Source organism: Cetorhinus maximus, chromosome 24 (assembly GCF_964194155.1).
Source record: "Cetorhinus maximus chromosome 24, sCetMax3.hap1.1, whole genome shotgun sequence".
Taxonomy (NCBI): Eukaryota; Metazoa; Chordata; class Chondrichthyes; order Lamniformes; family Cetorhinidae; genus Cetorhinus; species Cetorhinus maximus.
Window position 1 is genome coordinate 40,066,733 of NC_135902.1, and position 937,650 is coordinate 41,004,382.

Below are 937,650 nucleotides of genomic sequence, written 5' to 3' on the forward strand. Positions count from 1 at the left end.
CTTGCGGAACACCTTCCCTCTGTCCACAAGCATGACCCAGACCTCCCTGTCGCTTGCCATTTCAACACACCACCCTGCTCTCATGCCCACATGTTGGTCCTTGGCCTGCTGCAATGTACCAGTGAAGCTCAACGCAAACTGGAGGAACAGTGCCTCATCTTCCAACTGGGCACTTTACAGTCTTCCGGACTTAATATTGAGTTCAACAATTTCAGATCATGAACTCTCTCCTCCATCCCCACCCCCTTTCTGATCCCCCTTTTTCCAAGAATGTATCATTTTTTTACAAATATATTTTTCTTTTCCCATCTGTTTTAAAATTTATTTCGATCTATTGTTTTATCTCCACCTTTTAACCCATTTCGATCCCTTCCCCCCATCCCACCCCCCTAGGGCCATCTGCCACTGGCTTGTCCTGCTTGCTACCCTGAATGCCCCCATTAGCACATTGCTTAGATAATATCACCACCGTCAACACCCCTTTGTCCTTTTGTCTATGACATCTTTGGCAATCTCTTCTTGGCCTCCACCTATCACTGGCCCCCTATCGAGCTCTACCTGTCTCACCCCCCCCCCCCCCCACCAGCTTATATTTCACCTCATTTCTCTACGTCCTTAGTTCCGATGAAGGGTCATGCGGACTCGAAATGTTAACTGTGTTCCTCTCCCAGATGCTGTCAGACCTGCTGAGTTTTTTCCAGGTATTTTTGTTTTTGTTGAGTAAAATTCTGCCCACCATGCACGCCAGGCAGTGCCCAGCGAAATCACCAACAGATACTTCCCTTAAACTGACCTAAACAGTCCGGACAGACAAAAACTGGGTATTATTATTATAAACAGGTAAACGATCGCCACAACCTCTCCAGCTCAGGTAAATGGGTGTGGATTTGCCTTCCACGCTTGAGTGATTAAACTAATGTATGATGATGTCTTTAGTGTTGTGTTTTACTTCATATGTGTCCTTTTTCTTGTGTTAAGAACTCGATTAGTTTGTGGTAGTTTCCACATTCCTGGCATCTGTTTACAAACTCTGATCACATTTGCCGCCCTGATTTTGCAACCCTATATTCATCGTCAAACACAAGTTTCGTTTCTCACACTGGGGAAATCGAAACTTGTGAGCTCAGCTGACACCCTATTTCTCTGCAGCCGAAATTGAAAGTAAGAACACATCATGAGGGAGGATATTGATTAGCGCGAGAGAATATTATTTTCGTGCATTCTGACCGTGTCAAGTATTCCCAAATGTAAATAGTTGGTTTTATTTTCCGAGCGACCCTCAATTTGGTGACGTCTCTTCATGGTTACCCCGCCTTTCTGTGCGGTGATTGGTGAATGCGCCCACGGCTCGCTTTCTGTATGGTCAATTCTGGCATCAGTCAAATAAAACAGTCCAATCAGCTTCACTAAGATAAGAGGGACTCGAAATCACTCTGTTGGGTAAACATGGAGCCAGGCAAGTGCTAAACCAGAAGCGCTGCCGCATCCTTAAACTAAGACTGGGTGAGTGAGTTGTTAAATAATTGCAACTATTCCAGTTCATCAACACTTGGTGAGTAATATGTTATTTATATTTTACTTGCCCAACGCAAAACTGCTGCGTGATTCTTTAAAAAAATACGTAAATGCATCTTTCCTGTCGAGTTGGAAATAGGGTGAAGTAGAGAGGAACTGTCTGATGTGTCTTATTGCAAAGATCGGAGGAAATAGAGAAAGAATAACAATCGTTTGGAGAGAAGGTAGTTGATTTGAGCCAGTGCACATAAGTAAAAATCTGCTGGATCTGTGGGATCATGCACAGAAGAATTCTCAATGTTCTTCAATAAGTCAGGATGGGCGTGTGGGATTGTTTTTCTGTATGCCAATGACATGGCACCGCCACAGAATGCAAGGAAGCAGATTCTGGCGTCCTTATGGCTTATTTCCACAGGGAATTTCCAAATTCGGAAAGGTGTGGCTAAATCCAGGTTTCCTGTATTGGCTGAGGGGGGGGAGAAGGGAAAATGGCAGGATCTGTCACTAGATTCTCATGTTTATTCATAATGCATCTCTTAGTGGCCAGCTGCAAAGGGGTATTTAAAAGAAGGTAAAAACAATGTGCTGGAAAAACTCAGTAGGCCTGGCAGCATCTGTGGAGAGAGAAACAGAGTTAACGTTTTGAGTCCAATATGACTTCTTCAGAACAGAAGTTCTGCATTTCAGCAGTTCTGAAGAAGTCATATTGGACCCAGAACGTTAACTCTGCTTCTCCCTCTCCACAGATACTGCCAGACCTGCTGAGTATTTCCTACACTTTCTGTTTTTATTTCAGATTTCCAGCTTCCACCGTATTTTGCTTTTATTTTAGTCTTTAAAAGAAGGTGCTTGCCCACCCTGTTGACTGGAATGTGTTATATGGTCCATAATCTAATTTAAAACAAGGGAGAAAGTTTAAAATACACAAGCTAAATTCAGACCTCCAGAACTTTTCATTAAAACAGAGCCACATTTGTGGTATTAAACTGCCTACTTTCTCTTCAGTGCACATAGATCCATCGTGTGCAAAGAGTTGCAACTTTCCCAATAAATCTACATTCAAAGCTGGCATGAATTGAGCCAAAGATAAAAACAAAAAGCTAAAAGCTACTGCGGATGCTGGAAATCCAAAACAAAACAAAAACAGAATTACCTGGAAAAACTCAGCAAGTCTGGCAGCATCGGCGGAGAAGAAATCAGTCAACGTTTCGAGCCTCCATGGCCCTTCGGCAGAACCAGTAACAAGAGAAGCAAGGATTTATTGAAACTTTTGTTCACTTTCATTTTCTGAGCCAAAACTAAACATCCATTTTGAGTAATCCAATAGCATTCAGATCAGTTTACCAGTGTTTGAGATAATGTTGGCCAATTGTGCTCGTTTGATACAAAACCAAAATAGTGCAGATGCTGGAAATCTTAAAATGTAAACAGAAAATACAGGATGGTACAGCAGTGTGTACCATCTACAAGATGCACTGCAGGAATTCACCAAGGCTCCTTGGACAGCACCTTCCAAACCCACGACCACTGCCACCTAGAAAGACAAGGGCAGCAGATAGATGGGAACACCACCACCTGGAAGTTCCCTTCCAAGTCACACACCATCCTGACTTGGAACTATATTGCCGTTCCTTCACTTGTCGTTGAGTCAAAATCCTGGAACTCCCTTCCTAACAGCACTGTGGGTGTACCCACACCACATGGATTGCAGCAGTTCAAGGCGACAGCTCACCACCACCTTCTCAAGGGCAACTAGGGATGGGCAATAAATGCTGGCCCATTTATGAATTAAAATTAATTATGAATTAATTTAGAAAATACTCAGCAGGTCAGGCAGTATCTAAGAAGACAAAAACAAAGTTAACATTTTTGTTCAATGACCATTCTTCAGAACTGGAAAAGTCAGAGATATAACAGATTTTAAGCAAGTACAGAGGCAGGGAGGAAGGTCTTGTGTCATAGTGGGTAGCATCCCTGCTTCTGAGCCGGGAGCTCTGGGTCCAAGTCCCACTCCAGGACTTGATGGCCAAGGAAGGTGCGTTCATAACATGGCCAAACAGGTTGAGGATCGGTTGGTAAATACGCCAATGGCAGGTGGCAAAGCGGGAGAGATTCTGGTCAGCCATGTGATGGAAAGTAAATTTGCCATCACTATTCATAGCTCTGGACCACAACATACATGTAAAAGTGAATATTACTAAAGCAACTCAGACCCCTTAGGGGTTTGGTTGGCTGGACGGCTAGTGTGGATCAGATTGTGCCAACAGCATGAGTTCAATTCCTGTTCTGGCTTGGGTGGATTGGGGACCTGTCTCTTTGCTCTACCTATGGTGGAGGTCGTGGCACTGTTGGTCGGACCTGCCAATATAGTGGGAGATAGTGGTGTAGTGAAAATGTCACTGAACTAGTAAACCAGAAGCCCAGGTTATTCTTCTGGGGTCACAGGTTCAAATCCCACCGTAGCAGCTGGTGGAATTTGAATTCAGTTAATAAATGTGGAATATAAAGCTGGACTCAGTAATGGTGATCATGAAACTATCATTGATTGTTGTAGAAACCCATCTGGTTCACTCATGCCCTTTAGGGAAGAAAATCTGTCATCCTTACCTGGTGTGACCTACATGTGACTCCAGACACACAGCAATGTGGTTGACTCTTAACTGCCCTCTGAAATGGCCTACCAAGTCATTCAGTTCAAGGACAGTTAGGGACAGGCAGCAAGTGCTGGTCTTGCCAGTGACGTCCACATCCCATGAAAGAAATATTGGAAGTGCTAGTATGGAAGGTGACATTGTCAGAACAGATGTGACGGAGATGGAGAGACCGGGAGAATGGAATAGAGTCTTTATAGGAAATGGGGTGGGAGGAAGTGCAGTCAAGGTAGCTGTGGGAGCCAGTGGGCTTAAAGTGGAACCGCTTTGATAGCAGTCTGAACCAGAGTGTTTGCAAACTTGGTGTCATATTTGACCCGAGATGAGCTTCCAACCACATATCTGCTGCATCACTAAGACCCCCATTTCTACCTCTGTAATATCACCTGACTTCGCCCCTGCCTCAGCTGATCTGCTGCTGAAACCCTTATTCACACCTTTGTTACATTCAGACTTAACTACTCTATGGTACTCCTAGTGACCTCCCACATTTTAGCTTGAGGTCATCAAAGATTCTGCTGCTCACATCTTAACTCACACCAAATCTCATTTGTCCATCACCCCTGTGCTCAACCACTTACATAGGCTCTCGGTTAAAGCATCATCTTGATTTTAAAATTGTCATTCTTGTTTTCAAACACCTCTGTGACCTCGCCCCTCCCTATCTCTGTGATCTCCTCCAGTCCTACCTCCATCCAAGGTATTTACATTCCTCTAATTCTGGCTCTGGAGCATCCTCGATTTTAATCACTGCACCATTGCGTTCAGCTACGTGGGCCCTAAGTTTTGAAACTGCTTCCCTAAACTTCTCTGCCTCTCGACCTAGCTTTCGTTTTTTTAAGATGCTGCTTGAAACCAGATTCTTTGACCAAGCTTTTAGTCACTTGTCCTAATATTTCCTTATATAGCTCAGTGTCATATCTTGTTTTATAATGCCCCTGTGAAGCACTTTGGCATACTTTATCACTTTAAAAATGGTAAATATAAGTTGCTGTTGAAGCTAGTAATTAAGTACAAGTTTTTCTATGGGGAGGATTTTCCCTTCGTGGGTAGACGCGGCTGCACAACAGTCCACCGCACGCGATCAGACCCCGAAAGCGATTTCATGATGGCTGGCCAATTAACTGCCAGCCAGCGTGAATCGTGCGCTGAAATGCTCAGCGTTGCCTGGTTGGGGAGGGAGGAGGACGAGTGCGGAAGTCAGCCCATGCGCGCGGCTGTGCACACGGAAAGCTCCCTGAAGGCACAGAGCTGCCTCAGGGAGCTGAAGATCTTCGGCATGAAAAATAAAGTTTTCAAAAATAAGGAAAACATTTCCCCTCATGTGACCCTGTCACATGAGCAGGGACATGTTGCAAATGAGTTCTGAAAACTTTTATTGTATTTTTAATTAACATCGGAAATCTCATCCCGCCCATGGATGAGGTTTCCTCAAAAATCGAAAGGCCGCTTGGCCTATTCACCCGCCTGCCAACCATAAGGCTGGACGGGCAGGGAAAAGTTCTATTTAATGAATCGATTGACGGGCTTAGCAGCCCTCTTAATTATCTGTGGGCGCGTTGCTGACTCCTGCGCGCGTCTGCTGACCGAAACATCACGCGAGTTCACGATGCTGTCGGGAGGCTCACCTGACATTGTCACACGCTATTTCACACTTGTGCGTGTTGGGCTCACGTCACACGCTGAGGTGAACATTCAGCCCCTATGGTTCTGATACTGCCTAACAGAACTGTAGATAGAAGTTATATTATCTGTTATTTAGAGCATTGCTAACAAATTTTGAATGGATTTCTGAAGGAACATGTTTAAATCTTGAAATCGTCCTAAGCTCTCTGTAGTGTACACTAGGAGCTATGAGCGAGACATTGTTCTTTTTAGTATGCCCTTTCTCCTTGTTTTGACCTTTGCAGAAACCAGTGGCACTGCTCACCGAGACTGGGAGCTCACTGTATGAGGGAATCACAAGGAGGAATTTTGTAAACTAGCTGCTGTAAACCAATGAGTGAATCACACATAGTATAATAGAATTTAATCGGGACAAAGTTCAAATTCAGAGGCTTTATTTGTTTGCACCATGAAGCTTTGCATTCTAGCTCTTTTATGTAAAGTTCCTGTCTGTGATTTTCTGTCAATGTGAAAAGGTTTCATTGACAGCATTTGTGTTTGTATTTTTGTGCGGCAAAACCCATTTTTTGAAAAATGATGCGTTTTTACATTCAAAGTCTGCATCGGTCATTATGGTTAATAGGGCGTTTAGATTGATGAGTTATTATGTTTCGAATTCTGCCATATCTTACAAGAGAAAGGAGTCAGTTGCTTGAAGAACCAATGCAAGTCATGAATTGCTAATATTGCAACTGTTTGTGTGCTTAAAATGACAAATCAGATAGAGATAACACATCAGATTTCTTCTTCAAGTGAAGAAGACTTATGTCTAACTTTTAGGCTCAAATTCACTTCCTCATAATTCCATGCATACACTTTGATATCTACTTCATATTAAAGACAGCATCAGACTCATGTTTGAAAAAAATTATCCCTTTAGAATAAAAGGCACATATGCTTGATCTGGATCAAATTCCATCTTTGACTTGCTGGATTGGTAGGAGGGCTTGGATTGAGTAAAGTGGTCTTGAAACCAGTTCCTCGTGTGTGAGGCGCTGGGGGCCATTGCTAAGCCTATTTCTCTCCTTAACAAAAACAGAATTACCTGGAAAAACTCAGCAGGTCTGGCAGCATCGGTGGAGAAGAAATCAGTTGACGTTTCGAGTCCTCACGACCCTTAGACTCGAAACGTCAACTGATTTCTTCTCCACCGATGCTGCCAGACCTGCTGAGTTTTTCCAGGTAATTCTGTTTTTGTTTTGGATTCCCAGCATCCGCAGTAGCTTTTAGCTTTTTGTTTCTATTTCTCTCCTTGTCTGCATTCACTCACAAGCGTTTTGTAGCAGATTAAACTGGATGGCAACCAGAAGTCGAGGCACTGGCTGATTTCTCCTTCCCAGTCCAGTGACGCTGAAGGCTGTTGTAGCGCCTTCAACAGTGCTGTGACTAAGATAATCTTGACTTGGCATGTCTGATCAAAATTGGGATGTTCCTGAAGCTTATCGCTGTTCAGTGAAGTGAATTTAATCACTGAGCCATCTGCATAGGCCTGTGTCTTACTTTGAAATATTGTTTATATTGATATAATACACAAGCCAGCCTTCCCGGATGGCTTGATTTGGTTTCTCAGTAAAATACCGTTACTGGTCCTCATACCTGTTGAAATTATTAATGGCTCAGCTGTAATCTTCTCCCTTTTAGAAGTCCTAAGAAGCTCATCCCCTTGTCCCCTTCAATCACTTGTCCATGCCTAACCTTCCTTTTCTTCTTTAAGCTTTTTGAATATGTTGTAGTTTCCCAGCCTGCCTTTCCCAAAATATCCTGTCTGAATCCTCTCAGTCCAGCTTCCAGTTTGCTCTGGCCAATGTCACAAATGACACCGTCTTGTAATTGTGACATTGTTTTCCTCAACCCCTCCGTGATTTTTCATATAGTTGACTGGAACATCCTTCCCCATGGGATTGCTTTCATATGATTTCACATCTGTCTGTCCTGATGCAGTGAATGCATCTGCAGAACTGTCTTCTCTTCTCAATACAGAATACTCATTTTTAAAACTCTCCCAAGATATATCCTTGATCCTTCCTCTTTCCCACTGATATGCTGCCCATTGTTGACATAACCCATATTCATGGGGTCAGCTTCCATCTATACCTGGCTTTACTTCTTTATCACAAGTCATGACTATCTCTATGACTGTCAGACTGCTTGTCTGTCATGGTCATGGATGAATAAAGATTTGTATCACCTGAGCATCAGGAAGACCATAGACATAATTTTCTGCCCTAACAACAAACTCAATTCTCTTACCGTTGATTTCCTTGATATTTTCAAAACTCTTGTCAGTATTTTATATTCATGTTACTAAGTACTGTCTAAGTATAATGTACTAATGTATAATGTCCATTCAAATATTATTTCAGTAAAAAGAGTTCACTCTAAAACTTTTTAGATGTTGAGATTGAAATGGAAGACAGCATTGTGCAGCCTGTGGTGGCACAGCAATTCCAAGAAACATCTGGACCAGACTCATCCACATCGCTTACTGATCACATTCCCGTCCAAGTGCCAGCCACTTTAGAGTCTGCATCAGCTGCAATTGAAACTGTAGACTCTGATTTCATTGATGCATCTGAAACTCTAAGTGAGCCCATAATTCCCTCAGAGACCACCACCAACAGACTACTAGCTAATGGAGAAACAGCTTCTCTCTCATTTTCTGAAAACTCCATTCAAGGAAGTACCTGTCTTCCAGAATCTACAGAGAAGAGTACTGAGGTACAGTTTTATATCTTTGTGACAAATGCATATTCCCTAATGCACAATGGCCAGATAAGGAGAACTTACCACAGGGTGTCACATATTAAGATTGCAAGAATATTTATTATTAATTTAATCATGTCTTGCCTCGCTTAATAACAATCAAGGCAGTTTGTTGCAAGAAAGCGAGCTCTGTAGTGGCAATATCTTGGCTGACAAGACAAAGTGGAGGAATATCATAAAAACTGACTAACTGAAAATTCCCATAATGTACTTGGCTTATTACACAGGAGCACACACTTCCTCTGTGCAATACACACACACATTGCCATTGGATTTGATTCCATAATAAAATAATAATAACAGCAACTTGCATTTATATTATGCCTTTAACGTCAATAATGACCCCAAGGCACTTTACGAAGATGTATTCAGATAAAAGTGGACGGTGAGCCAAAGGAGGAGATACTGGGAATAAAATGTTAAATCGGTCTACTCCAGCAGCCCAAAATGAGCTAGTAGCAAATGGGCAGCCAATTTTTATCATGCCCAATCTTAATTCTTACCATTAAAATTCACGGAACAGTAGTTCAGACTCTTGTAAATATTTATTTCCTAACTTCACTGTCACTTGAAATTAAAAATCTTGGAAATATTTTGCAAGTCCAATGGAAAATAAAAACTGGTGCAGTGTATAACAGGCTGTCGATCTGTTATGAGCCTATTTCACACTGCTAACTTAGACCAATTTCACCCCCAGTCCAACCAAAAAAAAAAAATTTGGTCAAACAGGTGGGTTTTAAGAAGGGTCTTTAAAAAGAGGGAGCGGGAGGTGGAGGAATTTAGGAAAAGGATTTCAGCATGAGGGGTCTAGATGGCTGCTGGTTGTGGCAGGCTTGGGTCAGGTTAGGGGGAAGTGAGTAATGTATAAGAGCTCTGAGTTGGAGGTTAAAAACTTTCTGGAAGGATTTTTTAGGGTTGAAGGAGGTTACAGAGATGGGGAGGGTGAAGCCATTAAATATAATGAGTATTTTAAGTTGAAGTGAGATGCTTGAAGTTGACAAATGCCAATGAACCAAATTCAGTAAGCGAGGAGCAGAGAAATCTGGCAGGGGTGAAAAAAACCCACAGTGGTGGGGAGAGCTCTGTAGAATATGAAAGTGGATTTTACTTCTCTCCACCCAGTGGAAACCACATGTTTAGGATAAAAACAAAGTGGCCTACTTAGTGCTTTGAGTGGCATGGTTTATAAAAGGTAATTTTATGTACCTTTAGTTCCAGCAGGAAACATTATCCAATGAAGTGAACGAGATGCAGATTGCAAAACCACAGGAATTCCAGGAAACATTTCCACCAAATGCAGCTACGTCAGACGATCAGTGTTTCCCTCATCGAGATCCAGTCTCATTGGAGCCTACATCAGAAACAATTGAAACTCTAGACTTGGGTGACATTGATGTATCTGACATACCAAATGACCCAACATCTAACTCGCTGAGAATCATTGGCGATGCATCGACTTCCAGAGAAACACTTTCTCCCTCACTTTCTCAGAATGCAACGAAAGAAAGAACTGATCTACAGGAACCTGCAGGAAAGAGTACTGAGGTACATTCGATTTCACTGAATCCCAATTTTATGTTTTGGTGATTATTTGCATATCTTGTGAGTGTGGTTTTGGGGGAAAAGGAGTGTTTTCAGAGGGATTTTTGGTAGAATGAATGTAAGAGGATTTGCAATCATTTCTTTAAAACTTCGGAAACCTAGTCAAAGTGTCAAGACAATTATTGCAGACTGTGACAATTAGGAAGTTTGTGTTTACCTTGTATATTTTCCACATTCATTTTCTACATTTTTTAGTCAAAGTGGATGTGCTTTCCTCTTTGCTGTGGTTTAGAATGGAGAGTAGCCTAGCTGCCTACAAGGAAATAGGCTAGTCTAATTGAACTGGAAATCAGGCAGTTCAGGTGGCTTAGTTCTACATTAAGGTTGTTTTGCAAAATGGTCAACAAATACTGGGAACTCAGAAAAGTTTGAGCGCTTGCTCTTCAGCCTTCTGTGCAATGATTCCTATTATTGTGCCTTTGATAATTGATCATTGATTAGTCTATCTTCAGAGCCCACTGGAATATTTCCTGAACTCTTTAGCTCAGCATGAAATTCAAACTCTATGGATACATTGTCCACTAACATGATTTCTGGAAGGTCCACCAAGGAGCAAACCTGACTGTGTCTCCAAAATATCTTATTGCTATGAGATTCTGTTAGATGTGCATTCTAAAAAGTAATTTATTCTAAATTGACCAATTATGATTTTATTGTCTTTTGATTGCTGTGCTATATCTTTACATACCTTTTTGCTTCTTAATTTATTAAATAAATTTAACAAAGTACTTTAAATCAATATCGATTGCACTGGCAGCATGCTACTTTTTACCGTTCAAAGGGTAAGGGGTCCTATTCTGCAGTGATATAAATGTCATGCATAGGAGTCAGTTGTTAAATTGGGGATTATTATCCCAAGCACACCACGTACAAGCACAAAGGTTCAGTTTATACAGGATTCAATCAGCTCCAAAAACAGTCCTTTGGCTGCATACATGACAATTATTGGAAGCAAAAAGAAAGAAAAAAATAAACTCACATTTATGTAGCACTTTTCACCATGCCAGGACATTGCAACGCAGTTTACAGCCAACAAAGTACTTTTGAAGTGCAATCACTTGTTGTAGGAAATGTGGCAGGCAATTTGTGCACAGAAGGCTCCCGGAAACAGTAATGTGATAACGGCCAGATAATCTGTTTTAATGATGTTGGTTGAGGGATAGATATTGGACAGAATACCAAGAGCTTTCCCCTCCTCTTTTTCGAAATAGTGGCATGGTGGTCTTTGATGTTCATCCGAGAGGGCGGACATGGCCTTGGTCTAATACCTTATCTGAAAGACAGCACCACCAACAGTGGAAAGCTCCCTCAGTAGTCACTCCCTCAAACCCAATGCATAATACAGGCTACTGTCAGGGACGAAAAAAATGGGACAAAGATGGGTAATCAAAAGGTGGTAGTCAGATAATACGCATCTTGTACTTTAATTCATTAGACATTCTAGTGCAAACAACAATGTTGTACCACTCACTTGTGTTCCACCTTTTGTCCACAATCTGATAACAGGTTGAAATAGCAATTGTTATCCATTTTATTTAGCATGGTGGAATCAAATATACAAGATTCCTGAGGATTTTATCTGTGTTATGGAAAGTATGCTGTTGTATTATGACGAATGCTGTACATGCATGAATGCTAATGGTAAACGTGCATAACTATGGTTGCTCCTCAGTGCACACTAGTATTCATTTTTAAAAATTTCTCTATTTGAACAAGTCATAACCTGTTTCACTTCCAATGTTTCCCTAAATTAACACAATTAGAAAGGTCATGTTCTACCCACATGTGCTTAGCCCAAACCAAATTTGTTACATAGCAGAAATTTAAAGTATGATTTTTGTGCTGAGACTTAATGGCTGATAAGTTGTTTTTTGCGTCGCAGGAAAGCCAGAAATGGAACAGAAAGAAGAATGGAAACGATCAGCCTTCCGTTTTCCTGGAGAAATCAGGAAATTTGCCTTGTTTGCCTGAGAAAGAATCATCTGCAGATTCCACACGAGCTGAGGTTGCAAATCAGCAACATAAACTCAATGTTGCTGCAGCAGTTAAAGGAGGTGAAATATTACATTTCTGCTCAAAGTTATGCAAGGAATTGTAAAACTTGCAATAAAAAAGCACAGATATGCATGACGTCTACATTAAGTTTTGATAATGTAACGTAGATATCCCATTAAGTACTTATTACAAAATGTTGGAACGATAAAGGGACCAGTGCTGTTTCTAATGGCCATAATTGGTCTGGATTCATTATTCCATCTTTGGAAAGAGCAGGTTGACATGGCGAGCAACTCATACTCTGTAGTACACTCAGTACCATATATAGTGGTTAATTGCTGAATTGGGGCCTGCCATCCCATGCCCAGTATGTACAAGCACATAGGTTAATTAACCCTGACTGGAGTAATTTTGGAGCGAATAGACTAATGTCTATTTTCAATTGGTTTTATCAGGTGTGATGAATATTCCAGCTCTACTGGTGGAATAGGACTTACCTGACATCCACAATGAATATAGACCATCAAGTGATAAACATACAAGCCAGAGTGTTCTAGGGGGACTTGATAGATTGGGTGATAAAACAAAAGCTGAACTTACTGATGATGATTACTTCACTGTTATGACAGATGATGAAAAAGACTCCCCTCTCCAAACAGATGTAGTCAGCAACACTGAATGCATGGGAAGTAAACGAAAGAAGAGGGTGAGTATGGAATAATGTACCAAGAAATTTTTTTCTGGAATCAGGGGCCTGAAACAACATTGTGGGATATGACTCAAGAGTGCCCACTGATCTGAAACTCCCCCCCTCTATTTTAGCAGCAGTATTGTTTTGTCTTAAGCAATTAACATGGCCACTAAAATAACTGAGAATAGTTGTATGAACGTATTAGATTTATTTGTTACTATCCCACAGAATAATTTCAGGTCTAATATTTCAACATTGAGAATAAGCAGCTCATTTATACTGTTGACCATTCAGTTTTTCATTTGTAAGTAAATCTAAAAAATTGCTAAAATATTGCTGAAAGGAGATATACGTTGCTGAAATTTTTCATCTTGCACTCATCGGGGCAAACGCAAGAATGCAAAATTTCAAACCATCACAACAATTTATACTACAGGAGAAAAGGGTGCTGATTCGTTGGCAATTCGACTGATTGGCCGAGGCATTGCCATGGAGAAAGCTAGGGAGCACTATAGGCTCCCCAATCAATTTTATGTTGCTTTCTCCATGGCAGCGCATCGGCCAATCAGAGTTCCAACTACATTTTTACTTGCAATCAGCCTGTCGCTGTTAGGAGGGGGCATTAGGTCAACCACTATCCACCAAAATTCCACACACCCTCACTAATAAGGCTGTTCCTAACACAAGCTTCAACTCTTTTGCCAAGGTGGAATTTTGTACTAAATGCAATTTAGTGGCACTTCCACTTAAGACCCCACCTTGGCCACCAGGCCACCAGGGAGGTGTCAGCTGTGGCTCAGTTCATAGCACCCTCGCCTTTGAGTCAGAAGGTAGTGGGTTCATGTCCCACTCCTGGAAAAAAAAAGTCAAGAACTGTGAATGTACTCAGAGTTACATAGTTGTTGGGAAAGATTTATTCCAGACCACACAGCTCAATACTCCCACCTTGGCCACCAGAAAGGTTATTCACGTAAAGTATCTGGTGAAAATTGCCTCCTTTAGCTTTGCACCGCAGCTAAACTTATGGCATATAAATCAGGTTCTAAAGCCCAAACTGGTCAAAGTGAAGTGTTGTGAGACTTGCCTTTCTCCAGAGGTCTTGCTCTTTGTTGTCTCAGTGTCATGTTGGGACCATGCCAATGCATTCAGCCTGAATTGACAATAACTACAGCATTGCTGTGAAGCAAAACTGTTTTACACTAATGCAGCAGTTACAGTGCAAATACACCCTTAAAGGCATCAACAAAACTGAACTGAAGATATCTAAGAGTGGTGTGCATGCTATTACTACTGTATTATCAGCCCAGCATATTGGTTCTATACATTAAAGATGGTATGTGACCATTAAACTGTTCTGAATTTTGACTTTTTATTTCTTTATATTTGGATTTTGTAGTATTTTATATTTCTAAAAAAAAACAGCAAACCAATTTTATTACCTGTTGAAAAATAAAACCTCTTGAATCCCACACTCCAGACATAATGCAATTTCATGCCGAGTTCATTTGTTTACTTACCTGGAGCAGATTGTTCATTAATGTTCAGTGGGTTATTTAACAGAAGAGGCGCAGAAACCGAAGTAGAAAGAAGAGGAAAGACTCAATTAATCAAACTACTGCAACAAACCAAAAGAAGGAGTCACCAGCTAATGATTCAGCTGAGACAACACACGGAGAGCAGGCAGATGGTGAGCGTGACCATGATACCAGTCAGCTGGGCCACTCTGGTGAAGGTGAGGCACTGATACCTAAAAAAACTTCATTGACATGTTGGTTCCAAGCAAAAGGGAAATGGACTATTTACCACTGCATTAAAGATTTTACAGTATGAAATCAGAGCAAACTGAAGACACCATGGTCAGAATTTTACGGCCCAGTTGCAGCGAAGACAGGGCCATAAAATGTGGTGATCCATTCTAAACTCCACTGACTTCAGCGGGACCATAAAATCCCACTGTTGTAAAATTCCACCCTATGACCAGAATATAACACTCGTCAGGCAGGCACCCGCCCGATCTGACCGAGCGTAAAATGACGCGCGATGACGTCGGGTGAGCGTCCCGACGTTTTCACTCGCACAATATTTCGCTCGGCGGGCACACGCCGGAGTCGGCAGCACGCCCGCTGACAATTAGAGGACCTATTAAGGCCATTAAAGTTAAAATTGAAAGAAATTTTTCACTGCCCATCCAACCTTGTGGTTGGTGGGCAGGTGAAAAGGCCAAGCAGCCTTTGCATTTTTTAGGAAACCTCATCCATGGGCGAGATGAGGTTTCCAACAGCAATAAAAGTTAAAACATTTCCTTAATAACATGTCCTGGCTCATGTGACAGAGTCACATGAGGGGACATGTTTTATAATATTGTAGAAATCTTTATTTTTAATGTTTTAAACTCTATGTCTCAGGGAGCTTTTCCAGCGCACGCCCACACACATGCGTAAACTGGCGCTCTTGCCCTCCTCCCCCTCCCCCAACACAAAAGCGCTGCGGCACGCGACTCACACTGGGCGGACCCTAATCGGCCCGCCAGCATGAAATCACAGTCTGGTCAAGCTGACAGGACATCATATTTACATGAGGCAAGCCAGAGTATAATTAGAAATATTACTATTATTTGCTAAATGTTTGCAGTAGATGATATTTAATATTCTAGCTGTCCAATTTTTAAATGTCTTTTCAGAAATTCTGCCCTACACTTTACAGTATGGTGTTTGTACCCTCCAGATACCAGTGAAACAGCGCAAGCTGCTGCTGAACCCAAGCTGACCACAGAGCAAAAACAGTCAGAACCTGTTAAAGACGTGGAACAAGTTGGTCCACAAGATGCTGTGAAAGAGCAAATTCCCCCGTCGGAGAGCTCTCCAGGGGATGGTGAACATGTTGAAAGTAAATCAAAGGTACAGTTGTGCTAATCTTTAAAATGCGCATCCTGTGCAATTAGTTTTTTTTTGCCAATTTTACCTCACTCTTGCTGGTCTGCCTGTCGTCATCATACATTCATTTAGCCAATGAGTGTTGGCAGGTTATTGCCCATGAAGAGCCATTCTCACTCAGTGAATGACCACACACACTCTTTTTAATTGGCGTCATTGGGACAGCAATCATATTAGGGGATCATTGGCCGACCATTTTTTTCTCCTCCTCATTCCAAGGAACGGAGGCCACAGCTGGTGTCCCAACTACTGAGATCAGTGAACTTCGTATCGATCAATAATCAAACCTGGAGTTGTAGATGTGTACAGCTCCATATTATACCAAGCTGTTTCTTAATCCACCTGTCCAGCAGGGAACTCGGCACTTGTTCAGTCACAAGTGAGACTGAGTCTTATGTTACGTATATGACATGAGGCACAAAAAGGCAGTGACAGGATAAAGTCTGAAGTTATTTGCTTCTGAAGTTTAAGGCAAATTAACAAGGAGTTAAAATAAAAGCTTTGCATTACATGGTGCTCGAGTACAAGTGCTTAATTTTAATTATTTTGCAAGGAAAAAGGAACAAAGTTGAGTATGCAGTTGTGAATCGTTAAAAGGGGGGTATTTTAGCCAAAGGAGGAAAATAGAGTCCAAAGGGGGTGCAGTGCTAATAAAGCTAGCCTGTTTGAAAGTCTGTTTTGACACACAATTTGGGTCCTAATTGCCAATTAGCACCTTCAGGCAAATTCAATTATGGTAAACAAGAAACCTTCAGGTGCTGATTAGATGCAGTTTTTGTGGAGCTGGTGCACCCACTTCCACTGAAGGGTTGGAGTGCTCTGACTGGCGAATAACAGCGTATTGCAGAATGGCTTGGGGACCGAGGGAAATAGGGCACACAGGTTCTCGGGTGCAGCTCTGGAAGAGGTGCAGAGGGCGAGGGATGTCCTGTACCTACATTGGCGGAAGGACATCAGCTCCATTTCCTGTCCTTCTGTCCTGCAGCAAATAGGGCTGTTCTGATTGGCCTCATGTCCTTTTCCCATTCCTCCTGCAAATCTAGGGGAACTCCTGGGAAGATGCTCGCGAGCAAACACAACCTTTCTTATGGTGTGACACAGCATTTACACTTTTTTGGTGGAGTCCTTAGAGAATTTCCAGAATAAATATTGCTCAACTGTTGAAGTCTTGATGAAATGTCCTATAAGGTCTTCCAATGTGTTTCAGAGATTTTTTTTCACATTAGCAGTGGACATGAAATAGTGATCCCTTTAAGTAGGACTTGAAATCAACATCAACATTGTACTTATTACAAACAGCTGGTCGTTGTTAGGAGAGGGTGTTAGTTGAAGTGCCAGACATGAAAATACGATGCAGTTTCTTTGAGTGCCAGCAAGTATTTTAAATGGCAATCAGCTGCTTAACAAGCCACCAAGCAGCCCTTTCTCATGCTGGTTTTGACTCCTTTATCAAGATAGCTTCTTGTGCTAAATGCAGGCTAACCCAGTGTTTCAGCGCAGGAACTCATCATGGCCACTTGCAGAGGATCATCAGCACCTGAATGTGGTGCTGAAAATCAGCCCCCCCAGTGCACTGTAATGAAATAGCAGAGAATGGGTTCGCACCTGCAATGCCTCAGCTATGCCAATAGGGGGAGGCACTGAGATGCTAAACACTTTGTCAGATGGTAAACTCGAAAGGGAAGTTATCCCAGGCTAAGCTGGCATTTCTGATAGATATTAGTAAACAGATCACTACAGGGCTAATGCTGTGCAAGGTGCAAAATGAATGTAAGTTCTTTCTTTCTTTCCTGCATGATGAGTTTTACTGGGCTGAATGGCCTATTCATTTCATTGACTTTTTGTTTTGCAAAGCGAACCGACTGAGATCGGAACCTCAGTAGAAAGGCCATGCAGTCCTTGAGACTGAAACTCTTCTCCTCATCAATCTTCTCGTGCCTCATTTCTTACATCTGTCTATTATCAGTGCTCTGTGCTTCCACTTTCATATCATTGTCGCAATGTCACAAGGTGTTTGTAGCTGAGCATGTGCTTGTTTCGGGGGTGGGGGGCAAGGATGGCTGGTGTAATACTGCCTGTTATCCTGCCCTGAATGCTGCACTGGACCCTTCTTGCTCTAAAGTAAGAGGAAAAAGGTCATTACAAACACACTCATCCATTTGAATACTGTATTAATAGGAGTTATTCTTTCTTCTGCAGAATCATTATGTATATACATTAATGTAACATATGTTGGGAATTGTAGAGCATATGATGATTAATATGAAACATACCAGTTCTCCTGGTCACCTATCTGCATCTGTCTGATGTCATTAAGTTCCACTCCTTCGAGAAGCTCCCCGCCTATTAATTCAACAAGTCTTGTTTCATATGCAGTTAATCATTTCTGCTGAGAGACTTTTCCTGTTGACATTGCCCTTCGATTATGTGCCAGATTTGATTGTTAGAGTGATCTAGGTCAAGGGAAGATAGTTTCCCTTTGAGTTTCATTCATGACTCCACAGCAGCATAAAGTAGCACTTTTGGTGTCAGCTGTGGCTCATTTTTGGTGACCCTCTTGCTTGAGTCAAAGATTTTGGACTCAAGTCCCACTCCAGGACTTGAGCACGCAAATCAAGACTGAAACTCCAGTTCAGTACTGAGGGAGTGCTGCACTGTCGAAGATCCTGTCTTTCAGGTGAGACTCAAAACTGAGGCCCCATCTTCCCTGGTAAAAGGTCAAAGCCTGAAACATTGTTACTCTCACCACAGATACTGCCAGACCTTCTGAGCATTTCCAGTACTTTGTTTTTTTTTCAGATTTCCACCATGTGCAGCATTTTGCTTTTGTGTTGCCTCCTCTTATCTCTCAGTTGGACATAAAAGATTCCATGGCAGTATTTTGAAGAAGGAGAGGGGAGTTACCCCCTGTGTCCTAGCTAATATTTATCCCTCAATCAGCAACACTTAACAGATTTATCTACTTATTATACATTGCTATTCATGGGAGCTTGCTGTGTGCAAATTGGCTGCTACATTTCCTAAATTTCAAGAGTGACCAGGCTTTGAAAGTACTTTGTTGGCTGTAAATCACATTGGGATGTCCTGACATTATAAAAGGAGCTTATTGCAAGTCTTTTTTATCTTTTTTTAAACTTCTAATCCAGGCATCTGCTATTTGCCATTTTATCCTATCTCACACTGAAAATTTACAGGCAGGCCTTGTTGATCTTTTTCATATCAAGTATTTTCCCAACCTCTTTCTAGGTCCTCACGGAACCGAGCCCTGAGCTCATGTAGTCTGTGCTGCATTGGCGTACTCTTTAGACAACTGCCACGCGGTGAAACTGTCCCACAGCAACAAAGATAATTTCTTATCTCTATCCTGTCGTCTGCCTCCATATCCTGATGAGTAACATGGGCCGGGATTTTCCAGTCCTGCCCGTGATGGGACTTGTAGAGGGCTGAGCAGAAAATTTGGCAAACCAACAAAATGTCCATTGACTTTCGGCAGGAATTTCCAGTCCCGCCCTTGGCAGGATCAGAAAATCCTAACCACGGACTTTCCAAATTTGGTGCTCCACTGATCTCCTTTGCGCAATGCACAACTGGGTAAGCAGGAATTCCATTTTTTTTAAGCATTTATGTGGCAATTTAACTGACTGGGAAGTGAGGAAGGAGCATTAGTGAAGGTGAAAGTAGCCACAGAAACATTGCCAATTTAAGTCACGGCATAGAAAATAACAGCTACGAGTCATTTTGGCACAACCAAGTATAACCATTCAAATGAACAAGTAACATGGTATTAACACTTTATAGGAGAATAAATGATAAAAATACTCCTTAACCTTTCAAAATTCTTTTGATTTTTAGAATAAGTTGTACGTGTGATTAAATTATTTTCTTAAATTTAAAAAAAAAGAAGAAAAGAAAGAAGAGGCAGAATGAAAAGGAGGACTCTCAAAAGAAAAGTAAAATGCTTCAGGTTGCTGATGTGGTGGAGGGTGTGTCAACATCTGCTGCATCGGATAATGTGTTAGAGCTGGAGGCGACACCCCTGCCACAGACCAGTAATGTGGATTCCAAGGAAGCACGGGAAGGTGGAAAAGTCAAAACTCAGTCAGAATTGGAAGCTAAAGAGAGAGCTGCTGGTGCTTCACAGAGTGGTCAGAGCAAGAGTGAAGACACAACCAAACAGATATCTACTAAAGATCAGTCAGCCAGTTACAACGCAGACAGAAGTGATTCCGTTCAAAAAAATCGCAAAGCCATGCAGAAAAAGGTAACAAAATATGGAGGCCTCACCATTATGTTGGTCAAGTCCATGTAGTATACTCCACTTAATGGCCAGAATTTTTCAGTCGGCGAGTTGGGGGCGGGGCGAGGAACCCCCGACGTCATCCCGCCCCATTTAAATATTCAGGAAGGCGGGCGGATAACAAAATCAGCTGTCTGCCCGCCGACCTGCCAATGGCCAATTGAGGCCATTGACAGGGTAGTTAAACCAATTAAAGGCCCTGCCCGTCAAACGTTAAGGTTGGCGGGCATGCCAGGAGCCCCGGCAGGCTTCTGAAAAAACATGAAACCTCACCCACTGGCGGGATGAGGTTTCATGTCTGTTTTTAAAAAGTTTAATAAAGTTTTAGTCATATTTATTAACATGTCCCATCTCGTGTGACATTGTCACATGAGGGGGACATTTTAATAATTTTTTTATTTTTCTATTTTTGATGTTTATAAAATTTTCAGTGCTCTCCCTGAGACAGCACTTAATCTCAGGGAGATGTGCGCTCTTTCATGCACGAAAGAGTGCACTCTGACAGTTGGGGAATCCCTCCCCCCCACCCCACACAGGAAGCACATAGCGCTTCCTGTCGGGCAGCCTGCGGGTGGGCCTTAATTGGCCCGCCCACTCAAAATGGCGGCGGGGCCCGTTTCATCGGCGGCGATCGACTGACCGCCCACCACCCTGCTGGTCGGGCCTGCCCACCCATCAAGGGCAAAATTCTGCCCAATACTTGGGTTTTTTTTGGCTAAAAATTGAAAATGGAGGAACTAAAAGAAACAAATATAAGAGCAGGAGTAGGCTATTTGGCCTCTTGAACCTGCTCTTCCATTCGACTAGATCGTGGCTGGTCTTCTACCTCAAGGCTATTTTCCCGCACTATCCCTCTATCCCTTGATATCTTTAGTATTTAGAAATCCATTGATCTCTGACTTGAACATACTCAATGACTGAGCCTCCACAGCTCTGTTGGGTAGAGAATTCCAAAGATTCACCACCCTCTGAGTGAAGAAATTCTCCCTCATCCCAGTCCTAAATGGCTTACCTCATTAGGAGGCTCTGGCGCCTGGTTCTCAACACCCCCCCAACCAGGGGAAACCTCCTCCCTATGTCTACCCTGGGGTCAGCAGCAAGCGCAGCAGTTGGATCTCGGTGGCCATCCCCCCTTTCCAGATGTCCTGTCCCTACCCTATACCCCGCACCCCCAGAGGTGACAGGCAGCCCACACAGGTTTACCTGTCCTGCATGTCACAGGGCAACAGGCCCATCTGCCACTGGGTTAATACCAGCAGCGGTAGGATGAGGCTCATAAGTAGTCATTAATTAGCCACTTAAGGGCCTCAATTGCCGGTGGGCGATAGGTTGACCATAGGCCTTCCTGCCCAGGCGGGAAGGCAACAGGCTCTGATGCGCCACCATCCTGCCAAATTACATGCCCGTCCTGCCACTCAGCTCGCAATCAGTGAGAGCACAAGATTCCACCCTTTGAGACAGCAAGAGGAAACAGGGTTCAGGAGGGAATGAGAGAGATTTTAAAAAGCAAAAAGAAAATACAACAAATCAATGATCCACAGTGATCATTGCCAACAAAGCACCATGTGGCTTGTAACACTATACTACCTGTATGTGGATCTAAACCACCCAATACATTACATAATATGCAAATATTATGTAAGAAAATATATAACCTCAGCAATATTTAGCCATGATAAAATCCTGGAAGAATCATTTAAAACATATTCTTTACTGCATACATAATTTACCAGGCATTATACATTTTCCTGTAATTTCTTGGTGATTATTTTGTGTAAATAACAACTTGTATTTTTATCTTCTTCAGTTCTTTGCCCAAGGCAGGTCCTTGGTGATTATTTGCCAAACCATGGCACAGTGCCCTGATGTTATTTTTAATACAGGTAGGGCACAGAGGCAGGGCCCAAGGTCTGCCTCAGCCAGAACGGGGATTGATCCCTGTGCTATTGGCATTAAACTAATCCACACGTTAGCTGTCCGAGCCAACTTGACGTCTGTGGATGACATTATAAAGGGGGCAACATGCAGATGAGGAAAAGCAGGGGGCCATGGAAAAGTTATTTGCAAACTCCAGAAGCATTGACGGGAAAGGAAGCCATTGGTGGAGGTACTCTGGCTGTGATTGGATAGGTAAGAGTGGTGCCAAGGAGAGCAGTCTCTCTGAACTAGCAAATGGAGGCAAGGTGTTAGAAGAGGCATAACTACTAAATCTAGAGAGCTTTGGAAAATTATGACTAACGCCATCTGCGATTTCTTCATCTTCACCTATTGCTTTTAATATTCTGGTCTTAGAGAGAGGTACCTACCTTAAGTTCCATTATTTTCTCCATTGCAGTCACTTGCACAAGTGTGGATTACTTGTGAAGTCAGCATGGATTTTCTTAAGGCAAATTGTGTTTAAATAACTTGATTGAATTTTTTGGGTAACAGATATGGTTGATGAGGGTAATGCAATTGATGTGGCGTATATAGACTTCCAAAAGGCACTTGATAAAGCATAACATGCCACATAATAGACAGCCAGTTAAGCTGAAGTCGGAATAAAAGGGAAAGTGGCAGCATGGATACGAAGTTGGTCAAGTGACAGGAAACAGTAGTGGTTAATGACCGATTATCTGACTGAAGAAAGATATACACTGCGGATCCACAGGAGTCAGTACAAAGACCACCCCTTTCCTGATATAATGGCCTAGGCTTGGATGTGCAAAGTTTGCATTGGAAACAGCTTGGAAGTATTGTGAGCCATGAGGTGGGTAGTGATAGACTTCAAGAGAACATATGCAGTTTGGTGGAATGGGTGAACATATACAGGGTAGATAAAATTTAATACAGAGTAGTATTAAGTGGCACATTTTGTAGGAAGAACGAGGCAAGGCAATATAAAGTAAAGGACACGATTGTAAAGATGATGCAGGAAAGGCGCTAAAGTAATGTGAAAAGTGCCCATTAGTGAATTGGCAGCCCATTTTACACCACACATTTTTTTTCTCTACGAGTTTTGCTATATACCCTTCTAACCGGAAATAGTACTCTGGGTATGTACAAACTGACAAGATCACGAACTAAGGAGAACGGCTGGCAATTGTATTAGTCAAGATGATTATGGACAGGTAAACTCTGTTATATCAATTTACAAAGAAATAATGCATTCTAAAATCAGGGATATTTCAAATAAATCCATTTTGTCTCCCATAATAAAAAGTACAGCTACAAGCTGTCATGAAATAATCAATATTAACAGAATGAATTACTTTGTCTTGATTTCATTACTTGTTAATGTTGCAATTTATCTCTGAACTATAATGTGGCAGGAAAGCTGATTTTTGCAAAACTATTTCCATAGGGCGGAAGCGAAACAAATGATGACAACAAGAACATTCCAGAAGCAAATCCAACAGACAAAAGCAAAAAACCATCTAATGATCAGAAGTGAGTCCAGTGTTTTCCTAACAATGCTTTCTAAAGGGGAACAAATAGCATTATTACAAGATTTTTATTATCGATGAGAAACATTTTGTTGTTTGAAATAAATTGTAGAGAGCAGAAAGTATCGTGTTCTGATTTTGGCAAAACATGGAAAATCCAGTTTTGGATTTAATAAGCAATTTAAAAGGAGTGCAACTGTTTCAATTCCTTTGTTCACCAATCGTACCCCCACCCCAGTCGCAACCCCCTCTCCCAACAGCAACCCCACCAACCTGCTAAAGCCAAGATGTGAGGAAACCTAGTCCCAAAAATCTTATGTTAGTAGGAAAACACTACTCCAGGAAAAGGGAGTCTGAAAATATATTTCTTTTCTCTAATGGCATTTTTCCAGAATAATTAATTCCTACATGCACATACAAATCACAATCATTCCACGTGTCTGGCCATGTGTGCATATTTGCTGTTATCTATATAGTTCTCCCATCTGTTATTTCCCAGTCTACACAACTCACTTCCAGTGTAATCTAAGGCCCAGCTGCTTTTTCCTGCTCACTTGCTCCCTGGCCCTCACTGTTGGTTGCAACCTTCTTCTCATCCCGTGGGTTAGGGTTAGGGTTTTCTAAATAAACTTAATCAGGTTATTAGATGTCAAAGTCTAGGAACTGTAAACAATGTCAATTTCTAAATGAAAAAAAATAAAGATCTGCATTTAAATGGTACCTTCGCTCATCTCCCTGAAAAGTCTGATAGTTTTTCACACACAATGAATGGCTTTTAAGTGCACTGCCTAATCTTTTGTAGGCAAACATGGTAGCAGCTTTTACTCATTGAAAGACCAACACCAGTGAAATTAGTGTCCAGTTAATCTGTTTTTGGTGATGGTAAGAATGGTGACCAGGACTGGGATAGCTGTCGGCTTCTCTGTTAACATCACATAATGTTTAACAACCATTTTAAAAGGTGGACAGGAGTCTTCAGCACAAAACAGCATCCCTGACACTGCATTGTCACATTAGCTAAGATTATAAACTCAAATTATAGTGGGAAAAGTCTTGAACCCACTTGGTATGACTGTCTAATAAATAAAGCTGTACAGTTTATTTTCAGTTGTTAACTGATTGATTTTACTTTTCTGTTTTTATTACAGCCAACCAGCAGCTTGCTTCAATTTACCTGTATCAAACATGTTCACTATTCATATCAATGCTATAATTCCAAGTGAAGTTAATTTTAATCAAAGATATGACAAATTATTTTTACTTCTTGAAAATGGAAGCATTTTACTTGAAGTCATTAATTTACGGTAAGGTGAAACGTATATGTATACTGCAATAAAATATGTTCTCTTGTTTGTTGGATTCTTAGAATTGAATTGGTTAGGCATAGTATATTATCAAAATTTTCAGTAAAGCATTTCTTACCTGACTGTTTAGTGTTGGATAGGATTTTCATCGGCTCATATTTATTTATCTTGGTCTAACTCATTACCCTCTCTGCAATTGTCTTATTTGGTGTTTTAGTTAACAAGCATTAATTGTCCAAAGAAGTGGTGATTCACAGTCAGCAGTAACTATTCATTGGTACATAAGTAACAATATTGCTAAGTTTAATCGTGTCAAAATATAAGGCTATCAATGTCATGCCAATTTAGTTAGTGATATGATTCTGCTTAGTATAGGTATAAAGGAATTTTGTTTGATCAGATATACATGTAGCATTTCTTGGAGCCACCACTCTGGCTTCTCGCTCTTATTCTAGGATTCTGGAATAAAACATTCATTAAAGTTTTGAGTCCCGGGCGGATTTTGCTTAGGAATACCTCTGGTATGTCAATGTGGTTTAAATTGCAAAGTTTTATTTTTTGTAGTATGAACACAAAGCTCAAGGTAATTGGAAAGTGACAGTGTGTTACCAAGGCAAATATACAAGATGTTTATCATTTTGCCCTTAATTCTCTCCTTGTTATTTAGGAATCTCAATAAAAATGGATGTCTTATACAAAGCAATTTGATTCAGCAACCTGACATCAAAGGAAAGACCTTTAGATATCGCTATGCTGTAGAGAAAAAGAATAGATGGATTGAAGAGGTTGTTGTGCATACTTTAACAATACCTTATAATCTAATTGAAAATGGTAAGAATCTATAAGGGATGTGTGATGCTATTTCTGTGTATCTGACAAACAAGCAAGAACATCAAGACAATGCGAAGAAAACTGCGTATATCATTAAAAGGCAACAAGTCCATGAGGAAAATTCAACATAAAATAGCACCCTGCTCCAAAAACTGCAAAAATATTTGTTAAATAATCCTGTATTCAGGATGGAAAATACTCTAAATTTCTGCTGACAAGTTTAAGTGCATTTCTAGAAATGGCAGTTGCTGTATTCTAGCCTTATAAAAGTTGATGATGAATTGGGGTAAAGGCAAAAGATTTGTTCCCTGTCATACTCTTATCTTGAAGTACTTCATTCTGTCCCCACGAGCAAATTTCAAATGATACTGTATCTGTGTTCTACATTCTACAACCAAGAGTTGGCTACACCAGGCTTTTATTTATGGTTACAATAAGTTTGTGCAAACTCATGTTTTCTCCCTTGTCAATGATTCCCTCCAGCAGTTTTAGCAGTTAATTTTTTGTGTCTTTTCTCCAAGGTCCACAGACTGGTCTCAAACCTTCAGCTCCTAATCTTTCACTAGTGCCCTGCATCCAAGGCTCCTGATCTTTCTTGCTGCTCCCAAGCTTCCAATTCCTGATCTTTCTTTATTTCCAGCCTTCTGGCCCCTGCTTTTTCTCTGTACACCCAGGTCTTCAGTTACTGAATTTCTACCCGCCAACTGCTGACATTTTCTCTGTGTTGCATCCTACTATCTGCCCATCTTTTGTGTTTTCCTTATAGAGAATGCTATTTCCTCTGCTGATGTGGCCTTGTTGCCTCCTCCAGGTTTGGTTTATTATCTCTAGGGCTGAATTTGACGTCCCCCGGGCGGGCGTGCGCCTGACCCAATCAGTCATGAAATAGCGCGCGATGACGCCGGGCAAATGTCCTGATGTCATTGTGCACCCGCGCGATATTTCGGTTGGCGAGCACGTGCAAGAGTCGGCAGCATGCCTGCTGACAATTAAGAGGCCTATTAAGGCCCTTAATTAGTTAATTTATTTCTATCTTTCACTGCCCGTTCAACCATTTGGTTGGTGGGCGGGCAAATTGGCCAGGTGGCCTTTGCATTTTTTACAAAACCTCATCCACGGGCAGGATGAGGTTTCCAACAGTAAATAAAAAGCCAATGAAAATTTTTCAAGATCATTTTTAACATGTCCCTTTTCATGTGACTGGGTCACATGTGGGGACATATTTATATCATTTCTAAAACCTTTATTTGTGTATGTCCAATTCTTCAGCTCCCTGAGGCAGCTCTGTGCCCTCGGGGAGCTGTCAGCCCATGCTCCCCCAAGCATGTGCAGACTTTACCACTCACCCCCCTCCCGCCCCCACCCCGGCAGCTGTGAGCTTCTCAGCACGCCTTTCACCAGCCAGCCAGTGTGCATTTGTGTTCGGGGGCCGATTGCAGGCGGCAGACCATTCCCCAGCCGCTCCTGGGCCCTCCTGCTATGCCCATCCAATAACCTCAAAATTCTGCCCCTAGTCTTTATGACCCATTCTGAGCTCACCAGGAGTGATGACACCAGAGGCCCAGTAGTCAGGTGTCACTCTTGGCTCAGTTGTAGTGCTCTCACCTGAGCCAGAAGCTTGTGTGTCCAAACTCTACTTCAGCGAAATGGCACATAACCCAGTTTCACCCTCAGTGCAGTTCAAAGCACAGGTACAGGTGTTGTCTCTAAGATGGTACATTAAATCTAAGCCATGTCTGTCCTATCAAATGTGTGTAAAAGATTCCCTGATACTGTAAAAAGAGCAGGAGCATTCTCTTGGTGTATTAGCCAATATTTATTCCTCTATTAACATGACTAAATAGAATTATCTCATGTAACAAGCCGAAGCAGGCCCAAAACTGGCAGTCAATTAGATACACAGATTAGTGCTTAAAGCAAGAGAGATTTATTTATCCACTGTTTTTGGGTCTTTGAGTGCAGCGATGAACAAAACAGTAACTTTTACCTGACCTCTACCTGTCTTGATCCTTCACTCTGTAAACCATCAGACTGCTTGTCTCTTTTGTCTATGACATCTTTTGGCTATCTCCACCTATCACTGGCCCTCTATCCAGCTCTACTTGTCCCACCCCCCCTTAAACCAGCTTATATTTCACCTCTTTTCTATTTTTTCTTAGTTCTGTTGAAGAGTCATACGGACTCGAAACGTTAACTGTGATGGCTTGTCTGGGTTACCTGACAAGGATAAATTCAAGTTACTGTAATGCATTTACTTACCAAAATACTTTCATAGTTTCAAACAACAATTTAGCTGCACAATTTCTTGATTAAGACATATTGTTAGCCAGAAAGGCATTGACTGGTTTTGATTAATTCATTGCCTGTAATGAACGTAACTCCACATTCAGATTCATGAAATGTGAGGGTCATTTTGCTTGTGAAACATATTAATTAATTGAATGCAAAATTTCCTAACATGTTTTACAAACCAGTGGAAATCCTTTAAGAATGTCTAAAATAATCAAAGTGGCATTACATAAATTGTTTATTTTATCTTCTTGTTTCTCGAGGTAATCAATTTTTTTTAATTTTAAGAATGGCACCAATATGATGGCGTCATGAATTTCCCACAATCCTGGGGTTTTATGCATGCAGTGAAAAGCTTCACGCAATTTCGAATGAGCGCCGAAGAAAAGATTTTGCAGTCAAAGCGTATAGGAGGGAGAATTATGCTGGAGACCATCTTCAGTCTTCTTGGATCCCTGAATATTGAAAGATTTGAGCAATTTAAGAAGCAACTGAGGCATTTTCAGCAATGCAACAGGGTACCTATTGAATATGGAGGATATCCAGGAGCACAGCAAGTCTGTTTTGCTGAAGAACAGGTAAACATTTTTGCCACACTTATTATGAATAAAGTATTACTATTTGGTTTTAGTTTGGTCAAATCCATCTCTATTGCCCATGCTTAGAGTATGGGTGGAACCATCCGCTCCAGTTGGTGGCGGGTGTGCTTGGCGGTGTGAGCGGACAGTATGGCGGGCAGAACAAAAGTCTGTTTCACGTTGTCATGAAACCAGTTTGCGATTGTCTCCTCCACCCATCGATGGCGGGCTGCCGGCAGGAACTTAATTTTAATGCCTTTGCATCTCATCATTGTGCCTGTCCGCTGGAATCATTCCCTGACATCGAATTAACCTCCCACGTCAGCGTGGCTTCAGAACGGTGTGATTCACAACTGCCTTTAAAAGACGTGCATCTGGCGAGCTGAACTTTGAGGGGAACTCAGAGGTGAGTGCACGCAACCTTGCGCAGCACTCGTGCGGGTCGCCCGTAGGACTTCAAGGGAGAGATGCCATGCATTCAGGCAGGGGCACAGGCAAGCCCCTTTCTCCTGACAGTGTGGTGCCAGGACAAGGGCCCGGGGGGAACAAGGCAGCACAGACTGATGGAAGTGCACAAGCACATGCCGGGAGAGTTGTTGGTGGGGTCGGTGCAGGAAAGCGGCCATGCGTTAGGAAAAGCTTGTCTAAAGTAAGCATTCTTCCACAGCTGAAACCCTTCAGGCGCAGCTTGGAGCCTCTAAAGCTCTTCTGCCCACTTAAGCAATGCAAAAGCATGAAAGTGCCACCAAATGCTCCAGAACTTTTCTCCCCTTTGGCGCAGGCTGCAAATTAATGTGCATTTTAGCGGGCTGCAGAACAATTGGACGACTGGGCAAGTTGTACAAACTCCTTGCGAAAGCCGACCATGGAGCTGTCACTGGTGGAGGTGCTCACAGCCCCTGGCAATGTCCTTATTCAGGTTTGGACCAGTCTACCCCATGGTTCAAGCTAACAACGCAGCCTTGCAGTGCAGGTTAAGAGAATGCCTGTGCCTGAGCTGAGAGCACAGCGTGCAGTCCGGTGGGCAAAGCTGCTGCCAATCGGTCAGATGGAGTGAGGCAGAGATGGGTGGGGATTCGGGCAGCCATGCAGCGCACTAAACTCTGGCCATCCAAGTGGTGGCCAGCACTCTCCGCGATGCGTGAAGGGGCCTTGGGACACAGCTGGAGCCGGACATCTAACCATGAGAGGTCCCTAGGAGACCTTTGCTAACCCATTCGTCTCTTTGGTCCTGCAGGAGGAGTACATCAGGATCGTGGAACCTGGTGACCTAGATGTATGCCTCATGGCTTACAAGGAGCGGAGATGAAGGGCAAAGGGAGGAGCATCACCCTCAAGATGAGGGGGTGGTGGGGCCTCCTGCACACACTGCTAAAGACCCACAGTGAGCCGTCGCTCATAGGCGCCTTGCTAGACCCAAGGTCTATAGATGGCATTTGTCATTCCTGCAGATGATCAAGAACTTCCGTTGGTGAAGACTTCACATCTCTAGGGAGCTGGTCGGTCACATATGCCGCCTGCTGCAGGATTTGGCGCCACGGGGACTTGGAGTGCATTCACTGCCAGTGACCGTGAAAGTGACTGCGGCACTCAATTTCTATACCTGTGGCTCCTTCCAGGGCTCCACAGGTGACCTGTGCGGGATCTCACAAGCCTCCGCCCACATGTGCATCCAGCAGGTCATGGATGCCATCTTCGCGAAGGCACAGAACTTTGTGCATTTCGCCCACGATCAGGAAAGCCAGGAAGCAAGAGCACTGGGATTTGCACAGATCTCTGGTTTTCCACAGGTGCAGGGTGCCATGGACTGCGCTCACGTGGCGCTTAGATCTCCGTAGCAACAAGTGATCCAGTATGTAAACCACAAGGGCTTCCACTCGTTGGATGTTCAGCTGGTCTGCGTCCACAGAAAATGTGTTCTGCAGGTCTGCGCACGATTCCCAAGGAATGTCCATGACTCCTACATCCTCAGCAGGTCTCAGGTCCCTGACATCTTCCAGGGTCCACAGTGGCTGCAGGGTTGACTCCTCGGGGACAAGGGCTACCCACAGAGGACGTGGATGATGGCGCCTGTGTGGCGGCCTCAGACTGTGTCAGAGAGACAGTACAATGAGGCTCACGCTGAAACTTGCACTTTGGTGAAGCAAATGATTGGCATTTTGAAAATGAGGTTCTGCTGCCTCGACCGGCCTGGTAGATCACTGCAGTGCAGTCCACCGAGGGTGTCACACATCATCATCACTTGCTGCATCCTACACAGCCTAGCACTGCAACAGCGGGGATGGCCTGCCTGAGGAGGAGATGGAGGAGCTGCACGCCTCCTCCAATGAGGAGGATGTCGAAGGGGATGAGGGTGGTGAGGGCCTCGAAGGCAAGGATGCCGGTGATGAGGCCATTGCATTGGCCAGACGAGGCAGGCACGCTTGGGAGGCCCTAATAGCCGCTAGATTCGTGGAGGATGATGATGAGATGCAGTGAGGACAGACCTGCCATCCTCACATTGCATCTGTGAACATCTGACACCTGCCTGGCGATGGCAACGCACAGACTGTCAGTGATTAGGCTCCTGTCATGGGAACTCAGCGGACACCCATAGCCCCTACATTCCAGGAGGACGATGACGACAAGCAGTGAGGACACTCCATTGATCTTTGCATTGCTTCTGTGAACGTTTGACCCCTGTCTGGCTGAGGGCAGCTTGCTTGTGCTCTGAGAACAGGGTCATATCATGGAGTCGCAGCTGTGAAACTTGAACTGTTGCTGATCCTTTGGTTTCCTGCATCACCTGCACCCTTCAGGACCACACTGTCACCGGTCACTGATGCTGTAGAGATGGGGGGGCCACCTGCACCTCAAAGGTGCTGAGAGTTCACAAAGAGAATGACGGAACTCTATGCCTGCCTAGGACATTCTGGCAGCAATAAGAAGCCCCATCAAGGTGCAGACATGACTGATGTGTCCAGTGACTGTGAAGGTGCACCTTCACTTTGCTCGGAGGGTTAGACACTGCACAGGTAAGAGGCCCTGGAGTGAGAAACTTGCCTTTATCTGGCGCAGGAATCAAGCTTTCCCTTCAGAATGACCTGAATACTGTTCATCATAACAAGGAGCCATAGACAAGGTCACATTGTACATTGTGGGGAGTTTATTTACAGTAGTGGCCATGGTGTCCAAGCGCTTAACACCCATGCTCACATGGTGCAACTACTTCTTCTTAAACTCCTAACCCTACCGCTACATCGTGGTGCTCCCCCGCGTCCACAGCAGAAGTGGAGGCAGCCTACTGACTGCCCCACCCTGTCTGTGATGACCCTGGTGGGCGTCCTCTGGAGGGCTGGGACCTGGAGGGCTCCAGCCTGCTTTGGATCTCCTGCTGAGGGGCAGGTGCACCCTTCTCGGTCTTTGCAGCTGGAGCTGATGAGGTCACATGAAGAGGGGATTTGGATCGGCTGGACATTCTCGCAGTCACCTGGGTGAATAGCCCCGGGGTGTCGAGCTGCGGGTCCTGCGCCCTATGGGTGCCGGACGGCTCCTGGCTGATTCCCTGAGGAGAAGGGGAAGCTGGAGTGAGATCGAGCTGCCCCACACCCCTCCCGCACTGACACTGTTGGAGGCCAACTGTGGCATCAGCAATGAAGCTCAGACCGCGCAGCAGTGCAAGACAGATGTCCTGAACCAAGGTCTCCATGGAGGCCACCATCCTGCCAATGTTGATCTCAGCGTAGGCATGCCAACACACTATCGCCTCAGACTGAAGGCGGACGGACTCCTCCATCGCCTCTTGCAATCTGAGGAATCCTCATGTTCTTGTGATTGTCGCTGCAGCTCCAACAACAGATCGAGTCCAGAGGGTCATCATCTGACTCGGACTCAGCAGATTCCTTGCCTCCAGCAGTCCTCCACATGCCAGCAACCTCAGATGTCCCAGCCTCCGCCTGCTGTGGAACAGATTGTGTGCTGTGCTCACCAGATTGTGATCCCAAGGCTGCTCTACATCTCGGTCCCACCGAGGTGTGTGTTGCTGTGTTGGTGGAGGGTGTGGGTGAGCGCCATGATGTGTCTTCGAGGGTGCTGTTCTCGGCCCTCCTCCGAGGCGGTGTCGAGGCTGGAGCTGGAGTCCAGGTTGCCTGAGGGCGATGTGGCAGATGTGTGCATGGCAGCTGTTTTATACACAGAATAGTGGACTCACAGTAAAATTGACTGAGGAATCACCTGGTGCATGATCCTTATGTGGATGCTTGGCGCCGACCTCCCCATTGCTGCAGGAATGGTCCATGTTCTCTCCAGTCAGCTCCAAAGCGTGACTCTCGAAGGGAGTAAGGACCTTGATGTCTGGCACTCCATCCCTGGCCTGGGAGCTCTCCCTTTTATTGTGCGTAATCTTGTCCTGAACAAATACAGATGGAGAGAGTTTGAGCAAGGCGCATGGCTGGCCAAATGAGAAGGATGCCATATGTGTGTGTGTGTGTGCTGAGTGCAGTCATGGATGGGATGAGGAGGCGATATCCAGAGGAGATGAGGCCAGATGGAGGTGTGAGGGTGTGTGCGGGAGAGTGAGTAGTGATGTCCCTTGAGCTGGCAGTGAGTGAGATACCAGTGAATATGTGATGGGCTAGTGAGTGTGTGCGAGTTTAGAGTAATGAGATGGTTGACTTACCCTGGCGGCACAGATTAGATCATTCATCCTCTTTCTGCACTGGATGGCCAACCTCTTGTGTGCAGCGTTGGTGCTGACCACTGCTGCCACTGCCTCCCAAGCCAGAGTGGTTAATCTGATGGGCCTTCTGCGCCCGGGGCGGGGTTGTAGGACATCCCGACGGGCCTCCATGGCATCCAAAAGGCATTCCAGGGATGCGTCTGAAAAACTAGGGACTGCAGCCTTCTTGCCTTTTGGGTCCATGTCTTTTGTGCAGCACTCCTGGGCTGGAAACATTGACAGGTGCGCAGGCGGCTGCAGTTTAAATATGGCGCCCGGCGTGAGGAAGCAACGGGGTGACAGAATGGCGGGCAATTCAGAGGCAACCGGCCAGTGAAACAGGGTGTATCCTGTGACTATAATTATTTAGTCACAGGATACACCCTGTTTCACTGGCCGGTGAGGCGGGAAGGGGATGATATGGCGTGAAAACCAACATCATTTCACCTGTCTGCTACCGCACTTAGTGCAATTCCAGGACGATTCCGCCCCAAGGCTGTAATGAGATCTTCTGTCAAGTGTTCCTGGTGAACCTCAAAGTAAGCTTTGGTCTGCAGGTTATTGATGACTAACTGCCACTTGATAGCACTGTTGACAGCTCCTTCCATCACCTTACCAATGGTTGAGAATAGACTGAAGATGGTTCCGAGTGCTTCAGCCTTATTTTTTGCGCTAACTGGCTGTGCTCGGCTATTGTTGAAGATGGGGATGTTCATGCCTCCTCCTCCCGCTTGTTACTTAATTATCCGGTACCGTTTGTGACTGGATGTGGAAGGATTGCAGAGCTTTACATTAATCCGCTGTTTGTATGCTTGCTTATCCCTGTCTTTAGCATGCTGCTTCTCGGACTAACATGCATTTAGTCCTTTCTAGCTGCATTAGCCTGACACCCCATTTTCAGGTACATCTGGTATTGCTACTGCATGCTCTCCTATTGCTCCTCATTGGGCCAGGGTTGTTCATCTAACTTCATGATGTTGGAACATTGAGGGAGATGCTGGGATATGAGGTTATATATTGTGGTGTAATATAATTCAGCTGCTGAAGGCACATAGCGCTTCATAGATGCCTAATTTTGAGCTGCTAGATCTGTTCTTAGCACAATGGTAATGCCACATGACACAATGAAGGATGTCTTCAGTGTGAGGATGGGACTTGGTCTCCACAACAATAGTGCAGTGATCACTTATACCAATACTGTCATGGATAGATATATCTGCAATTGGTAGTTTAATGAGGAAAAGATCAAGTATGTTATTACCCCTCTCCTCAAAAAACCAGCCCTTGACCCCATGTCCTTGCAAACTACTTCTCCATCTCCAACCTCCCTTTCCTCTCCTTGGATGTGCTGTTGCCTCCCAAAAATCCACACCCATCTTTCCCAAAATTCCACATTTGCTTCCCTCCAAGAGGTTTCTGCTCCTGCCACAGTACCAAAACGGCTATCATCAAACTCACAAATGTGAGTATGACTATGTGAAGCCCACACATTGCCTTTGTGACCTCGAGCCTGCCAAGAACTAGACTGCTGCCCTCATCCTTGGAGCATGCCAATTTTCTGCCTTTTGCTTGGTGCCCATAGCTCACTGGCAGCATGTTAATATAGTTCAGGCCTCATGCTGGCATAAGCGAGCAAGGGTGGCTTCTATTTTAATGCTAGTGATTTTGGAACAGTATAACATTGCATACAGATTTTCTTCCCTTTTTGATGCAAAAATGATTTTTTTTAACAGTGAGCTTGGTCAGATGCAGTCTGTGGAAGGAGTGGTCTTAATGGACCATTTGAATGGCAGCTTCTGTTGTTTTTCAGTCCGAATGATGTCTTGAAGAGTGAGCCAGCACCTGCCTTCTAATGTAAAACTTCCAAAAAAAAGGAAGTTGTCAGCCTGATTTGATGTTGGGTTCCTCAATACAGATTCTAATGCTTCATTTACAAGTGTCAGCTTTTTAAAAGCAAGTGTTTATTCAATATATATTTTCCAATTATTTATTTTTCTTTCTTATTGCAGGTCCAAGAATTGATAATTGAGCAGTTGAAGACATTTCTACGGCCTTACACTCAGTCAGAATCTCAAAAGGCAAAAAAGTCCGAAAAAACTGTGAAAAATCGATTTGTAGCTGGAATGGTGGCTTTTGTTATCCAGAACCATTGCTCTTTGAAGTTAGATACAAGTAACTTGGTAACTATCTGCCAAATGTTACAACTGCCTCAAGAACGTACAGAAGAGGTTCTCCAAGACCTGAACGAATTTGCAACCTTTTTCCAATCACCTCAATAGTAGGTTCAGTGCATTCTTTTACTTTTATAGACTGCTTTGTACTTAACTGTAACTTTTTTTCCCTGACTGTTATAACCTGCTGGGAGTTTGAAGCACCAGCCAGGAATTTATTTTCAATTGAATCTTTTTATATTACTGTTTTCTGCTATGTAGAGGACAACACAGAAAAGGTAACTAATCATTCCATGGGTTAAAATTTGCCTTCTTCCCTTCCCCATTGCAACGAATCAGGTAAGTTTGAGCGGGAGTTCAGTATTTCTGGCTGCTTTTTTGCCACGTGTTGTTTTGTGATTAATCTGGAATGGCAATATAGTTTCACTAAAGAGTTTGCAAGTTTTAAAGATAAGATATAATAAAGTATGCCCCATGTCCAGTTGTGTGTTCTAACAATTCTACGAGGCTTTATCTTCCTCCCCTTCCACATGATTCGCCTATCTGCTTTCAGATTTACATACTTATTCTTTGTTGCTAAATAACTCGAGACTATTTTGAACTTAGTAAAACAGTTGCAAAGGGGTAAGTGGACTGTTCTATTCAGAAAGTCAGTTGGAAAGGGTTAGAAGTGGAGCCAATCTTTACACAGTTTACATTTATTTAGAGTTACACATTACAAATGTGGATGTACATACATACAAAAATGGAACTAATTGCAGCACCTTCTTCTAGAGCAGGGAGACTATCACATAGTACAAAAGGCAATTTAGGATTTTGCACATGGACTAATTGACAGCAACTATACCCTCAACCATCTGGAGCGAATTCTTTGCATGGGTGGTTGTCAACTTGCAGTCTGGTTGATCAGCTAAAATTTTATGCAGTATTTCATCAATCACCACACAATTCCTTGCACAGGGTCTGTTGCTGAAAGGACTTTCAGCTGCGGTATTCGTGACCATGTGTTTCATGTTTTCGCATATCTCTGAACACCTCCATTATCAGGCAGAAACTTCACTGGTGTAGCAAGTCAGATCCCTATCCAATTGTCCATTATTTTAATACATTAGCCCTTTTGTCTTGACTACATTTTATTGTAGAAAGACTAAATCTGGTTGCCAGGTCCACAAAATATGAAATGAAAATATTTCTGTCATCGTCCCATACCTTTAGATCCATGGCAACTACCTTGTTAAAGTCACATGCCAGTGGAAGGCTTGCAATAGGAGGTTGGGATACCCTCCAATACTTAAGCTATCCATCGAAGTTCTCCGAGAGTATATTAGACCCAAGGTTGTGCCAGTGTTCAAATCCAAACATGTTGATAATGCTAAAGTGAGACACGGTCCCACAATTGATTTCACACTTTTTACTAACCTCCATTAGTTTCGTATACTCTTCATCTACCACACCAGCATCTTTTAGCAGAATTTTCAACCTTTGTCAAGTAAGGTGAGCAAATCATTTATGACAATTTGCATCTTTTCTCTCATTTTCTTAACAGCAGCTTCCATTAATACTTGTCTAACAATTTGATAAGAAACATCAGATTTTGTTAAAGGGATACAATAATGTCCTGATGGCTAAACTGTATATCCATTGACCTTCCAAAAACAATTGCCTTATCATGTTCCTTGTCAAGTTTCATTTGTGCCTTTTGCACACAAAGTTTACTCAACAAATTGGTATCTCACTAGAGACCACATCAGTTATTATAAAATGGCTTACTCCAGCTATATTACATGGAATTACAACTCTCTTTAGTGACCTCAATGTGTCACCACCAAACCTAAAGCAAGTACCACTTTTATGTTCCTTTACCTTGTGTTGATCCTTACTACCTAGTGAATCAAGGTAACGTTTTAATCAATTTGTTTTACATACTGTTAAAGTACAAGCACTATCTAGTACTGCACAGTAAACAAACCTGCAACTAATACATTCATCCCTTGACTAAAACTCCTTGTAACCAGTATAATTTGTTCAGATTCATCAATTGTTTGGATTCATCATTATCTCGTTCCTCTTCATCAGAATTCTTTGTGTCATGTGCCATTTCAAGGACCATGCCCCTCTGCTTTGGCCATTTAATTGCATAATAATGTTTTGAGTCATGGTTGAAGTACCTATTAATTGTTCCTTGAACCTTCATTCATCTGTTATTTTGATTCCAGTTCTGTCTTCTGCTGTAAAAGCCAGATCTGCTAAACATGCTTTCGTCCTCAATCTGCCTGTGTTTATCCCTTCCATTTCTTTGAAGACAGCAACCATTATCTGGAACATTTCTACATCTGGCAATCATTGAGCTCTCTATTCCATGTGTCACTGCAGGATGTCTCCTTTGTTCCACTAAGGTTGAAGGGATTTTTTTCAAGGCAGCAGACATCTAATCCAATAGGGTCCCCATCTACCGAACACTAGTTAGAACCAGGAGTCTGTCCACATGAGACACCTTAACACAATCCAGCAATTTGAATGTCAGTACTGCTTCAGGGATCTCCAAATTGTATTCCATCAATCTTTTATACAATCTCTCAAAGTCCATCATATATTCCTCCTTAGAATGGCCACTTGTTTCTCAAAATCTATCAATGTCTGACCGTGTCTCATAGGCATTTAACAGATCATCTCTCTTGTAAATTTAATCAAAGAACTCTAATAAAAGATCCAAATCTTCAATACTATCCAACTGACCGGCACCCAGCTCACAGAGCACTTTATTTCTGATTTTACTTCTGACAGAAAGTGACAATTCCAAGGCTCTATCTTGTTTGCTCTTTGGTAGGGATACATATCTGCGTCATTCCTCCACTGGTCATATGATTCAGACTCTAAGAACATGGTATCTCAACAATTTACATTCTTTTGGTCATATTTCACAATGGCTATTGGGTTGTGTTTTTCTGCCTGAAAAAAATTCTTCGCTTCTAACCTTCACTGTTAGGCAGTGATTCACTGTTACCATGTTCTATTCCAGAAAGCCAGTGGTGAAAGAACTGGGGCTAATCTTTACATACTTTTATATTCATTAACAGAGTTACACATTACAGGCATATATCTCCTAATCCAATAACCACAGTTTTAGTGTGTGTCTACTTTCATAGGGGCTCAACTGAATCCCAGTTAATGCCTACCATCTGCATTCAGTTAAACACAATGAATATATAAATAACAGGGATAAAAACAAAAAGCTAAAAGCTACTGCGGATGCTGGAAATCCAAAACAAAAACAGAATTACCTGGAAAAACTCAGCAGGTCTGGCAGCATCGGTGGAGAAGAAATCAGTTGGGCTCGAAACGTTAACTGATTTCTTCTCCACCGATGCTGCCAGACCTGCTGAGTTTTTCCAGGTAATTCTGTTTTTGTTTTGATATAAATAACAGGGCTGCTTGTGATGTATCTGTGTGGGTCTTGAAATAATGAGTTTGTTCAATTCTCGGCTGAAAAACAAAGTTCCTTTCCTTATCCGTGGTGAAAGCAGATGTCTATGCTGTGTGGTCTAAATTACTCCAAATAAGAGGTACTAAACAGAAAAATAGGTTTGGGGATACTTAATATATGTGTTCTTCATACAGATCATTAAGCTATGTGTGTAATGATAGAAATGCTTCATATTATAAAAGATATTTGTCTACATATAAATTTCTTATATTACAGCTACTGGCTAAGTTTAATTTGCAATTTATTTATACTAAGTTGCAGAGGATCGAGGCCTGCTTTCCTGAATTTGCATAAACCAATCAACATCCCTGCTCCAACATGCTCGAATATCTGAGCCACTGTCATTGTTTTGGTAAGATTAGGCTTGCAGTGCAGAAAAATAACATATCTTGGAGAGTGCAGCCATCTTTGCATACAATTAGCAGTCTTTGTGGGGAACAAGAGAAATTTGAGATGAAACTTGCTTCAGAGAATTATTATAGATTTTCCTGGCTCTTTGCCGATTTCTTGCCTCATTGATAAATTCTGATGGCTGTTGCTGTTTTTACTGTCCAACCGCCCTCCATAATTAGACATTTGGAAATTGGTGGGATGCCAGGCTCTCAAAGAAATTCTGTCAATTCTACCCATCCCCACCCCCAACATCCAATGGAGCGGCACCTTGCTGTTTCAAATCTCCACCGGCACCAGGGAGCTAGTACACTCCAGGAGTGCTGTGAATGCTGTGGGCACCTGCTCTGATGACCTAACCCTAAGATTAGAGATGGCATAAGGACCCGAGAAGAAGGGCAAGCCTGCCACAGCAGTTCTTCCCCCAGACATTTCTACATTTCTTTTACTATTTTCCCATTGTTGTGCAGTAGTGAGGGCTCAAGTTCAGAAGAAAGGACTGAACCGGAAGATAAATCTTTAATACGAAATGGGAACATAAGAGATAGAGCAGGAGATGACCATACAGTGCGTCGAGCCTGCTCCACTATTCAACACAGCAGGAGAAGACCATACCATGTGTCGAGTCTGCTCCACTATTCAATACAATCATGGCTGATCATTGGCTTCAACTTCACTTTCCTACCCACTGCACATACCCCTTGATTCTCTGAGAGACCAAAAATCAATCTATTCCAGCCTTAAATATATTCAACCTCTGGGGTAGTGAATCCCAAAGATTTATAACCCTTTGAATGAAGAAATTTCTCCTCATCTCAGAGGCGAATGATCAACCCCTTACCCTGAGACTGTGCACTCTGTGTCCCAGATGCTCCAGCCAGAGAAAAAAATCGGTGTCTGCCCTGTCATCCCCTTCAGAATCTTAAAATAGTGAGAAGAGGTATAAAACTGTTACATAGCTCATCCTTTTATTTGCTTTTACAGGCAGTGATTATTTTTGGCCCTTCAGATAATGTTGGGCCATGTAACATGTGTGTATTGCTAACATAGTGAATTTTATTAGGCCCAATTAAATCATATTTTCTGTAGAACTGATTGCTCCTTCAGTGGGTTTGGCATGGTGTTAACACGGTAATTGTGTTTCTTTCCAGCGTATGTAAAGGACTGATTAATTACTGCATTCATCATGGAGTCTCGGAGTTGGTGCTTGTTGTACCACTTTTTCACTGGTGTATGGGACAGCATCAACCAGAACGTTCAGTGAGCAGTGAAGCCAGTTCCAGTAGATCAGAACCACTCGAGGGGGTTTCCTATGAAACGTTTTGCTACAGAATAAGAAATCAACCTGAAAAAAGAAGGTGACATTTGAAATTTATTTTAACTACTTTCTTGTAAACGTTGATGCAAAGTCTTCATGGAATACAGTTCAGGATTGTTTAGCTTGTAATTCATCTCGTTAAACACTGACAAATTGGTCATGCAGGATACCACACAAACCCCATACATCACATGAATAAGCTGTCCTGTCAATACCATGTCAGTGCACAGGTTGGATCCACCGGTTTTTTCCATGTTCTATCAGATTAGGATCATGAGCTTTTTTACAATAACAAGAGCTTGTATGTATATAGCGCCTTTAATATAGTAAGACGTCCCAAGGCACTTCACAAGAGGGTGATAGACTCGTAGACGTCTACAGCACAGAAGGAGGCCATTCAGCCCATCATGTCTGTGCCGGTCAACAAAGATCTGACTACACTAATCCCATTTTCCAGCGCTTGGCCCATAGCACTGGAGGCTATGGCAACGCAAGTGAATATCTAAATACTTCTTAAATGTTACAAGAGTTTCTGACTCAACCACCCTTTCAGGCAGTGAGCTCCAGACTCCCACCACCCTCTGGGTGAAAAGATTTCTCCTCAACTCCCCTCTTAGCCTCTATCTCTTACCTTAAATCTATGTCCCCTGGTTATTGACCCCTCTACTAATGGAAAAAGTGCCTTCCTATCTGCCCTCTCTATGCCCCTCATAATCTTATACACCTCTGTCAGGTCCCCTCTCAACCTTCGTTGCTCCAAGGAAACAGCTCCAGCCTATCCAATCTTTCCTCATAGCTCAGACCCTCCAGCCCAGGCAGCATCCTGGTAAATCTCCTCTGCACCTTCTCCAGTGCAATCACATCCTTCCTATAATGTGGTGACCAGAACTGCACGCAATACTCCAGTTGCAGCCTAACCAGCATTTTATATATTTCTAGCATAACCTCCCTGCTTTTGTGTTCTATGCTCGGCTAATAAAGACAAGTGTCCCATGTGCCTTCTTAACCACCTTATCTACCTGCCCTGCTACCTTCAGGGATCTATGGATATGCACACCAAGGTCCCTCTGATCTCCAGTACTTTCCAGGGTCCTACCACTCATAGTGGTATTCCCTTGCCTTGTTAACCCTCCCCAATTAGCTCACACTTTTCCAGGTTGAATTCCATTTGCCACTGCTCTTCCCACCTGACCAGTCCATTGATATCCTCCTACAGTTTACAGCTATCCTCCTCACTATTTACCACCCTACCAATTCTTGTGTCATCCGCAAACATCTTGATCATACCATCGACATTTAAATCCAAGTCATTTATGTACACCACAAACAGCAAGGGCCCCAGCATCGAGCCCCATGGAACTCCACTAGAAACAGGCTTCCAGGCACAGAAACATCCCTCTACTATCACTCTCTGCTTTCAGCCTCTCAGCCAATTTTGGATCCCGCTTTGCCTTGGATCCCATGGGCTCTTACTTTCTTGATCAGTTTGCCATGAGGGACCTTATCAAAAGCCTTGCTAAAGCCCATGTATACCACATCAAATGCATTACCCTCATCAACACTCCTGGTTACCTCCTCAAAAAATTCAATCAAATTTGTCAAACATGACCCCTTAACAAACCCATGCTGACTATCCCTAAAGCATCACACAAAGCCACATGAGGAGATATTAGAACAGGCTTGGTCAAAAAGGTAGGTCTTAAGGAACATTTTAAAATAGGAGAGAAAGGTAGAGAGGCAGAGGGATTTAGAGAGGGGAGTCCAGAGCTTAGGGCATGACAGCTAAAGCCAGCCACCAGTGGTACAGCGATTAAATCAGGGACGTGCAAGAGTCCTGAAATGGAGCAGCAAAGAGATCGCAGAGGATTGTGGAGCTTAAGCAGATTGCAGAGATAGGGAGGGGTGAGGACATTGAGGGATTTGAAAACAAGGATGAGAATTTTAAAATGTGGCCATTGCCGGACTGGGAGCCAGGTCAGTGATCGCAGAACGAATAAGAGTTGGTGTGTGTCAGGATATAGGCGGCAGAGTTTTCGATAAGCTCAAGTTAATGGAGAGTGCAAGGTGGGAGAGGACTGGAATAGTCGAGCTTGGAGGAAACAAATGCATGAATGAGGTGGGGGGTAGTGGCAGGTGATGTTGTGGAGGTGGAATTAGGTAGTGATGAGTGATGGAGAGGATATAAGGTTGAAAGCTCACAGCTAACCAATAAATTAAATTGAATTTTTTTTACACCTACAAATAGATACGACAGATGCGTCTAGTGTTTTAGTCAGTATTCCACCAGTTAGGGTTCAATTTCATGGCTTGCCTGTAGGGTTGCCAACTGTGTTTAAATGTATTCCTGGAGGTTTTATCACATGATTTCCCCCCCCAAAAAGGGAATGACTCAAGCCATTAATCAGCCAACACATCCATCCTTGTGGCACACTGACTTGCCACTTCAATTGGAAAGCAAAAGGACTCATCACAGAAATGGATGATGCTTGACTGTCAGCCAAACACCCTTTTTCCCCCATTGGCAATATTCTTATATGTGGTAAAGGGAAATGTTCAAAGGAAATGGCCAAAAAAAAAAAAACTTTTTTAATGCCCCAATGATTTTTCTCCAGTGTTGCACACAGCATTGTCATGGAGATTGATCTTCAATTCATGGAGACTCCAGGCCAATCCTGGAGGGTTGGCAACCCTAGTTGCCTGGAGCTGCAGGGGGCAGGGAGCTGCAATGTAATTTATCCACTTCAGTTCTTTCTGGCACTCAGTTTTGTTGCACAATTATTGATTCATTGATTAGAAAGTGGAGTGAATTTCATTGCTAAGAACGTACCATTTACAGATTATCATCATACTTTATGTCACAGATGGTGATGGTGCCAGTGAGGGAGTCCATGGCCTGAATTTTACCCTTGGTGGGCGGGCGCGATAGGCTGGCCCGCGGCTGATTGGGAAATGGGCCGCCACCCAAGATTGGCCCCCAGCCGCGATTTTGTGCTGGCTGGCCAATTAAGGCCCGCCCAGTGTGAAACGTGTCTTCCCATTGGTCGGGAAGGGCTGGGTGGGATTGGGAGCCTGTCGGCTGCCGGGCCCAATGGTAACCCAGTGGCCGGCTTAAGAACGACACAGGCAGCTCCTTGAAGGCTGCCAGGAGGAGAACATATTTGCAGCGTTCTGAACACTGAAGCTATGGCCTCAAGTGCGGCTGGAGCCTGGAGACGCCAGGCGCGAGGGCAGGTCGGGTGGGCACTCGGCCCCCAGTTTTTGGACAAGTGCCTCGCGGTCCTCCTGGAGGAGGTGGCTGCCAGGAGGGGCAACCTCGCCCCCAGCGATGGAAGGAGGAGACCACCGCACCGAACAAAAAGAGCTTCGGAGGAGGTGGCAGCACAGGTCACCAGCCACAACGTTGTGTGGCGCACATTATTGCAGTTAGGCAAAAGGGCTAACGACATGCTGCGCTCAGGAAGGGTGAGTACCGTGTTGGCATGGATCAGTGTGTTGAAGTGTTAAGGCCTGGCTGTTCCCTCGTGGAGCTCAGGGGTGTTAGAGTCTGAGTGCCAACTGTCAATGATGATGGAGCTGGTGAAGTGGGTGAGCCCTGGCTGCTTGGACTGAGTGCCTTGCGGCTCGAGGGCCACAACTCGTATGTGCCCTGCAAGGTAGCCCTCAAGTGGGGTTGGCCAGGCTGCAGTGGCGCTGCAGGTAGAGAGTGGACAAATCCATGCTCTCCTGTCCTTTCAGGAGAAGACAACCCATAACAGCATTGAAAAGCCGTGGACAGGCAGAAGTCCCCCCAGCCTCCTAATCCTATCCAGGTTCGAGTAGGTTACCTTGGAGCTGGAGAGGCGCCAAGCACCTCAGTTAACCGACTGCGGAGAGGTTGGGGTGTCAGACGAAGGTAAAAGTTCAGTGCACAGAGGTGAGCGTTTCGGATGGTGCAAACATTCTTGTGTAGTCTCATCATTGAGTCATACCTAGCACAAAGGAAGATGGTTGTGGTTGTTGGAGGTCAATCATCTCAGCTCCAGGACATCACTGCAGGAGTTCCTCAGGGTAGTGTCCTCAGCCCAATGATCTTCAGCTGCTTCATCAATGACCTTCCTTCCATCATAAGGTCAGAAGTGGGGTTTCTGGTGATGATTGCACAATGTTCAGCACCATTCGCAACTCCTCAGATACTGAAGCAGTCCATGTCCAATTGCAGCAAGACCTGGACAATATCCAGCCTTGGGCTGACAAATGGCAAGTAACATTCGTGCCACACAAGTGCCAGGCAATGACCATCTCCAACAAGAGAGAATCTAAATATCGCCGTTTGACATTCAATCGCATTACCAAAACTGAATCCCCCACTATCAACATCCTGGGGGTTACCATTGACCAGAAACTGAACTGGACTAGCCATATAAATACTGTAGCTACAAGAGCAGGTCAGAGGCTAGGAATCCTGCAGTGAATAACTCACATCCTGACTTCCCAAAGTCTGTCCACCATCTACAAGGCACAAGTCAGAAATGTGATGGAATACTCTCCACTTGCCTGGTTGGGTGCAGCTCCCACAACACTCAAGAAGCTTGACACCATCCAGGACAAAGCAGCCTGCTTTATTGGCACCACATCCACAAACATTCACTCCCTTCACTGACGCACAGTAGCAGCAGTGTGTACCATCTACAAGATGCGCTACAGGAATTCACCAAGGCTTCTTCGACAGCCCCTTCCAAACCCACGACCTCTACCATCTAGAAGGACAAGGGCAGCAGATAGATGCGAACACCAACTGGAAGTTCCCCTCCGTGTCACTCACCATCCTGACTTGGAAATATATCACCGAACCTTAACTGTTGCTGGGTTAAAATCCTGGAACTCCCTAACAGCACTGTGAGTGTACCTACACCACATGGACTGCAGCAGTTCAAGAAGGCAGCTCACTACCACCTTCTCAAGGGCAACTAGGGATGGGCAATAAATGCTGGCCCAGCCAGCGAAGCCCACACCCTCTGAATGAATTAAAAAAAGCCTCAAAACTGGATTCGTCATTGATCATTGAAAGAAGACAGCACCATGATGCAGATCTCCATTGCCTCACCAGGTGCCTGGCATGCACAGTGACAGTGTGACGACTTTAACTAATGACATGTTGTTGTTCTCCCTTATGTTTGCCACCACGCACCCAATCATAGGACCCCGAAAAGCTACTCCTGATACCAGAGGACCGCCAGTCTTCACATGCATCTGTGTCACACCTGCTCTCTGAACCAGGCACCAGTGCAGATACCAGCACCTCTGTGGGCACTAGGCCCTTGGCTAGAATGTCGGAGCACAGTGGTGAGGGCGCTTCACACTTGCTCAAGGAGCAGGCAGAGGCAGAGAGTGCTCAGGGTGCCGGCAGTCGGAGGACTGCTGGAAACCAGGACGATGCTCAGTCGAAGGCAGATGATGAGCCTCTGGAATCGTCCATTAGCTGACAGATGCTGGACGCCCAACGGGATGTCCGGGAGGATCTGGCGGAGATCCATGTGTGCCATGGCCTCTGTTGTGGAGGAATCCATGCAGAGCATAAGCACTGCTTTGACCCTCATGGTCGAGTGCACTGCCTCCTCCATTGAGAGAGTGGCGACTCTCATGGAGAGGCAACTCTAGGAGCAGAACCAGGGGGTTCCTGGGGTTGTGCTTGGACCTGCAAGCCCTCACACAGGCACTGACCTCAGGTGATCAGTGCCAGTGTGGGAGATGGATGAGGCATCCAGTATCCCAGCCAGGTGCTCGTCCATCAGTGGTGAGCAGGGAGGTCCAGAGCGACCTCACGTTGGACTAAGGGCAGCTTGTCATCTCTGCGGGCTCCTCTCAGGGTGCTGTGGATAACGGCAGCAGCTCTTCCACCCCTCTGCCAGTGACCATGGCATCTGATGAGGCTGCGATGAGTAGGGAGGTGCCAACCGTGGCACAGGCTGCTACCTACCAGGCGGGGCCAGCACAGGCTCCACTGGCAAGAGGACGACCACCAAGGCCATCAAGATACCAGAGTCAGCAGGCTGCCTCCAATGCCACTGCCAGCGAGGGCGGGGCACCAAGACATAGCACTCGCAAACGTAAGTTTAAGGCACCATGAGCAAAAGAGGGGCTGGTCACGAGTGACCGTCTGTTGTGTAATGTTTTGTTTACGTTTACTGGTCTGGGAATGAAGACCAGAGAAGGTTATGTTAATTTTTTTGGAATGTCAAAATGAGATAAATTTTGTTTTTGTCGTAATGGTCTGAGTAGGTTTCATCTTTTTATATTTTTGGTGCAAAGTACGCCAGTATGTAATGCTGGACATGAGTGGCACTAAACGTTATTGTACATGCACTGAGTGGACTTTGGGTTCAAATGAAAGGGTCATTTCAAACATCCAGGATGGAGGCGGCAGCCCTGGCATGAGGTGGAATCAGATCTTCGGCAGCCTAGCATAAGGATCAAGGCATCCCTGCCTCCCTGAAGGATCCAGAGATCTGCTTCCACACCCTCAGTGTTCTCCTCACCATGCTCCTCTTCTGACTCACTATTGGATTCACCCTCTGTGACTTGTGGAGCTGTGTCAAGATCCTCTTCCTTCAGCGGGTACCACCTTGCCAGTGCCAGGTTCTGGAGAGCGGAGCAAGCAGCCACTATCAGTGCCACCCACTCTGGGGGGAATTGTAGTGCTCCCCCTGAATGGCCCAGGCACTGGAAGCACACCCTCAGAAGACCTATAGCCCTCACTATCGCCGCCCTTGTGGAGGCATGACTCCTGTTGTACTGCTACTCTGCCTCAGTTCTTGGGTGGTGGAGAGGCGTCATAGACCACCTTTTCAACAGATAGCCCTTGTCATCCAGCAGCCATCCATCCAGTTGGGCTGGAGCACTGAATACCCTCGGCACCTGCGTGTGTTTGAGGATATAAGCGTCATGGGAGCTGCCAGGGTACCGTGCAAAGACTTGCAGAACCTGCATCCTGTGGTCATCGAGTGGAATCCCTTCCTGTTGACGAAGGCACCCGGCTGACCCGCTGGCGCCTTGATGGCCACATGTGTGTAGTCGATTGCACCCTGGATGCGGGGGAAGCCAGCAATCGCTGCAAAGCCTCAGGTTCACTCAGCCTGGCTGCACGGCGTAAAATTCTGCGCCATGATACGGTCACACATTGATTCTGGCTGGAGCAGGCTTCATGGGCATTTTCTGGCTCTGGGTTTCCCTCTGCCCTTCCCCAGTTTAGACATACTTGGAAATGGGGGTCTTTGACTGATTAATGAAAAATTCTGCAGGACAATGGAGCGTTTGCATCCAAATTCCCAACATATACCTGCATTGCGCAAAGCTCTGTGCATTCCAATAATCCATTCCCTAGCCCCGTTATTGACTGTGCATCTGGAAGATGGTGTGAAAAAGAAGCTTAATTGCACCAAAGCTATATCCAACTATTGCTGTTTAATAACTGCAACTGACTTGTAGATATCCCATGGTGTTGCTCACAGAGAATTGGGATATGTGGCTTTGAATGGGTAGATTCAGCGACACTCCCCATTCACCTTGGGAAAAATCTGCTGGCAGTGCTCAGCACATTGTGATTGCTGAAGTGATGGCAGTGCTGTGGTCTAATTGATCAGAGGGATTCCAAAACCATGACTTAGGAACACACGAGTAGCCCCTTGAGCCTGTTTTGTCATTCAGTTAGACCATGGTTGATCTATATCTTAACTCCATCTAACTGTCTTGGTCACATATACCCTCACCTAACAAAAATCTTATCAATCTCGCTTTTGAAATTTTTGATTGACCTGCGCCGCCTTGTTGGAGGGTTGGGGGTGGGGGCTGGGGGCTGCTGTGGAAATTCCAGATTTCCATTGCCCTTTCCGTGAAGAAGTTCTTCCTGACATCACCCCTAGCTCCATTGTTAAGGTTATGCTCCATTGTTCTCGATGCTCCCACTATGGGAATTAGTTTCTCTATATAATCTATCTATTCCTTTGATCATCTTAATCACCTGAATTAGATCACCCTTAATCTTTTGTACTTTATAAAGTGCATGCCTAGACTTTGCAGCACAAATGCGTACATTCATAAGACTTATAATAATTTAGGTGGGTAAAAGATTAACTCAAACGTGTAAAATTAGTAACCCCACAGTTGTTTTCTTAGTAATGTAACAATTTTTGTTATGTGTACTTATTTTTTGTTGTTGTAGAAAATTATTGGAACTGATATTTCAAATGAAACCTCTGGTTAAGACGGACCCTACACTGGTCTTTACCTGGTTTTCACTGGTTACGTCTGAGGATATTCCCGAATACGCGAAGGAAATGGGAATGAGCCTGAATCATGTTGTACAAGAGCTAATGTGCAGATTAAAATGGTTGAAAGAGAAAATGGAAAATGCTAATTTTAAACTGTTGGACAAGGATATTCAGGTTTGTCTTAAGTGTTTTGCGTTGGAAGATTTTAGAATTTCTAGGTGTTCTTCACAAACTATAAGCTTGTCCCTAAGATCAATAGTGAAGCAAAATAATATATAATACTGCCTCCTTAATAATTTACATTGGGGAGGCTGTCCAAATGTGAGTCCATTACTCTGTCAGATCTAGAAAATTAATTTTATTTCCATTGATTTTTAGCAGATAATTGTAGACAAAATGGCTGCAAAATTCATTTGCATAGCGGCCGTTTCTTCAGCATTACAGGTGCCATTCTTGTTACAAAATGGTGTTTACGCCGTGTGTGCACATATCTGGTCTTGGCTGTACTGGTCACAAGTTTGGATAGGGTGTTAGCAGGACACGGAAGGGCATGCAGAAGAATGCATAGTAGGCAGATCATGATGTCAACATGTTGATGCTGATTTAACAGTAGAGGAGCCACTTTGGAGCTCAACACTCCAGCTAACCCCCTGTCTTAACCTCGCACAGCATGCCAGAGGGAAACAGGTGGAGCGAGCACATGGCTTTGTGGGGATTGCAGGTTTCCCCATGGTGCCATTGATTGCAGATATCTTGCTTTGCGGATGCCACGTGTGATCTCTGAGATGTATCTCAAGCAGAAGGGTTGCCTCAATGTCCAGCTGATGTGTTCCCATTCCCACTGTGTCATGCAAGTGAATACCTGCTATCCTGGTAGAAGTAGCTTGGGGGAAGAAGCTAGAGGAGATTGGGAGAAACTGTTTCTTCTAGCTGGGGAGCCTAGGACTAGGGGACATCATCTGAAAATTAGTGCCAGACCTTTCGGAAAGGATCACAGAGGTTTTCTGCAAATGGCGATTAATGCTAGATGAATTATAAATGTTAAAACTGAGATTGGTAGATTTTCGTTCACCAAATGTATTAAGAGATATGGGGCAAAGGTGGGTACATGGAGTTAGGTGACAGATCAGTCATGATCTCATTGAATTGTGTAACAGGTTTTAGGGGCTAATTGGCCTCCTTCTGTTCCTATGTTCCTAAGTTATGAGGCTTTCGTTTTGCAGCAGTCTGCTGTACCAACTGCACTTGAATCACCATAACAAACCAGGGGCTGGCTACTGGGTGATGAGGGCTATCCGCTGAACATATGGCTCATGAATCTGGTGTGCAACATACGCACACATGGGCAGCATGGATGTAACAATAAACCTGCTGCCACATGAAATGTGATCGAGCAGAGAAGGGAGGGGGCTTCAAACACTGCTTTCACTGCCTGAATCATTCTGCTGGAGGTCTGCAGCATTTAGCAGAGCGCAAGTCAGGATTCAACGTGATCCGCTGCAAAATGCATGACCTTGTCTTCATGAAGGCATAGCCCTTGACACCTGGAATACGGCGAGCAGCGGAGGAGGAAGGGAGGGGGGAGGCATCTGACACATCCCCTTGATTGACTCATCTGACCATGATACTAGTGAATCCTTCCCAATTCCCTATTCACCAACAGCCCCACACCTGACCATCCCTCTGTTACTGAACATCACAGTGTCCTCCTGGCCACAAGGCTAAAATAAACATTCCAGAGCAACTTTATAAATCAAACCATTCAACAATTCATACAAAAGTCGCTTGTGTGCATTCCCTTGGTGCCTGTCTTCTATGTGCCTTTACGTTGTCTTAGTGTTCCTACCCGGCCCACCCCAGCAGCTGCAACGTGACTGGCGGAAGGCTGCTGACTTGCAATGGGGGCCTTGCACTTGAGCAGTTCTAGCCTTAGAAATCACAACATCAGACTTCACCACCTCGACAGGGGCAGCTACAGGGGCAGGGTGAGCTGGCTGAGAGGCACAGCCAGGTGGAGTAGCAGTGGCAGAAGTTGAATGCTTTCATCCACGGAGAGGGCAACAGGTTTTTGCCCCATGGAGCCATTGCCACATCCTCCAGGAGCGGTGTCTCAGCAATCCTGAAGTCTGGACTGCTTTTAGACCCTGTGAGCCCTTTTGCACACTGGCACCTGCAGCCATGCTGACAGTAGTCTGACTTGTGTGGCACCAGGAGGGGCTTGCATGACTTTGGCCTGAGCTTCCACTGTAGTAGCCAGATGTTGAGTGGCTTCTGCTTGTGCTGCAGTGGAAGCTGAGGTATCGACCATCAGATGCTGCATCACAGGGTTGGGTACAGGAGTGCGCTGATGAAGTTTGCCACCACGACCAGACTGGGAAGGATGAGCTCCAAGATCTGCACAAAGACCTGTGTCAAGTTCTCCATGTTCTTTGATATTAACTGCAGGCTTTCTGTCAGGCCTGTCAATATGCCAAGCATTCCAATGCGCATACCCATCAGCCTTCTTTGGTAGGCCGCCCCATTGTGTTCCTTGTCTTCATCTGCTGCTGAGCTCGTAACCTTGTCCTCAGGCAAGCTGGTACATGTAGTTTCCTTGTCCTGCCCTGAGCTGCAGGCCACTAGTGCCCTATGCCTCGCCATGTGCTGATGCCATCTCTAAAGTATGCACAATGTCAGTGTTTGAACTGGTGGCTGCAGGTGTGAGGGTAGGTAACTGTCTCCATCACTGTTTTCCTATTCTTCCATCTCTTCTTGTTTGACCACTGTCTGGGCAGGTGCCAGTTCTTGGGTATCTGAAAGGCACAGGGGCAGGCTTGTGGTTATGGGAGGAGGAGGGGTGGGGTGGGGGGCAGAGGGGTGGGGTGGTGAAGGAAGAGGTACATGTTTACACCATCTGCAGCTTGTAAGTCGTAAGAGATTGGGGAAGTGATTGGAGAATTGGAATGTGAGAGAGAGAGAATTAGGTAGGAGTATTCCGTCATCGTTGATAGTTTCAGCCTTGCTGCCAACCACAGTCTCAGTAATGGCTGCCGTAGTGATGGAGAGCCCCATCTCATCCCTAGGGGTAAGGGTGTGCAGCCAAGCCTGATCTTTGTCGGTTAGGTGCTGCTGCCTCCGATTAGGAATCGCTTTGTCCTGCAAGAGAGAGGGAATTGTATCGGTGAGTGTGGTTTAACAGCTGATAGTGTGGACTGCGGGAGTGAATGCAGCAATAAGTGTTTGAGAGTGTGGCGAAACTGTGAATTTATTCATTCACAGGATGTGGGTGTCGCTGGCTAGGCCAGCATTTATGGCCTATCCCTAATTGCCCTTGTTCAGAGGGCATTTAAGGGTCAACCACATTGCTGTGGGTCTGGAGTCACATCTAAGCCAGACCAGGTAAGGACAGCAGATTTCCTTCCCTCAAGGGCATTAGTGAACCTGATGGGTTTTATGACAATCGGCAACGGTTGCATGGTCATCATTAGACTTTTAATTCCAGATTTTTACTGAATTCAAATTCCTTCATCTTCCATGGTGGGATTCAAACCTGTGTTCCAACAGCATTAGCCTGGGTCTCTAGATTACCAGTCCAGTGACAATTCCAGTACACCATCGCCTCCCCATGTGAATGTGAAGTTTGAGAGGTTGTTCACAGGAGAGTGAGGTGGGGGTTGATGTACTGAGCAGTGTCTGAGGCCAGTGGTTCAATTGTAAGGATATGGCATTTGAAAATGAATTCACTGACCTTGACCACTCATGTGAGGTCATTAAACCTCTTTTGGCACTGAATTCAGGTCCTTGGGGCTTACACTGCTGGCATTGCCCGATTTGGCTATCTGCTCCCATTTCCTTCATGGCGTTTATTTGCAGGGACTGCATTTGCTATGGATAGACATTTATCTTTCTGTCATACTCCTGCACCAAGGCCTCTAGAAAGAATTCAAACTGTATAAATGTGTATTCCAATGGATTTTTGTATTCATGTGAGCTAATTGGTTAACCTCATTTATGGAAGGGTTTGGAATCTAGTTCAGCGTGTGACGTATGGTATTTTTAATTGTTCACAATTACTGCTTTTTGGTTAGTTGAATGTTACAATCAGTGAAATTGAGTATTATCTTTTTATTTACAGGCATTTGGGAAAAGCATCTGTTATATCAAAGATATGGTAGCCCAACAATCAGAAAGGTAAACTGTATACTTTGGTTTCCATTTGAATGAGAAAAATATTAACCAGGCTGGATTAGCTATTATTAACCCCTACCAACTGGATTATTCACCTCCTCTCTATTTCTCCTTTCCCCTTTAGAAGTTTTCTCAAATGTATCTCATCACTGTAGTTTTCAGTCCCTTCCCTTAATCAACCCCATTGAACACTCGACATCTATTCCTTTTCTGTACCCTAAAATATTAGAAGACCATAAACAGTTATTGTCGTGGTTGCTGTTAGATGTTTCCTTCCCTTTAACAGGAATGGGGAAGCAAGTTTTATTCATAATGGACTTTTTCACGTTAAAAAAAAAATGCCCCTAGGCACTTCCCCAATGGAAAATATAAACAACCAAACTATGGAGGGAGAGATTAGGAAGGATGACCAAAGGATAGGTTTAATGCGGTTTCTAAAGACAGAATGGAGGAAGTCAGAGGGTTTTAGGGAACGAGACCCAGAGAGCAAGGCTGAGGCAGCAGAAATTCTGCCACCAGCAGTCAGAAAAAGAGAATGGAATTGTGTTAAAGGCCATAAACAGAGGATTGCAGGGCTGGGGTGGGATTTAAAGCTGGAGGAGATCGCAGAAATAGGGTGGTGTGGGGCCGTGGAGCGATTTAAAATTTTAATGTGTTTGGAAGGAAGGTATTTGTGTATTTCAGTGAGGGTAGAAATAATGGGTGGGATTTATTGGATGAATAGATATAAACAACTGAGTTTTAACAAGATGGATTATGGTGTCAAGGCTAAATTGAAGGCAGAGGCCAGAAATGTTGCTGAAGTGAAAATAAGTGACTATTATGATGGGTAAGTTATGGAGTTTGAAATTCATCTCTTCAAAGCTTTGCATTGGCTGGTTCTGAACCAGTGAATGGTGAGTGTGATGGGTGAAGTTACTGTCATGGCAGTGAAATTAATTTTGGGGGCTGAAAGTAAAAAGGCTTTGTTCATTCTGATGAATGAAGTTGTGGCTCATCTACGACTTGATGTTGAGCAGGAAGTGCTCGAGGGCTCGGGAGAAGTGAGGAAGTGTGTGTGTGTGTGATCAGGATGCATATAATAGCAGACCCTCTGCCTGTGGATGATGTTTCTGAGGAGCAGCAAGTAGCTAAAGGCTACCTATATTTGGGTAGGAGACTGTGACTAGAACAGATTCATCCTTAATTGAGCTCTTTACAGTTTTGTGAAAGAATGCAGTTGAATTATTAAATTAACAGCATAAATAAATATACATGAGAAGTGACTGCTTAGAATTCAAAGCAGATGTCATAGTCCTGGTTATTCATGTATTGTAATGAAAGAATCCAGTAATTTATAATTACTAAAGATTGAAATTACATCTCAATGTTATTTTTGCAGAGCGAATATCTCTGAGTTGCTGGAAAATGATTTGAAGAGGAGCATTAAGATGCTCACAATAATCTGTGAACTGACTAACCGCACAGGATTGTATGAAGTTCCCGCTCTTTCATTTCAGCTTGTCATGAAAGTTGCTGAGAAAATAAAAATGCTGCTAACAGAGGTAAGTTTAAATGAACCTGAATGTGAAATGCAGCATATACATACGTTGTTGCTGGTAGAAAAAAAACCACGTTGATATTCCACCCCTCACGTCCTCAAGTTATGCCAAACCACTTCAAAGTCAGTGAATTACTTTTGCATCCCTACCTTAACAAACACATGGGACCTCAATACAATAAAATGGGTGATATTGAATTGGCTGCCCCATGTCCACCACAGTCAACATTCTTTTCATCTGACTCACTAGATTGGAACAACATGCGGCCAATTCAACACAACCCATTTTACAGTATTGCAAAAAGTTAAAGCTATCGCAACAGTTTTAGCTACCTTTATTATCCAATGCTTTACAGTGGCTCTACTGCGAACCGATAATTGCATGATAGTGCAGTTTTAGCTGAACTTTATTGTCAGTTGCCCTTTCTTCAGTCTTAAAGCCTGCAATGACTTGCATTAAACACATCTTGTTTCCTTCCCCTCTCTGTTCCAGCAGTCTCAGGATGAGGCATCTCCAGGAGAAAATCAAGACTGTGTCAATGTAAAATTAGTAATCGATGGAGCACAGGATTGCCTCCGTAACTGGCGAACAAGAACCTTGCCGAAAGACTTACTTTCCAAAGCAGAGATCACTGACAAGAAAGAACTGGAGGTACATTTGACCTTTTAACGTTCAAGACCAATTTAAAGGGTTTTAAGTGCAGAGTAAAAGTATTGCATTTTGTATGTTGGCTGTATTTCAAATTATTATTTATAAAAGGAACAAGAGTAAGTACAGAGCACCTTGCTAAGAATCACAGAAGCTGACAGTGCAGGAGGCCACTTGACCCATGCCTGTGCCGGCACTTAACTTGAACAATTCAAAAATGAATGAAAAATTCCATTGCCCTATTCCTTCCTGTGCTGTGAACATTAATCCAGTTCTTAGCTGCACTGATTCCTGCCTCAGATGCTCCCTGTAGCAAGACATTCCACACTTGGGCAGCAACAAGTGAGACTGATAGCTCTGTACCTTACCTCAAATAAATGTTACCTTTTGTGGATGAGTTTTAATTTTCTGGATGAGAATAGATTATTTATTTAAAGGAAACAATTGTCAGAAAAACAAAACATTAAGCTAGCCAATGACTATGAAGTTTGTTGGCCATTGAATGGAAAAGTTCATTTGTTTAACACATGGGGATTTAATAATGAATATTTCCAAAAGAAAATTGCTTCAGTTCACGCCTGAGACAAACTCAGTATTCTGAAATTTCCCTCTAACTGAGTTTACTCAGTTCTGGGAACACATATGGAAAAATGCTGTATGACTTTCTGAACACTGATTTAAAAATGGTTGGAAGGTAATGTGCAATGCGCAGCAGGATTTCCAATTCATGCATCCAGCGGGTGAGATTCTCTGGCAGGAGCGTAGGTTTGGAATATTTATTCTTTCTTAGTATTTTGTATTTTTTAACTTTAAGCAGTGATATTTTTTTCTTTAACCAGAAAAAGGTTGTTACCACTGGAATATATTAGTGCTTCCGTGGCAAAGTTGTGTTTTTGGGGTTTTCAGGTAAAAAATGCAGCACTCATAGCCTGCCATCTTGTGCTGATTAAAATTAATGGACAAATGGTCTTGGCTGTGGGCAGGAGCAGTGCTTGCTGTGAAAGATTGAGTTTGGAGCCCCATGTGATTTAGACAATGAAGCTCACTATATTAGCTTAATCTGGTGTCATGCCAACACCTGAAATGAGAAATCATTCTCTAGAAGGCTCTCCACCCAAAACATAAATCTGCATCTTCAACTACTGGCCAAGCCACTGCATAAATTCTAGGAATTGTTGGTTGAGCTGCAAAGAGTTGAATTCTAACCAGATGAGGGAAAGAGGAGGATAATTCCTCACAGTTTGTGGGATACTCCCTACCCTTGACTCTATTTACACTCACAGGTGATTAATCTTACTCCACGCTAGTAATTGCAGCTTATGAATGAGAGGAGAGGGACAGGGGAGCAGTGCATTGATAATTCAACACCTGTATCCTTTCAACATGGAGAACATGGACATGGTCCCACTTGGAATGTCACTTGTTTACATTTTATACATGGGTTGGTTGTGACTCTTGCATGTAGGTGAGTCTGTTGATGAGGGGCGAAGAGTTGCCAGGTGGTGAGCCCATCCTCAGCACTTAAAAGATACCGCCGTTGGCCAAAAGCCACCAATCTGCTCGGAGTCCTGCCCAATTTCATGGGTTGCATGACCTCTGGCTGTTGATTTTCTGACATGTGCTCTCTGGAGGCAGCAGCTCTTATGCATAGGATAGCTACCATAAACCTGGAATGCTTTTTTAAAAAAAAAATCTAACATACTTATAATTATTTTCAATGATAATGTGATAAGTTTTTAAATAATTGATAAATATTTCACTTACTTTGCAGATGTGGGATTGCCACTTTACCATGGAATGTGGAGTTGCTGACTGGGCTACTGAGTGGAGTGAGGCAACAAGAATTGACCTTATAAAAAGAATACAGAAGGTAGACTATGAAGCCAGCCTTTCTCTGATTTTTGATTTAATGGCATTGAGCAGAGACCTCGTCATATACTTACATAAATTAAGCATTGATTTGCTAATTCGTAATATTCAGCAAAATTACAGATTAGCAACTTAGATTTATGAAATCTGCGTCTGGATGAAGCGGAGATACTCGGAAGCAGTCACAACCTTGATTTAAATACTATTGATAAAGGTAACTTGAAGTATAAAGTGAAAGTAAGAGCCTCCTGGAACTGCATCGCCACATCTTGTATTGAGAGTGTGAACTGCGGGTTAATTTTGAAGGAACCTCTTTGAAGGCGGACAGATCATTTTCAATATTCCAGGCGGGACCTTCCATCAGTTCTGTGCAGTTATCAAGAGAAACTAAAACACTGACTACCCTTTCAGCTCAGAGACAATTATATTGGACTGGTCAGGTGGGCAAAAAAGTGGCAAATGGAATTCACCCAGAGAAGTGTGAGGTGATGCATTTGGGGAGGTCAAACAATGTAAAGGATCACACAGTAAATGGGGGGATACTGGGAGGTGTGGAGGGAATGAGTGACCTTGGAGTGAATGTCCACAGATCTCTGAAGGTAGCAGGACAGGTAGATAAGTTGGTTAAGAAAGCTAATGGAATCCTTTCATTTATCAGCCAAGGCATAGAATATAAGAGCAGTGAGGTTTTACTGGAGCTATATAAAACATTAGTTAGGCCACAATTTGATACTGTATGCAGTTTGCCTCATTACAGAAAGGATGTAATTGCACTGGAGAGGGTACAGAGGAGATTTACAGGGATGTTTCCAGGACTGGAATATTGCAGCTATGAGGAAAGATTGGAATGGCTGGGATTGTTCTCCTTAGAACAGAGGGGAGATTTGATTGAGAAGTGCAAAATTGTGAGTGGCCTGGATAGAGTGGATGGGAAGGGCCTATTTACTTTAGCAAAGAGATCAATGACTAGGGGGCATAGATTTAAAGTGATTGGTAGAAGGACTATAGGGAAGATGAGGAAAGCTTTTTAGTCCATCCAGAGGGTTGTGGGGGTCTAGAACTCATTGCCTGAAAGGGTAGTAGAGGCAGAAACCATCAACTCATTTAAAAGGATATGCACCTCAAGTGCGGAAACCTGCAGGGGCCACAGGACCAAATGCTGGAAAGTGGGATTAGGCTGGGTCACTTGTTTTTCGGGCAGACGCAGACATGATGGGCCAAGTGGCCTCTTTCTGCTTTGTAAACTTTCTATGATTCTAAATAGAAACAGAAAGTAGTGGATAAATACAGCAGGCCAGGTGACGTCAGTGGAGAGAGAAACGCAGATGATGTTTCAAGTAGCCAACCTTTCACTATAATTCGGACTTGATTCATAAATATACCAGCATTTTATAGACGTGGTTAAACATTTCATTTTGCCTATTATATTTCATTTATAGGAGAACCCCTCTGACCAGATAGTAATCTATTGGAATGAGAAGGAAACTTTAACCACATTAAACCCCATTCTTTTGGATTGTTTTGAGCACTGTGCACTCAATGCTGTGGAGGAAGTTTGCCAGGTAAGAGAAAATACCAAATAAAAACATTTACCCCCTAATGGATTTATTTGATACATTACAGTTTGAGGGATTAAAGTTATTGTCCAGTCAACTGGACATCGCCACACATCTTGAAGTTTCCCATCCAACACAATAGTTAGCAACCCTGAGCTTCCTTTGCAGTTACTGTTTCTTGCTTTCAGCAGCCAACCTTTGTTTGATGTGAAGATAAAAAGAGAAGCCAAGAATCTTCAATAAATAATGACAATTCTGAGAAGGTCTAGCGGATTGACCAGCTATATATATACAAAAGTTAACACTTCAAGCAGACCTTTAATCAGAGCTGTTACTGTCAGGCTGGAGAAGTTCCTTTCACAGGAGGGGTGGGGTGGCCGAAATAAATTTCTCCTCACTGCTAACACCGCAAAATGAAGGATTATTTCTTTGTTATAAACAAAAGGGTCCCTGCTGTGGTAGTATGTGTATTGTAAGTGGACGTGTAGATGACGATATTAGTGGGTTTGTTCTATTGTGATAGCGTGTAAGATAGTAGATAGTCAGGTTCAGGGTTTATTCTGGTGTGATCATGTGTAAATTGTGGGTGGAAATGCATATGGATTTATTATCGAGTTAATTCTGCAATCCTGTGCATCAGTGAGGAAATCTCACTCGGAACCTAGGTTGAAAATACAGTTACACCATGACAGCCCTGATTCTTTACTTCTCCCACTCATGCTCACTGCTCCTCCCTGTAAGTGTGATGTAGTATTAGGGTACTCAGGGTTGAAAGGGCTGTAGTTATATCTGAACTATAACTGGTTATAGTTCAGGCACACCTACGTCTCCACAGTCGCTCCTTAGCCAGTCACAACAGCATGTGAGATTGCAGAATTGACCCTTACATGTGTCTACACAGTAGTTATAAGTGAAAGAAGTGAATGTGGGAACATGAAGATACAGAGAGGTGTAATGATAATTCAGTGCAAGCGGTGATAATTTTACAGTCGGGCCAAAAAAAGGGGGCAGATCGATGATATTTGGCTGTGAATTATCTTTGTGACTTAACTGTTGTGCTCAGGAATACAGGGGAATTGACCTTTTTAAATGTCTTATTTTCTACCAAACTCTAGAGCAAAAAGGAAGCTAAACTGCTTGAAAAGTTAAACCCGTGGAAACACCAAAAATGTGCAAAAGTTTTATCAGAACTAATTGAAGAATCTGGGAAAAGAATGGGAAGTAGCAATTTTGGCAGTGTACTGAGTTCAGATTGTGCTGTGCACTATTGTCTTCTACAAGGTAATAATTTGTGTAATTTTGATTTGTTTTTAATTGGTATAAATACAAGACTTTGTTAACCTGGTAAAAGTTCACTGATTAGCCCAGTTGTATTACTGTATCATGGCCCCATTGTTAACTTCAACCTTCAGTTTGGTGAAGTGTAAAAGCGATGCTGAACCAAGTAGCCACTCTGCCCTCTAGTGCTTTTTTCAAATATCACTTCTCTAAATACCCAAATACAGTATTCCTTTTAATTTCTGTTCAATGCTACATGTTGTCGCAGCATTGAGTAAATTTCAACAAGCTGTGTTCTAATGATCTTTTGAATGATTTTGCTGCAGGCATTTACTCAAATTGTGACTGTGTGTGTCTTCAGTTAGGAAATAAATGTGGCCACTGTAAAGATTTTTACATTTACTCTAGGGATGTGGGCAGCAGATTTCCTCAAATGGTGATCATGTTGGGCTTTTCGCAGCAATCCTGCTTTTTTTCTGCTACCAGCCCTTAAATTACCAATGTATTGAATTCAGTTTCACCTCTAGGTCCAGTACCAGAACTGTGAAACAACCTGGGCCCCCCTTTTAATCTTTAACAACCTCACCACCCAGATTTATTGGCAGCAGAATTCAAAACAGGCAACACAACCCCCTTCATTCTCCATTTACGCCGAATGAAAAAGACAGCCCTGAAACACAACAATCTTATAAACCTCATAGTTGTAGCAGTGCCTGGAGGGCATGTGTGAACTGCTGGGAGTATATTCCTTTGCCATTTACATTAATCCCACTGATTTAGCTGGGGAGGAATGATCTAGTTGTTGTTATAGTCTAGCGAAGGAATTCAAATTGACAGTGGGCAGGACATCCACTCAATACTTTCTGTTTTAATGATGATAGCTGGCAGTCTCATGAGAAAGGACAGTGTGCAGCTTCTAATCGAAAAGTGGGTATGCCCTCAGCCCCTGCTGGTGAACCTGGGGAAGATCTGTCCACATTCTCCGGTGGATCCAGGAAAGCTGGAATTGTTCAGTGGCACTGGTCCATCGTTTCACAAATGCCTGAGCTTTCAAAACGAGAATACAGCACATGACACAGTTGACCACCATCGGGTAACGTGTCAGATTTCGAAACAATAGAGGAGAATGGCAGAGAGAATCCTTTATAGGTTCATTCCAATGAAACGTTTATAGTGCCTTTGTGATTCAGTTAGTTACATGAATATGAATTATATCTGACCGATATGGTGATCTCCAGGTGACTGCAGTAAACTTGATGTCTCGGAGAAAGCAAGAGGTTTACTACAAGATGCTGAGAACAGTTTTCACATGGTGGTTGAATGTCTGTATCAAGGCTCCGTGAAGGTTGCTGATCTGCAGTTACTCCTAGATAAGAGAAATGAGTACTCCAACTTATTTCAAGCACGTAAGTTTGACATACATAACATTGTACAATTAGCTCTGTCACAGCACTGGCTTTATTATTATACACATTCAGGGGAACTCACAGCAATGCAGCCTGCCTTCCAGTGCAGGATAGATTTCTGCATATTCTCCTGACTCGTACATAGTGAAAGAGTCACTTAGGCAAAGTGGTAAAGTGGTCCTCCCTCTCCTCCTGGGCCCACAAAGAAGTTTCTTTCCTTACCATTTGGATGATGGGCAGGTGTCGTTTTTCAGGGCGACCTCAGCAGTCACTCCATAATGGACCTCTAGAATTGCCATGGGACCTTTATTCACATATATTCTATGTCCGACACAGGCAGACACCTCATCCTCCCGGCACTAAAAGTATGTGGGCAGTATCAGAAATGGAGAAAAGAACTACTTGATTGGAAATTGTCAGGGCCCGTAGCCTTTGCAATATCTAGTGCCTTCAACCATTTCTTGATATCATATGGAGTGAATTGAATTAGCTGAAGATTGGCATCTTTGATGCTGGGGACCTCTGGAGGAGGCCGAGATGGATCATCCACTCGGCACTTCTGGCTGAAGATTGTTGCGAATGCTTCAGCCTTACCTTTTCCACTGACATACTGGGATCTCCCATCTCCAGTGAGTTGTTTAATTGTCCTTCACCATTCATGACTGGATGTGGCAGGACTACAGAGCCTAGATCTGATCCGTTGGTTGTGGAATCGCTTAGCTCTGTCTATCATTTGCTGCTTATGCTCTTTGGAATGCAAGTAGTCCTGTGTTATAGCTTCAACAGGTTGACACCTCGTTTTTTGGTATGCATGGTGCTGCACTCTTCATTGAACTTGGTGGTAATGATAGAGTGGGGGATATGCTGGGCCATGAGGTTACAGATTGTGTTTGAATACAATTCTGCTGCTGCTGATGGCACACAGTGCCTCATGGATGCCCAGTCCTGAGTTGCTAGATCTGTTCAAAATCCATCCCATTTAGCACGGTGGTAGTGCCACACAACACGAGTGAGGGTGTCCTCAATCATGAGACTTCGTCTCCACAGGGACTGTGCAGTGGTCACTCCTACTGATACTGCCGCGAACAGATGCATCTTGTTGGTTCCCTCACCCACCTGCCTCAGACCCAGTCTAGCAGCTATGTACTTTAGGACTCAGCCAGCTCGGTCAGTTGTGGCGCTACCAAGCCACTCTTGGTGATGGACAATGAAGTCCCCCACACATCCTTGCAACCCTCAGTGCAAGTTTGGGTGGGGGGCGGGGGGTGGGTGCATGGTGGCGGTACATGGTAATGAGCCGAAGGCTTCCTTGCCCATGCTTGACCTGATGCCGTGAAACTTCATGTGCGCCAGAGTCGATGTTGAAGATTCCCAGGGCAATTCCCTTCCGACTGTATACCACTGTACCGCCACCCCTGCTGGGATTGTCCTGCTGGTGGGACAGGACATACCCAGGATGGTGATAGTGGTGTCTGGGACTGTAAGGTATGATTCCGCGATTATGACTATGTCAGTCTGTTGCTTGACTGGTCTGTGAGACACCTCTCCCAATTTTGGCACATGTCCCTGGTAAGGAGGGCTTTGCAGGGTCGACAGGGCTGAGTTTGCCTTTGTTATTTCCAGTGGTCCGTCTGGTTCCACTCCTTTTGGACTTTTTAGCGGTTTGCTCGGCAATTTCAGAGGGTAGTTAAGAGCCAATCACATTGCTGTGGGTCAGGAGTCACATGTAGGCCAGACCAGGTAAGGATGACAAGATTTATTTCCCTAAAGGGGCATCAGTGAACAAGATGGGTTTTTAACAACAATTAACAATGGTTTCATGGTCATCATTAGACTTTTAATCCCAGATTTTTTTTTTATTGAATTCAAATGGTGGGAGCATCACTCTGGGTCCCTGGATTATTAGCTCAGTGACAATATCACTCCACCACCACCTCCCCTCTGCTGCATCATCAGCAACACTGCGTGTATTGGCTATTGATGCAGCAAAGTGCCTCGTCTCAGCCTGAATACTGTTGCAGTGATAAACTGAAGGTGTGTACTTCATTTACAGGACAGAAACTCCCAGAACATCAGAACAAGAGGTTCTTTCAAGTTGATGCTGGAAAACTGGTGTCAAAGAGAGGAGAAGAACTTGAGGCCTTTCTGAGTGAGAAAAAATCCATTGGAACATTAATAAATATGATTAATAAAGCTCATGAAACTATTACAGGTACAGTATTCATCAAACTTCCCTTTCTGAAGATGGTGCACGTGTTACTTGCATGGCTGATTGACAAAAGAGAGAGTACAGATCACATGAACCCTCAGTAATTGTTTATTTAGTCAATGTTACATGAATTTTTCAAACAAAAAAATAATTGACCTAAATTTGTATGGGAATAATTTCCAGTGATTAAATAATCTTCACTGCTGCTCACGATAATACCTGCTTATATTCTACGTACTGTAATATAAACACACGTTGCTTTGAGTTGATTAAGACTTTTTTTATTCTTTCATGGCACATAAGCAACATTGACAAGGCCAGCATTTATTGCCCATCCCTAATTGCCTTTGAATTCAGTGCCTTGCCACACCATTTCACAGGGTAGTTACTGAGGGTCTGGAGTCACATGTAGGCCAGTCCAGGTAAGGATGGCAGATTTCCTTCCCTAAAGGCACTAGTGAACGGGATGGGTTTTTATGGCAATCGACGATAGTTTCATGATCACCATTACTAAGACTAGTTTTGAATTCCAGATTTGTGAGTTGAATTCAAATTGCACCAACTGCTGTGGTGGGATTTGAACCCATGGTCCCCAGAGCATTAGCTTGGACCTCTGGATTTCTAGTCCAGTGACATTACTATTTCACTGCCATCTCCCCAAATATTGGCATATTTACTGTGCCTAAAATTTTACCTTGAGAAATGATCACAGTGGAGGTCAAATACTTCTGTTCTTTTATGACTTTTTAGAAGACTTATTCCAGCACAGCTGTAATGGGCTGAATGGCCTCCTTCTGCGGTGTATCATTCTTCTATAATTCTAGTTGAGAATGTGATTATTATTTGTGCAAATACCTCAAGAACTCCAATTCTACTCTTTAACTCCTATCATCAGTATTCTATGAAGTAAAATTAAATATTGTAATCATTGTTATTTTTCTATCATAATTAAGTTCCTGAGTGCATATCCCATTGAAAAAATGTAAGTTTTCTTTGAAAGGAATTCATCTAACTTTGGCTCACGTTCTAATTAAAACAATAATTATTCATCAGAGCTTCATAAGATGAAATAGAAACTGTTGAATTACTTTGGTTCAAATGGTCAAATGACAATATTTATATCAACTAAGATTGGTTGTCCTATGTTCACTAACAATTGGGGCTGTTATTTTCCCTCAAGCTGTTAAGTTAATGGGTCAGAATTTTTCTCAGGAAGACTTGTGCCACGGCCTCAATATGTCCTGGTTAACTGACTCAATATCTTGGTATTTGAAAGGACTGACTATCAACAAGTTTTAAAACAATACATCAGCCATAATTCAGCACAGGGACTCAAAGTTTAAAAACCACAAACACAGCAATACTGGAAATTGAAATGCTCTTTAATTTAAGTAATTAACATTTTTGTTAAAATGTTTCATAAGGTAGTTTTAGTTTTATGGCTGTATCCTCCCCACTGTTAATAATTATTGGATTGAAAACTGCACATAATTCTTTCTATAAGTATCTGTTTGAAGATCTGCTCATCAATTGTAGATACTGATTTAAAGTTCCCAATTTTATTCTCTGAACTGAAATTTAAAGTCTTAATTTGTTGAATTTAAATATTGCAATGTTCTTCAAACCTATGCATAACTGATGCTTTTTAAGAAATACCTGTGCCTGCTTGCTTTGCAGTCACTGACATAACTTACCTTGAAGAAAAGTGCAAGGCCAATATCCAATCCATGAGACTTGAAGAGCTCATCAAAACAAAGCCCTGGAGAGATGAAGAATCTAAAATTCAGCCTGCTTGCTGTGTTAAATATTTTAATCTGGACAGTGCTGTTACAACGATGGCATTGACAATGCATAAGCTCAGAGATAGCAGCGTTCTTCTAAACTGTTGGCTGCAAGCCACAGAAGAATTCAGCTATGAAGATTATACTTTGGATGACCTATGTACTAGCATCTGGCGCTGTTGTTGGACTGACTACACAGAACTGATCCACAAAACTGACCAGGGCACCATAACGTTCCAGGAGGTTGACAGGATGTTTTTCGATCTCCGAGAGCAGCCCGATGAAATAAGGAAGGAGTTATCCAACATGTTTCAAGTGGTAAAAGGAAAAGATTTGCCTCTGCAAAGGCTTGATCAGATCAAACAGTATTTTGAACTTCACTTAGCTGTTGATTCTGCACGAGTAATTCAAGACATAGTGAAGGAGTTAAACCTGCAGGGAGACTTCAGAAGAATTCAGAACTTAACAAAGATAGTAAGTGTATTAGCTTGTAAACGAGTAACTTTATTCTCACGTGATTACTGGTAAATTGACATTTTAGACCTTTATTTCCAAAATAGGATAAATATTGGACTGGCTTTTGGTTTCGTTACTTTTATATTAGTGCTGGCTGTTAGTGTTGGCTTTTGGCTTGGGGTTGATGTTCTCTGGTGTTTCTTGAGTTAATGATAATTGGTGAATTTGCATGATATCTCTGAATTTTACAAATGTTGATGGGATTCACCACATTATCATGGCTGAAACGCAATAGCTGGAGAAGGATTAAATGTAAACAGCAGTAGCAATAACTTCCAGAGAGCAGAATGGAGGTGAAAATTCTGGAATCATTTCAGATGCAATCAAATGCTGAGGTTAGATGGCTGTAGGGTCTGCCTTGGATCGATAACTTAGGATACGCCAAATGCAATTCCTCACTTGCCAGAAGAAAATAAAAAGAACTGTTGATAATTTACTGATAGTAAAGTAAAGCGAATTATCATCCGTAAGCAGCATGTTACCTTTTACAATTGTAGCAATTCACATGGACGATTCAGTATTGATCACACAGTTAGATCAAGGGTAAAATTTGCCAGTGTCATTTTATCCTGAAACTCTGCACCTTTCAGCCAGTGTCAGATTTTTTTTCTTTTTTATTCAGAATGAACACTCTTTCAAAAAACGTTCTCTAGATTACGTTGACAAAGACTTAATTCGGACCAAAACACTCTTGGCGAAAATGACTCCAGAATGCATAAAGTGCTTAGAGGAATTTGTTCGAAAGCAGCCATTTGTGAACTGGGTGAAAGGAGCTTTGACAAGTAAGTAGAAATATCATTATGTGATCTTTGTATTTCATTCTGGGATCCTTTTGCCACTATGGATAGAACTTTAAAACATTTTTGCCAGCTCTAATTTATTGTTGCCCTTTTTTTTGTGTCTTTCTCTGTTACTCAGACTTAAGGGAAGTAAAAGTGTTTGTGGACCTGGCGTCCATATCAGCTGGAGAAAATGACATGGAAATTGATCGTGTCGCCTGCTTCCACGACGCTGTGATGGGTTATTCTCCCTTCATTTACGAACTGCCACAGAGCACAGATTTTGAAGGGTTGAAGACTTCTGTAGAAAAAATCCAGAAGGCACTGAAAAGTGATCCAAAACTTCTGGAAAAACTGGTGAATAGCTTAAAATGTTTTAGTTCTGACCCATGTGGCCATTGAAATTCAGCAAAATTACTTCAGTTTGATGCTGCGATTCTGAAACTGACCAAAACGAGTGAAGCTGTTGGCTCCCAGTTTTAATGTCTTTATTTCTTTAGAGAGATTCAGCTCGTTATTTGGAATGGCTGAAGACCCTGAAGGAAAGTCATGGATCTGTGGAGACGTCCTCCCTGTCTCTAGCGGCAGCCATCAATCACAAAGGAGTTTATAGGGTGGGCAACATTGGACAACTACATGAAGAAAAGGTACTTGCATTTGAACAGATGGTTAGTCAAACCAAAGTGTAAGGGGAAGCTGTGGTAAGGTATCAACAGTGGTAGGGTGAGATTGGGTTAGGTGGTCTTCGGGTGATGACTGGGTGAGGTGGGTTAGGTGATCTGTTCTTTTTATTCATTTATGGGATGTGGGCGTCGCTGGCTAGGCCAGCTTTTATTGCCCATCCCTAATTGCCCTTGAGAAGGTGGTGGTGAGCTGCCTTCTTGAACCGCTGCAGTCTGTGTGGTGTAGGTACACCCACAGTGCTGTTAGGGAGGGAGTTCCAGCGACAGTGAAGGAATGGCGATGTATTTCCAAGTCAGGATGGTGAGTGGCTTGGAGGGGAACTTCCTAGCATGCCCCAACAGTGTGTTTTAGCTCTGAACTTATAAGATCAAACATTTTTGAACCTGTGTGAATTTCTTCCATTTCTCACATTGGTTATCATACAGAGGTAAATGTTGCACACTCAAATTCCTAGTATGGACTCTCACCGTACAAAGTTCTGCACCAGCAGCACTGAAAATGGCAAATTATCTCATAGCCTCTCTCTCTGTGGGTAATTCAACATGATTTAGCACAGCTTGTGCTGTGGATTGGTATACAGTTGAGACTATGCGGTGACACTACTGACATTCCGCTCAAAACCCCTCTATATTGTAGAGGAGAAAAGGAAATTTCTATCCTGTGTTCACTTAATGGTGAAAAGGCAGTGTGCTAACCCATTCCATCCTGGTTCCCATCAATTACTAGTTTGACCCTGAAATAACGATAGAACAGGAGTTGGACCAGAAGAGTCATATTGGACCTTCCACACCCACGACTGTTATCATCTAGGAGGACAAGGGCAGTAGACAGTAAAGTAATGGAAGGGGTCATCAACAGTGCTATCAAGCGACACTTGCTTAGCAGCAACCTGCTCACTGATGCCCAATTTAGGTTCCACCAGGGCCACTCGGCTCCTGACCTCATTGCAAACATGGACAAAAGAGCTGAACTCCCGAGGTAAGGTGAGAGTGACTGCCCTTGACATCAAGGCAGCATTTGACCAAGTGTGGTATCAAGGAGCCCTAGCCAAACTGGAGTCAATGGGAATCAGGGGGAAAACTTTTCACTAGTTGGAGTCATACCTAGCACGAAGGAGGATGGTTGTGATTGTTGGAGGTCAATAATCTCAGCTCCAGGATGCCACTGCAGGAGTTCCTCAGGGCAGTGTCCTCGGCCTAACCATCTTCAGCTGCTTCATCAATGACCTTCCATCATTAGGTCAGAAGTGGGGATATTCGCTGATGATTGCACAATGTTCAGCACCATTCATGACTCCTCAGATACTGAAGCAGTCCATGTCCAAATGCAGCAAGACCTGGACAATACCCAGGCTTGGGCTGACAAGTGGCAAGTAACATTCACACCACACAAGTGTCAGGCAATGACCATCTCCAACGAGATAGAATCCAACCATCGTCCCTTGACATTCAATGGCATTGCCATCACTGAATCTCCTCTATCAACATCTTGGGGGTTAACATTGACTAGAAACTGAACTGGACTAGCCATATAAATACTGTGGCTACAAGAGCAGGTCAGAGGTTAGAAATCGTGCAACGAGTAACTCAAGTCATGACTCCCCAAAGCCTGTCCACCATTTACAAGGCAGTCAGGAATACTCTCCACTTGCCTGGATGAGTGCAGCTCCCACAACACTCAAGAAACTTGACGCAGTCCAGGACAAAGCAGTCCGCTTGATTGGCACCCGATCCACAAACATTCACTCCCTCCACCACCAACGTACAGTAGCAGCAGTGTGTACCAACCAAAAGATGCACTGCAGGAATTCACCAAGGCACTTCAACAACACCTTCCAAACCCATGACCACTACCATCTAGAAGGAAAGGGCAGCAGATACATGGGAACACCACTGCCTAGAAGGTCCCCTCCAAGTCACTCACCACCCTGACTTGGAAATATATCGCCGTTCCTCCACTGTCACTAGGTCCAAATCCTGGAACTCCCTTCCTAACAGCACTGTGGGTGTACCTACACCACATGACCTGCAGTGGTTCAAGAATGCAGCTCACCACCACCTTCTCAAGGGCAATTAGGGATGGGCAATAAAATGTTAGCCTAGCCAGCAATGCCCACATCCTGTTAATGAATGAAAAAACAAGTTATCTCTGTCTCTCTCTCCACGTGCTACCAGACCTGCTGAGTTTCTCCAGCATTTTCTCATTTTACCTCTATTTTATCTCATTTGTCTGAATCTTCTGCTTTCTGTTCGCACTGTTTTCATTGATAGAATCCCTAGCCTAAGCCGCTCATGGGGAAATGATGTTGGTTCACATTCTGATCTCATATCACCACCCTAAGTGATTAAAACAGATTACCTCAAACTGAAGAATGTGCACAATAGGTGCAAGGGACAAAGATACATGTTGCATTGTACAAGACTCTGTTACTTAGAGTGACGATGATATGAATAGAAAGTATCAACCACTACACCTCTATGCCAAGAGGCTTCTAATTATGCAGAAAAAAATACTTTAATAAGGTGTACACAATACTACTCTTAACATAAAACCAAAATTTGCTGTGAATTGTACGTGTCTTGCAATGTTCAGTAGAAGCTGTGCTTCTGTTTTTTTTTATCTGAATTTATTTATAACCTTGTTTAGTTGTCACTAGAAAATGTCCTTCAGCTGAGTCTTTATGATGAGAGCACTAATGAAAGGAAGAAATACACACTGACGGAGCTGAGGGAATTGCAGAACAAATTAATGCTGATGTCGGGAAAAAGAGAATGTGGAAAAAAGGAAGTTGCCAGATACATGGAGGTAATAAAGCATTAAATAAAAGCATCTTGCAAAAGAGCAGGTCTTCGATCTTGAAATCAAACCGAAAAATATGTTAGTTAGATAAAGACAATTTACTTCTGCTCAATAATTCAAAACTTCAGCTTATTTTGTTGGACCAAGTGAGGGGAAACAAAGCTCAAAGCAACTTCTGTCTGTCTATTTAAAGAGATTCTCTTATTCTTCTCCCTGGGCAGGATGGGTCAGCTGGATGCAGTGAATTTAGGGAGATCAGCTGTGCACTCGTCCATTTGAGAATTGACTCAAATTTTCTGTTTACCTGTATTCAGTACATCCAAGTAATCTAGTGTACCATGGGGCAGGACCAAGCCAATAAGCCCCTACACTCATTAACTCAGAGCTGAATTTAATTGCTGCAGCAGTGGCTCCATCCACCTGCCAGAAAGCCTGCTGTGGTCATTTCCAGGAGCCCTAACAGGATTTAGGGGGAGATGGTGGCGTAGTGGTACTGTTACTGGATAAGTAATCCCGGGGACATGGGTTCGAATCATAACACAGCAGCTGGTAAAAGTTGAATTCAGTTGCACCATGAAACTATTATCAATTGCTGTGAAAACCCATCTGGTTCACTAATGTCCTTTTTGGGAAGGAAATCTGCCACCCTTACCTGGTCTGGCCTACATGTGACTCCAGACCCACAGCAATGTGGTGGCTCTTAACTGCCCTCTGAAATGGCCTAGCAAGCCACTCAGTTCAAGGGCATTTAAGAATGGGCAACAAATGCTGGCCTTTCCTGAGACACCCACATCCTATGAAAGAATAAAGGAAAAAAAAGCCAGTTAACTTCCTGCTGTGAAACTTTTCCCAGCTCTAAAAGATGAAGATCTTGCCTGCAAGAGCTCTTCAGTCTCAGCAGCATCACCTGAAGTAGGAGTCACTACTGCGACTGCACTCGGCCTGGGAGCAGCCATCAATGGAGGCCCCGCTAATAAGCTAAGTGGGACATCACTGGGGTCAGTCAGGCAGGCCCTGGTGAGAGGAGGAAGCTGGAAGGGGTCATTGTGAAGGGCATGGGGATGGGTGGTTTCTTTCAGTGGGGTGAATCTTGCTACAGGCAGGGCCCACTATGGTGCACAGTGTGCCCGAGCAAGAGACCCTGACCCCCAAGCCTGCAGGGAGGCCACCAGGGTATATCTATCCCATGTGGCATATGGCCCCACCTCTCTACCTCCTCCCCCCCAAAAAACAGCTGATAAATACCAATCAAGGGGATGAAGTCCTTAAATGCTCCTTAATTGACCACAAGGGCATTAATTGGCCTCTGGGTGGGAAGGCCAACCTTTACCTATCCTATGCTTGACTTAATCAGGGGAAATCAGGAAGGCGATGGACTCTGCATCCCGCGCCTCCCCACCCAGTTATATGGCTCCTTCCACCTCCCATCCCACTTCGCCAGTGGTTTGGTTTGTGGTGGGGAGGGGGAGCTAAATTCTGCCCAGAGTGCTGATCTGCCTCAATGATCAGATTAACTTAGTGTAGAAATGCTGCTCCTTCACACTGACTGGCATTGTAACTGAATTAAGCTTGTTTACTGTTCATGTTATCAGCAGTCAAATATTTTGAATATAACATTTGCAGACATTGACATCAAAAAGGGAGTACAAAAAAATTTGTTGACGGTCATTTGATATTTCAAAGGAAACTGATGGCAAGACACTTTTAGTGTGTGAACTGTCTTTGTTTAAACAGCTTCTTCAGTTATCAGCAATACTTCTATCAATGTAACTTCAGGTTAGAACACCAATCATGATTATAAATTTGTATAGCATTTAAATAGCGATTACTTCTTTATTGCACTTCTAGCTCAGCATTTAAATAACCTAAGCCCCGAAATTGTCTACTGCAATTTCAGCTAAGGCACCTTATTAAATATTTATATTCTTGAACACATTTTATTTTTGACAGGATTTTAACAGTGTCCAAAGGCTTGGAAAGGCATTTATTGAATTGTACTCATCTGGAAACATGCTTTACAGAAACTGGAAGGCACATGTGTTCTGCAGTAAAGAGAGTGATGTCTGCATAAAGATGGACTTTAATGTGAGAGGCATTGGATGCCTGAAAGTAGGTGGCGATCTCTCAGACCAACTGCAAGTATTGTGCAGAGCACTGGAGGAATGCCTTCAGGGGTGGTGTGAGTTTATTGAGAAGAGCCGAGAAAAGTTCTACTATCTGAATTACTATACCGCAGAACAGATAGTGTATCTGTGTTCAGAACTGGGACGCTTTGCTGCCGGGAAGCCTTTGTGTAAGCAAGTGATGACAATGTTATCATTCATTAAAACTGACTGCACTGCGAAGGACGTCAGAAGTGCGATGCCTCAGTTAATTAAGTTGCCTGAGATTTCTGTAGATGAGGAGACAGATGTCTTTGAGTTGAAAGCTGGGGAGAGTGAAAGTGAGATTGAAGAGATTGATGTAGATTTGATAGAATTTGATCTGCCAAATACAAGTTCATTTCAGTACAGTACAGAAAGAGTTTATGTTCAGAAACCTACTCAGAGGCATTACGAGAAGCATGATAATGAATTAACAAAGCGCAAGGCTGTTGAGCCTGCTGAACTTCAATACTCAGAATTTGCCCAATTCCAACAGATTGAGCCTGCAGAATCAATATGTGAGGAAATGCATGATGCTGGTGTATTAGAAATATCTCCCCAAATGGAAAATGCAAGTCTTTCTGAGGAGATTGCACTACTTTGGAACAAATTTATGAAAAACATGGCCGCTTTCTTAATTGACCACTTAGATATATTAGTTTTTGGCAAGCTACTTAGCCGCCTCTCGGGTACGAATGAGACAAAAGTAAGAAGGCAGCTTCCTCCCTCTCTGTATCATGGAAGACCGAATCTCATAGTCTGTGCACAGCCCGAGATCTTTAGGGCTGCTTTATGTGTCTACATGCAAAATCAAAGGCAGCCTCTGCCAACCTATGATGAAGTGCTTCTTTGCTCCGAGGAAACAACTTATGAAGAAGTAGAAGTGTTCTTGCGAAGGGCCTTGAGCAGAGGATCTCATGAACAGAAAATCTATACGTTAATTCATGCTGACTGCCTAAGTTATGAAACGAGTGTTAGATTTGGAGAGTTATTTGAGGAATTGATGCGTCATTGCAATCCAGTTTATCAGTTTGTTGTAATCTGCGATGCTAAACGCCAGCACTGCTACATCCCATCCTATCTTAGTCATTACAAAATACCTGCAGGGCTGAGTGTTAAAACAGATGCCGTTCAGCAGTACCTGGTATATCATTTCACTGTCTCTGCGAGCCAGACGTCTGCAGCCCAGCTATTCCATGACCGACTTTCTGTCAGAATCGTATCGTCCAAAAGACCTGGAGTGGGTAGGTACCAAAATCTGTACTTCTTACCTTATCTTTGCACTCTTATAATATTCGGGATTTAGAAGCACACCCAACATTTGTGGGAGTGGCGAGACAGAGAGAGAAGGGGGACAACATGGGAAAGTCTATGATTTGGTGCAGAAGAATGAGGGAGACTTAATAATTGGTAAAAAACAAATTGGGAGTACATTTCCAACTCATTCCCCACCGTACATCTTAATGCTAATCAACTTATATTTCTCTAAACCAACACTAAGAAACGTCATGCATGGGTTGCCATGGCATTGGATTAATAATCTTCTACTGTCAAACAGAATTTCAGATCAGTCAGAACTCAATGTCCAAATTCCAGCTGTCTGATAATTCTGAGATTTGCTTCTCCACAGGAAAGTCCCTCTACATTGACCGATTGCATGAAAAACTGTTACAGCGCTATCCTGGAATCAACAATGCTCTGAAGAGAATCCGATTAATTGAGCCTGTGATCGATGAAAACCGGATAGTTCAAATGTTGCACGACCTTTCGTGTGATTTTCGATGGCCAGTGATATTCCATATTGATGCAGCACCTGTAAGTCATCATCAAAGCTCATGGCCCTGACGTTAATGGGAGGGTGTGGAGAAGGGAGGGTGTGGAGAAGTGCGGGACAGTGAGGAGACACCCCATCAAAACTAGAAACGCAGAGCCCCAGCCTAACTCGAATAGTAAGTGGGACCCACTTTGTTCCTGTGTAAGTCCTATTCACCTACTCAAAAGAGCATCTTAACTTCAGGACCCAGGAGAAAGGAAGTAGGTTTGGAGGGGGTAACTGAGGTGCGTTCTTTTAACTGCACCCCCTCCACTCAATTTCCACCATGGTGAGGTCAGTTAAAATCGGGGTCATGTTCCTGTAGACAATAAGGTCTATTTTCAGTAGTTAATCTTCTCCCTGTAAATGTCATGTAATTTGTACATGTTCTGCAGATTTTTTTTTAGCTCAGCGATCTGTGGATCATTCCTCTTGCAACACTATCACCTGCTTTCTAACCTCTGCCCTCTTAATTGAATTTTCATGAGACAAAGCCTTGTGTGAGATTCTTTATATATAGCTCATCGATAGCAATCTCCTCCTGTCTGATATAGATCCACTCCTCCTGTCTGACATGTATCCACTCCAAGAAAGTTGGACTTGTCTACTGTGCTTAGAGTAGTGAGGAGCCATTTGTGTAAGACCAACATCTGGGGATTCTTGATGGTTCGCCAATTCCAATTTTCTTCAAATGATCAAAGATGGAGGATGACAGAGCCTCTATGCATGGAGTGTTTTAAATAGCATCATCATTGCACACTGTTGCTTTTCTGAAAAGCATCAAATTTTTGCCAAGATCCAGTTGTTCTTTCAAAATATGAAGATGTTCTTATTTGGAACTGAACATTGATTTGCGTCAGTGTTTAGGTTAATCTCTATGGTTGTTTTCTTTATCTAAGGTACGGAAAAGATTGGAAGAATTCCTTTTCAAGATCCTAATATTAGGATTCCTGAAGAACAGTCAGGGAAGAATCTGGAAACGCAGCACAGCTGATCTGTACATTGTGGAACATCTGGATGCCAATGAATTCCTTTATAAACCACAAACTCAGCAGGTTGTTTAGACTACAGTATTTTCAAAGCAATATTTTGCGGTTAAAATTTACACCTTGTGGTATCTTTTAAGGTTTGACACACACAAATTATATCCTCAGTGTGCACTTTATACAAAGTCTCTTTAAATGGGTTTATACTTATCTAAAAACACACACAAATGTAATGTGAGTGTGTTAAGTACTCATGTGAGCTATGCCAATGGAAAGCTCCATCTTTAAAACATAATTTAAAGTGAAACAGGACAATCTTTAAATGTTTTCTGTAGCAATACTTAATTCTCTGTTCACCTGATGTCTTTTGGCTGGAGGTTTGCCATTAAAGCAAACATTTTCAAATTAAACAGTAATTGTACCTGAATTGATGAGACACTCACCCAGACAAGCCAATAAAAAGATCAGATTAATATCAGCAAAAAAAATGTAATCACAAGCTGAGTGAACTGAATAATAATTTCTCATAAAATATGGTTATAAATTAATAGCATAATATTTATTCCTATCACTTAAGGCCAACAGCAATGGTTTCAATATATAGGTCACTATTTAGTAATTTTCAGTGTTATGGGAGATCCCCTACTTCATAAAATTGTTATCTTCTCTCCGAAATTCTCAGCAAGTTAACCTGTCACAATTATGGAATCGAAGTATGTCCTATTCACCCATTTCTGTGATTGTTGTTTTGTCTATACTAACAAATAATAAAGCTTTCTTTTTGTGTAAGGAAGAGAAATACGCACCTTAGATTAAACTTCTTCTTTCCAATCTTTTTTTGCTTGTAGGTAAATGTGGGACTTCTGGGTATCCTACCAACAATTCACTGCAGAACACCAAGAGAAGTTCGTCAGTTTGAATTAAAAAAGCGTGAAGGCACTGTCCTTAATATTTTAGACCCGTTAATGGATGAGGAGGAGTTCGTCAGTGAAGCCATTCAGAGACCCTACCAATATCTCCGTCAGTTCAGTGTAAAGAAAAACATTGATCAATTAATGTATAGAAAGCATAGTGTTGAAGGAAATCCTGCTGAATGTCTAACTTTACTACTCCAATACTGTGGACTAAGGGATCCTTCCTGGGCAGAGTTGAGAAACTTTTCTTGGTTTCTGAACCTTCAGTTGAAAAACTGTGAGCGATCCATGTTTTGCAACCCTTCGTTTGTTGGGGATACCCTGATCGGCTTTAAAAACTTCATTGTTGAGTTCATGATTCTCATGGCTCAAGACTTTGCAACACCATCCATGAATATTTCAGATGAAAGCCCGGCTTTCTCAGGCCCCCAAGCAGATGAAGATCTACTTCCGTATATAATACGGAAAAGATGGGAAACTCACCCTCATCCATACATATTTTTCAATGCAGACACATTTTCCATGACTTTTCTTGGTTTTCATTTGAGAAGAAATAATAGAATGGGATTTGATGCCGTGGATCAACACACTGGTGAGGTACTGAGAGGAAGCATCATGTCTTCGCAACTTGAAAGTGGGCTCGGCATGCAGCGAATAAGATTCAACGAGGATGTTGATGGTCTTACCAGAGAAGAGAAAATCCAAAAGCTCAGCCGGGTACTTGGTGTGGAAAAAGCAACAGATCCGGATAATACCTATGAACTAACTGCAGACAACATGATGAAAATGCTCGCCATCCACATGCGCTTTAGGTGTGAAATTCCTGTCATCATCATGGGGGAGACTGGCTGTGGAAAAACAAGACTGATTAAGTTTCTTTGCGACTTACAGAAAGGAAAGCATAATACAGAAACTATGAAACTAGTTAAGGTCCATGGAGGCACAACAGCAGCGACAATCTATGCAAAAATTAGAGAGGCGGAGAAGCTTGCCATTAAGAACAAGCACAGGTATGGCTTGGAGACGGTCCTCTTCTTTGATGAAGCCAACACCACAGAAGCTATCCATGCCATTAAAGAAGTTCTCTGTGATAAAACAGTTCAAGGTAAAGCAATGAAATGCAACACTGGTTTAAAAATAATTGCAGCCTGCAACCCTTACAGAAAGCATTCTGAAGATATGATCCAACGTCTGGAAATGGCTGGGTTGGGATACCGAGTTAAAGCAGAGGAGACTGAAGACAAACTGGGAAAAGTGCCTTTGAGGCAGCTGGTTTATAGGGTGCAGCCATTGCCACCAAGCATGATTCCATTGGTGTGGGACTTTGGTCAGCTGAGTGACAAAGCTGAAAAGGCTTACACTAGCCAGATTGTGCAAAGATATATCCAGAGCCACAAACTTCCTTTTCTGCATACTAAAACCATAATCAAGGTCCTAACAGTCTCACAGCAATTTATGAGGCAAAAGAAAGATGAGTGCAGCTTTGTGAGCTTACGAGATGTAGAACGAAGCATGAAGGTTTTGGTGTGGTTTTTTTGTCATAGAGAAAACCTATTTAACTACCCAAACCCAAATACAAATATCTTACAGGCTCTGATATCAGCACTAGGGGTCTGTTACTATCCCTCACTATTGTGCAAGGAAGCATATTTAGAAACCATATGCAGATTTTTCCCTGAACCTTATGATTCGCCCAATGAAATTCAGGCTCAGATTGTCCGCTGTCACGATATTTTCATGGGAAATATAAAAACAAGAGAAACAATAGCAAAAAATGAGGCTTTAAAAGAGAACGTTTTCTTAATGGTCATTTGCATTGAGCTGAGGATCCCACTGTTCCTCGTTGGAAAGCCTGGCAGTTCAAAATCCTTGGCAAAAACGGTTGTGCTGGACGCCATGCAGGGACAATCTGCTCACTGTGACCTATTCAAAAAGCTGAAACAAGTCCACATGGTGTCCTTTCAATGCAGCCCCCATTCAACACCGGAGGGGATCATCACCACCTTCAAACAATGCGCACGTTTTCAGCAGGGCAAAAACCTGGATGAATATGTTTCCGTGGTGGTCCTAGATGAAATTGGCTTGGCTGAAGACTCTCCACAGATGCCACTGAAAACTCTTCACCCGTTGCTGGAAGATGGTTGTGTTGACGATGACAATCCACTCCCCCACAAGAAAGTAGGCTTCATTGGAATTTCCAACTGGGCCTTGGATCCTGCCAAAATGAACCGTGGGATTTTTGTTTCCCGATTGGATCCATGTGAGAAAGAGCTCATTGACACGGCCAAAGGAATATGTTCATCCAACCATGTTTTGCTACAGAAGGTGCAGCATCTCTTTCCCATCTTTGCCCAGGCATATTTAGAAATATGTGGAAATCAAAATGGACAGTTTTTTGGACTTCGCGACTACTACAGTCTTGTAAAGATGGTCTTTATTATAGCTAAGAAGACAAAGTGTGAACCAACGGAGGAACAACTAGCCGACACCATTTTACGGAATTTCAGTGGTAAAGATGAGTTTAATCCACTTGAAATTTTCCTCCCTACTTTGGACTCTGTTCCTCAAACAAGCACACTGGAGATGGTGAAGAAAAATATCAAAGCAGATTCCAGTGATGGAGAGTGTCGCTACCTGCTGCTCCTCACCAAGAACTACGTTGCCCTTCAGATTGTACTGCAGCATGTTTTCCAAGATCTGGATGACAAGCCGGAGATTATATTTGGGTCCAGTTTCCCAAAAGATCAGGAATACACCCAAATTTGTAGAAATGTAAATCGAGTGAAGACCTGCATGGAGACTGGGAGAACGGTGATACTTCTGAATTTGAAGAACCTGTACGAAAGCCTTTATGATGCTTTAAACCAGTACTACGTGAACCTTGGAGAATACCAATATGTGGATCTGGGTTTAGGAACACATCGTGTCAAATGCAGAGTGGATAGAAAGTTTCGGCTGATTGTTGTTGAAGACAAGGATGTCGTCTATAAACAGTTTCCCATTCCCTTGATCAATAGACTTGAAAAGCACAGCCTAGACATGAGCACTGTGCTTAATCTCCAGCAGCAAAGCATCACCAAACAATTGGAGCTATGGGTCAAGGAGTTTGTGTCAGTGAAAATGAGTCGTGATGGAGCGCAAGGTGGATTGATGTTAAACCCTTCAGAGGTGATCATTGGATTCCACGCTGATGCATGTGCAAGTGTATTACTGCAAGTCCTGGACACTGCAAACCTGAAAAGTGAAGGTACCTTTGAAGACCCTCGAACTATACTAAAATCAGCGAAACACCGACTTCTCAACTGTGTGACTCCAGATGCTGTGGTCCGTTTAAAACACTCAAAACTCGGGGGTCACGAAGTCAAGGAGCAGTGGGAAGAATATTTTGTTCAACAACGCCATAGGTCACTGAGTGATTATATTCACCAGCACCTTGGAAACGCAGAGACGCGACGGCACAATTTTGTTGAGGTAATAATGTTGAAATTTGTACATTGAAGGAATTTCAATATTGACTCCAGTTTGGAGATTACTCTGTGTAAAAATGTGAAATCAGATTATGGGATCTCAGTTACCATTCATAAATGCTTTCAGAAATTTTAGATTTTTGTTTACATTTCGATGTTGAAATGCGACTGCTTTAAAAGGCTGGGCAGAACGCATCCAAATCATTTGCATTTGATTTATATCTGCAGTTTGTGCACCCTTTGCAGCTGATGGAATTTTTATTCAGTTAATAAATCTGGAATATAAAGCTAGCCTCAGTAATGGTGACCATGAAGCTATTCTTGATGGTTGTAAAAATCTATCTGGTTCCCTAATGCCCTTTTAGGAAAGGAAATCTGCCGTGCTTACCCAGTCCGGCCTATGTGACTCCAGACCCACAGCAATGTGGTTGACTCTTAACTGCCCTCTGAAATTGCCAAGCAAGCCACTGAGTTCAAGGGCAATGAGGGATGGGCAATAAATGCTGCCCATGATCCCATGAAAGAATAAAGGCAAAAAAAGTCAGTTAGTTTCCTGGCTCCATAGTCATGCCCTTCCCGGTTCAAATTGAGTCCAGTCTTCACAGATGAATCAGCCACAGCATGGGCAGAGCAAATGGATTGAAATCAAGCTGAAGGTTGTTCATTTTAAGAGGAGAATGCAGCATTGACTTACCAACCGTCATGCTAACTAAAGTACTGCTGTTCCAGGTAACAACATTTTCGAGGCTGCTTACCAAATCAGACATCAAGGTAATGGCCAAGGAGCTTGGTAACAATGTGGGAAAATTTCTGCTTCTGTTCCTGCACCAGTTCGATACGGAATATTCATTCTGCAAAAAAATCAGGTCTGTACTCCTGAGTTTGCTGCAATCATTAACCACGGTGGCAATTTTCAACAAAGTAAAGATACAATCAAATCTCGTATTATTTTAATTAACATGTCCAAGAATTGTGGTGGGGGGTGGAGGGGGAATTGACCCTATGCAATTTCAGAAAATGTGGAATATCTGTGTAATCCAGAATTAATACCTTAATTTCGCTTTTTTGGTCAAATGCTTATGTGTCTTATACTCGCAGAGAATCGTTTCAAAACTCAAAAACTGAAGTCCGGGTGTTGCTGATACAGATGGATACCGAGGAATCCTCTCTGAGTTCAGAACTGATTGCTTCTGCCAAGTAAGTACAAATGGTTTTAAAATCAAGCAGGAATAACAAGGTGCTACACAAGGAGTCCTGGTTTGGCTGGATCCAAAACTGAGCGGCTGTACTGTCAAGAAAGATTTAACAGGCTGGGGCTCTTTTCTCTAGAAAAGGGTTGACCTGATGGAAGTCTTTAATATTATGAAAGGGTTTGATGGGGTCGATGTAGAAGAGATGTTTCACTTGCGTGCGAGACCAGAACTAGGGGCCAAATGTAAAAGATAGTCATTAATAAATCCAACTCTACCAAAAGAGTGGTTAGAATGTGAAATTCTCATCAATCAAAAGGACTAGTTGAGATGAATAGCATAAGTGCATTGAAATGGAAGCTAGATAACCACACGAGGTCAAAAGGAATAGAAGGATATATTGATGGCGTTAGTAAAGATGGGTGATAGGAGACATGTGTGCAGCATAAACAACAGCATGTTGGTCCGAATGGCCTGATTCTGTGCTGAAACTAATTTCTAATATTTTACTTGTCAAGATTTTTAGGAAGTTGGTTGATTTGAGTAGCGAAAGATGGTTATGTTTAGAAATGTTGGAACTTTGGTTTGCATTAATATAAATTTAGCCCTTGTGCATCGTTAAGCAACCAGTCCCATTCACACTTGCGTCAGTGGCTCCAGTTAGAAAATATCAGATATTGAGGTGGATGCTACCGGCAATCTCAAAGTTGCTCATTTCTTGAGAATCATTTCTGGAGGAAGTTCTCTGCTATGATTTTTATTTTTGCCCTTAATGCAGTCTACTCCTGAAAAGCTGACTTCATTTTTTACAATAAGAACTTTGAATTATCCACTAATTTGAATCAAGCAATGTAATTGACACAGTGATGTGGAGATTTAGGCATGAATAGGGTCAGAGTTGTCTTTTCCTGATGCAATCCAGGGGAGCATTTAGTAAATAATACAATCCTAGCCCACCGATTTCTAATTATTCATGTTTAATGGATGGAGAATTACTGCCAGGGGATGCGCTGTTTCATCATCAGCACGCCCAGCATTACAATATTGTTTGGCAGCCATCAGATAATTTGAATTATACAACTTTGAACTGTAGGAGTGGCTTGTGCCTCACAGCTGGGTGCTGTATGATATGATTTCCTATCTGAAATTTGAAGTTAAGATTTTCTATGTTTCTTTCCAGATACTGCACAATGAACGAAATGAATCTGATGAACTCCACAGCAAAGTCAAATTGTTACGTGTATTTTATCACCAAGCTCTCTAGAATTGCCGGCGGATCGAAATATATTGGATTTCAAGGAGGTGTGTCCAACAGAAAAGAAGGCACTGTTTTGCCTCTGGGCAATAATGGCACTGTCTGGTGTGAACTGGAAGGATTTCTGTATTGTATTTTAGACAGAGAACTGAGAATGATACAACATGGAAGGAGGCTGTTGAGCGCATCATGTGTGTGCCAGCTCTTTGACAAAGCTATCCGATTAGTCCCACTCCCCTGCTCTTTCCCCACAGCCCTTCAATTTTTCCCTTTTCAAGTATTTATCCAATTCCTTTCAGGCAGCGCATTCCAGAGTGTAATAATTTGGTGCATGAGATAATGTCTCCTCTGGCTCCACTGTAGAAGCAACATTCAATCTTTACACACAAGTCCTAAAGTCGCGACCAATTTTAAGTTGTTGCAGTATGAGTGTAGGAACTGACTGATGAGAGACAGAAATACTTGCAACTTTGAGTAGTGGAGCAAAGGTGCTACTGGAGGAGAGGCACAATGCCATTAAGTAGCAAGCGTCAAGTATGGGCTGATGTACCACGAGAATCTCTGGTCTCTGAACAAAATCGCTGGAAATAACTAGCAGGGCACTCAGCGTCTGCAAAGAGAATTTTAAAAATTACATTTAGTGTTGTTGCAATACTGTTCAATCTTGACTGTGTCTTGATTACTGTGCAGGTCAGTGGCTGTCTGTCCACATTGATGATGTGACTGAATCAGAGGAGATGGCATCGGATATATCTGCATTCTATAACACGACTATCAGTGAACTGTTTGCTAAGGCTTTGGGTGTACAAGGAGGTAATTTATCGCTTATGTCAGTGTGAATTACATTCTGCTTCCTGCATTGAGTGTGCACTGAGGAGCGTGTTACAAAGCAGTAACATGTTGATGAGCTCAGAGTAAAGCTGAAGCAATGTGCAAATGCCTGAGACCCTCTCTGTGTGTTTTGTTGTTTTGAAGTGTAATCGTGGGCTTTTGTTATCTTCAGTGCAGGAAGAATTTTTAAAAAGTACTGAGTGCATAAAGCTTTAAAAGAGAAATTGGGATACTGAGGTAAGACCTATCTAGGCAATCATTCGCCTTGAAAGCATATTGCATATCGTAAAGATGTGCAGCAGATTTAAAGGACAGCAAGGCCTAGACTTCCTATTAGACTGTATGGAAAGCGCAGCTAAGTTACAGTGATAGACATGTAACATACTATGATGTTAATTCATAGATTATATTAGTTAACGAGACCTATAAATATTAAATAAAAACAGAAAGTGCTGGAAAAACTCAGCAAGTCTGGCAGCTGGGGGGTTAACATTTCAAGCCCAATGTGACTCTTCTTTTGTACTGAAGAGAGGTAGAAATGTGGGTTTTATGCTGTTGAGGGCCAGGTAGAACAGAAATGTCAGGGATAGATTAGAGGGCGAGAGAGGTTAAATGAGAAAGGTGTCATGGAACAAGAGGCAAAGGGAGTGGTAATGATTGCAGCGAAGAAACAAAGCGTTGGTCCAGAGTAAGTGTTAATGGCGAAATAAAGGACAGCTACGTGTGGAAGCATAAACATGAAAGCAAGATGCAGCCTGGCACTTGGCAAAAAATGTAATCAAAATGGAGGACAGAGTTCACGGTGTGAAGTTGTTGAACTCAGTGTTAAGTCCAGAAGGCTGTAAAGGGCCTAATCGGAAAATGAGGTGTTGTTCTTCCCGTTTGCCTTGGGCTTCACTGGGACATTGAAGCAGGGCGAGGACAGAAATGTGAGCATGAGAGCAAGGTGGAGAATTAAAACATTTGGAGGGTCGGAGTCACGCTTGCAGACTGAGCAGAGGTGTTCCGCTGAGCGGCCATCCAGTCTGCGTTTACTCTTCCCAGTGTAGAGGAGACCACATTGTGGGCAGCAAATGTAGTGAACTAAATTGAAAGAAGTACAAGTAAATCACTGTTTGCCTGGAAGGAGTATTAGGGGTGGTGGACAGTGGGGAGAGAGGAGGTAAAAGGGCAGGCTTTACACCTCCTGTGTTTGCATGGGAAGGTGCCATGGGAACGAGATGAGGTGTTGGGGATAATAGAGGAGTGGACTAGGGTGTCACAGAGGGAACAATCCCTTTGGAATTATGACAGGGGAGGAGAAGGGAAGAGAAGGTGTGTTTGGTGGTAGCAGAAATGATAGAGGATAATCCTTTGAATGTGGAGGCTAGTGGGTGGAAAGTGAGGACAAGGGGAACCCTACCATGGCTCTGGGATGGAGGGGAAGGCATGAGGGCAGAGGCGCGGGAAATGGGTTGGACACAGTTGAGGGCCCTGTCAATCACAGTGGGGGGTAATCCTTGGTTGAGGGAAAGGGAAGACTTGTCAGAAGCACTGCTGTGGAAGGTAGCATCATCGGAACAGATGCAACGGAGGAACTGGGAGAATGGAATGGAGCCCTTATAGGAGGCAATGTGTAAGGTAGAGCATTCGAGATTGCTTTGGAAGTCAGTGGGTTTGTAATGAATATTAGTCATCAGTCTATGCCCTGAAATGGATAAGGAGAAGTCAAGGATTGGAAGAGAAGTGGAGTATCAGAGATGGACCATGGTGAGAGAAGGACGTATTTTGGAAGCAAAATTGATGAATTTTTCCAGTTCCAGGTGAGAGCAGGAAGCGGCACCAATATAGCCATCGATGTACTGGGAAAAGAGTTGTGGGAGGGGCCTTGAGTAGAACTGGAAATAGAAATGTTCCACATGGCCACAAAAAGCCAGAAATAACCAGGGCCCATACGGGTACCGATAGTCACACCTTTTATTTGGAGGAAGTGAGGTAAACTCGTTCAATTTCTTTTATTCATTTACGGGATGTGGGCATCGCTGGCTGGGCCAGCATTTATTGCATATCCCTAGTTGCTCTTGAGAAGGTGGTAGTGAGCTGCCTTCTTGAACCGCTGCAGTCCATGTGGTGTGGGTACACCCACAGTGCGGTTAGGGAGGGAGTTCCAGGATTTTGACCCAGCAACAGTGAAGGAATGGTGATAAATTTCCAAGTCAGGCATGAAGGGGTTTTCCAGGTCGTGGTGTTCCCATGTGTCTGCTGCCCTTGTTCTGGATGGTAGCGGTCGTGGGTTTGGAAGGTGCTGTCTAAGGAGCCTTGTTGAGTTTCTGCAGTGCATCTTGTAGATGATACACACTGCTGCCATTGTGTGTTGGTGGTGGAGGGAACGAATGTTTGTGGATGGGGTGCCACACAAGCGGGCTGCTTTGTCCTGGATGGTGTCAAGCTTTTTGAGTGTTTTTTTAGCTGCATTCGTCCAGGCAAGTGGACAATACTCCATCACACTCTTGACTTGTGCCTTGTAGATGGCAGACAGGCTTTGGGGAGTCAGGAGGTGAGTTATTCACTGTAGGATTCCTAGCCTCTGACCTGCACTTGTAGCCACAGTGTTTATATGGCTAGTCCAGTTCAGTTTTAGGTCAATGGTAACCCCCAGGATGTTGATAATGAGGGATTCAGCGATGGTAATGCTATTGAATGTCAAGGGATTGTGGTTAGATCCTCTCTTGTTGGAGACGGTCATTGCCTGGCACTTGTGTGGCATGAATGTTACTTCCCACTTGTCGGCCCAAGCCTGGGTATTATCCAGGTTTTGCTGCATTTAGACATGGTGTGCTCCAGCATTTGCGGAGTTGCTAATGGTGCTGAACATTGTGCAATCATCAGCGAATATCCCCACTTCTGACATTATGATGGAAGAAAGGTCATTTCCTGTGGAGAACAGGCTCAGAACAGGTGGAGGATGGTGGTGATGTATGGGGATTGTTTGGGCCTCTGTTCAAGGAAGAAGCGGAGAGTTCTCAGACCGTGCTGGTGGGGGATGGAGCTATAGAGAGTTTGGACACCCATAGTGAAAAGGAGGCAGTTGGGGCTGGGAAACTGGAAATTGTTGAAATGACTTAGGCATCAGAAGAATCATGAATGTGGGTGGGAAGAGACTGGACAAGAAGAGAAAAAATAAAGTCAAGATAGGAAGAAATAAGTTCAGTGGGGCAGGAACAGGCTGAAACAATGGGTCTACCATATACTTTATATACTGTAAATATTATCTTTTTTGTCCAGGGAGCTAACTTATTCATCTACTTTAGAGCTAATTTATTCATCAATGCTAAAGGTGCTATATATATTAAAATTGTTGTAATAAAGTGTTGCAATGTTTAGTGCTGAACCCACAGATAATGACAGGATGGAAAAAGTGTATTAGTGGCCTCTGGTGGCGAGTATCAGAAGTGTAATAGTTCAAATTAATCCCCGAGTTCAGGGTAGAACCTTAGTAGGCATCAAACCTTCATCCCCTATGTCTTAGTTAAATATAGAATGATCAGAAATTTTTCTGATCCTATCTGAGAGTATGACTGTGGGATGTTGTAAATTCTGTAGTTTCTGGCATTCACAAAACTCTGCTGTCTTTTTACTTTAGAAATTAATGGTCCGAACACTGTTCCAGAAGATGATCAACAAGCCAAAAAGCTTATGGTACAAATTATTTTTATTTAATAAACCTTTGCACTACAAATATTGTTTTCTTCGCCATCATGAACTAAAAAGTGTATTAAGAGGGAGAATGTTTACAGTCAGTGATAAGGTGCTTTATTTGACAGAAGTATTTATTGTCAACGAATGTTTCACGTAAGATTATAATTTAACAAATCATTTAGGGCACTTAGGAGATAGCTATCACCACTTGCCTAAAATCAGGTACTGAAAAATTCTCCCAAATTGCTCCAGTTTCTCAACATTGCACTGTCCCTCTAACACTGAGAAGCAGCCCCCCTAGTTTATCTTAACATCTTCCTTAAACCCTGTGCTCTGGTTTTGGTTCCCAAAGAGTCTTGTCCTTTTGGGTTTGTTTAATTTCTTGGTGCCAACAGATCAAAGGAACAGCTACACCGTATTGCATGTTAAAGGTATGTTAATTATATTGTTAGGGTACACAGGTGAAGGGCACTGTTTAATTAAGTACTTTGAGCACATATAAATAGGAGGTAGCTGGGACACTGGGAGTGTGGGAGAGAGCTGTAAGACTGAACAAATTTCAATAAACTCTCTTAATAAAGAAAAGCTCTGTGCTTGGTTTCAACTTAACTAACCGGCTTGGACTCTGTGAACACTGCATCCTTGATTCCCTCCCATCTAAGGTGCAGCCATCAACAGAGCTCACGCCCTCACACAAGTGGTCCACGCTCATCGTGTCAGATGTGATTCAGCTGTAGTATACCCACTTCTGGGTCAGAAAGTTCTTGGTTCAAGTCCCACTTCAGATACTTGAGCACCCAATCCAGGCTGACACCTCAGTGCAGCAGTGAAGGAGTGCTGCTTTGTCAGAGATGCTGTCTTTCAAATGAGGTGTTAAACCAATGCCTCTGGGGATATAAGCAATCCAATAGTAGCACTCAAAGACAAGTGGGGAAAGTATCCTGATGTCCTGGCCAATACTTATCCTTCAAACAACATCACTAAAACAAATTATCTGGTCAGATCTCATTGTTGTTTGTGTGATCCCACTGTGCGTAAATTGGCTGCTGTGTTTCACTACATTGCAACCATGACTCCAGTTTGAAAAGTACTTGACTTGCTGTAAAGCACATTGGGGATCCAGAGGATGTGAAAAGCCTAAAGAAATACAAGTTCTTCTCAGCTCCTTCTGGGATTTATTTTTTTGTCATTATTTATGAACAGTCAAGGCCGAGCATTCTCAACACGACATTCCTGTTACAAAGCTGCATACAGAGTGCCATCAGTAACATATGTGATGGGAAAGATGGATCCAGTCGAAATACTGAACGTGTCCAGATCCTCCTGGATCTCCTGAGAGAAGAAGGGAAATGTGAGGGTGAGCACCAGAGCCTGGATACTGTATTATAGAAAATGTTTACATTTTGATAAAGCAAATTCCTGCTGTAAGTTTAGCATTGTTACCTAGCAGCTTCAGCTTCACTCCATCATGAAACTTGGAGTGCAAAGTTTCCCTGTCATGAAAAACCCAGCTCTGACTCAATTGAAGTTGCATTTGCATCATAATAACAAGGCATGAATGCGTCATTAATTAATGCCTTGCAATAGGCGTTGAAAAATATCTCTTAAGGGAAGAATGCTAAGTCGCAATCTTAATCAGTTAAGATTGTGACCATTTATAGAGATCAGCAAGGGATGAAGGGCACAGAATAATCAATAAAGTGAAAGGTTGGTGTCCATATCAGGTTGGAATGTCACTCTGCAATTAGTTGCAAAAAGTCAGCCTTTGAACCCTGTGAGCGGTTTTTAACCCCAGCCCAGGCAAAGAATATCTTTATAACCCCACTTTGGTCACTGATTAAATTCGGGAAGCTCCCATAGGAGAGGAATGTGTAACTCAGCAACAAGTTATCTTTGTATAGCACCTTTAACATAATGAAACATCGCGAGGCATTTCACAGGCTGGGCCTTAAAATTTACTATTTATTTAATTGATAAGAAATCTTCAGTTGACACTATTATTTTGTGTGTCATTGTTTACCAATAAGGTCACGTGTTGGTCTTTGTTTAACATGTACTAATACAATGGGATTGACCAGAGTTTGGCTGTGGTAGGTATTACTGCATCGGACAGTTTTAAAGTGTTGTTGCAATGTGACTGATCATTGTCCATAACAGTACTTTGCTTTTATTTGTTTATATTAAAACACTGCAATAATGGTCTGCATGTGTTTTTACAGCACAGTTTTTGAGAACGGTGAAGGAGAGGCTGATGCTGCAGCTGCAGGAACAGGAGGAGATATCACCAAATCCAAAAGAGTGGATGTGTAATGAGGCCAAGAAAATTGGTGCTCTCCAGGAGGGCGGCACATTCAGGTAACTTTGCAAGCTGTGCTGGATGCATATGCAGATGGACCTATTACTCTAGATATAGAGGGTTACTGTCAGAGCTTGTACTGCAGCTACAGAACATTGGTAGCACTGAGTGCTAGAGCCCGACCTGTTATGCATTCTGTGTTGACTCCTATTGCGACAGATATAGCCCATGTGCTTCCTGCTGATTTCCTACTGTGCCTTGTTCACATGAAGCAGAACACTTACTGCAGGATGATATACTTGAGCAATCTTAAAGGAGAACAGTAGTGTGGATATCATCTCAACTCCAGAAGGCTCACTTTTCTTAGCCACCACCACAGTGAGCTGATGGATAAATTGTTTAAATGATGGTAGATGGTCTTCACAGTACAGTTGCTGGTTCCTATTCGTCTAGAGTCCTTTTCCTTCTCCAATTGCAGAATGTTTAATTGGTGCTTTGGATTGTTTGAGAATGGGTGGATTCCTTGCATCTTGGAATTCCCTTTGAAACTTAATAAGCAGTGAATGTTGCTCAAGTTGCACTACTAAGGATTGCCTTGTGTTTTATTTTTGTGCCGAATTTCTGTATCTCACTCACTTATCCTGAAACGCTTCATCCAATTCAGGGTTGCAGGAAGTCAGAGCCTATCCCAACAGGCAATGAGCACGAGGCAGGGTACACTCAGCACATCATATGCACACACACAGCACACACTGGGGGACAATTTACTGCAGCCAATCCCCCTAACCAGCACACCTTCGGATGGTGGGAAGAAACCAGAGAATTTCTGCATCCATAGGTACAAGTTCAAAAATTCCTGTGTAGAGCCAGTGTGTCTCGTTGTTTTCCCCACTGAAGGAGATGGTCCATCAGTAGGGTAGGAGTGTGACAGCTTCTACCTGACACAGACAATGGGGATGGGGAGGGTGAAATTCAGTTTACTGGATAGGGTTGGGGTGTGCAGTAGTGCAAGGTAGCAGAGCAATTGCTCCATGTGTAGTCCATGCTGGCAGAGGCCTGAGTCAAATTTGGCTCTTTGCGTACCTCCAGGGGTGCCTTTAAGGTCCAGTGGTTTGGCTGCTCAAGATGTGGTAAAGTTAGGCTGGGGTTTATCTGTTTTTTCAGGTGCAAAGCACGTGGCTATGAATTGAATTTCTCCTCAGCAAGAGCTGGGAGTCCAGGGATTTGTAAATGGCCCCATTGATACTTCCTGATATCCTTCCAGGTCAAGAGGTTTAAGTCAAAGCAGTGGGTGGATGGCAAGAAAGGAAAAAAAGGCTTGCATTTAAATTTCACCACCACCAGACATCTCAGACACTTCAATATACTTTTTAAAGTGTAGTCACTGTTGTGACGTAGGAAACACAGTTCCTAATTTGCATTTAGCAAGATCTCAGAAACAACAATAATGACTGGATAATCTGGTTTTTGCAAAGTTGATTGAGGGATAAGCATTGGCCAGGACACTGGGGATAACTCACTCACTCTTCTTCGAAATAGTGCCATGGGATCTTCTACATTCGCCCGAGCAGGCCGATGGGACCTCGGTTTCTGTAACTGCGTTCAGTTTAATATGAATTCAGGGGTCTTTAGTGCAACCTTGCAAACAAGTGCAACTTGGAACTGCGTGTATATCTGGAAGTTTGGTGAGTGGGGAGTCAGGTGAGGAGGGGAAGGAGCTGTTCCTTTCCCTTTGCTTTTGCTTTTTCTAACTTCTGCACCCTGTAGGAATTGGTTCTTACTCTACTACAGGGAAAGAAGCTAGCTGTTTGGTTAGTATCCGGTAAGTGGTTAAGTTCTATTCTATTCCTAAGGTTTAAAATAGTACAGGAACTGGTGGTAAGTTTAATAAAATATATATAAGTAAGGAAAATGAATAATTGAATAATATAATTAAGTAGTTAAGTAAAACACATTAAGGATGGCAGGACAGGTGGTGTGTCATGGCTGCAGCATGTGGGAGCTCCTGGATGCCATTGCAATCCAGGGAAAACACATCTGCAATAAGTGTTTGCACCTTGAGGAGCTTCAGTTCAGTGTCATTCAGCTGGAGGCCGAGCTGCAGGCACTGCGGCACATCGGGAAGGGGGAAAGTTACCTGATGCTTTGTGCCAGGAGGCAGTCACACCCCCTGATGTGGTCAGGGACTTGAGGGTGTGACTGCGAGTGAGGCAGGTAAGGGGATCCAGTGTGCAGGAGCCTCAGCCTTTGCAATTGTTTAAGGTTCAGCTTGTTTGGATGAGAGTGGGGTTGTAGAATGTATGAGCTGACTGTCCATGGCACCGTGGTACAGGAAGCCATTCAAGTGGGGGGGAGAAAAAAAAGAAATGTAGTGGTAGTAGGGGCAGTATAATGCAGGGGATTGACACTGTTCTCTGCAGCACAGAGTGAGAGTCCAGACGGCTTTGTTGCCTGTCCGGTGCCAGGGTTTGGTACATCTGCTAAGGGTTGGAGAGGAACTTGCAGCGGTAGGGGGAGAATCCAGTCGTGGTGGTCCATGTAGGTACCAACAACATAGGTAAGACTAGGAAAGAGGTTCTACATAGCCAGTATGAGGAGCCAGGCACTAAATTGAAAACAGAACCTTAAAGATAATAATCTCTGGATTATTGCCTGAACCATGTGCAAATTGGCATAGGAATATAAAATGAGAGAAATGAATGCGTAGCTCAAAGACTGGTGTGGGAGAAGTGGGTTCTGGTTCATGGGGCACTGGCACAAGGAGTGGGGAAAGTGGGGCTGTACCACTGGGACACTTGAATCGTAATGGGACCGGTGTTCTAACGATCTGCATAAATAGAGAAGTAGAGAGGGCTTTAATCTAAATAGTGGGGGCAAGGGATCAAATTTGGGAAGATGTGTTAATTCAAAGAGTAGAGACAAGGCAAGAGAGAAAGGTATTAATGTGGGAAATGATAAGCAGACTGTGACAGGAAGGGACAGATAGTACAAATCTAAGAGTAAATCAGCAGATGAGGCTAGAAGTTATAAATATAACAGAAGGACAAAACTAAAGGCTCAGTATCTGAGTGCATGTAGCATTCGAAACAAAACAGATGAATTGAGAGTGCAGTTAGAAATAAATAAGTATGATCTGATAGCCATTACAGAGACATGGCTGCAGGATGACATAGCTTGGGACTTGAATATTGAAGGGTACATGACATTTAGGAAGGACAGGAAGCTAGGAAAAGGTGGAGGGGTGGCTCTCTTAATGAAGGATGGTATTAGCACAATCGCGAGGACTGACCTAAGATCAGCAAACCAGGATGTAGAAGCAGCTTAGTAGAGATGAAAAATGATAAAGCCAAGAAGTCACTTGTGTGAGTGGTGTATAAGCCCCCTAAGAGTAACCATAGGGTAGGACAGGGTATAAAGGAGGAAATAATGGGAGCTTGTCAGAAAGGTATGGTGATAATCATGGGGGATTTTAATTTACACATAGACTGGAAAAATCAGATGGGCAAAGATAGCCTAGATGATGAATTCATAGAATGTTTTCAGGGTAGCATCTTAGAACAGCACATTCTAGCACCAACCAGGGAGCAGGCTATACTAGACCTGGTATTGTGCAACGAGATAGAATTAATTAATGATTTTATTGTGAAGGCACTCCCAGGTAGCAGTGATCAAAATATGATCAAATTTTACATTCAGTTTGAGGAAGAGAGGACTGGGTCTAAAACTAGTACTTTAAACTTGAATAAGGGCAATTATGAGGGCATGAAAGCAGAGCTAGCTAAAGTGAACTGGCAGTTTAGGTTAAGGGATAGGTCAATAGAGATGCAGTGGCATACATGTAAGAGGGTATTTCAGAACACACAGAATAGATACATTCCAACGAGAAAGAAAAATTTCAAGGGGAGGACCCGCCATCAGTGGTTAACTAAAAATTTAAAGATAGTATCAAACTTAAAGAAAAGCATATAATTGCGCAAAGATTGGACAAAATATAAAAAACAGCAAAGAATGACTAAAAGATTAAGAAGGAGGGAAAAATTAGAGTACGAGAGAAAGCTAGCTAGAAATATAAAGGCAGACAGTAAGAGTTTCTGTAGGTATTTTGAAAAGAAAAGTATTAACAAAGTGAGCATTGGTCCTATAGAAAGTGAGCCTGGGGAATTAATAATGGAAAGTAAAGAGATGGCAGGTGAATTGAACCAGTATTTGCATCAGTCTTCACTATAGAGGATACAAGTAATATCCCAGAAATAGCTGTAAATGAGGAAATGGAAGGAAGGGAGGAACTTGAGAAAAATCACAGTCACCTGGGAAGTGGCACTGAGCAAATTGGTGGCGCTGTGGGGTGACAGGTCCCCGGGTCCTGATGGATTACGCCCTAGGGTCTTAAAAGAAGTGGCTAGTAAGATAGCTGATGCGTTGGTTTTAATTTTTCAAAATTCACTAGATTCAGGGAAGGTCCATTCGATTGGAAATGTGAAATTGTACATTTTGGCAGGAAGAATAAAAAAGAAGCATATTGTCTAAATGGTGAGAGATCGCAGCGCACTGAGATGCAGAGGGATCTGGGTGTCCTGTGCATGAATTGCAAAATGTTAGTATGCAGGTGCAGCAAAAGCTAATAGAATGCTATCATTTATTGCGAGGAGAATTGAATACAAGAGCAGGGAAGTTATGCTTCAGTTATACAGGGCATTGGTGAGACTACATCTGGAGTTTTGTGTACAGTATTGGTCTCCATATTTAAGGATGGATGTAAGTGTGCTGGAAGCAGTTCAGAGAGGTTTACTGCACTACTACCTGGAATGGGTGGGTTGGACAGGTGAGGCTTGTAACCACTAGAGTTTAGAGGACCAAGAGGTGACTTGATAGAAACATATAAGAGCCTGAGGGGTCTTGACAGGATGGATGTGGAAAGGATGTTTCCTCTTGTGGGAGAATCTAGAACTATGTTTAAAATAAAGGGTCGCCCATTTAAGACAGAAATGTAGAGAATCTCTTTCTCTCAGAAGGTAGTGAGTCTTTGCAACCCTCTTCCTCAAAAGGCAATGAAAGCAGAGTCATTGAGCATTTTTAAGGCAGAGCTAGATAGATTCTTGATAAGCAAGGGGATGAAAGGTTATCGGGGGTAGGAGGAAATGTGGAGGTTGTAGTCAGATCTGCCATGATCTTATTGAATGGTGAAGTAGGTTCAAAGGGCCGAGTGGCCTATTCCTGCTCCTACTTCATTTGTGCGTATGTTCGTACGTTTGATGTCTCATCCGAAAGATGGTACCTCCAACATTGTATCACTCTCATTGCTGACTTGGGGTGGCATCAAGGGGAAATATAAATAGGCAATTCTCCTGTATGAATGGAAAACATTATCCCGATGTTTTATTGGGAACAGATATTAAACTGGTTAATCCAACACCTGGTAAATTCCGGGATAAAAATAATGCATATGTGAACGTAGTATGAGAGCATTAAGTGTTTGTACATGAAGTTTGCTGAATGGAAATTCTATCCACAGTGTGCATATTGACATCTGCAGTGGGTACAATACATATTGAGTGGGTGCTTCAGTTCCTTATGGGAATCTCTAGGATTTATTTCAGCACTTCACACAGGTAGAAAGCTCATGATGGAAATTGTATTTCATTCCACATTTACCTCTCCTTTATGAACTAATAGTACGTTACATGTGTTGTTGTATGGATGAGGCCGTGTGCTAGGTTCACTGCCTGGCAGGCAAAGATCTATGCTGCATTGATACAATGTGGGAAATCCTGACCAACAGCTTTTGAAAGAATGGAACGATGTACTTGAAAATATAACATACAGTTGATTTCACATAAAAGAGAGAACCAGTTTTTGTTTCCTATATACACATTAATTTTCTTTACATTGATATTATAGACACACACTATGGAAGTGCATTCAGAAGACGGTAACTCCCAAACTGGCCCAGATGATTTCCATCCTAGACAGAGACTATAACCTGAATCTTTTGGTGGATCCTAAAGTGAACATAGAGATTAAAGAGCTCTGGCTTGACATCTTCAATGATTTCCAGATGTTGAGAGTATCTCACCAGGCAGGGTAAGAATGACTTATTCAGGTGTTATGTATCTTTTAATGTCACTAGTTTGTACCATGATTCGAAACTGTTTTTATTTGTGTAAATTAAATCCAGTTATTGTGTATAACAAAATTATAATTTGAAAGTGTATATTTTCTGATCAATATATATACTCACCATTTACAGATTATGAAAGCTTAATGACCGATTTTCACCTTTGTAACTGAATTTGTTCACTTTTGGTCCAAATGTATGGAGTCAAACGTCAAACTTGATTGAAGTCCTTGTTACACTCTGATCTTCTGCTGCTTTGTATAAAGGACAACATTTGTAGCGGCTGAAGTCTGCTTCACTGTGTGTGTGTGTGTGTGTGCTGTTCGTGTGTGTGTTTTTATAAGTGTGTGTAGAAAATGAAAAAAATGTGCTTAAAGTATTAGTAACAAAAGGACAAGACAAAGACCTCAGATGTAAAGGCAAAATACTGCGGATGCTGGAAATCTGAAACAAAAACATAAAATGCTGGAAAAACTCAGCAGACCTGACAGCATCTGTGGAGAGAAAGACAGAGTTAATGTTTCGAGTCTGTATGACTTCTTCTGAAGAAGAGTCAACAAGGCCTCAGCTGTCCTTGTTTTGTTCCTTACATTATCACGGTGCGGTAATATAAAATGGCATTCTTTTTCCATTAGGCCAAAGGCAGAAGAAATAACAGTCGATCACAAAGTGAGTAAAGGACATGCAGAGTTTCCCTGTGCTACCCCTTTCAGCTGGCTGATCAAGGAATACATTGACCAGTTGTGGGTTGAATTCCAGTATTTGGAAGGTAATGCTCATTTTAAACTCAATCCATTAATTTCCGCTTCTGATCCATGGTATCAATCCTATGCATGTTTTAAAATACTAGGTGATCGAACTTGACTGTTTGGACAGTCTTGGCCAAGTAGTTAAATGTTTGACTGATAACAGGAGCTCAACAGAAATCACTTCTGAGGTTGTGAAAAAATTGATGTTTAGGAATTGCTGATGGAAGAATACAGTGCTACTTTATATTGCTTCCCTGTTTTATTGAGTTACTGGGACCATGTACAAGCATTCTACATGTATCACTTTTCACTGTTGTCGTCTTGTGTACTTGTCTGTCCAATACCAGTTTCAGCACTGAAATTAGTCATCTATTCACTGTACACAGGGTGGACTGGTTTTCATGAGATCCAATTGGGATCAGTTTTAATTTTACAGAAATATTTATTTCACTTCACTATTTGTAATTGTTGCTGAAAGCCTTTTCAGGAAAAATTACAAGAAGTGTCCAACATTTAATCATCAGAATCCTAGTGAGGTAGAGTTGAAAATAATTAACATTTAAGCAAACTTTTGGTCATTTACTTTAAATTCCGCCCATACATATTGGAAATTGTTCTCAAAATAACCACAGCTTTTCATCTGTATAATAATCAGAAAAATAAGACAATACTAAACACTGCATAGAATAAACAGTGCAAAAATCAAGAAGTGCTTTTCACTTGCTTATTCTTGGAATATTATGTTGTGGAAAATCCATTAAGACTTCAAGGGGTCCATTCTCAGTGGGAGTTCTTCCTGTTTACGGGAACTTCAACTTGTGAGCAGGAAATTCCCAAAATCTTTCCACAATGTGAGTATAGCCAAAACAGATTATTCAGAATTTTCAAAGATGTCCTGACTGCATAAATAATGCACCTTTTCCCCTCTTTTTTTCTACCTCCAGAAGGGTTTTCCAAATGTTTACTTAACTCAAACGCCTGATTACTGAACAGTTAATCTCTCTGGAATTCATTTTTTTATTATTTCACAGGATGAGGGTGTCGCTGACTAGGCCAGCATTTGTTGCCCATCCCTAATTGCCCAGAACATTTGTATGTTTTCAGAATCTTTCAATTGATATCCCGAAGTTGTGCCTCATCAACCCCCTCCCATGCTATTGTTATCTCCTGACTGAACAATTTCAACATTCCCCTAGCCAACCACCCATCTTGAACCCTCTGTAAACTTCAGCTCATCCCTTACCCTAACTTACATAAAGTTCCGTTCACCCATCACCCCGGTGCACACTCACCTGCACTGGCTCCTGGTTGAGCAACACCTCAATTTTAAAATGTTCATTCTTGTTTTCAAATCCCTCCATGATCTCTTCTCTCCCTATCTCTGTAACCTCCTTCAGCTCTACAACCCTCCGTGATCTCTTCCCTCCCTATCTCTGTAATCTCCTTCAGCTTTACAACCCTCTGAGATCTCTGCCCTCCTATAATCCTGCCCTCTTGTTCATCTACAATTTTAATTGCTCAGCCATAAGTGGCTCTGCCTTCAGCTGCCAGGCCTCAAGCTTTAGAATTCCCACCATAAATCTCTCCACCTCTCTGCCACTCTCTCCATCTCTCTGCCACTCTCTCCTTTTTATGATGCTTCTTAAAGCTTAATTTTTTTAACCAAGCTTTTGGTCACCTGTCCTAATATCTCCTTCTGTGACTCAGAGTCAAATTCTGTCTGATAATTTTTTAGTGCCTTGGTATGCCTTGGTATGGTTTATAATATTAATGGCACTATATAAATGCAAATCTTTCTTGTATTTTTATACATCAACTTGCATTTATTACTAAAGAATCAGCACATGTTTTAGATTTTGTTTGACTGGTTCTCTATACGATCTCAGTGTAACATTTTAAAATATTCCTCTCATACAGGGTCAGCTGACAGAGACAGGGCAAAAATGCTGAAATTTGTTGACAGTTTTAACAAAAGTAAGCTCGGAGAGTATTTGGGACGTCACAGCGAAGAATCACAGTGTGACCTTGGTCAGCGGTACCTAACTGATTTTATTTTGATGACCATAAATGGCTCGTCGTTTACTCAAGTTCAGGTAAATCTGATAGCGGTTGGAAAAAGCCTACAATGTTTCTTACACCCTTCCTAACTAATCATTTAACTGGGCACATAACATGTAAATTGAACTTTCCAGTTGCCTCACCTGCTTATGCCCCTAATATCCCACATCAGCTGGAATGGAAACAATCACTTGTGGACCCCTCCACAGTGTGTAACAGTAAGACTGCTAACTGCACGGACACATACTTAACTGAACCAAATGGGAATCTGAACCTCATCTCATCATATATAGTGCTGGAGTGATGACACCATTGTTTCCTCATTGACCTTAGAGGAACAATTTGTGCAGTAGAAAAATCATTCATTTCAGTGATTCAATGAAGGACTCTTCTATCTGGTATTTGCTACAAAGGTAAAATGAAGTGGTTTCCAATATAAGTGAGTATGAGGGCTGACAGCATTATTGAACAGCTTGGATATTAGAAAATAACAAGGGTGTGCTAGTAATGGAAATGGTCCACTAATAAACATCATTGGCATAGGAGTGCTTGCAATTGGAAACAAAGTGATAACTAGTCCAAAGTGATACAGACAAAACATAAGAATTGAGCATTGAGATTCCAAGCTGTGTTCTGCGCAAGCATAGGCATCTCAAGAATGAGTCATATCAGGGAAGCAGAATGTATTAAATATTTATGTTGTTGACCAGCAGTTAAAACGAGTTTGTTGATTCAGCACGTTTAGGATCAGTCAGCACTGATAAGAATGCTGACCCCGCTCTCCACCCTCCAGTCCACTTAATTCAGCAAGAGTCAAAGAAAAGGTCCAACCCACTCTCCCTATGTAGTATCAGCAGTGTCCAAGGGTTACTGATCATGGGTCAACATATGTCACTAAGCCACTATTCTACTGTGGGGCAAGGTGAGGAGGCAGGCCCCAAGAACTACCACAACCGATGCAGGGACTGAACTTGTGCCATTGATGGTATTAGGCACTACACTCTTAGCCAACTGAGATAACTGACCTCGCTAAAGGTTCATTATGTACATCCCCTCCCCGTCAGATCCTTCCTACACACCCAGAGTCTCACCCCATCCGCACGTTGCCCTTGAGGTGGCTCTGGTGGGGAAGAGACCTTTGTCCACCTCATTGTGGAAAGTGCCTTTGCAAAGAAGTTCTGGAGAGAGATGCATTGGTTTTTGTCAAGGTTCATCCCGAGCAACGCCGTGACACCGGACTCTGTTCTATGGGTTGTTCCCAGGGACACACACTGAGACAAACATCAACTGCAGCTGGAAGAGCATCAACTCAGTGAAAAACGCTCTTTGGTCTGCTGAAACTTGTTGGCCTTCCAGTGCAAAGAGTTGTCCCCGACCAAGTGTTGCAGACTGGCACGTTGTAAGGTCCAGGACTACATGCTGAGGGATGCACTAAAGCTTTGGGCAGCTGCTGCAGAGGCACAATGGGGAAAGGTCACTGTCTAAGACTTTTTAGCCATAGTGCACTGAGGGGCTGGGAATTGTATAGACCCCTCAGGCTATATGACTCACATTGAATGTATGCAGTGAATATTACATGTATCACAATTATATTGAAGCACCTCAGAGTGCAACATGATCTATGCATTCTTATGACGTGGCAGATGATGTGTGCCAGGTGGGCCAAATCCACGAGGGAAACTTGGTCACGCTATCACAATGATTTTGCGATTTGTGTTTATTACGAGATGCGTGCACTGAATTCAGGGTAATAAGTCCACCAAGATGTTTAGAAATTTGCAAAAAATTAAATTGAAGTATTTATTAACAAAAGAAAAGATTTCAAGCAGATACATAAGACTACAAATTACTATTATAATAACTTCTAAAATTCCTAATCGACCTGACTCCCAGTTACACTCCCTTTAAGGTAACTGTCCAAAAATAGATTTTAGATTTTAAACAGATTCAGCAAATGAACACAATACTCTGGATAGTAGAATTCCAAATGGCTTTTCTCTAGCTTCAGTTTCAGTAGACAGCAGACTTATGCACAAATACTGGAGGCTTCATTAAGGCTATTTCACACACTTCTGTTAGATCTCACTTGGCCTTCTCCTCCTTTATATACCTTTCTCTCTTTTTAATCTGTAAATTCTATTGTTCCATATGCCTTTGAAACTGTATCTTCATCATAACATAAACATTTTCATGGTGCCAATATTGCCAGTAACCTTTGGGAAAAATAAACACATTCCTTAGCCTTGCTTATCTGGCTAGTTGTAAACAGACTGAGGTCCCTTTGAAATCCAAATCTCCCTTCATCTATCTAAAATTGCAAATCCCCTTCGCACCTTACATGCTAAGCCAACATCCATGTTTACTCATTAGCATATCAAGCACCTAGCTTCTTTTGATGAGTTAAAGTTTGCAGCCTACTTGAGTCCAAATGTAATTAAATCACAAACAGACAGACCCAACTATACTTACTCCCATAAACCTACTTTACAATAAACCAGAAAAATATTATGAAAATTATTATATTTTCATGGCAGTAGAACGCTTGACTATAATTGTACTTTCTGTAATGGCCACTTTGAAATGTTTTTCAATGTTCTTGCAGATACTTTATGAATAAAATATATTTTTGCAACAAGAGAAAAGTAGACCATTAAAATCGCTGGCTCTCCAGCGAACTGTGTTCTCATTGGCAAAGCCGCAGCTTCCCCTGTTACAGAGAAAGGATTCCCAATATTCTGCAGTGGCCCTGAATTTCCTCAGGCTTTCCACCGGCAGCATCGCCGTAACTTTGCCAGAAGTGCGGCAGGTTTTCAACACAGCCCCGGCAAAGTCACATCAACGCCGTGGGGAAAACAGGAGGGAAATTCAGGGGGCTGACCGTTTTGAATTATTTTTGGTTGAAGGTCCTCCAGCTGCACTGAATGGTACTTTCCATTTTCTTTTTGTTTTATTAAAGGTTTTCAGGGCAGCATTCATTTCCTGCATGAATGAGCTTCAGAATGATTGTGGTCTGACCCTTCAAGAGCAATCGCCTCCCTGGATACACATTGCCTATAACATTTTCAAAAGCCGTCTGCATAATTTGTCCAAGACAATTGCTCTGTATCCAAAAATCCTGGAACACATTTATAATTATCTACAGGGAACAATGGATTCTAACCCTCAGGAAATGGTGAGTCTTATGAAGATATTGCAGAATGTTTAAAGTTTATGAAGAATTGATGGTAAAACACAAGGTTCTTTTAAGTTATGATTTGAAACCATTCTTAAATATGCCTCTGTACTCATTCAACTGTTTTACTGACAAGCTAGACCCATTTTGTTTTGTCCTTCAGTCATTCAGGCTTAACCTTACTTTGGAAGTATGATAAATATATATATATATATTTGCGTTATTCAATTAAAGACTGCCCTTGTATCATATTTAAGCGTGCACATTTTGCACTTCTGTTATCCTAACCCTTGGTTCTACAAAACACTCAAATTTGCTGGTTATGCTGAACTTGTATGGGGCACTAGTTAGGCCTCAGCTGGAGCATTGTGTACAGTGCTAGGTGCCACACTTTAGGGAAGATGTGAATAATTGGAGAGAGTGCAGAAGAGGTTTACAAAAATGGTTCTGGGGATAAGAAGCTTCAGTTATGAAAATAGATGGGAAAAGATGGGACTGTTCTCCTTGGAAAGGAGAAAGGTAAGAGGAGATTTGATAGAGTTATTCAAAATTGTGAGAGGGCTGGACAGAGTAGATAGAGAGAAACTGTTCCTGCTCGTAAAACAACCGAGAGCGCACAGATTGACAGTGATTTGTAAAAGAAGCAAATGCAACGTGAGAAAAAACTTTTTTCACAGCGAAAGTGGTTCGGGTCTGGAATGCACTGCCTCAAAGGGTGATGGGGGCAGGTTTGATCGAGGCATTCAAGAGGGCATTAGATGATTATTTAAATAGAAACAACATGCAGGGTCACGGGGAAAAGGCAGGAGAATAGCACTGAGTCATAATCCTCATTCGGATAGCCGGTGCAGACACGATGGGCCGAATGGCATCCTGCTGCACCATAACACTTCTGTGATCCTGTGTTGTGTTTCTGATGACTTAAGTCAATTCTCGGAAAGCTTTGAATAATGAGAGTATCTGTTCAGCCTCCTCAGTAACAACCAGGAGGAACAGTGGGATTATGATAAGCGATTACTTATCTCTTCTGGTTCTCTGCTTCTTCCAGTTGTATTAATTGAATTAAAAGAAAGTGACTTTCTTGAGTCCTGTGAGGTAAAAATACTAGTTAGTGCCAGTGAAAATTTGATAACTCTTAATTTATGTATTTTGAACAAGAATGTTGAATTCAATAAATCTCAACTATAGCCTACTCATGAAGAGCTGACTACTTCTTAAAAAGGACTTGATGCAAACGTTTAAAAGATCATAGCCTTTTAAAGATTTGCCCAGGGGCAAAACAAAGTAGACAAGCTCTAGGCTATAAGAATCATGTGTTTTGTTAGTCGAGTAAAAAGCAGCATGAATGTACATCAAAGAAAATTGACTTAAAGGCTTTAGCTTTCCCAGGTACAAAGGATTACATTGCTGCTAATGATATGGAGAGAGGAGAAAATGCAAGTGGCATAGTCTTGTTAAACACTCGCTGTAACTCTAGATATTGCAGAATGATAAGCACTCATTTAAAGTGACCATGGACAATATTATCAAGCAGACATTTTATAAAGTTGTGCTTGTTTGTGCTGCAGCACTAGGGGGAGCACTTTTTGCAGATGCAATTAGTGTTGCAAGAGTTAAGTGTTGCAGCCGCTGCATGTTCCATTCTAAAAGTATCCCTCAAAATGAAGACCAGGATAGCAAAACCATGGCAGAATGGTGGTGGTGGGGGTGGTGGGTGGGGGGCGGGGTGGAGAAATGCCAATGACAAAGTAGCGGCAGTGCCAGCAACAATAACTGGTTTCTTAAATGCTGCATCCAGCTCCCTTCCAATGAATGTGTCAGCTCCAACATGTCATAGTGGAACCAACCAATATCCACCAAACAACTGTGCCCAAACTACCTTGCCCAAAAGTTTCTAGCTCAGTTAATTGAGTATAATTTGTTAACCTTCTTAAATAAAAAAAGCCATCACCCCAATGTGGGGCACAAGACCATGACCCTGGGATTAAGAGTCCCATACCAACTCAGGCTGAGAAGGACCTTGCTCCACAAAGCCGTTCCAACTTGGGTGACTGCACCACAACTCACTGTCCAAAACTTTTCAAACTTTTGTCTCCCGCTGGTCTGAGCAAGAAACTTTTGGACAATGTCGTTTGGGCACAGTTCTTTGGCCAATATGGTTTGGTCCATTATGAAATGCTGCAGCAGACACATTTAATGTTATTTTGCTGGCACGACCACGACTTTCCCATTGGATTTTCCCCTCATTCTCTGCCTTGGATTTACTGACCTGGTCTTCGTTTTGAGGGATTATAAACACTTAGAAAGTGAGGCTTTAAAACTTCACCGATGCTCATGCCGCTGACTGGAAAGGCAACAGGAGCAGTTGCGCAAATGCCAGCAAGCGCGGTGTGGGCTTGGTGCACACATGCAATCGTTCCTGGTGCCTTTCCAGTCAGCGGCAGCAAAGTGTATTGTAGAACCTGATAAAGGCATAAAGAAATGTAACTGCTTCCACAGTTACCAATGTTAAAATGATGTTCAAGGGAGCATCTCTTCATAAGTGTATTGTTTGTACTTATTTTTCAGACGCTTGACATATTTGCAGCTTATGCCTGTGTTGAAAGGATTCAAGCTTTAGATATTGTGACAATCGAGGACTGTAAAGAATTAATAGAAATAATGGAAACCGTACAGCCATCGGTTAAACTCATTTATGATAAAAACTACATCAAAGCATGCAGACCAATATGCCAGCAAACTATTGCTGAAATCAGGCAAGCCTCATATTTTGTTCATCTCGTGCTGTACCTGCTGATAGATATGTTGTTTCATGTTGCAAACCTGCCCCACCCTGTTTCAGATCTGTGGCTATGGTCAGGATTTTTTGACGACAGGGTTTCCCTTCCCGCCATCCAAAGAGTTGGCGGACAACACATCCCTGCCAATACTGCCTGGTCCGCAGCCATTTAACGCTCCAACAAACGTTAATTGACTTCAGGAAGGACGTCCTCCTCTCTTGGGAGGAAGCCCCGCCCCAGAGAGTTGCCGGCCAATCTGATTGGCCAGCAGCCCTCTAATCCCTGCAGCGACAGAAGCAGCAGTGGACGGAACTGGGACTGCAAGCAGTTCCCAGAGCCTCAGTCCCGGGAGTCCAGGAACTGGTAAGTTTTAGTAGCTTCAGGGTGGGGAGGGTAGTTGAGGCTTGGGGAGGTGGACAGAGCGGGGGTTGGGGTATGTTCGAGAAGCCTGTGATAGGGGCAGAGCCCTTGCAGAGGTCAGGCATTTTGCAGGGGAGGGCGCCCGTTGTTAAGCGGAGTCTGCTGATGGAGGCACCCCACCCATCCCATCCCCACCCCCCCCACCACCCGTGGTCTGACCATGGATAATTTTAGGCTCCTGACTTGCTGCTGTGCTCCTCTCACCAGCCTGAAAATTGAAGCTGGGCGAAAATAGCCCTTAAGTGGTCAATAATTGGCTACTTAAGGGCCTCAAATGGGACAAGGGCAGGCGGGCCTCACCTGTGTAGAATTGCCGAGAGGTCGGGGAGGATGAGAACTCGTCGGGAATGCCATCTGACAAATTTTGTGCTCACCCCCTCGCCTTCAAACCCGCTGGTGTGGAAACATAAAATTCTGCCCATGTTTTCCTTCAGTCTCTAATATAACTGGAGAAGTCAATGCAAATATAAAATGTATTTTTCCTCAATGTTTTCTCATTAGTGACCATGAACCTGGACAAGAATGATCTAGTTAACACAGGCCAACATACAAATTTCATACTCTTTGTGATCTGAGACATCCATTGTTTTACCAGTATATGTAATGCATGATTTTAGCATGTTGTATGGTAGGAGAGAGCAAAGGGCGATGCAGGTCTATTAAGAGAGAGGAGAGCAGTGGCATTAGCTTTGGTTTGCTTTAACAAAATAGCCAGGACAGACAAGTTGGGTTGCATTTTGTCCCTCCTTGTGAAAACACACCTCACTGCTACCTACCACGTGGGATCGAGCACTCAGCCTGAAGGAGATTGTGATACGAACTGATTGTATCCCCTTCTATATACCATCACCTAAATGCTAAGACGAATGTGCACTTTAGTTCTGATAACGTTTATACTTTTTTATTCTTACCATGATTCATTTCAATTTTAGAATCGTATAAAGAGTAGTAACATTATTTATTTTATTGTCTGTTAGATCAAACTGGGAATGTGCACTTGTGTTGGGCGTGTTTATCGAACATGTCGTTTTCAGTGTCGCTGACACCGATGTCAAGTTAAGGCACATTGCTGTAAAACATTGCGCACAACTTCAGAAGGTAAAGAACAAAACTCTGCAATGAATGAGTTTGTCATCATGTACACAGTGACTTGTATATGGCAATTATTATGTTTTAAATAATTTTAGGCTTATAAAAACATATTTGCTTGTCGAGAATACTAAGCACATGCGATTTCTGGATGTCTCTTTATCTTTCTCTTAATTATCATAGATTGACATTTAACACTTATATCGTGTGAAAATATCTCATCTGTTTGCACTGCGAATAACTCACTGTTTACACCATGACTGAGCAAGAGATTACGTTGCAAGTCACACAGGGGTCATCTTCCTAGTGGTGCAAAGTTGAAGAAAAACTCTACACGTTAGCCTAGCAAAACGATTATTCTTTAACTTTACATGCATATATCCTGCAATTCCTCATTCATAAGCTGGTCAACATGAGTGTCCTTTTCATACCAGTAACTACTTGCTTTAGGAATTCCACCCATTATTTATCACCATCTGTTCTTTATTGAGAAAGTCAACATTCGGTTTCTGCCCCTCGTATAAATTCTTTTGCAGATTTTACATAAAATCTCAACTATATCAAAACTTCAATAGAACTTTTCTCAAAATTTCAAGGCCACCATCCTCAAGTATCCTGAGGTTAAATAAAGGAAAGGCTAAATTAGCTTAAAACTGCCCCAAAATCTGCCAGACTTAGAAGAATGTCTTACCAAAAGAATACAAATTCTGTTTTCCATACCAGCTGTCTTTACTGAAATGCCAATTTTTGTCCAGTTGTGGTCATTTTTGTACCAAAGCTTATACAAGCCCCTCACAGCCAACAAAGTGAAGATGCTTTCTGCTTTCTGGCTGTGCTGTAAGGAAACAGGAGTCCCTTGACCCTTTTCCACTGTTCAGTGAGATTATGGGTTAGGCCAGCATTTATTACCCATCCCTAACTGCCTTTGAGAACTGAGTGGTTTGCTAGGCCATTTTAGCGAGCATCTACAAGTCAACCACATTGCTGTGGGTCTGGAGTTACATGTAGGCCAGACCAGCAGATTTCCTTCCCTAAAGGGCACTGGATGGGTTTTTACAACAATGATTTCATCATCATCATTAGACCTTTAATTTCAGATCTTTTTTATTGAATTTAAATTTCACCATCTGCCATGGTGAGATTCAATCCCAAGTCCCCAGATCTTTACCCTCAGTCTCTAGGTTACTCGTCTAGTGACAATACTACTATGCCACCACCTCCCCTCTGTGACATAACCCTAAATCCCTTAATAACTTTGATTACCAAAAATCTATCAGTCTTTAGCTGTTTCCCTTAATATCTTAAAAATTTCAATCAAATCATCTCCTTAACTTTCTAAATTCCAGGGAGTACAACTATCGTTTGTGTATTCAGCCAAGGGTCTCAGAGACGAAACAAATCCATTCTCAAATCCTTTGAGAAGGCAGAATGTCAACAAAAAATTCCTTAAGAAACCCTTTTCTCAGAAGAAGCTTCCAAGTTAATTTTATTTAAAGGCTGAAGGTCCATCAATTGTATTGCTCATAACATAAGAGGACAAAGACTTAATGCATCCTTATGACACTCATCTGCTCCTTCCTTTCTCTACTGTGATAATGGCGGCACTAATTCATTTCATATAAACCTTCTTTTAAAAATAGTAGATAGAAGGAAGTTGTAAGGGCATGTTAACTGTTTTTTCCATTTAAAGCACAAACAGTAATTTCTAGACGTGGCTCTCATAATAGGAAATGAGTTTTTGATAAGAGGATCTGTATATTGTCATTTAGAAGTTTCCTGTGCTTTTGTCCCTGGAATTATTCCATTTCCTTATGAAGAATTAGTTTTGTGGTTACATTGAACAGTGACAACTTATTCAACGGTTTAACACAGATTCTCAGAACATCCGCTGATTTGAAAAAGAACAGAACGGTTGAAGCAGTTATTGAAGTTTTGCAGATGTGCAATGAGGAAGCTAGTCACTTGGACTACAGGTAACATTCACCCATAAAGACGCCATTCGTTGACACAGCCCATGTAGTTCCTGCGAATAATTGTGTTGCTGGGTGTTAAAGTGTCACTTTTGGCCAGCAGCTCTATTCAGTTTGCCTTTGTTCCTTAAATTAGTGCTTGGCATCCATTACATGATGCTGCAACACATAATGCTACAACATTGCCCAAACATGGAGAATGTCAATTGGCCTAATGTTTCTACATCTAAATCAAAAAGACGCTGAATATATATTCGAGCAGCTTGGCTGCAAATGCAGTATCTCTATCTTCTCTATCAACTAGGTTGGGAGGGGTGGTGGGGGGGCATCAAATTTCTTGATGTCTGGAACTGGAGGTGGCAGGACTCACTTGGTTAAGTGGATCATTTCTTTGCTGATCGCACTGATGCAAGTTGTGGCTAATTCTGAAGCCTCTCCTTTTGGAAGAGAATGCAGGATAGAAAAACAGGTGTTAAATTAGGGAACTGTCGATATACTATAAAATACTGCGGATGCTGGAAAGCTGAAATAAAAATGGAAAAATGCTGGAAAAGCTCAACAGGTCTGGCAGCATCTGTGGAGAGAGAAACAGAGTTAACGTTTCGAGTCCGTATGACTCTTCTTCAGAGAAAATTGTCAATATTGCAATTTCTTAATATTTTCTTACTGTGTTCTACCTCAGATATGGTATCAAAGAATGTCCAATCTGCCTTGAGGAGCTGAAGGATCCAGCTTGCCTTCCCTGTGAACATGTATTTTGCATCAACTGTCTGGAACGTTCATTTGAAGTTCAGCCTTTTTGTCCAAAGTGTAAGGCAACTGTGCCAAGTTCGTTTAAAATCGAAGTCTCCATCCGGTTAAAGTAAGTTTGACTCTTCCAAACCAAGTTTCAGAGTTTTATCCTTTGTCTAATTACTTTAATAAAAGAGTACAAGAGTTTGTGCCTAAATTAATTATTTCTTTGGGGCATTGTGAGCAGGATTTTCTGCTGGATTTATGTTGAACCAAGCTTCTCTCCAGCAGACTAGGGTCACATCTTAGGGTTTCTGTTGAAAGTGTATGGGAGGTAGAATACGTCTTCCCTAACATACTGTTTGAGAATGTGTTAACTGGGACTCACATTGCACCGGTCCCCCCCCCCAGCCCCTGTCCCCCCACCACCCACTACCCACCGCCGAACACAAACCCCTACCCTCAACCTTTCACTATCCTTCCCCCTTGCTACACTCTGGCTGCTTTTTTTTTCTTCATTCGTGGAATGTGGGGGTTGCTGGCTGGGCCAGAATTTATTGCCCATCCCTGATTGCCCTTGAGAAGGTGGTGGTGAGCTGCCTCCTTAAACCGCTGCACTCCATGTGGTGTAGGTACACACACAGTGCTGTTAGGAAGGGAGTTCCAGGATTTTGATCCAGTGACAGTGAAGGAACGGCGATATATTTCCAAGTCAGGATGGTGAGTGGCTTGGAAGGAAACTTCTAGGTGATGGTGTTCCCATGTGTCTCCTGCCCTTGTCCTTCTGGGTAGTAGCTGTCATGGGTTTGGAAGGTGCTGTTTAAGGAGCTTTGGTGAGTTGCTGCAGTGCATCAGTGGTACACACTGCTGCCACTGTACTTCAGTGGTGGAAAGGGTGAATGTTTATGGATAGGGTGCCAATCAAGCAGGCTGCTTTGTCCTGCATAGTACCCAGCTTCTTGAGTATTGTTAGAGCTGCACTCATGTGATTGCACTGACATGATAGGTGGCTCACAGGCGATGACCTCACCTTTTACTGTAACCTCCTCGCCTGATTATACTTTTCTCTACCTGCCTGGCCCAATTTACCATAGTGATAGTGCAACCCTGGTCACCAAGTCTCACCTTGATCCATCACTCTACTCCTTTGTCATTTTTCTCCTTTAAGCACCTCACCTAATTCCAACCCTCTTAACTCTCCTTTTGAATTCTTGTTCTCTGATGCCCATCCATACCACATACCAAATTTCTCACTGAGATATCGTCACTGCTTTCCTCAGCTTCTACACTTGAGTCACTCCTTATCTCCAGTGATTTAGCTTCCATCTCAATTCACTTCTAGGCTGAGTTCACTGCTGTCATCATCGCTTAACTTCTCCCCCCGCCAGATACTTACTCACTTACCCACATTCATAGCTGTCCCTTTGCTTTTTTATGTGGCCTCTCTATTCCCATCATCTGAAGACAAGATTTGGCCTGCTCATGTCCTTGTATACCCAGCCATTCGAATGTTTTTTAGTAAAAATAAATGTAAACTAAAATGTGACACCTAATGACTTAAAAATGGACCCCAATGTCTGAACGATCTACAGAAGCAGTGAAAAGTTATCGAATTCTAATATATCTATTAAAAACAGCAGGAAATAAAACTACAGATTCATGATCAGACTGGAATACTGTTATCAGTTCTGCTGAAGAGCTGTAGATCGGAACTGCTTGTGAACCAGTACCAATGTTCTCCTGTACAATGCATAGGCACATTTAGGTTTTTTAAAAAATTCTTCCATGAAATGTGGGCATCGCTGGCAAGGCCAGCATTTGTTGCCCATCCCTAATTGCCCCTGAGAACTGAGTGGCTTGCTAGGCCATTTCAGAGGGCATTTAAGACATTGCTTGTGGGTCTGGAGTCATATGTAGGCCAGACCAGGTGAGGACGGCAGATTTCCTTCCCTAAAGGACATTGGTGAGCCAGGTGGGTTTTTACAAAAATCAATGATAGCTTCATGGTCACCAACACTGAGACTCAATTCCAGATTTTATTAATTGAATTTAAATTCCACCAGCTGCCATGGTAGGATTTGAACCCATGTCTCCAAAGTACTAGACTGGGTCTCTGGATTAGTAGCTCAGTGACATAACCACAACACTACCGTTTCCCATCAAGTATAGCATGAATGATCTGGTATTGTGATGTTGTAGTCTAACACTACAAAGTACTTATATCCCTAAAATGTATACTTTTTGATTTGCAGAAAGGCTTTGGAAAAACATAATAACTTCCGTCAGAAGTGCAATATGTTTTTCATGGAGGTTGTTTCCAGGTTTTGCTTCAGTGAAGATTCTCCACCCAGTGATGGAGTGATTATATTGCTGCTGTCATTACTAATCGCAGTCAGGGAATCACCTAAAGGTTTGTATTGATGTAGAATGTAATAAATCTCCACCCACCTTAGCATTGAAGATTTCACTCTGTCTTCAAAGTTTGATATGACAGGTGCCTAATGCTTAAACTGGGCTGAGGCTTCAGGCCTATATTGTACCCAAGGTGTCCCATTGTGGGGGATGAACAAGCTTCAGCACATTAGGTACATGACAATAATGCAGTTGGCTAAGTCTCACACATACAACAATAGTCTCACAGTCTTTTGGAACAACCACAAAATGACACACTAAATAGAAAGAAAAGCTGCCTGAAAAGATGCTTGGACCCCAAATAGTGAAGATAACACCTATTGTCTCAGTCTGGGGATTTCTTTCCATTCCACGTGCAATTCAGAATGAGATCTCTATTTTTGTTTGTGTTGAGCTCATGTCCACCTGAGACTGCCCCCAGCTGATTCTCTTTGGATCTTCCCAGACAGCAAAGAAGAGATTTTGAACCCATGGTCTGAGCTGAATTGGAGTGCTGGGTTCAGAGAGAGCGAGAGAGAGAGGTACACTTTGTGAGAATGGTTTTGATCTCAACCTTTACCACGAAGCCCTTCACATCTTGAATGAATTTCATAAGTACTATTCATTTAGTATACCAGGCAACAGGTGATTTTTTCATATTGTACATCACCGTGTCAAGAACCAGTGTGATTTACAGACTGACACACACTTGCACCGATGGTTTTCATTGTTCTTCCTACCTGTACAAGAAAAATCTAAATTCCCTGTGTGCTGACCATGTTTGAAAGTTTCTGCATGTAGTTCAGCAATAAAATTAAAATAGAAGTGATCTGCAAATCTATAATAAAACCCTTATTTGTAACATTAGGTAACCTCTACCAGACTCGGACTTTAACCCCATTCTCTGAGTGCGTGGACATCAATCCTGTGATACGATCCGTTTTACTGAAACTTATGCTGCATTATAGGTAAGGGGAACAAAATAAACTAGTTGACTTAAATATCTACCAGCTGATGTTACTACTGGACAAGCCTGATCCCAGAGTGGGTCGATCCTAATGTTTAATTGTTTGTTTAGATACATGAAGAGTGGCTACTGAACAGAGTCACCGGAGTCAGCTGTTGAACTTTTAACCAAAGAATAAAGCATTTATTTAACAAGGAAAGATGAACTATATTACAATACTCCTTTACCCACAACTATACCATTATAGATAAATACAGATTTGTAAGGATAACACAAGTTACAAACATATACTCTAATATGCTCAGTAAGTACAGTCCATGTAAACCAGTTGGCAACCTGTGGTCAGACACACCACACCCTGAAACCAAGGGCAGAATTTTCTGCCTGTTGGGCAGGCTGTGCAGCAGCAGGCGGGCACGGACCTGATCGCCGCCCACAATTGAGTCCGCGCCACCGTTCTAAGCGGGTGGGCCAATTAAGGCCCGTCCAGCGTGAATCGTGGCTCCCGAGGACAGCGGGAGTGGGCGGGCGGTGGTAGGATTGTATTGACTGCTGGGTCCAATGGCGACCTGGTGGCCTGTTTTAAAAAGCTCCTGTGGCCTTTCAAAGGCTGTGAATCATGGCCAGTGGAAGGGCTCCCCAGAGCGCTGCTGGTGAGCAGGCCAGGCAGGAGGGTAGGGCAGGGGGCACCATGCCCCTCGTTTTTCTGATGATTGCCTTGCTGCCCTCCTCGAGGAGGTGGCAGCACAGCGGGAGGTCCTGATACCCCAGGACGGGAGGAGGAGGCCCCTCCACATGACCAAACGTGCCTGGGAGGAGGTGGCGGAGGTGGTGAGCTCCCGTGACGTGATGCAGCGCACCTGGATCCAGTGTCTTAAGCACTTCAATGACTTGTTGCGCTCAGGAAGGGTGAGTACTGTGTTGGCATTGGTCACTTAACCCAGCAGGTAGGCTTTCCCCTGGCACACCACCCCCCCCAACTCCGAGTGCAATGACTGCATTGTATCATTGATGACATGTGTCCTTCGCTGGGTGGGCCAGCAGATATTGCCCATGCCGAGGTCAACCTGAGAGGGTGGTGAAGAGATGGGTTCTGTCCCCGCAGCATGTGGTACACTGAGATCCACATTACTGTTTTGGGGGCAACCTGGAGGAGCTGCACCCAGCCACAGTGCTGGAACGCCAGAACATGTCAAAGTCAGGGTGATGATAAGTTGGAAGGGAAGCTTCAAGGTGGCGTGGCACCAATCAATCTGCTGTCCTCTGCACTCCACGTGCTTGTGCCTCCTTGCTATGGAAGGTTAGACGTGTGGTGCCTAATGTGATGTAGGCAGCATTGGGCAAGGGGGTGGGGGTTTGGGGACAGGCCTAGCATCTTTGTGCGAGTGTTCGACAGCAGCAGGGTGAGGAGGCACTGGAGCCCTGCAATGTCCCAATCTGGTTGGGGTGGGCCGTGCGTGAAGAGAGTCCAGGTACAAGTAGCACTAATCAAAGCTCTTCTCTCCATTACAGGAGAAGAATGCACATAATGCCGCCGAGCGGGTGAGGACTGGCGGCGGCCCGGCACAGTTGGCGATTCTCAGCCGCTTCGAGCAGGAGGCCCTAGATTTGGAGAGGCGCCATGTGCCCAGGTCCACCGGTGTCGGTGAGGCTGGGGTGCCACGGGCAGGTATGTTTGCCCGGCATTGAGGTCGCCATTGTTCTCCCAACAGCCATGGCAGTGCTGAATGTTCAGTGATTGAAGTTTGCAACATGGCTTGACCATTGCTTACGGAAGGATGATCTGGGGGACAGGGCTGCACATTGACATTGTCTCCACGTTAACTGATTCAATGCCCTTATTCTCCCTTTCAACATCAGTGGAGCAGGGCCGGGAGGAGGAGCAGCAGAGGCCCTCTCTCACACCTGAGGGCCCTGAAGTCTCACCAGCATCACACCATCTTTGCCAGGCAGGCACCAGCGCAGATACTGGCACCTTGGTGGGAATTAGAACATCGGCTAGTGTCCCGGGGCACAGCGGTGAGGGTACTTCACAGTCGCTGGAGGAGCTGGCAGAGACAGCGAGTGCCTATGATGCCAGCAGTCGGAGGATTTCAGGGGGCCAGGCACATGCTCAGTCGGTGGCTGATGATGTGCCTCTGGAGTCGTCCGCAACACAGCAAACGCAGGAAATGCGGCCGGGTGTGCAGGAGCATCTGGTGGACATACTTGGGGCTATGCTTGTCTTGGTGTCCGTGGTGGAGGAGTCTACCCACACCATTGCCAATACAATGAGCCTCATGGCTAAGTGCCATGCATTCTCCATGGAGTAAGTGGTGACTCTCGTGGAGAGGCTCCTCCAGGAGACCAATCAGGGCTTCCTGGGATATGCGGCCGGACCAGCAAGCCCTCACATCAGCATTGACCTCAGCTGGTCAGTGCCAGTGTGGGACATGATCTGGGCACCAAGTTTCCCAGCTCGGTGCCCATCCATCCATGGTGAGCAGGGAGGTCTGAAGCGACCTCACGGCGCAGCATCTGCCTGTCATCTCTGCGGGCTCCTCTCAGGGCGCTCCAGACAAGGGCGGCAGCTCCTCTGCCCCTCTCCCAGTGACCATTGCATCTGGTGAGGCTGCAACAACTGGGGAGATGCCAGCTGTGGAACTGGCAGCTCCCTCCCAGGTGGGGCCAGCACAGGCTCCACGGGCCAGAGGACGACCACCAAGGTCATCGAGGCCAACAGGACAGCAGAGTGAGCAGGCTGTCTCAGATGCCACTCCTAGCGAGAGGTCAGCACCAAGACATAGCACCCAACAACATTAAACATAAGGCACCTTCGGCACACCATGGGTTCATCACTGGTGCTTTTGTGTTGGCCTGCAATGAGGTCTTTATGAGTCAGTGTGATTTTTAACACCTTTGTCATTTTGTTTTCTTAAGTCGCTTTGGTTGTAATATTAAATTCAGACATGTCACCATGGCTGAGGATGCTTCTTTCCTTCTGCAGGTGGATGGTTTCCAAAAATGTTAGGAGTGTTTTGTGGGACATTTAGCTTTATTAACAAGGCCCTAACATTAATGTTCCTAACCAGGCAGATTTTGCACTGAGGTATCGAGTATGGAGCCTGCAGCCCAGGCTTGTCCTGGAGGTCCATATCTGGTGTGCTAGCTGAAGGTTCGTGGATTAAAGCCTCCCGGGTGTCCCTGCTTCCCTGGAGTATGCCCGGGTAAGCGTCTACCCCCTCAGCATTTCCCTGTGCGTGCTCATCCTCGGACTCACTGCTGGACTCATCGTGTGCAGCCGCAGCCAATGTGTTTACGTCTTCATCATCCACAGCGTCAGATTGCGGTGAGCGCAACATACAACCACTATCAGTGACACACGATCTGGGGGGTACTGGAGTGCACCCCCTGAATAGTCCAGGCATTGGAAGTACATCTTGAGAAGACCAATGGCTCGCTCCACTACAGCCCTTGTGGTGCCGTGGCTCCTATTGTGCCGCTGCTCAGCTTCTGTTCTTGGATGGCGGAGAGGCGGCATGAGCCACCTTCTGAGGGGATAGCCCTTGTCACCCAGCAGCCATCCATCAAGCCGGGCTGGAGCACTGAAGAGCCCCGGCGCCTGGGAGTGTCTGAGGATGTAGACATCGTGGGAGCTGCCTGGGTACCTTGCACAGACTTGAAGAATCACCATCCTGTGATCACACTATCTGCACGTTCATGGAGTGGAAGCCCTTCCTGTTGACGAAGGCACCGGGCTCACCTGCTGGCGCCTTGATGGCCACATGTGTACAGCCTATTGCACCCTGGACGTGGGGGAAGCCAGCAATGGCCGCGAAGCCTCTGGCTCGCTATGTCTGGCTTGCCTAGCCCCAAAGGTAGTGGATAAAGGTCAATGAACACCTGAACAGAGCGCCTGTAACCTGTTTGACACAAGTATGGACAGCTGATTGGGAGACACCGCAAAGATCACCCACTGGCCCCTGGAAGGAGCCACAGGCATAGAAGTTGAGGGCACCTGTGACCTTCAGAGCCATTGGCATGGGGTGTCCGCCCACACGGTTAGGGGAGATCTCAGGCCCAATCATCTGACAGATGTAGTTGACTGTCTCCCTTGAGAGACAGAGCCTCCTTCGGCACTGCACCTCACTCATATTGAGGTCGCTGCTTCGCGCCTGTATACCCTGGCAGCAGGATAGTGGCGTCTTCTGTGGCCCCTTCTGCCTTGGACTTCCTGTTGGCCCATTGTGCCTGCACCTCTTCTCCCAAAGGTGGCTCCCCTGGAGGCTGAATGTGCACTCCTGGCCTTGAATGTGAACTCCTGACGCCGAAAAATTGCTGTCGATTGGTGCCTCAAGGATCTTAAGTGGCCGTATCAGAGATCAACGTGTGCCCACTCAACGAAATATCACGATGGTGCGCAGTGACATCAGGATGCTCGCCTGACGCCTCCGCGCACATTTTACGCGCAGGCATGCGGGGCCCGTTGCCACAATTCAACGGAAAAATTCTGGCCCAAGTGACAGATGCCACCCCAGACAGATGCTATGGATCTCTCATCAGCTCCTCCCCCAACAGTCCCTGATGCTTGTCACACCATGGGCCAACCAGTCTCACTGAACTCTGGCTTTCACACAAAGGTTTCCAATCCCCACTCTTGGAATCTTCTCCCAAACCAATGCTTTCTCTCAGACGCCTTCCGCAAGAGTCCACCTCCAGGGTTTCAAACTCACTTTCTGATGTTCCTCTTCCTGAATTCAAACTTTCTTCCACACACTCTTCCTCACCGACTCAGCTGTCAACAGTATACCACTGCTTCACATGCCCATAGCAAAGAGTTTCATACCTTCAGCCGTCTCTTTGAACCTTCTGGCTTCTCACAAGCCTTTATATCACTTTGACTCTGCTTGTTGCAGCCTGGAGCTTTAAACTTGAAACTTGGAGCCTTTCTTTGCCCCTAACTTTTAATTTCACTTAACAGGACTTTTTCCAGGTTCCTGTCCTTCCTTTGACTAGAAGGTCTGCTTGGGACTTTCTCCTGTTCCACTCCCTGGATTCTGGGACTTTTCTTTTAGCTTGGGACTTGCTATCTGTCCACTTTGCCCTAACCTCTGGTGGCAGCTACTTTCAACCACCTTTGGTTTGGAACTATCTGAGCCTTCTAGACTGCTTCTACCTGGTGGTTGTCTTCAAAACCAACTCAAACAGCTTCCAAATCAAACTGCTGTTTCTAGTTTCTTCTGCGTATGTCTGTGGGAGGGGCCTGCCTCCCTGGACCCCTGTTGCTAGGCAACAGCCCAGTTTTTTCATCTGTGTTTGCTTAACTTCCCCAGCAGTCGTAAACTCTCATTAGAAATGCAGACACCTTTTAAAGCGAAACGAAAACTCAGCTTGACGTTTCCTTAACACACAGATACAGAAATACAAATCAAACTTAAACACTAAAGCTAAAACACATTCCTAACCCGACAAATACCAATATAACTTACTTAACATATTTCTATTTCCTAACAGTAGTTACATGAAGTTGACAGAAGGTGCAAAATGTTTTAAAGCTTTGAAGGCTTTTACCAGACATTTTTCTCATGCTCATTGTTAAAAGTGATTCTGAAAGTAAGCTCTCGCTCCCAGTGAAGCTGAACAAAAGTGTGACAATATCTAGTAATTCCGTGTCACCCAGGGATTAAACAAAACCCACTTTTTTTAACTGTAGTTACCTTATTGAATAAACATTAGCCTTCTCATGATGATCTAGGCGATGACCAATTTCCTGGTGCAATCTCTTGTGCCTAACCTGCCCCAGAAGCTTCCAAATAGGCAGCTGGCAAATACCAAGTATCTGGGGTATCCGCCTAAGATAAGTGTTGGACCCCTTGAATATGCTAATTATGGGCTAAACACCTTTTTACAACCTCCTCCCCTCCCCCATTTCCCCAAATTCGACATATACTGGGGGGGGGCTCTACTCAGTTTCCCCAGCTCAACCTTGACCCAATCAGCTGTCCTTAAAGGGACCGCTGGGGGCCGATAATGGAAAAGTAAATAAAAAAATGTTTTACTTGTGTTAATGTGGAGCTAGAGGGGCAGGAGCTTGCCTTCCCTGTCCCAGTCACCTCATCACCTGCCTCCAGCCCCACCGCCCAAATCCCTTGATACCCAAGAGTTACCTACAGGCTGAGATTTCTAGGGCCACAAACTAGCCAATTGTATCAGGGCACGTGATTGGCATCCACAGACTGCCAATTGTATGTAGATGATGCCCACTTTGGAGCTAGCCTCGGGATGATGTCTTCAGGTGAGGTGGGGAGGGTTCCAGGCACCCTGCCTGCTTTGTTCCGGACTCCGGCATGTAGCCATATTTTGCAGCCCAAATTCTGTCCGCTTTTGTCACTCCCAACCAAAAACACAATGGCACGCTATAGGTGTTCTGCTAACAGTGATTTAAAGCTACTTCAGCTTATTCCAGTAGCAGTAAAACCAAGCAAGCAGTTCCGCTGCCTCCTAGCTCCTGAGACTTGTGTGGCCACTACCAATGAGGCAATGCCCTATTATTCATTTCTTTAAATAGTTGAGCTGCTTGTGGGGGCCTAGCAAGTGCCAGCAGATTGCTCACTTATTATTCCTGGTCAGCCTCAGGCCCTCCCTGTCAAGGCACATGCTCTGTGAGCAGGCCTAAAGGAATTTCAATCCCCGAGTATTGCTGTGTTGTCCTTTACTGCTTGCTACAGATGCAACTCCTGCCCCCTGAAGGGGGTATATTGACACCAGTATAATGTAGCAGGATTCAAACAGCGTTCTCTAAATATTTAACAGCAGGACATGTGGGTTTACAAAGTGCACAAAGACACCTCATGGGTTTAGACTCAATAAAGAGTAAAAATAAAGTTTTGAGACTGCCAGACAGTATCACTGAAGTTTGGAGTTGGGTCAGCGAGTTTAGTGTCAGTGGGAAGTAGAAATCACTTTGTTCTGACACTAAATTTGCAGTGTGAATAATATCTGAAGACTCGTCTCCAAGTCTAGAATTGTATTTGGGCGCAAGAAATGAAATAATTTGGGGAAAGGAAGGTGAACTAGGTGAATTGATTAAGCATTGGAAAGGATGCTCGTGTCAATAATATATGGCTCAATTATATGAAATTCCATATAACAAATGAAACACGGAGTAAAATTTTGGGATGCTAATGCTTTCTACGTCTCTCGATAGTTTTGACAAAGTAAAAGCCTTTATGCAGAAGTACCTCTCAAGCCTGGAAGAAAAGATATTCTTCAAAGAGGATCTGAAGGAACTCCATCTTCTGTTCATCAAATGTTTTGAGGTAACGCGGAGAGCTTAAGTCCATCTCGCTCCTAAACATTGACGATTTGGACATGCTTCTGAACCTTTAAATGCATTTTCCTTTAAAGGATTCGATATGTGGTCACTTTGAACAAAGTGGAGGATTTGGCAATTTAGAACTGTTCAAACAGCACTGCAGCTTTGCTAGCAGGTTTGCGAGACACCAGGTAGCTACCTGTGAAGAAAATGCCACAGAATACTTGCAGAACATTGCCAGGCTGCGTTTCTGCTTCACTCTTACAGCTAAACTGATGTATGAATCACATAACAGCACAGGTAAAGAATTCGAAAATAACCTTAAATCATTTTATGCCCAGCACTCTCCTTCATTCGTAAACTGTTCTCCAGCTGAAAGGACCTAAAAGCCACTCTGCTTCCAGCCTCTCTCAGAGCTGCTCTGGCTGGCTGCTTTTCAATTTAGTGAAACTGGCCTAAGCTCACACAGCCAGGCATATGCCCACCCTCCCTGTTGGAAAGGATGTAAGCTGTGTTTGAATTTCTCCCAACCCCAGGCGAGATTGTCATGGCAACTCAGGACCTGTTCTCTGGAAGTGTTACCGATCCAACCTTTTTGTTCATCCCCTCTCAAATGACAAAAGGTATTAACACTGGCGAGTACCAGCTATCTAATCTATGGGGTGAAAATCCTCCTCTTCCTGTCATCAATTCAATTAATATTTATATTAAGTCAGTTTTTTTTCCAACTAAAATATAGGGATGATATATATACTGTATATGAGAGAGAGAGAAGTAGAGACAGATATAGATATTAAGTATGTTACTTAATGTTAACTGGAATTGTATTATATGGTACAAAGGGTTTAAGTTATTATGTAATTCAGTAAGAGAGATGATGAGACAGATATGAGATAGAAAGGAAAGAAAGATTTGCATTTTTATAGCAATGTCCCAAAGTGCTTACAGTCAGTTAAATACTTATGAAGTGTAGTCCCTATAGGAAATGTGGCAGCGCATTTGCACACAGCAATGTGATAATACAAAGACAACTTTTTTTTTAGTGTTATAGCTTGATGAATAAATGTTGGCCAGAGCTCTGGGGAGAGCAGTCTTTTAGGTCCACCTGAGAGGGCAAACGGGTCCACGGTTTATCATCTCATCTGAATGATGGCACCTTTGACAGTGCTGCACTCCTTCAGTACTGCACTGGAGTGTCAGCATAAAATTTGTACTCTGGTCTCTAGAGTAAGACTTGAACACACGACCTTCCACTCAGGAGCAAGTATGCTACAGCTGAACCACATGACTATGGTCATGTTTCGTTGTTCCTCTACTTTTTGTTAACTATTGCACAATGTTGTCCTATTCATAACGCACTCCTTGTGAATAGGAATCCCCTGTTTACACTCTTACATAACACATTCGCTGTATGGTGGTCTGTGTAATTTGAATTATTGCTCAAGTTTTGATTTCTAATTTTTAATATAATTATATTTTCAGATGTGAAGCACAAAGTCATAAAGGCAAATTTCATTGAACATATAAAAATGATTTGTTTGAATTCTGACAATGACTGGTATCGAGTTTATTTGATGAGGACAGTCTATGGCCAGTACGGGATGGATTTTGTTCAGACTTTACAACAGCTCAAAGACAACCACTGGATGTTTCCAGATAAAATAATTGAAAAACAGGTGAAACATGTAATTTTAAATTAGATGCGCACATCAATCTATTATGCTGCCTATTAGAAATGATTAAATTCATCAAGTAAATGTGTATAATTCTTTGTTGTTATATGCAATATTGTAAATGGAACTTAAACTCTTTAACATACTTTGCAAATATTGCATGTGTTTTTTTATCACATAATTCTGCAATGTTAATGAATACAAATGACCACTATAGACTTTTATAGAACATAAGCTGAGATATATGTATGACCACAAGTTATTTTTCTTTAAACAAATGAGTATCAAATCAGCACCAAAATGAACACCGCGACAGGTTGAGAATTATTTTCACGCAGCGATTTACTTAGTCATGGAAACCCCTACTGGAAAGAGTAGTGGTTGCATAAATCAAGCCTTTAAAACAGAAGTGGATAAAAATGTGTAAAAAGAAAAATTCAAAAGAATGTGGGAAAAGGGCAGAGAGCCAGCAGAGGAAAAGAGGGCTGCATGTCCTCCTCTGCTGTAAAATTCTACAATTCTAATTGAAATGATGGAACTCAGTGATGCACACCTTCTGTAAAGCTAAAAAGAAACAGGTGGTTTAGTGAAATCATTGCCCATCAATTTTAAAAGCAGAGATTTTAACTTTGGTGCAGGTTTGCTCCCTTAGTCCTTGATTGTTTAGTATGCTGACTCGTGGAGTGGTTGTTTCTTCCAGTGTTGTTGGTCAGGTGGTCAGATGGATCGCTTTATTTTCTGCGGGCAACATTATAAAACCATTCGTGACGCAGTTGCTGAGGCAGCCTTGACGTGCCAAGTGAGCAGCATGACAAACAAGTTAAAGGTATTTGCAGATAGTTCTTTTCTACTTATTCTGTTTAGCAATGCTGTACCCTCAATGCTTTGTCGCAGTTTTGTGCCATTTTTTTTAACACCAGCATATTTTGCTGGCACTAATATTTGTTTCACAACTTTGCTCCTTAAAGGCTTCAAAGTGCCGTTTAAGTAATCAGCAGGTTTACATGGCCTTGGCATTCTTCCGTGAGGTAACATGTTCGTTTGCAGTGGAGGATGACAGTTTGCATGCTAGTTCAAAGGTAAGAATCAATTTCTGACATAACTTCAGCCGAGAGGGAATCTCTACCTATAATAGTTTGTGTCTAGCATGTCATCACGCTGGCACCTGATTGGCGAGAATCTCTTAGTCAAGAAACCAACAGCAAACCATAGTTGAACAATCCCATGAAAAGGAAGAAAACCAGTGAGTTCTTTTGTTTTCTGATCTTCCCAAGGGAAGAAACAGAAGATTTATAAGCAGCAGCCAACCTAAACATCAGCTCTCAGCATCACCAATTAGCCTTTAATTGACCTCTGGAGATGTCTACTTGAAGCACTTCTTCCCAAAGGGCAATTGAGGAGGGAGAAAATCATAAATCTTCTCTGTTCCGATATTTAGCCTGTGTCCTTAAAGGGGCAGACCATGTTCAGCACATCTTCACCTTAGCAGTGGGCCGTTTTCCTCAGTCTCTTCATACCTATTAGTAAAGGGTTATCAAGGTGGAAACGCTCCTTTGTTCTATAAACTCACCTCGTACATTAGATGGTATAACCTTCCTGTCAGGACACGTATATTCTCTGTTTATTATTAGCATTATCACAGAGGATCTGCTAGTCTTGAAAATAGGTATTGGTCACTTCTCTAAATTAAAATGAATTTAATCTGCTCTTGGTATATTGCTTAGAGATGTAGCACTTATTTAATTGTAGTATTATTGGTCATTGAAATCATGGAATCTATTTGATTGGTCAGTAGATATCCACAAAAATAACATTACTTTCTCCAGGGGGCTGTGTTATGGTGGAGGTTGATTTTCTTTTACATGTATTCATAATGGAATTTAACATTAGCGTTCATGAAGGACAGTACAACCATGGGAGCAGGAATGCTCATAATGGCTAGATGAGCCATCCATAAATCAGACCATAAATAAAATTTGTTTTAAAGGGATTTTGATAAAATGAGGACAGGTCTGTACTCAACAGGAACAGGATTACAAAAGTGTGACGCCGCACCAGCCAGTTGTTAGAACTATTTTTAAGATGGCTTCTTCCCACCATGTGTCTGAGTATTGCACGTTTTGGGTTTGATGTAACTTGGATACAGGCAGTAGGAAATTTAAGTATTGAAGACCAGCATTAAAAGAGAACACCAGTGGAGACTGTGGCTAATTTCTGTCAGTGTTGAGCACTCCAGCAACAACTGGAACGATTCGCAGTGCACCGTTGTTTTGAAGAACTTTGCAGCACCATCAGCGAGATATATTTATATTTTAGGTGCAGGGTAAACCTTTGCCACTGCTCAGTAACATGCTCTGCTAGCTGAAGGTCTGCATCAGTTCAATAAATTAGCATACTTATTGTTCTTGGATGCCAATCTGAAACAAAAATTAAACCATTAAAGTTCTCTAATAGCTGAGTGCTGGTGTGTATAGTAAAAGATAATGGGGGAGAAATTTGTTCTTGTAGCTATGCAGACTTACTTCAATTCCCCGGTGCCGGCAAAGCTGTGGCCCACTTGACTTTCTCCACTCCTATCATTCCTTCTCCCATAATCTTTGCTGACATTAGCAGCACTTTTAATGAGCGCTGTTAAAGTTCGCAAGAGAAAGTGGTGTACCTTACGATGTTTTGCTACAGTCTTCATTTCTCCTTAGATTCTGAGATAAAGCATAGAAATAGCACCTGTGGATGGTATCAGAATTTTTGACAACTCCAATTTCCAACCCCTAACCCTAAAGCCTAAATGACAACAATGATTCGATCTGATATAAAGTTTATAAAATGATCTGGTCGGGCTTGATTACAACACTAGGTGCCCAATGTGGAACCATTAATGAGTACAAAAATTTGAAATGCCATGTGAAATTTCCATCACTCAGGGCTGAGAATTTTTCACCGAACAATTAATGGATTAACAGCCTATTTTGTAAATGAGAAAATAAACTGTGGTTCAAATGTATTCACTTGCAAAATGTGTTATCTTTCAGTTAATCGGCACTTTGCAGGAATTTATTAAGGGTAATAAACTCTTTGAGGCTCCAGCGCTGAAGGATTTCTGCACCACTTTGGTAAAAAATGAATTAGGAAGCCTGGAATTCTCCCTGCGGATCACACCAACACAGTCAAACCGACGGCGCATCTTGATTGAAATAATTGTTCACGCAGCTTTGGTGTTCATCTGTGGAAAAAATGTTTTGTCATCCCCTCTCCGCAATATTGCTTTCGACTCTGCAAAAATGAGGGTAAGGAAGCCGCAGACGTGCAATTCCTATCTGAGGGATTTTCTGCCAGTGTCCTCTTCATGCACTTGGTCATCCGATACCCGTTTACTGTTCACATTGTAAATTAAACCTGTGAATAACCCTGTCTCTGGGCAGAATTTTGCCCTTGGTGGGCGTGCGGGCCCCACCGGCTTGGAGGCGGGTGGACAGCCGACCCCCGCCGCCGAAATGGGGCCGGCCGCCATTTTGAGTGGGCGGACCAATTAAGGCCCGCCCAGCGGCCTGTCCGACGGGAAGCGCTATGCACTTCCTGTGCAGTGGGGGGAGGGAATCCCCAGCTGTCAATGTGCGCTCTGAGACTAAGTGCTGTCTCAGGGAGATTAGTGACAGTCTAAAAAACTTTAAAAATAGAAAGATAAAAGTGTTATTAACATGTCCCCCTCATGTGACAATGTCACACGAGATGGGACATGTTAATAAATATAACATTACATTTATTAGGGATGAGGTTTCATGTATTATCAGAAACCCGCTGGGGCTCCTGGCCTGCCCCCCAGGTTGGACGGGCAGGGCCTTTAATTACATTAAGTACACTGTCATTGGCCTTAATTGACCATTGACAGGTGGGCGGGCGGACAGCTGATTTTGCTGCCGCCCACCTTTCTGAAAATTTAAAGGGACCGGGATGACGTCGGGGGTTCCTCCCAACGTCATCCCGCATCATTTTCCCGTCGGCGAGCGGGCCCCGCCCCCAAATCACCGATGGGAAAATTCATAAAAAGGAGAGATTTCCAGGTCTATTGGAAAATAACAAGGGAGTGGGACTAATGAGTAGCTTTTTCAAAAAGTGCCAGCAGAGACATGAAAGGCCTACTTCGCCGCTCTATGATCCTGTGCCTATCATAGGATTATCACAAACCCGTTAGCTTTTCTCATCCTTGATATGTAAATAGCATACATCGTTTTGATCTGTCCTGTCCGGAAAAGGATTCCACTGCTCAATGTCTGTGATTTTTGATAATAACAGCATAAAACCATAAGACATAGGAGCAGAAGTAGACCATTAGGCCCATCGAGTCTGCTCCGCCATTCAATGAGACTGCGGCTGATCTGATAATCCTCAACTCCACTTTCCTGCCTTTTCCCCATACCCCTTGATTCCCTTACTGATTAAAAATCCATCTATCTCAGCCTTGAATATACTTAACGACGCAGCCTCTACAGCCCTCTGCGATAAAGAATTCCACAGATTGACTACCCTCTGAAAGGAGAAATTCCTCTTCATCTGTTATAAATTGGCACCCTCCTTACTCTGAGATTATCCCCTCTGGTCATAGACTCTCTCAAAAGGGAAAACAACCTTTCAGCATCTACCCTGTCAAGCCCCCTAGGAATCTTATATGTTTCAATAAGGTCGCCTCTCATTCTTTAAACTCCATTGAGTACAGGCCCAACGTACTCAACCTCTCACAAGAAAATCCCTCCATCCCTGGGATCAATCTAGTGAACCTTCTCTGGACTGCCTCCAATGCCAGTAGATCTTTCCTTAGATAAGGGGACCAAAACTGTTCATAGTATTCTAGGTGTAGTCTAACTAATGTCATGTATAGTTTTAGCAAGACTTCCCTATTTTTATATTCCATTCCCTTTGAAATAAAGGCCAACATTCCATTTGCATTACCTATTATCTGCTGAACTTGTATGCTAGCTTTTTGTGATTCATGCATGAGGTCCCCCAAATCCTTCTGTGCAGCAGCTTTCTTCAGTCTTTCTCCATTTAAGTAATATTCAGCTGCTCTATTCTTCCTGCCAAAGTGCATAACCTCACATTTTCCCACATTATATTCCATCTGCCACTTTTTGCCCACTCACTTTACTATATCCCTCTGTAGACTCTTTGTGTGACCCTTACCTTTTGCCTTCCACCTATTTTTGTGTCATCTGCAAACTTGGCGATAGTACATTCATTTCACTCATCCAAGTCATTAATGTATTTGTAAATAATTGTGGCCCCAGCACTGATCCCTGTGGCACTCCACTAGTTACAGGTTGTCATCCTGAAAATGCCCCATGTATCCCAACTCTCTGCCTTCTATTAGTTAGCCAGTCCTCTATCCATGCTAATATACTACCCCCAACACCATGGGCTCTTATCTTATTAAGTAGCCTTATGTGTGGTACCTTATCGAATGCCTTTTGGAAATCCAAATATATTACATCTACTGGTTCCCCTTTATCTATCCTGCTTGTTACCACCTCAAAGAATTCTAATAAATTTGTCAGGCATGATTTCTCCTTCATGAAGCCATGCTGACTCTGCTTGATTAGATTATATATTTCTAAATGTTCTGCTATTACATCCTTTATAATAGACTCTAACATTTTCCCAATGACAGATGTTAAGCTAAGTGGCCTTTGGTTACCTGTTTTATTGTCTCCCTCCTCTTTTGAATGATGGCAGTTTTCCAATCCTCTGGGACTTTTCCAAAATCTAAGGATTCTTGGAAGATTACTATCAGTGCATCCACTATCTCTGCAGCTATTTAATATCCTAGGATGCAACCCATCAGGTCCAGGTGACTTATCTGCCTTTAGCCCCATTAGTTTCCCTAATACTTTTCCCCTAGTGATAATTATTGTATTTATTTCCCCCCCCCCACCATGATTATTTAGTACTTTTGGTATGCTATTAGTGTCTTCTACCATGAAGACTGATGCAAACTCCTCTGCCATTTCCTGGTTCCCCATTATTATTTTTCCAGCCTCATTCTCTAAGGGGCTTATATTGACTTTGGTCTCTCTCTTCCTTTTTATGTATTTAAAGAAGCTCTTATTGTCTGTTTTTATATTACTTGCTAGTTTACCCTCAACGTTTATTTTCTCCCTCATGTGCAAAAGAGCGCAGGCCCCGACTCAGGGAATCCCCCCGCCCGCACAGGGAGTGCACAGCGCTTCCGGGTGGGCGACATGCTGGACGGGCATTAATTGGCCCGCTCACGTAAAATGGCGGCGCAGGTTCGCGCTCGCTCCTGCCCGCCCTCGCACAACCCCCCCGATGAGGGGGGGAAATTCAGCCCTTTGAATTCTTGTTCATGGTTATCTCTGTCAATTTGATTTTCCCAATCTACATGAAGATTAAAGTCACCCATGATTAATATACTGCTCTTTTTACATGCCCTCGTTATCACCTGATTTATTCCCTGTCCTACAGCATAGCTACTGTTAGGGGGCCTATACACAACTCCCACCAGTGTCTTCTTCCCCTTGTTATTTCTTACCTCCACCCATATGGATTCCACATTTTCCAATCCAAGGCAAAGCTCCAACACTAAACATTCTAAGCTACAGTGAAGGACTAAATGTTTATTCCTTTCTCTCTCGTTATTTATAAGGGCAGACTCCACTACCATTGCTTTATTAGCACATTTCCCCGCTTAGTAGCATCACAGTCTAGACCATATAATTCTCCATTGCTGCCAGAAAAGTCACTGGACGATTGGGAATGAACTTGTCCTGATCATTTTTCCTCTTACACTCTCCTCCCCCCTCCCAAGCTCCCAACACAGGTTCACATCAATCTAACAGTAAAGAGGGATGTTAGTACCATTTTTTACCGGGGTGCCAACTGACAGTGACAGTGGTGGGTGGTGGGACGGTGGAGGGGGTTGCAGGGGGGTTCACCATTCTGTTCTGATCAAGGACCAGGACTTGAGGTGTTGCATCCACAAGCTCCAAGAATAGTGAAATAATAATCCTACCTGATTTAGCAACAGTGCTTCTCTTTGTTTACTCATTAAACTGCTCATGTCACAAGAGTGCTCCTGCAGCTCTAAAAAAAATTCTCCAAATTTTAGATAGTTTGGCATCTATACCTGAGACTAGAGTGAATACGTCAGAGCTTGGGATTCAGTGGAACAGAATTTTTAATGTTCTTTCTTGATTTGTATTTTTATATCAATCTTCAGAGGAGAAACTAGTGATGCTGAAGTTTGAAACATCTATACAATATTAGTTGACCTACTGTGACGATGTTTACTTGCCTTGTTTAATTTTTAGCATGCTTACTTACCAACCATGCCAGAAGATCTTCGGAATGAAGCCAAGGGCTGGATTTCAGAGAACGTGACGTGGTATGGTAAGTGTTATGCATCCCTGTGCTTTTAAATATTTGCAATGATACCAAAGGATTAAATCTAAATGTGAAATCCTTAAACTTGTATTTTGTAAATGTACGTCAAACATGTATTTATTCTCATAGGCAGTAATGTTTCACTTTTCACAATAAGTTACGAGGCTAAACTTTTCTTGCCCTTATACATTTTGAGTAACCTTGTATGCTGCAAGCGCCCATTAGTAAGTTGTAAGGGCCCTGACTGGATTGTCTAAATGTCATAAAGATGCAGGAAGCAATGGAAGAGGCATTTGCTGTGTGAGTTGCCCTGCAGTGTAAAAGGACTTGGAAAACCTACCCTATGATGTGTATGTTTAATTTAACTGTTAGATAATTAAATACATAACAGCATAAGAAATAGGAGCAGGAGTAGACCATATAGCCCCTAGAGGTTGCTATGCCATTCTATACAAGGATGGCTGATCTTAAGCTTCAATTCTACTTTCCTGCCACTCTGCACCTGAGAGATGAAAAATCTTATCTGTGCCAGTCTCAAATATACTCAACGATGGTGTATCCGCAATCCGTTGTCCTATCAAATTTCCAAAGATTCACAACCCCCTGAGTGAAGAAATTTCTCATTATAATAATTTTAACCTTTGAAAGATAGTTGATGTTATCAGTATCTAATCAATCAGGCACAACTGCAATTAATATGGTGAGAATGTTGAGTTTAATTAGAGCTTAAGACAGGATATAGCATACTAGTTATACGACAAAAATATACAACCTGCGGCAAGTAGCGAGCACCCCCCCCCTTTAGTTTAAAGCCCTATCTATAGCCCCTGTTATATGATTCACCAGGATGCTATCCCAGTCCAGTTTAAGTGCATAAGTGAATCAATTGGTGAGTTATTCTGACTCAGTGATTCAGGTTTCCAACTGTTTGCTTCAGGCAGGAGAAGGGCTTGTTCTAGATGCCTCCAATCCAATGACTGGGGTAACATCAAAATCACCCTCCATATATTCTGAAAAGCCCCATAGGTTTTTATTTTTTTAAACTCCCCTTCATCAGCACAAGCCAAAGTTGTGTTTCCCCAGTGGCACGTTTTGTAGAAAAATTATAGAATGGGTTTTATTTTGCTCAAGGAGTATTTAGACTCTATACCTTCTGTCGGTTCTCGCTGCAACATGTTTTTATTCGTTACCTATTACACCCGCTGACTGTGCCAATCCAGAAATTCACAAAATGCATTTTCATAAGAGGTAGAAGAAACAATGACGCCAGGAGATCAGCAATGTTATTAAGGCAGCAAGGGCTGTATTAGAATGTGTGCACACAGGAAACAGGGCTAACAGAAAAGGAAAAGCCTGAAACACTCTTCAACATGCATTCATGTTTTTCTGGCAAGAAGTTAATTTGTAAATCAAAAAAGGGCTCGGTTTTGGTTTTTAAGTGTGCGTGTGTCACCTTAACACTGTTCAATGCAGCTAAGAAGAATGGACATCTTCGAAAGACACTAGTCCCTACCAGATGGAGAACTGTCAGAGGTATCTGGGCTAGTACAATCCATTATAACTCTAGAATGTGTTTTTCAGTCAGTTCTCGGGTTTTACTTGGAGCTTGTGTACTTGGTCACCGCCTTTGTCCCTTCCGACACGGCGTGCTTGGCCAGTTCCCCGGGCAGCAGCAGGTGCACGGCGGTCCTGATCTCCCGGGAGCTGATGGTGCTGCGCTTGTTGTAATGGGCCAGGCGGGAAGCCTCACCCGCGATGCGCTCGAAAATATCGCTCACGAACGAGTTCATGATGCTCATGGCCTTGGAAGAGATGCCGGTGTCGGGGTGAACCTGCTTCATCACTTTGTAGATGTAGATGGCGTAACTCTCCTTCCTCGACTTTCGCCGCTTCTTGCCGCCCTTCGCTACCGGTTTCTTTAAGGCTTTCTTGCCTCCCTTCTTGGGAGCTGGTTTCTTCTCATCAACCATCGTCACTTTCAGACTCTAGAAGACGCACCAGATGTGACTGTCTAAAGCAGCCTTGTGCAATCCTGAGAAGGCACATCAGATATGACTGTTCCAGTGCAATTCTGGCTACTACTTTCTTTTTTTAAAATTCATTCTAGGGATGTAGGAATCGCTGGCCAGGCCAGCATTTATTGCCCATCCATAATTGCCCTTGAAAAGGTGATAGTGAGCTGCATTCTTGAACCGCTGCAGTCCATGTGGTGTAGGTACACCCACAGTGCTGTTAGGGAGAGAGCTCCAGAATTTTGACCCAGTGACAGTGAAGGAACGGCGATATATTTCCAAGTCAGGATGGCAAGTGGCTTGGAGGGGAATTTCCAGGTGGTAGTGTTCCCTCATCCTTCTAGATAGTGGTTGTGGGTTTGGAAGATGCTATCTAAGGAGTGTTGGTGAGTTGCTGCAATGCATTTTGTTGATGGTACATACTGCTGCCACTGTGCATTGGTGGTGGAGGGAGTGAATGTTTGTGGATGGGGTGCCAATCAAGCGGGATGCTTTGTCCTGGATGGAGTCAAGCTTCTTGAGTGTCGCTGGAGCTGCACTCGTCCAGGCAAGTAGGGAATATTCCATCGCACTCCTGACTTCTACCTTGTAAATGGTGGACAGGCTTTGGGGCATCAGGAGGTGAGTTACTCGCCACAGGATCCCTAGCCTCTGATCTTGTAGCCACAGTATTTATATGGCTAGTCCAGTTCAGTTTCTAATGTTGTAATCTTTATAAAGACCATAATACTGTTAATGCTTGACTTATAGCCCAAGGTTTCAAGCTTCATGTACAACTAAATCATACTTTGTTATATGTGATCTCTTTATAAATGGGCTTTAGAATATAACACCTATGGCGTAGAGATCCCAGAGTGAGTTCAGCAGCCTTTGTTACCCATGAATAGACTCACTGGATTTTTAAGAATTGACTGTTAATCAGAGATACATTTTTAAAAAGTATTTGTTTGTTTATTTATCTATGTTTAATTAATTAATTATCCAGGAGCTTGGGGGGCCGATAATTCTTTGTTGTTTTCTGCATGGCAACACCTTGGCCAATCAGAATCAACTTGCCAACCAATCAACACTCTTTCCTCCAATAATATAAATTGTAATCATTTGAAATTTGACATTCTTGCATGTGTCCTGATGAGTGCAAGACAAAAGGTTTTAGCAACATATCTCTCTTTTCAGCAATTTTGAAGAGACACATTTGTAGAGTAGAAATCTGGAGACTAACTTTGTGTTATCCTTTGATGTCTCTGCCTCTGTCTTTCTTAGCTCGGGTGGTTAGTATTCACATTTAGTTATCCTTTTCTTCAATTTATTTTGGAAAGACACTCTGCTCCTGATCATATTTGCATCAAGTCTTCCAAATTCTTATCTCGAATTTGTTTTCTGTGTTTTTGGAAAAATCGATGGTTATGGAAATAATTAATTGACATATATAGCTAAGCATGGTTTTCTGGTGTGGCAGGAAAATGTTTCCTCCTCTTAAGAGAATTAGGACTGCATTGTATCTCATTAGAACAGCCTGTGGGATACCTCATCTGTTCAAAAGTGACGGTAATCACCAAAAGGAGACAGTTTTAGTCATCACAGCATAAAATGACATGAGTTGGGGTCAAAAGTCTCTTATAAAGACAGGCATCCTGTTGACATTCCTAATATGTGATTTATACCTTCACTTGAAGGGTGGCAACTATTAACAATACGAATAATTAATGGTATTTTCACTCCAGTGTGAATATTCCAAAGCTTTATTTTACTGGAGTTCAAATACTAATGCCAGAACATATTAATATCTTGGCTGCTAGAAAATGATGGAAGGGCAGAAACAATTACAAAGGAGTTAAGGCGTTTCCATGATGTCCAGATTTAACCTTCAGCAGTGTTAAGAATGCAGAGATTGGACTAATGCCATTACAGTTTCCAATGCATTTTATAATGCTACATCTCAGCCCTTGCCTAATATTTGGGTGCCTGTCAGAAGTGACATAGACAAATGAATGTTGCAAGCACCATACTGCAAACCAGTGACACTGATGTTGTGGCTGGCAAATGTGTTGCAAGGTTTTTCATTTCTACAAGGAATGTAAGGCTAATATTTGGTATATATTGTATCAGAGATTTGCAATGGTGGAAAATGCTGCCTTTTAATACCTTACTTTTAAAATGCTCACATAAGAGCAGAACAAGGAAACTTGTTTTATGTAAAGATTGAATTGTTCTTATTTTTGTTGCTGCACTCTTAATGATGCAACTCCTACTTTCTATATTTCAATGCAGAATGCCAATGTGGTGAAGCTATTCCAGTTGATCATGTAAGAATCCATATTATTATTTTATGTTCAAATACTCAGATAAGATTTCAATCTACTTATTAATTAAAAATAACTTTTATACAGCCTTTACAATTTTCATGATGTCAGTGCTGAAGGATTAAATTGTCAGTCATTACGTGCTAGTTTTTAAAAAAATGCAACTATGTACACAATACATTAGTCTCTACAGGAAGATACTAAATTAACATGGTACTCATTATTTTATGAGTTAGGATGTGAATGGTTACTCTTGATGCTGCTTCACAGTTAATTCCCTAAGGGGCACTGTGAGAAATGGATGTTTTTTTAAATATAAGTTCAGAGTTTGTTTGGGTATCAAAGGGGAGTCAGAAGTGACAAGAAATATGTTTGCATCTTGCAGGAGTTCCATAGGTAAACAAGTAGTGGGGGTATTCTATTTTATTGACCCGAAAGCGAAAACAAGATAAAGGTATGAAAGATTTTATATTTGGAAGGATCTGAGTTTCAATGAGGTGTGAGAACAATAGAGCCTGAGATGAAAGGGGAAAAAAGATATTTTAGATTTGTTGTTTGAGCTATAGAAATAGCTGCTGTTGGGCTTGGAGCTGTTATCTCTGGGCTGGGAGGAGATGCAGTTTGAATCAACCATCCAGTCAAGCCAGAGAAATCATGGCTGCAACAAGCAGTCTTGTTCTGAGGTCTTGAAGTTCCATGGCAGAGTGGAAGAGAAATAGAAGTCATGTGGTATGCCTTTATTAAAGCTACAACAGTTTGCCTTAGATTTTATTATTGGATTTCATAGTTAAACATCTATAAGGGAGTGTTGCCTGGAAGGTGCAACTTAATTATGCAACTGCAATCTTGCGTGCTCAAGTTTTCTTTCATTCTTGCTAATAAAACTTTTACTTTTAATTTTTAAAATCCCAGAAGTATCACTGGATCTCCTACTGCCGAGATCAGTATATTTTCTTCTCATTTTCAGAATACAAAAAAAAAGGGTATGGCTTAAGCCAAGTTTCCCTCTGGGATTTGGTTTTCACAGCAATTAACATCGACTGTGGTCATTACAGCACACATGAGCAGGAAGGGGCAGAACCTGAGCTCCACAAACTTGCTTTCTCTTTTCTTCAGATGCCCCAGCAGAGTTAAAGAAACTTTAATGTCAAAGTTCCAGTGAGATCTCAGTGAGGGCTGGAATTCAAGTATTCCCTTCTAAATCTAATTTTCATTGCAATCTGCTATGCAATCCTGGTTTAATTAGCACTCAAAGTGACCCCCTCTTGTTCTATTGGAACTATCTTTACCTGTACAGCAGTGCCATTAACTGTGAGCCAGGCTGTCCACTCCAGCTGTTCCCTTTCCCCATGTAACCCATCACCACCCACCCCACCCCATTCTATTTGCCTGCTTCAGAGTTTCTCACCAATCACAGAGATGGAAACAAAATAGAGTGGAAATTACAGCTAATTGCTTTAACAAAAAACCTCCATTGTATTAGAGTGACCCTGAGCTCTCTGTGACCAAGCTGCCACTTGTAAGTCTTCTCCTCAGGGCTGCTCCCAGGGTACCATTTTGAAGCAGAGCAGGGGAGTTTTCCCCTCATCCGGACAAATGCAAGAATGTCAAATTTCAAATGATCACAACGATTTATAACAAAGGGGAAATGGGGGCTGCAATCAGAGTTATGTCCTGACCAGTATTTATCCCTTAATCGACATCACAAAAACAGATGAATTGGTCATTATCACGTTGCTGTTTGGGGGAGTTTGCTGGGCACATAAAAGTCGCTGTGTTTCTTACTTTACAACAGTGATGCACTTCAAAAGGTGCGTCATTGGCTGTAAATTGCTTTGAGATAACCGATGGTCACTATAGCAAGTTTTTCTTTCTTTTCATTCCCAGACCCACTTCCAATCCCACTTTGTATGATGCCAGATATAGAATTATATGTTCCAGCCGAATTCAATGCAAGTCCCAGGGACAATATCTGATCTTTCTCCTGAGCACTTTGTAGCCCTGTGGACTGAATATTGACCTTAGTGACCAGGCTTAGTTAGATCCACCATTTTTTTTTAGCAACAATGGTTGCTTAAGTGTTGCTGTGGTCCTACAAGGTTAAATCCTACAATCCATTCAAGATACGATGGCCCACTGCTTTGGATCGTACCACTTGGCGACTTGGCCAACAAGAAAAATTTGACTTGGTTTCAAATTCACTTTCCTCCGAATAGGAAGTCCATGGGTGGAATTTTCCCATCCTGCCCGTGGCTGGTTTCGTGGCGGGCGGGAGCGGAGGTTCTACCGACAGGCTAAAAGTCGGAAATCTACCGGCTTCAAAATAGCTTGCGATTCTCCTGATGGCGGGTCAGTTATCCTGCTGTTTCATGGCGGGAATGCCATTTACATTCATTACCATCTCATGAAAGCTCATTGCAACAGCTGCTTACTGGAATCTCATGGTGCCTTCCAATATTGCGTCACGCCAGCGGGAACTTACATCGATCTGAAACCCGTTTGAAAAGGAGTGGCATGCACACGTCGGACCTCAGTTCACTCGTGGCTTTGAGGTGAGTGCCTATCTGTCATAGCGCTGTGAGGAACGCCTCACTGCTGGAGCTGTAGGGTTGGTCTCTTTGCCGCTGTTGTCCAGAAGGACACCACTGCGCAGCGGCACTCATGCAGGGCTGCACTTTCAGGCACCGACCAGTATTGCGCCCGGGGATGGTGAGTGCAGGGTTGTTCTGCCCTGGTGTTTGGAAGGAAATCACAGTGCAGCGGTACTCAGGCAGAACTCCACTTTCAGAAAATTAGCATTTCGACTGGTGGTGGGGTGCGGGGGGGAGGGTGGGGATGATGAGCATAAGGGGAGCAATGAGGAAGGAAGGCTGTGCAAGAGGTGTGAGGAGAGAAGGGCAAACACACGACGGGCAATGGGGAAGGAGGGCTGTGCAAAGGGGGTACGGGGGCCACGATGGAAGGCAGAGGGGCAAGGAGGTGGAGGAGGGAGGGGAACAGTGGAAGGCAAACCCGAGAGGCGGAAAGCTGGAGCCCGACAAGGGTACATGAAACGCTGACAAACAAAGGGGTGAAAGGGGTAACACATGTATGAATGGGAGGGAATGTATGCAGGCTCTGGAATTGGAAGGAGGGAGTTTAGTGTAGCAAAGATGAATGGGTCGCACGGGGGGGTGGTGGGGGGGTGGGGGGGGTGGTGGTGGTGGTGTGGTTAGTGGGGTTGCGAGGGGAAGTGTAGTCTTCAGTCCTCAGGGGAGTGGTGAACTCTGTGAAAGTCAAAGTCCTTGGCCTGGGGCTTGCAGCCGGGAGCCACAGAGTACAGACACTCCAGGGGCTATGTGCAACTCAGAGTTAGAAGTCAAAGATTGGAGATAGTCCAGGGGTGCAGTGGCATGTTGCAAGAGGAATCATTGGGAGCACGGTGTACTCCAGCTGCAGGGAGGGGTGAGGCTGTGTGCTCTAGAGGATAAAAACGCACAGTTTGGTGTGCAGGGCTGTCTCACAGTCCCTGTGCTTGGGCTTGGCTGTTTCTGTACTGGGTTGCTGATGAAATGGTGATAGTAATTGGAGGCAATAGTTAGTGGCTTCACATCATAGTCGCTGCATCTCAAGAGTTACACACAGGAATGAAAAATTTGGAAATGCAGGCAATAGTTAAGGAAGCACAGCTGCATCCTATAAGGCATTCCATCAATGAAGGCCAGTCATGTGTTCAACAGATTTGGCATTCACAATGTCCCAATTGGGCATCCTCTCATTGACCATGAGCAGCTGATTGCTAATTATTTTGCCACATGTCAGAGATTGGAGCACTGAGCTACGTTAGGTTACACAGCTCATTTACACCTTATCATACCGCACTGGACTTCAGATGTTACACACCTGGGATGGCATCTTGGTCACCTCGATGTGTGCTAGCCTCTCAGGGATAAGGCTGCATCAGGCACCATGCATGTGGGGCAGAGAACACTAGAGACCATCGCTTGTTGCCATAGGTTTCATATTGTGAGCTTCAGTCTCCTGAACCTTTAATGTCTTAAATTTTTAATTTCAGAGAGAAGGTACAAGCAACAATGGATCCACAACTCGATGCTGCCTTTGTCAGAGTCCGAATGCAATGGAGGAGGTGAAGGGGAGAGAGAGCACAGCTCCAGCGGGAGGCCCTGCCTGAGGAGCATGGTCAAGGCCAGCAAGAGGGTCAGGAGGAGAGACCCAAACAACAGAGGTGACTTGCCAGACCTAGGGTATACTGTAGAAGGCTCTCGTATTTACAGATGAGAGAGAGGCAATGCCGCACATTCCATGTCTGTCCCAGGATCCGGTAGATCACATCTGCCACATTGTTCATGAAGACCTGACGCCCCATGAAGTCAGAGGCTATCCCCTGCCAGTGGAATTAAAAGTGACCGGCAAGCTCAACTTTCTTGCCTGTGGCTCCTTCCTTGGATCAACAGGGGACCTGTGCAGCATCTCACAGTCCACAACACACGGATGCACCAAGGAGGTCACAGATGCCCTTTACAACAAGGCACATCAGTATGCCAGGTTTGCTCTGGACAAAGATAGCCAGGCTGCAAGATTCACCGGCTTCACTGCTATCGCAGGCTTCCCATGAGTGTAGGGTGCAATCGACTGCACCCATGGGCATTGAGGGCTCCATGGCAGTAGCCCCTAACGTTTATAAACCGAAATGCTAACTGGTGTGTGATCATCAGGAGCACATAATGTACGTTTGTGCCAGGTACTCTGGCAGTGCCCATGACTCATACATCCTCAGTCACTCTCAGGTGCCTCAGATTTTCGAAGGACCTGAACGTCTGCAGGGATGGCTGCTTGGGGATGAGGGGTACCCACTGAAACGCTGGCCGATGACACCAGTGTGTCACCCTCAGGGTTGTTCCAAGGAGAAGCACAACACAGCTCCCAGCCCCACACGTTCCCTCATCGAGCAGACCATTGGCATTCTGAAGGTGTGCTTCAGATGTTTAGACCACTCAGGTGGCACTCTACAATCTACTCCTGATAGGGTACCCCGCATCATCGTGTGTTGTGCCCTTCAAAACCTGGCACAGCAAAGGGGTGATCCCCTGCCAGAGGCATACACAAAGGAGGATGAGAGCTCTTCGGAGGATGAAGATCAAGAGGGCCAGGAGCCTCAAGAAGGTGCTGAGGGTCAGGTTGAAGGTGCCAATGCCGTAGGGGAAGCAAGACGTGGGAGATGTGCCCATGGCACTTTAATCACTGCCAGGTTCCAGGAACAGTAAAGTGAAGGCAAGGTGGGTAATGGCCACAGTTCACCTGGTCCTCAAAGTCATTCCATTTTATCTCAAGAGATGTCCAACCAGTTGCACTTAGCATTCACACTTGCACCTTCTAGCCCCAACATTCAGCAGGCCATAATCTGTAAGAAGGTCAGCCAGGCCATCAGCATGTGCTTGCTCTGGGAAGTAAGAGTGCACTCAATGAGAATGATGCAGAAACTTCCTTGAAGCAGTCATCTCCACAAGAATGAGAAACTTCAGCGGGCAGTGAGATGAAGACATGGTTGGGAATCTGCTCCTGCCGCCATTTTATGCATTGCCACTAGCACTGGGGAGGCACAACTTGCGCTAATCCCGCAAGGCCACCCTCACACAGCGGGGCTTCCAGAGGAATGAGGGCTGCAAACAAATAAATCACTCACTTCCAATAAAGATATGAACACTTCTCTGTGACATCACACAAGGATGCGGGAACTTTCTTCACTGAGGTTCACATCACAGGAATGTGAATCTCACAAAGGGATATTGTCACTGACTAGGAGGATGAGTAAACCTTGAGATAAGAGGAGTCAATATTACATAATCACAGTGCCTTCTGTTGACCAAGACATTCACATTAACATTTAATTTATTTACAAAAGCGCAATATTTCAACAATTGTAGCACACCCATGACCCAAAAGTGATTTCAATATTTCTTGACTTTTCTAACCCTACCACAATGCCTGGGTGCAGCCCCGACATCCGCAGCAAAGGTGGAGGCAGCCTGCTGACTGCTACGTCCGACTGTCTGTGATGACCTTGGCAGACATCCTCTAGTGGCCCAAGGCCTGGAGGGCCCCAGCCTGACAAGGGTCTCCTGCTTAGGGGGCAGTTGCACCCTCCTCAGCCTGAACTGTTGGAGTGGATTGGGTCACAAGCAGAGGGGACTCTGAGTGGCTGGATACCCTTGGAACACCCTGAGAGGAGGCCGCCGGGGTGTCCGGCTGACGCTCATCCTCCCTGTGGGAGGACAAGGTGCCTCTCCCCATCTCCCCTGGACATTGATGGTGCCTACCCGTGCTTGCGGCCATGGATTCCACGCAAATCCGGCAGAATCTGCTGGACCAAGGTCTCCATGGCGGTTGTCAACCTTCCCATGGTGACCTCGAGGCGCTGCCATGTCGGGGCCACAACATCAGACATAAAGCAGATAGACTCCTCCCTCCTTCGCTCTGGTCTGCTGAGTGACTACCACATCTCTGCCCGCTGTTCTGCCGCCTGTCATTGCATCTCTAGCATGGAGTTGGCAGCAGCTTCCTGACTCAGAGTGAGCACGCGGCTAGTCTGCAGCAGCCCTCTGAAAGCGAGAGACCTGGGCTGTCCCTGCCTCTGATTGCTGCAAGGATGTGTCAATGATGTAAAAACAAAAAACTACTGCGGATGCTGGAAATCCAAAACAAAAAACAGAATTACCTGGAAAAACTCAGGAGGTCTGGCAGCATCGGCGGAGAAGAAAAGAGTTGACGTTTCGAGGACTCGAAACGTCAACTCTTTTCTTCTCCACCGATGCTGCCAGACCTGCTGAGTTTTTCCAGGTAATTCTGTTTTTGTGTCAATGATGTGTTCTCTAGTAGATGACCACGAGCCTAACCTAGAGCTATGCCCCGCCTAGGCATGTGTCTCCAAGCAAGTGGAGGGTGCGGGCGAGCGCTGTAATTCATCGGTGGTTTCTTCATGTCTCTTCATCTGACGTGGCCGGGAGGTTGGGACTGACGGTGGGCACCCTTGTGGACCTCGTTTTGGTTGATAAGCATGCAGATTACAGGATAACAAGTAACTCACTGTGATGAATGATGGAGATAAGATCTGTTCTAAGTTGCTGAGACAATCTGATCTCCGCTTCCCCACAGGAGCGATCCCTGTCCTCCCCAGCAATCTCAGCTGCAGTCTCCTCAAGTTCCATGACGGGTATGATATTGGCCGTGCCTCCCCAGGTCTGGGATTTTCCCACTAGCTTTGGGCAAGCCTGCCCTGGATGACAAGATAAGAAAGGCATGTGATGAGAAGGGATGTAGCATAGGATGGGAAAGATGCATGTCCCCTGTGTTTGGTGAGCCCGCCCCAGTGGGTCTGAGGATGGAGAGCGTGCAGCATGCTAGATGCGATGGTGGTGAGGTGCAAGTGTGTGAGAGACAGTCAGTGGTTATATGTGTCCCCCACTAATGGTTGTGTCAGATCCCTGAAGGGAGCACCCCTTTGAGTAGATGATGCAATGATGAGAGTTGGATATTGGAAGGAGTTGAAGGATGACTTACCCTGGTGGAGCGGATGAGATCATTCATCCTCTTCCTGCACTGGATGGTGTTGCGGCAGCGGTGAGCAGCCTGCTGACCTCTGCAGTGGCCTCCCAGGCTAAAGGGGGGAGGTTGGTATGCTTCCTGTACAGCACATTCCTATGCTGCCTCACTCCTCTAATCAATGCCTGAAGTGCGTTGTGGCTGAAGCGCTTCTTCTAGGTGCCGGACATCTCTGTGGCTTTCCTGGAAACGGGTGGGCTGGAGAGAGTGAAATGTGTGCGCTCAGGCGCCTTGACCCCGCCAGGTAACGGCAGGCGGATGGATCAGCTTCTAAACCACCAGGTGATTCAGGAGATTCTAGCCTGTGCATTACTAATGAGGCTTCAAGCAATTTCCTGCCATTACGAGCAGTGAAATACGCATCGCCAAACACACCCACCGTGGTACTTAGTCTCAAAAACAGAAAATTCGGCCTCATGATTCTATTGCTAGAATCCGTAAGCCATTTGCCCATTGAAACATTTACGGCTCATCCTGTTCCATTCCCTGCGTGTGTCTGTTTTACGCCTTTTTCCATTCCTTGTTAAATGCTGATCACTGACAATTTCTTCCAGTGTTGCAAAAGGACCTGCAAAGAAAAACATCCACTTGTCACAGGTGGTGCCTGACCTCCCAAATGTTTCTTGTACTTTCTGTTTCTCTTTCGGACATCCAGAAGCTGAGGTTTTCTGCTTGATGTCTATGATCAGATCAGTGGTGCAGCTTCACCATTCCTGGTGGTGAGAGAAGTTAAGTTGATAACTAGCTAAGCATTTGTTTTATTGACAGTGTGGAAAACCGGTGCAAGTTGCTCGTTGCCCTAATTGTCGTGAGCAAATTGGTGGACAGAATCACAGAGCTGTTCCTGGATTTACTCTTGCAGCAAGGTATATGTATTTCTCTTTCACGATTCTAGCTGCTTTGTTAATAAACTGTAACCCTGCATTGTACATGGTGGTTGTGCTGATGCAAAACTGGTTGTGCAAAGCCATGCCAAAGTACGTTGTGAATGCCAACTGAGCTCCATCCCCACCCCAATCTGCCCCACTGGCAGTGGTGGGAAACAGCAGACGAGGCTGAGGGAATGGCACTGTCCAATCTCACTAATGATCAGCCAGCAGCTTTGTAATTTACATTGCAAATACTGGGAATAGGGGAAAGGTAGCCCGACACTGACCTCTCCAGTTATACTTTTGGAGAAGAGAAAAATAGGGTGAATTCTGCTGCACAATAAGACACTGCTGGAAGGCACTTCTGACCGCTAAAGACAGCAGTGCAATGCCAGCAGACACAATTAGTTTTGAGCGAAATCTGAACTGGCCCTGAATGGTAGATAAGAGTTCGACCAGTGCTGGAAGCGGCTTAATTCACTTTTGGCCACCTCCTGCAGTAGAGCAGAACCCCAGGAATCTCGTGCTCAACCAGCCTATGGTTCTTTTCTAGTCACGGTGATCAAACCCAGAGTGGTCACATCTTGGGACCTGCCTCAAAGAGAAATAAAGTTGTTGCCCCCGATCAACAGATGACTCCTGTTGCTTTCTTGTTACTGCGAGCACTGACGCATGTGTCAATGATGCTCGGGGCAATTCATCATCATCAGGTAACTGGCTCTTTTTTTATGAAATTATTTGCATGTTTTACTGTGCAATAGTAGCATTTTAATATCTAAAAGAATGAAAAGCTTACATCGATAATGGATAAAACATTAAAAATCACATATCTGTGGACTTGCTGTCAACTTTTTCCATTATAAAGTTCTATATCCACATTTATGATGGAAACTGCATCAAATTTGTCTCTCTGTAATGACACACTTCCCCCAATAGAGACGCTGTTGTGCTATCACTGACAGGCGGGTATAATTACAGTCTGACTAATTTACAGCAACAGTTCCCATTAGCCCCACTGCTGTAACCCAGCTGCAAATAATAGCTGCTCCTGATCTTAACCCTCTGTGTTCAATGTCATGTGGGAGCAGCTAGTGTTATAATGTATAAGTATCATCAGTAATCGTTCTTTGCTTTTTTTAGCTCTTTTAAAATAGATGCTAGATCCCTCCGCTAAAATAGCGAACAAGAGAATTTCACATGAATGTGTCGTGTTCTTATCACATGGTATAAGTTCCAGTCTATCATATTTAATTTATCATCAACAATAAATTAAATTATGTGGCAACCACAGAAAGTGGTCACAGCAGGGCAATAAATTGTCATTTAAAATGTACCATTGTGGTCAGGGTTTTAAGTCCCTTGTTATTCAAAGATATGACTGATATAATTAAGACTCCTTATTTAAAAAAAGGTGAACATTCAAGATGCTTGCTTTATGAATACATTTTCTGTAAAGTTGTAACTACCAGAATTGTGTCTGTTTATTTCTTATGCAGATCATTGGAGAAATGATTAAATCACAGGTACCAAATGTGTCAGAGTTCCTGTGGCAGCATCTTGAAGTAGATCTGAATCAGCTTGGAAAGTCACTGGGGAAGAACATTGACGACACAGCCACCTGCATCCATTTGGTTATTGATGGCCTTCTGAATAAGCCTCAGGGTAATGGTAGCGTAGTCTTGTGCAGTACATTGAACTGTTTACTCATATCATCAACAGGTGCTGGGAACACATGAAGAGCCCTCAAAACTATATTGACTTGTGTCTCTTTAAAAAAGTCTTTTCATTTGAAACTTTCAATTGCTCCATAAACAAAGTGTAATTACTTGCTTTTGTTAAAAAGAGTGATTATCAAAGGTTTAAATCAGTTTATTTAAACATAGCATGAAAACATAACTGATGGAATGGTTGAGATGCAGTGACATTCAATCCCAACAAAACTTGTGTAGTCTCAGAGTGTGCTCCCGATATACAGCCCTTTGGTGCTGGGATCGGTGGGGGTGGTGGGGGGAGGGGGGTTGGGGGGTGGGGGGAGTTTGTGTTGAGGGTTGGTGGGGGCCTGCACCTGGGGTTCTGCAAGCAGAAGAAACTAACTTGATGGGATTCTTTGGACTCAGAATGGAATCCTGTATACCTCACCTCCTTCAAGATATCAGCCTCCAATTTTCGGACAGGCCATCAATAGTGCAGCCCAACACTGGGAGGCTCACCTTCAGTCAGCCTTGTCCCTTCGGACAACAGGTGCCCAGATAAAAGGCAGACGGAGTTTCTGCTCCCTGCTAGAGCTCCCAGGAACCCAGTGTGACCGCAGAGAAATTTCAGCCCCAAGATATTCATATCTGGAGATTTATCACGCATTATAAGGCTTAACCTTACAGAAACAAGTTGATGTGGACACGTTGCATGTGACAAAACATTACTTTACACAGCTTGGATTCAACTCAGAAAATGATTTAAAATTCCATAGGCTGACACAGTGCACTTTCAGGAATATTCATGTCAATTAGAATTCAGCCTTTCGATTGTACATTGCGCATCTTGCAAGTTTGCAGTTTAATTTATCTACCTGCATAATATGCATGGTTTCTATGCTAACAACTTAGAAACTAACTTTTGTTTTCAAGTAAAAGGACAATTGTTCCCCAAAAGTCTTCAAGAAAAAAACCTAAAGAGGGCAAGTTATTGGCTCATGGGAAATTCATATACATAGTGAACCTTGTACTGAATTATGCTCTTTCTGTGACATTGTTTGCCCAGAATACCGAGAAGTGTGGGATGAGGGCCTGTCGTCAAAGAAAACTAGAAATGCATGGGAGAGCCATTTCATCAAAGCTCTTATTTCTCCATTGTTAAAGGTTAGTTGAATTACTGTATGAAATGTTCCCTGCTGATGTCTTGGTGTGGTAAATGTGCTAATCATTACAACTCTGTTTTCATCATTTGAACTTTCAGAACTATTTTCAGTATATAAAGTGTAGCCAGCAATACCAGGGGAGACGTGGTGTAGTGGGAATGTCACTGGTCTAGTATTCCAGAGACCCAGCTAACACTCTTGGGACATGGATTCAAACCCCGCCATGGTAGCTGGTGGAATTTGAATTCAATTAATAAGACTGGAATATAAAGCTAGTCTCAGTAATGGTGACCATAGATATCATTGATTGTTATAGAAACCCAACTGGTTCACTAATGCCCTTTAGGGAAGGAAATCTGACATCCTTACCTGGTCTGGCCTAATGTGGTTGACTCTTAACTGTCCTCTGCAATGGCCTAGCAAGCCACTCAGTTCAAGAGCAATTAAGGATGGGCAACAAATGCTGGCCTTGCCAGTGATGCTCATATCCCATAAAAGAATAAAGAAAAAAAATAGAGTGCTCCTCACAATGCAGGGAGACAGGAGAGAGAGCTTTAAAGCAAAGATGGATAGGTCAGGGAGGAGCATGGGAAAAGTGGAGAAGACATGGCAAGGTTAGGATGAAGGCATGATTGCAAGGGAACTATATGAGGATATAGAACAAACTATTTCAAAATTAGCTTCAGCTCGTTGCATCTTTAAAGGAATCACTTTGTCAGTAACTTGGCTGCCTTGGGTCAGTGAGCCAATGGGGTATGGGTTCAAGCCGCACTTAGAGTCATGACAACATAATCTCGGCTGTTACTTCACTGAAGCATTGTGGGGGTATTTCCTTTGTGATAATATGTTAAACTGAGGCTCTGCCTGCACCTTAGATCGACATGAAAGATTGCATACAAAAGAAAATCAGAATATTATTCTTGGTCAATATTTATTCCTCAACCAACACCGCTAAAATGGACTATCTGGCCACTTATCTCATTGATGGCTGTGGGACCTTTCTGTGGGCAAATTGGTTGCCACATTTCCCTTTCATACAGCAATGTCTACACTTCAAAAATTACCTCATTAGCAATGACATGCTTTGTGATGTCCTGAGGACATGAAAGGCACTATATAAATGGTGGGTTTTTTTTATTTGTGTGAGATGAAGTGGCCAGGACACAAAACTAGCCAGATGCATCCAGATATTTGTTTACGTGTTGACCAACTTTGGGTAGTGAAATCAGCTGAAGTTAATTAGGTCAAAGATTGCTTGAACTAGTCTCTCATCAAAACATTAATATTAACAAGACTACAAATTAATTGGAGGTGGCTTTCATCTTCATAGCTTGGGCGGTAAACTGGGTGAGTGGATTGCCTGCCTTTTATAGAACCTATCTGGCCTTAATTTCATCAATTTAATTTATTTACCATTCAAGCAGTAAAAATATTATCAACTTTGACTCTGATGTTTGAACAATTAAAAGAATAATTGTCTCAACATTAATATCTGTGACATGATTACCTTGTCTATGACATAAATCACAACCCTACCTGCTCAACTTTAGTTCTCAATTAATGGTTGGGATCTATGTGGTTGCCCAAGAATTATGCCACCCTCATTCAAAGTTGCATTGTGACATCTACAGCTCTTTTACCCAAAGGTGTCATGCAAGGAACTGTGTAGGAAGTACAAGTTCTAGAGAAGAGCATTAGCACCTTGTTGACTCACTCTGTTTTGATTATATTTTTAATTTGTTGCTGTGTCTTACTCCTTCTGTTTATGATCTCACTTGTAAATAAATCCAAATGTTATTTTTAGCCTGTACACATTGGTCTGACAGTGTGACATTTATCACTTTGTGGAGAAGACAAGGAAGACAACCCAAGTGATTTCCATTACATTGTATATCATACCGAAGGGCAATTATTCGTCTTGGAGATGATATTGCAGACACAAAGTATTACGGGGGGGTGGGGGGGGTCATCAGTTTGTAGGATATTTAGTCTGCTTTCAGATACAACATCTTTTGCTGTGAATCCTAGATCCAAGAGTTTGGCAAATTTTATTCCATCTTAGATGTTGTTAAAATAGTTGTTATTGCTGAAAAAAGAGACATGTCAAGGCTTTTCGTCTTGCACTCATCGACATTTCTCTTTTTCTCAGCAATACTCAAGTTCTGTGCTACCAAAGATGTACACACACACATTGCACCTGTTTCAGCAAAACAAAATAAGTGACAGCCATTCGCTGACTCATTCCTCAGGGCAATGCCTTGACCAATCAGGGTCAAGTTGCCTGGTTTAAATTTCAAACAATGCTTGGCAGTTAACTGTCAGTCACCATCACTCATGGATTCTCCATGGCAATGCCTCTGCCAATCAGAGTCCACTTGCCAACCAATCAGCACGGTCTTCTCATATAGTATAATTTTTTGTTTTCCTCTTCTATTTGGTATTCTTGTGAAGTGTCCTTATGAGAGCAAGATGAAAAACTTCAACATGTCTCTTTTTTCAGCAATACTCATGTTGTTAAAAATTGAATTTTGAGTTTAAGTGAAACCTACTCACCAAACAGTAAGTAGTTATTAAAATGTCTCCTCAGACAAAACTGTTAACGCTTCTAAACTGTGACTTACTGGTGAACTTTCAGGTTATGGAGCCAGTAAACAATGAAGCTTTCCCCTCTTTTTGTAATTCACAGGTTCTTGATGAGAGGTTGTCGGAGGTAGGTGAGCAGATGAGTTCGGATGACAGAATTGGTGGGAGTCCTGTTGTTAAGATGCTGTATGGCGATCCATCAGATTTGCTGAGCTTTCCTCGTGATGTTTTGGACTGTTCCTCTGCCTGGAAATGTCAACCTCGAATATGTGTAGAGAACTTCACGCACATTATAGAGCAAAAGGGTGGAAAGACGCTAACACCTATCCTGTGGCAATTTCTTCAAAAGGTATTTTCAGTGTTGTTCAGGAGTCACCCTTTATCAGCAGAATGGACCTTAACATAATGTGCCCTCTATAATAGGGCTCTGTTGACGTAACCCAGTGAGCGGCCAGTTCGTCTGGGAGTGGTTCCAGAGAGACTCGGCCAATACTGATGGCTGAGCCTCATTAACATACTTTTTTTTTATTCATTGGATGTGGACGTCGCTGGCTCGGCCAGCATTTATTGCACATCCCTAATTGCCCTTGTTCAGAGGGCCATTAAAAGTCAACCACAATGCTATGGATCTGGAGTCACATGTAGGCCAGACCAGGCCTGCCTGTCCTTTCCCCATCAGTGTTGACCCCCCCACCCACATCACATTCCACCTCCCCACCATCACCTACCAAATGTAACATTATTCAGCCTCATTTCTCCCTGAATTGTTATCCGTATGGAACTTTCACCTTGCTTTTTTCCTGGTGACTTCCATTAAGCCTCCCCAATGTCAAATTGAGGTTGCTTAAAAAGTCACATAGTCAGCACATTTAAAATGGTACACATTTCCAATAGGTAGTGTAGCATTTAACACCTTGCCCTCAAACTCATTTATTTGGTGTTATATAATGATTTTGCTAACTGGCACAGAGAAGCAAGATTTTCAGCTACTAGAAAAGTGATGACCTATGACCTATGGCTTAACTTGATTTCCTTACAAAATGATATGCATCCTGCCTTTTTTGTAGGCATGTTATATAACGCTGCTTAAGGATCTACCCAACCTTCTTGGACTTCAATATAAATTAATCAGGACATTCCAAAGTGCCTCAGATGTGAAATCAAAGACCATTTCCCAGTTCCTGCAGCAAATGGCTTCAGGTAAAATGTTAGTTTTTTTTGCTAACAGTGTTGAGCTGTGGAGAAGCTCATTTACTGTGAAAGCAGTGGGAGTGTATGACAGAAAGCTATACAAAAGTTGAAATCCTTTGACGAAATAAGTTGCTGCTGTTTCTAATCTATATAATGGCTGTCTCTGAGATAATGAAAAGAAGGGAAATTAAAGAGAATGTAGGTGTAGGGCAATTCAGCATAGATGACAAGTGGTTTTATTAATCTATTTACAGACACTTGATTTATTCTTGTTTCATTTTTGTGTTTCTAGATCAACAGGGCCAAAGGCATAGCTTTGAGAAAAGGATCAAGATTTTCTTACAGCTCTGGAATCAGCTGCGTTTGATCCTGGCAGAAAACGGTGGGTGTATTGCGGCTGTTGTATCCACTTTTCATTGGATCCATTTTCCTGTTGGATCCATCTTATTTAGTAACACCATTCTGCTGTGGTATCTGACCATTTTTCACACCAGTCTTCTACTTGCCAATGCAGCAGATGGCTGCAGAATTTTACACAATGTCTTCAGTCTCTGAGGTTTTTGCTTAAATCCCGAAGTGCCTCATATATCCATGTCGCAGCATATATCATATTGGAAATTTCTGACATTACGTACTCCTTCTCAGACATATTTTTGGCTGAAGGAGAACAGGAAGTGAACATGGCTTGGCTCAGAACAAGACAAACTGATATGTGTCCATTCTGTAGAGCTGGGCTGTCTGCAATATTTGCTGCGTTTAATGAGAATCACGCTGTTAAAACCATCTCAGTGTGGAGCTGGTTCTCTAGTGGTTCAGCTTAACTGGGATTCTGTGGTAGGCCATGGAAGTGCAGTTAAATGAAGAATGGAGAACCTTTGTGCTCATCAGATTTATAGTAAGCTTTTTGATTCAGAGAAAGTTAGAATAGATAGACATTAAAACATGCTGCATGGTTGAAAATGAAAAACCGTTTAGTACGCCAAATAATAGTGCCATTTAGGCCCATATTGAATGCTATGCATTAAACTACCACCTTTCTGCCTTGCTACCATGTCCATATCCCCATCTTGTTGAGTTAGGAATCAGCCCATTCCATTTTTTAAACTACTTCAATCTGGTCCCCAATCATTGCACAAAATAACAATTTGTCTCATAGGTTGAATGGGTTGGTAGGTCTCATAGGTCAACCTGTTTGAGGATGCTACTCACAGTTGCGTTTAGCTCAGTGGAAAACTATGTCTGCGAGCTCGCTCCTGCTTGCACTCAGTTATTGTAGTAATATCAAGGCCAACATGTTCCCCTCAGAGCTACAAGAGGGTTTAACAAACTCAGCAGAGTTGTATGTCTCTGTTTCACTTATATTTTCAAATTCTTGTTTTCCAGATCTGAAAATTCCAAAAGAGCTGTGTCAGAAGGACTTAACGCTTGAAAGTCCCATTGAAATTTTGTTACCTCAACCACAGGGTCCAGGCCTTTGCGCGACTGCACTCAGCAAGTTTCTCATTGAGATTCAAAATAATCTCATTGGAGCCATTAGCGATCACAAAAAGTAAGCACTTTCCTTGAGTGAATACTTGAAGATGAGGAACTGTAATGCTAAGGAAAAAAATCTTTCCTGATTGACACCCAGTCAGTGAATCTACATGCAAAGATTAGTCGCAATGCTTGTCCAACATTTCCCAGACATTATGCTTCAGTCAGTGAAGTTCGGTCGTTAATGTGTTTCCATAAGTATTATAATTTCCTCTTTCCTCATATAATATTTCAGAGTGAGATGTATGAATTATAGAATGTATGCTTTTATTTCTAATAGATCTTCCATCAGCCCCGAAGAGATATCAGATGTACATGTAATTATTTGCGACCCTGATAAAGATTTCATTCCACTCGTTCTGTCAAATTGCCAGTACTCCCTGGAAAAAGGGCAAGAGACGATACGTGAATATGATATTAAAAATATTGAGCGGCAGCTAATACGACTGTTCCTGAAAGAAAAACCACTCATAGTTGACTATGTAAGTATGTTTTTTGAAGATTCTTTTAACTTTATAGTGAACAGAACCAATTAGCATTTGCATTTTTTTTTTACAGAAAATTCCCAAATTTGTAGGGAGGCACGAAAGAGATTATTTAAGCATCTTCATGAAGCTGAAAGCAAAGATAACTCAAGTAAGTGTTTTCTTCAGGCAGAACAAATTCTACATTCTGGACATAAAATTGCAAGATATAATTCACAGCCAGATACATTCTATTCAATGTTAGTGTTTTAAAATAGTTTTATTGTAGATCTAGACAAGTAGGTTTTATCCAAAGCGGAGTTGCCTGCTACGGTATAGTGTCCCATTTAATAGCTCAAACAGACTGAGAAAGTTTTAGCTGGTGACAGGCAAAAAGGCAGCGTTTTAACACATTCCTGAACAAGACAAAGGGCCCACCACCAGGATCCTCTGGTCCTGCCGAAGTATCAAGTAAATTAGTTTTTATTGTTCCCAGAGCTGCTTCCATTCGTCCCTCTAAGGAACGCTTATTCTGCTGTACAATTCCAGCATTCAACAAGCGTGCGCTTAAATGAACCAAAATTGTGCTAATGAATAACAAAGCTCTGGCCTTTTCTGGCAGGAATGATGGCACCTAATTTGAGGGCCACCTAAAGTTGGTTGGAAGTTTCATTTTAGTCTTTCTGCTGCCTGATTCCTACTGAGAATCAGAGTGATGCAAAGCTCAGAATCAGGGCCATTAGACTTTAGTAGAAAAGATTGATAGCTGAGTGGATTATAAGGCAAACAAGTGGCTTTGTGTTATATTTTTGACTCACTTAGGCCTGAGACTGTATTGTGCTCACCCGACTCCCAAGAAGGACAAACATTGGCACATTTCTGTGCTGACATTTCATCTTCGCAGTCCCTGTTTTACATGCTCTGTGGGATTAATTAACATGTTTATTTAATAAAACATCAACCCAGGAATCTAATCCATGTATTGCTGAAAAAAGACATTTTGTCAAAGCTTTTCATCTTGCACTCATCAGGACAATCACAAGAATAACAATGTCAGGGGGAGCAACAACTTTATACTGTGTGAGAAGAAAGTGCTGATTGGAAAATGGACTCTGATTGGTAGAGGGGTTACCATGATGAATGCACCGGTTAATGGTGACTGACCGTTAACTGGCAAGCATTGCTTGAAATTTAAACAAGGCAACTTGACTCTGATTGGTCAAGGCATTGCCCTGAGGAAAGAACCAGCAAATGGCTATCACTTATTTTGTTTAGCTGAAACAGGCGCAGTGTGTATACATGTTCTTTCTGTTTGCAAAGAACACAGCCCTGTGTATTAATATATGTAGTTTCCAGTACATATATTAATACACAAGGCCCTGTTCTTTTTCAGCAATAATAAAGTTCTGTACTACCAAATGACTATAATCTAATGTGAAAAGTTTGCTGCATTTCCTATTGTGTTTTGTCACTCACACTGAATGGAGCTAACCTAGACTGACCCACTAATCACCTGATGGAAAAGTTGGAGAACAATAATTTAATGCATTGCCCTGTCAGCCTGTAAGGGATATTTTACGGTGTTGATTGCAGACCCATAATTAATGGGGCCTAGATCCCTTGGACAAGTGAAGTGGTCGGCCTTGTCTCTGCAGAACTGTGAATTGTGAATAGGTCTGGACCTAAAAGAGCAGGTTCAGGGCCTGAGAGACCCCCAGTGTGTTGGAGTTGTACATTTCTGACATCCTTGTGTCATTATCTTACACCTCTGCCTGTAGCCAAGTTACGTCTAACTGCTTGTCTAACCATTTATTCTTACTCTTCTTGTGGTTTTCTCCCTCTGGTTGGGTATTGAAAATTCGGCAGTTCTGACTGCCACATTCTAAACAGTATGACTGCGGTTTGGGAATAGTTGGGGAGAGAGGTACAACATTGTTAGGAACAATATAACTTAAGGTTTAATTTATAATTGTATTTGTGCATTAAGAATGGTAAAACATGGTTCTAATTTCATTTAGAGTTTTTTGTGAGCTTGGTGCCGGCAAGTCTGGAGGCCCTGTTGGTATGCATGCATTTTTAATGAGGTTTTAGGGTCTTTGATGTGAAGAGTTGGGTTACAAAGGAGTTAGTAGTTTAGTGAACTTAGGGAAAACATAAAATAGAAAAAATTGTTCCGTTGCATTGCCTCAGTTTCAGGGGTCAAGTGACACACACAGACACAGGAAAGACAAAAGCAGTTCAGAGTGTGTCTATCAGAAAGTGAAGGCAGGAATTCTAAGCGCTCTAGTAAGAAATCCTGCACGGCTGCTGGGGCATTAAGTTTAGGGAACTCGTGTGTTTGTCCAGAAATCTGCTGGAAGAAAACCGTTTGTAACTGGGCCAGCCCAAGCAATAAGCCTTGGTGTTAAGGTATTGGGACTCTTGCTTTTCCTGATATGTATCAATGATCTAGAAGTTGGTTTCAAAGTTTGCAGATGATATGAAGCTTGGGAGTTTTGTAAACTGCGAGGAGGACAATGTAGAACTTCAAAAGGACATAGACAAGTTGGTGGAGTGGGCAGATAGGTGGCAGATGAAGTCCAATGCGGAGAAGTGTGAGGTGATGCATTTTGGTAGGAAGAACATGGACAGACAACATAAAATAAGGGGTGAAATTTTGAAGGGGGTGCAGGAGCAGAAAGACCTGGGTGTATATGTGCATAGATCATTGAAGGTGGCAGGATAGGTGGAGAGAGCAGTTAATAAAGCACATAGTATCCTGGGCTTTATTAATAGGGGCATAGAGTACAAGAGCAAGGAGGTTATGTTGAATTTATTTAAGACACTCGTTAGACTTCAGTTGGAGTATTGTGTACAGTCCTGGGTGCCACACTGTAGGAAGGATGTGAACACGTTGGAGAGAATGCAGAAGAGATTTAAAAGAATGGTTCCAGGGATGAGAAACTTCAGTTGCGAAGATAGATTGGAGAGGCTGGGACTGTTCTTCTTGGAAAGAAGAGGGCTAAGAGGAGATTTGATAGAGATGTTCAAAATCATGAGGGGGCTGCACAGAATAGATAGGGAGAAGCTGTTCCTGCTCGTAAAAGGATCATGAACAAGAGGACAGAGGTTTAAAGGGATTTGCAATAGAAGCAAATGTGACGTGAGAAAAAACTTTTTCACACAACGAGTGGTTCGGGTCTGGAATGCACCGCCTGAAAGTGTGGTGGAGGCAGGTTCAATCAAGGCATTCAAGAGGGCATTAGATGATTATTTGAATAGAAACAATGTGCAGGGGTATGGGGAAAAGGCAGGGAAATGGCATTAAGTCATAATGCTCATTTGGAGAGCCAGTGCAGACACGATGGGCTGAATGGCCTCCTTCTGTGCCGTTAAAATTCTGTGATTCTATGATAGTGCGAGTTTAAAATCATTTTCTGGTGTATGTATTGAGATATTTCCAACCTTTTTGTCTGCTGTAATATGGTGCATTTTTCCTTGTTTAATAAATGTTTTATTCTTTATATTAAAAGTTCATCAGTAAACTCCTGTGAATTGGTTCAGTAACTTTCCTCCATGGTTTGTAAAAAAAACAAAGTTGGGATCTATCAAGCTAGGTTTCACTCTGGGACCTGACTTCTCCAGTATTAACATCACCTGGGATTGCAACAATACATATCAAACAAACCTCACCCAGTACCAGTACCAGCATCAAAGAGGCATCATTCCTCACTGTTCACTTGCAATTCTACCAATGTGCGCGAAAATAAACTGAGTGAACGACATTTATTCTTTCCTTTTCACCATTTTAGGAAATATTATCACATTCTGTCTGCACCGCAGTTACAACAGTGCTGAAATCCTACAGTGACATTTGTGATGCCCTGGACATCATTGAGATTGTGGTCGGATTCCTCGCTACTGCAGGAGGAACCCCAGACAACCAGCTTCTCTGCTATCTCAAGGATACTTTATTGATGGGTCGGCGAGCATTAGCCTGTGTCAGCAAGGTCTGTATAAACATAGTCACTATCAGCGTGATAGAACGTTGCTAGTGCTTGCGTGAGGTAAACCCTTACTTTCCAGCATTGCAACAATACTTGTCTTTTCAACTTTCAATTATTTATCAGCATCTTCCTTTATAGCCTTTCAATTCTACTTCATTTAATGAATTTCTTTAATAACTATTGGCTGTAATTGTCTAGTGTTTGGGTGAGGTTGGCACTGTTGTGAGAGTATAGTTGGAGTTTGCTCCACCTCATTTATCCAGATGCATTCTCTTCACATTTCCCACTTGCTCACCTTTCCCAACCCAATGTTGTCCAATAAAAATTACTTGACTAGCCACAGGTATGGCTATGGCGCCATCATTTAGCCGTATGCACCAATTTTAGTGAATAACACCTTGCACACACTACTGGTAAATGCACTTCAATTGAGTATATTTACATAACAAACATTGACCACTACTCAGTAACCAAGGAAATAAAGCACTCACAACAAGCAAAATAAACTCAGGTTGCTCTGATTTTTCATCTTGCCATTTGATCAACACATGCACAGAAAGGTTAAAGCACTCATGCATACACTGTGCAAATATGAGTACTGAGATCACATCATTCTGCAGCATGAGACCTGCAGTTATTTACGAATTGCACCATGTATGGGGACACTAATTTGGCTCCTGTCAGAATGGTGTTTTAATTTTTCAACGGTATTATATTAACAAATGGAATATTTTTGTTCTTTTCCGACTAGGCGTTTGAAGGATGCAAACTGAAGCACACACTGTCCCTCTGGCAACTGCTGTCTTCTTGGAAATCTGAGGTCATGCTGGGCACAAAGAAGGTGTGAATGTTAATACCCGTATTCGTGTTTAGCAGCATACCTATAAAACTGGAACAAAAGAGGTTTATGTGAATTAGAAAAGAGAATTGGTCTGATACATTAGAAAAGTTACCATTACAGGATGGAAAGTCACAAATTACTTCATAGCTATTCTAAACTTCGATTGTGTTTCACTCTTTACAAAATGTAATAATTGACTTTATTATTCTTTTGAGAGTGGCACCCCCCCCCCCCACTTTATTAAGATTTATTTTTCTCCTCCATCTCTTGGTTTTCATCCACTATCCCCAAGGGAGCAGATGGATGACTTGCTCTTAGATCTCTGTCATTGCCCCATTGATGGGTGCTTCTCTCTCTCTCTCTCTCTCTCTCTCACTCACCCCATCTCTCTCTCTCTCTCTCTCTCTCTCGCTCTCTCTCTCTCTCCTTATCCATTTTTCTCTCCTCCCTTCTCTTTCCTCTTCACTCTCCATGGAGATGGTCCTAACTGCATTTAGCACTGTCACAGTGAGGCAATCGTGACTGACAACTTTGAATCTGAGATATTACTGGGGTGGAGTGCTATTGCACTGTTGCACCTCCCCTTAGTGTTTTTACTTCTTTTGATTTGAGTGTTTATGATATTCAGAGGAGCACTAGAGAAATGGGACAGTTGGATAGGAGGAGCTGCTAAGAGCAACAGCACATGGGACATAAATTAACCAGCAGCTTCTGCTATCAAGGAGAGATTGAGGACTTTGTGGTTTATTTCTGGAATGCTATGAAAGTTAGTGTTATTTAAGGGATGTCCATGATATCGTATTATTTGTGTGAAATATTACTCAAGGCATAAGGGACAGGAGCTGCAAAGTGCCATGGATTTTATCAATCACTCATTTACTAAAAAGCATATGCAGGACAGGAACGGATCATTCAGCCCTACAGGTCCATGTCGGTGTATATGCTCTACACAATCCTCCTCCACCCTTTCTCATCGAACAACATATCTTTCTATGGCTGGGGTATTTCGGCCCCCCCGCCCTGGTGGAACCAGCTGTGGGAAATGCGGCGGCCCAGCCAAAAGCCCATTGACTTTCGGCAGAACCAGACGACCCCAGCATTGGGCGGGGCTGGAAAATCCCACCCTATGGCCAGAATTTTTACCTTGGTGGGCAGGTGGGCCCCACCAGCTCGGCGGCGGTTGGGCAGCCGAACTCCGCCGCCGAAACAGGGCCTGCCGCCATTTTGAGTGGGTGGGCCAATTAAGGCCCACCCAGCGGCCTGCCCGACGGGAAGCGCTATGTACTTCCTGTGCAGGGGGTGGGGGGAGGGAATCCCCAACCGTCAAAGTGCGCACTGCTCCCTGAGACTAAGTACTATCTCAGGGAGATCAGTGACAGTGTCAAAAACATTAAAAATAGAAAAATATTAAAATTATTAACATGTCCCCCTCATGTGACAATGTCACATAAGATGGGACATGTTAATAAGAAGCACATAAACTTTATTGAAGTTTTTAAAAACGGACATGAAACCTCATCCCGCCAGTGGATGAGGTTTCATGTATTATCAGAAGCCCGCTGGGGCTCCTGGCCTACCCACCAGCCTTAAGGTTGGACTGGCAGGGCATTTAACAAGCTTAATTATCCTGTCAATGGCCTTAATTGGCCATTGACAGGTCGGCGGGCGCACAGCTGATTTTGCTGTCCGCCCGCCTTCCTCAATATTTAAATGGACCGGGAAAAACATGAAACCTCATCCACCGGCGGGATGAAGTTTCATGAAGGGTTTTGAAAAGTTGAATGAAGTTAGTGTAAATTATGAACATGTCCCATTTCGTGTGACATTGTCACACGAGGGGGACATGTTAGGGAATTTTTTTTCTATTTTTAATCTTTTTCAAAGTGGAAGCGATCTCCCTGAGGCAGCACTTAGCCTCAGGGAGAAGTGCGCTCTATCGTGCGTATGCGTGAAAGAGCGCACTCTCGCTTTTGGGGAATCCCCCCGCCTGCACAGGAAGTCCATAGCGCTTCCCGCCGGACGTCACGCTGGGCGGGCCTTAATTGGCCCACCCACATAAAATGGCAGCGGGGCCTGCTTCTCCGGCAGGGATCGGCTCCCCACCCGCCTGCCCGACCAGGCAGAAAATTCTGCCCAATGTTTTAATAGCAGACTTTGATTAACTTCAGAGGGACTGGGTTACAATAATTCTAAATTCTCTTTTACTCTTACTAGGACCCATTTGAGAGGATCCCTGACGGATACAAAGAAAAATTACATCCCGAGGAAGAAAGAGAGCTGAAGAGCTTTTTCGCATCCACTGACATCAACACATTTCTCTGGGAGCTCCATGAGATATTGGTCCTGAAGACTACTCAAAGCAATGTAGATGACAACTTCCTATCCACTTGGAGGTAATATGCATTAGTAGTTACAATACAGCTAAACAGTTTGATATATTACTGCCCTTTCAGTCTGGACTGGGATGAAGTTCTTCCCAGATAAATGGTGGGAAGGTTTGCACTTTTTGATTAAGGATCCAAAATAGAGCAAGCTTGAGTAATCCTGACCCATGGGAACAGCACAGAGCCTTTATAAAGTTTGTACAATTGTCACTAACTTTGATCGTCTCACTCAGGATTACCAGCAAGTTGGGCACTTTGGTAAGGGGAGCATTGCAATTTTAAGGGTAATTTTCACCTTCCACAACAGGAAACTGATGGGATCAGATTGGGCAGCCTTTTCACATGCTGTCTGACATTATTTTGCATTGACTTTGATGGAATGTAAAATTGGTTGGGTGTTAAGCAGGCGTAGAAACAGTCCTCAGTTTCCCACTGGGTGCTTTAGGTTAAAATAACCCCTTTTGTGTGCAATTCTTAAGTATTTTTCCAAGACTGAGGTTCAGGTACTCACAGTACATAGAAAATTCAGGGATAAGACACGGCAAGTGAGCCCATCAAAGCCCATTCCCCCAGTACATTAACTTTCCTTATCATGGCATCACACATCGATGAAGAGATACACCACTGAATCCAATGTGCTACTCAGCCTATGATAAATTACATATTCAAGTTTTCCAGAATTATGACTTCAGTCCTGACACTAAACGCAAAGTCAGCAGTGGTTCTTCCCACTCTTCTCAATGGTGCTGAAGCTCGCACAACTTAATGATGCCATATTAAGGCCCGTGAACAACTTCTTCAACACTGTTTTAGAAAGATCCTGCAAATCAAGTGGGAAGACAAAAGAACAAACATGAGCACCCTCCAAGTCACAGACATGGCAAGTATACAGAGGCCGTGATAATCTTACATCAGCTGAGATGAATGGGATATGTCATCAGAATGCTCAACTCAAGATAGTTCTCTACTCAGAACTACACCAGGGAAACCGCTCACACAGGAGCCAAAATAAACATTTCAAAGGCAGTCTTAAAGCTTTCATGAAGGATGGCTCTACTAACATCAACACATGGGAAGCAGCTGCCCAATCATCTACTCCGAGAGAAATGGAAAGAGAGGGCATTTGCACAAGCCAACAATCCACCACCACCTCTAGCAGCCAACAACTGATGCGCTCACTGTGGGGGAACCAGAAAGGTTAAGATGGGACTCATGAGCCTTTTGCAAACCCACAACCAACACTGACATACTGCTTAAACCCAGACATCTGCAAGGAAGAATCATCCTTAACTCAAGGAATTGTCGATGATGATGATGATCCTGAAAAAAATGTAAACTTACTTTTCACTGGATTCCATCTCTGCCCTCTCGGCCTACTTTCCTTGGTTATTTTGAAGTGATAATCTAGGTTTACCTTATCTTTAGTGTTAAATATTTTGTAGAGACTTCAGCAAAGCCTTGCCATTAACTGTCTTCTTTATAATGGACTGTTGCTGTTCTGATCTTCCTTCAAAGCCCATTCTCTTGTATTTGGGATTATACCTGTTTGTACACCTTTCTAAGTCACTTCTTTTGTGTGTGTATCATGGCGTCCAGAATTGAATACTGCACTTGAAAGCTTCAAAATAAGGAAGCTGATTTTCCTGGTGGGTCTTGCCAGTAAACTAGTGGCGGTTTTGTGAGGGTATTGGGGGAGGTGGTGGGGAAGGAAAGTCAAATGGAGAGCCATTCCACTGCTCCCCGACACTTGATGCCACTCCAGAATTGCATGCTGAAAATTAAGCAGATGCTCAATATATCCAATGAATGATAGGCAGACACATCTTATTTGGATGCAAACAAGAAGATGGCATCATGCAATTGTTTCCCATCATTTACCCATTAGTAACAAATGCTAGTATGTTCCTAGAATCTAATGTTACCACAGGCCCTAAGGAAGTTGCTTAACATTTAAATGCCAACTTTGACTTTGCCTTAATGAATGCAGAATTCTGGAAACGATGAAGTGTTTTCTCTTCTTTCTTTGTTCTCACTTTTTTCTTTGCTCTGCTCTTCCCCAACCCTGTAACCCCTAGTGGCAGCTGATGCAAGGAACTCTGGCAGCACCCTCTATATATAAATGACCCTGTCCATGGAAAATGCGCCAGTTTTAGGAGTGTGGGTGGAGGTCCTGTCTGCCAAAACACGTAACAAAATAAAATGGTCCCACGCATCTTCTCAAAGTAAACTAGCAATTATGTAAATCTTAAAAAAACAAAATCATAGATCTATTTATTGGCACTTGCAAATGATGACAAGTTATTTTAATGCATTAATTTTTGAATTTTAAATCTTGTTGTTTTATTTCAGCCTTAAAGACACTCTTTCAAATTACCTGGAGTCCAAGGGTTCTGACATTCTGCCAGGACTGGAAGACAGTCTTTCTGATGAAATCACTCTGGCTAAAAGCATCCAGACCTGGAAACTTGCAGTAAACTTTAAGAAAGGAATTCGATAATTTCACTCTATTTGGGCCTAGGACCTTTTCTGCACTGAAGTATAAATGATGACGAAAATGAGTGAATACCTGTTATCAGTAAAGGCTGACCTGATTTAATGGTGGCCTATTTCAGTTTTGCACTATTTCAGAAAAGTCCATTATAAGTGAATTATTATGTGGCTATAAACAATCTGCAGGTTTTTTTGTTGTAATAACACAGTACTGTACGAAACATGCATAAAGAAATTAGCACTGTGCAACATTCTGCACAATCACTTGAAAATGACATACAGTGGAAAGAATAATTAAAGTTTAATGTTGTTCCCTGTGAATAATGTTCCACCCTGTATGATTTAAAATCTACCATTTTGTAAATAAATAGATACAAGCTGTTTGGCAGGGAACATCCTCCCACGACAAATCCCATGAGTTATTGCATTAATGTTTGGCACCACTTGCTAGTCAAGTACCACAATTTTGTATTGAGGTTCCAGAGGCAGTGGCTAATGGTTTCTGAGTGGATGCAAGAAGATATTACTTGCCTTCATTATAAAGTCATCTCCCTGTATAGTTTGTTATCTGAAAAGCACAATGCGTAATGTATAGGAATGGGGGGAGGCCATTCAGCCCCCAAGCCTGTACCATCATTCAGTTAGCTCATAGTTATCAGTACCTTAGCTCTGTGACCCTGAATATCCTTGCATAACACAAATAAGCTCCCGTTTTTTAATTTTCAATTGATTTAACCTCAACAGCTTTTCGGCGAGAATGTTCCAGGTCCACCGCCATTTATGTGAAGAAGGGCTTTCTGACATCACCCCAAATGGTGTAACTCTAATTTTAAGGTTGTAGCACCATGTTCTATACTTCCCCCACTTTCCAACCCTATGAACTCCTTTAATTCTCTTAAACACCTCCATTAAATCACCCCTTAATTTCCTAATATTCAAGGAAACACAAGCCACATCGATGCAACCTGCCCTTACAACTTTAACCCCTTTGGTCCAGGGATCATTCTGGTGAAGCTGCTCAACTATTTTTCAGTATAAGTATTTAATACATAATCTAGCCAAAAATGGAAACAGTAGCATTGAGGCATACCTGCTTCCTGCTGGTTTTGCACATGGTTGCTTTGAAAATTTCATTTCAAATTAAAAACAATTTCATCTTCTATTTCTTTTACTTCCACGGCTGTTTTAATAATTATTTGTCTGCTTGGTAAATCAATTTAGTGTGTATTGATCTGAAATGCTGTAATTTGTAGTCCATTTTTAGTTTATGTACAAAGAATAATTTTAGGAAGTTTTCGAACAGTTAAAAATATACGAACGATTAGAATTGACTCCATTGTTAATAGGATGTGAGGCAATGAATGGTGATCCACTGAATAATTATAGAGGTTAATTACACCCTGTCATAGAGAGTTTACTGCTATTGTGTTACAAATAGTTTTTGTGAAATACCGTTTAGCGAATCTAAATAAAGCGGAAACTTCAAACTATTGTGCTAATGTCCAAATGTTGCATTCTGAAAACCTGCCAATTTTTAGTTTTAGGTCTCGGAGTCATTGTGACCTAATAATCCCTTCACTAATTAAAGAGGCACGTTGTGGAAGGTTGTCAGACAACAGTTCGTGGACGGATAGGGCTGCTTCAAGTGTATTAGATGCCTTTGGTGAACCTTCAACTTTGCACATCCCCGCGCCCAATAATTAACTTTCAAAAGTGAATATTGATATGATTAAAAATGTTGCATTTATAATTACAGATTTATTTTACATGAAAAAGGAGGATATTATGATACTGATGGTACATTCTCATTGTTCTACATTTTTCACAGGATATGTACTAGAAGAAATGCATCTTATAATGTGTAAGGTGGCTCACATGATGTAATACAGTGTATTCCTGCAACAGTTACTAGATGAGCTTATGCGCAGTTTACACAAATTAATAATCATTACAATAGAGTGGGCTAGATTAAATTAAGTTCTTTGACATTATTTACTGGTTTGCATTTTGGAATATGTAGATTTGTAAAACTGTTGCATTAACAATGAGGAATATAATGACATTTTGGGGAAGACTGCAATGTAAATACATGGAAATCTACATGTATGTTAGCACAAGTGTATGTATATCAGTAGATCTAGACCTTTCATTCCCACTGCTCTAGCCTGTTTGTTGGCTTAGGTATTTTCATGAATACTTCATTCAGTTGTTTGCCGCTCCCCCATCCCCAACTCCCGGTGCCAAATGTTGCTGCTCTAGGTGACCACTTAGTTTGCCTAGTGTTTGCCCTGGCTCTGTGGATGGATGTCCACTGAATTGTTCACAAACTCATTAATTTCTGTCAAGAGGGCTTCGGAACCGGTATCAGCTATGGCCCAATTGGTAGCATTCCCACCTCAAAATCAGATGGTTGTGGATTTTCAATCCTGCTCCAGAGATTGGAGTAAAATCAAGGCAGGCGCTCCAGCGCAGTAGTGAGGGAGTGCTGCATGTTGGAGGTGCCATCTTTTGCACAAGCTATTCAATATTGGCTCTCTCAACTGGACGAAGCTCCCATGGCATTATTTCAAAGAAGAGCAAAGGAATTATCCCTGATGTCCAGACCCGTATTTATTTCCCTAAAACAACATCACTAAAACAGATTGTCTGGTCATTATCTAATTGCTGTATGTGGGAGCTTTATTTGTGCAATTTGGCTGCTGGGTTTCCTACATTACAACAGTGAACACAACTTGAGGCAGAATTTTATGGTCTCCGCTGGCAGATTTTCAGGGAGGGGGTGGGGGGGGTGCGGGGGGAGTGTAAAATTCCTTAATTGCTGACCCTCCCATCCACCCTGACCTGTCCATAATTTTACAGGGGATGGGTGAGGCCTAGGCCTGCCTGACCCTTGCCCTATTTGAGACCCTTAAGTGGGCAATTTTGTGGCTGGAAGGAGACCGTTATGTGTCACACCCCTGTAACAATTTGAATATTGCTCCCATTCCCATTAAGCAAAGCAAAAGGAATGTGCATTCAGTTAGGAAGATGCGGAAAGCGTTATCAATAATTATTTCGTGTTTCAATTATTTGAAGAGAAAGGCGTTTTGAGGAAAGATGGGAGGGCCCGTTATCCACATCATTGAGGAAACAGTTGAAAGAAACTTCATTTATAAGTATATATGAACTATTAAATGCCTTAGGTATGGTAAATGCTGAATATTAATTTAATAAGGGCAGAATTGTAGGGTCAGAAATTTCAAGAATAAAATGGCAATAGTGCAGATAAAGCACAATGCTGTAAATTCTGAGTTAAAATTATTTGAAATAGATTTTAAACTTTTGTAGTGTCACGTGGCATGTTTCAGCCAATTAGAATCAGGTTGGGACCAAAGTCAAGGGCATGATGGCCTCAGAGTATAGAATCAATTCCAAACTAGTTTTTAGTCTTTAGATATGTAAGAGGATTGGTTCAGCTCGTTTCTCCTCCGTTTTGTGGAAATAATTAATTACTATAAAAAAGAAACATAAAAGAAAACTTCAGATATATTGCCAGAAAACCTCAAGTTCCCTGACTGACTTTAATGGTAACTGGTACAGCAGTAGGTCACCCAAAACAAGAGAATCTCAGAGATGTTTTGTTGAAGATAACCAAGGTTTGAGCTTTAGGTTTTCAACGTGAACTATTCTCCATTTGGAGGACTTTCCACGCTTGAAGCATTACTTCAGAATTTCAAGACTTTGTTGACAATAAGTTAAAACTGTATGATTTCTATTTTAAAATGCCATAATCAACTTATTTTAAAGGCTCCTGCTTTTGTGTTGTGCAGTATCTCCTTAGCACCAGATAAATTGCTCTCACACTCTGCTGGTGTTACTTAATAAAAATGAATGAGACGTGTTCACAAAGGAGTTGTATGATCCAAGGTTACCACTTCTTGACAAATTGAATATTAAACAAGGGCCAGGATGAAGTGGAGAACATGTTGTGCATGCAATGCCCAATTTAAGCTTCCCTTCTGGCAGAGAAGTAATCCAAAGGGAGATTTGACTGCATATTTGGAGGATCAGGGAGAGCAGGAATGTTTCTCTGGGCTACACAATGCCAGCGTGGGCCACTTTCACACTGGGTCGTCCACCAGCTGAGGTAACACCTCGCTCCTTGAACAGACCACCTTCTTCCAATTTGCCTGCCAGATGTTGTGGCAGCTCAGAACCAGTGGCCTTCCCTGCGGTTCTCATTGTCTCTGCGCTGGCCTATCAGCTGACTGCTAAGGAGGCTCAGGCAAAATGGGCTGGTCCTCACTCCTGCCCTGTCAGCGCCCTCTGGCACCTGGCTGCCCAAAGTCCGTGCCCAGGGAAACTCTACCCCCTTTAGTCTTTCTATCGTTTCAGATTTCCATTTCATATTGAACACGGCTAATATCATACCAATACACAAACAACAGAAGTGTTGGCAAAGATATTGGATGTAAAATTGGAAAACGTTCTTAGATATTTCATTGACTGCAGAGTGTTTTGAGATATCCGGTGACTGTGAAAAGCGCTATATAAATGCAAGTCTTTTTTGTAAACTCTGACAAAGTGGGAATTGTGAGGGGCAGATGATAATAGATAAAAAAAAGTCTCAATGTAGTGGATTATTCAAAACAGAAGTAGCCTAATGCTATAGCTTTGTCCCTGTCCACAAGCTATTGAATGGAATGGAACAATGATAATTTTGAGCAACATTTGCCAGATGAATGAGAGTGTTTACTTTTTTTTAAACTCACCAGGTGGCGCTGTGCATTGTATAGTGTGTTGTCAATATAATTTAATCAACCATTTTACCAAGAGAAGCTACTGATTAAGGATGCAGTTATACTGCTACTTCTGCATACCTAGAAGCAGTTTCCACTTTGCAGTGTTGCAGATGGTGTAATTCCTGAGTCAATGTGACACTCCCTGGGGCAGGCACACATCAGCTCATGCATGCATGGACTTCAATTGCAGTGTGGTGCCAAATCAAGTTTGAGAAATCTCCGAGGATTCACTGGTTAGTCCTGTAGATTTTATAAACTTAAGGAAAGCATAGTTAAATGCAATTTTTAAAAAATCTCCTTCCCACGCACTCTACATTTAAGTTTTTGAGCCTGTGTAGCTGTGAACTGGTTGGAAACTGACATTGACAGTTATTAGTGTAATGATAAATAACTACACTCTAACTTCATTCTAAGAAGTACATTTCAAATATTATCACATTTATGTTTGGCCAGTTTTATTGTTCAATAGCAATATGGTTAATCATATAGTTGCTGAATGTGCACTCTCTTGCTATTTGAAAAGGATCCTAAAATTGGCATTATTTCAAAACAGATTGAACATTTCAAGTGTTTGGAACTCTTTCCAAGACCACTTAAGTAGCTGAGACCAATTCCCACTTAAAATCAAAACAATGTTGATTTTTAATGAAAGGAGAGCCAAAGGAAATGTTGCTCACTGTGTATATTACAAATCTAGTGAGCCTGACATTTGCTATGACATTCGGAACATGTTCACCAGACTTGATATCCAACCAGAAGGTGGCAGGATTGAGTTTCATGTCTGACTGTTCCTGTAATACATGTATCTCCAGTGAATTTGTCAGCTCCTGGACCCCGCCACCCTCAACAGAGTGTCATGCAGAACCATGGAATGATATACCACAGAAGGGAGGCCATTTGGCCCATTGTGCCTATGCTAGCTCTTTGAAAGAGCTATTCAATTAGTCCCAATCCCTTGCTCTTTCCCCAAAGATTCCCCTAAATTTTTTGCCATTTCAAGTATTCATCCAATTCCCTGTTGAGTGTTACTATTGAATCAGACAGCGTATTCCTAATCACCACCACAACATTACTCCATCAAATAATGTTTTCCTCTTGCCTGGTTCTTTTCCCAATCACCTTTAAATCTGCGTCCTCAAGTTACTGACACTTCTCCCACTGGAAACAGTTTTTTCTTATTTGTTCTATCAAAACCTTTCATGGTTTTGAACATCTCTTAATCTTCTCTGCTCCAAGGAGATGCAGACACAGCATCTCTTGCCTCATCCCTGGAACCATTCTAGTAAACCTCTATTGCATTCTCTCTAATCCTAGACATCCTTCCTAATGTGTGTTGCCCATTACTGGGCACAATGCTCCAGATGCAATTTATAATGGACCAGCCTAACTTCCTTGTTTTGGTACATTCCTTCTTCACATGCCATGCCCCTAAGAGGGTGTTGACAATTATGCTAAGTAAATTACTGCAGTGGTTTGCTGTTCCCTCCTGCAGCATGGCTGACCAGGAAACTTTCCTGCTCTTTACCATCCACCATCAGAAAGGATTTACAAGCTGATGATCAGTCTGCTTGGCCATGTTATGAACACACTTTCCCCAGTCATCAAGTGGGACTTGAACCTGGAGCTTCTGGCCTAGAGGTACAGACATTACCACCGTGCCACAAGACCTCCTCTGGTGTGTGTTTCTATTTAAAAAGACAAGGATCACAAGGTTTTATTAACAGCCTTCTCAACTTGTCCTGCCACCTTCAAAGATTTGTACACATACACCCCAGGTCTCTCTGTTCCTATCACCCCTTTAAAATTGTACCATTTAGCTTAGACTGCCTCCATTCATTCTTTCTACCAAAATGTATCACTTTACACTTGCCTGCATTAAATTTCATCTGCCAGGTGTTGCCAATTTCACCAGTTTGTATATGCCCTACTGAAGTCTGTTACTATCCTGCTCTTTGTTTGCTGTGTTTCTGAGTTTCGTATCATCTGCAAGCTTTGAAATTATGCCCTATATATACCCAAGTCCAGGACATTAATATATTTCAAAAAGAGCAATGTCCTAAAAGTGGCCCCTGGAGAACATCACTATGTACTTTCCTCCAGTCTGAAAATCAGCTGCTCACCAATACTATCTGCTTTCTGTTCCATAGCCAATTACATATCCACACTGCTGCTGTCCCTTTAGTTCAATGGGCTTGAACTTTGCTTATGAGTCCATTATGTGATAACAAATAACAAGCCATAAACTAACATCAACTGCCTCATCTTGCTCAACTCATATGATTTACCGGGGAGAAAACCATTGACCAGATCATTTGCCCTCTGTTTTGGGACTGTACCTTTAAATTTAGGGTCATGTGACTTATTCTGCAGTCTGCCTGACAGTAAGCCTGGGTGGTTTGATTGTTAGAGATCAAAGAAAGGCTTAGATTGTTTTACTGGGAAGAAGGTGCAAGGTATTTATGCTTGGAGACAATGGTAGCAGTCTCTGAGATCACATGGGTAGACTCTGAGTCACCCAAAGTCCCAGAAAGGTGTTTTAGGTATCAGGCTGTAAACAGTTGTGCTGTAAAATGTCCTTCTACTGCTAAGGTGAAAAGAAGTTGGGATCAAGGATAGTTAGCAAGCATTTCTACCTGGATGCAAGGTTAAAGTGTTTCATGTTGCCATGGGGAAGAGGGCAGAGGAAGCCATTTTTGAGATCAGATTACAGGCTTCCCTACAAATCAATGAATCTTAGACAGCAGTTCTGTGTGGTCAGCAGAGAGAAAAGACTGCTTAGCTTTGCACGGTTCCACAGCAAGATGCAGGAGGGAGACAGTCTCTCGTCGAAGAGATGCATCCTGCAGCCTTCTAATGATTGAGAGATTTGTCCTAGCATGGCCAGGCTGAAGAAGAATCATCACAACAGACTTTACTGCTGGTGGTAGATTTAAGAAACTTTTAAAACTGAGGAAACTGCCTGTAGATGGTCACTCAATCTTATTACTTGGTGAAATGGGGATTCAGGAACCCATTGAAGCTGGGAGCAACTGTGTACTGTTTACTATAAGGACCATGGAGAGTGCAATGAGTGACAAGTATGAAAAGAGAATGTCACCATCTGTAGTTTAAAGTATAAGTTGCCTATATAAAAAAACTGTTTAGTTAATAGCGTTTTTAATCATTTGTTACAGTGAAAGTTTTAAAACACAAAATCTTGTGTCATTCCTTCAGCTAGAAACAGGAAGTTCTAATCACTTTTTCAAAGTTATCAGTCTCTTAAGAAGATCACAAAAAATAAGCAGGAACGTCCTTATACCCTTCCCTTTTAAAGAACAGTAAACAAACTTACCTGGAGGGCCTCATCAGCTTCCCAATCCTCTTCATGCTGGTATTCAACTGGTGGAAAAAGCATCATAAGTTTCCACTCAGATTAAAGTTAAACTTACTCTATATATATGAATTAGGACGCTGCTCACTTAGCCGCCTGTCCAGAAAAATCTGCAATGACTGGTAAGCAACCTAGGACGCTTTCATTGCCCTTTTGCCCAGATTCCAGTTAGGTGGCATTGAAGTGTCAGCCAGCTTGCAAGTAGGCCACAGTCCAGATGTCATTTAGCTACTGTGTGGTTGGGCGCTGAATGGACAGTGGAAGCTGGCTTGTGTTTGAAAAGTAAAATTAAGAGAGGTAGTTGAGGAAATTTCGGCTTAGATCAGAACGTATAACAGAGTAAGGTGGGAATGTGGGGAAGTAAGGATTTCTAAAACGGGAAATTGGTGAGAGTGGGAATTAGGTATATTGGAAGAAGGAAGCATTAGTAGACTAGCTGATATTGTAAGCAACACTAACTTTAAAGTAGAATGAATCAACTAAATGTAAAAATGGCAACACAAGAAAGGAGAATGATGTGTCACCCATCAAGATTTGTGAGCTCAGAAGGAATCTTTTAAAAGGCATGAATTGAAATGCACAGAATGTGAGAAATAAACTGGAAGCAATTATTTTACAGAAAGATCTAGACTTAATGGCATGAATAGAAATCTGAGTGAAACTTGTAAAGAATAAAAATCAACATATAGGAATATATATTCAGGGATCATGGAAAGGAGGAGGAGTGGCAATATTGGTGAAAGAGGGAATTTATGCTGTAAAGAGGGTTAATGTACATCAGAGAGCAATACAATAGTCAATTTGGCTGCAGCTCATAGATAACAGAAGGGCTTGTGACATTATTAGTGGTGCATCCCAGGTCTCCAATCTGTGCAAAGAAATTAAACAAAAGTAACAAAATTGATAAAGGAGAGTCAATGGACGCAGTATACTTGGATTTTCAGAAGGCTTTTGATAAAGTCCCACACAGGAGGTTGATTAGCAAAATAAAAGCACATGGGATAGGAGGCAATATACTGACATGGATTAAGGATTGGCTAAGAGGAGAAAACAGAGAGAAGGAATAAATACATCATTCTCACATTGGCAGGCTGTGACTAGTGGGGTACCACAAGGATCAGTACTTGGGCCCCAGCTGTTCACAATATATATCAATGATTTGAATGTGGGGACCAAGTGTAATATTTCCAAGTTTGTGGCTGATATAAAGCTAGGCGGGAATGTGTGTTTTAAGGAAGATGTAAAGCGGCTACAGGATTTGGACAAACTTGGCGAGTGGGCAAGAGCACGGCTCATGGAATATAATGTGGAAAAATGTGAGGTTATCCACTTTGGTAGAAGGAACAGGCATGCAGAATATTTCCTAAATGATAAGAAGTTAGAAAGTGTAGATGTACAAAGGGACCTGGGCGTCCTTGTGCATAAGTCGCCGTAGGCAATTAGGAATGCTAATGGATGTTAACCTTTATCACAAGAGGATTTGAGTACAGGAGTAGTGAAGTCTTGCTTCAATTGTATAGAAGCTTGGTTAGACTGCACCTGGCGTACTGTGTGCAGTCTTGGTCCCCTTACCTCAGAAAGGATATTATTGCCATAGAGGGAGTGCAACAAAGGTTCACCAGACTTGTTCCGCGGATGGCAGAACCGCCTTATGAAGAGAAATTGGGCAAACTGGACCTGTATTCTCTAGAGTTTCAAAGAATGAGAGGTTATCTCATTGAAACAAACAAAATACTTAAATGAATAGGCAGGGTAGATGCAGGTAGATGGGGAGTCTAGAACCAGGGGACACAATTTCAAAATAAGGGGGAAGTCACTTAGGACCGAAATGAGGAGAAATTTCTTTACTCAGAGAGAGTATGAATCCTTGGAATTCTCTACCCCAGAGGGCCGTGGAAGCTCAGTCATTAAGCGTGTTTAAGGTAGAGTTTGATAGATTTCTGATTAACAATAATGTAAAGGATTATGGGGATAGTGTGGGTAAAAAGCATTGAAGTGTTCGATCAGCCATGATCGTGTTGAATAGTGGAGCAGGCTCAATGGGCTGAATAGCCTTCTCCTGTTCCTATTGTGGTGGACAAAAAAAATTAGCTAAGTTAATTAGGCTAAAGGAAGGTAAGACTAGGACCCAACAGAATTAACTTTTAATTTTACACTGAGGGCGGGCTCCCCACACCCCAGCGTAAATTTCAGGGGTGTGCCTGTCTCCGCCGAGCCAGCTCATCTTGCTTTAATTTTTGGGGAACAGCCCTGCTGGCCAATCAGAATCTGGCAGCTCCGCACACTGGCAGCGCCAAGGATAAGTGGTGGTCACTGCTGGTACTGCAGGTAGACCAAGGCAGTGGTGTCCAACGATGGACCTGGACATTCAGGTATGTCTGAGATCTCGCTGGGACCAGGCTGACAGGCCCCAAAGAGGGGGGTTTCAGGGCATGTTGCAAGGGGAATGCAGGGGAGGGTGGGCATGGCGAGGCAAAATTGTGGGCAGTAGGTGGGGGGGGGGCCTCCAATTGACACAGGGGGCCTGAGAAGGAGATAATTCCCTTCAACTGACCTGCAGCCCGCAGGGTTAAACCTGCCAGGCTGCACGTTGGGCGTGCCTCTCCCGCCGCCCATTATATTGAAGCAGCAGCAGGGTAATGCCCTTTATCTGGGATTAGTTGCCCACTTAAGGGTCTCAATTGGACCACAGCTGGACCACCCACCCGACGCCTCCTTGGATGCGTGTAAGATTGTGGAAGGGGTAAGCACGGGTATACCTAATTTATCGGTCCCGCCTGTTTTCCCATCCGCAGGTGACCCATAAAATTCAGCCCAATGTTCCTGAGATTGGAATTTGCCAAAGCTCCAGAAATTATATTTCAGGGCTCTATTAAGTATGGATGTTTGTCGGAAGACTGGCGAGTAGCCATGTTTAAAAAGGAAGAGAGTTAATTCCAGGCCAGTTAGTTTTTATGAGCTACACCGGGGAAAATGTTTGGGTTTCCAATTAAGGTAAAGTTACCATGTATCTAGATAAAAAGAAAATATGAGGTTACAGCATAGATTTCATGAAACTGATATTGGTATTTTGGGGGAATGGGCTTCAAACTGCGAGATTGAATTCAATGTCAGTTTAAGGTGATGCACTTTGGAGGAAAAATAAACAGTAATTATACTCTGCATGGAGTTAGGTTCAATGCTGCAGAAGGGCAGAGAAATTTGGGGGTTACAGATTTGTAGGGAATTAGAGGCAGCATATTTTAAGTTAATAAAGTTGTAAAGCAATTTAACAGAAGCCTTGCCCTTATGACAAGAAGTAAAGAAATATAAAGCCCAGAGGTAACGCTGAACCAATATAAAATCCTGAGACCTCAGTCTGAGCGCTGTGAGCAGTATTGGCCAGAATATAGAAAGGGTATTGAGACTCTACAAACAATGCAGATTCCCTAGATGCTGCCTGGTGTGAAAAAATACAGATACAAAAGGAAGATGTGAAATATCACAGCTTTGTTAGAACATTGCAGATTAAAAGGCAACGTGAAATAAGCTTTGCAATTATGAATGGGTGGGGTAGCACAGACAGAGGCAGACTGTTTCCAGTTGTTTAGGGTCTAAAATGAGGAGCTTTGGACACACTAATGGATTTACAACAGAAAGCAAGAAATGCGGAGTATTGTGGAGCTTTGGAATTCACTTCCAGTATTAGTGGCAGAGGCAGAAACTATGTTAATATCACCTGGATGAAGGACTGTGGAAACAAGGTGTGTAAATATGATTAGGACTATGGGCTCATGTGGAGGTTAAATGCCAAAACGACTGGTTGAGCTGAATGACCTGTTTCCATGTTATAATTTCTCTATTTCCAAGAAGCCTAAAGTCTGAACAACAATACCAAGTGGCAAGACCACCATCCACTTTCACTTGAGGTGATAAAATGTAATTTTGATGCAATGTGCCTCCCTGTTTCCAATACTACAAAGAATGCTACAGAATTCACACATGACTTCATAGGGTTTAAAATTATTTGCACTTTTAATGTACAAAACTGCAACAATATAGAGTTAAATATAGATGAGAAGCAAACACATCACATCTTGGTCACAGGCAATAAAAAATGAAACAGATAATGGTATCTTTTTTTTTAAAAAAAAGACAAAGACACACACTCAAACCATTTAAAAAACAGTTGTTGGGCAGTAAGCAAACATTTTTCAGATCACAACAGCCATTCAAACACTTTTATCTCCTCTCCACACCCCTTGGTTGTTTTATGTCAAAAAGGTGAAAAAAAATTAAAATGTTCACTCCATCCAGAGCTAGAAACCTTGACTGACTCCTGTAGAAAGTTCCTTGAAAAGTCTAAAGCAATAAGCCTCTCAGTAGACAATTGCGATTAGACAGAAGTCCTTGGGACAATACCCCTTGGGGCCAATTTTCGAAGCACTTTTTTTTGGGAGGGCTTTTGTAACTGTCCAGCACTTCACAATCAGCCTTGTGAATCTTTTCTGACAATACGTTATTCGGTGATATGGATGAAATGTTATAGGGATATTTTGTGGCCTGGACAGCAATTCATGCAATTCCATTCTCAAACTCATCCACTGCCATAAAGAACATGGATACTGCTTTGGATTTGGAGCTTTGCCAACTGAAACATTGCAGAGGCTGACCAGGAAAAAGGGCAAGTGGTTGTGGGAGGAGATTGTAGTCTCTGTGGAGTCACTCATTGGTGCATCCAGGAGGCCCCTATAATCTTAATATTGCATTTCTCCATTATTAAATTATAATTTCTTAAACTGCCTGGTGTATTTTCAAGCCTGTTGTCATCATTGGTTAAGATTGTGAATGGTTCACTTTTATGCTATCTGCGTCAGTAGAGTTCACTATACTTACCATGTACATTTGTGTAAGAAAATATATTGATTTTAAAATGTCCTAACTCACGGTAGTTGCAAATAAACATGGGATGTGACCAGATTAAAATTAATTTCTAAACTTTTGAAAATATAACCTAAAATTCTTTTGATTGAAAATGGGCCTTTGATTTCTGCCTTTGTCACTTGGTGTTTTCAGCTCGTGTTAGTGGAATGCCATGAAGGTGACATTTTATGGGTCAAGCCCACCCCCTCATAATCAGTAATTGCAATTATTTATGTTGTAAGAAAGGTTTGTATTTATAAAAGCCCTTATCAGATCTCTATATATAACCGTAGACTACGGATAACTACCTACCTACCTTATCAGATCTCTGTATACCGTTGTAGACTCTGGCTATTTACCTACTTTCCTGCCTAACTTATCAGATCTTTCAGAAATGACTCAGCGTTTAAGGTAGAAGCACCTTCCTTCTGGAAAAAAATTAAGGATGCAGGAATCTGAATTATAAAATCCCGTTGCTGTTAGTCATCACAATCAGCTATGAAAATCTGCACTGCATAATCCTGTAAACAACTTGTAATGGGTTTTAAGTAACATAAATAATCTGGTTGATGTAAATGGGCAATGACCATGTAACATGTAAAAGCATAAGAATCATCAGGAACAAGTATCTCAATTACACTGGAATCTTTTATTTTGCAAACATTTATGTGAGGGTGGGGAGGAGGCGCTGGTTGGGGGGGAGGTGTTTGTCATTATCCTCCAAGTGATCATACAAAAATAATTAAAAGTAACATGACCAACTCTATGCAGAATTGTTACCAACTCTATAGATTACAATTCTTGTCTTTTATCACAAAAATAGCTAATTTTAATGAAGGTGCATTATCCAAACAGGAACATAGACACTAAACAAAAGAAACACGCATTTAAAGCTGCATTTTGCAGCTGATCTAATGGACTTTTCCATCTCCTGTTTCTATAAGTTGTAAACCTCTCTATTCCAATTATACAAACTTTCTTATTCACTTGCCCATTAATTTGCTAGCACACACTAATACAAGATACTTAAAGTTGAACAGGTAATATACAACCACATATAACATATAAAACCAGAAAGCTCAAGTGATAGACTGAGTTCTTTCCACAACTGAGAAATGAATGTAACTTAATGGCAGCTGTCGTAGGAACATAGGACCAGGAGCTGGTCATTCGGGTCCTCAAGCCTGTCCTGCCATTCAATGAAATCATGGATGATCTTTATCCTAATTCCATCCACCTGCCTTGGTTCCTTGATACCCATGGCTGACAAAAATCTATTAATCTCAGATTTAAAATTAATTAAACTACCATCTACTGCTTTTTGTGGCAGAGCGTTCTATACTCCAAAGACCTTTGGCATGAAGAAGTGCTTCCTAACTTCTATTCTGAATAGGCTGGCTCTGATTTTAAGATTATGTCCCTTTGTCCTAGATTTACCCCACCAGTAGGAAAATGTTTCTGCTATCCACCTTACCAATTCTTCAGAAAACCCAAAAACTTAATCAATTCAACCCTGGAAACTCATTATTCCAGGAAATGCAAGCCTAGTTTATGTAATCTCTCCACATAATTTGCTCCGTGGAGTCCCTATAGCATTCTGATGAACATGCACTTCTTCCAAGGCCAATTTATCCTTTCTTAGATGCAGTATCTAGAACGATACCAAGTAACCAGGGCTTTGTATAGTGGTAACAAATCCCTATTTCACTAACATTCCAGTAGATTTTTTAAATTATTTTTTGTACCTGACAACTATACTTTCATCATTTGTGTCCCTGGCTTCCCAAATATCTTTGGACCACCACCATCCTTAGCTTTTGTCATTTAAAAAAAATCAGATCTATCCTTTTTGGTGCAAAATGAATGACCTCACACTTCACGGTTTGCCACTCTCTGCTTATCAATGTCTCTTTGTAATTTTATGCTCCTGTCTGCCCTACTTACCATGCCACCAATCACTATCATCAGCAAACTTAGGTAACACATTAGAGAACCATATATCTATAGTCATTGATAAATGTAGTGAATAATCGAGGTCCCAGATCCTTGTAGATCACCATTAGTCACTTCCTTCCAATTCAAGTATATATACGTTGGGCAGAATTTTGCCGTTGGCGAGCAGGCGTGGGGCCTGCTCGCCAACACATAAAATAACGCGGGATCACGTTGGGCAGAACCCCCGACATCATCCCGGTCCATTTAAATTTTCAGGAAGGCGGGCCCGCAGCAAAATCAGCTGTCCGCCCGCCGACCTGTCAATGGCCAATTGAGGCCATTGACAGAAGCAATTATACAATTAAAGGACCTGCCCGTCCTTAAGGTTGGTGGGCAGGCCAGGAGACCGGGCGGGCAATAGAAAAAACATGAAACCTCATCCACCGGCGGGATGAGGTTTCATGTAGGGTTTTTAAAAGTTTAATAAACTTGTATGTAAACTATGAACATGTCCCATTTCATGTGACATTGCCACATGAGGGGGACATGTTAGGGAATTTTTTTTTCCATTTTAAATATTTTTAAAAGTGTCAGCGATCTCCCTGAGGCAGCACTTAGAACAACAATGTTCTTCAAGTGGGTCAGATGACATCCAATAACATTTTTGTAGTTTAGATTTGTGATCTGAATCCTCAGACTAATTTGTGAATTTATTTGCATGTGACTCTTATTGTTACAATATTGAAAACATTTCTAACTTTGTTACTACATTTTGGTTTAAGGATGGTTCATGAGAAATACTGCATTTATGATGTAGAGTATGTTGTACTTCCATGGTATTTATTGCAGTGAATTATTGGAGAATTGAATACACTGTATGTATAGAGAATGTATTGACTGGGTGGTGCGAAACTTCATATACTAGGTGTTTATGATTAGCTTGTTAAATAACCATCAGACAGTAGTACAACAAAACCCATCTACTGAGCATATGATAGTAGCTTTGACACTAAACTATTTCAAGGCCAGACTGAAGTTAATTATCATAGGGCTGTAGTCTATAATTGTATTGGATTTATTCCCTGGATCATTAACTTGAAAGTTTGAAATGTATTTTAGAACATTAGTTCTAAAGTGACGTATGGCACTGGGCAACAGTCATGCCCAAGGCAAATATATATATGTTTGATAATGAGCCTGTTAAAAACTTAGAGTTTCCCAAAAACAAACCTGAGTGCAACAAAGTCATAGAATGATGTATCAAAATAGTAAGTGAAAACATCCTACACAATACAATTTTTTACATTCCACAACCAATCCTAAAGATATAGGAACACAGTGAGGAAATCTGTTCCATGTGAAACAAGTGGCTGCATACTTAATGTGTGTTAGGAGCTACAAATATTGTCTCAGACACATGTAATACATACATTTTTAGAGAATATATAATTTGGCATTTGAGAAGCTCAGTATAATTTCTCCAGCAAAACCAAAAATCTTTATTGCAAGGTTACATATTTTTAATTTATTTGAAATTGTCACAAATTAATTAACCCATTCTGTATATTTCCCTAATTGAAATTCCATATATTATATGAATATACAGAAAAACTCAGTCATTCAAAAAATGTTTTTCTTTTAACTGTATTTTAAACTCAAAAACTTTTCTCACTGATCAATCGGAGAATGGATTCCATTGTAGCCATAAGAAATATTCACTTCCTAGGTGGAACTCCCCAGTTTATCTTTGGCAAATTATTAGCAGAGTCTTCTCTGCTCATTTGCTATTACCTCTTCTAAAATATTGCTCTTACAGTTCTAGCTGTCAAACATCTTTTGAACGTTTGGGATGATTTTATACACCTCAAGACACTCATAACAACCAAAAGCTATGTTTATATTAACACAGGCTTCACTTGTAATGCACTGAATTTCTTAAAGTAAAGCTGTTGCTCAAAATTTGCAAAGCTTGATTTTGTTTACAAAGGATGTGTACACACTTGTTAGTTCAGAATTGAATAACAATGCAATGAACAGTGAAGTAAAGGTTGCCTGGTACTTTGGTAACACTAAATAATGCAGGGGATTACATTTACCTTGATTCAAATTTCTGAATCGGCTGTGGAGGGTCCAAAATGCGACAACTTTGATATCAAAATTGGAATGGTTATGGACCTCTTGTCTTGCAGAGGTAAAACATCTACATCTGATTCAGGCAAGAGTCTCAACCTAATCAATTTTGGAAACAAGATTTAGAACTGTTCCTTTCTGAGGTCTTAAGTAATGGATATTTCTGGAAGAAAATGAATATTTGTTTGAAACTACATCCTTCTGAACTTCCATTGCTCAAAACACTAAATATTTCATTACAAAAGAAAGTAGGTGAACAGGGAAGGTGCAGGTCACCACCATGTTTGACATGGAGATATGTTGGAGTGAGTAGGTAGTATTAATAATACAAATACATTAATTCTTGAGTTTACTTCAGATGGGACCAGTTTAAATCACCTAGGTTTTTTAGCTTGAAAAAGTCATATTTATCTGTTAATACTTTTATTTTATTGAGGAATTTGGCATTGTAGTTGCAGTTATTAATAATCCCTTGATAAAGTCATTCTTATTCCCCTGCTAATGGGGCCAATGGTTCAGATTCTTTGTGCTGTAATTTCCACAAGCCCATTAAATAACCAACTAAAATGTATGAAATTGTAAAAATGTTGTTAATTTCAGATTCCCACTGCCTGCCAGAGATTCCATCCTCAATGTAAAATGGCTACTGTTTCTGGCATGCTTCTGGCAGCCTACAGTCTGACCTTATTCGCCAGGTGGTATATGGATAAGCACAGATGCAATGGGCTTCTGGTCGGGACTGTCACTCAACCTGACCTGAATGATGCTGGAGGCAGTTGTGACCTCCCCCATCCCCTGTACTAAGGGTGTACCACCAGAGCAATGAGGGTGAACTGAATTTTTTTTAAAATAAATAAATAACAATCATTCATCAGAACATAAGCATTTGCAAATAAGTTTTGTCTGACCTACAGATTGACTATATCCATGCAAAAATATAATTTAAAATATATATAGTTTAAAAAAAATTCACATTCCTGCACCAAGAAAATGCCTAAATCTCGAGATTAGAGTTGCATCCCTGCAATGTTGTTGACTTTACTTTTCACTGCAACCTGTCATAAAACTGAACAAAAGCTTCAGTGCATTAATGGACTCAGTTGGAATAGCTCAGCGCTCTGCTGTAAAAATTGCTGCCAGAATTCACAACACATGTAATCATGAGTGGCCATTGATGAAACGAGACCCATTTTCCCCAGGGTGGACTACAACCCAATTCCTGTCAGCAAAAAAAAAACTTAAAAACTGTAGTCCACCAAAGTCTCTTAACCAGCATCATTTTCTTATGTCAAAGCTAAATGCATTGTGTGCCTGTACTGAACATAAGAGTATTGTTTGTTTTTACTGCGTGTGGTTGTAGCATTTACAATAGTTAAAAGTTGAAACAAGGTGACCTGTGTGAGCAACCAATAAATATGGAAAGGCAAGTTTTTGGATAGTGGAGCATTAGACATGGGGGAACATGTTCTGAAAAGGTGGTAGGAGTTTGTATTAATTTTCGAGCAGGAGCATCATTTTAGCTGAAGTACAGACAGTGGAGGAGAATGTTGCAATCAGAAGGTTCTGAAATAGAACAAAATGCTTCTAACCGCCAGTAATAAAAGCACATTGATTACTAGATTCCTTGAAACTCTTTCATTTTTTATGTGATTGTAATTTAGACATCTTATTAACCAATTTGAAACTCCTACACACTATTATTTGCCACTTGGGTCTCCAGCATGGAGGTAAATCAACTTAAAGAGATCTCATTTCCTGGGCAATTCTCATGCACATGTGGAAGCTATTACAAACTGAAGGTATATTATTTAAATTTCAGAAATTAAATTCTACTTTAGTGGCATTTTTGATCCATGAAATGGTTTGCTCCAATCTGTAACTCACCCTGAACTGGCTTTGAGAAAGGAGCTATGAAGTTGACAAGTAAATAAATGCTTGCTTTTAAAATGGGCCATACAGTGTGACTCTAAATGAATCAATTCCAGGGCTTGACCTGAAACCATTTTGTTTCACTGTTGTAGGTTTGGATTGTAGTGCATTGTTGGGATATCCAGGTGTAGCAAAAAGAAATCAACTAACTAGGAACAAAAATAATTCACTGGTTAACATTGACTCCATGGCTGGGTGGACACAGTTGGCCCCAGGCCTTTTGACTACACTTGTTCCAATCTCACAAGTCGAAATGATTTTATGTATTCCCTCACCCTTACTGCTTGATGAATAGCCAGATGTTAGAGTGGTACAACAAAAGCAAATGTATGAAGAATTACATGTCATTGATGATCATTACAGGGATCTTGGGCACAACTTATGTGAATTGAATTTGTAATCATTATCAAATGTAACCCAGCATCGCCTAGGGGTCTCTCTCTGGTATAACATTGCCCCAAACCCATTCTCATTTACCAGGATAAACCTATGGAATAAGAATGTGGAAAAATGGCTCCTGAAATGGCTGCAGTAATTCATCAGTCAAGATTCAGTGTTTGTCTAAACATAAAACATTTTAAATGGCCGCCTTGTGAGCTGGGTCGTTACTTCTCGACAATTTCAATTAGAGGAAAAATGTATCAGAACTGAAAAATAAAGAACAGCTTTCAAAGCCAGGTCACAGAGAGAAAAAAAAAGAAAGGATCCTGGTTAACACCGCTTTGTTATTTCTGAAACAGGTCAGGATTTACTCCTGAAGTAAAGCAGCAGATGTCAAAAACGATATATGCAGATCAAGTACAGGCCACCAGTTCACTGATTCACAGAAAATGGAATTGCACTGGAGCTCATTGTATCAATATGCAAACACTCCAGTTACTTGGGAAAAGCCTGGGGTGATATATATTCTGACGAAAGGTCGGGCTAATGCAGTTTCTCTCTCCACAGGTGCTGCCTAACCTGCTGAGCATTGCCAGTAGTTCCTGCTTTTACTTCTGACAGCCGGTCATGCCGTGTGCTTTGCTAAACGCGGAGCTCCTGCACACCCCAGGCAGAGGCAAAATCCAGCCATCAGCCAATTAATTCACCAGTTAACTTTCTGTCCTGTAAATCTACAGAGAACCGGGTGACAGGGGCTTCAATGCTTAAACTCCCCACCCAGACGAGGTTCACTGAAACAGCGACCACTAAGCTGGCGCACAGGAGAACTATGCTGAAGCATTGCCAAGTTAACGTCACTGGACTAGGTGTTTACCATGTGGTTATCCTGGGCGGGCTTTCACACAGAAAGCAGTTTGTTAACCTAGTGGAATATGAAGCAATGACACTGTGGGAACGTTACCCCCGCCCGCAGCTGAACGCATTTGCAGGAGCGAAAGCTGTGGTTAGACTTGTCCTGCAGTAAACAGCAGCGCTGCTCCGATTGAAAGTTCAGCTGTGGTGCAGTTGCTGTACACAATATCGGCACGGATGCACTGATTTATGGGAGTGCGTGTGCAACACGAGATTAAATAATGGGAATTTGTGACTTGGTGGTGCACCAGTTTTTTTGGGGGGGGTTGGGGGTGGGGGGTCCCATGACTGCCCACATTAAAATCCGGTCTCAGTTGCAATGAGACTGGGAGCCTTGCAAGCTGGTGAGGTGAGGTCGGATTTGCACGACTCGGGTCCAACAGCCCCTGGAGGTGAGGTTTACCTGTGGCTGGACACTGGAGAAGAGGCAGCCAGCTCCATGCACGCTCATCCCTGCCCCTGCCCGGCCGGGACGGGTTTTAAATACTGGTTTGGAGGTCATCGCCATTGAGTAAAGTCCTCTGAGTCTCGGTGACATCGTGCAGCCTGGACTTGTCCTGGTGGCTGTCGGTGCGGTCCGCCTCGTCCAGGCCGCTCACCGCCTTCAGGCACAGCACGTTCTGGAAACTCTTCTTGAAGTTGTCGGACAGAAAGGCGTAGAGGATGGGGTTGGCGCAGCTGTTGGCGTAGGAGAGGATGACCACGAACTCGTAGAAGCCTTTCATGGCCAGGGTGGGCTTGACGTCCACGGCCAGGGGCAGGAAGTTGAAGATGTAGAAAGGCAGCCAGCAGAACACAAAGACCGCCACCACGATGGAGACCATGCGGGTGACTTTCTTCTCGGATTTCTTGCGCTTGGAGGATCCCACGCGGATCCCTGAGGCTTTCACCTTGATAATGATCATGAGGTAGCAGAGGCAGATGATGGTCAGGGGCAGGAAGAAGCCCAGAGCGAAGGTGTAGATGCTAAAGGCTGTGTACCAGGAGGGGCTCTGGCTGGGCCAGGTGATGGTGCAGCTGCTCCTGCCATTCCGGGTCTGTACAGCCGAGTAGATCATGATGGGCAGAATGACCAGCAGGGAGATGAACCACACCGCCCCGTTCACCAGCTTAGCCAGGCGCGGCTTGCGCCACTTGGAGGACTTGATGGGGTGAACCACAGCCAGGTAGCGGTCAATGCTCATCACGGTCAGGCAGAAGATGCTGGTGAACTGGTTGATGCCGTCCAATGTCATGAGCACCCTGCAGGCAGCCTGGCCAAAGGGCCAGTGGGCCAGGGCCGCCTGGGTGGCGAAGAAGGGCAGCGCCACCATGAAGAGCTCGTCCGCTATGGCCAAGTTGAGGATGTAGATGTTGGTTACCGTCTTCATTTTGGCGTAGCGGAGGATCACATAGATGACCAGCGTGTTCCCGCTGAGGCCCACCACACACACCACGAAATAGATGAAAGGGAGGAAGACACTGCCGCTCATGTCAACGCCGGGCTGGTTGGAGGGCTTGCTGGTGTTTCGGGTAAGGTTGGAGTCGATCTCGGTGGAGAGGTTTCCTCCCTCGTACGTTTCGAAGAGCCATTCTGCCGTTGTGGTCAGCTGGATGGAGATGTCCAAAGCCATCTTGGGTTGCCCTGGACTGACGGCTCGCCTCAGCCTGGGCTACTGACTGAGCATTATAAACAGCACCTGAAGCAAAAAGATATAGCTTTACTCAGCATCGGCCATTACACACTAGTGCACCAGGAAATATACTTTAAACTTCTAAAAAAAAATCAGCAAAAAGACAAATAGCCGGGTCTGCAGGTCATTGTACACAGTGATATCAGTGCACAGAGAGTTTGGCACCTGCATTCCGTTTTAAGCATTGGTTTTTCCAGCGATTATGATTCTAATTCTTAAATCCTTCCTGTAAAATCGAGATCCCATCAACCCTTGTCTTTTTCTCCAGTCGTTTTCTGTCATTTTTATCGAGTAGAGGTATTATAGAGAGAGATAAAACCTTCACGAGATTGATACAATATGCAAATCGGGCAGCTTTTCCCCCCATTTAAACTGTGAGCAGACTCAATCCGATCGATAAGAGAGAAAATATGGGAATCCATTTAGCAAAACAAAAGCTCACTGTTAATCTCGGCATTTCACTTATTCTGACAACCTCTGGGTTCCTGAGCATCAGAAACCTGCGAGACTCCGAGTGACTGACAGATGAGGGTAAATGGAATTCTCTCTCTGAAAAGGTCAGAAACGCTGAACGTCTCCCAAAAAAAAAAGACATCAATTCAAAGGTGTCAATCAAGCCTCGGTATCTATCTTCGAATTTTGAGGATTTTCAGATTGATTTTCCCCACCACACGCAAAGCAACGTGGAAAATAAAGTGCAACTTGTCCTCAATGTTTTGTGCTGTACATTTCTATGCCCTGTTACTTATCGTCTCTATGTGCCTGTATGGAGAAGGTTGGATACCTGTGGAATTCGTAGTGCCCAGGTGGATCTAAAGGTGGAAAAAGACTGTTAGGTTCCACCCCCTCCCCTTGCACATCGGCGAGATTACACAGCTGATGGCACATTTGGAAACCCTAACTCTTCCGAACCCCGGGGGAATCGTCCTCAGTAACAACCGAGAGGCGTCTGTCTGCATTGCTGTATTAACCATTGATACTACCCAACTCAAACCATTGGCGACTCGTCACATTCTGAGCTTATCAACCTCGTAACAAAAAAAAAACACTTACCTTCCAGGAGGGGGGGAGAGGAGAGAGGGAAAAAAACCCCAGAAAACGTACAGTAGAGTTCGTCCCTCTTTAACTTTAGAAAACCATTAAAAGACCCATCCGTTTAAATTCACACCCAGTCCAAAAGCAAGACTTCGACCCTCCTTGGTGTTTAACAGGCGGGACAGCTCGGGGGTCGCTGGGAGCACCTGTCGTTTGGTTGCCAATGTCATGGAAGTCCGTGGAGAGGGCTGGCAGCCGAGGACCCGAAAGGGTCAGCCAGATCCCAGTGAGAGTTGCTTCGCGCTGCCCGTCCCCAGTAATCTCGGCGACTCTCTCTTCACCCCCTTGCGGAAGCAACAGCTCGACTGTTACACACACGATGGAGACAAGAGCTGTGAACGCCGATAGCAATTAATGTTAAATATCTCCGACGTTTCCAACGTATGCTTTTACGTCAGAGAGCTTAAGGCAGAGAGCGACAGGCATATCCCCGCTAGGCTGCATATGACTGCAGCAACCAGGCAAACACACACACACACACATACACAAATAGATGGGGTGGGGAAGCCAGACAATTAGCACATCTCTTCAACTGGAAGTATTAATGTTGTAGAAGCAAATTGGGGTTTTAAGAGCATCCTCCTTCTCGAGTCCAGCAGGATAGGTGAGCAGCCTCGCTCATTCCCATCAAAGACAGGGTTTGTTTGGCCATAGGTGGGCGTTCAGGGCTTGGGTCTCTATGAACTTCCACGCAACTCTGGAAGCCACTTGCTGGTCTCGTTCCATCTTGGGAGAAATAGTGAAAGCACTCGATGATGCATTGCTACAAATGGTTATATAGCTGAACGGTCGCCTCAGTTGGCATGCGGGAATGTTCCGTGGTGTCGATTGGTCACTGCTCTCACTTAATGTTTCTCAGGTGCCACCCCTACTCCCACCCCCAACACACACACACACACACACACAAAAAGACAAGGAGGCGCCCCCACTATGTGCACGGCAGGTGTGTGGCTGCACAGGAAGTGGGAAAGAAGCGACATTTAAATTGGGTTTAAAATGACATTGGTGGAAGGGAGCTGAGCGGCGCCGAGGTGGGTGCGCTGGATTCGCGTGGGTGTAGCAGCTTTTTGCCATGAAACAGCACAGGAGACGTAAAAGCAAAACCATCGGTGCTATCAACTTGCATTAATGCGAAATGCAAGAGGACAGGGGAATGACAGATTCGACATCAGCGCGAATTCCAGTCAGTTGGGGGAGATTTTGGCGAGAGATCACTGCGTCCCCCTCCTGTGACAATGGAAAGCAAAAAAACCCATTCAAACGCACGGCCGGAAAAAATGGTAAGAGAGAACAAATTGTGATACGTAGAGTAAATTATATCTGTTCTTAAATTCAGGTAATCAAATTCAAATAATCTTATTTTAACGTGTGCCCTTCCAATTCTACAGCTGCAGGTATGTACTCTCGTGCAACCTTAATGCTTTTTCCCCATGTCAGTATCTTATTTGAATTTGTATTGAATATTTTACTTCCTTGCACCGATACACCTGGATTTCAATTGCTGCTCTTACAACTTTGCTAAGAACGTTCGCAGTTGGCTGTTAAAGAGGCCAGTGTGAAAGAAGCCAGTGGAATCCTTATTAATATCACTCTCTTTGACGGTGACATTGGATTAAGTCGCCAGTCCAGTCTGGGTGGGTGCCGCCTAAAGTGTGTCCCAGTTTCCTGACGTTCATCCCTTAACTACTTCACTTGAACCACTAGCGATTTTCTTAACATTTTAATCTAAAGATTTACTTGAGCGTGTCCCGCTTCACAGCTCCTCGTGTTTGAGACTATGGACTTGCATTTTATGGGATTCCCTCAACCGTTGCTCGCGGTCGATAATATTTAGCGATGGGTTTAGTGCTTGGATTATGTTGGAATCTGACGGGCTAGGTTCCAACTGCATTCTTATAACAACTGGGCACCAATATTGCACTTTCACTAAATCCACTTGAAATTTAAACATGTATACCCTGATTCAACGGAAACCTCAAGCAGTGACATACAAGGAGGAATTGTATTGTTACAAAGGATATTTACAGTAAGAGAACATCGTAGAATAAGCCTTTAAACTTGTGCCCTTGCAATTCTACAGCTGCAAGTGTGTACTCTCATGCAACCTTAATGCTTTTCCCCCCATGTGAGTTAAAATGTCCTTCCTTTTGGAACGCTTAATCCAAATCCTCTGTAACAATGTTCTCTGCCTCAGTTGTCACTGATGCTCTGGTATGAAAAGCAATTCTAACGCCCCCCACCCCCTTGGTTCCTCGAATGATAATCCTGTGCCCTTTTATTACAATTTGTTTGAACCCAGATTAGACGCTAGTTTCTTACCTTTTCGTAATTGTTTGGTGCATTATAACTGGCTAGAAAGGTTAATGCAGTAAGTCACATTGAGAAAGTTTGAGGGTTTGTTTTATTACATTCAAGTGGCAACAAGAACAGGGTTTGTAACTTGGGTTGCCATAGCAACTAACCATTCTAACTACCATTGGAGTTAAGAGAAGCTTGAAGTAAAATTGTTGAACTAGACAAAAGTTAGACAATCTATGGCAAAATAGTTTATGACTTAGCTACAGTAAATAAGATCCTGAATAAGGGAAGAGTGCAATTACTCTGGGAGGTTTGCAGACAGAAAATAATTGATGTAATGTGGAACATGTGCCTTCTGCAGAGGGTAAGAACATGGATGAACTGATGGCATTTAGGCATCTCTGCTATATTAGAACACCAGATGGTACCATGCTGTAAGTCAACGATTAACACACAGGCTGCCAGTACTTTTCCCTTGTATTGGTTTCAATACCTGGTGTTCCTTGATGGCCTCTGGCTCACAGGATTCTATTTAGTGGAGAATTAATGTGATGTATCTTTTTTTAACCTGCTGTTGATGCTCCCTATGCTTCAGCAACAACTCTAATCTTTCCTTCCTAAACACATTAAAGAGTAAGAGGAGGAAAATGCCCATTTTTAGATATACCTATTGATGTATGACAGTTTCTGCCTTCCAAATTTCAATAATTGACTCCAGATTGTAAACATCTGCTTTTCATGATTTGCCCTTGGAAATTTCTCACAAATTGGGTACATCAAGTAATTGTATCTACAATAAACACTGGAAAAATGTTCATAACTATCCGCATTGGAAAGTGCTTGCTATGGTCAAAACTAAACTCAAATACCAAGTAAAGACTGGTGTTCTAAAATAAATATTTTTTTTTACTTCAATCTGCGTTGAAGGTATGTCAGCAATTAGAGTTTGTCCTTGCTTTTTTTCTGAATCTTGCTGCAAAAATCAACTGCTGTAGATGGACCAGTGTTCCCAATGATCAGAGAACTGGAATCTTGAAATGGATTGTTTATAATCTGGACCCTGTCACACATCACTAGAAATAATTAAGGTTATTTGTCTCCCATTTAAGATGGAGACGAGGAAGATTTTCTTCTCTCAGAGGGTCGTTAGACTTTGGAATTCTCTTCACCAGAGAGCAGTGGAGGCTGGGTCATTGAATATATTTAAGGCTGAGTTAGATTTTTGATTGACAAGGGAGTCAAAGGTTATGGGGGCGGGCAGGAATGTGGAGTTAAGACCACAATCAGATCAGCCATGATCTTATTGAATGGCGAAGCAGGCTCGAGGGGCTGAATAGCCTACTCTTGCTCCTATTTCTTATGTCCTTATTTTCCTCCTCTTGCTAATTCATGCATTTGGGATGGAGAGATTAAACTAACTGCTGGAGCATAGAGAGCATCAACACCAGGTAAAAACATTTCACACGGAAAGAATACTCAGTGAAATACATAAGATTCTGAGAGGAATTGACGGGGTACATGCTGAGAGGTTGTCTCCCCTGGCTTGAGTATCTAGAACAAGGCAGTATAGCCTCTGGATAGGATGGCAACAATTTTGGCCAGAGATGAGGAGAAATTTCTTCACACAGAGTTGTGAATCTTTGGAATTCTCGACCTCAGAGGGATATGGATGCTCAGTTGTTGAGTATATTCAATTCTGGGGTCAATAGATTTTTGGACTTTGGACAAAGAATATGAGGATTGGGCGGGAAAATAGAGTTGAAGTGGACAGCCATGACTTCATTGAATGGGGATGGAGCAGGCTTGAGGGGCTATATAGCCCACTCCTCCTATTTCTTATGTTCTTATTAGAAGAAAGGAGGTAACATTCCAAAGGGCAAAAAGTTCTCCCAATTGCGATAGCGCTATTGGATTGTTATGCAGGATGTCACTATATCTCACATCACCCCAGAAGGACGATACCAGCCATAACAGATGTAAGAGGCTAAACAGTTATTGGGTATATTCATGTAACTATTTATAGAAACAAGCAATACAGCTGAGAGATACAGTACTTGAACTTTGGAGACAAATTTAATTTTTTTAATAAGTTAAAACAGTTCCCTTCAGTCCTCAGAGAACCTAAAATGAAGAAATTCTCAGCAAAAACAATGAATGCTGGAACAACTCAGCAGGTCTGACAGCATCTGTGGAGAGTCATAAGGAGTCGAAACGTTAACTCTGCCTTTCCCTCCACAGGTGCTGTCAGACCTGCCTGAGTTTTTCCAGCATCTTTAGTTTTTGTTTCAGATTTCCAGCATCCGCAGTATTTTGCCTTTATTTTCAGCAATCTTGTTCCTCAATGAAAACAGATTACCATCTTTGCATGAATTGCCCAAATGTAAAGTTACAGAGTTTAATACTCTGCTCCCCCCTCCCCCACCCCACCCCCACTGAAAGATGCACTATGGTAGTAATTTAGTCACCACTTAAATGCTGGGCCCCCTAGCGGTTTTCTTCCCATTAAAGTGAGTGAGGAAAAAAGTAGCGAGCGCGCAAGTGTGGGGCAAAAAACCCTCACTCAGTGGAGAGTAGATTTTTAGTTTGAGTTTTTTGGTTTTACTTGAGGTAGATTTTTAATGTTTAAAACTCCTCTTCAAAGATAAAATCTGACAACAGGAGAGAGCATAGACCACATGTCAGTGTTTGTCACAACAGTGTTTACATAGTCATGAACGGTGATAGGAATTTAACAGCGCTGCGAAACAATGGCTGGGTTTTGCTTTGGGCTTCACGACCCCGAAAGGGGAGACCCAAGCCCGCACTTGCAGGCTCACCGACCTTCCAGGAGGCGGCCTCTTAAGCAGGCAGGCTGGGCGGGACCTCGATGCTGCTGGCCCGGCCCCAGCAGAGGGTGGGCAGCTCAGGGGTGTCGCCAATCCGGAGGGAGAGGTGTGGGCGTTGCTGAAGCAGGTTCAGGACAGCGAGGGCGCCTTCATTTGGAAGGGCCTTTGCTGGGCTGCCTACATGTTCAGGAATTAACAGCAGCTCCACAGGAATAGAGGGTGACCCCCCTCCCCCTCCTTCTCACCCTCCCACCCCCCCCACCCTTCTCACCCCTCTCCCTTTCCATCCCCCTTCCCACCCCACCTGCCCCTTCCCATTCGTTCCCCTCCCCCTTCCCGCCCCCTCTCCTTCCCACCCCTCTCCCTCCTCACTCCCTCTCCCCTCCGCTTTCCTCCATTGGGTCGGGTGCAGTCACCATCCAGACCTTTAATGCTCGTGGCCCAGTCACTGGAGTGTGGAGGCGCCTGCTCCCTCCTGCCGCAGGGAGGGCTGCGATGAGGAGGCCAACCCCTGTGGCAAAATGCTGGCGAGCTTGCAGGACCAGCTGGAGTTAGGGCCTTTACACGTGTAACTGGCTGGGGCTACCCCGCCAATCCGATTCTCAACATTCTCCTGGGAAAGTTTTTCAACAGCGGGAATTGGCCCTGATGTGACTTCCCCCTATTCTCGCGGCTCCCCTCCCCCACCGCCAAGCAGGGAAAGTTCAACCCACTATGCTGCCAAAAATATTTCTTTTTTTATTCGCTCATGGGATGTGGGTGTCACTGGCTGGGCCAGAATCTGTTGCTCACCGCTAATTGCCCTTGAGAACTAAGTGGCTTGCTAGGCCGTTTCAGAGGGCATTTGAGAGTCAACTACATTGCTGTGTGTCTGGAGTCACATGTAGGCCAGACCAGGTAAGGACAGCAGATTTCCTTCCCTAAAGAACATTAATGAACCAGATGGGTTTTTAATGACAATTGATAACAGTTTCATAGTCACCATTAGACTTTTAATTCCAGATTTTTTATTGAATTCAAATTTCATCATCTGCCATGGTGGGGTTCAAACCCAGATCCCCAGAGAATTACTTAGTCCAGTGACAATATCACTACACTACCACCTCCCCAAGAGTGGTAATGAAACATTTCGATACAAAGAGAAAAAGAGGTTTACCAAAGGTTTGATGATGCAACTAATGTCAAATTTCTATTGAAAAGACAGTAAAATGAATCTTCTTAGCTACCTCAGCTATTCCTTCCTCCTATCTAAAACATTTTAAAACTCAAGGGTGGATTTGATTCATCTCCTCTTCTATCTTAACGCTGTTCAGCCTTGATTGTATGCAGGTTTATGTGTGGACTCCACAGTGGGTCTTACTTCCAATATAAGGAGAATCTTAATAAGGTTTTCTACTTTGACTCTTCTTTGGACGGTGCCCCTAGAGTGAGATTTATCTGAGACATAATGACTGCGCTAATTCATTTGTTGACAGTTAAATTACACATTACAATCATTAATGCTAGTTAGGTAGATTTATAACACTTGCCTCTCAGTCACTCACTTTTGCTGGAAAGCAGGCACTACAAGTAATGTCACTAGGGCAGGACTTCAGTTGCATGAACTGGGCATTTTATTTTCCTTTTTTTACACAAAAATTGGAACTTGCATACAAACAAACAGAGAAATGTAGTAATGTTTTCTAATTATTTTTTCAAGCTTAATACAGCTATTTTCACATGTGTCCTTTACAGATGAGTTTAATAATGCCACAGTTTGGTAGTTGAATTTAATGCCAAGTCACCCATCAACGCCCAAGCAGGAATTCCAGGAATGAATCTTAACTTCTGTCCTCAAATACGCAGTGGAATTTACCTACATATACTTCCATTAATGATGCCGTTGTACAGGTATCTTTTACAGACTTTTAAATAGCTCTTTGCAGATCTAAGTAATGCTGATGATTCTGGTAGCAGTTTTGATGATGTGACTGAAGAGCCAATGGGGTTGTTGGCCCCTTATCAACATTCAACCATTTAAAAAATAATTTTACTAAGTTTACAAGCAGTTTATTGGAGCATTTTGAAGATTTTTTTTTAAAAATCACACTTGTTACCATTCTACTGCAGCCAGTGTGAAGCTGATGAAGGTAGTTCTTCTGGTGGTAGTTTCACTATACTTACCTTTATTGGATCTGGCTGACTTCACGTTGAGTTATAGAACATTTAGCATCAATGTAAATGCAAAAAAGCATGGATGCAAACTGTACAATGTAACTATAGCCAGTAAAATAGACTGAAAGGTCAACCATCAAAAATATTCAAAATTGCAGTTTTTCAGCATTTTGCATTTCCTCAGAAGCAGATATAAACATACTGAACTTCCGTAGTTACCCATAAACAAAAGCCATTATAAATAGCTGTTGGGCAATACAGAACTTGAGTATTGCTGATTCCTGATGAGCATGTCTTTTTTTTCAACAATATCCATTATCTTGTGTTCTGAACTATATCCAGTTATAATGTTGAAAATTACAATTTTTAATCATTGACATCCTTGCAATAAAACACTGGGATATTTTATTTACCTTTTGGCTTCTTAATGACTAAGTGTAACTTGGCTTAATGGCAGAACTCTCACCTCTGTGTCAGAAGGTTGTGCATTCTAAGCCCTACTCCAGGACTTGAGCAAATAATCTGGTCTGATGCATCAGAGCACTGAATTCTCAAAGCTTCCTTTATTTAATTAAATATTAAATTGAAGATTAGTCTGCCTGTTTAAGTGATATAAAGAAATCCCAAAGCAGTTTTCAATAAAGGCTGAGCTTTTTAAATTCATTTAAGAGTCAACCACATTGCTGTAGGCCTGGAGTCACATGCAGGCCAGGCAATTTCCTTCCCTATAGAACATTAGTGAACTGGATGGGTTTTTACAACAATCAGCTCCATGGTCAACATCAGACTTTTAATTTCAGCTTTTTATTGAATTCAGATTTCACCATCTGCCATGGTGGGATTATGAACCCAGGTCCCCAAGGGGATTATACTGGGTCTTGTGGGATACTAGCCTAATGACAGTACCATTATGCCACCACCTAGCCAACACTAACTGTCAACAGCAACTTGCATTTATATGGCATATTTAACAAAGCAAAAGGCCCCAAAGGTGCTTAACAGTCATTTTTGTTACATTAAGCAACAAAAGGAGATATCCGGACAGTTGACCAAAACCTTGGTCTAAGAGGTGGGTTTTAAAGAGCATCTTAAAGGAGGAGGGAGAGGTTTATAAAGGGAATTCCAGAGCTTAGAGCTTAGGTGGTTGAAAGCATGGTCACCAATGGTAGAACACTTAAAATTAGGGATGCCCAAGAGGCCAGAATTGGAGAAGTGCAGAGCCCTTGAAGACTTGTAGGGCTGGAGGAAGTTTAAGAGATAGAGAAGGGTGAGGGTGTGGAGAGATTTGAAAATAAAAATGAACATTTTAAAATTGAGGCGTTGTTGGGCTGGGAAGAGTGTAGGTCAGTGAGCACAGGGTGATGAGCAAACGAGACTTGTTTCGAGTTAAGTTAATTCAAAACTCTGCTGTCCGTATCTTAAGTTTATGGAGGGAGGAAGATGTGAATATGGCGAGGAACTCACTGGATATTCAAATCTGGAGGTAATAATAGTTGAGTTTTTTCAGCAATAGATCAGCTGGGGCGGACCGAGGTTGTGATGGAGATGGAAGTAGTTAATCTTGGTGTTGGAATGGATGTGTGGTTGGAAGCTCATTTTGAGGTCAAACACAACATCAAGCTTGCGAACGGTTTGGCTCAACTTCATACAGTTGCAAGGGAGCCGGATGGAAATGGTGGTCAGGGAACGAAGTTTGTGGTAGGATCAAAGACAATAACTTCAGTCTTCCCAATATTTAGTTGCTCATCCAACGCTCCATGTCGGAGAAGTCATGTGACAAATCAGAGACAGTGGACTTAGTGAAGAGAGGTGATGGTAAGATAGAGCTGAGCGTACATATGGAACCTCATGTTGTGTTTTCAGTTGACCCTTTGGATACTTTAAAGGTAATCATAATTTCACCCAGCTAGGCAACTGAGGAGTGGTGTTGGAGGAGGATGAAATGGTCAATTATACCAAAGGCTGCAGATGGTTGATAAAGATGAGGATGAGGAGGGATTGTTTACCACTGTCACAGTCACATAGAATGTCACCAGAACAGATTATCTGGGATTTAAGGGAATGTGGGTATCAGAATGCAATCTGTATGGTTTTCCTAAATTCAATGTAAGTCTTAAAGAGATCTATTGCAGGTGACATCAGATCATTGTAAACAGGGAGATGACATAAGTGCTACATGGCTGTTGGGAAAGCAATAATGTCACAAAGGTATTAAGAAAAGTGATGATATCACAGTACCCTTGAACTCTTGCTATCACCACACAATAGGAACATTAAAAGAAGAATAGACCATTAGGCCCTCAAGACTATTTTGCCATTCAGTAAAATCATGGCTGCTCTATATCCAAAGCCTATCTACCTTCCTTTGCTCCACATCCCTCAATACTGTTATGACCCCAGCTGAGGTTACCCCTGGACAAGCCTGGTCCCAGAGTGGAACCCAGCTTGATAGATCCTAACTTTTATTTGTTTGTTTAGATACATGAGAGTAGCTACTGAACAGAGCCACAGGAGTCAGCTGATGAACTTTTAACAAAAGCATAACTCATTTATTGAACAATAAAGGATGAACTATATTACAATACCCCTTCACCCATAACGATGCCTTTACTGATATGTACAGATTTGAAAGGATAATACAAGTTATAAAAACTATCTTCTACTCAAATGTCCGCAGTAAGTGTACAGTCATGTACCAATGGGCACCCTGTGGTCAGACACACCACACTCTGAAGCCAAGTAACAGGTCTCACCTCAACCAGATGCTATGGATCTCTCCTCAACTCCTCCCAGACGCTTGTCACATCATGAACCAACCAGTCTCACTGAACTCCATCCTTCACATGAGGCCTTCCAATCTCCACTCTCCAAGGACTCGCTTTGGAATCTTCTCCCAAACCGATGCTTTCCCTCAGATGCCTTCCGTAAGGGTTGACCTCCAGGGTTTTGAACTCTCCTTCCGATATTCCTCTCCCCCAGGTCACCAGATGCAATCAAGCTTTCTTCCATGCACTGTCTCTCATCAACTCAGCCGTCAACAGTACACCACTGCTTCACATGCCCATAGCAAAGGGTTACAGACCTTCAGTTGTCTCTTTGGACCTTCTTGCCTCTTGCAATCTGCTCTTGCTTTAAATCTGCCTTCTGCAGCTTTTGCCTCTTTAAATCTGAAGCTTGGAGCCTTTCTCTCTGCCCCTCACTCTTAACTTCACTTAACAGGACCTTTTCCAGATTCCTGTCCTTCCTTTTAACCAGAAGGTCTGTTTGGAACTTTCTCCTGTTTCTGTCTCACTCCTTTGGCCTTGGGACCTTTTGGTTCTTTTAGGAAATCTGTAGCTCCCTCTCCCAGTGTCCAGTCTCTCTGGAGTCCTGGCTTCAAATTGAACTTAAAACTGCTGTTTCTTTTGTTTTTCTGTGTGTGGCTGTGGGCGGGACCTGCTTCTCTGGACCCCTGTTGCTAGGCAACAACGCTGCTTTCCCCTACAATTGTTTGCTTGACTTAGCTTACAGCCGTAAAACACTCATTAGAAATGCAAGCACCCTTTTAAAGTGAAACTAAAACCCAATTTGACCTTTTCTTAACCCACAAATACAGAACTACAAATCAAACTTAAACATTAAAGCTAAGATTCATTCCTAACACCAACAAATACAAATACAACTTACTTAACTTACTTAAACTGTCTCTATTTCCTAACAATACCTTTGGCTAGTAAAAATCTATTGCTCTGAATTAAAATTAATAATTGAGGTAGTGTAGACTGCTTTTTGTGAAAGAGTTCCGCATTTAGAATGGGCTGGTTCTCATTTTTAAGGAAATGTCTCCTTACGCTAGACTCCTTCACCCATGGAGAAAGTTACTCACTATCTGCCCTTCCTTCAAAATCCTAAAAACCTCAAACAAATCATCCCTTAACCTTTTAGGTTCCAGAAAATAGGAACCTAGGTTATGTAATTTCTTCCCATAATTTTACCCTTGGAACTTTTGGTAAAATTCTGGTGAATCTGCCCCTTCCAGTGCCAATATATCCTTTCTAAGGTGTGGTATAAAGACTAAACACGGTATTCCAGATGTGGTTTAGCCAAAGCTTTGTACAGCTATAGAAAGGCTTCCTCCCTTTTGTGTTCTAGTCTTCTCTTCGTAAAGGCTAACATTCCATTAGCCTATTTGATTTTTTTTGTACCACTTTACTATATTTTAATGATCTGTGTATCTGGACCCCTAAATCTTTTTGGACCCCTACTGCTCCCAACTTTTCGCCATTTAACAAATACTCGGATCTATCCTTTGTTGGTCCAAAATGAACGACCTCACGCTTATCTGTATCCCATTTTAAATATTATTAAATAGGTTCTCATAAATATGAGGGGGGAAATGGTGCTTATACATTTATCTATCTAATATATATGCTGCCTGTGTATGACTTTATCCCATCCCAACCCAAGCAGGGAAAATCATTGCAGCACAATTATTGACTGACATATGGTAAATAATTGCAGTAAGGTCAAGGAAATTAATATTAATAGCATTACTTCAAAACTAAAATAATGCAGTCCAGTGGTATAACTTGCCATCTGAATTTTGCAAACAGCAACCTATCCATTGTCCCTCCCTGACATTCCCTCCTGACTCAGCATCCCTAAAATTCAAGTGCATTAAGTTTGGAGACGTTGTCATATCTCCTACTTCCTGTCCTCTGGATCAGAATTTTAAAAAGCTAAGATGGTATCACCATTATAAGAGCAGTTGATGCTCTGATTCTCTCACTCGGACTTTCCCAACCCGCTAAAGATTTGTACAGAATTATTCACGTCACACATCTTGCTTCAACGGTAGAATTTAAACATTTTAAGTAAAGATGTATCTCTCCTTGGTTTTTGTATGTTGTGATTCATTGCGTAGGAATTAATGAGGTTACAGTGGTGAAAGTGAAGACAGATTGGTATTTCATAGGTATTTGGTGATGTTACATTATTACATGCAAAATTTGTAGACATTAGAATGTTATTACTGCTATTTGCATGTATACTTGTGCCTAGTTCTGTTTTCATATGCAGAAACTACTTGTTACGTAAGTTAAAATTCTCATATAAAGTCTCTATTCTTGTAAATAAATGCCACACATAGCAGCTTGGAGGATGATGCATCCAAGAAAGATTGTTCTGGTTTTGTGTGAAAAGCAGATTGCCTATCACTTGGCTTTATCTATCTCTGGGTGTGAGCTTCAGTAGTACTCAGACAGGCCACTAGATGGAGAGCTTTGCTGCCTTGGCTGTTCCCATTTTAGACGTAGGTAGGGGAGGCAAGAACTGGTAAATTTCTTGGGTCTGCTGCAAGCAAACCTTCTACGAGCTGTTCATGGGCCAACAAGAGCTAGGGTCATCGAGGAACCTACTTCTTTAGGCTTTGTTGCCTTTCCTGACTGAAAGAGGCTGCACTTTGGTGAGAAAGTCATGAGAAATACAAGAAAGGAGGAAGGTGATAGCAAGCTACAGACACTTGTCTAGTGCAATGTGGACTATCCTGTGAAAAACAAAATAGCATTTGGGCAACAATCAACAGAGTAAAAATAAATAAAGTTCCTCTTCTAACATAAGTAAGTATCCAGTAATGACCATTTTCTGTAGATTGTTGCATATGTGAGACTTTATAAGATAGTTATGTTTTAAACTGTCACCTTTAAGGTAACGTCGAGTAGTGGAGGGGGGATGAAGTCTGCCCAGAGACAAACTTATGTGATCTGGTTGCCATGGGGACAGGTGCCCAGGTGGAAACTTATTGAAAGTCAGGTGCAGGTTTTTTTAACGCCTGGACACAAGGCAAAGGCAGGTGTTCTTGCTGCTTGCAGACTCACAGACTGTCAAGAGTAGTCAGCCATTTGGGGAAGAAGACCCACAATAAGCGCATCCAACCCAGACAGAAGAAAATAACTGCTTTTGGGTTAATCACCAAGCAGAGGTCTGGTGAGGACGGAACCCAAGTTTGAGGAAATAAGGATTGTGAAGAGTTAAGGACCATGGAATCACCAGAGGTTACCTGGTGAATGGGAGGTCCATTCAATCATGCTCAAAGGGTTTAGTGAAGGGGACTTTGTTCGAAAGAACACTGGAAGATTCACCCTGCTGAAACAGGGAGAAGAGATCCTGTTGGAGCCAGCAGGAACTTTGGACTTTAATCACAAGACTATAGTCCTGCAGACAATGTGGTGTAATGTATAAATGCTGTGTGGGGTTTTTGGTTGTGTTAAGAAGTTGCTAGGGAATACTTTCTCTGTAGTTTAGTGTATTAGTTGCTCCTAAGTAATGTTTGGCCTATGTTGATTTTAGTGTGATTGTTACAGTAAAATTCTTAAAATGTGGAATCTTATTACGTGATCCTTTGAGTCGGTCACTGGAAAATTTATATCTCTTTTTAAAAGTTATTGGTCTGAATGGGAATCATAACATGAATATTGCTGTTGGTTTGCAATCTTAGTTTTTTTGGACCAATAATAATTTATGGAAAAAAGAGCAGATGAACCATATCAATAACAAGCATAAAAATCATGTACTGAGGCAAGTTATTTTATTCCACTTGTATCATATTTTTAAGGAATTGGTATGCAGTTCCAACAGGAACTACTGGCAATACATCACTACTGTCGCCAGCATATGTGAGCAATAAAAACTTGTTAAAAATCCTTTTGAATTGAACGGTTTTGTTGAATGGCAAAATTGCGTGACTCTTGCAACCAGTTGTGGGTCCAGGCAGATCTTTTCAGTTGAGTTTTTTTCTTTCATTCCTCACCATTTCTTTTTCCCCACCAACTTCTGCACTCTCCTACCTTCGCCTCCATACTTGGATGCAGTTCCATGGGCGACGGGTGCCTTCTTGGACCTCACCCAGGAGGCCATTGTGCATCTGCAAGGCATGACAGGGAGAGTCACCTGCCAAATTTGCAACTGCCCCTAATTCTGTCACTGCCCAATGACCATACCCACATGCACTTTCAACAGGGATCACTGGACAGCAACCAGAAGCAGGTCGTGATCAGGTTTTTCAGCACATGTTTGAATTTCAAAACAATCCCTGGTAAGTTATTTCTGTTAACAATGGAAAATATACAATAAAAATGTGTGAATCTTGTTAGTCCCAAAGATTGATCACCTTATTAGCAGAGTATGCCTTTGGTATTTCATTCTTAAACTTTTGCATAAATCACATTTTAAAATAACTTCAAATTCAATTACATGTACAAAATGCGTTTGTGGCTTTAATTCACTGCATCCATAAAAAATGCATCCATGTACTCCTAGCTTATGTTATCCATTAACATTGAACAGCCATTGGAACTAGCAAACACAGCCCCACTGTCCCTACAGTCTTAAGAATGAAATTAACTCTGTTTCTGATGTAATTGGGGAACAAAGTAAATTTATAGTACAAGAAAAAAAAAGGAATTTATTCAATTGGTTTACAAAATCAGTAATGCAGGAACTGTGTGCCCTCTCTCTGAGTCACGCAACACCAGTTATTCATACAGTATCGAAAATCTCCAAAATAATAGGTTGATTTGAACTGGATATTATTTTTTTTTTCTTCATATACAATAAATATGATTATAAAGTACAATTTCATATTTTTGCAGGTGTAGTTTAAAAAGAAATTGTGAGATTAGTTATTTATACTTTTTTTGAGTTTCTTTATCTGTGTCATTTATCTGAACTGTTGCATGTAGTTTACCTGTACAAATAGTCTTGTGATACCTGTGCTACACAGCACTTTGGTGGAAAACTGCTGAGTCGATAGTTCTTACAGCTTGGCCTAATTTAAAATTATTTTAAATTTGAAGTTTTGTAAAACTTAGCTAAAATAAATACTATGCGATGTCATTCTTGTTTAAAGAAATACTGAAACACTATATGTCACACAACTCTTAGTACAATTGCAAAATATGTGGGTGCCTGATTTGTTAGTAAACTGAATCTTAAAAGGACAGTATTCTGTTCTTGGTGGCAGAAATCATTGATCCAAAAGTTCTATTGTCAGCAACACAACATTTTAAATTTAAAAATAAAAATTCTCTATGGTTATAAAGTAAAACAACACAAAGGTGTGTAATTGACCCTGACCCTGAGGGAAACTATAGTTTTGGTAAAACTTTAGCCTCTCTACTGTTGTCATATAAAAAGCCAATGTCCAACAATACAGAGTTTCTTTCTCCCTGGACCATGACCCCACCACTGAACATCAAGCCATTGTTTCCAGGACTGTCACTGACCTCATCTCCTCTGGAGATCTTCCTTCCACAGCTTCCAACCTGATAGTCGCCCAACCTCGGACGGCCCGCTTCTACCTCCTACCCAAAATCCACAAACAGGACTGTCCCGGCAGACCGATCGTGTCAGCCTGTTCCTGCCCCACAGAACTCATTTCTCGCTATCTTGACTCCCTTCTCTCTCCCCTTGTCCAGTCCCTTCCCACCTACATCCGTGATTCCTCTGACACCTTACGTCACATCAACAATTTCCAGTTCCCTGACCCCAACCGCCTCCTCTTCACCATGGATGTCCAATCCGTCTACACCTCCATCCCTCACCAGGATGGTCTGAGGGCTCTCTGCTTCTTCCTCGAACAGAGGCCCGAACAATCCCCATCCACCACTACTCTCCTCCGTCTGGCTGAACTTGTTCTCACACTGAACAATTTCTCCTTTAACTCCTCTCACTTCCTCCAAATAAAAGGTGTGGCTATGGGTACCCACATGGCCCCAGCTATGCCTGTCTCTTTATGGGGAATGTAGAACATTCCTTGTTGCAGTCCTACTCCGGCCCCCTCCCACAACTCTTTCTCCGGTACATCGGTGATTACTTCGGTGCTACTTCATGCTCTCGTCGGGACCTGGAAAAATTTATTAATTTTGCTTCCAATCTCCACCCCTCCATCATTTTCACATGGTCCATCTCTGACACTTCCCTTCCCTTCCTTGACCTCTCTGTCTCAATTTCTGGTGATAGACTGTCCACCAATATCCATTACAAGCCTACCGACTCCCACAGCTACCTCGACTACAGCTCCTCACACCCCGCTTCCTGTAAGGACTCCATCCCATTCTCTCAGTTCCTTCGCCTCCGTCGCATCTGTTCTGATGATGCTACCTTCAAAAACAGTTCCTCTGACATGTTCTCCTTCTTCCTTAACCGAGGTTTTGACAGGTCCCTCAACCATGTCCGCCCATCTCCCGTGCATCCACCCTCACGCCTTCTCCTCCCTCCCAGAAACATGATAGGGTGCCCCTTGTCCTTACTTATCACCCCACCAGCCTCCGCATTCAAAGGATCATCCTCCGGCATTTCCGCCAACTCCAGCATGATGCCACCACCAAACACATCTTCCCTTCACCCTCCCTGGCGGCATTCCGTAGGGATCGTTCCCTCCGTGACACCCTGGTCCACTCCTCCATCACCCCCTACTCCTCAACCCCCTCCTATGGCACCTCCTCATGCAAACGCAGAAGGTGTAACACCTGCCCCTTCACTTCCTCTCTTCTCACCGTCCAAGGGCCCAAACACTCCTTTCAAGTGAAGCAGCATTTCACTTGCACTTCCCTCAACTTTGTCTACTGCATTCGTTGCTCCCAATGCGGTTTCCTCTACATTGGAGAGACCAAACGCAGACTGGGTGACCGCTTTGCAGAACACCTTCGGTCTGTCCGCAAGCATTACCCAGACCTCCCTGTTGCTTGCCATTTTAACACTCCACCCTGCTCTCTTGTCCACATGTCTGTCCTTGGCTTGCTGCATTGTTCCAGTGAAGCTCAACGCAAACTGGAGGAACAGCACCTCATTTTCCGACTAGGCACTTTACAGCCTTCCGGATTGAATATTGAGTTCAACAATTTTAGATCTTGAACTCCCTCCTCCATCCCCACCCCCTTTCCGTTTCTTCCCCCTCCTTTTTGTTTTTTCCAATAATTTATATCGATTTTTCTTTTCCCACTTATTTCCATTATTTTTAAATGGATTTCCACCCATCGTTTATTTATACCTTTTATGCCCCTTTAGTCTTATTTCACCCCACCCCCACTGGAGCTATCTGTACTTTGCTTGTCCTGCTCTCCATTCTTAATTAGCACATTCTTTTAGATAATATCACCACCTTCAACACCTCTTTGTTCTTTTGTCTGTGACATCTTTTGGTTATCTCCTCCTATCACTGCTTGCTTGTCCCAACAAACCCCCCCTTCTCCTCCCCCCCCACCTTAAACCAGCTTATATTTCACCCCTTTCCTATTTTAACTTAGTTCTGTTGAAGGGTCACGAGGACTCGAAACGTCAACTGTGCTCTTCTCCGCCGATGCTGCCAGACCTGCTGAGTTTTTCCAGGTATTTCTGTTTCTGTTTTTGTTTTGAATTTCCAGCATCCGCAGTTTTTTGTTTTTATTTAATACAGAGTTTCAGTTACCTTCTCACTAGAGTGGTGGATGGCCAGTCAAGTGATTCCTCAGATGTCTCTTGGGGATAGCGAAAAGGACCTTGTATAACTGTGAGCAGTGCTAAACTTCACTGGTAGTGTAGAGTAATTAGCTACACTGGCCCCAGGTCTTCCTTGATCAAATGGTGCACCTCAGTTAAAGCATCCCTGATGAGCCTGAACCACTTCATGAATTGTTCCTCTGTCATGTCAGATAGTTGATTTTGTTGTAATAAACACGCTGATACAGGTGGGGAGAGCTGTGAGATAATTCCTCCCTTTCCCACCTCTTGACTGACTGCAACAAGATGTATTTTAGAGAAGTGTTTTAATCCCTTGAGTGTTGTGACTATAAAGACATGAAACAAGCTTTCTTATAACTCAAAAGAAAGGAGAAACATTTATTTGCACAACACCCAAAATATAGTCACAATGACACCCACTCCTCATCCACACACACAAAGATGATTTCTAGACATGTAGCTTGCACTTAAATTGTTTAAAGGGTAAAAAAATAAACATGTCACTTCCATAAACAGTCCTCAAGATGGTAGTTGAAACATTGCAAGCCTGAAGGATTCTCTCTTGGTTCACTGAAGATAATAGAAGTTGGAGGCTTTTGTTTTTTCAGTCGAAATTGTGTTTGAGCCCCTGTAGTGAAGATTATAATCTTTCAGGTAAAACAAATTAACCCCACTTCACTGCCTGAGATAACTTTCTTATTGAGGCACTGTTCTTTCCTTTTACTGTGCAAGATTTCTTCCTTTGTAGTATTGGTCCCACACTAACTTTCTGGGCCGCCCTTGTGGATTAATAAGATATTTTCCTATCACGAGCCAATTTCTGTCATGTGATCACAGTATCAATGTTTCTATTGTTCACACAAATGGGTGATGGCTGAGCAATTCATCACACAATGGAGGATGTTTGGTAAGCAATCAATATTCCAGCCATGAATTGCCTCCAAAATGTCTTTATTTGTAATTCCATCTTCATGGGGCCAGCAAGTCTAACAGTCATTGTTACCTTAAGTCTCTTCAATGCAAGGTCCTCCAAGGTTGTTTTCATTTTAATTTCATTCCAGAGGTATGCTCAGATGTGTCTGTCCTTGTCTGTACAAAAACCATAAAGGAGGCCAGATGACCGTCTGGAGTCCATTTTGTCAAGGTAATTGTCCATTATTCCATGGTGTCATCTTTAGAAATAGTATCCGTCTTCCTAATAAGTTTTACAGGCATATGACATAACCATGACAACACCACCTGGAATAAACCTTGCCGGTTAGTGTAATCCTTATGCAAATCAACTTTCTCCTGGGGTTAAATTATCTCCATTCTTTTGAAGTCCACCGTAATTCTAAATTAGTTTTTCAAATCTTGGCTTTTAACAAAACATTAGTAAGTTAAATTAACTTTTTTAAAATCACCTTTTACGAAGCTTTCTCGATCCATTTCTGAATATGACCAAACCTTAGGATTGGGTTAATCATGAATGGCTAATTTGTTAACACGTTGTAATGATAATGTGGCACTGTTTAGACTGGGCTACTTTATCATTACAATTACTGAACAGGGCAAAATGTGGTCCAAATATTTTGATTTGTGGTATTATATTTGTTCGCAGGGGTATTAAAGGTCACAGAATGAAAGTGGGTAGATAGAGACTACCCACGGATTGGCCATGATCTAATTGAATGCAGAACAAGCGGGAGGGGCAAAGTGGCCTACTCCTGTTCTTGTGTTGCTATGTAGTTTATTGGACTTCTCCACATTGCAGAAGGTATGTCAAATGCCAGCTAGGAACCAACCCAGTTTGCCAATAGTGCAGTGTTTGTTACGCCAAATACTTTGCAGTGGCAGATCAGCATTAATTTGGAACAATGAACAGCCACATTTTTTAGGTGAGGTGCAGTATTAAAGCTTGGATCAGCTGCGTGTGTATTTTCTTTACCTGCTGCAGCAACACCATTCTGCTTTGTTCCAGTTCAGTGTCCACATGTTCAGTCCCCTCCCTGCCCCCCCCCCCCCCCCCCCCCCGCCCCCCCCCACCACCCACCACCCACACAATGTTCAGTGCCTTTGAATCAGCTGTACATTCAGGCTAATTCAAAGGATATTCAAATTAACTTGGAAATGTGCCAGCTCCTCCATTGACAGCTTGTGGACCTAATTATCACCCAATCCTCACATATAAAAAATTTATAGAGGGAGTGAATGTTGGGGGGGTGCATACTAATCTAAGCCGCTTTCCATTTTAGTAACTCAATATTTAACACATCACTTGACACCAGATGGCTCATCGGATAACCAATGCTGGAAATCAAAAGAGAAAATGCTGGAAATACTCAGCAAGACAGGCAGCGTCTGTGGAGAGAGAAACAAAGTTAATGTTTCAGGTTGATGCCTTTTCATTAGAACTGGGATAAGGTGGAGATGTAATAGTTTTTGAGCAAGGAGGAGGACAAAGGAAGGTCTGTGATTGGGTGGATGGCGGGAGATTAAATGACAGAAAAGCTACCCTTACAGGGCAAAAAGGAATGGTGTTGGGGCAAGCAAAGAAACAAGCAAAAGATGTGCCTAGAGCAAGTGTTCCACTGTTTGAAAGCGAAAATAAGAGAAAAACTGAAACATGCAAAGAAATGGAAATGAAATAGGCAGAGTTTAGAGTCTGGAATTGTTGAACTCCACGTTAAGTCTGGAAGGCTGTAAAGTGCCTAATTGAAAAATGAGGTGCTGTTCCTCAGATGTACGTTGAGCTTCACTGGGACAGTGCAGCAGGCCAAGGACACAGATGTTGGGGTGATGGTGAAGAAATATCCAGAACATGTTTGTAAAGTCAACCCTCTAATTTCTGAATTAGGTTTTCTAATTTTTTAATTTGTTTTTTGTATGATAGTTTCTTTTGCTATCAATTGTTTCCTTTCATTATTTTGGAAACTTCTAAAGATCACCTGAAATTGTTTTTACTTCCAATGAGAACAAACTCGTATTAATCTTTCCTAATAAATAAGATTCCTGAGGCTGAGTATTATCCAAATTGGCCTATGCGCTATTATCTCAAAGGCTAAAGTATCCTTCTGATGGTCTAAAGACTGGAGTAATGAACACTACTCCAGAAAAGGTCTAACCAGTGTTTTTTATTGGGTTGCAACTTTGATTTGTATCCTGTTCTATCACTACTACAACTACAATTACTAGTTTGATTGTTTCAAAGGAGTTTCTCCAATAACTGTAAATTCCTTTCCCGATCAGTATGCTGCATGACTTTTGCATTTAACTCAAATTCCCTATCCTGGTCTCATATCAATTATTCCTACATCTTCACTGCCTCCTTTTTTCATCGATTGGCTCATTTTCCCAAAGGTTGCAACTTCCATTGAACTTGCTTGTGTTATTTCTCAATGTTTGCTATAGCTCTAAATTTAGTATCTTTTGCAACCCTTGAAATATTGTTTTTCATGCCATGAATATTATTAATATCAGAGGCCTGAGGTATCGCTTCCATAAGCCTTTGCCTACTGGAAAGTTCTCTTTTATGGCAATATTCCAATTCAGTCAATTTTCTACCCAATGCTTTCGTTATATTTGGTGATTTTTAACTTTATGCGATTTTATATAACTGCCAACATGGCAGTGATATCTACAACATGAAGTAATATCCAAATAACAATCCAACTCTTTAATTCAGCACAGTTTCCCCCTCCTGGGTCATGCTCGCAGTCCTTTGTCAAACTGTCCTTTCCAGGTCCCTGTCTATGATTTCTTTTATTCTCTATGACTCGTATCGGATGCCATTTGGCAATTTTGAAACAATGTAATCATGTTTGTGATTTTGCAATCCTTTGGGACCTCTTTCCAATTAAATGAATTTTTTAAAATATTGCTTAAAGATTTGGCAATATTTAACCCACTTCCACTGGAAGTATGTTTTCTAAACCTCATTCTTTACTTACTTTAGAAATAGGTAACATTTGTAATGACCATTCCTATCATTTACAGCGTATTACCTAACTCTTCCTTGGTCTTTTCTGAAAACATAATCCTTGGATTAGGCAAATCTCCAACCTATTCCTCTGTAAAACAGGTGGGAAGAAACTGTTTAAGAGGATTCTTTTCTTATCCCCAGGTTCAGAATTCTCTCCCCTTTTTAAATGGCCTGATACTTTCTATTTGTATCACCTTGTCTGCTATTTAAACAACCACTTGTTAGATGTTCTTCATTTTTAACATGATTTTGTTTGTGCTTTATTTCAAGTTCTCCAAACCCTTCTTAAATTACTCTATTTTAGGTGGCTTCTGTTTGTCCCTTAAAATATAACTTATAGTCCTATTTAGTTATGTTGGCCCCTTTTAATTTTATTTTACAAAATTGAATTTTGACTGCAGCCTTCCTCACCATTATAGATTCTCCATAATGAGTCCATTTTCTTTAAACATTTTTTTTATATCTCCTCGCAAGTCTGTTCTTTTTAAACTTCAACATTTTTGTGTTACTGCCCTTTCCATACAGCCCCATGAGCATTTCACATCTGATTAGTCAGTGGATCTTAGATGTTCCTCAGGTTTGAGTTTGAATCTCCATCATTAAATCCAAAATAAGTTCTAACTTCATTGGCTCTCCAACAACTGTCTTCCACTGCCCCAGGAACATAAATCTTCCTCAGTTGTTTTGCTGTTGTGATCCAAGTCAATATTCAGGTGACTGAAATCTCCATCATCAATGTGAATCTTGTGTTTTGGTGTGAGAAGTGGGCATAATTTTCTGGAAAGCTCCCAAAGCACATCCTGCAAACACAATGTGCAGCAAATTTCAATCAGCCCGATGGGAGGTCTCCCTCAGTGCTTAACTACATAACCAAGTCATTTTGCAATGGCTCAGGAACATAATGTTCAGGAACATGTTGCATCAACTCATCCGTTCTAACCTTCTATTGCATTTTAATACACTTAGATCAGAAGAGTTCTGTCAGCTATCTGGATAGTATCTCAAGCCATGAACTCAGCTTGAGGCCTCACTTCAAGTTGGACCTTTACCAGTTTTGTTGCTTAGTGTCTGACCATGATAGTTCAGATTCAAAGCATGTTGAACACTTATGTGGCTGATCAAGTTGAAGACAGTTTATATCCCTGTGTAAGGAGTTTCTATTTTCCTAAGCAGTGTTCCTTTACAACCTCCATATTCAAAATCTGAATAATAACTATTTTATTTAGGTCTATTTCTTGTTTGGTCAATATATATTCATAATATCTTCTCATTATTGGTGGAACTTTGACAAAGATTTACAGCCAATTGAATTGTTAACTTGGTCCAAATATTGGAAGTTAAAAGCCCTAACTGTTCATGTTTTGAAACTATTGTCGAAATATCCTCTGGTTAGTGCCTTCAACCGGATTCCCATGGAATTCAGCTACATATCCTTTTAGCAATTCAGATTTAACTTGAGGTGCCTTCTGTGCCATCCCTTATCATTAGCTAATGGATTGAATCTGACAGAGACACCAATCACTGACCCTACTCAGAATATTTTAGTACTGCACAGTAAACATAGCAGGTCAGTGAGAGACAGTTATACAGATAAGGCTGATGTTGAATTTGAATTTGGTGGCTTATGGCACCTCAGAAAGAAATAGGAAAAACTGACCATTGACTAAGCAAGTACAGTACCTACAGATTAAATGAAGCACAGATAATGCTAGTCGACAATTGCAAGTAGACTTATTTCTCCGTTATGAATGTATACTACCATTTTACTTAAGGAATCAAAAACTTAAATATGTTCAAATTGCTTTAATTTTCTGAATTAATTTGATGGGGTCAAACGAAGAACATTCACACCAGCACCAACCCCAATATTTATTCGATTCTTAAATTGGCATTGGCAGAACCACGTTTCAACAAAATACTTTTACACAACTTTGCACAGCTGTCAGGATAAGGTACGGAGGACGCATGAAATGTAATTTTTAACAGCCTGGGCGCTGTTGCTGCTGGTATCTTTATTAAAACCGTTCACACAGTCTAACGTTGGCGACAGAGGGGATGCACTTAGTCATGAAGACAAGTTAAATTTGTTTGCGATCTTTGGTCCGAATAAATTGATGCAACGCCCGTCTGAGCGCAAAAAAAAAATCCCCCCTCGCTTAGGTTCTGTTCGACTGTGGAGGAGTTGACCTCGCATCTTCTTAAAAAAAAAACAACTGAGAGTGCAGATTTCTCAACTGGGAATCGTCCGCAAAAAAAAAAGGCGAGAATGCAGATTTCTCAACTGGAAATCATCCGTAAAAAAAAGCGAGAATGCAGATTTCGGAATCATCCGTGCAGCAGAAGGAAGTGTGTGAAGCATTGGAGAAGTATTGTTAGACGGAAGCCCTGAAATTATACGGCAGGATAGAAATCTAACCCCCCACCACCCACCCGCTTCGCCCTCGGGGTGACAGCCTTCGCCCCTGTGCCTTCCTGAAGTAGCGAGAGAGCAAGTTTAAATCCCGCAGTGAGTAGACAGAGCGCCTTGGGGCGCTTCTGAAAGGTGTGACACGGGGCTGGATAAACACTCTTCCCCTTTCGACAATGAAAAATGCGGGGAACAAGTACAATGGGCTTTGTTTAATATTTACCGAGAAGCCTCCAAGGCTTGTTCAATCCATATTTGCATAACTCGAGTTTAAAAACCTATTTTCAATTGGATTTCACCAGACCGAGAGAGATGAAATTACTACATTGTATAGTTTGCCACCAGGTCATTTGTGAGTGACCTCCAAAAGGGTCGGGGACAAGCCCTGCAGCCAAACACCCATTGAACCCCCTAATCCTTCGCACGCAACTCGCTCGTAAATAGTTTGTGGGATTAGTAGAGGGTTTGCACCTATCGCACTCGTTTCGTGTAACAGATTTCAGCTACGTGACTCCAGTAAAATTGCTTTTCCAGAGTCCCTCAGTTTACTAATTCCGGCTGTTACGACTGTATTTTCACTGCGCCCTGTTTTACCCTTGAAATAACGGCTTTAAAATACGTATAGAGAACAGTCACCGATCGAAATAATTCACTGCATGTGAACCGCTTTGCAGCTTCCAGAGCGAAACCAATAACCAATTCTTTCCTTCTTATTTACAACCTTTCACTGTTGCTGTGTTAATCTGCATCTGTGGTATTATTATAGTCACACCCTGACATAGTGTGTGACTATTTTGAACATGAGCTGACTGTAGATGCGCCAGGCTGTGTTCAGTTGCTCTTGAATCTTGCAGGGTCCCGCCCGAGTGTAGCCCAAGTCTATAGAAATGTCCCGATTCCTTTGACTTTTAGCACGTTTATTCAGAAAGAATTTAAAAAAAAAGAATAGCTTATCCAAAGCGGCCAAATTGGTGGTCCCCGCAATCCTGATGCAAAACCCAGACTGTGTGTGTTCGGATGTCTCCAGTCACGGTTCACTGCTTCTGTCTCTCCTCCCTGTTCATAAAACTAAAAAAAAAGAGAGCCCTAGACTGAAAATTCATTTTTTGGACACCTTTTGATTTGAAGGGGCTGCCTGCAGGAGGGGTGGGGTTACACTCTGAACCCACTCTCCACTTGCCCAGCAGAAACAATGAGCTGGGACTCGGTGAGACCCTCCATCGGGTGCTCCTCCACACCGGCCCCCTTCTCCCTCAGCGCCAGCCTGGGGCACAGCATCACTTGGCAGCTTCTCCAGAAAGTGTCTGACAGGTAGATGTAGAGAATGGGGTTGGCGCAGCTGTTGAAGTAGGAGAGGACCACCATGAACTCGAAGAACCTCCTGAGGGTGAAGCTGTCGGGGATGGGCAGGAAGACAGCGCAGATGTTGATGATGTAGAACGGGAGCCAGCAGATAGCAAAGGCCAGCACTATGGCCACGACCATGGTGGTGACCTTCTTCTCTGAGTTCTCAGCCTGGCTTCTATGGGATGATATCAGGGCGCTCTTTATTCTCATCAGCAACAAGATGTAGCAGAGCGAGATGATGGTGAAGGGCAGGGCAAATCCCAGCACAAAGGTATAGACAATGAAGGTGGTGGACCAAACAAACACAGGCTCCGGCCAGATTAAAGTACATACACCCAAAGTGCCGTCCACATCCGAATATATGGCCATGGGGATGACAGGAATGAAGGAAATCGCCCAGAGGATGACACTGACCCTCTTTGCCAGCCTTGGGCTGCGCCACCTGGACGATCTGACGGGGTGGACCACAGCCAGGTACCTGTCGATGCTCATCACCGTGATGCAGAAAACGCTGGTGAACTGGTTAATGCCGTCAAGGATCATCACCAGCCGACACATGAAGCCGCCAAAGGGCCAGCGGCGGAGGGCGATCTGCAGAGCGAGGAATGGCAGGCCCAGCATGAAGAGGCCGTCTGCTATTGCCAGGTTGAAGATGTAGATGTTGGCCACTGTCCTCATCCTGGCCTGGTGGACAATGGTGAAGATGACCAGCGAGTTGCCGGTCAGCCCCAGCACACACACCAAGCAGTAGAGCGTGGGGACAAGGACGTCGTAGAGACTTGACTCTGCTCCATCCTCCAGGTCCTGGGTGTCGTTCGCCGGCCACAGCCCATCGGATGCGTTGGCTGCCGCTTCCAGATGAAAGAGGGTCTCGGCATCCACCCTTAGCACCGACGTGTTCCCTTCAGGTGGAGAGCAGCTCATTTTGTTGCTGTTGATGTTCACGCGGCGGAGGCAGGATTAAGACATCCGAGCCGCTTTGAGGTGTTCTTCACTGAAACAAGGGGGCTTTCACCAGCTGAATGGCCAATTCGGAATCCGGTCCATCTTCTCAGCTTCTGATCGCTGGGGCTTTTTGTGAGTCATTTCCAGCCGTTTCCACATCCCCATCTGCTCAGTGCCCCAGATCGCTGAACTCTACTTTCCATAATCACTCTCTCTTTTCAAATAGTTTCCAACTTTCCTGGTATTAAATTACTTTGTCAGTGGTCATCAGTTAAAGCACAGCGCCCACTACAGCAGCTCATTACAAATTCCATCACTCATCTCAAGAGAAGTTTACCATTGCTGTCAGGGCCAGCTTATTGCACCGAACCCCCTCGACTGTTACACACCAACGTGTAAGGGCTGTTTATTCTCCCGGCATTAACTTCCAGAGTGTGTTTAAAACACTGCAGATTTACTTGTCAAATAGCTCACTCACTAAATTCTAACCTCTTCACATATCCAGATTCATGGGCACTGGAATATTTATTAACTGCTCTCAGGTATTTAGACAAATAACCAAAAAAAAAACACATCTTGGGTTGAAATGTTAGTTCGCTGATCTTGGGAGAGGTTGAAGGGGGAAAGAATGGATGTTAACTGGCGGGTGAGAGCATTTCTGCTCTGGCACATCAACATGCTGCTAGTCCCTATACAGTTCAAATTGGAAAGGGGGTACGATCGCCCTCCGCCCCCCATGTTTTAATCAGCACTTGATTAAAAACAGCTTTCAAATAAGGCGCACAGGCAACACACACACACCAGATGATTGAAAGTATTTGAACAATGTCCTCATACAGACAGCTCCGGATGTCACTTTTTTCCCTCGATTGTGTCGAAAGACATCCCTGGAATTCCTCAAAATGTTCTCCTCCCTCATCAATCACATGTCACGCCTAATTTAACACTTTCCCCGTCTGGCAAATGTTCAAAACTCCAAAAATAAAATATTACATCCCCTGGAATCCTGTGGATCGACGGGACGTACCTCCCTGCGAATCCTCAGCAAGTATATGAAGCCTCTCATTTTAACCTGGCCTAATCTGCCTTTAAATCTGTCAGGGCTGGACTGGACCCTTCCCCCTTTAACGGGGGGAGTCACCATTTGAGAGGAGGGCCTCCTATTTTAGGCCACAACTTTTTGAAAATCACTTTAGGCGTCAATTAGACCCCAGCTTTTAACTAAGATGGGAACTTTGCAGCGTTTCACTGTTGAAGGGAGCGGGGCATGTGTATTTCAGACAGGTTTCGCAATAGTTTAGGGCATCATTACTAAAGTTCGATTTGCGAAAGAATATATTGAGTGCAACCAATTAATAGGAAGGAAATAAATCCCTTTACTGGCAGGACTCGTCAATGTAAAGTTATTCACTTTTGATTCTGCAGAATCTGTGGCTGCTGCAGGCCAGACCGCTTGGTCTAAAGTTTTGAGGACCTCTGCACCAGCAGTGGGTGTAAGAACTGCACAACCTGCCTTAAAGGAAGGAATGGTCAGGCTGAGCCTTACCCTCACCTCTTGCCAGGTTTAGTTGAGCATGTTTGCGGACCTGGTTCCCTTATGCTGCACTCTCACCCCTCCCCACCCACCGCGGTCAAGCACTCTTTCAAAGGACCACTGGCCGTGATGTGGGACAAAATCATAGCGAAGCGCTCCCACCTCTAAAATCGGGCGGCTGTCTTCCATCTCCACTGGTCTCCTTTTAAAATTAGCTACTCTTTCAAAAGTGGGGCTGACTCTCACTTGGGAAGGACGTTGACAGTGATTCGGAGAAGCGTCGCAATGGGGCTCTCTTTAAACAATGGGCTTGATCCGCAGCCCTTCGGATTATATATGGACTTGGCGGATCCACGGAACCTAAATTTAAGCAAAGGTAATTTCCGCTTCATTTTTATTTTTCTCTTCATGCATTCAACCCTTGAGGTCGCAGTCCCCAGGGGAGTTTAATTTACAGTGGGTTATTCATTACGGCCATCCTCAAACGGGTTAACGGTGGGTTGGGTGAGGGGGGGGTTCCAGAAGGCAGCACATTCCACTATCCCAATCTTCAGACTTTCCTTGACCCCCCCGGCAAGAAATGAATGGGGGTGGGGGCGGGGAGCCCCATGTGATCATCTTTCAATAGATTCAAGAGTTATACTCACTGAATTTAAATTCCACCAGCCACCCTATCGATTTCTTAAACCTATGCATTGGGTGTTACATCTTTGTTTACAGAGAAAACGACAATCCCCCATGGAAAAGCGGCATTTCCCAATTACAACCGTTATTCGCGCAGATTAATGTTCATGCACTGTTCGTTATCTTTAATGGGGGCTGGACTTAAACTTTAATTGGCCCCCGGGGGAGGTGCGGGGGAGTCACGTCTCCCTATTGTCATGAAAGAGAATAAAATCAGAAAATGCATTACCAGAGAATCCAGTAGGTCTGGTGCGAATGAGGCACACACAAGGGCTGGATGGAGTCTGACACTGCAGACTTGCCTTAATACACGCGAGAGGCTGCAACAAAACATTCCCCAATGCGGCTTGACAATGACTTTGAAGTATTTTTTTTTTAAACACCGTTTTAATTCATATACATTTCCAATAAATTATTGCGCTTGTGACCCGATCTTTATCTTCTTCGGTCTTTCCTGTTTTTCTGCAGCAGATTTCCCAGGGACAATCCCTCATAAACACGATTCCTGCAATGTCAGCGGTCCTATGAACCCAAGGCCCACATTTCCCCCACTGACCATCATTTCGAGTTGTTTAAATTCTGCAACAGGATTTAAAGAAAACGAGCCACGTGTACATCCCCTTGATTGCGTTTCGAGCGATTATCCAGTTGTGACCCATGTACCTTCCTGCACATATAGAAGGGTACAGCACATGGTGGGCTCTTCACGCTTTTGTAGGTTCTCCAAGAACTGCCCATTCCTGTTACCCCGCACCTAGACATTTCCCTTTTCTTTTTGATATACATATCCATTCCCTTTTAAACGCTCCTATAGTTTCTATACCATTGCTGTTACTGACGGGGCTGTTCATGCTCTGACAATCTTCTACTTAAAAATAATGATTTTGATGAGGATGATAGAGTGATGGGAAATATGGTGAGGTGCGGGGTTGGGGGAGATGGTAGCGCAGTGAGACTGTCACTAGATTAATAATCGACAGGTTAATGCACTGGCCTCATGGGTTCAAACCCCACCAGGGTGGCTGGTGGAATTTAAATTCAATGAACGTAAAGCGAGTCTCAGTAATGGTGACTGTGACGTTGTTGTAAAAACCCGTCTGGGTTTATAATTAGGACCATGGTACAGAAAGAGCCCATTGTATCTGCACTGGCCCAAGAAAGAAACTAGCACCCCGTTTTAATCCCACTTTTCAGCACCTGGTCCCTAGCCTTGCAGGTTACATCAGCAGATCCAGGTATCTTTTAAATGCTCTGAAGAAGAGGTATACGGACGCAAAACGTTAACTCTGTTTCTCTCTCTCCCCAGATGCTGTTGGACCTGCTGAGTATTTCCAGCGTTTTCTGTTTTTGTTTCAGATTTCCAGCATCCGCAGTATTTTGCTTTTACCTTTTAAATGAGTTGAGCATTTCAGCCTCAACCACCAACTTTGCAGTGAATTCCAGACACCCACCACCCTCTGGGTGAAAAGGTTTTTCCTCATGTCCCCTCTAATCCTCCTACCAATCACCTTAAATCTGTGCCCCCTGGTAATTGACCACTCAGCAGGAGGAAACAGGTCTTTCCTGTCTACCCTACCTAGGCCCCTCATAATTTTGTACAACTCAATTAGGTCACCCCTCTACCTCCTCTGTTCTGAGGAAAACAACCCTAGCCTATCCAATCTTTCCTCATAGCTGCGATTTTCAGGCCCTGGCAACATTCTTGTAAATCTCCTCTGCACTCTCTCCGACAGCAATTATGTCCTTCCTGTAATGTGGTGACCAGAACTGTGCACAAAATGTCAGCTGTGGCCTAACCAGCATTTTATACAGTTCCATCATTACATCCCTGCTTTCATATTCAGTACTTCACCCAATAAAGGAAAGCATTCCATATGCCTTCTTGACCACCTTGTCCAACTGCCACCTTCAACACCTGTGGATGTGCACGCCAAGGTCTCTCACTTCCTCAACCCCTCTCAATAACTTCCCATTAATTGAGTAATCCCTTCTTTGTTTGCTCTCCACAAATGCATTAAGACCAGAAGACCATAAGACATAGGAGCAGAAATTAGGCCATTCGGCCTAATCGAGTCTGCTCCGCCATTCAATCATGGCTGATAAGTTTCTCAACCCCATTCTCCCGCCTTCTCCCCGTAACCTTTGATCCCCTTACCAATCAAGAACCTATCTATCTCCGTCTTAAATACACTCAATGACCTGGCCTCCACAGCCTTCTGTGGCAATGAATTCCATAGATTCACCACTCTCTGGCTAAAGAAGTTTCTCCTCATCTCTGTTCTAAAAGGTCTTCCCTTTACTCTGAGGCTGTGCCCTCGGGTCCTAGTCTTTCCTACTAATGGAAACATCTTCCCCACATCCACTCTATCCAGGCCTTTCAGTATTCTGTAAGTTTCAATCAGATCCCCCCTCATGCTTCTAAACTCCATCGAGTATAGACCCAGAGTCCTCAAACGTTCCTCATATGTTAAGCCTTTCATTCCTGGGATCATTCTCGTGAACCTCCTCTGGGCCCTCTCCAGGGCCAGCACATCCTTCCTGAGATACGGGGCCCAAAATTGCTCACAATATTCTAAATGTGGTCTGACCAGAACCTTATAAAGCTTCAGCAGCACATCCCTGCTTTTATATTCTAGTCCTCTCGAAATAAATGCCAACATTGCATTTGCCTTCCTAACTATCGCGTCAACCTGCAAGTTAACCTTACGAGAATCCTGGACTAGGACTCCCAAGTCCCTTTGCACTCCAGATTTCTGAATTCTCTCCCCATTTAGAAAATAGTCTATGCCTCTATTCTTCCTACCAAAGTGCATGACCTCACACTTCCCCACGTTGTATTCCATCTGCCACTTCTTTGCCCATCCTCCTAACCTGTCCAAATCCTTCTGCAGCCTTCCCGCCTCCTGAATACTACCTGTCCCTCCACCTATCTTTGTATCATCTGCAAACTTAGCCAGGATGCCCTCAATTCCTTCATCTAGATCATTAGTGTATAAAGTTGTGGTCCCAACACTGACCCCTGTGGAACTCCATTAGTCACCGGCTGCCATCCTGAGAAGGACCCCCTTATCCCCACATCTGCCTCCTGCCAGACAGCCAATCTTCTATCCATGCTAGTACCTTGCCTCTAACACCATGGGCTCTTATCTTACTGAGCAGCCTCCTGTGTGGCACTTTGTCAAAGGCCTTCTGGAAGTCCAAGTAGATAACATCCATTGGCTCTCCTTTGTCTAACCTACTCGTTACCTCCTCAAAGAATTCTAACAGATTTGTCAGGCATGACCTCCCCTTGATGAAACCATGCTGACTTTGCCCTATTTTACCATGCACTTCCAAGTATTCTGAAATCTCATCCTTAATAATGGACTCTAAAATCTTACCAACGACCGAGGTCAGGCTAATCGGCCTGTAATTTCCCGTCTTTTGCCTCACTCCCTTCTTAAACAGGGGGGTTACATTAGCGAATTTTCAGTCCTCTGGGACCCTCCCTGACTCCAGTACCTTATACTTTTCTGGATTGAATTCCATTTGCCATTTTCCCACCTACTCAACCAAACCATTGAAATCATTCTGAAGTCAACAGCTAACCTCTTCATTATCAACTATATGGCCAATTTTTGTGTCATCTGCAAATTTCCCAATCATGCCTCCCACATTTAAGCCTAACAAAGTCAACAAACAGCAAGGGCCCCAACACTGAGCTCTGCGGCACACCACTGGAAACCGATTTCCATTCGCAAAAACATCCATCAGCCTTTATCCTTTGTTTTTTGTCACTGAGGCAATTTTGGATCCGACTGCCACCTTCCCCTGTATCCCATGATATCTCTGAAGAAGAGTCATACAGACTCAAAACCTTAACTCTGTCTTTCTCTCCACAGATGCTGTTAGACCTGCTGAGTATTTCCAGCACTTTCTGTTTTTGTTTCAGATTTCCAGCATCAGCAGTATTTTGCTTTTATCCCATGAGATCTTACTTTCCTGATCAGTCTACCATGTGAAACCTTGTCAAATGCCTTACTGAAATACATGTAGACAACATCCACTGCACTACCCTCATCAATCCTCCTTGTTACTTCCTCAAAAAACTCTATTAAGTTAGTAAGACACAATCTTACCCTAACAAAACCATGCTGACTATCCCTGATCAATCCGTGTCTTTCTAAGAGACAGTTTATCCTGTCTCTCAGAATTGTTTCCAATAATTTGCCCACCACCAAAGTCAGACTGACCGGCCTATAATTTTCTGGCCTATCCTCCACACCCTTTTTAAATAATGGTACAATGTTCACAGACCTCCAATCCTCTGCGATCTCGCCTGTATCAAGTGAGGATTGGAAAATGATCCACAGAGCATCCACTATTTCCTCTGTGGCTTCCTCCAACAGCCTGGGATACAATCCATCTGGTCCTGATGGTTTATCCAACTTCAAGGATGCCAAAACCTCCAGTACTCCCTCTCTCACACTGCTTATTGTATCTAATGTTTCACACTCCTCCTATTTAACTAGAATGTCTGCATCATCCCTCCCCTTAGTGAAGACAGAGACAGAGACTCATTGATAACCTTGCCCACATCTTCTGCATCAGCCCGCAAGTTACCATGTACATCTCTGATAGGCTCTACCTTTTCCTTAGTTATTCTCTTGCTCTTAAGGTACTGGTAAAACATCTTAGGATTTTCTCTGATTTTACCTGTCAATATTTTTCCATATCCTCTCTTCTGCTTTCCCAATTTCCATTTTTACTTCAACACTGTTCTTTCTATACTTCTCCAAGCGTGTGACTGTCCTTTAGGGAAGGAAATCTGCTGTCCTTAGCCGATCTGGCCTACGTGTAATTCTGGACCCACATAATGTAGTTGACTCTTAACTGCCCTCTGAAATGGCTTAGCAAGCCACTCAGTTCATGGGCAAAAAAAGGGATGGACAACAAATGCTGGCCTTGCTAGTGACACTAGCATCTCATGAAATAATAAAGAATGATGCTTTGGACTTAGGCCCTCTGGTTTTCTCCCTGTTTATTTCATAACATTTCAGAATTGAGTACATATCTACCAGATCTTTCCATAATCTTCTCTGTTCTAATAAAATGAGCCCCAGTTCTGAGGAGTCTTGTCTCATAACTAAAGCCTCAATCCTTAGCATAATCTAAATTTATGTGTTACCTGCAGAGGCACTGCAGTTGAGCTCCAGATAGTGGGCCTCTTAACTTTTGCTAACATTACAAGTGACCACCATTCAAAAATTCTACATAGGTTGGAAAATGATGTCAGACGCCTTGACCTGAGGACATGAAAAGCACCAAATAAATATGAATTCTTCCTTTCTACTCCTGATGCTAGTTTCACATTGTAAAGATTCCCATTGTCCAAACTGCACAGATCTGTATAGGCAACAACTTTGTGCTGGAGTGAACTAAAGCTATGTATATGTCCATAAATTCACATTCCGCAGAAAGCATTTTGTGAGTAGCCTCTCACTTACACCTTACATCATCCACATTTTATCCACACATTTGAATTATTCTGCAGCTGCAGGTTTTCTGTTTTACGTTGATATCATGCCAAATTTTTGATTCCTTCTACAGTTAGTTAATGATCTTATGTGAGATGTGAGTGATCCAAAGGAGCTGGGGATATAAATGCCAAGCAAAGGTTTTTTCTACAACAATAATTTGCATTTATTTAGTGCCTTTAATGTAGAAAAAAAATCCCAATGTCCTTCAGAGATGCTAATATTCCTGATTATTTTTTCACAATATTGGCCAAATGCAATAGATGCTGTTGTATCTATATTAACTCCCTGTCCAATGTATGTTGTGATGTATCATCTGTGTGCAGTGCGTAGTTTTTAACCAGTTGGATTTTGCAATAATTATGTCTTGTAACGATAACCCTTGAGCTAATGGAAAGTCACAAAATGAAGGAGGGATTTTTAAGCAGACCCTTGACACAGTAACTTATCTGTTCCTGACACCTTCTCAAGGGCAAATATGCTTGGGCAATAAATACTGGCATTGCCAATGATGTCCACATCCCATGAAAAAATTTTGAAAAGATGATGACAGACTTTGGCGAGTGCTTCCAGAACATTCTGCTTGCATTTCAGATTTCCAGCAGCTGCAGTTTTTCTGTTTTATATCACACCAAGTCTTTGATTCCATATACAGCTAGTTCAAGATCCCATCTGTGTGATCTGAAGGAGCTGGGGAAAAACACGCCAAGCAAAGATGTCTTCTGCTACAACAATAACTTGTGTTTATTTAGTGCCTTTAATGTAGAAAAATGTCTCAATGCGCTTCAGAGGTGTAATCAGAAACAAATGGCACTGAGCCAAAGAAAGAGTATTAGATGGGAGTAGCTAAAACTCGGTCACAGTGTAGTTTTACACTCAGGCTTAAAGGAGATTTACAGACCTAAGCGAGGGATTCCAGGTCATGGGGCCTGAGTGGCTTAAGGCATGGCTGTCAATCATGGGCAAAGGAACGCTGGGGGCTGCTTGTATGGCAGGAGTGAAAGAAACAGATAGTTAGGGGAGCATTGGCATATGATGTTGTGTAGCTGGAAGTAGGTGGTCCTTGTACTTGAGAAGATATGTAGTCAGAGGCTCTGCTGAGGTTGAACAGGATAAGGGGAGGTGTTGGCATAGTGGCGTTGTCACTGGACTAATATTCCAGAGACCCAGGGAATGCTCTGTGGACCTGGGTTTGAATCCTGCCATGGCAGATGGTGAAATTTCAATTCAATAAATGAAAATTAAACAATTGTTGTAAAAACCTATCTGGTTCACTAATTCCCTAACTAAGGGGGAGAAACCTGCAATCCTTATCTGGTCTACATGTGACTCTAGACTCACAGCAATGTGGGTTGATTCTTAAATGTCTTCTGGACAAGATGGGTAATAAATGCTGGCTGAGCCCAGTGAATGAAAAGACAATCTCTGGGAAATTGCAGCTTGCCAATACAGAGGCAATGGAGGGTGTGGGAGCAGATGTTGTCAATGTTCATGTAGAATAACTGCAGATTTTGCCAAAGGGCAACATTTATATGTGGAAGAGGATGGGGCCAGGGCTCAACCCATGGAAGGTTCTGGAGGTAATGGCGTGGAAGTAGAAGGAGATGTGATTTCTGGAAAGAATCTGCCTATTATCAGCTTGGGGAAAAAAATAAAAGCAAGTGAGAGAAGTTCAACTGAGGCGGAGAAAGGAGGAGAGCCATTGGAGGAGGAGGATTGGGTTGACTTACGTAAAGGACTGCAGAGGCATTGAAGAGGACAAGGTGCAATAATGCATCATGGTCACTGTCACAAAGAGTCTAATTTGTGCTTTTGATCAGGGTCATTTCAATTCCTTGGCAAACCCAGAGATTGCAGAGATTCAAACATGGAGTTATAGTAAATTTGGGCACGGATTTGGGAGGCAGCAATCTAATCAAAGGCCTTGGAGAGAAAAAAAAAATTTGGAGATGAGCTGGCGGTTTACAAGGACTGATGGGTGGAGGATAGTTTTTTGAGGGAAAGGTGAAAGGTAGGGGACGGGATCTGAGAAGAGGGAAGCATTTACAATGGATGCTAACATGGCAGACAGAAGGGGAAGTGGCTGAGTCGTCATCAGTTTTAGTGGGAATGGGATAAAGGCAACAAAATGGTGATGGTCTCATGAAGAAAGAGAGCATAGCAAGGGCATGAGAGGAAATAGAAGAGAAACGAGAGATGTGGGGTCAGCTTGAGGGCAGGCAGGGGAGCCTGGGGGGTAGTTTGGTTTTGTGAGGAAGGGGAAGGATGGAAACATCAGAGAAAACTGAGAAGATGGTCACAATCATAATGATGATGAAGTATTGGAGGAGGTGAGTCTGGAGGGGCCAGGAAAGAGGGGATTAAGAAGGCAGTTGGTAATGGAGAAGATAAGCCTAGGGACAGCTCTGCTGTGCAAAATGATTCTTGAGTGGTAGAGAGTTTTGGCAGAGAAGAGTGAAACTTTCCAGCACTTTCTCTGCTCTAGCCTGATTCTGGAGGTGGAGGCTAAACCCACTGTGCACCAAAGATAAAAGTGAAAAAGTGAGAAAGCATCAATAGAGAGAATAATATTTCTGGCATGCTCTCACCAGCAGCTCCCACCCCACCCCCTCCCTCCAAGTGCTGACATCCAACCACACATCCCCCCCATCAGACAGACTGGTTACTTCCACATCAGTAAAATTGCCCACTTCTGTCCCTACTTCAATCCATTTGCTGCTGAAACCTGTACTCATTCTAATGTGCTCATAAACTTCAACTCACTGGAAGCTCAGCTGCCTTTATCCTATTCTCTACTCATTCCTCCCTATCTCTGTAACTGACTCTAGCCCAACAACATCCACAGTATTTTGCATTTCAAACCCTCTGAGATCTCTTCATCCTCTCAATTCTGGTATTTTATGCACCCACCCTCCTTTCACTCCACTATTAGCAGCCATACCTCCAGCTACTTCGGCCTTAAGCTCTGGAATTCCCTCCCTAAACCTCAACACTGTACTGCATCTCTCTCCTCCTAGCTGCTTTTTTGGCTCAGCATCCTTTTATTTTGTCTGATGGTGATTACACTTTTGTGAATCACCTCGGGCTGGTCTTGTACACTGAAGACGCTATATAAATGCAAGTGTTTATTGTTGTCAGCAAAGGTCCACAGATACGCTCCAGTCTGCTTTCTTTGGACATGAAGCGAAGATGGTGGATATGGGAGAGAATGAAGGTTTTTTTCTGGGGAAAGAGGGGAGATAAAAGGGATCGAGTCATTTCTTTTTTTATTTGAAAAATATACTTTATTCATAAAATATCTGGAAGAACATTCCAAACCATTTCAAAATCACCATCACATAAGTACAATCAGATTCAACTTTTACACATGTATCACAAGGTGCATCAATACAATCAATGAATATTACAATCATTTCAATATGGTCAATGCAGGCAATCAGACAATGGTATTGGAGTTATCAACATACATCATGTTGCACTCTGAGGTGCTTCAATACAATTATAATACAATTAGTATTCAATGCATACATTCATTTTGAGCTGTACAGCCCGGGGGGCTCTCAACAGTTCCCAGCCCCTCGGTGCACTGTGGCAGAAAGGTCTTAGACAGCGACCTTTCCCCATTGCGCCTTTGCGGCGGCTGCCCCAAGCTTTAGTACGTCCCTCGGCTCGTAGTCCTGGACTTTGGAATGTGCCAGTCTGCAACACTCGGTTGGGGACAACACTTTGCGCTGGAAGACCAATAAGTTTCGGGCAGACCAAAAAGCGTCTTTCACCGAGTTGATGATCCTCCAGCTGCAGTTGATGTTTGTCTCGGTGTGTGTCCCTGGGAACAGCCTGTAGAGTCATTTCAACCATTTTGAAAGACTTGGAAGCAGTTGACTGACAAGTAACTTTGCCAGAGCATTGGATCAAATCCAGATGGAACGCGTATACATTCACAACATTCCAGTTTCTAGCTGATAGTTGGAAAAACGTCATGGAGCTAGATTGAAAACGAGTCACAATTTATTAAATCATATTTAGAGCTCAAACCAGTCAAACCAGCACTGGGAGTATCCAAATCTGTAATTTAATAAATTATGCAAATAACAGCGGAATAATTTACCTCGTGCTTTGTGCTGCAAATTCCCTATGATTCAATTAATGTTGGATTATATATTCAACTGCCTGCGGTATTTAAAATATTTCTGCATTTAGTCTAATGCTGTTGGGATATTTATTGTTGACTTCCAAAATGCATGATGCGATGATTAGACTAATTTATTAATGTGATAGCACCGTAAGATACCAGCGACAGTACAAACAGGAAGCTTAGCGTCAATTAAATAATTTTTGCAGCAGCATTAAGTGTTTATCTGCAAAATGAAAAAAAAAAATGAATGGTGCTTGGCGACAACGAATTGGTTTTACTCCGTTTTTTTAATTAAATGCATATTCCTTTCTTTTAAAGTTGCAGATCAACGCGGAACTAAGGTCCCCACTTGCTGACTTCCACTGGGCTGCAAAAAGCAACAGGACTTGGATTCTGCCTCTGGAAACCTCCGGCGCCGCGCGAGAGGGGAGGCAGCGCTCTGACTGACGGGCGGCGCAGCCAATCAGCCGGCGGGGCTTCCCCAACCCCGCCTCCCCATTGGGCGAGGGCGGAGGCGGCCCAGCCAACCAGCGCGGCGGAGGCGGCGCTTGTGTGTTGCCCGAGAGACACGTGTGCAAGTGGATGAGGAAGTGAATGGGAGCAGTGGCTGCTGCGGGACTCAGGGGACAATGATCGAGGGCTGGAGCCCGGTTCTTCAGAGCCTCCTGGGCACCTTCTTCACCTGGGGGCTCACCGCTGCTGGAGCTGCGCTGGTTTTCGTCTTCTCGCACGGCCAGGTCAGTATTTGTGGACCGGGCTTTGAATGCAATGCATTGCAGTGAGACCAGTCCCCAGGCTGTCTCAGGGCAGGCTTTTCATCAACTTAAACTGATTTCTAAAAGTAAAATCTTAAATCAAAGGCATGTATAACCTGGGCAAATCCCAGCCTTTTATGCAATATTTATGACAATGAAGTGGAACATTCAATTTAGGATCATATTGCAAGGCAGAAGGAAGGTCGACAAAATAATTGTTGAACTTTGCAAATCAATTAAAATAACTTCCTCAATGAAATGCTGATGAATGAGGAACGTCAGATTTACTGTAAGATGCCCATTACACCGTTTCTTCCCCCCCAGTACGTAGCATTCCTGGTGCCTTTCAATGATTCTCATCCCTATCTTTCCTGATGACCTTTTGTATTGTGTCATGGAGTAGTTACAATATTTTGCAATGCCACATTGATTGCCCAACCCTTCCTGCAAACCGACACCTTCCTGTAATTCTTGCATTTGTTAATCTTCAGGCCTGTCACTTATCCTTATCCTTTCTGATTAATTTACCTTGTGTAGGTTCCCATTCAGTTTCCATTTAGCGGGTTCACTGTTAAAGGTGGTAATGATCTGAAACCTGTGTATTGCTGAAAAAATAGACTTTTTGTTGAAGTTGAGATGATCAATAGTTTCAAAAGAAAACTGGATGGGCACTTGAGGGAAATAAACTTGCAGGGCTATGGAGATAGAGTGGGGGAATGGGACTGACTGGATTGCACTTCAGAGAGCTGGCATGGACTCAATGGGCTGAATTGCCTCCTCCTGTGCTGTAATAGCTCCATGACTGTAAGCCTGGACAGCTCTTAATGATACTGATGTCTGACAGGCCACTTAGAGTAATGCAAATGTCCACTTCTGCCTGTTGCAGGATGTGTCAGAGATATCCACACCAACAACAACTCGCATTCATATAGTACTTTTTATTGTAGGAGGCCTCCCCAAGGTGCGTGACTGAAGTGTAACCAGGCAAAATTGACACCAAAAAAGAAGTAAAATGTTTAGGAATTGGATTCTAGGGTTTATGGCCATTAGAATTCTTAATTTAGTATTTCTCATATTCCTGTTTGTGCCACCTTGTTGTAGACAAAGTGTCAGCTGCATTTTCTGACATTACAGCAACAACCACACTCCAGAGGGCTTACTTTGGCTCTGAGATACTTTGGGACGTTGCAAGGTCATGAAAGGGGTTACATCAATGCAAGTGCAAATGGGATGGTCATATAGCGGCTGCATTACTGGGTTGTTAATCCAGAAGCCAGGATGTCTAATCTGGAAATGTGTTCAAATTTTGCCATGGCAACTGGGAGGTATAAAGTTAGTTAATTACATCTGAAATAAAAAGTTGGTATCAGTAATAGCGGCCATGAAATGATTGGATTATTACAAAAGCCCATCTGGTTCACTAATGTCCTTTTGGGAAGGGAATGTGCTGACTGTTCCAATGCGTCAGCTGTGGCTTAGTTGATGGCCCTCTGGCCTCTCGGTCAGAATATTGTGGGTCTCAAGCTCTACTTGAGGACTTGAGCACAAAAATCTAGGTTGACACTTCAATGCGCTACTGAGGGAGTGCTGCAGTGTTGTAACTTTCAGCTGAGACGTTAAACCAAGGCCCACCCACCCTCCCAGATAGATGTAAATGATCCCATGGCACTATTTCAATGGAGACCAGGGGATTTATCCCCGGTGTCTTGGCTGATATTTGTCCCTCGATCAACATCAGAAAAAAAAGATGATTTAGTCACTATCATGTTGCTGTTTGTAGGGGTTTGCCATGTACAAATAGTCTGCCACGTTTCCACAATTACAACAGTGACTACACTTCCAAAGGACTTTGAGACTATGTAAAAGATGCTAGACAAGTACAAGTGTTTCTTTCTCTTGCCTGATCTGCTCTATGGGGCCCCAGACCCACGGCAATGTGGTTGACTCTTCAATCCTTTCTGAAGTGACTTTGCAAGCCACTCAGTGGCTGAGGATTGGGCAACAAGTATTGGCTTTACTGACGACATTGACACCCCATGAACTAATTCATAAAAAGTTTTTTTCTTTAGTGCAGATGACTGAAGATAGAAGGGACTAGGGGTTATGTAAGAGGCAAGAATGGGATGAATACAAATATTCAACCATTTAAGGGCAGGTAGCTGAGAAAGGGAGGGGTGAGGCCTTGAGGGAATTGAACATAAGAATGGAAATTTTAAATTTGAGGTGTCGGTTGATTGGGACCCAATGTAGGACAACAGGCACAGTGACGATAGATTAGTGGGACTTTGGATTAGGATCTGGCATTGAGATTTGTGTGGAAACTGGTCAGGAGCATGCGGAATAATTGAGTCTGGAGGTGACAAAGGCACATATGAAGATTTCAGCAGATGATAGACAAAAGCCATGGAGAAATTTGAGCTGATTAGAGAGAGCCAAAATGGACTTTTTAAAAGTAGGTTTTATATCACAAATCTAATCGAATTTTTTGAGGAAGTAACATAAAATAGTGGATAGTGGAATTTGTGTGGATGTAACTTATATGGATTTACAAAGGCATTCTGTAAGGTTCTACAGAAGGGACTGCTGTTAAACTCGTCTATGGATTTGAAGGCCTGATTCTTGGTGTGGCCAGCCTGTAAAAGGCAGAGAACAGGATAATGGCATGTACTCAAGTTGGAAGGAAGTAACTAATGGAATTGCAAGGATCTGTGCTGGGGCCTCAATTGTTCACCGTATATTTATTTTGCTGACTTAGATAATACAATAGAGAGCTGTTTATCCAAGTTTGCCAATGACATGAAATTAGGTGGCGTAGTAGTTAGTATAGATGGGAGCATAAAATTGATAGATCAAATGAATGGACAAAACTGTGGCAGATAGATTTCAACACAGATAAGTCAGTGGGCATTCCAGAAAAGAATAAATGTAAATACTCCTTAAATGGTGAAAAGCTATGAACAGCAGAGGATCATGAAACCTGACAGTGCTTGATGTGGTTTAGCCAGATGTGGAGATTTGTGGCTAATCAGTCGCATGCCATTTAATGCTCAATCTGCACCTGTTGATTTGAGGGAGCAAAGATGGGCCATACCATAGAAAATGCTAGGATAGGAGAGAGTTAAGACCTTTGCAAAGACACCAAAGGTAGAGGTGAGGGAGTAGTTGAGGAAAGTAAAGAAATGGCCAAAAAGCAACTTACCCAACTGTACGAATGGCCACAGGAGAGGATGTACCTTTGCACCATTTAAAATGGTTCCACACATGCCCACATTGGATATACCCTCAAGAATTCAGAGGTCAAGATACAGACCAACGTCATATCTTTAGGGAAAAGAGCCAAGTGCGGCAGAAATGTCATGGAGCAATCCAGGGAGCTACCAAGTAATCCTAGCATTTGTAGTGCTATGATATGTCAGGTGGTAATTGCCGGCCTGGCCAAATCCCAAAGAGAAACTTGGCCAAGCTATCACAACAATTTTCAATTTGTATTTTTATTATGAGAAGGTATGTACACTGAAGTCAGAAGTAAAGAGCCCACTACCACCTTTAGAGATTTTAAAGATTAAATTAAAACATTTATTAACAAAAGAAAAGAAAACTTAAACACACACGGTTATTGTTACACAGTTATGTTTAGACTTACAACATTTCCCAAAACATTTCTACTTAGCTAGACTCCCAAATAAGCACCCTTTCCCAGGCAACATTCCAAATAGATTCTTAATCTATAAAACATCCGGCAATATTACCACAAGGCACCCACTGTCGCTCTAAGGAATGTATTTCACAGCTTCTCTCTTCCTCTCACTTGACAATAGAATTCCAAGACTTTAAAAAAAATCCCTGGAACAGGCATGCACTTCTCTAGGGTGGCTAGAGGCTGCTTTTTCTCAAGTCTGTCTTTGCACAGACCACCTTTCAACATCTCCCATGGCCGCTCCCATGCAGCTTTCAATCTTTCCTTAAATATGTTTTCTCTCCTTCTTATCATTAAATCCATTGTTTTAAACTTTCTTTGAAATTCAAACTCATCCAAATATAAGACCTTTCATGTTTCCATCTTGTCTTTGCTTTTGGGTCAGTATCCCCACTACTATTTTATCTAAGAACTCCAGCAAGATGCAAACATTTTCCTTGTCACCTTCTAATTCCCCTTTGAAACTCAAACCTCTCAACTTATCTACAAATGCAAATGTTAGCTTGTCCATTTCCATTTGAAAATGCCTGCTTTTACACCTATTTTCTTGATGATTTAAACCTTGCAGTCTGACTGTCTTCAGTTTAATTAAATTAGTCATGCACACACACAGCCCTCACAAGTCTGCTTCAGTATTGCACATTAATATTAGAAAAAAGTATTCCCCTCACAGTAGATGGATATGCACTGTTGATTTTACAACAAAAATCGTATGTATTATAAGGTCATTAATGAATTAAGATGTAAAATTAGGTCAATGCATTGTTCTGAGCCATAATGTGTACATTATGTTTACATAATGGTGTAATCATGTTCAAGGACTTCCAAAAGATGTTGATAAAGTGCCACATAACAGGTTTGTCAGCAATGTCAAATCCCATAAAATATAAGGGACAGTGGCAGCATGGATACAAAGTTGGCTGAGTGACAGGAAACAGTATTGGTGAACGAAAACAAAAATACCTGGAAAAACTCAGCAGGTCTGGCAGCATCTGCGGAGAGGAATACAGTTAACGTTTTGAGTCCGTATGACTCTTCAACAGAACTAAGTAAAAATAGAAAAGAGGTGAAATATAAGCTGGTTTAAGGGGTGGGTGGGACAAGTAGAGCTGGATAGAGGGCCAGTGATAGGTGGAGATAACCAAAAGATGTCATAGACAAAAGGACAAAGAGGTGTTGAAGGTGGTGATATTATCTAAGAAATGTGCTGATGAACAGTTGTTTATTGATCTGGAGCAAGTTATACTGAGGGGTTACCCAGGCGTTGGTGTTAGGACCACTGCTTTTCTTGATCTGTATTAATGATCTGGACCTGGGGTACAGGGCACAATTTCAATATATGCAGATGTCGCAAAACTTGGAAGCATTGTGAACCATGAGGAGGAAAGTGATAAACTTCATAAGGACATAGACAGGCTGGTGGAATGGGTGGACACATGGAATTTAATGCAGAGAAGTGTGAAGTAATACATTTTGCTAGGAAGAGTGAGGACAGGCAATACAAAATAAAGGATACAATTTTAAAGGGGGTGCAAGAGCAGAGGGATTGGAGGGTATATGTGCACAACTTGTTGAAGGTTGTAAGGCAGATTGAGAAAGTGGTTAAAAACATACGGGATCCTGGACTTTGAGTCCAAAAGCAAGGAAGTCATGGTGAACCTTTATCAAACACAGGTTCTACCTCAACTGGAGTACCATATCCAATTCTGGGCACCACACCTTAGGAAGGATATGAAGGCTTCACATGGTTTACGTCCTGGCTCATTAGCATATTCCCTCTTAAAGTGATATCACAACAGGAAGGTGCAGAGAAGATTTATGAGAATGGCTTCAGGGATGAGGGACTTCAGTGATATAGATTGGGGAAGCTGGGGCTGTTCTCCTTCGTGAAGAGAAGATCGGGAGCAGATTCGATAGAAATGTTCAAACTCATGGGGCATCTAGACAGGACAGATGAGAAACTCTTTCCATTGGCAGAAGGGTCCAGAACTGAGGGGACAATTTTAAGGTGAATGGTCAAAGAATCAAATTTATTTTTTTACACAGCAAGTGCTTAAGATCTGAAACGCGCTGCTTGAGAGTGTAGTGTTAGACAGATTCAATCATGGCTTTCAAAAGCCATGGGTAATTATTACCCAATTCAAAATTGGGAAATTATCTGAAGGGAAATAAAATTACTGGCTACTGAGAAAAGGATGGGGGTGTGATAACTGAGTTGCTCTTCTAGAGAGCCGGTATGGACATGATGGACCAAATAGTCTCCTGTGCTCTAACCATTCTGATTCCACAATAATGTGTTTTAATCTTTCACCTGTTGATAGGTCTCAGGGAATGGTTATTTCTTTGGCAGGCCAGATTTATGTGTTTTCCTGTGAGCTGGGAGATCAATGTCAGATTTCATAAAGAGTAAGCAGTAATTAAGTGTTTAAACAGATAAGCTGTTTCGTTTATTAGAAATTTTGTTTTCTAATTGTACAGTCCCACTTATATTCTACATGCTATTCGACACTTGACGTCACATACTGGAAGAAAGAGTTGCAATTTGCATCAATGTTTGAGGTCCAGAGATTACATCACTGTCTCTGGCCTGTTCTGTTATACAATTTTCAGAATTGTTCTTGGGCTTTAATCTTTGTCCATGTGGTACATAATAATGTGTCCTGCTGTTTGTTAAATCCTTGCAATGCTGAAAAAGACACACTGCAGTTCTCTTGTGCTTAGAATGTCCCAGTAATGGATTACAGATTGTGAAATTATCACAGTAAGTCGTGAGCAGAAAGTTGCAAAGGGACCTAGGCATTAAGTGAGTGAGCAAAACTAGGGCCAATTGAGTTAAATGTGCATAAACTGAGGTCATCCACTTTGGACCCAAGAAAGATAAATCAGCATATTTTCTGAATGGTGAGAAACTAGAAACTGCACAGGAGCAGAGAGATTTGGCAGCCCAAGTGCTTCCAATCACTAAAAGCTAGTAGACAGGTACAAAAGGCAAACAAAACTGGAATACAAAAGGGAGGAAGCTATCCTTTAGTTAGATAAAAGCTTTGATAGGCTCCCATCCACAGAATTACATTCAGTTGTGGGCACTGTATCTCAGGAAAGGGTATATTGGCTTTGGAAGGGCGTGCAGCCCAGATTCACCAGATTTACAGGGTTAAACAATGAGGACAGGATGCATAAATGTAGTTTATATGGTCTTTGAGTGTTTCAGATTGAAGGGCGATGTATTAAAGTGTTTAAGTATTAAAATATTTTGATGGTATAGATCCAGAGAAACCATTTCCTTGGTTGAAAAAAATCAAGAATTAATCTTAAATTGGAAGGAGGTCATTCAGGAGTTGAAATGAGGAAGTACTTGTTCAGACATAGGGTAGACGAAATCTGGAACTTTATCTGCCAAAAAGCTGTAGATGCAGTGACAACTTTCAAGACTGAGATTGGTAATCTTTTTGGTCAAGGAAGGGCGTCGAGGGGCATGGAAACAAAATCCTGTGAATAGAGGCACCGATGAGTTGCAATTTAATTGAATGGTGAAGCAGGCTCCAGGGCTGATTGACTGACCTACTATTTTCCCTAATGTTCCCGTGGAGGTTTATTGGGATATAATAATGTGTTTATTGCTTTTGAAGGGAATGGAATGTTCTGTCAACTGTAATTAGCACTAAATGTGACCAAAGAACTCCGTGTGAAATTGTAACTTTGCAAATTACTGACGCCAAGGGCCGACTTCAAGGCTGCAATCTATTCTGTGCATAGAAGCCAGTTACTAACTGCTTCTGCATGTGAGTTGCTTCTCCTCCTCAACTACACCCACAACAGTTGTACAAACTTTAACTGGTCAATATTTTCTCTTAACGATGCAGCAAGTTGCTGGGATTTGGCCCTTGATATTGTGAATTTTGCAGTGTAATGAATGCCATTTACTAAAGAGTCGGTAAACCTGTACTCCTTTGTTGAATGAAAAACTGTCGACAGGGATGTAGGCAACACATCTAATAAAGTTTTCTTTTCAATATTTTTGATTCCATACATCTGTGCACCTTGCCAAATCCACATAATTCAAATTGACACTTTTAACAAGTGCCTGATACAATGCAGTGTAACTAGATGACTGCAATAAAATCAGTGTAACATTTGGAACAAAAATAATTTGAATAAAATAATCCTATCCTGCATTCCAGCTGTTTGAAGTTGGCTGTCGTTCAATTAGATTCAATTTGACGAGAATTGTGTATTCAACCCACAGTGAAAATTAGCATAATCAGTTATTAGCTGTGATTTCTCTTGTTCTGCTCTTCATGGGTCTTAGCAGCAATAAACAAGCCAAAACATTGTCTAAACTTGAGACTGTGACTTCTTTTTAGAGCTTGGATTGCTGGTAAATCTAGAGAAATGGCCATCTTCTTGAGCCAGTAAGCTTTGCTGATTCACGGTAATGATGAATTTTACTGTAATCCTTGACTTCTTTCGCCTCATCCTTGACGGTTGCGCCTTTAGCTGCCTAGGCCCGAAGCCTTGGCATTTCCTTCCTTAAACTCTTTGATTCTTCAGCCCTCTCTCCTTTAAAGACACTCCTTCCCCAAGCATTTGGTTACCTAATACCTCCCCCTTTGGCCCACTGTCACTTTTTTTTTACACTCTCTAATTGCGATCCTGTAAAGCACCTTATTGTATTTTACTATGTTGGAGAAACTGTATGAAAGCAGGTTGTTTTAATGAAGTTGCTGAGATATCTGGTGCAGCTTTCCTATTGTAATATTTAGCCATTAAAAGTAAATGATTAAACAGGTTTACAGGTACAAGACCCTGTATCTGGGAAGCTCGGGAGCAAACGTGTGATGGATTTGGGGAATTTATGGATTTTAGGTCCTAGGCCTAGCATGTACTTATAAAACATAAAATAAAGAATAAAAGGGTTTTATTCAAATTGCTACCTGGGCTGCCAGCTTCGAATGTAACTGGTTTTTGGGTCCTTCCAGATTTTGGGATGCTGGATAAGGGGTCAGGTACCCTCCCTTCCACTCTGTCTCTTTGTAGTTTTTTTAATTTTCCTACCTCATCTAAGTTAAAGCATCTTTTTCTGTGCCTTATTCCTCAACAAAACTAAGTTTAAAACTCTCTGCATTCGTTTTTTTCTTCACTTGCTATTGCTGGCTCCCATGATCCTTTTTTTAATTCGTTTGTGTGATTGTGGGTGTCGCTGGCTAGGCCAGCATTTATTGCCCATCCCTAATTGCCCTTGTTCAGAGGGCATTCTTCTTAAAAGTGTCACATGTAGGCCAGACCAGGTAAAATAATGTGATTAAAGGACATTAGTGAACCAAATGGGTTTTTATGACAATTGGCATCATCAGACTTTTAATTTCAGCTTTTTATTGGATTCAAATTTCACCATCTTCCATGATGGGATTCGAACCCTGGTCCCCAGAGAATTACCCTGGGTCTCTGGAATATTAGTCCAGTGATAATACCACTATGCCATCACCTCCCCTTGGGAAAGCTTACCTGGTCTTCGGGTAGAGGCTTACTAATAATTTTCTTTTTTCCTTACTACTGGTGTGTGATACTCACGCACATGTCTGGAAATGCTTAAGAGTGGTCTTTTTAAAAAGTCTGTTTTAATATTGCTGTTTGAAAATATGCCTTTGTGAAGAACATTGTTTAATGACCTGAACCTTGTATGTTTTTGAAGTGCTGTAGAAAATTGGCCTGGTTTTCAAAACATTATTAGTTTGGAAAGGGCTTTGCATGTGTAAAAGCCATTTGTTGACAATTATATTTCTGCACAAACTCATTTTAAAACAAGGCATTTAACTTTAACACGTCAAAAAATTCCACTGCCTTTATCTTTCATCTGTAATCCAATTATCAGTCAGAGTGTTTTCAGAACGCAGCCTTACACAAGGTTGCCCCGATTGCTTTTAGTTTATTATATTGTTACCTGCGTTGTACTTGTCATCAATGCTTGGTCTTGCATATAATATAGATATAAAAAAATAAAAATAGGATCCTTCTATTATCTCACAGCTTCCATTATCTCAGGTGTTCGGAGTGTCCTCTTCATTACGGGGGATGACCAAGGTCCCATTACATTACTGTTTATGTTACTGTGCAAGCAATTGTGTTTTGCTTGAATTGAGCACTTAGTTCTGGTGCTCCAAAAGATGGGTGGGCCATGTTGGAGAGTTGTGATGTCTTTGAAAACTCTTTGTGGAGAGCAAGCGAATGAACGACAAAACTATATTTTTTCAGATAGTTCTTCCATACTATGTGCCAAAGACATTCCTATTAGCAAGCCCTCACTTCCTCTGAGTGTGACTGATCAATATTTGCACACTGCTGGATTTTCAAGGCTGATCTGTTGGACGTTGTGAGTTTTGATGGTTTTGAAACAAGAATGTTAATGTTAAACAACCAACACCGTCAAAACAGATGAATTAGTCATTTATCTCATTGCTATTTCTGAAATCTTGGTATGTGCAAATTGGCTGTTGTGTTTGGCTATTCAAAGTGATGATACTTCAAAAATAGTTGATTGGTAGTGAAGCACTTTGTGATGGCCTGAACACATGAACATGAAATAAGTTCTTTATTTCTTCTTGGTAAAAGTGTTTTAATTTCATTCTCATCTCTGTCTCACACAGAAACAAATACTGGATGGAAGTCTTGGTTTTGCTGCTGGGGTGAGTATATAAAGAAACTTTCAGCTATATCCTTGAAAGAAATGATGTGATTAAAGCCTGTCTTTTAAATGAAAACTTTTGCATGAGTAACAATTTATTGCTGCATCCTTTTTTTAAAAAATAAAATTGTTAGGACAAGTTAGGGAGAACAAGAATATTCTGAAAAAGTCATTCTTTGAAGAAGCCAACGCTGAAGTGTTCGTCTTTCGAAGACTGGTTAAGATGCAATTTATCACGAGCTGCACTATCAAACAGACAAAAAAAGTGTCAGCTTATCAGAGGGAAAGACAGTCTGGGTCGACAGGAAGTGAGGGCTCATGCCAACAGAAACAAATTAAAACTCAACGGAATTATGCTTGCAGGTTGTGGGAACAGGGAGTGCTTTATTTCTGTGCTCATCAAGGTGAAGGATGTCATTGATGAGAAATGCAAACATTTATTTAATTCAAAGACTGAGCAAGTTCGGTTAAGTGTGGCACCGGGCAATGCAGAGCAATCTCCCTCTGCTTTCCCCCGACTGCCCCACCTTCAGTTGCACCAGTGGAAACTCAATGAATACAAAAGATTAGAAGGATATGTTGATGGGATTAAATTACGTAGAGTGGGAACAGTTTTATGTGGAGCATAAACGATGGCATAGACTTGTTTCTGTTATAAGTTCTATGTAATCTATGTAACATCGTCATTTGCTATGTTGATTATTGTTGAGGCCCTTGTGATTGAATCTGTCAGTTAATACCAAGTTGAGGGATGTTTTATGCTGTGGATTTCCCAGGAATAGTGTTGAGATTGCCTAGATTATTACATGATGAACCATTAAAACTGACAGGAAGAGGAGTCCTGCACTGCTTGTGAATGTGAAATGACAGTGGCAGAGACCACCCCTCTAGATATATCACGATCAAGTATGCTTTGAAATTTTGTATGTGTTCTGACGTTGTTTGTGTGATTTCCATAACATTTTATAATTCAATTTGATGCTTGTGTTGTGTTCTCAGAAACAAACTGTTGTCCAATATCTTTCCTTCACTTAACCTTCCCTGAATGTGCTGGTAGGGATCCTTTAACAGCCTGTGTATTTCGCAGAATCCCATACTACAGCTGTTCAAATTCTGATGTTCTCCAAGGGGAAGGTCTAATCCTTCAAGTTATTGGACATGGTTTTATAACAGGCAGTTAAAGATAAGCAGACCATTTGCTTTTGTTCGACCTCCTCCCCTTGAGGCAATGGTCTGCTTTTGATCAGCTTTGTTCCATTTGAACAGCAGCAGTACTGCAAATGCGCAGTATTTTTTTTGTTGCTTCTTGCTATGAATTGGGCAATCAGATGAATACAGGATTCCTTCAGGAATAGTGGTTGACTGGATCAATTAACAGGACGGTTTCAATAATTAGAATATGGGTTCAAACTGCTGAAGTTTGAATACTAAATAGAAGACCTAATAAAATAGATCACAGTTGAATGCATGTACTTTGCTACAGCTACACAGAATCTGAGTTGGACCACACCTGGAGAACTGTTCTTAGCACCGCATCTTAGGATATGTTGGCCTTGGAAGAAGTGCTTCTCATTTGTCATCACAGTCTAACATCTGTGTTCTGCCAACATTTTTTATGAATGTGGTTAACAATCTAATAGTGACCAAATAATCTTTTTTTGTGATGTTGAGTGAGGGATAGACATTGGCCAGGACACAGGTGGTAACTCCCCAACTCTCCTTTGAATGGTACCATGGGATCTGAGCAGGCAGTTGGGACCCCAGTGTAAGGTCTCATCCAAAAGGTGGCATCCATGATAGTGCAGTGCACCCTCGGTACTGCACCAGAGTGTCAGGTCCTGGAATGGGACTTGAACCCAGAACCATGTGATTCAGAGTCGAGAGTGCTACCAACTGAGCCACGGCTGACACGTGGTGCAGCACAGATTCACCAGAATATAATCAGGTCTTCAGGGATTAGATATTAAGCAGCGATTACGTAAACTAGGTTTGTGTTCCCTGGACTATAGAAGACTAAAGAGGAATTTGATTGAGGGTTTTAGAATTTTGAAAGGAATTGATGAAGTAGGGAGAAACTTTTACCCATGGATTGGGCGGGGGTGGAGGGGTGGTGGTGGAGGAGATAGTCCAGGACAAGGCAACATTACTTTAAAATCAGAGCCAGGCTATTCAGAAGAGAAGTTAGAAAACATTTGCTCAAAGGGTTGCTGAGGTATTGAACACTGTCACAAAAAGTAATAGGTGCGAGTCTGATTAATAATTTTAAATTGGAGGTCTAAAGATTTTTGCTAGTCGAGGACATAAAAGGATATGGAGCGATGACAGGTGGATGGAGATAAGATGCAGATTAGCCATTGTTAATAGGATCCAAGCCAGTTGGTGAAGCAGGAACCAAGATTGAGCTTTTCTTTACTGAGGGAGTTCATTGACTTGTTCAGTCTCACAGTTCTCCTTCCACCCAACCCAGTGTCCCAGCTATCCCCTATTTATATGTGCTTAATTAATATGCATTGCCTGTTTCTTTTAACATTAACAATGTAATTAACAAACCGTAACAATGTAATTTGACAACATTAGCAACCATGATCTCGTTCAATGGTGACAGAACAGGTATGAGGTGCTGAATGACAAACTCTTTTTCCTATTTTACTTGGTTCAGCTTTTCAGACTAAATAATCCTACTTTAGATTCTGTTTTACATGACTATCATGCTGTATATTGGTGACATATTGCGGGCTCTAAAACTTGCAGTTTTCATTACTACAGTTATACGTTTTATAATAAAGTGGTGAAGTTAATTATTGTAGAGCACACCGGTGTATCCATATGGGAAGTCATTGTTCTGTTGAGAGTGTAATAAATCCAAGATTCCATCGTAATCTGGGAAGTTACAATGAAGCTGTTGAACCGTGTGCCAGTACAAGAGCTAAGAATACAATAAAGTGCCTCAAGTTATCAGCCTTAATTTCAGTGAAGTTACTGGTGATTTTGTTTCGTAATGGTGTTCGTGCGAAATAACGTGAGATTCCATTCAGAGTAAGTGTGACCCCGTGGGGCCAGGCGATAAGCCAGCGGGCAGCGTGAAGCGCACGCCCCAACCTGGGCCACACCAGCCACTGACACAGGAAAGCCGAAGGATAAGACTGCAGCAGCCGGCTCCGCGGAGTCAGGCGGGAAAACTAAAGCCAAAGCTGCCGAATCCAAGAAATCTGGGAGACAGAAAGGGGCTATTGACTCTCCACCGGAAAGTTTGGGAGCCATGCTTTTGGAGTCAAGAGAGGAAAGCAAGCAGCAGAAAACGATGGAGCCCTGTGCACCAGTAACAAAGCCGGTAGTGGCAGTCATGCCTGTGCCAGTGGAGGGTCAAGTGGGGTTAAACAATCACACCAGACCAGAAAAATTCACCACACACTCAAGAAAGCCTGCCTGAAGACTTGGCTGATTATGAGCAGTGCACTGACTCAATCTCCTCTGATGAGTACGCTCCACAGGAGAATCAGAACCATAGAAAAGTTACAGCACAGAAAGAGGCCATTCAGCCCATCGTGTCTGCGCTAGCCAAAAAGAGAAAAAAGAAACTAGCCGCTCATTTTTAATCCCACTTTCCAGCACCTGGTCCCCCATAGCCTTGCAGGTTACAGCACTTCAGATGCAGATCCAGGTACCTTTTTAAATGAGTTGAGCATTTCAGCCTCAACCACCAATTCAGGCAATGAATTCTAGACACCCACCACCCTCTGGGTGAAAAAGTTTTTCCTCATGTCCCCTCTAATCCTTCTACCATTCACCTTAAGTCTATGCCCCTTGAGAGAACCAGAGAAAACATGGGAGTACTGATGATGAGTCCAGTGAGTGTGATTATTTTATACCCCCAAGTGGAGCAGTCACTGGAGCCAGATCCGAATCCAGTCCGTTCCAGGTTCGAATTCTGATGTCGATAGGTCATGATCTAGTACTCCTCTGGTCATAGACAGACCACCCGTGGGAAACCAATTGGCCGTTGGCGGCAAAACTACAGACAGTATGAAAAACAATCGATAGGTTTCACATCGAGATTTGACCCCCCCCCCGCCCGAGACGGGAGATCCGCTGAGTGATGAACCCGCGTGGAGTGTGAATTTTCTCCTGACAAGTTTCCCTCGCAGCGAAGTGCACGCCAGAAACATGCCAGAAGGACCTCAAGTCAGGTAACCGCAACCTGATAGTCCTACAGGCGAATCCCTTGATTTGGGAAAACTTGAATCATTCAGTCCGCAGTTTGGACATGAAGTTTCACAGCTGCTAAGGACCCCTTGTGAAGGGGAGCACAGCATTCTTAAGAATATCGTCATTTGTAGATTTTATTGAAGCTTGACGAGATGCTATTGCTCTGCGAGCCAATGCCAGCTTTGAGCTGAATCAGCCCAGGAAAGGCCTACTGAAGCGTGGTCTCAACTTGAGATGCGCACATCTGTGCAAACCGAGTGTAAAGACAACACAGAGGCTGTTCGGAGATGATCTCCGTAAGATGATGAAAGAAATGGGCAAGGGAGAGGAACAATAGACAGCAGGTGTGATAAGAAGCCACGCTCAGTTTAGAGCATTTTATTTATTCACTCATGGGATGTGGGCGTTGCTGGCTAGGCCAGCATTTATTGCCCATCCCTAATTGTCCTTGAGAAGGTGATGGTGAGCTGCCTTCTTGAACTGCCGAACCAGGATGCTGGAAAGTGCCTCAGCCTTTTTTTTGGGGGTCAAACACCACTTCAACCACTCTCAGTATCTGCAGAGGAGACATGGACAGGGGCAAAGACCCCGACGAAGTAACTCCAATTCCTACCTCCTTATTGCCCAAAATTGCTTCTTAGAAGATCTTGATTGTCAAAGATGCTATTTTTAGCTGTTTTCCCTCCTCCTTTGAAGCACAGGTATGACTGCATTTGATTACCGGAGAACACATTGGAATATCTTCACCAGAACCATGCAAATAGCCCAAACAGGCAAGGCCTGCTTTAAAAAAATGAAAATTAGAACAATATGAACAGCACAGTCACCATACATCATAACATTTTATTTCTGTTTAGCTGCATGTAAACTGGGAAGGGTCTGTTTCCATTTTACCTCAGTGTGTAGGTTGGAGGTGGAATCATTCTGAAGCAAGGAACTTGGATTATCCAATGATACTGCAAGAACATATAAACAGATGGGTGGAAACAGAAAAATGGATGGAAAACATTTTTATTCACCCATGGAATGTGGGTTTTGCTGGCAAGGTCTACATTTATTGTCCATTCCTAATTGCCTTTGAGAAGGTGGTGGTGAGCTGCCTTCTTGAACCGCTGCAGTCCATGTGATGTATGTGCCATAGGGCTATTAGAGAGGGAGTTCCAGGGTTTAGACCCAGTGATGAAGAAATGGCGATATATTTCCAAGCTGGGAAGATGTGTTCCCATGCGCCTGCTGGCCTCATTGTCCTTGGTGATAGAGGCCCCTGGGTTAGTTTTTAAATAATGTGCTTATCTGCTCATCATTTCCCTAAAGGTGCAAAATCACCTTGAATGATTCAGGCATGTAAGATGATTATTGTTGGCGTCGGGGGACATTGTAAAGGCTCCAATTTAAAAAAAAATATAATCATTGGCTTTTTTCCCTCTTATTTGAAAATGTTTGGAAAGAATAGTAGACTCGTCAGTTTCAGCGTTTAGCGAATGTGATGATATAGTCAAAAAGAAAGGAAAAGGGTGGTAGAAACCAGAAATTGGCTACCAATAATCAGAACAGTTGAGTAAAGGTTTTCAAAGATTCTGCTGAAGTCTTCACCATGCATGCTTGGAGTACTATGTTTAACTCTGCTGCCTTTTAGACTGAAAATGTATGGCGTACAACACCCTCAAATGGGCCATATAGACTGAAGTGACTTCATTCTAGGGCAAGTGTACTGTTGTGAATATAAATATAAAATAAATATCTGTCCACATATAGATGCCTATCCATATGTGTTTTTAATGGCCTACTCCTGCTCTGAATTTATGGGCAGAATTTTTCATCCTGTGGATGGGCGTGTGCCTGACCCAAATGGGAGTGCAGTAGTGCACGGTGACGTTGGGCGAGCGTCCCGATGTCATCGCGCACTCTTGCGATATTTCACTTGGTGGGCGCGTGCGAGAGGCGGCAGTATGCCTGCCGCCAATTAAGAGGCTAATTAAGGCTCTTAATCAATTAATTAAATTGAATTTTTCGTTGCCTGTCCAATCGTTTGGTTGGCGGGCGGGCGAACAGGCCAGGCACCCTTTGCATTTTTGACAAAACCTCATCCACGGGCGGGAAGAGGTTTTGAACAGTGAATAAAAAAACAATAAAAATTTTTAAAACTCACTTTTAACATGTGCCTGTTCATGGGACAGAGTCACATGAGGGGACATGTTTTCCTTATTTTTGAAATCTTCCTTTTTAATGTTAAAAATCTTCAGCTCCCTGAGGCATCTCTGTGCCTTCAGGGAGCTTTCAGTGCGCGCTCCCCTGCGCATGCGCACACTTCAGCACTCGCACTCCTCCCGCCCCCACCCTGGCGGCGCTAAGTCTCTGAGTGCGCCTTTCATGCTGGCCGTTAACTGGCCAGCCAGCGTGAAATCGTGGGCGGTGGTTGGTTTCGTGTCCGCCCAGTGAAGGAAAAACTCTGCCCCATATGTTGTCAGCTGCCACCTTTTAAAGATTTGTGTACATACACTCCCAGGTCTCCCTCTTCCTGCACCCCCTTTAAAATTGTACCGTTTAGTTTACATTGCCTCTCTTTATCAAAATGAATCGTTTCACATTTCTCAGTATTAAATTTCATGCGCATGGAGTCTGCCCATTTCACCAGTCTATGCCCACCTGAAATCTGTTAATAGTCTCCTCATTGTTTATTACATTTCCATGTTTCATATCATCTGCAAACTTTGAAATAATGCCCTCTGTACCCAAGTCCAAGTCATTAATGTGTGTATATTATATGTACATGTATCATAAGTAATACTGACCCCTGGGAGCACCATTGTATACTTCCCTTCAGGCTGAAAAACAGTCGTTCACCACTACTCTCTGCTTTCTTTCTTTTCATCAGTTTCATCTCCATATTGCCAATGACCTTTTAATCACGTGGGCTTTAATTTTACTTGTGTCTATTACGTGGTGCTTTGTGAAATGCCTTTTGAAAGTCTATACACATTACTGCAGCCAGACTATGCTCGTCACCCCATTCCATGGCTTTATCAAAGAGCTCAATCAAGTTAGTCAAACATGATTTACCTTCAACAAGTTCATTCTGACTTTCATGTATAAGTCCTGTACTTTTCTAAATGCCAATTAATTTTGTTCCAGATTATTGTCTCTAAAAGTGTTCCCAGCACTAATGTTGACTGAGTGGCTTGTAGTTGCTGGGTTTATCCTCCCCCTTTTTTTTGAAAAGGGATGTAATCCTCCAGTCCTGTGGCACCACACCCATATCCAAGAAAAATTGGAGGATTGTAGCCTGAGCCTTGGCAGCTTCAACCCTTGCTTCCCTCTGTATCTTAGGACTAATAATGAGCTGTGTACACATTATACAGTCCAAATACTGAAGTTGCTCTTTAAGGAGAACTACTCATTCCTCACACCCATCAGATAAAAATATATAGTCAGGTTTCATTTTCACACAACAGATGAAACCCACAAATGAATTGGTACAGAGCTCTCCACAGTATGGATGTAAAAGTATTCTCTGCTTGTCATCTGAATTTCTGTTTGTGACGCCACTTTTAATATCCCTAACATCATTCTTTTAATTGAAAACTCCAATCCTGGAAATTAGTATTACTGTAAGAATCTTTGGTTGTGTGATAAGAGTGAGCTGAAGAGTCAGACCAGAAGGAGTAAAGCCAGAACCACCAGGTGGACTCCTGTGTACCTGGGTGGGCGTCCTCAATGGATGGTCGTGCCCTTTTTTTTAAACATTTCTTTAAGAGTCCATTACTTGTTCCTTTTTAAAACTCAAGAGTTCAAATTGTTGGGAGAGAAGTTGGAAGTGATGCTGTTCTTGTGGTGTTGTTGTTTTTGACCCCCTCAGTGGTAAAGATTGTGGGAGCTCGGAAGTGATGCTGAAGTCAAGTTAGTAAATGGTTGCAGTGTCTCCTGACCTGGTGGTCGAGAGGGTAGATATTGAGTTCAGTGATGTTTGCACCAATCAGGTGGAAATGCTTTTCCGCTGGATGGTATTAAAACTTGTGGTTTCACGTGTCTAGAAATGATGAGTATTTCCCCCCAAGCTACTGACTAAAGCCTTGTAGATGGGGAGGGATTGAAGGATAAGGAGGTACCAAGCCTCTGCTCTTGCAGCCGTGACATTGACATGGTTGGTCCAGTCAAACTTCCTATTAGTGGTGACCCAAGGATGTTCAGGGCGGGGTTTCAGCAATTTTGGTGCTGTTGTGATGATTGGGTCGCCTCTTGTTGGAGCTGATCTTTTCTTAAAGAATCCAGTGATCTGCAGGAATCCTGGATGATGGCGATAGTCTGATGTGACATCAAGATGAGGCTATATTTCTGCTTGATCACAGACTCATACGGTCATCTTAGAAAACACTGGAGAAACTGACAATTACAGGAATATCTGATTGATGTTCCCCCATTGCATGGCTCATGATGACAATGAACATGCTGTTTTCTAAGAAGGTTGCAAACAACAAAGAATGATGGGAGGAATGATCAGGAAGTTTGTGTGGTACGTGCTGGGAGCATATATTTTGTTATAGTCCTCTAAATGAGTGTTTTCAATCAAGCTAGTTCAAAGCTGCCGTGATGCTTCGAACATGATGGGTCACCATTCACACGTCATCCAGACTGTCCATACCTAATTAGTGCTTTGGTCATGTTTAATCTGATTAGCCCCCAGGATCCAGTTTCTGCATCCTGGCTAGTTTGCAGATTAAAGACTTCTGTCTGCATCTTGCATATCCAACAGCTTAGCTTCAAAAGCAACTTTTGAGTGACAATTAGGGTGATTGAAGTTGGCATCTATTTATCATTTCAAAGATGTGAAATTTGTAATGCAGTTAACTTGTGACGAGAGGCAAAGGCCATCGCTGTGGGAAAGTGACAGGTCAACTTTCTCTTCCAAAATCCACCAGTTTGATTTAAAATTTAAAAAAAAACTTAGAGCCACCTAACACTCCTGTGTTGCTTCTTTTTTATTATGTAAAGTATGACACAGCTCCTCTACCATAAGCAACTTTCAGGGTTGAATGGCCAACACCTTTCAGCGCATATCAATTCAATGACCATTGGCTGTTTATGTTTGTATGTCAAGAAGTCAGAGCGACTGAATGGTGCCCACTGAGAAAAGACTATAAGTGGAATCCAAAATCGAAGTTGTGGGGCAATGAATGGGGAAGTTCATGTCTTTTCTTTCTCTCCAATGGAGCCAAGAGCTGAAAGATTGGGTTAATGGTTTACAAATGGCAGAGGGAAGGCTGTTAAATAACTAGGTCGTTGAAAGAACGTTTTAAGGGCAAAAATTGCACTCTTAAAGTAAGACATTGACCTTCAGTGAGCATGCTCATCTGCTGGTTTGGACTTTGGTTCTTTTAGGTGTGATTGTACCACCTATGTTGTTAGTACTTTGAGCAGACAAACGCAGTAGCTGGAATATTGGGGGATATAATGGCCAGGTAAATGGCTTCTTGTTGTGATTGACATTTTGACTTTGAGGCAATTATTGGCTGTGCTTGTACCAACATTTTAGCAATCGGCATCTGTCAATACCAATTCCGATACCCATTGGTGTCTTAAAAGTTGATTACAAAGTTGCACAGTGGTAGTCTTTAAACTCATTTCTAATCTGAATTCCATTGAATGTCCAATGGGTATGTACCTGCGACCCTGTGTTGGTGCCAGTCCGTTACAGTACCTGCAGTGTCTGCATCAACCCCAATCCAGTAATTTGTTCCTGAATGGTCCATATGTGTACTGATGGATCACCATGCCAACTGCAGGAAGAATTTTGGTAAACTCTCAGTGACATCACTGTGGAAGTCAGAAGATCTATGGTACAGTGAACCTCAAAGGTCGAAACGCTCCTTATTTGAAATAGCTGAAGATTGTTTTCAATAGAATAACAAGCACCTTTATGACTTGACAAAGCAGCTCTGAACAAGCATTCCTGGATAATAACATTATGTTGTTTTAGTTGCCAGCTGCGCACAAGCTGACGTCAGTGTAAACATCTTGAGGCTCTCCATTGTGAAGGACACACCAGTCCCAATATTTGTTCTGAGAGACTGCTGAAATGACTCTCCAAGGTAATCGCTTAACCTTTCCAAGCCCTCGCTTTGACTTAAACCCGAAAATGCTGGGAACAATCTGTGTCAGTCGGCAGCTGTGGGGATAACAGATGGGAATGTTTCTGAGACAGACTGGCAGATCACCACCTGGGAAATTTAAAAAATATCCACATGGTGGATGGCCCAGTACATCCTGCAATACAATTGGTTTTGAAAATTGCAATTTAGTGTCATGAGCTAATGATCACTGCAAACTGATTACTAAAGGTACTGTAGCTACTTGAAAGCATCCTCTTCAGTAAAATAATTTCTTGCTGCTCTTTTCTGTATATGAAAGAGAGTAGGTTCAGTGAGAGACTCTTAGTACTCCATTTCAATGGGAGCACTCCCTACTCTGAATAATGATACACTATAGTTTATGTCCCCTTGAGTTAATTAGGGTCTCATTTTTGTCATCTCATCTTTGGTAATACAGCACTTTTTCAGTATTGCACTGAAGTGTCAGCCTAGATTGTGCATTCAAGTTCTGATCTGAGGCATGAACCCATAGCCTTCTGCACTAATTTCAACCCCTTGACTGTTTTATTCCTCTGATGTTCTTTTCCCCTGAAGGTGCTCTTTCATGCTAAGCATGTGGTTCTGTTACTCAAATGCCCAATCCTCACTAAAACCTCACCCTGTATCTTTTTCTTATAAAATATATAGAGATATGCTCATTGCTATCTCCAAAAATTTCAAACTGGACAAAGACCTAAAATGGCTGAATCTATGTCTGTCTGTGACCCCCCGAACAAAATAAGCTACTTGGCAATATTGGGGAAACTCACACATTGTTATCTCTGGGGAGCCACTAACAACCCCCTGTGGGCTACCCAGACTAAATTCAAAGAGAGCAATACAAAGGCCATCTTCATTTCAAAACCCAGGCTGGCCAACAGGAGTCTGCTTGTCCATTAAGACAAAGGTCCCCAAAACCTTCCTTTCAATTCTTAATAGTTGAGACATTCCACAATCTTGGGGGACCCAGACGAGGGATGCACATCTTTTGTCATAGACAGTGTGGAGAGGTGGGAGTCATGTGACATCGGCCTCTGGCTTCTGGAACTAGTAATATTGCCTTGCTGAACTGCAAAGTCTCAGTCAGCATTTTTATCATCTCACAGACAAGGAGCTCTGGCCCAGGTTTGACACCTAGCCCCATCTACACTGCATCTGCTGGAAATTCTCTACCATCACCGTCAAGATTGATTCATCTCTGCATGCCTATCTCCATCATGTGAAGTCAACAGCACTGGAAAATTGAATTATCCAGCATCGGTTTTCAGCTCACTGACCTCTGTGAAAGATTACCTCATTGGACTTTGATCCTGGACTCTGGAACCCACATGAAACAATATTTATTTTCTCTGTGGTCTCTGCACAATAAATGTTTATTTTCTCTACCCCTCTTATTATATGAATGCAAAAGAGGCAACATTGTGATCCTTCTCCTGTGTTTCTGAGTGTGTGCAAATAAACTAACCCTTTGAGTTCATCCTATCTCGAGTTTGCTGTGGGGCTATTAATAAAAAATTGGATCACACCAAAACCAAGGGGTTGGGAAATATGCCACCGCTTATAAAGAGGGAAACAAATCAAAACACCTTCCTGTTTATGGACATGGTTATGAGGAGAAATTAGTGCTGTTTAAATTATCCTTCCCCTCCTGTCCGTAACAGCCCACATTCTCCCTTACCACTTTCTTTTTCTTAATATATTTATAAAAATGTTTACTATTAGCTTTGATATTCCTTGCAATTCTATCCCCCTTTTATTACTTTCTTTGTAGACTTTCTTTCCAGGATGTGCCTTGTTGATTATTATAACTCTCGACCTGTTTTCTCTTGTAGCTTGACATTTGCCTTAGCTCACTTGATGCTTGTAGTTGCTTGATACCCCAACCCCTTGACTTTCAGCACAGCCTCAGCTAGCAACGTCTTGCATTCAATCTGAGTTCTCATGGTATCTAATAACATATCTTGTGGATTCTAATGTTCCAGGTACTGTTTTACAGGCTGTGATAAACTGTTCACAGCCCTGAGGCACCAAATGGTGGTCAGTTCTCAATAGCCTTTACTCCCAGTGGCTCCACCAGCTACATTGATCACGCCAGTCAGAACGTGACAGCATATTAATTTCCAATTACTGAACAACTGCCAAGCTACATTTATTTGTTTGAGGACAGGTGCATGTTCATGACTCTGTGAATCCCTGAGGTGAGACCAGTTCTGGTTTCAGTGTAATGCGAAAATATGAAGGAAGCCATCTCTTATTGCCGAATATGTTGATTGGAAAAAGTTCAGACCACCCCGAGCAGCGATTGTGTCGTTTTTGATATAATATGCCTTTGCCAGCAGATGCAGAGAAAAGGGTATATAATGTGATTTTTCAAACGCAGAGCTAGCAAACTGAATTATTGAGTTGGTGATTGCATCCACTCCCATGGAAGCATGCTAGAGAAGCCCAAAACGTATAACATCAAAGAGCCACTCAAGGATGGACTTAAGTACAAAGCAATCCTTGGAGGTCGGCAAAGCTGACAGGTCCTAAGTACAACCCCAATTGTTAACACATTCATTGGAACACCCAAACCTAGCAAGACATGTGGAAGGTGTGGCCTACTGCATGCACCAAGGAAATGTCCAGCTTTCTATCAATTCTCCAAGGGGTGTGGCAGAAAGGACCATTGGCAGAGGCAGTGCACTAGAGCAAAGGCTGATGGAGATACAAAGAGCCATGCACTGATCCAAATGATCTGTGCACAATCAAGCAGTAAGAATGGCCATCCGGTATCCTCTCAGAAACATACTTGAGGTGACTGACAAACCAAAACTTGATGATGATGTGCACGATGAGACGAAGAGCGGTGAGTACACATTTCGCACCTTCGGCCTTGTGGAAAACATAGATGTTGTCAGACTGTCCAAAGTGTTTGCCAAGGTTCAAATTATCTGCCCTAAGAAAGTTGGTAACTATTCGTCATTGGCCAAGATTGACACAGGGGCAAGTGTCAACATGTTACCTCTGTGAATTCTAAAAGACATGTATCCACAGACATGGAAGGCCATGGTGACATGGGGCGGGGATGTGGCCAGCTGACTGGAAAATTCCAGTTGGCATCTGCACAGTAGCCTTGTTCAGCCCCTTGAAGGGGCTTAATTGGCTACCTGCTTGTGGGCAGGTAGCTGTTGGCACCCTCCCAACCAGCCTCTTGAAAAATGGCCTTGCGGTGGGAACATGCTGGCGAACTGGCACACTGACCAGTGGCAAGAAATTGGGGGCCTGCTCCTCTCCATTCCCACTTCTGCACCCCTTCCAAAATGCTGCGCAGCGTGTTGATGTTGCTGGAAACAGTCCAGCCTTTTGTTTAAAAAAAAAAGCCAAGTGTGCTGCAAGGGTTTTCGAGCTAGCAAGCAGGTAGGAAGATGCTGGGACCGCTGAGGTCCCTGCTGGATAGCTCCGCTGGCTAGCACGGCAGGAACATTTTCCGCTGGTTGACTGTGGCACAGGCACCAAAGAAAGGGTGTGGGCCGTGCAAGGAGGAGCACAAGAAGTGGTTGACTGTCAATCACTCTGAGGATTCTGTGTGGGAGTAAACACCAGAAAAAGGAAGCCTTGTGTCATGTGCAGGAAGGTGTCAATGCTTGTGTCTCTCAGAACTGTAGACCAGTGTCTCAAGAAGTTCAGTGACCTCACCAAGGTTGGCCAATGGCTACTGTCCCTTATCTTCCTTGAGAACCAGTAATTCTTTACCCTTTAAAACCAAGAGTTTCACAACTAATCCTTCATACTGCACTCTGGTTGAACTATGGATCTTGATGTCGGGGTACCAGTTCCCTTAATGGTACTTACGCAGATGCAGAACCTAATAATAAGCCTGAACTTTAACAGAGTGGTGCCTTCACACCTCTTGCATCAGCTCTTGGAAGCCATCTGAGGGCCCTTAATGTCTTTTCCTAGCGCATTCACTACTTTTGCAGGAGAAACTTGGATACAGTGCCTGCAAGAGGTAGGGCAATGGAGGAGACATGCCTAATATTGAGTCCATGGGAGTTGATGGGGAGAATTAGGGTTAGAGATGATAGGGAGGTGTCTTCTCTTGCTGTGGTAGATGACATGGTTGGGCCATGGTGCTGGCAGCAGAATAGTGAATGTATATCTACACATCCTGTGAAACAGCAAACAACCCACAGTTTCCACACCCACTTCTGTCTCCATAATTTCGAGAGGTTTATACTCACTCATTTTTAGCTTGTACCCTCCTTTCCTCCAGATCTATCACAGCAACGTGGGGGAAGAGGATGGAAATACTTTCTCTTCACCTGAGGATGGTGAAGACAGGGAAGGCTGATGATGAAGAGCATTGTCAGTGAAGAATGAGAAAGCAATTGCCAAGACCAGCCCTGATCAACCACTCCTCCCATGTTATTCTGCCACGACCCCCTCAGTACACCTCAGTTCACTTCTACCTGTTCGAATTGAATGTGGCAACAGCTGAGTCTTGCATCGCCGACGCTAAATTGTCCCAAGTGCATTGTGAGTCTGAAACCAGGAAATTTGGGCATGCAGTGTCAGGGATACTGTTATGTTGTATGCTAATTGAGGTTCGACACGCATGTGGAATTTTTGGGGATTGTTTTTGGGGTGGAGATGGCTCATACCCCAATTTCCTGGCTACAAGGAATACTTATTCCAGTCTTGCACTGTAGTTCCACTGAAAATGGAACAGAATTTCAAGGCCTACATCTTTAGGAATTATTACATCTGTTACCTACAGTAATTCTGAATTTAATACGTAAATGCTTTTGCAGCCCAGTCTTAATGATTTTTGGTTTCAGTCTTTGCATATGTTTCTTTTCCTTTGCTTTAACTCCCTCTTTACTTTATCATCTGGCTGCTTAATTTCATAGTTGACTTTATGTACATTTGGCTTGCAATTTATCTATGATAATAGGGTCCTGTTTCAATCTAAACCGCTTGCTGCAACACATTTTCCTATGATGTGTTGTCACGCTGTGACTTATTGCCAAAGGATTATTTTTGTAATCTGTAAAACATATAGGAGGCCAAATTTAACATGTGTATGTGTTACAAATGATTCCATCTTTCCTCCGAAAAATTGTGTTTTGATTGCAGCCTTTCAAGTATTTGAAGGAACTGAGTGGAATTATGCGTTTACGTGATTATAAACAATGGCACTTACTGCTCAAATGAAGCCAGTCTGTGGGACAGCTGTTGCAGTGTTCAAGAACAGTGTTTCTGGGATAATGGGGTCATAAATTCTGCTCTGTTGAAAGCCTCCAAGAAACTTGTGTGGGGTGGATTCAGCACTCAGTATATTTTCAAACACTCGTGCATCTCCTGTGGCGTTGGTCACTGATTCCTGTTTATGGGCTCTTGTCTCTGTGTGGCATTGCTGCTGGTGGCTGATGCTTGACTCCAAGGCTTGAGAGGGTGTCTTGGCACCTGCTCGTTTTCTATGTGGGAGGCCAGGGCTGAGGTTCAGCTGGCAGGGGGCCTCTTATACAGCTGTATTTCATTTTGTGAGGGTGGGTCAGCTCATTTGGCTTGATGGCTAGAGTGTGGTTCAGAATAACACCAACAGTGCGGGTTCAATTCCCCCTTTCCAGCTGAGGTAGACCTGGGACCTGCTTGCTCACCCTGCCCCACGCTTAATGTGGAGTGATGCCCCTCAAGATGTGGAACCAATTGTCTCTCTCTAACACAGGGATGCTTACTCTATGGTTAAACACCTCCTACCTATTTTATTTTGTGTTGAAAGTGATGAGCTGGAAAATTCAGAAAAGGTAATTATTTTTGGCAGAATGTGATGGTTCACCATTTGCTCTTGGTGTAACAGGCATCTTGGCAAGTCAGTGCGTGTGACATTTCTATCACTTTTGTTGTAAATGGTAGACAGTGATACTACCTGAACCCTCTTTTTCTACAGTTTGACAGTATATACCCCTCACTCTCCAAAATAACGAATAGCAGAGAGACATGGCACCTATTATCTGTTGTAGAAAGCACACTGGAGTTCCTGCCACTGGATCCAATTTATCTCGAGGAACTGCAGAGTAAAATTGGAAATGACCTTTGTCATTTATTACTTCAAGTTCAAAGATTGCTGAAAACCAGCCAAGCAACCGAACCAAAGACACACTGGCAAAAAAAAATCAAATGAAAATTCACCTTCTGATACATATATGAATGATACTGGGTAATTGTAATTGATTCTAAGGCAGTAATCTAATTTTAAGGCTCAGTTAACAGGCTTAAGCTGCTCGAGCTTTGCTGCTGTGGTTTGTGATGCGATTTGAGCTTTGTGATTAAATCAGTTTTATTAACAATTTCCATAAGAGAGTTGATCTCTCACTGAGTCTCCCGTGAAGAGAGTAGCCAAAGATTGGCCTCCTGATGGGGTACCTTGTGTGATTTATTTTGTGTCGAGTTTCATTTCACATGCCTATAATCACTGATGTCATTGCACAGGAGGCTGAGGCAATGTATAGAACCAAAGTGAGAACTGAAAATCTGAAAAACTAGGTAACGTCCACCAGGTTGATCAGCATCGGAAAGAAAGGGGAACAATCCAATCTGATAAAGGATGCCGCTCGATTTGCTCAACTGCCATTCTCTTTTAGATCCTGATTGATGGCTGTACATTTGTAGTTTTGTGGCAGTAAGGTAAAATGACATTCCGAGTGATACAATTTTTAAAAATACAGTCATACAGCACAGAAGGAGGCCATTCAACCCATTGTGCCAGTGATAGCTCTTTGAAGGAGCTGTCTAATTAGTCCCACTTTTATTTATTTTTTTCTTTCACGGGATGTGGGCATCACTGGCTAGGCCAGTATTTGTTATCCATTCCTAATTGCTCTCGAGTGGCTCTCTTGAATTGCTGCAGCCCATGTGGTGTAGGTACACCCATCGTGCCGTTAGGGCGGGAGTTCCAGAATTTTGACCCAGCAGCAGTGAAGGAACAGTGAAATAGTTCCAAGGCAGGATGGTTGCATGATTTGGAGGGGAACCTATGGGTAGTGGTGTTCCCATGTACCTGCTGCCATTGTCCTTCTTGGTGGTAGAGGTTGCAGGTTTGGAAGGTGCTGTCGAAGGAGCCTTGGTGAGTTGCTGCAGTGCATCTTTTGATGGTGTACACTGCTGCCACTGAGTATTGGTGGTGGAGGGAGTGGATGTTTAAGGTGGTGGATGGGGCGCTAATCAAGTGGGCTGCTTTGTCCTGGATGGTTTTGAGCTTCTTGAGTTTTGTGGGGGCAAGTGAAGAGTATTCTATCACACTCCTGTCTTGTGCCTTGTAGATGGCGGACAGGCTTTGGGGAGTCAGGAGGTGAGTTACTCACTGTACAATTCCCAGCCTCTGACCTGCTTTTGTAGCCACAGTATTTAAATACTTGTCCAGTTCAGTTTCTAGTCTTGGTAATGCCAAGATGTTGTTATTGGGTGTTCAGTGATGGTACATCAAGGGTTGAACATCAAGGGGAGATGGTTAGATTCTCTTTTGTTGTTCTACTGCAATAGTTCAGCAAATTGCTCCCTTACAAATGGAGATTAGTAGTAAGACTTTGAGTAGAAAAACAGTCTAATGAGCAGATTTGATGACTTTTATGTTATTTGAACTCAGTTCTGTTCAGGATGCAGTTCTCCTCATGCTTTACTAGTCAGTCATTTTAAGAGATTCTAAATTACTAGGTACTATTCTGCTGAGTTGGATAGAACCATTCTTGTCCAGTGAGTGGACTGAGGGCTTTGGTTACCAATACTACAAAAATCTATTCCATTCAGATCACTAAAAGTTTTCACTTTACTGTCTGATTAATAAGTTCATTTTAAGGTAAAGTAACTTTCGAGCATGGGTAAACAGAGGAGGGTATATTACATTTTATTGACCCAAAGGTAGAAACAAAACAGAAACATGAAAGATTCTATATTTGGAAGGATTTGAGTTTCAAAGAGGTGTGAGAACAATGGAACTTGAGATGAAAGGGGTGGGGGAAGGTATTTTGGAGTTACTGTCGAGAGCATGGGGGTTGGCTGTCAGCTGTTGGGGTTGGTTGTTGGTTCTCTGAGGAAGGTCTCCTTGGAACAACTTTAGGCTGGGAAAAGATGCAGCTTGAATCAGCCACTCAGTCAAGCCAGAAAAGTCTTGTGCTGCAAAAAGCAGTCTTGTTCTAAAGTCTTGGATTTGCACAGCAGAGTGGAAGAGAATTTAAGAGGTCATCTAGTATGCCTTTATTAAAGGTACAGCAGGTTTGCCTTGGGTAGTATTACTGGATTTTTATAGTTTAACATCTATGAGGGAGTGTTGCCTGGAAAGTGTTTACCTGTGGGTCTGATCAAGTAGAGAGTCTTTCAGGGGAATGTTTTGTTAGACTGATTTAAACAGTGCAACTGTAATCTTGTGTGCTTAAGTTTTCTTTTCTTCTTGTTAATCTTCTACTTCTAATTTTTAAAACCTCAGATGTGTTACTGGACTTCTTGCTGCTGAGATCAGTACGTTTTCTTCTTGTTTTCAGAATACAAAAAAAGGATATAGCCCATAAGCTAAGTTTCCCTCTGGGATTTGGTTTGCTCAGGAATTAACACCTGCTGTGGTCAGAACACACTTTTGTTATGTCCATTCCTTCATTTTTCCATGCAGCCCCTTGCCAACCTGTTTCATATAAAGTTCTGAACACCCTTGAACTCTTTTCTTCCCTGACCTGCATTGGCTCCCTTCCCCTAGCACATTGTCTTTTCAAATCTTTGCCTGAATTTTCAAAGCCTTTCTCCAATCTATCTTAGCAATTTCTTCTTTTCGAATTCCCTGGGATTCATCCACTGTTCCAGCAACTCTGACCTACTTTACATCTGTCTCTTTACTTTTACCCCTTCCATTCATCGGCACCCTCCCAGTAGAAGCCATCATGGCCTGTGCCCAGGAATCGTCACTCAGAACCTCTGCCCATTTTCAAAGCCTCTTCAGGGTTTGTCTCTTTGATCGTGCTTTTGCGTTTTTGGTGTTTTGTAAAGCACCTTGAGACATTTTGTGACGTGAAAAGCGCTATTAAGTGCCAGTTGCTTTTCAGCTGCGTTTCAGTGTGTGTCGTACTTGGTCTTGGATAGCTTCCAATGGCAGAATACTGAAAGTGCACTTCTTGACTGGGAACATATTTTCTGCCTCAAATTAAGGAGGGGAACCATTTTTGAGCATCTGGAGTTTTGCAGAAGCCAGCTGCAGCACTGTGCCATCTATACCTAGAGCTACCATGCAGCACAGGACTGTCAAGGGCATGAATAGTAAGTGTCAGCTACAGCCTGAGTACACCTTCCTCGCTGGCATACAGCAGAGGATGACCTGTGGCGGTGGCACTATAGAGCATCACAGGGCAGTGCTGTTTGTGCAGCACCACCTCCATTTCTGCAGCTGTCAAAAGGGAGTGCCATCACTTTGGAATTGTAAGATTCATTTTTCATTCCCACCACTTTGTGTTCTGCCTGCACACATCCATATTTGCAGCTAAAGCCACGTGTAATTAAGATAATGAGCCACCAACAGGAAACTGGCTACTACCAGTGCACCTTTTTGCGTCGGCACGAGACCTTTTTCGAATCGCTTGGGTGGAAATTGCTCCCATTTGGGAAAACCTAGGCTGAAGTGCCCATGAACCAACCTGTGACTGTAAAGCCCGTGGCCATAGATCCGTTACCTGAGGAAATTTAGTGTAAAACTGTAAGCCCTTGTATCGCAAAGGCTTTTCTCACAATCCTGGGACGCCACACCTTTTGTGTGCCTTGTGATCATGCCACAAAAGTACTGAGCATGTTTTCTCCAAGTAAAATAAGTGCACGAAGATGAGCTGTTTTTATCCTGCATATTTTGTGGTTATAAAATCAACAATGAGACCCACGTCTGTTATGAGCCTCAGCAAAATGACTAGTTTCCTCAATAAGTAGTTCCAGTTGATCACACTGTCTAGTCATTTATATGAGGAGGACTGGCTTATAACTATTCATGTTAATGATTTAATGATGTTTGTACCCATATAATCACAAGGAAAGAGCCATAGAAAATATGCGAATTCTTGCTGTTAGGCAACATGCAGGTTCTCTACAATTTGGGCACCCAATGCTTTAGATGCACAATGCCTTTCGCTGTGTGTGGGTTTGTCCTGGAATACAGTGGGAGTTCTCAAATTGGGTAGAACGTTGTTGGAATGCAACAGCCATTTTACTGCAGAAACAGAGTAACAGCCTTGTGCAAAGGTGGGCCTGCCCATCATTGGTGAGAAAGAGTTGATACTCTTTGCAAAATTGATAAACAATGGAATATATCTGGGCTTCAAGAGTTAAATTGCAAGGACAGGTTGCACAAACTTGGGGCAGGATTTTCAGGCGGACGTTAAGTACAGACGCCGGCCGGTGTGCCGGTTTCCTGTTCCCATCGCTGGTGCAGGCCATTTTTATTGAGGTGGGTTTGGCACCATCAGAGTTACCCGCAGCCACAAGGGAGGTAGCCAGTGAGGCTTGTCAAGAACTTTGTTAACTGCAATTAAAGGAGGCTAACTGGAATTTTCCCGAGCTGGTTGGGAGAGGGGGCAGTTTAACTGCCTGGAAGTAGGTACCCGGCGCATGCCTGGGGATGGGATGCCAGTTCTCCAGGCAGGCCAAGAGGCCATTCCTGCCTGCTGGGAGCGAGAACACCTACAGGCTGCCCTGCGGAGAGGGGCTCCCCCTATCCCCCAAACCACCACCACCACCAACGCCGCCGCCGCCGCCGCCGCCGCCGCCGCCGCCGTCCTGGGCCCGGTGGGGAGTGTATGAGTCAGTGATCTGTGTGAGTGCGTGTGCGAGTCTGTGTTAGTGGGTGAGTGAGCCTGTGTCAGTGTGAGAGTAGGAGTGAGTCGGGGACACGCACCCCTTTCCCTCTTGCTCCTCCCTTCCCAAAAACTTATCCACAAAGCAGGCCAGGATAGGAGGAAAACCCAGGCTGAAAGGCTATCTGCTTCTGACCCTTGCTTTCATATGAATTCCACTGTGGTAAAGTGGAGTGCTGTGTACCTTTAAGAGCATGTGGTTAATTGAGCATGTGACTATATTGACCAATCGCTACATAGCGCGGGCTACTTTGGTAACTGTAAGTCTAGAGCTGGAGGTGATTGAAGTAGCATGCAACGTGTTAGTGCTCTGTTCTTAGTTCCAATAAACCACCAGTTCAGTTAATCGGCCTCTCTGCCTATTTTGTTTCAAGCACCAACTACTGTGTTACTATCAAGGGCGCAGCTCACGTTCACTGGACAAAGTGAACCGGATAACCAGAAACATAAAACCCACTGAGGTCAGCATGGAGCCTGTGCCACCAGAGGCAAATGCAAGGTCACTGCTGGTTAAATGCAACTCCTTAGCTTGGCCCCGGTCCCCACCCTTTCCCTGGTGGCCAGGACTTGGGGTCTAGTCTGTTTCTCCAGCTCTGTCTCTTAAGTGAAAAGGCAAAAAAAAGTTGTATCTGCTGCTTGACACTTTTTATTGGTCATTTTTATTAACTTCTCTTTTTTTTTTAAATCATCAATTTATTGCTTTGACATTGATATTTTCAAAAAATCATATTTGACATTGTGCCAAACTTCATCCTGCTGAAGTTTGCTCAATGGCCCCTTGAGTGAGAAAAAAATTCAAATGTGGTCCTCGACGTGAAAAGGTTGGACAAGCCTGAACTACAACAAGAAACATAGGGAGCAAGGAACAGAAGGATATGCCGACGGGGTTGGATAAATTAGGGTGGGAGGAGACTTGTGTGGAGCACAAACATTGGTTTGGACCGGTTGGGCCAAATGACCTCTTTCTGTGCCATACCTTAGGGATGGGCAATAAATGCTGGCCTAGCCAGTTATGCCCACATCCCATGAAAGAATTAAAAAAAAAACATTCGATGTAATATTGAACAGGATTGATACAGAGAAATTATTCCCTCTAGTTAGGGAATCAAGAACAAGAAGGCGTAATCTTAAAATTAGGGCTAGGCCATTTAGAAGCGTAATGACTAACCCTTTTCACACGAAAGATGATGGAAACATGTTAATTGCTCCCCAAAAATGGCTGTAGGTGCTTCGTCAATTGAAATTCTCAAGAGTGAGGCCTGTAGTTTTTGTGTTAGGATATGGAACAAAGGTAGGATACAGGAATTTAGACGCAGATCAGCCATGATCTAACTAAATGGCGTTTTGAGGCTCGAGTACGGCCTACTCCTGTTTGTTTACCCTCATTAAGAGAGGCGATTTTTTTGATATGCTTTGCTGACAGACAAGCTTCCTTGCCTAATTACTTGGCAAATTAACTTAGTTGTATCTTTTAAAAGTCAACATTTTTAGTCAAGTTTTGTCTTAAAATCCATTGTAGAACCAGAACGTAATTTTTATTTAAAAAAAAACTGAACGAGCTACACAGTAAGTAAAGCGATGACCAGCCTTGAGGGGTCATGTCCGAGGCATAACACCATGCTGAAGACCCCTTTATCAATATTTTAATCTGATTGGCATCTTTTTTAGCTTGAGGCAGACAATTCAGGGAATGGTGAATTGCATTGAAAACTCCAGAGACAAATATTTATGTCCTTCCTAGGGATCTGCATTTGATAGTGTTCAGACTGAAGTTCCTCTGTAGCAGTAGTGAGAAGTGCAGGTATAGCCCTGCGTAGTTATTCAAATAATTGTTGTCTGCTAACTCATATGCAAGCAGTTTGCCTCAGAAAACTGGAGATCCACTTTGAGTTGAGTTAGGAGTTACATGCGTGTTGGGATAATAGGAGGGTTATAATTAAGTGTTTCTGAACATTACTTTCAATAACTGAATAGTCAAGAGAGGGGTAAGTGGAAGCAGTGATACAGATCTTAATTTTATTAGCTGAGAGTAGTTTGTGGTTTTTAGGCCTTATGCCTGAGGGGTTCAGTGGAAGAAGATTGTGGATGTTTGATATTTAGTGAGACATCCTGCCCTAACATCATTAACATTTTAAAAGAAAGTCTGAGCTATCTTAACCTGTCGAGCATGATATCAAATTCTAAGCTAAGATTTCAGCACATGGAATATTTCACCCTGAGGACTTTTAAGTAAAGAGATGATTTGTGGTGTAATTCCTATTAGACTTGGCCAATTAGAAGTACTGTATGATTTCTCCCAAAAGATGGGATAAAAATGGATAAATCAACATAATAGATACTGTTTCTTTTGGAATAAGAATATGTACCCGTGGCTTTACATTTGGTTCCCTAAGGACAGTGAGGAATATATGACTTACTGTGGTGCTGCTTCCATTTTGGATGTCTGCTTTGGGGATTCGGGGGAGATCTGCGCTGACCATACTTGTGTAATTGTGGAGTGACTGACACTTCCAGGTACTTGGTGGAGAGCTAAGTTCTCAGCTTATGGGAGTGTAGGCATGAAGACTGCATGCTTACTCCCGGTTTTGAACTTGGACCGCTGCAGTGCGTGGTGCCTGGATTCTTTTTCAGATGTTCCACAGGTCCATCTCTTCAGCAGAACCAGGCTGCACTTTGTGTTGGAGTGTGTAAACTTACTGCTGTAGCTCAAGATAGGTTAGCACTGCAGCGTAAGATACCATTGGTTTTCATACTGAGTGCTGTGCAAGGCAGTGTCTGTCATCCAAAGTTCTGTTGAAGGGTCATGTGGACTCGAAACGTCAACTCTTTTCTTCTCCTCCGATGCTGCCAGACCTGCTGAGTTTTTCCAGGTAATTCTGTTTTTGTTTTACAAAGGGTGTGGTATGTTTGGGAACAGCATGGAACTCTTCTAGTGTCGCGATGTGAAGCATAAAGCATGACTCATCATGTTTTCTTTCTTCTTTCTCTCAGGTACATAATGCAGTGCTTCTTTACAGGGTAATAAATCACACTTAATTGATTCCATTGCCTTATGCTGAAATTTAATAATATTTGAAAGCTAAACGATTTCCTGCATTAATTGAACACAACTTTTGGTGCATTTAATTAAATATAAAATTGCTTAGCAATGTCCGATTTCACTACCTTAATGCAAGCTCTCCAGGCTAGCTGCCCAGTTAATGGATAAGCTGTCAGTTGGATATGTTTACACTTCTCACCACTCAGATCTTTTTGCCTTTGAGCAGTTTTCTCTGTGTGAGAACACAGGAAATTTGCAATCAAATTTCCTGCAATTATTGGTGTTGTAAGCTTATCTACCAGGAACCACAGTCACTGAAGCTTAAGGAGCATCACATTATTTTTGGGGTTGAGGAGGGGAAGAAGGCTGATCTTCAACAGTACTGCAGTTGTTGGTCATCATTGCTCTCCAGTATCTTGGTTCATTATAGGTCAAGCCTTTGAGTAAAATACAACCCAATTTGATAAATAAACTTGTTTTGGCAATGTCTCGATTGAGGTTGATTGTCACGTCATTGAGATCCTGAGGCTGGCACTTTGGAGATAACTCCATGGCGGCAATACCAACACTGCCATTTTGCATTTATATGAGTATTGTTGACATAGTAAAAAGTCCTGAGGTACTTCATGGGAGCACTATCAAACAAAGTTTTATGCTGAGTCACATTGGAACAAGTGACCAGAAGCTTGGTCAAAGAGGAAAGTCATAAGGAGCATCTACAGGAAGGTTGAGAAGTTTAGGAAAGCAATTCCAGAGCCTGGGGCCTAGATAGGTTGAAGAGATGAACCACTAATGAATTGATTTGAGGTGAAGCAGTATGCTTCAGCTGTATCAGCCCAGCTGAAACTTGTCAACGTTTTATCACAAATGTGGACAGTAAGATTTGAATGGTGTGTACTTCCCTGCAGAATCAAGAAGCCATTTCTGAGAAATGTGTAATGGAGAAACAGCAGCAGATATTAAAATATAACCGGTTACAATAACACTGGTATCGAAAAGTCTAGCAGTTCATACGGATCTGCTATGATAAGTGTGCATCATCTGCCCATCCTCAATTTTGAGATCACAATGTACCATATAGCAACGTAATAACTTACTCCCTGGTCTTTGATGATGCCAGAAGTGATACATGAGCATGGAGACATTGCTGATGCACCTTCCCAAACCACCCCCGCCCCTCACTGCCCCTTGCTCCCTCTCTTTGGTTGCCTCCTAATATTGAGGTTGTGGCAGAGATAGGGAACTCAGCACTTGAGCAATGATGGGTGTGAGCGTTCCTCTAGCCCTCCGTGGTATAGCATGTTGATACAGGAATGTGATGTGCTGCCTATCTATGTGGAAAGAAAGACTTGCATTTATATAGCGCCTTTCATGATCGCCAGGCATCTCAAAGCGCTTTTTAGCCAAGGAAGTACTTGTGAAGCGCTGTAGCCAATTGGCACACAGCAAACGCCTCTGCTAATGCCATCGGATCTCTTACTGAGAGGGTAGAAGGGGCTTTGGTTAATGCCTCACCTGAAACTCGGCACCTCTGACCGTACAGCACTCTCTTAGGACTGCATTGGAGTGCCAGCCTTCATTTTTGTGCACAAGCCCTAGAGTGAGACTTGAATCCAGAATCTCCTGACTCGGAGGTGGGAGGTGCTATCCCTTGAGCCACGGCTGTCAACCAATGTGGCAAATTGCAGCAAGTGTACAGAGTATATTGACGATGGATTCTCCCATCGCTTTGATGGATGAGCGTTCAGCAAGGAGACCAGTTGTTCACTGTCTAGGTTGCTGTTGCCTCATATCTGATGTTAAATAAAATATTAATTTGTTGATCAGATTGAAGGTACTACATTTGAAGTCACCGTTGGAGGGATGTGTGAAGGCACTGGCTTTCTGGTGTGCTTGCTTGTCCTGTAGGGACCTGACTCTCTCCTCCTCAACTGTTGAGATTGCTTGATGACAGAGACTTCTCCATTTGGATTTCTCCAGGGTTAATTTTACCCATGTTGTGGGGCCCATCTTGACATTGGCTTTTAGAATGCCTTTGTATCTAAGTTTGGAACATCCTATGGTACGGATTCCTGTGCTTAACTAGCTGTAGGATACCGTCTTTGGCATGTGGGAATCCTCCACGCAAACCACATGGCCGACCCAGTCAAGCTGAGCACTGAGGAGCATGCTCTTGATACCAGGTATGTGGCATCTTGCAAGAACTTTGATGTTAGGGATTTTATCCTGCCACTTGACGCTGCGAGTGGATATTAAGTAGCGAAGTTGCTTTATAGAACACCAGCCGGTGCTTCATGACCATAGCGAAGTGATATTATTAGAAAATATTAACATTTATTGTATATTTTGCCCTATTTTACGTCATATAGAGCCACAGGTTTATCATCATTGCTTTAGGTTAAAAAGCTTATTGAGCATTTGAAAATATTGGGCTGGATTTTCATCCGTGAGTCAGGAAAATTCCCGTCTCGGCCCCCATGCCCTGGGAGAAAGTGGCCTCAAGGATGGGATTTTCATCGTGGGGGGCAGGTGTGGGCTGCAGCCGGGCCAGTCAACCCAGGAGAAAGTTTGGAGGCAGCCACAAGGGCTGCTGGGTGCGGAGGTGGGCTGTTTAAAAGGCCAAGCTGTGCCCCCCAAACAATCCCTGTGGCCCCTCATGCCCCCATGTCAAGCTATGGCACTTCCATGCCCATTCACCCACTCAACACTTATAGAAGCAATGAACCCTGTAGTGACAGTAGGATTTGTAAAATAGCTTTTTAAAAAAGTCATTCATTGATAACTTTACACTTTCTTAAAAAAAAATCTTTTTTACTACAGCCCAATAAAAGTGTCAATCATCGAGACCCTTTAACTATCAATAGCAGAAACTGCAAGCACTTGAAACCTGTTTATCTTGTGTAAATAAACATTGTGAAATTGATAACATAGATCAGCCAGCTAGAACTGTCAACCAAGCAGTGTTTTCTCTGGGGCTCAGGTGTGATAAACTAAGAGAGAGGAGAAGGTAAGGGAGCAGGATAGCAAAAGGAGAAATGGTTATCAGAGCATAGCACTAAGGGGTAGAGCATACAAATATTGAAATGCGCCAGCAGTTAAGGCTAGAGATTGTAAAAATGATAAGGCAAAATTAAAGGCACTCTACCTGAATACACGCAGAATTCGCAACAAGGTAGATGAATTGATGGCACAAATAGAAGTAAACAGATATGACCTAATTGCCATTACAGAGACATGGCTGCAGGGTGACCCAGGTTGGGAACTTCAAAGGTGTTCAGCATTTAGGAAGGATGGGCAAAAAGGAAAAGGAGGTGGTGTTGCATTATTAGTAAAGGATGGGATCAGTAGATTAGTGAGAGCGGATCTTAGAACGGAAGATCAAGATGTTGAATCAGTTTGTGCGGAGCTAAAAAAACAGCAAGAGGCAGCAAACTTTGGTGAGAGTTGTTTATAGGCCACCAAATAGCAGTAATAGTAATGTAGGGCATGGTATAAATCAGGAAATTAGTGGTGTATGTAACAAGGGTAACACAGTAATCATGGGGGACTTCAATCTATAAATAGCCTGGGTAAACCTAATTCGCATGAAAATTGAGGATGATGGAATTCCTGGAATGTATACACGATAGTTTTCTAGAACAGTATCTTGAGGAAGCAACTAGGGAATGGGCTATTTTAGATCTAGTATTGTGCAATGAGAAAGGTCTAATTAATAATCTCATTGTAAAGGAGCCTTCAGGGAAGAGTGACCATAATTTGGTAGAATTTTACATGAAGTTTGAAAGTGATGCAGCTCAATCTGAAACTAGGGTATTTAATCTAAACAAAGGAAATTACGAAGATACGAGGGACAAGTTGGCTGAGGTCGATTGGGGAATACATTAAAAGGTATGACGGTAGACAGGTAATGGCTAGCATTTAAAGAATTAATACATGGTTTGCAACAAGTTTTAGACACTAAAGGCCAGCAAGAAAAGTGATCCAGCCATGGCTACCAAGAGAAGTTAAAGATCAAAGAAAGAGGCATGTAAAGCTGCCAAAAAAGGTAGTAAACTGATGAGGATTGGGAGAATTTTAAAATTCAGCAAAGGGGAACCAAGGAATTGATAAAGAGAGAAAACATAGTATATGAAAGTAAACTAGCGAGGAACATAAAAACTGATTATAAAAACTTCTATCGGTATGTAAAAAGGAAAAGATTAGTAAAGACAATGTGGGCCCATTACAGGCAGTGAATGGAGAATTTATAATAGGTGATAAGGAAATGGCAGAGAAACTAAACAAATACTTTGTGTCTGTCTTCATGGAGGAAGATACACAAAACCTCCTTGAAATATTGAGGAGCCAAGTGACTAGTGAGATTTAGGACCTGAAAGAAATTGGTAATAGTAAAAAAGTAGTGCTGGAGATATTAATGGGACTGAAGGTTGATAAATCTCCTGGACCTAATGACCTATATCTGAGTGTTGAAAGAGGTGGCTGTAGCGATAGTGGATGCATTGTTGATAATCTTTCAAAACTCTATAGATTCTGGAAAGGTGCTTGTGAAGTAGAAGGTAGAAAATGTTGCCCCACTATTTAAGAAAGGAGGGAGAGAGAGAGAGAGAACAGGGAACTTCAGGGCTGCTAGCCTGACACCACTTGTAGTGAAAATGCTAGAATCCATTCGAAAGGATGTGATAACTGGGCACTTCAAAAATAATGGTGAGATTGGGTAGAGTTAACATGGATTTATGAAAGGGAAATCATGTTTAACAAATCTGTTGGAGTTTTTTGAGGATGTCCTGTCTTTGAATTTTTGGAAGGTTTTTGACACGGTCCCACACAAGAGATTGGTAAGCAAAATTAGAGCCCAAGTTTTCGGGATAATATACTGGCATGGATTGAGAATTGGTTCATGGACAGAAAACAGAGAGTAGGGATAAATGGGTCATTCTCAGTGTGACCAGTGGGATTCTGGAAGGATCACTGCTTGGGCACCAGGGTATTCACAATCTATATCAATGATTTAGATGTGGGGACCAAATGTATTATTTCCAAGTTTGCTCATGACATTAAACTTGGTGAAAATGTGTGTTGTGAGGAGGGTGCAAAGAGATTTAAGCAGGCTAAGTGAGTGGACAAGAATATAGCAGAAGGAATATGATGTGGAAAAAACTGAAGTTATCCACTATTGTAGGAAAAACAGAAATGCAGAGCATTTCTTAAAAGGGGAGAGCTTGGGAAATATTGATGCCCAAAGGGACCTGGGTGTCCTTGTTCGTAAGCCACTGAAAGTTAACGTGCAAGTGCAAAAAGCAATTATGAAGGCAAATGGTCTGCTAGCTTTTATTGCAAGGGAATTTGAGTACAGGAGTAAGGAGGCCTTGCTGCAATTGAAAAGAGCCTTGGTGAGACCACACCTGGAGTATTGTTTGCAGTTTGCTGTCCTTCCCTAAGGAAGGGTGTACTGGCCATAGAGGGAGTGCAATGAATGTTCACCAGACTGATTCCTGAAAGGATTGCCTTATGAGGAGAGGTTAAAACCATAAGACCATAAGACATAGGAGCAGAAATTAGGCCATTCGGCCCATTGAGTCTGCTCCACCATTCAACCATGGCTGATAAGTTTCTCAACCCCATTCTCCCGCCTTCTCCCCGTAACCTTTGATCCCCTTACCAATCAAAAACCTATCTATCTCGGTCTTAAATACACTCAATGACCTGGCCTCCACAGCCTTCTGTGGCAATGAATTCCATAGATTCACCACTCTCTGGCTAAAGAAGTTTCTCCTCATCTCTGTTCTAAAAGGTCTTCCCTTTACTCTGAGGCTGTGCCCTCGGGTCCTAGTCTCTCCTACTAATGGAAACATCTTCCCCACGTCCACTCTATCCAGGCCTTTCAGTATTCTGTAAGTTTCAATCAGATCCCCCCTCATCCTTCTAAACTCCATCGAGTATAGACCCAGAGTCCTCAAACGTTCCTCATATGTTATGCTTTTCATTCCTGGGATCATTCTCGTGAACCTCCTCTGGACCCTCTCCAGGGCCAGCACATCCTTCCTGAGATACGGGGCCCAAAATTGCTCACAATATTCTAAATGTGGTCTGACCAGAACCTTATAAAGCTTCAGCAGCACATCTCTGCTTTTATATTCTAGTCCTCTCGAAATAAATGCCAACATTGCATTTGCCTTCCTAACTACTGACTCAACCTGCAAGTTAACCTTAAGAGAATCCTGGACTAGGACTCCCAAGTTCCTTTGCACTCCAGATTTCTGAATTCTCTCCCCATTTAGAAAATAGTCTATGCCTCTATTCTTCCTACCAAAGTGCATGACACTTCCCCATGTTGTATTCCATCTGCCACTTCTTTGCCCATTCTCCTAACCTGTCCAAATCCTTCTGCAGCCTCCCCGCCTCCTGAATACTACCTGTCCCTCCACCTATCTTTGTATCATCTACAAACTTAGCCAGGATGCCCTCAATTCCTTCATCTAGATCATTAATGTATAAAGTGAAAAGTTGTGGTCCCAACACTGACCCCTGCGGAACTCCACTAGTCACCGGCCGCCATCCTGAGAAGGACCCCCTTATCCCCACTCTCTGCCTCCTGCCAGACAGCCAATCTTCTATCCATGCTAGTACCTTGCCTCTAACACCATGGGCTCTTATCTTACGGAGCAGCCTCCTGTGCGGCACCTTGTCAAAGGCCTTCTGGAAGTCCAAGTGGATAACATCCATTGGCTCTCCTTTGTCTAACCTACTCATTACCTCCTCAAAGAATGCTAACAGATTTGTCAGGCATGACATCCCCTTGATGAAACCATGCTGACTTTGCCCGATTTTACCATGCACTTCCAAGCATTCTGAAATCTCATCCTTAATAATGGACTCTAAAATCTTACCAATGACCGAGGTCAGGCTAATTGGCCTGTAATTTCCCGTCTTTTGCCTCACTCCCTTCTTAAACAGGGGGGTTACATTAGCGATTTTCCAGTCCTCTGGGACCCTCCCTGACTCCAGTGATTCCTGAAAGATCACCACTAATGCCTCCACTATCTCTTCAGCTATCTCCTTCAGAACTCTGGGGTGTAACCCATCTGGTCCAGGTGATTATCCACCTTCAGACTTTTCAGTTTTCCTAGCACCTTCTTGGTAATGGCCACCATACTCACCTCTGCCCCCCGACTCTCTTGAACTTTGGGGATGTTACTCGTGTCTTCCACCGTGAAGACTGACGCAAAGTACCTATTCAGTTCCTCCGCCATTTCTTTGTTCCCCATTACTACTTCTCCAGTGTCATTTTCCAGCGGCCCAATGTACACTTTTGCTCTCTCTTACCCTTTATATATCTAAAAAAAACTCTTGCAATCTTCTTTTATATTACTGGCTAGTTTACCCTCATATTTAACCTTCTCCCCCCTTATTTCTTTTTTAGTTGTCCTCTGTTGGTCTTTGTAGGCTTCTCAATCCCCTGGCTTCCCACTGCTCTTCGCCGCATTGTATGCTTTCTCTTTAGCTTTTATGCTGTCCCTGACTTCCCTTGTCAGCCATGGTTGCCTTGTCCTCTCTTTATTATGCTCCTTCTTCCTAGGGATGAATTTTTGCTGTGTCTCCTAAATTACTCCCAGAAACTCCTGCCATTGCTGTACCCCTGTCTTTCCTGCTAGGCTCATCTCCCAGTCAATTCTGGCCAGCTCCTCCCTCATACCTCTGTAGTTGCCTTTATTCAACTGTAATACCGTTACATCTGATTCCAGCTTTTTCCTCTCAAATTGCAGGGTAAATTCTATCATATTATGGTCACTTCCTCCTAAGGGTTCCTTCACCTTAAGCTCCCTTATCAAATCTGCCTCATTACACATCACTAAATCTAGAATTGCCTGTTCCCTAGTGGGCTCCACCACAAGCTGCTCCAAAAAGCCATCTCGTAGACATTCCACAAATTCCTTTCCTTGGGATCCACCACCAACCTGATTTTGCCAGTCTACCTGCATATTGAAATCCCCCATGATTACTGTAACCTTGCCTTTCTGACACGCCTTTTCTACCTCCTGGTGTATCTTGTGCCCCACATCCTGACTACTATTCGGAGGCCTGTACATAACTGCCATTATGGTTTTTTTATCTTTGCGGTTCCTCAACTCTACCCACACAGATTCTACATCATCTGACCCTACGTCATTTCTTGCTATCGATTTAATTTCATTTCTTACTAACAAAGCAACCCCACCCCCTCTACCAACCTGCCTATCTTTTCGATAGGATGTATATCCTTGGATATTTAGCTCCCAGTCCTGATCCCCTTGCAGCCATGTCTCCATGATGCCCACCACATCATACCTGCCAATTTCAATCTCATTTACCTTATTTCGTATACTGCGTGCATTCAGATACAACACCTTCAGTCCTGTATTTCCCGTCCCCCTTCTCATTGTCGTCCCTTTATCTGATGTGCTTGAAGTTAGATTCCTAGCTCTTTCCAAACACTGTGTCCTATTTTGTGTTCTGGAGACTTTAATAGCCTCTCCTGGGCTCTCCTTTCTTTTCAGTTTTTTCATAATTTTCCATGAAATTGAATCCACCCCCCCACATGCTAACCTGCTGCTTTGTTTCGCATTAGTCATACTTCTTGGAGTTTTACCCTTCCCTTTCCCCCCATTTTCTAGTTTAAAGCCCTGTTGACCACCCTATTTACCCTTTTCGCTAGAACATTGGTCTCAGATCAGTTCAGGTGGAGACCATCCCAATGGTACAGATTCCACCTGTTCCAACTGAGGAGACTGATCTTGTATTCTCTAGAGTTTAGAAGAACAAGAGGCAATCTCATTGAAACATGTAAAATTCTTACAGGGCTCGACAAGGTAGATGCAGGAAAGACGTTTCCCCCGGTGGTGTTGGGAATCCCAGAATAGTGTCCCGGCTACCATTTTTAAATGGTTCCTGAAACATCTGGACTCGGCGAAAATCCAACCCATTATGACTGCAGTGGATGGTGTTTTTGTGCAATATTCTACTGTGTGAGCTGTGTTGTACGTTTTGGCAACACCAAGCTTAAAAAATGCCAGATGAGCTAAGCTATGTGTCAACATGAAGCAGCAGTTAACAAATAGCACAATTTGGAACAACATGATCCCTGGAACCGGGCACTAGTGTTACAATTTGCCAGTTTTGGGATCAATGCCTGAACTTTAATAGTAATTACTGTAAAAGGCTTTTGCCATTCTCATCACCACCTATTCTTAACAGGACTATCTGCTTATGTAGTTGAGTCAAAAAACATTGCATAGCTCTTTTTGAGCATTTTTCTACAAAGCTTTACTACTCACTCCTTTCTTAAGGAATTAAAAAAAAACTTGAGTTTGTTCCAGAAACCTTTGCTTCACAGTCCAGCTTCACAAAGAAACTATGTTTGTAAATTTAGAAATCTCAGATAATGTTCTGTCCTCTTAAGTCATTTGTAAAAATGATAAAAACAATGTTGATCCAATGCTGATCCCTGTAGATGTCAATTGGCAAACGGTTTCTATTCTGACAATTCTCTATGCACCAGCAAACCTTTCTCGTCTACCTTTCGACAACGCGTTTGTCTAGTCCAATACTTTGCCATTTTGTTCTTGTGAATGTCTGTTATAGTGATCCTGAGGTTAGATGGATAACATTTATTCCCTCACCCTCGCCCACCAGATTTGTAATCTGCTCATGGAACTTCAGTCAGTTGGTTCAACACAACATTCTAAACCCATGTTCACTGTCTCGAATGAGACTCTGCGCATTCATCTGATCCCTTGTGTTATAAACACCTCCAGACTCATTGCCCATAATTGAAGTAAGCCTCACTGCTCTGAAATTCAAGGTTCAACTCTTAGCTCTTTTTTTCTCAAAAAATGTTGGGTTCACTTTTTCTACTTTCCACTCAAACCCTGCAGCCCATTCAGAGTAATTGAGAACAAAAACAGAATTACCTGGAAAAACTCAGCAGGTCTGGCAGCATCGGTGGAGAAGAAAAGAGTCGACGTTTCGGGTCCACACGACCCTTCAACAGACCCTTCAGCAGTTCTGTTGAAGGGTCGTGTGGACCCGAAACGTCGACTCTTTTCTTCTCCACCGATGCTGCCAGACCTGCTGAGTTTTTCCAGGTAATTCTGTTTTTGTTTTGGATTTCCAGCATCCGCAGTAGTTTTTTGTTTTTACCAGAGTAATTGAGAGTCTTGCTACAACTGGAGAGGGGTTTGGTGAGAGCACACCTGGAGTACTATGTGTGGTTTTGATCACCTTACTGAAAGAGGGGCATACTTGCATTGGAAGCAGCTCATGGAAGATTCACTAGGCTGATTCCTGGGATGAAGGGGTTGTCTTATGAGGAAAGGTTGAGCAGGTTGGGCCTATACTGTTTGGAGTTTTAAAGAATGAGAGGTGACCTTATTAAAATATATAAAGTTCTGAGGGGGCTTGATAAGGTAGATGCTGAGAGGATGTTTCCCCTTGTGGGGGAGTCTAAAACCAAGGGGTACAGTTTCAAAATAAGGGGCCTCCTATTCAAGATGGAAGTGAGGAGGAATTTCTCCTCTCAGAGGGGGGTTAACTGTTTGGAATTCTCTTCCCCCAGCAAGCAGTGGAGGCTGGGTCATTGAATATATTCATGGCTTGTTTGGACAGATTTTTGATTGACATGGGAGTCGAGGGTTATGGGGAACAGACAGGAAAGTGGAGTTAAGGGCACGTCAGATCAACCACGATTTTGTTGATTGGCAGAGCAGGCTCAAAGGGTCAAATGGCCTATTCCTGCTCCTAGTTCTTATGTTAATTGAGAGGCTTACAGTGTTGTAAAAAAAAACAGTAGCAAATCTGAGGATTGGGAAGTGTTCTAGAAACCAGCAGAGGGCCACCAAAAAGTTGATAAAAAAGGGAAAAAAAATAGAATATGAGTAAAGTAGCTGGAAATATAAAAACAGATTGTAAGAGCTTTTATAAGTATATAAAAAGGAAGAGAGTAGCCAAAATAAACGTTGGTCCCTTAGGAGCAGAGAAGCAGAGACAGACAAAATTATCATTGGGACTGAGGAAATCACAGAGGCGTTGAACAAATAGCTTGTGGCACCAAGTTTCATACCAGAAATAGACAGTAACCTAGGGTCTAAAAAGAGTGAGGAAATTAAGGAAATTAATATCAGCAAAGAAAAGGTATTGGAGAAAATTTAGGGAATAAAATCAGACAAATCTGTGGGATCTGATGGCCAATGCCCGATGTTGGCCAATGTTCTAAAAGAGATAGCTGTAGAGATAATGGGTGTGCTAGTTATGATTTTCCCAAATTCCTTAGATTTGGGAACGGTCCCATTAGATTGGAAGTTGGCAAATGTTACACTACTTTTCAAGAAAGGAGAGAAAGAGAGAAAACAGTGAACTACAGACCAGTTAACCTAACTTCAGCTGTTGAGAAAATGCAGGAATATATTATTCAGGAAGTCTTAACAATGCACTAAGAAAAGCATAGCATGATTAGAACAAGTCAACATGATTTTACTAAAGGGAAACCCTGTTTGACAAATTTATTAGAGTTTTTTGAGAATGGAGAATGTAGATAAAGGACAACCAATAGATGTCGTATACCTGGATTTCCAAAAGGCATTCGATAAGGTGCCACAGAAGGCTAATAGGCTAGATAAGGGCTTATAGAATTGGGGGTAATATTTTAGCATTGATAAGAGGTTTGGTTAACAGACAGGCAGCAAAGAGTAGGCGTAAATGGAGATTTTCAAGTTGGCAGGCAGTGAATAGTGGAGTGTCACATGCTACTGGGGCCTCAGCTATTTACAATCTATATTAATGACTTAGATGAAAAGGCAGAAAGTAATGATCAAAGTTTGCTGATGATACCAAGCTAGGTGGGGAGGACAGAAGAGGCTGCAAAAGGGATATAGACAGGTTAAGTCAGTGGGCAAGAAGACAGCAGTTGGAATATAATGTTGGGAAGTGTGAAGTATTACAAGGAGCACAAGAATAAAGAAGTCTTATTACAGTTGTACAGGGTTTTGGTGAGACCACACCTGGAATACTGTGTGCAGTTGTCTCCACATTTATGAAATGGATTTTCTCCAATACCTTTTCTCTGCTGATATTAATTTCTCCACGTTTAAGAAACTTGCTTTGGAGCTGGCACAAAGAAGGTTCACTAGATTTTTTTTATTCGTTCGTGGGATGTGTGTGTCACTGGCTAGGCCAGCATTTATTGCCCATCCCTAATTGCCCTTGTTCAGAGGGCTTTTAGAGTCAACCACATTACTGTGGGTCTAGAGTCACATGTAGGCCAGACCAGGTAAGGACAACAGATTTTCTTCCCTAAAGGGCATTAGTGAACCAATCGACAATGGTTTCATGGTCATCATCAGACTTTTAATTCCAGATTTTTATTGAGTTTAAATTCCATCATCTGCCATGGAGGTCTACCCTGGGTCTCTGGATTACCAGTCCAGTGACAATACCACTGTGCCACTGCCTCTCCCTAGGTCCCTGGGCTGAAGGGGTTGTCCTATAATGAGAGGTTAAGAATATTGGACTGATATCCTCTGGAGTTTAGAAGATTGAGAAGCGACCTTATTGAAACCTACGACATTCTGAAGGGGCTTGATGGGTGGATGCTGAGAGATTGTTTCTACTGATTAGGGAGCCCAAAACACGGGGGCACAGTCTCAGGGTAAAGGGTCAATCATTTAGGACTGAGATGAGGAGAAATTGCTTCACTTAAAGGGTTGCGAATATTTGGAGCTCTCTACCCCAGAGGGATGTGGATGCTTCATTGTTGAATAGATTTAAGGCTGGGTTAGACAGATTTTTGGCGTCTCAGAATTAGGGGATATGGGGAGTGGGTGGGAAAATGGAGCTGAATCTGTAGATCAGCCGTGGTCATATTGAATGGCAGAGCAGGCTCGATGGGCCATATGGTCTACTCCTGCTCCTGTTTCTCCTGTTCTTGTGAATGACGAGAAAGATGACTGATGGGATAAAATAACGGCTTGTCATCAGTTTAGTTTATTTTGCAAAAATAAGTTTCACCAACAATCAAATTTAATCAACCAACTGTGCTTGTTGAGTATGCTGTGCGGACATCTGTAAGTGCAACGGAGAAAATTTCCAAGACAGTTTACCTCAGTTATGAAAGAAACATGTAATCTCGCCTTAACGTCAGTGGGAAGAATGGTTTTCTTCAAAGCACTTCCCACATCCCACCTCCCCCTCCTTGATTCTCATGTTTCTTTTTCCATTTTGTTCAATCCCTGCATGGTGCAGGTTAGATTATAAATTGTTTATAAATGAGAATTTTTTTTAAAAAAAGGAACTTCTAGTCCCAAGGTTTTATGTATTATCTACAGGGTATGATGGCCCCATCTCACATCAGCATGAAGTAAAATGGCTCTTAGTTTGAAGTCAAATGATTTGACAGTGCAACTCTAATGTTTGTCACTGTGGTGCCCACTGTCTTCAAAAACTAAGTGGTTACATGGAATGCCTCATACAAGCAGCAGTTGTACCTTTTGTAAAATAGCACAGGCTGAAATATGTATCAAGGCCTGCTCTTTGGGCTGCAAATAACTGTGATAGGTACTGCTTTGGCTTATGATTTTACTTTTACCATTTGGATGTTTTCATGTAACTGCAGCAGTTTGTGTTTAATCTTTTATGCCTTGCTGTGCTTCATGCACACTGATCACTGAATGAATTGGAGAAAATATATCCCACTTCCACACCCAAAGTCCATCAAGAGGCCTGTTTATGTGAAATCAGTGATGTGCCTCAGGTGCTAACTAATTGAACAAGATTCCTCCTTCAGCATCTCCATGAAAAAATGTATAGCATTGCATCTGGATGAGCATGAGTGCTGCATAAGACAATAGATGTTTCATGCCAAACAATGTCAAACTACAAGAAAATAAGCTGTGTGTTCTGATCCATAGTGTAGTATACGCTCTCTTGCTGTTTTTGCGAAGCCACACCATGCTAAGAATTGACACTGTGTGTTTGTCCAGTTTAGTTATAACAGCCTCTGTTCATTTTGTTTCTGCACCCTAGGTTATGCTAGCTGCTTCTTACTGGTCGTTGCTGGCCCCAGCGATTGAGATGGCAGAATCTTCAGGGACCTATGGCGCGTTTGCCTTCCTTCCCGTGGGAGTGGGCTTCACACTTGGAGCAGCATTTGTTTACTTGGCTGATGCTTTGCTGCCCTCGCTGGTGAGTGTGCAGAAATTAAAGTCCACTCTGGAGTCCATAGGGCTCCCTGCTGTGCAAACCTCTCTTAGCCGGCATGTCGAACTGTTTGACACATTCAGCAGGGAAAGAAAAAGGGAAAATATGGGAAAGCTTAACAAAAATACTGGACTAGACCCAAAGAGTTGATTTATTTTACCTAAAGGCAATTTTCTGTCAAGCACACAAGTTAAACCAAAAAAAAAACTAAAATAACTATTCTTGGAAGATTTATACTACTACCGTGAAATAATGGATCCATGTGTTTTGACTGGCTGAATGTTTGTTTGTGTTTTTTCACTTAACTGAGGACATTCTCTGGAGACAGGCTGAGTCACAGTGTGAAATCACCAAAGAAAATAATTGTGCTGTCCGAATTCTTCCTCATCTTTGGGTCTTTCCATGGGGGCTTCTGAAGATGTGCAGCTCCTTGCCACGATAAAGTGTACCCTGAGGGTGTAGGTAGGAGGTAGCTGGAATACTATATAAATTTAAGTAGGTAACGTGGCAGAGGATAGTGGAGCAGGTAAGAGGTATGTAGAGTTCCCAAGGGTATGTAGGGGAATAGTGGGAGGGATTTATTTGACTGTATCCCTGAAACTATTCCCCACCTCCAACTCCAACTCCAACTCCAACTCACACACACGCATATGTTTGCATTGGAAACTTCAGGGCCAATCTAAGACTTAATTTAACATTTCAACCCACCAACCTGTTTTGAATATACTGGTGCAGCATGAATGATAACTCATTATTGCTTTAATTATGGAGCATGAGGAGGGTCAGAATCAGCTGCCTGACCCAAAAGACTCAACTTGATGATCCCGCCATTCTGAATTCCTACTCTGAATTCCATGATGCGGCCATGCGGTTATTATTGCTTAATCACTTGCTTTCAGATACTGGTTGATTTTTTAAAAATTTATGATCTCATTGAATGATAGAACAGGCTCGAGGGGCTAAATGGCCTACATCCCTATGTTCCTTTTGTCCAACAGAATAAAGCTACAGAGATGAAGTGGGGGAAGGTTGGTCATAAATTGCTGGTATTGTAGGTTGTGCAGACAATGCCATTTTCCCAAGATCATCAGGCTTGAAGCAAGAAATTTTCCTGCACCAGTTGCTTCTTAGGAACCAGCTGAAAATGCAACAGATGCAACAAGATCACGCTGTATATATTCAAAATCTCTGTGCAATTCTCCAGTTAGCAAATGAATTGGGACAGATGACACTCCACAACCTTCTTTAATTATGCAAGTCAGCTAAGTGAAACAATTAAGAACCTAGCTTGGTTAAGGGTAGAAACTTGAAGTTCAGTATGATAATCGGTTTAATCCAAGATGAGCTTCCAGCTACATATCCATTCCAGCACTAAGACCACCTACATCCACCATAATATCATCCAACTTCTCCCTTGTGTCAGGAAGTTATCATTTTTTCCTAATATTATTGTGGGATATTTTAAAGCAGGCGTGTGTGGTTCTGTGTGGGGCTAATTTAATTAAATTATAAACTATTAGACTGCAAGGTTTAAATAATCAAAGATGTGAGGTGTAAAACAGGCGTTTGGAATGGAGATGAGTAAAGCTCGGATGAGGTCAGCAGAGATGGCTTGAATTAAATTTGCATTTTTAGGTAAGTGGGAGAGGTGTTTGATTTTCAAAGGGACATGGAAAATGTTTATAACTAGCAAGATAAATAAGGCAAGGTAATTACGTTGATTTTTCCCATACGTGCTGGCCATAATGAGAACATGAAAGATTGTTATATTCTAGGAAAAGTAACTTCTAAAGACAAGTGGAAACAATGGGATTTACAAATCAAAAGGGGTAAAATATATTTAAAGAAGGATGGAAGGCTGTGTGAGGTCTGGCTATGTGAGATCTTGAAAGGTGACTGTATGAAACAGACTTGGGACAAAGCCTGTAGTCGCCCTGCAGAAGTTTGCTGTTCCAGTAACCAAAGTTGTGTTGAAAGCCTTTGGAAGTCCATCGTCCAGTGGGTGCTTGTGGTAAAATTGCTGGATGACTTTGGAATCTATTTGGACTGTTGCTTTAAAGGGGGTGTGTAGTTGGGAGTCTGGTTAAGTAGAAATTTTCAGAACTGTGTAACTGTAATATTGTTTGTGTGTTTATTTTTCGCCTTTTGTTAATAAATGTTTTAATTTAATCTTTAAAATCTCTAAAGGTGGTAGTGGACTCATTACTTCTGACTTCAATGCGGAAGCCTTCTTGTAATAAATACAAATTGCAAAATTGTTGTGGTAGTGTGGCCAAGTTTCCCTTGTGGATTTGGTCAGCCTGGCAAATACCACCTGCCATATCATAACACTTGTCTCTGCTCATCTGCTTAAAACCTCATCCATGTCTTTGTTAACTCTAAGCTTTATGATTGCAATGTTTTACTGGCTGACCTCCCATCTTCCACTCTACTTAAAATTGGACTTGCCCAAAACTGTGCTGCCTTTTATCCTAAGTTCCATTTACCCGTGACCCCTGTGCTCACTGATCAACATTGGCTCCCCATCCAACAACTCCTTATGTGACTCGATGTCAAATTTTGTTTGATAATGACCCTGTAAAGGGATGTTTTACATACTATGTTTAATAAATCCAAGTTGTTACTGAAGTGGTTTCAGATTTGCATCAGTGACAAACCTCCAGAGTAGAAAATTGGGTGTTGAAGTTTGAATTGACTCCGAGGCATGTGTGAGTGAGATTCCCTCTTGCTGAGAGCAGAGTGCCTATCGAGATCCATTTGTCAGCCAGTGAGTTGAAGGTGGGCAGGACTTCCAGCAAATCATCTATTTTATAGCAAGAACAGCTTATTTACTCAGCAAACAGAGTCCGCGGAAACGACGCACTGCAGCAAACCCGTCTACAGAATCTGTTTACCAACAGTCAATACAAACTGGAGGCAACCAATGCACGTCCGAAATTGCAGCAATTTCTCCCAATGAAAGCAGCGTTATTTCTCCAGAACAATGCAGCGAGGGGAGAATAGTTACATGTTACAAATTAGGTGCGTAAAATAAATTCCAGACACGACAGCAGTGCTGGCTCCATGCATAATTGGCAGCGGAATTAACCAGTCAATTCTGTTCTGGCTGGGAACAAGTGGCGTAACTCTATGCAGCCTGATTCCTCTGCACCGGTTTCAGATTAGGCCCTGACTATAGATTCACGCTGCATTTGTATTGCAACTGCAGTGTCGTGCAGAGAGACGCTGCTTCACACCAATACAATGGTGAAGTGCACCAGTGCTGTAGTGAAGTGCACTTCTACTGTAAAGCTGAAAGCTGATAAAATATTGCAGTCGCTCAGCTACGTGGCAAAAGTAGTATTTTGCATGATAACGAGTTTAATGAGTTTAACAATTAAAAGAAGTTTAACGTTTTGAATAATTGCTTTTGGTTTTGTGCTAAATGTTACTGGATTAGCATTTGTTGCCGGGCTGAATAGTTACATATTACCAGTTACCAGTCTGCACAAGTTCCATTTCAAAGCGATGAGTTAAACATCAGAAGGATGGAGTCATGTGGAGTGTTCATCAGTTTTTACTTTTATTAAAATATCTTTATATGGGCAACACTGCTATGCCTGTTGCAGGTTTATTTCCAATTATTAATTGATTATTGATAAACCAAGTGCACTGGATCAGTTTTTGTGAGAATTCCTTTAGCTATCTGGTGAAAAATTGAAAGCAGTGCTAGAAATTGGTCTAATTTTTCACCCCCTGGACCAGCTTAGGACGCCCCTTTCTGAAAGCACCCCTGCTGGCTGGAATTTTCATTTCAGCCAATGGAACTCGAGTTAGCGTCCATGGAGAATTCGTAGAAATAGAGGTGTTTCCCCTCGGGGACTGTCAAGAACTAGGCACCCTAAATGTAAGATAACCACTAATAAATCAAACAGAGAATTCAGGAGCGTGGTTAGAATGTGGACTCACTACTACATTGGAATAGTTGAGATGAACAGCACAGTTGCATTTAAGGGGAAGCTAGCTAAGTGCATGAGGGTGAAAGGGCTGTCAGAGCATGTTGATAGGGTGAGATAAAGTAAAGTGAGGAGAGGCTGATGGAGTATCAACACTGACATAGACTTGCTGGGGTGAATGCCCTGTTAATGCGCTGTAAATACTTTGTTAAAATAAAAAGAAAGATACGTAGGGCTGAATTTTACTTGGAGGTGATGGCCACGTGCGAGTCTGACTTCACCTGGCTGCATTGCCCCGAGCTGATTTTACAGATGGCCGGCAACTCTCTCGTCACAGCAGTCTCACCGGGAGTCGGATAAGAAGGTATATAGGGGTCTTCTGCTGGGGACTAGCTGGGGACACGCCCTGGCAGATGGAATGGAAGAACCAGTTATGGAGAGTGTGGGCAGGGGGTGTGGGGGGTGCATATGTGGGAGTGCTGAAGGGGGCCACTCCGTTGGTCGCAAGACCTTACCTGCAAAAATGCTGCCAGGTTTTGTCTGACCACTTTGCCAGGTGGCATGGACACTACCCAACACTGGCAAAATTACCAGTGGCAGTGGGAAGAGGCCCTGATATGGCCATAGGTTGGCCACTTTAAGGGCCTCAATTAGCCCAAGGATGGGTGGGCCTGGTAAAATGCTAGCACAGGCAGATCAGTGACAGGTACAGCGTTGCCATTATGGCAGCTGGTTTCACAGTCCACCCCACCTGCCAGCTTGCTCCTGGGGGTAGGGCCAGGTGGAGGGTGGGGTGGGGGTGGGGGTGGCTGCCTGGTTCCACCCCTAATGTCTGAAGGTGCAAACAGAGAGGCTCAGAAAAAATAACTGATAGGGCTGGTACTTCTGAACAGCAGCCACTGGGATGGGGATCAGGAGCGACGATACTGGAGGTCTGGAAGCCATTTGTAATGAGCCACCAATTCTAATTCCAATTAAACAGGGAAATGCCTGAAGTGTAGGATGAAGGCAAGAGCCATTCTTATTTTTATGGGATGGCAATTTAAACACACAGCTTGTTGAAAGGAAAGCAAGCAACTTTCACTTTGGCTTGGCTCTTTTTGTTTGGCTATCAAGCTATGGCAGAGTAGCAATTTGGCTTGGACTTCAAATAATGCTCAAAAATATCTGGTTTGTCCACTTTAATTAAGACATGGCAAAGACTTAGGTGCAGTTGATACGTTAAGGGTGTTTGTTTTTGAAGGAGTTGGAGTTAAGTTTGCTGGAAATACAACTTTGAGGAAAAACCTGAAAGTTTTATGACTGTATCACACCTCCAAGCACTTCTGTTTTCTGGCCCCTCTCTATGGCAAACCAAATAATATCCATCTATTATTTATCAGTATTGCTCCTGGGCGCAAAGAACTGAAATGATCAAAGTTGGAAACGTCCAAGGATTTTACTCTGGGCTACATGCTTTACCCATCAGTGTTATGCTGTTTCCTCCTCTCTTGACGACCAGCTTGTGTGTCACACCCTGAACTATTTGATGACCATATCTGCTTATGCCCAGTATTTAACTAGGCAGCTATTGTGACCAGTTCTGTCTCTCGATACTCTCCCTCCGTTGGCCAATTGACTGTGTGACCCCCCTACCTGAAAATTACAGCCTGACAGCAAAAATCACGAGTAGGCGATGGAAGCACTTGGAATAATTGAGGTGAAGATTTGTGATTGTGCTTTGGGCAAGGGACGAATTTGGAAGCTGAGAGGAGTCCGGTCCCCAGGTTAATGGAGGGGAATTCACCACTGTCAAAAAATATGACTTACCTCCCCTTTTAGAAGTCTAGAAATAAGATTTTATATGCATTGTTGGAATGCTGGAGTTCTGGGGATGCTTAAGTCTGCAGGATGTCCATGTTAAAGATATTGAACATAGGGCATAAGGATGTTTCAAAAAGAAAATCAGGGGATCTTGCAATGCCCCATTTTATGCATTATTGCAAAAAGTATGTTGCATGACTTAGGGTAATATCACCTTTCAGCACCCGTTTTATATTTATTCTTTTAGAAGTTGCTGTCATACTCACTGTGCAAGGAATACTGGACCATCAAATCGTGGCTTTAGAATTGTTTTTCCTTTGCTGCTTTTGGACAGGAAAGTATGTTGGAAGGCCATTTGAAAAACAACGGCTGACACAATAGTGACACTTTTTTAGTTGCAAGGAAGTTGAAAATGTTGGTGTGCTGTATATGCACCCTGCAGAATATAATGTTTCTTCCACAAAATCCGGTGTGCTGTGAAGATTAGCTTTAAGGAGGCGTCCTGCTGCCACAGTGAGTTTATCAAGAGAGCAGCAAACGTGAAAAGACGAGAGAAGTTCCAGATTCCATCACTTAATTTGTGCTGAATTAACAAATCTCAGCCAAGATCGTACGTGGGTGCCAACAACCAGCTTCTTGGTGTCCTGAGGTTAGGGAGGGGGGAAATAAGTCGGGTTTCCTGCTTTTCATCCTTATCGGGTATTCCCTAATCCAGAATTGAGTGTGGATATTGGGTGACAGCAGAAATGGGCTCCACTGTCACATAGCTTTCCAACTTCGGAACTTCCCACGTTACGATTGTTTGATTAAGTTTCGGAGGGCGGCTGGCACCTGTAGGAAGTTCGCCAGCAAAGGGCCAAAGAGACGGGAAGACAGAACAGCAGAAAACTGAAAACGATGAGAAAAAATAGATGCTGAAATTTGGACTTTGAATAAAAGCCATCAGTGCAAAGCTAATGTTTGTTTTGTATTTAGTTTTGTCAAACCCAGTTTGGACAGGAATCATAAATGTGATGTTGGGAAGTTGCATATAATGTCTGCTGATCAGTTGATTACCTTTGAAGATAATGTGGTTAGGTGTAATATTTAATATATCTGTGGACATCTTGAGCAGAATCTGATTGCATCCAGTTTTCAAAGCAGCCCAGTTTAATGCTGACAACCACTGAATGACGTGGATAATTATTTTAATTGTAAGTAATTAAAACGCCCGCTGGCAGTTAACTTCTGTTGCAGCTAAATGCATACAGCCGCTAAATGATTTTCATTGTTAGCTGACTGGTGTAAAATATGATGTGAGCTAAATATTTAGCTATGCTTAGAAAATGTGTGTAGCAGCGTCAGTGTTTGCCTGTGCAACTCAGAGGCTGCTCTGTGGAGAGAGTATTCACTTGCTATCTGTCACGCATCATTTAACAGTTACACTGATAGACGAGCGAGCGTTTTCCTGTGGTTCCTTTTGGAGCACATGTATTGCTAGTGTTTTTTACATGATAATTATCTTATCTAGTGGGCCACGGAAATTCTTTCGTGTGTTCTGCCTGAGATGATGAATGATGACAGTGTTAACAAGGCCAGCAAGCAGGGGTAGAGGGTTCGTCCTCGTAGTTTTGCCAGCCATTATAAACATGGAAGGGGAAAAGTCAATTGCATGATATTTTGAAACTGCGAGTCTTGAGAAGTACAGAATGTTTAATACTGGCCATAAACCAACAAGACGTCTGATTCATAATCTATGTATGGCTGAATTATTTGAGTCACTGAATTACCTTTGACCTCTGCTAGCTACTGGACTTGAAGTGAAGGGTATTGTGCAGAAGCCTGCAGTACCCTGTTCTCTAAGTATGGTTAATGTCTAAACACTTCAACGCCAGTTATCACTCAACTAGGCTGATTGAAAATACAGTGCACTCCCTTTAATTGTAAGTTGGATTTTGCATAATTTTATGTGCGCCAGTTTAGAAGTATATCACAAACAGGAGCATATGCTAAATGCACTCCAGTGAAAAACTGTTTGGAGCTACTATTGATTTTCTTTTTACTTATATTAGATTCTAGACTTTGGGAGAGCTGGAACAATTTTAGTTTCTGTTTACTAGTGTCTGCCAAAATTAAGAACTTTGCTGCTGCTTGTATTGCCTCTCTGAAGGTGTTCTTTTCAAGGAGGCATCAGTCAGAAGTTAAAATATTTGTAAAAGAAAAATAGAGGCCTTGCATTTATATAGCATCTTTCCTGACCTTCAGATGTCCTAAAGCACTTGCAGCCAATGAAGGACCTTTGAAGTGTACCCATTGTTGTAATGTTGGAAATGCAGCAGCCATTTTGCAAACAGGCAAACTCCCACAAACAGCAATGCGTAAATGATCAGATAATCTATTTTTGTGCTCTTCTTTGAAATAGTGCCCACCAAAGGGACAAATGGGAACGAGATTTAACGTCTCCTCAGAAAGACAACACCTTCCTCACTACTGCACTGTACTCTTTTTTTACTCACTTACAGGTTGTGGATGTCGCTGGCTAGGCCAGTGTTTATTGCCTATCCCTAATTATCCTTGAGAAGGTGGTGGTGAGCTGCAATCCCTGTGGTGTAGGTACACCCATGGTGCTATTAGTGTAAGTCTTTATTTTTGCGCTCAAGTCTTTAAATGGGACTTGAACCCACAACCTTCAGACTCAGAGACAGGAGTGCTACCAACTGAGCCAATGTTGCTCATTAGATATTTGCTTTTAAAATTGGGGAAACTATGTAAATGCTCTATTTGTGGCATACGCAAGTTCAGTTCTTCGTTTGCATTCACCGTAGTATTTTTTGTGCGTTCTCGTTCCAACTGACGTATGTGTGTATAGCATATTTTTATACATATCTCACAGTGGTGATGAACAGCTCCTGATCTATCAAAATGAAAAAAACCCTCCTGGGTCAGAAGTCAAGCCATCACTCATTTTGTTCTTTGTTATTGGTATGATATCAGATTTGAAACTGTGGGAAGAAAGTCCACTGACCTCAGAATGTGGTCCCTCTGTGCATTCCTCTCATGTTCAGAAGTGAAATATATGGTAACCTAGCCCTTTAGACCTGTTAAGCAAATACTGGACTGAATTCAGATGGGATGTAACATGTGCATGTGTACGATTGACCTGTCTTCGGTGTTACAGATGCATGTGGACTTTACACTATGGATCTAGTGGTGGTGCTTTAAGGATGAGTTGCTGTGCGTGCGTGCGTATGTGTGTCTGTGTGTGAGACAATTGTGCTTATATAGTGCTAGAAATGTAGTCACTCTTGTAATGTTAGGAAAATGCTATAATGATGGAATGGTTTGCATTATTGAGCAATAAGATTATATACAGTAGATGCAACATGACTTGTCAAGAACATCAGGACATAATCAATCACCCCTTTGCCACATTTCTACGCTGTGGTTGAACAACTTATTTTAATAAATGATTGACAGATCAGCCACAAAGGTGTAAATTACAGGATGTGAATGCAACGTCCTTCACAATTCAACAATAGAACTACACTTAAAATTATAACACATTTTGCCTCAACGGGTAGCACTTTAACCTCTGAGAAGGATTGCAAGGCCATGGGTGGAAAGCCCCACTCCAGGGACCAGAATACATACTTTAGGATGGCTGGCATTTAGCATTGAAAATTAAGGGATTGCTGCAGTTTCGGAGATGTTGTATTTCAGATGAGACTTTCAACTGAGCTGACCTCTCAGATGGAAGTGAAAGATTCTTGCATCAAAATTTGAAGAAAAGCAGGGAGCTTTTCTCAATATCCTGGCCAACGGTCATCTGACAATCAGCACTTGAAAGAAACGGTCTGGTTTTTTACCTCATTGCTGTTGGTGGGGCCTGGCCGTGTACAAAATTGGTTCTTGTGTTTTCTGCTTTATGACAGTGACTACGGTCACGGACAGAGATTATATATTTTATTGTTGTTCATGATCCAAGCATTTTAATGTGTAAAGTTGATGTGTTTTCTGACCCTTGGAATGGCTTGTCCCAGTTGAAATGATTCCCACAGCAAGCTCTTGTGATTTTAAAATGAAATATTATTTATTAATACACACTTGCCTTGGAGGTTTAGAAGCAGCATCTTACACACACTATCACACACAGAAAAGAATAGATGCAGATGGAGGAAAAAATGATTTTGAAATGACTTCAGTCTCTTGTAGCAGGCTTGTAGTTTGTTGGATGAATTGATGCTTTAGCTGAAGTGGAGGCCTTGTAATAGCAGAGGATTCTCGCTAAGCTGTGAGGCTTCTTGTAGTTGAATTGCCAGGAGGTCGACTGTCAGGTGAACTTGAAGTTGAAACAGGATCGGGGGAAGAGTCCATCTCCCACTTTTTTCGAGGTATAGCTGTATCTTACCTTGGCTGTGAAGTTCTCTTGCAGCTGGTGTGATGGCTTAGGCGGTTTATCTGATGGTATCTGGTCGTGGTGTTCCTGACCTGAGCAGCCTCTGCTGTTATTTTTCAAAGCAGGTAACAAATACGGCTGCCTTTACCACATGAGCTGGTATAAATCCAAAGTCAGTTTCCAAAGAAGGTGGGGTATTAGGCTAGTAAACGTCCGAGGGAGAATTTTCTCCTCATCGTGCGGGACGGGCGGGAGTGCGCGTGCATCCGATCGCCACTCGTGATCGGCTGCGTGCTGCCATTTTACGTGGGCGGGCCAAGTAAGGCCTGCCCAGCGTGACGCGCATCTGGAAGTGCAGAGCGCCCCCAGTGCAGGCGGGGGAAGGAGGGAGAGTCAGGGCCTGTGTTCTTTCACACATGCACACGACAGAGTGCAGAATTCTAAGATTTATTTCATTGTGGAAACCTGAAAAAAAAATTTGAAAAAATTAATTGGACATGTCCCCGCTCATGTGACAATGTCACATGAGCTGGGACATGTCTATGAATTTTATTAAAAATTTTTATTGAAGTTATAAAAAACCTTCATGAAACCGCATCCCGCCCGTGGATGAGGCTCCATGAAAAATGCGAAGGCCGCCTTAAGTTGGCGGGCAGCCCTGAGAATCAGTGTCATTAGTTAATTAATGGCCTTAGTAGGGCTTTGACAGTTCGGCAGGCGCGCAGCGGACTCTGCTGTGCGCCTACCGAACTAGGATTGGAATGACGCGCGGTGATGTCGGGACGCGCGCCCGATGTCACTGCGTGTCATTTTGTGCGTCGGTGAGTGGGGTCCGCCCCCGCACGCCCACCAGAAGATTCAGGCCCCTGTGTTGTACCCATTAAGTTTTGACGTCTCTGTTGTCCGTGGTGAAGCAGAGAGCTGGTATATCATAGTCCTGTTTGTTGATGGTTCATCCTTAACAAAGGGGTTTGTGAATTGCATAAGTGGCTGTGATTATCCATAAGTAATTAGGTATTTGCCCGAGTTTCAGGTCTGTCTGGAGCTGATACTGCGAAGTCACATGATATGCTACAGCTATCTTAAACAACTTCTGGTGCCCATTTTAAAAATAAAATACAGTACATCTCCATGCCTGTACTGGGCATGACACTGCACTTCAGAAGTATTTCATTGGCCGTGAAGCACATTGAGACGTCTTGAAAGTGTCATTTAAATGTAAACTTCTATAGAAATGGATCTGGGAGAGATGTAATTTGCACCATGCTGAGTGGAAAGGAAAGTTATTATTAATGAAACACGCATCTCCACCCCCCCTATCCAAAGTGATTTGACATTTAAGTAACAAATAGAAGTGACCATCTGATACAAGATAAGGAAACTGAGTGTACTACATCTAGTCAGACCCATGAGCTGTTTAAATGTTGTACAGCACAGTGTGATATATACCTTTTGATATATTGGCAGTATCGTTGGGGGAATTCATTGATTAAAATTGTATGAAAATGACTATTGTATTGTTATTGTATAGGGTGTTAGTCTGACTTCACTGAAATACCAAGGCCCAGAACTTCCTGAAAATATAATGGCGTGTTCACAGTGCTGGCTGTCATCCCTGTAAAAGGAAAGGAATTTATGGTGGGAAACGAGATAACTCAAGTTGAAAATTGCCACAGATGGCTGGACAATTTGCGCCATTAGCCTTACAAAAACTGGAAGCCTGCTGACAGTGTCCCTGTGAATGTCAAGAAACTGCTAGATTTGTGCCATAAATACGAATTAAACTCCCTGCATAAAATTAGGTGTAAGAACCCTGTTAATAGGGTGATTTATGGCGTGACATGTTATACAACTGGAAGCTCAGAAACTGGAGTCTCACTCTTGTAGCATTGGTAATAAGTTGTCAATGGAGGATTTTTAATTTTTTTAATTAAAAATTTAACAACTCCCCTGCCCCACCTCCACCAAAGGCTTATACACAGCCTCTTTGTGAGTGCACAAACCTTCAACACACATGTGCACACACACTCACATCTATTGGAATTAAAAACATAGTAAACAAAGTTCCTTCGCTGGTTCAGCATTTTCTACTACTCCATGTAGTACTTGACAACTTTAGCAACAAGCTTTTACCAACTTATTTCCTGAAACTGTTAACTTTTATCCCCACTGTCTCTTCTGAATTTGTTTAGCTGTTTGGTCTGAACAATATATTCGTGCAAAATTCCATAACACAATATAGGAAGAGGGATGTTGACAGCTTATTGCAATTACTGAGTGGGGACTCTCACATCAAGAGATTTGCCCTTTCTTCTGTATTTTAAAAGTGAATCAGAGTGTTCTCAAATGCTATTAGATTTTAGATAAAAATAGTAAATTGTTTTTTCTAGGCAAGGGTTGTTGAGTGATTTTAATGGAAGAGATAACATAGAACAAATCCATCTTAACAAAATGATTTGGTCAGGGCACGCATATTTTTAAAAAAATGCATGCTGCAGTATTGTATTGAAGGAAATTGTGTAATAATGGATGTGTGGGAGTACAAGAATATAGAACTGTGAGGTGTTTTGAATACAGAGTTGAAAGTTTATGTTTTGGGACTGTTTACTTGATTTTACCTTAGATTAGTGAAGGGATCATGTGACCTGCTCTGAATCCTGCTTGACAACGAGCCTCGGTGGCTTTGCTGCTATGGGGACCGAGAGGCCCAGATTGATTTACTGGGAAGAAAGTGCGAGATGTTCACACCTGTAAACAATGATTAAGCAGCTATGCTGCTGATTGATTGATTTTTAGTGTACTAGTCACAGGGAGGTGTGAGGAATATCAGGCATTATATATGCTTATACTTTGACCTGTCTGTTAATTTCCATGTTAGATTGGAGTTGGGGGTTCTTCTAATCAGCATGTCTGCCTGGATACAAGGCTCATGTGATTCCCATCACCATGGAATGGTCTTTGAAAGGGGAACAGGCCATAGAAAGCCATTGTAGTCTTGGGTTACAGGGTTTTCCTCGGATACCACTGAACTTCACTGACCCAGACATTCTCCAAGAATCTGAGAGACCGAGAGATAAGAGAGAGAGAGAGAGAGAGAGAGAGAGAGAGAGAGGCAGCCGGTCTCTTTTGTTCATTGTGCAGAATGCAGTTGGGAGCTTGTACTCAGACTGAAGAGACCAAGTTTGTGATGGTTTAAATGGGGCTGGAAGATTTGCCTAACTTTGACTAGAGGATGGAATCTCCGGGATAACCCTCACCACGAAAGTCATTTCGGAGATTCAAAGTTATCTGGCTGGAAAAGAGAAAGGAAGCAAGCCATTGGGAGCTGAGAATAGCTTTGAACAGGTTCCTGGAGAATGAAGTGTCCACTCAAGGGACAGAGTAAAGTATAAATCCTGGAGGCAGTTTTTCAGTTGACTAAAAGTTAAATGGGGAATCTTTTCATTAGTTTAGAGTATAATTTGCCAACTGAATAGTGTTTAGGCAATGTTGCTTTTTGATTGTTTATTACAATAAAAGCCTTAAAACTTGAAATCTAGTCATGTGATCCTTGCAGTGAATCACAGCAAATTCAAATATCTTTTGATAGGTCTCTATGGGAATTGTGACAAATGATACTGTATGCTGCCTAATTAAGGGACGAGACTGATTAATGGGGGATAGATGGTGCTGTTTTTCCTCCCCTCTGTGTAGCAGTGCTAATCTCTTGACGTCTCCACCTGAGGATTGGTGACATTCATCTAAGCTAAAGCCAGCCTGTGGACTGAAAGGCTATCCATAGAAGTCTTTATTTTCCACTTTCTTTGATTTTTCTTTTCAGTCTCTTTCTCTCTTTCCCCCTTCTGTTTTTTTTTCTTTCTCTCTCTCACTACCTCATTCTTTCTCGATTTCACATAAGATCATAAGGAATTGGAACAAGAGCAGATCATTTGGCCCCTTGAGCCTGCTCAACCATTCATTAAAGTCATGGCTGATCTGGTTGTGGCCTTAACTCCACTTATCTGTCTGCCCTCTATGACCCTTGACTCCCTTGTCTCTCAAGAATCTGTCTAACTCAGCCTTGAATACATTTAATGACCCGGCCCCCACTGCTCGCTGGGCAAGAGAATTCCAAAGGCTATCGACCCTCAGAGAAGAACTTCCTCCTAATGTCTGTCTTAAATTGGAGATCCCTTTATTGCTCCCTCTAGTTCTAGGTTACCCCACAAGGGAAACATCCTCTCAGCATCTACCCCGTCAAGCCCCCTCAGAATCCTATTATGGTGTGCAGTTATGATCGTACAAATTTTTCAAAAAACTGCTCTGAAGATCACCTTTCAAAAAACCTTCAACTGAGTTTAAAGACCATTCTCAAAGTGGTTGCAGGCTACCAGACAGAATTGTGCATCCCTGAGACATATACATTTAAAATTCAATGAATGTTCCAAAAGAATGAACAGAAACCCATTGACTTGATGGCTTTTCCACCAAACACAAAGGCACTAACTGATAAGCCACTGTAAAGTGTGAACAATCTTCACCCTTTCGATCACTACAGGGGATAAGGAGACTTTGGATAACTTTAATGGTGTAAGCACTTGCCTGATATGAAAAGTGACTCTGCATTCTTATACAGGTCACATGATAATGGAGGTCATCTTAGCTGACCTGCAAAAAGCATTGAAAGGGCAGAAAGTGGCAGATCCACAGAGAAACATCTTGAAGAAGCCACAACCCAGGTAGAGATGGAGAAAGGCATCTGAAACAGTTACTGGTCTTACGGCTCTTTACTGCTGTAAAGTAACCAGGCAGCTAAAAGTGCCAGAATGGAAGTAAAGAAACTTCTCTCCTCCCTGTAACCCTGATTCGACCTACTAAGATCACCTGTTAAAGCTATCTCTGGCAATTTGACAGTGGAAGCCATCGCAGCTGCAGAGACAAGTCTACAACCTCAAGACCTTCACTTCAGAAAACCCAACCCCTCAACTTCAAAACATATCAGGCCTGCACCAAATGTGGAATAATCTTGATTTATAAGTATTGTTTTATCTTCATTTGTAACTAAACTGTGTGTGTGCACGTTTGTATGTGTTAATAACTTTATCTTTTGTTACGTAACTTCCAGAGTGATAGAGTGAAATAAACTAACCTTTTCTTTTTATGTAAAAAGGCTTTGCTATGGGGTTATTTTAAGCTGAATTTCTCATTCCACGGGTAAGAAAATACACACACAATCACATACAAATACATTGCTTACAGGCACCTTTGGGGCAACACCTTTTAAAACATCCATGATAATCCTGTATGTTTCAAAAAGATCACCTCTTATTCTTCTAAAGGCTCTATCACTCTCATCCCCTCTCTCCCTAACTTTCCCCCCACCCCTGCTGCTTTTGGAAAACAATTTAGCACCAAAAAAGGCATTTGCTTTTGCATGAGTGCATATTCTGATTTTGATGTCCCAGTGTGTATTCTCATTCTCTTATTATGCTCACTCACTCTGTCTGCCTCTCTCTTTGTCTCTCTGTCTCTCTGTCTCTCTCTCTGTCTGTCTCTCTCTCTGTCTGTCTCTCTCTCTGTCTGTCTGTCTGTCGGTCGCTCTCTCTTGAACCTATCCTTCTCTTCCTGGCTTGGTCAGCAATCAGATTGCATAGAACAAGCTGGTGAAACTTGAATTGCATGAATTGCCTGCTCTCCATCCCATGACCCTCTTCACTGGTCCTCGCAGTCCTCCAAGCAAGACTGCACCTGAAGACCAACCTGGAACTTCACAATTGGGACTTCAACATAGTAGTCACTAGATCTGAGCAACCTGACTTTTTTCTGATTTTGCTTAAGAGTGAAATTGTTTGTGGGAATAAGAGACAAGTATACACCTCTGCTCCCCTGAAATTTGGAGCCTTGTCTGTATTTGCCTGCCTTACTTATATTGGAATGGGCCGCAGAAGTGAATTTAGAGTGATGCCATGAATATCATGTAGTTGCATTTGATGGAAGTGTGATTGCATTTTTGGGGAGTTGGGTCATACCTTGTTGGTCGTATATCATTGCTCTGGAATCTGAGTGTGATATGAAGGGTTATTCTTAAATGGGAACCCTCCAGAGTAAGAAACTGAAAATGATGAATGTCATAAGGAAAACCACCAGCCAAGTGCTGATAATCCTCTTGTCTGACATTCATTTTCTTTAGCTGAAAGCCAATTTTCTTTGGCCTGCAGCCAGTAATCCATCTAAACTGTAATTCCCTTTTGCTTTATTTTGTAATTGAGCAGGAAGCATAGTGATAAGAGGTATGAAACAGTAGAAATAAGATCAGATAAAACCTCCTCTTGCCCTTTTTTGGACTGTTGAGCATCGTAGCCTTGCCCGCCGCAGTTTCAGATAACCTCAGGAAACCGCTAGACTGACTGACAGTCAGTCTCATGCTCAGCAATCAAAACTGATGGCCAAGACAACTTAATGTGCAGAGATCCTAACCTCAGGAATTTAATCAAAGCCCACGCAAAAATAAATACTTACAATATACAGCAGCATCCCAACACAGCGTGTGCAAGAAACAGTGAGAATGTAGAGCTCGCAACCAAGGCAACAGGACCAATAGCTAATGGGCATTACTGGTCTACAGCAAACAATGGAGGGTACTAAAAGTAATGGAAACAAAATGAATTTCCTACAGTTACACTCGCTCGTTCTCTCTTTTTCTCTCTCTATAACATTCGCTATCTTGCATACTCTAACGCTGTTTCATATATGTATGTTTAGTTGATCTCTGCTCACTCCACTAATGTTCTTAGTTGCTTGTGAGAATGCACTCTTGCTCAGTCTCGCTGGCATTAACTTTTACTCTCAGTTATTCTTTGACTGGAATTTCTGCAGATCCTCTGCAACCATCTGTTATCGCTTTCTTGCTTCATGCTATGTACACACTGTTCTCCACCAACCCCCACCACCACCACCACCGCCACTTTCCCAATAGCCTCAACTCCCCTGACATATGGGCCCTGATATTATGGTAGAAATAAAAATGATGCTATCAGTGCTCATTGTTATTGAAGTGTAAATCAAATAGCAACTTCTGGTGTCTAGGATAAAAGCAAAATACTGCGGATGTTGGAAATCTGAAACAAAGACAAAAATTGCTGGAAAAACCTGATCCGACAGCCTCTGTGGAGAGGAAGACAGTTAACGTTTTGAGTCCGAATGACTCTTCATCAGAGCTAAAGAGAAATAGAAATGTGGTGAAATATAAGCTGTTTAAGGGGGGGTGGGACAGGTAGAGCTGGATAGAGGGCCAGTGATAGGTTGGCCCTCTATCCAGCTCCACCTGTTCCACCCCCCCTTAAACAGCTTATATTTCAACACATTTCTATTTCTCTTTAGTTCTGATGAAGAGTCATTCGGACTCGAAACGTTAACTCTTGTCTTCCTCTCCACAGATGCTGTCAGACCTGCTGAGTTTTCCCAGCAATTTTTCTTTTTAATTTCTGGTGTCTGCTTGGTCCAGTTAAATGTGGAAATCTGGGGGCTGCAGTCCGAGTTGCCCTGCCCTGTAAGAAGACTTTCTCAAACACTTTCTTGCCGAGAGACTTGGTGTTCAAATACATTTGGAACAGTGTGAAGTTACGCTAATTATGAATTAAATACCCATTAAACATGCCAGGAAAAGTTTGGGGTTGTTCAATCCAGTCTAAGTGATTTTTTTAATGGCGTGGTAAGTCACAGTTAATTGCAGATTAGTGGCACTAAAAATGAACATTTACAAGTGTGGACTCAATCCTTTAGATTTGAATTATAGTTGGAGATTTAAAAAAATAAATGAAACATTATTTACTTTTTCTTTCTGCCTCTAATCTCTCATTCTCATCGTTCTCTCTCCCTCTTAATATGCAGAAAGACCAGGGCGACATTCAGGCTTGGCCTGATAAATGGCAAATAACATTTATGCCACACAAGTGCCAAGCAGTGATCATCTCCAACAAGAGATAACCTAACCATTTCCCCTTGATGTTCAATGGTATTTACCATCATTGAATCCCCCACCATTGACATTCTAGGGGTTACCAATGATCAGAAACTTAACTGGACCAGATATATCACTATTTTGGCTATAAGAGCAGGTCAATGGCTGGGAATTCTGCAGTGAATAACTCACCTCCTGACTCCCCAAAGCCTGTCCATCGTTTATAAGGCACAAGTCAGGAGTGTGATGGAATACCCTCCACTTCCCTGGATGAGTGCAGCTCCCACAACACTTGAGAAGCTCAACACTGCCCAAGACAAAGCAGCCCGCTTGAATGGCACTACATCCACCACCTTCAGCATTAACTCCCTTCACTGGTGCTAAGTGGCAGCTTTGTGTACCATATACAGGATGCACTACAGTAACATTCCAGGGCTCCTTTAGCAGCACCTTCTAAATCTACGACCTCTACCTCCTAGAAGGACAAGGCCACTAGATACATGGGAACACCACCACCTGCAAGTTCCTCACCAAGTCACACACCATCCTGACTTGGAAATATATCACCATTCCTTCACTGTTGTTGGGTCAAAATCCTGGAATCCCTCCCTGACAGCACTGTGGATGTACCTACACCACATGGACTGCAGCGGTTCAAGAAATTGGCTCGCCACCACCTTCTCAAGGGCAATTGGGGATGGGCAATAAATACTCACCAAGCCAGCAACATTCACATCCCATGAAGGAATTTTTAGAAATGAACAACTTGTGCCATTCTTTCACCTTTGACAGCAAAATTCGACCGGCCGTTCCTACCATTCCTTCCCCATGGCCTGGCACCTCTTCTCATGTTGTCACTCTCACTTTTGTCTGAAACTTGTTCATGCCTCCAAAAATGTCTGCCTTCTTGTGCTCTCTGGTTGGTGGGCTTTCCATCTCATGTGCTCATATGTGTACTCTTGTTGAATTTTATATGTACTTTCTCTTTCTCACCGTATATAGGCTTAAAATTCATTGTACAGTTATATATTATGCATGTGGATGATCAGTGCTGAGAGTGCATGTTCTTTTTGGAATAGATATCCGTGTGTCTGTTAGATGAGTGAGTCAGTATATATTGATATTCTGATCTCACCCTAATGAGCCAATGTTAATTTGAAGGATGCACGGGTTGACATCTTTCCATCTGCAGGAGATGATGGGAATGCAGCCTCAGAATTTTGCTGAGGCCAGACGAGATTATCTGCAGCACTTCTGATGGCTGAACAAGCCGATTCTGGAAATACAAAGTCTGCCACATGTGAAGTTGTCCCTGGTCGGTGATGTGGGACGATCTCTGGTGTTGCCTTGTTTATAGGGCTGGTGTCGGATTTGGAACTTCTGAAACCACGTGTTGCGGTGGTGGCGAATTCCTGCCCACAGCACCGGTCGTCAGCTCGGGTTTCCCACTTGGCGTGATTGATGTTGCAAGGCTTTCAAGTCTCTTTTGACAGCAGCCTTGAATTGGAGCTTTGGGCGCCCTGCTGCTCTCTTGGCCCAGTCCACCTCCTCACATACAGTGTCCTTGACTACCTAGCAGCAAGGAAAGCACCTGGAAAGGAGGGAACACCGGCTGAGCTAGTCAAGTATGGAAAGCCGCACCTGTTCCCATACCTCCACGACCACCTCCTCCTCTGCTGGAGAGAAGGCTCATCCCACAGGATATGCATGGTGCAAACATTGTCGCATTATATAAAAACAAAAGGCAATTGGGATTGTAACAAAAAACGGAGCATCACACACCTCAGCATCAATGAGAAGGCCTTTGCTGGAGTCATTCTAACAATGCTGCATTGACTAACCAGCAGAACATAACTGGAAGCACAATGTGGGGGCTTTGGAGGAGCAGATTCATGGTGGACATGATTTCCCCCCTCTGTCAGCTTCAAGAGAAGTGAATGGAACTGCAATCCCCACTTGACCTTGGTTTTATGGCACTCACTAAAGCATTTGACACTGTGAGCAGGACGGGCTGCTACCAGATACTTGAGAAAATTGGCTGCCCTCCTCAGCTTGCAGTCTCATTTGAAGGATGCACCAGTCTGGGAAGTGTAAAATCAAGAAATCTGCAAGATAGTGTTAGAAATGGCACTTGATAGTACCCTCTCTGTTCAAAAATCAAAAGGACAAGTGCCATTGTAAATTGTGACAAGGTTACAAGCATAGAATTTATCACATTAACAACCAAAGGCTGCACTGCAGTAGTTATACTGACTTTCTCTGAATATTGATGCGTGAAACCAAAACTTAAAACAGAACAAAACTTGTCTTCTTATGAAGCAGTATCACATCTCGAAGCAACAGTTGTGTCAATGCACTGCTAAGCCCTCAGAAATCATCAACGCAGAATTTGGGTGCACATCGCTCAGAAGGTACTCCGAGCTGCCTTCGAATTCCAAATGGCATCCATGACGCAGGACACACTTTGACATTGTGAAACGGAGATGCCATATTGATGAGGGCATTAGCGCATGTTCAGCGATCAGCCATTGGAAATATGCAGAGTAGACATATTGTGATGTCAATCAGTGTTTAATGCTGGCATTTTGGAGCTCAATGTTCCAGCTAACACTGTCTCTCAAACACGCAAAGATGAACACTTGTTCAGCAGCAGGATGGATCCCCAGTCAGCACTTTATAAAGACATCATGAACTATTTTCAGGTTGTTGCTAATTTATTTCTTCTTGCCCTTGACATTCAATGGCATTACCATCACTGAATCCCCCACCACCAACATTCTGGAGGCTACCATTGACCAGAAGCTGAACTAGACCAGCTGTATAAATGTATAAATACTGTGGCTATAAGAGCAGGTCTGAGGCGGGAATTCTGTGGTGAGTAACTCACCTCCTGACTCCCCAAAGCCTGTCCACAAGTCAGGAGTGTGATGGAATACTCTTCACTTGCCTGGATGAGTGCAGCTCCAACAACACTCAAAAAGCTTGACACCATCCAGGACAAAGTGGCCCACTTGATTGGCACTCCATCCACTCCCTTCAACATTCATTCCCTCCACCACTGCCACACAGTGGCAGCGTTGTGTACCACTGCAGCAACTCTCCAAGGCTCATTCAACAGCACCTTCCAAACCTGCGACCTCTACCACCTGGAAGAACAAGGGCAACAGATGCATGAGAACACCACCACCTGCAAGTTCCCTTCCAAGTCACACACCATCCTGACTTGGAAGTATATTGCCGTTGTTCACTGGCGTTGGGTCAAAATCCTGGAACTCCCCCTGCCCCTAACAACCCCCTGAGTGTACCTGCACCACATGGACTGCAGCAGTTCAAGAAGGAACCACCATTTCAAGGGCAATTAGGCATGGGCAGTAAATGTTGGTCTAGCTGATGATGCCCGCATCCTGTGAAAGAGTAAAAAAAAGAAGTTGCTGTGATTGTACAATTTGATGCTTTCTAGAGTTCTTCAATGTTGCTGAAGTCTTCAGGGAGTGGTGTGGCATGTGCTGAAGGACTTTTTCCTGACTGCAAGGCTTCCGCACATACCAGATGCTCCCAGACGTGGGTGCTGTGATAGAAATTCCCCTTGGATATAGTATAACTGGGAGAAAGACAAAGGTGACCCAGTGCATAGCAAGCTGCTGGAAGAGAGAGGAAGCAAGAGAAGGGGAGAAGGTCTCTCAGCATTGGGTGATATCTACTTAGGGTGCTCAAGGAGTAATTCTCCTGTCCAAACCTTAGTGACGAACGATGTACTAGATGTCTGTACTTCAGGGCGCCCTGACTGAAATCAGCCTCCTGCTGCAGTCACAACTGTTGCCTAAGCAGGGCAATGGCTGCATTGCCAGTGGTAGTGAGGTTACTGGAGCCATGAACTTCAATGTGTCAAGATCGTTTCCAGGCTCGAGTTGAAGATGTTCGTAACATCTCACAGTTTGCTGCCCACTGTTGCATAAGGGAGATTATTGCACCTGATATTCAAAGAGAGATGACCTCATTTTATTGTTTTTTGTTAGAAGACGTGACTTTGTAAGGATTGCAGTTGCTTTCCCAAGGCGAAGGCTGCCATTGACTTTTTATTCTTTCATTGGATGAGGGTACCGCTGGCAAGGCCAGCAGTTGTTGCCCATTCCTAATTGCCCTTGAGCTGCATGGCTTGCTTGGCCATTTCAGAGGGCAATTCAGAGTGGACCACATTTCTGTGGATCTGGAGTCACATGTAGTCCAGATGCAGTCCAGGTAAGGATGGCAACTATCCTTCCCTAATGGACACTCGTGAACCAGATAGGATTTTACAATGATGCACACGTCTTGCTTTGCAGGTGTGGCCTGTCAACTCAGATGCACTGAAACCCTGCACAAAGCCCAATGCATTGTTGCCCCAAGCAGAATGCGCCTCACCTTTAAGTGCTGACTTAAAGTAGTGCAGGTTAACTTTAACTGGTGCTGACCCCTTACAGTTTTGGTCCCCCTGTTGATGTGTGCAATCATATAAATTAGCAAGCAATCCAGAGTTGCTGTGCTTCCTGGGCATGGGCTGATCTGGCAATCATGACCCCTGCATTTGTTTTCGAGAGCTATCAAATTTAAGTTTTTGATGAGATCTGCACAACAATACAAAGGATAATGTAACAAAGAAAAACTTCAAATTATTGTGGATTTTAATATTCAGCATATTATCGCAATGATTCGGTTTTGGTCATGCCTTTTTTAAAAAGAAATTGTGATAGGATTTGTAATTTTATTCCACATTCCCTGATCTATTTAGAGTAACATACACCATCTTGTACTTAATTGTTCATTTATGCAACTTTCCTTTGCGATAGGTACAGTATAATGAGACCTTTCTAGGACAATCCCTTTTAAAATTAAAAGCAAAATACTGCGGATGTTGGAAATCTGAAACAAAAACAAAAATTGCTGGAAAAGCTCCAGCAGGTCTGACAGCATCTGTGGAGAGAAAAACAGAGTTAACATTTCGAGTCCAGATTATTTTTCTTCAGAACTAAAGAGAAGTAGAAATGTGGTGAAGTATATACTGCTTAAGAGGGGTGGGACAGGTGAAGCTGAATAGAAGGCCAGTGATAGGTGCAGGCAAAGGAGAGATAGCAAAAGGTGTCATAAACAAAAGGTCGAAGGGGTGCTGATGGTGGTGATACTGGCTAAAGGAGGTGCTAATGGTGACATTCAGAGTAGAAAGCAGGATGAGCAAGTGACAGATGGCCCTAGTGGGGGTGGGGTGGGGGGGAGGGGATCAAAATAGGCTAAAAGGTGGGGATAAAATAATGAATGGAAATAAATTTTAAAAATAATAATAGAAATAGGTGGGGAAAAATGTATATATAAAAATTAAAAAATAAATATTTGAAAAAAGGGGATCAAAAAGTGGTGAGGATGGAGGAGAGAGTTCACGATCTGAAGTTGTTGAACTCAGTGTTAAGTCCGGAAGGCATTAAAGTGCCTAATCGGAAGATGAGGTGCTGTTCCTCCAGTTTGCGTTGAGCTTCACTGGAACATTGCAGCAGGCCAAGGATCGACACGTGGGCATGAGAGCAGGGTGGTGTGTTGAAATGGCAAGCGACAGGGAGGTCTGGGTCATGCTTGCGGACAGACCCTTTTAAAATTGCTTTTGCCTAACAATTGTGAAAATGAAGGTTTGCTTTCCTACCAGATATAGTAATAGCTCAGCCTAGCCTGCATCAATTAACATTGTGACATTCCATAACTGACAATCATTTCTATTCTTCCAGCGAAGCTTTTCCTGTCGAGAGTTTGCATATGGAATTTTGAAGTTGTTATCTTCAGACTTTTTTATCTACCAAGGAACTATAAAGTTTGTTGAGAGGTGAAGTAGTAAATGCATTGAGACGGTTACTATGTATTTTCGCCATCATTCTCACACCAATGCAAAGTCACTGCAATAAACTGGATGAATAATGAAGTGCCGTTGGAATGTTTGTCAATGATTTCCTTTTCAGTTGAGTTGAGACATCATTCAACAGCTGAGTTCTCAATCTACTGGCTTAGATGTGACAACAAACCAGCATTAGCAGAGTTAAAAAAAACCCTGGACTTTTTATAGCAGTTTTATCAAAGTTTTCTCTCTCACTACTAACTCTGCTCACAGTTATGTCCTACTCATGAATTTGTTGAGGTTGGCATAACTTTGGGTAGAACTGGAATCAATATTCAAAGCAAAATTATTTCTCACTCACCAATTACTGAGCCAACAGTTGTAGGTGGGAGGATAACAAATATACCTGACTTTCACCAAACTCTACAGCTAATTTGTAATTAGGCCTGTAGTGAAGGCCTTCAGTTACTTAAAAGAGTAACAGGCGTTGCAGGTATTGATAAGCTTTCAATGAAAATCGTGCACTACAAAGCTCTGAGCGTTCTTCGAGCAAAGAAAATTACGAGGAGACCTAATAGAGGTGTGAAAAATTGTGAAGGATTTTTAGAGAGCAAGTCAGGGAGAAACTATCTCCTCTGGCAAGTGGGCCGATAACCAGAGATCATGGATTTTAAAATAATTGGTCAAAGAACGAGAGAGAAAATGAATGCTTTTCTAGAGGACTGTTAGGGTCTGGAACACAATGGTCCAGATCTTCCGTTCCCCGGATAGTTGGAGACTGGATGTATGGCCAAGGATGTGGAAGCTCAGACACTGACTCTGTGGGAATTGCCTGGGAAGTTTTTGACTCCGAGTTAAGAGTTCGAGACTTCAGACAGTTCCGATTTACTTACTTGGATAGTTATTCAGGAAATGTTAGACAGAAAAACGTTAGTCTAACTCCTGGGTAACTATACAACTGACCCACCCAATCATTCACACTGATCTCCCCAACAACCCCCTTGACCCTCTGACTCTTTACCTCCGTCCCTGACCCGACTAGATGTCTCGACGTGATCCGACTATCCCCCCGACCCAGGCTGACAAGCCCCCACCACCTGGCCACCTCCACAACTCACTTGTACCCTCACCCACCGGCCATCCTACCACCCCACCCACCTGCCACTCTGCCACCCTACCCATCTGCCACCCTACCTACCTGCTACCCTGTCACCTCACCCGCCTGCCGTGCTACCCACTTACCTCACCCACCCTCCCCACTTACATATGCACCCACTCACCCATTTACCCACTCACCCACCTGCTCACTCACACACGCGCCCATTCTCAAAAGGTTTTGGACCTTCCATCACTTCGAGAATATGACAGCTTGGAGAATATGGCAGCTATTGCTGTAAATGGGGACGCATCTTCTCTGCTGATTCGTTTCCCTGCTTTCTCCATGTAGTCTTGCACTAAGGGAGTTCTTCAGCATTGTGGATCAGAAGTTTGGCTATAAAAATCGTATGCAGGTAAGTGGGTGACCATCTGTCCGATCAGCATCAGACAAAGCGATTCCAATGCTGATCGGAAGATTTGAGCCAATATCGAAAGTATGATGAAATCAGATTCCACAGGAACTTTCAAAAAGCAATTGGACATGTACTTCAAAAAGTCTAATTTGCAGGATTATGAGGAAAGAGCTGGGATGAGAAATTAAATTGCTGAGAGTGCTGGCACAGACTTGGCGGCTTGAATATAATCTTCCTGTGCTGTAAGATTCTATGACTTGTGAAATAGCTGGGAACATTTGGAGCAACTCATGGAGATCTAAGTGTGAACATGGTCGTTAAAAATGTTTTTACAGGCAATTATGAACAGTTTCTACAACTTAACTCTAGACGAAGTGATGAGAAGAAGGGTATAGCTTCTCCTGGTGTTATGGCACGGCAGATGGTAAATGCTGAGCTGGCCAAATCCCAAAGGGAAACTTGGAACAGCTTCCAAAACATTTTTTGCAATTTGAGAAGAGGTTGTGAAATCAGGAAATGATGTCCCTGACTACGTGTGATGATTTTATAGGAGAGTAAACATTTATTTTTTTAAAAAAGCAAGCAAAAAAGCCTCACAATTACACTTAAACACAAGGATGGCTTCACACAGTAAACAGTATTTTAAAACATTTCCAAAAGATCTTAACTACCCTCAGAGCTACCCTTTTCTGTTCAGCAACTATCCTTATAGATTTTAAAATCTTTAGAATTCCAGTCATTTTCACCACACGGTGCCTTTTTCCTTGGGGTGTCCTCCGAGGCTGACAGCAACTGGTTCTCTAGATCTGGCCTTCTTCACACACTTCTGGGAGTTCTGACCAGCTATCCTGCTGCCTTCTGGGAGATCTAAACAGCTACTCCTCACATAGGCTTCAGTATTTCCTGAAAAGCGTTCCTTCCCTTTGATCCCTCTATTGTCTCAACCAGTCCCTTCAGAAATACTTTCTTCCCAGAATCGATCAAACTCGTTTCTTTACTCTACTGTTAGGGTAAGTTTATTTTTTAAAAGCCTATCTTTACCTTGCTTATTTACACCTTTTACAACCTGCATATATCTCCCTTTGAACTAAAACAACTCAATTCAATCCTGTTATTGCTTTATGTAAAATTCTGATTGAAGTTCCTCTTGGTTCACTAACATATCAAAACCACTTCTTACTGTTGGTTTTAGACTCTTGCAGTTACTCTGTCTCTTACTCCAATTACCATACTTACAACCCCCGATAGCCTGTTTTCCAGTACATAAGAATATGACAGTGATACTATCAAAAGAAAAACATTACAATTTCTTGTTTTCTTGACACTGGGGAGATGGTGGCATAGCGTTAATGTCAGCGGACTAGCAATCCAGAGGCCCAGGCTAATGCTCTTGGGGCATGGGTTCAAATCCCACCATGGCAGCTGGTGGAAAAATCTAGAATTGAAAACTAGTCTCAGAAATGGTGACTATGAAACTATTGTCGATTGTCATAAAAACCAATCTGCATCACTAATGGCCTTTAGGGAAGGAAATCTGCCATCCTTTCCTGTTCTGGCCTACCTGTGATTCCAGACCCACAGCAATGTGGTTGGCTCTCAACTGCCCCCTGAAAGACACTCAGTTTGAGGGCAATTAGGGATGGGCAACAAATGCTGATTTTGCCGGCGATGCCCATATCCATGACAGAATAAAAAAAAATTAACCATGCAATTTGATACTGTAATGAAAACAGAAAATGCGGGAAAAACTCAGCAGGTCTGGCAGCATCTGTGGAGAGGAAAAAGAGTTATCATTTCAGGTCAAATATCTTCAGAACTTTCGATCACTTTCCCCCACTAGGGCTATTTGTACCTTGCTTGTCCTGTTTTCTACCCTTAATGTCACTTATTAGCACATTTCTTAGCTAATATCACCACCGTCAACACCTCTTTGTCCTTTTGTCTATGATATCTTTTGGCTATCTCCACCTATCACTGGCCCTCTATCCAGCTCTACCTGTCCCACCCCCCCCTTAAACCAGCTTATATTTCACCTCTCTTCTATTTTTCCTTAGTTCTGTTGAAGAGTCATACGGACTCGAAACGTTAACTGTGTTCCTCTCCGCAGATGCTGTCAGACCTGCTGAGTTTTTCCAGGTATTTTTAATTTTGTTTTTGTTCTTCAGAACTATTGTTTGATACTGGAGTTGTTTATTTTCCCATCCGGACTCTTTCCTTCATGACATTGAAACACGTGCACAGACACTAACAGCAATAGCTAAAATGCTCAGAATTGGGGAGTACACAAACACATTCTAGAATGGGAAAACTTTGCAGAGCTGTGGGAAAAGAGTGGTACTAAAGGGCTGGAAGGCACAGTGAGCGAAATGACCTCCTGCACTATAAAATTCAATAAAGTGTGGAAGCGCATGCAGGACAGTGAACTCCCTCTGATTGAAAATATGCTTTAAGTGAAGTATTCTGTGTAAATTCCAGTCATAGGAATAATAAGTCGGCTACTTAAGATCAGTGGAACAAACAAGTGACGTCTGCCATTTGCTGTTTGGGTTCATGACGTGACCAGGCACCCTCTCACTATGAAAGTTGCATTTACTGCCGCTCTATGTTGTTACTTGGAAGAACAATCGTACTCTTCACAGAATATAATGTGAAGTTGTTTTAACTTTCATTTCTACGCTTTTGATGAATAAAGTTTTTGGAAACCATCTTTGCACTTGTGGGATCTTGAGCATCTTTGTAGCAGGTTTTCCCATAATTTTCCGTAAACTTTTGGTGATCACTGTTAAGATCCACATTTAATCGTTTAAGGAGGAAATAACATCATCTAGAATTGCCTGGTTTCTCCTCAGTGTAATAATTAATTCTGTCTGAGGGTAAGTTAACCCCAAGACTTTCTTTTTGTATTTATTTCACATACGCAAGCTGAAATTAGAAGCTCACTGATAAAACTGAAGTACTTCAACTAATATACATCAGTCATGCTAAATTACCTTTTAGATGTCTAAAACGATTTTGAAGGTAATTCAGGTCACGGCCTCCACTTCAAAATAACTGGTAAATACTTAACTCTGAAAGGAAAAGTCATATCGACTCTGTCTGCAAAGGGAGCAGTGATCAGGCAGGTATCACCACCTTCAACACCTCTTTGTCCTTTTGTCTGTGACATCATTTGGTTATCTCCACCTATCACTGGCCCTCTATCCAGCACTTCTTGTTCCCCACCCCCCCAAACCTCTTAAACCAGCTTATATTTCACCTCTCTTCTATTTTTCCTTAGTTCTGTTGAAGAGTCATGCGGACTCGAAATGTTAACTGTGCTCCTCTCCACAGATGCTGCCAGACCTGCTGTGTTTTTCCAGGTATTTTTGTTTTTGTTTTGGATTTCCGGCATCCGCAGTTTTTTGCTTTTATCTTAGTGATCAGGCAGGGTTGGGAGCTGGTTCCATTGTCTCAGTGACTTGTTTATTTAACTTGCACAGATGAAGCCTGATGTACCTTTACTTGAACAAATGCAGACATCAGTGAATTAACTGAAAAATCTAATCAGAAAGCAGCTAGGGTTCATTTAAATGCTCGCTACAAGACAGGGAATGTGTAACTAATAAGATTTTAAAAAAATGTTACTTAGTACAACCATGTTAAATGCAAATAATGCTCGTGGGGATCTAATTACTTTTAGAGATACCAAGGAATTGTGGTATCATCCAGAGAATTATGGCTTTAAATGAAAAGAGAGTGCAGGATTTTTTATTGCTGCAGTGTGGTTTCTGGAGGCTTATTCAGGCCCAGGCAGCCGAAATGCAACAATGCTTAACCAAATTACTGATTGAGGACGATTCATTGAAGCAATACATCACAGAGCTGGCATAAAAATATTACACATCTTCCCTGTACTGACATAACATTTCCTTAAAATTTGGTCACACTGCAATTAACTTTGTTTGCTATTTCTGCATCTCCCCCCACCCCCGCCACATACGTCTTGTTCTGTTCTATACAAAATAATATTTATTTTACTCTACCTCCCATGGTAGATTTGCAGCTTAAATACCCTTTCTTCCTCCTCCGAGTCTGCCTTGTTTCTCCTTGAAGTGATTTATAAGGTTATGCAATACATATTTTTCTTCCTTTTTAATTCTAACCGTGGTTTTGCAGTTCTTGAAAAAGCTGTTGTTCAAGTAGCAATATTGAGTCTAAGAATGTTTGCACTGTTGAATCTACAGCCGCTGGCTTCTGAAGCAGGTAGACTTTTGTCATGATGTGGACCTGACTGACGACAGGGCCCAAGACCAACAGTAAATCACCTCAGAAGTGCTCCCCTTTGGCCCTACAAAAAGCCTCAGTGCTGAGCAATACAACAACAAAGATCTCAACACAACAGTACCAGTAGTTCAGATTCCTTTTTGTTTAAACTGGGGTTATCTTTTTCATGTCACTTGTGTCTTGCCCTTTTTTGAATTCTTGGTCTGGTATAGTCATGTGATGTACATTGTCACAACGCTCTGGGAATTTGAGATCCTCCGGTCAGGATGAAAACTTCAACTCTTGTGATACACCAGGCATGGAGCTTGCCAACAGGCACTCGAATGCCTTGGTCCTTGTTGAAGAATGACGTTCCTTAATGAACAGGGGAAAATTACAAATTTGCATAATTGCACAGTGCGCTCACACACCCAATTTGCCCACTGCAGCTGCAAGCCTCTCGAACTTAAGGCTCACGTAAAATCTCCAGCTCAAGCCTCCGGGCCTCAGAGAGAAGGACATGCAGACCTCTGTGGGGCGTAGTTCCTGCGAGTACTCCTGGCCCTGGTGTGAAATGATCAGTTTTATACATGATTTGTGATTTTATTTTGATCTAAATGATGCAATTTTCTTTGTTATTTTTAGCTGCCTATACTGAACTGAGTGCCAAAGGGAATGGCAGCTGCCAAAGGTAGACAGAAGGAGATTGAGAAATTTGATTGCTTTATTTTTTTTTGGTAGCCATGGAATTTAGCGTCTTCAGTTTAGCAAGGAGCAAATGAGGAAGTTAGGTGGATGTGTGATGCCTGCATCGCTGCAAATTGGGAATCTCATACTGAATAGAACTGGTTTGTGCTTCAGTTTCAGCTGAAATATTCCATTGAGCAATTAGCGTGGTTAACATAGAAGAGGCTAATTGTGCTACTGACATTATCTTTTTGTCCTGCAAGTTTATGACTCTTTTATGGCACTTACTTCAAGATATGACCACGATGAAGATGTGTTAGGTGTAAGGCACAATTATATCTGTTGGAGGCGGGAGTGCTGTCTTTGTTCAAAATACTACCTGAGACATTTAGTAGGAAGTTTGTGCTTTAATCAGAGTGTTCGGAGCTTGATTCACTGCACATTTGAACAATTTAATCAGAGTGTGATGATGGCGGAAGAAAATAGCCCTTGGTATAATGAGAGCAACTAATGTTTCCATCTGTCACTTTGCAGCTTGAGATAATTTCACCATTCATTCAATATGAGACCACAGAGCAATATTGAGCTGAATTAGATGACATTGTACAACTCTTTTTTATGATGATTGAAACAGGATGTTTTCTTGTCCAAGTACAAAGTCGGAGTTGGGCTAGGCCTGAAGACCACTGAGGGCAATTAGGAGTGAATGTTCAAAATGACATGGCTTGCTTCAAAATAAAAGTGCAAAATAATGCCTGAAAGAAGCCGGGGGAGCTGATTGAAATGTGGTGAAGTGAATAGCAGTGGGCGCAGAACAAATTGATAAATAACCGAAGGGTAAAGTAAACCTGAGAGATTTCTGTGGATCTGAGTAAACAGGTATTGAAATTAAGAGAGAAATGAAACTTAACGGCAGAAAAATATACAAAGGAAGCAAGAGAGATAGAAAACTCTTGAACAGGAGCTGAGAAAGAGATGAAGAGAGGGTCATGAGAGGGATGTGCGTACAGTACACTTGTCTGTTTTGCACAAGTGTGGACAGACATGTATGAAAGGGCAGTGAAACAATGGGACTGTAAATAATGTAATAGAAGAGACTGTTGCCCACTGACCATTCAAAATACAGATTTAACCTGTTAAAAATGTTTTAACGCCAATATGTCAAAAGGTGCCATGAAAAACGAACAAAGATTTAACTACAAGTTCTGAACTGTAGCTTTGTTACCCTTTCCTCGTTAGATTGCAGAGGAACTTCAGATGTGTATAAAGGCCAGTTACATCTGACTTCGGGTCAGTAGATTCCTGCTATAAGTTTTAACTGGACTCAATATTTGTAAAACACAAATAGTCAAATCAGTTTGTCATTCAGGTCCTTGCATCCAGTATATGTTGGACAAATTCATAATATCCACTTCTGAAATAGTAGCAAGATTTTGTCCTGAGGTTTTGACAGCTTCGGCTGTCAAATTCTAAGTTCACGCAAAAACCTTGTGGGCCCTCATTTTGGAGTCCCAATGCTCTGTAGAAATTTTGCTTTTGGCCTTTGCTTTTGATCAGAATGAAGCCATGGATCTGCACAAATATTTAATCACTATTTGGGGTCAGATTCTGTAATCATTATTTGCACAGGCACATTAATTAAGTACATATAGCGAGCACATAGTCTGCACTATTCAACACATATAGGTACATTTCTTCAAGTCCGGCTATCTGAAAACCAGACTTTTGTTTTTAAGTGGGCCGTGTGAGAATATCCCGCGGAGACAAGTGCATAATTAAAAGTTTAATAATTTTAAGCAGTCAGCCCCCAAAAGATGTGTATTATTCTGTGAATTGTGGTTAATTAGTTAACCACAAATCCCCAGTAGAAGGTAAAATTCTAAATGTGCCCTCTGGCAGTAGTAGAATGAAGAACAAAATGAACCCTTCCATTCAGTATTGTGCGTCTATTATTTCCTGCGCTCTGAGGGTCAGAGTGACGCTTGACCCCACCCAACCCAGCTTGACCCAAACCTTAGTCACAACATGGTGCCAGTCTTACCATTAGGGCCCCACTGCAGGTGCCGCTGGTGAATGAAAGTACTGTACGGCAGTTTCCGCCGATAATGATAGTGTCACGAGGCTGTGCCCCTTTATTTTTTTTGAAAATATGATTTTTCGACTGACTGGAAATTTTGTAGTTTGAACTGAGACGGAACAAACTGCTTAAAAATATAAGGCCACGTTCCAAGCCGCATCCCAAGGTGAAGGTGAGAAACAAACAAATCGTCCTCGGGGGTGGGGGGGGGGGGGGGTGAAATGAGAGAGACATTTCCTATAATCCAGATACTCATCGAAACTCATAACTAATCTAAGGGAGGGACATTAAAAATGCAAAGTACTGGATAGTGAAACAATGGTTGCCACGGACAGACGCACGCAAAACCTCTTAGAAGTACACAACGGGTGAAGTATTTCAAGGTAAGGCTGACCAGCCACTGGAGAGAGATTGCAAGTGACACAAGCGGTGTCAAGAAAGTCTTCAGCAGAGGAAACAGGCTGAAGGCTGCTCTCTCTCCCTCTCTTCTCTCTTTTTGAAAAAGTGTGTCACCCAGTTCGACAAGCCAACTCTACCAGAAACCTACCAGTGAACTGAAATCTCGTAATACCTTGAGTGTGTGTGTGTGGGCCCAAATTACTGCACGAGGGCCGAAGGCTTGACGTGTTTTTATTATTTTTCTCCATTTTAGTGGTTAATAAATTTGCTCTTTCTTTGACTCAAGAACACTTTCTTTGATTGTCTCCTTACTGCTCACAGCTTGAATAGTTAAATAAATTCTGATTTTGAAAAGGCCTATCCTCGGGGGGGGGAAAAAAAACTTCAACCTTTGTTGTGACCAACCGAGGAGGTTGAATAGAGGGGAGTGGGAGCTAGCTCCTTCTCACCTGGTCGTAACAACAGCTAAGCAGCACCTATGGAAACTATATCTTTCTTGACCCTTAGAATGAAACAAAGTAACATAGCAGAGGGAAATAGCCAGGCTCTAGGAGCAAACAGGACTCATAAGCGAGGGATAAGCACATAGGAGCAGACATGTTGCAATATGCACGAGGCTAACACCAACCTTCGAAAACCATCCAGATTTGAAACCCGACACAGACTCAGTCCTGAGGTTGCTGGTTGAGACACTCTACATGCACCAAGCTTATTGCAAATGTTCCACAATTTGGAGCTGCAACTTTTAACACAGTGCATGTTTATGTCCAATTATTTGTCCCAATTGTTACTGATCTGCTGAACATTGATGCCAGGCAGCATGGCATGTCCTTCTCCACCTGCTAACTTTGATTCTCTCTGTGAAAGAAGAAACTGTTGTTATTTGGCTCTCTGTTCCTTCTGGTGGAATGAAAAGTAGAGAGGAAAGTAACAGAAAAAAATTAAATCAAAGAAATTGCGGAAAATGGCCTTGGGTGTACAAGAAGTTGTCGCAGGGCCTTATTTAAAGCGCTGAAGAAGTGTTTGGCAAAAATTGTAATTTTTGGAAAGTGAAAAATTTTTCACTTTTGTCTCTGTCATGTACAAGTGATGAAATTATTAATTTTAAGGCAATTTCTGTCTCTCTCTATTTGGTGTGCCATTACGTTTTGAGATTTTTTTGCTATTGGACTAGGGTAGAATTCCTAATGGCCAATGTTAAGATCTTGCTGTCTATTTGAAAAGGGTTTAAATCCACCAAAACAATTGTTGGAATGCAGATTCTTGTTCAGATAAATAATCTCAAAGTATGATGCTGCCTGCACACCACATAAACCTGAGACAATGGAGGTTTATTAAAGTCATTCCAGTAAACTTTCATACATAATGTGTTGAAATGGCTCAGAGTAGGGGCAGCTGCCTGGATCCGAGACCTTCAAGGGTGGGAACAGATTTAATTGGCGGTTAAACACATCAATCATTGAGTATAGAGAACTGAGGAGAGGGTGAGAGATTAAACTTTTTTGCCTTCCTGTTCAGCTAAGTGCATGCATACATTCGGAAGAGATCTGGTGAGGAAGTCAGGCATTGAGAGTAAGAGCTCCCTGCTTATGTTTAATGTTGTTTAATCTTTGAGAACTTGTCAGAAAAGTGCATTTAGCCCTCTTATATATGTGTCAGCTGTGGCTCAGTTGGTAGCACTTTCGCCCCTTGAGTCAGAAGGTTGTGGGTTCGAGGCCCACTCCAGGACTTGAGTACAACAATCTGTGCTGACATTCCAGTGCAGCACTGTTGGAGGTGTCACCTTTCAGATGAGATGCTAAACTGAGGTACTCTCTGTCCCCTCAGGTGGATGGAAAAGATCTCAGGGCACTATTTGGAAGAAGAGCAGGGGAGTTATCCCTGGAGTCCTGGCCAATGTTATCCCTCAATCAATGTCACAAAAGCTGATCATCTGGTCATTATCACCTTGCTGTTTGCAGGAGCTAGCCGTGTATAAATTAGCTACCATGTTTCCAACATTACAAAAGTGATGACACTTCAAAATATACTTCATTGGCTGTAAACTACTTTGGGATGTCTGGCGGTCATGATAAGTGCGATATAAATGCAAGCCTCTCCTTTTTTTCCTCATGAATGTTGTGCCGTACTTTGTTATTTTTTGTGTTAAGAGGAGTGTTATTAAATAGATTAACATCACCATGGCGTGAGCCAGGGTCTTTAACTATCACGTGACCAGGTGTGGCGTAATAAAAATGTACTTCCAATTGTAAGGTACGTGGGCCTGTTTACAGGACAGACAGGTAACACTGAAGCTCAAAGAATATCTAATAAAGACCCAAATTTACTAACAGTATTCCTTCAGTTCGAAATAGTTCTGGCTGGGCCCAGGGGATAAACATGAAGGAAATGTGAAGAGATTCTGACAGTGCATCAGGAGGAAGATTCAGTTTCTAAAATGTAGCAAATTGAACATGGGCAGTTAAGCCGGGAGAGGCTAGAGTTGTAATTAAGACGCTGAGTAAGTAAGAGTGTATCCTGCACAACACATTACATCAGACATCCTTTACAAGTATTAACTGCAAACCTTTCTCATTTAGGAATTTTGTCAGTCCCTCAGAACCCTGTCGATTAAAAATAAATCCCTGTTAATCATAATCCAGTTAATTGAAGCTGGATTAAGGTTGTGAAATATGATGCAACTTCAAAATAATTCGGTTGCCCAAGCTGCTGCTTGAAATGGATCACTTTTTCCTCCTGTGTAATACTCCATCTGCTGGCTGACTGCAGAACGGAACAGAAGTGTAAGATATGGTGGAAACAGTGATATTACCTCAGCAAATGTGCAGATCATGACGTCTCTAAATTCTTTAGAAGCTATTTTCAGTGAGTTGTGAATTAATGTTCTTTTTCTAAGTGTATGCTTATCCTGGAAAAAAATGATGGTTGTATCATCCTTGACATTTTCCTTTTTTTGTACTATTCAATCAATATCCTAGCTATTGATTCAGTTTGGAAAGAGGGCAGCGGAAAGGTCTTTGCTCCGTTAGCCTGCATTATTACATAGAATTCCATAGAATATAGAGCACAGAAACTGGCTATCCTGACCAACCAATCCATGTTGATGTTTAAGCTCCACTGGAGCCTCCTCCTACCCTTCCACATTTAACTCTATCAAGATAACCCTCTATTCCCCATTGCCCCTCATTTTGCTTATCTAGATCCACTTTGAATGCTCTATTACAATTGTGACAACACTTAAAAGTACTTCCTTGGCTGTGAAGTGCTTTGAAATAGTCTGAAGACATGATATAAATTCAAAAACAAAAATAGCTGGAAAAACTCAGCGGGTCTGACAGCATCTGTGGAGAGGAAGACAGAGTTAACGTTTGGAGTCTGTCTGACTCTTCATCAGAACCTAGACTCTGATGAAGAGTCATACGGACTCAAAACGTTAATTCTGTCTTCCTCTCCACAGATGCTGTCAGACCTGCTGAGTTTTTCCAGTTGTTTTTGTTTTTGTTTCAGATTTCCAGCATCCACAGTATTTTGCTTTTATCTTCGTGATATAAATTCACGTTGTTTTCTCCTTCCTATAGTGTTGCTCTGTGAAAAGCCAGCAAATGAGTGAATTTTTTTCTTATTCATTCATGGGATGTGAGCTTCGCTGGCTGGGTCAGTATTTATTGCCCATCCCTAGTTGCCCTTGAGAAGGTGATGGTGAGGTGCCTTCTTGAACTGCTGCAGCTCATGTGGTGTAGGTACACCCACAGTGCTGTTAGGGAGGGAGTTCTAAGATTTTGACTCAGCGACAGTGAAGGAACGGAGATATATTTCCAATTCAGGATGGTGAGTGGCTTGGAGTGGAACCTCCAGGTGATGGTGTTCCCATCTATCTGCTGCTCTTGTCCTTCTGGGTGGTAGTGGTCATGGGTTTGGAAGGTGCTGTCGAAGGAGCCTTGGTGAATTCCTGCAGTGCATCTTGCAGATGGTACACACTGCTGCCACTGTGTGTCGGTGGTGGAGGGAGTGAATGTTTGTGGATGTGGTGCCAATCAAGCAGGCTGCTTTGTCCTGGACGGTGTCAAGCTTCTTGAATGTTGTTGGAGCTGCACCCATCCAGGCAAGTGGGGAATATTCTATCACACTCCTGACTTGTGCCTTGTAGATGGTGGACAGACTTTGCAAAGTCAGGAGGTGAGTTACTCGTTGCACGATTCCTAGCCTCTGACCTGCTCTTGTAGCCACAGTATTTATATGGTTAGTCCAGTTCAGTTTCTGGTCAATGGTAACCCCCCAGGATTTTGATAGTGGGGGATTCAGTGATGGTAATGCCATTGAACATCAAGGGGCGATGGTTGGATTCTCTCTTGTTGAAGATGGTCATTGCCTGGCACTTGTGTGGCACGAATGTTACTTGTCAGTTGTCAGCCCAAGCCTGGATATTCTCTAGGTCTTGCTGCATTCGGATATGGACTGCTTCAGTATCTGAGGAGTTGTGAATGGTGCTGAACATTGTGCAATCATCAGCGAACATCCCCACTTCTGACCTTATGATGGAAGGAAGGTCATTGAAGAAGCAGCTGAAGATGGTTGGGCCTAGGACACTACCCTGAGGAACTCCTGCAAGTGATGTCCTGGAGCTGAGATGACTGACCTCCAACAACCACAGCCATCTTCCTTTGTGCTAGGTATGACTCTAACCAGTGGGGAGCTTTGCCTCTGATTCCCATTGACTCCAGTTTTGCTAGGGCTCCTTGATGCCACACTCGATCAAATGCTGCCTTGATGTCAAGGTCAGTCACTCTCACCTCACCTTGGGAGTTCAGCTCTTCTGTCCATGTTTGAACCAAGCCTGTAATGAGGCCAGGAGCTGATTGGCCCTGGCGGAACCCAAACTGGGCATCAGTGAGCAGGTTATTGCTAAGCAAGTGCCGCTTGATAGCACTGTTGATGACCCCTTCCATCACTTTACTGATGATGGAGAGTAGACTGATGGGGCAGTAATTGGCCGGGTTGGATTTGTTCTGCTTTTTGTGTACAGGACATACCTGGGTAATTTTCCACACAGCCTGGTGAGTGCCAGTGTTGTAGCTGTATTGGAACAGCTTGGATAGGGGCGCGGCAAGTTCTGGAGCACAAGTCTTCGGTACTATTGCCGGAATGAGCCCTCCAGAAGGAACTGATGAAATGCATCCATCCTAATTGCCTCAAATTCACCACCTTCCGGATGTTGTGTGACTCTGAGAGCCATGTGCCTAAGCATTCCCGCTACAGACTGTACCCGAATATCCTACAAATTGGACGTGATGTAGTTGCTAATTCTCATCCGATTATAGCAGAAATCAAACAATCTGGAAACAAAAGGGTTCCAATTGTTGCATTAATCCACCTGATGCTGCGGTCTCTTGAGCAGCTTGGCACTGAATGACAATGCTAGATTTTAACTTGTTTTTAATATTAATTGATTTGTGACCGACTCCTGCTCCTAATTCATGTGTTTGTACGTGACATATGTCTTGCAAATGGAGGCCTATTTGTTCAGAGCTTCCTCTCAATGTAATAGGAACCTGTGGCAGATAAATAGTTGGAAGGCTATATAAATTTCACTGTAAAAAATTGAACCAGGTGCCTTGTTCACACAAAACGTTGAATTGTAAATGGTTTCCACAGCAGTAATCATAGTGTTACAACATTTTCCATTAGTCCAATTGATTCAGTGCAAATTGACCAAATCCCTTATCTCGCCGTAGGAGCAAACTTTGTAGAAATTTCAGGAGTGAGGCTTGGATGGACTTTGCACTCCCACTTAAATAACAATCCTAAGTCCACTAGGCAATCACCAAGTCCTTTAACTTTTGACAGCAATTATTAGAAGCTGGCTGCTTCAGAGTGTATGAATTTTGCAACCTTCCCTTGGTGATTTCTTTCAATTATTTTGAATTTTTAAAACAAGATCATTTCAGATCTTCATACAACTGCCGCCTACTCACGGAAACTGAAACCGAGATAAATTAATCTCGACTGCAATAGTTCAATGCAGATGCTGCGGGGGATGCAATTTACTGAGAGGTTGCCATAGTTAGCTGCTGGGTCTTTCTCTCCTGATACAGACATATGGATACCTGTTAAATTAACTCAATGCAGTTTTAACTCTTGGATTTAAAAATCCTAGTCTGTAATTACTGTGGGAAGAAAAGCTGTTAAGCAAAAAATGCATACAAAATATATACACATATGTACATGTAAATATTCTGGAGCGTTTCACCGTAAGCAACCCTTTGATGCTGATCTTCTGACCCTTGAAGTCCAGCATTCTTCTGATTAGAAAGAGAAATTAAGTTTGAAAATAAATCACATTTTTCGAAAGTCTTTACATTATACTGAGTCATGTGTTTTATATCATATTTACAAGCAAAGGACTAAAATATTACAATTATATCTGTGCCATTTTTCAGTTCACCCAGAAGGCAGCACCTTCAATAGTGCAGCACTCTCCCTGGGTGTTGCACTAGAGTGTCAGGCTTGATTTTTGTGCTCAAGTGCTGGAGTGAAACTTGAACCCACAAGCTGCTGACGGTGAGGCGAGAGTACTATCAACTGAGCCATAGCTGACACCTAAACTTACACAGTGGTGTTTGCCGATCTGATATTTTACAATGTGTTCCCTCAAAGGCACTTATATTCGCAGTCTTAATGCATATTCAAAGTCGGTGTGGAACAGTGAATGGAATCAAAATGAAACTCGATCCACTGATGATAGTACACCCACCCAGGCAATCGTTTCAATCCATGCCACCAAATCTTATATCCATGCAAAAGGACTTGTCAGAAATGGAAGCTACCACAACAGAGGGATCTTACTCTGCCAGTATGAGCACGTTTCTTTGTTCCCAATTTTAATGGATACATTGATCCAATTATTTTAAAAAGGCCAGTGTTAACATTACAATGGTCTATCAAGAAATGTCTCATCCTGCCACAAACAGAATTCCTTGGTTTGTTTTTTCAGCTACCTAGGTATGGATGGCTTTCCACTATGCAAGGGACAAGAAGGGGTGTTTGGGCCCCTCGGGCCTGCTCCACCAATCAGATCATGGGCGCCTTGCACTTTAACTACATTTATCCATCTTTGCTCCATATATCTTGATAACCATTCCTCATAAAAACCAGATTGATTTTGGTCTTGAAAGGACCGATTGTTCAAATTTTACCAGCCTGCTGATTTGGAGCGTTCCAGATTTCCGCTATCCTTTGTGTGGAAAAGTGCTTCTTGATTCCACACCTGAGTGGCCGAGCTCTAATTTTAAGACATTGGCCTGAATTTGACACTTCCTCACCGGCGGCTTTTGAGGCCATGGAGTGGGGAGAGTGAAATTGAAGGGATGGGATTCCCTCGGTGTTCCTGCCCACCCCAACCACACAGCATTTTTACGCTGGGGTAGACAAGGCCTCAGATGGGAAGCCCACCCTTGGCCCGGTTGAGGCCCTTAAGAGACCAATTATTGGTCTTATAAGGGCTGTTTCGCGCCCTGCCTCAATTTTTAGGTTGGCAGAAAGATTGAACGTCCGTGGGGAGGCCCAAAATACATCAAAGTTACATCTTGGGTGGGAAGGATGTTGGGGAGAGGGCACCTCCATCAGAAGGCCCCTTCTGTAGTTGGACCCTTCCCCCCTCCCCATCCCTCCCCATCTCTCCCCCCCACCCCCCCCCCATTCCCTCTCCCAGCCCCTTACGGTCCAGTGGCTCCTGGACCTACCTCCCTCCTGGCCTCTCCCCTGAGGCCCAGATTGCCCCCCGCGTGGTCCACCCCTAGGCCTTCCCTACCCTCCCCACCCTGGGACCCTCTGAACTTACCTGGGCCTCCGCTTCCTGGAGTTAGTCGCCAGAGTCTTCTTGGACTTCCTTTTCTGTCCACTGCAGCGCTGTCGCCGCAGGGACTGGAGAGCTGCCAGCCAATCAGGATGGCTGGCAGCTCTCTAAGGCGGGACTTCCTCCTGAGTCAGGGGTGGAAGTCCTACCCGCAGCCAATTAACACCTCGTCGGAGCGTAAGTTGGCTGCGGGGCAGTCGGAGTGCCACTGACTCTTCGGATGGCGAGAAGCAAGGCCCTGCCATCCGAAAAATTCAGGCCTATGTTCCCTTGTTCTTGATGTTGCCCAACAGGGTAAATAGTTTCTCACTGTCTACCCTATCAAGTCCTTTTCACGTTTTAAACGTTGCGATCAGGTCACCACCACCCAAATCTTCTCTACCCAGGAGAGTACAAGCCAAGTTTGTCAAACCAATTCTCATAATTTAACTGTCTAAGCCCTGGTATTAGCCGGGTGAGTCTGTACTTTATCCCCTCCAAAGCCAATATATCCTTCATGAGGTGCAGTGCCCAAACTGGAATTCAGTACTACAGAGGGGCAGACCCAGGCCCTGTACAACTGAGGCACGCCTTCGTCCCAATATCTCTTCACTGTCCTGTACATAGATGGGTCTGAAGTGGTATTGCCTTCCCTGTCCTGTACTGATCTTCCCCAGCCATTGAGGGAAGAGGCGCTGGCCGCTGCAAAATCATCACTTCTGCAACTTTGAAACCAGGCATGGGGGAAAAATAAATTGGAAGTGAGAAGAAAGTGCTACGTTTGGACATTAATATTCTGCTTCAAGGCCAGGCTGCATCAAACAGCAGAGCAGATCACGCCACCTAACTAGCTGTGAACAAACCTACAGTGTCACAGCAAGATTCAGAAGTATAATGAGGATAGCAAACAAATTAAATTTGGCTCGTTACCCATGATGATAAAACTATGTAAATGATCTGTGCACATAAACCACTTAAACATTTCGGATGTAAGGTTATCAATAAGTGCCATCTGAATTGATAACACTGCTAACTGGTGTTTCTAACAGTAAGTGCTGAGAAAATGCCGCTGTCAAACAAAGTGAGCAGCATCTAATGATTTGCATATCTTGTATGAAGTGAAAGACAGATAAAGTGATGGCACCGTTTGTAGTGCTTGCTTAGCAGTGGAACAATCTAGTTCCTTCTGTCCGGATGCATTCTCCTCAAAATATATTTGAGATCATATAGCATACAATTGTTTCAACTCTATTCATTTGGCAACTCACACAAGAGATTAGATTCATACATAAATGGGCAATGCCCATTACTCCCCTTCTTTCCCTATCCTTAAAATTACTGCAACAATTTGCCTCCATAACCTAGGTTGCGTGTGTTGATCGCTTTGTGTGTGAAGAGCTTCCTAATGTTGGTGTGATGAAAGGTGACAGAATTGAAACGTTGGGTGGAATTTAATGCCTCCCTCCCCCAGGCAGGGGGCTGCTTGATGAGGCAGGCTGGTCAGTGGCAGGGATCCCACTGCCTTCTAGACTGTCTTAGATCATGCTCCAGGCAGGAAAGGTGGAGGGTGGCCTTCCTACGCAGAGACCAATTCAGGCCTGTAAGTGGCTATATAAGGCCCTCATTGTGCTGCCTTTGATATTCAACCAGCAGCAGGCGAGGTACTTGCAATCTGCAGAGACCACCCTCTCAGGTCTCCCAGCAACCTACCAGTTGTGGTGGTGGCGGGGTGGTGTAGGGGGGGTCCCTCGTTCACAGACATTCTGTGCCCGATCGAGGGACCCAGCATCAGGAAGGGAGGGCCCTGCGGGAAACTACCCCTGGCCCTTGCTGGTGACGCCCTTCCTGTGACCCCCATCCTGCCCCCTACACTCGCCTCTGTCTGGGGATCGATGGCTGATTCCTCCTGCAGACCCGAGTGTAATATTGGCAGCGGCTGCTGGTACTGGAGAGCTGATTGGCCGAAACATCTCGAGGGTGGGATTTCGACCCTGCTCGGGGCTTAATTGAGTCAGAGGCCTGACACTGTCCACGTAAGTGCCTGATTCCCTGTAACTGTGTCAGGCCTCCTGGAGAGAAGCTACACAGGGTTCCCACCAGTTCTGCAACCAGTGTGTGACAGCCCTGTTGTGCTCATAAATTCCGCCTGTCAACTCTGTTTCTTTCTCCGCAGATACTGAGTATTTCTAGCATTTTCTGTTTTTATTTCAGATTTTCTGCACCTGCAGTATTTTGCTTTTGCCCCCCCAAAACAACATTGGACGAGATTTTAACACGCTCAAAACCCATTTACTTAAGAGTTAAAATCGGGGCCATTGAGTCCAGGTCATATTTGGACAACTGCTATTAGTGCTAATTCTGTTTTCCCATTTACACTTTCTCTGGACACAGTTTTCTGTGTCTTTATGTGTCATATTACCTTTGATTTTTGCCTTCCACTATGATCCCTTTTGTCATTTAATCTCTCCTGTCTTCCATCCGATCGTGGACCTTCATTTTTGGCTTTTCCTCCCCTTCCTGCTTTGCTTAAAATCTGTCAAGTATTTCCTCTGAGTCTTTCCAGCATTTTCGGTTTGAATATAAAATGTTTGTGCAGTCCATTCAAGGGTAAATATTTGCCAGGGCCTTGGGAGAACTCTGTTGCTTATAGCGGGCACACCCATGTAAACAGGCTTTGCCCACCATATGCAAGCAATGTGTGGCAGTTTTCATAAAATTAAAAATTATTTTAATTTGTTTGGCACCCCATCCACAAGCATTCACCCTCTCCACCACCCACACAAAGTCGCAGCAGTGTGTACCATCTACAAGATGCAGCGCAGGAACTCACCAAGGCTCCTTCGGCAGCACCTTCCAAACCCACGAAAGCCACTATCTAGAAGCACGAGGGCAGCAGATACATGGGAACACCATCACCTTCAAGTTCCCCTCCAAGCCCCTCACCATCCTGACTTGGAAATATATCGCCGGTCCTTCACTGTCGCTGGGTCAAAATCCTGGAACTCCCTCCCTAACAGCATTGTGGTACCTACACCACAGGGACTGCAGCAGTTCAAGAAGGCAGCTCACCACCACCCTCTCAAGGGCAGTTAGGGATGGGCAATAAATGCTGGCCCAGCCAACGAAGCCCACATCCCATCAATGAATAAAAAAAATCACCACACTCCTTTACTGTATGTGTTATCCGTCTCTCTCCTTCACAGACCAGACACAAATGAGCTGCTTTAGGGTTTACAGAAGCAAGTTACTGGCAGAAATAAACTGACATTAATTTTCTATCCTCAGCAACAGGATTTCAATATAGGTTTGGCTGACATGAGACTTATTCTGTTTGATAAATTATCAATGAAGTTGATAACTATTTCTGGAGTCGTGACCACAGGGAAAGTTAATAGGAATAGTGTTAGACAGCCAAACTGTGTACTGTGGCTTAGCAAGGCCCACCCAGGTAAAGACAGTATTTCAACGGAAGTGTGGCATTGTTCTAGTAGAGCAGTTGAACGTGGCATAAGAGTCTCGGAAACTAAAACAATCACCAAATCTACTTAACACAGCAAGTTTGACTTCCTTTAAGCTGATAATATTTGTAGGAAAATTGTTTCTAGAGTGTGCTGCTGTGTAAAGCAGATAATGAACACTTGGTGGTCCTGTCCCCTACAAGTTTAGAATTTTATTGTACATGTGACTATAATTGCGTGCAGTGTCCTCTATGCCGTGACAGTCCAGTTGGCTGTGACTCAGTTGGCAGCATTTTTGTCTCTGAGGCAAAAGATTATGAGGCAAAGTCCCATTCCAGAGGCCTGAGCAGAAAACTTGAGGCTGGCGCTGTAATGCAGTACTGAGAGAGTGCTGCATTGTCAGAGCTGCCGTTTTTTTCAGATAGACATTAAACTGAGGCCCCACTCCTGCCGGATGGATGTAAAAGATTCCATGGGACTATTTTGAAAAATACCTGGGGTATTATCCCTGGCATCCTGGCTAGTATTTATCCCTCAACTAGTAAAACTAAAACAGGTCATCTGGCCATGAACATATGGTTATTTGTAGGAGCTTGCTTTTCACAAATTGGCTGTTTCATTTCCCGCGTTATAAGTGACTACTTTCAAAAGTACTTAATTTGCTGTAAAGGTCTTTGGACTTCCTGAGTTCATGAAGGATGCTTTATAAATGCAAGTCTGTCTGTCTGTCTTTGGGGAAAACCACAACGAACATGGGTGAATGGAGTTCCCTGGCTGAAGTTAACCTGTGTTGTTTAATGCATTTCAGTCATAACGTAACTCTCAGTATAAGAGTGTAAGTTGCCTGATACTGCCTTCTGACTCCGTCATCGTTAACTCCACATGAATGATGTTATCCCATCAGAACCCCCCAGCCAGTCTGTTCCTCCAGCTTTGGCCGCCTGCTCACTCTCTGCTCCAAATGTAGGGGCCAGCTTTCAGCCATCACAGTAGCAGCAGTGTGTACCATCTACAAGATGCACTGCAGAATCTCACCAATGCTCCTTAGGCAGAACCTTCCAAACCCACGATCGCTACCATCAAGAAGGACAAAGGCAGCAGATACATGGGAACCGTACCACCACCTGGAAGTTCCCCTCCAAGCCACTCACCACCCCGACTTGGAAATATATCGCCGTCCCTTCACTGTTGTTGGGCCAAAATCCTGGAACTCCCTCTCTAAGAGCACTGTAGGTGTACCTACACCATATGGACTGCAGCGGTTCAAGAAGGCAGCTCACCACCGCCTTCTCAAGGGCAATTAGGAATGGGCAATAAATGCTGGCCTAGCCAGCAATGCCCTCATCTTGTAAATGAATAAAAAGAAATACTTCAAGTCTCTGCAACTCTCTCCTGAGGAAAGCTTTACCTTGCTACATGTCTCCAAACTCTCAGCACCTTCCCAAACCCTGACCCTTCTCGTTGGCCTTTGTGCCAGGTTCACTTTTCGCACATGAGGCTCGGGCACCTCTACAAAGTCCAGATATGCTGGCACTTCACATGGATTTCTGAGACCTTCTGTTGAACCTTTTGATCCTTGGATACCTTTAGGAGCTGACAGAATGATACAGCTTTACAGAAATGTCTTGGTTATGGGACATAATTGGAATGCAGTGAGGTACAATTGTCAGTATTAACTAATCTAGCTTTATTTACCTAGTCTATATGTTAGGATTTCTATCGTGTCATTGGCAATTATCTGCTATAAAGGCACATTTCAATTTATAGGATAGTAAATGTTTACTCACTTTTTATCAAGCAGTTATATTTCTTGGTAAAATAGGTAACTTGACCAGTCGCTCAGCAGACAATGATGGATAATTAACTGGGTCGAACAGGGCGGCCAAGAGTTTCCACTTGGGGCGCAAGATGAGTTCAAAGTTATACCAGTTTTCAAAATAGTTTATTTTTAATTAAATTTGCGCTCAAATTCACTTGCTCACTGCATTTCAAAATTTGTCATGACTAGCGCAATTGGGCAGCGTTATGGACCGTAATTTTGTTTAAAAAAGATTTGCATTAAAAAATACTCCTTGATATATTTAAGTATGGCAACTTGGTGCAGTTTAATTAATCCAGCTGAAGATGGGTTTATTGCAACAAATAAACACTTTATAATTAGAGTGTCTAGTTCTGCTCTTGTGAGTAGCTGGATTTTAATTAATTGAAAAGGACTTTAGAAAACTCTACTGTTCACTAGTGTAGCTGGTTTTGTAATCAGTTTCTTAGTAAATAATAAGAGGGCAGCAGACACAGGGGAACACCACCACCTGCAGGTTTGCCTCCAAACCACTCACCATCCTCACTTTGCCGTTCTTTCACTGTCACTGGGCAGAATTTTTTGCCTGCCGGGCGGGCGGGCCCGACCCAATCTCCGGCGGGCGGGGAGCCAATCCCAGCCGGAGAAGCGGGCCCCACCGCCATTTTAGGGGCGGCCCAATTAAGGCCCGCCCAGCGTGACGCCCGGCGGGAAGCGCTATGCACTTCCTGTGCGGGCAGGAGGGGATTCCCCAAAAGCGAGAGTGCGCTCTTTCACGCATGCGCACGATAGAGCGCACATCTCCCTGAGGCTAAGTGCTGCCTCAGGGAGATCGCTGACACTTTTAAAAACATGAAAAATAGAAAAAAAATCCTTTACATGTCCCCCACATGTCACATGAGATGGGACATGTTCATAAATTACACTGAAACTTTATTAAACTGTTTAAATCCCTACATGAAACCTCATCCTGCTGGTGGATGAGGTTTCATATTTTCTCTATTTGCCGCCGGGGCTCCTGGCCTGTCCGCCAGCCTTAAGGTTGGACGGGCAGGTTCTTTAACTGTTTCAATGAACCTGTCAATGGCCTCAATTGGCCATTGACAGGTCGGCGGGCGCACAGCTGATTTGGCTGCACCCCCGCCTTTCTGAAAATTTAAATGGGGCGGAATGACACCGGGGGTTCCCCTGATGTCACCCCGCGTCATTTTACGTGTCGGTAAGTGGGCCCCGCCCCCTGCTCGCCGACGGCAAAATTCTGCCCCCTGGGTCAGAATCCTGGAACTCCCTCCCTAATAGCACTGGAGGGGTATACCTATACGACATGGACTGCAGCGGTTCAAGGAGGTGGCTCACTCCCTCCTTCTCAAGGGCAATTGGGGATGGACAATAAATTTTGGCCCAGCTATGAAATAAAAAAAATTGTAGCTATTAGTAACCTTGCACCTAAAAAAAAAGTTTCATTTTAAGAACCTCCAATTAGGCATAATGAGCATAAATTCACCGTGAGGATTAATTCCATCTGAAGACAGTGGGGTCAGCTTCTAGCATGATGCTTTTAAAATACCCTTAAAATGGTGCAGAACTCCTGTTTGTGCCGGACGTAACTGGTGTTTAAAATTCCTCGATCCTTTGCACTGGTTTGGCTGATTTTTGAGCAATTTGTGCATAACTGAACAGGAACCCCAGGTTGCATCCGTATTGAGTGTACTCCTAGGGATTCCCTTTATTTAAGAGGCTTTACAGCCTCTTGCTGGATTAGTGCCCATTTTGCGTTGCCAACCTGTGTCTCTTGAAAGTGGACAGTGAGGCTGTCCAGCCCCTTGCTTATTGGAAGTAAATGACCACCTTCCCTTTTTGGGCTGGATTTCAGCCTGAGTCTGTATGGAGAACAATCTAAAAATCTGTGGTCCCTGATTTCCCCGAAGAAAAGGTGATCATCACACCATAGTGCCTCTATCGACCGCACTTCTAGTTAAAAAGGAAGTTGGCTGATGCAGTTCAGCAGTGTTTACACCTTGCTGTGATTAATAATGTGCACTTAAATAGTGACATTCTGGGGTTAAATTCCTCATTTAAGTTACTTAAAAGCAAACCCGCAGGGCAACTGCAGAGGTTATTAACCAGAAGGACTTCATGCTTTATTTCTTCCAAAGAGTTTGAGACAATGCCATTGATAAAAGTACAGCTATCTTACTGACACCGTGGAGAGTAGCACGAGGGGTTTGTTGTATGGGTTTTGTACTTGGTGCCTGTGTCACTGTTTTTAAAAGGAGATTGTCACTCAAGTAATTCTTAGGGTGGAATCGCCCCAGATTTGCGCTCAGTGCGGTAACGGGCTGAAAAAAACAGCGGTTTACCGCCAGCTACAATGGCGGGTTTTCACACAGTGGGCGGGGTTTTCCACACCCGCCCGCCGCGGGGATCTTCCGGTCACGCCACAAGTCAGTGGACTTCTGGTTGGGGCATCGCCTCGCCCACAGCAGGGCTGGAAAATCCCAGCCCATATCGTCCCAAATCCGCCGCATTAATTGTGCATTCCCGGGATACACGCAGTTTCCATGGCGGGCGGACTCCGATTCGCCTGGCACGCCGTCACCTCGCCGCTTCATCACGCCGGGCACCACATTTAAAGTACAGCCGCGCTCAGTGCTTCCAGCCCAGGACTGCAGCAAAGAAGACACAGCCCCGAAAGGCAAGAGGACTGCAGCTCTCCAGCGCCTTTGGGATGTCATGGAGCCCTGTTGTGATGCCCTCTACCCTCGCTCTGGCCGCAGGAGGGGCAGCTACATTACTGCTCCGGTTTGGTAGGCGATGGCAGTGGTGATCAGTGCCAATGTTGCACAGAAGAGGTTGGCCATCCAATGCAGGTAGAGGATGAATGATCTCATCTGTGCAGCCAGGGTATGGAAACCATCTCATCACTCTAAACTCACACACTCAAGCCAATCACGCATTCACTGGCATCTCACTCACTGCCAGCTCAAGGGACATCATTTTTACACACACACCCTCACATCTCCATCTGGCCTCACCTCCTCTGGAGACTGCTGCCTCAGCCCTCACCATCTCGAGGCCACTTGCTCAGATCAACATGTGCCCCCCCCCACACACACCCTGGGATACCCTCTTTCCCCAGTACAGCCCTCTCCCTGCAGCCTCTTCCCTTGGCTGAGGGAGAAAGATGAAAATACAGCAGCAGAAAATTGGATGGGACTAAGAACTGGATTTTATTGTATTTGACTGGTGTAAGGGATAGATATTATTTCCTAACCTTCTCCCATTAACAATCACATGATTCTTGACTCTTTTTCAGCAAATTGATGTGCAGCAGTAATAATGGGCGGAATTTTCTCTGCCCACTGGTGTCAGGTGCCATGGCGGGTCTGAGCCGACTACATGACGGGAAGGCTAAAATTTGGTTTCATGACGTTGTGAAACCAGTTTGCAATTGTGCACTCCGCCTGTCAATAGCAGGCTGCACTTCCCACCATTGCATGTCAGGAACTTCATTGTAACACATCTGCATATCTTTATAAGCCCAGCTCGCTGGAATCATCCCTCCCCGACACTAGATCATCTGAGCACATGCCGACGGGTTTGACAACCATCCATAAGCAACATGCACTTGACGAGTTGTAACTCGCTTGGGACTGTTTGCCGACCTTGCTTTGGGCAGCACTCGCAGTCATCAGTCCCAGGCTTCACAGGCAGCACCACATCACTTTTAGCGGGGGGCTCACGGGCAGGTCTCTACCAACCAGACCAGCCATATGTGGGTGGTTTTTCAACAGCTGCAGGGCTAGGGCTTGCTTGGGGAAGGGGGAAGAATTGGCCTCAGGTGAGGGAAGAGGCTGCAGGGCGAGGGCATTACTGGGGAGGTGGGGTATCCCTGGATGTGTGTCGGGACACATGTTGATTCGTGCAAGAGAGTGAGGGTTCAGGAGGCAGTCTCCAGAGGAGACGAGGCCAGATGGACATGTGAGGGTGTATGTGTGAGCGTGGGTGGTGATGTCCCTTGAGCTGGTAGAGCGTAAGATGCCAGTGAATGTGTGCTGGCCTTGTGAGTGTGTGAGTTCAGTGTGATGAGATAGTTGCCTTACCCTGGCGGCACAGAAGAAATCATTCAACCATTTTCTGCACTGGATGGCTGACCCCTTCTGTGCAACATTGGCACTGACCACCTCTGCCACTGCCTCTCAAGCTGGATTGGTGACACTGATGGGCCTTCTGTGGCCAGTGGAGGTAGAAGACATTGTGGCCGGACCAAAGGTGTCCAGAAGGCGTCCCAGGGATGCGTCACCAAATCGGGGGGGCTGCAGTCTTCTTGCCTTTTGGGGGCATGTCTTCTGCGCAGCGGCCCTGGGCTGGAAGAACTGAGAGGTGTGCGCACAGCTGCACTTTACATATGGCGCCTGGCATGAGGAAGTGGGGAATGGTGGGCAGGTGAATCCGAGGCTGCCCGGCAGCAAAATGGCGTGTTTACCGGGAATGCGTGATTAATGAGGAGGGATTGGGACGATATAGTGTGAAAAGCCACCATTGCGGCTGGCGGGTAAAACATTCGTTTTCCCGCCTGCTATCGCACTTAGTGCAAATCTTCCCAATATATTGCTTAAGGTGCTTAAAACCAATACATTTGTTCAGTCATTTTGGCCATTCCCTCCCTCCCTCCGCTGCCATGGCTCCAGCATATTCCCAAATAACAGTGGAAATGTCCTTTTCAAAATGGCTTCTGCGCCACCGATATGGAGGAAGTAGCTTTTAGATCTTCCATATTTGTTGTCAGAGAATCCTGATATCACAAAAGGAAAAGGATTTTTTAAAAAATTAACTGAGGTCCTTATGAGAATTTGGCTTAATGTAATCTTTGTGAGTAAACTCCCAAGTTGAAACATTTGGACTATTTGGTTTGACATTCATCTCCTTTGCATCCAGTGTGATTTATTCACCCACCTGTGGCTTGTTGAAACTCCCTGTGAAACTCCAGAGTGTCGTGTGAAGTAGGTTGGTGGCCTTGGGGAGCTGCATTGAAACGCTCCAGTTGTGAAATCCATTCTGATTATGTTGCCTTTCTAGAAGACACCTTCATTCACTTTGTCACAGCTCAATTCAGATCTGCACTTTCATGCCTTGCAACACAAATCTTTTCATTATTGTGCCTGGTCGCCAGCATTTTTCAATGAGGTTCTCAGTAGGCATTATCTTCACAGTCTTATCCACTGCAACATTAAGCCCAAATGTTTGGGTTAGAAAGATAATGGTTCAATTCCCAGATGTGTCCACAATTACTTTCTTCTCCTTCCAAGCAGCATAATTGGAGGAGGCATGACAAGGGGGCGGATAAACAAGAGGAAAGAAAAGTAATGATATCATTAGAAAGAGATCAAACAGAGCAAGGGAATATTTTATTGTGTAGATTTAACCTATTTAAGGTGTGCATCTGTATGATCGGATGTGGTGCCTAAAAAGTCCTTTGTGACAAGTTAACAGTACAATGCTGTGGCGACAGTTGGAAGCTAAGAGTAAAATAAAACAATAAAAGTAACAAAACAGTAGGAAAAAAATGATTTCCAGCATCCACAGTATTTTGCTTTTGTCGTTGCAGAGAGCCAGCAGACTTGATGGGCTGAATGGCCTCCTTCTGTGCTGCAACCTTCCTAAGATTCTAGGAGATAATAGGAATCTTGGGACCATGCTTAACTCCCAGTACTGGAGGGAAATCTGTTTTTGGTACATCATCACTTGATTTTATTTGTGGGCAGGGACATTATGTTGAATATGGCATCATAGGTGACATTAGTAACATTAGGGGCTCTACACTGCGTCGGAGTGAAAGGAAATTTCAGACACAGCCAACTGCTGGGTGGCACCATGAATACACTCGATTGGACTGAGGAACTAACAAAGTAACAAAGGTTTGGAAGATATTCTGGATTTAACTGATCCTCCCAACTCCAGCATATTGCAATACCGATAACTTGCATTTATATCACAAAATTGTTACAGCACAGAAGGAGGCCATTCAGCCTGTCGAGCTTGTGCCAGCTCTCCAAATGAGCAATTCACCCAGCACCATTCCCCAGTGGTTGTATTTATTTCTTACCAGCGTGTAACCTCAAATTAGCATCTACACTGTTGAACATAGCATTGGAGGCAGGATATATATAATAATCGCCTCATAGAAATGTGGAAAACAAGCAATGCTAAATAATCCATGCTTTCTTTAATGGTATGTTCGAGACTGTCCTGATGCTTTGCCCCCTTGTATGGTGCCATTAAAGTTGTAAAATGTCTCAAGATACTTCACAGTAGCATTACCAAACAAAATTTGACGTTGATCCACATGAGGGGATACCAGGACAGGTAACCAAAAGCTTAGTCCCAGAGTTAGGCTTAAAGTAGTGCCTTAAATCAGGAAAGTGAGGTCGAGAGGCTGAGAGGATTAGGAAGGGAATTCCAGAGCTTAGGGCCTAGGCAATTGAAGGCAAGGCTGCCAGTGAGGGAGTGAGTAAATTTGGGGTGCAGGAGAGGCCATTATTGGTGCAATGCAGAGGATCGTAGGACTGGAGGAGGTTACATACACAGAAAGGGGTGAGACCATGGAGGGATTTGAAAATAAGGCTGAGAATTTTAAAATCGTGGTGTATCCAGCCTGGGAGCTAATGGACATCAGCGAGCATAGGGGTGAGGGTGAATGAGACTTGGCGTGAGTTTGGATGCGGGAAGTCAGAGAACATGAAGCTGGTCAACTATATGCATTTGAGTGAACGCAACTGGGCAAATAACATGTCCCAGAACAGCACAGGTAGAGTTTTGCGTGTGGGCAGTTTCTGTGTTTATATCTTTCATTTGAGCACCTGTGCCGATGCATGATTTTTGTTTGCCCCTTATTTTCAATTGCTTGTGTTAATTCATTTCTGAAACAGTAATTTCTGTAATTAGTGTGAAAAATATAAAGGAGTGATTCCCGTGAGAAAATGGCAATTTCGGGATTTCATTAAACCAATAAATTTCTACAGTAACATGAAAGCATTTTTCGAGACTGCCATGACTTTGATAAAAGAACCTCTGGGCATCTAACGTTGTGCTGAAGAAAAACATTCTGGAAGCATTGTCCCCATTGGCGCCCCTTGTTAGTTGCCCATGTGTTTGCTTTGATGAATCTTTTTTTGGCTTTGTAGCCTTGCAGGTGCTTCCTGGCATATTTTCTTGCTAAGCCCCTTTGGGAACTGTTGGCAAAGCTTCCAAGGACTTCCTTTTATTTCTGTAATTCCACAGAAATACTTCTGGCATCTCTTTAAGAGCAGCCCTGCCCTCTGTAAGGTGTCCAATTAAAGGCTAAGCTTGTTTTTTTTTCTGCATCAGTTTTTGACGCTGCTCTTTATGTTAAGTGTTGAATCATTGCATGACCAGATTTCTGCTGGCACCAAGTGCCTCTGGTAATTCATCCCAGAGCTTACGTTATTTGGCAGTAAGTCTTGACGGCCAGTGGAAGCTGGCGTTAAGTACATCACAGGTGTGGTCGGACACTTTCCAGGCATTCACAATGTCCTGCAGCATTGGAGAAACCATCAGGATTAGAAACTTGTTCTGATTTCCTCTTCAAACCCAGGGCAGTAAGGCCATTTGTGCTACCTCTGCTGTTGCCCAGCTGAGATCAGCTAAGTTAATGTGAGCCAGCAAAAGGAGTTAGGGGTCTTCTGGTTTGTTTAGTTCAGCTACCAATTGGGTAAATTCACTGAGCCATTGCGGCAGCCCATTAACTTTATTTTGCACAAGAACGATGAGAAGTGTTTAGTTCCTACCTTATTCAGCTCTGTATAATGCAGTGCATTATGCAGGGGGTGGTTTATAGACTTAGACATTACATACAGAAATTCTGTGAACTAAATTATTTAGCCTAAATGGTATATTGGGAACATGGATACTGTGCATTTACCAAGAGACACCAGGGATCCAATGCAGCCTGAATAATGCAAATTGAGCCTTGGGAAGTAATTTTGAAAAGCACTGTTAGACAGCATACTCTCATTGCATTTACCAGTTGACTCTATTAATATAAAGAAAGGTCTGCATATGTATAGCACATTTCATGATCTCAGGGCATTCCAGAGCACTTACAACCACAAAATACTATTTTCTTTAAGTGCAGCCAATGTTGTATTGTAGGAAATGTGGCAGTCAGTTTGCACACAGCAAGATCCCAACAGCAGTAACATGTTAATGACCAGATAATCTGATTTTTTTTTTTGAAACAATGTTGATTGAGGGATAAATATTGGCTGGAATACTGTGGGTAACTCACCCGCTCTGCTTAAAGTGCCTGCCTTTGCACCCGCTTGACGTGGAGAAATGATTTGACATCTCATCCGGAGGATAGCATTTCCAACAGTGCAACGTTCCCCAAGTACTTCTCTAGAGTGTCAGCTTAGATTATGTGCTCAAGTCTTCGGAGTGGGACTTGAACCCATTGACCTCTGACTCATAGGCGAGAGTGTTATCCACTGAGGCATGGCTGACATTGAATGCTACTCTGTAGAGTGAATAAATGAAGAATCAGTTATTAGGGACAACTCTCCAAATGAAGCGGGGCTCTGTAACTTGAGAAAAGTTGAGATTTTAATCTTTGCCATTACTCAGTCTGAAATCACAAGAAAGGATTCTCAAGTCATCCAGTTTGAGTTAACTGCAAATGATGTTAGTTGTTCAAAGTCATGCAGCTGCCTGGAAAAACCTTCAGGACAAGGAACAATAAATTAAGCAGAGAAACCTTGAGGCGTGAACTGGCTTTATACCTGTTTAGTGGAAAATGATAGGGCTGAGTGCTTTTATGGTTGTTAATACTGTGGGTGGACCATAAAATTTCTCCTAGGAACCAGGGTTGAGATAATCTCATCACGGAACCTGACAGATGGGCTAATTCATGCCTGACTGAGTCCCAGAGCATCAGGCGTTGCATTCTAGATTGAGAAGCAAAGATAATGGTTGCAATTTGCTTGTAGCTGTGCAATTTGTAGATAATGAGAGGCCAGTTAAAACATTGCAACTACTGGTCATTTACACTTTTATCAGAAACATGCGAGTGGAAACAAAAAAAAGAAATGTCAGTGAAATATTGTAATGTTTTGCTTCGTAAAATGAACTTCATATTTGTAAAGGCTCTTGAAGGAGCAAGAATTTTCATTGTAAAATTTATATATTTATTACATCTAATTACTTTCCACATTTTTCTTCCCTACTCCTCATCTTCAGAGGGCTGTGATTTATCCTGTAGTATGCTTTAATGGGTAATGATGGCATTTTAGCATCTCAATCACCTAGCTACTTTTGTGCTGAGTTCTAAGAGCAGGTTTTTGGCAGGTTGTTCCACCATAGGGGCAATCGTGACCGGAGCGGCATTCTGTCTGCACTTGGAAGCCACACATTAAATCCCAGTAGCAGTTTAGTTAACTGTCAGTCAACCATAAGTAGGTCATCGACTGTATCATTAGGTACTGTGTGGCTGAGTGTTGACTGACTATTTGAAACTAGGATGTGTCTGAAAGGTATTTAATAGAGAGATTTCCTGCAAGCGCACAGAGCACAGCAAAGTGAGCTGGTGATGGGGTGAAGACTTTAAACCAGGAATTTGGTGACAGTGGGAATTAAGCGGAGGGGAAGAGAAAAGGGAGAATTTCAAGGACTTTTATTGTCTTTTGATTTCAAACTGCAAAGAACCCCCAGACTTCAAACCTGCAAGAGAATGGAATGCATTGTGTGTCACAAAAGTTGTGAAACGCTTGCCTTCCAAGCAAAGTTTCAGGAGGGTTCCATCTACGCCTGAAGTGCTCAACCTTAATGAGCCACTGGCCATGCATCAAAATATTAGGGAGGGGAGAAGTTCTTATAGATCGAATATTAGAGAAGACCACACTGGGTACGGGGTGGGGGAGGAAAGGGAACCCTGGTTCCCAGGCGACGGATGGGTCTCTGTTAGCAAGTACTTTAGAAACCTCCCTGCTGCTCTACCAATGGTTTGTCACCTCTGGAAGGAGATGATGTGGAAGCTCAGAAGGTGGCTGTGACAGGCAAGGACTTGCCACACAGTGAGGCTATCCAGCAGCCTGTCAAGGAAAGAGGGAAGAATAGCAGATGAGTTGTGACACTGGTGGATTTAATCATTTGGTTTACAGATAGAATTCTGTACATGTGAAACAAATGGTATGTTGCCTCCTGGGTGCACAGGTCATGGATCCGAGGTTCAAGTTGACGATGCCAGAGGGAGCAGGGGAAATGCTATTGTTGCTCATGTCAGAGTAAATAACCTAGAGGGAAATCAAAGCTAGATTTAGAGCTTTAGAAAAGGAAGGACCTTAAGCACAACATTTTCTGAACTACTAGTCATGGCAAGTGTAAGTGAAGAGCGACAGAGGGTAACTAGGCAACTCTGCTTTTGGTACTTCCAGCGATGGGAATTCCTTTTGGAATAGGGGAAGTCCATACAAACCAGGTATGCTGTACCGAAACAATAGTGGCAGACAGGGGTGGGGAGGAGTAGAGGTATCGGTCGACAGTATAGATAGAATGGTGAGCAAGTGTTTAAACTAGTTACAGGGGCGGTTGTGGTAGGTATAAGGGAACATCCATACAGTTTTGAGAAAACCTTAACGTGCCAGTGGAAACACAAATCAAATTTCAAATGTCTAATTTCAATGGTGGAAGATAAACAAAGTGAAAATAGTTAATAAAAGGTAAAAAACACTGGAGCTGTCTTTGCTAGAGGTCTGATCTATAAGATATGTGATCTGAAAGGTCTTGTAAGAGCTGATGCATTGGACCTTATTAATATCACAGAGTCATGGTGGAATGATTCCAGTCAAGTGATGCATAACCTGAAGGATACAGATTGTCAGAAGACACTATTTGGGAGTAAAGGAGGTGATTTGACAGTATATATTAACTCCAGTACTGAGGAACAAGTGAGTGAGGTAAAGGCAAGGATAGAATCACTTTGGATAGATAGATGGTAACACTATTATTGAGGATGTGCTGTAAACCATCAGGGAAGAGTGAAAGGCTTGATCTAGAACTGCGGGATCAGGTAAGGAAGGGACCAACTTTGGTAGTTGGAGATTTCAACTTGTTGGAAATTGGCTGGGATGACAATGTCTCCACTGTTGCGATAGGAAAGAAATTTCTAACGTTAATGGAAGACTGTTTTATGACTTAGCTCATAAAAGGGCCAACAAGGTGAACAAACATCTTGGATTTTGTTATGAGTAATAGGGCTGATCAAATCTCCAATACAAAGGTGGGTAAAGGCTTAAAGGGCCAGTGATCAGATTTGACATTTCAAGGATTGGAGAAGCTACTGTAACCCAAGTAAACTGGCCAAACTTCGAGAGGACTAACTTGATGCGCTTGTGTGATATTGCCTAATAATATGGCTAGGAGAGTGGAGGAGCTGTGGAATTCCCACAGGTGATCTAAATTCCATGGGCCAATATGCTTAAAAGAACTCCTGCTAGGTTAAACGGGACTGCCATACAACCCATAATTTCAAAGCACATACAATGAATTACTTTGTGATACAGGTAGTGTGTATGTTGGCAAACACACCTACTGTTTATCACACAGCAAGATGCTAGTCAGAATAATGTGACCACTTTTTTGATTTTCGCCTGTGGTGATTGAGGGTGCAACATTGGCCAAAATGCTGTGAGAACTCTTGCTCTTAGTGTTGTTAAATAGAAGATGTCTCCGGAGTATAAGTGATAAATATCGATACAAGTGAGATTGATTTGGGTGAATGGTAAGTGGAGATAAATCCCTTGTCACATGCTTGAAGTTATTTTGTGCCCTTTTTTGTGGTTGTGTTGTCAAAGTGCTTAAAATGTAAACTTGATTTCTGTTCACACATTGCCACAAATGCTTAAAATTCCTTAATGTGATGCGCATTGCTGAACGTTTTATAATGACTTCAAGTGTACCTTGGTTTCTCATTCAATGCTGAATGAATCAATCTGCCTGAGGTAGAGTTCAATTGATACATAAGAGATTTCATCTATTCACTCATGCTTGAATGAAGCAATTGGGACCTGTGAAACTGCTATCCACCCAATTTGGGCACCAATGTTGTTCAATATCCTCTGCGAAAAGGGTAAGAATGTGCTCTTAGGAAAAATGGGTCATTTTATGAGGTAATCTGTGAACATCTGAGAATGCCTGCAAGAGCAGCCATTCTCAGATGTTCACAGATGACCTAATGGCTGGTGGTATTGTGTAGTAGGACCTGAAAGACGTGACTCTCATTACTATTGATAGTGATTGATTGCGCCTTTTGGCTGTTTGGTCTATTTGAAAGTAATAACTTGTCTTCATATAGCATTTTTAAGATTATAAAACATTCCAAGATGATCACAGGCATATTAAAAAGCAAAGAATTGATGCCAGGGTCATAAGGAGATATTAGGACAGATGACCAAATGCAAAGTCTAAGAGAGAGGAGTGTCTTAAAGGAGGAGAGCAAGGTAGAGAGGCGGAGAGGTTTAGGGAGGGAATTCCAGAGCTTAGGGCCTCGGTAGACGAAGGGTGCCTGTCAGTGGTGGAGTGATTAAAATCGGAGATGATCAAGAAGCTACAATTCGAGGAGAGCAGATATTTTGGAGGTTTGTGGGTTTGGAGGAGATGACAGAGATAGATCGGGGCAAGGATATGGAAGGATATGAAAACAATGATGAGAACTTTAAAATTAAGGCCTTGGCTTAACCGGGAGCCAGTGTAGGTCAGCGAGCAGAGGGGTGATGAGTGAAGGAAGATGTGAGTTAGGACACAGGCAGCAGAATTTTATTTGATCTCAGGTTTATGGTACATAGAATGTAGGGGGAGGTTGACGAAGAGTGTGCTGGAATGGTCAAATCTAGAGGTAACAAAATCATGGATGAAGGTTCGGCAGCTGAGGCAGAGGCTGAATTGTCAGATGTTACGGAGGTGGAAATAGGCCGTCTTAGTGATGTCACGAACATGTGGTCTTGGGGTCAAATGTGACACCAAGGCTGCCAACACTCTGGCTCAGCCTCATGCAGTTATCATGGAAAGGGATGGAGTCAATTGCTAGGAAACAGAGTCTTTGGCAGGGACCGATTTCAGTGCCTTTGGTCTTTCTGATTATTCCCGAAAACGTAAATGTTTATTGCTGTACTGTTTCTTTACAACTCAATGTTAAATGTGTTTATGATCAAAGCATACTGGTAGATGATTGTCAGTTCTGTAGTTTCAGCTAGGGTGTAAGTGCCCTAGAAACTAATTTCATCAAACTACAGCAAGCATAACTATTTTTGCTATCACAGTTTGACTGGAAGATGACTTTTAGAGGCACAGTTCAAATTTACTTGCTAACACAGTGGCCAGTACATTTGTCTACGATTAAATCATGTGCAGGTTTTCTTCCATAAAATTGAATAGCCAACAGGTACAGAAAGCTTCTTAAATCATTGAAACCCTCCTTCAGCACTTTAAAGTGTTGTCTATTAATTATTTGGTTTTAGACGCCTCAGTTTCGCAGTATAGCCTCACATCACCCAATACCTCATGTAGCTAAAACTCCCCCAGTGCCTTAATTTAATGCCAGAATTAGAATAAGTTGTATTTGAAATGGTGCTATATCAAAATTTACGCCATAATTAGTCATAAATATATATATATTTTATGTATATATATATTTTACATATTATATATATATATTATATATATATATAAAAAAAAATATATATATAAATACCTATGCAAATTTAGCGTGCTAACCGCGTTGGTGAATGGTAGGAGTTAAAACAGTACAAACAAGCATGTGCTTTGCCCTGGTAATGGAACTGTATAGTTGATTGTGCAATCAAATTGTTTGTCGCATAAAATTTGCTGTTGCATGGAAGGAAGTAAAATGTTTCCTCAAATGGTTTGTCAGTGCAGCTCAGGCGCTGAGTGCTTGACTTTGAATCAGGAGTGGATCACTGGGTTGACTACATTTCAAACCAGGCTTCATCAGCTGAATAAATTTGAGGTGTTCTGGAATGGAATGCCGCATGCAAATTGGAGGTGGAGGGGGAGAGAGGGAACGAGAGAAAATTAACAGTTTTGATCATTTCACTAACCCCCCCGCCCCACCCTCCCCAACTTAAATCATAGCCACTTCCCATTGGATTACAAAGTCGTGGGCGGTTGTCATGGAGATAGTTACACTCAAACTCGCTTGGCTGTCAAGCTATTTGCAAAATCAGGAAACAATATAGAGAGAGAGATTATCATTAGAAAGGAATCCATAGACCAGTCTCTTGAAATCCAGGATTCCTACTCACTTGATGAAGTCTGCCATCCACTCCCCTTCCCCCTTTTGCTGGGACCAATTCATTTCCTCACTTCTAATATAGGAAGCGAGTTTGTGAAAGACTTAAGGTCCATAAGACCCTTGACATTCTATTAATGTTGTTTTCTTTGCGACTTGTACACCGCACCTCCTGATATGTCGAAGATGACAGACATGGTGTATTTTTTAAATGACTTTTTTTTCTAGCCTGATGAGGTGCACAGTTTGTTCCAGGGCTTTGCAGATGAAAACGAATAGCAAATGTGACATATTGACCTGTGTGCTATATATAAGAAGAGCTTTTAATAACTTCATTTTAATCAAGGACAACACTAAAATTAATTAAGTAGGCATGTTCTCTTTGGACCTGTAGTAGGTCATTGATCTTTGACTTTGACACATGTGAATTTTTTTTATTGAGTTAATCAATGAAACTGGCTTCAGTGAGCAGTTGTCATAGAAACATAGAACCATATAGCACTGATGGAGGCCATTTGGCATGTTGTGCCCATGTTGACTGTTTGAATGAGCTGTCCAATTTAGTCCCACACCCAAATTTTTCCCCATATCTCTGCAAATTGCCCTATAATAGTAAGGGGGATGGGGTAGGGTCATTGATGATAGTCTGTTAAGTGCTGCATCTTTGCTTTACAGTTCTCATCTGAGAGATCAGGCAAGAGATGGGGGAAATAGGATTAAAGTAGATAGTTCTGATATAAGACTATAAGACCATAAGACACAGGAGCAGAAATTAGGCCATTCGGCCCATTGAGTCTGCTCCGCCTTTCAATCATGGCTGATAAGTTTCTCAACCCCATTCTCCCGCCTTCTCCCCGTAACCTTTGATCCCCTTACCAATCAAGAACTTATCTATTTCGGTCTTAAATACACTCAATGACCTGGCCTCCACAGCCTTCTGTGGCAATGAATTCCATAGATTCACCACTCTCTGGCTAAAGAAGTTTCTCCTCATCTCTGTTCTAAAAGGTCTTCCCTTTACTCTGAGGCTGTGCCCTCGGGTCCTAGTCTCTCCTACTAATGGAAATATTTTCCCCACGTCCTCTCTATTCTGCAGCCTCCCCGCCTCCTCAATACTACCTGTCCCTCCATCTATCTTTGTATCATCTGCAAACTTAGCCAGAATGCCCTCAGTTCCTTCATCTAGATCAGTAATGTATAAAGTGAAAAGTTGTGGTCCCAACACTGACCCTTGCAGATCTCCACTAGTCACCGGCCGCCATCCTGAGAAGGACCCCCTTATCCCCACTCTCTGCCTCCTGCCAGACAGACAATCTTCTATCCATGCTAGTACCTTGCCTCTAACACCATGGGCTCTTATCTTACTGAGCAGCCTCCTGTGTGGCACCTTGTCAAAGGCCTTCTGGAAGTCCAAGTAGATAACATCCATTGGCTCTCCTTTGTCTAACCTGTTTGTTACCTCCTCAAAGAATTCTAACAGATTTGTCAGGCATGACCTCCCCTTGATGAAACCATGCTGACTTTGCCCTATTTTACCATGCACTTCCAAGTATTCTGAAATCTCATCCTTAATAATGGACTTAATATGTGTCAGTTGTGTAGACTAAGGGCGAGGATAAACAGGTGTAGGGCATTCATTATTTGAGCACATATAAAAAGATACTTATTGACACTGGTATGGTGAGTCAGGTGAGGAACGATACACTTAGATATTGTTCACACTACAGATAAAATAAAGATTGATTTTTGGATTTCCTGCTTCACCAACTGGCTGTTAGAAGTTTAACGATGTTGATCTAGCAAGCACAGTGACAGTGGACCAAATAACCTCCCTGCGTGCTCAATTCCACTGAGTCAATATTGTGAATGAATGAGAGAATGGGAACCCTCTGATGCCTGAAGTCTCACACATGTAGTGGATTCCCATTAAGACCAGAGATGGTTGGTGCTTTCACCTTCACCAGTTAAGGTGCAGCCATGGCCACTGCCCAGCTCCCCTCATCAGCTGGCATCATTGAGCTGTAAATTAATCAGAACCTTGAGCCGAAATTGCTTCCTTGCAGAGCAGTAAATGTCAACCATGGGAAAGGAAAGCTAATAGGTATAGAATTAACCAGGAAGAACAGACAACAGCTTGAAGCACCTACACTGTTTAGGAACATTGAAACACGAGTGATGGTATAGTGGACAACAATGATTAACAGGAAGAGTCTTGAATATATAAAATGCAGTTGCTTTAGGGGTAATTTATCCTTTTTTTTAATAGTGACTTTATTTCTTTATCTGGCCTGCCCTCGTAAAGCTTGCTCCATTCCAGAAAGAGCACCCTGTGAGCTTTTTGCGATCTGAAATATACTGCCTGAAAGGATAGTGAAAGCAGATCTAATAGAAACCTTCAAAAGAGAATTGGGTAAATACACGAAGGGAACACATTTACAGAGGAGTGGGATGAATTGGATAACACAGGCATGATGGTCTCTTTCTTTACTGTATGACTCCATGATTGTACTCTCACTCGCTGCGGTCAGGACACAGTGACATCCTTCCAAGCTACTGCAACTGCTTGTGGGAATTTTCTTTGGTGACCACTTTCCTCCTGACTTTCCTTACGGGGAACAGCCTGAGCTCCTCTTGCTGCCCCCCCCCACCCCCCAATCGCAGGAGTATGACGGCCGTGGGGAGGGGGCTGTTTAAAGTTGTGTTCCTGTGGGGTCACCCTTCACACACTTTTATGCCAGCATGCGACACCACAACATCCAGCATTTAGATCCACGGTCAAAGGCCTGTGCTTTTCTGCAGGGAATCCAGCTGGAGCGTGACATCACTCTAGTTCAACAGCATTCCTGCCAACCAACAGATTTAGACTGAAGAGGGAGAGAAAAGTGAGCAGGAGCTCTGCTTGTATAATTGCACGTTGAGAGCAATCCATCTCAATTAACAGTTCAGCGGCTGAGGAAACATTGTAGCTGAACAGCAGGGCTAACACTAGATTTCAGAGAAGCAAGAACTTCAGGTGAGATTTGGTTAGACAAGGTTTTTTTTTAATGTCTGACCTACATAAGATTACAAAGGGCATACTGCACAGAAACAGGCTATTCGGCCCAACCAGTCCATGCCAGTGTTTATACTTAACTCGAGCCTTCTCCCATCTTTTCTCATTTAAATCCACCATTGTGATCACCTGTTCCCTTCCCCTTCAACTGCATGTCTAACTTCCCTTAAAAGTTTAAGATTCGCCAGATCAAACTAGTCAAAAATCCACAGGAGTAGACTTTCCAGTTTATTGGGGTGCAGTAGACAATGTCCCCTCTCCTGCAGGAATATGCTCCATTTACCTAAGGCTAGAAAATGTACAGGCAGGTTGGCAAAAGCTAAGGCTTGGGTTGTCCTAAGTGTATCCCGAGGGAAGCTGATTTAGGATGGAGGTAGACAGGGAATTGCAGAATTTTGAGTTTTTATTTTGTTCATTTATTTTACATTTTAAGCTGATGATGGAAGTGGTTAGTTGAACAAGGAGTAACTCACTGTATTCGGTGGTTGTTGTACAGCGTTTACACATCAGCAAATAGCGGGGACTCAGATGAAGAACATTTCACATGCTTCAGCTTTGCACTCAACTCCTGCAGATTTGATGATGTGCACTTCAGGACCTGAACAGAATAAGGTGCAGAGTTTAACTTGCATAACTTTCTGCAACACCTTTTGCCATTCAGTTGCCTTGGCACAGTTCCTCCGTCGGGCAGGATGATGACAGTTACAGACTGCAACATAATATTTGTGTGTCCCACTTCAGATCCAGCTGACAGACTTGCTGCTAATAGAACGAAAAAAAAACACAAGAGCAAAGTGCTGGAAATCTGACAACCAAAACTGAAAATGCTGGAAACACTAAGTAGGTCAAATAGCAGGTAAAGAGAGGGAGAGAGAAGCAGGTTTTAGGTTTCAGGTTGTTGACCTTTCATCAGATACCTGGCAATATGCTCGAAAAGTTGGGCCTGATTTTAACCCTGCGCCATCCCCCGCCCTACCCTGTCGAGGTCAGAGGGTGGGTGGGGCTAAAATATTGGAGTAGAGCAACCCAATCCCATTCCCGCCCATTTTGGATAATAGAAACACAAAGCAGACTTCAACAAAGCTCCCACAAAAAGCTGGCAGGGGTCTGTTTAACATTTAGAAGTTACAGCCTGATGATGAAATCAGTAACACAACTTAAGTTTAGCCCCACGCCTTGTGCTGCGGGATCCCCAGCAAACAGATGAGGCGGGAATGCTGACTGGCCAAAGTGCTGAAGATCATCTCCTTTTAGCACTCCCTGTGAGGCAGGAGGAGCAGACCTGTTCCTCGAGGGCCTCACAATGAAGCCTTCAGGCTCTCCTGCTGGATCACCTCCGCGACCTTCTTGCCGCCCCAGCCCCAGTGTTGGTGCAGCTCGTAGCCTTAGCTTGTACTGGCTGCTGGGGACCAACCCACAGGCGCCTCCGACTGCAGCTTGCTGTCACATACCTGCGCCCCTGCCCTCCAGCCAGGCTGTCCATTCGGGTGGGAGCCTGCAGAAAATTATTTCAGTCAGGCTCTGCCATGCAGATTGACAAGGCCTCCATGTTCCCAAGCCTCGCCGAACTTTACCCACCCAACTGTGTTCCCTTCCATACCCTCCGTCTCCCTGGTACTGTTGGGGCTGTTAACTCTGTTTCTGTCTTTGCGGATGGCACGTGACATACTGATGTTCCTGAATTTTCTGGTCTTATTGCTGATAACAAGACTAATTGCTGACAACAAGACTAATTGCTGACTATTGTTATTCTGTCCATAGCTAAACTGAGGCATGGTGTGCTGCATAGAGGTCTGGTAGAAACACAGGCACTTCCCTTCAATGTGGAGGGTGAAATGGGTGCTCTTGTTGATGCACTGTTGAATCAAAAACAACAGAAAAAATACATAGTTAACTGGTTTATTGAAAAATCATCATGGTGGCAGGTGCCGAATTGTGATGACGATACAAATAAAACAAGTGATCGTAATTCGTAACATAGTTATGGACAACCATTGAAATAAAAATAAAGCATAAAATAATAAAAGGACTGCATAATTATGAACATTTCAGTACACAGATAATTACCATATGTTGCATAATGCACGTCTCCTTAACTGACAGAATAAAAATGAAAGGTCTACGACACTCTGCATTTTGTGGTAAAGCCCATTGACCTTTTGTTGTCAGGTTCAGTTCACTAAATTCCACAGCGGTAAGTGATAGTTGCCAAAATGTACCAACTGATCTGTAGCTGTACATTGATGTTATCAAACCTGATAATTACAGAATATCACATTAGAGCAATAGTACTTAGAGGCAGAATAAGTTTACTTCTGAGGAACAGGATACAGTGCTGAGGGCTGGTGGCGGTGATGAAATGAAGGAGCAGTTTTCATGTAACCAACTATTCCAAAGCATTTACAGCACAGAAATGAGCAATTCAACCAGCTGGTCCATACCAATGTTTATACCCCACATGAGCCTTCTCCCACCCATCTTCATCTAATCCCATCAATGTATTCTTCTATTCCTTTCTCCCTCGTTCTCTAGATTCCTCTTAAATGCATTTATGCTGTTCCCCTCATCCACTTCTTGTGGTAGTGAGTTCAACATTTTGACAACTCTCGGTAAAGAAGCTTTTCTCGAATGCCTTACTGAACTTATTAGTGAATGTGTTTTATTTATGACCCCCCAATTCTGGTCTCGCCCGTGATTGGGAACAACGTTGCTACATCTTACTCTGTCAAACCCTTTCACAATCTGCCACCTTTACCAACCTTTGCATCTCATGACCACATACACAAAGTGAAGGAAGGCTTCCTTGACCACTTAAAGTTGACAAAGCTCCATTTTTATCCCTGGACCCTTCAACGTTTGCTCTTGACAAGAGCTACGAAAGGGACATAACTCTAGACCATCTCCATTTGCAGGACGTAAGTTGGTAAGCTGTTTGCAAGGGGAGACACAGGGTAGGAAAATAATAAATATGCACCTTTTTAGTGGGAATATCAAATGTTGTGTCCTGAACAGCCTGCTGAGGAATGTTGTATGTGATTGAACTCAGTGCATTCAAGACTTATGTGTCAGCCTCTAAGCTAATTAAACTTCTTCACTACTTTCTTGTGCTTTATGCTAGGACTTTGACAGAATTCCTCAAATTGCATTGTCATGAAGCTATTAATGTATATAATATTTTGGAAAATATTTTTCTTTTAAAATAGAGGTTTAGTCTGCGGGTGTGTCTTAATTGGATTAAAGTCAGTTAGTTTGGGTGCTTTGGTAATTACTAGTTTGAGATGTAAACAGAGAGGTAGAGTGTATTTGCATTTTTTGAATAGAGCATTCAAGAAGTGGAATGAAAACCAACCTGACGCCTATCTAGTAGCTACCAAGCAATATGTTTATATTACTAATAAAATTGGTACTATGAAAGGGGCTTCATTGTTAAAAGATGAAGTTCAAAGAGGTTGATGAGACAATGAGAATTTGAATTCAATGGGGCTGGTAGGTATAACTTAAGTAGTTTTCGGGTGTGCAGAGCAGAGGCAATGTGAGATCTAAAGGCAGCTGTAAGCCTCCAACTGGCTCCACAGTGAAAAGAACCTCATTTTGAATTTGTAAGGTGAAAATGCTTTGCCTGGTGTTTTGGTTAAGTCTATGGGTTGCTGTTAATGGAGTTTAGTTTGGGAATTTGTTAAGAGTTATGATAGTAGTAATTTGTAGCCATGTGTATATCTATTCTAATCTGTGTAAATTAATAAAATGTTTCCTTTAGTTTAATGTAAAACCTTGAGAACTGGTGGTCTGATTCCTGCATTTAGAGTCGCATCTCAAACATAACACTTAAAATGATAGGTTATGACAGTTGTTTAAAGTTTCCCTGTGGGATTTTTAAATAACTCCGCTATACCAACAGCATCGGTCATAACAGTATTCACTCAGTCGCAGATGCAAATGCTTCATATAATCAACAAATTGCCAGCTCACATTCCAGCAACTGGGGCTAGCCTGAAGAGACTAGCTCGCTATAACTACCGCAGCACAATATGTAAGGTGACTTTCTCCCTGTTTATTCTAAGATGGGCGACGTAGTTTCAGTTCATCTTCAAAGGCATTACAGTTTACTTGCACATTTTCTGAGGCTATTGCACATGCTTGTACCAAGAGAGCAACCTGGTAAATCAAGTGGCTAAACATTTGATTTCTAATGAAACTTGTAATCCTGGGGCTAGTAGACTTATCAATGAATTGTCTCAGTTCATTGAATTCTGATCGCTTGCAGGCTTATTGTATTTCCAGAGGACATAATGCAACTTGTCTCACTTGAATTGTGCTGACATATTGTGCTGCAGTGGTTATAGTGAGCTAGTCTCTTCAGGCTAGTCCCAGTTGCTGGAAGGAGAGCTGGCAATTTGTTTATCAGACGAGAGAATGGGTGGAAAATTATTACTTTTCTACTCCGAAATGCCTGTGGGAAAACTGTATCCCAAATCTCAGAACAAATGCAGCCAAATATAATATTTATTTCAAATAAAGTAATTCCTGCTTAAAATTTATGCAGGGTACGATTCATACCTCATCAGAGCCCTTATGTTGGTAGACAATTTATACGAGCCATTCCCAATTAACAGACAAAAAACAGAATTGAGCACAGCTACTTTGGAGATGTAAAAACAGAAAATGCTGGAAAAACTCAGCAGGTCTGACAGCATCTGTGGAGAGAGAAACAGAGTTAATATAGCGAGTTTGTATGACTCTTCTTCAGAGATGTGTTTGTTAAACAAAACCATGTTCATTTAATTTAGTGACGGAGCGGGAATGGATATCATTGTGTTAGTGAGCCAAACTCCTGCAATGGCTTTTCATCCCACCTTCATGCTGCTATTTCCAGTATCCCCCACACATCTATCCTAGCCCACCTCCTATTTCTCATTGGCATGCTGCGACATCAGCTGAAGGCATGATATCAGGTTCCACATATATGCTGATCACACCGAGCTCTGCCTGCACTACCAGTGGGTGGTGAAGGAATGGCCGGTGTGTTTGAAGGCTCCTGTCCTCCCAGTGTTCAATTGTGTTCTCAGTCCTGGATGAACTGAAACTTCCTGCAATTAAACCTGGGAACGATGGAAGTCATTTTCTTCAAATCTGGCATCCGTTTCCTTGTTATCAGTTCCATCCCTCCCTCTTGTAATCTCCTGCAGCCCTACAGTCCTCCAAGAACTCTGTCCATCCAACTCTGTCCTCTTACCCAACCCCAGTCTCTCTGTTTCCCCCTTTGGCAGCTATGCCTTCAACCATCTGAGCTGGAGGCACTGGAATTCCCTCCCTAAGCCTCTCCGTCTCATGATCTCTTTTAAGAATATCCTTAAAATCTACCATTTTAAAAGCTAAGTTTTTAGCTATGTACTTTTTTTTGACCCAGTATCAACTTTTGTCTGAACACACACCCATCTATCAACATCCCGGGGGTTACTGTTGACCAGAAACGGAACTGGACCAGCCATTTAAATACTTAGGCTCCAAGAGCAGGTCAGAGGCTGGGAATTTTGTGGCGAGCAACTCACCACCTGACTCCTCAAAGCCTGTCTGCCCTTTAGAAGGGGCAAGTCAGGAGTGTGATGGAATACTCTCCGCTTGCCTGGATGAGTGCGTTCCAGCAACACTCAAGAAGCATGACACCATTCAGGACAAAGCAGCCCACTTGATTGGCACCTCATCCACCACCTTAAACATTGACTGCCTTCGCAACCGATGCATTGTGACAGCAGGGTGTACCTTCTACAAAATGCACTGCAGCAACTCACCAAGGCTCCTTCAACAGCGCCTTCCAAACTTGTGACCTCTACCACCTAGAAGGACAAGGTCAGCAGATGCATAGGAACACCACCACCTGCAAGTCCCCCTCCAAGCCACACGCCATCCTGACTTGGAATTATATCGCTGTTCCTTCACTGTTGCTGAGTCAAAATCCTGGAATTCCATTCCTAACAGCACTCTGGGTGTTCCTACACCACATGGACTGCAGCGGTTCAAGAAGGCAGCTCACCACCACCTCCTCAAGGGCAATTAGAGATGTGCAGTAAATGCCGGCCTAGTCAGGGACACCCACATCTCATGATCGAATAAAAAAAAGCACACCTGCAACGTCTCTCAGGACATTTACCTTTGTTAAAGATGCTATATAAATGCAAGATGGCATGTTTCCTAAAGTGGCCAGTGTTGTGGAGAATTACACTGAGGCTGTCTACTATTGGTGCTGAACATGAAGCATGCTTTAGGTGCCCTATCCATCGAAATTGAGCATTTCCCCTCTGGCCGTATGGTGTAACTGATAAAGTGACCACGTTTTTTTGCAGACCATGGCAGTTGAAATCATCCGGAAAATATGCCGGAATCTATTGGTATGTTTGTTTACATAAATAAGAAAGCTCAGTGGATGCTGTTTGTATCTCCCATGAGTGCATCAGTGTCTAGGTCATTATGTGCTGCTCTTCCTTGCGTGTAAACATCGCTCATAATCACTGTTATTTGGCTCTCAGATGGTTCTGCTTGGATTTTGTTTTCTTAATTAAATTTAGTGGGGAAGTATCTGCCTAACTGGCGTTTTCCGTTGCCGGGTGACATTTTTCGTCGCTACTGGACATGCCAAGATGGGCCGTTTTGTGAATTGATGCTGAGTTGCTTTGGATGCTCGCGTGATTTAAAAGAAGCGCCTTTGATCCAAAACTTCAATCTGACGGAGATTAAAATTTGCCATTGCAGTGGCACACCAAAGTGTGGAGGAGCCGAGATGGAAACCAGCCGAAGGCTGTGCTTGGGATCAAATTGGAAGGAAATATCTGCTCAGTTCAATGAACCGTTCTGTCTGGTTTGTTTCTGCTGGCATGGGGTGCTTGGCCCTGGAGGGAAGATAACCAGATATAAGAAATCAGAGATTCAATGGATCATAAATTGACCATTTAAATTTTAATATAGTTTGGGGTTGACAGTATGAGATAGGAAATCAAATAGATTGATTCTGTTTTAAGAAGATAATTATTGTCATATATTTCTGAAAAGACTCAATGAGTCATCGCACAGTATGAAAGGACATTTATTTGGATGTTGCCTCCTCCGTAAACCTTCAGCAGGTCATTTTTCCTAATATGATACATTTATTTGTTTCCCTGGGCAACTAAGAATTGATCACCTTGGACACAAACTCAAGCTCTGCTCTTATCCTGTAACTCTCTTTCCTCTGCCCTTGTTTTGCACTCTTCATCTTCTGAAGCCTTTGACCACTTGTTAGTTCCACAAATGGTTCCTCACCTAACTGGTTATTATTATCCATGTGTGTTATGGGTAGAGGGTACTCTTTGAACACAAACAAGTTCATTCTACTCTTTAGGTGTGAATCCTACCTAATTTCTTCCTCCCTAATGCAAAGCATTAAAATTGCAATAAAAAATAGAAAGTGCCGGAAAAACTCAGCAGGTCTGGCATCTGTGGAGAGAGAAACAGAATTAACAATTCGATTCCAATATGACTCTTCTGCAGAACTGAAGAGAGGTTGGAATGTGATGGGTTTTATTGCAAACTTTCTGGTAGGTTTGACTCTGCTTCTTCCTGATTTGACTCCGAGAGATGTTGGGAATAGCGTTGCTGCTTGGGCTTCCATCAATTCCTCCAGCTCATTGCACTTCTCCTCACCAGATATTTTTTCTTGTTCTCTTCCTTAATACCTAGCGGATCTATAAGCACTGAAGAAATAGATTTGAGCAGCCCACAGTTGGGTTTTATTCTCTTCAGTCATGCCCTTATGAACTCCTCCTGGGCGTCGCTGGCTAGGCCAGCATTTATTGCCCATCCCTAATTGCCCTTGATAAGGCGGTGCTAAGCTGCCTTCTTGAACTGCTGCAGTCCATGTGGTGTAGGAACACCCAAGGTGCTGTTGGGAATGGAGTTCCAGGATTTTGACCCAGCAACAGTGAAGGAACGATGATATAGTTCTAAGTCAGGATGGTGTGTGCCTTGGAGGGGAACTTCCAGGTGGTGGTGTTCCCTTGCATCTGCTGCCCTTGTCCTTCTAGATGGTAATGGTCATGGGTTTGGAAGGTGCTGTCTAAGGTGCATTGGGGAGTTCATGCAGTGTATCTTGTAGGTGATACACCCTGCTGCCACAGCGTGTCGGTGGTTGAGGGAATGAATGTTTGTGGACGGGCTGCCAATCAAGCGGGTTGCTTTGTCCTGAATGGTGTCAAGCTTCTTGAGTGTTGTTGGAGCTGCACTCATCCAGGCAAGTGAAGAGTGTTCCATCACACTCCTGACTTGTGCCTTGTAGATGGTGGACAGGCTATGGGGAGTCAGGGGGTGAGTTACTCACCGCAGGATTCCTAGCCTCTGACTTGCTCTTTAGCCACAGTATTTATATGGCTAGTCCAGTTCAATTTCTGGTCAATGGTGACCACCAGTGTGTTGATAGTGGGGCATTCAGTGATGGTGATGCCATTGAATGTCATAGGGCAACAGTTATATTCACTCTTGTTGGAGATGGTCATTGCCTGGCATTTGTGTGGCGCGAATGTTACTTGCCACTTGTCAGCCCAAACCTGGTTATTGTCCAGGTCTTGCTGCATTTGGACATGGACTGCTTCAGTATCTGAAGAGCCGTGAATGGTGCTGAACATTGTACACTCATCAGCGAACATCCCCACTTCTGACCTTATGATGGAAGGAAGGTCATTGATGAAGCAGCTGAAGATGGTTGGGCCTCGGACACTACCCTGAGGAACTCCTGCAGTAATGCCCTGGAACTGAGATGATTGACCTCAGCAACCATCACCATCTTCCTTTGTGCTAGGTATGATTCTAACCGGTGGAGAGTTTTCCCCCTGATTCCCATTGACTCCAGTTTTGTTAGGACTCCTTGATGCCATACTCAGTCAGATGCTGCCTTGATGCCAAGGGCAGTCACACTCATCTCGCCCCTGGAGAAGGGCTCTTCTGTAGCCAGAAACACCAGTTTTTGTCTTAAAAAAATGTCTTGCATAGTCAAGATGTAGCTTCAGGCAGGTTTAATGAGCTCATTCAGTGCCCTACATTCTGCCTTGCAGAGCATTCCGTTGAATGCCTCTTGATGTATTTTCTACCTCTGTGACACACCAATGCAGGTTTAAACTTATGACTTTTTCCTTGTTGCAATTGACCAATAATGGCATGAAGGGATTTGGGAGTACAAGTCCAATTCAAAGAAGTCTTCAGGAGCCAAACCAGAGCACCATAAAAATATAAAATCTGAATTTTTAATATATTTATGTTCATTTCAGGAAGAAAGGAAGTGTTACCTCTTGCTTCAGGTCCTCTGTCATTTTTTTCAATGCTGGTTTGAAATTGAATTTCCCACTTCCTGCCAATGGGAAACAGGCACCACAGTGGAGTGCGCGAGTTTCAATTTACGCGAGGACTTTTGGTCCTTGCTGCACTTTTGACTCATCTCAGTTAGTACTGTGCTGAAGGTTGGTACAATTGGCCTCAGGGAAAATGCACTATATTCCCTACTTCTGATTGCTTTCAATCCCTTCTGGAAATCTCATGTGGATAGGAGAGGGTGTGTCTGTGAGGTCTCCCATAGTTAAAAAGCCCATGAATATTCCCTTCTCAGGCTTGTGTGAATAATGGACGCTAGTTATTGGTGCCTTTGGCACCACATCCCTCTTATGTTTTTCAATTGAGGGATGCTGGAAGAGAACCCTCCCAACAATCCATATGGCCTTTGGGGTCAGCTTCATTGATGAAGTGAAGATGAGCTGGAACTTTTTTTTATTCTTTCATAGGATTTGGGCATCACTGGCAAGGCCGGCATTTGTTACCCATCCCAAATTGCCCTTGAACTGAGTGGCTTGCCATTTAAGAGTCAATTTACATTACTGCAGATCTGGAGTCAAGATGAGGTAAGGCTGGCAGGAGATTAGTGAACCAGATGGGTTTTTACAAAAACCAACAGTGGTTTCATGGTTACCATTACTGAGACTAGATTCCAGATTTTATTAATTGAATTTAAATTCTACCAGCTGCCATCGTGGGATTTGAACCCATGTCCCCAGTGCAGTAGCCTGGGCTCTCTGGATTACTAGTTCAGTGACATTACCACTATACCACCATCTCCCCTTTATTCTGTGCTGGAAACCAAGTTGACCAGAACCCTGTGCTATGGCACTTGCATGAGATGCCCGTGCTGTGGGAATTAATACCCAGCGTGGGGGCAGTTCTCTGATTTTCCTGGATCCCCGCAGCAGTTCTTCCACCAGAGTTATGGAAAACGCTGTTGGGAATTCATCCTTGGCAATGTTACAAATCTCTGATGAAAGTACTCATGTTAACAATTTCATTTAAATTGTAAGATCACAGTCACAGCACCTGCTTCTGCTGTCTAATCCTCACATTTAACTCTCTCCCACTTTAAAATGGGCATGAAAGGTTTACACTCCTGCTCTATGGAAGTGTGGCAATTACTCAGAGCATGTTTGTGAACAGTTATCAGTCCGGAAAGAGAGTTTGGCAAATATTATTTGTCCTTACAAACCTGATAAAACTGCATTATGTACAATTTTAGATGTGCCAAGAAATGTTCAGTTTGAATCTGAAGTTGCCTAAACCTCCAAGAAAGAGCCAATAAGCCATCATTACGTCACAGCCCATGTAATCATTCAGTCAGACAGTCAGTCACAACATGGCATAACCTCTGCTTTATATCAAAGTGAGTAGGCTTAACATGGGAAAGTATGATGATGCTGGAAAATACATAAATGGGACCAATTTTGATCTGAAGAGGATTCCCTATTTAAATGCAACCCTTCCTCTTTATGGACCATAGAATGGTGCAGCTAAGTTTTTTTCTGATATAACTAGTTGCCCCATACCCCTACACGTTTGGTTTAGATGGTAAAGATGAAGATGACATGAAGGAAGCCATCTAAAAGTCGCAGCTGCATTATAAAGCCCTTCATCAAGACAGCAGCGCACACCATTACTTCACCTGACCCCTTCACAACACAAGACCACTGAAACGTAGGAGGGGACACCAAGCTGAAATGGGCTTCAAAAGCTTCCTACAATCCTGCCTCTGGCCATGTCTTTAGTGTATACACCCAAACTTGCCACACTGCTTGTTGGGTGCACTCCTGCCTGTTGTGTTAAGCACTCAGAATTGTTCTTTTGCAAGCAGAATCTGTTACAAATATAAGGTATTGACTACTGCAAAAGCATGTTACAAGATAACCGAGGAGAAAATCTGAGCCTTGGGTCTTGGTGTGATTGTACTGTTTGCAGACAAACAACCGGCAGCCTCTGTATTTCTTTTTTTTCACATCTCTTTTCATTTCCAGCAGGGATGATCCAAGACTTAATATAGGTCAAGAAGAGGTTGATGTTTCAAAAACAGGCCAAAGAAACTAGAGATTCAGAAAGAGGCGCTGTTAGAAATGATAATCACAATGGCTGAGTCATGCAGTGGGGTCCTTTGGAAAGTGAACAAAACAAATTGACGAGCTTTCTTGGTTAATTATAAATCATACCCACTGCTTACCTGGAATTTCTTAATCCTTCGTAGGGTCCATTGAATGCTTTACCATTTGCTCTCTCAATATATTAATAGCAGGATTGGGATCAAAGCTAATATATTAAATTTCTTGATCACTTGTTCCACCGGAACTTCTCTCACCTGAAGAATGATGCTGTCAGGAGTTCCACATCCTTCACAGGGTAGGCATGGTGACGCACCTCTACCTTTTCTTCCTTGCCCACCCTGGGCACCAGTACACTTTGCACGCTTTCAAAGCAACGTTTGCACACACAACTTTTCCCAATGCTCTTTGGTTAATGCGGGCTCCAATCTGGCAATAACTTTGCTGAAGCATAAAATATGAAAGCAAATTGTCCTCAAGAGCATGACGTTGGCATTGGACCAAGATAGCGTGCAGTGCAGTTCGAGACAAAAGCAATTTGCACCAACTAGACAAATACAAACAAGCATCAGCTGCAGGTGAAGCGGGGGCTTCTCATGGGTGTTGGCTGTCCTTTCAGCTTTTACACCTAGCATTGACAAAGATTCCTGTATTTACCTCCCTTTTCAGTGGCAATCCTTTGCTGAATTTATTTGCTCTCCTTTCATAAACTTGGTGATGTTTCATTGGCCAATGGCTTCACCTTTCAGTAGATAGTCACCTACCTTTCAGCGCAGGTGAGGAATCGTTTACCCTTTCACAAATTTGGAATTCATTTTCCCTGTATTCTTGTATTCTGTGGCTAGCCTTAGCCAGCTGTGACACCTGAAACTGAGCAGATTATCCTTCGATTTAATCTTTTTTCTGCCATTAAATCATGGCTGTGGATTTTCTTGTGCCTCTGTTGCACAATTGGCCAGTCATGCTATGATTTGCACAGTTGGGCACTGTCACTCATTCTACCCTCAGGATATAATGTGTTACTTCCATGTTGTGACTCCATTGAAAATGAAGCAAACAGACCTAAAGGAGGCAGATGAATTGAAATGACCAGTGTCTATGGTACGTACCCATGTCTTTCTGCTTGAGTATCCATTGTGAAACCATTTACATTTCAGGAGATGCTGTTCCTTTTTTGACTTCCTTTTCTTTCCCTTCGGGCAGACATTCTGCTTTGGAGCTGAAAGTGAGCATTGGCGTCATTAAATGCAACCACTTGCCAATACTTGTCAGGGTTAATATTTTTCCCCCTTTCTCCTGAAGGCTATGACTCATGATGCTTCATGGTCTGTAGGGTCAACAGCCCTTGTCCAAACCCATTTAAATAGCTGTTCTTCACGTGTAACACAGGCCAGGGTGGGTGTCAGTAGTCAAATTGACTATGGGGCCACTACAGCAAATCCCAGTTCTGTTCTCACTTCCTGCTCACGTAGACTTGCAGCAGATGTGACTGAATAGCTCTGGACTGATAACCCTTCCTCTCCCCTACCTCTCCCCCTAGCCAGGCTGTTTTCTCACTGCTCTGGCTGAGATCATCTAAGTACATTGTAGGGCTCAGGCCACAAGCTCTTTGACTCAATATCCCAACCATTGACCAATTAGACATTGAGCCACTGCAGAGTTGTGTGATCAGATTTTTAATCCTATCTTGAGTTTTGCTCTTTCAGCTTCCTAGTTGTTGTCACACTGATTTGCCATCCATACCTGTGGTACCCCACCTTTTCACTCCTGGTACACTCCATGATGACCTTTGCAACCCACCTACTGCCCACCTTCCATCTCGGCACCTCAAATGGAGAAGCTTCCTGAGCAAGGTCTACCATCACACATCCTTTGGATCAAGGGATGGGAAAACACAGGAAGTCACTAACGAGTTCCCTGTGACAAACTCTATCTGTCCAATGGCAGACTTTGAACTGCCACAGCAACAGTGGTCCTTTCCAAATAGGTTCAGGACAGGCCAGGTTCCCTTTGTAGCTAACCCCAGGCTGGGGCCTCAATACAAACCCCTTATGCACTTGTGGAAAGACACAAACAATGCTGCTCATTACCGAGGAGTGTCCCCTCCACAGACTACTTGGCGGTCTAAATCACCTTAAACTCAGCAAATGCGGAGGCTGTCACTTGGATTCAGGGATATGCACTTGCTAAATGAAATAAAATCCCTGGTACAAACTCCACAGACTCTAATGGCCTCCAGAGTCATGTTCTCCTTCTCAGTTTGAACCTGACTATTGACAAACTTGCCACCTTGTTTGACCCCAAGCTGGACTTTCATATTCTCTCCAATACAAAGACGGCCTCCCTCCACACCTGTAACTTCACCTGCTCCTGCCTTGGCTCATCTTCTGCAGAAGCCCTCATCCATGCCTTTGCCTTCTCCAAACCTGATTGTCCCTGTGTTGTCCAGGCTGGAATTGCATTCTCTATCCTGCAACTTCAGCTCATGTCCTATTGAACAAGTCCTGCTCATCCATGGCCCCTGTTCTCCCTGACCTTCTCTGGCTTCCAGTGCCACGGTCTCTCAAATGTAATTTTTCAGATTTGAGGGGAAACTGTTGGTACAGTACATAAAGAAAAAGGAAAGGAAGGATTTGCCAATATGATGGGATTAAGTTGGTCGGGTGGTGGCTCATTGTGAAACTTAGACACCAGCACAGACCAATTGGGTTGAATGGCCTGTTTCTGTGCTGTAAATTCTTTATCATTCTTATACTTTAAAATGCAGTATTCTTGTCTTTAAAATCCCTCTTTGCCTTATTTCTCCCTAACTTCCTACAGCCCCACAATTGTCTCTTGTTGCACTCCCTGCCTGTCCCCACACTTTCCTTTCTTCCCCACTACAACCGCTGTTCCTCAGATTCTGGGCAAACGTGCATCCGTTTAACCTTTTCCCCACCACGCTTTTAGTTGGCGAAGCCCCACACGGTAGAATTTCCCTCCGAAGTCTCTGTTTCTCCTCAACTCTTCTGACCAAGCTTTTAAACTTTCCTCCTGCGCTCATTTCTCCTTGTGTCTCTTTGAAGCACTTTGGTTAGTTTCCCTGCATTAAAGATGCGATTATCTATGCAAGTTACTGTAGGCTTGCATTGAATAGAAAATTGAAAATGCTAATTTTTTACTTAGCAATTTCTAACCACGCTCCCTATGAGATAAGGAAATATGAAATCAATGCAAACAGTTTTGTATCAGAACAAACTAGTGTTCTAAAAATCCCTGATTTGCTATGCATTCATGTGTGAAAGACATTTGATATGTTTTTGTTTCTGTTGCAATGCAGCAAGCGTCGATAATGCATTTCTTAAGACTTCTTATCACAAGGTAGACCATCTGTTGCTTTTAGCACACAGCTGGTAACTCCTTATCACTGATAACGCAGGCTGTGACGACTCTTTTATCTGTAGGTAGAGCAAACATAACGTGTAACTTTTTCGTGTGGTAATCTATACCGTATCATCATTCTCGTGGCCTGGGAGCGTTATCAAAGTTGCATTGTAAATGTGAACAGTGGCCACTGAGAGTTCACCGAGAAGACCAGTTTAGTTTCTTCAGCAGTGAGCAAAGTGCTCAGTCACAGTAATATTGATGAGTCGCTTTCGGACTGCAGTACTGTAAAAGACAAATTGGGCCATTTGTTCTGGGGAGTTTGGCCTTTTCTAGGCATTAAACCACAAGGCATGCACCAGTTTACTTAACAAGGCTTTATCTAGCCCTGATAACTAAGCCAGAATGGAAGGAAAGCAAATTATAATGCTTTAAACATTATAATTGTATATGGAAGGACACTTCACAGCAGAAGATGTCGGGGGTAATGATGCGGAACAAGTATGCTTTCATAAGTGACAGATAGTACTTTCTCATGAACAAAATAACAAGGTAGCGGTACTGTCAGTGGTGTGTATTTTTGTAGAGTCCAGGGAATCAATCAGGATGTGGGAAATTAAAATATACAATTATGCTTGAAGGGGTACTCTTCTGAAACAATAACAGAATTACCTGGAAAAACTCAGCAGGTCTAGCAGCATCGGCGGAGAAGAAGCTGTTTGGGATAATGCAGCGAAGCTCTACATTCAATAGCACAGCTTTCAGTTTACATGTTCCCCGAGTGCTTCACATCAGCAAATATGAAGCAAAATTTGACACAGGGCCGCATAAGCAGATTTTAGGAAGGGCTTGGTCAGAGAGGTAGGTTTTAAGGTCCGTCAGAAAGGAGGAGAGAGGTAGAGAGACAGGAAAGCTTAGGGAGGGAATTCCAGAACTTCAGGCCCAGGCAGCTGAAGGCACGGCACCAAAAGTGGAGCAGTGAAAATTGAAAATGAGCAAAAGTCCAGGATTGGAAGAGGGCAGCGATCTGAGACAACTGCAGGACTGAAGGGGGCTACAGAAAGATGGAAAGGCAGGAGACAGAGAGAACAAGACTGAGAATTTCAAAACCGATGCGTTGCTGGACTGTGCACGCCAATGTCAGTCAGCAAGCAGAGGCGTTGTGGAAGCAGGACCTGGTGCACGTTAGGATATAGGCAGCAGAGTTTTGGAGAAGCTCAAGTTTAAAGAGCCTACGAAGTGGAAGGCTGGTCGGGAGAGCATCGGAATAGTTACGAACACGGTTGAGCCCAGAGATAGCAAAGGCATGGATTAAGATTTCAGCATCACATGAGCAGAAGTGGGGCAGAGATGGGAGATAATAAGGAGGTGGGAGTGGGCAGTTATGAAGCCAGAAGCTCAGCTTAGCTTAGGGTTAAATAGGATGGCAAGGTTGCGAACAGTCTTGATTTGCCTCAGCCAGCTAGAGTCAATGGCCATCAAAGAGTTCCTATAGATAGCACCAATGTCACTAATAGAGGTTTCGACTTCCATGATAACCACTAAATCAACTGGCAGTTTAAAGATTGAATGCTGTTTTCCTTTTGGCACGGACCTACACTTCCCTTAATCCAAAGCCAGGAATAAGTTGCAGATTGTGACTCAAATGACTGCCTGTGCACATTCTCATTGAAATAGTTTGGAAAAGAGGATCCCAAAGTTTACTGGACCTGATTGAGTTGTACAAAAAAAATCCACATACACTCAAGTAAGGGCCAGAGGAAGAAGGGAATGCTTTATTTCCTTATATAGTCCTTGTGGGGAAAAAAGGTAATGAAGAAGACAGTCTATGTAATTTAATAATTGACTCCAAATAAAGTTACAAAATAAATCACATTCATCTCGCAACTTACCTTGGATTGTCTCAATAGTGCTTATAACCATTGAAATACTCTTGAATTGCAGTCTCTAATTTTATTGGAAATGTAGTAGCTTATTTGAACACGGCAAAGCCCATAAATAGCAAATTGGGCGATTGAGCAGTTAATCTGCGTTCCTTTCTGGTGATGTTGCTCGAGGAAGGAATGTTGGCCAGGATACCAGAGAACTTCCTGCTCGATTCTGAACGGTGCCATGAGATTCTTTCAGGGGCAAGTGGGTGTGGCCTCAGTTTAACATCACGTTTGAAAAGCGGCACCTCCAACAAAGTAACACTCCTTCCATACTGCACTGAAGCCTCAAGGGAAATCTGTGCGACAAGTGGGAGGTAGTTTAACCCATGATCTTCTGATTCTGAGGTTGAACCAAGCTGACACTCGAATATTCTGTTAATGACTGCTGGGGCAACATGCCCCCATGCAGACCTGTTCGTTCTCAATGGGGATCCCTAAAAATAATTCCCTGTGAAAGAAAGTGATCTCTGGTTTGTAGCTCTAAGTGAGAAGAAGTGAGAGATTATATTTTATAGTTAATTATATCCCTGGACCTGTAATATATGCTGGTGGTTCTATATATAACAACAATGACTTGCATTTATATAACACCTTTAACACAAATATGACACCGAGCTACATTAGGAGATATTAGGTTGGTGGACCAAAAATTGGTTGGAGGGTTAGGTTTTAGGGAGTGTCTTAAAGGAGGAAAGCTGAGGTAGAAGCGTTCAGGGAGGGTATTCCAGAGCTTGGGGCCTAAGCAACTGAAGGGCACAGCCACCCTTCGTGGAGCGATTAAAATCGGGGATGCTCAAGAGACCAGAATTAGATTGCTAAGGATATCTTGGTGGGTTGTGGGGCTGGAAGAGATTACAGCGATAGAGAGGGCCAAGGCCATAGAGAGATTTGAAAACAAGCTTGAGAATTTTAACGTCAAGACATTGTTTGACTTTTTTTTATTCATTCATGGGATATGGGCTTCGCTGGCTGGGCCAGCATTTATTGCCCATCCCTAGTTGCCCTTCAGAAGGTGGTGGTGAGCTGCCTTCTTGAACCACTGCAGTCCATGTGGTGTAGGTACACCCACAGTACCATTAGGAAGGGAGTTCCAGAATTTTGACCCGCGACAGTGAAGGAACTGCGATATATTTCCAAGTCAGGGTGGTGAGTGACTTGGAGGGGAACTTCCAGGTGGTGGGGTTCCATTACACTCCTGACTTGTGCCTTGTAGATGGTGAACAGGCTTTGGCAAATCATAAGTTGAGTTACTCGTTGCACGATTCCTAGCCTCTGACCCACTGTTACTTGTCAGTTGTCAGCCCAAGCCTAGATATTGTCCAGGTCTTGCTGCATTTGGACATGGACCGCTGCAGTATCTGAGGAGTCATGAATGGTGCTGAACATTGTGCAATCACCAGCGAACACCCCCACTTCTGGCCTTGTGATGGAAGGAAGGTGATTGATGAAGCAGCTGAAGATGGTTGGGCCTAGGACACTACCCTGAGGAATTCCTGCAGTGATGTCCTGGAGCTGAGATGACTGACCTCCAACAACCACAACCACCTTCCTTTGTGCTAGGTATGACTCCAACCAGTGGAGAGTTTTCCCCCTGATTCCCATTGACTCCAGTTTTGTTCGGGCTCCTTGATGCCATACTTGGTCAAATGCTGCCTTGATGTCAAGGTCAGTCACTCTCATCTCACCGCGGGAATTCAGTTCTTTTGACCATGTTTGAACCAAGGCTGTAATGAGGGCAGGAGCTAAGTGGTTCTGGCAGAACCCAAACTGGGCATCAAGGAGCAAGTTATTGCTAAGCAAGTGCCGCTAGATAATACTGTTGATGACCCCTTCCATTACTTTACTGATGATGAAGAGTCGACTGATGGGGCGGTAATTGGCCGAGTTGGATTTGTCCTGCTTTTTGTGTGCAGGACATACCTGGGCAATTTTCCACATAGCCGGGTAGATGCCTGTGTTGTAGCTGTACAAGAACAGCTTGACTAGGTGTGTGGCAAGTTCTGGAGCACAAGTCTTCAGCACTATTGCCAGAATGTTGTCAGGCCCCATAGCCTTTGCAGTATCCTGTGCCTTCAGCCATTTCTTGATATCACGTGGAGTGAATCGAGTTGGCTGAAGGCTGGCATCTATGATGCTGGGGACCCCCGGAGGAGTTTGAGATGGATCATCCACTCGGCACTTCTGGCTGAAGATTGTTGCAAATGCTTTAGCTTTATCTTTTGCACTGATGTGCTGGGCTCCTGCAACATTGAGGATGGAAATATTTGTGGAGCCGCCTCCTCCAGTGAGTTGTTTAATTGTCCACCACCATTCATGACTGAATGTGGCAGGACTGCAGATCTTAGATCTGCTCCGTTGGTTGTGGGATCGCTTAGCTCTGTCTAATCAGTGTAGGTTGTCCTGCACAGAGATGATAGGGACTTGGTTCAAGTTAAGGCATGGGCAGCAGAGCTTTAGATGACCTCATGTTTGGAGGGTAGAATGTTTGGGATACCAACCACGAGTGTGTCGAAGTAGTTGAATCTAGAGGTAGCGAAAGCATGAATGATGGTTTCAGCAGCAGATGAACTGAGATGGGGCGAAGTTGGGCAATGCTGCAGAGGTAGAAATAGGCGGTATTCGTGCTGGCGTGAATATGAGGTTGGAGGCGCATCTCGGGGTCAGGTGTGACACTTAGGTTTGGTTGCAAGCAGACTGGCTAACCTTAAGATAAAAGCAAAATACTGCGGATGTTGGAAATCTACAACAAAAACAAAAATACCTGGAAAAACTCAGCAGGTCTGACAGCATCTGCGGAGAGGGATACAGTTGACGTTTCGAGTCCATATGACCCTTCATCAGAACTAAAAAATATAGAAATGAGATGAAATATAAGCTGGTAGAGGGGAGTGGGAGGGCCAGGTAGAGCTCGATAGGGGGCCAGTGATAGGTGGAGGCCAAGAAGAGACTGCCAAAGATGTCATAGACAAAAGGACAAAGGGATGTTGATGGTGGTGATATTATCTAAAGGATGTGCTAATGGGGACATTAAGGGTAGCAAACAAGACAAGCTAGTGGCAGATGGCCCTAGTGGGGGCGGGGTGGGGGGAAGGGATCGAAATGGGCTAAAAGGTGGAGATGAAACAATAGATTGAAATAAATTTTAAAATTTGTGGGAAAAGAAAAATATATTTGTAAAAAAATGATAAATTATTGGAAAAAGGGGGATCGGAAAGGGGGTGGGGATGGAGGAGAGAGTTCATGATTTGAAATTGTTGAACTCAATATTAAGTCCGGAAGACTGTAAAGTGCCTAGTCGGAAGATGAGGTGCTGTTTCTCCAGTTTGCGTTGAGCTTCACTGGAACATTGCAGCAGGCCAAGGACAGACATGTGGGCATGAGAGCAGGGTGGAGTGTTGAAATGGCAAGCGACAGGGAGGTCTGGGTCATACTTGCGGACAGACCGAAGGTATTCTGCAAAGCGGTCACCCAGTCTGCGTTTGGTCTCTCCAATGTAGAGGAGACCGCATTGGGAGCAGCGAATGCAGTAGACTAAATTGAGGGAAGTGCAAGTGAAGCGCTGCTTCACTTGAAATGAGTGTTTGGGCCCTTGGACAGTGAGGAGAGGGGAAGTAAAGGAGCAGGTGTTGCACCTTCTGCGATTGCATGGGAAGGTGCCGTGAGAGGGGGTTGAGGTGTAGTAGGAGGCGATGGAGGAGTGGACCAGGGTGTCCCGGAGGGAACGATCCCTGCGGAATGCCGCCGGGGGGGTGAAGGGAAGATGTGTTTGGTGGTGGCATCATGCTGGAGTTGGTGGAAATGGCGGAGGATGATCCTTTGAACGCGGAGGCTGGTGGGGTGATGTGAGGACAAGGGGGACCCTATCATGGTTCTGGGAGGGAGAGGAAGGTGTGAGGCTGGGTGCGCGGGAGATGGGCTGGATACGGTTGGGGGCCCTGTCAACACCATGGGTGGAAAACCTCGGTTAAGGAAGAAGGAAGACATGTCAGAGGAACTGTTTTGGAAAGTGGCATCATCAGAATAGATGTGACGGAGGCGCAGGAACTGAGAGAATGGGATGGAGTCCTTACAGGAAGCGGGGTGTGAGGAGCAGTAGTGGAGGTAGCTGTGCGAGTCCGTAGGCTTGTAATAAATATTGGTGGACAGTCTATCACCAGAAATTGAGACAGAGAGGTCAAGGAAGGGAAGGGGAGCGTCAGTGATGGACCACGTGAAAATGATGGAGGGGTGGAAATTGGAAGCAAAATTAATAAATTTTTCCAGATCCAGACGAGAGCATGAAGCAGCACCGAAGCAGTCATCGCTGTACCGGAGAAAGAGTTGTGGGAGGGGGCCTGAGTAGGACTGGAACAAGGAATGTCTTAACCTTAAGACAGTTGCTAGGGAGAGGGATGGATTCGGTAGCGAGGGAACAAATTGGGGACTGAAAACAATGGCTTCAGTCTTCCCAATATTTAATTGGAAATTTATGCTCACCCTGTACTGGATGTCGGTTAAGTAGCCTGATAATTTAGTGACAGTAAAGGAGTCAAGAGAGGTGGTGGTGAGTTAGAGCCGGGTGTTGTTAGCGTATTAATGCTGTGATTTTGAACGATATTGTCTAAGGGCAGTGTGCAGTGTGTAGAAGAGAAGTAGGAGGAGGCCAGGGATGGAACCTTTGGAGGATTCCAGAAGTAACAGTGCGGCAGCAGGAAGAGAAGCCGTTGTTAAATGATCCCCTGGCTGCAATTTGATAGATGAGATAAGAACCAGTTGAGAGCAATCCCACCAGCTGGATGACAGTGGAGAGGGGTTGGAGGAGGATGGTGTGGTCGTCAACAGTGTCAAAGACAGCAGACAGGTCAAGAAGGACGAGGACGAACAGCTTTTTGTGGTCACTGTCGAATAGGATGTCAGTTGTGGCCTTGGTGAGAGTTGTTTTGGTATTGTGGTGGGGCAGAAACCTGATTGGAGTGATTCAAACATGGAGTTCTTGGAAAGGTGAGAATGGATTTGAGAGGCAACAAATGCAGGTCTGTAAAGTTGGAGGACTCTGAAAGCAGTTTCCAGAGCAGCATTTGTACGACTGGATGAAAATGTGCTTTAATGGCAAATGCTCTTTTAACTTAAACTCCCATGATCTTCCAATTTGAGGTCACCCTTGACCCTCCCCTGCCTAGTTATTTCCTGTATAGATTCCTTCTGCTCAGCTCTGGAAGCTTGCTGTGGCTCTCTGCAGTTTTGAGTGATGGCTCTTTTTGGCTGTTCTGTACCTTAGTGGGTTGAAATCAAAATTGCTTGATTAACCACTTGAAATTTGTAACTATTTTTGCTGGGCTGATAATTTTTAAGGGACTGGAAAAGCTGTGTATTTGAAGATATCCATCTCGGATAACATTATCGAAACACAGTGTGGCAGATTTTACTGCCTCTTCTTGTTTTGACATGGGGCTAAGTGGGATTGTGAAACAGACATTGCATGTACTAAAATGTTGATGAATGCACTTGTTACAGTTTATTCATCCTGCCGGAATATTATTCAGTGTGTTCACTTCTAATATTGTTACTTCCCAGGTCTGGCATCAGTCTTATTACGTTTCAATTTTCCTTTACAAGCGTCCGTATCTACTTATCTGATCCACCACACAGTGCGCAGGATGAATAAAATATGCATGGTGAAGAACAAACAACAGTAATTCAAATTTATTTGGCACTCTTATTGTAGAAAAACATCTCCAGGCGCTTCAGCGCAATCAGCCTAAAACCGATGGCGATGAACTAAAAATGAATGAAAAGCTTAACATATGAGGAACGTTTGAGGACTCAGGGTCTATACTTGATGGAGTTTAGAAGGTCAAGGGGGATATGATTGAAACTTACAGAATACTGAAAGGTCTGGATAGAGTGGACGTGGGGAAGATGTTTCCATTAGTAGGAGAGACTAGGACCCGAGGGCACAGCCTCAGAGTAAAGGGAAGACCTTTTATAACAGAGATGAGGAGAAACTTCTTTAACCAGAGAGTGGTGAATCTATGGAATTCATTGCCACAGAAGGCTGTGGAGGCCAGGTCATTGAGTGTATTTAAGACCAAGATAGATAGGTTCTTGATTGGTAAGGGGATCAAAGGTTATGGGGAGAAGGCGGGAGAATGGGGTTGAGAAACTTATCAGCCATGATTGAATGGTGGAGCAGACTCGATGGGCCGAATGGCCTAATTTCTGCTCCTTTGTCTTATGGTCTTATGACAAGCCAAAACAAAACAGCAAAAGTAAACAAGCTACATTCTGTAACCAGACAAAGCTGGTTCCGAGCTGACTGTAAGAAGCTGGAGTGAAAGAGCGAGTATGTTTACGATAGAGCCAGAGAAAGATTTTTAATCTTCCTGATCCTGTTGCTGCTCCCATTTAAACTGCCAGAAGTGCAAAGATTATGTTGAGTGCAAGGAGGAGATCAATAATTAATCAGTACTACCCAGCCATGAATGTTTGGAGTAAATTGCTCTTAAGCTTGATTTCTTTCCATCCAATTTGCAGTTGCTTTGTGTCATGGACTGTGGACAGAGCAGATCAAAATGTGAAAAGATATTAAAGCTAGCCAACCTTGTGTGGGGGAGCCTTTCTTGCTGTTGTTGTCTGTCCGTGTGACAAAAGGAACGTGACCCTACAAAACCTTATTGATCTATGCACACATACCATCCATGATTGAAGATTCATTGTACCTGCCATTTGTTGGATTGTATTTAATGCTGGTGGGTTGAATACATCTGCTTCTGAACTTATGGCCACAAAGAAGTCTCTCTATAACTGCCTCCTACGTCTCCTTCGATGTTGTTATTGCTCAACCCGGTTTTTAGCTCATTGTGCTACAGACCACTCCTTGCCCATTGGGCCATATGCTCCTCGTCTTCTACCAGTGCCAGTCTGTGAATAGCTCCTATTTTACTTGAGGAATTAAGGTGAAGGGCCAGTGCCCACAGTGCAAAGCATCAAAGAGGTTGAAAAGATCAGGAGGAGAAACAAAAGTATTTAAAACTGAAAAGGTGCGAGAACTCGACCTCAGGCCATTGCTGCCTTAGTGAAGGAAGGAAAAGGGAAAATTAAGTCACACCCAGAACAAACTGGTGCAATTGCCCTTTTTATCCTCCTTCCTACCAGGACCAGTGAGCAGCCTCGACAGCTGACCCGAGGTTGAGTGTTCACTTTATGGGCAAACTGATGCAAAGCTGTGTGGGTCTACTCTTTGCTATGTGCTGGTTTGCTCCTTCTTGCTTCAAAGTCAACTCGCTGGAGATAATGCAGGTCTGAGCAGAAAAACAGTTGGCTCGAGTGGTTTTCGCTCATTTCAGCTGAGCCACGCCCCCTCTCTGGGTCTCATTGCTCCGTGAATGGAAAGGTCAATTTGACCTAGCAGCACTGAGCGTTGGGATTGAAGTTAGAGTCCCACATACTCATCAAAAACATATTTTATTTGTCAGGGGAGAGGTAGAAAAGATGTGGTTTGGAAACCAATGGATCAGAATGATGCAACATTTAACAATGAAAATACATATCTTATTGAAGAAAGATTAGTCCAGAAACCTCTTCGGGTAGAACAGAACTTAAATTCGGAGAGAGACCTTTAAATATGAATGGTTGAACAGATTCGCGTTCAGAGAAAGGAACCAGGTGTTGTGAGCAGAGTTTTGCTCTGTAGGTGCCTTCCTTTCAAATTATTGCATTTAACGTTATATTTCATTTATTAACCTGTTGAGTGTGGAGCAGAAAATGAGGATTAGGGAGAAAAATCTGTAGGAACAATCTAACCTTGCCTCTATCTTTTGTGCTTTGTTAGCACTGATGTTACTGTTTGATATTGGACAGGAATTAAGCTGACCAGTGGTTTTGTTGCAATGCCAGGTCAGCAATGAATCCTTTACAAAAGCTGCATGTGAGCCGTTGATCGGCAATTAAAAACATTCCCTTCAAAGTTGGGCAGCTATTTTTCTGCACTAAACCTGTTTTATTGTTTCCCAATGCTTTTGTTGAACAACATTGCACTTCTCCAGGTGCTTTGTTCAGAACAGAAAATTATTCCAATTTTTTTTGGTTACAGCATGTGACAGAATCAAAATGAAGTTTACTCAGGTCTGCTTTCCTCATTGTTGACCTTACCCTCTCTTGGTCAAAGACATGGCTGGAACCCGTTGCTCGCTGTAAAATTAAACTAATTCTCTGGATTTACCTTTTCTATGCTGTAACCTAGCATTTCCTTCATCTCAGATTATTTCTTAAATGCTTCCTGCCATAGCTAAAAAGCCCAAGTTACTTCAGTCACTCCTGATAACTCAGACTCTAACAGGAGGGATCATCATCCTTTTGGCAGATCTCTACAGTGTCTTCAAAGCTTGAATGACTCCTTTGTGTCTAGCTGACCATAACTGGATGCAGTACTCTGATTGCGGACTGACCAGTGTACACTTGGTTTGTGACTTCCTTTGACTGGTATTCTACTGCTTTGGCTATATCATTAAACATTCTTCACATTGAGCATCAAATCTACTAAGACTCCTAGTTCTTTTACATCTTTGTTGTTAGCTATTTAAATGCTACTCTTGGAATACAAGTAAAAGAACTTTTTCCTTCTGATTTGCAGCACGTTACATTTTGTCTGTATTGAGTTCCACCTACCCTTCTTTTATCTAAGTACCTACTTTATCCAGCTCATTCTATAATCCCTGAGCCCCCATCCTCTTGATTCTGCTACTTTAGTATAATTCGCAAACGTGACCAATTTGCACTGGGTTTTGAGTCCAAGTAATTAAGGTAAATTAAGAGCGCTAGCAGCTCCAGAGCTGATCCCTGGAGTATCTCAGCGAGAACTGTCACCCTTCCCACCACCTAAATGTGACTCCTTTGAGCGCAAGTCTGTGAGCTGTTGGTGAGTGGAGTGACTATTTTATGCTTGCAAAATCTTTAAAGGATACGTAAAGAACCATGATGTTCTTAATTGCATAAAGTGTGTGCCAGTAGTAAATTGCATTCGATCTTCATCTGAATAATGTGTGCTGAAACCATGGACGAGCATGGATCTCAGCTGGAATGCTCGTGTGGGGCTGGAATTCCGGGATATTGCCAGGATTATTTGTGGAGAGTTTAATGTGCCATGTGACCCATGTTAACCTGCCCTTGAGGAGATTGTTTGATGCTTCATTGGTGACTAATGAAAAACAAATGCCATGTATCTCAGTCCAATGAGCACAATTTGAGAAACAAGCAAGATATAAATAGAATTGTGAGACTTTGCTTGGATTTAAATTTGAAGTGTTCAAATGAAAGTGGCTTTTTTTTGTACACGAAGAATTAGAATTGGGTGGGCTTATTCAATTTCAATGTTTTGACTTTGCTCAGCAAGTTTAAGAATCCTGATAAGTTTAAAGACAAGCTGCACTACAATGGTGTTTTCATTTCCACACGGCATGACAGGAACATGAGTTTGCACTAATAAGTCTTTTTTTGTTTTATTGAACTGCTTTTGAATGCCCTTTTCCTGTGAATGCATTCAGTGTTAATCAGTGAACTTGACTGAGATTGTCTCTCAGTGACCAGAGTATTGGCTGCCAGGTTATTTCCCCACCTCCTCTGGTGACCATTTATTGCTTTCAGAGGAATGCTGAATAAAAGTACGCCGATAAATTACTTCACTGTTTGTGGATCAGCTGAAGATTGTTAACTTATTTTGAGGTGGTGACTTTTTGACATAATTTTGCGGGTTTACAATGCGATTCGTGAGGCCTTGTGCTTTGGCGACAGCCCAGGTGAATGACAGCAAGGGACAGTGGACTTTGTTTTTAAATGTGCTACTCTTCTGAGACAGAAGATAACCCATTTGGCAAATGAGATTCCAGAATGTAGCATCTCAGTCTGGATTGCAGGGCAACAACACGTTCCCAGCCGCTTTTGTTGGTATTGAATGGTTATTTCGCCATTATTTATTATTTTTGTTTTAAGGACTGTTTGTGAAGGATAACCCTCACTAGATTAAGAAAATGAAAAAGGCCCTTTGATGCTTTGCCCTTTTCCTTTCTAAACAAAAATTCCAATCACCAGCTGTTCATCACTTGAAATGTCAAAAAAGTTTTAAGTTTGGTGTACTGGAAAGTTATTTCTTTTAGTAAAATGATAAATGAAACCTCAGCAGGGTGCAAATATCCTGAGGAGGGGGAAGCAAAAGAAAAATGCTGGCTCTAGTTCATGACCAGCAGGACTTTCTGCAAGAAGCCATGTAACTTCTGTGTGTCAGAAAACATGCTGGCAAAGCATCTCATCTTGCACGCATCAGGACAGAATCACAAGAATACCAGCTATGAACAGTGCCCAGTCTACCTCAGATTACCCTGGAAGGGGAAGGTGTCTCCAATATTTGAGCAACAGGTGAAGCTGTGCAGCTGCAAAACGCGTGGTAGTCTCCACCAGAAGGATGCTGCTGTCAAGCCAAAAGAACTGTTCTTGCCTACCACACAAACAAGTAATGAGGCATGTGAATTTCAGTGTCAGTGTGATGCCAAGCATGTAGGCCGTATTTTCTAACGCCTGGTAGATCGTATCAAACAGTACGTCCTTTTTGGCTGCTTGCAATAGGCAGAGTACTGACTGTATCCAACCAGCCTGTGTTTGCAAAACGTAGAACGTAGTGTCCAACATTGGATGTGATTGGGACGACACTTACTAAACAATCCCAATTGTGCTAAGAATTACACGAACAACCATTTTAAGATTCTCAGTCAGGCTCACAATGTGGCTTACTTCCGTTTGCTAGAAGCTACATATACTCGTACAGAATATTTGCAAACACAAAGAACATGTCCAGGCATTGCGCCTTTTTCAACTCAACAAACCTTGGGGGAAACTGTACCCTGGTGGCTTCTCCATGGCAGCGCCTCTACCAATCATAGCTCACTTGCCAACTAATCAGCACAATTTCCTCATGCAGTATAAATTGTTGTTCCCTTTGAAATTTGGTATTTTTGTGATTCTATCATGATGAGTGCAAGAGAAAAAGCTTTGACAGCATGGGCGGAATGGTCCCAGATTTGTACTAAGTGTGGTAGCAGGCGGGTAAAATGACGTTTTACCCACCAGCCGCAATGGCGGGTTTTCATGCCGTATCGTCCCAAACCTGCTGCATTACTTATGCATTCCTGGGAAACGCACCATTTCCATGGTGGGCGGGCTCTCATTCGCCCGCTGTGCCATGTTTAAAGTCCAGCTGTGCGCACGCATCTCAGTGCTTCCAGCCGACGATTACTGCAGGGAAGATGCCCACGAAAGGCAAAAAGGCTGCAGCCCCCAGGATTTTAGTGACGGGTGACTGGAATGCCAGTTGGATGCCGTGGAGGCCCACCAGGATGTTCTTTACCCCCACTCTGGCCGCAGGACAGGTAGCGGCATCACCAATCCAGCATGGCAGCCGGTGGCAGCGGTGGTCAATGCCAATGCCACACAGAAGAGGTTGGTCATCTAATGCAGATAGTGGATGAATGATCTCATCTTTGCTGCTAGGGTATGGCAACCATCTCATCACTCTAAACTCACATACTCAAGCCCATTGCACATTCACTGGCATCTCACGGGACATCACCACCCATTCTCACACACATACCCTCACATGTCCATCTGGCCTCAGCTCCTCTGGAGACTGCCTCCTCAGCCCTCACCATCTTGAGGCCACTTTCACAGATCAACATGTGCCCCCCCACACACCCTGTGATACCCTCCTTCCCCAGTACAGCTCTCGTCCAGCAGCCTCTCCGCTTGCCTGAGGCCACTTCTCCCCCTTCCCCAAGGGAGACCTTGCCAGGCAGCCATTGAAAAGCCACCTATATATGGCTGATCTGGTAGGTAGAGACCTGCCCATGAGCCCCCCCCTAAAAATGATGTGGTGCTGCCTGCAAAGCCTGGCGCTGATGGATGAGTGCTGCCCGAAGCAAGGTAGGCAAACAGACCTTGAAATCCCGAACAGCCCCCCAGGTGCACATTGCTAATGTGCTGTTGTGAAACACGTTGGCATGTTTTCCCGCCGACGTGGGTGGATGATCCAGGAGCGGAGGGGGTGGAATGAGTCCAGTGGGCTGGCCTTATAATGATATGCTGATGTATTACAACGAGGTTCTCGCTGTCCGATGGTGGGAAACATAGCCCACCATCGGCGGGCTGAGTGGACAATTGCAAACTGGTTTCACGCTGCCGTGAAACCGATTGTGCCACATTGTTCACTCACACCACTGAACACGCCCGATGCCAGTGGGCATGCAAAATCCCAGCCCATGCCTTTTTTTCAGCAGTGCTCAAGTTCTGTACTACCAAGCGACTATTTTTACCTATCAGTACATTTTTTTTATCAATTATTGATCTCCTGACTTCTGTTGTTTCGATAAAACATGAGAGTGATGAGCATGTTTTTATTCATTGTTGTCACCCATCACCTTGAAATGAAGTAGAGATGAAGACTCAGGTTAATGGTAGCTGATGATTTTTTAAAATTAATTTATGGGATGTTGGCACCACTGGTGAGGCCAGCATTTATTGCCCATCCCTAAATGCCCTTGAGAAGGTTCTGGTGAGCTGCCTTCTTGAACCTCTGAGTCCATGTGGCATAAGTACACCCACAGTGTTGTTTGGGAGGGAGTTCCAGGATTTTGGCCCAGTGACAGTGAAAGAACAGTGATATTGTTCCAAATCAGGATGGTGTGTGGCTTGGAGGGGAACTTGCAGGTGGTGGTGTACACATGCATCTGCTGCCCTTGTCTTTCTTGGTGGTAGAGGTGGTGGGTTTGGATGGTACTGTATAAGGAGCCTTGGTGAGTTCCTGCACTGCATCTTGTGATTGGAACACACTGCTGCCACTGTGTGTCAGTATTCCATCACATTGTAGATGGTGGACAGACTATGGGGAGTCAGGAGGTGAGTTATTCACCATAGGATTCCTAGCCTCTGACCTACTCTTGTAGCCATAGTATTTATAAGGCTGGTCCAGTTTAGTTTCTGGTCAATGGTAACCCCCCAGGATGTTGATAGTGGGGGATTCAACTATGGTAATGCCATTGAATGTCAAGGGACGATGGTTAGATTCTCTGTTGTTGGAGATGGTCATTGCCTGGCATTTGTGTGGCACGAATGTTACTTGGCACTTGTCAGCCCAAGCCTGGATATTGTCCAGATCTTGTTGCATTTAGACACAGGTGCCTTCAGTACCTGAGGAATCGCGAATGGTGCTGACCATTGTGCGATCATCAGTGACCATCCCCACTTCTGACCTTATGATGGAAGGAAGATCATTGATCAAGTAGCTGAAGATAGTTGGGCCAAGGGTGAAATATAACCTGTTGTCAATGAACTTTTGTCTATGTATCAGTGAAGTGCAGTTCCCGAAAATGGTTCAAAAAAGGACATAGCAAACACAAATTAGTCATCAGTGTGTATTTACTGATCTTGTGTTTCTGTACTCTCTGACACAGGCGTATAATTTACCAACATAATTGCAAATGTCTTTATGCTCAAAGTGTATGATTGAATACCTTATGCTTTGCCAGGTATTTCAGTTCCAGTAATGGATATATGCAGGTCAATCCCATTTCTGTAGGTCAAAATTGCACGCTGCAGAGCCTAATTCCAACAGTCCTTGATGACGCAGATCTAGTATAATGCTGGGCTTCAGCTGAAGGGGCTTTCATGTGAATCAGAATTGTAACTACCAATGGAATTGACCACATCCTAGCTGGGAACCATACCTCTACAGATAGACTTCTCCAACTAGTCCTTTACCATCAATAGTACCAACCTGGTGTTTCCCCATTCCACCCCCCATCCCACTCCCTCTCCCAGTGCCCCATAAGATGGGATAACAGAGGAAAGCATGGAAACCAAAGATAAAATGGTGACACAAAGTTAAATAATTGCTGTGGTGTTAGATTAGTATGACAAATACATTGAAGTTGTAGTCATGGGGCAGGATTTTCAGCTTGGTGTGCGGGCGCGCGCCCGACACGCACAAGTGTGAAATAGCACGCAATGACATTGGGCGAGCGTCCACAGCGCGCCAGCCGACAATGAAGAGGGCTGTTAATCCCATTGATCAATTAATTAAAGTGAAATGTTCCCCTGTGCGACCAACCTTACGGTTGGCAGGTGGGCAAGTAGGCCAGGCGGTCAAGTAGGCCAGGCGGCCTATCCATTTCTTGCACAGGTGGGATGAGGTTTCGAATAGTGATTTAAAAAAAAAACAATAAAAATTTTTAAAACACATTTTTAACATGTCCCCGTTCCTGTGACAGAGTCACATGAGGGGACGTGTTTTCCTTACTTTTGAAACCTTTATTTTTAATGTTAAAAATCTTCAGCTCCCTGAGGCAGCTCTGTGCCTTCAGGGATCTTTCACTGAGTTTACCCGCGCGCAAGCGCACACTTCAGCGCTCGCGCTCCTCCCGCCCCGCCCCCCGGCAGAGCTGAGGTTATCAGCGTGTGTTTCACGCTGGCTGGCCGTTAGTTGGCCAGCTAGCATGAGATCGTGGTCGGAGCCTGATCGTGGGTGGTGGGCCGTGGCGCAGCCGCTCCTGGACCTGCACACCACACCCACCAGGCGAGGTAAAAATTCTGCCCGTGATCTTGCTAATGGTGGGTCCTCCGCCCATTTCTCCACAGCTCGTCACTTGTGCTTTCTTCTTCAGTTGCTTGTAGGAGTCTCCCATTTTCAATTTCATTAGGGAAAAGAATACATGAATCGGAAAGCAGAATATTATGGTTTCTGGAAACCTGAAATAAAATCAGGAAGTGCTGGAAACACTCAGCAGGTCCAGCAGCATCTGTGGAGAGAAGAACAGAGTTACCGATTCAGGTCGATGACCTTTCACCTGAACTGGGAAAGGTCAGCGACTTGAAACATTACTTAAATGTTTTTATTATGAAAGAATATACGAGGTGGTTTCTTGTTGCCTTTCCCATGTGTTCTTAAAGGAAACACAAGTCCTCTTCCTGAAGGATTCTTTATCCATAAGCGGTCATTGTCCTTCAAGGCTCTCGCTCTTCCAACATCATCACCAAAAACTTGCTGGTTCTGGTGCTGGTCATGGCCCATATTCCTGAGCTTGGGACCCTTACCGAGGTCTTGGGTGGTTCTCAAAATGGCAGCTAGGGCTGATAACCCCCTGAAGCCTCAAATGATCCTGCTACACCAAAATACACTAACAGCGCAGGTTAAAATATGAAGACCAAGCTGTCACATTTAAACTGTTTCAGATTTCATTTTAAACACGGAAACAACTGTCTGCTACTGTTATAACTTTGCTAAAAAAAAATACAGTTGCGTGTGGATTAAGAAGAAAAAAGGTTTAGTAATCAGACTGAGCAGGTTGGTGGTTGGCCACTTCACCGTCCCATTCCTGCCACATTCAGCCTGAACCATCCACCCCACCCGATTCCTCTCCTAGCCTAGGACCTAGTTTCTCTCTCGCTCACTTCCATGGGGCAGCCAGCTTCTGCTTATCAGCTCAGTGGCAAGTGTACTGCTTGGTCTTGTGTGGATTCAGGATGGTTCCAGATTCAATACTTTGTTTGCGCTGCATTCGATAATTATATTTTGTTTGCGCTGCCTCTTAGCTGAAGGGGGCGGCGAGGTGCTTCGAAAGATAATTGAACAATTTTCTGAAGAGAACAAATTGGAGGGCTCCAGGGAAAAGGCAGGGCGGTGGTTGGTGGGACCAGGTGCGTTGCCCTTGCTGAGGGGTGACACGAACAAGATGGACCGAATGACCTCCTTCTGTGCTGTAACCATTCTGTGATTTGATGATTGAGCACACTGTTCACCATCATGCACTGATCAAGAAAATGCTCATGTAGACATCAAGTAAGAACTAGGTTCACAAATAAAAAATGGTCAGGTACCACATGATTCCTGGACACTATGGTTGCCAGGATTGTCCTGGAGCCCCCAGGAATTAAAGAATAACCTCCTGGTCACCGCCAGGAGAAACCCTGGAAGAAAACTCACTGCTGCATGATTTATTTTTACAATTTCTTTGAACAATTTTGCTCATTTATTTTATATTTAAAAAATTGGAGAGAGGTTGTTTGAATTCGAGATTTGTCCAGTCAGGTAATGAAGAATCTGTTTGCTTTCCAATTGGTGGGAGACCAGTACACGCTCAGGATCCGCCGATTGGGTGACAGGAGTGTGGAGACAGGACACCACACGATGGGAGCTCTGGAATACATCAGACTAGAAGGGTCAAGGCTTAGTGTCCCACGGAACTAGGTGAGCAGGAAACACAGCTTTCAGAAAATGTGGATAAAGGAGAAAACAAAAGTTGAAATTTAAAGAAAGAATACCTAATTGTTAGGAAAATATCCTTGATCTGATTTCCCTTTCTCACCAAGTTTCTCTGTTCCACTCCAGGGTGGTGTCAAGGCCTTCAGGAGTCCATTAACACCCTCACTTTACTTCGCTCAACTGCCCATTATTCATATGTGAATCCTGATGCCAAGTGTCAGCCGGATCATTGGGAACAACACTGCTGAGGTTACTTCTGCACACATGCCTAGAAGGTGCTGCTGCATAGCTATCAAAGCAAGAACTCCATTTTCACCTCGGTAGTACAGAACCTGAATATTGATGAAAAGGGAGACATGTTGCTGAAGGTTTTCGTCTTGCACTCATCAGGACAAATGCAAGAATACCAAATTTCAAATGGTCACAACAACTTGTACTACAGGAGAAAAGTGTGTTGATTGAACAGGCGGACATGCAAATTAGGAGCAGGAGTAGGCCATTTGGCCCCTCGAGCCTGCTCTGCCATTCAGTAAGAATGTGGCTGATCCGATTGTGGCCTCAACGTCACTATTCTGATATCTCTGGTAACCTTTGATTCCCTTGTTAGTTAAGAATCTATCTCCCTCTACGTGAAAAAATATTCAATGGTTGACAATCCTGCTGAGTAACTCTTTGATAATCTTGCATACCTTTCAATGCGGCCCTGTTCTCTTTCAGCCATGAAGAGTTTATCAATTTTTGCATCACATGCCTGGCTCCCACCCCAGGGCTGGCTTCACCACAGCTTCCTGGCGGGCTCCACAATGTCGTCTACCTCGAGGCCTGCGTCTGTTCTCTGGCTTCCACCAAGCCTGGTGTTTGTATTCTCTTATTTTCCTTTTTGATCACAATTAATTCAACACAAACATAAAAGTGGTGATTTGTCTCCCAGTGCCTTGTTTGCTCAGCTGTCACTCTGACACTGTCTGTTCCAAAGTGGAATTGAATGTGGTTTGCGTGTAAATGTACGTTATCCACACATCAGAAATGTGGTCTCCCTAATTTGATTAGGCCATCAAACAAGTCTGAAGATCATGAACACAGACCATTTGCAGTCACCGAGACAAGCTGGCACCTGTCGGCCATTTTAGGATCTTGAAGCACAGGACAAACCCTGTCCCATCTTGTCATTTATACGGAGAAAATGAAATTCAAGCATAAATTTACACAGCGACAGGGTGTCGAAACCTGTGACTGGGATGGGGATGAGTAAGAGCCGTGTCTCCAGAGCACCAAATTAGTATCTTAGAGAAATCATGATTTTCTTGGTGTCTGAATTTTATATCCTGACTCAGCTACTAATTACCCGTTCCAAGACAGCAATGTTGTTTCTAACTCGTGTCTCAGGCGCCTCCCAAAGCGTAGCTGCGACTGTCATTGGCACGTATGCAAACAATAGAAATAAAAATCGAGGCAGATGGAAAACAGGCTGCCAATTCACCTGCTTTACTCTAACGCACAAAGTCAAAATTGCCCGATTTATGTGAATTCACCCTTCATTTTGGTAGGCGATGCACAGACTGTAATTTAACACTACTGTACATTTTGAACTTCAGGTACATCAGTAGCCCTCGGACAACATGTTCCCGTGGAATCTCATTGTAGCAGAATTCCTTGCACCAGTAAAGCACTCTTGTGAATTATGCACAAACATCAGTATTAAGAAGGGGCTTATTGTGTCATCCAACGTTGTTCTACCTCGTTAGAGGATACAACGAATGTGATGGTGCTGTTGCACCAAGTGTGTGAGAGAGCTAACTTGCTTCTAACCGCTGCATCCCAATCCCATCTTATTTGCACATCCTATTTTCCACATCTGAGTTTCACCCTGTGGTAATAAAATTCTGATCGTTAATATATAGTGGTGAGTCTTGAAGAAGAAAACGACAATTGTAACAATATAAGGTAAATATTTCTACTTTTTGAATAATCTTTTCAATATTGGCTCCTGGTTGCAGCATAAGAAAAACTTATTCCAATGAAGAGCGTGCGATAATCAGATGGAAACATATTAGCAAAGTAATTTTTACCTAATCAGGATTTGAAAGTTTTAATACAATATAAAAGTGATATCCTTAATTCCAATCCTACTTTTCCCAATTGAAGCCCTGGTCTACATAGGGCTTGCGCATAATGGAAACTTTCTAAGGCATTATACGTGAGAGCTTACATAATTATTCCTTGCAGCTTGCCTGATCAATAGTGTGAAACCAAGGTTAACTAGAAACCTCAATCTTTTCTCTCCCAAAGGATTAATTATCAAATGTGTACAATTCTGGAGGCCAAAAACAATGGACCTATAGTTAACGTATGGAAATGCATGGAGATGGACAGGTGTAGTGCTATTCGATTTTGTTTTAAACTGTTGTAACATTTACATAAAGGCACTATTTGCTCAGACTGTTGGATTATTTCAAAAAATCTTAAGTCAGCGTACATTTCCTGTCACCTTTTGGCATTACTGTCCACATTTAAATGGTTCATGCTATAATTACACACTTCAGGCAATGGAGGTGCTGCAATGCCACCACTGACAGGAGGATGTACTTACAGTGTGACAAGTTTACATAGCTTGTTTGCATTATAAATGTAGATATGTGAATTGAAAATATAAAAATAATGACAGTGTATGATTTTAAAATGGTAACTGTGGCAAGAATTTTCCGGTTGGCGAGTGGGGGCGGGGCCTGCTCGCCGACGCGTAGAATGACGTTGGGTGGAACTCTCGATGTCATCCCGCGTCATTTGCATTCTCAGGTTGGCGAGGTGCAGCCAAGTCAGCTGTGCGCCCGCCAACCTGTCAACGGCCTATTGAGGCCATTCAAAAATCAATTAAACCAATTCGTGGACCTGCCCGTCCAACCTTAAGGTTGGCAGGCAGGTTGGGAGTGCTGGCGGCCACCTGAAAAAGCATGAAACCTCATCCATGGGCGGGATGATGTTTTGTTGCTGAATCAAAAAATTAAGATTCGCTTTTACTTCAAGATATGTCCATGTCCCAACTCATGTGACATTGTCACACGAGGGGACACGGATGGCAAATGAAATTTTCGAAACAAAAACTTTTTCCCTTTGGGAATTGATCTCCCTGAGGCAGCACTTAGTCTCAGGGAGACTGGAGCGCTAATTCACACTCATGCGCGAAGGAGTGCACTTCCGCATTTCCCATCCACCCCCCCCCCCCGCACAGGGAGCGCACAGCGCTTCCGTGCGGACGTCACGCTGGGCAGGCCTTAATTGGCCCGCACATAATAAATGCCGATTGGGGGCACCTGCCCACGCCCTCTCCCCCACTTCCCCCCCGACAGGGGGAAAATGTTGCCCTGTGTTACATCTGTGCAAACTGGTTCACTTATCCCTCATCCTATAACACAGATGACTACATGTGGTCCTGCTTGCACTTCCATCGGAGCTTGACTAGTTTATGAAGATAAACAAAACATTTTGCTGTGTTTTTGGCGTATTTATAAAAACGGTTTTAAAAACCAATCTCAGCCTAATTCTCTGACAATTATACCAAGGAATATGTTTTTGAGTTGCTGAATTAAAATACTTCACTCAGGCTTTTCACTTCCAATTGGTGGTATACCTCTTGGCTGCATTAACTACATGATGGAGGCCTTTTTTTTTTACTGCTGGGTAAATACTGTGCCATCAGACCATGTCAGCTTGATGACTGACTGCTCGTGTTGGTGCCTATAATTTTAGAAAAGAATTGACTGCTGACATGATTGTAAGGTGCAGTACACTGCACTGTGGTGTAATGGGAATTGCTGTGGAAAGGATCGGATCCATCAGTGCCTATTGTAGGGCTGCCAGTCGCAAGTTATTCACTTAAATGCTGCAATTTTAACTGGATAATAATATACAACATGGAGTCTTGATGCACGTCATTACCAATTACCCAGCCAGACAATTGGGTCAGTTAGTTGACTTCCAATAAATCATCGCTTGTGGCAGCTGCCCAGTTATTTTAAAGTTGCAATCCCTTATAATTTAAACCAGTAATAAATGGGAATTTGCGTTACACTGACAAAAATAAGTTAATTTCGGGTAGAGGAAACTTAAAAAAAATTCTGTAATGTATTATGACAGCATATTATTGTTTGAAGCCTGTTTGCAAAACTGCAAATGAATGATATGATGGATTGCTTGCAGGTAAGTGAAAGTACCCATTTAATAAGCAGAATTTAGCAATATTTTGCAGTGTAGAGAGCTGGGATTATAATCTGGTTGTGCTGTTAACCAATGGTAAATTACTAGCTGTTGAATTTTGCATTTTGGGTTTAATTTTCTGTGGGATGACAGCTGTCCATAACAATGCACAGAATTGGAGTTGAACATCGTTCATGGTGTAGGCTTGCATACAAGCAACAAAATTAATTTCCAAAATCTTCTTGAACATTTCAGGTCAATTTTATAAAAGCAAAGTGAACGACCCAAGGCTTGTACTACGCAACTGTTTGTAAGCGGAGCTGGGGAATAATTTAGTGGTAAATGGAGTATTTTATCAAAACTGTCCGAACCTTTGAAAGAAATTAAATCCATATGACATTCACAGAAAATCACCCCCACAGTGGGAGTTGGGGAGTTCTGTGTACCACCCCACCAATTTCCCAAAAAAATATTTTGCTGTGACTTGAGTGACAGAGGGAGGGAGAGAGAAGCATACTGCACTGAGTGCCTCATTTAACCTCCTAATGGTACAATAATATGTCATGTGGAGAGTGATATTGCCTTTAGAAACTAAATAACGTAGAGCACAAGGGGGAAAGTGTGGTTGTGTGACTTGGACTGCAAGCAATGTTTCACAAGCAATTTGCTTTGATAAATTCAATATCCTAACTGCATGGGGATTATAATCTTTCTGGTGCAGTGCCTCACTATCTGAGTTCAGCAGGGATGAGAAGGGAGCAGGAATTTGGAGGGAAACTGACGCAATGCAGTTCACTTCAGGGTGAAATGCACTGAGGTAAAATGAGAGCTGAGTAGCGTCACCTGTTACTGATCTGAGGTTGAGAAGAGAGAGGAGAACCTCAAAGTGAGCGCTCGTGCCAATGTGGCATCATTCACTTGAGCTTCAGCATTACTTTTGCATTCACATTTTCATTTTGTTTTTCACTTCAAACATCTCAAAGCGCTCACCAATAAGATGGAAATATGCTATATTTTCTACACTTGCAGGTGATCTCTTAAACCTTTATGGAGCAGATATTGCTGTAGCAGGGCATCTAATGGCACCTGCTCTTAGTTAGACTTGCCCCTGCGCCCTTCAGCTCAAATCTTTGTTGCCCGCAAAGCTACTGCAAATGTGAGCTGGTATCAACGTAGTGAGGGTTACAGCATCTGGGAGCTAAGTGAACAGAGCAAGCAACAGGGGAGGGTATCTCTTTACGCAACCATATAAACAGCTTAAGGCTGCCTAAGTTCCAATCTTCTCTAAATATGTGGGAGGTGCCAGAGAATTGGAGAGTGGTAAATGTGACATCCTTATTCAAGAAAGGTTGAACAACATTCCCAGTCACTACAGGCTGTTCAGTTTAAGACCAATGACGGAAATGTTTTCGAAACAATAATCAGGAAAAAAAATCAACACACTTTGGGAGGTTAGAGTCAATTCAGGAAAACGAGCAGTGATATCTTTTATTCTTTCATGGGATGTGGTCATTGCTGGCTAGGCCAGCATTTATTGCCCACCCCTGTTTGCCCTTGAGAAGGTGGTGGTGAGCCGCCTTCTTAAACCGCTGCAGTCCGTCTGGTGTGAGTACATCCACAGTGCTGCTGGGAAGGGGCTTCCAGGCATTTGACCCAGTGACAGTGAAGGAACAGTGATAGAGCTCCAAGTCAGGATGGTGTGCGGCTGTGAGGTGAACTTGCAGGTATTGATGTTCCCATGCATCTGCTGCCATTGTCCTTCTAGGTGGTAGAGTTTGAGGGGTTGGAAGGTGCTGTCTAAGGAGCCTTGGTGAGCTGCTGCGGTGCATCTTGTAGATGGTACACACTGCTGCCACTGTGCTTCGGTGGTGGAGGGAGTGAACGTTTGTGGATGGGTTGCTGATCAAGTGGGCTGCTGTGTCTTGGATGGTGTCAGGCTTCTTGTGTGTTGTTGGAGCTGCACTCATCCAGGCAAGTGATGAGTATTCGATCCACACTCTTGACTTGTGCTTTGTAGATGGTGGACAGGCTTTGGGGAGTCAGGAGGTGAGTTACTCTCCACAGAATTCCCAACCTTTGACCTGCTTTTGTAGCCACAATATTTATACGGCTTGTCCAGCACAGTTTCTGGTCAATGCTAACACCCATGTTGATATGTTGATAGTGGGGATCCAGTGACGGCAATGTCAAAGAGAGATGGTTAGATTCTCTTTTATTAGACACGGTCATTGCCAGGCACTTGTGTGGCACGAATGTTACTTGCCATTTATCAGCTCAAGCCTGAATGTTGTCCAGATCTTGTTGCATTTGACATACCCTGCTTCAGTATCTGAGGTGTTGTAAATGCTACTAAACATTGTGCAATCATAAGTAAACATCCCCAATTCTGACCTGATGGAGGGAAGGTCATTGATGAAGCAGCTGAAGGTGATTGGACCCAGAACGCTACTTTAGCACTGATGGACTGTCGATATTACTGTGCAGTTATAGTTGCATCATGAAGTTCAATGCATATCAATGTTTCAGCAATGACCTTCCCTCCATCATAAGGTCAGAAGTGGAGATGTTCACTGATGATTGCAAAATGTTCAGCACCATTTGCGATGCCTCAGATACTGACGCAGCCCATGTCTAAATGCAGCATGACCTGGACAACATTCAGGCTTGGGCTGATATGTGACAAGTGACATTCGCGCCCATGCAAGTGCCAGGCAATGATCATTTCCAACAACAGAGAATCCAGCCATCTCCCCCTGACATTCAAGGGTGTCATTATCACTGATTTCCCCCATTATCAACATCCTGGGGGGTTACCATTGACCAGGAACTGAACTGGACTAGCCCTATAAATACTGTGGCTACAAGATTAGGTAGAGGCTGGCAATTCTGTGGAGAGTAACCAATTTCTTGACTCCCCAAAGCATGTCCACCATCTATAAGGCACAAGTCAGGAGTGTGATGGAATACTCTCCACTTGCCTGGATGACTGCAGCTCCAACAACACTCAAGAAGCTTGACACCATCCAGGACAAAGCAGTCCGCTTGATTGGTACTCCATCCACCACCTTCAACATCCACTCCCTCTACCACTGGCACAAAGGGACAGCAGTGTGTATCACCTACAAGATGCACTGCAGCAACTCACCAAGGCTCGTTCAACAGCACCTTCCAAACCTGTGACCTCTACCACCTAAAAGGAGGAGGGCAGCAGACAGATGGGAACACCACCAGTTCCGCTCCAAGCCACACACCCTCCTGATTTGGAAATATATCGTCGTTCCTTCACTGTCGCTGGGTCAAAATCCTGGAACTCCCTTCCTAACAGCACAGTGGGTGTACCTACACCACATGGACTGGAGCGGTTCAAGGAGGCACCTCACCACCACCTTCTCAAGCGCAAACAGGGATGGGCAATAAAAATGCTGGCCTAACCAGTGACGCCCATGTCCCATGAAAGAATAAAAAAACCCTGTGTTCTTCAAGTAGCCACATCAGCTGTCAAACTGAGCAGGTACTTGATTCAGCTCCAAGGACATCTCAGTGCAGTTCAGCATCTTGGATATTCACAAAGGGAGACTATAGAATTCATTTTTAGCTGAATTCACACCATTGCTCCAAGCAATGCTTTATGTTCCACTCTCTTAGACCTCGCATAAACCAATGAGAAGGAGCACCAGCCGTCCTTGATCTGTGTGGACATGCTCACTCACTGAGTTCATAACTGACATCAAAAGAGATACTTCCTGGTGATATCGAGACCTGAAATGCCAACTATCCAGAGAGCTCAGGAATACTAAAGCTCTCAATGTTGATTTGAATTTTTTAAAATAAGTTTCCCTTTTCCAGCAGCAACATTGGGCAAGTACCCCCTGAATTCCTAAATCTCCTATGGTAATGTAATTGCATAATGAACATAACATTTTACCATAATATTTGGGTAGGAACAAGAGCATGATAAAGTGAGTGAACCTTTCCAAGCCACCTGGACCACATTGGATTTTATTCTATCATTTTGCTTTGCCTCAGCTTTGGATGATGTGTCTAGCTGCACTATTAGTTTGAGGTTTAGACAATAAATTAACAGACACATTTGTTAACAGTGAACTGGTAAATGAATGGTATTCAGCCTATACAGTTTGTTTACGATAATTGCAAATTGCTATTATCTAGCAATTTCCTGCACTAATCCTTAACATAATATTACGATGTTACAACTCCGTTGTCAGCCTGGGAACGGAAATCTTACTATAGAATCAAGGCAATAGCAAAGCATATTATTCAGAATAAAAAGTTGCTGAAAGTGTGCTCGAGGCTGTGACATGCTGGGAGTTTGGATGCGGATCATACAGTGCGAGAGATTATCTTGAGTCCTGTTGTGTGTTGGAGGCTTGTCACATGCTCTCAGCCACCTGTTATTCGACAATGTTGGAGGGTGTCTTGCCGACAGGATGTTCATATCCTGGGGGTGGAGCAAAGTGTGAGATTAATGGTGGATCTTTGTTTTTGCGCATACTGTGTTTAGTTCTTCTTCGCTGCTCCTATTTGTCCAGCACTTTCTGGCTCTTAGGCACCACTCAATCACCTGTAGCCAGGAAGGTGAGGTAAGTCGGACTGTGCATTCCTCTTTGCCTTTTGTCAACATAGCTATAGAGTTGGCCACAGGAAGAAGGCATTACAAACCAAACTAAATGCCAACATTCCTCCACTGTTGAAACTAAACTGAAGAAGCCTCATTTTATCTTTTGTGCCAAATGCTTATGTTCCTCTCAACCATTTTCAACATCTTTTTAGACCAGGTATGTCCAACATATAAATAGACTGTTTGAGGTGCAGAGGGATCTGGGTGTCCTGGTACATGAATCACAAAAAGTTAGTTTCCACGCACAGCAAGTGATTAGCAAGGTAAATGGAATGTTGTCATTTATTGCAAGGGGAATGGGATATAAAAGTAGGGACGTTTTGCTATATTGTCTTGGGTATTGGCGAGATCACACCTAGAGTACTGTGTACAGCTTTGGTCTTCTTATTCAAGGAAGGACATAATTGCATTAGAAGCAGTTCAGAGAAGGTTCATCCGACTGATTCCTGGGATGAAGAGGTTATCTTATGAGGAAAGGTTGGACAGGTTGAGCCTGTATCCATTGGAGTTTAGAAGAATGAGAGGTGATCTGATTGGAACATAAGTCCCCTCAGGATCTTATGACAGGGTGGATGCTGAAAGGATGTTTCCCCTTGTGGGAGAGATGAGAACTAGGGGTAATAGTGTAAAAATAAAGGGTCTCCCATTTGAGATGGAGATGAGGAGAATTTTTTTCTCTGAGAGTCGTGAGCCTGTGGAACCCTCTTCCCCAGAAAGTGGGGGAATCTCTCTCTCTATCTCTTTCCCTGTATCCTTCTCTCTCTCTATTCCTCTATTTCTCCCCCCTCTCTCTTTTTCCCTATCTCTCTCTTTTTATCTATCTCCCCCCACCTCTCTCTTCCTGCACTGAGCTTCCACAGGTTTTGCACAAAGTAACTTGATTGTAGAACACCAAATCAGGTCTTGAGCTGTTGATCTTTCCCTCAGGTGACACTGTAGCCTTAATTGACAATGTAGCTATATTTGCTCCATGCAAATGTTCACAATGTATGAAAAACTCAAAATCAAATTGTATTGAGGAAGATGTAAAGTGACACAGTGAAACTTGATGAATTGACCAGACCCCGGTGAGAATGATTCTTTAACATTCATTCTAATTTATTTTCTTAATCATAAATAAATCACATTTACTTGTTCCTGACAGCTGGACAGATGTTGTATGAGTCACAGGCTGGCTTTCAGTTAGCAACAGCTGGAGAGATTCTAACTGAAGCAAATTGCCGAGTGGTTCATTATGTTACATGGTCAATTAACAGAAGTATTAAACTACTCTCATCATCATTTCTTGTACAGGAACATTAGGGACAAGAGTGGGTCATTCAGCCCCTTGTGCCTGTTTTGCCATTCAGTTAGATCATGGCTGATCTACTCTTGAAATCCATTTTCCTGCCTTTGTTCCATATTCCTTTATAGGCTTTGGCTAACAAAAATCTTCTATTCCAGTCTTGAACATTCCAGGAAAGAACAGGAGCTTGTTAGTGGTGTGGTGCCGGACACTGGAGTACCATCATGCAGTGCCAGAAGAGGTGATGGGGGCCAGATTACATTCCAGTATTCCTTAGGACTTGATTTCTGTCAACATGAGCAGTTGTCTCTGCAGCAGGAAGGAGAATTGGAGGAAGATTCTCCATGGGCCACACTTGATGGTGAATGGCGAGTGGTTCCAGGGCCACACTAATACACTTACTCCCAGAGAGAGATTCTGCTGGGACCATGCTTGCTGTTGGATGTGTTGGTCATTCTCCTATGGCCACTGCTAAAGGAAGAGTCTCTGAATCTTGTACCCGCTGATGGATGGCTCAATGTGGCAATGGGAAACCTGCACATAAGTCATCTGCTCTTTTGGACACTTAATGAGCAGCTCGAAAATAGGAGAGGCAGGAAGGGTGTGTTATTAGAGAGTAAATAAGAATAGCAGTTTGTTTTGTTTGACAGTGAGACATCATCCTCCATAACTGGGGGAGACGGTGGCATATTGGTAATGTCACTGGACAAGCAACCCAGAGGCTAGGGTACATGGGTTCAAATCCCACCACAGCAGCTGGTAGAATTTAAATTCAATTAATTAATCTGAATTGAAAGCTAGTCTCAATAATGGTGACCATGAAACTTTTATGTCTTGAGTCTGAGTTCACTAGTCGCGTAAACCCGAATTGCACGCTGCCTTATGCACTTGTTAGTTGATGCTCGCTAACAATAATGGAGAGAGACCGACATAAGAACAAACTGTGATTGTTTACTGCAACAGAAGGCAGAGCACTAAATCCTTGCGTGCTCCCACAACTACCTCCAGCTCTAGACTTCCAGTTAACCAGTAGCCCGCGCTGTACATTGATAGGTCAGTACTGACACATGGTTAGTCCACTTGCGTTCTTTTAAAGGTACATGGTACAGCACTTTACCACAGAAACTCTCATCGATTGTAAAAAAACCCACCTGGTTCGCTAATTTCCTTTAGGGAAGGAAATCTGCTATCCTCACCTGGGTCTGGCCTACATGTGACTCCGAATCTACAGCAATGTGGTTGACTCTTAACTAACTTTGGAAATGGCCTGGTAAGCCACTCAGTGCAAGGGCAATTAAGGATGGGCAGCAAATGCTGGCCTTTCCACTGACACCCACATGCCATGAACGGATAATATGCTGGTTAGGGCTCTGGGTAGAGTCAGTGGTTAAAGCTTAAAGCTCCTATTTGTAATGAAGTAACAAAACATTTGATTGTTAAACCGTAAATAATTAAAGCAGTTTATGAATTATTCAGATTCAGTTCTTGGAATTACTTCAGAATCGATCCCTCTTTTTAGTGAATTAGGTAAGTTATTTCTTTTATGTTGATGTATGACTAGAACAAAGTTTTGGACCTGCCGCAGCCTTTATGAAGTATTAACCTCTGTCATACATTCATTCAGTTGTAAGGATTAATTACAGTTGTCTGGAAGATATTTGGACATGATTGTCCTGCTGAATTACTTTCACTGGCATGTTTATGTCCCTTGATTGCACTAATATGAACAATTATTATAGAGGAAATTAGACAACTGTATTCAAGGATAATAGATTGAGGTTTCCTTCTCAGTTTTATCTGTGATGCCTGTTTTCATTCTTTAATCATCTGACACAAACCAACTCAATTTAAAATGATACAATGAAATTTCAATCATTAACAGGAGCTGAGCAGAGTATGGATCAAAAAGCATGTAGCTCACAGTACTCCACAAAGGGGTCACGGTTGAAATTTATTACCAATAATTACTTTATTTCACCAATTTTTGTTGGCTAGAGGAACTTGACTGTCAGTGTAATCATTATGAACATTGGCTTCCGAATTAAAATAACGGAGCCTTAGCTGGTTGCATTTATATTGCACCTTTCATGTCCTCGGGAGTCCCAAAATGCTTTACACTTAATTCATTACTTTTGAAATATAGCCATTGTTGTAAGGAAACTGACGGTCAATTATTTACACACCATAAGGTCCCAAAGGCAGCAATGAGGTCACAAATCTATTTTAGTTAGGTTGGCTGAAGGACCAATTTTGGCCAGGGAGCACATGGAACTCTTTTGCTCTTCTTCGAACCAGAGTGCTGTGGTGTCTTTAACGTTCAGCTGAGAGGGAAGACCTTGGTTTAATGTCTCAGCTGAAAGTCTCTCTTGACAGCACACTGAAGTATCTGTCCGGATTATGTGCTTAAATCTCTGGGGTGAGGCTTAAATCCATGACCTCTTGACACCAAGAAGGAAGTGCTACCGCTGAGTCAAGGCCGACGCCTAAGTACAGTTGGGAGATTCTGATTGGATATAGGAAGTATTACACTGGAACACCATAACAGTACTTTGTTCAGTTTTGAGGTCAGGAATATGGACTTGCAGATCTGGCCCTTTTCAGTTTATTTGGCAAAGCAGCAAGTAGCGCTCTCATTCATCATGTTAATGTTCTGCAAAATAACATAAAAACAAGAAGTTTAAATCAAGTAGCAGTTTAACTAACACCTTAAAAAAGTGGTTTGTTTCTAGCCTCTGGGGTGATGTGCAACAGGTTGTCCCCAGTTCTGACCTGACTTCTTGCGTGTTATAATACTACCCTGCATCAAATTACTTTGATGTATCATATCTTCAGCCGCTTTGCCCTGTCACTTACTCCTCCCCAGATTTTGAGTTTCCACTAAAACTATATAAATGTGCATGTTCAAATAACAATCACTTTGAAAGTTAGCATTTAGCATGTCAATGCTAATTGAGCAGCCTCAACACTGCATGGTGCACTACGATTGACCAGCCAATCATCTAAAGGATAGCTCTTTATTTTGTTAAGTCATTGCCTCTCATCCAACAGTTGGGCCTCTCCAACCCTGTGCTAATGGGTAGAGAAGTTACCTCTGCAATGTTGGGTTAATTATGGATAACCCTCCAATATCTGACTAAATTACAGAGTCATTGCCAGTTAGGGATTGAATATTTGCCATGAAGCAACCCAAGTTCTGACTATGATTCGTGGGATTCTGCATCAGGCTCCTGAAATATATTCTTTTTTCGTTCCTTTCCATTAGTAAGGGTGTATTCCCTGAAGGAGTTTTACGTAATTCATTGAACCAAATGTTAGTTACATTGAGACTAAAAAATTACAGTTTTAACATTTAATTTATAAATAGTTGATAATTATTAAAGGAATAATTTAAAGCTGAATATCTTGTCCCAGGGAAGGCATACGCAGTCACTTTCATTGCAATAATATTTAATAGTTGTACTATATCATGGAAAAAAAAGTCTCTTTTAAGTTGCTTTTCTCCACTGCCTTGTTTAGGTTTTAAGGCAGAGGTAGGTAGATTCTTGACTAACTAGGGAGTCAAAGGTTACTTGGGCTAGGCGGGAAAGTGGAGTTGAGGCCTCAATCAGATCAGCCATGATCTATTTGAATGACAGAGCAGGCTCGAGGGGCCAAATGGCCTATTCTTGCTCCTAATTTGTATGTTCGTAGGCTCCCTTGCAACACACACAATTCTCCAAGACAGCAGGGTAGCAAGGGGTAGCAGGTCTCAAGTGCCTGTTTAATTTTCAGCAAGGTATTCAAATCCAAGTCTCACAGTTGCTTCTGCATATTCATTGCTGACTGTCTGAGTCGATAGCACTAATGAAATTGTTCCGTTGCACGATCAATAAAAACAAGATAAATGATGGTGAACGTTTTGAGACTGAAGGTGGGCCTTATTATACATCTGAAGGATGGATTTTCTCTGTAACCGACCAACCAGGTCAATATTCCATCACGGGAAGACATAAGCATTGCACAACACGTAACGCTAGTCTTGTTGAGAAATGGAACCTAATGCCCCAGCAATTATTGCCTCAGGTGTCAACTTTGGTTCAGTGATAACAATTGCACCTCATCCATGCTTTTGTTACTTCCTGGCTTGACTGTTCCAACGCTCTGCTGGCCCGTCTTCCATCTTCCACCCTGCGTAAACCTTAGCTCATCCAAAGCTCTGCTGTCCTTATCCTAATTCATTCGCCCATCACCCCTGTGCTTGCTTATCTAGGTTGGCATCAATCTCTCAAATTTAAAATGATTACCCTTGTATTCAAATCCCTTCTATAGCCTCCTCCAACCTTGATCCCTGTCATCCTCTGAGAACTCTGTCCCTCCAAGTCTGGTCTTGCGTGCCGCTGACTTCCTTCGCCCCACCATTGACAGGGCCTGCACAGCTGAAGGCGATACTCAAGTACTGAAATTCCCTCCCTAAACCTTTCTGCCTCTCCACCTCTCCTTCATTAAGATGCTCCTTAAATCCTGCCTCTTTGATCAAGCTTTTGGGCATTTGTCCGAATATCTCCTTACGTGGCTCAGTGTCACATTTTGCCTAATAACAGTTTTGTGAAGCACTTTGGGACATTTTATTAGGTTAAAGGTGATATATAAATGCAAGTTGTTGTTATTTCAGCTGTCATTGATGTGGTCATTTGCTTTGAGGATAAGGATTAGACATTCCCGCAGTTCTTCCCTTTAATCAATCAGCTTTGCATTTCACTCACTTCCACCTTCTCCTAATTCTCTATAGTATTTAATGATGGACTGTGTCAAGCTGCCACCCCCTGATGTTCTTTATCTTTATTTTGTTCTGTCATGTAACTCCAGTCTTAACATGACCTGCATAAACTTGGGAGAATACTTGATTTGAGATAACGTGAGTTGACTGCTAATATTGTGGTTGATTGCTTGAATAATTAATGACAGTGGACTATTGAATTTGTTTTGCCTTCCAGAACTGGGTTATGAAAACAGAATAAATGAAACCCTTATTGAAGCAGAGTGATGGCTCAATTCTTACAGGAGGACAGGCTAACTCATTACTATGTATTAGAGACGAATGAAGTCATGAGTGAAGTTGAATAATGGTCTGAATGTTACTGAAGAGTAGACCTCTCATTATATGTTAGAAATAGAACCAAGCGACCATATTTTAATTAAGAAGGAGGTTTTGCTGCTGATTTATGTTTAACCTTTCGGTTTGAAAGATGCTTGTTGTGTTGTGTCGTGTGGTGCATCCATGATGAAGATTATGTAATTTGCTGTGGTTTTATGCATTCCCTTATTCGAGGGTGGAATTACTTTGAGAAGATGGATGTTTTTGTGGAGATTTGTGGTTGATGGTTGTGGCTTTATTGAATGGATTGAAAAATGGGATAGTAAATAATTTTGTTACGGGTACAGAAACTGGTCCTGTGGCCTAACACGGCTAATTAATGCATCTGAGTGCATTTCTTAACTCCTGTCTATCAAAGTCTTGCCTAGCACTCTGATCAAATCTCCATGGACTAGAGCCTGCATTTAAAATCACTTGATATCGTAATGAATTAAGACAGAATTTAGACCATCTTAATCAATCTCTTGTGGTATGACACACAGTAAGTTGGAGAACATTTTCTTTCTCTTGCTTGCCTCTCCTGTCTATATGTTGTTGTTTCTTTCTTTGCCTCTTGTTATGCTTCATTCTTTCTCTTTCACCTCTGCTCTTCTCCCCCTAATCCTTTGTTTCTTCCTCTTTTTTTTCCCTTTCCGCCTTGATCTACAGCCAACTTCTGTATCCTCCCTTCACTTTTGCTACATTCATCACTCACCTCACCTTTAACTCTCCGCTTCTCACCTCCCTCCACTTGCACTAGGGCTGGCAGTGAGAACCACTTCGCTTCCTAGCCTCTCATCTTAATTGCTTCCTTCAAAATGCATTGTTTGGATTCAAAATTCAAGTTTTTAAACAGAAACCAAATCAGAATGAGGAAAGACACATTGACCTGGAAAGTTGTTGGGACTGTGCTCGGTTTTTTCAGGCATTAAATGAGCACTTAAGCATCCAACATGGTAAGTGAGGTGTGCCGCCTGCTGTATTGATAAAGGACTGAGCCTGAAATAAGCATTTAGTTGTTTACACATGTAAATAGAAAGCCGAGTGCCTCTTTTACCACTCCATCCCTGAATTGGGTGGTCCTGAACTTACCAAGTTTTTGTTTAAAGAAAATACTTATCTGAAAGTGGATTTTTTTTTATTATTCATTTAGGGGATGTGGGCATCAGTGGCTAGGCCAGCATTGTTTGCCCATCCCTAACTGCCCTTGAGAAGGTAGCGGCGTGCTGCCTTCTTGAACCGCTGCAGTCCTTGTGGTGTAGGTACACCCACAGTGCTGTTAGGGAGGGAATTCCAGGATTTTGACCCAGCGACAGTGAAGGAACGGCGATACATTTCCAAGTCAGGATGGTGAGTGGCTTGGAGGAAAACTCCCAGATGGTGGTGTTCCCATGTGTCTGCTGCACCTGCCCTTCTAGATGGTGGTCGTCATGGGTTTGGAAGATGCTGTCTTAGGAGCCTTAGGGATTATGGAGTTCTCGATCCTGCATGACAGCTGTTCTGAAGACCAATGCTGGCCTCTGTTGAGTCCTAGGCCCCACCCTCCAAATGCAGGAAACTATAGGCCAATTAGTCTAACACCTGTCACTGGGAAAATACAAGAATCCATTATTAAGGAGGTAGTAGCAGGACATTTAGAAAATCATATTACTATCTAGCAGAGTCAACATGGTTTTATGAAAGGAAAATTGTCTTTGATATACTTATTAAAGCTCTTTGATGATATAACAGGCAGGGTGGATAAAGGGGCACTAGTAGATGTAGTGTATTTGGATTTCCAAAAGGCATTCAATTAGGTGCCACATAAAAGGTTACTGCACAAAATAAGAGCCCATGACGTTGGTGGCCACGTATTAGTATGCACCGAGAATTGTCTATCTAACTGGAGTGTCACAGTAAATGGGTGATTTTCAGGTTGGCAAAATGTAGCTAGTGGAGTACCATAAGGATCACTGCTGAGGCCTTAACTATTTTTGATATATCTTAATGACTTATTAATAACAGCTCTTTAACCTTGGTCCGGATCTAGTCCAGTCTAATTGTGGGGTGGGGAAGGAGACCCCTCCGACCCATAATTGCCCCACAGCAAATAAGCATGAACTGTTTTTAATCCTGGCTCTTAGCAAGATTTGGACCACAAAACTATCACTAGTTGGACACAAATTTGTAAATTCAGGGTCCAAGGATATGTTTAGTGAGAGAGTGGAAGTGTTCACATTGGTGCTGTTTTAATGAGCCTGTGGTTAAGTCATATTGTAGGGGAAGCATGGAGGAAGTCACATTCTGGACTTGGCTCATGCTATACTTGACGTGGGAGTGCATACTGCTCATCACTTTCCCAGAAGGGGTGTCCATCATCTGAGCTCAACCAGTGACAATGGGGACACTTAGTACAAATTATATTTTGACAGCGACAAGTTTGCCTTTCCTGTGCTCGGGTCTATTGAGTCACTTGAGCATACCCAATACAAGAGAACTAAACTGGGCTCTGAAAAGCAGCATGTGTAATTGACTGTTGCATCTTTGAACTCATTAACTGTACCCATGCCATCCAGGAATAGCAAATGCTGCATCTGTTTTACCCCTCGCACAATCAAGTTCACAGGCTCCCCAGATCACTTTCTCTGATGCTATTCGCAGATTCTCTTAAAACAAATGTTTGAAGAAATGGGTAAGAGTGAAAAGAATGAAAGTTCGAAATGACAATTGTGAATCACTACCAGTGTGTTTGATATACCTGTATTTGCTCTCTGTCCACAAAATAGGCCTGTGCCACCCACTCAGTGAACAAAATGGCAATATTAAAAATAAACTTGCACTCACTAATTCAAACAGGAAAGACCTATTTTGTGTGTTTTAGTTGAGTGTTTGCTGAAAGGACTTGTATCAGATAGGTTAATAACATTTACTGACTTACCCCAATGTGATATTCATAATACTGTGTGAAAAGTGACAATGTGACTTTTTAAAAGTATATCTGCATGCAAAATGAACAAAACTATGGTGGGAAGAAATTATTGTTCAAGTGATTGTGTCCGATTGCGACTGTTTTTCAAAAGGATTATCGATGGTGATGTTCTCTTGTTAATGGTAGCTGTGGAAAGGAGGTAGCATCCTTCTGAACTGAATTTGAACCAAGTTTTCTGAATGCAGTGTTTCCCATTCTCCAGCCCCTTGCCTTTCAATGTCTCTAACTGATTTTCCCCTTTGCCCCTTGACAGGGGTTTTCAGAGAGAGAGCAGGTTACAGAGATATGAGGAGAAAAATCCAGCTAGCTATTACTGTAGAGTTACTGGAATCTTACACACAGGAGAAAGAGGTTTTAGCTCTTTCTTCTTTCAGGCTAGGAGCTATTCTGCTGCACAGCTCTCACACAAGCCCTGGTCACCTGGTCAGGAGCCAATTAAACCGTTGTTGCCAGGCAGTCCCCCATTAGACCAGACTCCTCCTTGGCACCAATCCTGTCTTTCATGGCACACCCTGTTCCAGGACAGCAACATTGTATATATCCCTCACATTGTTCCAGTCGACATGTCCTTCAGACTGTAGCCATTGTAATTTTAATCCACAGTCCAACAGAAATTAAAAGACATTTACACAAGAAAACAAGTGGTATGCACTGATATGATGTTGCAGTGTTGCTACACATTGGACTGCCTCTCTGTTTTCTTCCAAGGCATGGTAGAACACCTGGGTGTTGAGTTTCCTCAACAACATCATAGATTTTTAGTTGTGCTGTTGTAGGGCAATGCAGCGAAGAAGTTAAATCAAGGGGCAACAAAAAGTATCATAGAATCATAACAGCACAGAAGGAGGCCATTCAGCCCATTGTGGCTGTGTCAGCCCTCTACAGGAACAACTCAGCAAGTCATAGTCCTCACCCTTATCCTGTAGTTCTGAAGATAATTATGTAATTTTTTTTTTTGAACACCACGATTGAATTTGCCTCCACCACACAATCAGGCAATGCATTTCAGATCCCCGCCACTTACTGCATAAAAGTGTTTTTCCTCATGTTGCCTTTGGCTCTTTTGCCATCCACCTTAAATCGGTGCCCTTTGGCTCCCGACCACTCCCGCCAATGGAAACAGTTTCTCCCTCATGATTTGAACACCTCTATCAAATCTCCTCTCGACCTGCCCTTCTCTAAGAAGGACAAGTTCTCTGCCCCACCTTGCCAAGCTGCATTTCCTGGTAAATTGCTCACATTCAAGAGTTGATGTCAGAGAAGCCTGGTTACCTACGCATTCTCTGAGAGAGATGATATGTGGGCTGGGGTAACTGCAGAATGGGAAAGGGAATATAAGAAGGAAACATCTTGGGAAAGCAAATACAAATCCTATTACAGTGCCTGATTACACCTGTCCTATTCTATTCCAGGGTCTTGATGATTCTCCACAAATGGCATTTGCACTCAATCAGGAGCTGAAACCAGTGAAGGAAAAGAAGGAAGATGAAGGGGGAGATGCCCAGACGCAAGATGAAGAATTTGCCATCCGGATAGGTAGAGGTGGATTATCAGCAGGCAAGCATTGTGTCATATACCGACAAACACAAAAATTGATTTAAACAAGTTTTAAAGGGGGCGGGGGCACTGCATTTATTTAAATAAGAAGTTAGGTTAAATGGCAGTCCAAGAGTTTAGTTGTAGTTTCTGGTGGTTCAGCTGCTGAAGCTTCACAAGTAACGAAAATTATTCTTTTCTTTGGCTGCAGACTGTTTTCTACTATGTTCTAATCTTTATAACTAATGCGGTATGTTATCTGCTCTGGACCTGGGTGCACTGTCAAGCCTTTACTCTATCTGCTCCCACTTCTGAATGGAGCGTGGCTTTCTTCACATTATACCGTCTTTTCCAGAGTGAAGGTCAGAAATGATCAGAAGGCATTAAAGACCTCATCAGGCTAGTGCTTATTATTGATACTCTCCCAAAGTTATAAATTTTCAAAATTAAAGAAAAACTTTTAATATTGATTCCACAGATGGATTTTCCTGCAATTACATGCCGAGGCAGAAAATTCATTTGTAATAGTTGCAAAATTGCTGATTTTAGGAAGTGTTGCCATCTTAAATTCCTGAAAATTGTTGGGTTTTTTTTTGTTAGCTTTAAGTTTTTTGTAAGGTTTGGAGTCCCCTCGGGGCTGATGGCTGCCCCATGGATAGACTGGGAGCTGAAAAATAGTGGGTCCGAGCAGGAAGCTGGCAAATAGCTTGAATCTATAATCAATTTTATAAGTTTCTCAATAGATTACAATTTAAGAAGAAAACTCAAGAAGTAGGATAACGTAGGGCTCAGGCCTGGTAACCCAGAGGTGTGTACACTCCTGCAAGTGGGTTGGAAGGGTTCTGACGTTTCTTAGATCCTAAGTTACAGGCTAAAGGGACTTTATCTCCCGCAATTATTATTTTTTTTTTTACAAAAATTCAAATATTGTATAAAGGAAAAAATGAGTAGTGGTTTCTACAGTGTTACAGTGACATCGATTCAACATTGACAGCTTTAAAGACGTTTTACAGTCAAGGTGCATCTCTCAAGTTACAGCTTTTGCACATGTGTGGGAGCATATGCCCCCTATAGGACACAGAACAAGCTTCCTTGTTTCCATCTTTTGTGTTTGATTTGACTCCTAAGGTCTTCCAGCTTTGGATTTTACGACCATTAGGATAGGACCAGTTTGCAATGTGTCCTTTGACTAAAATGCAATGTAATGTGATGGTATGTCGCCCTGTTCAGTTCATGCATGGCTCTTTCTGAACCGCTGCAGTTCATGTGGTTCAAGAAGGAAGCTCACCACCACCTTCTCAAGGGCAATTAGGGATGGGCAATAAATGCTGGCCCAGCCAGTGAAGTCCACATCCTGTGAATGAATAAAAAGAACTGTGGCAACAATTATTTATTTACATTTTTATAGCTCTTCAGAGGGCATCTCCATCTTGAGATATCCTTGCGATCTCCTACCTACATCAGCAGAGCCCCCCCTCTCCCCGTGGGGCTGCTGGCCGGACATCACTGCAGGCGCTTTGATCAGGCCTCCTGATTCCCTGGTGCACCCACCATCCTTAATTGGATGGGGCTCCCGGTGGCGCATTTTAATTGGCTGCCTCCAGGAAGATCACATCCCAATGTCCTGCTACAGCCACTTCCGGGTTTCCAACTATACCGCTAAATTAAAAAATCATTGCGACTCCAGATTATCTCGCTCCATTAATAAAATAGGCCAGTAACTGCATTCATCAGTGTTCAATGGCAGGTAATTGTAAGGAACTGGGAATAGACTAAATGATGTGTCAAAGATAAACAAGTGGGACAGTTGCCAGGCCATCAGTGCAGATGGGTACTCCTTCACATGATATCCTGTGTCTTCAGCTGTGTCCTCTGGCACCCATGCTCCAGGGGAGGTGGGGGTTGGATTTAAAGAAGGACTCGCTGAGCCCCCGGTCTGCCTCAGGGAGACTGTCTCCAGACAAAGGCTGGGTTTTGGCCTCAGCAACGGGGTGCCAGTCTGCCATCGGCTACATCTCGGTGGTGTAACTAATTTGACCCCAAGTAGTGACTTGGTCGTACCTCATTAACTACCCGCCAGTGCCAGTCGGACCCCACCGCCTGTAAGAGCGCTTGGAGCTGGGATCACGTTGGGAGGCCCCCTGACGTGAGATTCTCTCATTTTGCTGCCGGTCTCACCTCCTAACCTACGCCCCCGTGACAGGGAAAATTCAGCTCCTGGTCAATCGAGGCTTAAATTTTCGTTTGTGCCTTGCACCGCTATCTGTTGTGGACCAAATGGAAGAAGGATAAGGAGACTTGACACTAAACAGTAAGAGTCATGAGTAAAAGTGGGCAATTGAGGAATGGACAGGTTTCGAAAGAAACCCTTTGATTCCACCTGACTGGGCACTTAAGTTGAACCTGAGTTTAATGCTGGGCCCAACTTATCTCCCCATCATACTGTGAATCAAAAGACTATCTTTTTCACATCTTCATGTTTGACTACGCACTGGACATTGACTCCAGCAAACACTCTGGTCACTTATTTGTTGTGCCCACAAACAAGGAATTTTTTCCCTTACTTTATCTTTTGAGCAGCTTAACTTGTGCCGTGCTGCCCTGCCATTTCATCATATCCATTCATCCTCCAGATAAATACTACATGCTACCATCAGGTAAATTTGAATGGAGGTGGTATTGGGTAGGAACTCATTACAGGAGACCTCATAAATTATTCCCCACCATAGTATTCAAAAACTGGCGTTTCCCTTCTGCTCTTTCACAAAGGAAAAGAGAGTGAAGGATATCCATCCCTGCCTGATGTTGCCTAATTATTAACGCTTGGCATTAATCGAGTTTGGAAAGAAAAGTGGGATTTTCAGGAGTGTGAAATAACAAAAGATTATAAAGCTAGTTTATTTTCACTTAAAATAATTTTTTTTGGCTCCATTTGTGAATTATCATAACCCTGCAAGATTTACTGGTTCCTTTACCCCTCTTTTTTGCCAACTGTTTGATTGTACAAGAAGTTCCCAGGCTAAGGCAACTAGCTGATGTCACACAGTTCAGAGTTCACAAATAAATTTGCTGTTTAAATTTAGAAAATGAAGTTGTTTTAAAGTGGCGGCTGGAAATTGCGTGAATGTTAACTTTGACACCTGCTAGCTAGTTCCTGCACACACAGGTGGGCAGGGAGAGACAGAATATTGGATGTACACAGAGAGGTGGGAGCATCAGGACCAACATCACAAAAATGTACTTGTGTGCCAAAGCCAATTCGTTTGGCATAAATCAAACTAATTACATAATTTTCTCTTTAGAAGCGGTATTTTCTTTGCACCATTCTGTGGAAAATACTCAACATAATGGCTGAGTTCTCTGCAAGTCATAATCAGCTATCATTTCATATTGGGAGATATTATATGGGGCCATATGGGCCCCTTTCTTTCAGATGCTAGCTACAAGGGAATATTTATGAGTAGTGGCATTTTACTGGGAATATGGAGGTAGTCTCAGTGACGTTTTAAGCCAGAAGCATTAATAGTAAAGTCCAGAATTTCTGGTGGGAACTTTCCTGGTGGACTTTTCTAAGTATTCTTACCCGGAGGTCCGGCAATTTTCCATTATTTGGTCCTTCACATTTTCCCATCACAGAATAATGTTACAACATTATGTATCAGCCTGTTTCCTGCCTATTAAACCCATTATCTGCTTGCCATTGGCAGGAGTCCGCAGCATACATGACTCACTTTTATCCCAATTGCTCTCCCTGTTCTGTTAAGTTCCTTTTTTAACAGGTTGCTAATTCTCCAGACAAAGATACCCCATGCTGAAATGCTGAAGTATATGCTTTCTGTCAGATTCTGATGGATTTGCTGTTTATTTCTGTTTTTAATTCTGGCTTCTGTATTCACAGAATTTGCTCTCCCCTCAGATTTTGATTTTGAAATCTCATTTGGTGCATTTTTTGGCATTTTGCAGCCAACTGTAATTAAGTGTAAACACCCCAGTACCACTTCCTATTTTATTTTCAAACACTGCCAATTTCATTAGTGCAATGATTGGAATTCTTAAAATAAAGACAGTTACCACATTCATTCAACAGAGCAAGTAGTTGACTTTAAACAAAAAGCAGTTGTAAGAGAATAAACCTACATATAAAGCAACAGCTGGGTATGCTCCAGAAAGATGTATTGAGGAATTATTTAAAGAAGTTGAATTTTAGCAATTCAATTATTATAAATAGTTTCTGTGGAGGCCAACACTAAATAAAAGCATTTTGGAGAAGGGAAGGTCAGCCAAGGCCCTTGCTTCTGATCCAAGGAACCCTACTTGTGTAAAAGTCAGGTGAGGACTGGACCGGGCTTAGTTATGCTGCCGATTTTTAAAAAAATCCCTCTGTGTTCATTCCTGTTTTCAAAGCTCATCAAACAATGTTACTTGGGTTGACAGGTGGGGCGATCTGGCTCGCCAAGGCCTTCATTGCGATCCAGCTGTTTTAAAAAAAAAAGGCGGAAGAATGGCTTCTGCCAACCAAAACAGTAAAAATTAAAATGATCCTGCCTCCTTGCAAGCATTTAAAAAATTATACGTCAATTTTTCCCCTACTTTTTTAATTCACTTGTACTTTTTATATTTCAGAGCTGACTATACTAAAATTGTCAAGCTAAGTAACTAGTCCTATTTCTTTTCATCCTCTGCAGCAAGGCAAAAATGCCTTTTCTGGTTACGTTCAGTGTAACCCTCACGTCAGCCACTTTTTTCTGTGTCCTGTGCAAAAGTGTTTCCGCAGCTTAGCTCATGCTCCTTACAAACTGCAGCGTAACCTTCTGTGTCGTGTATTCGGCGACGAGCTGCATGCCCAACAATGGAACCTTTATTGCCCACGATGCATGCATTGAAAATAGCGCAGAATCTCACTGACCTCTCCAATTGATAGACTCTCTGTCCGAGTATATTTCAGTATCTCAAGAGTGCTAGCTCAGATTTATTCTGAAGTAAAATTAAAATTCACAGACGCAGTGGACTTCTTGAGATTACAAAATTTTACTTAACACACAGGACACTATTTTAAAATAACAAAATGCCTTGAAGTTATGGCCATCCTCTGTAGCATTGCACTTTCAGTTTGGACCCAACGTCTTTGATGTGCAATTCACGCATGAATGGAACTTTTATGGAAAACTTCAGCCACCCCAACTTATTAACTGTCCACTGAAGCAGAGTTCACTCTTTGGTTTGAGAAAAGATTTATGCCGCACCTCTTGGATTTTAAGTCCAAACTGGGACTTCGCCTCTCGTACTTGGGCATAAATAACTGATGGACTGAAAATCTCTGCCATGTGTGACTTTCTCGACAGGTCCTATGTGGAATGAATTTAGCCTGAATCCTAATTGTAGTGAGCATGGGCCTACAGCTCAAAGTAATTTAGCACCGACCTCATTCAAAAAGGACACAGGGTGACTGATGAGAGAAATAGAAATTAAAGGCCTACTGCTGGTGTAGTAGGGGCAGATCTTCTGAGATACGTGGTTAAGTAGAGTAGAGGGATTCTTAGTTGAATATATAGTGAAAATGCTGGAAATACTCAGCAGGCCAGGCAGCATCTGAGGAGAGAGAAACAGAGCCAATGGATCAGGCTGGAAACATTGGCCGGAATTTTCCGTTCTTGTCCGCCGCAGGACCAGAAATTCCCACCGGAAGTCCACGGACCTTTTGCTGGTCCGTCATATTCTCCATCCCGCCTGCGATAATTCCTGGAGTGGACGGGAGTGGAAAACCCCGGCCATTATCTCTGCTTCACTCTCTACAGATACTGCCTCGCTTGCTGAGTATTTCCAGAATTTTCTGTCCATACTTCAGATTTCCAGCATCTGCATTATTTTGTCTGGATATTTACTTTACACCTGTTTTTTGTTGTTGTCACATATGAAATGTTCTAATTCTGTTGGATTAGGTGAGCATTTAGCACATTGCCCATGAATGCAATGTCACAAACTTGCACAAATGAAAACCCTTGGCCTGAATTTTCGCTCACGAAAATGCCGGCCGAGGCCTGAATGTGGAAGGCCCACCCCTGAACCCGGCCTTTGCCATTTTCGCGGGCGGAGGGGGGAATGGGGGCAGGTTGGAAATCACGTGGGTCATGGAGGCAGTTGCCCTCATAAATCGTCAATTGCCTCTACTTGCGTGATTTTGGTGAGGTAGGTTTTGACATATGGAAGTGTGTTGGATGATGAGTGAAGCAATGCAAAGAAGAATTGAGGCTGCAGAGTTGTGGTTTCTGAGATGAATAATTAAAGATATCTTGGACAAGTGACACTACTAATGAAGCAGTGCTAGTAAAATCTGAGACCAAAAGAACTCTGCTGACGAACAGAGCCAAACAGACCCTGGCAGAGCCAAACAGAGCCAAACAGACCCTGGCAGAGCCAAACAGAGCCAATACAGAGGCAAACAGAGCATAGCAGGGCCAAACAGAGACTGGCAGGATCAAACAGAGCCAAACAGACCCTGGCAGAGCCAATACAGAGTAAACAGAGCATGGCAGAGACTGGCAGGATCAAAAAGAGCCAAACAGAACCTAGCTGAGCCACACAATGCTAATCAGAGCCAAACAGAGCCTGGCAGAGTAAAATAGACCCAAACAGATGCAAACAGAGCCAAACAGGTAGAGATGGTTGGAATTTCTTCACGTAATAAAAAAAAATCATGATTTATAAAGTCTGCTGATGGGAAAGATCGATGGTATCAGAGATCGAGGTAAAGAAAGAATGATTTTTTTAAAGAGCCTCTCAAACTGGATGAATGTACCACCAATGAAGATGATCCATGCCTCCAGAGCAAGGTTATATAGAGGTCCATGGCCGCCAACACCCTCACAGGGCATGGCACCTGAAGAAACAGTGAGAGAGAGTTGTCTGAAACCTGAAATGTGCAGATTAGACCTGGTAGGGACAGCTCTGAACCTCGTGGATTCATTTGGATAGCCAGGGTACTATTTTGGAGAGGTAAGGTAGCCTTTGGGACAGGTCAGATGTCCTTTGGGATTGTTAAAAGTAGACATGATTGTGCATAAGAAGTGCATAAACCCATTGGAACTATCCAGGCTGTCAAAGCTCATTGGAATTGTCAAAGCTGTCAAGGGATTTAACTTGGCTGGGCTTTAAATTAAAAAAAAGTGTGGAATTAAAAAAAAAAATCAGTGCTTGATATTTCACTCTGAGGTCATAGCCTGAGGCTTATCATTATAGGATTTGTGCTACATGACTGATTTTACAACCTAACATTATCACAGTAGGGTGCCTGTTAGGTGAGCAGTTTTATTGACAGCTCCAAGTGTTTATAAAATAGAAACGTTTTTTTTCATAAGAGATTAGTTGAAGGAATTTCCATGTATTGAATGGTTTTTTATCAGTTTTTTAGAATAGTGACATCATTAATAGACACAACTTTATTTCATGTCGGCATGGCTCCTGGGTTTTGCCCATGGTGGGTACTAGGTGAGTTTGCATGGAGGGTATAAGGGCAGAAGGTGGTGGGTAGGGGGCATGGATTGGCATGAGTTTGCACTAAGTTGGCATATGGGCTATAATGGTCCATGGGGATGTTGGGGCATGAGTTGTTATAGGGAGTATGGGGGCCCATAGAGGGGTGGATAGAGGGGCATGTGGTGGCATAATGTGTTTAAGAGGGCATCAGGGTATGTAGGGGGGCATAGGGTATTAGGGGCCATGTGGGATGGGTGGAGGTGCATGAGGTGACATGGGGAGTGTGTGGGGAGTGAGGAGTTTTTAGGGGTGCAGGCTGCAGGGATGTTTTATGCTTCATTCATTTTTTAAATAACTTAAAGTCTGGAACACAGAGGGAGGCCTTCTACCCAGCTTGCCTTCACCCTCGGCAGCCGCCTCATTCGTTTTGGGGGCGGCGGGCCCGACTTTTAATGCAGCCTGACCCCGAAATGTAAAACCGACCTCCTGGGCCCCTTTTTCCCGGGACCGGGTTCGTGGAGCCAGGAAGTGGCGCCAGACTCTGTGTACCTAACCCAGGAGCGAAAATCTGGGCCTTTGTCTCATTCTCTGTATGTCGCGCATTGTTCATGTGGGAGACAGAGGTGACCAAAAACCAAACTATTTAGAATGGGCTCTTTTCTACCTCCTTTGCTCCCCTGGCCATGGTGACTCATACTGGACTGCAGGAGCAACCCTGGAACCTTGTTGAACTGACCATTCTTCAGCTGTGAGCCTAGATATTTGGGCAGTTCAACTGTGAAGACCATTGGAGGGAACTTGAATCTGACCTCACTCAGTATTCATAAGTGTATTTCCAGTATAATTGTTGGATATTAATCATGAACTGGAACTCTCCCCACTTTATTCTCTCTCACTGCCTCCGCCCAGTGTACTGAGAATAATTGTAACACACCCATGGCTGTGCGATGCTGAAATTAGTTAACTCCGCACTAACCAGAGGTCAAACTAATAAATTTCAGGTGCCATGTCTCGCAGTGTATTTACACACTGAACCAGAAATATGGAGCAGAAAAAGAGGTATGTAACTGATGTCAGGTTGATAATACAAGTGAGAACCAGGCTGAAAATGGAAAGTTCGAGGGGAAGTAATAAAAAATAAATGAAAAGCAAAGAGAACACATAAGAAGAGACTGGCAGCTAATAATAAAATGAATCCAAAAGTCTTCCATGGGCATATAAATAGTAAAAGAGTTGTAAGAGTAAGGGTAGGGCTACTTAGGGACCAGAAAAAGGTTCTACTTATGGAGGTAGTTGAGGTGGTTGAGGTGCTAAATGATCACTGTGCATCTGTCTTTACCAAGGAAGAAAATGTTTCCAAAGTGATAGTGAAAGAGGAGGTGCTTCAGACACTGAATGGGCTAACAATTGATGAAGAGGAGGTATTAGAAAGGCTGGCTAACAGTTAAAAGTAGATCAGCCACCAGGACTAGATCAGATGCATCTGAGAATACCGAGCAAAGCAATTGTGAAACTTGTGGAGGTGCTGACCCTCATTTTCCAATTCTCCTTCGATACATCGGTGGTGCCAGAGGACGAGAGAATTGCAAAAGTTAAACCCTGGTTCTAAAAGGGGTCTAAGGATAAGCCCAACAACTACAGGCCAGTCAGTTTAACCTGAGTGGGGAAGCTTGTAGAAGCAATTATCTGGGACCCACTTCACATTCAACTCAGATAAATGTGGATTACTTAGGCAGAGCCAGCATGGATTTGTTAAAGGCAAATTTATCTAACTTGATTGAGTTTTTTGGTGAGGTAACAGGGTTGATGGGGGTAATGGTGTTGAGGTGGTGTACGTGAACTTCCAGAAGGCATTTGACAAAGTGCTGCAGAATAGGCTTGTCAGCAAAGTTATCACCCAATGGAATCAAAGGGGCAGTGGTTATATGGAAATGAAGTTGCTTGAGCGACAGGAAACAGAGTAACGGTGACCACTTTTTTCTCGGACAAGAGGAAGATACATAGTGCGATTCCCCCGGGGTTGGGACTAGGATCTCTGCCTTTCTTTATCTATATTATCTATTTTCTATTCTATGGGCCAGACCTTGGGGAGAGTGCCTGCAATGGGCACCTTGGCTGGGAGAGTGGGTCTGCGGCGTAAAAGAGGAGCCCCCACCTTTCCCGTCAGTGGCCCAAGGTGTGAGACCTGGCGAGTTTCAAACTTGGCTCTGGCTTTGTCTGCCATGGGAAAAATGATGTTGGAGCTGGAAGAGGCCCTTATCTGATGCCTCCCCTGCCACATGTAAAATTGTGATAGGGTTAGGGGCAGGGGTGTAGGCAGGCAGCGGGAACAGTGTACATGGCATTACCCCAAATTTTAAGCCCCCCGCCTGCCTGCCTTGGAGTATAATGTGGGAAAATGTGAAGTTGTTCACTTTGGCAGGAAGAATAAAAAAGCAGAGTATGACTTAAATAGAGAATGGCTGCAGAATTCTGAGGTGCAGAGGGATCTAGGTGTTCTAGTGCCTGAGTCACAAAAAGTTATTATGCAGGTACAGCAAGTAATTAAGAAGGCTAACGGAATGCTATCCTTTATTACGAGAGGCATTGAACATAAAAGTAAGGGTGTTATGCTTCTGTTATACAGGGCATTGGTAAGACCACACCTCGAATATTGTGTGCAGTTTTAGCCTCCTTATTTAATGATGGATGTAAATGCATTAGAGGCAGTTCAAAGGTTTACTAGATTGCTACCTGGAATGAGTGGGTTGCTTTATGAGGATAGGTTGGGCAGGCTGGGCTTGTTTCCACTGGAGTTTAGAAGAGTGAGGAGTGATTTGATTGAAATATATAAGATCTTGAACAGTCTTGACAAGGTGGATGCAGAAATGATGTTTCCTTTTGTGGGTGAGTCCAGAACTAGGGGCCACCCTTTTAGGACGGAGATGAGGAGAAATTTTTTTCTCTCAGAGGGTTGTGCGATGCTCGAACTCTCGGCTTCTGAAGGCGGTGGAGGTGGGGGCATTGAATATCTTTAAGGCAGAGGTAGATAAATTCTTGTTAGGCAAGGAAATCAAAGGTTATCGAGGGGTAGATGGGGATATGGAATTAGAAATACAAACAGATCAGCCATGATCTTATTGAATGGCAGAGCTGGTTTGAGAAGCTGCATGGCCTACTTCTGCTCCTATTTCATATGTTTGTATGCCAACTCGCCCCAAGGGGTGTGTATAATTCTGCTGTACAATTCCAACATTAATAACAGGGAGGGAGCTGTGGTTGACTGCATTTTCTTCAGATTTTAGTGTCCTGCAGCCATTATTGGAAATGAAGAATTGGTCAGGTAGTGCAGATAGAAGGTATTTTTTACTCCCTGAATAAACTTGTGGAGTTGGTGCCATTTTCATTCTGCATTGTTTAAACAGGATAACGAATGAATTGAGAAACAGCCCTGAGTGAGATGATATATCAGGACTTGAGGTGGATAGATTGAAGTGAGGCCTTATTGCTGTTTTCATTCAGGTTCTAACAGCACTGTGGGTGTAACTAGACCACATGGACTGCAGCGGTTCAAGAGGGCAGCTCACCACCACCTTCTCAAGGGCAACTAGGGATGGGTAATAAATGCTGGCCCAGCCAGCAAAGCCCACATCCCGTGAATGAATGGAAAAAAAACTGCATCATCTGCTGAGCTGATGCCTTATTAAAAGGGAATTCGTGTGAACAAACTTGTGAACAGCACATGTGGAATTCTGGTGGGATTATACACTCCATTTTTTTTTAAACCAGCAAGTGCACTGTAGAACCACTGCAGAAGAAGTAATTGGTAACATCCCTTGGATAGAAGTACAATGGGATTATGTTTCAGGCAGTAACTAGTGATAGCGGTGAACTCCGCCAATTGGAATGGTTGTAACATCACCATACAGGGGACTCAGTTTATCCAATTAAAGCAGCTGATAATTTCTGTGTGGTTTCATCCTAAGAAATGCACAATTGGCCTGATTGGAAATATTCTCCTTCAGTCAGGATTTGCACAAACCACAAATAAAGACTCTCTGTAATGCAACCTCTCAATCAGCCCCTCACTCAGCAATCTAACCTAAGCAGAAAATAACACTTATAAGACACCAATTTCACATAAATATAAATACTTTTCTTAAAAATATTGTTATGTTGTGCTGATTGTTGAGATTTGAAAGATTTCAGCAAGGAGAAAATTTTGGTTTGCTGTAATTCTATGTTGGGAGCAGGACTGCATTTTGTGTTTTATTGTTATGTTATTGATAGATAGAAAAGCAATTTAAGCACTTAAGCCTAAGAGCAGGATGTAGTCATTGCAACATTGAAGTGGATTTAATTGCAATTCAGTAATCAGCCACATTTGAATGGAACTAGTGGCGTGACTATACTACAGCTCTTGTACTGTGTACCGACCTCATATGTATGAAATATTGGTACTGGTGCATGGTTGCTGGAACAAACTTGGAACAACCTTCTGCTATTGCCATGCGGTGACTTCAGTCGTCATTTGCTAGTTTATTGAGATTTTCCATTCTTTTAATAAGTAGTAAAATTCTGCAGATGACCCAGTCTTTGACAGTAATGCTCACTATCAGGATACATATGGGGCAGAATTTTTCTGTCGGCGAGCTGGGGGCGGGGCCCGCCCCATTTAAATATTCAGAAAGGCGCCCACCCCATTTAAATACTCAGTAAGGTGGGTGGACAGTGCGATCAGCTGTCCGCCCGCCGACCTGTCAATGGCCAATTGAGGCCATTGACAAGGTAGTAAAACCAATTAAAGGCCCTGCCCGTCTAACCTTAAGGCTGGCGGGCAGGCCAGGAGCCCCAGCCGGCTTCTGAAAAAACATGAAACCTCATCCACCGGCGGGACGAGGTTTCATGTCTGTTTTAAAAAACTTTAATAAAGTTTATTTGATATTTATTAACATGTCCCATCTCGTATGACATTGTCACATGAGGGGGACATGTTAATAATTTTTTTATTTTTCTATTTTTACACTTTCAAAAACTTTCAGCGCTCTCCCTGAGGCAGCACTTCACGTGAAAGAGTGCACTCTGACAGTTGGGGAATCCCCCCCTGCCCGCACAGGAAGTGCGTAGCGCTTCCCGTCGGGCGGCCCACTTAAAATGGCGGTGGGGCCCGTTTCGGCGCCGAGCCGGTGGGGCCCGCCCACCCATCAAGAGCAAAATTCTGCCCATGGTTGCTGCTCAGTTTAAGGGCCTACCCTTGTGTTGGTAGGTTTGCCCAGTGAATCACGTAGACCAGGCAAGCTTCTCATTTGACCATCTTTGAGATGGCCGGTAAAAAGTGAAAGGGGCAGCAGAATTGGCTGGACAGCCCTGTCCATGGTTGGATGGGGAAAAATTGGCCAGGGTTCCTGGTCAAGAATCTCCAACACTTCCTGCCTACAAAATATTACTCCTCGTCATGTTTTTGTCATATTTTTCTCACACTTTTGGCCTGGCATGATCCCATTGTGAATTCTGATGTCCGCATTTGTAATATGAACCGCCTGCGTTACTTTGTTACACTGCAATTATGCCCTCCTGCTAATAGTGATGCTATCATGGTTCAGGTTTGCGCCTCCCATCTCCCTGTAATGCAGGGAAATTCTTATTCTGCTACTACTCTGATTCATTAGTTGCCCTAGGTTTCCCTATGTGACTATAAAAAATAATAAGTCAAAGCAGAAGATAAAAATTAAGACAGAATATATGACTTGAACACGGAGGCGGAATCCTTAATCTAGTTATCCTTCATCCACTAATGCTGCTTCACCCGAAGGCAACACTTGGCCTTGGCTCCCATGGGTAATGCCGCTGGAGTTTGGCGAACGTTCATAAATAGTGGCCCAGATTTTGGGGTCAGCCACAACGTAACAGCACTTGCTGTTGACCTCAGAGTCAGCTAGAAACTTGTCCGATGTGACAGTGGTGGAAAGAATTTCATCTCCAAAGAGGGATGGTTTCCTCAAGGAGTGAGCCTCGACATGGCTCTACAGCGTTCTGCAGCGAAGGCAGAAAGGACAAATCACATGGTGCAGTGATTGGGAGTCATGCCCACATGTGCACAGAATCTGTCAAAATCAAGCTGCTGAGAGACCTGTCATGTTAAAAACTTCATCGGGACAAAAGATCAGATCTGATAAATTGGATCAGGATCATTTTAAAGAATTATAGATTTAACGATATTTTTAAAAAGTGAGATTTTATTAGAAACTTTTCAATAAATCAAATTATATTTTACAAAGACATTATTTCAAAAAGTGAAGTATATTAAAATATTTAAAGTCTGATAAATCATGCTGAAAATTCATGTACATTATAACATTAAATCTTCTTAAAAAGTCATGTTCATTAAAACATTTAGAAAGTCTGATTAAACCTTGTTAAAACGTAACTTACATTAAAATATTTACGAAGTCAGCTAAATATTGCTAAATCCATTTGAGCATTTAAAAAATCCAAGAACTTACATTTGAAGGGAGCTGAAAGTTTTGCTCCGACTGCCATTTTGAAAGTTCTGCTCCAGTACTTGTATTTTTATCAAGTATTGACGAAACGACAAGAGGCTCTTAATGCCCTAAAGCATCGGCCCTAAAGTTTGTTGGTCAGGATAATTCATTGTTAGTGGGCAATCAGCCCAAATCCTCGCGACAGCCATATCTGTGGTTTTAATCTGCAGGTCAGTGACTAATACTGTGTGATGCCTCTAGAGCAGGGAAGATGAGCCCAGCACAACTTGTGGATTTACAGACGACACTGTGCAAGTTCAGAAAGTTGCCAGGCCTTTCCATGTCGGATGCTGAAAGCTTCCCCGCCCTATACAAAATCAGGGCCATTGTGTTTCTGTTGTCATTGCATCTAGTGAGTGGGTAGAGCAGCTCTTCCCCAGGTGAACATTTTTTTTGTAAAGTAAGAAATTGGTTGCAAAATCTTTCTGAAGAGATAGATCTATTAAAGTAATATGTCTCATTGTTAATGCACACTTGTGAAATGAGTGTCAAGGTCAAATACAGTTGGGGAGTCTTTAGTCCTGTAATATTCCGCGGTTTTTTTTTTGTAAGTCACCATTGGGGAAAACGTGTGCATCTCTATTGTGGCATTGACTGTGTCCTGAAAAGTTCAGTTAGCTTCTGAGAAACATCATGTGCTTCAAAATGAAAGGCATATCAAGATTAGGCATGGATGAAGATGAAAGAGGCAAAGTCGAGGAGACAGTCAGTTGATAACGTGAGATGCAATGATACAATGGCTAGAAATGCAAAGAAAGAATTAAAACTTTAGGAAGATTTAGAAGAACAAGAGCAAGGATGAAATTAGTACAGAAAGGTGCTATAGAGAGAGTGAAAGGAATAGTAGAGATACATGGGGAATGAATAAGTAACACAAAACACATAATCAGGCAAAGGTAGAACAGATTTATTTTGCACACAAACTAATTATTGTATTGAAACTATCAGGATTTGCGAAATTGGTTTTTCAGCTATCTTGAACTTACTGTTTGGCTTGTATGGCAGCTGGCTTGATTCTTTGCTTCTTTCCTGGGATCACTTTGGATTTTACAATATTCTTTCAAAATTGATTGAAATTTGAAGCTAAAAGTTCAGCTTTTGTTGGCCTAACTAGGAGTAGTTGAAATAATTTAACTTACTTTGCCTGACATTTTCATTAACTTTTGCTTTAAAAATGGTGACATTTATAAAGAGCTGGATGATTTTTCACTTCTGATATCCATCAATGCTGCTGTCTTGAATAGAAGTTTCATTATTTTAAATTTTATGGATGCTTTTTTCATTAAGGTGAAGGATGGCATTGTGGCCCCTTTTCTCCTTTTTGTACCAAGCATCACACTGACTGACATCAGACAAAAGGATGGATTTAATGTGGTTTGGGCTGCATGTTTAAATTGCATGAACAGTGTGCCTTAAACATCCACCTTCAGTCAATCTGCATTTAAATCAGAGTTAATTATTTGGTTCTCACGCCTACTAGCTTGAGACGAATTTTCAATACGTGTCACTGCACTGTAGCTTTTTTCTGTGACATAAGTGTGCCAACAACTAAGCAGAACTGCCCAATCTTACTTCATTTTGGAACTTCAATAGCTATCAGAGAGCCTTTCATCCTAAATGTGTGACTTTCCATTCTATTCGAACTGCAAAGCAGAGAGAATACGGTGCCCATCCAACACCTTCAATGTTTTCTAAATGCTTTTACAGCCATCATTTTCCTCCCTTTATTTTCCCCCTCCCCCGCCATAAAGCATCTCACCTTTTTATCCCCTCTCTTGGCTACGCAGGCTAAATTCTCCCCAGTACCTGTCATTGCTGTTTCCTGTTCATTAAAGGGCAAGGTTGAATACATCTCGTATTGTGGCCACATCAAGAACTGGTACAGCACATCACACCTTGGACAGCTCTCCCACTCCAAAGCAAACTTGCCTGTTTTGTAAAGCAGTGCCTTATTATTTGCAATATTAAATAGATTTTCGTAAAATTTAAACCCTCCTAAGTAGGCCAACATCTGCAGCTTGAAGCATGGATGGTTTCAGTTTGCCTTTCTCAATTCATTTTATGGATGTCACAATATATTACATTGAAAGTGTGATGGCCATTTTAAAAAGAAATCTATTATTGAAAAGATCCAGTCATTTTCCCTCAAAATCAACCACAGTTTGTGTACACTTGAGAGTTGACGTTTTAAAGTCAATTTTCTGTAGATATTTTAGGAGTATTGCATTGAATTGGATGAATTATTTGAAGTTATTGACTTAAAATCCCTGATGGATAAGAATAATGAGGTCCTTGTTTGTGCTGAAGATGCAAGTTTCAAGTCAAGTAAGTGCATGTTTCCTTGGTAATTTTACATAAAAAATGTAATTCCTTTCAGAAATATTATTGCGGTAAGTCTTGTCCAGTGAGCTGTTCACCTGGTACACGTTTTCTTGCATTATTTCTCCCTATAATCTACAGTTTTGTTCACAAGTGTTGGGATAAATGACTGCACTTCAATATTGTGACATCCGTGAGGTTTATTAACAAAATCTAAATCAAATCTTCCTAACCATCAAAGACACTGACAACTGCAGAGGAAGAGCTTTTGCATTGATAGCATGAACGTAATAGATCAAGTTTGTTCCTTTGAAATAATTAGTAGGTGTCCAATTTTATTTTCAAAATAGATGACACTTATTATCTATGTGTGGTATATGGCACAGAATGTTACTAAATGCCTGCAATTTTATTACTATCTTAAAAGTAGACATATGCAAATGTTCTGTTTTAGAATTGCAGTAATTTGAAAGCTTTGTTGAAATGGTTTGCCTGATTTGAATGCTCAGTTTTTTTTCAAAAAAACTCACTGCATTGTTTTACTGAGCACACCTCACGAGTATGATATGTTAGTTCCAAGCGAATGTCACTGCACAGAAGAAAATCCATTTTCACAAGTAACCTTTGTCACCACTAATTTGCAGCACTTTCTATATGTCAAAAGGAAAATGATGTGAAAACTTGTGAATAAAGGAACGTTTTAGAGCCTAACTTTTCTATTAAGTTATGCTGGACAGCTGGTATAACTCGGGCAGAATCTGGAGTCAGAGCAGCTTCACAATGTAACTCCAGTGGAATGTACCAGAACCTTCCGAGAACTGCTCCCCTGATGTCTACCCATCCCATTCTTGCCACTTCTGGCATTTTCTGTTGCAAGTGACATTGGGTCTACATTATGTTCCTTCATTATGGCTGGGGACATAATAACTACAAGAAAATGACAGAAATATAGAATACAATGTAATTCCTTTCATTCGTCCTCAGCTATGCTGAATAAAACAAAAGATCAGCATGCCGGTAACAGCAAGTGATTAAGAAGGTAAATTGAATGCTGGTCTTTATTGCAAAAAGGGTGGAGTATAAACGTAGGGAAGTCTTGCAACAACTATACGGGATGTTGTGAGACTGCACCTAGAGTAATATGCGCAGTTTTGGTCCCCTTATTTAAGGGTACTTGCATTGGAGGAACTTCAGAGAAGGTTCACTAGGCTGATTGCTGGGATAAAGGGGTTGGCTTACAAGTAACGGTTGAGCAGGTTGGGCCCATTTCATTGGCGTTTAGAAGAATAAGAGGTAATCTGATTGAAACATATAATCTGAGGGCACTTGGCAAGGTTGATGCTGAGAGGATGCTTCCCATCGTGGAGGAGTCTAGAACTAGGGAGCACAGTTTCAAAATAAGGCGTCTTTCATTTAAGACAGAGATGAGGAGGAATTAATCTCTCGGAGGATCGTTGATCTTTGGAATCCTGTTCCCCAGAGAGCTGCAGATGGTGAGTCATTGAATATATTCATTGCTCAGACAGACAGAGTCTTGAACTATAGGGGAGTCCAGGGTTATGGGGAACAGGCCAAGATCAGATCAGCCATGATCTTATTGAATGGTGGAGCAGGCTCGAGGGGTCAACTCCTATGGCCTGCTCCTATTTCTTCTTATTTAGAGACACCAGCATTACCAGGAGTGACAGAGGGACTATTCATATTTTAAAATGTTCAGAAAGCATATGAATTGTCAACAGAGGCACTTCAAAAGGAAAAAAAAAACATAGGCCTCCATTGAATCTATGCCTCTGAGGCCTGCGACAGCCATTCTCCCACCTGTCCTGTTAGATTACTTCGCGGGGGCTTGGAAGCGAGCCAATATTATTTCGTTGCATCCCCCTCTGAAAAAGCAGCTGATGTCAGGCCAGACCAGGCTCTTCAGAGCTCCCATCCCTCTGAACCTTTTGCTAGCATAATGGCTGAGTGGAAGTTTGGAGCAATGGAGTTCAGCAAAGTGCAATGCCTAATTGTTACTTGACATCTGGAAGACTATAAGAGTGATTCCTTGAGCAGGATATAACTCTGGAATTAATGGACTCAGCAGGCAAGTAGATTAATCAGTTGAACAGCAGTGGACAGCTGTCACTACACGGTGTTCGGCCAGATGCCTGTTGACCAGGAGGCTTCCCAGTAGAGTTACTTATTGATGTTTTCATTCTTGAAATCAACTGAACAGTTTCCAGTAGACTGAGGAGATGCAAAATGATGGACAGAGAAAGCATTGTAAAAAATAAGGACTAATATATATCAGTTCAAAACTGCTTACATGTATTTTTCACATTACTTAGATAAAAGGAGTAATATCCTTTTTTATATTTAAACAGTTGTCTCAACACTTCAATTCCACTGAAGCATTTGTGATTGAGTTTGTGATATTAGCTTGACAGCTTTCCCCTCTTCTTGAAGTGCACTCCTTTGGGTACATGACTTATGGAACAAATGAAGAAGAAAAATGTGTGATCAGAAATATTTGAATAATGTTCTCCTCAAGCAGCTATCATCCATCTCTGCTTGGACTATGATTTATATGGAGTAAAAGATTCTGAATTCAGAGTTATTAAAAGAACAGACCTTGACTTTGGAAAGGTATATCGGAGACGCCTTTGCCTGGGAAAAATGATTAGAAAAAGTCATGAAGGTTATAAAATCTTTGAACCAGAAGCAGCACAGTAAGGAAAATGGGTAACTTCTTTAAAATGCCCATGGATTCTGTGGTTGTTTTTACGATTGTTTGAAAAAGGACTTTTAAAAGTTTGAATCAGTTGTAAAGTGATCAGTTGTAATTTTCTTGAATAGTAAGAAATGCTGGTCCATGTGACCTGGCAACACTTGACTTGGAAGCAGCACCAACAGGAAAGAAGTTAAGACGGAAGCTGTGTGGCCAGACACAAAGGAGAACTGCAAACAAAGAAGAGTTACATCAGGGGAAGAGAAGAGAAGGCACGTTTACACGGAGTTTTGTCTACAATACAGTTAAGGGATAGAAAGCTGAAGACAGAGTTAGAACAGAGATTATGAATGGGATAATTCTATGGCTGTGTTTTAGTTTTGCCAGAGCCGACCAGACCATTTAACGAGGTTTATTAAAGGAAGATAAAGGAGTTTTTGGGGAATCTGTGCCATCAAGACTGTTGTGAACCTAGCTAAGAAGTTTCGGCAGGAGTGTGCTGTTCAGTTGACAACTGTCTCCAGGGAACTTGGATGGAGTGGAGCTTCTGTTGCAGGTGACTCGAGGACCAAATCCATTGAGTGAGAAAAGTGGCAGATCCTACACTCAGGAGGCCGAGTTGGAAAGGCTGTGAGATTGCATGTGGCGCTACGTTTGTTCGGGGAATGATATGAATGCTTGTAATCGCTTTTATATATCTGCTATTCCATGTGTAATTTATAGTTTGTACTGAAATTTTCCTGTGAATTCATGTTTAATTTACATGCATTCTGATTCGTGTTAAAATAAAAGCTACAAAAAGTGTAGTCTTGTTGGTAATTTCTTTAGTTGGGGGTCATTAGGTAAATTTGATTATTTTGGTTTATCGTTGCCCCACGGGGATCGTAACAAACTCTGAGTCACAATTTTAAGCTCTATCTCTGTCACAAGTGACGGACTAGTTTTGAGCAAAACCAAAATTATGTAGCTCAAATTCAGTGAGGGAAGGAAGCCTAGAGACGCATTTGCACTATTTTTTTGAACATTATATAATACAACTTTTTGCAGACAACCATCCGGATTGGACCATAAAGAACTGCCAAATGAGAAAAAGACCGGATCCATCTAGTTTGACTTAACCATTCTGGTAGTCGCGCAATACGATAGTGGACTTTCTCACTAATCAGAACAATCTCTATGAATCAGCTTACAACAGACACAGACATGACATAAGGAAAGTCCCATTGATGGAGATTTCTGGGAGCTGTCGATCCAAAGTCGGTTGTGCCTCCTAAGCATTTTGTACATGTCATGCCTCAAATTACTTAGGACGGGAATTTCCAGCCCCGCCCGCCACTGGAATCGTCCGGTCCCGCCGAAAGCCAGTGGACTTTTGGCTGGGCCACAAAATTTCCCGCCTGCGTGTCCCGCCCCAACAGGACCGGAGAATCCTGGCCTTACTCTATCCCGCAATGTTATTTTCTGGAACTGCCGCTGTGAATTCTTGTGATAGCTTCAACTTGACCCCAGATCTCATTTCTTATGTGCATTCTTTTGCATGTGCATCCACATTGAGCGAACATAAAAGATTTCACGGCACTATTCGAAGGAGTGAAGGGGCATTCTCCCAGTGTCCTGACCAGCTTTTATCCCTCAAGGTCGATTAAGGTATTTCCTGAAGGTCGATTAGGGTATTTATCTCATTGCTGATTGTGGGACTTCACTCAGTGTGCACAAAATTCCTACATTGCCAGTGACATTTAAAAAAACAAGTAGTTCATTAGCTGTGAGGTACTTTTGGATGACCTGATATTGAGAAAGACACTATAAAAGTGCAAAATGACAGATCAATATGAGGAATAAATAATGTACCAATCTCAACCCATAGTGAGAGAGTCATATGAATAATGATAAAAACAAAAAGCTAAAACTACTGCGGATGCTGGAAATCCAAAACAAAAACAGAATTACCTGGAAAAACTCAGCAGGTCTGGCAGCATCGGTGGAGAAGAAATCAGTTAACGTTTCGAGTCCTCATGACTCAGTTCTGCCGAAGGGTCATGAGGACTCGAAACGTTAACTGATTTCTTCTCCATCGATGTTGCCAGACCTGCTGAGTTTTTCCAGGTAATTCTGTTTCTGTTTCATATGAATAATGATTCAGAATTAGACCAGTAGTCGCAGATCTGAATAATAGTGGAGTATCAGCCTAGCCTTTGAATCATAGAATCAAACAGCACAGAAGGAGGCCACTTGACCTGTTGTGCCTGAGGTGGCTCTGTGAAAGATCGATCCAATTAGTTCCACTGCCCTGCTCTATTAATAACACGAACCAAAGATAAATTACAATATTTTTCCAGTGCAATTTTGATTCTTCTTTGCATAATTGATACCCTGTTAATTTCTAATTCAGCATATTTTAAATTACCATTCTCGAAATGTTTTCAGTCGCAGAATATTTATTTTCAGTGTTTTTGGGAAACCACACTAAACTGCAATATTGCTGTGAATTTTGCTTTTGCTGCAGTACTTCTCAAAGAAGTAATTTTGTGGAGATTTCCCAAGGTATGAGGGGACGACCACACTAAAACAATTTCTGCACTGTTAACCCTCAGTTGACCTGACTTAGCTACGCCACTCAGTTTCTTCAAGTTTAAGGAAACCTGTTTCAGCTGACATTGGCTCTTCCCCACCAGCAGATGCACTGCTGGATTCTCATGTTTACTCTGCTGTTGTGTTGAGTACTGGACAGAACCTGCTTTCCTTTTCTGGGCTTTGCTGTAATGTCCATCATCGGCATTGTTTCCTGCTGAGGCTGTATTTCCTGCTGTTCTGCCTCTATTTTTTGCTCTATCCTGCTTCTGTGAGTAGGTTGTCTGCTCCTCCGTCAGGATTTTCCATCTGACTCAGTGCTTGCCCTTACCCAATCCCGGCAGCACCCACCGAGCACTGGAATGTGCTCGAGGGCTGCTGAAAGCTCTCTGCTTTGCTCCCCTATCTGCTTGCTTGGAATGGTCACTAACTCCACTCATTCTTCACAACTTCTGTTTTGCCCTTCACTGTACTCGGCCTGATTGGCCTCCAGCTTCTGTCCCAAATTTTGGGTGCTCCTCACCCCCCTACAACAGCTCCTTTGAACAGCTCTCTCATTAGCACTGATTTCTGTGCTGTTACCTATCATCCTTCTCTGTCTTTCTGGATATCACTGGTGCTTTTCTATGGGTTTCACTTCCATTGCTTCTTCTACTTTTTTCACTATACTAGATGCGCTGCGACCCTCTGAGACCATTACATGCCTCTGCTGGACCCTTGAACCAACCCTTATTGGCTCAGGCTGACCCTCGTTTCTTTTTCTGCCCCCCTGATTGCATTTGAATGCTTCCAGCCACAGACCCACTTATGTCCTGCCCTTCAAGTGGTTCCTGGAATTCCATCTCTACACCTGTCGTTGAACCCGGATATTGGTTTGGGGACTTGACTGCCTTATTGCTCTTCTGGCTAGCCCCAGATTCCTGTTTTCCCCTCTACACTTCAGCTCATCGAAAATTCAGCTGTCTGAGTTCCATCCCACACTGAATCCCCCTCGCCTATCATCCCGCTCCTCGCTGGTGTACTGTAGTTTCTGGACCTCAATGCCTCCAATTTAAAATTCTGACCCTTTTTTTACAAATCCCTCCGTGGCCTTGCCCCTCCCTATCACTGTAACCTCTTGTAGCCCTGAACTCTTGGTTCAGTTCTGACACTGTGTGTGCCCCTCTCTCCATTCTCCCCATCTTGCCTTCAACTTTCGAAGTCCGATGCTGTTGAATTCTCTGCTTAAGCCTCTCTGCCTCTTCAGCTCCTTCTCCTCCTTTAAGACTCTCTTTAAAACTCATCTGTTTAACCAACCTTTTGATCACTTCCCCCTTGACATTGCACCCATTTATTTTTGACTTCACTTCTGTGGAACACATGGAGACTTCTAATGTTAAAAAAATTGATATATAAACACAAGTTGTAGTTGGGGAACAAGATCAGAGGGAAAAAATAGGGCCTTTTATGGCGATTTGTTTAAACTGCTTAGCATCCATGGCATGGACTTGTCACAGCAATGTGACAACAGGATGACTGATGTGCTGCTGCTCCATTCAACAGCTTTCATCCATTACAATAATATATTGGTTCTAAATTTGTTTGGATAGTTCTTCAAGGCCATCAGTCACTTCTGAAAGGTAGAATCATATCTGTGTTTTTGTCCTGAATTGATAAGACAGCCGTTGAAAAGATTCCGAGGGGAATGCAACAGGTGTTTAACATTTGGGCTGGGTTCAGTAAAATCAGCACAGTGTTCGACTTGAAATAACTGGGGTCCCAACACCTTGTGGAATCAGGGGAAAACAAGGGTGGGTGTATGGGGTAATGGAAAAACAGAACTCTTTCATAGTGGATGTTGCACGTATCTCGTCCCTTTGATTTTGAGCTGACACCAATTCCTCTTCTATTTCAATTTAGTGGACACTGCAGTCAGCTACTTTGCTAATGCTTTACCCAGTCTCAAACGAGGGACCTTAAAAACATTTTCCGTAGACTGGGCTAATTGGACAGTTGAGAAACTGAATTGTTGAACAGTCAGATGTATTTTCTGATCTACACTTCAGTTTTGGAATGTGCTCTATCAAATAAGGAATAGGAAATGGATTTGTTTGATGCCTAAAGGTATTTTTACTCATGGTGTGACTATATTGGAAGCTCTGTTGTTGTCTTGTATTATGGTTTTCATAAACCACCTTGTATCTTCTAGATACGAAACAACTTTAAAAAAACTTTGGAGGATTGTTTGTTGCTGTGACTTTTACTTTTGCGACAAACAATCCAAGAACAATATCTTGAAATATGACAAGGTTATAAAACATGTCGAGAGGTACAGATGTTTCAAACCATGAGTGCGGAGTATGACAGGCTTACTGGTATAGATTAAAGCCAATTCCAAAATTTGAACCATGTTAAGAACAAATGAACAATATAAGGCACAAGTCAGGAAAGCGATCGAATATTCCCAACTTACCTGGGTGAGTGCAGCTCCAACAACATTCAAGAAGCTCAACACTGTCCAGGTAAAAGCAGCCCGCTTTGGCACCTTAAAAATTCACTCCGTCCGCCACAGGTGTACCGTGGCTGCAATGTGTGCATCCAAAAGATGCACTGCAGCAATTCGCCAAGGCTCCTTCATCAGCACTTACCACACCCGCAGCCTCTACCACCTGGAAGAACAGGGGCAGCAGACACATGGGCAAACCGTCTGCAAGTTCCCGTCCAATTCACCCACCACCCTGACTTGGAAATATATTACCTTTTCTTCATAATGGCTGGATCAAAACCCTGGAACTCCCTCCCTAACAGCACTGTGGGCGTGCCATGGACTGCAGCGGTTCAAGTAGGCAGCTTGTTACCACCTTCTTAAGGGCAATTAGAGATGGGCAATAAATGCTGACCTTACCAGCGATGCTCATGTTCTATATTATCTAAATGGTGAGAGGTTGCAGAGCTCTGAGATTCAGAGGGATCTGGGCGTCCTAATGCATGAATCACAGAAGGTTAGTATGCAGGTACAGCAGGTAATTAGGAAAGCCAATAGAATGTTATAATTTATTGTGAGAGGAATTGATTACAAAAGTAGGAAGGTTATGTTTCAATTATACAGGGCACTAGTGAGACCACATCTGGAGTACTGTGTACAGTGCTGGTCCCCTTTTTTAAGGAAGGATGTAAATGTATTACAAGCAGTTCAGAGAAGGTTTGATAGACTAATACCAGGACTGGGCACATTGTCTTATGAGGAAAGGTTAGACAGGTTAGGCTGGTATCCACTGGAGTTTAGAAGTGTAAGAGATGACTTGATTGAAACCTTTAAGATCCTGAGGGGCCTTGACAGCGTGGGTGTGGAGAGGATGCTTTTTCTTGTGGGAGAATCTAGAATGAGGGGGTCACGGTTTAAAAATAAGGGGTTGCTTATTTCAGACAGAGATGACGGGAAATATTTTCTCTCAGGGTCGTGACTCTTTGGAACTCTTCCTCAAAAGGCAGTGGGGGTAGAGTCTTTGAATATTTTTAAGGTAGAGCTAGATAGATTCTTGATAAGCCGGGGGTAGGCAGAAACGTGGAGTGGAGATTACAATCAGATCAGCCATGATCTTATAGAATGGCGGCGCATGTTCGAGGGGCCCAGTGACCCAGTCCTGCCCCTAATTCATTTGTCAGTGGATTTTTAAAAATACAGCACTGGACAAAGAACCTGTTTTTGATGATATTGGTTCCGGGATGCCTGTTGGCCACGATATAGGAAATACCTTGTGATCCTTTTACATCAACCTGAACAAAATTCGCTGAGCATGTCATCTATAAAGGTAGCAGGTCTGCTATGCAGCAACCCCTCCATACTTCACAGAATTGGCAGCTTGTATTTCCACGCTCAGACCCTCAGCATTGGCCTACAAGTTTCTTACTCCAGGTATCATGCGGCAACAGACACTGAAGAAATGGTATCCTGATCTTTATGAGCTCCTACTTCTACCTTCAGAGTACACCCAAGAAAGTACGGCTCCATTAAATAAACAGAAGAGTGTAAATGCCACCTATGATTGTGTAAATGCTATCACTCACTGTCAATTGGTTTTAAAGTCAGCATTCATTTCAGGATTATCAAGAGCACAATGGAGTTGGCTGATGAGTACTCATTGCCAATGTGAAAGAAAAATGTCACGATCGAAACGTGGATATGTACATATGTTTTTCAAACAACCCTAGCTAATGGGTACAAAAATGAAGAGAGGTGCCAGGAGGATCATGTGAAGCTTAAACACTACACACACCAGTTGGGCTAAATGGCCTGTTTTTGTGCTGTAGACTTTATGTTTAAAAATACAACTCCGTGGGGAGGTGCTGGCATAGTGGTAATGTCCCTGGACTAGTAATCCAGGCCACTACTGTGGGGACCTGGGTTCAAATCCCACTATGGCAGCTGGTGGAATTTAAATTCATTTAATAAAATCTGGAATATAAAGCTTGTCTGAGTTATCGTTACCATGACATCTATCGTTGATTGTTGTAAAATCCCACTGGTTCACCAATGCCCTTTGGGGAAGAAAATCTGTCATCCTTACCTGGAAACGTCACTGGACTCATCATTGAGGGACATGGGTTCAAGCCCCACCAGGGCAGCTGGTGAAATTTAAATACAATTAAAAAATCTTTAATGTAATGGTGGCCATGACGACTATCATCGGTTGCTGTAACAGCCCATCTGGGTTAATAATATCCTTCAGGGAAGGAAATTTGCCGTCCTGGCTAGATTTGGCCTACATGTGACTCAAGATGCACAGCAATATAGTTGACCTTTAACTGCCCCCTGAAATGGCCTAGCAAGCCACTCAGTTCATGGGCAATTAGGGTTGGGCAGCAAATGCTAGGCCTGGCCAGCAACGCCCACATCCCTTGAAAGAATAAAAAAAAATCTGAGTGCTTCTTCAAAAAAAAAACGCTAGAAACAAGATGAAATTTTGGAATTTAATTTGGCTTTTCCCTCTTCAGGTACTCACTGATCTGCTGTGAATTTTCCGTTTATGTTTCAGTGTGTTTTCATTTGATTTGTTCGGACTAGGGGATAGTTTGGGTACAAAGAGCAAATTGATTTAGTCAAATTTACCTTGGCCCACTGGAAATGCAGTTGATTCATTATTTACGTTGTTGCATTCGGTAGAGCAGAATGTGTCACCTCAGTTTGGGGATGCAGCCAGAAAAATTTCATGGCAATTGTCTTATGGCTCTGTTCAGGACTCCCGTTTCGCATTGGAGCTTGCAGGCTTGCGTGGTTCCATGTTTTTTCTCTCTCCTTGCTGATCTTGTAGCGTGTTCGTCCGAAAAATGGGGCACAGGAATTACAAGTGGACCTCTTTCTGGCTGAGCAGCTCATTGGTTCAAATGGTTTTCTGGCTAGAAGCTGATTTGGGGAGTGCCATTCATTCCCCCCCCGCAATATCCTGTCATGAGCAAATTTTGAAACAGCATCACCATACACACTTAACACAAAGGGATAGGCCATCAGCTACATTGGGCTACCGAATTAGAATATTCCTTTTGTAGGAAGCAGACAGGTGTCATGAGGTTAAAGGTTGTTGGAAGAAATGATCAAGTTCCAGTTTAATGATTCATGTCATGCGTACTCACTGTGACATGTGAAGTGCACACACATTGGCATAACGCTGTTTATTTGCCATCATGTTTTATTGATCTGTCACCTCTCAGCAGGACATGAATCGAGCCATTGCAATGATCATGCCACAGTGGCGTATTTGATGTATGTGACATGATGTTGTGCAAACTCATCAATTATGAATCTACTCGGAATTTAGATGTTGTCCTAGCGCTTGTTACACTGAAGTGTAGCACTTCAGATTGCAAAACACGCCAAGGCTTTGATTGTTTTTTGTGTGTGGGTCGTGATACAAGATCTTCACAAAAATAGACAAAAATAGAGGCCATGACTAAAATTAATAAAAAAGTGGAACACACTTTAGCCCAAGCAAATGTTAACGTATTGGATGTAGCTGTGTTTGATGGTTTCACAAAGTTAAAAAGTCAGTTCTAGTTCAGAATGACTAGTAAGACAAAATTACTGCATTCTGAACTAGAATTCACAGAACTATATGGAAGCTCCAATCCAAAAAAATGCCTGTTTCTCTGGCTTGGTTTGTGAGGCTGACATGAGCTGTACTGAAAAAAAAATTGGTTGAAGCATTGCTAAATGGAACAAAAAGGTCTCTATAATACACTGGAACTAGTACACTGTACAGTCAAATCATTCTCTTTAAATATACATTGGGTGGCAAATGAAGGAAGCTGACAATTTACAGAAACCTGAGAGAGAAAAAGGGGGGGTTTGCTGTCACGGGCGTTCCATTAATAGCCGTAACTGATTGCAGTTACGTTGAACGTGAAACATCGCAGGATGTATAAATCAAAAGAGGATGCATTTGTTCCACATAACCCTGAATTAATTCCCTGATTATGGGTTAAAGAGGTGCAATGGTCTCAACCAAGTTATTCAAGAAAAATAGGGAAAACAAGTCCAATTATGGATTTTAGAGGCATAATGCAACTTAATAACTCGATATCGAGATGAGCCTTACTGCTGAATGGAAGGTACTGGCCCAGTTTCTGGAAAATCAGAAGCCCTGCCCCTGAACATGGCACTTGCCATTTTCATGGGCGTGGCATTGGGGTGGGGCGCGTTTTGCGCATGCACGGTTTACGGGCAGCTAACCATTTAAATCACCAACTGCCTCCACTGGAGTGGGATTTTGGTAGACCAGGAGTGTGAAACCAGACGTGCAGAATAAACCAGGTCTGAACTTGATGGATTTGTTTGGATAGCCAGGGCACCTCTTTGGGGAGGTAAGACATCTCTTTAGATCTGGTTCTAGGACATCTTTGGGGGAGGTAAGGTGCCTTTAGGGTAGGCCAGGTGTTCTTTGGAAGTATTAAAAGTAGGCAAAAATGTGTATATAAAGTGCATAAACCCATTAATGTTAAGCTAATTGAAACTGTCAACAGACTTGTCAAAATCAATTGTCAAAACTGTCAGAACCACCTGTCAAAGGTAGGTATCAAGCAGTCAATGTATTTAATAGTCCAGCCCTTTAAATCTTTGAAAAAATGAAATGTTTTGGAAAAAAAAACGAATGCTTGCTATTTCACTCTGTCTGTTGACATAAGCCTGAGGACTTCCATTACTGGACTGCTGCAGACTGATTTCACAATGATCCATTATCACTGTAGGGTGCCTGCCATTTCACAGTTTGACTGACAGCTAAAAGTGGTTATAGACTCTGTGTGACTATGAATTCCAATTCTCATTATAAGGGATTGTACAAGTGAATTAAATGTTTATTGTTATAAGGTTTTATTTAATAAATGTTTTTAATGTGTTTTTTTCAGTATAGTGAAGTTTGTAATAGACACTTAGAACTTTATTTTATAAAACTTTATTTTTATCTTATCGCTGCATGGGTCTTGAGGCCTATTAGGTGAGTTGGCATGGAAGGTGTAAAGATGAAGGGTGGTAAGTGGGAGACCATGGGTGGGCATGAGTTGGCACTAAGTTGGCTCTAAAGGGCCATTGGGGTGGATGGAGGGGGATAGGTTGGCATAGAGGCTATACAGGAACATGGGGGATGGGTGAAAGGGCATAGATTAGCATGGAGGGTATGAAGAACCATGGAATGGGTGCAGGAGCATAAATTGGTTTGGAAGTTATGAGGCGCCATGGGGGTGTTGGGTACAGGGCATGAGTTGGCACAAATGGGGAATGGGGAGTGTTTGAGGGTTGAGGGCTGGAGGAATGCTCAATGTTTCATTCTTCATTTTTGGACACAGTGCTGAGCCCCAAGGCAGACCTTCCACCCAGCCTGCCTCAGCGCCTGGCAGTCTCACTCTTTGGGTTGTCCGCATCGACTTACAATGTGGTTCGCTCCCCACCCCCCCCACTGCCATCCCTGGACCAAAAGCCTGATGCCCGAGAAGGCGTTTTTAAAGGTTAGGTTTGCAGAGTTGAGAATTCTGCTGTCCCTGCACACCTGACTTGGGAGTGAAAATCTGGGTGAATGTTTACCGTCAATTCCTATGCCATATGGGTTTTAAATAAAGAAGGGTTAGTACACAGACTTTTGCTGAACACTAAAGCAGAAATTAAAGTTTCTTTTAAAGTTAGTTGTTGGGTTTTATTTATTGTAAGTTTTTTTTCATCATCTTTAATTATTTCACTTGAGCAGTTTGCAAATGCTGGAATAATTACCCGAGAACATAGCAGTAACTGATACGTTTTTGCAATCAGAATAGAAGGCAAAAGAGTTGGGCTTGTTGAACCGACCAGATGTTTCCTAAAATTTCCTTTGCTCCCAATCTCTTTGGAGCACATTCAGGGCAAGTGAATTTGTGAATCTGTCACCTAATCATGTTAAAGTGTTGACATTTCTGCTATTCAGAAGAATGGATATATTCGTACAGTGTGATAGATTTTAAATGGGGTTTGAATCGAAGAGCATAAAAGAGGCAGTGCTGCTTAATTATCTGTAGAAATTAGATTTCAAAGGACAATGCTACTGAAATGGGGAAAAAATTTCAGTAATTACTGCCCAAAACAAATTAGTGGAGTCTGGTGTAATCATTTTTAGTCCAGGAATATGGCAATATTGAACCTAATTTACTCTTCTACAAGTAATCCATCAAGTGTAGAAAATCTTGTTTATTCTGACAGCTGTAAGGATACAACAGCTAAGAGGAGAGCTGAGAGCTCATTGTCCTTTTAAGGAGTGAGTCCTTTGATGTTTCTTCTTTCATAACTTCATAGATCTAAGGAAACAGAGAACAGTGAAAGACATTGAGGGTAAGGCATCTGCAGATAATGTACCAGCATTAGTCTGATGATAGCAAAAGCATTGGCGGCCAGAATGAACCGGTCTTGATATTACAACAAATGCCATTTTAGCTAGATTGACCGTCGAAATGTTTTTCTCACCATATAGGAAGATTCCTTTGTTTAAACCCCTCTTAATGACTTTTGAAACTTGGCTTCTGTCAGCTTTTAGAATTGTTATCCATTCTACTTTATCGGGATCTAAGGTGACAGCGAGATTTACTTTGATTTTGTCACGACTGGTCCCCGAGCGAGGTTCCCCCAATTTGTTATGGCCCCAGACAAGGTACCCCAAATTGTTATGCTCCAAGGTGAGGAGGGATGAATTGGCTCCCTTTCTTTATTCAACCCCCTTGATTGGCCGCAACAAAGTTAATTTAAAAAGGATCCCTTCCCTCGTGGACACCTTTTCCCAGTCCAAATGTATTTAAGTTTTAAAAGGAGCCAATCTAAGCAGGCTGCCTTGAGTCAAAGAAAGGGTGAGTTTATTAGTTACTAAACGTGAGGAGAAAGAATAAAAATGCAACACACATACAAACAGATTAGAAATGAGAAATTGAGTCCACAAATAAAAGATAAAAAGAAGATATGCGAATCAGCCCTTTGGCTTGTCCGTGGGGAGTAGATGGTGAAACGTTGCAGCTGTTAAGTTGGGGTGATTCTGGTTGCGCTGACTTTGGCAGTTGAGCAGTTGGTTTGGAGATTCTTGGTTCTGCAGGTTAGCTGAAAGGAGTTTTGTTTCCTTTTCGACTGTGGCTTTGCTGACTTGTGATTTGCTTCCAGCAATCGGAGAGAAAGAGTTTCTTTTTACCTGCAAGCACAGGGATACCCAGTTGGCGTTCTTCAGCTGTGACCTTCACAGCACACACACACACCAGAGCAGAACTCCAGACTAGCACACAGAACCAAGGTTGCAGTTGGCTTTCTTAAACCCCTTTCCTTGTGTATTCCTGGAAGGGACAAAACAAACGCATCTTTCGCCCAGAACTGTTTTCTTATCAACTCAGTTCATGTTCACAGTCTGGGATATAACTTAACAGGAGTTGTTTACAGCTGAGACGGTAATCATTTTCCATTAACTCCCCAAACACAGGAGACTACAGTTCAGTTGGCATTGAATCTTTTCCTTTGAAGTGCCTGTGTCTGAAGTAGGCCGTGTCACACCTTTTAGGTGCGACATTCAGTTCTCTTTGAACTAGTCGGCCAAGTAATCCACATAGGAATTTACAGCCTCACAGCCTCAGCCAGCTTTTGCTTGTAGTCCTTTTTTTAAAAAGCACATGTCTTAATTAAAAGTTCAATGTGTCGGGGATTCGGGGATAGGATCTGTGGTCATGACACTTTCTTTGAAACCTTTATTCTTCCAGCTGTCCATCCCCGTAACACCATTTGGAAGTAGTGACTTCAATGATACAGCAAGAACACAGCAAAGCTGAAGTTACTTTAGAAAAACTGGGAAGAAAAACCAGCTTGTGTCTGGAGACGGGTAGGATTGGGATCCTTTCTGCAGGACGGAAGTACCTCACTTTGCAGAAGTATTGATGGCAGCAGCAGAGGCATGGTTGAATACTTGGAAATGATAAAATAGGGCAAAGTTTCATCAAGGGGAGGTCATGCCTGACAAATCTGTTAGAATTCTTTGAGGAGGTACCGAATAGGTTAGACAAAGGAGAGCCAATGGATGTTATCTACTTGGACTTCCAGAAGGCCTTTGACAACGTGCTGCACAGGAAGCTGCTCAGTAAGTAAGAGCCCATGGTGTTAGAGGCAAGGTACTAGCATGGATAGAAGATTGGCTGTCTGGCAGGAGGCAGATGTGGGGATAAGGGGGTCCTTCTCAGGATGGCAGCCGGTGACTAATGGAGTTCTGCAAGGATCAGTGTTGGGACCACAACTTTTCACTTTATACATTAATGATCTAGATGAAGGAACTGAGGGCATCCTGGCTAAGTTTGCAGATGATGCAAAGATTGGTGGAGGGACAGGTAGTATTGAGGAGGCGGGGAGGCTGCAGAAGGATTTAGACAGGTTAGGAGAATGGGCAAAGAAGTGGCAGATGGAATACAACGTGGGGAAGTGTGAGGTCATGCACTTTGGTAGGAAGAATAGAGGCATAGACTATTTTCTAAATGGGGAGAGAATTCAGAAATCTGGAGTGCAAAGGAACTTGGGAGTCCTAGTCCAGGATTCTCTTAAGGTTAACTTGCAGGTTGAGTCGGTAGTTAGGAAGGCAAATGCAATGTTGGCATTTATTTCAAGAGGACTAGAATATAAAAGCAGGGATGTGCTGCTGAGGCTTTATAAGGCTCTGGTCAGACCACATTTAGAATATTGTGAGCAATTTTGGGCCTCGTATCTCAGGAAGGGTGTGCTGGCCCTGGAGAGGGTCCAGAGGAGGTTCACGAGAACGATCCCAGGAATGAAAGGCTTAACATATGAGGAACGTTTGAGGACTCTGGGTCTATAGTCGATGGAGTTTAGAAGGATGAGGGGGGGGATCTGATTGAAACTTACAGAATACTGAAAGGCCTGGATAGAGTGGACGTGGGGAAGATGTTTCCATTAGTAGGAGAGACTAGGACCCGAGGGCACAGCCTCAGAGTAAAGGGAAAACCTTTTATAACAGAGATGAGGAGAAACTTCTTTAGCCAGAGAGTGGTGAATCTATGGAATTCATTGCCACAGAAGGCTGTGGAGGCCAGGTCATTGAGTGTATTTAAGACAGAGATAGATAGGTTCTTGATTGGTAAGGGGATCAAAGGTTACGGGGAGAAGGTGGGAGAATGGGGTTGAGAAACTTATCAGCCATGATTGAATGGCGGAGCAGACTCAATGGGCCGAATGGCCTAATTTCTGCTCCTATGTCTTATGGTTTTATGGACCCTTCAGTCATCCTCCTGCCAAAGGAAGATTGCATGTATATTTTTGTAGCAAATTTACAATAGGAAGGAAATAAGTAGTTAACTAGCTCTCTATAAACTGTAAGATCAACTTATGTTCTATCTAAATGTCCAGTAAAAATGTGTAATTCATAGAAACTATTTGTATTTATTTTCAGCTTGTGATTGAATGTTACTTCAATCAGTATTGCATAGAGAGTGAAACATGAACAGCCAACAAACTGAGAATGTGCTGTAAACATGTTTAATTTGTAGCAGTCACTCAACTTTTTGGATAATTGGGGGATTTCGCCATGCTTTTATCTAGTCTTCCTCTCCTGAGGGCATTAGCTTCCTACCTGGAGTCCAGTATCATGAGTTGTCATTTGTGCAAGAACCTCATCAGCGTACAAAGGCTCCTCAGTTGGGGAGGACCTCAAACCAAGGTGGATTCTACCTTTGCCCTGTGTCTATGTAACAATCATGAAGAGGGACCCGAGACTATTTTCCCTTTCCTAGTCCAGACCACTGTGGCTAATTTGAATATTGCTACCCAACCCTAGCCTAAATAAGTTATTCAGCACAGGCCAAACATCTTGATCTATGTGGCTCAGGGAAGGAGCAACTCTACAGTATGATTCTTATCATTCGATAACCTAGTTATGAGAACATAAGAAATAGGAGCAGGAGGCGGCCTTATGGCCCTTTGAACCTGCTCCTGTCTTGCACAAGATCATGACTGATCTGTCTCAATTCCACAACGCTCTGAGTGAAGAAGTTTCTCCTTATCTCAGTCCTAAATGGTCAATCTTTATCCTGGTGTATGACCCCAAGTTCTAGATTCTCCACCCAGGGACAATAGCCCTTCAGCAGTTATGTCAGTCAATCAGCTGCCATGATATACTTGTGTGGTCAATGTGTGTATGCTGTGGATCCGTATACCAATTACACACTTTGAACAACGTGGAATGAGCCAAGCATTCATTAGTTGTCATTTTAAAAGTTATCTTCGGAAATTGAGTGCAGAGGCACTTATTGTTTGTGACTCCATTATACTAATGGGCTAGTTATCAGAGTGTTTGATCCAGAAATCAGCTGAATTATTGAATTTCATATTTTACTGTTTGTGGGATCCACAATTGGCAGCCATCCAACTGACTGATCACAATCCTATCCTTTACCTGAAGTGAGGAACCCTTGATATCTGCTGTTTGTAAATGAAGAATAATGCATCTTGTGATGTATCAGGATGGCTGAAGTGCCAGCCTTGTTGAGCACCCTTGAGTATGTACTGTTTATAACTCTCAGCAGTGAACTTCAAACGAGAAATTGATGCAATGAGCAAGTTGTGCCCTTTTCTTAAAGTATCTCAAGAAATCTTACTTAAAGGATCAAAGAGGAAAACTTTACACTGCTGTGTATTAAGTGAGTGACTGGAACAATATTCAAAGTGTTATGCTGCTAATTCTTATGAATATTAATGAATATTAATTGAATGAGAAACCTGATCCCAATCAGATCTTCACATGATACAGAATAGTATTTATCCAGTTTAACACTAAGGTAGCACCAACGTTAGTAATCTTTCCTGTTAGGTTCTGAGGTATATTTTTAGAAGTTTCTCCAATTGAAATCTATGTTGAAACAGATCTGAGATATTGCAATTTCTTCTTAAGTATGTGAATACTGGTATGTTAAATGGATTTCAGTGTCTGACTTTAATGTTAATCTGATAACGCAACTAAATTGGTCCTTTTCAATGACCCTGGTTATTCTACAAATTCTCCGTGGCGGCCTGTCTTTAGTTTATTTTCTTGTTTACTTAATCGTGTTTGACCAAATGGCTTGTTTGACTTAGGATGCAGGAGGTATTGTGAAGGAGTCCTGTGTGTTAAGAAGCGGGAATCCATTTAATAGCCAGCACACAGTCTCTATCAGTAGAATGGAAAGAGTTGAAGTAAAATATCACAGACCAAGTTCTCTCTTTTAATGCAGATAGAAACTTGTGCCAGAATTCAGGAAAGAAGGTGGTTAGAAGCATACAGAAAATTTCATAATATTTCAGTAAATTGACATTTTTGTGCTTGTAATAATTCAAATGACTGACCTGATCAACATCCAAAGCTTCCTAGCTAATGACATTAAAAACTCAGTACTGATGAGGCAGTGACCAAGAACAAGAAACAAACTAGGACAAGTCTGGAACAGTGTGTTATATACTATTCTAAGAGACCGTTGAGGCATATTTCCAGAATTCATTCCTTAAAATACACACAGCTGTCCCAGATATAGGATTTTTCCAAGTCTCTTTTTTTTACTTTCTCTGTCTGGTCCCTCCAGCCATTGATCTTTCACAAGCCAAGCAACAAAGAGCAACCAGTTCCCAAGCAGCCACTTCTGCTGCTATATGGCTAGCAACTAGATAATGCATGCACGTACTTCCAAATAGATTTTCTCACCGATTATGTCATCTGGAGTGGAGGGACCTAACCTCTCATTCTCTTCATAACTGCAAGCAGAGCTTTGGTATTGTGTTGCCCTTTTGCATATTAATGATAACCTGAAGGTGACTTCCCCGTGGGATGGATAGTTACTGAGGGAAATCATGATGTCTTTACTTCCTCCTAATATAAGGTGGTTCCTCCACTAACGACGGGCAATGTTGATTAATAAAACACAGGGAAACCTCATTTGTGTGACACCTGCAATCATCGCAGCACCAGTTTCGGCCAGTTCCTTTTGCCCACAGCAAGACCAATGGTTGAAAATGGGTTGCTTGGTACTCTTGATGATTCAAGTAGTCTATCCAACGCCAAACAGTTTAGATGAGGAAGGTCCCAAATTCATTCTATGCGATCTGTGTTGATTTAGCTGATCTCAGTCAGGGCTATGGTTAGGGCACAACAGTTGTTCCTGGTTTGGGGTTAGGGCAATCCAATAAGGTTCCGAGCTCCAAATGGCAGAGCTTCCTGGTACCGGTGTGAAAATGTGCATGTTGAGTAGGGACAGAGTTGTCCTCGGCTTTGATGTCCCCACTCTTGGTTACCTGTCCTGGAATCTTAATGCTCAAACATGAATAATTCCCACTAGGCTGAAGCACCAGCGGTCACTTTGCCCACATGAGATTATAGCCAGACAAGAAGTTAATACCTTCTGTCTCAGGTGCAGTACTTGGCAACAAGGCTACTTGTGCAGAGCAATGTCTATTCTTGGTTGCAGATACATCAGGAAGTTATTTGATAAACCGCCAACTCTAAATACTTTTGTCAACTCAAAAATTGAACTTCTTTTGAACCAACACCAGGTGACATATCCATCATCTGTTTGATGTGTGCTGGTAAGCGCTCATTGGATTTCTTAGTTCCTGGAGTTCAATAGCAGTGAAATAATGTGTGTAATGCAGTAATGGAAAGTGGTTGTTAACGAGACTGTAGTTCAAATATAGTTATTTAGACACAGTCTCCGGTCTGTTTTAATTCCTTTTAAAAGTTATCCCGTGTAGTTGGCAATGGAAGATTCACAAAGATGTAGCTTGAGTTACTTTTCTGATGTTGGGTTTAAAACACATTGTTCGAGCAGTGTAAATCAGAGGAATTTTTTTAAACTTTGCTTTTGATAGCATTATACATGATCTGGAAGTGATTGATGGTGGCACTTCGTCCCAAGTTGTTGTTGCATTTGCCAGCACTGAGATCCTTCAACTTGGTAAGTATAACTGCATTGCCATAGACTGTGCTGCAATGACACTTGTGGAAAAAGATGTGGGACAATCCTGTTCGTGTGTGTTAGTTCTGCTTTGGTACTACAGTACTGTTCACGAACTGAAAGTGAAAACGAGCAGGAACTGGAGTTGTTCTCCTTCGAGAAGAGAAAGTCAAGGGGAAATTTGATAGAAGTGGTCAAAGTCATAAAGGCTTTTGATGGGGTAACTATGGAGAAACTGCTTCCAGTGACAGAAGGGTCAGTAACCAGTTGTCAAAAGTAATTGGCCTAAGAGCTACAGGCAACATGAGGAAAAAGAAAATGATGCATCGAGTTGTTATGATGTGGCATACACTGCTTGAAGGGGCAGTGGAAGCAGATTCAATAATAACTTTGTCGCAGGGCCATGCCCCTTTATTTTTGAAAATATGATTTTTCAACTGAGTGGAAATTTTGCCATTTGAAATGAGACGGAACAAACTACTTAAAAATGCAAGGCTGCCATCTAGGGTGAAGGTGAAAAAAGAAACAAATCACCCCCAGGGGAGTGGGAAGAGAGAGACATTTTCCATAATTCCGAGACCCAGCAAAACTCGTCACTGTCCGTGGAAGAGACATTAAAGTGCTGGATATTGAAAAGATAGCTGCCACAGACAGACCCACCCAAAACTCCTTGCAAATACACATTGAGTGAAGAATTCTAGGCCAGGCTGCAGCCGCTGCAGAGGTTGTAAGAAAGTTTTCAGCAGAGGTAACAAGCTGAGAGCCATTGTTCTCTCCCTCTCTCTCTTTCGGCACAAGTATATTACCTGGCTCGGAAGCCAATGTTACTAGAAATCTATCAGCGAACTGAGATCTTGTCATAATTGCCACGTCTTCTACATATGACCGCCACCACGAAACCAGCTAATCCAAATCACTGTGTGTGTGTGTGTGTGTGTGTTTGTGTGTATGTGTGTGTGCGTGTGTGTATGTGTGTGTGTTTGTGTGTGTGTGTGAGAGAGACATTGCGTTTTTATTATTTTTTTCTCTCTGCTTTACTGATTAATAAATTTGAACTTTCTTTGACTCAAGAAAACCTTGTTTGATTGGCTCCTTATTGCTCACAGCTTAAATAGTTAAATACATTCTGATTTGGAAAAGACATATCCCATGAAAAAAAAAACTTAAAACTTTTGTTGTGACCAACCGAGGAGGTTGAATAGAGGGGAGCCAGTTCACCCCTTCTCACCAGATCACAGCAACTTTCAAAAAGTAATTGGATAAATACTTGAACAGGAAATACTTGCAGGGCTATGGGGAAAGAGGTGAGTGGGACTAAATGAATAGCTCTTTCAAAGAGCAAGATTGGCTTTATCATTCCTTCTGAGCTATATCATTCTGACTCTGAAGAAACAGTTTCCAATTTATATATATGTATATGATTCTTGGCCATGTCTCAGAAGTACTTATCAAAATGATTTATTTTACAAAGGTATGCAGACAAACACAGCAATATTTCACAGTCATGAGATGAAGGATCAGTTAATTGGATTTCTTTTGGTCCTGTTGGCTGAGGGAAGGACATTAACAAAAACATTGCTGTTGTGCTTTGTAGGGTGGTATGTTTTCAATGTCTGCCTGAATAGGGAGCTGGGAACTCTTTTTATAACAATGTGACATTAAACAGGCACTGGTCATCCAATGTTGCCTGGCTTAGTAGTTTTAAATTTTTGAGTTGAAAAGTTTGAATTTAAAAAAAATATTGTGTCTATGCAGGTGAAATGTGATGTTTGTTATCGAATGTATCACATGCATTTCTCTAATGAGTTCTTTCATGAGTTTAAGGCATTGCAAAATTAATTAAGGAATTCTGAAACTAGCTAATGTTGCATTTTGAATAACGAGTTCTCCAAACTAGTCCCCATTTCACCGTGATTTAAGCTGATTGTTTTCACCAAAAAAAGTGACAAAGAAGCATTGAGTTTAATGAAAACCCAAGCATTTTACTTCTAAGTTGGTGACCTTTAAAAGTCACATCCTACATGCATATCCCTAGGTAAAATGAATCATGCCAATTTCAGTCATTTTTCAAGAATTCATTTGAAAATAATGGTACCTTCTTATTTTATCGAGCAAAGATTTGATGCAGCAATTGATTTCACTCCTGCTGTCTGATATAGTACTGGGTCATAGATAGAAATGTCATCAGATATGGAAAAACGTTCAGGAACTTCCTTCAAAAGTTTATTCCTGGTAGTTTACTAAGTGATGGAACCACTTGATTGTATTCAGTAATGCACTGGAGCGTCGGATTATGGAGTAAATGCATGGATGCCGCAGTGTAGAGTGAAATCCAAAGCCCTTTTTCACACAGAGGCTAATGGAAATGTAGAAGTTTCTGTCTCAAAAGACTCTGGATTCTGGGTCAGTTGAGATTTTCACAACTGAGATTGACAGCAATTTGTTAGATAGATCAAAGAGGGATAAATTAAGTAGATGGGCCATGTTCTGATTGAATGATGTAACATGTCTGATGGCTTCTTTCTATGCTTCTATTAAACCCATTGACCTCAAGATGTTCAAATTAGTCCATGCTGATGGGACTTGAACATAGAAAAATGACGGTCGCTAAAAGAACAGTTGGTCCTGCACTGTCATAGTTCACCTCAACACCAAGACACTTATCACCCCCTCCCCTCTCTGTCAAACACACAGCAGCCAAGTTTTAACTTATATTTTGCACAAGGTTTTTATTTGAAGTGAGCTTGTTTACCCCAACTCAGTCCTAATGGCCGTAAGGCTCGTGTGGGGAATGGGCATGCCATACAGATGTAATAGGCAGCGATGTTCTGAAGATGCCTTTTACATTCATCTTCGAAGTGTAGTTTTAAAAGAATTTACTCATGGGCCGTGAGCAATGCTGGCAAGGCCAGCAGTTATAGCCCTTCCCTAGTTGCCCATGAGAAGGTGGTTGTGAGCTGCTGCCTTGAACCGCTGCAGTCCATGTGGTGTAGGTTCTCCCACAGTGCTATTGGGAATGGAATTCCAGGACTTTGACCCAGCGACAGTGAAGGAATGGCGATTATAGTTCCAAGTCAGGATGGTGTGTGGCTTGGAGGGGAACTTGCAGGTGGTGGTGTTCCCTTGTACCTATTGCCCATGTCCTCCTAGGTGGTAGAAGTTGCTGTCATAGGAGCCGTGGTGAGTTGCTGCAGTGTTTCATGTAGATGGTACATACTGCTGCCACTGTGCATCAGTGGTGGAGGGGGTGCCAATCAAGTGGGCTGCTTTGTCCTGGATGGTACTAAGCACCTTGAGTGTTGTTGGTGGTGCACTTATCCAGGCAAGTGGAGACTATCCAGTCACACTCTTGACTTGTGCCTTGTAGATGGTAGACAGGCTTTTAAGAGTCAGGAGGTGAGTTACTTGCTGTAGAACCCCCAGCCTCTGGCTTGCTCTTGTAGTGACAGTATTTATATGGCTGTTCCAGACAAATTTCTGGTCAGTGGTGTGCCACAAGATGTTGATAGTGGGGGATTCAACAATGGTAATGCCATTGAATGTCAAGGGAAGATGGTTAGACTCTCTGTTGTTGGAGATGGTCATTGCCTGGCACTTATGAATGTCACTTGCCACTCAGAAGCCCAAGCCTAAATATTGCCCAAGTAATGCTGCACGCAGGCACAAACTGCTTCATTTTTGCAATTGGAATTGAACGCTGTGCAATCATCAGCAAACATCTCCACTTCTGACCTTATGATGGAGAGAAGGTCATTGATGAAGCAACTAAAGATGGTTGGTCCTAGGGCATTGCCCACAGGAACTCCTACAGCTATGCCCTGGGCAGAGATGATTGGCACCCCACAACCACACAAATTATACAAAGCAGTTGCAGCTTTGCCGCATCGCTAATGTTATAATGTTTTTAGGCCTGAATTAACTTGATCTAAGTGAAGTCAGATTCCCTGCTCCATAACCTCTTGTTCAAAGTGCACTTGGATGTGTCCAGCCCTTCACCATTTCATTTTCCAAAATATGTCTGTGTGGAGCAGGTGAATGAAATAGGTCATTTCCAGTTGAAATTCATTCCAGCTGAATTGAGGATTTGGTTTGCTGTGAGCATTATAAACAGTTGTGAGTGCCTTAATACTGATTTTCACTTTGAATTGCTGATAAATTTTGAATAAAAAAACTTTTTATTCCTCTTGCTGATAAATTTAGACGACTGATTTTTGATGTAACACATTGAGATGGTATGGTTACGTTATATACTGCGTTTCATACTGGATGTGTCTCGACCTCATTAAAACAAAAGTGCTGTGTCAGTGACGTTTGTCAGTAGTTGGTGGCAGTTTTATGTATATAGAAAGTATGCCCTGACTTCAGTTTAAACTGCACAGAATTAAATTAAAGACCAGCGCAAGCAGCAATCCCATATCCCACACAGAAGCATCACCTTTTATTAGTGTGACATTTAGGCTGTTGTGGAGGGAAGCATACTGAGGCCACACTGCCCGCCATTGATTACTGCAGTTCAGCCATTTCTAGTTGTCAATTAGTACAATATACAGCTGAGACAAAGGCTGGATATTGATTTCAGGACCAGAACTCTCAGCACAACATGCTGTGGGCTGGACTGCAGGCAAATCCCTGTTAGAAAATTATTAGATTGAACCACACAGTAGATAGAACAGTGCAATTTAAAAAAAAACTGTTGTATATAAAATGTCTTAAAGCTGTTACTGCACTGCATGCACAGTATAACTTTAAAAAATAAATGGGGGAAAACAGATGTAACTTTAAGATTTGTGAGAGGAAGTTTCTGGACAAATTTGGTTGATTTAATTTCAAACCTGATACATGCACAATCGTGACATGTCGGCTGACAGTCATGTGGGCTTTAATTTTGTAGTAAGAGCGGAAATGAAATCACAAGCTATTTATGAAGTTAGATCCTCATTGCGATTGGAGATGTTTATTGCGTTGCTCCTTTATATATTTGGGCCTTTCCCCTAAAATTCAAGATGGCTGTATTTGCCATATTGGACTTTTATCATTCTCTCTCCACACGAGAAACTTGGAGAGTTTGAACCCATTGGTAACGAGCATTCTTTATTGCTCAGACATTTACTTCTTTAATAGGCCATTGCCTATGACAGTCAGGGCTTGAACAGTGACACTGTTTAAAAATAAGGGGGTCGCCCATTTAGGACAGAGATGAGGAGAATTCTTTTTCTCAGAGGGCACTGAGTCTTTGCAACTCTCTTCCTCAAAAGGCAGTGGAAGCAGAGTCTTTGAACAATTTTAAGGCAGGGTTAGATAGATTCTTGATAAGCAAGGGGGTTGAAAGGTTATCGGGGGCAGGTGGGAACGTGGGGTTGAGGTTACAATCAGATCAGCCATGATCTTATTGAATGGCGGAGCAGGAGGGGCTAAGTGGCCGACTCCTGCTCCTAGTTCGTATCTTCGTATGATCTTACAAGGGTTTCCAGTAGAATTGGCAATAATATTTGTGGCTGTCGGTAGATTTTGAGAGTCCATCCCCAGGATGAGGTGCGTGACCTACACGATTGTCCATTGCAAAATGTGCAGTTCACATCCACGGCCTGTAGAGTGCCTTCCAGTGTGGCAAAATGCTCAGTTGACCATACCAGCTGTGTATTTGCTGGGAAATTTGGCACCTGTCCATTTGTGGAGGAAGTGGGATGGACAGTCGGCCCTCCCTGAACTGCAAAACATTCCTATTGGCTCCCTCAACTGGGTGCATTTAATTTAAAACACTGGATCCCCAGGGCACTTACAAGGCTATTGCCCCCCCAATCACTCATTCTACACGTGACCCATTCAACATGTGGCCCACACTGAGCCTGAGCAGTGGGAACTGCTAGTTTTGGAAGTCTGTGCCTCTGGCTTTACCCTCTGCGTATCATTAGTGCCTCGGAGGTCTACCCCTTAGAAGGCACTGAGGAAGCTTCTAGAAAGGGTGCTCACCTTGCGGCACTGGGTCTCTGGTGTTTCTCTAGGGATCCTGCTTCACCCGTGAGTTCCAAGTTCCCAAGACAGGGGTATGGCCCTGCTAGGTTATATCTTTGAGTGCTACAGAAGACTATACATGCAGCACTGTGTGTAGAAATAAACTTTTTCATCTGGATTCTTTGGGCGGGATTTTCCCCTCACTGTACTAAGTGCGGTAGTGGGCGTGAGAATTGGTCACCAGCCGGCCGCAGCGGCAAGTTTTTGCGTCATGTCGTCCGCTTCCTGCCTCATTAAATATGCACACACGGGAAACACGCCGGATTGGGCAGGCAGCCTCTGATTCGTCCGCCCCACTGTGGGCTCACCGCTCCCTCACCCCGGGCGCAATATTTACAGTGCAGCCGCGCACACGCACACCTCAGCGCTTCCAGCCCACGACTGCTGCACATGGCCCCGAAAGCCAAGAAGACGGTAGCCCCCAAATTCAGTGACGCCTCACTGGAACACGTTTTGGGCGCCGTCAAGGCCCGCTCTGGTATCCTCTACCCCTGCTGTGGTCCAGCAAGCTCACCAGTCTGGCCTGGGAGGCAGTAGCAGCAGTGGTCAGTGCCAACGCTGCACAGAAGAGACCAGGCACCCAGTGCAGAAAGAGGATGAATGATCTCACCTGTGCCACCAGGGTAAGTCAACCATCTCATCACTCTGAACTCACACACTCATAAGCCCCACACATTCACCGGCATCTCATTCATTGCCAGCTCAAGAGACGTCATCACCCACTCTCGCACACACCCTCACATCTCCATTTGGGTTCACCTCCTCTGGAGATCGTGTCCTCATCCCACCCATGGCTCCCCTCACCACCAACACATGGCAGACATCCTTGGCATCTGCCCTGGCACGTGCCGTGCTCACATTCTCTCTCCACCTGTCTTCATGCAGGACAAGCTCGCACATAATCACAGGGAGAGACCCCAGGCTCGGGGTGGAGTGCTGGAGCTCCTTTCTCGGTTAGAAAACCAAAACATTGAGCTAACCGGAGAGGAGGTGGACTGTGCCTGCGGCAATGATGAGGTTGGTGGCAAAGACACACGTGAGGATTCTGCACCAGCTCACCTCTCCGACAACCATACTGTGAGTGCATTGTCCTGCTTTACAGCTGCCTGCCTCGCACTAATTATCTCTACTTTCTTCCATAGGAACCTCAGCCAAGCGCCCGACAGCCTCAACCAGCCAGGCACTTGACTCGAGCCCCGACGACACCTTGGATGAGGATCCTGAGGACACCACATCAGAAGACCCGTCACAGCGCTCCCCCACACCCTCCACCATCACAGAGACACACACCTCGTTGGGACCTAGTTTTAGGGCAGGCTCGGGCTCACAATCTGGTGAGCACAGCACACAATCTGGTCTTAATCAGGCGGAAGTGGGGCATCTGAGGTCGCCGGCACTCGGAGGACCGCAGGAGGCCTGGATTCTGCTGAGTCCGAGTCAGATGATGAGCTTCCGGGCTTGGTCCTAAATCAGTTGCTGGAGCTGCAGCGACAGCCTGGGAACATCTGGAAGGGATGTCAGCTGCATTCCTCAGATTGCAACGGACGATGGAGGAGCCTGTCCATGTTCTGTCTCAGTTGGTCACACCGGCATGTCAACACTGGCAGGATGGCATCGGTCCTGCACTGGTACAGGAACTGCACTCCATTGCTGTAGCCACTGGTGGCATCCATCAGTGTCCATGCGAGAGGGGTGAGGGGCACCTCAATCTCACTCCAGCTGCCCCTTCTCCTCAAGGAGCCAACCAGGGGCCCTCGGGCACCCTTAGGGAGGAGGATGAGCAGATGGACACCCCGGGGCCATCCACCCTGGTGAACTCCTAGAGTGTCCAGCTGATCCCAATCCCCCTTTCCTCCACAGGCCGAGGAGGGTCCACCTGCCCCACAGCAGGACACCCAAAGCAGGCCAGGGCCCTCTGGAGGTCTTGGCTCGCCAGAGGACACCCGCCAAAGTCACCACAGACAACAGGGCGTAGCAGTCAGCAGGCTGTTTCCACCTCCATTGTGGATGTCGGAGATGCACCCATGAAATGGTAGGGTTGGAAAGTTAAAGTTTAGGAGCACAACAGTGGCACAGGTGTTCGCAACATGCATATAATGTCCACAGGTGTAAATAGAATCGCACCCATTTCATATCTCCTCTTGTGTATGCCTCCTTTTTATGATGAGCTGTGTTGCTGTCAATGAGGTGTGATGCCAAGGTCACTCCCCCCACTTATTGCAGATGTCGCTATCACAGGCCTCTCATCCATGTAGTGTGCTTCCATATCACCACAGCCTGTGGCCCTTTTCCAGATTATTCTGGACATCAGTGATCCCTCGACCTTAATGTGAAGTGTACTTGTGGAAGGAACCTCGTTCACATGCTTTGCAGGGTCGTGTCATGTTTATTCTTGGCTGTGTAAGAATCAGGCAGGGGTGTTCTCCTATCTCATCTGCATTTTTGAAAGGTGAAGGTGTAGGGTGCAAGGCGAGATGTGTTCACACATAGAGAAGGGTCATATTATCGCGCAACTCCATGTGCTCTCTGCACCTTGGAAGGGTTTTCATGCCACGAGCCCATGCTTAGAGTTTGTGTGTGCTCATGCCTGCTGACCCTTCTCGACATCTGCTAAGCTCACCAATAAGTGGGAGCACCTTTGCCATCTCAAGGTGCTGAAGCTCTGCCCCTCTCAGCCACATTATTTCCCTGGCACTTCAAACTACAGCCTTAATTGTTTCTCAGTCTGTAATTGTCTATACTGGGGTCACAAAACTCTCTTCACAATGTTGGGATGCACGCTCTCCGTCCCATCACCTAATCGCTCGCCAAGACAAGTGATGCTAATTGCAAATGGTGATTTTTGGCGGTCAACAGAGCCTTTGTTCAAGCTCTGGAAGTGCACATCATCGCTTTAGACAATGTTGAAGAGGAGCAATGGGATAGGAGTGAGGATGCACTGAAACTGAAGCCTGCTCTTTATTAGCAATGACTCATCACCTTGAGGGCCTCATGGTGTCTGAACATTTTGGAGTTTGCAAGGGCCAGGGCACAATGTGTGTCTTAAAGAGGAGGCATTTTAATGTCTGGCATGCAAGTGGTTGAATGTAGTCATCTTCAGGTGGTCCACATGCTTAGTAAAGTGAGGATAAAAGCAGGCCAGCATCCCTACCTGGTGCTGAATGTTAATGTGATAGAGAAAGAAGGTGACACTGAGGATTGAGTCATCGCAGAATAGATGCACACCTGCGGAACATCCTCAGCTACTTTGGCCCAAGTGTCACCTATCAGTTTCACCATCGAGGTTACACAGAATGCATTGTGCTGTTTTGGAGATGGATCTCCTTGAGAAGCTTTGTCAGATTGAAGGCATACTGCTACGAGCCCACTGAGGGTTGTGGAACAGCTCCTGGCTGTTGCAACTGGGATGCTGGGCAGAGACTTGAAGAGGCAGCACCTTCTGACGTCTGGTGCTAGGACTCCCTCCCCCAGTGAGCACCTCATCTCAGCAAGGACACATGCTCCTGAGGCTTCATCATCCTTCAAAGGATCAGGGCAATGTGAGCCTGATGTGTAACTACTCACTCTCATGTTGAAGTGCATGTTTGAAATGAGAGGAATAGCAACGCTGGTGTTAATGTTGGCCCATGATGGAGGGCACTTGTCCAAGAGCATACTCACTGCAACTCGCCATCCTCCTCGTGAAATCTGGTGGCTGTGAGGGCTTCACATGTACGCCTGCCTCATCTGGTCCGTGCTATGACGTCTTCCCCTGCAGCCTCGGCTTCCTCGAACTCAATGCCCTCACCCCCTTTGATGCCCTCCTCACCAGAGGAGACGTGCAGCTCCTCCATGTCAGCATCTGGCAGTGTCAGGTTGTGCAGCGCACAGCAAGCCACGAAGATCTGTGAGACCCTCTGGGGACTGTACTGAAGCGCTCCACCAGATCTGTCCAGGCATCGGAATCGCATCTTTAAGATGCTTATGGTCTGCTCCACCAATGCTTGGGTAGCGACATGAGCATCATTGCACCTTCTCTCTGCAGGATTCTGTGGCCACCGCATGTCATCAGCCACATCCTCTGTGGATACCCCTTGGCGCTGAGGAGCCAACCCTAGATCCTGTGTGGTCCTTCGAAAATGTCTGGGATCCACGATCTACTCGATGTATGAGTCGTGGACGCTTCCTGGGTATCTGGCGCAAACTTCCACAATAAGTTTCTTATGGTCGCAGACCAGCTGCACACTGAGTGAGTGGAAGCCTTTCCTGTTCATGTACTGGAGTGCCTGTTGCCGGGGAACTTTTATAGCCACATGAGCACAGTTGATCGCACCCTGCACCTGTGGGATCCTGAAATTGCTGCAAAACCCCCTTCCCTGGCGTCCTGGCTTGCTTGATCTCTGTCGAAGTTGACGTCATTGTGGGCATTGGCAAAAAGAGCGTCTGTCACCTCGTATGTGTTTGTGCGGGGACACTTGAGAGATCACACAGAGGCCCCCAGTGGAGCCCTGGAAGGAGCCACTCGCGTGGGAGTTCAGTGCGGCGGCTCCTTGCACAGCTCGTGGCAATGAATGCCCTCTCAGCCTGCATGACCCCAATTCCTGGAGAATGTGACAAATTTGAGCCAGACCCCTGGATGTGCAGAGGCATCGGCGACACTGTCTCTTGCTCATCTGCAGATAAGAAATGCAAGTTCCATACACCCTCGGTCCTGCGAGGCGCCTATGCATGACGTCTCTGAAAGCCTCAGCCTTTGCGTCCGGAGGGGGCCCTGCTGCCCCTTGGCCTTCGGGGTTTAGCTCCTCCCTTTGGCTGAGCCTGATGCCTCCTTGGCAGTCTCCTTCTTCTCCCCTGCCTGTATGCAGGCAACGATAAAACCAGGCTCCGTCTTCCTCATGGCCTCCTCTCTGCAGCATCAGTGAAAAACAGACATGAGTCAGCATCAGCCTGCAAGGGCCCTAGTTCTGTCAATGACTGGTCAGTGAATGTGGGTTCAAGGGCTTTGGAAACTAATCACCCCAAAAATCCATGTCAGTTCGTTTTAAGGTGTGCTTTCCCACCACCCCCGCCCCGCTTTACATGACTGACTGCTATGAGGTTGCTTTGGCCAGGTGCATGGATTCTCATTTACTGCACTCTAATATCACACTCCTTGGACTACACACGAGGGAAAATATTTAGTTAGCAACTGAGATTATTCGAAGGGGGGGTGGTGCCTGAGGCCTGTCTTCTGTGAACCTGCCAGTGCCACAACTCTCACAAGCTTGCCCAGTCACCCAATTGCTCTGGAGTGCATTACTGCTCTGGGGAATCTCCACCACGCTGGGATTAATACAAGGAGATTGATTCATGCCACTTTGCGGGATTAGGCTTGCATGAAAGCACATCATAGCTTCTCTTTGCTGATTCCCTGCATTGTCGTTGAAAGGCTCCTAACATGTCTCAGCTGTGCATCTCCCCTCATTTAGGAATGCACAGTTCAGTTGGGTGCCCCTTTAATCGGGCCCCCCCCACCCAGTGCACGCTTCTGCCCTCCAAATGACCCTCAGAGCCCCCACCAGGAGAGTATCTCCTCATTTTAATTTTGTACTGTGCCATCACTACAGGTTGGAAGATGGTGGTGCTGAAGCCTCATTACCAGACCAGCTCGGACCCTCCCTGTGCCAGTGCGGAAATCCCTCCCTTCATCCCGCAGGAGCTTAATGTTCAGGTTCCCCTCCCTCCAAGAACCTCTCAATCTTCCCCCAGATTCCTTGATCCCACTGTGATGGTGGTGGATATGCCTTTGTTACACCCAGAACATAGTGAGGTAGATGTGCCTATGCCCCATATGGGCCTCACCATCTTGAGGACACTTGCACAGCCTGACATATATGCTCCCCACCTTCTGACACCCTCAAATGCCCCCGCAATACTTTTTCCCCTCCGTAGACTGCAGATGCCCCCCGTGACTGAGTGTGCCATCAACGGCCCAGTGTGATGCCAGAAACCACACACCCCCCATCCCCCGGACCAGCATGCATGATGTTACGACAGTGCCCTGCACACAACATCCTGGGCATGACTGAGACTGGACTGAAAAGCCCTCCCCCTGCCTGGACTGGGACAAGAACACTCTTCGCAAGATTGAAGAGGGTATTTCCTCCTATCCAGCAACTACCACATAGGCCAGTTGAAGAGGTGATACTACAATCCCCGATCACACAGCGACCACAGAGACTCAGGCTTCTTTTACCGGTTTTATTCAAGCATATGCAAGGGAGCCGCAATCATTCCTCAAAATGACCCAGCTCCCAAATTGATTACACTTCACTACTTTTGTACTTTTTCTTATCACAATACGTTTCAGTACATTTGAATACATCCAATCGGTAACCGACACACAGGTACCATGTTAAAACTATCCTATTGAGTACATAAACATGTGATTTTGCTAACCAATTATTCTAAAGGGTGTATAAATAACTATATTATCCAATCAAAATTAAAACACGTACGCAAAGACCTTGATTCTCATAACTCAGAACTGTTTGTGTTTCATCAAAGCCCCCCCTTGTCTTTGTGTGCCCTCCCTTATCTAAGCCAAACCGTCTGCCCCGTCCCTATCTGGGAGAGGAGTATACCTAGTCTAACTTTATGTTATGGTTTATCTCCAGTCCAGCTCTCAAGGCTTCAAAGCACCATTGCACCACTTGAATGGTTCTGCCTATGACTGGACATTAGCACATCTCTTGAAACTGTGTAAATCACACAAACTCAGGGCTCCTTTGTGTGCAATGTCCATCCGTTTACCCTCAGCTGCCAATAGGTTTAGCATCAATGGCTGCTTGGAGATATTAAGTATGTTCAGCAAATTATTATTGTGTGCTTCTTTTTTATTTTATATATATATATAATTTCCCCCTAACAAGATCAACATCGAAGGACTTCTTCACTCTACGATCCTCATATTCTGGCCCAAAGCCGCTTATATCATTCAGTAACATACTCTTTCCCCACCCTGGCGCAGAGGACCCCACCCCCCTTCAGTTATGTGTCTGAGTGCAGCCTTCCTCACTCTGATCCCCAGTGGAGCCCTTGCCCTGCAGCCCCTACCCATGCCTCAGGCCAGTTTCCCCCCTTTCCCAGTGGAGGCCTTTCTCTGCAGCACATTAAAAGCCACCCTCGCTGCTCTGCTAGGTAGAGACTTGCTCTCTGACACCCCACTGAAAGAGATGTGGTGCTGCCTGCAAAGCCTGGCGCAGAGTCTGAGTTGCCATGAGCGCCGCGTGATGCGAGGCGGACAAGCCTCGAAGTCGTGAGCAAATTGCAAGTCACCAGGCGTATGTCGCTCAGGTACCGTTGCGAAACACGTTGGCCCAATTGGACGCCGAAGTGGCCTCTTGATCCAGTGTGGGGGATGATTCCTGCGATCAGCCCTTGTAATGACATGCAAATGTATTAAAATGACATTCCGGACATGCCCGCAGTGGGAAACCCGGCCCAGCATTGCCGGCTGGAGTGGATGATCCCAGGCTGCTTTTGCGACAGCGGTGAACTGATTTTTCCGATCTCGCGATATTTTCTGCTCCCCCCCATCCCCGCCTTGATGCCCACCCTGTGACTGGGGGGGGCCGGAAATTCCCACCCTTTAACTTATAGGGATGGTGGCACAAGCCGCTTTTTTAATTTCTCGAGTGTTTTGTGTCTGCGTTTGGCCAGCTGAGGTTTATCAGCTTTGAAATAACATTTAGCGATTTGACGACTCCGTTTTTTGATGCTTCCTATTTGTTAATTGAATTGAGCTGCTTTTGAACTTTTCATGTTTCATCAATTGGACGTTTGGTTAAGTTAACAGGTTAGTGTTCGTTTCAATTGATTGTTGTCTTTATTCTCCCCTATTGACATGTGACATTTGTGAGGTATGAGATTTGCCTTCTGAGGCTAACTGTTCAGCTGTGATGCCTGTGGAAGGCATGATGAAAGTAAGTGACATGAAAGCCCTTATTCGGTAGATGTTTTCTCATCCTACAATTTGCCAGCAGTGAGCTGCCCTGTCAACTCTTGGGCGTTTGACCAAGCATTTCAAAATGTCTCTCCTTCCCCTCTCAGGCTGGAGTATAATTCAGATAAACCTGTGCTGTCAGCACTGGAAACAGGCTTCTAGAAAAACAAACCTCTTCAAGAGAGCCAGCCTCATACTGAATGGTAGACATTGTAACTACCAGCCAACACCATCGTGGGAACTTGAAAAGATTGCAGTTATTCAAGAACATGCCCAGTGCCATCTTATCAGGGTACCTAGGATAAGAAAATAATTGTATCCCGACCCAAAACGCACGAGCAAATGTGAAAAGTGGATAAAGTCTGACATGCCCTACGTTTATATTGATTTAGGGCTCATCCCTTTAAATTTCTTTGGTATTCGTTTTGCTTTGGCGTCACTTTGGTTCAGTAATGGCACTCTAGTCTCTGAGTCAAAGGGTTGTGGGTTCAAGCCTTACTCCAGAGACTTGACGCCTAACCTGGGCAGGAACTTCAATGGAGCACAGCCTTGCAGAGCAGTGATGCAATGCACAGCAGCAAGTGAGGCCATTCTGCAGCTGCTCTTGTAGTTTACAAACAGCACCTTAATCAAGAAATTAATTGACTGAATGACAGCGGGTAGCATTACAGAAAAATGTAATCTGTTTGTAATTTAGTAGTTGTATATGGAATGAGCTTTAAATGATTATCACAGCTCCGATTTGGATAGTTTTCAATGGCACTTTGTTTTTAATTTAAGCTCTGTTTTCAGAAAGAAAACCAGGAGAATTGAGTTAAGGGATTGTGGTGTGTTACATTTAAAATAAATGGCTTGCAGCTGGCTACTGAATGCTGTGAGGTGGTTGCTAGGGTGATTGTCTAAATGTCTGGCGTGCAGCTATGAACACTGGCATTAAAGTTAAACTGGGCTAAAAAGGGCATACCTTTCTAATGTCCATTCTGTTGCCCCTCACAAAGTAAGTAGCACATTTTTTAAATTTTAGAATAATATATTCATAATTAACAAGATTGGAACCACTGTAGTTTGAATTTTGAAATGCAAATGCTCGAGCAGAAGGTACCCTGATTATACAAGAAGTAGTTTTGTAGCAATATGCAAAAGAGAGTGGAAATTCATAGTTAGATTCTTTGCCATCTTGTGAACCTGAGAACTGATTACAGATAGATCATTTCCAACACGATTGGCAGTTTATATGTGAGCAGGTTTTCATGGAATTAGTTAACAGCACCATTTGATAACTCTGGGGTTGAATTAACCACAAATGAGTGAGGAACGTTAGCATAACTACCTTGGTATGCAATGAAGCTGAGGGTTTGTTTGTTTAATTACTCCTCTTTCACTGCTGCCAAATTTGGAAATGTCAACATTGGGCTGCACCTGTTGAACATTAATCACACCATTTTCCCAAAGTACAAAATCCATTTAAACAAAATAGAGCCACGTTCATATTTCCGCAGTGGCATTCGTGAAAATCGGCCGCATCTTTCATCAAAATGAGCAGCGCTTTGCAAACCTTTGAATTCCTCACTCAGCCGTGGCTGCTGGGTTGTCACCCAGGATTGGGAAATACACGGAAATTAAAATGAGAGCTGCTTGTTTGCTTTACGTTAGCTCTGTTTCTCATCAACTGAATGAGATGTTACACAAGTGAAAGAACTCTGATTGCTGCCCCAATAGTGTATGAAGGAGCAGCTGTAACAGTCAGTAACAGTTACTTCCTCCTTCCCCCTCAACAAGGCTTTTTTGAAATGTGTTCAACAATAGCCAGTTAGCTCAGATGGTTAGAGCATTGCGCTAATAATGCCAAGATCGCGGGCTCGATCCCTGCACTGGCCACAAGACTGACCCCCCCCCCCCCCCCCCCTTGAAGCTGGCTTTCTGCTGACTGTTCAGTTGCAATTCCCAAACATACTGGCACTTAAATCACTTATGCACAACAAAATTATTTCTGTATAAAATTAAGAAGTGAAGCCTTTTGTAAGGTCTAATTCTGCACTGTAAATGCCACCAAGGGTCAGCAACGAGGAGCCTATGCGGAGTCAGCACCTGGGCTGTCACTGCAAAGTGGGGCACAATATTGAATCAAATAAAGAACAAGAAATTGTTTCAAAGCAGCAATTCCATCTGGGAATTAGGTGGTCAGCCATTAGCTTCACTTTTACAATTTATAACATCACTGAAACCGCGCAGTGCTCTTGGGTCACTGCCCCAGTAACAATTATCTTTTCCCCGACAAGTTAGCGTGTTTGACAGAGTGCCTGCTTTATTGATGTGCACATGTTAAGATTTCGCACCTGGCTGACAGTGAATTTTTATGTATCTAGTTGCTAAAAAATGTGCATTAAGTAGAAACTCTCTTGCACATTACAAGTGATAAATGCAAGTCTTTTATATGTCAAAGTGCACACTTAATATTTTCCAACAATGCATATGGACTGTGCCACATGTAAGACAAGGATTAGATTCCACCAGATAGGTTGGGAGATTGAGTTGGTGTTGTGATTTGGCACCTTTCCAGATTGTCTTACCTGTGCCCGGTGCAGAAGCCTGCTTGCACAGAGGAGACCATGTTTCCAATTAGCTAAAAGGTGACCTTTTAAGGAATCAGTGTAACCCGAGTGAACAATATACCAGCTTATTATTTTATATATATAATATATATCTGTGAAGAGCAACGGGATCAATCTTGACTTTGTGCATCAGTGTTAACCAAGTGATAGTGACATATTGAAATAATTGGAAATAAGGATCAGGAGAGATGTCAAAAGGGCTGCCAAGTTGCTGTGTCCTGTTGTGCACCAAATCACAAAGTCAAGATCAGCCCCAATAAGTCTGAACCACACTGTGAACAACTATCTGGAAGACTTCTTTATCTCGGGTTGCAAGCCCAGATTAGAAATTAGCAGGAGTAAAAGTCAACGGCAGGTGGGTAAAGCACCAAGCTTCATATAATTAGAAAACTAGTCGCAAAACCACATGTCTGGAGGTTCTCGTTACTAACTCTGAGTTTTGACGGACATCTGAGAGGCTGAATTTATGTGATGTTTGTGGAATGTTCCACTTACCCAGCCCATAGCTGCTCATGAAAGCAGATGTTCGCAAAATCAAACTTGAGGTAGGATCTCCGCTATGACCTTTCTTATAATTCTTCCAAAGCAGGCTGACTACAAAAGGATGACTTTTGCAACAAAGCATATAGCTGCGGAATCATAAATAGCTTCCAAGGCACACAGTGTACCTGATGTGTTCTCCTGATCTCATGCCCTCACACTGTGAAACAAGCAACTCTCGTATGTCTGCCGGGTGGACTGGCCAGCACAGAAAATCACCTATGGTGGGATCATTGAGACCATGGCTGGCTTGGTGATCAGCGTTAACAGTTGCAACCGCCTGGCTGAACATCACGTTGGGCACTCATTATGGGTGACTCAGCTCAAAGAGTTTATTGACCTGTCTCTCGAAGTGACAGTGGCACAATGGAATTAAATATCAGGTGCTGCATATAATGGGCGGCCAGTCTGCCACTGCCCGTTTTGCCCCAGCATCTGAGGTAAATTTCGATTCCTTTATGTTTGAAACAAGAAGCTGTTTCCAGCGAGCAGTCATCAAAATTCAAGTGGATGTGTGGTAGCCAGCTCCAAATCCCTCAAAGAAATGTTTAAAAAAAATTAGGCCCTGAAAACCCTCGGCCCTCAACTCCAGAGGTTATTTCTACAGGTGCCTTCCAGTGCTGATCCCTGCCAGAGCATGCAGGGACAGTGAGAGGATACCTCACCTGCATGGGGCTCCCGCCAGCTTTTTCTTTCTGCAGGGTCCCCGACATCACCTTCTACGTGAATTGAGCTGCTGTTTTCCACCATTGCCCTTTTCATTGGCCCAGATTTTGGTGGTCAGCAGCGAAGGAGCGAGCACCCACCGTTCACTGTGCTGGCAGCTGCCCTTCGTGATTTTGCAGCATTTTTCAGGGTAGATTTTGTGTCATCGGGCATGTGATCAAATGCAAATCCCACTACAGGTGAACTGTGATGTCTGTGAGCAGGACAAGAAATGGCAATGTTCTTCAACCGATCGTAAGACACGCAGAGTCTTGATCAGGAATTATAAAACAGGTTTAAGTCATGTATGAAGAGCGAAATAAAGATTGAGGAAAAAAGATGGGATTAAGAGAGAGCAGAATAAAAAAAGAGACTGAAAAAGCTTTAATGTATAACTTTTAAAAAAAGGTCCATAAAAGGTCTGTGAAGATATGGGACTCCACACTTGTAAAATTTAGTTTTCAGGGTCGAAGGGTGGAAGTATTTATTGTTTACCACGTTGTTAAAAGTCTACTTACTCCTGGTTGCACAAGCTCTAACTTTTTCTGTCATGTGGATAACTAGTGGATAACAACGGCAACTTCACTCCCTTACATTTATTTCATTGCCTAGTCTCTTGGTGAGGCAGCCGATGGAGGAGTAGGATATTTCCGACGGCAACTTCCAGGCTTTTGCATTTAACTGCGCATGTGCAGATGCGCGAAGTTGCTGCCTGATTTACGCCACAATAATGATGGGCACTGTTAGCTTTGCGGGTGTTATCAATGCAAAATCAAGGCCATAATAAATTGTCGAGATCTGGGGAATGCTTCCACTTTGTCTGCATGCACTGTACAGACAGGAGGTTTTAAATTCTGCTAAGTACTATATTAATCTAATTAATTAGATATTTAATTTATCTATTTGTGTTTTAATTAACGTTTATTTTATATCACTGTACATGATGATCAGCATCTTGTTACAGTGTATTCATTCACATGTAACATTTTTAAGGGCATATTGGGGTGGAAACAAGCTTTTGAGCTACTTTACTACTAATTGTGCTTAATTGAATATATACCGCTTCTGGATGTATGTAATTTATACTCTGGCCTGTCTGTGGAGGGAAAGGGCTTGATGGAATCAATGACTTTTTGCTGTTTCATGTGTCTTCAGCTTGAATTGAGTTGGCTGCCGGCCAGTTTCCCAGCAGTAGTTGTCATGCCGATCTGTCATGCATGCTTTGCGTGCAGTCTCTTTGAGTTTGGCATTGTTCAAAACCTGCATTAACCTTTATTATCTCTTGCTAATCTAATTGGTTCAAAACAAAATGTTAATTAGAAAGTTAGCACTCAATCCTCTTTCACTATGAATAAAATGATCTATCTCTTCAGCTGAGACCTGTAAGGCCTTGCTGCCTAACACTACTCTCTACGTACCTGCATAGCTTGTGCTAAGTAGCAATACTGCTCCTTGGGAAAAGTGCAATCATGCTGTGCACATGGTCGTTCCCCTCTGTGCAGGAGAGTTTCTCATGAAGTAGCCCAGACAACAATTTAGCCGAGTGCTGACTGAACCTTTCCTTCGTGCCGCTGTCAGATTAGAGTAGCAACAAACTTTGCGACGCAGAATAGCATTTACACTATTGAAGGATAAATTATCATAGCACCGCCCCGAAAATGGTGATAAGCAAGGGCGACCTAATCCAGCAAGAAGCAGATGACCCCATTCAGATGCTGGTGGTTATAAATACCCTCCAGTGTACTGCAGATATGTGTGGAACTAAGACTATACCTCCACTTGACCCTGCATTGAATTTCCAACATCAGCAAGGCCATAATGACAGTACCCCCGCACTCCCCCACTCCCCCCAGCCCAAGGGAAGCTTGTTGCCTTTTGCCACAAAGACGGAAGATTGAAGGGAAAGTCTGCACTTGTGGACAACGCCAGTTCCACAGCCAGATTACACCTGCCATTGACCTGGTACAATGGAACTTGAAGGAGAGATTATTACTTCTCAAACCTGTGTAATAGTCTTAGAAATAGCATTGATAGGGCATTTGGACGATTCAATGAATTAAAGATTCTGTTTTCACCTCTGGGGAGGGGGTTGAAGGATGAAAATTTCCTTTGTCTCTCTCAAAGATAAAAACAAATCCCAAGTGAGGTCAACCTGTCAACCTGAGGCCGGTTTTAATGGTCCTGAGCTCACAGCGTTAAGCTCTCGTTAATTTGTCACAAAGTGCATTCTCGGACTAAATCTGACAAAAAGCAATTAGAGAAAAGTCACAGGAGTGCAGTAGGGATGCTCTTTAGAGTTTGCAAAGATTAAAAATCTTTGGGGACTGGCACACTACTTGAAGTTTTACTGGTTCTCTTGATATGCTTGAAGCATCTGCAGGAATTGCTGAAACCTGATTATTTTGTTGTCGGTTCTGATCAGCCTTTGTGCTTGACTCCAGTGTTCCAATGATGGAAATTGGCTATTTTGACAATGCTGAATCTACGTAAATATTTCAGTTCTAGAAGTTGATAATATGCACATTGAGCTTTGTTCGAATGCCTTTGTGTTCACAGCTAGTTTCTATAAGAATACCAATATTCCAATGAACTGAAACGTGCACCTTTATGTATGTTGTGAGTGCAAGAACTAACAATTACCCCATAACCACATGGGACGGCCACCATATTCTCCTATAAATACCCCACTGCCAAAACTTCAAGTGGTGTGCCATTACGTTCAAGCTAAAATTGAATAGTCAAATTTGTTTACAAGTATTTATTTACCCAGCATTGCTCACAAACAGCAAGATACGAATTGTACAATATTAGATTTGTGCAATAAATACAGACTTAAATCCTTGTAATTCCTTTTGGTTGCTTCTGACTGAGCTCTGCACGTTATGGGAGAATTGGCCCTAAATGGAGGCCCTGTTAGCCATCTCATATTGCTAAGGCAATGCAAAGCAGGAAACTATGGGACCAAAAGACTGTCCCGTAATTAAAAGGCTTTTTTCAACTCTGATATTAAAGCAGACATTGGATAATCATAATATTTTTTTCAGTGGTAAGGCAATTCAGATTTTAACTGTTTTCAACACTTAAGTAGACAAGGTATTTGATTGTCACCTGGTCATGCGATGGCCTGTTAACGTGTGACAATGTGAAGTGTTGACTTTGTCAGATTGCCTTGAGTTGGAGTGAATATATAAAATACCCATTTCCCCCCAAAGGTCCAACGATTTGATTAGCGAATTCAAAGTTTTCATCTGGACATCATGTGCAGTTCTTTTGCCAATGTTACCTTGAGTTCCCCCTTGATGAAGGTTGTTGGCTTAAGTCAGTTTTTGAAATAGTTTTTACCCTGTCTAAAGTTATATAAAGATGCAATGTACGCATTGTTACAATTCACAGTTCCAGAGAGTGAACAATTATTATCAATCAATTGGGCCAGCTATAAAAATGCAACTGTGAAAATGATCTAATTTTCAGGATCTCTCCTAAAATCCAACAACTTCCTCTTTGGCCACAGTTATTTTCCTGTTTTCCAGATGATGCTAGATTCTTAAATTTAGACACTGTTGATGGGAATTGGCTTTCAGTGTTTCCTTGGACTTAAATATTTTTAATTCTTTGTTTCGCTAAATTTAAACCTGCCACGCAAGAGTATGGGAACTGCTGCTGCAGGTTTGACAGCAGTTAACTCGAGTCATCATTTATTTAAAGCCTTGTTTATGCATATGTACAATCCAAATGTTGATTTAATAGTTATTGAGTACAGTGTTGATAAAACGGTATGATTATGGGTGAGATATCACACAATCTTCATAAAACTTACTGTCATAATGTGATACAGCACAGTGGGTGGCCATTCAGCCCATCATGCCTGTGTCAGCTCCTTGGTAGACCTATCTAATTGGTCTCACTCCCTTGTTCTTCCTCTGTAGCCCTGTAAATCTTTTTTGGCAGACCTGTCTAATTAGTCCCACTCCCTTGTTCTTTCTCTGTAGCCCTGTAAATCTTTTCCATTCAGGCATTTATCCAATTTCCTTTTTAAAGTCACCATTGAAACTGCTTCCACCACCTCTAAATATGATAAACCAAGCAAAGTTGTGACCTTGATTCAAACTGAGGTTTCTGCAGCCACAACATTGAGTACTGACCACTGTAAGATTACCGGATGCTTTTCTGCAGCTATGTTTAAATACATTGTTGGTGTGGTTTACACTGCGCTTGGCTACATTATCCCTGCCATGGGAGTGCTGGATGCGAACGGTGGATGCCCAAAGCAAACAAGTGTTTTGTCATCCAGCATTAACATCATTCAGAAAAAAGACTTCAAAAACCCTTAGACTCCAACTAATTTCTTACTCATTTCCATATACACTGTTTTGTGGTAAATAATCTCCTGGTTTGTTGTGGAACAGTGTAAATATGTACACCATGGATGCATCAGTCAAATAGAACAGTTCTGGCCAGTGTAAAACATGCAGACAGTACAATACAATCTGTACACCTGTCCCATGCTGATGCTTCAACTCTTCTTGGCTGTTCCTTCATTATCCTGAGAATGTTAACATTGGTGCCTCAACAATCACTGCAAAAGAGAACAAAAAGACAAAACAAAGTTTAAAATCCTAAATAAATGCATTCTCTTAAAGAGGATATTGCAAGTTCCTCATTTGCAACTTCCAGTTGGAGCCAATTCCTGTTCGCTTTCCCCTTTCACCTTACCATGGTGGTTCTTTCCTCCTCTTTCAATGTCTTCCTTTTCCTCTGTCTCATGGTTTTATTGGCAGGTGCTTTCATCATCCTCCTCCCTCACCTCCAATGACTTACATTTTCAAGTGTACTCACTATTGCGTTTGTAGGCAAACGTCAGCAGCCTATTGCTTAGCATGGCCTCACAGACAGGAATGAGATTAAGTTAATGCTGATGTAGGTTTGTGAAAGCTCCTTCAAAAAAAAATTCCACTTGAAAGGCAGACCTAATAGATGGCACCCGTGACAATGCAGCACTCCTTCAGTATGTCACTGATTGTTGGGGGTAAACCCTGCTGTGAACCGATTTTGAGCTGCAGATATGCCTCTAGGTTTCCGCTTGCTGCCAATGTGAGTAAGTGCCTGGACACATGCGAAATTTAAGATCTGGGGCCGGATTTTCCGGTCCCGACTAGGGGCGGGACAGAAGTGGGATGGCAAAAAGCAATGGCGCCAGAGGCCTCCATGCTGGTATGCTGCTTCCACTTCCAGATTTGCTGACTTCCCTGAGGCGGGGGCGTAGGTAAGAATGCGGCGCTGCCCGCTCAGTAATTGGGCGCGCTGAGGTCATTAGGAAGCTGGGTAAGAGCTCGCGTTCTGACTTCCCGAGATTTCCATGGGACGGGCAGCCGTGAGGAGCTCTGTGAAGCTGACCCGCCCCAGCCGGGCAGGAGCAGGGGCGGCAGCACTGGAACAGTTTGATTTGATGGAAGAAAGTGCAAGTTTGGACAAAAGAAGACCACCGAGCAGCAATGAAATTTTAATGGCCAAACTTTTCGTAGGCTCTCCCTGGTCCCAGCTCTCCATTTGCCCTGGCCACTTTGAAGATGAAAACCCTTTAATTTTTTATTAAGAAATCATATTTGACAAATTTGCTGGGGTTCTTTGAGGATATAACAAGCAGAGTCGATAAAGGGGAACTGATAGATGTAGTGTATTTGGATTTCCAGAAGGCATTCGATAAGGTGCCACATAAACGGTTATTGCACAAGATAGGAGTTCATGGTATTGGGGGTAATGTATTAGCATAGATTGAGGATTGGTTAACATACAGAAGAAAGAGAGTCGGGATAAGTGGGTCTTTTTCAGATTGGAAAGACTTAACTAGTGGAGTGCCACAAGGATCAGTCCTAGGGCCTCAATTATTTACTATCTATATTGTTGACTTAGAAGAGGGGGTAGAGTGTAATGTATCCATATTTGCTGACGATACAAAAATAGGTGGGAGGGCATGTTGTGATGAGGACATAAGGAATCTGCAAGGGGATAAAGATAGGTTGAGTGAGTGGGCAAAAACTTGGCAGATGGAGTTTAGTGTAGGAAAGTGTGAGGTCATGCACTTTGGTAGGAAGAATCAAAAGGCAGACTATTATTTAAATGGATAGAGGCTCCAAAAAGGTGCAGCACAGAGAGATCTGGGTGTTCTTGTGCATGAATCACAAAGGGTTAGCATGCAGGTGCAGCAAGTAATTAAGAAGGCAAATGGAATTTTGTATTGCTGTATTGCTCGGGGGTTGGAGTTTAAAAATAGAGAAGTCTTGTTACAACTGTACAGGGTGTTGGTGAGGCTGCACCTGGAGTACTGTGTACAGTTTTGGTCCCTGTATTTAAGAAAGGATATAGTGGCATTGGAGGCAGTTCAAAAGAGATTCACTAAGCTGATTTCTCGGATGAAGGGGTTGACTTATCAAGAATGGCTAAACAGGTTAGGCCTTTATTCTTTAGAGTTCAGAAGAATGAGGGGTGATCTTATTGAAACATACAAGATTCTGAGGGGGCTTGACAGGGTAGGTGTTGAGAGGTTGTTTCCACTAGTGGGGGAATCTTGAACTAGGGGACATGGTTACAGAATAAGGGGACACTCATTTAAAACTGAGATGCGAAAGAATTTCTTCTCTCAGAGGGTAGTGAATGTTTGGAATTCTCTACCCAAGAGGTTTGTGGAGGCTAGATCACTGAAAGTATTTAGAAGAGGTAGATAGATTTTTGAAATATCGGGGAGCTGAGGGCTATGAGGAGCTGGCATGAAAGAGGATTTGAGGCCTGGGGCAGATCTTATTGAATGACGGGGCAGGCTTGAGGGACTGAATGGCCTACTCCTGCTCCTATTTCTTATGTTCTTATCTGATTCCATTATTCAGTGAAGAGGATTTAGAGTTCCTGTTCTATGAAATCTCCGAGAAGGGCCATTACAGCATTGTTGTTCTCACTTAAACCCTTCTGGCAGTTTGATTCCTCTTGCAACTCGTGAATTCCATTTGCTTTTTACTTAATTTATTTCCTTTCTCTTAGGAAATAGAAAATAAATCTGTATTTTGGAGCTTGGGTTCTGTCGTGCTCAGGAATGTTTTTTTTTTGATCACCATTTGAAGTGCAGTCATGAGCATGTTATTTTGACTCACAGGTTTATGACCTTGTAAATCACGAGCGGTGGAAATCCTGCCCCATCGTCTCTTCTTATAATGTTCGGCTAAAACTCCTCGGGGCCCTGAGCTGTAGAGGTGCGGGCAGCAGAGAGCTCTTCAAGGATTGTTGGTGTATTCGTATGGCCGCTCCAGTATAACATGGAGAGCTGGCACAAAGTTCCCAAGCTACCAATCAGCAGCTGAGATTGAGATCACTATTGTACGTCAGGACTCATATTGTGTTTCTTTTGGGCCCTGATCATGATTGAAAGCTGACAAATGTGCTGTACGCTGCCCTCTGAAATATTAAGGATCAAATAACATACAATAATCAATCACAAATACATTGAAAGGTAATAAAATGTAACCTGAGCCTTTTGCACTTAGAATGTATTATATTTCCTGCTTCGTTTAAGTCATTTTTTTTTCCACCCTGGAATGCCATTCTCAGTATCGTTATTAAGTAAAACAGATTCATTCATGTAAGTATGCACTGGGGGACTGTGCTGCTAAATTTTGAGTGGACTCGATTTTTCCAGTATTTACCATTCCAACACAAGACAACATCATTTGAGCTGATGCAAGGCATTTAATTCATTACATTGGTTTCGTACAACGTGAGCATCAGCCAGTGGTTGCACAATATGAATTGGTGATCTGCAATGACACCTAGAGTTATGATCGTAAACGTTAAAGTATGCACCCTGGGGCTCTTGGTACTGGAAGTTCCTTTCATTGTCCTTTAACCTCTTGCTGCCCCTCTCCCCCTCTCCCTCCTCTATGTGACATGAGTTTGGGCAGTCTCCATCCACTTTCTGGTCAACACGGGCCCAGATTCTTTAATTGAGCGTCAATTGTATGTAAAATCCCAATCTTGCTCCGATGCGCCACAGACAGTCGTGGGAACTGGCAGGATGTCACACAGGTGTATTTCGGCATGCTACTTCTGAAGTTGGCGCTCAGACACGTTGTTGGGCAGGGCAGCAGTAATCTGCATCTAACATCGCTCTGACCTGGAAGGTTTGCTGCTCATACCTTGTGCTTGGATTGGGAAATTATTTCGTTCACTGGCAGAATCAAGCCTCACCTTCAGGAACACAAAATGCCCACGTAAAAAGGGGGAGAGAAATAAAACCTTTTTTCTGAAATGTTTTCCTCTTCACCTCTTCCTGTGGTTTACCAAAGTCTGCAAGATTTAATATTTTTGAGACCGCTGCAATTTTTTTGAGGCACTCTAGATGTTAAATTATGTAGAAACCACAGCGGAACATGTGTCATTCATCATTAAAGCCACAGAGTTTTTAAAAAACGAGGAATTTAGTTTAATAAAAGAAACGGCCTGACCTTGTTGGCATACAAGGAACTTTACTAACCAAAAAAGGTTTGCAGGTAGAATAAATTATGAGCTACAATAATCTACCTTCTCCTGAATCAGTGTTTTAAGTGATATCATAGAAAAAGCTTGCTGTGAAAGGGAATAAAAATACAGTTCCACTCAATGCTACCTGCAGGGAAGTAGAGGTGTATTCTGTGTGGGAACTGTGATGAATTAAAATGTTAACTTGGGTAAATTGCAGCCACGCTTAAATGCCTAATGCTGCATTTATATTGCTACTGCTGCTGGTGATAGATCTTGGTGCCTGTCATGTAAATGTCTCTGGTGGAGGTGTTGAGGTTTTTTTTGCTTCTCTGCCATTGGTAAAGGGCTGACTTGGGTGGTGCAAGGCAGCCAGTGTTGCCATTTGTGTTTAGCTGAGGATGCAGCTTATCCATAAAGAACAGTGTGTTTTTCCATTGCACTTCTTTGGTTTTTCAGTTGTGAGTTTTAATGCCTTTTACTGCCTGTATGCAGGTAAGATTGCATGTGCTCAGTTTATTTCTATGTTCCAGCAAAATCTTCCATACAGTGGAAATTGGCTGGATTTGAGAACACTATAAAGCCGTTCCAGGCGTCAGCACTATCCAGCAACTGCATCAATTTGATTGCCACCTTATTGATCATACACATTTTAAACCTCCTTGCCTATGAAGGAGCGTTTTGATTAGCAGAGATCAGTTCCTTCAGAGCTGAATTTGGACTGGTTATGCTTATCGCTTCTGGAATTTGAACTTTAGTGCGATGTTAAGTGGAAAATCTCCTGGTATTTGTACATGCCCAGTCACGATTGGGCTGCAGGCTATGAAGTATTGGGACTCAACCAGGAGCCATTGTGGCGGTGTGCAGATACATCAAAGCAGCCATTGACTTTGTGCAGTACAGGGAAGTTTTGTTGCAGAGATGTTGATGCTTGGCTAGGTTTGTTATTCAGGTCCAGGCAAACGCCAGGTGGTGTGTTTGAGTTAGTTTTCTTTTGAATCTGGCCTCACACCAGGAGGTGTAAAATACAATTGAATTGGGAGAAGGAAATTCTTGCTGCTAATTTCCTTCCTGTTGGTGCAGTTAATAAAATTGAAAGTTTCTCTCTCTCTCCCCCCGCCCCCCCCCGGCCTGCCATGTGGAGATTTTAATAGATTGAGTAAAATGGTCAGCGATTCAGCACAGGAGGAGCAGGTGGTCCTGTAAAGCTTCATCGACCGTCCATGTCTCTAACTGCAGGCAGTGTACATAGGGAATGTTATTTTATGCTGGTGCAGTTTCTCAGCCTTGTGGCTGGATGGAGCTCAGGACTGAATTGCTATTGCGAAGGGAGAAAAACTAACCAGGTGGGGGTAGTGGAGCAGATTTTGTGGCAAAAATAATGGTGAGTCTAACAGCGTTCGCCCTTAATTGCATGAAAATCAATAACTTCAGGCAGGCACAGATGCCCTAAATGTGAAAATCTGGAAGTTGCTAGCCAGGATTTTCATCTTCTTTGTAAGCTGCATGAAAATACCATCTCACTGTCAGGGACCCGTTCAAGTGTATTGAACAGAGTGACGTTTCTGTGCTGCTGTCAGAGATTTGGACTAAACCAGCCACAAAAAAAAACGAAGCCAACTCTTACCAGTCTACTACCCTTTTAACACCTTGGGTAAGTCTTAATTACTGCTAATTAGGGGAGATGGTGTTGTAGTGGTAATATTACCTCTGAACTAGAAATCCAGAGGCTCGGGCTAATGCTCTAGGGATGCGGGTTCAAATCCCACCATGGCAGCTGGTGGAATTTAAATTCAATTAATAAAGCTGAAATATAAAAAAAGCCAGTCCCAGTAATGGTGACCATGGGAAAGATTTTCCAGACGTCAGGGGGGAAGTGTGGTTACGGGCGCAAGTGGGCACGCCTCTGATTGGCGCCCCCAGTTGGGGGCGCGCCGCCATTTTACGTGGGGGTGACGTCCGTCAGGAAGCGCTATGTGCTTCATGTGCGGGCGGGGGAGGATTCCCTCAGCCGGGAGTGCACATGCACGCAAAAGGGCGCACAGATCTCCCTGAGGCTATGTGCTCCCTCAGAGAGATCAGCTCCAATTTAAAACTTACATTAAACATGTTTAAAATTTTTCCCTGCCATGTCCCCTCATGTGACACTGTCACATGAGTTGGGACAAGTCCATAAGTTTTATTGAAACCTTTCTGAAAGATTTAAATACCCTCATGAAACCTCATCCCGCCCGTGGATGAGATTTCATGCTTTTTCCAAAGCCTGCCAGGACTCCCGGCCTGCCCACCAACCTTAAGGTTGGACGGGCTGGCCCATTAACGACCTTAATTACCTTTGTAATGGCCTTGATGGGCCGTTGACAGGTTGGCGGGTGCGCAGCTGTCTCGGCTGTGCCCCCGCGGTCCTGAAAATGGAAATGACACAGGGTGACGTTGGGAGTCCCACCCGACGTCATCATTCATTATTTTACGTGTCAGCGAACGGGCCCCGCCCCCGCTTGCCGACTGGAAGACCCTGCCCCATGAAATTATCATTGATTGTTGTAAAAACCCACCTGGTTCACTAATGTCCTTTAGGGAAGGAAACCTGCCATCCTTACCCGGTCTGGCCTACACGTGACTCCAGACCCACAGCAATGTGATTCACTCTTAACTGCCCTCTGCCATGGCGTAGAAAGCCACTTCGTTCAAGGGCAATTAAAGATGGGCAACAATTGCTGGCCTTGCCAGCTTTACCCATATCCCATGAAAGATTAAAGAGAAAATACAAATTCTCTAGCACTGAATATTAACAATTCCTTCAGATTTTAATTATTGTTAGCGATTTAAATTTACATTTTCTTTCCTCCCTCTCTTAATCCAAACCTTCTTTCCCTCCCTTTGTTTTGCTTTTGGGGCATGATTTGACCTTCAATTCATCATTCTAACTTACACTTCCTCGTTCCGACACTGTGCTGTTCATTAATAATTCTTCACAGATTGATTAAGGAGGAACATGATTGTTTGCCCTGTTCACCCAGGTCCCAGATGCCCTGTTTGGATGTATCACTGGCAACAACTTGCTATATAAAGCCCCTTAAAAAGCCTATGGGCAAGTGCAAGTCTAACAAAGGAGTGGCACCATTCGTTTGCTGCTCACAGTAAAATTTGACCCAGTCTATTCTCAGTTTTTCCATTGAAGTTCTGAGTCTGATATAGTTGGATACAGTCTCAACGTCTCTTGAATTGTAATCCTGTGATTTTCCTCTCTGTTCCCATAGTAAAGTGAAAGTACTTTTTCCTAGATCCCTGGCTATCTCTGTTTATTGCCCCCCTTTGTTACATGTCGAGTCAAACCCTTGCATGACTACTTCTTTGAACTCTACTTTCTTATCCCTCCTCGTTCTGTGGCGATGACTCTTTACTAGGAGTAATGTTACACAGGAGCTTGTTGCCCTCCGTTAGCTCGCCTAAGTACCCATATGTGTGTGCGAGCCCAGGCAAGGGCCGGGATTTTCCGGCCCTGTCACAGGTGGGACCCCCCCGCGGGCGAGGTGGTGACCCAGCCAGAAGCCCATTGACTTGCAGCGGGACTGGAAGATCACGGTGGTGGGCGGGTGTGGGAAATCCCATCCCAGGAGCTGTGTAGGTTATTCAGTTGTGAGAGATGATTACCACCAAACCTGATCCTGTCCTTCTCCGATACCCAGGCACATGTACTTCCCAGCAGGAGTTAATGGATCGCAATTGGGATCAGAAACCATGTTTGAATTTTCCCCTACCTTGCCTGAGTTGCTTTTCTTTTCTCCACATGTGGCTGCTCTTCCTCAGCTCCTTTCCCCACACTGAGGCCAAGCGAACGTGAAGCCCTCCTTGAACATGTTGACATCTCCCGAATCTGGGCCAATCTCTTCTGCGACCCCATGTTTCACCCTCTCCAATTTGGTTTCTCCCACGGCCACAGCAGTGAAATAGCCCAGATCAAAGTCAGAAATGACATCCTCATTATTTTGATCCTCATCCTTCTCAACCTGTCTGCAGTCTTACGCACCTTTCCCCTCTAATGCCTCTCTTCTGTTGTCTAGTTGGAGTGGAACTTCCCTCACTTGGTTCTAATCAGCCTGTCCAGCTGTAGTTAGAATGTCATGCAACATTTTCTCTTCCCCTTCCCATGCCATTACCTCTGGAGTTCCACAAGGATCAGCCTTTGCCCCCCTCATATTTCTCATCGACATGATGTCCCCATGATACCCTCCAAAGACACAATGTCAGGTTTCACGTGCTTGCTGCTGATACCTAACTCTACCTCATCGTTGCCCCTCTCCACTAAAGGCTCATTTTAGGTATGGGCAATAAATGCTGGCCTCAGCAGCAACACACACACACTCCGGGGATGAATTAAAAAAATTATAAATACAAGATGTTGTTATTGAAAGAGAAGGAGGGAAAGAGAAAGCCTGAAATAATAAGTTGAAAGGATGTTTAAAGAAATTGAAAGAATGGCAGAAAAGTAACATCCCGACCTGAACAATCATAAGCTTATGCACTGAATTTCCCCAGCAACTTTCAAAATATGTTGCTTCTTTATCAACTGCATTTAGAAACGCTGACAGTCTGAGAGTTTGGGAATTCATAACAATTAAACTGGATGGAACAGATGGAAACACGGAACATGTCTAGACAGTGTGTTGAAGCAATGTAAAAAGTAAATAGGATGTTGGGCTATATAGCCAGAAAAGCAGCATAGAAGATTGTAAAGGTCAAGCTAATGCTTCACAATTTACTGCTCAGACCACATTTTGGGCACTGTGTTCAGCTTTTGTCATCATATAAAAAGGGACTTACGTGCTTGAGAGGAACTTGAGTGCAAATGGTGCTGAACATTCAGCAAAAATGAGTGCAGTTCACATTCTAAAGCTTAGGAAAAGCATTGTTACAGAGGCCTATAAAAATATTGCAAGTTAGAACATTATTTCCATGGCCACATTTATAATGGGAACTGCTTCTGTAAAATTCTCATGCTGAATTACACACTTCAACCCCAGTGAAGATACTGTAGTTTCAGCATGGGAATGTTGGGAATCACCTTTGCAAAACATGGTAGCTAAGATCTATCTACACACACTCAATATGTTAATGGCAGCTCTAATCACCCTTCAGATGGGAGGGTGTAATTATCATATGACATATTTATAATGGGGCATTTTCAGGCATAGATGAGGGGCATGTATCCACAAGCCCTACTGGAAAATATGCACACCTTCAACAATTACATCTCACTGATGCAAAAAGGACCTTTTTATCCAATTTGGGTTTGTTTTTGCGTTGGAATAAAAATGGTTGAATGTTGGATACACGTGCAGTTCCAGAGTGTGTCCCATAACACTCCCTGTCCAGCTCTAGTTGCCTTCTCAAGAAAACTATATTGAGGCAGGTTTTTGAACACTCAGTGTTTGGGGACATCGTTGGCTTTTTCAATGCTTTCTGGGTCCCGGGTATGACAAATATGTGGCAGAAAGAGGAAAAATATTTTGTTCCTCAGCACATTATCCATCTGAGGAAATAGTTGGACGCTCCCATGTTACCCTATGCCTACCTCTGAATGGTGTGTAGTGAAGATGCATGATCCAGTCAGGAGATTATTTTTGTTGCAAAATACATTAGATAGGATTCTGCAACCAATTTATTTGTAAATTATTCTACATAAATTGACAAGATAAAGTCAGTCATTCACAAGCCAGATCTCAGTCTCAAATGCCAGGCCTGGTTTTCTTCTATGTGATTACCCTTCAAATTCTAACTGAGACAGATAAAGGGAACCAGAGAAAGACTTGCATTTATATAGTGCTTTTCATGACTGCTGGGCATCTCAATGTGCTTTACAGTCAATGAAGTGCTGGTAGTCAGTTTTGTCATGTGGGAAATGTGACAGCTAATTTGTGCTCAGCAGCCTCCCACAAACACCAATGGCCAGATAATGGCCTGAATTTTTCAGGCGGCGGGTGGGCTCGGCGGGAGCGGGCGGGGGTGCTCGCGGAGCCCATCACTGCCCGCGATAGGCTCCATGCCGCCATTTTACGCGTAATACGTGAGCTGTAGCTCTCCACGCTACCTGTGCGGACGGGGGGAGGAGGGAGAGTCGGGGCCTTAATATGTTTGTGTGATGTTGATTGAAGGTTAAATATTGGCCAGGACACTGGAGTTAACTCCCCTGCTCTTTCTCAAAATAGTGCCATGGATCTTTTACATTCACCCAAACAGGCAGATAGGGCCTCGGTTTAATGTCTCATCCGAAAGACAGCGCCTCCGACAATGCAGAGAATTGTGCACAGAGGAGAGAAAGTTGTCCTCGACAAAGTCATAACCAGAGAGACAAAGGAAGAGGAAAACCTGAAACGTGCAAAAAAATGTACTTTACAGCAATCATCGATTTAGAAATTGCTGAAGGAGAATGTGATACAAACTGAAGAGAGGAAACAGCTAATCCAAAGTAGGGAATGAGAGAGTGAGCCTGAGCGATGAAGTGAGGCAGTGAACAAGGTTAAGAAAGCTGTTCTAAATGGAGACAGCGATGTGACAAGTTCAGGAAAAGGACTGAGAGCAGAGCTTCCATTAACATATTGAGTGCGTGTAGACTGATCTTAGCTACCATGAAGGTAAGCTGTTTTACAAAGGTGATTCCCAACATTCCCATAATCACCATATACGTAATCCTTTCCCTCCAAACATTAAAGAACTAATATTAATAATCAAAACTATTGCTAACATTATTGTCCTTTAGCACGCAGGTCTTTATGTTATTTTGCTGATTGATGACATTTCAATATTTTCCTGTTGGTTGCTTTCAAATAAAGGGACATCACCTTTTGAAGAGACTCATACTTTTACAATGTGAAACTGAAAAGGAAGCTGATACTTAATGCCTAACAGAGGTCTGAAGAAAAAGACAAACCTGTGATCTGAACAATTTCTCTTAACCAAGGGGTTTTATGTATTGTCAAAGCAGGAAGGGAAGAGGAAAAGTAATAGGGGAGGGGGGTCTCCAAGAATGCACAGTGGGCGCACGCATGTGGCACTTCCAAAAGTTGGGCATATGGTTCAAGACAATTCCCTGGAAGTGGGAGTGGGGAGAGAATGCCAAGCAATCCAGTGTTCTTGCTCTAGAATGGATACAACCAACAATGATAGGAGTCTTGTGAAAGGATTTGTTGTGTAGTTTTAAAAACTGAGTGGGACATACCTTCTTAAGAAGACTTGGCCACATAAGAAACACACCAAAGGGCAAGGATCAGAAAGGCAGCTTTGAACCTCAAATGTCTTGTACACTAATTCTCTCATCACAGTATCTAATTATAACACAAATCTTTTTGTGACAACTGCTTTAATCAAGAGCCCATATAAAATATATTCCTCCTCTTACAGACCTTGCATTTATTGGCTCCTGAAGATGGTGCTAGAATGAGGAATCCATTGCTCTTGAAATGAATGTGCTTTTGCCCCTCCCCCACTTGCCATTACTGGGACTCATATTGTTGTCTGGAATCCATTATCCATGAGATGAGTGTTGACTGAAATAATGGCCTGTGAAGCTATCCACTATGAAGTGTGGTATCTGTTGTACTGTCTGGGAGCTGTCGAATCTGTCTATCAAGTGCAGCTGGATTGCAATTTCAGCAAAGGTTGGGATTCAAACTCTATCTTTCTGGATACTATTTTAAGATTCCATTGACTCTCAAGCTAGCCAGACTGCTCATGGATAACAATATGTTAACAATACTCTTGGCAAGGCTTGAAACAAAGCCAACCCAGTGACACCATGGATTACATGGGTTTATCTTCCACATTGTGGGCAGCTCAAGCTTCCTGAGCAAGTGGAGGAAAAGTTAAGTGGAAGTCATCTTGGATGATATGCACACATTTCTGTGTCTGCTTTGAGAGCTCCTAGAGCAAGGCCTAACACTGGGCAATTTGCCTACCGTTTGAGCTGGAATGGTGTGCGGTGGTGAGACACCCCAAAAAAAAAACACGAGGGTTAGAAAATTCACCTCTTTTAAAAAGGCTGTCTCAACTTCAGCAAAATAACCCCAAAACGGAAATGGGTGTCACAATAATCTCCAATTGCGCAAATAATAGATGTCAGTTTTTGGCAAACGGTCTCGTAATGACTGCTTTTATTAAATGGAAATGAACAGGGCCCTTCGATGACGGGGAGTGTGTGCCAGATGAACGTGGTTCTCATTTCTACATGGAATGGTAACCAGCTACAATGGAGAGAAATGGTCAAAATCCTTGGGCCTTGCTCATGGATCCTGTTGCAGTGTGTGGTAGGAGGGGTCGTAGGGCAGTCAATGCAGCACTCGTCAGACACACGTTACATCCGAGTGATCATTCTGGTTGTAGTATTGACTGTGCATGGAGGATGGCCAGTCAGAAATGATCCAGCGTCAGGGTCACTTATGCAAATTGGTTTGATGGCTTAAATAAGCTGTGTCTTCCCCCCGTGAGGTTCTGACCAGTAGTTTAGTTTTAATAACTGTCAGCTTTGTGTAAAATTTGCTCTAACTATCTGAAGTTGATAATGACTTTATTTTGCTGGGTAAATGGGGTGTATGTTGATTAGCTGGGTAGTTTACTTAGTACTCTGTATAAATCCATCACTGTACAGCTGTCTGTATTATTAGGCAGATAAATGGACCATGCCATTCTTGTATAAACAGTGGAAATCGCTAGCTTTAATAATTCAACCTCACTACCTGTTTGAAGATCATAGCTGTGATTGCAGCTCATTGCCCTGCTGTTGAGAGGCTTGTCAGGCCAATCCATGTCGCAGGTTAATCGTCTATGCAAGGCAGATTTTCCCCCAGTCATTCAGACTTTGTTAACAAATATAAATGATAAACTGATGTTTGGAATCACTTCAATTCTAGTTCAAGTCTAACGACCTCTTTAATTGCCCTGAAAAATAGTAACATTGCATTGTGCTCATTAAGCTTGTTTAAACTTTAGATTTAAAAAAAAACAACCTGTATTTAGATTGCATCCTGGTTTGAAAAGAAAGTACCAAAAAACGTCACAAAGGCATAAGGAAAAATCAACATTGAAACAAAGGAGACCATCTTAGGAGGAGTAACCATGGAGGTTTTAAGTTGGACCACAACGGAGGAAAGGGAGCTAGAGTGGGTTTGTTAGATGTCAACTTTGGAGCAGGTTGCCCTGGCTACCCTCTGTTCCTAGCGCTGGTTTGGACAGGGCCCTTGGTTGGGACTTGCAGGCAAGAAACAATGATGTAGCCTCAGGTCTTGACTGCAGTAACCAGAAGTCCCTAAGGCCTGAGACTCAACCTGTGGGGGTTAGTAGTTCAGAAAAATAAAATACACTGGACTCTGGTTTTCTCTTTGCACTGTCCCCAGGAGCCCTTCTTACGAGTTTTGGTACTTGCCCAAATGCCGAATTTCTTTAAGTGCCTCTGAAAATGAGCATTCAACCAATGAGAGAAAAGGATATGGAGGTATCGAGGTGGGAATGCCTCAGTCCCTCCTCACTTACATAATTAAGGCTGTCAGGCCGGCATATCAACCCCACGCTACTCCCCCCGCCTGTCCGTTCCCCCACTGACTGAGATGTTTCCCCTTGTCCCTGTTTGCAGCCAGAAGATGGATGTTGATCTTTTGAGACAAAATCAGGAAAATTGGTTTCATTGTTACTTGAAGGGTTTACATGCTTATTTTATCATGTTGTAAGTGGGTATTTTTTTCTCCCAGAAACCCTACTCTCCCATAGCTGCGCTAGATTCCCTCCATTAAAATTGGTAAACATGGTAAATTAATGTGATCAATGACGTTATTGTCCATTTTCAACAAATTATTCACATTGATGTATGATTCCAAAACTCACAGGCATCAATTTAAAAACTTGGAGTAAATGGGGCATTCAGCAGAATTTTCTCTCAAGGGGTAAGGGTTACCTCAGATAAATCACCAGGCAACGCTTAAGGGAGAAGTAGAACAATCAACTTCAGCAGCGGGTATAAATCAGGCAATAGTGGATTGACCACCCATTTGAAAGTCCCACCTATCTTTTCCTCCCCTTGATTGGGCTGGATTATAAAATGGGAGACCCATCCGGTGTTGCCTGTTTTGCGCTTCCATTAAAAGTTTAAAGCTCCACTCAGTATAAACGAGTTCAATGCAGAATCAGCTATATTTCTGGAAAAAGAATTGTGAGAAAGTGGAAAGAGAAGGTTGAACTCAACCAAAAATGGGCTGGAATTGTTGGACCCACAACCTGCAATTAAACAGCACCTTTTAAAGAAGTAGCCTTTTCATGTTCCTAAACCTTCCTAAATGCTTATAATACAATAATACAACAAGCGAACGAGGTGGGGAGAGTTAATACCCAACCCGCACAATTTGAATGAAAGATTTCTTTACGTAAGTCAACTTAACCCCCTATTGCCCTGCTGCCAAGGAGAACACACAAAGCAAGAGGCACAGTCAGGATCCGATGACCTTAATAATAAAAACAAAAAGCTAAAAGCTACTGCGGATGCTGGAAATCCAAAACAAAAACAGAATTACCTGGAAAAACTCAGCAGGTCTGGCAGCATCGGTGGAGAAGAAAACAGTTGACGTTTCGAGACCTTACTCCAGAGCACACAAAATCCAAGTGGTGTGAGACCACCTCCAGAGAGTGGTCTCATCGCACTGGGACTTCATGCCTGGAGTTGTGTAATTGTAATCCTGTGCAAAGCCAACTTGACGAGTTCCCAGGCATCTCATAAGACCTCTTGGGCACCCTCAACGTAAATTTGATTGTCGTTAATGGGAACGTCCAAGCAGAACTCGGTGCCTTTGTGCTTGTACACATGCACTGCATGACTTTGTGAGGGTGGGGGAACGATAAAAGGCTGGCGGTATAACTTCGGCTTGCTGACGTGTTGTGCATCAAGAATTAGCACCTTCAATATCGCAACGTGTGTGGAGTTGCTCTCAAAATGGCTTTGAGAGCAATCTCCGCTGGCCATCCTTAGCAGCTTTCAGTGAAGAGTGGTCATGATTGCTTCCTGGACTGGAGAAGAACCTGATTCTTGAGATGATACATTTCTGAATCATTTAAATAGGAAATGACAATTAAAAATCAATTGAATTATAAATGTATCTTGTGAAATATTCATTTCATGTTATCTGTAATCCAATCTGAGATTTAATACAATTGGTTTGTAACATTTATTAGGGTAAAGTTGTTGATCAATATTTGAAGGATTTATTTTTATTCATTTAAAAGGCAAGTTTATCAAGAACAAAGGGACATCACTGCTCTAAAATAGTCAATTAACTTTTCTAAATCTTATTGGTTTTGTTTATTTCATTTATAAAGGTAATCTTTCTTCATGAATAGTTTCAATCTGGATCCTATTATCAGTCCATGGCTCAGGACTTATAATCAAAACAGGGTGAGGAACATAGGAGCAGGAGTAGATCATTTGGCTCCTGGAGTTGTTTCGCTATTGAATGAGAACTCAGTTGATATATGATCTAACTCCACATACCTGCATTTGCCCCATATCCCTTAATACTGTTAGTTAATAAAAATGTAGTAGCCTCAAATTTAAAACCTAACAATTGACCTAGCATCAATTGCCATTTGCGGAAGAGAATGCCAACCTTCTACCATCTTTTGGGCCTGATTTTAACTCTGTACAAACGGATGGGTTTTCACCTAATGTGTGTAGGAGTGTTTTCTAATTGTACTGCTGAGAGATCGAGCTCTAATTTTTATAGACTATGCTGTTTCGTCTTAGACTCCCCAACCAGCAAAAATAGTTACTCTTTATCAACCCTATCTGTTCCCCTTAATGAAAACTGCAATCAAATAGCCTCTTGACTTTTAAAATTCCAGGGTATGCAGCCCTAATTTGTGTAGTCTTTCCTCAAAATTGAACCCGTGGGGTCCAGGTATCGCTCTGATAAACCTTCAATGCACTCGCTCCAAGGCCAATTTATTATTCCTAAGGTGTGGTGCTCGGAACTGCCCACAGTACTGCATGTGCAGTCTAATCAGGGTATTTTATAGCTGAAACATGACTTCTACCCACTTTTATTCTAGTCCTCTAGATATCAAGATTGGCATCCCATTAGCCTATTATTTTGTACCTGTTCATGACAATTTAAAGACCCAAATACCTGGATCCTCAAGTCTCTTTAGGCCTCCACTGTTTCTAGCTATCCACCAATTAAAAATCATTCTTTTTTGTCCTTTACAGGTCCAATGACCTCACATTTGCCTGCATTGAAATCCATTTGCTACAGTTTTAGCTATTCATTTAATTATTAATATCTCTTCAGAATATCCTGCTTCCATCTCCACTGCTTACAGTGCTACCTATCTTTGTGTTATCAGTGTAAGTTGGTGGAGAGTGCAAGATCAGAATCCCTGCCCGCATTTATGCTGATCTGCTCGAGTCCTGGCTTGCCACCCTCGCCCACCGCCCCAACCCGAAGAATTTGCCAGCTGCCGTTTAATATTGGCGCATTTGCAACATACTCACTGGGCTGTGGTGTTGCTAAACACTTAAATGGCTACCAAGTGCTGTTTTTACTGTCTTCCATCTTTATACTAATACCAGCATTGCGCCCATTGCAACCTCCTCCCGACCCTACTTGGTTTGATGGGATCAGACAGGCAGTATCTGATATTTACACAGGCGGACTGGCTGCCTAGATTTTCAGGGAAGTTTTTCTTTCGGGTCTTTGATTTAATGATGTAACATGGGAGCAAAAACAAGGCATCTTGTAATGTAACAATATTTTTATCTAAAACTAATTGAAATGACATTTAGCTAATCAACCTCATCAGGAGATTAACTCCCAGCCCCGAGGAGCCTAAATTTCCCAGATAAAACATTGAAAGATTTTAATTATTATACAATTTTAAAAATGTGGACCAAGTCATGCCTATATGAAAGTATTTAAAATGTGAAAGAAGTACATGAGAAAATGCTTAATTTAGTTCATTATTTTTGAAGCTTGGAGACTATCGTGTAGACAAACGAGAACCATTCGGTGTCATAAATGTATCGCACACAGCATTGAGATGAAGTACAGTACCAGTTATCAGCTTTTTCATTGATAACCGCTGAGGGAACTATTGTTCAAAAATTCAGGGAGACCCTTCTGTTCTGCAGTGCTCCATAGGATTCGTACTGTCTGCTTAACAGGCAGATGTGACCTGTTCAATGTCTCATCTAAAGAATGGCATGTCAGACAATGTATCGTTCCCCCAGTGCTGCATTGGAGTGTCCATCCAGATTGTGTGCTCAAGTACCTACAGCCGCAACACACAAGCAAAATTCTGCTGATGATCTGAAATAGAAACAGGAAATGCGGAAATACTCAGCAGGTCTGAAGGCATCTGCAGAGACAGAAAACTAGTTAATGTTTAACGTCGATCACCTTTCATTGGCGCTCTCTCCACAGGTGCTGCCAGTACTACTGAGTATTTCCAGCATTTTCTGTTTTTATTTGAACTTACAACTTTTTGACCCAGGAGCAAGAGGACTACTCTAGTTCACCATATATGAAGTTGACATACCACCGAGCTAAACCGTTGTGGTGAAAGCAGAACTCTCACCTGGAGATCTTTGAAATCAGAGGGAAAGCTCTACGCTGGCTGGAGTCATACCTAGCACACAGGAAGGTGGTTGTGGTTGTTGGAGGTCAATCATCTCCGTGCCAGGACATCGCTGAAGGGCAGTGTCCTAGGTCCAAACATCTGCTGCTTCATCACTGACTTTCCCTCCATCATAAGGCCAGAAGTGGGGATGTTTGCACAGTGTTCAGCTCCATCTGCAACCCTTCATAAAACGAAGAGGTCCATGGCTGCATGCGGCAAGTCTTGAACAACATTCAGGCTTGGGCTGATAAGTGGCAATTACCATTCTTGCCACGCAAGTGCCAGGGAATGACCACTACCAGCAGAAGAGAATCCAACCATCCCCCCTTGAAATTCAACAGCATTATCATCACTGGACCCTCCACCATCAACATCCTGGGGGTCATCATTGACCAGAAACACAGCTGGAACAGTCTAATAAATATTGTGGCTATAAAGACAGATCAGAGGCTGGGAATTCTGCAGCGAGTAAATCACCTCCTGACTCCCCAAAGCCTATCCAGCAGCGACAAGGCACATCAGGGGTGTGATGGAATTTGCGCCACTTATCTGGATGAGTGCAGCTCCAACGACACCCGAAGCTCAAAACCCAAGCAGGTCAAAGCAGCCCGCTTGATTCGCACCCCATTCATAACATTAAATATTCACTGCCTCCATTACCAATGTACCATGGCAGCTGTATGTGCCATCTATGCCCCATCTGGTTTTCCTCTTCACCGATGTCATTGTATAGTCCCCATACAGCATGCATAAGAGGGCTGGTTTTGGATCATCGGAGAATTGTTATGGTCATGGAAACCACCAATTTTCTGTAGACACAAAACAGAAGTGCTGGACAAAACTTTAATTGAAATACCAATTCCTCTTCTCCTGCAGGGTGTAGACTTAATCATCTGGCAAGAAGCTTAACCTTGAGCAGGTGGACTCAGCCAGTCAGAAAGGACTCTAGGGATTAAAAATAAATCCTGCCTGTCATATAGAGAGTTAGTCACCCTTTCAAATTCAGCAATATCCATCATAGCTTTGAACCATTACCTCCATTATGGGACGGAAGCTTACTTTTAATTTTAACAATGCCAGTGAATCTACATGACATGACACACCACCCCTGCAGTATAATCGTCAGAGAGTGCATGCACTCTGTGATCTCACTTTAGCAGCCTTTTCGTTATTTACAGCACGTGTTCCACCATTGCCTCCGAAGCCAAAGAGTTAATTTCTGTGAATGCCTCCAAGGGCAACCATTTTCCCATCATTAATGTCAGAACATTAGCTTAATGGTCCATCGATTAGAATTCATAGTTATTTTTGTGATGTGGAAGGTCATTTTGCCCATGGTGTTTGTGCCAGTGTTGGCTCTATTTCAGAACTAATCTCATTTCCATGCTTTTTCCTGTACTCTTTATTTTCTTCAAGTGCTTATTTGTTTCACTTTACCTAGTTAGGAGTGTTAGAAATGCTATCTGTTTGCTGGCTTACTTTGGTAAACTTGCTTTAAATTAAGACCAAATGTACATTATATTGTTCCAATTATTTCATGTATACTACTGCAGTCTGATTGCCTATTTAGAAAGCAGTGCACGGGTACTCAGCATGAAAGGGGGAAGTTCTTTTGAAAGAAGCAAACCTCTTCTTACAAGAAGTTTCAATGGCCTAGAAAATCATTGGTTTTCAGGCAGAAATCGGGTGCCCAGCTGTTCAATATGGTGGGCAGTGCAGGCCTGTGTATCCACCTGGTAGATCGGATGAGGCCCCTCCACAGGCATCCAAGGCATGCGATGCAGGAAGCTCAGTAAAATGTTTAGATAAGGGACTGAACACCGGTTGTAAGATCCTTTTGTTGAGTTGGCCAACTCCAACCTCACCACGTGATATGCTCGTTCAGCAATGCATGGTGCTGGCAGGCAGCAAGGATCTTTTCAGCAGCACTGTCTACAGGATTCACCCCCTCCATCGTACAGATTACAACGACAACTTGCATTTGTCGAGCGTTTTTCACATGATAATGCATCACAAGGTGCTTTACAGTAGTATTATCAAACAAAAATTGACATAGAGCCATGTAAGGGGATATTCTGACAGTGATGTAAAGTTTGATGAAAGATTTAGTTCTTGAGAGGAGAGAGATAGAGAGGCCCCGATGTTTAGGGAAGGAATTCTGGGGTGTAAGGGCTTAGGCAGCTGAAGGCACGGCTGCTGATGGTAGAGAGATTAAAATCAGTGATGTGGAAGAGGCCAGAATCGGAGGTGTGCAGAGATTTTGGAAGGTTGTTAGGCTGGAAGTGGCTACTGGAGAAATGGAGGGGCAAGGACATGGAAGGATTTGAAACAAGGATGGGAATTTTAAAATGGAGGCATTGCCTCGACTGGGAGCCAGTGTAGATCAGAGTGGGAGTGATGGATGAGTGAAACTTGCTGTTAGGATTTTTTTCTTTATTCTTTCATGGGATGTGGATGTCACTGACAAGGCCAGCATTTGCTGCCCATCCCTAATTGTCCTCGAGCTGAGTGGCTTGCCAGGTCATATCAGAGGGAAGTTAAGAGTCAACCACATTACTGTGGATCTGGAGTAACTTGTAGGCCAGACCAGGTAAGGATAACAGATTTCCTTCCCTAAAGGGCATTAGTGAGCCAGATAGGTTTTTATGAGAATTGATGACAGTTTCATGGTCACCATTACTGAGCCTAGCTTTATATTCCAGATTTATGAACTGAATTCAAATTCCACCAGCTGCCGTGGTGGGATTTCAACCCACGTCCCCAGAACATTAGCCTGGGTCTCTCGGTTACTAGTCCAGCGACATCACCATCTTGCCATTTTCTGAAAAGAAAGGGATTCCATTTAGCTGAATTGTGACCACAGGCAAATCTGTGCCTGGTTTCCTGGCATCAGTCTTGGTTGATTCATGCTATGCCAACCCTTTGTGTCATCTTTCTGTCAACCAGGCCATCATGACACAGACTGGGTGATAAGGTTCAAACCCCATCAAACGTGTGAAATGACTCCTGTCAGGAACCTGAGCACAGCTGTAGAGGTGACATATGAATATGTGAATTAGGCGCAGGAGTAGACCATTCAGCCCCTTGAGCCTGCTCCGAGCCTGATTTACAACAAAAGCCATACTACCACCAGGGACATGATCAAGTAAACAATTGTTGTGCCTCCAAGTGGTGGCAGAGACACCTGATTGATTACCTGACCTATCTTCGGCCTCACCACTCAGGCTGGATGTCTGGATCATTAAAACGAGCTGCCAGCGCCGATTTCACATGTCCCTGGGACTGTGTGGACAAGCAGGTGAACCATACACCTGGCCCAGTGCCTGCACATTTTTGGACACGAGTGAATTTCCAAGCTTGTATCTTTTACATTACACTATGCCTTCCTACAGGGAGGGAGGATGGCGAGCCAGAGTCAGACGAGAACAGTTTAGAATTATTTACCCACTACCTTAGTGACAATGCTAGCTCATTAAAATAAATGGCAGCCGTGGTGCAGGCGAGCTAACTTGTGAAATAATGATGCCTTTGGATCATTTCTAAACAGCAGTTTTCAAGGCCAAGCACATTTGTATTGTAAACTCAAGGCACACTTGTGTTTCATGCCCTGTCTTTGTTCATTTAGACTGATCGTTATATAGATGGTATGTTACAGCCTGGAAACTGGAAATCTCCCAGTGAAACGTGACACTTGGCTGACTTGAAATGCCCAGGAGTCCACCAAGCTAGACTTTTGAGACATCTTTCGCAAAGCTTTCTCTTATGCAAATGCTAAACATTTTTGTTTTTGGAAAATATACTTTATTCATAAAATATCTGGAAGAACATTGCAAAACATTTCAAAATCACCATCACAAAAGTACAATCAGATTCAACTTTTACACATGGATCACGAGGTGCATCAATACAATCAATGAATATTACAATCATTTCAATATGGTCATTACAGACAATCAGACAATGGTACTGGTGATTTCAACATACATCATGTTGCACTCTGAGGTGCTTCAATACAATTATAATACAATTAGTATTCAGTGCAGACGTTCATTTTGAGCTGTACAGCCCGAGGGGCTCTAAACAGTTCCCAGCCCCTCGGTGCACTGTGGCAGAAAGGTCTCAGACAGCGACCTTTCCCCATTGCGCCTTTGCGGTGGCTGCCCCAAGCTTTAGTGCGTCCCTCAGCACGTAGTCCTGGACCTTGGAATGTGCCAGTCTGCAACACTCAGTCGGGGACAACTCTTTGCGCTGGAAGACAAACAAGTTTCGGGCAGACCAAAGAGCGTCTTTCACTGAGTTGATGATCCTCCAGCTGCAGTTGATGTTTGTCTCGGTGTGTGTCCCTGGGAACAGCCCGTAGAGCACAGAGTCCTGTGTCACAGAACTGCTCGGGATTAACCTCGATAGAAACCACTGCATCTCTCTCCAGACCTTCTTTGCAAGGGCACAATCCACAAGAAGGTGATCAACGGTCTCATCCCCACCACAGCCACCTCGAGGGCAACGTGCAGAGGGGGTGAGACTCCTGGCCTGTTGGAAGGATCTGACAGGGAGGGCCTTTCTCACCACCCACCAAGCTACGTCTTGGTGCTTGTTGGAATGTTCCGGCGATGAGGCTTTCTGCCAAATGACTTTGACTGTCTGCTCGGGGAACCATCCCACAGGATCCACCCTCTCCTTTTCCCGCAGGGCCTCTAAGATGTTACGTGCTGACCACTGCCTGATGGACTTGTGGTCAAAGGTGTTTCTCTGCGTAAATTTTTCCACCAGGGACAGGTGGTACGGCACGGTCCAACTACTTGGAGTGTTCCGCGTCAGCGTGGCCAGACCCATCCTTCGCAACACCGGGGACAGGTAGAACCTCAGTACGTAGTGACACTTGGTGTTTGCGTACTGAGGGTCTACGCACAGCTTGATGCAGCCGCACACAAAGGTGGCCATCAGTTTGAGGGCGATGTTGGGCACGTTTTTTCCCCCTTTACCTAGAGGCTTGTAGATCGCGTCCTTGCGGACACGATCCATTTTCAACCTCCAGATAAAGCGAAAGATGGCTCGGGTGATTGCTATCGTGCAGGAGTCTGGAATGGGCCAGACCTGTGCTACGTATAGCATCAGCGAGAGTGCCTCACACCTGATGACCAGGTTCTTACTCGCAATAGAGAGGGAGCGTTGCTCCCACATGCCCAGTTTTCTTCGCACCATAGACACTCGCTCCTTCCAGTTTCTAACACATGCCCCGGTCCCTCTGAACCATATCCCCAGCGCCTTCAGGCCGTCAGCCCTGATGGTGAAGGGGACAAAGGATCGGTCAGCCCAGTTCCCAAAGAACATGGCCTCGCTCTTCCCACGATTTACCTTGGTCTGCGAACTGGTCGCAGATGTGGATCAGTCTGCGTACCGACAGCGGATCCGAGCAGAAGACGGCGACATCGTCCATGTACAGGGAGGCTTTGACCTGAGTGCCTCCACTGCCTGGGATCGTCACTCCTCTTATGCCCGGATCCTTCCTGATGGACTCAGCAAAGGGTTCTATGTAACACACAAACAGGACAGGGGAGAGAGGGCAGCCCTGCCTGACTCCAGATTTAATAGGAAAGCTATCTGATTCCCACCCCTTGATTGAAACTGCGCTACTGATGTTAATGTAGAGCAGCTGGATCGAATTGCGAATTCCCTCCCCAAACCCCATTTTGGAGAGCACATCCACCATGTAGGTGTGCGATATTCTGTCAAAGGCCTTCTCCTGATCCAGGCTGATGAGGCAGGTGTCCACACCGCTGTCCTGCACATAGCCTCGCGCTGCTCAGGGATACGATTGTCTGTCAGAGATCTTCCTACCCGGCACAGTGCAGGTCTGGTCAGGGTGGATCACCAATTCCAGAGCGGACTTGACCCGATTGGCGATGCCCTTGGACAGAATCTTATAGTCCGCATTCAACAGTGAAATGGGTCGCCAATTTCTAATTTCCTCCCTTTCCCCCTTGTGCTTGTAGATGAGGGTGATGATGTCTTTCCTCATGGATTCTGACATGCTGCCGGCCAGAAGCATACTCTCGTACACTTCTAGCAGGTCTGGGCCGATCCAGTCCCACAGAGCCGAATACAACTCCGCCGGCAAGCCGTCGCTTCCGGGAGTTTTACTCTTCTCGAAGGACTCAAGGGCCTTAGTCAGTTCATCAGGAGTTAGTGGTTTGTCCAGGCTCTCCCGTGTACTGTCGTCTAAGACCTCCGTGACAGAGGACAGGAAGGACTGGGAGGCCATGCTGTCTGTGGGCTTCACATCATACAATCCGGCATAAAAGGATTTGCTGATTCTCAAAATGCCGGACTGCGATGACTTTACTGAGCCGTCTTCTTCCTTCAGACTGCTGATCACAGAGCTCTCTCTGTGTACCTTTTGGAAGAAGAAACGTGAGCACGTCTCATCCTGCTCCACGGAGCGGACTCTGGAACGGAAGATGATCTTGGAGGCCTCCGAGGCAAAGAGCGAGGATTGCTGGCTCTTCACCTCTTGGAGTTCCTCCTTGACATCCACCCCCATCGACTGCAGCCGGAGCAGGTTCTGCATGTTTTTCTGGAGTCGGGACATTTCCCTCTGTTCCTTTCTAGCTTTCTGGGCGCCTTTGAGGATGAAAAACCTCTTGATGTTTCCCTTGATCGCTTCCCACTAGTGTGTCAGGGACTCAAAGATGGGTTTCACGGTTCTCCAACCTTTGTAATCCCTCTTGTGCTCCTCAATGTTCTCTGGGGCCAGCAGTTGCACGTTTAGCTTCCATGCCCCCCTGCCCACCCTCTGGTCTTCCTCTAAGGGACAGTCAGCCAGTAGGAGGCAGTGGTCAGAGAAGAACACCGGCTTGACGTCGGTGGATCTGATTGTGAACGCACGGGACACAAATAGGAAGTCTATCCTGGAACAGATGGACCCGTCTGGCCGTGACCAGGTGTATCTATGATGCGCTCCGTCTGCAGGGTTGCTGAAGACGTCGCGCAGCTTGGCATCCTTAACTGTTTCCATCAGGGATCTGGACGTAGCGTCCAATCTGCTGTTGGCCCTGCCGGATCGTCCAGCCACATTGATGATGCAGTTGAAGTCACCGCCCAGAATGACCGGCCTGGAGGTCGCCAGCAGCAGTGGGAGCTGCTGAAAGATCACCAGCCGCTCGCTCTTTTGTGCCGGGCCATACACGTTAATTAACCGGAGTGGAGCATTCTTGTACATTACGTCTGCTACGAGGAGGCGCCCGCCCACCACCTCCTTAACCTCGGAGACGGTGAAGCTGCCTCCCCGCAGCAGAATACCCAGGCCGGAGGAACGAGAGTCGATTCCTCCTGACCAGATCGATGGCCCATGGGACCACCATCGTGACCATTGCCTGTAGGAGTTGAGGTGCGGTATCGCACACTCCTGCAGAAACAACAGGTCAGCTTTGACCTTGGCAAGGTAGTCCAAGGTCGCAACACATCGCGTAGTAGATTTAATGCTACGCACATTTATGGATACAATCTTTACACCCATTTTAAAGCTATTAGTCTCTTACCAAACCTGTTGTCTTTGAGAGTCCCAGACCTTTGGACTGTTCCTACATACCCATAGTGTTCACAAATAGCCTCACTTTGGATGGGCTGAGCAAACTGTCCTGAACCACCCCATTGGAGATGTTCCGCTCAGGTGGCATCTGGGGGTTTGTGCAAAGAAATGCTAAACATTTGCTTTATTCAATAAAAATAACCAGTTTGTTTTATCCTGAGTCAGTGGGACAGGAATAAGGACAGGCCTGTTTCTATAGCTACTCAAGATGGAATCACTATTTAATCAGCTTAACCCTGTGTTATTCTTATCCTGGCCAATTTTTCATTTTTACTCATTAAATTTGGAACATTAATGGTGCTCTCAGGTATCCTGAGTTTCATTGAGTTCTTGTATTCTGGAAATGGTTGAGCAGAAATTAGATATTGGCGTCCATTTCTCTCTGCATATAAAGCTAAAGAAAAATCTTTGCACTAAACTGTTACTGATATTCTTGATATGTCTTGATATTCTTATAAAATTAATTGGTCTTCAACTTCCACAAAGAGTCAAGCGTATCCATGTGTGATATAAACAGATCAGCTTTATCCATTGTGTGGCCACTAGAGTGTTGCAAGGTTATTTATTATTTGTTTCAAAAATAAGGCAGTCAAATGCTTTTTCCTACTTTTTAAGAAAAATATCCATTGGAAAATTGGTAGCAGAATATTGACAGATTTCAAAGATGGTTTTATGTCTTTAAGTGCATTTTGAAACATCTTGGGATGTTAAAGGTGCTACATAAATGCAAGATGTTATTGATTCACATGTATGTAATTGCTCACGGAAATTTGGACAAGCCTTCCGTGGGCGGTTGCATGAAAAAGAAATGAAGTCACTGGAGCCGAACAGCACCAGATGGCACATCAGTTGATGCAGGCTGGACATGAACCACTGATAAATGGGGTAGAGATCCCAGAGAAGGTGCTGCGATTTGACTGAAGATTAGCTCTTCTCCGGTTGTATAAAATACAACTCTTACCCCTTATCAAAAATAAATTATTCTGCATTATGTTGTTACAGACCATTCCAAGGAAAGCATGTTCAGTTATTTCCTGGTATATGAACAGTTTATATTTCTTTATAATGTAATCCCTCATGTTATGCTATTCATCATGTATCACTGTTCTGAAGCATTTCCTGAATTGTCCTGGCTTTTATCTTGTTCTGGAAAGAAATCAATATAAACAAAGCTTCTACACTGAACACCAGAAAACTGCTTCTGCTCAACAGTTCACACTGGATCTCAATTATGCTTTTTATGTTGTTCAAAGAATTGTGTGATATGGAGAAGGCTTCTGTGCTCGTCTCTGGTTTGGATTCACAATATGACTCAGCGGTTGCAATGTTAATGGGGCATGTTTCAACAGCAGGGATCCAGTGCTGAATAAGAACATGTGGAGATTTGGACAGATGAGAACATTGTTGTCATTTGGGGATGAATGGTCTTGCTCTAGGCTTGCTCTGTATGACACAATGGGGACAATACTGCATGTATGGAGGCAAGTTGCTAATTCAGTGACTAATATTTGGCAAAGATGGGCAAAAACATGAAACAGTAGCTTGCATATAGCTTCACTGAATATCAATGGCCAACAGCTGTGCCTCATGGCGATTTCCTTGTTCTATGTCATCAGTATGAGCATTTTTTGCAACTGCTTTATTGAAATGGACTATAGTTTGATTATTATCTGTAGGAATTGTTTAAAGAGTTCTGCTAAGGAGTAAATATATGGGTTAGCATCTATCTATACCTACTAGCCTGTCTATCATATGAAAGTGGTGCATCTAGCATATATTTCCTGTCTGTCACACTTCTCTAACACTTCATATGTCACTTCCAACTTTATCCTGCATTTCAAAGGAAAACATAACTAAGCGCAAAGTTCTAGGGTGAAGATGACCCTTCTCTCACTTCATCCAGCAAAAATCCAATCTTTACCTTTAACAACAACTAGATTATGACTTTAAAGAGGCACACATCTGCCCTTGGCATTGTTAACCTTATGAAACAGGACACTGCCTTGCTGCGAGCGCTGCATTTCCTGCCCATCACAGTTAGCGTGTAGCTCATATTTCTTTACTGCACTTTAAAAAAGAGACAAAGGAACTCTGCAAAAAAACACAAAATACCAGAAGAAGGATGCTTCCAGTTTTGTAATTGGTCTGTAAATGAACGCCCCCATTGTTTACTGAACAGCAATGAGAATTTGTAGCCTTAAAAAGATGCATGCTGGACTTTAGCAGAGCAATAATACCCTCCCAACACTGGTGGTTCTGCTCACCTACCCTCCCCATCACTGCTGGGGACTAGGATGTCAGGGTAGCGGTGAGCAGAACCATGTTGTTGGGGGTGGAGGGGGGAGGTGGGGGTTGCTGGTGGGGAGCAGAGTTGGGGGTGCAGGAGGTAGGGTGGGGGAGCAGAACCTGGTGGGAGGGGGTGGCGGTGGTGCGCAGTGCTGGTGGGGGATGGGCAGAGGGTGGGGGTTGGGTGTGCTGGTGCTAGGAGAAGCCATCAGTGTAAGTAATTGGCTAAGTACCAGACCACCAGCTGAAGTTTATGCATTGATGGACCCAGCAGGACCATCAGCGTAGGCTCCCCTTGGAGCTGATTCAGGCACACCACAAATTCCAAATTTGAGGACGTGGGCTTCCAGGAACTTGCAATGCCTGTGAACCCTCAATAACGTCTCAGTACTCGTCACTGTTGGGACCAGAAGATCTGGCCCAATATTTCTATCCTTACAAAACAGTGCCTAAGGGCTTGATGGTATTGTCACTGACAAGTAATCCAGAGACCCAGAGTAATGCTCTGGGGACGCGGGTTCGAATACAGACAGTGGAATTTGAATTGAATAAAAATCTGGAATTAAAAGCCTGATGATGACCATGAAACTATTCTGCCGAAGGGTCATGAAGACTCGAAACATTAACTGATTTCTTCTCCACCGATGCTGCCAGGCCTGCTGAGTTTCTCCAGGTAATTCTGTTTTTGTTATGAAACTATTGCCGACTGTCATAAAAACCCATCTAGTTCTCTAATGTCCTTTAGGAAAGGAAATCTGCTGTCCTTACCTGTTGTGGACTACATGTGACTCCAGACCCACAGTATTGTGGTTAACTCTTAAATGCCCCCTGAACAAGGGCAATTAGGGATGGGCAATAAATGCTGGCCAAGCCAGTGACACCCACATCCCCTGAACAAATAAGAGAAAATTGCACTCTGAGCAATGGGCTTTTGATGATCCAGACTATCCTCTTGTTTATATGCATATTCCTGTATTACCAGATTTTTACAACTAAGAAATTTGAGCCACAGTAACCAATCAGCTGTGATCGCGGAGGAAAATGTGCCAATAATAAAATCAGAAAGTGACCCAATCACGTCACTTAAAAAGTATTGAATCCCATTGGCTGTGACAAATCAGAACTCTGCGGTCATGAAAATATCCTGATCAGAACAGCCAGAAACTGAATTAATCAAATACTGCTGGCTCAAGTTAGGATTTCGAACACAATAAAAGACTGATAATTACATATTTCACAGTAACACGATGAAACTCAGCTATGAAATTGTTTTTTGTGTTTTTGCGGACATTCATTAATATTTTAGCTTAGAGGTTCTTTTTTTTTTCAATAAGTTGATCTGAGGGTGAATATTTTCCTCAGATCAAACACAGCGTTACCTGCAGAGAATAATCGACTACAGCTGTGACTGCAATTTCTTGCTGGGATTTTGTGTTGTGATGAATTTGCCAGAATACATCATTATAACTTTCTCAGTGCAACTGTGAGGCTTTCTTCCATTAATAGGAATCAACAAGTTTTTTGTGGTTTTTTTTCCCCCCCAAAATAATTGGAAAACCAGCTGGAGAATAAATTCCTAAAGGTTTTTGGCGTAAGGCTTCACAACAGAACTACTGTGAAGCGCTTATTTTTTTACCTCAGAAAGAGAGGCAAAGGGGCTGATTGGAGCACGTGCTTTACTTCGTTGGTGCTGAGAAGCATTCTTGGAAATATAACAAAAAATGTATATGGATGGTTATGCCATTTATTCATCCATCCAGCTGTAGTGGGCACAGAAAGAAGAAAAGGGTATGTAATTAGTGTTGAAACTCTTTCGAGTTATCAACAGTCACAGATTGCAACTCTTTCGAGTACAATCTCAGTTCTTGGTTTCAGGGAGTGGGACATGAACCCACAACCCTCTGATTCAAAGGCGAGGGTGCTATGAACTGAGCCACAGCTGACGGTAGCACAGAATAGACAATAGTAAATTGGCTACTGGTTTTACACCCTGATGTGGTGGGGAGGGGGCTGGGTGGCAAAGAGAGAGGGAACATTAAGCAAAGACTGTGGAATCTTTTGAGAAGGCTGGAAAAATTGATCTAGCAGTCACGTCCAAGTGGTAAATGTCATTAGTGGCTCAGTTCTATAATGACAATACTTTATATCTAATCTTAGCCTTTATTTAGAAAGCGGAGGGTGATATTAAGAACAGCCGCAGCTCCATTGAAATTATTGAACATTTGAAGAATGTTATCATGTGAAATGAACTTCTTTCAAAAAATGGGCCAATAAAACTAAGATTATGTTGTTGAGATTACATCTCACCCCCACCTGCGCTCCCACCACCCAGATTGTAACCATGGTTCCCGATAAACAAGCCCACGGTTTGTTAACACTTGTGGATTTAAGATTCAGCACAGCAACATTCACTCATGATAAGGAACAAATTGTAAGTAACCTGTGGGTGTACAGTGATGATTGAGAGGCAGATTGAGTCAGCAACCAATAGTTATGTGATCCTTCACAGCTTTGATCTGTAATTACCACAAGAATAGAGGGTGACATGCCTTTATGTACTATCTGGTATGCAATTTTAATTGCCTTGGTCCATGGTTCTTAATGTGCCGGAGGTTTACAAATATAAACCTAACCTTTTTAAACAGCAATATTTTACATGCAAAACTCACCATTGATTAAGTTTTGCCATCTGTTAATATCTGACAGATGTTTTACGTAGAAGCCATCAAAGTTTGGCACTTGAGCAGACAAACATTAGTGTTACCATTACTTGGGAGCCGATTATTAGTCGACACTGATGATGCAATGGATCAGTGCACTGCATCTCCATCTTTGGACCTGGATTCGAATCCACAACAGATTGAGCAAGACAGGACAAAATAACCACTTGACAGCCTAACTTGGGGAAAATTAAAAGCGCGGTTGGTGTGGGAAATAGAACATTTCACATCACTGCAGTAAAGACGGTGTTCATCAGGTTGGGACTTAGATGAAAGTACAGTCTTCTTGCAGAGTATGCCTTTTTTGTATTTGCTCATGGGATGTGGGCATCGTTGGCAAGGGCAGCATTTGCCCATCCCTAATTGCTCTTGAAATGGTGGTAGGCAATTGCCTTTGTGAACCGCTGCAGTCCAGAGTGCTGTTAGGAAAGGATATCCAGGTTTGTGACCCAGTGACAGTGAAGGAACAGCGATATAATTCCAAGTCAGGATGGTGTGTGACTTGGAGGAGACGTTGCAGGTGGCGGTGCTCCCATGTGCCTCCTGCCCGTGTCATTTTAAGTGGTAGAGGTCACGGATTTGAAAGGTGCTGTCAAAGGAGCCTTGATGAGTTGCTGCAGTGCATCTTGTAGATGGTACGCACTGCTGCCACAGTGTGCTGGTGGTGGAGGGAGTGAATGTTTAAGGTGGTGGATGGGGTGCTGATCAAGCAGAAATAAAAACAAAAAAATGTTTGAAAAACTCAGCCTGTCTGGCAGCACCTGTGGAGAGAGAAACAAGAGTTCACATTTCGAGTCCATGTGACTCTCCTTCAGAGTTGATTTTACTTCAGATTTCCATCGGATTTCAAATACTGCATCCGCAGTATTTTGCATTTATCGTTATGCTGATCAAGCAGCTTGCTTTGCCCTGGATGGTGTTGAGCTTCTGGAGTGTTGTTGGAGCTGCGCTCATCCATACAAGTGGAGAGTATTCCATCACACTCCTGCCCTGTGCATTGTAGATGGTGGACAGGCTTTTGGGGATTCAGGAGAATACTTTAGAATTCTGACCTGATCTTGTATCTACGTTATTTATGTGGCTGTGCTTGACTATTCCTGGGATTATGTGACGTTGATAAGGTGCAGATAATGGTGTGTGTTCCATTTTCCATCACTACCATATCTCGCCTTCATTAGCTCAGTAAAAAAAATCTCCAGCTTTCAAAGCCTCCTTTGTTCAGATTCATCGGTGGCTTGTTTTGCTTTTGGGCAAAACTGAGTTTGTTTCTTCTCTTCAGAAGCCTTTTGCCATTTTGTTGCAGAATATAAGCTAGAACAAGGGAGACTTAGTGCCTTTAAATGCAACACCTGTCGCACGACATTGATAAATCCTTAGCACAGAGCTCAAATTTAATTTTCTTCCTATCCAGCAGAGTTTGCTTGAGGCAGTGTCAGTCAAAAGCAAATTTTCTGCTCTCCTAGCAAAAGCAATTGGAATTGAGCAACACAGATGGCCTGATTGCCAAAGTAAAAATGTAATACCAGGATACTGAAACACTGAACCACAACTGTCACAAGCAAAAGGATGACAGGAATGCTAACCAGTGACAGCTAGCGTTCAACCAAAGCTCTATTCCAGTCTCTCTCGCTCTCTTCCTCACATCACTCCCTGCCTCTCCCTCTGGGTGCAGTTTAAATTCCATTAAATGACCACAGTCACTTTTAACACTACAAAGCAAGACAATGGCCCAGATTTTATGCTGTGAGACCCGAGTATACAGACTGAGGATGCTTGTCTGAAATTCTCGTCTCTGCTATTTTAGCCTATTCCTTTTCGTTAAATCTAATTTGGTTCTCTATACTCTATGTCATCAGGATTTATTTATCTTGCAGCCAGCTTTCTTAAAAATGTACCAATTTTCATGTCCTGTGCTATCCATAGAGAGAGCCTAATTGAGCTTGATGTTGAAATAAAAATGACTGTCCTGTTTAAATGTCCTAAGGGTGAAAAATTGGCTGGATGTGCAACTTAATTTCTAATTAAATGCCACATTCTGTAAACGGCTTGATTTTTAATTTGTCCTTATTTTAGTTTGAAGACCCAGGAATACTGCCACCTCCTCTTGTGCCACATGTATCTGGTTAGCATAATAATACATAATCACACTGAATACTGGATGCTCAGGGACAGCTGATTAGTTTTCCTTTGTGTTATGCTATCAGGTTAGATCAACAGATTAGATTTTTGAATAATAAGAACAAAATATCAATCTGCATGGTGATTAGCTTGCTTCCCATCTCCGCGACCATGTTAAAATGTTTGTTTTTAAAAATGATTTAATAGCGTTTACCAAGATCAATTATGGATGAGGAAGAGCACGTGGCGCACCCAGAAAGGAACAATTATCCCCCCCTTATAATAAAAGCAAAATACTGTGGACACTGGAAATCTGAAGTAAGAACAGAAGATGCTGGAAAAACCCAACGGGTCTGGCAGCATCTGTGGAGAGAGAAACAGGGTTAACGTTTCGAGTAGGTATGACACTTCAGCACTGAAGAGAGGTAGAAATGTGATGGGTTTTATACTGTTGAAGAGAGGGGGTGGAGCAGGTGGAGCAAAATAGAAGGTCAGGGTTAGGTGGGAGCTTTCAGGAGAGATTTGACAAAGATGTCATGGACACAAGACGAAGGGAGTGGTAATGATAATGTTAAAGACTAAGGCAGGTGCTAAAGCGGCATAAAGGTCAGATAGCAGAATATGTTAATATTAGAACAAGGGTCAGCGCTGTCTGAAAGCAAAACATAAGAACAAGTTACAGACTGGCCCTGTGGGGGAGGAGGTTGGGGGAAAAAGGAAAGAGTTCATGGCCTGAAGTTGTTAAACTCAAGGTTAAGTCCAGAAGACTGTAAAGTGCCTAATCGGAGGATGAGGTACTGTTCCTCCAGTTTGCATTGGGCTTTACTGGAACGTTGTATCAGGCCAAGGACAGAAATGTGGGCATGAGAGCAAGATGGTGAATTGAAATGGCAAGCGACAGGAAGGACGGGCAGCCCAGACAACCAGCTTAATTAGATTGTTAACGGCCTTAATAGGCCTTTGATAGTTCAGCGTGCGCGCCCGCAGAACTGAAGATTTGAATGACGCGCAGTGATGTTGGGAGGCACGCCCGACGTCACCGTGTGTCATTTCTACATGTTGGCGAGCGGGGCCTGCGCCCACATGCCAACCAGAAGATTCCGGCCTACACGTTGCTTACTCTTTATTTGCATCTCTTTATTGACATAATTTCTAAATTAGGCAGCTGTTTTTGCTTGAGCCATGAGTACTTCACAGTGTAGACAGTTAATTCCACAGTAATATTATCCAGCCAGCCTTACCCTGTTTAGGTTGCATCACATGGTCACAAGAATCATACTAAGATTGTCCTGTAGCCTAGGCTGGAGATGCTGCGGGGTGATTTAACTTTTCATTGATGGGATAATGAACGTCCAGAAATGATTTACATTAAGAATATGGATACCCAGAAGTGACTGCCCTCAAATACAATGGATACCTGGGAATGACTTGCAGTAAGTCCAGTGGAGACCTGGGGGTTATTCACATTACATAGGATATACATCACAGAAACATAATCTACTATTCCCTTCTCCCTGATATGCTTGGATAGCCTCCCCTTAAATGCATCAATAATATTCGCTTCAGCCACTCCCTGTGGTAGAGTTCCACATTCTCACCACTCTCTGAATAAAGAAGTCCCTTCTTAAGCCCCTGTTTGATTTCTTGGTGGCTAACTTATATTGTTGGCCTCTAGCTTTTGTTCTTCCCACATAGACTCTCTATATGCACTCTATCAAAGCCTTTCATAATTTTAAAGACCTCTGTCAGCCATCTCTTTTCCAGAGAAAAGACCCAGATAACAATGGATCCTAAGCAGTGAGCTTCAGTCAGAACAATGGATATATCCATAATAATGGGGATTTAAGACATAGTTATCATGAATTAAGTTTTCAAAATTCGGGTTAGTACCTGTTTTTAAAAACATTTTTAAAAACTGTAGTAATTTAATGTGGAGGGTGATCTTTTAATTTTGTGAGCTGTTTTGTGAGCAGTGTGGAAGTTGCCTATAAATGCATCCTCTGCTTAGGGTATGTGACGACATTGCCTCTGCATCATTAATGATCATGGGATCATGTCCACAGGTTTTATCAAGAAATATTTTATAGTTGCAGGGCTATGGGATGGAGCAGGAGAGCAAATGGGACTGACTGGCTTGCTGTATGGAGAGTCAGCATAGACTCAATGGGTCGAATGATCTCATTCAGTGCCATGGATGACTCTGACTCTGACCTGACCACAGGAAAATGCTGTGCTCAGCATATATCATAAAGGTTTAATTCATTTTATATCCAAACTGACCTTTCAGTCTTATGTAATTAACTGAAGAAATTTTAGTGCTACCTGACTGTGCTGCTTAATTTCAATTATCTGAGTCACTTGAAGGATTTGCTTTTAAATTGCTATTTTGATGATTATTCTCTGTCTTTGATGAATGTGCTGTCACAAAGGTACAAAGCCCTTTTGGGGTTGCACTTTTTGACTGTTTACTGCCCAGCTTCATGAACTATATTCTTCTTTATGAAGTTGAACACACACAATAGACATTGTGAAAAGCTCATGGCAAAGTGCACCTAGAAAGGTGTCAAATGTCAACTTTTCCTGGGAACATGGCCCCAGGGGCTCCTTGAATGAAAATTAACCCAATAGATTGTGTACATTGTGCCTCCTCCTTCTGTTGCCATGACACCATTGACAAAGTCAGCTGTTTTTTTCTCTTGGGATTTTGACAGCTGAATGCGACCCTGTCCTCTCCCAACACCTACATGTAGGGTGATGTGGCAGAGGTTGTTAGACAGTGATCAGAAGTAGGAACCTAAATCACGTTTTGCCTTCCTGCCTACTAAAGACAATTGCAAAGCCTCCAACATCATCCCAAGCGAGATCAGCTAGCTCAACAGAGAATGGAGATCAAACCTTGAACCTTCCTGGTCCTTATTGGCGTGGCTATATATTAAATACTTGCTGAACCCCTTTAGGGACCTCCTTTATGCTGATTTATATTATTCAGAGAGCTCTTTTTTTATGGTTCCTGCCAGATGGAGGGCACTTATATAAGACAGACTGGTCCCTATCCTTTTCCCCCTCTTTCCCTCTGTATAAAGTTTTGGTGTCTCAAACTGACATTCCAGATGAGGCCTGTAATTCACCGTTGGAAATAGAGAGCGTAACCTTGTCCACAAAATGTTGGAGCTTTGTGATTTTAAGATTGTTTTGCTTTGTTCTTCTATGTTGGGTTTCCTTTGTAAGGTTGCTTCACATGAAAGTAGGAGTTTTTTTTTTATTCATCCATGGAATGTGGGCATCGCTGGCTAGGCCAGCGTTTATTGCCCATCCCTAATTGCCCTTGTTCAGAGGGCATTTAAGAGTCAACCACATTGCTGTGTGTCTGGAGTCACATGTAGGCCAGACCAGGTAAAGACAGCAGATTTCCTTCCCTAAAGGACATTAGTGAACCAGATGGTTTTTTTTTTACAACAATCGACAATGGTTTCATGATCATCATTAGACTTTTAATTCCAGATTTTTATTTTATTCATATTCCACCATCGGCCGTGGCAGGAATCAAACCCAGGCCCTTTGAACATTACACTGGGTCTCTGGATTACTAGTCTAGTAATCATGGGATGTGGGCATCACTGGCTGGGCCAGCATTTATTGCCCATCCCTAATTGCCCTTGAGAAGGTGATGGTGAGCTGCCTTCTTGAAACGGTGCAGTTCCTGTGGTGTAGGCACACTCACAGTGCTGTCAGGTAGGGATTTTGACCCAACGGCTGTGAAGGAACAGTGATATATTTCTAAGTCAGGGTGGTGTGTGGCTTGGAGGGGAACTTCCAGGTGATGGTGTTTCCATGTGTCTGCTGCCCTTGTTCTTCTAGATGGCAGCGGTCGTGGGTTTGGATGGTGCTGTCTAAGGAGCCTTGGTGAGTTCTTGCAGTGCATCTTGTAGAGGCTGTCACTGTGCATTGGTGGTGGAGGAAGTGAATGTTTGTGGTTGGGGTGCTTATCAAGCAGGCAGCTTTGTCCTGGATAGTGGCGAGCTTCTTGAGTGTTGTTGGAGCTGTAGTCATTCAGGCAACTGGAGAGTATTCCATTACATGCCTGACTTGTGCCTTGTAGATGGTGGCAGGCTTTGGGGAGTCAGGAGGTGAGTTACTCGCTGCAGGATTCCTAGCTTTGCTCTTGTAGCCACAGTATATTTATGACTAGTCCAGCCAGTTCAGATTCTGGTCAATGGTAACCCCCAGGATGTTGATAGCGGGGGATTCACTGATGGTAATGCCATTGAATGTCAAGGAACGATGGTTAGATTCTATATTGTTGGAGATGGTCATTGCCTGGCATTTGTGTGGCACGATTGTTACTTGCCAGTCGTCAGCCCAAGCCTGGATATTGTTCAAGACTTGCTGCATTTGGATACGGACTGCTTCAGTATCTGAGGAGTCGCGAATGGTGCTGAACATTGTGCAATCATCAACGAACATCCCCACTTCTGGCCTTATGATAGAAGGAAGGTCATTGATGAAGCAGCTGAAGATGGTTGGGCTTAGGACACTACCCTGAGGAACCCTTGCAGTGATACCTTGGGACTGAAATGATTGACCTCCAACAGCCACAACCATCTTCCTTTGTGCTAGGTATGACTCCAACCAGCGGAGAGTTTTCCCCCTGATGCCCATTGACTCTAGTTTTGCTAGGGCTCCTTGGTGCCACACTCGCTCAAATGCAGCCTTGATGTCAAGGGCAGTCACTCTCACCTCACCTCAGGAGTTCAGCTCTTTTGTCCATGTTTGAACCATGGCTATAATGAGGTCAGGAGCTGAGTGTCCCTGGCGGAACCCAAATTGAGCGTCACTGATCAGGTTATTTCTAAGTAAGTGCCGCTTGATAGCACTGTTGATGACCCCTTCCATCACTTTACTGATGATCGAGGGTAGACTGTTGGGGTGGTAATTCGTCGGATTGGATTTCTCCTGCTTTATGTGGATTGGACATATGTGGGCAATTCTCCACATTGCGATGATTTTAGTCTCAGTGGTTCACTCTGTTCCTGAACGCGACCGCTTCACCATCTGATGGATACTGTAAAATTTTAATGAGGTGAAACTTAGACATTTTTTATATAAGTCTAACACTTAATTAAATCTGCTGGATTTAGAGGGAAAAAGAGAACAGAGGCCAGCACAGTAAAAGCAGAAGGAGCTATGCATCGGCTTGTCAATTTTCAGAGAATCACCAGCGATCTCGTGACACCTGAAATTAGTAAACGGAATTGAAGAACCGTGTCCATGATAATGGGGCTTTCTTTATGTTCCACAACAACTGCCACACACACGGTCATGTTCCACATTATCTACAATAGAAAGGAAAGTTTATTTCAGAGGCAAAAATTTCATCTTGAACTTAGACACCGCACATCCTGAAAAACAATTCAGCCCAGATCCCTGGATGGTTGTACCCCGGAAGATGTGTTGGGGTCCCCTCGGAAGTCCCTGGGAATTGCCCGGGAAGTTTCAACTTCCATTGGGCCATTTCCCTGCGTCTGGAATCCTCCGAAACTCCAATTAAAAGTCAGTGACTTCAGATGGATCTGACCTACTTGCAGAATAGTTACCCAGGAAAACCTAGAAGGATTAAAGCCAGCTCTAACTCCCAGGTAACTATAGTACTGACCCCCCCCTCTCCCCTGACCACACGACTATCGCACCCTCTGACTAACCCTTCTGACTATTCAACTACGTTCTCGACCCGCAGACTACCTCCCCACCCCCGGAGTACCCATCCCCGACCACCTGATACCCCTGACCCCCCCCCCACCTCCTCGAACAACCCTCCACGCCCCCCGACTACCCCTCCAACTACCCCCTCTGACCATCCAGCTCACCCCTCGACCACCCCCCCAACCATCCGACCAGTCCCCCCGATCACCCAACTCCCAACCCCTGACTAACCACAACACCCTGACTACCCCATTGACCACCCAGCTGACCCCCCCCCCCCCCCCCCCCGACTACTTGACCTCCCCCACCCGCCACCCAGTACCTCCCCCACGCTCTGACTGGCCCCCACCTGTACCACCCTACCCACTTACCTTAACACTTACTTTTTCTCCTAGCTTGTCAAGGTGGCTGGGATATTTAAGCTTCCTGTTACACAGCAGCTAGTGTCATAAAAGGGGGTGTGGTTTGGCTTCCCCTGACACTCCTGCGCTCGGAGGGAGAGACTCCAGTAGCAGATACACTTCACATTTCTCAGGAGGCCTGGTTCAGAAGACCGGATGGGAAATGTGGAACTCCACTGCAGGGTAAGTAAATTGGAGCAGAGTGGAAATCTGACGGCGATTGCCACTCCACAGAAGATTTGGCCCTTCTCTGTGTCTCCTGTATTTGCATGCGGCATTATGCAATGGTTACATAAGATTTATCATTAATTCAGTCATTTAATTATATTATAATCTATTTAAAGTACATTTGAAGTGGACTATATGAGGAACAACAAGTCACTGAAAGCTAAATCTTAAAAAAGGAAGTTTAATTGTTAGTTGCATCTTTGTTCTCTGGATTTTTTTTCCAGACACAGCGAATTTATTGCTGTTGGAAACATTTAAGGAGCTTCAAGCATTGACCAGAGAGTGAAAACTTTAGCTGAAATTAATAATGCATCATTTTTGGGTTTAGGTGAGTGGAAGAGGAGGAACTTGGGTGGGGAGGGGGGATTAATGCACAGACTATATTTGTCCACTTATCACCCAGGACACTAAATATTGCTGCAATACAGTTACTTGCAGATCCGAAGGGACCAACAGTGATAAAGGTTTGTTATAGACGGTCAGGCAAATACTTTTAGTGATAATTTATCTGGATTTTGCTGCGATTGGCAAAGGAACACTAATGCCATTTGCCTCAAATACAGATAACTTTGGCAAACTTGCCAGTGGATATTTCTTGTTTTCGTGCATCTAATCAGTGTGTCATCCTCTTTAGGGGGATCTGTGGTGTCTTTGAGCAGTTCAGGCAATATGGAGGCTCAGTTGAAGAATCCTAACTGAGACGCACAGACTACAAAGTAAGAAATAAAAACGGGGTATATCTCACAGTGAAATCATTGCACAAGCACAAAAAAAGGTTTAGATATGCACATGAGGTCAAGAGAGACATAAAATAGATTTAAAAAATAAAAACTATTCAAAATTATTTTAATTTTTAAAATCTGCAATATTAATTTTCTTCAGAGGGAATGAGATTCCACAATTGTAAATTATTTTTCAGATCCAGGGAGGGTTGTTTAGTAATTATTATTTATTACACTATTAAAAGTCCAGTTGCTCTTGATTAGTCCAAGCTATAACTTTTTCAACAGCCTTTTGTGCAAGACTAGTGTGTAATAAGGTCACGCCATGACAGTGATCTCTGTACAGCTTATGTCGGCAAATGTAACTGTAGCCCTACCTGTGGGAGTAGGATATCACTGACAGCAACTACTGGCTTTCAACACTCAACTGCACATTTGCTGTCAGTTGCTGTCAGTTCTACCTTTAACTAGTGGTGAGTACTACCCGTCTTGCTCTTATGAATACAGCAAACTCCTGACCATGGACTTCCCAGTAATGAAAAATGTCAGTATGGGAAAAGAAGTAGTTATTCAATAGACTCCGTTTTCCAACAGCAATAAATTCGCTGTGTCTGGAAAAAAATCCAGAGAACGAAGATGCAACTAACAATTAAACTTCCTTTTTAAGATTTAACTTTCAGTGACTTGTTGTTCCTCATATAGTCCACTTCAAATGTACTTTAAATAGATTATAATATAACTAAATGACTGAATTAATGACAAATCTTATGTAACCATTGCATAATGCCGCATGCAAATACAGGAGACATAGAAGTGCTTTGATTGTCCCTCACATGCTTCACTTTCTGGCGTGATTGCCTAGCTTGGTCCAATACGGGCATTATGTGGTTCCCAGCAAACAAAATCTGAATCAATTTAATGTGAAATATTCATGCGAGTTGTTATATTTTTATTATAAAATCATCACGTAGGACTTGGTCCGCTAATATGCATGGTTAGAAAAGGTCGGGTGACACTCTTGACAATGCAGAACTAAATGAAAATTGCATCTGCTGTAAGACAGACTCTTCCACTTGAAACTGTTTCATTAGAATTCTGTCTGCTGCTTTGAGTGTGGGCATTGTGTAATTGAGTGGCCCTGGGAGCTCTTAAACTTGAGGTAAATTGCCTTTTCATTCTCGAGTGATAATTTTTAAACTATAAGGATGCTGGAATGGTGATAGGGTTCAGAATTTTTATTTAAAACTGCACTGTTAAATATGAAAGACAAATTCTGCACTGATGTGCTGTATATTTACCTTCCAGCTATTTCGACTGGAGCATTTCTGGTTTATCTTAAAATGTCGTTCATTTTTTGTTGCTTAAGCTGAGTGATGGTACCCAAGAATAAAACACTTCTCCATTTCAGGCATTCAGCATCACTGCGAAATCAGTTGGATCAAAGTTAGGTGAGGAGTGACAATTTCTTTACCGTGCCCCAACAATGTGCTTTAGCCCTAACCTTTCCATAGATCGTGGTGTACAAATCGACCTGGCGTATGAGACAACCCTATCTTTTCGCTGCCAAAAATCATGCATTTACTCATTGTGTAAGTTGACCCCCCTCCTCCCTTACAGCTACAAAATGCTATGCACTCATTTAGCAGTTGGTCTGCATTTTCACCCCAGAAATGCATGTTTTACTTACCTTATGCTGTAAGCCCATGCATGGGATCAAGCAAGTGCAATGGGCCTGTTTTCCGAAGAAGATGCACAGGAGTTTACGACATGGCCACACAGAGCAGACCATGCATGGCATGGCATTTGATGAAGGGAAATGGGTGCTCCAGCAAAACGAATGAAATATGAAGCCGCTTTTAAACTGAAAATTATAACGTTTGCTAACTCGTCAACTAAGCGTGCTGCAGCAAGGGAATTCGGTGTTTGTGAAAAGCTGCTGCAGGGATGGAAGAGAAAGGGTTCTAGCCATGAGAAGATGCCCAAGATCAAATGCGCCATGAGAGCAGGGACCAGCCACTGGCCTGATCATGTGCTGGAAAGGGTCCTCAAAAATCATTGGAATGGTTACAATGCAATGTGTATTTACACACTCTTAAGTGGCCAAGTCAAACCCTGAGTCCAGCACAGAGTTCAGACCAACAGCTAATTGTTGTAGTCACTTTATGGAATGAAGCGGTTTAGTGTTGTGGCAGATGACCAAGATCGCTCAGAGACCTCGATGCCAAAATTACCAGTTTCCAACGATTCATCACCAGGCAGCGGCAAAAGCATGAGTCAGCATTATGTCACATCAACAACGTGGATGAAACGCCCACGAATGTTGATATGCCCAGCAGCCAAACTGTGATGTGGTAAGGTTTGTAAACGGTTCTTGTGAAAACGGCAGGACATGAGAAGAGAAGGTTAATGGTAATACTTGTCTGTATAGCCAGTGGAGAGAAATTGAGGCCATGATCATTTGGAAACATAAAACTATGCCAAACTTCAAGTTCCCTGCAGGAGTTTTTGTGCGTGTCCATAACAATAGTTGGATGGATGAGGATGGGGTGAAGCTATGAGTCGATAACACGTGAAATAGGTGTCCCAGTGCCCTTTGTGAAGAGCGCAGCTTATTAGTGCAGAACATGTTCAGGTCCATATAACCAATGAGATCAAGAGGTGCCTGTGAAGAAATAACATCCACACCACAGTTATACCTGGGTGGTGGTGGTGGTGGTGGTGGTGGTGGGGGGGTGGGGTGGGGGGGTGGGGGGGGGGGGGGGGTGGGGGGGGGGGTCGATCACCTGCAGTTCAACCCATATATGGGTCCCTTAGTAAGCCATTCAAAGATCATGTTTGCGCCGAATGAAATAGGTGGATGGTTGATTGAGAAAAAACCTTCATAACGAGTGGAAATATGCATGCTGCCTCACTTGATGTGGTTTCAGCATCAAATCGTGGGATGTTATTAGTGTGGCAAGTATCATCATCAGATCATTCAGAAAATGCAGAATATCCGATTCCATGTTTGGAGAGGAAGAAGATTTCCTGTGGTTGGGAAGGTTCTGAAAGTGAAAGTGCCACATCTGATCCAAAGTGGGATTCTTAGATGATGCCATAGCCAAAGTGACGAATGAATTTGGTGAACTCTGCATGAGATGCCAAAGACAATGAGTTTTAGAACACTTTGTGGTTCAAAGTGTTGTTGAATTCATTCAATAAACCATGCCGCATTAATTTAATATGAATTACCAGTGTTCTGTTTTTTCCACATTGTAAAATGATGACCACCCTCGCCTACACTGGTAGTTCACTTCTTATACTCAGCGTATAAGTTGACCCCTGTTCTTGGAAGGATTTTTGGAGGCTTCAGAGGTTGACTTATACGCTGTGCTATGCAGTAACCATCCTGTAAAAACGGAGTTGAGATGCACTTCATAGAGGACCCTTGCAACCACCAGACACAGAGCACTTACATTCCATCACTTTTTGAGCTGGAGTTGAATAATGATCCCAGAGGTGAAAGTTGAACTTGCATTGCCTAGCCCCTCCCTTTTTGTTAACTGTACTGTTATCCACCATTTTCTCTTTCTGCCCTATCTTAGAGTTGATTGAGAAGACCTGTGTTGATAATTTGCCGTTGCTGTTGGTGTTGTGTAAGACCATGTAATGTGCTGACTGTTGACACGACTGACAGTGTAGTGATGTTCCATTATTGGCCAGGTAAACCCGGAAATATTGTGAAATAGTCCACTTGTGAAAAAATGTTGATCAACACACACTTTGCTAATATTTGCAACTGCTACTTTGCACACTTTCTCTTGCCGCAGTGTCTTGCTGTCTGCTGCTGCTTCAGGAGCTAAGCCAAAGGGCTCAAGGCCAGATGATCATCACCCATGTTTAGCACCACTGTATGCATACCTGAGTGTAAGTGAGCCATCCCATTGTATCATCTATACCCCCTCACCTGAAGCTGCTGATGTGGGTGATGGCCCTTTTAATAGTTCAGTCATCAATGTCAAGGTTTTCTATCATTGCCAATATGCTCAAATGACTGCCAGGCTCTGGCTTTCTAGAGAGTGCATCATTTCTAAAATAGTTCGTGTATTTCAGAAGTATGTTTTTCAGGTGATTTAAAAGGTGAAATTTCTCCTGGTCACCCAGTTGTCAAAGATGTTGGGCTTGACTTTTATAGAGGGGTGGGAGGGGTGTCAGGGCTGCATGGGAACCCAGTAGGCAAAGAACCTGGCAGTGTTGAGGGCATGAAGCCTTGCTGATCTTAACAGCAGGCCATGGTTTGATTAAATATTTGCAGACCTGACGCTCAGCCAGATCGTTGATTCATGGCCATAGCCGGTGACTTGTGGGAGTGGTTCCCAGCAATCAGTTGTTGCGAAGGAGTGGGGGACGGAGTGAGGAGGAGTGGCTAACCTCCTGTCAAAGATCAGTTATATTGCAGGCATGTGGACTTTCTTATATTAAATAACTGAACTTTGGGGCCAGTTTACACTGGAGCAGTTTGCAGGCACGTTAGTCAGAAGCTGGAGTGACCTGGTGCACTCTTTTGGGCGGCTGTTGAAAATATCACAGGTTCAACAGTTCTAGAGTTATACTGCTGGCTCTATGTTTCTCCTTGGCCAGGGGAAATGGAGCTGGGTGCCTGTATGTTTTGATTGTGTGCGCAGAGCTCCACCTAGTGCCATCTGCAAGTTTGTAGAATCCCAGGGGACAGATTGCTGTCTGCAAACATCAGGGAGATCAAAAGGCGACACATTGAAAGTGTTTGAGCAATCTGGTGACATATCTTGGAATATCCTAAAGGTGGCGTTGATCGCAGTTGAGAAGGTCAATTGGGGGTTTGTGATTGATGAGGTTATTGGTTTTAATGGCACCCGCTACTTAAACTGAATTAAATTTGGGGGGCTTTCCAAATGATGGCACAATTAGCATCAACAGAGAGCTTGGCTTCAGCACAAATGTGTCACGCAGTGAAGGCATAACCGGGGCAAAACCTGACACAACTCTCTCAGTTGAGGGAGGTTAGTAGGGTTGACTGGTAGGTAACTCCAAGGTTTGATACACTTTGAGCCACTGGCTTTTAGCCAAAACAGAAAGACACTGGGATCTCCTGTGTTCATAATGCTTATCGGCTTTACTAGCCCACACTACTTAATGAAATTCAATTTGGGTGACTTCCTAAATGACAACACACAAATTGTATTAACAGAAAGCAAAGATTGCTTTGCAATTAAAATGCCCCAGAAATAGTGAGAGTTTCCTATTCATGGAATCGTAAATAGTACAGGAGGCCATTCAGCCCATCGAGTTTATGCCAGCAATCTAGTTAACCACACTCCCCTGCTCTTTTTCCATTTCCCTGCAACTTTGCCTCCTTGAAGTATTTATCCAACTTCTCTTTGAAAACTACTAAATTATTTTGTCCCCCAGCTCCCTATTGGGCTGTGCAGACCAAAGTGTGACAATAGGTTAAAATAAAACTTTTTTCTTATGTCACATCTGATTCTTTTGCCGATTATGTTGCATTTATGCGCTCTGGTTATTCCAGCCATTGGAAATAGCTTGTCTTTATTTATTCTGCCATGGGAGGTCAGTTAGCTCTGTTGGCTGCATGGCTAAAGCGTGATGCAGAATGACACCAATGGTGCGGAATCAGTCCTCACACCAGCTACAGTAGTTCATGGAGGCCTGTCTCCTCATCTCACCCCATGCATGCAGGGTGGGACCCTTCAAGCTATATATAACCAATTATCTCTCCCGAATGCAGAGAGATGCCCATGGTCCTTTTGTGTTATTGTGGCTAAGTACCTTGCCTTACCTTATTCTATCTAAACCCTTCATGATTTTAGACGCCTCTATGAAATCCCCTCTTCTTTGATCTCTCTGCTCTGAGGAGAGCAGCCCCAGCCTCTCCAGTCTATTTATGTAACTGCAGAGGACGTCCTAACTTAACGTCGTCCTGCACCACGTTGTTTTATGTTGCTGTCGTTCTCCAGTTGGAACCCTGCCTTCGCGTTACGTTGCTGTTGCTTCTCGTTAACGTCTGGATGTTCCCATGTAACTCCCATGTTGAACCTGAGAGAGCTGGGTCTGGGGGAAGGTGGTGAACAGACATTCTTGGGGAGGGGGTTATGAGCCTCAGACAGACTGTTTCGCAAAAGGCCACATTTTCCAGGAGCCAATTAATGACATTAAGCGAGGGCTTCTCCTAATCCCTCATCCCTGGAACCCTCTAGTAAAACTCTTCTGCATTCAGCACTAACTACAGGGAGGAATCCAGTGCAAGATTACTGCTGGTCACGTTTGTTTGCTTGCGTGATATTAAATTAATATCGCACCCATGACATTTATCAAGCTGATCTAACAGTAAAAATGAACACTGGCCATTGAACAACATGTTGATTCTGTTCCCTTTCTGTTTGTCATGAATCAGCTATGTTCTCACTCGCTGCAGTCATTATTATTTACCTGAAGCCATGGGAAAACAAAATGTTATGAGTTCAAAACCACATCGGGTCACTTAGTACTGTTCTGTGATACTTGACCCAGAATAAAAGGCCACAGGTTTTCCACTTCAGTTATCCTACATGGGTGTGGAACAATTATCCTTCCAGGATGAGCAGTAGAATTGTGTATAAGTAAGAATATGTTTCTTATAAATATGTAAACTGCACATTACTCTGGCAACAAGTTTGTGGAGAAATAGACATTTGTTCTGACCGTTTAGATTTTAATGTCCGTTAAGTGACCAGAAGTGGAGCTGCAACTCTCTGAATGCTTTGACTCTGAAAGTAGTTTTTCTACTGCTAGGCTAAGCTGTTACAAAGGTGGATTAAATGTGAGTGATCCTGCATCTCTCATTGCATGCCGCATGTTAGCTGCCTGAGTACCCCACAGTGTTGCATAAAAAGCCCTGGAGGCACTGCGGCTGAGACAAAATGGGTGCTCCAGGTATAATGCATCTATATTGCTGCACTGCAATCGAATCGGTTGATCTAACTAGCTTTTAAGATGAAGTCATTCGAAACTCTCAGTGAGCTAAATGATGGAGAGCTCTTGAGCACTGGGAGCCCGTTTGTGCAGAAGTTCACTCAGCTTCGAAACCCCGGACCAACGCAGTCACATTCTTTCTGGAGCAGCTTGTTTGCATCTGTGCAATTTAAATCGGTCCTTCTAAAATCATCAGGGCCGTGCCAAACTATTTTTCCTCCTGATTCATGAAATGATTTAACAACCATCATAAAAATGCTAAAGCTACTTGGTTCCATCTGCACAAAAGGTTTTATGCAGTGATGTATTGATGTCATGTTGATTGGAGTGCAGGCCATGCAGATTAAGCCGGCTTTAAAAAAAGCCAATGCACTGGGCCGACTGCCAATGCTTCAGCTCAAACACCCCCCGCCCCCCCCCACCGCACAAAATATAGCTTGTCTTGCATTTGTTAAGAGCGACTTTGGCAGCAGCTTTCAGGGGAAGAAACCATGAAGTTTATGTGGACTGCCCGTCTCTGTGACAAGCTGGTTGTCTTATTTGTCAAAATAGTCCACCTAAATCGTAGACATTTCCTTTGATTCCATTTTATTTGATTGTTCAGCAGTGGTCTTTTGATCTCTGTCCGAGGAGGAATTTTTAACCCGTTTAAAATTGGGCTGCGTCCACTGAGAATGAACCCGTAGCGGCGTCAGAATGTTCCAAAGTGACCAAAAAATGTGCACTGTGATCTGTCATGTAGGTACTGTTTAACCTTTCCTCACATAAAGTGTGTGAATCTGTGAAATAACAATCATTGTAGTCTTTTTGCGGTCAATAAGAAATGAAGGGTTTCGGTATTGGGGAGTTGGGGAGTGATGCTGTGCAAAAGGTCCATATAGAAGTTCTCAGCAGACTAGTCTTTGCTTAGCTAATATTTTTCCCTTGATGGTTGTGTATATTATTTTCTAATTTGTGACTTTTAAGGTAATGGGGAGGGTGAGGTGGTCTCGCATTATATCAGGTCCTCTCTTTCGAAATGTATTTTTGAAACATGCAAAGTAGTTTGTGACCAGTGAGACATGGGAACCCCATCACCTCCAGGACCCCTTCCAACTAACTTGGACATACATTGTCATTTGTTCATCCGTCATTGCTGGGCCAAAATTCTGGAACCCCTTGCCTAATGGAACTGCAGGACCACCTTCACCAGACGGACTGCAACCAGGCAACACCCCACCACCTTCTCAAATGCAACTATAGATGGGCAGTGAATGCTGGCACTGCGAGTTTAAAAACAGATCCAAATTGATTACTAAGCTCTGAAGAAGAGTCATACGGACTCAAAACGTTAACTCTGTCTTTCCTTCCACAGATGCTGTCAGACCTGCTGAGTTTTTCCAGCAATTTTTGTTTTTGTTTCAGATTTCCAGCATCTGCAGTATTTTGCCTTTATCTTTTTGATTACTTTTGAGTAGGCGCGAACCTGACCCACACCAAGGGGCCATGACATGTCCTCCTATACGTAAAATGGCAAAATGTGTGAGAGACTTAGCACAGGAATTGTTTGAAAAAAAAGGACAGTCTTTAATTTTACCTGAGCAATATTCTTACAGTGGACAGTGGCTGCATGTAGTCAGACCTTAATGCCTGTTTCCACGCTTTGCTCCTTTTATCTCATGCTACTTTGGGGCATCAGCACTTTGAGTGAATTCCTGGAAATGATTCAGTGAGACGTATTTGCCCTAGGTGGCTTCCTTCACCAGTTCCAGAACTGGTGGGGTTGCAGAATAGGGGCCAGGCTTGGATTACTGTCTTTTGCTGTTAATTTACCTCGATCGACAACTATCTTAAAACTTCAATAACTCACATCAGCTCATTTATCCAAACTGAAACTTTGCACTTGGGCTGACTTTGAAATAAACTTATTGAACAGATTAACGCAGTATAATTTAAAGATCATGAGCATGACTAGTCAGCAGAACGCTCAGTGTCATGTTGTATGATGGAACAGACATCAATTGCTAACTTGTCTTCCAGGATCTATGAGTAAGCGAGGTTTGTACTTAAAGAACATAAGAAATAGAAGCAGGAGTCGGCTGTCTGGCCTCTTTGAATCTACTCCGCCACTCAGTAAGATCATGGTTGATCTTTCACATAAGCTTATCTCCATATTCCTTGATTCCTGTAGTCATCAAAAATCCATCAAATCCACAGCCCCCTGGGGTGGATAATTCCAAAGATTCACAACCCTTGGTGAAGAATTTTCTCCACTTCTCGGTCCTAAATGACTCATCCCTTATCCTGAGACTCTAGCTCCTAATTTTAGACCAATGCTGGAAAAACTCAGCAGGTCTGGCAGCATCTGTGCAGAGGAACAGTTAACATTTCGAGTCCGTATGACCCTTCTGCAGAGCTCTGAAAAAGAGTCATACGGACTCGAAACATTAACTCTATTTCTCTCTCCACAGATGCCGCTAGACCTGCTCAGTATTTCCAGCATTTTCTGTTTTTGTTTCAGATTTCCAGCATCCACAATGTCTTTCTTTTGTCTTTACTATTGACGTCAGGCTAACTGTCCTATAGTTCCTTGTTTTCCGTCTCCCAGCTTTCTTGAAAAGCAGGGTCATGTTTGCTACCATGGGCTCTAGTGAGAAATTTGGAATAATCGGAAATGTGAATGGCAACATCTTAATCTGACTGTACCAGGCAGCCATTGCAAATAAACAAACACATGATTGAATACAAAAACAGAATTACCTGGAAAAACTCAGCAGGTCTGGCAGCATCGGCGGAGAAGGAAAGTGCTGCCAGACCTGCTGAGTTTTTCCAGGTAATTCTGTTTTTGTTTTGGATTTCCAGTTTTTTGTTTTTATCTACATGTTTGAATACCTCTGTAACAGGGCGTGAAGATGGACACTGCAAACATATCATTTGATCGTAGTAAAATTTCGACAGAACTTCAGCCTGGTGACCCTGCCAGTGCAGTGTTGGACTTCTGTTCAAAAGGCCAGTGATAATCTGCCTGTTTGTCATTCAATCTCATTATTGCCTTTGAAGTTCTCAAAGCTGGCCACTAGATGGAGTGCCTCTTGGTGGCAGGGCAGCCTTGTCGCCTCAGGCTGGAAAAGTGGTGTGGCCTGTGCCAGCATTCGGGCTCGTTAAGTGCGGGATTAATGTCATCTGCAGATAGACCTTTGTGCCACACCATTTCGCCCCCCTGCAGGGAGAGAATGTAGAGAGGCAGGAATATAACAAGAGGAATCATGTAGGAGAATGTCTTTGAACAGAGTAGAGAATTTTAAAGAAAGAAAGAGAGAACTTGCACTTACATAAAACCTCTCACATCCTTGGATGTTCCAAAATTCTTCGCCGGCAGTGAATTGATTTTGAAGCATAGTTGCAGTTATTGTGTGGGGAAAACACAAGGCGGTTTGTAGACGGCACGGGCCCACAAAGAGCAAATAATGCCAATAGCCAGATAATCGGTTTGGTGATGTTGATTGAGGGATGAATGGTGACCAGGGTACTTCCTACTCTTCAAAATAGGAAACCTGGGATCTTCTCTACCCTACTGAAAGGGCAAATGCTCTGATTAGCTTCTAATCCGACAGCGGAGCACTCAGTCGGCATAGCGCCGAAGTGGCAGTTTAGATTGTCTGCTCAAGTCCCTGGAGCAGAGTTTGAATCTGCAAATGTTTGAATAGGAGGTGAAAGTGCTTCCAACTGAGCCAAGCAGTGCCAAATTTAAAAAAAAAATGGACAGGTCTTTGGGTTTTGAGTTGGGGTCAAGTTGGGGGGGTGGGGGAGGGGCAGAGGTCACAACCCCACACTGTATCACCCAGCAGTGATTTTCCCCAAATTGGCCAATTAATGGCCAGAAGGCAGGCTCGCCATGCAATCAAGGACGGCGGGCAGGCTCTCAAAGCTGGAGCGCCAATAGGAGGCCCCCTTAGCTCATAAGGAACAGTCGCCTGCACTTCAGGTAAGGGAGAGAGAGGGCGCCTCCATCTGAGGTGCCCTCCCTCCAACTTTTTAATTTTTTTTAAGAGCGGGGATGGCCTTAAAGCCTGCTTGGAGCATTGGCCCTGCATTCTGTGGCCAGGAAGCCGCCTCCAACCAGTTGGTCTAGTTCCTGAACCCACGGAGTGGGGGTTGGGGTTTGGAAAAATCCAGTCAGCCTCTGTTAATAGAACTTCAAAATTGTAAAGGAGGAACTTTTGAAAAGCCTGTCAGTACCTAACGTTGACACGGCACCGGGGCCGGACAAAATGCAAGCACAGATGTTTATAAAGAAGTGAGAGTAGAAATTGCAGGGGCACTGGCCATAATTTTTCAGTCTTCCCTAGACTCAGGGGAGGTGCCAGAGGACTAGAGAATTGCAAGCATTACAGCCTTGTTCAAAAAAGATTGTAAGGATAAGCCCAGTAATTACAGACCAGTCAGTTGAATTTCAGCGGTGGGCAAGATTCTAGAAACAATTATTTGGGATAGAATTAGTAGTCACTTGGAAAAATATGGGTTGATAAGGAAGAACCAGCATGGATTTCTAAAGGGGAAATCGTGTTTAACTAACTTGCTAGAGTTTTTTGAAGAGGTAACAGAAAAGGTTGATGAGGGTAATGCTGTTGATGTGGTGTACATGGACTTTCAAAAGGCATTTGATACAGTGCCACACAACAGACTTGTGAAAAAAGTCATTGCTCATGGAGTAAAAGGGACAGTAGCAACATGGATACAAAATTGGCTGAAAAATAGGAAGCAGAGAGTAATGGTCAATGGATATTTTTCAGGCTGGAGGAAGGTTTGTAGTGGAGTTTCCCCAGGAGTCGGTATTGGAACCCTTGAGTTTCCTGATATATATTAATGATCTAGATCTTGGTGTGCAGGGGACAGTTTCAAAGTTTGCAGATGATATAAAGCTTGGGAGCATTGTAAACTGTGAGGAGGACATTGTAGAACTTCAAAATGACATAGACAAGTTGGTGGAGTGGGCAGATAGGTGGCAGATGAAGTTCAATGCGGAGAAGTGTGAGGTGATGCATTTTGGTAGGAAGAACATAGACAGACAATATAAATAAGGGGTGAAATTTTGAAGGGGGTGCAGGAGCAGAAAGACTTGGGTGTATATGTGCATAGATCATTGAAGGTGGCAGGATAGGTAGAGAGCAGTTAGTAAAACATATAGTATCCAATGCTTTATTAATAGGGGCATAGAGTACAAGAGCACGGAGGTTATGCTGAATTTATATAAGACACTTGATAGACTTCAGTTGGAGTATTGTGTACAGCTCTGGGCGCCACACTGTAGGAAGGATGTGAACACGTTGGAGAGAGTGCAGAAGAGATTTGCAAGAATGGTTCCAGGGATGAGAAACTTCAGCTATGAGGATAGATTGGAGAGGTTGGGACTGTTCTCCTTGGAGAGAAGAAGGCTAAGAGGAGATTTGATAGAGATGTTCAAAATCATGAGGGGGCTGGACGGAGTGGATAAGGAGGAGCTGTTCCTGTCCATAAAAGGATCAAGAATGAGAGGGCACAGATTTAAAGTGATTTGCAAAAGAAGCAAATGTGACGTAAGAAAAAACTTTTTCACACAACGAATGGTTGGGGTCTGGAATGCACTGCCTGGAAGTGTGGTGGAGGCAGGTTCAATCGTGGCATTCAAGAGGGCATTAGATGATTATTTGAGTAGAAATAATGTGCAGGGGTATGGGGAAAAGGCAGGGCAACGGCACTAGGTCATAATGCTCATTCGGAGAGCCGGTGCAGACAGGATGGGCCAAATGGCCTCCTGCGCTCACAGTTAAAATTCTGTGATTCTTAATAGGCCTTTAATTCCCATTAATTGACTACCTGCTGCTTGCAGGTGGGTAGCCTTGTGACCCCAATCCTGCCTTTGGGGCAATGCTGAGGAAGTGGGGGAGGGTTGGAGGCAAGAAGGTCCTGGGAATTTTCATGCCTCCTTGCTCACTTCCTGATGTGGGACTGAAAACCCTGCCCAGTGTAAACTTCGGCTCCTAGTATCTAAAACATTTTGTTATGTTCTATGTGGTAGTTAAGCGTACCAAATCAGATTTTGTTTCCCTGCCTTATGCCATAAATATGTATTTACTGTCTCTGTATAACTGCTGCAAATAATAATTGTTGCCTGGATATCAGTGCTCGATATTAAAAATGACTTCTGAGCAAATTACAAGCAGACTGATTTCACCATGTAAACTATTATGTCTTTTAGAAATTGACCTTTGAGATAAAACATTAGCCTGTAAATGCGCATAATCTTTTCTTTCCTGTCCTAATGCATTTAAAACAGTTTCCGGATTAGATTTGTGGAGTCCTTTTTTAAAAATTTATTCATGGGTGTGGGTGTCGCTGGCTAAGCCAACATTAATTGCCCTTGTTCAGAGCATTGAAGAGTCAACCACATTGCTGTTAGGTCTGGAGTCACATGTAGGCCAGGCCAGGTAAGGACGGCAGATGTCCTTCCCTAAAGGACATTAGTGAGCCAGGTGGGTTTTTACAACAACCGCCAATGGTTTCATGGTCATCATTAGACTTTTAATTCCAGATTTATGGAATTCAAATTCTACCATCTGCTGTGGTGGGATTTGAACCCGGCTTTCTGGATTACTAGCTCACGACAAAACCACTACCCGATCGCCTCCCCCCCTTCTATTGTCCGGTACAATAGAATTTTGAAAGAAAAGCTATTCTCAGATCTTTCAGAGAACAAGTTGAAATCTGCGCTAAATGAGCAAGCGCCACAGAGCAGAAACCATTGCTTCCGAAGCAGCATTACAGATAACTGAGAGCTCGCAGTTTTGTGACAAGTGGATGCCACAGAGCCACAGATCCCCAAGCAAACTCAAGAGGTTGAGTGTACTCCCTAAAAGTTCAAGCACCGTGTGACTATTACCTTTAATACCTGTTTAGAGTAGACACTCAGGCTGCATTGAATTAAAAAAAATGCAAGAAAAACACTTGGAAACGATGGTAAACATACCAGAAACCAGCACTTGAAAATGTCGTCATTGTTTCAGCTGCTTTAAAATAAGCAGGCATGAACCTGGGATTGAAAATGCTGCCCTGATTTGTTCTTTTCCCGTGTGCATGTGAACTGCATTATACTGTTCCCTACTGTGCTGGTCAGAAAGCAGCAGTAGAGGTACAGAGTTGTTTGTTTATCCCTCACCCTGAGGGGCAGCAATTGTCTCCTCTCTCTGTGTCCCAACTCATGTCGGGACAATAGATTCTCCCCACGCTCGCCCCATTCTCTTCGAACTAACCGGATGATTGTTGGAGAAACCAGTCACGAGAACCAATCCGCTGACCCAGGGGTTCGATCTACTGCCTCCACAGAATGAATAACCAGTATCCAAATGTTTGACAGAGCTTTCTTTATAACCCTTTCTGCTCAGTGTTTTCCGGCCTAACCTATTATAAAGTTTTGCATGTACTTCTGAAGATGTCACATTTGTAACACTTTCGCTGCTCCTGTCATTCCTGCTGTTTGTAGATTGTTTGGTCGTTATTACATCGCTCTTTGTGGGATCTTGCTATGCTCAATTTGGCTGTTGAATTACCACAGTGACGACACTTAAAAAGCACTTAACTGAGGCATCCTGAGGTTGTGAGAGGCACCATGTACCCGTTTTGTAACATTCTTCTGTCATGCTTGAACTTACCTCCCCTTGAGCCCTTCCAACTCTCAGAAAGCAGAACAGCGGCCCTGTTCTCCAAAGCGAAACCTGCCGAAGGCTTGGAAAAGCAGTCTGATCAGACGCTCCACCTGCTGCCTCTCCTTCTGTCCCAAGTCCTGAGGTGGCATTGTCTTTCCTGCCTGCCACTGCTGTTGCCCCCCACCTGCTAGCCCCTCCTCACTGCTGAACTTTCCATTTCCACCTGCCCCATAATGTGAAAGTTCCAACAGTTGTGACCTCGCCATGTTAAGAACTGGTGTCAGCTGCTTAAGAACCGAAAAATTTGGGCTGATTTCATTGGATTAGAGGAGATTCTGGGGTGACCTCTAACTTTCTTCTGAAGTTTCTGCTCCATGGCATTTTCATTTTCTTCAGCTATGTATTACTAATAAAAAAACCCCAGAAAATATTTATTTATAAAGTTGAATATGTACTCATCATTGTGGGGAATCTTCCTCACCTTGTGTTCTTCCTGTATTATCATAGTCAGTGTTGATATGGTTGCTTCAATTCAGCTTCTGGTTGGTGGTGACGACAGAATTGTGATAGAGGTGCCACTGAAGGTAAAGGCGAGATGGCTGGGCTTTGTCTGGTTTGGAACAGTCATTACTGAGCACTTAAGAGCATAAATGCTGCCAGCCAATTGCCAACATGGATGTTATCCAGGCCCCATTGTGGGCTGAAGTTATTAGAGGAGGTGTTAGTGGAGGCCCTACACTGGAATTGTCAGCACACAATCCCACTCTGACCTTTTAATGGATGAAAGGTCAAAATGGCTTCTCACTGTGTTTCTCTGTTTAATTGCTCACCGTGTCTTTACTCTGTCTCTAAGTGCTTAAAAAAGCCTAGATTTTGGAATTGTGGGTGCGGCATTGAAAAAAATGTCTTCCTTTTCACTGAGTAGAGAATGCCTCTGTTCCATAAAACACATATATAATTTTTGATGAGGAATCTTTGGTACTGCAACAAAACATCAGTTCTCACTTACCAAACATTTGTTTGTCCAATCCTGAAGTGCACAAGTTGTGTGTGGGATCCTCATACGGCGAGAGATATAATTAAGGTTGAAGTGATCCAAAGATGTGCTGCAGGGTTCTGCACGAATCAGTATGGGAAATACACCAGTGTCACATCCTTGATCAAAGATTTGGAATGGGAATCACTACAGCAGATTGGGAGTCAAATAGACTGACCATAAAAATAAGGAATGGACTGTGGGAGTTGACAGGAAGAAATACCTGGTGCCCTCTGGCAATGACAAAACACGAGGTAGTCATCCACACAAACTATAAAGACCATTTGTTTCCAAGACAGTGTATCAGCAATCTTTCTTTCCAAGGACAATCCCAATTGAACAAACTACCAAAGGAAATAGTCCCAGGCGCAACGTTTGAAATCTTCAAGACCCATCTTTCGATTACTCCCATTTAAAAGTTTTCATTATCAGGACTACCTGGTCATGCTTGGTTTAGCTAGCGCGACCCATATAAATGTTGGCAGAACATGGACAGCATCTGTGATGCTGACACTACTAAAGCAGAAGCAGCAGAAACCATATGAGGGAACTTCCCATTTTGATATAATGCCATAGTTTTGTGTTTACATTGGTTTCAATTTGTGCTGTTTTCCGAAGTTTCTGCACTCTTCCATGGAGATTCCAGTGGGATATCCCAGAGGAAATTCTTTCCCTTGCTTGTATACTGTCGTTTTTACATGTTTGAACCATCCAGAAAGCTTAAGATTCAGATTTTTTCACATTGACGAAACATAATTAAACATTTTTTTTAATGCAAGGAACGAGTTTACAGTTGGATTAAGTGTCTAGTTTTGGAATGCAATGGGGACTAAATATTGTTTTGATTATAATAAAGAGTGGAACAATAAATTAAGGCAGAAGGAAGATTTCCTTTGCTTGTCTTCTTTAGCGAAATTCAGTCAAACCTAGAACATCTTCCTTACCTATTTAATACACTAGCAACACATAGCAACAAATCTCTTATCATCACCTTTTTGAATAAAATTAAACAAATGTTGAAGTGAGAATACACAATCTCTGGAAGCCCCCAGCAAGCTGAGCCACATGTTTGTAGAGGTGAAAGTAAGGTTAACTTTGTCCTTTTGTCTGTGACATCTTTTGGTTATCTCCACCTATCACTGGCCCTCTATCCAGCTCTACTTGTTCCCCCCCCCACCCTTTAAACCAGCTTATATTTCACCTCTTTTCTATTTTTCCTTAGTTCTGTTGAAGAGTCATACGGACTCGAAACGTTAACTGTGTTCCTCTCCGCAGATGCTGTCAGACCTGCTGAGTTTTTCCAGGCATTTTTGCTTTTGTTTTGGATTTCCAGCATCTGCAGTTTTTTGCTTTTAACTTTTCACATCTGTGTCTCTTTGTCAGGATTCTGTATGTTGGTGCATTACAGGTTCCATGGCTTGTGAATGTCCGCATTAGTAATATTGCAGCAAGAACATGCAGCTTCAGTGTGAGTGAGATATTTTACTAAAGCCTGTTGTAATGTTTCTTTGCTTTGCTCCGTTGTTTGAACTGTTTGAAGTTACACTGGCTATAAAAGAGTTGATGAGGAGTCCAAATTAGATTATATGCATTGAGAAAACAGCCTGATTTTGTGAAAATAGGTAAAACTTGTTGATATAAAAACAAAAAATGGCGGAAATATTCAGCAGGTCTGGCAGCACCTGTGAAGAGAGAAATAGAGTTGATGTTTCGGGTCAAGAACCAAACTCATTGATGATCTGTCTCAGCCTCAACACCGTCCACGATTTACAATTATCCATACATACGTGGCCTCTGTAATCTTTTCTCTCTCAACAGTAAAAAGAAAAAAAATCAAAAATCCACTGCTTTCAGCTCCCTGTGTGGACATTTGAGTTTGATGCATCATCATGGCATTCTGGTTTGTCCTATACCAGAGCAAATAGCTGTGTTCGCATTTACAATAGGCTCATACTTATTTATTATTGCCTGAGCTGAGCAAATGGAACATTCCAAGACCCAACACTAGCATCTTTCAAATTAAGTGCAGCTGTTCGATACTGTGATCAAAATTTAAGAAGATTGGAAGCACATTTGCAAGGCCTACCCTATAACATTGCAACTGCCTCTACAACCAGTGCTGCACGAACAGCAGCTTGTGCAGGAGCCCCTTGGAACTGACTGCCCCAGCAATTTTATTTTTGTAGAAGTGTTTTTCTTTCACTAAAGGCCAGAGTGCCTGATATCAGTATAGTCTGGTAGCAGTATTCACGTAGAAACTGAGTTTGGACTTGGGTTTCATAGCTTGGTGAGCAGTTGTGGCGATGTGGTTTGTTTTCCAAATGATGCTTCTTAGGTTCGATGGACAGCTGAGTCGAACTTGTTGAGAATAGTAACTCCTGTGACTGGACCGGAAAAGGAAGCAGTAAATAAAGCCGCGCTTTGTGGGTCTATCAAATACCTTTTTTGATTTGGTTGTGTGAACATTTGAGGGCACTTTGAGAGCTAGCTGGCAAAGCTCTGCTCCTGGCTTCTCAGTCTCAGCGCCCTCCCTCTCTGGTGCAATCCCTCGATGTGGCTGTGCACCATTGTGGAGCTTCACAAAGGTTTAGTCTGCTGTCTGCACTGGCTTAAAAGGCATCTGATTTTCTGAAAGTCAACTATAAGATCATGGCCACAACGGTGATCATGTGTACCTGGGGAAGCCGAGTGCTGCAGCACCAAGTTCCAACTTGCAGCTACAGCACGTAAGCACTGGCTGAAATTTTCCAGCGCCTCACTCCGGTGGGATCTTCCAGTCCCGCCGATGTGAACGGAGATTTCAATAGCCCCGCTGTGTGGACTTGGGTGGGTTGGGGGGAAGGTGGGTGGGTTGGGGGTGGGGGTGGGTGTGAAGGTGGGGGGGTGGGGAAGGTGGGGGGGGGCAGTGGGGAGGTGGTGGTGGGGAGTGGGGAGACGGGGGTGGGGAGGTGGGTGGCGAGGTGGGGGCTGGAAAATTCTGGCCACTTGGTCCAGGTCGGCTCGTAGACTGACCAGGAGCAGACAGCCACCTGAGAAAGGCGATGACTGGTGCTGTGTTCTCAGGGCTGAAGTAAAAATTCCCACAATTACACCCCTTTCTCAGAGACTTACATTTCTTTACTGCTCCAAATTGTCTTCAAAATATTGTCACTGATGCCTGCTATCTTCAGGTTATTTCTGATATAACCTCCTTACAATCACCTGGTCTCAAGAATACAGGAGAGTGCATTTAATTTTCATCAAGAATGTATAAATTTCAGACCTTTGAAAGGGAATGAACAATTAGAGCAAATACTGTTCTTACAGGACTTGAATTTATAGTCCAGGATCAGAGAGAGAAATGAACAAAGTGTACAAAGTATCAGTTCGTGTATTCATACGAAGTTTCAATTAAAAAGATACTCCTGCTGCTTGAAGCCAGGGAAAGGGCTTGAATAAGAATGCTAACTTAGTCAGCAATGACTCAGTTTCAATATTGAACCATCTCCTGGCACTGGCTCCTTGCATAAAGTCGGAGGAAATTGCATTGTACTGCACTATTAACCAAATAAAGGGGGAAAAATACTGCAATGCTCCTTTCGTGACCTGGAGATATCCCAAAGCGTTTTACAACTAATGAGGTACTTTTGAAATGTAGTCATTGTCCTAATGTAGTTAGTTGCACAGCAAAGTCCCACAAATAACAGTGCAGTGATTATTTCACTGCACTAGTAATCAGAAAACCCAGAAAGTTAATTAAGAGAACGCAAATATAAATCCCACTGTGGCAGTTTGAGAATTTGAGTTATTTTAGTTGCCGGCATCGGTGAGAGGGAACGTGAAGCTATTGGACAGTTGTAAAACCACAACTGGTTCCCTAATGCCTTTTAGTTGGCTTCAATGCAGAAAGTAGAGAGTGGGAGTAAAAGGAGGTTATTCAGGGTGGCAGAAGGTACGAAGTAGTGCTTCACACGAATCAGTGTTGGAATACTGCTGTTCACAATTGACATTGAAGGTTTGGACTTTGGGATCAGGAATACAATTTCTAAATTTGTGGATGAGACCAAATTGGGGAGGGGAGCTGTCAGACCAATTTGGAAATGAAGTTTAACACAGATAAATGTGAGGTAGTACATTTTCGGAGGAAGAATAGAGGGGTTATTGCTTGGAAGGTGCAAGTCTAGGTAGACTAGAGGAACAAAGTGATCTCGGAATACAATAGACGAATCACTAATAGTTGCACCACAGGTTAGCAAGGCCATTGAAAAAAAGAAAACCAAGCAGTTAGCTTTATTTCTAGAATTTAAAGAAGGGAAGTTATGCTAAACCTATATCGAACGTTGGTTAGTGTGCAGTGTGCAGTTCTGGTCACCACATTATAAGAATGATGTAGAGGCACTGGAGCAGGCGCAGCGAAGATTTACAAGAATGATGCCAGAAATGTGTAGTTATGCATATCAGACTGATCTCTTTTCTCTTGAAAGAAGGAGGTCGAAGGGTGACCTAATAAAGGTCTTTAAAATTAGGAAGGGCTTTGATAGAGTAAATACAGAGAAAATGTTTCCACTTGTGTGGAAGAGCATAACTAGAGGCAATCAGAATAAGATAGGGTGTGGCTGAAGTGAATAACATAGATGCATTTTAAGGGGAACTAAGAGGGAGAAGGAAATAGATGGTTATGAGGGTAGATTTAGATGAGAGAGAAGGGAGGGGGCTCGAGTGTAAGATAAACATCAGTATGGACTGGTTGGGCCAAATGGTTTGTTTCTGTGTCCTATATCCTATATAATTCAGTGTAATAATGACCAGATAACCTGTGTTTTTAGTGATGTTGATTGAGGGATAAATATTGGCCGGGACACTGGGACCTCCCTTGCTGTTCTTCAATAAACTGCCACAGGGTCATTTTTGTGCACCTGAGACTCCAGGTTTAACCATGGTTTAACGTCTCAACTGAAAGCTGGCACCTCTGGCAGTACAGCACTCCCAAATAATATTTCTCCTCTGTTGTGAATCTTAACAGTATGAAACCAGTTGAACTTGACAGTGAGAAGGGACCGTGTAATTGGCTGGTGAAGGCCATTATTTTAACTCATTTTAGTGTTGGTACCCCGAGCACTTCTAAGTATGGAACTTCTGAAAAATTTTTCCCATGTTGCTGAGATATGGATTACAATAGCCAGTGAAGCTGTGTCACTACTTAAGCAGAAAATTAGATAACATTTGAAGAAAAGTGTGGAAAGTATCTGGAAAGTTTGTACAAGATTATGAGGGGCATGGACAGGATGGATAGGGAGCAGCTGTTCCCCTTAGTTGAAGGGTCAGTCACAAGGGGACATAAGTTCAAGGTGAGGGGCAGGAGGTTTAGTGGGGATGTGAGGAAAAACTTTTTTACCCAGAGGGTGGTGACGGTCTGGAATGTGCTGCCTGGGAGGGTGGTGGAGGCGGGTTGCCTCACATCCTTTAAAAAAAGTACCTGGATGGGCACTTGGCACGTCATAACATTCAAGGCTATGGGCCAAGTGTTGGCAAATGAGATTAGGTAGGGAGGTCAGGTGTTTCTCATGTGTCGGTGCAGACTCGATGGGTCGAAGGGCCTCTTCTGCACTGTGTGATTCTGTGAAAGAGCAGGGGAATAGGATCAAATAATGAGCGTCAGCACAGACAAAATTGTCTTTCTTCCATGCTGATAATTCTCCAATTTTTTTTCACCAGTGTTACTTCTCAAGTTTCACGGTGGCTGGCCAAATTATAGACAGTCACATTGTCCACAGTTGCAATGTATAGCTGGCCATACGCTGGCTGACGGATAAGAGTGGCAATTTTTTTTGAGTCCTGTTTGCAGGTGGGCTCATTTGACTTGCTCCTCAAATAATGCTTTCCAGATGTCAGTGCTTATTGCTCACCCTGTGGTGCTGCATCGTGTGAGTGCAGCTACTTGCCGCGTCAAACACAGCATGAAACCCAGAGCAAGTGGAACTTGTCAGTAGGAAGTTGCAGCAGAGAAAATGTCACAGTTGCCAATTTGTCTCTTTGAATGTTCTGTGGAATGAGTGGCGGATGAAGCTCAAGTTATGCAATTAAATAACCTGCAGGAGCGGTGGAGTAAGTAGGAATTGTTAGCAGACATCTGGGATAAAGGGGTCAGCAAATCCACACAAGAGCAGTGAGGGACTTTTTAAAACGAGGCAATAATCATCAAGTTGAGGGTTGATAGGGAACAAATGTATTTTTTAAAACTCATTGACAAAGTTCTGTTTGCTAATGTTTGGTATGATGCTTTTCATGTATGTGTGCATGCACACTGTAACATTTCCACCTCCACACACTTTCCCTACACTTGTTTAAATGTTAGATCTATACAGCGAGAGTTTAGTGTTCCAGTTACTGAAGACATGGACTAAAGGCATTGGACAGATGCCAGTGATATTGGTTTGCCAAAAAAACACTTATGTTAAACCTGTAAAAAACACTAATTTGGCCTTAACTGGAGTATTGTGTCCAGTTCTAGGCATCACACTTTAGGAAGGATGTGAAGGCATTCGAGAGAGTGCAAAATACGTTCTTGAGAATGGTTCTGGGGATGAGGAACTTCAGTTACATAGATAGATTAGAGAAGTTGGGACTGTTTTCCTTGAGAAGAGAAGATTAAGAGGGACAGAGGTATTCCAAATCATGAGGGGTCCGGACAGAGTAGATAGGGAGAAGCTATTCCCATTGGTGGAAGAATCGAGAGCCAGAAGGCACAGATTTAAGGCAATTGGCAAAAGAAGCAATGGTGACATGAGGAAAAACTTTTTCATTTGGTGAGTGGTTGGGATCTGGAATGCACTGCATGACATGTGATGGAGGCTGGTTTAGTCGAGGCATTCATGAGGGAATTGTCTGATTATCTGAAAAGGAAGAATGTGCAGCACTATGGGAAGAAGGGGGTGTTAGTGGGACTAGGTGAATTGCTCCTTCAGGGAGCCAACACAGATATGATGGGCTGAATGGCCTCCTTCTGTGCTGTAACTGCTCTATAATTCTAAAAATGTATTGTTAAATGCCATGAGCCAGAAATAACAGCAGTCAAGATTAGCCAAATACTTCACTAATATAGCAGCAGGCTGACATTTAATAGCTCAAACTAAGTTGGCATGACTGTCAGCTTGGAGGGGTGGATTGACATCTTCCAGCAGTCAGAGTTTATTTCCTCATTTGTATGGATAATTGTGTTTAAGTGCATTTTATTACTGTACAACTTTTTTATAGGTTATTAAAATGACATGGGAAAATTCAATGTTTTTAGGAGTTTGCTTACTGTTCATCCTGTGAACCAGAAAATAAATCATTTTAGAAAAATATGTCAGTGGTGGAAAGAGTTAACATAAATCTTTAGTGCACTATTCTCCTAGTAGATTATTCTCTTGGAACTGTATTTAATTGATTATTCCCAGTACATTATTTTCTTGGTACCGTATTTTTAAATCCGTTATTTTTAGCATATTCTTCCTTGCTACAGTATTCTTCTACGAACCCCTGATGGACTGTAGTCTTTCTCCTTCCTGTAATTCCTATTCTCCTTTCTCGACTACCAAAGGTTCCCTTAAGCTTCTGTCCTAATCTCTGACAACCAAGTTCAAGAAGCTCACGTATTTCATCAACAAAACGTACTATCTGTTTAACTGCCTCCCGCTCTTCCACTTGCCCTACCAAGTGAAACCTCTCTCCCGCCACCCAGCGCCTGTTGTCCTGCCCCTCAATCCCTGGCTATCTAGTTTCTCTTCTATTAAAACAATTCAGACTTGACCACTCAATTTCCATTCCTGGCTCTCGTGCTAGCTAGAAATGTAAATGGTTCCCCTCCTCATCTCTCACCCTTTCACAGCTACCGTCATCAGCCTCTGCTTAGAAAACCCACCCTTGGCTTACGAATCTGCCAACACCCAATGTGGACTGGTAATCCAGAGACCCAGGGTAATGCTCTGGGAACCCAGGTTTGAATCACACCAAGGCAGATGGTGGAATTTGAATTCAATAAAAAAATCTGGAATTAAAAGTCTACCGATGACAATGAAACCATTGTTGATTGTTGTAAAAACCCATCTGGTTCACTAATGTCCTTTAGGGCAAGAAATCTGCCATCCTTACCTGGTCTGGTCTATATGTGACTCCAGACCCACCGCAGTGTGGTTGACTCTTAAAAAATGCCCTCTGAACATGATGTGGGCTATAGATGTGGGCAATAAATGCTGGCCTAGTCAGCGACATCCACATCCCATGAACGAATATTTAAAAAAACCCTCCGATTCACTCCCCAATGTTTTTGAACGTGTTGTTATCTCTCAAATCTTTGCCCATCTTTCCTGCAACTCCCTGTTTGAATCATTCCCAATTAAGTTACTGTCTCCTGTCACCAAAACAACTGTAACCCAAAGTTACCAGTGATATGCTGTGCGACTGTGGTGCACCATCCCTCTTCTTCTTCCTTGACCATTCTGTAGCCTTTGATCCAGTTGACCACACTGCCCTCCCGCAATGCCTCCCTTCCATTTCTCAGTGAGACTGCTCTTTGTTGGCTCTACTCTTATCTATGAAATCAGAGCAAGACTATCTCCAACAATGCCTTCCTGTTCCAGTACCGTTACCCCTGGAGTTTCCCAAGGATCTATTCTTATCCCCCTCTCCTTCCTCATTTACATGCCACCCCTTGGCAACATTGTCCACAGATATGGGGGCAGCTTCTACATGTATGCTGATGACACCCAGCTCTACCTCTCTACTACCTTCCTCTGCCTTTGATATCAGACTGCCATTTGATACCCAGTTTTGGGTGAGCCACAGTCTCCTTCTGCTAAATGTTGGGAAGACCAGCTCTTTGCATCCCATCACAGCCTTGTGTTTGACTCCATCTGCATCCTGTGCATCCCACTTCCTCCGAACTTTTTAAATCGTTGGCACTAAACAGCTTGCAGTGAGGACAGTGTGAAAAGGGGAGCGGCATTTGTTTGGGTTCTTCAATTCTGTCATTGAGCCTCGCCCCTTTTGAAGATGGTCATAATTCAGTTCAAACTGGACATAGAAAATCCAGGACAAATGCAAAGCATTGACTTCAGAAGCCGGGCTTAATGTCTTAGAGGAGAATTGATAACACTGAGCCAGAATACTTTTGTTCCACTTAAGTTCGAAACATTGCAGTGGCAACAAACTTTGTGTGGCACTTCCTTGGCAAGCAATCAATCCTAAATGTTCATTCACTTAGCCGTAGAATGAATCTGCAGAGCTGCCCTGCAGCTTGTCTTAGACGTTAGGGTAATTGCGGCAGACATCGTCCCCAGATTGAAAGTGTCACTTGGCTTTATAATCACCCTCTCTTGGTCACAAACGCAGGCTCGGTGTCTATTTCCAATCAAATAAATCAGTATTATGCTCTGAACTGGGTTCGCTCCAGGCCAGGTAAATGAGATGAAAAGCTTTACTTGCTGACTACTGACAAACTTAAGTGAATTGAGTCTGGCCAGGTCTCAATGGATACAAATTTACAACACAAAATTGCCTGTGATATTTCAACCGAAGATCTGAGATGTCAAGTTCAAAACCTAGAAAAAGCTGATCAGCGGCTTTGAGAAAGCTGACACAGCCATGCAGATTCATAACTTAAAGTGTGGGATAATCCAATCTTCCAATACTCAGAGGAAAAGAAACATGGTGGACGGAGGATACAAGTTTGAAAGAGACAAAGGACAGAATTTTTTTGGATAGCAGCCGAGTCGTGATGAGGGAGTGAGGAGAATGCTCCGCCACCGAAAAAGTCGGCAGCAAATGCATCCCCGCCGTTCACAGAAGTCCCGTAGCCATTTAACACTCCATGATGTTTTGATTGGCTGGAGGTGGGACTTCTGCCCCTCACTTGGGAGGAGGTCCCAACGCTGAGAGAGCCCCTGGTAATCTGATTGACTCATGGGGAGTGGTGGCCACTGCTGGGACTGCAAGTAGTCCCACCTCCCACCGGTCTAAGTGGCAGGGCCCACAGGACCAGATAAGTCCAGGGTCTGGGGGAGGATATGGAAGAGGAGGGTGGGGGTCATGATGGCAAGGCCGGGTGGATAGGGAGCACCCGATGAAGGTGGGGGTGGTTCGTTTGGGGTGGGAGGGGGGTGGGTGGGTGCAGGGTGTTTGCCCAGTGTGGGAATGGGACCAGTGATGGAGGCAGCCTCCCCAACCCCATCTCAAGCCGTGCTTCCCTGAGCTCCACCTGTCAGCCTCGATATTGAGGGTGCAAAGCCACCCTTAATTAGCTAATAATCGGCATTTAAAAGCTTCAATTGGGGTGGGGGTGGCTGCCCTACGCATCACCCGTCCCCTGTAAAATTGTGGATAGTTTGGGGGCGGAGGGGGATAGGTGGTGGGGAGGCCACCCTGGGGAATTTTACAGACTAGTCCACTGGTGGGGACTGTAAAATTCTGCCCAATGTATTTTAATAAAGTGGTCAGGTGGCATATACCCCAGAAAATGGATAATTCTTATCATGTCAGGAAATACACGTTCTAGTTCGTAATTTTAGTTTTAAAAAAAAATTACTCATGTAATGGGATGTGTGACATCTCATTAACGAATAACCAAAGTTAAATTGGTCCTTTAAAACTGATTACTGCCTTTTGTTAAAATAGCTTGCAAAGGAGCTGGGCTCCTAATCAGACCATCATAAAATGTTCTGTTCCAACTTCATTTTTTACCCTCCACAGCTTTGAAAGGATTCTTAGCTGCATAATATTTCAATAGGACATTGTTCCTCTCCTCTGCTTCAGGACTTCGCTCGGGCAAGGTGCTTGTTACAATCTCATTGAAGAGCGGCTAAAGCTGTTCGTATCGACAGAATTTTATCAGCCGTGTGGAGGTGGGAGGGCGGGGAATTGCAAAAATCTTGTATTGATCGTCTACTTGCAATGATCCAGCCTCTGAGTGTTCTTGCTGGAGATGGGATCGCACTGGAACCGGCTTATCCACCCGGCAGCAGCAGGTAGCCAATTCGTGGCAATTAGGTGACCACTTGGGTGCAGATTGGCGATGCTGCTGGGATCTTCCCGATGGCAGATGCCTGGTAGATGTTTGGAGATGCCTTCCTGGTGGCAGGCTGATGGGGTCATGAGGCCTCCTTTAATTCCCTCCCCTCCCCTTGCCCCCACTCCCCCCACGCCAAGGGAGCCACTGCTACCAGATGGCAACAGCCGTGGTCACAGGCCATCCTGTCGAGGGGGTCATTCTGCACACTTTACACTTCAGAAGGCATCGCCATGTTGATGCACCCTCGTGGTCTCCCACCGACAACGGCAGCACCTACCTTTCCTAGTTGGGCTGCCGGCCGCCCAGAACTTCGGGTGCTCCCATTGGCCCTCTTGGCTGCGGAGCCCATCCGCTATCCTCAGTTGGTTGGGACTCCGGGAGGAGGGGCCCTGTTAACTGGGGCGGCCAGCGGACCTCAGAAACCATTGGGATTTGGAAATGGCCCCGGCCTGCATTTTAAAAAAGGTGATAAAATTGCGCCCATTGAAGGCAGGTTAGTTTGCAGAGGCCTGTACTATTTTCAAAGCACATGCCTGCAATAGCTATTGTGCCCTCCCCACATGCTTCTCTGCTGTTTCTGGACAAATCTGCTGCTCCAGAGTTGAAGTGAGAAAAGGGGTCCCTGCTACCCAACATTGGAGCACACTACCCAATTTATTTAAATTGCACTTGTTTCATTCCCTCTTGCAGGGCAAAGGAAGCACCTAAGAGGAAGTGCTTCTTATGAGATGAGCTGAATTAACAGATTGAAGCCAATTTGTCTCATCTCAGTTGGATTGCCTCTTCGAGAGGAAATACACAATAAACAGCCCTCAAATCTAGTTGTTTATTGAAATGCAACTGGCTTTAATCTGGGAAATTATAACAAGAAAGGGCAGAATACCATAAATATAGATGGCAGACAAAGTTTTACATTTTGTCCCAGTGAAACAGATTGGGGGTGACATTAGTAATTTGGATTTCAGGGGCTCTTATATGTTATTGCCATGCTAGTGTGCTATATTTGAAATGTATGGCTCTTTGTTGGGATAAATTTTCTTGCCTGGCTCTTCAACATTGATCAGTTGATCAGCCCATATTGACTTCTCTAAGATGAGGTTATGGCTTTAAACACTTTTGTTGACCTTCATTCTTAATATTCCTATTTTGATTTCACCACTCTATCCTCCATCTTCCCATTTTGTGGCTCAGAGAGTTAGCTATGGCCTGACTTGAGCCTTTTGAGGCAATCCCTTGCTACTGGGAGATGCATTCGGTAGCCTATTCGATTAAATTTCTTAAGGGATGTAGCAAGTTTTCAATGCATCTTCCCCTGACACCACAAGAGGAATGGGGAGCTCCTCTGGGGAACCACTCATACAACTCTCCCTCTTATCATTCCGTCCCACAGAATGATGATAGCCAATCTGATGTATCAGCACACTAGTGATTCTGTTTATGCTTATGCTTGCTGTCGAATAGCTGTTGATTAATGTTTGGAATGAATATCTTCACATGAAAGATTCTTTGTGATTTTATTATTGAACCCTAACAGCTGTGTGAGTTTAGAGTAGTTTGGTGATTATACTTTTAAAAAAAAAACCTAATTATTAGCAAATGTTCTAATATCTATCTCCTGATGAATAATTAACCCAACATCTAACAGTAAGCAATGTGTAAGAAGACTTAAGTATAAGCTTCACTCTGCCAAACATTAATTAAAGACCATCTTAAGCATGCATCATTGCCTTTGAATGAATAATTTAGCAAGACAACTCAAAGGATAATTACTAACCTGGTATGGTATGCGTGATTAAAACATATTAACAGCCTATTATTTAATGAAAGCAACCCATAGCGACAGTAATTTTCATGTTTTATTCACTGAAAGCTTTCAGAATCCTCCCTGAATAATTTAGATTTATACAAATTAAATTCTAGCATTGCAATTTTTAAAATCCATGAGTAAAACTTATCAAACAATTTGAATATTGCTGAGGGACATGTTGCTGAAGCTTTTTTATCTTAAAACAAATGCTTTTGTACATTGTAAAGGCAGTTAAGTTACCTGGAAATTTGTAAATAGGTATTTATGTTAGAAGAAATAAAGTGAGGCAGTAATTTATTCTTCTAAGAGAGTAACAACTTCTGGCTGGTGATTATTGGAAACTGTAATTTGATTCTTATCCTCCAGGTTCGGACTTTCGAAGTCTTAAGCATGTAAAAATGTAGGCAAATGAAAAGTTGATAAGTCCCCAATTGGCCTTGGCATCTTTTAGATCCTGCGCTAACCATTTTTCATCTATTTCCTACCCTAACTGATGAATTAGAAATGTAATTGTCCTTGTGTTACTTGGACATAAGCAGAATTTATTGCATTAAGTATTTGCCTAGTTCAGGATTTACTCAACCCAGACCTGCAATTGCCCCTTAAAAGAAAAAGAAAACCCAAGTATAATTATTCATTTTTCTTAATGTCATTAAAATATGCCTTGCTTCTCAATTCTTGCTGGAATGGGAGAAGAGAGTGAAAGAAATAAAAGAGTCAGAAATGAACAGTAAGAAAAAAGCGTTTTTAAATTGAAACTTTAAGATTTAAAAATCTGTACGAAAAACTTACTACATGGAGAAATGAGAATCAGTGGTTTAAATTGTCCCCTTTCTGGGCCAGAGAAGTTGATTTACATTGTATTAACAGTCATTATTTGAAGTATACTTACGCTGTTAAGTATGTGCCTCTAATGGGCAATTAATGTGCAAATTCAGCAAGTTCTTAAAAATAGTGGGGTGGTTGAGGATGAGCTGCCATTTTTGTGAGGCTAACAGCAGAACAGTGCAAATTGTCCAGCAATTTGTAGAGAGTCAAACTCTACACAGTAAGTTAATGGACAATGTACACATTAATAAGGGCAAATGCCCACCCACTGCCAATATCCTTTTCATATTATGATGATCGCAACTGGGCACATTACACGCAATCTTAGTGTATTTTCTTGAACAAGGCCAATATTGGAACTTCTTATGGACACATATTTGGATCTCTTTTCCCCCCAAAATTGTGTGGCAAATTAAAGTATTGTCTAAGTGATTATTAGCTATACTCCTTTGCTTCTGTGTAATTATGATTATCACAAATACATTTCACTATTAGTTTTAACCTCAACTGACCATTTCTATACAACATCTGGATGCTTTATAAATTTGACCAAGTTTAGTCAAATTTGGATTTTTATTGACCCATCAGTTACAATTGCGATTATCTTCCTCTTGCTTCCTGTTTGGTTTCCACAAACAAACCCACATCTCCATTAACCTGAAACTTACAAACTAATGCATACTAATAGCATTGTGCCAAAAACTAACGATTATCCTTAATATCTTGTGGTCGTTCATACTGACATTGCAAAAGCTGCTCATAATGCTCTCCTGTCCACCCCAACAGGCAGAACATGCTATAGTTGAGGTTAAAACTAATTGTGAAATTTATTTGTGATAATCATAATTACACAGAAGCAAAGGAGTATAGGAGTATAATCACTTAGACAATACTTTAATTTGCCACACAAATTTGGGGGGAAAAAAAGAGATCCAAACCTTTGCTCCCAGGTAAGGAAAATTCCTGACTCCGCAAACCTGACTTGGGAGAAAGTGCTCAGATCTTCGGATTTCATTGTGGGAGTGGGTGGGTGGAGTTGGCCTAGCCACCCCCGGTAACAGTGTGGAGCCAGCCACAGGGGCTTCCGGGTGCCAAGGAGGGTTGATTAAAAGGCCCACCTTAGTGCTCTGGGACTTTGTCCCAGCTACCTTAGAAACTGTAAGACAAAAAACAACCCACTAGCTCTCACCCCTCATACACCCTCACCGCCCACACACTCCCCATGGCCCCTCCATGCCAACTCATGCCACCCCAATCCCCCACCCACTCCCATGGCCTCTTATTCTCTCCATACCAATCTATGTACCTCGACTCTCCCCCCCCCCCCCCCCCCCCCCATTGGCCCTTTATGGCCCCTATGATAACTTAATGCCAACCAATGCCCCACCACCCTTTGCCATACACCCTTCATGCCAAGTCACCCAGTATCCACCATGGGCAGATCACAGGAGCCATGGTGAAATGAAATAAAATAAAGTTCTAAGTGTCTATTCAAGACTTCACTTTTAAAATAAACACTGATTTATAAAAACACACAGACATAACAGACAAACCTACTAGGAGCAGGAGTAGGCCACTCGACCCTTTGAGCATGCTCCACCATTCAATAAGATCATGGCTGTTCTGACTGTAACCTCCCACCAACCCCCGGTAACCTTTCACCCCATTATTTATCAAGAATCTATCTACCTCTACCATGAAAACATTCAAAGACTCTGCTTCCACTGCCTTTTGAGGAAGGAGTTCCAAAGGCTCACTCTCCTCTGAGAGAAAAAAATCCTTCTCATAAACGGGCGACCTGTTATTTTTAAACAGTGACCCCGAGTTCCAGATTCTCCCACAAGAGGAAATATCCTCTCCATATCGACCCTGTCAAGACCCCTCAGGATTTTATATGTTTCAATCAAGTCGCCTCTTACTGTTCCAAACTCCAGTGGATCCAAGCCTTGCCTGTGCAACCTTTACTCATAAGACAACCTGCTCATTCCTGGTATTCATTTAGTAAACCTTCTCTGAACAGATTCCAATGCATTTACATCCTTCCTTAAATAAGGAGACTAATATTGTACACAGTATTCCAAATGTGGTCTCGCCAGTGTCCTGTACAACTGAAGCACAACCTCCCTACTTTTATATTGAATTCCCCTCACAATAAGCAATAACATTCTATTAGTTTCCCCAATTACTTGCTGTACCTGCATACTAACCTTTTGTGATTCATGCACTAGGACACCCAGATCCTCCTGAATCTGGGCTCTGCAGTTTCTCACCATTTAGATAATATGCTTATTTTTTATTCTTGCTGCCAAAATAGACAATTTCACATTTTCTTACATTAAATACCATTTGCCAGATCTTTGCCCACTCACTTAACCTATCTGTGTCCCTTGTGTAGCCTCCTAATGTCCTCTTCATGACCTACTTTCCTACCTATCTTTGTATCATCAGCAAATTTAGCAACCATACCTTTGATCCCTTCATCCAATCATTTATATAAATTGTAAAAAGGTGAGGGCTCAGCACTGATTCCTGTGGCACAGCACTGGTTACATTCCTCCAACCAGAAAATGTCCCATTTATGCCAACTCCCTGTTTCCTGTTAGCCAGCCAATCTTCTATCCATGCCAATATGTTACCTCCTAAACCATAAGCTTTTATTTTCTGCAATAACCTTTGATGTGGCACTTTATCAAATGCCTTCTGGAAATCTAAGTACAGTACACCCACCAGTCCCCCTTTATCCACAGTACATGTTACTTCCGCAAAGAACTCCAATAAATTTGTTAGACACTATTTCCCCTTCATAAAACCATGTTGACTCTGCCTGAATGCCTGAATTTTTCTATGTGCCCTGCCATAACATCTCAAAACCCACTGAATATAATTAAATTCCTTCAGGTACTTAATCCCATATGAAAACAAACATTTCCTTCAGGTACTTAATCCCTTATGAAAAGAAACATTTGTATTCATAACCCCATATGAAAGACTTTAGACACTTGAAACTGTCAATCAAACTGTAAACTTGCAGCCCCCCCAATGTGATAATGATGTGATAATGAGTTCTGATGAAGAGTCTTATGTACTCGAAACGTTGGCTCTGTCTTCCTCTCCACGGATGCTGTCGGACCTGCTGAGTTTTTCCAGCTATTTTTGTTTTTGTTTCAGTTCATGTCTGGGAATTCCATCTGTCAGCCATGGTCCCATTGTACAAGTGATTAGATTTAAAATGTATTCCCATTATAGCTTGATGAGTTCCTGACCTGGGACCCCCTTGCAGCCAGGGTCCCATTGTCGAAGCAATTAGGTTCAATGGTTTCTCTCCAACAGTTGAATACCTTGATGCCTTGCTATTGGGGACAGGGCATGTGGTTCACTCAGACAGATTTACATTTTGACTTACATCTTCCAAAGATAGAAAAAGACTCATAAGAATACAGTTAACAAAATACATTTCAAATATCTTTTGTCTGTTCCAAAAGCACCTGATGAAATAAATAGAATAGAGCTGGATGCAGGTTGAAGCTCTGTTTCTGTCACAGAACTTTGTTAATAAGGTCCACTTCATTCTTTATGGTTTTCAGCCCAAATATACTTAACGTTAGACATCCATCTGGCTGCCTAGTAATGTAAATCACTTTTCATGCATTATTTTCCTCGGAATGTCTTGTTTTCCAATAGATCTCTGTATCACCAACATCCTTTGGAATTTAATTAATTCCCTTATGTATCATGATAATGGATGGATAATGTGAATCAATAGAACCCTACAAACCAATCCTCACACTACTTTGCTCGGTCATTGCAGCCCACTTAAATCAACCCCGATAAACAATTCATGTTTATTTCTTGAAATTGAAACAATTCATTATCTAATTTACATCAGCAGCCTTTACTACAGACCTTTCATATTAACCCTGAATCTCCTATGAGACATGCTGCTAAATGGTCTCTGAATGTCAGCCTGCAAACACCACTACAATGTCATTGGGCATTAATTCTATTTAAAGACTGAAGAATTTGGGTAAATTAGTTGGGCATGATGACCTATCATAAACCTGTGTCTACTGCATTTCCTGTGAATTAGTTCCAAAGGTTTTCTGTGCTTTAAGTGTTTATGATTCCCAGAATCAAGCTTCTGACATATTTCTCTTAAATTATAATAATGGTTGTGGAGAAGGGATATGAAGAAGAGAAGCAGGGGCATGTGTCAATGGAAGAGGAAGGGTAGAGGCAACCTAGAAGCTCCTTTCTGCTTGGGTTGTCCATGAGGAATCCACCCAATTGTGATACCAGTGAACCCAGCCCCAATTCCCCATTCAACACAGACTAACACCTTGCCTTCCTTCTCTTACTGACCATCACACCATCCAGTTGGCCATAAATGTAAAAATAAATAAGTAGCACAAAATGAACATTCTGAACCAAGTTTGTAAGTGGAATAAAAGCACATTGCAGAGAAAGGTCAACTGATCACTCTTGGACATTTCCTTCATGTCTTTTCCACATGTGCCATTACTTGTCCTAATGATCCTACGCAGTGCTCCCCCGGTGGCTGCAATCTGGCTGGTGGAATGTTGCTGGCTATCACTGGGGGTGGGGTGGGTGGGGGTGGCACAGGGCGGGGGTTGGTGTGGTGCAGATACTGCTCTTAGTCTTGGTGGACGATCTCAAGCAGCTCTGGGCCTAGAGGGCCCGCTCGCAGCCTGCAACATCTTGGCACAGGGAGCAGCATCCTGGGCTGCTTGGCTAACAGGCAAGAGCGATGGCTCTGGTGGAGTGGCAGGGGTAACAGGAGTACGAACACCGACATCCTGAGTGAGGACAAGCAGGTTCGTGCTCCGCTGAGCCACTGCCGCCACTCTGGGCATTTCATCATCAATCCTAGTGATCTGCTGGAGGGCAGACCCTGACAATCTGCAAGCCCCTTTGCACGCTGTAATCCACAGGCATGACGGCAGCAGTCTATGCTTGCATGGCAGCAAGCTGAGCATGGAGCAATCAGATGTTGAGTAGCTGCTGCTTGTACTGCGATAGAAGCTGTGATATCAACTATCAGACACTACATCATGATTGGGTCCGAAAGTGTGCAAGTGGAGTTGGTCACCACTTCCCTGTTGTGGTGGAGCATATGCATGATAGATCTGAGGCCTGATTGATAGAAATTGTTGCTAGCTGAGTGATGGGGTGTGATGATTTGAGCAATGGTTGAGGCTACTGATGCAGTTGGTCGGACATGGCATTTAGAGATACATTTTCTGACCTTCACCACTTGTGTGAGGTCGTTGACATTCTTACGGCACTGCATCCAGGTCCTTGGGGCTTGACTCTTTCCATTGACCTCTGCAGCTATCTGCTCCCACTGCCCCTTGAGTGCCTGTCTGGAGAGTCTCCTGATCCCCTGTGGATACAGGACACCTCCCCTAATTTCCTCCTCCTCCACCAAGACTACCAGTGTAGCAGCCAAAAACCTTGGAGCCCACCCTCTCCCATGATGTTCCATTGTCCACTGCTTCTCAGCACCTTCTCTAGCCACAATCCACCTCCTTTTTAAGAGGTGCAGCTTAAGTTAAGCATTGCAAGCTAACTTTAAATGGTGCTCGCCACTCATGATATTGGCCCTCTGCTCATGTGCCCAGCCAATCAACATTGCTGTTAGCACTAGCTGGACTTCGAAATCTTTAAAACCAGCTGGCAACACAGAATTGGCAACACAGAATTGGCATGCTGCCTGCATTGCAGTGAATGAGGAGAGAATAATATGCATCCTAATCCCTGTGCCTGCCCTTGGGGTGGTATCAAATTTACACCATCAATTCTTTCAGTATTTCCGAATCTTAGATTAAAACGATAAACTATAATTCCATTCTTTCTTGAAGCACTGACACTGAATTTTCTTCCATCCTTTGCCAAATAGAGGGAAAATACTCGCAAAGTTTTCTTATTCATAATGTCGTTCAAAGTGGCCCCCATGTTGTTTGTTTCCTCTTTTTGTTTGAATGGTTCCCATTGGTGCTTTTGTACTTTGTTCAATTTATTTGTGAGTGGCTTTCTCTCAGTAATTTTTGTTTCACATTTATGACTCCCAAAGGCCCTCTGAAAAAACCTTTGTGTTTTTCCTGTGTAAGTCTTGACCTATGCTCTGTCTGCTTTGATTTTGCACTTTATTTAGTTTTATTGTTTATTCGTTTATTTTCATTATTATTTTCTTGTTTATTTGCACACTTCTCCTTTGTCCATTTGGTTTCTCCCTCGACATTGCAGTATTAAATGCAGCGCTCACCTCAGCCAGTCTCAGCGCAGTGTGGCAGTCAGTGGGTTGCTGAGTTTTATCTCATTATTGGATTTATTATTTTTCCACCATTCCATTATGTACTCCAACAGGAATGCAGGGTAAGTAGGGTGAAGTAGGTCCTTAAGATAACTGCATTTAAGGTTCGGGCATGACTAATTGCCCGCGAGTAAAGTTGATTATTTATCCGTTCATGGGATATGGGCACCGCTGGCTAGGCCAGCATTTATTGCCCATCCTTAATGGCCCTGGTTCAGAGGGTTTCAACTGGTTGATAGAAACGTTGCTGTACTTATTGAGAGGAGGCAAAGAATTATGTTTGGAGGGCAAATCCATCCCTTCCAGTAGACGTTAAGCATGAAAAAGGGAAAAAAAAGCACTCCTCTGTTTGATTGATGTTGAATCATTTGAAAAATTCTATCTCTTAATGTGTTTTCTTATTCACATTTTGAATTTTCGGGCCAATTAAGTTCCAGTGATCTCTTTGACATTGTCTTTTAGCAGGGGTTCCTCCACAAACGAGAAGCCCTGCGAGGAATTCTTTGGCCAGACCAGTTACTGTTCCTGGAGGGCAGATCTTAATCAACGCTGCTCTTTCCAGCTTGGATATGCTTCCACCTTAACAGCAAAGTTCTCTGTAGAGCCATGCGCTTCAAACCTGCAGCTGATGTGAGAGGAAAGTTCTGAAACACAAACATATGAATTAGGAGCAGGAGTAGGCCATTCGGCCCCTTGAGCCTGCTCCGCCATTCAAGGAGATCATGGCTGATCTGATTGTGGCCTCAGCTACACATTTCTGCCGACCCCTGATAACCTTTGACTCCCTTGTTAGCCAAGAATCTATCTATCTCTGCCTTAAAAATATTCATTGACCCTGCCTCCTCCGCTCTCTGGGGAAGAGAATTCCAAAGAGTCACAACTCACTGAGAGAAAAAAATTCTTCTCATCTCCAGCTTAAATGTGAGACCCCTTATTTTTAAACTGTGCCCTTTACTTCTAGTCTCTCCCACACGTGGAGACATCCTCTCAACATCCAATGGCCAGCCACGATGGGGACCGAAAAATTAATCAAACCCCTAATAGCTTTTTATTTAATATGGAATTGGGGGATTCTTCTATTCAGTAACGCAACTTGTGCATTTTGCTCCTGCTTTAACTTAGGGTGTCTCCTTCTATTTTATACCAGGAGAGAGTAAAACAGAAAGTTTTAAAATAGTTATCAGCTTAATTGCAGATAGACTACGTTCTGTAAAAGCCCGATCTTTACAGCAAACTTGTTTCGTTCCAAAAGAAATGGCAAGCTAGCTCTCCCAAAGCTTCAGCCAGTTCACCCAGTGAGTAGCTGAGCCATACGGATTGGGACTGTTCTAGGATCAATCCCCAGTATTTATTGAGTTAGCTGATCCTGGGCAACAGTGAGGATGTTCCAAGTGAGGAGAGTGATCCAGGGTTCCTGCCCCGGATCACCACCCAGCGACCCGTGTTGGAAGTGCTTGTATGTTGATGGCAAATGAGGAACCAGATTAGGTTCACCTTTAATGGCTCACGCAGTGCAATAGTCCACTGGAAGCTACCATCAAAATTCACAGATGAATATTGAGCACTTGCGCACAGTTTCAGAAGTTTCAGAGGGCGGTGAGCTCCTGTCTAACTGTACCCCAGTGAGAAATCCCCATCTAAATGAAGAAAATTATATATACATATATAAAGTGTGTGTGTGTTTGTGTGTGTACATATATTTAAATATAGGAGACACTGAAATGGAACCTTCACAAAGTATCATTGCAAGTTTGGATGGTAAATGTAAATATTATCATGGTGGTATCAGAGTGACTATAGTACTTCAAAGGTTAATCAAAATTGCAAGAAATTGAACCAAGCCTAATATAATTTTTAAAAAATCTTTAAAGAAAAATATTGAACATCTTATCTCTTCTGTGTCAACTACCAGCTACAATTATGAAATTAATATATTCATTGAGAATAATAAGAATAGCTGCGAGTAATTGCATGTCAAAAAAAATGACAAATTGCTTCAAAAATCTCAGAAACAAATCAAACCCACACATCTGCCTGTTGCCACTAGCAACGTGAAGCAGGGCACTGCAGTATAAATGGAGACATTTGTTATTTTAGAAAGAATAGTGGTGCAATGGATAGAACTTTCCCAAAATCTTTTCAATTGTCGAAAACTTAGATGAGAAATTGTCTTTTGATAGTCTTGAAAATCTGGATGGTCATTGTCATTCAAGGAGAGCAGCCTTGGAGTTGAAGGGACTGAACAAATTTCACTGTAGAAGGTTGTCAATTCAAAACACAGTGGAACCGCTGGCTGTTCGATCTGTCCTTCTCAAACTGTGCTAATTGTAAGATGTGAACTGAGCAGTTACACAGAGCTGCAATAACGCTACCCTCCCACTCAAAATGATGTCGCTTGACTTGTTCCACATCATCTCAATTGCAAGAGATGGGATTCGAAAGTGGTGAATGTGTGAAGAGATGGGATTAGTGTGGTGAAGCAGATTCACTCGTAGCTTTCAAAAGCAAATTGGATATATATTTGAAAAGCATGGCTAACAGGAGAATGGGCCTAATTCGTTCAACTAGCCAGCAGAGGCACAATGGGACAAATGGCCTCCTGCTGTGCTGCAAGATTCTATATCAGTTCACACAGCGAGGACTCGCCATTTAAAACAAAAGGAAAACTGTTTTAAGTTGGGTGTACCCTACATGCAGGGGGGTAGCTTATTTAGTATGTCAGCATGATATTTATTTTTATTAAGTAGCATAACAGCAAGCTGTGGCATTGCAGCAGCAAGTGATTCAGCAGGCTTTGAATAGGATGTAGGTTTAAAACATAAATCGTAAAATGAAGAAAGATCTTTTAATCCATTAAACCTGGGATTCTGCGTCTCATGCCCAGTTCAACCTATCAGGAATCCATTTAACCTCCTGAAGGAAGATTCTGGGGAAATATTCTCCGACCTACAGAAGTGATTGAGCAAATGTCTGCCCACCCACATAATTCCACTATTCAACTGGTGACACCTTCCAAGGAATTTAAATGTGCTGGGGGTGGGGGAGGAGCAGAAGGTGTGGGTAAGAAAGTGGGTTGGGTGGCATTGTAGGTTAGATAGTAGTCTTTCACCTCTCAGAGTTGGATTCCAGTCCAGTCCAGTAACTTTCCTCTGTAAAATGGCTTCAGGCAATGTCAATTCGATTCACAGCCCAAAACTGCCACCAGGTCTCAAAATTGCCCTAATGCAATTGGGGCCGGACTGCGATTTCACACCCGCCCAGAGTGAAACGCGCGCTGCAGCGCTCAGCACTGCCTGTGTGGGGGCTGGGGAGAGGGCGAGCACGAACTTCGTGGGTGTGCGCTGGCAAAGCTTCCTGAGGCACAGAGCTGCCCCGGAGATGAACAGTTTTGAAAATAAACAATAAAGAAGTTTGAAGCGTTAGCAAACGTGTCCCCTCATATGACTCTGTCACATGAGCAGGGATGCGTTAGAAATTAGGATGAAATTTTTAAAAAACTTTTTTTTTTAAATGACGGATCAAAACCTCATCCTGCCCGCGGGCGAGGTTCCGCAAAAAATGCAAAGGCCACCTGGCCCTCTCGCCTGCCCGCCAACAGCAATGTGATAATGACTAGATAATCTGATTCTTTTGTGATGTTGATTGAAGAATAAGGATTGGCCAGCGGGGTGTGGGGAGGCAGTGGTTACTCCCTTGCTCTTCTTCAAAATGGTGTCTTGGGATCTTTTACGTTCACCTGAGAGGACAGGCTAAGCCTTGGTGTAACATATCATCCAAAGCCAACAGTGCAACGTTCCCTTGGAGCTGCACTGGAATGTCAGCCTGGATTCTCTGGAGTGGGACTTGAACCCACAGCCTTCTGACTCCGAGACAAGAGCATTACCAACAGCGACTGGTACCAGCTGGCGCTTACAATGCTAACTTTAATTCCGTGGCACACATCTACTTTATTGGTAGTGGGGGTGGCAAGAACAACATGATGTTGTTGGTGGGAAAGATGTTAAATTTAATGATGCTCTTCTGTCCTAAGGAGACTGACTATTCCATACCCTGTGATTTACAGGACAGCTTGCTTGTGTTCTAGAATGGTTCAATCCACTAATGTGCAAATTGGCATAGATGCTGATCCAAAAGCAACTCAGCCTAGTAAATATTCATATATAAAGTATGTTTTATATTGCTTCTCTTCATGATGCTCAGTTTCAGTTTGCTCAGAATACTGGATGCCTTGAATTTGCTGTAAACAGCAAAATGACATTAGTTCTGCTCAAGTAATATTATTCTGCTTTTATAAATTGATTTTATACTTGTTAAATCAGGTAAACGATTCTTCCCTAGACTGTCAAATCTGTTCTTAAAAAAAAAAGACAATATTCTTTAAAAGGGAAAACAGTTCTTCAGTATTCAAGCAAAAAATAAAACTAGCATTTCCTCTAGATAAAAGGTGTGGCTATGGGTACCCGCATGGACCCCATTTATGCCTGTCGCTTTATGGGGTATGTGGAACATTCCTTGTTCTAGTCCTACTCAGGCCCCCTCCCACAACTCTTTTTTTGGTTCATCGATGACTGTATTGGTGCCACTTCATGCTCTCATCTGGATCTGGAAAAATTTATTGATTTTGCTTCTAATTTCCACCCCTCTCTCACCTTCACATGGTCCATCTCTGACACTTCCCTTCCCTTCCTTGACCTCTCTGTCTCCATTTCTGGTGATAGACTGTCCACCAATATTCATTACAAGCCCACCGACTCCCACAGTTACTTCAACTACAGCTCCTCACAAAGATAAAAGCAAAAAACTGGGAATGCTGGAAATCCTAAACAATAACAAAAATACCTGGAAAAACTCAGCAGGTCTGACAGCATCTGCGGAGAGGAACACAGTTAACGTTTCAAGTCCGTATGACTCTTCACCAGATTTTTGTTTTTGTTACAGCTCCTCACACCCCGCTTACTCTAAGGACTCCATCCCATTCTCCCAGTTCTTCCACCTCTGTTGCATCTGTTCAGATGATGCTACCTCACAAAACGGCACTTCTGACATGTCTTCCTTCTTCCTTAACCGAGGGTTCTCCCTCATTGTGGTTGATAGGGCTCTCAGCCATGTCTGACCCATCTCTCGCCCCTCTGCCCTCACCCCTTCCCCTCCCTCCAGCACCATGATAGGGTCCCCCTGGTCCTCACTTTTCAGCCCCACAGCCTCTGCATTCTGCAATACATCTTGTAGATGGTATACACTGCTGCTACTGCATGTCGGTGGTGGGGAGGGAGTGAATGTTTGTGGATGTGGCGCCAATCAAGCAGGCTACTTTGTCCTGGATGATGTCAAGCTTCTTGAGTGTTGTTGAAGCTGCACTCATCCAGGCACATGGACAGTATTCCACCACACTCCTGACCTGTGCCTTGTAAATGGTGGAAAGGCTTTGGGGAGTGAGGAGGTGAGTTACTTGCTGCAGGATTCCTAGCCGCTGACCTACTCTTGTATTGTATCGTAGCCACAGTATTTATATGGTTTGTCCAGTTCAGTTTCTGGTCATTGTTATCACCCAGGACGTTGAAAGTAGAGGATTCAGTGATGGTAATGCCATTGAATGTCAAGGGCGATGGTTAGATTCTCTCTTGTTGGAAATGGTCATTACCTGGCACTTGTGTGGTGTGAATATTACTTGCCCCTTGTCAGCCCAAACCTGAATGTTGTCCAGGTCCTGCTGCATTTGGAGATGGACTGCTCCAGTATCTGAGGAGTTGCGAATGTTGCTAAACATTGTGCAATCATCAGTAAACATCCCCACTTCTGATCTTATGATGGAAGGAAGGTCATTGATGAAGCAGCTGAAGATTGTTGGGCCTAGGACACTACCCTGAGAAACTCCTGCAGCAATATCCTAAGAGGGAGGTGATTGACATCCAACAACCACAACCATCTTCCTTTGTTCTACATATGACTCCAACCAGTGGAGAGTTTTCCCCCTGATTCCCTTTCACTTCAGTTTTGTTAGGGCTCCTTGATGCCACACTCTGTCAAATGTTGCCTTGATATCAAGGGTGTTATGACACAGCAGATGGTAAATGCTGAGCTGTTCAAATCCCAGAGGGGAACCTGAAACAACTGTCACAGCTAATTTTCAATTTGTATGTTTTGAGATGCAGGCTTTGAATTCAGTAATAATAAGACCACTGAGTCTGAAGAGTCTTTTATAAAACTAAATTAAACATTTATTAATAAAAGATAAGATTGTAAGCACATGCATATGTCTACAAATTACTGCTACAATAACTTTTTAAATCCCCCTGGTTAAGCTGATTCGCAGTTACACCTTTGTTCAGGCAACAGTATAACACACAGATTTTAAAAGATCCAGGTAAAGTAAACGATATTCTGAACAGTTGAATTCAAAATGAGCTCACTTAACTTCAGTCCCTGGGGGTAGTAGTTTGGTACATACAGGCTGAAGACATTTCACACTTGTTGAATCTTAGACTGCCTTCCCTCAAACACAGCCTTTGCTCCTTTATACATATTTTCCCCTTTGAATCCAAATACCCATTGTTTCACTATGTCTTTGGACTTTACCTTCCTGGTAATAAAAATCTCTCATAGCAATAAGTTTTACTAGTAATCTTTGGGAAAAATAAACGCATGTATCTAAACTTCACCTGGCTAGGTGACACATTTCACCCCTCCTTTGAAAACAATCTAGTCTGCTTTATTTTAAAATGCCAATATCCTTTTATACCTTACATTCTAAACTTTCCCCATGTTTACCATGTTTACATCAAAGCCTTCAGATCAGCTGCCTTTAATCCAATTAACACACACACATGGACACACACACACACACACATGGACATATATATACACAGACACACACACACAAGGACACACACACATACACACACACGTGGACACAACCCACTATTACTCTATTTTACAATAAATTACAATAACATTATGGAAATTATTATATCTTCCTGACAAGGGCAGACACTCTCACCTCACTTCTGTAATTGAGCGATAAATATTGGCCATGACACTGTGGAGAACACTCTTGTTCTTCTTTGAAATAGTGACAAGGCATCTTTTATGTCCGGCTAATGGACAGGCGGAGGGTCCGTTTAACTTCTCATCTGAAAGATGGCCCCTCTGACATTGCAGCACTCCTTCAATACTGCATTGGAGTGTTAGCCTAAATTTTATGCTCAAGTCTCTGGAGAAGGACTTGAACCCACAACTGTCTGACTCTAAGGTGAAGTATGAGTAACTGAGCCACAGCTGGCATAGATAGTTATGATATGTTGATTAGAAATTATCCACGTCATATCTGGTTAGAAATAAGATGACAAATCCAGTTATTGTCATGTTTTGTGACTGGGTTGTTAATGGCTCCTGAAGTGTTTCATGACTGAATGATTAATGGTATAGACTACATATTAATAGGTTAAGTGGTCACTTTAGGATAGACATTAATCTCGGCTGCTGTGCAAAGTGGGTGGTATCTGTTTGGTCACCTTTTATTATCAGTGTCTCATGTTCAGTCCCATTGCGGCAAATGGGGTTAAATATCAGGTGCCGTGTCTAACTGGAGTTTGATCCGATAACAACCCAAAACAAATTTCTGCACCCTCAATTCATGAAGTACGCAACAACCAAAGTGAAAACTTTAACGCCATACGTAAGATTATTGAAGATAAATCTGTAATGTCAAGAGTTGGAACCCTGGCTTGCTCTCCCAAGATTTTTTTGAAATGAAATTTGCTTTTCCAATAGTCAGATTGGTTCTGAGGGGAGCATGGGGCAAGGGGATTGAAGTGTGAATCTGACTGAGTCTCGCCATTGTTAAAAAGTTGAAGTCCAGCAGCAACTGAGCTGCATGGCCTGCGAGTTTCAGCTCGTTGGTGAGCCACCAGCCGCAAAGAGGGAGGTCCCTCATCCCTCACTGGCAGAGATGGACTGACCTGCCCATTCTGTCAGTGAATGGCACAACAAGAGATTTGAAGAGGGAATCTATGATGTGCTCATTCTTTGTCTCAGTATCTTACCAAACAATATAGATTGAAGAAGTGCCAGGCTCAATTCCTAGTCTATGCTGACTTGGCTAATTTCAACCAGAACAGCGCTACACTTGGATTCAGCGTCTTTTAGACTTGGAAAGGCCAAACAAGTCAGGCCGGTTCCCACTCTCGACTACAATGCAGTGATTCTTGCTGGAGAGGTACCTGTGTTTGGTCAACAGAACAGGGTGAGCCTCACGTATTTTGCATTCTGTGGTTGAAGTACCTAATAATGTTCATCAGGTGTATATGTGAATAATAGATGAGCAATTGGAGAGCACCATAAATTATGAAGTATAAGTCAACCATGTATATAAGATGACTCCATTGTTCCAGCCTGGAAAATCATGTTTTTGCATATACTTGGCATAATACAGTGAGTCGTTCCTCCTTCCATCCATGACATGCTATACTCGCATTAGCAGTCAGCCTCAATTTTCCATCCCACAGCATGTTTTACTTACCGGCACCTTATAAACAAGCGCAAGGGATCAAGGAGGCAATATGGGCTTTGTTGCGAAGAAGCGTGGGAGTTTAAGACATGCCTACTCTTTGCAGCGGATGTCTATGACATTTCTAAATGGCAATCACCTGCACCCATGCCGGTGGTTCACCTTTTACTTTGCATATAAGTCGACCCCCATTCTTAGAGGAATTTTTCAAGGCTCCAAAGATCGACTTATAGGCCTACATCTTGGGTAATGCCAGCAGCCATGGCATCGTAGGCCATGCATCCAGAAGAATGTTTTCATGTTGAAATTCCTTCATGGCCTTTCCCTTCCCTATCTGTGTAACCTCCCTCATCCCTATAACATCACCAGAATTCTGTTTCCCTTTCTGTGATCTTGTCTCTCCCGCTCCATTCATCTCATTGTGTCTAGACCGCACGCTCTGGAATTGACACCTCAGACTTCTCTATCTCTCCATCTGCATCTCCTTCTTTAAGGCCTTCATTAAAACTCACAAATCTGACTAAGCCAGGGGATGACAACCTGTGCCTCTGGAGTCCCATGTGGCTCATTAAGGACTTGATTGATTGAATCCATTATGATGGCTTACTGTCCATATTTTTTCTCACTGCATCTCTGTGGAGCATCATGGAACTTTTTTTAACATTAAAGGTACGATATTAATGTAAATTATTAATTTGTCTCACCACAGTGATATTGTACAAATGGCCTTTCAATTCTGCCTGTGGATATGTGTGTATACAGAACACTCTCTGTATTTCCATCCAGACACTGAATCATTGTTATGCTGGGTATAAGCATGAATTTTTGACACTTGATGGAATCCCAGGCTAGCATAGTAAGGTGATCTCTGAGGACAGGGTGTCTTTATCTCTCTGGGCATTGAGAGGCTTCACTGTAAATTGGAAACAGTATAGTCAACAGGATGATAAAGAAGTAGGTTCCTGGTATTGAAAAAGAAACTTCTGCTTAATACTGATAGCTTGTGATTTTTGTTATCTGACATAAATAGTGTAAAGGAAACGGAAAGACAGGAATATTTTGAAACAAAAGGATGACCTTGGATATTATATTAAATTAATATTTTAAAGATGTATGTTGATGATTCATTGCCTTTGCAATGGTTTCCAGGGATAAGGTGTTGGGTCAAGGTGCTCAGAATTTGTGGTCAGCAGTGAAGGAACGGTTCTGACCGTTCACTATCCTGACAGCTGCCCACAGAGTTTACTCGACTTTTGATTGGAGACTTGCCTCAATCCAGTGTCCACTCCAGCAAGGTGCCTTCTGTGCGAGATCTGTGGCATTGTTGAGCAGGGCAAGAAAGAGGTGGCGAAAGTTGCTGAAGTTGCCAGGGAGGGAGTGATGTGCATGTGATAATTGTCAGGCCCTTGTCTCAAGCTGTCCATAATACACATCACTATCTGTAAGTCTAGCGGTTGTGTGGAAGGAAGTCTAAGGGGACATTTTTGGGGATACTTGAGCAGTGTAATACTGGCTGCAACATGGAGACACACAGAGTTTGGAATGGTTGTCATCCCACTCCTCTCATTCCCCTAATTTGCACACTCCCCTGTGGGTTTGTCTGGGTAGCACCAGAGGAGATGGAAGAAGTTGGGAGGCAATGAATATAAGCACTGGCAGGCACCTTAACTAATTACACAGTAGCATTCGAGTAAAGTCATTCTGCTGCCAAACTATCTTCCTCCTCCTCCATTTGTCCCTCAAATATTGCTTTTGTTTGTTTCCTTCATTACTCTTAGCCAGTAGTTTAAGAGCAACATGCATGATAGTTTGCACTGAAGCTATGCTTGAAGAATGGCTAGGATAGAAATGGGAAGTCATGCTGGTAGTGTAACTAGAAGCTATTTCATCAGTTCAAAAAGAAACTCTAATTGCTTTGAGCTGCATTCGTAAGCATTTCTTTAAAAAAATGGACCACAAAATGTGTTGATTTTCCTGATCTGCAGTGACTAATATTCATGGCTGTTCTGACAAACTGAGGATGTACGTTAATTCTGTTGCAATCATGAAGATGCCAATTGATAAAGGAGGGGGGCGGATTGATAACACAAACGCCAATCATGGGCTACATTGCCATTTCTCGCTGAAGAATTACCAGTGACAGAACGCAGCGTATTATATGAAGTACAATTCTGAAACCTGTTCAATCATTTAGATATTGATAAGTATATCTCTTAAGACAGTTACAGTTCAGAGAAACAAAAATCTCTATTTTCATCCATGAATTCCCAAATTGCCTTTCTGTGTCAGTGAATTGCACTATTTAAAATACATATATATATATATATATTCTTGGCATGTGGCTGACACTGGCAAAACTGCATAGATTTCCCATTCCAAGTTTTCCTAGTTAATTTTGTATAACTGAGTTTTATAACCTTCAGAGGGCGTTAAGAGTTAACAACATAACTTGGAATTGGAGACACGTGTTGGCCCAACATGTAGAAGATGATACGCCCCCTTCCCTGAATATACAGGTTTGGTTTTTAATGACAAAAGCAAAATACTGCAGATGCTGGAAATCTGAAATAAAAACAGAAAATGCTGGAAAAACCCAGCAGGTCTGACAGCATCGGTGGGGAGAGAGACGCAGTTAACGTTTCGAGTCCGTGTGACTCTTCTTCAGAGCTAGAGAGAAGTAGAAATGTGATGAAATTTATACTGTTTAAGGCGGGGGCGGTGGAGTAGGTGAAGCTGGATAGAAGGCCAGCGATGGGTGGGGGCAAAAGGAGAGATTGACAAAGATGTCATGAACCAAAAGACAAAGGGGGTGTTAATGGTAGAGGTAAGGGCTGAAGGAGGTGCTGATAGTGGCATAAAGGTAAGAAAGCAGAATGTGTTAATAGCAGAACAAGGGTAAGCGCTCTGTGAAAGAACAACATGGAACAAGTAACAGATGGACCTTTTGGGAGTGGGGTGGGGGAGGGGGTATGGTTGGGGAAAAAGGATGGATAAAGGAATAAAAAAGAGGATAAAACAAGGAATAAATGAATAAAAATGAAAAGTGGATAAAAAAATAAAAATAAATTTTTTAAAAAGGAGTGAAGATAGAGGAGAGAGTTCATGGTCTGAAGTTGTTGAACTCAATGTTAAGTCTGGAAGGCTGTAAAATGCCTAATTGGAAGATGAGGTGCTGTTCCTCCAGTTTGTGTTGGGCTTCACTGGAGCATTGCAGCAGGCCAAGGATGGACATGTGGGCATGAGAGCAGGGTGGAGTGTTGAAATGGCAAGTGACAGGGAAGCGGCCACCCAGTCTGTGTTTGTTCTCCCCAATGTAGAGGAGACCGCACTGGGAGCAACGAATACAGTAGACCAAATTGAAGGAGGTACAAGTGAAGCACTGCTTCACCTGAAAGGTCTTTGGATGGTGAAGAGGGGGGAGGTAAAGGGGCAGGTGTTGCTCCTTTTGCGATTGCATGGGAAGGTGCCGTGGGAAGGGGAAGAGGTGTTGGGAGTGATGGAGGAGTGGACCAGGGTGTCACGGAGGGAACAGTCCCTATGGAATGCTGACGGGGGGTGGGAGGAGCGAGGGGAAGATGTGTTTGGTGGCGGCATCATGCTGGAGTTGGCAGAAATGGCAGAGGATGAGCATGGGTTTTTATGACAATTGCCAGCTTTCAAGATTCTAATTTTTTTCCTCATGCCAGCCCAATCATTCCCAGATTTACTGGGTTCAGTTTCACTTGCCACAATAGGATTTCAATTTTGTGGGATGAATTTGAACTCCTCCGTCCGTTGGAAACCAGGGTTTATCGGGGGCCAGTTAAGATGGAGTGGGAGGTTTACTTGCTGGCCTCCTGGCCCGATCCTGCTGATGAAAATTTTAAATGGCTGGCGCCAAGGACACCCCCTGAAGCCTGCGAAATCTTTGTCGAGATATACAGTTTGGGCTCCGATCTTGTCTTCGGAACCCGACTGTTGGTCGAAACGCCAGGTCTGCTGGGGGTAATCCTTCAAACCTATCAGAGAAACGCATCCACGGCCAGATGGTCACTCGCAAAGCCAGTTACTTTGAAACTTTCAGTCGTCTCCTTTTGGATCCTGCCTGCACTGGCTCCCCTAATCCCGCCCTGGCCCCAGTAAATTCCTCTGAGCCTCCCACTGTCACTCTTGAATGGTTCGACTGCCTCGCTAGGGCCACATTCCTGCCTGGGAATTACTGGACCCGCTTTCCATACCCACTTTGATACAACATGTTTGCCCGACTAGCTTATGGTCCCATTTCAGTCAAGCTAGTGCAGGTTTGGCAGACTCCGTTCTTGAACTTCATTATACCATCGAATGAATATCAGTGACACCTGCTTTCAGGCTCCCGTCTTCGTCAGCTGCAGGTTCTTTCATTTGTCTTTGGCGCGGTTTGGTTGTCATTTTTTTTCCCTTACCTTTGTTCAGAATGAGTCAAGGTTAGTTGGAGCAACCTGTGGAGTATAATGTTTGGATGCCTGTGTGCAGAGTACATGGCCAGAATTTTATGCTCTCCCACCCGCGGGTTTTTAGACCGGGAGGGGGACTGCGAAATCGAAGGGGTGGGATTCCTTCTGGGTTCCCACCTCGTACGGGAAGCCCGTCCTTGCCTCGATTGAGGCCCTTTAGCGGCCAATTATTGACCACTTAAGGGCCGTTTCCTCAATTTTTAGGCTGGTGAGAGGATTGAACGTCTGTGGGAGAAGCCTGAAAAAGAACAGTTATATCCCGGACAGGAGTGGGGTGGGTGGACACCTCCATCATAAGCCCCCTTCGGAAGTCGGGCGTTCCCTCTGCCTGCACCCCCCCACTTAAGGTTCGGTGGCCTCCCGACTTCCCTCCCCACCTCCCAGCCTCTTCCCCCGAGAGCCCGGTTGCCCCCATTGCCCCTCCTTGCCCTGGGACCCATTGAATTTACCTGGGCCTCTGGTGCGCAGACTTAGGCTCCGACGTCCTTCAGCATTTCCTCTTCTGTCTGCTGAAGGTAAGCATGCAGGTGCAGCAAGCGGTAAAGAAGCCAAATGGTATGTTGGCCTTCATAGCCAGAGGATTCGAGTACAGGAACAGGGATGTCTTGCTGCAATTATACAGGGCCTTGGTGAGACCACACCTGGAATATTGTGTGCAGTTTTGGTCTCCTTATCTGAGGAAGGATGTTCTTGCTATAGAGGGAGTGCAGCGAAGGTTTACCCGACTGATTCCTGGGATGGCGGGACTGAAAAATGAGGAGAGATTGAGCCGATTAGGATTATATTCGCTGGAGTTCAGAAGAATGAGGGGGATCTCATAGAAGCCTGTAAAATTCTAACAGGACTAGACAGGGTAGATGCAGGAAGGATGTTCCCGATGGTGGGGGAGTCCAGAACCAGGGGTCACAATCTGAGGATACGGGGTAGACCATTTAGGACTGAGATGAGGAGAAATTTCTTCACCCAGAGAGTGGTGAGCCTGTGGAATTCGCTACCACAGAAAGTAATTGAGACCAAAACATTGTATGTTTTCAAGAAGGAGTTAGATATAGCTCTTGGGGTGAAAGGGATCAAAGGATATGGGGAGAAAGCGGGAGCAGGCTGTTGAGTTGGATGATCAGCCATGATCATAATGAATGACGGAGCAGGCTTGAAGGGCCGAATGGCCTACTCCTGCTCCTAGTTTCTATGTTTCTATGTCCACTGCAGCACTGTCGCTGCAGGGACTGGAGTGTGGCTGGCAGCTCTCTAAGGCAGGACTCCCTCCCGAGGGAGGGGCAAAAGTCCTGCCCGCAGCCAATTTACACTCATTTGAGCGTGAAATGGCTGTAGGGCACTCGGAATTGGTGGGGATGTGTTCCCAGCCAACTTTTCGGATGGTGGGAAGCGAGACCTCACAATCCGGAAAATTCTGGTCCATGTTCTTGCTTGCTGCACTATGTTTGACCAGTTCCAGATCTTGCAGGGCCCATACTTGAACTCGCGGTAGCATTAAGTTCATTCTGCAGAAAGTCAGTCTAAAATTGCCACTGAAGAGCACAATTTGAAGCCGGGGCTCTTAAGGAGGCAATGTCTTGGCATTATAGTGACCTGGGTTGCCTTATAACTGTAAATCTAAAAGAATGCATTGTACGCCTTTAAGTTTGGTATGTTGCCTATAGGGACTGTTTCACTCATTTTATTCCCAAATTGAACAGGATGAATGTGCTGCAAGTAGCAGTCGCTAACATTTTGGCAGCTGATAACTTCAGGTCTCAGCACACAAACCGCAAAGCTACTTGGGCTGGAACCCTGATGTGATAGTTTCCTCACTTTATTCTTGGTTTATTGAGCCTGTCGTATTCATTCAGTATTATTTTGTTCACATTCCATATTGTGCCAGCATTTCCCTATTAATCGGCCTGCTGTGCACGTCCAGCAGTTTACAGATGCTCGGTCTCCGGTCTTATCGGCTTTGCTTGGACAGTCAGCTAGAGAACCTGCCGCTGCGTTTGATTGACAGCAGCAGCAGAGAGGAGACGCAATTGGGAGGAATGAGGACAGAGGGGCAATCGATTGTAACAGTTAAACCAAAATCCAACACTTCCTTTGAAGATCATGAACTGACAGAAGATATTTTTGTGCCTATGTCAAGACCTGGTTTATCATTACTTTTGAGCTGCTGTCTAATATTTCTATCATTAGCCCGGTTCCAGAGACTCAGTCTTCTAGTTATATTTGGCAGCAGGTGAACACAGAGCAGATTCCCATTTCGAGATGACTTCACCTTTTCCCTCACTAGCCTTTGTTCTTATTCTCAGTTGTTAGTGTCATCAGTGGAAAAATGGCTCTCCCAGTACCTCACCACCTATGGGTCTGAAGGACCAAATGAATACAATCCAGCTTCTTCCCTACAGATGATGATACAGCAGGTAGCTAGGGTTTGTGGTGGGACAGCCCAGTTGATAGCTCGAGTGGTAGAACATTGAGAATTTTAGTCAATTGTTTTGACAGTCTGACCCCAGCCTTTGCTGTCAATCACACAAGTTTGTCCACATTGGCCAAGTTTTGCCAGTTCTCAGCCAGGTTCCTAACTTGGGGGAATGCAATTCCTGGCTTAGACAAAGCTAGTTTGGAAGTCATTTCTTCTAACTGATTGTGAAACAACATTGAGCTGACTCTGGTAATGAAACACTGCCAGATGAAAGAGCTTGGCTATGTTAACTGAAAGAATATTAACTGGCAATCGAGAGCTGCTGTCTGCTAGGAACAGAGAAAGCCTGGTAGTTAGAAGAAGTAGAGGACCTACAAAGATAGAGCAGCTGAATAGTTGTCTCATGCACAGAGCAGAATTATTTTACACAGTTATCTTTTGTTTTTAGATGATTTTTTATGGGGAAATTTCCCAACTACACCATCCCATTGTCTGGTTGAAGCTGGTTTTAAAGGCAGTAAGAGGGGTCTAAGGGAAAAACACCATTGCTAGATGTATAAAGTAAAGCTCATTTCTTAAGTTCGCTTGGTGTTGTTTGTAATCCATTCTCACGGGCCTATACCCAAGACCCCAACATTTTATCACTCTATAGCTACTTTGCCACCTCCAACTCATTAAGCTATACAAGATTCAGCGGGGGCTTGACAGGTTAGATACTGCGAGGTTGTTTCCCCCTGGTTGGTGAAGCTGAAACATGGGAATGTGGTACAGACCGAATATCCTTTATCTGTAAATCTGAACATTGCACACATCCAAAAGCTGCAATTTTTTTTGAACCTCATTGACCTTTAGCATGGGAAGTCCCTGGCCTGAGCTGAAATGACCTGAGCCAACACAAACCTCGCCAACTGCATTCAATCTTTAGGGTGGGAAGCCTAGTTTGTCTGCAATGTTTACCTTGTGAACCCTCTCCTACAAGCAGAATTGCAGATGGCGCCATGGGTGGGAACTTATTACAGGTACCATGTATTTATTATTCAGTGGTACATCTTACTTTTCGAGCCATTTGTTTACTTTAGACTATAGTTGGCCTTGGCTTCTGCCATTATAATGTAAGTAGGCCTCGACCCATATGCAGTATCCAAAAACCAAAATGATCTGAAATCTGAAATGCGATTGGCCCGGGGTTTTCGGATAATTGATACTCGACCTGTATAGGAATTAGGATTCGATGAATTAAGACTCAGGTGAGTGCCTTTCAAAAGTATCAGCCGTTTCATCCTCACATTAAGCCAGCCTTGAGCCTCCAGTCCTCTCTAACCACTGCCATATCTCTAGCATTTCTGGGATCCTTGAAATGTGCGTTGGCACCTCCAAACTCTCGTTTCTCCCCTCTCTCTGTTTTCAAATTTGCTGTCTGAGGTTATGCCCTAATACCACAGATACCGTTGTGTCTGCAACCACGGTATCCTGTATCTTCTTGTATTTTCCATGGTATTAAACATGGCTGAAGACTCCATCTTCTTTGATCATCTTTCCTCTGTGCCCTTGCTTTTTTTTCACCCCTACGCATGCAGTCAACTCAAATGTTCCTCCGTTTTCCACCCTTTCTACATCCAGCCTCTTGGCAGTGTAATTTGTTGGCGTAGACTCAGGTTCTATGTGTATGGTGATGGCGCAAAGCTCTAATTCTCCCCCCACCTCTCTTGACTCCATGATCACTTTAGCTGCATGTCCGACATCCAGTTGTGGATGAGCAAGGACTTTCTTCCGCTTCACCTTGACAAGATCAACTTATCCTGTTCAGCGTTCAACAGAGAGAACTCTTCCTCCCTTTAATTCTACAGCCCTTTCCTGCACCCTTTTTGAGCCTGAGAGAGGCTTTGATCCCCACATCTAAATCTCCATCAAAGCTGCCCATTTCTACCTCCACATAGAGGCCTTCATCCCACTTCACCTTAAATACTGTTGAAAATCTCATTTGTGCCTTCAATCTCCAGGCTCTACAAGTTCCATCTGAAGTGAACTATAGCCTGCCCAGAATTCCGATGCCTGCATCCTATCCCCTTATTAAGTGCTGCTCTGTATCACTTTTGTCCTGACTAACTTCTGTTGGCTCCCCAATTCACCAAATTCCAATTCATGGTCTTGCCCATCCCAAATTTTGCAGTCCCTCTTTGCACCACATGCCAATGTACATTTCTGCTCTTTGGTCATAGAACCTCCTTTGTATTCAATCCTTTCTGGACCTCATTGACCATGAAGCCTCCAACCATCTAGAACACACAATATAAAATGCCGCCCCTAAACCCCTCCATCTTGTTACCCCTCTCCCTTTCTTCAGAACTCACGCCTTTGGCCAGCTCTCCAAACTCTTGCATCACCAATGCCTAGTGTTTGCTGTTACCTCTGTGAAGTGCTTTTGAGTTGTTTTATTATGGTAGGGGAGCTGTATAAATGTGAGGTATGCTTATAGGTGAGCTCTGGTATTCATTTTAAGCCAAGTGGCTTGTTACTTGAAGACTTCTATTTGTAAATCTGGAGCATTTGCAGACACCTCGGTCTTGGCTGACATTTCACTGGCATTTTGAAGGTGTCGACTTTGGGCTGGGTAATTAATCCAGATGGGTGTTAAATGTCCCACGGTGGTACTTGAAGTGCAGGAACCTCTGGTGTCTTGGCTAACATTCAGCCCTAAATCAACACCACCAAGATGGATTTATTGATCATTCATCTTATTGCTTTGTGGCCGTGTGCTTGTCTACGAAACACTGCTCTTCAAACGTACTTTGTTGGCTGCGAAACGCTAGGGCATCCTGAGGGCACGGATGATGTTATATAAATAAACACAGCTTAGTTTGTTCTTTCTCTCTCTCGGATCGATTAACCTTTGTTTTCAGGAACATTACCTCTTTAATAAATTGAATCTCAGAAATGGTTGCGGTGCAGTCTAAATGGGATACTCTTTTCAGGGGACACTCATTCAGGTGCTTGCTGACCTTTTATTTTTCTGGAGGTGGGAAGGAGAAGAATTTGAATTGTCGAACATATTTGTCACACGAAGGGTAGACACTGTGATGAGCTCGACACATTGACCCAGGTCTTCTGATCTCCACAGCGTGGGAGGCCAGTTGTTCCCCCCACAACCACACCACCTTCCCCCGCCCCCCCCACCCGATACGTGTTGAGACTGCTCAGAAGTCCCAACACACTGACTCCATGGGACTTGCCCAGGAAGTTTGAACCTCCGATGGGCAATTCCCCTGCTCCCCGGGACCCTCTGAGAAAGTCTACAACTCTGAGTTCGAGTCGAAGACTTGGGACAGTTCCGACTTAACCTAAATAGTTACACTGGAAATGTTAGACTGAAAAATCCTAGTCTAACTCCCGGGTAACTGTACAACTGAATCCCCCCCCTCCACCACCCCTCTCGGAGTCATTCACACTGTTCCCCTTAACCTCCCAACAACCCTCCCGCCTGACCCCCCAACTCCCCGCCTCATCACCTGACTTCCCCACCTCCGACCCCCGACTGCCAACCTGACCCGATCTCACCACCCTACCCAGCTGCCACCCTTACCTCAACCCCTTACCTCACCCACCTACACATTCACCCATTCATTCAGGCACTCATAAACAGCCTTTCAGTGTGTTAGTGTAAGTGTCCCAAAGCTTTTCAATGCATCAGTGAATACTTACCAAAATACAACAGCTCGTGCCGTAAAAATGGGACGTGGCTTGTCTTCTCCTGATGATCCAGCTCTACGAAGAGGCAGTTGGATTGAAGGCACGCTCCACATTTCTGAAGAAGCCGGGATGAGAAGTCCTGGCCAGAAGTGCGGAACTCCACATGGCACAGTAAAGTAGGAACGGAGTGGTAATCTGATGGTGATTGCCGTGTCTCGGAAGATTCGGGACAATGTTCTGTACATTAGCAAACAAGCAAAGATTCAAAACAAAAACAGAATTACCTGGAAATTACCAAGCAAAGATTCAAGGTGATTCCCCTTTAAAATAAATCTTGCTTATGACCATTCAATAATTGGCCTGCTATGTTTATCTCAACAGACCAAAGTTCATTCTTATTGATCCTGTTCTTGCTCTCAGGAGGCAATATGTTCTTGAGATATTTGTCCAGTCCGTGCTATATCTGAGCTGATTAAGTGCCTTTCCAGCACTTAAAAAACAATTGGACTCATTCCGTCTCTCACTTCTCATGGTGACATTAGTTTTAAATTTAAATCGGTGGCACTGGGGCAGACAGGAGAGGGGAGGGCGAGAAAAGTGTTGTTTTTATGAAGTTCACTGAAGCCAGCAGTAATAATACTGATGCACAGTCAGCCTGGAGAATTATTGACTTTACTGAGCACCGACGGTCAGCTGGCTGAGATGTCAGCTGTAATAAATGTGGGGTTAGTGCTTGGGGGAGCAACTAATTATCTTGGTCAGTCAGAGCTGCGGCACATTCAGTTTTCCCTGGCAGAACATTCAGCTCCTGTTAAGCAAATAACCTGTTGAAAATAACACTTCATTCAATTCAATTGTCAGGTGTTATTCACTCGATTAAACTGTGCAAGCATTCTGCGTGTCAAGGAATGGTTGTATACACCGTGAAAAATGCCAAATGTTAGTTGATAGTTTTGTCAAAATCCAAGTAGTAGCTGTATAGACCATTAAACCGATAATGCCCGAATGATAAATGTTTCTTTGAGAAATCTTTATTCATTTTCATACATATTAGGATCTTCTGTAATAATCCTGCAGTCGTTATTCTTTGTCAAGCAATTGCAGGTTTCCGGGGGTTATTTTGGGTGGAATCTTGTTGAGGTGTCGGGGGTCTCGCCTGCTGGCTGAAGAGCCAGCGAGAGATCTGCACCACCTCTTTTCGGGAAGGCCCGCCAAGCCACAAGCCAATCAGGCAGCGGTGAGGCCAGCGGTGGACCTTCCCCTGGAATCAAGACCCTAGGGGTGGTAGTCTAGGCTACCCAGAGCCACTGGCCAATCAGAGGATGGCAGCTCTTGTGTTCAGCTGTGCCTCTGGGGAGGATGCGACTAATGCTGGAAGGAGTTCTAGGATCGTGGGGCGGCCCGCCACAGGTAAGTAATGTGGGAGGGTGGGGGGAGGATTTTGCAGAATGGGGGGTTGTGGAGTGAGAGCTGCAGGGGGGTTGGCTCTCAGTGGGCCCCCCTTCCCGATGTCAAGTCCCTCTATCAGGCACAAAGTGCCTTTGATCGAGGGACCTCAACCCTACCCCCTCAGGGGTAACAAGTTGGCCACATGATTTTAGCTGCTGTGCATGCTGCATGGCGACAGGCCTGCCCACTGCAGCGGCAGGATGAGGCCCTTAAGTGGTCCTTATTTGGACACGTAGAGGCCTCAATCGGCGGTGGGGCGGGAAGGTCGACCATGGGTCTTCCCGCCCGGATCTCAATTCTGCCGGAGGCGGGAATGCGGCGAGGTTCCTGTATGTCGCCATCCCGCCTAATTACATGCTCTTCCCGCCTCCAAACTCACCACCAGCGACAGTTTCCGCCCATAGGAAGAGACGATATCCAAGTTTTTATTTTTGGATAAAGCATTTACATTAATGCATCAAAGTGCATTATCTGAAGCTTAAAAACAATCTGCTGAAGTCCTTCATGACGATGGAGCCGCTCTACATGGTCACAGCATGGGAGCTTATAGGGAGATTGACTCGGTGTCAGTGAGGGTCACGATGGTGGTGCATATCACATGCTGAGAGGTGGAGTTCACAGTTGCACAGGGAGCATGCACATATGCCAAGTGTATAATGCCTGGGACAAAAACAAAAATACCTGGAGAAACTCAGCAGGTCTGACAGCATCTGTGGAGAGAGTTACAGTTAACGTTTCGAGTCCGAATGGCTCTTCATCAGAACTAAGGAAAATTAGAAAAGAGGTGAAGATTAAGCTGGTTTAAGGGGGGGTGGGACAAGTAGAGCTGGATAGAGGGCCAGTGATAGGTGGAGATTGCCAAAAGATGTCATAGACAAAAGGCCAAAGAGTTGTTGAAGGTGGTGATATTAGCTAAGAAATGTGCTAATGGGGACTTTTAGGGTGGAAAGCAGGAAGAGCAAGGGACAGATAGCCCTAGTGGGAGTGGGGTGGGGGGGGGAAATCGAAATAGGCTAAAAGGTAGAGATAAAACAATGGATGGAAATACATTTAAAAATAATGGAAATAGGTGGGAAAAGAAAAATGTATATAAATTATTGGAAAAAGGGGGATAAGAAAGGGGGTGGGGATGGAGGAGAGAGTTCATGATCTAAAGTTGTTGAATTCAATGCCTGGGAAGTGACTTAGCTCACAGGCAACGAAGTTGGAATTTAAGCCTTGAGGATAAGCATCAGATCCCTGAATCTATGTCAAAGCTATCCAATCTCTTTGCAGCCCATTGCCAGCCTGTCCGCGGGGTCACAGGGCCCTGGGTTCAAGTCCCACTCCAAGGCCTGAATGATATGCTCCAAAAACCAGAGCGAAACGTGCACGTGCCAACGTATTATTGGGCACGAAGACGTCGGGCCACATTCCTGGCATCATCATGCCAGTCTGGGATAATACGGTTAGTGGGTGGGTCTGGAAATCTGGAGCCTGCCAGTGCTATGCAAATTGAAGACAGTAGGCTAGTTGTGCTCATTAAAAAGGCAGTCGACTGCCATAATATGTGCAGAATGGAACAAAACACTTTCAGAGTGGGATTGACACCAGCCATATTTCCTGTCCTTTTTCATCAGGCAGGCTGTAATGGTGGGACGTCTGAGGGCAGAGTTAAATCCTGGCTGTTCAGTGTTCTTTGGCCACTGGAAGTGCTTCATGGAAGAAGAAGATGTATACTGACTTAAATTCCTGATCTAAGAACCTGAGACCTCATGCAGAGAGGTCCATTTCTGCATTGCGCTGCTAAAGAGGCCAGAGTGGTCCTTTAAATTACGAGCTGTGACCTCGATCCGGGTCACGGCCAATAAGCTCCAATGCCGGATATCCCGCCCTACTGCTCTGATTGGGAGGGATACTTTCAGTCTGCGGCCTGGAACCAGCCCGCACTCTTAATTGGCCAATCAACAGCACTACCCCCTGAACCTTCCAGTCCTCAGGACAGCGAATCAATGGAGGAGGAGGCAGCAGTGGAAAAGCAGCAGGGGGAGTGGCGGACGGTGAAGAACAAGAAAAGTAAGAGGGAGCGAAGAAGAAGCAAAGGCGTTTCCCAGAGAAGCGGCAAGAGGCGTCTCCCATCCGACACGGATGACAAGGGCAGCAGCTCTTCGGATGAGGAAGTGCCAGAGCGGCACCGACAGAAGAGGCGGCAAAGCTCCAGGGCGTTGGAGGACGATACACCCGAGCTCCAGAAAATTGGAGACAACAAGGAGACCAGCGCACCCCAACTTGGCCTGCAACCTGAGGAGGCCAGTGCACCACAGCCCCTGGAATCTGGGAGCAGTGAGGCAATCATCGCACCCCAGCTCCAGGAAGCCGGGAACAGCAACCCCCCAGAGGGGGTGAGTTTTGGAGAAGCTTCTCCAGCAAAGGTCATCTCAAAATCCGCTCACTACGTGAACCTCCAGATGCCACTGGAGCAGAACACGGCCAAGGAGATCTACCTCAGCCCATCCAAAGTGAAGGAATTTGAGCTCACTACGGGTATGAAGGAGCAGACTAAAGGTCTGGGACTCTCAGAGACAGTGGGTTTGGTAGGAGAATAAATGCTTTAATATGGGTTTAAAGATTGTATCCATAAATGTGCGTAGCATTAAATCTACTACGCGATGTGTTGCGACCTTGGACTACCTAGCCAAGGTCAAAGCTGACCTGTTGTTTCTGCAGGAGTGTGCGATACCGCACCTCAGCTCCTACAGGCAATGGTCACGATGGTGGTCCCACGGGCCATCGATCTGGTCGGGCGGAAACGACTCTCGTTCCTCCGGCCTGGGTATTCTGCTGCGGGGAGGCAACTTCACCGTCTCCGAGGTCAAGGAGGTGGTGGGCGGGCGACTCCTGGTAGCAGACGTAATGTACAAGAACGCTCCACTCCGGTTAATTAACGTGTACGGCCCGGCACAAGGGGCTGAGCGGCTGGAGGTTTTTCAGCAGCTCCCACTGCTGCTGGCGACCTCCAGGCCGGTCATTCTGGGCGGGGACTTCAACTGCATCATCGATGCGGCTGGACGATCCGGCAGGGCCGGAAGCAGATTGGACGCTACGTCCAGATCCCTGATGGAAACAGTTAAGGATGCCAAGCTGCACGACGTCTTCAGCAACCCTGCAGACGGAGCGCAGCGTAGATACACCTGGTCGCGGCCAGACGGGTCCATTCGTTCCAGGATAGACTTCCTGTTTGTGTCCCGTGCATTCACAGTCAGATCCACCGAGGTCAAGCCGGTGTTCTTCTCTGACCACTGCCTCCTACTGGCGGACTGCCACTTGGAGGAAGACCTGAGGGTGGGCAGGGGGGCATGGAAGCTAAATGTGCAACTGCTGACCCCAGAGAACATTGAGGAGCTCAAGAGGGATTACAAAGGTTGGAGAACCGTGAAACCCCTCTTTGAGTCCCTGACACACTGGTGGGAAGTGATCAAGGGAAGCATCAAGAGGTTTTTCATCCTCAAAGGCACCCAGAAAGCTAGAAAGGAACAGAGGGAAATGTCCCGACTCCAGGAAAAGATGCAGAATCTGCTCCGGCTGCAGTCGATGGGGGTCGATGTCAAGGAGGAGCTCCAAGAGGTGAAGGGCCAGCAAGCCTCGCACTTTGCCTCGGAGGCCTCCAAGATCATCTTCCGTTCCAGAGTCCGCTCCGTGGAGCAGGATGAGACGTGCTCACGTTTCTTCTTCCAAAAGGTACACAGAGAGCGCTCTGTGATCAGCAGCCTGAAGGAAGAAGACGGCTCAGTAAAGTCATCACGGTCCGACATTCTGAGGATCAGCAAATCCTTTTATGCCGGACTGTATGACGTGAAGCCCACGGACAGCACGGCCTCCCAGTCCTTCCTGTCCTCTATCACGGAGGTCCTAGACCACAGTACGCGGGAGAGCCTAGACAAACCGCTAACTCCTGACGAACTGACTAAGGCCCTCGAGTCCTTCGAGAAGAGTAAAACCCCCGGAAGCGACGGCCTGCCGGCGGAGTTGTATTCGGCTCTGTGGGACTTGATCGGCCCAGACCTGCTAGAAGTGTACGAGAGTATGCTCCTGGCCGGCAGCATGTCAGAATCCATGAGGAAAGGCATCATCACCCTCATCTACAAGCACAAGGGGGAAAGGGAGGAAATTAGAAATTGGCGACCCATTTCACTGTTGAATATGGACTATAAGATTCTGTCCAAGGTCATCGCCAACCGGGTCAAATCCGCTCTGGAATTGGTGATTCACCCTGACCAGACCTGCTCTGTGCCAGGCAGGAAGATCTCTGACAGCCTGGCGCTGCTCAGGGATACGATTGCCTATGTACAGGACAGGGGTGTGGATACCTGCCTCATCAGCTTGGATCAGGAGAAGGCCTTTGACAGAATATCGCACACCTACATGGGGGATGTGCTCTCCAAAATGGGCTTTGGGGAGGGAATTCGAAATTGGATCCAACTGCTCTACACTAACATCAGTAGCGCAGTCTCAATCAATGGGTGGGAAACAGATAGCTTTCCGATTAAATCTGGAGTCAGGCAGGGCTGCCCTCTCTCGCCTGTCCTTTTTGTGTGCTGCATAGAACCCTTTGCCGAGTCCATCAGGAAGGATCCGGGCATAAGAGGAGTGACGATCCCAGGCAGTGGAGGCACTCAGGTAAAAGCCTCCCTGTACATGGACGACGTCGTCGTCTTCTGCTCGGATCCGCTGTCGGTGCGCAGACTGATGCACGTCTGCGACCAGTTCGAACTGGCCTCGGGAGCCAAGGTAAATCGTGGGAAGAGCGAGGCCATGTTCTTTGGGAACTGGGCTGACCGATCCTTTGTCCCCTTCACTGTCAGGGCTGACGGCCTGAAGGTGCTGGGGATATGGTTCGGAGGGACCGGGGCATGCGTTAGAAACTGGAAGGAGCGAGTGGCTATGGTGAAAAGGAAACTGGGCATGTGGGAGCGACGCTCCCTCTCCATTGCGGGTAAGAACCTGGTCATCAGGTGTGAGGTACTCTCGCTGTTGCTGTACGTGGCGCAGGTCTGGCCCATTCCAGACTCCTGCGCGATGGCAATCACTCGAGCCATCTTCCGCTTTATCTGGAGGTCGAAAATGGATCGTGTCCGCAGGGACGCGATGTACAAGCCTCTAGATAAAGGGGGAAAAAACGTGCCCAACATCGCCCTCATACTGATGGCCACCTTTGTGTGTGGCTGCGTCAAGCGGTGCGTAGACCCTCAGTACGCAAACACCAAGTGTCACTACGTGCTGAGGTTCTACCTGTCCCCGGTGTTGCGAAGGATGGGTCTGGCCACGCTGCCGCGGAACGCTCCAAGTAGTTGGACCGTGCCGTACCACCTGTCCCTGGTGGAAAAATTTATGCAGAAAAACACCTTTGACCACAAGTCCATCAGGCAGTGGTCAGCACGTAACGTCCTAGAGGCCCTGAGGGAAAAGGAGAGGGTGGACCCTGTGGGATGGTTCCCCGAGCAGACTGTCAAAGTCATTTGGCAGAATGCCTCATCGCCAGAACTTTCCAACAAGCACCAAGACGTAGCTTGGCTGGTGGTGAGAAAGGCCCTCCCCGTCAGATCCTTCCTACACGCCAGGAGGCTCACCCCCTCTGCACGTTGCCCTCGAGGTGGCTGTGGTGGGGAAGAGACCGTTGTTCACCTCCTTGTGGATTGTGCCTTTGCAAAGAAAGTCTGGAGAGAGATGCAGTGGTTGCTGTCGAGGTTCATCCCGAGCAGTTCTGTGACACAGGACTCTGTGCTCTACGGGCTGTTCCCAGGGACACACACCGAGACAAACATCAACTGCAGCTGGAGGATCATCAACTCGGTGAAAGAGGCGCTTTGGTCTGCCCGAAACTTGTTGGTCTTCCAGCACAAAGAGTTGTCCCCGACCGATTGTTGCGGACTGGCACAATCCAAAGTCCAGGACTACGTGCTGAGGGACGCACTAAAGCTTGGGGCAGCTGCCGCAAAGGCGCAATGGGGAAGGGTCGCTGTCTAAGACCTTTCTACCACAGCGCACCGAGAGACTGGGAACTGTTTAGAGCCCCTCGGGCTGTACAGATCAAAATGAAAGGCTGTAAATGATTGTAATATTGTTTGTACTGATGCACCTGGTGATACATCTTGTAAAAGTGTAACCTGGATTGTACCCATGTAATGTTGTTTTTGAAATGGTTTTGAATGTGATTGAAGATATGTTATGAATAAAGTATATTTTTACAAAAAAAAAAAATCTGTTCTTATCAGTTTAATCAGAGAGAGATGCAGTGGTTGCTGTCGAGGTTCATCCCGAGCAGTTCGGTGACACAGGACTCTGTGCTCTACGGGCTGTTCCCAGGGACACACACCGAGACAAACATCGACTGCAGCTGGAGGATCATCAACTCGGTGAAAGAGGCGCTTTGGTCTGCCCGAAACTTGTTGGTCTTCCAGCACAAAGAGTTGTCCCCGACCGATTGTTGCGGACTGGCACAATCCAAAGTCCAGGACTACGTGCTGAGGGACGCACTAAAGCTTGGGGCAGCTGCCGCAAAGGCGCAATGGGGAAGGGTCGCTGTCTAAGACCTTTCTACCACAGCGCACCGAGAGACTGGGAACTGTTTAGAGCCCCTCGGGCTGTACAGATCAAAATGAAAGGCTGTAAATGATTGTAATATTGTTTGTACTGATGCACCTGGTGATACATTTTGTAAAAGTTTAACCTGGATTGTACCCTTGTAATGTTGTTTTTGAAATGGTTTTGAATGTGATTGAAGATATTTTATGAATAAAGTATATTTTTACAAAAAAAAACATTCAATCTTCAACTAGCATAACCCAAACAGATTGACTGGCCTTTCATTTCATTGCAGTTTGTAGTTTCGCACAAAATGGTTGCATTGATATAACAACAGGGCCTGCACTTTGAAATAATTCACTATATGTGGAGTATGTTCAGACATTGCTGATGAACATGATGAGGTTCTGTCTGTATCCTTCCTACTGCAGGTAATTTCTTGCATATATTTTTGTAAGTTACAAATTTCATGGAGCAACTCCTTTCTGTGTGACGTGAAATGCGATGACATTTGAGTGTTACCAAAATGCTTCTGAATTAATGACAGGGTCACACTCTGATCTGGTAGGTTTGATCTATGTAAGGTTCACATTCATATTTCAAAGTGCAGGCCCTGTTGTTATATCAATGCAGCCATTTTGTGTGAAACTCAAATTGTTGTAAGGTGTTGGGTGTAGTTCAGTAGGTATTATTAAGGTATTCGTAGTCTTAGGTAGTTCAACAGTGAGCATTTATTAATTTCTAGAAATTATATACATAGGTACAGTCAAGGTCCAAGCTAGGAGCTGTCTCCATGCTTGCTTCTACACGTCTCTGTCCAACATCACACTACCCCTAGGTGCAGGTCACGTGTTCTCTTACATCACTGTGTGGACGGTCCTGTTCTCAGTCCCGCATTAACCCTTTATGTACCAGCCCTTATACTGCAAATATGAAGTATTACCAGCTCACTTGTCTGGTATGCCCAGAGACAAATAAACATTTACACCAAGCCTCTTTAAGTGCAGTTTGAATCTAGCTGCCTTAGAAACATTCAAGACATCTGGGATCATCTGTGTTACTCTAAAGAGTTCCCTATTTGCAATTAATTCTGCCTTATTCTTTATTCTGAAACTTGTTCTGAAGTTTCAGCAATATATTGAAACTGAGTTCATATTTCAATGTAATTTTCTGATCTATCCTTTGAAAGATTATTTCAAAGGATCATTTCTATGCATTCTTCCAGTGGCCTGTAATAAATGTATGACAGCAGTTTTCCTTGTCTTAACTTTGTGTTAGGGTTTCAGCATTTGAAACCTGGATGTCCTGCAGACTCAACAGAATACTTGTTTACCAGAGTGGGTGTGATCTGAAAGAAAACTGTTCGAATGAGTGTGTCAGATTAAGAATAAGCTGCTGAGTAAATTTCTGACCAGCTAGGTATTTTTTCTGTGTGAATCTAACTGGGGAAGAAGCCATTTCTTAATTCCGTCACTATGTCTTGATAGGAGAGGGCATGGGGAGGTTATTATTTGGCCTAATTTTATTTTTGTAACCATGTCACTATTGTGGGGCATTCCTATGAGAAACTGCCTAAACTCATTTCAGGTGGAACCTTTACAGCGACCAGAGAAAGGAGACTTTTGCCCTACCATTCCTTCCTGGCCTGTGTTTTTAACCCAGTTGAGAGGACATAATGATTGTCCACTCAGCAGCCCTTACCTAACATCACTTACCCTTGGAAAATATTTAAAGGCTTAAAGTTGCAGTTTCTTTAAATCCTGGAAATGGGAACAGTGAATTTCGAATTCGAACCAATTTAAGGTGAGCCAAGAAAAGGAAATTGTCCCGCAGAATGTTTTTCAGCTTTCTTATTGGTATTTTTATTTCTTTCAGAGAAAGTAGATAATGGGGAGGTCTATCAAAGGAAAAGGATACAGCAACCCAGCTACTCCGAGGGTTTGACAACATTTAGTAATCCAAGACCCACACCAGAACAAAGCAGCTGGAAACGCATCATATTACTTATTCTTGCCATCACCATACACAATATCCCAGGTAAGAAAGACTGAATTCTAGCAGGTCTCTTATAAATGATAAATTATACGCTTTGATCAAATGACCATGTGGGCGACTCAGAAGATATTACCATCTGAATCAACCTGAAAAGGCTGGTTAAACATCTCCAGCAGAACAACATTAGATATAAAGTGAAATGATGCAATAACTATTAAGCCAACTTGTGCCCCCTTCGATGCCTTGGTCTTTCTAGAAATTGGAGGCCTCAGTAATTGGTCAAAGAGTAATACATAGAATTTAGAGTAGGTCTAATAATGAAAGCTGAAAAATAGCAAACCCTAGACATTAGACAAGCCCAGCCTGGGCTACATTTTGCATTTGATAGCATCAAGCTGCTAAGTTATGCAATACTATCTTCCAAATCTCTGCAGCCATTTGCTGAACCTACCATCCCTCTATTATGTTTTTAAATTGTGGTAGGTTTCTGGGACAAGTAAACAGAAAACCATGGTTTCAATGGAAGGAGTGTAATTTGATCAAAAAGGAAAGACAAGTTCTAGAGCAGCCTTCTATATTTACACATAAGTTAAAAATAGTTTCTGTCAGTGAATATAGCAGAGTGCATTTCTTCTCTTTTTCTAACCATCCATTAACAGAGGATTACTGTGAACAAGACTGGGTAGATAGAGAGAGACTACATATTGCTGTTGCTTGTCTATCAGCCACTGTAATATCCCTTGAAAAGAAAATCTAATTCCTTAAGGGAATGTAGAACATTGTAGTCAGAGACTTAATAGAAGCTGGAAAGAGAAGACATTTATCTGAAGTGCAAGGTACTCCCATAATGGAGGATGTCAATATCGACTAAAATATTTGTACTTGCCTTTTTCAGCACCCTATGAGATGTTAAAGTTTTATAGTGAATATTTAATGGGTATATTCTGGTGTAATATGCTGAAATTAAGTTTTTTTTTCTACATTTACTGGCATTTTTTCCACCAAAGTCATACTCCATTTACTGTCCCATCACACCTTAAGGGTGAGGAGGTGACCTGCTCCCATGTGTTTCCTTCCATCTTTCTTGAGCAATCAATAGCCAGATGTCAGATTTGATTTCCCCTGCAGTCCCATTTTCGTCAACCTGACACTTTGTGAGGACCCATCAATTCAACTGGACTCCAACAGTCTAACTCAGGTCATGAACTTGTCGTGCAGTGAATTAGTACAGATTAACTCCCACCAATCAGTGGCCCAGCATGTGCATACCTCAACACTGTTAGGAAGAATTCCAGCAAATGGAAACCAGTATTTGCCTCCTTATGTCCAGTTCCATTTTTTAAAATTCCATTTTTGTTTGAAAACAATCTACTAACTACATAATGTCTGTAAAAAGAAGAGGGGCTATTCATCCAGAAGCTTATGCCATTAGAAATTTATTGTAAGTCAGTGAGGCAAAGGGAGGTTTGATCTGATGCACACACATCCACATAATGGAACAGTACCATGTGGAGACGATTATCTTATTACAAAACACTTAAGAGGTGAAAGCAAATATAAGTGGGTGGACAACTTATGTAACATAGGATGAAGGGGGAATTGCAGGCCTCTGTGATATTGACTGTTGCCAACTGAGCCCGTTGCAGTGTCTGGGACTGAAAAATATATTATACAGATAAATCTCAGCTTTCTTTTACTGCAATGAAATAAAATGCCAAAGAAAATGGGTCGCTTTAATAAGTGTCACTGTTTGAAGATGTCCTGCAATTATTTGTGATTGCGTTTGTTATTTTGGACTACTGTTACTTCTCTGCAATGTGTGCCTCCACTTCATTGCATTTCTGCACACCCGGCATCTATCTGCTTTAAATTTGATTCCATTTGCACACATTGACTACTCTTTACTAAATTCAAGCTTAATTGTACTGTCAAATCCTCAATCAAACCCAGGATTTTTTACATGAAAGAAGGGTAGAAAATTTCAGGTTAAATAACCAGTATATATGGGAGAAAGTGTTGAATTATTGAAGGTTTTTTTTTCTGATTCTGACTCCACACTTGTGTCTGTATCGTCTTGAAGCTAACTTCATGCATCGCAAACACCTTTTCCACTCACTTCCAGCATCCGCTATATTGTGTAAAATAAGGTCAAGTGCGCAAATAATCATCTAGTTACAAGTTTTCAGTATTGTTGTATATTTTTCACTGTTTCTAATTCTGTTCATTTGCTGGTCCGTTGCTCATATCCACGCTCCAGGCCACTGCACACGCTGAGATGGTGCTGAATAACAAGCCATAGTTTTTCATAGCCCTGTTAATGTGGTCACAGCTAATGGGTTCTTGCAGTGTCTCAGTCAAGCCTTGTGGTTAAAATGCCATGTGTTTCAAAACAGGCAAGTGAAATTCCTCCAAATGATGCATAAAAAGCAGAAGAATTCTCCTTGGCACATGAGTTGATGACTTAATTATGTCTGGAACTTGCCTATGGTAATTTTTTTTTAAACTAATGGCTTGAGGCTCAATGCAGTGATGCAATGTATTTTGAGGATAATATGACGGCCTATAGAAGTGAATCTTTGGGGATGGGAGTGGGAGATTGTGTCATTTGCCTCCTGTGGCCTTCTGGAACTGGTTTAATCACCTTTACATGCCTGGAAGGAATTTCCCAAAATCGGTTTAAGACATAAGAGTTTACCTGCCTGTTGTGCCTGTGTGCGCAAGGGAAATTGAGGTGACGATGTGCAGAATTAATAGCATGATGGGATAGGTCAGGCCCAATAAGTAGCTGGATTTACCTGTCCTTTTTTGTGTGTCTGTATATAAATTTACATGGCTTTTCAAAGAAGGAAAAAGATTGGAGATTAGATCATATCAGACAGAAAAGTTGGGACTGATGAAGTAATTTTAGGAGACGCATTACTTCCAGCTATTTGACTGGAAAGGACTTGATGCCCATCTGCTGCTGTCTGTAACTTGCCTAATTAGGAGACAACAATCTTTCACTGATGACTCATTGCTCATTCTAATTCGATTGCACTCTACTTGGATTCCCCCAAATTATTCATCCGTTGCACAGTACCATTTGTACTCTCCAAGGGCCATTGTGTGCTATGATTAACCTGTCGTTGAAATGTGATTATCAAATCATCAGTGACTATAGAAGATTTATAGAGAGGTTCAGAACATCTGCAAACCCAATCAGCAGAATGTTTGCCAATTTTTTCCCCCACCCCCACTGACTAACATTAATTTGGAAGCTCTCTCTGGAATAGTTAGTGTAGATACAAACATACAATTTAGGAGCAGGAGTAGGCCATTCGGCCCTTTCAGCCTGCTCTGCTATTTGATAAGATCATCATGGCTGGTCTGATTGTGGCCTCAACTCTACTTTCCTGTCTACCCCCTACACCCTTTTACTCCTTAAGCCAAGAATCTATCTCACTTAGCCTTAAAAATATTCAATGACCCTGCCTCCACTGCTCTCTAGGGAAGAGAATTCCACAGAGTAATGACCTTCTGAGAGAAAACATTTCTCCTCATCCATGTCTTAAATGGGGGAGCCCCTTATTTTTAAACTGTCCAACAGTTCTTGCTTCTCCCATAAGGGGCAAAACATCCTCTCAGCATCCACCCTGTACTGTTGGCTCTGTTTATGCCACTTGAAGTGATAATTAAATGCTAATATTTATTGATTTGACACTACCCCCACAACTAGCTCCCAAAATGCTGACAAGAACGAGTCCACCTGATAGCATTTGCAAGGACAAGAGCAAGATGGCAGTGCAGTTGTATCAGTAGCTCATGATACAAGTTTGGAAAGTAATTCACACAGCCCCATTATTTACAGTGAGGCTGTGCGGTTTGCCTTTTTTTTTTACGTGATAACTGCAATTGCTTGCAGGATGGGCAACATTATTTCAGTTGGAATAGCCTATTTAAAACGGTTTTAATAGTTGAATCTGGCAGCAGTGGGAGAAGATGGAACTAAGTCAATATCACTGAAGCTACCAGCAGTTTATTTATGCAGATTTCTATATAATTACTTCCAGGACCTCGTATGGCTGTGTTTTCCCCCTCATGAGACCAGGCAATTTACTTTTCTTGTGAAATAAAGTGCATCAAAAATGAAGAAGGGATTAAACACCTGAGGAATGTTGAGCACTATTGTCAGTTTGTTTTTCTTCCAATGGATAAAACACTGGAAGATAAAATCAGATAATAAATTTGAAAATTATAGCTATTCAGCTTTGAGGGAACAATTTGATCTGTAGATTGGGTGAGAGTAAATAAATGGAATGGGAGATGGTTCATGTGAAGCAGAAATGCTGTGTAGATGGTTTGGGCCAAATAGCCTGTCTCTGTGCTGTAGCTTGTACATAATATTTCTATGTAATAGTCAGGGTTACCATTAGTTTCCAAACTGAAGGTAAAGCAGTGCCATTTTATTTTGCAGTGCGCTACCTTGTTAGTAGTAAGGAATGTAACAATCACTGTGGGGCTGTCTGATTGTGGAGGAACATAGAGGTAAACATAAGAGGGTCAGCATTGTGCCAGCTAACTCACCCAGGACTAAAGTGTTCTGCAGCAGGTATGGCCACCTGGACCCCACTGAAGGTGACCAATATTGTGACTGTAGGTGCAGGTTATATAAACTTTGCAACAGATGATGGTCTCCCAGTTAGGAGCAAGGCCAGGAGGGGCAGGATGCAGCAGGTGCAGGAGAACCGTTGGCAGGAGAGCCCAGGCTGGGAAAGGTTTGCCTGAGGGTTTCATACCAATTAGTTTTCAGTGATGTCTGAACCAGAGAACCATAGAAAAGCTACAGCACAGAAAGAGGCCATTCAATTCAGCCCATCGTGTCAGCGCAGGCTGAAAAAAAAACTAGCTGCCCATTTTAATCCCACCTCCCAGCACCTAGTCCATAGCCTAGCAGGTCACGGCACTTCAGGTGACGATCCAGAAGCCTTTTATGGCAGGACATCATCCAACCATCCTTTCAAGTGCAACAGAGAGGGTGTCAAAAGACTTCTCAACATAGCCCATGTGTTGGAATACAAGTCAGAGGACTCTCTGCAGAGGTGGTGGGTAGGACGTTCTATCCTTGTGTGCGTGCTGGTCACTCATAAGCTCGTGTTTACTTTTGCCCTTTCATCACCCCTGAGCAGTGTAACACCCCCTTCTTCCACATACCCCTCACCAGAATAAGACTGAAATGCTTGATCTGGCATTAATGTCAGTAGGTGAGGGAGTGTAAGATGCTGTTCTGGTTCATTTTGTGCACAGATGCTTTCTTTGCTGTTGTCTGTAAAGCGTCGGGAGTACATTAAGATCCCACAGACGCAGCTGCATAATGTGCTTTTGCCTTTCAACTATTGTGCTCAACATGAGGACAGTGATATTATCTCTCCTCCAAAATCAAGAGTGGGTGGCATGAACTTTGTACATATCAGCTGATCTGCAATTCTCTTCCAGATCTTTAAAGAGAATGCCTCTCAAAATCTCTCTGGCAATGATGGGCACATCCTTTGTTGATAGGATGTCGAGCTCACTCTATGTGACTGTTCTCCTTTCAGGGCCAGTCCTGCCCTTGTAATGTACTTCAATGCTCATGAAAATGAATCGAGTTCAGCAATTCTTAAGTAATTCTACATCAGCTTTTCTACACTGTCCTCTTTTTAAAAAAAAATCCTCTATTTGTGCCTTTACACAAATAAATGTCTGTCAGTACAGCAGAGCCAGTTTCCATCACTTCAGACATGCTGTATTAAGGCAGACAACGTTTTGAGGCATCTCCTATTCTGAAGAGCTTCAGGTGTTGGGGCAGGTTTCGAGACCCCGATGTCAGGGCCAAATGGGGGTCCCGAGCCCACACTTTCCAGCGGCGAGACTGGCAGAGGGATACTCCCCTGTGGAGCTAAGGATGGCAAGTGCGCTCCCGATGCCGCCGGCCCAGTCGAAGAGCTGGCAGCTCGGCAGACATGGGGCAGCTCGGGGACCTCGAGGGCACCTCAACACGGAGGGTCGAAACCCTGCCGGATGGCTTGTTGGGGTCGGGGGGGGGGTGGTGTTAGCCGTTCCTGCCCACAGCCTCCTCTTTGGGGCATGGAGCCTCCGGCTCTGATAGCTCCCCAGATTGCTGCAGGGAGGAAATCTCCATAAAACTGTCGGCCTCTACACAGCAAAAATGTGGGCAAACCCTCAAAATCGCCTCCCTTGGGAGCTCAGATATGCAAATTGGCAAATCCAGAGTGGGCAGCTGGATCTGTCCCCTGATGTCCGGGAGCTGTCCCGAAGCGGTTCCCCCACTATTTTCCGGCCCAGGACTGGGAAACCCCAGCCCTAGATTTCGGAATCTGAATTGACGAGCTCAGTTACCTGGTGCTTTTCAATATTGCGTCAGTCTCCTGTGCTGAAAAGCTCATCTGGTTTGCAAACAAGTTATCGAGGACATCCAGACCGTGGTCTGAACGGCGCTGAAACTTTTGGATTTCCCCCCTTCACATCTGGTTGGAAGGCCACTTTAAATCTTGAGAATTATAAGCCTGATGCATCACACATGGTCGTCGCTTTCTCAGTTCTCTTATCAGCATTAACTGATTCCAGAAGATCAAAACAGTCAGAGATGGGGGTCCAAGTAAAGATTATAGACGCTAATTATGATATAGAATCCTGCACAGTGAAGGTCTTTTCACTCCATTTTCACCTTGCCTCTTCAGTGCCATGAAGGGGCACAGTAGCTTAGTGCTGATGTTACTGCACTAGTATTCCAGAGGTTGGAGTTCAAATCCCACTATGGCAGCTGAGGAATTTAAATTCTGTTAATTGCTAAATTTGGGATTAAAAAGCTGGCATCAGTGATGGTGACCACGAAACCACTGGATTGTCATAGAAACCCATCTGGTTCACTAACACTCTTTTAGAAGAAAATCTGCCCCCCCCCCACAACCACCTTTACCCGGTTTGGCCTACATGTGACCCGAGACCCACAGCAATGTGGTTGATGGTTAACTGCCCTCCTAAGTGTCCTCGCAGGCCACTCAGTTGTGTGGGGGATGGGTAATAAAAGCTGGCCTTGCAGTGATGCCCACATCCTGTGAATGAATGGCAAAAATATGTCGCATTCACCCACTTGACTATGCTACATGAATGAATCCACTCAGAGTGTGTTGGCAGGCTTTGCTGAGACATTCAATGTGGAACATGACAAAATGGTAGTTAGGAGCCTGGGGATACGCACCAATTTGCTGGTTAGGAGCTAAACGCAAAACAGAAGAACATGTCGTTCCAAATTGGCACACAGAGGAGAATATACCCACCTCTCAGAGTGTAATCCCTTTCCAATGTTTATTGTTCAGCTGCTTCTGTTTTGATGAGGTATGTCTCGAATTTTATTTTCCAGCTTCTCCTATTTTCACACTTAGAATTGAGAGTGAGAGGGGAGGGAAGCAAAAATTATTGTCGTGCACTTGAACACGTCCTTTCAACTCTTCAACAAAGGAGTGCATGCAATATAATTCATCTCAAATTCCAGATGGCTTTGTGCAGATGGTTCCAAATGGAGCTCATATGAAGCATACTGTGCGGAACTTCCAGGGACCGATTCTAAATCGTTGTTTCTGTTGCAGGACCTAGAGCTAGTAAACTCCAGTTTACAAACAGGTTGTAATCCAAAATTATATAATGACAAAACTGGAGACCTGGCGGCCAGCCTTGTTAATTCTATCTCCCAATTCTGAGTCAAGTTTAGCAATGTCAGAAGTCTACTCCAAACATTTGTCCACTATCTAATACTACTGGATGGTTTTCTTCTGTTCTTCAGAAGGAATTGAGATTTTGTTTTAAATTTAAGGCTAATCTGAAGAAACTGCAGCACGCCTCAGAGTATGTGATTTCCAAGGTCTGTATGATACAATTAATGAAGGACAAGCAACAATCACTGCTGGCCACAGCAGTGATTCAGAGTAAATTACAAGGCCATTTTCTTTACTGTTAGGCTGCTTCTGCATTTGTCTGATACTGTCTGTGTTAAATAAAGTAATAAGAGAGGAGAGTTGCTTTTTAACCATCTTCTGCAATGCAGCTGCAAATTAATGTGATAAATGGGACAGTTTCATATCTGTTGAATAATAAATTCTGCTGTGCGACTTTACTAGACACTCATTCATTTTGGTGACACGAGAGACTATAACAGCTGAACCAAAGGAGCTAATGAAGCTATCCTGAACACCAATTGTGGAATTACTGGGTGTAACTCAACTGTCCTGTTGGCTCTGTGGGGTAAATGCACTAAAAGCAGAAATAGAAAGGCTTACATTTATATAGTGCTTTTAATATCCACCAAATGTCTCAAAGTGCTTTCCAGCCAACAACGTACTTTTGAAGTGCAGCCACTGTTGTCATGTAGGAAACTCAGCAACCAATTTGCACACAGCAAGCTCCCTAAGAACACAATGACTAGATAATCTCTTTTTGTTTTGCTGATTGAGGGATAAATATTGGCAAAGACTCCAGGGATAACTTCCCTCCTTGTCTTCAAAATAGTGCCATGGGATCTTTTACTCCATCCTAGGAGGCAGATGGGACCTTGGTTCAACTTTTTCATCCAAAAACAGCACCTCCAACAGTGCAGCAATCCTGTACTGCACTGAAGTGTCAGCCTTGGTTTTTGTGCTGAAGTCTTGGAGTGGGACTTCAATTAGAGTACTACCAACTGAGCCACAGCTGACACCACCTGTTACAGTGCTGAGACTTGTGAATCAGTAAAACCCCAGGCTTGGTGCTGGCCTATGTTGACTCAATTGATCTTTGTAGTAGTATTCTAAGAGTAGCGAATGAGAAAACAGTCAGGCTACATGCTGTTGCCTTGACTGGAGTGCGTGAGTGTGACTGTGTGTGACTGGAGTGTGTGAGTGTGACTGTGTGTGAATGGAAGTGTGTGATTGTGCGTCCAGTCATTGGCATTCACACTGAAGACTAGTTGCTTGGGTGAAGCACTGGAGTGCATCTGACACAGACTTGAAGGGCTGATTGGCCCCTTCTATGCCATAGTTTTTCTGTGTCCTTATGAATCTTGATACCCATGGTATCGGGAGAGGAAGGGAGAAAACTGAGTGACAAAACCTTCACTGCAGGGCACTTTGTGTTGTACGTGTGTTAGAATTTTTATTTTGTCCTCTTCCAAGATGTATTTTTGAATAATTTAATGCTAGTAATATCCCTGGTAGTGTCAGGAAGCTGTAAGAAATCGCTTTGGCGTAAAGGTACAACAGCCTTTGATGAAGTTTTATTCAGAAGAGTAATAGTATCACACGATGGGTGCTGCAATTTTTCCGTGTGAGACTCACTGAACAGTGACTCACTTTTACAGAGCTCATGCTGGAGGATAACTTTGAACACCTTCCAGCAGGAGAGAAGGGGATGGGACAGATAGAAGGGGGCCCAAAGTCACAGGCCAAGAGAATTGCTTTTGATGAAAGTGGAGAGGCAAAAGGGCAAAGTGGTTTAAGGAAAGACTTCCAAGCAGCAGCAGAGGGAAGTGACTTTAACCTATTGCATGTTGACAACAAAACTAGAATCACTGTTATGGCCAGTGATCAGTGTACATTACATTTAGGTATCCCGCCACTCTTGCCTTTATTGCATTTTTACCTGCAGCTTGTGGGCTCCCTGTTACCTTGGCCACAGCAGCAGGACGGAGATAACTAGAGCACTCAACTGTGCAACAAAAGCTTTGTCAATGTTTTTAGGAAGTTGCAGCATAAAATTCTCCAACTTTGGGAATTGTGGGCTCTCTACTTCTACTCACATTTAGTCCAGAAGCAACTGTGTTCCTTCAGACTCTCACAATGCATACAGACATTTTGCCCAATGACCGTCACTGTTAAAATCAAGATGTTGACGTAATTTGAAAAGGCTTGCATCAGCAGTCCATTCTATTGGTTTTGAGACTCCCAATGACAGGCTGCAATAATGTAATTGGATAATCTTAGTTAATTGTATTGGACGTCTTTTGTTGTTTGGAAAGAACCATTGCAGTTCACAGCAGACCATTATGTGACTCACTTCAGTCTGTTCGGTGCATAATTGCAGTCAGGGCTGCCTTAGGCTTAAAGGTTGCGGAATTACTTCAGGAGGTTAAATTTGGATGGCTACTTCAGAAAATTACTCTCAAAGACCATAATGACACATTTTGCTTATGCAATTACTGTGTGAGAACATTCAATTGAAATCTCTCTCAGTAATTGCAAAATAGTTTTCCTTTTGTCAAACATAAATTGTGTTGAAGACATTTTGCAGAATTAAACTTATGTGACCAAACTTTATTCGGGTCCCTTTTTATTCAAAGCCGTTTTGAATGTTTATCCCTTTGAGGGCTGGGCCAGTTTTTCAAAGTTGTTGATTAACATTAGTTGGTTTCCTAGCTTGGCATGTAATAAAGTTGTGAATTTGAGTACTGGATAGTCTGGAGCTCAATTGAGCGCTTAAAATGTCTGTATATTTATGTGCTGTGTGACCTGAAGATCATAGAATCATAGAATCTTACAGAACAGAAAGACACCTTTTGCCCTCGTGTGTGTGTGTGTGTGCTGACACTGAAAGACCTAGTGAGTTCTTTCCCAATAGCTTGGTAATTGTATTTTCTTTCATGTGGGATCCAATTACCTTTTGAAAGTTTTATTGAATCTGCTTCAAACATCCTTTCAGGCAGTGCACTCCAGGTCATAACATGCTGCATAAAAAATAATGCTTAACTTGCCTCTGGTTCCTTTGCCAATGACCTTAAATCTGTGTCCTCTGGTTACTGACTCTTCTGTCAGTGAAAGCAGTTTCTTCTGATATACTCTATCAAAACACTTCATTAGTCTGGATGCCTGAATTGGATCTCTTCTTAATCTTTTCTGCTCTAGGGAGAACAGCCCCAGCTTCTGTAGTCTCTTCATGTAACTGAAGGCCTGTATCCCTGGTACAATTCTAGTAAATCTCCTCTGCACTCTCTTAAGATCTTCTGAAAGTGTAGTGCCTCGGATTGGATACAATACTCTAGCTGGGCCCTAACCAGTGATTTCTAAAGATTTAGTCTAACTTCCTTGCTTTTGTTTATAAAACCGTGGATCTATATGCCTTCAACTTGTCCTACTACCTTCAGGGATCTTTTTAAATACATAGTCAAGTCTTTCTATTCCTGCACCTATTTTAAAATTGTACCATTTACTTCATCTTGCCTCTCCTCATTCTTCCTATCAAAATACATCATTTCATCAATCTGTCTATGTCTTCCTTAAGCCTGTCACTATCCTCTTCCCTATTGGCTACATCTCACATCATCTACAGACTTTGAAATGATGCTCTGTATATCCCAGTCTCGGTTATTAATAAGTGACAAAAAGAACAGTGGTCCTAATATTTATTTCTGGGCGTTACCATTGTACACGTCCTTCCAGTCTGAAAAACAACTGTTCACCACTAATCACCCCAGGCAATAATAAGAACTTCAATTTTAAAATGAGCCTTAACACCTAATTAAAGTGTGCCTGTTGGGGCTATCCAAACTGCAGCATCAGTGAATTATGTGTGTGGCACCTCTGCTGCCCTGCATACTCCATTTCCTGCCAGCATGTAGCTGTGCAGGTACATCCCTCCTTGACAGGGAGGGGAGATGTAACCATTCCACATGGGAATCTGCATCAGATTTGCTTAGAGCCAACCCTCAATGCAGTCAGACATGAAACCAGTCCCTGAGGTTGTGGCTTTGTGACATGGGAGCTCAGAATCCTCATCACTTATGATTGTTACAAAATGGTGTATTTGTATAGAAGCCAGGTTTGTTTTCTGGTTGGAAGCACACTGTAGCACTGGGTATTGCTGAATACACTGTTATTGTGCGAAGATATTTCAGGGATCTGCCTGAGAGATGTTCACCAGTTGCATGTAATCTATCATCTCAATTCTCAAACACAATTCCCTGAAAGCGATTGAATATTTGTCTGACAAGACCTTTGTGATAAAAGAGATATAAATGGAAGAATGTAATCGTAATATTCCTGGATCCCGCTGGTACACGGGTCCTGTTGCTGTGCAGAGGGGCCGTTCCTTTATTAACATGGGAGCGAGATGCAGAATGTAGCACAGGTACTGATTACACATGACACATGGTGGCAAAAAGAAACATACTCAGTCATGCATAGGACAAGAGACATTGTAGATAAGGTGCAGCTGAAGAGGTTGTGAAAGATGGTTTTAGATAGAAATTAAGCCAAATGTGTGGGAGGGCGGCAAGCACGATTAAGGTGCATCCACCACATTTCTTTGGAGTATCCAGGGCTGGGCCCACCTAATTTAATTCACGTGAAATCCGAAAGCTTTGAAGCAAGCGTTTTTTAATATTCTGAAGTCTGCATTTTGCTTAGAGCTGCATTAATTATTATCGTCAATAAATGGCGGTAATGGATGAAACCAACTTTGGGGGTGTGAGTGGTCGGGGGGATTGAACAATTGACACGGTGGACTGCAGTTGATTCAAAGGAGCCAACCTTACAATGTAGGCTCCCACTTAGTACTTCTAATTGAGCTCTAGGCTCCTGACACAAGCTGGGCTACAGTGACAAATTCTTCCAATGCTTTACAACATTGTACATGCAACTCTTATAAGTAAGTATAAGCATCTTATTGTTTAAATGTTTATGGCTATAAATTATAAATATCAGTTGCATGAGTATATATTCAAGTTGAAGAAGATCAAGATTGGCAGCACAAAGATCCCAACTTTTTTTCAGCACATTTGGAATGGTTACCTTCTGACGCTCACCAGTTTGGACTTGATCATTTTGAAGTAAAACCAGCGCAATTTGAGTTTGCACTTTTCTGCCACTTGCTTGGTCATCCTTGGTACGCACTGACAAGCTAAACCTTGATCAGTTCATTCACTTTTAGCCAGTTTGATGCTGCATATATTGGTAACTTAACACATTATTTGTCAGGTAGTCATTTTTGCAGTATGGACTTGCAATGCCTAGAGGTGAGATCCCATCTGCAGGCATGGTGCATTTTGAAAAGCGTGACATAACAAAAGCAACAAGATCTTTTGTGGCGTTTCTCGCAGTGAGTTTGAGGTTGTGCTGTTCCTCGGTAGCTGACATTGCCGCAGGAGAGATGCATCTCTCCCCTGGAAGACACGGTGGTCTGGCGAGAGTCAGCGGACAACCCTTTAGCTTCCTGTCTGGCTGGAACTCAAATGATGGTCACTCGGGAGGGAAAGCTCTTCCTAAGGTTAGATTTGATTAATTTCAGGGAATTTGTTGTAAAGTGGATTTAGCCCACTACCAGGAGAGGAGGATTTGCTCTGTTTTCTTCCGAGCTATGAGGAATGTTATCAAGTAAATTGAATTTTAATATTTGGCTGATAAATTCTGATTATGATATTGCCGTTCTGTTAAATTCAGCTTACAAGGAGTTAAATGCGCACAACCGAAGTTTGTATTCTGATCATTCATACATTGCTTATAAAATGCACCAGTTTTATGAGAGTGTTACGACCCCACATCTTCCACCCCACCCCCGCCACCATCATACTATCATATCATTAGATATTGGGCAGGAATGGTAATCCCCTGATTGTAGGGAACACAGGTTCATTTACCAGTAGACCGGTAATGCTGAATGCGAAAGCGCAGCCTCACAAATTGTAATATTCTCCCTCCAAACCTGAACAATCATGTACAGTCCTTGCAAAATCAACTTGTACCCAGTTTTCAGCTTTCCATCGCTGTATTCACTGATACTTGTGGGTTGTGTTGATCGATTTGTGTTGAACACCAGTGATACCCTTTGTGATTCCTTAATAATCAGCTGATACATTATTTTTCCAAATCAACTGGTTTTAATATTTTAGCTTTTTTGATAAATCTTTCAGTTCCAAACCAGCTTTTCTATCTCTCCCTCATTATGTGATTTATAAAACGTAGATATTTATGTTTTATGTGCAAGATTAAAATATAATTTAACGAAGTACATTATAAATTCTCCCATTTCTCATTTCCATAATCTCAATCTAATCAACATTTTCATTTAAATCTTTGTGAATATTACTGCAGGCTATATTTGGTGACTTCCCCATTATCAATTTTAATCCCATATCTGTGGAGACACTAGTGAGTGATAAATTATGTTTGCGCTTATCAGAGGGGTTAGCAGCGCTGTTGCAATAATAGAGACATTCAAAAAATGCTGAATGCATTCAGATAGCACTGAGCTATGAAAGTGAGCAGCCTACAGATTCAATATAAGACTATATAAGGGGGCTAACATTTTTAACTTGTATCTGCTCACGATGCACTTCATGAATTGATAAATAAAGTTTACAATTAGCTTGTCTTAGAAAGGAATGAAACAGATACGGTTGCCTCAATTAAGAAATTAATATGAAGGCAACTTTTAAAAATAACGAGTTTACATTATATAATTATACAGTAACCTTCATGATTGCAATTATAATCTAAAGGTTAAACTTGAAGCAGATTTCATTGAAGTTAGGGACTGATATATAAACACTGGCTAATGGTGGTGTAAATGAAAGAAAAGATTATCTCATCCAACTCCCACTCCGCTTCATGTAGCTACAACTTGGATTTATGGAACTTTTTAATCTGACAGGAAACCGCAATCGCCTCAGATTTTTAAATCTTCCACTTGAACATATTCAACAAGTATCATCAATGAGTATGCAGTATTCTGTCAGACTTTTTATACATGTACCAATGTGCATTGTCACATTCACTGATCAGATAGCTTTATTGATCATTTTTTTGTATAAATAGAATAAATCTCCAGGATGTCTTCCCTGAACGATCTTAGGCTGTCAGCAACATCAATGATATAATTCATTGGTTTGATTTTGAAGGGAGTTGCACCATTATTAAACCTTCCAGGTTTCCTGAGGTACGACCACTTCCTCCACTTCCTGACCCACCTGAAGACAAATTCTGCTTCATCACCTATTGTATTGAAGAGCTGACTCCTCATCTGTCCAACAGTACAAACTAAATGCCAGCCAATTTCAGGCTCGCTGCCCATCAGCACAAATGCTCTTAACTAGTTGCTTTTTGTCTTTCACTACCCCCACCATCCATGAAACAGCCAGCTCCAAGAGGAAAGGCAGAGCTCTCTTCTCTGATCTTGTACCTCATTGGCTGTAAAATGTTTTGAGACCATGGTGGCCATGAAAGGCGCCATATAAATGTATCTGTTAAGCACCTGGAATACCATGAAGAAGTTAAAACTAGCTGATCAGCACCAACTTTCAGTAGATGTAGGCATTACTGAACAATCTTGCAAGAAAAAGAACTTCCATTTGTATAGCGCCTTGGATGTAGTGTTACATCTTAAGGCTTCACAGCTTAAATTTAAACAGTATATCTGGGTTCCATTCCACCATTGCCAGATTAGCAAGGAGTGTCCATAGTATGTTAATTATTTTGTTTATATTGTTAAGATACACAAGTGAAGGGTATTGTTTAATTAAGTACTTTGATCACAAATAAGTAGGGGGCAGCTGGGGCACTGGGTGCTGGAAGGAGGCCTATGAGACTAAACAAAGTCAATAAACTCTGTTAGTAAAGAAAAGCTCTGTGTCTTGGTTTTTGACTTCACCAACTGGCTTGGATTGTATTAACAAGAAAGACCATCATGATCTCCTAATTTTGAGTTCTTGCCCACAGCCACATTCTGTAAGATCCATTCCCGCTTTTCCTACTTGGCCCAACACCTTCCATCTCACTCACTGCTCTACTGAAAAATAGAAAGATATTATCGTGAAGGCTGTATTTCTTGTGCAGCTGTTGACAGCTGTGTGCCAGCCATGAGTGTGAGTGCAATAGAGTTTATGCTACAATCAGAATTATTGGTATCCTCAAGCATCGCAACACATCAGAGTCATTTGGATGCAGTCTTGAAATAAATTTCCACACTCTTCCCTCTGCCACCACCTCATGCACCTCCAAGGATTACCAGACATTCTCATCCTTGTTTTACAATCCGTCTATGGCCTTGTCGCATCTCACCTCTGTAAACTGCTGCCCTCCAACAGTCTACCTTTCTCAAATTCTAGCCTCTTGTGCATCTCCGACTTCCTTTGCCTCACCACTATGCCTTCAGCTCTAGGCCCGAAACACTGGAATTCCCTCCCTAAACCTTCACCTTTCTCTCCTCTAAGTCACCTCCTCTAACATCTCCATCTTTGGCTAAGTGTAAATCTTTTTGTCTAATTAAGCTGTAAAACTTTGAGATATTTAACTTTATTCAAGATTTACCACATACAAATGAAAGCTGTGTGCAAGATCATTCAGCATTGCCCATATCTACTGAAGTTGATGCCGGTCATCTTGTTTTACCCACTTAGTGTTATTCCAGGTGCTTAATTGTCATTTATATTATGCCTTTCATGACCTGCAGATGTCTCAAAGTAATTTACAGCCGATTAAGTATCTTTTGAAGTATTGTCACCGTATTAAGGAAACATGGCAGCAAAAGATTTAGCAAAGAGAGCAAGCTTCTACAAACAGCAATGCGATAATGACCAGATAATATGTTTTTGTGATGTTGATTGAGAGAAGTATTGGACAGGATACAATAACTACCCTGCTCTTCTTCAAAATAGTAGCATGGGATCCTTTACATCCACCTGAGAGGGCAGACAGGGCATTGGTTTAACGTCTCATCTGAAGGACAGCATCTCCAACAGTGCAGCAACCCCTCAGTACTGCAATGGAGTATCAGCATTGATTTTTGTACTCAAATTCTGGAGAAGGACTTAAACCCACAACCTTCTGACCGAGATGTGAGAATGCTACCAGTTGAGGCACAAGTACTGACTCCCAAAGGCAGCTGGTTTAGAGACACATATGTTGTTCTTTTCTCATTGTGTCGTGGAGATTTCCTGATTTTTAGCTCACCAGTGTGGACAATAACTCCCAAAAATACTTACTTTAGTGTGCCACAGTTCAAATGGGGACAGGAATCACTGGGTATGTCTCTATCCTCAGTCCTCTCAATCTCTCATCCTGAACTTGCCCTGCACTTCACTACACCGCTTTGTCTTTCTACTTGAAGTGCTCTCTATTCCTAACTACCCTATTCACCCGCCACCTCACCATCAGAACCACACACCCCCCACCCCCCCACACCAATCACTTGATGTTAAAAAACACACACATATTGCACTAAATGGGTTTTGAAGCATTACACAGACATTGTGCCAAAGTGTCAGTCTGGCCATTTCCACCTGGACCCTTTTTCTGGCCTTTTGGCTTTCTTTCATCTCCATCCACACCGGCCCCCACACTAGCTCGTTGCTTTTCCTTTCAGCCTAACCCTTGCCCCCATTATTAGGCAGCCTGTGCTTAGACTTGCTCTCTATTCCCAGAACGTTGCGATGAATTATTTGATGTTGTACTTGGCCATTTTTAACCGTGTGTTGCTTTGAAAACTAAATGTCTTCATGGGCGAAGGTGCTGCCACTGACACCCCTCTGGCTGCCTTTGGTTAAAACACTGGCAACTGAACTGAGTTGCGTCATAGCCATCTGCCCTCCATCCTTGCTCAGCTGAGAATCTCAGTTCCATCATCCTGCCAGGAACTGTGCCAAAAGCTGTGCAAAGCACTCCTGAGGCCAATTTGAGCATTAGGCAGTATTGAGAAAAAGACTTCCAACCATTCTACTTTAAAGATGCTTTCTTCCCCAGTGTTGACACCATGTGTAACTGTAGGGTACAAATGTTTGCTTCAAATTGCTTTATCAAATAAGGGACATCCATCATAAACTCATACTTGTTTGACACTGGGTCGTATGATCAGAGCTTGCCTGTGCTGTTGCTAGGCAATTATGTATTCCTTTCTAAAAGGGCATTTTCACCTTCGCTCAGAGCTGGCAAACAAAATGATGTTTGGTTGAGATGAAAGTCAGTATTTTCTTATCACTACCAAGAACTGCAGAGGACATTCAATGCTTCAGATCAAAGTTGTTTTTTAAAGAATAAATCCACAGCAATAAAAATGCAGATGTGGCACATTTTATTTCTTTAACCTCTACATCAGCCTAAGCAGGAACAAAAATCATTAGATTATTTTCCACCATAAATCGATAAAGATTAGTTCTTAATAGCTATCTGCCAGATTATTAAACGGGAATGATTAGACCCTGGAGATGGATTTCAGTTAGAAAAATATCTTTGAAGGAGGTGCAGTTGATGGTGTTCATATGACAAATGGCATTTGTAATTGGAAATTCATTTCAGCACATTGTTTTTATTTTTTCAAATAATGAAATTTTCTACATGTTACTGCCTAAAGTTAATGGTTAATTTGCTGCATACGCTAAGTAAGATAAGTGTTTTTAAATGCAATGCTGATTTTCTTAATGGGGGGTTTTGTTATGAGTAGGAGTGTTCAAGAGAATGTCATTAGCTCAAATGTAATCTTCAGTGCATTTAAAGGGGCATTTTAGAATGCCCTTTAATGGTTCATGAAGTGGGATCACTCCCACTGGGACTGAGTGAGACCAAGGAAGAATGAAAGAGCTGTGAGCAGGGGAAGGTAGGATCTGTAATAAGGATACTGAGTGACGTTGGTTAAGGACAAATCAGACACTATTTAGGGAGAGTGCGAAGGTGCAAAAAAGATTTACATGGATGATATCAGAACTGACAGGTTATAACTATCAAGGAAGACTGAACAGGCTAGGGCACTTTCCTCTGGGAAAAAGAAGGCTGAGTTATTTGAGGTTTTTAAAATTGTAAAGCTGTTTGGTCAGGTAGATGTAGAGGAGATGTTTCCACTTGTGGGGATGTCCAAAACTAAAGGACATCAATATAAAATAGTCACTACTATTTTCAATAAGGAATTCAGGAGAAATTTCTTTACCCACAATGTGGTTGAAATGTGGATTTTCTACTACATGAGGAATTGAGGCAAATCATAGAACGGATACAACACATAAGAAGGCATTAGATGCATGTAAGGGGCATCTAGATAAAACACTTGAGGGAGAAAAGAATCGAAGAATATGTTGGTAGGGTAAAATGAAGTAAGGTGGGAGGAGATACATGTAGCACCAGCAGAGTTGGGCTACATGCCTTGTTTCTATGCTGCAAGTTCTATGTAATTCACATCCATTTGGATGCAGGTTTCCTGTCTAACTTGAGATTGTGTGTGCGACCACAGTGTAAAAACAAGCTAAGCATGTATTGTAGGGTTGCCAACCCTCCAGGCTTGGTGTGGAGTCTCCAGAGATTGAAGGTCAATCTCCAGGGATTGAAGATCAATCTCCAGGGATTGAAGATCAATCTCCAGGAATTGAAGGTCAATCTCCAGGGATTGAAGATCAATCTCCAGGACACTGCTGTGTGCAACCCTGGAGAAAAATCATTGGGACATTAAAAAATATAGTTTTTTTGTTGTTTTCTTTGAACATTTCTCTTTACAAGATATTAAATTATTGAAAATGATGTGGGGCGGGGGTGAGGAAGGCGGTTTGGCTGACAGCCAAGTATCATCCAATTGGAAAATGAGTCTTTTTGTTTTCCAATTGACATAGGAAGGCAATGTGTCACAAGGATGGATGTGTTGGCCAACGAATGGCTGGAGCGTGGTGGCAAGTCATGTGCTGAAATCCCCAGGAGTACATTTAATCACAGTTGGCAACCCTAATGTATTGTTATGGTGGCTGCACAAGGAATACAAAACTGTTCTTACTTAGTTGTAAGAATAGCACGTTATACCACCATAGCTGTGGTTAATGAGGATGCTATTGTTTTGGAGTATTTACCCTTCACTTTTTAAAAATTTGCAAGCTAAAGCGAATATGCTTTTAAGAATTTGTGAGACAGGCAAAGCACCGCGGATGCTGGAAGCCTGAAATAAAAACAGAAAATGCTGGAAATGCTCAGCAGCTCTGGTGGCGTCTGGACAGAGAAACAGAGTTAATGCTTCAGGTTGATGAAATACCACTTGTTATTAACTTCGCCTCACAATGGCTCGTGCTTTCAAGTTTTGTTGAGGTCTGATCACCCTCTGGATGATAAAGATCATCTATTAATGGAGAAAAAGTCCAAATTGCAAATATGATTTAAGGACAGGATGTTGGGCCCAGCAAGTACATGTGATATACATCTTTCACTTATATGGTATCGTTTAAAGTCATCTCTTAATTGGTGACATTTGTCATGTCATATGAATAGAACAAAATTCTATTTATACTTCTATAGGCTTCTGACAGGAGGAAAGGTTAATGAGCATTGTTGTAGCTCCAGAAAATCTATTAAAGTTGATTTGTAATGTCATTCTGCTATTTTGTTGTCATTCTCTGTGTGTTACCTTGTTTGGTGTTTGCCCACTTGAGTAATATGAGAAAAGTTATTCCACATTAAGATAAATTTAGTGAAGTTGCAGCCTTGTCTCTGCCCTGCACCTCCTTCGAGAGGGACTACCCTGCTGGCAGGGTTGGAACATTTACCCTCTGAAACCATGTCCATAGACATAGGCAGTGGGACCTTCCAGCCCTGCCCACTGGCGGCTTTATCAGTGCTGCCGAAGTCAATGGGCTTTTGGCTGGCTCGCGGCATTTTCCGGTCCCACCCGCGACAGATTCCACCGGAGCGGGGCCGGAAAATCCCGGCTGTGGTTTGTCTGCGTCAGGTTGCTTCTGAACTGAGCAATTTGTTTTGGCTGTTGAAATCATGCTGTGGATCACATGACTGACACACGTTCATGCCCTGTAAGGCAACAGTACAAAGTTTTGTGTCAGGTCTTACCAATTGGCTGTTGAACATAGGAAACAGGAACTTAAGAACAGGAGTAGGCCACTCAGCCCGTCGAGCCTGCTCTGCCATTCAATTAGATCACGGCTGATCATCTACCTCAAAGCCACTTTACCGCACTACCTCCAAATCTCTTGATGTCATTAGTCTCCAGAAACCTATTGATTTCTGTATTGAACACGCTCAATGATTGAGCTTCCTCAGCCCTCTCAGGTAGAGAATTCCAAAGATTCGTCAACCCCCCTGACTCAATAAATTCTTCCTCATCTCAGTCTTAAATGATCTACCGCTTATTCATGGATTACGTCACCTGTTTCTAGCCTCACCAGCCAGGGGAAGCATCCTATCTACAACTGCCCTGTAAGAATTTTGTAAGTTTAAATAAGATCACCTCTCATTTCTCGAAACTCTAGAGAATATAGGCCCAGTTTCATCAATCTGTCTTCATAAGACCATCCCAACACCCCAGAGTCTGGTGAACCTCCATTGCACCACCACTCCCATCCCCCATCCCCCTGTAGAATGAAGGCACTGCTGCCTTATATACAAAAATTACCAACATGGACTGCAGCCAGCCTGCCTGAAAGCTGAACCCAATTGCCTGCTTGCCGGTAACATAGTGCACACACTGTGTCACGTTGCATTACCTTCTGTAATGCAAAGTTAAATCCCCAAAGAATAAATTAATTATGCTCTTGTAATTAAATTCCCTGCTGGAATCATTGAATGTGAGTAAGATAAACATTGAAATTTAATGTTGCTTATGAAAAAGAAACTGCCTGTCCATTAAGTCTGTGTAGCTTCGGTCCATTTCATGGCCATTTCAGCTTGGTAAACCACCAGTTCCTGTTCTTCATCTGATCAAAAACATGACACATTTGTTTCTGTGGACTGACTAGTGGGGGTTAATTGTCCTTCGAATGTGGGACTCCACTGACTCGAAGTAAAACAAAACCTGCATTTATGTAGCACCTTTAGTGATCTTTCAGGATTCCCCAAATCACTTAAAGTAAAATAAAATACCTCTGAAATGTGTTCACTGCTGCAATGCAGGAAATATGGCAGCCAATTTGCTCGCAGCAAGTTACCGCAAACAGCAGTAAAATAACCGACCAGATCACTGTTTTAGATTGATGGATAAATATTGGCCAGGAGGAACGCCCTTCCTCTTAAAAGAGAAAGAAAGACTTGCATTTACATATTGCCTTTCACGACCACTGGATGCACCAAAGTGGTTTACCAAAAAAATTACTTTTTAAAGTGTAGTCAGTGTTATACTGTAGGGAATGCAGCAGCCAATTGTCACACAGTGAGCTCCCACAAATAGCAATGTGATAATGACCAGATAATCTATTGATGTTGATTGAGGGATAAATATTGGCCGAGACACTGGGGATAACTCCCCTGCCCTTCTGCAAAATAGTGCCTGGGACCTTTTACATCCCCCTGAGATGGCAGATGGGGCCTCAGTCTAACACCTCTTCTGAAAGGTGACACCTCTGAGAGTGCAGCACTCCCTCTGCACTGAACTGAAATGTCAGCTTTGATCTTAGTGCTCAAATACTGGAATGGGACTTGAAACCACAGTCTTCTGACTCAGATGTGAGAGCGCTACCAACTCAGCCATGACTGACACCTTAGCGTTGTTTTACACAGTCAAATCTAAATTAAAAGTACATGTTGTAATTTTATTCCCTATTACAGCAATTGCCCTATGAAAGCATAAAGCAAGAGTTCTCTGAACTTGTAATGAGCATGGATATTCAAGTCTTACATCAGTGCCTGTGGCTAACTAGTTGGATTAGTATTTTCAAAAAGTTATTTGCTGCTTTCCAGTGGTGTACTCCATCCTGAAGTGAGGTCTATGCTCAGTGGCCCTTAACTGATATTTGCCTGTTACTGTGGATCTTACTCATTTATAAGAAATAGGAGCAGGAATAGGCCATACAGCTCCTCAACCCTGCTGCTCCACTCAACAAGATCATGACTGGCCTGATGGCTTCAATTTCACTTTCCTGCCTGCCCCGCATCACTTTTGATTCCCTTGTAGATCAGGAACCTGTCTCACCCAGCCTTAAGTATGTTCAATGACCCAGCCTCCACTGCTCTCCGGGGTAGAGAATTCCAAAGATTAACAACCCTCTGAGAGAAGAAATTCCTCCTCACTTCCATCTGAAATGGGAGCCCTCTTATTCTGAAATTGTGCCCTCTAGTTTAAGATTCCACCACGAGGGGAAACATCCTCTTGATATCCACCCCGTCAAGTCCCCTCAGACTCTTATATGTTTCAATTAGGTCACCTCTCATTCTTCTAAACTCCAGTGTGTATAGGCCTGATTAAACCTATTCAACATTTCGTCATAAGACAACCAGGAATCAACCTAGTGAAAGCTTCCTGATGTGTTTATCCGTCCTTAAATAAGGAGGCTAAAACTGTGTGCAGCACTCAAGCTGTAGTCTCACCAATGCCCTGTACAGTTGTAATAAGACTTCCCTACTTTGACACTCCATCCCCCTTGCAATAAAGATCAACACTTTTGCCTTCCTATTTAGTTGCTGTACTTGCATGTTAACATTTTGTGATTCATGTACAAGAGATCCAGAGCAGTCTGATGTTGGGAACTAGACTGCTGTCACCAAGAACCAAGATGGGCCTCTAACTGGCCTGCCCCTGCATCCACACTGCTCCCACACTACACTGTGGCTCGCACAACCCAAGCTCTCCCTGCCCACATCTCTGAGACAAAAATATGTTGGGAATGGGACTTGGAGGGGAGTTTTAGTTTCAGAAGTCAGGAACGGGCTCAACTCGCGTTTCTCCGACTTGAGATGGAAATCCAGGCCTTTGTGTCATTCTCATGATTTGCTTTTCCATCTATTCTTGTATTATAAGCAAATTTTGCAACAGCACATTCAGTCCCTTCATCCAAGTCATTAATGTAGATTGGAAATAGTTGAGCTCCCAGCACTGAACCTTGTGGCACTCCACTGATTACTGTTTGCCAACCTGAAAATCACTCATTTATCCTGACTCTCTGTTTCCTGATCATTAGCTAATCCTCCACCCATGCTAATATTTTACACCCAATACCATGAGCTCTACTCTTGTGTAGTGACTTTTTATTGGCACTTTATAGAATGCTTTTTGTAACTTTTTTTTATTATTCATTTAAGGGATGTGGGCTTTGCTGGCTAGGCCAGCATTTATTGCCCATCCCTAATTGCTCTTGAGAAGGTGGAGCTGCCTTCTTGAACCACTGCAGTCCCTGTGGTGTAGGCACACCCACAGTGCTGTTAGGGAGGGAGTTCCAGGTCTTTGACCCAGCGACAGTGAAGGAATGGCAAAATATTTCCAAGTAAGGATGGTGAATGACTTGGAGTGGAACTTCCAGGTGGTGGTGTTCCCATGCATCTGCTGCCCTTGTCTTTCTAGATGGTAGTGGCCGTGGGTTTGGAAGGTGCTGCCTAAGGAACCTTGGTGAGTTTCTGCAGTGCATCTTGTAGACTCCAATTACAGTGTATTTGCTGGTTCCCCTTTATCAACCCCGATTGTTGCATCCTCAAAGAACTCTAGTAAATTTGTCAAACGCTATTTCCCTTTCATAAAATCATGTTGACTTTGATTGATTGTATGATAATATTCGCAATGTCCTGTTACTACTTCCTTAACAATGGATTCCAGTATTTTCCTAATTCCAGATGTTAGGCTAACTGGCCTATAGTTTCCAACTTTCTGACTCCCTCCTTTCTTGAACTGGGGTGTTCAATTTGTAGTTTTCCAATCCTCTGGAACCTTTCCAGCATCTAAGGAATTTTGGAAGCTTATACTCAATGCATCAGCCAACTCTCTTAACTCCTTCCACCAAGACCCTAGGATGCAGGCCAGGGGTTGTAGGGGCACTTGGAAACCTTTAGTCCCATTTGTTTTGCTTGTAATCCTTCTTAACTGATGGTGATTGTCCTCCCATTTTCCCCTTAATTTTCTACTATTCTTGGGACGCTTATAGTGTCTTCTGCCGTGTAGATAGATACAAAAAAACTTGTTCAAAACCTGCCATTTCCTTGATTCCCATTCTTAATTCCCCATTCATTCTCTGTGTGTCCAATGTTTTAGCTACTCTCTTCCTTTTCTTATATTTGTAGAAGCTCCTGGTGTCTGTTTTTATATTTCTTGCTGGTTTGCTCTCACATTCTAATTTCTCGCTCTTATTTTTAGTCATCTTTTGCTGGTTTCTAAAATGTTCCCAATTTTCTGGACTACCATTCATCTTCACATAATGGAACGCCTTTTCTTTCAACGTGATACCATCTTTAGTTTCCTTAGTTAGCACTGTTCATCCTTCATCCTTCACAAAGAGCCGTTTTCTCAATGGAATATATTTTTGTTGAGAGTTATGGAATATTTCTGTAAATGTCTGCAACTGCTTATCTACCACCTTATCTGATCACCTATTTTCCAAGTCCTTTAGTCAGCTCTGTCTTCATACCTTTGTAATTGCCTTTCTTTAAATTTAAGACTCTAGTTTCAGACCCAAGTTTCTCACCCTCAAACTGAATGTGAAATTCTATCATGTTATGATCACTCTTCTCTAGAGGATCCGTTACTATGATACTACTCATACTATACAGCCTCACCATTCAGTTAAACAACAGATATCACGCAGTGTACTCAAATTCTGTACAATGCCTAAGTTTGCATGGTACGCTGTGTATCATGAGAAGAAGGTTCTTTTGCATCTTGATTTTGTGCATTCATGTTCTTTCACCCTCCCGCTACAGATCTGATTTTCTATTTTTCCTTCCTTCACCCCATTCACGAGACAGTTTGAGGTCAGGTAAAGCAAGACTGGATTTGAGCACAGATGGTCTCATGCTTGAACCTCAGAGAGTTCACAAAGTTGTGCATCCTACTGCATATATGAAATCAATGACATCTCTAGAATGTGCAGAGAACCCGGAGGACTGCAGACACTGAACAGTTCTTACCATATTTGTTTGTATCTTCTGACTGCATAGCATTGGCAACTGAAGCCATTTGCTGCTTAATGGAGATTGACTTTTGCGAAAAAATCTCTCTCTGACCCTTTCTCTTGACTCTACATAACATGTTTCCTGTATTCGGGAAGGTAATAGGATTGAAAGCTGGCTTCTTCACAGGCCACTGGGGATTCACTACTGGAAGGACCATGTGACCAGCCTACTGTATTAGATTGCCTTTGCTGTCAAGGTTTGAAACAAGGCTAAATTGCTGTTTGAGATGTCAGAAAGGAGGGATAAATAGTGAAGGAAATCCTGGAGACAAAAAGAATTGTGATTGGGCGTCTGGTATCTTAAAAAAAAAAGGGCAGGAAACATGAAGGAGCTTTTGATCTGACAACACACTGAGTGATTACAGCTTACAGGGAAATACAGAATATGGGGCGGCGTTCTTTTGAAGAAGAAAACAAATAAATTGGTAAATAGAATTTTAATGTTAATATAAGTATTTGATCATTCCATCTCTTGAGTAAGGATTTCTGTGGCTGTCAGAAATGGTTGTCAGAAAGCTGGCAGAAAGTCCCTGTGTGAAGCAGCTCATCAGTGTGTGTTTCTTTCAGCCTCTCTGTATTTTGCATGTCACCTCAACCTCGCAATAATGCAGTTTAATATCATGTTCTAATCTGAATACAGCTTTGTGATTGTTAGCAAATAAAGGTGACAGTTGAAGTGGGACACGAGATTTCATATTCGCTGTCTAATTTGATATTGTGTAGGAATCAAGATCATCAGATTACCGACATGGATGTTGCCTGACCTGCTATGAGTGTCTCCAGCATTTTCTGTATTATACAGATGAGAGACTCTTTGTCATCAGTTATTTAATGTCTCCCAGGCTGGTCATTCCCCCTTTACTGCCCCCATCTTCATTTGCTCGTCCAAAAGATGCAGACTTGAGCGTATCTGATGAATAGCCGATGTAGCCGCCCACTACCAATTAGGGCTGCACTACATCAAACCCTGTCAGTCCTCACTCTAATCCAGCTAAACATCGGGATGACTGAAGACCCATCATATTTAGCCTTCGTCACAAACTCCATATCTTTGTAGTTGATTCCTCCTCACTTTGGAGTTGGTTGTATTTATTGGTTAGGCATGGCAGTTGTGTTACGAATGGCACTGCCCTTCTTCTAAGAATTGTTTTCACATCTTGCAGTCGATTAGTGCTTAACTTGATTGCTAGAACCATTGAAAATTGTTGTTGGGGACCTCACAGTTGCTATGGTTTTGCTTTGCCCACTCCAAGCATCCCAGTAAGGAAAGCCTAAACCACTATACTCTAACATCTATAAAACATTTAATGTGGGGATTTGGCCATTCAGAAGCTCCCCGTGTCTTTGTTTGGATGTCTGTATACTTCAACAAGGCTTACATAATTAATTTGCAAACTTTCTTAACTGAGAGCAATTCATTTTCTTTCTTCTTTTTTCCAATTCACCATGAAATGCAGATTCACAATTGTCCATTACAATGAAGATCTCATCAATATTGACCAGCAACATTGTGAAAACAAAATGACCAGTTTCATGTGCACTGGTTCTTTTAAGTGATGAAATTCTTCACTTGTTCGAATTTAAAGTTATTAGCTCTTGTTTCCCCCGCCCACCTCTTTTAATGAAAATCCCCAAGATCTTGCCATCAATACCATACACAGTGTTAGAAATTTCAACCCGCCAGAGTTTATGAAATAAACATGAGATTTCACAGAAATTTCAAAGTTTAGAAAATCCTAAGGTTTTGTCACTTCCTTACTCCCTACCTCACAGGTAAGGCATTTCTTTCCATCACATCGTCCTTCAAACCATTGTGCCCAATGGTATGATAATACAAAGTGCAGTGTTTACCAAAAAATTGTTTTGGTCTGCAGGGAAAAGGAAGGGGAAGTGGGACTAGATGAGGGAGTGGGACTAGATGAGGGAGTGGGACTAGATGAGCTGCTCTTCCAGAGACTTGACACAGACAGAATGGGTTGAATGTTCCCTTTCTGTGCTGCAACCATTCTAAGGAAAAAAGGTCTCAGTCAGTCAAGAGTAACCTGTTCACTACTCGTTGCTTTAATTCCCATAAGTTACTGCTTTTCATCATGGATCTGCTGTGAAATTATTCTTCCCATTGTACACAGTTGCTTGTAACGTGACATAAACTTATCGTGTGCAAGCTATACTTTGATACCTACTCTATGGCAGGATTATTCTTTGAGTCAAATTTCATGAAAATTGATTATATTCTTCTTGCTGTGTGTCATTAATCGTCCCAATAGGACTAGTACAACATGTGGTTCGATCACATTTGTTCTAACTCCTATGCCCCTTGAGCCATTTTTCTTCTGTAATTTTCTCAGCCCACTAATTAACTTTTGCATTTTCTTTGAAGCTATTCAGGAGCATTGTCTATGAAGTCTTTTCATTGTCCTTTTTAATTAATGTAACAGTGCTTTCATTGATCTGTCATGGCAATCCTTGCTCTGACATAACATGACTCTATCTCCACATGTGTATGTGTTATCCATGTTTTGCTGTGTTTCAAAGGTCTGGTCTTACAATGGTTATAGGTCATTGTATGCACCATCACTCTTATCACCCAGTTCATCTGTGACATCCAATATGCTGAAGATCGATACCATTAAATAAACATTACTCATTATTATTGAGCAACTGGAACCAGCCTCAGTAATAATAAATATAAATAGTTGATGGGTTCATAATCCCATTATACAAAGTCACAAATTTCAATTACCTGATAGTTCTGATTACTTTTTGAACTGAATTCCTACTTCTCTGTGTTATTAGCTCATTGGTTAATTCAGATAACTTCAGATAATGATAATTTCAAATTATTGGTAGCCTATTTAAGGAATAAAGAAACTGATGGAGAAACAAAGTGGTAATCAAATCCTGGGGTACATGTGCTTGTGAATTCAGTTGTTGCCTTATCTATGTTTTGCTTCCACATTATGTATTGTGAACAAAATGAGTTAAACTCTTTCGAGTTATCAACAGTCACAGATTGCAACTCGTTCAAGTACAATCACAGTTCTTGGTTTCCGGGAGTGGGACATGAACCCACAACCCTCTGATTCAAAGGCGAGGGTGCTATGAACTGAGCCACAGCTGACACCTCTTAAAAAAAAAATTCTTTCGAGTTATCAACAGATCGCATGTAACTCTTTTCGAGTACATTCACAGTTCTTGGTTTCCAGGAGTGGGACATGAACCCACAACCCTCTGATTCAAAGGCAAGGGTGCTATGGATAACAAAATGAGTTAACTTGAATTGGAATTAAGATCCAGTTAATTATCTAAAAAAGCAGCGAGGAGAAGAATCACAGCCAGCTGAATCTTGTCCTTATCTGAAATCAGACACACAATCCCAGTCAATTTTCCCCACTGTCAAGGGGCTGGCCCACACTGTGTCAGATGAGACTAGTTAGATCAGCACAGGCTGTGGCTCAAGTCTTGGACTTGTCCTGATCTTGTAAGGCTCAGCAAGGCAGTGAATTAACCAGGTGAACCATTGAGGGAGTGCAACTATAAAGTCATTAATAAATGGATTTTTGTGAATTCAACAGCACTATGGCAGCATTGTAATAAATAACTTCAGGAAAGCAAACAATTCTTTGAATGATGAAGCAGGATATCAAAAACAGCATTTAAAAAGAAAGCATGCAATGATGGGAATGCAAAATCTTGTGGTAGAGTGTTTGCATTATACGGCACTTGTGCATCAATACACTGCACCATAAAAGGACAAGAAATGGAAAGATCACACTGGTGTAGTGCTGTCTGAGGTTATAATTGTGGCTCATTAGTGCAGAAATGTAGGAGAGAACTTGGACCCAACGAATTTCATTTGAGCTATTTAAGTTTTAAAACATTTAGAACAAAGCAAATCTGAGAATGTATTTGAATAACAATAACAATTAATTATTAGCAAACTAGATTCTAAGCTTATCTAAACAGCCCTGTAGGATGGTTTTCAAAGATAGTAAATCTGGAATCTTGAAATATGGTAAAGAATTTAAATATGAAAAATTAATTTCCAGAATTATTGACTTGTAATAGTCATTTATTTTTCAGTAACACTGAAAACATTAACTTCAATGTGTCACTTTGTTTGCTTTACAATTACTTAACATTTAATCAAGACCTTTTCATTATTGTGCCTGGTCTCATTACACACTGAGAAAGGAACTAATAGAAATTTTTGCCTTGTATAAAAGCCCAGCTCAAGGCAAAATCTCAATTTAAATCTGAGTATAAGTTTCCCTGGAGCTCCTTTTGAGATGTGGTAATGCAGCATTTCATTAATTGAGCCTTGTGTAAAATTAAGTGGACTAAACAGACCTCTTATCCCAATTGCAAACCATCCTTCAACAACTGTATTCTTTTTAAACAATGTTATTGAATATTTTATATATCTTTAAGTACACAGAAAGACAAAGGCACTAAAGAGAGCATTTCACAAAGAAAAGCATGCATTTACAGCAGTTGCTGTATTATACAAGGCTCCGGCTCATGCATAGGCTGTTAGTCTTGTGAACAAACAGTGTATTCTCCATTAATGTAGCAAATGTCTCCTTAACCTAAAAGAGAATGTGAGTCAATGGTAGACTAAATGGAGGAACAGAGGGTCAGAGCCAGAAGAATAGAGCATTTGGGAGGGATGTAGGGCTTGAAGAGGTTGTAGAGAAGGTTCAGGCAACTGAGGGATTTTTAGACAAGGAGTTCAATTTCACCCATTTTATATTAAATTAGAATAATTTTCATTACAGCTCCTGCTTGAATTCCTTGTTCTGCTCCCTAAAAGTAACGTTATTTTTGTTAAAATTAAACTTTGCATTTCTGAATATTGAGCACTATTCTGTTCCTATATGATCATGTAAAGAAAGTTTCTTTTCCAAAAAAAATCAAACCAATACTAATGAAATAAAAACCCTAGATGTACATTGTTGTGAATAAAGTAGCTGATGTTTGGTTAGGTTTAGGTTTGTCATGTTCTTTTCAGTAGTGTGCTTTCAATGCAACATATGAGCAGCCTGGTTTAAGTCCACATGAGATGGATGGCTTCACTTCAGGATTTTTTGAACGCATCAGTGCTAAGAAGTTCATTGGCAGTAGTATCGCAATCAGTAACTCATCCTCTATTGTTTCGCGTAAACTCCCTGCCTGCTGTTAAAATATTGCTACACTCTCATCAACCCGTTATGTTTTGTGAATAAGCTTCTTCTTCATTCCATCTGATTATTCAGACTCATCAAATTGCTACTTGGAAAGTATATTACAGCACAGAAGGAAGCCATTTGGCCCGCCAGGTAATTATTACCTCTGACATTGAAGGTGTGTGGAGGTAATTTTTGCATCCCTTTTTGTTAGCCTGTTTGCCTGTAAACAATGTATCTCAAGATCTAATGGATGGATTTCAATGATAGACCATGGAAGAATGGTGAAGGGTTGGACCCAGACCCTGGAATTTTTTAAAGGATCTGTTAACATGGGGAGATAGAGCAAGTTGGCTTTTTTTGTTAGGATTGTGCGTTGTTTTATTTAGAATGTTGATTGTTTTAGAACATTGTGGATTGTCTCAGTTGCCATGGTGCAATTTATTACAGCTGTCAAAATGTAGGCAGAGTTTTCAGAGCAGTTTGTTGGATATGGATTGGCCTGAAGCCTCTTCCGTGAGATGGAAGCTCTTAATAAAAAAGATTTCTTCTTTCAGCTTTGTAGTTATAAAGCATCAACCAGGCAGGGAAAAGCCTTAAGGAAGAACTGTGTAATTGTAATATCATTGAGTTAACACGGTGTGGCGGAGGCATGCGCTCTACTGAGTGCCCTCTTGTTCTGTCTTCAGGGGAACTAGGAGAGTCTTTTTATTTTGAATGACTAATATTACAGATGAACCTGCAATAAACAAAGATAAAATTGGATTTCTGAAGAACCTGGGGAGACACCATAGTTTATCACTATGGACCCACAGCTAAGGAAAAATGACTTGAATTTTTCCACATGACGTTTGTTGAATTTCATAAAGAACATGGCAAAAAGAATCCCAAAAGAAGGTGATGATTTGCTAAAGAAGTTTGAGGTGGAATCACCTGCAGGAGGTTTTTCAGGTTTAACTGGGCATCCAGCTCAGTAAGAGATCTGCACTGTAATTTATGAATGAGGGTCTCAGTGCTGATGTGAAACATTACGCTTTTTATAACTCACAAGATTAAGGACTTTTTTTTAAGGAAAGCCCCTGTTGAGAAAAGAGTTCTTGTTTAAGAACCAGGCAGAGTTAGCTTAAGCTTTGTTTGAGAACTGTTAGCTGACACCAAAGTTTCTACCCACTGCAGCTAACTGGGAGAAAGAAATAGAAGTACCTGACAGAAATCTTACGCAAATTGCAGGATTGAGGGAGAATTACATAGCTCTTGAGCAGCTATTGCCAATATAACAAGTTCATATGTGTGTGTTTGTGGAGGTTAGGGTGCGAGGAATGTGCATCTCACTGTAACCATGGCGATGCATGTTAGCTACCTACGCTTTGTACAGTTTGTGGCAAATAAATATTAATGGATCTCTGGAGAAAGGGGGGACGGGAATTTTAAATGAAGCTCCTGATACAGAGCTGCAAGCTGAGTTAAGCTGGGAAACCTTCAAGTGATCTCTCATGTTATGTGCAAGAGTGGTTAAAGTGAACAGATTTGTACAGTATTAATCTCAGTGCTGTTGATTCCGATTCCAGCTGTGAGAAGTGCCTTGCACTTTTGTTTTTACCTGTTTAAAATTATTAAACCTCAGCCAGCCAACAACTTCGAAGAATTTCAACAAATGTTACATCGTAGCTAACAAACAATGAAAACTGTTGTTGAATTGAAGTGGCCTGTCTGAGGAACACAGGTACAGCAGAGAAGCAGTAACTCTCTTTTCCCTTCCAGACTTTCTTAAAATTTAATTTGACATATCAAAACAAGTGCTTCATTAATTATCCAATTGTTTTTTCTGCACCCTTTGACCTTGGTGATGCTTTTACCCGGATGTCCTTCACTGGCCTTCTCAATTTAAAAAGAAACCTGGACTGAAGCAAAGCTCAGCTCAGTCCAGTCCAGTCCTCAGATCTGAACTGCCTAATGAAAGGATTCTAACAGGAGAAATCATGTATTGGTTGGTTAATCACTACCTTATTCAGTATGTTGGACAATGAGGACGAAGTAAAATGATGTAAGGTGGAGGTTAAAATAGATGTGCTTTCCAAAATAGTACAAGTACCTCCTTTAGTGCTGAATTGGGCCCTCCAGTGTTAGTGGCGTAGTTGTACAAGATCATTGGGATGAAGTTGGTAAACATTGTACAGTAAGTCCCCATTTTACGTGGCCTTATTTTAAGTTGTTCTGCTTTAACGTTGGTCATTTAATGGGGCCAATATTCGGTTTAGCACTGGGAGTTTTGTTTTAATGTGGTTTTGTGCCGGGTATGACGCAGGGTCACCTGACCTGATCAGCGCAGTCTTTGAGTGGCCTCGCCAACTCCCCAACCCTCACAGCCACCAAACTTCCCTCTCACTGACCCTCCCAGTCACTGCCAACCCTCCCTCTCACTGACCCTCCCAGTCACTGCCAACCCTCCGCACACTGACCCTCCCAGTCACTGCCAACCCTCCCTCTCACTGACCCTCCCAGTCACTGCCAACCCTCTCACTGACCCTCCCAGTCACTGCGAACCCGCCGCACACTGACCTTCCCTCTTGCTAACCCTCCCAGTCACTGCCAACCCTCCCTCTCACTGACCCTCCCAGTCACTGCCAACCCTCCTGCTCACTGACCCTCCCAGTCACTGCCAACCCTCCCTCTCACTGACCCTCCCAGTCACTGCCAACCCTCCCTCTCACTGACCCTCCCAGTCACTGCCAACCCTCCCTCTCACTGACTCTCCCAGTCACTGCCAACCCTCCCTCTCACTGACCCGCCCAGTCACTGCCAACCCTCCCGCTCACTGACCCTCCCTCTCACTAACCCTCTCGCCGCCTTTCCAGCTTATGCCTCACCTCCACAGCCCTGAAACCTGAAGCTGCTCTCACTATGAAGATGCTCTTCTGCCTCTTGCTGCTCATCCCCTGAGCCCTCGTTTGCAGAGTGTTCAGGAGGTTTGGCTAGGAGTGTCGGCTGTGAGTCAGAGGGTCAGTGAACAGGAGAGGCACTGAGCTGGAGGTAAGTAGAAAGAGCGTATTTCTTTTAAAATGAATTACATTTAGAAATATAAAAGTTATTTCATTTATAAATGCAGGAATTTAGCAGTGTTAAGTATTTCAACTATAATGTTTTAATTTTTCTTCTTATGAGAAAGGTCCTACAGGACCTAACTGCAGCTTTTACCTTGATTGAAATAGGAAAATCTGATTCGCTTAATGTTGTCTCATTTAAAGTTTCACCTTTAAGGAAGGCAAGTGCAATGTTAAGTGAGGAATTACTGGACTCATGTTTTTAAAAAAATTAATTTTGGTCTGTGGGCATTGCTGGCGAGGTCACCATTTATTTCCCATCACTCATTCCCCTTGAGAAGGTGACAGTGGGATCACTGTGCTCTGACTGGCGAAGGTGCTCCCACGGTGCTCTTATTCCAGGATTTTGTCTAGATGAGGATTAACATATGCCGACATATCCATAAAGCTACAGATTGTGGTGAAACGTAATTCTGGTTCTTTTGACGGCAGCTCACGGATATGCAATTTTGAGCCACTAGATCTGTTCCTCATCTATCCCTGGTAGCACCATGGTAATGCCACACAACATGATAGAGGGTGTCCTCAACATGAACATGGGACTTAACCCCCATTACTATGCAATGATCACTCCTACCAACACCATAACGGTCAGACACATCTGTGATTGGTAGTTTGGTGAGGCTGAGGTCAAGTGGGTTATTCTGTTGTGTTGATGTTGGTTTTCATTTATTGATTCTCTCTTCACCGACCTCAAGTCTGTCCTGCTGGCCTGTTGTGGCTCAGCTGGCAGCACTTGCACCCCAGAGCCACAAGGTTCCAGGTTCAAATCTCACTCCAGAGCTTAAGGTTGACACTCCCATGTTGTCTTGAGGGAATGCTGCACTGTTGGAGGTGCCATCTTTGGGGAGGCAGTGGCGGAGTGGTAATGTCACTGGATTAGTAATTCAGAGGCCCAGGCTAATGCACTGAGGACACCTCAGCAGCTGGTGGAATTTGAATTCAATTAACAAATCTGGAATTTAAAGAAAAATAAATAAGTCCGTCCTGCTGATGGGACAGGATATTCTTAGGGATGGTGATGGAGAAGTCTGGGATATTGGTTGATAGATATGATTCTGACTATGAATAAGTCAGGCTGTTGCTTCACTAATCTATAGAACAATTTTCCCACCTTTGGTATCAATCCCCAGTTACTTGTGAGGATTTTTTTGCCGTTGTCATATTGTAACTTGATTCCTTGGTTGCAGCCGGGCGGACTGTCCGGTTTTATTCTTATTCTTTCATCGCCACGTTGACAGTTGTTAATTGAACACTGATGGACCCCCTGATGTGAGGAACCATTTTGTAGCGACTATCCTCCATGGTGTCTCATATTGAATGTAATATCCAGAAAGAATGTTCCAGACAGTCTGACATATATTTTATTGGCGCACTAACTGATGGTTTGTACAGAGTGTAACAAAGCCCACGTCAGGAACCTCCTTTGCATCTTGCTATGATATACAAATAAAGGATTATTTACTGCTGAGAGGATGAGATTCCGCACTTTTAACTTCTGTATTTGGTAAAATTATAGAAACTATTGTGCAGTTCGGAATTCCTGTGAATTGATTCATCACGTCCTTGGTTGTATTTCAATAAAAGAAAAGGATGCAGTAAATTTTAATTATCTTATTATCGCTACTACAGAGCAGTGCTATAATCCTTCTTACAAGAAGCCTCAGACTTTGATGAGGTGGGTTGTATTGCATCACTGAGCACCAGCTCATAGATTCCTATAGGGCTGCTTGGTTGGTTTCTCATTTAATGAGCTATTTATTCCTTTGTTGTTTATTTGAGTTATGCAGTTGGAATTGCTGGTACAATCCCACATCATTAACTTTGGTATTTTCACAGGAAAATCTTTTCACTTAGGACATTTCTGACATGAATTTAAACTCAAATGGCTTGTGGTGTTTATTTGGTTCAAATATCGTGTCAAACATATTTTTTTTTCTTCCATCATTTTAGTAGCTCCTAAGTGTTCGGAAAACATCATGTGTCATCTCGGGTCAGATATTTTTGAATTGACTTTACATCAAGAAGCTCCCTCAGGTTCAGCCTTCACCTTCAGTGCCAGCTAATGCCTTAACTGGTTCCATCTAATAACTTGATCATTTGTTATTCTTTTACCTCCTTCAAAGTCAACCTTATTGAATAAATGTTTTTTCACCCAGTAACACAACAATTAAACAAGCTGATTAACTATTTAAAGGATAATATACTTCAGAAATCTCTGGTTAGTCCCAATAACTTAGAACCTGCGTCTCTTGCCAATGCAAAATGGTTGGTAATAGCAGCCTGCACATGCACGTAAATCCTCATGTGGTGATGTCATCACATGCGTGTGCACATTCTCCACCTCTTCATTCCACTCACCCACACTACCTTCCTTCTCCTCACCCCCATACCCCCCTGACCCTCAACCCTCAACCCCCAACCCCCTTCCTCTGTAGGCCCCCTGCCTGACTCCTGCACAGATCTGACTCACTGTCCAAGGCGCGACTCCGACTGAGGTCCTGACCCAGAAAACCGATTCCCTCTACATGAGTGACAGGCGCTCTGGCCAATCCGCTTCAGTTAGGAATTAAAGGACTCCGCCTAAAACTCAGCCGTGATGATATCAGCAGCACTGTCTTTGGTCCTGACTGCTGCCTAGGCCGTCGCTCCCAATGACGTGCTAGAGTAAACCACGGGAACAGCGCATGCGCAGCGTTGGTAGCAAGCACAGCCTAACTTCACTGCCCCAAGGAAAAGACATTGGAGTGTTCTTTTTTTACTCATTCATGGGCTGTGGGCATCACTGTCAATGCTGGCATTTTCTGCCTAACTCTCATTGCCCCTTGAGAAGTGGTGAGCTGCCTTCTTGACTACAACTGAGTGGCTCGCCAACCATTTCAGAGAGCAGTTAAGTCAACCTCATTGCCGTGAGTTTGGAGCCACATGCAAGCCACGCCTGCTAGGGACAGCAGATTTCCTTCCCTAAAGGACATTTAGTGAACCAAATGGGTTTTTATGACAGTCCAGTAGTTTCTTGGTTACTGTTCCTGAGGCTAGCCTTTTATTCATGATTTATTTTATTAATTGAATTCCCAAAGGTTTTTGGGATTTGAACTTGTGTGCATTGTGTTTCTGGATCATTAGTTCAGGCCTCTGGCTTACCAGCCTAGTAACATAACACTCTGCTACTGGACCCACAGTAAGAATTGCAGTTCATTTGAAAAATGCATTTTAACCTAGAAGAATTGTATTCAGCCCGACCCAGCTTACTCTTTGCTTTGTTAGTTCATGCTCGAAATTGGAGGGGAAAACCTTCAGCAGCCACAATCCAGTTATCAACACCACTCAGCACCATATTGTCCGTACTTTGTTGCCTGTACCATTATTGTAGCTTGACACCTGCATGCAAACAGGCACAGGGAACAACTATGTCACATGGACGTTAGAGGATGTGACTTAAGAGAAGGTTTTCTAACCCTCCAGGATTGTCCTGGAACTTTCAGAGATTTATGGGGTGCCATGGTCCCTGCAGTCCCCTCACTTCCCACCACCACCCCCCCGCCCCGATCTCGGCTAAAAAAAAGTCCGGGGGTCCCTTCCATGGGTGCCCCGCAGAAATTGAATGCTGGGCGCAGTGTTAATTGCTTTAAGGCCGAGATTTCTGCCCTGACCACAGGATGAAGGCTCCGCCATATACAAAGCAACCGATCAATCAGATGGCAAACAGTCTGTAGTCCCTGTGGCACCAGTGGGATCCCTGGCCACTCCTGGCACTACAGGCAGTTCCACCATGCTGAGGAGCCCAGTAAGCCCGGGGTTGGGGTTCTCCACAAGGGGTGTGAGGGGGTGGAGGGTTCAGAAGGCTGGTGGGGGGGCTTGGGGGGTGGGGGGAGTGAACTTTGGCAGGGAGGCCTCTGATGGGGCAGGGGATGTGGGTGATGGGAAGGCCAACTGCTGTATTTTAAGTCCCCGCCCCCGCTGCCTTCAAACCCCCCCCCCAGCAGGGTAGGGTAGAACCCCACCCAAAGATTCATCTCCTGGTCACTGCTGCATCATTTCCTTGGGACATTTTTGTTTATTATTTATGACAATATTGGAGATTGGGGGCAAAAGACAGTTTGACTTGGTCGGACAGTTAAAGGTGGGAGGTGGTGGGATGAAATCTGCATAGTTATGTCCAACCAGGGTTTACAATCCTAGCTAAGAGTCAGTTGGTATCATCTGGGTAATGTAGCAGTGTCTCTTATTTCTTTACTTACTGGACTTGGTGTTAAGGGTGAACTTTGAAACTGTTCCCTGAAGTGAAGGAATTCTCTCTCAGGTTGGACTTAATTTTTTGAGTGCTTTCTTTAAAAAAAAAAGGTCCATCCCCAATTGCCCTTGAGAAGGTAGTGGGAACCGTTTTGGAGTCTATGTGGATTACATATTTTTGGTAACGGTTTTGATTCTGTGTAGTTTTCTGCCATTTAAGATGGCAGTTAAGAGTCAAATGGTTTTCCTTTTTCCTATTCATTTATGGGTTGTTGGCATCACTGGTTAGGCCAGCATTTATTGCCCATCCCGGGTGGGGGTGGTGGTGAGCTGTCTAACTGAATCGCTGCAGTCCCTGTTGTGTAGGTACATCCACAGTGCTGTTAGGGAGTGAGTTCCAGGATTTTGACCCAGCAACAGTGAAGGAACGGAGATATATTTCCAAGTCAAGATGTTGAGTGGCTTGGAGGGGAGCTTCAAGGTGGTGATGTTCCCATGTATCTGCTCTCCTTGTCTTTCGAGATAGTAGCTGTTGTGGGCTTGGATGGTGCTATCTAAGAAGCCATGGTGAGTTTCTGCAGTGCATCCTTGTAGATGGTACACACTGCTGCCCCTGTGTGTCAGTGGTGAAGGGAGTGAATGTATATGGATGGGTTGCCAATCAAGCGGGCTGCTTTGTCCTGGATGTTGTCAAGCTTCTTGAGTGTTGTTGAAGCTGCGCTCATCCAGGCAAGTGGGGAGTATTCCATCACACTCCTGACTTGTGCCTTTTAGATGGTGGACAGGCTTTGGGGAGCCAGGAGGTGAGTTACTCGACGCACGATTCCCAGCCTCTGATCTGCTCTTGTAGCCACAGTGTTTATGTGGCTAGTCCAGTTCAGTTTCTGGTCAATGGTAACCCCCAAGATATTGATAGAGGGGGATTCAGCAATTGGAATGCAATTGAACATCAAGGGGCTATGGTTACATTTTCTCTTTTTGGAGTTGGTCATTGCCTGACACTTGTGTGGCGCGAATGTTACTTGCCACTTGTTAGCCCAAGCCTGGATATTGTCCTAGTCTTGCTGCATTTGGACATGGACTGCTTCAGTATCTGAGGAGTCACAAATGGTGCTGAACATTGTGCAATCATCAGCGAATATCCCCACTTCTGACCTTATGATGGAAGAAGGCCATTGATGAAGCAGCTGAAGATGGTTGGGCCAAGGCCACAACTCTGAGGAACTCCTGCAGTGATGTCCTAGGACTGAGATGATTGACCTCCAACAACTGCAACCATCTTCCTTTATGCTAGGTATGACTCCAGCCAGCGGAGAGTTTTCTCTCTGGTTCCCATTGACTCCAGTTTTGCTAGGGCTCCTTGATGTCAAGGGCAGTCACTCTCACCTCACCCCTGGAGTTCAGCTCTTTGGTCCATGTTTGAACTAAGGCTATAATGAGATCAGAAGCTGAGTGACCCTGGCAGAACCCAAACTGAGAGTCAATAAGCAGGTTATTGTTAAGCAAGTGCTGCTTGATAGCACTGCTGATGACTCCATCCATCACTTTACTGATGACGGAGAGTAGACTGATGAGAGTGATAATTGACCGGGTTGGATTTGTCTTGCTTTTTGTGTACAGGACATACCTGTGCAATTTCCCACATTGCCCGTGTTGTAGCTGTATTGGAACAGCTTGGCTAGGGGCACGGCATGTTCTGGAGCACAAGCTTCTAGTACTATTGCTGGAATGTTGTCATGGAGTGAACCGAATTGGCTGAAGACTGGCATCTGTGATGCTGGGACTTCCGGAGGAGGCTGAGATCGATCATCCACTCGGCACTTCTGGCTGAAGGTTGTTGCGAATGCTTCAGCCTTGTCTTTTTTACTGATGTGCTGGGCTCCCCCACCATTGAGGATGGGGATATTTGTGGAGCCTCCTCCTCCAGTGAGTTGTTTAATTGTCCACCACCATTCACGATTGGATATGGCAGGACTGCAGTGAGTTAGGTTGAAATTCATCCCAATGTGTTTTAAAACTACCTGAGAGCTGACTGAGATATTAAAGCTTGGCTTGATGCTTGCTCCAATTCTGGGAGTTTCGTTCTCGAACAGTCCACACGAAGGCACATGAGATTGAACTGAGATAACCTGTTTTTTCATCACTCCCCTGACTTGAGCAAGTGCCCAATCCTCTTTTTCTTGGGGTTGAATCTTTTGGCTGGCGTGTGGGTGGCAGAGCCCGCACGCCAGCGCTTAAAATGTCGTGCGCGTCCCGACGTCAGCGCGCAGCATCGCAATATTTCGGTCAGCGGGCGCCCGCCATTAATTAAAGGCCTTGTTAAGGCCATTAACTCTCCAATCGACCAGGATTTTGAGGGGCCCGTGCGAACTTCGGCTCAGCGCACAGGCCCAACGGGCAGGCGGGTAAGTGATTTTTTTACAAACCTCATGCACTGGCGGGATGAGGTTTGATATCGGATTTAAAAACGTTTAATAAAGGTTTTGTGTACTTCATTAACATGTCCCATCTCGTGTGACATTTTTACACGAGGGGGACATGTTAATGAATTTTTTATTGTTTTATTTTTAATATTTGCCAGCCTTTCAGCGATCTCCCTGAAGCAGCACTTTGCCTCAGGGAGATGTGCGCTCTTTCGCACGCATGCATGATAGAGTGCCCTCTCGCAGTTGGGGAATGCCCCCTGCCCTCACAGGAAGCACATAGCGCTTCCCATCGGGCGTCACGCTGGGCGGGCCAATTAAGGCCCGCCCACTTAAAATGGCGGCGGGGCCCGTTTTGGCAGCAGCGATTGGCTGCCCACCTGCCGCTGAGTCGGTCGGGCCCGCCCGCCCATCAAGGGCAAAATTCTGCCCTTGGAGTGTGCAAGACGAGGAAATTGACTTGAAATTGTGAGCCCATCTTTTGGCATTTCACGGAGTGGTGTATTTTATCACTGTTGCCACCTGTCCCTCGATTTGAGGATGTCATCTACTCGGGGTCACAAGTTTCTGCCATGGGCCTTCATGTGACTGTGACTGAACAGACAGATTCTCGACCCTCAGACCTTTGGTCATGTGGGTCAGGACGTCCCCCGAGTTAGTAGGATCCGAAATGCAGGATTTGCTTCCCATTTTCCCTTTGCTGCCGCCACTCTGGCTCATCAGGACTCGAAGCTTAAACAATTGGTAGCAAGCCCTTCCAATCATGAAGGTTACTGCCGCCACACTTCAGGGAGAGCTTCAGAGTGTCTTTGAAGTGTTTTCTTTGTCCTCCCCTGGAACGTCGGGAATTTAAGAATTGAGAGAAAAGGACCTGCCATGGGAGGCGGTTTACGGCCCTCCAGACACCAGTGCCTAGTCCATCAAAGTTATTTTTTCAGGGGTTTTGCCTGAATGTTTGCGGAGCTGGATTCAAGAATTTATTCAATGATCTTCTGTTTAATGTGTTAGTATTGGAGTCATTATGTCAATTACAGGAGCTCCTGAGCTGAACAGTTGGCATGTGCACCCCTTCATAGCCTTTACATGACCCACAGTGAATTATTGCTTAAAGTAGTGCACATCATTGGTCAGCTCAGCACACCAATCCCTTTACCTGGCCGTGGATCCCACTGGGACTGGCATTAGAAGTTGCACTATTTCAAATGATAATTCACTGTGTGTCATGTAAATGCTATGAGGAGGTGCACATGCCAACTGTTCAGCTCAGGAGCTCCTTTAATTGACATTATGATTCCAATATTAGCATATTAGATGGTGCTCAAAGCTGTATACAAATGTATAATCCTATTTTTACAGAGATAGCTAGTGTGGCATTTAAAGTCTCCTGTTTGTAAAACAAAATATCCCCAAACTCCTGCCAGCCCAACCTTTGGTCCTCTCTTCAGCATGATACATCTGCAGTTGTTGACGTGTTTGACCAATATTTTACCTCCATCATGTCTTTGTCCCCCAGAAAAATGTCCTTCCCTACTTGCTCCCTTTGTGTGGCTCCCACTATGCCCCCCCGACCCCTACCCCCCTTGAGACCAAGGGCTGCAGATTGATTGTGGCTGGTGCACAACTGGTCCAGTCATCCATTGACATTATCTGGCTGGATCATATCAAGTACTTTTGGGCAACTTCACAAATGGAAAAAAAAAATCAACAGTCTGAAGGAGCTGAAACTCACTGTGGGAAAGGGATTGCGCAACATTCCAAACAGATCACATTTTCTGCTGTTATCATTGCCTTGCCTGTTCACTACAATGATAGAATTATTTTGGTGGTAATAAGCCCTGGCTTCATTGTTTCTAGAGTCCTAAGGGATGACAGTGTTGTGATGGACAACTCTAAACAGTTTGTTCATAAGAGAAGTCCTCGCTAAAAAGGTGGGGGCTGACAGCTTGAATTGTTACTTCTTGCCTGTTGATGAGTTGGAGCAGAGGTTGGATGTGCTGGGTGATTTTAATTAATAATAGTCTGAAGCAAAGAAGAATTGAAAGAGCTTTATGAAGGAGAAATTATTTCACTTGATTAAAGGCCTAAAAATAAACTGTCTGCAACTGGAGGTCAGATACTGGCAGACAACGGCGCAGACTTTGTGTCAAATGCATTTCTGTTGAAGAGCATATCACAATGAATAGCTGAATAAACTGCAGCTTATTTACATAGACAGCATTTGACACTGGATTCTCCACCGACAGCTGTCAATGGGCATTTAGATTTGAGCTCTCCGCTTTAGCAGGTACTTACAGATCCTCACTCTTGCCTGTGACTTCTGTAATCCAAGAGATAGAGATGAGGGTTTACAAAGATTTCTTGCGATCTTTCTTCGTCTTTCCCAGAACATCAATTTTGATGTTTATTGGAACGCCCACAAAGTGTCCTGAAGTGCTGATATTTTCCACACATATCAATCTGCCGTGTTTGTTTCATGTGGTTTTATGAACTGAAAAGCCTTACCTGTTGACTGTTTACTGCGCAAGCTTTGGAAAGTGAGCATGTTTCATATTTTAGTGGGTGAAAACATGATGGGATGGATTTTCGCGGAGTCAGGCCAACCTTGGAGACATTTTAAAATGGTGGTCAGGACTTGGATGTGGAATTCTTGTCCCCATTTCTGACATCCTATTTTTGCCGTCAGGGGAAAGGGGGCAGGATGTTAATCATACAGCGGGAAAGTTGAACTCAGCAGGGTCATTTGAAATTCAAACAGACCCTGTTTTTGCTGTTCCAAGGGCCTTAACTCAAAGTGTAGAATCACAAATTTATGGAGTAAACATAAATGCTTTTGAAGGGCAGAGAAGATCTGTTTGAGTGTCATAATCTCAATTTTTTCAAATCTTCAGGCCTTTAAATATGAAAAAGACTGGCTAAAGCTGTCAGTTAGAGTTAACACCCTCTGTTGGATTGCTTTGATTGACAGGCCATCCAGTGTAGGTTAGAAAAGAAAATTACCATATGCTCCTGCAGTTGCAATAGTGTTCTTTGTTAACATTTCTCAAGGACTGTTATTATAACTGAAGTAATTATGAATACATGGCTCTGAGTTTCAAAAGCTACAAAAGCACTTATCTCTGGGTCGGCTGAGTTCACATTTTGATTGACAATTTAAAGAGGCTATTAAAGGATTAGCTGTCTTTGATGTGATTATGGATATAAGTTTGTTTTAATAATAGATTGAACACTTGAGGGGATTTAAAATCTTTGAATGGATTTCATGAATTTTTTTCAGTACAAGGTGTGTATGAGTGAGAGCTCTATTACCTTGTCAAATAGAGTCATCACCACATGTCTCCTGAAGGCTATCCATAGTGGATATTGGGTGAGCGACTATGGAGGTGGCATGGGGGTAAGAGGTGACTTGGAGGGAGTATGGGGGTATAAGTTGGCATAGTTGTGTGGAGGCCTGAGTTGGCATGAAGGAGCATGGAGAGTGGGTGGGGTCACAATTAGAGTATTGCATCCAGTTCTGGTCACCACACTTAAGGAAAGATCTGGGCGTCCATGATAGGGTGCAGAGGAGATTTACCAGAATGGCTCCAGGGATTGGGGACTTTTGCTACAAGGTTAGATTGGAGAAGCTGGCGTTGTTCTCCTTAGAGCAGAGGGTATTGAGGGGAGATTTGATAGAGTTGTGCAAGATTATGACAGGTTTGGATAAGATAGACAAGGAAAATTTGTTGCCATTTGCTGATGGTACAAGGTCTAGGAGGTCACATATGTAACATTTTGGGTAAGAGATGGAGAGGGGTGGTAGGAAGTACTACTTTTTTATGGCATAAGTGGTAATGATTTACAATGAGGATGGTGGAAGCAGAGATGGGTCAATGATTTGAAAAGGCAACTGGATGGACACTTGAAGGAATTAAACCTGCAGGGCCATGGGAATAGAGTGGGGGAATGGGACTGATTCGGTTACTCCACAGAGAACCGGTATGGGTTTCGATGGGCCAAGTGGCCTCCTTCTGTGCCATGAATGACTGTATGGCTCCGAGGTGCCACAGGACATTTTTCTATGTAAACTGTGCTATATAAATGCAAGTTCCTCTTGAGACTGCTGCTCTTTAGTGCTTCTCCTGCTCCCCATTGTAAGCTTTGCAGGGGTAGAGGAGAATGCACTAGGAAATTCACCCTCTTTTTGTAAGATATTATATCCATCAATATCGTAGTGGAGTTTGTTTGTATTAAACAGATGATGCGTATTTACATACTGTTTCATTAAAACATTGCATTGATTTGCTTTAGTGCATAATGCTCCATCAAACCAGTAATGCCTTCATCTGACAGGGCAGTGAATAGTTGCAACCTTCAGCTCTGAATACAAAGCTAACATTTTACATGATTGCTGTCACTCTTGGAGAGCAATTATTTTAATTATATGTGGCAACCGATAATGGACTTTAATGAAACATTAACAGCTGCATTAATTGTTATTTTTTTCCCCTAATTGCAATGAACTTTAGAGAAAATTAAGTGCATAATTTTGAATATGTGATTCAGTCAGGGAACTATAGGTTTGGACAGATTTCTTAATGCTGCTGTAGGGTCAGTTAACACCAGCAGCCTTTTAGAACTTGCATTTCAGTTCACAATAATCCTTTGTTCGTTGAGTAAAAACTAGCTAGTTCTTCAATCACAAGGAACATAATTATGGATTCTTCTTTATTTAGACTCAAATGCACTTGTCACAGGGGAGAAAAGATTTGTTGTAGGAAAAGGGAAAAAAAAATAATAGGGAGAATCTTCTCCATGTCGGGTGGACCGATTGGGAGCGGGCGCAGAGCCGATCGCTGCCTATGATCGGCTCCACGCTGCCGTTTTATGTGGGTGGGACAATTAAGGCCCGCCCAGCGTTAATGCACGGCCAGTAGCGCTCAGCACTGCCTGTGCGGGCAGGGGGAGGAGGGTGAGTTGGGGCCTGCCCTCTTTTGTGCATGCACGCAAAAGAGCGCAGAGATCTCCCTGAGGCAAGGAGCTGCCTCAGGGAAATTAAGTTCATATGGAATGTTTTAAATAAAGAAAGATAAAAGTTATTTAGACATGTCCCCTCACGTGACATGTTTATGAAATGTGAAAAAAATATTTATTTATTTAATAAAACCGTCAGGAAACCTCATCCCGCCCGTGGGTGAGGCTTCCTGAAAAACACGAAGGCTGCTTGGGCTCTTCGCCTGCCTGCCAACCTTAAGGTTGGACGAGCAGCGTTGATAATGACTTTAAATGGTTTTTTATTGGCTATCTGGTGCGCGCCCGCCAAACAAAAGACCTGAATGAAGCGCGGTGTCACCGTGTGTCATTTTACACATCAGCGTGCCGGGCCCACCCTCGCACGACAACATGAAAATTCTGGCCCATAAGTATTTGATAGTGAAATTTGCTCTTCGCTTCATACCTACCTGACATTCATGGGCATCAAATCAAATCAACAGTGGTTCAACAATGCTCCCCCAAGATTAAACCCTGTTAAACGGGCTGATGCTTGCTCGTGTTCACAAAATACGCTGTCACTGGGTCAAAACCCCTGGAACTGCCTCCCTAACAGCACTGTGGTTGTACCTGCATCACACCGACTGCAGCAGCTCAAGGAAGTAGCTCACCACTACCTTCTTAGGGGCAGTTAGGGATGGGCATTAAATGCTGGCCTTGCCCATGACGCTACATCCCAGGAAGAAATTAAGAAAAAAGAGGGTCTCCGACAAATAAAAAGCTTCCATTCTCAGAATTTTGTTTTCCCCTAATATGTCAGAAGGGTTGAAACATGTATGCATGTGAACACGCATACAAACATACAAATTAAGAGTCGGCTGATTGCGGCCTCAACTCCACATTCCTGCCTACCCCCAGTAACCTTTTTACTCCCTTGTTAGTCAAGAATCTATCTAGCTCTGCCTTACAAATATTCAGTGACTCAATCAATTGGGTCATTCTAACATCATGAATCCCAGAAGACTTTTCCAACTTTATTTTTTCTATGGATTGAACAGCTCCCTAGCGCACCAAGTAAACTGCTCTCGCATCTTTTGTGGCTAAATTTCAGACCCGGAGTCTTTAGTATGCCAGCCCGTCTACAGATACAGGGATTCCTATGTCACTGTGACTGAATGAATTGACTGTTGAGAGAAAAGAGCAAGAATATGGTGATTTATGTTAGCCTAGCATTCACAAATCAAGCTGTTAATCTGTCCATATTCCAGTTTACAATTTGAGATGTGCTTTGGATGAGCAAACTCTGTCCAAAATTTGTCTAAAAAGGTCTTGATCAGGAATGGCACTCTACCTCTGGATCAGGAATTTGTGAATTCAAGCTCTACTTACGACACTTGGGCACATTATCCAGGCTTATACTTGATTGTGGCATTATTAGCATTACCTGGTCTAAAATAGCCTGCCCCCTAGTTGGCTCTGGAACATATTGCTCTAAGGAATTATCCCCATTGGAAAGCGCTGTCTTTCAGGTGAGATGTTAAATTGAGGTTCAGTCTGCCCTCTTCGGTGGACATAACAGATGCTTGCAGAACTATCCGATAAAGAGCAGGGTAGATCTATTGTTCCCCAGGCCCACATTTATGACTCGCCCAAAATCTAAAACAGGTGATCTGGTCATTTATTTCATTGGTGTTTGCTGTGTGCATTTGGTTGACACATTTTCCTAGATTACAGCAGAGACTGCACATCAAAAATACTTCCTGTTCTGTCTTGAGGTTGTGGAAGGTGCTGTGCAAATGCATTCTTTCTTTGATCTTAGAAATGAGTCATTTGCAGATGAAATAATTAAATGATTTACTATTAATGGCGTGTTCATTAATATTTAGAAAGTCGCTTTTGATCAACGTTTGAAGATCTGCAAGTTAGACAAGACAGCAAAGCTGAGCACAGTTGAGGGAGGCCATTAAGCCCACCAAACCCAACCCTCCACAGAAAACTACCATCCCCTTGTTACATCTAGTTCTCTCAAATGACTTCAGAATATTTTGCCTCCACTACCCTATCTAAGAGACTCTTGAAACTATTGAGACAGTGAGCAGAGTTTAAAGAGTAAGTCGGAGAGGGAGCAGTGAGACAGTGGCAAGAGATTAAAGAACTAAGGGGTGAGTTTATGGGTTCAGAGTGGACCTTCTGCATTCTAAAGAAAATTGGAAGTGTGGCATAACAGGGAAGATGTTAAGTGATTGTTTGAATACATTTTTCTCTCTTCTCTCCCAAAACAATGGCATTTGTTCAAATTAGGAGCTGGGAAATTTAAAATATTTTTAATCTAATTAGTTAAATTAAACACAATAAAGATGCAAGGGCAGATATGTTGCAGCTGTAGCATGTGGGAGCTGGTGGACACTTGTGTGATCCATGATGACCACATCTGCAGTAAATGTCTGCAGCTCCAGGAGGTTTGGCTCAGAGTTGATGAGCTGGAGTCCAGGCTTAGGACACTGCGATGTATCAGGGAGGATGAAAGTCACCCGCACACTTTGTGCTAGGAGGCAGTCACGCCCCTTAGGCTAGTTCCATCAGACTTGCTCTGTGGTCAGGGACAGGTTGGTGTGACTGCGAATGAGGCAGGTAAGGGGATCAAGAAGGCGAAAGTGGAGGTGTTTCAGTCCTTGCTATTGTCCAACAAGTTTGAGTTTTATGCAGCTTTTGCGGCAAGAGCAGGGGCTTCAGGGTGGATGAGCTAACTGGCCACAGCATCATAGGGCAAGGAGCCATTCAGGTCGGGGGAATAAAAAGGATTGTAGTTGCAGTAGGGGATAGTATGGTCAGGGGAATAGACCTGCTTCTTTGCAGTCGAGAGAGTGAGTCCAGACTGCTGTGTTACCTGCCTGGTGCCAGGGTTTGGCCCATTGCTTGGGGCTGGAGAGAAACTTGGGGTGGGAGGGGCAGGATCCAGTTGTCGTAGTCATGTAGGCACCAATGACAGATGGGACTAAGAAAGAGATTCTGCTAAAGGATTATGAGCAATTAGGGACTAAATTAAAAAGCAGAATCACAAAGAGAATAATCTCTGGTTTACTGTCTGAGCAAATTGCCATAGGGTAAATAAGATCAGAGAATGCAGGGCTCAAAGATTGGTGCTGGAGAAATGGGTTTTGATTCATGGGGCACTGGCACCAGTACTGCGAAAAGAGGGAGCTGTACCATTGGGACAGTCTTCACCTGAACCGCGCTGGGACCAGTGTCCTGGTAAATTGTGTAACTAGGGCTTTAGGGAAGGTTTTAAATGAAATAATGGGGGAGTGGGGGTGGTGATGGTGGCGGGGGAGTGGTGGGAAATCATGTGAGGGGTGATTTGGTAAGTTAAAGCGAAAGGATAATGCAATAGAGCAGGGCAGCATTCACAACAAAACTGATGAATTGACAACACAAATAGAAATAAATAAGTTTGATCTAATCAGCATTACAGAGGCTGGTTGCAAGATGACCAAGGCGGGGATCTGAATGTTCAAGCATATTTGACATTTCAGAAGGACAGGAAGAAACGAAAAGCTGGTGGAGTAGCTCTGTTATTAAAAGATGAGATTAGTACAGTAGTGAGAGATGACCTTAGTTTGGAAGAACAAGATATAGAATCAGTTTGGATGGTGATAAGGAATAGCAAAAGAAATAAGTCACTTGTTGGAGCAGTTTATAGGCCCCCTGACAGTAGTTACACTGTAGGATAAGGTATAAATCAAGAAATAATAGAGGTTTGCAAGAAAGGTAATAATCGTGGATGATTTTAATCTTCAAATAGATTGGACAAATCAAATTGGCAAAGGTAGCCTAGGACATGAGTTCATAGAGTGTTTTGGGGATAATTTCTTAGAGCAATATGTTCTAGAGCCAACCAGGGTGCTGGCTATTTTAGACCAGGTAATGTTAATGATACAGGATTAATTAATGCCCTCATAATAAAAGAGCTTCTAGGCAACAATGATCATAGCATGATAGAATTTCACATTCAATTCGAGGGTGGGAAACATGGGCCTAAGACTAGTGTCTTAAGCTTAAATGAAGGCAATTACAAGGATATGAAGACAGACTTGGCTAAAGTGGGCTGGGAAAATAAGTTCAATGATGATAGAGAAGCACTGGCAGCAGATCAAGAGGCAGCTCACCACACCTTCTCAAGGGCTATTAGGGATGAGCAATAATTGCTGGCCTTGCTAGCAATGTTCACATCATGAATAAATAAACCAAGTAAAAATCGAAAAAAACATTAAGCCAACAAATAATCAAATTTAAAATGGGGGCCTGAAACAATTAAGGACGGGATTTTCCGGTCCCGCCTGTTGTGGGACCAGAAACTGCTGCCCGTCAATGGACCTTTTGCTGGTCCGTCAAATTTCCCGTCCCACCCATTACAAATCCCGTGGCAGGGGAGACTGGAAAACCTCACCCTAACTTTCTGATAATAAAGCTATAGTGCTGCAATATTAGAGAGAGATAAATGGTCAGCTTTAATTAAAAAATCAAATTTGCCCTGACAGCTTATCAAATTTATCCAGCGAGTAATTGAGCATATAAATCCAGGACAGTTTCAGTTTCAATCCCTATCTGTGTTGAGTTAGTTCATGTCAACTGGCCTTAGTCCCCCTGAGTTAGCGAGGGTGAATCAGTCTGGGTTCCCGCTCCCAGTTTCTATCTAGCATCTGCAGCTGGAAATATGCGTGCATGGACAGGAGGTGAAAGAGAGATCAATGATGTTCCCACAGTTACCCAATTTAATCCTAGCTTGTTGACACACGCATGTGAATAATGGCTGCTTGGCAGTGACACTTGAGTCTGTCTTGTGTTCGTAGAGTGAATGATTCAGGAGAGGAAGGATGGGGAGAAAATGAGTGAATTGAGAGATAAGTGCACAAGCTGTACAAACAGGTCCAGAAATCAAAGAAACAAAGTTTTAGACGGTTTAATTGTAGTATCTATCTCGTTCAATGTACGTTTTCTCACGTTAATTTTTGTTATGCGAGGCAATAGTTAGTAAAAGAGACATCAGAGAGAGTAGGCTCTGCTGTCTGCCTGGATCAAATTCAAACTCCATTACAGTGGTGAGCACAGAGTGTTCCAACTGACTGCACCACCCATCCTTCTGAGGAAGGAAATTAATATGTTGAATTAGACAAACTAGGGGAAATCAGCAACGGCACATTGGAAAATGAGGCAGAAGTAAGATGCTGGGATAGCCTGTTGCTAAGAAATAAAGGTCAACTATCTTGTGGCTTTGCCACTCTCGCCTATTAGATAAGGTTATTGATTTCTGTGTAGTAAGAAGCATTCAACTCTCCTGTGCCCTTAACAGCCATCATCACTACAAACTAATCATGACAGCTCATTGGTTTCCTTTGTGTAAATGTAACCTGTCACTTTCCATAAATCATCAAAAGCTACAAACAAAGTGCTCATTGTAAAGCAAAAAAAATAGCAGATAATCACCTCGGTCCCCCTCATCACTGCAGCTTGGTATAAATCACTGTTGCCTTTTTGATTGAATATTCCCTCTCATTGAAAGGATTCATGACTTCAAAGATTGGCTCAATGAAAAGCTGCTCTTTGTGATGGGGGCAGAATCCTTCATATATGGCAAACGTTGGATTTAACTCTTTCTGATCCCCATCCATGTCAGAAAGCTGCATGACATCTGAAGAGTTTGATGTTTCTTCTTCAGTTATAGTATGTCACAGGTTTAACTCAGTTCCACTCTCCACATAGATGGCCTTGTCCAGATCACAGAAAAGCAATATTCATGCACTGGTTGTCTACATTCGAAATGCAGAGATTAGCTTCCTCGACGCTACAGTGCATGAATATTGCTTTTCTGTGATCTGGACAAGGCCATCTATGTGGAGAGTGGAACTGAGTTAAACCTGTGACATACTATAACTATATGGACCCGTATTTCTGCCATCAGGACAAAGGAGCCATATTTAGTAATATAAGCACAGAGATATTACTCCCGTGCGATATGAACTACAGCAGTGCCAAATATAAAAGTGCCATGAAAGCACTACAGGATTCGAATTGGCTGTGCTCAGTAGCTTAGCTTCACTAGCTGCACTATTCCTAACATAAATTCTGCTAGAATAGTGATTGGCATCTGGAACATTTGAACAATTCAGGAACCTTGATGTGAAGATGGTGCAATTTGAAGATCTTTTTTCTCCTATTTAAAATTTGCAATGAAAATGCTTAATTTGGAGATTATAATGCAGAATTAATCTCACCACACATCCCCTCAAGATAACTGAAGGTTGTTACGAGACAGGTAATTATTTTGCACATGAAGTGAGATGTTTATGTTACTTAACATAATCAAATGTTCTTTTACAAACTGATCACATCACATTCATAAATCCACTCCCAAATAATTTGGATTTGTTGAATATTAATCACAGATCCTGTTCCATCTGTTTATTATATTTCATTCATGTAAATGCTAAAGTAGATGAGAAGTTTTAGCTGTACAGTACACCTATCGGGTTTCATTCAGTGCTGTACCAATATGTTTGCCATCCTTTTGGTAAACATTCAGTCTGCTACTGCTCGCTATCTCATTTTGAACTTGCTTCTCAGCAGTGTGATCTTCATAGCAACAGCCCCTAATGTGTCGGAGTGATTTATCAACTGATGACGGAATCCATATAGAGCTGGCGCAGATGATACAGAACATAACCTTTTGTTGCACCTGATGTCCCTCCTTGCTCCTAACAAACACTCCAACAGTATGTGGGCCCCCTTGATGGGCAAGCACCCAGAGCCAACTTTACATAATCCATTGAAAGAAGAAATTGCCCCCAAGCAATGGACAATTTGAGCTCAAAAATGCCTTAGCATTGGCACCAGACACTACAAATTGAGCACGGGACCTTTTTTTTAACGACAAGGATTTTTAAGAACAAATTGAGGATTGAAATTGGATGATGCACATCAGAGAAATAAAACAAACGTCTTAGTTTTTCAACCATTGATGTTTGTGCATTTGTGCATTTTTTCTAAACGCTCTTTCCTAATTTTATTTAACGAAGAAGAATCTGCCTCCAGAGACGATAAACGTGCCACAGTACGTCTTTCCACCAGCAATACAACATCATAGGCCTGGTTAATATCTCATGCTCCTGGAGTCAGTCCAGTCCAGGCCTGTGCAATGTTGTTCATTGTGCAGGTCTGCACTCTACTGCAGAGATGTGATTGATCCTTTGTAAGACTCTGACTACAAAGAGTCTCTGGTACGTACGCAAACTTCTCCCTGCAATAAGAAGGAATATTCAATCAAAAAGGCAACAATGATTTATAACCAAGAACTACTGCAGCTGCTTCTTAATATTGTGTATACCAGTCAAAAACATCTTTATGAGGTAGCACGGACAAACTTCACACACATCGCTCCCTATGGAACTCCATCCCTCACAGATAGAATGAGATTTTCAGGAGCAGGAAAATGCTAAATAGGTCAGTCCCATTTTCAGAAACCAATCCATCCACCCACCTACTTTCTCATTATATCCTACATTCTCTTCTCAAATAATTGACTCTTGAGCTCATTTATGCTGTTTTCTTTAGTGACTTTCCCTACCAACTTATTGCATAATTCTGTTAACCTTTTGCGCAAAGCAGTGCCTCATGACCTTCCCTCTCACTCTTGACTTGCTCATTTTCTCTTTGCCCCCCCCACCCCTTTGTGTTTGAACCCTTTACCAAAGCGCACAACCTGTCTGGATCAAATTTGTGAATTGTTTCACAATCTTGAAATATTCAATTCAATTGCCTCATGAGCAGAAGTTTGTTGGTGGTCAGTAGAGCTTGGAAGACAGGATTAATCATCTCCTGCTGACCCAGGTTCATTGCAGCTTTTATTCAGCTACAGATAGATGTGGAGCTTGTCACTGGCTCTGTAGCAGGTCTGTTGTACACTCAGCAACCAGCTAGGGCTGCAGGTCTCTTCTGGCTGCCCCCTAATGCCAACCCATCTAAAAATCAAATGGAAAGACATCTAATTTCAGTCCTAATAAATTATACATAAATCTTCAGAAAGTAACTTGCCTATTAATAGCACCTTTCATGGTCTCAACATATCCTGAAATGATTTGCAGCCAATGAATTACTTCTCAAGCGTAGTCAATGTCGTTTTGTAGGTGAAACCATCCACCATTAAAGAGTTAGTGTCTTCGGGAGGGAGACGAGGAGGGGACAAATTTGCTGTTCACCATATTTTCCACTATTTGGAGCCAGCCATCATGTATAGTGGGAGGAGCCACTCAATTAGCATTATGGGATTGAAGAGACCCACAAAGACGCTTCTTTTGGCTGCGTGGAATTTTCAGTATTCGTTGTTACAGATTTTTTAGACTCATCAAATTAATTCCAAATTGTGACCATAAGTGAGAAAAAAAGTGTTCTGAATTCTGTGCAATGCGCCTTTCATGTGTTTTTTAAAACAAGTTAGAGCAGTCACTTTAGGAAAACTTAAACTAAGGATGGTTCAAATCGGAAATGTAGCTTTTATGTTTACGGATGGCAGTGTTGCATTAAAGGGCCATTTGAGAAACCGGATTTAGGGCTACGGTTTCCACTGTGTGCACAATAAGCCTCCCAAACTTAGTAAAACAATCCTTCTTAATTTTACATGAAGTGCAGATACATCTCCCAACTACATTGTTGGGGTTGAGGTGTTTTCCAAGCCAGTGGAAACTGACAGAACCTCAACGCTTGAAACCATTGCAAGCTATTCAACAGTTCTGGCTTTGAATGAAATAAAAAGGAAGTGGATTTGTTCCCAGTTCTCACTGCCATCTTTGTTTTATTATTCTTAAATTAAAGATTGCAGATGAAAGTCACCTGTCATCCTTATTTATATTGAATTGTAGGAAGATCAAAGTGGAGATTCTCTGCGGAGATTATTAAAGCCCAATGAGTTGGAGAGCTGCTCTGCAATTGCAATAAGTGGGTTTTTCTTCTTCTCTGAATGTAGCCGCTTTGTGTGGGAAGCATTGACATTCTCAACATCAAGCAAGTGGCTGCACGAAGGTGGGTGGGCAAAAGGAAGAAAAATTAATTATGTCTCATGTTGACATCCTAGGCAATATGTGCCGTGCCTATCTCACATTGCCTTTAAGGGAAAAACATATATGGTTTTTGCATAACCCACAGGTAAAAAAAGCTGCTGCAGGGAAGATTAACCCATCAATTCAGTGACAGGAATTCTGGAATCACTTGAATAATATTTGCCAAATAATAAATGCATTTATGCTAGACTTTGTTAAAGCAGTATCAGTGAAACACAGGCCTGGTGCTCTGAAGCAATAGGCACTGCCCTTGGGAAGCCATCATGTTAGAAGGTTGGGCATTTTTGTTTGTGGTCTTAAATCAGCACCTGTTTGATTCAGGTTCAGCAATTGTAAAAAGTAAGCACGTTCATTGTAGATTAGGCAGTGTTTTCTAAACCAGGGCATTCACTTCTCCTTTTCCATCATTTAGCCTATGTTAAGATTGTCTATCACTTATATTTCTAGGTTTTTTATCTTTCTGCTACTTTCCACTATTTCCCTATTGGGAGGATGGGCAAACAACTTCTCACAGTGGTTTTCCTGACTATGGCACCTAATAGAGGTCGAAAGCAAAAGATGGGGATTGTGTTGGGAAGAGGGGCATGAATGCTGCCGCACAATGTGGAATCTCCATTCGAATTAATTAGGCTTCATCCACCACCCACACCCTCCCACCCCACTCCATTGTCACAGTGACAGCTGCTGAAAGAGTTTGTGGGTCTTGAAAATGGTGTCTAAGGTCCTTTCACTTTGTTTTAGCTGTGGCTCAGTTGGTAGCACTCTTGTCTCTGAGTCAGAAGGTTGTGGGTTCAATTCCTACTGCAGGACTTGAGCACAAAAACCTAGATTGGCACGCCAGTGTGTTACTGCGGGAGTGCTGTGCTGTCAGAGCTGTGAGTTTTTTGATGAGACTTTAAACAGAGGTTCCGTCTGCCCTTTCTGATGCATGTAGAAAGTCCCGTGACATTATTTTGAAGAGGAGCACCTGAGTTATCCCTGGTGTCCTGGCCAATACTTATCCCTCAACTATCATCACAAAAACAGATTATCTAGTTGGCATCACATTGCTGCTGGTGGGAGTTTGCTGTGCGCAAATTGGCTTTTATGTTACCTGCAGTGACTACACTTAAAAGGTACTTCATTGGCTGTAAAGTGCTCAATACTCCTGAAAAGTGCTATGTAAATTCAAATCTTTCTTTTACTTCCAATATGTGAGACTTTTTAAATAAAGAGCATTGTAGCTGTGCCAGTTTGTTATCCTGACTGATCTCATTAGCTGCCTGGGAATCCTCTAAAGCTCAGAACAGCATATTAAGATTACACTACAATGTCTTACACTACAATAGGTGGTATTTGGAGGAATAGGATTAACAACAAGCCTACAAATAACCTTGTTTTAGGCTAATGGAAAAGCAAAATGTAGCAAAGCATATGGTCCATTTTAATGTGTGAAGGTCCAAATAGGAGGTTGGTTCCTGTCCAATATTCAGCCCCCAGTCAGCATCATTAAAATAGGTTATCTGGTTTTCTATTTGATTTCTGTTTGTTGAATCTTGCTGTGCACAAGTTGACGACCATTTTTCCCTATGTTGCAACTGCACTTCCAAAAATACCTCATTGCCTGTCAAGCACTTTGGAACATTCTGAGTTTGTGGAAGGCACTAAATGAAAGTATATAGCATTTTGCTTGGATGTTAATGCTGTTACAGGATAAGATGAATATTTGGATTTTTTAAAATTTCTGGATCACACCCTAAAAAAACTGCAGGTGTTTTAAATAAGCATGACTGAATTTTTACAGTGCGGTGAAGCGCTTTTTTTTATAGCATCAGTGTTGAACTGTGAGGGTAGCTTTTTGTTATAAGAACCACATTTAAGCTGTCAAAGACCATTATGTAACTACCATTGTGACTGCACTCTAAAATGTTTCGATCTGTATCTTTATTCAGACAGATGGAATGGCTAAATTGTAAGGTAGCCACCTTCCAAATTGACCTGGATCCAAGTCAGGGCTGAGCCCAAGGCTTCAACCAAATCAAAAATGTGTGCAAAAAGAAATACACGCCGACCCATTAGCATTCCACTCTTGACTGTTCTGCGCAGCGGTCTGTTCAGAGTATTTGCTAACAAAAATCACCAAAGCTCGTCTTTCCCTCGATCCAATGTCCCCTCCCGTTGAGTCCAGTAGTTAATGCAGAGGACAGATCTCGCTGTCCTCTCAGTGTGCTCCCAACACTTCCTGACTACAATTTCTACTATAGGTGAAAACTTTCAAGGCAGAGGCAGCAACCCTAGCCATGAGCACTTGGGGTGAGCAACAGGAGAGTAAGGTCTGTCCGATACATTATTCACTGGCATCAAGCAGAGTGGGGCCAATGGATGGCGAACAGCGGGGAGCAAAAAGAATGGCTGTAAAAGAGTAGAAAGAGAAAAATGCCAAGGGAGGGAAGGACGGAATGGGATCGCATGAGGATCGGCAACAGAATGGATGGCACTGGTGGGCGAGAATGGATGGCAGTTAGAAATGGTGGGGGTGGGGGGGGTGCGCAGGTGAGATGGGAAGCATGGATGGTAGGGAAGTAGATGGGGATCAGGGATGGCTATAAAAGGGAAGATGAATGAATGGCAGAGGAGAGAGGGAGAATAAGGAACAGGGAAGGAGAGGAATTGTGGCATAGAGAGAAGTAAGAGAATGGTAATGGGTAGATAGAGGAAGGACAATTGATGGCATGAGTGAGGGAAGAATGAGTGTCAGTGGAAAAAAGGGAGCATGGATTTTAATTTCATGGTTGTGCTAGCTTCAGTCCCTATCTCCCAAAAGAGATCACACCATTTATTTCCTTAATTTTATTTATATATAAATGCTGGAGTGTTCTAATTTCTGCTCTGTCCTGCTTGGAGCAACTCCTACAGGAGATCCGCTATCATGACTTTCCAAGATGAACTCTGGGGTTTATACTGAGAGAGATCTTGGACACTTGCATTCCTAAGATTCATGACAGTGCCCCGGATATGTCACATACCTTGCTGATCTACACCTTCTGAGTCATTGTCCTACTAACTTGTTAGGATCTTTTACCTCATCCGCCTTTCCCAGACTTTGTGCACTTAGAAGGGGTGACATCCCTACGCCACACCAGCCGAAGCTGATGGGCCTCTCACTAAGTTTTGCACTTCTGCCAAGTTAAGATCACGGGTTATGGCTGCTGGTGTGTGCAACTTGGAGTCATTAGTAAGAGTTGGAGAGCTGTGGGACACTGGTTTACCCTACCCTTTTGATGTGGCAGGAAACCAAGAGTACTCACCCTCACAAACATCTCCCATGGACCCCAGATTCTAATTACTCCAGTCCAAATTGGACAATCACGCCCTTGCACAAATCTGCTTTGAAAGCTTATAGATGACACGGTGTACACTGTTCGTTTTCCTCTCTTTCTAGCCAGCAGGTAAATTGGTGGGTCTTTTTAAATTGTGCGTTTCTGATATCTCTAGCCGCAATGCCAGTGCCCTTCTTGGTCCACTTTTCAGCTCACAGCAGCTCGTTTTTCCTAAGTTTTTCCATTGGTTCTGAGCCAGACTCTTTTTCGAAGATCACTTCTCTTTCACCTCCTTTCAAAGCCGAAAACCCCAATGCTTCTCCACTGACCTGATGGCTGCCTCTGGCCTGGGATGTCTCCTAAGTGTCTCAAATGATCAAAACTGGGCCTGACCAGAGCACTATACAGTTGAAAAGAGAACTATGCAGCATGGAAGGAGGTTATTTGGCCCATTGTACTTGTGCCAGCTCTTTGGAGGTGTCCAATTAGTCCCATTCTGCTGCTCTTCCTCTTACCCCTGCAATATTTTTCCTTTTCAAGTATATATCCAATTCCCTTTTGAAAGTTATCATTGACTCTTTCTACTGTCCTTTCAGCCACTGAATTCCAGATAACAACTCCCTGTTTATAAATATATATAAAAATATCTCCTTTCTGATTCTTTTGCCAATTATCTTAAATCTCTCCTGCCAGTGAAACCAGGTTCTCTTTATTATCCAGAAAGAGCATGATTTGCTCTGATCTACCCTCTTCTTATTTTGGCTGCCCAGTTCAATAATTTATTTGCCTGGTGCTGTGCTGTGTTTGAACACGTTGATGAACATCAACTCTGCCTAGACTCCCAGAACTCTTCAAGTTCACGCATTGCTATTTTAACCTGATTTGTGAAGTATTTTTGCGCCAGGCGAACTATCAATTTAAGGAGAGGAAAGAAGTGTTAAAGTGTGGGTTGGAGCACGAACTGGCTATTCACAAGAGAAATCCAGGGATATGGAGGAAGCATGTATGGTTAATGTGTTAAAACTGAAGAACAATAAATGGGAAAGAGTGTATTCCTGAGTTGAGTGTGTCAATGATTGTTTTCACAGGCAGAGAAAGCAGTTAACTGGACTCCTTTAAAGGACAATGTATATCACAACTCATGACCAATAGATGGGGTTTACTTTTCTTTCTGCTGAATAAGCATTTTACATTAAAGCCACCCTGAATATAACCTCTTTGGGAATAAACTTCTTTTTTGACTTTAGGTGATGTGGCTTGGAGTATCACTGGCCACATCATTGTTCCAAACAAGAATGAGTGGACAGAAGCGTTCACCAAGTGGGCCTCTCTCTGTACCCCATTGTGCCCTTAGTGGGTATGGAACCCATAGAGTAACTTAATAGTAAGGAATATACTGGACTAGAGGTCAGCTCAAGCTCATAAAAGTCAATGTTAGGAGGAGTAATAGTGGCTTGTGAGCTGTCTCATGTGTAAATGAGCCCACATGTTGTGACTGACAGAGTTTATAGTATGTACATTTACTCAGTATTACAATGTGAGAGAGATTTCCAGCTGTATTCATTTCAATGGAAATTCTTATCTCTCCCAAATGCAGTCACTCATCATGACTGTGCAATTAATGGGGGAGATAATATGCATTTAATGGGCAATGTTGGCTGTGGACTGACGGCATCCATTTCTGCTGAACAGCATTAGTAAGTGCCGTGCACACACTGTGTACAGATGAGATCTTCCAAAGTACTTTTCATCAATATACGACAGCCGGATTCCCAGATTTTACTTTTGTATTGACTGAAGATCAATTTGCCATACACATTAAACGCAGTGATAGCGGATGGCTATCACCACTAAGGAATTGAGTCGAGGATTGAAGGACACAACTTGCAGACTAATTCTTCAAAACAACATGCCTGTGTTCTGCTCCACAGCTAGATAATTCGATCTGTGACTGTGCGAAACAGTTGAATGAAATTGCTTGCCCCTTAATAGTTTGCAGTGAGCCAGTCTGCTTTATTATCTAGAGTACCCTGCGGCTGGATTAAATTCTGATGACAGTTTGTATTGTCTGGCATTTGTACTTTTCAGAATTCACTTGAGGCTCAACTGAGTTTTCTACTCCTGCTGACACCTTCAGAAGATGACTAATAAGTGGCTCGCATGTTAGGAGATACAATGTCCTCAATGGACCTCACTGTCAACTTGGAATGTACATACAGGCTATATAATAAGTGCCAGAAATGTACAGCAGTCAACAGGTATCTGCATTGTGACTCAACTTTGATGGGACCTTCCAGCTGAAACATGAGCCTAATTTTCTTTCAGACTCTGGTTGACTTGCTGTTTATTTCTAATTGTGGTATTTTTTTTTTCAAGTCACCATTATTTCAATATATAGCTTTCAATTAATCAGGTCACTTTTTATAAAAAATATTATGATAATGAAAAGGATGCGCCCATCTTTAACGGGCTGAAACATCTTGGATTGTTCTTGAAATATCTGCCTATTTGACTGACAAATGGATGGGAAACTATCAAGCCTGTTAAAATGGTAGCTGCTGATCCACTGTGAGCTGTGTGTTAGCATCTGTTGTGAATTAGTCATCCGATGCAACTTTGTTATGGAGCAGCACCTCCTGGTCTGCGGTGCAGATTTAATTCTGCACCAGAGCAAAGTAATTAAATCCCAGCCTGCGCAACAGTTGGAGCTGATAAATGCAATTATTTCCCCCATGATATGTACAGTAGGTCAGATTCTTTTATTATCTTCCTTTCCCGAAACTGTGGTGCGTACTTGTGCCTATTTATGGGCCCCCTGTGCCCATGCATTGGGTTCAAATGCTTTATTGTTGCTGTGAATTCCACGTAACCAATTTACTGCATCTAAAGAATTCAGTAACTATTGGCTGGCAATGAATTGAATCCATTCCAATTGTGAAATTCAACACATGACTAAGTTGCATTCTTTGCCTATTTATGGCTTTTTCTTTGACATGATCCTTGAACATGACTTGATAGTTGATATTGTGCCTCTTCTGTTCTGCTCTTCCTGCTCTTTTACCTCTATGGGAAATTTTCTCGATTCTTTTGTGTGCATAACTTGGTGCACTATTTGTTGCCTTCATGGAATGAGCTATTTGTTTTTTTTTACTGATAATATGGTTCAATCCAGTTTGCAGTTGCAGTTCCTGGTAACTTGTACCTAAAGGTAGAAATTCACAGTATTGTAGCCAGATAGTCACACGCTGCCAAACATAAGTCAGAACAGTAATTCTCAAAATGCACTTAATCCCCTTTGGCTCGCTGAAGAAATGTATCTTTGCTGAAAGCGCATAAATATTTTACTTGGGGTCCAAATTGCATTTATAACTTCATGACACCAAGATCTGATTGTCTACTCTTGCATCCTTTGAAGATGCAGTGGGGTATATGAATCACAATAAAATTATTAAACAAGTAGAGGGGATTTCAACCATGTCATAGGTACTGTGATTTCAGGAACATTCTGTGGCACTGTCCAGGGTACCAATTGAGCTACTAGAACTGGCAACATCTTACCCAGATGTTGGAACCTTTGACAATGCACTACTCCCTTGGCACTACGGAAGATTAACAGTTGAGATCATGTTCCAAAGTTCTGGAATGGAACTTGTACCTATTACCTTGTGAAAAGTTTGTCCAATACTAACAATTAAAGCCAAACTAATTGAGGAGTTCAGATGGTTTCTCTGTAAACTGCAAGTGATTACAAGGCCTCGAATCTAACTGAGGGATTTTGTTTACATCTAGAACAACGAATACCAGTGAATGGTTACAAGATTGGATGCTAATCGTGATATTGAGAGAAAAGAATCGACAGTGGGCTTAGAAAAAAATGCCTTAATGCAGAAGGTAGTCAGGCATTTTGAGAATTACTGGGGTTCTCTGCCACAAATCATTGCTGAAGCAGAGTGCATAAATTCTCCTAAAAAGGAATTTGTTTCTTTAAAAAAACGAGAATTACCGGTAAAATTGGGGAGTGAACTCGAGTGGGATTAGATTAAGTGGTTTATGTGGAGAACGATACTTACGCTGTCAAAATGAGTTTAGTGGTCTGTTATTATGCTGTAACATTCTAAGATTTATCTTATTCCGCATCGTACTTTTCTATAAATAAAAAGAAAAAACATTTCAAGTACGCAGCATGTCTGTCAGCATCTGAAAAGTGAAATGATCGATTAATGTTTGAGTGTCGACCCGTAGAGCTGGAAACAGAATGATTGATGAATCCCTTTACAGTACTGAACAAGACAAAGAGAGAGTGTAAAGCAACCAGGAAATGTCACGAGGCAGATTTCCAAAATCTGCCTTTTTTTTTCATTTTTATTTCCAATGTCTTTTAGAAAGTTGGAAGAATCTTTCAGTTAGAAGAGTTGAAAGGGCACAGTTGTTTATCAGAATGTTTTTGGAAAATGATTTGACTATGCGATGCCTCTGATCAAATAACTGTGTGTAACTGCATTGTGAAAATGTTTTGTATTCAGTGACTTGTTGCTATTGTCACTCCCCAGGCATAAAAGGCACTGCATTCAAACACCTTCATGACTATTCATTTCACCTGGTCTGCAAAGCGCAATGTGTAGAAAATACATTCTCACAGAACCATTGAAAGTTTAATAACTACTGCAGACAAAGATTTCAGTTGTTTCGTGTGATGCAAGATACAGGCTTTGTTTCACAAGGTATTTATATTTGGCCCATTTTGATGCATCCATTCATAGAGAGATATGAATGTTCCCCCATCATTGTGGCATCCATTTGATTACCAGGTTGCCGTGTCCACTGCTCCAGAAGTTTGCTCTGCGTGCTGATCACACTTTTATTATGTGAAGAAATGTTTTCTGATATTGGTTTGAATCAGTGTTCCCCAGTTCAACTTTTGCAGTTTAATTTAAAGTAATATTCCAAGTTAACTGTTTCGATACCCATAACAATCTTTTACACTGTGATAGGATCAGCACACAGATGCCTCCCTTAAAATGCCTCCAGAAAGGCTCGAATAAGACCAAAACATAAGCAGGAGAAGACCATAAACCTGACAGTGGACATTAGCCTTGTGGCTCTTCTCTGCACTGCCCACAGGTCTTGTTTCTTGGTGAGCAGAAACGGATGCAGCACTGAAGTTGCAGACTGATTAGAGAGTAGCAGAACACAGGTCAGAGGAGGTAATTTGATTATGTAGTTCAATATTCTATAGGTTCTGCATTGCTTGAGCACTTTTTTATTCACCTGCTGAGACTCCTAGGCATGTTTCAGCTTAATCCTTAGTTATTTCAACATTTTTCATGAAGCATGGTTCATAGAATCATACAGGAGGCCATTCAGCCCATCCTTCCTGTTTGAAAGGTATTCGATACTGACTCCCTGCTCTTTCCCCATAGACCAGTGCAATTTTCCAATTGCAAGTATGCATCCAATTCCCTTTTGAAAGTTCCTATTGAATCAACTGCCATCACCATTTCAGGCGGAGTTCTGGGTCACAACGGTTCACTATGTAAACAAAAATCCTCCTCATCTCTTCTTTCGTTCTTTTGGCAATTACCTTAAATTTGTGGCCTCTGTTTACTGACCCGCCTCGCAGTGGAAAAAATTTCTCCTTATTTACTCTATCAAAACCTCTCATAATTTTGAACACCTTTATTAAATCTCCCCTTAATCTTCTTTGCAGTAAGGAGTTTCTTTAATCTCTCCACGTAACTGAAGTCCCCGATCCCTGGTATTATGCTCTTTATGTTTCTCTCCCTATGTGTAGCTATTAATTTTTACCTGCAATTGATTTGATTTGCCCACTTGCATATCTGGGCCCAATGCGTTCAGTAATTTCTGAACTGTCCTTCCAATTCTACTGCCCAGCCTGGTCGGGCGTCATTTACAAGTTTGATTGCTTTGCACTGAGTCCAGGTTGATTATGTACATTAGAAAGAGCAGAAGTCCCAGCAGTGAGCCCTCAGCCATCCCTCACTCTCTGACATCACTCCATTCAGCAGCCTTTGCTTTTTAACTTTCAAACTGATTTTTGAATTAGTCGTTTTACAATGGGCAGTGAGTGCACGTTATTCTGACCGCCTGCAGTGCTGGCCTTGATTTCTCAGTTCTCACTGGTCTTTAGCTTAATGACAGCAGCAGTGTTGTGGCTGTTGCTGTTACTCATCGGGGGATGGGAGATGTTTAACATCAGGCGAAGGCTTGATTAGGAAGTTGGTCCATATTCAACACAAGAGTGCTGTGCTGATACTGTTCACTTCTTAGTGATTTTGGGCAAATTGCTTGTCGCAAATTGTATTCCTGTCACAGTTCACGAAACCTGTGCTGAAAATTCAGCAGCCTTGCTGAGGCCCTACACTGAAGGACACGGTGCTGGTGTTGAATAAAAATGACAAACCAGGTATTGCCAGCAGTGTGACACACATCTTATATGTTGAAATCAGTACATCAGCTGCTGAGATTTGCCAGAGCTGGGGGATTGAAGAGTCTGTGTAGAGTTGTGCTAACCCAGGAAGCCAGATATTTAGGCCATGCTCATCTGATCAGCATGTGTTTCCTGAAGTGCAGTTGTCTGGTGGAGTGCCAGGAAATTCAATGAAGCAAGCCTGAAGCAATGCTAATGAATACTGGTGTGATTCCTATATAGAGACAGACTGAGTGAGCACATGGCATCTGACAGTGTCAGATAGGTGATCTCTCTCTTACATGACTGACCGAGATCCAACGTTAATTTAATGGCCCTGCATTTCCAGGTGAATTGTGCATTTTCACCTGCTGCACATATTCTAACTCTCAACAAATCCTGCTCACCCATCACCCCTCTGCTCATTGACCTACTTTGGTTTAATTTAAAAATTCTCACCCTTGCTGTCAAATCCTCCCAACCCCACAACCCTTTGATATCTCTGTGCTGCTCCACTTCTGTTCACTTGCACATCCCAGACAATAATCGCTCCACCATTGAGGCACTGTGTCTTCAGTTGCCTGGGCCCTAAGCTCTGGAATTCCCCACCTAAACCCCTCTGCTCTCTCCCTCTTCCTCTTCTTTGCGAAGCTCCTTAAAACCTACCTCTCTTGTTCAAGCTTTTGGTTACCTGTCCTAATATCTCCAAAGGCTCAGTGTCGCATTTTGTTTGAAGGTGCTCCTATGAAGCAGCTTGGGACATTTGACTACGTTTATTATTTTTTTAATATAAATGCAAGCTGTTGCTGAAATCTTGAAAAGTGCTCCAGGGAAGAATACTTTCTCAGGGTTGAATGAATGAGATTGACTGAGTCCCCGACTCCTTGACACACCATTCCATCAGAAATTGAGCCATATTTTTAACTAGTTGCAGCATTATAGTGCGGTGTGGCGCTTACAATATACCCAGTTACATATTGACAGGTTAAGCACCCCTAGAGTTGGAATCTCCACAGGATGGTAATTTGCAGTGCAGTGAATTTCATGAAGATACAGGAGTGTGAATTTGCAACACCTGCTACCCTTGTTACGATATTTAATACGTATTGGTACAGCCGTCATATGTTGAAGGTACAAGGGAACACTTCATGAATAAAATGAAAACATCTGCTCACATTTTTCTGAATATTTGACAGATCAGCAGAAAGTCTGCGAGAGCCGCCTGTAATCGGGTTACACGGCCTGTAGTTGGGAGCAAACAAGTGATCAGGGCTGTAGCTTGAGGCATTTTTCGTCTCGTGAGTCGGCTTCTCACTGTCTGGTGGCCTCCAGATCAGTAGAGGCCATGGACTTAATCACCACTGGCACTTGGAACGCTAACTTCCTCATCTCAGCCTGCCACCTACCGGCCTGTGTTTTACCAGGTTGGGATGAAAGGTGTTTTTTTACTCATTGCAGTGAAACAGAAAACATATCATAATCGAAGAACTGATAAATCTCATTCTATTTTACCAAACGAACTTAAGAGTTCTAGAATGTGGTAATTCAGTTGAAAGGTCAAAACTGTAACGGCCAGATGGCGATCCGATGCATATTTAGATTCCTTGTTGAAACATGCTGTGCAAGTACTTATTCCACAGAAGGTAACCTGGCCTTAACATTTCAGGCCACCTTGATGTGAAAAAATATTTCAACCTGTACAGCTGGAATATTAAATATCATCTTCTTTGTTGCACATTTATATTGCAGCACCACTTTCATGAGCAGTTCTCCAATATCAATGTCTTATCTTGCACCACCCCACCCCCACCCCCGGATAATGCCAGGACAGACTGTGCGCAAGCCAATTAATGAGTAAAGGAATAGAGCAAATAGCCTCATAAGCAATAAATGAGTGGGAGGCATGATGAATTTGTGTCTGGAATTCTTCAAGTTTCTGATCTCAGCATCTTGGAGGCGTTGAGTCTCGACTGTGTAGTTCCTCACGACGGAAGTCACATCCCCCTTCACCTCTCTTGCCCCAGAAAAGAAACTAGCAGTGAGCAGGAGAACAGAATGGCCTTGCTGCAGTCCATGACTTCACTGTCTGAGGCCATAACTGAGCACCTGCCACATCTTGATGACTGAGGTCCTGATAGGGGATCTTGTATGCAACCTACTTGTTCCAAAAGCTATAGTAGCCACACGATACTTCCCACTGTCAATGTTTTATTAAATATTTCCCCTGTGGTGAGTGGTAAAACAAGGCAGTACCAGGAAGAAATTTTATTGAAAGTTAACTCATGAAGTCGATCGTTAGATGAACCACCCTGTAGCAATTAAGCTCCTTAAGTCAGAGACGACGATGTTCTGGGGGGACAGGAATTGACCAGAATGTTCGAACCCTGCCTGTATGTTTTGCTTCTATAACAAGGTGAATGTTTGTTGCTTTGTTGAAATTATTTTTCTTAAAAACATCACTGCCTACTATGTGGTACAAAAATGTATGAGAGAATGACAGTAAATCATGGAGAATTGGTCTATATAAAAATTATTGTGTGCTGTTAGCACGAGTTTGCGGGAATGGTACATTTCTGTCTGCTGTTTTTTAATGTGTCTGTGTGTTTTCTACACAGACTCATACTGTTGACCGTGTTTCAGTTGGTAGGCTGTTGTATGTTCTGTATTGGTGGTGCAAAGATTAACTGTGATCTTCCAGAGTATCTCTCCACACTATATTGACAGATGCAAAGGAAAGGAACATTCCTTTGGCATTAACATAGCGCCTTTCACAGCCTCAGGATGTCTCAAAGTGTCTTACAGCCAATGAAGTGCTTTTTTGAAGTGGTAGTCACTGTCATAAGGGCAAAATATGCCCTGAGTCCAAGTGAGTACTGGATGATGAAAGCAAATTGGTTTTCTTTTGTTAACATGCCTCTAAGAATTTGACAGGTTTTCTAACTCTTTGTCTACTTCAGGCTTTTGGAAGGTAATTAAACAAACAGAGTGCCCTCCGTGTGCCTTTGATTCATTTGGCTCTCCAGCCAATCAGAAACGATGAGGCTCACCTTCTATTCATGCCGTGGGGAAACGGAGTTCATTTGTAGAGTCTTTCTTGTCTATTTGTACAGCTGCAGCTCTTCTCTCTCTGAAACTCTGAAATGTCTGGAAGACATTTGCAACAACAAATATTCACAGCCTGCATCTGAAATGGACACAGTCTAGGAGATCTGAGGTGGGGATAGTGTGAATCACCACCTTTTCATGCTCTTACTTTGTTTGCTTCGACAGCCAGTGCTGTCAGAATGTGTTGTGAAGGTGAGTGGCATTAATCAAGCCACTTAATTAAAACTGTTGTTAAAATATGGAAGGTTTTGAGATGTTGTATCCATTAGGTGCAGCCGCTATTTTGTTTCCATTGACCAAATTTAAGTGTTTTCTAACCCCTTCCCTAAAGTATGTAAATTTAATTTATGGCATAGACTTCTGGTGCATTATATTTGAGGGAGTAACGGTACTCATTCATTCTGAAGATGCAAGGGTGGGGTTTTCCATATCATCAGATATTGCATTCTTGTACTAGAATTGTTCAGTGGCATAGTGGTATTGTCACTGGACCCAGGGTAATGTTCTGGGGACCTGGGTTCGAATCCCACCATGGCAGATGGTGAAATTCAATAAAAACCTGGAATTAAAAGTCTGATGATGACCATGAAACCATTGCCGATTGTTGTAAAAACCCATCTGGTTCACTAATGTCCTTTAGGGAAGGAAATCTGCTGTCCTTACCTGGTCTGGCCTGTACGTGACTCCAGACCTGCAGGAATGTGGCTGGCTCTTAAATACCCTCTGAGCAATTAGGGATGGGCAATAAATGCTGGCCTAGCCAGCAATGCCCACATCCAACGAATAAATTAAAAAAAGATCTGCAGAAGTTATACCATTGACAACCCATCTAGTTTTCCTTGATGAACCTTAATAATGTATTCATGGGGTGACTTCTGTAAACTATCCACCCCTTAGGGAGAACATGAGGGGAGGCAAGTACAATGTTGCAGCAGCTGAACAAGTCAAGGCAGCCATTTTGTGTCAGTAACCAGGCGATTGTGTCTGTTGGTGCTTTTTGAGGGGACGTTTACAGACTCTTGGTTGAAGGGGTGCTGTAACCCAGCAAAGGAGGACTCAGCCCAGCTTGAAGATAAGCAGGACCGTGAAGAGCATGGTGCAGCCCCATGGAAGGTGGCATCTCGGTGGGCAGTACCACCTCACTCCCATGAAGCAACGCTTTCTGAAACTTGGGTTACATTCCATCCTCTATCTACTTTCTTAAAGGTGGAAATAAGGGGCACCATCATCTCAATCGCCCAAGATTCCTGCTACCAACATTGTGCAACCCTCTTAGAACTTGCTGCCATTGTAGAAGAAGCACAAAGCTAAGACTGAAAGAAAGAAAAAACAGGCAATGACTGGAGACAGAGCGCCCTTAAAGAACAGGAAATAAATCAGATTTGTTGTCGAGGGTGTTTTTGTCACTGACTGGATTTGAGCAGAATAATTTAGAGGAAGGTGGTGGGATGCCTGTGAGAAAGAATAGCTTGGCTGTAGTGCAGAAGAACCATGTGCCAGCAGCTGAATTGAGTTGAATTTGTTGCCAAAATGGGATCATGACAACAGGATTTATTTGAAAGTGGCCTCGAATCCTGATCACCTGTAGGTTGCCATTATGAGCTCTGCCCTCAGTGTTTGGCAGCTGGTACAGTTCAGTTATTGCTTCGTGAGGAAGGTGCAGTTCTCTGACTAGTGGCTGAGAATCACAGCAAAGTAGCCTTCCTATGTCTGCAGAGCGTGGAATGCGGATACCAGTGGGCAAGGGCTGGAGGCCACCTGAAGAGCCTGTTTATCCTCGTATGTATGAGTAACATATGCATATTGTATAAAAATTACTTGGACTTTTCCCATTTGCTGTCATGATTTCACAGTAACAGTACTGATGAGTACAAAGAACAACCACACGACAACTTTTCAGGCAGTCAATGTCTGTTTTGTCTAATGCAACAATTATTCCTCAGCAACAGAACTATAGGTATGCAGAGAGGAGGGACCAGCTCATAGATATGTCGATCACCACCGGTGCCTAATTAGTAACAATGGGCGCTATTTAATGGAGGTGATGGGGGTCTCAGCAAGAGCCCCATGTCACCTATTTTCGGGAGACCCTAAGTGCACGCAGGCACTTAACTGGGCAGCACCAGGCCTTCCCTGGGACCAAGACCCCCTTGGCTAGCAGCTTTGCAGCGCCACTGGGGAGGCGGTGGCTCGGTACGACACCTGCCTGAGGCCTAGGTGACTGATGGCAGGAAGAGGGTCACGGGTGAGGGGGAGGTGGGTTGGCATCAAGGGCGGAGGGGTGGCTCTCAGTGGGCCACCCCCTGATCAGGCACTCAATGCCTTTGAACAAGGAACCCCCCCCCCCCCACTCTGCCTGGGAGCTTGCAGACAACCCTAAACAGCTTTGCTTGTCGTGTCCCCATCATGGCGAATTCCCCTCGGTTAATACGAGCGGTGGTGGGATGAGGCCCTTAATCGGGCAATAATTGCCCACTAAGCAGCCTCAATTGGTGGTGGGGCAGGAAGGCCACCCACTGGCCTTCCCACCACAGACTTAATCAGGGTGGAGGCAGGAAAGTGGCAGTATCTCCACCCGCCTGATTAAATGCCTCCTCACCACCAAACTTTCCTGGGAAGGGGGCACAAGATTCCGGCCCTCTGAAAAGCTATGGAAAACCCAAACTAAAATGTCCCCGCTGCTTTCTCATTACAAAGGGCTGCAACCTCCAGTTTAATGGCAGCAGGTTTTCTTCTAATTCTCAGTGAAATATTGTAAATTAAATACTTTTACTTCCTGAAGTAGAATGAGCTTTGTACAATCATTACTCTCTTAGTTTACTGAACAGTGACAGTAACAGGATTTCAGTCTCATTTTTAGTTATTTTCATTGGTGAACTATGGACTATAAGCACTCTGCAATAAAATTACTACACGTAAAGACAGTGCCTTGTCTTTTAACAGTAATTATATGCAGGTTCGTGGGATTTTGCTTATATCTATATATATATTGTCCATTTAGAGGGAGCTGTACAATTACTAGTGACTGATGTGACAAGAAAATGATAAGATTGTGATAATGCGCACGAACATGCAATGTGAGATAAGAGAAAGGGATGGCAAACATCATATTATCAATTCAAACACAAATTTGGACTCTGTGGCACTTGGCTGGGCCCCAGCTTATGGTGGACGGGCAATAACCGATTTCACAGTTTTAGGCAGAGTGAGGGAGACGGAATAGGAAATGAGTAGCCCATTTGCCCCCACTCCCGCCATCTCAGCACGTGACTCAAGTGCGGGCAGCCAATTAGCAGCCGTCTGGCAGGAAGGTGGCCAATTAGCTGTGCAAAGAAGGGCTTCCCACACCCAATCGGGAGTCAGGGCCGGGACGTCATGCGGGAGAGAGCTTATGCCTCGATCAGGAAGTTGGTCTCGGCTTCAGATTTAAAGTCCCCTGCCCTCTCAGCTTCTCCTTTAGGCTCAAAGCATTGAACTAATGAAGCCAAAAAGGGCAGCAGACTCTGCTACCACAAGCAGCAAGGGTCCGGCAGGTAGGCCTTTTCTTCCGCCTCCTTATAGCTGCTGTAAAGCCCTCCCAAACCTTTTCTGTCCAACTCCCGACAAATAAAGCGGGCAACGAGAAATTGCGGACAATTGGGTGTTTAACAAGTAAGCTCTGTAGCTCGTTAATTGGCTATTTAAGAATGGTGGCCCAGCTTCCGATTTCTGCACCCGCTCACTTTATGTAACATCGGAGACTGGCACAGTGACATTGGATTGCCGACCCGATGTCATTACGCTGTATATTAGGTTTGTGTGAGGGGTGAGGGGGAGGAGTGACCCGCCCCATTTGCGGCTGTAAAATCCAGCCCCGAAGATCTGACATCAAGTCAATCATTTGCATTATAACTGTGCAAACAGTTCAAGTTTTAAGTGTTGCTTCCGCCCGATGGTCCCAACATTTGTAGCGTTAATCCATTTTTGAGACAGGTACACAGGACAGTATATTTAGAGGTTCACCCTACATCTGCTTGTATTATCAGTCTCTTACTATTCTTCTAAATGACTTTTCTGGTGGCTGATCCCTCTCGTAGGGCATAGTTTAAGGCTGGGCTTTGTGGTTCTCCTCATGTCGGTGACTGCTAACTTGGGGAATCTATCCCATGTTCCAATGCTGCTGCTCCTGCCCCTGAGCGCAGGCTCGATTTCGGTAGGCCTGGGCTTGAGCAGGGTGGGCTGTGTCTCACCCAGGTTTCCACCCTCTAGACTCACGTAAAAGTGCTGTGGCCCATGAGTGCCCTTTTGCCTGCTGAAAGGGTGTTAGAGCATGTCTTTGTGCAACCTGAGTCCAGCTCCTTTTATTTGGATCTGCAGCTGAAAGCAACTGTTGCTGAGCTTTCAACACATTAACTATCACACTATTACCACCAGCTTCTCAAAAATAACTCTGCATTGCCATGCACATGGTCGCATGAAGTCAGCTGAAGAAATGGAAAAATTGAACCCAGCTGTCAGACGCACTGCGCGTCTGAGTATGATGATAACTGTGTAGGCAGTCAGCAGATTCCAAACAACAATATCAAACAGCCAGAATGTTCACTATGTTCATGTGCAAGTGTGCTGACATCAGTACTGGCTCCTGTTCTAAAAATGCGAATGTCATGAATAAATATGGGAAAAGCCACAGATCTGTTTAACATCCAACATATTGGTCATGCTGCTCTAAGAATGCACTTGAATTGCTGCATAAGTTTTAGCTGTTAGATCTGTCATCTGTTACTTAGAGATACCCAGCGGGAGCAGGATCTTAGAGTCACAGAGTTATGCAGTACAGAAACAGGCCCTTCGGCCCATCATGTCTGTGCAGCCATCAAGCACCTATTTATTCTAATCCCATTTTCCAGCACATGGCCCCTAGCCCTGTATGTTATGGCATTTCAAGTGCTCGTCTAAATACTTCTTAAATGCTGTGAGGGTTCCTGCCTCCACCACCCCCTCAGGCAGTGTGTTCCAGATTCCAACCACCCTCTGGGTGAAAAATTTTTCCTCAGATCCCCTCTAAACCTCCTGCCCCTTACCTTAAATCTATGCCCCCTGGTTATTGACACCTCTGCTAAGGGGAAAAGTTTCTTCCATCCTAGCCTATCTACGCCCCTCATAATTTTGTATCCCTCTATCAGGTCCCCCCTCAGCCTTCTCTGCTCTAAGGAAAACAACCTTAGCCTATCCAGGCTCTCTTCATAGCTGAAACACTCCAGCCCAGGCAACATCCTAGTGAATCTCCTCTGTACCCTCTCCAGTGCAATCACATCCTTCCTACAGTGTGGCAACCAGGACTATGCACAGTACTCCAGCTGTGGCCTAACCAGCGTTTTATACAGCTCCAACATAACCTCCCTGCTCTTAAATTCTATGTCTCGGCTAATAAAGGCAAGTAGCTGTAAGGTGGGTTTACTGTGAAACACCCCATTTCACAAACCTGCAACTTTTCTATCATCTCTTCAATTTCTCTGTTTGTGTGTCTTTTATAAAGACGTATTGATGTATGGACTTATTATTACAGTCACCAAATTGACTAATGGCAGGAACCTACCAACCCTGCCTTGTTAGAAGTCTACCCAAAACAATCCAAAAGCTAAGGCTGATGCATTTGCAACAATCTTCAGCCAGAAGTGCCGAGTGGATGATCCAACTTGGCCGTGTCCGGAGGTCCCCAGCATCACAGATGCCAGTCTTCAGCTGATTTGATTCACTCCACGTGATATCAAGAGACTGCTGAAGGCACTGGATACTGCAAAGGCCGTGGGCCCTGACAACGTTCCTTCAATAGCACTGAAGACTTGTGCTCCAGAACTAGCTGTGTCCTTAGCCAAGCTGTTCCAGTCCGACTACAACACAGGCATCTACCCACCAATGTGGAAAATTGCCCAGGTATGTCCTGTACGCAAAAAGCAGGACAAATCCAACTGGCCAGTCACTGCCCCTTCAATCTACTCTCCATCATCAGTAAAGTAATGGAAGGGATTGTCAACAGTGCTATCAAGCAGCACTCACTCAGAAACAACCTGCTCACTGACCCTCAGTTTGGGTTCCGCCAGGGCTCAGCTCCCGACCTCATTACAGCCTTAGACCAAACAGACAAGAGAGCTGAACTCCCGGGGTGAGGTAAGAGTGACTGCACTTGGCATGAAGGCTGCATTTGACCGAGTGTGACATCAAGGAGCCCGAGCAAAACTGGAGTCAATGGGAATCGGGGAAAACTCTCCGCTGGTTGGAGTCATACCTAGTACAAAGGAAGATGGTTGTGGTTATTGGAGGTCAGTCATCTCAGCTCCAGGACAACACTGCAGGAGTTCCTCAGGGTAGTGTCTTAGGCCCAGATGTCTTCATCTGCTTCATCAATGACCTTCTTTCCATCATAAAGTCAGAAGTGGGGATGTTCGCTGATGATTGCACAATGTTCAGCACCATTCTCAACTCCTCAGATACTGAAGCAGTCCATGTCCAAATGCAACAAGACCTGGACAGCATTCAGGCTTGGTCGGATAAGGGGCAAGTAACATTTGTGCCACACAAGTGCCAGGCAATGACCATCTCCAACAAGAGAGAATCCAAAAATCTCCCCTTGACATTCAATGGCATTACCATCACTGAATCTCCCGCTATCAAGATCCTGAGGGTTCCCATTGGCCAGAAGCTGAACTGGACCAGCCACAAAGCTACTGTGGCTTCAAGAGTAGGCCAGAGTAACTCACCTCCTGACTTCCCAAAGCCTGTCCACCATCTAGAAAGCACAAGTCAGGAGCGTGATGGAATACTCTGCACTTGCCTGGATGAGTGCAGCAACAACAACACTCAAGAAGCTTGACACCACCCAGGTCAAAGCGGTCCACTTGATTGGTATCCCATCAATCACCTTAAACATTCACCCCCTCTACCACTGACACACAGTGGCAGCAGTGTGTACCACGTACAGTGCATTGCAGCAACACCCAAGGCTCCTTCAACAGCACTTTTCAAATCCGTGACCTCGACCACCCAGAAGGACAGGGGCAGCAGATAGATGGGAACACCACCACCTGGAAGTTTCCCTCCAAGCCACACACCATCCTGACTTGGAACTATATCACCATCCCTTCAATGTCCCTGGGTCAAAATCCTGGAACTCCAACTGCACTGTGGGTGTACGTACGCTACGTGGACTATAGCGCTTCAAAAAGGCAGCTCACCGCCACCTTCTCAAGGGCAATTAGGGATGGGCAATAAAAATGCTGGTCTAGCCACGTACTGTGAAAGAATTTTTTAATAATCGGAGAATAACATAAATATGGGACTGGATCTGTAAACCTGTACAGTCTGATTCAAGGAATAACAAATGGTAGTAATCTGAAATAAAAATCGAAATGATGAAAACGCTTGGCAGGCTGATCATGCAACCAAGAAAGATGGGTTAATTTATCTCTTATGACTCTTCAACAAAACGATCAGGCTGGAGAAGTGCACTTGTAGAATTAATAAGGATTTAACACATTGTGGATGTATGTTCCGACCTGCAGGAACCTGGACGAATAGATTGAGATTGGATGGCTTTGTGACTTGTAATATTTTTCTTGCTTTTTTGATACGGGTGGTTGAATCCACACAGCCTGCTAAGGTCTTCTCTCTCTGAAGGACGGGAATGAATTGTGTTTAGGCAGTCACGACTCAATTCTTAGTGACATGACTACAGAGCAAAAGAAATGCTGGCCAAAATATGGCACTAATTGCCATTGAACTGGCTCTCATTTAGACAGACCATATGGGAAGGTCAGACTCATGCATTTAGGGTTTCTGCTCTGTGGTGGGGATCAAGGAGTATTTTAGACCATAACAGAGGAGCCTTTGGTTCACATGTAATGCGTGCTTTGCCTGGCCTGAGAATACTTGATGCTAACATTGGGTCCAGAAAGTGGAAAATATTCCCTTTGTCATCTTTATAATAAGTAAAATGGAAAAGTTTAGAATATCCTCTTGTTTGAAACGAAGAAAGTGCGTGTTTTGGAGCAGTTTCACCCTGGCTATTCTCCTTGTGTTAAAACCACAACGAAAATGTGCCTGTTTGTCAGGAGTAATCATCTTAATGCAAACGTTATGCATTGCAGCAGTTGCCGGAATGAAATTGATTTTGGCCTTGTGTTCAACTACTGAGCTTCATCTTTTACTTTTATGACACGAAACAAAAACACCTCGTCAACATTATTGTGACGCTATTGTCAGCTGAGCGAGGAACAGTCCTTGGAAGGTTATTTATTTGGAGCCTTTTCATTTATCAACTCAAAAACCTAAAGCAGTGGAACAAATGATCTGGCTTCATTGTATGAACAAGTGTTTGAAAGCTATTGCCATGGAGTCCACAGTATTTCTGTTTAGCTTCTCACAAGCAAAATCCTAATGCTGTAAATGCATAAACCAGGTCTGACCTGTGGTGTTGGAGGTCTATATAATGTTCTTGATGAATAGAATTTAATATTAAAAACTGAAGCATCCTTTATCTCAAATCTATTCCCATTTTGTTTCGAATCATACTAGCAAATAGATAATGGCCTGCATGTAGGAATGAGGGAAAATTAAAAGTAACATAAAATTGTATCATCCCACACGTCTCACAGTGGCATGAGTAAGATGGCTGAAGATAGCTTCCAAACTGCCCGCATGTTAATATAAATTATTTGCTCCCGTAGCCTTTGCGTTAAACAATGACTTTACCTGCATAATTTCAGCCTTCAACTAAATTCTCCTTGCCCGTTCCTCTGCGCTATCTCTGTCCTCATCTAATCTCGTCCTATATATCAACTTCCTTATGCGCACCCATGACCTGCATTGACAATGTATGAAACCACCTGTTGGTGGTTTCAGTCATTAACAAGATCATCTCTGGTCTTTTGTTCGTATCTTACCAATTAACCAATTCCCTATCCAACCCCAACACCACCACTGTCTCCCCTTTGTCCTTGAAAATATTTGCCCCTCAGCTTCCACATCAACCTATCCTTTCACTCCCATCTTTCCCTCTTCTGCCCCAAAAGAACACAGCTTCTTGTGTTGATCCACTCAATAGTTCATTTATGCCATTGATGCCCTTGTCATTCGTGTTCTCCTACCTACCTCTGCTGCTCCCCATGAAACATTTGCTTACTTGGCTTCATCAAGCCTGAAGGCTGCAGACTTGAGTGCATGACTGACCTGGTTGTTCACTGCCAGACTTGGCGAGACCACCTCTGGGTGTGTGGAGGCTCAGTCATTGAGCATGTTCAAAGCAGAGATCGATAGATTTCTAAATACCAAAGACATCAAGGGATACGTGGATAGTGCAGCAAGATGGTGTTGAGGTAGAAGGTTAGCCATGATCTAGTTAAATGGCGGAGCAGGCTCAAGGGGCCAAATGGCCTACTCCTGCTCCTATGTCCCTACCTTGAGTATTACCACATCTTCCACTCTAAGTGCCAAAACTTCTTATTCTTTCTGGAGATAAGCAAGGTCCCAGATTCGGCTGTGACAAATTGGTTGCTGCAACTGACTACAAAAGCAGCAATGACTTCAAAAATAATTTATTGATTGTGAAGCACTTTGGGATATGCTAAGAACATGAAAAGCAAGATTGTTGCTCTGGATAAGCAGTTGTGACCTCAGACCAACATCCTCACCAGTCAGCGCGATGGCACGCTCCTCAAAGTGAGCGAGGTGTTTAATGTGGGCCACACTACCTCCGGCCTGGGACCTCTCCCTGCTGTTGTGAGCCAGCTTCTCCTGAATGAAAACAGATGGAGAGAGTGTGAGCAGGACACATGGCACTGCGTGGAATGTTTGTGTGGTGAGCGGAGACATGGACAGGATGAGGACGTGGGCATGAGAGGGTATGAGCCTGATGGAGATGTGAGGGTATGTGTGTGAGTTGGAAGTGTTTTCCCTTGAGATGTGAGATCCCTGTGGATGTGTGATGGGTTTGTGAGTTGAGAGTGATGAGAAGAGTGACTTACTCTGGCAGAATGGTTGAGACCATTCATCCTCTTGCGGCACTAGGTGGCTGTTCTCTTTTGCAGGGCATTGGCGCTGACCACCGGTGCCAGCGCCTCCCATGCTGGATTGGTGATGCTGCTGCCCGTCCAGCGGCCAGAGCGGGGATAAAGGACATCACAGCTGACCTCCACTGTGTCCAAAAGGCCCTCGAGGGGCGCGTCATTAAACCGGGGTGGGGGTGCTGCAGTCTTCTTGCCTTTTGGGGCCATGTCTTTTGTGCAGCGGCCAGGGCTGGAAGTATTGAGATGTGTGCGAGTGGCTGCACTAAGTATGGTGCCCGGTGTGAGGATGCGGCGAGGTGATGGTGTGGCGGGTGAATGAGAGCCCGCCCGCCATCGAAATGTCGTGTTTCCCGGGGAATGCATGATTAATGAGCAGGTTTGGGACAATACGATGGGAAAAGCTGCCATTGCGGTGGGCGGGAAAAACATCCTGTTCCCTGCCTGCTACCGCACTTGGTGCAAACCTGGGAGGATTCTGTCCACTCTCTCACTCCTGCTCACACACGACTGCACCCCCCCACCCCACACACACACACACACACACACACACCCCCCCCACCCCCACCACTTCCACTCCCACATTCTCACCATGAAACTGTCTCCTCCACAGGCCCGACATGACTTTGCCCTCCCCAACTCCACAGTTACTTGGCTCCACGGGCTCCAGTCCCACCACTGTTTGGCTATCCAGGCTCCAGCCACACCGGTGTTTGGCTCCGTGGGCTCTAACCCCACCGTTGCTTAGCTCCGCGGGCTCCAGCCCCGCCATTGTTCGGCTTCCTGAGCTACAGCACCGCCATACCTTCACCTCCCTCGGCCTGGCAGTCCTCAGCATACTAACCGCGCCGGTGTATGCTGCTCCTCCAGTCAGAGACTGTTTCTCTCCCTCATTTGCTGCTGATAGGCTCACACATGGGAGAGAAGCGGCCTGCGATTGGAGGAGCAGCTCCATGTAGAATCTTCCATTGAAACTCACCTGTGTGACCGAAATTTTGAAAACTGGTTCCAGGGGCCGCATAGAGGGGCTTCGCGGGTCGCACGTTGGCTAAGCCTGATGTGGACTACAGTGTTTGTTAAAGCTTTGTCAGGAAGTCCATTTAAAAGATAGGAACAGGCTTCCCAGAAAGAATTAATATCATTGTTCAAATATATTGAGGAGGTAGTAAGTAGCTTCACAAAAACTCTTTGAGGATAGAAAGGGCTAATTCTCTACATTGCTGAATTCTCTTTTCAAATTATGCTTATCAAAAGCTAGTGGATCAGTTTAAAGATGTCTTGGTTGGGGAGGTCACCACAAGCAAGACCGTGATGTGCTGGGGTCATGAAAGATGCTGTATGAATGCAATTTTTTCTTAGCTGTGATGGAAGATTTATCACAACGTGAATGTCTCATTCTTTGGAGTGTTCGTTGGATTACAAACGAAGCAAGTGGCTCACACAGAAGTTGTTGTGCAGTTAGTGTTATAAGTGCTGTAAAATGCATAATTGGTTTGGAAAAAGTTCACTTAGGAGTAGATTACAGCTGCAGTGATTCAATTGCCAAAGCCATTGGGTGCAGAATTAGTTTGGGATCATCATCTGCTCACTTGATGCAATCATCCATTTATCAACCACTCATTTCAATGCAGTGCAAAGATGGTAAAAGTGCTACAATAAAATTAAGTTGCTTTCCAGGCTGTTCACCATTTTTATTGCTTTTGCAAATGTGATAAGCATAGCAATGAAGTTAAGACATTGCATCCAATGTTTTCTGTTCAATCAATGCAGGAAATATATAAGTTTCATGAGAGTATGGTTGTTCAGTGAGCCTTGCCTCATTGCTCCCCACACCAAACACATTTGGACAATTCATTCAGAAATTTGCCAGAGGGGCAGTGAGTTTCTATTTGAGCCATTGCAGTTTGGCCATGGACATGAACAATTATTGTAGCCACAGGAGCAGTTATAATTAACAAAATATAATAAGATGAGTCATGCACATGTCCTGATGGAGTCAGTGCAACCATGTGTTCTGGCTGATATGTCATTGTGCTTAACTTTAATAATTGTTGCCATTTTTAAAAGTTTGTTCATGTGGTACATTGTTTTTCAAGTAGCTTGTCTTCAATTTCCATAGACAAAATAAAGAGAAAACTAAGTATATAGAGTACAAAATAGGCCATTTGGTCTGACAGGTCCACGTCAATGTTCATGCTCCACACGAGCCTCCTCTCACCCGCTTGATCTAATCCCATCCACATATCCTTCTATATTTTCCTCCTTCATATGCTTATATAACTTCCCCTTGAACAACGAATGGCATTCGTGTCAGCTACTCCCTGTGGTAGCAAGTTCCATGTTCTAACCACTCTCTGGGTAAAACATTATTCCTGAATTCCCTTATAGTGACTGTCTTGTATTTCTGGTTGCTCACTCTGGTCTCATCTACAAGTGGAAATACCTTCTCTAAGTACACCCTATCAAATTGGGGAGAGATGCTGGTGTAGTGGTAATGTCACTGCACTAGTAATCCAGAGGCCCAAGTCTCTGGGAACATGGGTTCAAATCCCACCACAGCAGCTGGTGGAATTGAAATTCAATCGATTATTTAAAAAATCTGGAATTGAAAACTAGTCTCAACAATGGGGTTAGGAAACTATCAGCGACACATCTGGTTCACTTATGTCCTTTGGAGAAGGAAATCTGTCCCACTTACCTGGCCTGGCTTAAATGTGACTCCAGACCCACAGCAATGTGGTTGACTCTGAAATGGCCTAGCAAGCTACTCGGTTGTACTTAACTGCGACAGGAATGTTCAAGAAGGTGGCTCACTATCACCTTCTCAAGGGCATATAGAGACGGGCAACAAATGCTGGCCTTGCCAGCGACGCCCACATCTCATGAAAGAGTAGAAAAGAAAATTCCTTTTTAATCTTGAAGATATCTATCAGATCATTGGATCTCCTGTTTTCCAGAGAAAAGAGCCCGAACCTGTACTCCACCTGCATTTTTTTTCTACTTTCTGTTTCCTTGGTTTCCTGATCTCTCACAGCATTCTAAGCCATGCAGATGGGAAACTGATACGGTCCTAGGGTTCTCCAGGGTGGCTGTGTAACTGAGAGGTAGATGATAACAGCCCCGATTGATTCTCCCTCCAGTTTTCCATTTCATCTCAGTGAAGTGCAGAGCACTACAGATGACACCACGTCATGGTTGAGATCAGGAACGCCGCATGTGTGGAATCACAGAGCAGAAACAAGGGCAGGAAAATGGGAATACGTGGATAGTTCTTTTGGAGAACTGACACAGGGGGCACAGGGCTAATGCCTTGTTTTGTTTTGTCCTGATCAGCTAATTATTCCAAATATTTTTCACTTTTTGAATAAAGAATTTCTTGATACTTTTGACTAACTCATAGCCATATTTTCTGGCCCTGCTTTGAGTTTATTTTCGGAGTTTACTTAATGTCACTCCTCAAATATTGGACCCATGATCTAGCAGAACAGAACTTAGTGTTTTCAAGGGTGTTATTGATCAGCCTTATGCAGATTAATACATAGATATTACATAGATATTCTCAAAAGAATGAACACAGAAGAGTTCTTCACAAGTATGATCAGCACATGGGCTGTATGGTTTGTTTTAGATGGATGAATTAAAATGGGTTGATTGGCCTTCCACATCTGTAATCGTTTTCCCAAATGGACTTTCAGGTCAGATGGTACAGGCAAAAAGCTCGTTACTTGTTAATTCTTTGTTTGACTTCTCTAGTTGTAGGATTATAGCCATAACCTGAATAGCCTTGCTACTTGCAAGACATCAGACTTAGCTCAGTGATGGAACTTGGTTTCTGAGTTAGGCGGTCATGGGTTCAAACCACACTCTATGGATACTTGAGCACATAATCTTATGCCACACTTCAATGCAGTGCCAAGTGATCTTTCAGACAAGATGTTAGTCTGAGGCTCCATCTGTTCTTCAGGTGGATATAAAAGGCCCCTGAGCACTACTTGAAGAAAAGTGTATGTGCAAGTTCTCCCGGTGCCTGGCCAATATCTATTCCTCAGTCAACCATGTTAATGACTTTGGAACCTGGCTGTGCGTAGATTTGCTGCCGTATTTCTCTGCCGTACAGCAGTTACTGGACCAATGAAGCAGAACATGATATTTGGAGAGGAGTGGGTAGAATAAACAAACAAGTGCCAGATTAATGCTGTGTCGATGAGATAAGCTGGAGCTAGAATTTCAATATTTCTCTCAATGGGCGTGATCTCTTCATCAGTAGCTGGCGCTTATGTCATGGTGAAATCAGGTTGAGTGGCCCATCAATGAGTGTACTATAGCTGCTGACAAAACTCTCTGCAATTTGTGAGATAGGTGATGTTTTACATGCAGGTATTGTGCATTTTTAAAATTTTTCATGAGCATGAGCATCACTGGGAAGGCCAGAATTTGTTGCCCATCCTTAATTGCCCTTGAGAGGGTGGTGGTGAGCCGCCTTGTTGAACTGCTACAGTCCACGTGCTGTTGATGCATCCATCAACTGTTAGCGAGGCAGTTCCAGGATTCACATCAGTAACGATAAAGGCACAGTGATATATTTCCAAGTCAGGATGGTGAGTGCCTTGGAGGGGAACTTGCAGATGTTGGTGTTCCCATGCATCTGCTTCCCTTGTCCTTCTAGATGATGGAGGCGTGGGTTTGGAAGTTGCTGTCTAAGGAGCTTTGCTGATTTGCTGCAGTGCACCTTGTAGATGGTATACACTGCTGCCACTGTGCTTCGGTGGTAGAGGGAGAGGGTCTTGGATGTGGTGGATGGGGCTTCTTTGTCCTGGATGGTGTCGAGCTTCTTGAGTGTTGTTGGAGCTGCACACATCCATGCAAGTGGAGAGTGTTCCCTCAAACTCCTGACGTGCCCTGTAGGTGGTGGACAGGCTTTGGGGAGTCAGGAGGTGAGCTACTCACTGCCGGATTCTCAGCCTCTGACCTGCTCTTGTAGCCACAGTCTTTATATGGCTGGTCCAGGTCAGTTTCCGATCAATGGTCGGGATGTTGATAGAGGGGGATTTGGTGATGGTAATGTCATTGAATGGCAAGAGGAGATGATTAGACTCTCTTTTGTTGGAAATAGTCATTGCCTGGCATTTGTGTGGTGTGAATGTCACTTGCCACTAATCAGCCCAAGCCTGAAGTTGTCCGGGTCTCGCTGCATGCGGGTGCTTCCATAGGCAGCTCGAGTGAAAGTGGTTGAGCTTCTTGGCATGACTCTGGTAACTGGTAGTTCAACCACTTTCACTCGAGCTGCCTTCGGAAGCTTCTGAAGATCAGACGGCAGAACAAAAATACCAGATACTGAGCTACTCACCCCAGCCAAGCATAGTGAAACAGTCACAACTGAGTTAATCTAGTCATGTAGCCAGAATGCATGCCACTTTCTTACCAAAGTGAATCTTCTATGGAAAGCTTGAGTCTGGGGTACACTCTCATGGTTGCCAAAGGGAACACTACAAGGGCACTCTGAAGGCATCACTTGGGAGTTTTGATATTGATTTAAGAGTCCTGGGAGAAGCTCACCCAGGATCGCTATACTGGCAAAACCAAACAACAACAGTGCCGCCTCCTTCTAAAGCAAGAGCCTATCAGAAGCAGAGAGAAAATGCAATCAGAGGAAATCCTGAGCCAACAACTCATGCAAAACTGAATTGTCTGTGGTATCTTGTCCTATTTGCAGCAGAACCTTCCGGCACAGATCGGCCTTAGCCGTCACCTACATACCCACCGGAGCCCTACCTAACAATGGTCCTTCGAGGCAAAGGTGACCATGAGAATGCAGGCACGTATTTAAGGAGTTTGAGGAGTCATGAATGGGACTGAACACTGTGTAACCATCAACGAACATATCCCCACTTCTGATCTTATGATGGAGAGAAGATCATTGATGAAGCAACTGAAGATGGTTGGACCTGAGACACTACCCTGAGGAACTCCTGCACCAATATCCTAGGACTGAGGTGATTGACCTCCAACAACCACAACTATCTTCCTTTGTGCTAGATATGACTCTAATCAGTGGAGAGTTTTCTCCTGATTCCCAGTGATTCCAGTTTTGCTAGGGCTCCTTGATGCCACACTCGGTCAAATGCTGCCTTGATGTCAAGGGCAGTCACTCTCACCTCACCTTTGAATAACTTTATTAATGTGGTGATGCTGTTAGTTTCTGCATCCCAATGTGTGCAAAGCCATCAAGCCCAAGAAAATATTTGTTTCATGAACCTGTCCACAGTCGAAGGGTTAATGTAGAACAATGTCCAGTTGTGTGCATGGGAAGAAATATGAAACTAAATAATACTTGTGTTGCCTTCCCATGTAAGTTATTTGCAAGTGGAATGCAGCTCCGTTCTGGGGAAAGCTAAATGATGTGGAGCCTGAAAAACAAGGCAGAATTGCCGCATAATATTTTGTAATCCAATCCCTCCGCCTTTGGGAATTCTTTCAACCTGAGCTCGGAAAGCTGGAATGAGTTCCCCCCGCTCCACAGTCACAATAAAAGGCCCTAAGTAAGATGAATTTTGTCAGTTTCAAAATTGTCTTTTCAAAAAAAAATAAATTCAGCATAAAAGGAAGCAAAGAAACATAGTGCACATAAATGATTAAGGTGTAATATAGTGGCATGTCCTTCAATATTCAAAATGCAGGTATTGTTTGACCCTTTCCCTTTAAGCAACTCCATTCAAAACTGTGTCAAGTTATCAAACCTGCCCGCTGCTAGCTCGTTGGGTGATACAGTACATGTGCACCTGAGCTATGCATAACAGAAGGTTGATTCTGATCTTTGCTGCATGGGCTGCGGGCAGCAATCCTCACGTTATGGACATCACATTGAGCGAGTGCTCCTGACCTGGACCAGAGCCATACTTCAGCATGAGTCAGTGCCTACGTAAAAGTAGTCAGAAAATTGAACTGCATCTCGTGTCATCCCGTTCAATTGGTGACACAGGCATTCATACAATTAAATGCCAGCGGACTCGCTATTACCCTTTTTAACCAGAGAGGTCACATGGTTAAGGAATAGTGCCGCAACTTGTCCATTTGGTCGAGAGGTTCACCAAGAAATTCTATTGGAGGTGATGTACAAGTCAGTAACAAAAGGGACAGGCTTAGATATTTAAAAGCCAGCTCTGAAACCAAATGAAAGCGTTCACTCCTTTTGTTACAGAATGAATGTTCAGCGTTCTCGCTGGTCAATGCTGAGTATCTGCTATATATCTCTAATACACATCTGTTGTGTTTCCTTTGTAGCGATCTGCTGCTTTTAACTTTTTCCAGTATGGTGTTTTCACCTTTCTTTTGAAGATCTGAAGTTGTTTACTTGGAGATTAAAAAATGAATACATTTTTAAAACAGCACTCTGGCTGTAGGACTGCAGCCTCTGACATGATGCATTACCTTTCTAGCTCCTTTATTGATATAGAATCATATAAAATGACCCCTTTATAAGATGAATCTTGTGATGATTTATAATTCCCTCACATCATGCATTTCTGCTGTTAACCGTCACCCTAATAGAAGCACTCAGCAAGATACCAGGAATGAGAATGTTCAGACATGGGGTCAGATTCAGCTTTCCCTCTTGAGAAATGCCTGCCTAAAACATTTGTTTTGGGAGTTGATTAACTTTCCTTGAGCGACGTGAGCAATTATTGCCTTTGCGTTCACTGTGGTTTGGGAGATCTGATTTGTATTGGCCTGGAATTTGCAATGATGACAGTGAGACTATCCCCGTTGAACATTATAATGGAGGAAATCTGACAGCAACTTCTGGCATGCACTGTTAAATGTGGAAATCCAAAAGCTGTTGTCAGAGATTCCCTGCTCCTTCGTAGGGTGCACTGCTGCTGACCTCTCCAATAGACTCAGATTAAAATGCCTGCAGTCACGCGAAGTAGCTGTGCTTGGCAAGTAGGGTTACGTTAAAAATGGCTGAAAAAGTTAAGACAGGAGCATTAAAGATTAAGTTAGCCTTTAACAGCATGAAAAGTAATAATTATTATTGAACAGCCTCTCTGGCCCTGAAAAATGTATTTTAGAAATATGAACTCCCAATCTTCTGGTCTTCTGGGGGTCGGGCGGGGTGGGGGGGGTTAAAAAAAATTATTTTACATCTTTTGCCTGTCTCATTTATCTCTCTCCCATCATTCAAACTATATTTCTTAGTCTTTATTTTGCATTTTATATCTAATTTACACTTCTTGCTTTATACTTTCTAATTAGACTCTGCACATCTCAGTGAGGATTCTTCAGTCTGATTGGCTGAAGAGCCTCACCATTGCTTGCCCTGTTCACAGATGCCACAGATTCCCTGCAGAGGTGCCACACTGAAACAGATCTCAAATCAGAGGAAATCTCTGTTGACAAGTCCACAACAAGTTTGTGGGCAGTTGTCACTGTGTTGCACAGTGAGTCCCCCTTCTTTCACTGACAGTAGCTAAATCAAGGTCATTGGATTGTCAAAAATTGATCGTGTTCCCTTGTTTTCAAATTAGGTTGAAACCATATGACATTCTGAAATCCTATGAACTTGTGAAATTGAACTGTGTAAGACCCACTTGACCATGCCGTCGGGGACCTGCAGTTGCTGAAGTGAAAATCCCTATTAACACACTCATGTCACAGCAATGCTAAAAGTAAAGTTAGTGTGTAAGTGTATCCTTAATTAAAATCTAAATTGTTGCCAAGCTCTTGTAGATTTACACCACACTCAATTTGTACGCCCTATTTGAGATGAATAGCTGCAAAGGGTGAAGCTCCATTGCGATACCCATGACATACTGCAGGCTGAAAATCACGCACTCCCCCAATATTACTTGTATTTGCACTTCTAAACTCACAACTGGCTTGGTTTTAGCCTCCGATTCACCACAATCCTTCAGCTGCCATTGATTCACTTGTCTACCTGCCAAACTTTTACTGTGTTCCAGCCTTGTTGCTCCCCTTGGCATGGCGGGTCCATCAAGACTGCTAGTGCAGGGAGGTCCATCAATGGCTGCTGGCGGACTGGGCCCTCTCAGTATCTGCTGGTGTAGAGGGCTCCGTCAATGGCTGCTCGTGGGGTGGGCTCCATCAGTATTTGCTGGTGCAGGGGACGCCATCAATGGCTGCTGGTGTAGGGAGGTATATTGATGGCTGCTAGTGGGGTGGGCTCCATCAGTATCTGCTGATGGATTGAGCTCCATCGATGGCTGCTGGTGGAGTGGGGGCTCCCTCTGTATCTGCTGGTGGAGTGGGCAGCATCGATGGCTGCTGGTGGAGTGGGCTCCATCAATGGCTGCTGGTGGAGTGGGCTCCATCGATGGCTGCTGGTCAAGTGGGCTCCATCAGTATTTTTGCTGGTGGAGTGGGATCCATCAGTATCTGCTGGTGGAGGGAGCTCTACCAGAGACTGCCAACACACAAGGTGATTCTTCGATACCCAGTGAAGAATAAATGGATTAGGAAGAATTTATTGCAGGCTGTATTGAGCCTGCCCTTTCCTGTAATTGATGTTTGTTTTGTTGTGGCTCTGTTTCAGAGGGTTTGGCAGTCGGAGTTGGATTCGGCGCTATCGGCAAGACTGCATCTGCGACGTTTGAAAGTGCACGGTAAGCCTGTTTATCTTTCACAGATTGAGGTCTCCCTGACCCATGGTTTCTCAGTTACACTGGAGAGGAGTTTATTGGATTTGATCACGCCTTGTTTCAGCAGCTGCCTCCCTTCAGCAAAGGGAAATTCTGATCAATGTGGCTTAGTTTTCAAATTAAGAGTCGTGCAAAGAGCAGGAATTAGTTTCTCAGACCTGCTGGCTAAGAGGGAGGCTGAGGAAGAGGAGAATGACAAATGTGGGTGGAAGCGCACAGTTTGGGAATTTTGCTGAACTGACAGTATGTCCAGGAGTACATGCAGTAACTCGATTTTGCATCGCCAAGAGAGAACAATTCTGATAGATGTGACCATAAATATGACGTGGTTGACTGTTGAAGGATGCAGAGGCAGACCAGAGTGACAGCTGTTTCAAATCTTTCTGCTGCACTTTATTATATGGCCCTGGCATTCTGCACGTCCTGGTGTATACTCTTAAACACTCCATCATTGGTCACCGAGGCACTAAGCTCCAGAGTTGCCTCCCTAAATGTCTGACTTTCAACCTCTTTCTCCTTCTTCAAGACTTAAAACCAATCCCTTTAACCAAGCTTTTGATTACCTGTCCTAATTAGCTTCTCTTATGGGTTGGTGTAGTTTTGTTTGATAACAATCCTGTGAAGTGCCGTGAGAAAGTTTTTGGCACGTTAAAGATGCTTCGTACATGTAAGTTGTCGTTGTTATAATGAATGCACCGGACGCTGGTATAAAAGTTACTCTGATGCATTGAAGATCTGGTCATCTTCATGAAGATGAGTTTTAAATCCGAGAGCCTTAGAGACCCATTGGACATCAGCCTGAACATTGCCATGACCAGCAGCTACTGTCCTCTATGATGCCTCCTCATGTGTAATGTAGGCAGCCACCAAAAAGTTAGAGAACATAACAAGATCTCTACAGGTACACACTTTTGACAGTCTGAACCATCCTCATTTAGGCGATTATTTTCCACCATTTTATTCCGGAGCTCCCTGGGGCAAAGTTCAACTGTGCTTAAAAAGCATGTTTGGATGTCAACATGGTCCCGGGCATCTGTTAACCTTGCTCTGCAATCACCTGTGAGCAGAAATGCAAGGAGAGATGAGGGGAATCTGTGCCCAGGATTCTCCCTCTCCCTGTGGGAAGGCATGTAATCTTTGCTTTGCACCTCTACATTGTGAAATGTCTGAGGTCAATAATTCACAGAGCGGCAGTGGACTGAGCAGCTGTTCAGAGCATCCAACAAACTACACCGCTATGACACTGAACCATTTATTAAACTAAAGTTCAAAGAATAAATAGTAACTGTATCTGGCATCTGTTAGGTATAAAACCTTCCTCGACCCTGACCTTCAAAACCAACTCAAAATGTCGTTCCTGGATCGAGGTCAGGCCACTCTTTGAACATCTCTTCATACTCTGTCGCTAAGTAGCTTTTATCACTTTCATGATGTATAAGAAATAACTGGCTATGCAGGCAGAACAAAAGCCCTGTCTAGTCCCAGTATATCCAAGGGACTTAAATATTGTTGGGCTGTGCAGGCTGCTGCCTTTCGAGAATAGAGAACTCAGAGACACATTTCAACTATTGACCAGCACTGAACAAAACGGGATTTATTTTTTGAAAGCTGCAATGGATGGGGGAAATACCATTTTTGAAACTCACACTTTAGCTACAACATTTTGAGGGATTCTCTTCCACTACCGTCAGTTAACACTTATGTTGCTGCAGAAGTTGAGCGTCAGGTGATATAATATGAAATAGTTGTGCTGTAAAAAGGGCCAGCTTATTACACCAGGGAGGCCATTGTTCCTCTTTTTGGGGTCTTTTGGGTAATAAAACATAATTCTCATCATCTCTCTAACTAGGTGCAGGGCCTTCCTGGATTTCAGTTGCTACGCATTAGTTTAACAAACCAAACATTAAATCAGTCTGGTTAACGGAGGTGGGCAACAGAATTTCAAGTTAAGCCTCTATACTTTGGAGTAGCTGAAAGGTCCAGAGCTCAGAAGCCTGCTAGGTTTCATTTTGCTTAATATGGAGCCAAATTAGTCTTTTCATGATCTGCTTTTCACAGTAATCACCTTCCCACTACCAGCATTGAGGATACACACAAAGTAGGTGTGTCATGTTTAAAATTTGCCCCATTGCAGTTCTTACCTTGCGTTACCCTGACCGAATTCTGTCATTAAATGATGGTATTTGAGGAGGTTTTTATATACTTGATGCTGGCAGTTGTGTGCAAATGTACTGGACGTTCTTGGATCCAGAACAGCTGCTGCCTATGCTTTCGTCATATTTCCCAGGTTTCAGCTCTTGTTAACACTTCAAGACCATTTATGAATCCCTGAGAATAAGAAAAATTTTACATCAGAATGAAATTTGCTCGTGATGAATAAAACAACATTGATGTCTGAAATGCGCTTAATAAAATTGGCTAAAAAGACGCAGTTGATATCAACCAAGAATTTACTCAGCCAGGTTTATTGGAGCTTTCTGTGTAATCCTGTAACCTGAGCTAGAGGCTAACCTCCTGCCTTGATTGCAACTGCAAACATTTTCACTTTGTGGTGCAAAACTCAATGTTGTACTTGAGCAGATCGTCTCACTGAAAGTGAGCGTTATGATCTGTCGTACTGTGTCTATGACCAAAGATAAAATAGTCTTTAACATACTGCAAGAATAAAGAACATTTATTTCAATTATTGGACAACTGATTGCTGCATATTTGAGAGAGAAACGTATTAATGAAGCAATGTGTTGCGGTCTCTCTGTCTATCACATAAAATAGGCCCGTGAGGATGGAAGATACTCTCAGGAGGCTATCAGTTCCAGTAAATCAATCGTAAAATGAAATTTTTGATGAGGTTTCGGCAACCTTGACTTCCTTCTGAACGTCTTCAACATGGTGATAGATTTGTAGACTGCCTGAGTTATCTCAACCTTGCAGCCTTCGATGTCTAATGCATCAACCAACTTGCACCACAGGTTTAGGGCACAAAGATGTGCAACAAAGTCCTGCTGCTGTAATTCAGTTTTATACCGTTCCGTTCTTCTGTGCATTGTTTATTATTAATAATCCACGACTGAAAAGTTCAGTTGCTCAAAATGCGGTACATTCTTGGATTGTGGTGGCACATTGCTGCCTCTGTTGACACTGCATTTGTGTAGAATGTCACCTAGTGGAATCAGAAATGTTGTAAGATTTCATTGTCCTGTGGGAATTAATCTTCTTGTGCTTGCAGTAGCCCTCTCCCATGCATGTATTGGTAATTGGCAGTTTAATTAAATAATGAAACCATTCTCCACAAATTTCCTACATCCTTGTTCAGTGATATATGGATCCCCAAAGAGTCATGTACCAGGAATATCAACGTGCTTGTACTGTAGGATGTTGAGAGCAGACAGCAGTAACAGTGCTGTTGACTCCTTGTAATTCAAGTGTATCAAGTAACTTCATCATCTTCTGTGGAACCTCTCATGACTGAAGAGTCCGATGCGGGATCAGATCGGACATCCACAGAACTGGCAGTTCATGCTGCTGTTGGTGGTGCTTGGGGAACTTCTGCAGATGCGCCATCTCTGGACTTCCTCTGGGCACGTTGGATGTTGCGGGTTTGGCATAGATGGTCCTAGAAGCATGCTGAGGCAAATTTCAGCGCTTACCTCCACGTGGGCTGATCAGCTGCAGTGTTTTCCCAAGAGGGATGGTCTGCAATGCAGAAGTTTGCATGGCCCTTGTTCAGAAGAGTGGTAATATCCATTTCTAATTGAAGAATTCCTCAGCATGAACAATTCCAGTTCTAATTCCAGTCCATGCGGGAGAATTTGGAACATCGAATCAACTGTGATGTAACTTTGTCAGACTTTCAACAAACACTCAATAGGGTTCTTCTATTTAATTAAACATTAAATTGCATTGCCAAGTTCGTAAGAATGTGCAGTAACATCCTACTGAGTTATTGGTGAAATTAAGTTTTGGGTCTTGTCCAGGAAGATCATTAGGACAGTGGGCAAGCAGTGGTGCTCTTCAGAAATTAGTTTCTGGGACGCCAATACATTATCATGTTCCAAGCCCCTATGAGATAGGAGAGTGATGACTGTGCCACTAAATCCAGCGTTCAGCACCTCTGCCAAAGTAAGACGAACAGAAACAAAGAGAACAGCCTACCTGCTCAGGAGATGTTGGGTTTGATTGTGGGAGTAAGTCTGTGGATATTTGAGACCAGCCAAACCTGCTGTGTTTCCCCATAAAATTACAAAACAACGAGGATGCTGTTTCTTTGCAAGATATAGAATTTGGGACTAGTGTGTACAGAACATGCACCTCATAGTTGCTTTATATTTGGCACCGAATATGAAACACTGAGCGTGTTTTTTAATTCAAAGCGTTCTCGTTCTCAGGTTACAAACTGTGCGATCTCTCTCAATGCTTAATGAGATATCATGCAACATATCTGATAACAACCCTCATTAACGTAATGAGGAGAAATTCAGCACCTCCTTCTCCATTCCTATCCCCCACTCTTTCCCAGTTCTGTAACTGTTAGCTGCAAATCTGTGCTGATTAGTTTAAATCCAGTGCTCTGTTATATTTACAATTAGCCGTCTTTCTGTACAGATACATTCCTCTGCATTTTCACTGTTCCAAGTACTTACTGTCAGTTCTGGTGAAATTGCAACTGCCTACTCCTCTGTCAGATAGTATTAATTTTAAATCTCCCACAAATATGATCATCATTGTAATTAGGGCTGGGATTGTCAGCTACTGTGTTTGAAAGGACACAAGCCATTTTTGTAAAATCTGTAGGGGTGCCGCTGAATTGTCCTCATGCAGTGAGACGCGATGAGGTAAGTGGCCTCTGACACCACAAACAACCAAACAATAAATAACTACAATACAGAGGCATTACGTAAACAATAATGAAATTGTCATGTGATAATGCATGAGAAAAGGCAGCGGGCTTGGACCAACTGGATGTCTCCTTTAAATAACAGCCATAATGATTGGCCAAATGGGCTCCAATGCTATGAAATTAGATGGGGCTGAAATTGGTCAAATGCAGTAGTGTGAAACAGGCCGGTAGCGAATGCGTAGTCTGTTTGACATTGGCCTGATTCTAGTGTCATCTGTGGCTCGGTTGGTAGCACTTTATCAGAAGGTTGGGTTGCGGGTTCAAGTCCCATGCTAGGACTTGAGTACAAAAACCTAGGCTGACATTCCAGTACAGCACTGAGGGAGTGCTGCACTGTCTGAGGTGTTGCCTTTTGGATGAGATGTTACTCTGCACTCGCAGATGGACGTTGGAGTTTTTTGAAGGGCAGGGCGTTATCCCAGCACCCTGGCTAATGTTCATTGTTCAGTCAACATCACAAAGACAGATTACCTGGCCATTATCACATTGCTGTTTGAGAGTTTGCTGTGCACAAATTGGCTGCTGTTTTCCTGACATTCATGGGGGAATCTAGAACTAGGGGACACAGTTTGAAAATAAGGGGTCTCCCATTAATGGCAGAGACAAGAAGGAACTTCTTCTCTGAGGGTTGTTAGTCTTTGGAATTCTCTATCCCAGAGAGCAGTGGAGGCTGGGTCACTGATATAGCCGAGGCTGAGTTAGACAGATATTTGATTTACAAGGAAGTCAAGGGTTATGGGGATGCAGGCAGGGAAGTGAAGTTAAGGCCACAATCAGATCAGCCATGGTATTATTGAGTGGCAGAGTAGGCACGAAGGACTGAATAACTTACTCCTTTTTTTTCTGTTCTTATTATCTTATAACATTGACTACACTTCAAAAGCACTTCATTGGCTGTAAAGTGCTTTGGAACATCCTTTGGCCATGAAAAGCACTATATAAATGCAATGTCCGCATTTCCAATGAACTCAATCAAATAGAAAATCCAGTGCAGTGAAAAACGGGCTCAATTTGCTAAACAACATGTTTTGAGGCAATGCCATTGACCAATTTGCTCTCCAAAGAATCAACTAATGCTGAAATCAAAGAGCAACATCTCAGATCTACAAGTGCTGAGCTCTACAGGGGAATGGCCAAAGAAGCTTAATATTGTCATCCCAGGTAGAAAGAGGCCAAAGAGAACCTTTATAAGGTATAAAGAAGCATGGATAAGGTGAATTCGTAATATTACCTCCGGATACGTAAAGTCGCTAAGGCTAGATAGCATAGCTGAAAAATAAATTTAGCACCAATAACAGAGAAGCTACCTTTCCGAAAGGGTGATAAATGTTCCACCAGGATAGCGAGAATCAATCATTTGAGGCATCAATATAGTTTGATGCACAGTTTAGCAAAGTTAGGTTATAGAGAAATGATTTTCATTGGGCAACATGACCGTTTCCAGCTGCTCTTTTATCCTTGCCTTTTTCATCGGGTCTTAAATCTAGAAAAGCCACAGCTGTAAATGTATTCGGTGTTTGTACTGGCTTGTTACATCAGTGTTCACTGGAGGACAGTTTCTGTGAGCTAAAGGTAGCTTCCTGTAGAGCTCATATCTTTCAGGCAAATATTTGGAATTAGTAAGTAGCGGCGGTGAGGTGTGCAAATGTGTTGATAATGTAGCCACCAGAGTACAAAGGAGACTCACAAGGTGCTTAACCAGAACAATACTGTGTAAACAGACAATCTGGCTTTTTTGCCCCCATTTTAAAGTATTTCTGCTACAGCTGACTACCCATCAACATGTTCCTTCAAGGTTATAAGCCTGTCTGATTCTCCATGCAGAAATGCCCATCTACATCCTTCACAATTTAAACATTCAGTTGTGATGATGGTAACTTGAGTCATTTTCTATGAATGGGTGATTAGGTTGATTTGAAAAGGGCATTTCTTCACATAAAAGATTTTATTAACAAGTGTGTTTTAAAGTCTGGCACTGATAATGTGCCACAAAAGTCGCACCAATCTTTTACACCCACCTTGGCTTGTAATTTAGCCAACTGAATGTTGTATCATAAGAAAGTAACATTTTAATTGTAGCGGTGTGGTGAACTACTAAGATTAATATGCTGCTTCCCGACACAATTATTTGTCAAATATGGTTGAATGTGGCAAACACCGGTTATATTGATACACCGTTATATGATAGCAGGTCGCTAGCCCCAGAAACATTCAAATGCATTTGTTTCATGACTTACTCAAAGTAAAAACACAGGAAAGTAGTGTTTTTGATGGGTCACACTCCCCCTCCATAAACTTGAGGTCAACCAAAAGTCTGCTTAACTTGCACCAAGTTCCGTTCTCCTGTCGCCCTGTGCTCGCTGATCTACATTGGCTCCTGATTAAGCAACGCCTTGATTTTAAAATTCTCATCCTTGTTTGCAAATCCCTCCATAGCCTCGTCTCTCCCTATCTCTGTAACCTCCTCAAGCCCACAACAGTCCTAGATATCGACACTCATCTAATTCTGGCCTCTTGAGCATCCCCGATTTTAATTGCTTGACTGTTGGTGGCCACGCCCTCAGTTGCCTACACCTCTCCGCCTCTCTACCTCGCTTTCCTCCTTTAAATCATTCTTTAAAACTCTTTTTCCAAGACTTTGGCCATCTTACCTAATATCTCCTTATATGGCTGAGTGTCATTCTTTTGTTTTAAAATGTTCCTGTGAAGAGCACCACGGGATGTTTTATTACATAAAAGGTATAAGTTGTTGTTGGTCCCAAGCTCAGTCCCCAATCACTGCTGAGCTAATTGATCTCAGCTGAGGCAGTAGCAGGGGCGTTCAGTTGCTCACAGTCTCCTCATGCTTGGGAGAGGGCAAAAAAATAAGACAGCCTGGTTCCTGCTCCTGACTGCCATCCTGTTTCCTGGTCTCGGTTCAGCTGCAATGTCCTTCATGTGAGAATCACCCATTCACCCTCGTTGTTCAAGCTAAACTGTGAAGATGAGAGTGTTGCAGAATTGTGACGGTGTTTTGGAACAGAATGCAAAGATCCCAACCTAAAATATGCTCGAACCTGCTTTGGGTCCATAAGTTTTTTTCAAAGCCTTTAGTTGATTTGGAGTATGAGAGCAGAATCGACCAGAATTTCTGTCAGAAGTTTGAGTGCAGAGGGACGAGTATTTCTTTGGTTGCTAGAAGGTTCTAGCATGTTGCTAGAAGGTTGAACATTTACTTTTCTCGCACATTAGTTCACACAACTGCAAACATGTCTGCATCAGTGCTGGAGTAAAAATTAGACAATCAGGGAAGATTTTCACTGGCTGTTTTACAGCAAAATCTAAACTCAATACATTTCCTTTCAAACTCTTGTACTGGTTTGTTCCCGTTGATGCACCATTAGACCACTGAAAGGCTAATTATTTTCCCCCTTTTTTTGCAAAATACATTTGAATTCACTATCTTCAATACATAGATCATGATTTACGGAAGCCAAGTTTGATTTTTCTGAGTGGGAAATCCAACATTAGGTTATCATTAATTGGCCTCTTAAGGGCGTTAATTAGCTCATTGGCGCATAGGCTGCCTGATGCCTTTCCTGCCACTGGTAAAACCGCGGCACTGGGAATGGCACCGCTGCTTTGGCACCCAATTTTATGGCCAGCCCTGCCTAGCATCCCACTCCCGGGGAGTCATCAAATTCCAGCCACTGAGTCTCTTTGCTATGCCTTCATTTTAAGAGACTAGACAATTCCCAATCTTGCACTGTGTACTTCTAAAGATTTGAATGTTATTATCACTAACCTTCCAATGTACTTCAGTGCAGAACTTGCAGTGAATTTACAGATGGTGTTTGCTTCGAGAAATGAACTTGCTGTGAGCCGTGCGCATGGGCGCAGTGGATTATGTAGGAGAGACCAAACTACTGATGGCTCTATTGCTGTGGGTCCACAAGACACACAGCAGTCTAGTCAGATTTGTTCCAGTGCCAGTGCCACACAATACAATGGAAGTGGCCCAGAGCCATTCTCAACATCACAAGCTCAACGTCCAAAATTGTACTGATTTTCTTGGAGCAACTCCGTGATATTGGTGTAACTGGCGCAAAAAATATTGCAGAAATTTAAGCGCAAGTTGTATTCAGCGCAACTAAAGTTTCTGCCATTTTTTTTGCGCTAGTTTTAAAAGCATCACACTGGAAGCAGGCTCTGCCCACAAAACTGGCCACACCTTACTCTCCACTGGGGGGGTTTCCGTGAATTGCACATGCTTACCCACCTTTGAGAAGGCTCTGTAAATGAAGTGGATCTTTTGGGCTCAAGGACATTAATGGGTAGATTTTGTCAAGTTTTGAACATGTTTTTCAATGAACACATTTACCAAGGCACTGACCACTCTACCCCAATTTAACCAGAAAATAGTTTAATATTTTCTAAGTATCACTTTCAGTCATTCAGAATCGGGTAACTCACAAGCGGGCGGATTGACACATGTTTTTTTTTTTAAAATGCCCGTTTTTTTTGTGAGAAACCCATTTTCAGCTTTATTACCCAAACTTCACCAAGTTACTGTTCTTAAGTATATCAAGGAATATGTTTTAAAGCAAAAAGCTTTTTTTTTTAAAAAAAAGCTGATTTGAAACGCTGCCTGATTGTGCTGAGTCATGGTGGGGTTTGTGTTTGGCAATCTGCAGATGTTTTTGAGCAGAAAGTGGGTGGATGGCACCTTCCAAAAGGAGGCAGCTGGCACCGGAATCACCGATTGTGTCCAAAGCAGAAACTCCAGTCCACAACGATTAAGGTTATATTTCAGTACTGCAAAGAGAGGCTACTGAAATGAAAACAGCTTTACTTTGTTAATTCCACACCACGTGCTGTGGATGTGTCATTTCTGGGAAAAGCCATCGTCTCGTTAAGAAGCGTTTTTGGAGATGACCACTTGATCCTCCCATAAAACGTAACCGCATCTTGAAGCCTCGGCTTATCCTCTCTTTATTACTTGCTGTTGTACCATTCTTTTACGATCGCAAGGAAGGCTTAACTGTAATAAATTTTGTCGTACCTTTACAAGCTGGGGATTGTACTCGCCAGATGTGGTCCAGCTGGGCTGAGTAACAGACTCCTTCATGGTATGCGCAGCGACTGCTCCTGAGCCCCAAGTTTTGTAACAGATCTTTCTCCTCACTCAGAGAGTGCTGCCAGCCCACATCCCAGGCTACAAGCGTCATCTTTAGTGATTGACGCATTCATACTGTCCAACTGTACCGTGGGATCTTTAGGATGAATTGGCCAAAGCATCGTGCCCGGAATCCAGGCCAACTCACCAGAGTCGTTAAATCATCGTCGAGAAGGGCTTCCAATTTTTGCCTTGTTTGTGATTATGAAGGAAAGCATTGCAGCCATTGCTAAACCATGGGGATGTTCACTGAATAATTCCTATACTTTTTAAGTGAGAACATGAGAGAGGGACAGTTAGGCACTTTCAATGTTTTTTTTTCAGTTTTTTCCATGTGCAATTATTAAAATGTCCATCTCAGTGCTAGTTTGTCACATAATTGTTACCATGTGCACTGAATTATGCTTACTTTTTTTTCCTCTCCTCTGTACGCAGAGAAAAGAAAACAGTTTCCCTCCACCACCACCAGCTCTCTCTCTCTCTCTCTTGTCTTTCGCTTTCTCCCTTCTCTTTCAGATACACACAGGCCATTGTGGTGAGCTCCAGAGACTGTTTTCAATCAGCAGGATTATAGACATGGATTGTGACATCCATTTGGAAATATATTTATCCTGATTACTCACGAAGATGTATTTATCAAGAAAGATCAGTACCTTAGTTCATGTTTCTTCACCATGTTTTTCAATTGTGTGATCTAAGAGTCCAGTTTCACCGAACAATTCACTCATCTAAATAATCGCTGCTGATTGAGCAGCTCCTTTGAGTGACCTCTCTGTCTTGAGTGTTTTTAGTGTTCCCCTGAAGGAGACAGTTCATTACTTCAGGGCACCGTGCATCTCTTGCTGTAGCACTCCTCCAACATCACCCAATTTCATCCCTGCCTCAGATCATCTGTTGCTGAAACCCTCATCCATGCCTTTATTACCTCGAGACTTGCCTATTCCAATGCTTTCCAGGCTGGCCTCACATCATTCATCCTTCATAAACTTGAACTCATCCAAAACTCTGCTGCCAGTTTCCTAACTTCCACCACGTCTCGCTCTTATCACCTCTCTGCCCACTAATCTCCATTGGCTCCCTGTCCGCCAATTCCACAGTTTTAAAATTCTCACCCTTGTCTTCAAATTCATCCATGGTCTTGCCTCTCGCTAAAATTTGCAGCCTCCCCCAGCCCTAAAATCCTTCAAGATGCACTGCACTGCCTCAATTCTGACCACTTGTGCTTCCCCTGTTGTATGCACCCTGCCATTGCTGGCTATGCCTTTAGGCCCTAAATTCTGGAATTCCCTCCCCAAACCTCTCTACCTCTCTTTCCTCCTTGAAGACGATGCTTAAAATCTACCTCTCCAACCAAACTTTTAGTCATTTGTCCTAATAATTCCTTAAGTGATTTTGTGTCATGCTTTCTTTGTTAATGCTCCTGTGAAGTCCTTGAGGTGTTTTACTGTATTAAAAGTACTACATAAAAGCAAGTTGTTGTGTACATGGATAAAAATGCTTATGTCAGTGCAATGCTACCGTGTACACTTGTATAAATCTGGCATCTCCTCTGAATGTTGCGTCTTCAGGGTATGCACCCATTGGTATTTCAAGTGATAGACCAGTTGCATTTTTTGACCTTCTGGGTTACCATTGTTTGTTGATGTTTTGGTACATGGGACAATATGTTCTTGTTTCCCATTCCCTTCCCCCAACCCCACCTCCCCAACCCCACCCACTCCCCTCCTCCTCCTTTCCAAAATTTACCATTCGTGGGATTTGTTTTTGAATGGAAACAGTCCCCACTGGATAAGTTGGTATTCTGCGGTTGGTTTTCACCCACCAGTGTACCCCAAACGGCATCACACGAGAAGGGATGGCAAATGCCAATCACCCCCCCCATCTTCTGCCCTCCCTCACCCCCGCCTTCTCTGCTCCCCCCCGCCTCGAGCAGGATGAACTCAACCTATGCTGAGCACCAGTGACTGAAGCCTGTTAATACATGTTATTGCTCAATAAAAAAAATCGTAATTATGTAAAATCTCCTGTAAAAACACACACAAAACTATTTCTCCTTCATAACCAATGAGAAGCCACGTCTTTGGAGTGGTTAATTTTCGGATTGTCACAACCAGTTTTCCCAATGAAATTAAAAAGGGGGCTCAGGGCCCATTGTCCCACCCTCTCGAAGGCTGCAGTTGTCCACTCCCGCCGGCCCTCCTCCCTCAGTGACTTTTCCATCAGAGACTGTGGAGCTCGGGGTTTGTGGATCCTGAGGATTCCTCTGGGAATTTTTATTGCCCTCAAAGTTTGAGGATGAGGAGGGGGACACAAAGCAATAATCAGAGGGGGCATCTGAGGCAGAGTACATATAGACTCACTGTTGCCCAAATACCTAAGAGCTACTTGGTAAGGTGGTAATGTGCCTCCACCGCCCAGTGCCTCGACAGGAAGACCTTTCTGCAGAATTGGACCCTTAACGTCCTATCTTGCTATGTAGCTTTGACATGCTGGAAGTTGAAGGAGCACATGCATATTGAAGGAGGTGCACAACCTGGTTACCAACATGGATGTTACCAGTTCACTGTGTACAACGGAGCTAGGTGATTTCATAATAAATTGAGGCATAACGGCCTTGGAAGATGTGAGTACACAAAGTTTTACATTGTACGTTGGATGCTGTCTTGAGATATGAGCAACGTATGTGATAGGTGACTGGGCTTTAAGTTTATGGGTGGTGAGGGGTGTCTGGGTCAGCGGTAAGAGTGGATAAGATGAACAGGCTACACTATATAATGTGGGAAAATGTGAAATTGTCCATTTTGCCAGGAAGAATAAAAAGGAAGCATGTTGTCTAAAGGGTGAGGAATTGCAGAGCTCTGAGACTCAGAGGGATCTGGGTGTCCTAGTGCATGAATCACAAAAATCTAGTATGCAGGCATAGCAAGTCATTAGGAAAGCTAAAAGAATGTTATCATTTTTTGTGAGGGGATTGAATATAAAAGTAGGGAGGTTGTGCTTCAGTTATACAGGGCATTGGTGAGACCATATCTGGAGTACTGTGTACAGTATTGGTCTCCTTATTTAAGGTAGGTTGTAAATGCTTTATAAGCAGTTCAGAGGTTTACTAGACTAATACCAGGAATGGGCGGGTTGTCTTATGAGGAAAGATTAGACAAGCTAGGCTTGTATCTGCTGGAGTTTAAAAGAGTAAGAAGTGACACGATTGAAATATATAAGATCCAGAGGGGTTTTGACCGGGTGGATGTGGAAAGAATGTTTCCTCTTGTGGGAGAATCTGGAACTAGGCGTCACTGTTTAAAAATAAGGGATCGCTCATTTAAGACAGAGATGAGAAGAAATTTTTTCTCCCTGAGGGTAGTGAGTCTTTGGAACTCCCTTCCTCAAAAGGCAGTGGAAGCGGAGTCTTTGAATGGTTTCAAGGCAGAGGTAGATAGATTCTTGATAAATAAGGGGGCAAAAGAATATCTGGGGTAGGCAGAAGGTTACAGTCTGATCAGCCATGATCTCATTGAATGGTGGAGCAGGCTCGAAGGGCTGAGTGGCCTATTTCTTCCTGCTCCTAACTCATATGTTCGTATGTATATTCACAACCTTGGTCCATCTACCCAATAACCTGTTACCGGTGAGTAACTCTCATACTGGTTTTGGTTTGACTTTTCTTATACTTGTAATGACATCCCTCAACTCCGCCACCCCCAACTCAGCAAGCAAATTAACAAAGACTGGCAAATTAATTTTGAAGCTTCACAAAAACTGAAACAAGGGACCAAATCTTCCTGGGAAAATAGTCAACGATGCACTCTGCTATTAACGCACAATCAGCCAGCAGGCTCAGGGGATGAAGAGATACAACACGAGTTGCAAACTTTTACAACTTACTGCTCGATTCATACTATCCCATGTTTGCTCCACACAGGCAACACCTCGCCCTTAGCCTCTCTGTTATTTTTAAGAACTTGCTAGATTTACACATTAATTGCCCATTAAACTCACTGCACAAAGCTATATCTCATAATGAATAGTGTAAATAGCTTTTAACGTGTGATAATTATCAATGCAATGCCAGTCAAGCATGGTCCAGAAAGGGAACAATGTAAACTGTTGAGCTTTATTATTCCTGCATAGTATTACAAGTGTGTGGTTTTTTTTAAAAACACATTTTAATTCTTTTTCTGGCTGGATTTTAAACAAACAATAAACTGTAACCCTATTAAGACAATGGAGGACTGCTAGACAGCCAGAATGCAGAACTTGCATTCCAACCAAGTGGGATGAAAAGGGAACAGACACCCAAACCAACCCCCTCCCCAAGGAGTGTGAAAAACCCCATCTCCTGTTGGCTTTCACACTATCTTGAAACCCTTCAAACGTTTCTGAGATGAGACATCAGAATGCAATTACCTGTTCCACAAAACAGTTACTATAACAGACATATTAATCAAATTGTTCTAGAATATACAGCCAGCAGGACTTTTTAGAACAGTTTTACCAAGCAAGAGAGCTCACAGAAGAGAGATCAGAATGCTATACTGTAATGCTGCAAGGATGCTGCTTCTCTCTCTATCTTGGAAGTACTGTGCGTGGATCTGCAAAGCAACCATCCTGAGGAGAGAAATCTACTGCAAATTAAGATCTTTTGGGAATAAAATGTGGAATTCTGCTCCTTACAACTACTCCCAGGGAGACAACTGAACAAAACAGCCACAACGTGGAATCATCACATCAAGACCAGCTGAAAGACAGTTAACCATATATTCCTCTCTTGTCCCTCATCTTTCTCATCTCCCTCTTATTCTACCATCTGTACTAGTGTATCTATGGGCCCAGGGAATGTGTGTGACATGAATGGTGGTTATGATTTACCTATTTTTCTTAAATTCAGGAAGTAGGGTCAATAAACCTATCCTGTTCTTTGTTTAAACTCTGCAAACCTGTTTAGCTAATTCTTTATCATTTGAAAGGCTACATAGTGGGACTCCTGTAGTATTGGCAAAGTGCGTCCTCACTAAATTCACAAAAAATCCCTATTACAGTCAGACTTTGTATAATAGGGGAGTCATTTTTATCCCTCCTTATATGGCTTTAACCGCACTATATTGTTGTTAGAGTTTTTTTAAAGAATTCTTATTTTCCCATTTCTGTCTCATTTTTAACAACTCTCTTAATTCGACCTTTCTTTCCCCCTCTTAATTTCTCTCTCGATAGTTGTTTTGACTCTAATTCACCTTCTTTCACTATCGTTTCTCTGTTGTCAATCCTTAAAATTCATTGGTTAGGGAGATAATCTGTTAGTTCTACTGTTCACTTAGGTCCCAGAAGCACCATTCCCCTCACCATGCCATTATCAACCTGCACTTTCAGCAGGTTATGGCAAAACAACTTTTTTGAACTGAAGGATGCAGGAGAAGTCTAATTAATGGTGTACACTGTGAGATTCCCTGCCCCAGGAAGACCTGTCTTAAGATTTGCCCTGATGGAGAACTCCTTATTTTTTAAATGCACACATCCCTTTAATTTGGACCTCCTGGTCAGATTTTCCACATGTCCCATTCAGCTTGCTCTTTGCACAATATCAAAAGTGCGCGGGATGGGAATAATCATTCGGATGAGCTGAATGTGGAAATTAAGAGAAGTCAGCTCACTGCTGGTGAGTTTCACACCAGTGGCTAAGCAAAACTAAATTGTACCGATCGCAGAAAAATCTCCCGTTATGTCCTGAACACTCGTAAATGACCAGTGCCGCAAAGGAGCTGTTAGTGGAGAGGAGTAATGCTTTAAGAAGTTTGCCTAATGCGGTCATTTGAATTTTTGCATCCTAATTTGCCTGTTCAAACTGTGATATTGGCCAGGAAATGGTACTTAATTGCCTCCAATGTTGTGCTCACCGTGGTGTTTCCATTATATAGCGCTGCTGTTCGCAAACCTATTTGTCGACAACAATGGACCGTAGATTAGTTCAGGCCTGCAAGAAAATCAAATAATGACAGAAGTAATGGAATAAAACGTTATCTGGTGGCTGTTGAAGCAGTGAAGAAAACTCCGTCATCATCCATGTCTACAGAGCTGAAATGCAATAAAAACAAATCATTCGTCTGCTGAAATATGACCGTGTTTTCAAAGCAATAGAAAATAGGCTCCTCTTGAAGGTTGCTGTTTTCATACCAACAGAATAACTCTCGCCCCAACGCAATCATGTTGAAATCCTTTTTAACTTCACAAGACACAGAGATTTCTGTAATCGTCAAGAGTTCCAGCCTCATTCACGGATTTGGTAACAGGAGCATTCTGGATCCTTGTGCTAAATTGCTGTAAAGCCCACTTAAATGCGGACTTCTCTGTTGCCTGAGAGTTGCATTGAAGAGCCAATTCCATCATTGAAAAGTAGAGCCCCTTTGTTGTCTATCAGTCTGCTTCTCATTGGCCAATTTCTATTAAATGCCTATGTTGAAAGTTCTAAATCGTCACAGTTATCAACAGGGAGGCCCTGTGGTAATCGAGGATTATGTTGGGGGAAGGGATACTATTTGTCAGGCCTGATTTTTATCTTCATGGCTAGTTACCACTTCTGGAAATCGTTGCTTTAATTTTGGTGCCATTGTGCCTGTTTTGATCTCATTCTGTACTTGCTGTTACTCTGAAATAGTCTATGGTTTTCTTCATGCTGACTGGAGCTCACCATTGGGTTAACAAACTCATTTCACTCAGGACCCTGTTAGACAGCAGAGGGGAGACTTCCATTCACCAGTGTGGCTGGATTCAAAGCCTGGTCCAAAGGTGGGCGTCTTAACCTGTTTCTTAATCCAGTGTTGGTGTTAATGGGGAAGTTGGGCCACTTGGATCTGCATCATTAGCACTGAATATGTAGGCAGAGGTGCAAGTGGATAAAAAAAGCCAGCACATAATTGAGGACACTGGACTTTGGCCCATATCTTCCAGTTTCTGAATGTTCAGAGACCAGACGTATTCCAGAAGATGCACTATGGCATCCCTCGGAGGTCCCAACGCAAGGACTCTGTGGGAATTGCCTGGGAAATTTGACCTGCCGGTGGGCAATTCTTCTACTCCCCCAGACCCTCCGAAAAAGTCTCCAACTCTGAGCTGGAGTCAGAGACTTCGGATAGTTCCAGCTTACTTACCTGGATAGTTACCCAAGAAATGTTAGACAGGAAATGTTCTCGTCTAACTCCTAGGTAACTATACACCTGAACCCCACCCCTCCGCCCAATCACTGACACTGACCCCCTTCACGACCCCCCGATGCCCTTCCTACCAACTACCCCCCAACCCAACAACCCCACTCGTCCTGACTACTGACCTGCCACCCTACCCAACTGCCACTCTACCCCCTTACCCACTCAACCTTACCCACCCTATCCCCTTACCTTCTCTCCATAGCTCTTTCGAAGAAGCTTGGGGGCATTTAAAATTCTTTACTTACCAGGACACGGCAGCGAGCGCTGTAAAAAGGGGGCATGGCTTCTGGGTGGATTCTCTCTGCTGCTCCCTCCGGAGTCGGTTGTAAAAGATCCTCCATCAGAAGGTCGCTCGGGATGGGGCGGGGTATGTGTGTATTTTTTTATGTCTGACCCTGATCGGAAGGTGAGCCAGTAAGTCAAAGTAAGAGGGTAAATCCAACTGCTTCATGGGAGAGTGTATCAAATTGACAGGTGGAGAAAGACCAATTGGCCCATCGAACCTGCCCCACATTCTGACTGGGCACCTTTCCACCCAACGCCCGCCGCCGTGTAATCTTTGTGAGAGAGAGTTCGAAAAGAAACGCCAGGGCCAAGATGAGAAGGATTACTCTGGAAGATTCCTCCCTGACCATCCAAGAGAAGTGCCAGCTATAAAGCCACTTACCCTCCCTCCGTCCAAACTCTGACCCAATCCCAAAACATAGAGAGAGTCAGTGCCAAGCTGGCATGTGTTGGCGCCGTCGCCAGAGTTCTTTCTGTTCCGGGCCTTACTGCTTCATTCAGCAGCTCCTGAACTCAGCGTATTCGCAGTCAGAGGACGGGGGTCAGGAGTGATGAGCCTGCGTCTCACCATCCAGACCACAACGTGTCTGGGCACCAACCAGGCCAAGTCCGAGTGCTCAACACTGGGCCGTGCCAGCCCGCAGAAGTGTTATTGCGGCTGTCTGCCCCTTACACCTGTGAGTGGTTAAGGCTGGCATGGCATCTTGACTGCCCTCACCTGCCACCCCAACCCCCAACCCTCCCCTGACAACTCCCCAACAATCACAGACTCTCCTTGGTTTTCTGCACTGTTTAAAAGCTTTACTATTGTTCATTAACATAGGTGACCTGCTGCTCACCCTACCATAAAGTCAAGAACATTGTTCTCACCTAACTATCACCGTTAAGATATCTCAAGTTCCCACACCAATGCTGCACACACCATCCAGAGATCGATCTATGTTACACCCACTTGCCTTAGCCGACTTCATCTAAGTCACTGAGGAACTCTGTTCTCTTTTCTCATTTACAGTCTCCATCTCGACTGACACCACTACCTCAGCTATCAACTGTAAAGAAACTGAACGCAGCTCCTCTGGTCCAGACAAAACAACCAATGTCAAACCACCCCAAGAAATGTGACTCCTTCCGTGTTTGACTATAGGGTATCTTATATTTCAGTGAAATCAAAGCCTCGTTCATCTTTCGAGGTGAAGACAGTCACCTGAGGTGTTTAGTAGGGTTCTGTTGGGTGTGTAGGCGACGGTGAAGGCTGAGTTGGGTCTGGACGGCTCTGCTACAAGGAGGACTGGATACTGCAGCTGATTGAGTTTTGGACCAGTCGCTGGCTCAGGCTTTCCTCACCGTGAGTTTTCTCTCTGCCTCTGACCTTTGCTTGCTTTTGAAAAGAGGCTGCACCTTTTTTCACTTGGGTCGCGCCAGGTGCAGCCACTGTGGGCGAGTTTCTCCCAGGACTGGAAGTTGATATTGAAACTCCGAAGTGAATCCTTCAGTGTGTCCTTGTCGCAGTTCCTTTGACAGCCATGAGGGCGCGCCCCAGACTTGCACTCTCCATGGAAGATTCGACTTTGGTAAGCAAGCAGCAGGCGTTCTGGCTACATGACCAGCCCAACTCAGGTGCGGCTGTCTCAATATGGCGCAGGTGCTTGGCATGCCGGCTCAGGTGGGCACCTCAGTGTCGGGTATTTTGTCATGCCATCTTCAGATGCTTCCAAAGGCCGCTCCAGTGAAAGTGGTTAAGCTTCTTGGTGCCTAACTGGTGCACAGTCCAAGTCTCGCATGTTTGGAGCAAAGCAGGCAGGACTTTTGCTCCATAGACTTTGTTTGCTGGGCAGACTCACTCCTCTTTGCTCCCAAATCGAAGTTCTTGCCTTGGCAGTTCTTGCATGTGCCTCGTTGTTAATGTAGACAACTCGAGAGACTGTGCTGCCAAGATAAGCGAACTTACCCACTGCTGACAGGTTCTGAAATCTTGGGCTCGAGATAGCCACGGTACTTCAGTTTTCTTCATCCTGATTGTAAGGCCGAAATCAAAGTCATTTCGTATTAACCGCGTGTCTCTCAAGTGGGAAATTCAATCAAGTTATTGTGAAATGGAATGCACGTTGATATATCTCAACTGCAGATCCTCCCCATCTACACAAGAAATGATTTTCATTTTCCAAGCCATGAATTGTTTTTATCATCCGTTCTGCGCCTGGGAAGTCATTTGTGAGAATGCTTGCTAAATCCCAACTGTCTACCAACAAGATTGAGGTGAAATAATAGAATCGCTTGTGTCAGCTGGTGGTGCTCTGGCTTCTGAGTCTGTACAGATCCCTGGCTGACACTCTTGGGCAGCGATGAGGGAGCCCTGCAGTGTCGGAGGTGCTGTCTTTCAGAGGAGAAGTTAAACTGAGGTATTTCTGCCTTTTCAGGTGGATATACAAGGTGTCATGGCTCTATATTGAAGAAGAGCAGGGAGTAAAAGCAAAATACTGCAGATGCTGGAAATCTGAAATAAAAACAGAAAATGCTGGAAAAACTCAGCTGGTCTGACAGCATCTGTGGAGAGAGAAACCGGGTTAACATTTCGAGTCTGTGTGACCCTTCTTCAGAGCTAAAGAGAAGAAGAGCAGGGGAGTTCTCTCCAGTATCCCAGCTAATATTTATCCCTCAACCAACATCACTAAAACAGACTATATCTGCTTGTGATCACATTGCTAGTTCTGGGACTTTGCTGTACACAAATTAGCAGCTTGTGACTATATTTCAAAAGTACTTCATTGCCTGCAAAGCACTTTGAGAGGTGCTGAGGTCCTGAGTAATGCTATATGAATATAAGGTTTACTTTTATATCCAGTGGGAAAAATGTACTTTCCTCCCGTAAGTTAGGGTTATTCACTGCACTTCATATAGTCACAGGAATGTATACACAGCCTGAAGCTGTTTGGTCCATTGCACCAGCATTGATCTGAGCTCCACTTTGGGGCTCCCCTTCTCGTGGTCTTACTTGCTGCCCCTCTGCAGTACCTTTCGAAAGCTCTTTAAGGATACAGAGTGGGCATTGCAATCCGGAGCAGTAGACAGTTCCGGTGGGATGAGATGGGATGGAAGTCGGGTCGGTTCTGAGGATGGGTGTGTCTGATCTACGTTTATAGCTATAATACTTTATACTGAGATTTGAGTTTTAAGCTATTCTCTTTCCCACGGAATAATAAACTCACACAGAGGGGTGGGAATCTGAAAAACGTGCTTTGTGGATTTGCTGCACCATTGAGTTGAATTTTGCCCAACAAATTTGATAAGTTCACTGACATTTACTTGTTCTTGATTTAGCATTTTATTTTCTTCCCATAGTGAGGTTTACAAAGAATGGCTGCTGTAATTTCCTTCAAATATACTGGGTTTTTGTAACTTTAGTCTGCTCCAGCCTGCAGAGTACGGAGAAAATGCCCGAATCTCCTCCTCACACTGACTTCAATCACCACTTCTCTGCTGCCACCTAGTGTCTTTACCCTGTCGAGGCCATAGAGCATTTTGAGTAACAGGTTGAATAAATAGCAACATTTTTTACTAGTTGGATCCCTTGATAGTGCAATAGATTTATGCAACGAGCAGCCAGAGTCAAACAGGCTAGGAGGACCCCAAGTTCAAGCACAGGTTGGTGCCATTGGCAGATGTCAGCCAGGCACTGCCAGGATTTGCCAGGGTTGACTTTAATGCTGCAGTATTTGGGAAAGTCCATTGAGCCGGGCTGGAAGTGTGCGTGCTTGGATAGTCAAGGAACTAATCTTGCCCCTTGCACAGCTCTGTGATCATCAAAGAGCAGTGCTATGTATGCAAACTGAGGTGGCAGCATAAGTTAATGCTCCATTTCCAACTTACCCAGAGAAAGGGAAGAAGGCTACACTATCAAGACCCTGCACCTAATGACTTCATTGTGCCAATGCTTTCCCGTTCTACCTTCTGTAAACTTGGCCATCCAAACCTCTCTTCCTGTGTCCAACCATGACCAAGTCTGGCACACCCATCACCTCTGTGCTTCCTACATTGGCTCCCTGTAAAGCAACATCTTGGTTTTGAAATTCTCATCCTCATTGTTAAATTCCTCTGTGGCCTCACCCCTCTCTATCTCTGTAATCTCCTCCAGTCCTGTAACCCTCCCAGACATCTATGCTCATCTAATTCAGGCCACTGTAGCATCCCTGATTTTAATCGCTCCACTATTGGTGGCCGTGCCTTCAGTTACCTTGGCCCTAAACTCGGGAATTCACTCCCTAACTCTCTCTGACATTCTACTCTCTTTCCTCCTTTAAGACCCCCTTTAAGATCTATCTCTTTACCAAGCTTTTGGTCGTCTGCCTGAATGTTTCCTTCATGTGGTTTGGTGTCAAACTTTGATTGTTAATGCTCCTGTGATGTGCCTTGGGGCATTTTACTGCGTTAAATTCGCTATATAAATACTATTTGTTGTTGTTGGAGTCACGGTAGAAATGCAAGCTGCCATTGTATACACCCAGGATAAGATAATGTGGAGAATTTTTAGGTCGGTGAGCAGGGGTGGGGCCCGCTCGCCGACACGTAAAATGATGCAGGGTGACATCAGGCGTGCATCCCAACGTCACCCCGCGTCATTTAGCTTTTCAGTTCGGCGGGCGCGCAGCTGATTTGGCCGAACTGTCAAAGGCCTATTAAGGCCATTAAAAAAGTAATTAAACTGGTTAATGGACCTGCCCGTCCAACCTTAAGGTTGGCGGGCAGGCCAAGAGCCCGGGCGGCGTTCAGAAAAAAAAGCACGAAATCTCATCCACGGGATGAGGTCTCATGAGGGCTTTTAAATGTGTGTAAAATTTTTAAGTAAAAGGTATTGACCTGTCCCAGCTCATGTGACAGTGTCACGTGAGGGGATATGTCAGGAATGTTTTTATCTGCCTTTGATGAACTTTTGAATCTTGAGCCAATCTCCCTGAGGCAGCACTTAGCCTCAGGGAGATGAGTGCACCCCTCTGTCGTGCGCATGCGTGAAAGAGCGCACTCTCGGCTCAGGGAATTCACCCCCGGCACAGGGAGCGCTCGGCGCTTCCGGGCAGACGTCACGCTGGGCTGGCCTTAATTGGCCCGACCACATAAAATGGCGGCACGCCACCGACCGGGGGCGCCGACCTGCCCGCTCGTGCACAGCGTCCCCCCCGATGGGGGGAAAATCCTGCCCGATGTTATTCACCTAATACATTAAGGGCATCTTTGTAGCTCGATTCGACTCCTGAGGCTGGATTTTTGGAATTAATCTGAACTCAATTAGCGAGACATCCCAAAATAAATCCTTGAGTGAAAGGGGCTTTAATCTGGCTTTCTGCTGCCATCTCCTGGCACACAGCAGAATTACCAGAGCGGCTGTTAGAATTAACACTCAAAAGAGATCTGCTTCGTGCTAACAATGGAGACTTTTAATTGTATGGTGCAAAAAAATAGCACTGGTGCTTCATGTTGCTGCCTTTCAGAGAAGTGCTGAGGTGCAGGCTCTTTACATCCAGCTGAGATTTTGTACTCATCCCACAGAGCCCAGATAAGACCAACCGCTCAATGATGTTTTCGCCAGAACTGCTGTAAGGTCATTGACCTGAAATGTTAACCCTGTCCCCCCGCTCCCTCTCTCTTCACAGATGCTGCCAGACCTGCTGAGCTTTTCCAGCATTTTCTGTGTTTATTCCAGAATTCCGGCATCGGCAGTACCTTGCTTTTATGTGAGACCAGTTGCTCCTGCAGTATCGGAGAAGGAGAAAAGATTCCAGTTGTGCACTTACAGTGAATGAGATAACGATGAACTGCTTTCCAATATTGTTACACACAGCGCATAGGTGAACCTTCTCCCCCCCCTCAAAATGACTTTCAGTATAGAAATTCCACATTTCAGGCCAGCCTGCGTACCTGCACTTTTAGCGAGAAATGGTTCACCCGGGGAAAGTATGGTGGGTGCTCAGTCTATGATGTTCCCCTCCGTTAAAAGCTAATGGACCGAAAATCGCAGGCTGTGTAATGCGCTCTATCCAAGTACCACTTCCTATTTGTCCTTTTTTTAATATTTGTAATCAAGAAATGAACGGTGGATAGAAATATGCAGAGCAACTTGTTTCTTTACAGCACTGGGCGGACCCCACCCATCGCCAGGATTTTCCGGTTCCCGCCGAAGTCGGTGGGCTGTTGAATGGCTGGCCGTGTTTTCCGCCCCCCCCCCCCAATCACCGCACTGGGGGGGCGTAAGATTCCGCTCTCTGTGTGTTTCTGAGCAGCACTGTTTCCAAGACACGAGGCACAGTTCACTCATCTAACAACGTTAAAGAGCCGCTAGCCATTCAACTGCCTATCCCTCCCCTTTCTTTAACAGCCAGTGCTTAATTCCATTCTTTTACTTCCAGAAATTTGCTTCATTTTACAGACTTCGCACAAAACCCCTCGGAAACGTTGCAGTTCACCAGATTCAGTGCTCACTGCTGCTCACACTCTCCATACCCCATGCCAGGTAACTAGAAGATTCCACCAGCCCTAAAGCTTGGGATTCTGCTTAAGGAAAATATTTGCTTCCCCTGCACCCACCTCCCCCAACCCCCCCACCACAAGTGTTGCACATATCAATACCCAGGAAAAGAATAGGCCCTTTGTTGCAGCTCAGTAAAAGACTTGCTGTTTTAAAGAGCAGTGCACTCTTTCTTTCTCTCTCTCTCTGATAGAAACTTTCCACTCCCCGCTCTTGCTGTCTTTATAAGGAAGGAAATGTTTGAACTGAATAATGGTTTGTGGTTGTCTCAAAGGTTGGTCTATGACAGCCTGGAGATGATGTATTGCAGTCACGCCTGGTGGAGAGGATCACAGTACAGGTACTGTGTGTTTCTGAAAACATCCCTGTCTGTGAAGTCAAACCTGACACAATCCTATAACAGAATGATTTATGGCTCAGGGCATCAGATTCACTGACGGTCATTGACGACAGTAACTTTGTTGTTAGTTTGTGTAGAGTGGATTTTTTTTAAATGTTTGTTCAAAATCAGCCATCGCTGGGCAGTGATTTAACCCTTATGTGTGCTGAATCACCTGTGCACTTTTCGAAATATAAAAACTACTTCAGTCAGATAAGATAGCATCTTTAAGAACTATTTTTGGCAAGCTTCTTGTATAAGATGTCGATTGTCAGTTTGGCTCAAATGGCAGCACGCCCTGGGCAGAAGGTAGATGGTTCAAGAACCCTCCAGAACCTGAGTACACACTCGAGGCCGACGCTTCACCGAGGTACTGAAGGAGTGCTGCATTGTCAAAGGCTCCACCTTTTGGGTATGAGATTAAACCCCGGCCCCGCCCGTTTGTTCCGGTGAACGTAGAAGATCCATTGGCACTATTCAAAGAAGAGCAGGGAGCTCCGCTGGTGTCCTGGCCAACATTTACCCCTCGATCATGTTACTGAACCAGCTCATCTGGTCATTTATCTCGATTACTGTTTGTGGGATTTTGCTGTGTGCAGTTTGACAACCCATGTTTTCTGATGAAGCAGCAGGGTCTGCTTGAAATAACTAATTGGTTGCCTGAATGGAGGTATTGTGGCACAGTGGGTAGCGCCCCTACCTCTGAGCTGGAAGCTCTGCGTTCGAGTCCCTCCCCTGGACTTGACGGCCATGGGAGATGCGTCCATATTGTTGGTTGATCATGAACCTGCAAATCCTATTGCAGGCGGTAAGAATGGGGGGAGTCTCCTGGCTCCTGGTCAGTCAGAATCATGTGGTAGCTGTGGCACAATAGCCTCCCCAGCGTTAGAAGACTTCACGCGCAGGTTCGTTCTGTGGGATGTTCTCCGTGGCAAGGGTCCTCCTCGCTTTGAGGGACTGCCAGAGAGAGAGAGGGGGGGGGAGACTTGCTTTAGAGGACAGAGGATAATTTTCAGACAATTTATGTTTACAACTGAGGAGCCATAACAAACGATACAGGGATGTTTTTGTGTTGTCAATACTCCAATTCAAGTGGTAAAAGCGTTATTTATAGTAGTTCCCTCATTTGCACCAAAGCCCTAAAACTAAATGAAAAATAAATTGACTTTTTTTCTCTCTTTTTGTCAATTTTCTGCGTCAGTTTTCTTCCCATTATTGTTCACAAGTCTCCTGAAGGGGTGCAGCCAGACTGTTGGGGGATGGGGAGGAGTTGCACAAAGCTAAACGCATTATTGTGCTTTCTCGATTTTCTCACACACATCCGCTTCCAGCGAGGGGGTCAATAGATTGTTGTCCAAAGCAGAACCCATAGTCAATTCTCCCCCTCTGTAACCTTTGGATTGCTGAGGTCCATCGTAGGCATCCTTACTGGCGGTAGCTTATGTCAGCTGATGTAGCACAAGCCAGGAATGGAGCCTGGGCCTGTGTGCTTCCAAAAAGCACAGGCACAAAGAGGACTCGGAGGCAGTAACCACCAGCCAGAGGAACACTGACCTTTGGGAGAGAGGTGGACCTGCGGGAGGAACACAGCCGGCCGTGGATAAGCCAAGCCCGAGGAGAGAGGCCTAGAGCACTTATCTTTGGGAGAGATGCGGAGAGGAGCAGGACTGCATTAAATTTGAAAAAAAGTGAGCAGTGACATCACAGGAAAGCCATAAGGTGATTTACTGGTGAGAATTGCTGCTTAGGGACTGAGTCTAAACAACTGGGAGTGTAAAACAAATATTTAAAATATTCACTATTAGTAACAAGTGAGTAGCTGGTGAGTCTTGTCTTTTATTCTTAAGTAAGGTTCCTTACCATAGTAAGGTATACTAAGTATTCGTAGGGCTCGTCAGTATTAATAATGTTTATTAATAGTGGTAAGTTTTATTAGTATTGGTAAAGTTTTAATTAGTATTGGTAAGATTTATTACCAGTAGTAAGGCTTATCCACAGTAACAAGGTTATTGTTAGTAAATAGAGAAGTGGCAGGGCTGCTCCAACCTCAAGAGTGCACATTCTGTGCAATGTGGGAACTCCAGGATGCTTCCCGTGTCCTGGATAACCATTTCTGCAGGAAGTTTCGTCAGTTGCATCAGCTCGAATTCCGGGTTTCAGAACTTGAGCAGCAGCTGGCAACACTGCAGTGCATCCGTGAGACAGAGTTGTGTGGATAGCACGTCTATAGATGTGGTTGCACCCCTCCTCCCCCCCCACCCCAGCTTAAGAGTAGGCAGGGAGAGAGGGAATGGGTGACCACCAGACAGCCGAAAAGAAAGAGGCAGGTAGTGCAGGACCCCCCCTGAGTGCATTCCACTCTCCAACCAGTATTCAGTTCTGATTACTGATGAGAGTGATGGCTCTTCTGGGAATGCAACCAGAGCCAAGTCCGCGGCACCATGGGTGGCTCAGCTATGGAGGGAAGACTGGAATAGCCATCGTGAAAAGCGATTCGATGGTATGGGGAACAGATAGGCATTTCTGTGGCCGAAGCCAAGATAGTGTGTTGCCTCCCTGGTGCCAGCATCAAGGGTTTTACTAAGCAGCTGCAGAGTACCCTGAGGGTGGAGGGTGAACAGCCAGCAGTTGTGGCCCACATTAGTACAAACAGCATAGGCAGAAACAGAGATGTGGTCCTGCAGTCAGAATTTAGGGAACTCGGTAGGAAATTAGCAAGCAGGACCACCAAATTGGAATCTCCAGATTACGCCCAGTGCAGATGATGCAGGAGAGAGGGCTTTAGATTCCTGGGGCACTGGGACCAGTTCTGGGGTGGGGGTGCGAGGCAGGACCTGTACAAACCGGACAATTTACACTTCAAGAGGGCCGGGTGAAGTTTCCTAGCGGGGAGGTTTGCTAGTGCTATTGGGCAGGGTTCAAATTAGTTTAGCGGGGGTTGGGAACTTAAGGGTGAATTCACATGGGACAAATCAGAAATAGAAATGGAAGACAGAAGGCTAGTGAATGAGTCTGGAAGACAGAGGAAACAAAGGTTAGAAAGTAAAAAAAGAGAGTTTGGCAGCACTCAAGGGTATACACTTCAATGCAAGAAGTGTAGCAAATGAAGCAGACGAGCTAGGGGCATAGGTGATGATATCATAGCTATTACAGAAACGTGGCTTGAAGAGGGATAGGATTGGCAGCTCAATGTTCCGGGTTACAGCATTTTCAGACCAGATAGAGGGGGGAATAAAAAAGGAGTGGGGTGGTAATTTTAGTCAAAGAAACAACTACAGCTGTGAGGAAGAATGACATGTTAGAAGGATCATCAAATAAGGCCATGTGGATTGAGCTAAGGAACAAAGAAGAGCAGTCACACCACTGGGAGTGTACTGTAGACCCCCCAGTCAGAGGGAGGTAGAAGAGCAAATATGCAGACAAATCTCTCAGAAGTGCAAAAACAACAGGGCAGAAGTAGCAGGGGCTTTTAACTACCCCAATATTAACTGGGATAGTTTTGATGTGAAAGGAATGGAGGGAACAGAATTCTTGAGGTTCTTGGGACAGCCAAGTCTAGAGCCCCCTGGATGTCTAGGAGCATACACGGTAAAATAAGACAGAAAAGGAAAGCTTATATCAGACACCGAGAACTTGCTCCTCTCGGCTTCCTGTAGTACTATAGTGCAGGATGTTATGGCATGGCAGATGGTAAATGCCAAGCTGTCCAAATCCCACAGGGAAACTTGAAACAGCTGCCAAAACAGTTTTTGCAATTTGTAAAGTATGAGGAGAGGTTCTGAAATCAGGAAATGATGTCTCTGGTTACTTATGATGGTTTTATAGGAGAGTAAATATTTATTAAAAGAATAAAGCAAAAGGAAATAATTACACTTCATCACAAGAATGACTTCACACAGTAAACAATACTTTAAAACAGTTCCACAAGATTTTAACTTAACTACCCTCAGAGCTAACCGTCCCCTTTTCTGTTCAGCAACTACCCTTATAGATTTCAAAATCTATAGATTCCCAGTCATTTTTACCACAAAGTGCTATTTTTTTCCTTGGGGTGTCCTCTGAGTCTGACAGCCCCTGGTTCTCCCGGTCTGGCCTTGTTCACACACTTTTCTGGGAGTTCTGACCAGCTACCCTGCTGTCTTCCAGGAAATCTAAGCAGCTACCCCCACTCCGGCTTCAGTATTTCCTTAAATGTGTTCTTTCCCTTTGATCTCTCTATTGTCTCAACCAGTCTCCCCAGAAATACTTTCTTCCCAGAATTAATTAGACGCTGCTTTACTTTAGCTTTTAGACTCATTAAAAAAAACAAACTTACCCTATCTTTACCCTACTTACTTACACCTTTTTACAACCTTCATATATCCCCTTTTGAACTAAAACAACTCAATTCAAAACCACTCCTGTTATTGTTTTATGTAAAACTCTGATTGAGGTTCCTCTTGGTTCATTAACATATCAAAGCCACTTCTTACTGTTGGTTTTCGACTCTTGCAGTCACTCTGGCTCTTACTCCAATTACCATATTTACAAACCCCCAACTGCCTCTCTTCCAATTCATAAGAAACATGACAGGGTAATTAACAGAAGGAAAATATTACAATTTCTTGTTTTCTTCACAAGGGGTGAAATCAAAAAGGAAATTAGGAAAGCAAAGAGAGGGCATGAAAGAATATTGGCAAGTAAAATCAAGGAGAACCCAAAGATGTTTTATCAATGCATTAAGAGTAAGGGGATAACTAAGGAAAGAGTAGGGCTCATAAAAGACCAAAAAGGTAACCTATGTGTAGAGACTGAAGATGTGGGTATGGTTCTTAATGAATACCTTGCATCTGTCTTCACAAAGAAGGGGGACAAGGCAGACATACAAACATACGAACAAGGAGCAGGACTAGGCCATTCAGCCCCTTGAGTCCACTGCGCAATTTAATAAGGTCATGGCTGATCTGATAGTAACCTAAAATCTGCATCCCACCTACCGCTGATAACCTATCACCCCCCTTGCTAACCAAGAATCTCTTCACCTCTGCCTTAAAAATATTCAAAGACTCTGCTTCCATCACCTTTTGAGGAAGAGAGTTTCAAAGACTCACGACCCTCTGGTTGAATGCTTTCTTCCCAGAATTGATTAGATGCTTCTTTACTTTAGCTCTTAGACTTGTAAAAAACAAACTTACCCTATCTTTATCTATCTTACTTACACCTTTTACACCAGCTGTAGTTAAGGAGCAGGCGTGTGGAATACTGGATGTGATAAACATAGGGAGAGAGGAAGTATTAAGGGGATTAGCATCCTTAGAAGTGGATAAGTCACCAGGGCCGGATGAAAAGCACCCCAGGCTGTTAAAAGCAGCCAGGGAAGAAACATCGGATGCTCTGACCATCATTTTCCAATCCTCACTGGACACAGGTGTGGTGCCAGAGGATTGGAGGACTGCTGACGTTGTACCTTTGTTTAAAAATGGAGTGAGAAATAGACCGAATATTTACAGGCCAATCAGTCTAATCTCAGCAGTAGGCAAATTACTGGAATGAATTCTGAGAGACAGAATAAACTATGACTTAGAAAGGCACAAAGTAATCAAGGACAGTCAGCATGGATTTAAGGGAAGATCGTGTCTGAGTAACTTGTTTGAATTTTTTGAGGAGGTAACAAGGAGGATTGATGAGGGTAGTGTCGTCGATGTGATCTATATGGATATTAGCAAGGCTCTTGAGCACATGGTAGACTGGTTAAAAGAAAGGCCCATGGCAGCCAGGGGAATGTAGCAAGCTGGATAGAAAATTGAATCAGTGGCAGGAAACAAGGGGTAATAGTTGATGTGTGTTTTTGCAACTGGAAGGCTGTTTTCAGTGGGGTTCTGCAGGGCTCAGTACCAGATCCCCTATTTTTTGCAGTATATATAAATGATTTCGACTTAAAAGTAGAGGGTACGATCAAGAAGTTTGCAGATGGCACAAAAACTGGCCATGTGGTTGATAGTGAGGAGGGAAGCTGTAGACTGCAGGAAGATACCAATGGACTGGTCAGATGGGCAGAAAAGTGGCAAGTGGAATTCAACTCAGAGAAGTGTGAAGTGATGCATTTGGGAAGGTCAAACAAGGCAAGGGAATGCACAATAAGTGGGAGGATATGAGAGGTGTAGAGGAAGTGAGTGCATGTCCACAGATCCCTGAAGATAGCAGGGCAGGTCGATAAGGTGGTTACGAAAGCATATGGAAAACTTTCCTTTATTAGCCGAAGCGTGGAATATAGGTGCAGGGAGGTTTTACTGGAGCTATATAAAACACTAGTTAGGCCACAATTTGTGTACTGCGTCCAGTTCTGGTCACCTCATTACAGAAATGATGTCATTGCACTGGAGAGGGTACAGAGGAGATTTATGAGGATGTTGCCGGGACTGGAAACTTGCAGCTGTGAAGAAAGATTGAAATAACTGGTATTGTTTTCCTTGGAACAGAGGAGGCTAAGGGGAGATTTGATTGCGGTGTCCAAGATTGTGAGGGGTCTGGGTAGAATGGATGGGAGGGACCTGTTTCCCTGAGCAGAGAGGTCCCTGACTAGGGGGCATAGATTTAAAGTGATTGGTAGAAGAATTAGAGGGGAGATGAGGAAAAGATTTTTTCACCCAGAGGCTGAAAGGGGTTTTGAACTCACTGGTTTAAAGGATAGTAGAGACAGAAACCCTCAACTCATTGAAAAGGTGTCTGGATATGCACCTGAAGTCCTGTAACCTCCAAAGCTAAGGACCAAGTGCTAGAAAATGGGATTAGACTGCGCGGCTTATTTTCTGGCCAACGCAGACACGATGATCAGAGTGGCCTGCTTCTGTGCCATGATTTTTTTTCTACATTTTCCAAATTTTCTAAATATCTGAAAGGGAGAAATGTGCAGGGATGTGAGGAGAGAGCGAGGGAATGACAGTACATTAACTGTTCCTCAGGAGAGCCAACATGGACATGATGGGCTTAATGGCCTTCTGTGTTATAACGATTCTATGATTCTACTCATTGCATAAGCTCACTGAGCTATCAGTGAAGATATGTAAGGGCATCCTTCGATTAGTGCTGTATTCTAACTTGTCATTAAAAAATGCAGTTGTGCAAATTTGTTTTGTGTGAAAACCCCACTCCTCATAACTATTCACCTTTGGAAAACATGCCCTTCCCTTTGGCTTTACTTAGTTTCCCACTCATGCGTTCTTCCTTGGCACGTTCAAATCCAAGGCCGAGCGCATTAGCGACGTTACTGTGGTGGAATGAAGACAGGGCCATCATAACCTCCCTGACCGAATCAGCCTCGTGCTCTCCGGAAAGAGGTTTGAGTCTTCCCTGTAGTGAGATTATCATCCTCCCATTCTGGACATCTGGGTGAGATGCCCTTATTCTTCCTCCTGATGTGTTCGTGGGACATTTGTTGCTAAACCTGAAGAGTTCTGGGTGCACGTGTGCGCTTTCACTGTTGCATGGTTACAGGCAAGCACATAGTAAAAAATGGCTATGTTATATTTGGATGTCTCCCAAGATCAATATTCTCTGATGTTAAAACCTGACTTTAACCTGCATTGATCTAGTACTTTTCCAAATATACCGAAGCAGGTTAAATGTTACTGTTGCTTATTACTGTTAGACATGTGTACAAACTGACAGCGTTATAGCTATGAGTCCTTAGATGTTCACTTCAAATAGAACAGGAAAAGAATCCTTTCCATTTCAAAATGTTAATGACACAATGATCTCACTCTGACTTCAAAGCCAAATAAGCAGATCAGTCAGTCGCCTTCTAAACTTCTAGAAGGCAGGATTATTGCGAGATTAAGTTTGCAGACTTTGTAGAGTGAGAAGTGAATAGCTAGTGGAAAATGCAGTAATAAGATAGCAGTTTCCCAATAACATAAACTAACACCAACTCAACCCCAGGCACTGTCTTTGGGAAGAGGTTTCTGCTGCAATGCAGGTCAAGTGAAGGTACAGTCAATTCCTCTTCAAAAATCACTTAATTCCAATTACCCGATCATCTTCGGCACCAAATTTCCACTCTGCTATGTTAATTACATGGTTAAGTTCGATTGAAACCACGTATATAAGTTTGAAATTCCTGGGCCATCAGGGTGCATCATTGCCACTAGCAGATGGATTGAGATGGAATTCAGGCAGGATTTCGATGCACTGGACCTCTGCCCCTTTTCTAGTAGGTTTCCAAATTCCTCGGAAAGTAAGGTGGGTGCTTCATGTGCCTGTCTCCGTAACGTAAGAAATAGGAGCAGGAGTAGAGCACGTGGCCTGTCGAGCCTACTCTGCCATTTAATATGACCATGGCTGATCTTGGGCTTCAACTCCATTTTCCTGCCTGCTCCCCATATCCCTTAATTCCCTGAGAGACCAAAAATCTGTCTATCTCAGCCATAAATATATTCAACGATGGCACATCTATAACCCTCTGGGGTAGAGAATTCCAAAGAATCACACCCCTTTGAGTGAAGAAATTTCTTCTCATCTCAGCCCTAAATGATTGACCCCTTACCCTGAGACTGTGCCCCCAAGTTCTAGATTCCCAGCCAAGGGAAACAATCTCTCCGCATCAACCCTGTCAAGCCCCTTCAGAATCTTGTATGCTTCAATGAGATCACCTCTCAATGTTCTAAACTCCAGAGAACATAGACCCAAATTATTCAGCCTCGCCACCCTCTTATCCCAGGGACCAATCTAGTGAACCTTTGCTCTACTGCCTCCAGTGCAAGTATAACCTTCCATAAATATGGAGACCAGCATTGCACACAGATGTGGCCTCACGAAAGCCCCAGGCAATTGTAGCAAGAATTGTTTTACAGAAAGAGGCAGGATAGCATGATCCAGTAGAACTTCCATTGGTTTAACCTCATTTGTGCCTACCACAGTGAAGCAGGCAATCTGCTCGGAGGACCTGATCCTATTGGCTGTGGTCCCACCAAAATTAATGAAGGATCGTTTCCCTACTTCTCTGACTGTCGCTGAAAAATTCAAATTCTGAGCATGTTTTACAATGTTTTTGATCTTTATGGCACAATGGCATTCTGTAAAACATCCTGAATCACAAAGACAGTCGAGCAAGATTTCAGAATGTCTGCACCATTGTTTAACCCTGGCCAGCTGTTTCCTCACAGGTAATATTCCCAGCAGCACAGGAACCAGAGTGTCCCAGATGTGTCTGATCACCTTTCTGAATACTTAATCCTTTTCCTCTTTAAACTCATTCCTAAGCAGTCATTTATCAGACACAAAGCAAATTATGACTGACAAATGCTGAAAATGTGAAACAAAACAGACAAAGCTAGTAATAGATAGAGCAGACTATATCTTTGGGTGCCGTTCCTTCATCAGAACGACACAAAAGAGATGCACAGGTACACAAATACAATCAAAAAAGAGGAGAATAACATATGCATATGTGGAAAGAAGAAACATCAGCAGAAAAATGTAACTGATTATCTCAGTCAAGTAATTGGCAGAAGCAATCGAGAAACGAAGGACAAAGTATTAAGGGATGTGTAAATAGTTTAAGATGGCACCTATGGGAAAGGTGAGACATTGGAAGAAATAGAAAACCTGATCCTAGAGTCTGAAATTGAAACAGGTTCGAAAATGAAGCAGAAAATGTCTGTAGGTCAACAGATTTTTTATTATCCAGAATATTATTTCAAACTGAAACTGTGACACTGGATAACGCGACGCATGTCCGTGAGGACAAACTTAGCCCAGATGTTGGGCAATTTATCTTTGCAGAGCGTGATCATTGAGCTTCAAGATGTGATATAAGACAGCCTAGGTGAAAACCCAGGATTAATTTAAGTAATGGGGCGGCGGAGTGGGCAATTGATTTGCAGAGTCTTTCCGGATGGGCCATGATGGGCCAGATAACCTTCCTCATCTCCACTTATTTTGCAATTTTAATGAAAACAAGTCCAATTTTGCAAATCCGCTTCCCTCACTTCATGAAGCCGAAGGCAGCTTGACAAATACGTGAATAGGATGGGAATAGAGGGATACGGACCCCGGAAGTGCAAAATGTTTTCGTTGACGGGCAATATGATCGGCGCAGGCTCGGAGGGCCAAAGGGCCTGTTCCTGTGCTGTACTTTTCTTTGTTATTTGAAACAAGCAATCCTAACCTTCTGCTGATCAATAGTAAAGCCACATCTGGAACATTGTGTGTAAGTCTTGAGTTCATTAGCGCCTCTTTCAAAGTAGAGGGCCAAAAATTGCCCACAATATTCCAAATGTGGCTTTACTAATCACGAACTTGCTGAATTGCACTCTCAGAGAGCTAGCACAGACTTGACGGCTACAAAGGCCTTCTTCTGTTCTGTAACCATTCTGTGATTCTATAAGCAGAAGCTTAGGATGGCTTCCTTTGACTTGCTGAAGTGCTCTTGGGATTCAACTTGTTTTCTGTTGTTCAGCAATTTGTTCAGCTGCTGTGATGCTGTGAAATTTAAATGACGATTCTTACTATCCAGTAAATGGAAATAGTGTAAACCCTACTGCCTTGTCAATGTTATAATGCTGTTAAATCATGTTAAATGCTTTGTCGTGATGGGTATCAACTTAAAACACACCTTTAATAGCAAAACAAATTGGAAGGTCACTATCAATGAATGTTTAATCCGTAATTCGATCCAACAAGGCATCTGAAAATTAGTAATCCCAGATTTTTCATGGAAACTCCTAATGGCTGTAAGAGCACATTCAGTTTCTCGATGCTGTGATTGAGTGCTCTGGTCTCAGTGTGCAGACTAGCCCCATTCCAGATGTGAGTGGAGGAATGATGTGGCCTCTGGATAGTCTCCAGACAGGAAGGTGAAGAAAAGGCCAGCCTTGTCTGTTAATGAGACAATCTTTTAAAAGCCTGCCTCGCGTGGCTGATTAAAGTGAGCCAGATGATATTTTAAAGGCACGCACTGAACACGGCTTCTGGCTTCAGCACTTCTTCAGCTGCAGGACAAAGATCCCCTTTCTCTCAAGGATCTCTGCAAAAATGCTCAGCAGTAAAATGTCCCAAAGAGATTCATAAAATGCCTCAAAATGAATCCTGGAGGTGACAGGATTACAAATTAACAACGTCAATTTATCAATAGTCATATTATTTAAGGCTATCTTCCTCGAGCAGCATTTGTCAGTGAACTTGAAAGGCTGCAAGCAAGGTTATTTGATATGGAGCAGTGCTATCAGGAATTTACGAGCTAGGCTAGCTTGTAGTTATAGGAAAACACAGCGCTGACTTCTAATTCACACTTAATTACAGCACAATTCCACATTATATATCAGAACTGAACAGTAGGAGGAGAATTGCTTTGGTTAGCTCTTATTTCATGATACAATTGCCGTGTTGAATAATTCAATCAAGTAATGTCTTAATTTTAAAATTCTCATCCTTGTTTTCAAATCCTTTAATAGCCTCACCCCTCCCTATCTCTGTAATCTCCTTCAGCACCACAACCCTCCGAGATACCTGTGCTCATTTAATTTGGGCTTGTTGACCATTGGAGGCTTTCAGTTGCCAAAGACCTGGACTCTGCAATTCCCTCCCTACACCTCTCCATCTCTTTACCTTCTTCACTTTCCTCTTCTTAAGTCACTCCTTAAAACCTACCTCTTTGGCCAGGCCTTTGGCTACCTGGCTTAATATTTCCCTATGTGGCTTGGTGTCATATTTTGTTTTCTCATGCTCCTGTGAAGCACCTTGGGACATTTTATGAGGTTAAAGGCACTATATAAATAACAGTTGTTGTTATTATTTCATGTTCTCTTGTGAGCCATTCAGTACAAGGAATAACCACTTGTTTCATCCTTGACCGTTTACTCGAGTTGTGTGTCGATATTTTTGGTTTTCCCACTTGCCTCTTATATCTGACATCGGGTTGAGTTTAGTACATTGGCGATTATGATTCAAAATGAATTTAGATGAAACTTTGAGTATGCATTTGCCATTGAGGCATCAAAAAGACACTTTTGATTCGACTTCCATTTCATTCACTGGTAAAATGGAGGATTCCGTCACCTAGAGGGAGATTATTGCTTTCAGTTTTAAAGCTCAACACGTTTTTCCCCATTAAGCAGCTCCCTTGTTCTGAATATGAGGGTTTGGTCACTCTCCTGTTCTTGCCGTATTCTCATCCCTTTTTATTTTCATCCCAACCAAACCTGGGTCTAGATACGGGATTTGAGGAGATCACTCCAGTTAGCACCAGCACTGCACTATGAGTTGATTGGCCTCCTTTATCGCTCCGAAATTACGTCTCATGACGCTTTCCAAAGTTTTCATTTCCATACAAAGCCAAAAAGTCCCACATTTTCTTTTGCCTTTCCTTGTGATACAAACAAGCGGCTTTTCAATACGAAGGCCAGAGTTAAAGATGGGGAGCTGATACCCCACTGCTCTGCCTTGGAGGGCAAACAGAAAGAGGGAACCTTTCAAATGATCCTATCAGTCACCCACCATCACAAATTGGGACAAGTGCAGTGGGGGAAAAGCCAGCCAGACATCCATTGTTTGTGAACACTAGGAATGAAACCATTCCTACATAAAATTGATAAGTGAATGCAAATGTAGAAGAAAGAAATTATGGGCGGTATTTAATGAAGGTGATGAGGGTCTCACCTGCTGGCTGGCGACCTGGTGGGAGCCCCGCATTGCCTCCTTTCAGGAAGGCCTGCCACATTAACTGACAATCAGGCAACGGCAGCCTTCCCTGGTGTCAAGGGCCTCAGGGGTAGAAGTCCCACCCCCTGAGAGCTGCTGGTCAATCAGAGGCCGGCAGCTGCGCATTGCTCAGCAGCGCCAGCAGGGGAGCAGTGGTCACTGCTGGCAGTGCACCACCCAAGGCCTTGGATCACCAAGGGACCCAGGCCACAGGTGAGTGATGGCAGGATTTGGGTCATGTGGGAAGGGGGGGTCAGCAACAAGAGCATGGGATGTTCTCTCAGTGAGCTCCCCACCGGGCCCTGTCCCGTCCCGATGCCAGGAAAATGATCAGGCACTGAGGAAAACGGCAAGCAAGCTTAATCAGGTTTGCTTTTTGGGTTTCCTGCCTGGTGACCCCTCGTCCCACCGCCCACTGCTCTGTAAATACCAGTAACATTGGTTTAAGCTCCTTAAGTGGGCATTAATTGCGGGAAGGCCATCCATGGGCCTTCTCACCCCAGATTTAATCAGGGCAGAAGTGGGAAGTGGCAGTGTCCCCTCTCCTGTCACTGTCCTGCCCGATTAAATGCCCGCCCACGCCCCCCCCCCACCCCCCCACCACACCAAAATTGCCTCAGAGCAGGGCATTAAATTCCACGCTATATTTTTGAATATGCTGTGGCTGCCTTGAATCTGTACTTGCCCATAATCCTTGTGCGAATAGGTAATAGCTATGAAATAAGACCAACTATCACACACTAACAAGTAGCACTTTTGGCAATTATGTAGAGAAAGAGCAAACTTTATTTTTCTTGTACATACTGAATGTCCCAAACTGCTTTACAGTTACTGGATTCGTTTTGAAGTGCAGCCTCTGTTGTTGGCATACGTGACAGTCAATTTTCAAGCACCAATGTTTGAACAGTCAATGATTAAAACTTCTGTCAGTAATACTAAATAGGAAGGTGTGTGTCTATTGTTAGTCTTGTCACAAAGGGGGGAGAGTGCCAATCAAAAATCCACAAACTGTTGTACAAGTCCACCAAGCACATGAAATGTGGCTCCAAAATAGCTGCAGACTGGATGGAGAAGGGGGTTGGATGAGGAGCCATTGCTTTTCAAAGTATTACGTGAGGTGGGTGATGGCAAGAACTGTTTCGAATCAGTGGAACATTGGCAAGACACACCACCCATATTCCCACAAGTGCAGATCTAGCTAAAAGACCTAACGTTGAGCTGGGGACAGATCATGATCAAGGAAAGAAGGAGTCAATCAAACTGAAGGGAAACCTTGCAGCTTAAATGAGGCTTACTAATTAATTTACAAATGCAGCCTCGCAAAATCCCAAGGAATTTTATTTGTTGTAAAACGCCATTTGCTGAGATCCTGCATGCCCGATTTCCTGGCCCATGTTAACTCCTAATGATGCCCAACATCATTGCCAGCACAGCCTCGCAAAATGGGACTTGCAAGAGCAAATGCAACTCCAAGTGGTTTCACAGGGGCTTTTAAAAAATGATAAATGGTTTGAAAGAGGCTACTATTCTGTTAACATTTTAGCTGGTCAATGGCCACTGCATTACTTTTCGAAATGTGCAGCAGTGACTGGATATGTGTCAGTCATGTCTGCCCATTGCATGTTTAAACTGAAACACAAGTTTAAGTGTTGTCAAATGTTGTAACTGAAATACACAGATTGTGACCTTTCTGGAAGCTGTTCTGAATTAAGCACCAGTAGTCACGATTTGAGTAATTGGGTTTAAATTTACTTTTAAGATTACTTTTGACAGTGCTGGAGGTAGGGCAAGCCAACTCAAATTTCTTGTGCAAGGAAGGTGGCTCAACTGTAGGATAGTTCATTGTGCAGGTGTATTAACTCTTTCCTGTTAATTAGAGTCCAGTTCCAGTCCAGAGCAAAAACCCCATTCTTTGATACCAATAATCTGCCAAAAATTGTGCTTAGATCAGGCCTGGGATGCCGTTCACTTACTTTCATATCTTTCCCTTGAAGTAATTGGAAGTATTCACAGGCCGATTAACAACAGCCTAGCAGGCTGCAATGTAAATGCTCTACCAGCCAATAGTAGGGTGGTTAGTCATGGATGGTGGGCTCCCATAACCCATTAGATGAAGAGGAGCTATTCACAGCAACTGGTTGGGAGCAACTCACTGGATGCCAACCACAAATTCTGATGCAGAGCTCTGATCTCCACTGGAAGTAATGTCTGTAATGGGATTTGAATCTTACAGCTTCCAACTCAGAGGATGGAATTCTACCGCTAATCCAAAGACTCACTGCCAGGGCTGGGATATTGGTTGCAAATGGAAAAGGGTGTCCTCGGGTTGCCTGCTTGGGCTCTGTACTGCTCGCTTTAAAGCAATGTTGCGTTAATGATGTTTTGTGTGACAGACATGTTACTTGCAATGCCAGTGCTCTGAAGAGCAGAGAAATTGGATTCCCACATTTCTATTGACTTCAGTAGCTGGCTAAATCTAAAAACTGGAGCTGGATTCTCTCTCTCTGTCTATCATGCAACTCATGCATAGCTCGACTCTGTTTGAAATGGCAGCAGAAAGAAACTTTAAAAGGTAAGAGTGATGTGTGCAAGTTGTGGATCTCCATTTGAATGTTTCTCCCTGATATAATGAAAAATTACCATGTATAAACTGGGGAAACTTGAATGTCATCTGTTCAAATGCTTGCCTGTTAGTTGAGGTTCAAAGCCTTTTTGCTATTTTATTTGGGCTTAAGTAAATTAACATTGTTACTAGTTTTCATTACAAAATTGATGTGGTTTTGGTCACAAAAACAGCAGAAATGAACATAAGCCTAAATTCTGACACTAAATGGAGGGGAATAGTATTACGAAAACATCTGTCAATGGCAAAGTATTAGGGGATCAATGAAAAATCTGTTAAGGTGGAGATTGTTTTTGTATTTTGTTAGTTCAACTAAAATATTGGTTGGATTAATATGTAAAATTTGTCAAAGTACACTGCTGAATAAAATACGTTACTTGTTTCTATTGCACATCTACTGTAGAAAATGAGACATTGTTCCACTAAGTTGATGGCATGGTACTTGTTATGGTTAGGTTCTGAATTGTCTCACAATTGGGGGCAGATTTTCCTGTTGCTGTATCTGGGGTTATCTTTTGGCGAAGGTGCTAGAAACACAGGAAATCGAGCAGGCAGGATTGCACGCATACCTGTAAGCGATCCCCCAGATCTTTTATTATTTAAATAAGTGGTTGGAAAATCAACGGGGGAGTGGTATGCTTTTGCATAACCAACTTTCCTGTACTTGTTGCACTCAGACAACCCAATGACCCCAGGAAAGCCTACGCAATAGTTTTGCATAATAATCATCGGAGAATGTTTTTTTGGCTGCTGTCCAATTGAGCGTTTACCTTTGCTGCACAGAGTTCTTGTATGTTGATTTTTGGTTACTTAATGGCACGAACAGCTCCACCCATTGAATAATTCTTAGCATTCCACACCCATGTAATGAATGAAGCACTTGTTTTCATGCTTTATTCACCCTTATTGTACTGACATGTTTTGATTAGATAGTGTGTAGTGTAAGATCATGTAGATGAGCTGCGTGACCCTTGACTTGTACAGGATATGAGCAATGTGGCTTAACGCTCCATATTTGCTAGTTATTTGCCACAAGTGTTTTTGGAAAAATCTGCTGTGAAGATGTTCATCTTTTGTGTATGGATTCAGGCCAAACCTAGATTCAGAACCAATAAAGTAAATTACCAACTTCTCCACTCATGCCATGGCCTGGTTTATTGCAGTGTTTTATGCTATATTTAGATGGGCATATTCCAGCTAAACGTTAATAACAGAAGTACATAATCCAATGTACGTTTTTGTCAATAATGTCTTAGCAATGATGGATGACAGGGATCCCATTACATTCCTGGAAAGAAGCATTTCTAAGGCACAAGAGGGTGCACTTCAAATTTAATGAGCTGTAGTCAACAGTGTAATCGGTCACTCTATGGACGACTGCACTAGGACCAACAATAGTTTGAAAAGTAATGATACCAGGAAATACGATTTTTTCCTGGAACAGCGCCACTTGCACAGTACTTTGTAACAAACGCCACACAGTGCCCCAGGGTTACAAGCAGGGGCCGGGTGGGATGATGGAGCAGGCCGGGGAAGAAGGGGGACTTGGTGAGAATTAACATATTGTTGGATCGGAAAATTCACTGAGTAGTGTTGTACTGAGTCAAAGAACCACAAAGATCCCAGATTTGGACACTTATCTATTGTTGAGTTAGCTAGTTCAGCCAAATAGCAATGGTAATACTACAATTGGCCAATGTGCGCTCTCTCTCTCTCTCTTTTTCTCTCTCTCTCACTCTCTCGTTCCTCCACCCATTTAGGGAAAGGCAAAATCAGCAGTGGTTCTCACCAATACCCCCTGCTTGAAAGTGTGACAGTGTTGGACATCGTATGAGGTTGGCATCAGACTTGGCTATGATTCCTCCACAAAGGAGCACAGTTGCACAACATGGATACTTTTAACTTATATTTTACAACACTTGTGGGCAATTTGAAGAGGTTTTCAGTCATGCTGCCACCGTGGTAGTGGTGAAGTAGCTGCTGCAACAGCTCAATGGAAAGTCCATCACGTTAGCCACTTGGATATTTTCAAACAATATCCTGTTTGAAAATGATATTTCAAACTTCCTTTGATTAGGACTTCCTTAGATTATCAGTTATAGTTCTTATGAACCACTGTGGCAACCATCTTCAATTCCATACAAGCTGAATTCCAGCCTCAGCAAACTGTAGCATCAGGACCGGATGCTCAGAGGGCAAAACATCACAGGACACACTTCAGTTTTCCTTTGTGCCCCTGTGAAACTGGGGACACTTTCCTATGTTGGAAACACTATCTAAATACAAGCAGTTGCTGTTATGTATCCCCCAAGAGCTGGCAACGTAAATGGGTTGAATTTAAGATCGAAGCAACTCTAAGGGGATGTCACAGATTATATATAGAGCTCAGAAGCTTCTTTGTCCGAGTATCAGGGTCTTTCAATCAGACCTATAGCCATTGGCTTCATGTTCAGTGATGCCCAGCAAGTGAATAGGTCCATTGGACTCTCTACTTTTCATCTTTCTGATCAAGAATAGGTTGCAGGTTTAATATGTGTCGTATGGTCTTTGCAAGGTCTTGAGCACAAGTTTTCATAATGATTCCACTACAGTGGGGAAAGATTTCCTCTGTTTCATATTGGTCAGTAACATCATTGGGTGGATTTCCTATGTTACTTTTTAGCACTCGTGTTTACAGATTCATTGGAAGTTGCAACATGGAAGTCCTCCTGCTACATTTGCAATGTTGCTGACGTATAGTGACTAGGGGATTTGTGCCTGCAATGGTGAAATCTGGATTTTCAGTAAAAAAACCAAGAGTAGAAAAGGAATAAACAAAATTGTTTGAAAATATCCAAGCGGCTAACGTGATGGACTTTCCATTGAGTTGTTGCAACAGCTACTTCACCACTACCACGGTGACAGCCTGACTGAAAACCTCTTCAAATTGCCCACAAGTGTTGTAAAATATAAGTTAAAAAAGCCAAATTCCTGCTCATAATTTCAAAGATATGAAGTCACATCTGTGGGAATCTTTTCATAGTCCAGCTGTCGGAGGCAATTACACTAGAAATTAGAAGCAGTCTGAGCCTCGACATTCCTTCAGCATTCAATAATCAGAACAGTTCTGGACAGACGTTGTATATCATTGGCTTTTAATTTCTAACAGAGCTAAAGTCCATTGAAAAGACAGTACTGGGTTTGTACCAAAACAGCCCACATTACCTCACACCTTTTTCCTCTTGAATTAAAGCACTTGGCCTAGTTCTGAATAAATTTCAGATTTTGTAATTACCGGCACTTTGAGGTTTCTGCGCTTGTTAGATGTTGAGTAAACACTGTATAACGGAACGTTACCAGCCATATGTCTAGCGAGAGTATTAAATAAAGAATATGGCAGAAGGTTCCCTGCCACCTCCCTGAATGTCCCCCATAAAATTATGGGATGGAGCGATACCACTTTGCTAATTTGGTGCCAGATTTATGTTTCATAAGAATGATTTTACATTTAATGCTGCCTATTTATCAAACAAGACCCGCACGGCCAATTATTTTCATGCTGGTACCAGGACAACTTGCTTACATTTCGGAATTCTGCTTATGTCTATGAGGACACCTTGGAACTTTTGTCATTCTGCTCGAGTTCAGACTGAAACTGTTATCTTCAGAGACTGCATATGGTGAAACTCGTGCCCTCACATTTTCTCTCTGTGTCCCCAATATGCATGAATTGGATCCCTTTAGACATTATCTAGTCCCAATCAGTTGGTGTTCTGATCACCACTAACCATTATTTCATTCACCCTGGCTGAAATAACAAATGAAGCAATGCCACTTGGATCCTTTGAAGGTTCGTGAGCCATGTTGAAAGCTGCTTTCTGGATTGGGATAAGTGGGAGTCTAGGGCCACTGGCAGATACTTTGTGAAGTCAGTAGCAATCCCACAGTAAACCTTCTGTATTGGCAAATGGCTGGGAAGATCCCATTCCAGGTCTGCTTTCAGTATGGGCCAAACTGGCCACCCGAATGCCTTTGAAAAGCAGCAATGATACCTCTGGATTTGCCCATAGACATATACACTTTGCATTGACATATTGGTTGTAAAATTCAATCAAACACAGATTATAGCAGCACTTAAGTTTAATAGGATACAGCAAGGCTCAAAATTACCTTTCAGATGCTTGCACCTCATAACTATGTTGTCTTGACCTACTGCCTCCTAGCTCAATCAAAGGTTCAGATATAAATCCAGTGATGTAAGTTTAATTACCTGGATAATTGCACTGAGAAACCAGCCAAACACCAGCTCCTACCGGTGATCTTCTTTTCCTGAAAGCCATATTCATCACTGTTAACTGTAGAGATGAGTACTTGCTCCCATAAAAGACCCAAGGAAGTGGAAGTTTATTTCCAGCACATCAGACATTGCCCACTATTCATAAAACACTTCAAAGTGACTTTGAATTTTGCGTTAATGTTTAATTATCAAATACAGCACAATGCCTCCTTTATTAAATAATTAACGGTCTTTTGAAGAAAGCTTTGATAGATAGGCTTTCTGATCATGAAACGTTGCCAAAATATCATTAATTATAGAGTAAACGGGAACTCTCCAATCTTGTTTCAGCAAAAACAAAAGAAAAAAGAGCCTGTTTTTCCTTTCCAGGACATACCAGCTGAGAGTGGCTTTGTGAATATGTCGCACAGCAAACCGATCTAGTACCACCTTTTGGTTTTGGTCACGAGGCCGAAATTTGAGTGTTACACATCTGACTGGTGGATCGTGCTGTCTGCCAGCTGCTGGGTGTCTGATGGATTTTGAGCTATTTTGAGTTTTGGTCAACATGAACCCGGCCAGCTGCACTTCAGCTTGTCAGTCAGCTAATGGAGGTATTCCCAGCCAGCTTGGATGCTGAATTTGTGGGAAGGTAGATTGCAGAGGAAGGGTGGGACGCGGACACACATACACACACACACACACACACACACACACACACACACCCCCCGAGGACGGCACTCAGAACTCTTGTGGAGCTATGGAGGAGCTGCACCCACAAAAATATTCCGGGCACATTTCCTTGGAGTACCACCTGAAACAAATGGCCAGAACTTGAAGCGTCGCACGCTCCATCCCTTTGCCTCTCGCAATTGTAGTTGTGGTCCTCTGTTCATTGTGGAACGCTGATTTGCCTGTTAAAAGGATCATCTGCTACAAACAGGCTGATGCTCAGGTCACCCATTGAAAGGCCCCATCCAAGATGGCGGCAGCCATAGAGCCATTGTAAAATGGAGGCAAATGATGTGTCGCCATAGGTAGTCTGCTGGAGCCATGTTTATAATGGACGGGCTGACATAAAAGACTATTTGTGCTGGAGTTTAATGGAACACTAAATGTTGTTGCTGCCTTTTGCGCAAAATATCTGATGGCAAAACCAAGTCAAATTCAAATATATCCAAATTAATCTAAATTAACCAAATAAAATCAATTTTTATTTCTAATTCTTCGTCCTCTCCTCGCTTTCAGTTTCTTTCCCAAAATGTAATTCTGATTAGGGGACGCGGGGCAGCAATTGTCAACCTACATTAAAATAATTGACAACATCAGGTAACCAGTAGGCCAGAACTTAATGTGGATCCAGCTCCATTAAATACGTCATTACTTGCTTGCCTCAAGCCAGTTACATTTTCCAAATAAAGCAATGTCATTATTGACTCCCATGCGTTTCAGACTTTGACTTTCACCTTTCACCTTCGACTTTCCAATACAATTGCAAAATATTAAACCAACTATGTTGAAAATGTTTCACTCCTAAAGTTACTTTGTTCGCTGTATTAAACAGGGCATTACCTCATTTTCTCCCCTCAACAAAAAACAGTTTCAGCTAGGAAAACTGTTTGACGCTTACCTTTCTGTTCTCATTCAGACTTTGGTGTTGGCATTTTAATTTATATTTGGCCTCATCACTTTGTTCCTCTGTGTTTACAGAGATTTAACTGGACAGTCACTAGTTTTCAAACCCTCCACTGTAACTGTAACTCATTGAACAACCAGAAATACTGCATGCAAGATTGTGGTAAATTAACCACCCTATTTGTTGGAATTTTTTGATTCAAAAGTACAAATTGATTCAAATGTGATCACCTTTCAATCATTTAAAACAAAAATTAAGTTGTAATCCTTTTTGATCTTCCCTTGTGTCTCTGTTTCCAAAATGGAATTTGTGCTGTTATTTTACATCAAGCTTCATCATTGTTATTTGTTCCTGTCTAGGTGCTATTAAATTTGAAAACACTGGACTTTGCCATTTTACGTTCTGCTCATTTATGAAACCTCTTTGAATGCAATAAATTAATATTTTTTATTGCATTTTGACATGGGGGAAGAATTTATTCATGTCATAAACACCGTGTTTCTTGAAGTGAGTGAAGTCAGCTCAAAGGAACAGAACATTTTCATAGTCTTGGCACTCGAGGTCAACATTAAGCACTTTTAGAAAGCGGGTTGGTTAAATGCAGAGTAAAGCATTCTTCCCTCGCAATGCTTTTAACCCCAATCTTAGCAACCTGCTCTCCACCACTGTGAATTTCCATTTCTCGCACTTAATTTGGCTGGTGGCATCTCTTAATGAGTTTGTCAGGTTAATGCCGATTTATGCAGCCAGTTGTGTACTTTGGATTTTGCACACACTATGGGCAGAATTTAATGATGACTCCGGGAGCAAGAAATATGGTGGGCGGGGTAAGTTATTCATGCGGGAGCCAAAATTTCATAAGTATGATGGTGGGTTCAGACTGAAAAATTAAGTCAGTGGCGTGGTAGTGGGGGTTGAGGCTTCACGCCACCCTGTGGTGGGTTCCTACTTGTAAATACATTGGCATCTCACAAATGCTCACTATCCTAAAACTTGGTAAAATTAAGTCGTACCTTCAGGATTAAGTCAGCATCAAGTGGGAAACTCATGGCACCGGATTCATGTTTGTTTAAATGTGCCGTACACCAGTCAGCTTTATGCAGTTGCGTATGAGGTGAGCGGTTGTTTTTGTTCAATTCTGTGGCACTCGGTGGGGTGGGGTGAAGGAGAATGGCAGTGTGGATGGACGGTGTTTAGGATCCTGGACCAACCACAATTTATTTTCATGATCCTGTTGGGAACCAGTAACTTTTTGTTTAAAGTAGGCTAAAATTTAAAATCCCATAGTTTTACTAAGAGAATAAAGTCACAAGATTCCACAGTTTTAAAAAAGAAAAGAAATTTTACTGTACAAGAGTCAACAAAGCAAATAGTTAATACTATTCATCTTATACGCTATCATCCAGAATTAACATGAGGCAAATATGAATTAACAGGTAAACTGTGATTGAACACACCACTAACTGCACATTAAATAGCAGACACAATAAAGACAGGTCCCTTGAATTTCTCTGTAACCCACCCAGAGGTCAGTGATCACTGTGAGTCACAAAATTCTTTGAAACTCTGTCTTCCTCACAAGAGATTTCAGCGCCTCTCCTTCAAAGAGTCGGTCTGATCCTCAGACAACAGCAGTTCTACTCCAGCTGAATGTCACAGGTTCAGTCCTCACCAGAAGGCACACTATTTCAGATCTCCCACAGATCCGCTCCCATATCCAGCCTTCATGGCCTTCTTTTCTGGTTGAGCTGGTCTATCTCTGAGACTGCGTCCCACTGTGTTGGCCAGGCTACAGTCCAGTGTCTGAACGCAGATATGGTCCCAGCTCCTCAGCCCCACTACTGCCAACAGCTACTCTTTTGGATTGATTGCAGTCCCAATGGCCCAGCATAAGGAGCTATCAACTGCTCCTGTGCTTCTCTGGACCCCAGATCCCCACGGGCTTCTCTGAGCCCCAACTACACAGAGATAATGGCAGCACTTCAACTTCTGCCTCCTCAGCTCCTGACTAAACTTGTCACGTGGGCTCACTGGACACATGATGCCGTGGTCGCGTTTTTGTGCCACACACCAGGTCACGTCAGCAAGCTTTTCGTGCCATCTCCCCGAGTTCGGGTTTTCAGTGAAAGAAAGCTTTAGGTCATCCTTTGTGCAGTGGCAGTCTGTCCCTATGCTTCTCTCTGGGCTCGTGTCAATGTCAGCCCTCATCTCCATGGCAACACGCCGTGGAAGCACTGACAGCAGGAGTTGTTCGTGCCATTGGTTTTTACTCTGCCAGTGCAATCTCACCTTGATGCACTCTCGCGCCACCTGAAACACTTGCCTCCAGGCCACCTCCTCCAGGCAACAGGCACAGCACCCATCAGTGCTGGTGCAGGAGAACACCCGCACACTGGAGACCAGCATGACACTGTTGTACCTCAGAATATACAAAGGAAATTCAAAAATACAGGCAGGAGGGGCAAGGGCAAGTTAGTGTGGGGGTGGTGGTGGGGGGGGGGGGCTGCGCAGGAGCATGGAGAACCGGAAGGTGGCATTGGGGGAGTGGAAGAGGGCTTCAAGAGAAGACAGTGGGTGCGGTCTGGGCATAGAGGACTAGAAGAGCGCTTTGGTGGAGGACAGCGGGGGACAGGACATGGAAGTTCACAGTGTGAAGGGCCTGGTGTCTTGGGTGTGGTTGGGAGGGTTGGCCAGTCAGTGACGATAGACGCAATGAGGGGCATGAAGGTTTGGGTCAGTACTGTCCAAAGTTTGGTCCTGTGGGTCACACTCTGGGTGCTGGCTGGCAAAGGGAACATTCACAGTCACAGAGGGGAGTTTGATTCGGTAGGGGGCAGGTCCATTATGAGGTAGGAATATTCGAAGGTCTCGTAAGGCAGGTCAAAGCATCCGACGGAAACTCTAAGGATGATGTGAGGAGGATCTAGGATCAGAGGAGGAATCTCAATGGGGATAGGAATAGGCTCAGGGGGAAGAGGTGGCATATCCACTCCCACGATGACAGGGTCAAGGGTGATGAGGGGAGGTTCAAGGGTAACAGAGGGATGGCGCACAGTGATGTTGGGTGGACCAAAGGTGATGTAGACAACCTGGAAGGTGACAGGGAACAGCGTTCCACAGATTAACTTCCACCTATGAATGCAGTTGAGACTGCCCAAACTCATTTCAATAAGATCCCCACAGTCATGATAAAGATGAAACTTCAATCCATCAATATTGACTGGCTTGATAGTAAAAGCGAAAAGGCACTACTTCAGTCTCACATGCCTGTTGTGTTTAATTTTGTTACACTGTCATTTTATCACAACATCGTACAGATGCTAAAAGTAGACAGTTATGGGTGGCCACTATTTTGGAAGGAGCAGAGAGGCAACCGCCTCATGAGAATGATTTTCCTGGGAACATAGGAATGTAAGTCATTCAGACATTTGAGCCTGTTCCACCATTCAATTACATCTTGGTTGATTTGTATCTTAACTCCATCTACCTGCCTTAGTACCTTATCCCTGGATAAAGTTGCCAATGAAAATTTTATCAATCTTGATTCTGAAATTTTCAATTAACCCCAGCCTCAACAGCTTTTTGGGCAAAGAGAGTTCTAGATTTCCACTAATTGTGTGAAGGAGGGCTTCCTGACCTCACCCCTGAACAACCAGTCCTAATGTTACGGTTAAATGGGCTCTCCTACCAGAGGACATAGTTGCTCTCTATTCACCCTGGCAAACCTTACAATCGTCTTAAACGCCTCAATCTCAATTAGGTCACCCCTGACTCTTCCATGCTCAAGAAAATACAAAATAATTGGAGTGCGCCTGCAAATTGAGCTGCAGATGTGTTGTTTTATTGCTCTCAAAGCTGGCGTTATTTCTTCTGGCAAGTGCATTGCAAAAAGTGTAAAATGTAAAGGGGAAATCAGGACATGGAGAAAGAAAAGGAAAATAAAAAATGGCAACTAGTTAGGGATCCAAGGTCAAATCAAAGCGTGTTAAAAGCACAGAAGTATAAGAACAAAGTGATCAAAAGAGAAAATCATAACCTAACTGAAGCCTGACTAGAGTTGGGTTGGGATTGGCAATAAAAATTCTTGGGTGTGCTGCCTTCAAGAATGATGGTGAAGAAAGTAAGGGAGGAGGGGGCTAAGAGAGATTCCTTTCATGTTGGTTTGGATTTCCCTGGTCTGGCAGCTTTTCCTCTTTTTTTTTTTGTCTTCCAGCATCCTGTTTTTCTTCCCTTTTTTTGTCCAATACACCTACCATCAGAAGCATTGTGCAAGAATGTAGAAATGAAACACAAACACTGCCCAAATCAAACCCCTCTGGGTTAATGTGAAGAACAGCAAGGGATTGGTCTCATTACTGAAAGCACATGGTCACCTGCCAAACACTGAAAAAGAAATTGTGGATGAAATTTGTAGACAAATTAGAGAGGTGTGCATAAAAGCGACACCTACTTAGGATTGTGGATTATAATTTTCCAAAAATAAACTGTGATAGCAAAAGATATTCCTGGTGAAAGCTGGGAGCTGTGTTTTTTTTTGCCACTTTCTCCGTATTCTCAGTCAAAATGATGCTACTCCAGCAAGGAAGGAAGCATTGACCAAGTTCTGGGCAATGAAGTGGAACAAATAGGTAAATCTAAAAGTAGCGGAGTCTTTGAGAAAGAGTGAAGTCAATAAAATTAGGCGTCGTGTAAGAATCAAAAAGAAAATTTAGGGACGGGGGTACTTGACCAGAAAAAAAAAAATCACAAGAAGTTAGAAAGAACCTTCTCCAAATAAAAGGACAAATTGGCAAGAACCATTGACCATTAACTGGCACATTTAAACAATAGATGGAAAGCGTACAAATCAAGTATGTTTTTAGTTAGGAAAATGAGTGACGCAAGACCTCGTGGCAAATACTTTTGACTTTGTTTTCACCAGGTAGGTGGATATTGAGCTTTATACCACTAACGGCGGTTTACAACAGTTAGTTGAGGTTATAAATTTAAACAAGTCACAAAAACCTATGGTCGATAAATTAGTAAAATCTGATGGTTGATACCTGAGAGGAAGTAGAGAAGAAATAATGAAGACTAAAATGATAGGAGAGAATTTTTCCCCCGTTTGGGGGAGGGGGGGGTGGAGGGTTGTGCGGGGACGGGCACGGGCAGGCGCTGCCATTTTATGTGGGCGGGCCAATTAAGGCCCACCCGGCGTGACGCGCGCCCAGAAGCGCTGTGCGCTCCCTGTGCGGGCGTGGGGAGGTACCCTGAGCCGGGAGTGCGCTCTTTCGCATGCAGAAATCTCCCTGAAGCACAGAGGTGCTTCATGTGACAGTGTCACATGAGCTGGGACATGTCAATGAACTTTAATGAAAAAATGTATTTAATTTATAAACCCTTCGTGGATGAGGTTCCATGAAAAATGCGAAGGCCGCCTGGGCTCTTCGCCTGCCCCCCAACCTTAAGGCTGGATGGGCATCTTTCTCAAGAGCATTAATTAGTTCATTAATGGCCTTAACAGACCTTTCGCAGTTCGGCGGGCACGCAGCCGGGTCAGCTGCGCGCCCGCTGAACTGAAAATCTAAACGACAAGCGGTGACATCGGGACGCATGCCTGACATCACCCCGTGTCATTTTACGCCTCGGTGAGCGGGCCCCGCCCCCCGCTCACCAAGCCAAAGATTCAGCCCATAGTTTTCCAGAATTCCAGAAGCTAGCAAAATCAAATCATAGTTTTGGAGGTTGGTAAATATTACACAGCAGTCTTGTGGTGCAGTAGGTAGCATCCTTGCCTCTGAGCCAGAAGCTCGAGGTTTCAATCCCACTCCAGGGGCGGGATTTTCCGCACCCACCCGCCGCCGGAACCTTCCGGTCCTGCCACAAGTCAATGGGCTCCTGGCCAGGCCTCGCCCGCGGTGGGGGGGTCCCGCCCGCAATGGGGGCCAGAAAATCCCGGCCCAGGTCTTGATGGCAATGAAAGGAGGGTTCATAACGTTGCTAACTGGGTTAATTATCAATCTTCCAATACGACAATGGCAGGTGATAAGAGTGGGAGAGTCTCCTGGTCAGCCAAGCTTAATGCGGAGTGGTGCCACTCAAACCAGCAACCTGTTCCAGGACAAACCAGCTCGTGACAAACCAGCAACCTCTTCCAGGAAAAGCTAGCTATGGAAAAAGAGGTAAGCACCATGCTTTGCCTGCCTCATGCACCACTAGACGCAGGAAGGGGAAAGAAGAAGAAACATTACACTGTTCTTTTCAAGAGGTTTTTGAGAAGGTACTGCTTTGGATTAATGGCAAACGTAGTGGCATATCGTGGGTCACTCATCACAGGAGATGCAGAGCCTACCAAAGAAATTCAGGCTAGACCTAACGAGGGTTATGGTGTTGTGAAATCACTTAAAAAGTGTATGGAGTAGCCACAGCATTTTGATTCTAACTAAAATTTATTTTTTGGAAGCCCTCGTGTGATAATGTAAGGCTGCAAAAGCTGGACTATCAAGAAGAGTGACGAGGCTCGAATAAGAGCATTTGAAATGAAAGGACTCAGACTATTACGTGTGGATGGCCAAGCAGACAAACATGCTGGCACTCGAGAAAGCTGGTATTAAGAGAAACTTGTTTGAGGCACTGATATCAAATGATTAGTGATATTTTGGACACGTGGGGCAGAATTTTCCACTCGGCGTGCAAGCGCACGCCCGACACACTTGAGTGTGAAATAGCGGGCGATGACATCAGGCGAGCGTCTCAATGTCATTGCGCACTTGCGCGATATTTCGGTCGGCGGGCACATAGGAGAGTCAGCGGCGCGTCTGCCGACAATTAAGAGGCCTTATTAATCAATTCGTTCACCGCCAATTTTCGCTGCCCATCCAACGTTAGGGTTGGCGGGCGGGCGAATCGGCCAGGCAGCCTTTGGATTTTTGAGGAAACCTCATCCAAGGGCGGGATGAGGTTTCGCAAAATAATCTTTTTTTAAAAATTCAAATATTTTGACTGAATTTTTAACATCAACATGTTTAGGTCACTGCTGATTACGTGTGGAAATTTTTTCTGGGATTTTGAAATCTTTATTTAAGGGTTTAAAATTCCTCAGCTCCCTGAGGCAGCTCTCTGCCTTCAGGGAGCTTTCAATGCACACTCCCCCGGCACCCACGCAGATTCAGTGCTCGCCCCCCTGTTGCCCCCACCCCGGCAGCACTGAGCCTTTCAGCGTGCCTTTCATGCTGGCTGGCTGTTAATTGGCCAGCCAGTGTGAAATCGCGGTCGGGGGCCGATTGTAGGCAGCAGACCGTTTGCCGGCTGCTCCCGGGCCTGGTCCACAGCGCCTGCCCGAAGACCTCAAAATCCTGCCCATAATGTGGACAGGAGGAGAGTGTTTGGCGAAAGAGGTTATGCAAGGCAAAACGCCTGGAAAACGTGCACAAGGAAGACCCAAGGTGGCATGATGGATAATATCAGAGCGCGGACTGGCCTGTCTATGGGACAGGCAGTGAGAGCAGCAGAGAATAGAAATCAGGGGAGAAAGATTGTTCATTGTGCAGCCAACCCTTGGAATGAGAATGGATGGAAGACAAGACAAGACAAATGGGATACGCAATTAAGGGAAACTTGATCAGCTGGATAGAGAGAGGGAATTGGAGGTCAGAAATCCAAGAATATGTGCAAAAGCATGTTTCACAGATTGGAAATGTGGGGGCGGAATTTTATGGCCCCTCCCGCCGGCGGGATTTTCCAGTCCTGCCGAAGTTGATGGACTTTTGAATGGCTCGCCCCATTTTACCCACTGCAGTCAATGTCGTGGCTGCTCTTATTTACTAGGAATTGAAGCACAATATTGAAATTTGCTGATGGCACTAATTTGAAAGACTGCAGCATAACCACATAAATGAGAGACACAAATCATCTAATGTCATATATTTTGAAGTAATAACAGTAATAAGAGCATATAGACAGGCAGGTCAATAAAGATAGCAGTGCAAAATAAAGCCGCAAAATGAAAGCAGAATCTTGGGTTTTATCTAGCAATACAGAGTACAAAAGCAGGGAGTTAATGCTGAAGCCATACAAGACCTTAGTTAGGCCACAATAGGAGTAGTGTGTACTGTTGTGAGCACCTCACTCTAGGATGGACATTAAAGCAATAGATAAGTGCAGTATAGATCACGAGGAAGTCACCAAAAATGAAGGACTACAGTTGTGAAGGGAAAAATGAGAAGTCGTGGCTTTTTTCACTGGAACTAAGAAGTTAAAGGGGAGTCCTGTAGAACATTTTAAGACAACGACGGGCTAGGATGATATAAATAAGAGATTTTTTTTCACTGGTTAGTGAGATGGTAGTTTAGGGCTCAAGTTTAAAATAATTGCACAAATAATTAAAAGGGAAGTTTAGACTTTTTTATATACAGAACATGGTTAGAATGTGGGATTTTCTGCTATTATTTTTAAACGCAGTTCCTATCTTTTATCAGGGAATTAGCTATCGGTCGAAAAGGAGCAATATTAAAACCCCCCCTTTGGGGAGTGAGCAGGAGATTAGACAAAATAGCTCCTGTGGAGAAAAACATTGGTGCAGATTTTATGATCTAAATGGAGGTTTCTGTGCTCGACATTCTGTGAAGCTATGTTATGAATTTCTTAGCTATTTGTACTGTGTGCAAGTGCCAGGTATGCAGACATTTGGAGGAATGGCGTAGAAAATAGTAGGCCTTGAGTTGCATTCTGGCAATGGTCACTCAGCCTTTCATCCTAGCGAAGATTTTATGGTGTGAAGAAGAACAGGAAACTGCAGACCTGATCACATGATCATCATGGTTGTTCTCAGGCAATCCAAGCAGAAGAAACGGGGCTATATTTTAACTGGAGCAAGAGAAATATTTTGGTACCACGTGTAGTCTAATCAGTCAATCAGTGTACGATTTAAACTGGCGATGAGACTAAGACAAATTTATTAGCTTTTTTTAAAAGATTACATTGGACTGAATTTTGTGGCGGCGGGATTTTACTGTTCCGCCGAAGTCAATGGACTTTTGAATAGCTCGCAGCATTTTACAACCCCGCCCCTGCTGTGAATGGGCCATAAATTCTCACCCATTAATGTGATCTTGTAACACATCTGAATTAAAAGAAAATACAAGTGCTAGAACTTGAAGGTACCTTCCCAAGTGGCATCACTGAGTTACAATTTTATCGGAGATGGGGGGAATGGTTGAAGTGTTGTCAATTCAAGATGTCACTGAGGAGAGGCTATGCACAAAATGTATGCTCACAAACGACCTCCGCCAAGCTAAGTCATCAGGCATAAACAAGTCGGAGATTGATTGAGGGGTACCGGTGAAAGTTGAACAGTTAGAACAGATACGGTTTTGTGGTCATTTGGTTAAATAGATTTCTCCTTAAAACAAAATTAACATCTCAGCAGAAGAGCTTGTTTCTTTGGAGAGAAAAAAGGAGCCCCTTTTAATCACCAGAGAATACAGTGGTGCATCACTGTTTGCTTGGCCTATATTGTTCCTCATTCATTTTCACCTTGCCTTTCTGCACTGGAAGACATTTGGAAAATGTGCTCCCTGCTGCACTTTCATTGGCTATCCGGGAGTTAATTTGATTGCGATATTTCATTTTAGTTTTGTAATTTGTTTCACTTCCTAACAGTTGTGCATGCATATGTCAAGCACCTCAGAACTGGCCAGATAGATTCACCTAAAGGTTTACTATAAGTCCAGCAATACTAAACCACATCAGAGTCAGTACAACAAAGAAGCCATTGAATCATTGCAGAAATTTGGGCCCACGCTCTGGTTTGATAACTTTCGTCCAAGGATGTAGTTTGCTATCGTCAAATCGTGGTCAGCTTTGAACAAAGGATTTTTTTTGGTTTGTTATTTGAACAGCCTATACTTCTCAAAGCAGAAAAATAAATTTGCTTTCAGTTGCCCTGAGTTCATTTACACATTACCCTTTGAAACAAGGGTGAATTTATGTCATGTGGCATGTAGCGTTTAGAATAAAAACACACTTAAAAGCATCAATAAAGGGTGCACCTAGCATGTGTTTAAAGATGTGCCAGGCCAGATGGTAGTTGAGTCTTTGTGAGTCTGCACGCATGATGGAATAAAGAGACTACGCCCATTAAATGCATATTGTAATTCGAGCTCGCCTGGGAATTGAGAACCCAACATGAAACTTAAATTCCAACTCAATCTCAATTGGTGTAACTGCAGAGGAAATTTGTGAAATACCTGATGGTCATTTTGAGGGAATCGCTGAACATAGGGGAAGTTTTGATCATCTGGAAGCAGACAAATATAGTTCCCATATTCAAGCAGAGCTACAGAGCATACCAGGCAGCTAGAGAATTGTTTGCCTGACCTCAATAATGTGAAAAACAATTGGAATTGATCACTGGAGGCAAAATTGAAGCATGATAGTATGAAAAAGGCCTAATTATTAATGACAGCTTTGGAAGAGATTGATCGTTTGGCCAATGTTAAAGACTTCCTTTGAGCAGGTAACATCTGAAATGGAGCAAGACACAATATTTATTACCCACCCCCTTTCCGATCCCCCTTTATTCCAATAATTTATATACATTTTTCTTTTCCCACCTATTTCCATTATTTTTAAATGTATTTCCATCCATTGTTTTATCTCTACCTTGTAGCCTATTTCGATCCCTTCTCCCTACCCCACCCGCACTAGGGCTATCTGTACCTTGCTCGTCCTGCTTTCTACCCTTAATGTCACCTATTAGCACATTCCTTAGATAATATATCACCACCTTCAACACCTCTTTGTCCTTTTGTCTATGACATCTTTTGGCTATCTCCACCTATCACTGGCCCTCTATCTAGCTCTACTTGTCGCACCCCCCCATTAAACCAGCTTATATTTCACTTCTCTTCTATCTTTCCTTAGTTCTGTTGAAGAGTCATACGGACTCAAAACGTTAACTGTGTTCCTCTCCGCAGATGCTGCCAGACCTGCTGAGTTTTTCCAGGTATTTTTATTTTGGATTTCCAGCATCTGCAGTTTTTTGCTTTTATTTTACATTATTTATTATGCTGATCTTTCCAAAAGATCTTAAATAAACAACTGTATGAGAAATCGCTTTTAAAAAGATTTTAAAAGTATTGGCAAAAGGGATCGAGGTGTGTCAGTTGACTCATTGCTCAGTGTTTAAACAGTAGACAGTGGCAATAGCTATGCAGTGCTCTGGTTTTGCTGCCTCCAGAGAACAGAATAGATTTCTGGTTTTACAAGTTAATGGGAGGTTTCACAGAGGAGGAAAGGCAAGGCTGGATTCTGCTGTCAGAGTGAAGTGCTAGGGGGGGCAGCCTATTATATACTTGGAGTCATCGGCCTTAATAAAGAGATCATTCAGGGGAGAAATTATAGAAATATATAACATTTTTAATGAGCCAGAGAAAGATATGCCAGGGCAGCAACATGAGGAGAGGGGTTAGATATCAAGAATTATTTCTTTATATAGCAGCTGGAATGGGTCACCAAGAAAAGTGTTTGATACCAGGACACAGGATTCCTTTTAAGAAATTGCTTGAGCAGTAATGGCCAGACAGCAGGGCTGGTATTCTGGAAGGGTGAGCATTCTTTATCTACACCTTTTTTATGTTATGTATTGAAGATTTAAATAGAAATTGAAATTCAGAACTAACCTGGAGGGTTTTGTTTTCCCATAAAGAGCCGTGTTATTGCAAAGGTGCATTTGGATAGGAAATATTCTGCCACCCTTTTACTTTGTACAGTTTGTGGGGGTGCATCGGAAGGCACTTCTGTATCCGGGGTTTACTGTATTAACTGTTCAGAAAAAGGCAGAAATATTGGTCCAGATTTAAAATGGCGAGCAGGACGCGATTCTGGGACTCCCACCCCCATCCCCATTTCTGGCAATTTTTGCTGGCACAAGGATACGGGTAGCGAGCCGACATACAGCACCCCCACCCTTGCCAGCTCCATTGTTGGGGTAGGCATCTCAACCCCTCCCCCAACTCCCCCATAATCTTCATGAAAGCCCAGCCAGCTTCTCCAGGACTTCTGGTTCACAGGTCCTCAGAGGAGTTGTGATCCATAGTCTGGACTTGGGGAAAACTTTAGACAGGTAAGTTTAAAATTTCTTATCCATGCCCCCTCCATGCAAATTCCTGCCCTTCCCCAATATGCTTGTAGCCCCAGCTGTACCAGGACAAGTGGCGATGCTTGCCTTGTGTCTTCTTATGGGTTGGCATTAGGAGTTCCAAGAAGGCCAGACATACAAGTCACTTGTCCGCTATTAAGACAGGATCATGAGTTTTCAGGCCTGAGATGACTCCATTTTATCTAATCCATATAACTTCAGAAGTGCCTGCTCATTCAAAGTATTTATTTCCCTTTGGGCCTGGAAAGCAATTCAGCTGAGGCATCGACGTCCATGGTAGTTTGGGCAAGGGTTGCTTGAGTTTGTTGGCCTCCAGCATGAAGGAGAACCAGTCTTTTTTTAAACTTATTCTTTCATGGGATGTGGGTGTCGCTGGCAAGGCCAACATTCGTTTGCCATCCCCAATTGCCCTTGAACTGAGTGACTTGCTGAGTCATTTCAGAGGGCAGTTAAGAGTCAACCACATTGCTGTGAGTCTGGAGTCACATGTAGGCCAGACCAGATAAGGATGGCAGATTTTCTTCTCTAAAGGGCATCAGTGAACCAGATGTTTTTTTTTTACAACAATCAATAATAGCTTCACAGTTTCCATTACTGAGACTAGCCAGATTTATTAATTGAATTGAATTTAAATTCCACTCATGGATTTAAACCCATGCCCCAAGAACATTAATCTGGGCCTCTGGATTACTAGCCCAGTGACATTATCACTATGCCACTGTCTCTCCAATTTCACCTTCACACAGAGCAATTAACACCTGGAATGGGCTTCCAGTTAAGGGAATGGAGTCAAAAATCTTGAACTCATTTAAATTGGATAATGCCATTTGTTTTGTATTGATCAGCTAAAATGAGCTAAATTGTCTTCCTCATCTTTCGTTGTGATTTGCTAAGCTTTCCGCTTTTTGTATTTTCCCCCCAAAGTTTAGATATGCCTTAGGTCTATTTGCAAACCTCGTTTCTGAAAAGTCAAGGAGTTGTTTTCAGACTTATTGGACAGTGTAATTCTTACAACCAATATTCTACGTATTTGTACTCTTTAGCATAGGTCCTAACAGTTTTTGCACATGTTTTCTTCATCACATGTTGGAATTAGTGTTCTTGATCCAATATAGAAAGGAAATGATCTCCCCAAATTGATCTCTTACCATGCTTCCGAGGTGCTCATGTGATACCAGTGGAAGTTGATGCTTCCTACACTTTGGCCCTTTGATCTTCACAGGATAGCGTGCTGAATTAGTACCACTTTTGGTGTTGAGTTCCTGGTATGGGCTTGCAGCTATCACTAACTGAGTTATCTCAAGCTGGACTTAACTGACAAGGATCCATTCCTGCCATATAATGAGAGAAAGAAACCCTGGCCCCAGATTTGAATGCTTGATATTGCGTAAGACACAGGGCTACCAACTACTATCCAGGTTAAAATGAATTGACATTGTCCTGCAATGCTAAGTGTGGAAGCACCTCAAGCACACAGCTACAATGCAGTGATCATTCTTGCGCATCACCACCAGAGTGCTTCTCAAAAAGCTTCACTTCAACATTTCAGTGTCTTGATCATATTTTTAAGGCACATGGCAGCTGAACACATGCACATGTTACAGAAATGTTTGTCCGCTGACAGCAGATGCAAGTGGGATTGCAGGTGGGAGCGGAGCGCCAGTATTTTGAGGATTTTACTGTTCTGATATAATTGTTGTCCAGCTTTGAAAACAATGAATGCCTTTGGAGATATTCTCATGGAATCTCCTCAAACAGTTGCACAAACATTGGGGACTGGCCGAGCGTTCAGAGCTTTAATTTATGGCGGCTTTCAGTCATTGTTGCATTTTTCTGTGCACTACTTAGAAGAGGGGAGGCTCATTGCTTCAACATCTATCTTGCAAAGACTGAACTCTCAATGGACTTTCTGTATTCCAGCTTTTGACAGTCGGTTTTGTCAGTGCTGATCTCCAGTGAAATAGCTCAGAGTCACCTGCCTGATGTAATCCTTCCTGTGAAGCAACTGTTACTCAAGCCATAACACCTTGTGATCAAACGTTGTTCATCTGAGCTTTTCTTTTTCTTCAAGTATTCACTTTTCCTCTCGTGTTACGACATAAGCTTTATCTGTAGCCCAGCCCTGAGCAAAACAATATTGCTTTTGTTAATCAACTTAGGCTACCTGACTTCTAGTGTGTGTATCATTTGAACTTTAGATATATTTTACTGTGCTGTAATGTCCATGGTATTTTAGACTGCTAGTCCAAAACAAACAGACAACAGTACAGTGCATTGTGCATTGGTATTTCTAGTTTTCCATGATATGTTATATACTCATCAGTTGGGCTGGGCACAAGTCCGAACCAAACTACATTGAGTCTGTTCTTTTACCATCCCACAAGAATTCCAAATGGGAAGCGATATCTTAAAAAAGTCTTAAGAGCATAGCCAAGTTTTCTCTGGCATTATTGGCTTTGGTGGCACTGATAGAGGCTTGAATCATATCAAATTTAACAAGCTGGGATTGAAATGAACCAAGAAACTGAATTCAGACAGTTTGCTTGTTCACTCTGAATAAATGAGCTGCATTTTATTTCCTGGCTCCCGATTCTGGGGTCGGGAACTAGGAAGTGGCTGTGACGGGACCTGAGAGGAGATTTTCCAGGCGGCAGCCAATTCAGAGGCAGCCTCGGGGTCCACAGCCAGGAAGGTCAATGGGAACGTTTCAGGCTCTGAGCAGTCAGCAGTGGGTGCTGCCACTGGGAGGCCACCACCATTTCATCTGTGGGCTCCAGCCGCATCAAGCTGCCAATCTGCCACCTGGAAAATACAGATGGCATGTGAAGAGTGCCCTCATTTAGTAGTTTAATTGGCCTGATTGGCTACCTGCCACTGGTGGGCAGATAGCCATCATGCCCCAGAAGTTGCCTCCCTGAAAATAGGCCGGAGGCAGGAACAACCTGGCCAACTGGCATGCCAGTTGGCAGCAAGATATTGCTGGCATCCCTGCCTTCAAACCTGCCTCTGCTAGGGATGAAAATTCTGTCCAATGTCAGGGTGCAGTGCCTCTAGTTGTGTAACACTGTGTTAAATTTTTATGTGTCAGCGATCTCAACCAAATTGAACTTGATTCAACATATTCCTCAGTGTAAGGTAGAAATGTGTGATCACCACTGAAGCTGGATGTGCATGATATTTTATGCAGTGCGATTCATAAATTGACAGATTATTTGAGGTGCTGTTGGAAGTCAGGTTTATTAACTGCGTTTAGTACTGTGGATTATTTTTAAGACGTTGATGCACTGAGCTTTTCATATGATTACCCTTGGCATCCAGATGAGATTTCCAAATTGGTAGTAGAATCTACACCCCTTACAAGTCTGGAGTGGAATGTGCACAATTCCTGTTCGCAAAGTATCCTATGTTGCAAAGCTGGCTCTGTGAGGTTAGAATCATGAAGCCACATAACAGGACCCATGGCAAGGTTCTGCTGCGCTTAGACACAGCAGGATCCAGCACTCTGACAGGCACCAACCTCAAACCCCATCATTAAAGACCTCTTGTGTGTGCAAAGCCAAGATCTGGGCTAAATAAAAGCACATTGTTCACTTGGTGTTGCTGTGCAGATAATATACGGCACATTTTATTCTATGTTTGTATAGTGAAGGTAGGTGTTTCTGGCTACACAAAGCAAGAGTGTATTCTTCATGATGATCACTGATGATAAATGGAAGCTCCCACCTGATAAGACTCCATGATAGCACCTTTGAAGGGGAGGAGAGTGTATTGGCCTGATGGCTCCCTCCGCCCTTGTGTATTCGAAAAACCATGTTCCAGATCAATGACCTTTCACCTGCGCTTACGTAGATAGATTGGAGAAGTTGGGACTGTTTCCTTGGAGAAGAGAAGGTTGAGAGGAGATTTGATAGAGGTATTCAAAACCACGAGGGGTCTGGACAGAGTAGATAGGGAAAGCATGTTCCCATTGGTGGAAGGATCAAGAACAAGAGAGTATAGATTTAAGGTAACTGGCAAAAGAAGCCATGGTGACATGAGGAGAAACTTTTTCACACAACGAGCGGTTAGGATCTGGAATACACTGCCTGAGAGTGTGGTGGAGGCAGGTTAAATCAAGGTATTCAAGTGGAAATTGGATTGTTATCTGAAAAGGAAGAATGTGCATGGCTATGGGGGGGGTGCAGTAGATGGTGGTATGGCACTAGGTAAATTGCTTCTACGGAGAGCTGGTGCAGACATGATGGGCCAAATGGACTCCTTCTGTGCTGTAACGATTCTGTGATTCTGTGCCTACTGTTGATAAACCCATGCTTGTTGTTTGAACCAAAACAATGGAAGTAATTTTAACCCCCCCCCCTGCCCCCAACGTAGGTGAGTTTGGTTAGGAAGTTAAAATGTTGAAAATCTGGAACACAGACTCAATGCTCCTCAAACACAATTACATCCAGTTTTAACAGAGGTGACCAATCCACGCTCAAGAGGTGGGTCAGTTGTTGAAGGCTTTTAAGGAGACTGACTGCTTTTGATTTAACGGGATTTCTATTTTAATTCGTGGTGGCCGGTTTTCCAGGCCTAGGGAAAAGGTGAGAAGGGCCAGATTCAGCAGGTAAGTGCCTTTCCAGCACTGCTCGTAGGCCAAGAAGAGCAGTGGTGTTTTCTCCAGGCCAAGCAGGCTAACCTGTAAATGCCCCTCATCAGTATCACCAGCCTTGCTCCTGCCCACCCCCTCTCTATCACTAAGTTAAAACTCTATGGTGGCCATAATTCCAAAACCCTGCCCCAGTAAATATTGGGGCCTATGTTTCCTGCTCTGCTCTGTACTGGACCTCTGCTGATTCTCCCTGCTGCTTTAACACCACCTCTATAGTGGGCACCTTTAACATAACATGGGGCTGGATGATAAGCAAAAGAAAAATCAATATAAACGTGAAATGAAAACAGGCCTTTCTATACAGCCACTCCATGTTTATCTTTCAGATGTCCAGTATGTCGTCTTGATCCCATGTGCCAGCCTGTTCCCATATCCCTTTTTGTAGAAGGAAGTGGTCAATCAACTACATATCTTACCCATTCTTAAATGTTGACATGGACGCTGCTTCAGTTGCTAATTCCCATGAGTGCATTCCACAGCCTCACAACCCTTTATTTAATAGGTTTCTCCAGTTCTCCGTTGTAAATCTCCTACAATTATTTTTATAATCTATGTCCAAAGTAGCTAGAAATAGACTGCCTCCTGCGATTAATCACTGGGAACAGTCTGTTTCCAGCTAGCTTAACCTATAATTTTACACATCTCATTTTTTAATTCATTCATGGGATGTGGGCTTTACTGGCTGTGCCAGCATTTATTGCCCATCCCTAGTTGCCCTTGAGAAGGTGGTGGTGAGCTTAATCATGTAATCTCCTGTGCTGCAATGAAAACAGCCCCAACTTTTCAAGTCTTCACTTTGGTATATCCCCATAACAGATAGCATCTTGGTGAATCTGTGATGTACCCTGTCTATTCTTCCTGTCATGCGGAGCCCAAAATTTCATACAATACCCCCAACTGGAGTGTTACTGAAGCATTATACAGATCTACCATTGCACATTGCTGCCCTTACCTGTGCTGCCATTCTTCGAATCAGTGTTAAGTTTTATGGGGCAGATATTCCACTTTAGGCGCAATCTGTGTTTCTGGCACAGATTACTCCTGTTTCCATACATGTATTTTTGCCTCAGGTCTCAAAGCAATTTTGCATATCACAGAAAGGAAAATCTGCAATAAGATAGTGCACGCGGGCAATGTTGTAAAAGGCCATTTTTTTAAAAAAAATTGCTTTGAAACATATTCCTTGATATATTTAAGAGGGGCCACTTGGTAACGTTTGATTAATGCATCTGAAAATGGGTTTGTCCCAAAAAGAGAAGCGTTTTTATCACAGAGTCTATCTACCACCTGTGAGTAACCTGATTTTAAATTACTGAAAGTAACTTCTACAAAGCATGTACGTTTTTTTTTCTCGTTAGATTGAGGTACAGTCACCTGTTCCTCAGTAAATTGGAAAAAAAAATTATTCAAAACCTTTTCCAAATGTGCACATTAATGTTCTTGCAGCCAGATGTTTCCAATTTCATTTGGGCACCTCCTTGAGGGCCTGCAAACTGGCGCAGTTCATGAGAACTCCCGCCGGTGAATATTATATCGGTCTTGGGGGGGGTGTCTGGACGGGACCTGCTTCTAACACAACGGGGAGAATTTTCATGTCGGTGTGTGGGGACGGGCCCGGCATGCCGACACGTAGAATGGCGCGCGGTGATGTCAGGCGTGTGCCACGATGTCGCCGCGCGTCATTCAGATCTCTCTGCGCGCCCGCCGAACTGCCAAAGGCCTGTTAAGGCCATTAGGAGACCAATTTAGATAATTGACAGGACTGACCATCCAACCTTAAGGTTGGCGGGCAGGCGAAGAGCCCAGACGGCCTTCGCATTTTTCAGGAAAGGGCGGGATGAGGTTTCCTGAAGGTTTTATTAAATAAATAAATATTTTTTTACACAATTCATAAACACATCTCAGCTCAGGTGACACAGTCACATAAGGGGACATGCCTAAATAATTTGAATACTTCTTTATTTAAAACTTTCCATTTGAACTTAATCCCCCTGAGGCAGCTCCGAGCCTCAGGGAGCTCGAAAGAGCGCAGACCCCCGACTCTCCCTCCTCCTCCTGCCCGCACAGGTATGCGCTGGGCGCTACCGGCTGCGTGTCATCCTGAGCGGGCCTTAATTGGCCCGCCCACGTAAAATGGCGGTGCGCAGCCGATCGCGGGCAGCAATCAGCTCCGCTCCCACTCCCGACCGGCCCGCCCGCCCAACAGGCAGAAAATCCTGCCCAATGTTTTTAAAACAAATGCAAAAGATCATAGAAACTCCAGTTGCCCGGAATGTAGTTTGATTAAGATTCCGCAATCTTTTGTGGCTGGTTCCATCAACATTCGGGGAGTTATACTGAAAAGGTCCAAGCACAATCGAGTGGAAATGCTTGGCTTATATTCTTTCCTATCAACTGGATTACTCTGCTCCTCCTTTCCCCCTCTATCTAAATCCCACTGTAGCTGAATTCCTGTTTTGTAAGTCGTGATGTCTGCCTGTTTCCATCTCACTCCATTGCTACCTCTTTCCCTGTGACACACGCTTACTTGAACCTACCTGCCTCTATTTTCCGCTCAAAACGGTTAGCAGGAGGCTGATACATTGAAAATACTGACACATGAAGAATGGAGTGGTAGGTAATATGTAAATCATGTAAAAGTAAAAATAAAGTGGTAAGTAATATTTTGCAACACGCAACATTGCACTCCATTTTGAATGGGCGTAAACCATTTTTAAGTTTGGCTCTGCAGCTGATGTTTCTCGTTTAGAGGTGAACAAAGAACATTTTGTCATTTGCAATTGAAGGTGCAATTCAGCATGTAGTGCAGTGGAGCAAATCGAGCTCAGCTGCTATCACTGGGACCTATCATCCCCGTAAGCTCGGTGTCCATCTCTCAGCTCAGCAATTGCCAGTTGCAATGATGAGTCAGGTTGACCAATCTGCCGCACATAGAGTGTGAGGAATTTTCAACCCACACACAGTACGTAATGCAAAGCACAAGCAGGGAGCTGTGGAGGTGGACAGTACAGCTGAATCATATGCATTGCAATGTCATACTGCTCAGTGGCAACTTTGTCAGACACAGTATCAGATGCAGACATTCTTGCGGAAGTGCATGTCTGCTTCGGTGAGGCAAAGAGAAAAAGAGCATTGGGCACGGCCATGGTCTCCGTCAGTTTTTTTGAAGTCCCTACCATGATATAGAGCTTGACAAAATAAAACTCTGGAAGGACTTAAATGACATTGAAGGCTGTAAGGGCCCAGTAAAGATTCACTGTCCTTATTTATAGTGTTAGAAATTCAGCATTGGGTGGAATTTAATGCCCCTCGTCCCCCGAGGTGTGTTCAGATGTTGGGGGCTGGATGGTGGGGGGGTTGGTCTGGTGGGAGGTTGCAGGGTGAGGACCCCTCTACTTTCCTGCCTCCCCCAATCAGGTTCAAGCTGGGAGAGTGGAAGGCAGCCTTCCTGCCAAAAGGCCAATTGAGGCCCTTAAGTGGCCATTTAAGGGTCACTTAAGGGCCTCATTCCGCTGCGGCTGATATTCAACCTGTGGCGGGCAGGGAACTCGCCATGCTGCTAGACCCTGTTGGGTTTGCCTGCGGCCTAGTGGAGGGGGAGTCCCTCATTCTCAGTTATTTTGTGACCGATTGAGGGACCCGGCATTGGGAAGGTGGGAGCCATTGAAAGTCAACCCTCTGTCTTTGTTTCTGACCCCCGCCTAATCCTCCCCCATCAGTAATGACCTCCCCATCCCGCCCACACTCACCTCTCTCTGGTGATCCAGCAGCGGTCCTCAAACTAGGGCTGAGTATTGTACCAACAGTAGCCACTGCTCCCCGTGGCACTGCCGGTACTGGAAGGCTGTCAGTCTCTGATTGGCTGGCAGCCCTCGGTGGTGGGATTTCTGCCCTACTGGGGGATCAGTTGCGTGGGAGGCCCCGATGCTGTTGAGGTAAGTGCCTGATTTGCCTGGTAATTGTGCCGGGCCTCTTGGGGATACAGGATACGGGGGTTCCCACTGGCTGTGTAACCGTTAGGCGTGAACACCCGCCTTGTTGTACACTTTAAATTCCACCCACTATCTTCAGAAACAGCCATGTGTCATTAGTGGAAAAACACGTTAGCACGGTCCTTGCTTACTTCTGTTAGTGATGAAATAAGTCACTGGGCCGAATTTCACGTTCCCCCACCAACAGGTTTGCGGGGTGGGGGGTCGCTGTAAAACTCCTCACCTGGCCTCCCCACCAGGCACCCGCCTGCCCCAATGGCTCTGCAATTTTATGGCAGCAAGTGCGAGGCCTAGCCCACCTTTGCATCAATTGAGGCCCTTTGGCCAATTAATGACCTGTTAAGGGCTGTTTCTCACCCAGCCTCAATATTCAGGCTGGTGGGGGGAGTTAAGGGGCAGGGGCAAGGCCCAGCATGTGACACTGCTCAGGCCTCTTTCAACATTGGACACCCTTGCACCTCCCGCACAACCCCCACCCCTCACAAGATTTGCCCTCCCACCCCCAACCCCACCACCACCACCCCCCTGGCCTTTCCACCAAGATCACCACTCAACCTCAGGCCTTACCTCCTCTTCCTGCCCTGAGACCCTGGACTCCCGGGCTTTAGACTCTGGGGACTGCTTGCAGTCCCAGTCGTGTCCACTGCAGCTTCTGACGCTGCTGGGACTGGAGAGTTGCTGGCCAATCAGATTGGCTGGCCTCTGGGGTGGGACTTTCTCCCGAGTGAGGGGCAGAAGTCCCACCTCCAGTCAACAAACGCTCGTTGGAGCATTAAATGACTGCAGGACAACCAGTATCGGCGGATGTGTTCCTCCCCCCCATTCTTCAGATGGCGGGAAGGGAAACCTCACCACCCGAAAAATCCTGGCCACTGTCTCCCCTTTTAGCAGAATGATTCTTAATTCGGTAAAGTTACCATTTAAAACATGGAAGCTGATGCAGACATCACCATTTCTGCACTCCACTGCTTGCTTAGAAATACTGAAAGCTGTATCGAGGGACCACAATAGAGAGCTTGAACTTCCACTGTGCCTTGCTGCACTGCCATTATTTATAACATCCAATTTGCTATTCCAAACTCACTTCTTTTATTGGCTAATCTTCTCCAGAATTATACGTCCTGGGACTTCAGGGCATTTTGCGTAGCAGCCAAAACAATTAATTGCAAGCAGTGTATTTTTATGCAGAGAGCACAAGTATTTACAAATGTGCTCCAGGATCCACTGAAGTTTATTATATCAGAAAGCCCTGAGTGCAGTAAAGTTTGTTTTTTTTTATGGATTGAGCTCCATAGATCCAATGGTTATTTCAGCTGGTATCTGGCAAACAGACATTTAATGATGGGTAGTTTATAATCACTATATTTGTTATAATGAAATCCTACTTTTTGTTGCTACGTTCAAAATAAGTGACAGTAATGCCCCTTGCAGGACCGACCGACTGACCTGTTCTTATCGAGAACCTTTATCAGAAGTTTCAGTGAATTCCACGTAGCTGATCATGCAGCGATATTTTTTACAGTGCTTGGGTTTTTGCCCAAGATTCAGTTTGCAAGCCCAAAGCAAGGCAGACTTGACAATTGGGCATTGAACCTGGAAAGATGTTGCTGGTAAAATGGTGCTGCTGAAATGGTTAATTTCCACAGCAGCGTAAGTGTAGGTTAGGCCGTACCTTTAGTCAAAACCGGGAAAAGATGAAGCTGGACAGAAGCTCACGGAACAGAACTTCATCTTTCGATGAGACACTTTACAGCTTTCCAGACTTAATACTGAGTTCAACAATTTCAGATCATAACTACTGCTCACATTTTTTTTTGGGAGGGTGGTGTGTGGTGATAGCTGTGAGTAATGATTCTGTGGTTGCCATTTATGGTTCGTTTAGACACACCTTTTGTTTCTTCACTGTAGTAATTGTAGCTTTAAGGACTGTAGTGACTGTAGCTTTAAGACTTAGTGTGCTGTATAATATCACGTGACAGTGCAAACGAATTAGCTCTAAGCACGGGGAACCTTAGAGTTGGGGATTCTCCTTCTAGTTTATGGAGCTTGATGGAAGCACATAACTGCTGATGCTGCCTGTAAATAAAATCTGATGTTTCTAATGAGAAACCTGTCTGGAAAACCTAGTCCATAACATTCACATATTCCATTACCACACCTTGCAACATCATCCCTTTTGACATTTAATATCTGCTGCCTTTCACCTGATCACAGATGTTTATTTTGGTTCTGCGCCCTGCCACCAACGCCCCCCCCCCCCCGCCCCGGGCAATCGCCGCCTGCCGCCATTCCCTGCCTCTATATTTACTTAAAACCTGTCACATCTCTAACCATTGCCAGTTCTGATGTTTTCCTCGTCACAGATATTACCCGATTTTCCATTTCTATTCCAGGTTTCCAGCATCCGCAGTATTTTGATTTTGAGCTGAAGAGCAGAGTTGCACTCTCCACCACATGGTGGTCGCCAACTCAAATCACAGCCTCGACTGACTTAAACCCAGCTTCCCTTTTCAATTGTTTGCCCGATAAAGGAGATGGTACAACTCTGCCTGGCTCCATACCCCTTGCATTCTGAAGCAAAGTTGCCTGGTCCAGCCTCATTCTACCTGACAATCATTGTTGACAGTGTAGTATTAGGGTTTATAAGGGTAAATGTGTGGGGCTGTGTAAATAGCACCTCCCACGGTTATGATGTCAGAGAACACATGACTAGGAGAGGAGAGGGAGGATGTTCATGGCTTCTACAGTCTAATACCTAGTCATGGATAGCTGTACATAGTCCTATTGTATTAAACCAGTTGTTGTTTGAACATACCAATGTCTCAGTAATCACTCCGAAGTTAGATTAACTAACATACTATATGGTGGCAGCAGTGGGATAGACCCAAAACACTGAAAATTCACCTTAAATGTCAGACCTGTAAAAGTGGCACCAAAACTACTTTCAAAGTCATTCAGGACTTCGGCACAAAACGTGGTGATCTGTGGAGAAAATCCTGATCCAGCGATCTTAGGCCTCGAGTTGGAGAGCCAAGCAAGGTTCGTGGAACTGGTGAGCCACCTTTAAAAAGGGTAAAGATCGATTTTAACTGCGTGCTGGGCAGGCAGCACTGGCACAGCCAGAACCCTAGCAAGGGCGGGTTATGGAAAATCCTGCAGTCTAGGTCCAAGATTGGCATCATTACCATGGCGACCGCAAGGCAGCACAAAACAAGGGGGAATGCAAATACCCGGTGCTCCAGGAGAAGGGAGTGAAGAGATTATTGAAATAACTTAAAGCAAAATCAAAGCAAAATACTGTGGATACTAGAAATCTGAAATGAAAACAGAACATGCTGGGAAAACTCAGCATGTCTGATAGCATCTGTGGAGAGAGAAACAGAGTTAATATTTTGAGTCCAATATGACTTCTTCGGAACTGGAGAGAGGTAGAGATGTGATGGGTTTTATGCTGTTGAGGAAGAGGGGAGGGGAAGGTGGGACAATGTAAAAGCTCAGGGATAGGATGGAGGGCAGGAGTGATTAATTGACAAAGATATCATGGAACACAAGACAAAGGGAGTGGTAATGATAGTATTAAAGACTAAAGCTTCAGTCCAGAGTAGGTATTAATGGGAGAATAAAGGTCAGCACTGTCTGAAAGCAAAATAGCAGAATGTGTTAATCGCAGGAAAAAGGAGTCAGTGCTCTCTGAGAGAAAAAACATGAAAACAAGCTACACACTGACACTTGGCGTGGGGGGTGGGGTAGTGGTGAAGGGCAGAATTCAAAATAGAGGACAGAATTCATGGTCTGAAATTTTTGAACTCAATGTTGAGTCCAGAAGGCTGTAAAGTGCCTAATTGGAAGATGAGATGCTGTTCCTCCAGTTTGTGTTGGGCTTCACTGGGACATTCTTGCTGGCTGAGGATCAGAAATGTGAGCATGAGAGCAAGGTGGAGAACTGAAAGGGCAAGTGACAGGAAGGTCCAGGTCATGCCTGCCTCCTGAGCCAAGGTGTCCCGCAAAGCATTCACCCAGTTTGCGTTTAGTCTCCCCAGTGTAGAGGAGCCTGTATTGTGAGCAGCAAAATACAGTAGACTATATTGAAACAAGTGCAAGTAAATTGCTGTTTCATCTGGAAGGGGTGTTTAGGGCCTTGGACGGTGAGGAGGTAAACGGGCAGGTGTTACACTTCCTGCAATTGCATGGGAAGGTGCCATGGGAAGGGGATGAGGTGTTGGAGTTGATAGAGGAGCGGACCAGGGTGTCATGGAGGGAATGGCCCCTTCGGAATACTGACAGGGGAGGTGAGGAGATGATGTGTTTCATGTGGGCATCATTGGAGTTGGCAAAAATGGTAGAGAATGATCCTTTGAATACAAAAGCTGGTGGGATGGAAAGTGAGGACAAGGTGAACCTTATGGTTCTGAGGGGAAGGGGTGAGGGCAGAAGTGTAGGAAATAGGTCGGACATGGTTGAGGGCCCTGTCAGCCACAGTGAAGGAGAATCCTTGGCTGAGGAAAAAGGAAGGCATGTCAGAAGTGCCATTGTGGAACAGACATGGAGAAACTGGGGGAGTGGAATGGAGCCATTAGAGGAAGCAGGGTGTGATGAAGTGCTTTTGAGGTAGCTGTGGAATGAATTTTGGTAGACGGTCTATCACCAGAAATGGAGACAGAGAAGTCAAGGAAGGGAAGGGAAGTGTTGGAGATGGACCATGTGAAGGTGAGAGAGAGTTGGAAATTGGGAGCAAACTGATGAATTTGTCCAGGTCCAGAGAAGAGCACAAAGCGGCTCTGATACAGTCATTGATATACCGGAAAAAGAGCTGTGGGAAGGACCTGAATAGGACTGAAACGAGGAATGTTCTACATACCCCACAAAAAGACAGGCATAACTAAGGCCTATGCGAGTAGTCATAGCCCATAGTCATACCTTTTATTTGGAGGAAGTGAGACAAGTTAAAGAATAAATTATTCAATGAGAGAACGTTCAGCCAGTCGGAGGAAGGTGGTGGTGGATGGGGATTGTTCGGGATTCCGTACAAGGAAGAAATGGAGAGCCCTCAGCTGGTGAGGCAAACAGAGGTTTGTAAAAAAGACAGAGCAGTACTGAGAGGTGAAGAAAACCCTTGGCTCCAGTGACCATGCAGTTCCTTAAGCCCAGGAATGTAAAAGAAGCATCAGAAAAGAAGGTACAATTTGGAGGAAAAGTACAAGACGCAATAAAACCCTGTCAGCGTTGTGGTGCCAAAAAGGCCCAAAGGCACCAACAGTGCCCTGCAAACATTGTAGAATGCTTTCTTTGCAGAGGAATTGGCCATTTTGGGAAGATGTGCCGAAGTAAAGCCTCTAACTTCACAGGTTCAAAGTCTTCAAGCATAAGGATATCAATGAAGTTGAAGAACTTGCGCAGAAGAGGAACAAAAATATTTTCTGGGTGAGATGAATGACCCCAATCGTACATTCTGGAATGCAGATATGTATGTCAATGGACATACCATCAACTTTAAACTAGATAGTGGAGCAAGAGTAATGGTTTTAATCAGACAGCGAACTGTGGTTACTGACACGTTGCCTGCAGCCAATGGAAGCCCAGCTATACGCACCAGGAGGGATTGAACTATAAGTCAAGGGAAAGTTGCAGGCAACACTCCAGCACAAGGGAAAGCAGATATTGGAAACATTGTATGTTCTACAGAATCAGGAATTCCCTCTTTTAAGTAGAAGTGCTTGGTATAGACCTCAGTCTTATCAGGAAATTGGAAGAGGGCAATCAGCAAGAATCCAAGGGTGACTTCAGAAATTAATCCCTGCAGCTATCCAACTGCAAGGAACATCTGGATTGCTACTTTGGTGCGGACTTTTTGACACCCTTCACAGAGATTGATAGTCCAGCTGTTTTGCAGGAAGATGCCCAGGAGTGGGGGACGTCCATTCGCTCACAACAAATGCACAGTGAAAAAAAATTAGACCAGCAAAAACCTGAGATTAAAAGTGATCACTCATCACTCTGTAATATTGCTTTGAAAGTGGAAGATGAAAATCTGGTGATGGAATACTTTGTTCAAATACCACATTCACCCAACCGTGGTAAGCTTTTCGAATGTATATGTGGACCTATGCATTCACCAAAAGTTGTCATCAAGGAAACTAGCAGTCAAAGAAGTCAAAAGGTAGACATGGAACCAGGCCACGCAATGTCTGCCTTTTCTACATGGGAAGAAACCAAACTTATTGATTCACCAGGTCTCCTGGATTTTGAGGGAAACCAAGACATTGATCAGGTGGATTCCTCACAGGTTTCCATCCCACCTAAAGGATTACTTCCAAGGCTGCTTAAGACTTCAAGAACGAGAGACTGCACGGAGGCATTGCTTGAGAATAAGGAAGGACAGAAAAAACCAAACAAAGGAAAGAGGGCAAACTCAAGAAGCAAGAATAGGGAACATATGAAACACAAAGAGAGGGATAAACCTGCAAAATCAAATAGAGGGGGAAGTGTGGTCAAGAAACATAGCAGTAAAGAGTGGAAAAAACAGATCAAGTTCAAATCCAGAAGTCGGACCAAGGAAAAGTAGCAGTAATAGTCCAGAGAGATGACAATTAACAGAGATCTCATTTAGTACATACTTCAGAAGGTACTATACGTAGAAACCAGAGGAAACTTATTTCTATTCATCAAAGATGACAATCAGTCATATATTTGGAAGAGTCAGATGTTGAGTCAGAAATTAGTAAAGAACCAGATACTTCAACTCTCAATAAAGGCCATCCAAGTTAAGAAAAAGAAGTTCAAAGATTGACTACTGATCTTCCGAGCCTGACAAGAACACAATCAGGGAGAGTTGTGAAGCCTCCTGACAGAGTGAATTTGTGATCTCACAGAATTTGAGGGGGGGAGATGGGGTAGTATGTAAATATGAATGTAATAAAGGTGAAGGATGAGTTGGGGCAGAGGTGTAGTATGAGGATCTGAAAGGGTTAATATGTGGAACTGTATAAATAGCACCTCCCATAATGATGATATAAGAGAACACATGACTAGGGGAGGTGGGGAAGAATATTCATGGCTTCAGCAGTGTAACACCTAGTCATAGATAGCTGTAAATAGCTCAGTTGTGTAAAATAAACCAGTTGTTCCTTGTACATACTGATGCCTCAGTAATCATTCTTCAACTAGACTAACCAATATATAGCAGACAGCAGATGTGGTAATGTGTCCTTTCAGATCAGCTATGTTTCCTGAAGTGGTAAATTCAGTTTTGGATTTGCTGTGCCTTCCCGGACATGAAGCATTAGTAATTCTGGTCAGGCTGCTTTCTTAGATAGAATTATAGAATGCTGCAGCATAGAAGGAGGCCATTCAGTCCGAAATCCCTGTGCTGTCCCTTTGAAGGAGCTATCCAATTAGTCCTAGACCCCTAAACTAAAACAGAAAATGCTGGAAAAACTCAGCAGGTCTAACAGCATATGTGGGGAGAAAAAAAGCAGAGTTAACGTTTCGAGTCCTTATGACTCTTCAAGAAATGTCATAAGGACTCAAAATGTTAACTCTGTTTTTTCTCTCCACAGATGCTGTTAGACCTGCTGAGTTTTTCCAGCATTTTCTGTTTTTGCTTCACATTTCCAGCATCTGCAGTATTTTGCTTTTAGTCCTAGACCCAGGCCCTTTCCCAATAGCCCAATAAATTTTTCCCCTTCAGGTTTTAGTCCAATTCTCTTTTGAAATTTATTATTGAATCTGCTACCACCACCCTTTCAGGCAGTGCATCCCTGACCAGAGCAAACTGCTTCATTTAAAAATAAAATTCTCCTCAATTCACCTCTGCATCTTTTGTCAATTAACTCAGTACTGTCCTCTCGCTACTGACCCTTCTGCCACTGGAAACAGCTTATTTCCTCATTTACCCTTTATAATGGTGAACACCTCTATTACATCACCCATCTCTGCTTGAAGATATAGATTTTCCAGGCTTACCTGCTAAATGTGCAGATCTTTAGGTTCAGGTCCACCTTTCTTCCTTGTTAAAGAAAACACCAGGCGAAAAACATTAGTAGAAGAGATTCCTATTTGATAGAAGAACCAAGATTCCACGCACTTCCATGATGGGATCAAGCTTATATGGGTATTTTTCTCAATTTAGTAAGCAGCTAATCTTGGTGCTAGTATCTGAGGTATGATATAATCTTGGTGCTAATATCTATGCACAGTCAAGCCACAAACAAAAAAAAAAGGAAAATCTATGGAGAAGCCACTCGGCCATTCTTGCATACCTTGCAGGTACTCTGTGCCTTCAGCAGCCGTGGTGCTAAGCTCTGGAATTCCCTCCCTAAAACTCTCCACCTCATTACTTCACTCTCCTCCTTTAAGACACTCTTTAAAACCTACCTCTTTGACCATGCATTTGCCGTAATATCGCCTTATGCAGTTTGCTTTCTAATTCTCTGTGAAGTGCCTCAGGGGGTTTTCTTATATTAAAGGTGCCATGTAAACACAAGTTGTTGTTAAGAACTGAGAATCGATTGTCTGATGTACTCTGGGTCAGAAAATGGTACATAGATTAGGAATGGGGGAAACTGCCGAATAATTGCATTGATGTTTTGAGCATCGACGCAAGACATCTGAAAGATTATATTCTGCAAACATTTTGTTGAACTTTTTGCAGTGGTTGGGATATAGAATTAATTATTGTTAACAGACATAGACTTGAACATCTGCAGCTTATTGCTCGACACTAGCATCATTACATCCAAGAAGTTATGCCACACAGCAAAGAATGTATCACATAAAAAGCGCTGCCAGTCTTAAGACTGAATAAAAAGAACCACATGTTTGCTCAGTATTCAATGAAAGGGTCTATTTACAACCAAGTCATTTATTTGGTATTTTAGTGATTTGTGGCTGTTGTAAACAGATAAGCCTTATTTTCTACAATAATGAAGAACAAAGCATTTCTTTCATGGGATGTTCAATAAGGAACCATTTTAATTAGCTTTCATTTCCTACAAATAGTGCACACTTTCTGCTTGTATCAAGAAGGATTTAAGTTTGTTGCTGGCAGTCAAACTATTTGGATAATATTGACGTAATGGAGAGTGTCTGGTGTCCAAGTTGAATCTTCTATTTAAAACAAGTGTTCACCTCAGTGTACTTGGAAGAATCTTTGGTTGAATAAGATAGAAATCGAAAGGTAAAAACAGTGTAGAACTTTTGACCCTCGGTCTGTTTCTTCCCCAGAATAGTTCTTTGTAAGCCTCCCTTTCTCTTGACTCCATGTGTCATCCTAGAATGTTGGCAGACTGTTCACTTGCAGAGAGTGGCATTGCTGATTCCAATCCTGACCTCACCTCATACCTTTCCTCCTCTGCCCTTCAAGTGCAGGGACAGTAACCAGTTGTAGTCCTCGAACTTCTGCTTCATTGAGAATAACTGACTCGGCACCGACCAGGAGTTCTCTCTCCATTCTCAATAGTGCTATGCAATTTTGCAGCACCCTTTCAGAGTTGTGATTAGTGTGGCACTCTCGCTGCCCTGCAACAAAGCCAAGCATCACTGCCATCTGGGCCTCATTGTTCCAAGGAGAATATTAAATTAGCAGCAAATTGTTAATATATTTTAATTCTGGACACAGCAATCGAATGATATCGCTTAGATGTTTTATCACAGTAACCATGATAAACAGATTGACAGTGTAACTATTGTCTCTGTCTAGAAGATCCCCCTAGAATGGAAACAGACCACTGCTTTCTAGCTACTGAGCACAGTGCTGCTGCAGAAGGGTCGTGCTAATTGATGCCTGATTTTTAAAAAAAAATACAGCACTTTAACAATTTGAGGACTGGATTATAATAATGCAACCCAATCCCATTCCAGTCAGATTTCCTTAAGTATTACCACCTCAAAGGTAAAACTTAGGTAAATGGGCTCAATGATCTTCCTTCCATCATAAGGTCAGAAGTGGGGATGTTCCCTGATGTTCGTTGATGTTCAGGACCATTCGCAACTCCTCAGATACTGAAGCAGTCCATGTCCAAATGAAGCAAGACCTGAACAATACCCAGGCTTGGGCTGACAAGTGGCAAGTAACATTCGTGTCACACAAGTGCCAGGCAATGACCACCACCAACAAGGGAGAATCTAACCATCGCCCCTTGACATTCAATGGCATTACCATCTATGAATGCCCCACTATCAACATCCTTGGTGGGGGGGTTACCGTTGACCAGAAACTGAATTGGACTAGCCATATAAATACTGTGGCTGCAAGAGCAGGTCAGAAGCTAGGAATCCTGCAGCTAGTAACTCATCTCCTGACTCCCCAAAGTCTGTCCACCATCTACAAGGCACAAGTCAGGAGTGTGATGGAATACTCTCCACTTGCCAACAACACTCAAGAAGCTCAACTCTATCCAGGACAAAGCAGCCTGCTTGATTGGCATCCCATCCACACACATTCACTCCCTCCACCACCGACGCACAGTAACAGCAGTGTGCACCATCTGTCAGATGGACTGGAGGAACTCACCAAGGCTCCTTAGGCAGTACCTTCCAAACCCATGATCACTACCATCTAGAAGGACAAAGGCAGCAAATGCATGGGAACATCAGACCTGGAAGTTCCCCTCCAAGCCACTCACCATCCTGACTTGGAAATATATTGCTGTTCCTTCATAGTCGCTGGGCCAAAATCCTGGAACTCCCTCCCTATCAGGACTGTGGGTGTATGTACACCACATGGTCTGTCGTGATTCAAGAAGGCAGCTCACCACCACATTCTCAAGAGCAGTTAGTGATGGGCAATAAATCCTGGTCTAGCCAGTGAAGCCCATATCCCATGAATGAATAAAAAAAAATCCTATTCCTGGTGGGCTTTAGCCAACATCACAGAACTGTCACCCAGAAATGGCAGCTTTGGGACACAGGGAAACGCACATTGTTGCAGTAGACAGGAGTATAGTGAGCCATTTCAGTTTACACTGTGACTGCAGGATGAAGCAAAGTAGTTGCAAACTAGGAATAAGCAGGAACTGATGTCAGGAAACATCCTTTCCAGCTGAGTTATTGATTTCTGGAATGGTCTACCATTAGGAGTGGAGTCAAAATATGGAGTCATTTAAGAAGCCGTGAGGAGAGTACAGTAAGTTCTATTGGAAAATGTGATAGATGAACCAAAAGGCCATTCTCATGCATGCTTAGTTTCCGGGGGAAGCTTAAAAACAGATGTAGCCAAACCCATGTTAAGAGCATGGACTCCATTTGATTGATTTTAGGGCTTTATATAAAGTGAAACCTTTTGACAATGAGCATCCAGATGATTTCTTAGGAGTAGTCATTACAATGCTTCTTTGTATATGTCAAGCATCAGCCTTTGAAGCTGGAGTCCATTTTTCAGTATTGTACTCCGAAAAGATCGGGAACTGGATGTTGTCAATGCAGACAGTCAGTTAGAGGGAGGCCCTGGGGCCTGTCAGAACCAATCAACCAAATGTTATTTTCTTTATCTGTGCTGTCTCAAATAAACTTGAGACCAAAATGTTTCAAGTGAGAAGAGTTGAATTTAGTGTTTGTTGCCAAAGAGATTCTGAATGATTAATTAAGCTTCTAAAATGCTGCTTTTTAAAACCTCAAAGAATTATTTTGGGTATTGCCTGACTTTGGCTTACTTGTAGGCTTGTTTTCCTCAAAGTTGGTTGTAGCTGCGTCTTTTCGCTATAAGGAGGATATTCCATGGTGTGAATTTAATGACTGGATTTATCTGAGCATTCCTGTCATCATACTTTGTGTAAATAAAATAGGGAATGGGATTGGAATGGTGATGAGTCTTTGCATGACCCTGATATTTGGGGTGTGATTACAATGCACCACAGTGGCGCCTGATGTGGGCCTTTTGTTTGTTTGTGTGTGAATCACAGTGCGCCATTGTGTTCTGTAACTTCAGAAGTGGTTTTCAGTCTGCTTATGTGTGCTTGATGTAGGCTGCAGGCACACTCAATGTTCCGTCACTTTCACTGCAAGAAGCAAGACTAAAATAAAATGCAGTTTGTGCGTAGCATTCCCCCAAACCTTGTTGGAAAAATAAAGCTCATGTTTTGAGCATTTACAGCAGCTTCAGTAATTTCTAAATCCAGCACTACTGAAAATAGTACTTTTGTGTATTTTGGATGACTCACAACCTTTGAGCCATAGAGTAATCGAGGAGAGAACGTAAACCATTCCTATTAGTGGTCAACATCCATTTGGGAATGTAAGGAGCCGCATTGAAATTCACGAAGGGTACATAAGGTAGTAAATTGTAGACTGGAGGCAGTCTGGTACACATGAGGGTGCATCGTGTACCCCCAATCCCAATCCCATCCTAACCTCACCCCCACCTGCAATTCATATTTTCATCTGCTTTTCCACTGATTGTAGTGTGATATTTATTTCCAGTATTAGGGCATAAATCTTTTGGACAGGTTCAAAGCAGGCTGTTGACGGGAATAGTAGATTAACTTTATGCTGTAAAGTTGTATCTGTAACCCCACAAAGAGAAGTTATTTTTGGCTTTAACAGTAGGTTCCAAAATATCAGAATATGCATCAAATAAAATGTCAAAAAGCAAAACCATCTGGGGGCATTTTCCTAGATTATGCTAGAAAGTAAATCTCATTCCTTCTATTCAATCACTCACTCACAACCCAATTCTGAGATTTCTAACTTCACCATTTCCACGACCTGCTCATTTGTGTACTTAACTTTTTTTTTGCAGTAAAATGGATGAAATGTTGAGGGGCCTGCAGCTTATAGTTTGTCCCACTGCACTTGCAGTGCAACTATTTATTGTCCTGTGTGAGAAATCCCATGTTCAGGGCTATTTTCACGTTCCTAATTTTCTATTTTGGCAATTATGCTTCTGATAAGAAGCTCTGATCCAATTCACAAAAACATTGGGAGTGGGAATGCAGCTAAGTGACCCTTTGAAAGAGCTTTGCAATACATACCATCCACTGTACCATGTGTTTTACATGTGAAACCTATGCTTTAAACAAAAATGATCCATTGCTCCATCTAAAAACAAGTAGAACTGAAGCCAGCACAGTAATAGAGTTTAATCAGAAGCAAATTGGACAAATGAATTCAATAAAACTGTTGCAGATAATTGTAATTGTGTACTTGTGTTGCTTGAAGATAGTGTGCTTCTGTTGCTTGCTAATTATGACACACAGCTGAACGGATTGGTTGATAGTTTTTTATTTAACAGAGACATATGGAGTTACACCCATTCATAACTTTCATGTGTTAAATACTTTATCTGAGTGAGTTCCATTGAACTCAGTTTGGACTGACTATCTGAACGTGAATGGTCAATAACTTCTAAATCAAAGCCGTAAATAAAAACAGCTTTTTTTTCCCTCAGTGCACTCAGCTCCGGAATGGCCATAGATGTACATGAAAGGTTCCTGTTCCATATATTTGAACATAAAATGGGCTAAACCTGTTTAAAAGATCAATTGTAGAAAATCCTAGTTCTGATTTAGTTTTATTGCACACTCAAATTGAGTGTTAATGCTGAAGTGGAAGTAAAATTTGACCTAATACTAACTTTGTGCTGTTTGAGTGCCCTTTGGTAAGTTTTCTCCCAGTGTAAGTGGGTTGCACGCACCAAAATGGAAACTGAATATATAAACACTATGTAGCTTGATGGGCTCTGTTGAAGTTTTATTAAGGAGACTTTGTGCAAAATTCTTCAGCTTTGGATTCCCCACTACTCGGGCATATATACTGCCTGGTCAGAGTTAAGGTTAGAACTGCAGAGGGAATGTAAAGATGCAGAGGGCGACACGAATGTAAATCATGGGGTGAAATGCAGAGCAGAGACCCCAAGATTATCCTGATGGGAAGGTAAACAGCTTACCTCAAACAATATGTGGATACCAAGAACGCCAGCTACCTTTAATGCCAAGCCCACTAGTTAAGTCTCTACAATGTTGCTCGTCTTCACATCAGACACAGAACCAAATTCCACAAACCTTTTAACATTGAGCTAGGAGTGATCCTGTATATTGGACAAGCGTGGTTAACACCATAAAATCAGAGTACACTAAATTTACTGACGTTTAGCCTGTTATTGTTTTGGTATGGACGTAGTTTTATTTAGATGGTTCCTTGAACATCCTATATATTTACAGTTAGTAACCCTGAATCAAATACAGGAATGGCAGCTGCTACAGTAACTAGCTTAGCATCTGTTACCAAGAACTGTTCATCATTGCAGTGTTGAGCCTGCACTCTGTGTCACTGTATTTGCTAGTATAAAAACAAAAGTATGCAGCGAGGAACATTTTATTTCAGACAAAGAGTATTTTTGTGTGCACATTTCATAAAACTTAGCTAGTTAAGGCTAAGATAGGATCCCATCATTCAACTACCAATGCACATTTAAACACTCTAATGCTAAATTACTCTTTATTGGCATAGGAGTTGGTTGTTATATATTTTTGACCTGCTAATGAACTTAACCAAATGGAGAACAAAGAGTGCTCTCACAAACAGTAGTTATAACGCAGGCTGCAATTTGTTTTCTCTGTGAGGCAAAGCAACTGACATTAAGGGGTTGAATGTATGCAACACCTCCTGGCTACTCTGGGTTCCAACACTTGGAGCTCATCCAATTGAAATGCAAAGAGCTGGAGACCTGGATATGACACAGCAGAGTTAACAATGCTTTGTAGAGTTCAACTCGTTAAATGGTTCCGCAGCCCAGCGGCAGGTCTGCTCTGATTGGCTCGCTAGATAACCAGCACATCATTTATGCCAAAGCCTATCCTGCAGAAATTGTACAGATAAAATTTTGTGCTCTGTGGAGTTACTTAAAACATCAAGGCAACAACACATTCCTTAACAGCCGTAAATACATTCCACAGGTATGAAGAAGAATTGTGACCTAAGGCCTTTATGTCTCATCAGCCCGTGGCTAGAGTTTTAAGATGAGAAAATTGTTCCTTATAGTCATGGATTGTAGCTAGTGTACAGACAGCAGTGATATTTTGTCAAGTGTTTCATATTTTGCCACACCTTGTACCTTATTTTAAATTAAGACCAGACTCAACGTCAAATCACCATACAAAAGACCAGATTAAATAAAAATACTTGCCGTGATCAACTCAAATATATTCTTCAACTCAAATTTGGGGAAATCAAAGTCATTTCTCTTCGACTCCTGCCAAAAGTTTTGCTCCTTAGCCCCAACTACTCAATTGCTGTCCATAAACTAGTATAATGATGTGTAACTTTTATGCCACTTGATCCTGAATTGAGTTTCATACTCCATGGGCTTGATAATTAAACTCCCCCAGGCTGGGAACAGAGGTAGGGAGGGGGGATGAATATACCAGGGTCAGCCATTTTTGCGGAGTCAGGAAATGGAGGTGTGGAAGGGCTACCTGCCTGTACACAGGTAGCCGATTAAAGTCGTTAGGGGCCACTTAAGGCCAATAAAGGAGGTCACAGGCAGGAGGGGCCAATTTAGCTATCTGGAGGTCACCCCGCTCCCTTCCCCCTGCTCCAGCGGCAGTCTGGTGGGAAGGGCGGGGGTCAGTGTGCTCCACCAACCCACCTGCCCCATCCCCCATTGCCAAACAATGATAGCCTGGCTGCAAAACCCATTTTTTAGCTTAAGTTTAAAAAAGTTGTAGAGAAGTCATCTCCATTTTGAAGCACCCCCTCCCTTACTTACTCTCCATTGCAGCCTGCTGTATCTTTCAAGCTGGAAGACCCCCTATTGACCCTCCAGCTTTGCGAGCCTGCCTGCTGTCATTAGATGGACAGTGAGGCCGTCTCTGGCCATTAATTCCAGTGGAAAGCCGCAAAGAGTGAATGTTTCCCACACAATGCGGACTTCTGATCCACATTTCATCCTGAAGGCAAGGGTTCAGAAGCCCGCAGGGAAAATTCTGCCCCATATTTTAGACTGTACCAAGACTATCTATTTTCACCTTCACTATACTCTGTCTCTTTATCTTCCTCATTGCCACTGAAATGCTTATCAATGACTTTGTACTTTCAAGTTCAATGATTCGGGATTTTCATTTGAAATATTTGACCATTCAGCTTAAATAGTTACAGTTGGAAAACCTAGACCAATTACTCTGAACATACTCCTTGCCAGCCTCCCAAGTTCTGATCTACAGAAAATGCAACTTATCCAAACTTCACCTCTCTAATACCGAGCTCTGCTCTCCAGCATCCCTATCTTTGCCAACCTTCATAAGCTCCCAGCTCTCCAAAGCATTGATTCTATCAAGATCACCTACTTCTGTCTCCGTAACACCACCTGCCTCAGCTCACTTGCCACTGAAATATTCACCCATGCTTTATTACCTCTCGACTTGGCTATTCTGGCCTCCCATCTGCACCCTCCGCAAACCTGGAGCTCGTCCAAATGTTTGCTGTCCACATTACATGTGCTCGTTGACCTACATTTGTGCTTGACCTGACAACCCTGTGGTTTTGAAATCCTTATCCTTGATTTCAAATCCCTCCATAGCCTTGTCCCTCTCAGATCTCTGTGCTGCTCCAATTGTGGATTCTTGCATATTCCTGATTTCCATCGCTCGCTCAATCTTTGGTGCCTGTGCTTTCAGCTGGTAAGGCCTTTAGCTCTGGATTTCCCTCCCTAAAGCTCTGCACCCCTCTACCTTTCTGTCTTCCTTTTAAGATACTTCTTAAAACCTACCTCTTTGACCAAGCTTTCTTACCCTGTCTGGCCCTAATAGCTCCTTATGTGGCTCGGTCTCAAATTTTGTTTGCTGCTACGAAGCATTTTGGAATGTTTTGCTACATTAAAGGTGCTATCTAAATACAAGTTGTTGTTGTCCCTCCATGGCCTCTCCCCTCCTGTCCTCTGCAATCTTCTTAATTCCTTTGTTTCTTGGGTTTTTTACTCTGTCATCTCCCTTTGTCCTCTCCTCCACCTTCAGCCAGAGGCCTCATATATTTTGGCCCATTTGAGCCCACTCTCCCTAAAATCATCCTCCACTGATTTGTGTCTCTGAAACGATTTGGTGCGTTTTGCAATGCTAAAGTTGCAATGAAATCTGAGTTGCTATACACTATTGGCATGATGTAGATAAATAATTAATAGCTTTCCTGGTTGAAGACCGGGTATCGATTTTCTCGTTTAAACCTATAAAATTCTTGTCAAATTCTTGCCAAGGAATAGCTGAAAATTTCCTGTGTAATCTTATGGAGGAGGGAAATAAAATTGTATCCATGTTTGCGAAAATTGTGTTCGTACCTAAGACTCAATGTTTGAAAATCCCATGTCCAATCAGTAGAAAACCAGATGAAATACATAAACATACATATGTATATCTAAAAAACACTCAGTGTGTGTGCAAATGAAACATACTGTGGCTATCCTGTTGATATTCTTATCCATAATAACTTCTGGCAGGTTTTGCTTTCAATTCAGCTAATTCCATAATCCATAACGGATTCAATTCAGTTAATTCCATAATCTTCAGCAGATAGGCTCTTTCCACTTAGATTAGGAGAGATAAACACGAGAGGACATGGCTTTAGGGTGAAAGGGGAAAGGTTTAGGGGGAACTTCTTCACTCAGAGAGTGGTGAGAGTGTGGAACGAGCTGCCATCTGACGTGGTAAATGCGGGCTCACTCTTAAGTTTTAAGAATAAATTGGATAGATACATGGATGAAAGAGGTCTGGAGGGTTATGGACTGGGTGCAGGTCAATGGGATTAGCGGAATAATATTTCGGCACAGACTAGAAGGGCCGAATGGCCTTTTTTCTGTGCTGTAGTGTTCTATGGTTCTATACAATGAAAAGATGTGTGTGTTTATCTGGCCTATGCAAGTTTTATCACTAATGGTTAACTGAATTCTATATTTCTACAAGAAAAATACGAAACATTTACCTCACCTATCTCAGATATTGTTAAAATTAATTTTATGAATAAGATAATAATGTTTAGAACTTCTGTGTAAACTCAGTTGCTTTAATTAAGTTGCTCTGCTTTGGTGTAAATTGAAGGGATCCCTTAGGCATTGATCAATTCCAGTCAGTGATGTCAAATAAAGTTGAATTAAAATTGGAATCATCACGATTTGTGGCTTGCCTGTTCCTCAATTTCTGATGACTTTTATTCTGGCCTGTTCATAAACATTGCAGTCTTCAGCTTTGTTTATGGCATGCGTGCTGTTGTAATGCTTCTGAAGTATGGATCTTGCATAGGCAACAAAAACTCTGGCTAGAGGTACTCCCGGAGATTTGATTACCTTCCGACCATGTGACATCTGCACATGTAAATAAAATTTGGGTACCCATTGTTGAGAGTCTTTGCTCGTGGATTTGCACCAGCAGCTGTTGCGCAATAGATTCCAAGAACCAGGAGGACACCTACGAGCAGGTGAGGAAGAAAAATCGAGGTGGGAGAATCTTTGATTACATCAGCAACCAATAGTAACTCATTGATAACTCATAGTAATATTGGTAACACACGGATTCCTCTCTTAACCAACAATAATACAATAACTCATGATCATCTAAATGTAACTGATAATAATTGGTTGTAATCCCATAACCCGCTGATTTTCTGGCAGGATTAACAACCCTAATGAGGCTGAAGGCTGGGAAGACCATATAAAATTTCCCAGTAACCCAGCTTGGCAAATCGGCAAGTTAACTTTCTGGTTGCTGTTGGTTATATAAGACATTGCAAGGTAAACACCTGAAACACTTAAAGCCCAGTATTTAACATTGTTCTAAATTGTGATTTTACACAAAATATCAGCTGTTATTCTGGTTCAATTTGAGATTTAAAAAAAATGAAATTCTGCATTCTAGTTTGTGAGAAACAAGAGTTTTTTTTCATGAATCCATATCGTCTCTAAAAGATGGGGAGACTTTTTATATATGTGCATCAAAACAACATGGGATAAAGGATACAACAGATCGTTATTTGATTTGTGAATATTTAACCCCTGTTTGCTCCTCAACATGCTTATCTCATTTTGTGTTGATGCTCAGCCGTAGTTTCCAACATGTTTTTAATAAAAAGTCTGTCCCGCATTTTGCTGTTAGTGACAAATGAACTTTGTTCATCACTGACCTCAAATAAAGCTCCCTGCGAAGACATAGCAGGCTCTAGGTTCCTTTATTCTGGCCTCACTTTGAATTTGGCCCCTATAAAGGGGACTAGTGGCAATCAGCAACGGGGCAAGCGACAGGCGGGCTGATCAGCCAATCAGATTGAAGCATTCTCATAGCACAGTTGGAAGTAAAAAAAACATGGAATATAATTTGCATCTTAATGAATTGGCTCATACGTACGGTATTAATGGTGAAGGTATAAAATAAAAATTATTTTAATATACTAAAAATCACGCAAATTTAAATGGTCTTCTGAGATTCCACACTTGTGCAATTAGTTTTCGGGGCAGAGAGATTGTTCGGTAATTGTGGCCTGAATCTTCGGCTCGGCGAGCGGGGGTGGGGCCCGCTCACCAAGGCGTAAAATGACGTGGGCGGGCATCCCGACGTCACCGCGCGTCATTTAAATTTTCAGTTTGGCAAGTGCACAGCCGAGTTGGCTGCACGCCCGGCAAACTGTCAAAGGCCTATTAAGGCCATTTAAATATCAATTAAACTAATAAACTGAGCTGCCCGTCCAACCTTAAGGTTGGCGGGCAGGCGAAGAGCCCAGGCGGTCTTTACATTTTTCATGGAACCTCATCCACGGGTGGGATGAGGTTTCATGAAGGGTTTATAAATTAAATACAATTTTTTAATTAATGTTCATTGACATGTCCCAGCTCATGTGACACTGTCACATGAGGGGACATGTCTTAAAAATTTTTCTTCTCTTTATTAAAATTTTGGGAACTTAAACTAATCTCCCTGAGGCAGCGCTGTGCCTCAGGGAGATTTCTGCGCTCCTTTGCGTGCATGCACGAAAGAGCGCACTCCTGACTCAAGGAACCCCCCCCACACGGGGAGCGCTCAGCGCTTTCAGGCGCACATCACACTGGGCGGGCCTTAATTAGCCTGCCCATGTAAAATGGCGGCGCGGACCCGATCAGGCCTGGACCCGCTCCCGCATAACCCCCCCCCTCAACGGGGGAAAAGTTCTCCCCTATGACTTAGTACACCATTGAAAACTCAAATTATTCCTGGTTGAACAAGGCTAAATATTGTTATTGGTTTCTATAGTAAGAATAGTACATAAAACATTGAAGTTTTTGTCAATTCACTGATTCTGTGTTAATTGCACCTATGAAGACTGTAGTAGTGGACCTTGTGGAGGAGCAAACTATCACTGGGAGCAACTTGGGGATTTCTGCATCCAACTTGTGTGGACACCAGAGCTTACTCTCAGCTCTTCAAAGTGACGATAACGTGCGCTGACACTTTCACTGCCATTATAACAGCAAATATCAGGACATTTGGTGCCAGAATCTCACTATCAAAACTTATTTGAAAGACGAAATAGAGTTATGATTGGTGTAAAGGTTTTTGCGTTGTCCATGCAGGAGAATCCTGCTGGAAGTACGCACGAAATAAGACTGGGTACCTCTCTCCCCATACACATGCTCTTATCCAACAGGGCACTATCTAATGTACAAGGACCAGTGGGCTGCCTGATCCTGTGGAATTGCACTCCTGCATGTTTCCTTGAGGGTGGTTAAGAAGAGAAAAGCAAACGGAAAATTGAAAGAAGGGAAAGGAGAAAAAGGGCAATGCCCTTTCATTACCCAGCGTAAAAGCTGGATAACCAATTTGTTTGAGAGCTATAATTTCTCTAAATCAAAATGCATTTGCTTGTGCTATTTTATACTTAGATTATTATTCCGTGCAGCGCGTGGGTCTGACAGGTGGACAAATGCCAGCCCAATATACTACATCCTGATTTATACTTTATCAAGATCCTTCTAAATTTATCTTTCACATAAAATGCAACACGGCCCTTGTATGTGAGAAGACTTGTCTGTGCCCTCTGTAGGTAATGAGTGATAGATAAATATAGAACTTGCCAGATGCAAAACAACATTGCAGAACAATGAAGCTTTTAAACGAAAGGATGTGGGGCAGATGGAAAAAATAATTGCCTGATCCTGTTGATAGGACTGTTGTTTGTGATGTATTCAAGGTAAAGGAAAAAAATGGAAACAATCTAACCGTAACATGCCTCTTTTCTATTTTTGTTTGACCTACATTAGCGAGCTGGCTGTTGAGGATTTTAATGCGAATGGTTTCATGCACGTAGGTGCTGGCAGTTGAAGTAAACAAGAGGCAAAACGTGAGATTTGAAGCATTTCTTTCCAACCACATGTGAAAAAGCACCTGCGACGGTTAATGCTGTAATTATGTTAAATTTAAGAGTTGTCTAAGGATGAGGATAGGAAGAAGATTGGGGGTATCGAGATAACAAATAATAAAATGTCGTGTAGCGTTTGAACAGCTGGGACCTGGGAAATGTCATTAAGGAAGGGAGCTGGTTAGGTAGGGGTAAGTATCGGATGGAAGGGCAAATAATTGTAACTGGAGCTTCGCTTGATTCAAATTGGAGGAAAGAACCTTTCCTCAGATCAAGTGGGTTAGCTGGAATTTATGATATGGTGATGAACTGTAGTTGTTAACATACAGATTACTGCTGATAATATTCCATACATTATTAAGCTATTCCTCTGTCCATTTTATATGGCCATTATTGTTTAAGATAAGAGTTAATGTCTATGCTAAACTAGTAGGCAGAAGAAAATGCCATTCAAACATATCATTTCCAGCCTCTTTCATGGAAGGAGCAGAGTTCTTAGAGGAATAGCCTTTTCTCTCTCCATGTTTTCTTTGTTTTCAATATTCTTCATATCCTTGATATTTTATTCAACAACAACTCTCCCCTCTGAATTTCTATGCGTCCACCATTTTACTGCCAGAAGTAGGTGTCTCTTGCTGACAGAAATTGGGAGGTGAATATTCACGGTTCCAGCCCAGGCTACAATCTTGTTATGAGGGGCTGGCTGGAATTCCTCTCTGCCCCAAATGTAGTTCCAGAAGGAGCAGAGACAAAGCAAGGTAATCCCCACACCGGCAACAACTCAAGTTCTGATCTCCCTCACACTAACCACCATAGTCTTGAGGATGAACCCCAAGTCCAGGTCTGCAAATGGCACCGGTGGGACCCAGACACGGACCCTCAATAACTTCCAACATTCTGCCATTGAAGTCAGGCGCCTCATGAATGCGGAAGTAAATGATCATTCTGGTGGCACTGGCTGCTGCTGCAGGGGTTGGCCAGTACTGCTTTTCCCACCCACATCTCTGGCAGGCACCCATTCTGGCATGGGTGCCTGACAACCAATGTAAGTGAGGTGACCTCTCTTTGATCTCAGATACTCAACAGTGCCCACACCACCAGCAAACTTTGGTTCGGGATTTTCAACCCTACATGTTTGTGAAGATGAGGTAATATTCATGGCTCATCTACTAGTTGCTACGTCAACACAACCAGTGTGGTATGGCTGAGGCACTTTGCATTTTACCCTTTCAATACTGTTTTCCCAAGGGCCGGGAAGATCCAGCAATAACCCCAACCAAACTGAAAGCAAAACCAAGTCGCTTGTCAGCACGCAAATAAGAATCACACGTCGCCCTTCATTGTCCTGTACTCCAAAGCTTTCACTTTCAGATAAAAGCAAAATACTGCGGATGCTGGAAATCTGAAACAAAAAGGAAAATTGCTGGAAATACTCAGCAGGCCTGACAGCATCTGCGGAGAGAAAGACAGAGTTAACGTTTCGAGTCCGTATGACTCTTCTTCAGGACTAAAGAGAAGTAGAAATGTGGTGAAATATATACTGTTTAAGGGGGGGGGTGCGACAGGTGAAGCTGGATAGAAGGCCAGTGATAGGTGGAGGCAAAGGAGAGATTGCAAAAGATGTCATAAAAGGTCGAAGGGGTGTTGATGGTGGTGATACTGGCTAAAGGAGGTGCTAATGGTGACATTAAGAGTAGAAAGCAGGATGAGCAAGTGACAAATAGCCCTAGTGGGGGTGGGGTGGGGGGAGAGGATGGTGTGGGGAAAAAAGATCGAAATAGGCTAAAAGGTGGAGATGAAACAATGAATGGAAGTAAATTTTAAAAACAATAATAATAGAAATAGGTGGGGAAAGAAATATATATATATACATATATAAAAATTAGAAAATAAATATTTAGAAAAGGGGATCAAAAAGTGGTGAGGATGGAAGAGAGAGTTCATGACCTGAAGTTGTTGAACTCAATATTAAGTCCGGAAGGCTGTAAAGTGCCTAATCGGAAGATGAGGTGCTGTTCCTCCAGTTTGTGTTGAGCTTCACTGGAACATTGCAGCAGGCCAAGGACGGACATGTGGGTATGCGAGCAGGGTGGTGTGTTGAAATGGCAAGTGACAGGAAGGTCTGGGTCATGCTTGCGGACAGACCGAAGGTGTTCCACAAAGCGGTCACCCAATCTGTGTTTGTTCTTTCCAATGTAGAAAAGACCGCATTGGGAGCAACGAATGCAGTAGACTAAATTGAGGGAAGTGCATGTGAAATGCTGCTTCACTTGAAAGGAGCGTTTGGGCCCTTGGATGGCGAGGAGGGAGGGAAGTAAAGGGACAGGTGTTGCACCTTCTGCGATTGCATGGGAAGGTGCCGTGCGAGGGGTTTGAGGTGTAGGGGGTGATGGAGGAGTGGACCAGGGTGTCCCGGAGGGAACGGTCCTTACGGAATGCCGCCAGGTGGGGTTGAAGGGAAGATGTGTTTGGTGGTGGCATCATGATGGAGTTGGCTTTCAAAGATCCCCTGTGGCCTCACGTTGTACTTTCACCATCCTAACCAGATATAGGTATTCACCAAACTGTATTTTAATCCTTAAATTCTTAAATGCAATTAATGGGCTTAAAATTCAATCAACAACATTTCCAAAAGAAATGTAAATTTAAGTAAGCTTTAAACTAGAAGTTCCCCTTGTCAGCAGTGAGTGACCCCCAAAATATTTTTCCTACGTATATGAAGTGCTTCCCCACGCTCCAAACAATGTCATGACTGCAGTTTGACATTTGGCTTTGCACAATGTCTGTCTGTCCGTATTCTCTCACTGACTCAGGTTAACAACTGCAGCTGCAGTTTTCTGTTGTGAGCTTGTTGTGAGGAAACCAAACCAGGACTTGCTTGGGTTTGTGCTCTGATGTCCAATGGATTGTGACAGGGAGCACCCAGTCCTTAGGCAAGACACCTGCCTTCAACAGGAGACAAAGAAACTTGAACAGCAAAGCACCTGTCTAGACAACTCAAGTCTGAATCCTGAAATATGCTGCAAATGTGCCGGATGACAACTTTTATAGGAATAGATAGTGCATGTGAACATGCAACACTAGTTAAAAAGAAGGCTGATAAAGGCATTCGACTGACATGACCCTATAAACATGTTGTGCTGCAACAGCTCCCTCTGAACTAAACTCCATTGATGGTAAGAGACTTTGGGATGCATTATTTATAATACTTTGACCATGATGCACAACTGCTAACCATGCCCTGTACTAGCCCAAACATACCACGCTTAAAATGTGCATCATTTGGATAGGGCTGATTGGAAGACTTTTTTCCTAAATAACTAATTAAGCAATGTACAATATGGTACAGCAGCTGGAAAGTAGTTCCTAGACAGCTGTCTGTACAACAGCTTTAGTGTCATTTGCCTACACCTTGCCTAAGCCTTTCTAAATGTATCTTGTACTTAAAATGTAATTTGATCCTTGTGTGTAATCCAGCACAGTTATGAAGAGATACAACTTGCTAAAAGAGTGAAATTACTCAACGTGTACATTAGTCTAAGAAATAAGTGAGTTGGAATAAAACTACCTGCATTAATATAGAACCTGTTATAATTAAAACAAAAATGAAATAGAGGGCAGGATTTTTCATATGGCGGGTGGGCTGGGCGGGGGCGAGCGCAGAGCCGATCGCCGCCATTTTACGCTGGGCGGGCTAATTGAGGCCCGCCCAGCATGACGCGCACCCAGTAGTGCTCAGCGCAGCCTGTGCGGGTGAGGGGAGGAGGGAGAGTCGGGGCCAGCATGCGAAAGAGTGCTGCAATCCCACTGAGGCATGGAGCTGCCTCAGGGAGATTGAATGGATATTAAAATGATTGAATAAACGATTTAAAAAGTTATTCAGACATGTCCCAACTCATGTGACTGTGTCACATGAGTTGGGACATGTTTATATATTTATGAAAATTTATTTATTTATTTTATAAAAGCCTCAGGAAACCTCACCCGCTCGCAGCTGAGGTTTCCTGAAAAACGTGAAGGCCGCTTGGGCTTTTCACCTGCCCGCCAACCTTAAGGTTGGACGGGCAGCGTTCACAACTGCTTCAATTAATTTCTTAATGGCCTTAATAGACCACTTACATTTCAGCAGGTGCGCAGCTGACTCCGGCATGCGCCCACCAAACGAAATACCGTGATGGCGCGCGGAGACGTTGAGACGCAAGCCCGACGTCATCGCGCATCATTTTACACGTCGGCGTGTCGGGTCCGCCTCCACATGCCGACTGACAAGACCTGCCCAGAATGTTGATGGGAAGTAAATTGGCCGATTAGCATTCGTGTTAGGAGAAATTGATTAATTTTTTCTATGTTAACTTTTTTAACTGGTATTCTTGTAATGTTAAATTCAGCGTTTGAGGGCTTAACTCCAAAGACTGTACACAGCACAAAGATAATCACTAATAAATCCAATAGGGAATTCAGGAGAAATTTCTTTACCCAAAATCTGAAACTCAGTGCCTTAAGGAGGTGAATACCATCCATGCATTTAAAGAGAAAGCTGGAGAAGTACACATGAAAAGTACATGTGGAAGAAACGAATAGAATGATACGTCGAGAGGGGTGGGAAAAGGCTCATGTGGAGCATAAACGTGGGCATAGACCTATTGGGCCAAAAGGCCTGATTCTATATTGTAAATACTAAACTATGTAAAAACATGAGGTCTATTTACAGGAGTCATTTCTCATTCTGAAACTGAAAACATACATAGTATAAAAACATTGACAGTAGCATTGGTACTTTGGCCAAAAGTACTTCCAGTAGCAAATTAATTTAATGTACAGACCCAGTATTTATGTATTTTAGGCTTATTAAAAGCTTTTTAACCATTAATTGAATGAAGATTTTGTGCTACCTATTTTAGACAGCAACCTGAAGCATAATTCTCCTATATGTATATTGCCTTGTCTACAGAAGATTTGTGAGAATGCTTGAGAGGTCATTGATATCCGTATGGTAACCTACATATATGGCAGGTTGGACAGTGCAGAAACACACATCCCGCTGGACCTGAGCCTCTAGAAATGCAAGGGTAAAGAGCGAGTGAGTTTTTAAAAGAATTGACAGAAGTGTTAAATCAATTTACCACACCGCTGGGCTAAGAATAGTTTCACCCCCTTGACTGAGAAACACATTGTCAAACAATGACACTGCTCTATCTGAAAGGTGATAGGGCAGCTGAAGGATATCAGGGCTGGTAGGGCTGTTGCTGCTTCTTTAAGAAGTGCGGAGTAAGAGTGGAAACGTTTCACTTGTAACGTGACGTGCCTGCCTCTTGTTTATATTTGAACATCAGCTGTTGGGGCAGTGCAAGGCTGAATTGTGTCTTTCATGTAGACCTTTGCAGCTGAAGCAGGCAAGGAATCATTCTCTGGTCTGCTCTTATTGTTAAAGAAAAGCATTTGCATGTATGTCAAGGTACATGGCTTTAAAATGAAAATTCATGGAGGAGTCATTGCATGAAGACTGCTGTTCTCCATTGCAGAAGTGCCTGTCCCCAGAGCTGGGGAAATGCACGTTCATTCCATTGTACCTGGTGGTCCCACAACTCCAAAGCTGGAAATAAATTTCTTGCCTGCGATCAACTGCACTCATTCACTCTTTTTGTTCTAAATGACCCAAATGAGGGGAAACAGCTATGTGGCAGACTGGCTGCTCCACTTAATAGGAACCATCTGCACTTGTTTAAGTCAAGATATAATGATCCATGTTGAAGACATCTTTTGGTGCATATCGTGTGCAATATTTCTAATTGGTCTGAAAACCTTTAACGATATTTGAGACTGCCCTCACCACTCCCACACACACTGGCTTTGCACCTCAGAATCATTTAAAAGCTCTTTGAAGTCTGTCTGCCAACTCTTCATTAATTTTGCTAGTGGCTCTATCTTTTGTAATTTAAGATCTTACTATCAGTGCGATGAGTACTTTTCTTTTCTCTTTTCTTAAAACACAGATTTTAAGTGGATTTGGGAACTGGATGGCACAGTTTGTTGGACAATTGTCTTTTTTCACCTCTACAACCAAAGTTCAAATCCATCTGAAGCAGAGAGGGCAAAGATCTCCATTCTGTTACATTCCCATTCTCTTTTCCTCTCTCTCTCCCTCTCTCTCTCTCTCTCAAGACTGCAATAAGGATCAAGAGTGAAATTAGTTTCAGCCATTTCAATGGTTGCATGTAGATCCCTGGCACAGAATTGCTCCAGATCCCTCAGTAACTTGACACTTGGTGTACAACGTCAATGAGATCAGAGGCAAAGAGCTGTCCTTAATTTGGCCTCCTCCCTCCCAGTTGAAGGCTGCACACAGGCAAGAGAGGCAATTCAAACAGGCAGGGGAGAAAAGGCAAAGAATCTGATACAAATGTAAATAATAAAGTGGCTCTTTGTCGGAGCTCGGAGTATCCTCAGGAGGTAAATCAATTTGTTGGCACAGCTGAATCAATGAAGCTTTGATTGGCTTTATATGCAGGTGTCCATATGGTTAAAAGCTTAGCAGAAATAGAATGTTGTTTCAGATGTTTTAAGAAAAATTATTTTATTTTACTTAAACCTTCAATCCTCTTTGGGCCACTTGCACTGCAAGACTTGAGAAGTAGGGTGCATTTTTTGTCCTGACAGGCTCGAGTGTAGAGCTACAGTATTCATTTATCCAGCCGTTCAAATTCAAATCGATTACTGCCGCACATTCATACTTTTGACGCACTTGAAACTGAATGTCAATGTTTTTTTTTGTGGAAGGATTCTAATGTGACACGTACAGAGCTCTCTGCTCCCAGTGTTGTAGATCGGAAACACTTTACTCTGTATGCCAGGTTTAAAGTTTGGTGTCAGTTCGGAGTTGTTGGGGATTTGACATCTGGCTGTAGCAGCCAGCCTGACGTTCTGTTCATTTAACCGTATATCAAAAGATACGTATTAGATCAGTGATTTAAAAACACGACTAACAACGGGGTAAACTTCATGAGACCTGAGCTAATTTTGACCGCCCAGATAAGAGTTGTCCTGTGAGTTAAGGAAGCTGGTCAGTTGCTGCTTGTATTTTATTAGGTTTAAAAATACATGTTTGGGTGAAATTTCAAACAGTCATTTCTTTATTTACAATAAACAGGTTAATGTATTTGTTAAATGTCAAATAGGGGAGCTTTCTCAAACTTGTTATAAGCACGCAGGGTAATTTATGAACTTCAGAATCAAGAATTGTCTCACCAGCTCAGTAAAATCTTCTAATTGATGCAAAATCATGTTTAAAAAGGTGTACAATAATATTCAGGAACTAGTCATTTTCTTCATAAAGCCAAAATGCAAACTTGGGATACTCCTGGTTCCTGTCATGTGTAAAATAAAAATCACTTTTTTTCTATATCAGCGCTTCCCAAACTTTTTTCAGCCATGGCCCCATTTTAATGCTTCCCACAATCAGTGCAACCCCAGAGTGAAAGTTGCAGGGGTGGGACGGGGGGGAGGTGCTGAGCTGGTTGGGAGTTAAAACAGCAGAGATACAGATATGAAAAACAACTAAGACACCTATCTTTTTGCAGGCTCTGTTGGCCTCAGTGTTCAGGCCTCAGATTGTGCCACGCCCACAAGCAAAAAAAAAATTACATATTTAAAGGGGTCTTGGAGCCAATCCCAGGACTGTCAAATCTGCACCCCCGCTCCACCTGCTGCCATTGCTGCCTCAGAGCTCACAACCCTAATTTCTCGTCCCGCGTCCCCCTTAGGGGCCATGACCCTGTTCTATATGCACTTTGTGGCGCTGTAGCCATGTTAAAATGATGTTATTTGGCTATGGATTTTTACTGTCATGTTTGCCACTTTGCTAACGTCAAGGGCAAGTCCAAGAGCATCCAGGGTTGTGAGGCAGCTTTCCAACGAATTATTTCAAATAACGTTGAGGCTGGAAAGAGTATTGGGCCAGAACAAGTGGTTTCAGCCATTCCTTACGCTTGCACTTGCCCACAAACTTTCTATGGGATTTGCACTGGATCTTGCTGTAATCAGAGAGCCCAAAGAGTGCAGCAGCCTCTACAGGGGATCTGGAACTTGTGTGAACAGAGTAAGCAACTGTGTATCTCCTTAACCACCCAAATTGAAGAATTACTAATCCAACAGCACAGAGCCTGGACCCGGAAGTGTCAGGTAAGAATATCTAATTCAATATCAGATCAGGTACAGCTGGGAAAGAAAGGTGGGATGAAGTTCAATTGGTATCTATGGTGTAAGCACAGCAACTTCACAACCTTCCCATATATTTCCAAGGTTACTCTCTCAGTGAGTAACAGTATAGTGAAGCTTCGGAAGGAGGGGGGAAGCTCAGACAGCAACTTCTGGATTTCCACAATGAACTCCAGATGTGTGATCACCAGAAGTTGTGGCTGATTTACACTCCAATAATGACGAGCGCTGTTAGCCTCACCATTATCTCTATGGGATAATGCGGCCCAATGTTAATGTGTGCCTGGATTCATCCCTGCAATACCAAAAATGAGGGCTGATTTTATGCAAACATTTTCGGTAGCATTCCGGTGAGGCTGGGCAGTGGCACATGAAGGGAATCAGCAACGTAACCAGCCTCCATCAGGCCAATGGACATCATCTTTCACCGATAACAGGCCCACTGATTTGTGTCATTGAGAAATTGAGAGAATCCACTTTTTAATGAATAGGTTTGATGATGTGTATATTTCTATATCAACGCATCAGTGGGCATTCATGTGCCCTTGCAATTGATTCTTGCAAAACATGTTGCCAAGTGGCATGGACCCCAGTACTTGATTGAGCTGCTCTCATAGTTTCTAGCCATGTACTTACTTAGTGCGTAGAGCAAACACACCTTCCTGAGGGTTCACGTAGAATTTCGCGTCCCATTAATCCTTCTTTAAGTACTGTAGTTGTTTCCGATTGTTGCCGGCATTACAAGCAACGACCGAGCGCAGAAAGCATTGAATTAACCTTTTTCCTTGATGACTAATGTAAGGAATAAGATTAGGAATAAAGCTGCTAATCAAACAGTTGCCAGAAGTAAAGGGGGTTTGAACAGCAGAACTGGGTGTGATAACCTGAGAAACCTTAGTGAGAAGAGTTATTAAAAATCAGCATAGGGAGCCCCTATGTTGTCTCTCAAGCGATAGGGAGGACAGCAGAAAGGAAATAAGTGTTTTTATTTTAAATAAGGAAAACAAAGACAAAGTGATGTTGGAAGATATGTAAATTCCCGATGCTCATCCTGACACCAGAATGGGCAAAATCCATGTTTCCTTTCATTTTTCCACAAGTATTCAGTGTGGTGTCTGTTATAGGTTTTGGCAGCTCAAATTACAAGGAATTGACTTGTTTCCAACTTTAAGTCCCAAACCTTTCCTGTTACTCCAACAGGCTTCTCCCTGGTTGGGTGAATTTCTCTCTGCTCTTGGCTGGGCCTGGTGGATGGAGTACAATGCAGGATATGTACAAGGAGGGAAAAACTGACATAATTTGACTTACCTCACCACAACTATACCTCCTGTTCGAAAAGAAAAGTTCCAAGTTCAAAATTAGACCTGAATGAGAAGTCCGTAGTTTTAGCCCAGTTCAGATGGGGCCTGATGTTTATCCAAGGCTGGGATGGGAAATGGGCAGGCGCTAAAAATAGTCTGACCGGCATCCTGGTTCCGCATCTCCATCCCGTCTTTGGGCAATTTTCTTGGAAGTGGAATGGTGGGGGGGTGGTGTGGGTGCGGGCAGTGGGGTTACCCGCCTGTGTGCAGCAAATAGCCAATCCAACTTGTTAATGGCCATTTAAGGTCAATTAAAGGAGGCCAGCTGGGATTTCCCAGTCAGCCTACGGGTCCTCACAGACAGTGGGGACCAGTTTAACTGTTGGAGGAGGCCTCCCGCTGGCAGACTTGCGGGGGTGGGGGGTGTGGGGGGCAGTGTTCCAGGCAGGCCTAGAGGCCATCCCTGCCTGCCTGGGTGCTGCAACAGCTGGAGGCCACCCTGTAGAGGGCATTCCCCCATTACCCCACCCCCGACTCTCCCATAGCCTGGCTGTAAAGCTTGTTTTTTTTCAAGCGCAATTTTGACAAGTTGGACAGGGGGCGCCTCCATTTTGAAGTGCCCTCTGTCTTATTTGCCCTCCATTGCAGCTTGCTGCTTCTTTCAAGATGGAAGGCCGCTGATTAACCCTCCAGCTTGGAGAGCCCGCCTACCCTCATTAACTGGATGGCAAGCCCGCCCGCTGGCCATTAATTGGCTGCCCCCGGGGAAAGTCACCGTGAGTGATTGGTTCTCGCACGGTGTGGGCTTCTGGCCCACATTTCATCTTGACGGTGGGGATTGAGGCCTGCAGGGAAATTGCTGCTGGCTGACTGCTTCAGTAAAATGTCCCATGGCTCATGCACCCTGCTGTGTATTTCATTCAGTATCTGCTGAATGCCATGTTTATTTCTCCTTTCTGTGCTTTACATGATTTTGGAAAGAAGCATCCCAAAAGTTAGCATTCCCTCATGTGAACTCTGGAATAGGAGTCGGCCATTCAGCCCCTTGAATCTGCACCGCCATTCAACTAGATCATTGCTGATCTGTACTTCAACTCCATTCACCCACCTTTGCCCCATATCTCTGGATACCTCACTATGGGCTTCCTGTAATATTATATCAAATGGAATACAAATGAATCTGTTTATTTTATTTCTTACCAAGTGCATCTAATCTTAATGAATTCATTTGAGTATGTGAATATCTGAACAACAAAACAGACTTGGCAGTTATGCACTAATTGGTTTATTTTCCTTATAACTTTTTGGAAATAAACAGTCGCTTAGTAGTGCAGAACCTGAATATTGCTGAAAAGAGAGACATGTTGCAGAAGCTTTTCATCTTGCACTCATCAGGACAAATGCAGGAATGCCAAATTTCAAACCATCGCAACAATTTATATTACGGAAAAAAGGGTGCTGCTTGTTTGGCAAGCCGACTCTGATTGGCTGAGGCATTGCCATGGAGAAAGCAATGGGGAACAATAGGACCCACAAGCTCCTGGTAATTCAAAAAAGGCGCAAGGCTTGAACATATTCCTTTTCCAGCCCGCGCTTGCAAAACCCATAACAAAATGACTACTGTCAGATGTGACACCGTGAGTGGACAACCGTGAGTGTGCTAATAGCTACACTAACAACCAATTTAAGATAATCTGTCAAGCTCCTAACGTGGTTCATTTATGCTTGCTAGAAGTAACATACGTTGATACACAGAGATCTGTTCTCTGCAAATAAAAGGAATATGTTCACATCTTTCACCTTTTTTGAATTATGCGTGAGGTTGGGGAGCCTATAGTTCCCAGTTGCTTTCTCCATGGTAATGCCTCAGCCAATCATAGTCAACTTGCCAATCAATCAGCACCCTTTCCTTTTGTAGTATAAATTGTTGTGATCATTTGAAATTTGGCATTCTTGCGTTTGTCCTGATGAGCATAAGATGAAAAGCTTCAGCAACATGTATTGGAAATAATTAAGAGAAAAACACCCTGGTTGCTATCTGTTATGAAATCCTATACACGTACTTTTTGAATGCGTTTACAACTTGACTGCACATGGAGGGCAGATTTCTCCCTTTGTATGTCTGATTTCCCTGGTTGTCTCATTCCTTCTTGCAAACCTCCCTGGCCCAACCTGTAGTGCCAATCAGCAACTGCTTTTATTTAAGGCAACCCTCATTGATGTAAATGGCCCATTTAAAGTATTATTTTTGTTTTGGATTTCAGATTCAGATGGTCAGAGTTAAAAGCGTGCGAGTGTAAACTGCAAAAGGAATCCAGAATTCAGGTTCCAGTCTACTGGCTATCACACCGTGTCTTAAGTGGTGGAAGTGGAAAATTCCACAAGTGTACACTTTGGCTTGAGAGTAGCTTGTGTATGGCATGTGGGCTTCATGAGGGGAAAATGATGGATTTTTAATGAAAATCCTTTGAAGGTCCAGGAAAAGAGATGTTGAAATTTTCCAGGCCTTTTATTTATAAAATGAACATTGAGCTTTTGGAATAAGCTCAGCCTAAATAGCCTTTTGAGCCATCTCTTCCACTTTAATTGAACTGTATGCCTGCCCTGTTCTTGTCCATGTTAATAGTATTGTCTTACACACTAGTTCAGTTATTTATTGTCAATGCCTGTAGAAACAGTAGAATCATTGTACTATGTGAAAGTGTTCATAAGAGACTGAAGACAAGCCCATTCTTTCATTGAGAGTTGGCATTGCAGGCACTTTTAGCACTGGAAGTCATGAACTCACTTGTTTCACGTGACACCCTTTTCCATTCCAGGCTGCCTTCAAGCATTGCAGTCAACCTGCAGTCAGGGGTTAGACAGTAAAATGCTTATATTCCCACATTGCGAGATTCTTGTTGACATTATCGTAGAGTTGTGCCTCTATTTTAAAAAATACAATGCTATGTCAAGTTAATTTCGTAGATTGACTGAAGTAGTTTTACAATACGTAACTTAACGTGCATCACTAACCCCCATCACTACAGAAAGTTTTAAGGGAAAGGAGATTAACACAACTTTTTCTTCCTCATCTTCCTCCAACAAACTAAAAAAATCATGGTGTTTTGTTGTAGCTTTTTAGATCTTTTTGCGTCAGTGTCTCCATCTGCACTTGTTTTCCTGCCCTTACAGTGTCCTCTTCTTCAATTACCTTTGACTTGTGCTGAGAAAGGATCAATGCACAATCTTAGCAAAAGTATATCTTAAGGTTGCTCTAATGTATATTTCATGTTTAACCTTTTTTTAAATTGGTGTCTTGCGCGCTTTTTAATTTCTCGGTTTAGGAACAAATTGCTAACATAAAACTCAATTAATTTCTGAATAAAATCAATATAAAAATATAAATCAGTACTGGTAGTACGTCAAACGGTTTGTTTCACCTTTTGCACTGGAAACTGTAGGGTGGAAGTGTAGCTATTCAGAGACCTTAGGTGTAACTGCCAAGTGGCTTCTGCCAAACCGCAACACTTCTGCTCTTAGTAAGCAAATCTTGAGTCCTTTTTTCCATGTATTCTTTAACACTATTCCTGTCCTATATTCATATATGTGAAGTATTGAGTATATTCAACTAAGTATATTCAAGTGCAAGATCGATAGATTTTTGGACTCTTAAGGGAATCAAAGGATAGTGCATGAAAGTAGAGTTGAGGCAGATGATCAGGCATGATCTTATTGAATTCTGGAGCAGACTCCAGTTGTCATATTCCCAGAAAGCCAATTGGTGAAGGATACAACTGGAGTCAATCTTTATATACTATTATAAGCATTTATTTACAGAGTAACTCATTACAAGCATACGCCTCCTAGCCCAATGGTTGCAGTTTCAGTTTGTGTCTATGTATAAGGACACATGTAAATTCCCAGTTAATGCCCAGCATCTGCACACAATTAAACATTATTAATATGCGATTAACACCAGGGCCATATGACAATTGCTCCTATTTCTTATGTTGTTATTAACCTACAGCAGGCTGGACCTACCTTTTAAGAAAGCTTCCTCCCCCCTTAACAATAATAACCTAGGCTTGACTCATGTAACTTCACACAAAGGAAGAGTTGTTCTTTATTTAGTTTTTGTACCAAGATCGTTGTTCGAAGTCTTCTGCTCCAAACAGTATATAACTGCAAGTGCAACTTAAAAGACACATTTTATTTAAGCCTGAATTAATAATGAACAGAGTAAATAGTCAATTTCAGGGAAGACTGGCTAAAACTGCTAAGTAGGACAAGGTGGGGAGAAATGGTGGCTGTACATATATATAGTGGGTACTGGAGAATTTGGAAAAACATCAAGCTTCATTTATTCTGAGGGCTCTGCTTTTGCAACTTCAGAGCTGACAGCCAGTGCTTTTTGCTGGCTTTTCTTCAGTGATGTAGCCCTCATTTGTCACTTAGAAACCGGGAATGCTCCTGAAATGCTTTGACTTTTTAACTAAGGAAATGAGTTTAAAGTTCATTAGACTCCTCTAAGGAAAATTAAATCTTCAAAAATCTGTCTAAAGGCAATTAGAAAGGCTGATGGAGAAATAGTTTAATATGTCGGAACATATAGGGCATCAGAGGTAGAGTCTGAATTCTGAGCTGTTTGCATGCTGCCCTTGTTTGGCAGGAGCTGATTTACACAGTGGAATGTGAAATTCTGAGGTGTATTTACCTCTGTGCATGCGGTTGAAGAAAATTGTTTTACTAATCTACTATCAGCCACTAATGGCAGATTAATAAAAGCTTTTTTACTTTTACAAATAGACTAAAGTTGAGAATTTCTGTGGCTGCAGCTCTTGATGAAACAATAGATATCTATGGAGCTTTTTTTTTTCGAATGAATGAACCTTGTGTACCAACAGCTTTTGTTGAGAATTTTTGAAGAGGCCACCTTTATTTTCTAGCATGTTCACAATAGATTCTGATTTATCTTTACAATGTAGGAGATTCCGAACTGACATCCCCCCTTATCTGGATCGTAGGACCTACCCCTCAGTTCTGTTAGTTCTCCACAGTACAGCTGTCGGGAACAAACTCTGCATGGTTTCTCCTAAAATCTGTCTTCCCTAAATTTTCGTCTCTTTTTGCACTACCACTCGTACCAGCATTTGACAGCTGCCGTCATCCATATTCATTGCTCGCCAAAATGTCGTGGTGCAGTATCAGTTCTTTACCCCCAGATGTGAATATGGTCATGAAAGACTTTATCTTCCTTTTTTTCAAAACTTTCCTTTTCTAATCCAGAAGAATTATGAAAGCGCAATATTGCGGAAACTGGAAATCTGAAATAAAAACAGAAAAATACTGGAAAAGCTCAGCAGATCTGGCAGCACCTGTGGAGCGAGAAACAGGCTTAACGTTTTGAGTCTAATGTGACTCTTCATCAGAACTAATTTTATTCCAGAAGAATTATAGTTGGTTTACTTTGAATTGTAATTCTTTGCCACTGGACTGGTCCCAAAGATTTTTTTCTTATGTTACAGAAATGTGATTTGCAGTAGTCCTGTATTCATTCATTTTGGCAGTAAACAGATTGGATGTGCTGAGTTAATAGAGAGCAAAGAGGGATTCCCTTGGAGTCTCTATGCTTCTTCCCATTCATTAATTAGAAATGAATATAGGCTTAGTTACTGAAAAAGATGAGCACAGAGCTCTGAGAATCAGCCCATGAAATTCAAAGATTTTTAAGATTGATTAATTTATGAAACAGTCTTTGGATCTCGGCCACGCTAATTGCAGATTCACCTTCAAAGTTAATTCAGCCATTTAATCCTCCACTGACATTGACCCAGTCTTCACTTTTACTCCATATGTCGTCATTCATTTTCTTCCTCTCGGTTAAGTTAACTCCACCTTCACTCCACAAAGAAGGCAGGGATCTGTATTCGTGCTCGGTCTGGTTGTGGGGTGGCCTCAGTTTGGTCATGATGAGGCCTCGGCCTAGTTATGAGGACACAAGGGAGGACACTTCGGGCTGCCTTGGCTTGGTATCTGTATTTTCCTCCCTGCTTTGAAAGGAAGGTATCAGAACTTTACACAGCTAACCCAGCAGAGGGAATCATGAGAGGGAATGCAGCATGTTAACACCTGTTGCAATGCATTAGAACACCAATGAGCGCCTGTTCTTAATAACCTCTTTTTCAAGTTTATGTAACCCCTGCACAAGTTTATCTTTCACTGGTTAAATTTTATTTATGTCACTCTTTGCTGTCTTGAGTAAATAAATACAGATTTCTAAAAGTACATCACTTTCAATTTCCTCTCTGGCATCAGTTTCCACTCAACTTCACAATGGGGACAATTTGGAAGTTTTTTCAGCTGCTGAATCCACTTAAGCAAATCATCTGAAAATGGCTTTTGTCACCTGGTCAGAAGATTTTCCCCCAAATTCCTTTCAGCCTCTGGTTCATGTATTGTCTCAAATGATGTCTTAAGCCACATTAGTCGTGCATCACTTAGAACCTCAGTCATCCATTTACACTCATTTGTGTTTAGCTAGCTCATTTATTCTAACTAGTCCAAGCTGAGGTCTCATACAGTAATGTCAAGCTAGCCAAACAGATGCAGATGAGTGATGACCACCAGAGGTTTAGGAAGTCCTGCAAACTTTCTTTTTCAGAGTAGAACAATTTAAGCAAAAAACAAAGGTTACATGCCTCAACTTTATACAAATACTAATCACAATGTCTTACACAAACTAAAGTGTTCACAAAATTTTCACAAAGTATTTGAAAATCCTTCGGAGACTTTCCATATGGACTTTTGTTCCCTGTTTGATGGTTTTCCTACAAAGTGGAAACAAATGAAAGAAAATAAACAATGGACTTGCTCTGTTGAGTCGTAGAGCAATATCAGAGTTATCTTTGTTTCAGACCTCCTTAAAATGTAAGTGCTGTTTCGCAAATAGGAGGGGGTGTCTTTAAATGCGCACATCCAAAGTCTAGCTCCATGAGTCAACAAAAGATATTAGAAAGGTCACAAAATTAATGCTGTGGAAGTAATGATATATTAGGGGAATCACTTCTGAGATTGAGGCCAAGGTGTATTGTTGGGATAAATGAAATATAAACACTGGTTTCTAAACAGAGTATTATATAGTGATGTGCTGGGTAATCCTTTGGTTTGATTGTATAGGGCATGTCATCATCCAACTTAAAAAAAATAAGCTCTGACCAAATGCTTCAGAGCAAGGCTGCGTCATTGTTCCTGGTAATCAGATTCCACTGAATGAGCTGGAAGCATTTGCACTGTGTACTGTGGTCCAACTGGAAGACCAGTGAGCAAATAATGTTTTTTTGTCAAAACCCAGATGGAACATCAGTTAGTAATATGATGATGGGTTTCATTATCCAGCTTGAAGATTTGTTTCCAATGTAGCGGTTTGTATTCTGGTCACAGTACATCCTATTACTGCTTCCTCATTGTTTTCAGTTGAGTGATGCTGCATTGATAAAATAGCAGATGAGGCTGTGTGACAGTGGCAGGCGGAGTAGCTGCAGCAGTGGATTTTGATTGGGTACTGAGATTGTCCGAAGCTGCATTCAATGATTAAAAAAAAAAGTGTAGAGTGGTGAAAAAGTGGCCAGTCATTTCTCTTCACCCATTAAATCCTGTTGGGTCTTTGACACGGGTGTCCTGAGGGGACTTGACAGGGTGGATGCTGAAAGGATGTTTCCCCTTGTGGGAGAGACTAGAACTAGGGGACACAGTTTAAAAATAAGGGGGTCTTCCATTTAAGATGGACATGAGAAGAAATGTTTCTCTGAGGGTCATGAATCTTTGGAACACTCTGCCGTAGAGAACGTGAAGTCAGGGTCAATGAATATTTTTAAGGTAGACGAAGATAGATTCTTGACTAACGAGGGAGTTAAAGGTTATCGGGGGTAGGTAGAATGTGGAGTTGAGGCCACAATCAGATCAGCCATGATCTTATTGAATGGCAGAGCAGGCTTGAGGGGCTGATTGGCCTACTCCTCCTAATTTTATGTACCTGTGGAATAAAAAAGCAAGCTATGGAGTAAGGCCACCTCTGTACTTCACCTTGCCGCATGCTCCAGCAGTGTAAAATCAATATCAGCATATATAAAAAAATACAGAATTGCTCACTGCACGGTATAAAATTCCTCTAACAAGATGAATTTGGCCCAGCAGACAATATGACTGGACCTGTAGCATTCTTAAAGAAGCTATCCTTGGTTGTTCCTAGAGCTGAAGACACTGCTTTTAAAATGCAGCTTCACTATTTTTGCGGTTGATGGTTTTTGCACTTAAGGTGAAAAATGACAGCACTGAAGGGCCTATATTTTTTATTAAAAACAATGAAATCACTTGCATGGTTGCTGGAAAATAAATTCTGCAGCAGGAAAAACCAAGAGGAAACATTCCCTTGACTCCTTCAGTTGAAGCAGCCAGTACATTTACATTCAGCAACTTCTGGGATACTGATCTCATCATGAAAGCTTAGGCCACATCTATATATCCAGAGCAGGCCAGTTATTTGCACAGCTCTGGATGGTAATGAATTCAGCAAGAAGAATTGCATTTTCATCACAATCTGTTAAATGGGGCTAAAATACTCCATCTGTGGGAAGGTGCAGTTTTCACAGGATAATGAAATGACATTCAAGGATGGATGTGTGTGTGTGTGTGTGTGTGTGTGTGTGTCATGAAACATTCTAGACTTATTTCGCCATCTGGAAAGAAAATGTGTCTCCTCCTCTTCCAGGATTCATTACAACCGAGATTCTAATTAGGCTGAGTTTTCTTAAACTTTTCCAGCCATTTCCACACTTGTTGCTCCAGCAAAGGTCAGTTGTGATTGCCAAGCCAAGGAGCAGGAGAGAGCTTTGTACTTAATGGTCAGATTGTTTGTCATGGGTGCCAAGTCTTTGGAAACATATTGCGAGAATACCATGAAGCAAGATGAGGGGCTAGGAGAGTTTGTCAAAGGTGCCAGTCGACAATGATCTCTACAAGCCATTGACGGCTTTGGTTTTGAAAGGCTGTGTGCTATATTATTGTATTAACTGAAAATTTGATCGATGAATAGGCGTTGTTTTCTCAAGTAAACATAGCCCTTTAATATCTTTGGAGCTCTGAAGAGCTTTATTGTTATTCTTTCTTCCCTATGCCACAATCATTTCCCAATTTAGTAATCAGATTGCCTTCAGCCCTTTTTTGTTGGTAAATCATCCAGTGAATGGTATACAGGAGCTGCCAGGATGACAGTTCATAGAATCATAGAATGATAAAAGACAGAAGGAGACCATTTGGCCTATCATTCCTGTGCTGGCTCTTTGTCAGAGCAATCCATTTAACCCCTTTCCCTGGTCTTGCCCATAGCTTTGCAAAATGTTTCCCTTCAAGTATTAATCGAGTTCTCTTTTGAATGTTACTATTGAACCTGCTTCCACCACCCAGTGCATTCCAGATCACAACATGAAACACTGTTTTGTCATGTTGCCTCCGGTTCTTTCGCCAATCAATTAAACCTGTGCCCTCTGGGGACCAAACCTTCTACCAGTTACTTGTTCTTTTTGGCATTATCGTTCCCTTTCAAAGTTTGGGTAGGATTGTTAGTTCCTCTCATTTTCTGCTGTCTGGAACCTTGCTGGGGAAGGACCCATGGGCACCAGCAGGCCTCCAGTCCATTATCTAAGGGGTCACTGTTCTCGGGGTCACTGTTCTCGGGTGAGTCTAGATTTTCAATCTTAGCAGGTTATTCAACTGTGGAGGCTTTTCACCAAAATACAATTCCTCGACATTATTCAGAGGCCTTATTATATGAGACAACCGTCCTCGTAAAATTACCCATGGCTGTGCCCTGTTTTGATTCACTGAAAGATTACTCTGATGGATAAACTAGTATTGCAGGTGGTGAATGGAACAAATCTTGGGCCTTGCATTTTATGGTTGTGTGTTGCAAAATAGTAAAAATCACAGCAATTGGAAGCTCCACTGGAACCAACAAGTAACGGCAGATAAAAGCAAAATACTGCGGATGCTGGGAATCTAAAACAAAAACAAAAATACCTGGAAAAACTCAGCAGGTCTGACAGCATCTGCGGAGAGGGATACAGTTGACGTTTCGAGTCCGTATGACTCTTCATCAGAACTAAGACATATAGAAATGAGATGAAATATAAGCTGATAGAAGGAGGTGGGACAGGAGAGCTCAATAGAGGGCCAGTGATAGGTGGAGGCCAAGAAGAGGCTGCCAAAGATGTCATAGACAAAAGGACAAAGGGGTGTTGACGGTGGTAATGGCAGGCCCTCTCCGTTGAATGTGTTGCTTCAGAAAATACAAGCAATTTCCCTGGTGATACCTGTATTAATGCACGTGTGAATGAGACCTTCAGGAACAAAAGGTGGCTTCTCTTTTCCTGCTCATGAGGCCTTCCTCATCTATGAAGTAAACAATTCAATGGGCCAGAGCACCAATGCTGATGTCTTGCATAAGTTCTTCCAGAAGGTGAAAATCGACAAACAAAATTGAAAGCAAACGATATTACAGTAATCTTCAGCATGAGCGGAAGAGCTTTCGTCGTGGATCAGTAGTTAGGCGCCTTAAATTTGTTCCGTCCTCATTTTTAAATGACTTCAAGAATCCTGCAAAGTACAACAACAACTTGAATTCATGCAGCACTGCTCACATAGTGAAACATCCCAAGGCATTCACGGGAACATTATCGAAGAGATTTGACACTGAGCTACATAAGGAGGTATTAGGACAGATGAACAAAAGTTTGGTCTAAGAGGTAAGTTTTAAGAAGCATTTTAAGAAGAGCAAGGTAGAGAGATTTAGGCAATTCCAGAGCTTAGGATCTTGGCAGCTAAAGGCACAGCTGTCACCGGTGGTTCAGACTAATACATGGTGATTAATTGCACTAAGTTATTTTTATTTTCATTCCAGTTCCTGAGTTAGGGGACTATCACCTAGTCTGTTGAGAGTAAGCCCTGGGAATATGCAGTTTCTTTCACTCATGACTAAGAGCATCATGATCAGCTCGTGACTTTGCCACTTGTGAGTTATGGGGTCTCTTTCACTCATGATATAAACTCTGTATCCCACTGTTTGCATTGTGCATTGTCTACAATTTGAATGACTTTAACAGACCTGCTGGAGGACTCATCATCTTAGTTGGAAAATCTGCACATAATTAAGAAAGGGTCAGTGAAATTAAGGAAAGCTCATTTTGAACATGATTGATACTCAACCAAAGGAACTTTTAGCATTTAAACCAACGTGTTTGATGGGAAAAGCCCTCGAAACTAAATGTTATTCTTCTTGGCCTCAAAGCAGACATTGTGCAGTCTTCCACAAAGACATTCCAGACTGTGAAAAGGGCCCTTTCTCTCCAGCCCTTGACAGCTGCTTCTTGCCTGTCTCTCCCTTCAGTTTGTTCTCAGAGCTATGCGGACACACTTGTAACATTATCAGAGCCTTAATGCTCTTTGAAGCTTTGTTCTGCTGGTTCCTGGCTGCAGGCGCGCAATGTCTTCCCCTTCCCCAGGAGTCACAGAGGATGACTAGAACACAGGAGTGTCTGTCAGAGTATCAGAGTTTCTCTGCTGTCAGTTGAAAGTGCCTTTATTTCTCAGGGTTTCACTAAAAGAACTTGTGAGACCAAATCCATTAACTGGAGTAAATCTGCTAATGGATTTATAAATCTTTGTAAAGTTCTAAGCCTAATTAAGTCTGTGCTGCTGTTAACAAAGTTGTCTAATTTAAAACATACATTTTCTCAGCGTAGAAAACTTTCAGTTATTGGAAGGGGTTAACCATTAGTGCAATGTCCATCAGCTCACTTTCTTTTTTTTAATTGGGCCAAGTTTGGGCTAGATCAAAAACTACCTCAAGTGCACTGCTCACTGTACGAGGCTGTAGTTCATGGTTGCACAAGTTACACGTGATGACTTTTATCCTGCCTCAACTTGCATTTTTCCTTGAGTCTGATGGTGCAACATAGTAGTTTACCCAGTGTCAAGTGCACCTCATGCTGGCTTCATGTGGAACCACAATGCTGTCAAAGTCATGAAGAGGCTTGCCACACACTTCCTGAGAGATATTAGAGAAAACTGGGGAAATCATTGAGATTATGGGAGGCTGAAAGTTCTGGGTGCCGCTCTGTCGGAAATGTGCGGCAGAGCGGACATCAACGACCTCCATTTTTGACCAATTGGAGTATCCAAGGTCCCAGGCCCTGCTTTACAGTGGAACTGATCATTTTGGGCATCTACTGGGCAAGGGAAAGTAACGTTTGTCACTCACTCACCAATTTGCCTGCGACCCTGGAAAGAAATTGTTCCACGGTGCCCAGTGCAGCTCTTTGTAAAATTGGAGGTGATGTCTTAATTGAGAGATCAGGCCTGGGCCCTCAGGTGGGCTTCATTTCAGCCTGGTTTCTTCTTTGTTTCTCAGTGACTGGAACAATCTACAACTCTAAGAACAGCCTAAGTGTAATTGAAATGAAATACAGGCAAAAGAAATTGCAATTATGACACTTACTTTATGAATTGTCATGTGTCATCTCAACTATCCTCTGCCCCTTGCTCTTCATTTGAAATAAGAAATATAACATAAGAAATAGGTACAGGAGCAGACCATTCAGCCCCTTGAACCTGATCTGCCATTCAATAAGATCATGGCTGATCTGCTTGTGTTTCGAATTCCACATTCCCATCTACCCACAATAACTTTTGATTCCCTTGCCTAACAAGAATCTATCTAACTCTGCCTTAAAAATATTCAATGCCCCCGCCTCCACCACCTTCTGAGGCAGAGAATTCCAAAGTCGCACAACCATCTGAGAGAAAAAAAATTCTCCTCACCTTTGTCCTAAAAGGGCGACCCCTAATTTTAAAACAGTGCCCCCTAGTTCTGCACTCACCCACAAGAGGAAACATCCTTTCCATGTCCACCTTGTCCAGGCCGTTCAGGATCTTGTATATTTTAATCAAATCACCCCTCACTCTTCTAAACTCCAGTGGAAACAAGCCCAGTCTGTCCAATCTTTCCTCAGACGACCTCATTTCAGGTATCAATCTAGTAAACCTCCTCTGAACTGCCTCCAATGCATTTACATCCTTCCTTAAATGAGACCAAAACTGCACACAGTATTTGAGGTGCGGTCTCCCCAATGTCCTGTATAACTGAAGCATAACATCCTTACTCTTATGTTCAATTCCTCTCGTAATAAAGGATAGCATTCCATTGGCCTTCTTAATCACTTGCTGTACCTGCATACTAACTTATGTGACTCAAGGACTAGAACACCTAGGTCTCTCTGCATCTCAGAATTATGCAGCTGCTCTCCATTTAAGTAATTCTCTGCTTTTTTATTCTTCCTGCCAAAGTGAACAACTTCACATTTTCCCCCATTAATCTCCATTTGCCAGATCTTCGCCCACTTACTCAACCTATTTATATCTGTCTGCAACCTCTTCATGTCCTCTTCACAACATACTTTCCTACCTATCTTTGTGTCGTCTGCAAATTTAACTACCATGCCATCGCTCCTCTTATCTAAGTCATTGATGTAAATTGTGAAAAGTTGAGGCCTCAGCACAGACCCCTGCGAGACTCCACTCGTCACATCCTGCCAATCTGAAGAAAGAACCATTTATGCACACTCTGTATTCTGCCAGCCAGCCAATCTTCTATCCATGCTAATATGTTACCCCCTATACCATGAGCTTTTACTTTCCACAATAACCTTGATGTGGCACCTTATCAAATGCCTTCTGGAAATCCAACTACAGCACATCTACAGGCTCTCCTTTATCCACAGCGCATGTTACTCCTTCAAAAAAATATTGGCTAAATATGATCTTCCTTTCACAAAACCGTGCCGACTCTTCCTGATTATCTTGAGCTTTTCTATGTGCCCAGCTATAACCTCCTTAATGATCAATTCTAAAAATTTCCCCACGACAGACATCAAGCTAACTGGCCTATAGTTTCCTGTTTTCTGCCTCCCTCCCTCCTTGAATAGAGGGGTTATATTTGCTACTTTCCAGTCTGATGGAACCTTTCCAGAATCTAATGAATTTTGGAACATTAACACCAGAGCATCTACTACCTCATTAGCTGCCTCTTTTAAGACCCTAGGATGGAGTCCATCATAACCTGGAAATTTGTCAGCCCGCAGCTCCATCAGTTTGCTCAGTACTACTTCCCTAGTGATTTCAATTTCACCAAGTTCCTCTCTCCCTTTCACCTCCTGATTTGCAGTTATTGCTGGACTGTTTTTTGAATCCCCTATAGTGAACACAGAAACAAAATATTTGTTCGTTTCTTCCACCATTTCCCTATTATCTACCGTTAACTCTCTACTGTCACTATCTAGAGGGCCAACACCCACTTTACTTAGATAAAAGCAAAATACTGCGGATGCTGGAAATCTGAAACAAAAACAAAAATAGCTGGAAAAACTCAGCAGGTCTGACAGCATCTGCGGAGAGGAACACAGTTAACGTTTCGAGTCCGGATGACCCTTCATCAGAACAAAATAAATATATAAATGTGGTGAAATATAAGCTGGTAGAGGGGGGTGGGACAGGTAGAGCTGGATAGAGGGCCAGTGGTAGGTGGAGGCAAAGAAGAGATTGCCAAAGATGTCGTAGACAAAAGGACAAAGGAGTTTTGACGGTGGTGATATTATCTAAGGAATGTGCTAATGGTGACATTAAGGATAGAAAGCAGGACAAACAAGTGGCAGATGGCCCTAGTGGGGTGGGGGGAATGGATCGAAATGGGATAAAAGGTGGAGATAAAACGATAGATTTTAAAATAGGTGGGAAAAGAAAAATATATTTAAAAAATATATAAATTATTGGAATTTTTTTATTCTTCCATTTTTACTACATGTAGAAACTCTTGCTATTCATTTTTACATTTCTAGCTAGCTTCCTCTCATACTCTAATTTATTTCTCCTGATTAACCTTTTAGTCATTCTCTGCTGTTCTTTATATTCTGACCAATCATCTGTCTTGCCACTCATCTTTGTGCAGTTATATGCTTTTTCCTCAGTTTTGATGCTTTCCTCAACTTCTTTAGTTAACCAGATGATGGATCCTCTCCTTAGAATTTTTCTTTACTGTAGGAATGTACTTATTCTGAATACTCTGAAACATCCTCTTAAATGTCTGTCACTGCTTCTGTATTGATTTATTCTTTAGCCTAGCATCCCAGTTCACTTCAGCTAGCTCAGCTTTCATGCCCACATAGTTGCCCTTATTTAAGTTTAAGATACTAGCCTTAGACCCACTTTTCTTCCTTTAAAACTGGATGTAAAATTCAATCATATTGTGGTCGCAGCTACCTAGGGGTGCCTTTACTCTAAGGTCATTAATTGGTGCTGGCACATTACACACTACCAAACTTAATATAACCTGCTCTCCGGTTGGTTCCAGAACATGCTGCTCTAAGAAACTATTTCAAAAGCATTCTAAGAACTCCTCATCCAGGCTACTACTGTCGATCTGATTTTTCCAGTTTATATGTAGATTAAAGTCACCCATGATTATTGCCATTCCTTTATCACAAGCACACAATATTTCCTCTTGAATACTTTGTCCTACACTGTGGCTACTGTTAGGGGCCTGTAGACCACTCCCATTAGTGACATTTTTGCTCTGCTTTTCCTCATCTCCACCCAAACCGATTCTACATTTTGATCTGAACCAAGGTCATCTCCACCTATTGCGCCAATGCCCTCTTTGATTAATAGTGCTACCCCTCCACCTTTACCTAGCTTCCTATTCTTCTTGAATGTTATGTACCCCTCAATCTTCAGGACCCAATCCTTGCCATCCCACAGCCGCGTCTCCGTAATTGCTATCAGATCATATTTATTTACTTCAATGTGGGTCATCAATTCATTTACTTTGTTATGAATGCTATGCACATTCAAATACTTAACCTTCAGTTTTGTCTTTTTGCTACCTTTAACATCTAGTCTTGACTGGTGTTTTCTTAGGTTTTTTTCTCTCTGTCCCTTCCTGCAATTCTCTGATTACTATCTCATTTCTCATATTACTAGTTCACTCTCTTGTCTTGACTCTACCCCTTAAATTACTATCTCTACCAAGCTTGATCCCTCACCCCTCTTGTTTAGTTTAAAGCACTCTCTACTTCCCTAGTTATGCGATTTGCGAGGACACTCGTCCCAGCATGGTTCAGGTGTAAACCGTCTCAACAGTACAGCCCCCACTTACTGATGCCAGTACCCCACAAACCAGAACCCACTTCTCCCACACCAGTCTTTGAGCCACACATTCATCTCTCTAATCTTATTTGCCCTACACCAATTTGCACGTGGCTCAGGTAATAATCCAGAGATTATTACCTCTGAGGTCCTGCTTCTTAATTTGGTAGCTAGCTCCTCATACTGACTTTGCAGAAGCTGTTTCTTTGTCCTGCCTATGTTGTTGGTACCTCCATGGACCATGACAACTGGATCCTTCCCCTCCCACTGCAAGTTCCACTCCAGCCCTGAGTAGATGTCCTGAACCCTGCCACTGGGCAGGCAACATTGCCGCCTGGACTCTCACTCTTTGCTGATGAGAACAGTGTCAATCCCCCTCACTACACTTCCTTATTACCACTACATTCCTTTTTGCTCCTCCCGCTTGAACGGCTTCCTGTACCATGGTGCCATGGCCAGCCAGCTCATCCACCTTGCAGACCTCGCTTTTGTCCACACGGGTTGTGAGCACCTCAAACCTGTTTGACAATTGCAAAGCCTGAGGCTCCTCCCACTACTGTCTGCTCAGTCCCATGACTTGCCTCACTGACAGTCACATCCTCCTGTCCCTCACTGCTGACCAAAATGGATAAGCCTATTCTAAGAGATGTGACTGCCTTCTGGAACAAAGTACCCACATATTTCACCCCCCTCCCTTATGTTGCGCAGTGTCTGCAGTTTGGCTTCCAGATCCTAATCCGGAATTTCTCTAGCTGCCACACTTCCTGCAGATGTGTTTGTCATGGATCGCCTTAGCGTCCAAAAGCTCCCACATCCCACCAGCTGCAACATAACACCTGTCCCACCATTCTAACTTATGTTATTTAGTTAATTCACTTTAATTGCCTCTTTCCTATGTATCCTGCAATTTACTGCGCTTATTGAATGCTAGTACCACTGACAACTAAAAGTTATACCCTTCTTAACTACACAGGTATGTGTTTTAGATGCTTGTTTTAATCATTTTATTTTTATTGTTTTTTTACTTGTTTTGTTTTAATTTTAAAGTTTTCAAGTTTTTTTTAAATTTTAAAGTTTTATTTCTTTTTATTTATATATCTACCTTTTATTTATAGATCTACCTGAACTTGCCTGTCCTCAGCTCGTTTCTCACATGCTGTCCCTTAGACTGAGCACTTACCGGCCAATCAACTTAATAGTTTCCTGTCATGTCACAGTTATTTTTTTCCCCCTTTTTCTCCCCACTCCTCCTTAAAGCCTCTTCACCAAACTTTTGATCACCTATCCTAGTATGTCTTTGTGTGGCTCGGTATCATATTTTGTTTGATAATGCTCTTCCGAAGCACTTTGCAATGTTTTTACTACATTAAGATGCTATATAAATGCAATTTGTACTTATATCCAACCCTCATGGTTATAAGTATCTTTCTAGTTTGCCCTATTCCCTTGACTGTAACAGTGTTCTATACTAATTTCATTTTTATAGCGGCGTTAAATGGTAGCTCCCAATTCTATCAATAACTAAACAGATTGTGATATGTGGCTGTATTTCTGGATTAACAAACGATATTGGAAATGTATGATGAGGCTGATGGTTTGTAAAAGGATTTTGCACCATCCTGCCTAAAATATCTTTTTTTTAGAAAAATATACTTTATTCATAAAATACCTGAAAGAACATTACAAAACATTTCTAAATGGCCATCACAAAAAGTACAATAATTTTCAACTTTACACATGGATCACGAGGTGCTTCAATACAATCAATGAAAATTACAGTCATTTCAATATGGTCATTGCAGACAGTCAGACAGTGCAATGGTATTGGAGTTATCAGCATACATCATGTTGCACTCTGAGGTGCTTCAATACAATTATAATACAATTAGTATTCAATGCATACATTCATTGTAAGTCGTACAGCCCGAGGGGTCTATACGTTTCCCAGCCCCTCAGTGCACTATGGCAGAAAGGTCTTAGACAGCAACCTTTAAAATATCTCATTCTGCCTGCAAGGCTAGTGTCTAAAGCATTAGAAGAAAGTAATTTCTTCATCACTCTGACACAGTTAGCATTTGGAACAGTAAAGTAGCACTGACCAGATTGCTTTGAAGTTATGAAACTTTCTTCCCTTCTCCCAGCCCCTTATTGGTAATATAACAATTCCAAGAACAGGAGCCAATACTTGTGTAGCACAGCAGACTGAAATAATTTGATGTTCCAATGGATAATTTAAAGTTGCAGATGAAATTCTTAAGTTAGTCACGCATATTAAAAAATAAACTATATCGCAACTGAGAGCTTGAAGATCAGCAACAATTCGTCATGTCTGTCAGCTCATGTTTTTTTTTTGCATAATGGCGACATGTTTTTTGTGAAATCTGACTGGCTCCAGATGCCGTTGGGTTCAGTCAGGCCAGGGGCATTTACCTTTGAGTGCGGCAAGTACCCTCACATGCAAACAAGCCACAGAGTGCATAAAAATAGTGACAGCAAAATGCTGCGGATACTGGAAACCTGCAATAAAAACAGAAAGTGCCGGAAGTACTCAGCAGGTCCGGCAGCATCTGTGGAGAGAGAAACAGAGTTAATGCGTCAGGTCTGTGACCTTTCTTCAGAGCTGCCCATCTTTTATCAGAACTCCACAGATGTTGCCTGTCTTGCTGAATATTTCCAGCTTTTCTGTTTTTTATTGCATAAAAAATAGCTTTTGTTTGATTAAAAAATCCAGGTGGCCCAAAGATATAGAGACCACTTTTTCTTCCCCTCTGACAACAACTGGATAAGTGGAAATACAGGCTTGAGGTGATGGAATTTTCAGAACCAGTTAAGAAATTGAATAAAAACTGGGTAGCAAAGAGATACAAAGTGAGTGGTGCAGTGGGTTTGCACACAATGTTTTTCTACCTCAAGGGTCTGGTCCTGGGCTTGACTAGACTCTGTTCTGTAAGGTCCCTAATATGATACGAGTCCACAGGATTTTTATTGTCTACCTGGACCACTTAAGCAATCTGTCAAACCTCAGCTGAATGGTTTCATCTGAAGGAGGCATCTCCAACCTGCACTCCCGAGTATTGCACTGAAGTCTATCCATGCTCAAGCCCTGCTGTGACTGCTCATTACACGTAGGGGATGCCAATGGTGTGGAATGAAACATTTTCGGCCGACAATGACAGAATCAAAGCAGTATGTCCTGGAGAAATGAGTTGGTGCAGTCCTTGGATGTAAATTCACAGAAGAAAACTGTGCCCAGTTTGGTAGAGATTGACACTGAATTTGGCAGCCTCTCTCAGAAAGATCAGATGGATGATAATGAGAAAATAACATGAGGCTGCCGAATTCTGTCACTTCTTGCTGAAATTGTTCCATCCTATAGCACTGACATCACTTATTTTTGCATGTGGAGCTGTGCTCCAAGATTTGGAGGATATGGTTTTATCTCCCATTGAGTGCAGTTATACACGAAGGGCACAGGATTTGTGATTTAATCTTATAATCCCGGTGCCTCCTAAATTCTGTTTCCTGAATATTTCTGTCCTTATACAAAGTGAGTTGTTTGTGCTCATAGGGACGACCACTTGTTTTCTATGGTGTGTTGCGTACATAGCAGTTTTGCCTTTTAAACAGAAGAGCAGCAAAGATTGAAATAGGATTGTACGGCCAGGAAAATTCCTTCCTGCAGTCCAGACTATATTTCGTTGGTATATGTGCCACAATTTGCCTAACCATGCCTATTTTGCTACTACCACCTTACTTGCTATATCTCTTACTAGGTTTCCTCTTTTGTGTCTATTTTTGACAACGACTTTCCTTCATGTTCATCTACTTCCCATGCTGCTGCTGTACAGTGATATTGTTACCTTCCCTGTGTGCTCTTAAAGCATGGAGTTTCTTTGTGACCCCCTCACTGGGTCCTCAGATCCAGTTCACCTTGGCTGTGAGATGTTACTGAGCTTGTTGCTTCTGTATGACTTGAGGACCATCCTCTTCCGCTAAAAATGCCATTGCATCTCTCGTTGCACAGTTCACAAATACTTCCCGGGACTGGTCGCTAATTGTGGCTACAGAGCCATTTTTTTGAAAAAGAAAATGCCTGTTCGCAGTTGTACGGAGTCGTTTTTCTTACATCTATGTGGGCTAGACAGTCCATTAGCTGTTTGAGAGGTGTCAAAGCATCATGAGGAACACTGATTCATGGTGACTTAAGAAGTAAACTTCAATCAAATCGCATGGGTTTAGCAGATTTTACGGATGGTTGGGGGATTGCATTCTGTGACTCTTCCTGCTTATAATTAGATCATTTGTTTTCCTGGCTGGAGAAATCAAATCCTGTTTTCATTACATGGGATTCTGGAATTTTAATTGGTGTTTTGAGGATCAAATTCACAAATTCCATCCTTTTTTCTGGATAACAGTAAAGCATTGGTGTTAATCATCACTGCAGATGTGTTATGATTGGCTGTGTCTTTTGCAGCGGTAATTTTGTGAATTCATGTTCCCATGAGGATCTACGCCCATTGGGAGCGGATATTTGGAATTGGGATAAAAGCAAAATACTGCGGACGCTGGAGATCTGAAACAAAAACAGAAAATGCTGGGAAACTTAGCAGGTCTGGCAGCATCTGTGAAGAGAGATACAGAGTTAACATTTTGAGTCCAATATCACTCTTCTTCGGAACTGAAGAATTGCCATTGTTCCGAAGAAGAGTCATATTGGACTCAAAAGGCCAACTCCATTTCCCTCTCCACAGATGCTGCCAGACCTGCTGAGTTCCCCCAGCATTTTCTGTTTATATTTGTAATTGGGGTGTGTGTTCGCCACAATTTTCTGTCCATTGAAATGAAGGGCATCATATTCTTCAAACCCGCACATCTCAAAAACATGCATTCCCATCATTCTATCAGAGAGTCAAAAACACCTAAAGAAAAATGGATGCCGGTTATTCAACAAAAAAAAGACTTGTATTTATGTAGCACCTGTCACAACCTTGGAACATCCCAAAGTGCTTTACAACCAATGAAGTGCTTTTGCAGTGTAGTCACTAATGTAATGTAGGTAATGAGTTTGCTAAGTTGCACACTAAAAGAGAATAATTAATCAAAGAGGAGAGGTCAGAGGGGAGATTTTGATCTTTTTTGTTTCGGACCTCCTTTCCCTTTTTTAGCTAAGGCGAGCACACTTAAATTTTTGTAAAACTAGTCAAATTGTTTCTTAATTATGTATGAAAAGATCTGCTTGAAAGTCATTGCTAGTTTTATGATACCCATCAATAACTTTTAAAAAGAAATTCGAAACTCCAGTTAATAGCTGAAAGAATGAAGGTCAAGATTTCACATTTTAAGACATTTACTGTAACAAATGACTAAAAACACTAATAACTAAGCACTATCTTTGTAGGCAAATTATACTTTAAACCATGGAAATGAACACTCCACACTCCCACTCCCTTCTTATTCTTAGCCAAACCGCAAAAACACACTTCACAGGTATACTTTACACTGTCCTTTATGACGACATTGAATTTTCACGGGATCAATCCAAAGTATTCCTAAGTTCCTGAGTATTTGTTCCTGTTATTTTCTTTTCTCAGAATGGCATCCTTCAATCTTAGAACTGCCATTCACAGTGAGGTTTTCTTTTCCCAGGGACCCTTCCTCTAGACCATGCTCTTCCAGCCTCATTTTAACTCCCCACGTATTTGGTTGTTTCAATCTGAGTGCAAGCTTCCATCACATTCCTGTATGGCAAACCATAGCTTTAGGCCTGCTGTTATTCCCTTTCTCTCAGATCCAGGTAGACTCTAAAACCTCTCTGTGATAAGTCAGGAAAGCCTGTTACCTAATCTTTACAGTCGTTTCCTCTACGTCCTTCCCCTTAGCGACGTGAATCACATGGACCTTGTATCTAAGTAGAAGTGCTAATTAGCTATCCTAGAGAGCCCAACTCGCTTTCATCTTGGAACTAAATGGACAGTTTAAAGCACAACTGTTTGCATCCTGACGTTCTTAACACTATTCTAGGACTTTGGACTCAGTCTCCATTGTTAACATGCAGGCAGTTGCCATTTACTCCAAGCGTAAATACCTTGCACTTTCTTCCCAGTAAAACAATCTAAGCCTTCCTTTGATCTCTAACAATCAAACCACTCACACTTACTGTCAGGCAGGCTCCCGAACAGGTCATATGACTCACTTTATTTTACGTTAAACTTAAAGACACATTCCCAAATCATAACAGTCTTATAAACCTCTTACAATCTTATAATTGTAACACTGGTGTTTCAGCCTGCTTTATGTGACTCTCAGGTAACTGCTGTGCAGTTTCTACATGTTATTTATGACCTGCAAGCAGAAGTACTCTTATCTTGTCAGGAATTTTGCTGATATCATTTATTTTCTATAATGGGATTATTTTTTGTAATTCATTCACAGGATGTGTGAGCATCACTGATAAGGCCAGCATTTATTGCCTATCCTTAATTCCAATTTCCCTTAATTGAGTGTCTTGCTCAGAGTCAACCTCATTGCTACGTGCCTGGAGTCACATGTAGGGCAGACTGGGTAAGGTTGGCATATTTCCTTCCTTTAAGGACATTAATGAACCAGATGGATTTTTATGACCATTTGTTATACTGACTGATGCTAGCTTTTTATTCCAGATTTATTTATTAAATGGATCATTAAGCCAAACCCCTGGATCACTCATGACTCAACCACTATACTACCGTCCCCCTGCACTGTGCCGCCACACCTTTGCTTTTTGTTTAAAAGCGCTGGGTTACTGAAGAAAGATTTAAATTTCCAAAAGTTAACTGGGTTGCAGCGAATTGATTTATTTTGCCACTTTGGGATTTCACTCATATTTAATTTTCTTTTAAATTGTTGACCAGGGATAATGTAGTATGGTATGATTTTACTTTCAAAAATATGACAGCTGAATTCTCTACACTGAAGTACTGGCTGAAACTTTTTATATTTTCACTTGACATAGCAAAATCTGCAGTTTCATTGAACTTATAAGTCATGATTTTTTTGGGGAGGGGGGCCTGTAATGCAGGAAGCCCACCACTGTTGAAATGTCTCCAAACCTAGCAGCTGCGAAACCAGCATAGGTAGAAATTCAGTTTACCTAAAATGAAGCCTGTACTTTGTCTGCATCAGGGCATGCCGCACTTTATGAAGTTCAGGGAGCTTGTGCGCAGGTTTATTGAACCGAGACTTAAGGATGTCCAGTCGTGTGCTGTAGTTGAATCAGCTAAGCTTGCACTGTCTACGAGCATACAGCATTGATGAATTTCCAGTGTTCTGTCAAGCCAAGAATGCAGCTTCTCATTCAGGCAAATTCTGTACCCATATGAGATGAATCCTAAACAAAAACAGAAACAGAAATACCTGGAAAAACTCAGCAGGTCTGGCAGCATCGGCGGAGAAGAGCACAGTTGAATCCTACTCCTCCAGGTTCTACTGTGTTAGGAAATAGAGATAGTTCAAGTGCATTATAATTGTATTTGGGTGTTAGGAATAAGGCATATCTTTAAGTTTAAGTTTAATTTATATTTCTTTCCATTTGTGGGTTAAAAGGTGAAACCTGGGATCTAGTTTAATTTTTGAGTGGAGGTGGCAGGTCTATAGCTCTGTTTGTAAACCTGCATTTCTACTGAGTTTTATGACTCCTGAAGAGAAGGTAAAACAAGCACAAGAGTAGAAAAAACACTCTGCTGTTGCCTAGCCAGAGGGGGACAGATGCACGCACGCATGCACACACACACCCCACTCACATGTAGTGAGAAGCAGGTGCCAGGACAGGCATGACATGAAAAGGGACAAATAGCAAGTCCCAAACTGAAGTTGAAGTCAGGATTCTAGAGAGACTGGATACAGGGAAGGGAACTGCAGCGTGAGAGCAGATTTCCCAAAAGAACCAAAAGGCCCCAAGGCCAAGGGGTGACACAGAAACAAGAGAAAGTCCCAAGAAGACCTTGTAATCAAAGAAAGGACAGGAACTTGGAAAAGGTCCTGTTAAGTGAAGTTGAGTGAGGAGAAGAGCAAAACTTCAAGCTTAGAGAGACGAAAGCTGCAGGAAGCAGGTTCAAAGCGATATAGACTTGTGAGAAGTCAGAAGGTCCAAAGAGAAGGCTGAAGGTCAGTAACTCTTTGTTATGGGCATGTGAAGCAGTGGTACAGTTGATGGCTGAGTCAGTGAGAGACAGCGCTTGGAAGAAAGCTTGAATGCATGTGGTGACCCAGGGGAGAGGAACATCGCAAGGAGAGCTCGAAACCCTGGAGGTGGACCCTTGCAGAAGGTGTCTGAAAGAAAGTGTCGGTTTTGGAGAAGATTCCAAAGTAGGTTCTTCGAGATTGGAGACTGGAAACCCTCATGTGAAAGACGGAGTTCAGTGAGACTGGTTGGTTCATGGTGTGACAAGCAACTGGGGGGAGTTGATAAGAGATTCAAAGTATCTGTTTGGAGTGGCATCTGTCACTTGGTTTCAGAGTGTGATGTGCCTGACCGCAGGTCGCTAATTGGTGTACGCGGACTGTGTACTTACTGTGAACATTAGAGTATGAGAGTTTTTGTAATTTGTGTTATCCTTACAAATCTGTATATATCTGTAAAGGTGTAGTTGTGGGTGATGGAGTGATATAATATAGTTAATCTTTTCTTTTTTAATGAATGTTTTATCCTTTTGTTAAAAGTTCATCAGCTGACTCCAGTGACTGTTCAATAGCCACTCTCCACTTATCTAAACAAAAAATACAAGCTAGGATCTATCAAGCTGGGTTGCAGCCTGGGATCTGACTTGTCCAGTAGTAACGTCAGCTGGGATCATGATAACTGTGAGCTAGGGTTCACCTAGTGCCAAACATCACTTGGCAGTTTTATCATCTTGGAGACACCTCAACCTTAAAAATAAATCACGTTCTTCTTTCCTCAAAGCTCGGAAAATGAGTTTGCATGCTATGCAGCTCGAGTTTGGAAAAATGCATATTTTCATGGCTAGGGAATGGTGAGCACATCCCCACCCCCTGCTAACAGGTTAACACACCTGCAAACATACCCAGAACACATCAGCAATGCTGTCTCTTTTAAAGTGGATGCTGGAAGATCATGGCTGTTTCATAACCGGTAAAATCTCTGGACATGCCAGCTCATAAACCTCTAAGCGTTGGGTAATGGCGCCAGTGTGACGACCGCATGATTGCTGATATCTGCTGTTTTTATTGGATTTCAATCACCACCATTGACCCTTTCAGCAGTTAAGAGGTACAATTCACTCTGGCTTCTTCTGATTTTGAGTCATGCCTTTGTATTGAAATCAGATAGGAAAAGCTGAACTTCACCCCATGTAACACTGAGTCATAAGTCAAACTAAACTCTTGTTTTTATTACCATATATGTTCTTTTGCTGTGGACAGTAAATGATAGACTCAACACACTGGTGTTATATTAAGTGCCAGTTTAATTATTGTAATACGGTGAATAGTGAATGAACTTTTACCCCCGATGTTGCTGAATCATAAATCAAATACTCGAGCTTTCACTAGATCTGTTATTTTCTTGTTGATCCAATGGGCAGTACATGCTCTGTGCTTAACACATTGTTTTAATCTTGATTTACCAGTTCATTTGTGGAATAGAAAAAGTTAGTATGTAATTAAGGCTCTGCATCCATCACTTCAACAAGGATAGCAAATTCTTCATGCAATTATAAATATAAATTTATTTGCCAGTCGCTGAAGTGATAGAGGCAACCTTTCAGGCAACAGGGAATGTGGTGGATGCCTTTGAGCTGAGCATAGATAATTGTCATAAGTATTAAACCCTGTTGCTGAGGAAATATTACAGATTTAAGTCTGAATGACCTTCAATGTCCCAAATAGTTGCGCAATGAAACTGAAGGCAAGCCCATGTTTTATTTTAGTTGTATCTTTTGAGGACATTGTCTTATTAGTTTCAGTTTGTAATTGGAAAAGGACAATATTGTTTCTCATACATGGTTTAAATTTGGTGCAGTACTTAAATATTAACATTCATATCTGAAACTTAATTTAATTGCTATCACCGTTACACTGCATAACAAGATGAGCATATTTTAAAAAGGCAGCTAATGTAAGCTTAAGTAAGTAACAAAGAGTATCAGTGTACTAACAACTGGGAATCTCCTATCGTGACTTTATCAGTTTAGTATTCGTATAATTCTTTTCCCTTTGAGGTTGAAGTGACTCCAAGGTGATACGCCCAACAATTAAAGCTCGGATCCAAGCCAGATCTCTGTGGTAGATTGGTTTGTCTAATTCTTGTGCCAGATATTCAGTCATTGTTGATGATTGACCAGCCAGCGTGTCTCACTCATGGAACCTGGAAGGGATGATAGACCTGTCACTGTCAGGGAGGCGGCGAGCTCCCTCCCATCCAGCTTTATGGCCTACTCCTACTTTCCTATGTTCCTATTGACAAGGGAGTCAAGGGTTATGGGGGCAGACAGTAAAGTGGAGTTGCGACCACTACCAGATCAGTCTTGAATGGCAAAGCGGTCTGGAAGGGCTGAATGGCCTACTCCTGCTCCTAAGTCCTATGCTCCTCTGTTCCATATAATTCTGCAAGATATTCTGGGTAGGGTGGACCCTCACCAGTACTTGGCAGTAGATCGTATATTACTCTATATGGTTTTAGCTGGCTGAACTCCATCAGTGTTGTTGGAGATCCCTGACTAGACTCTGCTGACCTTTGCCTAAACTCACTGAATGTGTATTATTGAGGTGGGTCGCTACGGGGGAAAGAATATACTCCATGTTGGGCAAACAGGAACTCCATGGGCTGGATTTTATGGAGCCTGCTGGGTGGGTTTTCAGCAGAGGTGGGTATGTAAAATACCAGGAGTATAAAGCCCCCCACCTCCCACCCACCCCGCGAGCTGTCCCACAGAATATGGTAGTGGGTGGGCTGCCGATTTTGGTAGCCCGCCTGCCACTTTTAAATAAACGATTAAGGGACAATTGAGTTTGTTAACATATAATATGCTGCCCACGCCATGAAAAGGTTGGTGTGGGCGGGCAGGAGTTTTTTAAAAATTGTAATGGCGAAAAGGGACAAACCCCACCCCGCCCCCCCACTCCCCACAAGATGTTACGCCTCCCCACCTGGCCTCCAAAACATGCTCTCCCCACCCCAAGGCAGTCAGATCCGCCCCCCCCCCCCTGCCGGCCGCCTGTCCAAGACCCCCAACTTACCTAGATCTGGACGCCATGGCTGTCTTCCATGTCAGCCTCCTTGCAGTTCCGGCCATGTCCACTACTCAGTTCTGACGCTGCTGGGACTGCTTGGCCGGCAGCTTTCAAGGGCGGGCCTTCCTCCCACTGAGGGATAGAAGTTCCTCTATAAACGCTATAAATGCTGTTCAACAGTATGTTATAATTCAATATTATTGTGGTGTTCAAGGAATGAAAGGTGACTGGCATCATTAGCCATCTCCCTCAGCCAAATGGTTTGGTTCAGTCTCGAAAGCTATTGCAGAAACCTCTTCAGTTTTAATGAGTTTCATATGTGATTTTGGCCACTTTTGGGTGCAAAACTGCATATATTATTTTGCCATCACAATTTTGAGCGAAATCATTACTCACTTCAACCAATCGTCTCACCACACAAATGCAATCACCACAAACAAAATATGTTTTCAATCAGTGCGTAAAACAGCTCATTTACTCCACCTCTACTCATTAAGACAACTTAACTAGTACTGGAGTTGGCTTCTTACTGATGTTGCCAGACAATAATTGAACAATTTACTGTGTGGCCAGCCAGGCACTAATAAGATAACATTTAAATTCTATTCATTGTTGTAAAATTGTTTAAAGATTGTGATTTATAACTGTAATGACTTCTTTAATTCTCTTTTATTTACAAAAGGCATGATATAATCTCCCTTGTTGGTCCAGTTGGGTTTGATATTAGTATGCCGGCAAGAAAGTCCCATGTACACTTCCTAGTCTGAGTTAGCTAATCACAGATAGAGCAGCAGTTGGGGTGCATGAATTAACCTTTGCCTCTCTGGGCTGTAGAAGGAATAAACATCAGTCACAAGCGTATTTGTCTGGGGCTCCCTGGTCCTCTGTGGATGTAAGTCTCTGCTACGCTTACTGTCTGGTCTTACACATGAAGAATGGAACTTGGGTGAACTGAGGGGGGGGAAATACAGGTGTCTGTGAAACCGTACCCTAGGGGAGAATATTCTTCCCGTCGGGCGGGCCGGACAGGAACGGGGGCGGGGCCTGTCGCCTCCCGCGATTGGCTGTGTGCCGCCATTTTACGTGGGCTGGCCACTTAAGGCCCACCCAGCGTGACGCGCACCTGGAAGCGCTCAGCGCTACCTGTGCAGGCGGGGGGGAGGAGGGAGAGTAGGGGCCTGCGCTCTTTCGCGCATGCGTGCGAAAGAGCACAGAAATCTCCGAGGTGCACGGAGCTGCCTCAGGAAGATTAATTTAATAATGAAACATTGGAAAAAAGAAAAAAGAAAATTACTCAGACATGTCCCCTTATGAATTTTCATAATACATTTTATTTAATTAATAAACACTTCATGAAGCCTCATCCCGCCCATGGAACTTTCATGGAAAATGCGAAGGGCACCCGGTCTCTTCGCCTGCCCGCCGACCTTAAGGTTGGATGGGCAGCCCTGACAATCACTTTAATTATTTAATTAATGGCCTTAACAGGCCTTTGACAGTTCGGCGGGCGCGCAGCCGACTCCAGTGCACGCCCGCCGAACGGAAGATGGGAACGACGCGTGGTGACACAAGCTGAATGGAAGATCCTGGTCTCAGTGTAAGTTAGCAGCAGGAAAGGGAATACAGTTGGTAAAAACAAATCAGTTACTTATGTATAAAGCCTTGCCCAAAGATGAATTTTCAAGGGCCCTGTCTATACTTCTTGGCAATCTTAGTTTATTAATTATTTTTGCTGTTTGCATTTCCTCCAAACTGTGGGGAAATCAGACTCATGATTTTATACAGGTAATTAAAAGAAGCTGTCCCTTCAAACTTGATACATATAATTCCCTTGTCTAATGATGTGAAATTTCACTACGATCATCAAGTGTATCAGTTCAGTTCAGGGCTGAAATCACAGTTGGTAGCTGACCTTTATCAATGTGCAGAGGTAGTTGTGTACTGGGTATTAAGTGTTACAAATCCAAGGTGGGTAGAAGAAAATTTCAAGAAGGAACTATTTGATAACAAGATACCATTGCCAAAAATGCATAGGTCAGCAGAATTTTTGGTTTATGATACTCTTGAGAAAGGTTTTCATTTTATTTGCAGTCCTTGGAGTTATTAATTTAGCAACCTGGTGAAGCAATAGAAAGTTCAGTAGCTCAGCTTGCATTTTGGTCACATGAAGCTGCTGTGCATTTTGACCACTCATTACTGTTTGGAAATATTTGGAACTTTGCATAAGGCTATAAGATAATCTATACTTATGAAAACACTATGAGATGTACTAATTTCCATCCAGTACGCATCCAGATTTTTATTGTGCTTTTATTCAGAATTGCAAAATAAATATAGCAATATTTCCCTGGAATCCAACAGAGGAAACATTCAGAGGAACATGGGAGCAGGAGCGAGCCCTCGGACCTACTCCACCATTCAGTACGATCATTGCTGATCATCCACTTCAATGCCTTATTCCCACATTGTCCCTTATTCCTTCATGTCATTGGTATTTAGAAATTTGTCAATCTCTGCTTTAAATGTACTCAATGACTGAGCTCCTAAAGCCCTCTGGGGTAGAGAGTTCCAAAGATTCACAACTCTCTGAGTAAAAAAAAATTCTCCTCATCTCAGCCAGAAGTGGCTTCCCCCTTATTTTGAAATTGTGTCCCCAGGTTCTAGACTCCCCAACCAGGGGAAACATCTTACCCACCTCTACCCTGTCTATCCTTTTAAGTACTTCGTAGGTTTCAATGAGGTCACTTCTCATTCTTCAAAATTCTAGCGAATACAGGCCCAGTTTGCCCAATCTCTCTTCATTAGACAGTCCTGCCATCTCCGGAACAAGTCTGGTGAACCTTCATTGCACTCAAATAATATCCTTCCTAAGGTAAGGAGACCAAAAGTTGGTCTCAGTGCTCCACACAGCACACAGTACTCCAGGTGCAGTCTAACCAAGGTTTTATAGAATTGAAGCAAGACTTTGCCACTCCTGCACTCAAATCCTCTTGTGATAAAGGCTAATTTTCTATTAGCTTTCCTAATTACCTGCTGCACCTGCATGTTAGCTGTCAGTGACTTGACAAGAACACCTAGGTCCCTTTGTACATCTACACTTTCTAATCTCTTATCATTTAAGAAATACTCTGCACGTCCGTTCCTCCTACCAAAGTGGGTGATCCCACATTTTTCCAAGTTATATCCCGTCTGCCATATTTTTGACCACTCACTAAGTGTGTCCAAATCCCCTTGATGCTACTTTGCATCTTCCTCACAACATACATTCCCACCTGGCTTTGTGTCACCTGTGAACTTGGAAATGTTATATTTGGTCCCCACTTCCAAATCGCTAACATATTGTGAACAGCTGGGGCCCAAGTACTGATCCTTGCGGCACCCCACTAGCCTGTCAATCTGAGAATGACCTGTTTACTCCTGCTCTATTTTCTGCCTGTTAGGCAATCCTTAATCCAGGCCAGTATAATGCCTCTTATCCCATGTGCTTTAATTTTACCAACCAACCTCTTGTGGGGGACTTCATTGAAAACCTTCTGAAAATCCAATCATACTATGTCCACCGACTCCTCTATATCAATTCTGTTAGTAATATCCTCAAAGAAACTCCAATGGGTTCGCAAAACATGATTTCCCATTCATAAATCCATGTTGACTATGCTCAGTCAGATCATTATTATCCAACTGTCCATTTATCTCATCCTTTATCATAGATTCTAGCATTTTCTCTATTACTGATGTCAGGCTAACAGGGCTGTAGTTCCCCATTTTCTCTCTCCCTCCTTTCTTAAACAGTGAGGTGACATTTGCGACCTTCCAATCTACAGGAACCATTCCAGAGCCTATAGAATTTGAAAGATGGCCACCAATGCATCCACCATCTCTTTTAACACTCTGGTATGTGGATCATCAGGTCCCAGGGACTTATCAACCTTCAGTCCCATTAATTTCTCCAATACAACCTTTTTACTAATACTAATTTCCTTCAACTCCTCATTCTTCCTAGTCCCTTAGATTTCTAATTCTGGGAGATTTATTGTATCTTCCTCAGGGAAATTTAGCTTCTCTGCCACTTCTCTATTCCCCATTTTAAATTCTCCTGACTCTGCCTGTAATGGATCCACATTCATCTTTGCCAGACATTTCCTATTGAAGCTTTTACAGTCCCTTTTTATGTTTTTTGTTGGTTTACATTCATATTCTATTCTCCCTTTCTTTATGGGCAGGATTTGCCCGTCGGCGAGCGGGGGGGTGGGGCCCACTCACCGACGTGTAAAATAACGCGCGGTGACATCGGGCGGAACTCCCAACGTCACCGCACCCCAATTAAATTTTCCGGTAGGCGGGGGCCCAGCAAAATCAGCTGCGTGCCCGCCGACCTGTCAATGGCCAATTGAGACCATTGACAGAGTCATTTAGCTCATTAATGGACCTGTCCGTCCAACCTTAAGGTTGTCGGGCAGGCCAGGAGCCCCGGCGGGAGTTAGAAAAAGCATGAAACCTCATCCACGGGCGGGATGAGGTTTCATGTGGGGTTTAAAAATAAAGTTTTAATAAAGTTTTTGTTAAAATTATGGACATGTCCCAACTCACATGAGGGGACATGTCAGGAATTTTTTTTCTCTATTTTTAATTTCTGTCACAGAACAGCCGGTCTCCCTGAGGCAGCACTTAGCCTCAGGGAGATGAGTGTGCTCTTTTGTGCTCAGCGCTTCCGTGCGGATGTCACGCTGGGTGGGCGTTAATTGGCCTGCCAACGTAAAATGGCGCCGCAATCCCGATCGGGGGCGCCGATCGGAAGCACGCCCGCCCATCAACTTCGCCCCCGACAAGGGGGAAATCCTGCCCTATCAGTTTCTTGGTCTTCCTTTGCTGTATTCTAAAATCCTCCCAATCCTCAGGTTTGCTACTATTTCTGGCAACCTTCTCAGCCTTTCCTTTTAATCGAACAATCCTTAACTTCCTCTGTTAGCCACGGTTGACGGATTTTCCTTTTTGTGTTTTTGTGCCTTGAAGGAATGTATAATTGCTGTAAACTACGTAACAATTCTTTAAAGCCTACTTATTTTTTGTGTACCATCATACCTTTTAATGTATTTTTTCCATCCACCTCAATTAATTTGCCTCTCAGCTTCATAATTTCCTTTGTTCAAACTTAACACCCTGGCTTCAAACTGAACTACCTCATTTTCAAAATTAATGTAAAATTCTATTCTATTATGACCACTCATCCATAAAAGGTTCATTTACAACAAGATTATTAATTAGCCCTTTCTTGTTACATAATACGAGATCTAAAATAGCCTGTTCTTTAGTCGGTTCCTCAACATGCTGCTTTAGAAAACCATCCCTAATACATTCCAGAAACTCATCCTCCACAGCATTAGCACTCATTAGGTTAACCAAGTCAATATACAGATTGAAGTCAGCAATGATTATTGTATTACCCATGCTACATGCCTCTTTAATCTCCTGATTAATACCATGCCCCACACTGCCACTACTGTTTGGTGGCCTATAAGCAACTCCTACCAATGTTTGTTGCCTTTTGCTGTTTCTCAGCTCCTCCCAAACAAATGCCACATTTTGTTTTTCTGATCTGAGATCTTCCCTTACTAATGTCCTGATCCCATCCTTTATTGCCACCTCCTTTTCCTTCTTGCCTGTCCTTCCTAAATGTTGGATATCCTTGAATATTCAGTTCCCAGTCTTGGTCACCCTGCAGCCATGTAACCATAAAGGCGAGTAGATCATACTCATTCACCTCTATTTGTGCCTTTAAATCATCAACCTAACAATGCTGCTTGCATTCAGGTAGAGTGCCCTTAGCTTTGTATTTTTGACATTATTCCGCTTTCCAAGCTTAGTTGATGCTTGCCTCTGTTTCACCTGCCTTCTAATTTTGCTTGCTAATTTTCTACTTCCTCTTACCAGTTTTACTTCCTTCCAATTTGAGCTACCCCTCAGGTTCCCATCCCCCTGACAAGCTAGTTTAAATCCTCCCCAACAGCACTAGAAAATCTCCCTGCAAGGATATTAGTCCCAGCCCTGTTAAGGTGTAACCCTGTCTATCTTGTACAGGTGTCCCGCCTGCTCCAGAACCAGTCCCAATGCCTCAGGAATCTGATGCTCTCCCTCCTACACCAGTTCTCCAGCTACATATTCAATTGATCAGTCCTCCCATTCCTATGCTCACAAGCATGCGGCGCTGGGAATAATCCGGAGATTGCTACTCTGGAGATCCTGCTTTTTAATTTCCTTCCTAACTCCCGAAAATCTGCTTTCAGGTCCTTAGCCTTCTTTGTACCTATGGCGTTGGTACCAATGTGGATCATGACCTCTGGCTGTTTACCCTCCCCCAAAAGGGATGTCCTGCAGCTGCTCCGTGACATCCTTGACCCTGACACCAGGGAGGCAACACACTATCCTGGAATCACATTTACCGCTCCAGAAATGCCGGTCTGATCCCCTGACTATTGAATCTGCTATCACTATTGCTCTTCCACTCTTCTTTCTCTCCTCCTGTGCAGCTGAGCCACCCGTGGTGCCACGGATTTGGCTCTGGCTGCATTCCCTCGATGAACCATCATCCTCACTAATATCCAAAACGGAAACCGATTAGCAAACATGGTCATCTCAGGTGACTTCTGCACTACCTGCCTAGTTCTCTTAGACTGCCTGGCGGTCACCCATTCCCGCCCTGCCTGTACGCTCATAACCTGCAGTATGACCATCTCCCTAAACGTGCTGCCCACATAGTTCTCAGCCTCGTGGATGCGCTACAGTGACTCCAGCTGCTGCTCGAGTTCAAAAACCCAGAGCTCAAGCTTCTGCAGCCGGTGATACTTCCTGCAGCTGTGTTTGTCTAGGACACATGATGCGTCCATGACTTCCCACATACCACCGGATGGACATTCCACTGGGCCGAGTGAACCTGCCATACTATAATGTTAAAAACAATTTATTACAATTAGATTAAGTAGATAACTTACCGGTTACTCACCAATCAGCGCCTTCCCCTGTACCAAAGTAAGAGCCAGCTACTGGAGGCTGAAAAAAGGTAGAAAAAGAAACTCCCACTTTGTACTCTATGCACCCAAAGCCACACTGCAGTGCAGGCGAAGCAGCACTAAGGAAGGCCTCTTTTTGTCCTCTCTGAAAAACAACTGATTCAAGCTTCTGAAAACCAGTTTAAGCTAGCTACCAAATTAACTAGCTACAGCTGCTCTCAACGAGCTTGTATACCCCTGTTTCAAGTCTGGAATAAAACTTAACTTAAGGAGTATATTAACCTTGAGTTTTCTTGCCTTTTTCCCCTTGCTTCTCCAAGCTGGATATACAACATTGTAGCTGCAGGTCCTCTTCCCTGTATGCTTATGTCGAGCTGTCAATTCACAACGTGAAAACGCAGTGCAGGTAACTTCTTAATAATTTCATATTGTGTTTCCATTAGGTATAGGTTATCTGATAGCCATATTCATAGTTCCAAATATTTTCAGTTGTTAGTGGTCAAAATGCACAGTAGGGCCGTATGACCAAAATATAAGCTGAGCTACTGAATTTTGTAATGCTTCCCTGGGCTGCTAAATTCATTGTTGACATCAAGATTGCAGCATCTACTCAAATGAATTCACTCCTAGCATCTCATAACTGTGGAACTCCTTGCCTCCACTACTCTTCTCCATTGACTCCGATCTTCATGTTTTCAAGACCTTTGCTTGGTATTGCATATGCACCACTCTTCTGCTGTCTTAGGGTTTGCAGTTTAAGGGTGAATAAGTCTTGCTTCAATCATATAGGGCCTTGGTGAGACCACACCTGGAGTACTGGATATAATTTTGGTCTCCTTACCTAAGGGATGATATACTAACCTTTGAGGGAGTGCAGCAAAGATTCACTGCATTGATTCCTGGGATGAATGGATTGTCCTATGAGGAGAGACTGTGTAGGCCAGGCCTGTATTCCCTATATAGTAGAGAAGAATGATTCACTGAAACATATAAAATTCTTAAAGGCTTGACAGGGTAGATGCTGGGAGGATGTTTCCCCTAGCTGGTGAGTCTATAACTAGGGGGCATAGCCTCAAGGTAAGGGGTTGGTCAGTTAGGGCTGAGATGGGGAGAATTTCTTCACTCAAAGGGTTGTGGATCTTTGGAATTCTCTACCTCAGTGAACTGTGGATGCTCAATTGCTGAATATGTTAAAGATTTTCCATACATCAATAGATTTTTGGATACTGTGAAATTAATGAATAGGGGGATAGTGTGGGAAGGTAGAATCAAGGTAGGAGATCAGCTTTGATCATATTGTATGGCAGTAGAGACTCAAACAGCTGAATGGCTACTCCTGTTCCTGTTTCTTATGTTCTTATGTCAGTGGTGCACTGGTCTTTTAATCTAGGGGTCTCAACAATAATTATGTGATGGCATTCACAGTGAAGCCATCTTCTTTTGAGCCCCATTTTATATATGACACTAGATTTAACTAGAGGTGAATTCAGGCTGTGTGTCATTTGAACTAATGAATACCGATAAACTCTGAAGTTTGTAATGTTTTAATATGTCTTTTACCCGGAATTTTTGAATAATTTGGGACCGTAACTGTGCATTAATCATGCGGGTTTTAGCACTGTTCACAACCAGTGAGAAATGACCTCTGGGAATAACTATAATTTAATGTTTCTTTAAAACACTGCAGTCATCAAAATGAGAAATAGTTTCTGAGAACATTCCAGCAGCCAAGTACTTACCAGACTAATGGCCAGTCAGCCTTAAGAAAATATTCCAAAACAATGTCCCCAAACCTCATAAGAAATCCACTATGGAATTATTGCTACAAAACTTAACCCAAACTAACGTAAAAGTAGTTCTATCATTTCCAGATCATTTACTTTTAATATATTCTTCTTTCTAGTTCATTATTTTCATAAACAGACAAACTAAGGACATTTCAGTCATCAATTACCTTAGATTTGTGGCCTGAAGTAATATATTACTTGGTCAGGTATAATTGCAAGGAATTGCTTCCTGACATTCCCTGTGGCATTCAGTTTGGAGTACACATTTTTGATTTAGATCTTAAACACACAAGCAAGGAAAATATATGAAAAAAAAAGTCTTATGCTGGTGGAATAATCAATATTGAAGGATTTAAAACTGGTTACAGCACAGTACAATTTTATACAAAATTTCTAATCCATTGAATCACTCAACACTACAGCAGTAGTGTTACAAAAGGCCTTTTGTGTATAAACTTGCTACGATTTTTTTCTATCAATTAATCTTCTGGCAAAAACACTTATAAAGGGAAGTACAAATTATGTACTTTAAACATGTTGTAAAAATCTTGACGATATCACATTGGTTCAGGATGAAGTTGTGATCTGAAGTGCTATGTGGTTTTACTGATTGTGTCCTAATTACACGCTCTCCTTTTAACACTATGACTGTGACAAAGAGGTGATTTAAACTGCCCCAACATTTACTACAGTAAATACTTTCTGAATCTGTGTGACTTGTATAATCAAAGCACATTCTCTGCAAATATACATTGGAGCAATTGTTATCTCGTTTAATTCACCAACTGACCTGCTGCATGAAGAAGAAAAATCTAGACTGTTCAAGATATGAAGAGTTATGTTCTTGACTATTTTTGCGAATGCAGGGGACTGTTTTAGTTCCTGATGTCAACGTTTTTGCGAAAAAGGAAAGACAGAGGAAAATATACCTTAGCATTCCTGCTGAATGCCCTTAATAGAACCCGACTGAAAATTGGAGACTGGTATTCCCAATGATAAAGCACATCAACCTCCAGGCAGATACAAGTGAATGCAACCAGAGGACTACCAGCCAAGTAAATGGCCAAGACTGCAATTTCCTTTTTTAGCCTCATCCCTCTTACAAATTTTTCATCCGGGATGGATGGATTGGACACCCTGCCAGGCCCACCTATCCTTCCCCAAGATGGTAGCATACACTGGGGCTTTGTGGAACCCATGATTTGCTTATACTGGCCTGCTGGGCTCCATATTAATGAAGTACCTTTTCCCTGACCCTGCAGAATCAATGGTGAAGGACTCCTTCAGGCACAATCCAGGGGTAACTGCTAGGGTCTCAGTTCACATACATTTGGGGGCCTTCTTTCCTGCATTAATTGGTTTAATCCTATAAGATTTCTTGTCACGGTACTTAAGGGATTTTACAGATCATTTTAGGTGATGCAAACATTTTTGATTGTTGGAGGCCAGTCATTGAAACAAAATTAAAACTGTGCGTCAAGTGGTGATCCTTTTTTCTTGGCAGGGTAAGGACTCTCTTTGAAGGTGGAAAGCAAAGCCAGGAATGGGGAGCTCTGAATTTTATGTTTACAGCCTTTCTGAAATAGTGACTTATTCATATCACGTGGGGCAGAGCCCCCTCACGCCGACATGTAAAATGGCGCGTGGTGACATCAGGCGTGTGTCCCGACGTCGCCGCGCGTCATTCCAATCTTTTGTTTGGCGGGTACGCACCGGAGTCAGCTGCATGCCCGCCGATCTATCAAAGGCCTGTTAAGTAATTAACCAATCTGACAGGGCTGCCCATCCAACCTTAAGGTTGGCGGCCAGGCGAAGAGCCCAGGCGGCCTTCGCATTTTTCATGAAACCTCATCCACAGGCAGGATGAGGTTTCATGAAGGGTTTATTACATTAATAAAAATTTTTTAAACATTTCGTAAACATGTCCCAGCTCAGGTGACGCTGTCACATGAGGGGACATGTGTACATGATTTTCAACTTTCTTTATTTTAAACTTTAAATCTGAAGTTAATCTCCTAGAGGCAGCTCTGTGTCTGAGGGAGATTGCTGCGCTGTTTTGCGTGTATGCGTGAAAGAGCGCAGGCCCTGACTCTCCCTCGCCACAAATGAGGTGGTTGTTGGATGGATTCTTATGTCACATTACTAATGACCCTGATCTTTAAACACCCCCCACAAACTCTCCCTTCCAATTCTGTCTTTCAACCCTTCGACCTGTGCTATCTGCAGCATCTCTGCTCCCCATCTGTTTATCCTTACAGAGTAAGGAACATCATTCAAAGGCGTTCTCTTCCTTTAGCCAGCAACTGTTAGTTGTTTTCCTGAGGCAGCATTTTCATGACTCTGCCTCTCTGGGTAGAGTTGGACCAAGTTGGACTAAAGTCACTGTTTATTTTGAAAGGCCATTTTCCTAACTATAATGAGCTACAATCCCTAATACTTAGGCTCTGGGGAATTCTCAAAGCTGCGGCAGGACTAATCTCACTTGCTCCACCTCACAAGCACTTGGGAAACTTTGCTACCCTGGTCTGTTAAATCCACCAGATGGCACATGAAAACCCGTAGACGTCGACATTCCTGAGTGTCCTCTCTGCTGGCAAAGAAACTCCACACACCTAGTTCAAGACTGGACATCCCGTCCCAAATCAGAGGGGATGCAGCATTTTGCGTCGCTGGAGCTTGTTGCCAACATCTGTAACGCCAGCCTGATAAGGTACAGGGGTCCAATGTTGCTGTGCTAATGGTAGCAGGTGGCCCAAAAGAGCCAAGGAAGAATATTTCTTTCAGTCATTTTGAATTATAAGCCTGCCCCAAATAAGGAACCGTTAAGCCTCCAGGCCAGGTAATTGGTCCTCTCTGGGATTGATAACTTGATGATTAGTTGAGTCAAGATTTGAGGTCTTTCAGAAGACTTCAGATGGACTCACACCAGCTGACAGGTGATGTGAATTCTGCTGAGGTCATTCAAGGGCTGAACTCCTCCCAACGTGTACCCTTGATGTGGGGCTGGGGGTGAATGGAAGGTTCGTTTTCAGACATCCCCACCTCCTTCAGAATCTAAAGGCCCATTTTAAACCAGCTTGTCTGGGTGGAGGGGCATGGTGGACGACTGGGACAGACAGGGAGGTTAAATGGCAATTGAGTGTTACACACTGCATTTACACTCGTTTCCATTTTAATTCCACATTTTTCAGCAGCCACAAACCTCATTAACATTGAAATGTTGGAGTATGATGATGTCGCTAAAATCCTGACATGTTTTTTAACTGCTAATCAGTGAAAAATTATTTTTTGGTCAGTGGTGGGGTTTAAGTAGCAGGAGTGCTCTGCCAAGCACCACAAGGAAACCTTTAGCCTCCCCTATCCCATACCTCCCTCCCTCTTCCTCAGTCACGATCACCTCTTTATCCCCTCCCAGCTCACCATTGACCATTTCTGATGTGCTCGAGCAATTCCCTTGGGTTCTCAGCAGTGGCCGCCTGTAACCTGGAATCCTCCTTCTGCCCATGAGCTCCCTTCTCATTCCTATAGGTTCCGGAGGAAGTTTCCCTATGATTATTTGAATAAGGCCTGGGAGTTGAAATGGCTTGGGTCTTTCACCATCCAAGCTGTTAAACGACAAGCCAGAGAGCAGCTCACTGTTGCCACAATGGGCACATCTCCCCCATCGCAGACCTCACAGTCGGTTCTCCCTCACTGTGTTAAAGTTGAGTCTGAGAGGATATGCCACTAACCTATTTGTTTTACCAGAATTCTCTCTCAGAGAAAACACATTGGAAATTGCTGCAAATGGTTCATGTATGATTAAAATCACAAATCAAGTTCACGGAACAATCGTTTAAAAACATACCTTTGCAGAAGCCTGTTTGAGTGCAATGAAGGCAGAACCTCTGGGTAGCTGCATTGTTTGATTTCATGTCAAAGCAATTTGTCCCTGATGGATCAGTCGGTGGCGCTCCCTCTGCGAACTCCACGAGAACTATGTGTCCGTATTGTTGGACTGTATTCAGGTGGTGGGAATTCAGCACATTGTCCATTTCACCTCCCTGCAGTGAGCTCTTTCACTGTTGCCAGGCTCCCCTTCTGGCAGCTTGGCTGAAAATGGACTGAACTCCATGAAACATGTGGCCGATGGATTAGGCTATTAACTACATTTATAAGCCAGTCAGTGATTTCAGGGATTACTCTGTGCTTGTGACGGAGTGTTTTTCTTTAATCAAACCTGTTGCATGGTGAGGGTGTAAACAGTGCCCCTTTTGTTTTGCATGTCTAAGCTGTTCTTAAACATATAATATAGATTGACTCCTCTCAGGAGTTTTATTTTTAACGTTTCAACTTTCTCATAAATTCCACTTCACTAGCTCTTTTTCTCTCTGATGCAAAAGGTCAACCCACCTAGTCTGACAAGTCATAGAGCAAGTTAGATTGAAGAGTGTTTCTCATTAGCTGTTCTACATTGCGATTAGAGAGCTGCTCGATCCTACATGACAACAGTGACAAATACTTCAGTGACAGTGAAGCACTTTGGGGTGTCTTGAGGCTGTGAAAGGCACGAATTCACTCGTCCTTCTTTCTTTCCGGCTGTCAGCTACTGAAAGATGACTCTTCCATAGTGGGTGGCAGCTCCTGAGCAAACAGCCACCAGAAGGATCACATTTTTAATTGGTGGCTGACTTTAGCATATCCAGCAAATTCACTTTACAGCTGCCACCAGCTGAGTGCAGTCTATGCTCTGCAAACCAGCAGTCCTAGTATCTCACTGAGGGTAGTATAACTGCGACTGTGCTACATCTTTAGAGGTGTTGCTTTTCAGATGAGGTAGTAAATCAATGCCTTTCAGATGATGACTGTAAAATATTAACGTAGTCCAATTTTAAGTAGAGGATTTGTTCTCCCTGTGTCATGGCCAACATTCCCCCATTAATCTCCAAAAGCAAAATCACCCTTTATTCATTCTATTGTTGTTTGTAGCAAATATGATGCTGCATTTTTTTGCTTAATATTCATGACAGAACTTTAAAAAAAATGTTAATTGATTGCAAGGTATTTTGGAAGATCTTAAGGATGCAAAAGGCACTGTCCGTTTGTAAGTTGTTTCCCTGTCTTCGTCGTTAAGAGATTCAAGTGGTGGTTGTACAATAAATCACAGCTTGAGTAGCTTATCAGCTTCACCTTAACCATATTAATACCTTGCAATGCTCTACCTGTTGTACTCTTCGTAACCTAGCAGAACAAGGAGTTTCTTACTGCATCCAACAAAAAATGAGATAGAAGCTGATGTTGGATGTAGTGAATCTCTTAAAATGTGGCCAAGAACCTCCCTTAGATTGAATCAGGTGTTGCAGACAAAAGTAATATTCAACCTTCAAAGTAAATGTGCCTGTTTCAGGGGAACAGAATATTCCTTCCATATTTTCCATTTGTATCACAATCAAGAGATTTAGAAACTTCAAGAGCATAATAAAAGTTGGAATGGAAGAAGAGTAGAACTCAGGCAGCACGTGCAATAAATATTTTCCTCTCCCTCCCGCATCTCCTCTAGTCGCATGTTGTCACTGCGTAAGAAGATTCTTTTGATGTTCTCTTTGCAGGGCTGGGAAAGTTAAAAGCTGTAACCTTTTAAGGATCTTTTTAAATGTGACATTTAATATTTTCTAAGGTGGCGTTTCACGAGCTGCAGTTCCACAACCACTATTACCAAGCCCAAAACCGCATGATATGACCTCCACAGCAATGCACTCCCTCAGCAATGAATTCCTTTGTTGTTTATACCGCAGTTTTTCAATGTGAAAACCATGTAATATTGATTTCAATATAACTGAGCTATGAACAATCCTCCGTAACATTTAGCTCAGTATGTTATATGTATGCAGCTTACAAAGGTATTTTGTGGAGATGTTATTGCATATTGAGTATAGTTATACTTATGAGGTCCCTGGCTGGCTCCCAGAAGCATTAATGGGACAAAGATGTTCAAAGTGTGTATATTCTGTAGTTTTCCCAAATCATAAAGGCCTATTTAACCTTCTCAGTTGAGGTGATTCTAGAATCAATGAACAAAAGAGATGCAGATGAGACAGGAATGAAGTAACAGGGTGTTTTTTTAAAGAAAGCTAAAATTCTTCTTTGAATTAAACTTCAGTTTTGGAAAAGGAACTTTTGTCCTTGACATTTTAAAATCCTGATGTAGTGTGGCATCCCACATGATGTGTTTCCAGGGTTACAGAGTTGTGTTGTTTGAAGTGTTTTGCTTTAATGGTTCGTGTGTTATTATCAATGTGATATGTTTTAATGCTTACAAGGCAGATCTCAATGCTAAGTGGTACTGCAATCTCAATGCGATATCATATTACACTCATGGGTCAAATATATTTTGTATATATGTGTTTTTTATATATATATTTATATGTTATATATACATATAGATCCTTAGGCATTAGTTTACTCAATAAAGGGGTAGCTATCTCAGTAAAAAGCAGTGGACCTCAGCCTATCATAATACTGCAATATGTTTTCCTGTAATTAGGGTAATTACATGGTGAAACATTCTCGGAGACAATTTGTGGTAGTTTTGGGTTACACTTCTGTCACAAATGTTTTCATTGTACACTACTTGTCATGGGGGCTCCACGAGGTTAACATAATAAATGTTAATCACTACATTTTCAGTTGTGTCATGAGAAAGCATAGCGGAGAATTAGGCTTGAAAACAGAAATACTTTCCCCCTTAATCCCTCTTCCTATCATTTGATACGAGCTGTTTCAGTCATCACAGTATTTGGACAGGCAACAGCAATAGACATGCCTCAGCGATGTATCCAGACTACAGATATCAGTGGCCAGACTGCATGCTGGTGTATACCCTTACATAGATTCATCAGTAATAACTAGTCTTTGTGCCAACTCATGATATACTTTGCACATATGGCCCTTGAACACTAAGGTATGGGGCAGGGTTTTCGGGCAGGCCCAGAAGCGGCTGGGAAACGCAGTCGGCCCCCGACCGCCATTTCACGATGGCTGATAGGATTAACGGCCATCTGGCGTGAAAGGTGCGCTGAAAAGCTCAGCACTGCCTGGGTGGGGGCGGGAAGAGGGCGAGCACTGAAGTCAGCGCAGGTGCTGGGGGAGCGCGCAGTGAAAGCTCCCTGAAGGCAGAGAACTACCTCAGGGAGCTGAAGAATTTTAAATTAAAAAACAAACAGTATGAAATTCCGAAAAAAAATTCCACCCATAAGAATCACTCACCTAAACGTATCGATGATAAAAATTCTGCACAAACATTTACATTTTTAAAAATTAATATTGGAAAGCTGATCCCGCCCTTGGATGAGGTTTCCTCAAAATCCAAAGGCCGCTTGGCCGATTCGCCCGCCAACCGTAATGTTGGACGGGCAGCAAAAAATCCCAGTTAATTGCTACATTAATGACATTAATAGGCCTCTTAAATGTCGGCGGGTGCGCTGCTGACTTTCACACACACCCACCGACTGGAATATCACGCGAGTGAGCGATGATGTCGGGACGGTCACCCAATGTCATGGCGCGCTATTTCACACTCGGGTGTGTCGGGCGCGTGGCTGCACGCCGAGCGAAAAGTCCTGCCCATGGTCTCGGGCCCTGTAATGCCTCCAGCCCAAGAACTCTTGGTCCCGCACATCACATATAGAAGGCATGCTATTCTCCTTCTGTCTTATCTGAGATTTCACCTTAACGGTCAAGTTGACCCACACCAATGAGATTGCCTTAAAATAACTTGATAAGAAGTTGACACTAAAATGTCCAGTGGCAGAGTGATTCAAGACAAAGGGGTTTCCCAGCCATCGCATATAGAACCGCCCTTCAGTATAACCCACTCCCTCATCCAAAACACCACACTAAGGGTTAGGAATTCACCTCGGACACTGGCGGAAAACAGGCAGTATCAAATCAGCTGCCTGTTTAACACAGCACCAGGTATATAATCCCATTGACTGCTGTGTGTAAAGGGCGATCAAATCCACACCGCCCGTTTTGTGTCACAGCCCAAGATGAATTTCTGCCCTGAAATATCTTATTTCAGAAACATCTGTTCACAAATTGCCGTGATGCAATATTAACATCCTTCTTTAGATTCGGCATGTGGAATATCCCCAACATAGGGGAGAAGGTGGCATAGAGGTAATGCCACTGGATGAGGAACCCAGAGGCCCAGGCTAATGCTCTGGGGACATGGGTTCAAATCCCACCATAGGAGCTGGAGGAATTTGAATTCAATTAATAAATCTGGGAATTGAAAGCTGGTCTCAGTGATGGCAACCATGATTGTTGTAAAAACCCATCTGGTTCACCAGTGTCCTGCCTTTCTTACCTGGTCTGGCCTACATGTGACTCCAGATCCACCACAATGTGGCTGACTCTTAACTGGCCTCTGCAATTGCCTCACGAGCCACTCAGTTCAAGAGCAGTTAGGGATGGGCAACAAATGCTAGCCTTGTTAGCAATGCCCACATCCCATGAAAGAATAAAATAAAACATCACCAGATATGAAAAGGATTGACCAGCGATTAAAGGGCATGGCCAAGATTGTCCAGTCCAAACATTCACTGTCAAGACTAGAATGTGGAGGGCTTTTTAACCTGTTGTATTGTCTGAAATGGCAACAACAACTAAGCTTATGGACAGGTGCTAGCTAATTCTGATTTATTGGTTTATTCTTGACCAACCTCACACATCCTACAGAGTTAGTATCTTATAATACAAACTTGTTGGAAGATTTCTCTTGTAACAGTCATCACATTTTTATCCAGAAGAATTAAGAAAATAGCATTTTTTTGAAAGGAACATACGAATTAAGAGCAGGAGTCGGCCGCTCGGTTCCCGAACATTCTCTGAACGATGAATATTTAGAACATATGAAACATAATCCCGTTCTGTCCCTTTACACTGGGACTTTAAACTTCTTGCCTTCCTCAGCTGCTTTTCATGGATGGAATTTCCCCAGTGCTGGACATGGCCGGCCTAAGAGAAAAATTGCAACAGTGACTACTCATTGGCTGAAAAGTGCTCTGAGTCCTTTGTTGCACATGAAAAGTGCTACATAAATGCAAGTCTTTTTTTCTTGTTAACACAGTGGGTGTATGCTTAATAAGAGGCCCACTCAAAAATAATCAAATACGTGGGCAAACAGCCCAAATGAAGCATATTTTCACAGGGCACTGGACAAAACTGTTGGATGCCAATTTCCTGGTTCACTATTGCCCAGATGCTACCAACAATAGGGTTGCCCAACCATCCAGGATTGGTGTGGACTCTTCAGGGATTGAAGATCAATCTCCAGGTCACCGCTGTGTGCAATCCTGGAGAAAAGTCATCAGGACATTAAAAAAGATTGGCCAGGATTTTAGGGGCCGGCTGCGGCATGTCTCTCCCTCCCACCCCTGGTGGATGCGGCGAGTCAGTTCGGCGGGACCGTAATATCCCGCCGGGCAGGAGGGGCCATTAAATCTTGGCCATTGTTTTTTTTTGTCATTTCCTTTGAATATTTCTCTTTTGGCTGACATTCAAGCTTCATCCAATTGGGCAGTGAGTCCTTTTGCTTTGCGTTTGGCGTGGGAAGGCAATACATCACAAGGATGAATGTATTGGTCAAGCAATGGCTGGAGCGTGGGGGCAGGTCAAGTGATGAAAACTCCAGGATTACATTTAATCTCAGTTGGCAACCCTAACAAGCAGTAGCAATCAACAGTTGCAAATGGGATATCAAAGTTTATAGGTGTACTTCTTAGTTGAACACTTCTGTTTGTAACTTGTCAGGGAAGGACACTTCAGAGGCAATATTTATAATTATGGAAGATTGTTGGAAGATACAATTGAGCAAAAATTGCTATGAATTCTTCTTAGTTCTCAGTTGACTCCCAGTATGATTCAAGCTTGTTCCTTAATACCAGTAATCGTATTGTTAGTTGACTACTGTATATTACTTTTGTGTACCCAGTTGCATATCACGTGATTCCTCTAATTAACTTGAATCATTTCCACGTCAATCCTAACTAATGAAAAAATGTTAATTTTGGGCTTGTAAATGAAGGGGAAAAAAGATAAACTTTAATTTATACAGCACCTTTCACATCCAGCAAAGTCGTTTCCAAGGACCTTACAGCCAATGAAGTGCTTTTGAAGTGTAGTCACTGTTATAATGAGGGAAACTTGGCAGCCAAATTACGAAATGCTCCCACAAATAGCAACACAATAATGACCAGATAATCTATTCTTGTGATGACGATTGAGGGATAAATATTGGCCCAATACACCAGGGATAACTCCCCTGCTCTTCTTCGAAATCATGCCATGAGATATTTTATGTCTATTTGAGAGGGCAGATGGGGCCTCAGTTTAACTTCTCGTCCGAAAGATGGCACCTGTGACAGTGGTGCACCCCCTCAGTACTGAAGTTGAATGTCAGCATTGATCTTTGTGCTCCGATGCTGGAATGGGACTCAAACCCACAACCTCCTGACTCGGAAACAAGAGTGTTACCAAGTGAACCACGGCTGACACTCCAGGAAGGAAAGAATAATTTAGATGTCGCATGTGTTACTCTTTAACCAAGCTTTGAGTTTCACACGCATACACGTGCAGTGATTCTGGAAGAAGAAGGGGAAATCTATGATTCTATGAAACTGCTTTCTGCCTTCTATCAGCTGAGAGGTGCAGTTTAAGAAAAGAGGGCTTTGTTTTTTTAGGACCTCTTCAAAATCCTGGGGTAGTGTGATAGGGTCGAATTTCTGACAACGGTGCATCTTGTGCCACTGCTTGAACCGCCATTTTGCCCCCGCTCCACCCCTCCCCAAACCAACCACAAAAGAAAAAGGACGTTGAGCTCAGTTAATCACAGTTGGCATCAAACTGGTTACATAGGCGCAGGTTACAAGGCAAACTGAACCCAAATGTTGAGGATTACAAGGACAGTTACTGGGGGAACGAGTCATGATGAAGGCTCTGTGGCTTTTATGCTGACTGTTCTACTATGCTGGAATTTTCCTACAGTTTTTAAAAAAAAGATTCTTAAGAATAACACAACTAATCCATCTGGCTCATTCTATACGTGAGTCTGTAATTTAGGAAATCTACTTCTGCTTAGCTGTACATATTTAACATTTTGTACTGTTGGCTTTGGCACTGGTCTGTTTAGCAAAATGTTCATAACATTTCTATTTGACTGCCATGTTCCTTAATCTTTACCATAGCCAGTTTGGCCAGGGCTGTGGTAAAAGAGGCTGCAAGAAAGGCATGCTCCAAATTACGGGCCACAACTGTGAACATTTGGCTAGTTTGACGCCTAAGGTTGGGCGAAGTTACTCACAATTTAAATAATAGCCCCAGAACTAATGTTAGATTTTAGGTGGTTTTAAGACGATGGATGACCTGCATAGTGGATGCATGGCATGAAGAGTAGGATTTTATCCTGTTATATGGGATAGTCTCAGGATCTATGAAATATAGCTTTGAATGAATTTTAATCACCCATGCCTTTCAGTTTGTGTTTGATGGTGTTTGTGAACTAAAGCAAAGGTTGCATGTGCAAGCTCTAACAGTCAGATCATGAGGCATTATCAGAGGAAATACTTCATGATGATTACTTTCAATATTGCATTCTAACGTATAGCACGAACACACAGCTAATTTTGCAGTGTATTCATTAATTCACTGAGACTGAAATTCCACACACTGAGACAGAGCAGTTAGTCTGATTGACACCCCTGGCATTAGTCTCAATGTCCAACCTCTCCATCACCTGTACACAGTGGCTGCAGCATGGATGATCTGCAGAATGTGTTGCTGGAAATCACCAAGGCTACTTTGACATCACCTCCATCTCCTGCAAACTCTAGCGCCACGAAGGACAAGAGCAGCAATGTCAGGTGAACGAAGTCATGCCCACCTGACTTGGACATATACCACCATTCCTTCACCATTTATGAGCATTGCCCTGGAATTCACTCATTCTCACCATCACAGGGATGCCATCATCACCAGGATCTCAACAGTTCAAGAAGAAGGCCCACCACCATCACCTCAGGACAACCAAGGATAGGAAATAAGTGCAACCCTGCCAGCATTGCCCATGTCTGAAGAACAAACCCATTGACTTGTTGGCGACATTCTTGCCTCTGAGTCAGAAGGTTCAAGTCACACTCTATGTACTTGAGCATAACATCTAGGCTGACACTTCAGTGCGGTACTGATGGAGTGCAGCATTGCCACAGGTGCTGTCTTTTGGATGAGCTGTTAAACTAAGGCCTCATCAGCCTTTTTAGGTGGGCGTAAAATTTCCCATTAAGAGCAGGGAAATAGCCCCTGGTATTTCGGTCAATATTAATCCGTCAACCAACATTGCGAATGTGTACAATCAAAATAGAAACTGCTGGAAAGACAGAAACAGATTGAATGGATTTTCCCTGCAGGCTTCCGAACCTGCACCATCAGGATGAAGTGTGAGTCGGAAGCCCGCGCTGTGTGGAAAATAGTCACTTGTTGTGATTTTCCCTGGAGCAGCCAATTAAAGGCCAGAGGGTGGGCTCACCATCCAAGTAAGGACAACAGGTGAGGTTTCAAAACTGGAGGCCCAATCAGAGGCCTTCCAGCTTGAAAGGAGCAGCAGGTTCAATGCAAGGTAAGAGGGAGAAAGCACTTCAAAACTCATCAACTTCATAAAGTTTAAACAAAAGCAGCATGGCCACCATTGTTGTGGGGGTTGGGGTGGGGAGGGGAGGTGGGGTGGGGGAGGGGGAGGGGAGGGGAGGGGAGGTAGGGTGGGGGGCGCCTCCACAAGGCACCCAGGCAAGCAGGGAGCGGTTCTGGGCCTGCCTGGAGCATGACTCCACCTCCCCCTCCCCACTGCACCAGGAGGCCGCCCCCGGTAACTCAACTGACTTCTGCCACCTGTGGGAGGCTGGAAGCCAACTGGAAAATCCCAGTCAGCCTCCATTAACATGCCTTAATAGGATGTTAACTACTTTAATCAGGGTGCATGAATGGAGTAGAGGGACCACAGACCAGCGGTGCTATTTCTGGCGCCCACACACCTCCAACCCTGGTTCCAGCAGGATCTTAAAATCAAGCCCAGCGTTCCTGATGAATGGTCATCTACCTGAAAGGTTAACTTTGTTCCTCTCTCCGCAGATGCTGCCAGACCTGCTGAGTACTTCCAGCAGTTCTGTTTATATTTCCGTTTTTCAGCATTCGCAGTATTCTGCTTTTGTTGTAGTCATGAATAAATACATGGGAGTAGTTTATTTCTTTAGCAAAAAAAAAACTTGGAGAGAAAATGGGAACGTGTGAATCCTTCAAGCACATGATAAATCCTAACCAACATGGCTTGGGAATTGTACCAATCTCTGTGTTATTTCATGTTTGAGGATCTCTGCGGCGTCTGCAGTTCATTTAAAAATGCAGAGAGCAGGAGGCTCACACTGCGCCATTCATAGAACTGGAACAAGCAAAAAATATTCAAAGTTGGCTAACCAACAGGCCTACATCAGTTACCTCAATACAATCTTCTGCTGTTCCCTTTTCTGTCAAGACTCCTTGTGCGGATAAGCACAACAGAAGCAAGAACCCTAAAATAATTAAACACAAGGATGCCATATTAAGAAGATTTACAAATAAACCTGAATTCTGGCAATGAGCCTTTTGTGATGTTGTTCGGTCAATATGTCTGTAGGACTCTGTGAGACCACCCCATTGCTAGATGTGACTATGATGTAGTACCAAGTCCACATGTTCCTTGACATCCTAGCAGATTTTGATATGGTCAACAACACACATCATTCTCCAGTACTTCATCACCATTGTTCTCACGGTTCCACTTTTAACTGCTGATGCCTCCCTTTCCATCCCCACATTTATCAGCTCAATGGCCTTGTCCTTTTCCTCATCTACGTGCTGCTGCTGCTGCCCATATGTAGACATAGGTTTGGTTTCTACGTCTACGCTAATGACACTCAATTCTATCTCTTCACCACTTTTCATTATTTGCATTATCAAGGCTGAGATAGACAAATCTTTGGTGTCTCAGGGAATCATGGAATATGGAGAGTGGCATTGAGGCATAAGATCAGCCATAATCTTATTGAACGGCAGAGCAGGCTTGAGGGGCTGTATGGTCTACTCCTGCCCCTATTTCTTATGTTCCACTCCAAAATCAGCTCACCCATTACACATGTCCTCACTGACCTACATTGTTTCCTTGTCCCCCAATGCCTCACATTTAGAATACTTTGGCTTTGTGTTTAAATCCTTTCATGGCCTCACTCCTTCCTATCTCTGTAACCTTCGCTATCAGTGCAATGCCCATGATCCAACACTATTCATTCCTCAGACTTTGCCCTGTTGTGCATCCTCCAATCTCTTCACCGCACCATTGGCGGTCACACCTCCTACACTCTAGCATCCCATCTCTATGCAACTCTGTCTCATCACCTTCCTTTGTCTAAGCTTTTGAGACTGTTTGCTTTTTTATTTGTTAAAGAGAGGAGCTAGCATGTCTCAAAGGCAACCTCCTATAGCAGGCTTTCTCTGCTGTTTTACCATGAGTATATTATCAGGGACTTCTAACTGTATCAATGTGAGCAAACAGCCCAACTGACAAGATCCAAGATACCCCCAATCTGCCAGGCTACCACACACTTGATAAACACCTTGTTTTTTGCCAGCCTGATAACACAGATCCTATAAGATTCTATAAAAGACTTTAATATCTAGCTGCTATAAAAAGACACAAAAGAGCTTTTGAATATCCAGACTTGGTTCCAGATTATCTACTTGGGCTTGCAGTCTATCCTTTGTAAGGCAGCCAAGCGCTGGTGGTTTTTAAGACTTTTAATTGTGGCTTTCTAGGTCTGGTTGTCATTGACATTCTTGCTTATTTTAGTTTGAATCACACAAAGCTGCCTTTAGAAGTTTAGTCTGTGATTGCAAAATTGCAATAATGCTGTTGGCCTGTGTGGGGAGGAAGTCCATAGTTTTTCTTAATAGATCTGAGTTCATACTGTGAAACAGCTGCTTGCTTTCCATTGTTCAATCTTTTTTTCAACCTCTGCCTCAGCTGCCTGTAGCCTGGCTTAAATTTCCAATAAATTACATTTGATGCTCAGCCCATCCCACAAGGCATTTACTGTAATTATGCTGCTTTACAGTGTTACAAATGGCTGCTAGAACTCTATTGGCAGGAACTCTTATTTAAAATAGGGAGGTGAAAAAAGCCTGATTCTGAAGTTACCCGCTTTTAGCTGACGGAACAGGGCAAGTAAAACTGGAGTTTTCTGTTGGAATAGGTGAAAATAGGCTTATTGCAACAAAGTAGTTTTACAATAATTGGGTTTCTCCTTTGACTGTTTGAGTGTTGGATTAGAAAGAACAAAAAACGTTATTTTTAAAATGCCTCATCGTGTTTCTTTGAATCTGCCCCAAGTGCTTGGAAAAAGGCAGCCATACACAAGGTCCCGAGAACACAGGGAGGTGAAAGGCCCAATTATCTCCCTTTGATGGGGAAGAATATCGGATGAGCCAGCAGGGAGAATTCTCCACCCTTCCTCATATTCGAGCGTAGTATCTTTAACATCCACCAGGGTAGGGCCTTGGTTTAACAACTTTCTGTGAAAGACTACACTTCCAACTGTGCAATGCTCCTCCAGTACTGCACTGAAGTGTCAGCCTAGATTACGTGCTCAAGTCTTAGAGTTGGAAACTGCAGCCTTCTTACTCTGAGGGGAGAGCGTCGCAACTGAGCTAAGCTGAACCTTTAGTCAAAATGTTTGTGTTCACATTAAGTTATGAGCTACAGTCATGGTACATGTCAGGAACACTGGTTTCCAGAGCCATAGAGCCCCGATGGGATTGCACTGTCTTGGGTCCCTGATCCCAGCTGTATTGCTGAGGAAATCACAAATAGAGAGCAGACTCCTGTGCTGGTACCGGCAGGGTTCACCTTCCCAACTGCAGGAGATGTACAGCCCAGAGAGGCAAAGGGAGTTGGGGAAAAAATTAAGGCTTTGCACCATAATAAAAAAATACAGAATTTTGGCTTGGATTTTGCATTCAGTGCCAAGGTTACAGTGCTCGCCACTGACCTTGAAGAAACCTGCCCACCATGATTCAGTGATCTCTGTGGCACGGATTTCACCTTTCCCAATGTTAAAAAGAAAAGCTTGCATTTGTATAATGTCTTTCATGGCCACCGGATGTCCCAAAGTGTTTTACAACCAATGAAGTGCTTTCTGAAGTGCAGTCACTGCTGTAATGTTGGAAATGCAGCAGCCAATATGTGCACGGCAAGCTTCCACAAATTGCAATGTAATAATGACCAGATGATCTGTGTTGTGATGTTGATTGAGGAATAAGTATTGGCCAGGACACTGGGGATAAACACCATCATCCAGGAACAGTTATATCATCAAGTAGGCTACACAGCCAACCACACATTGAAGAATTCTACACTCAACAAACCAGGAAGTAAACTGCTCTGATTACCATTCACTTTTTAAAAATCATTTTACAGAGAACAAAATTAAGATTTGGACATGTAGATGGGATTACAGTAGAGGCTGAAATATCATAAACATCCTTAAAAATATATTATATTGGAAACCTGTGGGCTTTTTATCATAATGGTGAATCTTGAATCTTGCACAAATATAAAATTAGTTTTTCAAAGCCGGAGGGGTTGCTCATCAATAAATATGACTATGTTAAAAACCTGGTTACACTTGATTCAACAAAGACTTTTGTGGGTTGGGGGTGTGTTTGGTTACAGCAAGATTAGAGCATTAAATTGGACGATCGCACCAATCCAAGTGATTTCTAAAGATTGTAACTGTGGCGGCTTCAACAGAGCACTGTGTGGAGAAGCAGGGCAGCACTGACAGCAACTTCTGCATTTCCACATTTAACCGTGCATGTGCAGAGGTCAGAAATTGCTATCAGTTTCACAGTTGTAATGATGGCGAATGCTGATAGTTTGACGTTTTTACAACCACAAAATCTGGGTTTTAGGTTTTCAAAGTATGGGACCAAGGCAGAACAGTATTATGATTCCACCGGTTGCGCCAAGTTTGTTTTGAACTTTTCAGCTTTTATTGGACGAAATATTCGTTTTGGCTTTTGATAAAAAATGTTGAGGGTGAATTTTTGTCCTTATTCGCTTGAGGCACTCAGTGCCAACATGAAACATGTACATGGGCTAGTCAAAGAACGACAGTGAAATTACATGGGCTTGAATTCCTGCAAAGAACATGTATTTACACTCAGCAGGGAAAAGTGATTTACCTTTCAGCGGGTTGGTCTTGTTTGCGACAAAAGTAACTTGGAGCAGAGAAAGTATTCCAATGTGCAGCATGGATAATTTTTGCCCCAGAACTTGCACTCATTGTCTACATTACATAACAGGGCCTTGATCAGTGACCCTGAGTACAATGGAGGAATCAGATTTGAAAGTCTTTTGTTGCAGAGGCCTTTAGAATTGCATTCCATTTGTAAACTTCTTTTGAAAGCTTTTGCATTTTGTGGATTACATTGAAAATCATTTTCAATACCGTTTGCACAATAGTTGAATTGAATAATAAAATGATGCATACCTAAGAAAATGTTCAAAGCATAACTCCTGCCGATGTATCAACTGCAGATACGGTGAAAGGTGACACATTTCCAACTAAACCTGGGTTTTGTGTATGTGTGTGTATGTGTTTTGTCCAGCTGAGCAGAGCTACATTTTCTAAAAGATTGCAGATAGGTATGTTTTCAGTCTCAATGAAGGGACCCATTGTTTGACTAGCCCACAGACTACAATTAGATGGAGCACCTAAGGTAATGATATTGCTTGTTGATGCCAGAGTTTAAAAGGTCACAGCTATATTATTATAGCAAAAATACACTTCAGTCACCTAGAGAGCTGACCCCATTGTTGTTGAGCTGAAATAAGAAACCAGAGAGTTAGAAAGGTAACATGTAAATAAAAGTTATCATGGCACTTGAAGAACAAACTTTTGGAATTAAGAGTTATCGAAGTTGCCCATAAAATACATAATCACAGGATCATAAAAATGTGGCTGTTGACATGCAGCTAAAATAGATCTTTGAAGTTTGGCAGAGGCATGGTTGATAAGAGCAACTTGCATTTTCTATGGCGCCTTTAACATAGTAAAACATCCCAAGATGCTTCGCTCTTGCATTATCAAACAAAATTTGATATTAACTCACATAAGGAGATATTAGGACAGGTGACCAAATGCATGGTCAAGGTTACAAGGAGGAGAGTTTTTCACTAAGTTGATCGAGTTTTTCGAGGAAGTGACAAAGATGATCGACAATGGAAGGGCAGTGGATGTTATCTACATGGATTTCAGTAAGGCCTTTGACAAGGTCCCTCATGGCAGACTGGTACAGAAGGTAAAGTTGCACGAGATCAGAGGTGAGCTGGCAAGATGGATACAGAATTGGCTTGGTCATAGAAGACAGAGGGTAGCAGTGGAAGGGTGCTTTTCTGAATGGAGAGCTGTGACTAGTGGTGTTCCGCAGGGATCAGTGCTGGGACCTTTGCTGTTTGTAGTATACGTAAATGATTTGGAGGAAAATGTAACTGAGCTAATTAGTAAGTTTGCAGACAACACTAAGGTTGGAGGAGTTGCAGATAGTGAAGAGGATTGTCAAAGGATACAACGGGATATAGATCAGTTGGAGACTTGGGCGGAGAAATGGCAGATGGAGTTTAATCCGTACAAATGTGAGGTAATGCATTTTGGAAGGTCTAATACAGGTAGGAATTATACAGTAAATGGCAGAACCCTTAAGTGCATCGATGGGCAGAGGGACCTGGATGTACAGGTCCACAGGTCACTGAGAGTGGCAACGCAGGTGGATAAGGTAGTCAGGAAGGTATATGGCATGCTTGCCTTAATCAGCAGGGGTATTGAGTATAAAAGCTGAGAAGTCATGCTGCAGCTGTATAGAATCTTGGTTAGGCCACACTTGGAATATTGCATACAATTCTGGTCACCACATTACCAGAAGGATATGGAGGCGTTGGAGAGGGTGCAGAGGAGGTTTACCAGGATGCTGCCTGGTCTGGAGGTTATTAGCTATGAGGAGAGGTTGGAGAAACTCGGATTGTTCTCACTAGAGCGACGGAGATTGAGGGGCGACTTGATAGAAGGTTACAAAATTATGAGTGGCATGGACAGAGTTGATAGTCAGAAGCTTTTTCCCAGGGTGGAAGAGTCAATTACAAGGGGACATAGATTTAAGGTGAGAGGAGAAAACTTTAGAGGAGATGTGCGAGGCAAGTTTTTTACGCAGAGGGTAGTGAGTGTCTGGAATTCACTGCCAGAGAAGGTGGTGGAAGCAGGTACGATAGTGGTGTTTAAGAGGCAGCTTGACAAATACGTGAATAGGATGGGAATAGAGGGATACGGACCCCGGAAGTGCAAAATGTTTTAGTTTGACAGGCAATATGATCAGCGCAGGCTTAGAGGGCCTGGGCTGTACTTTTCTTTGTTCTTTGAGATAGAAGTGGAGAGGTTCAGGGAGAGAATTCCAGAGTTCAGATTGGATATAACATTTGATGGGCAGATGAACATAGCAATGTTGGGGAGGAAATAGGTATAAGGCAGCAGTGTGGTAATCATGTTATGATGTTGATCGCCACTCAAAATGAATAGGTAAATTGAGCAAGCAACAAAGGGTGCAATTTTGAGAATAATTCAGCACCTCACATCCAAATTCAGCAGATCAGTGATACTGTAAGTTAAAGATAAACAATTTTATATGGATAACGCATACTACTCATTTGTACAATTAGAGCAGACACTATATTAGGATTAGTATTTAGCAGTTCACCAAAAACAAACCCACTGTACATGCTCTCAGACTCTTCTGGACCCCTGCAAATATTGATAAAATTCCTGAAAATATTGTCACATTCTTATTGACTCTCGGTAAGTGTTAATGCTCCCAGCAATACCTTGCCATACTCCAGAAGACCCTTTGCAAATATTGACACACTCTGAAGGGCTGGAGTTCTGGGAAATATTGACCTGCTGTTGGGGATCCCCTTCAAATACTGACTCATTGCAAATATTGACCCCAGAACCCTTGTCCTAAAACTCAAGACACCATGTCAGCTACCCAAAGGAAAACAGTGTTTACAGCAAAACACAGGAAACTGATGGTGGGCAGAAATCAATAAGCTCAAGGCCTACCTGGCATATTCCTGTGGATCCCAGTTTGAAAACCTTTCGTCTAAAGTTACGTAGTATAATTATGGAAGTGTCGGAAACAGCTCATATGAGTTGATGGAAATCTCCCCATCAGTTGTTACAAAAGAAAACTGTAGCGGACAAAGTCCTGTTGGCCCTGGAATCTATAACATCAGTGTCGTGGTGAAAGTCTAAATGTGTACAAGGCACATAGCCCAGGAGATACACTCTCGATTCCTTGAGGAAATAGGGGACGCTCTGGTTAATGTTTTTAGAAACCTCAAAACACACAAGTTGAAAACTGGAGTATGGAGTTGTCCTAATTATCAAATAAGGAGATATTGAAATTGTGCACTGTGCAAATAAAATTAACATAAAGGGGTTGGTGCCTTTGTTTAAAGAAAGTGGTCAAAAGAATTTAATCATAAAATCATAAGACAGAGAGCAGCAATAGGCCATTCAGCCCATCGAACCTGCTTTGCCATTCAATGAGATCATGGCTGACCTGATTGTGGCCTTAACACCACTTTCTTGCCTTGCCCCCCACCCCCCCATAACCCTTAATCCCTTATCAATCAAAAATCTAACGCAGCCTTAAATATATTTGATGATCCAGCCTCCACTGCTTTCTGGAAGGGAATTCCAAAGACCCTCTGAAAGAAGAAATTCCCCCCTCCTCACCTCCATTCTTGTGAATATGTCAATACATTCATTGCTGATTGACATATCCGAGTGAGATATGAAGCTGTTAGTCATTGATCAGCTGCCCTGGAAGCTTTAGAGAGGATTAAAAGGTAATCCTGTCCAGAGAGTGCGCTCAGAAGTGTTATGGGATTCGATAATGAGTTTAGGACATTGGAAATGATCTCAACCAATGCAATGATTGAGTTAAACTTTAAGGATAGTAGATGGATTTCAATGTGTCCAAAGTACATTGGAAAAGGAAATATATATGTGATGAGGAAATTTTTTTCTCTCAGGGGGTTGTGAGACTTTGGAATTCTCTTGCTCAAAAGGTGGTTGAGGCAGAGTCTTTGATTATCTTTGAGGCAGAGGAAGATAGATTCTTGATAAGCGAGGGGGTGAAAGATTATCAGGGGTCGGCAGGAATGTGAAGTTGAGGCTAAAAGCAGATTAGCCATGATCGTGTTGAATGGCGGAGCAGGCTCGAAGGGCTGAGTGGCCGACTCCTGCTTTTAATTCATACACTTGTATGTATCAGCAACTGTGGAAAAAGGGAAAAGATTTGTTTGTGCTTAATGACTGGTGCATTGAAGATCTTTAATCAATGTGCAGTACCCAAGTACTGTGATTTATCTCTTCTGCAAACCCAGACAAATTATGCTTCATCTTGTCTGGATCACAAGTGAGGCCACATTTAGAATGGTATTTGCAGCTTGGGGCATCCAATCTTCAAAAGGACTTTGATGTGCTAGGGAGCGCTCGAAGAAGAACTAGCTATGACAGCAAGGGTTGGGGATCTAAACTTGTCCTCATATTGATAATCACGAAAATAGAAGATTGCATTGTTTGTATGACCTTGCTGTGTAGAAATGGGCAGTGTCTCCTGCATTACAACAATGACTGCACTTCAAAAATACTTCAGTAGGTGGAAAGCATTTAGAATGTTCTGATGCCTGAAGGCGCTATATAAATGCAATTTTTCTTTTCTTTTTCTTTGATGCCTCAGTCAAAAAAACCTTCCTGATCCTGAACGCCTCTACTAAACCTCCTCTTAACCTTCTTTGGACCTAGAGGATCCAAATTTCTCTTCTTAGCAGATTGGTCTGTTTATGGGAAACAGCTTTCTCACTGTGAACACAAGACAAAAATGTCAGGGGACAGCCCAAAGTGAACTGTGACTCCTAACTTCCCACTTTATACTCGTGCTTTTTCGGAGACACAGGCGACTGAAGGAATGTATCTCCCATTATGTTTACAATGTGCTAACAAATAGCGGAGACATGTTATAAAACTAATTTTTTCTTCTTTATGTTATTTGGTCTTCATTATCAATGAAATGTTAAGTTCCACAATTAAGAGAGATTTTATAATATCTCAGTCGAGATAAATGAAATAAAATGTGAGATTCATTTAAATGTTCAGTCTGGGAGTACTGTGATGAGGCTTGATGTGCAATGAAGTATGAGTGCTAGCTTGGGAATTTGGTCCAAGTTGGGAATCCCTCTTTAAGTTTTTCTCAAGTTATAATTTAGATTAGCTGTCAGACTCTGACTTAAAACTTTAAAACTGCAAGCTATTTGAAGTGTTTTGTCACTTCTTAAACATTAAAAACACACACACACACACACACACACACACACACACACACACAGCTATCTGCTTCTGAACCCCAACTCCCTGTGTAAAAAATAGACGGTTCCTTTATTCCTTATTCTGCACCAGAGGGCAATACATCCAGAACTTAGCATACCCTACTGGCAGTTTTTTTTATATGAAACTTCTTTTTTAACTAAAACGTCCTTTTACAAAAAAGCATAAACATTAAACACAAACGTCACATCTCCTCCCCCTTTAGCCAGGAACAAATCGGTCATGTGGTTTGTAGATTCGCTTTGGTTTAGAGAGGAGTGTTGGCTTAGGTATCTCAGGTTGTTTGCTTAGAAATGGAAGATTCTGCTGTTCCACTTGTTTCAGTTCAGTTGCAGTTGCAGCTACAGGTGCTACAAGTTTGTCAGTTGAATCAAGCCAGGTTTCACCAACTGGAGCAGATATTTCCCAGAAATCTTCCACTGTGACTGGAGATCCGAGGAAATTTGGTTCCTTGGATTTGGCTTCTCTAATCTGGTCAGTGTGCCTCTCCCAGATTCCATAGGAAGATTCAGCGTCATAGGTCAGTGGTCCTTGATGCTTGATGATTCTCCCCAGGAGCCACTTTGGTGTCCCACAGTAATTTTGGACACAAACAGACTGATCCAGATTAAACTCTCGAGCTGGTTTACTTGTGTCATGTGACCTTTTCTGATCAAGTTGCCTGGACCCAATCTTTCCTTTCAAACCCGGACACAGCAAATCCATTCTGGTACGCAGCCACCTTCCAAACATCAGCTCAGCAGGTGTTGGGACCCTTGCTGTTTGTGTTATATATTAACGATTTGGACGTGAACGTGGGGGGCACGATTGGGAAATTTGCGGATGACACAAAGATTGGCCGAGTAGTGGATAGTGTAGAGGATAGCCATAATCTCCAAAATGATATAGATGGAGATCCTAGGAATCTAGGAGTGGTAGAGTGGCGGTAAAGTGGCTGTTCAGCTGTTGTTGAATGTGGATTGTTAACGATACATCATCAAAAAGTTCTTCAGTTACAACCTTCAATCTGTTTTCATCTGAATGCCTGGACAAAGCGCTCCGCTTCACCATTTGAGGATGGGTGGTAAGGCGAGATGAGAATCTGCTTGATCCCATTGCTTTTCAGGAATGTTTGAAATTCACTTGATGTGAACTGCGTGCCATCGTCAGACACAATCTCATAATTTTGTATACCTCAATCAAGTCACCTCTTAGCCTTCTTTGTTCCAGGGAAAATAACCCCAACCTATCCAATCTCTCCTTGTAGCTACACTTTTCAAACTCTGGCAACATTCTTGTAAACCTCCTCTGCACTCTCTCCAGAGCTATTACGTCCTTCCTGTAATGGTGACCAGAATTGCACACAATACTCCAGTTGTGGCCTCACCAGTGTTTTATACAATTCCAACATTATATCATTATATCCTTACTTTTATATTCTATACCTCTGCCAGTGAAGGAGAGCATTCCACATGCCTTCTTTACAACCTTGTCTACTTAAACTGCTGCCTTCATGGACCTGTGTACTTGTACGCCAAGATCTCTCACTTCATCTACCCCTCTTAGTATATTCCCATTTATTTTGCAATCCCTGTAACTGTTTGACCTCCCTAAATGTATGACCTCACACTTCTCTTTGTTAAAATTCATCTGCCACTTTACCGCCACTCTACCACTCCTAGATTCCTAGGATCTCCATCTATATCATTTTGGAGATTATGGCTATCCTCTACACTATCCACTTCTCGGCCAATCTTTGTGTCATCCGCAAATTTCCCAATCGTGCCCCCCACGTTCACGTCCAAATCGTTAATATATAACACAAACAGCAAGGGTCCCAACACCGAGCCCTGTGGAACACCACTTGAGACAACTTTCCATTCGCAAGGGCATCCATCAACCATTACCCATTGTTTCCTGTTACAAATCCAACCTTTTATCCAGTTTGCCACATTACCCTGAATCCCATGGGCTCTTACTTTCCTGACCAATCTGCCATGTGGGACCTTGTCAAATGCCTTGCTAAAATCCATGTACACAACATCCACTGCACTACCTTCATCAACCCTTCTTGTCACTTCCTCAAAGAATTCAGTCAAATTTGTGAGGCAAGACCTTCCTTTAACAAATCCCTGCTGACCATCCCTGACTAGTCCATGCCTTTCCACATGACAGTTAATCCTATCTCTCAGGATTGATTCTACTAATTTGCTCACCACCGATGTAAGACTAACTGGCCTATAATTGTTTGGCATTTCCTTTGATCCCTTTTTAAAAAATGGAACTACGTTTGCATTTCTCCAGTCCTCCGGTACCTCCCCTGTATCTAGTGAAGATTGGAAAATCATCCTCAGAGCATTTGCTATCTCCTCCCTGACCACCTTCAGCACCCTCGGAAACAATCCATCTGGCCCTGGTGACTTATCAACTTTCAAGGATTTCAACCCTTCGAGTACTTCCTCCATCTTTATGACTATCCCGTCCAATATCTCACAGTGTTCCTCTTGGCCAACTATATCTACATCCTCCCTTTCCTTTGTAAACACGGAGACAAAATATTCATTCAAAACCCTTCCCACAGACTTTGCATCGACACACAAGTTTCCATCTTCATCTCTGATAGGTCCCACTTTTTCCTTAACTAACCTTTTAGCATTAATGTATTGGTAAAACATCTTTGGGTTATCTTTAACTTTACTTGCTAATCTTTTTTCATGCCCTCTCTTTGATTTCCTTATTTCCTTTTTTACTTCGTCCCTGCACTTCCTATATTCGTCTAGGCTATCTGTAGTGCTTAGTTCTTTGTGCCTATCGTACGCTTTCTTTTTCTGTTTGTTCTTCCCCTGTATTCCTCTAGACAACCAGGGAGGTCTAGATTTGGCAGTACCACTCTTATTTTTGTCGGGGACATGTCTACTTTATACAATTAGGATCTCACTTTTTTTAGTGCTTCTCACTGGTTTTCCACTGTTTTATCCTCCAGCAGTGCTGTTCAGTCCACCTCAGCCAAGTCCCTTCTCATTTCTGCAAAATTTGCCTTCCCCCAGTTCAAGACTTTTACTCCTGCCTTATCTCTGTCCTTTTCCATGGTAATGCTAAATCTAACTGAATTGTGATCACTGTTCCCGATATGGTCGCCAACTGTCACTTCACCCACTTGCTCTTCTTTGTTCCCCAAGACTAGGTCTAGAATTGCATCTCCTCTCGTTGGGTTTGTCACTAATTGGTTGAAAAAATTTTCCTGGACACACTGCATGAATTTTTCTCCCTCCGTGCCCCTTATATTGTTTGAATCCCAGTTGATATTAGGATAGTTGAAGTCTCCTACTATTATTGCCCTCTTGTTCTTACAAGCAGAAATTTGCCTACATATTTGTTTTTCTATCTCCCTTTCACTATTTGGGGGTCTGTAGTATACTCCTAGTGGTGTGACAGCCCCTTTTTTATTTCTAAGATCAATCCATAAAGCCTCGTTTGTTGACCCATTTAGTATATCATCCCTTCTCACAACTGGAATTGATTCTTTAACCATTAGTGCTAACCCCCCTCCCTCTTTATTTCCTACTCTATCATGTCTAAAGACTCTATAACCAGGGATATTTAGCTGCCAGTTTTGTCCCTCCTTTAGCCAGGTGTCCGTTATAGCAATGACATCCTGCTGCCATGTGTTTACCTGTGTCCTTAACTCATCTACCTTGTTTGTAATACTCCTTGCATTGAAGTAGAAACAGTTTAACCCTGTCAATTTCCCTTGCTGGACACTTTTTAAACTAAGCAGTACCGCCAAGAAAAGGGCATCATGAGGAGCACACAGACAAGTCTTGCTTGAAAACAAACAGGCAGTTTAAAAAAACGCGTTACTTGGAAACAAAATACAAAAGTCATGCGAGTCCAGATGAGACAGAAAGTGAAACTAACAGTGACAATGCAGAAGAGCAATTGTATTGCATGCAGTCTGATCTGAAACGAGATGAAGGACTAAAAGTTGGCATTGCCTTAAATGGTAAAATGGTTGAAATTGAGGTTGACACTGGGGCATCTGTTTCTATTGCTAAAGACAAGTCATGGGAGAAAATTTTCAAGGAATGCCCATTGGAGAAAACCCACCTCCAGCTTAGCACCTACATTGGTGAGCCTGTGAATATACTTGGAAAAATGTCCATTCAAGCTAAATATGGAGATCAAATAGCAATGTTGCCACTTATCATTGCCAGTTCCTGTCCATCGCTTATGGGCAGGAACTGGCTAAAAGAAATTCAGCTGGACCGGGATAAAATAAATAAAGTGCATTGTAACCCCATGTTGCAGTCCTTGTTAGACAAGCATACTAATGTCTTCAAAGGAGGTCTTGGAGTTATTAAAGACATTGAAGCTAATCAACTGAAAGTGAATAGGAGTTATACACTGAATGCTGCAGTACTGAGGGTTCTGAGTATCCTTATACATGAATCACAAAAAGTTAATTCGCAGGTACAGCAAGTAACTAGAAAGGCAAAAGGCAAAGGCCTTTATTGCAGGGGGGTGGAATATAAAAGGTAGGGAAGTCTTGCTAAAGCTACACAGGGCACTGGGGAGACCGTACCTGGAGCACTCTTTACAGTTTTGCTCCCCTTACGTAAGGGGGAATGCATTGGAAGCAGTGCAGAGATTCACTGGGCTGATCCCTGGGATGAAGTGGTTGTCTCATGAGGACAGGTTGGGCCTGTCCTCATTGGAGTTTCAAAGAATGAGAGATGATCTTATTGAAACATAGAAAATTCTGAGGGTGTTTGACAGGGTAGATGCTAAGAGGATGTTTCCTCTTGTAGGGGAACCTAGAACTAGGGGACAAAGTTTAAAAATAAGAGGTCTCTGATTTAAGACTGAGATGAGGAGAAATTTATTTCTTCAAAGGGTCGTTTGGTATTCTAATCCATAGAGACCAGTGAAGGCTGTGTTATCGAATATATTCACGGCTGAGTTAGACAAATTTTTGATCAACAAGGAAGTCAAGTGTTACGGGGAGGGACAGACAGATAAGTGGAGTTAAGGCCACAATCAATGATCTTATTGAATGGTGGAGCAGGCCCGATGGGTCGAATGGTCTACTCCTGCTCCTATTTCTACTGATCTTTAAAATTTGTTTCTGTTTATTGATTCAACGTGGCTTTTTTCCAAGAGACAAGATTATCAACTTTCATTGAAGTAAACATAGTGTGTGGTCTTTCTACCAACATCCCTCAGTCGTCTGGTCAATATTGGATACTGGAGTGTACTTGAACACCTTGGCGAAGCCAGGTGTTTAAGTCAATGCATTGCCCTTATTCCAGCATAGACTTTGGTCGGCTATAGTGTAGCCAAAGCAGAATCTCTCAGTGTGGCTTTGTGCGAACAGGTGCTGAGAAGCCTGTTGTTTGTTTCTTTTTAGTCTGTCAGACCAATACAGGTGCCAGGGTTACCAGTATGCAACTTGAAAGCATTTTAGTCCAGGGAGAGAAAAAAATCACTCTTCAAACTTCTTGTTATGGTGATCTGTAATTTGAACTCCAATCCCAATGCACCATATGCATATCTTACACATTTACCATGAAAGAAAAGAACAGAAACGATAATAAAACTTAAAGTGCACTGATTTTTTTTTCATTCCCAAATCATTCAGTAACAATAAAACGTTTGTATATGTTGCATTTTTTTTCCCCAGCACAAGTGATTGCAAATTCCCATTTAACTGAATGGAAAATGAACATTATTTCCAGATGGAAAAAGCTCATAGCGTGAAACAGCAAAAATATGATCTTAAATTCAAGCAAAACACCAAAGCCCAATCACTCATGCGACTCTACATACCCGTACCCAGTATCATCTAATTCATAAACACTCATTTCTTTACCAATAGTTTCTTACTGATTTCAACAGCTTTCTAATTTTACCAACTGTGTCATCCTTGCTTATTTTGCCAAGTTCTTACTTGCATGCAGTTATCAAATTTGATTGTACGAGGATTTGCAAACTGCGTGTGCTGATTTCACACCAGTGTGAAAATGTACCCCTGAAGGGGTTGTTGCCATCAGTGCTCGTGCAACAGAATCCATCGCTCCATTCTGACTTGCTGCTGCTATCCCATTACCTCACCTTTCTCCTCAGGTCATTGAGAGGTTAATAAATTGAAGTTTGTTGCATAAATACTTCCCTTGCGCACCCAGGCCTGCAGGCATGGCGTTAACATTGTGAGTCCTAATGGGAGGTATGGTTTAAGTTGTGGCAGAGGTGAGGGGAGAGAGAGAGAGAGAGAGAGAGATTTCCCCCTCTATAACATTACCAGCTGAGAACCACTCACAAGATTCTACTCGGATGATAGTGGAAGTTATGAAAGCTTATTTGAGATTTCTTTTAGAGGAAAGTTGCACTCCACTACAATAATGACTAAACTTCAAAAATACTTCATTGGCTATAAAGTGCTTTGGGACATCATGAGGCCATGAAATGCTAGTCTTTCAGTGGTCGTGTTTACAGTCATTAAGGATCTAAGAAGATTCAGTAGTTTAAGGGTTAAGCATTTTTATTTCAAAATTTGCCTCTTGCTTGGATGTAGTTGAAACTCTTTTGTTATATCACGTTAAGAGAAAGTAGCAGTCGGAATTTTTCAGGTTATGTTTTGTGTAATAGAGAAGCAATAGCCTCCTCCTGTCACTCAGGCACATATTGCGTGCATTTGGTGATAAACTAGGAACACATTGCGTGCTAAGTTGCTTGTAAGGAGCAGGTAGGGCAGGTATGGGGAAGTCCTTAAGGCCTGCGGTTTCTGGAGAGGTCCTTGGCCACCTGCAGGCAGATCAAATGCTGGGATGTTAGCTGAAGTGGGAAGTGGTGATGTAATCAGTAGTCAAACAATTGACTCTTTCATGTTGCTTGATAACAATCAAAACAGTATGAAGCTGCCTGCCACGCAATGCTCTGCAACAGAGAAAATGCACACTACACTGATGGGAAAAGGAAACTGAGCTGATTTCCTGAAGCTTACAACTTTAGGATTTTCTACAAAATGCAAAGGATCATTGAATGAATTAAATTTATAGAGAAGCAGGAATGTTTAAATATATAGTCAGTTCGTGCCAGCTCATTATTTTGGTCAGTAAACGTAAGAATATTGACTCAAGTATGCACAGATACATTAACAAAGATAAGGACACCGGACTATTCTAAACAGCACAAAGGAGTACTGGCACCCTGTGCTACATTGCGGTTAGACCTGGGTTTACGCCAGTTGTTCTCCCTTACAGTCATTCCGACTGTATAGTTGGAGAGAGGAGCTTGCCAGTCACAATCCGAGGAGGTCCCTCCTTAATCGAAACAAGACTTTTGTGGTTCCCCTCACCCCTACTGTTGGCTTAAGGCTTCGCAAGATACATAGTTGTCCGCTGGTATCAGCCGTGGCACTTTGGTAGGACGCTTGCCTCTGAGACAGATAGTTGTAGGTTCATAGTCCCACTCTAAAGACATGAGCACATAATCTAGGCCGACTCGCTAGTGCGGTTTTGAGGAAGCGCATTAAGACAGTAAACTGAGTTCCCTGTCTGCCCTCTCAGATGGATGCAAAAGATCGCATGGCAGTATTCAAAGAAGAACAGGAGAATTATCCCTGGTGTCTTAGTCAATACTTATCCCTCAACCAACATCATTACAAACTGGTTATCTAATTATTATCTCACTGGTGTTTGTGGAAGCTTGCTGTGCACAAATTGGCTGCCACTTTTTCTACATTAAAACAGTGACTTCACTTCAAGAAGTATTTAATCGGCTGTAAAATGTTTTGGGAAGTCTGGAGATTATGAAAGGTGCTTTATAAATGAAAGTTCTTTCTTTCTGTTGCTTTTGCCAAGTTGTTCATGTGTGAGCCTTGACTGTGAGTACTTTTTACCCATTGGGGTAGATCACACCTGAGCCCAATTTTGACCTCATGCTGGGAGTTAGCTGGGCTCATCAGGGGTAGGAAGTTAAAATTGGCCACAGCATCTCTGGGTTAGGGAGGAAATTACAGCTCATTGTAATATCGATTTACAGCAGAATGGAGTGCTAAGTGGAATGAAGAAAGCCAAATAAGAAAGGGTGGTAAAATAGCCAATCAAGTAACAGAATAAAGATAAATTATATCTCAATAGATATGTTTTTCCACTACTTGTTCAGTTTGGCATTCCGTTCATATACACCAGCAAGACAAGGTGTCAGCTGTGGCTCAGTTCATAGCACCCTCGCCTTTGAATCAGAAGGTTGTGGGTTCATGTCCCACTCCCGGAAACCAAGAACTGTGAATGTACTCGAAAGAGTTACAATCTGTGACTGTTGATAACTCAAAAGAGTTACACCAGCAAGACCATCCACATTGTGGAAGGATGAATCGCTCTAATAGCTCATCAAATTCCAGTCCTAGGTCAGAGTGGAAATCCATTGCTATCATAACCATCTCCTCATGAAGTAGCAGATAGACAGCTTTTCAAGTTCAGTTGCATGCTTACTAATTTATTACCTTGGCCTCAAAATAAGCACAAACTGGACGACAATTCAAACCTTACCTGAAATTCAAGGAATTGTAGACACGGAGGACGAGCTGATCTTTTGCAATTTTGAGCCAGAGTTTGCTCACATTGCTTGTGAGGCCCCAGAAGGAAATGCAGAAGGGCTGAAATCCAGCGAGTGCTATCATTTCTTTCTTACGTGTGGGTATGTTGATTTTAAGTGAAGAAGAAGAAATCCCTCACTTTGTGTTCAGGCAAATGTGGTTGGGCAGGATTAAAAGCAGCTCAAGCTGAACATTTGTGCATCCTCATCATCATCATCAACAACAACTCGTATCCGCAAAACAACTTTAACACAATCAAACACCTCAAGGCACATCACAGGAACATTGTAAAACAAAATTTGACACTGAACCAGAGTAGGCAATATTAAAGCAGATGGCCAACAGCTTGGACAAAGTAGTTGATTTTAAGGAGCATCTTAAAGGAGGAAAAAGAGGTAGAGAGGCAGAAAGGGAATTCCTGAGCTTAGGTTCAAGGCAGTTGAAGGCACAGCCACCATTCGTCGAGCTTTAAAATCAGGAATGCTCAAGGGGCCAGAATTAGAAGAGCACTGATATCTCATTGGGTTGTGGGGCCAGAGGAGATTACAATGGTTTGAAGGGACAAGGCCATGAAGGGATTTGAAACTGAGGATGAGAATTTTAATTTGAGGCAGTGCTTAACCAGGAGCCAATGTAGGTCAGTGAACACAAGGGTCATAGAGGAATGGAGTAAGGTGCAAGTTGGAACATGGGCGTTTTGGATGAACGCAGGTTTACAGATGGTAGAAGGTGGGAGACCAGCTAGAAGTGCATTTGAATAGTCAAGTCTGGAAGTAACATTGGATGAGGGTTTCGGCAGAAGATGAGCTGAGGCGGGGGCAGAGTTGGGTGATCTTACAGAGGTGGAAATAGGCAGAGTTGGTGATGGCCAGTGGCTCATCTCAGAGTCAAATATGACACCAAAGTTGCAAAAAATCAGATTCGGCATCAGACAGTTGTGAGGGAGAGGGATGCATTCAGTAGTTATGGAATAGTGTTTGTAGTGGGAGCTGAAGACAATAACTTTGGTCTTCCCAATATTTAATTGAAGGAAATTTCTGCTTATCCAGTACTGTGTGTCAGACGAGCAGTTTGGCAACAATGGAGGGGTCGAGAGAGGTGATCAGAGCTGTCATCTCTGTCATCACCCCCGCCTCATAATTGCCCTTCTTTGCTCAACACGCACGAGCGTGAAATCGCGGGCGATAACTTCGGGTGAGCAGCCCACGGGGGGAATGAGGTTTCCAACAGTGACTGAGAAAACAATAAAACATTTTAAAACTCATTTTTCACATATCCCTGTTCATGTGACAGAGTCACATGTGAGGGCATGTTTCCCTTATTTTTCTAATCTTTATTTTTCATTTTAGAAATCTTCAGCTCCCTGAGGCAGCTCTGTGCCTTCAGGGAGCTTTCAGTGAGCACACCTGTGCACTTGCGCAAACTTCAGCACTTGCACTCCTTCCACCCCCACCCTGGCAGCGCTGAGGCTTTCAGCGCACATTTCATGTTGGCTGGCCGTTAATTGGCCAGCCAGTGTGAAATGGCAGTTGGGGCCCGATAGTGGGTGGCAGACCATTTCGTGGCCGTTCCCAGGCCCGCCCGACAAAGGGAAATTCCTCCCCAAAGTCTCAGATCCACTCCTCTCTCCCTCGAACTGAGTGCAAAATTCAATCATGTTATGACCGCTGCTACCTAGTGGTGCCTTCACTATGAGATCATTAATTAACCCCATTAGCCATAGTCTACAAGGGACCATAGGCATCTCTGAGAAAGAGAGAGAGAGAGAGAGAGAGAGATGGTTACATCGCTTCACTGGCAGCACTCCACATCAATCATGAAGCAAGACTAGGAGGTAGCCCTCTATGAACTACCATGGTCGGTACAGGGATTGAACCCGTGCTGTCGGTGAAGTATTTGAAACCGGGGATGCTCAAGAGGAACGCTGAGATTTTGGAGGAGGTTACAGAAGTAGGGACAAAAAGTGGTTCCGTGAATCAGGTTGGAAAAGATTGTAGGAGTTCCATTTGGTACAAGATCAATGCAATTGATATTCTGCACTCTCACAGAATCCCACCATTAAGGCTGTTCCCCCACGTAAGAAATCAGCTCTACTAATTCATTGAGAAGAGCTGTCAGCTCATTACTTTGCAGAAAATCCTCACATTGGGATTCAGTCTGGAAGGCAGTTGAGAGATGTCTGAGCCAATGCAACTCAGTACTATGTCTTAACTGAATTGTTTTCCAGAAGGGAAGCACATCTACAAATTTCATAAGCACCTACTACACAAGGAGTATTTTCCTCAGAAATCACAAATGTCCTCTTTGAACTTGTAGGAGGGTTTCTTTCTGAGATGGTGTCAATGCTGTAAATTAAGCGCAGTATTCATTAAGAAAGAAACTTGTTCCCAATTCTAGCTGTACATTACTGCCTCAAGCAGCAGTCCATATGAAATCAGCATTTGCCAAGTTGTACAAGTCATGATAAAGCCATAATTTCCAAACTGTAATTACCTCCTCTGTAAAATGAGTATGATGTATATGTCGTGGAATCCACATCATACTCACTGCTATTGAAGCTTTCATCTTATTTGAAGCTCTTGTAATTAAAAATTACAAGAAAATATGCATTAAAAAATCTAGCCTTTCCATAGTGCAGCATTTAATGCCAGTAATGAACTTGCACATTTGCAGTTTTGCCACACTGACTGTCTCAATGCTTCATTTTGCTTTGTATCAAAAGACCCAGATGTGTGTCTTCTCTTTCTTTACTGCCCAATGATACTATCAGATATACATTCTCTTTGACTATAAGGGACACGCTGAATTATGAAACATTAGTTAGTTTATTTCCTTTTTATTTTATAGAGATTTGACAATGTGGTCAAAGCTTACATCGGGCCACAATAAAACCAGCTTTCTGTAGCAAGCTTCCAATTCATAATGGTGTTTTATCGAGCTGACTCCTGGTAAACATCAGGGTGTAGGATCCCGATATACTAAACCACTTGGGAGTTGTGACCATTGGACTGACTTCCTGCTCCAAGCATAAAATCTAAATGTAAAAATCTCAACCAAGCGTAAAATCCTCCGCAATTATCCATTTTTCTTGCTCAGCCTGCTAAACATAGGCAACCCACTGCCAAAATATTCCGAAGAGTTGGTGGAGAATTTAAGGATACTTTTGGGCAAAGAATGCTTTTGCTGAGCGTTAGTTTTGTGATCGAATTACTGGACGACTGATTAAATGAGCAGCATTACAAAGATTTACAAATTAGTATTCTTATCGCTGATTTATAGAAATCGGGATCCAAGCATAACATTACTTGGCAAACTCAGTCATCATATGTTTTAACAGGATTCAACTGTGTTACATAATACACATAGTTTCTAATGTGGTTATAGTGCTGCCTCCAGCAGCTTCTATGCTGGAATTGGGACAGAGAACTGTTGCCTCCCATGCTAATCTGTTCAAAGGCCCCAGTCTAGTAGAGAACACGCTACAGACTGCATGATAGCCACTGGCTTTGATGTTGAAATGCGTTCCTAGGATGGAGGGAACTGCCGTCAGATCTGCAGGACAGCCAGTTAGAACATGTAAAATGCTAAGCTACCTACTAATACAAGTCATGTCATGGAACGTTGCCTGGCTTCATCTCGCAGAGTGGCCCTTTCAAGCTCAGTTTTTCCACAAACGTCCTTGCACACAAAGAAGTGAATAACTTGTCATCTCACTGCAGCCCAGAAAAGCTCTCGATCCCACTTTGGCATATCAGTCATGTGATGTGATGTCCTCTCTTGAATTATACCATACATGTTTCAAACGTGCAATTATTCTCTTAATGCAAAGAACAATTACCATGGTGGCCATTAGACCAGAACTTCAGGCTTCCATCACAAAAGATTCAAGAGGGAGTTCTCCTCCACCATCCTGTCTGAAATCGGATGAGATCATCGTGGATAGATGAGGCCTATAGCATCACCTTATCACCCCGACTTAGATTTCCTGCAGTTGTCTGCTCCTTCTTGCCCACCACATGCTAATGGAGCCGGAGGCGGTGGGCAGGCCCCCAGTGAATTTCTCTCCTTTCCACCTTTGTTACTGCCACTTCCCAGGTCTGCCGAGTGGCTGCAGGCCCCACGAAACAGCTTTAATAGGGCCAGCATTGCAGCCAGGTAGCAAGCAGGCCTTCATGTGACTTCCTTTTCCTCTGCCTGAGGTTCCTACCTACTGAATGTCTCAGTCTTGGCTAAGCACTTCAGTAGATTCCCTCTTTCTAATCTTCAAAGCTTCTTTGTCCCATTAAAGCCATTTGTTGCCTCTCCTAGTAAAAGATTATGTGATTAAGGGTATGGGACAAAGACAATATTTATGAAATTAAGTCACAGAACAGCCATTTTCTCATTAAATGGTGTAACTTTGCATCTGTCTTTACAAAGGAAGAAGATGCTACTCAGGCTGAGGTGAGAGAGGAGGTAACTGGTACACTAGGAGAACTTACAGTTGAGAAGGAGGAAGTGTTAGAGAGGCTATCTTTACTTAAAACAGATAAGGTACCAGGATCGGATCAGATGCATCCAAGGGTGTTGAGGGAAGTGAGAGTGGAAATCACAGAGGCACTAGTGATAATCTTCCAGGCTTCCTTAGATACAGGGGAGGTGCCAGAGGACTGGAGAATTGCGAATGTTACACTGTGGTTCAAAAAGGAGCGCAAGGATAAAGCCGGCAACTACAGACCAGTCAGTTTGACTTCAGTGGTAGGGAAACTTCTGGAAACTATAGTTCGGGACAAAATCAATAGTCACTTAGACAGGTGCAGGATAATTAAGGAAAGCCAGCATGGATTCATCGAGGAAAAATCATGTTTAACCAAAACTGGAGTTTTTTGAGGAGGTAACAGAGAAGGTTGATAAGGGCAGCACTATTGATGTGGTGTACATGGATTTTCAGAAGGCATTTGATATAGTCCCATACAAAAGACTTGTGAGCAAACTTCTAGCTCATGGAATAAAAGGGAAAGTAAGCACTTGGATAAGAAATTGGCTGAGTGACAGGAAACAGAGTAGTGATAAGTAGTTGCTTTTCAGATTGGAAGAAGATCTATAGTAGAGTTCCCCTGGGGTCAGTGTTTGGGGCCCTTGCTCATCCTGATAATGACCTAGACTGTGGTGTTCAGGGCATGATACAAAGATTGGAAACATTGTCAAATGTGATGATGATGGTCATGAACTTCAAAAGGACATAGACATGTTGATGGATTAGGCAGACAAGTTGTAGATGTAGTTCAGTGCAGAGAAGTGTGAGGTGATTCATTTTGACAGGAAGAATATGGAGAGACAGTATAAAATAAAGCGAAAAACCCTAAAGGAGGTGCAGGAACAGAGGGACCTCGCTGTATATGTACATAAGTAATTGAAGATGGTAGGGCATCTTGAGAAAGCAGTTAATAAAACATATAGTATATTAGGCTTTATTAATAGGGGCATTAAGTGCAAAAATAAGGAGGTCATGTTGAACTTGTATAAGACATTAGTTAGGCCTCAGTTGGAGTACTGCGTCCAGTCCTGGGCACCAAGCTTGAGGAAGGATACGAGGGCATTGGAGAGTGTACAGAGGAGATTCACAAGATTGATTCCTGGGGTGAAGAACTGTAGCTATGAGGAGAGACTGGAGAGGTTGGGACTGTTTTCCTTAGAGAAAAGAAGGCTGAGAGGACACTTGATGGAGGTATTCAAGATCCTGAGGGGTATAGACAGGGTAAATAGTGATAAACTGTTCCCACTCGAGAGCATCAAGAACTGGAGGGCACAGATTCTAAATAATTGGCAAAAGGAGTAAAAGTGATGTGAGGAATAATTTTTTTCACCCAAAGGGTGGTTGGAGTCTGGAATGAACTTCCTGAGAGGGTGGTGGAGGGAGGTTTGATCAAGGTATTCAAAAGGGCATTGGATTGCTACCTCTAAAGAAAGAATGTGCATGGCCACGGGGATAAGGCAGGGGAGTGGGACTAGGTAGAATGCTCTTTCAGAGAGACAGTGCAGACTCGACGGGCCGAATGTTCTGCTCCTGCACTGTAAAGATTCTGTGATTCTGTAACAGACCCAAGAAGCTAAATGGTTTCTCGCTGTTCTGTGTTCCATGGCAGCAACTCACTGACACTGTCAAGTCCAGGAATCCTGCTGTGCATATGAGCCCAGAAGCCCAGGTGCATATGAACTCAGGAAAATGGATTAGGATCAGCGCAAGTACAGATGGGGTCTCAGAAATGCCAAAGAGAATTTCCCCCTCTTTTAGATTTTATAAAGCAGATTTAAAGCGAACATGATTATCAAGACACATTGAAAGTAGCTTGGAAGAACTTTGAAACTTTTTGTAATATTGATTAGGGCAAACGATCCTGATCTGATTCACAATCCAATTAATTCAATTCCTGAAATGTGGCAATCTCCTTTTAAAGACACTAACACTGTCTCAAAAGTCCGTGTAACTCCTGAATAAATTGCTTGAACTTTGCTCTAATAATATTGCATTGTTTGGACTCTTGCAACAAGCTTACAGGTATTTTGAAGGTGAAATCAAATCAGATTTCATACTTTGTGCACTTGTCAATGTGCAATAACTTACCTCCAGACCGTAGCACCCAAGTAGCTTTGAGAAAGGTGAAATGGACACTGGGTGGAATTTAATGACCTCCCCGCAGCCCCTCCCCCACCCCAGGTGAGATTGAAGGTGGAGGAGCATTTAATCGGGCGGGAGGGTGCCAGCTGGGGTCCTCAACACCTTCCTGTCTCAGCCCTGATTAAATCCGGGTGGGTATTTTGTGAAAGGCCTTCTCACCCTGATGCTAACTGTGGGCCTTAAGTGGTAATTGATGCCCACTTAAGCCTTATCCCACTGCCGCTCACGGTGTCAGCTGTGGCTCAGTTCATAGCACCCTCGCCTTTGAATCAAAGGGTTGTGGGTTCATGTCCCACTCCCGGAAACCAAGAACTGTGATTGTACTCGAAAGAGTTGCAATCTGTGACTGTTGGTAACTCGAAAGAGTTTCAACCAACAGTCACCATGTGAGAAGCCTGAAAAGCGAACCCTGCCGAGTTTGGTTGCGGGCTCCTGGGGGCTCCAGTGGGCTCGGAGGGGGCGATCACTCTTTCAAAGACACTCAGTGCTAACCAAGGGACCCAGCATCGGGATGGTGGATGGTTGGGGTAAAGCCTGCTGAGAGCCACCCGCCCACACTTCCTTCTGAACCCCCTTCCTTCCAGCCAGCAACCCCCTCCCCATGACCACCATGCTCCTCTCGCTCACCTGTGGCCTGGGTCCCTCACTGATCCTGAGCCTCTGGTGGGCGCACTGCTGGCAGCTACTACCACGGTCTCACCATCCCCCCCACCCCGGTGACACTGATGGGAATGAGGAACTGCCAGCCTCTGATTGGCGGGCAGCTCTCAGGGGGCTGGATTTCTGCCCCTAGGGTCCCAGTGGCACACCACTGGCCATTTAACAGCCTGACTAGCGCTTAATATGGCGGGCCTTCCCCAGAGGAGGTGGCACGAGGCCCTTGCCAGCTCTCCAGCTGGCTGGCAAGATCTCCGCCGCTTAGATTAAATTCCACCGCATGTCTGTGTTTTATTTATAGTTTAGAGAATGTACTGAACCTGCACAATGCCAAAGGCATCCACCGCCCTGATTCGAGAGGGCAAATGCAATAACATATATGTGGTTAACCATGTGATTTGGATAATTGTTTAACAATCGTAAATCTGCTGTGACATCTCAATGTAAATTTGAGCGGGCAGCAAGTTTTCATAATCCCTGCATAGCTTTAAAGATGCCATTCCATTTAAATTTATTTTTCCTGTTTATTCAGTAAAAATAAGAATGAAAATGCACTCTGCAATATTTCTAGTAGACGTGTTGAGTGGTTTGTGTCAACTGCGTGTCAATGCCAATATACAATTTAATAACCTATTTGAAGTAAACGCACATGTTTTTTGTTTGTCAGAATTATGAATTGAGTTTAAAGAAATGCTTTGTATCTGAATGCAGTGAAGAAGATGTTTGACTCCCAATGGAAGTTTGTGACCATTGGCTTAAATTGCTGTCCTTGGGTAGCTGTGCTCAAACCCTCTGTTGTTGTTGCACCCCTGCCTGAATCACCACATGTTCTCGTTTCATTCAGAATATAAACCAAACTTGCCTTGGTGAAACACACCTGCAGTGAGCTGATCACAGAGAAATATTGACAAAGGAACAAATATTCTCCTATTCGCTGGTGCTAGTTTGTTTGAACAGTGAATGATGGTGGGGACTTGCTGGGATGAAAGGTGGGAAGGGAAATGTTTGTTACAAGACACCTCTACTTTATTAGTTGCATTTTAGATGATCAAGTTTTCATTTTTCTGTTGCTTGTATATCTGCTGCCTAACGACCCCCAAGGGTGCTTGTGCCACATCTTTTAGATATATTTAGTTAAACTATCTTTTCGATCATTTTTATTATTACCCAAGATTGAAATGTGATACTAATGAACTCTTAATTTAAACTGACATTAGAACTAACCTTCCACCACTCGACATGCTTCACTATTTAAAGCTATGCTACCAAAAGCAGGTGGACCGCCCAGCATCAACCTAGACACCGGAAACGACAATGGCAAACTCAGCCCTGTCGACCCTGCAAAGTCCTCCTTAAAAGTATCTGGGGCTAGTGCCAAAATTGGGAGGGCTGTCTCACAGACTAGTCAAGTAACAGCCTGGACATTGTCATCTTCACGCAATCATCTCTTACAGATAATGTCCCTGACACTACCATCACCATCCAAGGATATGTCCTGTCCCACCAGCAGGACAGACCCAGCAGAGGTGGCGGTACAGTGGTATACAGTTGGGAGGGAGTTGCCGTGGGAGTCCTCAACATCGACTGCAGACCCCATGAAGTCTCATGGCATCAGGCCAAACATGGGCAAGGAAACCTCCTGCTGATTACCACGCACTTCCCTCCCTCAGCTGATAAGTCAGTGCTCCTCCATTTGAACACCACTTGGAGGAAGCACTGAGGATGGCAAGGATGCAGAATGTACTCTGGGTGGGGGCCTTCAATGTCCATCACCAAGAGTGGCTCGATAGCACCTCTATTGACCAAGCTGGCCGAGCCCTATATGACACAGCTGCTAGATTGGGTATGTGGCAGGTGGTGAGGCAACCAACAAAGAGGGAAAAACATACTTGATCTCATTCTCACCAACCTGCCTGCTGCAGATGCATCTGTCCATGATATATCGGTAGGAGTGACCACCACACAGTCGTTGTAGAGACGAAGTCCCTCCATCGTGTTGTGTGGCACTACCACCGTGCTAAATGGGATAGATTTCGAACAAATCTAGCAACTCAGGACAGGGCATCCATGAGGTGCTGTGGGCCATCGGCAGCAGCAGAATTGTACTCGAACACAATCTGTAATCTCATGGCCCAGCATATCCCCCACTCTACCATTACCATCAAGCCAAGGGATAAATCCTGGTTTAATGAAGAGTGCAGGAGGGCATGCCAGGAGCAGCACCAGGCATACCTAAAAATGAGATGTCAACTTGGTGAAGCTATAAAACAGGACTACTTGCATGCCATCTGCATAAACAGCAAGTGACAGACAGGACTAAGCGATCCCACAACCAACGGATCAGATCTAAGCTCTGCAGTCCTGCCACATCTAGACATGAATAGTGGTGGACAATTAAACAACTGACTGGAGGCGGAGACTCCACAAATATCCCGATCCTCAATGATGGAGAGCCCAGCACATCAGTGCAAAAGATAAGGCTGAAGCATTTGCTACAATCTTCAGCCAGAAGTGCCAAGTGGATGATCCGTCTTGGCCTCCTCTGGAGGTCCCCAGCATCACAGATGTCAATCTTCAGCCGATTTGATTCACTCCACGCGATATCAAGAAACGGCTGAAGACACTGGATACTGCAAAGGCTACAGACCCTGACAATATTCCGGCAATAGTACTGAAGACTTGTGCTCCATAAGTTGCCGTGCCCCCAGCCAAGCTGTTCCAGTACAGCTACAACACTGGCATCTACCCGGCTATGTGGAAAATTGCTCAGGTATGTCCTGTACACAAAAACCAGGAGAAATCCAACCCGGCCAATTACCGCCCCATCAGCCTAATCTCCATCATCAAAGAAATGGAAGGGGTTATCTCTATTGCTATCGAGCGGCACTTGCTTAGCAATAACCTGCTCATTGACGCCCAGTTTGGGTTCCACCAGGGCCACTCAGTTCCTGACATCATTACAGCCTTGGTTCAAATATGACCAAAAGAGCTGAACTCCCAAGGTAAGGTGAGAGTGACTGCCCTTGACATCAAGGACACATTTGATGCAGTGTGGCATCAAGGAGCCCGAACAAAACTGGAGTCAATGGGGATCGGGGGATAACTCTCCACTGGTTGGAGTCATACCTAGCACAAAGGAAGATCGTTGTGGTTGTTGGAGGTCAGTCATCTTAGCTCCGGGACATCACTGCAGGAGTTCCTCAGGATAGTGTCCTAGGTCCAATCATCTTCAGCTGCTTCATCAATGACCTTCCTTCCATCATAAGGTCAGAAGTGGGGATGTTCGCTAATGATTATACAATGTTCAGCACCATTTGCGACTTCTCAGATACTGAAGCAGTCCATGTCCAAATGCAGCAAGACCTGGACAATATCCAGGCTTGGGCTGACAACTGGCAAGTAACATTCGCGCTACACAAGTGTCAGGCAATGATCATCTCCAACAAGAGAGAATCTAACCATGGCCCCTTGACGTTTAATGGCATTACCATCACTGAATCCCCCACTATCAACATCCTGGGGGTTACCATTGACCAGAAACTGAACTGGACTAGCCATATAAATACTGTGGCTACAAGAGCAGGTCAGAGGCTAGGAATCCTACGACGAGTAACTCACCTCCTGACTCCCCAAAGCCTGTTCACCATCTACAAGGCACAAGTCAGGAGTGTGAGGGAGTACTCCCCACTTGCCTGGATGTGTGCAGTTCCCACAACACTCAACAAGCTTGACACTGTCCAGGACAAAGCAGCCTGCTTGATTGGCACCACATCCACAAACATTCAATCCCTCCACCACCGACATACAGTAGCAGTAGTGTGTACCATCTACAAGATGCACTGCAGAAATTTACCAAGGCTCCTTCGACAGCACCTTCCAAACCCACTGCCATCTAGAAGGACAAGAGCAGCAGATAGAAGGGAACTCCACCACCTGGAAGTTCCTCTCCAAGTCACTCACCATCCTGACTTGGAAATATATCGCTGTTCCTTCACTGTCACTGGGTCAAAATCCTGGAACTCCCTTCCTAACAGCACTGTGGGCGTACCTACATCACACGGACTGCAGCGGTTCAAGAAGGCAGCTCACCATCACATCTCAAGGGCAACTAGGGATGGGCAATAAATGCTGGCCCAGCCAGCGAAGTCCACATCCCGTGAATGAATATTAAAAAAAGAATGGTTCACTTCACTTTTTAGTGGAGAACAGATAAACTCAGAGGAATTGTTCTTCTCCCATTGGGACACGCTTCCCTTGTCATCTAATCAGGAATCAGCACTGTTAGATGTTAGTGTCTTCATGATCTCTCATTAATAGGACTTGGGCTTATTTAATGTAGATAAACCTTTAGTAAGACCATGGTAGTCAAACTGACTTACTGAAGTTTATTGCACTTTCTCTCAGCAGGAAAGTGGTATTTAAGCTAGCTAAATATAGCTTGAACACAAAATGTTAAATAAATAGTGAAGAGCCAACTGTTAATTTGCACCTGTATGTTCTTACAAATCATAAGGTGGCATTATTATATGTGCTTAATCATCTGGCTGCCCCTATCTCCTCTAATCTACATAGTCCAGTGTACAAAGGTTTTGCTTTTCAACAAATTCTAGGGTTCTAACTTAAACATGTGCAAAAGAATTAGGAAATGTCTGATAGGTAATGGGGTATTATGGGGGTATTCCCATGAATGTGGGTGAGTTATAATTCACTGCAGACACAAATTGCTTATTGCAGAGCTCTACATGACTGAGATTGTCATGAACTGCTACTTATTGGGTGCTGTTCCATTTATTCAATACATTTTTGTGTCCTGAAATAACGTATGCTACAGTTGACCGTAAACCTTTAAATCACACCTGCACCATAGTCCTGTGGTTAAAGTTTTGCAGTTCAATTGCCCAACACTTGATCAACAATGAATGGGGAACTGTATACACTTGACACAAGTGGTTCTTAAAGTACTTAGGGGATTAAAAAGGTATTTGCACACAATTTAAGATCCCCAGTCATGACTTTTGTACAAAGAAGAATCATGACATACACATACTCAGCCGGCTGAGCATAGAAGTATAATGAGAGACTTGAGAAACCAGTGCTGCCTACACAGAAGCAGACACGAGATCGAATGGAAGTGATCTAAATTATGAAAGGCTTTGAGCGGGTATAAAGAGAAAGGTTAGTTCCACTGGTTAGTGAATTGGTAACAAGGGAAAGTAGCCTATGATTAGTACTGGGAAAGACAAGTGAATGGTTAGAATAATTTTTTTATGTTTAGTTGTCAGAACGTGAAATATATTACCTGAAGTAATTATTGAACTCAATTCCATCACAGTGTTTAAGAGGATGTTAAAATAATCAATGTGAACGAGCAGGACATGGAACCAGAGTGGCCCAGGTACAATGCGTCAAAATAATGCGTTAAATTTAATGGGGCACTGTCCTTTTGACTGGTTAAAGACATATAAGTATTCCTCACACAATTATTGCTGTTCCCTTTCCCTTCAAAACTGCCGTAATCACTCCCTACTTAATAATTCTATTACCAACTCTTGTCTCATCCCTAACTCCCTTTTCCATTCTAAAATCCTTTTTACTATCACAATGCTCATCCTTCCCACCATTCTCTATTCAAATCTCTTTAGTCCATTATAGGTTCTACTCATAGACAAGAATGCTTTTTTCATCAATGACAAATTTGTGTCTGTGACTGCAGCACTTTATGCATCCTTGTTCTCCCTGGGTCTCTCCACAGTATCCAGCATGGTTATGTACTCCATTCTCCTCCATTGCTTATCTGTTTCCATCTCTGTGACACTGCTTGACTCCACCACACAAAGTGCCCAGTGCACATCCTGCAATGATTTCTCTTACTGCTCCCGTACGGTCACCTCTGAACTACTTGGCCACTTCCTGTCTCTCATCCAAATGTTGCCCTCAGCAATGTTATCTATAGACATGAAGTCAGCTTCTGCATATTAACCAGCTCTACCTCTTTACCACCAGCCTTGAATCGACCACCATCATTTTGTACAGTCAAGATTGCTTGCTCAACCTCAAATTGTGAATTGGCTAAAACTTACTCCAACGTAATATTGGCAAAACCAAAGACATCCTGTTTGGCTCTTGTCATCTGGCCCTCATTTGATCCTTCTCCTTATCAGCCTCTCAGGCTAAAGCAGAATGCCCGCAACCTAGAATCCCCCGTTCAGCCAGCAGCTGAGCTTCAAACTCCATGTCCTCTGCAAAATCAAGAGCATTATACACTTGTGTATTGTCCACACCTAACCTCCCTCACCTTCAGCACTATTCTTGATTTTATCATTTCCATATTCAAGTTCTCCAGTTCTGTGCTTGTCAGCCTCCTCAACTCCATCCTACATAAATTCCAACTCGTCCAAAGCTCTGTCACCCACACTGTCCTCCACCTAGTCCAAATTGTCCAACATCCCCTTTGCTTGCCAATCTCCACACATCCTCCAAATGCATTGAATTCTAAATTGTTTTCTTTGTTTAATTATCCCTCCACAGCCTCATTGTAGCTTACCTCTGTAACCTCATCCAACCCTATGGCCTGGTTCATGCCTGCTAGGCTTCCGACAATATTGCCCCTCTGCATATCATCTCACTTCCAACACTTCTTCATTGGCAGAGCCTTCAGGCATCACAATCCCACTCTCTGAACCCTCACTAACCTTGCTACTTCTCTACTCAGCTGCAAGACATGGTGAGCACTTATTCCGAACATTGGCTAGACCGCATTCAGAGTAATGTACATAGTTCTGGTCACCATATTGTAAAAAGGATATAGCGGCACTGGAGAGGGTGCAAGAAAGACTTACAAGGTTGATATCAGAACTGCAAGGTCATACCTGTCAGGATAAACAAGCTGGGTCTCTTTTCTCTTGACAGGAGAAGACTGAGGGATGATCTATTAGAAATCTTTAAAATTAGGGAAGGCTTTTATAGAATAGACACAGAGTGATTGTTTCCACTTGTGAGGAAGAGCAATAATAGAAGCCATCAAGATAAGATCGTCACCAAGGAATCAAACGGGGAATTCGGAAGAAAGTTCTATATCCAGAGAGTAGTGAGAATGTGGAATTCGCTACCACAGGGAATAGTTGAGGCGAATATTATAGATACATTTAAGGGGAACGGCGATGAGCAGACGAGGGAGAAGAGAATAGAGGGTTTGCTGTGAGAATTAGATGAAAGAGGATGGGAGAAGGCTTGAGGAGTGCATAAATATCAGCTTAGACTATTTGGGCCAAATGGCCTGTTTCTGCGTATTCTTTGTAACATCTGTCTCATCTGTCACGGCTTTGGGCTGCTCTTATAACTGTTGTGTTGCACAGCACCTATCTCTTTTCTTGAGTTCATGAGATGTTCATTTCATGAAATGTGCTATATGTATTTAAGTTGTTCATATGGACTACAAAGATAAGCACAAAGGAGTCAGGCCATTCAGTCGATCTCGTACATCCTCCATAGAAACCTGTGATTTTTCACGTTGCAGTATCTAATTGCTTCTTGAATGACTGCAGGCATTTTGCCACCACTGCCTTGTCTGGGAGACCATTCAAGGTATTATTCACTTTTTGCATGAAGTGCTTCATGACTTCAGTCCTAGTCTGTTTCATTGTCTGTACCTATGTTCTGTCATCTTGTAGTTGTTTCATTAAGAGTACTCAGGATTAGCTTCTTATACTTTACTTAGTGGGCCAAATTTCCCTTCATTGACTGCATCTAAAAAAAAACCATACACTTCCACACACAGAAATGGATAAACCTGCCCCAATGTCTTTGTTATCTCCATAAATCCGCTTATTTACTTCCTTCTTCAAATTGGAGGACTCCCAAGTTTTCTAATCTTTCCTCATAACTCAGTCCTCTGTGACAGTAAGAATCAGCTTCCCGCCCAAAGTTAGTGCATTAAAGTCATGTCCTTCTGGCATGGGGACTAGGCCAGAACCTTTTGGGGTGTAGGTCAGAAAAACACAAAAGTGGAGCATGTCTGCAAGTGACAGGGTAACGAGAGCAAAGGCGTCAGTCTCAGAGATTCTGCTATTTACACCAGAACGATGCCTAACCTCAGTCACGCCTCGGGAAGAAAGGAGGGACAAGTTACGTGCATAAGTTGTCAAAGCGGAAGTAACTGGCTTTATTGATTTTGGATGTCCAAAGATTTTGTCCAAAACATCGCGTTGGACCAAGGTGATCAGGGACAACGCAGACTTTGCTTTGATTGCCGAAAGGGGTGGGAGAGGACGATTTCCCGTCCTTAAACGGCCCCGATTTTCATGTGGTTTCTCGCCTCTCCTGGAGGTTTACTTGCCTCTGGGTCGGCACCAATTGTCTGCATCGCGATGCATAACAAGAGTGTGAGAAGGGGCTGGTTGGATTGATGGGTCTTTTCCAATCTGCCATTTTCAGAATGTTCGTATTTAGAAAATTCTTTTTCCAGTTTTGCACCAAAGGAAGCTTACAGCAAGCTGTTTGTTTTGTTGACAGTTTTCGGCAGGGAAATTTTGCTCAGGCTCTTCCTGACTCTGCAGGAGAGCTTTTTTTTAAAAACATTTTTTTTAAGAACTGACCTTTTATTGCCAGATGCACAGGCTACTGAAAAATCCTGAGACTGCCCTGCCACCAGCTCATCGCAAACTGATTTTCAAGAGACATTTGTTAACTGCCATTAGGTCCCTAATTTATAGATTTAAGGGCTAAACAACAGTTTTATACATAAGGATAAAAACAAAAAGCTAAAAGCTACTGCGGATGCTGGAAATCCAAAACAAAAACAGAATTACCTGGAAAAACTCAGCAGGTCTGGCAGCATCGGCGGAGAAGAAATCAGTTAACGTTTCGAGCCTTCATGGCCCTTCGGCAGAACTGAAGGATATGCTTCAGTTCTGCCGAAGGGCCATGAAGGCTCGAAACGTTAACTGATTTCTTCTCCGCCGATGCTGCCAGACCTGCTGAGTTTTTCCAGGTAATTCTGTTTTTGTTTTGAACTGTTTTATACATCTGCCTAGATGGCCTACAGATATTTTACAATAATTAGATGAAATGCATACAAATTTCTACCCCTAGATCCTTGTCGTTCAAGTGATGGTATGCCACTGATCTTTGTTAGTTTATCTCTGTGGGTCTAGTGGGTGACATTTTACAGCACTCTTTCTGATCCCCTGTAATCAAATGGGAGTACACATTGTGTGACTAATCACTGTTTGTCTTGTCTTTTGGTAGGATATCTTAACATTGAAGCTTTGAACTTTGTGATAACCTGAAATTCAGGACTGCGGAAGCTGGAATAAATCAAAGGCTTCACCTCGCCTTCTCATTCACAGACTATGGGCTGGGTTTTATGCTCCCCGGCCGACATGTTTGAAGGCGGAGTCTCGTAAAAAGCAGCGCGTGGCCTCTGACCGCCTCTGACCTGTCTTCCATTTTACGGGGGATGACGGAGGCCCACCTGCTCTTGGTCCTAATGTGGCCCTGGCCAATTAATGGCCACTTAAGTGCCTCACCCCACCTTGCCATTATTTTACTATGGCAGGGGGAAGTTCAGGCCAAGCAGGTAGCCTGCCAACTTTTACAGGGCAGGCTGGTGTCAGGCAAGGGGGGCGGGGGGGTGGGGAAACTCCTTCAGGGGCATTTTGCTGTTCCCATTGAAGGTCATAGCCCGCCTTTCTGGGTCTCTCAAACTTGGCCCCTCACCCCCCCCTACTCACTAGGACCTGCCAGCCAGGCCCTGTCGCTATCCCGGACTTACCCTCAATTTGGTTTCATAGCCTCCTCTTCTTCGAGGACTGGCCATAGTCCCAGCAGTGGCTACCCGCTCAAACCTGGCGCTGCTGGGACTGCAGAGCTGCCTGGCCGAATGTTAAATGGCTGCGGGCAGCTGGCTTTCTCTTGGGGTGAGCTCCTAACCAGTCGGTGGGGAACACAGTACCCCATAAAATCTAGCCCATTAGGTCTGATTGTTGCACAGGGTTAAGGAGGTTTTATTAGGGTTTTGTTGCTTGGTAGAGTGTCTTGCAAGGCATTTTACCAAGCTGTTAGACAAGTGCAGTGACATGATTGGTACTGGGTTGTCTCATAAATCATATTGAGCCCAGTTTATGATTTTTTTAAAAATGGGGGAATTTTATGTTGCTGAAGGTATCACATTTGCTGTTGCACCAGGAGCAGAAATAGGGGAGCGTCAGTAAAACAGGGGGAGCTGTAACAGGAGCCCTGGCCCCAGGGACTTTCCCCAGAGGCGAGTGGATATGAGTCAGGGTGTGGATTACTTCATGGAGGTAGGGAGCCTATGTGCATAACTAAGTACATGTTATGGGCCATTAAGTGGGGCCTTGGCATTTTTCTGGCAGCAGAGTAGCCCCTCGCCATGTGGGAAGGTCGTCAGTTTCATGGAGGCCGGCTCTCTGGGGCAGCTTGGGGGAACCATTGAAGCCTGAGGGGCCATGGCACACAAAAGGGGCCGTGGGCAGGGAAGCCAGCCCCTATGGGCCCAGCAATCCCCCTGGAGGGCTCATCCCCTCCATTCCACTGGGCCTTCCGCTCTCAAGCATCACTAAATTTTTTTTCTTTAACTTATCCCTTCCGTGGCCTCTCAGTTTCCTGCCTGCCTCAGCAGCGCCGCTGGGAGAGGTGGGTGTACTGCTCAGGCTTCAGAGCTGCTGGCTGCTGATTGGTCTGGCAATATCCGGGGCCTGCCCAGAGGCCTGGATCGTACAGCAGTCCTGGAGGCAGCCATTTAGGAGGCCACTCCTGGGAAAACTGCCAAGCGGGTGCTGCTGTCAAGTGTGAGCTTGGGAGCCCCATTTGGTCCTTACATCCTGCTGCCGGAGTCTCTGGTAAAATTGAGCCCTATGGGCGGAATTTTACAGCCCCTCCCGCCAGCAGGATTTTCCAGTCCCGCCGAAGTCAATGGACTTTTGAACGACTCGCTGCATTTTCTGGCCCTGCCCCCGGCCATGACGGGGCCGTATAAACCTGCCCCACATTTGCAATCGTGGTACCAATTGTTACCTTTTTGCATTTCAGACCAAATTGATATTTTAAACAATAAACTAAAACAAGAGTTGATTAGGATCCTCGCAAACCGGTAAAGATGTTTGTTTGAAATGTTAAACGGGGACAAATTGTCCTGTGCGATATGAGCAGACAAAGCATTAACTGAATGAAATCCCTGCCGCTGCTATGTAACAACCTGCCTCAATCAACTGGTTAAATAAACAGCCTAAGATAACAAACCAAGGACTTTCTAATGAACGTGTTAATGCGAATAAAAACGCAGCCCCCCCTGTTTCATTCAAAGGCAGTTCAGCTCTTGACGGGTTAACAGCAGACCAATTAAATCAACTAAAAGGATCTTAAGATCTTGTCTGTGAGATGTTAGAGCTGTGAGATTTTAGCCTGGCTCCTGTGGTTCTCACAGTTAATCCTTGTTGTTACTGCCGAGCACAGGTGAAAGGTCAGGGTTTCTATGTTGTTGGTGGGGCTCTGGGGGCCTGTATTTAGTTCTTCAGAGAGACCATTCACATGCCTGCTCCCACACGTTAATTTGTTGTGGTCAGGGGTAGAAATGGCTTCTTTGTGCTGCTGCCATGCTGAAAAAAACTCTGAGACAGAGCAGCACTGTTTGTTGTAATGGATGGCTTTTCCTGCAGTTGAATAATGTTTTGAGATATTTCTGTAGTGGTTAAGAAAACTATGTGCTTGTTTTGCCATCTGTGTAGTACTTCAGAAGGGCCATCTCGGCCCTTGTGGGAATTATTCATTCCAAAAGCTATAGACGGCACTTTAGATGTAATTTCTTTTGCCGTTATTAAAAAGGGCATGTGGACATTCAAAATAATTTGTATTTCATTTTTATCCTGACAATGTTCTGAAATCACTCCAAGTAAAATAATTATAGCATTCCTTTAATAGGAATTTTGTGCCCTTTGCTTGCAATGGTAAGTATATTTTTCACTTGCTGTGGTTGTTTAGTTAAATTGTAGGTTGTTTCTCAGGCAAATGAACAAAGATTCTGTAAGTTTATATCAAAATGCTGTGGTCACAATGCATGATGTTTTGATTAGCAGTGACTTTTGAGGGAGCAATGTGAGATTTGTCTCTTCTGTTTCTGTGTATCCCTGTCATCTGAAACATTAATGCCCCGAAAAAAAATAAAAATCACGTATAGAAATAGCAAAGCCCACAGGTTCAGTTGGCTCCGTTAGCTGATCTACGTTGGAGCATTGTAGCTGTGCTAAAATTGACTCAACGCCCTGAGCTGGAGAGGGCAATAATCATCCAGGGTTCCCATTCTTGATTATTATTCTGGCGGATTGCCCATGTGGATGAATATCAGGCGAGGAAAGGATCAGGCTAAGCACCCATAGTTAAATAGTCTGTGAGTGTCAAAAATAAGGAGTGGTCATGTAGGTACTATTGAATAACTTTGCCGGGACTCATGGAGGCAGACCACGTCATTCTTCACTCGATAGCAAGTGAAATGAGCAGTAAGGCGGGACAGATCGGGTGGTTTGATGGCGACGTGTAACAATATCCCAAACTATTCCTTGGAAATTGCTGAAACTGAAAGGAAGGCAGACCAGCCTTGTTACGTAGTGTAGAAACTTGGACAACATGAAGAGGAGAGGAACGACAACTGGATACGAATGAGAGGGGGACGCTGAGATGGTTGTGTAGTGTGACAAGAAAGGACAGTGTCAGGAACCAGTATATCCAGGGGTCAGTGAAGATTGTGGGAGCTGGGAAGAGATTGAAATGGTACAATCATATACCACCACCTGGAAGTTCCCCTCCAAGCCACTCACCAACCTGACTTGGAAATATATCACCGTTCCTTCACTGTTGCTGAGTCAAAATCCTGGAACTCCCTTTCTAACAGCACTGTGGGTGTACCTACACCACATGGACTGCAGCGGTTCAAGAAGGCAGCTCACCACCGCCTTCTCAAGGGCAATAAATGCTGACCCAGCCAGCGAAGCCCACATCCCGTGAACGAATAAAAGTTATTTTTAAAAATGTTGCGGAGAGAAGGAGGATATATGGTGAGGCGAATGATGGAGATGGGACTGCCAGGAAGAAAGAGAACAGGAAGGCCCAAGACCAGACGGAAAGATGTGGTGATGGGAGACTTAAAGGTAGTGGGATTGGAAGACGAATGGGTGATTCACAGGAGGAGATGGAGAAGGGTGGTCAACCAGCATTGTGACGACCCCAAGTAGAATGGGAGAAGTGGGAAAAGAAGATGATTCTTTGGAAATTGCATGTGTATATCTTGACATTTTGTGGCAAAGTTTGTGAAAGATCGGCATTAAATATTGACCACAATTTTCCTAGGACATAATTAGGTGGCTCATTCACCGTTGATAATCCAGAAACATTGGGGTTTGTGTAACAGAGCACAAATATACCCATTCTCTCCTTCAATTAACTAGATTACGTTTCTTAATGATCATGCTATGTCCCTGGGCTTTTTTTAAATTAACATTGGGTTTTGTAATGAATGAAATATCCGTCTGGCCTAAACTGCTGACCTGGATAGTCATTACATGGAAAACTCCAAAGCAACAAATTAGCTCCAAAAGTAAGGATACGAGGAGGCACTATTGTAACCTACAATATAATTTTATTTTTAGCTTATTTTCAACTTTGTCCACTGTGGTCCAAAGTAGACCTAATGGTGAGTACAATTTATGGGGTGCAATCTGAGCCACGTCCCAGTGGTTAGTTTAAAGTCCCTATCTCTGTAATCTCCTCCTTCCCATCAACCCCCAAGATCTTTGCATTCCTCCAAATGTGGCCTCTTACACATCCCCGATTTTAATCACTCCACTGTAGGCAGCTGCCTAGTGCCTAATCTCTGGAACTCCCTCCCTAAACCTTTCTGCCTTTCAACTACTCTCTCCTCCTTTATGAAGCTTCTGAAAATCTAACTCTTTAACCAACCTTTGGTCACCTTCCCTAATATCTCTTGACATGGCTCTGTGTCAAATTTTGTTCAATAACGCTCCTGTGAGACACTTTGGCACTTTTTAACTGTGTTGAAACCGCTACATAAATGCAAGTTGTTGTTGAGGTTGAGAGTCAGTCTGGTGACCTTGTGATTTGGGTTCTCAAGCAATCAGCATTGATTCCATTTGTTTTCTTATTTGTGGATTCCATGCCCATTCCACAACTTCCAGTTTAGTTTATCATAGAGCCCTCCAGAATTTATGATGGGTTTATCACCCCTCATTTATACCAGCCCATGGGGAAACTCTGAAACATACTCTGAATAGCCAAAGTGGATGAGGATCACTGCATGTTTGACATGAGCTGCATTAATTAAAATTCGCTTGTATTTTCTACTTCCCCTTTAACCATTAAGATGTTACAAGAATCGGGTGGGTGGGGATGGGGAAGCGTGTTCTTTCATCTCTGGATCCTCAATTCAATCCCAGCCGGGTGGGTGGGCTGTCAGGAACTTGACCGAGTTTGGAATCCTTCCTCTCAGTGGCAATGCCGGATCAAACTGCTTCTTGAGGTACAGAAGCCGCCAGATATAACTCCAAGAGGTGGTAGAATTGGAAACACCAGCTGGGAAGAAAAAAGGCAGTAAGTTTTAAACAGGGGATTAAAAGACAGCATCTGGTATGGAAATAGAGGAGGTATTGTTCCATCTTGTTTTCAAATGCGCAAACTATGAGATACGGATACCAAATGTAAAAATATAACGTGTCGCTGAACCAATTCTAACGTGTCTATTGTGCCCACCCCACCCTTAGAATAAATAAACCTGATATTTTGGAGCTACCCCTGATCGCCTGGCCCTTAATTACCATGTCCCTGAAGTCTAAAGTAACAAAGTCCATCTGTGAGGTCCTGGTGAAGCATTATGGAGTCCGGACTTGGAGCCAATGGAAGATGTGTGATGTTGTTTCAAAAGCACTGCTGTTCAGCCATGTCTCACAGTCTGTGAATTCCTTACATTTCATTGAAGTGAGTCACAGCCCCTTCTGATCAGTCTCATATAAGCAGCTAATAGTACTCCACATGGTTTACATTTATTTTCCTGGATTCCACCATACATAATGTGTGCAGTCACAAAACAATGAACCCTAATAGAGCTGTAACACTGGGCACTTTCCTCATAGGAACTCTTGTAGCTTGCAGTACAAAGCAACCAGTGAAACATTTAACCCTTTTGGAAAGCCATGATGTGCAGTAAAGTACTGTTTTAAAATGATATTTTGTTTTGTACCAATTCCCTTTTCTTCGTTCTTTTATAGCCAAGCTCCATGTATACTCTTGCTCCTATTTCTTAAGCTCTTATGATTTTATAGTAATACTGCACTTACATATCGTAAGATCTGTTGTGACGAGGCACGACATTCATAGGTGTCAACATTCTCAGCTCCAAGCAAGTTTACTGGGACATGGGTCCGATTGTTAGTTGCCTCCTCTGACTCAATTGATAATATTCTATACCCCTAAACCAGAAGGTTGTGGAATCAAGCCCCACTGCACATGTGGGCATCAATCTAGGCTGATACTTCAGTACAGTGTACGGCGGGAATACAGCTCTAAGTTGGCCTTCTTTAGATGAGACATTAAACTAAGATCATGTCTGCGTGCTCATTTGGAAGCTAATTAAAAAAGAAATCCCATGGCCCTTTTGAAAGGGAGCCAAAAGTCATCCTGGTGTCCTCCCCAGTGAATGCTGTCAGAAACAGATTTAGTTTGCTGTTTATGGGATCTTGCTGTGCACAACTTACCTGCCCTGTTTATCTACAACATGACAATGACTGCACTTGTAAAGTGGTCACTTGGTTGTGAAGCATTTTGGGGTGTCTTGATTTATAAATGGGATTTCTGTCTTTACTGTGCTCATGAAAGGAAATATTCTACCTCTGCCTTTCTCATTTGGAACATGATCTGACACCCAATAACTCTTGAATCACATCCAACCAGAGACCATTCAAATTGTTCATTTTATTATAGCCTGGGAGGCAATATTTTTCAATTAGTTTTCATGCGTTATACCTACACAGCCATTTTTATTTTAAAATCCACTAAAACCTATTCACAATACCTTTATATTGTCACCAAGAGATACTTGCATCTATTTTGATTTTTTTTTTCCCTAACTACATCCTGTATGTTAACACTGTTTGATTCACCATGTGTATGTCAGAATAAAATAAACATTTTTGGCTCTGATGCTTTCTTTCACGGAGTGCTAGTTTGAAGTGTGAATAATGTTGAGCAAACCAGGTCCACATGGTAAACTTGCATAAAATTTATGTTATGTTATATATTTTTAATGAACTTTGTGAAATGTCCCTCATGAGGAAACTGATTAGGACGTGAAATAAATGATAGCCAAACCATGTGGATATCGTTGCAGGAGTTCCTCAGGGCAGGTGCCCTAGGCTTAACTATCTTCAGCTACTTCATCACAATGACCTTTCCTCTCATCTAAGGTCTCAAGTGGGGTTGTTCACTGATGATTGCAGATTGTATAGCTCCATTTCTGATCGCTTAGGTAAGAAGGTAGCTCATGCCCACAAGCAGCAAGTCCTGGACTACTTCCAGCCTTGGGCCTATAAGTGACAAGTAACATTCCGCCACCCAAGTGTCAGGCAGTGACCATCTCCACCTGCCTTTGACATTCAGCATCACCATTCTCTAGACGGCTGTATCACTATCCTGCGGGGGTCACCATTAACCGTAATCTTAACTGGACCTGCCAGGTGAATGGTTCACCTCCTGACTCCTCAAAACCCCATTACCATCTACAAGGCACAAATCAGGGAATTGATGAAATATTCTCCAGTTAGAGGATGATTACAGCTGGGAGAACACTTAAAGAAGCTCACACCATCCAGGGCAAAGCAGCCTGCTTCATTGACACCACATCCTCAGCCGTAAACTCTCGCTTTAGCCACAATCACTGCGCTGTGTACATATATCACAAATGTTGCTTTAGCTGATCTCATACCAGGATGTTTCTCATACTTGTCCTGTTGAGGAGTTTGCTACCAACTCAGCTATTGGAGGAGTTCTTTTTATTTTATCCTGCATCTAGGGGAAAGAAGCAGGACAAAATCTTAGCTTTAAAAATTTCTAGGCTTTGGAACTATTTGCAGGTCCCAAACCCAATTAAGAGGCCGCCTCCACATTTGCAGTCTAATTAAGAATGTCAGGCGGGTTCCCAAGGCGGGAGGCCGAATCAGAGAGCCCACTGCTCTGGATGGCCACCAGCCCCATCAGGAGAGGTGGCCGCTGCTGAGGCGGGTAAGGGACCATGAGGGGGCCTCAAAATGGAGGCGCTCTTGGAAGCCCACTGAAAATTTAGAGTTAAATAACGCCCATAGCTGTCAGGGCCAGCAGTACAGAGGGGGAAGCCCCTCACTGGACTGATAGTGCTTGTGGCTGTAGCCTTTTCATCCAAATTGGCAGATTGAGAGGAAGCTCTGATGGCCCCTCTGACCTGCCATGAGGAAGCCATCTCCAGGTAGCTGCCAGACTCCAGTCTCAGTGGTCCAGCACTAGGAAAATGCCCGCAGGCTCTAGAAATGGTTCCTAAGCGGGGCCTTAATTGGTCTTATTGGCTGCCTGTCTCCATGGAGTGGATTGCCGGAGCCCCTGACAGCCTGCCCCTGGGAACCTCGCCAGGAGGGAAGACAGCGTTAGGAAGTCAACCCGACACAAAACTATCAAAAATTCCCAACCCTCCTTGGCCCCCTCCAAAGCCTTGTCTGTAAGGTTGGTAAGATTCCAGCAGTGACGAACACTTTGCTAACAAGCAAGTTGGACAATATAAAACATCACTACCTCTCATCGTGTAATGTGTTGTCCTGCTGTGGTGTTGTATCTCTTGGATCCAACCAGTTCACTGAGCAGCATTCACATCGCTTCCCAGATACTTGAGCATTGCTGAAAAAAGAGATATGCCGAAGCTTTTTTGTCTTACACTCAACAGGACACTTCACAAGAATACTAATATAAGGGGAAAACAACAACTTATGCCCTATGAGAAGAGAGTGCTGATTGGTTGGTAAGTGGATTCTCCCCAATCAAAGTCCACTTGCCAAGCAATCAACATTCTCTTCTCATAAAGTGTAAATTGTTGTTTTCCCCTTACGTTAGTATTCTTGTGAAGTGTCCTGATAAGTGCAAGACAAGAAGCTTCAACATGTCTCTTTTATCAGCAATACTCGAGATCTGTACTACCAAATGACTATTCCCACATACTACTTGTTTTCAATAATGTCGACCGTTAAAAAATAGAATTGGAAAAATATGTGGAAACAGATTTCTTCAGTTACAAAATGCCTCAAATAAAACTTTTCAAAAAATGTAACTTACAAGTAACCAGTATTAAATATAATCTCCATGGTTGTGTTTGAACACGAAAATGATATGTAGCTGATTGACTGCTACTCTTTCATCTGTGTTAAAGACTCACAAACACTGTAGTTAGGAATAAGTTATGTTGGTCTTTTGCACCAGTGCCTGGAATTCACAGGCAAAAGCTCCTGTTAACTTTATGGAAGATAAGGAATCTGCGCATCACTGGAGAGATTTTAATAAACTCTGGCAGCAGTAATCATGTCAATCATCAGGCTACTGAAGAAAGAACTTGCATTTCTATAGCGCCTGTCGCATTCTGCAGATGCTCCCAAGTGCCTCATGGCTAATGGAATACTTTCTGATGTGTAAACACTATTGTAATGTAGGGGAATGCAATGGGCAATTTGTGCACAGCAAGATCCCACAAACAGCAATGTTAAATGACAAGGTAATCTGCTTTTATGACACCAGTTGGTAATTAAATATTCATCTCGACACTGGGGGAACTCGCCTAGACTAGCCACAGGCAATCCTTCATGTCCACCTGAGTGAACAAATGGGGCTTCAGTTTGATATCTCAGATTAAATGTACAGGTCATTTCTGCTGCTTCTGATTCCAGCCACTATTGTCCTGTTGAAACTGTCTTGATGGCATACATCTATTGCTCATTATTTAGACAGCATTGCTGGCCATATTTCCAGAATAATGGAATTTTCAGAGGACCATAGGGAAAACCTTCCACTCAAGACACACACTAGTGTTCATGCAAGCACCTGGTGTTGTGGGGATGGTTGGAGCAGGGTTGGGTGGTGGGAAGGGCAATGTCTGAAACTTTGTGTGCAAGTTATTGCCCTGAACGTGGGCCAGGAGTGTGTAGCCTAGTATTTTCCAGCCAGGCTATGCTGGAAGATATGCATTTCCCATTCAGAGTGCATGGTGACCAGACTACCTTCTCCTTCTTTGGTCATTTTGACATGGGCACATATCGTAACTGGTGTTTTTCAAGGCGACCTTGGCAATGGTACGGTGTTCATATAGTGCAGTTTTATTTTTTGCCCTTTTGCACTAAGTTTTATGTTGATTTAATGTATTGCTTGAAGTGACGCTCCTACCATAATAGGGTTCTGTGACAAAGGAGACCTTTTTCAGAGCGCAGCTCAATGTGTTGTACTTGAAGTTTGAAGGTTCTGACGAAAGGCCATTGACCTGAAATGTTAACTTTGTTTCTCTTTCAATATGTAGCTAGTTTTGGATATGATACAGTTTGGGATGTGACACCTATCACTCACTTGTGATAGTTTATGCATCTGTAATCCACCTATGGTCATCTGTTAAGTTACATATTTATTACCTTGATAATGACTGCAGTAAGCAATGAAATTCTCATTCCTGTCCATGAGTACAGCTTGCTCATTAAGTATCTCGCTAGCCAACATCCCATTATCTCCCAATAGTTCACTTCACATTAACATTCATACTTCGGAAATTACTCTTTTTTTTCACAGACCTGCCTGCCACTCATTTCGTTGGAAATTACAGTTTTCATTTAGCTTATTTTATGATGTACAAATCCTGTTGCAATCTCCAAACAGTTCACTCGGGTTCCAGTGTCGGGACGATAGGCAGAGACGTTCAAAACATCCTGTTTCCTGGGGCTATAGAAAAGGTCCTGGAACTCCAGAAAGTTAACAACATTGTCATGTTTTTGGACCAAGTGCAGAAATGCTGACTACAAACCAGCAGCGAGTGAATCATCACAAATTGTTGTAAAATAAAAGCAAAATAGTGCAGAAGCTAGAAATCTGAAATAAAGATTTCCTGCTGTGAAGAAGTGTCATACGGACTCGAAACGTTAACTCTGTTTCTCTCTCCACAGGTGCTGCCAGACCTGCTGAGTTTTTCCAGCATTCTCTGTTTTTATCACAAATTACTGCACAGCCAGAGGATTGGAAACAGCATTCTGCGTCCAATCTTCCCCAGTTAATCCACACGCCTCCTCTTTGGAAACACGCAGGAGATTTTGGAATTCAATTTTTTTTTAGCACTGTTGACCCGAGGTCTCTCAGCCACCACAGTGTGTTTTGAAAGACACCCATTCAGGAGGTTTGAAAAACTGAGCCAGCATAAATGTGATTGGTTTCTGTTAATTTGGCTACAGCCAGAAACAGATGAACTGGCCATTTACCACATGGCTGTGGTTATAATCTTGTTGTGTGCAAAATAGCCAGCACATTTCTCCGTGAAACAAACTTCATAGTCATTCACGTGAGATGTTTTGGAGAGATATGATGATGTGTCATATAAGCAAAGGCTTCTTTCTCCTCTGTAGCTGAAGAATGGTTTTCTAAGACTCAATCCAACAGCTCCACTTGATGTAGACTACAAAATTTGCCTCCAAAACAGCGGAAGAATCAGCTAATCCCTTAGATAAGGAGGTAGCTCATGACCACAAGCAGCAAGTCCTGGACTACTTCCAGTACAAAATCTTCATCTAAAATTGTTGGCCTGTGTGTCCCATTGATAGGGTCTAGGCCATTAAATCAGAGTTAATTTGGAGAAATTGAAGGCCAATTGCTGTAGGAGGAGCCCTACTGAAAAAGTATTTGAGGTAGTGGAACTAAAACCACTCGATCTCACACCCTGAAGTGACTCACCAAGCCTTTTATCAGATCCGTGTGGTGAATTGCTTGAGGCTGATCGCTCCAGCTCCACCCAAAATCTTTTCCTATTGAATGTGCATTGGAAATGCTGAGATGCAGGAGATCTTTCCCATTTTGCTGTTTCTTCAGAACGACAGAGTTGTATGGGATTAATTTATGGAGCTTGTTTGTTTGGTACATTTTCACACTCCTTCCTCCCTGGGAGAATGATGTGGAGCGCTAGAACCTGCTTTGGGCCACTTGAACATTCCTTCCATAGCCAACAAGTCCTGGAATGGGACTTGAATCCGGGGCCTTCCGGCTCAGAGGCAGGAGCACTAACAACTGGGCCACTCTGGTTCCTTACTCATGGTATTAATTGGCTGGAAAGACGGAATAAAGGTGTAACAATAAGGTGATGAAAAATGAGAATACAGGGGAAATACTCTTTTTTGGAACAAATAAAACATCGATTAATAAGGTGAGGGGCGCTTACTTATGAATTGGTAGAATATAGAGAGTAGCGTACTTTTGGTCCATGATATCCTGCTGCCTATAAAGTAAGATAATTAAGCTGTGAAATTATAGCTACTGTCACAGTTTTATTAACATGCTAATTGGAGCAATTGCGTGAAAATTGGTAACTGAGAATTTCAGCGGTAATTTGAAGCATTGCGAATGGTGTTTTAGAAACCATGCGATGGATACAAGCCGCCTAACCTACTTTGAATTTAGCTTGTTCATACTTCTTTACTTTTGATTGTCGATCAAATGTTAGTGCAGAGCGAACCTGAATCAAAAGTATACTGCTTATGGTAGTTTCCACTGCTCATGACCTAACAAAAAGTTCACAGAATCACATTTGTCTTCTGACTTCACCACAAGTCCAACTTTCACCGCATGGTGAATGACAGCACTTGCACCAAATGTGTCCTCTGCAAATTTTCAAGTTATTTCTCAACTAAGAAAATGCCTTCAGTGCGGATGGGGACGTTGGAGGACTGCAGCTCAACTCAGTAATGGTTTCCTCAGGGCCGCTGGTCACAACTGCTAGCTTTCTTTTTCTTCAGAGGAGCTGAGGGACTTTGTCACAAATGTCTTAATAATAAGTTTCAATAAAGTGGGGGAGGGGAGGAAATAATAAATGGACTCCTGTTTCACAGTCTGCACAAAACTTTTTTGTTTTTCTTTTTAGAAAAAAGATGGGGAGTTTCTTCCTGACACTAAGTCTTGTGTAGGAGGGAACTTTAGCCACGTTACTGTATCATTTGCATACATCTTCAGTGCTAATCTGTCCAGTGATGAAAACAGTCTTTATATAGGACACAAGTAAGGCATCATTGTATTCCAGTTGTACTTGAGCCAGAAAGAGACCCAGTCAAGTTCTGTTACTCAACTAACAAGAAAAGAACTTGCATTAAATGAACAGTGCAGCACTGTGTATAATAAGTTTGAGCTGCTGATGTTTTATGAGCACACTGCCAAGGAATGTTATTTTAAAACACGCTTCCTTCTCCCCAATGTCCTTCCGTTGTGGGAATAAAGATGAAATTACGAACAACCTGAGAATCATTATAAGGGAAATGATGTAAGCAATAGCTGCCCAGCTGCACTTTCCCAGGGAGCTGCTAAAGTTAAGTCCAGTCCTTTGTGATTGTGTTTCTAGAGGAGATCAGTTGTTGGACTTGACTGGCAGTGTCAATGAGCCGTGAGAGTCTGTGTCTACAAGAAATGGACTGGACAGCTTACAACCCTTAACTCGGGAAAAGTCGTGTAAAGTGGGAGTTGGTAGAATAATTGCTTTCAAGCAGCCTTTACATTTTTGGATTGAGTTGGTTGCCAGCGCTACAAACACAAGGAATGCATTTTCCAACATTTTTATTCCATTGTGATTTCTTATTTGTGTAAATAGCCAGCGTTTACAATGTAGCCAGAGGGCCAATATGACGTGATCTGAATTTAAGTGATTTAGATCCATTGAGGGAAAAATATTAATTCCCATGATCTGAGTTCAAATCCTGATTGATTTGGATTTAGAAAAATATTACTTCCTCTTGCTTTTCCTGCTGGAAACTTCATGGCCTCATTGGAACTCTCTTGAAGTTGCCATAGCTTTAAGATCTGTCGCAAGTACCCCTGCCAAGCCCTGTGCATGACATTAAAAGTGATGAGCTCAGGGCAAAAGTCTGACCATCAACCTTCTTTCCCTCACCCATTCTCGGATACTGACAAGAAGAAGCAGCGAGGCTCATCAGAATGAAGGAGGAAAGCCATTGCAGGCAAAGGTGAAGCAGCAATCACAATCAGCGTTACCGATCAGATCACAACGTTAACTCTGTTTCTCTCCACCGATACTGCCTGACTTGCTGAGCATTTCTAGTATTTTTTGTGTTTATTTCAGATTCCCAGCATTGGCAGTAATTTGCTTTCCCACCATTTCAAGAATTTCCCTGGTGAGCCATTCGGGTAATGTGGGTTATGGAGAAGGTCCATGTGCCTGAATGGTTCATTAATGATAATGACAAAGGATGTTTTGGGCCAAGCCATCCAACCTCATATCAAAATCGCCACTAGCTACACAATTAGCTTTGGATAACCTCTGGGATCAGGCCACCCAAGTACTTCCTTTCTGTGTGAACTAAAGTCTCGGGTGCATAGAGCTAATTCGGAACTGGAGGCAGCAGACGTTCACTTTTCATTTGAGATTGAGTAGTTGTTTTCTCTACCCACTTCCAGAACTTAGCTGTAATTGAAGGCGAAGGTAATTATGAGTAATTTTAATGGTAAATACTCAGCCATAGGTCATCCGAAAAATGGGTTTATTTTTCAACTTGGTGTCTTGCTTTTGAATTCAAAGGGCTCTGTAGATTTTCCATATAGTACAGTCAATTGAGGAGCAGAAATACTGGTTAGTGACAGAGGAAGCATCATTTTGGAGCAGGTCATTCAAAAATATTATTGACGCTGTGAATTTGTGATGGGTCTTCATAAGGCAGACTATGAGAAGTCTGTTTATTTTCTATTTGTATTGAGTCTTTACTATTGCATGGAACTTTTGGGTAGGCTGGCCCTTTTCATCAATTGTGTTCACCTGCAAAAGATTCTGAATTGCCTTTAACATGATTTCAGTTACAATGCACACGAGGATGTAAAAAAAGGCAATAATTGTTTTCATAAGATACCTTATGAAACATCTCTGAGTACTTTACTTGCAGCTAATTAGTCTGAATTGAAGGGTTTGTTGCCATTCAAACAAATGTGGCAGCGATATTGCAGACAATATGATCCTACTATCAGAATGGGGTGTTTATCCTGCTCCCAAAAAGTGCATTTGGAATAGGTAAGAATGTGAGAAATAGGAACAGGAGCAGCCAAATGGCTACTTGACCTGTTCCACCATTCAATAATATCATGGCTGATCTTACCTCAGCTCCACTTTCCCACCCTATCCCCAGATTTCTTGATTCCCCCTAATATTCAAAAATCTGTCAATCTCAGTCTTGAATATATTCAAACGCTGAACATCCGCAGCCCTCTGGGGTAGAGAATTCCAGAGGTGCACAACCCTCTGGCTGAAGAAACTCTTCCCCATTTCAGCCCTTACTGGCCATCCCTCTACCCTGAGACCACGACATCCTAGTTTTAGCGCCTTCGACCAGGAAAAAAACGGCCTGTCTGTACTTAATCGTTTTCTCCCAGTTTCATCTAGAATAGCACTGTGCACATTTTTTTCTATGGTGTTTCTGTTATGTCTCAGGGGACAGAAGGCTGCCAAATTCTGTTATCTCTATCCGACTGTGTCTGAATGAGGGCACAACAAAATAAATTTTATGCAAAAGAATGTCAAGGTCTTCTGCACTCGGATTTGCTCAGCCAGCGGAAGGTGTAGCTCAGGGGCAAGCTGCGCCCAGACAGAATCGGTGCTGCTAATTCCAGAGCTGCTACTTTGGGGTGTCTGTCTCGTGGAAACAGGTTAACTTTTGTTCAAGGAAGGCACGCATATAGGTAGGCTCCATCCTAAATGGGCGTGCACGCATGTGCAGACAGAATAGGACCTGGTAGTTTTGCCCCGTCTCAGATAGCCTGCCGAGGCTCACTCACGGAGAATGGTACCTAGGCTAAGGCATTGGAGAGAAACCATACTCCAGCAAGCTGTGAGTGTATTAGCGAGGTGGAAAAAAATGGCCAGAAATATAATAGTTTGAAAACTCATCTTGGGTCCTAACTGATTTTGATAAGTTCAGTTAGTGGAGGCGGTGGCATAGTGGTATGGTCACTGGACCAGTAATCTGGGAACCTAGGGATAATGCTCTGGGAACCAGGGTTCCAATCCCATCATGGCAGATGGTGGAATTCGAATCCAATTAAAACAAGGAATCAAAGTTAGTTTGTTAAAGAACCATGGGCCATGATTTATATCCTATTTGTGTAGCTGACTCCCACTTCCAATCTTCAAATTTCGCCATTTGTGAATTAGGTTAATTCACCATCGATATTCTTTGAGAAAAGCAAAATTCAAACAACAGTTACATTACAAGACAAAAACAGAATTACCTGGAAAAACTCAGCAGGTCTGGCAGCATCGGTGGAGAAGAAAAGAGTCGACGTTTCGAGTCCTCACGACCCTTCAACAGAACTGAGTTTTTCCAGGTAATTCTGTTTTTGTTTTGGATCTCCAGCATCCGCAGTAGTTTTTTGTTACATTTCAAGTTTTGATTTCATTATCTGAGGCAAATGTGCAGGAGTAGAAATCAACCACATAGAAAACGGAAGCTTGGAATTTGTCAGTTTCCCTTTTCCTGGCCCTCAATGCTCCTTTCTCACTGAAGGGTTACACAAAAATTAGACTGGGGCAGCTGTGATGGCTTAGCAGGTAAATGTATCACCTGATACCAGAGCAGGAAGATCGCAAATCTAATCCTAGGCCACACTGAGTTAGTTGGTATCACCTGGGACAGCAACATGCATTAGAATTGGCGTCAGTGTCTGAAGCTAAGATGGGAAAAATTAGCCAAGGAGCCCAGTGTTGATTGCTATCCAGCCACCCCTACTGAAAGGACACTTTTATGCATATCAATGCCTAGAATTTCAATAGGGGTTTCCCTTTAAATACAGAGGCCCCTTCCCATTTTTGAACAGAGTTTGTGCCAAAGTTATGGGGAAATTGGGAGGGCTCAGTGGAAGTTCTCTGTGAAGACATTTCACGTTGACTGTTGATTAGCCAGTGACACTTGTTTAGCCAGTGACACTTGTTAACCAGGCTGAAGGTAAAATTGCCCACCGGAGTAGATACTGGAGGGTGTTCGGCATTGATAGAACTGTAGCCAGCATGAGTCAGTGCCTTCAAGTGAATATTTGTGGGTGGGGGCGATGGAAGCATAAGAAAGGATGTGCCTTTGCTTCTTTGTGGTCTTGAGATGCTTATGCACCAGCCTGTATTATCAAGACTACTCCTTGCTTCACAAGTGTTACAATCACCCAAGGTAAAAGCCAAAACGTCCCATTTCTACTTTAAAAAGAGTTACTTAAGATAGTTATTTCTGTGCGTATATATTCGCATGTGTCATTATGTATAGGTTTGTGTCGGTCATTTATTTAGGAGTTAGCAATTTTCAGTTTTTCCTTTGTTCACAGCCTTTTTGACAGCTGAGAGGAATGGTGCTGATGGCTCCTTGATGCTAGACAGCAAATACATGTGCAGGTCCACAGTCATTTTCCCATTATTTTTCCATGAGTGCATCAAACAAGCAGCTTCGGAGAAAATTGTAGAAATGGCCTTCTAACCATACAGCATGGGCAGAATTTTACATCCCATGGGCGGGCAGTGCCCAACCCGATCGGGCATGTCACACGCAATGTCGGGTGAGCGCCCCCATGTCATCACGCACTCATGCGATATTTCGGCCAGTGGGCTCGAGTGGGTGCCAGAGCCGCGCCCGCCATTCATTAAGAGGCTAATTAAGGCCATTAAAAAGCCAATTGACGGCAATTTTTTGCGATTTCGCACTCGTCGCACAAGCAAAATGGGCAGGTGGCCAGCTGGCAATTTCAAAAACCCCATCTATGGGCAGGATAAAAAGGGTCAGCAGCATTGCCAGTGTGAGTAATGAGGAATTTGGTAGATAGTTTGCTGCTGGTGATTTATTGGTATATGGTAGCTTCATCTGTGTTCGAGGTTTCATTGTTAGCATTTCCAGGCTTCATTTCAGGTCTCCTTGATATCTCCAAGGACCCCAGAGAATTCAGACCACGTGGACCCTTCCAGGTATCAGACAGCCTTCTGTTACCCTGGTGATGGGGATTTTGGTCTCCGCTGATGGCACCTCCTCTGGGGAGGAAGAGAGGGGCAGAAGGGAGAGGAGTCCAGGTGTCCCTATGCAGCTTCCAGGGGAGGGACCTGTGGGAGGAGAGGCGCAGGCACAGGGGACGCAGGGCCAGCTGGTAGTCCAAGGCAGTAGGGGCTGCAGAAGGTGCCACTATCCTGCTGCCAGGGTTTACAGGCAGCAATGCAGCTGCCTTAACATGTCTGAGGTGCAATGCTGAAGGAGGATCTGCCTCTCAAGGGAGGCCGTTAACTCCATTTGTCAGATGATTGGGCCTGAGATCAGCTCCAATTGTGTGGGTGAATATCCCATGCCAGTGGCTCTGAAGGTCACAGTGGCCCTCAGCTTCTATACCTCCAGCTCTTTCCAGGGGTCAGTGGGGGATCTGTGTGGAGTCTCCCAATCAGCTGTCCACAGTTGCATCAAGCTGGTGACAGAAGCTCTGTTCAGGTGAGTATTGACTTTCAATCATTCCCGTACGGACGAGGCCAGCCAGGCACAGCGAGCCTGAGGCTTTGCAGCGATTACTGGGTGCTCCTGCATCCAGAGTGCAATAGACAGCACATATGTGGCCATCAAGGCGCCAGTGGGTCGGCTGGGTACTCCCATCAGCAGGAAGGGATTCCACTCCATGAACATGCAGATAGTGTGTGATCACAGGATACTGATTTTACAAGTCTGTGCAAGGTACCCTGGCAGCTCTAATGACCCGTACATCCTGAGACACTCCCAGGTTCTGAGGCTCTTCAGTGCTCCAGCCCGACTGGATGGGTGGCTGCTGGGTGACAAGGGCTATCCCTTGAAAAGGTGGCTTATGTTATCTCTCTGCCACCCAAAAACAGAGGCAGAGCAATGGTATAACAAGAGCCATGCCTCCACAAGGACGATAGAGAGAACCATAGGTCTTCTGAAGACTCCGTTCCAATGCCTAGATTGTTCAAGGGGAGCACTACAAACCCCCCCACCCCGCCCACCGAGTGGGTGTCACTGATAGTGGTTGGATGCTGTGCTGCCTGCGATCTGGCACTGGCAAGAGGGGACCCACTGGAGGAAGAGGATGTTGACGCAGCTGCACAGGCCAAGATGATGAATCCAGCAGTGAGTCAGAAGAGGAGCACGGTGAGGAGAATACTGAGGGCGTGGGGGCAGACCTCTGTAACCTCCAGGGAGGCAGGGATACCAGGGACGCCTTGATCCAACGGACCTTCAGCCAGGCTGCCAAACAAGTGCTACCACCTCACGCCAGGGCTACCGCCTCCATCCCAGATGCCTGAAATGGCTCTTTCCTTTGATCCCAAAGTCCACTCAGTGCCTGTGCAATAAAGTTTCCAGCCATCCACGTCCAGCATTACATACTGACTTACCCTGCACCACGTTAAATAAAGAAAGGTGACGCATAGTCAGGCCATTACGACAAAAGAAAATTTATCTCATGTTCACAGTCAAAACAAATTAACAGAACCTTCTCTGGTCTTCAACCCCAGAACAGTTAAAATAAACAAAACATTGCATAACAGAAGATCACCCGTGACCAGACCCGCTTGTGCTCATGGTGCCTTAAAATTACATTTACGAGTGCTATGTTTGGTGCTCCCCCCTCCCTGGCACCGGCATTGGAGACAGCCTGCTGCCTCTCCTGTCCTGCTGGCCTTGATGACCTAGGCAGTCGTCCTCTGGCCAGTGGAGCCTGTGCTGCCCCCCCCCACCCCCGGGAGGGAGCAGCCAGTTTCACAGTTGGCATCTCCCCAATCGCTGCAGCCTCATCAGATGCCATGGTCACCGGCAGAGGGGCGGAGGAGCTGCTGCCATCATGCAGAGCACCCACAGAGGAGCCCACAGAGATGACAGGGAGCTTGTGCGCCAACGTCGTTCTGGACCTCCCTGCTCACCATTGATGGACGGGCACCTAGCTGGGATACTGGGTGCCTCATCCATCTCCCACACGGACGCTGACCACCTGAAGTCAGTGCCTGTCTGAGGGCTTGCAGGTCCGAGCGTAACCCCAAGAACCGCTGATTCTGTTCTTGGAGCTGCCTCTCCATGAGAGTCGCCACTCTCTCAATGGAGGAGGCAGTGCGCTTGGCCATGAGGGTCAATGCAGTGCTCATGCTCTGTATGGACTCCTCCATAATGGAGACCATGGCACACATGCCCTCATAGATCTCTGCCAGATCCTCCCGCACATCTCACTGGACACCCAGCATCTGCCGCCTAATGGACGACTCCAGAGGCTCATCATCTGCCTTTGCCTGGTTCAGAGAGCGGGTGTGACGCAGGTGCATGTGGAGCCTGGCAGTCCTCTGGCGTCAAGGGTGGGTCTTCGGGGTCCTGCGATTGGGTGCGTGGTGGCAAAGCTAAGGAGAAAACAAGGACATGTCATTAGTTAAAGTCATCACACTGTCACTGTGCATGCCAGGCACCCTGGTGAGACAGTGGAGATCTGCATCATGGTGCCATCGTCTTCCGATGATCAATGGGGACTCCAGTTTTGAGGCTCCCATGAATAATGAGACTACACAAGAATGTTTGCACCATCCAAAACTCTCACCTCTGTGCATTGCACTCTTACCTTCGTCTGACACCCCAGCCTCTCCACGACCAGCTGCCTAAGGTGCGTGCCGGCTTCCCAGCTTAAGGGCATCCTGCTCGTATCTGGTTGGGATTGGGAGGTTAGCGGGGTGTCTTTGCTGGTCTGCAACCTCTCAATGCTGTTATGGGCCGTCTTCTCCTGAAAGGACAGAGGAGCATTGATTAGTCCACTCTCTACCTGCAGCGCCATTGCAGGCTGGCCAACCCCACCTGAGGAACACCTCGCAGGGCACATCCGAGTCGTGGCCCTCGAGCCGCAAAGCACTGAGTCCAAGCAGCCAGGACTCAGCCCCTTGGCCAGCTCCGGCATCATTGACAATTGGCACTCAGATTCAAACACCCCTGAGCTCCACGGGGGGATGGCTAGTCCTTAACACTTCAACACACTGATCCATGCCAACACGGTACTCACCCTTGCTGAGCGCAGCAGGTCATTGAACCTCTTGTGGCACGGGACCCAGGTGCACCGCACAACATCATGGCTGCTGACCAGCACGGCCACCTCCTCCCAGCTTTTTTCTGTAAGGTGCAGTGGCCTCCTCCTTCCATCCCTGGGGACAAGGGTGTCCCTCCTGGCAGCCACCTCCTCCAGGAGGACCGCGAGGCACTCATCAGAAAAAGGGGGGCTGAGCGCCCACCCGACCTGCCCTCCTGCCTGGCGTCTGCAGCCGCATTTGTATCAATAACTTTTACTCTTCCTGCTGACAACACCGAAGACTTTTTCCTCACTGGCAGCCTTCTAGGGCCTAACTGTGCCGGTTTTAAACCGGCTGCCAGGTTGCCATTGGACCCGGCGGCCAATAGACTCCCCCGCAACGCTCGCCCCTTCCCGACCATTGGGGAGCCATCGTTCTCGCTCAGCGGGCTTTAATTGGCCCACCAGCATGAAATCGCGGCCAGGGGCCAATTGTAGGTGGCGGGCCACTTCCCGCCCGCTCTTGGGCCTGCCAACCGCGCCCGCCAAACTCAAAATTCTGCCCCACGAGGTGAAGTATTGGGCAACCTGGACCTCAGTCTTGGAAAGTCCATTTTATTAACATAGACACTGACTCTAGAACGATACGTGCTTGAAACTTGGAAAGTGCTTTGCGCATGATGTCCGATTATGTTTCCCTTCAACAGGAAGTTCCAACTAGATCTGCCTTGCATGTGTACTCGAGAGTGATTTGCAGATGTTGAGGCAGTTCCTAGCCATGAACAGATAGACTTTTGTGCTCAGTAGCTCCAGTTTCCCGTTATTAGATCTTGCAGAGGCTGCTTCTTCCCCCCACAGCAGGCTCTAACAGCTCACAAATTGCGTAGCATCATGTTTATATTGTATATAGGAACCATCTGGGCAAAACAGATCCACCAGATTTTAAACCTAATAGTTTCTTAAAAAGCACAGTGGAGGATTTGAAACTTGGCAGTGGACTATGGCATTTGGAGCGCTCCACAGTGCGGTGAAATCCATGTTCTATTACTGACTTTCCACTGTTACCCTGAAGCAGTCTGGTGTATTATGTTAAAGTGGATTATTCAGAAAAAAAAAGACCTGATTTACATTTATAGTAATTAGATGAGAATATCTCCGAGAGCTTAGCAGCCTCGTCTTCCCAATACGAGGCGATTTGCAGTATTAAACCGTACAGTCTTACCAGATTTTGAACATTGCATGCTCAGTGGATAACTGGCAGCAGTGTGAGTAATGAGATGTTAGATGAACAATGAACAGATTACCACTGCAATAGTAAGAACTGGTCATTAATCATGTTGTGCATATGGTGTCCAGAAACTTTTTTTTAAAAATGATTTTAAAACCTTGCGAACAGATATTTTTTAAGGCCATTATATGTCTTTCGTGCACCGCACTTGGGGGAGAGTGTATCGGGATAATGGCAGCAACTGGGATGGATGTGCATTTTACAGCTCCAACTAATTTATTCTGAGTCTCTAAGGAGTTCGATGTACTTGGACTGATAATGTTACTATCCAAGCCTGGAGCAGGATATTCCTATTAGCGTATTTCTACCTCTGGTTTTCACTTTGTTTTCCCGGGGAGTGATGTGATGTGTCCTGGTAGTTCCCAGTTGGCCTATGTCCTGATGGGTGCTTCATCTACACATTTATTGTGCGCAGATCCAAGCTCTCATCGTGAAGTGAAGGGTTGGGATGCAGCTTCTGCCAGGTAGGAGTGACAATTGTGCAGTCGACTGATGATGAGGGGGAAGGGAAATAAAGGCCCCTGTGGTCTACAAATCGAACAGGTAGAATTTCTGTTACCAGTTATTGGTCTTTGTGATCTTGCAATCCATTATCTCAATTGGTTGGAAGCAGGAGGTGACCAGAACCTTTGTAAGGAATCTGCCTTTTCTGCCCCAGGTTCATAGAACCATAGAAACATTATGGTGCAGAAAGAGGCCATTCAGCCCATCGTGTCTGCACTGGCCAAAAAGAGAAAAAAGAAACTAGCCGCTCATTTTATCCCATTTTCCTGCACCTGGTCAATAGCCTTGCAGGTTACAGCACTTCAGATCCAGGTACGTTTTAAATGAGTTGAGCGTTTCAGCCTCAACCACCAACTTAGGCATTGAATTCCAGACACCCACCACCCTCTGGGTGAAAATGTTTTTCCTCATGTCCCCTCTAATTCTTGTACCAATCATCTTAAATCAATGCCCCCTGGTGATTGACCCTTAAGTTCGGGGAAACAGGTCTTTCCTGTCTACCCCGTCTAGGCCTCTAATAATTTTGTACACCTCAATTAGGTCACCTGTTAGCCTTCTGTTCTAAGAAAAACAACCCTAGCCTATCCAATCTCTCCTCATAGCTGCAATTTTCAAGCCCTGGCAACATTCTTGTAAATCTCCTCTGCACTCTCTCCAGAATAATTATGTCCTTCCTGTAATGTGGTGACCAGAACTGTACACTGAATTCCAGCTGTGGCCTAACCAGCATTTTATACAGTTCCATCATTATATCCCTGCATTTGTATTCAATACCTCATCCAATAAAGGAAAGCATTCCATATGCTTTCTTTACCACCTTATCCACCTGTCCTGTCACCTTCAGGAACTTGTGGACATACACTCCCAAGGTTTCTCACTTCCTCAACCCCTCTCAGTAACTTCCCGTTTATTGAGTATTCCCTTGCTTTGTTTGCCCTCACCAAATGCATTACCTCACACTTTTCCATCTTGAATTCCATTTGCCACCCTCCACCCATTCAACTAAATCATTGATATAATTCTGGAGTTGACAGCTATCCTCTTCACTATCAACTACGAAGCTAATTTTTGTGTCATCTGCAAATTTCCCAATCATGCCTCCCGCATTTAAGTCTAAATCATTAATATATACAACAAACAGCAAGGGCCCCAACACAGAGCCCTGTGGAACACCACTGGAAACCGTTTTCCAATGCCAAAATTATCCATCGACCATTATCCTCCAGCAAACATCTGGCAAGAAGGCTTTTACCTGAGTTATGCCACATTTGTTATATGATTTTGATCCTATATACAAGCATACTAAATCCAAAATACGCTAGTTGTCTGCTGCTAACCCACTAGGTTCTTTCTCTTGTCACCGCTTCCCCCCTCCCTCCCCCGCACCACTTCCACCACAACCCCCACTGTCAAGTTGCATCTGTCACTCTTCCAGCTGTTGCCTGAGAAAATGTGTCAGGTTCACTCACAAACTATGAAGCCCCGTGACCTTGAAAAAATGGTCACCCCAGAAGGATCGTAGGGGTACTGCCTCATTTTAACTTAATTATCAACACTTTTCTTCTGTGGGCCTGTAGCTGGGTTTGAGAATGCCTAAACTCATGTTAAACGACGCTTTCATAGTTGGCAAAGAGGGACTTTCACCTCATTAGGTTGGACTGAAATTAAACTAGGATTCCAGAGGTGAAAGGGTAATGCGATAATTCATTGCAGCACCCAATCTCCAACATAGCTGTACCATAATGATCTTTCAAATTCATCTCACAATGATTCAGAAATTCCCTCTCTGATTTAATACAAAAACTTCTAAAACGAATGAAAATTGCCCCAGAAGCCTTTTTGTTCTTTGTTCTTTACTCAGACACTGATTTTTCAATATTTTGTACGCCAATCTCACCTTCTCAGTACGTATCATTCACTGGAGCTGAGAAGACAGGCCAGCAACAGCTAGCTGCTGTGAAAGCTGACGAATGTCCTTGCAAATGATGGGGTAGGGCACATTTGAGACCCTATTATGGGAAAGCGTGTATACAGGCCCTTTTAAGTTATGGTAAGAGTGCATTCAAGCACCTGCTGGTTTGAGGAGAATACAATGCATCCAAATCCCTGCCAGTATAATGAGTGTTCTTGTTCAATTTTGCATTGGACTCGGGAAACGTGACAAGATTCTGATTGAGGAGATCAGAATTGCAAACCTGCTGACTCAGTATGCATCACAAGGGGCTTCTTGGCCAGAATAAAAGAGAATTTACCTGAACCAACGCCTGGACCAATTTGATATTCATATGTTGACAAGACTGCACCGTCCAAAATGACAGAGAAATAAAAGGTGTTTCCTGATTTCATTTCCTTTGTTAGTCATCGCAACTCAGCTGAGGCAGTGTGAGTGTACAACATACTAAATGTCACTTATGCAATTAGTTGCTGTTTCTGCAGCATTGTACTGGGTCATCTGAGATAACTGAGCAGCTGGTGAAATACTGACAGAGGTTGAGTCAGTGCATTTGGTAATTTATTAGAATCTAGCGATTTAAGTAAAGTTCTGCAATGTAAAGCCAGTTTAAACCAGCAATATGGCAATCCAATTAAAATTCAACTCCCCTCCCCTCCCATAGTGCCTAAATATACTGTGTCCATGCTGTCACCTTATGATTCAATGGGCTCTCAGTCCTTTATTTCAATGTGCATTTGGACATAACAGTGATATCGTAGGCGTGAACCTGTGGGCTATGCAACTTATTTCTTGTCATTTTTGGCTAACTGAGTGTAGTCTGTGTTTATATTCAAATGATTCTCAATGTATGAACCAGGACAGTTAACAGGTTGTGGAGGGCATCCCAGCTCAGCTTGATCCTATCCTTATCCAGACATCGATACTTCCCTGAGGGGTCACTGGCTATAAGTAAGGCAAGGGAACTCTGCCTGATTTCATTGTTACCTTATCTAGGATACCAGGTCCAATAGTTGTAGTCCCACCTTTGCTCAGTAAAGATCAGTTAACACTGTAAATGGTCAGACATTGAACCTGGTCCCTTTGTGATCGATGTGCTTGAGTGCACCACTTGGTGATGCATTATTTATTGAGCCATTGAGAGAGCCTATTGACTACTGTGGTTACACTAACAATTGAGGCAGCTTAACACCATTCTGGTGGTTAAACTACCTTTCATCAGTCAGGTGAAGCTGTTAATAAACGTGGTTAGTGCAAGACAAAAACTGAGAGTAATGAATGGACTGTACATTAAAACAGGCTGTTGCCAGAAAATAAGTTTTAAATTGATATTGACAAGTCTACTAACTGTAAAATTTAAAGCACAAAATGTTGAATAGGACAGCTTCTCTTTTTATATGGGACCACACAGACTGTGTTGAGAAAAGCACACACACACACACACACACACACACACACACACACACACAAAAAAAAATTTGTACTGCTCAATCTACCACAGTCCTTTCAAAGAAAAAACTCCCCGACAGCGTGTTGGAAGTCCCCAATTCAGCATTCCTAAGTACGTCCCAGAAGAACCAGTCATTAGAATAATTTACTTTAAATGCTATAGGTCACCTCTTTGATTCAGCCAACTGACAAAGCTTGAACTGAGTGTGTCAAAGAAGATGTTGTATCCTTATTTTAGTTCTGAGCTATTGAAATGTATGCAGAGGTACATGTGTGCTCTGGAGAAACGTACGGGTGCCTCGAAATGTGAGACACGGGAGTTCACTGGGAAACAGGACAAAGACTAATGGAAACATGTTACTTTTAATACAGTACAGAGTTCTGGTGTCCAAAAACTTGGCAGCACAGGAATGATAATCAAAAGTGCCAGTAGGTGTTGGCTCAGCTTACACAATAAGAAGAATGCATGCAGGCTGCAGCAGCCTTTCCGTGACTAGCTCCAATTTATCTGTTTCATTGTGGGGCAGGATCTTGAAGCTGAGCCAGCAGGCAAAGCAAGCCAAAGAACGCAAAGCAAAGCAGCTTTTCATTACTTGAAATCATCTGCAGCTCATGCCATATGCGCAACTTATTGCCCTCAAGAGCTCAGCTACAAAGGACTGCTTGGAGTGCCCTTATGTTGTCAGAACCAATGATTTGTTTTCAAAAACCTATAACTGTCCTCACCAGTTTAGGTTCCACTCAGTAGTTTTAATGCTCTTGCGTGCATGGTGATTGGATATGTATTTTGAACTATAAAGCCAAGATCTGGATGGATAATTCCCTGCCCAACCCCCCCCTCCATCCGGCGCGGCACCCACCACCATTCCATTGCCATTTCTGTCATGTGGTACAAAGAAAAGACCTGCATTTACATGGTGCCTTTCCTGATTTCAGGATGTCCTTCAGCACTTTACAGTCAATTAAGTATTTTTGAAGTGTAGTGACAGTAATAATGTAGAAAACGCGACAGCTAATATGTTTGCAGCAAAGTCCCACAAGGAACCTGCTGAACCATTTTTAGTTTTTGGCTTAGTCATAAATATTTGACCAGGACACGGGCAGAATGCCCCGGCTGTTCTTTGAAGTAGCGTCATGGGATCTTTTGCACTACCCGAGAGCCTCATGCGAAGGGTGGACTTCGTTGGGAAGCAGCCGACAGTCCTCGAATGTTGGACACAGGCTTGCGGCTACATTTTGGGCAGCGTGGGGAGGCACAAACCAAAGACCTTAGGTGATTCACCCAAGGCGAGAGGAAGAGAGAGGTCAACAGCAGCTCCCTCTCAGGATACTAAAGTAAAGCTTGTTTGTGAGCTTAGGCGATGATTTCCAGGAGACTGGTCAACTGCATTGAGGATGAACCCAAACCAAAATCCCATATGCTTTCCCATCTGCAACTATCCACTTTCTGGCAGAACTCTGTGTAGCGATCAGAAGCAGAAATTCTGTCGATTTTGACGTTCCCTAACCGAGCAGACCCCTGTCATCCCCCCAGCTGGGAAGAGCAACAATGGAAATGGTCCAAGTCTTCGGCGCGATGATAGTTCCTGACTCTGGAAAAACTCAAGGCGAAGGGAGAAATTATTTGAAATTATTCTGTCTGCTCTAGACACATCTTTATAAAAACACCCCTTGATGAGCAAGGGAAAAATAAATGAGCTTCATGACAAAGGGCCCACATATAACCTCCCACTGTTGATGTTACTCAGCACTGTCACAGGGGGTGGGGGCAGGGTTGGAACAAAGCCATGGAATTTTCCACTGAGTCGTAGCTTACCATTATTTATCCAGAGAGGCCACATGCTTTAATGGATTTGATGGGTAACTTCATTTGGCACAGTTCAGACAACTTTTATCAAACAGACCATCGAGTATGGACTGAATCATGCAACAGTGGTGGAATATTACTGGGCCATCTTGTCAGTATATTAAAATGCTCCCATTTATTTTCCCCTGGTTGCCACCCTTTGTACTTAGTGGGTAAGTATATACCTGCTTCCAGGATTCTGCCTATCATGCTGCGTAACTGCTTATGAGATGTATAAAGATGGCCTTCATTCCTCTTTATTTCACAAGACACAGTTGCATGAAGAAGGCTTAGGGCCCCATTTGATCTCAGCCTTCCAGGATACCTACACTACACGACTCTTGTCTCATCACAGCTTCTAGTTGTCTCTTCAACAAGTGTGACGTGAAGAAACGCCTCTCCCAAAACCTGGCTGAGACTGGGAGGACAGCATGTGCAAACCTACAAGTATATACCTGTCTCATGCCCATCCATGGCACCCAGCTACTCTTCAATAGAAGCTTAATTTTGCTTTTTAATTGCTACATTCATAATGTAGTATATAGGTATGTTATATACATAATGTAATAAATAGGTATGTTATACAGAGCAACAGTGGAGTGCCTCTTTTATTAGGCCTTTAGCTCCTATAAGCAGTACTATGTATTTTGACTGCAACTCAATTTTATCCATGCATAGAAAATTTTGTTTACAACTAAACAAAGCAGCTTCGTGATGTTGAAAAACTGCAAATATTTGCCCCTAAACTACTTCTGACCATCATTTATTTCAGCTTCAGGAGCTACATTTGCTGTGCTTTGATGCATTGATATCAGTTTTTGAAAAGTTTAATTTTTGCTTTAGTTTACCAGTTTTGGGGGTTTATTCAAGAGCCGTATGGTTCCTAAAGCATATTCTGTCGCCTCAATGTTTGCGTCGTTTTTCCTTTCAACGTGTGTGGAAAGGTGACACAGGATATGAACTTCAGCGGCTATTAAACAATAGGAAGAATGTTGTCGGGAGGGTTGAGTTCTCAAAAGGTTATAGGATAGCAGAATATCAAAACAACAAAAAGCATTGAATGAGACCAGTCTCCAAGTCTGGTGCACAATTGATCCCCGGCATTCTTTTAAAATGTAATGTTCTGCAAGCGATAAACTGTGACGAGTAGAAGTTCCAGGTACATTCATCCCCTGTGTATCACGAAATGTACCTGAAAATTCAAATTGTGAGCGACAATGCTGTTAGTGTTTTATGATAGTTTCCTGATCAGGTACTAGGTGAGTTGCTCATTCGGAGAGCCGGTGCAGACACGATGGGCCAAATGGCCTCCTGCCACGCTGTAACAATTCTGTGATCGGATTATCATTGAGCTTCATGGTTATGTCGGCCGGCAACTTTTATTCAAAGGGTATTCTGAAGTAATATCTCTCAAATCAACACATAGGTTTATAACAATGAAAGAGTATAAAATATAATGCACACGCAAACTTCACACTGGAAAAATACTTTTGCTGATAAGCACAAGTGGAGGTATCAGGTATGTGATTGGATTTGTTTACATGCCACAGTTCCAAAGTTGCATATTCATCATTCTGTTTGAAGTAATTCTGGAATAACATAATGAAGACTGTACAGTTAACCCTGCCTTGAATGCCAGCTATTGGCAGCTAATCACCTGTCCCAAGACTGAACAGCTCAAGCACTTGTCCACAAAAGGTGATCACGATGAATTTGGCAGTAAGCCATACCTATTGCTCTCGTCACTGGGAATTCCAATTCAGAAATGTCAGCCACACCTCGACTGGCCACAAAAATGTTAAGTCCCTGCTTCCTAGATGGCGTCTCTGAGAGAGCTGTCTCACAAGGGTTACTTATGAATCTTAGTAGCCGACTGCTCCTTTTAGACGCAGGCAACAGCCGCTAATTGGAAATGTATTTTTCAGGCAAAGTCAAATTCCATAGACTACAGCGTTCATTCCTGGAGTGAGGAGCACCTTGTAACACACAAATAATTCTCTCATTTCTGGATTGTGAGTGCTTCGCTTCCTAACATAAACAATAAAAGCACAAGGAGAAATTCAAGATCTCATCTCATGACCACTTATCATTAGAGACTGGTAGAGGAGAAGCAGCTGAATAAAGATTACCGTTTTCCTTTGAATCCCATTACTCACTGCAAAATGTGCAAATTTTACCTCAGGTTATTGAGTTGGCGTCACCAGCGCATCATTTAATTAAATCATTTTTATTCCTTGTTAATAGGAACTTAGCAATCGGAATTGGACTGCAAAATTTCCCAGAAGGTCTTGCTGTCAGTTTGCCATTGCGAGGCGCAGGAGTGTCGACGTGGAAAGCATTCTGGTGAGTGAAAGCTAAGTAGCTGGAGCTGATGTACTTCACCAAGTATATTAGATCAGAATTAACCCATTTGAAAATCTGAATGTGAATTTTAAATGGAAGTCTTGATGGCGCTCTGCTACAAAACGTGCTCAAATGATGGCAGAATACTTACCTGTCTCATTTAAGAGGCCAGTTACCTCTCCACGTCATCCAGCTGGGGGGCTACACTCACTCAGTTCCATCCTTACTAACTAATCATAGCCAGAGAATCACCTGCAGTGACTTCTCTTCCCACTCCTGCACCACCCTTACCTCTAATGCCCCCAAGAATCTATCCTTGATGCCTTCTATTTCCCATCTACATGCTGCCCTTGGTGATATCATCTGAAAACACAGCATTCACATGTGCAATGATGACACCCGGCTCGACCTCACCACCACCCGTCTCGACCCCTCCACTGTCTCTAAGTTATTAGGATGCTTGCCCGACATCCAGTAATCAGAGCATATAAATAAAAATTACACAGAAAGTGACATTTACTTCAGGGATTTTTGGAACCAAATGGGTCTACTTGAGGCAACTGCAGGCTTCTGACAGGCTTTGCCTTTTGGATTGAGCAGTTTCGCGGACAGGGGATCTCAAAGGTCCATTCCAAAAGAGAGGTTGACAGAAATGGAGAATACCTTACAAAAGGCCGGAGGTGTGCGTACAAAGATTGATTTTACAATTGGACGCTATCTGGTTACCTTGTCCTCCAGCTGCACATGCCAAGCAACCAGAGGCAGCATGAACCAGATTCAGGAGGGTGTGTATGGTATGGCCAGTGTGCAAAGCTCCCCATCAGGTGCACATATTTGCAAAATCAGTTCTTGTATTGTCTGAATAAATATAGAAAAGGCAAACCTTCTTCCAGGTTCACTGTGGCATACAAGTTCCCTGAAAGGGTTACCATTCTCCTGTACTGTAAAAGGATCCAGGCCAGTGTATGAAAGATGACAATGCAACATTACATACATTGCATTGGGAGACTTCACAGCAGAGATCATTGCCACGAGAAACTAAGAAGTCACAAGCCCCCTGATTGGCTGTTTTTTGTCTTATCTTATTGGCAGTTAACTTTTTGTCTCCTTCCCAACCAAATCAGTCTTTATTTGGGAGATAAAACATTTTGTTTTCAGCACAGCCTGCTTTGATCACATACCAACATGTCGTCACATATGAGTGGTTTGTACAGAAACAGAAAGCAGGTTTCTCTGCAGATACTTAGTGTTATCTGCAGATCCTGAGCTTCCTGATAATTCCTATCAGGCACGGCTTCTCACAGTCTTGTGGATACTGAACAACATGAGAGGTCTGGTCTGGGCAACGAGCACATGTACACACTTGTACCTGGAATAACTTTTCTCTGATTTAATCCCAGTGCTTTTATTGGGGGCAAGATTTAGTTTGTGAAGGTGGAGGTAGAATTTCCCCCTGGTATTCCTAGGGGTGACAACTAAATCCTTTTTCTTCAGAAATGTTCCATCCAGTAAAATGTATCCCTGTTTCTGTCTTCTGTTTGTTGGTAATTGGCAGATTTTGATGGTTGTTCCTAACCCACACTATCCCTAATACCCTTTCTGAGCTTCACAGGTCTCGTATCTCCCTCTGTATCAATCAAAACATTTATTCTTAACTACAAATCCCTCTATACCCTCATCCCTCCCATCACTAGTCTGCCCTATGCCCACTGCTCTCCTGATTTTGACTTCCTTTGCATCCCACCTTTTCTCTCCACTTTCAGCTGTGGGGCCTTCTGCTGTTTCAGCCCAGCATTTTGGAATATTTGTCCTAAGACTTTCTGCCTTGTGTCTTTTGTCTCCTTCTTCAAAGCCCTCCTCAAAACCTATTACCTCGACCTTCCAAACCTCTTCCTCATTTCCTGCTTCTTCCATTTCTCGGTCCCGAGTAAGTTTATGCCTTTCTGAAGTTTCCCCTTCGTCTGCTATCTTGAGTGTCCACACATAGAAGGCCGCATTTATTGATACTGTCAACATGACATTAAACAAACAGTTAAAGAACGTGCACGTTTCAAAAGACATTCCCTGACAAAGGAAGAAAAAGAGCAATTTAGCTAGTCCCACTCCCTCGCCCTTTTCCTGTAGCCCTGTAATTCTTTGCTCCTTCAGGTTCTTATCCAATTCCCTTTTGAAAGCTGCGATTGAATCTGCATTCCGGATCGTGACCATTCGCTTCCCAAAATTTTTCTCCCCATGTCACTGGTAGAATGAGCATTGAGATCAAAGCTCCATCCTTGAGTGATCGAATCCCCATTCTCCAACTCCCTTCCCAGTCGCCAAACTACATGGCGAAAAAATGTCAAAACAGATACAAGATGGATAAGCAGCAGTAAATGGCCACTAAATTAGAAGAGAAAGATAATTAATAATCCTGAGAGGCCACACTGACCTATTTTACAGTAACTTGGTTCCGTGATCTGAGAGCTAACTTTCCAACTGCACTCAACCATTTTTGGAGATGTAACGATATTGGATGGCAGCAAAACTTACAGCACATTGGCACTGCTCTAATTTTAATAAGACAGGCCTCCCGTCCATACAAAATCCAAACAGGAATTTTCAGTCCTTCCCTGGCATTTGAATCTATACCAATAGTTAGAATTAAGACAGCCAGACGGTGAAGGATAGAACACTGGAGTCTAGTCTTTTTACACTGAAAAGCTTTTATTTACAGAGACACACAGCATATCATGCATCTCCAACCAACTAACAAAAAGTACTTTCACTCTGTTGCTGAGCTGCCCAGTTAATGCTTGCCATCTGAATACAATTAACCTCCAATTGATATACAGTTAATACCAGTTGTGCCCATATTTCATATCTAATCTTTAATTCAATTTCTTTCAGTATTTTATTTCAGTGAATCTCATGATGATTTTCTCCTGTCATTAAGGTATGGTCAGTTAAGTGGTATGGTTGAACCAGTGGCAGGAATATTTGGTGCCTTTGCTGTAGTTCTTGCTGAGCCTGTCCTGCCCTACGCCTTGGCTTTCGCTGCTGGCGCGATGGTTTACGTGGTCATTGATGACATTATTCCTGAAGCACAACTCAGGTGAGCACTGAATAAAACAATAATTCTCTATAACCTCCGCCGAGAACAATGTGGTGTTGTGTGTTGCCTTTACAAGTTAACTAGTATAGGTACTCTTTTATCCTGAGGACTTTTGTCACTGGGCAAATATAGAGAGATATGATGGTCCACGGGTCTTGGGGAAAGAAACTATATTTTATCTTGGGGTGATGGTCGCTTTAAGAACCAGGGGCTGGATTTTACAGCTCCCCACCAGGCATGCTTTCGGCAGGGACGTGCGAGGGCATGTAAAATATGACGGTGTTAGGCCAGCGCTTTCCTGCTCACCCCCAACCCGATTCCCATACTATGGGAAGGGTAGGTGGGCAAGGTGCTCAATAGCCCGTCCACCCTTAGGCCTATTTAGGGCCTTAAGTGGCCAATTATTGCCCACTTAAGGTCCTCAAATCCACCTAAAACACTGGGCAGTGACAGGCGGGTGAGAGTGGGAAGGCTGTTTTTTAAACTGTTGAAAAGGCAGGAAGCAAGAGGGGCATATCATTTGGGGGGGAGCCTTGTGTGTATCCGGTGCACGCCACCCAAGATGTTACCCCGTTCCCCTTTGTTCTTCCCTGCCTGGCCTCCAAAACCCACCCCCACCCATTCACCACCCCCTACTTCCCTGATCCCTCCCCATCTAAAACTCCAGACTTGCTTCTCTCCAGTGACCATGTCGTCTTCATCCTGGGAATTGCTTGCAGTTCCAGCAGCACCCACTGCTGAGTTTTGGCACTGCTAGGACTCCGAGAGCTGCTGGTCAACCTAGCTCTCAAGAGTGGGACTTCCTCCCACTGAGGGACAGAAGTCCAACCCTCAGCTTGTTTAGGCGCTCAGAGCATGTTATCGTTGGCGGGTAGCCTTATTTAAGGTCAGTCGGCTTGGAACCACTTTCCTTCTTATGGGGGGAATTGGATGAGCGGTGCCCATCCATCCCCCAATAAAATCCAGCTCTAGATTTCTCTAGGATATGATTTCTAGTTAAGGCGCCTGGCTTCCAGTAAATAATCATGTGACCAGGTTGCCCAAGAAATAACCAATAGAATAGCACAGGGTCAACCATGTTAATTGTAGGGGTGAGTCAACTGTGAGTGTGGCTCCATGTTCAGCCAGAGCCACTTGTGACCAAACTGGCTGCAGAAGAGTAAACATCTCTTTCAAAGTTCAGTTGAAATTTTATGTGTTGGCTAAAAGAGATAAAAACTCTTGTTAACCAAGGATTCCCAAGAGTGAGTTGAACTTCTGGGATAGCCAAGCTGAGGAAAGAGAGATAGAGTTTTAGCTGCAAGACTTCCAAGTTAAAGAATATTAGAAGCAGGAGAGCTCTGACTCAAGGTGGCTACGCTTAGGATGCTAGAGATGCATGGGGAGTCTGCCATCATAGGACAGTTGGAGGAGATTTGAAGGGACAACTTCACAGGATGTAAGTGGAAGACCAAAAAACCTCAGCCCTTATATGAATCTTTGAAACAGTCCTCAGACAAAGTAGTTAATCTTCCAACTTTGGATAAGTCTCTGACTTGAATTATTTGGGGTGTAAGCAACTTGAGTGTGGAAGGAAAGTATAAGTAACAGTTCATTGTACTTTTAATATCTTTAATGTAACTGACTATTTAAGATAGAGTATATTTATTAGTACTCATTTTCTTTGGTTTTTGTGCAGTAAAATGCCTTTGATTTAAACTGTGAACCTTGTGGCTTCTTTCTTTTAGTAAATTCCTGGGTTTTTGGATTCTAAAAAAATTAAAATGTTGCGGCTTTCTACTGAGATCATAACACAGGTAAAAAGGAAAAGAAAACTACAGGTCTGAAATAATAACCAAAAATGCTGGGAATACACAGCAGATCTTGAATACAAGGATATCATGGCATTGGAGAGAGTGCAGAGGAGATTTACCAGAATGGCACCAGCGATGAGGGACTGCAATAACATGGGGAAACTAGAGGAGCTATGAATGTTCTCTTAAAAGTAGAGAAGTTTAAGGGAGATTTGATCGAGGTGTTCAAAATTATGAAGGATTTTGATCGAGTAAATAAGGAGAAGCTCTTTCCACTGGCAGGAGGCACATAGATTTAACACAATTGGCTGAAGAGCCAGAAATGAGATGAGGAGAAATGTTTTCACACAGCGAGTTGTCGTGATTAGGAATGCACTATCTGGAAGGGTGATGGAAACAGACTCAATAATAACTTTCAGAAGTGAATTGGATAATGACTCAAAGGAAAAAAAATGATTGCAGAACTTTGGGGAAAGAACAGGGAGAGCGGAACTAATCGGATAGCTCTTACAAAGAGCCAGCACAGACATGATGGATTGAAAGGCTGCCTCCTGTGAGGTCTGACTCTGAGGTCCGTCAGCATGTGAAAAACGAAATAATATATTACTGTTTTAGGTAAAGCCCTTTTGTCGATGAATGCAGGCAAAAGAAACATCTGGCAGTCAGGCAGAAATGTAATAAAGCTGTTCTGCTGCTGTGTCACATCATAAGCAAAGCTCAATTGTTTTATAAGCATTAGCAGAACTTCAGGTTTGAACTATTGCCTGGAACTCACTGCCAATTCCTTGTTGATATCTCTAATATACATGAGATTTGAATTATTTAAGTTTAACTTATTTTTAAGCTCTGGCAAGGTAAGTAACAGAGTGATGGCATTGGACACAGGCAGGGAGGGATACACGGCTCCTGCTCATGATTCCCAAGTCTTATTCATTACAATACGTGGAGGTGCTGAGTAGGTTGCGCTGAACGGAGGTAATGTTGTACCTTTCAAATGTTGCGATCGTTAGGAGCGCCACGATATTTAACCTTTTTGTCATCAGCAGGACGTCTTTGGTCAGTGCCAACTATCTGTTCCTTTTAGGTTGCTATTCTCGTTTAGTGCATACAAAATGTAAAGTTATTTCTGCCCTTTCTCAGAGTTCTCCATAATTACTGCTTGGGTCTTAATTGTTTAATGGTGTAATTTTTTTTTTAGAAACTTCTATTTTCTTCTTTTCTCTCCTCTGAGCTTTGCCTTATGAAAGGCCATTTCCTGGCCAGGTGCGCATTTGGGCAAACTATTCTCAGCTGCAGGCCTCTGTCACGGATTAAGATCACTCTTGAACACTTTACTAGAAGGTGTAGAGTACTGCTTGGGTGACTCTTAGGACTGAATTTTCACCTGAGAAATCAGGGCCATATAGTTCGGGGGTGGTGACATGGTGTTAAAGTCTCAAGAATCTGCTTCATGACCTAAACCCGCGTTTCCAGCTTTAACTCCTGCCAGACATCGGACAGGAAACCAACCCAATCCAAAAGGTGGGTTGCAGCTTTAAATATGATAATGAGGATGTGGGCCTCATTGCCATTCAGGCTCTCACCTTCAACTCTAGTTGTCCAGGTTTCGCCAGAATTGGGTAACCCGGCAGCTTCATGAAGGGGCGGACTTGGTGGATTCAGAAGGTGAGTGCCCTCACAGCTAGCCCCAGATCCTCTTGCAGAGCCTCCACAATCAGGCACTTCTCCCCGCCACATGACCTTCCTCCCCACTTCCCCCAAGGTCACCGATATCTCCCCCATCCACCGTCCCCTTCCCCCCGCCAACCCTCACCATCACCAGCCCATACGGTCACTTATCTCCCCCCATCAAGAGGCACCCTGCTCCCAGGTCAGGTCAGTAAAAATTCTGCCTTTATTGTTCTCTGCTTTCTGTTTCTCTTGATATTAGAGCTGTGTTCAGGCGCTTACACATGGGGCACCATTGACATGATGATAGAGTCCCTGCTCCTCTGGGACACCTGGAGGTTTGCCGAGCTGATATTGTGCCAATGCATTAAGGGCCACGCGATTAATCGCAAATTTCCTTTGAAAAGCTGCTACTTGATTTCCATTCCTTCTGCAGGATTTGCGAGCTGGGATAAATTGTTCATGTGCTGTCTGAGGCTTGTGCCTCCACTGCAGCATTAAGATAATCGATTGTGGAAGCACGCCAAGCAATGTTTACTCAATTGGCTCATTACCATACTTTCAAATGAAAATGCCCCCCCACGTGTGAGTGCAATGTCAATCACCCTTTGGGGTGTGTCTTATCGACAGTGGGGCGCTTTCCAACTGAGCCGGCGAAATAGTGTCTGAAAGCTGCAAAAGAACCAAAAGAAAGACGGGTCATGCTCTAACAGTAGCCGTAAGCGATGAATAGTAATAATGGACTTGTCTGCCTGTGTTGGACAATTGAGGTTAAATGGTTCATAAATTGAGCAACTCAACCTACAGGCTTGTCTTTCTTCCTCCCTTCAATCAGCCTGTCTTCAGTTCCTGGGTGGAAAACAGGCAGTCATGCATTGTTACTCAAATTATCAACACAGCTAGATTTTTAGTCAATCATAGCGGCCAGAAATTTACCCCCGTTGGGGTTGTGTGGGGGGCGGGCACGAACCCAATTGGCGCCGCGCCACCATTTTATGTGGTTGGGCCAATTAAGGCCTGCCCAACGTGACGCTCGCCCGGAAGCGCTGAGCGCTCCCTGTGCCGGGGAGGCGGGGGGGATTCCCTAAGCGGTTCCCTGTGCTCTTTCGTGCATGCGCGCAAAAGAGCGCAGAGATCTTCCCAAGGCACGGAGGTGCCTCAGGGAGATTTGTTTCAGTGCTAAAGTTTTAAATAAAGGTTTTTAACGCGTTTAAAACATGTCCCCTCATGTTACACTTTCACATGAGCTGGGACATGTCAAAGAGTAAATGTATAAATTTTTATTAGATTTTAAAACACTTCATGAAACCTCATCCTGCCCGTGGATGAGGTTTCATGAGAAACGCGAAGGCCGCCTGGGCTCTTCGCCTGCCCGCCAACCTTAAGGTTGGACGGGCAGCTCATTAAATTGAATTAATTAGGTTTTAAAAGGCCTTAATAAGCCTTTGACAGTCCGCCGAACTGAAAATCTAAATGACGCGTGGTGACGTCAGGACGCCCACCCGATGTCACCGTGCGTCATTTTACACATCGGCGAGCGGGCCCCACCCCCATTCGTCAATGGGAAAGTTCTTCCCAGTGAGTTCAGCCATACAGATATTGCCATATCTCAAAGAATGAAACTTCAGGCTGTTACAGAATTAATAAAGGAGCAGTGGAATTTTTAAGCAAACATAATGGGGCCTAAATCCATTACAGCCCGAAAATAGGTGTGAAATGGTGAAATGCTCTAACTGTTTGCCTGTTCACATGGGCTTAGGGATTGTAATGCATCAACTCTGCATTATGTGCAACAAATGAACCAAATTATGAAAGAATGGAAATACTGCAGCAATAATGCAAGAAATACTAGACTGTGACTGTTTAAAATGAGGGCACAGATACAGGCCCCAGAGCCTTGAGGTCGCCATTGCAACATCAAATACCTGAACCAGCCTTACACAGATGGTTTATGGAGAAATTTACTGCCATAATCCAAGCTCTGTATTCAGATTCAAAAATATTAGTGACATTGCCCTGTTTTTTTTTTACTACTGGCAATTTCCATGATTATTTTATAATAAAAACAAAATCTGGACACATGCGGCAGTCTTTTACGGTCCCATCACAGTGGGGCCAGAACATGCATTGAGCCATTCAAAACTCCATTGAATTCAGGGGACTGGAAGATACTGCCAGCAGGAGGGACTGTAAAATTCTGCATTTTTACAGACTTTGTATCTTGGCAATTCGCAATTACTTTTTTCTCCAGTCCTACTTCCTAATCCATACTTATGATTCTCCGCCCATAGGCCAGCTGTGTAATCCTCCATAAACTTCCAAAATCATGCTGCATGTGTCTTAACTCACAAGTCCACTCCTGTCTCACCCCTATGTTCACTGACCTAGTTTGGCTCCCGGTCACAATTTTAAAATTCTCAAACTTGTTTTCAATTCCCTCCATGGCCTCGCCCATCCCTATCTTCATAATCTCCTCAAGCCCCATCACCCTCTGAGATATCCGGGCTTCTTAAATTATGGCCTGTTATGCATCCCCAATTTTAATTTCTCCACCATTAGCAGCCGTGACTTAATTGCCTGGGGCCCAAGCTCTGGAATACCCCTCCTTACACTTCTCCACCTCTATATCTCGCTTTCTTAATTTATGACACTCCTTAAAACCTAACTCTTTGACTAAGCTTTTGGTCATCCGACCTATCTCCTTATGTGGCTTGATGCCATACTTCCTTTTGTAATGAAGCGTCTTGGGATGTCTCTCTACATTAAAGGCTGTATATAAATATAAGTTGTTGTTGCTCCTGAATTCCTCTCTTGCTGGACGAGTTTTCAGCCTCCTTTGCCCCATCCCCAGCCCACATTCCCAAATTCTTTTCGCCTCGCTACTTCCTTTCCTGCCTTTTAGAAGCTCCCACATAAAGCAACTTTAAACAGCAGTCCAAGTTTTATAGTTATGCATACATGTCTGATACACCTTATTTGCTGACGGCTAAGTAACGCCACAGTACAGGCGAAGGCAAGTACTGAGCATTATTCAAATTTAATGAATCATTCTAAAGGCCTGTGAATATGATGACAGCTGAAGCATTGTCAGACAGACTGACAGAATTGTTTTCTTTTTCAGTGGAAATGGCAAGTTGGCATCCTGGACCTCCATTGCAGGGTTCGTCTTGATGATGTCGCTCGATGTTGGCCTTGGCTAATCTCAGGATTTACTTTAACTGAAGAAATTGGTTTGGGAACAATGTTTTTATTTTTTTCCGTTTAGATAAAAAGTTTGCAATTTCATTTTAAATCTATGTGACAAATCATCACACAAAATTTTAATTTCAGGGGTTTCCACAAATAACTTGCTCTCGTTGAGAAACGATACTGACTCACCAAAATGGGAAGGCAGCTTCCAGCCTGGGGTTATTGTTGCCACATGACTGCCCAACGTCACTGATTGTTTTACGCTTGCTCCTGGTTTGCGGGTTTCCCAATTTTTGAATTCTTACAACCTGATTATCATGAGGTTTCATTTTGGTCGCAAACTTCTTGTGATTCAGTCCCTTTTACCTCAGTAAAAGGTATCACAGTTAAACATTCAGCAACGTTAACTCAGCAGTGGAATAAACTTGATATTCCGCCATTGCCCACTCTGTATTCTATTAATTCCACAATGAATGATGTAGTTCTTCAGTGATCACCCGTTGAAAGATGCTTATTGTTGTGGTTCGTCACTGAAAACAGGAAAGCTTTTCCCATGACGTCAAAGGGACATTGTATTAAGAACAGAGCAGACATGATGACCTTTTGAAGAATAAGTTATTTTCATTGTTGATAATTTTGTTATTTATATTTTTAGCAAAGCATGTAACTGAAACACTTTATCCCCATTTTTCTGATGATAAATTCAACACTCTCATTCACGCCAGCCTACCGACAGTCTGCATTATCTAGCCAGCCAGCCAGTGTGTGATATCTTAAAAGATTTGGAACATTCTGGGTTGTTTGCAGTGACAGTACCCAGATATTGCCACCAACAACTGTGTCATCAGGCATTAAGGGGCCTACTTAAATGTGTCATTTTGGATTTACAACCAAGTGTTTTCTGAAAAGAAAAATGTCAAATGACGCAAAGAGATTTATAGGGGTGCCGCTATAAGTTTTTGAATCACCCCCATATAAATACCTGGCTTTATTCTCATTGAAGTGAATTGCTAGCAATTCCAGTGCACTTTACCTCAGTAGCAAAATCTAAAGTTGGGTTGTAAAAACAATAATGCAAGATTTCTAGATAAGAAAGCAGACCTGCAACATGACTAGTTTAGAGCTTATCTTATATCAGAGGCAGCCAAGGCGACCTTTAGCCAACTAGGTGCCAAGGGAGTGCCAACTTGGAACCAGAACACACTCAATGAGATGGCAGCATCATTGGGCACTGTAGGAACCCCATCAGCTGGTATAAGTGTCCATTGGGTGGTTCCAAAGAGAAATTGGCACTGCAGTGAGCTGTAAATGACCTTTGCAAACACTTATCAGACTGATAGCAGAATGATGTGGGATCAGTGCGAACATAAAGAGTGATCCTTTTTAATGTGTCAGGTAGCAAACAAACAGGGGCAGAGAATATCTGGCATCCAGGTTATAAAACAATCAAACAATATCTGATATCCAGGAATTTAGAAGGGGGCAATAAACGTTGCAGCTGAGTCTTTCCCAGGCCCAGACAAAAGAAAGTAAACTTCAAATACAACTTCACATCAGCCAGAAGTTAGAGCTGTACTGAACATTTCCCATTGAACACAATGGGCCAGTGTTTTGAGCGGTTAACTGTATTTATGCCACACACACACCCTTTTACAGAGCTTTGACATCATTGTCCTTTTGACCAGTTGCTTACTTTAAACAGCACTTAGGCACACAATGTCATGTTTGTTTTGAAGTAAATATATAACTACTGTAATGAGGTGAATTATAAAAAGGTTATTGGAAGATATTGTTCTGACACAACCTTGTTGGCATTGTAACAAAAAAGGGAAAAACAAACTTGTTGCAAACTTTGGCGAAATTATAATGGTTGAACTCTTTAACTCTGACCATCCCTCCTGGTGGTTTAAGGTTAGAAAGTGCTTGGGTGGTGCAGCTCCTTTGTTGATTAATTTTGCTCATGTCATTCTTGCTTCCTATCTCGATCCCTCACTAAAAAAATCGTCTTTCTTATTGGCAGGCCTGGTATAGCTTTTCCAAATACAGGCACTTCTGATTTCAAATTGCGAAACTCAAATTATGAATCTAGCTCTGAAATGCCTCAGATAGATATTTCTTGAAGTCGGTTTCATGTTTATCACCGACTGAACACTGTAAGGTGATTGTGAAACAGTCTTCAAAGTCTGTTTCACCACCTACACCTCTGAGTTCTGACTAACGTGAAATTGAACACAAAAATTGCTTTTAGTGCTATCAGTGCAAGGCTGAACAGAGAGCTAGTTTTGAGGGGCTTTGCAGCGGGGGTGGGAGGGGGGTCTGTTGGGGGGGACACTAGTCTTCTCTGCTTTACCATACCTTTGAGATGAAGACTCTGTTGTAATGCAGATTACCTGCCTGAAGACACAAGCCAGTGGGAATGTCGATCGCAACTGGGAGTCCAAAGTTGTACTGGCAGAGCTTATGGGGGTATCTTCTTTCAAATGGAAGGTACAGGTTCCTTGGCGTTGAATGGCTCGGTCTCTGAAACAGGTTGTTTGTGACAGCCGCTTTAGCTACTCGGTAGATTGTGAAACTTTTCAGCATGTTCTTTTAAATTGAAGGACATTTGTGCTTTCACCACAGGTTATATTGAAACCAATAAGCTTGTACCATTGAAATGCAACCAGTATCATCATGAGGTGCTCCATTTGTGGGCACACGTTACCAAGACAACACTGCCCATTTCAGGCAGTGAAATCTTCCAAAGTAACTGACGTTTCAGCACTAAATTCGTCACTGACTATATGAATGAAATAAACCAGATGAAGAAGAACGTTTGATGTCAGTTACAACAGGGAACAAAGGGTTTTCAATATCTATAAGTTGAGCAATATTCTAAAACCTGAAAACCTTTATGTCACCTGTTGGACTCGCACTGCACCCTACTTTGATCCAGCTTGGTTTTTGTCCAGAGAACAATTTTTATTAATTTATTCTTTCATGAATAACTCTCTGACTACAGAGTGTTTTCAGGACTTGAAGATGCTGCTTTGTGGAAGGTCTTCATAGCAGTGTATGGGCGAACTCAAATTTTATTTGATGACTCAAGGCACAAGATTCCGGGGCTGGACTCTTTAGTTGTTAATGATCTCAGAAGCAACGATAATTGCAGCAAAATTTAGACAAATGAAAATGTCCCTGGGTATCTCAACAGGTATCCATGAACCTTTTTGTTTCTGGTTCGAGTCATTAATAAGTAGGAACAGAGAGCTATGGGCCAAACTAATAAAACTGCTGTTCCACTGCAATTTGGGGTGTGGGAACAATATTAGGAAGAATCTGGAATGACCTGAGACTGTTTTCATCACATTTGCACCTCTATAATTGATCTGATGGTGCTGTTTGCCACACCATTCCTTAAACACAGTCGAATTTGTGCTTGAATGAGATGGAATAGTATTGCTACTCAGTAGAGGTATATGAGGACCAGAAGGCACCTAAACCTTGGGTAATACTTGGCATGTCAGTCCAGGAATACAAGTTTAAAGCTGTACTTCCTTTTTTTGTCTTGTTGCTTAAGTCTACAGTCTGGTTCTGATTATCCCAGTGCTTCTGTGTGCACAGTATACTTTTATTAGCTCCTGTTTTTAAATACTTTTTTTAAACTTCTGGTCTTTATTCTGTGACCCTGGTAAATAAAGGGAAATAGGACTGGAAGTGGCCATGAGAGGGTGGGCTCCAATCGTTGTCAAACCCAGACCGGTTCAGAAATTGAGTCACGTTTAGTATTTCAAACAGACATTGGATTCAGTAAATTTAACATGAAAACCTGATCATTGTTTGCAGTATTAAATAGCGCAGGAACCCCCAGCTCGCATGATTCAATATCAAGTTAATTTCCAATGGCCCCATTTAATTGGACAGCATAGGGAGAAAAAGTAAATTCTGCCAGCTCCCTCTTCCCCGTTCCCTCTGCGCCACCCTGTAAATTTGTAAAGGGTTTGGGGAAATTAAAGAATGCACAAAACTGCAAAGACAAATTAAACTTTCCTAGTTTTTTTTAAAAATCTGCCACCATCCTGAAGGAAAACTACTTTAATATCATTTAGTGTAAGCTTGTCTTGGGTGGCTTCCCGAGAGTTTGTCTGGTGATGTTCCAACACATTATTCCACAAGGCAGCAGAACGAACACAGACTTCTTTTCACTATTTCTTACAAAATTAGTTTTGACCTCACCTTGTCGGACAAGCTACCAAATGGAGGCCAAGTGAGATTGATGGAAAATTGGCAAGTTGCTCTCCCTCATGTGTTCTCTTCTGCACTGTTACAAGAGTACTGCAGTGTGCAATATGTATATCGACACCTTCGTTAACTGGTGGTGAGGGAGGATTACCTTTTCAGCCAGCTGAGCATTGCAAAGATGCCATTGAAGTCGTGGGAAAGTCTGACCTGAACCCCCTCATCAGCAGTCAAAGCAGCAAGAATCCTTAAAGGGGAAATGATCTAGCTAACACCACTAAGCCATTACGACTACTGATGGTGTCTCAAATGCTATGGAGCTAATGCATGTTATTAGTGCATACAAATTACTAGACTTTGACATGCTATTGGCAGTAGCATTTGTCATTTTAATTCTAGCAATTAAAACCAAGTACCCCGCCAAAGCCCTCACTTTGCTTGTGAATTGACAGAGCAATGGCTTAGATATTCCCATTTTAAGGGTTGTATAAGATAAACAGAAAATGGCCGGATACATGAATTTAGAATTAAATAATATTGACCCATGAAATAAATAACTGTGAGCCCCTCATAGTGGATTCAGTGAAGGATCAAATATTCTACCCTGAAGAGGAGTTTGGTGACCAGGTCGGATAATAGGTCCAGGATGAACCTTATTGACTGGTTGTGTTGAAAGTACCGAAAGTTCATGTATAAAGGAACTGGGTTGCAATTTTCATGGGCAAAGTAGACAGGATCATAGAATGCAACCCCCCACCCCACAGACACTGGTTAGAATCCCATGTGATCAAGTTGGGATCGCTCTCAGTGGTCGATGCAATGGAATTTAGTTTATTTCTAACCGTAGACCAGTAGCCCAACTCACGTGTGTAATATTTTTCCATCACTGTTCCGCAGTGCAAGTAATCTCTGTTTTCCACTGAATTGCCCCTCACTCCTCAAATGTGAAAAGTGTTGATCTTAATTGTTCCTGGCCTGCAATCGTTGGCTTGCAGTGTCACTTTCTGATGCTCTTCTTTGTTGTTTGCGCGTGTGTGATGAAATATTGTAACCTGGATGCAAGTTAATACTTTTTATTACAGGCAAATTTAAGTAATTATATATGTAATGCAGCAGAAGAACCCATGCTTGAAGGTTTATTCCTCCAGGCGAATATGAAGGTAAACAGATAGCTGTCCTGGCCAGGTGCCAGACCAAAAGACATGCACTAAACAGTAACCGTCACGGCATAGGTGAGGGTTTATGTAAACTAACGACACAAAAAGAGAAAAAAGTTCTCAGAGCAAAAAGAATAAAAGTACTGTATGCCAATTGTTTTTACTATTGTTTGAATTGTGAGACCAAAACAGTCACTGTTAACCCAAGGGATGGTGGGTGCGAAAGGTACAAGGTTGAACCATGCTAGACAACCTCCTTCAATTGAATAGCTATTTAGATAATAGGGCTAATTTTCCGAATGTGTGCTCCTGGCAGAGGACCTCGCCTTGGCACAACCCCCACAATTTTCTGTCCATTTGGGTGGAAGATCATAGGGAGTACACCTGCAATTTTCCCACACATGCACTCCATGGTGGAATCTTCCTGCCAGGAACGCACATTTAGAAAATCAACTCATTCAGTCTACGTCTAAATCATTCCCATGTGAAGAATACTTTGGATGGAAATGCCTGTTAATTAAATAATTCAACCCATTCTTTCATTAGCTGTGAATTTTATTATTTTTTTAAAATACATGTTATATAAACATAATTTATAGTAATTTGAATGCTTTTTCTCTCAGCCAGGCAGCTGACACATAATTAAATCCATCATCATACTTAAGAATCTCTAAACCGAACTATTGAGAAATAGACACAAGTCAAGATTCTTTTTGCCTGATATGAATTGTACAATCTCTTCTCATGAAGCAGCATTCAATTTGGGGACCCACCCCACCACAAATGTGTATCAGTTCTCTGCTGGAATTTAATCAGCAGTTTACCACTGTGTACCACTGATAAGTTTCCTGCTGCTGGTCTGTTAGAATCACCCTGTGTTTTCCAGCACTATCTGGAAGGTTAATATGGAGACTAGTTCGAAGAACCATAGGCCCCATTATAAGGTCTAACACTCCAGGTCCCATCAATTGGTGAACATGTTGGTCAGTCTTGAACTCTACCTTGGAGCTCGGTGGACCTGACATTGCATTTTGGAATCTGCCAAAGAGGAGTGGGTCAATTTGAATCTCCCTTCATCAAATATGGCATCTTTGAGCCAACAAAGACCCCACCTATCTGCCCCTATCACAATGAAAATCTACATTTTCTGAATCTTGCTGTTAGAGTTAAGGAAAGATACACAAAAAAAGTTTTCACTTGCCTTGTCCAAGTACCTTGCAATTTGTCACCTTAAAAATTCAGGTAATGGTCACTCATCTTTCACAGCTGAGATTTTAGTCATTACACCACAAATTTGGTGAATGCACACATTTTCATTCCATATGGCAACTTGTGTTACTGATCTGACTGCATAATACCATATTATTAAAAATCAATTTGTGTTGACCATAGAGGGATAGATGAAGGAACTCCGACAATGTGATGGAGCATTTCTCATGCCTCTCTTTTTCTTAAAACCTGCTGTGACAGGGTACGTGACTCTGCTTTATTAAAACTTATTTAAACTTGAAACTTGGAAGTAGACAGATAACATTGAGTTTGGTCCTTGGGTGAAGTGAAATCACACTTTCTTGTATTTCCCTACTTGCTCATCCTTCCAGTAGCCATTAGCTTCCTACCATTCCTGAGAGGGGATCAAAGATGCTTGTTTGTCCCAAGAGTACCAAAATCCAAGCATTAAAACTTGCTTTTCTGCTATAGATTACTACCCGAACCAACTTGTCAAACTAAAGTTTTTATTTGCCAATATGCTAATCAGGTCACTGACAATAATCACATTTTCCATTTTACTTAAGCAATGATGACAGGTTATTATGAACTGTAACAAATTTAACGTCTAATTTGCCAACAGTTTATGGCTTGCCTTGTATCTACTGCAGTCAACCACCTTTGTGGGAATGTAATAATATTTCTGTACTGTTAATGCCTTAATGGTTTAAGAGGGCCGAGTACTAATTCTAACACAACTATTGTTGGGAAAATATTGTGGGAATAAATCAATTTATTGAAATCCATGTAATATTGTTGTCTTTTTTTGAAACTACATAGACAACTTGACATATACTATCTGCAACCTATTGCAGTCCTGTGTGTCCTTCAAAAAAAACTATACTGACTCCGAGACACTGCCATTTGTCGATCTCCAAGGTAAGTATTGAAAACTCAAACCCCAAACTGAATGGAATTGTCCACTTACCTCAAGGCATCTCCACCTCCCTCCACACTCAAATATTGACACAACCATGAGGATTTCATTAGAGCTGCTGTTATTTTAGTGGTACATCAAAGTGAAATTAATCCTGAAAAGAGAGAGAATGTGGTCGAAACTTTTCTTGCACTCATCAAGACAAATGCAGGAATGCCAAATTTCAGAAAGTCACAACAATTTATACTACAGGAGAAAAGGGATGCTGATTGCTTGGCAAGTCGACTCTGGTTGTGGCTTGCCTACTGCAAGCCTACCTTTACTAGTCAGTATACAAGTTGGGATTTATATTGCTCCGTGCTATAAGGTTGGCCTTATCAACAATCTTGTAAACAGGGCCCAGCCATTTGCTCACCTTGCAAGCTTGATTAAGAAATAGAGCACATCAAAGCTATCCTGTGGGACAATAGCTACCCTGATCAGATCATTGTTCACTGTGTATTGCTCAAACTTGAAAGTGGGTCAAAGTCTGCCACTTTTGGCCCAAACAAGCGCCTAGTATACCTCAAATTACCTTGTAAAGGCAAAATATTTCAAAAATTTGAACAACAGCCATTTTACACTGCTACTGTGCAGTGACGGCACGAATGATATTTTCCACTAACTAGATGCTGCAGTCAGTCCAAAAAGATGATCAGCCTACCACACAATTGAACAATGTTGTTTATGAATTTCAGTGCCGGTATGTAGGCCATACATCCCAACGATTTCCTGATTGAATCAAACGTGTTCCTCTAGCTGTTCATAATAGGCAGAGTATAGGCTGTACTTAACCAGCCTGCACTTGCAAAACCCAAAACAAAACATCTACTGATAGATTTGATTCTGTGATCAGACAGCACTTGCTGCACAATCCTGAGTGTGCTAATAAATGTAACTAACTACCAATTTAAGATAATCTGTTGCACTTGTAACGAGGCTCATCTACACTTGCTAGAAGTGACATACTTTGATGTACGTGGGATCCGTTCTCTGCAAACATAAGAAATATGTTCATGCCTTGCAACTTTATTGAATTACCCAGAAGCATGGGAAGCCTATGGGTCCCAGTTACTTTCAACATGGAAACACCTCTGCCAAACAGAGACAACTTGGAAACCAGTCAGCATCCCTTTTCTCCTGTGGTATAAATAGTTGTGATCGTTTGAAATTTGGCATTCTTGCTTTTGCCCTAATGAATGCAACCCAAAATGCTTCAGCAACATGTCCCCTGTTTCAGCAACATTCAAGGGTAGAATTTTCCCCCCTGTCGGTGGGGGGGGGGTTGTGCGGAGGTGGCCTCACTGCCATTTTACGTGACACGCACCCGGAAGTGCTGAGCGCCCCCTATGCACAGAGCTGCCTCGGGGAGATTAAGTAACAAAAATTTTAATAAAGAAATAATTTTTTTATGACATGTCCCCTCATGTGTCAGTGTCACATGAGTTGGGACATGTCAATGAACTTTAATGAAAAAATTTATTTAATTTATAAACCCTTCATGAAACCTCATCCCGCCCTTGGATGAGGTTCCATGAAAAATGCGAAGGCCGCCTGGGCTCTTTGCCTGCCCCGCCAACCTTAAGGTTGGACGGGCAGCTTTTGCAATAGGCTTAATTACTTCATTAATGTCCTTAACAGGCCTTTGACAGTTTGAGAGTTGGCTGTGCGCTCGCCGAACTGGAAATCTAAATGACGCGCAGTGATGTTGGGACACACGCCCGACGTCGCCCCGCATCATTTTACGCCTCGGCGAGTGGGCCCCGCCCCCGCTCACCGAGCCGAAGATTAAGCCCCAAGTTCTGTATTACCAAGTGACTGTTTGGAATTATTCCATTCCTCGAGTATTTAACTGGTAATGAAAATCTCTTTTTCTAAAAAAGATGTTTCATTGAGCAGGTTAAGCCGTTGTTGTCAAATATGGCTCCAGAACCGTTTGACTTCAAGAGTCGAACAGCTTCTAATAATCTCGGGGATGCAGTGCTGAGTATTCAAATATTGTCTGAATTGGCTTCAGTTTCAATTTCGATTCAACATCTGCAAACTGACTATCCCCAGCAACACAAGAACCTTTGTGTGAGGCGAAGGGGAAGGCTGACATAGTGACATATTTGTGTGCATCTTGTGTCTCTTGCCTTATGCTGGAATCCGAGGTCACCCTCAGCCTGAAAACAGTGAAGTGGAATAGATTAAGTTGCTTTTGTTGAACTTTTTGTTCTCCATAAAAAGCGAACTGAAAGCCTTTTTTTCCCCATCCACAAACTCACCGTTTTGAATGTTGATGCCTTGATGTGACAGATGGAAATAAATGTAAGAGTTGTGAAATGATTGTCTTGCTTGAATGTGATATAACCAATGATATCAGGAACCCAGTCGTCTGGCATAACACTGAGTCTTACTTAACAACATTTTACACGGCTTGCTGCTGGGGGAAGCAATTCAGTGACAAACCCAGTAAATATTGCAATGATTACTGTTTCTGCAGAATAATCTGCCCCATTGATTGAGTTTCTTGATACAGAACCAGCTTGGATTTACGCAAATACACTAAACTCTTCCTGATTACCAAAGTAAATATGGTGTAAGAGACAGTTTATATAATGACATTCAAGCACGAACATGTGAGCATATGTTAATAAAACAATGACGGATCACTTCTTGTTACCTGAAGGGCGTTAACTATGGCTGCACCTAAATATTTAAGTAGTTTCAAATGCCCACATAAGTTACCACACTTCAACAATCATTAATGCATGATGCACTTGGAGACATTTTGATGCAATAAACTGCAATTTAAATGTTGGTACTTTGATACAAGTTCATGCTATTTTACAAAATTATGCTGAATAAGCACGTTATTTTGTGTGAAATTACTCATGATGTGAAGTTCTTAACGTGTACTTCATGAACACGCAATATCTTGTTTCACATGGTACACTGAAAGAATTTCACCTGCCTTATATGTGGCTAAATAACAGACCACGCATTAAAGTAGAAAGCATTTGCATTTATATAGCGCCTTTCATAACCTCAGGATGTTCCAAAGTAGTTTACAACCAATGAAGCACTTTTGAAGTCTAGTCACTGTTGTAATGTAGGAAACCTGGCAGCAAGTTCCTCACAACAATCTCCTGCAAACAGCAATGTGATAATGGCCAGATGATCTTTTTGGTGTTGTTAAGGGATAAGTATTCGCAAGAACACTGGAGATCACCTCTCTGCTTTTCAAAATGTCGCCTTGGTACCTTTTTGCATCCACCATACTGCACAGGTATGTCAGCCTTGATTTTTGAGCTCAAGTCTCTGGAATGGAACTTGCTCCCATACCTTTTGACTCAGAAGTGAGAGTGCTACAACTGAGGTACCCAATTCATTAAATTCAGTTCACTCTGTTCATGGCAATGAGTTCAAACAAGTCCTTTTCTGAAACTGTTCTTCACATGAGTGTGGTAATTAAAAATTGAGTTTTCATTTTTATCATTAAAAAGTTGATCATCTGAGTCATTTTGACTTTTAAAGCTGCGAGTTTCATAATGTTTGCAATCTTGGAAAAATCAGTTGAAATGCACTACAGCAAAAATTGGCACAAAAAATCGACCACGTTCCAATTCATTCCAATTACAGCTTCAGGGCTTTTCAGGGTAGGGAAAAGATCTATTCCCCAAAACAAGTCCATTTTGTAATCTGTCATGTTTTATTTTGTATAGAAACTTAAAATATATTATTTTTTTTCCCAGTTTGGTCCTTGTACTGCACTGGCAAAGATGGTACACAGGCAAACTGTTACAAGCCTTCTGCCTTCGCCAATATTCAGTCAGTAAGAGACGTGACCAATTGTATTAGCTGACTATTCTTATCCTTTCCCTGTTCTCTTCCCCTCAGTATTTCCCTCCAACTCCTAGGTCCAGGGCCAACTGGATTAGATGACTGAATACTTGAAATTCTGTTTTGCTGGTTTGAACTCTGTAATCTTACTTTTAGGGGCAGTTTGCAATCACATTGCATAATTCTGCCTATTTTACACTGAAAACAGTAAACTGGTGAGTTTGACAGGAAATTTAAATTGTCCTTTTAAATAGAAACCCCAAAATAAAACAAGAAATGTCCTTCGAACTGATCAATCGGACTGGAATTGAGGAGTGGGAAGCTCTAAAACTTAACAAAAGAGAAATGCATTTGCTTCCAAAGAAATGGCTGTAAATCTGGCCAACTCCTCGAACACCACAGTGCCCTCTTGCACAGCTGCACACACATTGCTAACCACACTAGTAAATGGCTTTTCAACACACTCGCAATTTCTTTTTTTTAGGTTGGACACAAGCACTTTTAAAATAAAACGTTGCCTTGAACAGAAAGATTTGAGAAAAAAATGTTGGGATTGGACTCGCAATCGGGGTTTCATGTGAAATTGCTGATGTCACTTCCTGAACGCGAAGCACTTGTGGTGGCGGGGTGGAAAAAGGTGAAACAAAGTGCCACCAATATAAGAAGGTCACTAATAAATTTGATCAGAAATTCAGGAGGAACTTCTTTAGCCAGAGATTGGTGAGTGTGGAAGCAAAAGATGGATAACTACATGAGGGAGAAAGGGTTAAGAGGATATCTGAATAGAGTGAGATGGAAGTAAATAGAGTTGGGGAAGCTTTCAAGGTGCACAGACACCAGCAAAAACCAGTTGGGCTGAATGGCCTGTTTCTGTGCTGTATATTCTATGTAAGAATGATAGTTTTTCCATGTAATTCTATACAAGAAAATAGTTATTTTCATGCAATGTTCCATCTGCATCATGTTTAAATCCTGTATAATAAAGCATATATTTCAATAGTATTGGATGGAAGGAGAAAACACAAACCACTGTTATGTGCAGGATTTGGTCTGTATTTTTAATTTTGTTGTCAACATGTTTGTGTTGTGGTACAAGGTAGGTTTTCTGCCCAAGGCAATGATGCCATTCATTTACAGACACGTGTTTATTAGCAACTGTCTGCAGTACGTGATAATACTTGATGAAATGGGCTTCGGAGCCATGGGTACCAACAATCCATGCACAGTTCTAAATAGATAGCAGCGTGCGATCTACTTCTAGATCCAATGGCTTCACTTAGGGAGACAAGCAGTCATTCATTGAAATAGGAGTTGGAAAGACCCAGAGACTGACTCTGCCAAAGCGATTCTAAGTTTGGGGAAAGTAATGATAATAACTGATTGCTTCAATGTGCCCGTTTTGGGGTGCATGTTCAACTTGGCAATTAGGTCATGTCAAATTCTTCATCCTTGGCATAAATGAGTGATTTATGACTGAAAATGCCCAAGATTTTGCTGCCTCCTCCACTCCCTCCCCCACGCCCCATCCACTGCTTGTTTTTCACATCATGAAAATGCACAGTGTCAGCAGTTTATTTCATGCTCCAGATTTCCCTCCACTGAACCAGGCATCTGGCCCTGGAAAGAGAACTTTCAAGATTTTGTTTGTGAACTAAAGCCCTTGGAGCACCATGGCTTTAGAGATCCTCCTTGACACCCAAACTATAGGCCCTCTGCTCCAGAGTGCTGATGGAAAGTATTTAAGCCGGAAGATAAATCTTATGACAACTGACGATAGATTAAATTTTGGCGATAGCGAATTGACAGCTCATTTTAAAACCCTCCCACTTAAAGTCATTGCAAAAGAAAGTCGGGTCGGTATCAAAATGGACTACCGGTCCCTTATAAACCATTTTGTACTACTGCTGAAGTCAAAATTCGCCTCCTACCCTTAAATCTTGCTTTCACTGAATCACAAAATTTAGGAAACTTTTTAACTTGCTCAGATTTTCTTTTCTTCCTACAATCTTTAGATTTTTAAAATCCAAACTTGGCACCAACCTAACCATCGATTCTCTGATCTAACTTGTCTTTTATCTCCAACCTTGGTGATGATATGTACAATGGCCCTCAGCCTTTTGCCCTGGTTTCTTAATTAAAAATGATGAAGCCCCACATATAGGTAAGGGTTTTCCTTCATTCAACATGACCCACACTGCCACTGGAATCGGTGGGAATGGGTTGATAAAAGCAACAGCAAACTGACCTAGGCTATAGACAGTCAGATGACTTCATTATAAAATTAAAACAGAAAACGCTGGAATAGCACCACTGGTTAACTAGGACCTGAAAGAGAAAATCCAGCTGACATTTTCACTGTGTTTCCAGCAAGTTTGTTTCTATTTCAGGTTTCCAGCAAGCACAGTTATTCTGACCACCTCTCGATAATTAATTGCCAGGGATGTTAAGTGCAAGAATTTGCAAGTGCTCACCGGAACCACAATTACAAAATCAAGATTATTTTTTAAAGATTGGAAGGCAAGGCTCTGAAAATATAACACACCATCAATAGGTCGTACCCCACATTGGGCACTGCCTGAGACAATCTCACCATTTCATGACCTGAAATGAGCAAGAATTATGCTTCAGCTGTGTGCAGTGCTTTGGCTTAGTTGCAACTGGGAGCATTCTTTCAGAGAAAAACCTTGCTGGCTCATTAGTTTAGTAAAAGGCCCCCCGAGTCTGAATCACCATCTGCACAATAAGATGAGGAAAAGAATCAGTGCAGGGATTTTCACAATTGAAATCTCTCCCCTACCTCCACTCCCTAGTACCCCGCCACCCCCTCCCCCACAAAATTTTGGAGCATTCCTGCCTCTTACTCCTCAAACCCCATTCTCGAAGTCCAAGCGAATGTAAACCAGAGCTTCAATAGACATCCAAAGTAATGCGAGAATCTATGGGCATGTGCCCCATCCTCTGTGCCATCCTTCATTTTATGGTTTTGGAACTCATAGAACCTCCTGCCATACATGACTACACTATTGGTTGCTGGTACAAAGATAGTTCAATCATGGAAGGATCATTCATGTCCTGGCCTAAACTGCACAAGATCTTTGCCATTCTGTAGAAGAAGTAAAAAACTTTTTCCTGTCTGGATGCATGAAATTATTCAACAGAATTATTTCATACAAGCGATGTAAATGGATTCTATTTTATCAGTATTCTCACAGGGTGGAAAGATCAAATGACACCTGAGCAATAAAGTGGAATGATTGAACAACATAGGTCTTCACTGTCGTTGAGAAACCTTGGAGCCCTCAGATGTCTCTGTGCGACACAACTTTTAAGCGGCCAGAGGACAGTGATTGAATGGTTCACAGTTGTATCTGTGTTTTCCTGATCAGCAAGTCTGAAGACTTTGCTGATTGCTGCTTCTTACTACAATATGTTTTCAATATCTACTATGCAACACAGCTTTATCACAATATTTCAATGCCTGAAAAACTCTTAAAAGCATTAAGATAGAGTGAGAAAATAGGTAAGTTGACAAAAAGACAAGATTAAAGTCAACGGAAAAGACTCTGGAAAATCATGTGCAGTTTAAAACAGGTTACTGATTCACCATGAGCCCATTACACACTCCTGTCCCTGCAATTTCACCCATAAAGTCTGCTCACAGTAAACTTCTATTAGCAACAAAAAAAATAGAATTCCAGTCATGATTCCACCCTCTGTTTGCACGATAATTATGGATGATAAAACCAAGCTCATCTCATCCATCCATCCAGACAAACATATATATTAGGAGCAGAAGTAGGCTATTTGGTGTCTCAAACCTGCTCTGCATTTGATAATATTCCCTACATTATGCCAGTAACTATAACTCAAATGTCCTTAATTGGTGTAAAGCGATTTGGGACATCATGAAAGATGCTGTATAAATATAGGTTTTCTGTTTCTCTCATTACACATGATTCCAGTAGGCAGAGTGACTGTAGCAATGGTGAAATTGGAGGCCTAATGCTGATTCCCTAAGGATAATTAATCATTGAGCAATCAACTAGTGTTAAGAAATGGATACAAAGAAATCACTTGATTTAGAAAACTAACTCTGTAGCTAATACAACCTTACCAGTCTGATTTCTCTGGTGACAACCCACAATATACCATAAATGGCATTTGCCCCTTTTATGTTAATGACACTATCCTCAGGATTTGTCAATCAGACATCTGCCAGCAGCTCAGGAAAAATGTAGATTGAATTGTTGTTCTGAATTTTTCAGAGAAGAATGGTACATGGTGCAAAAATTCATTACGGCCTTATCTGGATTGTTTCTCCTTCCCCAAGATGCTGTCATACAAATTGTGTTGCACACTGTGAATTTACAGCCAATCCTCAGAGGTTCCAGATGATGTTGCATTACATTTGTACGAAATAAACGAGCAAATAGTATTTTCTTTAATTCTAATTGTTGTTTTAGGCGTGAGAGAAAGAGGCAAATTAAGTGGAAAAAAAAATTAATACATCAGAAACTCAAAATAAAAGAGTGTGACAGAAATATCCTGAGAAAAATCATCTCTAGAAGCACTAAAGTCGTAAGATTGGGTTCTATAAAGATTAAATACTTAGAATCCACATAAACTGCACAAGATCTTTTCCATTCTGTAGCAGAAGTAGAAGATTATTTTCCTTCCTGGATGCATGATATTATTTAATATAACTATTTCATACAAGGGATGTAATTGGATTTGATTTTATCAGTAATCTCACAGGGTGGAAGGATCAAATGACTCCTGAGCAACAAAGTGGAATGAATGAGCAACTGTTGGTGAGAAGCATTGCAGCCCTCAGGTGTCTCTGTGCCATACAACCTTTAAGAGGTCCTTTATGCTGTTTCTCTGGAATTTCATGGAATTTTTTTGCCATATATACAATAGATGATTGGCAATCCTCCCCCAGAGAAATTTTAGTCCCACTGTGTGACCACCTTCTGCTAGATTTTAAATAGGATGGTGCAGGGTGGGGTGAACCTAGGATGGAGCAGAGATTTATAAAAACCTTTTCTTGAAGCAATGTCTTAGTGACAAATAGGGATTTCATTTCATGCTTCGCAAGAGTAATAAAATGGGCAATAGTGAGTTAACACCCTGTTTTGCAGCACTCCCAGTTACTTTGATGAAGCTGAAGGTTCTCAAGCCTCTGGTACATCAACACAGCATGTCTTCAGAATTGTGCCTACTTTAGGGCATAATGAAAATTTAGACTGCTATTTATGTGCTGGTTTAAATTCAAAAGAGAATTTTGAGAAATGTACAATATTTAATTTGTGGTACTGAACCTTAAAAGTGACACAACCATCCCTACCCCATCCCACTCCCAGCCCATCCCTCCCCCAGCCCCTCCATATACAGCATCCAATTGACTCTAAAACGAATACAGGGATCTCATTTACCATTTTTCAAACAGATTTTCAACCAAGACCACTCTCGTGACAGTCGCTGTGCTGCTGCTGCTGCTGACCTTCAGGCAGCTTTGTGGTTTTCTGGCAGGCTTTTCAACAAAAAAACAGACCCCCAAAGCTGCTCAAAGCAGTAGTACAGCAATTGTTTGTGAAACAGCCTGACAGTTCCGAATTTTTTTAAAGCCAGTCTTTCAGGTCTGAAGCTCTGGCGAGATAAAGAGCTCAATTTACAACGCCAGGCCTGGGCCCGCCTAGCCCCCAGGCCCAGGTGTTTAGTAGCATGTGCAACCCCTCTCCCAGGCTCTGGCTTGACACCATGCAGGACAAAGCAGCCATTTGATTGGCACCCTATCCACCACCTTAAACATTCACTCCTTCCACGAGCAATGCAAAGTAGCAGCACTGTGTACCATCTACAAGGTGAACTGCAGCAACTCACCAAGGCTCCTTAGACAGCACCTTCCAAACCCGCAACCTCTACCACCTAAAAGGACAAGGCCAGCAGATGTATGGGAACACCACTACCTTCAAGCTCCTCTCCAAGCCACTCACCATCCTGACTTGGAACTATATCACCATTCCTTCACTGTCATTGGATCAAAACCCTGGAACTCCCTTCCTAAGAGCACTGAGGGTATACCTACACCACATGGACTGCAATCGTTCAAGAGGATGGCTCACCATCACCTTCTCGAGGCCAATGATGGGCAACACATGCCGGCCTTGCCAGCGATGCTCACATCCAATGAAAGAACAAGAAGATTAAGAGGTGTCCAATTGAGATGTTTGGAATGATTAAAGTATTAGAGATGGTAGATAGGGAGTAACTATTTTCTCTGTTCATGAGTCCAGAACAAGGGGGCATAAACTTAAAATTAGAGCTAGGTTATTCAGGAGTGATGTCAGAAAGCTCCTTTTCACAAATGGTGGTGGAAATCTGAAACACTTTCTCCCAAACAGCTGTTGAAATTAGGTTAATTGAACATTTCTAAACTGAGATTGATAAGATTTTTATTCAGCAGGTGTATTCTAGGTTCCAGGACCAAGGTGGGTAAAGGGAGTTAAGATTCAGATCAGCCATGATCTAATTCAATAGCGGAACATGCTCGAGGGACTGAATGACCTACCCAGATCCTATGTTCCTTGCTATGTAACGGCCTTTTCTGGTGCTGTACATTATTCCACTATTTGGTTCAGGGGCATTTATGGTTCAATAATGGGCAACCAAGGTCTAGTGGTACCATTGCTCCTTTCACAAAATCATTCCTATATTTCACATTCATTCACTGCGATTATTATTCAGCTGTTTCACAGTCCAGGGCATTCTACGTTCACTCCCTTGGGCCATGATGGTGCTCCACCCGCAAAGGATTCTACGTAATAATATGCCTGGAGCGATGATTTTTAGTTGCTATGTTTTAACAAATTAAACTGGTAACTCATTCAGACTATACACATAACCTCTGCAGACATAGTTATGAACGTTAATATATTTGAAAATTTGTCACTTCAGGATTATATCCCAGTGGACATAGACCTTACATTTTTTGTGCAGTATTTTGGCAATGTCAAGTTCTTCACGACTGCCCATTAATAGTCAACTGGCAGAACTCTAGCCCGGTGAATAAAATATTTAAATAAATAACAATGAAAATGTTAATCCTGCTCGTTTTACCATGGTTCAAATGAAATGTGTCTAAGTACAGTTAAGCTGCAGTTGTTGTTTGGTTTGAACGAAATGTCTACACCCAGTCTGTGAACTTGTTTTTTGAAGCTGCTCCTGGAAAAATATTTTTCTCTTTTATTTTTCAGCCAGAATCACTGACAAGGGAACAATTTGCAAACTTTTTTTTTCCCTCAGCCATTAGTTTTCTGCTGTTGTGTTTCAAATTCCATTTCTATTTCAAGCATGACTTCAAATGCTGCCCCCAAAAAGAATGTGTTGGAAAAATAATGGTTGGCAGAAAAAGCTTCTTAAAAATCAAAAAAAAAATCAATTACTGACTTTAATAAACAATCATTTATTTTTTTCAGGAACTGTTCTAGGAATTGGACTGAAAATTGGGAGCAGGAGCAGAATTCAAACGGGACAACAACTGATTATGTATTAACAGAATCTGGTCTGTGACATGTAGGCAAGATGGTAGCATAGTGGTAATGTCACTGCAGTAATAATCCAGAGGCCCAGGTTGATGCTCGGGGGACAAGTTCAATTAATTGACTTTTTTTTTAAAAAATCAATTAAAAAAATCTGGAATGGAAAGCTCAATTTCGTAATGGTGACCATGAGACTATCATCGATTGTCGTAAAAATCCATCTAGTTCACTAATGTCCTTTAGGCAAGGAAGTCTGCTATGCTTACCCAGTCTGACCCAAATGTGACTCCAGATCCACAGCAATGTGGTAGACTCTTAACGGCTCTCCGTTAGGGATGGACAACAAATGCTGGCCTTGCCAGCGACGCCCATATCCCATGAACGAGAAAAAAAATTGTTAAACTGTACAATAAAGATTTCATCCCAGTCTCTGGCAATTACCGGACTGTTTGTAACCTTGGTACCGTATTTGACCTTGAGATGAGCTTCATCGATATTTTATAATAACAGTATTTTAATAAAATGTAGAAAACAAAAATATAAAATAAGACATTTACAAAGCTTTAATTGAAAGCTCTACAGTATTGAAACATATAAGATCCTGAGGGGACTTGACAGGGTGGATGTGGAAAGGATGTTTCCTCTTGTGGAAGAATCCAGGACTAGGGGTCACTGTTTAAAAATAAGGAGTCGTCCATTTAAGACAGATGAGGAGAAATTTTTTTCTCTCAGAGGGTTATAAGTCTTTGGAACTCCCTTCCTCAAAAGGCAATAGAGGCAGAGTCTTTTAATATTTTTAAGGCAGCGGTAGATAGATTCTTGATAAGCAAGGAGGTGAAAGGTTCTCGGGGGTAGACAGGAATGTGGAGTTGAGGTTACAATCAGATCAGCCATGATCTTATTGAATGGCTCAAAGTGCCAAGTGGCCTACTCCTGCTCCTAATTTATATGTCTGTATATACAATGAATTGTTAAGTGGGATATTTACACGATAACTGTTTGTGTTCGCGGAACTGTGAAATGTAGGATTTTGAAAAGCTGTAGATTTCAATAGAACTGGAACAGGTGGAATGGAACATTTCCTACTACACTGATTTTTGGAGGAATGTATTCATTTCTAATAATTATAATTTCCATCGTCATGAATGTTTACTTCCCTCACCTCACCCAACCTTATCCTTACCCTCACTCACAATCCTTATCCACTCTTCCCCAGCTCGAGGCTCAGCTTCTCTAATGCTTTTCCTGCTGGCTTTCCATCTTCCACCCTCCAGAAATATTAACTTGTTCACAATTCAGCCGTTCATTTCCTGTCCTGTGCAAAGTCCCATGTCCCTCACTTTGGTTCTCACTAATCTACAAGGACTCCATGTCTCCAATTAATCGAATTTAAAACTCTTGCCTCAATTTTAAAATCCTCCTTCACTTCTCCCCACCCTGTACTTATAGCATCCTTCACTCAGCCTTGCACTTTTCAATCCTTGACTCTAGCCTCTTCTTTGTCTTCCCCTCTTTGGTAGCAGAGTCTTTGCTGCCTTGGTCCTATTCTGTGGCATCGTCTCCCCGAACTCCTCTGCCTCTATTACTTTTCTTTCAATCTTTCAAAAACATTGTCATAATCCACCTTCTTTGTGCAAGCTTTCAGTCTTCTCTTCAACCTCTGGCGTCATGGCTTTACTCCTCTTTTACTTTTTAAATTTATTTTTCCATCCCTCTAAAGACTTGTTCTACAGACATTGAAGCCACTAAATAAATGCATGATATTGTCTGATTTGAAATAAACACCACACTTCTTTGAGGCATAAAATGGACTGTTCCAATGTTAGATGCTTGAGAACTGCACTGATAAATTGTGCTATGTTATAAAAATATCTATATAGAAAAAATGTGGCACTATGCAATTACAACACAATGGTTCCACAAAGACAAATTTAACATTTACAGAGCCAACACTCCAGGAGTTAATCGATAATGAGACATTGAACTTTGAAAAATTTAATGCAGTAGAATTCACAAAAGTACAAATAGAAGCAATTAATCAGCTGCAAACTCTACTAACATGGATCATTATTGGCAACTTTTTCATTGAGCGGAGATTTGAAACATCTTAGCTTTTGCTAAACTCTCCACAAATGCAGAGAATACACTTGATTTTAAATGGGCTGTCATGAGAATTGAAGTTATGATAGAGTTGTCAGTCTGAATTTTCACAAAGATGGAAGGGCACCGCACCTTTGCCAAAATAATGGCAGAGCCCTGATTCTGGAAGTCCCACCACTGAATGCAGCATCCACCATTTTCACTGGGGGGAATGGGGTTGGGACATATTTTGTACATATGCAGTTCACAGAGGCAGTGACATATTTAAAAGTGCTGCTGCCTTCAGTTAGAAGCAATTTTCATCATTGAGGTCTCTGAAACACAATTTATAGGATTTATGAGTTGGTTCAAACTCAAACTTACAGCCTTGGTTCAAACATGGACAAAAGAGCTGAACTCCAGAGGTGAGGTGAAAGTGACTGCCCTTAACACCAAGGCAGTATTTGACCAAGTGTGGCATCAAGCAGCCCTAGCAAAACTGGAGTCAACAGGAATGAGGGAGAAAGCTCTCTGTTGGATGGAGTCAAACCTTCCACAAAGGAGGATGGTTGTGGTTGTTGGAGGTCAGTCATCTCAGCTCCAGGACATCACTGCAGGAGTTCCTCAGGCCCACCTATCTTCAGTTACTTCATCAGTGACCTTCCTTCCATCATAAAGTCAGAAGTGGGGATGTTTGCTGATGATTGTGCAATGTTCAGCACCATTCGTGACTCCTCAGTTACTGAAGCCATCTATGTTCAAATGCAAAAGACCTGGACAATATCCAGGCTTGGGCTGACAAGTGGCAAGTAACATTCACGCCACCACAAGTGCCAGGCAATGGCCATCTCTAACAAGAGAGAATCTAACCATTGCCTATTGACATTCAATGGCATTACCATCGCTGAATCCTCCACTATCAACATCCTGGGGTTACCATTGACCAGAAACTGAACTGGACTGGCCATATAACTACTGTGGCTACAAGAGCAGAGCAGAGGCTAGGAATCCTGCAGCGAGTAACTCACTTCCTGACTCCCCAAAGCCTGTCCACCATCTACAAGGCACAAGTGTGATGGAACATTCTCCACTTGCCTGGATGAGTGCAGCGCCCAAAACACTCAAGAAGCTTGACACCATCCAGGACAAAGCAGCCCGCTTGATTGGCACCACAGCCACAAACATTCAATCCCGCCACCACCAACACACAGTGGCAGCAGTGTGTACCATCTACAAGATGCACTGCAGGAACTCACTGAGGCTCCTTAGACAGCACCTTCCAAACCCATGACCACTACTATCTAGAAGGACAAGGGCAGCAGACACATGCGAATGCCACCACTTGGAAGTTCCCCTCCAAACCACATACCATCCTGATTTGGAACTATATCACTGTTCCTTTACTGTCGCTAGGTCCAAGTCCTGAAACTCCCTTCCTAACAGCACCTTGGGTGTACATACACCACATGGACTGCAGCGGTTCAAGAAGGCAGCTCACCACCAATTTCTCAAGGGCAATTAGAAATGGGCAATAAATGCTGGCCTTTTTAAAAAAAATGGTGATCTGGAAACCTAGCGAGAACAGGCCACGTGAAGAGGGATCAGAAAGAGAAGAGTTGAAACCTCCATGAAGATGTGTAGTTGGAAGCAACCGATTAAGCCAGTGCAACAACATTTGTTTAAATTAACTTTTCTTTCTTGATTCTCATTATTTAACACTACAATTAACTGACAGGATTTATGTCAATTTTGTGATTCTCAGATTAAATATCTAGTTTTCTCTTGCTCAGAACTTTGTTGATGGCCATTTCAATCCTGGTCAGAATTCAGGTATGAACTTCCTTAATGTGCCAAGTATCAGCTTTTTCTATTCATTATTTTCCAATAAAATTGGACTTTGGTTCAAGATTTGAGAATATCAAAGTATATACACAACTTACAGGTGAGCCACCTTCTTGAACTGCTGCAGTCCGTGTGGTGTAGGTACACCCACAGTGTTGTTAGGGAGGGAGTTCCAGGATTCTGACCCTTCAACAATGAAGGAATAATGATTTAGTTCCAAGCCAGGATGGCGAGTGGCATGCAGGAGAATTTGCAGGTGATGGTGTTCCCATGCATCTGCTGACCTTGTCCTTCTAGATGGTAGTGGTTGTGGGTTTGGACTGTCAAAGGAGCCTTGGTGAGTTACATAGGATTACGTAGGCTATACAGCAGTCAAACAATCAAATCAGCCCAACCAGTCCATGCCAACATTTATGCTTCAATTGAAACTCCTCCCATCTTTTATCAAATCTATCATTGTCACTCTCTATTACCTTCTCCGTCATACGGTTGTCTAGCTTCCCCTTAAATGCATCTGTATTTCTGCTTCAACCTGTGCTCCAACTGCTTTGGTAGCAAGTTCCACATTTTTCCCACTCTTTGTGTAAAGAAGTTTCTTCTGAATTCCCTATTGGATTTTTGATGACTATCTTATATTGGTGACATCTAGTCATGCTCTTCCACACAAGTGGAAACATTTTTTCTGTATAACTTTTAAATACCTCTATTAGGTCACCCCTCAGCCTTCTTTTGCTGCAATAAATCTTGTGGATGGTGCACACTGCACCCACTGTGCTCCAATGGTGGAGGGAGTCAACGTTTAAAGAGGTGGATGAGGTTCAGATCAAGTGGGCTGCTTTGTCCTGGATGGTGTCAAGCTTCTCAAGTGTTGTTGAAGCTGCACTCTTCCAGTCAAGTGGAGAATATTCCATCACACTCCTGACTTGTGCCACGTAGATGATGGACAGACTTTTGGGAGTCAGGAAGTGAGTTACTCAGTGCCGAATTCTCAGCCTCTGACCTGCTCTTTTAACCACAGAATTCATATGGCTGTTCCATTTAAGTTAAGTGAAATTATTATTAACCGAATATTATTGGTGCCAAACTTTGCGCAGCCATCTGATAGCTGTGGATTGTCTCAGCAGAAAAGTCACAATCTGTAAATTTTTCTGACAAAAAATTCTGACTTTGGAATTTAAATTGGCTATTTGTGACATATTACTGTGCACAGCCTCTGTAGAAATCCCCCAATTGAGCAGTGGGAGGGCAACAACAGGAAAAGCTTGTGACAAAAATGTATTCTCCTAGTTACATCCCTGCATCAGGGTACACAGCAATAATTTGCATTTATGTAAAGCCTTTAACTTAGTAAAACGTTCCAAGGTGCTTCACAGGAACTGTAGCAAACAAAAGTTGACACTTAGCCAAAGAAGATATTATGGCAGGTGACTAAAAACTTGGTCAGAGAGTCTTAAAAAAGGGAGAGGCAGAGAGGATTAGGGGAGGAATTCCATGGCTTCACATGCAACCTATTAATGCCTACTTAGCACACCAACACTGTATGAATGAGTGAGGGTGTTATTTTTAACAGCTCATTCTCGCTAATAAATGTTAACTATTGAAACCATATTGAATCCTGACTCATGACAATTGCAGGCTTTCAAGTGTCCAGGTTTGCCAAAGTCAGGCTATTTTGCTCATGTTAGGACATTACCCATTGGTAAATGGTAGATGATAAAAGTATATTCTACCAATTAATCACATAGTTCTAAAGCAATTAAGTGCCAGTAGTCTAGCAGTACATTGTCTCAGTCAGTCCTCACTTTAAAATTACTGATTTGAAGCAGGGTGGAAGCAAACAAATTGTCTGCCACAGATCCACACCCCACTGAAGTATTCCACCACTGAGAAGGACTGGCTGGGGAGAATCACAAAGAGAAGCCACTTCTCATGCAAGCAGCATGTAACCCTACACGACATGGGAAAAAGGCTTTCCCTTTGTAGCACTTCAGGACACACTGCTGTATCGTCAGCCACACCAATACACCTTGTATGCAGGAAGATGCTGGGCAAACAGATCAATCTTAGTAGGGACGGAATCCATGATCTGCATAAACTTCTCGTAAGGTGTAGCCTCCCTCAGAGCCCCAAATACCTTCACTGCAAAATATGACATGGGTTTGCAAATCCCTTTGCCTCCCTGCCCCTCCCAACCACCATTACAACAACCCCTGCACCTCCCCCTCAACCCCCCCCACCGCCCCCACCCCCCCAACCCCCCAATCCCAGTGAATCTTGGTGCCAGAGGAACCTTTAAGCAGCACTTTCTGCACCTTTTCCACCTGAGAAGGCTCTGACAGTTACAAATAAAGACTTCAGTTACAAGCCAGAAAGGATCGTGAGCATCCATGTCAGGTACCGCAAATTCAATAACCACCATTCCTTCAAAATACCCCCATGCAAATATATATGCAACCTCATTAATTTGCTGGTAATCAGATAAACCAGGTACCAACTAACATAGTCTTTTAACCATGCTTATTCTACAGTGATTATCCAGTATTGTTTGTAGATTTTATTACCACTTTCAGTGTGCGGAATGAAGAAAAATGTTATGATAACAGAGACTTAATACAATGTAGACTACTTGCATAAGACAACCTTAATTTAGTGAAGGCACTTGGTACTAAAAAAAATGCCGTGTAGTTGTTCTTATACTTTCCTGCAGTGTGCCTCTTATGGGAAGTTGGGATTTTTTATTTATGTGGGTTAATTAAGAGTGTTCCTCCAGCTTCCAGAGAGCTGTAAACACATCTGGTTAAACTGCAGGAATTGAACCAACAAAAGATATACTGATTTATTCAATACATAAATACGACATTCAGAAATTAAAGCAGATTAAGATCCAAAACTTAATCTTTGACGTGCTATAGTGTTTCAGTAATGATGAACAACATATGTATCCCTGAAATGCCCAAATACTTAGAGGAGTGAATAAACTTACATCTTAGTGCGACTGTTTTGTTAACCTGAAATTATGCAAGATTACATTAATGTTTATTTGCTCACCTCTTTTTAAGAAGTTACATGCCACTTGTCAGCCCAAGCCTGGATGTTGTCCAGGTCTTGCTGCATTTGGACATGGACCGCTTCAGTACCTGAGGAGTCGCGAGTGGTACTAAACATTGTGCAATAATCAGTGAACATCCCTATGTCTGACCTTATGATGGAGGGAAGGTCATTGATGAAGCAGCTGAAAGTGGTTGGGCTGAGGACACTACCCTAAGGAACTCCTGCAGCGATGTCCTGGAGCTGAGATGACTGACATCCAACAACCACAACCATCTTCCTTTGTGATAGGTATGACTCCAACCAGCTGAGAGTTTTCCCCCTGATTCCTACTGACTCAAGTTTTGCTAGGGCTCCCTGATGCCACACTCGGTCAAATGCAGCCTTGATGTCAAGGGCATCACCTCACCTTCACCTCACCTCTGGAGTTCAGCTCTTTTGTCCATGTTTGATCCAAGGCTGTAATGAGGTCAGGAGATGAGTGGCCCTGGCAGAACCCAAACTGGGCATTAGTCAGCAGATTATTGCTAAGGAAGTGCTGCTTGATAGCACTGTTGATGATCCCTTCCATTACTTTACTGATGATGGAGAGTAGACCAATGGGGCAGTAATTGGCCGGGTTGGGTTTGTCCTGCTTTTTGCATACAAGACATACTGGGCAATTTTCCACATTGCTGAGTAGATGCCAGTGTTGTAGCTGTACTGGAACAGCTTGGCCATGGGCGCAGCACGTTCTTGAGCACAAGTCTTCAGTACCTTGCCGGGATATTGTCAGGGCCCATAGCCTTTACAGTATCCAGTGCCTTCAGCCGTTTCTTGATATCACGTGGAGTGAATCGAATTGGCTGAAGATCCACATCATTGATGCTGGGGACCTCTGGAGGAGGCCGAGATGGATCATCCACTCGGCACTTCTGGCTGAGGATTGTAGCAAGTGCTTCAGCCTTATCTTTCGCACTGATGTGCTGGGCTCCCCCATCATTAAGGGATATTTGTGGAGCCTCCTGCTCCAGAGGGTTGTTTAATTGCCCTCCACCATTCACGGCTGTATGTGGAAGGACTGCAGATCTGATCCATTGGTTGTGGAATTGCTTAGCTCTATCACTTGCTTCCTATGCTGTCTGGTACACAAGTAGTCCTGTGTTGTAGCTTCACCAGGTTGACACCTCATTTTTAGGTATGCCTGGTGTTGCTCCTGGCATGCACTCCTGCACTCTTCATTGTACCAGGATTAATCCCCTGGCTTGGTGATAATGGTAGAGTGGGGGATATGCCAAACCATGAGGTTACAGATTGTGGTTGAGTGCAATTCTGCTGCTGCTGATGGCCCACAGCGCCTAATGGATGCTCAGTCTTGAGTTGCTAGATCTGTTCGAAATCTGTTCCATTTAGCACGGTGGTAGTGCCACGAAACACGATGGAGTGTATCCTCGATGTGAAGGTGGGACTTCATCTCCACAAAGACTGTGTGGTGGTCACTCCTTCTGATACTATCATGGACAGATGCATTTGCGGATGGTGAGGATGAGATCAAGTATGTTTTTCCCTCTTATTGGTTCCCTCACCACTTGCCGCAGACCCTGTCTATAAGCTATGCCCTTAGGGACTTGACCAGCTCAGTGGGTAGTGGTGCTACTGAGCCACCTTTGGTGATGGACATTGAAGTCCCCCACCCAGAGTACATTCACAAACTTATTAAGATATTCAACAAATGTCCCTTTTTCTGAATGGAATGAAGAAAATTTTGATGGGTACTTTAAAAAAAAATTTTGCTCTTTTTAAAAGGTCCTTCTTCCTTAATTCAGGGAGGAAAATGTGGTGCAGCATCTCCCCGTGCCCCACCCCAACTCCTTTCAAAAGGAAGTAATCTTACCAAGAATTAAACTGCATTGACAGTACCATACCTAGGGGCATCCATAAAAAAACAATTTACAGGATGAAATGATCTTATTGAAGATAATTGGAAGCAGGCTTCATTGTACAAAGCAATCTTTTGAGCTCATGGAAGCATTTAAATCTAAATCCAGTCAAAGAATACTTCAAATGAAGAACTACCCTGTTCCTTTAGACATTTCTTGGACGCAACTGATTTAAATCATGCTGGAAACGTGGTAAAATCAGAAATTCGTGGCCAAATAATGTAAGAAGATTTTTAAAAATCTATATCCTATCAACAAAACATTTTTCTTTATTGTTCAGGAAAATTGGTGCCAAATTGACCATCATTGGTTGTAAGAGTTAAAAATGCATTGACGGTATAAAGGTTTCTATGGCAAATTTGAAAATGATCAAACCAAACTTTTAAATTGTTGATAAAAAGCTGAGCTATAAAATGCTCTGTATATTTCTCAACTAAATTAAGCTTATGATGCTTACAGAAATAGGTAGGTCTATACAAGGCAATGTCAGGTTGAAGAATGGACAGAGGGTGGTAATCATGTAGGGCGATTGTTATGGCACAATAGATTCAAGAATTGTCCTTTTATTTCTGGAATCAAAATCAACAGATGATAGGGTGGAATCATGGGGCAGGATTTTCGGGTCATTGGGTGGGCGGGTCCGGGAGTGGCCGGGAAACGGTCCGCCGCCCACGATCGGCCCCCGACCGCGATTCCGCACCGGCTGGCCAATTAACAGCCAGCCAGCATGAAACGCACGCTGAAAGGCTCAGCGCGGGCGGGAGGAGTGCAAGCGCAAAAGTCTGCGCATGCGCTGGGGAGCGCACACTGAAAGCTGCCTCAGGGAGCTGAAGAATTTTAAAAACAAAAATAGAGAATTTGAAAATCAGAAAAAAATGCCCCCATGTAGGAAACACTCACATGAACAGAAACAATAAAGGTTATGTCAAATCATTTTTTAAAAATTAATGTCGGAAGCTTCATCCCGCCCCTGGATGAGGTTTCCTAAAAAATCCAAAGGCCGCTTGGCCGTTTCGCCAACGGTAAGGTTGGACGGACAGCAAAAAAACTTTCAATTACTTGATTAACGGCCTTAATAGGCCTCTTAATTGTCGACGGGCGCGATGCTGACTCTCGCGAGTGCCCGCCGACCAAAATATCGTGTGCTATTTTATGCCTGATCAGGTTGGGCACATGCCCACCCGCGGGATGTAAAATCCTGCCCATGGAATCTTAGAAACTTACAGCATAGAGGCTATTCAGTCCATCATGCCTGTGCTGGCTCTTTGAAAGAGTCACCCTCTCTGTATTTTGTGGTAATGGTGAAGGGAGCAATGTAAGCCAAGACACCAACTAACTCCCTGATCTTCTCTGAATAATGTGTAAGCATATTGAAGCTCCATTACTTACGGGAAGGAGCGGGATGGCTGTCAGCTGCTGGCAAACATGGAAATATTAGGAAAGGCGTAGGTCCTGCCATGTTAACTTTTTTCACTCAATTTCTTCCACGGTAGCCAGTGAGATTGAAAGGGTTGCCGGTTGGGAAGTCCTGCCGTATAAGGCAGCAACTTGGGATCTGAGAGAAGGGGGAGATCACAGTGCGTGCAGTCGAAACGGGGTGTGAGAGGATCTGGGTATCATGGGAAGGGAAGCCAATCAGAGCAGGTTAACTTGGAGGTCTGAGGGGAAGCACTTCTCCTCCTCCTCCTCCCCAAGCACTACTAGGAAAACACTTAACTGCGAGATCTGGCAGTCCTTGCCTCCCTTTGGTGGCCGGATTCCAGTCCCCTGGGGAACCTGGCCTGTTAAATTCAAATGGTTCCTAAAGTCTGAGGCATACAACCTTAATGAAAATATTAGAACTCCTGACCTGCCTCTTTGAGAAGGGGTTTCTCACCCTATCCCAAACACACCTTGGTTAAACTGGAAATAGGCAGGCTTGTGGTAGTTTGGGGGTAGCTTTCCCATCTTTAAGAATTTAACCCCGCTCACCTTTAGAATTTCCTTCATGTCCACCTGAACAGGCAAATGAAGCTTGGTTTAATGCTCAAATGACAACACCTCTGGGTGTCTCAGTGTCAAACTGTGGAGCATTAATTGTGACTTTGGGCGATCGTGGAAAACGCCTGGTCTCAGATCAGCCCAAAATACATCCCTCCTGATTGAAGTCAACGGAAATGAAAATCGCCAGAGATATTTAACGGAGACCCGTTCCAATATTGCCCGTCTTACATCCTGAGATATGGTCAAAATGACCCCTAACAAGTTCGGCGTTGGTGCCAAGTGCTTCTGAACTCCAAATTCAAGCCGCGTTTACACTCGTACGACACGTCTGCAGGTCGTGCGTTGGACTCATCGACCATCTCGGAACCCATTGAGCCGGAGTGGGAGCAAGTCATCCTCGAACCCGAGGGGCTGCCTCAGAAGAGGGAGAAGAGGTTACCATGCCAACCTCCTCAGGCAGTGTGAATAGATTCCTGGGTTACCTGTTAAAATTCTGAATTGGCGTTTGAATCCAAAACTGACCTGGAGGTGAGAGAGCTGCAGTTTGATAAATACATCAATTGTTCATTTTTTTTTGGATATTCTAAATACATTAATGTTGATAATACATTAGGTAAATCATTGCTGTAATTATTTAATGATTTACATTTTTTTCCAGATATTGCCAGGATTGACAGCTGAGTGTTTGAGTTGAGCAGCAAGATGCTGAGAGAGCCGGAGATTGACAGGGTCGAATGTGTAGAGTGTCACAAGCAGTCTGCACCCGGGAGGCTGGTTCATTGGAAGGGGGTTGTTTAATAAACGGCAGGGATCAAAATTAAAAATTAAAAAAGGGAGGGAGAAAAAAAAAAGGAAGCGAGAGAGAGGGAGAGAGAAAGAAAGAAAGGTGATTTCAATTGCGTGTCGCTGGTGTTCCGGGTCGGATTGAGTCACAGGCTGGGAATGCATGAGGTGAGATTGCGTGCGGAGAGGGCTTGTTTACTGTCCCAGGGAAAGGTGCAGCAGAGCGGCCTGCGGTTTGAGCGAGTGGGCGGGGAGAGAGGGGGGGACACAGGGAGCAGCCAGCTTCGCACGCACATTTAAACAAGGGGCCCTTTCAAACAATACTTCCCTTCTTCCACAACCTGGGCCAGCCAGCTAATAGAAAACACTTCAATAGACAAATAGGCAATTAAAACTCTACCTGGTGTCGATTGAACATGCCCGTAATGCTGTGAAAGGCACTCTGCAGAGTTCCAAAGCCACAACTCCATCTAGATTTTTTTTTTGATTGGGGGGGTGGGAGAGGGTGGGTGGAATTCCAAGTTTGAAGTTAAGTTTTCCATGGCATTGACACCTTGTGATGATCATTAGCCTGAAGTATACCTTGACATTGTTCTGCACAAAGATACAACACAAAATGCTCATCTAAGCCGAAATGTATACACATAATTGGAATGCGAGTTACGGGAAACTATTTGAAGTGGGTTTATTGTGAAGTGAAATATTGGCCCCGAAACGATGCTGTTGGATAACTGAGACAGATGCTTCAGGCATTCATCTGACATTCCTCCCTCTGCGATTCTGCAAGAGGCGTTACCCCACTTAAAAAGGTGAACGCCCCCACTAACAGCGGAGAGACTCGTTGCTGGAGGCTTAATGCTGTTCACCTATCAGGGGGACGAAGGCTGAGTGCGATTGTACGAAAGTCCCTTTGTCCATTGTTTGAATGGCGCTGTTAATCTAGTTTTACTTTAAATGAATTTGCACTTCCATTTTAAAAAAGGAGTTTCCCTCGAATGCAATAAGATTGTGGGTGTGAATCTCCATGGGGGGCAATTTCAAAGACTAGGGTTGTAAAAATAACTCATACCTTTAGATTTACACTTCAAATGCATTGAATGAAAACAGGGTTGGTAAGTATTGTGAGAAATAGAATTTGACCATCTTGGCCAAAACTCGATCACTAGGATGAGGCTTTAACTTTATGCAGAATTGAAAATATTAAACGTGTTTGAAATTGGAGTACAGCCCACAATGGAATTAACAAGTACTAATTACCATTTTTAATACCCTCCTGCATTAACCACATTCTGATGTTTAAGTGTTTTGTGTTGTTGCATTCGGGCTTGGATAAGCATTCGGGATTTCTCGGATATTCTGAAGAAAGAGTTTTATTAAAACATCATGTGGAAGGCCAACTTCAATAATGCAAACCACTCTATTTAGGGGAGGCAGTGTGCAGTGGTATTGTCACAGGACTGGTAATCTGGGACCCGGGTCCCACCACAGCAGATGATGGAATTTGAATTCAGTAAAAATCTGGAATTAACTCTAATGATAACTATGAAACCATTGTCAATTGTGGTGAAACCCCATCTGGTTCACTAATTTAGGGAAATCTGCTGTCCTTACATGTGTACATGTGGTGTACATGTGACTCCAGAACTACAGCAATGTTGTTGACTCTTAAATGCCCTCTGAACAATTAGGGATGGGCAATAAATGCTGGCCTAGCCAGTGATGCCCACATTCCATGAATGAATGCAAAAATGCTTTTCTGGAGGGCCTGGGAACAGGCATCTTAAAGGACCAAATTTTGCTGTCAAAATAATGGTGAGGCTGCTGTTATGCACAAATAGGACATAACTTTCGGCAAAGAGCAGATGCACGGTTAAACGTGGATGTTCAAAAGTTATTGTCCAATTCCACCATTAACTTCATGCAAATTGCACCTTGCTGCTTCACCATTGGAATGCATTGAATGGCATGAAGTTACTGTATTTGCATAGCACTTACAAACTATCACTACAGAAAGTTGAGTCATATAATTGCAATTACGATTTTAACATGCTAAGTGTTAATTACTGCCGATCAACTTTTCTGACACTGCAAATGAACAGTTACACGCGCAGAATCTCATTCCTTCATGTTTTAATTGTCATTTAAAATGTCATATTATTTCTTTCAAATTTTCCCTTTCTCTTTTATTTTTCTTTCTGTATTTGATTTGACATTGATTTCACTCACTCTCATTTATTTCCCTCTCAGTCCTTGCGCTGTTTATTTTGCGATCCTTGAATCCGATTGATTAGGGAGATACACAGTTGCTTGCCCTGGTCATTCAGGTCCCAGATGCCATTTTCCTCTCTGCACCATTATCAGATTGCATTTTCAACAACTTGCCATACAAAATATTTAAAAGCTTAATTGTGCAAGACTAAGTTTTACTAAGGTCAAATGCTCTGTCACCTGCCCTGCTGCAACAAATTCTGAGCCATTCTTTCTCCCCATCCAACCTCCCCAAACTGTACACTGAATTCCAGGTACTTGCCCTCCCCCAACCAATTGATTACCAGTTCAGAAAATATACATATCATTGGAATATGCATTACAAAAACTGAATAAGTAATAGGCACTAGATGCCTTGAAAAGAAGTTTGCTGAAACCAGTAAGGGACTTATTTTGCCCGCATGTCCATTTTGCAAGTTTTACATTTGAAATGATAAGGCTGGCCCAAACTGTGGGTGATTTAACTTTGATCCCAGCTTAAATAGTTATGAGCAGATCCAACAAGCATTATTGGGCAATGGAGTTTCAAATTTGGTGCAAACTAATTCCTAGAAGTCGAGTTTAATTGTATGCCTCATGCTAAAACACATTGTATTTTGGCATAAGATGTATAAATTAATTTAGTTTGTCATCCACATCAGGATTTTCAAAGTGACAACCACTCATTTCTCCAGCCTGGAGAGATGATTTAGTGAGACATGTGCAATGTCCATAAGTAATAAAAAATGTTGACAAAAATTAAAATCAATATACACATGAGTGGTGTAAAGGGAAGACTCGGAAGGGAATTAAAACACAGAATTTAATGCACTTGTGAAAACGACCTCATAAGTTGTTGAGATATTTCTCTCATGGAGTAAATGACGTTTTCCCCAGTTCCCCAATGAATGCCCTCTGTTACTTATTGGCTTTCTGCCTATAAAATGTCAATGATCAGTTTTTTGGCAAGGTTTTCACATACGGAGGGTCATGGATCAGTGAGAAAATATGATTAAACAAATAGAAATAAATTGGAAATATGACAACTTGAAACAATGCTCGATTTATCAAAATGAGGCACTGTTCATAACAGGAAAAACAGAGGCAAGGATAATTCTGCCTGTGAAACTACACTTTGTGAAGCAATTAATGGGAATTATTGGCTGTTGAAGTTCCTCTCAAATGAACAGATAGGCCTTGAAATGACTTAGTCATTTACTATGTAAGAATTTAATGGCCGGGATTTTCCATTCCGGATCTAAGTCCTGTGGCGGGCGCAGAAACCGGGTGTGTTTCCCACCACAGAGCCCAGTTGGAATTCGCACAAAATCACACAATGCTGGGCTCGTTAATTATGTAGTCGGGGGTTTCCTGACATATTGTGCAGCACCCTGGGCCGGATGATGCGTGCCCCGCCGCCATATCTGGGTGCCATATCTAAAAGGCACCCGGACATCAATGGCTTTGTCGTGAACCCCACTGTTGAAGGAGAAGATGGCCCAACGATCCCAAGGAGCTCCAGCCCCTAGATTCAGCAACACTTCTCTCAATGTGCTGCTCAATGCAGTGGAGACCAGGAGAGGCGTCCTGTACCCGGAGGATGGAAGGAGGAGGCTGCGTGGGAGGAAGTCGCCAGGGCGGTCAATGCCCAGGACTTCCACTGGCGGCCTGCCCTGCAGTGCTGAAACCAATGAGTGACCTCATCAGCACGGCCAGGCTGAATGAGCCTTCACCTGCCCACACTCACCTCACTGAATGGTACAGGGGACACGGAACTCAGCGGTAAGGGCTACAGAAAAGAGCTACTCAACATGATAAGGTGACGCCTCTGCAGTCCATCTAATCAGCAGTTGGAAAGGCCACTGTGGGCCCCTGACCCACACAGAGAGTTCAGATGCTGTTTGGGGGCAGGGGTGGGGGAAGGGGGTTAGCACCCCCTTGAAGGCACTAGCAAGCACTGCTAATGAAATGCCTCTGTGAGCCTTATCCCTCTATCGGCATGGGCTCACCGCTCAGGAGGGTGCTGCCCCAGAACCCTTCTGGACAACCTGCATTGCATCGATCACATGGCACACAATCCAATGGGTTATTTAGAGTAAGACTGGAAGCATGAGGAAGATACATGAAACCCAATTGCTCTCAGTCCGGGTGGTCTCCATCCAGTAAGGATCCACGCATAATACAGTCACATAGAAACCTAAGGGCCACGTGTTCCTCCATATTGGAGGCAGCTCATGCAATCACTTGCTCTCCTGTCTCACTTACAGGTGCCAGCAAGAACAGGGGAAGGCCAGAAGAGAAAACCATGTCCAGCAGGTCCTCCAGAGGACTAGGGACACTGGGGAGGAGGAAAAAGAGCACGTGTAAAGCCATCACAGCAGTTAGCTGCACCCTCCACCAGTGCAGAGACACACACCTCAGTGGGTACTAGCTCTAGCTTAGACAGGGTCTCACATTCTGGTGGTCACTGCACGGACACATGTCTGCAGCAGGAGGAGACAGTGTCAGCAAAGCTCACCGGCACTCAGAGGACAGCTGGGGAAGAAACATCTGCGACATCCAAGTTGGATGACGAGCTTTTGGGATCAGCCCAGCACGAGATGCTGGAGAGGCTGCGAGAGGCGGGGAAACATCAGGGAAAGGTGGCAGAGGCCCTCAACAGACCAGCGTGAGGTGGAGGAGTCTGTCCATCTGCTCTCTGGTGAAGTGGTTCTGACCTGTGCACACATGGAGGTCACCATGGGGAGGATGGCAAATGTCATTGAGAATCTCATTCAGCAGAACAAGTTTCAGCCGGAGATGTACGCAGACCTGCAGTCCATTGCTGTAACCATGGGTGAGATCTTTCTGTGGCTAAACGAGAAGAGGACGGGGCACCTCACCCTCCTCCAGGTGACCCTTCTCCTCCAGGAGTCAGGCAGGGGTCCTCAGGCACCCAAAGGGAGGAGTAGCGGCTGTTGGACATCGCTGGACCCTCCACTCAAGGCTTCCTGAGGGTGTCTGACCTTTCAGAATCCCCTTTGCCTGTGACCCCTTCAGTTTTGTCCTCTGTGACCGTGGAGGGAGCAGCTGCCCCACAGCAGTGCAGCCAAAGTAAGCTGGGGCCCTCCGAGCCTCAGGTCTCCAGGGGACAGCCGCTAAAGTCATCCAATACAACAGGGTAAATTGGTCAGCACCCACCCCTGTTACGGATGTTGGGGGAGAACCTGGAAGAAGTGGTAGGGAACGAAAGATCACAAAGTTATGATTTCACAAGTGTTTACACGTGAAATCATCCATGTGCAGGGAGGCAAGGACCTTTGTCAGGGCCCTTACGAAGTGCAAGAAGCCTCCTGTGCATGCTGAGCCTTTGCTCGTCACGGCTGATATGTTGAAACGTCTTAGCATTGTCAGTGCTACGTACTGGGGCTCCCCTTCGGTTGTCCAGTTGAGCTGACCTGCCGCTCCGCCCACCTCCAATGAGCCAGCTCCAATGCAGCATCTCGAGATCTCCACCTCGAGGCTCTGGATAGTTGTAAGCGGCCATGGTGCATTTGACTTTTCAGGTTGAGTCCAACACCTTCCATCCTCGCAGCCCCACCTCGTCACCCACATACTCCCACCCCCCCCATCACCAGTGACCCCCCATGTGACCTTTAACCTCCTCACAGTCACCCTACAACCCTCCCCGACCACCCTCCATCCCATGTAGGTGAATGTCCACGCCCCCTACCTTTCACAGGAAGCCATCCCTGTAACAATACACATGCCACCGACCTTCAATCCTGCCAACACCAAAATTTGGTTTTACTTCCGCGTCCCCACCAACAACCCTCAGTGACCCTTCACCCTTCATCGCAGGACCCACCTAATTGGCTCCCACTTCCCCCTTTGACCCTTACTATACCTTGACATCACCAATTCTCTCAGTTTTCCCCCCAGGACTCATCAGTTGACACCACAGACCCCCCTCCCTCTAAACCCTTTTCCCATCTTCTCCCCCATGGCCATTCACACCTGCACACCATGCCCCCCACCCATACTCCTTCACAGCATTTCCCACCCTCCCACTCCATAAACCACCTCACCCATTTGACAACCCCCACAGCATCTCTCTCTTTCCCCACCACCCCCAACACCTGCCCTCCCCTCTAGGCCTCCATACCTGCATCACCTCGTCATTTCTCTCCTCTTTGCCTAATTGTGTGCCCACCCCCAGCCCCAGCCCCAGCACAGACCATCGCCATCCAACAGTACTTCATGCAGCCTTCCACCTGCAGCACAAAGATCCATGTCCCAGAAGCTCCTGCGACCAGGATATCCATGTGGTAGATGCTCCGCCCACCCACTGCTGCACATGGTGTTCCAGGTACCTCAGTCGCTGGAGACCTCTGTCTCCTGATCTCCGCTAGCTGCCTCGGGCCTCCTCCCAGGTGAGTCCCGACATGTCCATGCCATGTTGGTCTGGACCAGCGTGATATCTTGCTGATGGCACGGATAATTGGACAATGGGGAACAATTCCAGCCTGGCCTTCATCTGCATCCCATTACTGGATGCAAACCGGCTTCACGCCGGCCTCTGGCGGGAATGACGATCTGCCATGATGGGGTGGGAGCGCATGTTCCCGCCATCATTTCATACTGGCAGAAAACCGATCTTTCAGCTCTCGCCGCATTGTGCCACCCACCCACCATTACACCCACTGCTGTTGGGACCGGAAAATCCCTGTCTCTGGAATGTTTGTTCAATTTTTGGGCAAAATTCTATCACCATCTAAAGTTGCTCTTCAGAGTTTTCAGAACAATTTATACATTCCTGATTCTATTCCAACACATCACCATTTAAAATAGGGACAGGGACAGCTCCCCTAAGTCGCTTCCTCTCTCTTCTTGCTTAACAACCTCTTCAAAAACCATCTCTTCCAGTAAGCCTTTCATCACACGCCTCGTCTGTCCCTCCTGGTCTGGCATCCATTTCCGCATGACTATCAGTGAAGCTGCATTACCAATTTTGGGTCTTCAGGAGAGATCTTTGGAGTTCAGCATCACCAGTTACTCTTACAAGTGGAGAGTACCTTAACTATGCAATGTCATGTTAAACAATAGCACCAGGCAAAAGGTTGCAGCCATAAGACTTTTTTGTCTGTACTGGACACTATGATCTTGCATATTACCAGGTATATTTCTCTTATGTTTCATAAGCTGCACTGAAAAGCATCCAGTAGGACAAGGTCAAATGTAAACCAATTTAACATGTAAATTATGAATGAACAAAACACAGTTTGCACAACAAAATTCAATCCATTTTCTATCAATTTTTGTATCTTAAACAGAACATGCAACTTTGCTCTTTTAATATGCACCTTTACAAATCGGCAGCTTCTGAACTGACTGGCACCAACTTTGGAAGGTGAGACTTTTTTGTTCCTCTTACTGTTCTGTTGTCATACTTGCTGAAGTCTAATTCCTCCAAGGAATCATAAGGAAAGAGAGAGGCAAAAGTTGACTCCTGACCAATATTTCCTCTCTCATTTTTGTTGTGCGTGGCCTATTCATTTAAATATGAGGCACACATTTTTTTTTCTTTATTCTGTCATGGGCCTCTGGATGTGGGCGTCAGCGGCAAGGCCAGCATGTGTTGCCCATCCCTAATTGCCCTTGAACTGAGTGGCTTGCTGGATCATTTCAGAGGGGCAGGTCAGAGTTGACCACATTGTTATGGGTCTGGAGTCACATGTAGGCCAGACCAGGTAAGGGTGACAGATTTCCTTTCATAAAAGGCCATTAGTGAACCAGATGGGTTTTTACACAATCAATGACAGTTGTCATGGTCACCATTACTGGTGACTAGTTTTAATATTCCAGATTTATTAGTTGAATTCAAATTCAACCAGCTGCTGTGGTGGGATTTGAAACCATGCCCCCAGAGCATTAGCACGGGCCTCTGGATTACAAGTCCAGTGATGTTAGCAGTATACCACCATCTTCCCCTAAGGCTGATGCTTGCTCAGCCTACACAAGAACCCCCTGGCTTCTGCACGACCACACAGTTTAGAGGGAATATTGCTTCTGATTCTTACCTCATTGCTTTGTTACAGACTGGCTTGCTGAGCTGCCAATCAATCAAACTGACTGCCCCCCCCCCTCCCCCACCCAAAGAAAAAACTCTCCCCTCAATGTGAGAGCCACAACAATGATATTGTTGTTGAATTAAATCCCCATGCAGGGCACCTCTGAATGAAAAACATTCCCTGTCACTTAGAAAGGCACGGATTAATTAAGGACAGTCAGCATGGATTTGCTGAGGGAAGGTTGTGCCTGACTACTATGATTGAATTTTTTGAAGCAGTAAAAAGGAGGATTGATGAGGATGGTGTAGTTGATGTGGTCTACATGGATTTTAGCAAGGCTTTTGACAAGGCCTCACGTGGCAGACTGTTAAAAAAAAATAAAAGCTCATGGGATCCAGGGGAATGTAGCAAGCTGGATACAAAATTGGCTCAGTGGCAGAGACAAAGAGTAATTGTTGATGGGTGTTTTTGCGACTGGAAGGCTGTTTTCAGTGGGGTTGCACAGGGCTCAGTACTAGGTCCCCTGCTTTTTGTGGTATATATTAATGATTTGGACATAAATGTAGGGGAATGATCAAGAAGTTTGCAGACAACACAAAAATTGGCCGTGGGATTTGTAGTGAAGAGGATAGTTGTAGACTGCAGGAAGATATCAATGGACTGGCCTGGTGGGCAGAAAAGCGGCAAATGGAATTCAACCCAGAGAAGTGTGAGGTGATGCATCTGGGGAGGTCAAACAAGATGAGGGAAAATACAATAAATGGGAGGATACTGAAAGGTGTAGAGGAAATGAGGGACCTTAGAGTGAATGTCCACAAAACCCTGCAGGCAGCAGGACAGGTCAATGTGGTGGTTAAGAAGGCATATGGGACCCTTTAATTTATTAGTCGAGGTATAGAATAAGAGCAGGGAGGTTATGCTGGGACTACAGTATGTAAAACATTAGTTAGGCCACAACTTGAGTACTACATGCAGTTCTGGTCATCTCATTACAGAAAGGATGTAATTGCATTAGAGAGGGTACAGAAGAGATTCGCAAGGATGTTGCCAGGTCTGGAAAATTGCAGCTGTGAGGAAAGATTGGATAGGCTGGGGTTGTTCTCCTTGGAGCAGAGGAGGCTGAGGGGAGATTTGATTGAGATGATCAAAATTGTGAAGGGCCTGGATAGAGTGGATGGGGAGGGCCTATTTACTTTAGCAGGGAGGTCAGTGACTAGGGGGCATAGATCTAAAATGATTGGTAGAAGGATTAGAGAGAAGATGAGGAAAGTTTTTTCCACCCAGAGGGTTGTGGGGGTCTGGAACTCATTGCCTGAAAGTAGAGGCAGAAATCCTTGACTCATTTAAAAGGTGTGTGGATATGCACCTGAAATGCCGTAACCTGCAGGGCTAAGGACCAAATGCTGGAAAGTGGGATTAGGCTGGGGGGCTCGTTTTTTAGCGGGTGCAGACACAATGGGCCAAATGGTCTCTTTCTGTGATGTAAACTTTCTATGATTTTATTCCAGTATTGAAGGTGTGAATATTTCTTGGCGATCTTGGATTACCTGACATGGATACAGTAGGCGAAAATACTTGGTTGGTATTTCTCCCAGACAGTTAGAGGTAGCTTGTCCCTTCAATGAGAGTTTACCCTTTGTGATCTGAATAGGAACATAAATCAAACAAAAATCTCTTTCGGGGCAAATAGTGAATAAAACATGAAACTTCACAAACACTTTAGGAATTTTTAAATCTTAGAAACAATAAATACATGCACTTTGTTGAATTATATCTCATCTTCAGGTGACTGGATCAGTTTCCCTGTGCTTGGCAGAAATAGTACATCACTGTTTCTCAATATTTGCATTTTGACTATATTTTCCGAAGTCATAGAGTCACAGAGGTCTACAGCACAGAAAAAGGCCCTTCAGCCCATCGAGTCTGTGCCAGTCAAACAAGTACCTAACTATTCTAATCCCATTTTCCCTCGCTGGATTCTTCCCCTGACTTTATTTTCAGAATTTTTCAGTTTCATGACTATTATCTGTCCTCAGTCCTCTAGATTTTTCACCATGATCCTCAGTTCCAAAGACAGACAAACACACTTCACAATAATAAACAGCTTCTGTCACTGTACTCATTATTATGACAGCATTATTTTATACAAGCATTAAACTTTATTTTAGCTATATTGAAAAGTACTGGAAACCATCAACATTGTATTTGATAACTTTCATTTATATAGCACCTTTAATGTAGAAGGAAGTTTTAAGGTGCTTCACAGAAAGACAATACTAATTTTTTTGTCCGATTGTCCTTCTGTCACCACTCATAAAATTTTTTGTCTGATAAACTTGGCCTAAAGAGGTGTTTTTTAAGGAAAGTCTTAAAGGGAGAACAGGGATGGACTGAAAGGTTTACAGTGGGAATTCTAGAGACTAGGACAGCACAGCCATCTTTCAGATCAGAGTTTTAGGGCTGGAGAAGGTTACAGAGATGATGAGGAGAAAGTTCACAAAAAGATTTAAACACATGGATGAGAATTTTAAATTTAAAGGATTTGAGTAGATTAGTGATCACAGTGGTTAATGCTTGAGCGGAACTTGGTGTGGGATAATGTAGAGAAGCAGATTTTTGCTTCAGTTTGAGTTTATGGAGGGGAACTGGGAAGCTGGTCAGCAGAGCTTTAGAACAATTGAATCTGAAGATAACAAGGACATGGATTCAGCAGCAGATGGACTGCAGCAGAGGTACAGGCAGGTGACATTATAGAGGTGGAGGTAGGTTGGTTTTGTGATGCAGATTTGGGGCTGGTATCTCAGCTTGGGGTCCAATGGGATATCAAGGTTCTGAACAGTCTGGTTGAGCAAGAAACAATAGCCATTGAAGGAGAAGGTGTCTGTGACAAGGATGAGAGGTTTGTGCTGAGTGCTGAAAACAATGGCTTTGATCGTCCCTATTTATAACTTCTGGAAATTACTGTTTATGTAGGGCTGAATGTTGGACAAGCTGTCTGATTACACAAAGGAAGTAGAAGAGTTGAGAGAGGCGGGTAGAGAGACAGAGCTGTGTGTCATCAGCATACAGGTGGAACGTGATCCAAATCTTCATATGATGTCACCAAGGGGCAACACGCAGCCGAGGAAACAAGACGGTCAAAAATAGATCCTTGGGAGTGGGAAGAGAAGCCTCTCCCGGAGGTGCTCTGGCTACAATCCGATACAGAACAGTGGACCTTAGTGAAGGCACTCCTACTTAGCTGAATAATGAAGGCAAATTGATGGAGAAGATTGGCATGGTCGACTTTGTCAAAAGCCACAGAAAGGTTGCAAAGCACGAGGAAGGATAGTACACCACGGTAACAGAGCAAATCATTTGGAATTTTCATTAGGGCTGTTTCTGTGCTGTGGCAGCAACATAAACTGGATTGGAGAGATTCAAATATAGAGTTTGGGAAAAATGAATATGGATTTGGAAAGTGACAGCACATTCAGCACTTTATCCATTCTGAAGTAAGAATTTGATCTAATCTTTGATTATTATGTAAATAAAAAGAAATTGTCCCAGGCAGATGGCATCAAATCCTTTATGACCAGTCCAAAAATATTAAATTTAATAATTAAGAACATGACATTTTTGTGTCAAGTTAGCGGGAATTCGGTATGTTTGCACCATAGGTAGAGCAATGAACAGTTTCAGAGTTCACCGACAGCAGTGATGTTGCTTTCCTTCCTTGAGTTTCTTAGTTAAAAAACACAACATTAACCTGGATTCAAAAGTGAAATGGCGAGGATGCCTCTGCCAATTTGCTGCAGTTACTTTATTGTAATTAGCCTTCTCCCTTTCTTTTCTGTATATTTGTGCATTTATAAAATATCTTCCTCGGTGCATAGAGATCTGTGGCAGTCTGGTTCAGGTTTCATTAAATTGAAGTGGAATTGAAAATAGTTAAAAAAATAAATAATGCAACAGTGAGGAGCTAATTCGTGTTACTTGTGCAGTTAAAGTCCCACCTTGATGCTACCCTGATTGGTGTTGTCTATGATGGATGTGCTTTTGTTTGGTCGACTGAATTGTCCATTAAACTTCAAGTGGCAGTGCTGTGATTGACACATTGCGTGTAAAGAGCAGTGAGGATTTGGAGTTGTGATTACGCCTGATCTCTAGCCTGCGGCTTGCGGTTTACATTGTGTGCTGACACTCAGTGACTGATTGACTTTGTGCCATTGCACTGAATGGAGGTGCTGTTGTTGGTGGATACAATAGAGATTATTGTTAGCTCTGCAGGTTCCAGCTCGTTCCCCTCCAAGCCCAGTCATTTCTTGGAGATCTTCGTGAGGAGCTGATGCAGGTGAATTTTACATGAGTCACGCTAATGTGCTGGAAGCGACTACAGTCCAGCTGATCTGCTCTGCTCATTCTCTCATCTCAAAAGTACCTGAAATTTAATCTTAATTTTTTTTTTCCCCAGTTTTATTCGAGTTAGCATTAACATACTGCTGAATCCCTCAAAATTAGTTACCTGTCCAAATTTCTAACTGCGGATTTGGACTGTGGATCACATTTCCCATCACAATATAGCACAACAACTTATACTTGTATAGCACATTTAACATGGACAAACTTCCCTGAAGTCTGCAAAGAAGAGTCATATTGGACTCGAAACGTTAACTCTGTTTCTCTTTACAGATGCTGCCGGACCTGCTGAGTGTTCCCAGCACTTTCTGTTTTTATTTCAAACGTCCCTATAGTTTTGCAAAGAGGGAAGAAAGAAATCAATAAGGGCTAGACAAGGGATGGATGCCAAGCCACGGAGAGAAGGATTAGGAGAGGCGACTGAAAGCTTAGTTGAAAAGATGGGATTTGAGAAGAAGCAGGGTGTGGATCTGACGAGAGAGAAAAAGTGAGTGTTGGGTCTTAAGTAATGAATATGAAAATGGACACAGACGCATGTTTAAAAAGTCAGTTTATCTTTATTTTAATGTCCTGAAAATGGGAAATTTGATTCAAGCAAATCTTTCGGTATAACAATGCAGTCATTGATTATTTGTCATAGTGCCTGTTTCTGAGCATGCCCAGAAGTGTACTGAGCAATGCTTTCACCTGCTGTGGCTGCGGGACAGATGAAAATTGTTGGTTATATTTCAAGAAACTGGGGAAAATATTGAAAAACCTGCACAAGAAAGTGGTGCAGGTAATATCTAAATATAATTTTAGAAATAACTTTCTGCTTTTGTTTTCATTGTCTCCTTCTCCTCTCATGAAACCCCTGAAGCTTTCTGGGATACTGCTCTACATGTGTCATCTGCTCTCTGGTGGTTCACCAAGTGTCGTGTGTGTGTGTGTGTGTGTATATCAAAATGGCTGAAGCAATATGTGACCCTCAAACAATAAGAGCTTTTTGGCAATATCGAAGAAATTTGCACCTCGTTATCTCTGAAGAGACCTTAATGACCCCTGAGGGCTGCAGAGACCAAATTCAAAGGGAACTATACAGAGGCCACCTACATTTCACAAGCCAAGCCCGGTCAACCAGTGCCAATTCGTCTGCTGGGACAAAGGGCACTGACAAAAGGACACACACTCTTTGTCGAAGCCGGAATAGTGAGGTGGGAGTCATGTGACATGAACCCCCACCACCAGCTTGTGAAACCAGTAATATTTCCTTGTGGAGCTGCAAAGCTCAGTCTGCCATCTTTCCAGGTACAAAGCAGCAGTGCAGAAAAGGGGCTCTGTCCAGGTTTGAATGCCTGGCCCCATCTGCACTGTTTCTACTGGGACTTGTACTATCACCTACAAGACTAATTCACCTCTACATGTCTATCTCACCGTGGAACTCATCTTTACTGGAAAAGTATAATTTCCAGCATCAGCTTTCAGCCTGTCAACCTCTGTGAAGGAATACACCATTGGACTTTGACTCAGGATTCACGCGAAACAATAATACTTTTCTCTGTGGTCTTTGCCACGTAAATCTTTTTTTTTCGATCCCTTTTTTATTGCTTGAATGCACAGGGGGCTACATTGCAATCCTCTTCCTGTGTTTGAATGTGTGCAAATAGGGTAAACTCAGCGAGTTAGATTATCTCGAGTTTGCTGTAGAAATTGGCTTACTGAGGGGTTGGGAAATGTAAATCAAAACACCTTTCTGTTTATGGACAGGTGGTGAGAGGAGAAATCAGGACTATTTATGTTAATGCCCCCCACCCCCCTCCTGTCCGCAACACTCCTAGATAATCGTTTGCCTGGTAGGGGCCCTACATTTGAGCCAACAATGATACCAAATGCTACTAAAATTTATTACAATTGTTGAAGTGTCAGCTGTGGCTCTGCCCTTGTCTCAAAGATGATGGGTTCAAGTCCCATTACAGAGATTTGAGTGTAAAGTCTATTCTGATTGCAGTACTGAGGGATTTGCACAGTTCTTTGGGTGAGGGACTATACAGGGAGAGATGAAAAAATCTTAGGCCAATTCAGAGAAGAAAGTGTCCAAGAAATCCTGTTCCAACTTTCTTTTAGCTGCATCTATAGTAGTTTATTATTTAGTTTGTTTATTTGAAACAAGTACCTTACACTCTATACCTGACTATTATTGGTCTTTTACAACTTGATGTAATTGTGCACTGATGGCAGCAGAATATTTTCATATTAAAAATTACTTGTGTGTGCAATTCCAGTCAACTTTTAGATGTCATTTTGTCCTGTTTTTGGCACGCTTTGGTGTCACCTATTTCCTATGGAAATGTGTCACATTGTAATTACACCTATTTGCCAGTAGTGGTGCTGTATATGCCTCAGTTTTACCCCTCCCAGTTTCTCAGCCTATACCATGGAGAGACTGCTATGCTCCAACCAGCTCTGCACTCCAAACTGCTGTCTGTTTTGCTGTTGATTATAAATAATTACATCAAATCCAAGAAATATATTTTAAAATGACAGAATTTATAGGCAGGATTTTTGGATACAACCAAAAATACCAGCACTATCCAGCGTGCTAGTTCCCTGACCCCATTCCTGCTGTCAGCCAATTTTGGCCAAGGCAGGTTCAGGAGCAACAGGGCTGCCCACCCCATCAAGGTAGCAGCCGAATAGGTTCGTTAAGAGCCTTGTTAAGGGCTGTTAAGGGAGACTGACTGGAATTTTCCAGTTAGCCTCCAGTTTCCTGACACACATAAGGCACAGCTCAACTGTCTGGAAGCAGACACCCAGTGGCAGGCCATTGGGTTAGTGCTCCAGGTAGGCCTACAGGCTCTCCCAGCCTATGTAAGTCTGGGTACAGCAAAAGGCTGTCCTAGACTATGATTCTAACCAAACCCCCTGACCACCACCGCCAACCGCCCCCCCACACATCCCCCAACCAACCGCCACCCTCCCAGCACTCCCCCCTCCGCCCCCCCGGCTACTTTCTCTGCCTCTTTCTGCTTATTAATTGATTCTGCTAAAAAACTTTGCTGAGAGAGCACCTCCATGTTGAAGTGCTTCTCAGTTACTTATCATTCACTGCAGGCCACTGATTGACCCTCCACCTTCAAGAGACTGTCTGCCACCCTTAACTGGACAGAGAACCTGGCTCCATGCCAATTGTTCGGTCAGGAGGGAGTTTAATTTTCGCAGCCTTGATTTCTCCTCTCACTACCTGTTTGTAAACAGAAAGGTGTTTTTGATTTTGGATTTCCCCCTTTATAAGTGGTGGCGTATTTTCCCCAACCCTTCAGTTTTGGAAAGATCTAATCCTCTTATTAATAACCCCGCAGCAAACTCGAGATAGGGTAATATCAGAGGGTTACTTTATTTTACACACACTCAAAACACAGTAAGAGAGTTCGCAATGTTCCCCCCTTCTTGCATTCCTACAATCAAAGAGAGATAAGGGATAGAAATAGGTACAGAGAAGATAAGAATTATTGTTTCATGTGAGTCCAGAGTCCAGAATCAAAAGTCCAATGGTGTATTCCTTCAGATAGGTTAGCAGGCTAAAAACTCATGCGGGGTAATCCACTTTTCCAATAGCGCTGACTTCCATGATGGGAGAAGTATGTAGCAATGAATTAGTCATGTAGTAGGCACTGGTGCAGAAGTTCAGATGTTCCACAGAAACAGTGTAGAAAAGGGCCAGGCAATTTGAACCTGGATAGAGCCCTGTTTCTGCTGCTGCTCAGCTGATGGAAGATGGCAGACTGCCTCTTTTAGTTTCACAAGGTTCTCGCAGCTTGAAGTGGTGATCATGTGACATAACGCCCACTTTTTCCCCTTGGTTTGGACAAAGAATGTATATTCCTGGTCTGGATTCTTAAGATGGTTAATGTTTTGTCCATCATTAAGTTTCGGAGGTTTCAGGGTCCCTTTGGCCTCACAGACATATTGTCCTCATTGGCCAGAGCTCTGACTTAGAAATATAAAGGGTCTTTGTTCATTTCCTTAGAATTTGATTTCTGAAGTCACAGGGGGCATTAATGCTTCTTTAGAGATAACGAGGTCCCTGCTGTTTTCTGATGACTAGAAATTCCTTTTGTGTGAGTCATAGCTAGTCAGGCTATAGCCAGTGTAAAGCCTTTGTCCTTAGCCATGATAGCATACATATATATATATATATTTTTTTCTTCTTTGTGTCTTCTGGGCATGACAAAATCAAGGGGACACTTCAGTCAAAATCCCAAAGAGTGACTCTTTCCCCTTGGGGATAAGTCTGAGATTTGGAAATAATCCTGACTCCTGTTTCCCAGTCCTCCCAAAGTGAAATTTAAGACTTCATGACTTGACACTGAGGACTGAATTAGGTCAGTGTGCCCTGGTCCAATTATTTCCACTTCTAACCCCACCCAAGAATACACTTGGTCTTCGCTTTCCAAGTGAATCCCTCAAGTGTTTTTTCTATTAGCGTTACTTTGCTGACCAGTGAAAGTAATGTCAGACTTTGGAATACCATTTTGCGATATGTTGTTTAATGGACCATACTTCGGTTTCTGCTCATGTTGTAAGGAACCAAGGATTTAGATAAGACCACAGAAAGGTAAGAATGAGATTTTTAACAAAATTGAGGAAGCTTTTAACAGTTGCTGATGCTCTATGCATGCACCTTGACAACCAAATTTATGTTTTCAAGTTGTCGTGTAAACAAACAACTTCATTTTGCTCTTTAACCTGTGTAAGATGTAAGGCTAAGTTTGGAATGCTCTGAATATTCTGAATCTTCACTACTTGTACCAAACACAAGCTACACTGGAAATCGCAGTACAAATCACGACACATCAGTACATGACCTATGACTCCCCTCTTTCAAATATGCTTTTTGTTTTACTGCTCATACTGTTTGTATTGTTCTCCACTCCAGAAACCTAACCACAAAAATCCAGACTGACATTCCAGTGTAGTACTGACAGAGTGCTGCACTGTCATAGGTGCCGACCTTGGATGAGACGTTAAACCGAGACTCCAGTCGGCCCCCTCAGGCGGACATAAAATATCCCATGGCACTCTCTTGAAGAAGAGCAGGGATGTTTTCCCAGGTATCCTACCCAATAATTATCCCTCAACCAACAACAACACACACAAAAAAAAACACATTTTCTGGTCATTATCATATTGCTGTTGTAGGAGCTGGCTGTGTGTACATTGGCTGCAGTATTTCCTGCACTGCAATAGCGCCTACACTTCAAGAGTGCTTCATTGACTGTAAAATGCTTTGGAATGTCTTAAGATCAAGAAAGGTGCTATATAAATGTAAGTCTGTCTTTCTTTCTTTGGCTGGACATGAACCAATTGCTCAGGGCAATATTGGTCAATATGGGCTTGCTCCAATATCACCGCTATAATAACGTATAGTTTGCAAGGGTAAAATGAGTTCCCATTTATTTGAATGGCAGTGTCACTGGACCTGTTGTTAAATAATAAAGTATATAACCAGAAGGGATCACACTGTGCTACTAGCTTAGATCCATTCAAAACACAATCAAGCCTGCGGCATTTGTGTCTTATGGACCTTAACACTTATGAAAGGGAGCAGTAATGCACTGTTATGGGTACTACAGCCAAATGTTTATTCACTAAGCATTGATTTCCTGAGATTTGATAGGGCTCAGACTGTACAATAAACTGCTTTAATCACTGACTTTGGCTTCAAAGGATAATGTCTATTCGGTAGATCAACAGACAAACTGAAACTAGAATGAACACTGAGCTCCAGAAGAAGTACACGGGTTCTTTGATTTATATATTTTTTTTAAGTTGATGGTTCCTTACAATGACAAACTGTTTTCACAGTTTACAGATATCTGAAATCAGAAGGTTTATTTATCCCCTGTACACTACGTTCCAAAAGTTGTACAACGTTTGTTGTCATTTTTCCTTACAGTTGAAATTTTGGTGAGAAAGAAGAAGAAACAACGGGGTAGAAAATGAATAAGCTGCTTCTGTTTTTAGGGTGTAATACAGACACAAAGCACACCAATTTAGCAGTGGGTCAACGTGCATTCAATGCGCACGTGCATAGTCCCGCAGATATATACTTTTACCTATTCCGGGCAGACACCTATTCCTCACTTTGTGAGACTTGGCAATGTGTGTCAGCAAACTATTCAACAATAGAAAACATCATAGCCAAGTCAGAATGTTATTCTCAGGTGGCATACAAACACACGCACTTTACAAAATAGACCACTGGCTAAGATTCAGGAGTTGGCACTTTGACCAATTTTTCCTTTTTTTAACTTAGGGCGCAGATGCCAGTTTCTAGTGCCCAAACTATCACCCAGCTGAGATCAGGCAGCTCCACACAAAGCAGAGATCAAAATGGAAACCGGAACCTTCATGGTCTATGAATGGCTGAGTTACTCACCAGATACACTTACCGGATCATTAGTGAGGCCTTTTTGCCATGTTTTGCTTAGAGCCTATACCAAATACAAGATGTACATATAAAATAACATGAAGAGATGTAATATCATATAGTGTAATAAAATAGAGATCCAGGAATAACTACAGAAGAGGCAGCAATGAGGAACACAAAACCGCGCACAAATGACATAAATAAGGTGCTCAATGATTTGCAGAATATTTGTGAGCTGAGCACCAAAGTTATTCATTGATTTTTAAAAAATAACTCCTGTGTTATATTCTACATAGAATATGCATTAGCCTGTTCTGACTTTTGCTGATATTAGTGGGTGAGTAATGCAGTCATGTGACATATCTTTGTCTACTATTTTCACACGAGCATTAAACCATTTCTTTTAATTGTGTCTTGGCTAAAAATGTAAAGGAGAGTCATATGAAGCTATTCCACATTTGGCTGCTAATATCAGAAACAGTAACTTCTGGCTTTTGTAACATATTTACCACTGCAGTCATGGAGGAGGCGTTGGGGAATGTGAATGCGGCTGATCACTGCTGTGAACTTGGCCAAGACATGAGGTTCTGTGGGTAAAAAACACTTTTTTAATGGGATCTAGCAGCTGAAAGTGTGCATTTAACAAGAATTAATACAAGGTGTGCAGGCAGACAATGTCCCAGGATTTTCTGTTGCTGTTTAGCTGTTTACTTCATTCACATTTTCACTTCCAACGTATTTCATCACACATACAGACAGTATTAACTACTGCTTTGGCTCTCTTCGGCTGTATTCACGCAATTAATGCCGATATTTCCAGATTGTTTGCAATAGCAAAAAGGCCCCTGTCTAAGTTGTGGTGTTATACTTTCTTACCTTTGATTCAGAATTAGCAACTCAAACTCTGGATACTAAATTTAAAGTGAGCCAAGGATTTACATCTATCTGCTGGAACTGGTCTCTATGTAAATCCGACATTTCCTGCCACACATGAAAGTGACGTGTGTTGTACTGGAAGCTCAGTGCATGGAATGAATAGCAGCAGAAAGTACTGAAACATCACTTCAGGTTATTCAGACCACCCTACAAGTTACCTTTTAAACTCCATCATACTGGAAACTATTTGTACGAGTATCAGTCGAGTGTGATTTTCTTTTATTCTTTAAATTCTCGGGGTCAAATTTTGCAAAACTGATATATGAAGCTTCGTTCTTTTATAGCCTGGTTCTTTAACATTTTTATTCCCATATTGTATATCTTTAAGTCCCAGTGGGAATGGGGCAGTTTTTGTTTGGTTGCTGTTTTACACACTGCCCAATTTTACGCTCCATTGATCTTTTGTTTGGGTGGGAAGCTGATTTGAGCTGGGGCAAGTGGTCCAGTGTGACTGGACGCTTTTATTTTCTCTCATTTGCTTGAAAAGATTGAAGGTCTTCTTGCCCAAATGGCCATTATTCAATTTTGATTCTTGACTGTGAGTGTTGGCAAGCTATTTGATGATGGAATACATCACAGCCAATGTAAATTCTTTTGATGCCTGCTGCTGTCGTGCCAAAAACTATTCTTACCATAAAGAATTTCAGCGCATTGTCTATGTGATGTTTTCGGTTTATTATTCAGAACCCGATCCAGAATAATCTTTTTTCTCCCGGCAGATCTGCTTTGGCAGCAAAGATGAGTCTGTATCCTAATAAATCTTTTATTGTTTTAGCATGGCTCCTGCAATGTGTGAAAAATGCCTGAATGATGTTGGAAGCAGAATACCCGCATTGTAATGACTGCTGATGTCCCTTTGTGTACCTCACCCTGCAGGCACTGCTAGGTTGTTTTTTATGGAGCTTTTATGGAACTTGTTTTTACGTTTCAAACTGAGTTATTGTGCAGATTTGGTCCTTTGGGCAGGGTGGGATTAGGAGGTCAAGCGGGAGCTAGTCTTGATGATTTTATGACCAAAAAAACCCCAAATGATTTCCCAGGATAGCCATTATTTAAAGAATAACCAAGATCTTACAAGGCAGGGTTTTTTTTTGAAAAATATACTTTATTCATAAAATATCTGGAAGAACATTACAAAACGTTTCTAAATCGCCATCGCAAAATGTACAATCAGATTCAACTTTTACACATGGGTCACAAGGTGCTTCAATACAATCAATGAATATTACAATCATTTCAACACGGTCATCACAGACAGTCAGACAGTGCAATGGGATTGGAGTTATCAACATACATCATGTTGCACTCTGAGGTGCTTCAATACAATTATAATACAGTTAGTATTCGATGCATACATTCATTGTGAGCCAAGATCTTACAAGGCAGGTAGTCTTAATATTGGCCCAATTTTTGTTCGACCTCAACATCCATCATCCTGAAGATACAAGGTGAGGATCTTCACATCCCCTCCACTTTACCATCTGGCTATGCAGTGCTGGCATCCACTGGGGTTGCACACTTGACTAGGGGCGGAATCTTCCCTGCCCGCTGGTGTCAGGCGTGATCGGTGGCATGAGCGGCAGGCCGCATTTCCCGCCATCGGACGTCGGGAACCTCATTGTAATACATCTGCATAACATTATCAGGCCAGCCCGCCTGAGTTGTCCCCCAATGCTAGACCATCCATCTATGTCGACGGGAAGCACGCCGATGTGGTTCACAACAGCACAGAAGTGACGTGCACTTGGCAGCCTGCACTTTGTGGGGAACTCGGAGGTGAGTGCACAGCAAGGTTGTGCAGCGCTCGCCAGGGTCGACTGTTAGACTTCAAGCTTGAGGGACTCTGGGGGGGGTCAGGGTTAAAGGCAGCCCTGCCGTTGCGGTGACTTGTGGGGAGGTGGGGGGGATATGGCCTGCCATTGAATACAGCGCACAAGCGTTCGCGGTGTGGAGTAGTGTGGGCGAGGGAAGTGGCCACGCTTTAGGGAAACCTGTATAAAGTGATCAGTCCTTTGAAATTCAGGCAGTTTAGGTGCAGCCACATTGATATGATCAGCTTATCTGCCCATTCAAGCAGTGCAGAGGCATCAAAGTGCCACCAAGTGCTCCAAAGCTTCTCAGCGCCCCGCCCCCCGGCACAGACTCCAAAGTCATGAGCATTTTAGTGGACGGCAGAACAGTTGAACAACTGCACACGTTGTAAAAAGCTGGCGCGGAGCAGTTACTGCTGGAGGTGCGCACAGCCCCTTGCAATGTCAGCATCCTGGTTTAGACCGGTCTTCCCCATGGTTCAAGCTAACAGTGCAGCCTTGCAGTGTGGCCAAGGAGAAAGCCTGCGCCTGAGCTGAGAGCACAGCATGCAGTCCAGTGGGCAAAGCAGCCACCAATTGGTCAGGTGGACTGGGGCAGAGGTGGTGGGGTTTCGGGCAGCCATGCAGCGCACTAAACTCTGGCCATCCAACTCGTGGCCAGCACTCTCCGGGAAACATTAAGGGGCCTTCAGACTTAACCAGGACAGGTTCTTACTAGAACCATGCTAACCACGTGTCTCTCCCTTTCACCCTGCAGGAGGACGACATCCGGATCATGGAGCCTGGTGAACTAGCTGTGTGCCTGATGGCCTACAGAGAGCGAAGACGGCAGAGGAGAGTGTGACAGAGGCTCTTGGCTGCGCAGAGGCAGGAGCAGCAACCTCAGGAAGAAATGGCAGTTGGGGCTGCCGCACATGCTGCTAAAGAGCCACAGCGAGCCATCGCAGGTCAGCGCTGAGCAACACCCAGGGTCTATAGATGCTGCCTGTCATTCCTGCAGATGACCAAGAACCAGTGTCGCCAAAGGCTGCGCATGTCTAGGGAACTGCTTGGTCACCTCTGCCAGCTACTGCAGGACTTGGCGCCATGGGCACATGGAGGGCATCCACTGCCGGTGGCCGTGAAAGTGACAGCAGCACCCAATTTCTATGCCAGGGGCTCCTTTCAGGGCTCCACAAGTGACCTCTGTTAGATCTTACAAACCTCCTCCCACAAATGCATTCATGAGGTCACGGATGCTATCTTTGCGAGGGCACACAACTTTGTGCATTTCGCCTGGGACCGGGACAGCCAGGGCAAGACAGGATGTAAGAGCAATCGGATTTGTCCAAATCTCGGGTTTCCCACAGGTGCAGGGTGTGATCGACTGCACTCATGTGGTGCTCAGATCTGTGTCGCAACACACGATGGACTACATCAACCGCAAGGGTTTCCATTCGCTGAATGTGCAGCTGGTGTGCAACCACCAGAAACACATCCTGCAGAAGTGCGCACGGTTTCCAGGGAGTGTGCACGATGCCAACATCCTCAGTCGGTCACAGATCCCTGCCGTCTTCCAGGGTCCACAGAGGCTGCAGAAATGGCTCCCCGGGGACAAGGGCTACCTGCAGAGTACGTGGCTGATGACACCTGTGTAGCAACCTTAGACTGCAGCAGAGCAACGGTATAATGGGGCTCATGCTGCAGCTCGCAACTTGGTGGAGCAGACCATCGGGATGCTGAAGATGAGGTTCTGGTGCCTGGACCGGTCTGGTGGAGCCTTGCAGTATAGTCCACAGAGGGTGTAATGCATCATCGTCGCCTGCTGCCCCCTTTACAACCTGGTGCTGCAACGGGGAGAGGAGCTGGCTGAAGAGGAAGGAGCTAGAGGTCTCCTCCGATGAGGAGGACGCTGACGGGGATGATGGTGAGGAGGCCTTCGGAGGTGGCGATGAGGCTCTTGCACTGGCTAGATGAGGCAGGTGCGCTCAGGAGGCCTTCATAGCTGCCAGATTTGTGGAGGATGATGATGACATGCAGTGAGGTGGCAGCACGAATACCCTCTGAGAGAATGCTCCTGTCATGGAGATGCAGCGGAGGCCCTAAAAGTTGCTCAATTTCAGGAGGATGATGATGACATGCAGTGAGGACACTCCATAAAACTTCACAAAGCCTCTGAGAATGTCTAACTCCTGTCTGGCCAAGAGCAGATCGCTTGTGCTCTGTGATCAGGGTCATATCATGGACACAGAACCATGAAACTTTAGAAGAATCTGATCCTTTGCCAGCCTTTAGCACCTGAGCCACTCAGGAGCACAGCATCACTGGTCACAGATGCTGAAGAGATGGGGGCCAGCCCCACCTTAAAAGGTGCTGAGAACACACAGAGAGAATGAGAGAACCCTGTGCCCACAACATTCTGGCAACAATGACCAGCACCATCGAGGTGCAGGCATCAGTAATGTGCCCAGGGAGTGTGAGGCTGGGCCATCACTTTGGTCTGAAGGCTGCACAGAGCAGAGGGAAGAGACCCTGGACTGAGACACCTGCATTTATCTTGTGCAGAAAGGTTTCACATCTGAGTGGCAAGAACGCTGCTCATCAGAACAAGGAGTCACAGGCAGGGAGATGTTCTTGGGAATTTATTGACAATAGTGAACAGTACGTACAGGTGATTAACACCCGTGCCCAGACTGTGCAACTAATTCTCCTTAACTTTCCTAACCCTGCCGCTACATCTTGGTGCTCCCTGGACAACCACAGTCGAGGTGGAGGCAGCCTGCTGACTGTGATGCCCTGTCTGTGATGATTTTGGTGGGCATCCTCTGGAGGGCTGAGACTTGGAAGGTCCCAGCCTTCTTTTGGGGACCTTCTGTGTGGCAGTGGCACTGCCTTTGACCTGTGGAGCTGGAGCTGCAGAGGTCACATGAAGAGGGGAGTTGAATGGGCCGGACACTCCCTGAGGCACCTGGATGGATGGGCCTGGAATGTGTATCTACTGATTCTCCTCCCTATGGGTGCTCGGGAGCCCCAGGCTGACTCCTTGAGGAGCAGGGGTAGCTGGATTGAGATCGAGCTGCCCAGCACCCCTCTTGCACTGTTGGAGGCCAACTATGGCATCAGTGATGGAGTTGAGCCCACGGAGTAGTGCAGGAGTGACGCCCAGGATTGAGGTCTCCATGGCAGCTGCCATCCAGCAGTGTTGACCTCGGTGCGTTGGCATGCCAGCGCTATCACCTCAGAGTGAAGGCGGATGGACTCCTCCATCATGCCTTGCAATCTGAGGAGTGCAGCAGACATCCCTGCTTGATGTTCTCGAGCCTGCCTTTGGAGCTCCAGCAGCTGAGACATGACTGAGTCCAGAGGCTCATCATCTGAATTGGACTCAGCAACGTTCTGGCCTCCAGCAGACCTCCGAGTGCCGAGGACCTGGGAAGTCCCTGCCTCCACCTGCTGTGGATTGGACAGTGTAATGTGGTCATCAGATTGTGATCCTGGGGCTATTCTAAAGCTAGGTTCCACCGAAGTGTGTGTCTCTATGCTGGTGGAGGGTGTGGGTGAGCGCTGTGACGTGACTTCAGGGAGGGTGCCTCCAGATTCCTCTTCAGAGGTTTCTTTGGGGCTTGATTGGAGGCCCTGGGCCCTGGACTCGGTTGGCTGTTTCCCACGTGTGCCTGCGGAAGCAAGGAGAGGTAATTAGTGCATGGCAGTGGCCTGTGAAATAGGTCACATCACATGGCTGTCTGATGGATGTTGCACTGCTGGACCCTCACATGATAGAGCACCATCAGCACAGGAATGGTCCAAATCCTCGTCGGCCAGCTGAATGGCTCTTTTTTCAAAGTCCGTGAGGACCTTGATTTTGGGCATTCCTTCACCAGTCTGCGACCTCTCCCTCTTGTGGTGTGCCAGCTTGCCCTGCATGAATAGAGCTGGAGAAAGTGTAAGCAGGATGCCTGCTGCCAGGCCAGATGATAAGTAATCCTGGCCTGGGTGGGTGGTGGGTGGTCCCATAGATGGGATGAGGGCAATGATGATGAGTGTGAGAGAGTGAATGGCAATGTCCCTTGAGCTGGCAGTGAGTGAGGGCCCTGGCGGAACAGAGGAGATCATTCATCCTCTTGCGTCACTGGGTGGCTGTCCTCTTTCGAAGGGCACTGGCCTGACCACTGCCTCCCAAGCCAGATTAGTGCTGTCGCTGCCCATCCTGCGGTCAGGGCCAGGGTAGAGAACATCCTGGCCGGCTTCCACGGCATCCAAAAGGCATTCGAGGGACATGCTGCTGAACTCGGGGGGCTGCCAAGTTTCGGTTTCAGGGTCATGTCTTCCGTGTAGCAGTGGTGGTCTGGAAGCACTCAGATGTGTGCTTGCGGCTGGACTTTAACTATAGCGTCCAGCGTGATGTAACGGCGGGGTGATGTTGTGGCGGGCAAATGAAAGCCCGCCCACCAGGGGAAAGGCGTGTTTCCCAGGAATGCATGAATAATGTGGAGGGTTTGGGACGATACAGCGTGAAAACCTACCACCATGGCCGGTGGATAAAATGTCGTTTTACCTGCCCGCTACCGCACTTAGTGCAAACCTGGGATGATTCTGCCCTCGGAGTCCTCCACAATCCCGTCAGTACAGAGAGGCTGATAACGTACATGTAGCAAACATGGCAACAGAACACAGGACACATGTGCATTGTAAACGTCTCCCTATTCAACAGAATTAATTTGCTTTTAATCTATCTTGCTCTTTTATTGAGCAGAAAATAAAGTGCCACTTGTCCAAAAGCAAAACATTATTCAACACGTGGCAAAGACTTAAACAGGGAGGGCAAAAGCGTCTGTGTGAGTTCCTAAATAGCTATAAAAGAACCTAGTAATGCAAAACTCACTGGTAAACCTAAGCAATGAAGCCCTCATACACTTACTCCTCCCCCTCCAGTGGTTAATTTGCTACTTATTCTTGTTCAGGGTCTTACAGAAGTACCTCCTCATAGGAACAATACAGGACAAATTGGTGGACACCTGTGAAGTCCACTCTGGCTGCCTGACAGATCACTGTGGCATAAACATTGAGAACACTTTGCAACTTTTAATGCTCCTGGCATGCCTTTTCCAAAATGGCCAATAAGGATGCCCAAGTGAGACCTAAGCAATATGCCCCCCCACGCCCCCCATTTTAAAGCGACACATCTAATAAAGAACTTAAAAGAGCTTGACCATAAGGGAAACTTATCAAACTAAATGATAATATTACCTGCAGTGCCCATGATACACGACAGGCCCTGTGGTGCCCACCAGTTGCGGAAGGCTTCAGATGCACCAGTGAACACTGCATGCTCCTTCTCTGGGGCTCACCCAGGCACAATCAAGTTGACTGAAGAGGGCAGACAGCCTAGACCTGTAGAGGGCCATCTTGGCCAGGCCCAGGAGCATATCCACACAGAGGTCCTCCAACTTACCTACCCCCATTGGGTGGCTTGTGCAGGCGGTGGTTGACTTTTCCTGTAGATCCTTGTGGACAAGGGGGCACACTTCTGTCATAGCCTCTCTGGTGAGTCTGAATCTTTTCATGCTGGACGAGTTCCGCAGTAATGGCTGACTGAAACTAATTGTTCATAATGGTCAGTCACGATTCTCATAATAAGCCCATTCATTTTTAACATTTGTTTATGAGGTTCTGCCCATCATTTTAAATGTTGATTAGTGCCTTAGCCAGTGTCCAGCTGAAAGTATGCAAGCCACTGGTGATGAGATGGGACTTTCATCTTCAATTGAATAGATGGGATATTCTTCCCAAGCCAATACATTTTATTTCAACCATGCCACAATTAGATGTACTTCAGTTGAGAACCATTTGATACAATGCTGCAAAGCTCATTCAGACAAAATAAATTAGGTAGTCGGGTAAGAAACGGATTTGGATCTGACAATTATTAGATAGACATTACTGATACTCCAGGAGACGTTCCCTGGAGCTACAGAGACTCTCTGCGACTTTATGGGTGGGATTTTCCACACCCACCTGCTCCCGGGATCTTCCAGTTCTGCCACAAATCAATGGACTTCTGGCTGGGGCGCTGCCTCGCCCACCGCAGGTCCCGCCCGGGACAGGGCCGGAAAATCCCGGCCTATACGTATGAGAGGCAGCTTTATGTGATTTTAAAAGATAGATTTTTGATTTCCTCTTGGAATTCAAAAGGAATCAAGCACTTATATCAGAGAGCATGAACCCAGTTCTTCAGATGTCAGCAAAAGGTGATCGGGGCTCCATGAGACAATAAGTAAAACAATTGAAATAAAGCTATCATTAAGGGGCACTATCTGAGGTCTAATGTTACGAAGAGAATTAGTGCTGGGCCATGTCTATTGATCATTCTCAATTTTGAAATCTACAAAGAAGAGACTTGCATTTATATAGCACCTTCCCCACAACCTCAGAATGTCTCAAAGTGCTTTACAACCAATGAGGCAAGTTTGAAGAGTAGCTGCCATCGTAGATGTCAAAAACATGGAAGGCACTTTATGCACAGCAAGGTCTCACAGGCAGCAGTATGATGTTGTCATCTGTTTTAGTTGTCTGTTTTGCTGTCACTTCTTCATTATCACTATTAGGTTATAACCAACGGTTATAGATTAGCTCATAAAGTGGCTTAATAGTCTGATAAAATCCCGAGGAGAAAGAATGTCAGTGGAAATTTAAGGTAGATATGGAGAAAAGGCAGAAATTGTGTAAACCCTCTACACAAACATGGGCCAGAGGAAAAGATTAAACAGAGTTTTTGAGTATTTGAGCTGGTAGGGAAAGATATAATAGCAAGTTCAACAAATGAGGCACTTTTGATTTAGTCCAATGTACTTGAGCTATATCTAGCACCAAATTTTAAACAGAATGAGATATGTGGATTCTTACAAGGGTTTCAATTGCCAGCAATTGCCCATATTTGGGACAAAGGGGCAGAGATGCTAACGTCATTCAAATGTGTTAAAGCACTCACTGTATTTTCACACTTTGATCCATTGGACCGTGTAGACTACAGTACCATAAAGCTTACAATTCTTAGCTCCTGCACTGTGACACCAGAAGCATACAGCCAAAAGTCTAAATATTGTGGAAACCTTCACGTGATTTTTAATAGAGAATTAGTCATACAGCTGCAGGATGTGTAAAAATTGTGCCGAGATGGGGGAGAATGTAACAGATTATCAGGAACTGATTCAACTAACATTACAGGATCATTTTTGGAAGTGGTTGCAGACAATTTAAAAATACACTTGCCTAATGAGAGTAAGGCCCTGAAGCACTTGGGGACATAAGCCAAGTGTTCTGTGGCTTCATGAGAACGGGGGAAATGGTTACATGAATGAGAAGTCAAATGCTACACACTGAGTTAGTGAACAGAGTCAACTGATGGACCTATACGCTCTGAGCTGGTGTCAGTACACCTGAGCGAATCACAGAAGAGCGATGGTAGAGAGGGTTAGGTGTTTTAAATGTGGCAGAGTGGGACCCAAACTAGCAAAGTGTTGGTCCACAACAGGTCTGCAGTGCAGTCTGGCAGACGAAATCCAACCATAAAGATACATGACTCCTGGTTGTGCACTGACTGTGGATGTGAAGGCTATGCCCTACTTCCAGTAAATAAAATAATAAAAGGGATTGTATAACACCTCATGCAGAGTGACCTGTATGTAAAGAGCAGGCTTGCTTACATTCGGGAGTTCTCAGGGAAGACCAATGTCTCTGTGCCCATGATTTGACAGGAATACCTCGCTCTGACTGGCGTGAAAGATGTAGGGTTTCAGCTACAATGACATTTGGGTTTTATTGGGGCAGGCATGTCCAAGATATGATATAGATATGGGCAAAATGTGGGCCTACAAATTCTTTAGACACAGCCCTTGAAGCCTTTACCAGTTCTTTTCCTCTTTGGAGGCTTGTGCACAAACTAACACCTTTGGATCAAGCATCAGAAAAGACTGCTCCTTCATTTTTGGGGGCCTAACTAATTGTGGTAGCCTTTTTGTCGGAATCCATCCTTACCAGTACTCCAAGCCTGGGATTATCTAACTTTTGGAGGTGGGGGGAGAACTGGGGTTTGGGCGGAGGGCGGAGGGAGGGGGGGAGGGCGGAGTAGGGGGGGTGGGTGGGGCTAAGTACCTTGTGGGGGAAATGGAGGAAAGAACAGGCACTAAGGCAGGAGAATGAGGCTTGAGGAGAGGGAACAGAAGGAGAAGTCAGGGGACTCACAGCCGAGAGCAACTTGGGCCATTTTGTACATTGAAGGTGTTACAAGTACATGTAACTTCTTGTTATCAGGTTAGATTGGTCCTTTTACTCCTTTCTTTGAGGTGTAGGATCACTTACAGCACCAATAAACGGAGGCAGTTGGCATTTTCCCCCAATTCTCTTTACTTCTGTAGGTCTGGTCTCTACAGGAGAGGACAATTGCTTCCTGGGTTCACATTGCCAGGAAATGCGCCTAGGGGCCTTCTCGCAAGATTCTCCGATCTCGCCACTGAACACGCCCGTCATGCTCGGGCGCAGAAAGTCCTGGCCGATGCATTTGGTTGTTGTCTGAATTGCCAAAGGAAATGTGATCTGATACCACAGAGAAGAACTGATAATTTAATTCTGCATAAAATATGCTAAATAGCCATTGGATGCAGATGCAGCTACAGGTAATGAAGTCTCAGCTATCTGCCCTTTGACACAATCTGCATGGAAATTAAAGTTTTTTGCAAAGAAAAGTAGTAAAACTACAAGGAAAGGTCTATTTTTATTTCTGCTTCTAACTGTATTTACTCTGTCAAACCTTGTCTGCACTGAAGATCTTCAAAGATCAGTAATTATGCAAAGATCATTAGTGGGTCAGTCATTAAAAAATGAACAGGAAAATTATAGTTGAGGACTAAACCCACATTTGTTTTTGCATAGAATGGTCTTAAACAAACTCTCCTAACAAGTTTTTAAAGGTCACATCTCCAATGACTTCACATAGAATCATAGAATTTTACAACACAAAAATAGGCCATTCAGCCCATTGCATTTTTACTAGTTTTTTTGAAGGAGCTATCCAACTTAGTCCCACACCCCAGCTTTATCCCAATAACCCTGAACATTAGTCCTCTTCAAGTAGATGTCCAATTTTCTTTGAAATTTCCGATAGAATCTGATTCCACCAGTCTTTCAGGGAGTGTGTTCAGAGCTTAACAACCCCATAGTATGATTTTTTTTCCTAATTTCTCCTCTGCCTCTATTATCAATTATTTAAAATCTATAATCTTAGGTTATGGACTCGCTTGCCAGAGGAAACAGTTTCGCCCACCTTTCTATACCAAAGCTTATCAATTTTGAATACGTCTGTTGGGTCTCCCTCTAACTTTCTCTGTTTGAAGGAGAACATTCACCACTGCTGCAATCCCTTAATTATCACCATCCATTTATTCCTATGTGCTTCTATATTCTGAATGGTATATGGTTATATGTTATCTATAATGGTTATATGGCACTTCATCAAATGCCTTTTGAAAGTCCATATCATAACGACTGCTCTACCTTCATCAACCCCCTCTAATACTTCATCAGAGAACTCAAACAGGTTAGTCAGACATGATTGCTTTTAACAAGTTCATGCTGGCCGTCCCTTACAAACATAAACTTTTTCAGGTCCCGTGAATGAATAAAAAAAAACAGAACTTTGTAATTTTAGTATTTTCATTCTTGACAGAACAAAGTTTTAAGACATTACATTACATGTTCTGCATTTAGAAGAACCTGTGCATGTGATTTGGTTGTTGAGTTAAACTGCCTCAATGCTAACATTCAAACTGTGTCAGCTGTGGCTCAGTTGGTAGCACTCTTACTTCTGAGTCATAAGGTTTTACGTTGAAGTCCCACTTGAACATAAAAGCCAAGATCGACACTCCAGTGCAGTATTGAGGGAATGCTGCACTGTCAAAGGTGCTGCCTTTTGGATACCTACTTCTCAAGTAGACATAAAAGATGGTATGGCATTATTTTGAAGAGAATCAGGGAAGTTATCCCCAGTGTCCTGGCCAATATTTAGCCCTCAATCAACATCACAAAAATAAATTATCTGCTCATAATCATATTGCTATTTGTGGGAGCTTACGAGTGCAAATTGGCTGCTGCAGTTCCGACATTACAACAGTGACCATATTTTAGAAGTGCTTAAATGGCTTTGAGATGTTGAGTGGTCTTGAAAAGTGCTATGTAAATGCAACTCATTCTTTGCCGTAGGGTCACGAAGGTTGGATTTATTACAGAACTTCCAAGGTTTCAAATGCTGTATTCTGGGTGAGCTCTATCTGCATGGAAAGCTGCCTGTGATTAAAGCAATCAACTGTAAATGTACAAAAAATAAGCATTGTCCTATATTCAGCATGGCCTTGATAAAATGTTTTTAAAAAAACATACTCTGTCCAAGCACATATCCAAGGTATGTTTGGTTGGGATTGTGGGCACAAACCTGGTCTTGCCAGTTTGGCCCTGATGTAAGCTCACTAGATTGGGGATGGGATTTTCCTATGTTACCCGAAACACAAAGTTAGTATGTAAGTATAGCAAGAAATTAAGAGAGTAAATGGTATGTTAGCCTTTATTGCTAAGGGTAGGAGTAAAAGAGTAAGGAAGTTTTGCAATTTCTAGGTGAAACCAGACCTGGATTACTGTGTACAGTTTCTGTCTCCTGAATAAGAAAGGATATACTTGCCTTAGAGCGGGTGCAATGAATTTCACTTGATTGATTTTTGCAATAAGAGAACTGTCCTACCGGCGGAAATTGAATAAAATAGGCCGATATTCTGCGGAGTTTAGAAGAAGGAGACATGGGGCGGGATTTTCTGGTCCCACCGGCCGCTAGGATCGTCTGGTCCCACCAAAAGTCCATGAACTTTTGGCTGGGCTGCCTAACCTCCCATGGTGGGATTCGCCACGACGAGACCGAAAATCATGGCCATGATCTCATTGAAAGTATAAAAATTCTTCAAAGGTTTGAAGGATTGAGGTTGAGAAGGTGTTTCCTTGGTTGGAGAGTGTAGAACTTGGGGGTCATAGTTTCAGTATAAGGGGTTGGCCATTTAGGACTGAGATGAGGGGGAATTTCTTCACTCAGAAGATTGTGAATCATTTGAATTCTCTACCTTGGAGGGCTGTGGATGCTTAGTCTGTAAATACACTAAAAAACTGAGATTGATAGGTTTTAGGGATATGGGGATAGGGTTGGAAACTGGAGTTGATATATAAGATCAGCCATGATCTTATTGAATGGTGGAGCAGGCTCATTGGGCTACATGGACTGTTCCTGCACCTGTGATGCACCTTTTGGCAAAATCTGTTGCTGGACTTCTGCTCCTTTTGGATACAGCAACACACTACCAGCAGTGACAAGGTAAGTGCTGGACGTTCCCATGTAAAAAATAAGATAATGATGTGAAATCAATGCAATAATATTTTCTGCAACGTTTTCCTACATTTACCCTGGACACACTACTTCTAATTACCACCCAAATAAATGAACATCCAGGGATCCAGGGATCTAGGATCTAAGTTGTACATAGAAAAACATTCAAATGAGCAGAAGGAAGATTCATTCAATAGTTGGACCATTTGTGGTTTGTTCATTATTTTTCTCTCTGCTGCTACTTGAGTTCACAGTCTTTTTATCCACTTTTCTATGCTTCCCTTTTGCTCAGCAATAATAATGAGACCAGTGGATTTTCCTTTGGGAGTTCTCTTGCCTGACATCTTTTGAAGAGAAAAACCAATAGAGGGATGGCAGCCAGGTGGGGTTGCATGTGATATGCTCTGTGTCCACAACCTTGTACCCACCTGTCTGCTTTAGCAGACAGAAGTGAACATAACTCGGTATGGCAGGTGACCAGTGCAAGTGGAGGCTCCTAATCTTGAAAACAGGTTGTGGTCTCTGGCCCAGTGATTTAGATATATGTAAAAGCCTGACTTCATAAACACCTCATTGCGATGTGTAACATGGTACTGCAGAAAAGGTGGCAATGCCGGGGTAACTGTCAGTTGGCAGAGCTGATTTTCTATACCAGTCAGGATGCCATCAGCTATAGTTGCAGATATTGTCACACCGACCTGCTGTTGTCCGTGAGGAAGTATTTTCACAGAGTCTGAGTTGAAAGATAGCCAAGATGCAGGGCTGTGTAAGGACAACTGCTGCTACTGTACGGGGAGGCAGGGGCAGAGTGGTATTGTCGCTGGATTAGTAATCTAGAGACCCAGGGTAATGATCTGGGGACCTGGGTTTGAATGTCACCATGGCAGATGGTGAAATTTCAATTCAATAAAAAAACCTGGAATTAAAAGTTTAATGATGACCATTGTCACAAAAACCTAGCTGGTTCACTATTGGGAAGCAAATCTGCCGTCCTTATCTGGTCTGGCATACATGTGACTCCAGACCCACAGCAATGTGGCTGACTCTTAAAAGCCCTGTGAAATGGCCCATCTGTTCTCAAGGGCAATTAGGAATGGGCAATAAATGCTGGCCCAGCTAGGGACATCCTCATCCCATGAACGAATAATAAAAAAGCCTTGAGGCTAGAAAACCTTGCAAAAGCAGATTCAGCTATTGCCTCAAACCTGCCTCCTTCCATGTTGCAATGTGGACATATGGGGATCATGCCATCCAATAGAAGACAATTCACATTCCAACCATCTCATCCACCATTTTTCCAATAGCACGTTGGGTGCTGGGCTGTTCCATCACATCTTTGCTGGGCCCACTTTTCCCATTAATTTTTGCATGTCGTATCTTAAATCTCCTTCCCCTTCAGTCTGGGAAAAAGACTGTTTGTGGGTTTACGTCTTTTGAGCCTTTCTAAAGGCTTTCAACCTTTTTGTCAATTTGTTATGTTCATGTATGCTTTAAGGGAAGAGTAGCGGAACATCTGAAGCAGGCAAAGCTGCAGAGCACGATGGGAAAAAAGTAAACAGCGGTCTCCTTCTGTCCATTAAACTTTGGTAGTTTGATGGTTCATTTTAATTGTCTCCATCCCTTTGAAGTTCACTTGCAAACAATTTTCAGCTGTTGCTGAGACACACCCAAATCTGCACTGGCTTTGTGGCTAATTGTACAAGTGGGCTGACCCATAAAATTTAAGTTTAATTAATACATTGCAATTCTGGCACCACTTCTTAACCATTTAGAACTGACTTGTGTCAATAGACAAAAATTGGCCCAGGGATAATGACCTGGTTTACTCTGAGTGACCTGAGTTTGACATTCCATTGCAAAGTAGACTTGTTAGGGGAATGACATCACTATATGCACTGCATGATTCCAGTGACATTACAACAGAGCCTTGCAAGTGTACTCCTTCAGTGCATTGAGCGATATCTGGTAGAACGCTTGCTTATCATAATCCTTTATTCTGTCTTCTCAGTCTGAAAGAAACTGATTTAAACACAATCCTAACTCACTGTCACAATGTGATTTGATTCACTTGATTCACTCTTGCCTTCAGTGCCTATAGGGTTTAAGTTCTGGAATTCCCTCCCTAAACCCCTTTGCCTCTCCATCTCTCCTGTCTCCTTTAAGACACTGCTTAAAATCTACCTCTTTGACCAAGTGTTTGGTCACCAGTCCTAACGTCTTCTGTTCTGGCTCAGTATCAGTCTCTGTATGATTTAATTTCTGTGAAACACCTTGAAACATTTTAGTGTGATAAAGGTGCCAGACAAAGCAAGTTGTTGTTGTTGGGTCTGAGGACATTGTAACAACTGATAAGCAGCCAACCTATTGAATGGTCCACTAAAGTCACTCACAGGACATTTTCTTAATGTTGCCATGCTTGTCTGCTGGATGTTCATTTAAACCAATACTTCACACCTCTTAATTCAATATCTAACCAGATTAAAGATTCTATCCTAAACTCTTTATGGAATAAAGGGCTGAATTTTCTGTCCCGTGGGGGGATGCGCGCCTGACCCGATCGGGCGTAAAATCGTGCGAGAAGACGTTGGGCGAATGTCCCGATGTCATCACACACTTGCGTGATATTTTGCTCGGTGGGCACGCGCAAAGGTTGGAAGCGCGCCCTCTGACAATTAAGAGGGCAGTTAAGCCCATTAAGGGTGCAATTGCCTCCGATTTTTTGTGGCCCGTCCGACATTACGGTTGGAGGGCGGGCGAATCGGCCAGGCGGACTTTACATTTCTCGTCAAAACCTCATCCAAGGGCGGGATGAGATTTCCATTGTGAAATTAATAAAATACAAATCTCTGGACAGCATTTTTATTCAGCATATTTTCGGGTGCCTGAAGGTGATGCACGGACATTTTTTTAATTCCGGGTTTTAAAACTTTATTTTAAGATTTCCAGATCTGCAGCTCCCTGCGGCAGCTGTCTGCCTTCAGGGAGCTTTCTCGCAGCGCTCACCAGTGCCCGCGGAAACCTCATTGCCCGGTCTCTTCCTGCCCCCAGCTTGGCAGCACTGAGCTTTTCAGTGCACGCTTCAGCGTTGTTAATTGCCCAGCCAACATGAAATTGCAGTCGGGGGCCGATCGTGGTCGGAGGTCCATTCCCGAATGCTCCCGTTCCCTGATCACACCTGCCAAGGGTAAAATTCAGGCCAAAGTCTTTTTTATAATGGCAGACAAATGCCATATTCATTTTGAAATGGACCAAAATGTGGTACTATAAAATCAATTGATTTTATGTATTCTCGGTCAGTGCCTGTATGAACCTTTCCCACCCCATGAATGGATCTCGTGTCAGTAAAATGCTGGTGCACTTGTAGCCAAATAATTGTTTTCCTCGTTGTGTTGGCCTGTGGTGCTCTAATCCCAATTTTACCAACATCCATAGTTCCTTCTTGTTTATGTGGGCATGTACTCTACAATTACACACACCACCTTATCAAACAAAATACCCTCATGGCACTGCGCAGTACATGATCAAGATAATCGCATTGCATCTCACTGGGGAGATTCAGATTCAGCTGCACTCAGATCATACAGGCAAAGTTTATACCATTGAAATGGTTTTGTATTTTGAAAGCTTAAAAAAAATTGTTTTGTACTTAAAGGGTTAAATATATACCGGCTATCTGCATAAAAGAGCACTATGCTTCATCTACTGAAAAGTGTTGACAATCCAAACTACTGTTTCAAATTTTATGAAGTATTACACCTTACATTGGTGGATGTGATAATCTGTAGAACTAGTAATGTTGAATTCCATGGGCCAGAATTTTACTTCTCACTGGCGGGCATGGACCTCGAATGGGCGTGAAATGACGTGAGATGACATTGGGCGAGCGTTCTGACATCACTGCGCACTCGCGTGATATTTCCCTCGGCGGGCACGCCTGACAGTCAAAAGCGCACCCGCCGACGATTAAGCGGGCAATTAAGCCTATTAAGGAGGCAATAGACAGGGATTTGACATGGCCCGTCCACGTTTACAGTTGGCGGTGGGCCATTCTCCCAGGCAGCATTCGCACTTTTTCACAAACCTCTCAAACATCCATGGTGAGATGAAATCTCCATAGAGAAACAAAATGAAAAGACATATCTGGGGACTGGTTTTTTTTTATGAGGTATGCTTTCAGGTGCTTGATTGTGCTGCATGGACATCTTTTGCAGCATTTTTGTTGTGTCCTTTATTCTGTGGAGGTCTGCAGCTCCCTAGGACAGCTGTCTGCCTTCAGGGAGCTCTCTCAAAGCGCTCACATTGAGTTAGGTCGGCACCCACCCCCATCGGCAGCACTGAGCATTTCTCAGCGTGCGTTTCTGGCCATTCATTGGGCAGCCAGCATGAAATCACGGTCAGGGGCCCATTTCCAGTCCGCTTCCGGACCTGCCAATCACACACACCCGACAAACGAAGAATTCAGGCCCATGTTCTTTGTAACAGTGAATAGTGACAATTTAATTACACCACATCAAGTCAGCTGTGTCTCTTCGTTTCTGAATCGGAAGGTTGTGGTGGTTCAAGCCCCACTTGAGAAACTTCAGCTGTCACTTCAGTGGAGTAATGAGGGAGTGCTGCACTATCAGGGGTGCCGTCTTTTGGATGAAACATTAAACCAAGGCCTTGGCTGGCCTCTCAGGTGGATGTTAAAGATCCCACGGCAACAATTTGAAGAAGAGCATTAGCATTCTCTCCAATCTCCTGACCAATATTTATACCTCAACTAAACGCGAAACAGATTATCTGGTCATTTATCACTTTGCTGTTTGTGGGAGCTTGCTGGGTACAAGTTGGCTGGCACATTTCCTGCACTTCAAAAGTATTTCATTAGCTGAAGAGCACTTTGTGCCCTGAGGTCATGAAAGATACTGTATAACTGTAAATCTCACTTTCCTCCTATCTCGGAACCATCGTTTCTTTGGGCCTGGACAATTTATCACTATAGCCTCTGTTAGATGATGTTGTGGTATTTTGATGTGGGTTCCCTCACCTCTGGTGCGAAAGTGACTGTTAGACCCTTGCTATGATCAAGTGAAGAGGGATAGATTTTCTTCTTTTCCCACTCCCTGTTTGGTTATAGCAGAAGTTTGAATTTTAAAATGGATGCTATATTGTCAACTCAGTAAGTGCTTGACTATGTGCAGTTTGCAAGAATTAAGCCAGGCAGGTATTCTTGAGTTAATCACATTAGTTTTATTGTACTAAAACTGACCCAGGTAAAAAATATTAAGAATGTAAATAAGTCCTACTTCCCACGAACACACTCAAGCATGCAGGAAAATTGCAACTTTACAGGGTATCGGATGTTAAACTTGGCCGAGTTAAAGTGCAGACTAAAAAAAAGGAAAGAAAAGAAAGGTGCACTGATTATATTTGGAGGTGAGGCAATGGTTCTTCAGCTGAGGTGGTTAGTTTAAAGTTAGGGCTGGTATGTCCCTTTTCTCCTGGAAACACTGTTGGAGAAATCCAATGGGTTTCAGTAGAGTTTCTGTCTGATGTAGGAATGCAGACACACTTTTAACTCAGCAAAACAGGGTTCAAAGCCTAGATGGAATATTGTAGAGAGAGAGTGTGAGAGACAGCCACAATCTCCAGTGGCTAGAATACTGCCACTAAATTCAAACATTCACATGAAAGCTTGTATCACATGACCTCTCTCCATGTCAGTTGTATATTCTAAAAGGAAGTTGATCAGCTTGATCATCTGACATAGCTTCCGCTTAGCCATTGTGATAGCTGAAGTGGTTGATTTTTTAATGTTCCAGAAATTAACTCCTGAATGGGTCATTCTTCCATTTGGATGAGATAGGAAGGAAGCTTTTCACACCTCACTGGAGGTCATTATCTCCATAGATCCTACATCTACTTGAAATGGAACGTGTCTACACAAATGTAAATTGGCAGCCATTTTAAGTCAGTATCCTTGTTTTTCAGTGCAATGTCCCTTTTAAAAAAAAAGTTTAATGTGTGAAACCTGCTGATGAGATATCGAATTAATCCATATAGCACATCTCTGTGACATCTTTTAACCGCAAATTGAAATGTCAGTAGGTTGTCAGATGGATGTAATCATACGGGAATGAAAGAAGTAAGAACATGTTTGAAATGAATGATAAACACGAGAATTTGGAACAACATAGCTCTCTTCTTGAGCCATCGGAAGCATGTATGGATTAATTACATCTACAAGTCCAATAAAAATAAAATAAAAATGAAATGTGCTGACCTATTATCCTATCAACATTTTGATTAACTGTGTCTCAGTTATCACTGGGGGCCAGTTTCAGTTAGAACTCTGCAGAATAACAAGTGCCTGAAACCATTGTTTCAAAGTGAGATGGTTCACATTCTTTGCAAGCACTGTCTTGGCAACAGGCCATCTTCAGGTAGAAAAATTTTGATTGTAAATGAATGTATATCCATGCCTAATGCTTCTGTTTCAGGCACCTCATTGAAAAGTTTCTTAAAAAGCATTGCTGAAATAAGTTCTGTTGGCAATGGAGTGAAAGGTTGCATTAAAAGTCTGACTGCACATGGAACAATTTTGAGGTGGCACTTTAAAATAAATATGTACTTTTTATTAATTCATGGGGTCTGGGTGACACTGGCTAGGCCAGCATTTATTGCCCATCCCTAATTGCCCTTAAGAAGGTGGTGGTGAGCTGCCTTCTTGAAACGCTGCAGTCCATGTGGTGTAGGTGCACCCACAGTGCAGTTAGGGAGGGAGTTCCAGGATTTTGACCCAGTGACAGTGAAGGAACGGTGATATATTTCCAAGTCAGGATGGTCAGTGGCTTGGAGGGGAACTTCCAGGTGGTGGGTTTCCCATGTGTCTGCTGCACTTGTCCTTCTAGATGGCAGCGGTTGTGGGTTTAGAAAGTACTGTCTAAGGAGCCTTTGAGAGTTTCTGCAGTGCATCTTGTAGATGATACACACTGCTGCCACTGTGCATTGGTGGTGGAGGGAATGAATGTTTGTGGATGGGGTGCCAATCAAGCGGGCTGCTTTGTCCTGGATGGTGTCCAGCTTCTTGAGTGTTGTTGTAGCTGCACTCATCCAGGCAAGTGGAGAGTATTCCATCACACTCCTGACTTGTGCCTTGTAGATGGTGGACAGACTTTGGGGATTCAGGAGGTGAAGTAGTTGCCGCAGGATTCCTAGCCTCTGACCTGCTCTTGTAGCCACAGTACTTATATAGTTGATCCATCTCAGTTTCTGTTCAATGGTAATCCCCAGGTTGTTGATAGTGGGGGATTAAGTGATGGTAATATCATTGGTCATTGTGTGACACTTGTGTAGCGCAAATTTTACTTGCCATTTGTCAGCCCAAGCCTGGATATTGTCCAGGTCTTGCTGCATTTGGACATGGACCACTTCAGTATGTGAGGAGTCGCGAATGGTGCTGAACATTGTGCAATCATCAGCGAACATCCCCACTTCTGACCTTATGATGGAAGGAAGGTCATTGATAAAGCAGCTGAAGATGGTTGGGCTGAGGACACTACCCCAAGGAACTCCTGCAGTGATATCCTGGAGCTGAGATGACTGACCTGCAACAACCACAACCATCTTCCTTTGTGCTAGGTATCACTCCAACCAGCAGAGAGTTTTCCCCCTGATTCCCATTGACTCCAGTTTTGCTCGGGCTCCCTGACGCCACACTTGGTCAAATGCTGCCTTGATGTCAGGGCAGTCACTCTCACTTCACCTCCGGAGTTCAGCTCTTTTGCACATGTTTGAACCAAGGCTTTAATGTGGCCAGTAGCTGAGTGGCCCTGGCAGAATCCAAACTGAATGTCAATGAGCAGGTTATTGCCAAGCAAGTGCCACTGGAAGCATTGTTGATGACCCCTTCCATCACTTTACTGATGATTGAGAATAGACTGATGGGTGGTAATTGGCTGGGTTAGATTTGCCCTGCTTTTTGCGTACAAGACATACTGGGTAATTTTGCACATTGCTGGGTAGATGCCAGTGTTGTAGCTGTACTGGAACAGCTTGGCTAGGGTGTGGCAAGTCTTCAGTACTATTGCCAGAATATTGCCAGGGCCCAAAGCCTTTGCAGTATCCAGTGCCTTCAGCCGTTTCCTGATATCAAGTGCAGTGAATCGAATTGGCTGAAGACTGGCATCTGTGATGCTCGGGACCTCTGGAGAAGGCTGAGATGAATCATCCACTCGGCACTTCTGGCTGAAGATTGTTGCAAATGCATCAGCCTCCTCTTTTGCGCTGATGTGCTGGGATTCCCCATCATTGAGGATGGGCATATTTGTGGAGCCTCCTTCTTATCTCCTAATTGCCCACCACCATTCATGACTGGAAGCAGCAGGACTGCAGAGCTTAGATCTGTAGAATCACTTAGCTCAATCTATCACTCACTGCTTATGCAGTTTGGCGCGCAAGTAGTCCTGTGCTGTAGCTTTGCCAAGTTGACATCTCGTTTTTAGGTATGCCTGGTGCTGCTCCTGGCATGCCCTCCTGCACTCTTCATATAAGGCAGCTGTTCTGCTAATAGAACTGACAGATGTTTTATATTAAATATATTCCATAGTTTTTAAATGTTCCTTTTGTGTGCTGCTTATAATTTTATGAAGGTACAGGCAACTTTATTAGAAGGTTTTTTTCACAGTGTGTTCCCAATTTTAACTTGGTTGTATATCTGGGCTATTGTTGAAATTTAAATTAGGTTGAGATTTGAGATCAGTAACAGGACAGGGAGCAGAATTAATGTTTCTGAAAATCTCAAAGGTTATTCATTCAATTTCACCACCCAGTTAACCAAGGACACGTCAGGCGGAGAATTTCCATCTTCTGTTCTAGCAGCTTCCAATAGAATGCCATACCTCTGAATTCTTAACATATAGCACAATATGATCTTAACCCATTTGCATAAGTAGATGTAGCTACTTTTTAAAAATTAGTGAACATAAAATGGTGTTTTTTTTATTTTTTAAACGTCCATTAATTCTTGTTTATCATATAAACTGGCACTGGGGAAGATATCACAACTATGTGAAAGGTTACCAATCATGCTGGATAAGTTTGAGGGAGATCTATGCTGAGATTATTGTATTCACAAAACATGAAAAGAATAGAGACTGTCCCAATAAACCATTTTACATTTTTGTTTTGGCTTTTTTGTTCATTTTGCTCTCCCACTTTGTTGATTGTATCTCCTCACAGTACCACGTACCTTCTGAGGGCAAGAGATCCCAAGAAATTCCCAGGCCTGTAGATCTTCCACCCAATCTGTGCTTATATCTCCATATTGGAGCAAGGCATTAAAATTCAGTTCAGTTGATGGCAACTGCTCTTCAGGAAGGCTATTTTGGTCTCAGATCAGGCAGAACACAGATTTATAAAATGATATTGCAGAGGGCAAACGAAGCAAGGGAATACTCAATGAACGGGAGGATATTGAGAGGGGTTGAGGAAGTGAGAGACCTTGGAGTCCACCGGTCCCCGGAGGTGACAGGACAGGTGGATAAGATGGTCAAGAAAGCATATGGAATGCTTTCCTTTATTGGATGAGGTATTGAATACAAAAGCAGGGATGTAATGATGGAACTGTATAAAACGCTTGTTAGGCCACAGCTGAAATTGTGCGTCCAGTTCTGGTCACCGCATTACAGGAAGGACATAATTGCTCTGGAGAGAGTGCAGAGGAGATTTACAAGAATGTTGCCAGGGTTTGAGAATTGCAGCTATGAGGAAAGATTGGATAGGCTAGGGTTGTTTTCCTTAGAACAGAGGAGGCTGAGGGGTGGCTTAATTGAGGTGTACAAAGTTACGAGGGGCCTATATAGGGTAGACAGGAAACACTTGTTTCCCCTAGCTGAGGGGTCAATTACCAGGGGACATAGATTTAAGGTGATTGGTAGAGGGATTAGAGGGGACATGAGGAAAAACTTTTTCACCCAGAGGGTGGTGGGCATCTGGAATTCACTGCCTAAATTGGTAGTTGAGGCTGAAATGCTCAACTCATTTAAAAGGTACCTGGATCTGCATCTGAAATGCTGTAACCTGCAAGGCTAGGGACCAGGTGCTGGAAAGCGGGATTAAAAATGAGCGGCTAGTTTCTGTTTTCCTCTTTTTTGGGCTGGCGCAGACACGATGGGCTGAATGGCCCCTTTCTGCACTGTAGCTTTTCTATGGTTCTATATTAGGGTTAAAGTGGTTGAATTATGTGGACAGCTTGCTTAAATTTAGGTTACACTCCTTTATGTTTCGAGACTTGAGGGAGAGTTATTGATCTAATGAAAGTGCTTAAAATTTTAATAGGATTTTACAGAGTAGAAATAGAGAAGCTCTATCCTCTGTTGGGGGAATCCAGAACCGGGGGGAGGGGGGGAAATCGGCAACTCTGTCCTCAAAAAGCTGTGGCGGCTGGCCCAAGTGAAATTTAAGACAGAGATCAACAGAGTTTTAGTAGGTAAAGAGTACCAAGGGATATGAATCAAAGGTGGGTAAGTGGAGCTGAGGTAGATCAGCCAATTTTCAGATGGAAACTATGCACACTTTAGTACACATTGAAAAATCATAATTTTGGGCATGCCTGAGTCTGCAGTAAGGATTATTGCTCAGTGTTTATCACAGGTCACACCTTGCTATGCTAATAATGTTGTTGGAAAGCCTTTTTTTTGTGTGTGTTCTCCAGCTATTCGACTCAAGGAGCATTGTAACCAAGTCAGAATTCTCTGCTTACTGAACATCCATAAACACAGTTCCCATTGTGAGTCACTGGGAAATCTTCGTGGCTGATTATTCCCTTCTTAAACGAGGTGAAGTGAGGTCAGTTAAGGTGTCCCTGTCGCTACATGTGTCCGCCGGGGCTCTGCAGGAAACCAGTGAAACCGCCATGAAATTTGGGGCCTTGGCCTTGTGGCTGGAATGGCTCACTTGTCTTTTTTTGGCCTACTGAGCCAGCTGTGCTGATCGACATCAGGATCAACCATCGAGGAGCGCTGACTGCAACCGAGTTGAAGAGATGTACTAAATTATTACCACAACAGAATTAAACACTGTTCAACCAATCTCTCAGCTTCAACCCAACTTGTGAACCAATCAAATCTTACCTTTGTTACTGAAATTTCACTTCAGGACTACCTTTTAAGTACTATTTAGACAAGTGCTTTAAAAAAAATCAGTGGCGACCCCACTTAAACTTTAAATGCAACTCTGTACGATGTACACCATGAACTGAATCCCCATCAGGAATGTGAAATATCATAATATGTAATCTCTAGAGAGTCTATTACCTGCTTTACTGGTATGGCTTGGTAACACCCAGTGGCAGGAGAATTTTCAATCATGGGCTGAATGGGAGCTAAGAAAGCGGAAGGAGTGTAGGCTGGGCTGAGAATTGGAGATATGCTGTTTATCTTATTGGAGACCATGAAGCTATGTGTATGCATACAGGTGTTAGAATGCTCAGAATGTGCAGTCATTGGACAGGATTTTCCCCCCATTGGGGGGAAGTTAAGAGGTGCGCCTCCGATCGACGCCCCCAATCGGGGGTGGGGGGGGGGGGGGCGCCGCCGCCATTTTACGCGGGTGGGCCAATTAAGGCCCACCCAGCGTGACGTCCACATAGAAGCGCTGTGCGCTCTCTGTGCGGGCGGGAGATGGAATCGCTAAACCCAAGAGTGCGCTCTTTCACGCACGCGCACAAAAGAGCGCACTCATCTCCCTGAGGCTAAGTGCTGCCTCAGGGAGATCAGCTCTACAATAAAAAATATTAAGTTAGAGGAAAAAAAATCCCTGACATGTCCCTTCACTGTCACATGAGTTGGGACATGTCCATAACTTTTTAAAAAACTTTCACTGAATTTTAAAAAACCTACATGAAACCTCATCCCGCCCGTGGATGAGGTTTCATGCTTTTTCTGAAGCCCGCCAGGGCTCCTGGCGTGCCCACCAACCTTAAGGTTGGATGGGCAGGTCCATTAATTAGTTTAATGACTCTTGGCCATTGACAGGTCAGTGGCTGCACAGCTGATTTGGCTGAGCCCCCGCCTACCTGAAAATTTAAATGGGGCGGGGTGACATCAGGAGTTCCGCCCGACATCATCGCGCGTTATTGTACGCATCAGCGAGCGGGGGGTGGGGCCCGCTCGCCGACGGGAAAACCCTGCCCATTGTTTCCAGTAAGACTGAGTGAATGGTGCGTATACAATACACATCTGCCTGCAAGGTATCAGCAATCAGGTGCAAGATACTACCACACACAGCTGTGATTTGAGATGATAGAATTCCACCATTGGCAATGGTATTTAACCCACTGCACACTGAATTTCATTCATGGTTTTTTAGACTAAGTGTTCTCTATTATACTGGACATGCAAAAATTAACTATAATTTGAAATTAAAATAATAACTCACAGAATAATGTACTCCTCCCCTCATCCCCAACCAGAGGTTCTGAGGCCAATTATAATGTCCCTTCCGCCATTGTGGCTATGATCAGCTAAAACAGTATAGACTGGGGATTGAACCTGGCCTTCCTGTTCTGTGTAACTTAATACCATACAGGATGTTGCTTTCACCCATTAAGCCATCAAAGGGATTTACTTCTTTCAATTTCGAGGTAAGTTATAACGTGAAACAAATGTGACCCCACATGCCAACTGGCAGAAGCAGTAAACGCTGATAACACACTAGGACCTTGCCAAAATATCCTCTCTGAAATGCTGTCTGAGGCTGGAGATAGGACTCTGGATGGGATGACATTAGTTTTCATGGGGAGGTGTTCCCTCTATGTATAGGCGGGATTTCCCGGCCCTGCCCGCCGCCGGGATTGTCCGATCCCGCTGAAAGCCAATGGACTTAAGGCTGGCCCGTGGTGTTCCCGCTATGGCAGGGCTGGAAAATCCCCTAATCTCTTCTGTCACTCTATCGACGCATCGTAACTTTGTTTACAATGCATGAGAAGTCTCAGAGACCTAACAAGTAGAAACTATTGAAAAACATTGGGATTTTTAAAAAACGTTTTAATAAATTATTTGTTTAAAAATATTTTACAGTGCTTAAAGTGAAAGTCTGTATTTGAGTAACAGACCTATTTACATAAGGGCTATAATTAACTGATATACTTGGATGGTGGGTGAAACTGTAATCATAAGTGACCCATAACGTATGGTCCATGTTAAAATGTGTAAACATTAACGCTTATGTAGGTTATGATGGGTCCCAGTTGGTTGAGAGTTTTATGTTTTTCTTGATCCAGTGAACAGTTGAGTCATACAGACCAAAATCCTCTTGCTTTGATCTCTGGACTGCACTGAGTTAACCAACTCCAATAGAGGTGTTCATTTCAGCAACAAAATTAGTCAAAGATGCTGGTTCAGCAACACATCTGGCCTTTCTGAAATTAGCAGATATCGATTGTTTAATGATCTTAAAGTTCTTTCTAATGATTGATTCCATTATTTTACCAGCTGTGGGTCTAAGACAAATGTGTCTACTCGCTCAGTTAATTGCCTTTAGCTCCTTAAAAATGCACTGTTTGATGCATTACCCTTGTTATCTTATATGTGACCTTAGTCTCAGGTTTGAGATGCCGGCCCTCAAATACTCTTTTCCTCAGTCAGCCCGAAGGCTGAGCTGGCACATTGGAGGCAATGATGAAGTTCGTCATCTTTATCTGTCTTTGTAGAGAGGAGCCTCCAAGATACAGATCGTGGATCCCATTTTCTAGGATCATTATTGCTGTGGGGAGCTGCTTGGAAGAGGATCTTAGTTTTCCAAATGTTTAGTGAAAAGCCCATCTTCTTGCACCTTGGAGAAGGAATTGACACTGACCTGGAGCTCAGTTTCTGGGTGAACTCACACACAGGTGTCAGCTGCATACTGAAGCTCTGTGACTGAAGTTGGAGTGCTTTTGTTTTTGTATTGAAGGCGATGTAGGTTGAAGAGTTTCCTGTGTGAATTATCTCCACGCCCTGTGAGTAATTTTCTGGAAGCGAGGCAGAGTATTGCAGTGAGAAAGATGGAAAAGAGGGTTGGTGCAATGACACAGCCTTGCTTGACTCCAGTCTTCACTGAGATAGGGTCTGTGATGATTCCGTTGGTGAGGATCATGGCTTGTATGTCATCGTGAAGTAGGCAAGGATGGTAACGAAGAGAGCAAGGTCATGGTTTACAAGGCAGCAGTGATACCCATGCTCCTATATGCTTCAGAGACTTGAACAGCCTACAGCGGGTACCTCAAACCACCAGCATGCCTTCGCAAGATCCTCCAAATCCGGTGGCAAGTAAAGCACTGCTGCCTAGTAAACCATGACCTTACTCTCTTTGTTACCATCCTTGCCTACTTCACGATGACATATGAGCCATGATCCTCACTAACAGAACCACCACAGGCCCTATCTCAGTGTAGACTGGGGCCAAGCAAGGCTGTGTCATTGCACCAACTCTCTTTTCCATCCTTCTCACTACAATACTCGTCCTCACTTCCAAAAAATTACTCACAGGGCGTGGAGATAATTCACACAAAGGACAGGAAACTCTTCAACCTGCGTCACCTTTAATATACAACCAAAAGCACTCCAACTTCAGTCACAGAGCTTCAGTATGCAGACGACACCTGTGTGCATGTTCACTCAGAAACTGAGCCCCAGGTCAGTGTCAATTCCTTCTCCAACAGCAGCACCCTCTCCTAGACCAACAGCCCAGCGTTGAGGCACTAATCACTCAAAACCAGCTCAGCCTGGCAGCACATGTCATTTGCATGCCTGACTCCGGACTCCTGAAGCAACTGCTCTACTCAGAACTTGGTCGAGGCAGGAGATTCCGAGGAGGACAATGGAAACGCTTATAGGTTTGTCATCAAAGCATCCCCGAAGAGGTCAAACATTCCCACCAAATCATGGGAATCCCTGGCTTGTGACCGAGCAAAATGGAGAAGGTTTATTCGGCGGGCACCGAACACATCGAAGGACTTTGTCGGGAGCACGCAGAGATGATGTCAAGGGGTCGGAGAGAGCGCAGAAACCTCCAAACACCTCATCTATTCGGTCCTTCAAGCATGACCAGCCCCACATATTGCAGAGCCTGCACATGGCACATTGGACTTCAGCCACCTCAGAGCTCAGCGGAGGGTCTGTCTAAGAAATCACCTTCCGTGGTCTTCACCCACTTCTTGGGCCAGGATATTGAGGTGGGTGAGCAAGGGGGCGGGGCCCACTCGATGACGTGTAAAATGACGCGGGATGAGGTCAGGCAGAACTCCCGACGTCACCCATGTCATTTCAATTTTCAGGTCGGGGTGGGGAGGGGGGCGGGCGCAGCCGAATCAGCTGTGCACCCGCCGACCTGTCAATGGACAACTGAGGCCATTTAAAAATTAATTCAAATAATTAATGGACCTGCCCGTCCAACCTTAAGTTTGGCGGGCAGGCCGGGAGCCCTGGTGGGCTTCAGATAAAGCATGAAACCTCATCCATGGGTGGGATGAGGTTTCATGAGGGTTTTAAAAAATTTAATAAAAGTTGGATTAAAAGTGATGGGCATGTCCCAACTCATATGACAGTGTCACATCAGGGGACATGTCAGGGAAATTTATTTTTGTACATTGGCCATTTTTAAATTTGGCGCCGATCTCCCTGAGGCAGCACTTAGCGTCAGGGAGATGAGTGCGCTCTTTCAAGTGCATGTGCGAAAGTGTGCACTCTCGGCTGAGGGTATCCCCCTCTGCCCGCACAGGGAGTGCATAGCGCTTCCTGGCGGACATCACGCTGGGCGCGCTTTAATTGGCTCGCCAACGTAAAATGGCAGCGCGCCTGCATGCGCCCTCTCCTGCACTTCCCCCCCAACGGGGGGAAAATTCTTCTCTTGAAGTTCTGTGGAAGTACCATCAAAGACTCTGGTAGTAAATGAATCCAGTTGCATTTAAGTAGGGTAATTATTCAAGTTCATATGAAGCAAAGATGGCTGTAAATCAAATGATTCGCCATAATTGTA

General features: G+C 43.1%; 4 protein-coding genes across 6 annotated transcripts; 2 read left to right on the plus strand and 2 right to left on the minus strand.

Annotated features, from left to right (window-relative positions):
* Window positions 1–1,098: 1,098 nt before the first annotated feature.
* Window positions 1,099–160,053, plus strand: LOC144699829 (E3 ubiquitin-protein ligase rnf213-alpha-like). Its single transcript, XM_078571116.1, has 71 exons — window positions 1,099–1,503; window positions 8,224–8,549; window positions 9,807–10,139; window positions 12,079–12,250; window positions 12,821–12,897; window positions 14,443–14,614; window positions 15,607–15,779; window positions 19,717–20,076; window positions 23,456–23,541; window positions 24,686–24,841; window positions 25,509–25,672; window positions 28,250–28,539; window positions 35,245–35,513; window positions 40,432–40,638; window positions 48,796–49,018; window positions 52,959–53,014; window positions 54,393–54,555; window positions 55,045–55,203; window positions 56,972–57,070; window positions 58,509–58,631; window positions 59,741–59,906; window positions 61,142–61,309; window positions 63,363–63,521; window positions 65,196–65,773; window positions 66,438–66,597; window positions 66,734–66,951; window positions 67,095–67,241; window positions 69,925–70,083; window positions 72,028–73,465; window positions 73,852–74,036; window positions 74,934–75,089; window positions 75,869–79,405; window positions 80,131–80,267; window positions 80,500–80,598; window positions 81,772–81,893; window positions 82,537–82,659; window positions 86,300–86,355; window positions 87,559–87,712; window positions 88,575–88,710; window positions 94,550–94,732; window positions 95,402–95,535; window positions 97,433–97,608; window positions 100,530–100,745; window positions 103,314–103,501; window positions 104,923–105,043; window positions 106,907–107,007; window positions 107,687–107,866; window positions 109,989–110,146; window positions 110,996–111,095; window positions 118,281–118,392; window positions 118,481–118,688; window positions 119,871–120,064; window positions 120,762–120,887; window positions 121,030–121,140; window positions 123,091–123,345; window positions 127,381–127,459; window positions 131,737–131,771; window positions 140,136–140,233; window positions 140,790–140,946; window positions 141,733–141,904; window positions 142,994–143,091; window positions 145,777–146,022; window positions 146,741–146,873; window positions 147,157–147,246; window positions 148,248–148,413; window positions 148,678–148,879; window positions 148,956–149,033; window positions 152,653–152,850; window positions 153,599–153,688; window positions 155,903–156,081; window positions 158,422–160,053. The coding sequence occupies exons 2-71, from the start codon at window positions 8,238–8,240 to the stop codon at window positions 158,567–158,569; spliced, it is 16,224 nt and encodes a 5,407-aa protein (XP_078427242.1). The 5' UTR covers window positions 1,099–1,503; window positions 8,224–8,237; the 3' UTR covers window positions 158,570–160,053.
* A 14,121-nt stretch (window positions 160,054–174,174) lies between these two features.
* LOC144699830 (somatostatin receptor type 2-like) lies at window positions 174,175–182,027 on the minus strand. Its single transcript, XM_078571117.1, has 2 exons — window positions 181,817–182,027; window positions 174,175–180,581 (listed from the first exon to the last, which is right to left on the minus strand). Exon 2 carries the CDS (start codon window positions 180,513–180,515, stop codon window positions 179,382–179,384), a length of 1,134 nt encoding a protein of 377 aa, XP_078427243.1. The 5' UTR covers window positions 180,516–180,581; window positions 181,817–182,027; the 3' UTR covers window positions 174,175–179,381.
* A 24,916-nt stretch (window positions 182,028–206,943) lies between these two features.
* On the minus strand, window positions 206,944–208,062 carry LOC144699539 (somatostatin receptor type 5-like). The gene has a single exon (XM_078570586.1). It carries the CDS (start codon window positions 208,060–208,062, stop codon window positions 206,944–206,946), a length of 1,119 nt encoding a protein of 372 aa, XP_078426712.1.
* A 12,208-nt stretch (window positions 208,063–220,270) lies between these two features.
* Window positions 220,271–865,215, plus strand: slc39a11 (solute carrier family 39, member 11). Of its 3 annotated transcripts, none has more exons than XM_078571119.1 (9): window positions 220,271–220,689; window positions 231,049–231,087; window positions 269,369–269,527; window positions 385,434–385,578; window positions 548,979–549,140; window positions 636,354–636,423; window positions 847,986–848,084; window positions 851,017–851,175; window positions 857,758–865,215. In XM_078571119.1, the coding sequence occupies exons 1-9, from the start codon at window positions 220,582–220,584 to the stop codon at window positions 857,834–857,836; spliced, it is 1,020 nt and encodes a 339-aa protein (XP_078427245.1). In that variant the 5' UTR covers window positions 220,271–220,581; the 3' UTR covers window positions 857,837–865,215. The 3 variants fall into 3 exon arrangements, with proteins under 3 accessions (XP_078427245.1, XP_078427246.1, XP_078427247.1); XM_078571120.1 differs by having other exon boundaries at window positions 385,434–385,557; XM_078571121.1 differs by lacking the exons at window positions 220,271–220,689; window positions 231,049–231,087 and adding an exon at window positions 245,691–245,935.
* The last annotated feature ends 72,435 nt before the right edge of the window (window positions 865,216–937,650 follow it).

Coding starts and splice junctions, on each gene's coding strand:
- LOC144699829 (XM_078571116.1), top strand. CDS start 8,238: ATGGAAGACAGCATTGTGCAGCCTGTGGTGGCACAGCAATTCCAAGAA. Junction 66,598..66,733: donor GGTGAAAGGAGCTTTGACAA/GTAAGTAGAAAT, acceptor TCTGTTACTCAG/ACTTAAGGGAAGTAAAAGTG. Junction 79,406..80,130: donor GACGGCACAATTTTGTTGAG/GTAATAATGTTG, acceptor CTGCTGTTCCAG/GTAACAACATTTTCGAGGCT.
- LOC144699830 (XM_078571117.1), bottom strand. CDS start 180,515: ATGGCTTTGGACATCTCCATCCAGCTGACCACAACGGCAGAATGGCTC.
- LOC144699539 (XM_078570586.1), bottom strand. CDS start 208,062: ATGAGCTGCTCTCCACCTGAAGGGAACACGTCGGTGCTAAGGGTGGAT.
- slc39a11 (XM_078571119.1), top strand. CDS start 220,582: ATGATCGAGGGCTGGAGCCCGGTTCTTCAGAGCCTCCTGGGCACCTTC. Junction 269,528..385,433: donor ATGCTTTGCTGCCCTCGCTG/GTGAGTGTGCAG, acceptor ATTCTATTCCAG/GGTCTTGATGATTCTCCACA. Junction 636,424..847,985: donor GCGACGTTTGAAAGTGCACG/GTAAGCCTGTTT, acceptor CCTTGTTAATAG/GAACTTAGCAATCGGAATTG.